This window comes from Globicephala melas, chromosome 2 (assembly GCF_963455315.2).
Source record: "Globicephala melas chromosome 2, mGloMel1.2, whole genome shotgun sequence".
Lineage (NCBI taxonomy): Eukaryota > Metazoa > Chordata > Mammalia > Artiodactyla > Delphinidae > Globicephala > Globicephala melas.
This window is the reverse complement of record NC_083315.2, coordinates 51177592-52211734: the sequence shown is the minus strand read 5'-3', so window position 1 is coordinate 52211734 and position 1034143 is coordinate 51177592. Positions and strand designations below refer to the sequence as shown.

Below are 1034143 nucleotides of genomic sequence, written 5' to 3'. Positions count from 1 at the left end.
GAGTATAATCTGTAAATATACTGAATCACTAAGTTGTACACCTAAAACTAATGTAATATTATATATCAACTATACTTCAATTAAAAAAATAACATTGGAAAAATTTTTTTAAGTTTTTAAATTTTCCCACATTGTTGCATATAGCTGTGGTTTGTTCATTTTCACTGGTATAACAGTCCACTTTACCACAAATTTATGTATGCATTTCAAGTGAATTAACATTTTTTTCAGTTTTTAGCTATTTCAAATAACATTGCTATGAAGATCATTATATATTACCTTATACACATGCATATTTATTTCAACCAGATATTTTGAAATTAAGTTGAATGAAGTTTTTATTTTTTATTGTTGATTTTTAAGTATTCACCATATATTCTGGATAATAACTCCCTATGGATATATGATTTGCAAATATTTTCTCCCATTCTGTAAGTTGCCTGTTGATATTGTCTTGATGTACAAATTTTTTTGATTATTCATGAAGTTAAATTTGCCTACTTTTTTGTGTGTGGGCTATGTCTTTGGTTCCATATCCAAGAAATTATTGAAAAGTCCAGTACTGTGAAGATTTTACCATATATTTTTTAAATGTTATAGATTTGGATCTTACACTTAGGTCATGGATCCATTTTGAGTGAATTTCTATATATCGTGTTAAGTAAGGATCCAACTTCATTCTTCTGCATGTAGATATCCAAGTTTCCAGCATTGTTTGTTGAAAGGGCTGTCCTTGTGTAAGGAAGATAAGCATTTCCTTCCTTATCTTCTGTCTAGTTGTTCTATTCATTATTGAAAATGGGATACTAAAATCTCCATTTTTGTAGAACTATCTATTTCTCCTTTTAATGCTGTCAATGTTTCTTCATATACTTTGAGGGTCTATTATTAGATTCAAAATTTTTTATAATTGTTATACCTTCTGATTTTATTTCACGTTTTATTATTATGTAATATCCTTCTTTGGCTCTTGTAACTTTTTAAAATTTAAAGTCTATAATCTCTAATATTAGCATAGCCACTCCTATTCGCTTTTGGTTACTATTTGTGTGGAATATCTTTTCCATCCTTTTACTTTCAACTTATTTATATCTTTGTATCTAAAATGAGTCTCTTATAGACAGCATATAGTTGGATTATATTTTCTATGAATTCTGCCAATCTTTGTCTTTGAGTGAGAGTTTAATCCATTTACATTTAAAGTAATGCCTTTTAGGATGGACTTATTTCTCTCATTTTGCTATTTGTTTTGCATACACCTTATAGCTTTTTTTTTTTTTTGGTATGCGACTCTCACTGTTGTGGCCCCTCCCATTGTGGAGCACAGGCTCCGGACGCGCAGGCCCAGCAGCCATGGCTCACGGGCCCAGCCTCTCCGCGGCATGTGGGATCCTCCCAGACCGGGGCATGAACCTGCGTCCCCTGCCTCGGCAGGTGGACTCTCAACCACTGCGCCACCAGGGAAGCCCCTTATAGCTTTTTATTCATTATTTCCTGCATTACTTTTCTCTTTTGTGTTTAACTGATTTTTTAAGTGAAGCATTGAAAATCCTTTCTGGACTTCCCAGGTAGCACAGTTGTTAAGAATCCACCTACCAATGCAGCAGGTTCAATCCTGCTCTGGGAAGATTCTACATGCCACAGAGCAACTAAGCCCACATGCCACAGCTACTGAGCCTGCATCCTGCAACTCCTGAAGCCCACGCACCGCAACAAAGAGTAGCCCCCACTCACCACAACTAGAGAAATCCCACACACAGCAACAAAGACCAAAAAAATAAAAAATAATAAAATCCTTTCTCTTTTCCTTTTTTGTATATTCTTCAGTTCTTTGTGGTTACCATGGGCATCACATTTAATATAACTGTATAACATTCTAATTTGAATTTATAACAGCTTAACTTCAATAACATACCAAAAGTGTGCTCATTTAACAGATCTATTCCCACACCTTTCAGGTAATGTCATAAAATAACATTTTTATAAATCGTGTTTTCAAAAGCAACAATGAATTAATTTTTAATACATTACTCTCTTAAATTATGTAGAAAACAAAAAGTGGAGTTACACTAATTGTTACAATATTACTACCTTTTATAATGATCCATATAGATACCTTTAAAAGACACCTTTTGTTTTTCAGATTCTTTTCCATTATAGTTTACTGCAAGATATTGACTATAGTTCCCTATGCTATACAGAAGGTCCTTGTTATTTATTTTTTTTATATATAGTAGTTTGTATTACAGAAAGCTTTATTTCCTTTTTCATATCTTTATTTCCTCATACAGGTTCAAGTAATATTTCATTTCAGCCTACATATTTATCCAGGTCTCTCTTAATTTCTCCCTCACTTTTGAAGGGCAGTTTTTCAGGGTAAGGGATTAATGTTTGACAGGCTTTTTCTCTTGGCACTTTGAATATATCAGCCCACTGTCATCTGGCCTCCAAAATTTCTCATGAAAAATCTGCTGATAATTTTATTGAAGATCCTTTGTATGTGATGATTTGCTTCTCTCTTACTGCTGTCAAAATTCTCTTTATCTTTGGCTTTTGATAGTGTAATTATAATGTTTGGTGGGGTCTCTTGGAATTAATCTTCTTGAGCTTCTTGGAGGCTTATAGTCATGTATTTTACCCGATTTGGGAAGTTTTCAGCCATTATTTCTTCCAATATTCTCTCTGCCTCTGCTCCTTCTGGGACTCCCATTATGCATGTGTCGTTCTGCTTGAATGTGTCTTACATGTCCCTTAGGCTCTGTTCACTTTTCTTAAATCTTTTTTCTTTCTCTTCCACAGACATGATAATTTCCATTGTTTTATCTTCAAGTTTGCTGATTCTTTCTTCTGCCTGCTCAACTCTGCCTTTTAAATCCTTCTAATAGTTTTTTCATTTCAGTTATTGTACTTTTCAGCTTGGAAATTCATTTTAGTCTCTTTTCAGGTTTTCTATGTCTTTATTAATAATTCCTTTTTATCCATTCATGTTTTCTTTAACTTTCTGAGGTCAGAAGTTTTAGTCTTTATCTAGTAAATTCGTTCTCAGTTCTTTTCCAGGTACAATTTCTGTTGTGTTTTTTTTCCCCTTAAGTAGGCCACACTTTCTTGTTTCTTTGTATGGTTCACAATTTTTTGTTGAAAATTGGACATTTGAATATGACAATGTAGTACTTCTGGAAAATAAATTCTCCCCCTCCTCCAAGGTTTGCTTTATTTGTTTTCATTTTTGCTTTGTATTGTTTTAGGATATCCCTGTGCCAAGGATCAGCCTGAAGTGTAAACTTAATACTTTCTCAGGTCTTTCTGAGTCAGTGCCTTTCCTTAGGCATGTGCAGTTGCTTTCTAAGTTTTTCAGTGTATGTGGTTACTTTTGAATGTCCTACTCTTCAATGCCTGGCTCACAGAAGGGAAATAAAAGAGAAAAACCAAGGAAGCAAAAATGTCACTGACCCTTTCAATCCCCTGGAAGTCACTTCAGCCAGAGGAGGAGGAGCTTGTAGCAATGGCGGGCAGTGCAAAAACAATGGCCTCTACCTCTTTGTCTACAGCTCTGTGATCAGACGCAATCAGTGATCAAAGTACATACCCTCAATATTTGGAGGACAAGGTCCTATTTGCCCATCCAGGCTCCTGAAAGTTGTGTGCAAGCTGCTCCGAGGACATATGCACATTTGCTTGCCATGGGACCAAGGGTTGGGGAATGGGTAGCTACTACCATGCTAACAGCCGAATTGACCAAAATTAACAAATTTACCTTCCAAGCCTTTCCCTAGAAATTTCAAGCCTTCAGTAGACTCCAGGGTTCCATAGTAATTATGTCAGACAGATTCTGTTTAATTGTATCTAGGTGGGGAGACAGATTTCTGGTGCTTTGTACTCTGCCATCTTCTCAGAATCCTCCTCCCTTTCTTGAACAAATTAGGATCAATTCTCAAGTCCCATACATACACACAACCCCAGTGGTGTTTTGATTGGAATTGTATTGAACTCTAGAGTACTTTGGTTAGAATTACTCTTTTATAATGTTGAATCTTTCCAATTCATGATCATGGCTTATTTCTCCACTTATTTAGGTCTTCTGAAATTCATATCAGTAATATTTTATAGTTTCCACATGAAGTCTTTATACATCTTTTGCTATGCTGATTGTTGGGTACTTGACATTTTTACTCTATTACAAGGAATGTTTTTCTAGATTGTTTATTGCTGATACATAGAGATGAAAGCTGGTTTTATCTTGTGCTCAACAAATTTTTAAATACCCTTATTAGTTCTAATGTATCTCTAGATATTTTAGATTTTCTATATTTCAGCAATATAATCTAATTATGGCAGTATTATTTATTTTCTAGTATTTTAATTTTATATTCTTGCCTCATTGCACAATGCTAAATAGAAGTGAAAAGAGCGAAAATCTTTTTTTTTACTCCTCATCTTAAAGAAAATATGTAATCTAAATATAAAGTTTGCCACTAATTTTTAAAAAATCATTCCTTTCAGATTAAATTCCCTTTTATGTTTCCTCAGATATTATTCATATATATTCATATATATATATGAAAAAATCATATTTTTTTTCATTTTCTCTATTATGAAGTGAATTACATTGATTGATTTTTAAATGTTATGACTAGGTTGAATTCTTGGAATAAGTTTATCAATGTCTAATAATAATTGGTATATTTACTCTTTTCCAGGGTGATCTCCATGAGCCACTCTCCTCCTCTGGATTGACCTTGTTCTTTACTATCTTGTTGGTGTCTGATACTTTCAGGCAGCTTTTCAAACATCTATTATCTATACAACTTTGCTAGTTCTATTCTGCAAAAGGGTTGCTTATGGTTATCTAGACTGCCATTTCTAGAGGAGGATGTCTCTCCAGTCACTTTTTACTCTTTCTTACTCCACTGAGGCTTTCAGGTCCTTGAAGCTGTTTATTCAAATATATTAATAAATCATAGAGGATTCTTGGGTGAGGTAATTTTTCAACTGAAAAGTCAGAGTGAAAGACAAAATCTTGAACTTTACTAAAGTTCCGAGAGGCAATACTTAATTAATTTTAAATGACATTTATTTTAGAATATGTATATGAAAAGTATTCCATTACCAATATTTGCTTCAAAATTATTCAAAATCCTCCAACATTTTAAAATACTTGATGGTTTTATTATATTCCTTTTCCTGAATTTTCAGTGACAATGATGTCTGTTAAAGTTGTGAAGTATCAAGTATTAAATAAAATTTAATTAAATAAATATTTAGTTTCATGGACAAACAGGATGTTTGTGTGTCCCATGTGATTATTAATAGCATGTTACCCTCAGGCAAAGACACTCTTTGTCTTGTAACGGCCCTGAAGGCTTAGTCACTGGGGCCAACAGTTATGCCTTTCTTAGATTCTTTGTAGTTTCTATAGCACTGTTAACTAAAGCAACTTAAAATGCTCTCATGCAGCCTAACTGGCCACTCTATCAGCTTCAGTCCTTCTTTTATTTATCTCCTTTAGCTTTGCTGTTACTACTGCATTATTAGTACCTTATTGTATACTATTTTATCCTGTGGTTGTGATTGTCTGATCCAGCTCTTTATTAGGTAATTATGTTATGCACAAAAGCCTCTTACTTAGGCACATGTGTGTGAGTGTGTGTGTGTGAACAGGCCCATGTTTTTCAATAATGAAAATGACAATATTAATGATAGGTGCCAGTTGATGAATTCCTTCTACGGGTGTGCCACACTTCTCAGAACCTTCCAAATACAGCATCTTCTTTACCTCAACTTGGTAACTGAGATAACAATTTGTTAGATACTCCCATATTACTTTTTGATAATTTAGGAAGCTAAGTATTTATCTCCTTAACTGAGAAAAAGAAATGTTTTGGAACTATGAAATTGTTTGCATTTTGAAATCTTCGCAGAATTTTTTATTTTGATAGGGATAAGACTACTCTGTACAACTTTTTGTTTTGTTTTGTTTTGTTTTGTTTTTTTGCGGCACGCGGGCCTCTCACTGTTGCGGCCTCTCCCATTGCGGAGCACAGGCTCCAGACACGCAGGCTCAGTGGCCATGGCTCACGGGCCCAGCCGCTCCGCGGCATGTGGGATCTTCCTGGACTGGGGCACAAACTCGTGTCCCCTGCGTCGGCAGGCAGACTCTCAACCACTGCGCCACCAGAGAAGCCCCTGTACAAGTTTTGAACAACACAATTTTCAACAGAAAAAATAAGGCTGTGAATCAGACTAAAATGATTTTCTTTCAAAATGGAACTAAATTAAAAATAAGGTATAGAACAATTCCCAGGAAGCAAAGATCTGAACTCTGCTGTAGATGGGGCAATGTCAGTCTTAGGTGAGCAGCACCAGGACAGAGCTCTGTCACAGCAAGTGTTTTCAGATGACATAAGGTGGAGAAAGGCCCTCAGTCCTCCACTGCCTCTTCCTACGTGACTTCGTTTCTGCTTCTCCTCCTTTGCCCCCCAAAACGAAGGATCTAAGGAGGTAGATGGTCTTAGAATTGTAGACTCATGGCTGAAAAATAATCGTACCAATTATGCCCCAGATATGGGCACTGGTGCTTGTGGTCAGAGCCAGAGCCAAGGAAAGACTTGGGGACTGATCTAAGGGCACTGTTTTGACTCAGGGCAGGAGTAGCCTGTGGAAATGTGGGCAGCAGCCTGCTTTCTCCCAAACTGTATTATTTTTATTTGCACATTATAAGTTTTTACTCCTCAGAGAATGTCTCAGAAGGTAATTTGATGACTTAATGTAGACATTCCTCTCAGCTAATTCCTTGTACAACACCTTTTTTAATCAAAAGGCATTACTATTCTCAGTAATGGAGGAGAGTGCATGAAAGTCCCCCAAGAGAAAATGAATTAGTAACTGGAAGCTTAATCAAGTGCTAAGAGAAGAATGAAATTCTAATTGGTATATTGTTGTGTTCATTCCTCCAAATCTGTTCCTTAGTACTAAAGCAATCCTAATTTCAGAACTATACTTCCTTTTCAGCATGGGGTTGGTGATGTCCTTCAGTTCAGCAGGGGACTGACCAGCAAATGCACAATTAAAACACTTGTTACTAAAACACATTCACAATTTTGTGGAAATCACTACAATTTCTAGCAGAGTACTTCATGACTTCTACATGATTATAGATATGTATAATTATTTCCAATAAGAAGTAAACAAATGGCTGTTTTTTTGAAGGAACATCAAAGAATAGACTCTCCAAGCAAAAAGAGCCATGAGTTAGAACATGGATGCAACCACTCTTTGTCATGTGAATCTTGTCCTCTTGTGCCTGCCAAGGAACGAGCCGTTGCCCACATATGTGTAGTGTTTGAAAAATTAAGAGTTTACAAATATTACAAATAACATTATTTTTTAAATTTAGCTTTACATCAGTGGGCTTATGTAGAATTTTGGGAGGAATGGAAGCATTTACAAATACCCCTTCTTAGTAGACTTTGAGATCCAGCACCAGCTTACTTCCATAAAGAGATATAATAAAATAATACAGTAGGGTGATCTATAAGAAGTTTTACTTAGAGACTCCTGCCTTATTCTGACCACTTAAACATGTTTCCAGTGAGAAACTATATAAAGTTCATGGGTGCTTTATTTCATTGTTGGCTTTATGCCTTTGTTGCATTTATTTATTTTTATACCTTCTCTGTTCCACCAAAAATATTGAGGTAGGCTCCAAATTCTCATTTAATATTGATCTTCTTTACTCCAGAAGTAAGATTTCATCTATATACTGTGCATCACTTTCATCACAATTCTTAATTGACCTTATTCTACGTGTTTGTCCAATTCCAACAAATGCGTATTTGAAAGCCAAGAATGCTTCTCCTTTAAATAGATGAGTAACATAAACAGATCAATACAGGCATCTTTTATTCACATTTTAAAAGATGCAAACTTCTGAGAAAGAAGTTTGCAAATATATACTAAAAACACACATAGAAAACCAAGCTGCTGCTTTGGATCTGATCAAAACTTTCCCAAGTCCTTTATTTTCTCCTATTTTTAGTATTTCTTGAATATCTATAAGGTGTTTGGGAATTTGCAAATTTCTCCCATTTTTAAAAAAATTATTTATTTTATTTAAATATTTATCAAATAAATATATTTATTTAAACCTTTGTTTATATTTATTTAAATATTTATCAGACAGGAAGTAGTATAAATTTTACAGAAGTAGTCATTAAATAAAATATGTATTTTCATTCATAAGATAAATATTTTATAACCCATTTAGTCATTTTTGTGGCATTTATATTGAGGGTTCAGAATTGTAGTTATACTATATACAGGTGGAGAATGAGCTCCAGTCAGATTCAAAATATTACTACTAACTCCTGGATGATTCCTTGACAGAATTGACATTTTACAACTCAGAATAACTCCAAATAAAATGTTGGTTTCTGTGAAAAATAAAAATATAGGTTTTTTTTCCTTCCTTTTCCCTAACTTAAATTAGCATAAGTGGTGTAGCCCATGGACGATGATAGAATTGTGACATGTTGGACACATGAGAGCAAGTCTTTAGGGTTACAGCAGAAGAACCCAGATGTTCAGAGCCCTTCAAAGAGGGTCCATGCCGGGGCTGCTCTTTCCTTGCTAAACATGACTGTGACTTTTTGGTGATTGGACAACATGCAAAATTATGCATGAACAGAAGACACTCTTGATGACCCATATTCTATATCAATCAAATATATTTCATCATTTTGTATACTAAAACCCCAAAGTTTTAGCTATGAAAATCACTAAATAATCTAAGATAAAATGGTCTATGAATATGAATGAGTGCTCTGAGTTTCATAGTAATGTCTTCACATTTATATTTTGCTTTATATGTGTCATATAACATTGCATTTGATCCTATAGCAAACTGTAGAACAGGTATGCCTTTCATTTTTACAGAGAAGGTAGTGAAAATATAGAGAAAGTAAGTAATGTGTTCAAGTTTCTGAGGTTAATTATGGAAGAAAAGTCTATACTAAAACCTAAATTTTTCTCTGCAAATTGAGTGCTCTCCCTACTGCCTCATTCTAAATGACTTTTTCAGACTAGGTATAATAGAAATGCTACCTTAATTTATTATGCAACATGACGAATTCACAAAATATGCATTTTATTTCTAGGAATAAGCCACTATGGTCACTTCTAAAATTATGTGTTACTCTTGCCTGTTTTTGAACTTTTTTAAAAATGGCATCACACAATAAATACAGTTTTGTGCCTGGCATTTATTTGTTTAGGAGATTTTTGCATGCTGTTACATGGAGGGATCATTCATTACTTTTCATTACTGTATGGTATTTGATGGTATGAATATACCATAATTTATATATTTGACCTATTATGGATGGATATTTGTCACCAGATTTTGTCTATTATGAATAATGCTCTTAGGAATATACTTGTACCTGTCTTTTGGGGCACAAGTGCACCCATTTTTACTGAGTATGTACCTAGTATTGAAAGTATTGGGTCATAGAGTATATACATCTTCAATTTTAGTAGATAACATCAAGCAGTTTCCCAAAGCAGTTACATTAACTTACACTCCAATAAATATATAAAGTTCCAATTGATTCACATCCTTAGCAATGTTTGAAATTGCCAGTCTTTTCAATTTAAGCCATTCTAAGGCTATAGAGTGGTCTCTCATGGTGGTTTCATGTTTATTTCCCTGATGACAAGTACCACAAAGAATCTTATCAAACCTTTACTGCCCATTTGGGTTCCATCTATGGTGAAACACCTGTTTAAAACTGTTGCTGATTTTTTCCTATTGATTTTTAAGATATTTTATCTTTTTTTAACATAAAGTCTTTGATAGTTAAAACTTTTGCAAATATTTTTCCCACTCTTTGGTTTTTGATAAACAAAAGTTCTAAATTTTAATATAGTTTAATCTATCAGTCTTTTTCTTTGTGCCTTTTCATGTACGATTCATGTGGAATTGATTTTTGAGTGGTGTGAAGTTGGGAGCAAGTTTCTTTCAATATGAATGTCAAATTGAACACATATCCAGTGCCCTGTATTTTAAAATTGAGGTATAGTTCATTTACAATATTATATTACTCTCAGGTATACAACATAGTGATTCAAAATTTTTATAGATTATTACTCCATTAAAAGTTATTATAAAGTATTAGCTATATTCCCCATGCTGTACAATATATTCTTGTAGCTTATTTATTTTATACATAGTAGTTTGTACCTCTTAATCCCCTATCATGCCCCTCCTTCTTCCCTCCCCCACTGATAATCACTAATTCATTCTCTATACATCTGTTTCTGTTTTGTTACATTCATTCTTTTGTTTTATTTTTTGGATTCCACATATAAGAGATAACAAACAGTATTTGAGTTTCTCTGTCTGATTTATTTCACTAAGCATAATACCCTCCAGGTCCATCCATGTTGTTGCAAATGGTGAAATTTCCTTCTTTTTATGGCTGAGTAATATTCTACTGTACATATAATCCACATCTTCTCTATCCATTCATCTCTTGATGGGTATTTAGGTTGTTTCCATATCTTGGCTATTGTAAATAATGCTGATATGAACATTCTGCATATTAATATCATATCCTGCAACTTTATCCAGTTCATTGATGAACTCTAATAGTTTTTTGGTGGCATCATGAGGATTTTCTATGTATGGTATCATGCCACGTGCAAACAGTGATAGTTTTACTTCTTCCTTTCCAATCTGGATCCCTTTAATTCCTTTTTCTTGTATGATTGCTGTACCTAAGACCTAGGACTTCCAGTACTATGTTGAATAAAAGTGGTGAGAGTGGGCATCCTTGTCTTGTTCCTGATCTTAGAGGAAATGCTTTCAGCTTTTCACTGTTAAGTATCATGCTAGCTGGGGGCCTACATTATATGGTCTTTATTTTGTTGAGGTATGTTCCCTCTATACCCACTACGTTGAGAGTTTTTTTTTTATCATAAATGGATGTTGATACAGAAGACCAACAGGCACATGAAAAGATACCAACATCACTAATTATTAGAGAAATGCAAATCAAACAACAGTGAGGTACCACCTCACACTGGTAGGAATGGCCATCATTAAAAAACCTACAAATAACAAATGCTGGAGAGGGTGTGGACAAAAAGGAATCCTCCTACACTATTGGTGGGAATGTAAGTTGGTGCAACCACTACAGAAAACAGTATGGAGGCTCCTCAGAAAACTAAAAATAGAGTTGCCATATGATACAGCAATCCCACTCCTGGGCATATATCCAGACAAAACTATAATTCAAAAAGATACATACACCCTTATGTTCATAGCAGCACTATTCACAATAGCCAAGACATGGAAACAACCTGTCCACTGACAGATAAAGAAGATGCGGTGTATATATATATATATATACACACACACACACACACACACACACTGAATACTACTCAGTCATTAAAAGAATGAAATAATGCCATTTGCAGCAAAATGGATGGACTTAGAGATTATCACACTAAGTGAAGTAAGTTGGAAAAAGACAAATATATAATATCACATATTTGGAATCTAAAATATGACACAAATGAACCTATCCATGAAACAGAAAAGACTCACAGACATAAAGAACAAACTTATGGTTGCCAAGGGGATGGGGAGTGGGGGAGGGATGGATTGGGAGCTTGGGGTTAGCAGATGCAAAATCTTATATATAGAATGGATAAATTACAAGGTCCTACTGTATAGCACAGGGAATTATATTCAATATCCTATGATAAATCATAATGGAAAAGAGTATAAAAAATAATGTATATATATGTATAGCTGAATCACTTTGCTGTACAGCAGAAATTAACACAACATTGTAAATCAACTATACTTCAATTAAAAAATAATTTGTAAAACATGAATAAATAATTGGATGTTGAATTTTGTCAAAACTTTTTCTGCATCTATTGAGGTGATCATAAGATTTTTATTCTTTAATTTGCTAATGTGGTGAATCACACTGATGGATTTGCAGATATTGAAAAATCCTTACATCTCTAGGATAAATCCCACATCATCATGGTGTATAATCCTTTTAATATATTGTTGGATTTGGATTGCTAATATTTTGTTGAGCATTTGGAATCTATGTTCATTAGTGACAGAGGCCTGTAATTTTCTTTTTTTGTGATATTTTTGTCTGGTTTATATCAGAGAGTTGCTGGCCTCATAGAATGAGTTTGGAAGTGTTCCTTCATCTGCAGTTTTTTGGAATGGTTTGAGAAGGATAGGTGTTAACTCTTCCTTGCTTGGTAGAATTCAGCTGTGAAGCCATCTGGTCCTGGACTTAGGTTTGTTTTTAATTAGGAGTTTTTAATTACTGATTCAATTTCATTACCAGTAATTGGTCTGTTCATACTTTCTATTTCTTCCTGATTCAGTCTTCAGTCAGGTATTTGCCTGTTTCTTCTAGGTTGTCAATTTTATTGGTGTATAGTTGTTTGTGGTAATCTCTTATGATTCTTTTATTTCAGTTGTGTTGGTTGTAACTTCTCCTTTTTTATTTCTGAATTTATTGATTTGGGCCATGTCTCTTTTATACTTGATTAGTATGCCTAAAGGTTTATTGATTTTATCTTTTGAAAGAAACAGCTTTAGTTTCATTGGTCTTTCTATGTTTTTAAGTCTCTATTTCATTTATTTCTGCCTGATCTTTATGATTTCTTTCCTTCTATCAACTTTGGATTTTGTTTGCTCTTTTTCTAATTCCTTTAGGTGTAAGGTTAGGTTGTTTGAGATTTTTCTTATTTCCTGAGGTAAGGTTGTATCACTATAACCTTCCCTCTTAGAACTGCTTTTGCTGTGTCCATAGATGTTGGATTGCTGTGTTTTCCTTTTCATTTTTCTCTGGGTATGTTAAAATGTTTTCTTTGATCTATTGGTTATTCAGTAGCATATTATTTAGCCTCCATGCATTTGTGTTTTTTTCCAGTTTTCTTTCTTGTGGTTCTTTTCTAGTCTCATAGCATTGTGATCAGAAAAGCTGCTTGATATGATTTTAATTTTTTAAAATTTGCCAAGACTTGTTTTGTGGCCTAGCATGTGATCTATCCTGGAGAATATTCCATGTGCACTTGAAAACTATGTGTGCTCTGCTATTTGGGAATAGAATGCTCTCTGTATATCTACTAAGTCCATTTGCTCTGATGTGTTATTTAAAGCCATAGTGTTTTCTTACTGATTTTATGTCTGGATGATGTGTCCATTGATGGAGTGAGGTGTAAAAGTCCCCCACTATTATTGTGTTACTGTCAATTTTTCCCTTTATGTCTGTTAATATTTGCTGTATGTATTTAGGTGCTACTATTTAGGTGCATATATATTTACAATTGTTATATCTTCTTCTTGGATTGATTCTTTGATCATTATGTAGTGTCCTACTTGTCTCTTTTTACTGTCTTTGCTTTAAGGTTTATTTTGTCTGATAGAAATAGTGCTACCCTGTCTTTTTTTGATTTCCATTTGCATGGGATACTCTTTTCCATCCCCTCACTTTCAGTCTGGGTGTGTCTTTAGATCTGAAGTGAGTCTTTTGTAGGCAGCTGATATAATGATCTTGTTTTTGTGTCCATTCAGACACCCTATGTCTTTTGATTGGATCATTTAGTCCATTTACACTGAAAGTAATATTTGATAGGTGTGTATTTATTGCCATTTTGTTAATTGTTTGGGTTTTTGGGTTTTTTTAGTTCTTTTTTGTTCCTTTCTTATTCTTATATTCTTTTCCCTTGTAATTTGATGGCTATCTTTAGTGTTGTGTTTGGATTCCTTTCTGGTTTTTTGTGTGTATCTATTATGGGTTTTTGGTCTGTGCTTACCTTTGAGGTTTATATATATATATATATATATATATATATATATATATATATATGACTATTTAAAATTGCTGATTTCTTAATTTCAAAGACTTTTTAACAACCTCGGTTTTTTACTTTCTAGCCCCCAAGAATTACAGTTTTTGACTTTATATTTTACACTCTTTTATTTTCTGTATCCCTTAACTGCTTATGCAAATATAGCTGATTTTACTACTTTCGTCTCTTAACCTTCCTATTAGTTTTGTACATGGCTGATTTACTACCTTTACTGTATATTTGCCTTTACCAATGAACTTTTTCCTTTTGTAACTTTCATGTTTTTAGTTGTGACTTTTTTTTGCTTAGAGAAGTCTCTTTAATGTTTCTTGTGAAGTTGGATTGATGGTGTGGAACTCTTTTAGTTTTTGCTTCTTTGTAAAACTTTTGATTTTTCCATTAAATCTGAATGAAAGACTTGCCAAGTAGAGTATTCTTGGTTGTAGGTTTTTCCCTTTCATCATTTGAAATAGGTCGTGCTATTTCTTCTGGCCTGCAGAGTTTCTGCTGAAAAGCCAGCTGATAGCCTTATGGGAGTTCCCTTGTATGTAACCTGTTGCTTTTCCCTTGCTACTTTTAATATTCTCTCTTTATCTTTCATTTTTGCCATTTGAATTACAATGTGTCTTAGTGTTTTCCTCTTTGGGTTGATCCTGTTTGGGACTCTACCTTTCCTGGACTTGGATGTGTCTTTCTTTTCCCAAGTTAGGGAAGCTTTCAGATGTTATGCCTTCATATATGTTCTCTGCCTCTTTCTCTCTCTCTTCTCCTTCTGGGACCCCTATAATGTGAATATTAGTGTGCTTCATGTTTTCTCAGAAGTCTCTTAAACTGTCCTCATTTCTTTTTTTTTTTTTTTTCTTTTTTCTGTTCAGTTTCAGTGATTTACACTTTCTCACTCTGTTCATCCATTCTTCTCTAAGCTCTTTGGTCATCTTTATAATCATTACCTTGAACATTTCATTAGGTAGACTGCCTCTCTCCACTTCACTTAGTTCTAGGGTTTTATCTTATTCCTTCATTTGAAACATATTCCTCTGTTGCCTCATTTTGCCTAATTTGATGTTTTTATTTTTATGTCTCTGGTAGGTTGGTTATGTTTCCTGACCTTTGATAAGTGGTTTTTTGTAGGAGACATAACTATGCATCCCAGCAACACACTCCCCTCTGATTACCAGTGTTATATGCTCTAGGGTTGTCCCCTATGAGGGTTGTGTGGGTCCTTCTGTTGTGGCAGGCTGACAACTGTGGGCAGTTTGGTAAGCATGGCTGGCCCTACGTCCAGTTGGTTGCCAGGCCCTGCCTTGTGCAGAGGCTGCCAGCTGCTGGTTGGTGAGGCTGGGTCATGGGGTGGCTGTCTGTGGAAACCTGGGGAGTCCTGGGGCTGGCGCTGGCTCAGTTGTGGGCAGAGACAGGTTCTGGGGTGGGTGGTTGCAGGGCTGGGGTTCCTGGATCTAGTGTCATCCTGCTGGTGGGTGTGGCCAGTTCTTGACATGGCCGGCTGTGGGTTCTGGGGTGTCCCAAAGCTGGTGCTGAACTGATGGTGAGTGGGGCTATGGCCCAGTGGGTCCTGGGGCTGTTAAAAGCCTGCCGATGTGTTGGCTGTGTCCTGACAAGACAGGGGCAGGGCTGCAGTGGTCTTGGGGCTGGTGTCCAACCACTGGTATGTAGGTTCAGGGTCCAGGAGATCCTGGGGTTGGTGTCCACCGACCAGTGTATGAAGCTGGGTCCTGGGGCTATGCTGGCTCACTGGCAGACAGAACATAGTACTGGGGTCTCTGACTTCAGGGCCCAGGGGTTCCAGAGCTGGCGTTAGGCTTCTTGTGGGTGGGGCCAGCTGTGGGGTATGCATTGTCCCAAAGCTTGTGTCAGCTCTCTGGTAAGAGTAGCCAGATCCTGGGGTGGCTGATTGAGGGGTCCAAGGTGTTGGCCTGTGTTGGCCTGCTGGTTGGCAGGACTGGGGCCCAATGAGCTCTGGGGCTGGCGCCAGCTTCCTGGTGTATTACTAGGCTCTGACAAGCCAGGGGTAGGGCTCTGGTGATTTCAGAACTGCTTTCTGCCTGCTAGTGGGTGGGTGGGGCCCAGGGGGCTCTGTGGCTAGTGTTTGCCGCCTGGTAGGTGAAGCTAGGTCCCAAGGTTTCTGGCTGTAGAGCCCTGGGGGTCCCAGTTCTGGTGCCTACACACTGGTGTGTGGAGCAGTGTCCTGGACCTTCTGGTGGACAAGGTCATGTCCAGGAATGGCTGGGGGCTTAGTGGATGTTAAGACAGCTTGTAATTGGTGGGTGGGGCTGTATCCCCACCCAGCTAGTTGCTGGGCCTGAGGCGTCCCAGTACTGGTGCCTACAGGCTGGTGGGTGGGGGCAGGGCAGTGTCCCAAGGGTAAAAAGCTAAAGGGAGGCTTCCAAATGGCACTTGGCTGCATCAGTGTCCACATGGTAGAGCAGCTCCCCAAAATAGCTGCCACCAGTGTCTATGTCCCTAGAGTGAGCTGCAGTTGCCTCCTGCCTCTCCAGGAGACTCCAAAATTAGTGGGTGCTTCTGTGAATTGAGCTTTTATCACTTAATGTGCCCTGTACTTTCCTACCTTTGTTCCTGCTCTTTCTTTTACCTTTTCTGATATCTTCTGTACAAATTCTTTTTCAGAGTCCAAATCAACTGCCACCTTTTCCTAGGAATCTTGCTTCTTCTTCCAGTCAGAACTGACATTTCTGTTTCCTTAACAACCAAGACCGTCTTGTTTCTGTTCTGTCAAAGCACTAATAAATCCACTTTGAGTACATGTGAATCAATGAAGTTATGATTTAATTAATGAAAAGACTCAAACATTTATTAAACTCCCATCCACCAAAGGCTGGTCCTGCAATATTCATTCATGCTTTTAGCCTAGGTTTGCCTCTTCCCAACACTTTTTCTGTATACAGCTGCTACGGGGAATCTGTTCTGGAACATGTACCTCCCCCACCAACAAAACTATTCAATGACTCCTTGCCTGCAGAGGAAGTTAACTGCTTGGTGCCACATTTCTTGTCTTCTGGCACCTGTCTCATCTTACCTGTTGCTATCTTTACCCTGTACTTGAATTTTCCTAAACAAAAAATTACATACAGTTCCATGAACATGCCTTAGTTTACACAGGTGGACTCAGCTTAGAACACCCTCCATTCAACTTCTCACCAAGCTCTTCTTCTTCATGGAGACACTGTTTTCTCGTTTAGCCATCTCTACTCCACCTACCCCGACAAACACAGCCTCCCTGTGCTGTCTCTGCTCTGGATGGGGTAGAAAGTGTTCACCCATCTCCCAGCTTCCCCAAGTTCAGCTATTTTAGGCTCTCACACTGGAAACTATTATGGAGACTGGTCCAACCCTAAGGTTATGTGGAACTGTGGTGCCCTCTACTGCTTTCCAGAACTATAACTACTTTGCTTTCTGTCATTCAATACAAGGGAAATGCTAAAGGAACAAATGGGAATTCAGCTGATAGACCATTATTTTTCAGGGCAAACACTGAATTCCATATTAAAACAAACATTATGAAATGGTAATATATAGTCTTCTAAAATGTGAATTTCTATAAGGTTATGATATGCCTTATTATTTCACTATCCTTTCAGGTCCATCTGACCTAAGGCTGTTATATGTTCATAAATATGGAGAGACTGGGTTACCATTTCATCTCAGGGAGAAGGTAAATATTTAAGCCACATGCTTAAATACAATTTTAAAGATTAGCTCTTAGTAAACATAGTTCCGTATGTTCAGTAATATGTACTGAAATTAAACTAATAGGAAAAACATGGAAATTTAAAAAATAATTCATCAAAAGAACATAAATTCTCCTATAGTTGATTTCATTGATTAAAATAATATTGTTAAAAATTAGTATCTGTAATTCCTACTAATCCAAAATAATCCCTGGTTTATCTACATTTTTGCAAAAATTACTGAATGACTTTGGTAATCTCTAAAGCTTTAGATTCACTAATTATTTGAACTCTTTGATTTGCCTTATCCTGGGAAAAGAGTAGCTGTCACTGGTATCTCCAAACCTAGAATTCTAACACTTAGTAGGGTAAATTGTATTGATTCTGATTGTTTTTAATTTAATGATTTTGACTCTCAATGAACTTTATCTTAGTGTATGACTTTTGAGAAATTATAAAATAAAGAAATGCCTGTGTTCAATTTATTCATTTTAGAATCAGAAAAGCCTTTCAAATGAGCATCTTACCTAATTTATATTTCATAAAGAACCACTAGAATCTGAGTTATTTAATACTGTGACTAACTGTATTCTCAGAATAACACTTCCTTATATTTGCAGCATTTATGTATTTTTATGTCCTGTTCCTTAAATATATTTACAAGTTGTTATTTTTGGAAAATCTTAGAGTTTTGGAAAGTGCAAAAGTGCCCGCAGTTAGCTTAGATTTGGAATACATGGCATTAAACATAACTGAAGAACAGAGTGACTTCACACACTGAAAGATTAAAGATATTTTCTGGGGGAGAGTTAGAAATTTGCCTTTCTCACAATTATTCTGTTAAAAATGATTGTAAACAACTCAGTGTCACAAAAGATGTGGAAATAATAGTACACTGCCCATCATGTTCTTGCTGGTTTTACTTTAAATCTTGAACATCTCCCCCTGGGTGTTCTCATAGCCAAGAGGCAGCCGCCTCCTGAGAAAACCAGATGCTGCCATCTTAAAACCAGGACTGTGCTTGCTTTTGCACCCCTATTCCGCCCAGGCGTCATTAGTGCCAGCCTCACCTCTTGGAGTGGGCACACTGCGGCAGAGACAGACACGATCCCAATAATGAAATCTCACATGTGCGTGTGTGCAGGAGGCAGTGCCCTGCACCAGTGTCCACGCCCCAGACCCGTTCTCAGGTCTGCAGACCCCAGGGTCCCTTGCTACTGACAAGGCGGCTTCTTGTCCAGAAAGGGAACTTCCTAAAACGCCCAAATGTATACTGCAATTAGGTAAGTGTTTAATTCTAATTAATCCAATTTTACTCTGACTTTCCTTCCCGTAGCGATGAATTACAGATTTTAAAAAGTAGCCTCACAAGCTAGCTTCTTTCTAAAGCGAGGAGCAGATGCGGACACAGAGGCCTGCGTGGAGAACTGCGGGAAGACTGAGGCCAGGCCAGTAAGGTGCTCAGGGCTGGCCCTGAAACAGGAAAGCTCTCAGAGAAACGGCCTCCGGCGGCTGCCTGCTGACACGCCCTTTCCATCTCAGCTCTGAAAAGAGGGACTGGTGCTTATTACAAGAGGCATCGATATTCTCCCGCAGGCTACCAAGAAACTTCATCGGAAATATGGCCTATCCCAAACCTGGCACAGCCGCGGGCCCGGAGCCCTCCCCCTCCGCTGAGCCGGCCCGAGGCGAGGGCGCATTTGGTGAGAGTCTGGCGGCCTCTACCGGAGCGCCTCTGCAGAGGAACGTTCCCCAAAGCCGGAGACGACATGTGGCGCTCGGGCGAGGTGAGAGCGAGCGCGCGAGTGCACTGGGGACGCGGGGGGGTGGGGGGGCGGAATCTCTGCAGCAGGGCAGAGCGCGGCCTCGGTCGCGGAGCGGAGCCGCAGGGCGGCGGCGGGAGCGCGGGGGGCACCGGAGCCTTTCGGCCCGGGAGGACTGGGGAAGTTCGCGCTGGCGGCATGGGGCGGTGACGCCGCACTGGCCTTCCGCTCTTGCCAGCCGGTTGAGAGCAGGCGGAGGAGGAGGAGGATGCATCCTCGCCGACGGCTTGCCTTCCCGGGCCGGCGCGCAGGGTAAGCCCGGGCGCGCGGGACCGGGGAAGTGGGGTAAGAAGCTGCGGGCGAGGTCGAGAGGACGGGCGGCCCCGGCTCGGTCCGCACCCCTATACTCGGGGCTGCCTGGCTTGGGAAGGCAGGTGGAGACAGGCGTGGAGCCACGGGCGGCCGGGAGCGCAAACTTTCCCCCGGCGACTGCGGAGGCATAGACAGCGCGGGAGGTCAGGGGGGTCCAGAGCGGCGCAGCCCCGCGGGACGGGGCACCAGGGTTCAGTGCCCACGGGCTCGCCGGTAGGAATTGGGGCGTGGGGCATCCGCCGCCGTCACTGGAGCCGACGGGCGAGATCGCCCATCCGGAGGGCCCCGTCGGCCCAGGGCCTTCGAGGCGCGCAGCGTCCAGGAGCTTCCTGCAGGGTGGGCGCCGGCTCGGCGGCGGGGGGCGCGGGCGGGTCGCGCGGGCTGCTCGGGACGGGGGACACCAAGCCGGCACTGCACCGCGCGCTCCTCTCCGAGAAAGAAAGCGCCGCCCGGCAGGACGCTCCGCTCGGACCCCGGGCAGGAGCCGGGCAGGTCTGCTGGGGCCAGAAGCTAGCCGGGGAGGGTCGGCGAGCGTTTGGCGCTGGGCGCGCCGCTGCGGACCGGGCAGGAGGCCGACCCTGCCGAGCCGCGGGCACCAAGCCGGCGGAGGCTTAGCCTACGCAGTGCCGCCCCCGAGCCCACCAGCTCCCGCGAGCCCCCGCGGCGGTCCCGGGACCGTGGGAGCGCAGCCTCTCTTTGGGGGTCCCGGCTCTGGGCTGAGGGCAGCAGGAGGCGCCGCCCCGGTTTCCCGCATGCAGCGCCGCCTGCTCGCCGCCGGGACTCTGGCCCGGGTTTGGCTACAAGCCCCAGGACGCGCCCAGGAGACCCCCGCCCTGCCTTTCTCCACTCGAGGGCCTTGGATTCTGAGGTGGAAGTACCTGTTGTGTGTTTCCCTTTTCCGGAGTTGGCCTGGGGTCGCCTCGGGAAAATGTTTCTTTTGAACATGCAGTGCTCCTATAGGATGTGCATCTATTTGCGTTATGCGCATATTGAGAAGTATATGCCTTCGCTAAGGTTAGTTGCAGAGCCCAGGGATTGTGCCTGCTTGGATTTCAAATGCATTAATTAGGGCCCAGCACAGAGCCCAGAGCCAAGAGACTTTCCCAAATGCAGTGATTATTAAGTTCTACAGTCATGGGGACAGATTGCTGAGAAAGTGGCAACCCTCCCTTATAAGCAGTTCTTATATTATCTTGATCTTGTAGAAGACCTGTTTCTTAAATGTGCCTTTCCCCCCCTCTTTTCACATACTTTCTCTCAGCACCTTGCAGAACAAGGAGTAGCTTGCTGACTTTGAACGCGTGGCAAATATTTCAGAAAGGTAAAAGTATTCCACTTGTGGATTTGACAGATGCAAAATACAGTTAGATAACTTCAGGCATTGAATCTAACAATAGGACTAATGGGTCATTTGATAACATGGTAAAAATAAAACAAAGTATTTGAGGCATGGGAAAAAATTAATTAGGGGAATGATTCTACACCTTGAGTAAAAGTGAAAATTAAGCCTACTGTAATTTCCTTTTATGCCCCAATAAAAAGGCCAGTGAACACAGATAACTCCTGATGTGGAGCCGTGCTGCACAAGCACAGCCAGGCTCCTTTCTTTCTGAACTGTGTGTGTTAGCAGTGTGATTTGATTCCAGGAACTGCGTCACAGAAACATTCATGTTTATATATTTTTCCCCCTTTCAGCTTCAAGATCAAGGTTGAGAAAGGAACAGTTATTCTTCCAAATTCATCTGCTTCAGCTATTATTCTTATTGGGAATGGACAATGGAATGTTCTCTAGCTTTATCATGATCAAAAACCTCCTTCTGTTTTGTATTTCCATGAACTTAGCCAGTCACTTTGGGTAAGTTATCATCTATGCTTTGATTTTACGATTTTCGGGGCACAAGTGCCTTTCAGAAACTTTGCTGAGCAGTATATTAGCAAACCCTCGCTGGCCACCTTTGCAGTCCCACACCTTTGAACTTGTTGTAAATAAATAAAAGAGTCCTTGCCCTACCCCACACTTTATTCCTGAGCAAGGCACTTGGAATAAAGACACTTTATTCCTTTATTCCAAGTGTGGGGTTTCTGAAGTGAGTCAGAGAAAAGAGGCAGATTATGTTTTCAAAAGTGGAAGAAGATGGTTTCAGAGTCGGCTGTGTTTCCTCCCACTCAGGTTAAAGCACGATTCAGAAGTTGACCTGCATAAAGGACATTTATTGCTTGTTAGACAAGGCAATGATCAGCATTCTGATTGCCCTCCTTGGTGCCATTATGCAAAGGAATTTGCCTTTAAATCCAGGCCCACACTAGGTGGCACTGACAAGGACTTGCAGTGGTCCTGGCTTGAGCCATAGGGCTTGAACTGTGGCCATCTGAATGCAGAGACAGATACCAGAAACTACATGTGCCTGAAGATCTGCAGGACACCCAGGCATTTGGCGTTATCAGTTCCTTTCCTCTTCTTCCCCAAATTGTTCTGGCTGATCAAAAGGATTGTCACTTGAAGTTGGTGGAGTATAATTAAGAAGTTAAATTTTAGGACAAAAGTCGCCAAGCACCCCTTCTGTGAAAATCAGCTGTGAAGGTTGCACTTGTGTGAAACATGGAGGGATCTTCAGGGCACAGTGAATCTGCAACAGATCCCTACTAGTTGGCAGGAAGGAGGACCCTTCCAAGTCCATGACCTTCTCTCTTTGTCCTCTGGACATTTTCTGTTCTTTTGACATTCCCAGGTGTGTACAGAGGAGGAAACAGAGAGAGAGAGAGAGGCTTGTGACCATCCCCAGGTGTGTGGCTGGTACATGACGGCAGTGGGGCTGTGTACCAGGTCCGTCAGGGACTAGTCCAGCCCTCAGCACCGTGAGGAATGTGCACATTAATCATGCCTGTAGGACATGCCTCTTAGCCACTCAGGGTATTCCCTTGGGAAAGAGCATTAGTTGTTATTCTTGCCTTGCTGCTTGTCTTGAGTGGTTATTTCCCTACCTGTGCCTTTGGTTTCCTTATCTGTTCAGTGAATGTCTTCCTTTCCAAGGGCTCTCCCTGCTGCTAAACCTTATAGGATTTAACCATGATGTTCCTACATATATCTGCATGAGAAGTGTGTTTAGAAGTGAAATCATACACAATATTTAAATTTCCAAGTTAATACATTAGGTAGTTAATTTGCTTACTATATATACCGCATATATTTAGCAGTATTTCAGAGGTAAGAAATAGGCTAGGATTGAGAACATGTATTTTTTCCTAAGATTTTGGTCAGATATATTTTTGTGAATCTGCATTCTGTAGTCACGAAGGTATTATACTATGGTGGATGAAAGTCTGAAATATGAAGGAATGTGCATACCGAGTTTAGCCATTAGAAGCAGCTATACTTTATTTCTTATTTAATTTGATGACTTTCTGAGGTCATCTTCAAAACAGAGATATATCTGTTAGTTTCTGGAAGCTAATACAGAGCAAGTGGTAGAATACCCCTCAATCTCCCTAGAGAATTAGCTGTTGGAGAAGTTTTGAATCTGTTAGATATAAGGTCAATAGTCCATCCCAAAACGATACCTACTGACTGCAGAAAATGCGTGAGACACAGAATAGTATGTGAAAAAGAAAAACATCCTTAATTCCACCACACAGAAACAATCATTCTTCATATTTTGGTGTGTTTTCTTCCCCTTGCTTCTATGCCTAGCTTTATACAGTTGGGATCATACTGTGCCTTCAGTTTTGTGTTTTTGTGCTTTCTTCATGCCAATACTTTGTTACTACAAACTCTTTGAAATGTATGATTTAAAATGGATGAATATTATTACAGTGCATAAATGATTCATCATAGGCTACTTCCCTAATTTGGGGTGTTTACATTGTTTCCGATTGTGCTGTTATTGCATTTTCCTGCAGTGAACATATTTGGCTTACAATTGTTTTAAGTATTTGAGATCATTTCTACTAGAAGATCTTCCTGTAAGTGGGATTTTACGTCAGCTCCCCTGAGTACTTTTAGCTCTTGGTCCTACATGTCCAGTTGCTTCTGAGGACCAGGATCTGCAGCAAAGCAGGAAGCCCAGCAGGGTGTGGTTTTCAACAGAAGACATCTTGACATCTGGGGGCACAAGTCCCTATTTATTTCCCTTCTTATACAAGGCTCCTTTCACTTGCTTATTACTATAAATGAACTTAAGAATAATTTTGTCAAATTGCAAAGAAAGTTTCAGAACACTTATTTGGCTTAAAACCTTGACAAAATAATAGCTATCGCAATATGGAGTGCCTATTTGTTATGTTGTCTGTTTTAGATAAACCCTAGGAGGAGCCTTATGAGCTAAGCATCATTAGCCCTGTCTTATGGTCGGGAAGGCAAGAGTAAAGGATGGCTAACTGGGGAAGTTCGCCAAGCCGGTCATGCTGGAGTTCCGTCCTCAGCCCTCCTCAGAGTGAACCTGCCTGGTGGTCCCCTCTTGATTTCACGTGGTTTGCAGGGAAGGTCTAAGTCAGACTGATCTATAGAGGAAGGAGACGTAATTTTGAAAGGTATTCTCTGCATTGGAGTAGAGAGAGTTTTCTGTTCTGAAATTACAGGAAAAAAGTGTTTGGGTAAGCTCTGTTATTTCCCACAAAGAAAGAGTTTATGTGATTTGGTTCTAAAGAAAGGTGAACGGGGAAGCATGTAAGGCCTTAATTTGAACATTGTGGGACAAGAGAAATGCTGATGCCTGTAAATACATAAAGGAAACCAGACAACTTGTGGAGGGTTAGGAGGGTGACAGGAAACCAGTCAGGGAGCAGAAGGAAAGAGGCAAGTACACGTGTGCTTTTGTGCAGTACAAAGTTATACCCAGTATTTGTGAAAAGCATGTGGATTTGGCAATCAGGAAATTTATAAATGTGATATGTAAAATGTATTTTACTGTGATTATATAAGATAATGTGAAATTGTTTTGAAAATATATGAGTCTCATTTCTTCTCCTTCTTCTCCCTTTTATTTTCTAAATTTGATCAGAGCCACCAGTAGCTCATTTTCAGTAGCCTTTGTAATTCTTCTGTTAGTTTTAAGTTACATAACAGAGCATGAGTCAAGTGTATAACAGAACAGAGGCCTATTTGACTGTCAGCCTTATGCAATGTCACGTTTAGAGACATGGTTTAATTTGAGGCATTATAATTATTTTAATGAGACCAGTAATCAAATGTACATGGTAAAAAAAAAAACTAGCACAGAAATAATAACAATGTCTGAATCAATGTAATGTCAAAATACATAATATTAAATTTAATCTGGAATTAGTTTATCATCATTTGAAAAATTACACTTTATCAGACTTGATTGACCAGTGATAATTGTAAGATAAATTTGAGAATTATCAACTCAATAAGGTAAAATCTGATTCCATTCATTTAATAGTATTAAATATTTTTTAGAGGTTTATCTATTGGAAAATTAAAAATGCATTAGAATTTTATCACATGGGAACTACAATTCAAATAGACTTTGGAAAACAGTATTTTATAATTGGCAATTATAGGCAGATTCTTGTAGAAGTAGCTTAAGAACAGGAACAGATAAGGTTCTTCTTTATCTGTCTACGCAGGTGTGCTAACCAGGACCTTTGGTTTCATGAAGAGGGCTTTTTCATACACGTTCTCAAGGACAGTTCTCTTCTTTTAACTAGAGCAGAAAGTATACTCTCTCTGAGTCATTTAAGTACTCACAATGTCTTTTTAAATGGCAAGTTCTCTCTTGTGAATCCCCAGATGGCAAGTTCTTCTTGCCTGTAGCTGCTGGTTCACAAGACCCAGGAAAAAAGTCATTGTAACAATTGTAAAAACACAGAGAAGTGCTGTGAAGCAGTTAGGACACACACAGGTGAGGGGGCGTCTAAGTGGAGGCTGCAGAGATGGCCAGAGATCTCACATATAGTAAACATTTTAGGTGACTAAGATCCTGCTACAGAGTAATGCCCAATATTTTTTAAGGCACCAAAAGAAAATACTTCCAAATTACACACTTTGTAGAAGAAACTCTTAGCAGGTTTATCATGCCAACAGGCAGTGAGCTAAGACAAAGCTTAGAAGGACAGTCAGCCAGAGTCGACCCAGCCAGCCCTGTCTGGCCATTAGCTCCAAGATGAGTCACTGGCTTGGTTCAAGGGGAGAAGGAGAATGTGGGCTTTTGGATTTTTATAAAGGTGCAATTGCATAACATGCATATTTTAATTGGTGTGAAATTTCAAAGGAAAATATTAGAATCAAAAGTAGAAAAATCTTATCATAGAACTATGGTGGCAGGAAAAATAATTATCAGTGTTTACATGAGTATTTCTCCTTCATTTCCAGAATGCATTTTCAAAAAAATGTACTGTTTAATTTTCACAAAACCCTCACTTTTTAGGTGAAAAGAGCTCAGGTGATAGAACACAGAGAAACATGTCTAAGTTTCATCATTGGAAAGTAGAAAAGTCAGGATCCATCTCTAGGCTCAGGGCCTGGGCTAGCACCCTCCATGCAGGACCTTTTCCAGAATGTCTGGATATTTAAGGTGCGACGAAAAGGGATAGAATGGGGGAAAATCTATACTTTGAAATGTCCTAACCTAGAACTCAAATAACACTGCTCTAAAGATAGTTGGTTTATCGTAGCCTGAATAAAATCAAATACAAAATATGTACTATGAAATATAATGTTATAGAGAGGGAACCATATTATAGGAAAATTAAGATATACTATGAAACTGGCTTTAGCAGTTCATTGAAAATTCTGTTTTATTTGTATTTATTTAACAATTTATTTCAAGGTCAAAAGGCAAACCTAAACATAAATGAAACCCAGGACAAGTTCATTTTCAGTTTTAACAACAACAGATAAAATTGGGCCATCACTCTATAATCAATTTGGTTCCTATTTCAGGGATGTAGGTGTCATTTTGACAGAGGACAGTGAAGCTTCTCTGTGTGGCAGCAGAATTACTAAGCCTGCCTGCAACTCAGTTTCCTAATCTCCAGGTGGAGTTAATAATGGATCCTATGTCACAGGGTTGATGAGAAGGATAAATTGCTGAATGAGTGCTAAATGCTGAAACATGGCCAGGTAGGAAGGGAGTGCTAAGTCCAGGCTAACTATCCTGGGTGTTATGACCAGGAGACTCTGAGGTTTACCAGACCCATGGGGTGGGCACAGCAAAGTCATGTCAGCAGAGTCTCCCTTGCCATGTGAGGGAGCACATTCACAGTCACAGGTTCTGGGGATCAGCATGTGGGCATCCTGCAGTATGGTGCCCTGTGGCTGCATCAGTGTTTATTGAGTCCTTTCTATGTGCCAGACAGTGTTCTAGGTGCTGAGACTCTGTGGTGGGCAGGGTAGAGCATGCCTTCCAGGAGGACTCCTTCTAGTGTGCAGTAAACACATACTTATCAGTTGGGTCACAAGGATTGCTGAGAAGAGTGATCAGAGTAAGAGGTAGTGAGTGTGCTGGAGAGAAGTGCTCAAGCAGATGTCTAAAGAAAGTGAGCATGTGAGCAGTGCCCTTCATGGAGATGATTGGACAGGTGAGAGAAGCAGCAGATACAGGATGATGAGGAAGCAGTGTGAGGAAAGGGAAGGTTGGTGGGAGGCAGGACCAGAGAAGCAGTTGGGAGGGTCAGATCATGAAGGACCTTGTAGGCCACGCTAGGTAGTATCAGGACGAGCAGTTGGCTGTTGAAGAGTGAAATATGAGCCCATTGAGATGTGACCGTAAAATGACAAACGTTAAAGCTGACTCTGGCTGCCGAGTGGAGAATACACTAAGAGTCTAAGGTGGGCAGGCTTAGTAAAGGAGGGACCAGGGAGGAAGTTAAGAGGCAAATGCAACGACCCAGGGGAGGGGCATTTCGGTCAGCAGGGTCTGTTGATGGGCTGATGTGAACGTGAAAGAAGAGGAGTCAGGGATGATCTCCCCAGTGCTTGACCTGAAAACATGATGGGTTCAATTGGCTGTTGTTGAGCTGGTGGGGACAGTAGGAGAAGAGGCTGTAGAGAATCATGAGTGCAGTCTTGGACCTGTGAGATGCTTAGTAGATATCAAAGTGGCCAGGCAGGCCATTGGACATACAGGTCCGGAGTCAGAGAGAAAGAGGTTGGGGATGGAGACATGAACTTGAGAGAGACATTTAAAGCCATTAGATTGAATGAAATCAATCAGACATTGAGTGTCTGAAAAAGGGTCCCTGGACAGCCCTGGAACACACCAGGGTTTAAGGTCAGGAAGGTAAGAAGCGGGCAAGCAAGACTGAGGAGAAGAGGCCAGTGAAGATAAGAAGAAAGAGAGTCATGTCCTGCGACTGAGCGGAGAAGTGTTGTAAGAAGGGGGTGTGGTCAGCTGAGGGCTGAGACTGGACCTTTGGGTTTGGCAGTGTGGAGGAGCGGCCAGAAGAGGGCTTTCACTGGGAGGCAGTTGGGCAAAGCCCGAGTGGAGTGGGGCAAGAGAAGGGCAGAGAGACAGCAGAGACCTTTGAGCAGAAAACTCCAGTGAGTTTTGATGAGAAGAGAGGCTAAGGATGGAACAATAGCTGGGATGGGATATAGGGTGAATGAAAGACTTTTTAAAGACCTGATGTAATTACTGATAGGAATGGTTGGGGGGAGGGAGACCCGTGTGTGATAAGCACCAGTATGATTCATGTGCTTTATAATCATATATGTGGGGCACCCAGTGTGGCTGCGGGGAGGGAAGGGGCTGAGTCTAGAGAAGTGGGCAGAGTCAGATGAAGGAGGTGTGGCCTGCAAGACCAGGACCTGGGTTGCACCTTGCAGGTGGTAGGATTCTGAACCAGGCTGCAGTGGTTGGGGACAGGAGTGGAGCGTCTACATGGAGGGTGGCAGACAGGGGTAGGGTGGACTTAAGCACTGTCTAGGGAGCTGACAGGCAGGACCAGGGGCACCTTTGACAGGGGCACCATCTAAGAGTTCTGGCATAATGTTTTATGGCCATGAATTTATCCACATAAAGCACACATGTCAATCCATGTTTTCCACCATAAGAGGGAACAACTCTTATTTGGAAACTTGGGGTTGACTTTCATGTCTGGCTATATCCACCATGCTTTCATTTTAAAAAATTTTACATATTTTTTAACATGGTTAGCTAAAGTGGCGTGCAATGGAAATTTGAAGAAAACATCACAAAACCATGCCATTTAGAGGTACTTATTTAGTGAGCTTAAAGTAACAAGCAAATAAACTGAAGATACATTTATCAGAAGTAATTAAATACTGAAGAAAAAATGCAGAAAGAAATGCAGTTCAAGAAAACAGATAAGCTGCTGCTTAAAAGCAATTCTGTTCCAGTCCCAAAGTAAGTTCACATTAAAGCTGGTCTGCAGATGCAATTACCTATCCTATTTTATGGAAATCAAAAAATGGCTGTCAGCATAAGCAGAGATAACATCACAAGAAATGTGTCACACATTGCCATCAATAGCACCATTTGTGGTATGAGACAAAAGATTTTTCTTCCACAGAAATGATGACATAGCTTGAACTTGAACTTGAACTTGAACTTGAACCCTTCACTGAAATAAGGAGACCTCATCAGGCATCACTTGGTAAAATGAAGCACCTTTAAAGATGGACTCTACCTCATAGTGTTATTATTACTAGTAGAGATTGTAATACTGATAGAAAAGATACATTGGAGTAAAATTTCCTCAAAAAGAAAAAGACTCTTAGATTTGACTACCAGTACAACTCTTTGCTCACTCCTCTTTCAGAGTAATGCATGGATTCTACTGCAGGTTTCACCCTGTGTTCGTAACTGATTTTGGAGACAGTTCTCTTGGGATCCCTGCCCTGCTGTATTCAGACTCCTCCCTCCCCATTCCTCCCCGACTCCCCGTCAGAAACCCTGCTGATGGCCTCATCCATCCTGCCTCTACCCCCTGCCATCACCTGAGCAATGGGTCTCTACGCCTCCAGTCTTTCCTCTTCTAAGTCCATCATCCCCAAGGTGCCCGGGGACCACAAGGAAAGAAAATGCCCCTGTTAAGATGCTCTGAGTTTCCCACCACCTTCAGGCTAGATCCTAGAGGTGGAGCTTTTCACATGAATACGCCATGATTTGAGCCACACACGTGGCTCTTCTCACCAGAGTTCAACATACCCTCTGCAAATATCAGTATTTCTTTTCTTTTTTAAAATTTTTATTGGAGTATAGTTGATTTACAATGTTGTGTTAGTTTCTGCTGTACAACAAAGTGAATCAGTTATAAATATACATATATCCACTCTTTTAGATTCTTTTCCCATATAGTTCATTACAGAGTATTGAGTAGAGTTCCCTGTTCTATAGAGTAGGTTCTTATTAGTTATCTGTTTTATATATAATAATGTGTATATGTCAATACTAATCTCCCAATTTTTAGTGCCACTGCTCACAACCCCTTCCTTTAGCTTGAGACCTGATCTTCATGCTTGAAAGCTTAGGTCTGCTTTCCTCTCCTCTGACCCCATACAAAGCTTGATCCCTCCCCTTTGGGTACATAGAATGCCCTGCATATTGCAAAGATTCCTGCACCAACCATGTTCTACAGAAATTCTCTGGGAACATGGCCTATTCTTTTAGATGCAGTCATGTTCCCTAGGTTGGGGATGCCACCTTTCTCATTGACACCACCAGTTCTCACCACAATACCAAGCACATGGCTGATGTCCACAATACCTTTGTTGAGCTGAGCTGCTGGGGTAAGCACTGGGCCCAACCCGACAGCCTCTCTGAAGACGTGACAGAGAAGAGACACTCTCTGGGGTCATTTGGAGTCACTCTGGCAGTTGGCTCACCTTTCTGTTTCCAATCTAGACAGGCTTAGAACAGTACCTCTCCCCCATGGCTGCACATGAAGATCACTTGGGGACATTATAAAAATACGAGTGCTTATTCCTCCTGGGTGAATTAAAGCCGAGTCTCTAGGGCCTAGAAACCCCTAGAAACCCGGAAGAGGCTAATGCAGAAGTCACAGAATCAAACGCCTTGAAGAGACCAGATGTAAGACCACGGGGACAGGTGGGAAATTTGTACAATTGCTAGAGTTGACCCTTTCTAAAGTCATTTACATTTATTGTTCTGAAAACTCTGCTGGTGAAATAAACCCATTAGTGGACCACGTTTCATGGCTATCTGTTCCCCACTCCACCTCATCAGAAATCTCTGAAAGACCCAGGACCTCAAGCCTGGCAGGGGCCACTCATAGCATTTTAGGAAGCCCTTCCACCCCCTGAGCTTCTTGTTCCACCCGTATCACTGCCCATGTCACAACCACCACCTTCCTTCTTCAGTCTGGAATATGGGGCTCAGAGTTCAAGCTTAGGGATCGAGTCCTTGTGCCTTTTGTATAGACCTGTACCTGAGTAGGAAGATATAAAAAATGAGGATGTTTTAACATGTGTGGTTAGGTCTACATTTCCTTTATGATCCCTTTTCTGGAACATCAATCTGAAAATATTGCAACTGTTTCATAAACTAAATGTGTTTGTAGAAAACTGGCAGTAACTATAAGGAAATAGTTCGTATTTTCAGAGAACCTAGTTCATTAATCCTGATACTGAAGGGGAAATCACCAAATTTTTCAAGCATTTCTACTTTATCTAAGGTCATTCTCAGAAATAACGAATCTAGTCTCAGCTCACAAAATCTGCTCCCCCTGAGATCAGAGCCTTCAGCTTATCCTGGAAGCAGCTGTGTACTCACAGCTTACCTGAGGGCCGGCAGAGCTCTTTGGTTTTACTCAGAACAGTGAAGATGCAAGCTGGAGCCTGCTTTCTGTACCTTAGCAGGCTGAGAGCATCTTGTGTTTCCACCTGGAGGACTCGTGGATTTGCTCACTGTGTGGAATTGCTCACCGAAGGCACAGCCCACTCTGTGTGTGTTATTTTGTTTTCCTAGCTCAAATGGAACAAAGTAAGCTGAAGTCACTCTGTATATTAGAAGCAGTCTGTAAAGATTGTACAGCTTGATATGCATGAGCAAGTTCACCAGACCTCTCTGAGAGTCTCCTGTATCCTGGCACGTCATTTGCTTTCAGTGGTAAGGGAAGGGCCTTCCTCTCCGTAGCAGTGAAGACAGTGCATTTTGTAACAATGAGCTGCAGATGAATGGTTTTTGAGGAAGATCTATGGACTGAGGAGGACTTCCCAGTTGTTCATGAGAGGAACCTCTACTCCTGCCCTGATAGGCATTTTTAGGACTTTTTTAGAAACCGTTTCGTACCTCCTAGGGCCTACCTTCAGTAAAAATAGAGAAGAAATCACTGCAAATCCCCAGCCACGGCCTCTCTAAAAAAAAAAAAAAAAGTCCACAGATAAATAGAAGAAGCAGTTACAGCAAAAGATGGCAGATATTGAAATTCCTGCAAGAAAAGTGTAATTATGTGTAAATGGGTGTAGATATATTTGAACTCTTTGGCCAAAAAGTGGAAGAAGAGCTTTGGAAGTCTTAGACATTGCATGCTATCCCATTGCTTTTGGCAATGATTTGGGTATTTGTGAAGCAGGATTCAGAGCCATGTGGAATGGTGTTTGTCTGAGTCAGTGGTGGAGCAGTGTACCAGAGTGTCCGGGAGGCAGTTCTCCTGGAGACAGGCACTGGGACTGCATGGTCTGTGGGCATCTCCATGGTCTCTATCTCTGGGCAGTCAAGGCTATTCAAAGCAAATATAATTTAAGAACATTTTCACAACAGATGTAATAGTTTTTAAAAATGTTCTTGAAACATTAAAGTATGCTTTTTCTTTTATTTTTTCTCATTGTGACTTTATTTTACATTTTTTATTGAGATATAATTGATATATAACATTGTGTACGTTTAGGGTGTGTTGATTTGATACATTTATATATTGTAATATGATCACCACCTTAGCATTAGCTGACACCTCTATCATGTCACATAATTATCATTTCCTTAAGTGGAAACACTTAAGATCTAGCCTCTTAGTAACTTTGAAGTTTATAACACAGTATTGTTGAGTATAACTACTATGCTGTGCATTAGATCCCCAGAACTTATTTACCTTCTAGTTTCAGGTTTGTAACCTTAAATAACACCTCCCCAATTCCATCACCCCCAGCCCCTGGTTACCACCATTCTACTGTTTCTATGAGTTGGCTTTTTTAGATTCCACATACAAGTGATAAGCCTTTTCTACTAGTGTGCAGGCTTTCATCTCTCTTCTAAGTTAAAGAGCCAATGGGGACCTTCCAAAAATTGGACACTTGGACCAAGCCCAGAATTGAATAACCAAACTGGTGAGAGTTATGAGCACCATGCGAAGTGGACATTGAGGTCAGATTTAGTTTGAGCAATAGTTGTTCAACTGGGCGTGTGCACAGACTTTCTTTCATAAACTTGAAGGACAGTGTTAAACCCCTTCGTCCTGACATTAGGTCTTCAAGGCTGAGTGCTTTGTCTTTCTAAAGTGTGAAACTACAATAGATGTCAGAGAAAAGGGAATTCAATATTTTTAAATACTAAGTCACAGAGTAAAAAAAGTATGTGTCTGTGGGCTCCATACTAACAGGACTGAATTTTAGGTTGTTAGAGCTTCAACAATATGCATTTTAATGGTGACGGGAAAATTAGATCCAAAGAACTTTATAGTGTCTCATTCAAAAGGGAGTCACTTTAGGCCATTAGAGAGTTGATCTGTTTAGATGCAGTCAGTGAAAATGACCAATTTTTGAGAAGTGGGTGGGGCAGGTACACATCAGTGCTGCCCTCAGATCCACCTGCTGATGGCAGAGCTCAGCGTCCATTCCAGCCACTTCACGGAAGAGAAAGCACATGAGCACAGTGGGGCCCCACAATCAGGCACTACAGGGAGGTCCCAGGAGCCCTCTGTTCTTCTCCCAAGTACCAAGGGTGCTGACTTCTCGGGACCACAGCTGGCTCTCAGCTGGGTTGAGTTCCCCTTGAAGCCAAGCCAGATGTGCAGGTCAGGTTCTTGGTAATAAGACATATCTTGCTATTTGCACTTCTGAAAAAGCAGCGATGGATGCCTGAGGTGGAACCCATGATGTTCAGGTGTGTTACCATCTTCTAGACTTGTGACTTTCTTTCCCTCCAGATAACTTACTCGGTTTGCCCAAATATGCTCAGGGCCATTTCTCATTTCCAGCTGCTCCATCAACATACACTTTTGAGGCCTGGATAACGTCACTGAATTGTACAAACTAGACTGTTCTTCCTGTGAACCTCCTAGAAGGTTCTGCCCGTCTTCTCAGGTTTTATCGTAAGTTGACATGTTGGGTCACACAGAACACTGCTCTCTGAGGCTCTGCTCTGAGGCGACATCACGTAAAGCCAGGGTTTTCAGCCTGGGCTTCACAATTCCTGCTCCCTGCATCCTGTGCTTTGGCTGGAGCCAAGTGTGCTGGCAGCTGGCAGTGCTGATGGTACAGAAGCCCACAGACTCTGTCGTCCCTTCACCATATGCTCCAGTCCTGGCTTAATGCTCATAGCACAAATGCTCCCAATTAAGGATACAGGGAAATTTGGGCACACCAATCTTACTTTCAAATTGGATAAAGTTTTTAATGTCCCCCCGATACCCCATAGCCCATTGCAGTTGACTCACTAACAAAATGAAGACTCAGTTTTTCTGTGTTTAAACCAAACTTCTGAAATACCCTGTGAGTGGGTTAGGCTCTGCTAGTCCATGTGCAGTGACTAATATGTCTTTAAAATGGCTACACTATTGACACAAACAGCTCTTCAGAATCTGGGAGGGATGGATTTAGAGCATCATATAAGGTTGATGGGAGACCAGCCCAGAGCCAGCATTCTCTGGCTGGCTATTGAAGAATTAGGGTTATTCAAGATATTCAAGAATAAGGCTTATGTATGCAAAACAATAACCTGGGTAGTACAAGAGATCATTCTCAGATGCCCTCCCGTCAAGACAAGTCACCATATTATTCCCTGGTTTCTATACTTTGAGACGAATTTGTAAGAAATAATTAATACAAGTTTGAACTCTTTCTTTTGTTTCTCCATTAAAAAGCTTTTCACAAATGCCAACCAGTTCTGTAAAAGATGAAACCAATGACAACATCACAATATTCACCAGGATCTTGGATGGGCTCCTGGATGGCTACGACAACAGACTGAGGCCTGGGCTCGGAGGTTGGTGTATGCTCCTTGGCTGAGGCCCTCGAGGCCCAAGGGAAATTTTTGCTTAAACCAAGCTCATGTTTCCTGTGGTTCAAACAATTCCTCAAAGAGCTTCCCTGCTAGCAGTTTGAATTGGTGGTGTTGCTAAGGCTTCTGCATATTATCATTTTCCAGATGCAAGAAGCCAAGGGAAGTGGTCTCCCTGCAAACTCCCTTTTCTTCCCAGATAATGGTAAGGCCATCTGGTCCACTTAAGGAGGAACCACTTCTTAGGTGTTACTGAAGCGGAGGTTACCCTATGTTAGGAAATACTTTAAAATCAAAGTCATACCCTCCCATCTATGCGAGTCCTTTTCAGAAATCCACTATTCAGTGCAAGTGCTCATCACACCATGGCATGTTACAGGTTTAATTTTTCACTAGAGCCATAATCACAGTTTTTACTTTGACTCTATAAAGTTGATAAAACTAAATGGATAGTAAAATACGCTTTCAGGGTACAACTGGCTTAATTTTGTGCTGAGAATCATGTGCCGTTTCAGGCATGTGTGGTGCCCTTGGCTCTAACCGATTTAGATGTGGTACATTTGAACCTGCTCCATTAGGTAAGGAGGGACCTGCTAGCAAATACATTCCCAGAAGAATATGTTTAGTCCTCCATTATTTGCATTTTTAGCAGGGACATTTACTTAAAGCATGATTCGACATTCTCTGCCTTTTTGGCAAGACAAGTCCACATAGGCTCCTTGACACCGTTTTACTCCACCCTGAGTTATGTCCCTATGAATTGTGAGCTGGGGCCCTGGTGAGGAACCTGTGTCTGTGTTTCAGAGCGTATCACTCAGGTGAGAACGGACATCTACGTCACCAGCTTCGGCCCGGTGTCTGACACGGAAATGGTAGGTGCGAGGCGCGGCCCCACCCAGACCACTCTAAACCCTGAAGGCACTGGCCCAGGGCCTCCTCTCCTTGAGTTGTCACCTGGTTGCCTCCCTTTGCACTAGGAATACACCATAGATGTGTTTTTCCGACAAAGCTGGAAAGACGAAAGGCTTCGGTTTAAAGGGCCCATGCAGCGCCTGCCTCTCAACAACCTCCTTGCCAGCAAAATCTGGACTCCAGACACCTTCTTCCACAATGGGAAGAAGTCCATTGCCCACAACATGACCACGCCCAACAAGCTGCTGCGGCTGGAGGATGATGGCACTCTGCTCTACACCATGCGGTGAGCGTGCTGAGTCGTGCCCTGGGCTGCCGGGCAGGGGTGGGGGTGGGTGGGGCCGAGAGGAGATGGGCTGGTTTGAGGATTCTGTCGTGTGTGTGATGGGTATTTTTTCCTTTTGACCTACCTATACTGATGTCCATGTAGCTTATTTCTTTGGGCTGCTATGGGTTCATAGTATTTATCTATATTTGTTTTTTGATTGAAGATCAAGGGCATCTTTGTTTTTTTTTTCTGGCTGCGCTGGGTCTTTGTTGCTGCACGTGGGCTTTCTCTAGTTGCCATGGGTGGGGCTACTGTTCGTTGTGGTGCACAAGCTTCTCGTTGTTGTGGCCTCTCTTGTTGCAGAGCCCGGGCTCTAGGCGCTTGGGCTTCAGTAGTTGTAGCATGCAGGATCAGTAGATGAAGCGTGCAGGCTCAGCAGTTGCAGCTCACTGGCTCTAGAGAGAGGGCTCAGTAGTTCTGGCCCACCAGCTTAGTTGCCCTGCAGCATGTGGGATCTTCCTGGACCAGGAATCAAACCCCTGTCCCCTGCATTGGCAGGCGGATTCTTAACCACTGCACCACCAGGGAAGTACAGATCAAGGGCATCTTTGGAAGAGTGACCCAGATAATGTAAGTTAGGGAAATTTTATTTTAAAAGAAATTTTATTTTAAAAATCCAAGGAGAACGCTTTTTTTTGCAATTGTGCAACGCTTTTGACATTTTAAAAGTCTGTTTCTTGTATGGTTTGATAACATTTCAAATGCTGAGGTTAAAATTTAGTATTTCTCATTTAAAATGATCATTAGTCATTTTTTAAAAAAATTCTGAATTATTCATTGCATCTGAGTAAATCAATAAATTGACCAGTCAGAGAGACTCCTTTATAGCTTTTCAGGTTCCATGGTGGGCCTAAGTAGACTTTAGAAAATATTTTTTAAATTAACAAAAAGGAAAGTAAAAAGGCACTAAAGTCAAGTTAAAAAAAAAAAAGCACATGCATTTTTGTAGCTGTTATTGGAATTTCTCTATCTTAGTTACAATTCTTCACAATAAACTTTATATTTAAAAGAATAATCATAGTGGAAAATAATATTGATACAGTCATCTTCAGAGGCTGCATGTCCTAACATAATTTTGAGGAATGCTTTGGCACATTGTATCCCAAACCTATTTGACAACAGGTCTCGATTTATAACAACCCAATAAGGATTCTGATCAGTGATCTGTGCACACACCTTGGCATTTTGTTCCAGTCCTCACTCTTCCCTTTTCCCTACATTGATCTGGGAGGTGTTTCACTCATAGAGGGAGACAAGAGTTGTGAACATCACATCAGTGTCTGAGACAGTGCCTTCTCCATGCAGAGAGTATGTGAAAAGCTGAGAAATATCTTAAGGGTCGACAGTTAGTCCTTTGCCATCATTCTATGGAAAAGGAAGCCTGGGCAATGAAATCAAGAGCACTTCGTTCAGCCCTGTGAGCAGAGAGCAGGTATGGAGATGAGTTCCACATCCTGGAGGATGCCAGGGGTCGCCACAGTGGGGACACTGTGTGGGCCTACTGTTCTGCGTTCCATTCATAGAATAAAAATATCCCTGATCCCCATGGATTATTGCCCTTGATTCACACCTGGTTCCTATCCTGCACAGATCAGTTAGGTCCATCGCCTAAGACAATGGGATGCTTCATCCCATGCACAATTGCTTGGACAGGATGGTGAGATAAACCCCTGGTCTAGAAGGGGAAGAGGCAACAGAGGGGTGTCTGTGTACCAGGGAACTTCACAAACACAGACAGCCCTTCAGTCCTCAGACAGCCCAGCCAGCTGGGGGACACCATTTCCATTAACCAAAAAACAGCTTGAGGCTTAGAGTTGTTTGGTAATCAGCCCAAGGTCACGCAGCTAGAGAGGGGGGCAGCAGGAATTTGAGTTCAGGTATGAGCAATTTCCGTGTTTAATCCACCACATTTGAAAATTGGAGGGATGCAACATTATTAGACATATAATGGCCTTCGTCTTACCTTTGTTAAAGTGTCATGCGGAAGATGGTGAGACCCAGAGCAACTTGTCAGCAGTAATTTGTCCTTGTTTATGTAGAGGAAGCCTGCTGCTAACGAGTTGCAAAGTTGATGACCAATTTTCTTTTTCAGTCTTATAAAACATTTGGAAAGTGGAAATAGTTCCATTTGAAAGTGTTAGGAATTTTAATATGATGGAGCTATAGCTGTAATTTGATAGCATTTTAATCTACTGATTTAGCAAAGACAGCAAAATGGCAACAGGAGTTAACTGGTGATAGGACGGATCACACACACAGCCCCGTCCAGGTCCCACCCTGTCACTGAGCGTCCAGAGGTACAGCCTTTCTGTTTAGCACTTGGATCACTCCTGCCAAGCTTTATAAAAGCAGTGATATACTTTGACCCAGTAATTTCTACGTAATGTCCATCTTAAGGAAATAATTAGGAATAAGGACTAAGCTTTATGCACAAAGGTTTCTATTGTCATATGGCTTATGATACCAAACATTGGAAAAAATATAAAAATTCCATACAGTCTTCAACTAAAATTATATTTAAAAATTTTTATTCAGACTTTGGACCTACCTAAAAAGATGGAACATGAACATGAAGAACAAACTAGGGTTCACGTGAGACAAATGTTGTTTTAACCTGAGACAAATGTTTTAACCTGAGACAAATGTTGAGAAATGTCTGAAAAAGTACTGTTAGCAACTTCTAAAAAGTAACTCTATAGCGATTATGGTACATGGGAGGGATTCATTTATGTAAAATCCCCACCATGCGCCAGAAATCATTTAAGGTAATATTCAAAAACACACACAATTCAGATGGATGGAATTCTTTAAATAGGTGATTCCAAAAAGCCAAGGAAACATAAGCCATTGATGCCATTTGCTCCCAAAATGTCTTTTCTAAAAAGCCTTATTAGGTGCTTGCCTGGAAGTGATCTACAATTTCAGTTCTGAAGAACTTTCTACCACCCGTGTGTAATCTGTTTACAGGATCTAATGATAAAAGTCACTAGCTGTTCAGGGTAAGCCCAAAGAAAGCGACAGACATTTCCTGTTGGACTGTCAAGCAGAGGACACGTAAAGTACCAAGCAGTTTCTTCCAGGATGTTCTTGTAGCAAACAAAATGATATGTTTTATAGAACCATCCCCAGAGTTGTGCTTCGGATGTCAGGCTGGTGGCCAGGCATTCTCAAGGGGACCCTCAGCACAGCAGTCTCCTCGGTCATCCTTGCCAGAGCTGGAGAAGGAAGAGGCACAGAACCCAAAGCCTGACTTCAGTCCACCCAAGGACTGAATGACTGTCTTTCTGGCCAGGCTTGCTAATTGTTTGGTTTTTTTGCTGGGTAGAACTTTAGGTCATCATTGAGTAGCAGCAAGTTCTGATTTCACTCCCCAGCAAGCCCAAGCAGTCCTGGGTGACCACATCTCTCAGGGCACATGCCAAATCTCATGACACATTTTCTTTATAACAAGTGAACTGGGAGATAGTGACCAGCTCTCATCTCCGTTTCCTCCACACGCTTGGAAGGTGCAGACTTTTGTGAGAACCACCTTAGGGCTTATTCCCCTGGCCTCTGGGTCCCTGGCAGAAGAGCCAATCTCTCTTACTTAGTTTCTGGTGTAGGAAACCACAACAGGCAAGAAAGGAATTACTAGAAGGCAGGCTGTGCTAGTACAACATGGTATCAGAAAACCTGGCTGCTGTTCCACCTAGGATCACCATGTCCATGCTTGTGGGCAGATATTTGAGAGTGCCGGCGACTGTGCCATCATGGGTAATAAAATGCCCTGCACTTGGGAAAAGAGCACTGGACAGAGTGGGGTCACTCTGCATTGTCACTCTGGCACACTATGAATTCCCCCATGCTATTTTTATTTTGAGAAAGGCATATTTTATGATTGTTTACACCCTGTTTAGATTTTCATTATTAGTGAAAAACACTGCTTTGAATTGGGGTGATAGGAAGAGAAAAGAGCATGGAATTTGGAGTTAGGCTCACTTAAGGTCGAGTCTGAACTTGATCATAGAGCGGTCATGAGTACTTTGCTGTTCTAGTTTAATCTCTTAGAACCACGATTTGTTATTTTCTTTTTTTTAAACACCTTTGTTGGAGTATAATTGCTTTAAAATGTTGTGTTAGTTTATGCTGTATAACAAAGTGAATCAGCTACATGTATACATATATCCCCATATTCCCTCACTCTTGCATCTCCCTCCCACCCTCCCTATCCTACCTCTCTAGGTGGTCACAAAACACTGAGCTGATCTCCCTGTGCTCTGCGGCTGCTTCCCACTAGCCATCTATTTTATATTTCGTGGTGTATATATGTCAATGCTACTCTCACACTTTGTCCCGGCTTACCCTTCCCACTCCCTGTGTCCTCAAGTCCATTCTATATGCCTGTGTCTTTATTTCTGTCCTGCCCCTTTTGGTTTTTTTTTTTTTAGATTGCATATATGTGTGTAAGCATATGGTATTTTTCTCTTTCTGACTTACTTCACTCTGTATGACACACTCTAGGTCCATCCACCTCACTACAAATAACTCAATTTCCTTTCTTTCTGTGGCTGAGTAATATTCCATTGTATATATGTGCCACATCTTCTTTATCCATTCTTCTGTCAATGGACACTTAGGCTGCTTCCATGGCCTGGCTATTGTAAGTAGTGCTGCAATGAACATTGTGGTACTTGACTCATTTTGAATTATGGTTTTCTCAGGGTATATGCCCAGTAGTGGGATTGCTGGGTCATATGGTAGTTCTAGTTTTACTTCTTTAAGGAACCTCCATAGTGTTCTCCATAGTGGCTGTATCAATTTACATTCCTACCAACAGTGCAAGAGGGTTCCCTTTTCTCCGCACCCTCTCCAGCATTTATCGTTTGTAGATTTTTTTAAGATGGCCGTTCTGACTGGTGTGAGGTGATACCTCATTGTAGTTTTGATTCGCATTTCTCTAATAATTAGTGAAGTTGAGCAGCTTTTCATGTGCTTCTTGGCCATCTGTATGTCTTCTTTGGAGAAATGTCTATTTAGGTCTTCTGCCCATTTTTGGATTAGTTTGTTTGTTTTTTTGATACTGAGCTGCATGAGCTGCTTGTATATTTTGGAGATTAATCCTTTGTCAGTTGCTTCGTTTGCAAATATTGTCTTCCATTCTGAGGGTTGTCTTTTGGTCTTGTTTATGGTTTCCTTTGCTGTGCAAAAGCTTTGAAGTTTCATGAGGTCCCATTTGTTTATTTTTGTTTTTATTTCCATTACTCTAGGAGGTGGGTCAAAAAGGATCTTGCCGTGATTTATGTCATAGAGTGTTCTGCCTATGTTTTCCTCTAAGTGTTTTATAGTGTCTGGCCTTACATTTAGGTCTTGATTCCATTTTGACTTTATTTTTGTATACAGTGTTAGGGAGTGTTCTAATTTCATTCTTTTACATGTAACTGTCCATTTTTCCCAGCACCACTTATTGAAGAGGCTGTCTTTTCTACATTGTATTTCTTGCCTCCTTTATCAAAGATAAGGTGATCATATGTGCGTGGGTTTATCTCTGGGCTTTCTATACTGTTCCATTGATCTATATTTCTATTTTAGTGCCAGTACCATACTGTCTTGATTGCTGTAGCTTTGTAGTATAGTCTGAAGTCAGGGAGCCTGATTCCTCCAGCTCCATTTTTCTGTCTCAATATTGCTTTGGCTATTTGGGGTCTTTTATGTCTTCATACAAATCGTGAAATTTTTTGTTCTAATTCTGTGAAAAATGCCATTGGTAGTTTGATAGGGATTGCATTGAGTCTGTACATTGCTTTGGGTAGTATGGTCATTTTTACAATACTAATTCTTCCAATCAAAAAACATGGTATATCTCTCCATCTACTTGTGTCGCCTTTAATGTCTTTCATCAGTGTCTTATAGTTTTCTGCATAAAGGTCTATTGCCTCTGTAGGTAGGTTTATTCCTAGGTATTTTATTCTTTTTGTTGCAATGGTAAATGGGAGTGTTTCTTAAAGTTCTTTTTCAGATTTTTCATCATTAGTGTATAGGAATGCAAGAGATCTCTGTGCAATAATTTTGTATCCTGCTACTTTACCAAGTTCACTGATTAGCTCTATTAGTTTTCTGGTAGCATGTTTAGGATTCTCTAATATAGTATCATGTCATCTGAAAACAGTGACAGTTTTACTTCTTTTCCAATTTGGATTCCTTTTATTTCTTTTTCTTCTCTGATTGCTGTGGCTAAAACTTACAAAACTATGTTGAATAACAGCAGTGAGAATGGGCAACCTTGTCTTGTTCCTGATCTTAGAGGAAATGGTTTCAGTTTTTCAACATTGAGAACAATGTTGCCTGTGGGTTTCTTGTATATGGCCTTTATTATGTTGAGGTAACTTCCGTCTATGCATACTTTCTAGAGGGCTTTTATCAAAAATCGGTGTTGAATTTCGTTGAAAGCTTTTTGTGCATCTATTGAGATTATCATATGACTTTTATTCTTCAGTTTGTTAATATGGTGTATCACATTGGTTGATTTGCATATATTGAAGAATCCTTGCATTCCTGAGATAAACCCCAGATGATCATGGTGTATGATCCTTTTAATGTGCTGTTGGATTCTGTTTGCTACTATTTTGTTGAGGATTTTTGCATTTATGTTCATCAGTGATACAGGCCTGTAGTTTTCTTTCTTTGTGACATCTTTGTCTGGTTTTGGTATCAGGATGATGGTGGCCTCGTAGAATTAGTTTGGGAGTGTTCCTTCCTCTGCTATATTTTGGAAGAGTTTGAAAAGGATAGGTGTTAGCTCTTCTCTAAAGGTTTGATAGAATTTGCCCGTGAAGCCATCTGGTCCTGGGCTTTTGTTTGTTGGAAGATTTTTAATCACACTTTTAATTTCAGTGCTTGTGATTGGTCTGTTTATATTTTCTATTTCTTCCTGGTTCAGTCTCGGAAGGTTGTACTTTTCTAAGAATTTGTCCATTTCTTCCAGGTTGTCCATTTTATTGGCATATAGTTGCTTGTAGTAGTCTCTCATGACCCTTTGTATTTCTGCAGTGTCAGTTGTTTTTTCTCCTTTTTCATTTCTAATTCTGCTGATTTGAGTCTTCTCCCTTTTTTTCGTGATGAGTCTGGCTAATGGTTTATCAATTTTGTTTATCTTCTCAAAGAATCAACTTTTAGTTTTATTGATCTTTGCTATTGTTTCCTTTATTTCTTTTTCATTTATTTCTGCTCTGATCTTTATGATTTCTTTCCTTCTGCTAATGTTCGTTTTTTTCTGGTCTTCCTTCTCTAATTGCTTTTGTGTAAAGTTAGGTTGTTTATTTGAGACTTTTCTTATTTCTTGAGGTAGGACTGTATTGCTATAAACTTCCCTCTTAGAACTGCTTTTGCTACATTCCATAGGTTTTGGGTCGTCGTGTTTTCATTTTCATTTGTTTTTAGGTACTTTTTTATTTCCTCTTTGATTTCTTCAGTGATCTCTTGCTTATTTGGTAGCATATTTTTTAGCCTCCATCTGTTTGTATTTTTTACCATTTTTTTCTGTAATTTATATGTAGTCTCATAGCATTCTGGTCAGAAAAGATACGTGATACTATTTCAAGTTTTTTAAATTTACCATGGCTTGATTTGTGACCCAAGATATGATCTATCCTGGAGAATGTTCCATGAGCACTTGAGAAAAATGTGTATTCTGTTGTTTTTGGATGGAATGTCCTATATCAATTAAGTCCATCTTGTTTAATGTATCATTTAAAGCTTATGTTTCCTTATTTATTTTCATTTTGGATGATCTGTCCATTGGTGAAAGTGGGGGGGTTAAAGTCCCCTACTATGATTGTATTACTATTGATTTCCCCCTTTTATTACTGTTAGCATTTGCCTTATGTATTGAGGTGCTCCTATGTTGGGTACATAAATATTTACAATTGTTATATCTTCTTCTTGGATTGATCCCTTGATCATTATGTAGTGTCCTTCTTTGTCTCTTGTGATAGTCTTTATTTTAATGTCTATTTTGTCTGATATGAGACTTTCTACTCCAGCTCTCTTTTGATTTCCATTTGCATTGAATATCCTTTTCCATACCCTCACTTTCAGTCTGTATGTGTCCCTAGGTCTGAAGTTCATTTCTTGTAGAAAGCATATATACAGGTGTTGTTTTGGTATCCATTTAGTGAGCCTGTTTTTTGGTTGGAGCATTTAATCCATTCACATTTAAGGTAATTATCGATATGCATATTCCTATTACCATTTTCTTAATTGTTTTGGGTTTGTTTTTGTAGGTCCTTTTCTTCTCTTGTGTTTCCCAGCTAGAGAAGTTCCTTTAGCATTTGTTGTAAAGCTGGTTTGGTGGTGCTGAATTCTCTTAACTTTTGCCTGTCTGTAAAGATTTTAATTTCTCTGTCAAATCTGAATGAGATCCTTGCTGGGTAGAATAATCTTGGCTATAGGTTTTTCCCCTTCATCACTTTAAAAATGTCCTGCCACTCCCTTCTGACTTGCAGAGCTTTAGATGAAAGATCAGCTGTTAACCTTATGGGGATTCCCTTGGATGTTATTTGTTGCTTTTCATTTGCTGCTTTTTTTAAAATTTAATTTTATTTATCTTTTTATACAGCAGGTTCTGATTAGTCATCCATTTTATACACATCAGTGTATACATATCAATCTCAGTCTCCCAATTCGTCACACCAGCACCAGCACCAGCACCAGCACCACCACCCCCAAGCCGCTTTCCCCCCTTGGTGTCCATACGTTTTTTCTCTACTTCTGTGTCTCAATTTCTACTCTGCAAACCGGTTCATCTGTGCCATTTTCTAGGTTCCACATATATGCATAAATATACGATATTTGTTTTTTCTTTCTGACCTACTTCATTCTGTATGACAGTCTCTAGATGCATCCACATCTCTACAAATGACCCAATTTTGCTCCTTTTTATGGCTGAGTAATATTCCATTGTATATATGTACCACATCATTTTTATACATTCGCCTGTCGATGGGCATTTAGGCTGCTTCCATGACGTGGCTATTGTAAATAGTGCTTCAATGAACATTGCGGTGCATGTGTCTTTTTGAATTATGGTTTTCTCTGGGTATATGCCCAGTAGTGGGATTGCTGGATCATATGGTAGTTTCAGTTTTAGTTCTTTATGGAACCTCCATACTGTTCTCCATAGTAGCTGTATCAATTTACATTCCCACCAACAGTGCAAGAGGGTTCCCTTTTCTACAACCCCTCTCCAGCATTTGTTGTTTGTAGATTTTCTGATGATGCCCATTCTGACTGGTGTGAGGTGATACCTCATTGTAGTTTTGATTTGCGTTTCTCTAATAATTAGTGATGTTGAGCCACTTTTCATGTGCTTCTTGGCCATCTGTATGTCTTCTTTGGAGAAATGTCTATTTAGGTCTTCTGCTCATTTTTGGATCAGGTTGTTTGTTTTTTTTTAATATTGAGCTGCATGAGCTGTTTATAGATTTTGGAGATTAATCCTTTGTCCAATGATTCGTTTGCAAATATTTTCTCCCATTCTGAGGGTTGTCTTTTTGTCTTTTTTATGGTTTCCTTTGCTGTGCAAAAACTTTTAAGTTTCATCAGGTCCCATTTGTTTATTTTTGTTTTTATTTCCATTACTCTAGGAGATGGATCAAAAAATATCTTGCTGTGATTTATGTCAAAGAGTGTTCTTCCTAGTTTTCTTCTAAGAGTTTTATAGTGCCCAGTCTTACATTTAGGTCTCTAATCCATTTTGAGTTTATTTTTGTGTATGGTGTTAGGGAGTGTTCTAATTTCATTCTTTTATATGTAGCTGTCCACTTTTCCCAGCACCACTTATTGAAGAGACTGTCTTTTCTCCATTGTATATCCTTGCCGGCTTTGTCATAGATTAGTTGACAATAGGTGCGTGGGTTTATCTCTGGGCTTTCTATCCTGTTCCATTGATCTATATTTCTGTTTTTGTGCCAGTATCATATTGTCTTCATTACTGTAGCTTTGTAGTATAGTCTGAAGTCAGGGAGTCTGATTCCGCCAGCTCCGTTTTTTTTCCCTCAAGACTGCTTTGGCTATTCGGGGTCTTTTGTGTCTCCATACAAATTGTGAAATTTTTTGTTCTAGTTCTTTGAAAAATGCGATTGGTAATTTGATAGGGACTGCATTGAATCTGTAGATTGCTTTGGGTAGTATAGTCATTTTCACAATATTGATTCTTCCAATCCAAGAAGATGGTATATCTCTCCATCTGTTGGTATTATCTTTAATTTCTTTCATCAGTGTCTTATAGTTTTCTGCATACAGGTCTTTTGTCTCCCTAGGTAGGTTTTTTTTTATTTTGCAGTACACGGGCCTCTCACTGCCGTGGCCCCTCCCGCTGCGGAGCACAGGCTCCAGACGCACAGGCTCAGCGGCCACAGCCCACAGGCCCAGGCGCTCCGCAGCATGTGGGATCCTCCCGGACTGGGGCACGAACCCGCATCACCTGCCTGCATCGGCAGGCGGACTCTCAACCATTGCGCCACCAGGAAGGCCCCTTAGGTAGGTTTATTCCTAGGTATTTTATTCTTTTTATTGCAATGGTAAGTGGGAGTGTTTCCTTAATTTCTCTTTCAGATTTTTCGTCATTAGTGTATAGGAATGCAAGAGATTTCTGTGCATTAATTTTGTACTCTGCAACTTTACCAAATTCATTGATTAGCTCTAGTAGTTTTCTGGTGGCATGTTTAGGATTCTCTATGTATAGTATCATGTCATCTGCAAACAGTGACAGTTTTACTTCTTCATTTCCAATTTGGATTCCTTTTATTTCTTTTTCTTCTCTGATTGCCATGTCTAGGACTTCCAAAACTATTTTGAATAATAGTGCTGAGAGTGGACATCCTTGTCTTATTCCTGATCTTAGAGGAAGTGCTTTCAGTTTTTCACCATTGAGAATGATGTTTGCTGTGGGTTTGTCATATATGCCCTTTAATATGTTGAAGTAGGTTCCCTTTATGCCCACTTTCTGGAGAGTTTTTTTTTTTTATCATAAATGGGTGTTGACTTTTGTCAGAAGCTTGTTCTGCATCTATTGGGATGAACATATGGTTTTTATTCTTCAATTTGTTAATATGGTGCATCACATTGATTGATTTGCGTATAATGAAGAAATCTTGCATCTCTGGGGTAAATCCCATTTGATCATGGTGTATGATCCTTTTAATGTGTTGTTGGATTCTGTTTGCTAGTATTTTGTTGAGGATTTTTGCATCTATAGTCATCAGTGATATTGGCCTGTAATTTTCTTTTTTTTGTCGTATCTTTGTCTGGTTTTGGTATCAGGGTGATGGTGGCCTCATAGAATGAGTTTGGGAGTTTTCCTTCGTCTGTAATTTTTTGGAAGAGTTTGAGAAGGATGGGTGTTAACTCTTCTCTAAATGTTTGATAGAATTCACCTGTGAAGCCATCTGGTCCTGGACTTTTGTTTGTAGGAAGATTTTTAATCAAAGTTTCAATTTCATTACTTGGCATTGGTCTGTTCATATTTTCTATTTCTTTCTGGTTCTGTCTTGGAAGGTTATACCTTTCTAAAATTTTGTCCATTTCTTCCAGGTTGTCCATTTTATTGGCATAGAGTTGCTTGTAGTAGTCTCTTAGAATGCTTTGTAATTCTGCGGTGTCTGTTGTAACTTCTCCTTTTTCATTTCTAATTTTATTGATTTGAGTCCTCTCCCTCTTTCTCTTGATGTGTCTGGCTAATGGTTTATCAATTTTGTTTCTCTTCTCAAAGAACCAGCTTTTTAGTTTTATTGATCTTTGCTATTGTTTTCTTTGTTTCTATTTCATTTATTTCTGCTCTGATCTTTATGATTTCTTTCCTTCTGCTAACTTTGGGTTTTGTTTGTTCTTCTTTCTCTAGTTCCTTTAGGTGTAAGGTTAGATTGTTTATTTGAAATTTTTCTTGTTTCTTAAGGTAAGCTTGTATAGCTATAGACTTCCCTCTTAGAACTGCTTTTGGTGCATCCCATAGGTTTTGGATCATCATGTTTTCATTGTCATTTGTCTGTAGGTATTTTTTTATTTCCTCTTTGATTTCTTCAGTGATCTCTTGGTTATTTAGTAATGTATTGTTTAGCCTCCATGTGTTTGTGTTTTTTACGTTTTTTTCCCTGTAATTGATTTCCAATCTCATAACATTGTGTTCAGAAAAATGCTTGATATGATTTCAGTTTTCTTAAATTTACTGAGGTTTGATTTGTTACCCAAGATATGATCTATCCTGGAGAATGTTCCATGCACACTTCAGAAGAAAGTAGAATCTGCTCTTTTTGGATGGAATGTCCTATAAATATCAATTATATCTATCTGGTCTGTTGTGTCATTTAAAGCTTGTTTTTCCTTATTAATTTTGTGTTTGGGTGATCTGTCCATTGGTGTAAATGAGGTGTTGAAGTCCCCCACTATTATTGTGTTACTGTTGATTTCCTCTTTTAGAGCTGTTAGCAGTTGCCTTATGTATTGAGGTGCTCCTATGTTGGGTTCGTAAATATTTACAACTGTTATATCTTCTTCTTGGATTGATCCCTTGATAATTGTGTAGTGTCCTTCTTTGTCTCCTAGAATAGTCTTTATTTTAAAGTCTATTTTTTCTGATTTGAGAATTGCTACTCCAGCTTTTTTTTGATTTCCATTGCATGGAATATATTTTTCCATCCCCTCACTTTCATTCAGTATGTGTCCCTAGGTCTGAAGTGGGTTTCTTGTAGACAGCATATAAATGGGTCTTGTTTTTGTATCCATTCAGCCAGTCTATATCTTTTGGTTGGAATATTTAATCCATTTACATTCAAGGTAATTATTTATATGTATGCTCCTATTACCTTTTTCTTAATTGTTTTGGGTTTGTTATTGTAGGTCTTTACCTTCTCTTGTGCTTCCTGCCTAGAGAAGTTCCTTTAGTATTTGTTGTAAAGCTGGTTTGGTGGTGCTGAATTCTCTTAGCTTTTGCTTGTCTGTAAAGGTTTTAATTTCTCCATCAAATCTGAATGAGATCCTTGCTGGGTAGAGTAATCTTGGTTGTAGGTTCTTCCCTTTCATCACTTTAAGTATATCATGCCACTCCTTTCTGGCTTGTAGAGTTTCTGCTGAGGAATCAGCTGTTAACCTTATGGGAGTGGCATGATATACTTATACTTAAACAATTTGTCATTTTTCCCTTTCTGCTTTCAATAAATTTTCTTTGTCTTTAATATTTGCCAATTTTATTACTGTGTGTCTTGGCATGTTTCTCCTTGGGTTTATCCTGTATGGGACTCTCTGTGCTTCCTGGACTTAGGTGGCTATTTCCTTCCCCATGTTAGGGAATTTTTCTACTCTAATCTCTTCAAATACTTTCTTGGGTCCTTCCTCTGTCTGTTCTCCTTCTGGGACCCCTATAACACGAATGTTGTTGCGTTTAATGTTGTCCCAGAGGTCTCTTAGGCTGTCTTCATTTCTTTTCATTCTTTTTTCTTTATTCTGTTCCACAGCAGTGAATTCTACCATTCTGTCTTCCAGGTCACTTTTATCCATTCTTCTGCCTCAGTTATTCTGCTATTGATTCCTTCTAGTGTAATTTTCATTTCAGTTATTGTATTTTTCATCTCTGTTTGTCCTTTAATTCTTCTAGATCTTTGTTAAACATTTCTTGCATCTTCTTGATCTTTGCCTTCATGCTTTTCCCGAGGCCGTGGATCATTTTCACTATCATTATTCTGGATTATGCTTCTTCTGGAAGATTGCCTATCTCTGTTTCATTTAGTTGTTTTTCTGGGGTTTTATCTTATTCCTTCATCTTGTACATAGCCCTCTGCCTTTTCATCATGTCTATCTTTCTATGACTGTGCTTTTTGTTCCACAGGCTGCAGGATTGTAGTTCTTCTTGCTTCTGCTGTCTGCCCTGTGGTGGATGAGGCTATCTGAGAGGCTTATGGAAGTTTCCTGATCTTCCCTTGCTACTTTTAATATTTTTTGTTTGTATTTAATTTTTGATAGTTTGATTAATATGTGTCTTGGCATGTTTCTCCTTGGATTTATCCTGTATGGGACTCTCTGTGCTTCCTGGACTTGATTGACAATTTCCTTTCCCATATTAGGGAAGTTTTCGACTCTAATCTCTTCAAATATTTTCTTAGACCCTTTCTTTTTCTCTTCTTCTTCTGGGACCCCTTATAATTCGAATGTTTGTGCGTTTAATGTCCCAGAGGTCTCTGATACTGTCCTCAATTCTTTTGATTCTTTTTTCTTTATTCTGCTCTGCAGTAGTTATTTCCACTATTTTATCTTCCAGGTCACTTATCCGTTCTTCTGTCTCCATTATTCTGCTACTGATTCCTTCTAGACAATTCTTAATTTCATTTGTTATGTTGTTCATCATTGTTTGTTTGCTCTTTAGTTGTTGTAGTTCCTTATTAAATGTTTCTTGTATTTTCTCCATTCTGTTTCCAAGATTTTGTATCATCTTTACTATCATTACTCCGAAATCTTTTTCAGGTAGACTGCCTATTACCTCTTCATTTGTTTGGTCTGGTGAGTTTTTAACCTTGCTCCTTCATCTGCTGCATATTTCTCTGTCTTCCCATTTTGTTTAACTTACTGTGTTTGGGGTCTCCTTTTCACAGGCTGTAGGTTTGTAGTTCCTGTTGCTTTTGGTGTCTGCCCCCAGTGGGTGAGGTTGGTTCAGTGGCTTGTGTAGGCTTCCTGGTGGAGGGGACTGATGCCTGTGCTCTAGTGGATGGGGCTGGATCTTGTCTTTCTGGTGGGCAGGTCCACGTCTGGTGGTGTGTTTTGGGGTGTCTGTGAAATTAGTTTGATTTTAGGCAGCCTCTCTGCTAATGGATGGGGTTGTGTTCCTGTCTTGCTAGCTGTTTGGCATGGGACGTCCAGCACTGGAGCTTGCTGACCGTTGGGTGGAGCTGGGTCTTAGCCTTGAGATGGAGATCTCTGGGCGATCTCTTGCTGATTGATATTATGTGTGACTGGGAGGTCTCTGGTGGTCCAATGTCCTGAGCTCGGCTCTCCCACCTCAGAAGCTCAGGCCTGACACAAGGCCAGAGCACCAAGACCCTGTCAGCCACACGGCCAAGTACATGGGGATTTTCTTGCCTTTTGGGAAGTCTGCGGTCTTCTGCCAGTGTTCAGTATGTGTTCTGCAGGAGTTGTTCCAAATGTAGATGTATTTTTGATGTATTTGTGGGGAGGAATGTGATCTCCAAGTCTTACTCCTCCGCCATCTTGAAGGTCCTTGTTTGTTGATTAACTTTCTCTCAATACAGTGTAGCTGCAGGGTCTGAGAATGTCAGTTTGAAAACGTGATTGTATATACAGCTATTCCTTGAATGGCCACTGGGGGGCAGCACAGTCACATTTTTGCATAGCGATTGGCTGACAGCACCATGAAGTTGTAGTATAAATAACTTACTTGAAGGAAATTATATACATGTTACATGTTTGATTTGTGGGCAATATATTTGAAGAAAGTTATACATATGTAAGTAGAAGTTTTTAACTAAACACTGGTATGTGTATGAGAGTGTCTACATCCCTACTTATAACACCAGTTCTGGTTAAAAATGTCTTTCATGGTGGCTCAGTGGTTAAGAATCCACCTGCCAATGCAGGTGACATAGGTTCGAGCCCTGGTCTGAGAAGATCCCACATGCTGTGGAGCAACTAAACCCGTGCACCACAACTACTGAGCCTGTGTTCCAGAGCCCACGAGTCACAACTGCTGAGCCTACGTGCTACAGCTACTGAAGCCTGCGTGCCTAGAGCCTGTGCTCCACAACACGACAAGCCACCACAATGAGAAGCCCGCGCACCACAACGAAGAGTAGCCCCCGCTTGCCGCAACTAGAGAAAGCCCACGCACAGCAACAGACCCAAGGCAACTAAACATAAATAATAAATAAATAATAATAATAATTTTAAAAGTCTTTCATGACACCAACAGATATATTGGCCAAATCTTGAATTTTTTAAGATAACATTTATGTTAATGACAAGAATCAATGTATTATTTAAATATTTGTAAAACATGGAAAATCACCAGATATGGAATACAGTTATGGCACTCAGACCAAAGAAAATCAATGTTAATGGTTTGGTGTGCGTCATGTACGTGTGTCTGTGTGTGGGCACACCTGCATACACACGTGTATATCTGTGTGTATCCACACATACTCTCCTGTAGTTTTTGAGTGGTCTCATTCTCTGAAAATTGTTTTGTAAATAGCTTTATAATTTGAAATATATTGAACATCTTTTTCCTGTCATCAAACATTGTTCTCAAATATTGTGATCCATCAAATGCCATCAGGTCAGTATCCTGTCATTATATAGTCTCTAAAAAATTTCATGTCATTTCCATTTTTGTCCTCGGTGATAAATATTGCCATGCAAGCATATAATTCTACCCATTGGATAAATTCCAGGAATTGGCCAAAAGATAAGCCTTTCAATATGTATTTCCACGTTGCTCTCTAGAAAAACTGTACCAATTCCCCTCCCTCCAACAGGGGGAAGAGGGATGGTCTCTGTTACTTCCTCGCTGACACTCTATCTGTGAAACTGAAAATGAAGCATCAGCCCATTTTGCTACATGAGATGTGATCAACAATAGAAAAGTCTATGTGTAACAGTTAGCCTGAGATTTATAGTCACACCAGCTCACAAGCTATTCTGTGAAACGAGTCTCACAGAACAGCTTGTGAGCTGAGTTGACTGAAGATGACCTTTGCTCCTAAATGGGGAGCCTGGGAACCTGGCTGTACAGCACAGCCTTCACCTCCATCTCCCCATCAGGTGTGCACCCTTGCCCTCTCTCGGTTTCCTTGGGCATGGGCACCCAGACTTCCCCAGACGGCTCCCTGAAGCTTCCTGCTCTGCCAGCCCACTGGCACCTGGCTCAGCTCAGGGTCCTCCGGTCACAGCCCCAAGTCATCTTGTCTGGAGCGTTGGCCACCTGGGTCTGATATCCTGGTTGAACTTCTGAGCATCTTGGGGAAGGGCCCATGTCGTGATCATGCATGATTCTGTGTAATTTCATACACTCCATGGACTCTGGGTGCCTGGCTCCTGGGCTGGCCCTCAAGAGGAATTTACTGCACGTTTGTGAAGGAGTATACGGTAATGAACAGACCACATTCCTTAATCTAGGCCGTTTCCCTGCTTAGTCCTTAGCTTCAGGGATTTAGAAGGGAGATCTAGAAAATTTCTCTTCCACAAACATGCTCAGTGCTTAGGTTTCTGCCAGTTTTATATTGATTCAAGTTTATGTTTGGCTAACAAATTGTACTTTGGGGATACACATGAGGACATTTTAATACAGGTTTCTTGCCTATTTGGTTTGAAAACATGACTGGAATTATCCTGGGTCAGTTCACTCCAGTTAGTCTAGACTTTTTGGACCATTAGATTGGACCGCATCATCCTTTGCAAATGGGCAACTCCAGCACATTTTGTCTTTTTAGGTTCTGACCCCACAAAGGTTGTCAGACACTCAGTCCTAGGCTCCTGGCACCGTGCTCTCCTGGGCTGGAGTCTCGGGCTTCCCTGTCCAGGCAGGGACTTTCTTGAAAAGGAGCCACCTGCAAGCTCAGGGCCATAGCTCACACAATGTTGAGGAATCTCTAGTAACCTCTCCTTGGAGGCAGTTATGGAAAGTCCCAGGTAGCTGCTGGCTGGGGACTTGGTCCCAAACACCATTCCCAACCTCACAAAGGTAAGGTCCAGGCCCTCAGTAATGTCAAATGGAAAAAACCTCTTGACCTGGGCTGCTAATTGCTTTTCAAAAAGGTATATAGCTTTTATTACTTGCCAGACACTTTAGCAGTATAAACTCATATAACCCTCAAAACACCCTAAGAGGTTGGTACCATCATTATCCCTGTTCATAGATGAGGCAGGTGAAAATGAATATGCAGGAATTCGTCCATCAATAAAGCCCAAATGCCCAACTCACCTGCCTATACCTACTTTAACATAATGTCTAAGAAACGTACAGCCGTCAGCTATGCACTCTATTCAGCCAACGTGGGTGAAAACACTCACCACCAGGTGGCGCCCCATCCACTTACATTTAGGGGGAATGGGCTCAGGAGTGCCTTGTATCAGACCCAAGGAAACTCTGGTTTCACGGAAACACTTTTCCGTGAGAGCAAAGTGCTGCGTTTCTGGAGAGTTTTCCCATGAGACGCACTTAGCATGTCTGCAACCGACCTGAGGTTTCTCAGAGCCTGTAAATCCGTCCTTAGCCCCACACCCTCACCCGCACGAAACTGGTCTGTACCTACCACCAAGTCATTGGGACACCTGGGTGCTGACTCAGTGTCGAAAGGCTGCTGAAGAAGTCCTCCCGCCTCCTCACCTGGGGAAACGTGAAGGTTCCTTCTAGGTTGCTGAAATTGGTGGTCTCAGCTCATGCATAATCATCTGTCCATGCTTTGAGTTTGAGATAATCCATAAATATCAGACAAGTACCTTGCATAGTATAAAATTCAGAGAGGTCACTGTCTCTCAGTTGTGTGGTTAATGCCCTGAGGATTTCTGTATTTACCCTGAAAATGATTATGCATATGTCTGATACTTATGGAGAAGAATGAAGGCACCAGATCATCAGTGCTTAGAATATTTCCCAAGTGGCATGAAATCATGAGTTTTGGGTTTTGTTTTTCCTATAATCTGTGCTATCTCTAATGTTAAGATACAGGGTTAGCTAATGCATCTTAACATTAAATTTAAGATTAAATAAAACATTGAACTTAATGTTAAATAAAATTTAAAATTCAGTTTCTCAGTCATACTGGCCACATTTTAAGTGGTCAATAGCTAGTCAAAGAAGGGCTTCAGTATCTGACAGCACAGATACAGGACATTCATATCATCACAGAAAGTTCCGTTGGAAACCCAGCCCAATCCAACAGAAGCAGAAACGTTTCTTAAGGGTCATATTTTTCTGTTGGCCCTGATCATAGTTGCACACACAGCACATAGACCAGCAGTAGCCAGCTTTTTGCTGTAACACATACAAAGAAGGGATGACAGTCAGAGGATACCAGGTATCCTCGGATTTCAGTAAAATTTTAGAATAGTTTTGAAAAAAGTTAAAGCATTTATGATACAATGCTTTTTGTATATTTGTTTTCTAGTTTTATTAGGGTAATTGACATATAACGCTGTATAAGATTAAGGTGTACAATTTGTTGATTTTGACACCTTATGTGTTGCAAAATGATGACCACCATCATATTAGGTAACACCTCCATCACTCACATAATTACCATATCTTTTTTTGTGGTGAGAACGTTTTAGGTCTACTCTGTTAGCAACTTCCAAGTATGTAATGCAGTATTATAAATATAATCATTGTGCTTCCACATTAGATAGCTAGAACTTATTCTTTTTTTTTTTTTTTCTTTTTCTTTTTTTTTTTGTGGTACGCGGGCCTCTCACTGCTGTGGCCTCTCCCGTTGTGGAGCACAGGCTCCGGACGCGCAGGCTCAGTGGCCATGGCTCACAGGCCCAGCCGCTGCACGGCATGTGGGATCTTCCCGGACCGGGGCACAAACCCGTGTCCCCTGAATCGGCAGGCGGACTCTCAACCACTGCACCACGAGGGAAGCCCGGAACTTATTCATTTTTAACTAGAAGTCTGTACATTTTTACCAACATCTCCCCCATTTCACCCACCTCCCAGCCCCTGATAATCACAAGTCTACTCTCGTTTCTATAAGTTTGGCTTTTTTAGCCATATAATATTTGTCTTTCTCTGTCTAACATAATGCCCTCAAGTTTCATCCGAGTTGTTGCAAATGACAGAATTATCTTCTTTCTCATGACTGAATAATTTTGTGTTTAATGTACATGTATGTATATATATCACATCCTCTTTATCCAGTCATCCGGAAAAGAGTACTTAAGTTGTTTTTATATCTTGTCTATTATGAAAAAACCCTGCAGTGAACATGGGCATGCAAATATCTCTTGGAGCTAGTTTTCACTTCCTTTGGAAATATTCCAAAGTGAGATTGCTGGATCATATCGTAGTTCTATTTTTAATTTTTTGAAGAACCTCCATACTTTGTTTCCTGTAGTGGCTGCACCAACTTACGTTCCTACTAACAGTGTAGGAGTGCTCCCTTTTCACATCCTTTCTAACACTTGTTATCTCTTGTCTTTTTGATGATAGCCATTCTGACAGGTGTAAGGTGGTATTTCGTTGTTTTGATTTACATTTCCCTAGTAACTAGGGATGTTGAGCACCTTTTCATGTACCTGTTGGCCATCTGTATGTCTTCTTTGGGAGAATGTCTTTTCAGTTCTTCTGCCCGTTTTAAAAATTGGATTGTTTGTTTTTTGCTGTTGAGTTGTATGAGATTTTTATATATTTTGGAAAATAAACCCTATCAGATACATGATTTGCAAATATTTCCTCCCATTTCATAGGTTGCCTTTTCATTTTAATAATTATTTCTTTTGATGTGCAGAGGCAGTTTAGTTTGTGGAGTCCCCCTTATTAATTTTTACTTTTGTTGTTGTATCCAAAAAATGGTTGCCAAGACCAATGTCAAGGAGCTTTTCCCCTATGTTTTCTTCTAGCAGTTTTATGTTTAAATCTTTGATCTATTTTGAGTTAATTTTTTGTGAATCATGTAAGATAGGGATCTGATTTCATTCTTATGCATGTGGTTATCCAGCTTTCCCCACACCAAGTATTGAAGAGACTGTTCTTTTCCCAATGAGTATTCTTGGCTCCCCTATGAAATATTAATTTACTGTATATTTGAGGGTTTATTTCTGGACTCTCAATTCTGTTTCATTAGTCTGTTTCTATTTTTAAGCCAAAGCCATACTGCTTTGATTACTATAGCTTTGTAATATGGTTGAAATCTGGAAGTGTGACACCTCCAGCTTTGTTCATCTTTTTCAGGATTGCTTTAGCTATTCAGTCTTTCGTTGTTCCATGCAAATTTTAGTATTGTTTTTCTATCTCTGTGAAAAATGCCTTTTGAATTTTGATAAGGATCACATTGAATATACAGACAACCTTGGATAACATGAACATTTTAACAATATTGATTCTTCTGATCCGTGAACGTGGTTTTTTTTCCATTTGTTTGTGTCTTTTTCAATTTCTTTCATCAAAATCATGTTCTTTTCAGTGAACAGATCCTTCTCCTCCTTGGATAAATTTATTCCTAAGTACTTTTGTTTTTTGAGCTATTGAAAATAGGATTTTTTTCTTTATTATTCATATTTTTTTATTGGTGTATAGAAATGCAACAGATTTCTGTATGTGATTTTGTATCTTGCAACTTTATTGAATTCACTGATTAGTTCTAACAAGTTTTTGATGGAGTTTTTAGGATTTTCTATATATAAGATCATATCATCTACAAAAAAGACAATTTTAGTTCTTTCCAATGTGGGTGCTTTTTATTTCTTTTTCTTGCCAGATTGCTCTGGATAGGACATCTGGTAACTATGTCAAATAGGAGTGGTCAGAGTGAGCACTCTTGTCTTGTTCCTGATATTAGAGGAAAAGCTTTCAGACTTTCACTATTGAGTATGATGTTAGTGGTGGTCCTGTCATATATTGCCTTTATTATGTTGAGGCATGTTTTATACTGAAATTGTTAGATGTTTTTATCATGAAAGGATGAATTCATTTTCAATGAATACTTCTGTTGAGATGAACATATGATTCTTATCTTTTATTCTATTTATGTGATGTATCATATTTATTGATTCCTTGCATCACTGGAATAAATCCCACTTGATCATGGTGTATGATCTTTTTAATATGCTGTTGAATTTGGTTTGCTAATGTTTGTTAGGAATTTTTGCATCTAAGTTAATCTGGGATATTGGGCTAGTTTTCTTATAATGTCCTTACCTGTTTGGTATCAGGATGATGTTGACCTTGTAAAATGAATTTGGGAGTGTTCTCTCCTCTTCAGTTTTTTGGAAGAGTTTGAGAAAGATTGGTGTTCATTGTTCTTTTCATGTTTTGGTAGAATTCATCAGTGAAGCCATCTGGTCCTAGGCTTTTCTTTGTTGGGAGATTTTTGATAATGATTAAATTTCCTTGCTCATTTTTCATCTGTTCATACTTTCTATTTCTTCCTATTTCAGTCTTGGTAGGTTGTATGTTTCTGGGAATTTATCCATCTCTTCTAGGTTATTAAATTTGTTGGCATATAGTTGTTCATAGTAGTCTTTTATGATTTGTTGTATTTTGTGATATTAGTTGTAACATTTCCTCTTTCATTTCTGATTTTATTTATTTGTCTTCTCTCTTTTATTCTTAGTCTAGCTAAAGGTTTGTCAGTTTTGATTATCTTTAAAAAAAAAAACAACTCTTAATTTTGTTAATCTTTGATTTTTCCTGGTCTCTTTTTCTAAAATTTCTGCTCTGATCTTAGTTATTTCATTCTTCTGCTAACTTTGGGCTTAGTTTGTTCTTTTTCTAGTTCCTTGAGGTGTAGAGTTAGGGTGTTTATTTGAGATCTTTTTTTTGTTTGTTTTTAGTCTAGGCATTTGTCTATAAACTTCCCCCTTATTCCCTCTTAGCATTGCTTTTGCAGCATCCCACAGGATTTTGTATGTTGTATTTCCATTTTCATTTGCTTCAAGATATTTTTTGATTCCCCTTTAGATTTCTTCTTTGACCTATTGGTCATTCAAGAGAATGTTATTTAATTTCTAGATATTCATGAATTTTTCAGTTTTCTTCCTGTCATCGATTTCTAGTTTCATACCATTGTGGTCAGAAAAGATACTTGGTATGATTTCACTCTTCTTAAGTTTGCTAAGACTTTTTGTGTCCTATCACATGATCTATCCTGGAGAATGTTCCATGTGCACTTGGGAAGAATGTGTGTTCTGCTGCTCTTGGGTGGTGTGTTCTGTACGTGCATGTTAGGTCCATTGATCTAAAGTATGGTTCTAGTCCAACTTTACTTACATTTCCTGTCTGGATGTGTGTATATTGTTGAAAGTGGGGTATTGAATACCCTACTGTTATTGTACTGTCTATTTCTCCCTTCAGATATGTTAGTATTTGCTTAATGCATTTAGGTGTTCTGATGTTCGGTGCATATATATTTAGGATTGTTATATCATCTTGATGAATTGACCTGTTATCATTATATAATGACCTTGTCTGTCTTTTGTTACAGATTTGGTTTAAAATCTATTTTTCTGGTGTAAATACAGTTATCTCTGCTTTCTTTTGGTTTCCATTTTCGTGGAATATCTTTTTCTATCCCCTCACTTTGAGCCAGTGTGTGCCCTTAAAGTTAATGTGAGTCTCTTGTAGGCTACATATGATTGGTTCTTGGTTTTCAATCCCATCTACATACTCTCTATCTTTTGATTAGAGAATTCAATCTGTTTACATTTACATCAAGTAATTTGGTTGGCTAAGGACTTATGAATTGTGGTGGTGGCCAGAGCCAGTGGTGTGCACACACTCAGCTGCAGGGGTCAGTTGCAGACACACATGTAGTGTGTGCAGACACTCCATGTAGTGGTGGAGGCCAGGACAAGCAGCAGGGGCAGGGTCAACCATGAGAGTTCTGCCTGTCTGTGTGCACTAGGGGTTGCTGGATCATGCCATGGGTGCAGCAGTGGAGACAGATGACGGGTCTGGCTGGGGGCTTGCTGGTGCACGGCTGGAGGGGAGTGGCCAGCTGCAGGGAGCACAGTGGTGCAGGTCAGTGACAGAAGACAGGGCCCAATTTGAGCCCACCAGCAGTTGTGGCGGCTTTGGCTCTCGTGTGCTTTCGTATGGCTACACAGTCTCCCCTGAGTGTGCACACTGTAGTGGAGGCTGGCAACATGCACAACCCCACTGGAGGGGCTGGCCTCCAGTGCGTGCATGGTGGTGAGCATCAGCAGTGGGTGTCTAGGCTGGAACTCATGTAGCCACAGAAGCCTGGGATGGCTGCTGGTGTGGTGCCTGTGCTCTGGCAGGGGCACAGGGGAGGGACCGAGGAAAGACCCAGGTGGCTGGAGTCAGTGAAATACCTATGGGGTGAAAGCTGGAGAAATCTACAGGGGTTTGATGGTGGCAGTGCCACCTTTGGTTTCATCAGTGGCAACATCTGCTGGTTTTGTCTACAGAGCAGGGCACTATCACTCTGCTGTCTGGCTGCTCCTAGTAGCCCCTGCTTTTCTTTCTGTTTCTAGCCATGTCTGTACATCAGCTTTGCCAGCCTTGGTTGGGTATAAGTGAAGCAGTACTTTTGCACGGTGCCCAGAATAGCTGGGGAACCTGATCACTCACCCAACTCTTCCTTTCCTGGAAGTGGAAAGTGGGCTCCAGATCTCCCAGAGCTGTTTTTATTCATGAATAGCAATTTAATTGTTGATCTTTGTAAGGGGAAGGAGACTGGCGGCTTCAAAATGATGATGTCACTCCCCTACAATCTTTTTGTAAAAAAATATTTAAAAAATTTTAAAAATCTTTAAATGATGTTTTTAAAAAGCATTTTAAACGTACTAATGATCAAGTAGACTAAATATTTGTAAAGACATCCAACAAAAAATAATAAACATTGCTAATCTAATTTTTATTATTGAATGTATTTTTTTCCAGTTGAATCTAATTTCTTTCCCATAGTGCTTCAGACAATATTAATAAGGTCAATAAACAGACCTTTAAATATAAACAGAGGAAATGTTATTTTCTATTAACATTAAAGCACAGAGAAGAAAAAGAACATGGGAGAGAATAATAGGAAGGGCCCTTTAGGTTGGGCGTGGGCCCAGAAAAGACTTCTCTAAGTCACTTTGCAATTGTGGCCAGAAGGAAAAGGTGGCACTGGCTGGGTGTCCTGAGCCAGCATTTTAAGGAACAGAGGAAGGGCTGATGTGGGGAGTGAAGTGCACGGGTTTAAGGTTAGGTATCTGCTGCCTTCTGAAAAAAACAGGGCTTGGAGGAATCAGGCTTCTGACTGGGATCACAGTGCTCTTAGGGGCACCTAAGGGCTCCTAAGAGCACCGTGCCACATCCAGGCAGGAGACGAGGGCAGATATGCCGGAGGCAAAACCAAAGAACAAAATGGGTAGACTCATTTTGGAGGGAGAACTGCCAGGATTGCTGGTAGAATTGAAATGGAGAGATATGTGTGTGAGAAGTGTCAAAAACGATTCCCAGATCTGTCTTGCAAAGCAGTGCTGTTCCGTAGATAATAGTTTGAAGGAATGAATGCATGGGGACACCTGAAGGGCACCAGGGTTTCCTGAAAGGGTCAGAGGAAGGCTGAATTTCATTTTAACTATGCTCAGACTGTGCAGCCCTGAGGCTGCTAAGTGCAGACGAAGATGCAATCACACTCGACATTTTGGTTTGACTTTTAGCACATTGCTAAACCCTTTCCCTGGGTGCCAAACGGCAGAGGCCAAGCCATGAACAGTGGGCTTGAGGGGACAGAAGATGACAGAGCAGTCCTGATGGGGGTCTGCCGGCCTCCCCGCCCCTGTGGTCACCTGCACCAGGGGTGCTCCATCAGCCTCTAAGTGCACAAGCTGTGCTTGGCCCTGCCTGGAAAACAGACAATTGTACAGATGTCTGGAGGACGTACTCCTCCTCCCTCCCTGCTCTCTGTTTTCCTAGTGCAGTATTGAGCTTGTGGAAGGACATTGCACAGGATGTCAGTGCCAGAGTCGGAGCAACATGTAAGCCTATGCGGGTGTGTGGGGGTGGTGGTGAGGGGCTAAACCTTAATTTTCCAACTGAAAGTATGTTATTAAACAAGGGGAGGCAAGACGAAGATCTGTTTGGCTCATCTCCCTGTGTGTTAATTTAAATAACTAAGCAGTGATCATGCGAGCAGGCCTGTCAGCCAGGATGACAACCTCCTGCCCTTCCCCCCTCAGCCCTTCACTTAACCATCTTTTTCTCCCCACTTGCTCCATCCCTTCATCAATTTACAGTTACCTGAAAGAACTTTAGTTGGTGCATAAACACCATCCATGGACCCGCATGTCATAGAAATGGAGGCAGGCATATTTAGGAATACGACAGTGGGGCCTGTCTTCTTGGGCTGGTGGGCAGGGGACTGGGTTAACAGAAGGAGTGATGGAGGGCTGTCTGAGCTAGGTCTTGAGGAGGTGTGGCTAGTGGGGTGAGGGGGAGTTACAAGGATGTTCTAGACATAGGGACAAAAATGTGCAAAAATATGAAAATAGGAGTCAGAATGAAGTAGTGTAAAAATTGTGTGATGATATCTCAGAAGAATAGACCTAAAAGGTGGGCAAGGACCGATTTAAAAGGTCCCTGTATTCAGGGCAAGTTACTTCTGCTTTGGGCCACTGGGAAATTCTAGGGCAAGGAGCAGAACATTTCCTGACCCCCTGACTGGCCACCCTTCTCCTTTCCTTCTCAGATGTCTTGGAGTAGGGATCACTGTTCTCTGTGGCAGGTCAGCAGCACGCGGGGCTCATGGCTTCAGGCTGTTGCACTGTCTCTGTTACCTGTTTGTGAAAGCTGGTCCCTGATTGTCAAGGATCAGCCGGGTCAGACCCACTTCCCCTCATTGTCCTTCATCTTAATCCCTTGGCCTCTAAACACTGGGGCATGAACTCCCTCTACAAGTGTTCACTGTCCTTCATTATATAAACCTGTGTTTTCCTGTGCTCTTCTCTCACCAGACCCTTTCCTCTCACATTAGGAAGATGCTAATACCTATTATTTTAGCCTCTTGAGGTGGGTGGTGTACTCTCCCTCGGGGAGGTTGGACATATATTTTTCCTTATTCTGTAGGGGGTTGAACTGAGACTTGGGACCCTTTCAAAGCCACACAGACCCAGAGGCACAGCTGGGCCAACAGAACATCAGGCCCTCCGGTGTTTTACCTTCTCGTCTCACTCCCGGGTTTCTTCTCTGAAAATTCTTCTGTTTCCATGTCCCAACATGTCTATTTACTTATATGCTGTAAAACACAAGCCCTATTTCATCTTGTGTGGTCCCGGGTTCCCAGTGGCCTTTAGGACACCCCCTCATGCACATCTGCTGAGGTCTGAAATGTGGCCCAGAGTTCTTCCCAGATAGCAACTGCTTCCCTAGTTTTTGGTTGACCAAATGGTTCCTTTTCATTCTTTCTCTGTTATGTGGCACTGGCCCTTTTTTCCAGCCCTGGCTACCAGGCCCTGCCTGGTACCCTGCCTGCCAGGCCATTCAGGCCCTTAACCTCTGCTGGGAATGTTGCACTTGGCTGACTCCTGGCTCTCGGGGAGCCATTCTGAATTATTCATTCTGAATACAGAAGCCAAGACAATTTAAAACACAGTCTGAGTTTCCCTTGTTAGGGATGCAGAGCTTGTTAACCAACTTGCAAGTTCTTGACCTGACACCACTTGTGTGCAGGCTCTGGAATGATTCCACTTGGGTTGGAATCCTAACTGTGCCACTAATTGTGTGACATGGGAGAAGTTTTGTAACTTCATTTGTAAGATGGGTATATAAATAGTACCCGTGTTCTAGGGTTTTTGTAAATATAAGTGAAAAGAGCTTTTTCACAGCACACGGCCCAGAGGAGAAACCCGTTTAGTTATTGTCAGCCAGGCTGGGTCAAGGTCTCCACGAGAGCCGGGCGGACCCCACTCAGGCTTTCCAATGAAGGGATGAACCTCCCTTTTGTTACATGTTTTTCCTCCAGAGTCGTCAGTCCTTCCCACCCTCGGCCATTCCCCAACCTTGAATTGTTTTGGAACCCAGCACCTCTGGCTGCTCCTTCACTCCGTATCACACAGGGGTGTAAAGACTATTTGGAATACATTGCCTTTCTTTTTAAGGGCTATGAGGTATCACTTGGTGTGTGTGTTAATGTTGCCCCCAGATGAACCAAAGATTTCTTGCTGTCTCTGCAAAGCAACCATAAAAGAGCTGTTCAAAAGATCTCATAAAAGGCATATGAAATGGAACATAATGTCTCACAAATTCAAACGTTTTCACCCCCTTTTTAAAGTCACTTGTCAACAGTCCAAGTTTAACCAATTAAGGTAGATTTCCTCATTGTCTGTTTCAGTCTGTATGCCATCATTTGTCAAGTCAGAAAGGTGGGGGGAGCTGCAGGTAAGAAACATATGAGTTGGCTATTGTCATGGGCTGAATGGTGTCCCCCAAAATTCACACATTAAAGCTAAACCCAGGTTCCTCAGAATGTGACTATATTTGGAGATAGGTCCTTTGAAGGGGTAATTAAGTTAAACAGAGGTCTTTAGGATAGGTCCTAATCCACTACAACTGGTGTCTTTATAAGAAGAGGAGATCAGGACACAGACAGGCACAAAGGGAGACCATGTGAAGACAGAAGGCGGCCGTCTGTAAGCCAAGAAGATAGGCCTCAGGAGACACCAGCCCTGCTTTGATCTCAGACGTCCAGCCTCCAGATCTGTGAAAGAATTCATTTCCATTGTTTTAGCCACTGAGTCTATGACACTTTGTTTTGGCCATCCTAGTGAACTCACACAGACATCAATGAAAAGCTACAATGCCATACAAACCATCCCAGCCCACTCTGCACAGCTGTCTCACCTGCACACTCAATTCCTTATGATCTTGGAGAACTACAAGTTACTCATTGATAAAATCTAAAGTTTCAGAATTCATATGTTGTTTATGTCTACTAATGATAAGGAGAGTGGAACCCAAATCCTCTTGTCGGTTTTCCTGTTTTATGCTCAGCTCCTCTACTACAAGTATCTGATCCTCTGCTCTACGAACTTGCATCATGAAGACCAGTCAACGCTACTCGTAGGGTATTCACTGTGCTGGGGGTAAAACCAACCCAGAAAGGGACTTTTTAGGGCACATTTTATCATGTTGTTTTCTAAAAATAATGCAATTTTCCTAAGTCGATGACATTTGCGGACTGGTAGCCTTGAGCTCAGTAATTTCAACAATAGTGAGAGAAACCCTTCCTGATTCACAGAAACTCCATACAGTTCCAAAATATTTGGCCACTTAATGGGAATGATAGACTGTCACAAAATGAGTTGCTAGAGTAGAAAATAGAGGATTCTGAAATGTGAAGTGGAAAGAGGAGATTGATGGTCAGACCACAGTCATGGACATCAAGAGGAGTGACACTGAGGGGCAGTTCTAGGTAGAAAAGCACTGAGTCTCTGAGTTTGGGCAAAGAAATCCCCACTGTCCAGTGAAGCCAACAGAAAATTTAACCAAGTCCTTGCATTATGGAAGATGCAGCCGCCACTCAGTTGGGACTCAGCCCTCTAGCATCACCCAGTACAGCAAGTGTCTGTCTACTCACCCACGTGCTCCAACATCACCCTTTCTATCAGCTCTCCAAAAGAAGGATGTGGTCATCATTTGAAAGATTCTGGGTTGTTAAAATATGTTAAATAACATTATAAATCCTGCTCTGATTGTCCATTATCTGCAGCATTCAGAATTCTGGAAGAAGGGATTCAAGGATGGAAAACTGCAGCATCTGTGGTGTGGAAGACTTGCACTGGGGCTGCAGACCCTATGGGCTTTAGGTCACTGGGCAGCATGCCCTCTGGCTTCTCTGTGAGAGAGGCTGAGGTTTTTCTATTCGCTATTTCACTTACCCAGTCTTTATTATTTCCTTCCTTCAGTTAGCTTTGGGTCTAGTTTGTTCTTCTTTTTCTGGTTCCTTAATATGTAAAATTGGGTTATTGATTTGAAACTTCTCTTCTTTTTTATTTTTATAAAGTTATTTATTTTATTTATTTATTTTTAGCTGCATTGGGTCTTCGTTGCTGCACACAGGCTTTCTCTAGTTGCAGCGAGTGGGGGCTACTCTTCGTTGCAGTGCGTGGGCTTCTCATTGCGGTGTGCGGGCTTCTCATTGCAGTGGCTTCTCTTGTTACAGAACACGGGCTTTAGGCACGCGGGCTTCAGTAGTTGTGGTGCGTGGGCTTAGTTGTTCCACGGTATGTGGGATCTTCCCAGACCAGGGCTCAAACCTGTGTCCCCTGCATTGGCAGGTGGATTCTTAACCACTGCAACACCAGGGAAGCCCCTTTCTTCTTTTTTAATGCAGACGTTGACAGCTCTGAATTTCACTCTGAGCACTGCTTTTGATGCATCCCATAGGTTTTCATATGCTATATTTTTGTTTCCATTCATCTCAAGGTTTTTTTCTCATTTCTTTTGTGATTTATTCTTTGACCCATTTGTTATTTAGGATTGTGTTGTTTAATTTCCACATATTTGTGAAATTTTCCATTTTCCTTCTGTTATTGATTTCTAATTTCATTCCATTTTGGTCAGGGGAAATGCTTTGTATGATTTCAATATTTTGAAATTTATTGAGACTTGTTTTGTGACTGTTCATATGGTCTATCATATGGTCATACAACAGTATGTACCCTTGAAAAGAGAGCTATTGTTGGATGACGTTCTCTATATACGACTGCTAGGTCTAGTTGGGTTACAGTGTAATTTAAATCTTCTATTTCCTTGTCATTATTCTCTGGTTTTTCTAACCATTATTGAAAGTGGGATATTGAGGTCTCCAACTATTATTGTAAAACTGTCTATTTTTCCTCAGTTTTGTCAGTTTTTGCCTCATATATTTTTGAGGCTCTGTTGTAAGGTTCATATATGTTTATAATTTCTATATATTTTCACTGGATTGAGTCTTTTGTCATTATATAGTGTCCTTCTTTGTCTCTTGTAACAAATTTTATCTTTAGCTCTCTTTTTGTTATGTTTGGGTGGAATGCTTTTTTCCATCCATTCACTTTCAACTTATTTGTATTTTTGGAACTAAAGTGAATCCCTTGTGGATAGTATATAGTTAGTTCATATTTCTTTATTGATTCTACCAGTCTCTGCCTTTTAATTGAAGTGTTTGTTTCATTTAGATTTAATATAACTACTGACAAGGAAGGATTAAAGATAATGTAGTAAGGGGTGTTGTTATGGGCCAAACTGTGTCCCTCCAAATTCGTATGTTGAAATCCTAACCCCCAGTACCTCAGAATGTGACTGTGTTTGGAGATAGGGTTTTTAAAGAGATGATTAAGTCTATTTGCTTTCTCTATGCTTTATTCATTTTTTGGTTCCTCAACTCTTAAATTATTGCCTTCTTTGGTATTTAATTGATTATTTTTTCTAGTGCACTATTTAAACGCTCATCTCACTTCTCATACTGCATATATTTTTAGTTATTTTCTTAATGGTTACTCTGGGGATTTAAATTAATATCTACATGTATGACAATCTAGTTTGAATTAATGCCAACTTAGTTTCAATAGTATATGAAAACTTTTTTTCTATAGTTCTGTTCCCCCTTACGTTGTTATTGTCAAAAGTTACATCTTTATACATAGTGTGCCCAGTAACATAGATTTATAATCACCACTTTATGCATTTGTCTTTAAAATCATATAAGATAATAGAAAAGTTTATGAATCAAAAATAAAAATAATACTGGCTTTTATATTTACCTATGTCTTTACCAGTACTGGCATTCTTCATTTCTTCATGTAACTTCCAGTTACTGCTAGTACTCTTTTGTTCCCACTTAAAGGACTGCCTTTAGTGTTTATAATAGGACAAGTCTGTCACAATGAATGCCCTCAGTTTTTTGTTTATCTGCAATATCTTAATTTCTCCTTCATTTTTGAAGGATACTTTTTTCTTCCAGCACTTTGAATATGTCACTTTACTGCCTCTGGCTTCCATGGTTTCTGATGGAAGTCAGTTGTTAACCTTATTTAAGATCTCTTGTTCATGAGATTATAATTATAATGTGTCTCAGTGTGGATTATAATATGTCTCAGTGTGGATCTCTTTAAGTTTATCCTACTTGGAATTTTTTGAACTTTGATGTTAGATTAATATTTCTCATTAAAATGAAGACATTTTTGGCCATTATTTCTTCAAATATTCTTTCTGCCCCTTTCTCCTTTTTCACTAGTTCTGGGACTCCCATTATGTATGTTTTGGTATTCTTGATGGTGTCCCAGAGGTCTCTTAGGCTTTGTTCATTTTTATTCATTCTTTTCTCTCTGTCCTCAAACTGGATAATTTCATTTGACTTATCTTCAAGTTTGCTGATTCTTCCATCTTCTCAGATATGCTGTTGAAACACTCTAGCAAATTTTTCATTTCAGTTATTTTTTTTTCACCTGTAGAATTTCTATTTGGTTCTTTTTATACCTTCTATCTCTTTATTGATATTTTATATTTGTTGAGATATTGTTCTCTAAGTTTCCTTAATTTCTTTGTCCATTGTTTTCTTTAGCTCCTTGATATTTAAGGCAATTGATTTAAAGTGTTTTCTAGTAAATCCAATGTTTTTGCTTCCTCAGAGACAGATTCTGTTAATTTCTTTTCTCCCTATGAATGGGATATCTATTTTTGTGGGGTTTTATTTTTGTATGCCTCAATTTTTTGTTGAAAACTGGATGTTTTGATTATCATAATATGGTAACTAGAGAAATCAGATCCTCCTCCATCCACAGAGTTTCCTGTTTTGCTTTTTGTGGTATTTTTGTTTGTTTAGTGAGTTTTCTCAACAACTTTTAAAAGTTTGTATTCTTTGTCATGTGTGGTCACTCTCATTAGCTTAGTGGCCAGCTAGTGATTTGATACAGATTTCTTAATAACCTGGAGCAAAAAAAAAGAAAATAAAAGCTCTTTTAGTCTTTGCAGATAGACTGTGTGTATGTTGGAGTGCTCTTTAAAGTTTAGCCAGTTTACAACTTTGCCATAGCTTTCACTTCCTGCCTGTACAGATCCTGAGAGTCAGCTGGAGATGAGAACTTAGGGTCTTCTTTGGTCTTTTCTGAGCATGTGTCCAGTCCTGAGCATGCACATGGCCTTCTAGATTCTCTGGAATATGTGGGAGCTTTTTAGCCCTTATTTCCCCAAGTATCTCCTTCCTCAGCCTCTCCTTCCTAGGCTTTCAGTCTGTCTGTTGCTTGCCCCAGCTGTATCCATTTCCCCTGTGACTGTGGTGAATACATTTGCCTTTAAATGTTTTCAACAAATAACACCCTAGGAAGACACCGCTGAGTCAGTTGAAACAAAGGCAGACCCTTGAACCAATCCTTCAGGTACCCACCAGACAGATCAAAACAAGCAACTAACATTCTTTGAGAATAAGGTCCATATCATTCCCATTACCAGCAACCTGCACAAGGAATGTGAGTTCCCATTTTCATGCCTACCGCAGAGCTAGAGAGTGGGGGCTGGTAACAGGGTAAGTTAAAATGCTACATAACCTGCTTACTAGTTTTCAGGCATTTTTTTTCTTGTTAAGTTTTCTCTGGCTGTTGTAAGTTTTTTATCAGATTCCAGAGTTCCGTAAAAAGTCTATGCTGACTGTTTTTGCAGCTTATTCACTGCTTTTGTGGATGTTCCATAGTCCCTCACCTCGACTGATGTCACCTTTACTTCTCCTCTAGGATTTTTAAAGCATTTACTGTGTGTCAAGCATTGTAGTACATCTCTGTATTGGTAGTTGGTATGTCAGGACTTAACACTGTAAGATAAGCTTTATATAATCCCCTTTATAGGGAAATGTGGGCACATGGAGATTGAGCTGAGTGGTGGGGCTGGGTCTGTTTGATTTCACTGTCTATTCCATCTTCTCTGTAGCCCATGACACTGTTGATTGCATTGTGCTTTATGATTAGAGATGTACTTGAATTTCACTTTGAGAAAGGAATGTCTTTGCATAATTTTGCTGCTCCTTTTTTGCAGCAGTCTTTTTTTTTTTTTTTTTTTGCGGTATGCAGGCCTCTCACTGCTGTGGCCTCTCCCATTGTGGAGCACAGGCGCTGGATGCGCAGGCTCAACGGCCATGGCTCATGGGCCCAGCCGCTCCGTGGCATGTGGGATCCTCCGGGACCGGGGCACAAACCCGTGTCTCCTGCATTGGCAGGCGGACTCCCAACCACTGCGCCACCAGGGAAGCCCAGCAGCAGTCTTTTTATTGACCAAGCTTGTGTTTATTTTCCTACATTTGATTTATTAAGAAGGTTTATTGCTGGGTGTGTGGATACACATAAAAAATTAACCAAAATGTTTCTGCTCTCACATCAATCATTACAGTGCCTTCCTGAGGAACACAAGCATTAAAATAGAAATAGCCATGTTAATCAAAATAAATCAATAAAGTTTATATCCCTTTTTGATAAGAAATATGGCTAAGTTTGTAAAATTATCACACATCTACTAGTTTTCCCAAAATAAAGAATTCCTGGCATCTTCTTTCCAATAGCTGAAGAGGAATGAGAATCCCAATAAATAGTGCAAGTTCACAGAGGATTTTCAGCCAGAATAATTCTGATGGTTGGTCCCATGTACATCCCTATTACACTGAAGAGTACAAAATGAATCAATGAGATTTAGAATGACTTATGAAATGTGTAACTCAAGCTGGAAGTAAATTGTAGAATTTGGCTGCATTGCTAAAAGGAAGAGGTTCATTATGTTATCTCAATAACAGTTTTGTGGGGTTTTTTTTAAGTATGGAACTTTACAATTGTATAAACCAAAACATGCATCATTTTAGTATAGTCTTATTGGAACTTTCAGATAATGCCCTAAGTTCTGCTTTCTGCAAGGTTGCCCTTCACTGAATTTAAATTCTATTGCCTTTTAAACAAGTCACTGCACCCTTTATTCTTCTGCTCTCCATTGGCTGCTGCCCACCCCAACCTGGGCTGTACCTGCTGAACTTGGTATCTCATCTCATCTTTATCACAGGCAAAGGCCCTGCTTTAGCTTTGGGTAGGGTCAGGGTTAATGCTAAGATGGAGATCCCTCAGGAGGGCGACTAACCAGGATAAGCACTATGGCCAGGCCCTGAAGGAAACTAGGCTTGCAGTTCTGGTTTGGATCAAACTTAATTACAATAGATCTACAACTGTCACCAAAGGGACCAGTATACACAGGTTAGTTAGTAAAATGTGGAGTGGAAGTGGCTGAACCTGGCAATGACCTCTGGTTTCCAACATACATTGTTCCCAACTTGTCAATGCTTAGATTTTAAAAGTTCAGTTTTTACATAGCTGAGCTTTAGAATGTTTTCCTCAAAACATTATTATGAATTGTAATTAGTTTCAAGGAAAACCAGCGATGCCTAACTGAAAAATAATAAACATGGTATATCACTATTTATCATGATACATGGAATAGTGATTGTTTACAGGAAGAGAAATGCATTCATGCATTTTTTTATTGAATGAATAAGTTTGCAGCTCTTCCTGAGCACAGGAGTATAGAAGAGAAAGCTCCAGTAAACAGAATTTTGACATCAGGCAGAGCTCTTGGGGAAGTTTCTGAAGAAGAAGCAGGACTATCTCTATTCCTAGAGCTAGTGACTCAATAAATACATATGAGTAGACATGTTATATTAATAAAAAGACCAATTCTTTGTAATACCTGAGTAAACTTCTTTTATTTGCCAATCTAGAGGTAAATCAAATATAAGGAAAACAGGCATATAACCCTCAGAGCTGGGCTTCCTTTCAGAGACCTTCCCCCTGATGACCCAGCACAACAGGTGCTCCTCGTGCAGATATTAATCTATAGCTTCTTCATCTCTGAGGATGTGACTCAGGTGTAGAGCAAGGAAGACTATCCAGAGTGTTGAAGGAGCCCTGCACAGCCCCATCCAGGTGGGAATAAGCCAGAGGCAACACAATGAGCCTACAGAAAAATAAAGGTGTTGCCTACAAAGAGCCAGCTGAGAGTGCCAGCTTTCCTCCATCTCCAAAGCTGGCAGCCCTTCAGATGGGTGCAACCATAGTAAACAGAAAGCTGTGTACATTAAGTATTCTTATGTTCCTTACAAAGACTCACTTGGAAAAGTATCAGCCAAATTAAGCCTCACCTCTTTCCCATAACACCAATCATTAGGTGTTTGCTATGTTAGTATTGAATTTCAAGAGTCCCCAAATAAATTTCATATATTGCCTGAGAGTCTTGATAGGAAGGTGATGTTTCCACTGAATGACCAGTGGAGGCATATTATTCAGCCATAAAAAAGAATGAAATAATGCCATTTGCAGCAACATGGATGGACCTAGAGATTGCCATACTGAGTGAAGTAAGTCAGACAGAGAAAGACTATCATACGATATCACTTATATGTGGAATCTAAAATGTAACACAAATGAACATATCTAAGAAACACAAACAGATATAGAGAACAGACTTGTGGTTGCCAAGGGGGAGGGGTGGGGGAGAGAAAAAAAAAACAGTGGAGATGCAGCCTGCAGCTCAGTCACTGACCAAGCCAGGCCACATTGCCTGAGGCGTCTGGTCCATTTCACTATCAAGCCTGTGATTTTCATGACAGTGAATACTTTGTGAGCTATTTATAAGTTGACCAAACCAAATTTCTTTCTCAACTTTGTGAAAATTATTTAACAATTGGTTATTGGATTAGTAATATTATTATTATTTTATTTTATGGAAACTACTGTACTAGTTTTCTATTGTTGCTGTAACAAATTACCACAGACTTAGTGGCTTTAAAACTATACAAATTTTATTATCTTACTGCTCTGGAGACCAGAAGTCTGAAACAGGTCTTATGTTGCCAGGATTGTGTCTCTTCTGGATTCTCTAGTGGAGAATTATTTCCTCACCTTCCCCAGCTTCTGGAGGCTGCCTGCATTCCTTCATTCATGGCCCTGCATCACTCCTTCCACTATCACTGCTTCCAGCATCACATCTCCCACTTCAACTCAGACACTCCTGTCTCCTTCTTATAAGTAGCCTTGTGCTTACATTGGGCCTGCCCAATAATTGGGGTAGTCTCCCCATCCCCAAATCCTTAATTTAATCTCATCTGAAAAGTCCCTTTGGCCATGGTAGGTATCACGTTCATAAGTAGGAAGTATTAGGACATGAACATCTTTAGGGAATCATTATTTTGCTTACCACAATCTGAGTTCTGCCCCCCAAATTCATGTCTGTCCCATGTGCAAAAAATATTAATCTCATTCCAATATCCCCCAAAGTCTCAACTCATTACGGCATCAAAGTCCATAGTCTCAACTAAATCTCATCAGCTCCAAAGTTCCAAATCTCATCATCTGAATCATCTAAATCAGCTATGTGTGAGGATTTGGGTATGATCTAGCCTGAGGCACAATCCTCATCTGTGAATTTGTGGAACTCAATAAACAAGTTAATTACCCACAAAATACAATGGTGGGACAAGCAGAGGATAACAGTTAAAGATATTCCCATTTGAAAGGAGAGAAAATAGTAGGAGAAAAGGAAGCACTATCCCCCCACCCCCCACAAATTTCTAAATCCAGTTAGGCAAACAACAGTAGGTTTCAAAGGCCTGGGGCTAATCCTCCATGATTAAGGCTCTGCCCTTAGAGTCATCCTGCCTTTTTCATGAAGGGTAGCACATGTTTGCAGTTGAGTAGTTTCTTTCAACCTATTTCCTGCCTGTGGAATGTTGGTGTTCTGACAGCCTTCTTTCATTTTGGCCTCTGTCTGTCCCATTCAGCCCCAACTGACAGTGTTTCTGCTGGTATAAAATTTTTAAGAATCATTTACGTCTCCTGTGTATGTCTTAAGAATTTACACTACTAGACCTCCTTCATAAATCTTTCATGGATAATTCTTTTGCTTACATGGCTGAGAGGACCCATGCGTCGCACATTTAATTTCCTCAAAGAGTCTGAGGCAGTAGCAAAAGGTCCAACCACACCCTTGGCTTTCCCTTAAGAGTATGTTTTCCTGACAATGAACTCCTAATTATAGCATCTTTTGCAACCTGGATAAACTGAGAATTTCCCAAATCAAGTCTTGGTCCATTTTTTGTTGGCCGCTCTTACCTTAATCTGTCTCTTTCTTCTCACATTTTACTATAAGCAACAGGAAGAAAAAACAGGCCACAACTTTAACACTTAGCTTGGACTCTCCTCATCTAAGGGTCCAATTTCATCATTGTATCAGTTTCCTGTGGTTACTGTAACAAATTACCACAAACTTGGTGACTTAAAACACATTTACTGTATTACATTTCTGGAGACCATGATTCTGAAATCAGTTTTGGCCAGGCTGTACTCCCTCTGGAGGCTGTAGGACAAAATCCATTTACTTGCCTTTTCCAGTATCTAGAGCGGCATGCCTGCATTCCTGGGCTCAGGGCACCTTCCTACATCTTCAAAGCCAGCAGCACAGCATCTTCAAACATCTGTGCTTTCATCACATCACCTTCTTTCTTTTATCTATGTGCAATTTCCTTTGCCTCTCCCTTATAAGGATCTTTGTGACTGCATTTAGTGCCCACCTGGTTAATCTCCCCATCTCAAGACCCTTAATCACATCTGTTAAAGACCCTTTTCCCATATAAGGTAATGCTTACAACTTCCAGGAATTAGGACCTTTTATCTTTGAGGGGCATTATTTAGCCTATTGCAATCTTTTACAAGTTCCGCTTTCCACGTAAGCTTTCTGTCACTATACAGCGAGAATCTCCTTTCCTCCAAGTTCCAGTTTCCTCATTTCCTTCTCACCATTAGGGCCTTTGATGTCCATATTGCTACCAGCAGTGTGTTTATGACCATATAATGTAGGTCTTCTCTACCATGCTTCTCACTGCAAGTTCTCATTACAGAATCATTAACATTCACATTTCAATTAACAGTCTGTTCAACATAGTCTAGGCTTTTTCTATAATGAATCTCAAAATTCTTCCAGCCTCTTCCCACTGCCCAATTCCAAATCATTTCCACATTTTTAGGTATTTGTTACAGTAGTATCCCACTTCCAAGTACCAAATTTTGTACTATTTTCCTATAGATGTTGTAACAAATTATCACGAATTTATTGGCTAAAACACAACCAATTTATTATCTTCTAGTTCTGGAGGTCGAAAGTCCAAAAAAGGTCTTACGAGGCTAAAGTCAAGCTGTAGGCAGCAGGATTGCATTCCTTCTGGATTCTCTAGGGGAGAATCCTTTCCTGCCTCTTCCAGCTTCTAGAGGCTGCCTGCATCCCTGGGCTCATGACCACAATCCCATGACCTCTGCTTTTGTGATCATATCGCCTCTGACTCTGACACTCCTGCCTTCCTCTCATAAGGACTGCTGTGATTCACCTGGGCCCATCTGGATAATCCAAGATAAACTCCCCTCTCCCAAGAGCCTTAACTTAATCATGTCTGCACAGCCCTTTTGCTATTTAAGGTAACATATTCACAAGTCATGAGGTTTGGGGGATTAGGACATGGACATCTTTGCAGGACCATTATTCTGCCTACCACCACACCTTCTATTGCACTGAATATTCTCAAGTAAATGAAGAAGGCTCAGATCTGGAGAGCATATTGGGTAGAAATCTCTTTATGCACGTATTAACTATTCTTGTTTTTTTCAGAGAATAAAGCAGCTGCTATTTCTCTTTTTCAAATGGAAAGGCTGGACCAGAGAAGTTAGGCAGTTTTACAAAGTTGCACAATTCATTAATGGCAAAGCTACTCTAGAATTTGGCTGGGGTTTTTTGCGGTACACGGGCCTCTCACTGTTGTGGCCTTTCCCGTTGTGGAGCACAGGCTCCAGACGCGCAAGCTCAGCGGCCATGGCTCATGGGCCTAGCCGCTCTGCGGCCTGTGGGATCTTCCCGGACCGGGCCACGAACCCGTGTCCCCTGCATCGGCAGGTGGACTCTCAACCACTGCGCCACCAGGGAAGCCCGAATTTGCCTGTTTTAACATCTGAAGCACATGCCACTGCGGGCTGCCCCTGGGCAAGCAGAGGGCTCTCTAGGGAGTTTACATCCAAGTTGAAGCAAACAGCTTAACTCACAAAATGCCCTTTTTCTTACCCTAAAATTAAGATGTTCAAAAATGGGATATTATGTTCCAATAAGTCAATGCCTGAATGTCTTTAGAAACAGAAATTTGACCTTTGGGGAAAAAAAGCAGGATCATTGGATCTACCAGTAATTCAGTAAATTTTTCCATAGGCATATTCCTTAACCTTTTGAGAAAAGTAAGGGTTTCTAGGAGGTGACCTGGCTGGCTCCTTTGAGCTCTGACAGTCCACATTCCATGGAGTGCTCTGATCTCAATTCTGTGTGAAGGAGGTTGGTTGTACATCAAAGGACACTGCATTTTAAGAACCCCATGAATGGAAGGGTCCCTCTTATCTAGAGATATTATTTGAGTACTATAAAAGCATAGGCCGTTTTTGAAATGCTTAAAGGATCAAAATTTTAAGTGTTGTTCTCTTACTAAGGTTGAAACATTTGCTATTGGGGAATTTATCTGAATAATACATTCACTCCTTAGAGGAGAGACACTATCATAGATGAAGTATATTTTTCTGATGTTTGGAATTCAAATTCTAAAGAGGTCTATTAAAATGGGGGAACAATCTGTGAGGCTCTAATGTTAGCATTTATCAAGATGGTAATTGTAGAATTATCTTTTTTATGTTTTCACTGGAATTATTTTTTTCTTCAAAAGGGTTTTCTTTTTACATCCAGCTAAATTCTGTCCACCTGTCTCTACCCACCCTCTCTCCTCCTGCTGTATGCTAAAAGCAGACTCCTTGGTGTACATTCCTTGCTATTGTTAAATGTTGTCAGTGCAGTGGTTTTGGCCTAGACCTCAGGACCAAACAGCTAGAATAAAACAAGACACCAAATGCTGAGAACACAGTGACAGAAAAGATGGCTCCTCACCTCTCTTATAAACACACGGTGTTGGCCAAGAAAGAGGAGTACGTGAGGAAAAGGAGGAAAAGCCAGGAGTGGGCAGAGTGCCAGAGGTGGGAGGTCAAGTCTCCCTGAGGGGTCTACTCTGACAAGTAAGGGCAAGGAACAGGAACGCAGGTGGCAGTGCCTCCAGTGGCCCCGGGGATCAAATCAGAGACCCAGCACCAAGCAGGGGGGAGAGGAGTTAACTGTGATTCACCACATTGTCAAGAATTCAGCCAACAGATCTGGCTTCAAGGCAACCTCCAGACCCAGTGGGCCATAGAGTGTTTTCTGGGGGACAGAAGCCCAGTTATGTGAGCTCCAAGACATGGCAGTGTCTGGAGAGAAGATTCTGCCATGGAAGGACCATCTCCACGTCACCCTGCTGGTGGGAGTCCAGCCCATAGTTGTTGATATTATTGGGGGCAACTTGAAGACTGCAGCACTGGGTCTGCTGGTTGAAGTCTGCTGTGCATACAGCAGGGCTTGGACAGTCAGGACCACCTGAAGCACCCTGCCCCCCCTCACACTGTTCCCACTGGCTGAGCCCAGCATCTTCCTTACACCAAGGCCATCAACTGTTGGAACAGAGGCCGTAGACCAGCACTGAGATGCACTTTTCTAATTGGAAGCGTTCTCTGTTCTCCCACATCACCATTTCTTCATGTGCTTACTTTCACATTTATTGCTTTGTACCTAGCACTATAGCTTTATATATACTTTTTATTTCCCTACTATAAATTTGCTTCTCAAAGAAATTCTAGATTTACTGAGTCATTGTGATTTTATTCTTTAGAACATATTTGACTCACTTAAGTTTTCTGCCCCACTATTGCTTTGTTTAACAAATGGCTTAAGTTTACTAACAATATAAAGTAACACTATTTTCCTTTATGTTGTCCTTCTCACAGGCTGTGTTTTTTAAGTCCTGTTTTCTTAATTCTAATAAGTAAATATTCCTTTACCTTCCCCATTTTGTAGTCTCTAATAATAATCCTTTTACATAGTTTATGCTTGAAGATGTCCACACATATACAGATATATGCATATGTATATTACACACACACACATCTGCATGCTAGAATTAAATATTTTACCTTTCAAAGTCATGATTATGCAGAGATTTTAAAGATGTGGGAAATGCCCCTTCTCTAATGTTAGGTAAACAGAAGACTGAATTTTATAAACCAAGAACAGAAAGAAAACATCTGTAGCTGTGAAGAAATCTGGACAAAGTGTACCAGGTGAAATTATAAGTGAAATGATATGTATTTGTAATTTTCTTCTTTATAACTTTTCTGTATTTTCCATACTCTTTTACGAACATAGGTGGCGTATAATTTTAGATATCATCTCCCCACCTGAATATGAGACTTTTGTGGTATATTCTCATCCATGTGCACTCACACCCTCTGGAACTCAGTCCATTTTGGGGAGAGTGGTACCCCCAGGCAGAGGCAGCAGATTTCCTCTCCATGATGGGCACACATCTTCCTTCCACTGACACGTTTTAGCTCCATTCAGAGAATACATGAATTGACTACTCCATCTGCAATCGTCAAGTGTGAATTACATGCCCAATTTAATAGCAAAAAAGTTAAGCTATCTTAAAAGAAGGAAGAAGTAAAGGCAAAAATGATTGTGTTTACATTTTTATTCTCACCCCAGGCACATGGGCAAGATCCAGACAATATAACAAAATAGAATTGTAACGTCTGTTTAAAGTTGAAAATTGTGCAATTTGATTTCATTTTATGCAATTACATTTCATTTTAAATAATAGAATTAAACACTAAGAACAGAAGACTAACTCATTAAAGAAATTTAGATTTACTACTTAATTAGTAAATCTGTAGGGAAATAAAAGCACCACAGCATGATGACTCCGCAAGTACAAACAGAGTTTTGGGTCACACAGCCTGTGGGGCACGTGCCATTAGGGGCTCTGCATTCTTGTCCGGATCCCTTAATATCCATGCCTCACTTTCTTACCTTGACACTGGGGTGATAATAGCAATACATTGTGCTATTCTAATTAGATATGTTAATGCAGGTGAAACACTTAACACAGTCCCTAGCCCAGACAAGCAACTCTTATGATCAGCACTGTTTTAGTCATTGGTGACAGTGGTAGTGAATGGTGGTATTATTATTTGGAAGACCAGACTTGGATTAAAAACAATAAGAAAGTTGCTATCATAACACAATTTTGCTTACTCTATAGTTTCATGACATCAGCCCAGTACACAATAATTATAGCCAGCTTCTGGTCGAAACTTGGACTGTGTATTTATTCCACACTTTTATATATATATATATATATATATATATATATATATTTTTTTTTTTTTTTTTGCGGTATGCGGCCTATCACTGTTGTGGCCTCTCCCGTTGCGGAGCACAGGCTCCGGATGCGCAGGCCCAGCGGCCATGGCTCACGGGCCCAGCCGCTCCGCAGCGTGTGGGATCTTCCCAGACAGGGGCACGAACCCGTGTCCCCTGCATCGGCTGGCGGACTCTCAACCACTGCGCCACCAGGGAAGCCCCACACTTATATTTTTGAGCTTATAAATTATTTTAGAATAATTTTATATTCTAATATTTATATTATATAAATATTAATATATATATTAATATAATTATATAATATATAATTATATAAATTATATTCTATATTTATATTTTCAGCCTTGTCAAGGGAAGTTTTTTTATTACTGTGGGTAAGTGATGGGAGAATAAAAGAATAAATTATCTTTAAAGGCATCTCAAATTGCTTTACAAGCGGTAATGTATGTACAGACACTCACCAAGCCACAGAACTCCTGAGCAGATTTGATTTAAACCTTATTTCTAAATGATATTCATCTACAATGCAATCCTATGTAATTTGGTGGGACAGTTTAGACAATTTCATAAAAGATAGTAATTAAAATAATGAGTGGAGTGCTTAATATGGCTTTCAAAACGTGGTGTCCAGTAAATAGCCAGAGTCGGTGGGTCATTGAAAGGTCCCCATCTCTTGTTTTTCAGCTTGACCATCTCGGCAGAGTGCCCAATGCAACTTGAAGACTTCCCGATGGATGCTCATGCCTGCCCTCTGAAATTTGGCAGCTGTAAGTTATTTTCACAAGTAAGAATCATGGTTATATTTTGGGGGTTATGTCCCCCAAAGACAGAGAAGCATTTATGTTCTATATGTGAGTAAGAATGAGATGAGCTGCAGTCTGCTTGGGAAGTCTGGAGAGTATGGTGGGACACACACCAGGCTGGTTTCCTTGCTTGTAACTGAGAATGCAAGTGGAGGCACTTGCCTGTTAGGGTATGCTCCTCGGGAAGCAGTTCCCTACCCCTAGACCTGCACCAGGCAATTGCACCAGGCAATTCTTTCTTGTCTTCACTTCTCAGATTGCAGGTCACCTCCTCCAACAGCCCTTAATGACCCAATTTCGGTTACCCACCTGATAACTCCTTATTGCATGGTAGTTATTGCTATGTTGAGTCACTTCTCAGATGTCCTGTATGAACATTTGATTATTTATATGTGGGTTATTTAATTTTTAAACAGTTTGGGGATTTTCCTGTTATCTTTCTGTTACTAATTTCTAGTTTAATTCCATTAGAGTCAGAGGACACCCTCCGTATGGTTTCAACTTTCTTTACATTTATGGGGGTTTATTTCATGACTCAGAATAGGATTCATTTTGATATTTGTTCTGTGAACACTTGAAAGTCATGTGTACTTTGCAGTTGCTTGGTGGAATGCTCTACAAGTATTGATTAAATCCTGTTGATTATGGTGTTGTGAGTTCTATATTGTTTGCTGATTTTCTGTCTTCATCAATTGTTGAGAAAGAGGTGCTGAAGTCTCTGACTGTAATTGTGCAGTTGACTATTTCTACTTTCAATTCAGTGGGTTTTTTGTTTCATGTATTTCTCAGCTGTTATTTGGTGTATACACATTCAGGATTATAATTTCTTGTGGATGAATTAACCCTTTATGATTGCATAATGTTCATATCTGTCTCTGGTAATTTTCTTTGCTTTGAATTCTACTTTACCTGAAATCCATATGGCCACTCTTTCTTTCTTTTGATTAATATTTGAATGATGTATATATTTCCATATGTTTACTCTAAGCATCATTACGTTAAAATGAGCTTCTTGCAGATGGTGTATAGTTGGGTCATATTTTTTTTTTTTTTTTTTTTTTTTTGCGTTACGCGGGCCTCTCACTGTTGTGGCCTCTCCCGTTGCGGAGCACAGGCTCCGGACGCGCAGGCTCAGCAGCCATGGCTCACGGGCCCAGCCGCTCCGCGGCATGTGGGATCTTCCCGGACCGGGGCACGAACCTGTGTCCCCCGCATCGGCAGGCGGACTCTCAACCACTGCGCCACCAGGGAAGCCCGGGTCATATTTTTTAATTCACTTTGCCAGTCTGTATTTTCAATTGGTGTATTTTCATAATTTACATTTTATGGAACTATTGGTATGTTATGACTTAAGTTTGCCATTTTATTTGATTTTTTGGTCTTCCATTCTCTATGTTTTCCATTTCTCTATTTTCTTTTTCCTGACTCCCTGTGGGTTAGCTGAACATTTATTATGATTCCATTTTTATTTATTTACAGTGTTTTTGTGTATATCTTATTGTACATCTTTTATTTTATTTATTTATTTTTGTCTGCGTTGGGTCTTTGTTGCTGCGCACGGGCTTTTCTCTAGTTGCGGCAAGTGGGGGCTACTCTTCGTTGCAGTGCACGGGCAGCTCATTGCAGTGGCTTCTCTTGTTGTGGACCACGGGCTCTAGGTGCACAGGCTTCAGTAGTTGTGGCACATGGGCTCAGTAGTTGTGGCTCACGGGCTCTAGAGCACAGGCTCAGTAGTTGTGGTGCACGGACTTAGTTGCCCCACAGCAGGTGGAATCTTAGTTCCCTGACCAGGGATCAAACCCACGTCCCCTGCATTGTAACAGATTCTTTACCACTGGACCACCAGTGAAGTCCCAAGCCATTCTTTTAGGATAGACTGCTGGCAATAAATTCTCTTAGTTTTTCTTCATCTGAAAATACCTTGATTTCTCCCTTCATACCTGAAGAACATTTTTAATGAATATAAGATCCTGTTCTGACAGTTCTTGTGGCATTTGAAAAATGTGTTACTTTGCTGTTGCCTCCATGATTTCTGATGAGGAATCTGCTATAATTCAAACCATATTTTCTTTATAGGTGAGATATCTTTTCTCTCTCTCTCTCTTTTTTTTTTTTTTTTTTTGCAGTATGCAGGCCTCTCACTTGTGGCCTCTCCCGTTGCGGAGCACAGGCTCCAGATGCACAGGCTCAGCAGCCATGGCTCACGGGCCTAGCCGCTCCGCAGCATGTGGGATCTTCCCAGACTGGGGCACAAACCCGTGTCCCCTGCATCGGCAGGAGGACTCTCAACCACTGTGCCACCAGGGAAGCCCTCTTTTCTCTCTTGTTGCTTTCAAGGTTTTTTCTTTGACTTTAGTTTCAGAAGTTTGACTATGATGTGTATTAGTGTGGATTTCTTTGGGTTTACTGATTTGGGATTTACTCCACTTCTTGAATCTATAGATTTTGGTCAAATTTAGGACATTTGACCAGTTATTACTTTGAATACTTTTTCTGCCCCATCCTCTTTCTCTTTTTCTCTCCTGACTCAAATGACATGAATATTAGATCTTTTGTTGTATTCCCACAAGTACTGAGGCTCTTTTCACTTTTTTTTCTATTACATCTGTGTATGGTCACAGGCCCCTCCAGATGGCTATTCCCTTGTTCTCTGTATATCCCTTGCCTGACCAGTGCCTACTTCACCTACACCCTACTCATATGACTGACCTACATACCTGCCCCAGGCCCCAGCTAATGACTGTTCTAGCTTTAGATAAGAACTCTCCACTCTGCTTATCAAAGGGGTGGTGAGGAACAGACCCCTCTGCTGGTTTCCCTGGTAACCAATGAGGTAACCTGATGTAATTTCCTCCTACAACTGGCAATCTCTCCTTCCACCCCGGGAGCAAAGACGGCCTCATGTCCTGCCTGCCATCCGCCAAACATGGTGGGGTGTCACTCCAGGACCTTGCTTCAGAGGTGTAAGTTCCCCCGTCCATTAAACCATTGATGTTTCTGTCACTGGCTCTTTCTTCAGTCTTAAGGATGGGCAAGTAGAGGCCTTGTAGACCTGCAGGGTGCAGCCCAACAATCTGTTTTTCAGATCACTTAATTTTGATTGTTCTATCTTTAATTTTACTGATTCTTTCTTTTGTCCCCTTCATCTTTCTGATGAACTCATTTACTGAGCTTCTTATTATGGTTATTGTTTTCTTTAATTTTATGTGTCAACTTGACTGGGCCACAGGATGCCCAGATATTTGGTCAAACCTTATTGTAGGCATGCATGTGAGGATATTTTTGGATAAGATTAGCATTTAAATTGGTTGACTGAGTAAAGCAGATTGCCCTCCCTAATGTGGATGGGCCTCGTTCAATCAGTTGAAGACCTGAATAGAACAGAAGGGCTGACCTTCCCATGGGTAAGAGGAAACTCCTCCTGCCCAATTGCCTTGAGCAGGCAATGTTGGTCTTTTCCTTCCATGAAAACTGAAACAGCTCTTCTTGGGTCTCCAGCCTAACAATTTTCAGACTGGAACTACACCATCCGTTCTCCTGGGTCTTCAGCTTGCTGATTGCAGATCTTGGGACTTCTCAGCTCCCATTATTGCATGAGACAATGCCTCCCATTATTGCATGAGACAATGCCATGTATGTATGTGTGTGTGTGTGTGTCTCTCTCTCTATATATATGTATATACATATATATATGTAAATATATGTATATGTATATATGTCTATATATGTCTATATATAGAGAGAGAGACGCACACACACACACACATATATGTATATATATCCTATTGTTTCTGTTTCTCTGGAGAACCCTGACTAATACAGATTTTGGTTATGAGATGTGGGTGCTACTGTAGCAAATACCTGAAAATGTGGATGTGGCTTTAGAACTGGGTAATGGATAGAGGCTGGAGACTTTTGTGGTGCATGTTAGAAAAAGCCAAGATTGCTATGTAGGGACTGTTGGGTGAAACATGGATGTTAAAGGAGATACTGGTAAGGGCTCAGAAAGAAAAAAGAGAGCTAGAGAGAAACCTTTCTTCTTCTTAGAGAATACCCAAAGAATCATGAACAAAATGCTGGTTGAAACTTGGATGTTAAAGGTCTTCTGGTGAGGTCTCAGGCAGAAATGTGGGACAGATTATTGGAAAGTGGAGGAAAGCTGCTGCTTGTTATGAACTGGCAAAGCACTTGACTACAATGTGTTCCAGTGTTTTGTGGAAGGTAGACCTTATGAACAATGAAATTGGTTATTTAGTTGAGAAGATTTCTAAGGAAAGTGCTGGAGGAGTGGCTTGGTTCCTCTTGACAGCTTAATAGTAAAATGTGAAAGGCAAGAGCTGAATTAAAGAAGGAATTGTTAAGACAAAAAATGAAAAAAAAAAAAAAACCCAGAACTTAAAGATTTGGAAAATTCTCATACTCATATTGCAAAAAAAGAGGAAGTTTCTTCAGGAGAGAACACCAAATAAAAAGGTTACCCATGGTGTTATTGGCCATCTCAACAGAAGGCAGGTAGAAAGACCCCAAAGGCAATTCAGAGACCATCAGGACCGCCAGTCCCACCGCAGGTGCAGAGTGCACAGGCCCAGGGGGCCAGATGGCCTCCAATTGGGCTTCAAAGGGCAGGGCTAGCAGAGCCCTGGGTGCCACGCCTTGCAGGGCAATGGGCATGAGTCTGCTGCCTCAGAACATTGAACCAAGGAGAATTATTCTCAAGCCTTAAGATCTAACGGAACTCGCCCTGCTAGGTTTTGGACTTGCTTGGGACTTGTCACTCCTTATTTCCTTCCACATTCTCCCTTTTGGAACGGGAATGTCTATCCTATACCCATCCCACCATCGTATTTTGGAAGCAAATAACTTGTTTCACAAGTTCACAGCTGGAGAGGAATTTTGCCTCAGGATGAATTGAGTCTAGATAATATTTAGATGAGACTTTTGACCTTAGATGCTAGAGTTGATGCTTGGAATGAGTTAAGACTTTGGGGATACTGGGATGAAATGAATGTATTTTGCATGTGAGAAGGACATGAATTTTGTGGGGCCAGTGGTAGAACACTATGGACTGAATTATGTACCCCCAAAATTCATATTTTGAAACCCTAATCTCTATTGTTACTGTATTTGAACATAGAGCCTTTGTAATTAAAGTTAATTGAAGTCATAAAGGTAGAACCCTCATCTGATAGGATTGATGCCTTTATAAGCAAAGGAGGAGAGAAATCTCTCTCTGTCTCCACATGCATGCAATGAAGAAAGGCCATGTGAGAACACAGCGAGAAGGCAGCCCTCTGTAAGCCAAGACAAGAGTCTTCACCAGAAATTGAATCTGCTAACATCTTGGTCTTGGACTTTCCAGCCTCCAGAACTGTGAGAAAATAAATTTTGATTGTTTAAGCCAATCAGTCTATGGTATTTTGTTATGGTAGCCCAAGCAGACCAACACAAGTGCTAAAACTTCTCTTTGGTTTTTCTTTCTCTCTTCTGTTTCTTTGCTGAGACTTTCTATTCTTTCACTTGTTTCAGGCATGTTTGTAATTGGTTGTTGCAACATCTTATGGTGGCTGCTTCAAAAATTCTTTTTTTAAAAGGATTTTTAAAAAGTAATTTTTTAAAAGGTAATTCTGACATCTCTGTCATATTTTCTTTGGCATCTATTGATTTTTTTAAAAATTCAGTTTGATCTTCCTGGTTGTTGTTAGGACACATTTTTTTTATTGGAACCTGGACATTTTATGTATTATGTTATGACAATCTGGATTTTATTGAAACCTTCTGTTTTAGCTAGATTTTTAAAACCACTGCTCTGGCAGGGAAAGGTGCAGCACAGCCTCATTACTGCCAGGTGGGCTTCCCTTCAGCCTCCACTGACACAGGGATGACTGGGCTCTTGCTCCTGCTGGGTGGACGCGGGACTCCGAGCTCTATACAGGTCTTCACTGACACCATGTGGGGGAGGGTGGGCTTGGGGTGGCAGGAGTCTGAGCCTCCACTAAACTTCCTGTGATGCAGCCCCAGCAAGGAGCAGGAGGACATGCTCCTACTGATTAGGGTGGGAGTCCAGGCTCCCCACTTGGCCTCTAGCCCACTACAGAGAATTGGCATCAGTGCTGCCCAGCAAGGATGAAAGCCCTGCTCCCTCGTGTTGGACCTTTGCTGATACCTGCTGAGTGTGAAAGCCTAGGCTCTCCACTCTCTTTGCTGGCCTGGGGTGGGGTAGGGCAACATCTTTTCGGTGGTATTTGACTGGAGTCGGGTGATATTTTCTGTCTTTATAGGCTGACCCTTTCCTGCTCCTTTCATGTGGTGTCCAGAGTTAATAGTTGTTACCTACTAACAGCAACTCAGCCGTTACTGGCAAGGAACTTCCTTCGATTCTGAGGGTTTCCTTTTATATTGCTTCTATAATTCCAAAGGGATTTGGGGGATTAGGAGAAATAAGTATGTGTGATGAGCCAAAAATTAAGTTGGATGGGAATAATTCATTTTTTTCAAACTATGATCTTCAAACGCCATGGAGAGATAAAACATACATTTATTTTGGGGAAGTAGTGTAATGGAAAGGGACTCTCACTAGGATTTATTTAAACCACTTACTGCCATCGGATAGCTGTGCACATCAGTAGTTGGGACAAAGCCTTCAAAAGATCCCTAGGGCACCTCACTTGGGAATCACTGATTCATGTCTCTAAGAGGAAAATGAGTTGTGTAACTTAAAATTATGCTACTCTTTGTACCTGAAAATTATGCTCTTCATTTGATCAAAGGTAAAAAACACTAAAAGTCAAAGACTGTTATTTTTTCATCATTAGTTAAATAAATTCAAGTCAATGTGATATTCAGATTTAGTGGCAATGGTGTGCAGGGCAGGAGCACAAAAGCAATTTTTGGTGAAAAAAAGTATGTGAGCTTTTAACCCTTCTTCATATCATCTCATATTCAACAACTCACCAGCTGCAGTTATATCATTTATCATATTCAAAGCTAAAATATGCATCTGATAGGATCTTTTCATTTCAACATTCAACCAAACAAAACAAGATCAATTTATATATATTTATTCATTTCTTGAACTCCATAGAGAGACAAAACCAATATAACCATTTCTTCAACTCAGTAGAGATATTGAACTCTCATGCCAAATTTCTTCTTATCTGCCTGATACTTGAAGACTGGTTTGAAATAGATGAGATCGCTTATTTATATTTGCTCTTATTATCTTTACTATGATATACAAGGCAGTTTAAAAGATTTTCCTGATATATCATGTTTGCATACAATTGATCAAGAGCTACAAAACTGCATAAACTTCACCTTTCCTCAGCTTGTATGGTTTCAGCTCAGGACTTAATAGGTTTAAGAGAAGAAATGCTATTCAATGAAGTGTTTTTCTTACTTGTCTTTCATCTTTTGGATTTACTAAAAATAGCTGCTTGGCCAAGTAGTTCACTTCTACCATCAGTATCAGAGTCTGCAGAGGCTAAATGTGATAGTATAATGAGTTTCAAATTACCCAATCCAACAGTTCTCTGCTATTAGGAGACAAAGCAATGCAAACAGTCGTCATTATTCTAACGAGCCACATGCTCTGGCTTCTCTAATGCAGAGCTGGATTAACAGACATTTCTGTTATTCCTATCTCCTCTCTCAAGAATTCAAACAGTTGTTGAAATTAGCCCTGGCTTATAGATGGATACTTCCCAGTACATAAGGAAATTCCTTAAATATAATGGCATGGCTTACATTTGGAAGCAAATGCTTAAACAAATCAAGACCATTTAGAAAAGAAAAAAAAAACAATTTTTTTGTTAATTTTATTTGTGAAATGGTGCCTTAAGTATTAGATTAAGTCATGAGAAAACATCTGGATTCATGAAAATATATTCTATATTAGACATGGACACTGTTTCGGTGGATCTCCAGTAGAGAGAATTTCAGACCGTCGTGGGTAGATGTCATGGCGGTAACCTGTCAGCGCATTCAGACATGTGGGATTACACCTCCGCTCCTGCCTTGGTCATGCCCAATACGGAGAGACTCAGCTCACCTGTTGGTGGTCTAGAGCGCAGGTTTCGGAGTGCCTGATGTGAGGTCTTAGAAATACATTGAAGTTTTGTCTGTGTTGTGCGTTAGTTACCCTTGATTACTATCAGCTATGTCGGGTGTGCTCTGCCCTCAGCACTCTGCTAGGTGCAGTGAGAAAAAGAAGCTTGACCGGTGCTCAAGGAGCTGATGATGGACATGTTAGATAATCAGGTTAAAACCCTTGTGAAACTGAAGGCCATTTGGGGAACCTCCTCATGGGGTCATATTTTGAACTGAGCCTGGAAGGATTTGGATAGAAGAAGGCATAATGGAAATAAGGACAAAACACAAATGACAGGTGATCAGTTAGTGGAGGACACCCTTTGGGGAAGTGACAGGACAGTGTTACAACCCAGATAGGAAGGGCCTTAAATCCCAAAGTGTAAAAGTAGTAGGCAGAGCAGTGATGTTGTGGAGTAAGGGATGTACTGAAATCACTAGTTTGGAAGTGAAACCAAGCACTTGGAATGCCATGAAGCAGTAGAAGTGATGAGAGCTGAGAGCAGGGTGGTGGCTGGTGTGACAAGTGGATTTTGAGATGGACTTTAGGCGTGTGTATAAGAGTCAAAGATGGCATCATGATTTTAAGACCAGGTGACTTGGAAAATACTATTTTCTATGAGAAATTGGAAGTAATTGGAAGGAGCTGCTGATTTGAATGTATAAAAAGCTAATCAGTTTATGAGAGTGTAAGAAAGTGCATGGAGGGATTTCCTCCTCATACTCCCGGCCTTTGACCTGCCTCTCACTCTTCTTCACAAAGGAAGCAGCTTTTCTGCTGGGAGGGTGACAGTCCTTTGTCCTTCTTTCCTGATTTGACCCATTTAAGTTTATAGACACAGAGAGCACGGTCTCTTGACTCTCCCTCAGACCAGCCGGGACAGTGACCCCAAGTAATTTTACAAGGACCTGACTGTGGGGTGGTGATGGGCCATGTGACTAGCAAATCTCAGGCTTCCAGTGTCGCTTCCTGGGTAACAGGGCAGCAGTGTTATCTGTTCATCTCCATCTGCAGAGAGCTGCACTCACTTCCCAGTTGATTCTGGGCAAGGAAAGTGGCCTGGCAAAGCCCCACTGATCTAATTGTTACCTACTTAATTGAAAGCAGGGATATTGGTTGTGCAATAGGCCATTAGAAATAACGTAACCACAGACATTTATATGTTACAAATTTTCTAATTTAGATTATGGAATCAATGTGTCAGGTATTGACTTAGTTTTCAGCTCAAGAGACTGAGACTCGGTACCATTGAAGATGGGCAGGTCACGCAGGTGATGGGTGGTGAGGTCACCTGGGGAAGGTACTCAGCCCGTTCCCACCTCCAGTTTTAGAAGAGGGAGGAAGGCTGAGGACATGGGTGTCAGAGAACTCAAATCCTGTACGTTTTGCAAATCACCAAAATTCCAATTACATCCTAACCTGCATTTCTTCTAATGCCAAAGGCAGTGAATGCATAGAGTAAAAGAGGTTTCCTCACTGGTTACTGGCAGTTCCTGGGTGTCCAAGCAGCCTGTCAGATAAGACTAACCAGTGGTCCTCACACACTGGGTTTGCTTATGACAGACAATTAGAAAGTGAATTCATGTAGAAAGATCTTCTCATAAGACTGGATTTGACACCAAGCAAAACTTCTTTCCAACCTATGGCTATGTTTCTTACAGCTACTATTTATTTATAACTGTGTGTCAGGCATGTGCTAAATACTTGACATTCATGAATACACTTTACCCTTAAGCACCCCTAGGTGTTTCCCTCAATCTGCAGATGAGGAAGTAGAGCTTTGAGCGTAAAGAGGTTGTCGAAGATCATCCCATAGTGAAGGTCAGACATGTTTCTCTCGTAGTTAGGCAAAAACTCATCACTTCTAAAAGGCCTTGGAAATAAGGGGTTGATGTGCCATTGTGGCCTTTTATTCAGGATTTGCAGTGCCAGAAGTGGACAGACAGGAAGTGTCAACCCAGGGACAGAGCTGCTCTGAAAGCAGTGATGAATTCCCAAGTTAGTTGTGGATGAAAATGTTTCAAACCTTCTTGCCTGGCTCCGCTGATGTGTGGTTGGAGAAAGGCAAGCATTATGTTTCTGGAGCTCTAAATCATGACAGATGATGGCAACATGGCAAACTTGATGGCCTTCTTTACTGTCGTCCCCAGGTAAGAGATGGGCTGCCACACCTCTGACACACAGAGAAGAATTTAGTGTTGCTAAACGCCCAAGCAGAAAGGCACATGAGTGCCTCATTTATTCCCATCCTTAATTTGATGGCAGAGCAGAACTCACGGTGTTGAACTGACGTGCCGGAGGCCGCGCTGCCTCTCGTTGCTGCTGTTATCAATGCCATTAACATCGTCAATATCAATAGGCCATTTAATATTTACAGTTTGAAAAACCAGAGGATATGAATTATTAATATACATTGTAGGTGACATTCATACATCACTCTGTGATTTCAAGTAACTTTGATCTAGTTATAATTATTATTTTATTGGGTCCTTATTGTAAGATAAGTATTATTATCCACCCCCACCCCACCCCCCACCAACAATGGAGAAAGAGGCTTGGAGGACGGGTGCCCAGAGAGCCTGCAGGTAACAGAGCCAACCTCTCCCAGCCACTGATCCCTGCAGGACAGACACGCTTCCCTGGTCAGTGCGTCTCTTAGCCCCAGAGCTCAAGGACAGCCACCCCCAGTCCCACTGAGGAGAGTGATGCCCAGCCTGCAGTCAGGACCGTGTCCCCAGCAGTCCAGTCTGCACGCCCACCTCTGTGCCTCCACCACCCCACAGGTCCCACCTGCATCCCCACATTCTCAGTCGACGTCCCTCCAGGCCACCCGAGGGGTCACCTGCCCCACTCTCCCAAATGCCTCATTCGTCCAGAATGTCCTCCCTCTTCAGTGTGTTGCCAGCTCTTTGCCCTCTTTCCCGTCTTCCTTGAGGATGCTGGGCACTGAGTAGGTAGCTCCATGGCGGAGGGGGAGGGGGAGAGGGGAAGCATAGTTTTCTGTGCTCCGTACTCTTTTTATTTTTTTCTATTTCTTTTTTTATTGAGGTATAATTGACATATAACATTATTTCAGGTGTACAACATAATGAATTTTTTAACATAGTTTTACATCTTTATTGGAGTATAATTGCTTTACAATGGTGTGTTAGTCTCTGCATTATAACAAAGTGAATCAGTTATACATATACATATGTTCCCATATGTCTTCCCTCTTGTGTCTCCCTCCCTCCCACCCTCCCTATCCCACCCCTCTAGGTGGTCACAAAGCACCGAGTTGATCTCCCTGTGCTATGCGGCTGCTTCCCTCTAGCTATCTATTTTACGTTTGGTAGTGTATATATATCTGTGCCACTCTCTCACTTTGTCACAGCTTACCCGTCCCCCTCGCAATATCCTCAAGTCCATTCTCTAGTAGGTCTGCCCTACTAGATATTTATTCCCATCTTGCCCCTAGGTTCTTCATGACCATTTTCTTTTTCTTTTTAGATTCCATATATATGTGTTAGCATATGGCATTTCTCGTTTTCTTTCTGACTTACTTCACTCTGTATGACAGACTCTAGGTCATCCACCTCACTACAAATAACTAAATTTCGTTTCTTTTTATGGCTGAGTAATATCCCATTGTATATATGTGCCACATCTCCTTTATCCATTCATCCGATGATGGACACTTAGGTAGTTTCCATCTCCTGGCTATTGTAAATAGAGCTGCAATGAACATTTTGGTACATGACTCTATTTCAATTATGGTTTTCTCAGGGTATACGCCCAGTAGTGGGATTGCTGGGTCATATGGTAGTTCTATTTATAGTTTTTTAAGGAACCTCCATACTGTTCTCCATAGTGGCTGTACCAATTCACATTCCCACCAGCAGTGCAAGAGTGTTCTTTTCTCCACACCCTCTCCAGCATTTATCGTTTCTAGATTTTTTGATGATGACCATTCTGACCGGTGTGAGATGATATCTCATTGTAGTTTTGATTTGCATTTCTCTAATGATTAATGATGTTGAGCATTCTTTCATGTGTTTGTTGGCAGTCTGTATATCTTCTTTGGAGAAATGTCTATTTAGGTTTTCTGCCCATTTTTGGATTGGGTTGTTTGTTTTTTTGTTATTGAGCTGCATGAGCTGCTTTTAAATTTTGGAGATTAATCCTTTGTCAGTTGCTTCATTTGCAAATATTTTCTCCCATTCTGAGGGTTGTCTTTTGGTCTTGTTTTGGTTTCCTTTGCTTTGCAAAAGCTTTGAAGTTTCATTACATCCCATTTGTTTATTTTTGTTTTTATTTCCATCTCTCTAGGAGGTGGGTCAAATAGGATCTTGCTGTGATTTATATCATAGACTGTTCTGCCTATGTTTAACTCTAAGAGTTTGATAGTGTCTGGCCTTACATTTAGGTCTTTAATCCATTTTGAGTTTATTTTTGTGTATGGTGTTAGGAAGTGATCTATTCTCATTCTTTTAAATGTAGCTGTCCAGTTTTCCCAGCACCACTTATTGAAGAGGCTGTCTTTTTTCCACTGTACATTCCTGCCTCTTTTATCAAAGATAAGGTGACCATATGTGCGTGGGTTTATCTCTAGGCTTTCTATCCTGTTCCATTGATCTATCTTTCTGTTTTTGTGCCACTACCATACTGTCTTGATTACTGTAGCTTTTTAGTATAGTGTGAAGTCACGGAGCCTGATTCCTCCAGCTCTGTTTTTCGTTCTCAATATTGCTTTGACTATTCGGGGTCTTTTGTGTTTCCATACAAATTGTGAAATTTTTTGTTCTAGTTCTGTGAAAAATGCCAGTGGTAGTTTGATAGGGATTGCATTGAATCTGTACATTGCTTTGGGTAATAGAGTCATTTTCACAATGTTGATTCTTCCAATCCAAGATCATGGTATATCTCTCCATCTATTTGTATCATCTTTAATTTCTTTCATCACTGTCTTATAATTTTCTGCATACAGGTCTTTTGTCTCCTTAGGTAGGTTTATTCCTAGATATTTTATTCTTTTTGTTGCAATGGTAAGTGGGAGTGTTTTCTTGATATCACTTTCAGATTTTTCATCATTAGTATATAGGAATGCCAGAGATTTCTGTGCATTAATTTTGTATTCTGCTACTTTACCAAATCCATTGATTAGCTCTAGTAGTTTTCTGGTAGCATCTTTAGGATTCTCTATGTATACTATCATGTCATCTGCAAACAGTGACAGCTTTACTTCTTCTTTGCCGATTTAGATTCCTTTTATTCCTTTTCTTCTCTGATTGCTGTGGCTAAAACTTCCAAAACTATGTTGAATAAGAGTGGTGAGAGTGGGCAACCTTGTCTTCCTCCTGATCTCAGTGGAAATGCTTTCATTTTTTCACGATTGAGGATGATGTTGGCTGTGGGTTTGTCATATATGGCCTTTATTATGTTGAGGAAACTTCCCTCTATGCCTACTCTCTGGAGGGTTTGAATGGGTGTTGAATTTTGTCAAAAGCTTTCTCTGCATCTATTGAGATGATCATATGGTTTTAGTCCTTCAATTTGTTAATATGGTGTATCACATTGATTGATTTGTGTATATTTAAGAATCCTTGCATTCCTGGAATAAACCCCACTTGATCATGGTGTATGATCCTTTCAATTGCTGTTGGATTCTGTTTGCAAGTATTTTGTTGAGGATTTTTGCATCTATGTTCATCAGTGATATTGGCCTGTAGTTATATTTCTTTGTGACATCCTTGTCTTGGTATCAGGGTGATGGTGGCCTTGTAGAATGAGTTTGGGAGTGTTCCTCCCTCTGCTATATTCTGGAAGAGTTTGAGAAGGATAGGTGTTAGCTCTTCCCTAAATGTTTGATAGAATTAGCCCGTGAAGCCATCTGGTCCTGGGCTTTTGTTTGTTGGAATATTTTTAATCACAGTTTCAATTTCAGTGCTTGTGATTGGTCTGTTCATATTTTCTATTTCTTCCTGATTCAGTCTTGGCAGGTTGTGCATTTCTAAGCATTTGTCCATTTCTTCCTGGTTGTCCATTTTATTGGCATAGAGTTGCTTGTAGTAATCTCTCATGATCGTTTGTATTTCTGCAGTGTCAGTTGTTACTTCTCCTTTTTCATTTATAATTCTATTGATTTGAGTCTTCTCCCTTTTTTTCTTGATGACTCTGGCTAATGGTTTATCAATTTTGTTTATCTTCTCAAAGAACCAGCTTTTAGTTTTATTGATCTTTGCTATCATTTCCTTCATTTCTTTTTCATTTATTTCTGATCTGATCTTTATGATTTCTTTCCTTCTTCTAACTTTGGGCTTCTTTTGTTCTTCTTTCTCTAATTGCTTTAGGTGCAAGGTTAAGCTGTTTACTCGAGATGTTTCCTGTTTCTTCAGGTAGGATTGTATTGCTATAGACTTCCCTCTTAGAACTGCTTTTGCTGCATCCCATAGGTTTTGGGTCGTCATGTCTCCATTGTCATTTGTTTCTAGGTATTTTTTAATTTCCTCTTTGATTTCTTCAGTGATCACTTCGTTATTAAGTCGTGTACTGTTTAGCCTCCATGTGTTTGTATTTTTTACAGATCATTTCCTGTAATTGGTATCTAGTCTCATAGCGTTGTGGTCGGAAAAGATACTTGATACAATTTCAATTTTCTTAAATTTACCAAGGCTTGATTTGTGACCCAAGATATGATCTATCCTGGAGAATGTTCCCTGAGCACTTGAAAAAAATGTGTATTCTGTTGTTTTTGGATGGAATGTCCTATAAATATCAACTAAGTCCATCCTGTTTAATGTATCATTTAAAGCTTGTGTTTCCTTATTTATTTTAATTTTGGATGATCTGTCCATTGGTGAAAGTGGAGTGTTAAAGTCCCCTACTGTGAATGTGTTACTGTCGATTTCCCCTTTTATGGCTGTTAGTATTTTCCTTATGTACTGGGGTGCTCCTATGTTGGGTGCATAAATTTTAACAACTGTTATATCTTCTTGGATCGATCCCTTGATCATTATGTAGTATCCTTCTTTGTCTCTTGTAATAGTCTTTATTTTAAAGTCTATTTTGTCTGATATGAGAATTGCTACTCCAGCTGTCTTTTGGTTTCCATTTGAATGGAATATCTTCTTCCATCCCCTCACTTTCAGTCTGTATGTGTCTCTAGATCTGAAGTGGGTCTCTTGTAGACAGCATATATTTGGGTCTTGTTTTTGTATCCATTCAGCCAATCTGTGTCTTTTGGTGGGAGCATTTAATCCATTTACATTTAAGGTAATTATCGATTTGTATGTTCCTATTTCCATTTTCTTAATTGTTTTGGGTTTGTTACTGTAAGTCTTTTCCTTCTCTTGTGTTTCTTGCCTAGAGAAGATCCTTCAGCATTTGTTGTAAAGCTGGTTTGGTGGCACTGAACTCTCTCAGCTTTTACTTGTCTGTAAAGGTTTTAATTTCTCCATCAAATCTGCATGAGATCCTTGCTGGTTAGAGTAATCTTGGTTGTAAGTTTTTCTCTTTCATCAATTTAAATATGTCCTGCCAGTCCCTTCTGGCTTGCAGTTTCTGCTGAAAGATCAGCTGTTAACCTTATGGAGATTCCCTTGTGTGTTTTTGCTGTTTTTCACTTGCTGCTTTTAATGTGTTTTCTTTGTATTTAATTTTTGACAGTTTGATTAATTTGTGTCTTGGTGTGTTTCTCCTTGGATTTATCCTGTATGGGATCTCTCTGCTCCCTGGATTTGATTAACTCTTTCCTTTCCCATATTAGGGAAGTTTTCAACTATAATCTCTTCAAATATTTTCTCAGTCCCTTTCTTTTGCTCTTCTTCTTATGGAACCCCTATAATTCGAATGTTGGTTCATTTAATGTTGTCCCACAGGTCTCTGAGACTGTCCTCCGTTCTTTTCATTCTTTTTTCTTTATTCTGCTCTGCAGTAGTAATTTCCACTATTTTATCTTCCAGGTCACTTATCCGTTCTTCTGCCTCAGTTATTCTGCTATTTATCCCTTCTAGAGCATTTTTAATTTCATTTATTGTGTTGTTCATCATTGCTTGTTTCTTCTTTAGTTCTTCTAGGTCCTTGTTAAATGTTTTTTGCATTTTTTCTATTCTATTTCCAAGATTTTGGATCATCTTTACTATCATTATTCTGAATTCTTTTTCAGGTATACTACCTATTTCCTCTTCATTTGTTAGGTCTGGTGGGTTTATTATCTTACTCCTTCATTTGCTGTGTGTTTTTCTGTCTTCTCATTTTGCTTATCTTACTGTGTTTGGGGTCTCCTTTTTGCAGGATGCAGGTTCGTATTTCCCATTGTTTTTGGTGTCTGTCCCCAGTGGCTAAAGTTGGTTCAGTGGGTTGTGTAGGCTTCCTGGTGGAGGGGACTAGTGCCTGTGTTCTGGTGGATGAGGCTAGATCTTGTCTATCTGGTGGGCAGGTCCACATCTGGTGGTGTGTTTTGGGGTGTCTGTGGACTTATTTTAGGCATCCTCTTTGCTAATGGGTGCGGTTGTGTTCCTGTCTTGCTAGTTGTTTGGCATAGGGTGTCCAGCACTGTAGCTTGCTGGTCGTTGAGTGAAGCTTGGTGTTGGTGTTGAGATTGATATCTCTGGGAGATTTTCGCTGTTTGATATTACGTGGAGCTGGGAGGTCTCTTGTGGACCAGTGTCCTGAAGTTGACTCTCCCACCTAAGAGGCACAGCACTGACTCCTGGCTGCAGCACCAAGAGCCTTTCATCCACGCGTCTCAGTTAAAAGGGAGAAAAAGTCGAAAGAAAGAAAGAAAGAGGATAAAAGAAAATAAAATAAAGTAAGATAAAATAAAATAAAGTGGTTAAAATAAAAATATTTATTAAGAAAAAATAATTTTTTTAAATAAAAACAAAACAAAACAAAAAAAACGGATGGATAGAACCGTAGGAGAAATGGTGAAAGCAAAGCTATACAGACAAAATCTCACACAGAAGCATACACATACACACTTATAAAAAGAGGGAAAGGGGAAAAAATAATAAATCTTGCTCTCAAAGTCCACCTCCTCAATTTGGGATGATTCGTTGTCTATTCAGGTATTCCACAGATGCATGGTACATCAAGTTGATTGTGGAGATTTAATCCGCTGCTCCTGAGGGTGCTGGGAGAGATTTCCCTTTCTCTTCTTTGTTCGCACAGCTCCCGGGGCTCAGCTTTGGATTTGGCCCCGCCTGTGCGTGTAGGTCGCCGGAGAGCGTCTGTTCTTCGCTCAGACAGGACAGAGTTAAAGGAGCCACTGATTCTGAGGCTCTGGCTCACTCAGGCCAGGGGGAGGGAGGGGCACGATGAGGAGTGAGCCTGCGGTGGCAGCAGCCAGCATGACGTTGCATCAGCCTGGGGTGCGCTGTGCGTTCTCCCGGGGAAGTTGTCCCTGGATCCCAGAACCCTGGCAGTGGCGGGCTGCACAGGTTCCCCGTAAGGGAGGTGTGGATAGTGACCTATGCTCACACACAGGTTTCTTAGTGGCAGCAGCAGCAGCCTTAGCGTCTCATGCCCGTCTCTGGGGTCCGCGCTGTTAGCCGCAGCTTGCGCCAGTCTCTGGAGCTCCTTTAAGCAGCACTCTTAATCCCCTCTCCTCGCGCACCAGGAAACAAAGAGGGAAGAAAAAGTCTCTTGCCTCTTCGGCAGCTCCAGACTTTTCCGCGACTCCCTCCCGGCTAGCCGTGGTGCACTAAACCCCCCTGCAGGCTGTGTTCACACCGCCAACCTCAGTCCTCTCCCTGCGCTCCCACCAAAGCCTGAGCCTCAGCTTGCAGCCCCGCCCACCTCCACGGCTGAGCAGACAAGCCTCTCGGGCTAGTGAGTGCTGGTCGGCACCGATCCTCTTTGCGGGAATCTCTCCGCTTTGCTCTCTGCACCTCTGTTGTTGTGCTCTCCTCCGCGGCTCCGAAGCTTCCCCCTCCGCCACCTGCAGTCTCCACCCGCGAAGGGGCTTCCTAGTGTGTGGAAACCTTTCCTCCTTCACAGCTCCCTCCCACTGGTGCAGGTCCCGTCCTTATTCTCATGTCTCTGTTTATTCTTTTTTCTTTTGCCCTACCCAGGTACTTGGGATGTTTCTTGCCTTTTGGGAGGTCTGAGGTTTTCTGCCAGCGTTCAGTAGGTGTTCTGTAGGAGTTGTTCCACGTGTAGATGTATTTCTGATGTATCTGTTGGGAGGAAGGTGATCTCCGTGTCTTACTCTTCCGCCATATTCCCCTGGCCTCCCCCGTACTCTCTTTAGATACATGTCTGCGCTCCCAGTCTTTTCTGACTCTCAGAACTGCCCTGGTCACTGAGACCTATTGTCCCAAGGTTTGAGCTTCTTTTTCTTTTTGAGTTTTGGGATTCACCTTTTCCAACCCACTCACATCTTCCAGGGGTTATGGGGGCCCCCTTAACTCTTTTGGCCAGGGTACAGACTCACAGCCCACGTGTGGATTGGGACTGGAGTGGGGGTTGTTAGTGGGACATTGGCAGCCCTCCTCACTGCAAATGTAGCCGTGAAGGGGGAGGCCAGCTTCACAGTGCAGCGGCTCTGCCTGCTATGAGGCAGAGGAGCTGGGGGAAGATGCAGGACAGTGGCACAGGACAACAGGAGCACAAGCTGCCTGAGACAGTCTGGGGACTGCCAGGAGATGCTGCCTCATCACCATGTACTGTCCACTCCATACTCACAGCCCCAGCTAGAATCCAGTGTGGCCACTCTGCTCAAGTCCATGTCTCAGTACCACGGCCCTTCAATATTCAGGGTCCTGTAGCATCTAAATAATAGGAAGATAGAAATCTCATGTCTTTTATGGGGAACTCAGGGCACCATCCAAGTCTCAGCATATGCCTGGTGGTGTCTGTGACCAGACACTTAGAAAGCAGCTTGCCAGGGTGGAGCACATCGTCAGGCCTCACCTCTCTCATCCCCAGCCATGTTCCCCCAGTAGAGAAGGGACATTACGGCAGAATGCACTGTGTTGGGTAACTCCAGTGCTGTCCATGTGAAATCAACACTTCTGTAATACCTGAAACTTGGAAATGGAAGGTCATGCTAATTTAAAAAAAACGTGACAAGAACAGTCAACCTCCACCTGCTGTGTAAGTCAAGTGTAGCATCCATGTTATTCCATTGACTGCTGTAGCTGGTCTACTCTATTTACGTCCTTCTATTTCATGTCTTACTAATATGCAGATGAACATTGGAATCATGTCACTAATTCTCAGGGTTCTGACCACCCCCTCGCCGAGCAGCCTTCTGATAAGTTGGGATCCCATATGGCTTTGCTCAGAGACAGGTTACACTGGTTATTGGAACCATGTTGAGTAACACACATCTGGAGGGAGAATGTCTAGCACAAGAAAGAAAGTGATACAACTTCACTGAAAGATATTTCAACCTAGAAGAATACTTTGTGTTGCTCTCAGCTCATACATTAGCAGTCAGAAATGCTCTGTGACTGAGAATGCCTGGGGTGCTCATCTGGGCCCATACTACCCATGGCGGCCCCTCAGACATTCCCTGACCAGAGGCAACGCTGAGGCTGGACTGGCCTTTGTGATTCCTATGATGATTGCAAGGCATTCTCAGCAACAACCACCAGGGAACTTTGAAAAAACAAGGCTTATTACTCAGAGCTCTCAGAGGGTACACAGCACGCCCAGGGCCACACAGCACTGTCACGGGTAAGGGAGAGAGAAAGAACGCAGACCCAGGGCTCTACCCTTATTGGGGTCCAGGGTGAGGTGCTTAGGGTTTCACCAGTTCAATCTTTATTGGCAAATTTAAAACATAAGAACAGGAATTAGGCACTCTAACTAGGGAGAAGTGGGGTCATCAAATGACCAGTTATCTAGGTCACCTTGGGCTTTCTAGAAGGGGAACTGCATGGGTGGACCTGCCCTTTATCTAGTAGTGTAGCTGGGAACATGCCTATGTGAGGTGGATGCCTTTTAAATAGTTGCCTCGGCAATGGAAAGCTTAATGCCAGGCACTTACATTACAATCAAAAAGGCTTACTGTCAGGCACTTTCACTCCAAAGACCTAAATACATATCAAGTCTGTGATAAAAAGACTCAATACCATAAGATGTCATGTGTCCCCAATCTGTAATCTATAGATCCAATTCATGTCCAACATAAATTTCATCAGAGTATTTTTGGGAAAGCCTGATGAGCGGATTCTAACATGTATATGGATGAGCAGAGGACCAAGAACAGCCAGGGCCCCATGAAGAAGAAAAGCTGGCACCTCGCCCTTCCAGCTGTTCTTGTCTAGAATTCTAAAGTCTGCGTAGTTAAGACAGGGGAGATTGAAATTGGAGTAGAAAAAAGGAGCAGAACAGAGAATCCCGCAAGAGAGAGCCCATGCCTGATGGAGACCTTACTTGTCAGAACAGGCCCTGCAAGTACGTGGGTGGGAGGGACAGCTTAATGATTTCGGTGGCAGCACCAAAAACCACATGGAGAAGATCTGATTGGATACTTATGTAGGAAAATATATACAGAAGTCAACTGTCTGTGATCAAGGCCCTAATGGTTAAAGATGGAGCATTCCAGCTTTGATACTACATGTGTAACATCAGGAAGGCCTCCGAAATAAGATGCAGAAAGATTAAAAGGTTGATAAATTTGACTAACTTAACATACCATTTATCAAAAAATTTTTTAAAAAATGAACAAAGTGAAATAGCCACAAACTTGAAGAAGATATTTGCAACACATGGAGCAAAAAAAATATGTATATCAGAATATATTTGAAAACATGAATCAAATGGGTAAAAAACACAAAACAGATTTCACAAAGAAAACATAGGCAAGGCAAAAAAAGCCCCTTTGTTTAGTGATGTCTGCCCAGAAGGTACAACTACAAAGCAAACAATGCAATGATTATCATAAAGTTCAGAATACCACCTGTGGGGAGAAAGTGAGCCTTTGGTGAGTCGTGCGCCTAGAAGGTTCTGACGTTTTCCTCTGTGTTAAGCTCAATGTTTGCTACATACATGCTTGTTTTATTATTTTCCAAGTGTTACGTATACTCTTTTGCACATAAAGCAAGAATAAGGAAGTGATGTGCACTAGCAAAGAAACTCCCACACTTAGTGGGAACACGGCTCATTACTAACGTGACCTCTTCTGGCTCCTTCTGTGGAAACCTCATCACGCGTGTAGTCCTGCTTGTCTGCCTCAGCAGTGGCCACACCAGGAGCCCATTCGCAGTGCCGGGCACCAGCCCTGCCTGGTGGAGTCCTGGAGCCTGCTGTCCTGCTTAGGGATGCCTTCCCTGCCAGCCCATCCCATCTCCTGAGACGTCTGCAGAGGCCTCCCTGTGAGGGTACATGGGTTCTGTTCCATCTGGAGTTGGCGTCAGGCTGCGAGCCAAGCACACAGCCTTGTCCAGAAGGCATTGGGTGCTGTGTGTGGCAGCTGGGAAGATACAGAGGCGGGTGTGCAGGTTTACCTTCAGGGCCCTCAAGAGCCATGGGGAACACTTGAGCTCCCCTGTTCCTTAAAGCCAACTGCTCCTCTGAAAGTGCTCTTGCTGAGGTGAACAGATGCCACGAGGCCCCGAGGCCACTTCTCAGCTGTCGTCTGAAGCCTGTGACACAAGCCCCTGCGAAGCACAATCCCCATGTCCTCCCACTGCAGTGGCCGCTGTTCCAGTGGCTCTGCAGCTCCCTCCTCACCTTCCCAACCTCTAGGCCCTGCAGCACCCTCCCCTCCACCAACATTCACTCTGCAGGTGACCCTGTCACCAGCCCCTGCTTCAAGTGACATCTGTGTGCCGATGCCTCAAGAAGTCACATCCTCACCAGGGACCAATCCCATGAACTCCTGACTTGTGTGGCCCACTGTCTGCTCAGCATCCCGAGGAGACCTCTCATAGGCCTCTCAACTCTGAAATGTCAGCACCTGAATGCTGCTGTTTCCTCAGAAGCTGGGTTGTTCCAGAATCTTTGCCATCCTAGAGTACAAATGAGCCATCCAGATGCCTGGTTTGGTCACCCTCTTCCTCTCACAGCTCACATCTGATTTGTTAGCTGATTGGATGACCCTTTCCTTTAAAATGTATCCCTATTTTCTCCTCTTTTTACCACTTCCAGCCACTATCATCTTTCACCTGAATTATTTTAATATTGCCCTAAGCACTCTCCTGTTTCTGTTCTTTCCCCCCCTGCATTCTAGTCTCCTGTTTCAGCCAGATGGGTCCTTTTACAGCATGAACTAGGCTATGTCACTTACTTGCTTATCCCCGCCCCTGCCTTCCTGGCTAGCTCAGAGTAAAAGGCAAAGGCCTTAAATAGCCTTGAGGCAACGTTTATGTAGTCTTTTCCTCTGCCCTCTGCTGTCTACCCTGTCCAGCCACACTGCCCACCTGCCTTCTCCTCAGGCATTGTAGGCACACTCTTGCCCCAGGACATGTGCACTTGCAGTGCCCTTTTCTGGGATACATGTCCTTCTGACAACCACGTGGCAGGCTCCTGCACAGCCCTTGGGTCTCTTAAGTTATGCCTTCCCAGATTACCTTATTTAAAATAGCACCTCTTTCCTCTTCATAGCTTATATTTCTCCATAGCACTTACTACCACCTCACATGTAACATGTCTTATGTATATTTGTCTCCTTCCTCTGGGAGAGAGTCTTCTGTTTATCAGTCCATCTACCTGTTCCAGTTTTCTACTGCCATGACAAATTATCACAAACTTAGCAATTTAACTGAAGCAACACGTTTATTAAGTAACCTTATTGTAGTGATCATTTTGCAATATGTATCAATACATATATAAAATCATGATGCTGTACACTTTAAACTTATACAATGATACATGTTAATTATATCTCAATAATCAAAAACGTGTTATCTTACAGTTCTGTAGGTCAGAATACAGTGGATTTGCCTAGTGTTTCAGCTCTGGGTCTCCCACGGCCAGAATCATGGTGTCAGCAGGGCTGCTTTCCCTTCTGGAGGCTCTGGGGGCAAATCCACATCCAGCCTCTCTCAGGCTGTTGGCAGGATTCAGTTCCATGGGTTGTAGGTTGAGGTCCCTGTCTCCTGCTGACTGTCACCTGAGGGAGTCATTCTTGCCTTCTATGGGCTGCCCACATACCTTGGCTCATGGCCCCTTCCTCCACCTTCAAAACCAGCAATGGCAGTCGAGTCCTTTCTTTCTGCTTCGAATCTCTCTGAGCTGGGTCTCTCTGACTGGCCCCAGCTGGAGAAAGTTCTCTGTTTTTAAAGGCTCAAGTGATTATACGGGGTCCACTGGGATCATCTAGGATAATCTCCTGATTTTAAGCCCATAGCTTTAATTCCATTTTGCACAGTGCCTTTTGCTGTGTAAGGTAACAGTCACAGGTGTGACAACAGGGGTAAAGTTTCTGCCTTCTGCACCACCCTCCCACCAGGACAGCATGGACAACAGGGCAACAAGTGCCTTCTGAAAAGAGAGACCTTTATAGTAGCTGATGTGATCAAATGCTGCTCCAAGTTGTTAGAATCAAAAACAGAGGGAATTCCCTGGTGGCACAGTGGTTAAGAATCTGCCTACCAATGCAGGGGACACGGGTTCAGTCCCTGGTCTGGGAAGATCCCATGTGCCGCGGAAGCCTGCATGCTAAAGCCCACACTCTGCAACAAGAGAAGCCACCACAATGAGAAGCCTGCGCACCGCAACGAAGAGTAGCCCCCGCTCGCCACAACTAGAGAAAGCCCACACGCAGCAACGAAGACCCAACGCAACCAAAAATAAATAAATAAATAAAAACAAAAACAGAGACCAGGCTTGAAAATTCCCTGAGCAGACAACCAGTTTAGTCCTACAAACAAAGCTTAATTTAGCTTATTTTGTAAGGCTAACTCGACCTGGGTCATTTCTTCCTTATGCCTCTGAGATTCATAAGCAAAACTTAAACTGTTTCCCAAGGTTGATATGAGGTAAATACTGACCATTTCCCTATCATTTAAGAAAATTCTAATACTGTAACCAACACTGTGACGAATAAACAAACCATCACCACTTTGCCACCATACAAGATGCTTTGTAGCAGTGTACCCCTGAGCCTCAGTCCATGCTTTGGTTTGAGTGCTCCCGGTTTCCAAACTGTCTTTTTGGTGTGTATTCATTACTTCTTGGGTGATTCATTGTTCTTACTTTGACTGTTTATGAACTGTTGACAAGGCACTCTATGCATTACATCCTTACAGAGCTCTTGTAATGACAACAGGAGCCCTAAGAGCTGGGAGAGCCCCAGACCCTGTGGTCTCAGGCCCGTGCGACAGTGCACCCTGAAGAGAAGATACCCTGTAGGAAGCACTGGGCCCGGCTTCTGAGCACTCTGCCCTTTAGAAATGAGAAGGGCCTGAACCGTGGTGCTGTCTGCCCTGGTCTGACTGCCTGTACTTTCTTTAGGTCATTTAACTTTGACTTTCTAATCATCTCTCGTACTACTTTTATAAACATCTTTGGTTGTGCCACGCTGCAAATGATTCCATGTTTACACCCCTTTTTCCTCCCCCATACAGATGCATATCCTAATTCTGAAGTTGTCTATGTCTGGACCAATGGCACAACCAAGTCGGTTGTGGTGGCAGAAGATGGCTCCAGGCTGAACCAATACCACCTGATGGGGCAGACAGTGGGCACAGAGAACATCAGCACCAGCACAGGTAAGCCTCACCCCCCATTCAGGGGCGCACACCCTGGGACAGCCCAGGACTCTCCTTAGCCACCCGGGCCTGTCGTGCTGTGCTGGCCACAAGGAACCTTCCACATCGGGCCCCCTCCCTCCAGCCGCACATGGAGGCATCAGCTGTGGCATCCTGGCATTAAGGATCATGAGAGCATTAATCTGAGGTGCATTTGCCTCCATGTGAGCAGCCCTGGTGACCGCAGGCCCTGGCCGGAGGCCTCATGGACCTACTTATATAACATAGTCCTGCCCAAGCACTGAGACATGAGGGCAGCAGCCTCTGCAGGAAAGGTAGAGAGCTTCCTGCAAATACTCTCATTTACCTGTTCTGCTATCTCCCCACTTTGAACATTTCAGAGGTTTTCCTGAGGTTGAATTTGGGAAGCACAACCGGGCACCATAGAAATAGCTGAGGCTTTAGCAAGTGCTGTCACACCCGCAGGCACAGGGCTGGCCTGAGCCCGCAGGGCAGCACAAGCCAGGCTTCACCTGACACAAAGTGGGCAGGGTGTCCAAAGGAACACAACGCGTTCCCTTCTTGCACCTGCAAGGGGTGTCCTCAGACACCTCCTGGCCACAGGAGGCCCAGCCCTAGAGGTCATGGTCACAAGCTTGGCTGTGAGCAGGGGAGGGTCCTGCAGGGCTTCTCATGGCAGGAGAAATGTAGAACAGGGATGGAGAAAGTCCTGCTTGCAACATGAGTTCTAAGCCTCAAATGTTATCCTGGTCAGCGTCACTCTGTCAGCATCACCACCCCCTGGAGCTGGCTGGAAGCACAGGGACGTGCAGTGCATGCCTCCTCTCACACAGGCACTCAGTGTCCGTCCACTGGCGTGGGCTGGCATCCTGGGGAAAGGGCCTGGCAGGGCTGGGAGGAGGCTGCTGTGCCATGTGATTACCGTGTTAAAGGCAAGGGAAGAGAAAGCAGACCTGATTTTATGGGAACAAGTGAAAAGGTGGCACGGCAGAGGTTTGGGGTTAAGAATTGCAATGCTAATGGAGGGTGCTACAGTTGGGAGTCGTTTCATGTCGTTCTTTAAAAATTTATAAATGGGTTTCTGCTCTATTTGCATTCCAAAAAGATGGTCTTTTTTTGAACATTATCTTATATTGTTATCCTCAACTCAAAAATAGAATGAAAAGAACCACCACAACAAAAGAATTACAAGTAGGAGAGTAACTTCAAATCCTAATGCAAAGAAACAGAATGGCATTTTCCCTCTTCTCAAGAATTGAGAGGCAAAATTGGATCATGATAAAGATGTCTTTGCTACTAAACATATCTTGCCCCCCTTCTCTCTGTCCCTGTCTCCTTCTGCTAGGCCTGAGCCTATTCCCCTCCTCTCACCTGCTCTCATCTGCCTGGGGCTGTGGGGAGGGCGTGGTGCATCTTGGCCCTGAGGGAATTTTGGTCTCCTCTTCTGTAAGAGGGCAGAGTTTGCCACATATGATCTTAACTCATGCTGTGAGAAAAGGCACGTAGGGACACATCCACAGCTGGCCTTGCTGAGCACTGGGCTTTGAATCCAACAGCAGGCGTCCGAGCTATGTAATCAGTCTCAAATGTCTCAACATTCTGCCCATGCAGCCAGCCGACCACCCTCGAACAGATGGCCCCACCAGGGGTCTACCTTAGCAGAGACCCCAGGCCCTTCCCCCCACATTCACAGTTCCACCAGGCTCCCTGGCCACACCATCTACTTGTTGCAATTCAGCTGAAGAACTCTTGTCCTCAGATCAACTCAGCTCTGCCTCCACCTCTCAAAGCATCCTTCCCATCTCCCCAGGGAGATGCAAATTCACACAGCAAAGGAGACTCTGTCTAACACACCCTCCCACCGCAGCTGCCTTGGCTTCTTACCAGTTCACCATCAGGGCAGCATCGTTCTCCGCAACGAAGGGGAGGTCTGCACTCGCCTCCCACACAGCCAGCCAGATCCAGAGAAGGCACTGGGGCATCGCCAAGGAAATGCCCTCACTCTCTCTGTGGACCAGCGGAAGCTCAGAGTGGCCAGCACCAGTGGCCTCCGGAGGCTGTTGCTCCTCACCCCCAAGCCGGCTGAGGGGGCACAGAGCCTGTGGGGAAGTGGTAGCCCCCCACTCCTTCCAGCCCTCCCTGGCTGGGAAATGAGGAGAAAACAATCCGCCCACGACTGGGCTCTGTGATGTCCTGAGTTACATCTGGAGAGGCTAAATCCTGAAATCCTGATGGCAGTAGCAGTGAGGGGGGCAGGTGGAGAGTGGCATAGATTGTGACCAGGGATTAGGAAAACACACAAATCTGATTTTCCCCAGCAAAGCATCCACCAGCAGAGGCTCTTCAGAGGCTGGGGGTCAAAAGACTTACTTATAAAATGACCGTTAAGAAATCCATGCATCCTTCAGCCTCTCCTTCACCCAAACAATACAAATAAATGCTTGTCCAAAGGGAGGGTGGAGAGAAGGGAAGCTCCGGGGCTCTGACCAGGGGCAGGAACCACAGGGCAGGACTGTAGGGTTTCATTTAGGTGGCTGACTGGAGTAATTTGTTCATTTGCAGGTGAATACACAATCATGACGGCTCATTTCCATCTGAAGAGGAAGATCGGGTACTTTGTCATCCAGACCTATCTCCCCTGCATAATGACTGTGATCTTGTCGCAAGTGTCCTTTTGGCTGAACCGAGAATCAGTTCCAGCCAGGACAGTGTTTGGTGAGTGTCCCCAAGCCAGGCCTGTGACTGCCTCTAACACCCCAAAGACAGCAGCCTCAAAGTCCCTAGTGCTGCCTGTCTATTCTGTGACCTAGAAAACAAACAGACAAGTTAGTTATGAATTCAGTGTTAAAGAGTAGATTTAGGGCTGCTCTCTGAACCAGGGTTCAGAGCAATTCGATCACTGTTTCCCTTTTGAAAAGTCTTTCACTAAGAGCCTTTTTTTTTTTTTTTTTGAGGTTTGAAATTGCCAGCAATCTGTCTTATGTGGGATTTTGCTACGGTATTTTCACAAGTCTCATAAAGTACTGTTTTCTATGTTATCAGGCAGTTTTCTTTGAAATGTGCATGCCACTTTAAAATTAACTCCCAAGTGGCAGTCAATATGTTACATGTGATATGATAGTAATAGATTAAATGTATATAAAATATAATATATATTACCTTATGTATATATAAATGTAATATATATGAGATATACATACGTACGTATGACACATGTATATATGTATACATATATATGATAAGAATTTAGAAAATTATCTGACATCCTTGAGACATAAATCAAGTTTAGCAAGATCCAGCTCAGGAAGTACCTTGGCACAGCAGACATGGTTGAGTGTTTGACTTTTACGTGGAAGCTCATTTCATCAAAATCAATGTTAGAAGTAATTTCGTGGGTCAGTTGTAATGGATGCTCACATCTTTCTAAACTGAAAGTACTATTCCCGCCTCAGCTTTTGCTATTGCACTGTCCCTTCCAAAGAAGGAAAACGTGCCCTGCATTTCCCGCCAGTGCTCCTGTAGGTGGAGGAAGCCGGGGGAGCCTCGGGATTTCCAGTGAGGGCCCAGGATTGCTCCTGTCTGACCATCTCTCTACCTTGAGCCACATACCCAGCTTCACCTGCCTCACCTGATTTAGCTTCAGGAGGGTGTGGAGGCTGCTATGACCACCAGCAACATGACACTCTTTTGGTGCTCTTTCCTGAGGCTGCCCTAACAAAGTACCACACACTGAGTGCTTAAGCAATAGAAATTAACTCTCTCACAGTTCTGGAGGCTACAAGTCCAAAATCAGCAGAGTTCGTTTCTTCTGAGGACTGTGAGGGAAGGCTCTGTTTCTGGCCTCTCTCCCAGTTTCTGGTACTTCCTTGGCCTGTGGCAGCATAATTCCAGTCTTCATGTGCTGTTCTCCCTGTGTGTGTGTGAGAGAGATACCAGTCATATTGGATTAAGGCCTACCCTAATGACCTCATTTTAACTTGATTACTTCTGTAAAGACCATATTTCCAAGTAAGGTCTGGAAAGTAAATCTGAGGTTCTGGAGATTAGGAATTCATGCATTATGCATTTGGGGGGGGTACACAGTTCCACTCATAACAGGTGTGTTGCACCCACACCCCATACACATACTTGCACCTTTCTGCAAACAAAACTGCAGTAAGAAGAAAGACATAGAGCATGTGGAAACTACATGGGCTGTAAGGGTTCAGCAGACCTGGGTCCCAGTACAGGTTCTCATTTGCCAGCTGGCGAATTTGGGTACATTACTATTTTTAAATCTTTAAGCTCCTCACTTGCAAAATGGGGATAATGACACCCATTCAGAATGTAGCTTAGATCAGAGTCTGGCCCTTAATAGATGCCCGTTAGAGGCTTATCGTCCCCTTCCGAGGATCCAGACTTCCTTTATGGTCACTGCAAATTTCCCCAGAAGACAAGGCAGATGGCTACAGGCATCTTGCATGGCAGCATCAAGGTGGCCCAGATCCTTGTTAGAAGGAGTGAAGTGCCAAGACCCAGATTCAGATGTGGTGCTTCTGTTGCACTCCGGTCCTCGGAGTCTGCATGCTGCGTTAATCCATGTGAAAGCAAGCCTGTCTCATCAGTTTTCTGGAGCCCACGACTTGTAAGGTGCACAGTGAGTCTTTGTGAAGCACTTCGTTAGAGCGGTGGGAACGTTCTTGCCCTTCTCAGCTGGACTTGCCTTGGGGCCACTAAGATGCCCCACTCCTCTGACGCATCCTTGTTGAGCACCAGCTCTCTGCAGGGTCAGGTCAGGACAACGGGGACACAGTTAGAGTATGTGTATGAATCAGACCCAAATCCCTGCCCACCTCGATTTATGTTCTAGAGGAAGGAGACGATTGACAAGGTAAATAAACTAAGCAGTGTTTTAAATGCTATGAATGTGTTGTGCTGTGAAAATTGTAGAGGGAGCGGGAGACCTAGGCTGGGGATTAAAGTGATAGTTCCTTTCTTTCTTTGTCACGTTCAGGGGTGTTATACTGGGGTCCAGTGCTGGTGCTGATCCTTGTTCCCATTGACCCCACCCCTGTCATTGACAACCACAGGGGTGACCACGGTGCTGACTATGACGACCCTCAGCATCAGTGCCCGGAACTCTCTGCCCAAAGTGGCTTATGCGACGGCCATGGACTGGTTCATAGCCGTGTGCTACGCTTTTGTGTTCTCTGCGCTGATCGAGTTTGCCACCGTCAACTATTTCACAAAGAGAGGCTGGGCCTGGGATGGCAAAAAAGCCTTGGAAGCAGCCAAGATCAAGGTACTGACTTCATTTTCCTCCATACTCCAGAGAAAATGTGCCTGATTTTATGTCCAAGTATAAGACCAGGTGTTTGTTTTCCCTACATCCCTCCCCCTGAAAAATGATTTCTTCCCTTATACTCAAGGTCCTTACAAAGTCTTATAACAGGTCTTGTTTTACCTTTATTTTGAATCACCAGCTTCATTCAAGGGAAAGGTCTGATATCAGGCCTATTACTTTTGCTAAAGTACCTTCTGTCTGTTCAGGGACTATTTATCCAGTTTTGAATGGTACAGTCAATTCTTCTGCTCACTCTTGCCACTTCACCATGCAGCGTGTCTTCTGCAAGGTGGCTTGAAGGTCGTGAAGGGAGCATTCGAATTATTGGGAGCGACACAACAGGCAAACACACCCAATTCCACTGATGAGATGATTTGTCTTGCTTAAATGATGCACGTGAGTTATTGTGGGAAGCATTTCTCTATTCAAAGCAATTAAGTGCTGAGTATTTAGAGGGAGGTCGGTGCCTGAATCTAAAAAATATTTGAAGAAAAAACGTTGCACAACATTCCAACCTGAACCAGATCCTTGGGGAAAAGAAAATAACATACATGGAATAGAAAATAAATAGCACATGGTAAAGTGCTAAGTATGCCACATTTAAAACAAACAAGTCCTTTGCTCTGAGAGAGGAACAGGCCAGACTTATCAGGGTAGACTTGAAAGTGAAACTTCATCTGTCCTTTGGAAATCATCATGAAGGGAGTCTGGAAGGCCCTACCGGAGACTGTGCCCCAAACCCGTGACTACACCAGGATACTCTGCTGCTGCTGAGGGCACTCAGCTGTGTGCACCCATGGCCCCTCAGGGAAGAAGGGAAGCAGGGAGATGCCTGGGGAGGGCCTTGACAAGCAGGAATCTCATGAGGGGGTGTGTTTTGGGGGATGATGGGGGACAGGAGTGAGCTGACAGCAGCAGGCGATTGGTGGGAAGCTGAGAAAACATGGCAGAGGCAGGGCGTCTTCAGACTGTGGGAATTCTGGACCGAAGTGTCCCAACAGACAGAACCATGGAGGATGTTTGTTGGGGGACATGGAGTCTGGAGAGAGGGGCTTCCCGACACCCAACACTGTGTTGCCAGGAAGTAAATGTTTGCTACAGGCCTGGAGACAGCCTCCCTGAGCCTGAGCGGGCAGCCGCCTGGGAGGTGCTGCAGGAATTGAGGTCATCAGGCTCGTGTCTGTGAGTCTAGGAGGAAGGTGGAACCCAGGGGCAATGGAGAGTCCTTGAAGGTTGTCGAATGGGCTGTCATCATCATCGGCCACCTCGCTTGCTCACACTCAGCCTCAGTGTCCTTATTACTCATCACAGATCTGAATGCAGACCTGGAGGGAGAGGAGGACATGGAGGTAACTGGCTCATGTAATCTCAGATTAGCACTGATCTCCTAGAAAACTAGGTGTTGTCCCCCAAGGCTGTGGTGCTGGGGATACCATCCCTTAGGCCAGTGGAGGCATCGAGGCATCTGCAGGTATCCCGGCAGGCAAGTCATACTGTTACACACGGTGGTGAGCATGAATAAGTAAGTATAGCGTTACTGGCTTTTACTTAGAAGTGGAGAAAATTTGAACACCAGACTGTGTTCACCATCATTACCTGTTGGGATCTTCAGAGTTGGGAATGCAAGATGGTTTTTAGGGGTGGACACCTGTGAAAGGACAGAGGAAGGAGTTGAAGTTGACCGTGTAGGGAGCTGTCTGCCCTCAGCTGGGCAGCAAGTCGTCCCGGAAGGAGGACAGAGGCACATCTCTGGACCACTGTGGCCACCCTGAGTCCTGTTTGAAACACCCACTTCTGAGACCCATCATTCTCTCCTCCAGTGTCTGCTCTGTCCTGGTTACACCCAGAGACAAAGGCCGTGCAAACCACTGAGGTAGCTAGTCCATCATGCTGATGGGCTTCTTCTGGCAGACGAGTAGGGGTGTGTGCATGGCAGCATGGGGGCTGCAAAGAACCGTACCATTTCTGAGGAGTGGCCCACAGACCCTGCTCTGCTCTGACGCTGTGGTCACCCTCACTGTGGCCCCGGGGTCATTGTGCTCCCTGCATCTGGGTACATATGCACTCTTATTCCACCTCACTTTTCACTGCTTCTTCTTGCTCCTTCTCCATGCACTTCCTCTCTGCTTTTCGTCTTTCACATATTTTTTAACATCTTTATTGGAGTATAATTGCTTTACAATGGTGTGTTAGTTTCTGTATCATAACAAAGTGAATCAGTTATACATACACATGTATCCCCATATCTCTTCCCCCTTGCGTCTTGCTCCCTCCCACCCTCCCTATCGCACCCCTCTAGGCGGTCACAAAGCACCGAGCTGATCTCCCTGTGCTATGCAGCTGCTTCCCACTAGCTATCTATTTTACGTTTGGTAGTGTATATATGTCCATGCCACTCTCTCACTTTGTCACAGCTTACCCTTCCCCCTCCCCATATCCTCAAGTCCATTCTCTAGTAGGTCTGTGTCTTTATTCCTGTCTTAACCCTAGGATCTTCATGACATTTTTTTTTCTTAAATTCCATATATATGTGTTAGCATATGGTACTTGTTTTTCTCTTTCTGACTTACTTCACTCTGTATGACAGACTCTAGGTCCATCCACCTCACTACAAATAACTCAATTTCCTTTATTTTTATAGCTGAGTAATATTCCATTGTATATATGTGCCACATCTTCTTTATCCATTCATCTGTTGATGGGCACTTATGTTGCTTCCATGTCCTGGCTATTGTAAATAGAGCTGCAATGAACATTTTGGTACATGACTCTTTTCGAATTATGGTTTTCTCAGGGTATATGCCCAGTAGTGGGATTGCTGGGTCGTATGGTAGTTCTATTTGTAGTTTTTTAAGGAACCTCCATAGTCTCTGTATCAATTTACATTCCCACCAACAGTGCAAGAGGGTTCCCTTTTCTCCACACCCTATCCAGCATTTATTGTTTCTAGATTTTTTGAGGATGGCCATTCTGACCGGTGTGAGATGATATCTCATTGTAGTTTTGATTTGCATTTCTCTAATGATTAATGATGTTGAGCATTCTTTCATGTGTTTCTTGGTAATCTGTACATCTTCTTTGGAGAAATGTCTACTTCGGTCTTCTGCCCATTTTTGGATTGGGTTGTTTGTTTTTTTGATATTGAGCTGCATGAGCTGGTTGTAAATTTTGAGATTAATCCTTTGTCAGTTGCTTCATTTGCAAATATATTCTCCCATTCCCAGGGTTGTCTTTTGGTCTTGTTTATGTTTTCCTTGGCTGTGCAAAAGGCTTTAAGTTTCATTGGGTTCCATTACTCTAGGAGGTGGGTCAAAGTGGACCTTGCTGTGATTTACGTCGTAAAGTGTTCTGCCTATGTTTTCCTCTAAGAGTTTGATAGTGTCTGGCCTTATATTTATGTCTTTAATCCACTCTGAGTTCATTTTTGTGTATAGTGTTAGGGAGTGTTCTAATTTCATTCTTTTACATGTAGCTGTCCAGTTTTCCCAGCACCACTTATTGAAGAGACTGTCTTTTCTCCACTGTATATTCTTGCCTCATTTATCAAAGATAAGGTGACCATATGTGTGTGGGTTTATCTCTGGGCTATCTATCTTGTTCCATTGATCTATCTTTCTATTTTTGTGCCAGTACCATACTGTCTTGATTACTGTAGCTTTGTAGTATAGTCTGAAGTCAGGAAGCCTGATTCCTCAAGCTCCATTTTTCTTTCTCAAGATTGCTTTGGCTATTCGGGGTCTTTTGTGTTTCCATACAAATTGTGAATTTTTTTGTTCTAGCTCTTTGAAAAATGGCAGTGGTAGTTTGATAGGGATTGCATTGAATCTGTAGATTGCTTTGGGCAGTATAGTCATTGTCACAATGTTGATTCTGCCAATCCAAGAACATGGTATATCTCTCCATCTATTTGTATCATCTTTAATGTCTTTCATCAGTGTCTTATAGTTTTCTGCATACAGGTCTTTTTTCTCCTTATGAAGATTTACTCCTAGGTATTTTATTCTTTTTGTTGCAGTGGTAAATGGGAGTGTCTCCTTAATTTCTCTTTCAGATTTTTCATCATTAGTGTATAAGAATGCAAGAGATTTCTGTGCATTAATTTTGTACCCTGCTACTTTACCAAATACATTGATTAGCTCTAGTAGCTTTCTGGTAGCATCTTTAGGATTCTCTGTGTATAGTATCATGTCATCTGCAAACAGTGACAGCTTTACTTCTTCTTGCCGATTTGGATTCCTTTTATTTCCTTTTCTTCTCTGATTGTTGTGGCTAAAACTTCCAAAACTATGTTGAATAATAGTGGTGAGAGTGGGCAACCTTTTCTTGTTCCTGATCTTAGTGGAAATGGTTTCAGTTTTTCACCTTTGAGGATGATGCTGGCTGTGGGTTTGTCATGTATGGGCTTTATTATGTTGAGGTAAGTTCTCTCTATGACTACTTTCTGGAGGGTTTTTATCAAAAATGGCGTTGAATTTTGTTGAAAGCTTTCTCTGCATCTATTGAGATGATCATATATTTTTCCCCCTCAGTTTGTTAACATGGTGTATCACATTGATTGATTTGCGTATATTGAAGAATCCTTGCATTCCTAGGATAAATCCCACTTGATCATGGTGTATGATCCTTTTAATGTGCTGTTGGATTCTGTTTGCTAGTATTTTGTTGAGGATTTTTGCATCTATGTTCATCAGTGATATTGACCTGTAGTTTTCTTTCTTTATGACAGCTTTGTCTGCTTTTGATATCAGGGTGATGGTGGCCTCGTAGAATGAGTTTGGGAGTGTTCGTCCCTCTGCTATATTTTGGAAGAGTTTGAGAAGGATAGGTGTTAGCTCTTCCCTAAATGTTTGATAGAATTTGCCTGTGAAGCCATCTGGTCCTGGGCTTTTGTTTGTTGGAAGATTTTTAATCACAGTTTCAATTTCAGTGCTTGAGTTTGCTCTGTTCATATTTTCTATTTCTTCCTGGTTCAGTCTCAGAAGGCTGTGCATTTCTAAGAATTTTTCTATTTCTTCCAGGTTGTCCATTTTATTGGCATATATTTGCTTGTAGTAATCTCTCGTGATCCTTTGTATTTCTGCAGTGTCAGTTGTTATTTCTCCTTTTCCATTTCTAATTCTATTGATTTGAGTCTTCTTCCTTTTTATCTTGATGAGTCTGGCTAATGGTTTATCAATTTTATTTATCTTCTCAAAGAACCAGCATTTAGTTTTATTGATCTTTGCTATCATTTCCTTCATTTATTTCTGATCTGATCTTTATGATTTCTTTCCTTCTGCTAACTTTGGGGTTTTTTTGTTCTTCTTTCTCTAATTACTTTTGGTGTAAGGTTAGGTTGTTTATTTGAGATGCTTCTTGTTTCTTAAGGTAGGATTGTATTGCTATAAACCTCCCTTTAGATCTGCTTTTGCTGCATCCCATATGTTTTGGGTCGTCGTGTTTTCATTGTTATTTGTTTCTAGGTATTTTTTGATTTCCTTTTTAATTTCTTCAGTGGTCACTTCTTTATTAAGTAGTGTATTGTTTAGCATCCATGTGTTTGTACTTTTTACAGATTTTTTCCTGTAATTGCTATCTCATAGCGTCTCATAGTGTTGTGGTTGGAAAAGATAATTGATACGATTTCAGTTTTCTTAAATTTACTGAGGCTTGATTTGTGACCCAGTACAAGTACTCTCCTGGAGCATGTTCCATGACAACTTGAGAAGAAAGTGTATTCTGTTGTTTTTGGATGGAGTGTTCTATAAATATCAATTAAGTCCATCTTGTTTAATGTATCATTTAAAGTTCGTGTTTCCCTTATTCATTTTCATTTTGGATGATCTGTCCATTGTTGAAAGTGGGGTGTTAAAGTCCCCTACTATGAATGCGTTACTGTCGATTTCCCCTTTTATGGCTGTTAGCATTTGCGTTATGTACTGAGGTGCTCCTCTGTTGGGTGCATAAATATTTACTATTGTTATATCTTCTTCTTGGATCGATCCCTTGATCATTATGTAGTGTCCTTCTTTGTCTCTTGTAATAGTCTTTATTTTAAAGTCTATTTTGTCTAATATGAGAATGGCTACTCCAGCTTTCTTTTGATTTCCATTTGAATGGAATATCTTTTTTCATCACCTCACTTTCAGTCTGAATGTGTCCCTGGGCCTGACGTGGGTCTCTTGTAGCCAGCATATATATGGGTCTTGTTTTGGTATCCATTCAGCCAGTCTATGTCTTTTGGTTGGAGCATTTAATCCATTTACATTTATGGTAATTATTGATATGTATGTTCCTATTACCATTTTCTTAGTTGTTTTGGGCTTGTTATTGTAGGTCTTTTCCTTCTCTTGTGTTTCCTGCCTAGAGAAGTTCCTTTAGCATTTGTCATAAAGCTGGTTTGGTGGTGCTGAATTCTTTTAGTTTTTGCTTGTCTGTAAAAGTTTTAATTTCTCTGTCAAATCTGAATGAGATCCTTGCTGCGTAGAGTAATCTTGGTTGTAGATTTTTTCCCCTTCATTACTGTAAATATGTCCTGCCACTCCCTTCTGGCTTGCAGAGTTTCTGCTGAAAGATCAGCTGTTAACCTTATGGGGATTCCCTTAGATGTTATTTGTTGTTTTTCCCTTGCTGACTTTTAATATTTTTTCTTTGTATTTAATTTTTAATAGTTTGATTAATATGTATCTTGGCATGTTTCTCCTTTGATTTATCCTGTATGGGACTCTCCTTGCTTCCTGGTCTTTAACTATTTCAGTTCCCGTATTAGGGAAGTTTTCAACTATAATCTCTTCAAATATTTTCTCAGTCCCTTTCATTTTCTCTTCTTCTTCTGGGACCCCTACAATTAGAATATTGGTGCGTTTAATTTTGTCCCAGAGGTCTCTGAGACTGTCCTCAATTCTTTTCATTCTTTTTTCTTTATTCTGCTCTGCTGTAGGTATTTCCACTATTTTATCTACCACTTATCCGTTTTTCTGCCTCAGTTATTCTGCTATTGATTCCTTCTAGAGAATTTTTAATTTCATTTTTTGTGTTGTTTATCACTGTTTGTTTGCTCTCTAGGTCTTCTAGGTTCTTGTTAAACATTTCTTGTATTTTCTCCATTCTATTTCCAAGATTTTGTTTCATCTTTACTATCATTATTCTGAATTCTTTTTCAGGTAGCCTGCCTATTTCCTCTTAATTTGTTAAGTCTGGTGGGTTTTTGCCTTGCTCCTTCATTTGCTGTGTTTCTCTGTCTTCTCATTTTGGTTAACTTACTGTGTTTGGGGTCTCCTTTTGCAGGCTGCAGGTTCATAGTTCCTGTTGTTTTTGGCGTTTGTCCCCAGTGGCTAAGGTTGGTTCAGTGGTTTGTGTAAGCTTCCGGGTGGAGGTGACTAGTGCCTGTGTTCTGGTGGATGAGGCTGGATCTTGTCTTTCTGGTGGGCAGGTCCATGACTGGTGGTGTGTTTTGGCATGTCTGTGGCCTTATTATGATTTTAGGCGGCCTCTCAGCTAATGGATTGGGTTGTGTTCCTTTCTTGCTAGGTGTTTGGCGTAGGGTGTCCAGCACTGTAGCTTGCGGTCGTTGAGTGGAGCTGGGTCTTGGTGTTAAGATGGAGATCTCTGGGAGATTTTTGCCGTTTGATATTACGTGGAGCTGGGAGGTCTCTTGTGGACCAATGTCCTGAACTTGGCTCTCCCACCTCAGAGGCACAGCCGTGATGTCTGGCTGGAGCACCAGAAGCCTGTCATCCACACGGCTCATAATAAAAGGGAGACAAAACAGAAAGAAAGAAAGAAGATAAAATATAATAAAATGAAATTTAAAAGTTATTAAAATAAAAATAAGTATTAAAAACATTTTTAAAGTAATTTAAAAAAAGAAAGAAAGAAGGCGGAGAGCAACCAAACCAAAAAAACAAATCCACCAATGATAACAAGCGCTAAAAACTATACTTAAAAAAAAAAAACGGACAGACAGAGCCCTAGGACAAATGGTAAAAGCAAAGCTATACGGACATAATCACACACAGAAGCATACACAGACACATTCACAAAAAGAGAAAAAGGGGAAAAAATATATACATTTTTGCTCCCAATGTCCACCTCCTCAATTTGGGATGATTCATTGTGTATTCAGTTATTCCACAGATGCAGGGCACATCAAGTTGATTGTGGGGATATAATCCGCTGCTCCTGAGGCTGCTGGGAGAGATTTTCCTTTCTCTTCTTTGTTCTCACAGCTCTTGGGTTTCAGCTTTGGATTTGCCCCGCCTCTGCGTGTTGGTCGCCTGAGGGTGTCTGTTCCCCGCCCAGACAGGACTGGGTTAAAGGAGCAGCTAATTAGGGGACTCTGGCTCACTTAGGCTGGGGGGAGGGAGGGACACGGATGCGGGGTGAGACTGCGGTGGCAGAGGCCGGCGTGACGTTGCAACAGCCTGAGGTGCGCCGTGCGTTCTCCTGGGGAAATTGTCCCTGGATCACGGGACCCTGGCAGTGGTGGGCTGCACAGGCTCCCAGGAGGGGCGGTGTAGATAGTGACCTGTGCTCACACACAGGCTTCTTGGTGGCAGCAGCAGCGGCCTTAGCATCTCATGCCCGTCTCCGGGGTCCGCGCTGATAGCTGCGGCTCGCATCCGTCTTGAGCTCCTTTAAGCTGTGCTCTTAATCCCCTCTCCCCGCGCACCAGAAAATAGAGAGGCAAGAAAAAGTCTCTTGCCTCTTTGGCTGGTCCTGACTTTTTCCCGGACTTCCTCCCGGCTAGCCGTGGGGCACTAGCCCCTTCAGGCAGTGTTCACACCGCCAGTCCTCTCCCTGCGCTCCTACCGAAGCCCGAGCCTCAGCTCCCAGCGCTCGCCCACCCCGGCGGCTGAGCAGACAAGCCTCTCGGGCTGGTGAGTGCTGGTCGGCACCTATCCCCTGTGCGGGAATCTCTCCGCTTTGCCCTCTGCACCCCTGTTGCTGCACTGTCCTCCGTGGCTCCGAAGCTTCCCCCCTCCACCACACGCAGTCACCGCCCACAAAGGGGCTTCCTAGTGTGTGGAAACCTTTCCTCCTTCACAGCTCCCTCCCACTGGTGCAGGTCCCATCCCTATTCTTTTGTCGCTGTTTTTATCTTTTTTCTTTTGCCCTACCCAGGTACGTGGGGAGTTTCTTGCCTTTTGGGAGGTCTGAGGTCTTCTGCCAGCATTCAGTAGGTGTCCTGTAGGAGTTGTTTTACATGTAGATGTATTTCTGATGTACTTGTGGGGAGTAAGGTGATCTCCACGTCTTAGTCTTCCGCCATCTTGAAGCTCCCTCCCACATATTTTTAATGGTTAATATATTTTCTTTCTTTTTTTAAAAAACCATAGTTACTGGGCTGTGTATTACATTTCCCAATCTTATTTATCTTACAACTGGAAGTTTTTACCTTTTGACCACCTTCACCCATTTTGCTCCCTGTCCCCTGCCCTCTGGTGACCAACAATCTGCTCTCTGTATCTATGAGTTCAGCTTTTTTTTTTGTTTTTTTGTTTGGATTCCACATATAAGTGAAATCATATGGTATTTGTCTTTCTCTGTCTGACTTATTTCACTTAGCACAATGCTCTCAAGGTCCTTCCCTGTTGGAAATGGCAGGATTTTCTTCCTTTTTTATGGCTGAATACTATTCCATTGTGTTCCAATGTGTATTCTATTGTATGTATACACACACACACACACACACACACACACACACACCACATTTTGTTTAACCATCGACTGGCAGACACATTGTTACCATATTTTTGCTATTGTGAATAATGTTGCTATGAGCAATGGGATGCAGATCTGTTTTTCAGATAGTGATATATCTTCTTTAATTATTCTTTGGTTTTCCAAATTTAATTTAATGAGATTATGTTACTTTGGTAAAGGAACAGAATTTTTCCCAACATTCTATCATGCAAATTTTCAAACATACAGAAATGTTGAAGAACTACAAAATGAAAACCTGTCTACTATTAACATTTTACTGAGCTTGTGTCATCACCACCCATCTATCATTTATCTATCTATCTATGTTACCTAAAATCTGTCTATCCATTCATCCATCCACCCATCCTCAATCCATCTGTCAATACATCATATTTTTTGATGTATTTCAAAGTAAATAATACATTTCCCACTAAGACTTCAGTAAGCATGTCACTAACTAGAGTTCAATATTTGTTTACTGTTTGATTCTTTTGAAGCAAAATTTACATAGTATGAAATGCACAAATGTTAAGGGTACTTTTGCTGAGGTTTGATGAACATGTTCACCAGTAAACCCAAATCCCTATCAAGATAGAGAACATTGCCAGCACTCCAGAAAGGTCACCATGCCCCTTCCCAGTCCATTCCTGGTCCCACCACAACAAAGGTAACCACTATTCCGAATTTTTCTACCATAAAGTATTTTGCCTGTTCTAGAATTTCACATCCAAGACTGGCCATGTGGGGTTCTAGGCATAGAAGTCTGTGGAAGGCTGCCCTCTGCCAGAGCTAAGCTGATACCCTCTCTGTCTCTGTCTTTATGTCTGTTTCTGTCTCTCTCTTTTGAGAGATAAACCTTCAGAACCTTTAGAAGTGAACTGACAGCTGCCTGCAAACGTCATGCCCTTAAATTTTTTATATTTTGCAGAAAAAGGAGCGTGAACTTACACTAAATAAATCAACAAATGCTTATACTACTGGGAAGATGACCCACCCCCCAAACATCCCAAAGGAGCAGACCCCTTCAGGGACCTCAAATGCCTCTTCAGCCTCAGTAAAACCTGAAGACAAGACTTCTGAAAACAAAAAGACTTACAACAGCATCAGCAAGATAGACAAAATGTCCCGAATTATATTCCCAGTCCTGTTTGGCACTTTCAACCTAGTTTACTGGGCAACATATTTGAATAGGGAGCCAGTGATTAAAGGGGCTACCTCTCCAAAATGAGCTGCCATGCTCCCAAACTCCAAGACAGCCATACGTTCAGTGACGGGCACCAAGGAGAGGCTGAGCTTGGGGGACCTCCCTTTTTTGGGCACTATCTTTCAGGAAATTTTTGCATGTTTAATAATATGTACAAATAATATTGCCTTGATGTTTCTATATATAATGTCAGATGTTTCAAAGATGTCACATTGATAAATCAAGCCACTTTCTAGAAAAACAGGAGACAATGGCTCTGATACTCAGATGCTCAGTATCTTACATTGATAGTTTACAAACAAGTATATTTTTAACTGTTCCAAGTGTTACCTAACAATGTTTTTTATACTTTGAATGTCATTTCATACAAATTTTCCCAGCAAATAAATATTTTAGGAAATACTCCATGATTACTACTTGATCAACTCTCACAAGAAACAAATATCACAAAGAGCACATTTTTCATTGAAAAAGAAACTGTGGGCATTTATGTACAAAACTAATTGCCTTTGATAATTCTTACTGTTCTGAAATTAAAAGTACTGCATGATCTTATGTTAAGAAATAGAATAAACAAATATTTATGCAGACATTTAATAACAGAAATATATGATATGTTAGATTAACAGATACAATGTTTCCCCAAGGAAAAATTTAACTGCTTAAAAATAGTTTTTGTGGGGGAGGTGGGAATGAAACTTACTTCTCTCCCTCCGACTCCCCCCACTAACTGAACAATGACCAAGAAAGAAAAGATCTTAAAACAAAAAGTAGTGTGATGACAGTCTTGGCATTTGGCCTGAGCATCCACTGTCTGAAACACTGACCACACCTCACTGCAGACAGTGTGTAGTGCTTCAGTGGTGAGAAATTGTAAATGAGTTATTTTCCATTTTATTTCCCTGTATGTTATTTCATGATTGACTTATTGCTCTGTTAGCTTTTGTATATGAGCCTTAAATGTTCATTAAAAAATAAACTGATCTTGTGGATAAATGTCATATTTTGAAAAATATTTCATATTTTGGTGGGTGGATTGACTCATTTTCTAAAAATTATGTAAAGGAAACCCATCATGAAATTGCTTGGGAAAAAGTGTCTCACTTGGCTGCTCACCTCTGTTCCAATCTAATTCTTCTGGGTAGTATGTAGAGAGAAAGCTGACTTCAACCACAGTGAGGTGAATAGGTAGAATTGGAAGTTCTTTCCGTCTCATACATCTCCAGGGTGCGGTGCCCTACGGGTCTCTGCTTGATAGAGCTCTACCTGAAGGTGTTCCCAAGGTGGGTGCTTGCTGTGGGCAAAGTGACTACTCAGTTCTCCATGGCTTTCCTTTTGTTTTTTTTTTTTTTTTGGCAGTATGTGGGCCTCTCACTGTTGTGGCCTCTCCCATTGCGGAGCACAGGCTCTGGACGCGCAGGCTCAGCGGCCGTGGCTCACGGGCCTAGCCGCTCTGCGGCATGTGGAATCTTCCTGGACCAGGGCAATAACCCGTGTCCCCCGCATCGGCAGGTGGACTCTCAACCACTGCACCACCAGGGAAGCCCCATGGCTTTCCTTTTGCTGTTTGTAAAGAGTGATACAAAGAACTGCATGTGGACCAGCTACTTACTGTTAGAAGAAGTATCCAGGAACAACATGTATAAAAGGAACAGTTTCTGTCTCCTCTATGACTTGTAAAAGGGAAATTATGACCATTAGCAAATGGTATCAAAATTAAACCTGCCTAAATTGACTACTTCATGGTACCTAATTCTTAAAAACACATCCACCTCACCATGTTTCGTGGACACAGACATGGTCATGGCCATGGACACACATATAGGCAGATATTCAGAAGTCTTTCATCTTGAATAACCAGATAAATGCCTATAGCATCCATTCACTGAAAACTCCAAGTACTTATCCTGACAAGCCTTTTCACAGGATTCAAGATCAGGTATTACATTTTATCAGAGTAGTAGGAGAGATGCACAGAACTACTACATTCTTCAAAAGACTGGTGCCCATTTTTGGCATCCCTTGTTCATTAAATACACAGAGGTTCCATTGCCGCTACTCAGGCTCTCATAATAGAAAGGTAAAGGTCAACAAAAGGGGTGCTCTTAAAACTTCACACAAGAAGCATTTCTCTATTTCGAATGGTGCTATATTTGTAGAATGATGTTTGTGCTTTCCATTATACCACAGCATAAAATTGGCCAAAACCAAGGGCAGACATGAAGCTGACTATGAAGCTTCTGTTTTCATTTACTGTTTATTTTTATTTCTCTTACAGTCTTTACAGTTTAGCCTTGCATTGTAGTTTGGAGAAAAATATACTATAGGTTAGATCTAAAAGGCTACACATACATACAAATGCTCACTTTAAACATCTCAATCCTAATGGGAAATGATATCTTCCATAGCAGGTTGCAATAATTTTCTTGACAAGTCCTAGCTTTTGTTACAGGAAACCCTGGAAGCCCTGCTAGGTGAATTCCAGTTTGAAGATCTAACTACTGCATTTACATGCTGCTCAGCCTTAAATCTGATGAATATTTAGTGAAAAAGGTCATATCAGTTGTCTGCTGATTTTGTATTATAGATATTTCAGTGTTTGTTATTTTTAATGAGGACATAATGAAGAATCACCTTGGGAAAAATGACAACAAGGCAAGGAATAAAATTTTTTGAAAATAATTATAAATTACAGTGCTCTACTTTTAGAACCAGAGTATTTAAATGTATCTCTTTTGACATCAACATAAATAGACAGAATATTCTAATAAGTCAGCAATCAGTATTACTTCTCTATTTCTCAGGAAGCGATGGGTCTATTTAGGGCAGACTATGGTGAAAGTTGACCTAAATGTTTATATGCAACAATTGGGTTCAGATATTTCGAGAGTAACTATCAAAGTTAAAATGATACAACACCCTGCATTGAATATTGACAAGGAAGTTGTAATCTTCTAATCTATTTGTTATGTTAATGCTTTAGGAATAATGCTGTATGTCTCCTTTGTGATAAGTTAGGGGAATTAGGTAAGGTAAATGAGAAATCTCTATTTTACAAATAAGGATATCAAAACCCAAAGAGGTTAATCTATTGGCTCAAATCATTAGGAGCAAATAGATTGCAGTTCTCATAGTTTCTAAATCTGGGTTCACAACCCCATGTAGTTTCTTCCAGATGGAAGATGATTTAGAACAAAAATGTAACCTAAAATGGAAAATCCTACTTTAAGCAGTGGCTGAATGATAAGAATGCCCTAGAGAACATTTTTTACACTGAAAACGTGACCTTTAAGTCTGTTCCTTCTTATATAAGATTTTTGTGCTTCTGTGATCCTAGAAACTCCTCTTGATAGAATGGACCTGTCACAGTACCACTCTCCCCATCTGAGAGAGAGACACAGAGAGAGAGAGAGAGAGAGGAGGGAGCAAGGATGCAGGGAGGGAAGAGAGAGAGAAGCACTGATTGACTAGAACCCCGTGTTTGGATGTGATTGCTCCTCTCAGAGCACCCATGTAAATGATTACGGTGACTGCAAGGAGCGGGGAGTCTACATCAAGGGGAAAGCATAACTACGATGGCACAGAGTCTTCAATCAATGTTAGCCTGTACTGTAAGAACTAGCTTCAAATCAAAAAGAACTTTTTTAAAAAAATTGGAAATGCCATAGTTCTCTCAGTGAAAACAGTAGTTTAAATATTTAAAAATTAGTCTTAATGTCTTTATTACAATATTAGCACATCTGGGACAATCAATGCCATGAGCAAACATGGTGAGGATTTGAATATGAATTACTACTCTGATCATTGCAATTACTTGCCAGGTTTGCAGTGATGTAAGGTAATGCTTTTGAAGTGTGCAAAATGGTTCATTTCATCAAAGATTTGCATGATTATCTGTTTGTCAGTGTCATTTTCAATAGTCTATCTCAACTCCAATCTTAGTGGGTCTGTAGTTTATTTTAAAATGAGCCTGGATTCTTTATGGAAACTTGTGATTGAAAAATATTTACTGCTTAGAATTTCCCTAATATAAAAGTCTGAAAAAATGGGTTTCCCTTAGTTTTTCTGAGTTCAGATCGAAAGACAAGTAAAACCAAACATCAGATACTATATTTTGCAATGCATAGCCTTAAAAGGAAAATTTGAAATGAGGTTTAATTGACTCAATATAATTTAAGCCTAATTTATTATACATTCTTCATGTTGCTACCACTGTCTCCGTAGCAGCCAACACTATTCCAGGCCAGTGACAGGTGCTCAGTGAATGTAAATTGATGGAGGGAATGAATACCGGAAAGTGGGTGGCCTGGATGTGATGAAACCTCTTTGGGTAGGGGTGGTTGTATCCCACCCAAAGAAAATATGTCTTTAAGAGTTTATAAAATAAAAATTTCGGGATTTTTTACAAACGTATCCATATTTCACATAACAACATTGGGAACACACCCACACACGGCAACAACTGGCTTGGCCTGAGTAGCAGGCTGACCCTTTAGGTCAGTGGTCCCCAGCAATCTTGGCACCAGGGACCGGTTTCGTGGAAGACAATTCTTCCATGGACGTGGGGGGTGGGGCGTGGGAAGGTGGTTCAGGCTGTAATGCGAGCAATGGGAGGGATGGTTCAGGCGGTAATGCCAGCGCTGGTTCAGGCCATAATGCAAGTGATAGGCAGCAGCAGCAGATGAAGCTTCGCTCAATAGCCCGCCGCCGCTCACCTCTTGCTGTACGGCCCGGTACTGGTCCACGGCCCAGGGGTTGGGGACTCCTGCTTTAGGTAAAGTGGCCATATAATTTACTATTCAGAAATGAGACTGCTAGATGGTGGAGAGAGTACCTCAGTAAATCTTCTCCCTCAAAAAGCAATGACAACTCTGGCAAGATTATCAAAAGCAACCATTTCAGAACTCTGGAAATTTAGATAAAGGCACACAACAAATTAAAAGTGTTTATTGAAGAAAACTACTGAGCCTCAATTAGAAAAGTGGGTCTATGACACTTTAGCTTAGGGATATTCCCATCTCCCTACCAGCTCCTTGGCATGGTCCCATAAAGACCAGCAGCTTTGCTGACACAAAGTGGGCTAACTTGATTTGGAACTCCAGAAAAAGCCCTGTCCCCAAGGCTTTGCCACGATTCGACCTGACTTGGAGCTCCAAGGAAAAGCTTTATTCCCAGGGCATTGTTGATAACAGAAGTCAGTAGCAGTCAGGGAAGGTAAATAGTATAGATTCCTAGGGCTGTGATATAATCTGGGGCTAAAAAGAGTCCAGCCAAAAATTTTAAAAGATAATGTAGGGACTCACATGTCCACAGTGAACTATGAAAACCTCTGACATATTCCTAGATCTGGAAAGCTGTGTGCATCTTCAGGGCTGTGTGAACAGTCAAGAATGAGCACAGAGAGCTATGCTGATACAGAAATGACACCTAGAAAGACAACTACAAATTAAATGAAATTGAAACAAACAGAGATTTTATACTCTAGGAAATACAAACACTACAGAACTGGTCCAGGAAAGTTACTAAACAACAACAAAAAATCTAACCTCCAGCAACAAAAAAAGTACAACAACAAACAGTAAGTAGGAAGGGAAGAATGACTGGATTTCAAAGTTACTGAAATATATGTCTAGTATGTCCAGTTTTCAACAAGTACTATGAAATATGCAAAGAAGCAGGGAAATATAGCCTATATACAGGAAACAAAACAATCCAAAGAAACTAACCTTGAGGATACTCAGATGTTCAACTTAGTAGGCAGACTTTAAATCAGCTTTTATAAATATGTTCAAAGAACTAAAGGACACCATGTTTAAAAAATTAAGGAAAAGTAGGACAACAATGTTTCACCAAATAGATAATAGCAATAAAGAGACAGAAATCACTTTTATTTTATTTATTTATTTATTTATTTATTTATTTGCGGTACGTGGGCCTCTCACTGCTGTGGCCTCTCCCGTTGCAGAGCACAGGCTCTGGATGTGCAGGCTCAGCGGCCATGGCTCACAGGCCTAGCCGCTCCGCGACATGTGGGATCTTCCCAGACCGGGGCACGAACCCGCGTCCCCTGCATCGGCAGGTGGACTCTCAACCACTGCACCACCAGGGAAGCCCAGAAATCACTTTTAAAAAGAACCAACTAAAATTTCTGTAGCTAAAAAGTACAGTAACTGAAATGAAATATTCAGAAGTTGGCCTCTATATTGGATTTGAGCAGGCAGAGGAAAGAACCAGCAACCTTGAATGTAAGTGAATAGAGAGTATTCTGTCTGAGGAACAGAAAGAAAATACAGAGAATAAAATGAACAGAGCCTGAGACACCTGTGGAACACCATCAAATAGACCAACATATATGAAATGAGTCCTAGAAGGAGAGAGGAGAGATAAAGAAGAAAATTATTGAAGAAATAATGGTCAAAAGTTCTATATCAAGCAAAGTTATCCTTCAAAAGGTAACTGAAATAAAGACATCTCTGGGTAAATAAAAAAAGAGTAAATTAATCTATAACAGACCTACCCTACAAGAAATATCGAAAGAAGTATTTCAGGTTGAAAATAAATATTAGATGGTAACTTGAATCCATACAAAGAAAGAAAGAAAACCAGTAAAAGTAATTACATAGGTAAATATAATAGGAAATATAAATATAGTTTTTACTCTTTCTTCTCTTAACTGATTTTAAAAGGTAGTTATTTGAAATAATAATTATAAAACTGTACTGTTGACTTTATAAGCAGTAATTTGTAGGATAATAATATCATAATGAGGGGATGACAGGGCCCTATATTGGAACAAAATTTCTGTATACTATTGAAACTAAATTAGTAATAATCTGAACTATATTGTTTTAAGGTAAGAACAATACTCCCCAGAGCAACCACTAGGAAAATAAGTAAAAGTAAAAAAAGAGTAAATAATCCATTAAAGGAATTAAAATGGTGCACTATAAAATATCTAACACCAAAGAAGGCAGAAAAGGAGTAACACAGGAACAAAGAGGATACAAGAAAACAAAAAGCAAAACAGGAGGTGTAATTCAATCATATCAATAATTACGTTAATTATGTTAACAAATGTATTTGGTATTCCAATCAAAAGGTAGAGATTATCAGACTAAATTTTAAAAAAAGATCCCACTATATGCTGTCAATAAGAGACAGATTTCAGATTCAAAGACACAAATAGGTTGAAAGTAAAAAGATGATAAAGACACATCATGCATGCATACAGTAACCAAAAGACTACTGGAAAGATTATACCAATATCAGAAAAATAACTTTAATATAAAAAGATTACTAGAGACAAAAGGGACATTTTATAGCAATAAAACAGTCAATTCATCAGGAATATATAACAATTCAAAGCAGATATGCACCTAACAACAGAGTGCCAAAACATATGAAGCAAAAACGGACAGAACTGTAAGGAGAAATAGACATTTCAACAATAATAGTTGAAAACATCAATTCTCCACTCTCAATAATTGATAGGACAATTGGACAGAAAATCAGCAAGGAGCCAGAAGACAAGAACAGCACTATCAACCAACTTGACTTAGCTGACATTAATAGAACACTCTCTCAGCAATGTCAGAATATATACACCTTCTTTACAAGTGCACCTGTACTATTCTCCAGGATAGAGCATTTTCTGTATCATAAAACAAGTAGAAATACACTAAAAGAGATTAAAATCATATAAAGTATGTTCTCAAAACATAATGGAATTAAATTAGGAATTAGGAATTTATTGTACGTGGGCCTCTCACTGTTGTAGTCTGTCCCGTGGCGGAGCAACAGGCTCCGGACGCGCAGGCTTAGCAGCCATGGCTCACGGGCGCAGCCACTCGGCGGCATGTGGGATCTTCCCAGACCGGGGCACGAACCCATGTCTGCTGCATCGGCAGGCGGACTGTCAACCACTGCGCCACCAGGGAAGCCCTAAACCAAGACACTTTTAAGAGGACTCAAGACTGATAATTACACCAGAAAAACAGGCATAAATCAAAACTGACTTGAGCAAATTAAGGCTTGGGTTCATTCTGCCTTTGGCTGGGAATCCACTATACAGTTCCCCATAGTTCCCGCTCCCTCTGCTTCAGTCATCTCCAGAGTGAAACCTACCTCATCCTGTGAACTTTGAGTCTGCAGCACCTTTTTCAGACCAGTTTAAACTGGGGCATTTCAGAAAACATGCACTTTATTTTCAAATAAATTAATTTTAAACTCCACTATGCCTCATCCCTATTTTAAGCCATTTTAAAAACATAGATTACATCAGAATTTTTAGATTTTTTATTAAACCCACATGACAAAAGCTGTGCTATGGGAACTTTTTAAGAAGAGCTTGGCTTTACCCTTTCGTTGCATACAGCTACTGACCTTGTCTTGGCCTTGGGAATACTTGACATTTTTAAATGGTTAATTTCTAATCATAAGATATTTCTGGAAGTTCCATGCTTTACTAGAAACGTATACCATGCCAAATCTCAAACATCCTAAAATCTTCACAAGGTAAATAAGACAAGGGAAAAGAAATTTCTACTTTTCTCACCCATTGTTTTTGCTTACAGGAGTGAGCCAATGGAGCGTCATTGTGTGGAGGGGAGTTTCTTAGCAGAAGTATCCTAATTGAGATGAATTGGGAGATTGGGATTGACATATATACACTTATATGTATTAAATATATAACTAATAAGAACATGCTCTATTAGAAAAAAATTAAAATTTCAGAAATACATAAATAAAATTGCATGCTTTGAAAAACTGCAATGAAGGACCATAAAAAAAAAAAGAAGTATTCTAACTGAAGTATCTGGGCATGACAGGGGCAAAGGCAATGTAAGTGTAGTCATTCAAAACCATTCTTCTGACTTCCTGAGCGTTGTCTGTGAGAGAAAGTAGTTTGAATATTTTTGTGACCCTTTAACTTGCTACTGAAAGAGTATACCTCTCTTCCTCCAAATGTTTAATAGTTAATGATTTTATATTCTTCAGCAGTAAAGCAGAGAAGCAAACCAGTAGGAGATATAGATATAGATCTGTAAATATATAGATATATGTGATAAACATACATATGTATTGCTCATACACTATGGAAGCTGGCAAGGCAAGTTCAAAGTCTACAGGGCAGGCCATTAGGAAGGGACTGTCAGGAGCAGTCTGGAACTCCAGGGACACAGGCCAAAGATGTTTGCCCACAGATGGGAATCTTTTCTCTTTCTCCATATGTCTCTCTGTCTCTCTCCAGAAAGTCTCAAGCCAGTTTTTAAGGCTTTACATCTGATTAGGTCAGGCCCACTGAGGAAAATGTCCTAAACTTAAAGTCAACTGATTAAGGATTCTAATTACATCTACAAATTCCTTCACAACAGCACCTAGATTTATATTTGATTGAATAATTGGGGACAGTAGCCTAACCAAGTTGACAAATCAAAATGCCACCATAGTCTTCCCCTTGTCAACTTGGCACCCACACACATCTCTTAAATCATATTTAATGTCCAAATAAAGACAGTAACAAAGTTATATTTCTGCTTAAAATGAAGCAACTAACCTAACTACAACCCAAAACATGCTAACACTTTCCCCAGAAGAGAACACAAAGTCTTTTGGCGCTGTACACTCATGTTTTGATATCTTATAACTTAAATAATGAGATATAAAATTAACTATTGTTAACATCCTTTATATTAGATAAGGGGATAATAGAGGAAGGAAAACAACAATATTTGTATACACACAAAAACATATTCACACCAAAATAAAGAAGAAATATTCATAACTGTTAGACTCCTCATTTTTGAAACTGGCCATATGGTTGTAGCTGGTATTTACAAATACTTCCTTCCACTAATTATTTCATATTCACTTTACCCTCATCAAGCATTTCAATTGGTCATGGTGTTTTGCCTGATAGGCTGACCCAGATTCATTCCTGGGGGGTTTCTGCTGAACTGTGTTGCTGAAGTTTTCCATTGGCTTTAATCACAGGACATGAAAATACTAAAAGATTCCTTAAGATATCTCCTGTATTTTAGGCATACTCTTCCTAACGTCTCTTGTGGAGCAGCAGTCCAATTTCCCCATGGTCATTAGGGTTAATCACCCAGCCAGCACAGTCAGTCTCTTTCCTGGCTTCTTGATTCAGAGGCCTGAGTCCCAAATGGCTGGTTGCCAGTCTTATCTCTGTTTTCAATGGAATCCTTGTCATGTCCCCAAGTAGAAGCATTCCTCCCTTCGGAACTGAGACCTCTAGACCAGCAGAGTCTAAGGTCAAGGAGAATAGGAACCAAAATCTTTCTAGGTATTGTTGACGCTAAAATCTTGGCTCTCTGTGCACTAATGCTGAATAGAAATACGGAGACAGAGTTTTGGAGGAAAAAGAAAAAGAGTAGTTTTATTCTTTGCCAGGCAAAAAGGGAACACAGCAGGCTAGCACCTCAAAAACTGTACCCCCCCTCCCTGGGGAAATAGGAGAAGACTTATAGGTGGGGTTCGCAGTCTGGGGTAGGTGATAAGGATCAAAGTAGTGAAGGTCTTGTATTTTTATTATTCCCGAATCATTTCAAAACAGTCACAGCTGGCATCAGGCAGCCCAGTAACTGGGTCCGTTTGTCTCTGGGTTATTGGCCCACAACCTTCTTTCTGAAATGCAGAATGCTACAAGGGAGTGTAGGGGGTGTAAACACCAGGTGCAAGATGTAATTCAAACTGAGTCAGAGTGTTAGAGGTTAGATTTGTGAAGGACAAGTCTAGCTACAAGTGTTTGTTAATAGTAACTGCTAAGGAATAACTAAGATTGTTTAACTCTTTCAGGCCTGTTTATGCTGTTTCCCCAGCCTGTTTATTGTTTTTTTTCCTTGTTTATCAGAAAAGCCTCATTTCTATTTTTGCTACAACATTGTCACCTAGCTGGTGTCATAGCTGAACCTTTGAAGGCTGCTATAACAAATTACCATAGAGTGGGTGGTTAAAACAATAAACATTTATTTCACAAAATTCTGGAGAGTGGCAGGTCCAAGGTCAAGGTGCTGGCAGATCCTGTGTCTGGTGAGGGCCCTCTTCCTGGTTTTCAAATGGTTGTCTTCCTGTTGGGGTGCATGTATATTTTTGAATTATGATTTCTCTGGGTATATGCCCAGGAGTGGGATTGCTGGGTCATATGGTAGTTCTATTTTTAGTTTTTTTTTTTTTTTTTTTTTTGCGGTACGCGCACCTCTCACTGTTGTGGCCTCTCCTGTTGTGGAGTACAGGCTCCGGTCGCGCACGGGCCCAGCCGCTCTGCGGCATGTGGGATCTTCCCGGACTGGGGCACGAACCCATGTTCCCTGCATCAGCAGGCAGACTCTCAACCACTGCGCCACCAGGGAAGCCCTATTTTTAGTTTTTTAGGGAACCTCCATACTGTTCTCCATAGTGGCTGTACCAATTTACATTCCCACCAACAGTGTAGGAGGGTTTCCTTTTCTCCACACCCTCTCCAGCATTTATTGTTTGTAGATTTTTTGATGATGGCCATTCTGACAGATGTGAGGTGATACCTCATTGTATTTTTGATTTGCATTTCTCTAATAATTAGTAATGTTGAGCATCTTTTCATGTGTTTTTTGGCCACCTCTATGTCTTCTTTAGAGAAATGTCTATTTAGGTCTTCAGCCCATTTTTTGATTGGGTTGTTTGTTTTCTTGTCATTGAGCTGCATGAGCTGTTTGTATATTTTGGAGATTAATGCCTTGTCAGTTGCTTCATTTGCAAATATTTTCTCCCATTCTGAGGGTTGCCTTTTTGTCTTCTTTATGGTTTCCTTTGTTGTGCAAAACTTTTAAATTTCATTAGGTCCCATTTGTTTATTTTTGTTTGTATTTTCATTACTCTACAAGGTGGGTCAAAAAAGATTTTGGTGCGATCTATTTCAAAGAGTGTTCTTTCTAGACTTCTATAGTGTCTGGCCTTACATTTAGATCTATATTTAATCCATTTTGATTTTATTTTTGTGTATGGTATTAGGGAGTGTTCTAATTTCATTCTTTTACATGTAGCTGTCCAGTTTTCCCAGCACCACTTATTGAAGAGGCTGTCTTTTCTCCATTATATATTCTTGCCTCCTTGATCATAGATTAGTTGACCATAGGTGCATGGGTTTATCTCTGGGCTTTCTATCCTGTTCCATTGACCTATAATTCTGTTTTGTGCCAGTACCATACTGTCTTGATTACTGTAGCTTCGTAGTATAGTCTGAAGTCAGGGAGCCTGATTCCTGCAGCTCCATTTTTCTTTCTCAAGATTGTTTTGGCTATTCAGGATCTTTTTTGTTTCCATACAAATTGTAAAATTTTTTGTTCTAATTCTGTGAAAAATGCCATTGGTAATTTGATAGGGATTGCATTGAATCTGTGGATTGCTTTGGGTAGTACAGTCATTTTCTCAATATTGATTTGTCTAATCCAAGAACATGGTATACCACTCCATCTGTTTGTGTTGTCTTTGATTTGTACCATAGTTTTTTAAGCTGTTACCTTTGGAGGAAACTTAATAAAGTTACATGGGATTTCTTTGTATCATTTTTACAAGTTCGTGTGAATCTACAATTATATAATTTTTTAAGTTTAATTAAAAAATTACAATGATTTTCAAAAAATATTCAGAGGAAAGAAAGCCAAATGAAAATTAAATTGATACCTTCTCCACAACATATGAGAGACCAGAGAATAATGACAGTTAAGAGAAAATAACTTTCAAATTGAATTCTATATGTAGGACAACTATATTTTAAGAAAGAAAATGCACCGGAGACATTTTTAGGTTAATAAAAATCTGTGATTTTGGGTGCCAAATGATCCTTACTAAAAGAAATTCTAGGAAGTGGAAGAAGATCCTAGAAGGAAGTTCTGATATAAAAGAATGAAATGAGAGCAAAAATGTTGCAACCATGTTGATAATTCCAAACACACTGAGCACACAAAACAATTTAAAAATTGCCTAATATGTGGGAAGAAAATTAAAGATAAACATGAATTCCTGGACAATTATAGCATGGGATATACCAGAAAGCAGCTGCCTGATTGGAGTTAACATATTCTTATATGCTACATTATGCATTTTGATGGAGTAAAGATTTTATAACTTAATCCTGGCAAGCCTCAAGGAGCCTTCATTATAAGAACTAATGGTAAGCATTCAATATATTTACTTGTGGATCTAAAATGAAAAGGGTGGAAACGAGGGTAGAAGTATAGTGCACAAATGTTAAATACCATGACAGAGCAGAAAGAATTGTACTGATAAGAGGAAGAAGGAGAGAGAAAGGGGAAAATGAAACTAGTCCATTGACTGCTGTAGAGATAGTAGGTAAAAGTCAGAGTAGGGCATTCAAAACAGCCAAACTATCGAAAGGTTAGACAAGAAAAAGTATCACAAACACCAGAACAAAAACACAAAACTCCTTGTACTCCAAAAATGAAATCTAAAAAGAGCAAAGAAGACACACTATACAGAGAAAGTTGAGACCTTGTACCAAAGTAAGTCTTATTGTAAAGGTAAAGGACTTACCTCTTCTATCAAAAGGAAAATATTTTCAAGTAGGTTCATAAAGCAGAACTAAACTCTATGATACAGAAAAAACGCACACAAAAGCCAGTGATCCAAAAAGGCTAAATATAAAGGTATCAGCAAAGATATACCAGGCAAATGAAAACTAGAAGAAAGTAGAGTTTGAAATCCTGACATTGAGTATGGTAACATTCAGGCATAAAAAGATTAAACATGACAAACCACAATGCAAAGCAAAGATACAACAGTTAGAATACCTAGAAATACACCAAAAATTGTGACCATAACCCATGCAAAGTAGAAACTACAGAAGATGAAAGGAGACTGATATAAACGCATACACATTTAAAAACTTTAATATTAGGACAAAATAAGGCAAGAGAACAAAAAGTAAGCAAAGATTTAAAAAAACTAAAAATAATGGTGTAGGTCTTATGATGTATTTTGACATTGCATGCTCATAATTGATAATAGACTTTCTTCTCAAATACACTGGGACCAGCCACAAAATTAATCACATATTAAGTTACTTAGTGATATTAAGAAATATTAGTATATTTATAAAGTAGAAGGTTGATAAGTAACACTCTGATGATAAAACTAGAAATTAAAAACAAAATTTTGAAAAGTCTCTTCTAACTGGAAATTTAAAAATTCTTCTATTAATTAACACAAGGATGAAGGGAGATGCAGAAATTGTCAAATTTTCTAGAAATCAAGGGTAATTTAAAATTACACATAAAAATCTATGGGATACATTTAAGGCACATCAGAAGAAAATTCATATTCTTAAACACATATCAATACAAATGAAAAAAAAGCAAAAAAGGAATTAAATTCCCACTCAAAAATCTAGAAGTAGAACAATGAAATAAACCAAAAGAAAACACAAGGTAAGTAAAATAAAGACAAAAGCAGAATTTAATTGTATATCACATATAAAAACAGTAGATCTAACTAATGAATCAAAATTCTGGGGATTAATAAAATGAATTATACAAGCCACTTAAGAAAAAATAGGGGAACGTACACAAAATAAGAAACAAATTACATATACAGAGAAAACCAAAATGAAGTCACGAAAGACTACTTAGCACACCTTTATTCAATAACATTGAAACATAGATGAAATGGACAATTTCTTGGGGAAATTTCTTGCTGAAATTGACTCCATTAGAGATAGAAAGTTAAGGTCAATTTTCCATGGAAGAAAAAAGAGAACTTTATCAAGAAACTTCTACACATACACACACACATGCACACGCACACGTACACACAAAGAGCCCAGATGTCTTCACAGAGGAATTCTACTAAACTTTTGGAGACCTTAGAATCCCAATTTAAGTAAATTGTTTCAAAATGTAGAAAATGAAGAAAAACTTCCAAGTTTATTTTCAACTGTGTAAGAACTGTTCAATATCAGGAAATTCAATAATATAATTCAGTTATTAATCACCTATGGGGAAAATCATTTGAGTAACTCTATTGTTGCTGAAAATATGATAAATTTCAATACCCATTTCTGATTTGTTTAAAGAAAACTTCAAAATAATTATTTATGGGTATCTCCTTTCTCCTCCTTCTGTTTGTCTCTCTCTCATTGATACCCTAGAGAACTTTCTACTGTAATTTGGAATAAGAAATTTCCTCCACTACTTCCTCTATTCTTTAATTAATTAATTAATTAGTTAATCTTTGGCTGCATTGGGTCTTCGTTGCTGCGCACGAGCTTTCCCTAGTTGCAGGGAGTGGGGACTACTCTTTGCTGGGGTGTGCAGGCCTCTCATTGTGGTGGCTTCTCTTGTTGCAGAGCACGGGCTGTAGGGAACACGAGCTTCAGTAGTTGCAGCACACAGGCTCAGTAGCTGTGGTGCATGGGCTTAGTTGCTCTGCGGCATGTGGGATCTTCCTGGACCAGAGCTCGAATCCATGTCCCCTGCGTTGGCAGGTGGATTCTTAACCACTGCGCCACCAGGGAAGCCCTCCTCTATTCTTTAACATCATACTTAAAGTATTAGCTACTGGAATTAGACAAAGGAGGCATACTGGAGGCATAAAACTGGAGGACGTTGAAATAAATCTACCTCTATTTGTAGATAATGTGATAATAAACTGGAAAACACTAGAGAATCAATGATCAATTAACTCAAACATCAAGGGAATTCAGAAAGCAAGCAGGATATAAAAATAATATAAAAATTACAAACGTTTATATGCATGAATAATAACCAATTAGAGGACACTGTGGAAGAGAAAACACCATTTACCAAAGAAATAAAAAGATAAAGTTCTTACAAACAAACTTAACAAGAAATATTAAAACCTTATATGAAGTATTCATGAACAAATAGAAAAAATATTTCTTGTTATTGTAAAGGACAACTGAACATCATAAAAATGTCGATTCTCCTTAATTTATCCATGTAATAGAACTCCAATAAAACATGAAAAAAGTTTTTTTTTCTGAGGCTGTACAAGTTGAGAATAATGTTAATCTGGAAAAATTAATATGTGAGAATACTTGAAAATACTGACCAAGAAAACTAGGAGCTAACACTGGCCCAAACAGATATTAACACATAGTACAAAGTGTTTATAATTAAAATGGTTATACATATTAGTAGTAAAGCAGCCACTAGAATTAAATGAAAATTCAAAACCAGATCTAGGTACATATAGAAATTTAGTATATGATAAACTATTTAAATCATTACGGCAAAGTTGAACTTTTGAATAAGTAGTGTGGGTAGATCTGGATAACCATCTGGAAAATGTCAAAATAGCATCATGCCTCACATAATACACAAGAATGTACTCCAAATGGATTAGAGATATAAATGTAAAAAATGATCAGAATAAATCATGAGTGAATTCTTTTATAACTTGAGTGTAGGGGGAAGGTTTACAACTATGTATTTAAATTGAGATGCAATAAAATACTGATAAATTTTACTACAGAAAAGTTTTTAAAATTTGCATGATGCAAAAAATAACAAGCAAATCAAACGAAAAATGACAAGTAGGAAGAAACTATTTGCAACATATACCATGGGAAAATATAAATTCTCAAAATTTGAGGACAAGATATGAAGAAATCTTATAGAAAAATGTGCAAAGGGCATGGAAAGATAACTTGCTAAAATATAAAATGGCCATAAACATTATAAAATGTTCAATATTACTCATAACAGGAAAAATGCAAATTAGAACTATGTTGAGATACCATTTCTCACCTCAGTTCAAAGCAATGATATTTTAATACAGTTAGATCATGTTTTCTAAATATTATTTTTAATTAAAAGAACAAGGGAGAAAGTATGGATTCAAGGGCTGAGAAAAAGAAATTATGAGTGAGCCTGGAAAATCTTCTTGTACAAGAAAGTAAGGACGTGCTCAAAAATACATTAGAGATATGCTAAAAGGAGTCAGGTGTCAGCTTGAAGCGGCCCCTACTGTCTAAATCTTGGATAACTTGAGAATAACAGTAAATAAGAATAGTAATGGACTAAAATGTATTAAGACAAAAAGTCATGAGTCCATACTAAAAATAGTAAGAGAGGAAGAGGGAAAGCGCTTCCTCACAATATAATACCAATTCATAAATGCAGAAGAAACAATCGAGTTAGCAAATCTCCATTTTACAACCAGCAGGCAAGAATCACCAATGAAAGCTAAAACTAAAATGGTTAAATATTCTTAAAGAGCTCCCTCCAAAGAATATTTAACAATATAAAATGAAAAAAAGCAACTTCACAGGGGAGAAGGCTGGCAGTTACCAACTTAACCAAGGGATCAACATGACCCATAGTAGGACAAATCAGCATTATGTGCCCCCGACGTGATACTCTGAGAAAAGCAACATTACTTATATCGTATCTCTGCCAAAAATACATAACCTGAATCTGATCAGGAGGAAACAGCAGATAGACTCAATCTGAGCTGCATTCTACAAAATCACTTTCTGCTATGGATATTGTCACGATGTTATGAAAGACCATGAAAGGCCAAGGAACTGCTCTAGATTAAAGGCACACTAAAAGGTCACAATAACTGACAATAATTGTGTCATCTGAATAGGATCTTGGACTATGTGGGGGAAATATTAAAGATGTAAATGGACCAATTAACAAAATTGCTGTAGATTATACTATATGGAAATTTTTGTATTATTCTTATACATTTCTTTTTAAACTTGTGAATATTTCATATTAAGTAGTTTTCGAAGATTGGGGAAACTTTACAAGCTGACTTATATGGAAATGCAAAGAGCCTAGAACAGCCAAAAGAATAAATTCAGAGTACTAAGAAATAAATATTAAGAACAATTTTAAAGCTATAGAAATAAAAAAAAATGGTAATGATGCAAGTTTAGACAAATAGATCAAGAGAACAGAGCTCAGAAAAAAATGCATTCATATATGGTCACCTGATTTATATAAGTTGAGTGGTAAAAAGATGGTGTTTTAAATAAATCATGCTAGAGAAATTGGTTATATCAGTATGGAAGTAAATAAACATTGACTCATAAATAAAATCACACACTAAAGTTAATTAGAAATGAAACCTAGACCTAAAAGGAGCTTTCTTATTAAAGCTTTTAGAAGAAAACATAGTAGACTATTTTTATAACCTCTGGTTAGGCAATGATTTGTTAAATAGGATGCAAAGCAATAATGTTAATAAAAGACACTATTTGCAGAAAGTAAAGGCAAGCCATCAACTGAGAGAAGCTATTCATCACACACATTAAAGGACTCATATCAAGAATACAAGAAGCTTCTATAAACAAAAAGAAGACAAACAGCCTAGTTTAAAAATGGGGAAGAGACTTGAATGATACTTCGTAAAAGAAGATATTTTAATGGCTGGCAAGACTTTGAAAGGAGCTTAATGAAATTAAAACCAGAATGAAATATCAGAATGGCTATAATCAAGAAGAATGACAAGGCCACATTTCACGGCTATGTATGGAGCTCATACAGAGCCAATAGGTGGTAATAGATACCGCTACTTTGGAAATCTCTTTAGTAATGTTTATGATCACTAAACATACACCTTCCCTGTGATCTAAAAAATTTTTTTAGTCAGATAACCAAGAGAAATCAGCACATATGCCCACCAAAAGACATGTACGAATATGTTCATGTCAGCTAAATATTGTGTGCTATACTGAATACCACAGTGAAACACCACGCGCAGAATAAGAAGTAATGGATGCCTGCTACCTGCAGCAACATGGATGCATCTGAACCACATTATGTAGGATGAGAGCCAGCAGTTACATAGAACACACTACACAAGTCTATGTGAGATTCAAGAGCAGGCAAAACCAGTCTGTTGTGATGGAACATGGAATAGTGGTTACCAGGGTCGGTGGTGGCAGTGAAGCTAGCTCAGCACCCGGGAGGGGGCACCGGAAAAATGTTCTGTATCTTAATCTGGACAATAGACACATGTTATTCTTACACATGTGGTATATACATACGTAAAAATTCACTGAGCCATACTTTTAAGACGAGTGCATTTTGTTGTATGTGTATTATCCTTTGATAATAAAATTATTTAAAAGTTGAGAAGAGAAAGTTTTTTTTAAACCACGAAACATCATTATACAATTCAGAAGTAAAGTTTTGAGAGTGGAGGAGATTTTATTCAAACAGAAAACCCAGAAGCAATGAAGAATAAGATCAGCTGATGCAGCAGTTCAGTTTTATTCAGCACCACATCTCGCTAGTTCCTACGCGCCTGTAGGAGGTGAAGTGAGGCCAGGCAAGGAATTCTGAGAGGTATTTCTTGAAGAAGCCGCAAGAGGATCCCTAGCCCAGGCAGTCAGTCTCGCCGCCCACTCGGGCTCCCTCCCTCCTCCTGCCAGACGCAGCGGCCAGCCCAGGTCTTCTTGGGAAACCTTGAGTCTGAATCAAATGTCAGCCCTCGAAACAAACAGCAAGCATAGCTAGAGGATGTTCGATATTCACAGAAGTGCATGTGCTCCAACCCTTACCTGTTTCTTAGGTTACTTTTTATTTACCCTTTCCTGAGAACTTGGGGAATGGAATGCAAATGCCGGGCGCCAAGTGGAACCGAACTGTCAGCTTCTCTACTGCTAAAGATGGAGAGGACAGAGGCAAAAAATAAAATAAAATAAAAAAGGAGAGTGAGCACTGCGCATGCTCCGTAAAGCATTTCTTTCCCCCCCTTCCCTCCCTCCCTTTCTATTTGCTTCCCCCACCCTCCCTCGGTCAAGCTGGGCCAGGCAGGAAAATAAGCCAGAAAGCTTTTCTTTTGAAGATTCTAGATTCTTGACCTTGAATTTTGCTTTCACACTTCTGCCCAGAAAGCTTGCTTTGAATTTGCCTTTCCTCAACTCATTTAGCTTTAAAAAAATAAAATAAAATCTTGTTCCAGGCAGCACCATGGGAAGGGGGGCTTTCTATGGTAAAATGTTCAACTCTATCAAGTTGACCCACTAAGTCTAATAAATGGGGCCAAGTACCAGAAGAGATCATGCTACACTCATTCATGATAACAACAGATTGAAAATATGCAAGAAAGGAAAAGACTAAACAACAAAGGGATGTAAAAAGAACATCACATTTTCTTTCCCACTGTTTGTGTTGTAAAAACTTCATTGGACAGTTCTCACTATACTGATATTTTGCAAAAACATTCAAGTATCAGTCTGTTCTATTACAAACAACTTGTAAGCATTTGTACGCATGCTCAAATAATAAAGAATACAGCAAGGAATCTGAAACTTTGCTCAAAGAACCAAACAATAAATGTTTACTGAGCTCCTATTCATCTGAGAAGTAGTATGGCATAGTGATTAAGAGATGTTGGAGCCTGCTACCTGGGTGTTAACTCCCAGTCCTCAACCTCCTAGCTGTGTGATCTTAGGGAAATGACTTAACTTCTCTGTGTGTTTTCTCCATCTTTGAAATGGGAATAGTATCATGAGAGTTAAAATTAGTTCATTTATATAAAACTTTCACATTAGCCCTGGGCCCCTATTATGTTATCAATGTCTGTTATCTTACCCAAGTTCCTATTACTGTGTTTAAAATTGAGTCATAGATGAATTGTTTCTTTTTACATGCAGTTTTCTTGCAGCGCACATAAGAAGTATGTGGAGACTTGACATATTTCTATAAGCAATTAACGAATGATAAGTCATCATCTAACTGATTTTTAAAAAAATAAATTTATTTATTTATTTTTGGCTGCATTGGGTCTTCATTGCTGTGCATGGGCTTTCTCTAGTTGCAGTGAGTGGGGGCCACTCTTTGTTGCAGTACGCGGGCTTCTCATTGTGGTGGCTTCTCTTGTTGCGAAGCATGAGTTCTAGGTGTGCGGGCTTCAGTAGTTGTGGCATGCAGCCTCAGTAGTTGTGACACACAGGCTTAGTTGCTCTGCAGCATGTGGGACCTTCCCCGACCAGGGCTTGGAACCGGTGTCCCCTGCATTGGCAGGCATATTCTTAACCACTGCACCACCAGGCAAGTCCCCATCTAACTGATTTTTAAAGTGCTCAGCTGCAGTGTGGGATAGAGAAAATGAAAGATTAGGACAGAGTATGATAAAGGCTCATACTCCCCTGAAGCTGGGAGAAGTGTTAAAGGTGTTGAAAGTGGCAGAATGTAGGAATGTTGGAAGTCTTCTTTTTTTTTTTAATATTTTATTTATTTATTTATTTTTTACATCTTTATTGGAGTATAATTGCTTTACAATGGTGTGTTAGTTTCTGCTTTATAACAAAGTGAATCAGTTATACATACGTTCCCATATCTCTTCCCTCTTGTGTCTCCCTCCCTCCTACCCTCCCTATCCCACCCCTCCAGGCAGTCACAAAGCACCGAGCTGATCTCCCTGTGCTATGCGGCTGCTTCCCACTAGCTATCTACCTTACGTTTGGTAGTGTATAGGGTAAGCTGTGACAAAGAGAGAGAGAGGCATGGAAGTCTTCATAGTGTCAGGACCTGAGTGAGAGAGCTGTGGAAGGCAGGGGAGGATGTCAGAAGGAGTCCTGGGAAGAAATGAGCTGGAGCGAGCTCAAGGCGACACAGAGACAGATAGAGACAGGAAGATGGCAATGCAAAGAAGGCCACAGCTCCACTGTTAATATATATATATCCTCATCACTAACAACTTCACTCTACTTCATGACCACGTTCATGTTGTTGAACCCAGAAATAAGAGGGAAACACCAGGCAATTTTCAACTTACCCTTGCATATATCCTGTGAACAAAGCTGTTTGACAATATATTAAAGAAACATCACATCTTTATAATTCTATGAATAGTAGTTCAAAATAAAAAAAATACTTAATAAGAACTATCTTTTTTTCTCCAATATAAAAGCCAACTTCTTAGTGGATGTACTCTAAGGTACTCTGACACTGTAATTCTTATATGGTGAAAGACTAACATTCTTAATGATTATTACTAATGAAAACATAAATGCAATTTTCAGTCTGTGAGTCTTTGAAAAGCTATTGAATGAAGTGCGCTTCATAGTTCAACCACATGGAACGTCTTTTGCTCTTTTATCTAGGTAGGGATCTTTGTCTCCTACCTTCAACACCTTTTTCACCACTGCTGTTTATTGGTATATATTAGTCTCTGTGTGCGAAAGGTACACAGCTTTTTTCCAAATACTCCCCAGCAAGCCACTTTTCCTTGCAGAATCTCAGCAGTGTGCGGAAGGGGTTCAGTCGATTTAGCACAACGTGTGCGAAGGAAGGGCTTCTCAGCAGACCGTCTCGCTCCTTCGCCAGGGTGCCTAGGTAGGGACGCTCTGGGAGGTCAGGGAGCGCGGAGAACCGCTACCTAGTGTTGAATTGCGGGGAGGAGGGCATCCCGTCGGGATCGAGGGCTCTTTTCGGACTACCGGGTGCCTATTCCGGGCCCTCCCTCAGGCTCTCGGAGGGATCCCTGAGCCTCCCCGCCCCCGCCCCCGCCCCTGCCGGGCCCCGCCCCCTTCCTGGCTCAAACTACGGGTCCTTTCAAACCTAGCTTTCTTCGCCTCGCGCATTGTCAAACGTGTAATTGGGGGAACTCCACCCAGCCGGGGCCTCCTCGGAGTCGCTGCCAGAGTAGCGGCCGCCTCCCCGCCCCCACCCCGGAGCGCACGGCGGCCGCACAGAGCGCGCAGAGCCCACCGCCCTGGCAGCGGCGCGCGGCGCGGCTCGCGGCTCAGGGCGGGGTGGGCTGCTGCGGGCCGCGGGTCTTCTGGGCCAGGGACCGCCCGCAGCCACCTGCTCCCGCCTGCTGGCTGCGCGGACCTGGCGCCGGTGCGCGGGCGGGGGCTGTGCGCCGCGGGGACCGGGTGTCCCGCGTGAGCCAGGCGGAGCCGCGCGCAGACCCGCCGGCCGTCGGGGGCGCGGCCGGCCGCCAGAGCCCGCACCTGTCCCGCCGCGGCGGCCCGGCACCCGAGTCGCGCCACGTTCGGCGACATCGGAGGCAGCGAGGGCACGGAGAACCGGCGGAGGCGAGGCCCGCGACCCGGAGGAAGCCGCGCGCGGCCCGAGGCCTCGGACCCTGAGCCCCACGTTCCACGGCACCATGGCCCCAAAGCTGCTGTTGCTCCTCTGCCTGTTCTCGGGCTTGCACGCACGGTAAGTGGCGCCCGGGCTCCGCATCTCCGGAGGCTCCGAGACTGGAGGGAGGGCGGCGGGGGGCGCTGTCCCCCGGCCCCAAGTCGCCGGCGCGCCTCGCCGTCCGTCGTCTGGGCTGCGGCATATCCTGCCAGGGCCGCGGGGAGGAGACGGGAAGTCGGCCGGCACCCTACCTGTCCCATCTACCCCGGACATGGCCATCTGCCTCTCCGGGCTGGGCGACTGCAGCCTTCTCTGCAGCCTGAAACATGGGGACTCTGAGATTAATGGGCTCTTCTCCTGAAGCTTTTAGGATCTGGTGGTTTTGAGGGGTTTTGAAAACCAACATCATAGGGGAAAGCCTGTGTCTACCTCCTACCCCTCCCCCAAGTGTTTCAGCGCTGTGCGCGCGCGCGCGCGCACACACACACACAGCACACACAGCAACATTCTGTATCATTTTCATCACTGAAATTTCCCAAGACCCAGGAGTTACGGTTTCCTACCTGCCCAGTTTAAACCGGTCTTTGTGAGGAGCAGCCGGGCTGGAGGCAGGTGGAGGAGGACTGGGGCAAGGTGGACAGCTGAGAGCCCTGCTTCTCAGAAAGGATTTTCTTCCCAGGTCCTGCGAGCACACGCACAGTACACATATGCACCCCTTCTACATGAGCCACTTTCACACACGGGAGCATGCACAAACCTACCCCTATAAAGCAAGCATGTTGAAATTGATAATGTTATCTACCTAGTAACTGTAAGAAATTACCTCACCATAGATACCCCAACCTTCCTCCCAGGACACCAACCACCTAATGGGAGCTTAGAAATGCTCCAGGAAGAGATGAAGATGGCTCATGAGGGTGGAAAGACAGTGAGACCAGAGGGGTTAAACACTGTTGCTGTGAATATAACTGGAGATTCTGGGTTTGGTTCCTTTAATTCTGTCTCGGGCTAGATCTGTAGCCCAGAACTTGAAGACTGCCCTGTGCTTTACAAATTAGAGCAGCTCCCTTCCTCCCATCCCGCTCACCACCCCAAGAATCTCAGGGCATCCCTACCCCCAAAACACTTTTGTTTTGACACCATCTTCATTTCCTAGATCTGGGAGCTAGAAAACTAGAGAGCCTTCCTGTGGGCTATAAACCCTGCAGTTGTTAATAGGCAATACCTGGAGGTCTTGCATGTTCATTCACATTTGTGAAGTACCAAAGAACTAGGAAGGTACATTAACAAATCCTACAAGACGTGAATGTGAATGGGTCATAGTTCTCCCTCCCTACCTTTGACAGACCCTGAGGAAGAAAGTCCTGGCCCTCCCCACCGCACACTGCTGGTCTTTGCTAAGAGTTGAGAGTGAGAAAGGGAGATTGTGTGTGCTGGGGAAGGCAGACTCATGGCAGCTCTTCCAATCAGGCTGCACACTCCTTGGGCCTTCAACTGAAGTTTCTTCCTGTCTAAGGAGCTAGCTGGGAAGGGAGATAGGAGTGCACTCTCTGAGGTTGATCATGCCTGGATGTATCTCTTTTTAGAAGCAGACAACACCAGGCACAATGTGGAGGTCCCAGGTCATATACAGATCTGAGGTTATATCTAATCGACCTTCCTGTTGCCACCGACTGGATGCAGTGACCTGCAGTTCAGGGTTAGATAATCAGCTGTTTATAGATACATGTTAGAAGGAAACCCGCTATTGTCTTCATTACTTTATGTGCTTAGTAGGAAGGTATCTGGGTGGCTAACTTGAAGTGCTCAGGTGTCTAGGGATTCCCAAACACACATACAATCTCTGGGGATTCTTCATCCTTTCATTTTGCCAAGGCAGGTGTAACAACTTTAATATGTTCTATGTCTGGGTTGATTCCATGGCCTTGATAATAGAGGTTGCATATCAGTTGAAAAAAAATCCAAGTTTTAAACTAATTTTGTTGCTGTATACCTCTCCTTTGAAAGTGTCTTTGCTCTTTGAATGGGTTTTACAGACATGTAAAGTAATCTGATGTCCAGCATCACCTTTCAAAACTGTTATTAAGTCTTAGAGGGTTCTCATTTGCACTCTGGCATGCCTTCCTGGTGTTGAAGAGCCCTAGAGAAGGCTCTGACAGTTGTGCTCCATGGTGATGGCTTGGCAGCTCCGTGGAGAGAAAATAACCCATTCTGACACCTATGGAGGAGCTTATTCTACATTAAAACACATTAAGTCACACCTGGACCTTGGTGATACCATAAGCGGATGGCTAACTGCTTTCTGAGGTTTAGGAGCTCCTTTTTATGTTTATAGATACATCCAACTTTGTCTCTGTCCTTGTAGCTGAAGAGAATATGTAAGACATGAAAATACTATATGATGGCTGAGCTGTCACTACATCACCAATTTGTTTTTAAGAAAAATGTAATGATGGTGTTTAGGACCCAACAATCCTGATAACATAACACTGATTAAGATTATATATAACCCACTTAGAATTTAGAAAAATAGAATATTTTTGTTTTATTCACGTTCTGGTGAGTCCCTGAGATTGGGTTTTCATCAAAGGGAGGATTTTCCTTTGGGCTGGTGGTCCGGCACTAGCACTGGGAAGCTTCGATTTCATTCTCTGAAGTCCTGCAGCAAACTGACATGGCATCAAGATTGGGAGGAGCCCAGTGTCGGCCCAGAGCATCGCTGCCTGTGTGCTGCCCGCTGTCCCCCCCAACCCAGCCACAGAGCCACGAGTGTCCCATTTTTACCTCCCGAAGGGGAAGGGGCAGGAGAGGATGCTGCAGCTGTTCCTTTCTTTGTCTCCTCCCTCACCTACACTGAGCTAAGAAGCTTACGCAATTTCAGGAAAACCCTCTCATCACCACTTGACTGCTAGAGGGAGAATTAGTCTCATAATACCTGTTATTGACATAGCTCAAAGTATTTTTCAGAAACTAAGGCTGTGTATACAGAAAACTGATGAAGAGTTAGTGTGCTCCTTCTGTGAACATATGAGTGTTGGGGCAAGAGAAGATACAGGGCATGGAGAGCATGGTCTGGTCTGTGCTGGTGAGCTGTCTCTGGGGATGAGGGAGGGGAGGGGAGGGGAAGAGACAGACAGCAGAGGAAGAGAGGACCGCACTGTGGGCGAGTTGGAAGGAGTCCTGAGGATGCTGTATGTGATCCTCCCAGGTGATCTGTCTCTCTGTCCATAGTCTCCCAAGTGTTTTTGCTGTGGACTGAATTGCCAGGTCCTGTGGGCAATGGTTGGCTCCCAGCAATCCATGTCCTGCAGAACCTGCTTCCACCCACTTTTTTGTAAGATGATAAAATTAACATTCCTGACAATATTCCTGATAAAATAAAATATTCTGCATTTAAAATTCTGTAGTGTTATTTATAAAACATCAGGCTTACAAATAATGAAATGAAGTATATCAGTTCTTGAATATGTGTCCCAAATTTTACAAGTTCCTATTGATGGTGAATATTCAGTGTGAAAAAAATCCACGGCAACTTATAGTTCCTATGGATGATTTATTCTAAACTTCCAGTCAAGAAATAGAATTATAGTTTAATATCAGCCCAGGAAAAAATTAAAAGATGTCAATCTTTGAGATATATGCCATATATTTATTATCAAAACTTCATGTAAGTGTATATATTCATATAGGACTAGACTGACACTGTTCTGATCTATGTTAAGGCTAGTTAACACTCATAAAAAGACTCATGTACATATGACACATACATAGATTATACAGATGTTATATATTATAGTTACATGTTATATTATGTAAGTATATATATATGATTCTGAGGCGTTAGACAAAGCAGAGATAATAAACTTTAAAAAGTTTATTCTTTTCATTTATTTCATGTTCATTACAGATAATTTAGACCATTCTAGAAACTAACTTAAAGACACACGTCCCAGAACACAACTGCCCTGAGATGTTGTTGCCATTTTGGCTCCCATCTGGGAAGCTAATCAGAAATGAGCTCATACTCAGGACAAATAAACCTCAATGCAATTTTCTGTTCTATATTTTGTTCTCTTTTGTGAAGAAAAAAAGTCATTACGGTGCACCCACTGACAAGCCATAAAGGAAGAAGGTTGCTTGTTTGTGTGATGAGCTTTTTTGCCCCGGTAAATGGCAGGCCCCCTGGAAGTGCTACTTTGAAGAGAAGACTCTGCTCTTTTCAGGCCTGGATGGCTGTGTTGCTGAGATGGCCTCACTCACTAAGGAAGCTAGCTTGTCATTTTGAGACCTCTCCATTCGAGTACTCCTGTGAGCAGGTATCACCCAGGAGAGGCGCCTGTCAGGCTCAGCCCTGCTCAGGAGAGACTCAGATATGCTCAGCGTTCATTTGGACACATTTATTAAAGGGCCAAATGGTAAAGACATATTAGAAAGGTTTTAATTTTTAATGTCTGTATTAGCCTGCTCTGTAAGAGATGAATCAGTTTGTGTGGTAGGAGGCATGTAAAATCACCAGAGGATGTCTACCAACCAATATCGCTGTTCGTTGGCACCCCACATGGGTGCTGGCCAAGCATACCACCTCCTCGTATCCCTGTGTCTGCCTAGACCAAAGGTGCTAGTCTCCATGAGAAGCACAGAGTCAGATTCAACAATTTTCAGTGAGTGTATTCTGAAGAAGCTGTTCTTACCTTCAACTAAAATGAGGTCTTGGCAGTGGGGAGTGGAAACAGCAAGATGTTTGTGCCTTGACCTTCAGAGGTTCTCAAGGTTGATCCAAGGAAGGCTGACTCTGCTGGTTGGCCTTCATGCATTGAGTTATTATGATGTCTATGGTTTAACATGGACATGGAATCATTTTGTGACATTTAATGAAAACATCATGCTATGTTAATAGTACTATCATTCTTGTTGGATTCTTTCTTATTTGTGTTTTGTTTTACTTTTTTAATTTTAGAGATAATCTATTGGTTGGGATGAGTGTACTAGGGCCTTTCTACCTATTTCAGTGGTGCTTGGGTGAGCCAAAGCTTGACACTTCCTGGAGCCATTGCTACAACTTATATGTCATACTTTGTGCCATAATTACAGATCCAGAAAGGTGGAAGAGGATGAATATGAAGATTCTTCATCAAACCAAAAGTGGGTCTTGGCTCCAAAATCCCAAGATACAGATGTGACTCTTATTCTCAACAAGTTGCTGAGAGAATATGATAAGAAGCTGAGGCCTGATATTGGAAGTGAGTGTTGATGTTTGTTATTCCAGTAGGAAACATACTGTAATATATTTTTAAAGTTTTTATTTTAAATAATTATAAAATCACAGGAAGTTGCAAAGGTAGTGCAGTCACACAATTTGTGGGTATCAAACCAGGAGTTGACATTGGTACAGTGTGTGTACGTGGCTCCACATCATCTTGTCATGTGTGGATCTGTGTAATGACCACTATAATTGAGATGCAGAACTGTTTTATCACCATGAAGATTCCCCTCCTCCAAAATTTCTAACCCATCAGCCACTAATTTGGTCTCTATTTCCGTATTTTTGTCATTTTGAGAATGTTGCGTATGTGCACTCATTCAGTACGTGACCTTTTGAGATTGGCTTTTCTTCCCTCAGCAAAATGATTTTGAGATCCATTCAAGTTGTTGCCTATATCAGTAGTTTGCTTTTTTTATTGCTAAGCAATCTTCCATGGTATGGATAGACAAAAGTTTGATTAATGTTTATTGAGGAACATTTTGGTTGTTTCCAGGTTTGGACTATTACAAATAAATGACTGTGTGCATTTCTATGCAGGTAATTTGCATGGACATAAGATTTTATTCTCTGGGATAAATGCCCAGGAGTACGATTGCTAGGTCCTATGATAAATGTTGGTTTAATTATTTTTAAGAAACTGTCAAACTCTTTTCCAAACTTTCTGTACCATTTTCTATCCCAACATCATTATGTGAGAGATCTTCACCAGCAATTGGTATTGTCACTATTTTTTTATTAACATCTTTATTGGGGTATAATTGCTTTACAATGGTATGTTAGTTTCTGCTTTATAACAAAGTGAATCAGTTATACATATACATATGTTCCCATATCTCTTCCCTCTTACATCTCCCTCCCTCCCACCCTCCCTATCCCACCTCTCCAGGCGGTCACAAAGCACCGAGCTGATATCCCTGTGCTATGCGGCTGCTTCCCACTAGCTATCTACCTTACATTTGGTAGTGTATATATGTCCATACCTCTCTCTTGCTTTGTCACAGCACACCCTTCCCCCTCCCCATATCCTCAAGTCCGTTCTCCAGTAGGTCTGTGTCTTTATTCCTGTCTTACCCCTGGGTTCTTCATGACATATTTTTTTCCCTAAATTCCATATATATGTGTTAGCATACGGTATTTGTCTTTCTCTTTCTGACTTACTTCACTCTGTATGACAGATTCTAGGTCTATCAACCTCATTACAAATAGCTCAATTTTGTTTCTTTTTATGACTGAGTAATATTCCATTGTATATATGTGCCACATCTTCTTTATCCATTCATCCGATGATGGGCACTTAGGTTGTTTCCATCTCTGGGCTATTGTAAATAGAGCTGCAATGAACATTTTGGTACATGACTCTTTTTGAATTTTGGTTTTCTCAGGGTATATGCCCAGTAGTGGGATTGCTGGGTCATATGGTAGTTCTATTTATAGTTTTTTAAGGAACCTCCATACTGTTCTCCATAGGGGCTGTACACATTCCCACCAGCAGTGCAGGAGTGTTCCCTTTTCTCCACACCCTCTCCAGCATTTATTGTTTCTAGATTTTTTGATGATGACCATTCTGACTGGTGTGAGATGATATCTCATTGTAGTTTTGATTTGCATTTCCCTATTGATTAATGATGTTGAGCATTCTTTCATGTGTTTGTTGGCAGTCTGTATATCTTCTTTAGAGAAATGTCTATTTAGGTTTTCTGCCCATTTTTGGATTGGGTTGTTTGTTTTTCTGTTATTGAGCTGCATGAGTTGCTTGTAAATTTTGGAAATTAATCCTTTGTCAGTTGCTTCATTTGCAAATATTTTCTCCCATTCTGCGGGTTGTCTTTTGGTTTTGTTTATGGCTTCCTCTGCTGTGCAAAAGCTTTGAAGTTTCATTAGGTCCCATTTGTTTATTTTTATTTCCATTTCTCTAGGAGGTGGGTCAAAAAGGATCTTGCTGTGATTATGTCATAGAGTGTTCTGCCTCTGTTTTCCTCTAAAAGTTTGAGAGTTTCTGGCCTTACATTTAGGTCTTTAATCCATTTTGAGCTTGTTTTTGTGTATGGTGTTAGGGAGTGATCTAATCTCATACTTTTACATGTACCTGTCCAGTTTTCCCAGCATCACTTACTGAAGAGGCTGTCCTTGCTCCACTGTACATTCCTGCCTCCTTTATCAAAGGTAAGGTGACCATATTTGCGTGGGTTTATCTCTGGGCATTCTATCCTGTTCCATTGATCTATCTTTCTGTTTTTGTGCCAGTACCAAACTGTCTTGATTACTGTAGCTTTGTAGTATAGTCTGAAGTCAGGGAGCCTGATTCTTCCAGCTCCGTTTTTCGTTCTCAAGATTGCTTTGGCTATTCGGGGTCTTTTGTGTTTCCATACAAATTGTGAAATTTTTTGTTCTAGTTCTGTGAAAAATGCCAGTGGTAGTTTGATAGGGATTGCATTGAATCTATAGATTGCTTTGGGTAGTAGAGTCATTTTCACAATGTTGATTCTTCCAATCCAAGAACATGGTATATCTCTCCATCTGTTTGTATCATCTTTAATGTCTTTCATCAGTGTCTTATAATTTTATGCATACAGGTCTTTTGTCTCCTTAGGTAGGTTTATTCCTATATATTTTATTCTTTTTGTTGCAATGGTAAATGGGAGTGTTTTCTTGATTTCACTTTCAGATTTTTCATCATTAGTATATAGGAATGCCAGAGATTTCTGTGCATTAATTTTGTATCCTGCTACTTTACCAAATTCATTGATTAGCTCTAGTAGTTTTCTGGTAGCATCTTTAGGATTCTCTGTGTATAGTATCATGTCATCTGCAAACAGTGACAGCTTTACTTCTTCTTTTCTGATTCGGATTCCTTTTATTTCCTTTTCCTCTCTGATTGCTGTGGCTAAAACATCCAAAACTATATTGAATAAGAGTGGTGAGAGTGGGCAACCTTGTCTTGTTCCTGATCTTAGTGGAAATTCTTTCAGTTTTTCACCTTTGAGGATGATGTTGGCTGTGGGTTTGTCATATATGGCCTTTATTATGTTGAGGAAAGTTCCCTCTATGCCTACTTTCTGCAGGGTTTTCATCATATATGGGTATTGAATTTTGTCAAAAGATTTCTCTGCATCTATTGAGATGATCATATGGTTTTTCTCCTTCAATTTGTTAATGGTTTATCACATTGATTGATTTGTGTATATTGAAGAATCCTTGCATTCCTGGAATAAACCCCACTTGATCATGGTGTATGATCCTTTTAATGTGCTGTTGGATTCTGTTTCCTAGTAGTTTGTTGAGGATTTTTGCATCTATGTTCATCAGTGATATTGGCCTGTAGTTTTCTATCTTTGTGACATCCTTGTCTGGTTTTGGTATCAAGGTGATGGTGGCCTCGTAGAATGAATTTCGGAGTGTTCCTCCCTCTGCTATATTCTGGAAGAGTTTGAGAAGGATAGGTGTTAGCTCTTCTCTAAATGTTTGATAGAATTCACCTGTGAAGCCATCTGGTCCTGGGCTTATGTTTGTTGGAAGATTTTTAATCACAGTTTCAATTTCAGTGCTTGTGATTGGTCTGTTCATATTTTCTATTTCTTCCTGATTCAGTCTTGGCAGGTTGTGCATTTCTAAGAATTTGTCCATTTCTTCCTGGTTGTCCATTTTATTGGCATAGAGTTGCTTGTAGTAACCTCTCATGATCGTTTGTATTTCTGCAGTGTCAGTTGTTACTTCTCCTTTTTCATTTCTAATTCTATTGATTTGAGTCTTCTCCCTTTTTATCTTGATGAGTCTGGCTAACGGTTTATCTATTTTGTTTATCTTCTCAAAGAACGAACTTTTAGTTTTATTGGTCTTTGCTATTGTTTCCTTCATTTCTTTTTCATTTATTTCTGATCTGATTTTTATAATTTCTTTCCTTCTGCTAACTTTGGGGATTTTTTGTTCTTCTTTCTCTAATTGCTTTAGGTGCAGGTTAGGTTGTTAATTCGAGATGTTTCCTCTTTCTTAAGGTGGGCTTGTATAGCTGTAAACTTCCCTCTTAGAACTGCTTTTGCTGCATCCCATAGGTTTTGGGGTGTCAAGTCTCCATTGTCATTTGTTTCTAGGTATTTTTTAATTTCCTCTTTGATTTCTTCAGTGGTCACTTCGTTATTATGTAGTGTATTGTTTAGCCTCCATGTGTTTGTAGTTTTTACAGATCTTTTCCTGTAATTGATATCTAGTCTCATGGCATTGTGGTCAGAAAAGATACTTGATACAATTTCAATTTTCTTAAATTTACCAAGGCTTGATTTGTGACCCAAGATATGATCTATCCTGGAGAATGTTCCCTGAGCACTTGAGAAAAATGTGTATTCTGTTGTTTTTGGGTGGAGTGCCCTATAAATATCAATTAAGTCCTTGTTTAATGTATCATTTAAAGCTTGTGTTTCCTTATTTATTTTCATTTTGGATGATCTGTCCATTTTTGAAAGTGGGGTGTTAAAGTCCCCTACTCTGATTGTGTTACTGTCGATTTCCCCTTTTATGGCTGTTAGTATTTGCCTTATGTATTGAGGTGCTCCTATGTTGGGTGCATAAATATTTACAATTGTTATATCTTCTTCTTGGTTCGCTCCCTTGATCATTATGTAGTGTCCTTCTTTGTCTCTTCTAATAGTCTTTATTTTCAAGTCTCTTTTTTCTGATTTGAGAATTGCTACTCCAGCTTTCTTTTGGTTTCCATTTACATGTAATATCTTTTTCCATCCCCTTACTTTCAGTCTGTATGTGTCTCTAGGTCTGAAGTGGGTCTCTTGTAGACAGCATATATATGGGTCTTGTTTTTGTATCCATTCAGCCAATCTGTGTCTTTTGGTGGGAGCATTTAATCCATTTACATTTAAGGTAATTATCGATATGTATGTTCCTATTCCCATTTTCTAAATTGTTTTGGGTTCGTTTTTATAGGTCTTTTCCTTCTCTTGTGTTTCTTGCCTAGAGAAGGTCCTTTAGCATTTGTTGTAAAGCTGGTTTGGTCGTGCTGAACTCTCTCAGCCTTTGCTTGTCTGTAAAGGTTTTTATTTCTCCATCAAATCTGAATGAGATCCTTGCTGGGTAGATCATCTTGGTTCTTGGTTTTTCTCCTTCATCACTTTAAATATGTCCTGCCAGTCCCTTCTGGCTTGCAGAGTTTCTGCTGAAAGATCAGCTGTTAACCTTATGGGGATTCACTTGTGTGTTATTTGTTGTTTTTTCCCTTGGTGCTTTTAATATGCTTTCTTTGTATTTAATTTTTGACAGTTTGATTAATATGTGTCTTGGCGTATTTCTCCTTGGATTTATCCTGTATGGGACTCAGTGTGCTTCCTGGACTTGATTAACTATTTCCTTTCCCATATTAGGGAAGTTTTCAACTGTAATCTCTTCAAATATTATCTCAGTCCCTTTCTTTTTCTCTTCTTCTTCTGGAAACCCTATAATTCGAATGTTGGTGTGTTTAATGTTGTCCCAGAGGTCTCTGAGACTGTCCTCAGTTCTTTTCATTCTTTTTTCTTTATTCTGCTCTGCAGTAGTTATTTCCACTATATTATCTTCCCGGACACTTATCCGTTCTTCTGCCTCAGTTATTCTGCTATTTATCCCATCTAGAGTATTTTTCATTTCTTTTATTGTGTTGTTCATCATTGTTTGTTTCATCTTTAGTTATTCTAGGTCCTTGTTAAATGTTTCTTGCATTTTGTCTATTCTATTTCCAAGATTTTGGATTATCTGTACTATCATTATTCTGAATTCTTTTTCAGGTAGACTGCCTATTTCCTCTTCATTTGTTAGGTCTGGTGTGTTTTTGTCTTGCTCCTTCATCTGCTGTGTGTTTTTCTGTCTTCTCATTTTGCTTATCTTACTGTGTTTGGAGTCTCCTTTTTGCAGGCTGCAGGTTCCTAGTTCCCGTTGTTTTTGATGTCTGTCCCCAGTGGCTAAGGTTGATTCAGTGCGTTGTGTAGGCCTCCTGGTGGAGGGGACTAGTGCCTGTGTTCAGGTGGATGAGGCTGGATCTTGTCTCCCTGGTGGGCAGGTCCACGTCTTGTGGTGTGTTTTGGGGTGTCTGTGGACTTATTATGATTTTAGGCAGCCTCTCTGCTAAAGGGTGGGGTTGTGTTCCTGTCTTGCTAGTTGTTTGGCATAGGGTGTCCAGCACTGTAGCTTGCTGGTCATTGAGTGAAGCTGGCTGCTGGTGTTGAGATGGAGATCTCTGGGAGATTTTCGCCGTTTGATATTATGTGCAGCTGGGAGGTCTCTTGTGGACCAGTGTCCTGAAGTGGGCTCTCCCACCTCAGAGGCACAGCACTGACTCCTGGCTGGAGCACCAAGAGCCTTTCATCCACTGGCTCAGAATAAAAGGGAGAAAAAGTAGAGAGAAAGAATTAGTAGAAGTAGGAAGAAAGAATGAACGAAAGAAAGAAAGAAAGAAAGGAGGGAAGGAAGGAAGGAAGAAAGAAAGAAAGAAGGAAAGAAGGAAAGATAGAAAGAAAGAAGGGAGGGAGGGATGGTGGGAGGGAGGAAGGAAGGAAGGAGGGAAGGAAGGAAAAAAGAAAGAAAGAAAGAAGATAAAGTAAAATATAATCAAGTTATTAAATGAGATATAATTATTAAGAAAAAAAAACAAAAAAAACGGACAGATAGAACCTTAAGACAAATGGTGGAAGCAAAGCTATACAGACAAAATCTCACACGGAAGCATACACATATACACTCACAAAAAGAGGAAAAGGGGAAAAAATCATAAATCTTGCTTTCAAAGTCCACCTCCTCAATTTGGGATGATTCGTTGTCTGTTCATGTATTCCACAGATGCAGGGTACATCAAGTTGATTGTGGAGCTTTAATCCGCTGCCTCTGAGGCTGCTGGGAGAGATTTCCCTTTCTCTTTTTTGTTCTCACAGCTCCCAGGGTCTCAGCTTTGGATTTGGCCCCGCCTCTGCGTGTAGGTCGCTGGCGGACGTTTGTTTCTTCTCAGACAGGACGGGGTTAAAGGAGCCGCTGATTCTGGGGCTCTGGCTCACTCAGGCCGGGGGGAGGGAGGGGCGTGGAGTGCGGGGTGAGCCTGCGGCGGCAGAGGCTGGCATGACATTGCACCAGCCTGAGGCCCGCCGTGCGTTCTCCCGGGGAAGTTGTCCCTGGATCCCGGGAATCTGGCAGTGGCGGGCTGCACAGGCTCCCCGGAAGAGGGGTGTGGATAGTGACCTGTGCTGGCACCCAGGCCCTTTGATGGGGGCAGCAGCAGCCTTAGCATCTCCCGCCCGTCTCTGGGGTCTGCGCTTTTAGCCACGGCTCGCGCCCGTCTCTGGAGTTCCTTTAAGCAGCGCTCTTAATCCCCTCTCCTCGCGCACCAGGAAACAAAGAGGGAAGAAAAAGTCTCTTGCCTCTTCGGCAGCTCCAGACCTTTTCCTGGACTCCCTCCCGGCTAGCCGTGGTGAACTAACCCCTTCAGGCTGTGTTCACGCAACCAACCCCAGTCCTCTCCCTGCTCTCCAACCGAAGCCCGAGCCTCACCTCGCAGCCCCGCCCGCCCCGGCGGGTGAGCAGACAAGCCTCTCAGGCTGTTGAGTGCCGGTTGGCACCGATCCTCTGTGCGGGAATCTCTCCGCTTTGCCCTTCACACCCCTGTTGCTGCACTCTGCTCCACGGCGCCGAAGCTCCCCCCTCCGGCACCCGCAGTCTCCGCCCGTGAAGGGGCTTCCTAGTGTGTGGAAACCTTTCCTCCTTCACAGCTCCCTCCCACTGGTGCAGGTCCCATCCCTATTCTTTTGTCTTTGTTTTTTCTTTTGCCCTGCCCAGGTATGTGGGGACTTTCTTGCCTTTTGGGAGGTCTGAGGTCTTCTGCCTTTATTCAGTAGGTGTTCTGTAGGAGTTGCTCCACGTGTAGATGTATTTCTGATGTATCTGTGGGGAGGAAGGTGATCTCCGCGTCTTAGTCTTCCACCATCTTCCCCTCCGCCTGTCACTATTTTTTGTTTTAGCTCCTCTAATAGGTGTATGTCCAATAGATTGATATATCTTTGTGGTCTTAATCTACATTTTCCTAATTGTTAAATTTTCTTTATGTGCTTATTTGCCAATAGTTTATCCTCTTCATCAAAATGTCTCCTCATATTAGTTGCCCGTTTAAAAATTGGATGATTTTGTTTTATTTATTTTTCTACTGCTTTGTTAAGAGTTCTTCCTGTAGTCTAGATATGATTCCTTGGCCAGATGTAGTTTTCAAATTTTTTCCCTCATGTAGCTTTTCTTTTCTTCCTTTTAACAAGATCTTTCAAAGAGGAAAAGTTTTTAACATTGAGGAAGTCCAAGTTACTGATTTTTAACTGTTTTATGGAACATACTTTTGGAGTAATGTCTAAGAACTCTTCATGAAGCCCTAGTTCCTGATTTTCTCCTGTTTTCTTCTAAACGTTTTATAATTGTAGGTTTTACATTTAATTCGTTATCAGTTTTGAGTTGTTATAAAAAATCAAGGTGTGAGGTTTAGAGCTAAGTTTCTTTTTCTTTTGCTCATGGATATCTGGTTACCTTATTACCATTTGTTGAAAAAACTATCCTTCCTCTTTGAATTATGTTTGCACATTTGTCCAAAGTCAGTTGGCTCAACTTCTGTGGGTTGTTTCTGGGATCTCTATTTTCTTCCATTTATCTATGTGTCTATCACTGTGTCAGTACCCACAGTCTTGATTGTTATAGCTATGTAATATGCCTTGGAATTGGGTGGAAGTAATTCAACCTCTTTATTTTTTTTAAATATTTTATTTATTTTTGGCTGCGTTGGGTCTTCGTTGCTACATGCAGGCTTTCTCTAGTTGCAGTGAGCGGGGGCTACTCTTTGTTGTGGTGCGCGGGCTTCTCATTGTGGTGGCTTCTCTTGCTGCAGAGCACGGGCTCTAGGCACGCAGGCTTCAGTAGTTGCAGCATGTGGGCTCAGTAATTGTGGCTCGTGGGCTCTAGAGTGCAGGCTCAGTAGTTGTAGCTCACGGGCTTCGTTGCTCCGCAGCACATGGGATCTTCCTGGACCAGGGCTTGAAACCATGTCCCCTTCATTGGCAGGTGGATTCTTAACCACTGTGCCACCAGGGAAGTCCTCAACCTCTTTATTTTTCAAAATTATTTTAGCTCTTATAATACATATTTTTCATATGAATTCTAGAATTATCTTGTCTGTATCTACAAAAATATCTTGTGTTAAATCTTTATATCAATTTGGGAAGAATTGACATCTTTACTATGTTGAGTATTTTGATCCATAGACAGGATATGTCTTTTCATTTATTTAGATCTTCTTTAGTACCTTACATTCAGTGTTTTACAGTTTTTAGTATACAAGTTCTGAATATATTTTGTTAGATTTGCACCTAAGTATTTCATGGTTTTGGAGTGCTTGTAAATGGTACTGTATTTTAAAATTTTCTTCTCCCTGTGTTCATTGCTAGTATACAGAAATATGGTTAATTTTTGTAAGTTAATGTTGCGTCCTCTGACTTGCCAAGCTCAGTAGTTTTAGGAAGTTTTTTTGTTTGTTTGTTTTTGATAGGTTCCTTGGGATTTTCTATGTACATCATCAGGTCTCCTGCGATTGAGACTTTTATTTCTTGCTTTCCCATCTGTATACCTTTTATTATTATTTTTCTTACCTTGTTGCACTGGCTAGAACTTCCAATGCTACATGAATAGTAGTAGTGTGAGTGGACATCTTGCTTTGTTCTGGATCTTAGAGGAAAAGCATTCAGTCTTTCACAATTAAGTGTAATGTTAGCTAGAGATATTTTATATATATTTTCACCAAGTTGAGAAATTTCCCTCTATTTCTAGTTTTCTGAGAGAATATTTTATTTTGTCATGAATGGGTGTTGAACTTTGCCAAATACATTTTCTGGATCAGTTGATATGATCATGTGATTTTTTTTTTTTTACACAGCTAATATGGTGAATTACATTGGTTGATTTTCAAATACTGAGCCAGCTTTGCATCCCCAGGATAAACCACACCTACTTATCATGTTTAATAATACTCTTTTTTGAAAACTTTAAATATATTGCAGTATTCTATTTGCTAATCCTTTATAAACCTTTTAATATCAGTGGGGCCTATAATAATATTCCTTGCTTCATTTCTGATATTGGTAATTTGTGTCACCATTCTTTTTTTCTTTGTCATCTTGCTAGAGGTTGGTTCCATTGACCTTTTTGAAGAACCAACTTTTTGTTTCATTATTTTTCTGTATTGCTTTTCTATTTTCAATTTTATTATATTTTGCTATTTTTCTTTATTATTACTTTCTTCTGTTTGCTTTGGGTTTATTTTGCTCCTCTTTTTTGAGGTAGCATTTAGAGTCTCGACTTGAGACTATTCTTTTCTAATGTAAGCATTTAATGCTCTAAATTGCACTTTCTGCACTGTTTTAGCTGTATCTCACAGATTTTGCTCTTTTGTATTTTCATTTTCATTCAGTTCAATGTATTTTTTAACTTCCCCTGAGACTTTTTCCCCCTTTAACTCATGGATTATTTATTTATTCATATTTTTAAAAATTTATTCATTCTTTTTTGGCTGCGTTGGGTCTTCATTGCCACATGCGGGCTTTCTCTAGTTGAGGTGAGCAGGGGCTACTCTTCATTGCGGTGCGCGGGCTTCTCACTGTGGTGGCTTCTCTTGTTGTGGAGCACGGGCTCTAGGTGCATGGGCTTCAGTAGTTGTGGCATGCGGGCTCAGTAGTTGTGGTTCATGGGCTCTAGAGTGTAGGCTCAGTAGTTGTGGCACACAGGCTTAGTTGCTCCATGGCATAAAGGATCTTCCTGGACCAGGGCTCGAACCCATGTCCCCTGCATTGGCAGGTGGATCCTTAACCACTGTGCCACCAGGGAAGCCCCTTCGTGGATTATTTAGAAGTGTGTTTTTAGTTTCCAAGTGTTTGAAAGTCTTCCTGTTATCTGTTGCTAATTTCTAGTTTGGTTCCATTGTGATCAGAGAACATACTCCGTACGAGTTCAAAATTCTTTTAAATTTGTTACTATTTAATTTATGGCCCAGTATATGTTTTGTTTTGGTGAATGTTCCATGGATACTTGAAAAGAATGTGTATTCTGCTGTTACTGGATGAATTGGATCCTGTTGTTTGATACTTTTGTTGAGTTCTTCTATATCTTTGCTGATTTTCTATCTAATTTTTCTATCAATTGTTTTGATAGATTAACAATTGATAGATTTAAAAAGACCAAGACAAGGGTAGTGTTCTTGGCCAGGAGAGAAATGCATACCTATTCATGGTGATGGTCAGAGAACATGGGGGTTGTTGCAGACACATTTTTCATAGGATGCACCTAGTCTATGGCTTGTTTCCTCTTCTCCATGGGGCTCAGTTTCATTTAGAGCCCTGCAGCTTGCCAACCCTCACACTACCCCAGCTGCCCCGTCCCTCTGTTTTTCCAAGTTTGAGGCTCATTCTCCAATTTATCTGTATCAAGACATAGAATTACACTGGTCCCAGTAGGCATAGAATTTCAAAATCCTTGTGGTGTAGTGTGCAGAGGGTTTGGAGATACATGTCCTGTGCAGTATTGGAGCAGTCTTGTCATCTTTGTGTGTCTCAGTTGCCTCTTTCATATGATGAAGGAGGGGAACAAATTACTCTTAAACTTCCTTCTTGCTGTAAGGTATTTATTCACTGAGCAATACATCTAAATTACCATTGCACAAGGTTCATAAATTCAATTGTCACCACAGTTTTCCCATCATAAATACATAAAAAGTCTACCCAGTATGAAAAGTGTGCAGCAATTCTGCATTTACATGGAAAGAGAAGATTGAGAAAATGTTACTAATTTTCTCATTAATTGTCAGACACTGTGCTTGACCTTAGAGCAAAGATAAATAAGACTCGCTCTTTGCCCTTCTGGGTAAGTTTAGTCCAATTGGTCCTTTGTTTATCTTGTGCTAGAACATAGCAAAGTGCCTTCCATACGTGGTGCCATTGGAAATATTATTCAGCACCACATTCATCCTCTGAGGGGGAAAATTGGAAGAAAGTGGGTGAAAATGGGTAGAAAGTGGGTAAGCTTGGCTTCCAACCGAGATCTCTCTGACTCTAGCTAGATCACTGCACTATTTATAGAAAATGCAAGGCAAGTCCGTTCAAAATCAGGGGGCCCCTCTTACATACTCACATGACACAACACTTGGGAGGGGATGTTCTAAGGCTTTGTCATGTGCAACAGGCAAGCAGAATTCACAATTCTAAAGATTTTATTTTTCCTTTAAGGAAAAATAAGGAATTGTGAATTTTCCAAATGAAACAGCATAATACAAAGAACAAATGCTTCTTTCTTAGAAGGCAGCTCTTCTAAAGCCTCATGTCATTTGGTCCTCAGAAGTCATTTTCATATATCAGAAGGGCTCTGTGGTTTTTGAGTGAAAGAGATTTAAAAAACAACTAAATATAAAACCATATAGTAGTATGCTCCTCTTTGGTTTCATGACTTGAAAGTTCCACCATGCACATTGTCATGGTCCTGGGGCAGCAGGGTGACCTGATGAAGCGCCCCAGGGTCACTGGGTATCTTAGGACTCCTCTTCCTGTCTCACTTAAATGATAAATAATGTCTGAGTGGCAGAATCCGGCAACTCACTGATGTTCAGAGTAACTGCCCAAGGACAGCTCTCCTGGTAAAAGATACTGAATTAGACACCATTTTTGTTCATGGTGTAGAAGCCTCTGCTTTAAGGGATAATTTACTATAAATATCTGTATTTCTTTTCTCACTACTTTTTTTCACATGTAGCAATATTTTATTTGTTGTAACCATTGTGCTTCCTCATCAAGGTGCAGTCAACTTATATTTATATGATACAGTGCTGTTCATGGATTTATCAGTCGTTTGTTGTAATTACCAGTTTATTTGCTCCCCTCCATTATCAGTCCCATCCTCTCTCAGCCAGTTGGCCCATATTTACTGAGCATCCCCTCTGCATCCAACCCGGGGCTGTGGACAGGTGGGGAGCTGCCTGATACTGCCTACGCTTGGGTTCTTCTGAGGGGAAGGGGAAGGGGAAGGGGTCTGCAGGTAGCATCTAGGATTTGATAATGCTATTCCCACTTTGGAGTAAAGCAGACCTGTTAAGGCTCTCCCTGGCTTAAACTCCTTAAAAACTCCACTTGCTTCTAGGATGAAGTCCAAGCCCCTTCAGATGACAAAGAGAGGTAAGCGCTCTGGCCCTTGCCTACTTTTTTTATGTGTCACACCATCTAGGAACACCCAGCCTCCTGTCTTCTTCAACTGCATCCTTGCTGTTATCTCTTTCCAGCCTATGATCCTCTTAACCCCTGTCCCATTTCCCACACGGAGCTCATTCCTGCCTCCCTTCCAGCCTTGATGTTTTCTTCCATGGCCTGCACTCCCTCACCTCCCTGCTGGGCTGTATCAAGTGTCTCTCCCCTGATTTCTTCTAGCATCAATTTTTCATCTTTCCCATGGGATTAATAAATTCTGAAGGACTGTCTTGAGGATGGCATAATGTGGTGTAACCATGAAACAGTTTCTGCAACATTTTTGTATACTTTTTACAAGTTTTCAGCTGAGAACTGTCCACTAGGATACAGTTCCTAATTCCTAACTTTAGATGCATCAGTTTATATTGGCATCTCCCAACATACGTAGTCCAACTGAATCCACAAAGATCCAACATCAGGAAATGAAATAAATGGTTCATCACTGTTATTGTCAACAGTAAATAGAATCGAACAGACTCATTTATGTTGCATAGAAGTCATGTGTCCACATGTTACTCTTATTAGTTTTCAGAATACAAATTGTGATCATTGTGTTTTAAAAATACTCACTATTTTCCCAGCTATTGTCTCTCCTCAGCTAACTTCTGAATTATGGATGTATCTGTTTTAGTTTCCCATTTTTAACTATCTGTCATTCTAAGTAATGCTTCAGCTATGTCCCTTGCTATTTTCAGGGCTATGCAGGGTGTCATTTATCTCAGCAACACATCTTGTCATGTGGGCTCAAAAATGCTGGAGGAGGATAAACCTTTTAATAAGATAATTGTAAAAAGGAAGGAAAATGACCTGAGTGAGTTTTTCTCCCTTCGGGGTTTCAAGAAATTTGAAGCACTCTCCTGAAAATAGATTATTACAGAATACAAATTCCCTCCCTGTCCATAATCTGGCCAGTCTACGCTAAATGCAATCAGTGTTGGGAAAAATAAAATTGGCTTTTAAAGGTGAATGAACATGGTGAAGACATGCACAATGTGTAGAGATGACCCATGGGCTCATTTAATTCAGGGAGGACATCTGAAAAGTCTCCTCTTGGCTGTGTCTGTAGCCAGAGGGATTAATTTTCTGTTCCTCTTTCTCATGTGTTTGCATATCTGGATTTCTTTTCCTGGCTTTCCTAAAGCTTATTTTCCAAGTTTAATTAGAATTTCTTCTAAATGTGGAATTAGGAACATCCAGTGTGAGAGGAAGCTGATGATGTGGGTGGTGAGGAAGTGCCTTGGTGGCGGAAGACAGGCCCCCAGCTCCTCCCAGTAAGGGGTGCCCACCAGCCCCACCAGAGTCAGAGCCTGAGAGGAGATGCCACTGCCCCTTCTTTCCTTCAGGCTTGCGGAGAGGCCTTGGCAGCCCAGCACTGACCCAGGTACTGATATGACCCAGACAGACCCTGTAGGGTACTGCAGGAGGAACTCCTGCCCTTGCCAGGGTTGTGTTCCCAATGAGGTAGGAAGAGGGAAGATGAGTAAATAGTGGGAATACGATCCCCAATGGGACAGGAGTTAGCTCTGTTGCAGAAAATAGATGTTAAAAAAGTAAAAGAAATAATAAGTGGGCCTTAAAGTATAATTTTTAAAGCAAGCCTTATCACGCTGCTCTTTAATATCTTTCAGTTAAAAATTGTGAGCGTAATTGAGTTACCATAGAACTGTGAAATGAATGTTTACAGACTTTTGGTCACAGATGTGATATCTCTGAGAGAGGCCTGGCTCAGCCCATGGAAAGCCAGAGGAAGTTCCCACATCTTCCTCACCTGGTTCCTGGGGTGTGTAAATGTGACAGCTCCTGCCAAGTCCTGCCAGGGTTTTGAGAGTTCAAGTTAGATCGCTGAATTTGAGAGAATTTTGAAATGTGTGAAGGGCTGTACAAAGAATTAAATATTTAGATATATTATGATTTATATTGGTTCTATAGAATTGTCCTTCATCCTGATGGGTTTCATATTTTAAGAAAAAATAAGAGACACGAGGTTTTAATTAAAAGGAATGAAGTATAAAGGTTGAAGTGCAGGTGCTTGTATGTCAGAGGAAGAGGGAGTTGGAGGTAGGATGGGGGATATTTTGGGGTCCCTAAAGCACACAATCTAGCTGCCTCATCTGGGCACAGATTTTTGGATGACCGCTGTAACTCAAGTCAAACTATTTTTTCCATTCTTACTGCACAGCAGATGACTGTCTCAACTGAACATTTAGGTTAGCCTGGCTAGTCCTCACCTAAAAAGCACAGCCTACTCTACAGACAGGTGAGTTGTCATTTCTGGGCAATTACTGTATATCCAGATAATAATTCAAATGTATTCACTGCACTCTCAGAACAGATGTAGGAGGAGAGGAAACAGGCACTCTTAATTGCTGTGCTTGAAGTAAGAGCTATTACTGTAGACTTAGTTAGCTGTTTATATCACAAAGTTAATTCAAATGCATAGGGGAGGTGAAGAACAAATTTTGTGGAGAAATTATACCTGTCATCTCCAGGAGAAACTAATTAGGTATCCAGAGGATTCTGAGTGAAGAGCCATTACCTCAGCTCAACACACGTTGGCAGGTGACCCTTCCCTGCGTATTCCCCACCTTTCACGCACATACCTTAGTCCCATGGCACGCTTACCTAAGGCACCATTCTGTGTAAGACAAGGCCATATTATAGCTTATGCGTGCAGTTCAGTTCATTAAAAATACTTTTTACTAGGCGATTATTTCTTATTGAGAAAGAATATAATGGGGTTTCAATATATAAGTATTTTATTTTTTCTTATATGTAATTTGGTAAATAACTCAGGTCACGTGTTCCCTAGGAATAATCTAATGACTGCACTTGATTTGAATATGCAGTTCAGTTTATAGAATAACAGATGATCTATTTCTTATGTTTATTCATTACTACTGTAGGAATTGAGCAAATTAGCTTCATGTGGATTAGAGAGTCACGTGGATTAGAGAGTGTTTGAGTGAGAAAAAATCTGGACTCATATAATGGGTTCCTCCACCAGTTACCGGCAGATTCCCTGACCTCACTGATGGAGGTTTCCATCTCTAAATGGAATAATTAAAATGACATCCAAGTCCTGTTGTAAGAGTTATAGACTATAACACCTGGCCCGTAGAGAGGACAGAAAGTGGCAGGTGCCTTGTGTCCCCTGTGTTCCCAGACTGGCACACTATTGTGGCTGTGGTTTCAGCTTGGTTTATGTGCAGTGGAATAGAGCCCTCAGCTCCACTGTCAATGAAAGCTGTGTCTTAAATTGAGACTTCTGTTGAGCTGTCAGCATTTCATCAGTCTGTAATTAATATCCTGATCTAAAATATCTCACAGATACTTTTATAAAGTTGTACTGAGCCCATGCTGATTAGGTTGTTATCCTACTGATTCACATTTGAGGGACGAATGCAGATGTAATAATCATAGTTTTCAAGTTGATGACCTTTACCCATTTCACCCTCCTGTTGCCCTGCCCCTTTCCCTCTGGTAACCACTACTCTGTTCTCTGTATCTATGTGTTTGTTTTTGTGTTGTTTGGTTTGATGATTTATTTTGTTTGTTTTTTCTTTTCCATTATGGTTTATTATAGGATATTGAATATAGTTCCCTGTTCTATACCATAGGACCTTGTTGTTTTTCTATTTTATATACAGTAGTATTTATCTGCTAATCTCAAACTCCCCACCCCCTTTCCCCTTTGGTGACTATAAGTTTGTTTTCTATGTCTGTGAGTCTATTTTGTAAATAAGTTCATTTGTATCATATTTTAGATTCCACATATAAGTGGTATCATATGATATTTGTCTTTCTCTGTCTGACTTACTTCCCTTAGTATGATAATCTCCAGGTCTATCCATGTTGCTGCAAATGGCATTATTTCATTCTTTTTTATGGCTGAGTAGTATTCCATTATATATATGTACCACATCTTCTTTATCCATTCATCTATTGATGGACATTTAGGTTGCTTCCATGTCTTGGCTATTGTAAATAGTGCTGCTGTGAACATTGGGGTGCATGTATCTTTTTGAATTAGCGTTTTCTTCAGATATGTGCCCAGGATTGGGATTGCTGGGTCATGGGGCAACTCTAGTTTTAGTTTTTGAAGTTATCTCTATATTGTTTTTCACAGTGGCTGTGCCAATTTACATTCCCACCAACAGTGTAGGAGGATTCCCTTTTCTCCACACTCTGTCCAGCATTTATTATTTGTAGACTTTTTGATGATGGCCATTCTGACAGATATGAGGGGATACACCATTGTAGTTTTGATTTACATTTTTCTAATAATTAGCAATGTTGAACATCTTTTCATGGGCTTGTTGGTCATCTGTATGTCTTTCTTGAGAAATATCTATTTAGGTGTTCTGCCCATTTTTTGATTGGGTGGTTTTTTTTTGTTATTGATTGTATGAGCTCTTTGTATATTTTGGAAATTAATCCCTTGGTGGTCATGTTGTTTGTACATTTCTTTTTCCCATTCTGGTTGTCTTATCATTTTCTTTATGGTTTCCCTTGCTGTGTAAAAGCTTATGCGTTTAATTAGGTTTCTGTTTGTTTATTTTGCTTCTATTTCCATTGCCTTGGGAGACTGACCTAAGAAAACATTACTACAATTTATGTCAGAGAATGTTTTGCCTATGTTCTCTTCCAGTAGCTTTATGGTGTCATGTCTTATATTTAAGTCTTTATGCCATTTTGGGTTTATTTTTGTGTATTGTATGAGGGAGTGTTCTAACTTCATTGATTTACATGTGGCTTTCAAGCTTTCCTAACACCACTTCCTGAAGAGACTGTCTTTTTCTCCGTTGTATATTCTTGCCTTCTTTGTCAAAGATTAATTGACTGTAGGTATGGGTTTATTTCTGGTGTTTGTTTTTTATATTGCACATATGAGTGAAATCATACAGTATTTGTCTTTCTGTCTGACTCATTTCACTAAGCAGAATACCCTCAAGGTCCATCCATGGTGTCACACATGGAAAGATTTCATGTCTTTTTTGGCTGTGCTATGTGGCTTGTGGGATTTTTAGTTCCCTGACCAGGGATTGAACCCAGGCCCTTGGCAGTGAGGGCACAGAGTCCTAACCACTGGACCACCAGGGAAGTCCCAGATTTCATCTTTTTTATTGGCTGAGTAGTATTCCATTGTGTATATGTATGTGTATATATGTATATAAACATCTGTATATGCATATTATATCTTCTTTATCTATTCATCTGTTGATGGACCCTTAAGTTGTTTCCATATCTTGGCTATTATAAATAATGCTGCAGTGAACATAGTGCATATATCTTTTTCAATTAGTGTTTTCTTGTATTCTTTGTATATGTACCTAGGAGTGGGATATCTGGATCATATGGTAGTTCTATTCTTAATTTTTTGAGGAATTTCCATACTGTTTTCCATAGTGGCTGCACCAGTTTACATTCCCACCAACAGTGTGTGAGGGCTTCCTTTTCTCCATATCATTGCCAACATTTATTACTTCTTGCCTAATGATAATAGTCCTTCTAACCAGCATGAGGTGGTATCTCCTTGTGGTTTTGATTTGCATTTTAGTGATGTTTAAAATCCTTTCATGTGCCTGTTGGCCACCTGTATGTCTTTTTTTTTTTTTACATCTTTATTAGAGTATAATTGCTTTATAATGGTGTGTTAGTTTCTGCTTTATAACAAAGTGAATCAGTTATACATATACATATGTTCCCATATCTCTTCCCTCTTGCGTCTCCCTCCCTCCCACCCTCCTTATCCCACCCCTCTAGGTGGTCACAAAGCACCGAGCTGATTTCCTGTGCTATGTGGCTGCTTCCCACTAGCTATCTATTTTACATTTGGTAGTGGATATATGTCCATGCCACTCTCTCACTTTGTGACAGCTTACCCTTCCCCCTCCCCATATCCTCAAGTCCATTCTCTAGTAGGTCTGTGTCTTTATTCCTGTCTTACCCCTAGGTTCTTCATGACATTTTTTTCTTAAATTCCATATATATGTGTTAGCATACGGTATTTGTTTCTCTTTCTGACTTACTTCACTCTGTATGACAGACTCTAGCTCCATCCACCTCATTACAAATAGCTCAATTTTGTTTCTTTTTTATGGCTGAGTAATATTCCATTGTATATATGTGCCACATCTTCTTTATCCATTCATCTGATGATGGACATTTAGGTTGTTTCCATCTCCTGGCTATTGTAAATAGAGCTGCAATGAACATTTTGGTACATGACTCGTTTTCAATTATGGTTTTCTCAGGGTATATGCCCAGTACTGGGATTGCTGGGTCATATGGTAGTTCTACTTGTAGTTTTGTAAGGAACCTCCATACTGTTCTCCATAGTGGCTGTACCAATTCACATTCCCACCAGCAGTGCAAGAGTGTTCCCTTTTCTCCACACCCTATCCAGCATTTATTGTTTCTAGATTTTTTTTTTCTTTTAACATCTTTATTGGGGTATAATTGCTTTACAATGGTGTGTTAGTTTCTGCTTTATAACAAAGTGAATAAGTTATACATATACATATGTTCCCATATCTCTTCCCTCTTGCATCTCCCTCCCTCCCACCCTCCCTATCCCACCCCTCCAGGCAGTCACAAAGCACCGAGCCGATATCCCTGTGCCATGCGGCTGCTTCCCACTAGCTATCTACCTTACGTTTGTTAGTGTGTATATGTCCATGACTCTCTTTCGCCCTGTCACAGCTCACCCTTCCCCCTCCCCATATCCTCAAGTCCGTTCTCCAGTAGGTCTGTGTCTTTATTCCTGTCTTACCCCTAGGTTCTTCATGACATTTTTTTTTCTTCTTAAATTCCATATATATGTGTTAGCATGCGGTATTTGTCTTTCTGACTTACTTCACTCTGTATGACAGACTCTAGGTCTATCCACCTCATTACAAACAGCTCAATTTCGTTTCTTTTTATGGCTGAGTAATATTCCGTTGTATATATGTGCCACATCTTCTTTATCCATTCATCCAATGATGGGCACTTAGGTTGTTTCCATCTCCAGGCTATTGTTAATAGAGCTGCAGTGAACATTTTGGTACATGACTCTTTTTGAATTTTGGTTTTCTCAGGGTATATGCCCAGTAGTGGGATTGCTGGGTCATATGGTAGTTCTATTTGTAGTTTTTTAAGGAACCTCCATACTGTTCTCCATAGTGGCTGAACCAATTCACATTCCCACCAGCAATGCAAGAGTGTTCCCTTTTCTCCACACCCTCTCCAGCATTTATTGTTTCTAGATTTGTTGATGATGGCCATTCTGACTGGTGTGAGATGATATCTCACTGTAGTTTTGATTTGCATTTCTCTAATGATTAATGATGTTGAACACTCTTTCATGTGTTTGTTGGCAGTCTGTGTATCTTCTTTGGAGAAATGTCTATTTAGGTCTTCTGCCCATTTGTAGATTGGGTTGTTTATCTGATATTGAGCTGCATGAGCTGCTTATAAATTTTGGAGATTAATCCTTTGTCAGTTGCTTCATTTGCAAATATTTTCTCCCATTCTGAGGGTTGTCTTTTGGTCTTGTTTATGGTTTCCTTTGCTTTGCAAAAGCTTTGAAGTTTCATTAGGTCCCATTCATTTATTTTTGATTTTCTTTCCATTTCTCTAGGAGGTGGTTCAAAAAGGATCTTGCTGTGATTTATGTCATAGAGTGTTCTGCCTATGTTTTCCTCTAAGAGTTTGAGAGTTTCTGGCCTTACATTTAGCTCTTTAATCCCTTTTGAGCTTATTTTTGAGTATGGTGTTAGGGAGTGATCTAATCTCATACTTTTATATGTACCTGTCCAGTTTTCCCAGCACCACTTAGTGAAGAGACTGTCCTTTCTCGGCTGTATATTCCTGCCTCCTTTATCAAAGATAAGGTGACCATATGTGCATGGGTTTATCTCTGGGCTTTCTATCAAGTTCCATTGACCTATCTTTCTGTTTTTGTGCCAGTACCATACAGTCTTCATTACTGTAGCTTTGTAGTATAATTGGAAGTCAGGGAGCCTGATTCCTCCAGCTCCGTTTTTCGTTCTCAAGATTACTTTGGCTATTCAGGGTCTTTTGTGTTTCCATACAAATTGTGAAATTTTTTGTTCTAGTTCTGTGAAAAATGCCAGTGGTAGTTTGATAGGGATTGCATTGAATCTGTAGATTGCTTTGGGTGGTAGAATCATTTTCACAATGTTGATTCTTCTAATCCAAGATCATGGTATATCTCTCCATCTGTTTGTATCATCTTTAATGTCTTTCATCAGTGTCTTATAATTTTATGCATACAGGTCTTTTGTCTCCTTAGGTAGGTTTATTCCTATATATTTTATTCTTTTTGTTGCAGTGGTAAATGGGAGTGTTTTCTTGATTTCACTTTCAGATTTTCATCCTTAGTGTATAGGAATGCCAGAGATTTCTGTGCATTAATTTTGTATCCTGCTACTTTACCAAATTCATTGATTAGCTCTAGTAGTTTTCTGGTAGCATCTTTAGGATTCTCTATGTATAGTATCATGTCATCTGTAAACAGTGACAGCTTTACTTCTCTTTTCTGATTCGGATTCCTTTTATTTCCTTTTCCTCTCTGATTGCTGTGGCTAAAACTTCCAACACTATGTTGAATAAGAGTGGTGAGAGTGGGCAACTTTGTCTTGTTCCTGATCTTAGTGGAAATGCTTTCAGTTTTTCACCATTGAGGACGATGTTGGCTGTGGGTTTGTAATATACGGCCTTAATTATGTTGAGGAAAGTTCCCTCTATGCCTACTTCCTGCAGGGTTTTTATCATAAATGGATGTTGAATTTTGTCAAAAGCTTTCTGCATCTATTGAGATGATCATATGGTTTTTCTCCTTCCATTTGTTAATATGGTGTATCACATTGATTTGCATATATTGAAGAATCCTTGCATTCCTGGAATAAACCCCACCTGATCATGGTGTATGATCCTTTTAATGTGCTGTTGGATTCTGTATGCTAGTATTTTGTTGAGGATTTTTGCATCTATGTTCATCAGTGATATAGGCCTGTAGTTTTCTTTCTTTGTGACATCCTTGTCTGGTTTTGGTAGCAGGGTGATGGTGGCCTCGTAGAATGAGTTGGGGAGTGTTTCTCCCTCTGCTATATTTTGGAAAAATTTGAGAAGGATAGGTATTAGCTCTTCTCTAAATGTATGATAGAATTCGCCTGTGAAGCCATCTGGTCCTGGGCTTATGTTTGTTGGAAGATTTTTAATCACAGTTTCAATTTGAGTGCTTGTGATTGGTCTGTTCATATTTTCTATTTCTTCCTGATTCAGTCTTGGCAGGTTGTGCATTTCTAAGAATTTGTCCATTTCTTCCAGGTTGTCCATTTTTATTGGCATAGAGTTGCTTGTAGTAATCTCTCATGATCTTTTGTATTTCTGCAGTGTCAGTTGTTACTTCTCCTTTTTCATTTCTAATTCTATTGATTTGAGTTTTCTCTCTTTTTATCTTGATGAGTCTGGCTAATGGTTTATCAATTTGGTTATTTTCTCAAAGAACCAGCTTTTAGTTTTATTGATCTTTGCTATTGTTTCCTTCATTTCTTTTTCATTTATTTCTTATCTGATTTTTATGATTTCTTTCCTTCTGCTAACTGTGGGGTTTTTTTTCTTCTTTCTCTAATTGCTTTAGGTGCAAGATTAGGTTGTTTATTCGAGATGTTTCCTGTTTCTTAAGGTAGATTGTATTGCTATAAACTTCCCACTTAGAACTGCTTTTTTGGGTCGTCGTGTCTCCATTGTCATTTGTTTGTAGGTATTTTTTGATTTCCTCTTTGATTTCTTCAGTGATCACTTCGTTATTAAGTAGTGTATTGTTTAGCCTCCATGTGTTTGTATTTTTTACAGATCTTTTCCTGTAATTGATACCTAGTCTCATAGCGTTGTGGTCGGAAAAGATACTTGATACAATTTCAATTTTCTTAAATTTACCAAGGCATGATTTGTGACCCAAGATATGATGTATCCTGGAGAATGTTCCATGAGCACTTGAGAAAAATGTGTATTCTGTTGTTTTTGGATGGAATGTCGTATAAATATAAATTAAGTCCATCTTTTTTAATGTATAATTTAAAGCTTGTGTTTCCTTATTTATTATCATTTTGGATGATCTGTCCATTGGAGAAAGTGGGGTGTTAAAGTCCCCTACTATGAATGTGTTACTGTCGATTTCCCCTTTTATGGCTGTTAGTATTTGCCTTATGTATTGAGGTGCTCCTATATTGGGTGCATAAATATTTACAATTGTTATATCTTCTTCTTGGATCGATCCCTTGATCCTTATGTAGTGTTGGTCTTTATCTCTTCTAATAGTCTTTATTTTAAAACCTATTTTGTCTGATATGAGAATTGCTACTCCAGCTTTCTTTTGGTTTCCATTTGTATGTAATATCTTTTTCCATCCCCTTACTTTCAGTCTGTATGTGTCTTTTGGTCTGAAATGGGTTTATTGTAGACAGCATATATATGGGTCTTGTTTTTGTCTGCATTCAGCCAGTCTGTGTCTTTTAGTGGGAGCATTTAATCCATTTACATTTCAGGTAATTATTGATATGTATGTTCCTATTCCCATTTTCTTAATTGTTTTGGGTTTGTTATTGTAGGTCTCTTCCTTCTCTTGTGTTTCTTGCCTAGAGAAGGTCCTTTAGAAATTTTTGTAAAGCTGGTTTTGTGGTGCTGAACTCTCTCAGCTTTTGCTTGTCTGTAAAGGTTTTAATTTCTCCATCAAATCTGAATGAGATCCTTGCTGGGTAGATCATCTTGGTTGTAGGTTTTTCTCCTTCATCACTTTAAATATGTCCTGCCAGTCCCTACTGGCTTGCAGAGTTTCTGCTGAAAGATCAGCTGTTAACCTTATGGGGATTCCCTTGTGTGTTATTTGTTGTTTTTCCCTTGGTGCTTTTGATATGCTTTCTTTGTATTTAATTTTTGACAGTTTGATTAATTTGTGTCTTGGCATATTTCTCCTTGAATTTATCCTGTATGGGACTCAGTGTGCTTCCTGGACATGATTAACTATTTCCTTTCCCATATTAGGGAAGTTTTCAACTGTAATCTCTTCAAATATTTTCTCAGTCCCTTTCTTTTTCTCTTCTTCTTCTGGAACCCCTACAATTCGAATGTTGGTGTGCTTAATGTTGTCCCAGAGGTCTCTGAGACTGTCCTCAGTTCTTTTCATTCTTTTTTCTTTATTCTGTTCTGCGGTCGTTATTTCCACTGTTTTATCTTCCAGGTCACTTATCCGTTCTTCTGCCTCAGTTATTCTGCTATTGATCCCTTCTAGAGTACTTCTAATTTCATTTATTGTGTTGTTCATCGTTGCTTGCTTCTTCTTTAGTTCTTCTAGGTCCTTGTTAAATGTTTCTTGAATTTTGTCTCTTCTATTTCCAAGATTTTGGATCATCTTTACTGTCATTATTCTGAATTCTTTTTCAGGTAGACTGCCTATTTCCTCTTTATTTGTTAGGTCTGCTGGGTTTTTATCTTGCTCCTTCATCTGCTGTGTGTTTTTCTGTCTTCTCATTTTGCTTATCTTACTGTGTTTGGAGTCTCCTTTTTGCAGGCTGCATGTTCGTAGTTCTCGTTGTTTTTGGTGTCTGTCCCCAGTGGCTAAATTTAGTTCAGTGGGTTGTGTAGGCTTCCTGGTGGAGGGGACTCGTGCCTGTGTTTTGGTGGATGAGGCTGGTTTGTCTTTCTGGTGGGCAGATCCACGTCTGGTGGTGTGTTTTGGGGTGTCTGTGGACTTATTATGATTTTAGGCAGCCTCTCTGCTAATGGGTGAGGTTGTGTTCCTGTCTTGCTAGTTGTTTGGCATAGGGTGTCCAGCACTGTAGCTTGCTGGTCGTTGAGTGAAGCTGGGTGCTGGTGTTGAGATGGAGATCTCTGGGTGATTTTCGCCATTGGATATTATGTGGAGCTGGGAGGTCTCTTGTGGACCAGTGTCTTGAAGTTGGCTCTCCCATCTCAGAGGCACAGCCCTGATGCTTGGCTGGAGCACCAGAAGCCTTTCATCCACACGGGTCAGAATAAAAGGGAGAAAAAGAAAGAGAGATAGAGAAAGAGAGAGAGAGAGAGAGAGAGAGGAGAGAGAGAGAGAGGAGAGAGAGAGAGAGAGAGGAGAGAGAGAGAGAGAGGAGAGAGAGAGAGAGAGAAAGGAAGAAAAGAAAGAAAGAAAGAAAGAAAAAAGAAAGAAAGAAGGAAAGGGAGAAAGAAAGAGAGAAAGTAAGAAAGAAAAAGAAGGGAAGGATGGAGGGTGGGAGGGAGGAAGGAAGGAAGGAGGGAAGGAAGGAAAGAAAAGATAAAATAAAATAGTGTAAGGTAAACTTTAAAAAAGTTATTAAAATAAAAAATAATTATTAAAAAAAAAAGTAAACGGATGGATAGAACCCTAGGACAAATGGTGGAAGCAAAGCTATACAGACAAAATCTCACACAGAAGCATACACATAGACACTCACAAAAAGAGGAAAAGGGGAAAAAATCATAAATCTTGCTCTCAAAGTCCACCCCCTCAATTTGGGATGATTCGTTGTCTATTCATGTATTCCACAGATGCAGGGTATATCAAGTTGATTGTGGAGGTTTAATCCGGTGCTTCTGAGGCTGCAGGGAGAGATTTCCCTTTCTCTTCTTTGTTCTCACAGCTCCCGGGGTTCAGCTTTGGATTTGGCCCCACCACTGCATGCTGCGTGTAGGTCGCTGGAGGGAATCTGTTCTTTGCTCAGACAGGACAGGATTAAAGGAGCAGCTGCTTCGGGGACTCCGGGTCACTCAGGCCGGGGGGAGGGAGGGGTATGGAGTGTGGGGCGAGCCTGCGGCGGCAGAAGCCAGCATGACTTTGCACCAGCCTGAGGCGCGCCGTGCGTTCTCCTGGGGAAGTTGTCCCTGTATCCCGGGACCCTGGCCGTGGTGGGCCGCACAGGCTCCCTGGAATGGGGGTGTGGATAGTGACCTGTGCTTGCACACAGGCTGCTTGTGGCAGCAGCAGCATCCTGTGTCTCATGCCCTTCTTTGTGGTCCGTGCTTTTAGCCACGGCTTGCACCCGTCTCTGGAGCTCCTTTAAGCAGTGCTCTTAATCCCCTCTCCTCACACACCAGGAAACAAAGAGGGAAGAAATAGTCTCTTGCCTCTTCGGCAGGTCCAGACTTTTCCCAGACTCCCTGCCAGCTAGCCGTGGTGCACTAACCCTCTGCAGTCTGTGTTCACGCCGCCAACTGCAGTCCTCTCCCTGCTCTCCGGCCTAAGCCGGAGCCTCAGCTCCCAGCCCCGCCTGCCCCGGTGGGTGAGCAGACAAGCCTCTTGGGCTGGTGAGTGCTGGTCGGCACTGATCCTCTGTGCGGGAATCCCTCCGCCTTGCCCTCCGGACCCCTGTTGCTGTGCTCTCGTCCGTGGCTCCGGAGCTTTCCCACTCTGCCATCCACAGTCTCCGCCCGAGAAGGGGCTTCCTAGTGTGTGGAAACCTTTCCTCCTTCACATCTCCCTCCCACTGGTGCAGGTCACAGCCCTATTCTTTTGTCTCTGTTTATTCTTTTTTCTTTTGCCCTATCCAGTTACGTGGGGACTTTCTTGCCTTTTGGGAGGTCTGAGGTCTTCTGCCAGCATTGAGTACGTGTTCTGTAGGAGTTGTTCCATGTGTAGATGTATCTCTGGTGTATCTGTGGGGAGGAAGGTGATCTCTGCCTCTTACTCTTCCGCCATCTTCCCCTCGTCCCCTGTATGTCTTTTTTTGGAAAAATGTCTATTCAGTTCCTCTTCTTATTTTTTTAATCAAGTCATTTTGTTGTTGATGTTGTTGAATTGTATGAGTTCTTTATTTTAGATATTAACCCCTTATTAGTTATATGATTTGGAATTATCTTCTCCCATTCAGTTGTCTTTTTTTGTTGTTGTTGATGGTTTCTTGTGCTGTGCTTTTTAGTTTGGTGTAGTCCCATTTGTTTATTTTTGCCTTTGTTTCCTGTGTTGCTTGAGGAGACATATCGTGAAAGATATTGCTGTGACTGATGTCAAAGAGCGTAATGCCGTGTTTTCTTCTAGTTTTATGGTTTCAGGTCTTCCTTTCAAGTCTTTAATTCATTTTGAGTTGATTTCTGTGTATGGTGTGAGATAGAGGTCAAGGTTCATTTTTTTGCATATAGCTCTCCATATTTCCCAACACCATTTATTGAAGAAATTATCCATTCTCCAGTGTATGTTCTTTGCTAGTTCGTCATAAATTAGTTGTCCATATATGCATGGGTTATTTCTGGGCTCTCAATTCTGTTCTATTGATCTATTTATCTGTATTCCTACCAATACCATGCTGTTTTGATTATGATAGCTTTGTAATATATTGAGTATCTTGAAAACTGGTAGTGTGATACCTCCAGCTTTATTCTTTTTTTCTCAGAATTGCTTTGGTTATTCAGGGTCTCTTGTATTTCCATACAATTTTAGAATTATTTGTTCTAGTTCTGTGAAAAATGCCATTGATATTTTGATAGGAATTGCCTTACATCTGTAGATAACTTTAGATAGTATGGACATTTTAATAATGTTAATTCTTCCAATCCATTAGCATGAAATATCTCTCCATTTATTTGTGTTGTCTTCAATTTCATTAACTAGTGTCTTAGCTTTCAGTGTATAGGTCTTTCACCTCCTTGGTTAAATTTCTTCTTAGATATTTTATTCTTTTTGTTAATGATTGTAAATGGCATTGTTTTCTTAATTTCTCCTTCTGTTAGCTCATTGTTAGAATATAGAAACAAAACAGATTTTGTACCCTGCAACTTTACTATATTTGTTTATTATTTCCAAGAGTTTTTTGGTGGAGTCTTTAAGGTTTTCTATATATAAAATTGTGTCATCTGTGAGTAGTGACAGTTTTACTATTCCTTTCCAATTTGGATGCCTTTTTTTCTTTTCCTTGCCTAGTTTCTCTGACTTACATTATGTTGAAAAGAGTGGCAAGAGTGGACATCTTTGTCTTGTTTCTGATTTCAGAGGGATAGCTTTCAGTTTTTCACCATTGAGTATGATGTTAGCTGTGGGTTTGTCATTGTATGGCTTCTACTATGTGTTGAGGTTGATTCCTTTTATACCCATTGTATTGAAAGTTTTTATCATAAATGGATGTCGAATTTTTTCAAATGCTTTTCTGCATCTATGGAGATGATCATCTGTTTTTAATCCTTCATTTTGTTAATGTGGTGTATCACATTGATATATGGATATTGAACCATCCTTGCATTTCTGGAATAAATTTCACTTGATCATGGTGTATGATCATTTTAATGCATCATTGTATTCTGTTAATATTTTATTAAGGATTTTTGCATCTATGTTCATCAGAGATACTGGCTGTAATTTTCTTTTTTAGTTGTTGTTTGTGTCTGGTTTTGGTATCAGGGTAATATTGGCTTTGTAAAATGAATTAGCAAGTGTTCCCTTCTCTTCAATTTTTGGGAAGAGTTTGAGAATGATAGGTATTAAATCTTCCTTGAATGTTTTTTAGAATTCACCTGTGAAGTCTATGGTTTTTCTTTTGTGGGAGGTTTTTGATAACTGTTTCAATCTCTTTGCTAGTGATCAGTCTCTTCAGGTTTTCTGTTTCTTCATGATTCATGTGATTCTAAGAATTTTTCCATTTCTTCTAGGTTGTTCAGTTTGTTGGATAAAGCTGTTGATAATATTCTTTTATAATCCTTTGTATTTCTGTGGTATCCATTATTATTTCTCCTCTTTCATTTCTGGTTTTATTTATTAGAGCCTAGTCTATTTTTTTGTCAGTGAGTTCAGCTAAAGATTTGTCAATTTTGTTTATCTTTTCAAAGAATCAGCTCTTAGTTTCATAGATCTTTTCTATTGTCTTTTTAGTCTGTATTTCATTTATTTCTGCTCTGATCTTTATTATTTCCTTCCTTCTGCTCACTTTGGGCTTCGTTTATTCTTATTTTTCTAGCTCCTTTAGGTGAAAGGTGAGATTATTTGAGGTTTTTCTTATTACTTGAGATAGTTCTGTATTGCCATAAACCTCCCTTTTAATACTCTTTTCTTGCATCCTATAGATTTTGTTATGCTGTGTTTTCATTTTCATTTGTCTCCCAGTATTTTACAATTTCTCCTTTGATTTCTTCATCGACCCAGTAGTTGTTCAGTAGTATGTTGTTCATTCTCCACATATTTGCGATTTTTCCAGCTTTCTTCTTGTAGTCGATTTCTAGTTTCATACCACTGTGATTAGAAAAGATGCTTGAAATGATTTCATTCTTCTTAAATTTATTGAGACTTGTTTGGTGTCTCAACATATATGGTTTGTTCTTGAGAAAGTTCCATGTGAAGTTGAGAAGAATGTGTGTTCTTTTGCTTTTGGATGGAATGTTTTGTACAAATCTATCAAATCCATCTGGCCTATGTTTCATTTCAGGCCACTGTTTCCTTGTTGACTGTCTGGATGATCTATCCATTATTGTGCATGGGCTGTTAAAGTTATTGTGTTGCTGTCATTTTCTCCCTTTAGGTCTATTAGTAACTGCTTTATATATTTTGGTGCTCCTATGTTAGTTGCATTTATATTAATAACTGTTATGTCTTCTTGATGAATTGTTCTCTTTATCATTATATACTGTACATCTTTGTCTCTTGTTAGCTTTTTTGGCTTGCAGTCTATTTTGTCTGATATGAGTATGGCTATACCACTTGCTTTTGGCTGTCATTTACTTGGAGTATCATTTTACATCCCTTCACTTTGAGGCTATATTTGTCTTCAGAGCTGAGATGATTCTCCTGGAGGCAGCATATAGTTGGGGCTTGTTTTTTGAATCCATCCAGCTACTTCGTGTCTTTTAATTGGTGAATTCAATCCATTTGCCTTTACAGTAATTATTGATAGATGTGAAGTTAGTATTACCATTTTTTCTTTTGTTTTGTGGTTGCTTTATATATCCAGTTTCTTTTTCCTTGTGCTTCTGCCTGTCATTTGGTGCTGTAGTTTTCTATGATGTTTTTCTCAGTTTCCTATTTTTTATGTTTGTTGTCTCTGCTCTAGATTTATGTTTTGTGGTTACTGTGAGGTTTTTATAAAACATCTCATAGATGAAATAGTCCATTGTCTGCTGATAGCATCTTATCTCCATTTACCTATATGGGTTTTGTACTTTTCCTCTTCCCCCATTTTTTGTTGTCTCAAATTATTCCTTTTTATGTTGTGAGTTGAACAAATTGAACAAATTGTTCAATTTGTTCAACTCACAAATTGAACTAGCTATCAATTTGTTTCAACTAACAAATTGAAATAGCTATCGCTATTTTTTTCTCCCTTTTATTCTCTTTAAGCTTTATGCTATAATTAAATGTTTAAAAACCTATTCTGATATACAGTTGCAATTTTCTGATTCTATCTATTTATCACCTTAGTCAAAGTTTTGTGTGCTTTTTGTCTTTTTGATTCTGGTAGAAGAGTTTCTTTCAACTTTTCTTACAAGTCAAGTCTAGTGATGATGAACTTCCTCAACTTTTGTTTTCTGGGAAAACCTTTACTTCTCCTTCATATCTGAGTGACAACTTTGCTGGATAGAGTGTTCTTGGATGAAAGGTTTTATCTTTTAGTATTTTGAGAATGTCATTCCCCTCCTGCCTAGCCTGTAGGATTTCTGCTGAGAAGTCTGCTGGTAGCCTAATGGGGGTACCTTTGTAGGTTACTATCCTTTTTTTCCTCTGACTGCCTTTAAAATTATTTCTTTGTCACTGACTTTTGACAGTTTTAATATAATGTGCCTTAGAGAAGGTCTTCTTGCATTCAGGTAGTTAGGTGTTCTCTTAGCTTCATAGACTTGTATATCCAGTTCCTTCTGCAGGGTTGGGAAGTTCTCAGCTATTTCTTTCTTTCTTTCTTCCTTCCTTCCTTCCTTCCTTCCTTCCTTCCTTCCTTCCTTCCTTCCTTCCTTCCTTTCTTTCTTTCTTTCTTTCTCTTCTCTCTTTCTTTCTTCATCTTTATTGGCGTATAATTGCTTTACAGTGTTGTGTTAGTTTCTGCTGTATAACAAAGTGAATCAGCTATATGTATACATATATCCCCCATCCCCTCCCTCTTGTGTCTCCCTCCCGCCTTTCCTATTCCATCCCTCTAGGTGGTCACAAAGCACCGAGCTGATCAAATAAGCTCTCTGCTCCCTTTTCGCTCTCTTCTCCTTCTGGGTTACTCATTATCCTAATGTTGCCCTTCCTAAAAGAACTGAATAGCTCTCAGAATTTCCTCATTTTTTCAGATCTCAATTCTCTTTCTCTTCAGCTTGCATCATTTCTAATTTTTACCTTTGAGTTCACTAATTCTCTCTTCCATATGGTCTACTCTATTTTCAATGCTTTCTAATGCATTCTTCATTTCGTTTATTGAGTTCTTCAGCTACAGCATTTGTTTGGTTCTTTTTGAGTTTCAATTTCTTTGGTAAAGTTTTTCTTATCTTCATTAATTTTATTCCTGAGGTCATTGAACTGCCTTTCTGAGTTTTCTTGTAGCTCATTGAGTTTCTTCATGACAGCTATTTTGAATTCTCGATCAGTTTGGTTGCAGTATTCCATGACTTTAAGTTTGGTTTCTGGAGAATTATTGTTTTCTTTTTGTTGTACAGTGTTACTATGATTCTTCACAGTCCTTCATGAGTTGTTTCTCTGCCAACGCATTTTAGTGAACACCTTTGTTTAGGTAAAGCTTTTTTTTTTTTTTTTTTTTTTTTTGTGGTTCGCGGGCCTCTCACTGCTGTGGCCTCTCCCGTTGTGGAGCACAGGCTCCGGACGTGCAGGCTCCGCGGCATGTGGGATCTTCCCGGACCGGGGCACGAACCCGTGCCCCCTGCATCGGCAGGCGGACTCAACCACTGCGCCACTAGGGAAGCCCTAGGTAAAGCTTTTTTTTCATTTCGTTCTGATGATTCCGCAGGTTAGAAATTACAGGCCTTTCTTTTATTTTCCAGTAGGTGGCGCTATAGGACAAGTTTTTGGTTTTTCTTACCTGAGCCACCCCTGGTTGTATTTGAAACTTGGCACTTTTCACCCTTCACCGCCTTTGTCAGAGGTGTTACCCAGCACCCTTGTTATCCATTGCTCCTGTCTCTGGAGTCATTGGTGCCTTGCTGCTGGTGTCACTGGCCTCACTGCCTGGGGCACTGGAATGGTGGGCTTTTCTGCTGTATATGGGATCTCCTGAGTCGCAGGCTTGTTGTGGGTGGGAGGAGCTGGGGTTGAATGTGCCTCTGCCACGTCTGGTGTTGTCAGGTTTATGGGCTCCCCCATTGCACTGGGGACAGGGGGCGGGGGCGGGAGTCTTTCACACCTCTGGTGGCTGGAGGGACAGGGTCCCAGGTCTTACTGCCACTGCTGCCCAGTTAGCTATGGCCACAGGTGTCACTGTGGCTGGGAGATTGGAGTCATGTGAGCTGCCTCCTTTGCTGCTTCCAGGTTCTCTGGGGCTGGGGGACAAGGATTGCAGGTACCACCTCCATGATTCCACCTCCTCTGTGTGTTCCAGTCCACCCACCTTTAGATGTGCAGATGTGTGGAATTCTCTGGCATCCCAGGGTGATGGACAGAGGTACCTTTGATAAAGTATGGGTGTTTTACTGGTTGTAGGTTGAAGGGGAGAGACAAACAGGACATCTCTCTATACTATGATGCTGATGTAACTCCTGATTTGCTCTGTTTTTAGTTTCTTAAAATGGAAGATGATGTCATTAATTTGAGATCCTCTTTTCAATTTTAATGTTTAGTGCTATAAATTTCCTCCTAAATATTACTATAGCAGCATCTCACAGATTTCAATATTTTAAAAAATATATTTATTTATTTGGCTGTCCCAGGTCTTAGTTGTGCATGCGGGATCTTTTAGTTGTGGCATGCGGGTTCTTAGTTGCGGCATGTATGTGGGATCTAGTTCCCTGACCAGGGATCATACCCGGGCCTCTGCATTGGGAGCACGGAGTCTTAACCACTGGACCACCAGGGAAGTCCCAGATTTCAGTATTTTGATTTCATTTACATTCAATAAAAAAATACCTACTAATTTCCTTTTTTTCTTGACCTGTGTGTGCTTTATTTAGATGTGTGGTATTCATTTTCCAAACATTTGAGATTATTCCAGATACCTTTGGCTATTGATTTATAATGTATTTCCACTGTGGTCAGTGAACATACGTTGTATAACTTGAGTTCTTTTATTTTATTATTTTATGTTATTTATTTTTTTTGTATTTTTGAGTGTTTTATTTTATCAAACTGGATAAAATCTGTGTATTTCTCAGACAGAAAAGACATGTCGAGGTAGAAATGTACCTTTCAACTATTCATGGGTACACAAGTACTCTGGGGAGATTGTAAAAGTGCAGATTGTGATTCAGTAGGTCTGGTGGGCCTCAGTTCTATTTTTTTTTTTTTTTACATCTTTATTGGAGTATAATTGCTTTACAATGGTGTGTTAGTTTCTGCTTTATAACAAAGTGAATCAGTTATACATATACATGTGTTCCCATATCTCTTCCCTCTTGCGTCTCCCTCCCTCCCACCCTCCCTATCCCACCCCTCTAGGTGGTCACAAAGCACCGAGCTGATCTCCCTATGCTATGCGGCTGCTTCCCACTAGCTATCTATTTTACTAGTTTGGTGGTGTATATATGTCCATGCCACTCTCTCACTTTGTCACAGCTTACCCTTCCCCCTCCCCATATCCTCAAGTCTATTCTCTAGTAGGTCTGTGTCTTTATTCCTGTCTTACCCCTAGGTTCTTCATGACATTTTTTTTTTTCTTAAATTCCGTATATATGTGTTAGCATACGGTATTTGTCTTTCTCTTTTTGACTTACTTCACTCTGTATGACAGACTTGACAGGTCCATCTGTCCATCTGTATAACAGGTCCATCACTTGAATTCTTTTAAATTTGAGGCTTGTTTTATGGCCTAGAATATGATTTATATATACTTGGAAAGAATGTGTATTATGCTATTGTTAGGTGGAGTGTTCTTTAAGTTAGTTCAATTAAGTGAAGCTGGTACATACTTTTGTAAAAGTCTACTTGCTGACTTTTGAAACCTATTTTTATCAATCATTGAGAGTAGAGGATTGAAATCTCTGGCAGTAACTGTGGATGTGTTGATTTCTCTTTATAGTTCTATAAGTGTTCGAATCAATAATTTTGAAACACTGTTATTAGGGGGTAAAAGCATTTAGAATTTTTATGTCCTCTTGATTAATTGACCAGTTTATCATTAGAAAATGAATATCTCTATACCTGGCAATATTGTTTGCTGTGAAATCTACTTTTATGTTAAAGTAGACATTCAGCTCTCTTTTGAGTAGTGTTAGTATAGTATAGGTCTTTCCACCCTTTTACTTTTAACCTGTATTTGTCATTAGCTTAAATGTGTGCTTTTTGTAGGCACCATATAGGTAGGTCTTGCCTTTTTAATCCAATCTGACAATATTTGCATTTTAATTGAGTCTTTAGACCATTTACATTTAATGTGATTATTAATGTGGTTAGATTTGTCTGTCATCTTCTTGTTGGTTTTTTTTAGATCCTGTCTCTGTTGTTCCTTTTCTCCTCGTTTTATGGTTCCATTTTACTTGCTTTATTATTAGCTATAACCCTTTATTTTGCTATTTTAGTAGTTGTGTTAAAGATTTATAGTATACATCTTTAACTTAATCATATTCTACCTTCAGGTGATATTAAACTATTTCACACATAATATAAAAACATTGTGGTAGTATATTTCTGTCTCTTTCCTTCCAGACTTTATGCTGTTGTGGTCATTCTTTCACTTAAACATATGTTATGAACCCTATAATACATTATTATTTTTATTTAAATACACATTTATCTCTTAAATAGATTAAATTATATATTAATTACACACTCATGTCATTCCTATTTCTGGTTCTTTTTAGATATTTCTGTCTTTTATCATTTTCCTTCTACTTAAAGGACTTCCTTTAACTTTTCTATTAGTATGAGTCTGTTGGTGATGAGCTCTTTCAGTATTTGTATGCCTGGAAATATTTTTAGTTTACCTTCTTTTCTTAACATCTTATTGGGATATAGTCCTTATACCACAAAATTCATCCAATTAAAGTGTACAATTCAGTGGTCTTTAGATGTTCACAAAGTTATGTAACCATGACTTTTTAATTACCCCTAAAAGAAGATAAGTACCTAGCTAGCAGTTACTCCCCATTGTTCCTACAACCACCCATTGTTCCTACAACCACCAGAATGGATTTGTCCATTCTGGACTTTGCATATAAATGGAATCATAGAATATGTGGACTTCTGTCTCTGACTTCTCTTACTTAGAATAATATTTTTAAGATTCATTTGTATGATAGGATATATCAGTATTTCATTTTTTCTATTGCTGAATAATATTCTGTTGTATGGCTATGCCATATTTTGTTCATCTCTTTATTAATTAATCATAATAAAGGTCAGTAAGACATTTTGATTGTTTTCACTTTTGGCTACTCTGAATAATATTGGTATGACTATGTGTGTATTTTGTGTGGACATATATTTTGATTTCTCACAGATGATAAATGCAGGAGTGGAATTGCTGGGTGATTTCTTTTTGGACCCATTGTTTATTTAGAAGTGTGTTGTTTATTCTCCACATATTTGTACATTTATCAAGATTCCTTCTGCTATCTCTAATATATTTCCATTATGGTTGTAAAACATACTTTCAATGACTTTAGTCCTTTTACATTTGTCAAAGCTTGTTTTATGGTCTAGCTCATGCTCTGTCATCTAGAATGTTCTTTGTGCACTTAAGAAAAATGTGTATTCAACTATTGGGTAGAATGTTCTATAGAAGTGTGTTAAGTCTTGTGATTTTATATTGTTGTTCAAGTCCTCTACCTCCCTGTAGATCTTATGCCTACTTCTGTTGTTGAAAGTAGACTTGAAGTCTTCAAGTGTATGTTGAATTATCTGTTACTTCTTTTAATTATATCAGGGTTTTTCTTTATGTAATTTTGAGCTGTGTTAATATTTATATTTACTGTTATTTGCCAACATATTAACTTTTATCATTATGAAAGATTCCTCTTTATCTCTAATAATGTTTTTAAAATTTAAAATATATTCTGTCTAATATTAATATAGTTATTTCAGTTTCTTTGGTTACTAGTTGCATCATACATCCTTTTCCATCTTTTTGATTTCAAACTGTTTGTATCTTTGAATCTAGAGTGTGTCTCCTGAAAACAACGAAGTGTTTGATCTTGTTTTTATATTTATTTGGATTGTGTTTTTAGTTTACATTTAATGATGTCATTAACGTGGCTAGACTTATATCTGACATTTTCTTTTTGTTTTCTATGTCTCAAGTCTTCTTTTGTTTCTCTATTCCTCCTTTAATGCTTTATTTTGTATTAAATGAATATTTCCTGTTACATTTTAGTTTCTTTAATGATTAAAAAAAATCTTTATTTTTTAGAGCAGTTTTAGGTTTACAATAAAATTGAGAGGAAGGTACGGAGATTTCCTGTATACCCCGGTCCCTACACATGCATAACCTTGCCTTTTATCAACATCACCACAAGAATAATGTATTTTTCCAAGGATAAACCTACATTGATGCATCATGATCTCACAAAGTCTGTAGTTTACCTTATGGATCACTCTTGGTGTTATACATTCTACGGGTTTGGACAAATGTATAATGACATGTATCCATCATTGTAGTATCATACAGAGTATTTCACTGCCTTGAGAATCCCCTGTGCTCAGTGCTCTGTTTATTCATCTCCCCCACCCTGGCAACCACTGATCTTTTTACTGTGTCCATGTTTTGCCTTATGTCATATAACTGGAATGTAGCCTTTTCAGGTTGGCTTCTTTCACTTAGTAATATGCATTTAAGACTCCTCCACTTCTTTTCATGGCTTGATAGCTCATTTCTTTTTCATGCTAATAATATCTTATGGTCCAGATATTGCACAGTTTATTCATTCACCTACTGGAGGACATCTTGGTTGCTTCCAAGTTTTGGCACTTGTTAATAAAACTGCTATAAGTACCTCTGGCCAGGTTTTTTGTGTGGATTAATGATTTTTAAATTATATTTTTTGACTTATTTTCTCAGTATTTGTAAGCCTATCACAGTATACATCTTATCAAAATCTTTGCTACTCTTAACAATATCTACCTTAGATTATACTAACTTAATTTGAATTAAATATAGGAACTTGCCCTAATAGCCCCATTCACACACCCATTTTTGTGTTGTTATACATACTATATCTCTATATATTATAAATGGAATAATTTATTTTTATAATTATTATTTTAGATAATCTTATGTTTTATTAAAGTATATTTACCATTTAAATGTTACAGTTATTTATCATTTCTGATTCTTGTCATTTCTTCCTAGGGGTTAGAGTTGTCATGTGGGGTCATTACCTATTTCATTCAGCTGTGTTCCCACCCACCTTCTCTGTGCTCTTATTGTTAAATATATTACTTGTCTTTTTGTTATTGTTAAATGTATTTTATTAAATATATTTGTTAACAAATATATTTGTTATGTATTTTATTTATAAATATGTTGCTTGTTATAGGCCTAACAATACAATTATATGCATATTGCTTTTTGGAATTGCTTTTTAACGTAGTTAAGAAGGAGAAGGTATATGCAACTATGCTTTTTTTTTGTAATAACCTACATAGTTTTCTTTATCTGGGTTCTTTGATTTTTTGTTTAGATTTGAATTACTGTCTGGAGTCATTTGCTTTCCACCTGAAGAACTTCCTTAGTGTTTCTTGTAGGGCAGGTCTGCTAGCAACAGGTTCTCTCAGTTTTTTGTTTATCTGGGAGTATCTGTATTTTGCCTTTACAGTTGACCCTTGAATGTCATGGGTTTGAACTGCAAAGGTCCATTTATATGTGGATTTTTTTCAGTTATAAATACTATGGTACAGACAGTCTGTGGTTGGTTGAATCCGCAGATGTGGAACTGCAGATATGGAGGAGCCATGTAGTTATAGGCTGATTTTTTGACCTCATGGAGGGTTGGTGCCCCCAAGTTCTGAGTTGTTCAAGGGTCAACTGTGTTTTGAAAGACAGTTTTTTATACACAACACTTAGAATATGTCATCCCACTGCCTCCTGCCCTTCATTGTTTCTGATGATAAGTTGATTTTTAATCTCATTGAGCTTCCTTGTATGTGATGAGTTATTTTTCTCTTTCTGCTTTAAGGATTTTCTCTGTATTTTGAGGTTTCAACATCTTGACCATGATGTGTATAAATGTGGATTTCTTTTTGTTTATCTTTCTTGGGGTTAAGTTTCTTAGATGTGTAGATTATTGTTTCTCATCTAATTTGGGAAGATTTTAAATTGTATTTCTCTGACTGTATACTCTGCCGCTTCGCCTTTCTCCTTCTGATATTTCCAAGATGTATTGATGTATTCAGTGATATCCTGCATTTCTCTGAATCTCTGTTAATTTTTTTCACTCTTTTTTTCTCTTTTTGTTCTTCAAATTCATTCTATTAAGTTATCCTCAAGTATGGCAATTCTTTCTTCTACCGGTTCAAATCTACTGTTGAGTCTCTCCAGTGAATTTTTTATTTTGATTATTATACTTTTTTTGTGTGTGTGGTACGCGGGCCTCTCACTGTTGTGGCCTCTCCCGTTGCGGAGCACAGGCTCCGGACGCGCAGGCTCGGCGGCCATGGCTCACAGGCCCAGCTGCTCCGTGGCATGTGGGATCTTCCCAGACTGGGGCACGAACCCGTGTCCCCTGCATCGGCAGGCGGACTCTCAACCACTGCACCACCAGGGAAGCCCTATTATACTTTTTTAGTTTAGAATTTTCATTTGGTTCTTTGCTACTATTTCTGTTTCTTTATTGATATTCTCTATTCCATGAGACTTGGTTATCATACTTTCCTTTGATTCTTTAGGTATGATTTTCTTGAATTCTTTGAATGTATTTAATGTGTAATAGCTCTTTGAAGTCTTTGTTAAGTCCAACCCATGGAACCTCTCAAAAGTAGTTTCTATTGTATGCTCTCCTCCATCCCCCACCCTGTGTATTGGTCACACATTCCTGTTTATTTGCATGTATTATACATTTTTTGAAAACTTGACACTTTAAATACTGTATTTTAGCAACTCGGGATACTAATCCTCCATCACTTAGGCATTGATGTTGTTTTTGTTTGCTTGGTTAATTTGTTTAGTTATTTAGTTGTTTGTTTATTTGTTTAGTTATTTACCTGGACTAACGCTGAGAAATCTATTTCGCCCAGAGTAGGCAACCTCTGATATCCCTGCGCATATTTTTTTCTGCCTTATTTTCATCTTTAACCTAGCTACTTAGTGGTTGCCTCTTGCCCGGGTTAGTGCCTCTACTTACTGGCCAATTGTTGTCCTATGTCCCCTTAGCCAGTTAGGTTTTTTTTGTTTTTACATCTTTATTGAAGTATAATTGCTTTAAAATGGTGTGTTAGTTTCTGCTTTATAACAAAGTGAATCAGTTGTACATATGCATATGTTCCCATATCTCTTCCCTCTTGCGTCTCCCTCCCTCCCACCCTCCCTATCCCACCCTGCTAGGTGGTCACAAAGCACCGAGCTGATCTCCCTATGCTATGCGGCTGCTTCCCACTAGCTATCTGTTTTACATTTGGTAGTGGATATATGTCCATGCCACTCTCTCACTTTGTCACAGCTTACCCGTCCCTCTCCCCATATCCTCAAGTCCATTCTCTAGTAGATCTGTGTCTTTATTCCTGTCTTACCCCTAGGTCCTTCATGCCATTTTTTTTCTTAAATTCCATATATATGTGTTAGCATACGGTATTTGTCTTTCTCTTTCTGACTTATTTCACTCTGTATGACAGACTCTAGGTCCATCCACCTCATTACAAATAGCTCAATTTCGTTTCTTTTTAATGGCTGAGTAGTATTCCATTATATATATGTGCCACATCTTCTTTATCCATTCATCCAATGATGGACACTTAGGTTGTTTCCATCTCCTGGCTATTGTAAATAGAGCTGCAATGAACATTTTGGTGCATGACTCTTTTTGAGTTATGGTTTTCTCAGGGTATATGCCCAGTAGTGGGATTGCTGGGTCATATGGTAGTTCTATTTGTAGTTTTTTAAGGAACCTCCATACTGTTCTCCGTAGTGGCTGAACCAATTCACATTCCCACCAGCAGTGCAAGAGTGTTCCCTTTTCTCCACACCCTCTCCAGCATTTACTGTTTCTAGATTTTTTGATGATGGCCATTCTGACTGCTGTGAGATGATATCTCATCGTAGTTTTGATTTGCATTTCTCTAATGATTAATGATGTTGAGCATTCTTTCAGTTGTTAGTTGGCAGTCTGTATATCTTCTTTGGAGAAATGCCTATTTAGGTTTTCGGCCCAGTTTTGGATTTGTTTGTTTGTTTTTTTTGTTATTGAGCTGCATGAGCTGGTTGTAAATTTTGGAGATTGATCCTTTGTCAGTTGCTTCATTGGCAAATATTTTCTCCCATTCTGAGGGTTGTCTTTTTGGTCTTGTTTATGGTTTCCTTTGCTGTGCAAAAGCTTTGCAGTTTCATGAGGTCCCATTTGTTTATTTGTGTTTTTATTTCCATTTCTCTAGGAGGTGGATCAAAAAGGATCTTGCTGTGATTTATATCATAGACTGTTCTGCCTATGTTTTCCTCTAAGAGTTTGAGAGTTTCTGGCCTTACATTTAGCTCTTTAATCCATTTTGAGCTTATTTTTGAGTATGGTGTTAGGGAGTGATCTAATCTCATACTTTTACATGTACCTGTCCAGTTTTCCAAGCAACAGTTATGGGAGAGCCTGTCCTTGCTCCACTGTACATATGTTTTGTTATAAAACTGCCTCTTTTATCAAAGATAAGGTGACCATATGTGCATGGTTTATCTCTGGGCTTTCTATCCTGTTCCATTGACCTATCTTTCTGTTTTTGTGCCAGTACCATACTGTCTTCATTACTGTAGCTTTGTAGTATAGTCGGAAGTCAGGGAGCCTGATTCCTCCAGCTCCGTTTTTCATTCTCAAGATTTCTTTGACTATTCAGGGTCTTTTGTGTTTCCATACAAATTGTGAAATTTTTTGTTCTAGTTCTGTGAAAAATGCCAGTGGTAGTTTGATAGGGATTGCATTGAATCTGTACATTGCTTTGGGTAGTAGAGTCATTTTCACAATGTTGATTCTTCCAATCCAAGAACATGGTATATCTCTCCATCTATTTGTATCATCTTTAATGTCTTTAGTCAGTGTTTTATAACTTTCTGCATACAGGTCTTTTGTCTCCTTAGGTAGGTTTATTCCTAGATATTTTATTCTTTTTGTTGCAGTGGTAAATGGGAGTGTTTTCTTGATTTCACTTTCAGAGTTTTCATCATTAGTGTATAGGAATGCCAGAGATTTCTGTGCATTAATTTTATATCCTGCTACTTTACCAAATTCATTGATTAGCTCTAGTAGTTTTCTGGTAGCATCTTTAGGATTCTCTATGTATAGTATCATGTCATCTGCAAACAGTGACAGCTTTACTTCTTCTTTGCCAATTTGGATTTGTTTTATTTCCTTTCTTTTCTGATTGCTGTGTCTAATACTTCCAAAACTATGTTGAATAAGAGTGGTGAGAGAGGGCAACCTTGTCTTGTTCCTGATCTTAGTGGAAATGCTTTCAGTTTTTCACCATTGAGGACGATGTTGGCTGTGGGTTTGTCATATATGGCCTTTACTATGTTGAGGAAAGTTCCCTCTATGCCTACTTCCTGCAGGGTTTTTTATCATAAATGGGTGTTGAATTTTGTCGAAAGCTTTCTCTGCATCTATTGAGATGACCATATGGTTTTTCTCCTTCGATTTGTTAATATGGTGTATCACATTGATTGATTTGCATATATTGAAAAATACTTGCATTCCTGGAATAAACCCCACTTGATCATGGTGTATGATCCTTTTAATGTGCTGTTGAATTCTGTTTGCTAGTATTTTGTTGAGATTTTTGCATTTATGTTCATCAGTGATATTGGCCTGTAGTTTTCTTTCTTTGTGACATCCTTGTCTGGTTTTGGTATCAGGGTGATGGTGGCCTCATAGAATGAGTTTGGGAGTGTTCCTCCCTCTGCTATATTTTGGAAGAGTTTGAGAAGGATTGGTGTTAGCTCTTCTCTATATGTATGATAGAATCTCTCATGATCCTTTGTATTTCTGCAATGTCAGTTGTTACTTCTCCTTTTTCATTTCTAATTCTATTGATTTGAGTCTTCTCCCTTTTTTTCTTGAAGAGTCTTGCTATTGGTTTATCATTTTTGTTTATCTTCTCAAAGAACCACCTGCATGTTTTATTGATCTTTGCTATCTTTTCCTTTATTTCTTTTTCATTTATTTCTGATCTGATCTTTATGATTTCTTTCCTTCTGCTAACTCTGGGTTTTTTTTTTTCTTTCTCTACTTGCTTTAGGTGCAAGGTTAGGTTGTTTATTCGAGCTGTTTCCTGTTTCTTAAGGTAGGATTGTATTGCTATAAACTTCCCTCTTAGAACTGCTTTTGCTGCATCCCATAGGTTTTGGGTCGTTGTGTCCCCATTGTCATTTGTTTCTAGGTATTTTTTTATTACCTCTTTGATTTCTTCAGTGAACAGTTCATTTTTAAGTCGTGTATTGTTTAGCCCGCATGTGTTTGTATTTTTTACAGATCTTTTCCTGTAATTGATATCTAGTCTCATAGTGTTTTGGTCGGAAAAGATACTTGATACAATTTCAATTTTCTTAAATTTACCAAGGCTTGATTTGTGACCCAAGATATGATCTATCCTGAAGAATGTTCCATGAGCACTTGAGAAAAATGTGTATTCTGTTGTTTTTGGATGGAATGTTGTATAAATATAAATTAAGTCCATCTTGTTTAATGTATCATTTAAAGCTTGTGTTTCCTTATTTATTTTCATTTTGGATGATCTGTCCATTGGTGAAAGTGGGGTGTAAAAGTCCCCTGCTATGAATGTATTACTGTCAATTTCCCCTTTTATGGCTGTTAGTATTTGCCTTATGTATTGAGGTGCTCCTCTGTTGGGTGCATAAATATTTACAATTGTTATATCTTCTTCTTGGATCGATCCCTTGATCATTATGTAGTATCCTTCTTTGTCTCTTGTAATAGTCTTTATTTTAAAGTCTATTTTGTCTGATATGAGAATTGCTACTCCAGCTTTCTTTTGGTTTCCATTTGCATGTAATATCTTTTTCCATCCCCTTACTTTCAGTCTGTATGTGTCTCTAAGTCTGAAGTGGGTCTCTTGTAGACAGCATATATATGTCTTGTTTTTGTATCCATTCAGCCAGTCTATGTCTTTTGGTGGGAGCATTTAATCCATTTACATTTAAGGTAATTATCGATATGTATGTTCCTATTCCCATTTTCTTAATTGTTTTGGGTTTGTTATTGTAGGTGTTTTCCTTCTCTTGTGTTTCTTGCCTAGAGAAGGTCCTTTAGCATTTGTTGTAAAGCTGGTTTGGTGGTGCTGAACTCTCTCAGCTTTTGCTTGTCTGTAAAGGTTTTTATTTCTCCATCAAATCTGAATGAGATCCTTGCTGGGTAGAGTCATCTTGGTTGTAGGTTTTTCTCCTTCATCACTTTAAATATGTCCTGCCAGTCCCTTCTGGCTTGCAGAGTTTCTGCTGAGAGATCAGCTGTTAACCTTATGGGGGTTCCCTTGTGTGTTATTTGGTGTTTTTCCCTTGCTGCTTTTAATATGTTTTCTTTGTATTTAAATTTTGACAGTTTGATTAATATGTGTCTTGGCATGTTTCTCCTTGGATTTATCCTGTATGGGATCTCTGTGCTTCCTGGACTCGATTAACTATTTCCTTTCCCATATTAGGGAAGTTTTCAACTATAGTCTCTTCAAATATTTTCTCAGTCCCTTTGTTTTTCTCTTCTTCTTCTGGAAACCGTATAATTCGAATGTTGCTGCATTTAATGTTGTCCCAGAGGTCTCTGAGACTGTTCTCAGTTCTTTTCATTCTTTTTTCTTTATTCTGCTTTGCAGTCATTATTTCCACTATTTTATATTTCAGGTCACTTATCCATTCTTCTGCCTCAGTTATTCTGCTATTGATCCCTTCTAGAGTACTTTTAATTTCATTTATTGTGTTGTTCATTGTTGCTTGTTGCCTCTTGAGTTCTTCTAGGTCCTTGTTAAATGTTTCTTGAATTTTCTCTGTTCTATTTCCAAGATTTTGGATCATCTTTAGTATCATTATTCTGAATTCTTTTTCAGGTAGACTGCCTATTTCCTATTCATTTGTTAGGTCTGGTGTGTTTTTGTCTTGCTTCTTCATCTGCTGTGTGTTTTTCTGTCTTCTCATTTTGCTTACCTTACTGTATTTGGGGTCTCCTTTTTGCAGGCTGCAGGTTCGTAGTTCCCGTTGTTTTTGGTGTCTGTCCCCAGTGGCTAAAGTTGGTTCAGTGGGTTGTGTAGGCTTCCTGGTGGAGGGACTAGTGCCTGTGTTCTGGTGGATGAGGCTGGATTTTGTCTTTCTGGTGGGCAGGTCCATGTCTGCTGGTGTGTTTTGGGGTGTCTGTGGACTTATGATTTTAGACAGCCTCTCTGCTAATGGGTGGGGTTGTGTTCCTGTCTTGCTAGTTGTTTGGCATAGGGTGTCCAGCACTGTAGCTTGCTGGTCGTTGAGTGAAGCTGGGTGTTGGTGTTGACATGGAGATCTCTGGGAGATTTTTGCCGTTTGATATTATGTGCAGCTGGGAGGTCTGTTGTGGACCAGTGTCCTGAAGTTGGCTCTCCCACCTCAGAGGCACAGCACTGAATCCCGGCTGGAGCTCCAAGAGCCTTTCATCCACACGGCTCACAATAAAAGGGAGAAAAAGTAGAAAGAAAGAAAGAGGATAAAAGAAAATAAAATAGAGTAAGGTAAAATAAAATAAAGTTATTAAAATAAAAAAACAATTATTAAGAAAAAAAATTTTTTAAAAAGTAAAAACAAACAAACCTGATGGATAGAACCGTAGGACAAATGGTGAAAGGAAAGCTATACAGACAAAAGTCTCACACAGAAGCATGCACATACACACTCACAAAAAGAGGAAAAGGGGAAAAAATAATAAAGCTTGCTCTCAAAGTCCACCTCCTCAATTTGGGATGATTCGTTGTCTATTCAGGTATTCCACAGATGCAGGGTACATCAAGTTGATTGTGGAGATTTAATCTGCTGCTCCTGAGGGTGCTGGGAGAGATTTCCCTTTCTCTTCTTTGTTCTTACAGCTCCCGGGGTTCAGCTTTGGATTTGGCCCTGCCTGTGCGTGTAGGTCACCGGAGGCCGTCTGTTCTTCGCTCAGACAGGAACGGGTTAAAGGAGCCGCTGATTCGGGAGCTCTGGGTCACTCAGGCCCGGGGGAGGGAGGGGTACGGAGTGTGGGGCGAGCCTGCGGCGGCAGAGGCCGGCGCGACGTTGCACCAGCTTGAGGCACACCTTGCGTCCTCCCGGGGAAGTTGTCCCTGGCTGCCGGGATCCTGGCAGTGGCAGGCTGCACAGGCTCCCGGGTGGGGAGGTGTGGATAGTGCCCTGTGCTCGCACACAGGCTTCTTGTTGGTGGCAGCAGCAGCCTTAGCGTCTCATGCCCATCTCTGCGGTCCGCTGTGTTAGCCGCGGCTCACGCCCATCTCTGGAGCTCCTTTAAGCAGCGCTCTTAATCCCCTCTCCTCGCGCACCAGGGAACAAAGAGGGAAGAATAAGTCTCTTGCCTCTTCGGCAGGTCCAGACTTTCTCCCAGACTCCCTCCCGGCTAGCCGTGGTGCACTAATCCCTTCAGGATGTGTTCATGCCGCCAGTCCTCTCTCTCCCTGTGCTCCGACCAAAGCCCAAGTCTCAGCTCCCAGCCCTGCCCACCCCGGCGAGTGAGCAGACAAGCCTCTCGGGCTGGTGAGTGCAGGTCGGCCCTGATTCTCTGTTCGGGAATCTCTCTGCTTTGCCCTCCACACCCCTGTGGCTGTGCTCTCCTCCGTGGCTCCGAAGCTCCCCTCCTCCACCACCTGCAGTCTCTGCCCGCGAAGGGGCTTCTAGTGTGTGGAAACCTTTCCTCCTTCACGGCTCCCTCCCACTGGTGCGGGTCCCATCCCCATTCTTTTGTGTCTGTTTATTCTTTTTGCTTTTGCCCTACCCAGGTACGTGGGGAGTTTCTTGCCTTTTGGGAGGTGTGAGCTCCTCTGCCAGCGTTCAATAGGTGTTCTGTAGGAGTTGTTCCACGTGTAGATGTATTTCTGATGTATCTGTGGGGAGGAAGGTGATCTCCGCGTGTTACTCTTCCACCCTCTTCCCCCGTCCTAGATTTTTTTTATCAGCAGATGTTTGTGCAACTTGTGGGCTTCTATCACAGTTTAGAAATTTTACATTTTACACCATGTTCAGTTAAGGACTAGTAACTTGGATATTCCTAACCCTAACCCTAACCACTACTGAGATGTTGCAGCCTTTGTCATGCACAGTGTTCCAGACTTCCAGACATGCAAATTATTTTATTTAAAACCTGAGTTCCTTAGGAATTGTCCATGGGTCATAGTAGTTTATTGTTCAGTCAGTGTTTGGTCAGTGGTTGTGTTTAAGCTTTTGTGCTCATAAGGCTTCCAGTTTTTATTGATGTGTCTGTTTTTATGTCTTGAGAATGTTGTCAGTGTCCTTCATATCTTGCTCTGATTGCTTCTTAGTGGATATAGTTTAGGGCATATATACAGAATTTCTGACACTCAGGATTGACTGTGACTCCAGGAACACTCTTTATAGATGTCTCTTTCTCTGGTTCTCTATGTTAAACTTCTGGTTGCTCTGCTGTTTTGCTTTTTTTTTTTAACCAGTATCATAAAGCTAAGAGCACCCTCTTAATAGCTCTCTACCAAGATCTCCATTGTTTTCAACAACACCCTTAGGCATGGAATTTTCTCACTTTGTGTCAAATAATGTCATCCTCCTTATGCAGATCTGCAGAGTGCTTCATACTTGGGCCTTCTTCTTCTCCTGGAAAGAATCTCTGTGCCACTGAAATTTGTTGGGGACTGGGACAGCAGCCTGCTACTCCCAGAGTGACATCTTTGCTGTCCAGGCATGTGGGTTAGGAAGGTTGGTAACCCTGGTCTGCTTGGCTTGCTCTTTCCAGCGTGTAACCTCCACCCTACAAGTGAACAAGGCATGGGCATCTGGAATAAGCTTCCCCGCCATGAGGAAGGCCACAGTGGAGAAAGGGAACATCAGTCCTCTGGACCATGCCTACCTGAAATAAAACTTCTTAAAAATGAGGCTGGGGCGAGTGAGATGACTTGCCTCTCCCAGGGTGAGACCATAATCCTAGACTCAGAGCCTGGAGGCGTGGAGCTGATGCTGTCTTGGTCAAACCCACTCAGCATAGAGTGCCAGAATAGAGTTTCTGTTGAATGGCTCTGGGGGTGGGACAGAGGGAGCATTTCATGACTAAAATGCCTTAGACTCTCACTATTCTTGCTGATACTTAGTAGAGTTTCTTAAGTGAATATTTCTCTATTTGCTGTATGCCCTTGGGACAATTTCCATGGTCTTTAAATTCTTCTTTTTCCAGCTTTTTTGAGGTATAATTGACAAATAAAATTGTAAGGTATTTAATGTGTATATCATGATTAGTTGATGTACATATACATCTAGTTAATGAACACATCCATCATCCCACATATTTATATGTATATTTATTTGGGGGAGAACATTTAAATTCTACGGTCTTAGAAAATTTCAGTTATTCAATACTGTGTTATCAACTATAGTCACTATGTTATACATTTTGTCCTAATAATTTTAACCAGTTAAATGACAGCTTTCTTTGGGAGTGGGTCTTCTAAGCGCTTCTTTCTGGCATTCTGGAAGTCCTGTCTCTTGCCTTCATTTTTGATACAGGATTCTGGGTTAATAGACATTTTTATTTGTTTGTTTATTTATTCCCTTTTTAGTACTCAAAAAGACACTTGCCTTTTTCTGATGACTAATGTGCTGTCATACTCATCATTATTCCTCTGGATTTAATATGTTTTCCCCTATAGATTCTTTTAAGATTTTCTCTATATTACTACATTTGAGCAATTTGATTATAATTTGCCTTGTGGCATTTTCTCATGCTTGAGTCTCCTTGGGCTTCTTGGACTAGTGGACTTACACTTTTTATTAAATTTTGAAAATTTCAGGTATTATTTCTGCAAGAATGTATTTTTCTAGTTCCCCCATCTCCCTCCTCTTCAAAGACTCTAATTACACATATTTTAGGCTGCTTGAAGTTATTCCATAGCTCACTGATGCTCTTTCCATTAACATATTTTCTTTTTGTAAGTTTCATTTTAGATAGTTTCTATTGCTTCAAGTTCACTATTCCTTTCTACTGCCATGTCTAACCCACCATTAACCTTTTCTTGTGTATTTTTCATCTCATATATCATAATCATCACCTCTAGGAGTTTGATTTATGTCGTATTTATATCTTCCATGTCTCTACTTAACTTTTTGAACATCCCTGCTTTTTGAATATTTGGAATACAATTAATAACTGTTTTAACATTTTTGCTTCTAATTCTAGCATTTGTATCAGTCTGGGTCAGTTCCTATTGACTGATTATTCTCGTCATCGTGGGCTGTGTTTTCTAGCTTCTTTGTGTGCCTGTTAATCTTGTTCGGCATTTCAGACATTGTGACTTTTACCTTGTTGACTGCTGGATATTTTTGTACTCCTATAGATATTCTTGAGTGTCATTCTGGGATGCAGTTAAGTTACTTGGAAACAGTTTGATCCTTTAAAATCTTGCTTTTTTGATTTGTTAGGCAGATCTGGAGAAATGCTCTGGCAGGTTTAGGGCTAGTTACTCTCCAGTATTGAGTCAGGACTTCGCTGAGTACTCTACCAAAAACCGATGAATTTCTTATTTTTCCACTCTGGCTTTTGAGAACAGGCACTGTTCCCAGTCATGTGGGAACACAGGAAGTTGTCCTGTAATTCTTATGGCTGGTTCTTATACTGGTTCCAGGTGGTTTTCCTCACACACATGCACTGATAAGATAGATACTTTCTGCACAGCCCTTTCTTCTTCTGGGCTGTGTCCTGTGAACTCTAATCGCCTTGGGCTCCTGAGACTCTTAGGGTCATCTCAACTCAGGGAATCCATTGAGCTTTGCCTGGGGGCTTTGCCATGAGCCACAACCTGGGAACTCTATCCGGGCAGTAAGCTGGGGCAGTTGTAAGGTTAACTTGCTTGTTTCCAGTCTCATTGACCACTGGCCTTCATTGCCTGATGTCCAGCGTCTTGAAAACCATTGTTTTATATATTTTGTCTGATTTTTTTTACTGTTTCAAGTAAAAGAGTAAATCCAGTTCCTATTACTCCATCTTGAGTGGAAACAGAAGTATATCTTATCTTCCTGACTGAGTTTAATATTGCAAGCCTCATACTTCTCTGCATGCTAACATTTGTGGACCTTGAATTTCTTCTGGCTGCTTGATTTGAGGAGCCCCTGCTTAAATTGGGCAAGGCAGGAGGGGTAATGTGCTTATTTTTAGACAGTTTCTTACTGGGATGCTCCTTATTAAGTTAAGTTTGTCACAAGGCAGATATGTGCAGTAGTTAGTAGTTATACTTATCTGAAAAAAATGCACAACCTAAAAGTTGAAAGTTATGTTTTATTTGGTGGACATTTTGAGGACTTCAAGGCCGGGAGACAGGACTCTCAGATCGCTACTGAGGGATGGCTCCGAAGAGGTAAGGGAGGAGCCAGGATATACAGCAGTTTTTGCAACAAAAACGAGGTAGTTAGAATATCAAAAGATTGCTGTTAGTTTAAGTAAACCAGACATCTCCAATTAAGGAATCTACCTCTTTTCTATGTATGAGAAGATGCAAAAATCAGGGCTCATTGAAATCATTCCTTTGATATATACCTCAGCTATCTGGGGCCAGTGTCCTGTGCTTTCTCATCCTGAGTCCCCTCAGGGTACACTTTTGGGGGAGGGGGTGGCCGTAGTGTCTGATGGCTTGATGTTAAGCATCCTATTTCCGTCCTCAGCTCCCTCATGGCTCACCATTGGGGACGGCTGTAATGGCTGATGGCTGCAACATCCTTTGTTTACTGATATGGCAGGTGACATTCGTAGTTCACATACTCGTACTGGTTTTATATACACCACACTCTGTTCCCATACTAGTCTATAGTAGGTCATGGGAAGAATGGGAAAGGTGAGGTCATATATCCATATCCCAGTGGTCTGTTTTCTCTGAGTCAGTCCCTGAATCTGGATGAATCAATTGACTATTGCCTGGCTTAGGAACAGGTGGAAGAAGAGGGTTTCTCCTGAAGGGAGATGCCCATTTTCCAGCTTTTTAGATTCTGGTCAAGGACAAATGGACCCTTTAGGGAGTGTTTGGGTATTATTAGCTAATGGCAAATATTGTAGGATAACTACTGTGTCTGGGGTTTTATATATGTTTTTACAGAGATTACATAGGAAACCACTTACTTTTACCTATGTCAACCACAACAGTGGAAAAGCTGAAACTTTTAAAGTATTCTCACCAATAAATTTATTCTTCTTCCAACAACAAACAAGTTTTAAAAGTAATCAGTAGTTTACTCAAATATTGAAAACCTCCCTGCTGTTACATCACTGAAACCATAACTGTGATGCAGTTTGTTGAAGGCGCTTCCTGGACTCACAGCCTGATGACATACTGTCGTGAGGGCTCACTGTCCCCCGGGGAGAGTTTTCAGTGTCATCAAGCGTAGAGCCTATTTAGTGTCTGAATCCATCTCCATCCCCCTGGCAGCAGGCCAGTCTTCATGGATAACAATTCCTCTCTAAGTAAATCATTCTGATTTAATAAACTTTAGAAAATTCACAAGATTATGGCAGTATTTGTTAAAATTGTTTAACATTTCCCTCAACATTTAAATTGCTAAGTATCTTAATGAAGTAAGTTGCATTGGATGCAACATTTCATTTTTCCTTTGGTTATTATTTTTATTTTTAAGTTAAAAAGACATTGTTTTGTAAAAAGGGGATGTGTGAAATAATGTAAAAAATAAAAACAACTCACCTTCTTACTCAGAAGTTATCACATGTGAATATTTTGGCATACGTCTTTCCAGCTTCTATTAAAAGTTTAAATATAGTGAAGTTAGAGAGTTTAGTAGCCTCACTTTTTCCACATAACATTATATACTTGGTAATTGAGTGTCATGAAGTATCTTAAAACTGTAATTTGATAGGTTTCTATTTTTCTTTTGTTGAACATTTATTTGGTTTACATTTTTTCATATTGTAAATAACACCGGTACATCAACTTTTATCCACATTTGACATTAGTATAAAATAAACCACTCTAGGTTTTAGTGTCTTAAAACGTATTATTGTGTGATTTGGCAGTATGACAGGAATTAGCTGGGGTGGGCTTAGTTGGAGGGTCAGCCAGGGGCTGGCTGGTGCCTGGTGGCCTCCTTGACCTGCCTGGGCTTCTGATGGGATGATTGGAATGGCTAAGATACCTGGGCCTCAGTCTCCATATCATCTCTCTTCCTCTAGGTGGCTAGTCTGGGCTTGTTTCCAAAGGAGCAATTGGAATTTGGATGGGACCAGAATTGGGTTATGTAGTCAAAGTGAATCACAAGGTTAACCTAGATTAAGTAGGCTCTACCCTTGCTGGTGGAGTTTTTGGCTATTTTCTATCTACCGTGATAGCTTTTCCCTAATTTGAATTTATAGAATCAGAACTACTTGGCTGAAGGATACAAACTTTCCAGAAGAGTTGCCTTGATGCATACTTCTAACAGCAGGGCATGGAGATGAGTAACCATCTCCAAAAAACTAACCATCATTTTTCCACTTCTAGATCAAAGCTTTGAGCAGCATTAATAAGAGAAATGGTGAAAGGGAATACCTTTATTTGGTCTCCTAAATAGTTATTGATTCCTGTTTGGACCAGTGCTTTGGGGTTTATCTAGGCATACATTTTCCAAATGCAAAATTTTGGAAAATGTTTCCTCAATAAATGTTATCCACTGTCCATCTTTCATTTCTAGAGAATAATACAAGCTATCATTAAACATATTACAGATACTGTTACATATGAAACTGGTAGTGAATTAAGATTAGCCACAATTTGCCCTGGGTATGGGTCATTTAAAAGTAATTCAGTGAAATAATTATTTCAGATGCATTATTTTAAAATGTAACAGAAAAATTCACATCTGGAATCAGTGTTGAAAACACATATGTATTAACCTACTAAAATCTATTAGAACATAGTCACTGAATATTTAACATTAGTGTTTACTGTTATTGTAGAAGGTTGACAATAAACCTAAATGGATGAAAACAGTGACCAACTCTTTAATAGTCTCACATTCTGAACATTTGGTTTGCACTTCAGGTGACTGTGCACATGCCCTTAATTTTAATTCTGAAATTATGGTGAACAATTGTTCTTCCAAGTATAGAAGGGATAGGAACCTTTTGAGCAATAATCACTCAAAGATTCAGTCAAGAATAGAATCTGGGGTACAGTGTCCTGAATTCTGCTCTCATAGAAACTGACAGGCCTGTGTGGCCTCTGTAAATAAAACTACATACTTAGTCTGCCTGTTTTGTTCAATTCTCAAATTGCTTGCTTAAACACTGGGTGCCAGCAACTTTTTCAAATAAAACATTCTTCCTTTACCGCTTCCTACTAACCCATTGCAGAGAGACACGCGTAATTTTTTTAAGTGGGTAAGCAAATGAATGGGGACAATATTAGTGTGATAAATGGCACCAGTAGGCCAGCCTCTTGCTTGCTTTCAAGAGTTGCCATGAGCTGAAATTTCTTCATTGCTGCTCGGGGGTGAAGCTCAGCTGGTGATATGAAGGAGTTTCCCTGGGCCTTCTCCACAGTACCTAGCTATAGGCTAGGTCAGAGGAAGATTCAGAATCTGCTCCCTTTTTCAGTACAGCTGGGGTCCCATGGTGTGAGGAGCATTCTCAGAGGAGATAGTTAAGAGAGGGTGAGGACAGGAGCTGGGAGCGGGAAAGATGTGAAGCAAGACTGAGCAAGACTGCTTGGACTCTGACCCAGGCTTTGTCCACAGCTTCCTCTCCAGCTGCTTTGAGCATTTACCAAAGCTCCTCAGACACACACTGGGTTAATGGGGCCTCCTCTAGGTGGCATAAAGAATCCCATTGATACAGCTTGCATATTGATAGCAATCCATAGGGAACAGTCCATCAATGTTGGAATTGGGTGGGTTGGTCTTTGGAGTCTTCTTACTTTTCTTCTCAGTTTTGTCCTGACTTTCCCTTACCAAGCTGGTTATGCAAATTGGAACGTGCTAATCCTACCAGTATATTTGTGTTTTATTGGGTGATACATATAGATTGAAAAACTGTTAGGTTCCAATAAATAAACACATACATACATATCAACAGAGGCAGATAGATAAATAAAACTAAAAAGAGCTTCTAACCAGGTAAGGAAGAAATTTGAGGAAGGCAGGGGAATCTTGCCAAATGTTCTTCAACCTCTGATATGTATTCACTTGCCCTAGGTTTTACTTAATGAGCTTACTGCTAAGACTGATGGTGTTATAAATGCTCAGTAAATGCTAATTAGTATTGTTCTTACAGTTAAGATAGTTCTCATCCTCAAGGCAGAGCCTTCTGAGGTCCAGTGTTGCAAACATCCATCCATCCAAAGTTGGAACTAGATTAGAATGGGCAGCCCCTATCTTACTAGCCCCTTTCTGGCATCTCTCCCTCCTCCTGTCACCCAGACCTCTGGACCTTCAATAAGTTATCTTTTGTTCTCTTCTCTTTCTCTTTTAAATCATCTTTAATTTGATAGTAACGTCGACATTTGTGGCTTCAGCCACCATCCCCATGTATTAATACATATGTTCTCAAATCTATTACTTTGGCCTGGACCATTACTACTTAGGTCTACATTTGCAGTTTACTTCTGGATATTTGAGGTGCATGCTGTTCTGGCAGACTCTTTAACTTCACATATACAGAAGCTTTTAAAATCAGTCCCAACTGGCCTGCAGTTACACATCTCATCCTTATAGCTTTCCACTGTTGCCAGGACCATCTGGATAAAGTCAGCTGTGATGCAAAACCTTTCCTTGTTAGAATTCTTCAACATGAATGTTAAACTTTTTATTCAGACAACAAACTTTTATAATAATTTTTATAGTAAACCTTTCTTCCAACATATTTTCCCTTTCATGCATGCTAAATACCAGTTAAAGATAAGAGAATTGGGCTTCCCTGGTGGCGCAGTGGTTGAGAGTCCGCCTGCCGATGTAGGGGACACGGGTTCGTGCCCCGGTCTGGGAAGATCCCACATGCAGAGAGCGGCTGGGCCCCTGAGCCATGACCGCAGAGCCTGTGCGTCCGGAGCCTGTGCTCCGCAACGGGAGAGGCCACAACAGTGAAAGGCCCATGTACTGCAAAAAAAAAAAAAAAAGATAAAGGAATTATCTAATGATCCTAGTATGTATTTAGTGATTTCTCTGCAGCTGTTCCTGCTATTCTGACTGCCTAGGTTACCTGTTTCTATTAGTGTAGCCTAACTTCAAAAGGTCACTTTGTCGGTTGAGCTTTCTTTGCAAACCACAGTAAACTCTACAATACACATGTAATTTTTATAGAATATATTACTTTCAACTTTGTTCTCTACTCAGACATGTATATCTTATTTTCTTTACTTCACTGTAGGAGTTTCTAAGGCAGTTTATCTAATTTGTCTTTATGTTCCCCTTGGTGTAACATTTTGTCATAGTAGGACCATAACAAATTTAGATTGAATTAAATTGTCTGATAACGATGTTACCAGCTTTTTCTGGTGTTTCTTATTCCTTCTTGCAGATGCTATAGTTTATTTAATTGTATGAGGAGGTTCCTTTAATAATTTTTATAGTGCACATCTCCTGTGGATGAATTCTCTCAGATTTTGTCTGGCTGAAGATATGTGTACTTACCCTTTCTTTTCTTTTCTTTTTTTTTTTTTTGCGGGGCTCTCACCGTTGTGGCCTCTCCTGTTGCGGAGCACAGGCTCCAGACACGCAGGCTCAGTGGCCATGGCTCACGGGCCCAGCCGCTCCACGGTATGTGGGATCTTCCCGGACCGGGGCACGAACCCATGTCCCCTGCTTCGGCAGGCAGACTCTCAACCACTGCGCCACCAGGGAAGCCCTACCCTTTATTTTCAAAGGCTGTTTATTTGTGTATAGAATTATAGGTTAACATTTTTTTCTTTCAGTACTTTAAAAATCTTGTACCATTGTTTTCTGTCCTCTGTTATTTCTTATGATGTAACAGCCATCATTTTCATTCTCTATATAACTTACCTTTATTTGTCTGCTCTTAAGATTATTTTTCTTTAATGAGCACTCAGCAGTTTGCTAATGACATGTTTAGGTATAGTTTTCTTTATATTTAAGATTCTTGGGGTTTGATGAATTGCTTAGATCTGTGATTTGAAGTCTTTCATCAGGTTTTGGAAATTTCTTGACTAAAATCTCTTCAAAATTTTTTTCTTCCCCGTTTCTGGGACTCTAAATGTTTATATTTACAACTCGTTGGATGTAATTTGGCTGTCTGCTTATGCAAAACTTGCCTATACAGGCAAGGCTACATGAACTGCATAGAGTGTAATGGCTCTAGGGGAGTGAGCCACTGTATCTAAGGTGGGCTCCTGTCCCCACATCACAGTCACTCTTTCTCAGTGCCTAGGTTTATTCCCGTCATTGTACTCACCACTATCAAAATATTTGGTTTATGGATCAGTTTACTTGTTTCTTATCTGTCTGACCCACTAGGATTTAAACTGTATGAAGGGAGGAGCTTTATGTCTTGATTATGGTCTGTTCTCAGCTCCTAGAACCCTATCCAGCTTGGTAATCACCTGCTGATTATTTGTTGAATGAATAAAGATAAGTAGGAAGGCAAGGATAGGTAACAGGTAAGTATTCAAAAAAAACCCTTTAATTGCAATACTGGAAAAATGAATTGTAAAAGTAGATTTACTTTTACAAAGGAAAGTGAAATAAATTCAAAATAGTTCAGTGAAAAATGTTTTGTACTATTTAGGCTTAATCAATTGTAATAGAATCATAGAATTTCACTGCTGGCTTTTGACAGCTTTAGACACTTCATATTAGTGGAATCATGTAGTATTTGTCCTTTTGTGACTGGCTTATTTCATTTAACATAATGTCATTAAGGTTCATCCATATTGTAGTATATAACAGAATTTCCTTCTTTTCTAAGACTGAGTAATATTCCATTGTATGTGGATAGCACATTTTCTTTATTCACTCTTGATGAATATAGAAAGATCTAATGCACATCTAATGTCCATAAGTTGATGGACATTTAGGTAACTTCCACCTCTTGGCTAGTGTGTTTTACAGACGTTTTTTAAAGTTTAATGTAATCCCATTTGTCTATCTTTGCCATTGTTGCTATCACATCCAAGAAATTATTGCCAAATCCAATGTCATGAAACTTTCCCCACATAGTTTTAAGACTAGGTGTCTTAAAGTTTTGTCTTACATTAAGATCTTTGATACATTTTGAGTCGATTTCTCTAAATGGGGTTAGGTAAGAGTCTAGCTTCATTCTTTTGCATGTAGATATCCATTTTTCCCAACATTATTTGTTGAAGAGACTGTCCTTCCCCAATGGAATGATAATGATGTAGTCTTGGCACTGTTGTAAAAAATCATTTGACCATGTACACAGGGGTTTATTTCTGGGTTCTTTATTCTGTTCCTTTGGTTTGTATATCTGTCTTTATGCTTGTACTATGCTGTCTTGGTTACTGTTGCTTTGAAGTTGTTTCAAAGTTGAGAAGTGTGAGACTGGTAACTCTATTCTTTTTATTAGAAGATATTTTTCCTCCTCAGGGTTGCTTCAGATGCCATGTCAACTCCAGGATGGGTTTTTCTGTTTCTACCAAAAATGCCCTTGGTATTTTGATAGGGATTGCATTGAATCTGTAGACCACTTTGGGTAGTATTGACAACTTAAAAATATTAGGTCTTCCCCTCCATGAACCCAAGATGTCTTGTCATTTATTGGTGTCTTCTTTAATTTCAATCAGCAACGTTATGTAGTTTTCAGTGTACAAGTCCTTTGCCTCCTTAGATGAACTTATTTCTAAGTATTTTATTTTTTCTGATTCTATTGTAAATGGAACTTTTCCTTTAATTTCTTTTACAGATTGTTCATTGTTAATGTATAGAAACACAATGAATTTTCATGACTCTATATCCCGAAACTTTGATGAATTTTTTTATTAATGATAACACTGCGTGTGTGTGTGTAGAATCTTTAGAGTTCTCTACTTATAAGATAATGTTTCTGTAAATTATACTTTTCTTCTATAAATCCATAATTTGCAATTTAGATGCCTTTTATTTCTTTTCAGGTAAGCTATGGGCTCTTCTTTTATGGCCTTTATTATGGTGAGGTAGTTTCCCTCTGTTGCTAGTTTGTTGAATGTTTTTCATTATGACGGTGTTAAATTCTGTCAAATGTTTTTTTCGAATCAGTTGAGATAATCATGTGGTTTTTTTTCTTAATTCTGTTACTGTTGTGTATTATATTAATTGATTTTAATGTGTAGAACCATCTTGCATTCCAAGCGTAAATCCTACTTGGTCATGATGTATAGTACTTTTAATTTGCTGTTGAATTCTGTTTGCTAATATTTTGTTGAAGATTTTTCATTAGAATTCATCAGAGATGTTATTGGTCTGTACTTTTCTTTTTGTGTCTTTGTCTGGTGTTAGTACAAGAATAGTGATGCTGACCTCACAGAATGAGTTTGGAAGTGTTTCTTCCTCTTTGATTTTCGGAAGAGTTAGGGGAGGATTGTTGTTAATTCTTCTTTTGGTAGAAATCATCAGTGAAGCTGTCTGGTCCTGGGCTCTTCTGTGTTTGGTTTTTATTACTAATGTGGTCTCCTTACTAGTTAATTGTTCAGATTTTTATTTCTTCATGCTTCAGTCTTATTAAGTTGTATGTTTCTATGAAGTTATCCACTTATTCTAGGTTATCCAATTTGTTGGCATATAATTGTTCTTATTAGTCCGTTATCCTTTTTATTTTTGTGACATCAGTTTTAATGTCCCCCTTTCATTTCATGAAATTGTCAATTTCATAACAATTTTAGTTATATGAGTTTTAATGTCCCCCTTTCATTTCACATCAGTTTTAATGTCCCCCTTTCATTTCATGAAATTGTCAATTTCATAACAATTTTAGTTATATGAGTCTTCTCTCTTTTTCTCTGAGTTAGTCTAGCTCAGGGTTTATCAATTTTGTTGAAATTTTTGAAGAATCAATTCTTGGTTTTGTTGATTTTTTTCTACTGTTTTTCTGTTTTCTATTATGTTTATTCCTGACATAATCATTATTATTTCCTTCCTTTTGCCAACTTTAGGTTTAGGTTGTCCTTTTTCTAGTTCCTTGAGATGTAAAGTTAGGTTGTTGATTTAAGATCTTTCTTTTTTTTAATGTGTTTATTTGGTATCAACTTCCTCCTTCGTATGACTTTCACTGTGTCTCATAAGTTTTAGTATGTTGTGTTTTTGTTTTCTTTTTTTCCAGATATTTTAAAATTCCCTTGTGATTTCTTCTTTGATCCATTGGTTTAAGAATGAGTTAATTTCAACATATTTGTGCATTTTCCTGTTTTCCTTCTCATATTTATTTCTAGTGTCATTCCATTGTTGTCAGGTAAGATACTTTGTATGTATGATTTCAATCTGTGCAAATTTGTTAAGATTTTTTTAATGATAAAATATGCAGCCTATCTTGAGGAATGTTCTATGGCATTTGATAAGAATGTGTATTCTGCTGTTGTGTTGGAGCTTTACTTTTTATGTCTATTAGGTGCAGTTGGTCTGTAGTGTTTCCACATCCTCTGGCACCTTATTGATCTATCTCATTGTTATATCTATAACTGAAAGGGGGTATTGACTTCTGTTAATGTGTTGCTATCTGTTTTTTCCTTCAGTACTGTCATTTTTTGCTACATGTGTTTGGGAGCTCTAATGTTAGGAGCATATATATATATATATATATTTTTTTTTTTAATATTTATTTTGTTGCTTTGGGTCTTAGTTGCAGCACGCAGGATCTTTCATTGCGGCACACAGGCTGTTCGTTGTGGTATGTGGGCTTCTGTCTAGTTGTGGCATGCGGTCTCCAGAGCACATGGGCTCAGTAGTTGTGGCGTGTGGGCTCTCTAGTTGTGGCACGCGGGCTCTAGAGCACATGGGCTTAGTTGCCCCACAGCATGTGGGATCTTAGTTCCCTGACCAGGGATCAAACTTCCTTCCCCTGCCTTGGAAGGTGGATTCTTAACCACTAGACCACCAGGGAAGTACCAGGAGCATATATAATTGTTATATTATCCTGGTGAATTGGGCTTTTTATCATTACATAATGACCTTCTTTGTCTCTTGTGACAGTATTTGTCTTAAAGTCTCTTTTGTCTGATAAGTCGCCACTCCTGCTCTTTTTAGGTTCCCACGTGCATAAAATGTCCTCTTCTATCTTTTCACTTTTAGCTTGTGTGTGTCGATCTAAGTTGAGTTTCTTATAGATACCATATAGTTTGGACCTTCTGTTTTTATCCATTGAGCCAATCTATGTTTTTTAATTGGAGCATTTAATTCGTTTTCATTTAAAGTAATTATTGATAAGGAAAGACTTACTATTTTCATTTTATTAATTGTTTTCTGTCTTGCAACCATTTTTATCCCTCTTCTCTTGTTGCATTCTTTTATTTTCATTTAAAAAAATATTTATTTATTTTTGGTTGTGTTGGGTCTTTGTTACTGTGCACGCGTGTGGGCTTTTCTCTAGTTGCGTCGAGCAGGAACTACTCTTCATTGCAGTGCACGGGCTTCTCATTGTGGTGGCTTCTCTTATTGCGCAGCATGGGCTCTAGGCATGTGGGCTTCACTAGTTGTGGCACGTGGGCTCAATAGTTGTGGCTTGCAGGCTCTAGAGCACAGGCTCAGTAGCTGTGGCACACCAGCTTAGTTGCTCCACAGCATGTGGGAGCTTCCCAAACCAGGGTGAACCCGTGTCCCCTGCATTGGCAGGCAGATTCTTAACCACTGCGCCTCCAGGGAAGTCCCCATTTTTCTTTTGTAGTGACATATTTTGATTCCCTTCTCATTCACCTTTGTTTATATTCTATCAGATATTTTCTTTGTGGTTATCAATGCAAGTATTTTAAACATTTCAAAGTTACAGCAGTCTGATACCAAAACAAGACAAAGATGTCACAAATAAAGAAAACTATAGGCCAGTATCATTGATGAACATAGATGCAAAAATCCTCAACAAATACTAGAAAACAGAATCCAACAGCACATTAAAAGGATCATACACCATGATCAAGTGGGGTTTATCCCAGGAATGCAATGATTCTTCAGTATATGCAGGTCAATCAATGTGATACACCGTATTAACAAATTGAAGGATAAAAGCCATATGATAATCTCAATAGATGAAAAAATAGCTTTTGACAGAATTCAACCCCGATTTATGATAGAAACTCTCCAGAAAATGGGCATAGAAGGAATCTACTTCAACTTAATAAAAGCCGTATATGACAAACCCACAACCAACATCATTCTCAATGTTGAAAAACTGAAAGCATTTCCTCTAAGATCAGGAAAAAGACAGGGGTGCCCACCCTCACCACTGTAATTCAACATAGTTCTGGAAGTTTAACCACGGCAATTAGAGAAGAAAAATAAATAAAAGGAATCCAGATTGGAAAAGAAGAAGTAAAACTGTCAGTTTGCAGATGACATGATACGATACATAGAAAATCCTAAAGATGCCACCGGAAGACTACTAGACCTAATCAGTGAATTTGGTAAAGTAGTAGGGTACAAAACTAATGCACAGAAATCTCTTGCATTTCTATACACTAACAATGAAAAATCAGAAATTAAGGAAACACTCCCATTTATCATTGCAAGGAAAGGAATAAAATACCTAGGAATAAACCTACCTAAGGAGGCAAAAGACCTGTACGCAGAAAATTATAAGACACTGATGAAAGAAATTAAAGATGATACAAACAGATGGAGAGGTATATCACATTCTTGGATTGGAAGAATCAATATTGTGAAAATGACTATACTACCCAATGCGATCTACAGATACAGTGCAATCCCTATCAAATTACCAATGGCATTTTTCACAGAATTAGAACAAAAAATTTTACAATTTGTGTGGAAACACAAAAGACACCGAATAGCCAAGGCAATCTTGGGAAAGAAAAATGGAGATGGAGAAATCAGGCTCCCTGACTTCAAACTATACTAAAAAGCTACAGTAATCAAGACAGTATAGTATTGGCACAAAAACAGAAATATAGGTCAGTGGAACAGGATAGAAAGCCCAGAGATAAACCAATGCACATATGGTCTTTGATAAAGGAGGCAAGAATATACAGTGGAGAAAAACAGCCTCTTCAATAAGTGGTGCTGGGAAGACTGGACAGCTATATGCAAAAGAATGAAATTAGAACACTTCCTAACACCACACACAAAAATAAACTCAGAATGGATTAAAGACCTAAATGTAAGGCCAGACACTATAAAACTCTCAGAGGAGAATGTAGGCAGAACACTCTATGACGTAAATCACAGCAAGATACTTTTTGACCCACCTCCTAGAGAAATGGAAATAAAAATGAACATATAGGACCTAATGAAATAGCTTTTGCACAGCAAAGGAAACCATTAAACAAGACAAAAAGACAGCCCTCAGAATGGGAGAAAATATTTGCAAATTAAGCAACAGACAAAGGATTAATCTCCAAAATATACAAGCAGCTCATGCAGCTCAGTATCAGAAAAACAAACAACCCAATCAAAAAATGGGTGGAAGACCTAAATAGACATTTCTCCAAAGAAGATATACAGATTGCCAACAAACACATGAAAGGATGCTCAATATCACTAATCATTAGAGAAATGAAAATGAAAACCACAATGAGGTATCACCTCACAGCGGTCAGAATGGCCACAATCAAAAATTCTAGAAACAATAAGTTCTGGAGAGAGTGCAGAGAAAAGGGAACCCTCCTGCACTGTTGGTGGGAATGTAAATTGATACAGCCTCTATGGAGAACAGTATGGGGGTTTCCTAAAAAAACTAAAAATAGAACTACCATATGACCCAGCAATCCCACTACTGGGCACATACCCTGAGAAAACCATAATTGAAAAAGATACATGTACCCCAGTGTTCACTGTAGCACTATTTACAGTAGCCAGGACTTGGAAGCAACCTAATGTCCATTGATAGCTGAATGGATAAAGAGGATGTGGCACATATATACAGTGAAATATTACTCAGCCATAAAAAGGAATGAAATGGATTTATTTGTAATGAGGTGGATAGACCTAGAGTCTGTCATACAGAGTGAAGTAAGTCAGAAAGAGAAAAACAAATACCATATGCTGACACACATATGTGGAATCTAAAAAAATGGTATGATGAATCTAGTCGCATGGCAGGAATAAAGATGAAGACATAGAGAACCAACTTGAGGACACGGGGGAGAAAGGGAAGCTGGGATGAAGTGAGCAAGTATGTTTGACATATATACACTACCAAATGTAAAATGGATGGCTAGTGGGAGCTGCTGCATAGCACAGGGAGATCAGCTTGATGCTTTGTGAAGAATGGGGGGGGGATAGGGAGGGTGGGAGGGAGGCTCAAGAGGGAGGGGGTATGAGGATATATGTATACGTAAAGCTGATTCACTTTGTTGTACAGCAAAAACTAACACAACATTGTAAAGCAATTATACTCCAATAAAAATACTAAAAAAATAAAGTTACAGCAATCTATGATAAACTGATATGTTAACTTCCATTGCATATAAAACTCCACTTCTTTACATCTCTTTACCCCTTGTAAAATTTATGCTATTGATGACACAAATTATTCCTTTTTATATTGTGTATCCATTAACATAGATTTAAAATAACTTTTTATGCTTTTGATTTTTAAAAAATTTTGTACCATAATTAAACATTTTATGTACATACATTACGATTCTATAGGATTCTATATTTGTTTATATATTTTTACCTGGGAGTTTTACATTTTTTAAAGCATTTTTAAAATTAATTAATTTTTAATTTTTGACTGCATTGGGTTTTCGTTGCTGCACAGAATTTTCTCTGGTTGTGGTGAGCTGGTGCTACTCTTCTTTGCAGTGCGCAGGCTTCTCATTGTGGTGGCTTCTCTTGTTGCGGAACACAGGCTCTAGGCACACGGGCTTCAGTAGTTGTGGCATATGGGCTCAGCAGTTGTGGCTCGCGGGCTCTAGAGCACAGGCTCAGTAGTTGTGGCACACAAGCTTAGTTGCTCTACGGTATGTGGGATCTTCCCAGCCCAGGGCTCGAACCCGTGTCCCCTGCATTGGCAGGTGGATTTTTAACCACTGCGCCAATAGGGAAGTTCCGAGTTTTACATTTTTGTATGGTTTTGTGTTGCTGCTTATTGTTGTTCACTTCAATTTGAAGGATTTACTTCAGCATTTCTTGTAGGACAGGTCTAGTGTTGATGAACTCCCTCATCTTTTATTCAGCTGAGAAAGTCTTAATTTCTCCTTTATTTTCAAAGGACAGTTTTGCTGGATACAGTATTCTTCGTTGGCACTTTGCGTATATCATTTTATTTTTGTCTAGCCTTCAAAGTTTCTGCTGAGAGATCCAATGATGAACTAATAGGAGCTCCCTTATATGTGATGAATCACATTTCTTTTTTGTTTTCAAGATCCTTTATTTGTCTTTGATTTTCCACAACCTGATTATGATGTACTCCTGTGTAGATATCTTTAGATTTATCCTACTTGTAATTTTTGGTACTTCCTGAATTTGTATCTCCATTTCCCTTCTCCAGATTGGACATTTGGGACCATTATTTCTTCAAATAGGCTTGCTGCCCTTTTCTCTCTTAGTTTGCTTCTGGAACTCCCATACGCATATGTTGTTCTTCTTGATGAACCTTATTCCATAGGTCCCTTAAGCTGTCTTTACTTTTCTTCATTCTTTTTTCTTTTAGCTCTTCTATCTTAGTAATTTCGAGAGTCCTACCTTTGAGTTCACTGATTCTTTCTTCTGCTCAGTCAAGTCCGATGCTGAGTCCCTCTAGTTAATTTTTCAATTCAGTTATTGTATTCTTCAGCTCCAGAATTTCTGTTTGGTTCTTCTTTATAATTTCTATCTCTCTCATTTTGATATTCTGCTCATGCATTGTTTTCTTGATTTCATTTAGTTGTCCATATGTGCTCTCTTTTCATTTATTGAGCATCCTTATGATGGTTATTTTGAATTCTTTGTCTGGTAATTCATATATTTCTGTTTTATCTCCCAGAGGTTTAATGTGCTCCTTTGATTGGACCATGTTTCTCTGTTTCTTTGTATGGCTTGTTACCTTCTGTGGGATTTAGGCATTTAAAGAAATCAGCCACTTCTCCCAGTCTTTGCGATCTGGTTTTGTATATGAAGGACTTTCAGCTGTCTTCTGACTAGAAAGGCTGGTGATCTCTCAAGCCTTGTCTGGGAATGCATCCTCCCTGGGCTTTTGTGTGTAATCTAATTGAAGAGGTTTGCCAGTTTCTACCCAGGATCTCCCCTTAGGGTCTGCTGTACTGCAGACTCTGCTGACAGGCCAAACCTATTGATGGCTTTTGTTCTCAGTAGTCCCCAACCTCGTGTCCCCTTCTTGTCAGTGCTTAAATTCAGGCAAGACAGAAACCAGTCTCTTGGGCATTCCTTCCAAAAATCAGAGCATTGGACGTATGTTCCACTTTTCCTTTCCTTATATGAGCTTTGGAGCATCTACCCACTGGAGCTCTGAAGAATCTGTGGTTCTAAACTTTAACCCCAGTGCTCTTTTCATTCTTCTGAGAATGTGAATTCTCAAGCTGTCTACTTTAGTAAAACATTTTATTTGAGTGTATACAAACGTGGAATCTCACCATTTACCTTTTTCCATATTATTATGGAAAAGTAATATTCCATATTACTTTTCCATATTACTATCAGGTCTGACCCAGGTCTGAGGTGATGGCAGTTTTATCTTGATCTTTGTAAACTCTTCTTGGCCCACTTGAGATCATATGCCTAAAGGATGATTGAAGAGAAGTGATAACTTTAGAGTTGAATCCATAGTTCTGGGACTTGTGGAGATGGGATTAGCTCTAACACTATAATCAAAAGTCAGAACTGGGGCTTCCCTGGTGGCGCAGTGGTTGAGAGTCCGCCTGCTGATGCAGGGGACACGGGTTCGTGCCCCGGTCTGGGAAGTTCCCACATGCCATGGAGCGGCTGTGCCCGTGAGCCATGGCTGCTGAGCCTGCGCATCCAGAGCCTGTGCTCCGCAATGGGAGAGGCCACAGCAGTGAGAGGCCAGCGTACCGCAAGAAAAAAAAAAAGTCAGAACTGACCATATAGGAACCCTAAATCTGAAATGGGACCCATAACAATGACTTCATCATCTAAATGATCTAGCACTAAACTATGTCAAACATTTTTGCATGGACCTAGGATCTTGGCAGAACTGTAATATTAACTAAGTTTGCCCATTCTATGTATCTCTTACCCAAATCTCTTTAACCACCCACCCCACTAACCTAATATTCTCCAAGCTAGAGAAAAACTTTTGAAAACACATCTCCATTGAGATCATATAGAGGAAGTTAATATAAGCCTCAGAGACAGAGTATTTTCACTTTAAGAAGAGGCTGGAAAGATTATTTGTGATGGTGGTGGTGGTGGTAAACTCCCCCTGAAGTCATTGTTCCCCAGAATCCCTTTAAGCTTCATTGCCAAAGTTAAGTCTCTGGGAGGTTGAGGGTGGAACTCTGGGGGTTTGCTTCTGTGAGGCTGCAGAATCCTAGATAAGTCACCTCCTCAATCGTGTTTTAACTTCCTGTCCTTAAATGGAAATGAAAATGGTATTACATACTGATAAAATGCAACATGCTTATTACAATGCTATTTAATATACATTAACAGTACTTTTGTCTGTGGGCAATAGCAGAAGGATGGGTAAAAGTACTTAGATGGAAGTTGGTGATGGAATAGGGCAGTTGGTCTACCTCATGCATCACCTTGCCCAGGGGCACTCTTAGTTCAGGTAAACTAAGGGAGCAATAAGCTGGAGAGGCCAACAGCAGAGGAGCCCTCACTCCCTTTCCTCAAACGTAGGGAAGATTGGAAGGGAGGCTCCCAGTTATGGGAAGAGCCCTTCTATTTTACCCTCATGGGCATGAGAGTTGGTATTATTTACTTCTCTTTTTTCTATTCATTTGTTGCTATGTAAATGTTTCTATCAGTATATTTAAACTTTTCATGAAAAAATAAAACTTTAAGTGACCAGGGTGACTTTTAGGCATAAATATTATTCGAAAGAATGACAAATGCAAGATTTTGGCATTCTTTTCTGTGTCTAATTCTAGGGGCCTCAGAAGCCATAGCAAAAAACGTTACTGAGTACCTACTATTTACTTCACAACAGTCCAAATAACCCCTCTCAGCCCCCATCGTGAATTAAGTTCTGTTATGAGCTCATCTTAGACGTAGGGGGACTAAGGCACAGAGATGTTAAAAAACTTTTCAATATTACAGAACTGGTGAGGACAGAGCCACTTTTTGTGGCCCAGCAGCCAGGCGACATGCTCCCTTTGCTGTTGCCCACGTAGCACATCTACTCAGCATTCTTTGGGGTCTCCATTCCTCATTCCTACTGCTGCCAGTCTGGGGTAGCTTGTTAGGACTTCCTTCTGTGGGCAACTACAGTCACTCCACTCCACAGTTCTGTCCCTGTCAACACTTACCAGCCCTATATTCCATTTATTCTAATCTGTGTGTCTGTCATTGTCTATTTCTTGCTTACTTATGAGTAAATAGAAATGGTTTCATTTGTTCTCCTAATGTCACCTTCAGTTTTTTCTTCTCTCAGGGAGTTAGTATAATTTCTGTTGTAACAGATGCCTATTTTCAGGAGTACCCTTGTCTTGGACAATCTCTTATCAGCTCTTTGCCTGTTTGACCACTTGAGTCAGCCTGTAGTCACCATCAGGTTCCAGGCAACCTTAAAAAATTATTCCTCCTGTTGCAGTATTTAATCTCGTGTGAAAATTTAACATGTAAAGTCCAAGTAACTATAATAACTCAAAACCATAATTTTCTACATATAGAGTACATGATACAATATATAGAAAACCTTAAAGTCTCCACACAAGAACTACTGGATCTGATAAGTGAATTCAGCAAGGTAGCAGGATACAAGATTAACATACAGAAACCTGTTGCATTTCTTTTACAACAAAATATCAGAAAGAGAAAGTAAAAAAATAATTCTGTTTAAAATTGCATCAAAAAAGATAAAATACATAGAATAAACCTAATCAAGGAGGTGAAAGACCTATACACTCTAAACTATGAAACATTAATAAAGGAAATCAAAGATGATTCAAGGAAATGGAAAGATATCCCATGCTCTTGGATTGGAAGAACTAATATTGTTAAAATGACCATACTGCACAAAGCAATCTACAGATTTAGTGCAATCCTTATCAAATTATCTATGACATTTTTCACAGAACTAGAACAAATAAAATCCTAAAATTTATATGGAGGGGGCTTCCCTGGTGGTGTAGTGGTTGAGAATCTGCCTGCCAATGCAGGGAACATGGGTTCGAGCCCTGGTCTGGGAAGATCCCACATGCCGCAGAGCAACTAAGCCTGTGTGCCACAGGTACTGAGCCTGCACGTCTGGAGCCTGTGCTCCACAACAAGAGAAGGCCATGATAGTGAGAGGCCTGCGCACCGTGATGAAGAGTGGCCCCTGCTCGCCGCAACTAGAGAAAGCCCTTGCACAGAAACGAAGACCCAACACAGCCAAAAATAAATTTATATTTAAAAAATTATATGGAGCCACAAAAGACCCAGAATTGCCAAAGCAATTCTGAAGAGAAAGAACAATGCTGGTGGCATAACCCTCCCAGACTTCAGACTATACTACAAAGCTACAGTAATCAAAACAATGTGGTATTGTCACAAAAACAGACATATGGATCAATGGAACCGAACAGAGAGCTCAGAAATAAACCCACACACCTTGGTCAATTAATCTTCAACAAAGGAGGCAAGAATATACAATGGAGAAAAGACAGTCTCTTCGGCAAGTGGTGTTGGGAAAGCTGGACACATGTAAATCAATGAAGTTAGAACACACCCTCACACCATACACAAAAATAAACTCAAAATGGTTTAAAGGCTTAAGTGTAAGACATAACACCACAAAACATTCTCTGACATGAATCAAACCAATGTTTTCTTTGGTCAGTCTCTCAAAGCAAAAGAAGTAAAAGCAAAAGTAAACAAAGAGGACCTAATCAAACTTATAAGAAATGTTTTTAGTACCTGTTTTATTCAGGGTTGGCATTTTAGACATGTGCTAGGAAGTACCCCTTTATGACACCCAAATGGGGCCCCTTACCATGTAACTTGTTGGGCATTTTGGAAATAAAAATTGGGCTTTTTTTCACAAGAGGGGCTGAAGTTTAAAAGGAATGTTGTACTATGTTAAATGTGGTTTTGAATGTCTAGCCCCAAAGATATTGACATCAAGAATTTTTTCCATTAAAATATAATTTATTTACTTTTTACCATGAGGGGGTTTCTGTATATATTTAAATTTTTCTGTATATTATGATGTTTTGATATCTTAAAAACCCTTCCCGATTGGGCAGAAACTGCCTCTTCTAGGGTTAGCCAATTCTTAGAGATGGCAAGGAGCCCAGCCTGGAGCAAGCCTTTGAACATACAGACTATTCAATCCAAAGTCATATCTCCTCTATACAGCCCTTACACCCCAGCAGGCAATACTCTTCTGTTTTAATCATCCCAGGGCCTGGTACCAGGCCACTGGAGACCACCTGTATAGCTGAAAGCCCACAGGAATTATTCAAGCTAGCCAAACTAGCCAACCAGAGCTGTTTACCCTTCCCTGCTCTGCCTTTCCTTCAGAGACCCCAATTCAGATCATGGCCTAAGCACCCCCTCCCTTGCCCTGTCTTCTGCCTCCTGACCACCCTTATGTCTTTCCCATGTAGTTGGGCAAAGCATGCCATACCTCCTGTCTTTAGGACCTGTGAATAAATCAATTTTGTTTTCCTGAGCCTCTCCTCTTGTGGCTGCACCTGACTGACCATCACATAAACAAATACAAAAAGGCTGAGTAATATTCCATATGTATATACTATGTTTGGTTTACCCATTTATCCCACCATGTGCACTTGGCTTGCTTCCTCCTTTTGGCTGTTGTGAATGATGCTGCTGTGAACATGTGTGCACAAATGTATGTTTGAGTCCCTGATTTTAATTCTTTTGGGTATATAACCAGAAGTGGAATTGCTGGGTTATAGGGTAGTTCTATTTTTTGTTTTTTTGAGGAACCACAATACTGTTTTCCATATTGCCTGCATTATTTTACATTCCCACCAGCAGTGTACAAGGTTTTCATTTTCTCCATGTCATTGCCAACACTTGTTTTTTTTCCTGTTTTTTTTTAATAGTAACCGTCATAATGGATGTAAAGTGGTTTTGATTTGCATTCCCCTAATGACTAATAATGTTAAATGTCGTTTCATGTACTTATTGGTCATTTGTATGTCTCTTTAGAGAAATGTCTAAGTCCTTTACCCATTTTTAAATCAGGTTGTTTTGCTTATCTGTTGTTGAGTTGTGGGAGTTCTTTTTATTTTTTGGATATTAACCACTTATCAGACATATGATTTACCGATGTTTTCTCCCATAATGTGGGTTGCCTTTCCACTGTGTTAACTGTGTCCTTTGATGCACAGAAGTTTTTAATTTTGATGTAGTCCAGTTTATTTACTTTTTTCTTTTATTGCCTGTGCTTTTGGTGTCATATACGAGAAATCATTTCCAAACCCAGTGTCATGAAGCTTTTCTCCTATGTTTTCTTCTAAGAGTTTTGTAGTTTCAAATCTTACCTTTAGGCTTCTGATCCATTTTGAGTTAATTTTTGTATATTGTGTAAGGATTCAACTTCAGTTTTTTGCTTGTGGGTATCCAGTTTACATAACACCATTTGTTGAAAATACTTTTCCCCCATTGAATGGTCCTGGCATCCTTATTGAAGATCATTTGTCTGGGCTTAATCTGTAATCTTTGAACTGTAAACCTTGAGTCTCCTGTGGCCAGTCTCTTTCCTGGGTACCACTGTCAGAGCCACTTTCCTAAAGGCTCTTTTTACTTTAGCATGGTGCTGTTTAAATGAGAATTTACTTAAAACAGTTTATTTCCCCCAAGTTGTGTGTGTGTGTGTGTGTGTGTGTTTGTGTTTTCCAAACTCTTCTCTTAAAACCTTTATTATACTATTGCACTTAATACTCATTTGACACTTCCCACTTCAAGCTTTTAAGGCTTTACATCTGTAGGTCCTTTTTATTTAATGAGATTAAAAACCCTGGAAGCCTAAAGTCTAATAAATACCATGAAACAACCAGAAAAATCTCTTGCAAAAAGCAGGTCCTCAACTGATTGACTTAACACAGCCTTTGTATAACATTACCAAGGTTATGCAGCACAGCGTTTGGAGACAGAACACTTGCTGTGTTCTTCAATTAAGTTGAAGAAAGATGCTACTTACTGTTCAGAGTAGTTAGCAAAGCTCAGCCTAAAATGAAGACTAGTCCTTTTATGAAATTTAAGCACTAGATACATAGTACTTAGAATTGTATTGCGGTGTTTTCCAAAATGCCAACAGCTCTTTCAAGCTAACGTGGCTTGGTTGCGCTGACAGATGTCAGAGTAGTTGGCTCCAGTTCATTGTCATTATTTTCATTTTCTTGGAGGTCCGGACAACATGGCTCAGGCTGCAGACTGCTGGTTACATAATTGAACAACAGACTGTGAGCTTACAGGTGCCACTCATAGTTCCAGAAATAGAGTGCAGACGTCCATTTGTGAATGATTAGTTAGCAAAACTGGTGGAAGCTCGAAATAATTGCAGATGCGAACACCCTTGTTTCCATAGAAACACTCTGTGTTTACGTGCAAAGGTTCAGGAGTCTTGTTCATGTTCCCCTGGGGCAGAAATATTCTGAAATTGGTGTTCTTCTCCCCTTTATCAGTTGCTGAGTGCTGGGGAAAGAGAGACGCCTCCTTTTCACTGGCACGGATCCCTGACTCAGAGGTGGCTGTCTCAGGAATCTCATTACTGGTCTCCCAAGTTCCATTTCTGCCAAGGAAAGGGAAAATGATTTTCTTTAAGGTTAAATGAGCAAATTTTACCTCTGATGCATGATGTTAGATATTACAGTTTCTTGTTATATGAATTTTACTCCCTTATAGTTGGAACGGTAATTTCTTGACTTACTAAAGTGTTATTTTTTTTTTTTTAAAGAAGATGTTGGGGGTAGGAGTTTATTAATTAATTTATTTTATTTTTGCTGTGTTGCAACTTCGTTTCTGTGCGAGGGCTTTCTCTAGTTGTGGCAAGCGAGGGCCATTCTTCATCGTGGTGGGCGGGCCTCTCACTATCGCGGCCTCTCTTGTTGCGGAGCACAGGCTCCAGACGCACAGGCTCAGTAGTTGTGGCTCATGGGCCTAGTTGCTCCGCGGCATATGGGATCCTCCCAGACCAGGGCTTGAACCCGTGTCCCTTGCATTAGCAGGCAGATTCTCAACCACTGCGCCACCAGGGAAGCCCATAAAGTATTATTATTTTATGAGTTGTATGATTTGAAGTCTGTGAGATGTGTGTGTGTGTTTCTTAGGTAATAATGACACCAATAATCAGTATTTCTTAATCTCCTTTGGTGTATGTACTCTCCAGATCTTTGCTTTGAGTTGCAACCAGGTAATGGATAAATAACTTGAATTGTCCCTGATATTACTCATTACTTGGGTTCGATTTCTTAGCATAACTTTGACATTAAATTTCTTATGTAGTGTCTTATATTTTATCATTTTATGTTTTCTCTGCCATATAATCAGCTAAACAAATGTTATAGAGTATCTTTATGGTCATCTATCACTGGCAACTTGCAGTGTATAAATATCCTGTTTTTTAAGAATTTATTAAATATGAGTAAGAATCTTTAATCCTTTGAGAATTGTAACTACCTGGCAAGTCCCAAAGAAAAATACACCCCTTTCCCACATGCCGTTGAGCTGTTAGTGTGTGACTCAGAGGAAGTTTAGTAGCACTTTCCTCAGTCTCTCTGGCACAGTGTATTAACACACATTTGTTTTCTCCACAGTAAAACCCACCGTAATTGATGTTGACATCTATGTTAACAGCATTGGTCCTGTGTCATCAATAAACATGGTAAGAAGCTATTTTCTTTTCTGATCTCACAGTCTTTGCATCAGTTCTTGCCTACATTCTCGTTGTGGGTTTCTGCTCGAGATTTATCATGCAAGTTTAAACTCACAATTGACTTCTTAAATATGTAGTATTTATTGGAAGTTTAAACACTGAAAATGGTAAAACTCAAGGAGTAGAGATTGTGACACCAGCAGTGAGATATTGCTCTAATGATTAAAAAGTATCTCATCCCCATCTTGTCCACAAGTGTGTTTACTGTGTGTAGATTTCCAGATCATGTTATTTTCAGTTGTGCAGTCAATGGCTATGTCTGACCTCATTTATACTAGGGATGAATATAAATGACAGCCTTTTTACTTTAGTTCATTTTTCAAGATCCAAAAGACCTGCCTTTCAACATTTCTCAGGAAAGGATCTGAGATTACCTAGTTGATACTTCTGTCTCCCTGAGGGTAAATATCCTGCCTTTTTTTTAAAACAGGGGAGAAAGTATGGGATCAAGTATATGTGTGATTTTTCCTAATAGAGGAAGGTATTTTCACAGACTTACAAGCAAAGTGAGCTCCAGTAGTAACTATTTCTAGTGTAGAAGAAGGCCTTCCCTGTACAAAGTGCTTAGCTCTTAGGAAAGTGCTGGTATGTTGGCATCCACCAGTGTCAGGGTCTTCTCACAGGCGCCTCAGGCTGGGGTGGGCCTCCCTGAGCAGAATGTGGAGGATTTCAGGAGCAGGCACTTGCTTTGTGGGCCCAGTGACACAGGAACCCCTAATGCTGGGGCCTTCTTTGTGCTTCCCCGCTGCACAACGGCTCCTGGATTTGGGGGATGCTTGAGGCTGAGGGGGGTTTGCAAAATGCCAACTTAAGAAGCCTTCCTTTCATTGCAAAGTTCTGTGGATGGAAATAATTCTTCCAAAATTAATAGCAAAATCTTTTCTTTTCATTGCCAGATATTAAAAGTGTTCATCTTTTCCTTGATGGTATAAAGGTTCCATGTGGGGCTAAAATTTATGGGTCACTCACTTTAAAAAAAATCCCCTATGTCATCCATACACTGGAGATGGGCCACTAGCAAAGAGGTGAAATGAATAAAAGAGGATTCACCCCACACAACCTCTGGGCTGCAGATTGTGAAATGTAGACCGTGACTGTAATACTTCCTTTTCCTGATAAATAATTATTCAGTTCACCACACTGAGTAGTCATTTCTCAGTTTGTTTCTTATTTTGGAGTTTTATTTTCTTACACTAGTTCCACCACACTTTATTCAGACACTGATTTATGTCTAACAATAAAACAGAAGTGCCTCCGTAGATACATAGTCACAAAATTGTTTTAGGAACAGTTGCTTGTATCTGCATATCTAGGGATTATCATGAACTCCTGTAACCTTGAGATCTCCTTTGTGCCCAGGATTAAGTTTTGCTGTTGGAATTGATATACTTTTCTGCATGAAAATCATAGGCTGTAGAGGAGGCTAAAAGTAAGTAACAGTCCCCACAGTGTGATAAGGACTCTGCTAATGGCTGGCACCCCCTCAGAAAAGCCCACTGCAGTTGGGATAGATTTATCTGATGACATCTTCTCAGTCTGGGATGAGGCCAATAGGCAGGGGTCTGCCAGGTGGGACAGGTAGGAAGGTCCTCAGTAAAAGGCAGGATGGCAGGTATGTGACACGACTGGGGACTGAGGGATTGATGTGCTGTTTGAAGGCCATGTGGGTGTGTGGGCTGTGGACCTGCAGAGACTGAGGCTCTGAGGCCATGTGTGGTGAAGAGTCAGCTTCACCCTCAGCTCTGCCCCAGACAGACCCTGCTCTGGGGAGTGTGCAGACCCTTCCATCTGAGTATGTGCACGTCTGACTTCACGAGAGATTAGTTCAAATCCAGATTCATAAATAAACCATCATCGTGCCCAGAGAGCCAGAGCAGAGGTAGATTCATGTTCCCGGAGGAGGGAATGTGCAGCACTCCTGAGAGAGGTTTCAGAGGCCTCAGGGTGTCAGGGGCTTCCGAGTTGCTTTTTTTTTTAATTTAAATTTTTATTTGTAAAAACATTTTTTTTAGGTTCACAGGAAGGTACAGAGATTCCTCATATACTCCATGCCCCGACTCATGCATGGCCTCCCCCACTATGAACACCACCTCCAGTGGGGGACATTTGTTATAGTCAGTGAACCCATGTTGACATGTCATCGTCACCCAAAGTCCACAGTTTGCACTAGGATTCACTCTTGGTGTTGTACATCTGTGGATTTGGACAAATATGTAACGACGTGTTTCAACCATTACAGAATCATACAGAGTAGTTCCACTGCCCTAAAAATTCTCTCTGCGTCTGCTTCCTAAAGGAAGAGTAGTTCCAGCCTTTGTGTTCCTAGCACTTTGCTTGGAAGTCAGAATGATAAAGGGCTTCTTCTCCCATTGCTGAGTACATCACACATACCCACTATTTCTATGAAACTAAATGACACAGTTTCAAAAGAATTGTAAAGTAGTCTAAAGTGGACCGCGTGAAAAAGAAAAGCAGTTCAAAAGTAGAGAACTGAGTGTTTAAGAGGGAATTGGGGATTGAGTCAGCAATAATAATAAAAAAATATGAGAGGGACTAAAACAATCAAATTAAAAATCATATTATGGGAGAAAGGCACAATTTAGAGATGTGTACATGATTTAAGGATGTAAATTTTTATTGCGGTTTTGATGATAAGCTAAAGCCTGATAAAGTTATGGCTTTTCCCCCCTAAATATTCATTTAACAATCAAGGAGAGAGAAAACCACAATTTCCTCCTCCCACTCGTCTCCTCCCTCCCACTTTTCTGCTTCTTTTATTGAGATTATTCATACTGAAGTTTCAGTTTCAGACATTCTCCCTGCAAAATAAAATGAAGTTGCATTTCGATCTCTTGTTTAACAGATTGATTTTCATTGTCTTGTCTCTCTTGGAGTTGTTTATGCTTTTTCTAGTTATAGAGGAGATTAGAAATGGTTCAGATGGGTTGAAGAGAATCTTTTTTTACAAAGCCTCAATCACATACTCTGGCTTTGTCATTATAACATATCTAAATGTGCACAGTTCCTCACAGAAATTACCCATCATTTGTTTCAGGCCTTGTATGGAAGCTGCATACAAGGGAGCTTGAGAGTTTATTTTTGAGAATATTCACTGTAAGAAACCTTTTACTAATGGAACAAAGAAAACTAATGCTTTGATACCTATTCTCTGCTATCAGTCTGTCTCATTTAATCTTCATGAGATCATGGTAGAGAAGATACTGCCTTTCCCACTTATTTGTGAGGAGTGAGCTGGAGCTGATGGGGATGGAGACCCCAGAGCAGTGATTCTGACTCTAGCCCACTGTGTTTCTGCGGTCATCAGGAACGTGCAGCAGCAGCACCTAGAGAGCTATAGTTCTGACTTGGAACTTGAGATGAAAAGGGCTCAAGGGTGAGTCTAATGCTAGGATCGTTTTCCTTTTATTAAAAAAAATTAATAAACTTCATTTTTTAGAGCAGTTAAAAAAAATTCCCAGCTTTGTTGAGATACAGTTGGCATATAACATTATGTAAGTTTAAGGTGTTTGGATATATATATCCAGTATACTGCGAAATGATTAAAACAATAGGGTCAGTTAACACTTTCGTCGCCCTACATCGTCTTTTTTTGTGTGGGTGTTGAGAACTTTTAAGACCTACTCACTTAGCAACTATCAAGTATATAATACTGTATTGTTAACTATAGTCACCATGCTGTACATTATATCCCTGGAACTTATTTATCTTAATACTAGAAATTTGTGCCCTTTGACTAACAGTTACGCATAAGTACCCCCGCCCCCTCCTCCCTGGAAACCAGCAATCTACTCTGTTCCTGTGAGTTCTGGTTTTTAAGATTCTACATGTAAGTAAGATCATACAGTATTTGTCTTACTCTTTCTGACTTATTTTATATAGCATAATTTTAAATTTACAGAAAAAGTGACTAGAAATCACAGTTATCATATACCTCTAAACACACACACACACACACACACACACTCTCTCTCTCTCTCTCTCTCTCTCCTCGTATTATTAACATCTTGCATTAGTGTGGTACATTTGTTATGAGTGATGAATGAATATTGGCACATTATTATTAGCTGAAGTTTATAGTTTACATTAGGGTTTACTTTTGGTGTTGTACATTCTATGGGTTTTCACAAATATATTATGACATGTATAATATACTCACCATTATTTTATCATACAGAGTATTTTCACTGCCCTAAAAATCCTCTGTGCTTTACCTCTTCATCCATACCCTCCAAGCCCTGGCAACCACTGATCTTTTCACTGTCTTCATAGTTTTGTCTTTTCTAGAAAGTCATATTTGGAATCCTCAGTATGTAGCCTTCTAAGACTGGCTTCTTTCCCTTTGTTTTTAAAAGAACTGGTATAAGTCATCTGAGGATATCTAAGACTTGCAGTGATTGAGTCAACACGATGTGACTGTAACAGCTGTTTGTGACGGTGTGTCACCCAGAAATTAAGGGGGCGGCTGTGTAGATCATAGAGACGGGTTAAAAATCATTAGTATATGCTTCATTATATGATCCATAGCCAAAAGTATAAAACTTGTAGTATGGCATGCAGCCAGGAGGGGCATGGGGGTACATGGGGGCCCGTGAAACTCGCTGTGACATCTGTGAACCTCATCCCTGCTCCTCTCACTTTTGGCTGCAGTTTTGAGACATGAAGTCAACGACCATGTGGAATCACACAAGGTCAGGAGGGAAGAAAGTAAATTCCATTCCAAGAAATCTGTTAACCACTGGAGGATGTCCATTGCTTTGTAAAACTTTTCTGAAGGCACCTAAGCTCAGGAAAGTCCAAAAGAAGTGAAGGCTGGAGCACCACGGTGCCACCCTTGTTTTAGTCTTCTTTGCATCTATGCTGTTTAAGATTCATCACAGTTTTTGCATCTACAGTTTGATATACTTCATCAGTTTAGCAATAATGTTGGCCATTATTTCTTTAAATATTGCTCTGTACCATTTTCTCTCTCTTTTCATATCCTAGGACTCCAGTCCTGTGAATGTTAAACAGTTCTCCCAAGTCCCATTTGTCCCTTATGCTTGTGGTTTTATTTACATCCCTTTGCTCTCCATGCTTCAATCAGTGGAAACATTCCAGTCTACTTTGTAGCATCCTAGGTTGCTGCTCATGTGTCTGTTATCTGTTAAAGCCATCTGTTGAATTCTTTTTTTTAAAAAAAAATATTTATTTTATTTATTTTTAAATTTATTTATTTATTTATTTGGCTGTGCTGGGTCTTAGTTGAGGCATGCGGGATCTTTTTTTAGTTGTGGCATGCGGGATCTTTTTAGTTGCAGCATATGAGATCTAGTTCCTTGACCAGCGATTGAACCCAGGCCTCTGCATTGGCAGTGCAGAGTCTTAGCCACTGGACCACCTGGGAAGTCCCAGCCATCTGCTGAATTCTTCATTTCAGTTAATGTAGTTTTCATTTCTACAATTTTAATTTGACAGTTTCTAATAGATGTAGTGTCTCTGGTGAAATTCTCCATCTTGCAGTCTTTGTTTTGAACACGTTAATCATTCATTTCTAGGCTGATAGCTGCAGTATCTGGCCATCTGTGGTATCATTTCTGTTGTCTCCTTTGTTGCTTGGCCCCATGTTTGGTCTGCCTGGTAATTTTTTTTTTTTTTTTAGAACTATTTGGTCACATGTGTTTTTTTTTGTCTGCATCGGTTCTTAATTGCAGCATGCAGGATCTTCGTTGTGGCATGTGGTCTCCTCATCGTGGTGTGCGGGCTTCTCTCTTGTTGTGGCGTGCGAGTTTTCTCACTCTAGTTGTGGCACACAGGCTCCAGGGCGCGTGGGCTCTGTAGTTGTCTGCCTGGTAATTTTGATTATGTGCGAAAGTTGTAGAGACTTCACGCAATGTTCCCTCTCGTGTCTGGAGGTCAGAGCTGGTGTAGGGGCTGCTCTGCTGTCTTGCTGAGGCTCAGCTGGGCTGTGGTCCCCACCGCCGCAGTCTTGGGAATAGCTCCGCAGGAGTCCCACCTGAGGACTTGAGATGCTTCCCAAGGCAACTCCAAAGTGGTCCAAAACTCTAATTTTTATATTTCGGACAGCATAAAATGGCTGAAAATTCTGCTCTTTTTAAGCCATTTTTATGACTGCTTTATCACCTGTGCAGATTAGTCTGTAAACGTGTTGAGGGAAACACCGTGTGCTGTTTGGCTCATTTCCTCGTCATTCCGTCTCTCTAAAGCCTCACCCCTCCTGGTAGGGCTCCTTGGCTAACCCAGACTCTGTTTATGCCTCGGCTCTGCTGGGTCCCTCACTCCTAGCAGCCACTCCCCACCAGCTCCTGCACATGGAGGCCAACAGGAGGTAAGTTCTGGGGAGAGAGGGCATGTGCCTTGAAGTGCAGTCTACCTGCTGACCCTGCCTTCTTGGTGTTGGGCCTCTTAAATCAGTTTTTAAATATGTAGTTTTATCCAGGTTTTCTATTTGTTCTTAGTGAGAGTGTTGATCTAGGGCAAGCTTTCCCATCATAGCCACACACCTTTGATTTAAAATTTTAAGTTTAGGTGGAATAAGTTTGATTTCTAATAGTTGGCAAGGAAATAATTTGGAGCCAAGAGTTAAGCCCTATGAAACTTTACTGTGCGATTTTCTTCTTGCTTCAGTAACCTTCCCAGATGTCTTCAGATTAGTGAGAAGGGAGGGCTTTCTGAAGTCCATTCTGTCCAGGTTTTCATATAAATGATGACTCTTTGAGGGAAATTAATGATGTATTTCTTCTGGCAGCATTAGCTTTAGAGGAACAGAGCCATGGTCTGTTTGTTGTTGGTTTTTTAAGAGGATGGTCTTGTATGTAGTTTTAATATCCTTTTAAGAAATGAAAAACAATATTTATATTTATATATATTTATAAAGTGTGTGTGTTTGACATTTGGTTCTTCACTAGACATAAAGCCCCTTCCAGGGTAACAGCAGTAGAAATAATGATGGTATCTAAAATTTACATATTATTAAATAAATCAATAGAATATTGGAAGAGCCACATGGCATAAATGGGAAAGATTTCTGGAACTTAAAAAAAATCTCCAAGAATGAGAAAGAAGATGGCATTTAAAGGCTTTAAAAACTAGTGAAGTCTTTTTAAACCAGAGATCCAGTGAGCCTCAGTCTGTAGCAGGTACCCATTTGACTGTGAACCCTTGAGGCCAGCACCCACATCTCTTTTTGGTCCCCTGGGACTCAGTTGAGAGGCCCTGATGAGTGTTTGTCGAATGAATGAATAAAAATCATTTTCAGCCTCTACCTCTCCTCTTATGTACCCATCGTGCATCTCTGTGTGTGAGTGTGCACATCCTGCATACCCATACACTTCCCATGTCTTTAGGTTACATTTTGATCAGTGAATAGATCCAGTTACCTTGCTCTAATTGTATTAGCTATTACACTGCTGCAAAATTTAATCCTGACAAACCTGTGGAGCCTGTTGATATCATCAGCCAAGTTTATGGCTAATAGAGCTTAGGTGTAGGACCCTCAGATCGTATCTCAAAGTCTGTGCGTCTGGAAAGATGATAGAACCAACACACACACTTTAAAGGAAATCAGTGGGAGCTATGCTAATGGGCATGTCTTAGATAAAACCAGTGCATTTAATTAATTAATTTATAGTTCTACCATTTATTTTATTTTTTTAACATCTTTATTGGAGTATAATTGCTTTAAAATGGTGTGTTAGTTTCTGCTTTATAACAAAGTGAATCTGCTATACATAAACATATATCCCCATATGCCCTCTCTCTTCAGTCACCTTCCCACCCTCCCTATCCCACCACTCTAGGTGGTCACAAAGCACTGAGCTGATCACCCTGTGCTATGCGGCTGCTTCCCACGAGCTATGTATTTTACATTTGGTAGTGTATATATGTCCATGCCACTCTCTCACTTCATCCCAGCTTACCTTTCCTCCTCCCCATGTCCTCAAGTCCATTCTCTACATCTGCGTCTTTATTCCTGTCCTGCCTCAATGTTCATCAGAACCATTTTTCTAAGATTCCATATATGTGTGATAGCATATGGTATTTGTTTTTCTCTTTCTGACTTACTTCACTCTGTATGACAGACTCTAGGTCCATCCACCTCACTACAAATAACTCAATTTTGTTTCTTTCTATGGCTAGTAATATTCCATTGTATATATGTGCCACATCTTCTTTATCCATTCCTCTGTCAATGGACACTGAGGTTGCTTCCATGTCCTGGCTATTGTAAATAAAGCTGCAATGAACATTGTGGTACACAACTCTTTTTGAATTATGGTTTTCTCAGGGTATATGCCCAGTAGTGGGATTGCTGGGTCATGTGGTAGTTCTATTTGTAGTTTTTTCAGGAACCTCCATACTGTTCTCCATAGTGGCTGTATCAATTTACATTCCCACCAACAGTGCAAGAGTGTTCCCTTTTCTCCACACCCTCTCCAGCATTTATTGTTTGTAGGTTTTTTGATGATGGCCATTCTGACTGGTGTGAGAAGATACCTCATTGTAGCTTTGATTTGCATTTCTCTAATGATTAGTGATGTTCAGCATCCTTTGATGTGTTTGTTGACAATCTATACCTTCTTCAGAGATATGTCTATTTAGGTCTTGTTCCCATTTTTGGATTGCTTTGTGGTTTTTTTTTTCTCAATATTGAGCTGCATGAGCTGCTTGTAAATATTGGATATTAATCCTTTGTCAGTTGCTTCATTTGCAAATATTTTCTCCCATTCTGAGGGTTGTCTTTTTGTCTTGTTTATGGTATCCTTTGCTGTGCAAAAGCTTTGCAGTTTCATGAGGTCTCATTTGTTTATTTGTGTTTTATTTCCATTTCTCTAGGAGGTGGATCAAAAAGGATCTTGCTGTGATTTATGTCATGGAGTGTTCTGCCTGTGTTTTCCTCTAAGAGTTTTATACTGTCTGGCCTTACACTTACGTCTTTAATCCATTTTGAGTTTATTTTTGTGTGTGGTGTTAGGAAGTGTTCTAATTTCATTCTTTTACATGTGGCTGTCCAGTTGTCCCAGCACCACATATTGAAGAGGATGTCTTTTCTCCATTGTATATTCTTGCCTCCTTTATCAAAAATAAGGTGACCATATGTGTGTGGGTTTATCTCTGGGTTTTCTATCCTGTTCCCTTGATCTATATTTCTATTTTTGTGCCAGTACCATACTGTCTTGATTACTTTAGCTTTGTAGTATAGTCTGAAGTGAGGGAGCCTGATTCCTCCAGCTCCGTTTTTCTTTCTCAAGATTGCTTTGGCTATAAGGGGCCTTTTGTGTTTCCATACAAACTGTGAAATTTTTGTTCTAGTTCTGTGAAAAATGCCATTGGTAGTTTGATAGGGATTGCACTGAATCTATAGATTGCTTTGCGTCGTACAGTCATTATCACAATGTTGATTCTTCCAATCCAAGAACATGGTATATCTCTCCATCTGTTTGTATCATCTTTAATGTCTTTCATCAGTGACTTATAGTTTTCTGCATATAGGTCTTTTATCTCCTTAGGTAGGTTTATTCCTAGGTATTTTATTCTTTTTGTTGCAGTGGTAAATGGGAGTGTTTCCTTAGTTTCTCTTTCAGATTTTTCATCATTAGTGTATAGGAATGCAAGAGATTCCTGTGCATTTATTTTCTATCCTGTTGCTTTACCAAATTCATTGATTATCTCTAGTAGTGTTCTTGTAGTATCTTTAGGATTCTCTATGTATAGTATCATGTCATCTGCAAACAGTGACAGCTTTACTTTTTCTTTTCCTATTTAGATTCCTTTATTTCTTTTTCTTCTCTGATTGCTGTGGCTAACACTTCCAAAGCTATGTTGAATAATGTGGTGAGAGTGGACAGCCTTCTCTTCTTCCTGATCTTAGAGGAAATGGTGTCAGTTTTTTACGATTAAGAACAATGTTGGCTGTGGATTTGTCATATATGGCCTTTATCATGTTGAGGTAAGTTCCCTCTGTGCCTACTTTCTGGAGGGTTTTTATCATAAATCGGTGTTGAATTGTGTCAAAAGCTTTTTCTGCATCTACTGAGATGATCATATGGTTTTTCTCCTTCAAGTTGTTAATATGGCTTATCACATTGATTGATTTGCATATATTGAAGAATCCTTGCATTCCTGGGATAAATCCCACTTGATCGTGGTGTATGATCCTTTTAATGTGCTGTTGGATTCTGTTTGCTAGTATTTTTTGAGGATTTTTGCATCTATGTTCATCAGTGATATTGACCTGTAGTTTTGTTTCTTTGTGACATCCTTGTCTAGTTTTGGTATCAGGCTGGTGTTGGCCTCATAGAATGAGTTAGGGATTGTTCCTCCCTCTGCTATATTTTGGAAGAGTTTCAGAAGGATAGATGTTAGCTCACCTCTAAATGTTTGGTAGAATTCACCTGTGAAGCCATCCGGCCCTGGGCTTTTGTTTGTTGGAAGATTTTTAATCATAGTTTCAATTTCAGTGCTTGTGATGGGTCTGTTTATATTTTCTATTTCTTTCTGGCTCAGTCTTGGAAGGTTGTGCTTTTCTAAGAATTTGTCCATTTCTTCCAAGTTGTCCATTTTATTGGCATGTAGTTGCTTGTAGTAATCTCTCACAATCCTTTGTATTTCTGCAGTGTCAGTTGTTACTTCTCCTTTTCAATTTCTAATTCTATTGATTTGAGTCTTCTCTCTTTTTTTCTGATGAGTCTGAATAATGGTTTATCAATTTTCTTTATCTTCACAGAGAACCAGCTTTTAGTGTTATTGATCTTTGCTATTGTTTCCTTCATTTCTTTTTCATTTATTTCTGATCTGATCTTTATGATTTCTTTCCTTCTACAAACTTTGGGATTTTTTTGTTCTTCTTTCTCTTATTGCTTTAGGTGTAAGTTTAGGTTGTTTATTTGAGATGTTTCTTGTTTCTTAAGGTAGGATTGTATTGCTATAAACTTCCATCTTAGAACTACTTTTGCTGCATGCCATAGGTTTTGGGTCATCGTGTTTTCATTGTCATTTGATTCTAGGTATTTTTTGATTTTCTCTTTAATTTATTCAGTGATCTCTTGCTTATTTAGTAGTGTATTGTTTAGCCTCCATGTGTTTGTATCTTTTACAGTTTTTATCCTGTAATTGATATTTAGATTCATAGTGTTGTGTTCGGAAAAGTTACTTGATACAATTTCAAATTTCTTAAATTCACCGAGGCTTGATTTGTGACCCAAGGTATGATCTATCCTGGAGAATGTTCCATGAGCACATGAGAAGAAAGTGTATTCTGTTGTTTTGGGATGGAATGTCCTATAAATATCAATTAAGTCCATCTTGTTTAATGTATCATTTAAAGCTTATGTTTCCTTATTTATTTTCATTTTGGATGATCTGTCCATTGGTGAAAATGGGGTGTTAAAGTCCCCTACTATGATTGTGTTACTGTTAATTTCCCCTTTTATGGCTGTTAGCATATGTGCTTTCCTTATGTGCTGAGGTGCTCCTATGTTGGGTGCATAAATATTTACTATTGTTATTTCTTCTTCTTGGATTGATCCCTTGATCATTATGGAGTGTCTTTCTTTGTCTCTTTTAATTGTCTATATTTTAAAGTCTATTTTGTTTGATATAAGAATTGCTACTCCAGCTTTCTTTTGATTTCCATTTGCATGGAATATCTTTTTCTATGCCCTCACTTTCAGTCTGTATGTGTCCCTAGGTCTGAAGTGCGTCTCTTGTAGACAGCATATATACGGGTCTTGTTTTTGTATCCATTCAGCCAGTCTGTGTCTTTTGATTGGAACATTTAATCCATTTACATTTAAGGTAGTTATTGATATGTTATCTTCCTATTACCATATTCTTAATTGTTTTGGGTTTCTTATTGTAGGTCTTTTCCTTGTTTTATGTGCCTAGAGAAATTCTTTTAGCCTTTGTTGTAAAGCTGGTTTGGTGATGCTGAATTCTCTTAGTATTTGCTTGTCTGTAAAAATTTTAATTTCTCCATCAAATCTGAATGAGATCCTTGCTGGGTAGAGTAATCTTGGTTGTAGGATTTTCCCTTTCATCACTTTAAATGTATCCTGCCACTCCCTTCTGCCTTGCAGAGTTTCTGCTGAAAGATCAGCTTTTAACCTTATGGGGATTCCCTTGGATGTCATTTATTGTTTTTCCCTTGCTGCTTTTAATATTTTTTCTTTGTATTTAATTTTTGATAGTCTGTTTAATATGTTTCTTGGCGTGTTTCTCCTTGGATTTATCATGTATGGGACACTCTTCACTTCCTGGACTTGATTGACTATTTCCTTTCCCATGTTAGGGAAGGTTTCAAATATAATCTCTTCACGTATTTTCTCAGTCCCTGTTTTTCTCTTTTTCTTCGGGGACCCCTATAATTTGAATGTTGGTGTGTTTAATGTTGTCCCAGAGGTCTTGACACTGTCCTCAATTCTTTTCATTCTTTTTTTTTTATTCTGCTCTGCAATAGCTATTTCCACTATATTATCTTCCAGGTCAGTTATCCATTCTTCTGCCTCAGTTATTCTGGTATTGATTCCTTCTAGAGAATTTTTAATTTCATTTATTGTGTTGTTCATCATTGTTTTCTCTTTAGTTCTTTTAGGTCCTTTTTAAATGTTTCTTGTATTTTCTCCATTCTATTTCCAAGATTTTGGATCATCTTTACTATCATTACTCTGAATTCTTTTTCAGGTAGACTGCCTATTTCTTCTTCATTTGTTTTGTCTGGTGAGTTTTTACCTTGCTCCTTTATCTGCTGTGAGTTTCTCTGTTTTCTCATTTTTCTTATCTTACTGTGTTTGGGGTCTCCGTTACACCTGCTGCAGGTTTGTAGTTCCCACTGTTTTTGGGGTCATCCCCCAGTTGCTAAGGTTGGTTCATTGGGTTGTTTATGCTTCCTGCTGGAGGGGACTGGTGCCTGTGTTCTGGTGGATGAGGCTGGATCTTGTCTTTCTGGTGGGCAGTGGTGTGTTTTGGGGCGTCTGTGACCTTACTATGATTTTAGGCAGTCTCTCTTCTAATGGGTGGGGTTATGTTCCTGTCTTGCTAGTTGTTTGGCCTATAGTGTCCAGCAGTGTAGCTTGCTGGTCATTGAGTGGAGCTGGGTCTTGAGATGGAGATGTCTGGAGAGCTTTTGCTGTTTGATATTACATGGATCCAGGAGGTCTCTGGTGACCAATTTCCTGAACTCGGCTCTCCCACCTCAGAGGCACAGGCCTGACGCCCAGCTGGAGTGCAAAGACCCTCTCAGCCACAAGGCTCAGAAGAAAAGGGAGAGAAAAAAGAAAGAGGGCTTCCCTGGTGGTGCAGTGGTTTAGAATCCGCCTGCCGATGCAGGGGACACAGGTTTGTGCCCCGGTCTGGGAAGATCCCACATGCTGCGGAGCGGCTAGGCCCATGAGCCATGGCTGCTGAGCCTGCGCGTCTGGAGCCTGTGCTCCGCAACGGGAGAGGCCACAACAGTGAGAGGCCTGCATACCGCAAAAAAAAAAAAGAGAGAAAGGAAGAAAAAAATAATAAAATAAAATAAATGTTATTAAAATAAGAAATTTTAAAAAATTATTAAAGATAAAAAAATTAAAAAGTAATAAAAAATTTTAAAAAAGAAAGAAAGAAAGAAGGAAGAGAGCAACCAAACCTAAAACCAAATCCACCAGTGATAACAAGCACTAAAAACTAAAAAAAAGAAAAAAAAAAGGACAGAACCCTAGGATAAATGGTAAAAGCAAAGCTATACAGACAAAATCACACAATGAAGCAAACACATACACACTCACAAAAAGAGAAAAAGGAAATTAATATACATATATATTTATATATAAAAAGAAGGAAGAGAGCAACCAAATCAATGAACAAATCTACCAGTGATAAACTCTAAATACTCAACTAATATAAACATAAAAGCAGAAATAAATTAGATGCAGAAAGCAAACCCCAACTCTACAGTTGCTCCCAAAGTCCACTGCCTCAATTTTGGAATGATTCTTTGTCTATTCAAGTATTCCAGAGATGCAGCGTATATGAAGTTGATTGTGGAGTTTTATTCCACTGCTCCTGAGGCTGCCGGGAGAGATTTCCCTTTCTCTTCTTTTTTCACACAGCTCCTGGGGTTCAGCTTTGGATTTGGCCCCGCCTCTGTGTGTAGGTCGCCTGAAGGTGTCTGTTCTTCACTTAGCCAGGACTGGGATAAAGTAGCAGGCCAGGGGGAGGGAGGGATATGGAATGTGAGGCGAGCCTGTGGTGGCAGAGGCCAGCGTAACGTTGGAATGGACTGAGGTGCATCGTGTGTTCTCCTGGGCAATTTGTCCCTGGATCACGGGAACTTGGCAGTGGTGGGCTGCACAGGCTCCCAGGAGGAGAGGTGTGGATAGTGACCTGTGCTTGCACACAGGCTTCTTGATGGCTGCAGTAGCAGCCTTAGGATTTCATGCCTGTCTTTGGGGTCTGCGCTGATAGCCGTGGCTCATGCCCATCTCTGGAGCTCATTTAGGCAGTGCTCTGAATCCCCTCTCCTCACACACCCCAAAACGATGTTCTCTTGCCTCTTCGACAGCTCCAGACTTTGTCCCGGACTCCCTCCCAGCTAGCTGTGGCGCGCTAGCCCCCTTCAGCCTGCGTTCACGCAACCAACCCCAGTCCTCTACCTGGGATCTGACCTCCGAAGCCCGAGCCTCAGCTCCCAGCCCCCACCCGCCCTAGCTGTTCAGCCGACAAGCCTCTCAGGCTGGTGATTGCTGGTTGGCACTCATCCTCTGTGCGGGAATCTCTCTGCTTTGCCCTCTGCACCCCTTTTGCTGCACTGTCCTCCGCGGCTCTGAAGCTCCCACCCCCCGTCTCCACCAGTGAAGGGGCTTCCTAGTGTGTGGAAACTTTTTCTCCTTCACAGCTCCCTCCCAGAGGTGCAGGTCATGTCCCTATTCTTTTGTCTCTGTTTTTTTCTTTTTTCTTTTGCTGTACCCAGGTACGTGGGGAGTTTTTTGCCTTTTGGGAAGTCTAAGGTCTTCTGCTAGTGTTCAGTATGTGTTCTGTAGGAGTTGTTCCACATGTAGATGTATTTCTGATGTATTTGTTGGGAGAAAGGTGACCTCCATGTCTCACTCCTCTGCCATCTTGATGGTCTCTCCCAAAACCAGTGCATTTTAAACTTACACCATATGTCCTCTTTTCTTTGTCCTCCTGTGTCTTGAAGTTTTTCACTACTTTATACAAAATGTCATTAGATATGCTGACTGGTAGGATGGGGCATTCATGTCCCTTTGCGAATGGATGTGAACTTTTCAGCAATTTAAGAACAGTGAGTCAGCTCTAGTAATAATAAAACTTCTCTCCTTTGTCAGCTGTGATCTTGTGCACCAACTCCTTCAAATGTATGAGTAGCTTATTTTTCTTTTCATTTTAAACTTTTCCATTTCTGATGGTTATTTCCCAATTGATATCCCTCATTCTTCAGAGTATGGGCTACATTATGGACCTCTGAAAAGAGCACTGTCTTTAAGTTTAGTGTAAAAAAACATTTTCTGAAAGGGAAAGCTCCCTGCCCCTGCCAACTCAAATTCATATGTTGAAGTCTTTTCCCCAGTACATTAGAATGTGAACTTACTTGGAAATAGAGTCATTGCAGTGTAATTAGTTAAGATGAGGTCATACTGGAGAGGGTGGCCCTAATCTGATATGACTGGTGTCTTTATGAAAAGGGGAAGTTTGGAGGCAGATATGTACACAAGGAGAACACCATGTAAAGATGAAGGCAGAGATCTAGAGGTCAAGAAATGCCAAAGATGGCCAGCAAACCAGCAGCAGTTGGGAGAGAGGCCGGGACTAGATCCTCCCTCATGGCCCTCAGATGGAGCCAACCCTGCTGACACCTTGATGTTGGGCTTCCAGCCTCCAGGCTATGAGATAATACATTTCTGTTGTTTGCACCACCCTTTTGGGATACTTCATTATGATAGCCCTAGCAACCTAACATAGGGCTGTCCCCTATTTTGCACGTTCTGGTCATTTATTTATTGTCACTTTTCATGTGACCCTGACCTGATGCTGGATGCAATTCACCCTACCATGCTTGCCTTTTCTCAGGGCTCAATGGCATAGCAGGCTCTGCATGCAGGTTGGGGACTCACTCCCTCTTCATCCAGCTGGTCTGCTAGTTAGGTTCTGTTTCACACTGTCTCACTAGTCTCAGAACAGCCCAACAACTGAGGGATTCCTGTTCTGCTTGAAAGCGAGAACATGAAACCCACTCACAGAGGGTGAATGGAAGCAGAACTTGAATCCAAGTCTGATTCCCAGGGGTGTGAGCGCTGCTTTATGAATTTCCCCCACTATTTACTTGTTCTGAAAGGGCCAAGCTGGATCCTGTAACCAGGCTGGCAGCTGTTCTCAGCTCCTGGACAGTGAGGCTCCCTAAGCGGGTATGGGAGGGTGTCGAGGGGGGACAGTGAACAGGACCCAGGGCTGGGAAGGCCTAATGCAGAAGAGAAAGGTGTGCTCCCTCCCAGCAGGCACCCACTGGGTCAGGTCCTTCTGACCAATGCACCTCATGTCATGACCAGGGGTTGTGAATCCCAAAGCAAGATGAGCACCACGTGCATAAAAAGATGCTCATCGTCACTAATTATTAGAGAAATTTAAATCAAAACTACAATGAGGTATCACCTCACACTAGTCAGAATGACCATCATTAAAAAGTCTACAAATAACAAATGCTGGGCAGGGTGTGGAGAAAAGGGAACACTCCTACACTGTTGGTAGGAATGTATATTGGTATAGCCACTATAGCCACTATGGAGAACAGTATGGAGGTTCCTCAAAAAACTAAAAGTAGAGTTGCCATATGATCTGGCAATCTCACTTTTGGGCATATATCCAGACAAAACTCTAGTTCAAAAAAATACATGCACCCCTATGTTCATAGCAGCCCTACTTACAATAGCCAAGACATGGAAGCAACATGTCTGTTGACAGATGAATGGAGAAAGAAGATGTGGTACATACATACAATGGAATATTACTCAGCCATAAAAAAGAATGAAGTAATGCCATTTGCAGCAAAATGGGTGGATCTAGAGATTATCATACTAAGTGAAGTCAGAAAGAGAAAGACAAATACCACATGATATCACTTACATGTGGAATCTAAAATATGACAAAAAAGAACTTATCTACAAAACAGAAATAGACTCACAGACATAAAGAATAGACTTGTGGTTACCAAGGTGGAGGGGGGATGCGGAGGGTTGGATTGGGAGTTTGGGGTTAGCAGATGCAAACTATTATATATAGAATGGATAAACAACAGGGTCATACTGTGTAGCACAGGGAAATATATTCAATATCCTATAATAAACCATAATGAAAAAGAATATGTAAAGGAATATAATATATGAATCATTTTGCTGTACAGCAGAAATTAACACAATGTAAATCAACTATACCTCAATAAAACAAATTTAAAAAAAGATGAGGGGCTTCCCTGGTGGCGCAGTGGTTGAGAGTCCGCCTGCCGATGCAGGGGACGCGGGTTCGTGCCCCGGTCCGGGAGGGTCCCGCATGCCACGGAGCGGCTGGGCCCGTGAGCCGTGGCCGCTGGGCCTGCGCGTCCGGAGCCTGTGCTCCGCGACGGGAGAGGCCACGGCAGTGAGAGGCCCGCATACCGCAAAAAAAAAAAAAAAAAGATGAGCGTTACGTATTATGGCACCCCTGTAACTGCTGTGGCTGGGACACCGCCTCATGAGTGATAACCACTTGTTTTCAGATCTGTCTCCCCAGTGAGATGTGTAAGTCCCTGAGGGCACAGATCTGTGTTCTCTCATCCCCGACCTACCACAGATGTATGACTCAAAGCAGGCTTCCAGTCAAGGCCTGGGGTGGTGAGGACAAATGGGGAGGGAATGGAGAAATCTGAGAAGCAGCTTAACAGAATTGGGTGGGGAATATTTAGGGATGGGGATCCTGGGGGGCAGGGTCTTTAATATCTTGTTCTCTATCACATCCTAGTGATATCACAGAGCATTACATGCCCGTGTTGACTGGACATGCACACTTTTATTCTTTGATTCAGGTTTGAGAGGCCCAGAGTCATAGGATACTTTCTCACTTTTGTGCCTATTTTTCCTTCCAGTTTTGTTGAGATATAATTGAAATACAGCACTGTATAAGTGTAAGGTGTACAACATAATGATTTGACTTATGTACATCATGGAATGTTTATGACAGTAAGTTTAGTGAACATCCATCTTCTCATATACATACAACATTAAAGGAAAAGAAACAAAAAGGTTTTCCTGTGATGAGAACTCTTAGAATGTAGTTTCTCAGCAACTTTCATATATAACTTACAGCAGTGTTAATTATATTAATGTTGTACATTACATCGCTAATACTTACTTATACCTGGAAGTTTGTACCTTTGATCCAATTCTCCCTTTCCCCACCCCCCACCTCTAGTAACCAGAGATCTGATCTCTTTTCTATGAGTTTGTTTCTTTTTGAAGTATAATTGACTTATAATACTATGTTCCTATTGTACAACCTAGTGATTTGATATTTCTATACATTACAAAATGATCACCACAATAAGTCTAGTTACTGTCACAATACATAAGTATTAAATTATTATTGACTATATTCCCCACACTGTACATTTCATCCCTGTGATTCATTTATCTTGTAAGTGTAAGTTTGTACCTCTCAGTCTCCCTCACCTATTTCCCTCATCCCCCCAACCCCCTCCCTTCTGGTAACCACCTGTTTGCTCTCTGTGTCTATGACTCTGTTTCTGTTTTATTATGTTAGTTCATTTCCTTTGCTTTTTGAATTCTACATATAAGTGAAATCATATTTGTCTTTCTCTCTTTGACTTATTTCATTTAGCATAATATCTTCTAAGTCCATCCATGCTGTCACAAATGGCAAGATTTCATTCTTTTTAGAATAAGAGAAGTAAGGTTATTTGGGGTTTTGTGTTTCCATACAAATTGTAGAATCATTTGTTCTAGTTCTGTGAACAGTGCTATTGGTATTTTGATAGTGATTGCATTGAATCTGTAGATTGCCTTGGGTAGTATAGTCATTTTAGAAATACTAATTCTTCCAATCCATTAACATGGTATATCTTTTTATTATTTTGTGTCATCTTCAGTTTTTTTAAGTCAGTGTCTCATAATTTTCCAAGTACAGGTCTTTTACCTCCTTTGTTAGATTTTTTTCCTAGATAGTTTATTCTTTTTGATGCAATTGTAAATGGGATTGTTTTCTTAATTTCTCTTTCTGATAGATTGTTGTTAATGTATAGAAACATGACAGATTTCTGTGTACTGCCATTTACTGAATTCATTGTTGAATTTTAATAGTTTTTTAGGATTTTCAGTATAGAGTATCATGTCATCTTCAAACAGTGACAGTTTTACTTCTTCCTTTTCAATTTGGATTCCTTTCATTTATTTTTCCTGTCTGATTGTTGTGGCTAGGACTTCCAGTACTACATTGAATAGAAGTGTGAGACTGGGCATCCTCGTCTTGTTCCTAATCTTAGAGGAAATACTTTCAGCTTTTCACTCTTGAGTACAATGTTGGCTGTAGGTTTGTTATATAGACCTTTATTATGTTGAGATATGTTCCCTCTGTACCCACATTGTTGAGAGTTTTATGGTGAATCGGTGTTGAATTTTGTCAAATGCTTTTCCTGCATCTGTTGAGATGATCATATGATTTGTATCCTTCAGTTTGTTAGTGTGATGTGTTACATTGTTTGATTTAAGGATGTTGTCTCCAGGGGATTAATCCCACTTGATCATGGTCTGTGATCCCTTTAATGTAATGCTGAATTGGGTTTGCTAATATTTTGTTGAGGATTTTTGCCTCAATATCACTGTATGTTCATCAGCAATATTGGCCTGTAATTTTCTTTTTTGTGATTCTTTGTCTGTTTTGGTATCATGGTGATGGCTTGCCTCATAGAAGGAGTTTGGAAGTGTTCCTTCCTCTTAAATTTTGTGGAATAGTTTGAGAAAGCTGTTAACTCTTCTTGAAATATTTGGTAGAATTTACCTGTGAAGCCATCTGGTCCTGGACTTTAGTTTGTTGGGAGTGTTTTTAATTACTGATTCAATATCATTACTGGTAATTGGTCTGTTTATATTTTCTATTTCTTGCTATTCAGTCTTGGGTGATTGTACATTTCTCGGAATTTATCCAATTTTTCCTAGGTTGTCCATTTTATTGGCATATAATTGTTTGTAGTAATTTCTTATGATCCATTGTATTTCTGTGGTGTCAGATTTAACTTCTTTTTTATTTTGATTTTATTGATTTAGACCACTTTTTTTCTTGATGAGTCTAGCTAATATCAATTTTGTTTATCAAAATTAGCAATTTTGGTCATCTTTTCAAAAGTCAGCTCTTAATTTCATTGATCTTCTGTATTGGTTTTTAGTCTCTGTTTCATTTATTTCTGCTCTGATATTTATGATTTCTTTCCTTTTACTAACTTTGGATTTTCTTTGTTCTTCTTTTCCTCGTTCCTTTAGGTGTAAGTTTAGATTGTTTGTTTGAGATTTTTCTTATTTTCTGACATGCTCGTATCGCTGTAAACTTACCTCTTAGAACTGCTTTTGCTGCATTCCATAGATGGTGTTTCTGTTTTCATTAAATTCCAAGTATTTTTAAATTTCCTCTTGATTTCTTCAGTGACCCATGGTTGTTTAGTAGCATATTTTTTTTGCCTCCTATGTTTATTTTTTTGCAGTTTTTTCCTTATAGTTGGTTTCTAATCTTATACTATTTTGGTCAGAAAAAATGCTTGATATGGTTCAGTCTTTTTCAATTTATTGAGACTTGTTTTGTGGGCTAGCATGTGATCTGTCCTGTAGAATGTTCCATGTGTGCTTGAAATGAATGTGTATTTTGCTGTTTTTGGATGGAATGCTCTATTTATATCTATTAAATCTATCTGATCTAATGTGTTGTTTAAGGCCAGTGTTTCCTTATTGATTTTTTTGTCTGGATGATCTGCCCATTGATGTAAGTGGGGTGTTAAATTCCCCTGCTATGATTGTGTTACTGTGAATTTCTTCCTTTATGTCTGTTAATATTTGCTTTTATGTATTTAGGTGTTCCTATGTTGGGTAGGGTTGTACATATATATATATGTTTACAATTATTATATCTTCTTGTTGGATCAATCCCTTTATTATTAGGTAATGACCTTCTTTGTCTCTTGTGACAGTCTTTATTTTAAGGTCTGTTTGGTCTGATATGTCTGTTTTAAAGTCTATGTGGTCTTATATAGCTACCCCAACTTTCTTTTCATTTCTGTTTGCATGGAATAATTTTTTCCATCTCTTCACGTTCAGTCTATGTGTGTCTTTAGATCTGAGGTGAGTCTTTTATAGGCAGCATATATATGGGTGTTGTTTTTTTTTAATCCATTCAGCCTCTCCATGATTTTATTTGGAACATTTAGTCCATTTACATTTCAAGTAATTATTAATAGAGATATATTTATTGCTGTTTTGTGAAATTTTTTGAGGTTTTTGTATTCCTTTTTTGTTCCTTTCTTTTTCTTTTGATCTCTTCCCTTGTGATTTGATGGCTATCTTTAGTGTTATGTTTGGATTCCTTTTTCATTTGTATGTGTATATATAAATTTTTGGTTTCTGGTTACCATGAAGTTCATATATGGCAATTATATATATACATCATCATTTCAAGTTGGTGATCCCTTAAGTTAAAATGCATTCTAACAACCCTGAATTTTTACTCCCCCCATTTACTGTTTTTGACATATTTTATATCTTTTCATTTTGCATAACCCTTAACTACTTACTGTGGATATAGATGATTTTACTACTTTTGTCTCTTACCCCTCTGAGTAGCTGTACAAGTGGTTGATTAACTACCTTTACTGTGTATTTGTCTTTACCAGTAGATTTTTTCCTTTGATAAGTTTTTCCTTTCATATTTCTAGTTGTGTTCTTTTCTTTTCCATTTAGAGAATTCCCTTTAACATTCCTAATGAAGCTGTGTTGGTAATGCTGCACTCTGTTAGCTTTTGCTTGTCTGTAAAACTCTTTACCTCTTCTTCATATCTGAACAATAGCCTTGCCATGTACAGTATTTTTTTTAATATATCTTTATTGAAGTATAATTCCTTCACAATGCTGTGCTAGTTTCTGTGTACAACAAAGTGAATCAGCCATATGCATACATATACCACCATATCCACTCCCTCTTGAGCCTCCCTCCCACCCTCCCTATCCCACCCCTCTAGGTCATCACAAAGCATGAAGCTGATCTCCCTGTGCTACGCAGCTGCTTCCCACTAGCTGTCTGTTTTACATTTAGTAGTGTATATATGTCAATGCTACTCTCACTTTGCCCCAGCTTCTTCTTTCCCCCCAACCCCCCCGTGTCCTCAGGTCCATTCTTTATGTGTCTTTATTCCTGCCCTGCCACTAGGTTCATAAGTACGATTTTTTTTTTAAGATTCCATATATATGCATTAGCATACAGTATTTGTTTTTCTTTTTCTGACGTACTTCACTCTGTATGACAGACTCTAGGTCCGTCCACCTCACTACAAATAACTCATTTCATTTCTTTTTATGGGGTAATATTCCATTGTATATATGTGACACGTCTTCTTTATCCATTCATCTGTAGATGGACATTTAGGTTGCTTCCATGCCCTGGCTATTGTAAATAGTGCTGCAGTGAACATTGTGGCACATGTCTCTTTTTGAATTATGGTTTTCTTAGGGTATATGCCCAGAAGTCGGATTGCTGGGTCATATGGTAGTTCTATTTTTAGTTTTTAAAGGAACCTCCATACTGTTCTCCATAGTGGCTGTATCAATTTACATTCCCACCAACAGTGCAGGAGGTTTCCCTTTTCACCACACCCTCTCCAGCATTTATTGTTTCTAGATTTTTTGATAATGGCCATTCTGACTGGTGTAAGGTTATACCTCATTGTAGTTTTGATTTACATTTTCTAATAATTAGTGATGTTGAGCATCTTTTCATGTGCTTCTGGCCATCTGTCTGTCTTCTCTGGTGAAGTGTCTATTTAGATCTTCTGACCATTTTTTAATTGGATTGTGGGTTTTTTTGGTATTGAGCTCCATGTGTTGTTTGTATATTTTGGAGATTATTCCTTTGTTGGTTGTTTCATTTGCAGAAATTTTCATTCTGAGGGTTGTCTTCATCTTATTTATGGTTTCCTTTGCTGTGAGAAGCTTTTAAGTTTAATTAGGTCCAATTTGTTTATTTTTGTTTTTATTTTCATTACTCTAGGATGTGGATCAAAAAAGATCTTGCTGTGATTTATGTCAAAGAGTGTTTTTCCTATGTTTCCCTCTAAGAGTTTTATAGTGTCTGGTCTTATATTTAGGTCTTTAATCCACTTGGAGTTTATTTTTGTGTATGGTGTTAGGTAGTGTTCTAATTTCATCCTTTTACATGTAGCTGTCTAGTTTTCCCAGCACCACATTTTGAAGAGGCTGTCTTTTCTCCATTGTATGCTCTTGCCTCCTTTGTCATAAATTAGGTGACCATATGTACGTGGGTTTATCTCTGGGCTTTCTATCCTGTTCCATTGATCTTTCTGTTTTTGAGCCAGTACCATACTGTCTTGATTACTGTAGCTTTGTAGTATAGTTTGAAATCACGGAGCCTGATTCCTCCAGCTCCATTTTCCTTTCTCAAGATTGCTTTGGCTATTCGGGGTCTTTTGTATTTCCATACAAACTGTAAAATGTTTTGTTCTAATTCTGTGAAGAATACCATTGGTAGTTTGATAGGGATTGCATTGAATGTAGATGGCTTTGGGTAGTATAGTCATTTTCACAATATAGATTCTTCCAATCCAAGAACATGGTATATTTCTCCATCTGTTTATGTCATCTTTGATTTCTCTCATCAGTGTTTTATAGTTTATTGAGTACAAGTCTTTTGCCTCCTGAGGTAGATTTATTCCTACATATTTTATTCTTTTTGTTGTGATGGTAAATGGGATTGTTTCCTTAATTTCTCTTTCTGATTTTTTGTTGTTAGTGTATTGGAATGACAGAGATTTCTGTGCATTAATTTTGTACCCTGCAACCTTACCAAATTCATCAATTAGTTCTAGTAATTTTCTGGTGGAATCGTTAGGATTTTCTATGTAGAGTACCATGTCATTTGCAAACAGTGACAGTTTTACTTCTTCTTTTCCAATTTTTATTCCTTTTATTTCTTTTTCTTCTCTGATTGCTGTGACTAGGACTTCCAAAACTATGTTGAATAAGAGTGGCAAGAGTGGACATCCTTGTCTTGTTCCTGATCTTAGTAGAAATGTTTTCAGTTTTTCACCATTGAGTATGATGTTTGCTGTGGGTTTGTCATATATGGCCTTTGAAGTTGAGGTAGGTTCCCTCTATGCCCATTTTCTGGAGAGTTTTTATCATAAATGATGTTGAATTTTGTCAAAAGCTTTTTCTGTGAGATGATAATTTGATTTTTTCCCTTAATTTGTTAATATGGTGTATCACGTTGATTGATTTGCCTATATTGAAGAATCCTTGCATTCCGGGACAAATCCCACTTGATCATGGTGTATGATCCTTTTAATATGTTGTTGGATTCTTTTTGCTAGTGTTTTCTTCCGGACTTTTGCATCTATTTTTATCAGTGATATTGGTCTATAATTTTGTCTTTTTTTGTAGTATCTTTGTCTGGTTTGGGTACCAGGGTGATATTGGCCTCATAGAACAAATTTGGGAGTGTTCCTCCCTCTGCAATTTTTTGGAAGAGTTTGAAAAGTATCGGTGTTAGCTTAGCTCTTCTCTAAATGTTTGAATTTGCCTGTGAAGCCATCTGGTCCTGGACTTTTGTTTGTTGGAAGATTTTTAATTACAGTTTCAATTTCATTACTTGTGATAGGTCTGTTTATATTTTCTAATTCTTCCTGTTTCAGTCTTGGAAAATTGTACCTTTCCATGCATTTGTCCATTTCTTGATGGTTGTCCATTTTTTTGGCATACAGCTGTTTGTAGTAGTCTCTTATAATTCTTTGTATTTCTGCAGTGTCAGTTGTCATTTCTCCTTTTTCATTTCTAATTTTATTGATTTGCATCCTCTCCTTTTTTTTTCTTGACGAGTCTGGCTAAGGGTTTATCAATTTTGTTTATCTTCTCAAACAACTTTTAATTTTAATTTAACTGAACTTTGCTATTGTTTTCTTTGTTTCTATTTCATTTATTTCTCCTCTGATCTTTATTATTTCTTTCCTTCTACTGACTTTGGGTTTTCTTTGTTTTACTTTCTCTAGTTACTTTAGGTATAGGGTTGGATTGTTTCTTTGAGACTTTTCTTGTCTTGAGGTGAGATTGAATTGCTATAACCTTCCCTCTTAGAACTGCTTTTGCTGCATCACATAGGTTTTAGGTCATTGTGTTTTCATTGTCATTTGTTTCTATGTATATTTTTTATTTCTTTCATTCCTTCAGTTATGTCGTGGTTATTTAGTAGTGCACTGTTTACCTCCATGTATTTGTGTTTTTACAGTTTTTTTCTTGTAATTGATTTCCAATCTCGTAGCGTTGTGGTCACAAAAGATACTTGATATGATTTCAATTTTCTTAAATTTTCCAAGGTTTGATTTGTGACCCAAGATGTGATCTATCCTGGAGAATGTTCCATGTGTACTTGAGAAGAAAGTATATTCTGCCACTTTCGGTTGGAATGTTCTGTAAATATCAATCAAATCTATCTGGTCTGCTGGGTCATTTAAAGCTTGTGTTTCCTTATTTATTTTCTGTTTGGATGATCTGTCCATTGGTGTAAGTGGGGTGTTAAAGTCCCCTACTATTATGTTACTGTCAATTTCCCCTTTCATGGTTTTTAGCATTTGCCTCATGTATTGAGGTGCTCCTATGTTGGGTGCATAAACATTTATAATTGTTATATTTTCTTGGATTGATCCCTTGATCATTATGTAGTGTCCTTCTTTATCTCTTGTAACAGTCTTTATTTTAAAGTCTATTTTATCTGATACGAGTATTGCTACTGCAGCTTTCTTTTGATTTCCATTTGCATGGAATATCTTTTTCCATCCCTTCACTTTTAGTCTGTATGTGTGCCTAGGTCTGAAGTGGGTCTCTTGTTGACAGCATATATATGGGTTGTGCTTTTGTAACCACTCAGCCAGTCTGTGTCTTTTGGTTGCGGCATTTTATTCATTTACATGCAAGGTTTTTGTTGATATGTATGTTCCTATTACCATTTTCTAATTGTTTTGGGTTTCCTTTTGTGGGTGTTTTTCTTCTTTGTTTTTCCCACCAAGAGAAGTTCCTTTAGCATTTGTTGTAAAGCTGGTTTGGTGGTGTTGAATTAGCTTTTGCTTGCCTGAAAAGCTTTTTTTTTTTTTTTTTTGCAGTACGCAGGCCTCTCACTACTGTGCTACTGTGACCTCTCCCGTTGCGGAGCACAGGCTCCGGACGCACAGGCTCAGCGGCCATGGCTCATGGGCCTAGCCACTCCGCGGCATGTGGGATCTTCCTGGACCGGGGCACAAACCCGTGTCCCCTGCATCGGCAGGTGGTATCTCAACCACTGCACCACCAGGGAAGCCCCTGAAAAGCTTTTGATTTCTCCGTCAAATCTGAATGCGATCCTTGCTGAGTAGAGTAATCTTGGTTGTAGGTTTTTCTCCTCCGTCACTTTAAATATATTGTGCCATTCCCTTCTTGTCTGAAGAGTTGCTGCTGAAAGATCAGCTGATAACCTCATGGGGACTCCTTTGTATGTTATTTGTTGCTTTTCACTTGCTGCTTTTAATATTTTTTCTTTGAATTTAATTTTTGTTAGTTTGCTTAATATATGTCTTGGTGTGTTTCTCCTAGGGTTTATCCTGTATGGGACTCTCTGAGCTTCCTGGACTTGGGTGACTATTTGCTTTCCCGTGTTAGGGAAGTTTTCCACTATAATCTCTTCACATATTTTCTCAGACCCTTTCTTTCTCTCTTCTTCTTTTGGGACCCCTATAATTTGAATGTTGTTGTATTTAGTGTTGTCCCAGAGGTCTCTGAGTTTGTCTTCAATTCTTTTCATTCTTTTTTCTTTATTCTGCTCCTTGGCAGTTATTTCCACCATTCTGTCTTCCAGCTCGCTTATTTCTTCTTCTGCCTCAGTTATCCTGTTATTGATTCCTTCTAGTGTATTTTCTACTTCAGTTATTGTGTTGTTCATTTCTGTTTGTTTGTTCTTTAGTTCTTCTAGATCTTTGTTAATCATTTCTTGTATTTTCTCGATCCGTGCCTCCATTCTATTTCTGAGATTCTGGATACTATTTACTATCATTACTCTGAATTCCTTTTCAGGTAGATTGCCTATTTCCTCTTCATTTATTTGGTCTTATACGTTTTTACCTTGCTTCTTCAACTGAGACATATCTTTTTGCTGTCTCACTTTTTTTACTGTTATTTTTTTTGATGGCTGGGATTGTGTTCTTGTCTTACTTGTTGTTTGGTCTGAGGCTTCCAACACTGGAGTTTGTAGGCTGTTGGGTAGAGCTGCATCTTGGTGCTAAGATGAGGATCTCTGGGAGACTTCACTCTGATGAATATTCCCTGGGGTGTGAAGTTCTCTGTTAGTCCAGTGGTTCAGACTTGGAGCTCCCACCAGAGGAACTTTGGCCTGATGCCTGGCTCATGAACCAAGATCCCACAAGCCGCACAGGGTGGCAAAAAATTAAAAAGCAGCAGAACAACAATGAAGAGTAAAAAATAAAATTAGACTATGAAACTAACAGATATCTTGGAAAGAATATAAAAATAAAAATATAGATGAAACAATAACCAGAAGGTAAAATAGAACCACAATAGTAAAAAAGAGGAGTAGGAAAAGCAAAAAAAGGTGGAAAAGGCCTCAGCTGTGGGGCATGCAGCTTAGGCAGGGGTGAGGTTTTGGTGGTGGCTGGGACCCACAGGGCTGGAAAAGACCCTCAGGGCGTGAGGCTTAGGCTCAACATAACAGAAAGACCCAGGCCTGCCTCTGGTCTTGGAGGGTGGGCGACCCAGCCTGGGAGCCCAACAGGCTTCCTGGGCCTGAGTAGGCTGGGCAAATGCCCTCCGCTCCTCTCTTGCTCCTGCGGTCCTGGAGGGCCTGTCCTGCCTGCCTCTCCCATTCTCCCCTGGCCTCCCTCCTGTGCCCCCAGGGCCATTGCAGCCCAAATGGGGCTTTGGAGGGTGAGGGACTGGCCTGGGAGCTCAGCAGGCTCCCTGGGGCTGAGTGGCAGTAGAAATGCCCACCACACCTTCCCCAGTCATGTGGTCCTGGAGGGCTCCCCTCCTACTGTCTGCCTCTCCTGTTCTTCCCCCCTCCTCCCTTCCTCCTACAACCCTAGGACCAGCAGGGCCCAGAGGGGGCCTCTGAGGGCATCAGACCCAGCCTTGGGAGCTGGGCAGGCTTCCCGGGCCGATTGGGCAGGGGAAATGCTAGGTGTGTTCCCCCCTGATCCAAGCCCCCGAGGGTCCCCCCAAGGTTTGGGAAACCTCCTCCTTCCCAGCCACCCCTCAGGTGCTCCGGTCCTGTCCAGCCTCCACTTCTCCCCCCGCCAGTCCCCCCACGTCCCAACCAGTCACTTGGGGTTTCCTCCCATCTCCTTAGGCGTCAAGTCCCCCACCAGCATCTGGCAGGTGCCCTAACTGTGGGGAGACGCAAATGCTGCATCTTCCCATGCCGCCATATTGACTCTACCCCACAGAGTATTTTTGGTTGTAGGTTTTTCCCTTTCATCACTTTAAATATATTGTGATACTTCCTTCTGGCCTGTAGAGTTTCTACTGAAAAGTCAGCTGACAGTCTTATGGGAGCTCTCTGTTGCTTTTCCCTTGCTGATTTTAATTTTTTCTCCTTATCTTTAATTTTTGCCATTTTAATTTCATTGTGTCTTGGTGTGTTCCTCTTTGGCTTAATCCTGTATGCGACTCTCTGCACTTCCTGGACTTGGGTGACTGTTTTCCTTTTCCAGGTTAGGGAAGTTTTCAGCTATTATGTCTTCAAATATGTTCTCTTCCCCTTTCTCTCTCTTGTTCTTTTTGGTCCTCTGTAATGTAATGTTAATACACTTGATGTTGTCCCAGAGGTCTCTTAAACTGTCCTAAGTTTATAAATTCTTTTTTCTCTTCAGCATTAGTGATTTCTCGCTGATATGTTCCTCTATGTCATCCAAGGAACTCTTGATTCCTTCTAGTGTATTTTTATTGCAATTATTGTATTCTTTCACTCTGTTTGGTTTTCTTTGTATTTTCTAACTCTGTTAAATGTCTCATTGTGTTCATCCATTCTTCTCCCAAATTCATTGAGCATCTTTATGATTATTACCTTGAACTCTTTATCTGGTGGATTGCTTATCTCTATTTCACTTAGTTCTTCTGGGGTTTTATCTGATTTCTTTGTTTTGAACATATTCCTTTGTTGCCTCATTTTGCCTAATTCTGTGTCTTCATTTGTGTGTGTTAGGTATGTCAGTTACATTTCCCAGTCTGGTAAAAGTGGTCTTATGTAGGAGATAGCCTCTAGGGCCCAGCAGCACACTCCCCTCTGGTTCTAAGAGCTGTGTGATCTAAGGATACCCTGTACGTGGGCTGCGTGGGCCCTTCTTTGTGGCAGGGCCGACTGCTCTGGCTGTGGCTGTAGGCGATGCTGGCCCCTGGCCTGGTTGGCTGCCAGGCTTTGCCTTGTGTGGAGGCTGCCAGCCACTGATAGGTGGGGCTGGGTCTTGGCATGGCTGGCTGTAGGGCCTGGGGCCCCAGGGGTGGTGTTGACCTGCTGGTGGGCAAGGCTGGGTCCTGGCGATCCACTGTTGGATGGGTTCAGATCCTGAGTCAGCTTGGAGGTGATTGGAGGGTCCCATGGCTGGTGCCAGCCCCCTGGTGGGTGGGACCGGGTCCCTGCACAGCTGACTGCTTGGCTCAGGGGTCTCAGGACTGGTGCCAACTTGCTGTTGTGTGGGTAAGCCCCCAGTGTTAATAAGCTAGAGGGAGGATTCCAAAAGGGCATTTGCCAGCACCAGTGTCCACGTGGTGAAACGAGCTCCCCAAATGGCTGCTGCCAGTGTCTGTGTCCCCAGGATAAGCTCCAGTTGCCTTCTGCCTCTCCAGGAGACTCTCCAAGATCAGCAGGTGGGTCTGACCCAATCTCCTTTTAAATTACTGCTTCTGCCCTGGATCCCAGAGCATGTGAGATTCTATGTGCACCCTTTAAGAGGGAGTCTTTATTTCGCACAGCCCTTCTGAAGTTAAGCCCCACTGATCTTCAAAGCCAAACATTCTGGGGGTTCGTCTTCCTGGTGCAGGACCCTGGATGTGGGGTTTGGTCCCCTTACTCCTTGGGGAAGATCTCTGCAATGTAATTATTCTCCTGTGTGGGTTGCCCACCTGGTGGTATGGGTCTCGACTCTACCACTTCTCTGTCTCTCCTACCTATCTCGTTGTGGTTCCTTCTTTATAGCTTTAGTTCTAGAAAATATTTTCTGCTGGTCTTCAGGTCATTCTCATAGACAGTTGCTCTGTAAATAGTTGTAATTTTGGTGTGCCCATGGGAGGAGGTGAGCTCAGGGTCTTCCTACTCCTCCATCTAGGCTACTCCAGTCTGTATTAGGTCTTTTTAACCAGGAAGATATGTGTGTGCCTTGCCTCACTGAACAAGTTAGAAGGGGTGAATCAACAACATGCATAATATAGAAGAGAATGAAAAGAAATGTGTTAATCTGTAGTTCTGACCAGTTGCTATTCAGTCAGTTCATACTGATGGAACGACTTAGGTTTTTGGAAAAGATACAGCAATTCAAAAGCATGTTAGTTAAACACTGTTTTCTTTAGAGCTGCAACACTGTAAGTGGAGATTACTTACCTACCCAAATGTCTGATCTTTTGACAATTTATTTTCATGGAAATGATCACAAACATCATTTCAAATCAACTACAATGGAAGTAACTTAGGCTGCAGTGTCTGGGATTTCCCAGGTCAGAGAAACCATGAGGCATGGTGTCAGTAGCACAGCATTTGCTCAGGGCATCCCTCCATCATGGAGTTCTTCACCAAGGCCTCATCACTCCCCAAATCGAGACGAGGTTTGCGAGGAAGGAGTACCAGGAGTAAGAGCCCTCCTTCTCGGCGGTCCCATGGTTCTGCATCACCACTCTCCCTTTTTCCTTGAGCTTTTGACACTGCCAGCTTCCCCTGGTCTCTGTGGTAAGGGAGGTGGAATGGCCGGAATCACAGAAGCTGCATGAAACCTGCCTGTAACTTTTCCATTTCGGGAATGAACACTGTGCTTTCCCCATTTTGGGGTGTGAGCAATGCAGCTGACCACTCAGGCATGTGTGGGGCCTCGCCCTCTAAAGGACTGAGCACAGGTGCAGAAGGGGGACTAGAAATGTCAGAGCAACCTCAGGAAGGCTGGAGGCTGGCACAGGGATGTTGGCAAGGAATGAGAAAGGGAAAGAATGATCATTCAAGAGCAAGAGTGAAAGGCACATGTATCTTCTGTCCCTCATTTGTGAACAGTGAGGAGGCAGGCCTTCAGAGGAGATGCACGCTTTCCCTCTATGCTTCCAGGACTGTGGGTGGCGCTGGAAATCACCTTGTTTTCGTGGGGGCTGTTGGCGATTCATGCTCCCAGGCACATCCCGGGCTCCACAGCCTCTGTGTGCTCTGCCTCTGTCTTCCAGCTCTCCTCCTTCCAACCAGCCTGCCCTGGTGGAGGGGTCTCGTGGGTCCCTCAGCTTCCCCCTGTTCTTTTCCCTTCTGCACTGATGCCTGTCCTCTGCTCCCTGGGAACTTTGCTCCAGGAGCTATTTTCTTTGTTTGTATGTTTGTATCTGCCCTCTCTTCAGGCTTGCACAATATTTTGCCTGATCTGCTTCATAATTTCCTAATTGGCTTTCTTGTGTAAAATATTCTCTCTCTCATATCGCCTTCACACAGGTACCACAGCTGTCTTCCTGGAAGTGGGTCTGAGTTCATTGCTCTTCTGCTCAAAAACTTTGTGTGGATCCCAGGTGGCTGTAGAACAAGGCTCCCCAGCTAGCCCTATGGGTCTTCTAAGGCTTGTCTCCAGCCTCTTTCAGCCTCGTATACCCACTGTGCTCTCAGAAACGTGATGCTTTGGGTATGCTGGACTAACAAGCCCTGCCCCTACATTCCCTATATTCCATGCCTCTGTTCTTCCTGATCCTCTCTTGGGATGACTGTCCAGTTTTTCTTTCTGTAAAGATTATACTCTTCAAGGCTCACATTGTCACCTTCCCTCACTCCATAGCACACCACCACCATTCAGTTGATGCCTTTTTTCAACTACTGTTGCAATAAAAACAGACATGACAAATAAAACCCCTCAGTGGTGGCACGCACTTCATATTCTCCACATTCCTATTAGTTTAAAGTATGTCAGACCCCAAACATTTTAAACTGCTCCTGGAGGTCACTGCTCAGGAGCTGTGCTCATTTTTATTTAAAGTTGTACTTTCTTTTATTTACAAAAAAAAAGATAAAACATTTGAAGGGATGAGAAGATACAATTCTGTAAAACCCTAAAAGCATTTCTGAGATCCTCCTGAGACAGACTTCTGTCCTCCTATGGATAGAAGGAAAAGTAGAGAAAACCAAGGACTAAGGTTTTCTTTTTTGTGGGGAGGGGGTTGGGATGGAGAGGGATGGTGTGCCTATTTAGAAGAAGAATGTGGGATGTAAGCAGAAGGCTCCAGAGACAAGAAAACCAGGCAGTTTTCTGAGGGGGGAAATGGGCTGAAGTCCAGCTCCTGAGGAGCTGTGCTCTTTTTGTTTCCTGCCACGATTTCCAGGGGTTCTCTACACATAGAAGAAGTTGGCGAAATTCAGTTGAAAGAAAATAATTTTCAAACTGGAAAGGATGTAATAAATATTAAGAATTAATTCAACTCTGGAGTTGTTTATTTTTAAATATGAGTCCTACTTCAGACCGGTCATGATTCTAGGGTCCTGAAAAAGTTGGTCAGTGTGAGCACAAAGCCAGTATCCATGATGTTTGATAAATTATGGAAAATCTGGATGAGGATAAGTAAATATTGCCTTGCTTTTCAAAAAGGAGAGAGAAGTCAGTAAGAGAAATCAAAGTTTGCCGATTCTCACTGATGCTTCTTATATAATTTGGTAGCTGTTTCATGATCCATAGATTGGAAGGGGGTGGTCTTGAAAGTCATCATGGGCTCTGAAATGCTCCTCTTGTTGGAGAGAAAACACCGAGGACAGGAGCTTGACCAAAGGGCTTACCTGTTACAGAAATGTTGAAGTTTTTGTGTTGAATAACAGAGGAAGGTGCAGGAGGGCAGATGGTCCTCAGTGTAAAGATGCATCTGACAGTCCAGGCACTCCTTGCCGGCCAGCACCACGGAGGGGCCCCAGGTGCTTCTTACTGCTCAACAGTTAACTATGAGGGACCACTGCACCAGGTGGGAACCTGATCCCAGCCCACAGGGATGACCGTGGTATGAAGACGTCAAAAGGAGCCCTTCATAGCACTAAGTTTGGTCCTTCCACCCACAAATCAGTTTTATAGCTCAACTGTAAGCAAGACCCAACATTTAATAGTTCGTTGCATCTGTCAGGAAATAACAGATTTTTCTTTTGTCAGAACCATATTCCTGAGGCCTGTTTCAAAATAATTATCAGACCTCATGGGTGTGAAGGAGCACCGACCTTCACATACATCTCCTAGGGGCCACCACTGATGATGCGTGGTGGTCCAGTGATGCTGCCACTGCAGCTTAAGCTAGCCCTGAAATCTGGCTGTGGGGTTCCCTTGCACTTAGCCACTCACCTGTGATATTCTGCTTCTTGTTTTATCTCCCTGTGAAGTCCCTCCTCATTAGACACCATCCTCTCTGCTTCTCCTCTGCATCCTCACTTTGTCCAGCTTGGTTCTCTTTCGCTTGCTTTTGCCACGTCCTTGCCTTTGCTTTGGCGGTTCAGCTGCCCCACTCACGTCCCTGCACTTGTGTTGTCCCATTGTTCACAACAACAGAGCAGGGCTGGGTGTGTGTCCTGGTGGGATGCAAGTCCTGCTGATGCACCACTGTCTGCTGGTCTGCTGTGTTTACTCCTCAGGCTGCCAGGTACCCAGGCTGGGAGGTCCCGAGACACACTTCAGTCTGCACAAACCGCACTGCCCACTGTTTTGTCCACTGAAGAGCAGGTGAAGTTCTGCAAGAGGACAGGACTGGAACAAAACAAATGGCTGGGCCTTGGAGGCAGGCACGTTTCACCTTTGCTTCCGTAGGGCAGACTCTCTTGCTCCCAGGTTACTAGGTGCCCCATGGACACCAAGGTTCTGGGGGTGTGGGACGTTCTCAGGGAGAAAAAACCTGCACACAGTGGCCTCTCTGGTCTCTTCCAGAGCAAATGTCCTATAATTTGAGCACACAACAGGGAAATTTGTTTTTATAAAACTGAAGAAACTCTTTTAAAATTTCCTGTGAACAATTAATTTTGCCATGATTTGCAAGATTTGCAATCACTCACCTTTTGTTTCTAGACTCTCTAATCTGCCCATCCTTCTCTTTCATTATACTGAAGTCTAAAGATAAACTTGTCCTTGAGCTATGCAAAGAAATGAAAATGAACTGGAATCAAAGAAAACAGTAAAATACTGTTTTCCTTTTTTTTCTTCTTTTTTTTGGCTTCAAAGTTACAAGTTAGATATTTCAAGAAAGACATTGAGTGAGAAAAGCAATTAAGTTTTAAGCATTTGAAAGGAATTTACATGAGATAAAAAAATGTGACCCCCTGAATTCATTTCCCCTTTCTCCTTCTGAAATTGTCCAGCCTTCTCTGAGTCACTCTGTCTTGTTGAAATTGACCTGCAAAACTCCTTCTCTGTGAGGAGCTGGCCTTTCTGTGAGGTGCCCTGGTGGGTGAAAACTCTTCCCAGTATGCAACATTCAAACAGCGTTTATAGACTATTTACTGAAAATCTTTCTCTCCCTTGCTCTCTAGCAGTGTTGGACAGACTAAAAGCCACTGAAGAGAGAACTTTACATGTTATATGCACCATACATGATGTTCCTTATTTGAAAATTCTGTAATTTGAGCTTCTTCTGATTTTTTTTTTTTACCCTAAGCTGAAGACATGATTTCTGATGTTTTCCTAGATCTTGTGTAGGCTCTCCAGTTCCTACTCCTCACTTGGCTAGTTCTTAACTGAACATCCTAACTTGGCCATCCAAACCTCCCCTTTTTGGTTCCCATAAAGTTAGCAACATATTCATTGACAAAATAAGCCAATCAGAACAACCCTACAGACAGTCAGAATCATCTTTGATCTGTGTCTTTCACTTTTTACTTGATCTGTGTCTTGTCCCGAGGTATGCTGGCCAGCTGATTCTAGCACAGTGGAGTTTGAGCTCCACGCTTACCTCTGCACCTGCAGGAGGACATGGCAGGAGGAGCAGTGCTGTCTGCCCCAGGACTTGCCTGCCACAGTCCCTCTGGTAGACTGAAGTGCCCTGAAGTGGCACAGGAACTCTTCCAATAGGTCTTCATGTGGATGGTAGAAGGAATACCTGCAAGGCAGGTCTCCTGTTTGGGGTCTAAATTTGTGGTGTTTGATTTCTTTAGAGGAAACTAAGGCAGAGCACCAAAGCTGACCTCAGTGAATGAGATTCTTGAAGACCAGATCTGTGTATGAGGACATAGCACCCTAATGGCCTCACTTGATGCAAAGAACTTCCCTTCTGGGTCCCCTCGGTGTCCCAACTCTCACCTGCTGATTGAAGACCTCATTGTTCATTGATTTTCACCTGGGCAAAGTGAGCCAGCCAGCCCTCTGCTGAAAATTTTTTTTTCCTCTGAGTCTGTTTCTGTTTTGTAGATAAGTTCATTTGTGTTATTTTTTATCCACATATAAGTGATATCATATGATATTTGTCTTACTCTGTCTGACTTCACTTATTACGATAATCTATAGGTCCAGCCATGTTGCTGCAAGTGACATTATTTCATTCTTTTTATGGCTGAGTAGTATTCCATTGTAACATATATATATATATATATATATATATATATATATATATATATACACCACATCTTCTTTATCCATTCACCTGTTGATGGACATTTAGGTTACTTCCATGTCTTGGCTATTGTGAATAGTGCTGCTGTGAACATTTGGGTGCATGTATCTTTTCAAATTAGAGTTCTTGTCTTTTCCAGATGTATGCCCAGGAGTGGGATTGCTGGATCATATATGGTAGCTCTATTTTTAGTTTTTTTAAGGAGGCTCCATATTGTTTTCCATAGTGGCTGCACCAGTTAACATTACCATCAACAGTGTAGAAGGGTTCCCTTTTCTCCACACCCTCTCCAACATTTATTATTTGTAGACTTTTTGATGATGGCCATTCTGACGGGTGTGAAGTGATACCTCACTGCAGTTTTGATTTGCAGTGTTGAGCATCGTTTCATGTGCTTTTTGGCCATCTGTATGTCTTCTTTGGAGAAACGTCTATTTAGGTCTCCTGCCCATTTCTTGATTGGGTTTTTTGTTTTTTATATTGACCTGTATGAGCTGTTTGTATAGTTTGGAGATTAATCCCTTGTCAGTTGCATTGTTTGTAAATATTTTCTCCCAGTCCATAGGTTGTCTTTTTATGGTTTCCTTTGCTGTGCAAGAGCTTTTAAGCTTAATTAGGGCCCATTTGTTTATTTTTGCTTTTGTTTTCGTTACTCTAGGAGACGATCCAAAAAATATTGCTACAATTTATGCCAAAGAGTGTTCTGCCTATGTTTTCCTCTAAGTATTTTATCTGGTCTTACATTTAGGTCTTTAATCCACTTCAAGTTTATTTTTATATATGCTGTTAGAGAATGTTCTAACTTCATTCTTTTACATATTTATATCTTTTACATGTTTAGTTTCCTGAGCATCACTTATTGAAGAGGCTGTCTTTTCTCCATTGTATATTGTTGCCTTCTTTGTTGTAGATTAATTGACCATAGGTGAGTGGGTTTATTTCTGGGTTTTCTATCCTGTTCCATTGATCTATAAGACTGCCTTTGTGCCAGCACCATACTGTTTTGATTACTGTAGCTCTGTAGTATAGTCTGAAGTCAGGGAGTGTGATTCCTCCAGCTGCGTTATTTTTTCTCAAGCTTGTTTTGGCTATTCCAGGTCTTTTATGTTTCCATACAAATTTTTAAATTTTTTGTTTCAGTTCTATGAAAAATGCCTTGGTAATTTGATAGGGATTGCATTGAATCTGTAGATTACCTTGGGTAGTATGGTCATTTTATCAATATTGATTCTTCCAATCCAAGAACACTGTATATCTTTCCATCTGTTTGTGTCGTCTTTGATTTCTTTCATCAGCATCTTATAGTTTTCAGAGTACGGGTCTTTTGCCTCCTTAGGTAGGTTTATTCCTAGGTATTTTATTCTCTTTTTTGTGTTGTTTAACGAGACTGTTTCTTTAATTTCTCTTTCTGATATTTCGTTGTTAGTGTATAGAAATGCAACAGATTTCTGTATATTAATTTTGTATCCTGTGACTTTACCAAATTCATTGATGAGCTCTAGTTTTCTGGTGGCATCTTCAGGATTTTCTTAGTATCAAGTCATTTGCAAACAGTGACAGTTTTACTTCTTCCATCCTAATTTGGATTTCTTTTATTCATTTTTCTTCTCTGATTGCTGTGGCTAGAACTTCCAAACTATGTTGAATGAGAGTGGTGAGAGTGGGCATCCTTGTCTTGTTCCTCATCTTAGAGGGAATGTTTTCAGCTTTTCGCCATTGAGTATGATGTTAGTTGTGGCTTTGTCATATATGGCCTTTATTATGTTGAGGTAGTTTCCCTCTAGTCCATTGTCTGGAGAGTTTTTTATCATAAATGGATGTTGAATTTTGTCAAAGGCGTTTTCTGCATCTACGGAAATGATCATATGGTTTTTATTCTTTGATTTGTTAATATGATGTATCACACTGGTTGATTTGTGAATATTGAAAAATACTTGCATTCCTGGGATAAATCCCTCTTGAACATGGTGTATAATCCTTTTAATGTGTTGTTGGATTCAGTTTGCTAGGATTTTGTTGAAGATTTTTATGTCTATGTTCATCAATGATACAGCCTGTAATTTTGTTTTTTTGTGGTATCTTTGTCTGGTTTTGGTATCAGGGTGATGGTGGTCTCATGGAATGAATTTGGAAGTGTTCCTTCCTCTGAATTTTTTTGGAATAGTTTCAAAAGGATAGGTTTTTGAACAACTTTTGAGAAGGCCCCCTTGTCCCTTTCACGTGGCTGTGTGATGATGCAGCTCCCCTTCCTTGGCACTGTCCCTGCCCCTCCCCTTCCCTTCCTCCAGGCCCACTATATCACCACGTATTGCTGGTGTGGTGCTGTGGAAGTTTCCTCAGCATGGGAACTCCCAGTCCCTCCTCCTGGCCGCCTGTTCACACACTGCCAATGCTTCTCACAGCTTCCGGGCTCAGATCCAGACTTCTTGCCATGGATATCAGGCTGTCCACAAGGTATTTGGGACTTTGTCCCTTGGCTGGTGCCATTGCCTCTGCTGGGAATGCTCAGCTTCTTTTGTCTGTATAATTTTTACTGTCCTTCTACTCCTGAGAAGTTTCCTGCCCTCACTGCAGGCTGGGCAGAGGCCTTTTCCTGGTGTGTTAAGACACTTACCAGATATCATTGTTGATTTTCTCTCTGTAGGTCTATGTGTCGTTCTCAGTCACAGCCATCGGTGGGGGATGGGTGTGTGTGTGGTGGCCCTGATTTGTGCCTGACCCTTGCTCAGTAACTGTCTCTTGCTCCATCTGCATCTGATTAGCTTCTGCATGCTCCTCCCCACTGCGTGGACTTTCTGTCCCCAATTCTCATATCTACTGCCTCTTCAGTAAAGCTTTCTGTAGCAAAGCCCAGGCATAATTGCTGATTGAATTGAATTTGGTGGGACATTTCTCTTTCTACAACTCAGAAAAATACTCCATCTTTTTTCCTGTTGTTTGGAAGTAAAATATGTGTTTCTCCATCAGGTTAAGAGTGTGCAGCGAAGTATAGGTTAGTTATCTATTATCCCAACACTCAGGGACTTAAAGTGACACACTTCTTTTTTAAAAATATTTTATTTTATTTTTAACCATTTTAACCATTAAAATAATTTTTGTATATTCAATTTACAATGTTGTGTTAGTTTTAGGTGTACAGCAGTTATGTGTGTGTGTATATATATATATATATTTTTTCTTTTCCAGATTCTTTTCCATTATAGGTTATTATAGGATATTGAATATAGTTCCCTGTGCTATACAGTAAATCCTTGTTGTTTATTTTATACATAGTAGTGTGTATCTGTTAATCCCAAACTCCTAATTTACCCCTCCCCCCACCGCTTTCCCCTTTATTAACCATAAAATTATTTTCTATGTCTGTGAGTCTATTTCTGTTTTGTAAATAAGTTCATTTTTATCATTTTTTAGATTCCACATACAAGTGTAAAGTGACACATTTCTTATCTCCCAGTATGCATGGTCAAAAATCTGGGTGTGGCTGAGCTGACACCTCTGCTCCAAGGGCTCTCACAGGCTGCAGATGAGGCTGGGCCTGCAGTCATCTCACAGCTTGACTGGGGAGAGTCTGATTCCAGGATCCTTGTGTGATATTGGCAGGACTCATTTCCTCACTGGCTGTTGGGCTGAGGATCTTGGTTCCTTGCTGGCTTTTGCCTGGAGCCTCTCTCAGTTCCTGCCACACAGGCCTTTCCAGAGGGCAACTGGTTGTATTAGAGAGAGGCCAGAGACAGACAGACAGACAGACAGAGGGAGAAGGGAGGGGAGGGGAGGCCTAAGGGGCAAGGTTTTACAATGTAATCTGGAAGAGATGCCTTGTCACTTCTGCTGTGTTCTACTTGTCAGGAGCACATCACCGGGTCCAACCCACAGGAGAGAGAATCTCCTCAAGGGCTGGAATCCCAGGTGGGGGAGATATTTGGCAGCCATTTAGAAGTTTATGACCATACACCTTCTTTATGCCAAACAAGATGTAGTTTCTGAAATCAAGGTGATAAAGCCTGGAAGATCAAATTGTCATTAATTCATATAACCACCAAAATGTATTACTATACAAGCTGAGATGAATTATTTGAAGAAATGGAATGAGCAGCTTTGGAGTGATGTTATGACAGAACACGGCCTGATCAGAGATCATCAGAGGATTCCTTCAGGCACTTGTGAAGCTAAGGCGGTGAGTTGAAGCTAACCCAGCAGGGGATGGCAGAAGGCTCGGGGTGGCGTTGGGGCACCCTGAATAGGAGGGAACGACAAGTGCAAAGACCTCATGTTGAGTGCTGCACAGCACGTATATTATATAGTCCCAGACATGCAGGAGAGGGCAAATCCCAGCAGCTCTGACCAGGAAACAAACTTTAGAAGGTCAGTGCATTATGCTCCATCCTTATGGATTTGCCCATAGTCTCTTCATCTGTTTCCTCTTTCTGGATGTGCCTAGTGTCTCCGAGAAGATAAACTATCTAAAATGAATGAAATGATACATATGTTTGGCAGCAATTAATTTAAGCAGCTTTCAGCTAGAGCACAAAACTACAAATCTGCTGAAATTACTGGATATCAAGGGACATTAGCAACTGCACTACTTTGCTCTATCAGAAGCATGTGTGGGACTTCCCTGATGGCACAGTGGTTAAGAATCCGCCTGCCAATGCAGGGGACATGGGTTCGAGCCCTGGTCTGGGAAGATCCCACATGTTGCAGAGCAACTAAGGCCTGTGCACCACACTACTGAGCCTGCGCTCTAGAGCCTGCAAGCCACAACTACTGAGCCCACGTGCCACAACTACTGAAGCCTGCGCACCTAGAGCCCATGCTCTGCAACAAGAGAAGCCACTGTAATGAGAAACCCGCACACTGCAATGAAGGGTAGCCCCCGCTTGCAGCAACTAGAGAAAGCCCATGAGCAGCAACGAAGCCAAAAATAAATAAGTAAATAAATTTATTTTTTTTAAAAAAGCATGTGTGCATTCAGTGAAGGAGAAAAAAAGGAATTGTTACTGAGTTCAAGCTTGCTCTCTGCTCAGGCCAGTAATTTGGAGACGAGGTGTTGAGGCAAGGGATATGACTTTATTCAGAAAGCCGGCAGACCAAGAAGATGGCAGACTAAAGTCTCAAAATAACCATATTATCGGGGTTTGGATGCCGGTTTCTTCTATAGCACAGAGAGGGGGAGGAGATGAGGAAGTAAAGTAAAAAGGCCATTAAGTTTTGCAAATACCACCTGGCCAGCCTCACGGAGGGGATGTGTTAATTTCTTCTTTCTTGTAGCCATCCACAGGTGGACAGGGCCCAGATGTTTGCCTGAACAAAGGTACTTTGGTTTAACATTCAGGCAGAGAGGCAGGGTTCCCCGAGGTAGGCCATTATGTATAGACAGTATCCTTTTAGTGAACAAAAACAGTGGAAAGCAAAGGTTAAAGTAAAAGAAACAGATCCAACATGTGGTCAGATTTGGCTCTTCCCTGTTACAGAATTAGCTTATACTGAGTTCCCAGCACCCGCCAAAGAATTTACCCATATTATCTCATTTAGTCCTTACAGAACCTTATGAATTCAGTATTCCCAGTGTCTTTATGGACAAGGAACTAAGTGTAGTTAGACATGGCCTGAGACCCGTGCCCAGGGCGGTCCATCCCAGAGGCACCATGTGCTCTGCAGGGTGGCCTCCTCTTCACTTTGCAGCAAAACCGAATTCCCACCAACCGGCCAATTAATTCTAGATCCACAGAGAAACTCTGGCTGACTTTGGAGCAGAGTTTCTTTCTCTCCATCTGCAAATGATGGTGTTAATTACATTTGCTGTGTCAGAGCAGGTGGTAGATGTTAGCTTGACTTGAGAACTGCAGAGGGTTCAGAGGTCAGAGTAATGAGAGGGAGCAGGCAGGCCCTTACACATTTCTTTAAATCATTTCTTCTTCCTCAGTGTTCCTGGCTCATTCCTGTGTTCTCCAGCAGCATGAAAGATGCTGTGTTTCAGGTCGCCATGTGCTCTGTGTGGTCCTGTAGTCTTATGCATGCCCTAGTTCCTCTTTATTCTTTGATCTGCAGCTCCGTGTTATGGGAAGAACTGGTCCTTCATACTTATTTTGCTCTTTAAAATAGTGATAGGAAGTTCTTTGAACTCCAATTTCAAAGTCATCTCATGTTCATGTTTCATTACTCTTGCATATGGGAGGCGTGTTTTTTGGAGGTCTCAAAATAGGCACATGCTTTTAAAATATTATCCCAGCCTGGGAGTGGAAGAGAACACTCATTACAGTTTTTTCTTTCAGCTTTTTTCCTTTTGGGTTTACAATATAATCAGGCACATCTGCAACTCAACAGACACTTAGAATAATTTGATGTCTTTGGGCAAAATTGTAGCCAAATGCAACTGCTCTCATGGCTACACCTCTTGTCTTTCTTGTTTTACATATATTGTTATTTATTTAAAATCTTTCCTTAGTGTCTCTTCCCTTTGATACTCTGAGGTTGTGAGAGATGACATAAGATATTGTCTGCAGTGGGACATATGTTGTCAGTTGCTTACTCAGCTAGTCGTTGCATAATTTTTCATGCTTGCTTCCTTTCCAGAGATAAACCACCATATTAAAATTCAACATGTTGGACATCGTTAGGTGGTTGTGCTCTGAAGGAACACTCTGGTCAAGTTGTCTTGTCCTCAGTGGGACTTTCCAGTCTTGTGGTTCTTACATCATTGGCATTATTGAGGAATAAAAAGTCCAGGAGTGCACATTATCCTGAGTTGGGTAAGGGGTCCCTACCTCTCATAAGTCATTACAGTTGTGTGTAGACTCACTGGAGAGCAGTGGGGCCCAGCACTGACACTGTAAGTCTTAGGCACGACTGTCACACCCATGGCCCGGAGCCCTAAAAGCCTATCATAATTAACTGTACGAATCAGATGTTGTTACTGAACCAAGCTTGGATCTGCTCACCTGTGAGCAGCCAATCTACTGAGACCAGGTTTGTGGTGAAGCAAAGTATAGCCTTTAGTGTAGGGCACCAAACAAGGAGAACAGCCATCTCATGCTCAGAAGACCCAAACTCCCCCATGGCTTTCAGGGAAGGGGTTTTAAAGGCAGTGTGAAGGAGGGGAGTTGTGGGGTGCGTGATCAGCTTGTGTTCAATTCTCGGATGGCTGGCATCAAAGTGAGGTTTTAATCATCATCAACCTTTTGGTTTCAACCAGTCTAGGGTCTACGTGCTTGCAGTCAGCAGTTTGATCTGGTGGAGGTCTGCTTCCTATAAAAACAACTTAGGAATGTATGTCAGGCCTTTATCTGTAGCTTTCAGGGAACTGGGAGTTGAGTGATTCTGCCATGTGTGTTCTGAATTGTTACCAGATTCCAGCCCAACAGCTATTCTTAGTTTCTACATCTTCACATTTCCTAATCATTAACTCCTGAACCAGTCTTTTGAGACTCAGGAGAGACCTAGGAGACTAAAGCAAAAACCTTTTACTTCAAGGGACCTGGACACAGGGGCTTGTATGCGGCTTCAGTATGCATTCATGATTCTCAGTTCTCATATATCTGTTGCATGTGAAAAAGTTCAGCTAAAAGACAAGGGTAGTTCCCTTTGTATCAGTATATGATACATGTATGAATGCAGAGAGTCTTAAATTGGTAATTAATGAGCTCAAAATCACACTTATGATTCTACAGTCTGTACTATTACCTCCAGGAGAACATGATGAAGAAATATTTATAAAAGTTTATAAATTTGTATTTTAAACAATTTGCTTTTACTTTATTCTTTATATGATATATTTTTTTATTGAGATACAATTGACATATATTAGTTTCAGGCATACAACATGATTTGATGTTTCTGTATATTGTGAAATGATCACCAACCACAATTATGTCTACTTAACATCAATCTCCATACAGAGTTAAATATTTTTCCTTATGATGAGAGCTTTTAAGACCTACTCTCTTAGCAACTTTCAAATATGCAATATGGTATTATTAACTATAGTCACCATGCTGTGCATTACATCCCCAAGACATTTATTTTATAATTAGAAGTTGTACCTTTTAACCACCTTTACTCATTTCTTCTGGTGTCTGTGGCTTGATATTCTTTTTTATTTAATTTTTAAATTTTTTTGTGATTCCTCCTAGTGTCTATATATTTTATTTTTAATTGAAGTGTAATTGACCTACAACACTACATTGGTTCCAGGTGCACAACATAGTGATTCAATATTTCTATACATTACAAAATGACCAACATGATATGTCTCATTAGCATCTGTCACCATACAAAGATATTGTAATATAAATGTCATCCCTCTGATAGCACCTTAATAAATCATCCCAATGCCCATGAAGTCTCCATGATGGCAGACCACTTGCCTTTCACTTCTTCTGGAAGACAAGAAATCCAATGTTGACTAACAAAATGAATGGGCAAAAAGATTTAACAGACTAGCCAATAATTTCAAAATATTTAAGGTACAGTCTTTTAAAAATCTAGATAAAATGAATAACTTGCAGAAGAGATAAATTGTAAAGTGTGGACCAAAGAAAGAAACAAATAGCATTGAAAAAAAATTGTAAAAATTGTCAAAGAATTTCCTCCAAACAAGATGTCAGGGCCAAATTCTTGTTGTTCAGATTTTCTCAGAATCAGTATTCCACAAACTATAAAACTTGACTGGGCAGTATAAGGAAGGTGAAAATGCACCCTCCTTGTAATAAAATGTTCATTTTGTGGTGCTTCCTTGACTAATCCAGAAAGCTAGTAAGGATAAAAGAGTGCTGCAGATCAGTTGAATATAATGAATCTAGCTGAATCTTAATGCAAACAGCAATGCTTGCAAAGGAAACTCCATATTATATTGAAAGGATTTTCTGTGGATCCCAGGGACTTTTTTTTTTATTGAAGTATAGTTGATAAACAATATTAGTTTCAGGTGTACAACATAGTGATGCAGTATTTTTATAGATTATCCTTCATATAAAGTTATTATAAAATATCATATTATAAAATATTGGCAATATTTCCCTGTGCTGTATCCTTGTATCTTATTTTATTATACCTAGTAGTTTGTATGTCTTAATCCCCTACCCCTATCTTGCCCCTCCCTTTTCCCTCTCCCCACTGGTAACCACTAGTTTGTTCTCTGTATCTGTGAGTCTGTTTCTCTTTTGTTATGTGTATTTATTTGTTTTATTTTTTAGATTCCACAAGAAGTGGAAACATACAGTATCTGTCTTTCTTTGTCTGACTTATTTCACAAAGCATAATACCCTCTAAGTCCATGTATGTTGTTGCAAATTGCAGTATTTCATTCTTTTTATGGCTGAGTAGTATTCCATTGTATATATGTACCACATCTTCTTTATCCATTCAAATGTTGATGGACACTTCTGTTGCTTCAGTATCTTGGCTGTTGTAAATAATGCTGCAGTGAACATTGGAGTGCATGTATCTTTTGAAATTAGTGTTTTGTTTGCTTCAGACATATATCCAGGAGTGGAATTGCTGGATCATATGGTAGTTCTCCTTTTAGTTTTTTGAAGAACCTCCATACTGTTTTCCATAGTGGCTGCACCAATTTTCATTCCCACCAAAAGAGCACAAGGTTCTCTTTTCTCCACATCCTCACCAATATTTGTTTCTTATGGTCTTTTTTTTTGCGGTACACAGGCCTCTCACTGTTGTGGCCTCTCCCATTGTGGAGCACAGGCTCTGGACACGCAGGCTCAGCGGCCATGGCTCATGGGCCTAGCCACTTCGCGGCATGTGGGATCTTCCCAGACCGGGTCACGAACCCGTTGTCCCCTGCATCGGCAGGCGGACTCTCAACGACTGTGCCACCAGGGAAGCCCTTTTATGGTCTTTTTGATGATAGCTATTCTGGCAGCTATCTCATTGTGGTTTTGATGATTAGCTATGATGAGCATCTTTTCATGTGCCTGTTAGCCATCTGCATATCCTCTTTGAAAAAACTGTCTACTCAGGTCTTCTGCCCACTTTTTGATTGGGTTCAATTTTTTTTGATACTGAATTGTATGAGCTATTTATATGTTTTGGATATTAACTCCTTATATGTCACATCATTTACAAGTATTTTCTCCCATTCCATAGGTTGTCTTTCCATTTTGTTAATGGTTTCCTTTGCTGTGCAAAACTTTTAAGTTTAATTAGGTCCCATTTGTTTATTTTTGCTTTTATTTCCTTTGCCTTAGGAGACAGATCCAAAAACTATTGCTAAGATTTATGTCAAAGAGTGTTCTGCCTATGTTTTCTTCTTGGAGTTTTATGGTTTCTGTTTGTAAACATGTAGGTCTTTAATACATTTTGAGTTTATTTTTGTAAATGTCGTGAGATGTTTAATTTCATTCTTTTACATCTAGCTGTCCAGTTTTCCCAGTGCCACTTATTGAAGAGACTGTTTTTTCTCCATTATATATTCTTATCTCTCTTTTTTTTTTATTCTTGTCTCTTTTGTTGTAGATTAATTGATCATAAGTGCCTGGGTTTATTTCTGGGAGAGCCTATTGATCTCTGTGTCTGTTTTTGTGCCAGTAACATACTGTTTTCATTTCTGTAGCTTTGTAGTATAGTCTGAAGTCTGACTGTGTGATACCTCCAGCTCTGTTCTTTTTTCTCAACATTGCTTTGGCTACTCAGGGTCATTTGTTTCCATATAAATTTTAGGATTGTTTATTCTAGTTCTGTGAAAAATGTCATGGGTATTTTGATAGGGATTACATTAAGTCTGTAGATTGCTTTGGACAATACAAATATTTTAACAATATTAATTCTTCCAGCTCATGAACACAGGATATCTTTCTGTTGCTTTGTATCATCTTCAGTTTCCTTCATCAATGTCTTACAGTTTTCAGAGTATAGGTCTTTCACCTCCTTGGTTAAGTTTATTCCTAAATACTTTATTCTTTTAGATGTGATTTTAAATGGGATTGTGTTTTTGATAGTTCATTGTTAGTGTATAGAAATGCTGCAGATTTCTGTTTATTAATCTTGTATCCTAAACCTTTACTGAATTCATTTATCAGTTCTAATACATTTTTTTGGTGGAGCCTTTATGTTTCTCTCTATATAATATTACATCATTTGCCAATAGTGACAGTTTTACTTCTTCCTTTCCAATATGGATGACTTTTATTTCTTTTTCTTGTCAGATTGCTGTAAGTAGGACTTCCTATACTGTGTTAAATAGATGTGTCCAGAGTGTGGAACTCTGTCTTTTTCATGATTTTAGAGGAAAAGCTTTCAGCTTTTCAGCACTGAGTATGTTAGCTGTCAGTTTTCAGAAATGGCCTTTATCATGTAGGGATTTGTTCCTTCTTACCAACTTCGATGAGAGATTTTTTATCATAATGGTTGTTCAGTTTTGTCAAATGCTTTTTCTGCATCTATTGAGATGATCATCCTTCCTTTTGTTAGTATCGTATATCACATTGATTGATTTGCATCCCTTGTATAAATCACACTTGATCATGATATATGATCTTTTTTATATATTGTCAGGTTCAGTTTGTGTATATTTTGGTGATGATTTTTGAATCTATATCCAACAGAGTTATTTGCCTGTAATATTCTTTTTTACAGTGTCTTTGTCTGGTTTTGGTATCAGGGTAATGGTGGTTGTAAAATGAATTTGGGAATGTTCCCTTCTCTTCAGTTTTTTGGAATAGTTTGAGAAGGATAGATATTAGCTCTCATTTATGTGTTTGGTAGAATACCTTGTGAAGTTGTCTGTTCATGGACTTTTATTCAGTGGAATTTTTTGGATTACTAATTCAATTTCAGTACTGGTGATTGGTCTGTTCAGATTGTCTATTTCTTCCTAATCCAGCCTTGGAAGATTGTATGTTTCTAGAAATTTATCCATTTCTACTAGGTTGTCCAGTTTGTTGGCATATAACTGTTCATAGTATTCTCTTATGTTTTTTTTGATTTCTGTGGTATCAGTTGTTATTTCTCCTTTTTCATTTCTTATTTTCTTTATTTGAGTCCTCTCGCTTTTCTCCTTGGTGAGCCTGGTTACAGGCTTATAGATTTTGTTTATCTTTTCAAAAAGCTAGCTCTTGGCTTCATTGATCTTTTTGTGTGTGTGTGTGTGTGTGTGTGTGTGTGTGTGTTTTATTTTTCTCCGATTTTTATTATTTTCTTTCTTCTGTTGACTTTGAGCTTTGTTTCTTCTTCTTTTTATATTTTGTTTAAGTGGTAGGTTAGGTTGTTTATTTGAGATTTTTTTGTTTCTTAAAAGTAGTCGTGTATCAATATTAACTTGCCTCTTAGAACTGCTTTTGCTGCATCCCAAGGATTTAGAAAGTTGTGTTTTTATTTTCATTTGTCTTGAGGTATTTTCTGATTTCATCTCTGATTTCTTCACTGACCCATTGTTGGTTTTTGTGTGTGTTTTTAGTACTGTGTTGTTTAGTTTCCATGTGTTTGTGTTTTTTTCCATTTTTGTTTGTGATTGACTTCTAGTTCATACCATTGTGTTCAGAAAAAAGCATGATATAATTTTTATCCTCTTAAATTTGTTGAGACTTGTTCTGTGGCCTAGCATGTGATCTACATGGAGGACATTCCATGTGCACTTGAGTAGAATGTTATTCTGCTTTTTTTGGATGGAATGTCCTGTAGTTATCTATTAATTCCAAGACCAGGGCTGGAACCCATGTCCGCTGCATTGGCAGGCAGATTCCTAACCACTGCGCCACCAGGGAAGCCCCAGTGTCCATTTAGTGTTGATGAACTCTTTTAGTTTTTGGCTTATCTGAGAAGTTCTTTATCTCTCCTTCAATTCTAAATGACAGTCTTGCTGTAGAGTATTCTCAGTTGTAAGTATTTCCCTTTCATCACTTTACATAAATCATTCCACTTTCTTCTGGCCTGCAAAGTTTCTGCAGAAAAATCAACTGATAGACTTATGGGGGATTCCCTTCCTTTGTATGTGACTCTTTGTTTTTCTCTTTTTGCTTTTAGAGTTCTCTCTATTTCTTTAACTTTTGCCATTTTAATTACAGTATGTCTTGGTGTGGGTCTCATTTGGTTCATCTCGTTTGGGACCCTCTGTGCATCCTGTTTTGGCTATCTGTTTCTTTCTTCAGGTTTGGGAATTTTACAGCCATAATTTTATCAAATGCATTTTCAACTGTTTTCTCTTTGTCTTTTCCTTCTGGAACCCCTATAATGCAAATGTTAGTGTGCTTGGTGTTGTCCAAGACGTCCTTTAAACTGTTCTCATTTTTTTAAGTTTGTTTTTTTTTTTTTTTTTTGCTCTTCTGTTTGGGTGATCTCCATTATTCTATCTTCCAGAGCACTTATGTGTTCTTCTGTTTGACTGCTGTTAATTCCTTCCAGTGTGTCATTCATTTCATTTAGTGTATTCTTCAGTTCTGACTGGTTCTTTTTATATTTTTTAGTTCCTTGTTAAACTTCTCACTGTGTTCATCTATTCTTTTCTCAAGTTCAATTAGCATTCTTATTACTAATGCTTTGAACTCTTCATCTGGTAAATTATCTCTGTTTCATTAGTTGTTTTTTTTTTTCTTTCTTTCAGGTTTCTTTCCCCCTTGTCCTTTCATTTGTAACAATTTCCTCTGTCTTCTCATTTTGTTTAACTTTCTCTGTCTTTATGAAATTAGGTGAAATGGTCACCTATTCCAGTCTTGAAGGGGTGTCCTTGTGTGGGAATGTCCCTATGCAGTTTGTGTTGAGTAGCTTTGATGGGAGAGCCGGATCTGAGCGTGCACTAGCAGCTATCACCGTGGTGGGAGGTGGGGCTGGAGATGAAGCAGCCAGAGCCAGTGCCAGATGTGAGCTGAGCTTCTCCTTTGCTCAGTGACTGTCACTGCCCTATGTAGGGCGGGTCAGCAACTTCTGCTCCCAAGTTGCTGGAGCAGAAGCCCTGAGTGTTGGGTCTGAGCTGATTCCATTCCCTGTAAGTATGTGCTCTGCCCTCTCCCAGCAATGGCACCTACACCCCAGAGTGGAGTAGCACTGGAGCAAGAGGGTCTGGAGTGTGCACCAGGTATGGGCCAGCATGCACACTGGGTGGTCCTGGCACCAGTCAGAGCTAAGTCTCTGCAAATGCCAGTAGCAGCCACTCTCGCCCCTTTCAAATGCAGTGCTGGGTCTGATCCCACTCCGTCCCTCCAACTGTGCACCTTCCTTGGCAGCGGCAGCCTCCACCCTAGTGTGGAGCTGCATTGGAGCCATAAGTGCTCAGCGGGTGCTCAGCCTGGGCCAGGGTGCACTGGAGCGGTCGCAGGAAGCTAGACAAAGTCCCAGGCAGTTTCAGTCTGCTTCCTCTGTCTTGTTTTGGGAGCAAGTAAGCATCTCTGCACACCTTATGAGTGGAGTCTAGGTTTTCTCAGCCCTCCTGTTAGTTTTACTGGTTTTCAAACCAGCTAGGGGACTCATCTTCCTGGTGTTGGGCCCCCAGGCTGGGGCCCAATATGTGGTTCAAACCCCTCACTCCTCAGGGAGGATCTCCGCCCATGTAATCCCCCTTTCCTCTGAGCCCTTCCCAGGGGCACAGGTCCTGACCTGATCACTTCTCCTCCCTTCCTACTTGATTCCATGTGGGTCTTTCTTACAGTCTTGGTCACAATGGAGTCTTTCTGCCCGTCTCCTGTTAGTTTTCAGTGAGAACTGTTCCATGTGTAGATCCATTTTTAATGTGTTTTTGGGGGAGGTGAGCTCCATGTCCTCCTACTCTGCCATCTTGATCTCTCCCTCCGGAGACTCCTTGACAGGTTGTAAGGTGGTTTCACATTGAAGGAGGAGGTGCAGCTGTGTAAACATCGCAACTTTGAGACCAGGAAGGAAATGCTTGTAATCACTGAGATCAACTGCTGTCCCCGTTCTGCAGGGGACCTTGAGACAGACACCTTCTGGAATGAGTGTGGGCCTTAAAGCAAGAGCATCAAATCTGGGCATGAAACTGGTCAAGGTTCAGTAATTTACAACCCATGGGCCAACTGGGGCCAAGACCTGCTTTTCTTTCTTAAAAATTTCTGGTTAGTTAAGAAAAATCTGTACACTTTTAAAGTATTGTAAAAAACCCAGCAACAACGACAGCAACAGCAAATCCCAAGAAACTAAAGAAGAATGTGTGAGACTCTGTTCCATAAAGCCTGAAATATTTTCTCCCCAGCTCTTCATAGAAGAAAGTTCACCAACACCTGCTCTAGAGGCACCCCAGCTTTCTGCTTTTACAGGCACACCACGAAGATATTGTGTGTTCAATTCCAGACAACCATGATAAAACAGATATCACAATAAACTGAGTCACATGAATATTTTTTTGTTTCCCAGTGTGTGGAAAGTTATGTTTATATTATACTGTAGTCTATGATGTGTGCAATAGCATTGTGTCTGAAAAAACAGTATACATACCTTAGTTCAGAAATACTTTATTGCCAAAAAATGCTCATCATCATTGAGCTTTCAGTGAGTTGTAGTGGTAACATCAAAGATCACTAATCACAGATCACCATAACAAATGTGAGAATGATGAAAAAGTTTGAAATATTGCGAGAATTACCAAAATGTGACACAGAGACGCAAAGGAAGCAAATTCTGTTGGAAAAATGACATCAATAGACTTGCTCAATGCAGGGTTGCCACAAACCTTCAATGTGCAAAGCACAAGAAAGCAAAGTGCAATAAAACAAGATAGCCCTGTGTAACAGTTTTTTGATTGTTAAGATCAACCAATACTGAGTACCATGAACTTAGAGGAGGCATAACTTGGGGTTATTAGTTCTAAAGTTGTTTGCTAATGATATGATTATATATTTAGGAGACTGAAAGGAGACAATGAAAAAGTTAGAACGTGATAGAGATTACTAAAGGTTTGAGAGCAAAGATAAAAGTGTTCTCAAAAATGAATAAGAAAAAATCCACCATTACCCCAGAAGTACTAGAAAAAATATTTTTTAAAAAGCACAAGAGAAGAATCACGAAGAGAAAATAAAGATACAAAACAATGATTAAATCAGTAATCAAAGAAAGTCACTCATTTAATAAATATACATGAGCATCTTTGGGTCAGGCATTGTTTTAGGTCCTGAAATCAAATTTAACACCAAAGATTTACCCTGGGAATTGGCAGAGACATTCTCACAGTGCTGGAAAGGGCTGTGGGAAGAGGTGAGAGGTATCATCCAGTGTTGGTGAGAGAATAAAACGGGTTTGTGGAGAGCTTTTTTGAGAATCCCTGCCTGGAAGCCTGTCACGTCACATCTGCTAGCCCATCTCGCATGGCTGGATGGAAACCCCTTAGCTCCCACCACAGCAGCATCCACTGCAAACAGAAAACCAGTACCTGTGCCAGATGGTGAATGAGGTTTTTAAAATTATATTTGTCATATTTGTTCTGCAATAAATGAAACTCAATTGTACAGTGAACTTTCAAGGATGATTCTAGCACATTCCTCTGTATTCCTGCACCGACTCTTCCTAAGACCCCAGATTTTGATCAGGAAAAAGCAACAGATCACCCAGTTCAGGTGTATACAAGTGCTGGAACCTTCATCAGAGAAGCACATCATAAAAACATTGTCCATTTCTCCCTTTTTCCAGACTCTGTACCCTTTCTTATTTCAAAGGGTTGAGGATAAAAAGAGTCTAGAGTAGACTGTTCTTCTGTATCCGTTGTCCAGATGGAAATACAAGACCCTCCAGCAGGTGGCCCGAAGACCATAACCCTGGCCCTGCTTTGAAACATTCAATACTTGATTCCAGTTTTTTGGCCTCCAGATTTTCAGCTTCTGAAAACCTCAAGGGCACTTCCTCCTTCTCAGCTGGGAGCACATGGATGTGAGCTGATCTGCAAGAAACCTTCACCTTTCCGTGTCCCGAAGTAACCAATAACTTAAAAAAAGACATTTTCCAATTGGGTTCTTTGCACAAGCTGGGTCAGGACAAGTCATCAGACACACAGTTTTTATGGGATTAAACCATTTTTGCTCTTGTAGTTCCAGTAGAGAATGTTTTTTGAATCCAATTAACAAGAAGGCTTCAACGTCTATGGTCATTTATGCTTTTGGTTTTTAAGCAAGAATGGCAAATGACAAACAACTAGAGTGTCTGATTTATTAAAACCAAAGGATTCCAGAGGTTGTGTCTTGGAGTCATTTGAGTTTTGCTCCATTGTCTGTGCCTTACACATCTATAGGGCTGCACAGTTGGATGCCTCTGTGCTGCCTGGAAAGATTGGGCAGCAGAGGGCCCTGGTGATGGAGAAAGTGAGTCTTGGTCACCAGGTTATCCTTAGGGCTCCCTCTGCATGCCCTTCATTAGTTCCATATGTGAAATGTGGTGTTCTTTTAAAGGGATTGTCCCATGTACTTATTCTTTGGAAAATGACCATCCTGATTGGTAGGTGTAAGACAACATAGTTCAGAACATTTGCCATTTAGTCTAAAAACAGAAAGACCAAATTTACTTGCCTAAAAGAAGTCCCAGGGACAAAGAAATAAAAAAGAAGCAACTGTGTACATGCAGACAGTGTCTATGTACATCCAGGCAGAAATCATTACATCCAGCTTCTGTTGCAGTACCAGGAGGGCTTTTGCCTGGCCCTGTGCAGCCAGGCTTGTTGCATGACATGAGAGCATGTGGGCTCAACTGGGAAGCTGTTTATTTACTCATGTCACAGTGAATCTTTGGGATATTTCCATTGCAGAATTTTACAAACAGTTGCATGGAGAAGCCATGGACTTATACTGAAGAGTGTGCTAATCTACTCTATCTTCAAAGACAGCCTTTGAATTTAAAGTCCTATCTTACTGAATTCCCATGGTGACTCATAATGATAAGACAGCAGGTTCAGGTTTACCATGCATCTGAGAATGGAGCAGATGGTGACAAGTGTTTATACCCAGCTCTCTCAGCAGAGTTTGGTGTAATTAATAAGTGGCAGAGTCTTACTGAGTAGTTGTGGATAAGGGTAACGATTTCTGTGTATGCTTTTCATTTTAAGTTTTAGATGCACCCTGTGGGGTGAAGAACTCAGCGAAGTCTGAATCATTTGATTTCTCAATTTGACTAAATTCTGAGAAATGTACTGAACAGTAAGTGAGCTATGTTATGCTCACCCAAAAGTCACAGTATCTTTGAATTTGGGAAATTAATTTATGTATCCCAAACTTTCTGGCTACACATCCAGTTTCTGGTCATTGTTTTGATCTGTTGCTATTTGTCAAAGTACTTCAAAAAAACAAATTGCTATAATGGAAACTAAGAGCTACCATCTCATAAATAATCAGAGTAACTGTAGAGATGTGCTGTCTGAATTCATCCTTGTAGTTCTGAAGACTAATTTAGTCCATTAGATTCCAGTATGTTCTTTGACTTGATCAAAATTGATAAATGATTAGCACTAAATCTGAAACTGTGCCACTTTGTATAAAATAAAATTGATTTTTAACTGCTTTTATATTGCTAGAGTATGTATTTTCTTTTTCCAGCTTTATTGATATATAATTGACACATAACAGTGTGTAAGTTTAAGGTTTACAGTGGGTTGACTTGATAGATTTAAAAATTGCAAAATGATTACCACCATAATATTTGCTTCCACCTCCATCCCATCACACAGTTACCATTTAATGTTTTTTTAGGAAAGCTCTTAGGCTAAATGCAACCATTGTCACCAGTAAAACCATTTGTAAAGTCTACACACAAATGAATTTTGGATCCAATGGCCACTATTAAAATAATTTTAGGCCTCCATTTGTTGGTTAGGGAACACTAAGCTGCTGTAACAAGAAAATCCAAGTAATTCAATGATTTGAAGAGTATAGAAATTTCTTATTAGGAATTCTGAGGAACGTTTCAGGCTGGTAGGCTGCTCTGGCCCCTTGGGCATTCAGGGAAGCAGGCTGACAATGAGTGCTCCATCATTTCCAGCATGTGACTGCAAAGCCTGGAGGGTACTCCCTACTCTGTTCACAAGCCCCTTGGGGAGAACTAAGTTCTGGGGCTACAGCCAGCTGCAGGGGGGTCTGTGAAATGGGTTCTTGTCTGGCACTCTCTTCCCACGTACAACCCTGTTCTTACTGAAAATTGGGAGAATGGATTTTGGTGGGCAAATAACAAGTAGTCTCTACTTCTATTGGTTTAGTTTATAAGCTAAATCCAAGTTACAAGAAAAGTATGTTGACCTGTAATTTCTAAGTTTCTACTGATAACTGGGATAGTTAACTGTAACCTTTATTCCAGTTTGAAAATATGGTTCAATAAATATGGAGTCAAGGATGTATTTCCAAATCGAGTCTTTATTACTGTTTTGTAACAATTTCTAAACCCGGACTCCCAGTAGTGTTTCTTTTACTGTCTATGCTCATGATGGCATTATCGCCACTGTGTAGTGACAGTGCACAGGGTGGACTCACCTGGAAGGACTGAGCCCTTTTCATTTCTATTGACCATCAGTCAGTTATTTGGATACCAACTACATTCTTCTCTCACCCTGTCAAGAAACCTGAAGTTTGGCAAATATTCTTTTTCATTCCTAACTTAAATGTCCCAGAGAGGAGACATGTGTTCCAAGACTGTATTGAGATGGTATGAAGGTAAATTATGCAAAGCAAAGGAATTTGCAACCATGTGTATGGCTTTCACCAGCCTGATGATAATGCCTTCAGATAGTCTGTGTATAGAACAAACGTATAGATACCAAGGGGAGAAGTGAGGGTGGGATGAATTGGGAGATTGGGATTGACACTACTACACATACCCTACTATGTATAAAATGGATAACTAATGAGAACCTAATGTATAGCACTGGGAACTCAATGCTCTGTGGTGACCTAAATGGGAAAGAAATCCAAAAAAGAGGGGATATATGTATATGAATAGCTCATTCACCTTGCTGTACGGCAGAAACTAACACAACACTGTAAAGCAACTATATTCCAATAAAAATTAATAAAACATTTTTTTAAAAGATGCAGTTTATTTCTAGTTTAGTTTTTATACAGAAAAACTTATAGCTTCAGGTCTCTGTTACTTCAGATACCCTAATGTTGAGAAAAGTAATATCAAAATGATGCCCAACATAACCAAAATTTTAGAAAAAATTTTATTTAAATCAATTGAACCAGCATCATTTGTTTTAAAAAAATTACCCTTCAATATAAATTTCTCACTTCTAAAACACTTTTGTCCATCAAGAAAAGATAAAACAAGAAACCATAAAAGGAAGACCAAATGCATGTATTATTATCTTTGCTGCCTTCATTCCCTTTGCTAGTGCTAAAAATCTCTAGTCAAAAGAGACTTGCCAAAGACAAGGATTAGCAAGCAAGCCTGTAGGATGCTTACAAACATTTAATAAAATCGAAAAGTATTATACTTCTCAGCTTCTGTGGAGATAGTTCAAAATTTTGAATTCAAGCCAATGATAAGAACATTGTGTGAAAAATCTGCAGTCTTGTTGCAGATAGGTTATTTGTTGTCATTGGTGGTATGTAAAGTGATGGTGGTATGTAAAGTGATGGTGGTAAAAACAAAATATGGAAAAAGCAGTTCAATGTTTGTATCTACACAGGATACCAGATATAAATGAAACAGGTTTCCTGTTTAGGTCAGTCTTTTTTTTCTCTCTCTTTGGGGCTATTCAATGTAAAGTTTTCAATAAAATGTCTGTAAACTGTGAAAAAAAGATGCAGTTTAGATGATTGGACCACTAGGTGGCACCACAGAGAATATAAGTATCTGTACGAATCACCAGGTGAAAAGGTTTGTTCTTTGCTTAAGTATCTGTATTTCATAGCAGCAGAACTTGGTCCTAGAATCTCTGTGTAGCCAAAAGTTACTGAAGAATGAACCATGTTCCCCCTTCTAGTTTTTTCCCTAAAATATGTATGAATAGATACTGTCATTAATTACAACCTTTTATCAATGTTATAAAATTAAATGCTTAGAATATGGGCAATGCATTGTGGTTATAAACCAAGAGATGAAGAACAGTGGAAACTATATGATTTAAAAATATGTACTTTAATTTACATGACATTAAGGAGAATCTAAAATCCAAGTGGTTTTTAAAATTTCCAGTATTGAACCACTTGTGGTCACGAACTTTCATGAGAGGAGAACCTTGTTCAAACATAAACCTTCTTTGTTCTGGAAGGGGCAGGGTGGTTACCTACTTGGAGCATCCCATGGCCTGTCAGTGTGCTTCCCCATCGGCTGACTGGGCCTCTGGGCAGGGCTGAAGCCCCACTTGGCTGGTCCTACAAGGTCATGGCATGCTGCTCTGAGAAACAGCTCTCCAGCAAACAGCTCCAGCTCCCAGGCTCTTAGAACTAACAGACTGTGTCATTGCCACCTGTGGTCAAATAGTCCTTGCCCACAGGACTCAACTCAGCTTCAGAAGGTCCCTGAGAGTTCTAGAATGTCAGGAGAAAAGTGTGTCAACGAACAATGCAGTTCACTGAACTCTGCGGAATTACTGTGTTAAGTGTTAGGTGAAATGAGCGTGGTACAGAGGCTATTCCTGGTGAGTGCCTGCCGCAGAGGAGCATCAGATGATGGGAGCACAGAGCCGTGCTGAGTAGAATCACATGTGCCAGGCTGTGGGGTCTTGAGGACCGAGTCACTGTCTTCCTTTGCCAACTCTACTCTGCCAACCTCATTGATTACTTCGTGCACTTGAAACTATATTGAACTGTGATAGCCCCCAAGCTCCCTCCTCTCTGTAAAAGGACTGAGACCTGGTTTTTATATTTCTCTCTTCAGTTCTTCTGTCTTCTAGAAGTTCTGACTCTAGTTCCATTGTTTCATCTGTGTAGTCTTGGTAGGACTTCGCATTTCTAAGGAAGCCACTAAATGCTGGTAAATATTCTGTAGTGTACTTCAGGTGGCAGTGCCTCAATACAGTTTAAATGAATGAAGCCATAAATAAAGCATTTTGAGTTTAATAGCCGGGAAGGTCATAATACAAAGTAGAAATATATTAGGAATGAGGCAACTTGCTGTTGCTCCTGGGTTTAATACTTTGTTTTCCATTAAAGGTTAATAACTTACATACAAGTGTGTCCATGCTGGCAGGAAATGAAAGGCCACATTATGGAGATGTTATTGTGTAGGTCTAATGATGGGAGCTTTCACCAAACATATGTTCTTATATTTCTGGTGCAATAAACTCTCCAGCTTCATGGGTCCTTCAAGGAGGCCCCCGTGTGGTTAAGCCACACAGTTTGGTCTCATACCTTATACTGGGCTGGGTGGATTCTGAACTCCGGCTGTCTGCGTAGGGTTTTAAATAAGTCTATGATAAAACAGTATTCCATTGAGGTAACTACTCTTTTTGTTGTTGTTAAAATTAAACATCAGATTTTACCATTTAACTAGAAAACACTGTTCAGCTGCATAAAAACTTTCACCTGTATAACAACTCTCTAGAATAATTACATCTCTCCCAAGTTTAAACCATGTGCTTATTGATATCTGCATGTGCCAGTCAGATGCAGCTAAAGATTTATCATCCGTACCAGTTCTAAAGAAAATGCTAGGATTGACTTATGGAGCCAGCCTCCCTATCTTCTGTCTTCCCACCTTCCACTCCCACCAAAAAACTTAAAAAAGGAAAAAGGAAAAGAGAACTATTTCTCCTGCAAACTAAAACTCCAGCTGTGACCCCGGCTTATTTGATGACCTCAAGTAAATTGCTTTCCAGAAGCAAGCCCATTTTAAAAAGGTAACTGGGACCTGGTGGGAGCTGGGGAATCACTTCTCCCTGGGCACAAAATGTCTGAGAAGATCTACCTACCCGCTGCTTTAGCATTTTCACTGGGAGACACTTCCATTTTTGAACAGTTCTAATTACAGAAAAATTCTTCTCATGCAGCTACAATCTGCCCCCTTTACTTCTGTCCTCTAACCCTGTATTTGCCTTCTGGTATCTTACAGAACAAGTCTAACCTATCACCCATGGCTGCTTTTAAATACTGAAGTCTGTCGCTGTGCTTCCATGTGTGCATGCTCAGCCGCCCCAGACCCTCACCACGTACTGGGGTTTCCCACCCCACCACCCAACTGCCTTCTCTGGACGTTTGTGGGCTTGTGTTCATGGGGGTGTCTGTCGTTGAGCCTGGCTGCTTTTATTTTTTTAATTTATTTTTTTAAATAGTTATTTAATTATTTTTGGCTGCACTGGGTCTTCGTTGCTGTGCGCGGGCTTTTCTCTAGTTGTGGTGAGCGGGGGCTACTCTTTGTTGCAGTGCGCGGACTTCTCATTGCGGTGGCTTCTCTTGTTGCAGAGCATGGGCTCTAGGTGCACAGGCTTCAGTAGTTGTGGCTCATGGGCTCTAGAGTGCAGGCTCAGTAGTTGTGGTGCACGGGCTCAGTAGTTGTGGCTTGCAGGCTCAGTAGTTGTGGTGCACGGGCTCAGTTGCTCCGTGGCACGTGGGATCTTCCCAGAGCAGTGCTCAAACCCACGTCCCCTGCGTTGGCGGGCGGATTCTCAACCACTGTGCCACCAGGGAAGCCCGAGCCTGGCTGCTTTTAAAACACTAGAAATAGTTCAGTCTTTAGCTTGAGAGTAGGAATGCATATACTTGACTAGATTTGGATAAATAGTTTAGTTTATACTCATTGGTATAATGGTCCCTGAGGACCAGATATGTTTAGTTAATATTTAGTAGTTAATGCTTAATTAATGTTTATTGAACTCAAAAAGGACTTTTTAAAGAAACAATAAACACTAAAAAAAATTAACAAATTATTGTCTTATTTGTAAAATAAGTGGATTCAGCTGAATTATATCTGAGATACCTTTCAACTCTAATACTCGCCGATGACTTACATATGAAGGGAATCGGATACATTACAGTTCAGTCTCATGAGGAGTTGCATTTTGCACTGCATAATGTAAACAGCAGGTGGCGCATTACTTTTCTCCCTAATGAGGGACAAGCTCAAGGGGTGAGATCTATACTCTAATTTCTCACGTGCCTAAGCCTGGCTAAACTGTTGCAAGGCAAAGACAAAGTTGGAACCCTGGAAAAATAGGAACTTAAAAAAAGTTTCATATTTAGCTGTTGTCGATGTTTATGTCATAGCAATGACAGGACGTTAATATGGTGGGAATTGAATTCATAGAAAACATTTTCCTAGACATATATCTCTATTTCTGAAAACTTGAAATGATATCAGGTTGTTTCATTACAATAGGAAGATATTGGAGGCAGAGTTTCAGGAATATGTGAGTTTTCCTCTGGTAGGTCAGTGGTGTTTATTAGTGGTAAGACTGTGGGGGCCAAGTTCCCTCCTTCCCGTAGATCCCCCAAAATATACTCTGTAGAACATGTGGGTCTCTGTTCCTCCCATTTGTGACATCCCATGGATTTGGAGAGTCAAATTATCTTTTGGTGTTTTTTGTTGCTTTGATGCGTGGTAGAAGATCTTTTCTTTTCTAGGGAAGTATTGAGAAAAGAGAAGAGGACAAAACAGAATTTAGCTTAGTCTGCTGAGCTATGATCAGGCAATCACTGGGGCCAAAATACAGCCTGATAGATCTCAGCAGTTTATGTACTTTTTTTGAGAAACAGTAGAAAAAGAACCTCAGTGTACTTGGAGTTTTATCTCCACTGGAATCCTCTGTGGGGAATTTAACTGGACAGCTATAGCATCGTGTGGACTTCTCCTTTCATACAGGTAAAATCCTGGTCAATTTAGATATGTCAACTTGGATTTATACTTTTAAAGGGGAAAGCATTCTCTGTGGAAAGGTGGCATTTCCCTGCTACGTACATTCCCAGAAAATTACCAGTTTTGCATGATCATACCTCTATGATATTGCTCAATAGTAGCTGAAATAAATGAACTAAAGTGGTACTGGCTGTTTGCAAGAACTAAAGATTAGGTTTCTAGAAAAATCCTTTGGTCATTTACTTATGATATTTTAGATTTCCCTTTTTTTCCTAACCCCTGATAGACCTAGCAGTTCTTACTGCAATATACATATATTCACAGAAATCTGGCTTAATACTAACCATATATCTTTTGAACATAAAAGATGTATTCTGTTTTATTTATTCCATTCTTTTCTAAATATTCCTGAAATCGTGGTGCCCTTTTATTCTGTGTCTCTGGTTTTTGGAGATACAGTAGTGCTTAATAAACCTTGCCACTGAGTGGTCTAGAAGACCCATGGGCTCAAACTTTAGTCAAGAAAAAGCATCTCACTAACCTTTCGGAATAATTGGTACTACTTTTAATGAAATGCTGATTGTGTTTTGTGCTATGATTCAAATATTCCTGGTGGAAAAAAAAGGAGAGGTGCCACCAGAAGGGACACATTTAAAAGTAGACTCCAGGCCACTTGAAGGACTTTCAGGAAAGACTAGTGTTGCCCACACTTGCATGGAAAAGCTTCAGTTTCTTGGAAAATTTTAAAATAGTTTTCAGTCTTCCTTAAAAGACTTTTCTTAAATAACTATACTGTGTGTTTTCCCAAAGTAATTTAAAAAAAGAGTTTATAACATCATTTGAAAAGGTGTCTTTTTGCTTTCTGGTAGTCTTTTTTTCTTACCAAAATTCACTAATCTTGAATGTCTGTGAAATTGAATTTCAAATGTAGAATACTTGACTCATTTAAAGTTAAATTTTGTTACTGATTTAATTATAGATTGTTTTTGTAAAGACTGTTTTTTTATATACATATAAAGATGTGATATATATATATCACATCTTTATCCATTCATCTGTGTTTTTTTAAAATTTTATTTATTTATTTATTTTTAAATTTTATTATATTTTTTTTGTATGTGGGCCTCTCACTGTTGTGGCCTCTCCCGTTGCGGATCATAGGCTCTGGACGTGCAGGCTCAGCGGCCATGGCTCATGGGCCTAGCCGCTCCGTGGCATGTGAGATCTTCCCGGACCAGGGCACGAACCCGTGTTCCCTGCATCAGCAGGCAGACTCTCAACCACTGCGCCACCAGGGAAGCCCTATTTTTATTTATTTATTTATTTATTTTAGCATCTTTATTGGAGTATAATTGCTTTACAATGGTGTGTTAGTTTCTGCTTTATAACAAAGTGAATCAGTTATACATATACATATGTTCCCATATCTCTTCCCTCTTGCGTCACCCTCTTCATCAAAATAGCCTTATTTCTATCTATGTAGAAAACACAGTGAAACAAATCATTATTGGGAAAAAAAGGAAAGACGCTTTAACCTCAGAGCAGGTATGGTAGTTATGGTGGATGGAGGAGCAGCTGCTGGCATAGGGAGAGGGAGGGCCTGCTCAGGACTCAGGAGGTTGCTCCTGGATCACTTTTTCTGGATTCCCACTCCCCCTCGTCTTGGAAAATAGCACCATTTTCATGTGCATGCTTCAAAAATAATCCCTTTTCTGACTTTATCCTGTTAATTTTACACTTCAAGTTCTAGGAGTGAAGGAATTGATAACATTTATTTAAAATATTGCATAGCTAAACTTATGCCGTGTGCTAAAATGTTGGGAAGTAGCATGTCAAGGGAAAGTGAGACAAAATCAAAAACAAGCAATGAAGAAACACACAAGCCTCTTCAATGTGAGTATGACTTTGGGGGATGCAGGGAGCTAATTTGACTACTAGCAGCTTCCAAGCAAAATGAAAGCATTGACATGTGCATGAATATTGCTAGGTTTTTAAATTCCCCAAACACATCAAAACATCTTACAACCCGTGCTGCCTTCCCCTCTTCTGCTCTTCTTTCCCAGTCAAGGGAGCATTTTATAATGTGCTCTGCTCCAGTCCTCCCAAGCAAGAGGGTCTGCACCTCAGTGACATAGGACATGTTTTGGAGTCAGATGGAATTGGGAGGATTCGTTTAGATGAAAACAGCAAAGAGGGCTTGGAAGTGCTTCCGCTGTTTGCATTTTCCTGCCGTCTCACTCCTGTGTTTCATTTCAAGGCTGCTGTGGCAGTTGTGGTAAAGTTTGTCCCCACTCAGAGGTTAATTCCCTGTGTCCACTTGAGGTTCCTGTTTCTTTCCTTCTCTTACAATGTCTTATGGAGGAGGCTGCTGTTGTGTTGCCAGCTGAGCAACTTTCCAGAGAACATCCCTTGGCTGAATGGAGCCACCATGCCTGGAAGGGGTACAGTAAATGACAGACAGCTGGCAAAAGAGGCTGGCCCCTTCGCCACAGTGGAGTAATTCTGTAGTTGTGTCTGTGCTCCAGAGTGCCCCCATGGGGCCAACTTGCCTCCAGCTAACACCCTGCTTGACTTTCCCTGCTGCCCTGACCTCCTTCCCTGCCTCTCCTGCTCCTGGGCACTCCCTCAGTATGTGACCGGCCCACAGCACCTTCAGGCTCGACTTTCAGGGAGGCTGACCCAGTCAGGTCCTTCCCGTTGGCTTTGGCACCTAGAACCCTCGACCTGCCAAGGTTGCTCTCCTTTCCAAGCCTGGCCTCCACACCTCCCCTTTATTCTGTGAACTGCTGGACACCCCACACTAAACTCTCTTCTGTTCTCAGTTGAGTCAGTGTATATAGTTTGCCGGCACAGAGCTCTGACAGCTTGATGCCTGTGTCTGTCAGTATCAGCTCAGGAGAGAGAAGCTACAGAGTGGTTTGAACTGGGAAAGTATAGTATAAAGAATTACTGTAACTATAACAGAGGACTGAAGTAAAGGGGGATGGGATAGTAAGAAGTAAAGAGAACACTGAAAAATACAGGCATAGCATACAGAAGGAGATAGCTACCCAAGGAAGGGGCCCTGGTTTGAGATGCAGACATTGTCAAAGGGGCTGTGGCCATGGCTTGCTGGACAACAGAGGAGTCAACTGTGGTCCTGCACCAGTGGAACTTTCCAGAAATCCACCTTCCACGTTGCTAGGGGAATCCATTTACCCAAGGAGTCATTCTACTACAAAACCAGGGAGGGTGCTGTGAAGCTGCTGGCCACGGGGTACCACTGAGTGCTGTGCACTGAGGAGCCAGGTGCTGCGGGAGCCGGGCATGGTTGGGGGTGGGGTGGGCACAGGGTGGGGGACAGCCTTTCCACTGGAGCCTGGAGCTGGAAGGGCCTAGTGCACTGAAGCAGCTGGGCCCTGGAGACATGGCCACGCTGTAGCAGCCCTCTCAGAGAGCACTCCAGAACCCAGCAGCAAAGCCTTCACAGTGTCTCTCCAGCACCCCCTGCTGACAAAACTTACTGCCAGTTGGCCAAGGAATCATATTTATAGGACCCAGATCCATTTTCATGGACAACTGGCAAGGCCTTATCCCAAGTTTAATGTCTCTTGACTTTTTAACAACATTCCTTTTCAATATATGATTCATTTTCTTGTTTTTAACTGTTGATTGTGGTCTCCAGGATGAATGTTGTTTTAATGCTTTAATCCAAGTCAGGGGATAATTTCCTTAAGGAGGGCTTTAACCACTTCAGAGATTTTCTGTCCAGGTGGGATATCCTAAAATAGTGTCCACACAAACACTAGCAGGTTATCTGAAATTTTTGAAGCTTGAGGCATTTGAGTAAAGTCTATTTTTCAGTCCTGGGGAAACCAAGATGGTTGGAGAAGTAGGAGACGTGGAGTTCATCTCTCTCCACAAATGCATCAAGAATACATCTACACATGGAACGATTCTCACAGAACGCCAGCTGAACACTAGCAGAAGACCTTGGACACCAGTAAGGACAAGAAAGATCCCCACATAACTGGGTAGGACAAAATAAAGAAGGGGAAAAAAAGAGGAGAGGAAGTGGGATGGGATCTGTGCCCCTTGGGGGGAGCTGAAGCAGAGAAGAGGTTCCGCGTCTGGGGAAGCGCCCTCACTGATGGGGAAATCAGTTGGGACAGAAGGGGAGCATCTGAGGCTGTCAGAGGAGGGTGAAACAGCCAGTCTGTGGCAGATAGGACAGAGTGAGACCTACACAGGTGGTCCATGCCACAGCCCTGCGCACCCCCAACTGTGACGTGTGTCTGCCAGTGCACACAGGGCTAAGAGCTGGAACGTTGGGATTGGAGAGCAAACCTGGGGGGAGGACTACCATTGACTGCGAGGAGACAGCCTGAGGGGATGGGAGGGAGGAAATCCGCAACCAGGAATGCTTGTGGAGGAAATCCAGACTGCTATAGAAGGAAGGCACCACTGTTGAGTGATGTGCAGCAGGTGGAGCTGCCATTGCAGCCTCTCTCCCCCCATGTGATGGCCCCCTGCCCTGCCAGGCACTAGGAAAAGCCCCCACCAGGGCTGAGTTCATGCCGGTTCCCACTAGGGCTGGATCTCATGCACCCATGACTTTCACCATGCACCTGTCACCGCTGGGGCCCCTGTGACCCAGGATGTCATGCCACCTCCATGCCCTGTCCTCACTGGGGCAGACCTGAGTGCTCCACAGCAGCTGTGGGAACACACTCCTGTGAGTGGCCCACACACAGAAGTGGAGCTAAAACCACAGCTGAGTCCCAGGGGCACAATGACTAAGGAAGAAGAACAAAAATATTTCCGTTCAGCTGAACAAACCACAGATTAAATCCCTGAGATTGGCTTGGTAAACCCCTCTTCTAAGGAATATCTGAATGGATAAGTGTTCCACAACTGAAACCGGTCTAGCTCTAGCAGCTGTGGACTTTGGGGACTAGTACACGTGGGAGTTGGGCCAGGTCAGAGTCTGAGCTGCTCCCACAGTGGCAAAGAAGGACCAGAGACCTACCGAGAGGTTTCGGAGGGCCTCCTGGGGAGATGGAGGTTGGCTGTGACTCACGGAGGGGGCAAAGACACTGACAGCTGAGTCCCCAGGAAAATATAATTATTATTACTGTTTTTTATATTTTGTTTTTTTTATTATTGTTTTTATTTAGTTTTTTATATTTCTATTTCTATGTTACTTTTATGTTGTTCTGTGTTTTTTCCTTGTTTTTTTCTTTCCTTTGTTCTATTTTGTTTTTATGTTATTTTATCATTTTTATGTGTTTGTTTTCTTTGCTTTTTCCTTCAGCTTGCAATCTACTTTTGTTTTTATTCTTTGTTTTTGTTAGTTTGGTTTTTAATTGTTTGATTTTGTTTTGAGTTTATCTGGTTCTCTTGGTTTTTGTTTTCTTATTTTGTATGTGTCTTTGTGTTTGTTTTTGTTTGGTTTTGCTTTTACCATTTGCGGTTTTGTTTGTTTTCATCCCTACCAATTTTTTCTTTTTTTTTTTTCTTTTTGCCAAGCCATGTGGCTTGCGGGGTCTTGGTTCCCAGGCCGCAGGTCAGCCCGGAGCCTCTGGGATGGCAGCGCCAAGTCCAGAATGCTGGAACGCCAGAGAATTCCTGACCCCAGGGAATGTTATTAGGTGAGAGCTCTCTCAGAGGTCTCCATCTCAACTCCAAGACCCGGCTCCATCCAACTGCCAGGAGGCTTCAGTGCTGAATGCCCCACACCATACAACAGGCAAGACAGGAATACAAACCAACCCATCAGTAGACAGGCTGCCTAAAGTTGTACTAAGCACACAGACACCCCAAAACACATCAGCCGTTGCCCATCAGAGGTAAAAGAATCCAGCTCCACCACCAGAACGGAGGCACCAGTCCCTCCCACCAGGAAGCCTACACAAGCCACTGGACCAGCCACATCCACTGGGGGAAGACACCAGAAGCAAGAGGAGCTACAACCCTGCAGCCTGTGGAAAGAAGACCTCAAACACAGTAAGTTAGACAAAAGGAGAAGACAGAGAAATATGTTTCAGATGAAGGAGCAAGGTAAAAACCCACGAAACTAAATAAATGAAGAGGAAATAGGCAAACTACCTGAAAAAGAATTCAGAGTAATGATAATAAAGGTGATCCAAAATCTCAGAAATAGAATGGAGAAAATACAAGAAACGTTTAACAAGTAACTAGAACTAAAGAACAAACAAACAGTGATTGAAAAACAGAATAACTGAAATTACAAATACACTAGAAGAAGGGCTTCCCTGGTGGCGCAGTGGTTGAGAGTCTGCGTGCCGATGCAGGCAACGCAGGTTCATGCCCCAGTCTGGGAAGATCCCACATGCCATGGAGCGGCTGGGCCTGTGAGCCGTGGCTGCTGAGCCTGTGTGTCCGGAGCCTGTGCTCCACAACGGGAGAGGCCACAACAGTGAGAGGCCCACATACCACACACACACACACACACAAAAACCACTACAAGGAATCAATAGCAGAATAACTGAGGCAGAAGAACGGATAACTGACCTAGAAGATAAAATAGTGGAAATAACTACCTCAGAGCAGAAAAAAGAATGAAAAGAATTGAGGACAGTCTCAGAGACCGCTGGGACAACATTAAACACACCAACATTTGAATTATAGGGGTCCCAGAAGAAGAAGAGAAGGAGAAATGGTCTGAGAAAATATTTGAAGAGATTATAGTTGAAAACTTCCCTAACATGGGAAAGGAAACAGTCAATCAAGTCCAGGAAGTGCAGAGAGTCCCATACAAGATAAACCCAAGGAGAAACATGCTGAGACACATATTAATCAACCTAACAAAAATTAAATTCAAAGAAAAAATATTAAAAGTAGCAAGGGAAAAGCAACAAATAACATACTAGGGAATCCCCATAAGGTTATCAATTGATCTTTCAGCAGAAACTCTGCAGGCCAGAAGGGAGTGGGAGGATATATTTAAAGTGATAAAAGGGAAAAACCTACAACCAAGAATACTCTACCTGGCAAGGCTGTCATTCACATTTGAAGGAGAAATCAAAAGCTTTACAGACAAGCAAAAGCTAAGAGAATTCAGCACCACCAGACCAGCTTTGCTACAAATGCTGAAAGAATTTTTCTAGGCAGGAAACCCAAGAGTAGAAAAAGATGTACAAAAACAAACCCAAAACAATTAAGAAAATGGTAATAGGAATATATGTCATCGATTATTACCTTCAATACAAATGGATTAAATGCTCCAACCAAAAGACACAGACTGGTTGAATGGATACAAAAACAAGACCCATATATATGTTGTCCTCAAGAGAACCACTTCAGACCTAGGGACACATATAGCCTGAAAGTGTAGGGATGGAAAAAGATATTCCATGCAAATGTAAATCAAAAGAAAGCTGGAGTAGCAATACTTGTGTCAGATAAAATAGACTTTAAAATAAAGATTGTTACAAGAGATAAAGAAGGTCACTAAATAATGATCAAGGGATCAATCCAAGAAGAACATAATAACAATTGTAAATATTTATGCACCCAACATAGGAGCATCTCAATACATAAGGCAAATGCTAACAGCCATAAAAGGGGAAATTGATAGTAACGCAATAATAGTGGGGACTTTAACACTCCACTTACACCAATAGATAGATCATCCAGACAGAAAATTAATAAGGAAACACAAGTCTTAAATGACACGTTAGATCAGATAGACTTAGTTGATATTTATAGGACATTCCACCTGAAAGCAGCAGAATACAGTTTCTTCTAAAGTGCACAGGGAACATTCTCCAGGATAGATCACATCTTGGGTCACAAATCAAGCCTCAGAAATTTATGAAAATTGAAATTGTGTCAAGCATCTTTTCCAATTATAACGCTATGAGATTCAAAATAAATTTCAGCAAAAAAACCTGTAAAAAACACTAACATGGAGGCTAAGCAATATGCTACTAAATAACCAAGAAATCACGGAATAAATCAAAGGTGAAATGAAAAAATTCCTAGAAACAAATGACAACGAAAACACGACAACCCAAAACCTATGGGATTCAGCAAAAGCAGTTCTAAGAGGGAAGTTTATAGCAATACAGTCCTACCTCAAGAAACAAGAAAAAGCTCAAATAAATAACCTAACCTTACACCTAAAGCAGCTAGAGAAAGAAAAAGAAACAAAACTCAAAGTTAGTAGAAGGAAAGAAATCCAAAGATCAGAGCAGAAATAAATGAAATAGAAAGAAAGAAAAACAATAGCAGAGATCAATAAAACTAAAAGCTGGTTCTTTGAGAAGATAAACAAAATTGATACACTTTTAGCTAGACTCACTAAGAAAAAACGGGAGAGGACTCAAATCAATAGAATTAGAAATGAAAAAGGAGAAGTTATAACAGACACTGCAGAAGTACAAAAGATCAAAAGAAACTACTACAAGCAACTATATGCTAATAAAATGGACAACCTGGACAAAATGGACAAATTCTTAGGAAGGTACAACCTTCCAAGACTGAACCAGGAAGAAATAGAATATATAAACAGACCAATCGCAAGTAATGAAATTGAAACAGGAACTTAAAATCTTCCAACAAACAAAAGTCTAGGACCAGATGGCTTCACAGGCGAATTGTAGCAAACAATTAGAGAAGAGCTAACAACTATCCTTCTCAAACTCTTCCAAAAATTTGCAGAGGGAGGAACACTCCCAAACTCATTCTACGAGGCCACCATCACCCTGATACCAAAACCAGACAAAGGTATCACAAAAAAAGAAAATTACAGGCCAATATCACTGATGAACATAGACGCAAAAATCCAACAACACATTAAAAGGATCATACACCATGGCCAACTAGGATTTATTGCAAGCATGCAAGGATTCTTCTATATATGCAAATCAATCAATGTGTTATACCATATTAACAAATTGAACGGTAAAAACCATATGATAATCTCAATAGATGCAGAAAAAGCTTGACAAAATTCAACACCCATTTAAGATTAACACTCTCCAGAAAGTGGGCATAGAGGGAACTTACCTCAATATAATAAAGTCCATATATGACAAACCCACAGCAAACATTATTCTCAGTGGTGAATAACTGAAAGCATTTCCTTTAAATCAGGAACAAGAAAATGATGCCCACTTTTGCCACTGTTATTCAACATAGTTTTGTAAGTCCTAGCCATGGCAATCAGAGAAGAAAAAGAAAAGGAATCCAAATTCATAAAGAAAAGTAAAACTGTCACTTTTGGCAGATGACATGATACTATGCATAGAAAATCCTAACGATGTCCCCAGAAAGCTACTAGAGCTAATCAATGAATTTAGTAAAGTTGCAGTATACAAAATTAAAACACATAAATCTCTTGCATTCCTATACACTAACAATGAAAGATCAAAAAGAGAAATTAAGGAAACAATCCCATTTACCATTGCAACAAAAAGAATAAAATACCTAGGAATAATCCTACCTATGGAGGCCAAAGACCTGTACGCAGAAAACTATAAGATACTGATGAAAGAAATCAAAGACGGCACAAACAGATGGAGAGATATACCATGTTCGTGGATGGGAAGAATCAATATTGTGAAAATGACTATACTACCCAAAGCAATTTATAGATTCAATGCAATCCCGGTCAAATTACCAATGGCATTTTTCACCAAACTAGAACAAAAAATTTTACAATTTGTATGGAAACACAAAGGACCTTGGATAGCAAAAGTAATCTTGAGAAAAACAAAACGAAGCTGGAGGAATCAGGCTCCCTGGCTTCAGACTATACTACAGGGCTACAGTAATCAAGATGGTATGGCACTGGCACAAAAACAGAAATATAGATCAATGGAACAGGATAGAAAGCCCAGAGATAAACCCACACACCTATGGTCACCTAATCTGTGACAAAGGCCAGAATATGCAATGGAGCAAAGACAGCCTCTTCAATAAGTGGTGCTGGAAACTGGACAGCTACATTTAGAAGAATGAAATTAGAACACTCCCTAACACCATACACAGAAATAAACTCAAAATGGATTAAAGATCTAAATGTAAGGCCAGACACTATCAATCTCTTAGAGGAAAACATAGGCAGAACACTCTTTGACTTAAATTGCAACAATATTGTTTTTGATCCACTTCCTAGAGTAATGAGAATTAAAAGAAAAATAAACAAATGGGACCTAATTAAACTTAAAAGCTTTTGCACAGCAAAGAAACCATAAACAAGATGAAAAGACAACCCTCAGAATGGGAGAAATTATTTGCAAATGGAGCAACAAACAAAGGGTTAATCTCCATAATATACATCCTCATGCAGGTCAATATCAAAAAAACCCAAACAACCCAGTCAAAAAATGGGTGAAAGACCTAAATAAACATGTCTCCAAAGAAGACATACAGATGGCCATCAAATACATGAAAAGATGCTCAATATCACTAACTGTTAGAGAAATGCAAATCAAAACTACAATGAGATACTACTTGACACCATTCAGAATGGCCATCACCACAAAATGTACAAACAATAAATGCTGGAGAGGGTGTGGAGAAAAGGGAACCCTTTTACATTGTTGGTGGGTATGTAACTTGATACACTATGGGGAACAGTATGGAGATACCTTAAAAAACTAAAAATAGAGGGCATCCCTGGTGGCGCGGTGGTTGAGAGTCCGCCTGCTGATGCAGGGGACACAGGTTTGTGCCCCAGTCTGGGAGGATCCCACATGCCACGGAGCAGCTGGACCAGTGAGCCATGGCCACTGAACCTGCACATCTGGAGCCTGTGCTCCACAACGGGAGAGGCCACAACAGTGAGAGGCCCATGTACTGCCAAAAAAAACCCACAAAAACTAAAAATAGAATTCCCATATGACCTGGCAATCCCATTCCTGAGTGTATACCCAGAGGAAACCATAATTCAAAAAGATACGTGCATCCCAATGTTCATTGCAGCACTATTTACAATAGCCCAGACATGGAAACAACTTAAGTGTCCATCAACAGAGGAATGGATAAAGAAGATGTGGTACATATAAACAATGGAATATTATTCAGCCATAAAAAGGGACAAAATTGGGTCATTTGCAGAGACGTGGCTGGACCTAGAGACTGTCATACAGAGTGAAGTAAGTCAGAAGGAGAAAAACAAATATCATACATTAACGTGTATATGTGGAATCTGAAAAAAATTGGTATAGACGATCTTATTTACAAAGCAGAAATAAAGATACAGACATAGAGAACAAGTTTGGATACTAAGGGTGAAAGGGGAGAGTGGGATAAATTGGGAGACTGGGAATGACATATATATACTATTGATACTATGTAAAAAATAGGTAACTAATGAGAACCTACTGTATAGCACAGGGAACTCTATTCAGTGCTCTGTGGTGACTTCAATGGGAAGGAAATCCAAAAAAGAGGGGATATACGTATACGTATAGCTGATTCACTTTGCTGTACTGTAGAAACTAACAGAACATTGTAAAGCAACTATATTCCAATAAAATTTTATTTAAAAAGAGGGGTATTTTTCAGTCCTCGGTGGGGCATTTTCCTCTGTTTGATTCTCCATCTGGGGAGGTCTGACAGCAGTCTTTGGGTTATTTTTAAGACCTTGGGGGAAGGAGCTGTGTCTCCTTTTCTGGGATTTTCGTGAGTGCCATCTGTAGGCTTACAGCACTCTGGTGGGACTGATGTTAAGCTATTCTGTGAAAAACTTCAGGGTGTGATCTATCAGAAAGTTAGTCAACCCATTTCCTGCTGTCAGTTTTACCCGGGGCTCCTGTGGGGAATTAGGTACCTCAGGTCCAAGGGAGCCCATGGACCTCTGCATTCAGAATGTTCCTTTCTCTCTTGTCTTTTGTTCTTCTTCTGTTTTAGCACAGGGCAATCCGTTTTCCAATGTTTCTCCTCCTTTCAGTAAGCACGTTGCTCCTTCCCCAATGGAGGCTTACCTCTCTTCAAGTTACTCACCCTCTGAGAATCCGATGCCTCTGCCAAAAAAGTGGTGTTTCATTTTGCATTTTCTTTTTTCTGTTGTTGTTCCCTGTTGAATACTTTAAAAACAAAATCTACCAATTGAGAAGGGTTCTTTCCAAATGTACCATCTAATTTTTTCAACTTTCTCCTGATATCTGAGGCACTTTGCTCCAAAAGGTCAAAACTACCATTCTAATATTTACAGGGGCCTAGGGACCTGCATTAGTATGATGTCTGTAGGTCTGATAAATCCTTTCCAAAAATTCAGAGAGTTCTTCATTTGTTTTGCTGAATTTCTTGAATTTTGTTCAAACACTTTGGCTTTGGTTTCCCTTTTCAAGGCCCTGCCAAGATGCACTAATAAGCAGTGCTCTATTAAGGGCCTTCTTCTCTCACTGGGGCCCCAATTTGGTTCAGCTGTAGATGCTGTCAAGTGGGCTTCAGGTGTAAAGGATCCTCCCTATAAGGTGAGTTGCCATCTTTCCAATTAAAGAAGTCTGAGAAACCTAGCCAGCTGTTCATTTGCACTTAGGCCCCCTACAAGATAATGGCATAAAGGAAATTGCCCTGTCCCTGAAGTGGCTCCTGGCCAAAATTGGGTGCCCTGTTGGGTCTCAGATGGCAACACCAGACCAGACCCTGTGCTCCAGAAACTAACACAGGATTCTCTAATTGATCCCTATAAGCAAGGGAAGGCCTGGGCCCCAGTGTCAGGAATTGGGGCTGGATAGGAATGGAAGGTGGAAGGGGTGGTGGATATATTGGCATTATGGCCAGAGTGGCTGGGACAGCTAGCTCAGCCAGAGGAGTTAAAATTTGAAGCAACGTATCCTCACTCTCATTCTTTTCCTTTTCTTATTTTCTCTGATAATAGTACAAATGCTTGCATATAAAGGATTTCTCATTCTTCCCTGCTTTTTTCACAGAATAGCTATAGAGTCATTCAAAAGCCACTGTAAAACCATAGATAACAATTGATCATCTAACCATTAAAAGGATGCCTTTTTGCTTTGGCATCAATCAACTGGGATTATGATGCAGTTGAATAGAAACTTGATTACTGCTGTGACAAACAGTTTAAGATAATTACTAAAATTATGCCTGATACCATTTACTAAGATATACCAGAATTTTAGGAGTTCCGTAGAATACGTGTATTAATAACGTTTACCCTTGTGACACAATCTAAGAAGTTTTATCATCACTCATTTGACAATGCCTCCACCAAATAAGCCCAATTAGTTTAATATTCCTCTCTGAGATGGAGAGAAAACAAATAATTTGAGGTGTTCCAGGACCCTCTGGAAAACCCCAAAGTTAGCCAGAGTTCAAATGAACCCCACTTTGAACTTGAACTTTGGGAAGTTTGTCAAAAATATCAAAAAGTTTTAACCAGTGATAATAAAAGATCTCAATGGCAAATAGAGATCACTTAATCAAAGAACCTCACAATCTGTTACCAAAAGCAGTTCAATATTTTAAGAAAACTTTGTCCTCTTATAGAACCAAATTCAGGTTTTATATCACTTTACCTTTAAGATTTATTTTCTTAATTAAGTTCAATCTTATCTTAAAACTTAGTTCAGTTTCGAGTTATGAAAATCTGGAGAGACTATTCTAGATAGATGTTCCCAAAACATTATTCCCATAAAGGTTACCCCAAAACTCTTTCCTTCATTTACCTCTATTTTATTTACCTAAAAGCCTTGTCACATTGTTATTTTCCTTGCTGACAAACTGTAACAGGTATAAGGTATTATTTGATTTCTAGTAAACCCAGGTACAATGAAAGTATTATACTTAAAGTTGTTGACTCAAGATCTATCTATATCAAACCCACAAGCTTAAGTTAACTAACACCAGATATTAATTCAATACTGTGTTTTTCCTAAATCATGTGAACCTGAAATGCAGCCAGTTTCTTTTATATTTGAGTATTTATATGAGCAATTTCTTTAAGCCAATTAAATAGAGCTCTTTTACAAATTAATTTTGGCAGTGCCACACATCTATAACACATGTACAAACACAGGGACCTCATAGCTCCTATTCCAAAATTTTAGACATGAGTCAGGTATGACAGTATAAAACCCATCAGTTAGAAAAGAGGTTGGATTCAAATTGGGCTCCTGGCAGATGGGATAAATCAAGGTCACCTGTCTACATAGCTAAATGTATATGGAAAAGACACTTCTATTTCTATTTGTAGCTTTTGGTGAGTTTAGGAACCAAGTGGAACCTTTCTCTTCTTCCTTGGACTGTCCCACTCTTGGACAAGAACAGACTGTTTTCTTCCTGTTCCTTTCCTCCATTTGATATTAGTAAAAGTTTTAAGTATCACAAAACTGATTTGGCTGTAAATGGAGAACAGTACCACACAAAATGAAACAAAAAGCCCAAAGAACAAGCAGAAAATAAATAAACCCTCAAGTTTGGTCTTGGGGTTTTACATATACCAACAACACAGGAGACCATAGAGGATGTAATTAACACAGCAAGAGTAGCAGTACACAATGCACAGGGTCCCAAGATAACCCTTTCTAACCCCCCTGTGGAGATCTTAACAGGTACTGTGGCCACATATTATTACAATAAGATATCATCTTTCTCTCACCCATAGGTTCAGAGCTATAATCAGATCCCTTATCCAAAATGCACCTCAGAGGACTTTCTTTAGAGGTAGTTGAAACATTCTCCCTTTTTCAAGACAAACAAAACACAAAGAAATGCTAGCATCCAACGAAACAAACTGGTTCACAAATTGGGTGGAAGTCCACCAACTCTTTCCGCTCTCCGACAGGGTACCCCACTCAACTACAAAACAAATTGGCTTATTCTGTAGAAAAGGCCCCAAATGGAGAGGAAATAAAGTTCCTGGCTGTTCACACTGGAGCAACTTACCCTACTATATGGAGCCTGTTGGCTTCCAAAGGTTGATTCCTTGCTCCAACTGCCAAGCACTGGGGCAGCCAGTGCCACTTCAGGGACTTTTGGAGGGCAAATCCTCAGGACAAATGGTCCTGGCAGCTCCTTGTGCCTTACCTGAAAATTCCCTAACTGGGCCTGCCTGGCCATGAGCACCAAGGCTCCTGGCTAGTTCGCCAAAATTTGTTACTGAGTCTAAGCTTGTACTACTTGCCACATGACAGGCCAATAATGGAGAGACGAGTTGTTGGGTCAAGGAATAATGACTTTATTTGGAAAGCCAACTAATCGAGAAGATGGTGAGCTTGTGTCCCAAAGAGCCATCTTGCCTAAGTTAGAACTCAGGCTCCTTTTATACCAAAAGAGGAGAGAGTAAAGTCAAACACATCCTGGTTGCCATCAGCCTTCAGAGGGGAGGTGTGAATTTCTTCCTCCCTGTAGTCATTCACAGGTGGGCCTGGTCAGGATGTTTCCTGTGAGCTAAACAAAGGTATTTTAGCTTAATGGTCATTACCTGGGAGGCAGGGTTCCCAGAGATGGACCATTATGTATAATTTAAGCTTATAGGCAACATCCCTTTAGTGACTAACTTGTAATAGAATACAAAAGTTTCTTCCCAATTACAATATCTCACTCTTTTCCAGCAAGAACACAACTCAGGCATTATTGCAGAAACTCCCCACTTTCAAAAAGACATTGCTTTCCCCCTGGCAAATGGGATTCCCAATCCAAAATTAAAGCAGTGTCTAAGAGGAGGCATGCACACTCTGTGGATCAAATTATTTTGTTTCTGTTCCTCTTCTTAAAAGCTTGCAGTCCCATACCTCAGCTGTCACAGGAACAGCTGTATGGATACAGTGTTCCCTTGAGCCATAGGTCTGCTCATAGAACCCTTAAGCAGCTGCAGGCTTTTTAGCAATACTTGTGGATTTTTGTAATTGTGATCTTCCCAAGGTCTAGTGTCAAGTTGTTAGGAGACACTTGTCCTAGACTTTCAGGGCATATTGGAGAGATCACTGCACTCAGAGGCAGACTGCTTCTCTCCTGAGGTAGCTGGGTCACTGGGAAAATCCTCTCAGAGTGCCTGTGTCAGTTGCTGCATCCATCAAATGAATGAGTTATATCAAAGAACTCTTAACGTCATGTATTTCTACAGTTCTACTATGTATTAAAGATTTGTACTCTGTTAGAGAGACTCATGCAGGAACCAAAAGTATACACACAACCATGTCTTCCCTTTCATTTCTGTGCATATATGTGTGTCTGAGTGTGTTTATATGTAAATATGTAAGGGAAAAATTGTTAGAGTATAGATGAAAATGTTCACCATACTTATTCCAGGAGGTAGGATTATGGATAATTTAAATTTCCTTCTGCATACTTTACCAAGTCTTCAAAATGCTGCACAATCTGAATGCATCACACTTATAATTGGGAAAAATAAATGTTATTAGAAGTAATATAGCCTCTTCAACAAGTGGTGCTGGGAAAACTGGACAGCTACATGTAAAAGAATGAAATTAGAACACTCCCTAACACCATACACAAAAATAAACTCAAAATGGATTAAAGATCTAAATGTAAGACCAGACACTATTAAACTCTTAGAGGAAAACATAGGCAGAACACTCTATGACATAAATCACAGCAAGATACTTTTTGACCCACCTCCTAGAGAAATGGAAATAAAAACAAAAATAAACAAATAGGACCTAATGAAACTTAAAAGCTTTTGCACAGCAAAGGAAAACATAAGACAAAAAGACAACCCTCAGAATGGGAGAAAATATTTGGAAACAAAGCAACTGACAAAGGATTGATCTCCAAAATTTACAAGCAGCTTGTGCAGCTCAATATCAAAAAAACAAACAACCCACTCCAAAACTGGGCACAAGACCTACATAGACATTGCTCCAAAGAAGATATGCAGATTGCCAACAAACACATGAAAGGATGCTCAACATCACTAAGCATTAGAGAAATGCAAATCAAAACTACAATGAGGGGGCTTCCCTGGTGGCGCAGTGGTTGAGAGTCTGCCTGCCGATGCAGGGGACACGGGTTCATGCCCCGGTCCGGGAAGATCCCACATGCCACGGAGTGGCTAGGCCCGTGAGCCATGGCTGCTAAGCCTGCGTGTCCGGAGCCTGTGCTCCGCAACGGGAGAGGCCACAGCAGTGAGAGGCCCGCATACCACAAAAAAAAAAAAAAACTACAATGAGGTATCATCTCACACCAGTCAGAATGACCAACATCAAAAAATCTAGAAACAATAAATGCTGGAGAGGGTGTGGAGAAAAGGGATCCCTCTTGCACTTTTGGTGTGAATGTAAATTGATACACCCACTATGGAGAACAGGATGGAGGTTCCCTAAAAAACTAAAAATAGAACTACCATATGACCCAGCAATCCCACTACTGGGCATATACCCTGAGAAAACCATAATTCAAAAAGAGTCATGTACCACAATGTTCATTGCCACTCTATTTACAATAGCCAGGACATGGAAGCAACCTAAGTGTCCATCGACAGATGAATGGATAAAGAAGATGTGGCACATATATACAATGGAATATTACTCAGCCATAAAAAGAAACGAAATGGAGTTATTTGTATGATGTGGATGGACCTAGAGTCTGTCATACAGAGTGAAGTAAGTTAGAAAGAGGAAAACAAATACCGTATGCTAACACATATATATGGAACCAAAAAAAAAAAAAAAAAGGTTCTGAAGAACCTAGAGGCAGGACAGGAATAAAGATCCAGACATAGAGTATGGACTTGAGGACACGGGGAGGGGGAAGGGTAAGCTGTGACAAAGTGAGAGAGTGGCTTGGACATATATACACTATCAAATGTAAAATAGCTAGTGGGAAGCAGCTGCATAGCACAGGGAGATCAGCTCGGTGTTTTGTGACCACCTAGAGGGGTGGGATAAGGAGGGTGGGAGGGAGACGCAAGAGGGAGGGGATATGGGGATATATGTATATGTATGGCTAATTCACTTTGTTATACAGCAGAAACTAACACACCATTGTAAAGTAATTATACTCCAATAAAGATGTTAAGAAAAACAAAAAGGAAGTAATATTCACCTCATCATTTTGTAGAGGACATATACCCGTGTTACACACATGCAAAAATAGACTGCCTCTGCAACCCATACTCACTGAAGGAATGAGCGCACAGAGCTTGCGTTCCGTGTGTTTGTGCTTTCTTGCAGTGCTCTTCTGTCTGCCGGGAAAATAGAAGCTATATTCAAACATCCTCAACTGTCTCTGATTACGCTGGTTATTTTATTACTCAAAAGTGATTGAAGCTGCCCTTTTCAGAAGAAGAGGGAAGAGGGGCGGGTTAGAAGAGGAAGTTTTCCAAGTGTGTTGGGGAAGGAAGAAAGCTAGGAAGCAGAGGCCGGATATCCAGACCCCCTGGGGGTAAATCATCCCCTATTTGAGGAGGGTGGTGTCCAGTTTACACTTACACCACCTTCTCTGCAAAACAAAACATTTTTCAACATCCTGAATGCAGTTTAAACCTTGCTTTTTGTCTTCTGTGACAATATAAAAAGAGGCAGAAAATCAATTTGGGGTATGGCTTCCCATTGGTAATTCATTGCTGCATTTGATGTGGCACGGAGGCGTTCTGGGACAGTATCGAGTAGTTATGATCATCTGTCAAGTTGTAAATATCTATTTTTCATGATTGAGAGTGACTGTGGCCCCATATCACCTGTGTCATCCTTCCCTCTTCTGTTCCATTAGACTGCATCCTTCATGGTGACACCGGTTTTAAAAGAAAAGTCTTGTGAATATAAGTTTTGCATCAACAAAATGTCTTCTCCTGCATCTTTGGGAATGGAATTGTACTTACCAACAGTCTGAAGACTTTTTGGTCAGTTCATATCCTTGTCCTTTCTTGTCTTAGAGATGAAAGTAGCGGATTTGATGAAATTTTAAGGCTCAGGATAATTGGTATAAAGGAAGAAGCTGAAACCTGTTTCTGGTTGGCCCTGAACCAGCTGTGACCCTACGTCATCCTGGGAAGCCAGGGATGGAGTGAACTGGTAGGATCTGTTTATTTAGTAAATAGGAATCTTTGAAATAAAGCAGTGAAGTAAATGTCTCAATGGTAAATGGCCATATTTTATTCTGAGTTTAGAAAAAGAGAACTACCCAATAAAGGTTTCTTTGTGTTCAGGTAGTTGCTCAGTCTCCCACTGTCTGGCTGAAACCAGCTTCACTTTGCAAATGCAAATGGAGGCTGCAAGGCCCTTTCCCACCTAAGGACCTCCGGAGACACTGGAGAATCCGCTTGACTTCTACGTTCTAGTTTTTATTCATCTGACTAACTTGAAAGATGTCTGATCTTGCATTCAGTGTCTGTGTTGTTTTTCAAAATCTGGGCTCCCTTGTATCCTAGGCAACCGTTTAGAGCAGAGGTAATCCAAAATAGGAGGCTGCTTGTGTATTTTTGTCACAATCCCTACTCCCAACTAGTAGTAACTATTTTGGTTTTGTAATTTTGACCCTTTGGGTCAAAGCTGCCATTAGCAGTGGCATTTGGGGGCACTGCCTTGAGCTTAGAGGCCAGGCAGGGAACACGTCTGTGCTTTTACTACCTGCGCCTTCCCTGCCCTCTTTTCTCTTAGTTCAGTCTGCTTGGACAGAATTGTGGAGAGGCGAGGAATGAGGAGGGGCAGTGCTAATTATACAGTTACTAATACATGGCCCAGTCCTGCTTTTATCTTTGCTGGTGAATGCACTGATGGTGCTGCAAACTTGAATGTTCTTAGGAAAGCCTGTTTACCAGTCCTGATTTGGTGCTGTAGCTTGATAAATCTCTGATTTTCAGCACCATGTCCAGAAACATGATTGCTCTTTATTTACCGGTGTCAACTTTAAAAAAATGCACAACATGAGAGTTGCGAGTTAAGTTTTATTTGGGGCAAAATGAGGACTATAGCCCAGGAGACAGCATTTCAGATAGCTCTGAGAAACAGCTCCAAAGAGGTAGAGGGGGAGGTCAGTATATATGTGATTTTGGTGAAGGGGGAGTACCTGCAATCAAGCACATATTTTTTGCAGAAGGTTTCTGCTAGTCTTGTGAAGGTTACTGCTAGTCATGAGGAGCAGATGTCACCATGAAGGATTTTAGTGCTTTTCTGGATATGAGGAGATACAAGAATTGGGCTCATAAAATCAGCTCCTGAAAATATCTCACTATCTGAAGACCTGTTCTGCCAGTTTTTTCCAGAGCACAGAGTGCCTCGTTTCTGCTCTCTACCTGAACTCCTTTCAGGGGGTGTTGAAAGTCAGCAGCTGCAGTAGCACATGGTTTAATCCTTGTAGAGGTAGATGGCAAGTGCCAATGGCAAGTGCCAGTTTGTAGTTGACACCAGGCAGTGTGCTAACTGTGGGAGTGCCAGGACAAACATATTACACGTTGCTGGGATCTGTCTCTTTCTGGGTTCATTGTGGTGAGAGTGGGTTCTTCCTCTCAGCAGTAAAGCAGTATCCATTCTAAATATGCTGAAGACCTGTTTTCTGGAGATGTCAAAATTATATTTGTAGTCAGGTACGGATATTTACTCTGAATTTTGATTGTTAAGGTGTCACCATGTTAAAGTCTATCTTAGAGCTTGAACATTCTATTCAGGAGCTCTAGAATAAGTTTTTTGGGTTTTTAAAATATTTATTTATTTATTTAGGCTGTGCCGGGTCTTAGATGTGGCACGCGGGATCTTCGTTGCAGCATGTGAGATCTTTAGTTGTGGCATGTGGGATCTTTTTTTTAAGTTGCGGCATGCATGCAGGATCTAGTTCCTCAACCAGGGTTTGAACCTGGGCCGCCTGCATTGGGAGCATAGTCTTACCCACTGGACCACCAGAGAAGTCCCTAGAATAAGTTTTCTGGTGAATAGCAATTCCTGTTCTCTTTCAAAGTTGTGGGAATAAGGAAAAATAGTGTTGACCCCTCTCAAGCTGTACCAATTCATTCAAATAAAACCTCCAGAGTTTTCTCTGCCCATTGGCCAGCCTCAGGGCGCAGACAAGAAATCCGGGTCACATCTAATATCAGGACAATATTTAAGCTATATGCAAAGCTAGATCTCAGTTAATACAACCTTGCTTTTCTCATCCTACCCTTAGAATTGAGAGCCTATTACAGAACCTTGTCTCCAGTTCTTCTGTTTGCGATGACAGAAAAACTCTCCTTGTCTATGTCCTGGAAGGCTAGATACTTTCCTGGTAAGCCTTCTCGTGATCTGAAGACTCTTATCTGTAAGAAAATACATTATTTGTTTTTCATTTTATAAATGGAATTCCTTTCCCCAATCCATTTTCTAATATTGTGAAGTAGATTGTTTGTCTTCAGCATCTTATCACCTTCTCTTGAAGCACCATTAGTATTCTAGAAAACTCATTCACAGCCAGCTAGTGATTCATCTTATTTTAGGATTCTACAAGGCACTCAGAATAGACCAAAGTATCACCTCTCTCAGGGGCATGCTCGTCAATTCCCAGGGACAGTTTTACCCTATGGAGTGGAAAGTGTGGACTTCTGGTGGGTGGTTAGCCATCTCTGCAACAATCCACCCCTCTAGTCACCAAATAATTTTTGAAATAGAACAAACACATTCACCACTGTCCTAAGCAGACAACCACATTCCTGTCAAGGACTGCATCCAGCTTAACATGCGAGGTGTTTGGGCAGTTTGTCTAGTCTGGTGTGACTCCTTCGGTCCAGAGATTTATAAGCCCTGCAGTGTCCTTGCACACAGCCATCCATACATGGTGGAGAAGCAGAGACAGAACCATCTCATAAAAACCTGCTTCAGGAGAAGAGAAGAAAGGGTGCACACAACCCACACAACCTTCAAGAATCCAGCCTCAAGAGGTCCCACCTAGAAGATGCAGAATCTCTGCCCTGGCAAAGGAGGAAGCCCGTGGCCTCTGTTCTGCCTTCTGACATTCTGCCTTGTCCATGGTCCACCAAGGCCTCAAGCCAGGTAGATATCAGCAGGGTGCCTTCCTTGGGAGTAGTACAGTTTGTGTTTCTGCTACATGGTGGCTACATTGACCATATGAAACAAACTTGGTTGTTAAGCTTATTTTAAAGACAACAGTGTCACCTGATCATCTATGAAGTCCTGAGTCCCCATGTTTGACTGAGGTTTATTATTTTTTTTAAAGGGAAAAAGAAGTAAAAATGTTTTATTTATTTATCATCTGCTTTTATTAAGATGTAATTGACCTACAGCACTGCATAAGTTTAAGGTGTACCGCATAATGATTTGACTTACATACATCATGAAATGATTATCACAGTAAGGTTAGTGAGCATCCATCATCTCATTGAGATTCAAAACAAAGAAATAGAAAAAAAATTTTCCTTGTGATGAGAACTCTCTTAGAAACTTTCATATAAAACATATAGCAGTGCTAATTATATTTATGTTGCATATTATATCACTAGTAGTTATTTTTTCTTATAACTGGAAGTTTGTATCTTTTGATCACCTTTATCCAATTCCCCCTCTCCCATCCCCTGCATCTGGTAACCACTAATCTAATCTTTTATTCTATGAGTTTGTTTGTTTGCTTCTTTGGAGTATAACTGACTTACAAAACTATGTTCGTTCCTTTTACACAACATAGTGATTTGATGTTTCTGTACGTTTAATAATGCTCATCATGATATGTCTAGTTATGTCATCATACAAAGGTATTACATAGTTACTGACTATGTTCCCCACACAGTACATACATAGCAATCTGTGTATATGTGATTATTTTAAGTTGCTGGTCTCTAAGTTCCAATGCATTTTAATAACCCTGCATTTTTTTCTGCCTTCCCATGTTTACTGTTTTTGACATCATATTTTACATCTTTTGTTTTGTGTTTCCCTTAACTACTTATTGTGGACATAGATGATTTTGCTGCTTTTCCCTTTTAACCTTCTTACTAGCTTTATATATGGCGGATTTACTACCTTTACTGTTTGTTTGCTTTTACCAATGAGATTCTTACTTTTATAGTTTTCATATTTCTTGTTGTGGCCTCTTTTTTTCTTTGCATAGCGACATTCCTTTAACATGTCTTGTAAAGCTGGTTAAGTGGTACCGAACTCTTTTAGCTTTTGTTTGTCTGTAAAACTTTTGATTTCTCCATCAAATCTGAATGAAAGCCTTGCCAGGTAGAGTATTCTTGGTTGTAGGTTCTTCCTTTTCATCACTTTAAATATATCATGCCACTCTCTTCTGGTCTGCAGAGTTTCTGCTGAAAAATAAGCTTATAGCCTTATGGGAGTTTCCTTGTATGTAAATTCCCTTGCTGCTTTTAATATTCTCTCTTTATCTTTAATTTTTGTCATTTTAATTACTATGTGTCTTGGTGTGGTCCTCTTTGGGTTGATCCTGTTTGAGACTCTCTGTGCTTCCTGGATCTGGATGTCTGTTTCCTTTACCAGTGTAAGGAAATTTTCAGCTATTATGTCTTCAAATGTGTTCTTTGCCCCTTCCTCTCTCTCTCTCTCTCTCTCTCTTCTCCTTCTGGGACCCCTATAATGTGAATGATAGTACATTTGATGTTGTCCTGGAGGTTTCTTAAACTGTCCTCATTTATTTTTATTCTTTTTTCCTCTTTCTGTTCAGCTTGAGTGATTTCCACTACTCTGACTTCCAGCTCACAGGTCCATTCCTCTGTATCATTTAATATATTGTTGATTTCTTCTGGTATATTTCTCATTTTAGTTATTGTATTCTTCAGCTCTGTTTGGTTCTCCTTTATATTTTCTAACTCTTTGTTAAAAATTTCTGATTTCATCCATTCTTCGCCCAAGTTCTTTGATCATCTTTACAGTCATTACCTTGAACTCTTTCTTGGGTAGATTGCCTATCTCCACTTCACTTAGTTTTTCTGCTGGATTTTTTTTCTTGTTTCTTTATTTAGAGCATGTTCCTGGTTCATTCCTGGGCGTAGCTGGGTCCTGGGATCTCTGGCTATAGTGCCCTGGCTGTCCTGCCTGTGTCGGCCTGCTGCTGGGTGCTGCTGGATTCCAATATGGTTGGTCTTAGAGCTGGTGTTGGCCTGCTGGTGGGTGGGGCCATTGCCCAGTAGGTTCCAGGGCTGGTGCTGGCTTGCTGGTGTATAAGACTGGTCCTAGGACTAGTGCTGGCACACTGCTGTGTGGGGCCAGGTCCTGGGCCCTCTGGTGGGCAGGGCCAAGCCCTGAGGCAGCTTGTGGGCTCAGGGGTTCTTAGGGCAGTAGGCCTGCTGATGGGTGGGGCTGTGGCTCTGCCCCGCTAGTTGCTTGGCCTGAGGCATCCCAGTACTTGTGCTGAGAGGCTGGTGGGTGGTGCTGGCTACTGGCACTAATAAGCTAGAGGGAGGATTCCAAAATGGCACTTGCCTACATCAGTGTCCATGTGGTAGAACGATCTCCTCACAGTAGCTGTCACCAGTGTCTACGTCCCCAGGATAAGCTCCAGTTGCCTCCTGCCTCTCCTGGAGATTCTGCAAGATCAGCAGGTAGGTCTGACCTAGGCTCCTTTCAAAGTACTGCTCTACCCTAGGTCCTAGGGCATGTGAGACTTTGTGTGCACCCTTTAAGAGTGAGTCTTTATTTCCCACAGCCCTCTGACTCTTCTGAAGTTAAGCCCCTCTGGCCTTCAAAGCCTAATGCTCTAGGGGCTTGTCTTCCTGGCACAGGACCCCAGGCTGAGGAGCCCCATGTGGGGCTTGGACCCCTTACTTCTTGGGGAGAACCTCTGCAATTGTGATTATCCTTCTGTTGGTGGGTCACCCACCTGGGGGTATGGGTCTTGATTATACCCCGATTCCACTCCCCTACCTGTCTTGTTGTGGTTCATTCTATGTATCTTTAGTTGTGGGAAGTCTTTTCTACTAGTGTTCAGGTTGTTCTCTGTTAATAGCTATAATTTTGATGTGCCTGTGGGAGGAGGTGAGCTCAGGGTCTTCCTACTAATATTATTTCTTGATAGCTTTTTAATTGAGATATAATTGACATATAACATTTTATTAGTTTCAGGTGTATAACAGGATGATTTGTATATATTGTGTAATGATCACCACGGTAAGTCTAACTAGCATTTGTCACACATAGTTACAATTGTCACACATAGTTACAATTTTTTTTTCTTGCAATGAGAACCTTTAAGATATACTCTTTGAGCAACTTTCAAATATACGATACTGTTAACCATAGTCACCTTGCTGTACCTTCCATCCCCAGGGGCTGAGAATTCTTAATGGAATTTTGTTGTTCAACATCTTTTATGGTTTTACTTCATATTATTGACTTCAGAAGCAGTCGATTTCATCTCCATAAAGACTCTAAATTTCTGGATTCTCTTTCTTCCTACCATTTATTTCTGGTTTTGCACAAGTTAATATTTGAGCTCAGTTTGTTCTTATACCTTGTCAATTAGTTCACTTTATAATTATATTAGCACACACTCAGTTATGAAGAACAATGTATATATTTTTAAAAAATTTTTTTATATTATATACTCTGAGGGACAGGAGTCCAGGCATGACTTGGCTGGGCTGTCTGCAGGGCTTTCTCATCTTGGCCTGACTGAGGAAGGCTCCATTTCCAAGCTCTTGTGGTTATAGTTCATATGCAGTTCAACTGAGGGCCTCAGTTTGTTACGGTGGCCAGAGACTGCTGTCAGCCCCTGCTGCAAAGGACCCATCCAGCGTGGCTGTTTGCTCCATCAGAGCCAGCCAAGGAGAGAGTCTTAACGAGATGTACAGTACGGGAGTGATATCTAGTCATTTTACTGTATGCTCTTTGTTAGAAGCAAGTCACAGATGCTGCTTATACTCTGGGGCAAGGGATTACACAAGGGCTTGGGGACTAGGAAGTGAGATAATTTCAGGCCATCCTAGAGTCTCTATTGAGAATCTTCCATTTGTGAATGTAGCACTTACTCTGTACAACAAAACTTAAGTCACCTGTTGAAATTCAGATCAATTAGTAACCTGATACTAAGTGGTACAGCAAGGGATGAAATTTAGTATTTAGTGTAACACACTTAGTGTGTGTGTGTATACATGTGTGCTTGTGGGGATGGGTGGGTGGGTGGGTAAGTGGAAGGGACAGGTAGAAGGTGGAAGACTAGAAGGTAGAGCTGAAGAGATGGGTTGGAAGTGGTTGGTAAAGGACATGAATGTCACACTGATGCTTCATTCTGAAGTTCCAGGAGGAGCTGTTGTGTTTGAAAGTCTGAGAAGCTATCTGCACCCTTCAAGTAGTTTTCAGTAATAATCATATTGTACCTAACAGCTTATGCTCAAAGTTGATATTAGGAAAAGATAATTTTTACTGATACCATCGTGTGAATCTTAAATTATCAACTTCAAGTTAAATCAAATATAATTTTTAAAATAATTTTTGAAACTTTGGTTGCCTATTTTGATTATCATTTCTTCTCATTTGTTTAGAGTAGTAACACTGGCTACTACTAGCTAGCACTTGAAAATTATTTAACAGAAAGACTACCTTCTTTTATTGAGCAAAATATCTTAGAAGTATTTAGTGGGATAGGTTATTTTACTTTAAAGGCATATTCAACTTTGAAAACATTTTACTTGCAAATGTAAGTACATGGGTTTTGCCTTGATTGAGCTGCATTATAGATTCCTGAGGAAAGAAGCTGAATTTTGTTTTTTTGACTGCCCAGCCCCAAGGATAGTAACTACCACAGAGTAGGAGCTCAGTGCTGACTTTTAGGAAAAAAATGAGTTGTATAATTCATCCTCAACCAAGTGCAAAAATGAAGGCAGCTCCTAGGAGATGACAGCTTTGGGCAGCCAGTAGAGAGTTCTTACTATGGTGTTTGTACAAGAAATCCCTTCTACCCTCTTGAGTAATTCATTGCAGATGAAAGAGTCAAACGATTCAAAATGCAGAGGGTAAGCTGGTAGCGATGTTCAAAGTTATATAGTTAGAATAATTTTTTAAAGTCACATGATGGGGAAATGTGATCTTTGCTATTCAAAGAATTTACAAGTCATTTTGTTGACCTTAATTTTCTATGAGAGAGCCAGGTTGGCTTCCCGCTGGAGGTGATATTTGTGCTGGAAAGGTAAGTACCTTGTCTGTCAGACAGTGAGAGATGCAAAGGATTTCAGTCTAGGGGAACCATAGTGTCAAGGTCCTGATGCAGATGATTGTCACCCAGATACATGTGTGTCTAGTCTACCATCTTCCAGTCCCTTCAAGAATGAAATGAAACTCAGAGTCTTTTAGTGTTTATTTAGCATGTAGAGTTTCTGCACTGAATGCCATGGGCATTTTTATTTTCAAGGGCTTCTTCCCAGTCCTGAGCTTGCTAATCTTAAACCCTAGATGCCCTTCTTGTGGGCCCTGTACATGTTTCCTTCTTTCTTGGTTTCACAGGGGTGCTGGCACCACAGCACTTTGCATTTATTGGTTCAGAGTGTTAGCATTGGATGGGTCTTGTAGGTGATCTCACCTAGCCCTTCCTTGGGAGACTGAAGAACAGCTCCACAAAAGATATCCACATCCAATCCCTGGGTCCTGTGAACGTCACCTTATTTGTAAAAGGGCCTGTGACTATGGGATTAATTTATCAATCCTAAAATGAGGTCATCCTGAATTATCAGGGGGCTCCTAAATCCAATGAGAAGTGTCCTTATAAAAGAGAAGCAGAGGGAGGTTTGAGACAGACAGAGGGAGAAGATCGTGTGAAGAGGGAGGCAGAGGTTGGGGTGTTGTGGCCACAAACCACATGTGGCAGCTACCAGAAGCTGGAAGAGGCAAGGAAGGATTCTCCCCTAGAGCCTCTGGAGCTAGTGAGGCCCTGCCAACACCTGGATTTCAGACTTCCGACCTCCAGAACTGTGAGAGAAAAAATTTCTGCTGCTTTAAGCCACCAAGTTTGTGGTATTTTGTTAAGTCAACCGCAAGAAGCTTCCTTATTGAGAAATGACAAAATTGATTTCAGTGTGTTCAGATGACCTGACCCCATGGGTAGCCCTTATGTAGAGTTTATATTCTGAAATTCTGCCAGGGTTTTATACCTGTGGTATTTGTCTACCTCTGCCATTTTCCAGAACAGACTATCCAATCAGGCTGAGCACTGGCAGTTTTAGCCGGACGGTGGCTGGCTGTTAGCGAAACAGCCTCGCCGCCTGAGAGATGTGGTTTCGCGAAAGCACTATGCATTTCCAGCCTCACAGTGCAGTTGCTGTGTTGCCGCTGTGTTTGTGGTATACGTTTCATCAGCCATGCAGTTCCAATTGTACGAGTATTGTGCTATTTCACAAGGACTTTCTTCTAATGGGAATTGGGACGAAAAGACCCATATGTTCCCAAGGGCTTGCACAGCCACACGCCAGCTCTTTAGACTCCTTCGAGCCCTGCTGGATTTTCCAGGGCAGCTACTCTCTCATTCTCTCATTTTTCTTCTATTCTATTCTATTCTGGGTTGCATTAATTTTAGAAATGCGAAGACAAATAGGGACTAATTTGCAGATGCCCCATATGGCTTAATGGATTGTTTCCTGTGCTGACCTTTGTGAGCAAGTGGCAGCCAGAGGAACACGAGCATCTTCCTTGCCTTCTCCACAAGCCCTCCTCCCTGTAGCCTTATCAGCTTCCTGAATACTTTGAGGAAATTGGGTAAAGATGAAAGAAACGGCTTCCTGAGATGGCCGGTGATTTTCCAGGCTTTGTTGTGATCAGCTGATCTCTTTTACTCAGCTGAAGGTGGCTCTGGAAACCAAAGGAAGGGCTTTTTCTCTCTAGTCCTACACAGTGTTTAAGGCTGAGGCATGTCAGAGGTAAGGCAAGCTCTAAGGTTGGATCTTCCCTGAAGCTCAGTTTTGAGCATCACCACAGCCCAGCGCACACTTGTACTGTGCCCTGGCCCACATATCAGGGGTTTCAGGTCAGGTCACATCAAGGGCTTAAACATGTTACTATTTCCCCAGGCTCTCAGAGATGCTGAACACACAGAATGTGGGTTTTCCTTGGGTGATGGTTAATTTTATATGTCAACTTGAGTGAGCCAGAGGGTGCACAGACATTTGGTCAAACTTTATTCTAGGTGTATCTGTGAGGGTATTTTTTGATGAGATTAACATTTAAATGGGTGGACAGAGTAAAAGCAGATTGTCCTCCCTCATGTGGGTGGGCTTCACCCAATCACTTGAAGGCCTGAATCAAAAAGGCTGACCCTCCCTGAGTAAGAGAGACTTCGTCCTACCTGGTGGCCTTCAAACGGGAACATCAGCATTTTTCTGCTTTTTTATTCAAACTGAAACACAACGTCTTGATGCCTTGAGCCTTCAGCCTTCAAATGAGAATGACACCATTGATTCTTCTGATGCTCAGGCCTTCAGACATGGACAGGAGCTGCACCACTGGCCCTCCTGGGTCGGCAGCTTGCCTACTCACCCTCCAGATCTTGCGAGTTACCAGCCTCCATTATCCCATGAACCATTTCCTTTTAACAAATCTCACTATGTATACGTCCTATTGGTTCTGTGTCTTTGGAGAACTCTGGCGAATACACCTTGTTTCATCTTATCATTTGGTATTTTGATCATTTACTCAGTTCTTCTCACAATATTTCTAACTTTGGAAAACCAAGTTCTTAGCTCTTTATGCTGTGGGAAAAAAAACCATATTTAGAAAAGGAAAAATATACTTTGATCAAAACACATTAAGAGGGCTTCCCTGGTGGCACAGTGGTTGGGAGTCCGCCTGCCGATGCAGGGGACACGGGTTCGTGCCCCGGTCCGGGAAGATCCCACATGCCGCGGAGCGACTGGGCCCGTGAGCCATGGCTGCTGGGCCTGCGCATCCAGAGTCTGTGCTCCGCAACGGGAGAAGCCACAGCAGTGAGAGGCCCGTGTACCACAAAAAAAAAAAAAAAAAAAACACATTAAAAAATCTGTAGAAGTAAAATAAAACTACAGTAGAGAAACTGGAACATGGGCCTAGCGTGGAATATTGACATGACAAAAGGAAAAGTACCTCTTCTGGAGGATGTAACTTGGCACCAGCATTGTCCAGGGTCTCCTCATCTGGAGCTAAGGATAATCTCTAGATCAGGTGAAATGTGAGGCAATATGTCACATTTCAAAGGAGTCATACCTATTTGGAAGAAAGATATGTCCCTAGGAAATACATATCCTCTTTGAGTCATCCCAAGCCCCTCAAAGCCACAGCGTCCCTTCTTGCTACAGAAATAGTCCAGGGATAAGCATAGTCTCTCCCTGAGACTGTAATTGTCAGGATGAAATGTCTTTTGCAAGATGACCTTAATACAGGTTCAATAAACATCAACTAAGCTAATAAAGAGGCCTGTACTGGGTTGGATAGTCTCTCCTCAAGATTCATATCCTTCCTAGAACCTCAGAATGTGACCTTATTTGGAAATAGGATTGTTGCAGATGTAACTAGTTAAGATGTGGTCATACTGGCATAGCAGAGTGGGCCCTAATCCAATATGACTGTGTTCTTTTATAGCAAGAGGAGAGACACAGAGACAAGAGACATAAAAGGAGAAGGCCATGTGATGATGGAAGCAGAGATTGGAGTGATGTGTCTATAAGCCAAGAAGCACCAAAGTTGTTGGCAACACTGGAAGCTGTGAAATTCATGGACTGATTCTCCACTAGGGCCCTCAGAAAGAGCATGGCCAGCCAGCACCTTGATATAGGACCGTAGGCAAGATCAGGCGTGAGCACAGCTGTGGCACTTTTGAGATTGGCGTGGTGAACAGTGAGGACAGTCATTAATATCCCCCATCAAAGAACTGGCAATTGGGCTTCCCTGGTGGCAAAGTGGTTGAGAGTCCGCCTGCCGATGCAGGGGACACGGGTTCGTGCCCCGGTCTGGGAAGATCCCACGTGCCGCGGAGCGGCTGGGCCCGTGAGCCATGGCCGCTGAGCCTGCGCGTCCGGAGCCTGTGCTCCGCAACGGGAGAGGCCACAACAGTGAGAGGCCCACGTACCGCAAAAAAAAAAAAAAAAAAGAACTGGCAATTGCTAAAAGAAAATGCAAAGGCAAAGGGTAGAGAGGCAAAGGCACGCAAAAAACCCTGTTCTTTTACAGAATTGAAGAACTGTTGGAAGTTAGAATGATACTTTAAAAAAATTAAGTGCAATTTAAAATTGAACAGGAGCAGGGAAGGTGTTCGGAGAAACACCTTCATTATGATTTAAGTACAAAAGCTAGAAATAGAATAAATTAAGAAAATGCTGCATAGTGTGTGTATATTGTGAGTGGGTGAGATTTCACCTGAAGATGGATTTAAATCTTGGCAAGGGCTAACAATCTATCAAGTGGCTGGGATAAAAGGGGACAAAATGGCAGTACAGCAGTCTCATGAAGAGGCCTTGTGGGAGTTGGCAGCAAACTTCTTTTCTTAGCCTATGGGCCTGCTGTGAATGAACATCATTTAAAAAATAATAAACACTTCCATCACCTTCCTTGAAAGTAAGGTAAATTGAACATACAGCCTCCAACACAGTCCCAAACAGCTCTGAGAACTGGTCCATGCCAGCCCCAGACATAGCATCATCCAAACCTTTAAGGGGAAAGGATAGGTTGGGGGAGAACTAAATAAAAATCGACTCTCACCTTCTCAGGCTTACTCTTCTCTTGATTATATTCCTAGCAGAATTGTGTCCTCTCCAAATAATTCCTGGTTCACTTTCTGCATGCAGAGATTGATTTCTTAGGGGCTGGCTTTTAGCTGAGGATAATCTCTAGGAAGCCCACTGGGGAATGAGTGATACATGATAGTGATTTAAAGTTCAAAAGATATCTTGAACAATTGCTTACAAGCAGTGGTTCTAGTTATGCCCCTCTCTGTGTCCACATCCCTTTGCATCCACAGTGTGACATTTTAATTGCTGCCATTCAAAGAAGGAGTCTCTTTCTCTGTTCTTTGTATCAGACCTGGACTTTCTTTGAACAATAGAAGGAGATAGGAGTTACCCCTCGGTTCCAAGCCTGTGAGGCAAGAGGCCTTGTTGTTCCCACTTATTTGCTTGAGCCCTTTCCCAGCCACCATGGAAACCAGATATGCTTGCCAGGAAGGCCAGGCTGCATAGAGCAGAGATGGGCCATTCCAGCTGAGGCCGTCTTAGGTAAGACACCTCCTAGTGGGGGCTCATGGCACCCACACCAGTGAGCTCAACCAAAATGAGCCAAGCTTGGCCCAACTCACCAGGACCACCCAGTTGACTTACAGACTCATGAGCAACAATGAATGATTGTTGTTTTAAGCCACTACGTATTGGTTATGGTGAAGGCTAACAGTTATAGGTGCTAGCCCTGACATTTAGTTTGCAAATTAGAAAACTGAGGTCCTGAAGAATGCTGGATGCATAGTGACAGAACCAGGGTCTACTTATTCTGATGTTAGATCGAGGGCTTTTCCTACTTAATCAGGCTGCTTTGGGTTGGGAAACTTTGGGCTTGGGATAAATTGTAACAAACATTCTGGTGGAGTTGTTGGTTTAACTATCGCACTTTTTTAAAAAAAAATCATGTAAAATTCATTAAATATTCACTCATTTGCTGATTCTAAAATAAAAATATAATCAGTAATCAAGAAATACATTCACTAGCATTCTTCACCCCCACAGTCATGCCTTATATGGACCCTCAGAGCATGTGTGGACCAGAGGGGGCTGGTCCCCAAGTAGGTGCTGGAATACATTGTGTGAAGCATCCCTTGGCTCTGTGAACAGGGAGGGAAGGAATGGGTTGTGAATGCTCAGCGATTGGGCAGAACTGAGGCCCCTCCCATCCTATATGAGTATATATATGAGCATATATGCATAAGTAGCTCATGCTTCCCAGAGTCAGTGTCTAATAGCCTGTAACTGAGCCCATCTGCTTATGGCCGATCCCACTCACTGGGGGAGACATATTTCAAATGTTCATGGCTTGACAGCATGAGTATTAAATAGAGTTTTAATATTAAAGAAGGCCTTTGGAGCTATATTTGCTGGTGTGTCAGATCCCTCCAGTGGCTATTAACTGGGCACATTTGCTTGAATTGAGTTTTAATCCTCAGTAAGAGTTCTCTTGGGAACCCAGAATTTGCTTAAGTTATAGCCTTTATCTGGACACATCCTGATGAATTTTTAGTTGTGTAGCAAGGCAAACAGTCACACCAAATTATAAATAAAATGCCTAGCTGTCATCATGAGAAGCTCTGTTTTTCCTCTCATTATGAAGATTCTCTGTGGCCAATTCTTGCTGAATCCAGATATGATCCTTACACCTGCTGCTGTGTTCTCCCCTAGAATGATAGAAGCAATCCGTCTACTCCCTTACAATGGTCGATGGTATCAGGCATGAAAAGACTTCTGAAAAGTAAGTTACAGAGCGTTTGGCTTCTGATCTGGCAGCCTGCACAGTTCTCTAAGGAGGTCTAAGCCACTCTTCTGGTTTAGTCAAAGGAAATGAAGATGCAGGTATAATGATAGCCAGAGAAGAATGAACCCAAACACCTTGAATGTATAACCTTTTATTTATCTGGGGGAATACATGAACTTGTATGACATTCATCAGATTCTTAATTGAATTTTCAAAATAATAGAAAACTTCTGTCAGCAGGTTTCAGATCAGAAATATTGTTTTTGGAGGAATTCAGAAAATAGGTGCACTGCATTCAATGGAACCTGATTCAGAATCACTAACTCAAGGGCTAGGCCTGCCTCTCATTCCTGCAACTGAAGAAGGATGGCACAGAGAATTTAAGATCACAGGAAAACCACAGCATCATTAGACAGTTGGCAGAAAATGTGATTCATGTGGAAAGGATAAAGAAAGCTTACTTAGCTTGCAAACAGAAGGATGAGGAATAACTCTCAGAAACCACAAGGATGCCTTTTAAAGTCCCCTGCAATAAAAGCTGCTGTAGATCCCCGGCTTAGTGAATGAAGACCAGTAGGGACTGCAGTGAGCTCGGTGGAGCCCCACCGTTGGCAGCACTGGCTGCCAGCACTCCCTGCCTCCTCATCAGCCAGAGTCCCACTGAGCACCCTGAATCTCTGCGCCTTCTGCAGGGTTCTCAGTGCTGCAAGTTTTCTTCATTAACCATTTTCTATGCTTGAGAAAGCCTTTGCGTGTATGTGTAGTGTAATTTAGGTTTTATCATTATACTTTATAATATAAGGAAATGGTCAAATGAATTGAAATTATATAAAATATATTTTTCACATTTTTAATGGGAACTTACAAGCTGGGCTTGTTAGCATGACATAAATGAGGCAGGGAAAAATAAAAGACAGTTTTCATTACTAAAATAGCACTTGCAGGCAAGCAAGCTAACTCCCATCAACAAAGGCTAACATCATTTTTTTCCGACTTTTATTCACAAAGGAAGCTATATAAAAATTTTAGTCATCTGAACTGACTGATGGCAAAATTTGATTACTGAAAAAAAGAACTATTGACTATTTTTTTAAGAAAGATTTTTCACTTCCAAATGATTTCAGTTAAATGCAAACGCAAACAAACATGGCCTCAGCAAGGGTGAGTCTCTCCCCAACACATGTCAAAGTCTACATATGGATTCTTTCCAAATGGCATCACAAATCCCCAGGCCCTGTCTGCAGTATCATTTTATTGTATATGTGGAGCATGGGTGCTTTAAAGCTCCATAAATGGAGTTGAAGTAAATGTTTGCTTTCTTGACTTCTTTTTCATTGTATTTATTCAACAAGCCTAATTTTTTAAAACATGGGGTGAAAGTAAACTGCTGACCTTTTTCTGTCTACACCATCACAAATCCACTTACTAATGATTTGTACATTACACTGTCCACAGGCAAAGAGGCTGCGGGGGAGCCTGACTTGATTTCTGGGCTAGGGGTACAGTGGAGAGACACAGCTTCTGCTCCCAAGCGCCTGAGGACCCTGGATCCCAGTAGGACCACGTTTTACCTAACTCACTCTGTCTTACCTCAACCACTCTATTGATGCTCCCTCCAGAACTCATCCAAGCAAACCAGTCTCCCTGAAGATGCTCATTCTTTCGTCCAAATGCATATGTTGTTTTGTCCTTGAGCCTGTCTGCATTATCCCAGATGTCTCTCGATTCATGCAGTCCTTTGTGTCTCTCCTAGACCATTTGTTGCAACCTCTTTTTTTTTTTCTTAGTTCCCCATGTACGTTTCTCATTCTCTCTCTAGATAACACAAAATTCAGGGAAAAAACCCTTAATGTCTGTGCCTCCACTGCACCCAGTAGGATGCCTTCTACAGTCCCTTCAGAATGGAAAACCATGTCTGTTCTGCCCTGGCACTGGCACGGGACATTGGCATGTAATAGTGATTACTTCCATCTTTAACCGAAGGAGCTTTGGTAGTGAGAAAAATTAGGAGACACTTAGGAGAAAGGACCCCAGTACAACAGTGAAGGTGAACACAGGCCCTTTAGGTTAGTCTGGGGCTGGGGGTGCCCAGAGTCAGGGAGACTTCTGGGAAGTTTAAGATATACTGATAAATGTTTATCAGTCGATCCATTTACTGTGTCTGTTTTAGATCATGGAAATCAAAGAATTAGTTAACAAATTTGGATACACATGGGCAAAAAAGCCTCAGTTTTATGGAACAGACACTATAAGCAGCTCTATCCATCACTGATGAAATCATGAAGGCTGAGCATCTTCAAGGAGAGGGCCCCACTCTGAAGAGCTCCTTCCTTTGCTTCCTGAGCAGATAGGATCACTGTTAAATATGATTCTTGATTTGATACTGGTGTTTTCTAATTGTCTGACTACTCAGCACTTGGACCTCTTTCACAGGAAAGGGTGTCTCTAATCTCAGCAATTCACAGAAGTGCTGTATGTTGAGAACTACTTGAAGGTTACTGCATACTTTATAGGTTCTTTTTTTTTTTTTTTTTTTTTTTTTTTTTTGCGGTACGTGGGCCTCTCACTGTTGTGGCCTCTCCCGTTGCGGAGCACAGCCTCCGGACACGCAGGCTCAGCGGCCATGGCTCACGGGCCTAGCCGCTCTGCGGCATGTGGGATCTTCCCGGACCGGGTCATGAACCCGTGTCCCCTGCATCGGCAGGCGGACTCTCAACCACTGCACCACCAGGGAAGCCCTATAGGTGCATTTGTGAATGAGAGCAGGACACACTGCATGAGAGGGCAAATAAAGATGTTATTTCCAGGTTGATTTGAGTAGTTGATATCACATGATTCTGAGAATGCTGAAGGAAAAGTTGGACATGAGTAGGATGCCACATCTCTACGCTGTAATTTTGTTTTTTGTAAATTTTTTGCACCAAGTAATTTTTAAGGCTCATTTGGTTCTGAAAACAATTAGATCACCTTTCACATAAAGTTAATAGATGTGCTCCGTTCTATTTAATTGGTGAAAAGTATTCTGCAGTGTGGCTCCATGGCCTGTTTTTTGTTGTTGTTTTTTACATCTTTATTGGAGTATAATTGCTTTACAATGGTGTGTCAGTTTCTGCTTTATAACAGAGTGAATCAGTTATACATATACATATGTCCCCATATCTCTTCCCTCTTGCATCTCCCTCCCCCGCACCCTCCCTATCCCACCCCTCTAGGTGGTCACAAACCACCGAGCTGATCTCCCTGTGCTATGCGGCTGCTTCCCACTAGCTATCTGTTTTTACATTTGGTAGTGTATATATGTCCATGCCACTCTCTCACTTTGTCACAGCTTACCCTTCCTCCTCCCCGTATCCTCAAGTCCATTCCCTAGTAGGTCTGCATCTTTAGTCCGTCTTGAACCTAGGTTCTTCATGACCTTTTTTTTTTTTTTTAGATTCCATATATATGTGTTAGGATACGGTATTTGTTTCTCTCCTTCTGACTTACTTCACTCTGTATGACAGACTCCAGGTCCATCCACATCACTACAAATAACTCAATTTCGTTTCTTTTTATGGCTAAGTAATATTCCATTGTATATATGTGCCACATCTTCCTTATCAATTCATCTGTTTATGGACACTTGGTTGCTTCCATGTCCAGGCTATTGTAAATAGAGCGGCAATGAACATTGTGGTACATGACTCTTTTCGAATTATGGTTTTCTCAGGGTATATGCCCAGTAGTGGGATTGCTGGGTCATATGGTAGTTCTATATTTATTTTTTAAGGAACCTCCATCCTTTTCTCCATAGTGGCTGTACCAATTTACATTCCCACCAACAGTGCAACAGGGTTCCCTTTTCTCCACATCCTCTTCAGCATTTATTGTTTGTAGATTTTTTGATGATGGCCATTTTGACCAGTATGAGATGATCTTATTGTAGTTTTGATTTGCATCTCTCTAATGATTAATGATGTTGAGCATTCTTTCATGTGTTTGTTGGCAATCTGTATATCTTCTTTGGAGAAATGTCTATTTAGGTCGTCTGCCCATTTTTGGATTGGGTTGTTTCTTTTTTTGATATTGAGCTGCATGAGCTGCTTGTAAATTTTGGAGATTAATCCTTTGTCAGTGGTTTCATTGGCAAATATTTTCTCCCAATTTGAGGGTTGTCTTTTCGTCTTGTTTATGGTTTCCATTGCTTTGCAAAAGCTTTTAAGTTTCATTAGTTCCCATTTGTTGATTTTTGGTTTTATTTCCACTTCTCTACAAGGTGGATCAAAAAGGATCTTGCTCTGATTTATGTCATAGAGTGTCCTACCTATGTTTTCCTCTAGCAGTTTGATAGTGTCTGGCCTTACATTTAAGTCTTTAATCCATTTTGAGTTTATTTTTGTGTATGGTGTTAGGGAGTGTTCTAATTTCATTCTTTTAAATGTAGCTGTCCAGTTTTCCCAGCACCACTTATTGAAGAGGCTGTCTTTTCTCCACTGTATATTCTTGCCTGCTTTATCAAAGATAAGGTGACCATATGTGCATGGGTTTATCTCTGGGCTTTCTATCCTGTTCCATTGATCTATATTTATGTTTTTGTGCAAGTACCATACTGTCTTGATTAATAAAGCTTTGTAGTATAGTCTGAAGTCAGGGAAGTCAGTTATTCTGCTATTGATCTCTTCTAGAGAAGTTTTAATTTCATTTATTGTGTTGTTCATCACTGTTTGTTTGCTCTTTAGTTCTTCTAGGTCCTTGTTAAACGTTTCTTGTATTTTCTCCATAATATATCCAAGATTTTGGATCATCTTTACTATCATTATTCTGAATTCTTTTTCAGGTAGACTGCCTATTTCCTATTCATTTGTTAGGTCTGCTGGGTTTTTATCTTGCTCCTTCATCTGCTGTGTGTTTTTCTGTCTTCTCATTTTGCTTATCTTACTGTGTTTCGGGTCTCCTTTTTGCAGGCTGCAGGTTCGTAGTTCCCGTTGTTTTTGGTGTCTGTCCCCAGTGGCAAAGGTTGGTTCAGTGGGTTGTGTAGGCTTCCTGGTGGAGGGGACTAGTGCTTGTGTTCTGGTGGATGAGGCTGGATCTTGTCTCTCTGGTGGGCAGGTCCACGTCTGGTGGTGTGTTTTGGGGTGTCTGTGGACTTATTATGATTATAGACAGCCTCTCTGCTAATGTGTGGGGTTGTGTTCCTGTTTTGCTAGTTGTTTGGCATAGGTTGTCCAGCACTGTAGCTTTCTGATCGTTGAGTGAAGATGGGTGCTGGCGTTGAGATGGAGATCTCTGGGAGATTTTCGCCATTTGTTATTATGTGGAGCTGGGAGGTCTCTTGTGGACCAGTGTCCTGAAGTGGGCTCTCCCACCTCAGAGGCACAGCACTGACTCCTGGCTGCAGCACCAAGAGCCGTTCCTCCACATGGCTCAGAATAAAAGGGAGAAAAAGTAGAGGGAAAGAATTAGTAGAAGTAGGAAGAAAGAAAGAAAGGAAGGAAGGAAGAAGAAAAGGAAAGAAGGCAAGAAGGAAAGGAGGAAAGAAAGAAAGAAAGGAAGGAGGGAGGGAGGGACGGTGGGAGGAAGGAAGAAAGGGGGGAAGGAAGGAGAAAAGAAAGAAAGAGGGAAGATTAAAATATAATAAAGATGTTAAAAAATAAATAAATAAAAAATAAAAAAATATAATAGCGTAAAATATAATAAAGTTATTGGATTAACAAATAATTATTAAGGAAAAAAATTTTTTAAAAAAACGGACGGATAGAACCTTAGGACAAATGGTGGAAGCAAAGCTATACCGACAAAATCTCATATAGAAGCATACACATACACACTCACACAAAGAGGAAAAGGGGAAAAAATCATAAATCTTGCTCTCAAAGTCCACCTCCTCAATTTGGGATGATTTGTTGTCTAAAGGAGGGAAGGAAGGAAGGAAAGAAAGAAAGGAAGGAAGGAAGGAAAGAAAGGAAGGAAGGAAGGAAGGAAGGAAGGAAGGAAGGAAGGAAGGAAGGAAGGAAGGAAGGAAGAAAGAAGAAGAAAGAAAGAAAGAAAGAAAGAAAGAAAGAAAGAAAGAAAGAAAGAAAGAAAGAAAAATAAAGAAAGAAGATAAAGTAAAATAAAATAGAGTTATTAAAATTAATTATTAAGAAAGAAAAAAATTTTAAAAAACAAAAAACGGATGGATAGAACCCTAGGACAAATGGTGGAAGCAAAGCTATACAGACAAAATCTCACACAGAAGCATACACATACACACTCACAAAAAGAGGAAAATGGGAAAAAATAATAAATCTTGCTCTCAGAGTCCACCTCCTCAATTTGGGATGATTCGTTGTCTATTCATGTATTCCACAGATGCAGGGTACATCAAGTTGATTGTGGAGGTTTAATCCGCTGCTTCTGAGGCTGCTAGGAGAGATTTCCCTTTCTCTTCTTTGTTCTCACAGCTCCCAGGGGCTCAGCTTTGAATTTGGCCCTGCCTCTGTGTGTAGGTTGCCGGAGGGCGTCTGTTTTTCGCTCAGACAGGACGGGGTTAAAGGAGCTGCTGATTCGGGGGCTCTTGCTCACTCAGGCCCGGGGGAGGGAGGGGCACGGAGTGCGGGGCGAGCCTGCGGCAGCAGAGGCCAGCATGGCGTTGAACCAGCCTGAGGCTCACCGTGCATTCTCCCGGGGAAGTTGTCCCTGGATCCCGGGACCCTGGCAGTGACGGGCTGCACAGGCTCCCCGTAAGGGAGGTGTGGATAGTGACCTGTGCTCGCACACAGGCTTCTTGGCGGCGGCGGCAGCAGGCTTAGCGTCTCCTGCCCGTCTCTAGGGTCCGCGCCTTTAGCCGCGGCTCGCGCCCGTCTCTGGAGCTCCTTTAAGCAGCGCTTTTAATCCCCTCTCGTCGCGCACCAGGAAACAAAGAGGGAAGAAAAAGTCTCTTGCCTCTTTGGCAGGTCCAGACCTTTCCCCGGACTCCCTGCCGGCCAGCCGTGGTGCACCAACCCCCTGAAGGCTGTGTTCACGCCGCCAACCCCAGTCCTCTCCCTGCGCTCCAACCAAAGCCCGAGGCTCAAAGCCCCGCCCACTCCGGCGGGTGAGTAGACAAGCCTCTCGGGCTGGTGAGTACCGCTTGGCACCAATCTCTGTGCGGGAATCTCCACACTTTGCCCTCCACATCCCTGTTGCTGCGCTCTCCTCTGCGGCTCCGAAGCTCCCGCCTGCCGCCACCTGCAGCCTCTGCCCGCGAAGGGGCTTCCTAGTGTGCGGAAACCTTTCCTCCTTTACAGCTCCCTCCCGCTGGTGCAGGTCCCGTCCCTATTCTTTTGTCTCTGTTTATTCTTTTTTTCTTCTTTTGCCCTACCCAGGTACGTGGGGAGTTTCTTGCCTTTTGGGAGGTCTGAGGTCTTCTGCCAGCGTTCAGTAGGTGTTCTGTAGGAGTTGTTCCACGTGTAGATGTATTTCTGGTGTATCTGTGGGGAGAAAGGTGATCTCCGCATCTTACTCTTCCGCCATCTTCCCCTCCAGACCCATATGGTGCCTTTTAGATGGAGCATAGTGACTCAGGCACTGTAGAGTCACCAACAATAAACATTTTATTGAAGAGCTTAAAACTGACTCTGAATGTATATTATAAATGACATAATTCAGACTAATAGCAAACTGTTCTCCCAGTTTTTTCATCCTTCCTAATTCTCCTTCTAAAATTTTCTTTTAATGTGGTAAGAACCCTTAACATGAGATATACCCTCTTAACAATATTTTAAGGGTGCAATGCAGTGTTGCTTAGCTTACATATTACATACATTTTCAGAAATTGAACTTTTTGGAATTTTGGCAATTCCCTTTCTTCCATAAGGAACATAGGGGTGGTAAATCAGATAAATGGATGTTTGTGGAGCTTTAGATGTTGCTCACCACACTGTGTGAAACGCTCCCGGGGCGGCGGGGAGCGGGGAGAGGTTGCCACCTGTGGTAGGGGGACGCCCTCCAGGGAGCAGCCTGCTCCTATTGGGGGTGGGGCAAGGGCCAAGTTCCACAGGGCTTGTTGGAAGTCCGTGTAGACCATCTGCCAGTAGACTGAGGCCTGGACAGGCATCATGAACTAACTGAGCTTAAGGCCCTGCTTCTTCCTCTGAGAATGAGGGCGGTAATGATGTCCCAGCCAGCCTCACCAGGATTTACTGAAATCCCAGGAATAATCTGCATGAAAGCATTTTTCAAATTGGAAAGTCCTATACAATGGAAGGGTGTTAAAGCTGTACTACATTTTAACTTGAAAAGTAACTTAACAAAAACTTTACTGTTATATTAACAACTTTATCATATATACATTCAAGTTTGTGGGCAAATAAATATCTTTTCAACGGGCAGTTTATTTAAATGGCTACTTCCTAAGTAAAGCATGAAAAAAATACTGAGGTTTGTCTGGATTTGCTGATTTATTTTTGACATATTTAGCATGCGACCTTTGCACGGGTCTCCAGTTGCTGTGCTGGGGCTCTGGGGGCCCCCACGGTCTGTGCTGGGTTCCCAGGGCTCTATGGCTGACATTCTTGTTTCCACGCCAACCCAGGTCTCCAGGACAGACGGAGGCCCTGAGGACCTTCCGTCCCTTCAGGAAGCCAGGATCTCCATCCCCAGAGAGGGTCCACAGGCACAAGGAAGCTAGCAGGTGCCTGAGCCACTGCTGTGGATGCACAGCCCGACAGGAGCACCAGGTCCTTCAGCTGCTGCCGCGCCAACAGGGGCTCTTACAGGGTTGTTTATGGCAGACACGGCTTAGGTGACCCCAGACACCTCCCACCTCGAGTGACACAGCTGGAGCCGATCACATTTACACTTGACCCCAAGTGAAACTGCAGTTCAGTGGAGCAGAGCGGACACTGGGCACAGACACCTTGCTGAGGTGAGAGCTGGGCTCTGCAGGCTGAGGTCAAGGATGCCTGGGTCACATCCCAGCCTCGGCACTTCCTGACCTGGGCCAGAATTCTTTTTTTCTGAGCTCTATGGTGCTTATTTATTCAGTAAACATTTACTGGGGACGTAGTTTTACTAGCACCTCTCAGGGGTGCTAGGAATGTAGCAGTGAGAAAACAATCTCCTTATGCTCCCAGATCTTACATTCTAAGGTGTGGGATGAGACATTTCTAAAGAAAAACAAATGTATAATCTGACAAATGGTGATAAATTCTGTGTGGAAAAGTAAAGCAGGGAAAGGGGATAAGGAGGGCCTGGTGTATCTGATTTGTTTGTTCGTGCATGTGTTTGTGAGTATATGTGTGTGCCTGTGTGTGTGTGTGTGTGTGTGTGTGAGTGGAGAGACTTGGAAGTGGCTGAGGGACAGCTGTGTGACTCTGGAGAAATGGCATTCCAGTGGGGAACAGGTTTCTGGGACAGGAGCACTCTGGAGACTTCTAGAACAGCAAGGGGACTCATGCACATGGAGGAGAGAAGCAAGGGAACAGGATAGACATGGTTAGAGGAGCCACCCTCATCCTGGGGCCTCCAGGGCCGTGGTGAAAACCTGGGAGAAGAGACAGTGTGCACCATCTAGGAGGAAAGATGTTCTGTGGGCAGGCAGGTAGGGGTTCTGCTGACTGAGGGGTTTTCCTCTGGCCATGCGGGGTGCAGTGTGCAGGGCAGGAGAGGAGCAGACACTGTTGTATTCAGCAGTACAGGATGAAGGGGGTGCAGGTGGTTAATGAGAACGCAAGTGAAGGGGCACCAAATTCCACTGCAGAGGGAGGGAAATGAGGTCATGGTGGGTCTGAGGCAGTAAAGGCCAATGAGCAGACTAGAAGGTTTTGGGGGTGTCTCAGCCTGGTTGACTGTCCTTTCCACACTTATGGTCTTGGCACCCTTGTCAAAAACAATTTGACAATATATATGTGGATTTATTTCTGGGCTCTCTATTCTATTCCATTAGTCTGTGTGTCTGTTGTCTATATGTCTGTCTCTGTGTCTATTCCATTAGTCTTCATGCCCATACCCTACTGTTTTTGCTTACTGTAACTTTGTAGTAAGTTTGGAAATCAGGAAGTGTGGAACCTCCGAATTTGTTCTTCTCTTTCAAGATTTTGGCTCTTCAGGGTCCCTTGAGATTCCATGTGAGTTTTAGAATGAGTTTTTCTATTTCTGCAAAAAACAAAAAAAAAAGTCATTGAGATTTTGAGAGGTATTGCATTGAGTCTATGTATATATAGCACACTTTGGATAGTGTGGACATTTTAACAAGAGACTATCTTCCACTCCATGAACATGGGTTGAGTTTCCATTTATTTACATCTTCTTTGATTTCTTTCAGCAGTGTTTTGTAATTGTCAGTGTTGAAGTCTTTCATCTCGTTGGTTAAGTAATTACTAAGTGTTTTATTCTTTTTGATTCTACTGAAAGTAGTTTTGTTTGCTTAATTTCCTTTTCAGATTGTTCATTGTTAATGTGTAGAAATGCAACTGATTTTTGTCTGTTGACTGTATTCTGCTACTTTGCTGAATTCATTTATTAATTCTAACTTTTTGGGAAATCTTTAAGGTTTTCTATGTATAATCAGAGCATATCACCTGCAAGTAGAAATAATTTTACTTGCTCCTCTCCAATTTGGATGCCTTTTGCTTCTTTTTCTTGCCTAAGTACTCTGGCTAGAACTTCAAGTACTATGTTCAATGGAAATAGTAAAAGCAGATATCCTTGCCTTGTTCCTGATATTAGAGGAAAAGTTTTCTGTTTTTCACCATTGAGTATGATGTTTGCTGTGGGTTTTTCATATATGGCTCTTATTATGTTGAGATGGTTTCCTTCTAGTCCTAGTTTTGGAGTGTTTTTTGTTTTTGGGGGGTTTTTGCCATGAAAAGGTGTTGAATTTTGTCAAATGCTTTTCCTGCATCAATTGAGATGATCATATTTTCCCCCTCTTCATTCTCTTAATGTGATATATTACACTGATCAATTTTCTTATGTTGAACCATCTTTGCATTCCAGGAATAAATCCCACTTGGTAATGATGTATAAACCTTTTACTCTTCTGAATTTGTTTTGCTAGTATTTTGTTGAGGAGTTTCACGCTAATGTTCATAAGGGATATTGGTCTGTAATTTTTTTTTCTTGTAATATCTTTGTCTGGGTTTGGTATCAGGATAATGCTGGCCTTATAAAATGAGTTAGGAAGTGTCCCGCCTCTTCAGTTTTGGGGAAATATATAAGAAGGATTGGTGTTAATTTTTTAAATCTTTGATAAAATTCACCAATGAAGCCATCAGGCCTACACGCTTTATTTTTTGGGGGGAGGGGTGGTCAGGAGGTTTTTTTGATTACTGATTCAATCTCTTTACTAGTTTTAGGTCTATTCAGGTTTTCTGTTTCTTTTTGATTTAGTCTTTATAGGTTTTGTAGTTCTAGGAATTTTTCCATCTTGTTTAGGTTATCCAATTTGTTGCTGTACAGTTGTTCATAGTATTCTCTTATAATACATTTTATTTCTGTAGAATCAGTAATAATGTCACCACTTTGATTTCTGATTTTAGAAATCAAGACCAACACTTGATTTCAGTGACTTTCCTCTATTGTGTTTTTATTCTCTATTTTATTTCTCTCTGCTGTAATCTTTATTGTTACCTTCAGTTGTAGGTTATTCTTTTTCTACTCCCTCAAGTTGTAAAGTTAGGTTGTTGATTTGAGATCTTTCTTGGTTTTGAATGTAAGTGTTTATAGCTATAAAATTTCCCCTTAACACAGCTTTCAATGTCCCATAAGTTTTGGTATGTTATGTTTTTGTTTTCGTTTGTCCCGAAGTATTTTCTAACTTCCCTTGTGGTTTCTTTTTGATCTATTGATTGTTTAAAAGTGTGTTGTTTAATTTCCACAATTTTGTTTATTTTTCAGTTTTCTTTCTGTTATTGACTTCTAATTTCATCCCATTGTGGTTGGAGATGATAAAAGTATCATATGATATCTATCTTTTAAAATCTACTGATACTTCTTTTGTGGCCTAACATCAAGTTTATTCTTGGAAATGTCCTATGTGCTTTTAACAAGAATGTGTATGCTGTTGTTATCATTGTGTATAGTGTTCTGTATATGTCTGTTAGATCTAGGTGGATTAATGTGTTTCTTAAGTCCTCTATTCTGTTTCCTTGCTTATCTTCTGTCTGGTTGTTCTATCCATTACAGAACAACCAGAATGTGAGTGGGGTTGAAGTCTACAACTATTATTTTAAAACTCTATTTCTCTCTTTAGCTCTATCAGTTTTTGTTTTATGTATTTTCATGGTCTGTCATTAGCTGCATAAATGGTTGTATCATCTTGCTTTATTAAAATTTGTATTAATATATAATGTCATTCTTTGCCTCTTATAATCTTTTTTGATTTAAAGTCTCCTCTGGTATTAGAATAGCCACTTCTACTCTCTTTTGTTTATTATTTGTACAGAATATCTTTTCTGTCTTTTCACTTTCAATCTATTTGTGCCTTTGTGCAAATGCATCTCTTTTAGACAGCGTATAGTTGAGTCATGTGTTTACTCATTCTGTCAATCTCTGTCTTTTGATTGAGTGTAACCATTTGCATTTAAAGTAATTACTGATAAGGAGGAACTTACTTCTGTCACTTCGCTACTTGTTTTCTGTATGCTTTACAGCTGTTTTGTCCCTCATTTCCTTCATTACTGTCTTCTTCTGTGTTTTTAGTTGATTTTTTTGTAGTGACATGTTTAAATTACTTTCTCATCTCCTTTTGTGTATATTCTATACCTATTTTCTATACAGTTACCCTGGTGATTACATTTAACTCCTAAAGTTATAACACTCTAATTTGAATTTGTATCTGCTTACCTTCAATAATATACAAAAACTTTACTCCTTTACAGTTTTGTTCCCAACACTTTTATTCTTTTTTTTAAGTCAAAATGAAAATTATTAAGCAAATAATATAAATGGGTACAAGATATAGCAAAAATAGTGATAATAACATTTGAGTGATTGAAATGTGGAAAATAGTGCCTTAAAGACAGGCAGTCCCAACTCCCTGAGGGCACAGCATTACCTGTCCCCATCACTTGGTCTTCACCTATGTCCTAAGTCCCTGGGGATACATCTCAGACACCATGGGCCCACACGGCTTTTGCTTCCCTGCTTCCTGCCATCCCACCAAGTGGACCATCCCTTCCCCATCTTTGCCCAGTGGAAGCCAACCCATTTTCTCCATTCAGTCTTCTCCAATTTCTTCATTAGAATTTAAGTCTCCCCAAATGGTTTGTTTGTACTTAGAACCAGTCAATAGTCAACATTTAACAAATGTTTATGGAGCTTCTACCATGGGCCAAGCACTGTGCCAGGCAATGGGGATTTAGCCACTGGAGAAAAAAAAAAGACAAAAATTCCTGCCATCACGGAACATAGATTCTAAAGAAGTGAGACATAAGCACATTTACTATTCTGCCATGGGGGCCACTTGGGGTTCTGCTTTTCCCCAGCCAGCCTGGGTAACCTAGGCAGACAGGGTCTACATTGCCTATCCCCAGAAAGGCCTGACATGACTTCTCTCAATAACAGGGCACTGAGTTGGTGAAACCCCAGAGCTGGGGCTCAGGTGTCTAGAAGCAGTGGCATAACCCACACACTGTGTGTGTCTATGGTGCTTTAGAAACTGTTTCCTCTGTGTGTCTCCTTCGATCTTCCCAGTGTCGCTGGAACATGTGATGCATACAAGATGCCAACACTTTTATTCTTTATACCACAAAATTACCTCTTTATACATTGTGTGCTCCAAAACATAAACTGTTAATTTTTTAAAATACTTTAGTCTCTTAAGTTATGCAGGAAGCAAGATTTAGAGTTACAAATCAAATGTACAGTGATACTAACTTTTAGACTAATAATTGTTATTTTCCTTAAATGTATTAACCTATTAAATTATGTATAAAACAAAAGTGCAGTTACAAACCATTGTTAAGATAACACTAGCTTCTATAATTGCCCATATATTTACCTTTATTGAGAGCTTTATATCTTCATACAGCTTCAGGCTACTGTGTACTGTCTTTTCATTTCACCTGTGGGACTCCCTTGAGCATTTCCTGTAGCTGGGTCTAGAGGTAACAAACGCCCTCAACTTTTGTTTATTTGGGAATGTTTTAATTTCTTCCTCACCTTTCCTTCCCAGTTTATTGAGATATAACTGACATATAACATTGTATTAGTTTTAAGTGTATTCTCCTTCACTTTTGAGAGACAGTTTTGCTAGTTATAGCATTCTTTGTTGACAGTTTTTTTTTTCTTTTAGCACTTTGACTGTATTAGCACACTGCCTCTGGCCTCCAAAGTTGCTGATAAGAAATCTTCTGATAATCTCATTGAGGATGCCATGTGTGTGATGATACACTTCTCTCTTGCTGCTTTCAATATTCTCTCTTTGTCTTTGTCTTTTGAAAGTTTCATTATAATGTTTCTCAGTGTGGGTCTCTTTGAGTTCACCTTACTTGGAATTCACTGAGTTTCTTGGAAGTTTAGATTCATGTCTTTCATCAGATTTGGGAGGTTTCAGCAATTATGTCTTCATATATTCTCTCTGTCCCTCTCTCTCTCTTCTTCTTCTGGTAAATGGTATCCAAAGGTCACTTAGGCTCTGTTCACGTTTTTTTGCAAATTTGTCTTTCTGTTCCTCAGACTTAATAATTTCTACTGTTCTATCTTCAGTTTTCCTGATTCTTTCTTCTGCTTGCTTAAATTTGCCTTTCACTCTCTCTATTAAATATTTTATTTCAGTTAATGTACTTTTTGGCTCCAGAGTTCATTTTGGATTCTGTTTAGGTTTTCTATCTCTTTATTGTTATTTCTACTTTGTTCACATATTGTTTTCTTGACTTTCTCCACATTTTCCTTTAGTTTTTTGAGCATCTTTATGACACTTATTTTAAAGCTTTTGTCTAGTATATCTGCCATAGGTCTTTCAGGGACAGTTTCTGTTGATTAATTTTTTTCCTTTGAATGGACCATAGTTTCCTGTTTCTTTGTATGCCTGTCAATTCTGAAACTGTATACAAGCTCCTGTGTCCCTGTCCTTTGAAGTATAAGTTTTTTGCTTTAGTCTTCCAGGCCTCCCCTAATTCTCAAAAGGCTGACTCAAGAGTTAATGATTAGGAAATATGAAGATATAGAAACAAAGAACAGCTGTTGGGCCTGGAATCTGGTAACAATTTAGGCTATAAATCTGCCACATAGCAGAATCACCAAACTCCAGTTCCCTGAAAGATCTAGATAAAGGCCTGACACACATTCCTAAGCTGTCTTTATAGAAAGCAGTCCCCCACCAGATGAAACTGCTGACTGCAAGCACATAGACCCCAGACCAGTTGAAACCAGAAGATCAATGATACTCAAAACTTCACCTTGATGCCAGCCAATCTGAGAATTGTGCACAAGCTACTCATACACCCTGCAGCCCCATCCTTCACACTGCCTTTAAAAAACCTTTCCTGAAAGCCATCAGGGATTTTGGATCTTTTGAGTGTGACCTGATCATTTGCCTTGCTTGGCCCTGCAATAAATGCTGTACTTACCTTGACCACTACCTGGTGTCATTAGATTGGCTTTGCTGTGTGTCAGGTGAGTGGACCCAAGTTTGGTTCCGTAACAATTTCTTGGTTGCTGAGGACTGGACGTTTGAATATAATAATATAGTTACTCTGGAAATCAGATTCTTCTCTTTCCCCAGGGTTTGCTGCTTTTGTTATTGTTATTATTTGTTGTCCTTGTTTTTGATTGTTATAGGCTATCTGTATGCTGAGGATCAGTTTGATGTGTAAATGTAAGGTCTTCTCTGTTCTTTTCTGATTCTTTTCCCTGGGTATGCACAGTCACTTTCTAATTTCCCTCATACATGCAGTTGTTTTTGAATGTTCTAGTTTTTAATGTCTGGATCCCACAAGGGGAAAAAGAGAAAAATAAAAGTTGGAAATAAAAGGTTGCTGGCCCTTTCAATCCCCTTGAAGGCATTTCAGCCAGATGCGGGGAGCTTGCAACAGTGAGGGGAAGTACAACAACAATGCCTGCCCACCTTTTCCTCTGTACCTCTGTGGTCAGAAGCAGCAATCAGTGATCAGAGCACAGATCCCCAATATTTGGAGGACAGAGTCCTTTTTGCCCATCCTGGCTCCAACCGGCTACATGCAGGCTGCTCCAGAAACATGTGCACAGCTGCCTGCCATGAGGCTGGGGTAGAGGATGTGTAGCTGCTCCTGTGCTAAGAGCAGAAGTTGACTGAAATGAACTGCAAGTTACCATCCAAGTCTTTGCTTGGAAGTTGCAAATCATCAGTAGACCCTAGAGTTCCAAAATAGTTACATCAGACAGATTCTGATAGTACAGTTGTTTTCTAGCTGAGGAAAGATTCCTATTGATTCCTACTCTGCCATCTTCCCAGAATCCTTGCTCTTACTGTTTTATTTAGGCTGTGCTGGGTCTTAGTTGCAGCACGTGGGATCTTCCTTGCATTGTATGGACTTCTTAGTTGTAGCACGTGGACTTCTTATTTGTGGCACGTGGACTCTTAGTTGCAGTATGCAGACTTCTTCTTAGTTGCGACATGTGCACTTCTTAATTGTGGCATGTGAACTCTTAGTTGCGGCATGCATGCAGGATCTAGTTCCCCAACCAGGGATCGAACCCAGGCTCCCTGCATTGGGAGCATGAAGTCTTACGCACTGGACCACCAGGGAAATCCCTTCTCACTCTTATTGTGTTTTCTATTGGTATTTTCTTAATGACTAATGTTTTGAGCATCTTTTCATGTGCTTTTTGGCTATTCATCTGTCTTCTTTGGAGAAATATCTATTTAAATTCTTTGACCATTTTTAAAATTGGATTGTCTTTGAACTGTGAGAGTTTTTTTTTTAATATATATATTCTGGATACTAGACCCTTATCAAAATCATGATTTGAAAATATTTTCTTCCATTCTGTGTCTTTTCTTTTAACTCTCTTGGTAAATGTCCTTTGATGCACAAAAGTTTTTCATTTTCATATTTATATATTTTTCTTCTCTTGCTTGTGCTTTTTTTTTTTTTTTTTTTTTTTTTTTTTTTGCGGTACGTGGGCCTCTCACTGTTGTGGCCTCTCCCGTTGCGGAGCACAGGCTCCGGACACGCAGGCTCAGCAGCCATGGCTCATGGACCCAGCTGCTCCACAGCATGTGGGATCTTCCCGGACCAGGGCACGAGCCCCTGTCCCCTGCATCAGCAGGCAGACTCTCAACCACTGCGCCATCAGGGAAGCCCTTGCTTGTGCTTTTGATATTATATTTAAGAATCTATTTCTGAATCCAAGGTCATGAAAATATACTTCTATATTTTCTTCTAAAAGTTTGATAGTTATGGATCTTAAATTTAGAATTTGATTCGCTTTTGAGTTAATTTTTGTATGTGGTTTGAGGTAGGGGTAAAACTTCATTCTTTCACATGTGTATCCAGTCGTCCTAGCACCATTTGTTGAAGACTGTTCTTTCCCCATTGAATGGTCTTGGCACACTTGTTTAAAACCAATTGACCATAGATATATGGGTTTACTTCTGAACTCTCAGTTCTATTCTGTTGATCTGTATGTCTATCCTTATGCCAATAAGGATACTGGCATATACACTCTTTAAATTACTGTACATTGTAGAAAGTTTTCAAATCAGGAAGTGTGAGACCTCCGAATTTGTTCTTCTTTTACAAGATTGTTTTGGCTATTTGGGATACCTTGAAATTTCATATGTATTTATGGGTCACATTTTGTATTTTTGCAGAAAAAGCTCTTGGGATTTTGGTAAGGATTGCATTGACTGTAGATTGTTTTGGATAATATTGCCATCTTAACAATATTAAGTGTTTCAATATATGCACATAGGATGCCTTAACATTTCTTGTGTCTTTATCTCAGCAATGTTTTGTAGTTTTCAGTATACAATACTTGCATCTCCTTGGTTAAATTTATTCCTAAGTATTTTATTTTTATGCTATCAAGTGGAATTCTCTTTTTAATTTCCTCTTCAGATTGTTTATTGCTAGTGTAGAGAAATACACTAATTTTTCCTGAGTTGGTCTTATATCCTGAAACATTGCTTTTGATATTGTTTATTAGCTCTAACATTGTGTGTGTGTGTGTATTCTTTAGGATTTTCTACATGTAAAATCAGGTCATCTGTAAATAGAGATAGTTTTACCTCTTTCTTAATAATTTGGGTGTCTTTTACTTATTTTGTTGCTTAATTGGTCTAACTAGAACTTCCATTACAGTATTGATTGAAGTGGCAAAATTGGGCATCCTTGATCTTAGTGGGTTCCTGATCTTAGGGAGCAAGCTTTCAGTGTTTTGTCATTCAATTTGATGTTAGCTGTGGATTTTTCATATATGCCTTTTATAATTTTGAGGAAAGTCTCTTCTATTTGTAGTTTATTGAGTGGTTTTATTATTAAAAGCTACTGCATTTTGGCAATTGCTTTTGCTACATTGAGATGCTTGTGTAGATTATTTTGTTTTTTCTCTAATCTGTTATATTACACTAAGTTTTGTATGTTGAACTTCCATTGCATTCCTGTGATAAATCCCACTTGGTCATGAGATATAATCCCTTTAATATGCTATTTCATTCAGTCTTCTAGTATTTTGTTAAGGATTTTTGCCTATATATTCATAAGGGATATTGTTCTATAGTTTTATTTTCCTGTGATGTCTTTGTCTGACTTTGTAATGAAGACCTTATAGAATGAGTTAGGAAGTAAATATTCCCTCCTCTTTTATTTTTGGAAAAGTTTGAAAAAGAGTGATGTTAATTCTTTAAATATTTGGTGGAATTCACCAATGACCATCCGCTCATGGTTTTCTTTGCTGGAAGGTTTTGACTGTTGATTCAACCTCTTTACTTGTTATGAGTCTATTCACATTTTCTAACTTTCTTTGTGAATCAGTCCCTTGTAACAGCTCCCGTCAGGTCGAAACCAACAAACACAATTTCCTGGGAACAAGGTCTGCTCTGCTCTCTCCAGAACCAGGTATCCATAAGGGGAACATGGGCTACTGTCTTCAAGACTGATGCTGCACTGGGTGGGAGGGTTGGCCTAGATAAGTTAAAATGCCACAGCACTCTCCTGCCCTGTTTCTGTGGACTTTCTCCTGGCTTACTTGGTTACTGAAAACCTTTCACTACCTTTGAGAATTTTGATAAGGTTAATTCTGGCAATTTTTGCCAAGTTTTTCTATGTTTCTTTGAAAGGATGCTCCAACAGTCTGTACTCTGCCATTTTTGGTGATGTCAATACTGTCAATAAACTTTCGATACATAGTCACGTTTTCTCAAATATTAGTTCTTTTAATCTGGAATTTTAAACATTCTCATCATTTTTCTGTCTACGTGAAGCTTTCTACTACATTCATTAACTCATGGCTTCTGTCAGGGTCACACTATATCAGCTAATAAACCAGCCATTGTATCTTCATGACTTGGTTTACCAGCTTTTCATTTCTTTCATGATAGAAATGGGGACTCTTTACTTTAGGGAACTCTGTCCCTCAGATTTGAGCCTTATTAAGGATGCTTTTGTGTGTGAACGTTTTCAGTATATGTGCAGGTATGGCACAGAATGTCTTTCTCACTTGATTTCTCTATTATCATATTTTCACAAGATCCTGGAGCATCTGTGTACATGTCTTCTGCTTTCCCCTTCCAATTTCTGAGATTTTATTCTGCCCTGACATGCCTGCCTTTGGCAGCTGTTACTAACCTATAACTACTGTGTAAGGATTCATGACACTCTCACTTCATGGTTTTTCTTGTCTCACCAGAAACCAGCTGGTGTTCTGGAGGCTCAGAATAGTGCATCCCAGTCCACGTGGGCTGGTTGTACTCAGTCTCCAAAGATTTAATGCTGGCGAGAACAACAGACAGGCCTGCCACCCAAAGAGAGATGTGCTCATTAAATATTTGTTTTCCTTGCCTACAGGTTGAATTACAGAATTTTCCAAACAGAAAGTGACCTTTGAAATGATCTGTTCAGTGTTCTCATTTTACAGATTAGGGAAAGAATTCACAAAAGTTCATCAGCTAGCAGAACCCTCCCCTCTAGAGTGTACCCGCTGCTGTACCACACAGTTATTCATGTCTGTATCTAGAGGGTCCTTCTCCATGGGTTATTGCTAGGCCTGTCTGGTAGCTTGAATTTCAGATTCCTGCTTGGTACAATTTAAAGGCAACTGAGAAAGTACCTCCCCTCCTAATATGTTTCCTCATATCTTTCCCCAGTCCTGGAATGGTCCGCGTGAATGAGAGTATGTCCTCAGGAAAGGTGGCTGACCCGGTGCATCAGTGCCTGAGTACAAGGCCCTGGCACTGAAGCCTGAAGCAGGAGAGGATGGGACTGCACAAGTAAAGAGGGAACAAACCAAAGGCAAGTGCAGCCAGGTTGGTGAGCTGGAAGCAGAAGAGCAGTGATCAAGTGGGAGGAGCGCAGCCAGGCCGACTCGGGTCACATCCTGGCTTTGCCGCTACTAGTGTGTGACTTTGGGCAGAACACCCAAGTGAGTTGCACCTCAGTTTCCCCATCGGTACAGTGGGAATAATAAGTAATAGAAAGGATTAATGAGAAAAATGTATGAAGCACTTAAGGTGGTAGATTACGTATCTTGAGTGTGAGCTGTGATTGCTTTATAATTGCCATATATGAGCCTGTGTTGAGTGCTGCAGCTCCCTGGCAGGTTTGGGGATTCTGCTTTTCAGTGTGCACACATTCCAGTCCTGGGTGCCTTCCCTTTAGCTCTACTGTTGACTCCTCTATTAGATGTACAGAAAGATTACACACCCAGGATGTTTTTTTGAGAAGAAATTCCTTTAGAATTTTTAATTTTTTAAATTTAAAAAAGATAACAGGTTGGAGAATTTTGGCAACAGTGCTTGGGCACTTAGTTTAGAAACCCAATTTTCCATATTATAGAAGCTCAAAATGTCAGAGCATGAAGAGCCCTAAGAAGGAACTCCAAAAGGTATTGACACTACTGTACCTTTTGAATGTGGAGGTCCCCTCAGTGTGTTAATGAGTTTGTTAATCTCTTATTTTATGTGGGGAGGGGACAGAATATAGTGGCTCAAATTTCATCACATTACCTGGTTCCAAGGCTAACTCCATGGAATTATGAGTAAGTGTGTAACCTTGCTCATTTAAAACATGCCTCATTTAAAAAGTGAAGATAATAATACATTCCTCCTACAATGTTCTGACAACTACAGTGGGTTTCATGAATGCAAATCACATAGCAATGTGCCTGGCACATAGTAAACATACACAGTTAGCATTAGTGGTGGCAGATATTTACTGAGTACAGTCCGCAGACCTTTGTTAAGCAGGCTGTTTTCATGTGCCCCACCCTGGGCTCTGAGCCAAGCACTCAGGCACTTGCCGTTCCCATTTCAACTGGGTTATCAGTTATTCAGAGGCTGCAAGGGTTACTGCTGTTTCCTTGTTGTTCCTTTGGAAACCAGGACTCACAGAAACTGAGAGCATTGCTCAAAGCATGTAAGGGGGTAGAGGATTCCAAATGAGGACTGTCAGACTCCAAAGCTTTTCATAGCACCACATCGCCTTCTTGAAAAGTTGTTTGCCCTGATATTTGTAACTTGCTTAGTCCAGAAAGCAGTGTCCCCCAATCTCAACCAAGGAAAATAGAGATTGGGTTGTAGTCATATGTGATTGCCCTTCCTGGGTTCTAAGAAAAGCCTCTGGCCATGGGGAGAGGATGCCCAGGTTCTGGGTACCAGATCACATAGGTAGATGGCAGTAGTTCTGCAGTGAGCAAGGAGTGACAGATGCCTTGTTATCTTGATGCAGTAGGGCCTAAGAACATTTCTATTCCTTGTGTTTATTATACACTCAAAAGGTAATTTGGAAAAAATCTACCATGAAGATTTTTCTCTGATCACAATAGTATTAGATATTTACTGTTGAAATTCGAAAATATAGAAAAGCACAGAGAAGAAAAAAATCCTAAATATCACCATTTACATTTTAGACTATAGTTTTCCAAATATATACATGATGATAACACATACATACATATATACATGCACAGTTTATATTGAAAATAGCATTTTACAGCCTGCTTTTTACACAAACACATCATAAATACCTGTGTCATTACAGCCATGAGTCAAATTTTTTTTGACCATGGCTTCTTACAGCCATGAGTCAAATTTTTGACCTCTATATAGGACCTTAACACAATCTCAACTGAGAGGCAGGGATCTCTGCAAACAAGCAATATAATACTGGCTTTTCTGTCACGTCGATGTCTCCCATTGTAAATTTTTTAAAAAATGAAATGTCAAAAAAAGAAATGAAATGTCAGTTAACAAATTCCACCTGGAACAGAGTTAGCCTGTCTTTTCACCACCATAATCAAGAGTGTCTGGCTCACACCTCTTCGTAGCTGGCTGTCTGCAACTCTGTTGAATGAGGGTATCAATGCAGTTGTTTTGGCTAATGGGCATGGATTTTATTGAACTTCATAGGACAAATATGCAGACACACACACACACACACACCTTCCATAATGGCAAGGGAGAGTTCTTGGAATCAAGACTCAGCCCATAATCACATCTGCAAGCTCTGCCTCAGCTTCTTTCCTGTCACTTTCCTACCACAGATGTGGGGAATATAAGCTTTCTCATTTAAAATGATCGTCTTTGGCTAGACCTCTGTATCCCTTTAGATATTTGGTGATGTGCTGGAGAAGGAAGTGGAATCCCTCCCTTCTAGAATCACATATGGGTGTTTCCCATTATAGTTCACAAAACCTCCCTAGAGTTCTCACAGTTGAGGTTGTACTAATCATTTGCTAGCAGAGAATGTTACCAAATCTGGAGAATGGAGATAAGTATCACCTGCTCCCCCATCTTTAACTAAATTTAGGTGTTTCACTTGGGATGCTGTGTTCTGTGGAGCCAGCGTTTGGGAATTTAGCCTCTTTGGAGAGGAACCTCTAGGGCCTGCCATGAGGAGAGAGCCCAGACCCTTGTGTCTACCCACCCTCTGCCTTCTGGCCCTTAACTGGAAGCCAGAGACAGCACACAGCCCCCCTGTCTCTCTCTGATCTCTGGCTTTTCTCTTCACACTACTCTAGTCTTTGGACATGGATACCCGATCAATGTCTTCCTGAGTTCTGAGACCAAATTCCTCCTGGCAGCAGAATTTCCTCGGGGTCCACTTTCCCCTCCTATGTCCCCATGACAGCTCTTCAGTTTCCAGCAGTTCAGTTTGACCTGGATTATCACATCTGATAAACAGCCACCATATTGTCAGCCTGGCAGACTGTAGATTCTTATATTCAAAAATGCTCCAATTCATCACACGCTGTTCCCAGTAAAATATAGGCAATCAGCTCATACTAAATCATGACAAATTGTTCTTCCACAGATTCACAGTAGATGCTGTCACACAAAGCAGGGTTCTAGTTTCCATGTGTTTTTTACACATGTTTATCATTCAACTTAACAAATATTTATTGAGAACAACTGTATAGAGGTCCTGGGCTCAGTGTTGCTGAGGGTACTGAGGTTGCTCAGAGAAAATCTTGCGCTTCAGGAGTATCTAGTCTGATGAGTGGCTAAAATCTACATGCAGACATCTGGTAAACTAGATGAAGTGTGTCTCTGTTGTGTTTGGGAAGTCAGGAAAAACTGGATATTTCAGCAGAGAGACGATGCATTGGTGACTCACCTTTGTGCTAATGGTTCTTGCATCTTTGGACTTTTAAGGCAGAGCTGCAGGGCTCTTGTTAAGACAAGACTCTCTAGTCAAAAATAGGCAATTCTAGACAAAGCGTGAACTCAGAACAGGCATTTGCATTCACTTATCAGTTGCTCTGTGCATACATTTGATTTGTATGTTTTCTGAGAAGGGCAAATAACCGTGAGACACTAATCTTTCTGTAAACTTAATTTTCAAATCTAGAACCACTTTCTAAATAGTAAATAAATTTGAACTGAGTCAGGAATAGGACAAGGTTTAGATTCTCCCTTTTGTTTTTCTGTTGCTGTACCATGTCCTTCTCTACATAAAACACATGCTGATGTGTTATTCACCTCACTCACTTCTACTAGGTTCTGAACTCTGGCAAGCAAGTGCTTGGGGACTCTGCCCACTGCCTGGCACATAAGAAGTGTGAATGATGTGGGAAGCTGCAGGGAAAGCTTGGGATGAGTGGCACAAAGCGGTTTGAAGGAAGGGGTATGGACTAGTGGGAGTCTTGAGTACATGAAGCTTAGCACCTATTTACCTGGGGCATAGCCACATGGGTGGAAAGGGTTAGGAAGAAAGAACATCTTTCCTACAGACACAGCTCGCCTCATTCACAATTTTTCCCAAGGCATGGAGATTTTTTTCCAGTTATTTTTACCTTTCTTTCCTTTCCCTCCCTCCCTCCTTCCCCTATTCCCTCCCTCTTTCCTTTCCTCCCATCTTCTCCCCCTCATAATAAGTCCACAGACACACCAAAACACACCACCAGAGCTGCCCACCAGAAAGACAAGATCCAGCCTCATCCACCAGAACACAGGCACTAGTCCCCTCCACCAGGAAGCCTACACAATGCACTGAAACAACTTTAACCACTGGGGACAGACACCAAAAACAACGGGAACTACGAACCTGCAGCCTGCAAAAAGGAGACCCCAAACACAGGAAGATAAGCAAAATGAGAAGACAGAAAAACACACAGCAGATGAAGGAGCAAGAATAAAACCCCACCAAACCTAAAAAATGAAGAGGAAATAAGCAGTCTACCTGAAAAAGAATTCAGAATAATGATAGTAAAGATAATCCAAAATCCTGGAAATAGAATAGAGAAGATGCAAAAAACATTTAACAAGGACCTAGAAGAACTAAAGGTGAAACAAGCAATGATGAACAACACAATAAATGAAATTAAAAATGCTCTAGAAGGGATCAATAGCAGAATAACTGAGACAGAAGAACGGATAAATGACCTGGAAGATAAAATAGTGGAAATAACTACTGCAGAGCAGAATAAAGAAAAAAGAATTAAAAGAACTGAGGACAGTCTCAGAGACCTCTGGGACTACATTAAATGCACCAACATTCGAATTATAGAGGTTGCAGAAGAAGAAGAGAAAATTTTCTACAAAGGGACTGAGAAAATATTTGAAGAGATTATAGTTGAAAACTTCCCTAATATGGGAAAGGAAATAGTTAATCAAGTCCAGGAAGCACAGAGATCCCATACAGGATAAATCCAAGGAGAAACACAGCAAGGCACATAATAATCAAACTCAAAAATTAAATACAAAGAAAACATACTAAAAGCAGCAAGGGAAATACAACAAATAACACACAAGAGAATCCCCATAAAGTTAACAGCTGACCTTTCAGCAGAAACTCTGCAAGCCAGAAGGGACTGGCAGGAAATATTTAAAGTGATGAGGGAGAGACACCTACAACCAAGGTTACTCTACCCAGCAATGATCTCATTCAGATTGGATGGAGAAATTAAAACCTTTACAGACAAGCAAAAGCTGCGAGAGTTCAGCACCACCAAACCAGCTTTACACCAAATGCTAAAGGATCTTCTCTAGGCAAGAAACACAAGAGAAGGAAAAGACCTACAATAATGAACCCAAAACAATTAAGAAATGAGAATAGGAACATACATATCGTTAATTACCTTAAATGTAAATGCTCCCACCAAAAGACACAGACTGACTGATGGATACAAAAACAAGACCCATATATATGCTGTCTACAGGAGACCCACTTCAGACCTAGAGACACATACAGACTGAAAGTGAGGAGATGGAAAAAGACATTCCATACAAATGGAAACCAAAAGAAAGCTGGAGTAGCAATTCTCATATCAGACAAAATAGACTTTAAAATAAAGACTATTAGAAGAGACAAAGAAGCACACTATATAATGATCAAGGGATTGATCCAAGAAGAAGATATAACAATTGTAAATATTTATGCACCCAACATAGGACCACCTCAACACATTAAGGCAAATACTAACAGCCGTAAAAGCAGAAATCGACAGTAACACATTCATAGTAGGGGACTTTAACACCCCACTTTCACCAATGGACAGAACATCCAAAATGAAAATAAATAAGGAAACACAAGCTTTAAATGATACATTAAACAAGATGGACTTAATTGATAGTTATAGGACATTCCATGCAAAAACAACAGAATACACATTTTTCTCAAGTGCTCATGGAACGTTCTCCAGGATGGATCATATCTTGGGTCACAAATCAAGCCTTGGTAAATTTAAGAAAATTGAAATCATATCAAGTATTTTTTCCGACCACAATGCTATGAGACTAGATATCAATTAAGGGGAAAGATCTGTAAAAAAAATACAAACACATGGAGGCTGAACAATACCCTACTTAATAACGAAGTGATCACTGAAGAAATCAAAGAAGAGATCAAAAAATACCTAGAGAAAAATGACAACCAAAACACAGTAATCCAAAACCTATGGGATGCAGCAAAAGCAGTTCTAAGAGGGAAGTTTATAGCAATACAATCCTACCTTAAGAAACAGGAAACATCTCGAATAAACAACCTAACCTTGCACATAAAGCAATTAGAGAAAGAAGAGCAAAAAAACCCCAAAGTTGGCAGAAGGAAAGGAATCATAAAGATCAGATCAGAAATAAATGTAAAAAATGACGGAAACAATAGCAAAGATCAATAAAATTAAAGGCCAGTTCCTTGAGAAGATAAACAAAATTGGTAAACCATTAGCCACACTCATCAAGATAAAAAGGGAGAAGACTCAAATCAATAGAATTAGAAATGAAAAAGAAGTAACAACTGACACTGCAGAAATACAAAAGTTCATGAGAGGTTACTACAAGCAACTCTATGCCAATAAAATGGACAACCTGGAAAAAATGGACAAATTCTTAGAAATGCACAACCTGCCAAGACTGAATCAGGAAGAAATAGAAAATATGAACAGACCAGTCACAAGCACTGAAATTGAAACTGTGATTAAAAATCTTCCAAGAAACAAAAGGCCAGGACCTGATGGCTTAACAGGCGAATTCTTTCAAACATTTAGAGAAGAGCTAACATCTATCCTTCTCAAACTCTTCCAAAATATACCAGAGGAAAGAACACTCCCAAACTCATTCTACGAGGCCACCATCACCCTGATACCAAAACCAGTCAAGGATGTCACAAAGAAACAAAACTACAGGCCAATATCACTGATGAACATAGATGCAAAAATCCTCAACAAAATACTAGCAAACAGAATTCAACAGCAAATTAAAAGGATCATACACCATGATCAAGTGGGGTTTACTCCAGGAATGCAAGTATTCTTCACTATACGCAAATCAATCAATGTGATACACCATATTAACAAATTGAAGGAGAAAAACCATATGGTCATCTCAGTAGGTGCAGAGAAAGCTTTTGACAAAATTCAACACCCATTTATGATAAAAACCCTGCAGAAAGTAGGCATAGAGGGAACTTTCCTCAACATAGTAAAGGCCATATATGACAAACCCACAGCCAACATCGTCCTCAATGGTGAAAAGCTGAAAGCATTTCCACTAAGATCAGGAACAAGACAAGGTTGCCCACTCTCACTACTCTTATTCAACATAGTTTTGGAAGTTTTAGCCACAACAATCAGAGAAGAAAAGGAAATAAAAGGAATCCAAATCAGAAAAGAAGTAGTAAAGCTGTCACTGTTTGCAGACAACATGATACTATACATAGAGAATCCTAAAGATGCTACCAGAAAGCTACTAGAGCTAATCAATGAATTTGGTAAAGTAGCAGGATACAAAATTAATGCACAGAAATTTCTGGCATTCCTATACACTAATGATGAAAAATCTGAAAGTGAAATCAAAAAATACTCCCATTTACCATTGCAACAAAAAGAATAAAATATCTAGGAATAGACCTACCTAAGGAGACAAAAGACCTGTATGCAGAAAAGTATAAGACAGTGATGAAAGAAATTAAAGATGATGCAAATAGGTGGCGAGATATACCATGTTCTTTGATTGGAAGAATCAACATTGTGAAAATGACTCTGCTACCTAAAGCAATCTACAGATCCAATGCAATGCCTATCAAACTACCAGTGACATTTTCCACAGAACTAGAACAAAAAATTTCACAATTTGTATGGAAACACAAAAGACCCTGAATAGCCAAAGCAATCTTGAGAATGAAAAACGGAGCTGGAGGAATCAGGCTCCCTGACTTCAGACTATACTACAAAGCTACAGTAATCAAGACAGTATGGTACTTGCACAAAAACAGAAATATAGATCAATGGAAAAAGATAGAAAGCCCAGAGATAAAGCCATGCACATGGTCACCTTATCTTTGATAAAGGAGGCAGGAATCTACAGTGGAGCAAGGACAGCCTCTTCAATAACTGGTGCTGGGAAAACTGGACAGGTACATGTAAAAGTATGACATTAGATCACTCCCTAACACCATACACAAAAATAAGCTCAAAATGGATTAAAGACCTAAATGTAAGGCCAGAAACTATCAAACTCTTAGAGGAAAACATAGGGAGAACACTCTGACATAAATCACAGCAAGAACCTTTTTGAACCACCTCCTAGAGAAATGAAAATAAAAACACAAATAAACAAATGGGACCTAATAAAACTTCAAGGCTTTTGCACAGCAAAGGAAACCATAAACAAGACCAAAAGACAACCCTCAGAATGGGAGAAAATATTTGCAAATGAAGCAACTGACCAAGGACTAATCTCCAAAATTTACAACCAGCTCATGCAGCTCAATAACAAAAAATACAAACAACCCAATCCAAAAATGGGCAGAAGACCTAAATAGACATTTCTCCAAAGAAGATATACAGACTGCCAACAAACACATGAAAGAATGCTCAACATCATTAATCATTAAAGTAATGCAAATCAAAACTACAATGAGATATCATTGTATATATGGCCATCATCAAAAAATCTAGAAACAATAAATCCTGGAGAGGGTGTGGAGAAAAGGGAACAGTCTTGCACTGCTGGTGGGAATGTGAGTTGGTACAGCCACTATGGAGAACAGTATGGAGGTTCCTGGAAAAACTACAAATAGAACTGCCATATGACCCAGCAGTCCCACTACTAGGCATATACCCTGAGAAAACCATAATTCAAAAAAGTCATGTACCAAAATGTTCATTGCAACTCTATTTACAATAGCCCAGAGATGGAAACAACCTAAGTGTCCATCATCGGATGAATGGATAAAGAAGATGTGGCACATATATACAATGGAATATTACTCAGCCATAAAAAGAAACGAAATTGAGCTATTTGTAATGAGGTGGATAGACCTAGATTCTGTCATACAGAATGAAGTACATCAGAAAGAGAAAGACAAATACCATATGCTAACACATATATATGGAATTTAAGGAAAAAAATGTCAAAAAGAACCTAGGGGTAAGACAGGAATAAAGACACAGACCTACTAGAGAATGAACTTGAGGATATGGAGAGGGGGAAGGGTAAGCTGTGACAAAGTGAGAGAGTGGCATGGACATATATACACTACCAAACATAAAATAGATAGCTAGTGGGAAGCAGCCACATAGCACAGGGAGATCAGCTCAGTTTTTTGTGACCACCAGAGGGGTGGGATAGGGCGGGTGGGAGGGAGGGAGATGCAAGAGGGAAGAGATGGGAACATATGTATATGTATAACCGATTCATTTTGTATAAAGCAGAAACTAACACACCATTGTAAAGTAATTTTACTCCAATAAAAATGTAAAAAAATAAAAAAGATTATTCTTTAGATAATTTGAGCCTTTCCCCAGTCTGTTTCCAGAATTTAGAACTAGAAGTCTCCCAAGTCTGATAGGGCAAGCAGAGTCTCTATTCATGAAAGTAAATCAGAAAATCTTATAAAAATCAGATATGGCAAATTTCCATAAGAAAATGACAATAAGAAATGACCAAAAATGTGGAAACACTCATTGTACCAGACAGAATGTTTAAAAATGTTGAGATTCCAGTCACGGTGGAGCATCCCCATTGTTCTCACATCCTTCTAAAAATCACCGGACATAATACAACAGTCCAGTGTAGGAATACTGAAAGGTGGTAAGAAGAAGGCAAACTGCCTAGGGACCTTAGAACAAGGAATAAGACAGCAATGAGTTAGCCCCAGTGCCATAATATGATATTCCAAATGCCACGGATACAACAAAAACTCTCCCTCATACAATGAAGCATGAAAATCACAATGTGAATGAGAAGAGAAAATGAACAGATGCCAACAAAAAGATAAATGAGAATGTAGTATAGATGGGAAATACTTAGACAATTATATTTTGAAAGTGGGGAAGATAAAAGGACCTAAACAGAAAAAGTTCTCTATGCTTCCCTCAAAGTGATAACCTGTCAGTACCAGTAGACTGTAGACTGTGATACTTACAGTAATGTGTTACTTACAGTAATGCATTAAATAATGTGTTACTGCATTAGTTTGGTAGGGCTGCCATTAACAAAGTACCACAGATTGGGTGGCTTAAACAACAAATTTATTTTCTTAGTTATGGAGGCTAGAAGGCCAAGATCAAGGTGTCTGCAGGTTTGGTTTCTCCTGAGGTCTCTCTCCTTGGCTTTTAGATGGCTGTCTTCTCCCTGTGTCTTCATATAGTCTTCTTTCTGTGCATGTCTGTGTCCTATTCACCTTCTTAGAAGGACACCAGTTATAATGGATTAGGTCAAACCCTAATGACCTCTTTTTAATAACTTAATTACCTCTTTAAAGACCCTATCTCCAACCACAGTCACATTCTGAAGTACAGGGGGTTAGGACTTCAATATATGAATTTTAGTGGGACATAATTTAGCCCATTACAGTTACATATGCTTATTGTAATATCTAGAGTAACCACAGAGAAAACTATACAGATAATATACCAAAAACCCACTATAAGATAAGCAAGAATTCTTAAAAATGCTCAACAACCCCTAGAGAGATGAGAGAAATAGAAGAGTGTGAAACAAAGGAAAAATAAAAACTAGGAAAACCCCCACAAGTCACCAATATTAGGAATGAAACAAAGTGTACTACTGTAGATCCTACAGTAATTAAAGGGTTAGTAAGATAATACTAAAATCAATTTTAAGCTTATAAATTTGACATTATTCTATGAATTAGCATAAATGAACCATTAAAAAATTTACTGACCAGAAAAACAAAACTACAATGAAATAGAAAAATTGTATATTCTTGTAACCATTAAGTAATTAGTAATTAAAAGTTCCCCCGAAGAAGTCTTGAGTTCCATATAGTTTTATTAGATAATTTTGTCAAACAGAGAAGTATTAATAGCAATTTCACACAGCCTCTTCCAGAAAATAGGAAAGGAGGGAACACCCTTCCACTGTTTTTATGAAGCTAGTTGTTATCTGATAGCAAAACCAGATAAAGGCAATGTACTAAGCTACAGATTAGATTCTTTTATGAACTTAGATGCAAAGATCTTCAACAAATGTTAGCAAACAGAATCTAGCAAAGTATAAAAGAATTATACACCATGACCAAATGAGATTTATACTCGGTATGGAAGGCTGGTTCAACTTACTTTCAGAATCAGTCAGTGCAATCCACTAAATCAATGGGCTAAAGAAAAAAATCACGTGATCATATCATTTGATGCATAAAATGTATTTGATAAAACCCAATACCTATTTATGATAAAAACTCAGCAAACTAGGAATAAAGAGAAATTTCTTCAAATTGATAGAAGCTTCTAAAATAGATGCTTTCTAAAATAGAAAGCATCTAAAATATTCAAACAAACAAAACAACCTACAGCTAATATTAGACTTAATGGTGAAAGACTGAAAATTGAAACAAGACAAGGATGTATGCTTTCACAAGTCTTATTCAACATAGTACTGGAGGTTCAGGCCACGGCAATATGGCAAGAATAAGAAATAAAAGGCATACAGGTTGGAAAGAGTAAAATAAAAGTCTGTCAGTTTACAGGTAACCTGACTGTCTATGTAAAAATCACAAGGAATCTACAAAATACACCTAGACCTAATGAATTCAGCAAGGTCTTAGGATAAAAGATCTTCACACAAATTTAGTCACATTTGTATATAATAACAAAGAACATGTGGAAGTCAAAATTAAAAACAAAGAGCATTTATGACTGCTCCAAAACATGAAATTCTTAGGGATATATCTAACAAAATATGTGCAAATTCTATATGCTGAAAATGACAAGATGCTGATGAAAGAAATCAGAGAAGCCCTAAGTAAATAGAAAAATATTTTATTCCTGGATTGTAAAACTCAACAAAATAAAGATGTCACTTTTCTCCTACTTGATCTATTTAATGTAATTCCTATCAAAATAGTATCAAGGTTTTGGTGAATATAAGACAGGCTTATTTAAAATTTATATGGAATGGTATAGGATGAAGAATAGCTGGAACAATTTTGAAAAAGAAGAATAAAGTTGGAGGAATTAGTCTTCGTGATTTCAGGACTTTTCATATAGGTATACTAATAAAGAAAATGTAGTCTGGTAGAGGAATAGACAGATAACTTAGTGAAACAGTATGGAGAGTCCAGAAATAGACCCGCACAATTATGTTCAACTGATTTTTGACAGGCAAACAAACAAAAAATCAAAAAACCCACAAAAAGTTCAACGTTCACTTCATACTTTATGTGAAAAACTAACTCAAAATAAAATGTAAAACTATAAGCTTTTATTTTTCCAATGGAGAAATTCTGAGGATCTGGGACTAGTAAAAGTAATTTTAAGACATGATCCAGATTCATAAAAAGAAAAACCAACAAGCTGACCTCATTACAATTAAGACCCTGCCAAAGACCTTTTAAAGCAGATGAAATGACAACTTACAGATTGAGAGAAAATATTTGCAAACCACATACCCAACAAAACACTGATATCTAGAACTTATAAAGGAATCTCAAAACTTAACTGTAAAAATGAACCAACCAAACAATCCAATTAGAATATGGGCAAAAAGCATGAAGAGACATTTCACCAAAGAAGATAAACAGATGGCAAATAAAAGATGTTTAACATCATTAGTCATTAGAAAAATACAAATTAAAACCACAAAAAGGTATCACTGCAGACCTATCAGAATGACAAAAATGAAAGAATAGTGATAATGCCAAATGCTGGCATTTGGAGCTAGGATGTGGAGAAATTGGAACACATATGTTTCTGGTAAGAATGCAAGATGGAACAGTTACCTGGGAAAATAGTTTGGCAGTTTCTTACAAAGCTCAGCATGTGTTTATAATCTAACCCATTGCATTCTTGGACATTTGTCCCTAAGAGATGAAAACTCATGTCTGCACAAGAGCAAGTACAAACCTGTTCATAGCAGGTTTATTTTGTAATTCCAAATAACAATTGTAGTTGTAATTCTGAATCTGGAAATAGCCAAATCTTTTTCAGTTGACAAGAATGGTTAAACAAACTGATGCATTCTACCATGGAATACTCCTCAGTTATGAAAAGGAAGGAACTATTGATACACAGAATAATTTGGATGGTTCTCAAGGGAAGTATTCTGAATGAAAAAAAGCTACTCAGAAGATTATATACTTTGATTGCATTTATATAACATTGAAATGATGAAATTACAGCAACAGAGACCAGTTTAGGGACTGCCAGGTGTTGGGGGCAAAAGAAAGATGATTATATAAAAGAGTTGCATGAAAGATCCTTGTAATGGAGCAGCTCTGTCTTTACTGTGTTGGAGGTGACATGTATCTACACATGATACAATAGCATAGAACTAAATTCACACACATACACACAATGAGTGCAGGCAAACTGGTAAAGTCAATGAATAAAGTAAAGTCAATGAATCCTGATTGTGAATTAGTAATATAGTTTTGCAAGATGTTACCATTGGGGAAAACCAGGTGAAGGGTACATGGGTACTGTCTGCATTATTTCTTAAAACTGAATGTGAACCTACAACAATGATCTCAAAAAGAAAGTTAAAACGCCTATCAGAGAGAGCATGCTTTTTGCATGTATGTATCTGGATGTGTTAAGAACAATTTGAACATAATTGTATCCAGTGAAGACTTTGGAGTGTCCATGAATTCTGGTCTTAGGGTGGCTCTTCACAGCAGGTACGGCTGAGTATGTAATTTGAGAACCCACACAGCCTTGCTGCAGGCCACTCAAGTGTGAACAAGGCCTCCTGGTGTCAGAGCTCTTCAAAAGTGGGTCTACCTCCTGGGCTCGGCTTAGCAAGGGCCATATGTCCAGTTAAATACGTTAGCTGCTGTCAATATTATAAGCTTATAGAACCAGTTAATTCACTTTAATCTTAAAAACATAAAATCCTGAAAACTGCCATTTTCCACACAGTTTTGGAAGTGAAAGTCTTTGTGTTTTATTATGACTTGGTCTGGTTATTTGAGGATTTTGGAATAACTAATCAGAAATTCCACCGAGGAGTTAGAAACTCAAACTTGGCTCTAAAAATTGATTTGAAGGCATATTCCTTCCCCTGGTAAGTTATCAGATAAATGGCCTGGCTCCAAAATAATAATAATAATAATAGGCTTTCTAGGAGAGGGGGATTTCACATAGTGGGGAGCATTGTTATTCAAAAAGTCTTTTGGTCAATTTATGGAATCTTTGGCTGAAGACAGTGCTATGGTCATATAACCATGAACAAGTTTTTTTCTGTAATGTGTGCTTCAGGGATGTGATGCTATGAATTAAATCACAGAATTTCCCCCACACTAACTAATGAGCTCACTTCTCCCAATAAAAGTGCTGACAGTTTTAATATTCAAATTTAGTACGTGTGTTTGCTAATATCTGATTTCTCAACATAAATATGTGATCTGGGTGTGTGTTTGTATTTTTTCTTCCACAGTTCTCCCAAGGGTACTATATTAAAAATTGACCATGTGTCAAATATTGAAAATCCCAGGAAGAACAAGTAAAACTGCCACTGATAGAAATGATGCAGCACGATTTCTAGCTAATATTTCCTATAATTATTTTCGGATTATTATTCTTTCAAAAGTTAAAAACCTTGATTGTGCCAAGCATTCAGAGTGGTGAATTATGAAATAAATATTAGTTATTGGACAAGAAAAACACTCTTGTGTTTCTTCTTTACTCTCCCACACGCACACCATTTCTGACACCAGATGTGGGGACTTTTCCCACACTAAACAATTCTATGACACCAGCTGAGTGTCCTGCAGTTTAACTCAATCCTGACTGCCTGGAGAGAGCTTCAGATCCCACAGGTGAAGGGCTCAGTCCCACAAGACAGTCCCCAGCTCAGATGCCAATCACAAGTCCCAGGTTGTCACCTGTACTTCTGACCAATCAGCTATAAACAAGGGTCCCCATGACCCCTTCTGGGTTGGATAATTTGCTAGGTTAGCTCACAGAACTCAGGGAAACACTTATGTTTACTGGCTCATTATATAATAAAGGCTACCATAAAGGATATGGATGAACAGCCAGATGAAGAGATACATAGGGTGAGGTCTGGAAGTGTCCCAACCGTGGCAGCTTCTGTCCCCATGGAGTTGGGGTGTACCGCCCTTCTGGCACAGGGATATGTTCCCCCACTTGGAAGCTCTCCGAGCCCCATACTAGTGGGATCCTTCTGGAGGCTTCATCATACAAACATAATTGGTGATAAACTCCATTTCCACCCATCTCTTCTTCCTGGAGGATGGGGTGGGGGCTGTGCCTGAAAATTCTAATATTCTAGTCATGGCTTCACCTTTCTGGTGACCAGCACTCATCCTGAATCAGTCAGATGCTGACCAAGCATTGCCTCAGTAGTACAAGAGACATTGTTATCATCCAGGAAATTCCAAGGGATTTAGGAGCTCTGTGTCAGGAAGTTGGGTCAAAGATCAAATATTAGAACAAAAGATGTTCCTAATGCTCTTATCACTTAGGAAATTACAAGGTTTTAGCAGCTTTGTTCCAGGAACTGGGGATAGAGACCAATGTATGTATATTTTTATTATTTCATAGTCATATTCATAATCTTTCTCACCTTGGAATGAATGTGGAAGATTTAATAGGTGTTTGTGTGCTGTCTTCATCATACGGTGATACCCTCAGTGACACCTCACAACCAGTCTCAGGAGATTCCAGGCTTCCTGGAGTCCTTGCCTCTTCTCTGGCATATAAGTCTATACACATTTGTCTGCACTGAAAAGCCACTCCTTGGAACTGATCCCCTTTCCTTCAGATGTTAATAAAGTCACATTAGCTCTGTTTAATGCTTAAAAGTTAACTCCTTTGCTGCCAAAGATCTCCACTCAGACATAGTTAATGTGGGAGCTCCTGCCCGCCCTGGGTGGCTCACAGCAGGGCCCACTGGGAAGAGACAGGGATGCCCTGCAGGGGAGGGAATCAGAAGCAACAGACCAGTATTTATAAACACCAAAGTATGGGCAAGGAGCCCAGAGAAGAGAAAGGCAAAAGGAATTGCTTCCCCTTTCCCTTTAAGTCTTTATTCATTCCCTCTTGTAAATTACAAAAGTTTTACATATCCATTGTAACAAGCATACAGTACAACAATGTGTTAAAAACAGTTAACTCTCCTTTCTGTTCTCTGTTCTTTCCCACCTACTTGAAGTGACCAACATCAATAGCATGGGATATGTCTGCCCACAGTTTTCTCCTGGCTTCTATAAAAGCATTCAAATATAGAATATATGCCTTTTAAATGACTGTCTTTTAAATGATCCTTTGACATAGCTGCCTTTCATGGTTAAGGCTTTCTTTTAATGGTTAGTGAGGAAATAAATAAGCACTTGTTTTCATGAACAAAAGGCTAGCTCAGCCAGAACCCTATGGAACTGTGCAGCTCAGTATGTGTAAAATACCAAGTTGAAGCAGTTACACTGCAATATACATGCATATAGCAGTCACAGGGAATGAAGTTCCCTTGCCTTATTGTGTTTGGGAAAGGAAAAATCCTACTCCTAATGAAATGTGAAGTTACATGAAAAATAACCCTTGTTAACTACTATTTGTAGAATGTTCAGCTATTTGTTCTACTTCAAAACAATGATTTCAGTAATTTTCTCTCTATGATATATTTTCTAACTTTTTGCCCATGGCACTTGACTGAATCATATGTATAAGCAAAGACAGACTAATTCAAACTGGCTGAGTGCTCTTGCTTTCCAGAGGCTTTTGTACAGTCACAAGCATGGCCCACTAAGAACCAAGATGTCCTGGCTTTTGAGTATGAATGTGGGTGCTGCTTACTCAGTCTTAGTGAGATGTGAATTTTGAGAGTATTTTAATGTTTGCCAGCTGGCTTGTTTGTTGTAGTTTTGTTTATAGGTTGTATTAAACCTTTCTGTCACTTACAAATTTACTCACTGAGAAACACTGAGGACTACCCAGACAGCTGGTGCTGTTTTATGCATTTGTTATACAGACACCAGTTAGGCATGACTTATGTTTCCTGTGAGAAGTTAAACTAGCCTCAGTGGGCATTTTGCCATAGATTTTTTTCTCATAACTGGGTTAGTCTGCCTGGATAGGAAGAAAAGCCCAGGTGCTCTCCATCTCCTCATTTGAATAGGAAATGGAAAATGTAATATACTGAAATACAAGTAACTAGAATCATAAAGAGAAAATCATTGTAACAAATTGCATCATTTCTTGCCAATGCTTTCTATGTGTAAGTATAAATTTTTAAAATTTAAAAGTAGAATTAGGGAAGCCAGAGGAAACAAATAGAAAATTTAATATTGAATGACAGACTTATTTTCTAATATATCAATAATGATCTTAAAATGTAAACAGTCATGATAAATGGAATATTGATAAATGGAATGGAATATTTATATATGGCATATTTCCTGCCATATCAATAAACAAAGAATGCACACTCATCAACGATTGCAGCCCTTCAACGTGAGGTGAGCCAGTGAGCCCTGAGGAAACTCAGGGCTGAAAAGTATACCTGCCATCTAGCAGCCAACAGACTGCAGCCACTCCCTGCGGTGAGCCCTGAGGAAACTCAGGATGTGAAAACACAGGATACTGGCACCAGAGAGCTGAGGTGCATATCAAAGGAATGATTTCAGTGAGCCCAGACTCTTGCATCTTCCCATAGTAAAGGACTAAACTCCTTAACTTTAGATGTCTGGTTTTCTTTAAATAACAATAATCCATTGACGTCCCAACTACCTGCCCTTTATACAAAACCCTGTATATCCTGGCTCCACCCCTCACCTCCTCTGAGCAGTTTCTCAGAGCTATCTGAAACGCTGTCTCCCGGGCTGCAGTCCTCATTTTGCCCCAAATAAAACTTAACTCACAATTCTCATGCTGTGCATTTTTTTAAGTCAACAGTTAAAATACACCAATTAAAAGACAGAGATAGGCAGAGTAGATTAAAGTTTTTTTAATGTAAATGATTCAACTATATGCTGCTTAAAAGAAGTTCACTTCAAATTCAACAATATAGGTAGGTTGAAAGTAAAAGAATGGAAAATTTGTACCATGCAAATGTTAAATAAAGCAGGAGAGATATGTTAATATCTGATGAAGTAGAATTCAGAACAAAGAAAACTACTAGAGATAAAGAGGGACTTTACATAATGACAAAAGGATCAATCAACCAAGAAGACATAATGATCCTAAATGTGTGCATCAGTCAATAGAGCTTCTAAATACATGAAGCAAAAACTTACAAAGCTGAAAGAAGAAATATATAAATCCACAGTTATACTTGGGAAGTATGCAAAAGGTCCAATCAGCAAAATCAAGCAATAGGATCTAATTGACATGTATTGAACACTCCACCAACAAGAGCAGAATACACATTTTTTTTTCAAGTACTCATAAAACATTTGCCAAGAGAGATGATTTACGCAAACCTCAACAAGTTTAAGAGAATTTAAATCATACAGAGTTTGTTCTGTGACCATAAGGCAAACTAGAAATCAATAACAGAAAGACAACAAGAAAATCTCTAAGCAAATGGAAATGAACAACACAGTTCTGAATAATCCATGCATCAAAAAATTTGAAGACTTTCAAATTTAAAAAATACATAAACTGAATAAAAATAAAAACATATCAAAATATGTGGGATAAAGCTAAACCAGTGCTGAGAGGGAAATTCATAGGAAGAAATATACTAGAAATGAGGGTAGAGGGACGAGGGGAAGATGGCGGAAGAGTAAGATGCAGAGATCACCTTCCTCCCCACAGATACACCAGAAATACATCTACACGTGGAACAACTCTTACAGAACACCTACTGAACGCTGGCAGAAGACCTCAGACCTCCCAAAAGGCAAGACACTCCCCACGTACCCGGATAGGACAAAAGAAATGAGAATAAACAGAGACAAAAGAATAAGGACAGGACCTGCACCAGTGGGAGGGAGCTGTGAAGGAGGAAAGGTTTCCACACACTAAGAAGCCCCTTCGTGGGCAGAGACTGCGGGTGGCAGAGGGGGGAGCTTCGGAGCCGCAGAGGAGAGTGCAGCAACAGGGGTGCGGAGGACAAAGTGGAGAGTTTCCCGCACAAAGGATCAGTGCCGACCGGCAATCACCAGCCTGAGAGGCTTGTCTGCTCACCCGCCAGGGAGGACGGGAGCTGGGACTGGGAGCTGAGGCTCGGGCTTCGGTGGGAGCGCAGGGAGAGGACTGGCAGCATGAACACAGCCTGAAGGGGTTAGTGCACCACGGCTAGCCAGGAGGAAGTCCGGGAAAAGGTCTGAAGATGCTGAAGAGGCAAGAGACTTTTTCTTGCCTGTTTGTTTCCTGGTGCGCGAGGAGAGGGGATTAAGAGCGCTGCTTAAAGGAGCTCCAGAGATGGGCGAAGGCCACGGCTAAAAGCGCGGACCACAGAGATGGGCATGAGATGCTAAGGCTACTGCCGCCACCACCAAGAAGCCTGTGTGTGAGCACAGGTCACTATCCACACCTCCCCTCTGGGGAGCCTGTGCAGCCCGCCACTGCCAGGTTCCCGGGATCCAGGGAAACTTCCCCGGGAGAACGCATAGCAAGCCTCAGGCTGCTACAACATCACACCGGCCTCTCCCACCGCAGGCTCGCCCCACACTCCATGCCCCTCCTTCCCCACGGCCTGAGTGATCCAGAGCCCCCGAATCAGCGGCTCTTTTAACCCCGTCCTGTCTCAGCGAAAAACAGAAGCCCTCCGGCGACCTACATGCAGAGGCGGGGCCAAATCCAATGCTAAGCCCCTGGGAGCTGTGAGAACAAAGAAGAAAAACGGAAATCTCTCCCAGCAGCCTCAGAAACAGCAGACTAAAGCTCCACAATCAACTTGATGTACCCTGCATCTGTGAAATACATGAATAGACAACAAATCATCCCAAATTGAGGAGGTGGACATTGAGAGCAAGATTTATGATTTCTTCCCCTTTTCCTCTTTTTTGTGGATGAAAGGCACTTGATGCTACAGACAGGAGTGAGTGCTGTGCCTCTGAGGTGGGAGAGCCAACTTCAGGACACTGGTCCACAAGAGACCTCCCAGCTCCACATAATATCAAATGGCCAAAATCTCTCAGAGATCTCCATCTCAACACCAACACCCAGCTTCACTCAACGACCAGCAAGCCACAGTGCTGGACATCCTATGCCAAACAACTAGCAAAACAGGAACACAACCCCACCCATTAGCAGAGAGGCTGCCTAAAATCATAATAAGGCCACAGAAACCCCAAAACATACCACCAGACGTGGACCTGCCCACCAGAGAGACAAGATCCAGCCTCATCCACCACAACACAGGCACTAGTCCCCTCCACCAGGAAGCCTACACAACCCACTGAACCAAATTTAGCCACTGGGGACAGACACCAAAAACAACGGGAACTACGAACCTGCAGCCTGCAAAAAGGAGACCCCAAACACAGTAAGGTAAGCAAAATGAGAAGACAGAAAAACACACCGCAGTTGAAGGAGCAAGATAAAAACCCACCACACCTAACAAATGAAGAGGAAATAGGCAATCTGCCTGAAAAAGAATTCAGAATAATAATAGTAAAGATGATCCAAAATCTTGGAAATAGAACAGAGAAAATGCAAGAAACATTTAACTAGGACCTAGAAGAACTAAAGATGAAACAAAAAATTATGAACAACACAATAAATGAAATGAAAAATACTCTAGATGGGATCAATAGCAGAATAACTGAGGCAGAAGAACGGATAAGTGACCTGGAAGATAAAATAGTGGAAATAACTACTGCAGAGCAGAATAAAAAAAAAAAAACAATGAAAAGAACTGAGGACAGTCTCAGAGACCTCTGGGACAACATTGAACGCACCAACATTCAAATTATAGAGGTTCCAGAAGAATAAGAGAAAAACAAAGGGACTGAGAAAATATTTGAAGAGATTATAGTTGAAAACTTCCCTAATATAAGAAAGGAAATAGTTAATCAAGTCCAGGAAGCACAGAGAGTCCCATACAGAATAAATCCAAGGAAAAATATGCCAAGATACATATTAATCAAACTATCAAAAATTAAATACAAAGAAAGCATATTAAAAGCAACAAGGGAAAAACACCAAATAACACATAAGGGAATCCCCATAAGGTTAACAGCTGATCTTTCAGCAGAAACTCTGCAGGCCAGAAGGGAGTGGCAGGACATATTGAAAGTGATGAAGGAGAAAAACCTGCAACCAAGATTACTCTACCCAGCAAGGATCTCATTCAGATTTGATGGAGAAATTAAAACCTTTACAGACAAGCAAAAGCTGCGAGAGTTCAGCACCACAAAACCAGCTTTACAACAAATGCCAAAGAAACTTCTCTAGGCAAGAAACACAAGGGAAGGAAAAGACCTACAATAATGAACCCAAAACAATTTAGAAAATGGGAATAGGAACATACATATCGATAATTACCTTAAATGTAAATGGACTAAATGCTTCCACCAAAAGACACAGATTGGCTGAATGGATACAAAAACAAGACCCATTTTTATGCTGTCTAAAGAGACCCATTTCAGACCTAGAGACACATACAGACTGAAAGTAAGGGGATGGAAAAAAATATTCTATGCAAATGGAAACCAAAAGACAGCTGGCGTAGCAGTTCTCATATCAGACAAAATAGACTTTAAAATAAAGACTCTAAGAAGAGACAAAGAAGGACACTACATAACGATCAAGGGATCGATCCAAGAAGAAGATATAACAATTGTAAATATTTATGCACCCCACATAGGAGCACCTCAATACATAAGGCAAGTACTAACAGCCATAAAAGGGGAAATCGACAGTAACACAATCATAGTAGGGGACTTTAACACCCCACTTTCACCAATGGACAGATCATCCAAAATGAAACTAAATAAGGAAACAAGCTTTAAATGAAACATCAAACAAGATGGACTTAATTGATATTTATATGACACTCCATCTAAAAAACCACAGAATACACATTTTTTCGACTGCTCATGAAACATTCTCCAGGATAGATCATACCTTGTGTCACAAATCAAGCCTTGGTAAATTTAAGAAAATTGAAATTGTATCAAGTATCTTTTCCGACCACAACACTATGAGACTAGATATCAATTACAGGAAAAGATCTGTAAAAAATACAAACACATGGAGGCTAAACAATACACTACTTAATAACGAACTGATCATTAAGACATCAAAGAGGAAATTAAAAAATACCTAAAAACAAGTGACAATGGAGACACAATGACCCAAAACCTATGGGATGCAGCAAAAGCAGTTCTAAGAGGGAAGTTTATAGAAATTCAAGCCCACGTTAAGAAACAGGAAACATCTCGAATAAACAACCTAACCTTGCACCTAAAGCAAGTAGAGAAAGAGAACAAAAAAACCCCCAAAGTTAGCAGAAGGAAAGAAATCATAAAAATCAGATCAGAAATAAATGAAAAAGAAATGAAGGAAATGATAGCAAAGATCAATAAAACTAAAAGCTGGTTCTTTGAGAAGATAAACAAAATAGATAAACCATTAGCCAGACTCATCAAGAAAAAAAGGGAGAAGACTCAAATCAATAGAATTAGAAATGAAAAAGGAGAAGTAACAACTGACACTGCAGAAGTACAAAGGATCATGAGAGATTACTACAAGCAATTATATGCCAATAAAATGGACAACCTGGAAGAAATGGGCAAATTCTTAGAAATGCACAACTTGCCACAACTGAATCAGGAAGAAATAGAAAATATGAACAGTCCAATCACAAGCACTGAAATTGAAACTGTGATTAAAAATCTTCCAACAACAAAAGCCCAGGACCAGATGGCTTCCCAGGAGAATTCTATCAAACATTTAGAGAAGAGCTAACACCTATCCTTCTCAAACTCTTCCAAAATATAGCAGAGAGAGGAACACTCCCAAATTCATTCTATGAGGCCACCATCACCTTGATACCAAAACCAGACAAGGATGTCACAAAGAAAGAAAACTACAGGCCAATATCACTGATGAACATAGATGCAAAAATCCTCAACAAAATACTAGCAAACAGAATCCAACAGCACATTAAAAGGGTCATACACCATGATCAAGTGGGGTTTATTCCAGAATGCAAGAATTCTTCAATATATGCAAATCAATCAATATGATAAACCATATTAACATATTGAAGGAGAAAAACCATATGATCATCTCAATAGATGCAGAGAAAGCTTTTGACAAAATTCAACACCCATTTATGATAAAAACCCTGCAGAAAGTAGGCATAGAGGGAACTTTCCTCAACATAATAAAGGCCATATATGACAAGCCCACAGCCAACATCATCCTCAATGGTGAAAAACTGAAAGCATTTCCACTAAGATCAGGAACAAGACAAGGTTACCCACTCAGACCACTCTTATTCAACATAGTTTTAGAAGTATTAGCCACAGCAATCAGAGAAGAAAAGGAAATAAAAGGAATCCAAATCGGAAGAAGAAGTAGAACTGTCACTGTTTGCAGATGACATGACACTATACATAGAGAATCCTAAAGATGCTACCAGAAAGCTACTAGAGCTAATCAATGAATTTGGTAAAGTAGCAGGATACAAAATTAATGCACAGAAATTTCTGGCATTCCTATACACTAATGATGAAAAATCTGAAAGTGAAATCAAGAAAACACTCCCATTTACCATTGCAACAAAAAGAATAAAATATCTAGGAATAAACCTACCAAAGGAGACAAAAGACCTGTATGCAGAAAATTATAAGACACTGATGAAAGAAATTAAAGATGATACAAATAGATGGAGAGATATACCATGTTCTTAGATTGGAATAATCAACATTGTGAAAATGACTCTACTACCCAAAGCAATCTACAGATTCAATGCAATCTCTATCAAACTACCAGTGGCATTTTCCACAGAACTAGAACAAAAAATTTCACAATTTGTATGGAAACACAAAAGACTCCGCATAGCCAAAGCAATCTTGAGAACGAAAAACAGAGCTGGAGGAATCAGGCTCCCTGACTTCAGATTATAATACAAAGCTATAGTAATCAAGACCGTATGGTACTGGCACAAAAATGGAAAGATAGATCAATGGAACAGGATAGAAAGCCCAGAGATAAACCCACGCACATATGGTCACTTTATCTTTGATAAAGGAGGCAGGAATGTACAGTGGAAAAAAGACAGCTTCTTCAATAAGTGGTGCTGGGAAAACTGGACAGCTACCTTTAAAAGAATGAGAATAGATCACTTCCTAACACCATACACAAAAATAAACTCAAAATGGATTAAAGACCTAAATGTAAGGCTAGAAACTATCAAACTCTTAGAGGAAAACATAGGTAGGACACTCTATGACATAAATCACAGCAAGATCCTTTTTGACCCACCTCCTAGATAAATGGAAATAAAAACAAAAATAAACAAATGCGACCTAATGAAACTTCAAAGCTTTTGCACAGCAAAGAAAACCATAAACAAAACCAAAAGACAACCCTCAGAATGGGGGGAAATATTTGCAAATGAAGCAACTGGCAAAGTATTAATTTCCAAACTTTACAAGCAGCTCATGCAGCTCAATAACAAACAAACAAACAACCCAATCCAAAAATGGGCAGAAGACCTAAATAGACGTTTCTCCAAAGAAGATACATAGACTGCCAACAAACACATGAAGGAATGCTCAACATCATTAATTATCAGAGAAATGCAAATCAAAACTATAATGAGATATCATCTCACACCAGTCAGAATGGCCATCATAAAAAAATCTAGAAACAATAAATGCTGGAGAGGGTGTGGAGAAAAGGGAACACTCTTGCACTGCTGGTGGGAATGTGAATTGGTATAGCCCCTATGGAGAACAGTATGGAAGTTCCTTAAAAAACTACAAATAGAACTACCATATGACCCAGCAATCCCACTACTGGGCATATACCCTGAGAAAACCATAATTCAAAAAGAGTCATGTACCAAAATGTTCTTTGCAGCTCTATTAACGATCGCCCTGAGATGGAAAGAAACTAAGTGTCCATCATTGAATGAATGGATAAAGAAGATGTGGCACATATATACAATGGAATATTACTCAGCCATAAAACAAACGAAATTTAGCTATTTGTAATGAGGTGAATAGATCTAGAGTCTGTCATACAGAGTGAAGTAAGTGAGAAAGAGAAAGACAAATACTGTATGCTGACATATATATATATGGAATTTAAGGGAAAAAATGTCATGAAGAACCTAGGGATAAGTCAGGAATAAAGACACAGACCTACTAGAGAACTGACTTGAGGATATGGGGAGGGGGAAGGGTGAGCTGTGACAAAGTGAGGGAGAGGCATGGACATATATACACTACCAATCGTAAGGTAGATAGCTAGTGGGAAGCAGCCACATAGCACAGGGAGATCAGCTCGGTGCTTTGTGACCACCTAGAGTGGTGGGATAGGGAGGGTGGGAGGGAGGGAGATGCAAGAGGGAAGAGATGGGAACATATGTATATGTATAACTGATTCACTTCGTTATAAAGCAGAAACTAACACACCATTGTAAAGCAATTATACCCCAATAAAGATGTTAAACAGAAAAGAAAGAAATGAGGGTAGATTTCAAATCAGTAATTTTTAAAAAATTTTTATTGAAGTATAGTTGATATACAATGTTGTGTTTAATTTCTCCTGTATAGCAAAGTGACTCAATTATACATATATATTCTTTTCATATTCTTTTCTATTATGGTTTATTCCAGGATACTGAATATAGTTCCCTATGCTATACAGTAGGACCTTGTTGTTTATCACAAATCTGTAATTTAAATTCCTACTACAAGAAATTTAAAAAGGAAATGCAAAATAAACCCAAAGCAAAATAAACCCAAAGGAAACAGAAGAAGGCAAGACAAGACAATGCAGACAATGATAAGATCAGAAATCATTTCAAGGTGAAATTGGAAAACAATGGAGAAAATCAATAAAAGAAAATTTGTTTTTTCAAAAAAAGCAATAAAATTGATAAACAAAACTGACAAAAATAAAAGGAAAAATGATGCAAATCACCATTATTAGGAATGAGATTAGAGATAGCACCACAAATCTTGCAGCTATTAAATAGGTAATAAGGAAGTATTGTAAACAACTTTATGCTCATAATTTCAACAACTTTAAGAAATGGACTAATTCCTCGAAAACTACAAACTATCAAATCTCAGCCAGGATTAAAAAGGCAATCTGAATATCCCTACACTACTACAGAAATTGAATTTGTAATTACAAAGTTCCCCAAAAAGAAATCTCCTGGTACAGATGGTTTCTTTGGATGACTTCATACAATCTCTTCAACTTTATATAATATCTTCTACAAAATATTAGTAGGGTCATACTATCTCCAATTTTGTTGCCATTTAAAATAAATACGTTTTTAGAATAGTTTTAGATTTACAGGAAAGTTATGAAGATAGCACAGTGAGTTCTCATATATCCTGCACCTAGTTTCCACTTTTGATAACATCTTACACCCACATGGTACGTTTTTCACAAGTGATGAGCCAGTACTGATACATAACATTGGCTGAAGCCCATACTTTTTTTTTAATATTTCCCTATAGAATATATAAAACAGTGAGTTCTATGTCATTTTCCAGGATCCCATTTAGGATATCACATAATATTTAGTTGTCATGTCTCCATTGTGGGTTTTTGTTGTTATTTGTTTGCTTATCTGTTTTTTTTTTTTTTTTTTTTTTTTTTTTTGCTTTCTTATTTTCTGGCATTGCAGGATTCTCCAAGTTCATCCTGTATATTCCCTCCCTAGTCCTAGAATCATCTGTCTTCCAGAGTCTCTGTCTTGTAACTGTTTAAGCTGTAACCCAGTTATACTGGAGCTTCCTTGGTGTGGTAGGTGTATGTGAGGTGGTGGGGGACATTCTATACTTTTCTGTATTAGTCTCAATCTTTCAGTGGACCTTTTGTCTCAGGGCTGTGGGCTTCATGAGTGTTGCTGTCCATACTCCAGTGGTTAGAGTTTCTTTCTACACCATTTCCCCTATCTGGAATCAAGTTTCAGAATTTTGCCCTTGCAAAGTCATTTCCCCTGGAGAGTAGGCCTTTGTTATTGAGAAGGTTTTGTGAATATTTCACAATAATTTCTCTCCCCCTTCTCCTACCAGGACCGTGATGGGATCTATTTTGGATCTTCACCATGAGAATATAAGGATTCTGATTATCTGTTCTAATATGTGTGTGTGTATGTGTGTGTGTGTGCATGTGTGTGTGGATGTGGGTGTGTGGTTCCATACCAAGAAGCAATTTTATGACACCGACTAGGTATCCTACAATTCAACTCAATTCTGACACTATCTGCCTGGAGATAGCGTCAGATGCCACAGGATAAGGCTTCAGTCCCCCAAGACTGCCTGACCCCCCACTTCAAACATCAATTGAAAGTTCAGTTTGTCACCTGTGCTTCTGACCAACTGGCTATAGATCAGAGATTCCAAGGATCCCCTTCTTGGGTTTGATTGACTAGCTTGAGTGGCTCACAAGAACTCAGGGAAACATTTTACTTATTAGATTACCAGTTTATATAAAAGGATATGACTTGGGAATAGCCATATGGTATTTGTCTTTCTCTCTCTGACTTACTTTGCTTAGTATGATAATCTCTAGGTCCATCCATGTAGCTGCAAATGGCATTATTTCATTCTTATTTTTATGGCTGAGTAATATTCCATTGTATATGTGTACCACATCTCCTTTATCCATTCATCAGTTGATGGACATTTAGGTTATTTCCATGTTTTGGCTATTGTAAATAGTGATGCTATGAACATTGGGATGCATGTATCTTTTCGAATTAGAGTTTTGTCCAGATATATGCCCAGGAGTGGGATTGCTGGATCATATGGCAACTCTTTTTTTAGTTTTTTGAGGAAACCTAATACTGTTTTCCATAATGGCTGCAGCAATTTACATTCCCACCAACAGTGTAGGAGGGTTCCTTTTTCTCCACACACTCTCCAGCATTTTTTATTTGTAGACATTTTAATGATGGCCATTCTGACGGGTATGCAGTAGTACCTCACTGTATGTTTGATTTGCATTTCTGTAATAATTAGCAATGTTGAGCCTATTTTCATGTGCCTGTGGGCCTTCTGTATGTCTTCTTTGGAGAAATGTCTATTTAGGTCTTCTGCCCATTTGATTGGGTTGTTTGTTTTTTGTTATTAAGTTGGGTGAGCTGTTTGTATATTTTGGAAATTAATCACCCCTTGGTCACATCATTTGCAAATATTTTCTTCCAGTCTTTAGGTTGTCTTTGTTTCCTTTGCTGTGCAAAATGCTTATAAGTTTGATTAGATCAAATGGGATTAGGTCCCATTTGTTTATTTTTGCTTTTGTATCTATTGTATCTTAGGTAAACTGACCTAAGAATGCATTGATATGATTTATGTCAGAGAATGTTTTGCCTATGTTCTTTCTCTTCTAGGAGTTTTATGGTATCATGTCTTTTTTTAAGTCTTTAAGCCATTTTGAGTTTATTTTTGTGTATGGTATGAGGGAATGTTCTAACTTCATTGATTTACATGTGGCTGTCTAGCTTTCCCAACACCACTTGCTGAAGAGACTGTCTTTTCTCCATTGTTTATTCTTGCCTTCTTTGTCAAGGATTAATTGACCATAGGTGTGTGGGTTTGTTTCTGGGCTCTCTATACTGATGAACAGCCAGATGGAAGAGATGCACAGTGAAAGATGTGGGAAAGGCATATGGCTTCCCTGCCTTCTCTGGGTATGCCACTCTTCCTGCATCTCCGCATGTTCACCAACCTGGAAGCTCTGCAAACACCAGCCTTTTGGATTTTTATGGGGGTTGCATTACTTAGTTATGATTGATTAAATTATGGACCATTAGTGACTGATTCAACCCCCAACCCTTCTCACATCCCCAGAGATCTGAGGTCAGGGAATGTGGGACTGAAAGTTCCAACCCTCTAGTCACATGGTTGGTTCTCCTTGCAACCAGGCCCCATCCTTCAGTGTGGTTCAAAAGTTACCTCATTCACATAACAAAAGACTATTTTGTTGCTCTCCAACAAGGGTTCCCAGAGTTTTAGGAGTTCTGTGCCAGAAATGGGGATTAAGACCAAATATACATTTTGTATTATAAATAACAATATCACAGAATCTGGGAGGGAGGGTTTCCTAAAAGAAAATCCAGGAGAGCATTGGGGTATTGCTTATGCTGGGCCCACAGGGTTTTCTCATTGTCATGCTGGTCTTCACTCAGCCTCCATTGAATCAGCATTTCATTGTTCCTATTATTTTATGGCTCCTGTGACTTCTGCCCCAAGCAAGAAGATCTCCATTGCTTATCTCTCAAAATGTGCCCATTTGCCGGTGGCAGTTTGATCTATGACTTTAGTTCTTTGATGGTTCCAAGAAAGATGGTTGATTTTTAGTTTTTCCAGCTTATTCTTGTCATAAAGCAGAAGTGACAACCTCCAAGCTCTCTGTAGGAACTGAATCAATATGTCCTATTAAAAAACAAATCCCATTTCAACTTCTACCTACATTTTCTTATGTCATTAAATGTTTTTAGAAAACACAATTTTGTGTTGTTTCATTTCCATTGTATGGACGTGCTCATAATTAGTCAACTAATACCTTATTAGTAATTATATAAAATTAAATAGTTTGCTGGTTCATAGCACTGTAATTTATTTCAGGACTTTTTTCATTTATTGTACTTTAGTTACAGTCAGTAATCCTTTCCAATGTGGAAACTCTGCCCTGAAGTTCCACGAATAAAGTCTCAAAATATTTCTTCACTAATTTCCTCTAATACATATTCTCTTGTTCTAATTTTTAGAATTCCTTCAGTTAAGATGACTTCTGGAGGGATCCTCTGCTATTTTGCATATACTTTCTCTATTTTTTTTTATTTTTTTGTTTTTCTAATCTTTAGTCACAGATTTCCTCAACTTTATCTTGTATTCCTTCTATTTGTAATGCATTGTTTTTTCAAAGAGCTCTTTTTGTTTTGTGAATGTCTTTCTTAGTCTCCTGGATGCAATACTTTATCTCTCTGAGGTTATTAATAACAGTTTATTTTATGCAATTTCTCTGTGCATTGTTTCTGCTTCCTCCAAGTTGCTTTTTTTTAAAATTAATGTACACTGATAATTTGAGTTTACAAAATTTTTCTATAATAACCTTGTAATGTAGGAGAGCAGGCATTATTTTCCTTGTTTTCCAAATGAAAAAATTAATGTTTAGGTTTTATAACTATTATCCCTGTAAAATAAATAGTATCATTGATCAAACCCAAGTGTTTTGATTCGTAGCTTCATCTCTTTCTACAATACTACATGACCTGTCTATATTGAGAAGCTATATTATGCTCCCATGCATAAGCCATGTTTTTTTGTAAAGTAGTTGCTGCTTGAATCCATAGGTAATAATTTTTACTTGTCCCAAGTTTGCTTTAGTATTTCATTTTATTTCTCAGTGAAACTGCCTATAACCATTGACATAGGTCCTCACTTCAAAGACATAGTTGTTCTTGCCTAGATTGCATACCTCCCCACCCTCTTTTCCCCATACATCTGAACAATATACAAATTGCTGCGGATGCTTATTGCAGAGGTTTCAGAAAAATCTGAAGATGTGATTCAGGGAAATGGGAGGGTAACCGCTGATTCAACACAAAAACTATATTGAGCGCTTAATCTCTTTTTGATGATTCAGAAGGTAGAGTCATTCTGTAGTTGGAAATGCACATGGTGTTTTGGGTGCTTCGAGATGACAGTGACAGGTACCTTAGAAATATTTAGACAGATATTTGGAATTGTAGGGCCATACCAGCAGACAGTCACAGAAGGTGGGAGTGTCTAGAAATCAGACATTGGTCTAGGATCAGTGGCAAAACAGTCTGTTTATAACCTGGAACCATGCCACCATTTGGATAGGAATAAAGTTCCCTCGGGCAGCTCCAACTGACAGGAAAAGGACTTCACCATTCAGGAAGGCTCAAGAGGGAAGCTGTTATTTTAAAATCTAAAAGCTTCTTGCCTTGTCCTTACTTCTTTCTATGCACAATATAAGGGCCTGACCCCTTCTTTTGGATGTCTCATATGGCAGCTTGTTTTTTAAGGGCCAAATAGGAGAAGAAGGGAAAGGGTCCCAGTGGAAATATGGCTGGATGAACACTTGTGCGTCTGCACCAAGAAAAGAATAACAGAACATGAGCCAAGAGTGTTCAGAATTAAAGCTAAGGAAGACTTTCCTAATGGTAAATGACAAGATTTGGAAATTATGGGTAGTTGAGGGGAATTACAGAGATTCCCTCTCTGATGAGGTTACAACATGGAATAGGTTCTGTTGTCTGAAATATTAGTATAAACAAGATGGCTTTACGATCCTTTCTATAATTTTGACTTTATCTAAGAGATCCACACATTGTAGTTAATTCTTTACATAGAGTGATGCCCCAAATACCGCTGTCTTATATTGTTTCTATTATATTGTAAACTTTATTTGTTGTACATATTTATTGTAAAAACTGCAAACAAGACAGAAAAGTACAAAAGCAGAAAATATCTCCTGAAATCTCACCATCCAGAGATAACTGTTTTATTCTTCACAATTCTTTTCGAGATACTGGCTTAGGGGAACATTTTAGCTTAGGTAACTGATAAGTCCAAGGGTATTCCTAGCTTCAGGCATGGCTGAGTCCCAGTGTTCAGATTATGCTTTTTCTTTTTTTTTTTTTTTTTTACATTATTGGAGTATAATTCCTTTACAATACTGTGTTAGTTTCTGCTTTATAACAAAGTGAATCAGTTATACATATACATATGTTCCCATATCTCTTCACTCTTGCATCTTCCTCCCTCCCACCCTCCCTATCCCACCCCACTAGGTGGTCACAAAGCACCGAGTTGATCTCCCTGTGCTATTCGGCTGTTTCCCACTAGCTATCTATTTTACGTTTGGTAGTGTATATATGTCCATGCCACTCTCTCACTTTGTCACAGCTTACCCTTCCCTCTCCCCATATCCTCAAGTCCATTCTCTAGTAGGTCTGTGTCTTTATTCCTGTCTTACCCCTAGGTTCTGCTTGACTTTTTTTTTTTCTTAAATTCCATATATATGTGTTAGTATACTGTATTTGTCTTTCTCTTTTTGACTTACTTCTCTCTATATGACAGACTCTAGGTCATCCACCTCATTACAAATAGCTCAATTTCATTTCTTTTTATCGCTGAGTAATATTCCATTGTATATATGTGCCACATCGTCTTTATCCATTCATCCGATGATGGACACTTAGTTTGTCTCCATCTCCTGGCTATTGTAAATAGAGCTGCAATAAACATTTTGGTACATGACTCTTTTTGAATTATGGTTTTCTCAGGGTATATGCCCAGTAGTGGGATTGCTGGGTCATATGGCAGTTCTATTTGTAGTTTTTTAAGGAACCTTCATACTGTTCTCCATAGTGGCTATAACAATTCACATTCCCACCAGCAATGCAAGAGTGTTCCCTTTTCTCCACACCCTATCTAGCATTTATTTTTTCTAGATTTTTTGAGGATGGCCATTCTGACTGGTGTGAGATGATATCTCATTGTAGTTTTGATTTGCATTTCTCTAATGATTAATGATGTTGAGCATTTTTTCATGTGTTTGTTGGCAGTCTGTATATCTTCTTTGGAGAAATGTCTATTTAGGTCTTTTGCCCATTTTTGTATTGGGTTGTTTCTTTGTTTGTTATCGAGCTGCATGTAAATTTTGGAGATTAAGCCTTTATCAGTTGCTTCATTTGCAAATATTTTCTCCCATTCTGAGGGTTGTCTTTTGGTCTCATTTATGGTTTCCTTTGCTATGCAAAAATGTCAAAATTTCATTAGGTCCCATTTTTTTATTTTTGTTTTTATTTCCATTTCTCTAGGAGGTGGGTCAAAAAGGATCTTGCTGTGATTTATGTCATAGAGTGTTCTGCCTATGTTTTTCTCTAAGAGTTTCATAGTTTCTGGCCTTATGTTTAGGTCTTTAATCCATTTTGAGTTTATTTTTGTGTATGGTATTAGGGAGTGATCTAATCTCATACTTTTACATGTACCTGTGCAGTTTTCCCAGCACCACTTATTGAAGAGGCTGTCCTTTCTCCACTGTATATTCCTGCCTCCTTTATCAAAGATAAGGTGACCATATGTGCGTGGGTTTATCTCTGGGCATTCTATCCTGTTCCATTGATCTATCTTTCTGTTTTTGTGCCAGTACCATATGGTCTTGATTACTGTAGCCTTGTAGTATAGTCTGAAGTCAGGGAGCCTGATTCCTCCAGCTCCGTTTTTTGTTCTCAACATTGCTTTGGCTATTCAGGGTCTTTTGTGTTTCCATACAAATTGTGAAATTTTTGTTCTAGTTCTGTGAAAATGCCACTGGTAGTTTGATAGAGATTGCATTGAATCTGTAGATTGATTTGGGTAGTAGAGTCATTTTCACAATGTTGATTCTTCCAATCCAAGAACATGGTATATGTCTCCATCTATTTGTATCATCTTTAATTTCTTTCATCAGTGTCTTATAATTTTCTGCACACAGGTCTTTTGTCTCCTTAGGTAAGTTTATTCATACACATTTTATTCTTTTTGTTGCAATGGTAAATGGGAGTGTTTTCTTGATTTCACTTTCAGATTTTTCATCATTATTGTATAGGAATGCTAGAAATTTCTGTGCATTAATTTTGTATCCTGCTATTTGACGAAATTCATTGATTAGCTCTAGTAGGTTGCTGGTAGCATCTTTAGGATTCTCTATGTATAGTATCATGTTATCTGCAAACAGTGACATCTTTACTTCTTTTCCGATTTAGATTCCTTTTATTTCCTTTTCTTCTCTGATTGCTGTGGCTAAAACTTCCAAAACTATGTTGAATAAGAGTAGTGAGAGTGGGCAACCTTGTCGTGTTCCTGATCTTAGTGGAAATGCTTTCAGCTTTTCACCACTGAGGACGATGTTGGCTGTGGGTTTGTCATATATGGCCTTTACTATGTTGAGGAAAGTTCCCTCTATGCCTACTTTCTGCAGGGTTTTTATCATAAATAGCTGTTGAATTTTGTCGAACATTTTCTCTTCATCTATTGAGATGACCATATGGTTTTTCTCCTTCAATTTGTTAATATGGTGTATCACACTGATTGATTGATTTGTGTATATTGAAGAATCCTTGCATTCCTGGAATAAACCCCACTTGATCATGGTGTATGATCCTTCTAATGTGCTGTTGGATTCTGTTTGCTAGTATTTTGTTGAGGATTTTTGCATCTATGTTCATCAGTGATATTGGCCTGTAGTTTTCTTTCTTTGTGACATCCTTGTCTGGTTTTGGTATCAGGGTGATGGTGGTCTCGTAGAATGAGTTTGGGAGTGTTCCTCCCTCTGCTATATTTTGGAAGAGTTTGAGAAGGATAGGTGTTAGATCTTCTTTAAATGTTTGATAGAATTCACCTGTGAAGCCATCTGGTCCTGGGCATTTGTTTGTTGGAAGACTTTTAATCACAGTTTCAATTTCAGTGCTTGTGATTGGACTGTTCATATTTTCTATTTCTTCTTGATTCAGTCTTGGCAGGTTGTGCATTTCTACGAATTTGTCCCTTTCTTCCAGGTTGTCCATTTTATTGGCATAGAGTTGCTTGTAGTAATCTCTCATGATCCTTTGTACTTCTGCAGTGTCAGTTGTTACTTCTCCTTTTTCATTTCTAATTCTATTGATTTGAGTCTTCTCCCTTTTTTTCTTGATGAGTCTGGCTAATGGTTTATCTATTTTGTTTATCTTCTCAAGGAACCAGCTTTATGTTTTATTGATCTTTGCTATCGTTTCCTTCATTTCTTTTTCATTTATTTCTGATCTGATCTTTATGATTTCTTTCCTTCTGTTAACTTTAGGGTTTCTTTTTTCCTTCTTTCTCTAATTGCTTTAGGTGCAAGGTTAGGTTGTTTATTCGAGATGTTTCCTGTTTCTTAAGGTAGGATTGTATTGCTATAAACTTCCCTCTTAGAACTGCCTTTGCAGCATCCATAGGTTTTGCATCATCTTGTCTCCATTGTCATTTGTTTCTAGGTATTTATTTATTTCCTCTTTGAATTCTCAATGATCAGTTCGTTATTAAGTAGTGTATTGTTTAGCCTCCATGTGTTTGTATTTTTTACAGATCTTTCCTGTAATTGACATCTAGTCTCATAGTTTTGTGGTCAGAAAGGATACTTGATATGATTTCAATTTTCTTAAATTTACCATAGCTTGATTTGTGACCCAATATATGATCTATCCTGGAGAATGTTCCCTGAGCACTTGAGAAAAATGTGTATTCTGTTGTGTTTGGATGGAATGTCCTATAAATATTAATTAAGTCCATCTTGTTTAATGTATCATTTAAAGCTTGTGTTTCCTTATTTATTTTCATTTTGGATGATTCTGTCCATTGGTGAAAGTGGGGTGTTAAAGTCCTCTACTATGAATATGTTACTGTCGATTTCCCCTTTTATGGCTGTTAGTATTTGCCTTATGTGTTGAGGTGGTCCTATCTTGGGTGCATAAATATTTACAATTGTTATATCTTCTTCTTGGATCGATCCCTTGATCATTATGTAGTGTCCTTCTTTGTCTCTTCTAATAGTCTTTATTTTAAAGTCTATTTTGTCTGTTATGAGAATTGCTATGCCCGCTTTCTTTTGGTTTCCCTTTGCATGGAATATCTTTTTCCATCCTCTCACTTTCAGTCTGTATGTGTCTCTAGGTCTGAAATGGGTCTCTTGTAGACAGCATATATATGGGTCTTGTTTTTGTATGCATTCAGCCAGTCTGTGTCTTTTGGTGGGAGCATTTAATCCATTTACATTTAAGGTAATTATCGATATGTATGTTCCTATTCCCATTTTCTTAATTGTTTTGGGCTTGTTAATATACTTCTTTTCCTTCCCTTGTGTTTCTTGCCTTGAGATGATCCTTTAGCATTTGTTATAAAGCTGGTTTGGTGATGCTGAACTCTCTCAGCTTTTGCTTGTCTGTAAAGGTTTTAATTTCTCCATCAAATCTGAATCTGAGATCCTTGCTGGGTAGAGTAATCTTGGTTTTAGGTTTTTCTCCTTTGTCACTTTAAATGTGTACTGCCACTCCCTTCTGGCTTGCAAAGTTTCTGCTGAAAGATCAGCTGTTAACCTTATGGGGATTCTCTTGTGCTTTATTTGTTGTTTTTCCCTTGCTGCTTTTAATATGTTTTCTTTGTATTTAATTGTTGACTGTTTGATTAATACATGTCTTGGCATGTTTCTCCTTGGATTTATCCTGTACGGGACTCTCTGTGCTTCCTGGACTTGATTAACTGTTTCCTTTCCCATGTTATGGAAGTTTTCAACTATAATCTCTTCAAATATTTTCTCAGTCCCTTTGTTTTTGTCTTCTTCTTCTGGAACCCCTATAATTTGAATGTTGATGCGTTTAATGTTGTCCCAGAGGTCTCTGAGACTGTCCTCAGTTCTTTTCATTTTTTTTCTTTATTCTGCTCTGCAGTAGTTATTTCCACTATTTTGTCTTCCAGGTCACTTATCCGTTCTTTTGCCTCAGTTATTCTGCTATTGATCCCTTCTAGAGTATTTGTAATTTCATTTATTGTGTTGCTCATCATTGCTTGTTTCATCTTTAGTTCTTCTAGGTACTTGTTAAATGTTTCTTGCATTTTCTCTATTCTATTTCCAATATTTTGGATCATGTTTACTATCATTATTCTGAATTCTTTTTCAGGTAGACTGCCTATTTCCCCTTCATTTGTTAGGTCTGGTGGGTTTTTATCTTGCTCCTTCATCTGCTGTGTGTTTTTCTGTCTTCTGATTTTGCTTATCTTACTTTGTTTCGGGTCTCCTTTTTGCAGGCTGCAGGTTCATAGTTCCCATTGTCTTTGGTGTCTGTCCCATTGACTAAAGTTGGTTCAGTGGGTTGTGTAGGCTTCCTGGTGGAGGGGACTAGTGCCTGTGTTCTTGTGGATGAGGCTGGATCTTGTCTCTCTAGTGGGCAGGTTCATGTCTGGTGGTGTGTTTTGGGGTGTCTGTGGACTTATTATGATTTTAGGCAGCCTCTCTGCTAATGGGTGGGGTTGTGTTCCTGTTTTGCTAGTTGTTTGGCATAGGGTGTCTTGCACTGTAGTTTGCTGGTCGTTGAGTGAAGCTGGGTGCTGGTGTTGAGATGGAGATCTCAGGGGTATTTTCGCCATTTGATATTACATGGAGCTGGGAGGTCTCTTGTGGACCAGTGCCCTGAAATTTGCTCTCCCACCTCAGTGGCACCGCACTGACTCCTGGCTGCAGCACCAAGAGTCTTTCATCCACACGTCTCAGAATAAATGGGAGAAAAATTAGAAAGAAAGAGGATAAAAGAAAAGAAAGTAAGGTAACTAAAGTTATTAAAATTAAAAAAATAACTATTAAAAAAATTTTAAGTAAAAAAAAAGGATAGATAGAACCCTAGGACAAATGGTGAAAGCAAAGCTCTACAGACAAAATATCACACAGAAGGATACACATACACCCTCACAAAAAGAACAAAAGAGGAAAAAATAATAAATCTTGCTCTCAAAGTCCACCTCCTCAATTTGGGATGATTCTTTGTCTATTCAGGTATTCCACAGATGCAGGGTACATCAAGTTGATTGTGGAGATTTAATCTGCTGCTCCTGAAGCTGCTGGGAGAGATTTCCCTTTCTCTTCTTTGTTCTCACAGCTCCCGGGGTTCAGCTTTGGATTTGGCCCCGCCTGTGCGTGTAGGTCGCCAGAGGGCATCTGTTCTTCGCTCAGATAGGACTGGGTTAACGGAGCCACTGATTCGGGGCCTCTGCCTCACTCAGGCTAGGGGGTGGGGGTACGTAGTGGGGTGCTAGCCTGTGGTGGCAGAGGCCGGCATGACACTGCACCAGCCTTAGGCACACCGTGAATTCTCCCGGGGTAGTTGTCCCTGGATCCTGGGACCCTGGCAGTGGTGGGCTGCACAGGCTCCCCGGAAGGGAGGTGTGGTTAGTGATCTGTGCTCGCACACAGGCTTCTTGCTGGTTGCAGCAGCAGCCTTAGTGTCTCATACCCGTCTCTGGGGTCCGTCCTGTTAGCCGTGGCTCACGCCCATCTCTGGAGCTCCTTTAAGCAGTGCTTTTAATCCCCTCTCCTTGCGCACCGGGAAACAAAGAGGCAAGAAAAAGTCTCTTGCCTCTTTGGTAGGTCCAGACTTTTTCCCGGACTCCCTCCCGTCTAGCCATGGTGCACTAACGCCTTCAGGCTGTGTTCATACCACCAGTCCTCTCCCTGCGCTCCTACTGAAGCCTGATCCTCAGCTCCCAGCCCCGCCCGCCCTGGCGGGTGAGCAGACAAGTCTTTCGGGCTGGTGAGTGCTGGTTGGCACTGATCTTTTGTGCGGAAATCTCCCTGCTTTGCCCTCTGCACCCCTGTTGCTGCGCTCTCCTCTGCACATCTGAAGCTCCCCCCCTCCGCCACCCACAGTCTCTGCCCATGAAGGGGCTTCTAATGTGTGGAAACCTTTCCTCCTTCCCAGCTCCCTCCCACTGGTGCAGGTCCCGTCCCTATTCTTTTGTCTCTGTTTATTCTTTTTTCTTTTGCCTTACCCAGGTACGTGGGGAGTTTCTTCCCTTTTGGGAGGTCTGAGGTCTTCTGCCAGCGTTCAGTAGGTGTTCTGTAGGAGTTGTTCCACGTGTAGATATATTTCTGATGTATCTGTGTGGAGGAAGGTGATCTTCGCGTCTTACTCTTCCACCATCTTCCCCCTCTCCCCAAATTATGCTTTAAAGAATCTCTGTCTCCTCTGTGTGAGCTTCATTCTCTGTACCCCACCAGGTCCAGGCTCCAATGGTCTTTACCACCTTCTGTCTCAGGAGGATAAACCACCTTTCTTGATAGTTTCAGTAAAAGTCCTGTTGTTGGGGGCAGGTTGTGCATTCGGAGAGGGACGTGAGGTACCACCAACCCCAAATGAACCACGTGAATTAATGAAATGAATAGAAAAGGGAAAAGGGGAAGCTTCCTATAGATCAATTGGACATTTGTTTCCAAATGAAAAGCACCACACAAATTTCATATGTTGTATGATTCATCAATTTCTGTTTTTTTATAGGCCAAATGCAGTGCTAATCCAGGAGCCCACACATAGGCTCACCTAGCAGATTGTTGTGAGTAGGTGCTAAGTTGGGATTGTTTCTTCCCTTGAAGGTTCTTTTTTTTTTTTTTTATTGAAGGGAACAGAAGATCCAGAGGAGGTGAGGGCAAATTAGTTTCAGCTCATCTTCACCTGCTGAAACCTGGATATTAGCTGGCATTCTATTCATGCTGTTCCAAGTTTCTTTTTTATTCCTGTTTGTTTTGATTTCTGTGCTTTATATTAATTTATTAATTATCTTTAAATTGAAGTTTAGCTGATTTACAGTACTGTATTAATTTCAGGTATACAACATAGTGATTCAATATTTTATAGATTAGGGACTTCCCTGGTGGCGCAGTAGTTAAGAATCCGCCTGCCAGTGCAAGGGGCACGGATTCGATCCCTGGTCCAGGAAGATCCCACATGCTGCAGAGCAAATAAGCCTGTGCTCCACAGCTACTGAGCCTGTGCTCTGGAGCCCATGACCCACAAGTACTGAGCTTTTCACACCCACGTGCCCTAGAGCCTGCTCACTGCAACTACTGAGCCCACGCACCACAACTACTGAATCCCATGCCCCCTAGAGCCTGCACACCGCAACTACTGAGCCCACGCACCACAACTACTGAAGCCCGCATTCTCTAGGGCCCACATGCCTCAACTACTGAGCCCATGTGCTGCAATTACTGAAGCCCCCACGCCTAGAGCCCCTGCTCTGCAACAAGAGAATCCACCGCAATCAGAAGTCCATGCCCCACAACAAAGAGTAGCCCCCACTCACCACAACTAGAGAAAGCCCACACACAGCAATGAAGACCCAAAGCAGCCAAAATATTTATTTATTTATTTATTTATCTTATAGATTATACTCCATTTAAAGTTATTATAAAATAATGGCTATATTCTCTGTGCTGTACAATATACACTTGTAGCTTATTTATTTTATACATAGTAGTTTGTACTTTTTAATCCCCTACCCCTGTTTTACCATTCCCCCCTTCTGTCTCCCCACTGGTAATCACTAGTTTGTTCTCTATATCTGTGAGTCTGATTTTGTTTTTATATAGTCATTCATTTTTTTATATTTAATATTTCACATATGAGTGATAACATACAGTATTTGTCTTTCTCTGTCTGACTTATTTCACTAAGCGTAATATCCTCCAAGTCCATCCATGTTATTGCAAATGGCAGAATTTCATTCTTTTGTATGGCTGAGTAATATTCCATTGTATAGCTGAGGGATATTCCATTCCATTCCATACACCACATCTTCTTTTTAATTGAAACATAGTTAATTTACAATGTTATGTTAGTTTCAAGTGTATAGCAAAATGATTCAGTTATACACACACACACACACATATATATATATATATATATATATATTCTTTTTCAAATTCTTTTCCATCTTATAGGCTATTACAAGACATTGAATGTAGTTTCCTGTGCTGTACAGTAGGTCCTTATTGTTTATCTGTTTTATGTACAGTGATATGTATCTGTTAAAAACAAATTCCTAATTTATTCCTGACCCTCTTTCCCCTTTGGTAACCATAAGTTTGTTTTCTTTGTCTTTGAATCTGTTTCTGTTTTGTAAATAAGTTCACTTGTATCATTTTTATAGATTCCACAAGTAAGTGATATATGATATTTGTCTTTGACTTACTTGACTTAGTATGATAATCTCTGGGTCCATCAATGTTGCTGCAGATTGCATTATTTTATTCCTTTTATGGCTGAGCAATATTCCATTGTATGTGTGTATACATATATATATCACATCTTCTTTATCTGTCTTTGGACACTTAAATTGCTTCCATGTCTTGGCTATTGTAAGTATTGCTGCTGTGAATATTGTGGTACATGTATCTTTTCAAATTAGAGTTTTCTCCAGATGTATGCCTAGGAGTGGAATTGCAGGATTGAGTTTTGTTTTTTGTTAATATTAAGTTGTATTAGCTGTTCATATATTTTGGAAGTTAAGCCCTTGTCAGTCTCATCGTTTGCAAATATTTTCTCCCATTCTGAGGGTTGTCTTTTTGTCTTGCTGTGCAAAACCTTTTAAGTTTAACTAGGTCCCATTTTTGTTTTTATTTCCATTACTCTAGGAGACAGATACAAGAAAATATTGCTGCAATTTATGTCAGAGTGTTTTGCCTATGTTTTCCTCTAGGAGTTTGAAGGTATCTGGTCTTAAAATTTAGGTCTTTATTCCATTTTGAGCTTATTTTTATAAATGTTGTGAGGAGACATTCTAATTTCATTCTTTTACAAGTAGTTGTCCAGTTTTCCCAGCGCCACTTATTGAAGAGATTGTCTTTTCTCCATTGTATATTCTTGTCTCCTTTGTTGTAGATTAATTGACCATAAGTGCATAGTTTTATTTCTGGGCTTTCTATCCTGTTCCTTTGATCTATGTGTTGGTTTATGTGCCAGTGCCATACTGTTTTGATGACTGTAGCTTTGTAGTATAGTCTGAAGTCAGGGAGTGTGATTCCTCCAGCTCCATTCTTCTTTTTCAAGATTGTTTTGGCTATTCAGGGTCTTTTGTGTTTCCATACAAATTAAAAATATTTTGTTCCAGTTCTGTGAAAAATGCCATTGGTAATTTGATGAGGATTGCATTGAATCTGTAGATTGCTTTGGATAGTATGGTCATTTTAACAATATTGGCTCTTCCAATCTAAGAACATGGTATATCTTTCCATCTGTTTGTGTCATCTTCACTTTCTTTCATCACCATCTTATAGTTTTCAGAGAACAGGTTTTTTGCCTCTTTAGGTAGGTTTATTCCTAGGTATTTTATTCTTTTTGATGTGATGGTAAATGGGATTGTTTCCTTAATTTCTCTTTCTGATATTTTGTTATTAGTGTGTAGAAATGCAACATATTTCTGTATTAATTTTGTATCCAGGAACTTTACTAAATTCATTGATGAGCTCTAGTAGTTTTCTGGTAGTGTCTTGAGGATTTTCTATATATGGTATCCTGTCATCTGCAAACAGTGACAGTTTTCCTTCTTCCCTTCCAATTTGGATTCCTTTTTTATTCTCTGATTTCTGTGGCTAGGACTTCCCAAATTATGTTGAATAAAATTCGTGAGAGTTGGCATCCTTGTCTTGTTCCTGATCTTAGAGGAAATGCTTTCAGCTTTTCACCTTTGAGTGTGATGTTAGCTATGGTTTTGTCATATATAGCCTTTATTATGTTGAGGTATGTTCTCTCTATGCCTACTTTTTGAAGAGTTTTTATCATAAATGGAGGTTGAATTTTAGCAAAAGCTTTTTCTGGGTTTATTGAGATGGTCCTATGGTTTTTATTCTTCAATTTGTTAATGTGGTTTATCATATTGATTCGTTTGCAGACACCTTTACCCATTCATCTATTCATGAACACTTAGGTTGCTTTCATATCTGACTATTGTAAATAATACTGCTATGAACCTTTGGATGTATGTATTTTTTCAGATTACTGTTTTGATTTTCTTCAGGTATACCCTAGGAGTGGAAATTATGGATATGGTAGATCTATTTTTAGTTTTTGAGGAACCTACATACTGTTTTTCATAGTGGCTACACCAATTTACATTCCCACCAACTGTGTACTAGGGTTACATTTTCTCAACATCTTTGCCAACATTTGTTATTTGTGATCATTTTGATGATAGTCATTCTGACAGGTGTGATGTGATAATCTCATTGTGGTTTTATGTTCATTTCTCTGATTAGCAATGTTGAACATCTTTTCATGTGCCTATACCATCAATTTATTTTGTTGATGATTTCCTTTGCTGTGCAAAAGCTTTTAAATTTATTTAGATCCCATTCGTTTATTTTTGCTTTTGTTTCCTTTGATTTAGAAGACATATAAAAATATTGCTATGATTTATGTCAAAGGGTGTTCTTCCCATGTTTTAATCCAGGAGATTTATGATTCAGGCCTTACATTTAGGTCTTTAATTCATTTTGACATTATTTTTTTATGTGGTGTTAGAGAATGTTCTTATTTCATTCTTTTACATGTAGCTGTTCTGTTTTTCCAGCACCACTTATTGAAGAGACTGTCTTTTCACCACTGTATATTCTTGCCTCCTTTGTTGTAGGTTAATTGACTATAAGTTCATGGTTTTATTTCTGAGCTCTCTATTTTGTTTCATTGATTCATTGATCTATGTGTCTTTTTTTGGCCAATATCATATTGTTTTGATTACTGCAACTTTGTAGTGTAGTCTGAAGTTGGAGAGGGTGATACTGGTAACTTTGTTCTTTTCCCTAAATATTGCTTTGACCATTCGAGGCAATTTCTGGTTCCATATAAATTTTAGGATTATTTTTTCTAGTTCTGTGGAAAATGTCAAGGGTATTTTGATAGGGAATGCATTAAATCTGTAGATTTCTTTGGGCAGTATGTAATTAACAATATTAATTCTTACAGTCCATGAACATGGTACATCTTTCCATTTTTTTTGTATCAACTTTAATTTCTTTCAACAATATCTTATAGTTTTCAAGGTATAGGTCTCTCACCTCCTAGGTTAAGTTTTTTTCCTAGTATTTAATTCTTTTTGGTGCAATTTTAATTGGGATTGTTTTCTTGCATTTTCTTCCTGATAGCTCATTATTAGCATATAGAAAAGCAACAGATTTCTATATATTAATCTTGTATTGTGCAATTTTAATTAATTCATTTAATAATTCTAAAGTTTTTTGGTGGTGACTTTAGGATTCTTTATATATAATATAATGTCATCTACAAGGAGTGACAGTCTTACTTCTTCCCTTCCAGTATGAATGACTTTTGTTTCTTTTCCTGTTTTATTGCTATGGCTCAGACCTCCACTACAATGTTGAATAATGTGGCAACAGACAATATTCTTGTCTTGTTCCTGATTTTAGAGGAAAGGCTATTAGCTTTCCACCACTGAATGTGATGTAAGCTGTGGGTTTGGAATATATGGCTTTATAATGTTGAGATATGTCTCTCTATACCAACTTTAGTGAGCATTTTTATCATGAATGGATGTTGAATTTTGTCAAATACTTTTGCTGCATCTATTGATATGATCATGTAATTTTTTTTTATTGGGGTAGTTTCTTTACAATATTGTGTTAGTTTCTGCTCTACAATGAAGTGAATCAGCTATATGTATACATATATCCCCTACCTCTTGAATCTCTCTCCCACCTCCAACCCCCATCCTACCCATCTAGGTCACCACAGAGCACCAAGCTGAGCTCCCTGTGCTATACAGCAGGTTCCCACTAGCTATCTGTTTTACACACGGTTGTATATATATGTCAATCCCAATCTCCCAATGCATCCAACCCCCACCTTCCCCCCTCCCCGAGTCCACATATTCATTCTCTACATCTGCATTCCTGCCCTGCAAATAGGTTCATCTGTACCATTTTTCTAGATTCCACATATATGCATTAATATATGATATTTGTTTTTCTCTTTCTGACTTACTTCACTCTGTATGACACACTCTAGGCCCATGCACATCTCTACAAAACTGAAGCAATTTCATTCCTTTTTATGGCTGAGTAATATTCCATTGCATATATGTACCATATTTTCTTTATCCATTCATCTGTTGATGGACATTTAGGTTGCTTCCATGTCCTGGCTATTGCAAATAGTGCTGCAGTGAACATTGCAGTGCATATGTGTTTTTGAATTATGGATTTCTCAGGGTATATGCCCAGTAATGGGATTGCTGGGTCATATGGGGGTTCCATTTTTAGATTTTTAAGGAAGCTCCATACTGTTCCCCATAGTGGTTGTATCAATTTACATTCCCACCAACAGTTCAGGATGGTTCCCTTTTCTAGACACCCTCTCCAGTGTTTATGGTTTGTAGACTTTCTGATGATGGCCATTCTGAATGGTGTGAGGTGATATCTCATTGTACTTTTGATCTGCATTTGTCTAATAATTAGTGATGTTGAGCATCTATTCATGTGTTTGTTGGCTATATGTATGTCTTTGGAGAAATGTCTATTTAGGTCTTCCATGCATTTTTGATTGGGTTGTTTGTTTTTTTGGTATTGAGCTGCATGTATATTTTGCTGTTTGTATATTTTGGAGATTAATCCCTTTTCAGTTGCTTCATTTGCAAATATTTTCTCCCATTCTGAGGGTTGTTTTTCATCTCATTTATGTTTTTCTTTGCTGTGCAAAAGATTTTGTTTAATTAGATCCCATTTGTTTGTTTTTGTTTTTATTTTTATCACTCTAGGAGGTGGGTCAAAAAAGATGTGATTTATGTCAAAGAGTGTTCTTCAAATGTTTTCCTCTAAGAGTTTTATAGTGTCTGGCCTTACATTTAGGTCTTTAATCCATTTTGAGTTTATTTTTGTGTATGGTGTCAGCAAGTTTCCTAATTTCATTCTTCTACATGTAGCTGTCCAGTTTCTCCAGCACCACTTATTGAAGAGGCTGTCTTTTCTCCATTGTATATTCTTGCCTCCTTTGTCATAGATTAGGTGACCATAGGTGCATGAGTTTATCTCTGTGCTTTCCATCCTGTTCCATTGATCTATATTTCTGTTTTTGTGCCAGTACCATACTGTCTTAAATACTGTAGCCCTATAGTACAGTCTGAAGTCAGGGGGCCTGATTCCTCCAGCTCCATTTTCCTTTCTCAAGATTGCTTTGGCTATTCGGGGTCTTTTGTGTTTCCAAAAAAATTGTAAAAATTTTTGTTTTAATTCTGTGAAAAATTCCATTGGTAATTTGATAGGGATTGCATTGAATTTGTTGATTGCTTTGGGAAGTATAGTCATTTTCACAATACTGACTCTTCCAATCCAAGAACATGGTATATCTTCTCCATCTGTTTGTGCCATTTTGATTTCATTCATAAGTATCTTATAGTTTTCTGAAAACAGGATTTTTGCCTCCTTAGGTAGGTTTATTCCTAGGTATTTAATTCCTTTTGAAGTGGTAAATAAGATTGTTTCCTTAATTTCTCTTTCTATCTTTCATTGTTAGTGTATAGGAATGCAAGATATTTCTGTGCATTAATTTTGTATCCTGCAGCTTTACCAAATTCATTGATTAGCTCTGGTATATTTCTGGTGACATCTTTAGGATTTTCTATGTGTAGCATCGTGTAATCTGCAAACTGACCATTTTACCTCTTTTCCAATTTGGATTAGTTTTATTTCTTTTTTTCTCTGATTTGCATGGCTAGGACTTTCAAAACTATGTTGAATAATAGTGGTGAGACTGAAAATCCTTGTCTTGTTCCTGATGTTAGAGGAAATGCTTTCAGTTTTTCACTATTGAGAATGATGTTTGCTGTGTGTTTCTTGTATATGGCCTTTATTATTTTGAGGTAGGTTCCCTCTATGCCCACTTTCTGGAGAGTTTTTATCATAAATGAGTGTTGAGATTTGTCAAAAGCTTTTTCTGCATCTGTTAAGATGATCATATGTTTTTTATTCTTTAATTTGTTAATATGGTGTATCACATTGATTGATTTGCCTATATTGAAAAAATCCTTGAATCCCTGGGGTAAATCTCACTTGATCTTGGGTATGATCCTTTAAAAGTTGGATTCTGTTTGCTAGTATTTTGTTGAGGATTTTTGCCTCTATGTTTATCAGTGATATTGGTCTGTAATTTTTTTTTTTTTTTTTTTTTTTTTTTTTTTTTGCAGTACACGGGCCTCTCACTGTTGTGGCCTCTCCTGTTGTGGAGCATAGGCTCCGGACACGCAGGCTCAGCAACCATGGCTCACAGGCCTAGCTGCTCTGTGGCATATGGGATCTTCCCAGACCAGGGCATGAACCCATGTCCCTTGCATTGGCAGGCAGACTCTCAACCACTGCGCCACCAGGGAAGCCCCTGTAATTTCCCTTTTTTTGTGATAACTTTTTCTGGATTTTGAATCAGAATGACGGTGGCCTCTGCAATTTCTTGGAAGAGTTTGAGAATGATGCGTGTTAGCCTTTCTCTAAATATTTGATAGAATTTGCCTATGAAGCCATCTGGTTCTGGACTTTTGCTTGTTGGAAGATTTTTAATTACATTTTCAATTTCATTACTTGTGATTGGTCTGTTTATATCTTCTATTTCTTCCTGGTTTAGTCTTGGAAAGTTGTACCTTCCTAAGAATTTGTCCATTCCTTCCAGGTTGTCCATTTTATTGTCATATGGTGGCTTGTAGTATTCTCTTATGATCCTTTTTATTTCTGCCATGCCCATTGTAATTTCTCCTTTTTCATTTCTAATTTTATTGATTTGAATAATCTCCCTTTTTTTTCTTGATGAGTGTGGTAAAGGTTTATCAATTTTTTTTATCTTCTCAAAGAACCAGGTTTTAGTTTCATTGGTCTTTACTATTGTTTCATTCATTTCTATTTCATTTATTTCTTCTCTTATCTTTATGATTCCTTTCCTTCTACTAACTTTATGTTTTGTTTGTTCTTCTTTCTCTAGATGCTTTAGGTGTAATGTTAGGTTATTTGAGATTTTTCTTGTTTCCTGAGGTAAGATTTTATTGCTATAAACATCCTTCTTAGAACTGCTTTTGCTGTGTCCCATAGGTTTTTGGTTTCTCATGTATTCACTGCCATTTGTCTGTAGGTATTTTTTGATTTCTTCAGTTATATGTTGATTATTTAGTAACATATTATTTAACCTTGATGTGTTTGTGTTTTCTTTTCCTTGTAATTGATTTTTAATCTCATAGTGTTGTGGTCGGAAAAGATGCTTGATATGATTTCAATTTTCTTAAATTTACCAAGACTTGATTTGTGACCCAAGATACAATCTATCTGGCAGAATGTCCCATGTGCACTTGAGAAGAAAGTGTATTTGCTGCTTTCAGATTGAAAGTCTGATAAATATCAATTAAGTCTATTTGGTGTGATGTGTCATTAAAGCTTGTGTTTCCTTACTCATTTTCTGTTGAAATGATCTATCCATTGGTGTAAGTGATGTGTTAAAGGCCTCCACTCTCATTGTGTTACTGTCGATTTCCCCTTTTATGGCTGTTAGTATTTGCCTCATGTATTGAGGTGCTCCTATGTTGGGTGCATAAACATTTACAATTGTTATTTCTTCTTCTTGGATTGATCCCTTGATCATTATGTAGTGTCCTTCCTTGTCTCTTGTAATAATCTTTATTTTAAGATCTAGTTTATCTGATGTGGGTATTGCTACTCCAGCTTCTATTTGATTTCTATTTGCATGGAATATCTTTTTATATCCCTTCACTTTCAGTCCATATGTGTCCCTAGGTCTGAAATGGGTCTCTTGTAGACAGCATATATACGGTTCTTGTTTCTGTCTTCATTCACCCAGTCTGTGTCTTTTGACTAGAGCATTTAATCCACTTGTATCATAGGTAATTATTGATATGTATGTTTCTATTACCATTTTCTTAATTGTTTTGGCTTTGTTTTTGTAGGTCTTTTTCTTGTCTTGTGTTTCCCACCTGAAGAAGATCCTTTAGCATTTGTTGTAAAGCTGGTTTGGTGGTGAAGTAGCTTAGCTTTTGCTTGTCTGTAAAGCTTTTGATTTCTCCATTGAATCTGAATGAGAGCCTTGCTGGTTAGAGTATTCTTGGTTGTAGGTTTTTTCCTTTCATCAGTTTAAATATATTGTTGCAATCCCTTCTTGCCTGCAGAGTTTCTGCTGAAAAATCAGCAGATAATCTTATGGGGAATCCCTTGTATGTTACTTGTTGCTTTCCTCTTGCTGCCTTTAATATTTTTTCTTTTTATTTAATTTTTGTTGGTTTGATTAATATGTGTCTCAGTGTGTTTCTCTTTGGTTTTATCCTATAAGGGAATCTGCACTTCCTGGACTTGGGTGACTATTTTCTTTCCCATGTTAGGGAAGTTTTTGACTATAATCTCTTCAAATATTTTCTCAGACCCTTTCTCTTTCTCTTCTTCTTCTGGGATCCCTTATAATTCAAATGTTGGTGTGTTTATTGTTCTCCCAGAGGTCTCTGATACTGTTCTCATTTCTTTTCATTCTTTTTTCTTCATTCTATTTTGCAGCAGTTATTTTTACCATTCTATCTTCTAGCTCACTTACCCCTTCTTTTCCCTCTGTCATTCTGCTATTGATTCTTTCTAATGTATTTTTCATTGCATTTATTGTATTGTTCATCTACATCCTTTTTAAACATTTCTTGTGTCTTCTTGATCCACGTCTCCATTCTATTTCCAAGATCTTGGATCATCTTTATTATCATTACTCTTAATTCTTTTTTAGGTAGATTGCCTATTTTCTCTTCATTTATTTTTTCTTAGAGGTTTTTACCTTGCTCCTTCGTCTACAACATATTTCTGTTTCATCTCATTTTATCTAATTTACTGTGTTTGTAGTCTCCTTTCTGCAGGGTGCAGGGTCGTAGCTCCTCTTGCTTCTTGTGTCTGCCCCCTGGTGGGTGAGGTTGGTCCAGGGGCTTGTGTAGGCATCCTGGTGCCTGCACTCTGGTGGGTGGAGCTGGGTCTTGTAACTCTGGTGTGCAGGGCCGTGTCAGGGTGTATGTTTTGGGGTGTCTGTGAGTTTAGTGCGTCTTTAGGTAGCCTGTCTGTTGATGTGCGGGGCTGTGTTCCTCACTTGCTGGTTTGGCCTGAGGCATCCATCATTGCATCTGGCAGGGTGTTGGGTGTAGCTGGATCATGGTGCCAAGATCGGACCTCTGGGAGAGCTCCCGCTGATTAATATTCTCAGGTGCCGGGGAATTCTCTGGCAGTCCAGCAGCCAGGACTTGGCACTCCTACCACGGAGGCTCAGGTTTGACCCCCTGCTGGGGAACCACGACACTGCAAGTTGTGTGGTGTGTCCAAAAGGAACAAAAACACAAATAAAGAACAAGCAGAAAAAAAATTAAGACAAACAACAAAAACCAAACCAAACAAACAAAACCAAACCAACAAACAAAGAAAACAACTAACTAAAAGCTCTCAAAAGCCAAAGCAAATAAAACAAAAAGTCAAAGTAAACAAAAAACACATAAAAGTGTCAAAAAAACACAAAAGAGAGAAACAAAACAAAAACTCCAGAGAAAAACTAAGACAAAAAATAAAAACAAAACCAAGCAAATGAAAATGAACAAAAAACTAAATAAAGAAAAAACAAGAAAAAAATCAAACAGAAAAACTCAAAAAGCAAAGCAAACAATAAAAGCAAATGTAACAAAAGAAAAACACAAAAAGTCAAAGTAAACAAAAACACACAAAAATGAGAAAAAAAGAGAAAAACAACAAAAATCTCAGGCAAAACCCAAAACAAACAATAAAAACAAAGAAAAAAGCAAAGAAACAATAAAATTGCAAAAATGACAGAAGAAAGGAAAAAGAAACAAAAAAGCAAAAATGAAAAGAGTAAAAACCAAAATAAGAAAAAACAAAGAAAAAAATAAAAGTAGAAAAATGAAAATATATTTAAAAATTAAACAACAAAGCAAAAAATTCCCTGTGGCCTCTGCTATCAGTGTCATTGCCCCCACCATGCCACAGTCAACCCCTTCCTCCCCAAGAGGTCCTCCACAACCTCTAGGTAGGTCTCTGGACCATCTGTGGACACTGTGGGGACAGCTCAGACTCTGACCTGGCCCAGCTCATGTGTGTATGTGCTCCCATAGTCCAGAGCTGCTAAAACTAGACTGGTCTCAGTTGTAGGAGATGTTTCCATTCAGATGTTCCGCAGACTCTGGGCTTACCAAGCCGATCATGGGGGTTAATCCGCGGCTTGTGGAGCTGCACAGAGAGATTTCAGTTCCTCTTTCTTAGTTGCACAGCCCCTGGGTGTCAGCTTTGTTTTTGGCTCCACCTCTGTGTGTAGGCCACCCTCAGGTGTCTGTTCCCCACCGAGGCAAGAGGTGGCGAAGGCAGCGACTGAGGTATACTTGCTCACTTAGGTGGGAGGGGCAAGAGGCAGCAAGCAACTGGGGTGTGCGGGCTCGCTTAGGTGGGAGAGGGAGAAGAGTACCATGACTGGGGCATGTGTGCTCACTTTGATGGGATCCTTCTCTAGTGCCCACAGTGTCAGGGGCCAGCAGGAGGCAGTGACAGACAGAGATGCGTGCTCGCTCATGCAGGAGAGGATTAAGGCGGCCATGACTGGGGCCTGTGTGCTTGCTCCAGTGGGATCCCCCTCTAGTGCCCATGGAGGCAGGGGCCATCAGGAGTTGGCAACAGATGGGAGTGCGCATGCTTGCTCTGGTGGGTGTCCCTCCCAGTGCCCGTGGAGGAAGGGGCTGACATGTGCATAGAGAGTCCCTGATGGTGACCCCACCCCTTGTGCACTACTCAACAATGGCTCCTTGCTTCCTCCAGAAGCATTCCCAGCCACGGAGCTCCTCATGCCCATCCCCTCAGTCTCTCTCCATGCAGGTGAGCTCCTCACTCCCATCCCTTCAGGTCATCTTCTTGCAGCCAACAACAGTCCTCTCTCCAGATCCACTGTCCTAACCCCACACTTCAACACCCAGTTCCTGCCAGCATGGGCGGGCACCCATCTCATGCTTGGATGCACAGGGCTGTGGCACAGACTGTTGGTGGAAGTTGTGCTCTCTCCTGCCTGCCACCGACTGGCCACTGCACTTTCTTCCAATAGACCCCAAAGCTCCCCCTCTATTTCAGTGTATTTTGCCACCTGTGAGGGGACCTCCCTGGGTGCAGTAACCTCTTATTTCCTTCAGCTCCCCCCAGGGATGTGGTTCCCATCCCATTTCCTCTTTTCTTTTTCTTCCCTTTCTCTCCTTCATCCCACCTGGTTACATGGTTATCTTTTCTTGTCCTTTAGGTGTCTGAGGTCCTCTGCTAGTGTTCAGCAGGTGCTCTGTGCAAATTGTTCCACTTGTAGGTGTATTTTTGATGTACTTGTGGGGAGTGGTGAACCCCAGGTCCTCCTACTCTACCATCTTGACCTCGAGCCCCCACCCTATGTTTTTTGATCGTTGCTTTTACTCCATTGATATTGAAAGTGGTTATTGATAGCTGTGTACTTACTGCCATTTTATTACTTGTTTTCTATGGAGGTTTTTTTTGGTAGTTCTTTTCTGTTCTTTTCTTCTTCTTTTAGTTTCTTCCCTTGCGGTTTGATGATTGTCTTTAGTGGTATGCTTGTGCTCCTTTCTCTCTAGTTTTTGTGTGTCTATTGTAGAGTTTTTATTTGTGGTTATCACAGGGTTCTTATATATTGATCTATAATATTTCTACATGTTCTAAGCTGAGAGTCACTTAAATTCAAACACATTCTAAAAGGTAAACATTTTAGATTCCCACATTTTGTGTTTTTGATGTCATATTTTACATCTTCATATTTATCCCTTCATTGTTTATTGTAGTTATAGTTTATTTTACATTTTTTCTCTTTTGATATTCATACTTTTTTTGTCTTTAAGTATACATATTTAAGTGGTTGATCCTCAGCCTTTACTATATATTTGCCTCTAGTGGTGGGATTTTTTCCTTTCCTATGGATTCTTGTTGCAGCCTTTTCTTTTCCACTTAGTGAAAGTCCGTTAACATTTCTTTTATGTTCAGTTTTGTATTGATGAACTCTTTTAGTTTTTGCTTGTCTCTATCTTTCCTTCAGTTCTAAATGACAGTCTTGCTGTGTAGAGTATTGTAGGTTGTAGGTTTTTCCCTTTCAGCATTTTATGTGAATCATGCCACTCCCTTCAGGCCTACAAATTTTCTGCAGAAAAATCAGCTGATAGCCTTGTTGGGGTTCCCTTGTATGTGACTTTTTGTTTTTCTCTTGCCACCTTTAAAATTCTCTTGATCTTTAATTTTTACCATTTTAATGTCTTGATGTGGGTCTTTTGGGGTTCATCTTGTTTGGGACCCTCTGTGCTTCCTGTCTTGGATATCTGTTTCCTTCTTAAGGTTTAGGAAGTTTTCAGCCATAATTTCAACATTTTCAACAGTTTTTTCTGTGTCTTCACCTTCTGGAACCCCTATAGTGCAAATGTTAGTACACTTGGGGGTTTTCCAGAGATCCCTTAAACTGTTCTCGTTTAAAAAATTTTTTTTCTTTTGCTGTTCTGATGTGGCAATTTCCATTATTCTATCTTCCAGATCACTTATGGGTTCTTATGTATCACCTAGTGTGCTGTTAATTCATCTAGTGTTCATTCCTTCTAGTGTTGTTCATTTCAGTTATTGCATTCTTAAGCTCTGACTGGTGATTTTTATATTTTCTACTTTCTTATTAAACTATACACTGTGTTCATTTATTCTTTTTCTGTGTTCAGTTAGCATTCTTATTAATAATGCTCTGAACTCTTTATGTGGTAAATTTTCATCTCTGTTTCAATAGTTGCATTTTCAGGTTTTTTTCCTTGTTCTTTCATTTGGAACAAATTCCTCTGTCTTCTCATTTTGTTTAACTTTCTCTGTCTCTATGACAGTAGGTGAAATAGTCACCTATCTTAGTCCCAAATTGGTGTCCTTTTGTGGGAATGTCCCTATGCAGTGCCCTGTGGCTTTGGTGGGAAATCTGGATCTGACATGATCATGGGTCATGTTTTCCCTTTGGGTGTGCTAGCCACTGTCACCTTGCTGGGAGGTAGGGCTGGAGATGGAGCACCCAGAGCCACTGCCAGATGTGAGCTGAGCTTCCCCTATGCTCAGTGGCCATCACCACCCTATCAGGAGCAGAGGCAGGTTCCAGGGTGCTGGAGCAGAAGCCCTATGGGTTGAGTCCCAGCTGGTTCCATTCCTTGTGTGTGTGTGCTTTGCCCTCTCCCAGCAAAGGCACCTTTGGCCCAGAGGACAGCAGCTCTAGAGTACCTGCCTAGAATGGTCACCTGGTGAGGGCTGGGGCAGGTGCTGGGGCAGTCCTGCCATACCAGTCAGAACTCCAGACTGCTCCTGATCTGTTGCCTCCGTGAATGCCTGTAATGGCCACCTTTGCCTCATTTGTATGCCATGATGGCTTTGAGCCAGCTTCGTCCACACAACTGCATCAGAAGCCTTTGCCATAGTGTGGAGCTACACCAGAGCCATAGGGGCCAGAGTGAGTGCTGAGTGTGGGCCAGGGTGTGCTGTGGTGTTTATGGGAAACCAGCCAGCATCCTAGGCAGCTTCAGTCTGCTTCCTCTGCCTTGTTCCCAAGAGTAACAAATACGTGTGAGCTCTTCACTAGCAGAGTCAAGGTTTCCTACAGCCCTCCTGATTTTCAAACCAGCTAGGGGACTTGTCTTCCCAGTGCCAGCCGAGGGCTGGGGCACCCAATATGTGGTTTGAACCACTCGTTCCCCAAGGAGGATCTTTTTGCCTATGTAATCCCCTTCCTCTTCTGTGTCCTTACCTAGGGACACTGGTTCTGACCTGATCGCCTTGCTTCTCTTCATACCTGACTCCATGTGGATCTTTCTTTACAGCCTTGGTTGCACTGGAGTCTTTCTGCCTGTCTCCAGGTTGTGTTCAGTGAGAACTGCTCCACATGTAGATGTATTTTTAATGTGTTCTTGAGGGTGGTCCTCATACTCCACCATCTTGATCTCCTCATGTTAGTTTATTTTTTTAATCTCCATTGATCCTCACTTGTCTGCTCATAAATTAGGTTATCATGTGACAAGTGAATTCAAGACATTTCATTGCCTAGTGTGTAGGTAGTGAGTGATTGGGAGATTAATGGAGTAACCACAGGTTAGTGTCTATCACTGGATCACATAGCAGTAGGATGGGGGATGTACTGGTTGTGACCTGGTGGGGGACTGATGCATGTAGTATACTCTTGAGTTTTAAGACCTGTGAGACATAGGTTGGCTAGACAATTACAATTCTAATACATTTTTGGCAGAGACATGTGCTCCTGGCTTCTTAATTGATCAATCCTTTGAGCCTTAATCCTAGGGATTCACGTTTTCTCCCTTTAGAAATAGGTTTCTTTGATTATTCACTTCCAAGAGACACCAATTTCATTAAAATAGAAAATTTGATTTAGAATATAACCTTACATATGAGTGAAATAGGTTTAACAACAGCAGGGAATATAATACTCTATAAAGATAAACCTCTTCTTATCAACTATTTGATTGCCTGGATACCCTAAGGTGCAGTTTGTACAGAAAAGCCTAGATAAATGCTTGATTTTTTTTCTGCCTTTATTTACTGGTTTAGAGGATGCTAGGGCACCAGCTCATTATTTTGCAAAGATGACCAATCAGCTTTTTAAAACTCTCTGAAGACATGGGGTAAACATATCTGATATATTTTCAATCTATTGCACTTATTCTTACTGAAACTCAAATTTTCTTATCTTTAGGCAGTGGAAAGATACTGAGATTTCCTCCTGGCTTCTTTGGAAATACATTTAATAGATTATTTGCATCCTGTTATAACAAGATATTCTGTGCTTATCTTATATATTTCCTACATCAAACCTAGAATGACCATTTTTTCAAGGAACTCTGGTTCCCTTTACTGCTAACTAGTATTTATAGGCTACTATTTGGAATCTAGGGTACTCATTGCTACTAGATTTGATACTGTTTCTAGGCTTTTTCAGTGGAGCAATCTAGGAAATATGTTAAGCTAAGATATAGCCTGAGCTGATACACTTAATTGAAATTTAAGACTACATGATTTTATTTAACTTCATCCATTTTATAACTGTATATTCTCTCTCTGATGGTTGAAAATCCCAGTTCCCTGACTTAATTCTTCATTTGCTTTGTTCTGCAACACACATGTAACAGTCCCAGAGTAACAATACCAACACTAAGATATATTGCTTTTATAGGTCCCTTGCTGCACTCTTTTCAAAAAATAACTTTTGATTTTAAAAATATGTCATGAAAGTAGCTGAGTGAGCATGAATAAATATTCTGCTACGAGTTTCCAGGATAGTTTAGTTGATGAATGAAGATGATGATTTAAAATGGAAAGTGAGAGACAAAGTTAATTAACTAGATTATATAAAGTACAGATTTACTGAGGGAATAAGGGACTATATACCCAAAAGAATTATTTATTTACCCATGGAAATGTACTATAACACTGAACTCACAGGTCTAATTAAGATTTGCAGGCTTCATTGGAAAGAAATTTATTATCTTTATTACATGGAATAAGTCTCTAAGCAGATGTTTTTGGTCCTTTGAATTCTGGAAATACAAATTTTTAGATAGATATTGATATCTTTCTTAAGTTAAAATGTGTCCTTAGTTTTCTTTCATATTATCACAACCAGGACATACTTAAAAAATAAAAAATGAAATAAATAGAAAGAGTGACCTACCTGAACACAATTTTTTTTTTGTAGGTTGGCTACACTTTTTACTACTGGTGGCATTTAGACAGGGTTCGACTACTAAGACACCTCACAGAACCCACAGTGATGATGGCCATAAAGCTATAGTTTTTTGCAGGAAAAGGATGCAGTATAGCAGCAATGTGGAAGAAAGGAGATACCTGCCAGTCAAAGGCCCCTCTCACAGGTCTGGAGAGACCAGGCGCCATATGGAAACACTCATTCTCTCAAACCAAGAATCACTGACATGTGCACCAAACACCTTGGGTCCAGACACCCCAAATTAAGTCTTGGTCAGGATATGCTATATTCTGCTGGTTGCGTGCACCACCATCCCCACCGTAGGGTTCTCACCTTTACCACCTGTGATTCATCAGTCTCACTGTTATCAGTAAACCATGCTGAACAGTTGGTGCATGCCATCCCCCAAACTCCTCAGATCTGTGCTTATCATCAGCACTGTCAGTTACTATGTTTCATGCCCAGTGTGTCAGTCTGATGCAAGTACATCAGAGCTGAGTGCAACAGCTCCTCACAACATACCTTTGAATTTAATAATATTCCTACATATATGCTAAATAAACATTTATTTTTAATCAGCATTTCCAAATCCTTTCAGAGTAAAACATTCAAAGTTCCCAGTTTCTAAATCAAGGCAGTTACATACAAATGTTGAAAATAGGATTTGATGGTGATCTGTCCTTCGTTTAACCACTTTACGGAAAACAATAATAGCCTTTGTCAAATGGCAAAACTGAGACAATTCAATAATGAGTTTGATGCCCTTTATTTAAGGGAAAACAATTCACGCACTAGGTCACAAGCAGTATAGCACTCTTCCCAGGGGATTTGGGTCAAGAGCAAGGCAACAAATGTGTTAACAGGGCATGATTTGCTAGGAGGCTGGGGAGTTCCTTTAAGGCCAGCAGGTCTTCTTTTCTAGGGCAAATAGTATAGCTAAAGCTGAGTTAGGTGTGTTTCCTGTGACTATGGGGTGAATTAGGTTCACATTTGTGATGTTTGCCCAGCCACTGGGTGGCCTCCATTTTGTGAGTTCTGATACGTGAATTGACTTTATCAGCCTCTACAGTTTTCCTGTTGATGATTTTTTCACCCACTTACATGCCTGGGATATATAATACTCCTGCTACTCTATCTTGAGTTTCTTAATAGCAAAAAAAAACAACCACCAAAAACCTTGAAATATTTACTGTTTACTTATATTATCCAAGGCACAATACTGTGATTAAAGAAGGATTCTAGTAAAATAATATAAATACTGCCACTTCTAGTGCTACTATATCTGCTACTACTGCTTCTAGGAAAAGAAGGAGGAGGAGAAGGAGAAATATAGCTACCATTTATGTGTAAAGCTCTTCTAAATACCTTACATATACTAATCCATTCAATCCTCACAACTCAGTGAGGTAGGTAATATTGCTGTCTTGGTTTTTAGGTAAAATAAATCAAGGAAGAAGGAAGTTAAGCTCTAGCTCAAGGTCACAAAGCTAATAAGGGATGGAGACAGAATTTAAACCTAGAGATTTTGGCTTTAGAGCACAGTCTTTGTTTAAACTCCCTTTAAGTCTCATTTCACTGAAGTATTTCCCTTAAAACTTTACTTTCTCTTCCCCCCCCCCATATCCTCAAGTCTGTGACAAAGCGAGAGAGAGGCATGGACATATATACACTACCAAACATAAGGTAGATAGCTGGTGGGAAGCAGCTGCATAGCACAGGGAGATCAGCTTGGTGCTTTGTGACCGCCTGGAGGGGTGGGATAGGGAGGGTGGGAGGGAGGGAGATGCAAGAGGGAAGAGATATGGGAACATGTATATGTATAACTGATTCACTTTGTTATAAAGCAGAAACTAACACACCATTGTAAAGCAATTATACTCCAATAAAGATGTAAAAAATAAATAATTAATTAATTTAAAAAAAAAGAAAACTGGTAAAAAAAAAAAAACTTTGCTTTCCCTGAAATTCTTACATATGTAAATTTCTCTCTCATCCCCCTGAATTGAGGCCTGGATTTCAGTTTGGAGTCTTCTTCCCTGAATCAAAGCAATACTCAGGATTTCACAGATGCAAATATTAACAGACCACAGAGAAATGCTTTCTCTCTCAGTGTTCTGAATAAGTTATACACTTGCTTTCTTCCAAATAAACAAAAAGTGGTACTCCTTTTCCGTTTTGGAGTGCGGTTGGGTCAAAGGGATCGCTTGAATTGTTGAGTGACTGAAAGAAATTAAAGATGTTTTAACATGAACTCTCTCTTAAAAATCATAAAGAATTATTTGCAAATTTCCATGAGTGAGGTGTTCTTTGCTTCTAAAAGTTTATTTCTGTTTTGGGGCTGCTCAGATAACCAGAAAGTTCTTTGTGGAGGACTGGTCTACTTCCCTGTAACTTCTATCCACTAATCCTATTTTTGACCCCTGGAATGACTCAGAGTAGGCCTACTTCTAACTAGCCTTTTAGCTAATACAAGAATAATGTTATTATTAATGACAATAATACTAATCATAATGCTTACTAAGTGCTACTTACCATGTGCTGTACTTTTTTCTAAACTTGGTAAATGTGCTAACATGCTTTTTCTTCATGAAAACCCTCTTGAGATGGGTGCTGGTATTCTAATATTCTTTATTTTACAAATAAGAAAACTTAAGTATAAAGGGGGTAAGTGACATTAAATGCAGGTGTAGGAGCTGGATTTGAACCTGAATCATCTGGCTCCTGTGTCTGTGTACCAAACCAGTGTAGGGGAGGAAAAAGTTTTCCTTTACTCTCATAGGGTCCCTGTCTGGTCTGAAAAATAAACTGACAAGACAGATTAACAGGAGAAAAGCATACAAAATTATTTAGTATAAGATTTATGTGACATGGAGCTTCATAGGAAATGAAGACCTAAAGAAATGGTTAAAGCTGAGTGGTTTTGTGCTATGTTTGATGAAGGGTGGAAAGCTGTGGAAAGATGTGATAGCACAAAGGACGTGAGCTAAAGGTAGTGAACTGTAGAAACTTAGCAAGGCCTGTTCCTTCAGATTCTGCTTTGTGTCCCTCTGTCTTTGGGGATAAGGATGCTCCTTTCTTGCTGGTATAGGAAGGGCATCTCTCATAGGAGGGTTTATGACTTGCTTCAAGGGAAGATCAGAAAGTCTTTCTTGCACATGCCATTTCTCAAATTCCTTCAGCTTGGAATATTCAGTATGCCAAGGTGCCATATTTTGGGGTTGTGTATCCTGAACCCTGTCACCAGCATGCCATAATCACAAACTGTAAGCGCCACAACATAGTATCCTACTAGTTAGAACACTTCATTTTTTTCAAGTTTTTTTCTCAAGGGTTTAGTTTAAAGATTATTGTCACTCAATCCATAAGTTAGTAATTCAGTAGACATTTATTGAATGTCAACCATGTACCAGGCGCCATGCCACTGTGCTGGTTTGACTCCTCTAAATGGTCTCTAGTTGGTGATACTTGTCAAAATTAAACATGGTTCTCCAAGGCCTGGAATTGAGATGGAAGGAAATGCCAGTGGCCTGACTCATGTGTATGTTTATTATACAATAAATGCAGTAACAATAGTGGCATTAACTAATATGATATTTCTTTCAGTTCACAAGGAATGGGCATGTAGCCCAAGAACTAAGCCTTTCCACTTATGCTACCATATATAACCCATTTTATGTGTGTGTAGTTTATGCTTTTCAGCCTAAATTGAGAGTTTTTAATTTATATTTCATTAGAGTTGGTGCATTATTCTGAACTTTTGAGTCTATATTGTTCTATTTTTCAACTTACTTGCTTTCCCTTCAAAGAACAATGTCACTCATAAATTTTGTATCCAGACCCTCTGTTTTGTTCTTAGTTACTAATTCTGATGTTGTAGAAGAACAGTACAAGCGCTGGCACCTGAGGTATGCCAGGGTAGCACCTGATATTTAAAAGTCATTCGTGTATTCATTTAATATATACTTATTATGCATCTAGTTCTGCCCTAAATGTCATTTGGCGAGTCACCCAATCCCTAAAGAATCCACCTCTAAAGCTAATTGTGTTATTATCTAGGCCACAGTTTCAGTAAAAATGATCACAAGACTTTGTGAAAGTAAAATCCAGGGTTATGTCTCAATCATCGTCCTGATTGACTATTGAGGAAATGAAGTAGAAAAAAACTTACCCTGCCTGTAGTACGATGACACTTAAGGCTCATCTGTGTCCTCTAAATGCTTTGAACTCTCAGCCTAGATAATCTTATAATTTTGGCAAATATTGATGCCAGGTTTAATGAAATACAGCAGATGTTATTAGTTGTCCATGGCAAAATATATCCAAAATACGTCCTTTAAATATGTCCTTTAGATGTGATTTGTTCCTTTTGCACGGTGTATTTATTAATTAGTTACATACTGTTATGTAGCAAATGAGCAAAAACTAGTGGCTTAAAAAAGAACACATTTATTATTTCATAGTTTCTGTGGGTCAGAAGTCTAGATAAGGCTTAACTGGGTCCTCTGCTTAGGGTCTAACGAGTCTGCAATCCAAGTGTCTCTGACTGTGTTCTCATCTGGAGGATCAGTTGGGTAAGAATCTGCTTCTGCGATCACTCATGTTGTTTATAGAGTTTATATCCATGTGCTTGTAGGACTGAAGGCCTTGGATTCCCGGTGAATGTCAGCTATAAACTGCCTACCGCTCCTAAAGGCCACCCTCAGCTTCTGGAGACCACCCCAGGGGAACCACAGCTCCTCGAGACCACCCTTAGTTCCTGGAGAACACCCCAGGGTAACCACAGTTCCTAGAGGTCACCCTCAGCTCCTGGAGACCACCCTAGGGGAACCCTCAGTGCCTTGGCATATGAGCTGTCTCTACTTGGCTACTTACTTCATCCATCCATAATGAGCTTCTCTAGACTTTTATATAATGTCACAGAGTCATGGGAATGATGCCCTATCACCTCTCCATGTTTTCTTGGTCATAAGTAAGTCACAGGTTCTGCTCACACTCAAGAAGAGGAGATTAAACAAAAATGTGAACACCAGGAGGTAGGCATCATGGAGGACAGGGGTCACCAACCCCTGAGCCATGGACTGATAGTGGTCTGTGCCCTGTTAGGAACTGGGCCACACAGCAGGAGGTGAGCAGCAGGTGAGCCAGTGAAGCTTCATCTGTATTTACAGCCACTCCCCATCACTCGCATTACTGCCTGAGCTCCACCTCCTGTCAGATCAGCAGTGACATTAGATTCTCATAGGAGTGTGAGCCCTACTGTGAACTGCACATGAGAGGGACCTAGGTTGTGCACTCCTTATGAGAATCTTATGCCTGATGATCTGAGGTAGGGCTGAGGTGGTGATGCTAGCACGGGGGAGCTGCTGCAAATACAGATTATCATTAGCAGAGAGGTTTGACTGCACAGAGACCATAATAAATCAGTTGCTTGCAGCCTCATATCAAAACCCTATCAGTGAGTGGCAAGTGACAATTAAGCTGCATCTGGCAGCAGGCTTTATAGTGGCAAGTGAGTTGATGCAACTGTACAGCTGCATCTGGTGGCAGGCTTTAAGTCAGAATCTGACACTTATTTTAGTCTGTGCATGGCCCGCCCTTTATTTTATTTACCACTTGTGTCCTCACCTCTTTCCCGCACTGTGCACTTGTCTCAGCCACAGTTTTGGTAGCCCACAAGCTACTCCTAGCCAAAATGAGTAAAAAACAAATGTTGCTGGAAAACTTCTTTGAAAAGGGGGAAAGACCAAATGATGAGACAGCAGATGACTCTAAGACTGCCAACAAGAAGAAAACTGCAGTTAAAAGAAAATATCAAGAGTCCTACTTAAATTATGGGTTCATTGTAACAGCTGATTCACATTCTCCAAGCCCGCTTTGTATAATATGTGGTGACTGGCTATCCAACGAAGCCATGAAACCTTCAAAACTGCTTTGCCACATGGAGACAAAGCATCCTGCATTAAAAGACTAGACTTTGGAGTTTTTCAAAAGAAAAAAACCTGAACACGAAGAACAGAAGCAATTATTGAAGGCCACCACTTCATCAAATGTGTCTGCACTGAGAGCATCATTCTTAGCGCTAACCACGTTGCTAAAGGTAAGAAGCTCTTTAATACTGGTAAAGAGTTGATCCTGCCTGCTGCTAAGGACATTTGTCATGAACTTTTGGGAGAGGCTGCAGTTCAAAAGGTGGCACGTGTTCCTCTTTTGACTAACACCATAACTAGATGAATTGATGAAACAGCAGAAGATATTGAGTCACAATTGTTAGAGAGGGTTAATGAGTCACCATGATATGCAATCCAGGTTAAGTCTACCGATGTTGACAACAAGGCAACAATACTTGTTTTTGTGCGATATATTTTTCAGGAGGATGTGCATGAGGATATGTTATGTGCACTTTTGTTGCCAACCAACACCACAGCTGCAGAAATATCCAAGTCTTTGATGATTACATATCAGGAAAACTGAATTGGTCATTTTGTGTCGGTATATGCATGGGTGGAACGGCTGCCATGACTGGACGGCTTTGTGGTTTCACTGCTCGGGTCAAAGAGGGCACTTCTGAATGTGAGTCATCCATAGAGAAATACTGGCTAGCCGAAAAATGTCACTTGAACTTAACAACGTTTTGCAGGATGTGATTAAAATTATCAACCACATTAAAGTACATGCCCTTAACTCACGTCTGTTCGTACAACTCTGTGAGGAGATAGATGCAGAGCACACATGTCTTCTCTTATAAACAGAAGTGTGATGGCTTTCTAAAGGTAGATCACTGGCCAAAGTTCTTGAGTTGCGAGAGCCGCTCTAGAGATTTCTTTTAGAAGAACAGTCACCGCTGGCATTACATTTCAGTGACACAGAATGGGTCGCAAAACTTGCTTACTTGTGTGACATATTCAACCTGCTCAACGACAGGCTGTCACTTCAGGAGAGAATGACAGCTGTGTTCAAGTTGGCCGATAAAGTGGCTGCATTCAAAGCCAAACTGGAATTACAGGGGTAATGAGTGAACATTGGGATTTTTGACATGTTTCGAACATCAGCAGAGATTTTGAAAGAGACTGAGCCAGGGCCTTCTTTCTCCCAGCTGGTGCATGATCACCTATCTTGGCTTTCAAAAGAGTTTGAGCATTACTTCCCAACCACAAAAGACCCCCGAACTGGGAAGGAATGGATCCACGAACCATTTGTGAATAAGCCAGGTGAATCGACTTTGTCCGTGCTAGAAGAGGATCAACTTCTTGAGATCGCAAATGACAGTGGCCTGAAAAGTATGTTTGAGACAACTTCAAATCTCCATACGTTCTGGATTAAAGTCAAAGCAGAATATCCTGAGATTGCCACAAAAGCACTGAAAAGCCTACTTCCATTTCCAGCATCCTATCTTTGTGAAGCAGGGTTTTCTGCAGTGACAGCAACCAAAACCAGATTACGGAGTAAACTGGACATAAGCAACACATCTCGGATGTCACTGTCTCCCATCACCCCCAGATGGGACCATCTAGTTGCAGGAAAACAAGCTCAGGGCTCCCACTGATTCTGCATTATGGTCAGTTGTATAATTATTTCATTATGTATTACAATGTAATAATAATAGAAATAAAGTGTACAATAAATGTAATGCGCTTGAATCATTCCAAAACCATCCCCTGTCCCCGGTCCGTGGAAAAATTGTCTTCTGTGAAACGGGTCGCGGGTGCCAAAAAGGTTGGGGACCGCTGAAGGAGGACCACTCTCAAGTCTGTCTGTGACACATGATGTTTAAACAACTAAATTCATTGCTGCTGTTTAAATGTTATGAAATTATATGTTAAAAAATCAGGTGTTACCAGATTTTAAAAACCCTGATAAACTAGGTGTGTTTTTATATGGCAAGTTGCTGTGAACTGAGAATAGCTGCTCCCTTTCAACAGGTCAGTTGCTCCTTCTTGCAACCCCGTCCCTGCTTCTCCTTATTGTATGTTGCCCTTCACTGTCATGCATGCATAGTTGTTTTTCTTACATCTAGGCACTTCAATTATTTGTGTTACCTGGCTGGCCTCTGTTGGCATTTAAGTTTTTATAACATCTGGCCTAGATATGTGATGTTACCTCTTTCTATTCTTTAGAGGTACATGGTCTCTGCTCTCACCGCTTGTGGAATTCTGGCCATTATTTTGTGCCAAAGATGGTAGGAAATATTCTATCTTTGGCCACTGAAATGTCTAATCATTGGGGGGCCCTGTGCTTGTCAGTTGGTGTTCTCTGACCAGGCTGCCAGTACCCAGACTGCTGGTTGTAACTGCTAACTAAATCTCTTTGCTGAGACCAAATCCTGAAGCCACATCTTGTTGTTGTCAGAATGTTGACTTGTAAGAAACTTCTTAAAATCTCTAACTTCTTTGTTTTGTTATTTATGTATTTATTTATTTATGGCTGCGTTGTGTCTTTGTTGCTATGTGCAGGCTTTCTCTAGTTGCAGAGTGGGAGCTACTCTTCGTTGCTGTGCGGGCTTCTCATTGTGGTGGCTTCTCTTCTAGTTCTGTTAAAAAATGCCATTGGTAATTTGATTGGGATTGCATTGAATCTGTAGATTGCTTTGGGTATCATAGTCATTTTCACAATATTGATTCTTCCAGTCCATGAACATAGTATATCTCTCCATTTGTTTCTATCATCTTTGATTTCTTTCATCTTGTAGTTTTGTAGTTTGATTTCATCTTGTAGTTTTGTAGTGTCTTGTAGTTTTTTGAGTACAGGTCTTTTACCTCCTTAGGTAGGTTTATGCCTAGGTATTTTATTGTCTTCTATGTGATGGTAAGTAGGGCTGTTTCCTTAATTTCTCTTTCTGATATTTCATTGTTAGCATATAGAAATGCATCGGATTTCTATATATTAATTTTGTATCCTGCAACTTTACCAAATTCATTGATTAGCTCTAGAAGTTTTCTGTTGGCATCCTTAAGATTCTCTATGTATAGTGTCATGTCATCTGCAACCAGTGACAGTTTTACTTCTTTTCCAGTTTGGATTACTTTTATTTCTTTTTCTTCTCTGATTGCCGTGTCTAGGACTTCCAAAACTATGTTGAATAATAGTGGTGAGAGTGGATATCCTTGTCTTCTTCCTGATCTTAGAGGAAACACTTTCATTTTTTCACCATTGAGAATGATGTTTGCTGTGGGTTTGTCATATATGACTATTATTATGTTGAGGTAGGTTCCCTCTATGCCCACTTTCTGCAGAATTTTTATCATAAATAAGTGTTGAATTTTGTCAAAAGCTTTTTCTGCATCTATTGAGATGATCATATAGTTTTTATACTTTAATTTATTAATATGGTGTATCACATTGATTGATTTGCATATATTGAAGAATCCTTGCACCCCTGGGATAAATCCCACTTGATCATGGTGTATGATTCTTTTAATGTGTTGTCGGTTTCTGTTTGCTAGTATTTTGTTGAGGATTTTTGCATCTATATTCATCAGTGATATTGGTCTGTAATTCTCTTTTTTTATAGTATGTTTGTCTGGTTTTGGTATCAGGGTGATGGTGGCCTCATAGAATGAGTTTGGGAGTGTTTCTTCCTCTGAAATTTTTTGGAAGAGTTTGAGAAGGATGGGTGTCAGCTCTTCTCTAAATGTTTGATAGAATTCACCTATGAAGCCCTCTGGTCCTGGACTTTTGTTTGTTGGAAGATTTTTAATCACAGTTTCATTTTCGTTACTTGTGATTGGTCTGTACATATTTTCTATATCTTCCTGGTTCAGTCTTGGAAGGTTATACCTTTGTAAGAATTTGTCCATTTCTTCCAGGTCGTCTGTTTTATTGGCATAGAGTTGCTTGTAGTGGTCTCTTAGGATGCTTTGTATTTCTGTGGTGTCTGTTGTAACTTCTTTTTCATTTCTAATTTTACTGATTTGAGTCCTCTCCCTCTTTTTCTTGATGATTCTGGCTAAAGGTTTATCCATTTTGTTTATCTACTCAAAGAATCAGATTTTAGTTTTATTGATCTTTGCTAATGTTCTCTTTGTTTCTATTTCATTTATGTCTGCTCTGACCTTTATGATTTCTTTCCTTCTATTAACTTAGGGTTTTGTTTGTCCTTCTTTCTCTAGTTCCTTTAGGTGTAAGGTTAGATTGTTTATTTGAGATCTTTATTGTTTCTTGAGGTAGGATTGCATTGCTACAAACTTCCTTCTTAGAACTGCTTTTGATGCATCCCATAGGTTTTGGATCACTGTGTTTTCATTGTCATTTTTCTCTAGGTATTTTTTGATTTCCTCCTTGATTTCTTCAGTGATCTCTTGGTTGTTTAGTAACGTATAGATTAGCCTCCATGTGTTTGTGTTTTTTACAGTTTTTTCCCTGTGATTTATTTCTAATCTCATAGCATTGTGGTCACAAAAGATGGTTGGTATGATTTCAGCTTTCTTAAATTCACCGAAGCTTGATTTGTGACCCAAGATGTGATCTGCCCTGGCGTATGTTCCATGTGCACTTGAGAAGAAAGTGTAATCTGCTGTTTTTGAATGGAATGTCTTATAAATATCAATTAAATCTATCTGGTCTGTTGGTCATTTAAAGCTTTTTCTTCCTTATTAATTTTCTGTCTGGATGATCTGTCCATTGGTGTAAGAGAGGTGTTAAAGTCCCCCACTATTATTGTGTTACTGCCAATTCCCTCTTTTATAGCTGTTAGCATTTGCGTTATGTATTGAGGTGATCCTATGTTGGGTGCATATGTATTTATAATTATTATATCTTCTTCTTGGATTGATCCCTTGATCATTACGTAGTGTTGCTCTTTGTCTCTTGTAATAATCTTTATTTTAAAGTCTATTTTGTCTGATATGAGAATTGCTACTCCAGCTTTCTTTTGATTTCCATTTGCATGGAATATCTGTTTCCATCCCCACACTTTCAATCTGTATGTGTCTCTAGATCTGAAGTGGGTCTCTTGTAGACAGCATATATACAGGTCTTGTTTTTGTATCCATTCAGTCAGCCTGTGTCTTTTGGTTGAAGTGTTTAATCCATTCATATTTAAGGTAATTATCGATATGTATGTTCCTATTACCACTGCCTTGTTTTTGGTTTGTTTTTGTAGGCCCTTTTCTTCTCTTGTGTTTCCCACTTAGAGAAGTTCCTTTAACATTTGTTGTAGAGCTGGTTTGTTGGTGCTGTATTCTCTTAGCTTTTGCTTGTCTGTTAAGCTTTTGCTTTCTCTGTCGAATCTGAATGAGATCCTTGCCAGGTAGAGTAATCTTGGTTGTAGGTTCTTCCCTTTCATCACTTTGAATGCCACCCCCTTCTGGCTTATAGTGTTTCTGCTGAGACATCAGCTGTTAACCTTATGGGAGTCCCTTTGTACATTATTTGTTGTTTTTCCCTTGTTGCTTTTAATAATTTTTCTTTGTTTTTAATTTTTATCAATTTGATTACTGTGTGTCTCAGCATTGTTCTCCTTGGGTTTTTCCTGCCTGGAACTCTCTGCACTTCCTGGACCTGGGTGGCTATTTTCTTTCCCATGTTAGGGAAGTTTTCAACTATAAGCTCTTCAAATATTTTCTCAGGTCCTTTCTCTCTCCCTTCTCCTTCTGAGACCCCTAGAATGCGAATGTTGTTGCATTTAATATTGTCCCAGAGGTCTCAGGCTGTCTTCGTTTGTTTTCATTCTTTTTTCTTTATTCTGTTCCATGGCAGTGAATTTCACCATTCTGTCTTCCAGGTCACTTATCCATTCTTCTGCCTCAGTTATTCTGCTATTGATTCCTTCTAGTGTATTTTTCATTTCAGTTATTGTATTGTTCATCTCTGTTTGTTTGTTCTTTAATTCTTCTAGGTCTTTGTTAACATTTCTTGCATCTTCTCAGTCTTTGCCTCCATTCTTTTTCCGAGGTCCTGGATCATCTTTACTATCATTACTCTGAATTCTTTTTCTGGAAGGTTGCTTATCTCCACTTCATTTGGTTGTTTTTCTGGGGTTTTATCTTGTTCCTTCATCTGGTACATAGTCCTCTGCCTTTTCATTTCGTCTATCTTTCTGTGAATGTTGTTTTCGTTCCACAAGCTGCAGGACTGTAGTTCTTCTTGCTTCTGCTGTCTGCCCTATGGTGGAGGAGGCTATCTAAGAGGTTTGTGGAAGCTTCCTGATGGGAGTGACTGGTGGTGGGTAGAGCTGAATTTTGCTCTGGTGGGCAGAGCTCAGTAAAACTTTAATCTACTTGTCTGCTGATGGATGGGGCTGAGTTCCCCCCCTGTTGCTTGTTTTGCCTGAGGCGACCCAGCACTGGAGCCTATAGGCTCTTTGGTGGGGCTCACCACGGACACCGGGAGGGCTCACACCAAGGAGTACTTCCCAGAACTTCTGCTGCCAGTGTCCTTGTTCCCATGGTGAGCCACAGCCACCCCCTGCCTCTGCAGGAGACCTTCCAACACTAGCAGGTATGTCTGGTTTAGTCTCCTATGGGGTCACTGCTCCTTCCCCCTGGGTCCTGATGTGCACACTACTTTGTGTGTGCCCTCCAAGAGTGGAGTCTCTGTTTCCCCAAGTCCTGTCAAAGTCATGCAATGAAATCCCACTAAGCCTTCAAAGTCTGCTTCTCTGGGAATTCCTCCTCATGTTGCTGGACCCCCAGGTTGGGAAGCCTGATGTGGGGCTCAGAACCCTCACACTAGTGGGTGAATTTCTGTGGTATAATTGTTCTCCAGTTTGTGAGTCACCCACCCAGCAGTTATGGGATTTGATTTTATTGTGATTGCGCCCCTCCTTCTGTCTCATTGTGGCTTCTCCTTTGTCTTTGGATGTGGGGTATCTTTTTTGGTGAGTTCCAGTGTCTTCCTGTCGACGATTGTTCAGCAGTTAGTTGTGATTTTGGTGCTCTCACAAGAGGGAATGAGCACACGTCCTTCTACTCAACCATCATGAACCAATCTCCCTTGCCTTATTTATTGTGTCTACTTAGTCCAATTCTTATAAGCAACAAGAGAATAGCATTCTTACAGAGTATCTTATGGCTCTGGTACACTGCAAACATCAGCTCTATGATGTCAACTATATAAGGAATTAAATGTCTACTTATTTTGGAAGCTTTTTAACTTTCTCAGCAGTGAAATGGACCTTGCATTTTGGTTTAGTGTTTGAGAATTTATGATCGCTTTAAAGCAGACATTCATAGACTACCGATGCCTTTGCCTCTGGAGAGGACTCAGATTTTCACCTCACAGCTTCAAGGAGTCAGAATCTTAGAGACTAGCTCAGTTTCCATTTGGTGATACCCATCCTTGTTCCATCATCTCTAATTTTCATTTGAGCAGCTGGTACCCAATTTACTGAATAGACACCTACAGGTATCCCAGGGCTGTGCAGCCCATGTGACTAAGAGCGGCTTTTGTAGAAGCTCCAGCATGGAGCTGCCCAGCCTTCCACCACCACAGTAATACCAAGCACTGGGGTAAATTCTGTACTGCCTACTGTTCTAAGCACTTAGAAAAGTTATATAATTTGCCCAAGGTCACAAAAACTAGAAAATAATTGAGGCGGGGTATGAACTCAAGCAGTCTGATCTCACTACAGATGCATGGTATATAAAGTCTGCTTTGGCTAAATAATATAGATACAAACGTTTATGTGCCAGACTCTGTAATAAGTGCTTCATATACAGTACTGTATATAATTATTAGGACAACACTGTGAAATAAGACATATTGTTATTATTATTTTCTTTCCCACATGAAGAAACTGAGGCACAGAAAGGTAACTTGTTCGAAGTCCCACAGCTAGAAGTGGATTAAAACCCAGTGTCTGCATTTTTAAGGAATTATTATTGAGTGTGTAGAGGAATTAATTTATTTGTGTGGCCCTGCTCTGAATTTGGTAAAAAAATAAAAATGGAAAGCAAAAGGAAGAGAAAGCCAAAGCAGCATCATTTCAGAGTAACCCTCTGCTACCATGTGTAGGTACAGACAACCTGTGCCCTGGAGAAGGTGCCACTGCACATACCACTGGCCTGGTTCCCCAGCCCTACATCAACAGTGCTGATAAGCCTGGGTGCTAAGAGGTGACTGTTTAGCAAGAGAAACACAGTCAAACAAAATAGATAATAAGCTGATGATTATGCTTGAAGCTCAGTGAATTACTATACCTTCTGCACCTAAGTAGTTTTGGTATTTGTAAGACTATGTTTCCCATTGAAAGAAAGCTGGGAAATTGTTTCAGTAATGTCAGAGTGGTCCCAAATGTCAGTCTAGCCCAATTCTAATAAGATGTTGGGCACAGATGGGCCTGGCTCACAGCGATAACTTGGAGTTCCTTTCTCTCTACCTTCCAAAATTCTAAGAACCATCTTAATATCACATGTTGATTTTGCCTAATAAGGCATCTATGAAATCTTCCTTTTTGTTTCTTTGTGAATGAAACTTTTATTGAGAGTTGGAATATTCTAATGAATAAAATAGGTATGCTAATGTGTTCATGAAAAAAGGTGGATTTTCATCCTTTTACATGTCTAATATCTTTTGCCTGGTTGAACATCTTGGTACATTTTCATTGCCATAGCCTACAGTGAGACAGCAATTATTCATTAAGCACCATCCATGTAGTCCTGAATGATTAGTACAGTGGGAGAAATAAAGATAACTTATACCCAACCTCTGCTCTCAAACAGCTTAGTGTCTGGTTGGGGAGAAATACATCCACAAAAATGATAACTTAGAGTTTGAACAGGACCCAAAAGAGTGAATGTAGGAATAAGAGGAAGGCAAGGTCACTGTGGAGTGACTGAGTTCACTGAAGGGGTTACAATCCACCCATCCATCCATCCATCCATCCGTCTTATCCTATCTATCCATTCATCCATCCACCAGATGTTTGCTTAACACCCACTTGGCTGGATCCCTTTCTGCTAGCATAGACCTCGGAAGCTTGTGGGCGAATTAAAATACAGATTGAATTAAAATCTGGATTGTCTGGGTTATTTGGAGGGCAGCAGTGAGGAGGAACCTTTAGAGCAGTTTGACTCTCATAAAATCATAGTGGAATGGCCTGTGTTTGTATCTTTTTAGGGCCTGGGAATAAATTGCCAGGTCGAAGATTTCTAATGATATAGTTTTGGTTGTTGTAAAACTAAGGTTTACCTGTTAAACACAACTTGTAGAATGGGATCATTGAAACAAATGTGGTAAGAAACTATACTTATCCCATTTGTGTCTAGTTCACCGGCACTTTATCTTCTGCTCTCATGGCAGCCCTGCGAGGTCTCACCCACTTAACAGGGAATCTCGTGGCCAGGAGACAGATTGGAAAACAAATTTTCAGTGGTACATCTGTCTTGATATTGATTGCATTTGACAAAGCATTAAGAGAAAAAGATGATTCCCCCAAAACAAATGGTTGTTTGCAAGCAGGAATATTAGACACTAAATGGAATTCACAAATTCAGGGATTTAAATGGGTGGGAAAAGACAATTCTCAATCCAAACTCAAAAGGATAAAATCTAGACTCATCTTGATGAACAAAGTCAGATTACAATAAGCCAGCAGCCATCATCGAATCAAGAGTGTGGCTGTTGCACTCATTGCTAAAACTGGCACCCAGTAAACCTTCCAACAGGGTATGGAGGTCCAGAGAAAGAACCACAGATGTGGTCCTCCCACTGGAGGCCAAAGCACCTACACCGAAAGTACCCAGAGCAGAGAGGAAATGCTGGAGAAAAAGAAGAGATTAAAGGCATGGGGGAGAGGCAAAGAAACAGGACACACATAAACAGTGTCAAGAAAAAGCCTCGGCACAGCTGTGGACTCGTGCTGCTGGCAGCATCGAGCTGCTGGAAGAAGCCTCCTGGATCTCAGCAAAGTCACACTGCCAAAATAGATACCAACACACAAACCTGAACATATGAACCCAAACTAAGTTTGCAACTGAAAACAACCCATTAAATGTCTACGAGCCAGACTAAGAAATCTGCTCAGCCCCTATGGAGGGATATTCTCCAGTGTCTACTTCAGAAGGGCCCAAGGAAAATAACAGAAAAGAAAGTTCATTCCCAAGGACACTTGGCACAATGAATTGGTGAGACACTCTCTGAAACCAGCACGGACACTTCCTAGAGCTGCCCTCACGGCACAGGCATGGACATTTACTGCCATCTTCCAACATTTATTGCAGTTACCCAGTGGGCTGGAGACAAGGCAAGTAACTTGTTCTTTTAGCTCTAAGTCTCTGGATCGGGAAGAACTGCAGCAGGGTCTTGACAGAGAGACTCCTGCACATTACACAGAAATGCTGGAGCTTTGAGCTGGATGCCATGAATAGAAAGGCCTGTGGGTTGTCCCCCTGTGATGGAGGGACGAGTATTTTTCTTGCAGGAAGGAGAGGAGGCCAAATACCATGTAACTGGATTGCCTTTCATAAAATATTTTTGCCCCCGCTTTCTCAGTACATGGTAGGATTGGGTTTTCTAGACCCCTATAGTTGGTTAGGGACAGGGAACTAGTTCACACCAAGAATGATATCACTTTCACATTTAATGGTCAGTTTGAGACTCCTTAGGACTCACTTTTGCTCTGATCTAGGAGGCAACACTCAAGCTGTGTGATTCCAGCAGCCTGGTCCCCAGAGACCAAGGTGTTGGCAGCCCTGGTAGCCTGGGAACAACAGTAGGAGACACCTGGGTTGGCCACTGAGGCCACTGAGGTGCAGACCATGGCCATCCCCCGCCGGAGGGGAATCCTGCACCAAGGCTGGTCCCTGAATCAGGGTTTGTTAGAGTTTGTGATTTCTTTTTTTTACAGAGATCACAGCTGCTTTTTTTTTTTTTTTTTTTTTGTGGTACGCGGGACTCTCACTGTTGTGGCCTCTCCTGTTGCGGAGCACAGGCTCCGGACATGCAGGCCCAGCGGCCGTGACTCACGTGCCTAGCTGCTCCGCGGCATGTGGGATCTTCCCAGACCAGGGCACGAACCCGTGTCCCCTCCATCGGCAGGCGGACTCTCAACCACTGCACCACCAGGGAAGCCCTTCTTCTTTTTTTAAATTAGTTTTTATTGGAGTATAGTTGCTCTACAATGTTGTGTTAGTTTCTACTGTATAGCAAAGTGAATCAGCAATACATATAAACATATCCCCTCTTTTTTGGATTTCCTTCCCATTTAGGTCACCACAGAGCATCGAGTAGAGTTCCCTGTGCTATACAGTAGGTTTTCATTAGTTATCTATTTTATACATAGTATCAATCAATAGTGTATATATGTCAATCCCAATCTCCCAATTCCTCCCACCCCGCCCTTTCGCCTTGGTATCCATACACTTGTTCTCTATGTCTGTGTCTCTACCTCTGCTTTGCAGATAAGTTCATCTGTACCATTTTTCTAGATTCCACATGTATGCGTTAATATACGATATTTGTTCTTCTCTTTCTGACTTACTTCACTCTGTATGACAGTCTCTAGATCCATCCACATCTCTACAAATGACTCAATTTCGTTCCTTTTTATGGCTGAGTAATATTCCATTGTATATATGTACCACATCTTCTTTATCCATTCCTCTGTTGATAGACATTTAGGTTGTTTCCATGTCCGGGCTATTGTAAATAGTGCTACAATGAACATTTGGGTGCATGTGTCTTTTAGAATTATGGTTTACTGGGTATATACCCAGTAGTAGGATTTCTGGGTCACATGGTAGTTTTATTTTAGTTTTTAAGGAACCTCCATACTGTTCTCCATAGTGGCTGCCTCAATTTACATTCCCACCAACAACGCAAGAGGGTTCCCTTTTCTCCACACCCTCTCCAGCATTTATTGTTTGTAGATTTTGTGACGATGGCCATTCTGACTGGTGTGAGGTGTTATCTCATTGTAGTTTTCATTGCATTTCTCTAATAATTAGTGACGTTGAGCATCTTTTCATGTGTTTGTTGGCCATCTGAATGTCTTCTTTGGAGAAATGTCTATTTAGGTCTTCTGTGCATTTTTTGATTGGGTTGTTTGTTTTTTTGATATTGAGCTTCATGAGCTGTTTGTATATTTTGGAGATTAATCCTTTGTCCGTTGCTTCGTTTGCAAATATTTTCTCCCATTTTGAGGCTTGTCATTTCGTCTTGTTTATGGGTTCCTTTGCTGTACAAAAGCTTTGAAGTTTCATTAGGTCCCATTTGTTTATTTTTGTTTTTATTTTCATTACTCTAGGAGGTGGGTCAAAAAAGATCTTGCTGTGATTTATGTTCAGTGTATGTTTTCTTCTAAGAGTTTTATTCACAGCTTCTTCTATACATGTTAATCTTCACCTTTTATGGTGGAGTGAGAATTTAGATACTGGTGCACAGAGTGCCAGACCCCTAAGCCTCTCCACTCGCCTGGCCAACATGAGTTTAGGCAGTGCTTATTTAGTGACGCCATCATCGGACTTTTCCCTAAGTTGTCAACTTAGTTTTCAAGGAAATAACCATTCTTTTACTAATTCATATTTCATGTGTATTTTAAATAACAGTACATGTGATAACAATAAAAATTTGGCCTTGGCTTATTTGGATAGCACACAACTGTCACTAAAAATAGACCCCTCAGCTAGTGGGCAGGTGAAGGGCAGGGATGAGCATGGAGGGGCTGCTCCATCCTGTGAGCTGGTCCAGTAGAGGCCAGTTAAGGAGTGTATCTGTGGATAAGAAACTGTGAACAGAGAAACAACAGATGAGACTTGGATATGAAAGACAATGACATTAACACACATCTGGTGATGTACAGAGGGAAACTTCCCTTTCATCCTTTAAAATCGGATTTATTATGATTAATGGTATGTGTTATCCATGTCCAATGGAGGAGACTACAGCAGCTATAATTAACTGTCACCAGAACAGTACCATGTATCTCATTATTTTAATGAGGTCGATTTGATATTTTTAATTGATTTTGAGTTTTGTATTTTGTTTATAAAATTTAATTTACAGCTGTGTGAGAATTAGAAGATACGGAATTTATATCTACTTTTAAGTTCCCACCTATTTAAGTAAAATTAAATAACTTAAGTCACTATTGGAAGTTCGAAAACATTCAGGGGAGAGGCATTTTTTTACTTGTGTTAAAATATACATAATATAAAATTTATCATTTTAACTAAGTGTACAGTTCAGTGTCATTGAGTACATTCAAATCATGCTACAATTACCACCGTCCATCCAAAGAATTTTTATCATCTTCTAAAACTAAAATTCTGTACCCGTTAAACAATAATTCATCCAATCCTGTGCCTCTAAACCCTGGCAACCACACTCTGTCACTATGAATTTGACTGCTGTAGGTATCTCCTATAAGTGGAATCAGTCTTTGTCCTTTTGTGACTGGCTTATTTCACTTAGCATATTGTCTTCAAGATTCATATGTGCCATGTGTCAGAAATTCCTTTCTTTTTAAGGCTGAATAATATTCTTTTCTATGTATTGACATATACCACATTTATTTATCCATTTATCTGTCAATGGTTACTTGAATTGGTTCCACCTTTGACTGTTATGAATAACGCTGCTGTGAACATGTGTGCACAAATATATATCTGAGTCCCTGCTTTCAGTTCTTCTGAGTATATAGTCAGAAGTGTAATTGTTGGATCATATGATAATTCCATTTTTAATTTTTTGAGGAACCATCATATTGTCTTCCATGGCAACTTCACGATTTTACGTTCCCATCAGCAGTGCACAAACATTCCAATTTCTTTACATCCTCACTAACACTTGTTATTTTCTGTTAAAAAATTTTTTTTTAATTAAAGCCATCCTATGGGGTATGAAGTAGTGTCTCTTTGCAGTTCCTTCATGATTAGTGATGTTGAGCATCTTTACATGTGCTTATTGGCCCTTTATATATCTTCTTTGAGAAATATCTATTCACATTATTTGCCCACTTTTAAATCAGGCTGTTTGTATTTTTTTATGCTGGATTATATTTCTTTATCAAGTGTATGATTTGCAAACCTTTTCCCCAATTCTGTAGGTTGACTTTTCACTCTGTTTATAGTTCCCTTTGTTGCACAAACGTTTTAAATTTTGATGGAGTCCAATTTGTCTATTTTTTTCTTTTAATGACTGTGCTGTGGTGTCATATCCAAGAAATCATTGCCAAATCCAATGTCATGAAGCTTTTCCCCTATGTTTTCTTCTCAGAGTTTTATAGTTTAAGCTCTTACATTTAGGTCTTTAATAAATTTTGAGTTTATTTTTGTATATGGTGCATGGTAAGTGTCTGACTTCATTCTTTGACATGTGGAGATCCAGTTTTCCCAACATTCATTGGAAAGACTGTCCTTTCCCCCATTTAATAGTCTTTTTAGTCTTGTTGAAAATCATCTGACAATATAAGTCTGGGTTTATTTGGGGCTATCTTTTCTATTTGTCTGGTCTATACATCTGTTTTTATACTAGTACTGCACTATTTTGATAACTGGACTTCGTAGTAATTTTTTTTTTTTTTTTTTTTTTTTTTTTTTTTTTTGTGGTACACGGGCCTCTCACTGTTGTGGCCTCTCCCATTGCAGAGCACAGACTCCGGACATGCAGGCCCAGCAGCCATGGCTCATGGGCCCAGCCACTTCGTGGCATGTGGGATCCTACCAGACCGGGGCACGAACCCACGTCCCCTGCATCGGCAGGCAGACTCCCAACCACTGTACCACCAGGGAAGCCCCCGTAGTAAATTTTTAAATTAGGAAGTGTGAGACCTCCAGCTTTCCTCTTCTCAAGATTGTTTTGACTACTTGAGATCTTTTGAAATCCCATATGAAGTTGAGGATTTTTTTTTCTATTTCTGCAAAAAAACATTGTTGGGAATTTGATAGAGATTGCATTGAATCTGTAGATAACTTTAGGTAATGTTGATGTCTTAACAATATTGTCTCTCAATCCATGAACATGGATTGTCTTTCCACTTATTGGTGTTTTCTTTAATTTCTTACAGCAACATTTTGTAGTTTTCAGTATCTAAGTTTTTGTTTTTGTTTCTTTGCCTCTTGGTTTAGTTTCAAGTATTTTATTCTTTTTGATACTATTGTAAATAGAGTCATTTTCTTAATTTCCTTTTTGGATTGTTCATTTCTAGTGTATAGAAACAGCTGATTTTGGAGTATTGGTTTTGTATCCTGTAGCTTTGCTGAATGTGTTTATAGTTCCAGTAGATTGTGTGTGTGTGTGTAATCTTTAGGGTTTTCTACATATAAGTTCATGTTGTCTGTGAACAGAGATAATTTTACATTTTTGGTACAAATTTGGCTACCTATTAATTTCCTTTTTTTTTCCTAATTGCTCTGGCTAGGACTGCCAGTACTGCATTGAACAGAGGTGGTAAAGTGGGCATCCTTGTCTTGTTCCTGATCTTAGACAAAAAACTTTATGTCATTCATTGTTGAGTACAATATTAGCTGTGGGCTTTTCACATATGGCCTTTATTATGTTTAGGTTGTTTCCTTCTATTCCTAGTCTGTTGAGTGTTTTTGTCATGCAAGGGTGTTGAGTTTTATCAAATGCTGTATCTCAATCAGTTGCAAAGATCATGTCTTTTTTTTCTTCATTCTGTTAATATAGTTCATTGCATTGATTTTCACATGTTGAACCATCCTTGCTGTTCAGGAATAAATCCCACTTGTTCATGATGTATAATCCTCTTAATGTGCTGTTGAATTTTGTTTGATAATATGTCATTGAGGACTTTTGTATCAATATTTATAAGGGATATTGGTGTCTAGTTTTCTTTTCTTCTAATGTCTTTGTCTGTTTTTGCTATCAGGATAATGCTGGCCTCATAGAATGAGTTTGAAAGTGTTCCCTCCTCTTCAATTCTTTTGGAAAAGACTGAGGAGGATTAATGTTAATTCTTCATTAAATGTTTGGTAGAATTCACTGGTGAAGTCATGTGGTCCTGGGCTTTTCTTTATTGGGAGGTTTTAGATTACTGATTCAGTCTCCTTTGTAGTTATACATTTGTTCAGATTTTCTATTTCTTCATTATTTAGTCTTGATTGGTTGTACTTCTTGGAAGTTTTCCATTTCATTAGTTATCTGACTTGTTGGTGTACACTTTTTCATAGTTTTTTCTTATAATCCTTTTTATTTTGGTAACATTAGGTTATAATGTCCCCTCTTTCATTCTTTATTTTAGTTATTTGAGTTTATTTTTTTTCTTAGTCAATATAACTTAAAGGTTTGTCAATTTTGTTGACCTTCTTGAAGAACCAACTCCTGGTTTTGTTGATTTTCTTTATTTTTCTATTCTCTATTCCATTTACCTCTGTTCTAATTCTTATTTCCTTTCTTCTGCTAGCTTAGGGTTTATTTTGTTCTTATTTTACTAGTTCCTTAAAGTGTAAAGTTAGGTTGTAGATTTGGAATCTTTCTTCTTTTTTTAATTTAATAAATTTCTTTATTTATTTTATTTTTGGCTATGTTGGGTCTTTGCTGCTGCACACAGGTCCTCTCCAGTTGCAGCGAATGGGGGCCACTCTTTGCTGCAGTGCACAGGCCTCTCATTGAGGTGGCTTCTCCTGTCACGGAGCACAGGCTCTAGGCACGCGGGCTTCGGTAGTTGTGGCTCATGGGCTCCAGAACACAGGCTCAGCAGTTGTGATGCACGGGCCCAGTTGCTCTGCGGCATGTGGGATCCTCCCAGACCAGGGCTCGAACCCATGTCCCCTGCATTGGCAGGCAGACTCTCAACCACTGTGCCACCAGGGAAGCCCCTCTCCTTTTTTAATGTAAGCATTTTCAACTCTTAATTCCCTCTTAACCCAGCTTTTGCTGCATTCTGTAAGTTTTTGTATGTGACTTTTTCATTTTCATTACTCTCAAGATATTTCAAATTCCCCTTGTGATTTCTCTTTTGACCTATGTTTATTTGAGAGAGTGTTGTTTAATTTCTACATGTTTGTGAATTTTCATTTTCCTTCTGTTTTTTATTTCTAGTTTCATTGCAGTTGTGATTTCTTCACCCATCAGTAGAGAACAGAAAAGTGAATATGGTCATGCTTTAATATTAACATAAAACTGGCTTTCTGACAGGAAATGCTACCCTCTACGCATGCCTGTTGAGAAATTAAGATGTTTTAAAATAATGGATTCATAATTCTTTTACCATGTGTCCTCAATCAATGCCTACAAATTCCCAGGTTTTCCATTGCCAGACTCCTTTTCTCATTCAGTATTTATTATTCATGGAAACTCCTGTCCCTGGGAGGGTGTTGGGCCCCAGTTTCAGAGCTTGGGATCGCTTTCTGTAGCCAAGGCACAAGGGGCACTTGGGGCATCTTTGGATCTCTTGTGTCTTGGTTCTGAGCTGTGAGTTCTCCTCCTCTCACTGCCTTCCCATCTTGGAACAGACTCCTAATGAAATGCTTTCCTATCAACAAAGGCTATTTGCTCTGTTTCTGAGAATATAATTTGCTTTCTGGAATCCAAACACAAACCCCTCTGGGAGAGCTTTTTATTAATTCTTATGATGATGGAGTTTTTCTCTATCAGGAAATTCCTGATGAGTTATTTGGATTTGTCACCCACAAAGTTGGATAGCAAATTGTTAAAGCTGCAAATGCAGTGGAGCTGTTAACTTGAGCGTGATGATTTTTGTCAATGTAAATATCTAGGTTCATCTTATATTACACATTTACCAAATTTCACATTTCAACAAGATCCAGACATCTCAGTTGTTTATAAAGTTCTCACAGAATACCAGACATCTGGACTTCTTTGAGCTACTTGCATTTTAAGCATTTAATTGAAGAAAATCAACATTACTCATGAACCAAGGGAATTATGACACCATTTGTTCCAATTCTTAAGGCCTCCCTGAAATTAAATGCTTTACTGCTTACCTCCCATCACCTAAGGAAAAGCCAATTTCACATCTCTGAGCTTGTCCACAGGCATCAGAAAAAATTGTCTTACACCTCATTTATCTCATTCCTAGGGAATTGCTAATATAAGAAATGGCCTTGGCTGTGACCATAATGATTGGCCTGAGACCAGATTTGAAAATGTATGCCATCAGCTTAAATATACATGTAAATTAGATTAAGTATCATGTGCTAAGTACAGATTTATCCAAGAGATGCTGCAGCCCTTGTCCTTGAGGCATTTCAGTTTGCTGCCATCCCTTCCCCTCACTGTATGGGTTTTTTTTTTTTTTTGGCTGCATTGGGTCTTTGTTGCTGCACACAGGCTTTCTCCAGTTGTGGCAAGCAGGGACTACTCTTCATTGTGGTGCCCGGGCTTCTCATTGTGGTGGCTTCTCTTGTTGCAGGGCACAGGCTCTAGGCATGCAGGCTTCAGTAGTTGTGGCTTGCGGGCTCTAGAGCACAGGCTCAGTAGTTGTGGTGCACGGGCTTAGTTGCTCCGCAACATGTGAGATCTTCCCGGACCAGGGATCAAACCCGTGTCCCCTGCATTGGCAGGCAGATTCTTAACCATTGCGCCACCAGGGAAGTACCCCCTCACTGTATTGAAAGGGCATCCCCTCTACAGCTCTCTGTGAGGGGTGCCCCTGAAGCAGTCTTTGTTGGTACCACCCTTCTATGTAAGACCACCAGCACAGTGATCAACTGCTCAGTTCAACGTTAACCTCCTCTGCTTGGCTTCTGGGGACTATGCCATGTGACACCCCACCTGTCTACCCAGATGCCCACTGTCCACTCCATCTTCTGAAGCCCTGGTGGTTACCACACTAGCCTCTGGCTTATTCCCACTCATGCCTGGCTTGTCCTTTCAATACCTCCCCTTCCAACTGTGCATTGTCTTCTTCAGAATAACCACAGGTACAAATTATCCTGGTTCCAGAGCCTCTCTCAAAGCCCCTCCTCCAAGAAGCCTTCCTGGACTTCTGCTCGTGTTGGTCTCACACTCCACAGAGATTCTACTGCACTCATAGTCAACATTGTGTAATTTAACACTTTTTCCAAAGTAGATGCCAATGGAAAAACAATTTCCTCTGTAAGAAACTCAGAACTTCCTTAAGATAGAGATCATTTCTGAAGTGTCTGTGTTTTGCTTCAGAACCTCACAGGGCTGGTCCTCAACGGATTAAAAAAGATACAAATTTCCCAGGATTCATTAATGGTGTTCACCAAATTAGAATCGATTTTCCAAAGTGTCATAAGAACAATTAGCACCATGAGTGATAAAATGGGACTTTCAGACATCACACAAAGCAAGATCAGTAATTTCCTCTAAAAATTTGTATTCTAAAATCTATACTGATAAATGTGTGTTTTTAACTATAGTGATGAGAAATAATCAGTTGCTATGTAGGCAGAGATACTTCTTTTTTATCATTGTAAATTTCACTAGTTTAGGTAAATATGATTAAGATGTGTGTGTGTGTGTGTGTGTGTGTGTGTGTGTGTTCCTATACAAATAAACAATAAACTAACAACCGATCCTAATTAGGGAAAACATTAAATAACTTTGAGAGTAACAGGATGAGTGGCCAGATAGAGCTTCTTTGAATGAATGGATAATAGCTATTTTCCTAAGTGGCTGTTCTTCCGTACTTGAAGACAGTCTGTTCTTGTAAGCAGCAAGGGAAATTCTGTGCACCATCCTAATTTGTTCAGCAGCTACTTCCCAGTAGCTCCAGTGGTCCAGTAATTGGTCTAGACATTCAAGGAAGATCTTTTTGGTGGACCAGGTAAACCATGTCTCAAGCATGTTGTGTGACCCAGGGCAAGTTGTGTGAGTCCAGCACTGACATTAGGTCTCTTGTGCTGCTAAAGGAGAAAAAGTGCAGTGTTTTGCCCTGAGTTGATGCTCAGTAAGCCTGTTGCTTGCTTCCCTCTAACTGGGAGCTGTGAAGAGCTGACTACACCATGGGGAGTGGAGAGTGTGGCGTCCATAGCCACACAATGTCCTGAAGCGAAAGAAATGGCAGGCTCCATCCTTTAAGCTCAAGCCATGCCTCGTATGTCAAAAAGATGCTGTGATCATTAAATATGAATACAATGATTAAGCATTTTATCCTTTTTAAGGCCTTGCAAAGTAATATTTGACAAAATGACTTCTGCATTAGGGAATCATTTAGATAGATCTTCAAATAGTAAAAATTTGGATTGAATTTTATAATGGCTGATATGGAGTGTGAAATTGACATATATAAGCTTTGAGAGAGTGATTTTCAGGAGAAAGTTTTTTGACTGCATGTTCTAATGCTTCTGAATTATATCTGAATATAATTGAAAATAGTTTCAGATAAAGGATAGGTTTTAACTTTAGGGGTTAGAATGTGATTGTGTGAATGCATGTCTTCCCTTGTGTTTTACTGGGAGGTGATAATGTTAAATGAATTAGTCATGTATAATAGACATAATTTCTCAGTCAAATGATCTCTTGTAATGTGATCATGGTTTAGCTGCCTCTTGTTCTTATTATGTGGAAATGGATATCAATTCTTTACATATTTTTAAGTGGCATTTTTCATTTATATTTTCTTAGATATAACATTCTAAATTTATTCCCCAGTCTAGAAAATGTGAATTAATCTTAGGTTCCCCCCATCAGGCAACTCAGTCAGTAGGTCACAATTACACCACCCGGATTCTCTCAAGTGCAGAACACCCTCCCCACTCCTCCTTCCTCCCTGCAGCTCAGGCCCTTGCCTTCTCTTTTGGGTGGCTGCTGATGGGGCTGCTTTCGGACTGCCCTTCCTCCAGGTCAGCCCTCTGATTAAAATACTGTGATGATTCTTACTTGCCTCTTCTCTATAAAAAAGGCCTGATGCCCTCCTGGGACATGCAAGACGCTGCATTACCTGAATCCAGCCTCAGCTTCACCGCTTTCCCCTAAGCATTGCTCATTGCAGCAAACTCAAGACTGTAAAGGGTCTCCTCTGGCTTAACACCTTGGACTTCTGTCTGGGTGGCCTTCCTGCCTGTGACCTCCCAGATTCAGTAATCGACGCCCTAGGAAAGCCTCTTCTGAGCTCTGGCCCCACACCCCCAAGGTTAGTCCTTTACAAATCTTTCGTATCATGTATTAATCTGTCTTGTAGTAGTTCTCTTTGCCCCATCCTGCACTAGACCATAACCCTGCAGATTCATTCTTACAGCCGTCTCCAGTCAATGGCATGTTGCCTAGCACAGTGTGTGCTAAGCAAAGGTTCGTGGATAAATGAATGATCCTTTCCCAGAGAGCTTGAGGAAACTTGTGAGAGAATTGTGAGAAAGCAAACCAATTGATGAAAAATTCTTCAAGTAAAGAGCAAAACCAAAATGTTCAAATGAATTCAGGAAGAACCATATGGAATGGAGTATCCTGGGAAGAGGAGCAGGCAGGTCACTGCAGTATAGGTGAGAGGAAAGCCAAGGGCTCTGGCCTGAAAAGATTCCCCTTCATAAGCTAGGGAGCACATATTTTGGAATATTAAACCTAAGTTTCACTCAGTTAACTCCAAATCAAATTCTGGATGGTTTAAGGGGAGATGTATACAAGACTGAAGGTTAAAGTAGAAACAATAGTTCAATAACATTATTGCTCTATTGTTTTTGCTTGTGGTTCCCTAGTCCTGAAAAAAGAAATATGGCTGAAGAAACATATTACGCTGTCATAATTGTTGAAACCCTTACTTATGTAAGAGCAAGGACATGTGGTTTTTTTCTTTTGATGTAATATCTATCTAATATTAGATATTTACAGCAATATCTATTTAATATCTATTTAATATTAGATGTTCCAAAGACTACAGCAATATCTATTTAATATTAGATGTTCCAAAGACTCTGTGCACATCCTTTCTGGACAACCAAGCCTAATGTATAATATACTGGGGCCAACACAGCTGAGACATCTGTGACTATTTTGTAATACAGACGCCCTATTTTTCTCTTTTTTCAGAGTTTACAGGACTTTATCTTCTCTATTTGGAGGACTTTGTGACTACTTCTGGGGCATATTTGGTTTCCCTTTTATAAAACCATGGGTATTCTGTGACAAATGAAACTGTGTTCATGTTACTTTTTCATCTTGTCTTTCTCTCCTTTTTCGGTGGGGGTGGGGAAGGTTGCTTTTATCTTTAAGATAAATAACTTTTTTTGCTTTCTTCTTATTGGTCTACAGCTCTAGAGTCTGTGACAAAGTCCTTTATCAGGATTTGACATAGTATCTTGTGCCCCCATAAATGGAGACAATGCAACAGCACTTTGAAAATGTCTTTACTTTCCTAAATTTCATTTTGTGTTCATTTAACTTGTTATTCCTATCCTTATATTATTTGTAAATACTTTAAAATATAACAAAAAATCATGTCTCTCTTCTCAATCCTGTTTTCCAGAGGCAACCACTTTCACCTAAAGCTTTATTTTCTCTGATATCTCTCTCTCTAGTTCAGAATAATCTGCATATTCTACTTCTTTGATTTAATTTTAGATGCAGATGATTGACTTTTTGTAATGGTTGCTGAGGACTGTGGGGACCTCACAGCCGCTGTCCACAACCTTGCCTCTCCCCGTGTAAATGCATATCAATTGGGTAAACACATAATAAGAGATTTCATTCTTTTGACCATGTAAATTCTGTTCACTCTTAGGCTAGTGTCATTTCTCATCAAACTCTGTTTTTCCTTGGAGTCAAAACTTGACTTTTTTTTTCTACTGTAGACTTGATTTTCTTGGAGTATATCACTAAAAGTTCCTGTACTCTTAGCACTTTGTAATATATCTCTCAGAAGAGTTTTCCACACAGTCAGTTCTGTCTGGTGATTTACTCATCTCCCACTCCTGGCCCCCCAGTGTGACACTTTTTATAGACCTGGGAGAGCTCTAACCCTGATGAACACCTGTCATAAAAGGGTCTTCCTTGACTATCATCTAAAGAACTTCACGTCCCTCTGGCATTGGACCCCCTTTATACTGGCCTTCCTAATCCTCGGTTAAGCTCCACTGTGGGACTGAAAATCATTTTTCCTCAGAATTATGAAGGCATTGTTCCATAGTTTTTCAGTTTTTCTTTTTAAAAATTTCAATATCATTCTGAATAATTATTCTTTGTAATGTTTTTCTTCTTTCTGGAAGCTTTGAGAAATTTATTTTATTCCTGGTGCTCTGAAATCTTACTATGTGACTAGATATGGATTTTTTTCATTTAGTATCTTAAGAATTTCAGGGGTGGTTGTAAGGGATGGGGGAGGGGGAAATAAGGAAATGTTGTTCAATAGGTATAAAGTTATACAGGATAGAATAAGTTTTAGAGATCTACTATACAACATGGAAACTGTAGTTAACAATACTGTGTTGTGCACTCAAACACTTAAGAGGGTGGATCTCATGTTAAGGGTTCTTATACCACCACCCCGAATAGCCAAAGCAATCTTGAGAAAGAAAAACAGAGCTGGAGGAATCAGGCTCCCTGACTTCAGACTATACTACAAGGCTACAGTAATTGAGACAGTATGGTACTGGCACAAAAACAGAAAGATAGATCAATGGAACAGGATAGAAAGCCCAGAGATAAACCCACATACCTATGGTCACTTAATCTATGAAAAGGAGGCAAGAATATACAATGGAGAAAAGAGAGTTCCTTCAATAAGTGGTGCTGGGAAAACTGGACAGCTACATATAAAAAAATGAAATTGGAACACTTCCTAACACCATACACAAAAATAAACTCAAAATGGGTTGAAGACCTAAATGTAAGGCCAGACACTATAAAACTCTTAGAGGAAAACATAGGCAGAACACTCTATGACATAAATCACAACAAGATCCTTTTTGACCCACCTCCTAGAGAAATGGAAATAAAAACAAAGCTAAGGGCTTCCCTGGTGGTGCAGTGGTTGAGAGTCTGCCTGCGGATGCAGGGGACACGGGTTCATGCCCTGGTCCGGGAAGATCCCACATGCTGCAGAGCAGCTGGGCCCATGGGCCATGGCTGCTGAGCCTGAGCATCCGGAGCCTGTGCTCCATAATGGGAGAGGCCACAACAGTGAGAGGCCCACGTACCGCAAAAAAAGAAAAAAACAACAAAGCTAGAAAAATGGGACCTAATGAAACTTAAAAGCTTTTTAACAGCAAAGGAAACCATAAATAAGATGAAAAGGCAACCTTCAGAATGGGGGAAAATATTTGCAAACGAAGCAACTGACAAAAGATTAATCTCCAAAATATACAATCACCTCATGCAGCTCAATATCAAAAAAACAACCCAATCAAAAAATGGGCGGAAGACCTACATAGACATTTCTCCAAAGAAGATACACAGATTGCCAACAAACACATGAAAGGATGCTCAACATCACTAATGATTAGAGCAGTGCAAATCAGAACCACAATGAGCTATCACCTCACACTGGTCAGAATGGCCCCATTATCAAAATATCTACAAACAGTAAAGCTGGAGAGGGTGTGGAGAAAAGGGAACCCTCTTGCATTGTTGGTGAGAATGTAAATTGATACAGCCACTATGGAGAACAGTATAGAGGTTCCTTAAAAAACTAAAATAGAACTACCATATGACCCAGCAATCCCACTGCTGGGCATATACCCTGAGAAAACCATAATTCAAAAAGAGACATGTACAACAATGTTCATTGCAGCACTATTTACAATAGCCAGGACATGGAACCAACCTAAGTGTTCATCGACAGATGAATGAATGGATAAAGAAGGTGTGGCACATATATACAATGGAATATTATTCAACCATAAAAATAAATGAAATTGAGTTATTTGTAGTGAGGTGGATGGACCTAGAGTCTGTCATACAGAGTGAAGTAAGTCAGAAAAAAAAACAAATACCGTATGCTAACACATAGATATGGAATCTAAAAAAAAAAAAAAAAAAAAAGGTTCTGATGATCCTAGGGGCAGAACGGGAGTAAAGATGCAGAAGTAGAGAATGGACTTGAGGACATGGGGAGGGGGAAGTGTAAGCTGGGACGAAGTGAGAGAGTAACATTGACATATATACACTACCAAATGTAAAATAGATAGCTAGTGGGAAGTAGCTGCATAGCACAGGGAGATCAGCTCAGTGCTTTGTGACCACCTAGAGGGGTGAGATAGGGAGGGTGGGAGGGAGGCACAAGAGGGAGGGGATATGGGGATATATGTATACATATAGCTGATTCACTGTTATACAGCAGAAACTAACACAACATTGTAAAGCAGTTATACTCCAATAAAGATGTTAAAAAAATTTAGGCATATGTGTGTACATGTGGGTCTGTTTCTGGATTCTCTGTTCTGTTCCATTTATCTATCACTTCACCAATACCACACAGTCTTGTTTACAATAGTTATGAAATAAGTCTTTAAATCAGGTAGGTTAATTCCTCTAATTTTATTCTGTTTTTTCAAAAGTGTTTTAGCTATTCTAGTTTCTTTGACTCTTCGTATAAATGTTATAATAATCTTTGTTCCTACAAAGATCTTGCCTGAAATTTTGATATGAATTTTATTAAACTTGTGTATCAATTTGGAGAGAATCACATCTGTTGTCACACACATTATGTTGAGTCATTCAATTCATAAAAATCGTGTGTCATTCCATGTTTTTAGATCTTCTTTGATTTCTTTCATCAGTGTTAAATGTCTCCTTGTGTCTTTCATCCATTTTCTAATTGGATTTTTTTTTAAAGCAGTGAATTATAAGAGTTCTTTATATATTCTAGCAATAATTTCTCTTTCGATGTTTTCCAGCAATTCTCTGATGCCAACTAAATATCGTACAATTCAATTTTCCTTTTATAAGTTTACATTTAAATCTATGATCTTTGGGGGGTTATATTGTATAAGGTTTGAAGTTTAATTTGAGGTTCTTTTTTGCCTATGAATGTTTAATTATTCCAGGAGTCTTTGTTGGAAATGCTCCCTTTTTTCATTGAATTGCATTAGTACCATTGTCAAAACTCAGTTGATTGTATATGTGGGCTCCTTCTATTGTAGGTTCTCTATTCTGTTACATTGATCTATGTCTACCCCTTGGCAATGCTTTATGGTCTTGGTTACAGTAGCTATATATAGTAGCCATAATATTGTGTAGAGTGGTTCCTCCTACTTTATTCTTCATTTTCAGATCTGTTTTAGTTTCATTGACTTTACATATAATTTTTAGAATAAGTGTATTTATATATATGAAATTATCTTGTAGAGATTTTTATGGGAATTTTGTTAAACTTGTATATCAATTTGGAAAGAAGACATCTTTACTACGTTGACTCTTCTAATCCATAAACATGATATGTCTTTCTATTTATTTAGATCTTTAATTTCTCTCATAGACATGATGAAATATATGTTGTATGTTTTCAACATAAAAATCCTGTACATGTTGTATAGACTTACACCTACATATTTTTTTTTCTGCTCTCTGGCTTCTGTCTATATTTTGTTTTCTTTAGTTTTCTGAAGTTTGCTTACATTACCCATATAATCTACTTTTTCCTTTACAGCCCTTTATGTTAATCATAATTATTTTAAATTCCCTCTTCAATAATTCCAAAACCTGTGGCATATCTGAATTACTTCTCATACTTTCTTTGCTTCTCAGATTGTGTTTTATCTTGTCTGTTAGTACGACTTGTAATTTTTAGTTGAAATGCAGACATTTATTGGGTAATAGACACTGAGGGCAAACGAGCTTTCAGAGTGAGGTTTTATGTTAATCTGGCTAGTAGTTGGACTGAGTTTATTTAATATTTACTGTAGCTATAGGTAACAGGGACTCCAAATTCTGTTTTGGTCTCCCTTGCTGTCTTTGGCCTTCCAAAGGTAGACTTGCAACACTTTCAGCTGCAATCCAATGTTATTATATTGAAGCCACGTTGGAGGTGTTAGTAAGGTGAGAGAAAGGGAAAGTGTTCTATTATCTTATGATTAATCTGACTTTTAGTGGCCCTGTGTCACTAGGCTGTGATATTCATAATTGTTTCTTACCTCCCGCCAACTCCCTTAGGAGGTAAGAGAGGAAAAGTACACAGGGAAGGAGTTGGGTAATTGACATTTCCCATAGTGGGGATAAGGCTCTGGTAAATTATTTTCTTCTGGAAAGTAGGCCTTGGTTGTGGAGAACACTCTCGTCATATTTCACAATGATTTATTTTCCCTTACCACTGCCAGAGACAGAGGGACATTTTTTAAAAACATTGCCATGAGATCCTGGGGAGGTTCCTGAAGTTTCGTAAGACCCATGAGAGTATGATGGTTCTTTTAAGACTGCAGCCCCCAGGAATGTCTCATTTACATACTAGTCCACACTCAGCTTCCAACTTTAAGTGTTCCTCCCAATTTATGGCTCAGTGGCTTCTACTGAGTAAGTTACTCATCAGCTTTAATTCTCTGTGTTCACCTGTATCTTCAGACTTTGGGGTGGCTGCACTTTTGGAGTCTTTTGACTCCAAAAAGACTCACTTTTGGAGTCTTACAATCTCCGTTATCCAGTGGCTCTAAGAGAAGTCATTGATTCTAGTTGTTGGGCTTTATTCTTGTTGCAAGGACCAGTGAGGACTTTCAAGCTTTTTATATGTTAGAAGTAAAACTGGAATCCAAAGTATTTTGTTTTATAAAAGAAGGATTATAAATGCTATTGTATTTTTAATTTTGGTTTCCACATGTTCTTTGTTTGTATGTAGATACAATTTTTGTGTTTGTGTAGTCATTTGGTATCCTGAGACCTTGCTAAACTCACTCATTATTTTATAAGGAGTTTTTTTGTCCATTCTTTGGGATTTCTATCATATGTAGACAATCATATCATCTGCAAATCAGGACAGTTTTATTTATTACTTTCCAATGTGTATGCCCTTTATTTCCTTTACTTACCTTATTGCATTGGCTAGAACTTTCAATAGTATGTTGAATATGTGTGGTGAGAGTGGACATGCTTTGCTGCTGATTTTATGGGGAAAGGATTTAGCTGTTCACTATTAAGTAATAGTAGCTATAAGTATTTTGTAGATGTTTATCAAGTTGAGCAAGTTCTAGTTTTCTGAGGGGTTATTTATTGAAATATATTTATTTTATAATATTATATGAGACTCAGGTGTACAACATAGTAATTCAGTATTTTTATAGATTATGCTACATTACTACATTTAAAGTTATTATAAAATAATGGCTATATTTCTCCATATGTCTTTATAGCTTACTTTAACAGTATTTTGTACCTCTTAATCCCCTTTCCCTATATTACCCTCCTCTTCCTTCTCTTCACTGGTAACCACTAGTTTGTTCTGTATGTCTGTAACTGTTTCTGTTGTGTTATATTCACTCATTTGTTTTATTTTTTAGATTCCACATGAGTGATAACATATATTATTTGCCTTTGTCTGACTTATTTCACTAAGCATAATCCCTCCAAGTTCATCCATATTGTTGCAAATGGCAGATTTAATTCTTTTTTGTGGCTGAGTAATAATCATATATATGTGTGTGTATGTATGTGTGTGTGTGTGTGTGTGTGTGTGTGTGTGTGTGTGTATTTAGGTTGCTTTCATATCTTGGCTATTATAAATAATACTGCTTTGAATATTGGGTGCATGTACTTTTCAAATTAGTATATTTGTTTTCTTTGGATATATACCCAGGAGTGGAGTTGCTGGATAAAATATGGCAGATCTATTTTTAATTTTTGGAGGAACATCCATACTGTTTTCCATAGTGGCTATACCAATTTACATTCCCTTGGACAGTGTACTAGGGTTCCCTTTTCTCCACATCCTCACCAGCATTTGCAAATAGCAGATAGTGTTCTTTTTGATGATAGTTATTCTGACAGATGTGAGGTTTTGATTTGCATTTCCCTGATGATTAGCAATGTTGAGCATCTTTTCATGTAACTGTTTACCATCTGTATTCCTTCTTTGGAAAAATGTCTACTCAGGTCTTCTCATTTTTTAATGGAGTTGTTTGGTTTTTGGTATTGAGTTGTAAGAGCTGTTTATATATTTTGGATATTAACTCTTTAGTGGTCATATTATTTGCAAATATTTTCTCTTATTCAGTAGATGTCTTTTTGTTTTGTTGATTTTTTTTTTGCTTGTTTGTTTTTTGCTTTGCAAAAGCTTTTTACATTTAATTCGATTCTATTTGTTTTTGTTTTATTTGTTTTTGTTTCTTTTGCTATAAGAGACAAATCCAAAAAAATATTGCTATGATTTATATTAAAGAGTGTTCTGCCTATGTTTTCTTCTAGGAGTTTTAAATAGCTAGGAATAAACTTAACCAAGAAGATGAAAGACTTATACTCTGAAAACTATGAGACATTGATGAAGGAACTTGAAGATAATACAAATAAATGGAAAGATATCCCACGTTCAGGGATTGGAAGAATTAATATTGTTAAATGTCCATAGTATCTGGAGCAATCTACAGATTTAATATAATCCCTACCAAAATACCCGTGACATTTTTTCACAAAAATAGAAAAAATTATTCTAAAATTATATGGAACCACAAAAGAACTTGAATAACCAAAGCAATCTTGAGATAAAAGAAGAGAGCTGAAGGTATCATGCTCCCAGACTTCAGAATATGCTATAAAGCTACAGTAATCAAAACAGTATGGTACATTCACAAATTGTCTTTTAATTTTTGTCAGTTTGATTACTCTGTGTCTTGGCTTGTTCCTCCTTGGTTTTATCCTGCCTGGGACTCTCTGCACTTCCTGGACTTGGGTGACAATTTCCTTTACCATGTTAGGGAAGTTTTCAGCTATTATCTCTTCCAATATTTTCTCCGGTCCTTTCTCTCTCTCTTCTTTTTCTGGGACCCATATAATGTGAACGTTGGTGTGTTTATTGTTGCCCCAGTGGTCTCTTTGGCTGGCCTCATTTCTTTTCATTCTTTTTTCTTTATTCTGTTCCACAGTAGTGATTTCTGCCATTCTTTCTTCCAGCTCACTTTTCCATTCTTCTGCCTCAGTTATTCTGCTATTGATTCCTTCTAGTGTATTTTTCATTTCAGTTATTGTATTGTTCATCTCTGTTTTTTGTTCTTTAGTTCGTCTAGGTTTTTATTAAACATTTCTTGTATATTCTTGATCTGTGATTCCACTCTTTTTCTGAGATCTTGGATCATCTTTACTATCATTATTCTGGATTACTTTTCATATAGATTGCCTATCTCAACTTCATTTAGTTGTTCTTCTGGGGTTTTATCTTGTTCCTTCCTCTGGGACATGTTTTCTGTGCTGTCTCATTTTGTCTAACCTTCTGTGATTGCAGTTTCTGTTCCACAGGCTGCACAGATATAGTTCTTCTGCTCTCTGCCCCCTGGCAGGTGAGGCTATCTAGGAGGCTTGTGCAGGCTTCCTGGTGGGAGGGACTAGTTCCTGCCCACTGGTGGGTGGAGTTGGGTCTTGTCCCATTGGTGGGCAGGGCCAGCTCAAGGAGTGTGTTTAGTGGGCAGCCGTGTGCTCAGGAAGACTTTAAACAGCCTGTCTGCTGATGGGTGGGGCTGTGTTCCCACCCTGTTGGTTGTTTAGCCTGAGGTGCCCCAGCACTGGAGCCTACAGGCTGTTGGGTGGAGCCAGGTCTTGGTGAGAAAATGGCAGCTTCCAGGAGGGCTCATGCCAATGAGTACTCCTCAGAACTACTACTGCCAGTGTCTTTGTCCCACAGTGAGCTGCCATCCACCTCCACAAGAGACCCTCCAATACCAGCAGGTAGGTCTGACCCAGGCTCTTATGAAGTCACTGCTGTTTTCCCTGGATCCTGATGTGCACAAGACCTTTTGTGCACCCTCCATGAGTGTAGTTTCTGTTTCCCCCAGTCTTGTGGAATTTCTGTGATCAAACCCCACTGGCCTTCAAAGCCACATTCTCTGGGTCTCCTCCTCCCATTTCCAGACCGCCAGGCTGGGGAGTCTGACGTGGGGCCCAGAACTTTCACTCCTGTGGGAGAGCTTCTGTGGTATAATTATTTATCAGTTTGTGGGTCACCCACCCGGTGGGCATGGGATTTGATTTTATTGCAGTTGTGCCCCTCCTACCACCTTGTTGTGGCTTCTTCTTTGTCTTTCAATGTAGGCTATCTTTTTTGGTAGGTTCCATTGCTTTTTTTGTCAATGGTTGTTCAGCAGTTAGTTGTGATTTTGGTGTTTTCATAAGAAGAGGTGAGCTCATGTACTTCTACTCTGCCATCTTGTCTCCATCACTGCGCTCTGCCCAAGACATGACTTTTACATGCAAGGTTCTCTTTTTTTCATAGCTCTCCTAGGAATCATGAATTGAAGACTGAGGAAGCCAATTCTCCTACTTCACTCCCCCACATAGCTTCTTTGCAGGTACCTTCCAGGTAGTGAAGTGCTTTAGACTGCTTGCATGAAATAGATTTTTGGTCAATTGCAATAAGGCAGAATGGAGGAGACTCCTTGCCTGACAACAGTTTTCCAACAGCCAGATGAAGAGATACATAGGGCGAGGTCCCAAACAAATGAGCCTCTGTCCTCTTGGAGTTTGGGAACCTGCACAATGGCATGTGGACGCATTCTCAAGAATATACAGTGGAGGAAAGACAGTCTCCTCAATAAGTGATGCTGGGAAAACTGGACAGCTACATGTAAAAGAATGAGATTAAAACATTTTCTCACACCATATACAAAAATAAACTCAAAATGGATTAAAGACTTAAATTTAAGCCCAGAGACCATGAAACTCCTATAAGAAAACTTAGGCTGAGAGGTTATACTAAGAGTGTTGTATTTTGTCAAATACCTGTTCTGCACTGATTGATGTGATCATATGATTTTCTTTCTTTAGCTTGTTAATATGCTAGATTACATTACTTGATTTTCAAATATTAAACCAGGCTTGCATCCTTGGGATTTGCTCTTAGTCTATAATTCTTTTTAGCCTATAATTCAGTTCTGTCATTTTTACTTCATAGATTTTATAGCTCTGTTGTTTGGTGCATTCATATTTTCAATTGTTATGTCTTCTTGGTGGATTGAAACTTTCACCATTATGAAAATCTACACTGAAGTCCACTCTATCTGATGTTAATGTAGCCATTCCTGCTTTTTATTTATTATCTTTTGCATGATATACCTTTTCTATCCTTTTTCAACGTACCTATGTTGTTGAATTGTTTTAAGTGAACCGTAATTGGTTCATGTTTTTTAATCCACTCTGCCAGTCTTTATCTTTGAATTGATGTTATTAGACCATTTGCATTTCATGTTATTTTCAATTTGTTAAGATTTAACTCTATCATTTGTGGTTTTTTTTTTTTTTTTTTTTTTTTTTGTGGTTTGTTTTCTGTTTGCTCTTCCTGTTTTTTTTTTCCATTTTCTGCCTTTCTGCAGGTTATTTGAGCTTTTGTAGAATTCCATTTTTGTTTATCTATAGTGTTTATGTGTATTGATTTTTGTATGCATTCAGTGGTTGCTCTAAATCTTACATTATATATGCAAACTTATCACAGTTTACTGGTGTCATAATTTTACCAATTTAAGTGGAATATACACACTCTGCCTCCTTTACATCCTTTTGTCCTCCCTAGTTTATAATAAAATAGTCTTAATATTTTATGAACATACAGAAGAAAGAATCATAATTTCTGCATCTACCATCATACAGAAAACCAAAGAGAAAAAGGAAAATCAATTGTATTTTTTATGTTTTTTACCAACTGTGTGCTTCCTTCCTTCCTGATGTTCTAAGATTTCCTTTTCAATAGTTTTCTTCCTGTTTAGATATGTTCCTTTAGCCATCCTTTTAGGATAGACCTGCTGGTGACAAATTTTCTTAGATTTTCTTTGTCCAAAATGTCTTTATTCCCTTTTCATTCCTAAAGGTTACTTTTGCTGAATATAAGATTATAGAGTTCTTTTTATTCAGTATTTGAAAAATGTGTACTGCTTGCATGTGACCTCATTGATTTCTGATGAGAAATTCACTGTCACTCAAATTGTCTTTTCCCCATAGATAAAGTATCTTTTTTCACTGTTTTTAAGATTTAAAAATTTTTATTTGTCAGAAATTTTACTATGATGTCATAGTACATTTTTTTGGTTGTAGTTTACATTTTTTTGCACTTATTCTGCTTTTGGTTTGCTTAGCTTATTATGTAGGCTTATGTCTTTTGACAACTTAAGAAGTTATCACCTATATTTTTAAAGTAATTTTTCATCACCACTCTGTTTCTCCTCTGCTTTCCAGACTCCAAAGACATGAACACTAGATCTTTTATTATAGTCTCACAGGTCCCTGAAAATCTGATCATTTTTTCCAGTCTGTATTCTTTCTGATTTTTCAGATTGTGTAATGTCTGTTGTTCTATATTCTGTTTCATGATTCTTTCCCCTGTCCCCTCCATTCTGTTGTTGCACTCATCAATGAATTTTTTTTTAATTTTAGATATTTCATCTTTCAGTTCTGACATTCATTTGTCTTCTATATATTTTCTATTGAGTCTCTCCATTTCTTTGCTTATGCTTTTTTTATTTTTTCACTTGTCTCAGGTATATAGATAATTGCTCAATGAAGCATTTTTATGATGACTGCTTTCACCTGACAAAATCTTTGTCAGATAATTCTAACATCTGTCTTCTCAGTTTGGGCATCTATTGATTGACTTTTTCTTTCAGTTTGAGATCTTCCTGGTTTTGGTATGATGAGTGTTTCTTAATTGAAACCTGGGCATTTTAGGTACTATGTTATGAAACTGTTCAATTAACCTTTTTGTTTTAGCTATCTTTCCCCGACACCACTCCAGCAGAGGAGGGGTTAGGGTGTCACCTCATTACTTCCAAGTTGTAGAAGTCCTGGTTTCTTACTTGGTATCCCTTGACACCAGAAGACTGGTGTCTTCTAATTACTGCTGGTTAGAGTTGGATGTCCTGAATTTCCACTTGACTTCTACTGATACCTAACTGGTTGGAGGCATAGAAGTGCCTCCTTGCCATGTCATCTCCAGTCATACCATTGGGAGGAGAAACTCCCAACGTATGATGGGAATGAAAGTCCTGTCTCTCTACTCAGCCTTCCCTGACATCACCTTAGTCACGGGGTTGAGGTTTGGGGCATATTATTATAGCCTGGCAAGGTTGGATTGTCAAGTCTCCCCACTCATCATTGTTGACACGGGTCAGGCTAATTCCACAGTTTTTCTCTTGTGTTCGGGTAAAATAGAGCAATTATTGTTTAAAAGTATTCTAGCTGCCCCATTACTGGTTCTTTATCTAGAAAGAACAGACTTTTGTGGTGTTTATGATGTTTTTGAGTTGCTGGCTTCTTCAGCTCCAAGTCTAGGCTACATCACCCCAATGAATTAACCACTGAGCTGTTCCTTGTGTCCTGATGCCCTGGGGGGGGGGGTCTGCCTTCTTCTCTCTACTTTTCACAGTCTTCTCGTGTTTGTTTTATAGATAATATCCAGGGATTTCTAGAGAAATATGTGTAAGTATGTCTCTTGCTTCTTCCCAGAGGTGGAAATCTCTGAGATGGATTTTTTTTCCCCAACTCACCCTTTTCCCGTCAAGGCAAGTTTTGGTTTTAGTAGAAGATGGGTTTGTTTTCCTGTTTTCACTCTAAGTGACCAGATTTTTGTGCAAGGATAAGGCTATATACATTTGGAGCTCTGGGCTACAGATAAAATTAAATGTTTTGGAGTGTTTTCTTTTCTATGTCTTTTTAAGTAGTTTGTCCATTAAAAAAGTCCACACTTGACAAGTAATTCCATCCCACCATTTTCCTACCTACCTCTTATCTAAGTGTATAATATACATGTAAGGACATTCTTTTCCAAATACAGAAACTATAGGAGATGACAGAGTCTCAACTTCCTTATTCTCCACCTCAACGGAGAAAGAATCATGTTTCTGATGTGGAACAGAAGCATATATTATTGGCAAAATTACTTGCACTTTTGGTTAGGTAATACTGCAGTATAAAAAAATGATTTTGCCAGTAATATATGCTTTTGTTCCACTTCAGAAATATGATAACTAGAATTCAATTACTGCATGCTTGGAGTGGAAGATGGAAATTTTTTTGGAGGAAAAAAGATTATAAATACTTTTCAAGAATTATGCTTTGCAAAATTATATGATTTAAACAGGGTTAAAAAAATAACCTCACCTTTATGGCACTAAAATTTTTATTCCAATGTGATAGTTTGCCTCAAATGTAACAAAAGAAATGTAAACTTTTCAAGATTTGAACACAAGGGACCATAAACTGACTGAAAAAAAAAGAAAGCCAGCAGTAGTGTTTCATTTGAAAACACAATGGATTTTAAAATAATAGATTTGAATTCCCTTAGGCTCATCCTGAACTTCCTGGTTCATCACAACTGCTGTGTTCGCTCTTGTGTATACCTCTGGTTCTCACATTGTTATTTATAAATCTGAACTTTGAAGGTACTTGAGATACTTACTCCTGTGTTCAGGTAAATTCCAAACTTAAAAGGTGGACAGACAGACCTGGGCTCAAATTCTAGTTTGGTCATTACTGCCTATGTGACACTGGGTAAGTTATTAATCTTACTGCATTTCTATTTCCTTATCTGTAAACTGGGGATAATATTACTTGCCTTGTAATAGTAATAATTCTTATATCAGTATATTCTAATATTAGGTATCTGTGTGCTCACCATTGTAATTATAACTATAGTGAAATATCACTGTGTACCGGGCAGAATATGTAAGACCATGTGTGCAGTGTCAGAATTTCTCATCATGGCTCCTCAGATTTCCTGTGCGTGGAGCTCTCTTGCTGAATATAAATCACTACCTCTTCCTTCATCTGCATTTGCCCACACTGCATGGAATTCCTACTACTTTCCTGAACAAAGGGAGTGGAGTTCTTATGTTCTTAGCTGACAAGTACTAACTGAGCATCTCCTTTGTGCTAGCAGGGGATAATACAGTGAGTGAGGCCCATGGGCCTTTCCCTCTGCCCTGTTGGGCCAGGTGAGATTTGCAGGTCACAGGAGCTTCTGGAATGCAGGGGGAATGGGAAACATAGCTGTGAGGAATAAGACCTGGGTTAGAGGTTCATATGGAAAGTCGAGTGTTAGTTTGGGGTAAATTACAGGAGAAGAGGGAGATAGGAAGAAGATATATTTAAAATCATGAATTAGCCACTGAAGGAAGCAGGGCAGCAGTGGAAGCACAACTCTCAGGGACAGTGGACATGATGTTCCTCTCATTTGGTGCTGAGCACATATTCATCAGAGCTCAACAGATCTTGTACCTAGGAGTCCTTGAAGGAATAATTCTAGTAAAGACTTTTTATTTCCCCTTATTCCATGCTCTTTTCAATGGGGTTTTTCATTTACTTTCAATTATACCTACAAATACTGTTTAAATTTGCTTTGTATTAATCATTTTATCTACTTATAAATAAAAAGTAATAAAAAGAAATTATGCTACTCATACTTATTTCCATATGGATTCTGAGTGTGATATATTATTTTTTCCTAGCTGTGGACCTGCACTGAATTCCCCTTTAAATAATGTGCCAGAGGTTAGAATAAACTACTGTTTATCTATTAAAAATTTAATAACAAGTAAATGGCGTTCTTGTCAGATATGTGAAAAAAAAAAGGAAAATAAAACCTCCATTATTTCCCTTATAAACCATGTCAGTTGGAGAATACCTCCTTTATTAGATGAAAATATTTTACTGCTAAAATTTTTCATATGTAAAAATGCCATCTAAATATTAATTTATTCTGATAATGTTCTTTCATTTCTCTCTAGTTTGAAAGACATCATCCTTATAACCTGCATGTCCCTCCTCCATGCTCACTGCCATCCTATTCCCATCAAAATGCCTATTTTATTATATAGGTCATTTTAGTAATGAAGTCATGTGAAGTTATCTCTCCAAACTCACTTTGTTTATGCAATGACCAAGGACTTTCTTTTTTATTTCCTTTTTCCTCTTCTCGCTCTTTGCATCTCCCTCCCACCTCCTCCTCCCCTTCCACCCTCCCCCTTCACTATCTCTTCCCCCCCACTTCTTCCTCTTTATCTTCCTCATTACTTTAAAATTTATGTTCATTAATGGAATTTAATTTTCATACCTTAAAGAATAAAATACTACTAAAAGACTTTAAAAAGAAAAATATATTTGCCTCATTCTCCACCCTGTCTGACTTGAGTCCACTGTTCGTTCTTTGAGGAGTTCCTTCTGTTATTTACCTTCATGTTCCTCATAATATCCTGGTATGAAAACTTCTGGATTAATCAGTGGAAGACAATACATAGTGATGCCTACTGGAGAAAACTAGAATTTAGTTCTCTTCTACTATCAGCCCTCCTCTACATGTCCTTCCCTGCCCTCATCCTCCCCAAACAATTACAAAATACAATTTGATGAAATCCTTATTCCCTGCTTCCAATGTTTTAAATATAGAAGTACTGAACTCTGCAGAATGTTCTAGTGTGATTTACTTACTTTTTTGCAGAGTTGAGGGAGGCATAAATTCTGTTTGTCTGGGAGATAATTTCTTCCTTTTAAAAAAATTTGGTGTTTTTATCCTAGCACTGCAGTGTTTTATCAGCAACTCTGATGGAACCATAAGACCCTCTCCATAGGTCTGAATGCTTCAGACAGCCCTTATTGGCCATATTTCTCTGATTGTTGTCCCTCATCTGTGGACCTGGAGCCCCCCTGCACCAGCATCCCACAAAGCCCCTTCCTTTGTTTCCTGTGTTGACTTCCTCATCTCCAAATCAGATCTTCCTGTTCTTGGTCATTCTGTTTCCTTATTTTGGTGGAGTACATTCTACAGGAACTTCCTGAGGAATGTTGCATGTTGGAAACCTTGGATATCTTTACCCTCACTCTCCTGGGTTGGAAATAATTTCCCCTCAGAGTTGTACAAGCTGGCTTGATTGCTGAATTGCTATGGATGAGTTCTACCCTGTCCTTATGGATGCTCATTTGATTATGATTGCTTCTTGCTCCAAACAGCAAGTTTCTTTTCCCCCTCATATTTTGGAATTTCTGATGATATATTTTAAATATGGGTATTACCTACTTTATTTTCTTCTACTGTACCATGCACTAGGCAAGTCTTAACTATCTGGGAAGTGAAGTCTTTGGATTTGGAAAATTTGTCTTGTATTAATTCTTTGATAAATTATTTCTTTGATATAATTAATTTTCTCTTTTATATTACATATTATTTTATGTTCTATTATTTTTATTTATATGTCTTTTTTCGAAATAGTTTTTGGGAAATTCCTCCAAATTTACCTAACATCTATGGATTTTTTTTTTTTAATTTCCAAAGGATCTTTCTTGTTCTTGGAATATTCCTTTTTTACAGCATACTGCTGTTTTTTCAGTGGCTTGGTAACTTCTCTCTCTGAGAACATTGACCATGGTGTCTTTGAAGTTTTCTTCTGGTCCCACATTATTTCTGTTACCTCTGAAATCCTACTTTTCTGTTTGTTCTGGAGTATATTTAGATAAAGCATTTCCTCACTGGCCTTTCAATATTTAGAAATGAAACACTCATGGCTGACTGGAAGCTCTCTGTGGGCCTCACTTTGGGGTGAAGACTTAGAATTTGGGGGAGGTACTGCTAATTAGTATTTCTAGGCCTTTTTTCTTCAGTTTGTTAATTTCATAAACTGGAAGAGTTTTTACATTTTTGTTATTTATTTATTTATTTTAAAATCTGTTGCCTTGGAAGTTGTAAACCTGTGGACAAAATTCTGTGAGCCAGCCAATCAGGGAAATGGCAGTTTTGCTCACCTGTTATTTCTCTGTCACCAAATCTTGGGTCTCTGACTCAACCTCCATGTACAGAGAACCCCATCTTCTGTTGGGGTGGGGAGAGACAGTCACTGGTTCTGTGCTTTGGTGATCTGGAGTTCTAACTTGGCTTTCTATTTTGGACAAGTTCCAACTACTGAGATGCTTCAGGGTTCTCCCTGTCAAGAGCTGTGACAGTCTGAGATATTACTTTACTTACAAACTAACAAGTTACTGCAGTTTTATGGATGCTGGCAGAAGACAGGAGATGCCTGGGTCAGAGACAAGGACTTTCTTACTCAGGACACAGCAGGCAGCCTGAGCTCCATGTTTGTATCTACTCTCCTTGTCCTCAAGTTCTGTGGGGCAAATGTGAAATAGCCAAGGGTTTGTGTCATAGCTGAGGAACATTGAATTTAGGAAACTCCAATCTTTTCTAATGTCTGTACATATTTTTAATGTTGTTGAAGAATCTTAAAGAAGTTAAGTTTGTCAATTTGTTTTTTCTTTTATGCTGAATGCTTTTTATGTCTTATTTAGAAGATATTTGTCTAACTCAAGCTTATGAACATATTTTTTATTTGTTTTCTTCTTAAGACTTGAATGTTTTAGCATTCAAATTTAGGTCTGTAATCCACCTCAGGTTAATTTTTGTCCATAGTATGAGCTAGAAGCCAAGGCTCATTTTCCCCCAAAATGATATTCAGTTGGTACAAGACCACATAATGGAAAAACCATCTGAAAGAGTGCATAGAACCCTAAAGAGTGGGAGAGCGTTACTGTGCTTTAATATATTATTGCTTCTGTAAATGTAAGGATGTGAAAACAAATACAGCTGCCTTTATTGTGTTTACCAGATGATGATTAGGCTATTCATGGGAAACAAAGAAATAAAAGATATCTTCCCTGTCTTCAAGGAGTTTATAAACATATAGATAGAAATAAGCCTAACAAATATACTATTATTTTATTTATAAAAATGGAGAAAAAGATATACAATAAAATTGATACATGTTTCTTTAAGACCTCCTACAGCTCCTTGGGTATATGAATATTAATAATGCAGTTGTCACATTTGCTCCAAAATATTTGGGCATGCCTAAAGAAAAAGAAAATTGGGGCCTTAAAAGAATTGTTTTTCATTGCATGATAAGGAACTCCCTAGGAGAGAACTCAATCCAAGACAGGGATCACCCAGGAAAGGCAAACTTGACTCATTAACAAAGCTTTGGTCAACAGAAGGGATCATGCTGAGTGTTGGTACCTGGCACTCCCTTTTCTCCAGGGAACCTGGGGGAGGGGGAAAGAGAGAACTTATGTTTCATGTTTCCCTGAAACCATGGTAAGACATTGGGGCTCAAGCAACCCTACTTTAAGACTTCTTAGATAAGGATCTACACAAAAAGGTGAAGTTAATTCCTCCTCATTGTGCCAACTGCCCACTGTGCAGCTTTGGTCTTCTGAGAGTACAGGGCCAGCGGGCTAAGTGGAAATGGTTGTGGCAGCTTTTAGATACATCTAGTGCTGGGTCAGGTGGCAGTACCCAGCAATAATGAAGATGGTAACCAAAGCATGCCAAACATGAAAGAGCATACCCAGCATTTTCTAAAATAGGATCAGAGGAGAGGAAGTGGGCATCTTGTGGTGATTGTGTGGAGCATCCCTTTGATGCTCCCAGATACAGATTATTATTAGGAGAGGGATAAGCACAGTGGTCCCTAGTTAGCAGCTAGGATGAAGGACCAGCAAAAAACTACATTTAACCCATAAATGTAAGGCAACATTATTGTTAGAATTTAAAACATTTAAGATCTCTTACCTATTTGATACTCTTAACAACCCAAGAGATTGCAGCTATTTTTCTTAAGGTAAAAAAGTGGTAGGGGTCACATGGAGGTTGAGATTTGCCTACAATGTTAGTAGGTGATCCAGGTCCACTAGACACTGGGTCTTTGGGTGTCAGTTTCTCTTCATTGCCTCTTAACCTCTCCAGCCTCACTGTCCCCACATGGATTCTCACCCTAGTCCCTTTCAGCAATCCTGACCTGTCTGACCAATACCACTCACGGACAAATTCTGCTGAAACACAGCTCTTACCATGTTTCAACACCCTTGGAGACTCCCCACTGCCCCCAAAATTACAAATAAACTCCTAAGCCTGACAGCCATGCACCCTTCTTCTTTACCTCTCACTTCTCTTTTATTCTGTTGTCAAACAAATTTTACAAACATCTTGAGATTTTCCAAAGCTTTTGTAAGCTCCATTGCTATCTTTCCCAATGTAAGCATTGCTTTCTACCACGTGTATACAGAGTTGCTTGCCTTAGCCCCACCTAACGGTGAACATTCTATGGGGGCAGGAAGTGTCTAAGCCTTCTATGTGTCTCCCCTGCAGAGGCTGTATAAGGACCGTGTGTGGTGGGGCCAACCCCATTGTTGACAGTGCTCGCCTCACTGTCGCTCAACAGTGCCTTCTTTGGAGTGGACTCCTGTTCAGTTCAGCTGGTGGAGGGGCTGGAAGAAGGAGATATCAGAGCAAACCATCTCCATGTCCCTGAGCAAATGTTACTGTCATGGCACATAGAAGAAATTAGAATGTTTAACATAAAATATTTTCCTACTTTAATTTTGAAAATTTTCAAATGTAAAGCAAAGCTGAAAGAGCAGTACAATAGACACCTATTAACCTTGGACCTAGATTAACTGAGTTTTTGCACATTTATTCTCTCTCTCTCTAAACACACACACACATACACAGACACACACACACTCCTTTTTAGCAAATTAGTTGAAGGTAAAGTGCAGATATCACAATACACCACCCCTTAATATTTTACAAGCACCACCTAAGATAGAAAGCATTCTCCTACATACCCATAATACCATTAAATCAAAGTTATCATTTAGTATCTAATCTATAGACCCAAATTTCCAAGTTGCATCTGAAATGTCTTTCATGACTATGTTATTTTGATCTAAGAATCAAGTTCACCCTTGATACTTACTAACCATATCTCTTCAGTCTCTTCTGATCTAGACTGGCGCCCTCCCTTCTGATTTGTTGTGTTTATTGTACCATTTTATTTTTCTGAAGATTGTAGGTTAGTTATCTGATAACAGTATCAGGTCCCACATTCTGGTATATCTGATTCCTCCATCATGATTAAATTTACATTGAACATTTTCAGCAAATAATATCTCATTGGTGGAATACTTTTAATTTAAACATCAAATATTAAGTATTACATTTACTGCTGTTGTGAAAGGGAGTCTTTGCATCATAATTGGCATGCATATATTAGCTCCCAACAAAATTAACACATGTGAACCTCCTCCTTTTAATGGAAAGTGATGTCTCACATCAAATTGGTTTTATTTTGATTTGTTTAGATGTTCAGGTCCAAAAGCAAATGAGTAATTAGTCTTGGATCAGAGTTTTCTCCAAACTGTTCTTAGAAGTCTTCTCCAAGAGATTCAGGATGGCAAATGTGCTTCTAAATATATTTACTAGCAACATTTGAAGGATATCCGACAGAAAATATCTGTCTATGACATAGAGCAACTTCTCAACTAATGTTCAGAAATACCAAAAAGGAAAGAAATATAGAAATAACTATATTCTCCTTTCTCTTACATCTTAATTTCTCTTATAGCACTTCAGCTGATTGCAAACAGAATATCACCATTCATTTCAGCTTGAAGAACTCCTTTTAGCATTTCTTATAAGGCTGGTCTAGTGATGATGAACTCTCTTGTTTGTTTGGGAAAGTCTTTATCTCACTGTCATTTTTGAAAGGTGACTTAGCTGGTTAAGTATTCTTGATTGGTATTTTTTTCTTTTAACACAATGAATATACTATTCCACTCTCTCTTGTTCTGTAAGGTTTTGGCTGATAAATCCACTGATAGCCTTACAGAAGTTTCAGTGTGACTATTTTTGCTCAGCTTTCTGAAGTTAGGCTTCTCTAAACTACCACCCTGGCCTACTGCACTCTGTGCCCATGCAGAGCAGGGGCTGTCTTCTCTTCATTTTGTGTCCCCAGCTCCTGCACAGTGCAAGGCTCGGCCTGCGTGCTTCAGGCCTGTTGGCTTTGGGCAGATGGTTCCAGGAATGAGCAGGGAGCCCATCCGCAAGGCCACTGTGCCTCCCACTGGCACAGCGTCCCAGGGCCCTTTTCCTCCTTCCTCTGCCCTCAGAGCATTGGGTGGTGCCTTCCCACACTGGGCAGAACGACCTTCTTTCTTCAGTCTACTAACACCCTCACAAACATACCCAGAAATAATGGTTTATCAGCTATCTGAGCATCCCTTAGCCTAGTTAAGTTGACACGTAAAATGAACTGTCACAACTCCCCAGAAAGGTGGTCACCCCACATATGACTGACAATGAGTAAGCAGCTCCCTCTGTGAGAGGCAAGACATGCATGGTTTAAAAGCTTCTCCTGTTTTTCCTCAAGGTCTCTGGAGTCAAGGTATGTGCAGAGAAATTAAACCCAGGCCGGAGGCATTACCTAATGTGTGTGGTGGGTTCAAGTCTTTATTGCGCTTTATCAATGTGTTCATTAAAACAGACATGTTCAGTGCATATAGATGTATGCCAGGTACTGTGCTGAGGGCTGGGGTGAGATGGTCAGCACTAGACATGGAGCCTCTGTACTGGTGGAGTGTGGGGAAAAGGGTAAGGGGGAAGCTGTTAGTTTCATTTTCACAGAAAACATATTTACAGATGTTGGTAAGTGCTAAGGTGTACTGTACAATGGGGAAATTTATCTGATTAGGAAATTCAGACTTTACTGGACACATGCTGATGTGGAAGGACTGGATGAGCATGTCATGAAGAGGGAATGGCACGACAAGGGCATGAGGCCAGAGGAAGCATGGCCCACTGAAGGAGCTGATCAAAGGCCAGTGAGTGTGAGGAGGAGAATGAAGAGGAGCATGTTGCCAGATGACTCTGGATCCAGAGTTCCTCAGTGTTGAGAGCTGTAGAAAGCCAGCAGCAGGGAGGATGTAGTGACGGGAACGTGATCAAAATTGTGTGCCAAATCCCTTTTACTTGAGGGTTTCTGCCTGAGAGGAGATGCAACTGGTGACCAAGAATAGCATATGCTGCAAGCCCAGTGAGAGGGTTCGGCCTCCTGTCATAACAGCACCCCCTCCCTCTTTGCCTTAGCTCAAGCCATCATGACAGCATACAGTAGACTGCATTGGCTTAAACAACAGACATTTATTTTCTCACAGCTCTGGAGGCTGGAAGTCCAAGATCAAGTTGCCAGCCAATGCAGTTGTCAGATGAAGGCCCTCTTCCTGGCTTGCAGACAGCTACCTTCTTGCTGTGCTATTACATGGTGCTGAGAAAGAAAGTCTGGTCTCTCTTCCTCTTAAAGCTAACCCCATCATGAGAGGTCCACTCTCATGACCTCATCTAACCCTAATCACCTCCCAGGGGCCCTGCCTCCAAATATCATCACATTGTGGGGGAATGGTTAGAGCTTCAACATAGGAATTTTGGGGAGACAGAAACATTCAGTCCATAATGCAACCCCTCTGGGACCATCAGGACAAAGGCCAACAACAACAATAACAATAATGGCCAACCTTTATATAGCACTTTTTATGTGCCTGGGACTCTTCTAGGTGTTTTACATATGTAAACTCATTTATACTTAGAGCAACACCTTCTTAAAAAAAGATAAGACCAGCAACCCTCTGTGAAAGGGACTTACAGCAAAATAACTTTGCTTCAGTTTATCTGATTGCGATATTGGTCAACCAAACACACAGCCTCCCTGCTTCCACCGCCTACTCTATCTTTCCTCTTTCTTGGTTACAAGCTAGCTCTTGTCTCAGGAGTTCAGAGTCTTAACTAGCACTTGCTCCCCAGAGGTTACCTTCATGGGAAAGTCCTGCCTAAGTCCCCACTATGACCAGCCCCATACTTAAGGGTGAAGGACTGTCTCTCTTCTTTACCAATGCATCTGTAGCCTCAAACTCAGTGTGGGGGTTACAGTAAAGCTTAATAAATATTTGTGGAATAAATCGTATTATTTTGGTCTTGACATTTGCCAGCATGTCCAAGACTGGGTATGTTTCTGCCTGAAGGGTCTTAGACCATCTGAGTCATACTTCTTGTTCGATCCTTTCCTACATGAGAATATTCCTAGACACTCATTAACATCTCTCAAACCAGTGCTCCTAATTCTACTTCTTGGCATTACATAGAATAACTGATAATTTGATTATCAAGGCCCTTCGGGTATTTGAGAATATAATTCTATACAATTAAGTTCCGTTTTCAAGGTTAAAAATTCCTTATTCTCTTCTCCTGAGATTCCCTTCACCAGCCTGGTTAGACCTAAGTGTTTTTATCCATCTCATGCCTCAGAATATTCAACTCTGCTGATTTCTATTGGAAATCCTCTGGTTCTGTGGTGAACTCCTTTTTTTTTGTCAGTCCTCAGAAGGGCCCTAAAAATATGTTTCCCAACCATGCATTGACTCCAGATGTAGTCAGTTCAGTGCCCTGTGCTGGGCCACCTTTTCTGCCCTTAGTAGGAATAGAAGACTACTATTACACAGCATAAGGTTGTAGTAGCATTTTTTTGCTAGCTTAAACTTTGTTTGCAACCCAAACTCTGAGGCTTCTTCTCAAATGAATTCCTGCTAAATTATCTCTCCTTATTCAGTTCTTATATGCTTAATTTTTACTTCTTTCCTTTAAAGTTCTTTTTGGTTTAAATTGATCACCATAACCTGGAAAGAATATTTTGTGTATTAATGTCATCTGACATATTCCCCCTCATTGCACATGTCGACTAAAAAAATATTCACAACCTAAAAATTGAGAGTTATGTTTTATTCTGCAGGAATTTCTAGGACTTCAAGCCTGGGAGGCAGCATCTCAAGTTAACCCTGAGAGAACTCCTCGGAGGAGACAAGGCGGGGAGCTAGGATATATAGGAGTTTTGCAACAAAGGGCAGGTAGTCGGAACATCAAAAGATGTTAAAGAAAACCACATATGTCAAGTTAAACAATTTAGCACTTTTCTATGTATGGGAAGATGCAAGAGTCTGGGTTCACTGAAATCATTCCTTTGATATGCACCTCAGCTATCTGGGGTCAGTGTCCTGTATTTTCACATCCTAAGTTTCCTCAGGGCTCACCATAGGGAGTGGCTGCCCTCTGATGGCTGCTAGATAGCAAGCATTCTTTGTTTCCTTCCTGAGTGCCCTCAGGGCTCACCAGCACACCAGTTGGCAGTGGTTGTAATCACTGATGACTGTGACATCCTTTGTCTACTGATATGGCAGGAAATATTCCATTTTTCACACAGAATGCTCAGCTAGGCAGCTCATGATGTTATGATGTCTCCTGTGTCTTCAACCACATTTTCAAAGGTGAACAAACCTTCATGATGCTGAAAAGTATGCTCTTGGCCATTCTCTGAGCATGGCTCTTCACGCCTTCTTAAACCTGCTGCACTGTTCAGCATATATTTCTGTGTTCACTGCAACATTTGGTGTCCACAAACACCTGCTGAAAATCAAGGCACACGGCCGGTAACTTTGGAATTTCTCTGACCTGCAATTCTAGTTAGCTCTGTCTTGAAATGATGTGGCATTGTTTGCCATGACTCTTTTTTTCAGTGATTCCATTTTAGCTCCTAGTGATTAGAGTAGCCTTTTCTAAAGGCTTAACAACTACCCGATAATTATTTATTCTTGCCTTTGAGTAGAAATTGTTAGATTTACCAGTTTGTCCTAAACCTACTATTTCCCTCTTATGAAAATCATAACAGCATGGGCCAGTTTCCACAATTCCATAACCACTGTGTTCTCTGCCCTCCCTGTGGTTTGCAGTTACATCTATATGGGAGGCAGTTCTTGTGAACCTGAAACTATAAATTGTAACAAGTAAATGCCACCTTTCTCAGATCAAGCCTCCTGGAAGACTATTTTAGTACTTCCATTTACCTGCTATTAGTGCCCCCTGGATCTTTTATTATATCTAAAACTTACTGGAGAGTGTTGACTGAAGAAAAATACAAAACCTAAAAGTTACAAGTTAAGTTTTATTTGGGGACCTTACTGAGGACTATAGCCCAGGAGACAGCCTCTCAGATAGCTCTGAGGAACTGCTCAGAAGAGTTAAGGGAAGAGCCAGGATATATAGGGATTTTTTGCTGGAAAAAAAACCCATGTAATTGACCATCAAAAGATTACTGCTTGGCTTCCCTGGTGGCGCCAGTGGTTGAGAGTCCGCCTGCCGATGCAGGGGCCGCGGGTTCGTGCCCCGGTCCGGGAGGATCCCACATGCCGCGGAGCGGCTGGGCCCGTGAACCGTGGCCGCTGAGCTTGCGCGTCCGGAACCTGTGCTCCGCAACGGTAGAGGCCGCAACAGTGAGAGGCCCGCGTACCGCAAAAAAAAAAAAAAAAAAAAAGATTACTGCTAATCACAAAAAACAAATGTCTCACGTTGATGATTTTAGTGCTTTTCTGTGTGTGGGAAGATGCAAGAGTCTGGGCTTATTGAAATTATTCCTTAGATATACATCTTAAGAAGCACAGAAAACTTCCTGTTTTGATCCAGCCTAAATTCCCCTCAGGGCACACCATTGGGTGTGAGGGCAGCTGCAGTGGCTGGTGGCTTGATCCACGTAGAACTGGAATGTTGGGCAACATTCCCTGTTGACAAGAGCACCATCTCTGTTCCAAAATTCTCCTCCCTCTATAGAGTGACCCCCTCCCCCCACCCCATAGCTTTTCTGGGCTCCTCTTAGCATTAACCTTTATTGCTATCTTTAACTGTTTTTATAACCAAGCAAGTCGCTGTACCCTCCTTTTAAAACCCAGGGTTGAGTTCTCTAATCCTCTTGCCTGGGGCAGTCCCAAAGTCTCCAGACTCTGCCCCTTGCATCTATTCCCATATGCTGCTTCAGATCTGGTTTGTTGAAACATAGATTTCATCCTGGTATCTTCCTTTTCAAAAATTTTCAAAAACTCTGCATTTCCTATTAAATCAAGCCTTATTTTCTTTCCCCTTATTGGCCAAAGTGTGTTAAATCGCTGTGGAAATCTTCATTCTACCAGCCACTTCACATTCCTTAGGTGTCAGTTAGACTGACATTTATGACTTGATTCAGTTATGGCCTTTATTCTGCTGCTGCCAATTCTACTGGTCAGCCTTGCTCATTGCCTCCATCCAGAAGCTGAGCCATGCTGGGAAAGCCTAAGAGAGCGAGGCAGCAAGGAGCTTGGGTTCGACTCAGCCCAGACACCTCCCTCAAACGCATTTTCCTCATCAAAATTTGATAATAGAAGTATCTATTATCAAATATTAGTAGGATTGTAAAGAGTGGCTGTGAGTCCTGAAAACAGTGCCCAGAATGTGGCAAACATTTACTGCATAATGAATGCCTGGTTTAGGAGATTGTTGGATCAGTTTTTTTTAAGTACAGTACTGTAACAACTCCAGTGAGCTTCAGTTATCTCATTGAAAAGAAGAGAGAAAACTGAAGTGGTACATGGGCTTTAGGACATATTAATTTTATTTATTCAGCCCTCCAAAGCTGATAAAGTCTGCCCTTTATCAAAATCTTCCTAAATCTTATGTCTCAAGACGCATTTGAAGGCAGTGTCATGAGGACAAAGAACAAGGCTTTGCCGTTAGACAAACTTGGGTTTGAGGCTCAGCTCAGCCACCTACTCACTCTATGACCCAAGGAAAGTTATTTACAGTTAGTTATGAGGGCAGGTTACCACACATCCTCTTAGCCTGATACCTGGTAGACAGTAAAAAAAGAATGATTGAATAAATGGAATCCTGACAATGGGCAATGGTCTAAGAAAGATGAATCAGACATAGCACTATCACGTTCTACTTCAATGAATTTGACCCTTTTCAACTTCACTTGCCTCACATAACAGTGTAAGGATCAAAGAAAACAATGCATGATAATAAAGCAGTATGCTGAAATGTATTTGCCTCTCAATAAATGCTAATAATTGTTAGTACATTACTATAACTAATAATTAAATGGAGCAGTTTACATAATGTCCCTAGCAGAGTTGGTGTGTGCTAAACACTCAATAAATGATTTCTGTTAGTCATCATCATCATTTTTCTCATCACTCTACCCTTTTCAAGTCCAAAATCATTCATTTTGATAGAAAAGGTATAGATAATATTTGAAATAGCATTAAACTCAGGTAAGTGGAAATCCAATGACTGATTAGAGACAGGTAATTCTTTTCAGCTATTTCCAAGGCTGGAATTAAATCAGGGGTGGACATATTCAGAATTTTGGCTTTATTTCACCATGTGTGCGTGTGTGTGTGTGTGTGTGTGTGTGTGTGTGTGCGCGCGCATGGAGGGTATTTCTTAGGTTACTATTAGAGACTAGAGAACATTTTTCCCTCTCCTACTAGGTGGATCTTCTGCCACCTTTTAGAACACCGATGAAGAGCCATGAGAAATGGTTAGACAGCTCACTGGGCATTTCAGAGAGCAATAAAACGAGTTGAAAGCTTCTAAGACCATTGTCCTGAGAGAGGCAGCAATGTGACAAGGACTTTTTTTCAAGATTTTTAGAATTTTCTTGATGTCTAAATAATTCCTCTTTATCCTTATTATTACACCGAATCTTTACACCTCACCTTACCTCTCTCATCCCCTTTCCTTTCTTCCACAGGTATTTTCACGCTTATTCTTATTTTTCCCTCAGAAACTCTTTGCATCTCTGAGAACATCTTTAATTCTTCTTTCTCTACTTATTTTTCACCTCTCCTCTTGCTTTTAATTTATTAATATATAAATTTGCATATTATTTTAAATGTTTTATGCATTGAGGAAGATTTTCATATGCCTCTTTAAAAAAACCAAGTGAATTCACAATCCTCTCTTACTTTTTACTTCTCTGTGATACGTGAGGTTTTTTTCCTTTTGATTAGCAATTTTCATTTTTGAGAGAATAGAAAATGATATTTTACCCTGAAAACAATGTTTCTCGTTATATGAGGTTGTGTAAGTTTTTAAGTAACTATACGCATCCATATCGCTGTATACCTACTGTATGTGTTCGTAGCTACTTCTTGTGAGCCCCACTAGAGGTCAGAGACTGTCATAGGTGCTGCATTTATCATCTTCAAGTCTGAAAATGACCGTTCAAACACAGGAAGAAACGTGAAAAATACTTGCTTTTCAGGTGAGGAAACTGAGGCTTAGAGAGATTATTACTTGGGAAGTACCAGACTGAGAGTTGGCAGAGCTCAGCTGTTTTTACTTTAGCCATTCTGATTGGTGTGTAGTGACTGCTCGCTTTGGTTTTAATTTGCATTTCCTTATGACCTGTGATGATGAACATCTTTTTTACATGCTTATTTGCCACCCAAATATCTTCTATGGTGAAAATCTCAGTTTTTCAACCAGTTTTCTAATAGGATTGTTTTAAATGTGACCCTGGATCTTAGAAATGCCTGTTTTGCTCTTTGAAAGAGTGACAACGTTCAAGCACTTCTGTTTTGTAACATACTGCCCCTTCAGAAGGGGGCCAGCCTTCCTTGGTGACAGGAATAGACATAGTGCCGGGTAGAGGCTTAAAGGACTTACATTGTTTCCCTGTTCAGAATGTCTTCCATTCCATAAATTAAAGGGGTATAAGAATTTATGTTTTGCAGAATAGTTTCACAGATGTTATTCTGGGGGTTCCTCACACGTTATCCTGAAACTGAAAAAGAGGCAAGTGAAGTGGCTTGATGGGAACCAGAAGTCAAAAGTCAATAACAGAAACCTAGGTTCCCAAGCTTTTCTTAAGACTGAGGGGGAAAATACCAACATTCTATATTATTTTTTCCTGTTTATGAATAAGCTGTGAGTCATTATCTTTGGAAGAGAAATGGACCAGAAGCTCTTCAATGGTTCCCTCACTATTTGGAAAGGCAGTTTTCAACCTCAATTACAGACATGGCAGCAGTTATAATTCAGAAAAACTCAAATGAATAAACATAGAAATTTTCAATTGTCATTTTTTATAGTTATATCTTTGCCATGTTGCTTCATATACTTTTGTGAAACATTGCTTAAAAGACTAAGTTCAATAACCACTGTTATATATTTTTTATATTATCTGGCATTCTTTTGTTTCCTTCCATCAGTGTACCAATTATTATTTTTTCTTTTCCTTTTTAAAAATTGTTATAAAGACACTAATGTTTATCAGTTAGCTAGAGGCATCTTTTATCCCAGAAATGTGGAGACTGATTTTCTCCCCTCCACTGTCTTGAGGATAGATATTATGTCTATTTTACTCTTCTGTCTCCAGTACCTAGAGCAGGGCCTCATTCATAGACTAGGGTTCATTGACAATTGTGAGAGTATTCTAAATCCTTGTTTTCTACAGAACTGATAGATCCGTCAGTTACAAAAAGGAAGATAAGACATAACTAAAAAGAAGTACAGATAATGAAGGATAAATTAATCAGATAAGAAGGGAGAAATAGTTCCAAACATAAATAAGTTTAAAATGTAAATAGATAAAACTCTCCCAGTAGAAGAAAACAATTTGGAAAAACCGAATACAAATATTTGCTGTTCAAGATTGACACAAATAAAAGCATCAGGGAAAGCAGAAAATAGCAGGACAAATACTAACTAAAGAAAGCTGAAGAATCTGTATTAATTTCACTAAATACTTGGATTTTAAAGACTAAAAAAAGGGAAGAATTTTTCAAGTTTTTGCATCTTTTGTTATTCCTTCCACTCCTATCATGTATCCAATGTAATGTCATTTTGATTCATTTCCTTTGTATGTGCTCTGGCATTTTCCTCAGTGTTGCAAAAATTTCAGTGTTCCTTTTGTGTTTCTCCTTTACTCTTACAGTAAGATGTTGGGGGGTTATTCCCCAACATCACAGTAAGATGTTGGGGGGTTATTCCCCATACCACACAATTCCTCATCACCAGGTGGGTGTCCTACAATTTAACTCTGTTTTGACAGTGTTACCTGGAGTTAGTGTCAGATCCCATAGGTTAAGGGCTCAGTCCCACAAGACTGTCCCCCCCAACTTCAGTGCCAACTTCAAGTAGTAGGTCCCCAGATTACCCACAACTTTTGTTTGATTTGGCTACAAATCGGAGGTTCCCATGACTCCTTCCTCCTGGGATTCAATTTTTGTTGCTAGAATAGCTCACAGAACTCAGGGAAACACTTACCTTTACTAGCTTATTAAAGAATATTAAAGGATGTGGATGAACAGCCAGATGAAGGGATACATCAGGGGAGGTCTAGGAAGGTCCCAAGTGCAGGAGCTTCTGTCTCCGTGGAGTTGAGGTGCATCACACTCTGGTATGTGGATGTGTTCATCAACCTGGAAACTTCCTGAGTCCCATACTGTTGGGGTTTTTACAGAGGCTTCACCATATAGGCATGAATAGTAACTCTGTTTCCAGCCCCTCTCCCTTCTCTAGAGAATGGGAGGTGGGGCTGAAAGTTCCAAATTTTGATAATGGCTTGGTCTTCCTGGTGACCAACCCCTATCCAGGAGCCATCCAGGTGCCCACCCAGTCAACTCATTAGAGCAAAGACACTCCCATCACCCAGGAAGTTCCAAGGGATTTAGGAGCTCTGTGTCAAGAACCAGGGTCAAAGACCAAATGTTAGAACAAAAGATGTTCCTAGTGCTTTTACCACTTAGGAATTTTCAAGGGTTTCATGAGCTCTGTGCAGGGAACTGGGGTCAAAGACTAAATATTAGTACAAAAGTTTTCTTAGCACCTCTGTTTACAAGGGTTTCAGAAGCCCTATTTCAGGAACTGGGGGCAGACACCTGAAATATCCTATTTGGTTCTCTGTAGGCCATTTCAATATAAGTGTTTTCTTAAATTTTAAAAATTCTTTAGCTTCACTCTTTCTTTACATATTTCTTACAACCCATTTTAATGTTTGTCTCTTTTCAGGACTTCTATTATCTGGACGACGGCACTTCAGCCTGTGTCTTGCATATATCTTAACTTTCCTTTTATATTTCATGTGACTTTGTCTTTTCTTATCCATTGGCATTTGCTCAATCTAGTCTTTGAGTTTTGTTAAGTTTTTCCTCTGCTATATCCATTCAGTTAGTCATCCCATTTAATATCTTATTTATTTTAATGTTTCTCATATCAAATATTGCTACTATATTTCCTTAGATTTTAGTGTGTTTATCAGGCCAATATAAAATTTTAAATTAATTTATTCGAATATGTCTGCTTATAGAATCTGTCATCCAGTATGTTATTATTTTGGCCTATTAGGTAATACTCCTTTATGTATATGCATGACCTTGTCAAGGGATGTCTGTGTGGGGGGCCAAACCCCATTATATGACAGCCCCAAAGTATGCACAAGGGTGGATTGGGATTTGTAAGATGAACTTTACGACAGAGACCCCAGGCCTCAGAAAACTACCAATTACCCCTCACCCAGCCAAACAATTCAGACCTCGTCTTTTCCTCCTTTGGGCGGAGACCATAGGATTGTAATTCATTTGCCCATCTGGTTTCACTTTGGTTTAGGGTGGGAAAAATGCCTTGTTAGTTAGTCCCCATCAGTTTTTCTCAGTTATGATGACTGAAGACACCTGGGCCAAGGTCCACGTTGTTTCAGGTGTGGTCAACACAGATGTCTCAGTCAGAGATGAGACGCAGCAAAAGCTGAACTCCTACAATTCACTCTTCATTTTACCCTTCCATCACTAATTTGGTCTGTCTTCTTCCCCAAGCCCAAAGCACCATCCACACAACTCAATTCAGTCTCAGACTTTCTCACAGCTATCAGGGGCATTTTGTTACCTTTACTGCTCTACTTTCTGAGGAAATGATGCAACCATGGTTTTGGTTCTGTGCCTTGGTAGGACTGCCTTGACCACATTTTTTCCTACAATTTGTGGTCTTGATTTTCAAAAATCTGTACTGACTTCCTGTTTTGGCCATGCAGAAGTTATGTGTCAGGCTGGCCTTCCCACCATAAATAACTATGTAATTGAAGAAAATATATGAAATGATTGTTTTTGGATGTTGGGCAGGAGGAAGTATGGGACCATGTTCTTGGAGAGCAGGAAAGCTCATAAGGTGAGCCTCGTCATCACCTGGCTTTCTGCCTAGATGTGCTCTCCAGTCCTGGTGCAAGAAGATGGAGCCCAGACAGAGCATGTTGGCCTCACTGAGCTGAGGCAATGGAGATCAGAGTTCTGCGATGCTGACATGGCTGGAGATGCAGGACGAATATCAGAGAAGAGGGAACTGTGCAGAAGAAGAGGTTCAGAAATCTGACCAAAATAATAAGCTGTGAGGCAGTGCTCACAAGACCTGAGAGGGAACAATTACTGGGAAGCTCTGTGTTGAATGGCAGCTTTGGAAATTGTACAAAGCTCAGAGACATTAGAATTCAGACCAGCCAAAGTGGAGAGACACTAAGCATTTATTTGAAACTCAAGGAAGCCAATGCTTTAGAAATAGGGCTAGTCTAACCCAAAAGTAAGAAGTCTAAGTTCTAGAGCTACTCAAAAAAGATTGAAAACAAGCTTCAAACGAAACAAGCTGAATTAACTAATTACTGGAACAAAATGCAATGTACTTGAAAAAAGACAATATCTAGACATTAATAGCGTTGCATCCAGTGTCCATAATACAATTAAAAATTATTAGATATGCAAAGAAGCAGGAAAGTGTGGCAATAATCAAGAGAAAATTCAGTCTTCACAGAAAAGACTCAGAAAGAATAGTAATGGTGGACATAACAGACAAGGACATTAAAAGACTATTATAAATATTATTAAGGTTTAAAGGGAAACAGGAAGATAATGAAAGAAGAGATGGGGAATCTCAGTAGAGACTGAAAACTATGAAAAGAATCAAAATTCTAGACCTCAAAAAGGCAATATCTAAAATTTAAAAATAATATACGGACTTAACAGGAAATTTAATATTGCATGTATTGCAGAAGAAAAGATCAGTGAACTTTCTATCTTCAATAGAAACTATCTAAGCTGAACTACTGAAGGAAAAGGGCTAAAAGAATGATCAGAGCCTGAGTGACCTCTGAGACAATGTCAAGTGGTCTCAAGTGTGTGTAATAGCAGCCCCAGAAGGAGAGGAATTGGGGGAAGATAAATAGAGAAATAACGACTGAATATTTTCCAAGTTTAACTGAAAAATATAAATCCTCAGGACAAAGAAACATAACCAACACTAGGCAGAAAATTCATAACTAGGAAAATAATAATTAAATTGCTGAAACAAAAAAAGATAAAGAAAAACATTTTTAAGCAACCAGAGGGAAAAGTGACATATTACAGAGGAGAATGTTGATGAAAATAGTCTGACTTCGCATCTGAAATAATGCAAACTAAAAATAACAGTGGAATAACATCTTTAAAGGAGAGAGAGAGAGATCGATCTAGTAAAAAATTATATAACCAAGGGAAATATCCTTCAAAATGTATGTTAAAAAATATATGATTGGGAGACTTCCCTGGTGGTGCAGTGGTTACGACTCTGTGCTCCCAAGGCAGGGGGCCCTGGTTCGATCCCTGGTCAGGGAAATAGATCCCACATGCGTGCCACAACTAAGAGTTCACATGCCACAACTAAGGAGCCAGAGAGCCACAAGTAAGGAGCCCACCTCCCACAACTAAGACCCTGTGCAACCAAATAAATAAATATTTTAAAAATATATATACATGATTAATGAGTGAGAGAATTCATCACCAGCAGAGGTGTGCTACAAGAAAAATTAAAAACCTTGCTTCAGGCTGAAGGACAATTATACCAAATGGAAACTTGGGTCTACTGAAGGATTGAGGAGCTCAGATAAATGGAAATATGTAAGTAAATTTAAAGCACTTTTTCTCATTTCTTAATTTCTTCAAAAGACAATTAGCCATTTAAAGCAAAAGTAATAACAATGTGTACTCAAGTTTATATGTGGAAAGAACATTCAACAATAATAGCACAAAGGAGAGGAGAGAGGAATTGAAAGTAGATACTCTTGTAAGTTTCGTATATGATAGGTAAATAATATAATATTAAATTATCATAGACGTTGATAAATTAAAAGATGCATATCGGGCTTCCCTGGTGGTGCAGTGGTTGAAAATCTGCCTGCTAATGCAGGGGACACGGGTTCGAGCCCTGGTCTGGGAAGATCCCACTTGCCGCGGAGCAACTAGGCCCGTGAGCCACAACTACTGAGCCTGCGCGTCTGGAGCCTGTGCTCCGCAACAACAGAGGCCACGACAGTGAGAGGCCTGCGCACCGCGATGAAGAGTGGCCCCCGCTTGCCACAACTAGAGAAAGCCCTTGCACAGAAACGAAGACCCAACACAGCCAAAAATAAAAATAAATAAATTAAAAGAAGGCTCAACATTAAAAAAAAAAAAGATGCATATTGTAAACTATAGAGCCACCATTAAAAATAACACAAAGAAGTATAGCTTAAAACAAATAAAGGAGATACAACTGAATACTAAAACACATTTTAGTTGATCCAAAAGACAGAAAAGAAAAATACAAGGAACAAAGGACAGATGCAACAAATAGAAAACAAATTGCAAGACGGAAGGCAAGCAGAAACATATCAATAATCACCTCAAATATAAATGTACCAAATACTCCAATTAATAACACAATATATCAATTTTTTGATAGCAGTATTAGTGCTCTTGATTATTTTGAAATCATGACAGTAGAATGTGAAGGCAGATGAATGTGACAAATAAGATGTGTGCAAGAAATAAGGTATTTTTATTTCGTTAGCATTTTCTTGCTAGTTGTCCCAAATGAGTGTTTAAAAGGGGAAGGCTGATGTAAAAATGTGCCAATTATCAGTATATTATTATTCATTCCCCAAATAGATTTTGAATCTCTCAACTCAAGCAATTTCAAATTGAAAATATATAATTACTACTTTCAAGTCTGTCCCTTCCAGATTGGGCTTTTAGCTCTCGCTCTGCAGATGACTCAGACTATTCATCAGGTGGTGACAGAAAAGCAGGAGCTGGGCCTGGTCTGGTGCTGGGCGAGGAGGAAGCGGGCAGAACAGGGCACCAGCATCTGGGAGTGCTCATCATGGGTTACACTGCTTGCACCTGGCTGGGTGCGTTAGATGTTAGAGCCAGATCATCAAACATTTCTCCTAAAAGAACAATCCATTAGAATCCATGCTCTCAAATTAAGAAATAAATTATAGCTTTGAGAATCTGCATCAAATCTTAAATCATGAAACCCCTTCACTTTACTTAACTATGTCTTTTAATATTAAATAAAAATTATTTTTCTTTCCCTTGGGCTACCAATGTAAAAGCTAGAAATAAAGGAACACTGATGCACAGAGATGTTCTCCTCAAGTTATTACTCCTGGTGGGAGTGCCCGAATGTTCCTGCCATTCCTTTGCTCTTCGCTGCAAATTGTGTTTGTGTGTGTTTAGTATATGAAGACAGAGACAGAAAGAGAGAGAAGTAGTATACCATCAATTAGGAAAATCATAACAAGGAAGAAAATTATTCCTCCCTTGCCACCTAGAACAACAGTTTTAGTGTTTCAGTTTAGTATTTGTGCACATTCTGTGATGTGTTACACAGGTTCTAGGCCAACCAAAACCCATGCTTGTGTCAGACACTGTTGTTCTGGGTGCAGTGAAGAGATGTGAATAAGGGTGATCTTAGCTTCCAAGGTGCCCAAAGGAGAAATGTGTGTAAGCAGAGCAAAAATTATAGAGTGGCAGGGATAGGACAGCATGGCCAGGTGTGTGGAAGGAAGTGTCGGCTCTGAGAAGTGAAGCTTCCCTGGAGTCCATGGAGTTGTCACTGGGAAGTCCTGGAAGATTCTTTAGTCCTCAGCGTGGTGACTTCCTTGACTGTAGAGTTTCCCTGGGGATCATCAGGGCTGGGTTCTCCACTGAGCCTCACCCTCACTCCACTTTCCTCCTTTGAAACCTGTAGCTCAGAGCCATGACATTTCTGAGACTTAGATTATTTATACCCAAGTTATTATCCTGCACTTCTGCATGTTGAACTCCTCTCTGACACCCTCCTTACTACTTTCCCAGAATCCACTCTATCCTTCTCCAGCCCTGAGGTTCAGCAGGACAGGCAGACCCGGACATTGATCTCTTGCAATATCACTTCATCTAGTAAATGCATGCAGCACATGTGCACCTGCAGCCTCAGACCTCTATGAGCCAGAAATGTTCCTTGAATCCTTTTCACCAAGTATGACTGCAAGCCCCATTACCCAGTTTAATTCCAGTCATACTGACCCGGAACCTTCCTCCCCCTCCAGGGATCCAGGGATTCCCATGGTATTCAGACCTCAGAACAGGGCCTGCAGTGCCAAGACAGCCTTAACAGTCCAAGTTTCTGCACCTGGAAGGCACAGGCTGGTTCCTGTTGGGCAAACTGTGGTCTCAGAATTAGCTGGTGAGTCTAAGAACCCTGGGCAAACTGTCCAGCTGCCCTGAGTGCACCACGCAGATGAGGGTTCCCTCAGGCTGCCAGCAGCAATTTGTACTCTGTCATCATCAGAGTCGCCTGAATTCCACTCATCCATCTGTGAATGCACCTAAAGAAATGCTCCTTCTGCTTGCAAGCCTCACTCTGGGACTAGGAGAGCAACACCCCATCAAACAGTTGGCCTCATCTCTTGTGACAGAGGCGTATAACACTCTGTTCTGAAAGTCTATAATCATTTGCTAGCTCTAAAATTGAAATGTCAGGGCTTTCTTCTTGTTGCATTTTAACTACCTACTTCGTTTGTAAATGTTCTGGATGTGATCCTCTTCGTTGATATAGGGAAATGGGTTTGCAGTTAGGGTCCCATTAGCAGTTCAGCAGGGAGTTGGCTGCTTTGGCAGTTCTGAGAAGATAACCGACACACATGCCCATTAGTCTGCTCCTTTGGTTAACAATTCCAAGCCATCTGGATGCAGATTGGTGTGGTTTTATGAGAGAGAAGGACGGAGAATGGAGGGGGAGGGGTAAGAGGAAGGGGACGGGCAGGGAGGAACCTAGTTGGGAGATTCTGAATAGCATTTCTTGCTCCAAATACTTTATCTTTTACTAATAGTTAATTATAAATATGTATATTTAGTGACATTTTCCTCACAATAATATTTATAGGAAAATTTATTTATGAAACATACAAAACCAGAGAGAATAGTACATTGTTACCCTGTATGCTCATAATCTGATTCAATAATTATCAAGATTTCCCCACACTTTTTATTTTTGATGTTGAAATAATTTAATTCAAACCTAGGCCTCTCATCATTTTGCCCCTACATACCCGAGAATACTTTGCTAAAACATATGGACTTTTTAAAAACCGAACAATATTGTTATACTGCCAACAAAATCCCCATTGCTTCCCTGGCATCCTGTAATGTGCAGACCACAACCAGTCATATTCGTGTGGCTGCCTTGTTAGAGCAGCATCGGGCCATCCATGCCACACTTGGTTGCATCCACGTGTCTGATGAGTGTCCTTCCTTCTCCAGCAGAACATCCATCTGCTTGCTTTTCCATGCATTGATGTGTTGAAGACATTTGGCTGCTTTCTTTCTTCTGGAGCTATTTACCCTACTACCCACATTTCCTGCATTTCATATGTTGTATCACATCAGGCACTGTTTCTTCCACTTTAATAGAGTCCATCAGTACAAAACCACTGTCCTTCATCAATTAACGGCTATTTGGTTACCCAGGCACACTACTGTACAGGAAAAGGAGGATGAATGCTGAAATCTTTCCCTTTAATTGCCAGCTGGCAGAGTGGGCAGTGCTCTATGCATCCCCAGTGCTGACCAGTGACTGTTCCCTCCCCCGCTCCCCCTTCCCTCCCCTTCCATCTCCTCCCCTCCACTCCCTTCCCTCACTCTCACACACACTTTATTGAATATCATTATAGGCTCATACATCCTTATATATTCAGTACATTTTTTAAATTGAAGTATAGTTGATTTACAGTGTTTCAGGTGTACAGCAAAGTGATTCAGTTATACATAAATATATACATATATATTCTTTTTCAGATTCTTTTTCATTATAGGTTATTACAAGATATTCAATATAGTTCCCGGTGCTATATAGTACCGGGTAGTAGGTAGTAGGTTCTTGTTGTTTGCCTATTTTATATATAGTAGTGTGTGTATGTTAATCCCAAACTCCTAATTTATGCCCCCCATATCCCCTTTGGTGACCATAAATTTGTTTTCTATGTCTGTGAGTCTATTTCTGTTTTGTTTTCTAAAAAAATTTCATTTGTATCATGTTTTTAGATTCCACATATGAGTAATCTCTGTCTGACTTACTTTGCTTAGTATGATAATCTCTAGCTCCATCTGCAAATGGTTGCTGCAAATAGCAATTTCATTCTTTTTTTATGGCTGATTAGTATTCCATTGTATATATGTACGACATCTTCTTTATCCATTCATATGTTGATGAACATTTAGGTTGATTCCATGTCTTGGCTATTGTAAATAGTGCTGCTGTGAGCACTGGGGTGCATGTATCTTTTATAGTAGTTACTTTTCTGAGTCTCACATTTTCCTGTCTTTGTTGAATGGAAGCCCCTGAAAATTGGCTTCTGTGACTTTTGACATGACCCTCCTCAGGTGTCACACGATGTCCCAGGATCTCTTTGTATATTTCTTTCCCAAACCCTGTAATTAGTCATTCTTCTAAGGGGCTCTGTCCCCACTCAGTGGGGAATGGCATTCAGAAAATACCATCTGGCACCTAGGGGCATTGCTATCAGGTTGTCACAGTTTCTAGAACTGTCCATCATTCAGAGCTAGGAAGTAACATAGTGTTTAAAGAAAGCGATCAGAAACAAGGACCAGCCCTATGTTTTCTGGCCTTCCATCGGGCCTTCCCCTGGGAAGACATTACCTAGACAGATGCCTCTCATGGAGACATTTATAGGTAGAGAAGATAAATGCCAGAAAGCATGACAGACGGGCCCTTGGTGGCTCAGACATCCTTCAGGATCATTCTAAAGAAAGGAAGCCTTTATTTTCTTTTTCTCACAACGCATTCTGACCTTTGTGCTAAGAATAATTCAGTTGTTGCTTCAAACATTTCCAGTTCACCTCTAAATGCTGGTTACAAGGAAAGAAGGAGCCTTGATGTCCCTTCCTCTAAGCACACCTGCAGAATCAGCTCCGCAGAATGGCCTGGGGCAAGTCATGTACCATAAAAAACCTAAGAGAGTCAGTTCTTAGCAACCTTGTATTAAAAAAAGGCCTGGAGCATAAAGCTGGTATTGGGAAATTTCTTCTGGCCTACATAAAAAGGTATGCTGAAAAAATAACAAACAAGCAAAATATACTTTCTGCAGCTCCAGTTTGACTGCTGGGGAAAATTAAACCTTTTCCTTTTTTTTTTTTAAACTTTAAGAGATCAACACAGCCTTCAGCATGCTAATATGCATACATATAATAGTGAATTTCTTAAAGAAAGAGCCAACAGTCATCATTTCCCAAGTTTATGTGACTGCCCAGCCCATTTATTCCTATATTCTAACAGTTCAGTTCCATCTTGTTTTAAACCTGTGCTCTCAAGGGACACAGCTATAGAATGGGTGCTACAGGAACTATAGTGCTTACTAGTGCCAAAAAACTACTGTGAGCTTAGAAAAGGTAATAATATTCACTCTTTAACCACTCATTCATGAACCAGTGTTTACAGAATAGCTTCGTGTTATTCCAGGTCATGATAGTTATGCCAGAGGACCTACACTTACCTTGCTGCTCTCAAGGAGAGAAGGGGGTTAATAAATCGTTCTAACAAGAGGTCTCGAGTACAGCAGTTGTCGAGCATGAGGAGCTGTAAGTAAAGGAGCAAGTGGTCTCTGTCCTAAGAATAGTTCAGTTGTTACTTTAAGCATTTCTAGTGTTAAGAGATAAACTGAAGCATGTTAAAATTTTTCAAGAGTTTATCTGAGCAAGATCAGTTTGAGTTGGGCAGCACCAAACCAGAAGTGGTTAGGAGCACTCTACCAAACAGGAGCTGGGGGTAAGGCTTTTATAGAGCAGACGGGGAAGCAAAGCAAGAAAATTATTTGATTGGCTACAGCTTAAGCAGTTTTCTTACTTGGGAAAGCCTAGTTGGCTGTGTATGATGGGTTGTTCTTAAATTTCATTTTCTGGGATACCAGTGCATTCACAGGAATTGACTTTGGTTTAGGTTTTGGTTTGCTTATGCAGGTAGCTACCAAGGCATTAGAGCAACTTTGATCTAATGGCCTCCTTGTTTAATTATTTTAACACTAGTGACTGACTCTGCCCTGAAAAGTCAGGAAGGCTTTTCAGAAGAGGATTCAAGTCTGGGAACTTGCAAGGTGGAGAGTTGAAGGAGTTGGAAATTTCCAGACTGGTTGTATTAAGTTACCATTGTGTGCTTTTCTACTGAAAGGAGAGCTTGGAAAATGCTGGAGATGAGAAGCTGAACTCAATGCCTGATTATAAAGAAAGTAGCAAAAAGCATCAGTGACAGTGCCCAAGTTATGACTCTCTGATTAATGCGGAAAGAGTTGGTGGTTTGGCTTGTGTGTGTCACACCCACTTGGGTGTGTTTCGTATCTGTGGTTTAGTAACAGGGGAATGCTCCTGAACTGCGCCAACATGCATTTCAATCTCTTAAAAACTTTGCAGGGCTGCCCAGAGTACTACCTTAAACAAACCAGCTTCTCACAGATGTTCCAAGTGTTGTTGAGTGTTACTGACTTGTTTAATACTTGCTCGTGGTAAAAAACCAAAACTCACACAAGCCTAAAAGTCAACAATTGTGAAATTCCTTTTCAGAACTTCAAATCAATGCAAAAATCAGACATATTACTTACTTTTAAATGAAAATAATAACATCAATGAAGGGTCATGATTTACCATTTTAAAACATGTCCAATTTAGCAATCTAGTGATGCAGTATTGTCAGCCCTCCAAGAGTGTGTTGCAAAACAATGCCTCATGCATTGTCCCATGTCCCAAGCAATGCAATATACAGTGTCACTGTGCATTCATCTTATGTGTCCAAGATAATAGTGCATTAGCTGTATTCAAAACAAGGAGCATTGTACATTTTCCATTTTTGTTGATAACAGAGCCTCCAGTTTTGTAATTACTTACTTTCAGTCTATAACTTCTTTGTTTAACAGATTCCTTTGATTTGGGGGATGAAATTCTGATGGCTTTATGCTTAGTCTAACTCCACAAAATTTATCATTTTTCCCTGTGCTATGGCATGAAAACTTTAATCAGGAACTACCCAAGTGAGCAGTTTCCAGTTTCAAAATGTTTAGTATTCATCCATTCCTATACAAAGAAACAGAACACCCTAGGGTTCTACTGTCCTGTCAGTAGAACTAAATTTCTGAAGACTTTGAGTGTTCAGAAGTTTAGTTTGATTCCCTACTTCTTGTCATCTTTTATTTATTTTTTAATGGTATGAATTTTAAATGCATAGTAATTGGAGGCCAGAAGAAGCACTGGGTGTTTTGAAAAAGAAACAGTGATCTGAGGTGAGGAAGGGGAGAATCACCTCTTCAACCTTGTATGCCTTAAGACAGCGCCTCTGTCTTTCCTCCCTGTTACCAAATTGTTCTCCTGGTTCACAGTAAGTTCATCAGGTCTTAGATATGACTGAAGGCGGCTCCGAGGAGTCCGAGCAGTTCTGTCTTGTAGTGCATTGTGCATGCTGGTCATTTGTGTAGAATGCAGACTCCCCAATGAACATTCGTGAATCCTCAGCTTTCCCCAGGAAACGGTGGGATCAAGGCACTTGTTTTCCATATCACAGCACTCACGAAGGTGTTGGTTAGGACCTTGGGCAATAGAGATAAATCGGGCATGTCCACCATGAACACACACTGTTTCTGAAGAACCTATTAGCATTAAGTACCTAAAGGCTTGAGAACCATTGGTTGAGAAGATGGAATAGATTTATATCCTTCAACAGCAACTGTGAATAGATGGGCGAATGGCTTGAGTGAAAGGAAAAAAAATGACACTGTACAAGAGAACAACCATAAAATTCTTCCAGATCACTTATTTTCAGTCGCTTTTTGGTGGTGTGTTTCCATCCACAAGTGTCTCAGTGCCTCCCTGGTGGTGCAGTAGACATTTCTTGTTCTCGTAGCCTACATTCACCTTCCATGGTTCACCATCACCCCACTCCCCTGAGCCAGCCTCTGTTCCTCTCATACCCCCTCACACTTCCTGCAGAGCTGCAACCATGACATTACCTACACCGTTAAATTTACTCCAGCTTGGATCCCTTTTCTAAAGTCTATACACCATGTGTGAGTGTGTGTGTGTGTGTGTGTGTGTGTGTGTGTGCAGCTAAGGTCATTTCCAGGGATAATTGAAAAACACCACAACCACCAGCATTGTTTTCTTTTATTGTTCTTTTATTTCTCCTTGGTCCTTTCTGGCCACAAATCAACTGGCAAATGCTCTTACCATTCACCTCTTGTCACTGTTAGCACTCCTCATGGCCACTGAAAATTGTCTATCTTGTACCTACTTAGGGCTCAAGACTTGGACTAATCAACCTAATACACAAAGTTGTTTTAGCTTAGTATTTTAGGGTTTGTTTTAGTCTGTTCTAACAAAATACTGTAGACTGGGTGACTTAAACAACAGAAATTTATTTCTCACAGTTTTGGAGCCTAAAAATCCAAGATCCATCTGGTGTCTGGTAAGAACCTGCTTCCTGGCTTGCAGATGGCACATCCTCTGTGTACATGGTGGACACTAATAATATAAGGACACTAATATTATCTCACCAAGGCCCTACCTATGACCTCATTTAGCCTTAATTACTTCTATAATGTCCTAATCTCCAAATGTGGTCACAATGGGGGTTAGGGCTTCAACATATGAATTTGGAGGGACACAATTCAGTCCATAGCAGGGTTGGAAATTCCTCTCTTGCTTCAGGTGTTGCTTTCAGCTGCTAGATTGTACTGACTCCACTTACAAGAGCCCCAGTTTCAAACTTCATGACATGGAGCATTGCAATAAGGGTCTAAGGAACTGAAGGGCCAGAATTAAATAAATATCTCACTATCAAATCTACCTGTCTCCCAGCATTTCAGGGTGGAGAATTGCAAGCAGGCACCTGGCAAGAGGATGTTTTGTTAAGAGCAGCCTCTGTGCCATGCCCCAGGGTAAGGACCACTGAGAGCCACCCACACAACATGGGCAATTTGGAGGGCATTGTCAGTAGGGAATCTCAAGTCAGCACACTGGTGCTGCCCCATGTCAGACGCTCAGAGTTCTTCATTCTACACTTTATCCATCAGGGAGGGAAAAACAGAAGGCAGGCCTCTTGAGCACACTCACCCTTGTTTACTGGAAGTCTTATCTAGACTCTCATTTTAGGCCAGATTTGTGTAACAGGTGTATCCTAACACAAATACCTGGGCATGCAACAATGAGGGAAGCTGTGTTACAGACGTGTGGCCACTCACAGCATCCACTGAAAGGATCAGGCCGAGATTGGGGCTAGAAACACAGATTCCACGATTTCTGTCTGAGTGAATTTCTAATTCTCTCGGTTCTATGCCGATGCACTGTCATGTGTACACCATCTGACCACACATGTGCATCCTCACCACATCATTCTGGAGGCAGTTTTCCCTTTTCTCTGTTATGTGATGCACCAATGACAAATGATTATTCATTCACTTATACATACACGTTGAGCATCATAATTATGTAAGCACTCCTCGAAGTGCTGGGTAAGCAGTAGTAAACCAAAGACCTCAACACTCAAAAGTGATGTGATGAGCTCTGGTCATATTCAGATCCTAAGGTCCCAGTTAAGATATGTCTTCACTTTTTTCCTACCAAACTATACGAGATACTTAGCAGTCTTATTCATCCAGTTCTGCACACGAGACAGCATAGTGAATCCCCCAATCTACCAAATGCCATTGTAACATAGCATTTCCACTGTGACATGAAGTTGAATGTAATTGAAAAATATATGGAACTCCTACTGAGTGTTAGTAGGAAGTAGAAAGCAACAAAATTGAATGTAGACACAAACATTAGAATAACACAGAGAAGCCAGTAAAAATGCAGATTTTGAGGCACCTTGCACATCAGCTCTGGGGATGGTCCCTCACTACATGTACTTTCTACAGATTATCTTGCTGGTTTTTGGACTGCAAGCTCTATGCTGGAATGCAGACTGGAGCTTGTAAAGCAGGGGTGGCTGGAACCTAAGCAATTCACTCCCACAAACTAGTCTTAATAGGCTTATTATTCAAATGTGTATTTATTCAAAATTACAGATTATAAAATGCCATGGACTGGAGAAGTTATTCTCAAATATTCAAGACTTTGAGTAGTCAAATCCATGAATAGTACACATTTTACTGGGCAACAATATTGTTTTTCATAAATGATATTTAAGAGGATGTGCTTAGGAATCAAAGAGACTGTGCTCTGAATCTGGAGTCACCACATAAGAGCTGCGTGACCTGGTACATGGAGACCCCTGGGCTTCCACTCCACAATAGAGGTAATGTTTCCCAGTTCCCAGTGTGATCCTGAGAGTTGAAAGAGTTGATGTGAGGAGGGCACCTAGCTGAGAGGCTGGGATAGAGAAAGACCTTCCCACACAGATGCCAGCCAAAGACATTTGTGCTGAAGTCGAGTGACCCCACTGAACATCCAGCTGTGCATGTGGATTTGCAACTGCTGGGCATCAGAGTGGTCCTGCTGGGAGGCCAGGTGGTGTGCATGCTCACCAGCCTCATTAACAGGATGCCCATTTGACAGAAATGAGCCACTGCTGGTTCAGGCAGCTGATGGGCAAATGAGGCTTACAGGAAACCTACGAAAAACATCCTCTGATAACCAAGGATGCAGTCTTAGGGTGATGTCAAGTGAAATAGAGCAAAAACAACAAGAAAAACTTGTGCTTTTATGATTTACTTTTAATTTTCAATGAGGAATGATCAGCTCATCTTAGAAGACCCTTAGGTGGTTGGTTTCTTTAAATCCTTGATTTCTACTTTGTGAAATATTATTTTATAGATGATAAGGGTTTGGTTTTTCTTTTCCAGCTTTTTTCTACTGATGAGCCATGAAATGATCAGCTGGAGTTTTAAATGGATGACAAACCTGCTTCATTTTCTTTCTAATAGTATCTGATCATGTTGCCATATTTCTGAATGATAAGGTGTAAATAAACTATCTTATTTTCCCCCTGGGGCCATAAGAAAACTAGAAAGAAGAAAAACACCTAAAACATTAGGCTGGACTTTGCACCCCTCTTTTAGCTCCTGGCTGTGAGATGGTGAGAGTGAGAATCTAGTGAGGAAGCAGGTGCCCAGGCTGCACCTTTAAGGAGAGGGGAGAGACTGGTACAAAACCAGCACTTTAGATCCCAGCTCCCTGATTTTATCCAACACACTGCACATTTAAGTAACAGAAGTGTTGTTTTGAAGGGGGTCAAGAGGTGATTGAAATGGCTCTGGGACTTGAAAAACTGTCAAAGTATGTTTTGGGTTTTTTTTCCAGTTTTATTGAGACATAATTCACATATAAATTGTACCAGTTTTAGGTGTACAGCATGATGATTTGATATATGTATATATTGCAAAATAATCACTGCAATAAGTTTATTTAACATCTAACATCACCTCATATGGTTACAATGTTTTTTCTTATGACGAGAACTTTTAAGATCTACTCTCTTACAAACGTTCAAATATACAATCCAGATTGTTAATTGTTAATGTCAAATCATGCTATACGTTACACCCTCAGATCTTATTGATTTTATAACTGGAAATTTGTCTCTTTTGACCACCTTCACCCATTTTCCCCACTCCTCCACCCCCGCCTCTGGCAATCCCAAGCTCTTCTCTGTATCTATGAGTTTGGCTCTTTCAGATTCCACATATAAGTGAGATCATGCAGTACATTTCTCTGTCTGACTTAATCTCACTTAACATAATGCCCTTAGTGTTCATACATGTTGTTGCAAATGGCAGGATGTCCTTCTTCTTTATTTTATTTCTTTCACATATATACCCAGGAATGGAATTGCTGGATAATATGATAGCTCTATTTTTAATGTTTTTAAGGAATCTCTGTACTGTTCTCCATAGTGGCTGTGCCAATTTACCTTCCCACCAACAGTGCAAGAGGGTTCCCTTTTCTCCTTAAAAAACTGTTGAAATATGTTTTATTTGACTATTGAAACATGCATTATTTTCTTCTTTGGTTTACTTAAAAAAACAAATGTTTGCTTTCCAAAAGCAATGCATGAACATATGCTCCCAACTGAAAAATAAGTATATAGATTAGAGAAGTATATTATGCAGAAAGGAATTACCTGACCAGTCACCACATAATCCTGCTATTGTTCCTAGGGGCAAGCTCAGTTAATAATTTGAAGATGTATCAATCAGATGACTTTAATGCATGTTAAATATGTGTATTTTATATGTACATATACACACCTATTACTCTACAATGTTCTCTGAGGGATTTTCCTCTGTGTGGTTATTCATTCACCTCACTGTTTATTAATCACTTACTTTATGCCATCTGCTTTGCTGGTTACTAAAAATACAGATATGGTTCTTGCTCTCAGGGAGCTTATATCCCAGTATAAGAAACAGATTTTTTTTCAAAAAGGAAACACCAAACACAAGTAATGGAAAGCATCATATAAAATTGGTGTTAATTTTGAAATGTGAGTAAAATTCTTCAGTGAAACCATCTGGGTCTGAAGATTTATTTGGTGGGAGTTTTTAAATTACAAATATAAGTTATTAAATGGTAATAAGACTATTCAGGTTCTCTGTTTGATCTAAGATGAATTTTGACAGGTTGTAGATTTTGAGGAATTTGTCCATTTTTTCTTAATTACCAAATTTGAGTGTAATGTTCATAGTCTCCACTGTATATTCTTAAGGGCTGCAAGGTCTGTAGGGATATCCTCTGTCTCACTACTGATATTGGTGATTTGTGTCTTTTCTCTACTTTTCTTTGTCTTTCTTGTTAGAGGTTTATCACTTTTATTGACTTGAAGACTGGTTTTTTGTTTCTTTGGTTTTTCTCTATTGTTTTCCTATTTTCAATTCCATTAATTTCTGCTCTTATCTTTATTATTTCATTCCTTTACCTTGCTTTGGGTTTATTTTGTTCTTTTATTCCAAGTCTTTTGAGCTAGTAATTTAGATTACTGAACTGTGATCTTTACTCTTTTCTAATGTAAGCATTCAGTGCTATAAATTTCCCTTTCAGCATTGCTTTAGCTGCATTCCACATATTTTAATATGTTGTATTTTCACTTTCATTCAGTTCTATGCATTTAAATTTTTTTCTTTGACATATAAACTTCACCCATAGATTATTGAGAAGTATGTTATTTAATTTCCACATGATTGGAGATTTTCCTGTTGTATTTCTCTTTTTTATTTCAATTTTGATTTCATTGTTGTCAGAGAACAAACTCTGGATGTTTCCAATTACTCTCAATTTCTTGAAGTTTACTCTATGGCCTAGGATATGGTCTACCCTAGTAAATGCTTCACAGCTGTTGGATTAAAAAATGTGTATTCTTCTGTTTTAAGGTGGAGTTTTCTATTTATGAGAATTAGGTTCTGTTTGCAGATTGATTTGTTCAGTTCGTCTGTGTCCTTGCTGATTTTATGTCTAATAGGACAATCAATGGCTTGAGTGAGGTTTTAAGTCCCCAGTGATAGCTGTGAATTTTGTGTATTTCTCCTTCAGATGTATCAGTTTTTGCTTCATGTATTTTGATGCTCATAGCATATTTCTGTTTGGTTCATATATATTTGATGTTCATAACATATTGCACGTAACATATTGTTATGTGTTCTTGATGAGATGCTCTTTTTATCATTATGTAATGTCTCTTTGTGTCACTAGTAATTTTCTTTTCTCTGAAGTCTGCTTCATGAGGTATTGGGTTAGCCAAAAGGTTCATTTGGATTTTCCCATAACGTCTTAGGGAAAAACCCAAACGAAATTTTTGGCCAGCTCAATGTTGATATAGCTACTCCTGCTTTTCCTTAAAATTAATATTTTTATGGTATATCTTTTCCCATATTTTTACTTTCATTCTACTTATATTGTTGAATTCGAAGTGAATTTCTTATAGACAGAATATAGTTGGATCATGTTTTTATTTTATTTTAATTTTTTAATAAATTTATTTATTTGTGGCTGTGTTGGGTCTTCGTTGCTGCACGCAGGCTTTCTCTAGTTGCAGCAAGCAGCGGCTACTGTTTGTTGCAGTGCGCAGGCTTCTCATTGTGGTGGCTTCTCTCACTGTGGAGCATGGGCTCTAGGTGCGCAGGCTTCAGTAGTAACAGCATGTGGGCTCAGTAGTTGTGGCTCCCAGGCTCTAGAGCACAGGCTCAGTAGTTGTGGCTCGTGGGCTTAGTTGCTCCATGGCATGTGGGGTCTTCCCGGACCAGGGATTGAACCCATATCCCCTGCATTAGCAGGTGGATTCTCAACAGCTGCACCACCAGGGAAGCCCCTGGATCATGATTTTTTAATGAACTCTGTCAATTTCTGTATTTTAATTGCTGTGTCCAAGTCATTTACATTTAAGATAATTTTTTTTAATTAATTAATTTATTTATTTTTGGCTGCATTGGGTCTTCATTGCTGTGCATGGGCTTTCTCTGTGGTGAGTGGGGGCTACTCTTCATTGTGGTGTGCAGGCTTTTCATTGCAGTGGCTTCTCTTGTTGTGGATCATGGGCTCTAGGTGCGCAGGCTTCAGTAGTTGTGGCATGCAGACTCAGTAGTTGTGGCTCGTGGTCTCTAGCATGCAGGCTCAAGTAGTTGTGGTGCATGGGCTTAGTTGCTCCGCGGCATGTAGGATCTTCCCAGCCCAGGGCTTGAACCCGTGTCCCCTGCATTGGCAAGTGGATTCTTAACCACTGCTCTACCAGGGAAGCCCAAGATAATTATTGATATATTATAAGATATTGACATTTAAGTCTGACATTGTCATATTTGTTTTCCCTTCGTTTCATTTTTTTAAATTGTTTCTCTGTTTCTCTTTAGTTCTCTTTATTTGGGTTACTTGAACATTTTTTAGGATTCTACCCTGATTTAGTTATAATGTTCTTGACTGTATGTTTTTCTTCATGGCTGCTCTTAGAATCACAATATACATTATTGATTTATAATAGTCTCATTGTTTTATGACACTGAATGAAGTATAGAAAACTTACTTCCATTTAGTTTCCTATACTCTTTACTTTTTAGATATAATTGCCTTAGGGATTTCCTATGCATACATTGAGCACCCTATCAGATAGTGTTATGATTCAAACAACAAATATTATTTAAGAAACTCATGAGAAGAATTGTCTATTGTATTTTATCCCTACTCTTACTCATTCCCCAAGCTCTTTTTTTCCTTTCTGAAGTTCCAAGACTTCTTTTATTATCATTTTCTTTCTGTTTAGAGAACTTCCTTTAGCCATTCTTTAAGAGAGACTTACTAGTGACAGATTTGCTGAATTTTTCTTTGAGAATGTTTTTTCTGTCCTCTTCATATGGAGGGGAAGGTATTTTCACTGGATGAGTAGAACAGTCACTGTGAGAGTTATCTTCTTTTAGCACTTGAAGTGTGCTGTGTCATGTTCTGGCATCTGTGGTTTCAGATGAGAAGTGTGTTGTTTGCATTGGCATCAACCTATATGTAATATGTTATTTCTCTCTGGCTGCTTTTTTCTCTTTATCTTCATTTTCATTAATTTTATGGTGATGTGTATAGACATGGATTATTTGAGTTTGTTTTATTTGGGGTTTGCTCAGCCTCTTGAATCTGGAGATGCATGTCTTTCTTCAAATTTTAGAAGTTTTCAGTCACTATTTCTTCTAATACTTTTTCAGTCCACTCTCTTCTTTTGAGACTTTGATAATGTGAATACTAACTGCTTTTTAATTATTATATAGTTCTCTGAGACTCTTCTTTGTGTTGTTTATGTTTGTTTTTGCAGTTTACAGTCTATTTTCTCTCTATTATTTAGCTTGAGAAATTTTTTTCATCTGTCACCACTTATACAGAGTCCATCTTCTGCCATCTCCCTTCTACTATTGAGACCATTCAGTGAATTTAAAAAATTGTATTTACTGGGGGGGAAAGGAGCGGGAGATAAAATGGGAGATTGGGATTGACATATACACACTACTATATGTAAAATAGATAACTAATAAGGACCTATTGTATAGCACAGGGAACTCTCTTCAATAATCTATAATGACCTATATGGGAAAATAATCTAAAAACAAGTGGGTATATGTATATGTAAAATGGACTCACTTTACTGTGCACCTAAAATTAACACAACATTGTAAATCAACTATAGTCCAATAAAGTTTTTTTTTAATTGTGTTTACTATATTTACTATAATTTCCATTTGGTTATTCACTGAGATTTTTTTGTTTTTTTAAATTTTCTTTTAAGAGAATTTATAATTGCTTGTTGAAGGATTTTTATTATGCCTTCTTTAAAATCCTTGTTAGATAATTTCAGCATCTGTTTCACTTCAGTGTCAGCATCTTCTCTTATATATCTTGTGATTTTCTACTGTTTGGGAATTTTGGACATTATGAGACTCTGGGTTCTATTGAATTTCTTTTAGCAGGCATCTGCCTGTGGAGGTATAGTGCAAAGGCCAGGTGATTGCGTGTATTCAACTCCCCTTTGACCCCACCAACACCGCCCTGACAAAAGTGGGGTGCTGACCCAAATGCCTCATTGCAGATGGCTGGAGTGGGATTTCAGCTCTCTCCTAGACCTGCATACTTCTTCTTGGTCAGCTCTCCCGTCTGATTTTCCTCTTCTTATAAATAGTGTCCTATTCTCCATACCAGTTGTAAACGTCTTTAATGTCTGAGTTATTGCCAAAGCCTTTCTTCCCCTTCTCAGGCCAGAGCCCTTCTGTTCCTGATGTCCCTCCTCCAGGCCCCATCTGAGTGATAGTTCATGTAAATTTAAATGTTGTGTTTAAATTTAGTTGATATGAGGCAGGTCTGTCTGTGTGTTTTACTGTGAACCATCTGACTATACTATGATGTTGAATTCTATGAGCCATACTTGAAATACTGTTTCATCACTCCTCACTCTTAAAACACATGCTCCCTTTTGAGAATTTTACATGAAATAAAATGAGAAAGTCACATATGTATTTCCAGAGATCAGCATGTTAATAAGTGTTTAGGGTTATTTCTGCAGTGTGTCAGGTGCTTCATATGTGGTATCACTTCCCCAGCTCGAGATGCATCACTGAACGCAGCAGATACAGACCCTCCTTCAAGGAGCTTACCTTCTGGCATGAGAAAGTAAAGGAGTGACACTTTTTACCTCTTAGAGGAGGAGGTCAGAAAAGTTTTCCTATAAAGGGCCAGATAGTAAATGCTTCAGGCTTTGTGGACCTTGGACCTCTCTTCCACACTCACCTGTGCCCTTGTAGTGAACTCAGCCATGGACCATATGTGAATGGTGGGCATGGCTGTGTCCCAGTGAAACTTTATTTACAGAAACAGCCCTCGGTGAACTTGACCCAAGAGAGCTAGTATTACCCTTGGTCTATATTTATCACTCCCCACAAAAGTCCTTACTTAGGGCCTTGAGATTTACTTTATTTAAAATTTTTTATTGACGTTGCCTACATTCTCGACTCTTTTTATCTAACTCCAGCTTTCTAGCTCATCCATACTTTAAGAAACGTGGAAAACAGCATCTCCCACATTCTGTATAGATACCCAGCCATCTCTACATACTTCCCCTGGAATAATCCCCACTAATCCAAACAAATATAAAATGGAGGGGAGAAAAAGAGCAGAATATTTGTCTTTAGCCCCTGTGCACTGCTTGACTAACTACAACTGGCTTGAATTCTAAAAAAGAGATTAAAAAGAAATTGGTTTCTGTTGAGTACCTGGCAATGTGTTGTGTCCTTTGGATATGCAGCTGCAGGGTGTGGCTTCTATCCCTTAACTGTGGACAGGTCAGGAGGAAGGTCAGACAAGCAGATACCCAGCAGAGTGGAGTGCCGTGAGGTCAGCCAACAGAGCTCAGATAGGATGTCACTGGAGGACAGGGAACCGGCATCTAACCACCTGGGCCATGTGTGTGTGTGTGTGTGTGTGTGTGTGTGTGTGTGTGTGTGTGTGTGGAAGGTGAGTAGAGAGAGGCAGGGAGGAAGGAATACAGAAAGAGAGAGAGAGAGAAAGATATTGGGGAGAAGGAAGGAGGGAGGGAGGGAGAGAGGAATTTAGGCCAAGCAAAAAGAACAGTCGTTCTGAGCAACAAGCAGATCGCCACCTGCCCTAGGGTTTTCAAACACCCTATTGGGCCACGGTGTTTTAAAATACTAGGAATAGCTTCTCCACAGTTTTGGTCCATAGGAGTAACTTAGAATCCTTGGGGCCTGGAGTCATGGGTCAGAGCTAACACATAGGATGGGGAAAACGCACAGCACATGTCCATGGGCTCCGTCAGAGGACAGGTTCCTCCCTGGGCTCTGGCATCATGCCTGGGTGCCCAAGGACAGGCCAGCTCTGCACAGAAGGCCCCTCACTGAAGACCACTGGAGCCAGGCTTCTGAGCCCAGGAAGAGGGCAGAGTTGAGGACAGGATCCCTTCCTCTCTCCTCAGCCTCCAGAAACACCTGTAATTCCTCCTGAATTTGCCTCTCCCCATTGCAGACCACACAGATGGTCTCTCTTTTATGAAAACCAAAAAAAGAAAAAATGAGTGTAGCAAGAAGAGTATTCATGTGCATTTTTCCCCCCACAGGAGAGACGTTCAACTTTCTGAGTCCCATCATGTCAGTGGTGCATCCCTCTGTCCCTCCCATGCCCCTCTCCATCAGGGCCTCCCAGCTGTGGTCCGCCTGACGCCTGTGCATCCTTCCTCCACCACATACACACGCAGACACGGGCATGCACAAGCGCACCCTCCACTCACCATCTAAACTGGTGCAGAGAATTGCCAGCTATGAGCTGACACTCTTATGTTTGTCTTGGTGATGGCTAAGTGCGATAGAGAATATTCCAAACACTTAGTACTTGAGAGCACTAGGGAATGTGGTGGCAGCAAACTGTGGTTTGATTTGAATATTTAAATACTGACATTTTAGAAATCAAGTGCCAGCAGAGTAGGAGGAGCAGCGTTCCTGTCCCCAGAGCCCAGTAGATCCTGCGCATGCCCCCAGGGACGCAGAGGGGAGCAGAGTGGGGACAGCACTGGCCTGAGAGCTTTGCTGAAGGAGAGTCATTCGTCTGAGCAGACAGAGGCTAGGTTCCTGGGAACATACTCTCCATTTTCTCTCACACCGATCTCTCCAAATTCCCTAGAGGATCCATGATTAAGGTGACTCCTTAAGGACCATTTTCTTATCAGAAAGTAGAAGTAAAAGAAGGGTTGGAGAAATACCACAGGCCATCTTTGAGCCTGTCAGGGAATATATTTTTGTTATTTTGGGAGCCAGAGGAAAAAAGACACTGAAGGAAGTGAGCCAATGAGGGGACACCAGGCCAAGGCCTTCTAGTCACGCAGGCCTGCATGTGAGCCCCGAGAGGCCCAGCTGTGGTGTCCCAGTGCCACCACTGCTGACAGGTTGGCCACCTGTGGGCAGGGCTCCTGGATGGGGGCAGCACCTTGCCTTCCTTCCATCATCTCTTCACCAGATCTGTGCAAGAGGGAGGCTTCCACAGGAATCTAGTGAACGCTCCCTGTGTCCAGAAACACCAGGAACAAGTCAGCACGTGTAAATACACATTATCCCCAAGCTACATTGACAAATTTAATTGCACCTTTTGGTAGCACTCTTTCTAAAACATATTTTGCAATTCTGCCTTCTCAAAGACAGTTGATCAAATATAAACTGCTCTGTGGTCCTTGACCAAAGGGCCGGCTGAGGCTAAGCAATGACCCTTGGTGCCCAGCCCGTCCTCCAATGGCTGCAGTGCTGGCCACAGGCCCAGGCTCCGGAGGCCACAGCTGTCTGACATCTTGCGTCTGTTTGCTTTCATTTCATCTTGTCTCTCCCCTGCTCTGACACTCTCATAACATTTGGATGCTGTCAGCAGAATGTCTATTGCAATTCCCTCAGTTTCTTACTGGTGTTTCTCAGCTTCTAGCAGCTTGAAACCCAGAAAACAAATCTTAAAGTAAACCAGAACTTGAGGAATTTAAGTTCACAGAAGGTCCAGCTTAGACCTGGCTCCTCAGGCATTTACATAGGTGCACCTTTTGTCTGTGCTGGATATAATGATGAGAGCTACGTTAGTTGAGGTCCACAGTGACCCCATGTGTGACCCTCTCAGGCCCTTCAAGGGAGGAACTATTAGAAGACTATTCTTGCAGAGGAGAAAACAGGTTCAGTGTGCCTGAGAGAGACCCAGTGCCTCCCAGGAGTGAATCTGCATCTAGATACCTGCTCTTTGCCAGTCGATGACTAGATCAGAGAAGCAGTGACATGATTCATTATTTAACAACCTATGAAAAATTAACATAAACATTAGTCACTTCAACCATAGCTGGAAAGGTATTTATCTTGTGATAAACCAGACTTTTGATGTAAGAGAGAAATGCTGCTTAGGAAACAAATAATACATGAAGCATGGAGACCTCCTGTCCTAAAAACAAACACACTCCAGAGAGTTTAGATTCTCTGAAACGAGAATCCAGTTTTTTAAAATGTATCCTTTTATAGCGTAGTCATGTTCAATTAAGTCTGAAAGTTATTGCTATGTAACTGTACACAGACATGTTGAAAAATGACTGAGAGCTTGTGCTAAAATGCTTTTTCCCTTATCATTGAGTTGAGAGCACAATTTAGAATGACAGCAGCTTTTTTTTTTGAGACTAGTGAGACAGGTCAGTTAAATATCCCCACACCTTCTGTGCTGAGTGATAGAAGTTAGACACACTCAAATCCACCCTCTGTCTCTCCTCCCCTCCCATTTAGAATTTGCCTTTGTGCTTGTTTGAAAGACTTACTGTATATTCATGAGTTTGCATGAATTATCTCATTAAGTACAGGTAACAACTCTGTGGTGCTGGAATTTCTGTCCTCCCATTCTAAAGACAAGAAAATTGAGGCTTAAAGAGTTTAATGAACTTGTCCACAGTCATGTAAGTTGTTAGCGCAGACCAGGGACCCAGCCCAGTTGTGTAAGTTGCAAGCCACCACAGGGGGAGGCTTCCAAACCTACTCACCCAAGGGAGGGATGAGCAGAAGGATCACTCAGTGATGATCAGCCAAGGAAGAGGCATCACATAGTTTTAACTTTTCATTGAGGTATATCTTCTTGGTTATGAACACAACTTCTTAAAGAAAATCAGTTCCATAAAGTTATAATATTTCACAGCAGTACCCATCTTCAAGCTCAGTCACTGCAAGTAGAAAATTCTGCACTTATGGTGCAGAATGGTGCAAACTGTGAGCACCGGGGGGATGTGGGTGTGTTTGTTTATTTGATTTTAAGGTAGGATGGAAGACAGTTTCAGCTAAGGTGGAACCTCAAAGTTTCCACAGTTTATTCCGCAGTTGATTGAGTGCTTACTGAAGACCCACCAAGGAGACAGTCTGTTAGTGGCCATTTATTCAGTGACACAGAGCATTTTTAGAGTGTTTTTAATCCATTAACGTGGACTTTGGTGTCACTAAGATGTGTATTTGAATCAGTCTACCACTTGCTCACTGACCTCTCAGAGCCAACTCTCTCCTGTGGGCTAAATACCCACCCTATAAAGTTTCTGTGACGATAGATGCATTGTTATTGCTTGTAAAACAAGGGGAAAGTGCTAGTTATCAAGTGATACTAGCCACAGTGGGTAGTACTGAGAACTGTGGGATGTGAACTGATAATCGATCTAAGAATGTTCTCATTAAATGAGAGGTGCATGTTCGGGATTACTCACTTAACTAGTGGCTATGATAATCCCAATGGAGATTCCCATAGGTAGCCGTGACAGGGCATAGAGCATGCTGGGGACAGGATAAGCCTTGGCTTCCTTTTCTGAAAGCAAAATTTACCTTTAAATTTTCAAAATTCAAGAGTGTTGATGTTTGGGTGCTACTGCACTTAACTTTTTAGTTTCAGGAAAACTACACATTAGGAAAAAAGCTGAATCTCATCATTTAAAAAGAGCATCTTGAAAATCTGAAGAAATTGACCAAAAACCTCTAGAACTAATAAGTGATTATAGCAAGATTGCAGGATACAAAGTTAATATACAAAAGTCAATCCCTTTCCTATCTACCAGCAAGGAACAAGTGGAATTTGAAATTAAATATACAATGCCATTTACATTAACACTCCTCCCACCAAATGAAATACTAAGGTATAAATCTAACAAAGTACATAAAAGACCTATATGAAGAAAATTACAAAACTCTCATGAGTTAAATAAATAAATGGGGAGATATTTCATTTTCATGGATAAAAAGACAATACTGTCAAGATGTCAGTTCTTTCCAAATTAATCTGAAGATTTGGATGCAATCCAGTCAAAATCCAAGCAAGTTATTTTGTGGCTATTGACAAAAACTGATTTTAAAGTTTATATGGAGACGCAAAATTGTCAAAACAATATTGAAGGAGAAGAACAAAGCTGGAGGACTAATGCTACCTGACTCCTGACTCTTCAAGACTTACTATAAAGCTGCAGTAATCAAGACAGTGTGGTACTGATGAAAGCCTAGACAAATAGATCAATAGAACAGAAAAGAGATCCCAGAAAGAAAAATGTATATATTCAACTAATCTTTGACAAAGGAGCAAAAGAAATACAATGAAACAAAGAAAGTCTTTTCAACAAATGTACTGAAACAACTGGACAGCCTCATGCAAAAAAATTAATCTAGACATACAACTTACACAGTTCATAAAATTTAATTCAAAGTGGATCAGACATAAATGTACAATGAAAAACTATAAACCTCTTAAAAGATGACATAGGAGAAAACCGAAATGACCTTCGATATGGCAATGACTTTTTAGATACAACACCAAAGGCAAGATCCATGAAAGAAATAATTGATAAGCTGGCTTCATTAAAATTGAAAGCTTGTGCTCTGTGAAGGATAATGTCAAAAGAATGAGAAGGCAAGCAACAAACTGGAAGAAAATATTTGTAAAAGACACACTGATAAAGGACTGTTTTCCAAAATATATGAAAAACTCTTAAAATTCATGAGTAAGAAAACAGCTTGATTGAAAAATGGGCCAAAGACCTTAACAGACACCTTACCAAAGAAGATGGTGAGTAAGCATATGAAAATATGCTCCACATCATACGTGATCAGGGAAATGCAAATTAAAACAATGAGATACCACTACACACTTATTAAAATGGCCGAAATTAAGAGCGCTGACAATACAAAATGCTGGTGATGATGTGGTGCAAAGGGAACACTCACTCACTGCTGGTGGGAATGCAAAATAGTACAGCCACTTTGAAAGACATCTGAGCAGTTTCTTGCAAGATGGAACATACTCTTACCATATGGTTCAGCAATTGTGCTCCTTTAGTATTTACCCAAAGGATCTGAAAACTTAAGTCCACAAGAAAACCTGCGCACAGATGTTTATAGCCTTTCTATTCATAATTGCCAAAACTTGTAGGCAATGAATATGTCCTTCAGAGGGGAGACCTTCAAGATGGCAGAGGAGTAAGACGTGGAGATTACCTTCCTCCCCACAGATACATCAGAAATACATCTACATGTGGAACAACTCCTATAGAACACCTACTGAACACTGGCAGAAGACCTCAGACTTCCCAAAAGGCATGAAAACCCCCACGTACCTTGGTAGGGCAAAAGAAAAGGTGCAGGATCTGCACCTTTGGGAGGGAGCTGTAAAGGAGGAAAAGTTTCCACACACTAGGAAACCCCTTCACTGGCGGAGGCGGGGGTTGGGGTGGGGTAGAAGCTTCGGAGCCACGGAGGAGACACACAGCAACAGGAGTGCAGAGGGCAAAGTGGAGAGATTCCGGCACAGAGGATCGGTGCCAACCAGCACTCAGCAGCCTGAGAGGCTTGTCTGCTCACCCACCAGGGCGGGTGGGGACTGGGAGCCGAGGCTCCAGCTTCAGAGGTCAGATCGCAGGGAGAGGACTGGTGTTGCCTGCGTGAACACAGCCTGAATGGGGCCAGTATGCCACAGCTAGCCGGGAGGGAGTCCGGGAAAAAGTCTGGAACTGCCTAAGAGGCAGGAGACCATTGTTTTGGGGTGCGCAAGGAGAGGGGATTCAGAGGACCACCTAAACGAGCTCAAGAGACTGGCGCGAGATGTAGCTATCAGCGTGGACACCAGAGGCGAGCATGAGATGCTAAGGCTTCTGCTGCAGTAACCAAGAAGACTTGAGTGCAAGCACAGGTCACTATCCACACCTCCCCTCCTGGGAGCCTGTGCATCCCCCCACTGCCAGGGTCCCATTATCCAGGGACAACTTCCCTGGGAGAACACACAGCATGCCTCAGGCTGTTACAATGTCACACCGGTCTCTGCCACTGCAGGCTTGCCGTGCATTCTGTACCTCTCCCTCCCCCCCGGCCTGAGTGAGCCAGAGCCCCCTAATCAGCTGCTACTTTAACCCTGTCCTGTCTGAGCGAAGAACAGACGCCCTCAGTTGACCTACATGCAGAGGCGGGGCCAAATCCAAAGCTGAACCCCAGGAGCTGTGCAAACAAAGAACAGAAAGGGAAATTTCTCCCAGCAGCCTCAGGAGCAGTGGATTAAATCTCCACAATCAAGTTGATGTACCCTGCATCTGTGGAATACCTGAATAGACAATGAATCATCCTAAAATTGAGACGGTGGACTTTGGGAGCAACTATAGACTTGGTGTTTGCTTTTTGCATCTAATATGTTTCTGGTTTTATGTTTATCTTAGTTTAGTATTTAGAGTTTATTATTGTTGGTAGATTTGTTTTTTGATTTGGTTGCTCTCTTCTTCCTTTTTTTTTTAATATATAGATTTTATTTTCCTTTTTCTCTTTCTGTGAGTGTGTATGTGTATGCTTCTTTGTGTGATTTTGTCTGTATAGCTTTGCTTTGACCATTTGTCCTAGGATTCTGTCTGTCTGGATTTTTGGTTTCTGATTTTTTAGTATAGTGTTTAGTGCTTGTTTTCATTGGTGGATTTGTTTTTTGGTTTGGTTGCTCTCATTTTCTTTTTTTAACCACAATTTAATTTTTTTTATTTTTAATAATTATTTTTATTTTAATAACTATTTTATTTTATTATTTTTTCTTTTTTTCCTCCTTTTCTTCTGAGACGTGTGGCTGACAGGGTCTTGGTGCTCCACCTGGGTGTCAAGCCTGTGCCTCTGAGGTGGAAGAGCTGAGTTCAGGACATTGGTCCACCAAAGACCTCCCAGCTCCACATAATATCAAACGGTGAAAGCTCTGCCAGAGACCTCCGTCTCAATGCTAAGACCCAGCTCCATTCAATGACCAGCAAGCTACAGTGCTGGGCAACCTATGCCAAACAACTAGAAAGACAGGAACACAACCTGACCCATTAGCAGAGAGACTGCCTAAAATCATAATGAGGCCACAGGCACCGCAAAACCCACCACCGGATGTGGTCCTGCCTGTGAGAAAGACAGGATCCAGCCTCATTCACCAGAACATAGGCACCAGTCCCCTCCACCAGGAAGTCTACATAAGCCACTGAACCAAACTTAGCCACTGGGGGCAGACACCAAAAACAACAGGAACTACATACCTGCAGCCTGTGAAAAGGAGACCCCAAAACACAGTACGGTAAGCAAAATAAGAAGACAGAGAAACACACAGCAGATGAAGGAGCAAGGTAAAAACCACCAGACCAAACAAACGAAGAGGAAATACGCAGTCTACCTGAAAAAGAATTCAGAGTATTGATAGTAAAGGTGATCCAAAATCTCAGAAATAGAATGGAGAAAGTACAAAAAATGTTTAAAAAGGACCTAGAAGAACTAAAGAGCAAACAAATCATGACCAACAACAGCATAAATGAAATTAAAAGTTCTCTAGAAGGAATCAATAGCAGAATAACTGAGGCAGAGAACACGTAAGTGACCTGTAAGATAAAATAGTGGAAATAACTACTGCAAAGAAAAATAAAGAAAAAAGAATGAAAAGAATTGAGGACAGTCTCAGAGACCTCTGGGACAACATTTAGCACACCAACATTAGAATTATAGGGGTCCCAAGAAAGAGACTGAGAAAATATTTGAAGAGATTATACTTGAAAACTTCCCTAACATGGGAACGGAAATAGTCAATCCAGTCCAGGAAGCACAGAGAGCTCCATACAAAATAAATCCAAGGAGAAACGTGCCAAGACACATATTAATCAAACTATCAAAAATTAAATACAAAGAAAAAATATTAAAAGCAGCAAGGGTTAGGCAACAAATAACATACAAGGGAATCCCCATAAGGTTAACAGCTGATCTTTCAGCAGAAACTCTGCAAGCCAGAAGGGAGTGGCAAGACATACTTAAAGTGATGAAAGGGAAAAACCTACGATGAGATTACTCTACCCAGCAAGGATCTCATTCAGATTCGATGGAGAAATTAAAATCTTTACAGACAAGCAAAAGCTATGAGAATTCAGCACCACCAAACCAGCTTTACAACAAATGCCAAAGGAACTTCTCTAGGCAGGAAACACAAGAGAAGGAAAACACCTACAAAAACAAACCCAAAACAATTAAGAAAATGGTAAGAGGAACATACATGTTGATAACTACCTTAAATGTAAATGGATTAAATACTCCAACCAAAAGACATAGACTGGCTGAATGGATAGAAAAACAAGACCCATATATATGCTGTCTCAAGAGACCCACTTCAGACCTAGGGACACATACAGACTGAAAGTGAGGGGATGCAAAAAGATATTCCATGCAAATGGAAATCAAAAGAAAGCTGGAGTAGAAATTCTCATATCAGACAAAATAGACTTCAAAATAAAGACTATTACAAGAGACAAAGAAGGACACTACATAATGATCAAGGGATCAAACCAAGAAGAAGATATAACAGTTGTAAATATTTATGTACCCAACATAGGAGCAACTCAATATATAAGGCAAATGCTAACAGCCATAAAAGGGGAAACTGACAGTAACACAATCATAGTAAGGGACTTTAATGTGCATTTTCACCAATAGACACATCATCGAAAATGAAAATAAATAAGGAAACACAAGCTTTAAATGATACATTAAACGAGATGGACTTAATTGATATTTATAGGACATTCCATCCAAAAACAACAGAATACACTTTCTTCTCAGGTGTTCATGGAACATTCTCCAGGATTTATCATATCCTGGGTCACAAATCAAGCCTTGGTAAATTTAAGAAAATTGAAATTGTATCAAGTATCTTTTCTGACCACAATGCTATGAGACTAGATATCAATTACAGGGGGAAATCTATAAAAAATACAAACACATGGAGGCTAAACAATACACTACTAAATAACCAAGAGATCACTGAAAAAATCAAAGAGGAAATCAAAAAATGCCTAGAAAGAAATGACAATGAAAACACAACCCAAAACCAATGGGATGCAGCAAAATCAGTTCTAAGAGGGAAGTTTATAGCAATAAGATCCTACCTCAAGAAACAAGAAAAATCTCAAATAAACAACCTAAGCTTACACCTAAAGCAATTAGAGAAAGAACAAAAAACACCCCAAAGTTAGCAGAAGGAAAGAAATCATAAAGATTAGAGAAGAAATAAATGAAACTGAAATGAAGGAAACAGTAGCAAAGATCAATAAAACTAAAAGCTGGTTCTCTGTGAAGATAAACAAAATTGATAAACCATTAGGCAGATTATCAAGAAAAAAAGGGAGAAGACTCAAATCAATAGAATTAGAAATGAACAGGAGAAGTAACAACTGACACTGCAGAAATACAAAGGATCATGAGCAACTCTATGCCAATAAAATGGACAATCTGGAAGAAATGGACAAATTCTTAGAATTTGTCTAAAGAATTCTTCTAAATTCTTAGAAAAGCACAATCTTCCGAGACTGATCCAGGAAGAAATAGAAAATATAAACAGACCAACCACAAGCAGTGAAATTGAAACTGTGATTAAAAATCTTCCAGCAAACAATAGCCCAGGACCAGATGGCTTCACAGGCGAATTCTATCAAACATTTAGAGATGAGCTAACACCTATCCTTCTCAAACTCTTCCAAAATATAGCAGAGGGATGAACACTCCCAAACTCATTCTACGAGGCCACCATCAACCTGATACCAAAACCAGACAAAGATGTCACAAAGAAAGAAAACTACATGCCAATATCAATGATGAACCTAGAGGCAAAAATCCTCAACAAAATACTAGCAAACAGAATCCAACAGCACATGAAAAAGATCACACACCATGATCAAGTGGGGTTTATCCCAGGAATGCAAGGATTCTTCAATATATGTAAATAAATCAGTGTGATAAAACATATTAACAAATTGAAGGAGAAAAACCATATAATCATCTCAATAGATGCAGGAAAAACTTTTGACAAAATTCACACCATTTATGATAAAAACCCTCCAGAAAGTAGGCATAGAGGGAACTTTCCTCAACATAATAAGGCCATATATGACAATCCCACAGCAAACATCATTCTCAATGGTGAAAAAATGAAACCATTTCCTCTAAGATCAGGAAGAAGACAGTGTTGTCCACTCTCACCACTATTATTCAACATAGTTTTGGAAGTATTAACTACAGCAACCAGAGAACAAAAGGAATAAAAGGAATCCTAAACAGAAAAGAAGAAGAAAAGCTGTCACTGTTTGCAGATGACATGATACTATACGTAGAGTATCCTAAAGATGCTACCAGAAAACTACTAGAGCTAATCAATGAATACAAAATTAATGCACAGAAATCTCTTGCATCCCTATACACTAATGATGAAAAATCTGAAACAAACACTCCCATTTACCACTGCAACTAAAAGAATAAAATACCTAGGAATAAACCTACCTAAGGAGACAAAAGATCTGTATGTGGAAACTATAAGACACTGATGAAAGAAATTAAATATGATACAAACAGATGGAGAGATATACCATGTTCTTGGATTGGAAGAATCAACATTGTGAAAATGACTCTACTACCCAAAGCAATCTACAGATTCAATGCAATCCCTATCAAACTACCACTGGCATTTTTCACAGAACTAGAACAACAAATCTCACAATTTGTATGGAAACACAAAAGACCCCGGATAGCCAAAACAATCTTGGGAAAGAAAAACAGAGCTGGAGCAATCAGGCTTCCAGACTTCAGACTATACTACAAGGCTACAGTAATCAAGACAGTATGGTACTGGCACAAAAACAGAAAGATAGATCAGTGGAACAGGATAGAAAGTCCAGAGATAAAGCCAGACACATATAGTCACCTTATTTTTGATAAAGTAGGCAAGAATATACAATGGAGAAAAGACAGCCTCTTCAATAAGTGGTGCTGGGAAAACCGGACAGCTACATGTAAAAGAATGAAATTAGAACACTCCCTAACACCATACACAAAAATAAACTCAAAATGGATTAAAGACCTAAATGTAAGGCCAGACACTATAAAACTCTTAGAGGAAAACATAGGCAGAACACTGTATGACATAAATCACAGCAAGATCCTCTTTGACCCACCTCCTAGAGTTATGGAAATAAAAGCAAAAATAAACAAATGAAACTTAAAAGCTTTTGCACAGCAAAGGAAAACATAAATAAGATGAAAAGACAACCCTCATAATGGGAGAAAATATTTGCAATTGAAGTAACTGACAAAGTATTAATCTCCAAAATATAGAAGCAGCTCATGCAGCTCAATAACAACAACAAAAAAAAAACCCAGATCCAAAGCTGGGCACAAGACCTACATAGACATTTCTCCAAAGAAGATATGCAGATCGCCAACAAACACATGAAAGGACGCTCAACATCACTAAGCATTAAAGAAAGGCAAGTCAAAACTACAATGAGGTATCACCTCACACTGGTCAGAATGGCCATCATCAAAAAATCTACAAACAATAAGTGCTGGAGAGGGTGTGGAGAAAAGGGAATCCTCTTGCACTGTTGGTGAGAGTGTAAATTGATACAGTCACTATGGAGAACAGTATGGAGGTTCCCTACAAAACTAAAAAGAACTACCATCTGACCCAGCAACCCCACTCCTGGGCATATACCCTGAGAAAACCATAATTCAAAAAGAGTCATGTACCGCAATGTTCATTGCCGCTCTTTTTACAATAGCCAAGACATGGAAGCAACCTAAGTGTCCATCAACAGATGAATGGATAAAGAATATGTGCACATATATACAATGGAATATTACTCAGCCATAAAAGTAAACGAAATTGAGGTTTTTGTAGTGCGGTGGATGGACTTAGAGCCTGTCATACAGAGTGAAATAAGTCAGAAAGAGAAAAACAAATATCGTATGCTAACACATATATATGGAATCTAAAGAAAAAAAAAGAAAGTAGTTCTGAAGAACCTAGGGGCTAGAACCTAGGAATAAAGACATAGTTGTCGAGAATAGACTTGAGGACACAGGGAGGGGGAATGGTAAGCTGGGATGAAGTGAGAGAGTGGCATGGACATACATACACTACCAAGTGTAAAAGAGATAGCAGTGGGAAGCAGCCACATAGCAAAGGGAGATCAGCTCGGTGCTTTGTGACCACCTAGATGGGTGGGATAAGGAGAGTGGGAGGGAGACACAAGAGGGAGAGGATTCGGGGATATATGTATATGTATAGCTGATTAACTTTGTTATAAAGCAGAAACTAACACACCATTTTAAAGCAATTATACTCCAATAAGTCGTTAGAAAAAAAAAAGATACCCTCAGTAGGTGAATGGATAAACAAACTGTGGATCATCTAGACAATGAAATACTATTCAGCACTAAAAAGAAAGGAGCTCTCAAACCATGAAAAGATATAGAGGAACATTAAATGCTTATTACTAAGTGAAACAAGTCAATCTGAAAAGGCTACATGCTATCTGATTCCAACTATATGATAGAAGGGAAAGGCAAAACTATTTAGACAGCAAAAAGATCAGTGGTTGCTAGGGTTTAGGGGAGGATAGGGAGGAATGAACAGGCAGAGGAGCTTTAGAGTACTGAAACTATTCTGTGTAATAACATGATGGTGAATACAAGTCATCGTATATTAGTCCAAAACCATAGACTATATAACACCAAGAGTGAATTCTCATGCAAACTACAGACTTTGGATGATGATGACGATGCCTCAGTGTAGGTTCATCAGTTGCAACCAATGCACCGTTTTGGTAGGAGGTGTTTATATTGGGGGAGGCTGTGCATGCGGTGGGGGCAGGGGTGTATGGGAAATCTCTGTACCTTCCTCTTAGTTTTGCTGTGAACCTTAAACTGCTCTAAAAATATATACATAAAATATTAATTTAAAAAAAGAATATTGTCTACTTTCTAGGTAAATGAGTTAGAAGATGAAACTCAGGCTCTTCAGCCTTTAAAAGAGCTTCATTTATTCCAAAATTTCCCAAACAGATTTAACACTGACTCCATCTGAAACATTTACACTCACATTTTTCAGTGGAAAACACCTACCTTGTTTCATCAAATAGCCTTTGAAAACCCTGGTCACTGGTATGCAGGCCCCCACCTTCCTTCTGAGGAAGTGGGGGTGGGCAGTTGGAGAGCTTCAGGGGGGACTGAAATACCGTCTCTGCCTGCTGCCTTTTCTAAAAGCAAACAAAAAAAAAGCAAAAAGTCCAAATGCTGTGGTCAGATATCAGAATTAGTTGTATTTAACTGTAGCCATATTCCTTATATCACTGATATCTGGAAATACATGCACATTGGTGGGGGGCAGGTCTCAGATTTGTGTTTTGCATCTCTTCCCATTTGATTCATTTCTCTGTCCTAGATAAGTCTGTCGGTCTTCTTGCTAACACTTAAGCTATGTTAGATTTAGTCAACGCCAATATTCCTTTAAAAACAAGCAGCCAGCATTTGTAGATAACTCCTTGCAGGGAGAAGCTAGGAATCTAGAAGGAGGAAGAGGGGTCTGCATGGCTACTTGGCAGATAGCTTGGGACCCCGCAGGCTCCAGGTAGCCTCGCTCCCCAGCTTCTCTTTCTCTAGCTCATTTCTGGGCCCTCTGTCTGACTTTGTTGTTCTCAGAAAGGTGCTGCAGCTCCCTAGGCACCCTAGACAAGGCCTGACACAACTCAGAATGTTGGGAATGTGAGACGTGCCCCACCCAGTGTTGGATTCCAGAAAGCACTGTGGGGAGGGACTGCACACACCCTGGGCAGAAGGTCTGAAAGGTTGAATGCTCCTTATTTACTCTTTCTCCCCGTCCTGCTCAGCCTCTTAAAGATAAGTCCTTCTCATGCACTCTGCACCCTGTTTCCTAGGGGCCATGGTTAGGAGGGACGTGGCCCATCTGGATGAACCTCATTGTTGCCATTTAACCTTTCCTGTGCTTCCCTGCAGTTCAACATTCTGCAAGCTTTGACCCCTTTGAGGTCCTAAGTCTAATCTTAATAGATTCTTCTAATCTCCTCCCACACATGGCAAGGATCTTAGAACCCTTTTTATTATCAACTGGCAAAGGCTCAGTTTGCCTCTCTTATCTGATCCTCTGTTATTAAACACATTTGCAAAACCTTTGTGGGATTGTTGGTGTCCACTTCTCAGGCATGAGTCACAGGCAAAGACCCTGGTGTTCTGAGTCACTTGGGTCAGGAGTGAGCATATGTAATGACTGGTCCATGATGTATGATCATGGGCAGTGACCCTCTGTGAGGCCATGTGGCACATGGCTTTTCTAGTCCTGGGGATGTTTCTGCTGGGTCATGGCCTCCCTCTCTTCGTTCATCTTCTGGACCTGGTTAATATCTTCATTCAGTTACCTAGGATTACGGTGCAAATCAAAAATAATTTTTATGTATATGTGTTTTCCTGAGCTGAACTTCCTGGCCCCAGAAGAGATGGAAGTGTGTCCTGGTCACATTTACACGCAGCATGATGAACTGAAGGACTTGGTGAGGATAAGCCTGCATTGCATCGAGGATATTATCCGCAGATTTCTGCTCTACTGATGTCCTAATGTGGCATTTGCTCATTCGCAGCATGTTAGGAATAAGATGGCCAGGGGCTGGCCGTCCTGTGGCTGGCAAGAACTAGGGAAGCAGAGGCTGCACCAAGAGCACTGCAGACCAGACATGGATGCAGATCCAGCACGCTCAGGCTGGAAACACAGATGAGCTGTGGAGTCGGTGACAATTAGATGTACAAAGATTGAGTTTACCTAGAATTGAAAGGGAAAAAGGGAGGGTCTGCAACAAGCAGAAACCTTTGGACATGGTGAAAACTAGACAGAGGCCACCAGCTCAGCCCTGCCACCTGGGAGCACAGGGCAGCTCCTCAGCAGCCAGAGCCACATGGCAACCACTGCACTCAGTACCATCCCAGAGGCAGAAGCTGCTTCATGACCCAAGATCACCAAGTCTGACCTCCATCAATGTGTTTCCAAGCAGTCTCCACCACACATTTTCCAAACCTGCTCTTGGGGTTGAATTATTAGGCCCCAGTGCTCTGCAGGACTCCAAGTGGGGCTCATGCTGACTGTTTCTGCAGGTACGATCAATCTTCCTAGCTTTAAACTGGCCATTGTGTTTGACCAGTTCTTTTCAATTAAGAGATGTTTGAGGATCTGCTGTGGCCGCTAATAATATTGTCAGTGAAGTAGAAGTAAAGGCCCAGCTGTCACAGCTTTATGCTATGGCCCAGAGCTCCACGTCTGTCACCTCCTTGTCAGTCACATGTGTTCTGGTTCTGAGAGATGGCCACACAGCTAAGTGATGCCACGGCCCTGAGGGCCTCCCAGCCCTACCCCGGGACCCTCGGAATGGCCTTCCTGGCTCTACCCCAGGCTCCAGAAATGAAAGACTCTGCCCCTACTAGCAGGAGCCTCCAGGTCCCACACTGGCTGTTAAATGGTTGTATCTCACCCCTCCCTGCAGCACCGGGAGCTTGTGCATAGGGAGTGTTTTGTAAACTGTGAGGCATATTAGTGATCACATCTCACTCGCACTTGACATTCAGTGTGTCATGCTCCTCAGAGGGACACAGAGGAGGGTGAAGCATTCTGCTCTAGAGATAGACACACATAACCCCAGAAAGAGGACCTGGGCCATTGTCTTCTTCCAGGGTGATCTTACCTCCCCAGGAGGCAGAGCCTCTCCCCAAGGTGGGCACTGAGGAGGAGGGGGACAGGGTGGGGAAGGAAGACAGGAGCCAGGGCGGGTCTCCTGGTGCTCTGAGGTAGGCTCACTGTCCTTGGGGGCTTCCTGTCTTAAGACAGGGGGGTTCTCTGTCTTTCTGGCATTGGGCATGCAGAGTTGTAGCCCCACTTCTTCCTGTAAGAGGGACCCTTCTTACATTCTGTGACTGGATCCCTGCAAATTGAACTGACAGAAGAACCGATTAATAGGAGGAAAATGTTTATTTCATATACAGATGGCCAGCCTCACAGAAACAAAATGAAAACCCCAAAGAGGCAGTCAGACACGGAGGCAATAAATTTGTGGAGAAATACCGAGACAAAGGAAAAGGGTTTTGAGCTTCTAGGGGTAGTAAATGTTGAGCAGGTAAATATATGGGACACTAATGGAAGATAAAGGTTATTTAGTGATGTTTGTGCCCATCTTGGTGCTGGCTTTCCCTCTTCTTCCTGGAGAGGGGGTTTATGGCAGTGCTCATTTCTCAGAAGTTTCTGGTCTTAGTCAGATGGGAGAAGCTCCGAGAAAGCATCTTTCTGCATCTGTTAATTCTCGATGGCCTTCAGCTCAAAATATTCCATAGCCAAAGTGGCATACTTTGGGGTGACATGTCTGCTCCCCTCACTCAGCAGTGATGAACACTCCATCCAGGGCTCCCCTCCCTGTATTTCAGGCTCCCCCACATCCCCACTCAGCTCCTGTCTATCTGACTTGGTCGAGCATGGCAGTCCTGCCCGAATGTCTCCTTTTTCCACTCTATCAACCCTAAGACCAAGCTATGAGGATGATTTTCATGTCTCATTCTGACCTTCAGTGCAAATTTATAGCCTGTGTGTTTCACAGAAGGGAGCAGGGTTAAGAACAGGACTCGGGAATCAGACATTACTGGTTCTGAACCACTGGGACTGATGCTAACACGTGGGTGACCTTGGCAAGGTCGACTTCAGTGAGTCTTTATTTCTCTACCTGCACAGTAAGATAAAGGTTCTGTGTGCATCCACATCAACACACAGAGAGAAAGCCAGCTACTGTTATTCTGCTTCTCAGAGAGATCAGTAATGAACACAAACCCTGCAGCTTCCTTTCTCCCTGAGGACTCTGGCCACGCTCTCAGTTTACCCATGCCCTGCTCTAACCTGGGCCTTCTCCTTTTGACTACAGCCCAAGTGCTAACTCCCTCCCCTGACATTCTGGAATCCTTACTGTAGCTTCTCCTTCACTGGTTTTTTATCATTTCTTCTTCCTAGATTTTAAGTCCCTCCAGGGACCACAGGGGCCGAAGGGGACCATGTGCCATATCTTTCGCTGTTTCCAGTGTATGTCATTGCTCTACACATGGGCACAGCTACCAGTTTTGTCTGTGCAGCACTCCTGACCTTGGAGTGGGCATGGGTTTCAGTTTGGGACAATGGCTGGTTCTTCTTCCAGGCCATATAGTATTGCCCCAAGGAATAGGAAAGCGTCCAATTTGGGTGAAACCCCTTCCCCAGTATTAGTTACATAAGGTCTGCATGAGAGAAGCTCCATCCTAAATTGTGAAGCTGAGAGCGCCTTCCATGGCTCTGGCCCTGCCCCCAGCTCCCACAGCAGGTGACAGGATATTGCAGGACAGGGCAGGATGATGAATGTGCTCTTGTCTGTGGATTCCATGGTTTGGAAGCCTGAATGTGAGACCCCAGCCCTCCACTCCTGTCTTCCTGGCCTCTGTCCAGCAGCTCTGTGCCCAGCAGGCCAACAGCGCCTACCTGCAGACTGCATCCCCAGGTTCATGCTGGCTGTCCACTGCTGCACGTGGCTCCAGAGCTGAAGAGCACAGCCTCAGGGAAACTTAATGCCTGCCTCCTCGTCTCTCTGAGGTAAAACATGGCCTTCAATTAATATGATTTACTTAACACAGATTTTTAGAAATATAATCATTGTGTCAAAGTCTGTTTTTGCTACGACTTGTGCAAGTTTTCCCCAAGAACTTTGCCAATTATATGCTCACCAGCAATAGTGGAAAGTGGTCATTTTACTACTTACTTAGTATGGGATGTTTCTTCTTATCATTAATCTATTATCAAAAATCATAGATCAGGAATTGATTTCAGCTTTTAAAATTGACAATACTTTATACGCCAAACATTATTTAACCTTTCGGTCGGTTGAACGTGAAATTGTTTATTTTTCTTTTCTTTTTCCTTTCACTAAACAAATATTGAGGTGCATGTTCTGAGTTACATTCAGTGAAGAGAACTGCTCAGGCTTACAAGGAATAATTGAGAGATCGGTGAATGCTATAAGTAGATGAGATCTTTTATTAAATAGATGGTTAAAGTCTATATGACATGAGGGAGATTGTTCCCTGAGGGATACAGAAATTTGATTCTTCTCCTTTCTTCAGTGACCTTTATTTTTGCATGCTATGCAGAGAAGCCTCCTTCTCTTCCCATATGCTTGGAGAAGAATCTGAAGACGATTGGTGTAATTCCTGGTACAATATTATTTATGTTACTGCACTTTACATCCTTAAATCAAAAACTCAATGACCACATGGTTTGAAAAAGAGTTAAGGAGTTATAAAACAAAAACAAATAAGCAAAAACAAACAAACAAAACCAAGATTAAGGCAGAGTGACTGAATGGATGCTAATTTTTTAAAGTACCCAGAAAAGGAGTCTTTTGTAAGTGACAGTATTTTGTGGGTGCCCTCTCAGAAGGCCCCGTGGGACCTAGAGAGTCTCTCCCATTTGTACACAGGTTGCAGGCTAACATCACACCTTTGACTTAAATTACATTTCCAGATGCCTCTGTAATTTTTTGCCTTATTACAACCAAGAAGCTGTTTTATAGAATGCCTAAATGGCCCTCAATCTGTGTGTGTCTGGGTAAATGTAGCTTGTTTTAGCTTCATAAAATGTTGCTTCCCTCCTGTTTTTCAGCTACTCAAAATTTGAGGTCAGCAAACTGACCTTCCCTGTCCAGATGGCAAGTAAAGATGATGTAGATGCTGTTTTATCCTTTTTTTTTTTTTTTTTTTGAGTAAAGCCATGCACTAGGCATTTTCATGATTGCCCCCAATTGAGTTACATGATTGAAATCCACTTAGCTTGAGGATAGCAGGTGCTTTTGGTTTTCCTGAGCTGGCTCCATATTCTTTTTTTAAACCCTTTTAAATATATTCTTTCTGCATTCCAAATGCAGATTTCCCTATAGTTTTGGCCTCAACTCTTTTCCCTTCTCATTCTCTTCCTGGGGAATCTTAGCTAATCCTAAGGCTGCAGCACATTCTTCAACAGAAGGCGCCCGTGCTTCTTGAGTGCTGCCCCCCCAGTTGGAATCAAACCAGTTCAACATTGAGAGTCAGTAGCATGAGAGGTCCAGCCAGGGATGGCAGGCTTGGATACTGGCTCCCTAGTTTCCTGGCCGTGTCACCTCAAGGTAGGGCGCCCCCACATGTAAAATGGGGGCCATAGAAGAATCTGCCTCAAGGATGTTTGAGAATCACATGCAAAGTGCATAGAAGAGCACCAAAGAGAGAAAATTCATGCCAAAGAGGGTGTCAGCTGAGGTTGTTACTGACGTGATTCCTTCATCCCTACCTCTTTCCTCGAATTTCTTTCTGGAACTTCCAAGCCAAAGACCTAAAAAGCAAAGTCCTAATTTTCTAAGTCGAATTAGTGGAGGGCATGGATTTTGGAATCTGGGAGTACCTGAGTGCCATATGAGTGCATATGGCAGGAACACAGAGTTTCTCAGTGTAAACAGTGATCTAAGAATTAAAGGTGTCAAATGACATAACTCACTACCCCAAAAGACAGGAGCTCCCCAACCCTGAATGTGTTCAAGGTCTTCAGGCCCTTGAGAAATATTTGGAGTGAATTCTTGTATTCAGTTAGATGACCTCCGTGATCCCTTAAAAATCAGAGCCTGACCTCGACTGAAGTCAGGCCCTTGACAGTGGCTAAGCCATCCTGGAATATTCCAGCCAAAGGGCACAGAGAGGGCACCTCACATTCAGTCTCGCTTTAGATTTCTGCTGCACTTGGGCACCCAGGGCCCAGAGCAAAGTTAAAACAATCCTGCCAAGCTGAAGAGATTATTGCACTTTTCTCCATTTGTTTACCTCTTCTGGTTGATTCTTATTTACGTTCTTGATTTGAAGTAATTGAAATTCGTGACATTCTTTGTAAAAGCACAAAAAGGGGGACTATGAATAATTTAAAGATGTAACATACATTTGTATCTTTACAGCATTTCTTTTCAATCCAACATTGATGTGAGGGGCCCTGAAGAAATTCTTTTATAAACAACTAAAACATATATATTTTTATTGTGCTGAAATTTGACAGCAGTTTATAATTAAACGTTTTTTTTTCTTACTAAAGTTATAGAAATGCATTCCAAAACATTGGAATAGGAAGAAAAAATTTTTTTTGATATCCACAATCCTACTACCCTAACACAGCCACCTTTAACATTTTGGTAGGTTTTTTTAAAACGTTTAAAATACTAGATAATTGCAGCTCTATTTACAATAGCCAGGACATAGAAGCAACCTAAATGTCCATCGACAGATGAATGGATAAAGAAGATGTGGCACATATATACAATGGAATATTACTCAGCCATAAGAAGAAACGAAATTGAGTTATTTGTAGAGAGGTGGATGGACCTTGAGTCTGTCATACAGAGTGAAGTAAGTCAGAAAGAGGAAAATAAATACCGTATGCTAACACATATATATGGAATGTAAAAGAAAAATGTTTCTGAAGAACCTAGGGGCAGGACAGGAATAAAGACGCAGATGTAGAGAATGGACTTGAGGACACGGGGAGGGGAAAGAGTAAACTGGGATGAAGTGAGAGAGTGGCATGGACTTGTATATACTACCAAATGTAAAATAGATAGCTTGTGGGAAGCAGCCACATAGCACAGGGAGATCAGCTCGGTGCTTTGTGTCCACCTAGAGGGGTGAGATAGGGAGGGTGGGAGGGAGACACAAGAGGGAGGAGATATGGGGATATATGTATACGTATAGCTGATTCACTTTGTTATAAAGCAGAAACTAACACACCATTGTAAAGCAATTATACTCCAATAAAGATGTTAAAAAAAATACTAGATAGGTAGATAGATGATAGATTTATATGTGTGTATTTGTGTATATATATATATATTTACACACACACACACACACACACCATATCGATAGCTAGCTAGATAGATGTAAAAGGATATTAGACACATTGTCCATGCCCGACACTGCACTCAGGAGGCCCCACAGTCCTGCCCTGCAGCATGATGCTCAGTCAAGTTCAGGGAGAGGCTGCCGCCAAATCCGCTGGCTCACTTCCTCATTGCAGGACGTGCTGATTACTCTCCTTTTCATGTGACAGAACACTCCGAATACAATCTCTTCTATGTTTAGAACTGTTTCCTTTAGATAAATTTCCAGAATTTACCATGGTTTAAGATTGGATATTTCTTAAAACTTTAAATCTGCTTCACCTTTATTAGCTTACTCCCTGCTGGAGCTGGGGCTGGGCATCGAGGGCGGGGTTCACGGAGAGTCAGAGCTCAGAGTGCCCCCTGTACTCCCACTGCTGGTCCCCCATCCCCCAGGGTGAACGGTTAATGGTTAAAGTGCGTCTTGCTGAGGGAAGGGGTTCAGTAGTGTCCCATGTTTGCATCCTCACTTTGCCAGCACTGAGAGAAATAAAACACAGAAAAAAGCAGCTTTCAGCCAAGCTGTTAAATTGAAAGCTGGATTTTGGTGTCTCTACGTACAGAAGCATTTTCTTAGAAACGCTGAAATATTGAGTTGTGTTAACCTACCTAACCAGTTGCTTAGGAAGTAGTTTTTCGAGAACCTCAATAGTGCATAGTTTTACCTACCCTAAGCCTCCCTAGGAAGTGGGTACTCACCTGAGCCTGACCTTTCTCTGACCCAGACTGGCAGTGCCAGCCGATGGGGCAGCAGCCAGTTGTTTGTGTTAAAGCCCAGGGTAACCCAGCAAGGACCTGCCTCCCTCTGTGCCTCAGTTTCCTCCCCTGAATGCGAGTAGACTAGACATGAAGAGTTATTGCAGCACCCTTCCCTGCCCTAGCAAAGAATCTCCACAAAGGGATTGATGATGAGAATGTATTTTTTCAGTTTTATTGAGATAAAAATGACATAACATTGTGTAAGTTTAAGGTATATGGTGTGATTTGATATGCTTACACGTTACAAAATGATCACCAAATCGTTAGCCAACACCCCCATCTCATCACATAGTTACCATTTCATTTTTTGTGGTGAGAACATTTAAGATCTATTCTTTTAGCAACATTCAAGTATATATTGGGTTGGCCCAAAATTTGTTCAGGTTTTTCCATAAGATGTTATGAAAAACCCAAATGAATTTTTTGGCCAACCCAATAATAAAATATTGTTAACTATAGTCACCATGCCCCACGTTAGATCCCCAGAACTTATTCATCTTATAACTGGAAGTTTGTACCCTTTGACCATCTCCCATTTCCCCCAACACCCAGCCCCTGACAACAACCACTTTACTCTCTGTTGTGATGAGAAAGTATTCCATCTCCAAGGTATTTAAGATGGAAAGAAAGGGCTGAAAAGTAACAGACAAGATTATTTCTAAGTCCCTACAGAGTGTAACATTTGCTCATGCTGTGGATTTAGGAGTGATTTTAGTGGATTCCATATATCATTTTAGCAGTGCTATTCATGAGCTTAATGCAGCTCCTTTTCCATTCAGAAAGCACAGCATTTCATAGCCGTCTCTGGAGGAAACATTATTCAATATGATGATAAGTTTCCTTTACAGAGTAGAGAAACATTTTCTTTCAGTAATTGGAAATGGCCATCTGGCCACAGTGTGAACTCCCTGTGTGGGGACCAGGGCAGCCATTCTGCCACCCCTGGAAGCCCTCACTCCTCTCCATTCTTTCACAAAGACTAATAAGGCTTTTTCTTTCATCCTTCAGGGTATGCTCACCAGCACATTTATGTAGTCACTCAGAATCAAATGTTTTATTCTTCCTGTTTCTATCGTCTTAAGTCCATTGTCTTAAAATAATCACGTCTTAGCTTATAGGCTAATATAAAAATATTTTGAATTAGAATTTTGAAAGTCCCCTCCTGTCTTTCCTATGACGGTGCCCGTATCTTACAGCATGGGACCTCTGGCTTCTGGGACACTGCCCTGCAGGTTGTAGAATCACAGCCCCCACTAGGAGAGTTTTCAAAGTGGACTCCAAGCATTTCTCTTGGCTTGTGGGAGTCCACCTTTCCCCACTGCCCAATGCTTCAGTCTAAGACTTTACTTCTAAAATCTAAATATATTTGCTTGTAGATGAAAATTCATTGTAAAATTTGTTTTTCATTCCTGCCTGAGGAATAATAATCTAAATCAAATGCTAGGTTTGTGAGTTGTCAAGATTCTCTCCACCTTTGCAACCATCTTTGTCCCATCCAGAGAGATGAAGATTAAAACATGGTAACCTTCAATCTTCCAACTAACACCACTTTGTGGAGGACTGCCATGTTCCAACCCTAATGCCCCAGAAACAGCATGATGGACTTTGCAGCCTGTCTGGTAAAATACAGCTGGAATTACCCATTGCAGTCTAACTTGTGTGCTTTATCTGCTCTGGGTCCTAGAGAAGCCCTCCATCAGAATGTAGCTCTGAGAGGGTACTGGGATTCACAGGATACCTGTGGGGTGCTGAGTGGAGAGGGAGGTCTGAAGCAAGAGAATCCAGGTCTCTGGAGCTTCAAGGGGACAAAGCAGAGCCCAGAGGAAAGGGGTGGGGCCCAGAGCCTGTGCCTAAGGCTAGTGGCTGATTTGGTGCTCCATTGGGTGATTATGTCCACTTTTGAGAATTTATTTTCTTTAGAAGAGGCCAGCAGGCAGACACAGGCACAGAGAGGGCAGTGTGGATGCATACAGCGCTGGGAATGTGCTGACGCGTGGAATCCTGGAAAATCAGGCAGCGGGAGTGAAGGCCCTTAGCAGAGAAGGGCTGAAAGTGACAGCTGCCGCGGCATGAGCTGTTGGCGGGGGTGGAAAGAGCGCCAGGGAAGAGGACAGGGTGCTCCAAGGTTTGGAGGCTCGGGCCTTGGGGATGTTGCAGGAGGCGTGAGTCAGGGTGCGTGTGTGAGCTGCTCACTCCGACCCTTAGGGATTTGAGGAACAGGGTCCAGGGATGTCAAGAGCCGAGGTGGATGCGCTTTCAGGGACTGAGCACGCCCGGAGAGGACGACTTGGGCCTTGCGCTTTGTTGCGGCCACAGCAAGACCTTGCCGCTCAGGGCAGGAGGTGGGGAGCTCACCAAGTTTGCGGCCAGCCTGACAGGCGGCGCCCCCATGCTGACAGTGAACAAGCAAGCTGGCTGGACTTGTGCATGAGGACACGCTGGTAAGTGCACAGCTCTTGTCCCAGCTTGTGCCACCCTGCACAGCGTGCTAATGGGCTGCCATCTGGACACTCGGAGCTCCAGATGGTGAATTCCCCTGCATAGGGGTGCTGTGCAGGGGAGTTTGCTTCCATTTTTAGCTAATGTATTCTACCAGGGAAACCTTTCAAGTTGATGGAGCTCCAAGGCTGCTATACCTCTCCTGACCAGCAGTCATGTTCCCTTTACCCTTGGGGAGATGAGGACAGAAGAATGCTCACCTGATTTATGCTGGGCACCTTGACCATTTATTCATAGCCAGCATCTCCCCTTATACCTTATTTTATCCCCTGGGAAAATGGGGCCTCAAGGGATGCCAAGGGATGGGGTATGCAGTCCCTCACATCAAATATTTGTTAAAGAAGACTTGTACCATATCTGTGCTTGAAAAATAATATAGATATTGAGACAATTATTTAATAATTCCAGTCTACCAGTTATGTTTTTCTTCATGATCTTATATGACATATGAAACTTTCATTTATAAAAGTATAATTAGGAATAAATGCTTTTAATTGTTACACAGTTTTACAATTTTAAATGCTCAAATAGATTAACTATAATGTTTACTATATTTTCACAAATAAATAAAACATTTTAGCACCAATTAATATACATTGTAATACAGAATTCTGAACTTACTATACATCAACTCTGTAGAGTGAATCTGAGATACATTATGATGATAATTGCTGAAAAAGAACTACAGATCAAACGAACTAGATTTTATATTATTTAGTTTATTTCCACATGTATTGACTGTCTTCTACCTTTCTGAATGTCATGCTACACTCGAGAGGCATGTATGTGCCCAGAGTCTGGAATGGATGGTTATCCATAGTCATTCTCCTTACTTTGTTCTAGATGTTACTCCTCTCACTATGACTTTTTTTTAATTGCAGATTTCTTTTTCCCTAGAAATACTTGTTCCCCATGCAAAATGAAGCATAGGCTTTTATAATTTTTGTGTGTTTGTATAGTTTACCTATGTTTTTTTCTAAACTATTTGCTATTTTTTCTGTTTGGTTGTTGGTGGTGGGTTTTTTGTGTGTTTTGTTTGTGTTTGTTTTTGTGAATAGGTATCTTCTGCCTCATTTCACTCTTTAATAGTGAAGAAAATAATTATCACAGCCCTCTTTGGAAGCTGCCATTTGAAAATAAGAAATACTTCTATTGTGGTCTTATTTATTTATTTTTACTTTTGGTTTTAAGCCATTAAATGACTTAGCACTGTATTTTTTGTGTATCCTAAAAATACATTTTACAAATTACAGACCTGAACCTAACCATGCTGTTGTAGCCTGTCATTAACAACTATAAAGTGCTGTGCAGGGAGCAGTAGAGCTCAATTCTAGGTCATTGTTTTGGTCATTTGCATAGTGAATGCAGTTTTAAAACTTTAAGTGATTGGACCAAATTTAAAACATTAAAACATCGGTGTGAGTGTGTGTGTGTGTGTGTGCGTGTGTGTGTGTGTTTTATTCTTAATATTAAAGGAAATTCAAGAAAATCGAAAACCTAAACATTCTACATGAAATATCAAATATCCGAGTCTCATACCCATGTTTCCATGTTATATGCACACAAGTATTTGAATGAATAAACTAAGAACTTTTAAAGTAACCTTTATACTTTAAATATTTTTTCAAACATCTAAATTTTTAAAAATCCTATATGGAACAAAAAATCCTGTATGTTCAATACTATATGCTCAAGAGAACAACATAATCATAGTTAAATTAATAATAACTAGACTCAAAAAAAAGGACTTATGGAGCCATGAGACCATATCCTTTCTTGCTAACTTCGGAGGCTACTTGAGCAGTATACAGTTGTCTCTCAGTATCTGTGGGAGATTAGTTCCTGGACCCCACCTCCTGTGGATGCCAACATCTGAGGATGCATAAGTCTCATATAAAATGGCGTAGTATTTGCACATAACCTACACAACCCTCCCATATACTTTAAATCATCTCTAGATTACTTAGAATGCCTAATACAATGTAAATGATATGTAAATAGTTGTAAATACAAGGTAAATATTATGTAAATAATTGCCAGCATGGGGCAAATTTGAGTTTTGCTTTTGGGAACTGTATGGATTTTTTTACTAACATTTTCCATCCATTGGATGGTTGAATCTGTGGACGTGAAAACCCGTGGATATGGAGGGCTGACTGTATTTTCCTTTGATTTCAGAACATTCCATTAAGTTCACCTGCTAAAGGTATTATGAAATGGGAAGGGGAAAAGGACTTTAGAGGCAGAAGAGGAGGGAGTGGTCCTATTCCAAGGAGATGTTAGACTTTAATGAAATCACCTGTGAATTTCTAAATGCCATTGCTATATTTCATGAATGTGAACTTGAAAACCCAATTTTGTTACTTAAAAAAATCTTTTGGCAAAGGAAGACAGCGGCTGGTCAAGGTTGCCATCCTAGAACCCTCCTTAATATCCTGGATGTGGACACAAAAATAAGAGTTTCAAGCTTATTGTCATCTTCTCTTAAAATAATTCATTTTCTTGATATGGTAACACTTCATGTTTTGCTTCGTAGACAGAGACTATCTAAATTGTACTGACTCTTCCACAGCTGTATGAAGGAAAGAATAATCCAATTATCTAAGCTTTGCAAAACACATTAAAAAATTTTTATCTTAGCAAAGATTCTTTCTACTTCATCAACTGATCTAAATAATAGATGGGAATACTTTAATACTACTCTTGTTTACCTGAGGTTTGCAAGAGTTTCTCATACAAAAATTCAATTTTTATGTCAATAAATAATAAAGCTGACTACACTATAAATCGTAGTGGGCCTCTTACAACTGAGGAAAAAATAAGTTTAAAGTGAAAATGAACTATAAGAAGTGAAACAATTTTAGATTAATTTTCTCAGGGAAAATGGACACATGCTTTATGATAATAACTGTTGCTGTGTTAAATGAAGTAAAATCCAATTTCGTTGCAGGAAACTCTGCATGTCATAACTTTGAGCTTGGAAATGGTGTTCAACCACCTGGAATATGGATTGAGGGCAGATTCTTCAAACTTAAAATAACTCTCTAAAATAATAGAGAATGAATTTGATTTATGTTAAATTCAATAGGTACTTAAATAATCGATTCTTTTCATGCCTCTGGCCTGAAATGCAGTGGAGTGTGGTCCAAGCAGTTGTCATTTCATCTGGATCCACCAGGAGCCTCATCCTGCCTTATGCAAGAACCAAGGTCTTCCTGTACATTTGTACATGGCCACTTACTGGATGGGATCACGATCTTTCTGGACTGTGGCTGGGGAATAAAAGGACAGCTGGGCAGTGTGGTGGACCAAGGACGAGACCCAAGGTGCACCAGTGGTGACTCTGTGCCTTGGACATGAATTGTGGCAACTGTTTTGTCAGGCCATGTTCTAAGTGCTGAGACTACAGAGAATATTTCTAAAAATTCTGTTTATGACCATTCAACCTTGACTTGGAGGCAGGAGGCAAGGAGACATAGATGAAAAGGGGAAAGGCCATTTTCTCTTGTTTGATGAATATATTTTGACACAGAATACATTATGAGTCTAAATTATTCTCTTCTAATAAACAATTTCAGTGAAAAAAGGATACAATGTATTAAATATTCCTTGCTGAGTAAATTATTGAAGAGAATAGTTAGGTCCATGGTGGTTAAGCTCATTCTCTCTCCCTATATCCTAGAAGTAGTGAATTGATGAGAAGCCTGCTATCTCCCTTCTGATGCACTGGAGGTGGAGGGGGCTGCTGTGTTAGTCTCAAAGGGCCCTGCTCGCCTGGGCAGGACTACAGAAAATGCACAGCAGGAAGCAGATAGCCCTCTTCGAGCACCAGTCCACGTGAGTGATGCCTGGTCTTGCAGCAGCTCCTCTTGCCCCTGGAGTGGGAGGGATGGGAGCCTGGGCTGAGGAAAAACAGTGAGGTATGTTGGCTTACCTGGAAGTGTGAGAGCCTTTCATCTCTGGCTGTGTAGAGGACTGGGGGCTGTGTTTATTTATTTATTTATTTATTTATCATTATTATTATTTTGTGGACAGAGGATGGAGAAAGTGTGAAGTCGCTGCTCGGTCTTCTTTTCTTTTCTTTTTTTTTTTACATCTTTATAGGAGTATAATTGCTTTACAATGGTGTGTAAGTCTCTGCTTTATAACAAAGTGAATCAGTTATACATATACATATGTTCCCATATCTCTTCCCTCTTGCGTCTCCCTCCCTCTCACCCTCCCTATCCCACCCCTCTAGGTGGTCACAAAGCACCGAGCTGATCTCCCTGTGCTATGCGGCTGCTTCCCACTAGCTATCTATTTTATGTTTGTTAGTGTATAAATGTCCATGCCACTCTCTCGCTTTGTCACAGCTTACCCTTCCCCCTCCCCCATCCTCAAGTCCATTCTCTAGTAGGTCTGTGTCTTTATTTCTATCTTACCCCTAGGTTCTTAATGACATTTTTTTTCTTAAATTCCATATATATGTGTTAGCATACAGTATTTGTCTTTCTCTTTCTGACTTACTTCACTCTGTATGACAGACTCTAGGTCCAACCACCTCATTACAAATAGCTCAATTTCATTTCTTTTTATGGCTGGGTAATAGTCCATTGTATATATGTGCCACATCTTCTTTGTCCATTCATCTGATGATGGACACTTAGGTTGTTTCCATCTCCAGGCTATTGTAAATAGAGCTGCAATGAACATTTTGGTACATGACTCTTTTTGAATTATGGTTTTCTCAGAGTATATGCCTAGTAGTGGGATTACTGGGTCATATGGTAGTTCTATTTGTAGTTTTTTAAGGAACCTCCATACTGTTCTCCATAGAGGCTGTACCAATTCACATTCCCACCAGCAGTGCAAGAGTGTTCCCTTTTCTCCACACCCTCTCCAGCAATTATTGTTTCTAGATTTTTTTTTCTGTATTTTTTTTTTCTTTGCGGTATGCGGGCCTCTCACTGCTGTGGCCCCTCCCGTTGCGGAGCACAGGCTCCGGACGCGCAGTCTCAGCGGCCATGGCTCACAGGCCCAGCCACTCTGCGGCATGTGGGATCCTCCTGGACCAGTGCATGAACCCGTGTCCCCTGCATCAGCAGGGGAACTCTCAACCACTGCGCCACCAGGGAAGCCCCTGTTTCTAGATTTTTTGAGGATGGCCATTCTGACTGCTGTGAGATGATATCTCATTGTAGTTTTGATTTGCATTTCTCTAATGATTAATGATGTTGAGCATTCTTTCATGTGTTTGTTGGCAGTCTGTATATCTTCTTTGGAGAAATGTCTATTTAGGTCTTCTGCCCATTTTTGGATTGGGTTGTTTGTTTTTTTGTTATTGAGTTGCATAAGCTGCTTGTAAATTTTGGAGATTAGTCCTTTGTCAGTTGCTTCATTTGCAAATATTGTCTTCCATTCTGAGGGTTGTCTTTTGGTCTTGTTTATGGTTTCCTTTGCTGTGTAAAAGCTTTGAAGTTTCATTAGGTCCCATTTGTTTATTTTTGTTTTTATTTCCATTTCTCTAGGAGGTGGGTCAAAAAGGATCTTGCTGTGATTTATGTCATAGAGTGTTCTGCCTATGTTTTCCTCTAAGTTTGATAGTTTCTGGCCTTACATTTAGGTCTTTAATCCATTTTGAGGGTTTTTTTTGTGTATGGTGTTAGGGAGTATTCTAATTTCATTCTATGCAAATAAATGTATACAAATACATAATCCTGTCTTTTTTTTTTTTTTTTTTTTTTTTTGCGGTACACGGGCCTCTCACTGTTGTGGCCTTTCCCGTTGCGGAGCACAGGCTCCGGACGCGCAGACCCAGTGGCCATGGCTCACGGGTCCAGCCGCTCCGCGGCATGTGGGATCTTCCCGGACCGGGGCATGAACCCGTGTCCCCTGCATCGGCAGGCGAACTCTCAACCTCTGCGCCACCAGGGAAGCCCCCATAATCCTGTCTTTTAAATTATCTCATGTTTACCAATCTTCTCCTCATGAGCCCTTTCCTCCTTAGTCCTGCTGTTTCTGTCGCTTCCTTCAGCTGACCCATCCCCTCTCCAGACTTACTTCCTCGAGCACACAGGCTACCACCATTTACTGCTTTTCTCTCTCAGAACCTTTAAGAACATGATCTTGACCTGGTGTGGACTCAGCCTTACCATACTCTGTAACATTTCTGATGCCTTCTGATACTGAAAACCTCTGACTTTGATTCTTATTCTGAAAGGTCTTCTTAACGTATTACCCCAACCCTGACATGAAAGAATAGGTTATGTATTTTAAGAGAAAAGAACCCACCCCCCCACTGCAGACTGTTACGTGGTTACATGTAAGCAGATGATTACTAAACAGAACCTGAAACATATACAGAACACAGACAAGAGTGACCCCACTGTCATTTGTATGTGTCTCTATTTATTTTTCCTCCCATTAACTTCATGTATTTGGAAAACCTGTTTCCACCTCCTTGTTTTCTGACTCTCGGTCATCATCGTTGAAGGTCTCCAGACAGGCGTCTTGTCTGTCCTGCCTCACCACCTGAAGCTGCCCTTATCAGGCAAAGCCGCTGCTCCAAATTCTCTTTCAGTCTCACTGCTGTAAAACATCCTGTCCACCCAGGAACAGATCCCATAGCCCAGTCTTGGTGGGCTCCTGCTGTCCTTCTCTGTTGGATCACCAGCCAGTCTGGTGTTATCTCTAGGGATATGGACCAGCGGCCTGCTGTTCTCATCCAGTATTGTTTGTCACAGGCTCAGAGCTAAGTCCACGCTGTGCAGTGAATGGGTTATCACTCATCCTACTGATATCAAAAGGCAAGACCAAGAACTGAAGTATAATGCCAGAAAACAGCACACAAAGCCAAGAAATAAAACAGGAGTATTGCCCAACATCTGATACTAGTACACAGTTAATGTTGTCTCAATGTCTGTACCTGAGCTGTACTGCCACATACAGGTCTGGCATGTGGTTCTGGTGGCAATGCCAGTGCTAAGAATAGGTTCAAGGCCATATTCAGAGCAGTGATCAGTAAAGTGTTTTTGATGATCCCAATCAAGACACATAAAAATGAAGGAGTTTTAAGAGTGAAGGAAGATACAAAGGAGAATGGCTTCTCTACATCCTGCGGAAAGGACGGGCCATTGGAACCTCAGGTGCCCTTGTCTTTGCTATCAAGGATCACATCACTGAAAGAGTGAACCTTTGCAACTTTGAAGATGGACAGATAGTCTATGATCTGGGTGGTATATCATTCAAGGGACATGTGTGGCTTGCCTTCAAGGAGTGACAAAGTAGAATGGAATTAGTTGAAATCACTAGAGACAACACAGAAGGAAGAGTATTTGGGACACATGGTAGATGTGAGGTGGGCTGTAAAATTGACAGTGACCACCAAAGTCTCCAAATAGACACATTTGGGGAGAAGGTCAGGAGAGATGCTTGAAATCTCTTGAAAGGTGCTTGATACTTTCTTGAAATCTTAAGATTAGTTAAGTTTCAGTACTAAACACACAGAGCATTGGGTGGACTCCTGCTTTGACTGTCATCTAAGGTTGACCAGGAGGTGCTCAGCCCCATGTCTCAGGGCATCAGGCTCTCTGGAAGCAGCACACACTTGGATGCCTGTAGGTCGATAGGCTTGCCTTGTGAAAGGTACTGCAGCCTCCAAAGCACACTTTGTTAATATTCTGTGTGTTGCATGGATGACACGGTCGCCTGACCTGCTCCACCTTGGCCCCAAGCCTCATGTCCACCTCAGGGCCTGTTTAGCCTCCCTGGATCCCTCCTCCCTTCCTGTGGGCTCTGCTGAAGTGTCCTCTCATCAGAGAGGCCTTTCCTGGCCACCCCCTGAGGCCTGCTTGATTTTCCCATGGTTTGGTGGCTCTTACACCACAGGACACTCTACAGCCTTCCTTACTGTCTCTGCCGCCAGTGGAATTAAGCAGGAACTGCTGTGTCCCCAGCACCTTCAACCATGTGGCAGCATAAGCTCAACCACACGGGTTAGATGAGGAGTTCGTGCATTGGTTAAATAACGTGACTTTAAAGGATATTGCATGATTAATCATTCCAACTCTTTCAAACCAAGCTACAAAACCTTTTACCAGACACTGTAAGGTAAGATATTTGGTGCATTAAATTATGACGTTTTCATAATTTGTGGAAGCTGAGTAGATTGAGTATTGAAGGATGGGGGTGCTGGGAGCCTCATATCTGATCCTCAGTTCAGGGCAGTGATGATACTGCCAGGTGGGAGTGAGCGACAGCCTGGTACAGGCTGCCCGAGGGGTGAGGGTGTCATCAGTACATACTTAGTTTCCTCTCCTTTCTGTCCTTCTCTGCATCCTCCCTCTGGTATTTTCACACCTGTTTGACCCTCCCACCCCCCACCACATCTGCCTCACCTCTGCTGGGCTAACCTGATTGGCTGCTCTGAGTTTAAGAACAGGGATGCCTGTGTCACTGGCCAGAGGGTTTCTCTCGGGTACCCAGTGACACTCCCCCAACTTTATCCCATGGAGGAACATCTGCCTGCTTTTCCCCTGGAAGTGGGTCTGCTCCCTGGCTTGCAACGGAAGCTCTGATTACCTACAGACCCCTGCTGCCCAGTACCATTGCCACTGGTCATAGAAGGCTGTTGACATTTAAATTAGTGAAAAGTAAGTAAAGTTAAAAATTCACTTCCTCAGTGGCACTAGCCACATTTTAAGTGCTGAATTGTCACACATTTTATAAGAACATTTCTAGCATTACAGAAAGTTCTTCTTTAGACAGTGTCCATGACAAGAGCTACATGATGAAATGTAATTCCATCACATTTCCTAGTCTAGTGAGTAAATTTATAGGTGGGAAGAATACAAATGCCAAGTTGCTCAGAGTGCAGGAAAGTGCAGGGCGGCTGCGGGATGCAGCCAGCCACCAGCACTGTGCCTCTCAGCAGGCCCCAGAGCCAGGGCCCTGGGACTACAGGCCTTCCCTGGCCATCATTCCTGATTTCCCTGTCTTGCCTTCAGGAGGCCCGGGAAGCACCGAGTCCTTGGGTACACTTCACAAACCAGAGAACACAGCCTCACAATGTGGTTCATTCCTGCAAGGGAAGAATTCTGAAGTGGTTGACAAGCCTTGCCTATTCCTTGGAGTATTCTTTCACCAGTAGGCTAGTTATCGGAAAGGTAAACTCTCTCCTTTAGCTGTTTTCAAGTGCTAATTCATCACATGTTTTACATTACAGGAAATTGTGCTCTGAACAGATTTGTGTTTGATTGCCCAGGTAACAAACAGTGAGTGTTCCCCTAGACAAGTTAAAAGAAGGGAGGCGCTCCTTCAGAAACAGTGCCACCCCCACCCCCCACCCTCCTGCAAGCTTAGGGAATAAGGGAAAGTTGGAATATTTGGAAAGTAAAATCTTTTTGTGTCTTTGTTTGCATTTTTGTTTTCTTTCATTGGTCACTTGATTGGAAAAATGCTATTCCTAATAAATGTAAGTAACCTGCCCTACTTTCTGGTGGACAGTCTGAGATATGAGGTTAAATTATTACATAAGAATGCATCTGAGTCACTTATCCTCCCTGGGGTCAGAAGGGTATGACCAAGCTCTTCCTGGAGTTCCAGAATTCCAAATGACTCCTTAACTTCCATCCCTCCTACTCTCTCTGGACACCCCCTTCTCCACCTATTGGCAAGGGTGTTCCTTGACCCACCCAGACTTGACAGTTCAGTGGGGCTCCCCTGCTCTCCCTCCTCCATGCTGTACCCCCATTTCTTGGGCCTCATCACTGTGGAAGGTGGGGATGGTAAGGGTATAAGTGGGTGGGAGGCATTGGGGAGCTTTTGGAGTAGAACCAGGAGTGCATATATGGGGAGGTGACAAGGTCTCCCAGGAGAGGGAGAACCAAACTTGTCTGGTGGATGAGAAGGTGTATTTATTTTACACTGTATAGTATTTAAAAAGAGAATTTAAAAATCCAAATAACACAAAAGTAGTAATTTTTCTATTTGAAACCTATGTATAAATTAGTTTTTAAAATAAATCCTAATAAAGTATTAAATATGAAGTTTTTTAATATTTATAAATTAAATATTATTTAAGATCATTTGAACGGGCTTTTTTCATAACTTGAACATTAATGTGAGGTTTTGATTCATTCTCAGAAGGTAGCTGTAGATTCCCTTTCTCCAGTTCACAAATAGAGGTGATTCTCCAGAGGGCAGTCCAGATAAAAAGCAAAGCTGGTGGGGACAGAATTGGCTGCAGGCTTTTCTTTGCTGTGTCCCACCACCCCACTCTGCCGTTGAAACCCTGCTGGCCTGGGGCCTGGGTCCGTGTGACGGACAGATGTGGTTTCCCATGTAAGACTGCTCAGTGTGGGCCCCTGAGAGCTTAGTGCCACTGCACCCGCCACAGCTCTGAGGGTTGAAGTGACACCAGCAAACCCAGTACAGATGAGCTTCCTTGAGAAAGATGTGTACTGAGGAAATGAGTGATTACTAAAGTGAAACTCGCCATCTTCCTCTCTCCTCTAGTGCCCCATCACTAATAATCTGATGTGGGAGTGTGGCTATTTTCTCAGTCGGTGGATGGGAGAGGGTTGGAGAGGGGTCAGAGAGTGGCTGCAGGGACAGACCTTCCTGCTGTCCTCTGCCTGTTCTTCCTTAGTGCCTTGGGTTTTCATTGTTCTGGCCAGTAGCTCTAGGACCTCTCAGAACTGGGTCCCCCAGGACCGACTGGCCCAGGCCTGGCTCTCCTGGGTCCTCACCAGCCCCAGACCTTGGGCTGGGCAGTCATTCTGTGTCAATATGACACTACTTTCCTGGCTCACAGTGGAGTCATCTTATCCTGTGTGTGGACCCCAGGCGAGGAGCCTTGTCTTGTAGGTACTGGGTGCTCAGCACAGATGTGATTGCCCCAGCCAGCTGGAACTTAACTGCCTCCATCCCTCCCTCTGCCAGGGGAGAATGGTGTCATCTGCTTCTTGGACAAACTTGTTAGGCCTCTGAGGAATCTGTAGGACTTCCTTCAATCTGAGACTCTGTGCAGTGGTAGAAATTAAAAACACTGGCAGGACAGTGTGGGGCAGGTTCTTTGGGATGAGAGAATTTGACTCCCTGAGAGAGGAACCACCCTCCCCCAGCCCCACCACAGACCTGACACTAGGCACTGCAGCCAGAATATTAAACCTGGAAGAGTTTTCTGAGGTAATCCAACCACATCACCATGTGAATAAGAAATTCAGGATCTGAAATGTCCATGTTCAGAGGATTTTGTTATAAATAATAGCATAGCATGCTGCCTAGCCATTTAAAATTTTAATCTGAAATTGTTTGTCTCTGACACCTGCTTTGTGTTAACCTGTCATGTGTTTTCCCAAGGGGTTCCTGCCCCTGTGTGCATTGATTCCTTTTGTTGTTAGAAAAATGCATTTTTTTTGTTTTTTTTGGAAAGTGTTCTATTTATTCTTTTTTTTTTAAACATCTTTATTGGGGTATAATTGCTTTACAATGGTGTGTTAGTTTCTGCTTTATAACAAAGTGAATCAGTTATACATATACATATGTTCCCATATCTCTTCCCTCTTGCGTCTCCCTCCCTCCCACCCTCCCTATCCCACCCCTCCAGGAGGTCACAAAGCACCGAGCTGATCTCCCTGTGCTATGCAGCTGCTTCCCACTAGCTATCTACCTTACGTTTGCTAGTGTATATATGTCCATGCCTCTCTCTCGCTTTGTCACAGCTCACCCTTCCCCCTCCCCATATCCTCAAGTCCGTTCTCCAGTAGGTCTGTGTCTTTATTCCTGTCTTAACCCTAGGTTCTTCATGACATTTTTTTTTCTTAAATTCCATATATATGTGTTAGCATACGGTATTTGTCTTTCTCTTTCTGACTTACTCACTCTGTATGACAGACTCTAGGTCCATCCACCTCATTACAAATAGCTCAATTTCGTTTCTTTTTATGGCTGAGTAATATTCCATTGTATATATGTGCCACATCTTCTTTATCCATTCATCCGATGATGGACACTTAGGTTGTTTCCATCTCCGGGCTATTGTAAATAGAGCTGCAATGAACATTTTGGTACATGACTTTTTTTGAATTTTGGTTTTCTCAGGGTATATGCCTAGTAGTGGGATTGCTGGGTCATATGGTAGTTCTACTTGTAGTTTTTTAAGGAACCTCCATACTGTTCTCCATAGTGGCTGAACCAATTCACATTCCCACCACAGCAGTGCAAGAGTGTTCCCTTTTCTCCACAGCCTCTCCAGCATTTTTTGTTTCTAGATTAGAAAAATGCATTTTTAAAGGCAGGAGCCACACTCTGGTGTAAATTTCTTCTGGGAAGACCATAAAGGACCCTGGCCCCTGGCGTTGGTGTTCAGAGCCTCAGGGGACACAGAGCAGGACAGTGGCCCTGTGAGGTTCAGTAAGCCCCGGAGCTTACCTCTGGCAAGAAAGGCAGAAACTCTCTCTCTGATCTTGCTGCATTCAGGACTTAATCTGCCTTGCGCTATTGGGGTTGTTGTCTTTTGTGATATAATGGAATGGGAAGGATAATTCCCATTCTACCTTGAGCTGAGTTTTGGTTCCTTTATTTCCAGCTTCTCTAGATAGCTCAGTTTCTCTTTGGCGAGAGGAATAAATGACTGGCTAGTGATTTTTTTTTAAGATTTTTTTGATGTGGACCATTTTTAAAGTCTTTATTGAATTTTTTACAATATTACTTCTGTTTTATGGCCATGGGGCATGTGGGATCTTAGCTCCCTGACCAGGGATTGAACCACATCCCCTGCATTAGAAGGCGAAGTCTTAACCACTGGGCCACCAGGGAGGTCCTGCTAGTGATATTTTAAATCTCCTGCTTCAAACAGGGTTATTCTGAAAGGTTGTGTCGTTCTCCAATTGATTTTTTCCCCCTCTAATGAGAGAAGTGATTTAATCTAATGCTTGAAATTAATTTTCCAGATTACTAACTATAATCACTTTGCTTCAAAGAATCTTTGTGTTTCCCTGGAGAATTTGTTTTTCTGCAGTTTTCCAATTCTTCTAATAACTGCAGAGACCCTGCCCCTAGAACTCACAGGTGACCATGCAATTCCTTGGCTTCTAGCTTCTCAACACACTAACCAGTACCCAGGGAAATAGTGTTAGGTGGGGATAAAGGCTGGAGAGTGAAGGACCAGGGTAAGGGAGTTTGAGAGTGAGTGAGGCAGGGTGATATTGGGGAGGGTTTCCCTGAGAGGCTACATTTAAGAAGAGACCATGTGAAGGAGGCCAGGGGGCCCAGAGCAGGAAGGAGCTCAGGGCATGTGGGACCACCAAGAAGGCAGGGCAACAGGAGCACAGTGGAGACACACTATAAGATGGAGCACATCGCAGGGGAGGGTTCTTGAATGTTCTTCTACGTTTCTATGTCATTTTAACCAAGGAAATTGCACTATCTGGTTTGGATTTAAGGATCTTCTCTATGGCCACTTCCCTACATGAGATCAGTAGGACAGGGCGGGAGCAGAACCCAAGCTGCAAGGAGAAGTAATCCTGCAATCTTGGAGAGAGAGATGAGAGGAAAGTGGTGGGATGGGGGGGAGCTGCCTGGCTGCACTCTGACCCTGAGCTGGAGGCACACACAGAACTGGCCCTGGTCCCACCTGGCCAGACATCATCCAGGGCCACTCCAGGCCTCCAACCCCCTGCTCTGGCCTTTGGCAGTGACGGCCCACAGCTCCCACATCCTGCCTGGCTTCGTGGGTGATGCTGATCTCCACAGGGTGCATTCTGCCCCAAGGCTGATCCTCTGTACAGGCAGGAGCAGAGGCTTGCACCTCATTTCCCAGGGGCTGGGCTTCCCCTTGGAAATGTTCTGTGAAATCAAGAGCCAGGAGCTCCAGACACCAGCGTGGGCTGGCAGTCTGCGTGGGAACCCTTTGTCTCTCCCATCCCTGTCCCCTCAGGTTACTTTCTCCAATAGACAGACGGTAGCCTGTGGAAACTTTGCAGTGTGATGCTTTGGGGAAGCCGGACCACGGGCAATGATCAGTTCAGAGTCATCGGGCTACTCAAACCTTGTTTGGATTGTCAAAAATCCAGAAATAGCAAAATTAAAACCACCAGACCAATAAAATAGTAATTAGTAAAAGTTTATTGTGCACATAAAAACAGTTTGTGAACTGGGAGGTTTCAAATCCAAAGCTGGTATGAAGCTCAGATGCATGACATTGTAGGGTGGCTTATCAAGGGAAAATGAGGAAGCCCTTTAGCCTTTACAGTGGGGGTTACACCCCCTTTATAAGGGGGGTTTCCAGATAGCAGGAGATTGGTTAAAAGTGACCAGCTCATACCATTTTGAGGAAGATGACTGAAGTTTCTTTTATAGTTATCAGAGGCATTTATAAGAAATAACTGTTCAGTTTCACTTATGTTCATGAAACAAACTAGATTTAGTTTTGTTTATGTGGCTTATATGGTTTTTTCTTCCTTCCTTCTCTTCCCTATTTCTTTCTCTCTCTCTCTCTCTCCCCTCCCCCTTCTCTGGTGCTCCTTTCTTCTCTATTCCACGATGTCCTTGGATATCATGAATGAAGCAGACAGCTTTCTGCAAAGCCTTGTTTTTTTATATTGATTATAGTCAGTTGTTAACTTTCCAGTGTCTCCTAGTGTTCCAAAGCCTTGGAATATGCCTACCTACACCACAAAGACTCCTCTCTTTACTCTCCTGAGTTCTAAGACAGCGTGGTCCACTCTCACCAAGCCCCCAGCCCCCCAAAGGGATAAGTTCAGAGACTCTCCTCTGCCTTCTGGGGCAACTCATCAGCAAGTCTCTTTCTCTGGGGCAGGTTGGGAACTGCACATTCATTCCCTGGCCCCGGTTACCTATCTCTGTGATAATAATGATAATTCAAAATTTTCAGCTTCTAGAATCAACATGAAAACTTAATTGTGTTTATAGATGAAATTAGAAGTGAGAGATGGCAGGAAAGTTCAGCTTATTGTGTGACACTCTGAATCAAGATTTGTCTCTAGAAGAAGGGAACAGTTGGAAGCAGATGATTTAAAGTTGCAAAGGGGGCTTCCCTGGTGGTGCAGTGGTTGAGAGTCCGCCTGCCGATGCAGGGGACACGGGTTCGTGCCCCAGTCTGGGAAGATCCCACATGCCGCAGAGCGGCTGGGCCCGTGAGCCATGGCCACTGAGCCTGCACGTCCAGAGCCTGTGCTCTGCAACAGGAGAGGACACAACAATGAGAGGCCCGCGTACCACAAAAAATAAAAAAATAAAGTTGCAAAGGTAATCAATATGAGCCATATTGAGAGAGTCGATTTTCATATACTGGAGTCTAAAACTGTAAAAACAATATATGTTTCAGTGGCAAAGCATTATCTAGAGAGCTGAAATTAACCGTCAGAGTGAGAAAGAGTTGAAAGAGCTAACCTCCCCCGCTACTTGCCTCTGCTCAGGGTAGAGGGATTTGGGTTGGTGAGATGGGCAGGGAGCTCTCACTCCCCATCACATACCCTCCATTCTATATTTTCGTATATTAAATAATATATCAAATGCATGTAATTAAATATATGTGATGTTTATCACATTGACATTTTAGTTGGCAGAGACTTATAAGTAGAAACTACCTCTTCCTTTCCTTTCCACATTATATAAACCTTCTCTGGTGCATATTTCTGTCTGTGGGGAGTAACTTCTTAACCTGAAAAATTCTTGAAAAGCTTATTTCACTTCAACAAGGTATGCTATTAAATTTCCACATTTTCATCTTAAAAAAAGCCTCCATTCTATGAGTTACTACCTTTTATGGTCTACTTTTTTCATCCTCTAAATTTGTGTATTGAGAATTGAGGCCAATAATATAATTTCTTCCCTTATTTTTCCCTGTGAATCACTGGATCCCACCTCTACTGTGTCTTATACCCAACGTCTCTTTACAAAATGGATTTGCTCTTTATTGTTGCTTTCTCCCTCCTTTCCAACAGATCTCTGAGCAGAGTCCAACTTGCCTTCCTATTCTGAGTATATAACAAATCAGAGCTCATTTTAGAGACCACCCATTCTCTCTCAAATTCTTTTCGTTCCGAACATCTTATATTAGAATAGAAGGCAATGATCAATATTTGTGCATCATACTTAGGCAGGGATAAGAGACCTGTGTGCCTTTCGAGGGAGGGGAAATACACTGTATGCCTTGTGAGAGAGTGGAACATCTCAGGGTTTAGAGGGACCCTTTTGTTAGTTGTCATCTGTTTTCTCTTTTGTGATCAAAGTTGGAGGTAGTTGGTGGATTCTTCTACCCAGTAATGCTGGATGCCTTTAACCAGAGCCATCTCTGTAATGCTTGCTTATAAGAATGCAATTTTCAAAGCAGGGATGCAACAGGGTGTGTTGATCTATAATGGGTCTTAGCAGTTCTTTTTTAGATCTCCACATCTCCTATTAAATGAATGATTTCTTTTTAGGCTCTAGTTCTACCTTATCAGGGAGGTGACATCTTAACCCCTTCCTTGCCCTGCCCCGTCTTCTACACTGAATTCTCACTGGAGTTCTGAGGAAGTTTATAAGTTATACTCAGATGTTTGTCATTCTTAATTATTTGTGGTGAGACAAATGTCCTTACCTGATTTAAGTACTGCCTTCAACAATTTAAGAACTTTCTAGGGATGCATATGTAAAACCAAAAGACAGTTAAATGACTTACCAAGAAGTCAATTTAATGAAATTTATTTTAAAATTAGCAAATAATTTTGAGAAAATAGAGTCAACTAAACTATGTTTTTTCTCCCTTCACTAAGCCTAGTGCTATTTACTACACACACAAAAAAACACACATTTCCTCAACTGATTATTGTATCAGTTTGGCACAAGTGAGAGCCACTAGTTTTGAATCACCTGCACTCTCATTTCCATCATAGCCAAAGATACCTGTTAAGTGAATTCCACTTTAGAAATGGAATCATCAGAGCCCACTTGCATCAAAGCCAGAGGCCATCACAGATAGTGCAGAACGTCAGGGGTACATCCAGATTGACAGAGACCATAAACTTCCCTGAAAGAGTATCAATGTACTACCAGGACTTATAATGGAGAAATTAGAGGTGATTTAAATTCAGCACTGAAATGCAGTGTCATAACCAGAATTTCTTTTTCCGGAGTTAGTGATACATCGATCTCAACCCTAGTGGTCAGTCATCTGTAAGCTGTATAGAGTCCCAAGAAAATTCGCCTGAAATATGTGACTCTGTTTTGCTCAAGTTACCAGGTCCTGATTCCTGTAACCATTCAGTGTACGACAGAAATGATGCTGTGACTGACACTTGGATATATCCCCACATTAAGAGATTTGAACTTGTCAAACACTTTTTCAAACAAGCAAATGAAGCCTGTTATTAGGTGTTTTAGGAGCAGATTGGAATGCCTGATGTACAGATGGGAACTAAAATATTTAGAACATTCATTTTCTTTCCATCTATCTGTGGGAATCATTTTTGTTTTAAATTTATAAACCAAAAATTCTATGCCTAGGATTCATTCTGCCAAGTCCGTTGTGTTCAGTTATGATTCTTCAAACAAATATTTGTAAATGTTTTTATATGTTGGGCCATGCCACTTGCTGAGACAATGGGCATAGTCCCTGTCTTGAGGAGACAAACATTGAACAGACTACTGCTTTTACTAAATCACAATGGTAACTCGTGCTGGGGAAGAGAAGCATGGGATTCTGGGAAACACATACCCCGGTCTCCTGGAGGATCAGGAAAGATCTCTTGGCGGGAATAAGGTGTAAGCTGACAACTGAGAAGTGAGCAAGACATTGTTGGGCAAGGGAGGGGCACACAGGTGGGGAAGTATCCTATTTGAAGGTAACAGCAGAGGGAGGACCTAAAGGTGTGGAGAAACATAGACACAGGTGCCTCTGGAGGAACTGAGGAAGGCCAGCAAGCCTAAAGGTCTAAGGACCGAAAAATAGCAGGAAAAACAGGTCAGGGATGACCGAGGCACCCAGGGCTTGGGGACCACCCAGGAGTCTCAGCTTCATTCCCAGAGCAGAGGGACGTGTTGGAGGCTTTAGGCAGGGGTGTTAGGTGAATGGATATGTATTTTATTATGTTTTATTTTTTAGCATCTTTATTAGAGTATAATTGCTTTACAATGGTGTGTTAGTTTCTGCTTTATAACAAAGTGAATCAGGATACATATACATGTATCCCCATATCTATTCCCTCTGCGTCTCCCTCCCACCCTCCTTATCCCACCCCACCAGGTGGTCACAAAGCTCTGAGCTGATCGATCTCCCTGTGCTATGTGGTGGCTTCCCACTAGCTATCTATTTTACAGTTGGTAGTATATATAAGTCCATGCCACTCTCTCACTTCATCCCAACTTACCCTTTCCCCTCCCCATGTCCCCAAGTCCATTCTCTACGTCTGAGTCTTTATTCCTGTCCTGTCCCTAGGTTCTTCAGAACGTTTTTTTTTTTAGATGTGTTAGCATATGGTATTTTTCTCTTTCTGACTTACTTAACTCTGTATGACAGACTCTAGGTCCATCCACCACACTACAAACAACTCAATTTCGTTTCTTTTTTTGGCTGAGTAATATTCCATTGTATATATGTACCACATCTTCTTTATCCATTTGTCTGTTGATGGGCATTTAGGTTGCTTCCATGACCTGGCTATTGTAAATAGTGCTGCAATGAACATTAGGGTGCATGTGTCTTTTTGAATTATGGTTTTCTCTGGGTATATGCCCAGTAGTGGGATTGCTGGGTCATGTGATAATTCTATTTTTAGATTTTTAAGGAACCTCCGTACTGTTCTCCATAGTGGCTGTATCAATTTACATTCCCACCAAAAGTGCAACAAGGTTCCCTTTTCTCCACATGCTTTACAGCATTTATTGCTTGTAGATTTTTTGATCATGGACATTCTGACTGGTGTGAGGTGATATTTCATTGTAGTTTTCGTATGATTTTTCTAATCATTAGTGATGTTGAGCATCCATTCATGTGTTTGTTGGCAATCTGTATATCTTCCTTGGAGAAATGCCTATTTAGGTCTTCTGCCCATTTTTGATTGGGTTGTTTGTTTTTTTGATATTGGAGCTGCATGAGCTGCTTGTAAATTTTGGAGATTAATCCGTTGTCAGTTGCTTCATTTGCAAATATTTTCTCCCATTCTGAGGGTTGTCTTTTCGTCTTGTTTATGGTTTCCTTTGCTGTGCAAAAACTTTTAAGTTTCATTGGGTCCCATTTGTTTATTTTTGTTTTTATTTCCATTTCTCTAGGAGTTGGGTCAAAAAAGATCTTGCTGTGATTTATGTCATAGAGTGTTCTGCTTGTGTTTTCCTCTAAGAGTTTTATAGTGTCTAGCCTTACATTTAGGTCTTTAATCCAGTTTGAGTTAATTTTTGTGTATGGTGTTAGGGAGTATTCTAATTTCATTCTTTTTTTTTTTTTTTTTTTTTTTTTTTTTTTTTTTTTGGTGATACACGGGCCTCTCACTGTTGTGGCCTCTCCCGTTGCGGAGCACAGGCTCCAGATGCACAGGCTCAGCGACCATGGCTCATGGGCCCAGCTGCTCCACAGCATGTGGGATCCTCCCGGACTAGGGCACGAATCCATGTCCCCTGCATCGGCAGGCAGACTATCAACCACTGCACCACGAGGAAAGCCCTAACTTCATTCTTTTACATGTAGCTGTCCAGTTTTCCCAGCACTACTTATTGAAGAGGCTCTTTTCTCCATTGTATATTCTTGCCTCCTTTATAAAACATAAGGTGACCATATGTGTGTGGGTTTATCTCTGGGCTTTCTATCCTGTTCCATTGATCTATATTTCTATTTCTGTGCCAGTACCATACTGTCTTGATTACTGTAGCTTTGTAGGATAGTCTGAAGTCCAGGAGTCTGATTCTTCCAGCTCTGTTTTTCTTTCTCAAGATTGCTTTGGCTATCCGGGGTCTTTTGTGTTTCCATATAAATTGTGAAATTTTTTGTTCTAGTTCTGTGAATAACGCCATTGGTAGTTTGATAAGGATTGCATTGAATCTGTAGATAGCTTTAGGTAGTAAGGTCATTTTCACAATGTTGATTCTTCTAATCCAAGAACATGGTATATCTCTCCATCTGTTTGTATCATCTTTAATTTCTTTCATCAGTGTCTTATAATTTTCTGCATACAGGTCTTTTGTCTCCTTAGGTAGGCTGATTCCTAGGTATTTTATTCTCTTTGTTGCAATGGTAAATGTGAGTGTTTCCTTAATTTCTCTTTCAGATTTTTCATCATTAGTGTGTGGGAAGAAAGAGATTTCTGTGCATTAATTTTGTATCCTGCTACTTTACAAAATTCATTGATTAGCTCTAGTAGTTTTCTGGTAGCATCTTTAGGATTCCCTATGTATAGTATCATGTCATCTGGAAACAGTGACAGCCTTACTTCTTCTTTTACAATTTGGATTCCTTTTGCTTCTTTTTCTTCTCTGTTTGCTGTGGCTAAAACTTCCAAAACTTTGTTGAAAAATAGTGGTGAGAGTGGACAACCTTGTCTTGCTCCTGATCTTAGTGGAAATAGTTTGTTTTTCACCATTGAGAATGATGTTGGCTGTGGGTTTGTCATATATGGCCTTTATTACGTTCAGGTAAGTTCCATCTATGCCTGCTTACTGGAGGGTTTTTTTCATAAATAGGTGTTGAATTTTGTCAAAAGCTTTTTCTGAATCTACTGAGATGATCATATGGTTTTTCTCCTTCAAATTGTTAATGTGGTTTATCACATTGATTTATTTTCATATATTGAAGAATTCTTGCATTCCTGGGGTAAACCGCACTTGATCATGGTGTATGATCCTTTTAATGTGCTGTTGGATTGTGTTTGCTAGTATTTTTTGAGGATTTTTGCATCTATGTTTATCAGTGATATTGGCCTGTAGTTTTTTTTCTTTGTGACATCTTCATCTGGTTTTGGTATCAGGGTGATGGTTGCCTCGTAGAAGGGGTTTGGTAGTGTTCATCCCTCTGCTATATTTTGGAAGAGTTTGAGAAGATTCGTGTTAGCTTATCTCTAAATGTTTGATAGAATTCACCTTTGAAGCCATCTGGTCCTAGGCTTTTAGGTTGGAAGATTCTTAAACAAGTTTCAATTTCAGTGCTTGTGATTGGTCTGTTTATATTTTCTATTTCTTCCTGATTCAGTCTCAGAAGGTAGTGCTTTTCTAAGAATTTCTCCATTTCTTCCAGGTTGTCCATTTAACTGGCATAGAGTTGCTTGTAGTAATCTCTCCTGATCCTTTGTATTTCTGCAGTGTCAGTTGTTACTTCTCCTTTTTCATTTCTAATTCTATTGGTTTGAGTCTTCTTCCTTTTTTTCTTGATGAGTCTGGCTAATGGTTTATCAATTTTGTTTATCTTCTCAAAGAAACAGTTTTTAGTTTTATTGATCTTTCCTATTGTTTCCTTCTTTTTCATTTATTTCTGATCTGATCTTTATGATTTCTTTCCTTCTGCTAATTTGGGTATTTTTTGTTCTTCTTTCTCTAATTGTTTTAGGTGTAAGGTTAGGTTGTTCATTTGAGATGTTTCTTGTTTCTTGAGGTAGGATTGTATTGCTATTCACTTCCCTCTTAGAACTGTTTTGCTGCATCCCATAGGTTTTTTTGTTTTGTTCTGTTTTTCTTTTTTTTTTTCTTTTTGCAGTATGCGGGCCTCTCACTGTTGTGCCCTCTCCCATTGCGGAGCACAGGCTCCGGACGCGCAGGCTCAGCTGCCATGGCTCACGGGCCCAGCTGCTTCGCAGCATGTGGGATCCTCCTGGACTGGGGCACGAACCCATGTCCCCTGCATTAGCAGGCGGACTCTCAACCACTGCGCCACCAGGGAAGCCTATCCCATAGGTTTTGAGTCGTCATGTTTTCATTGTCTTTTGCTTCTAGGTATTTTTTAATTTCCTCTTTGATGTCTTCAGTGATCTCTTTGTTATTAAGTAGTGTATTTTTTAGCCTCCATGTGTTTTTATTTTAACAGATTTTTTCCTGTAATTGATATCTAGTCTCATAGCAATGTGGTCAGAAAACATACTTGATACGATTTCAATTTTCTTAAATTTACCAAGGCTTGATTTGTGACCCAAGATATGATCTATCCTGGAGACTGTTCCATGAGCACTTGAGAAGAAAGTGTATTCTCTTGTTTTTGGATGGAATATCCTATAAATATCAATTAAGTCCATCTTGTTTAATGTATTATTTAAAGCTTGTGTTTCCTTATTTATTTTCATTTTGGATGATCTGTCCTTTGGTGAAAGTTGGGTGTTAAAGTCTCCTACTATGATTGTGTTACTGTTGATTTTCCCTTTTATGGCTGTTAGCATTTGCCTTATGTATTGAGGTGCTCCTATATTGGTTGCATAAATATTTACTATTGTTATTTCTTATTCTTGGATTTATCCCTTGATCATTATGTAGTGTCGTTCTTTGTCTCTTATAATAGTCTTTATTTTAAAGTCTATTTTGTCTGATATGAGAATTTCTACTCCAGCTTTCTTTTGATTTCCATTTGCATGGAATATCTTTTTTCATCCCCTCACTTTCAGTCTGTATGTGTCCCTAGGTGTGAAATGGGTCTCTTGTAGACAGTATATATACAGGTTTTGTTTTTGTATCCATTCAGCCAGTCTATGTTTTTTGGTTGGAGCATTTAATCCATTTACATTTAAGGTACTTATCGATATGTGTGTTCCTATTACCATTTTCCTAATTGTTTGGGGTTTGTTATTGTAGGTCTTTTCCTTCTCTTGTGTATCCTGCCTAGAGAAGTTCCTTTATCATTTGTTGTAAAGCTGGTTTGGTGGTGCTGAATTCTCTTAGCTTTTGCTTGTCTGTAAAGGTTTTGATTTCTCTGTTGAATCTGAATGAGATCCTTGCTGGGTAGAGTAACCTTGGTTGTAGATTTTCCCTGTCATCACTTTAAATATGTCTGGCCAGTCCCTTCCTGCTTGCAGAGTTTCTGCTGAAAGATCAGCTGTTAATCTTATGGGGATTCCCTTGTATGTTATTTGTTGTTTTTCCCTTGCTTTTTTTAATATGTTTTCTTTGTATTTAATTTTTGATAGTTTGATTAATATGTTCTTGGTGTGTTTCTCCTTGGATTTATCCTGTATGGGACTCTCTGTGCTTCCTGGATTTGATTATTTCCTTTCTCATATTAGGGAAGTTTTCAACTATAATCTCTTCAAATATTTTCTCAGTCCCTTTCTTTTTCTCTTTTTCTTCTAGAACCCCCATAATTCAAATTTTGGTGCATTTAATGTTGTCCCAGAGGTCTCTAAGACTGTCCTCAATTCTTTTCATTCTTTTTTCTTTATTCTTCTCTGCAATAGTTATTTCCACTATTTTATCTTCCAGGACACTTATCCGTTTTTCTGATTCAGTTATTCTGCTACTGATTCCTTCTAACGAATTTTAAATTTCATTTATTGTGTTGTTGCTCTTTAGCTCTTCAAGGTTCTTGTTAAACGTTTCTTGTATTTTCTCCATTCTGTTTTCAAGATTTTGGATCATCTTTACTATCATTACTCTGAGTTCTTTTTCAGGTAGACTGCTTATTTCATCTTCATTTGTTTGGTCTGGTGGGTTTTTACCTTGCTCCTTCATCTGCTGTGTGTTTCTCTGTCTTCTCATTTTGCTTAAGTTACTGTGTTTAGGCTCTCCTTTTCGTAGGCTGCAGGTTCATAGTTCCCGTTGTTTTTGGTGTCTGCCCCCAGTTGCTAAGGTTGTTTCAGTGGGTTGTGTAGGCTTCCTCATGGAGGGGACTGGTGCCTGTGTTCTTGTGGGTGAGGCTGGATCTTATCTTTTGGGAGGGCATGGCCCCATTCTGTGGTGTGTTTTGGGATGTCTCTGACCTTATTATGATTTTAGGCAGCCTCTCTGCTAATGCGTGGGGTTGTGCTCCTGTCTTGCTAGTTGTTTGCCATAGGGTGTCCAGCACTGTAGCTTGCTGGTCATTGAGTGGAGCTCGGTCTTAGTGCTGAGATGGAGATCTCTGGGAGAGGTTTCACCAGTTGCTATTATATGAAGCCAGGAGGTCTCTGGTGGACCAATGTCCTGAACTCCCACCTCTCCCACCACAGAGGCACAGGCCTGACACCTGGCCGGAGCACCAAGACACTTTAAGCCACATGGCTCAGAATAAAAGGGAGAAAGAGAGAAGGAAAGAAAGAAAGAGAGAGAAAGAAAGAAAGAAAGAAAGAAAGAAAGAAAGAAAGAAAGAAAGAAAGAAAGAAAGATAGAAAGAAAGAAAGAAAGAAGGAAAGAAGGAAAGAAAGAAAGAAAAAAGAGAGAAAGAAAGAAAGGGAGAAAGGGAAGAAGGGAGGAAGGAAGGAAGGAAAAGAAAGAAAGAGAAAAATAAAATAAAGTTATGAAAATAAATGATAATTAATAAAAAGTAAAAAATTAAAAGTAATTGAAAAAGGAAAGAAAGAAGAGAGCAACCAAACCAAAAAACAAATCCACCAATGATAACAAGTGCTAAAAACTATACTAAAAAAACAAAAAACTGGACAGACAGAACTCTAGGACAAATGGTAAAAGCAAAGCTATACAGACAAAATCACACAAAGAAGCATACACATACACACTCACAGGAAGAGAAGAAGGAAATACATATATATATAGAGAGAGAGAGAGAGAAGGAGGAAGAGAGCAACCAAATCAATAAACAAATCTACCATGATAATAAACTTTAAATACTAAACTAAGATAAACATAAAAGTAGAAACAAATTAGATGCAGAAAGCAAACCCCAAGTCTACAGTTGCTCCCAAAATCCACCACCTCAATTTTGGGATGATTCGTTGTGTATGCAGGGTACATCAGGTTGATTGTGGAGACTTATTCCACTGCTTCTGAAGCTGCTGGGAGAAATTTGCCTTTCTCTTCTTTGTTCGCACTGCTCCTGGGGTTCAGCTTTGGATTTGGCCCCACCTCTGCATGTAGGTCACCTAAGGGCTTCTGTTCTTCACTCAGACACGATGGGGTTAAAGTAGCAGCTGATTAAGGGCCTCTGGCTCACTCAGACCGGGGGAGGGAGGAGTATGGAATGAGGGGCAAGCCTGCAGCAGCAAAAGCCAGCGTGATGTTGCACCAGCCTGAAGCATGCTGTGTGTTCTCCCAGGGAAGTTATCCATGGATCACGGGACCCTGACAGTGGCAGCTGCACAGGCTCCCAGGTGAAGAGGTGTGGATAGTGACCTGTGCTTGCACACAGGCTTTTTGATGGCTGCAGCAGTAGCCTTAGCGTTTCATGCCCGTCTCTGGTGTCCGTGCTGATAGCCGTGGCTCACGCCCGTCTCCAGAACTTGTATAGGCGGGGCTCTGAATCCCTTCTCCTCGCGCACCCAGAAACAATGGTCTCTTGCCTCTTATGTAGGTCCAGACTTTTTCCTGGACTCCCTCCAGGCTAGCTGTGGTGCACTAGCCCCCTTCAGACTGTGTTCACGCAGCCAACCCCAGTCCTCTCCCTGGGATCTGAACTCCAAAACCAGAGCCTCAGCTCCCAGCCCCCACCTGGCCCAGTGGGTGAGCAGATAAGCCTCTCGGGTTGGTGAGTGCTGGTCGGCACCAATCCTCTGTGCAGCAATCTCTCCACTTTGCCCTCCACACCCCTGTTGCTGCACTCTCCTCTGTGGCTCTGAAGCTTCCCACTCCCCCGCAACCCCCCATCTCCACCAGTGAAGGGGCTTCCTAGGAAACTTTTCCTCCTTCATAGCTCCCTCCCATAGGTGCAGGTCCCATTCCTATTCTTTTGTCTCTGTTTTTTCTTTTGACCTACCCAGGTGCATGGGGAGTTTCTTGCCTTTTGGAAAGTCTGAAGTCTTCTGCCAGCATTCAGTAGGTGTTTTTTAGGAGTTGTTCCACATGTAGATGTATTTCTGATATATTTGTGGGGATGAAGGTGATCTCCACGGCTTACTCCCCCACCATATTGAAGGTCTCCCTGGATATGCATTTTAAGGACCATCTTTGCCCAGCTTAGGAGAAAAGATTTCAGAGAACCAAAGTGAGTACTTTTATTCTAGGTAGATGCCCTTTATCAAATATGTGCATTGGAAATGTTTTCTCCTAATCTGTACATTTTCTTAACAGTGTCTTTTGAAGAACAGATTTTTTTTTGTAGGAATTTATTAATTTACTTATTTATTTTGGCTGTGTTTGGTCTTTGTTTCTGTGTGAGGGCTTTCTCTAGTTGTGGCAAGCGGAGGCCACTCTTCATCGCGGTGCCCGGGCCTCTCACTATTGCGGCCTCTCTTGTTGTGGAGCACAGGCTCCAGACACGCAGGCTCAGTAGTTGAGGCTCATGGGTCCAGTGGCTCCGTGGCATGTGGGATCTTCCCAGACCAGGGCTCGAACCCGCGTCCCCTGCATTAGCAGGCAGATTCTCAACCACTGCGCCACCAGGGAAGCCCATGAAGAACAGATATTTTAAATTTTGAAGTCCAGTTTATTTTTTTTTTCTTTCATGGATCATGCTTTTGATGTTTTATCTAAAACTCATCACCAAACCCCAGGTTTTCTCCCATGTTTTCTACTAGAAATTTTTAAGTTTTAACTTTTACATTTAGATCAACAGCACATTTTGAGGTAATAATTGTATGCAGTGTGAAATATGGATCAGAATTCTTTTTTTTCCATATGGGTATCTAATCTTTCCACACCATTTGTCAAAAAGATCATCCTCTGTGTTGTTTTCTTACCTTTGTCAAAAATCAGTTATCCCTATGTGCCTGAGTCTATATCTGGACTCAGTTCTAACCATTGATCAATTTATTTGTCTTTATCACACTATCTGGATTACTGTATCTTTAAACTAAATCTTGAAATCAGATCTGTAATCCTGCAGCTTTGTTCTTCTCTTTCAAAGTTGCACTGGTTACTATGGGTGCTTTGCAGTCCCATATGAATTTTAGAAATAGTTTGTCAGTTTCTAAAAAAAAAAATCCTACTGTATTTTTATTAGGAATGTGTAGATAAATCTTCACCAAAAAGATCAGTTGGGAGAAGTAACATCTTAATGTTGAGTCTTCTGAGGTATAAACACAGTATATTTTTTCATGTGTTCAGGTCTCCTTTAATTTCTCCCAACAATGTTTTGTAGTTTTCAGTTTGCATGTATTTCACATCATTTGTCAAATTTATGCTCACTTATTTCAATTTTTGATAGTATTGTAAACAGCATTGTTTTAAATTTGAATTTCCAATTATTGTTGCCAGTATACAAAAAGTACAATTTATTTTTGTACATTGATCTTATATCCTGCAACCTTGACAATCTGATTTTTTCCCCCTTCCATAGATAGTTATGTCATCTACAAATAACTACACTTTTACTTCTTCTTGTTCAATTCATATGCCTTCCATTTCTTTACTTCTTTGAGTGTGTTACTGCTCTGGCAAAAATCACCAGTGAAAAGTTTAATAGAAATGGTGAAAGCAGATATCCTTATACTGTTTATGATCTTAGGGGGAAGCATTCAATCTTTCATAATTATGATGTTAGCTCAAGAATCTTTAAAGATGCCATTTAACAGATTATGGAAGTTCTCTTTTATTTTTAGTTTACCATGAGTTTCTTTTTTTAATCAGGAATGAGTGGATTTTGACAAGTTATTTTTTCTGAACCTATTGATATGATTTTTTTTTTTTAGTTTGTTAATATAGTGAATTGCACTACTTGACTTTTGGATGTTAAACCAACTTTACATTCTGGATTAAACACTACTTGGTCATGCTGCATTTTGTATTGTTGGATTCAATATGCTAAACATGTATTTTAAATTTTTGCATCTATTTCCATAAGGAATATTGCTGTGTAATTTTCTTTTCTTGTATTGTCTTTTTCTGGTTTTGATATCAGGATAATCCTGGCCTCATATAATGCATTGGGAAGTATTCCCTCCTTTGCAGTTTTCTGGAACATATGTATATAATTGGTATAAAACCATTTCTATAGATTTGGTTTTATTTTTTACTTATACGTTGAGTTCACCAGTGAAGACATCTGAGCTTGAAGTTTTGTTGTTTTAATTGGAATGATTTTTAACTAAAAATTCAATTTTAAAATAGTTACAGGGATATTCACATTATTTCTTCTGCATTGAAATTTGGCATTTTGTGTCTTTTAAGGAACTTAACTGTTTCTTCTCAGATGTCAATATATAGACATAAAGTTGTTTGTAATCTTCTCTTATTTTCCTTTTAATATAAATAGAATCTGTGATGATGTCACCTCTCTCATTTTTGATACAGCTAATTTGTGTCATCTCTCTTTCCTGATCAGTCTGACTACAGGTGTGTCAATTTTATTAATCTTCTCCAAGAATCAGCTTTTGGTTTAATTGATTTTCTCTATTGTTTCTCTTTTATTTCACTGATTTCCACCCTGAACTTTACATTTCTTTTCCTCTATTTTTTTTTGAGGGGGTGAAGATATCAATTTGCTATCCTTTTACCAGTTTCTTAAGGTGGAAGCTAAGATGATTGATGTGAGATCTTTCTTCTATTGCCTTTAGTGCAATAAAATAAATTTAGTGCAATCAATAATAAAAGCTGCTCTGCTTTAGATGCATCCCACATGTTTTGCTATGTCATGTTTTCATTTTTATTCATTTGAAATATTTTCTCCCTGGGTAGTTCTCTCTCCTAGTGCTCTGCCCTGCAGATTCTTACCAGCTAGGTCTCCCTGACACTCAGCTTCCTCTCTTCAACTCACACTCAAAGTTTTCCTTTGTTGCCCTGAGGAAACTCTGCTAAGGTGATTAAGCCAGGACAACCACTGGGGTCCCCTCTTTTGATTCCCTTTTCTCAGGAATCATTCACAGATGCCCAGTGTCTTGCAAACACTAGACGTGTAAAAGTGTCTTCCCTTCTATCACCTTCCATCACTCATGGTCTCTGAACTGGCTACTGCAATGCCTGTTCTTCTGCCCCCACACGCACACCCCAAAATGAACCAGTCTTTCACCTTCTGCCACAGCAGCTTCTCCCACCCAGAATTCCTCAGTGGTCTCCTCCATGACTTCAATGGAAAATCTAAAACATCTTTAATTTGGAGTGGAGACCTTCTTTGATTTTCCTGGTCCTCCCTCAGACCCCCTTTCCTGGCACACCATTGCCAGATCCAACAATTCTAAGCCACCTGGAGTTCTTATAACCCTGTTCTTTTTCATATGCTGTCTTTTTCCTGGCATGCCTTCTGTCTCTAGGTCTCTCCGGAAAATTTCTCTCCGGAAATTTTCTCTCCGGAAAATTTCAAAGCAGACTTTCAAGCATCAGCTTAAAGTTGTTTCTAATCACCCCACCCCTGCCGACTTGGGCATTCTCCCTCCCACATTTCTACTGCATTGTTACAACCTCACTCCCAGCAAGCATTATATTTTAAATAAACTTTTTCTTTATCTGTCTTACTACAAGACTCTAAAGCTCTTGAAGACAGAGCTCTGCCATTCATAGCTCATCTTTTTTGTCCCAGTCCTTGCCTAGTCCTGACACTAAAAGGTGGTGGATGTGCTTATAGACTGAAAGAATAATTCAGCATGAAATCAGCCTGAGGATGATGTATCATAAGACATCACTGAAGATCTGGAGGACTAGTAATGGGCAATTTAATGATCTTTTATTGTTTATTTTCTGATTAACATATATCTGTTATAAATATATGTGACTATTTTAAGATCTTGGAAAATATATTACTAATATTAACTATAATATTAATATAACCCTAAAGGCAATGGAAACTTGTTTTGAAGCATCTAACTTTGAATATTTCCACTATTACTTCTTTATAGTGGGAGATTCTTACTACCAAAAATTCATAGAAATTCAAAGGAAATTACCTGAATGGATGCTATAGCCAGAATAGGATAATGAATATTCCAAATAGAATCCAAAATAGAAGTGATGTAGAGCAGTATAAAAAAGGATGAAAATTTAAAAAGCGTGCTTAGAAAAATGAAACAGGGAATTCCCTGGTGGTCCAGTAGTTAGGACTCGGCACTTTCACTGCCATTGGCCCAGGTTCCAATCCCTGCTCAGGGAATGAAGATCCCGCATGCTACGTGGTGTGACCTAATAAATAAATAAATAATCTAAGGAAGGTAGAAATTTTTTAAAAAATGAATCAATTTTCTCTCTGCTAATATTATGAATGATCTGTGTTTGGGCTTAAGGTCCAGAAACCTCTCTCTTACAAGAGGGAAAGGCCATGAAGAGGAGGTATGCAGATACCTAGCAATTACATTTCTTTTTCTATCTGTAAGGCACAGAACACTGGTGTGGGAGTGGAGTTTGGCCCAGCAACATGGAAGGACCTAGAGATTATCATACTAAGTGAAGTAAGCCGGACAGAGAAGGACAAATGTTGTATGATATTGCTTATATGTGGAATCCAAAAAAGTGGTACAAATGAACATATTTACAACACAGAAATAGACTCACAGACATAGAAAGTAAATTTATGGTTACCAAAGGTGAAAGGCCGGCAGATTTAATTAAGAGATTGGGATTAATATACACACACTACCGTATATATAATAGATAACTAATAAGGACTTACTGTATAGCACAGGGAACTCTACTCAATATTCTGTAATAACCTACATGGAAAAAGAATATAAAAAAGAATGGATATATGTATATGTATAACTGATTCACTTTGCTGTACACCTGAAAATAACACAACATTGTAAATCAACTATACTCTAAAAAAAAAAAAAAGACTTTACATTTTCTTTTTCTTCCTCAGTAAAGTAAGAGAAGAAACTCCCTGCTTGGAGATCTGAACAACTAGAATCAGGGCAAGTGAATTTTTAGACATTGTGGTTTTTAATAATGAGCCAGTAGTAAAGTGTGTTTTACAAAGTATTTAATTGAAACATGTCCTCTACAGCAAGGGTTGAAAGGATTTTGGTGTAAAGCACCAGAGAGTAAATATCTTGGGCCAGCGGGTCAGATGGTCTGTCACAACCATTCACTTTTGAAGCTGTAATTTCAAAAGCAGCCAGACTGCTTGTAACTGTATGGGTGTGGCTGTACCCCAATAACACTTTATTTACAGAAACAGGTGTTGGTCTAGATTTAGCACACAGGCCATTGTTTGCTGACCCTTGACCCTTGGTTTACAGTGATAAAAAATAGAAAAAAAGAGCAAGCAAGGGAGAGTAACAGGAAGAGAAATGTGTCTCCTAAACCCAAAATAACGCTATCTTGGATGCTTTTTGATACTTAGAAGATATTTCTTTTCTTCTTTTTGTGGGGGGAGTAACTATGAATATTTTAGCTCAATTATGTGTTTAATACACTGTGCTCTGTTATTATAAATTGCACAAATAAGGTCCAGTCTTATACTGCTGTAACAAAGAAAAGCAAAAGTCGAGAGCTAAAAGAAAAACATAGAAGTTTATTTTTTTTAGTTTTAAAAAAAATTTTATTTACTTATTTATTTAGGCAGCAGTGGGTCATTGTTGCTGTGCGTGGACTTTCTCAATTTGTGGTGAGCAGGGGTTACTCTTTGTTGTGGTGTGTGGGTTTCTCATTGCAGTGGCTTTCTTGTTGCAGAGCACAGGCTCTAGGCACGTGGGCTTCAGTAGTTGTGGCTCACGGGCTTAGCTGCTCCACAGCATGTGGGATCTTCCCGGACCAGGGCTCGAACCCATATCCCCTGTACTGGCAGGCAGATTCTTAACCACTGAGCCACCAGAGAAATCCAGAAGTTTATTTTTATTCCTCTTTCATGTAATGCCTTGTCTTGAGCCATCAGGTCAATGGGGTGACCCTGCTCTGTGCAATCACTCAGGGACCCAGGTTCCCTCCATGTTTGATTCATCATATCTAAGTGTGTTATTATGTTTTGCATGGTTAGAGCTAGGCCACTGTCTGTTTAAGTTTAAGCTGGTAGAAAGAAAAAAGGAAGAGTAGAGGAGGGAGGTGATGGCCCTAGACACAGAAGTTGCATGAGCTGCTTCCAGTCCATTAATGAGAAATTGGTACCCCTTCCACACTGTGTTGCACAGGGTACTGGGAAGTGGGGTCGGCCTGGAACCAGCTACAAGTAAAGTCACCGTAGACATGAGAGATTCTGAAGGACAACTAATGGACAGTTGAATATAAGGTAGAGGAAGGGATTGCATGTTTAATTCGCTGCTATATCTCAGTATCTGGCTCATAATATCAGCATAATTCATAGGTTTGATTGAATGAATGATGGTGTTCCTCTGGTACAACCCTAAATGTCATATTCCCCAGGCTTTCTTAATTATCAAATATACTAGTTACCTATTGCTGCATAACAAATTGCCCCCAAACTTAGCAGCTTAAAAAAACCAAATATTTAGTATCTCACAACTTCTGAGGATCAGGAATCTATGAGGGGCTTAGCTTGGTTATTCTGGCTCAAGGTCTCTCAAGAGGTTGCAGCCAAGCAGTCTTCTGAAGGTCCCACTGAGGGTGGATAATCTTTCAAGTTCACTCACGTGGCTGTTGGCATGAGGCCTCAGCTCCTCGTTGAATGGACCCTCCATAGGATGCCTGAGCTTCTTCTTAACATGGCAGCCAGCTTGCCACAGAGCAAGAGCCCCAAGAAAGAGCAAGGCCCAGATGGGAGCCACAGATGTTTATAATAGAGCACTTTTGCCATATTTGGTTGGTCACACAGACCAGCTCTGATAGAATGCAGGAAGGGACTACACAAAGCTGTGAGTAAAAAAAAAAACAAGGCTCACTGGGGACCATTTTGGTGTTTTGGTGTCTACCTACTTCCTCTAGTTCTGTGTCAAAGGGCTCCACACAGCATACATTGGCATCAAGTATAGAACACCTGAGACTTGCTAGTGCCAGGCAGTGAGTTAAACATGTGGCTGATGAGAAAAGTTTGCATGTGGGAATATTTGTCAAACACTGAAGTTAAACTTTTTGTTTGCTTTGTAATCTCAGGAGTTCTTGGAGTTTTTGATGTGCTAAAGTTCCTCGTGAATCTCAGCAGGATTGTAGCATATGGTGGGCATTGAACCCCAAAGTTATTAGCACACCATTTTCATGGAACCTGTTAACATTTCATAGAAATTATTTCACAGTGAAAGCTTCAGAGAAATGCTGTTTGGAGAAAGAGACATAAACACTCTGGGAGGACACAGCTCCCACTGTGTATAATGTCAAGTATACAATAATTCCCTGAAGTGAGAATTCATGTGCTTTACATGGTATATCTACTTGTCATTCTGGTTAGCTACCCAAAGAATGTGGCGCTGGTCCTCAAAGACTCACCTACTCTTCCAGTGGACCGTTTCCATCCTCACCTTATTTACCATCCTTCCTTCTACCTTCATCTTTCTTCTTCCTTCTTACCATTTTTCTTTCTATAACACAAATCTTATATATGCATAGTGTTTTGTTTACATACATCCTACCTAAAATAACACTGCAATTAATCATAAGTAATATTTTCATTAAAGAATAAATTAGTCTTAAAGGCCCCATCCTTTTATCAAAATATACTTTCCACAGGTCCTTGAATTACTAAAATATTTGTGGTAGATGTGAAGTCAAAAATCATAGAAATGCTGTGTTATGAATTAAAGTCTAACAAGGGCAAGAGGTAGAGTAAGAGCTGCAATAAGCCCAATGTTTCTTGAGCTAGAGCCACAGAATGTTGTATTAGCATGGTGAATCTGTTTATCTGTGACCTCTGGGATGTGGCAGCTGAAGAACATAAGGATTGTACCCTCTATGAGTGCATTGGAGAACTTAACCATGCATGCTACAGTTAAAAACATTAGACATATTTGCAGTCTATGCATTTTAAGAGTCCCCAGGTTGTTTGCAAGTAACCTTGATCTTTTTTTTTTTTTTTTTTTTTTGCGCTACGCGGGCCTCTCACTGCTGTGGCCTCTCCCGTTGCGGAGCACAGGCTCCAGACGTGCAGGCTCAGCGGCCATGGCTCACGGGCACAGCCACTCTGCGGCATGTGGGATCTTCCCTGACCGGGCATGAACCCGTGTCCCCTGCATCGGCAGGCGGACTCTCGACCACTGCGCCACCAGAGAAGCCCCAACCTTGATCTTTTGATTTTTACTTGAGTGTTACTGTTCAAAATCTCATGGTTCTTTCTAAATCTCCCTATTATCCTTTTGAACTATATGTGCAGATTTCCCTCGTCTGAGTGATAGGACCAGCTTAGCATATAATGAATATTTTAAATATCCTAAAATAATAAGATTTTTAGTATCTTAAACATTGTGTTGAGATGGAGCTTTTAATTGGTCCTACTGAGTCAGAGAACCTTTTATGAACTGCATGGAGAAAATTGTGTTTTATGAGCAATGTTCAAGAAAGTCCATCCCCCTATTGGGATACCTGCCTCACACTACACCAACTAGACCAGCCAAGTCTGTTCCCACTGCGATACTGTTGAATATCTGACAATTCTCAGTGCTCATCATTCCTCCCCTGCCTGTTGAAACATAAAAGAAAAGGTATCTTCTTACTGGCTCTACCAGGTTTTGGTATCACTTTCCTTATGACAAGTAGAAAAACCCTGAACATTTAAATTAGGTCATCAGTAGAAGTGCAGTTATTTTATTAGCCACTAATTTCTGTGATCGCAGGGCTGACAAGGAGGCTCGTGGTGTCCTTTAATAGTAAGAGCAGATAAATGTGAGCACAGAGATGGCAGAGGAAGTAAGAGGTCTGAGACTGGAGTGGTAGACTTTAAACTAGATGCTAATGACCTTCATCAAACTTCTGTCCACCCCAGGTCACAGTCTCTACATCTGCAAACCATGCAGATGATCCTTCTGGATTTCAGGACTTGTGGAAATAAATAAGAGCAGGCAGAGGCTGTTTATTCAGGGCTTACTATATCAAGAAAGTCAGCCAGCATCACTTACCTTTGGCAGAGACTCAAAAGCAGGCAGAGGAATGGGAAAGCTTTATAGTGGAAGAAAGGGATGGCTCCAGGTGTACCATGATTGGAGGTTGTTTGCACAGGGAAGCTGGAACATTGTATATGATTGGTTATGGGTGCATATTTGGCTTTCTTTGGTTGATCCTGAGTTTGAAATGAGGGTGAAATTTTAGGAAAGCTGTCAGTCATCCATCAAGTCCTGACCATTCTCAGCTGATGGTTGCAGAGGTTATGGTTTAGCTCCCTGGGCTACTGGCTTCAGAGGTTGTGATGCAGAGTTCCATTGTCATATGTGGTCTGGTCATTGTCCGTCTGTATGTTCAGTCTTTCAGAGGGGATATTCCATGGATTGAATGAGATGTCACTAAGTACCTGGCACAGCTCCCCATGCATGGTCAAGCTTCAATGGATCACATTATAATTTTAAACTATTAAGAAATAAACAAGCCTGGGGTTAATTACCAAGAGACTTGAGTATGGGAATGACGAAAGTTTTGTTTTAGGAATTTTGTTCTGCAGTATGATGCAGAATTGATTAAAGGGACTAAGAGTGATGTGATGCAGGCCTGTGTTGCCATCTTGGTTGTAGCACCTCAGAACAGGAAATGCCTCTTCCGCAAAGTGGATTAAAGTGTAAGAAAGATCTTTTGACAAAGCAAAGATGAAGCAGGCTGTGAACTCAGATCAGGAGACATATTTTATACATCATCCTGCAGCTGTCATTCCATGTCGTTGGAATCACATGTTTTACTGAGGTTGTACTTATGTTTCTGTTCTATACCATTTTTTCCCCCAGCTAAAATAGAAACAGAAGTTTGGTTGACTGGCTATGTGGGAGAAGTTTGTACTTTGTTTAGATGAAAGAGAAGGAAGGGAAAAGTCAGATTTTGGCAACTACTAAGATGCTCAAGAAAGGAAAGCTGGGGTGAGGCAAGTCTCTAAGGCCGAGGGCTGATGTCACCATCTGTCCCAGGGATGGAGGCTACTTCTCTCATTGGGGAGGATGGCGGGTCCAGGTTCACACCAGCAAGAAATCAGAGATGCACTGCAATTTCTTTTTTTTCTTGGTGAAGTCCAGAAAGGCAGTTATTTGAGGCATAGTAAATGAAATGCTTACAGAAGAGGATGTCTATGAGTTGGTTATATAAAAGTATGACAAATGACCACCTGTTGTTTTAAAACTTTCTTACCCTTATCCATGTTATGCATTTTTTAAATTTTCTTTCTAATCACTATGTAATATTGCAGAGTATGGACATTTGAGTATAAACTAGTTCATATTGTATAATTATTAAGACACAGGTTAAAATTAGTCACCATAAATAACTTGATGACTTTTGAGAATCAGTCCGGGTACCTAACTGGAGGAGATTGACAGCATAATTAGAGGGATCAGTACAAAAATATTCCTAGACTTTTATTGCTTCAGGACATATAAACTCATAACAATATAATGATATATTGATAACTTGACATTGGTTTTCTGTAATGCATTTAGCCTTTTTCTCTGTTTTTTCCCCTCATTTCTGCTTTACAACACTAGTAATGAAGATTATGAAAGACTTTCATCTTAACTCAAACTACTATAATTCTGTATAATTGCAATCTAAATTTACTGCTGTTAAACAGTAAAAAGAAGAAATTTAGAATCACTGGAGCCATTATTTTAATTTTTTAAACTTTTAATTTTGAGATTGCAATAAATTAAGAGGAAATCACAAAAATTGTACAGAAAGGTCTAAGTACCCTTTACCCCAAGGGTTAATTAACATCTTATATAACTATACAACAACAGCAAAAACATTGACATTGGTGCAATCCACAGGCCTTATTCAGATTTCACCTCTCCTACATTCACTCATTTGTGTGTCTTTTTATGGCTCCATGCAATTTTGTTACATGTGTAGGTGCCTGTAACTACCGTCACAGGGAAGACACAGGACTGTTCCATCAGGGCAAAGATCTTAGGAGGAGATCTCCTCTGTTCTTCCTTGGTAGCCACACCCATCCCCTCCCCCATCTATAACTTCTGGAAACCACTAATCTGTTCTCTAAGAATGTTTTATGCATTGAATCATGCAAAATGCGACCTTTGCTGCTTTCCTGCTTTTCCACTCAGCGTAATTCTCTTGAGACTCATCCAACTTGTTTGTATCAATACTTTGTTCTTTTTTTATTCCTGACTGGCATTTCATGCTATGAAAGTACAACAGTTGGTTTTTTATTCCTGACTGGTATTTCATGCTATGAAAGTACAACAGTTGGTTAAACCTTTCACTCATTGGAGGATATTTGGATTATTTCCAGTTTTTTACTATATAAGAAAGAAAGCTGCTATGAACATTTTTGTACAGGTTTTAATGTGAGCCTAAATTTTCATTCCTCTCAGATAAAAGCCCAGGAGTGCTATTTCTGCACAATATAGTAAGGTTATATTTAGTTTAAAAGAATTTTTTAAAGAAACCATCAAACTATTTCCCAGAGTAGTTGTACCATTTTACATCCCCACCATCAGTGTATAAGAAATCTAGTTTCTCTGCATACTCTGCAGCATTTGGTGTTTTACTTTTTTTTTTAATATCAGCTATTTCAATAGGTGTGTTGATATCTCATCATGGCCTTAATTTGCCTTTCCCTAGTGGTTAATGATGCTGAACTTCTTTTCATGTGCTTGTGATCTATATCTCCTCTTTAGTGACAAGTCTGTTAGTGTCTTTTGCCCATTTTCTAATTGGATTGTTTTGTACTTTTGTTTTGAGAGTTCTTCATATATTCTAGATAGGGGTCTTTTGTCAGATATGTGGTTTACAAATATTTTCTCTTTCTCTAAGTCTGTAGATCATCTTTCCATTCTCTTAATAAGATTTGCAGAACAAAATTTTAAATTTTGGTAATACGCAATTTTTTGTTTTTCTTTTATGGATTGTGCTTTTGGTGTCATCTATAAGAACTCCTCATCTTGCTATATAGGTCTTGAAGATTCTTTCTTATGTAGCTTTACATTTTGCTTTTAAATCCATGATCAATTTTTTTTAACATCTTTATTGGGGTATAATTGCTTTACAATGGTGTGTTAGTTTCTGCTTTATAACAAAGTGAATCAGTTATATATATACATATGTTCCCATATGTCTTCGCTCTTGCGTCTCCCTCCCTCCCACCCTCCTTATCCCACCCTCCCTATCCCACCCCTCCAGGCTGTCACAAAGCACCGGGCCAATATCCCTGTGCCATGCGGCTGCTTCCCACTAGCTATCTACCTTACTACGTTTGTTAGTGTGTATATGTCCATGACTCTCTCTCGCCCTTTCACAGCTCACCCTACCCCCTCCCCATATCCTCAAGTCCGTTCTCCAGTAGGTCTGCGTCTTGATTCCTGTCTTACCCCTAGGTTCTTCATGACATTTTTTTTCTTAAATTCCATATATATGTGTTAGCATACAGTATTTGTCTTTTTCTTTCTGACTTACTTCACTCTGTATGACAGACTCTAGGTCTATCCACCTCATTACAAATAGCTCAATTTCATTTCTTTTTAAGGCTGAGTAATATTCCATTGTATATATGTGCCACATCTTCTTTATCCATTCATCCGATGATGGGCACTTAGGTTGTTTCCATCTCCGGGCTATTGTAAATAGAGCTGCAATGAACATCTTGGTACATGACTTTTTGAATTTTGGTTTTCTCAGGGTATATGCCCAGTAGTGGGATTGCTGGGTCATATGGTAGTTCTATTTGTAGTTTTTTAAGGAACCTCCATACCGTTCTCCATAGTGGCTGAACCAATTCACATTCCCACCAGCAGTGCAAGAGTGTTCCCTTTTCTCCACACCCTCTCCAGCATTTATTGTTTCTAGATTTTTTGATGATGGCCATTCTGACTGGTGTGAGATGATATCTCATTGTAGTTTTGATTTGCATTTCTCTAACAATTAATGATGTTGAGCATTCTTTCATGTGTTTGTTGGCAGTCTGTATATCTTCTTTGGAGAAATGTCTATTGAGGTCTTCTGCCCATTTTTGGATTGGGTTGTTTGTTTTTTTGTTATTGAGCTGCATGAGCTGGTTGTAAATTTTGGAGATTAATCCTTTGTCAGTTGCTTCATTTGCAAATATTTTATCCCATTCTGAGGGTTGTCTTTTGGTCTTGTTTATGGTTTCCTTTGCTGTGCAAAAGCCTTGAAGTTTCATTAGGTCGCATTTGTTTATCTTTGTTTTTATTTCCATTACTCTAGGAGGTGGGTCAGAAAGGATCTTGCTGTGATTTATGTCATAGAGTGTTCTGCCTATGTTTTCCTCTAAGTTTGATAGTTTCTGGCCTTACATTTAGGTCTTTAATCCATTTTGAGCTTATTTTTGTGTATGGTGTTAGGGAGTGATCTAATCTCATACTTCTAAATGTACCTGTCCAGTTTTCCCAGCACCACTTATTGAAGAGGCTGTCCTTTCTCCACTGTACATTCCTGCCACCTTTATCAAAGATAAGGTGTCCATATGTGCATAGGTTTATCTCTGGGCTTTCTATCCTGTTCCATTGATCTATCTTTCTGTTTTTGTGCCAGTCCCATACTGTCTTGATTACTGTAGCTTTGTAGTATAGTCTGAAGTCAGGGAGCCTGATTCCTCCAGCTCCTTTTTTCTTTCTCAAGATTGCTTTGGCTATTCGGGGTCTTTTGTGTTTCCATACAAATTGCAAAATTTTTTGTTCTAGTTCTGTGAAAAATGCCAGTGGTAGTTTGATAGGGATTGCATTGAATCTATAGATTGCTTTGGGTAGTAGAGTCATTTTCACAATGTTGATTCTTCCAATCCAAGAACATGGTATATCTCTCCATCTATTTGTATCAGCTTTAATTTCTTTCATCAGTGTCTTATAATTTTCTGCATACAGGTCTTTTGTCTCCTTAGGTAGGTTTATTCCTAGATATTTTATTCTTTTTGTTGCAGTGGTAAATGGGAGTGTTTTCTTGATTTCACTTTCAGATTTTTCATCATTAGTATATAGGAATGCCAGAGATTCCTGTGCATTAATTTTGTATCCTGCTACTTTACCAAATTCATTGATTAGCTCTAGTAGTTTTCTGGTAGCATCTTTAGGATTCTCTATGTATAGTATCATGTCATCTGCAAACAGTGACAGCTTTACTTCTTCTTTTCCAGTTTGGATTCCTTTTATTTCCTTTTCGTCTCTGATTGCTGTGGCTAAAACTTCCAAAACTATGTTGAATAAGCATGGTGAGAGTGGGCAACCTTGTCTTGTTCCTGATCTTAGTGGAAATGCTTTCAGTTTTTCACCATTGAGGATGAAGTTTGCTGTGGGCTTGTCATATATGGCCTTTATTATGTTGAGGAAACTTCCCTCTATGCCTACTTTCTGCAGGGTTTTTATCATAAATGGGTGTTGAATTTTGTCAAAAGCTTTCTCTGCATCTATTGAGATGATCATATGGTTTTTCTCCTTCAATTTGTTAATATGGTTTATCACATTGATTGATTTGTGTATATTGAAGAATCCTTGCATTCCTGGAATAAACCCCACTTGATCATGGTGTATGATCCTTTTAATTTGCTGTTGAATTCTGTTTGCTAGTATTTTGTTGAGGATTTTTGCATCTATGTTCATCAGTGATATTGGCCTGTAGTTTTCTTTCTTTGTGACATCCTTGTCTGGTTTTGGTATCAAGGTGATGGTGGCCTCGTAGAAGGAATTTGGGAGTGTTCCTCCCTCTGCTATATTTTGGAAGAGTTTGAGAAAGATAGGTGTTAGCTCTTCTCTAAATGTTTGATAGAATTCACCTGTGAAGCCATCTGGTCCTGGGCTTTTGTTTGTTGGAAGATTTTTAATCACAGTTTCAATTTCAGTGCTTGTGATTGGTCTGTTCATATTTTCTCTTTTTTCCTGATTCAGTCTTGGCAGGTTGTGCATTTCTAAGAATTTGTCCATTTCTTCCAGATTGTCCATTTTATTGGCATAGAGTTGCTTGTAGTAATCTCTCATGATCTCTTTTATTTCTGCAGTGTCAGTTGTTACCTCTCCTTTTTCATTTCTAATTCTATTGATTTGAGTCTTCTCCCTTTTTTTCTTGATGAGTCTGGCTAATGGTTTATCTATTTTGTTTATCTTCTCAAAGAACCAGCTTTTAGTTTTATTGATCTTTGCTATTGTTTCCTTCATTTCTTTTTCATTTATTTCTGATCTGATTTTTATGATTTCTTTCCTTCTGCTAGCTTTGGGGTTTTTTTGTTCTTCTTTCTCTAACTGCTTGAGGTGCAAGGTTAGTTTGTTTATTCGAGATGTTTCCTGCTTCTTAAGGTGGGCTTGTATTGCTATAAACTTCCCCCTTAGAACTGCTTTTGCTGCATCCCATAGGTTTTGGGTCGTTGTGTCCCCATTGTCATTTGTTTCTAGGTATTTTTTTATTTCCTCTTTGATTTCTTCAGTGATCACTTCATTATTAAGTAGTGTATTGTTTAGCCCCCATGTGTTTGTATTTTTTACAGATCTTTTCCTGTAATTGATATCTAGTCTCATGGCATTGTGGTCAGAAAAGATACTTGATACAATTTCAATTTTCTTAAATTTACCAAGGCTTGATTTGTGACACAAGATATGATCTATCCTGGAGAATGTTTCATGAGCAGTCGAGAAAAATGTGTATTCTGTGGGTTTTGGATGGAGTGTCCTATAAATATCAATTAAATCCATCTTGTTTGATGTACCATTTAAAGCTTGTTTCCTTATTTAGTTTCATTTTGCATGATCTGTCCATTGGTGAAAGTGGGGTGTTAAAGTCCCCTACTATGATTGTGTTACTGTCGATTTCCCCTTTTATGGCTGTTAGTACTTGCCTTATGTATTGAGGTGCTCCTATGTTGGGTGCATAAATATTTACAATTGTTATATCTTCTTCTTGGATCGATCCCTTGATCGTTATGAAGTGTCCTTCTTTGTCTCTTCTAATAGTGTTTATTTTAAAGTCTATTTTGTCTGATATGAGAACTGCTATGCCAGCTGTCTTTTGGTTTCCATTTGCATGGAATATCTTTTTCCATCCCCTTACTTTCAGTCTGTATGTGTCTCTAGGTCTGAAGTGGGTCTCTTTAGACAGCATAAAAATGGGTCTTGTTTTTGTATCCATTCAGCCAATCTGTGTCTTTTGGTGGAAGCATTTAGTCCATTTACATTTAAGGTAATTATCGATATGTATGTTCCTATTCCCATTTTCTGAATTGTTTTGGGTTCGTTATTGTAGGTCTTTTCCTTCCCTTGTGTTTCTTGCCTAGAGAAGTTTCTTTGGCATTTGTTGTAAAGCTGGTTTGGTGGTGCTGAACTCTCGCAGCTTTTGCTTGTCTGTAAAGGTTTTAATTTCTCCATCAAATCTGAATGAGATCCTTGCTGGGTAGAGTAATCTTGGTTGCAGGTTTTTCTCCTTCATCACTTTCAATATGTCCTGCCACTCCCTTCTGGCCTGCAGAGTTTCTGCTGAAAGATCAGCTGTTAACCTTATGGGGATTCCCTTGTGTGTTATTTGGTGCTTTTCCCTTGCTGCTTTTTTTTTTTTTTTTTTGCAGTACGCGGGCCTCTCACTGTTGCGGCCTCTCCCGTTGTGGAGCACAGGCTCCGGACGCACAGGCTCAGCGGCCATGGCTCATGGGCTCAGCCGCTCCGCGGCATGTGGGATCTTCCCAGACCGGGGCACGAACCCGCGTCCCCCGCATCGGCAGGCAGACTCTCAGCCACTGCGCCACCAGGGAAGCCCTCCCTTGCTGCTTTTAATATGCTTTCTTTGTATTTAATTTTTGATAGTTTGATTAATATGTGTCTTGGCGTATTTTTCCTTGGATTTATCCTGTATGGGACTCTCTGTGCTTCCTGGACTTGATTAACTATTTCCTTTCCCATATTAGGGAAGTTTTCAACTATAATCTCTTCAAATATTTTCTCAGTCCCTTTCTTTTTCTCTTCTTCTTCTGGAACCCCTATAATTCGAATGTTGGTGTGCTTAATGTTGTCCCAGAGGTCTCTGAGACTGTCCTCAGTTCTTTTCATTCGTTTTTCTTTATTCTGCTCTGCAGTAGTTATTTCCACTATTTTATCTTCCAGGTCACTTATCCGTTCTTCTGCCTTAGTTATTCTGCTGTTGATCTCATCTAGTGTACTTTTAATTTCATTTATTGTGTTGTTCATCGTTGCTTGTTTCATCTTTATTTCTTCTAGGTCCATATTAACTGTTTCTTGCATTTTGTCCATTCTATTTCCAAGATTTCGGATCATCCTTACTATCATTATTCTGAATTCTTTTTCAGGTAGACTGCCTATTTCCTCTTCATTTGTTAGGTCTGCTGCATTTTTATCTTGCTCCTTTATCTGCTGTGTGTTTTTCTGTCTTCTCATTTTGCTTATCTTACTGTGTTTGGGGTCTCCTTTTTGCAGACTGCAGGTTCATAGTTCCCTCTGTTTTTGATGTCTGTCTCCAGGGGCTAAGGTTGGTTCAGTGGGTTGTGTAGGCTTCCTGGTGGAGGGGACTAGTGCCTGTGTTGTGGTGGATGAGGCTGGATCTTGTCTCTCTAGTGGGCAGGTTCATGTCTGGTGGTGTGTTTTGGGGTGTCTGTGGACTTATTATGATTTTAGGCAGCCTCTCTGCTAATGGGTGGGGTTGTGTTCCTGTTTTGCTAGTTGTTTGGCATAGGTTGTCCAGCACTGTGGCTTGCTGGTCGTTGAGTGAAGCTGGGTGCTGGTGTTAAGATGGAGGCCTCTGGGAGATTTTCGCCGTTTGATATTATGTGGAGCTGGGAGGTCTCTTGTTGACCAGTGTCCTGAAGTTGGCTCTCCTACCTCAGAGGCAGAGCCCTGACTCCTGGCTGGAGCACCAAGAGCCTTTCATCCACACGGCTCAGAATAAAAGGGAGAAAAAGTAGAGAGAATTAGTAGAAGTATGAGGAAAGAAAGAAGGAAAGGAGGGAAGGAAGGAAGGAAGAAAGAAAGAAGCAAAGAAGGAAAGGAGGGAAGGAAGGAAGGAAGGAAGAAAGAAGCAAAGAAGGAAAGAAGGCAAGATGGAAAGAAAGGAGGGAGGGAGGGAGGAAGGAAGGAGGGAAAGAAGGAAAAAAGACAGAAAGAAGAGACAGTAAAAATAAAATAAAGTATAATAAAGTTATTGAATTAAAAAATATTTAGAAAAAAAAAGGGACAGATAGAACCTTAGGACAAATGTTGGAAGCAAAGCTATACAGACAAAATCTTACACAGAAGCATACACATACACCCTCACAAAAAGAGGTAAAGGGGGAAATCTTGCTCTCAGAGACCACCTCCTCAATTTGGGGTGATTCGTTGTCTAAAGGAGGGAAGGAAGGAAGGAAAGAAAGAAAGAAAGAAAGAAGGTAAAGTATAATAAAGTTATTAAAATTAATTATTAAGAAAAAAAATTTTTTTAAGCCATGGACGGATAGAACCCTAGGACAAATGGTGGAAGCAAGACTATACAGACAAGATCTCACACAGAAGCATACACATTCACAAAAAGAGGAAAAGGGAAAAAAATCATAGATCTTGCTCCTAAAGTCCACCTCCTCAATTTGGGATCATTACTTGTCGATTCAGGTATTCCACAGATGCAGGGTACATCAGGTTGATTGTGGAGCTTTAATCCGCTGCTTCTGCGGCTGCTGGGAGAGATTTCCCTTTCTCTTCTTTGTTCTCACAGCTCACAGGGGCTCAGCTTTGGATTTGGCCCTGCCTCTGCGTGTAGGTCGCTGGAGGGCGTCTGTTTTTTGCTCAGACAGGACGGGGTTAAAGGAGCCGCTGATTCGGGGGCTCTGGCGCACTCAGGCCGGGGGGGGGAGGGAGGGGCACTGCGTGCGGGGCGGGCCTGCGGCGGCAGAGGCCGGCGTGACGTTGCACCAGCCTGAGGCTCGCCGTGCGTTCTCCCGGGGAAGTTGTCCCTGGATCCCGGGAACCTGGCAGTGGCGGGCTGCACAGCCTCCGCGGAAGAGGGGTGTGGAGAGTGACCTGTGCTCGCACACAGGCCCCTTGGTGGCGGCAGCAGCAGCCTTAGCGTCTCCCGCCCGTCTCTGGGGTCCGTGCTTTTAGCCGAGGCTCGCGCCTGTCTCTGGGGTTCGCGCTTTTAGCTGCGGCTCGCGCCCGTCTCTGGAGTTCCTTTTAAGCAGCGCTCTTAAACCCCTCTCCTCTTGCACCAGGAAACAAAGAGGGAAGAAAAAGTCTCTTGCCTCTTCGGCAGGTGCAGACTTTTCCCCGGACTCCCTCCCGGCTAGCCGTGGTGCACCAACCCCTTCAGGCTATGTTCAAGCTGCCAACCCCAGTCCTCTCCCTGCGCTCTGTCCGAAACCGAAACCCGAGCCTCAGCTCGCAGCCCCGCCCGCCCCGGCGGGTGAGCAGACAAGCCTCTCGGGCTGGTGAGTGCCGGTCGGCACCGATCCTCTGTGCGGGAATCTCCCCGCTTTGGCCTCCGCACCCGCACCTGCTGCTGTGCTCTCTTCCGCGGCCCCGAAGCTCCCCCCTCCACCTCCCGCAGTCTCCGCCCGCGAAGGGGCTTCCTAGTGTGTGGAAACTTTTCCTCCTTCACAGCTCCCTCCCACTGGTGCAGGTGCCGTCCCTATTCTTTGTCTCTGTTTTTTCTTTTTTTCTTTTGCCCTACCCAGGTACGTGGGGAGTTTCTTGCCTTTTGGGAGGTCTGAGGTCTTCTGCCAGCCTTCAGTAGGTGTTCTGTAGGAGTTGTTCCACGTGTAGATGTATTTCTGGTGTATCTGTGGGGAGGAAGGTGATCTCTGCGTCTTACTCTTCCGCCATCTTCAAGGCCCCCCCCCCGTGATCAATTTCTAATTAATTTTTGTGTAAAGTGTGAGATTTTGCTTTAGGCTCATTTTTTCCCCTATGGATATCCATTGCTCCAGCACCATAAATTGAAAAGATTATCCTTTCTCAAATGAATTGCCTTTGCATTTTTGTACAAAGTCAATTGGTCATACACTTGGGGGTTTATTTGTAGGTTCTCTATTCTGTTCCCTTGATCTGTATTTCTGTTCTTCTGCCAGTACCACATTGTCTTGAGTACTGTTACTGTAGTTGTAGAGTAAGTTTTCAAATCAAGGTAAAATAATTTCTCTAATTATTCTTTATTTTTAAAAATGCTTTAACTATTCTTTATTTGCCTTTCCATATATATTAGAATAAACTTTTCTATAGCTGTAGGACTTTTATAAATATTATATTAAACTTACAGATCAATTTGGAGAGAATTGGCATCTGAAAATATTGAAGCTTCTATCCATGAATACAGTATGGCCTCCTTTTATTCAGAGCTTTGATTTCTTTCATTGGTGTTTTGTAGTTTTCAGTGTACAAGTGCTATGTAGATTTTATTAAATTTGTACCTATGTACTTCATTTTTAGTGATTATAAATTGCAATGTGTTTTTAATTTACACTGCATTTCTGAAATAAAATTTTCTTGGTTGTGGTGTAGAATTATTTTTATATATTGCTGGATTTGATTTGCTACTATTTTGTTGAGGATTATTGTACTTATGATCATTAAAGATATTAGTATTTTTTCCTTTTTTTGTACTTTTTGTCTGGTTTTGGTATTAGATAATACATGATTTGGGAAGTGTTCTATACTCTTCTACTATCTGCAAGCGATTGGGTAGAATTGATCTTAATTCTTTGAATATTTGGTAAAATTTCCCACTGCAACCACATAGACTTGGAGATTCTTTTCCTTAGGAATCTTTAAACTACAAATTTAATTTCTTTAATAGTTGTAAGGCTTTACATCATCTATTTAATTTATGTCATCTATTTAATGTTAGTTAATTTTTGGTATTCTGTGCTTTTTGAGGAAATGGTCCTTTTTATCTAAGTTGTTGAATTTGTGTGTAGAGTTGTTTATAGTAGTCCATTACTATGGCCTTAATATCTGCAGGATTCGTAATTATATTCATTGTTTCGTTCCTAATATTGGTCATTTGTGCCTTCCTTCTTCTGTCAGTCTTCCTAGACATTTGTCACTTTGTTGATCTTGTCAAAAAACTAGTTTTTTTTGTTCATCAATTTTCTCTTTTAATTTCATTAGTTTCTGCTGTTATTTTTCTTTTCTTCTGCTATCTTTGGGAATATTTTGCTATCATTTTTCAAACTTCTTAAGGTGAGAGCTTAGATAATTTGAGACCTTTCCTCTTTTTTAATGTAAACATTTTGTACTGTAAATTTCCCTCTCAAAAGTGCTTTAGCTACATCTTACAAATTTACATATATATAATTTTTCATTCAGTTGACTGTATATTTGATTTCTCTTGTGACTTCCTCTGTGATCCACAGACTATGAAGTATAAATGGTAGGAGAGAGAGAGAGAGAGAAAGAGAGAGAGAGAGATCAGATCTCTAAGTCTATTGCATCTTGTTCAGAACTAGAAGTTCTAAATCAAGTCAGGTGAAAGTGCAAACATTTGAGCTTTGCATTAACCTTTCATTCACTTATCAAGCATTTCCTAAAATCTTCCACTGAATCAACCTGTTATGCATGGAGCATCTACCTCTTATATGTGGGGTACTGTTATTCTTCCTTTAGATTGTACAAAGTCAAATGAAATAGTCTTGCCTCCCAAGCGTGAAGCTGGTGATAGTTCAGCCTGGTTGAAGCTCCTGATGTCTGGACCATTTTCTTTCTCTGATGCTGACTGTTTTATCTCTTCTACTTCCCATTTGAGAAGCTTTGAACAACTTCATAGTCTTCCTACAAGGGTCAATTTTGGGATGTGCTCCTTGAGGATATGCCTTGAGGTAGCGATGGAGACAAAGGTAAGTCTGCTAAATGTGAAGTGAAAGCACTGTTTTTTGAAATCAATAATTAGAAGAATCTGGTAGAAATGACTTTAGATAGAAATAGTACAGTTTGTATTTTCAGTGTTTGAAAAACTAAAAAAGAAACCTCAATAATTCAAGGAATCCAGAGAGCTCAAGTGCATTTAGAAAATATCTTCCTAAGTGACTTACTCATATATATAAAACGTGCATCAAGTAGCGAAATATTATAAGAAATTCCCTGATAAAGAACAAATATGCTGTGATGTGTTTTAATCAGTGGATTGAGTATTCCTTCCTTTGGAGGCTGATCCTCACTTCACTGTCTTAATTCCATCTCTCCTCATCTTTTCCCTAGACAAGTAGCTCCTGGCCTGAGAGCTGCTGTGCTTACTCCCATTGGATCTTTTCTCACGGTCATTCTAGAACTCGGCATGTATATGCAGCTAAATGATCAATGGCTCCATGAAACAGAACTCCATTGCATTGTATTCTGCAGTTGTTGGGAGGAGCACCTATAAATGTCAATTACATCTTGTTGGCTGATGATATTGTTCAGTTATTCGATATCTTCCTCATTTTTCTGCCTTTTAGGTCTATGAATTTTTTGAGAGTGGGGTCATGAAGCCCCCAACTATATGTGGATTTGTCTACTTATTTTTTCAGCCCTTTTAATTGTGTATATTTTGCAGCTCTGTTGTTTGTTGCAAGTATACTTAGGATCACTGTCTTCTGGTGGATTGACCACTTTTAATCATTATATAATATCTTTCTTTGTTCCTGATAATTATCTTTGCTCTGAAGTCTTATTTTATCCGTTATTAAGGAATGATTCTCTCTAAATCTCTCTGGTTCGCTGGGATAAGCAGTTCTGTTTTTGCATCCTTCAGGAAGGTGTAATGGCTCTGTCCTGCACTCAGGGAGGCCTCTGTAGTTAGTGTGTTGACCCAAGAGAGGAGGAAGAGAAAGCTGGTATCACAAAATGACTGACAGTACCTGCTATTTTTACCCACAAGGTCCCCTCACCCAAGAAAGAGACGGTAAAGAGGAGAGGATCTTGCAAGGAGCTGGAAATCTTGCTGGAGTTGGACAAATAAGAAAGAAACATGAGACATTTTTCTTAGTGACAGCAATTTAAATCCTGGCCTCGTGTGGCCTGAGGAAATATGGACTGAGTGAGCAAATAAGTAATTCACAGATTGCTTTTTTTTTCTTGCTTTACACACAGTCATCCTCCTTGAGGACTCTATGATATCTCTGGTAGTTATATTTTCAAAAAAATCTAAAAGCTTTGATGTAAAACCATGGGTAAAATTGATTTTATCAATTTGACCAATAAACAAAAACAAACAAACAGATCTCTTATATAATTTAGGAGCTCAAGCTTGACTTTTAGATATGAAGACTTAATTTAATAAAGTTCATATTTTGTTCAGTTTAGTAATTACACTTTTTGTTTTTGTATCAGTGCTTCAAGAAAAATTCATTCAGTATTTAATGGATTAAAAGCTAATGAATTTACGCTGCCTTCAGGAAATCAAGATAAATTCATCATAAGTTATATTCTATATTGTATATCATTGCTACTAAAAGTAGTAAGGTAAGTGACTGTCACGTCATAGATAATTATCTTGGGATAATCAATTAGAGAATGATAGGCCTGGAAGGAATCTTTGAGATTGACTTGTTCAGCCCTTAATTTTATAGAGGTAGCGCTGGTGTCCAGCAAGGGGAGCTGACTAGGAAGGGACAGATGGACCAGGGCATCTTAGCCCTGAAAAATGTCTCCTGGGAAAAATACAAGGAAAAACTTCATTTCCTCTTATTTTATTTTTGTTATCTCTTTAAAGTAATATTTTTAATAACGTGATGTAATTTGCCATTCTGTAGACTGAGAAACTGTGCTAAATGAATTGATAGAAAGGAATTGAATTCTAAAAGAGTATATTGAAAAAGTTATTAGGAGGATAAAAGACTTGAGTTTTACTTTCCCCCATGAAAAGTTTTTAAAAATATTACCACCAACAAAAGATAAATAAATGATAAAATTTGAACTAGCAAAATCATTTTAAAAATAACACTTATAAGAGCTTTGAAGTGAGAAGTTTGACTTTTAATACTGAAGCTAAAAATTTATTTGAAGGGTAATAGATTAGATTGCACACAGTCTATCAATAAACAGCTTTTGAGTTGTTCTATCAGTAACTGAACACAGAGCTGTTTCCTGTAAGAAAATCCATACTATATAATGAGTTGATCTCTGAATTTGAGAATTAGAATAACTTCTTTCTGCCAGCAACAAGAAATATTTTAATTCTACCTCTGGAATACACTGATCAATTACAAGTCACCTCTCTTGGGAGATTTATTAATGTTAAGAATGGAATGAAAGACTTCGGTTAGGTAATATGTATGAAAAATGTTTGCAAAAAATGCGTTTAATATGCAATCAGTAAAAATAGAATTATTGAGTCAGCACAATTAGACAAAAAGCCTTGGTCAGCAAGAAAGTCATGTCTGGATCAAAGATATATTTGAATATTTAAGCACAGTTTGGGAGTTCTGGCAATCACAAGAGAAGGGGGAAAGTTTGTGAAGCTGGTGCAGGTAACAGTGACTAAGATCATTACAGTAAGGAGTTTACCTTATCTTTTCATAGATTTGAGTCTAGAATACATATGATAAAAGTCTGAATCACCTGGGATACTAGGCTAGGCATCTCAGTTTTTTTCAGCCTAGAGGATTTATATATTAGCAGATGAGCTGCAAGTTGAAATCTTTAGATACCTTATTCCCAACTGAACATCAAGTTCCAATTAAATGTGAACAAATATGAGCTTTCAAGTGCCTTTGAGTAATATTTAAAATTATTTACTCTTTCCTATGAAATCATTTATCATTTTTCCTCACTTCTGGAACAATCTGCCATCTTAAATATTTTGGTTTGATAAACAGACTTCACAACTTTTTACTTCCTTCTGAAATTCAACACTGGTGACCTTAATAAAACTCCCAAACCAGATTCTCACTTAATTAGGTTTTTAGTATAGCGAGGAGCAGCTCTTCAAGGTTAATAATTTCTCCATCATTTAACAAGTGTTACCTTCATCAACAGACTTCGGCCGTCACCCCATACTTATTCATTGTATTTTGTAAATGAAAAACAAGGATATTTTTTTAAATGCTGAGCTTTCCTCAGCCACATTAAGAATATTTAAGACTTCAAGTTAAACATAGACTGTTTTTGATAAACAATAATATTTTACAATACCAAGAATGAAAGGTGAGTTGGCTTTGGTATGAGTGTCACTCATCTTCTTGCAGACTTGAAAAGTACATTCTTTTCATATAAATTCTTCTTCTTTCTAAACAGTGTTTCAAAAACAGGAGGAAAGTTAATCTATGAAGTAAGCAATAGAAAAATAAAATATAAATGTAGCAGAAAACTAAAAGAGTGCCCTTTTTTCCCATGTCTTTGTGGGCTTTGTCCTGAGTTATGACTATGTTTGTATGTGTGTGATCTCTATAAACTTTCTGTTCTATGGGGCTAATAAGAAATATATTTCTTCAATATCCTTGAAAATAACTATCTTGTGTGTTTATTTCCAATGGTACGCTGAGTCAAAGGCTACTTTTTTTTCTTTTTTGCAGTACGCAGGCCTCTTACTGTTGTGGCCCCTCCCGTTGCGGAGCACAGGCTCCGGACGTGCAGGCTCAGCAGCCATGGCTCAAGGGCCTAGCCGCTCCGCGGCATGTGGGATCTTCCCAGACCGGGGCACGAACCCCTGCATTGGCAGGCAGACTCTCAACCACTGTGCCACCAGGGAAGCCCAAAGGCTATTTTTTTTAAAGATTTTTTTTGATGTGGACCATTTTTAAAGTCTTTCTTGAATTTGTTACAAAATTGCTTCTGTTTTATGTTTTGCTTTTTTTGGCTACGTTGGCTACGAGGCATGTGGGATATAGCTCCCTGACCAGGGATCGAACCCACACCCCTTGCATTGGAAGGTGAAGTCTTAACCACTGGACCGCCAGGAAAGTCCCTAAAGGCTATTTACTTAAGTTTTTAATTTGGTTAATTATGCAAATTTTATTTTCTTTTTGGAAAGATCTTTTAAAAATAAATTTTAAGTCAGTCACTTAAGCAATTTTAAGTTATTAATAGAGGGGAGAGAGTGTTTATTGTTCAATTTAGATTTTCTTTAAACAAAAAGAAATAGAATACTTGAGTTAAAACTAAAATCACCCTTGTTTTCCTTTTACTTCCTATCTACATTGTTCTGGCCAGAACAAATCACTCTCATGAATTTGGTGTGCATTCTTTCAACCACTATATTTTTACTTCCATTAATTAGTTCTGTTATCTATAAAATTTATAGTATTGCTTGGCACATCTTCAAATTTACACAAATCGTATGATAGTCTATGAAGTCTTTTAAGTTACAATCGTCACATTCAACTTTATGTTTTTGAAAGCTAGCTGTGTTGATATGTAGAGGACTCCATTCATTTTGCTGCTGTGCAGTGTTCTGTTGTTTGCCTGAATCTCAGTTCAATTAAGTAGTTTTGAACTTTCCATTTTCAGGATTAAAATAATGCAGCAGTGAACAATCTCATCCATGTTTTCTGATCTCATGTCTGAGATGTTTTCTAGAGAATTCACATACAATTTATAGAATGAAGGATTATTATTCAGAAAACACAAAGACTTCCTGTAAATCAACTAGGGAAATGAAAGGACAGCACAATAGAAAAATACAACAAGGTTATTGACGGGAAATTTGGAGAACAGATACTTGATTCAGTAATTATCAATTTACAAAATGAGTAAAGAAAAAGCAAAAGGAAGAAAAATCCATTAGTAAACAGGAATACTGGAAGGTAAACAGTGAAATAATATTTGCATTCATTAGACTGCAAATCTTAAAGAGTCTGACAATACCAAATTTTGGTGATTATGTAAAAAAATAGGAATGCCTGTATCTACCTGAAGAAAGTTAAAATTGGTAAATTACTTTGGAGAATAATTTGATAGTAGTTAATAATTTTGGAATGAACTAATATTTACACATTTACAATTATACCTCTCAACTATTAAAACATTTTCTGTTATGATTGAATATTAATATTTACTATGAATGAAGGGTGTTTCTTCAATTATTGAGGCAATCCTACAACTTTTCTCCATTACAATATAATTTCTGATGTTGAGCCAACCTCATGTTTCTGGCATGACATCTATTTATTCAAGATGAATGTTGTTGTTTATACACTGTTAGTTTTGATATAAGTATTTTATTTAGAATTTTTGTATCTTCGTTTGGGGTTGGCAGAATAATGTCACCCCAAAGATGTCCACATCAGAATCCTCAGAACCTGTGAATGTGTTACCTTACATTTAAAAAAGGGACTTTGGGGCTTCCCTGGTGGTGCAGTGGTTGAGAGTCCGCCTGCCGATGCAGGGGACACGGGTTCGTGCCCCGGGCCGGGAAGATCCCACATGCCGTGGAGCGGCTGGGCCTGTGAGCCATGGCCGCTGAGCCTGCGCGTCCGGAGCCTGTTGCTCCGCAACGGGAGAGGCCACAACAGTGAAAGGCCCGCATACTGCAAAATAAATAAATAAATAAAAACAGAATAAAAAAGGGACTTTATAGTTGTGATTAAGTTAAGGATTTTGAGATGGGAGATTATTCTGGTATCTAGTATGGCCAATCTAATCACAAGTGTTCTCACAAGAGAGAATACCAGAGTCAAAGAAGGAGGCTTGACAAGGAAGCAGTGATCAAAGTGATGCCAAACAAGAGCCCATGAATGCTGCAGCCTCTAGAAATTGGAAAAGGCAAGGAATATTCTCCCTAGAGCCTCCACAAAGGGATGCAGCTCTGCCAACCCATTTTAGATTTCTAACCACTTGAACTGTGAGATGTGTAGTTTGTACCACTATGTTTGTGGTAATTTGCTACACCAGCAATAAGAAACTAGTACAGTATCTTTAATTGTAATTGATATTTTTCTTGTATTTGCTTTGTTTGTTGCCAAGCTTATATTTGCTTCATAAAACCAGCCAAATAGCTTTCTGAGATTTTTATTCTCTGAATCAGTTTGAAAAGAGATAGAAACCATTCACTCTTTCAAAATTTGGTAAGGAATGTCTTTGAAATTACCTGGACCATGGTGTGTTTATTGTTTGGATGAGGATTGGGGGAAGGCATGGGCAAAATGTTTTCCAACAATTTTGGTGCCCTTTTTGCAAATGGTGACTTCATGTTTTCAGTTTATTCTTATGTCAATTTTGATAGTTGAAAAGTTTATAATTTTCTGTTTCATCTAAAATTTTAATTTACTCACACTAGGTTGTTTGTAGTATTCTTTTATTATTTTTTTTAAGATTTTTTTCAACGTGGACCATTTTTAAAGTCTTAATTGAATTTGTTACAATATTGCTTCTGTTTTCTGTTTTGGTTTTTTGAGGCATGTGGGATCTTAGCTCCCCAACCAGGGATTGAACCCACACTCCCTACATTGGAAGGCAAAGTGTTTAACCACTGGACTGCCAGAGAAGTCCCCTCTTTTGTTATTTTTAAAACATATAATACACTTTCTTTTTTTCTAGTATTTTTTATTCTTGCTGTCTTTTTCTTTTTAAATCAGTCCTCTTGAAGTTATTTCAGTTTTGTCCAGGCTCTGTTTTAATTTTTGTCGTGTCCCTTTTTCTCTAGCTTTATTCAGGTATAACTTACATACAATAAACTTTGCTAATTTTAGTATTCAGTTTATCCATATTTAACAATTGTACATAGTCACCAAGCAAGATATTATTTTTTGTGTGTGTTCAAAATTTTTCCTTTATCTCTAGCTTTTACTGGTTTGATTCCAAGGTACCTAGGCAAAACCTTCTTTATGTTTATTATGCTTGGAGATTCCTGTGCATCTCAAATATATAATTTTTTCTTCTGTCCAGTTTGACTAACTGAACATTTATTTCTTCAAATATTTTTCTGCCTATTCTACCTCTCTCTTCTTTTTTTTCCGAGACTTCAATTGCACAAACGTTGCAATCTAAAAAGTCCCTAAGTCTTTGTACATTTTAATTTTTATTTATTTATACTTCAATCTGGATACCTGTATTTGAGTTCATTGTTACTTTCCTCTGTCCTCTATATTATACCATATTGAACGACGAATATGAAAAATATTCTAACTAACTGTATTACAAATATATGAAACAAAAGGTGCAGGGGAAAACTTACTCACCTAACTAACTTTCTAAAAGAGTGGAGTCTGTAAGACAAAAAAAAAGAAAAAAAAAAAACTAAACAAAACCAAGACAAAAAAATACATAAGCACTGTGCTGTAGTTGGCAAAATTGTGTCTTAAATGGGTATGGTTTAAAATTTTGATACCACTATACAGGATATTAGAATTGAACAGTTAAGTAAGTGGATAACAAATGGTGGGAGTCAACTGTCTCATGGTCGTAATGACAGTTTACAGAGAAGCAAGAGGAGGAAGCTAGAATGATATACGGTGGTGATGATTTAGCTCAGTATGAACTAATGTTTAGTTTAGCAGAGATACCGATGGTTACATATAAGAATATTTGTAAATAAGTGTGTATACATAGACTAGAATACATATACATATATTTCCTCATTCTTTCAACTAAGAGTGCCTAGAAGAACTGATGTAGCAATGAGAGTAACTGGTACTCAGATATTGGTTTCTAATACCAATCTCTAATAAAAAGGACTCTAAACCAGGGTTTCTTAAAGAAATGGCTGATTCTAGGACTGGGGAAGGAAATATATAAAATGAGTCTGGAGTACTTTGTAGTATCAGAAAACAAGGAATTTCTTAAGAAAAATCACACATTGATGGAGGTATGTCATAGCATCATAGTGCACATGAGCCAACTGAAAGAGCTCCCCATGGCCAGTGCTGGAAGAACTTGAGCCAAAACCCGATACAGTAGAATTAGATTATTAACCAAAGTATAAAATAAATATGGAGAAAAGGCAAATATTTCTTTCAGAAGAATTCCAAATAATTTATGGAGATACTCCCTACTAGGGGGTAGAGCTTAACCCTTCTCCCCCTACTTGAGTGTGAACTGAGCTTAATGACTTTCTTCCAAAAAATAGAATATTGAAAGAGGGCAAAAAAATAACTTTACAGTGGAGAGACCTGACAAACATGACCTCATCCAGGTGACCAAGGTCAACATCAGCAGTGGTAAGTCATGCTGATAGCATATGCCTTTGATATGATATATTGAGCATGGCATTATACCTCAGTGGTCTTCCTCCCCAAAACCATAACCCAAATCTCGTCATGAGAAAAACAAAAGACAAATCACAATTGTAGGATATTCTACACCATTCCTAACTAGTACTCTTCAAAACTGTCAGGGTCACCAAAAGCAAAGGAAGGCTGAAACTATTAAAACCAAGAGGAGTCTAAGAAAACGTGACAACTAAAAGTGATGTGGCACCCTGGGTGGGATCCTGGAATAAGAAAAGGATACTAGGAAAAAACTAAGGAGAGATGAATCAAATATGGACTTTAGTCAACAATAAAGTATCACTCTTGGTCCATTAATTGTAACTAATATGTCATACTAACCTAAGATGTTAATAATAAGAAAAACTGGGTAAGGAGTGTATGAGAATGCTGTACTACCTTTGCAGTTTTTTAGTAAATCTAAAACTGTCCTTAAAACTTATTAAGAAAAAATGAGAAAATATATTTACAGTTTGTTGAATTGCACAATGAATTATATAGATGCCCCAATAACAACAGAAATTCCATTTTCTTATAGCACTTTTCTCAGTAATTATAGTAATAATTAAGAAAATTTTATATGTGTTCCAGAAATATATATATACACACACGCATGCACACACGTGTGTGTGTGTGTTCTGTATTTGTTGCCAAGCTGTTTGTACTAAAATTCCCAGGATTTTTGGCAACCTCCTATAATAGTATTCTGACTATTCTAAAGTTAGACATAATCCAGTCTTATGAAAACAGGTCAATGGCTAATAGCTTTGGATTCCAGGATATATAAGGCTTTCAAGTAACTTTAGATATTGCTCATATTTTTAGGATGTTATGTTAACTTTACTATATGTATTTATGAATCTTAATGCTTTGTATATTAATATTTGTGCTATGCCTGGATGATATATTAGCTTAACCTTGGCTTTTGTATTCAAGATCAATTATTAAAATCATTCCCTTCTATGATTCCTACCACATAATTGAATCCTAGTGAAACCAATCAACATGGCAGCAGATGGGCTCATTTTAAATTATCAGTTTTCATTTAACTACAAGATAAAAAATTGAATTATGCAGTTCATTCCAGAAGTTTTTAGTTAATGAAAACATTCTACAGAAAAAGACTATTGTGTCCTTTTGTAGTATTCCAAATTTTGTCAAAATTATTGAACTCTTTTAAGGTGAATTGAAGAACAAACAAATGTATGTCTGGGGGCAGAGTTGAAATTCTGACTTCAGTTCATTCTACTACACCCAAATGTATCCAAGAACTGAGGGGCAGTCTTCCGTTAGGGAGAAGAACCCACACTCATCCTTTCACATTGGTCCTCCTTGTAAGTATGTGAGAGGGAGAAAGAGATTGGTGTGGTGGTGCCTCCCCATGTATCTGACACTTCAAATGTCTTTGAGGTATTTGTACACTGATGTTAGAATAGGTTATCTGACCCTAATTGTTTTCTAGATAATAATCCACGGCAATTAGCTGAATTAAGGACTGTGTCCTGGTGTGCAGAGACTGGAAAGAAGCAACAATGTGAAAATCAACTTTCTGCAAGCTGTTACTATAGCTACCAGGGTGCAGGCTTTTTCTATAACAGCAGCAAACAGAAGTGCTTTCAGACAAGGGAGAAAGGGAAAAGAAATCGGGGCTATTTCCATAGCAACAGAGAGATTTACTGATGTGGGTAGATATATTTTTTTCTATCTAATAATGTTGACAGTAGTCAATAATTTTACAGGAGCACAAACAACAAATTCTGATCCTGAACTAGTGGTTTAAAGCACAAGACATGGAAACTGCATTCATTGAAAATGTCACTAAGGTCCAGAAGTAATGCTGTGAATTGGATGGCTGACACTTACTGAGGTGAAGGGATTACTGACTGCTACTAATGTTGCCTGTTTTGTTTTTTGTTTTTTTTTTTGCTGCAAAATTCAGAGAAAATTCATTTAATCTATTTGTACTAAAGACTGTGTCAGGGGGATGGATGCAAGATATAGAATAAGTAGACATTAGAGAAGTGATATAATTGGGATTAGATTTAGAATGTTTGAAGGGAATCTGAAAAGACTTGCAACATTTCATAACAAAGATCTGGCACTTTAGGTTTATGCATGCTCAATTTGCAAATAAAGTATTAAAAGGCATTCATTCATGTGCATATTTATTGAACCTCTACTGTATGTCAGATACTATTTTGGAGTATGTCAGTGATTTAAACAGACAAGGATTCCTGTCTTTGGGGAGCTGCATTCTCAAGGGAAAGCATAGACAATAAAAAGTAAAGGTAATAACAAAAGAGTGTGTGTGTGTGTGTGTGTGTGTGTGTGTGTGTGTGTAGCAAGTGTTATAAAATAAAGAAAAATGAGCAGGATAGGGGTGTGAAGGTAGACTTGCAATTCAAGATAAAGTGTCAAGGTTGGCATCATTGAGTAGGCAATATTTGAGGGAGTTAGCCAAGCTTATATCTTATTTTTTTATTATTTTTCTTATTGGGGTGTAGTTGTTTTACAGTGTTGTGCTAGTTTCTACTGTACAGCAGTAATGATCTATTTTATACATATTAGTGTATATATGTCAATCCCAATCTGTCAATTCATCCCACCCTCCCCTTCCTCCCCTTGGTGTCCATACGTTTGTTCTCTACATCTGTGTCTCTATTTCTGCCTCACAAACTGGTTCATCTGTACCATTTTCCTAAATTCTACATATATGCATTAGTATACAGTATTCGTTTTTCTCTTTCTGACTTACTTCACTCTATATGACAGACTCTAGGTCCAACCACATCTCTACAAATGACCCAATTTCGTTCATTTTTATGGCTGAGTAATATTCCACTGTGTATATGTACCACATATTCTTTATCCATTTTTCTGTTGATGGACATTTAGTTGGCTTCCATGACCTGGCTATTGTAAATAGTGCTGTAATGAGCATTGGTGTGCATGTGTCTTTTTAAATTATGGTTTTCTCTGAGTATATGCCCAGTAGTGGGATTGCTGGGTCATATGGTAATTCTATTTTTAGTTTTTTAAGGAACCTCCATACTGTTCTACATAGTGGCTATATCAATTTACATTCTCCTCAACAGTGCAAATGTATCAATGGACAAAGGATTAATCTCCAAAATATACAAACAGCTCACGCAGCTCAATATCAAAAAAAAACCCAATCAAAAAATGGGTGGAAGACCTAAATATACATTTCTCCAAAGAAGACATATGGATGGCCAAGAGGCACATGAAAAGATGCTCAACATCACTAATAATTAGAGAAATGCAAATCAAAACTACAATGAGGTATCACCTCACACTGGTTAGAATGGCCATCATCAAAAATTCTGCAAACAGTAAATGCTGGAGAGGGTGTGGAGAAAAGGGAACCCTGAAGCCAATATATCTTAAGCAAGAGCATCCCAGTAAGATGAAAACTGTCTTGACACTCTCACATGCCTAGATAATGGCAGCTGAAGACCAGAACCCAGTGCCCTGTCCTCTGTATCCCATTGTCTTTTCTATCCCTCAATTTTAAGCAATTGTCCACAATATAATTTTTTGCCACAATATAATTTTTTGTTCAATTGTTCTAATGAAGAGGCTTTCAAGGGGTTGTCCTTTGGGCCAGCAGCATCAGCATCAACTGGGAAATTGTTAGAAATGCACATTCTCAGGCTCCACTCAAAGACTTACTGAATCAAACACTCTGGATGTGGGGCTCCATGTCCTAACATGCCTCCCAGATAATTCTGACAGCCACTTCTATAAATACCCTGCCCATTGTCTTCAGTGCCTTCCTTCACTTCTGACTCTTGGGTGTATAAAATCTTTTATTAATGAGTCCCAATTTGTCAACCACTATTCTAGTCCCCCAACATCCTGGTATTTTTTAATAATAAGAAAGTATTCAACAGCAGTTGTTCAGAATAGAGGAGACATACTTTCAATGTAGCCAGTGAAGACAGAGTGTGTGCTCAGAGATGAAGGCCTGGCCAGGTGCTGTCCTAAAAAATGACAAATGTAGGAACAGCCAGGTCCTGGGACACCAGTTCACCCAACCATAAGGAAATTCTGGGTGGAAGAATCCCATTCATGGAGAAAGTAAGAGGATTTTCTAGAACCAGTCTGAAAGCAAAGTGACCCTGGAGAGAGAAATCCATCAAAAAGTCACTGTTGGGTCAATTTTCACCCAAATGTGGGGCAGCATAGTTTTAAATTTAATTTTATTATTTTGTCTTCTTTTCTAATTACACTCCAACTTGAGGTGGGTAGGTACAAGGATGCCTTATATCATTTTATTCCTTTCACTTTAACTTATTAGTAGTCATTAGGTTTTGAACCATGTTAGACTTCCACCCTATTTTCTGTAACCATTTCAAAAGGAAGGGCTGAACATGAAAAGACGCTCAACATCACTCATCATTAGAGAAATGCAAATCAAAACTACAGTGAGGTATCACCTCACACCAGTCAGAATGGCCATCATCAAAAAATCTACAAACAATTAATGCTGGAGAGGGTGTGGAGAAAAGGGAACCCTCTTGCACTGTTGGTGGGAATGTAAATTGATACAGCCACTATGGAGAACATTATGGAGGTTCCTTAAAAAACTAAAAATAGAACTACCATCTGACCCAGCAACCCCACTCCTGGGCATATACCCTGAGAAAACCACAATTCAAAAAGTCATGTACCACAATGTTCATTGCAGCACTATTTACAATAGCCAGGACATGGAACCAACCTAAGAGTCCATCAACAGATGAATGGATAAAGAAGATGTGGCACATATATACAATGGAATATTACTCAGCCATAAAAAGAAATGAAATTGAGTTGTTTATAGTGAGGTGGATGGACCTAGAGTCTGTCATATAGAGTGAAGTAAGTCAGAAAGAGAAAAACAAATACCATATACTAACACATATATATGGAATCTAAAAAAAAAGGTTCTGATGAACCTAGGGACAGGACAGGAATAAAGTCACAGATATAGAGAATGGACTTTGAAGCCAAGGGGAGCAGGAAGGGTAAGCTGGGACGAAGTGAGAGAGTAACCTTGACATTTATATACTACCAAATGTAAAATAGATAGCTAGTGGGAAACAGCCGTATAGCACTGGGAGATCAGCTCAGTGCTTTGTGACCACCTAGAGGGGTGGGATAGGGAGGGTGGGAGGGAGGCACAAGAGGGAGGGGAAAGGAAAATTGCTTTTAATCAGAATGCTGGAAATCTGGGGAGTTGGTGGACTCAGTGTCCCCAAAAACCATCTCCAAAGATTCTGCTCTGCCATGAAAGTTTTTAAAGCAAAAAAAAACTCGGTTAATCATTGAGATGGGGGTCAGAGTCAACACCATCCCCCACTGCAGTCCTGTCAACTTATTGTGATCTTTCTTTATATGCTAACTTGTTCACACAGTTTGTTTGTGAGATTGCTGAAGGAGAAGCTAGGGAAGAGATCTGGTCATCAGTTTACTTATTCTTCATTTCTACTTCTTTGATCTATGGAAAGAACCAAACAGGTTAGGCAAGATATTGTGTGATCAAAAGATTTGAAAGGTGTGCTTGGGCTGGAGATGAGTAGAGCATGGGAGTGCATGGTTTAAGTTTAGTGACAATATAGCTTTGCTAAAGTGACAAGACAAAGGGGCTTCCTGCTGAGAGCAGCTTCCTGCAAAGAGCTGCTTATATTATCTAGGGCTACAGTTTCCCCCTGGATGGTCAGGCTGCTGGCATTTCAAATAAAGTCAGTCCCTTCAGGCAGAGCTGTGAAGATCTTCAACCTTATGACCTCCCTCTATCCCAGGCAGAACCCCTACACACTTCACAGGAACTAGGGCGGGGACAGTGGGATTCTGCTTCTCCCAAGATTAGTCTGCTCTATGAGCTCACTTTGGGAGAATTAGTAGTCCCTGATCTTATAGGCTTGCCCTTCCTGGTGTGGGCCCTTCACCCTAAGGGTGAGCTGTGGCAGGGGTTATTGGGCCCCCGGTTTTCTTGGTTTGCCATGCCTGGAGTAGAGTTCTCAGCCTGTGAGTAGGGAATGGATGAAGAAGGAGCCTCTGTCCTATTTTGGGGAAGAAGAAATTGTCCTCTACCCTTCTAGCTTCTTCTGGCTAGTCTAAGAATGTATCCATGGGAGAGATCCAGGAAAACTGAGTAGCCAAAATGACTTAAACCCTTGCCTTAAATAACCCTTCAGCTAAAGACAAAAGAGGATGTTAGGGGTAGTGGTTTGGGACCTCAAAGGGGAAGAAGGCAATTCACATGGAGATGGAAAAGCAAATGTTTGGTAAACAAATGTTTGCTGGGCCAGCAGAAACAATAGGACACAGAGAGGAACTTTAGCAAACAGACTTTGCTGGGTTCCTCCCTGTCTCCACACCCAGTTTGTACTATACTCATCTATGGTGATAGCTCATTTCCTGGAACGGTCCTCTGTCTACATTCTTTAGGCAGTTAGGGGGAAGGTCAAACTTTCTTCCTGAGTCTTTTAGGCCTTGATTGTTTTCAACTCAAAATAATCCACATGCCAAATAGACATTTTGGGGTGGCAAATTTTGCTCCCCTACACCTCTCAGTTGCACCAATCTTGAATAGAGCACATGCAACATGGACCTGAGTGTGGTGATGAGACCTGCTTGTAAGAAATGCTAAAGGACATTCTTCAGGCTGTGAGCAACCATAATTTTTAAAACAAATGTTACGTTAGAAAATGTGCACTAATACAAAAGAAGTAAGTAAACAAAGAACAAAAGAATAAAAAGACATGAATGATATAAAAACAGGAAGCAAATGGCAGATGTAAATCCAACCATATCAATAACATTAAATGTGAAAGGATTAAACAATTAAAGGCAGAAATTGTCAGATTGGATAAAAAGAAAAATATATGCTGTCCATGGAAAACATACTTTATTAGATTCAGGGATACAAATAGGTTGAAAGTAAAAGGATGGAAAAAGATATATCATGCAAACAGCTGACACTAGGTTACTATAGTGACTATACTAATATCAGACTTAAAATTGGCTTTAAGAAAAACAAATGTTACCAAAGAAAATAAGGATATTACATAATGATAAAAGAGTCAACCCATCAGGAAGGTGTAAACATACATGAACCTAACAGAGCTCCCAAATACATAAAGCAAACACTGAGAGAACTGAAGGGAGAACAACAATAATATTTAGGACACAGAGAGGAAATTTTCCAAAGAAAATAATAATATTTTGAGACTTGAGTCCCACTTTCAATAATGGTAGAACAAATAGACAAATCAGCCGGGAAATAGAAGACTTTAACAACACTGTAAACCAACTAAACCTAACAGTCTTCTCTAGAGCAGTCATCCAACAACAGCAAAATGCACATTCTTCTCATGTGCACATGGAACATTCTCCAGGAAAGACCACATACTAAGTTGTTAATGAAGACTCAATAAATTTAAAAGGATTAAAATCATGCATTGTATAATGTCCACAATGGAATTAAATTAGAAATAAAAATTCTATACATAGAAAATCCAATAGAATCTACTTTTGAAAGGTAATGTGTGAATTTTCCATGGCTCTTGGCCATGAGGTCAATATTACAAAATCAGCTATTTTTATATACCAGCAAATCTCAGAAAATTAAAATTTTCATAGAGATACAATTTGTAAGTTCCTGGTCTGTGATAGGTAAGATAAACGTGCTTCACTCTTTCTTTACCAATTCATAAAAGCATAAAACATGGTCAGAATGCCTGGAGCATCTATTTGAAGACACTGAAAATTAAATAGTAGCAAATGGATTGGGAAAGAACACCAGAATTTGAAGTACCAAATGGTCAAGGAATTTACCCCTGTTTTTCCTCCAGAGTCTCTTGACTTGAATTTAACACAACTTGAAATCTGGATGTCAGCACTGTTTTTCAGACAATGAGGTTCTAGAAAAAACCCTCTTATCTGGCTTGAGGTGTTAGGAAAAAACTCCTAATTCTCAGGTAGAAATTTCATTTAGGTGATGGCTGTGGCAACTTTTGGAACCCAGAAGAACCAAAACTCTGAGAGAGAGAGACTTCCTGTTTATTTGGTGGAGCTGCATTCCTAGAGCTGCGTCACATTTTTTTTTCTCCCTATCCTCTCTCCAGAGAACAATACCGGATAGATTGAAGAAAGGGAAGTGGTCAAGAAAATGACCCCATAAAATTGTTTATATGTTCCAGGACTTATCTTGACCTATGTATGCATGGATCTGATCATAATTAACATATCAAAGATTTTTAGAACTGGACTAACTGATAGTCCACTACCTAGGTTCTAGATATATGTGGAATAGATCTGAAGAGAAGTACAAAGACTTAGAACGCTCACATACAACTCACACTGGAGCCACAAAACACAGAGAACAGTTTGGAACTTGCAGCCTGAACCAGGTCAGTTGCCCGCTAAAAGCAAAAATATCAACATTTTCTATAGAATTTAAGACCCAGAGTCTCACAACATAAAATTTAAACTATAACGACTATAATCAAATATCCCCTGGCAAATAAAGAACCATGAATATTTCAACTTGTATAAGAAAAGACAATGAACAGACTCCCATGCCAATATGAAACAGTTGTTTCATATTGGCAAAGACTGGCACAGGTATTTTTAAAATACTCAAAGAAACAATTATGATTACTCTTTTAACAAATGTTAAAGTTATCAGTAAAGAAATAGAAGATAAAGAGAACAACCAACTAGACATTTTAAAACTGACAAATACAATAAAAACAACCACCAAAAAAATCCATAAAACCCCACCAAAAACCTCACAGGGTAACCGTATGAATGCAGTGGCTGAATGCAGATGACAGATGATCAAATTAGTGAACTTTCAGATAGTTCGTTAACAATTATCTAATACTTGAAAATGTTATGCCAAGTGAAAGAAGCCAGTCACAAAGGACCATATGTTCTATGTCTCATTTACATGAAATGGCCAGAATAACAAATCCATAAAGACAGAAGGTAAATTAATCAGCAGTTGCTTAGGGATAATGGAGTAAGGAATAAATGGGGTATGACTATTAATGGATACAGGGTTTCTTTTGGGGGGTGATGAAAATTTTCTAAAATTGATTGTGGAGGTGGTTGCAAAACTGTGAATTTAATAAAAATCATTGAACTGCACACTTTAAATGGGAGATATAAGTAGATATAAATGGAATGTGAATTATATCTCAATAAAGCTGTCATTAAAAAAATTATCTAATACTGACAACAGAGAAAATAATGTTGAAGAAAAAAAACCAGAGATATAGGGACCTATAGGAAAATAACAAAATCTAAAATTCTTGTCATTGATGAAGGGGAGTAGAAATAATGTGATGCTAAAAGAAATGAAAGAATGAAATTACAACACTCCCTAACACCATGCACAAAAATAAACTCAAAATGGATTAAAGACCTAAATGTAAGACCAGACACTGTATAACTCTTAGAGGAAAACATAGGAAGAACACTCTTTGACATAAATCACAGCAAGATCTTTTTTGACCCACCTCCTAGAGTGATGGAAGTAAAAACAAAAATAAACAACTGGGACCTAATGAAACTTAAAAGATTTTGCACAGCAAAGAAAACCAGAAACAAGACGAAAAGACAACCTACAGGATGGGAGAAAATATTTGCATACAAATCAATGTACAAAGGATTAATCTCTAAAATATATAAACAGTTCATGCAGCTCAATATTGAAAAAACAAACAACCCAGTCAATAAATGGGCAGGGCTGCCCTGGTGGCGCAGTGGTTGAGAGTCCGCCTGCCGATGCAGGGGACGCAGATTCATGCCCCGGTCCGGGAAGATCCCACGTGCCGCGGAGCAGCTGGGCCCGTGAGCCATGGCCACTGAGCCTGCGCGTCTGGAGCCTGTGCTCCACAACGGGAGAGGCCACAGCAGTGAGAGGCCCGCGTACTGCAAAAAAATAATAATAATAAATAAATAAATGGGCAGAAGACCTAAATAAACATTTCTCCAAAGAAGACATAGAGATGGCCACAATGCACATGAAAAGATGCTCAACATCACTAATTATTAGAGAAATGCAAGTCAAAACTGCAATGAGATATCACTTCACACCAGTCAGAATGGCCATCATCAAAAATCTACAAACAATAAATGCTGGACCAGGTGTGGAGAAAAGGGAACCCTTTTGCACTGTTGGTGGGAATGTAAACTGATATAGCCACTATGGAGAACATTATGGAGGTTCCTTAAAAAACTAAAAATAGAGCTACCTTGTGATCCAGCAACCCCACTCCTGGGCATATACCCAGAGAAAACCATAATTCAAAAAGACACATGAGCCCGAATGTTCATTGCAGCACTATTTTCAATAGCCAGGTCATGGAAGCAACATAAATACCCATCAACAGACGAATGGATAAAGAAGAGGTGGTACGTATATGCAATGGAATATTACTCAGCCATAAAAAGGAACAAAACTGGGTCATTTGTAGAGATGTGGATGGACCTAGAGACTGTCATATAGAGTGAAGTAAGTCAGAAAAAGAAAAACAAATATCGTATATTAACGCATATATGTAGAATCTAGAAAAATGGTACAGATGAACTGGCTTGCAAGGCAGAAATAGAGACACAGATGTAGAAAACAAATATATGGACAGCAAGGGGGGAAAGCGGGGTTGGGGGTGGTGGGTGGGATGAATTGGGAGATTGGGAGAGATTGGGATTGTCATGTATACACTAATATGTATAAAATAGATAACTTATAAGAACCTGCTGTATAAAAAAGAAGTAAAATAAAATTCAAATAAATAAATAAACAATTGAGGAGAGACTTCCCTGGTGGTCCAGTGTTTAAGACTCCATGCTCCCAAGCAGGGGGCCTAGGTTCTATCCCTGCTCAGGGAACTAGACCTGGCATGCTGCAACTAAGAGCCCGCATGCCTCAATGAAGATCCTGCACGTAGCAAAGATGATCCTATGTGCTGCAACTAAGACCAGGTGCAGCCAAATAAATAAATAAATATTTTTTAATAGAAAAAATAATGGCTAAAAACTTCCAAACTTTGACAAATGATATAAACCTGAAGATGTAAGAAGCTGACCAAACCTTAACAGGGTAAACACCAAAGAAATTCATGCAAAGACACATCAATATCAAACTGCTAAATATTAAAGACAAATACAAAGCATCCAGATAAAAATAAGATATTACCTATAGGGGAACAGTGATTTAATGTCAGTGAGTTTCTAATCAGACACCATGGAGGACACAAAAGGAGGCTGACATTTATTTTTCAAGTGTTGAAAGAAAAGAATTGTCAAGCTAGAATTCTACATCCAGTGAGAATATCCTTCATAAATAAAGACATTTTCAGATGATGGAAAACTAAGAATTTGTTGCCAATAGAACTTCTCTTTTAAAAGTTATTAAAAGAGACTGTTAAGGTGGAAAGGGAATTATACCAGAAGGAAACTTGAGATATCAAGAATGAAGGAAGAGCAATAGTTTAAAACTTTTGAATTATTCAAAGTATCTTCTCAGACTATAATGCAATAAAACTAGAAAGATAACAGGAAAATCTCCCAAAGTCTTGGAAATTAAACAGAATACCTTTAAATATGCAATAGACCAAAAAGAAAGTCTCAAGAGAAATTAGAAAATTTTGAGCTGAGTAAAAATAAAAATACAACATATAAAAATTTGGGGGTTTCAGCTAAAACAATGTTTAGAGGGACATTTATAGCTTTATATTATTTATATTAGAAAAGAAGAAATGTATCAAATCATTACCTAAGCTTCCATTTTAAGAACAAAAAAGCAAAGAGCAAAACACATCCAAATAAAGCCAAATGAAGGAAATGATAAAGGTAAGAGTAATCAGCAAAACTGACAACAGAAAACAGAAAATAAATCAATAAAATCAAAGCTGATTCTTTGAAAACATTAATAAAATTCACAAAACTTCAGCAAGAATAACAAAATAAAGATGAGTGAAGACACAAATTACCAATATCAGGAATTGAAATGGGGACTGTAATTGTGCTCTGGAGAATAAGTGAATATTAGAAACAGTACTATGGGTATAACTTCAACAACTTAGATGTAATGGACTAATTCTTCTAAAAACACAAACTATCAAAACTTACCCAAGATGAAACCAGGATTGTCTTATAACCATTAAAGAAATTGATTTCATAGGCGTTTTTTTAATGCAAAAAATAAATAAATAAATAAAAAGAAATCTCTAGGTCCAAATATTTTAACTGGTGAATTCTACCAAACATTTAAGAAGGAATTATACTCATTCTGTACAATCTCTGCCAGAAAATTGAAGTAATTCACTTTATGAAACCAGCATTAATCCAATACCAAAACCTGACAGAAAAAGAAAACCACATATTATCATTTATAGACATATATGCAAAAATACTGAAATATTAGCAAATTGATTCCAGCAATATATAAAAAGAATAATATAAAGCATCAAGTAGTATTTACACTACAAATGCAAGACTGGTTTAATATTCTGAAATTAATTGACATAATAACCATATTAATGATCTAAAGAAGAAAAGCTACATGATCATAGCAATTCATGCAGAAAAACATTTGAGAAAATACAGCATCTATTCACAGTAAAAACTCACAGCAAACTATGATTGATAGAAGGGAACTTCCTTAACTCAAAAAATGTCATCTGGGAAAAATCTACAGGTGGGATCATACTTAATTGTGAAAGACTGAATGCCTTCTCCTTAGGCTTAGAAACAAGCTTTCAATACTTCTGTTGAACACCATAGTAAGAAGCTTTAGTCAGTGCAAAAGCCAAGAAAAAAACTAAAAGCATGCACATTGGAGTGGAAGAAATAAAATATTCCATTTGCAGAACACTTGATAGTCTACATAAAAATCACAAAGACTCTACGAAAATTTCTCCCAGAACTGAGAAGCAGTGTCAGAAAATCACAGGATACAAGAACAACACATATGAATCAAGTGTATTTCTATACAGTATAAATGTACATTGGAAAACAGAAAAGTTTAAAAAAAACCATTTAAATAACTCCAAAATTTGAAATACTTAGAAATAAAAGTAGTAAAATATGTACAGTGTCAGTCTGTAGAAAACTAAAAATCTTGATAAAAGAGATCAAAAAGACATAAAGAAATGGAAAGACACACTGTGTTCACAGAGTGGAAGATTCAAATAAGTAAACATGTAGTCTCCAAAAATTATACATAGATTTAATGCAAACAAATTCAAATCCCAGAGGTATTTTTTAAAATTAATTTTTATTGGAGTACAGTTGCTTTACAATATTGTGTTAATTTCTGCTGTACAGCAAAGTGAATCAGTAATGTCCATCAACAGAGGAATGGATAAAGAAGATGTGGTACATATAGACAATGGAATATCACTCAGCCATAAAAAGGAATGAAGTAGTGCCATTTGCAGAGACCTGGATACACCTAGAGACTGTCATACAGAGTGAAGTAAGTCAGAAAGAGGAAAACAAATATCGTATATTAACGCAAATATGTGGAATCTAGAAAAATGGTACAGATGATCTTGTTTGCAGAGCTGAAATAGAGACACGTATGTAGAGAACAGACTTATTGATACCAAGGGGGAAGGAGGGGGAGTGGGCTGAAAATTGGGAGATTGGGATTGACATATACACTACTATGTATAAAATGGATAATCAATGAGAACCTTCTGTATAGCACAGGGAACTTTACTCAATGCTCTGTATCATAAAGAGAAATTAAGGAAACAATCCCATTTACCACTACAACAAAAAGAATAAAATACCTAGGAATAAACATACCTAAGGAGACTAAAGACCTGTACTCAGGAAACTATAGGATACTGATGAAATAAATCAAGGACGACACAAACAGATGAAGAGACATACCATGTTCTTGTATTGGAAGAATCAATATTGTGAAAGTGACTATACTACCCAAAGCAATCTACAGATTCAGTGCAATCCCCATCAAATTACCAATGACAGTTTTCTCAGGATTAGAACAAAAAATTTTAGAACTTGTATGGAAACACAAAAGACCCCAAATAGCCAAAGCAATCTTGAGAAAGAAAACAGAGCTGGAGGAATCAGGCTCCCTGACTTCAGAAGCTACAGTAACAGTATGGTACTGGCACAAAAACCGGAGGTATTTTGGTAGACATGGACAAGTGATTCTACAATTTATTTGGAAAGGCAGAAGAAATAGACTATCCAAAACAACTATGAAAAACAAAGATAAAGTTTCAGTACTCAGATTATCTAATTTTAAGGCTTACTACAATACTAATCAGTGTAGTGTGACAGTGGTGAAGAGATCGAGAAAGTTCAAAGGAACAGCATACAGAGACTACACAAATGTGGCCAAAGGATTATAGTCAAATGTGCAAGAGCAATTTGATGGAGGAAGAATAGTGGTGTTTGAACAACTACATATTCATAAGCAAAAGGTGAACCTTGAAATATTAACATAAAATAGCTCAAAGTGGGTCATAGATCATCATGTGAAACAAAAACTATAAAACTTTTTAAAGAAAATACAGGAGAAAACCTACAAGGTCTAGGGTTTGGAGCTGAGTTATTAAACATGGTACCCAAAGTATGGCACATAAATGAACAAATGAAAAAACAAGCTACAGGCTGGGAGAGAGTATTTGCAAATCACCCAACTGACAAAAGACTTGTACTCACTGTGTGTAAAGAATTCTTCAAACTCAAGAGTAAGAGAAAAAAAATTTTAATGGGTAAAAGATGTGAACTGACACTTCACCAAAGAGGATATAAAGACGGCAAATAGATGCATTAAAAGATGTTCATCATCCTTAAGTACTAGGTAAATTAAATTAAAACCATGATAAGATACTGCTACAAACCTCTTTAAACTATTTTAACTATAGAATGGTTAAATTTTTTAAATGCTTACCATAGTAAGGACTGTGGAGCAATTGGAACCTTTGTAAACTGCTAGTGGAAATGCAAAATTGTACAGCAATTTTAGGAAAGTTTAGCAGTTTCTTATAAATTTAAACATGTTCATATAATATGACCCAGCAGATGACTTCTGGATATTCATGCTAGAGTGGTGAAATTTTATTATTTTCACATAAAAACCTGTACATTAATAGTTATAGCAGTTTTATTCATAATTGTTAAAAACTAGAAACTACCCAAATGTCTTTTAGTTGAGGAATGGATAAACAAACTATGGTACATTTCTACAATGGAACAATATTTATAGGAAGGAATGAAATTTTGAATCATGTAACAACTTGGTGTAAGACGCTATGCTTAAAGTGAAGGAAGCTGGACTCAAAAGGTTACATACTGTACGATTCCATTTATATGACATTCTCAGCAGAACAAAATTACAAGGATGGAGAACTGATCAGGAGTTATGAGTGGGGAGAAGGTGACTACAAAAAGATAGAAGAAAGAAGTTTTGTGGGGAGGTGATGGAACTGTTCTGTGTCCTGATTATGTTGATAATTAAACAAATACATACATGTGTTTTGATGAGACTGTTACAATTTGTCTGTCACCCAAGACTAGAACACTAATAGGAATATCTCTGTGTAATAAATTTTTCTGAAATGTCTCCAAACACACCAATATATTTTAGACCCAGATTGTCCTACAACAGTAGTTACTTGTGCATGAAAAATACTTCAAAAACTGCAATGAGTCTCCCAGGTCTGTAGTTCTGTACTCGAAAGATATATTTTAACCTGTTCAGAAGTGTTTTGACTTCTCTTTTTGCTAAAGGTATTGCAGATTCATCTAGACACTGTAAAGTAAGCACTTGGCACAATTTTGAAATAGTTTATTAATTTGTTTCCTCTGACATACTGATTTCTGTTATCAGTCACAGGTGTTGCATATAACCACCTACTCTGTAGTTTGCTTTTACCTTCTTAATTATTTTTTATAAAAGACATTCTTAATTTTAATAAAATCCAGTTTCTCAATCATTCTCATCAAAAGCATTCTTTCTCTTCCTTTTATAGTGACAGATATAAGCAATATTACTTTTATGCACAGAAATCCGTTTATCCTATGAAATTTCGTGCTTTAAAATAACTTTGGTAATACTGACCATTTTTATAAAGCACGTTCATTACACAAATGTTAAAACTTTTCAAGTAATTAAAATGGTCTTAGATCTATCTGACGATTTCCAATGAAGTCTATAAGTAGACTATATAAGCGTATCTTTCATTTGACTTCTGAAGTTTTTCAGTATCCACTCCTGTTTTTGTAGTTCAGACTACGTCACTTGATTTCTTTGAAAACATCTAGATTCTGATTTTTGTAGTTGTAGCATTCCACATTTTTCTTTTTTCTTTTTTTCTTTCTTTTTTTTTATTTAGGTCTGAGGATGTTTATTGTGGTTGTTTATGCCAGAGAAAATAACCCAGAAATAACCTGTCCCCCAGTAAAAGATTGGTGAAGTAAACTATATAATAATTTCAAACAATTGGATATGCTGCAGTCATTAAAAATCATAACTGTACTTCCAATTTGTTGACATGGAAGGAAGGAAGGCCATAGCCGAATATTAAGTCGCAGGCAGGGGAAGCTTACTAAAATGTATATATATAGGATAAACCTATTCTTGTGAATATATATATATATATATATATATATATATATACCACATATACACACACACACATACACAAAAGTTAGGGAAATTTTAATTTAATTTTTTAATCAACATTATTTATGATGAGTTCTTTTTGAAAATGTTTGTCTACTGCACCTTGACAACTTTGAATGATATTTTCCTTGTAATGATAAATTATATTCACTTATTCTGCTTTCTAATCCATTGCTATTTTCAGCCAAAAAGAAATGTGAAAATGGTTGGACTGTCTTCTAGTTGAAAAGAAAGTACATCTCTTTGTTGACACCGTCTTTGGATAGAAAATTGAAGAAATCATGAACTCTACCTCATTTTGGGCAGATTAAAGAAATAATATTTGTCAAATAATGATAATGCCTGACACATAGCTAGTGAACAGTGAATTGACCTGCTCACTGATGCTTTAAAATGCGTGAGATTTTAATCCAATGTTTTACTTGATGTTTTTAATTTATGTATATTTCTCACAAGAGAGAAATTCCCCCGAATGATGAGGAATTTAGTTCATTTTGCAGGATGGACTTTCCATCATGATGTCAGATTTCCATCAGGGCTGTAGCCCTCAAGCTAGGAGACAGTGTTATGAGGCAAGACTCCATCTCTACTAGTTTCATATGAGCAAGTGGTGAATTCCAACATACTATTTTTTTTCATCCTAGTCTCCAAATTAAGGCCCTATTTAAATATTTGTCAGGAATATGATATTTTTAACTTAGATTACCAAGGTCTCGGAAATTTCTTCTTGTAGTGTCACAAAGTACTGTCTACCTAGAAGACATCCTCTCTTCTGTGAACCCTAATCCTTGAGTTGATAAAGTTTGTGCTCTCTTGGTATACTTACTTCATCTTTCTAGGCCAGAGATTCTAAACTCTGGCAGGTTTCAGAGCCTCTCCACCTTTATGACTGTTTTCCAGGTCCTTGCTTGTATTTTGCATTCCTTCTTCCTCTCAGTAAGTGCGAACTCACATTCTTCCTGGGTCTGCCCTCTGCACGGGGTTGTAACTTGGCACCTCTGCCCCTCTCCCCATGGTGTCCAAGGAGCTTCTGTCAGCAGACTTGTGAGCCTCTGTGCCGCCTTCCAGTCCCACTGTGAGGGCCTCTTCTGATCTGGAAGGGGTATCAGCAGAAGCTCCTCACCTGGATGATGAGCTCAGGCCAACACTGGCCTCGGCAGACACCAAAGTAAGAGTCCACTGTTATCCTTTTCTGCCTTGGATGCTATGCCTCTCAGTTTCTTTGTTAGTCCAGACTCCTCCGGGTTTCCTTCACAGATGCTTTGTGATCCTGGAGGCAACCAAGCACAAGGGTATTAGCAGTCTGGCAGCACTAAGGACCTGTTATTTTCTGCCTAAATATTTAAAAAGGAAAACTTCAGTCTGAAGATAGAATGTGATTTGGCAGTGAACTTGGACCAGGAATGGCCACCAACTGTACCAGCTTCAGGCTGAGACCGGTCATACGGCAAAGCATGTTGTATAAATTTAAATCATTTTCTCGTGGAAAGATCAAACATTTTTGAGCCAAAAAGAAAAAGAAACCTAAGTGAGAAGTCTCTTCATTAAATAGCAGATAAGGCATCTTTTTCCTGACTTAAAGACAAAGGCAAGGAAGGAATTAAATGTTCTTACCACAAAATGAAATGGTAATTATTGGATGGAATGGGGATGTCAGCTGATGCTATAGTGATGATCATTTACAATATGTAAATATAACAAATCAACACATTGTACACCTTAAACTTATACAATGTTATATGTCGATTGTATCTCAATAAATCTGAGGGGAAAAGAGGCTTCACCACACCCTTTGCTCACACAATGTGAAAAAAAAACACTATGGAATCTGGCATCCTTATTTTTAAGGTTTCTGATAGGATAAAGAGCCCAAGCCAGTTCTTCAAGGGTAAAAACCAAATAACACAAAATAAAACCTTTGCTTACGTAAGCACCTGATACAGCCTCCTCTGCAAAGTATTACTAAACCATTTTACATTCTAACATTCTCGTGATTCCCTTTTGGGTGGTGGCAAGTACTTCTGAGCAATGCTTAAAGGGAAAGTAGTTTACTATTCTGAGAGAAAACTCAAAGCAGGGATCTCCTGGACACCTGTCTTTTAAAATATTTAATTTTAAATGCAACTCAATACAGAATTACAGTAGTTTTCTTCAGGCACAGGAAAGCCACATTACTTTTTTTTCACCTTCCACTGTCAGTTTATAGGGCCTCTTGTAAAGAAATGTCCCAAAGGGGAGATGTACTTCTTTAAACTCATCTTTAATACTGAAGGTCCCCTAGGGTAACAGATGTACTCCGCTGGAAAAGAGAGGAAAAATGCTGTAAGTCCCACTTCCTTCTTGGGCAGCTACCTGGAACATTATGTGGATTCTGTAAATCATGGATGAGGTCTCAGGTGCTAAGAAGGCTTCTTATTCAGGTCAGAAATTCCCGTTGGTCCCTTCCGTGATGATTCCTGGGGAATGCTGCTGACTGTCAAGTCAAATTGTGATTCAGTTCATTTAATGTTAATTTACCCAGAGAGACTTCAGATCTGTTGAATGTATCCTTTCATCATGAATTTAGCTTTGCCTGTTGGAAAATAACTTACTGGAATGGGAGCCAACACCAAAAGCACACGTCCCATCTCCAGCCTCCTGTCTGAGGGTCTGGGAGCCTGAGGTGCACCTCTCATTATTGCTGAGCGCAGTTGTGAAAAAAACATTTGAAACCAACGTGGGCTTCAGCAAAGCTCGGTCACTGATTGGGTGGATTACTCCCCGGCCCCTTAGTTTCTGTCTGTAAAATCGGGATGTTAATATGTTGTGAGCCTTCAGCAAAGTGAGGGCATGTTTATTATTTAGAACATGAACGGAATCCTAGCAATTTGTAGCCAGTGTCAGTATATTAGTAGGACAGAACCCACTTTCTTCAGACACAGGCAACATGGTGATGACGTCTGTCTTCACTATGGCAGGGACCATGGAAGTCACCTTATTTATCAGCAAGGACGCCAGGCACACATGCGCTGAGGTGCTCACAGCCATAACCAGAATTCGGGCCTCTCTCCTTTCTCCTGTTCACGATTTTATACTACGTCGAGCCTCCCGACCGGGCCTCGCAGCCTATTTAAAAATTCAGTTTAGGGACCTGATTATTTCTGAAGGTTGTGGTCCCCTGTCCATGCCTTGGCCTTGGCCTGCAGGGTACCACCTTCCAAGTTCCTTGCATATTTCAGGCCTGTCCTGGCATTAGTGAATGCTAACAACTTTCTGCCTTGGGAAGTTATCCCTGTGTAGATGAGACAGCACCGCTGGAAGAAACCCTTCCAGAGGAATGTTCATGACTCTTTGGGGAATAAGTGGTGTCCAGCATTCTGATTGGAGAGAAGAAAATGGAAATATCATTTGCTACTGACATTTAACTTCCTAGAACTTCCTAAAACTCATATTTCATTACAAATAATAGCACAAGAAACAGTTTTATCTGGAAAGAAGATACACTAGGAAAGGGATGAACAGTTTTTCTAGAATAAATTCATATTAACAGAGTCATTTTTTAAAATTTTATTGGAGTATAGTTAATCTACAATGTTGTGTTAGTTTCAGGTGTACAGCAAAGTGATTCAGTTATACATATACATATATTCATTCTTTTTCAGATTCTTTTCCCTTATAGGTTATTACAGAATATTGAACAAAGTCATCTTACATTAATAAAAAAGAAAGTCGTGTGCAGAACCTTCTTATAGAAGGTGTGAAACCATACATTAAAGGTGAGAATCTTTCCAAACTTTGATATTTAAACAATAAACAAAGCCATTCTTAGCCTTCTCTGACTCTCCTGAAGGTTGAGGCAGGTCCAAGGGGCTGTGAGGTCATCCCTGAAAGGTCCTGCCTCCAGTCCCATGGGCACTAATGTTGAAGGGTGAAGAACACAGATTAAGTATTTGCAGCCATCTAATGCAGGGGCTCTCCCGGCTGCCTCAGAACCTGGGCCAAGCATCCAGGCCACATGCACTCACCGTGGTGTTCTTTACACATCTCTCTGTGAAGGGTACCTTACAGCGAGAAAGCATATCATTTACGTTACTTTTCAAAATGGACAGTAAAACTTGCCTTGCTAAATTGCAAAGCACTAATGAATTAGAGACTAGCACGCAGCATTGTAACTACCTTCCGCCTCTCAATATTCTCTACATTTGCAAGAGTTTTTATGTCTTTGCTGATGTGCAGTGATGTGAACAAGAGCCATGCTAATATGGTATTTGTAAAAGATGATATTACTTCACATTCTCCATCCATGGCCAGTCATGCTTTTCCATAAGTTAGTATATAGATATAAATCTTTACTATGTTTAATAGTTACATATATTTAATATACATTTGTATAATACAGATATATATATCCACATATATGTGTATGTATGTATACACATACATGTAATAACCTCTCAAGTAGTTCTTTAAATTATTTAAAGATGACTAAATAATTTCTTAAGAATAGATGGCCCTAAAGTCTTGAGTGTAAACAATATATTTCACAAGGCAATTAAAAGTGATATATGAATAATTATTTTCCCAATTTTCTTTGGTATAAAGAGGTTTTAAAACTTGCCCAAATTTTCATTGCCCATGAGTGGTGAGTTGGGATTCAAACCCAGGCAGCCTGGCTCCAGGCTGTGCTTCCCTCAGGACACACTGGAATTAGAAGTGGAAGGAGAGACAAGTACAGTGGGCTTTGCAGCTCTTACTTTAGGAACAAATACATAATAAGTCTTATGTGGAAGACAGGACCTGGGCCAGGATCTCTCCTGGTTCCTGGCATTCCTAATCATGAAATTGCTTGAGATGACCCCAAACTTTTAGAAACCTGTGTATAGACAGGGAAGCAGCTTTGAAAGGCACCTTTTCCACTTTCAAATTGTGCTGTGTCTCCAGGCTCAGTGAGATCTCAGAGAAACGCTCAGTGCTCCCATTGGGAAGGCATTCAATACTCCTTTTGAGGACTAGAGTCACAAAACTATGATAATTATTAACACACATTTCTTGTATTATCTATAATGGAATAATATAAAATTTGTAAAGCATTTTTAAAATCTCAGAGATAAGAGTTTCTGATAGGTATCTAGTCATCAACAAATGGTAAATGGAAACTATGTAACATTCTCTCTTATTTAAGATGTGCAAAATGACTTTGGTATTCTTTTTATAGGATATCTGTGTTTTATTCAGTGAAGATATATTTATGATTTTCACTTGTTTCTGGGGTTCTTTTAGCCCTGTTTTCACCATATCTCCAACTTCTCCCTTCCCTGGTGGCACAGTGGTTGACAGTCCGCCTGCCGATGCAGGGGACACGGGTTCGTGTCCCGGTCCGGGAAGATCCCACATGCCGCAGAGCCGCTGGGCCCGTGAGTCATGGCCACTGAGCCTGCGCGTCCAGAGCCTGTGCTCCGCAATGGGAGAGGCCACAGCAGTGAGAGGCGCGCGTACTGCAAAAAAAAAAAAAAAAGACATTAAAGATACCATCTAAAATTGGACACAGTTTTGGACTTCCCTGGTGGAGCAGTGGTTAAGAATCCGCCTGCCAATGCAGGGGACATGGGTTCGAGCCCTGGTCCAGGAAGCTCCCACATGCCACGGAGCAACCAAGCCCGTGTGCCACAACTACTGAGGCCCACATGCTTACAGCCCATGCTCCACAACAAGAAAAACCACCACAATAAGAAGCCCACGCACCACAATGAAGAGCAGCCCCCGCTCACCGCAACTAGAGAAAGCCGGCACGCAGCAACAAAGACCCAATGCAGCCAAAAATAAATTAATTAATTAATTTAAAAAAAAGATTCTAAAAAATAATAATAAAAAAATAAAATAATATTGGACCCAGTTTTGCAATAGGTTTGAAGAAGTAAAATTCACAAACCATGAGGGGCTAAACTCTCCAGGAAAGGGAGGGGAAGATGATAATCATGACACACAAATGTAACATAAGAACCTACCAGTAAGCTTGCTGTGAAACAAACCATCCCAAATCTAGTGTTTTTTCATACAGGTATACTTGGGAGATACTGCAGGTTCAGTTCCAGGCCACCACAATGAAGCAAATATTGAAATAAAGCCAGCCATATGAACTTTTTTGGTTTTCTAGTTCATGTTTGTACCATATTGTAGTCTAGTAAGTTTACAATAGCATTATGTCTAAAAAAAAGCAATGTGTAAACCTTAACTAAAAGTACTTTATTGCTAAAAAATGCTAACCATCAACTGACAATGCAGGGGTGCCACAGACTTTCAGCCTATAAAAGCACAATCAAGTGAAGCTCTATGAAAGCAGATATGCCTGTGTTCCTCATGGTTCTTGGATGGGATGGTGGGGTGGTGCTAGCAGGTGAGGATGGTGTCCCTTACCTATGTGGTTGTTGGCTTGACGTGAGCTGGGGCTGTGAGCCTGGCATTTATCTAATTCCCAGCAGGCTGGCCTGGTCTCATCCATTTGATGGTTGTTTCAGTGTTCCCAAAAAGCAGCAAGACAGGCCAGCCTCTGCACTCAAGCTTTTTCCAAGTCTCTGCTGCTGTTACATTTGCTGTAAGACACATGGCCAAGTCCAGAATCAGTGTGGGAGGAGCTGGCCATGGCCATGGACAAAGTAAGAGGAGTTCTTATAACTGTTTTTGCAAATAACTCACCATAACCACACACTTTCACCCAGAATCACCTACTACTTAAAAGTTTTGCTGATGGACACATAAAAAGTCAACATACAGTAAGTCACCTACATATGAACCTTCAAGTTCTGAACTTTCAAAGATGCAAACATGCATTTGCATGTCCAAACAAGTAAGTTAGTTCATGTGTCTGGTGTACATTGTCACTTGCATACATACTCTAAATGACTGTGCTTTACTGTACAGTACTGTATAGAGCACAGTAGTACAGTATCTTTATTTCAAGCCCAGCATGTCTGGAAGCAAGCGTAAAAGCAGTGGTGATGTAGTGGTACTGCTAGGAAGAAATTCACAATGCAGGAAATAGCAAGGGAATTTTCTTTATTTGAGGAGGCGCTGTTAGTTTTTGAGGCACAGGACTCAAATGTAGAACTGTACACAAAGGTTGCAGAAGCTGTTCAGAATGCAATCCAGTGCTACCATGTCATATGATGAGAAAAAAAGAGCTATTACCCAGACATCACTGGATTGTTTTGTCAAGAGGGTAGATAGAATTGAATGCAGCAAGGAACCAGAACCTGTGCCATCAACATCAGGTGTGAGAGAAATTGCAACTTGCCCTCTGTCTCTTATTGCTGATAATCCTTCAGCTCTACCATCTCCCACCTCCTCCAGTCAGTAACTTTCTTACCTGTTCACTTGATGACAGCCTCTGTATGCCAACTGTTGTACTGTACTACTGTACTTTTCAAGGTACTGTACTGTAAGATTAAACATGTTTTCTTTTTTTAATGTATTATTTGTGTGAAAAGTATTATAAACCTACTACAGTAGAGTATATAGCCGATTGTGTTAGGTGGGTACCTAGGTTAACTTTGTTGGACTTACGAACAAATTGGACTTATGAACGTGCTCTCAGAACGGAATTCGTTTGTATATAAGGGACTTACTGTAGCAGGTTTTTCCACTTGATAGTAAATTTGGATAAGAATGGTTGTGAACTGTTAAAGTGAATATTCAGACAGTGAAAGTTAGAATAGGAAGTATAGGTGTATTTTAAGAGAAAAACTTGCAAGTGGCAGAAACTGTGTTTAAGAGCAAATGTTACAAACACCTTTGGATAACTTTCTTTTTTACCTTTGACACTTTCAACTCATTTAAAGGCATTTTACCTCAAAGTGAGTACTGATTTTCTTAGTCTTCATTTGGTCTCTACATTAGTTTCCTAGGGCTGTCATAAGAAAGTACCATAGGGGGGCTTCCCTGGTGGTGCAGTGGTTGAGAGTCCGCCTGCCAATGTGGACTCTCATAGGGGACATGGGTTCGTGCCCCAGTCTGGGAAGATCCCACATGCCGTGGAGCGGCTAGGCCCGTGAGCCATGGCCACTGAACCTGTGCATCTGGAGCCTGTGCTCCACAATGGGAGAGGCCACAACAGTGAGAGGCCCGCGTACCGCAAAAAAAAAAAAAAGTACCATAGGGAACCTTCAAGATGGCAGAGGAGTAAGATGTGGAGATCACCTTCCTCCTCACAAATACATCAAAAATACATTTACATGTGGAACAACTCTTACAGAACACCTACTGAATGCTGGCAGAGGACCTCAGACTTCCCAAAAGGCAAGAACCAGGTACCTGGTGGTGTGGCTGACAGGGTCTTGGTGCTCTGGCCTGGTGTCAGGCCTGAGCCTCTGAGGTGGGAGAGCCTCAGGACACTGGACCACCAGAAACCTCCCAGGCCCACATAATATCAATCAGTGACAGCTCTTCCAGAGATCTCTGTCTCAATGCTAAGACACAGCTCCACCCAACGACCAGCAAGCTCCAGTGCTGGATGCCCCATTCCAAACAACCAGCAAGACAGGAACACAACCCCACCCATTAGCAGAGAGGCTGCCTAAAATCAAAATAAGATCACAGACACCCCAAAACACACCACCTGACTCAGTCTTGCCCACCAGAAAGACAATATCCAGCCTCATCCACCAGAACACAGGAACCAGTCCCCTCCACCAGGAATCCTACACAACACATCGAACCAAGCTTACCCAGTGGGGGCAGACACCAAAAACAACAGAAACTATGAATGTGCAGCCTGCAAAAAGGAGACCGCAAACACAGAAAGTTAAACAAAATGAGAAGACAGAAATATACAGCAGATGAAGGAGCAGAGTAAAAACCCACCAGACCAAACAAATGAAGAGGAAATAGGCAGTCTACCTGAAAAAGAATTCAGAGTAATGATAGAAAAGATGATCCAAGATCTTGGAAATAGAATGGAGAAAATGCAAGAAACGTTTAACAAGAACCTAGAAGAACTAAAGAGCAAACAATAATGAACAACAAAATAAATGAAATTAAAAATTCTCTAGAAGGAATCAATAGCAGAATAACTGAGGCAGAAGAACAGATATGTGGCGTGGAAGGTAAAATAGTGGAAATAACTACTGCAGAACAGAATAAAGAAAAAAGAATGAAAAAAATTGAGGACAATCTTAGAGACATCGGGACAATATTAAACAGACCAACATTCAAATTATAGGGGTCCCAGAAGTAGAGAAAAAGAAAGGGACTGAGAAAATATTTGAAGAGATTAGGGTTGAAAACTTCCCTAATATGGGAAAGGGAATAGTCAAGTCAGGAAGAACAGAGAGTCCCATACTGCATAAATCCAAGGAGAAACATACAAAGACATATATTAATCAAACTATCAAAAATTAAATACAAGGAAAAAATAGAAGCAGCAAGGGAAAAACAACAAATAACATCCAAGGGAATCCCCATAAGGTTAACAGCTGATCTTTCAGCAGAAACTCTGCAAGTCAGAAGCGAGTGGCAGAACATATTTAAAGTGATGAAAGGGAAAATCTACAACCAAGATTACTCTACCCAGAAAGGATCTCATTCAGATTCGACAGAGAAATCAAAACCTTTACAGATAAGCAAAAGCTAAGAGAAATCAGCACCACCAAACCAGCTTTACAACAAATGCTAAAGGAACTTCTCTAGGCAGGAAACACAAGGGAAGGAAAAGACCTACAAAAACAAACCCAAAACAATTAAGAAAATGGTAGAAGGAACATACATATTGATAAGTACCTTAAATATAAATGGATTAAATGCTCCAACCAAAAGACTGGCTGAATGGACACAAAAACAAAACCTGCATAAATACTGTCTAGAAGAGACCCATTTCAGACCCAGAGACACACAGAGACTGAAAGTGAGGTGATGGAAAAAGATATTCCATACAAATGGAAATCAAAAAAAAGCTGGAGTAGAAATTCTCATATCAGACAAAATAGACTTTAAAATAAAGACTATTACAAGAGACAAAGAACGACACTACATAAGGATCAAGGGATCAATCCAAGAAGAAGATATAACAATTGTAAATATTTATGCACCCAACATAGAGGCACCTCAATACATAAGGCAAATGCTAAAAGACATAAAAGGGGAAATCGACAGTAACACAATCATAGTAGGGAACTTTAACACCTCACTTTCACCAATGGACAGATCATCCAAAATGAAAATAAATAAGGAACACAAGCTTTAAATGATACATTAAACAAGATGAACTTAATTGATATTTATAGGACATTCCTTCCAAAACAACAGAATACCCTTCCTTCTCAAGTGCTCATGTAACATTCTCCAGGATAGATCATATCCTGGGTCACAAATCAGGCCTTGGTAAATTTAAGAAAATTGGAATTTTATCAAATATCTTTTCTGACCACAGCGCTATGAGACTAGATATCAATTACAGGAAAAAATCTGTAAAAAAATACAAACACATGGAGGCTAAACAATACCCTACTTAATAACCAAGAGATCACTGAGGAAATCAAAAAATACCTAGAAACAAATGACAATGAAAACACAATGACGCCAAACATATCAGATGCAGCAAAAGCAGTTCTAAGATGGAAGTTTATAGCAATACAATCTTACCTCAAGAAACAAGACACATCTCAATTAAACAACGTAAACTTACACCAAAAGCAATTAGAGAAAGAAGGGAAAAAAATGTCAAAGTTAACACAGGAAAGAAATCATAAGGATCAGATCAGAAATAAATGAAAAAGTAGTGCAGGAAGCAATACAAAGACCAATAAAACTAAAAGCTGGTTCTTTGAGAAGATAAATAAAATTGATAAACCATTAGCCACACTTATCAAGAAAATAAGGGAGAAGACTGAAATCAATAGAATTAGAAATGAAAAAGAAGTAACAACTGACACTGCAGAAATACAAAGGATCATGAGAGATTACTACAAGCAACTCTATGCCATTAAAATGGACACCACGGAAGAAATGGAAAAATTCTTAGAAAAGCACAACCTTCCAAGACTGAACCAGGAAGAAATAGAAAATATAAACAGGCCAATCACAGGCACTGAAATTGAGACTGTGATTAAAAATCTTCACACAAACAAAAGCCCAGGACCGGATAGCTTCACAGGCAAATTCTATCAATCATTTAGAGAAGATCTAACACCTATCTTTCTCAAACTTTTCCAAAATATAGCAGAGGGAGGAACACTCCCAAATTCATTCTGTGAAGGCACCATCACCCTGATACCAAAACCAGACAAAGATGTTACAAAGAAAGAAAAATGCAGTCCAATATCACTGGTGAAAATAGATGCAAAAATCCTCAACAAAATACTAGCAAACAGCACATTAAAAGGATCATACATGCTGATCAAGTGGGGTTTATCCCAGGAATGCAAGGATTCTTCAATATATGCAAATCAATAATGTGCTACACCATGTTAACAAATTGAAGGAGAAAAAACCTACGATCATAGCAATAGATTCAGAAAAAGCTTTCGACAAAGTTCAACACCAATTTATGATAAAAACCCTCCAGAAAGTAGGTATAGAGGGAACTTACCTCAACATAATAATGGCAATATATGACAAACCAACAGCCAACATTGTTCTCAATGGTGAAAAACTGAAACCATTTCCATAAGATCAGGAACAAGACAAGGCTGTCCACTCTCACCACTATTTTTCAACATAGTTTTGGAAGTTTTAGCCACAGCAATCAGAGAAGGAAAAGAAATAAAAGGAATCCAAATTGGAAAAGAAAAAGTAAAGCTGTCACTGTTTGCAGATGACATGATACTATACATAGAGAATCCTAAAGATGCTACCAGAAAACTACTAGAGCTCAGCAAAGAATTTTGCAAAGTAGCAGGATACAAAATTAATGCAAGCAAGAAACCTCTTGCTTCCTACACACTAATGATGAAAAATCTGAAAGAGAAACTAAGGAAACCCTCCCTTTCACCGTTGCAACTAAAAGAATAAAATACCTAAGAAGAAACCTACGTACAGAGACAAAAACCTGTATGCAGAAAACTATAAGACACTGATGAGAGAAATTAAGGACCATACAATCAGTGAGAGAGATATACAGTGTTCTTAGATTGAAAGAATCAACATTGTGAAAATGACTATACAACCGAAAGTAATCTACAGATTCAATGCAATCCCTATCAAACTACCAATGGAATTTTTCACAGAACTAGAACAAAAACTTTCACAATTTGTATGGAAACACAAATGACCCTGAATAGCCAAAGCAATCTTGAGAAAGAAAAACGGAGCTGGAGGAATCAGGCTCCCTCTTTTCAGACTATACTACAAAGCTACATAATCAAGACAGTATGGTACTGACACAAAAACAGAAATATAGATCAATGGAAAAGACAGAAAGCCCAGAGTTAAACCCATGCACATATGGTCATGTTATTTTTGATAAAGGAGGCAAGAATATACGATAGATAAAAGACAGCCTCTTCAATATGTGGTGATGGGAAAACTGGACAGCTACATTTAAAAGAATGAAATTAGAACACTCCCTAACACCATACACAAAAATAAACTCAAACTGGATTAAAGACCTAAATATAAGGCCGGACACTATAAAACTCTTAGAGGAAAACATAAGCAGAACATTTTATCACGTAAATCACAGCAAGATCTTTTTTGACCCACCTCCTAGAGAAATGGAAATAAAAACAAAAATTAAAAAATGGGACTTAATGAAACTTAAAAGCTTTTGCACAGCAAATGAAACTATAAACAAGATGAAAAGACAACCTTCAGAATGGGAGAAAATATTTGCACAGGAAGCAACTGACAAAGGATTAATCTCCAAAATATAGAAGCAGCTCATGCAGCTCAATATCAAAAAAAACAAAGAGCGCAATCCAAAAATGGGCAGAAGACCTAAATAGACATTTCTCCAAAGAAGATATACAGATTACCAACAAACACATGAAAGGATGCTGAACATCACTAATCATTAGAGAAATGCAAATCAAAACTACAATGAGGTATCACCTCACACCAGTCAGAATGGCCATATCATCAAAATATCTACAAAAAATAAATGCTGGAGAGGGTGTGGAGAAAAGGGAACCCTGTTGCAATGTTGGTGGGAATGTAAGTTGATACAGCCACTATGGAGAACAGTATGGAGGTTCCTTAGAAATCTAAAACTAGAACTACCATACTCCCCAGCAAGCCCACTACTGGGCCTATACCCTGAGAAAACCAAAATTCAAAAAGAGTCATGTACCGCAATGTTCTTTGCAGCACTATTTACAACAGCCAGGACATGGAAGCACCTAAGTGTCCATCGACAGATGAATGGATAAAGAAGATGTGGCACATATACACAATGGAATATTACTCAGCCATAAAAAGAAACAAAGCTGAGTTGTATTTAGTGAGATGGATGAAACTAGAGTGTGTCATACAGAGTGAAGTAAGTCAGAAAGAGAAAAACAAATACTGTATGCTAACACATATATATGGAATAAAAAAAATGATTCTGAAGAACCTAGGGGCAGGGCAGGAATAAAGATGTAGATGTAGAGAATTGACTTGAAGACACAGGGAGGGGGAAGGGTAAGCTGGGACGAAATGAGAGAGTGGCATTGACACATATACTCTACCAAATGTTAAATAGATAGCTAGTGGGAAGCAGCCGCATATTATTGGGAGATCAGCTCTGTGCTTTGTGACCACCTAGAGGGGTGGGTTAGGGAAGTTGGGAGGGAGACCCAAGAGGGGGAGATATGGGGATATATGTAAGCATATAGCAGATTCACTTTGTTATACAGCAGAAAATAACACAACATTGTAAAGCAATTATACTCCAGTAAAGATGTTTTTAAAAAAAAAAGTACCACAGATCCGGTGGCTTAAAGAACAGAAATATATATTCTCATTGTCTGGGGGCTAGAAGTCTAAGATCCAGGTGTTTGCAGTGTTGGTTTCTCCTGAGGCCCTCTCCTTGGCTGGCAGATGGCCACCTTCTCCCTTTATCCCCGCATGCTTTTCCTTTTGTGTGTGTCTCTCTTCCCAAAAATACACCAGTCAAATTGGATTAGGGCCCACTCATATGGGCTCATTTTAATGTAATCAAATCTTGAAAGGCCCTGTGTCCAAGTACAGTCACATTCTGGGGCACTGGGGGTTAGGACTTTAATACACAGATTTGGGGGGAACACAATTCAGCCCATAATAGTCTCCTTGAGTTTTCCATAGCCACCTCTTCCCACACCTCTGTGATGGGCTCCTGCCTGTTTGGAAAGGAGCCAGGAACATGGATTTTTCCCTTAGAATGAGTGAGCACACAAGGACCTAGACTTCAACAGTGGGGGTGAAGCAGAAATAAGGTTCTCTGTTGCCTCCTACCCTGCAGAGGTGGGAGGACAAGAAGATTTGCTATCCAAAGTGGGTACATCACCTGGAGCAGAGAAGGAATGGGGTCCTGGGAGACTGCTGTGTCTCAGGGGCTGGGTGTGACCTGGTCTGCTCAGAAGGATATGCTCAGCAGGTGTCCTGGGGCATGTTGGTCAGGCAGTGCTTTGTGGCCACCCTGGAGAGGGGAGGGAGAGCAGGACCCTTTCTCTATTTGGGAACCCCCTAGGTACCCTTGGGATGGACACTCACTGAAAGGGCACAGGCATTTGGAGGCTGAGCCCCCAGACAAAAGTCACCACCTCATACTTAAAAGTACACAGCAGGCAGGCAACACATCACTCTTCCATGTGGTGAGTGGCAGTAGCTCCCAGCCCAGACTACAGAATTATAGTCATGTTTTAACTGGCAGCTTTATAAATAAGGCCTCGGATCTTTGCTGATTGGTGGAACTCTCTGCTGGTCAAGAAAGTGCTCTTAAATGATGCTGCTTTCTCGGTGTGGGGAGGGAGTATTAGTGCTATGGACAAGGATCGAGGGACCACGTGACAGTGCTATGTGCTCAACATGCAGACAACTGTGAGCTATTCCAATGAAAGAAACAAGGCATTCACATCAGGAGAAGAAAGTAATAGTAATATTCTGAAGAGGTGCAGGCTACAGCCAAACGTGTAATGTTAAGGAGCCATGCCTCAGGGAGTTGGGAGATGGGAGGACTGATAGATGAGATGAGGGCCTCCAGGTTTGGGGACAGCACGGGTGGAATGGGGAGGATGAGGGTGTATGCAGAGTGTCTTGTCACATCGGGTGGTAAGGGGTGTGTTTACAAGGAATCAGATGGTCAGCTTGGGTTATAAAGAAAAGAGGGTTATAAAGAAAAAAGGAGTTTAAACTCAATTCTTAGACGAGTAGCCATTGTATGCTTTTGAGTAGCAATGGTAGTTGGAGAATATAACATCCAATGGAATGCTTTAATCTGAAAGACAAGTTTAATCTGAAAGCAGTAAATATGTAGCTGAATTCCAGAGGAAGGACAGCTATTCAAGAGAGGGAATGTTGAAAAGGCGAGCAGGCGGATGTGGAAAATGTCCACAGGGTGTAAGAGGGGAGCCTCCTTCGCGATGGGTGCCCTTTCCACCCCTCTCATGCCCCTGCTGGTCCTCCATTCATTTCCCACTCTCCCCTGCACTGCTTCCCACCACAGGGGGCTGACTCCAAAGCCTGCCTTTCCAGGTCCCTGGTCACCTGGCCTTCTGCTGGGTAGCCAACCTGAGGCACTTGGAAGATAAGGACAGAAGGGAGGGAGATTTCCCTCCTATTCTCTTGACTGTTAGCATCATCTCCAGCAGCAGCTGTGTCTCCTCCATACCCTTGCTCATCCTGGATTGGGTCCACCTGACATCCACAAGCGACTCCTGGCCCAGATCCACGAACACCATGTGGTCCCTTGGGTCTTCCCAATTTGCATCATGCTTGCAAAATTTAAGCCTCAGAGTTCCTTTCTTGCAGAAGCTCCTTCCCAGGCCCCAGGGAAGGTCATAGCAGTGTGTGAAATTTGCAAATGCGAGGCATTTTAAATAATACTGCTATCTCTTCCTCCTCTGATTTCCCCATTACAAGTTCCTCTTGTTGGGTGCAGGTAATTGTGGACCCTAAGGGAAGGTGGGGCTGGGGAAGCTTTCAAGCTATGGTTAGTGGGTTAGGGTTCCCTGCAACTTCCATATACTATGATGATCACGGGATGAGCAAGACCCAAGCTCTATCCCAGAGTGATTGTTTCTCAAGGTCCAGGACTCCCGAAGTATGGGTGGCTTGGAGGAAAATCCTAGAGCCCAAGTTCAAATGCAGAATCCGCAAACTTTATATAAAAGAAACTTGAGGCTTTTCCCCATTTAGCAGAGGCCCAAATATACACATGATATTTCCAATAATGAATTGTGAGTTTAAGTAAACTTTTAAAAATCTGTTAATAATAAAATATTTTGTTTCATTATACCAGAGGAAGTAATAATTTTTATTCTCTCTCTCTCTAAAAAACTAACATCATAAAACATTGCCATAGAAAGGTGTGACCAAAGAACAAGCAAGCAAAGATATAGGACTTGTGAGTATGATGAAAGTGGGCCAGTTAGCAAATAAAAATAAAATCTATTTTTCCCTGATTTTGTGATTTTTGTGGCATTTGCAATTTTTGAGTATTTATGTTTTTTTCTCATTCAAAATAAATGTATATATTTTATTTAATATTATATTTATATTTATATATCCTTTTCTTAAAAAGGGCCCTAGGTTACATTAGTATCAGGTGACAAGTCCTGGACCTGCTCAGGAGGGCACCATGTTTCCCTGTTGCATCTTGAGGTTACCTGGTTTCCTGATGCTCCTATGGATGATCCTTGTAACAAATACTTTTCACAACCCACTCTCCCTGAATTGGTGTCACTCCTCTCGGCTTTGATACAGTCCTCCCTGATGGATACACCCATCACCTGTCCACTTTCTGCCCAGTGGTTCCAGGACCAGATGGGAGGCCTAGTCCCTGCAGAGCCCCCTGCACCACCTGGGTGGGCCTCTCTGGCTTCCTGGAGGCTGCCCTCATATTGCCTGGGTGCCAGGTGGGGCATCACACCCTCTCCACATGCTGTGGGCCCAAGCTCCTGCAGGCAAGGATATTGCATCTGTCTTTATATAAACCTAGCCTCATGCCCAGCACAGAGTAGGGCTTACATGTTGGAGTGTGTGAATGGCTTCCAAAGACTGGAGGAGCCTGGGGTTAGTGGGAAGGATGTTCAGGGAACTCAGGGATGAAAACAGGGCAGGTGCAGTCCCTGGAGGCTGCAGATCTGGAGGCAGGGCTGGAGCAGGTCTCTGGGGGAGAAATGGAGGCCAGCTGTAAAGCCTTGTTTCCTATGATGAATTTGAGGAAGTAACACCAAAAATATATATTTGTTATGCTTCCATACCTGATAATGAAGAAATAAAAATCATTTTATTCTAATCATCATTACATATTATACGTTTTTAACTGAGGCATTTGAACAAAGTCTAACCGGCATGGGCCTGTAATTTCCATTTTACAAAGAAAACTGCCAGTGACTTTCAATACTAAAGGATTTGTCTGTCACCTTCCAGGCGATGACCTGATGTGCTGGGATGGAGGGAGAGCGCCTGTGCCCTGGAGTGTGTGTCTCCTGTAACCTCCTGTCTCCAAGTCCCTGTCCTTTATTAATCTATCATCTTTGCATATGGCCCTCTTCTTTGGTAAAGGAAAGGAGAAAAGCATTAGAAAATAAATTTCTAGTGTTTTAGAAATTACAGAGAGATAGCATGAAGAATCATAATTTTTCTTCTGTTTTGTTAAAATGCTCCACACACTGCTGGCCTGTTTAGGAATCATTGAGCCCTCCAATTATTAAAACAAATTATCAGCATAGGCTCTCCACAAGCATGAAGGTTTAAGTTGGGGATGTTGCACATTTTTCACCTGTTGCAGTTATTAGTATTTCAGACATTAATTTCACAGCTATTTATGAGTTATGTAAAATGTTGTTTTAGATAGACATTGTAAGAATGATTTTTTTTTCCTCTGCAGGAAAGATGATTAATGCAGTTACAAAGAAAGTTTATGAGAGACATAAAAATATTACTTTGTGGGTGGCAAGTGTTTCTCCAACATTTAGTCAAATGTAAACACAATAAAACATCCACACCAGGCACCAACGCACACCATCCACATTCTGTCTTCTTGAGTTGGAGTTTGTGGCAGGACTTCAGAATAAAGAGAGAATCCCTCCAAACCCTGCAGACCCTTCCTTAGGGCATCATGGTGTGATCCCTTTCCTTACAGAAAAATAGTTCCCCTACAGAAAAATTACTTTCAGCACTGAAAAGCTAACTCCAGGCAGGGATGTGGAAATATAAAATGTTAGAGGTGGAAACATTCTTATATTTAATCTAACCCAACTCTGCCATTTTACAGAGGAAGAATCAAAGGCCAAGGAAGGTGAATAATCTCACACAGTTTGTAAACAGGGCAAAAGTGGAGTGGATGCCTACACCGGCGTTCTTTCTTCACCGCCTGGTGGTGGTTCCCATATCTGGCAACTAGATTGCAGCTGCTGCAGCTGCTCTCACTCACATCCAGGGAAGCAGATTTTTTTTAAAAATTTGTTGACATATAGTTGATTGACAATGTTGTTAGTTTCAGATGTACAGCAAAGTGATTTGGCTACATATATATATGTGTATATATATATGTATGTATGTATGTGTGTATATATGTTCTTTTTTACATTCTCTTCCATTATAGGTTATTACAAGATATTGAGTATAATTCCCTGTGTTATAAAGTAGGTCCTTGTTGTTTATCTATTTTATATATAGTAGTGTGTGTACGTTAATCTCAACCTCCTAATTTGTCCCTCCCCCACCCCTGCTTTGGTAACCATAAATTTGTTTACTATGTCTGTGAGTCTGTTCTGCTTTGTAAATAAGTTCATTTGTATCCTTTTTTGGAGTCCACATATAAGTGATATGATATGATATTTGTGTTTGTCTGGCTTATTTCACTTAGTGTGATAATTTCTAGGTCCATCCATGTTACTGCAAATGGCATTATTTCATTCTTTTTATGGCTGAGTAATATATCATTGTGTGTGTGTGTGTGTGCATGTGCGCGTGCGTGTGTGTGTGTGTGTGTGTGTGTATGTGTATACATATATCACATCTTCTTTATCCATTCACCTGTCACTGGATGGTTATTTCCATGTCTTGTCTATTGTAAATAGTGCTGCAGTGAACACTGGGGTGCATGTATCTTTTTGAATTATGGTTTTCTCCAGATACATGCCCAGGAGTGGGATTCCTGGATCAAATGGTAGTTCTATTTTTTTTTTTTTTTTCAGTACACAGGCCTCTCACTGTTGCGGCCTCTCCTGTTGCGGAGCACAGGCTCTGGACGCGCAGGCTCAGCAGCTATGGCTCACGGGCCCAGCTACTCCACGCCATGTGGGATCTTCCCGGACCGGGACACGAACCCGCGTCCCCTGCATCAGCAGGCGGACTCTCAACCCCTGTGCCACCAGGGAAGCCCTCTATTTTTATTTTTTTAATGAATCTCCATACTGTTCTCCACAGTGGCTGCACCAATATACATACCCACCAACAGTGTAGGAGGATTCCCTTTTCTCCTGGGAAGAAGATTTTGACTATATAGTTTGGCACAATTGGTACTTAGCAGCTGTGTGACTTGATGAAACTTACTTAACCTCTCAGGCCTCGTTTTACCCCCTAGCAGAAAATCATTATTGTCTGTCTTAATAGTCAGTGCCTGGTGGGTACAAAAGCATCTGTGCCTCATGGGGGTGACTTTAGGTGATGCTGCTTAGCTTGATATATGATTTACCCTTCTCAGATCTGCATTTTATTTTTTATTTTATTTTATTTTATTTTGCGGTATGCAGGCCTCTCACCGCTGCAGCCTCTCCCATTGCGGAGCACAGGCTCCGGACCCGCAGGCCCAGCGGCCATGGCCCACGGGCGTAGCCGCTCCGCGGCACGCAGGATCCCCCCGGACCGGGGCACGAACCCGCGTCCCCTGCATCAGCAGGCGGACCCTCAACCACTGCGCCACCAGGGAAGCCCTCAGATCTGCATTTTAAAACTTATTGTGAAGGGACATAAATGGGGATGGAAAGCAGAGAAGATAAGTAGGGAAAGGGCGTAAAGAGGAGGACTATTTTGTCATTAGGAGACTTTCTGATTTTTCATTTTTAAACAATAAAAAGACCCACTTGGAAATTTTTACTTGGAGCCCTTTGGTAACTTTGGCAAAATTATTGAAGTTTTCTGAGTTTCAATATCCCTGATATAATATAGGGATTTTAAAAAATCTGGTTGGTTTTAGATTCTTTCCAAAATACACTTGAGGCCTTTACAGAAAACAGTCTTTACTGGCTATCATTACCCACATGATTGGTGGACCTTGGCCCTGTTGAGGAGAACATCTTTATCCTTCTCTCCTTATTCCTTTACCCAATAACCCAGTGTTAAAGGGAAAAAGGAAGTAATTCGTTTAGATACCTATATGTACTGTACTGGCTATTCTCACAGCCTGAATTTTATTTAAAGTTTTGAGTGTGTTCTCATGTTCTCTGTTCAAATATAGTCTCTATTTTATAGTCAGCAATCATCATTGTTTGGCTAAAATCTTGCCATCAAGGAGGTGAGGGGTCTGCTCCCCTGCCCCATTTGGCTGAATCTGTACCACAGCATTATTCCTACTTCTCAGGAGTGTCTTTGACTTTCCTGCTTCTTGTATTCAGGGCCCTAGCAAGGGAGGCATCTATCTGCCCAGCTCACTCCTGTACCTCACTGAGGTCTTGTTCTAAGTCACCTTCTCAGTGAGGACCACAGCCCCCGCCCCTGCATCCCACTCTCTCTACCTTTTCACCTACAATACATGTCTGGTGTGAATCATCTAGACACTGATCATGTGGGCACAGTCTCTCAGGGCCTAAAATGGGAGCATGTGAATCTATCATGTGCCCACAAGGAGGGATGCTGCAATACTTGGTGAATAGTACCAATGACCACCATGATCTGTCTTTAGCTGCCAAATGTTTTGTCTGTCTCTCCCTAATCAGGACAGACACACTCCTCCCTTCTTCAATTGAGGTAACCCCAAAGGTCCACCCAGTCCCATCCCCAACATCATAGTTACCTGTATGTGTACGTCTTCACATCAAGTTTGCACATGGCTTTCCTTGATCCACCGACCTCTAAACTGAAAAGAAAAGCTATCTAACCCACACCTACATATACAGTATAGCTACAAGGATGAAGAAAGGCCAGGATAATCACAATCAACCCACTGGTTTGCAGCAATTCTGAGACCCCAGTGGGCAGATCCTGAGTGGGCTCTCTTCCCTGGGAAGAGAGTGTCTTTGATTAAGCTTTAACTTGCTCCCAGAGTTGGGCTCCCAAGAACTCTTCTCCTTGGCTCTTGACTCCATTGTCTGGGAGTTTTCCTTTTCCATTAACTGTTCTGGCCATGGAAAAGTTAACATTGGAGAATAAGCCTCCTTTGGGGTCCAATCAGCTTTTCCAAGCCACGATCTACCCATCACAAAAAGAAATGCAAGAGTACATCTAAGTCTCAAATAGTCACAGACATTTTTTCCTGACTTGAGGTTCCTTTGGCAGTAGAACTCTCTCAAAACCCAGCCAGCCTCTTACCTGATAGGCCAGTTTAACAGTTGCATAGATCTTGTGTCAACACGATTCCAAGATCCATGATATGCCTTTGTTTTCAATGCCACTGCCTCTACCCAACCCTTTGCCTTCACTCTCACCTTTAATTTTTCTCTTAAATTAAGTACAGACACCTTGGTCCCATCAGTGTTCAGTGGAAGAGTCATATATTAGTCACTTGTCCTTGGAGCCATATTTGCACAAAGATTTTGCATCATGACAACTTAACCCATTTAGAGATTTTTAGCAATGGGTCTGATTATTTCTGCAAAGGTAAGTTTCAATAGGCTTTTAACAGTCAAAGCATTTCTTGAATCTTTGATTTACTGATAGGGTGAGAAACATTTGCTTCTTCCATTCCTACAAGAATCAGTGTTTGTTTTATCTTTCTTTTCTCTTTTTTCAACTAAATAAAAGTTGCAAGTTATTATCTGGGGATCTTACTGAGGACTTAAGCCTGGGAGACAGCCTTTCAGATAGCTCTGAGGAACTGCTCTGAAGAGTTAAGGGAGAAGCCAGGATACATAGACTTTTGCTGGGAAAAAATGTAGTCAAACATCAAAAGATCACTGCTAATTACAAAGAACAGATATTTCAGGTTAATGATTTTGGTGCTTTTCTATGTATGGGAAGATGTAAGAATCTAGGTTCATTGACATTATTCCTTAAATATGCATTTAACTATCTAGGGCCAGTTTCCAAAGCACAAAATACTTCCTGTTATTCTCCATCCTGAATTCCCCTCAGGGCACACCACTGCAGGGGCTGATGGCTTGGTCCTTGTAGAACTGGAAATTGGGGCAACATTCTTTGCTTACTGGAATGGCAGGCAACAGTCTCTGTTCACACTTTCATAGCTGCTTTCAAACCAGCCAATTATCCTCTGAGATAATTTCTTTCTTGTGTTAACTTACCAAGCATAGTCAATAGCAGTCAATACATCCGACATGTCATGTTTTTTCACCTTAATTGTCTGTTTAAGGCCTGTTTTCCCTGACTGGAATATAAGCCCCATGAAGGCAGGGGCTTTTCCTATTGGCACAGTTCTGGGCCTTCAATGGTTTTCAGAGTCTGATATAGTCAGTGCAACAAAGACATGATGAATGAGGGGATAAGTTAATAAAAGGCTGGATTTGGTCTGTTGAATTACCTGTGTCAAAAAGGTTCTTTAAACCAGAAACTCAATGAAACGGGTAAATATGGGATTTGTTGAAAATTACTGAACTCTGTAAAAGTAATTCATTTATAATATCTAATATGTAAAGAAACTATGAAAGATATTAAAATCACTAACAGTCTTCCTCTAGCTCCTCCTTACTATGGACCTAAAGCTAATCCTTTAAACTGTGATTATGGGAGGAGCCTCTGAGGTGGTCCAGGCTCAAGACATTTCTCCATGTCTCACAGTGACGTCAGCCCCATCCTGTATCTAATGCTGTAAATACTGGGGTTGCTTCCAGTTACAGAAGTAATTTGAGTGCCATCAGCCCTTTTTCAGAATCAGCATTCGGCTTGGGTGTCTATCAGCTCTATTTTTTTTTTTTGTCATTGCTTATTTTTTGCTTTTTGATTTGCATTGTGTTATTTGAGAAGGCTCTTGAGTGAAAATGATAATTATTATTATCTGAGCTAATACTTTCTGGATAATTTGTTTTATGCCAGGCACTAGAGCTTTTTATTTAACTATTTATTTCCTTCCATATAACCCCTTTAGGAGGTAAGCACTACTGTTCTACCCATTTTACAGATTAGAGAATGGTAGATTTTGATACCTGCCACAGCTTGGACTTAGGAATATAGGAGAGTCTGCATCTATGTTCTGAATTGTATTCTACTACCTCTTGGCCCCTCACCACACTCTATGTGTTTATTACAATTTATTATTTACAGAACATTTTCACATATGTTATCACACTGTTGACAAATAATATCAGTTACCTTTATTGAATGTCCATCACGTTGATCCAGGCACAGTGTTAGGCACTAACAGAAAGGGATGTGGGCAGGTGAGGATGCAGACATAAGGAGAACCATACTCCTGAGAAAGAAAAAAAACCTGCAGAAAATCCACTAATAGAAATGTCTTGCCCCTCCTTTTGCTCTGTTTCAGGAATACCAAATTGATATATTTTTTGCCCAGACCTGGACCGACAGTCGCCTTCGGTTCAACAGCACAATGAAAATACTTACTCTGAACAGCAACATGGTGGGGTTAATATGGATTCCAGATACAATATTCCGCAATTCCAAAACTGCAGAGGCTCACTGGATCACCACCCCTAATCAGCTCCTCAGAATTTGGAATGATGGGAAAATCCTTTACACTTTAAGGTGAGATGCTACTGATGGTCTGATATTGGGGACTTTAATTTAGATCATTGTAGGAATGGGACCCTATTTTTCATTGCTAAGTTCTATCACTTCTCATGTTCAACATGCTACTGGGTCTTGAGGAAGTTTTTCCTAATCCCATGTTATGTAAAAATAAAGACATACAAATGATCTGCGATGAATATAAACTCCTTCCTTCATCAGAATCCATTTCTGCTGTAAGTGCGCTGTGGAAATTATCTTTAATATGTTTAACCCACAGGACCATTCAGCTAAGAAAATAAAGATGTCTTGGTGTACTAATTGAAAAATGTAATTATAGCCAAATTTGAGACCAAAAGGAACAAAAGAGCACAGAGGGTGTTCCCTAATGCATCCCTAATGGAAGTGGCAGCTACCTTGTAATGAGTCCTCTTGGCTGTCCTCACAGAAACCCAGCAAAGTAAGAGGGGCTGTGTTTGAAAGATGTGAATAGAACTACCTGCCCAAAGTTTCCATCGGGAACTAGTGTTACCCGGGTTTGAACTTGGGTCTGTATCTCTCAATAGTCTCTCCGCTAGGGTGAACAAATGGCTGCAACATACCATAGAATGCCCTGCACCTAAGCCAGTCTTTCTGCTCACCCAGCGTTGGGATCAAGGACAGTGGTGTCTGGACCCTGCTCTCCCAGTGTCTGAGCCCTCTCCAGAGCACTGGATTGAGTGCCTTGTGCTGATTATCTCTGTCTCACTGGCTTTGCTGCTTTACAGCTGCTTCCTGCACCTCCTGTCCTGTTCTTGACACAGCCTCTCCTCATTCTGCTCCTCCTGCCTTAGGACTTCCCCATCACTTTACCCACTTTCCACTTTCCTGCTGACTTAGCTCATCCATTCCTAAGACTTTAAAAGCCATATACACGCTGAGGATTCATTCCCACATTCATTTCCAACCCCAAACTTCCCTTCTGGGCACCAGATTCTAGGAGCCACCTACCTGTGTGTATCTCCTCCTGAAAGCCTAAAAGGCATTTTGATTCAGCATGCTGCAGGGGAATGTCATTTCTCTAATACCTCTGACCAGGCCCCTGTGTCCTCCTGGCTAAGTGAATACCACTGCCAGCCCTTGAACACAACCCCCTCCTCCCACATCCAGTATCAGGAGCTTTTAATAGCAAGTGATTTGTGGCCATAAGGAGAAATCTGTAATTCATATGGTAAACACATATTTGTAGCACAGATAAAGGCACAGATTAATATCAAAATAAGCAGAAGATTAAAGAATTTTAAAGTTTCACGGAAATAATAATGTTGGCAGCTTGGGAACAGCAACAACAATAAAAGCCACAACAGGGAATTCTGCTGATGAGTTAGTTACATTTGGAGAACAGGAGTTTGTAATAGCTATTTCCTTATCAATTCTTAAAGGAATATAAATGAGACTCTGAAATGAAGGTGAGCTTCAGCAAACCAGAATAGAGACATGGCCAGTCCTGCGATCCTTTATAGAAATTCTGACCCAAGGAATGTCTGCTTTGAAAAGATGCAATACACACATTTAGTGCAGCCACGACCTGCCTAATCAAGTAGGGGGGTTAGCCAAGTATGAAATCTTCCCTACAAGTGGATGAACTTGACATTATACCTATTTAGGCAAATATACCATTTTCAAAATGGAGGAAGGATTTAATTCAGTCAAACAGATTAAAAACAAGGACATATGAAAACAAGGACATATTGAAACAAAGACATATGAAAACAAGGACATATTGTTTTGATTTGTTTCCTCTCTTACTTGGCTTATATTTCTAGACACAGTCAGGAATTTTAATAATGGAAACTTCCTCTGCTTCTGATAGTTAAAAGTAAAACAAAGTAACACAACACAAAAAAAACCCAAATGGTATACTGAATGGATGGTGCCCCTGCTAAGAGTGAGCTCTATGTGGCCACCCCACGCCCCTGCTCCCCACATGGTAGTAATGTGACCGCCCCTGGCTTTGCTTAGGGCCTTTGCTGGATTGTCGCTGGCTGGCCACAAGAGTGATGCTTGGCTCCCCCACAGGCTCACCATAAATGCAGAATGCCAGCTGCAGCTGCACAACTTCCCCATGGATGAGCACTCCTGCCCGCTGATATTCTCCAGCTGTGAGTACTGACTTGGGGTATGACTGCTCTGTAAATGATTGTCTAGCCTATGCTGATTTCTAGCAAACAGTCACATGATTGATTATAGCATCACTATACAACCAGAGAAAATGGATAACGGTTTTCGTCTGGGCCACCTGGGTATATTCACTCTAGACGTTGTTACATAGGACCTATGTTACAAAATAAGTAGCTTTGATAAATCTTTGAACAACTTAACCATTTTGTTATAATATTAAAGAACTCAGAAGTTGATGAACAGTTGACTTACCAAAGACCCTTATGCTAATGAGCTGTGCGTATTATTTGGACATATACAGAATTCATTTGCAATAATTTTACGCTTAATATCATCTTCAAGTCAAGTGGTTTGTCTTCAAAATAAAAAGATAAAGTTTTTACTTAAATATATTTATAGTTGTCTCATTACACTATAATAGGATGTAATTTTTCATAGTATTTTATTTTCCAATATTTTACATAGGATTGATACCAGAGCTAACAAGTAATCACTTACAAATTCTTAAAGACAATATATAATTCTAAGTACAAGGCTACAAATAATAGGAAATATCAAATTTATTTGCTTATAAAGTTTTAAAGTAAAGGTCAATATAGAAATATATCTGTGGAATTTATGATGATTCATTTAAAATATATTGACCACAGCTACTTAAGTATGACTCATAAGAGTTCAACTAACTTCACTGACTATCTTTAAAATTGCATATGGGGCATGACAAAAAAATTTGATGAAGTCTCAGGCAGAAGGTTTTGTGGCTTTCTTCACTATACATTAGAGTGAAAAGACAAAAATGAAATAATGGATAAACACATTTTACAGTTCGTTTTAAATTCAGAAAAAGACAAAAGAGAAAGCAAAATTTACCTAGGGATAAATTTAACCAAGGAGGTTAAAGACCTGTATATTGAAAACTAAAACATGTTAATGAAAGAACTTGAAGAAAACACAAATAAATGGAAAGATATTCTATGCTCACATATTGGAAGAATCAATATTTTTAAAATTTCTATACTACCCAAAGCAATCTACAGATTCAATGCAATCCTTATCAAAATTCCATTGGCATTTTTAAAGAAATAAAACAAATAATCCTAAAATTTGTATGAAACCACACACACACACACACACACACACACACACACACAACTTGAATAACAAAAGCCATCTTGAGAAAGAAGAAAAAAGTGGAAGTGTCACAGTCCCTGACTTGAAACTATACTACAAAGGTAGAGTCACCAAAACAGTATGGCACTAGCATAAAAACAGACATATGGATCAGTGGAAAAGAATAGAAAGCCCAGAAATAAATCCACATATATGTGGTCAATTAATTTACCACAAAGGAGACAAGAATATATACAATGAAGAAAGGACAGACTCTTAGATAAATGGTGTTGGGAAAACAGGCCAGTCACACACAAGAGAATTCAATTCAACCACTCTCTTGCACCATACACAAAAATTAACTCAAAATAGATTAAAAACTTGAACATAAGACCTAAAACCATAAAACTCCTAGAAGAAAACATAGGCAGTAAGCTCCTTGACATAGGTCTTGGTGATGACTTGTTTAATCTGACACCAGCAAAGCAACAAAAGCAAAAATAAACAAATGGAACTATATATCATACTAAAAAGCTTCTACACAGCAAAGGAAACTATCAACAAAATGGAAAAGCAACTTACTGAATGAGGGAAAATATTTGCAAACCATATATCTGATAAGGGACTAGTATCCAAAATATGTACAGAATTCATACAACTCAATAGCAAAACAATTTTTTTGATTAAAAAATGGTCAGAAGATCTAAAAAGACATTTTTTCCAAAGAAGACATGCAGATGGCCAACAGGTAGATGGAAAGATGTTCAACATCATTAGTCATTGGGGAAATGCAAATCAAAACAACAATGAGATATCACCTCCCACCTGTCAGAATGGCTATGATCAAAAGACAACAAATATTGGTGAGGATGTGGAGAAAAAGAAAACCTTCTGCACTGTTGGTGGGAATGTAAATTGGTGCAGCCATTGTGGAAAACAGTATGGAGATTCCTCAAAAAATTTAAAATAGAACTGTGTTATGATCCAGCAATTCTACTTTCGTGTATTTATCCAAAGAAAATGAAAACACTAACTCAAAAAGATATATGCCTAGAGGGAGGGCACCATCTGCATCTCTTGGTCAGTTGAGCTTTATCCCCTTAAGGCAGGAGGGCAGGCTGACTAGGAAAGATAAGCTGAACTCAGCCTCATCATTATCAGGCTCCAGCAGCATCTGATTGGACTTGCAGAGGAACAAACCAGAAAGGTTTATTTTTAGGAGCCACAAATAGCTCGTTTCTTCCCGTGTGCAGCATACAGAGTGCTGCCAAATGTATTTCATTCTAAACCCTTCTTGGGTTTAGACCTGAAGAGGGAACCAAGTATTCATGGCTCATCCAAATGCTTCATAACTGGTGTGTGTCTTAAAATAAACAGACAAAATTGCCCATTCCTTGCCTGCTCCCCGGGTGCATTAAAAAGTGGACCCTCTGCCAGGTGGAATGTCCTGGCAAGTGGGACATTTGCTTTGGCAGGAAAGAAACCACACAGCTCCTTGAAAGTCCTTTCTCTTTTGGATGAGTTAATCACCAAATAGCAGATGCTATGAAATGCCAGCAGTGGCCCTGTGTCCTTTGAAGCAAATTCTCAGGTACAAAACTTCCAAAAGGAAGCCCGTCTTCCAAGGCGAGAGCAACAGTTCATTTTATGTATCACTTGACTGGTCTAAGGCAGAGGTCCCCAAACTTTTTGGCACCAAGACCTGGTATCGTGGAAGACAATTTTTCCATGGAAGGGGGTGGGGGGAGATGGTTCAGGTGGTAATGCGAGCAATGGGGAGCGGCAGATGAAGCTTCACTGGCTGGCTCACCTGCTACTCACCTCTTGCTGTGCGGTCTAGTTCCTAACAGGCCACAGACAAATACCAATCCGTGGCTCGGGGGTTGGGGACTCCCGGTCTAAGGGATGCCTGGATAGCTGGTAAAACATTATTTTTGAATGTTTCTGTGAGGATGTCTACAGGAGAGATCAACATTTGAGTCAGTAGCCTGAATAAGGAAGATCATCCTCACCAAGGTGTGTGGGCATCATCCAGTCTTTTGAGGGACCAAATGCAGGCATACTTCCTTTTATCTTCTTTCACTTTATTGTGCTTCACAGATACTGCATTTTGTTTTACAAATTGAAAATTATGGCATCCCTTCCCAAACAGCATTGTTTTTTAGTTAAGTTACTTACATTGTTTTTTTTTAGATGTAATGCTACTGCACACTTATCAATAATAGACTGTAGCATAGAGTAAGCATAACTTTTATATGCTCTGGGAAACCAAAAAATTTGTGTGACTTGATTTGTTGTGTTGTTTGCTTTATTGTGATGGACTGGAACTGAAGCTGCAATATCTCCAAGGTCTGCCTGTAGAAGAGAAAAGTGAATGAAGGTGGAATTTGCTCTTTGCTTGAGCTGGGATGTGCATCTTCTGCTCTCAGATATCAATGCTCCTGGTTCCCAGGCCTCAGACTTGGACCAGGACTTAAAACCTCAGTCTCTTAATTCTCAGGCCTTTGGACTCAGACTGAATTACACCACCAAGGTTTCCTGGGTCTTCAGCTTGCAGATGACAGATTGTGAAACTTCTTGGCTTCCATAATCTCATGAACAAATTCCTATAATAAATGTCCTCTTATATCTTTATCTGTATCTATCCCTGCATCTACATTTATCCTATTGGTTCTGCTTCTCCGGAGAACCCTAATACAGGGAGGGAAGTTCCCACACTTCCAGGCTACAAAATATGTGGACTCCAAAGTTCCCCAAATATTCCTGTATTCACTTGAATTCACCTGTTTTGGATGTAACCAAAGGGAGTTTTTTGGCATGTCCAGGAGACATGGCAGAGTCCAGCAGCCTGGAGCTGAGAGTGAGAATCAAGGCAGTGCCCTGGGAAGCAGGTTCCCGATCAGGGACCATGTCAGACAGACCAGTGCAGAGGGTGAGGGGGATTTTGCCATCTTGTCTCTTTGCCTGCCCCATTCTCCTTGAAGTGCTTGCCCTTCACCTGCTAGCCAGGTCATCTTCCCACATGTTCTTGGATCTCTGGCCTCTCCAACTCTCCCCTGTCCCTGCCATCTCACTGCTGTAGACACTCACACCTTGGGGGGTGGGACAGTGCCCCATGTGGCTGGTCCTGGCTGTATGTGCCTTCTATGAAGACAGTGATGCCTGTAGCAGGAAGGACAGAGCTTTGGGGTCACCTCCTTTAACTGTTACCCTCATTATGGTGTAAACCACTGCTATTCATGATTGCACTGGCTCTGCTGTCCAGTCTTGAAAGTGGGTTATTTTTATTCTGGCTCTAAGTGAAGTAAGTTGTTCTGAGAGGTTAAGGACTGGGTCATGGCAGAGGAAGAATGCCTGACTGCTAGGCTGTGCTCTTTTTGTGACTTTGAAGGCTGTGCTCTTTGAAGTCTGTGCTCCTTTTTCCTTCTTCTTTTTTTTCTTTCACAATGATATCCTGCCACCCTTATTTTATTTTTTAAAACAACTTTATTGAGGTATGATTGACATGTAAAAAGCTGTGCATATTTAATGTCTGGAACTCACTGAGTTTGGCAAAATTGTAAGTACACCATACAGTATTGTTAGCTACAGGTAACATGCTGTATAGTGTATCTCCAGAACTTATCCTGCAAAACCGAAACTTTGTACCATTTGACAATCATCTCCTCATTTCTCCTTACCCCAGACCCTGGAAGCAACCATTCTACAGTCTGCTATGTGTTTGACTACTTTAGATTCCACACATAAGTGAAATCATGCAGTATTTGTCTTTCTGTGTCTGGCTTACTTCACTTAGCATAGTGCCCTCAAGATCCACCCAAGTTGTTGCAAATGGCAGGGTTTCCTTTTTAAGGCTGAATAATATTTCACCATATGTATATATATATATCTCACAACTTCTTTATCCATTCATCTGTGGATGGATACTTATGTTATTTCCACGTCCTGGCTATTGTAAATAATGCTGCTATCAACATGGGGGTGCATATATCTTTCCAAGATGGAAATTTTTTTCCTTTGGATATATATCCAGATGTGGAATTTGCTGGGTCACATGGCAGTTCTATTTTTAATTTTGGGGGGAGCTTCTATACTGTTTTCCATAATGACTATACCAATTTACATTCCCGCTAACAGTGCACAAGGATTCCCTTTTCTCCACATTCTCACCAACACTTATGAACTCTTGTCTTTTTGATGAAACCATTGTGACAATGTGGAGTGATATCTCATTGTGTTTTTGATTTGCATTTTTCTGATGATTGATCACCTTTTCATGTACTTGTTGGCCATCTGTATGTCTTTTTCAGAAAAATGTTCAGGTCCTTTACCATTTTTAAATCAGGTTATTTGTTGTTGCTGTTTTCTACTGAGTTACTGAGTTGTGGAGTTTTTTATATATTTTGGATATTAGTCCCTTATCAAATACATGATTTGCAAATATTTTCTCCCATTCTGTACATTGCTTTCCATTTTGCTTATTGTTTCCTTTGCTGTGCAGAAGGTTTTTGTTTGATGAGGTCCCTCTGTAGCCAGATGACCCTGGGTGCCCTGTCACGGTGGATCCCTGGAGGTATTGTGCCCCTTTCTCAACAGCAGATGGAGGGGAGAAGGACGGTGCAGTGGCAGGAAGGTTGCGGAGGCGCTGGAGAAGGTGATCTTTCAGCATCTCTCAGATCTTCTCACATAGTAGCAAAACCCTTCCTCTTGGTGCAGCCAATGGACTTTTGGGTGCTGGGTCACATGGAGAAGAGTGTGCACTAGAGGGTACACAGATGCTATTCACACATCCCAAACACTGAGTGCCTGAAAACCAGCAAAACGGAAGTGTCGGAGGGCTTGGAGTAAAACAAGAGTGAGAGCTCCTCCCACTGAGAGCTCTTCTCACTGCTTAGGTGTTTGCATATTGTTTAAATTCTCTGAGACTTAGCTTTCTCATCTATGAAACAAGGATCATAATACCCACCTCATCTGTCTCTGTGAAGATTAAATTAAATGACAGAATGTGTATGTGATGGGAGCTACCTGTCCAGGGCTCCCTGAGTGATCAGGAAGGAGTCATTTGATAGTTATCACTGTGAATACCCTTGTGGCTGCAGAGAGTGTTGCTGGGGGCAGGGGGAGTCTGAGAGGGAGGGACCAAGGCTGTGAAACAAGGCTTCCTGTACTGGAATCCCAGCTGCCTGCTCACTCACTGTAGAACAATGGGGAACATTCTTCACCTCTCTAAACCCTGCTAAGCCTTCCTTCCCCCATCTGCAAAGTGGGAATGGCAGCAAGTTAGAAAACGATGGAAGGGACTAGAGACATACCCTTTATAGATTGCTAGTCGATTTAGCTAAAGATGTGCACTTGATGGGAGTTAGGTGACAGAAGCTGGTGTGAGGGATATTTGCACATTTTCTCTATTACGGTTGGATTCCCCAAAGATGCACAGCTGTGCTGGACAAACTCTGCACATGGAAGGCTTCAGGAAGAGAAAACAGCTAAACCCTCATTAGCAATTAGCCTTTCATTCTGGGCTTAATTTCACCAGTTTGGAAGTATCTACCGAACTATTTTTTGTTAAGATGTTACGGAAAAATCTGAATGAACTTTTTGGCCAACACAATATGTGCACACTTGTCTGTAAAGGTTGCCTTCAGACACTGGGTTCTGTGACTGTGTTAAAAATAAAGCCAAGGAAAAGACGGCCACTCTCTTTTCCCTAGATGTTATGAATCGTGTGCTCACTGGACTGGTTTTTGTTAGTGCAGAGTTTTTTAAGAGTTTAAGGACATCAGGGTTTCAACCTGAGAACACAGAGAAGTGTACATTTTTGGCAACTGATGGGAAATCCTATTGGTCCAATTATAGTTCAGTTCTCTGTGTTCCAGTGGAGGCAACAAGTACCCCCAAGGATTTAGGTAGGACCTCACTGAAATGTCCTACCTTGAGGAAAGCATCAGCATGCTGATTGTGCTGCCGGCCAAGATCTTCACCTTCACTCCACTGTTGGTTGTCACCCCCACATGAGCAGCAAGACCAGAGACAGCTGATGTGAGCACCAGAGCAACAGTATGCAGCTGATCCTGCCCAGGTTCATAGCCATAGCACAAACCGATTTGAAGGAGCCACTGATGGATGCTTGATCCATTAAAGGCAAATTTTGCAAAAATAACAATGTCGGAAAACCTTCATGTTTCTCACATCTTGCAAAAATCAAAACTTGAAGTCACTGAAGATGGTACCAGAGATTCAGCATCAATAACTGGAAATCTAATCACAAGGTCATTGCCTCCTTGGTTTATAGTAGAGAGACCTTTCCTATCGTTCATCCAACATAATCCTACAAGTGTTGTCTTACTCAGGCAGCAGACAAACAAACCCTGAAGAGTATACAAAAGAAACAATGCAAAGCAAAGACTACCTTAGCTATGAAGAAAAGACTACTTCCCTAAGTCTTCCATAGTTCTGTTACATATCTTTGTGCAGTATTTTCATTTTGAAAATTAGTTTGTAGGAACAGAGACTCAGAGGACTCAGAGATATAACCATTTCTGCTCTGGGATGTGTTTTTGGAGGGAAAGAAGGGCAGGACGGCGGGAACACTGTATTGAGAAATGAAGAAGAAAGCTTCAAAATGCCTAAACAATACCTTAATTTACTGAATGGTTGCCTAGGTTAACAACTCTATTGAGTATTTACTGTCCAGATCAGGGTTTTTGTTTTGTTTTGTTTTTATGTGTGGCTTTCCAGAGGAAATTTAATCTTTGTAATAGGGTGGGGATGGGGGGGAGACATTTAATGGTCACTTTCATTATTTCATGAAAAAAAATCTTACTTGCCTTTAAAAAATTTCCCCCATTCAAAGTCTTGATAGTAAACATTATTTTGGGGAGTAATAATGAAATCTCTAGCATCTCTGTGTGTTTCTGCTGTTTTATATAATGCATATATTCACTAAAATAAAGTTTAAAAAGCTTTTTGAGGGCGTCCCTGGTGGCGCAGTGGTTGAGAGTCCGCTTGCCAATGCAGGGGACACGGGTTCGTGCCCCGGGCCGGGAAGATCCCACATGCCACAGAGCGGCTGGGCCCGTGAGCCATGGCCGCTAAGCCTGCGCGTCCGGAGCCTGTGCTCCGCAACAGGAGAGGCCACAACAGTGAGAGGCCTGCATACCGCAAATAAAAGCTTTTTGAAAGATGATAAAGATGTGAACCATACTGAGTGTCAAGAAAGCTCTGGGCCATCCTCCTGCCTGCTTGGACCTACTCACAGGTTGGCATGGAGACATCGGGCTCAGTGTTGAGCACAGAGCTTGATGCTGGAAACTGGGAATCCTCACTTTCCTTCTAACTTGTGTAGGTGCATTTACTACGCGCCAGGCACTGCTCTGAGCAACTACAATCATCAGCCCATTTGATACATATAATGACCCTGGGAGGCCCTGTTTTTCTCAATGCCTTCCGCAGTCAAGGAAACCCAGCATGGGGCGGTAAAGTCATCTGCCTGCATCTCCCTAGAGAGCAAGGGCAACTGGGTTTGAATGAAGTAGAATGGTTACTGAGTCTGCGCTTTTATTATTAACACTATTACTTTTATTGCTATTGCAAGAGGACAGATGGAGCAAAATGAGATACTCAGGCCTCAAGATGTGAGATGAAGAGAGCTTTGCTCTCTCCCCAGTAAACAAGTTAGGGTGAAAAACCAACACAGCAAGCACATTTATGCTCTTATTTTTTTTTAACATCTTTATTGCAGCATAACTGCTTTACAATGTTGTGTTCGTTTCTGCTGTACAACAAAGTGAATCAGCTATACGTATACATATATCCTATATACCGTCCCTCTTGCGTCTCTCTCCCACACTCCCTATCCACCCCTCTAGGTAGTCACAAAGCACCAAGCTGATCTCCCTGTGCTATGCAGCTACTTCCCACTAGCTAGCTATTTTACATTTGGTAGAGTATATATGTCAATGCAAGACTCTCACTTCATCGCAGCTTACCCTTTCCCCTCCCCGTGTCCTCAACACCATTCTCTACGTCTGCGTCTTTATGTCTGTCCTGCCCCTAGGTTCTTCAGAACCGTTATATTTTTAGATTCCATATATATGTGTTAGCATATGGTATTTGTCTTTCTCTTTCTGACTTACTTCACTCTGTATGACAGACTCTAGGTCCATCCACCTCATTACAAATAACTCAATTTCGTTTCATTTTATGGCTGAGTAATATTCCATTGTATATATGTGCCACATCTTCTTAACCCATTCCTCTGTCAATGGACACTTAGGTTGGTTCCATGTCCTGGCTATTGTAAATAGTGCTGCAATGAACATTATGGTACATGACTCTTTCTGAACTATGGTTTTTTCAGGGTATAGGCCCAGTAGTGGCATTGCTGGTCATATGGTAATTCTATTTTTAGTTTTTTTAAGGAACTTCCATACTGTTCTCCATAGTGGCTGTATCAATTTACATTCCCACCAAAGGTGCAACAGAGTAACCTTTTCTCCACACCCTCTCCAGCATTTGTTTGTAGTTTTTTGATGATGGCCATTCTGACCAGTATGAGGAGATACCTCATTGTAGTTTCGATTTGTATTTCTCTAATGATTAGAGATGTTGAGCATCCTTTCATGTGTTTGTTGGCAATCTGTATATCTTCTTTGGAGAAATGTCTGTTTAGGTTTTCTGCCTATTCTTGAATTGGGCTTTTTGGGGTTTTTTATATTGAGTTGCATGAGCTGCTTGTAAATTTTGGAGATTAATCCTTTGTCAGTTGCTTCATTTGCAAATATTTTCTCCCATTCTGAGGGTTGCCTTTTCATCTTGTTTATGGTTTCCTTTGCTGTACAAAAGCTTTTAAGTTTCATTAGGTGCCATTTGTTTATTTTTGTTTTTATTTCCATTTCTCTAGGAGGTGGGTCAAAAAAGACCTTGCGGTGATTTAGGTCATAGAGTGTTCTGCCTATGTTTTCCTCTAAGAGTTTTATAGTGTCTGGCCTTATATTTAGGTCTTTAACCCATTTTGAGTTTATTTTTCTGTATGGTGCTAGGGAGTGTTTTAAATTCATTCTTTTACATGTAGCGGTCTAGTTTCCCAGCACCACCTATTGAAGAGACTGTCTTTTCTCCATTGCATATTCTTGCCTCCTTTATCAAATATAAGGTCACCATATGTGCGTGGCTTTATCTCTGGGCTTTCTATCCTGTTCCATTGATATATATTTCTGTTTTGTGTCTGTTTTTCTTTCTCGAGATTGCTTTAGGAGGTAGTGTGAATAACAATGGGTCATTACTCAGAACCTTGGCGATTTCTGCCTAAATCCTCCCTTCATTTCATTAATATGATTATAGCCTTTTCATTTTTTCTTTTATATACTCGTGACTTCGATCATTTGCACATGCCCTTTGCAACAGAGGAGGCTGACTTGAAGGATCATGGCTAGGTGTTAAGATTAACAATTTTTTAATAGAGAGACCTTCAAGATGGTGGAGGACTCAGATGAGGAGATCACCTTCCTCACCACACATACATCAGAAATACAACTACATGTGGAACAACTCCTAAAGAACACCTACTGAATGCTGGCAGAAGACCTCAGACTTCCCAAAAGATATATTTTTTTCCCTTTCTCTCTTTTTGTGAGTGTGTATGTGTATGCTTCTTTGTATGATTTTGTCTTTATAGCTTTGATTTTACCATTTGTCCTAGGGTTCTGTCTGTCCATTCTTCAGTTTGTTTTGTTATTTTTAGTATAGTTTTTAGCGCTTGTTATCATTGGTGGATTTTGCCTTTTTGGTTTGCTTGCTCTCTTCTTTCTTTACTTTTCTTTTATTACTTAAAAATTTTTTAATTATTTTAAATTTTTTATTTTAATAAATTTAATTTATAATTTTCTTTCTTTTGGTCTTTTCTTCTGAGCTGTGTGGCTGACAGGGTCTAAGTACTCTGGCTGGCTGTCAGGCCTGTACCTCTGAGGTGGGAGAGCTGAGTTCAGGACATTGGTCCACCAGAGACCTCCTGGCTCAACATAATATCAAACAGTGAAAGCTCACCCAGAGATCTCCATCTCAATGCTAAGACCAAGCTCCACTCAAAGACCAGCAAGCTACAGTGCTGGACACCCTATGCCAAACTGGCTGGACAGGAACACAACCCTACCCATTAGCAGAGAGGCTGCCTAAAATCTTAATAAGGTCACAAACACCCCAAAAAGAACCACCGAAATAGTCCTGTCCACCAGAAAGACATGATCCAGCCTCATCCATCAGAACACAGCACAAGTGCCCTCCACCAGAAAGCCTACACAACCTGCTGAACCAACCTTAGACACTGGGGTGAGACACCAAAAACAAAGAGAACTACGAACCTGCAGCATGTGAAAAGGACACTGCAATAATAGTAAGTTGAGCAAAAAGAGAAGACAGAGAAACACACAGCAGATGAAGGAGCAAGGTAAAAACCCACCAGACCAAACAAATGAAAAGGTAATAGGCAGTCTACCTGAAACAGAATTCAGGGTACTGATAGTAAAGATGATCCAAAATCTTCTAAATAGAATGGAGAAAATACAAGAAACATTTAACAAGGACGTGGAAGAACTAAAGAGCAAACAAACAATGATGAACAACACAATAAATGAAATTAAATATGCTCTAGAAGGAATCAATAGGCAAGTGAGGCAGAAGAATGGATAAGTGACCTGGAAGATAAAATAGTGGAAATAACTACCACAGACCAGAATAAAGTAAAAAAAAATGAAAAGAATGGAGGAGAGTCTCAGACTCCTGGGAAACATTATATGCACCAACATTCAGATTATAGGGGTCTGAGAAGAAGAAGAGAAAAAGAAAGGCTCTGAGAAAATATTTGAAGAGATTATAGTTGGAAACTTCAATAATATGGGAAAGGAAATTATCAGTCAAGTCCAGGAAGGCAGAGAGTCCCATACAGGATAAATCCAAGGAGAAACACACCAAGAAACTTATTAGTCAAACTATTAAAATTAAATACAAAGAAAAAATATTGAAAACAACAAGGGTTAGGCAACAAATAACATACAAGGGAATCCCCATAGAGTTAACAGCTGAAGTTTCAGCAGAAACTCTGAAAGCCAGAAGGGAATGGCAGGACATATTTAAAGTGATAAAAGGGAAAAACCTACAACCAAGATTACTTTACACAGCAAGGATCTCATTTAGATTTTTTTTTTTTTTTTTTTTTTTTTTTGCATTACGCGGGCCTCTCACTGCTGTGGCCTCTCCCGTTGAGGAGCACAGGCTCCGGACGCGCAGGCTCAGCGGCCATGGCTCACGGGTCCAGCCGCTCCGCGGCATGTGGGATCCTCCCAGACCGGGGCACGAATCCGTGTCCCCTGCATCGGCAGGCGGACTCTCAACCACTGCGCCACCAGGGAAGCCCCTCATTTAGATTTGATGGAGAATTAAAACCTTTACAGACAAGCAAAAGTTAAGAGAATTCAGCACGACCAAACTAGCTATACAACAAATGCTAAAGGAACCTCCCTAGGCAGGAAGCAAAAGAGAAGGAAAGACTTACAAAAACAAACCCCAAACAAATAAGAAAATGGTATAGGAACATACATACAGATAATTACCTTAAATATAAATGGATTAAATGCTCCAACCAAAAGACAAAGACCGGCTGAATGGATACGAAAACAAGGCCCATGTATATGCTCTCTACAAGAGACCCACTTCAGACCTAGGGACACATACAGACTAAAAGAGAAAGCATGAAAAAAGATATTCCACGCAAATGGAAATCAAAAGAAAGCTGGAGTAGCAATTCTCATATCAGACAAAATAGACCTTAAAATAAAAACTGTTACAAGAGACAAAGAACGACACTACATAATGATCAAAGGATCAATCCAAGAAGAAGATGTAACAATTGTAAATATTTATGCACCCAACATAAGAGCACCTCAGTACATAAGGCAAATGCTAACAGCCATAAAAGGGGAAATCAACAGTAACACAGTCATAGTAGTGGACTTTAACACCCCACTTTCACCAAGGAACAGATCATCTAAACTGAAAATAAATAAGGAAACACAAGCTTTAAATGATAAACAACATGGACTTGATTGATATTTATAAGACATTCCATCCAAAAACAACAGAATACCCTTTCTTCTCAAGTGCTCATTGAATGTTCTCCAGGATAGATCATATCTTGGGTCAAAAATCAAGCCTTGGTAAATTTAAGAAAATTGAAATCATATTAAGTATCTTTCAAACCACCAAGCTATGAGATTAGATATCAATTACAGGAAAAAATCTGTAAAAAGAACAAACACATGGAAGCTAAACAATACACGACAAAATAACCAAGAGATCACTGAAGAAATCAAAGAGGAAATCACAACATACCTAGAAACAAATGATAATGAAAACATGACATCCCCAAACCTGTGGGATTCAGCAAAAGCCATTCTAAAGGGAGGTTTATAGCAATACAAACCTACCTCAAGAAACAAGAAATATCTCAAATAAACAACCTAACCTTACACCTAAAGCAATTAGACAAAGAAGAACAGAAAAGCCCCAAAGGTAGCAGAAGGAAAGAAATTATAAAGATCAGATCAGACATAAATGGAAAAGAAATGAAGGGAATAGTAACAGTGATCAATAAAACTAAAAGCTTGTTCCTTGAGAAGATAAACAAAATTGATAAACCATTAGCCAGACTCATTAAGATAAAAAAGGAGAACACTCAAACCAAAATAATTAGAAAAGAAAAAGGAGAAGTAACAACTGACACTGCAGAAATACAAAGGATCATGAGATATTACTACAAGCAAATATGTGCCAACAAAATGGACAGCCTGGAAGAAATGGACAAATTCTTAGAAAAGCACAACTTTTCGAGACTGAACCAGGATGAAATAGAAAATATAAACAGACTAACTACAAGCACCGAGAGACTGTGATTAAAAATCTTCCAACAAGGGCTTCCCTGGTGGCACAGTGGATGAGAGTTCGCCTGCTGATGCAGGGGACACGGGTTCGTGCCCTGGTCCAGGAGGATCCCACATGCCATGGAGCAGCTGGGCCCCTGAGCCATGGGCACTGAGCCTGCGTGTCTGGAACCTGTGCTCCGCAATGGGAGGGACCACAACAGTGAGAGGCCTGTGTATCACCAAAAAAAAAAAAAAACCTTCCAACAAAAAAAAGCCAAGGACCAGATGGCTTCATAGGCAAATTATATCAACACTTAGAGAAGAATTAACACCTATTCTTCTCAAACACTCCCAAATTCTTTCTACGAGGCCACCATCACCCTTACACCAAAATAAGACAAAGATGTCACAAAGAAAGAAAACTGCTGTCCAATATCATTGATGAATATAGATGCAAAAATCCTCAACAAAATACTAGCAAACAGAATCCAACAACACATTAAAAGGGTCATACACCATGATCAAGTGAAGTTTATCCCAGGAATGCAAGGATTCTTCAATATATGCAAATCAATCAATGTGATAAACCATATTAACAAATTGAAGTAGAAAAACCATATGATCATCTCAAAAGGTGCAAAAAAGGCTATCAGCAAAATTCAAAAGCCATTTATGATAAAAACCCTCCAGAAAGTAGGCATATAGGGAACTTACCTCAACTTAATAAAAGGCATATATGACAAATACACAGCCAACATCATTCTCAATGGTGAAAAACTGAAACCATTTTCCATGAGATCAGGAACAAGACAAGGCTGTCCACTCTCACCACTATTATTCAACATAGTTTTGGAAGTTTTAGTGACAGCAATTAGAGAAGAAAAAGAAATAAAAAGAATCCAAATCAGAAAAGAAGAAGTAAACCTGTCACTGTTTGCAGATGACATACTATACATAGAGAAACATAGAGATGCCACCCAAAAACTACTAGAGCTCATCAATGAATTTAATAAAGTAGTAGGATAAAAAATGCACAGAAGTCTCTTGCTTCCTACACACTGATGCTGAAAAATCTGAAAGAGATATTAAGGAAACACTCCCATTTACCATTGCAACCAAAACCATAAAATACCTAGGAATAAACCTACCTAAGGAGACAAAAGACCTATATGCTGAACACTATAAGACACTGATGAAAGAAATTAAAGATGATACAAACAGATGGAGAGATATACCATGTTCTTATTGGAATAATCAACATTGTGAAAATAACTATACGACCAAAATCAATCTACAGATTCAATGCAATCCCTATCAAACTACCGATGGCATTTTTCACAGAACTAGAATAAAAAATTTCACAATTTGTATGGAAACACAAAACACTCCAAATAGCCAAAGCAATCTTCAGAAAGAAAAAGGGAGCTGGAGGAATCAGGCTCCCAGACTTCAGACTATACTACAAAGCTACAGTAATCAAGACAGTATGGTATTGACACAAAAGCAGAACTATAGATCAAAGGAACAGGATAGAAAACCCAGAGCTAAACCCACGTACATATGGTCACCTTATTTGTGATAAAGGAGGCAAGAATATACAATGGAGAAAAGACAGCTTCTTCAATATGTGGTGATGGGAAAACTAGACGGCTACATGTAAAATAATTAAATTAGAACACTCTCTAACACCATATACAAAAATAAACTCAAAATAGATTGAAGACCTAAATGTAAGGCCAGACACTATGAAACTCTTAGAGGAAAACATAAGCAGAACACTCTATGACATAAATCACAGCAAGATCTTTTTTGACCCACCTCCTAGAGAAATGGAAATAAAAACAAAAATAAACAAATGGGACCTATTGAAACTTAAAAGTTTTTGTACAGCAAAGGAAACAATAAACAAGATGAAAAGACAACCCTCAGAATGGAAGACAATATTTGCAAATGAAGCAACTGACAAAGGACTAATCTCCAAAATTTACAAGCAGCTCATGCAGCTCAATATCAAAAAAACAAACAACCCAATCCAAAACTGGGCAGAAGACCTAAATAGGCATTTCTCCAAGGAAGATATACAGCTTGCCAACAAACACATGAAAGGATGCTCAACATCACTACTCATTAGAGAAAATCATATCAAAAGCACAATGTGGTATCACGTCACACCAGTCCAAATGACCATATCATCAAAAACGCTACAAACAATAAATGCTGGAGAGGATATGGAGAAAAGGGAACCCTGTTGCACTGTTGGTGGGAATGTAAATTGATACAGCCACTATGGAGAACAGTATGGAAGTTCCTTAAAAATTAAAAACAGAACTACCATAGGACCCAGCAATCCCACCACTGGGCATATACCCTGAGAAATCCATAATTCATAGAGTCATGTACTGTGATATTCATTGCAGCTCTATTTACAATAGCCAAGAGATGGAAGCAACCTAAGTTTCCATCGATGGATGAATGGATAAAGAAGATGTGGTACATATATACAATGGAATATTAGCCATTAAAAGAAATGAAATTGAGTTATTTGTAGTGAGGTGGATAGACTTAGAGTCTGTCATACAGAGGAAAGTAAGTCAGAAAGAGAAAAACAAATACCGTATGCTAATACATATATATGGAATCAAAAAAAATGGTTCTGAAGAACCTAGGGACAGGACAAGAATAGAGATGCAGACTTAGAGAATGGACTTGAGGACACGGGGAGGGGAAGGGTAAGCTGGGACGAAGTGAGAGAGTGGGATGGACATATATACACTACCAAATGTAAAATAGCTAGTGGAAAGCATTCACACAGAACAGGGAGATCAGCTCAGTGCTCTGTGAGCCCCTAGAGGGGTTGGATAGGGAGGGTGGGAGGGAGACACAAAAGGGAGGAGATAATGGGATATATGTATAGGTGATTCACTTTGTTATAAAGCAGAAACTAACACACCATTGTAAAGCAATTATACTCCAAGAAAGATGTTTAAAAAAAAACCGAAAAGATTGCTTTGGCTATTGGGGTTCTTTTGTGTTTCCATACAATTGATTATTGGGGTTCTTTTCTGTTTTCATACAAACTGTGACACTCTTTATTTAGTTCTGTGAAAAATGCTGTTGGTAGTTTGATAGGGATTACATTGAATCTGTAGATTGCTTTGGGTCATAGAGTCATTTTCACAATGTTGATTCTTCCAATCCAAGAACATGGTATGTCTCTCCTGTTTCTATCATCTTTAGTTTCTTTCATCAGTGTCTTATAGTTTTCTGCATCCAGGTCTTTTGTCTCCTTAGGTAGGTTTATTCCTAGGTATTTTATTCTTTTGGTTGCAATGGTAAATATAAATGTTCCCTTAATTTCTCTTTCAGATGTTTAATCATTAGTGTATAGGAATGCAAGAAATTTCTGTGCATTAATTTTGTATCCTGCAACTTTACCAAATTCATTTATTATCTGTAGTAGTTTTCTGGTAGCATCTTTAGGATTCTCTATATATATATTATCATGTCATCTGCAAACAGTGACAGCTTCATTTCTTCTTTTCTGATTTGGATTCCTTTTATTTGTTTTTCTTCTCTGATTGCTGTGGCTAAAACTCCCATAGCTAATTGAATAATAGTGATAAGAGTGGGCAACCTTGTCTTGTTCCTGATCTTAGAGGAAATGGTTTGTTTCTCAACACTGAGAATAATGTTTCCTGTGGGTTTGTGATATATGGCCTTTATTATGTTCAGGTAAGTTCCCTCTATGCCTACTTTCTGGAGGGTTTTTATCATAAATGGGTGTTGAATTTTGTCGAAAGCCTTCTTGCATCTATTGAGATGATCATATGGCTTTTTCCTTCAATTTGTTAATATGGTTTATCACGTTGATTGATTTGCATATATTGAAGAATCCTTGCCTTCCTGGGATAAACCCCACTTGGTCACGTTGTATGATCTTTTTAATGTGCTGTTAGATTCTGTTCACTAGTATTTTGTCGAGGATTTTTGCATCTATGTTCATCAGGGATATTGGCCTATGGTTTTCTTTTTTTTTTTTTGACATCTTTGTCTGCTTTTGGTATCAGGGTTATGGTGGCCTCATAGAACTAGTTTGGGAGTGTTCTTCCCTCTGCTACATTTTGAAAGAGTTTGAGAATGATAGGTGTTAACTCTTCTCTAAACGTTTGATAGAATTCGCCTGTGAATCCTTCTTATCCTGGACTTTGGTTTGTTGGAAAATTTTTAATCACAGTTTCAATTTCAGTGGTTGTGATTGGTCTGTTTATATTTTCTATTTCTTGCTGGTTCAGCCTCAAAAAGTTGTGTTTTTCTAAGAATTTGTCCATTTCTTCCAGGTTGTCTATTTTATTGGAATATAGTTGCTTGTAGTAATGTCTCATGATCCTTTGTATTTCTGCAGTGTCAGTTGTTACTTATCCAGTTGTTACTTATCCTTTTTCATTTCTAATTCTGTTAATTTGAGTCTTCTCCCTTTTTTTCTTGATGTGTCTGGTTAATATTTTATCAATTTTGTTTCTCTTATCAAAGAACCAACTTTTTATCAATTTTGTTTCTTTTCTTTTCTTTCTTATCAAAGAACCAGCTTTTAGTGTTATTGATATTCGCTATTGTTTCCTTCATTTCTTTTTCATTTATTTCTGCTCTTCATGATTTCTTTCCTTCTGCTAAATTTAAGGGTTTTTTGTTCTTCTTTGTCTAATTGCTTTAGGTGTAAGGTTAGGTTGTTTATTTGAGGTTTTTCTTGTTTCTTGAGGTAGGATTGTATTGCTATAAACTTCCCTCTTAGAACTGCTTTTGCTGCAGTTTTGGGACATTGTGCTTGCATTGTCATTTGTTTTTGGTATTTTTTGATTTCTTCATTGATTTCTTCAGTGATCTCTTGGTCATTTAGTAGTGTGTTGTTTACCCTCCATGTGTTTGTAATTTTTACATTTTTTTCCTGTAATTAATATGTAGTCTAATAGCATTGTGGTCAGAAAAGATACTTGCTACAATTTCAATTTTCTTAAATTTACCAAAGCCTTATTTGTGACCCAAGATATGATTTATCCTGGAGAATGTTCCATGAGAAGAAAGTGTATTCTGTTGTTTTTGGATGGAATATTCTATAAATATCAATTAAGTCCCTCTTGTTAAATGTATCATTTAAAACTTGTGTTTCCTTATTTATTTTCATTTTGGATGATCTGTCCATTGGTGAAAGTGGGGTGTTAAAGTCCCCTATTATGATTGTGTTACTGTTGATTTCCCCTTTTATGGTTGTTAGCATTTGCCTTATGTATTGATGTGCTTCTATGTTTCATGCAAAAATATTTACAATTGTTCATCTTCTTCTTGGATTGATCCCTTGATCGTTATGTAGTGTCGTTCTTTGTCTCTTTAATAGTCTTTATTTTAAAGTCTATTTTGCCTGGTCTGAGAATTTCTACTCCAGCTTTCTTTTGATTTCCATTTGCATGGAATATCTTTTTCCATACCCTCACTTTCAGTCTGCATGTGTCCCTAGGTCTAAAGTGGGCCTCTTGTAGACAGCATATATATGAGTCTTGTTTTTGTATCCATTCAGCTAGTCTGTGTCTTTTGGTTGGAGCATTTAATCCATTTACATTTAAGGTAATTATCTATATGTATGTTCCTATTACCATTTTCTTAATTATTTGGGGTTTGTTTTTGTAGGTCTTTTCCTTCTCTTGTGTTTCCTGCCTAGGGAAGTTCCTTTAGCATTTGTTGTAAAGCTGGTTTGGTGAGCTGAATTCTCTTACCTTTTGCTTGTCTGTAAACCTTTTAATTTCTCCATCAAATCTAAATGAGATCCTTGCTGGGTAAAGTAATCTTGGCTGTAGCTTTTTCCCTTTCATCAATTTAAATATATACTACCACTCCCTTCTGGCTTGCAGAATTTCTGCTGAAAGATCAGCTGTTAACTTTATGGGGATTTCCTTGTATGCTATTTGTTGCCTAACCCTTGCTACTTACAATATTTTTTCTTTGTATTTAATTTTTGATAGTTTGATTAATATGTGTTTTGGTGTGTTTCTCCTTGGATTTATCCTGTATGGGATTTGACTTGACTATCTTGTATGGGATTTGACTTGACTATTTCCTTTCCCATGTTAGGGAAATTTTCAACTATAATCTCTTCAAATATTTTCTCAGACCCTTTCGTTTTCTCTTCTTCTTCTCAGACCCCTATAATTCGAATGTTGGTGCATTTAATATTGTCCAAGATGTCTCTGAGACTGTCCTCCCTTCTTTTTTTTTTTCTTTATTCTGCTCTGTGGTAGTTATTTCCACTATTTTATCTTCCACGTCACTTATCTGTTCTGCCTCCATTATTCTTCTATTGATTCCTTCTTGAGAATTTTTAATTTCATTTATTGTGTTGTTCATCATTGTTTGTTTGCTCTTTAGTTCTTCCACGTCCTTGTTAAATGTTTCTTGTATTTTCTCCATTCTATTTCCAAGATTTGGGATCATGGTTACTCTGACATCTTTTTCAGGTAGACTGCCTATTTCCTCTTCATTTTATTGGTCTGGTGGGTTTTTACTTTGCCCCTTCATTTACTGCATCTTTCTCTGTCTTCTCAATTTGCTTAACTTGCTGTGTTTGGTGTCTCCTTTTCACAGGCTGCTGGTTCATAGTTCCTGTTGTTTTTGGTGTCTGCTCCCATTGGGTAAGGTTGCCTTTGTGCATTATGTAGGCTTCCTGGTGAAGGGACTGGTGTCAGTGTTCTAGTCAATGAGACTGGATCATGTTTTTCTGAGGGACAGGACCACGTCCAGTGGTGTGTTTTGGGGTATCTGTGACCTTATTATGATTTTAGGCAGCCTCTCTGCTAATGGGAGGTGTTGTGTCCCTGTCTTGCTAGTTGTTTGGCATAGGATGTCCAGCACTAGAGCTTGCTGGTCATTGATTGGAGCTGGGTCTTAGCACTGAGACATAGGTCTCTGGGAGATCTTTCGCTGATTGATATTACTTGTGTCCAGGAGTCCTCTGGTGGTCCCATGTCTTGAACTCAGCTCTCCCACCTCACATGTTCAGTCCTGACACCAGGCTGGAGCACCAAGACCCTGTCAGCCACACAGCTCAGAGAAAAGGAGAAAAAAAAAGAAAGAAAAAAATAACATATAATAAAATTAAAAATTAATAAAATTAAAAATATTATTAAAATCAAAATATTAAAAAATTAATAAAAACAATAGAAGAGAGCAACCAAACCAATAAACAAATCCACCAATGACAACTAGCGCTAAAAACTATACTAGGATACACATAAAAATCAGAAACTATTCAGTCACATACAGCAAACCCTAAGTCTACAGTTGCTTCCAAAGACTACCACCTTAATTTTGGGATGATTCATTGTCTATTCAGGTATTCCACAGATGCAGGGTACATCAAGTTCATTGTGGAGATTTAATCCAGTGATCCTGAGGCCACATGGAGAAATTTCTCTTTCTCTTCTTTGTTCACACAGATCCTGGGGTTCAGCTTTGGATTCAGCTCTGCCTGTGTGTGTAGGTTGCCCTCTGGCATCCACTCTTCACCCAGACAAGAGGGAGTTAAAGGAGTGGGGCTCTGGCTCACTCAGGCTGTGGGGAGGGAGGGGTAGAGAACGCAGGGTGAACCTGTGCCGGCAGAGACCAGCGTGATGTTGCTACAGCCTGAGGTGTGCCGTGTGTTTTTCTGGGGAAGATGTCCCTGGATCACGGACCCTGGCAGTGGCAGGCTGAACAGGCTCCCGGGAGGGTAGGTGTGTATAGTGACCTGTGCTTGCACACAGGCTTCTTGGTGACTGCAGCAGTAGCCTTAGTATTTCATGCCCGTCTCTGGTGTCTGCACTGATAGCCACAACTTGTGCCTGTCTCTGGAGCTCGTTTAGGTGGTGCTCTGAATCTCCTCTCCTCGCACACCCTGAAACAATGGTCTCTTGCCTCTTAGGCAGTTCCAGACTTTTTCCCGGACTCCCTCCTGGCTAGCTGTGGCACACTAGCCCCCTTCAGGTTGTGCTCACGTAGCCAACCCCAGGCCTCTCCCTGGGATTTGAGCTTCAAAGCCCACACCTCAGCTCCCAGTGCCCACCCACCCAGGCAGGGGAGCAGACAAGTCTCTCAGGCTGGTGAGTGCTGGTTGGCACTGATCCTCTGTGTGGGAATCTCTCTGCTTTGCCCTCTTCACCCCTGTTGCTGCATTCCCCTCCATCACGCCAAAGCTTCCCCCGCCACCCACCCCTGTCTCCTCTAGTGAAGTGGCTTCCTAGTGTGTGGAAACTTTTCCTCCTTCACAGCTCCCTCCCAGAGGTGCAGTTCCCATCTCTATTCTTTTGTCTCTGTGTTTTCTTTTTTCTTTTGCCCTACGCAGGTACCTGGGGAGTTTCTTGCCTTTTGGGAAGTCTGAGGTCTTCTGCCAACATTCAGTAGGTGTTCTGTAGGAGTTGTTCCACGTGTATATATATATTTGATGTATTTATGGTGAGGAAGGTGATTTCCACTTCTTACTCCTCCGCCATCTTGAAGGTCCTCTCTCACGTTTATGCTCTTTATCTTTGACACCTGTGCCAGCTGTAACTGTACTTGAGCTAGAGAAATTGTTAGGGAACTGTCACTGCTATTACAGTGATACTAGAATGTCTGAGATAGTTGGCTGATTTTCAGAGTTTTAAAAGGCAATGCTCCTTTTTCCCAACATAATTAATTTGGAAGTGGAATAGATGCCAGGTAGCAAATCTTTGTGTCAGCGTATGTTGGCCCTGCCCCCACATAGTTATAACAGTCCCAAGGACACATCGGATTTTCTCTCTAGCTGACGCCATTCCCTAGCACCAAGAGTGGCCAGAGAACAGTGACAATCTCTCTTTTATGATTGTGTTTCCTGTCAATGTGAAATGTAGCACATTCTGCCCTCCATTCCCATCTGCCATCCCCCTTTCACAGATGAGAAAACTGAGTCTTAGAGAAAGATTGCAGTGCAAGATCACACAACTGATGCACTCTTGCTTCTCCAAGTCCAGGGTCTTCTCTACCACACCAAGCTTTATCTGAGCTGTTATTAGCTAAAGAAACACAATGTCAAGGCAAATGAACCCCTGTGTGGCATTCTAGAAATGTTTTTATCTTTCACTTCCATCTGTATTCTGACCACTGTCTCCTCGATCAATGATTGAAAAACATGGACCTGCATACAAGACATGACAGAGCTACTGCTTCCCTCCCCCAAAAGGAATATGGAAATTAAAATTCTCAGGGGCTTCCTAAGGAAAGCATGCATCTTTCAGGGGAGAAACTGGCACATTCTTTATCAAAGCATTGTGGACATATTCATAGTCAGCTTAGTAAATGATGCTAGGAATTCTTGGAGCATCTCTCCCCAGTGCTTTGCTTTTTCCACTAAGTGAACCAAGCAAGAGAGGGGAGACTGCCTCCTGGATCCTGATTCAGAGGCTTCTGCCTGAATCAGGTAAGCCTTGGACATAGAACAACTCTCCTGACTCATCTGCTTCTGGCCTGTCATCTGGGCTCTCACGTTGTTCCCCACTCTGTTCAGGGGTTAGAGCACATCTCAGCAAGAGAGTGGGAACCATTCCAGGACTATCTGAGCAATGCCTAGGTGGGTACACTCAACAAGCAACCACAGAATACAGATAAACCACAAATAATTGTCTGTGAACATAGAATTTCTACCAAAAGTATTTTGAAGACCCTGCTTGTCTACTGTAAAAGTTATCTCTTTTCCCCTTTGAGCTCCCCTATCCCTCTCAGCTGCCCAACAGCAGTATTGCTTGGTGTAACTGGCTTATCTGATATGAAAAAGGAGGGAGAAATGGCGTCTGAGAGCTTAGCTTTTCCAATATTTAGGAGAAGATGCCTGTGCTTCATCCCACTTGTCTACTGATGTACCTGTTTAATTAGGGAAATCATCATCTTCAGTGATGAAACCAGAAGTGTCTGGGATATGTGCTTTATTATGGCTTTAACAGCATGAAAAGATGAAAGTAAGAAATCTGTAAACCAAATAATTTCTCCTGCCATAATGTAACTGGAAAGAAAGTCTATCAATGCATTTTGGTTATAAAGTGCTCTTTCTGTACACTTAGTCGATATTTTCAAAAAAGTTTGGTTTTGTTGATTTTTGTAGGTTAGGGAGCATGTCTTCTGTGAGCTATTCACACCTGTTCACATTAGGTTCTTAATAGATCTTTATTCTGTGTAGGTGACTGCCCAAGACAAACCATGTGTGTTAACAGCTCAAGATGATGCAGCCTATGTAATTCCTCATTTGGGGGATGCCATTTGACTAAGTAGGTGATTAGTTCATTAATGAGAACATATGCTGTTCCTATTCAAGAACTTTGTCTATCAACTAAGTCACACCATCAAAGAAAAAGAGGCATGGGAAATCTCTGTAATTTCTGCTCAACTTTGCTGTGAAGTCAAAACTGGTACAAAAAATAAAGTCTGTAAACAAACAACCAAGAGCCGAGGGAGAGTCTCCAATGAAGAAGAAAAGTGGAAGCAGTGCCTCTTCCCAAGATTTACAATGGGAGCTTGTTGGAGCAGGTGTGTGGCACCTCATCAGAGGCTGGAGAAAGAGGGAGGGATGGAGGGAGGGAAGGAGGAAGGAAGGAAGGAAGGAAGGAAGGAAGGAAGGAAAGTTGTGGTACATTCTTAATTAATTTTCAGTATCTGGGAACAGAGCCAAAACAATCCAGTTATTCTTTGTGGAAACATGAAAGCCGACTTGGGTAATGTTTAAATGTGCCAGGTGACTTGCATTCTGTACTTTTAGATACATTTCCTCTCTTTGGATGACTAAGAGCTGGAGAAAATCAGATTATATATTTCATCCCCTTTATTGGAGCCATGCCAGCCAGGCAGAGGTTGTGGCTTTGAGGACAATGCATATTTTTTGAACTTGAATTAGGAAAATAGTTGTGGAGAATGGGAAGTACCTCTTTTCAGGGTTCTTTGTTTGGCACATAGCTTACATCAAGTGGTATATTTCCCTTGAACTTAGCATGCTGGGATTTTAGATCATCACCTGTAAACATGTGATCTGTTCTGAGGGCACTGGAAACATCACTCTGTTCTCCACCTGTTAGGCTTGTTCTGACATAATGCATATCTTTGTGTTAGTGTGCTTGGGGTAATGGAGCCATGGGGGCTGACTCTCAGGCCTGGTTTAGATGAGGGATTTCCTTAGTCTTCTTAATGCCTTAATGTGAAGTGGTGCTTTGCTTTTAATTCTTATAAGTCTGATGCAGACCTTGAACATCAATACAGATGTGCTTTGCTATTTAGTGTTTCTCTTACAGCTCTCATTCCATTGCTAGTCTTTCTAAAGAAGTTTTGATAAAGAAGCCCCATAGTGAAAAGTTAATATAGGACAGAATTGAGTATCTGAAACAGTTTCTCAATTTAGCTGAATTAAATATTGTTGACCTTTGAAAGACAATATCATTTATATTTTGAACACTATATCAAATTCTGTAAACATTTATTAGGAAATTTCAAGCCCCAAACTGGTGCTTTCTTTGATCATAGGTTTATTGATAAATTGAGAAATTACCAATTGATAAAACGTTTTTTATTTAGATTTTGGTTCTTATATCTGCCATTTAATAGCTAAGTAAATTTCTGTATTTACTGAGAAAGGAGTGTTGAGGTCTCTAACTATAATAGTGGATCTATTTTTCAGTTCTTTTAGTCTTTCCTCATATATTTTGATGTTGTTTGTTAGATACATCTAGAATCCTAGATAGATCTAGGATTGCTTCATCTTCTTGCGGAATTAACCCCTCTACATGTCAGCATGGAGTAAAAACGACCCATATGTCATCTATGAGAAACCCACTAAATATAAAGACTTACACAAGTTAATATCAAAGGAATGAAGAAAGATATACTAACACTAATCAAAGGACAGAATAGCTATTTAATTTCAGACAGAGCTGGCCTGAGAACAAGGAAGTTAATTGGGGTAAAGTGGCACTTTTTCCATTAGAACCATGAACATATTAATCATAGTCATTTTAAAGTTCTTGTGTGATAATTCCAACATCTGTGTTATCTGTGAGTATGGTTCTTTTGAGGACTTTGCCTCTCCAAATGGATTTGTATTTGTTTGTTGCCTTTTGGCATGCTTTATGCTTTCTGTTGAAATCCAGGCCAGTTGTATTGGTTAATAGGTTCTTGTTAAATACTCTTTTAGAATGAGACTTTATGTTAATCTGGCTTGGAGTTGGGCAGTGTGTCATGTCTGCTGCAGCTGTAGGTTCTAGAGGCTAAAAATTCCTCCAGTGGCCTTGCATTTGCTTCTCTTTTCTGATTTGGGCTTCCTGAGTATGCCTCCTCAGAGAGGGTTTGGGTCTTGTAGCTCTTTGGCTATAATCCACTGTTCTTATACTGGAGCCCTGTTGGTTTGGAGTGAGGTGTTGGGGATGGGGAGCTTTCTATAATCTTATGATTATACCTCAGTCTGTATGTGGGCCTGTGTTTCTGGGCTGTGACTTCCCAAGTATTTCTCCAGTGGAATAGGTTTTCCTCTAACTCCTACTCCCTGCCCAGCTGCCAAGCTCACATTCTATATTTCACTGAAGTGCTAGTCCCTGTTGACTCTGTCTTACTCCCTGAGGTGAGACAGGAAGACTAGAGGGGTGGAGTGCAAGGATGCCTTTCTCTCATATGGGATAAGGCTCTGGTAAAGTCTTTTCCCCTCTAGAGTACATGTTATGGCAAATGCTAGTGTGTATTTCACAATGATTAGTCTTCCCCTGCCAGAGAAAAAAAGGGAATTTTTGGATCTTCACTTTGACAGCCTTTTCCCCTTTGTACACACAATAACAGGACTCATGGAGGTAAAGCCCATGAAAGTGTTGGAGGCCCCCTGAGGTAGTTGCCTCCCAAGTTTTTCAGTCTCATATTAACTCACACAGCCTTCAGCAATAACCAAAATTATTATTTAAGTGTTTCTGCCAGTTTTGGGCTTCAGCAACTTCTCCCCAGATAGTCTCCACCTTGACTCTCCATGTTTCCTTGTCTCTGTAGATTTCTGGGTGGTGATTGCCCTGAGACCTCAGTTCTCCAGTGGGTCCAAGACTAGTCAGTGACTTTCAGTTAGTCCAGGCTTTTCTCATGGTAAAGATGGATGTGACAACTTCCAAGCTCTTTTCATGTTGGAGCTGAATCTGGAAATCCCTTCATATGCTATTTCAGTTACAGTTAGTGGTTAACAGGAATTTTTAAAGGTAGATGTCCTTGAAATTTGAAATGAAAGATTGTAAAGCTAAATAAATGTCATATGATCCATTTATTATTGGAACCAGTGAGAATCTCAATGCTGCTGCCTTGAAGCATTCAGTATTCTTGGTCCTTGTCTTCAAGGATGTTGAGAGAGTTATGTATCTAACCAGGAGGTATAAATGGTAGCTAGCATTTACTGAGCACCTACTGTATATGAGATACTGCTTTGACGGCCATATTCATATATTAATTAATTAATTAAACCCCTAAGAAAACCCAATGTGATACATACCATTGTTCTCCTCATTTTTCAGATAAGGACACTGAGGCCCAAGATGCTTAAGTAACTTGCAAGTCACATGACTCAAGATTCTAAAATAAGCACCAGACCTCATGCTCTTAACCACTGTGCTTTGCCTCTCTCTAACTATTATGTGCAGATAACATACTGATACTAGTTCATAATAATGCAAACAGTAATAAGGGAAGTAAAATTTCCTCTGACATTTCATGGTAGCAGAGGTGGGGAAGTTACTCCTCCATGGGAAATCAGGGAAGAGTTATCATTTTAAGCTATTAAAGTTAGTATTTAACAAACAATTGTGGTAGGAGAAGTTTGGGGAACAGAAAAAGTGGTGGTCAGGCCCAGGGATTCATAAACAATGTTCCGTGAAAAAGAGGGACAGATGCCTGGAATGGAACATCAGCCTGAGAGAGCTGAACTCGTTTCTTTTCCTTTTTTCTTAAATAAACTTGTTTATTTATTTATTTATTTATTTTTGGCTGCATTGGGGCTTCATTGCTGCACGCAGGCTTTCTTTAGTTGCAGCGAGCAGGGGCCACAACTTCGTTGCGATGTGTGGGCTTCCCATTGCGGTGGCCTCTCTTGTTGTGGAACAGGGGCTCTAGGCGCATGGGCTTCAGTAGTTATGGCATGTGGGCTCAGTAGTTGTGGCTCGTGGGCTCTAGAGCACGGGCTCAGTAGTTGTGATGCACGGGATTAGTTGCTCTGTGGCATGTGGGATTTTCCCAGACTAAGGCTTGAACCCGTGTCCCTTGCATTAGGAGGTGGATTCTTAGCCACTGCACTACCAGGGAAGTCCTGAACTGTTTTCTGAATGTTAAGAGCTTTTGAATTAAACAAATGACAGGGTCACCCATGTGTTTGAGAAAGATCAATGTGTAGCAGAATGCAGAGAGAGCTGACGAGAGAGGGATGGGATACAGAGTTATGAGGTGGGAAGGGGCAGACTGTGCCAGAACTGACGAGGATGCCTAAGATTTGGGGTGTGCAGTCAGGGAAAGGGCGGAATCAGAAATGACTCTAGCATTTGACATTTGTGTGCCTGGATAATGATGCCATAGGTTACTAAACACCAAATTTTGTATATATGTGCATATATACATTATATATATACACATGCACATACATATATGTAATATATGTGAAAATATGAATTTTAAGTGAAATTGGAGCCATTAGAGGAGAACCCCTCAAATACTCTAGCTTTCTTGGTTGTTATAATTATATTTATAAATCAAATATATATATTATATTTTTATATATAATTATAATTTTATTTATATATTTATTTATATATTATATTTTTAATATATATTTATTTATATTAAATATATTTTTATATATTATTTATAATATATATTATAATTATTTGTATAATTATTATTTGCAGGGCGAATTTTCTAATAGCCAGAGAACAAAGCAGAGTTTTGTCTGTGGTAACGTTCTCAGAAGAGTGCTCTGTCACTTCTTCAGAAGAGACATACTTCTATTAAGTATAACATCTAAGGAGAATTTATTTAACTCAAAGGGAGCAGTAGAAATGACAAAGGATTGTGTCCTCACCTTCTACTCCCACTAGGACATCACAAAATTGTCGAGGTTAACCTTTGAAATCGTCCAGCTTTGGAACACGTCGACCAAACACTGGGTCTGTTTTTCTCTCCTTGCAGCCCTTCTAAGGGTATTTCTTTACCATTTGACTGGAATAACGAAATCTTTCCCACTTTCTGAGCCTTGTGAAAAGTTTTCCACAGCCAACAGTTTATCAGGTTATTAGAGGAGAACAGAGAGACCTTTAGAACTTTGTGCTTTGGGGTAACAAGAATTTTAATGGAAAGGTTGAGCTGAATTCTTTCTCCTAGAAATACAATTTCAGACTCCCTATAGACTTGCAGACCATGTTTATTCTTTTGTTCATACCTGACTGCATCCTTTACTGCACTTTTTTTTACTTTTAGTGACACTAACAAAAATCATTTCCCTTCAGTACTTAATTTTGACAACTTAAGCAATAGCCAGAGGGTTAGTGTGTTGGACTTGCAATTTTCCCCTTTGTACACATGAAGATACGTAAAACATGATCCTGTCTTGGGGCGATTGCAGTGTAGCTGCAGGTAGAGCAGGTAAGCTCAGCAGAAGATGGAGGTGGCCATTGCTTCCAAGGTGAACATAGAAACCCCGTTGCTCCATGTGTCCAGGGAGCTTGGGGGGGGGGGGGGCCTGGGTCAGCTCAGGGTATCAGACCACTAGGGCCAGAACTGGGGACAGACTAAGGGTGACCAGCTAGCAGAGGGATGAAAGCCCAGTGAGAAAGCTCCAGAAGCCCTGTTGGTAGAGAAAACGAGCTTTAGAGCTGGCAGAAAAACTGGGCTGGGCTGTTGTGAGTAGTATGAGAGAAGACACAGGAGCCCAGCGGGTTACCACAAGACCTGTCTGCACATTTCTCTGCAGCTGAAATTCATAGGTCTAAACAAGCCAGGTATCCTTCCTTGTGAGTGTTTCTTTTTTTTTTTTTTTTTTTTTTTTTTTTTTGCTTTTTCTGTCATCTTAGATCCTTTTAAGATTCTATGGCATGTAGGGACTCTGCCAAACCACTCAGTCATTTAATCTCCATCTCGCTGTCACCTCTCACCTTCTAAATCAATCCAAATAGTGAGAGGAGAGGACCAGGGATGAGTGTGGTTGGTCTCGTACACTTCAAAGCGGAAGGCACCAATTTCTCTTGTACATTTTCTGAAACTAGAAAAAATGACCCAGGGAATCCCACAAGACATAAATCCAAGACAAATTGAGCAGATTGATATTCTTCAAATTAAGACTAAAAATTGTCGTACATACAATTCTAAGAATGAGAATACAAGTGACAGCACACTGGGCCAGGAACTGTCCAACGTTATTTTCACTGACCTGAGGCAAGAGCTCATGCCATCCCACGTGGCCAACAGGGAAGCAGGTGATGAGGGCGACTTGCTCAAGGCCAAAGGCCACACATCAGGGTCGGGTTTCAACCCTTAATCCTTATAGTTGAGCTTGAGAGTCAAGGCCAGGCAAAATCTCTGTGCCTCCCTGCTGCCCCAGGCTTGACATGGAAGCAGGGGGAGTACCATGCCCAACAGAAGTCATGGGGATAGCAACAACTCACCCACACGTTCATGGGGATGAAATAAAGGAAACCTCTTCTGTAACGCACCCAGGAAGGGCCCCACACATGATCACTAAGTAACTGATATCTGTATTATCTTGTTTAATTTTGCTATTGTTGACAAAGAGGAATTGAAAGGGGGTGGGTGTTCTGCTGGTTGGGTGTCCCTCAGGTATCTCAATGTAACATATACAAACCACACCCAATGTGTCCCTTTCAGTTCTTTTCCCTATTTATTAAATTAAAACTCTGTCTTTGAAGACCTCAGAGTTGTCCTTGACTTCTCTCTTGCCCTGTTACCCAGCTGCTGCATCCTCCAAGTGTCTACATCCACTCTCAGCTTCCACCCAGCTCAGTGGTGGTCTCTCTGTGGATGCTGGCAGATGCTTCTTGCCACCACCTGGGCACTGACACTCCATCTCATCAGAGCAGCCACAAGGGTCAGCTGTGTCCAAGCAATTGCTGTCTCCCTCACTCAGAATAAGGGCCAAATCCTCCCCATGCTCCCAGGTCCTCCACCTCCCACCCAGCCACTCTGCTGGCTCCCCCAGGGGCTCAGCCGTACCAGACACCTATGTCCTGCACACACTGGGCACACCCGCCTCAGAGCTCTGTGTCAGCTCGTCTCTCAGAGCAGAAGCCTCTGCCCACACACATGTGCATACTTTCTTCTCACTTTCTCCAGGTCTTGGTATGAAAGCTCACCGCATTCAAGGAGCCTTCCCAGATTCCCCCGTGTATAACAGAACAAGGCCACACTCTCAAATTCTTCTTCATTTTCTCTGAGACACCATGTGTGTGTCCTTGTTTCTGTGTCCACTGCCTCTCCCACCTCGGTGAGCTCCGTGAGCACAGGAGTTTGTTGTATCTCCTCCTGCACCTCTAGGCCCTAGGTCAGTGCCTGGCACTTGGAAAGGCTCAAAGTACTTTTGAAAGAAGGAAGAAATGGTAAGTGAGGTAGCTGGCTAGCTCTGCAGTCAGATCATTTTGGCTCAAATCCAAGTCTGCACTGTTAATCTGGATGACGTAGGACAATTACTGTGTATTTCTAAGTTTTAGTTTCATAGTCTGAAAAATTACAGTAATAACAGGAGGATAAATTAGGTAGCTTGTGTAGAATGGTGAGCCTAGCTCCTAGCGACAACAAAACTGACAGCAGGTGCCAGTTATCATTTGCAGTTTATTCACCCCAGGCATCCTACAAGTCCCTGCTGGCATTGTTCCCAGAAAAGCAGGTAGACCTCAGTGGAGGGCCACCATCACCATGACCTTGAATTTTTTCTAATTAACAGTAGCATATCTTTCTCCAGTATTTTGGCTGCGATTAATGATTGTGTCTTGGGCCACACCTCACAATTCGGTGGAACCACGATGACACCTCCCACCCCTGATAAGAACTGTCTAACAATGGGTGGTGCTCCCTGTGTGTGGATGGGGTTCCTGACAGCCCAGCTCTCGTCAAAGGCCCGAGGAAGGAAGGGATGTTAGCTGCACGGGGAAGCGCCAGGAGGACACTTTCAGGAATGCTGATGTACTTTCTCATATTTTGTGGCTTATGGTAGCAGTATGCCCCACCAGAGAATCTACCGTAGAAACTTCACATTTAGTTAAAGTTCACTGCAGAGTTCCATTACATGGGTGACTGTCTCACATGCATTTAAAACATGATTCCAGGGCTTCCCTGGTGGTGCAGTGATTGGGAGTCCGCCTGCCGATGCAGGGGACATGGGTTCATGCCCCAGTCCGGGAAGATCCCACATGCCGCGGAGCAGCTGGGCCCGTAAGCCATGGCCGCTGAGCCTGCATGTCTGGAGCCTGTGCTCCGCAACGGGAGAGGCCACAGCAGTGAGAGGCCCGCATACCGCAAAAAAAAAAAAAAAAACATGATTCCATTGTTACTCAGCTACAAAAAAGAATGAAATAATGCCATTTACAACAACGTGCATGGACCTAGAGAGTATTATGCTTAGTGAAGTCAGACAGAGAAAGACAAATACTCTGTATTATCACTTATATGTGGAATCTAAAGAAATAAAACAAATGAATGAATATAACAAAATAGAAGCAGACTCACAGAGAGAACAAACTAGTGGTTACCAGTGGGGAGAGTGATGGGGAGAGGGGCCATACAGGGGAAGGGGAGTAAGAGGGACAAACTACTGTGCATGAAATAGATACATAGCAAGGTTATACTATATTGTGCAGCACAGGGAAATATAGCCACTATTTTGTAACAACTTTAAGTGGGGTGCAGTCTATAAAAATATCGAATCACACACAAAAAATTAAGCATGATTCCATTCCCACAATATCAATATCTCCCACGGTGTTATGGAAGACTTTGACTAGGTAAAAACTCCCAGAAGTCAGTGGCTGCACCTGCTATTTTCAGTACCACGTGTCTTGCATACAGCTCGAGTGATGCACAACCCACATTACTGAGCTTTTTAAATGGGCTTTTGCTGACTGATAGCTCTGTTCATACCCAAGACTTGTATGTTATGTGATTTGTTCTAATGGGAACAGTTTGGGGAGAGAAAGAGCACTGTTGATAATTCTGAGAGAAAAACAGGACTCTATTGTGCTGTGCCAGAAAAACTCAGAGTGTTCAGGGTTCCATCTTCAACAGGGAAAGTTCTGTCTCCATTAGTGTCCACTGTGAGTTGTAACATATTTGTCTCCTACTCTCTTTGTGTCTCAAAGTCTACCCCCAGATGGGAGCTACTTAGTGAACGTCAGTCTCTAACCTGGTGAGGTGTCTGTCTTCTGTGTATAAAGGAACAGACCATGAGAATAGGAACATGTATGTGTACAACTCAACAATTAAAAGACTAATTGGTCAATTAAAGATGAGCAAAGGACCAGAATAGACATTTCTCCACAGAAGATATATGAATAGCCAATCAGTATAGGAAAACATACTTAATATCATTAGTGAACTGCAAATCAAAACCACAATGAGATATTACCTCATACCCACCAGGGTGGCTCTATCACAAAAGATATCATAACAACTGTTGACAATGATATAGAGAAATTAGAACCCTTGTACATTGCTGATGAGACAGTAAAATGGTGCATCTCCTTTGTAAAACAGTTTGGCAGTTCCTCAAACAGCTAAACATACAGTCACCATATGATTCATCATTTCCATTCCTAGGTATATATCCAAGAGAAATGAAAATATATGTTCACACAAAAACTTACACATGAATGCTCATAGCAGCATTATCCATAGTATACAAAAAGTGAAAAAAACCCACATGTTCACCAACTGATGAATGGATGAAAAAAGATGTGATATATCCACACAATGGAATATCCACACAATGGAATATTATTCAGCAATAAAAAGAAATGGAATACCGGAGGTATGCTATCGATACAATATGGATGAAACTTGAAAACATTTTACTAAGTGAAAGAAACTAGAAACAAAAAGACAAATATTTGTATGATTCCACTTATATGAATTACCTAGAATAGACAAATCCATGGAGACAAAAAATATCTTAGTGGATGCCAGGGGCTGGGGGGTAGGGAGGAATGATGCGTGATAGCTAAAAGGCATAGAAAGGGTTTCTTATTGGAGTGATAAAAATGATCTAGAATTAGATATTGATAACCAACGCATTGGTAATCAATTTGTGAATATACTAAAAACCACTGAATTGTCCATTCTTAAAGGATAATCTTTATGTTATGTGACTTATAGCTTGATAAAGCTGTTAGTATTTTTAAAAAAGAATTTCGGTGATTTATAAACGGTATTATCCATAATGAATTTTACAGTTATATAATAAATTATATTTCATTTTTGATTTCTGTGACAATTTGTAAAAGATGTCCTTAGCTGGAGAGTGGGGAAGACTTAGGTGGGAGGAGTGGGGGGGGGGAGGGAAGTCCCAATGTGCAACCAAACTTGACCTCTCGGCAGCTCTATCTGTGATTCTCATTCTTCCAGTCAGAGACTCCAGAAATAAATCTGTTCCCACTGTGCTTCATCATTTAGTTATTCATTTCTTTGCTATTTATTGAGGACCTACTATGAGGCAGGATATCTGAAAGGACCTAGAGTTGCTCCCTCACTCCTTCTTGTCTTCGATCTAAACTCTACCTTTTCTTCAACATCTGTGTATGGACTCAACTTGCAAAGCAAAAATCATATTGACATAACTTACCACAATACACACAATAAGCCCTGGAATAGTGTATGTTCATTCACTGAAGAATACTAATTCTTGGACTTTATCAAAGGAAGTAAGGATCATTGTTATAGAAAAACATGTCATTTCCACTTTTCTCAAATAAGTAGGGTCTAATTAACCCCAATATTCAATAACTGAGATAAATTCCATTATGTCCATATAAGAACAGGCTGCACAGTTTGAACATGATACTGAGGATTTATATTCACTGAGATGGAAGGAATTTCCTAATATAGGAAATTCCTAACTGAGAAATGCAGTTAGAGCACAGCAGAGCCCTTATAAACACATGGATTTATTTGATCTATACAGGTGTGAAAGCAAGTATAGGGCTATGTTAATTGTAGAATCTTGATGGATATATGGGTATTCATTATAGAATATTGTCAACATTTTTGTACATTTGAAATTTTCATAAGGTTATAAAAAGTAAATTATCCTCAAGACTGGAACATTTATCCAGTTTTCTAGACTTCAAAGGAATTCCACAGAGATATTCTCCAATGTAAAAATTACCCTTGCAGTCAGAAGTTCTATATTGTACTTGGAATATACATTTTACCCATGTGTGATTTTGTACATCATGCATTGGTCCTTTGGGAAATATTGGTTCACAGAGTTATGCAGATCATCCAAATGTTGACACAATATCACACAGATCACTTGTGTTAATATTCTCACCAATCTCATTAGAATAGTAGTTTAAGTATTGGGAAGCTGTCAGGCTCATGATGGTGGATACAAGTTTTCCAAAATTCAAATGTCCACTTTGAAATCTCAAATTTTAGTACTGGCAACAAATATTGTCAATTGTTTTTCTAGAAGTGACAGGCTCCCTTCAATCATTTTCGAGAAAATGTGTACCAAACACCCAAGTCTGAAAATAATCACCATTTTTCTGCCAGTTGTTCTTACAAGTAAAAATGATATTTCATGAGAAAAGCTTTGCCCTTCAGCACCTTGGGTTTCAGGTTGATTGCAGATGAGTGGTGTAGATTCATTCTAAATCATTTCTGGGAGCTGCTCTATTGGAGAGGATCTCCTTCCCAGCTCTAGGAAATGTTAAACTGAATGAAGATGGAAAAGGAAGAGTGGAGAGAAGAGCTACCCTGGGTAGCAAAACAAACAGTAAGTCCTAAGTGACACACCCTCATTGTGCCTCCCCAGTGAAAAGTCGAGCCCTGAGCTAACAGGTCTGCCTGAAGCCCTTTATGCCTGCTGGATTCCGCTGAGATCCAGAAAAGAAAAGAAGTGTCGGAGCACAAGATTTGTGATAATTGAGATGCTGGATGAACATTTAAAGAACGCAAATGGAAAGTGCTGCATAAATATGATTTATTCCATATTCAAACACAAATATCAAGAGCCTACTGTGGATGAAATGTGCAATTTTAAAAAAGGGTTTCTTTTAATTTTTATTTTTCTCTTGAAGAACACAGAAATGGCCCTGGTTGCAGCATGCTCTAGGAGCTTGTGAGTTTACAGAGTTATACAATGCAGAGAGCCACTTCTCAGGGGTTCTGGTCAGAGGGTCTGGTGACTCCTGCACTGCGGCTATTCCTTGGGAGGGTGCACACCTTCTTAGATCCAAGAGCTGCAGTGACACCTTCTGGTGGATGACATGCACTGCAAGCTCTTTTCATGGACACACAGGCTTGAGGATGAAGCAGCAGCGAGGTATACCCGGTAGGAGGGTGGCCCCAAGGTCTCCTCCCATCCAGGATATTTCAGGCCAATCACCACTTCACAAAGGTGCCCCCAGACACTTGCATTGGCATGTAAGTGCCCACTCACCCAAAGAGAACAAGCCCTCACAGAGTTGCTTTGTCTAAAATGTTATGTAATTATAAATAAAATGTATTCCTTTTTATTGTTATAGCTCCCTCACAACCATTTTTTTTTGCAGAATGTTCACTTTTAGTTAGATTTTTAATATTTTCCACAGAGGTCTGTAATTAAAATTTAATTTAATGAGAAGAGACATATTTATTTAGTTATTTTTGCAAGTAATCAAATTAAATACAAAACAAAAGCTAGGATAAACAATAAAATTATATATTAGCCAGGATGTTATAAATTCTCACTTAAAGCTGAGGAAACAAACATTTGTGGTCTATTCCCTCCCCATGGTTTAAAACATAATGCAATATAAAATAAAAAGGGAACTCCATATAAGCATTCCCATCTAAGTTTTTTGTAAACTTTTCTGTGAAGTTGCTATAGGCAAATGAACATTGGAACATTTATTAAATAATTTCTGCTATTTTTATGCATGTTTATCTTAAACCACCATCCAGACCTTTTCTTTCTGTAAGAGATTCAAAGCAGAGGCTTATGTAAACCAGGGAAGTCATGCCAAGATTATCTGAATATCTTTCTAAAACCTTCAAGCTCTCTGATCTAGTTCCAATACAGATGTTTTCATGTTTTTCTTCTGTTTTTTAGAAGAAGTTCCTGTAGCTTATCTACTTTGTTCCTTCCTATTCTGGGGGAAAAGGCAGAGGGAACAGCATTATTTTCCCAGGTAAACTTCCATGAAATTGAATTTAGCAACCACCAGAGGACTGAGCTGTTTGGTCTGCTTTTCACCCTCATGAACTCTCATGCAGGAGAAGACAGACCTCTCCTCCCAGTGGAGAGTCTGGGGGAATTTTCCCATAGCACACTAGCCTTTTAATGAGTGCGACAGGTCAACAGACTGCAAGGATGAGAGGGAGGTCAGCTCTTCCGGGCTAATCTGTTCTTATATAAATGTTACTTGCTTTCTGTCATGTGTCTGAAACTAGCTATCAGCTGGAGACAGGCTAACTGAAGATGATGTGTCAAGTCAAATAACAAAATTTCGCATTAAATCTGTTATTTCAACATTTCCAAAATGATTGTTACCCTGCATCTTAAATACTAGGATTTATTTAGGTGACGTTCAGTAGCCCCTTTGAGGGTATTTCAATTATCCCATTTTATTAACTTTTGAGAAAACACCACGTTAAAAAATTAATATACACATGTGTATTTTACACACACACACACACACACACACACACACACACACACACACACACACTTAGATCATTTTCCTAGCTTTGGACTCCTTGTATTTAATGATGATGACAACAGATGTTAATCATGAAAAATGATTTGCTCTTTGCTCACATGTATTTAGTGTTAGATTGGATGCTCTTCCAAGTTATTGAATGTCTTTCAAGAGTTCAGATTGGCTCAATTAAATGTACATATAGAATATTAGAAAGCACAGGAGCAAAAGTGGCAAACTGACACCTTTTACTATCACTTTTCTGTCTTGCTCTTTATCGGGAATACCCAGGAGCTGGTTTCACTTCAGTGACAGAATTAGGTTAAAATGTAAAATCTAGATAGTGAGTTCCATCAACAGAGAATTTTTGCACACAGCCAGTGCCCCAGCAGGATGTATCTATGAGTTTCAGTCATAAAATTAAATATGGTGTTTAAGTTTGTGTCAGTGTGTGGAGGTGTTCTGTGAAAGAAATCAAGAATGAAAATCAAAAATGTTGGGACCGGGGCTTCCCTGGCGCAGTGGTTGGGAGTCCGCCTGCCGATGCAGGGGACGCGGGTTCGTGCCCCGGTCCGGGAAGATCCCACATGCCGCGGGGCGGCTGGGCCTGTGAGCCATGGCCACTGAGCCTGCGCGTCCGGAGCCTGTGCTCCGCAACGGGAGAGGCCACAGCAGTGAGAGGCCCGCGTACCACCAAAAAAAAAAAAAAAAATGTTGGGACCTTATAACTCCGTAAAAGTAGAGGTTTTCAAAGGATTGGGTTTTGGCAAAGAAAGTAGTAAAAACTGATTAATACCTATTTCAATTGTCACATTTTTGTGGTTTTATTTTTTAGTATACATTGAGCCTTTTGATGTAGCATTTATATCCATTATTTTAAAGTCCGAAAAACAGACACATGGTGAGCATATTTCCCTTTGTGTGATTTCACCATGTAAAGGAAATGGAAGTTTTAACAAAAGGACATTGCTCTGTATGCCTTGACATTCAATTAGATGCCTTTCATTTAATGTCAACATCATGTTCTTCTCCAGGTTGTTGTTGCTACTTCCAATTAGCTTGGGCTAACCATTCTATCTCAGATTTGAGAGCAAGATATTGGTATTTCAAATGACCATCTCTCCAAAATAATGGTGTGTCAGAAGCTGTTAAACTGTCAAACATAACGCTTTGTTCTTCTGTATTTCCAGGGACTAGAAAGTACATAAGAGTAAAACAAGTAATTATTTTTGATAAGCTTCACCTTATGAAAATAATATGAAATTGTATATTACTACTGATATAGAAACATTTGCTGCTGCTCCAGTTTTAATGGCTTCTAAACTGGTACATAATTCATTAAATTTTGTGTTCTCTTCAGTTTTTTTATAATCTTTCTGGCCACCACCAAAGGCTGTCTCTGAGGGAAGAAGACCCCTCATCTCCACATTTCAGACTTCCTTCTCATTTCAATCTGGCATGAAGGAATCTCCTCCTCCTGCAAGATGAAATCAGCAGGAGTACCCTGAATTTCTCCTGGTATATACTTTGATAAGATTTCTATATATTAAGAGGTGAAAATGTGGAGGAAGTTTGGTCCCTTCCACCAGGAAGTCCTACCCAATAGGATTCCAGGTCCAGCTGAGTACAAGACATCGCCCAAATCTTAAAACTAGAGTAAAAGACAAATAAAGGGAACTTAACAGGATCAAAAATAGAAGCAAAAAAGAGGGTCCAGCTAAAGGGAAAGAGTTGAGTTACACTGAGTTCCCTGAAAATAGTCAGAGCTGGAGAGTTCCATGCAGAAAGCAACTGAGGAATGCTCTCTGCAGAAAGGCGGGATTAGGAAGAGGGAAAACCTGACTTATATTGGGTTTGCCACGGGGAGCTCTGGAGCTGTAACAGCCCTTCAGGAGGATCCAAAGTTGAGGCAACGGGGCCAAGTCTTTGTAACTCCATATCAGTAGGTCATTGGCTATGGGGACCCCGAAGAGGGGGCATAACTTTGGGCGAAGCTGCCACCTGAAACTGTGGGTGATTCTCAGTGCAAAGTACAGCTGTGAGCTGACATTCTCAGCAACTGAGCCTCCTGTGCATCTATCCTGAAGAGCTCTAGGATGGAGCAGCAGGGTATCTACTGTGGAAGCTGTGATGAGAGAGTGTGAAGGATATGGGTGGACTCACTCAGCACATAAATGTTAAGTGCTGGCCATGCATCCGTCAAGGTTCTCAGCAAGGGGGGAGCTGAGGTGAGTGTGGCTGATGCAGAACATGATCTCACCATCGCAGCCTTCCAGGGAGGGGAGGCAGACTTCCAGAAATCAGACAAACACAGGAGAAAATTGGTTTAGAAAAATTAAAATTTCAGGAAAAATTTTCTGAAGAAAATTAGGTAGTGTCTCCTGTGAGAGTGTGCAAGACTTAGTGATCAGGGGAGCCTTCTTTGAGGGGTGACAAGTGAGCTGACCTGAGAGTTAGGAAAGCAGGACCTCTGTGAAGATGTGGGGATGAGTATTCCAAATATAAGCCTGGACGAGATGGGGCAAATTGTCAGGTCACTGGATGGAGGACCTTTGGCTCAGTGGTTGGGTGACCTTAAGGGAGCTAGTTCTGCCTGAGGAAAAAACCTACCAGCCAAGTTAAATTGGGATAAATGTTCTCTAAACTGATCGTCCTACGTTCTTACTCTGGGTACCACCACATAGTTTCCTTTATATTAGACAGGTCTGTGAGAGAGGGAAGGCCACTCACAGGTCTTGCTCATCCTTTGCTCTTAGGGCCTATGACTAAGAGTCTACATCAGCTGATCCAAAAGGCAGTGACTGGGATGGGACCTGGGGAAGACCATTTTCCTTATGGGCACTGGCTCTGAGGAAGCAAATGGTCTAATCAGGGGAGGAAACTGGGTCAAAGATGGCTGAAGGCAGCCAGCATTGTTACTCACGGAGGGTCCCATAAGGACCCAGTCTCCTTCTGGGTTTTTAGGAAGCCTTTAATGAGTATCTTTGAGAATGACAGCAGACACTTAAGGTGCAGATGAGGACGCTACTTTGAAGAAGTTGTAGGATAAAAGCAGAGATACCAAAACGAGAGAAGTAAGTTATGGGCTTACTCTAGAGGAAAAGGGACAAAAAAAAAAGCAGGCTGGGGTTGCAAATCTGAGGTTGGTCATCACTAAAGCAATGATGGTCATGTTCTCTTTTCAGAGTTTGCTCAGGGCTGAGAGTAATGAAGAAGAATTGGAAACTTGGGGTAATGCTAGTGGGCATTTTTCTAGCCAACGAGGGTTCCTGCAACAACGCTGTGAGGGCAGGATGGAGTGGGGATTAAGACCAGAGGGAGGTAGTAAGGGAGCCAAAATGACATTTCATGAAAGCCTGGAGAGGGAGAGGGCTCTGGAGGCAATATGCACATCAGAAGTAAGATAATTTTTTACATCATTTTCTGACCCTCCAGGACTTGGTCTTGGAGACCTAAACAGGTCTGAAGACTTGAGTTGGTTCTTGCAGAAGTCTGAGTCAGTGTCTATCATCCATTAGAGGGCAGCTGCCTCCTCTGTGCCAAGGTGAGGAAGGCATACACCTGCCTCTCTTCCTTGAGGCGAGAATGCCTCTCATTGCTGGACACATCAGTTAGAGCCTGGCCACACAGTAGGGACTGTGTCTTTGGAGGACAAGCTCATGATCAGTGGCAACCTCCTTCTCTGTCTGACTTAACCCCACAATCGATCAGTGAAGCATTGCATTTTCCTTTCCTCCACTGATTTCCTACATTGAATGGGCATTTACTCCTCCCCCTCTGCCATTTATGGACCTAGCCAACAATCAAACCAATTACAATATGTGAGTTATCATTCGTTCTTGTAAAGGATTTCAGCTATTAAATCGCTGACTTATACTTAAATGAAAGGAGTTGAACAACCTGTGAAGTTTCAGATGAGAGAAAATGGAGAGGGGGCCAACATGGCTGCCATGGTGACTGAAAATCTCGCCAGAAGACTGACCGGATGGGCTGGCCCGTTGGTCAGCCTGTGTTCTGGAGCCTTTTGGGCACATGGCTGTGGGATCTGATGGGTACTTTTATTGGGTCTAAATGACCAAAATGAACCTTGCTTTAGAAGAGCAAGGAACTGTTTTTACCAAAAAAGAGAGGAGTAGTGACAGAGAATGGTCACTACCTAAGCATAGGTACCTTGGTGTGGGCACATAATTGTGTATGAAAACCATGTTCAGAGGGACCTCAGGAAACATTTAAAGAACTGGATTTCCGTCATTACATTAAGTTTGTATTATGAAAAGCTCTTCGTGGTTTTATACATTTCATGAGAAAAACTAAATAGACTAATTGCTTCTAATTAAAGGGATCTACTGTTGTCTCTAGTATTCAGTTTGTGTGGCAGTCACATGGCTCAATTATATGCAGGCACCATGTGGATGTGCCTTTTTTGGTATTGATATGATCTCCTAGGGCCAGTTGTACCTCTATATGTCCTGAGGCAGCCACAGTTTGCATCTGAGTAATAATGGGACCTATGATGTTGCCTGGACAACAGGTTTTCTGGGAGGAAGAAATGTTCCTCTACCCTTCCAATTCTTCTGGCTGGTCTAAGAATTCAAATGACATGAGACAGATTAGCAGGAGAAAATCAAACAAAGTTTAATAGCATGTATGCATGGGCAAGACCCAGCAAAACTGAGTAACTCCCCAAATGGCTGAAATCCTCACCTTAATTCAGCTAAAGACAAAAGAGGATGTTCGGGGTAGAGGTTTGGGACTTCAAAGGGAAGGGAAGCAATTCAGATGAAGATGGAAAAGCAAATGTTTGGTAAATAAATGTTTGCTGGGCTAGCAGAGACAATGGAACACAGAGTGGACTCTGATCTCAGAGAGTTTCCCCACCAGGATAACCCATATTCTTTGCAGACATCTCTCATAATCACTCTATTCTTGTAAGAAGCTCTCTATCTAAATTCTCCAGGCAGTTACAGGGAAGCTCATTGTTTCTTCCTGTTTTAGGACTTGATTGCTTTCAGTTTAAAATAATTCAAATGCCAGAGACATTTTGGGGTGGCAAATTTTGCTACCCTACAAAGTGCTTCAATCACAGGAGGGAAAAGTGATGTTCTTGGAGGATCTAGCAGGTGTGGCACCTTGTGATGTGGCTGTCAATGGAGATACTGTCCAAGTATCATTGGAGAGGCCTGGCTTAGCTAAGAGAAAGGTGCACACACATTCCTGCTGTGAGTAGATGAGCGTGCAGTTCTACACTGACACTGAGAATGGTTTCCTTAGAAGTTCCCAGACAGCAGTGGAGGGGAGGAGAGTATGGCCATTCCCAGAACTATTTTTTTGTCAGCTTTCCTGGAGTATGATTGGCTTAGAAAACGTTGTAAAAAAAAAAGACTTTCTTGGGCTTCTCTGGTGGTGCAGTGGTTGAGAGTCTGCCTGCCATTGCAGGGGACACGTGTTCGTGCCCCAGTCAGGGAAGATCCCACATGCCGCGGAGCGGCTAGGCCCGTGAGCCATGGCCACTGAGCCTGCGCGTCCGGAGCCTGTGCTCCGCAACGGGAGAGACCACAACAGTGAGAGGCTTGTGTACCGCAAAAAAAAAAAAAAAAAAAAAAAAGACCTTCTTTATAACTTGGCTACACCATGATCTTGTAGCACATTTCCAGACTATTTACCAATCTACTCGAAGGTAACCATAACATAGTAATGCAAGTAGCATGAAATATGATATGCAGATTGCTACAAATTTCATATACATTATCACTTTTTTTGCCTTTTTATTTTGAAATAATTTCAGGATTACAGGAAAGTCGCAAGAATAGGAAAAATAACTTTTGATACTCTTCACTTAAATTCCCCAAATGTTGAAGTTTTACTACATTCACTTAATTATTATGTCTCGTTTACTATAAACACAGGCAAATTTTTGTTTTGTTTTGTTTTGTTTTGCTGATCCATTTGAGATCTAGTTACAGGTATATCGCCTTTTTACCCCTAAATAAAGTAAAATGTATTTCTTAAAAACCGAGATATACTTTTATATAATCAGAGTGCATTTATAATAATCAGGGCATTGCATTGATACAATACTACTATGTAATCTGCAAACCTTGTTTAAATTTCATCAGTTCTCCTAATAATGATATTTATAGCTAAAGAATACACACACACACACACACACACACACACACACACACACTAACCCTCCCTCCTCCCACTTCAAGACCCAGTCTATGATAACAAGCTGTATTTGCCTTTTTTGTCATTTTAGTGTCCTTTAATCTGGGCCGTTTATTCAGCCTTCTTAAGACAGTGGCATTACTGTAACAGGTAGACAAGTCATTTTGCAGAACCTCCGTCCATTGGCGTCTGTGTGCTCTTTCTTTGTGGTTAAAGTTGTGGTATGCATTTGGGCAGGTGCACCACAAAGGAGACGTTGGCAATGTGTCCCCTGTCCCCTAACCTAGTTAGGTTCATTTAGATTACTTTTTAAGACAGGTCACCAGATTTCCTTGCTATAAAGCTATTTTTCTCTCTGTAATTATTTATTCCTATGCAGGCTGTCTGCAAAACATTTCTGTGAGGATGGAATTCTTACTCATTAAAAATAAAAAATCAGAAGCTGCGTAACTTGTCCAAGTCATATATTCTGTTGGTGGTGCAGAAACAGGTCTCATGACAAACTATACTCTACTATGAAAGAAAGCATAAAATGAAGGAAAAATGTTGTATTTTTGTATTGATTTGCTAATAACAAGATTTGAGATTTTGTAGGCCTAAATGGAAGAAGGTTCCCCTTGAGGCAGTTTTAGTAGTATCAGAGACTAGGAAGAGAAAAGGGAAACAGAAGCATGTAATGACCTCCTTTCCTTCTGCCAGTCCCTGGAAAGTAGGACGTAAAACTCCTTTCAGGTTTAAGTATCAGAGCCCAAACACAACCATAGAAACACTAGAATGAGACATAAATTATTTTTACAGCTAAAATAGAGGGCACACAGTCCTTTAAAATTGGGAGATGACAGAGGAAGAAGAGCCATGAGACTCATGGGCTGTAGAAAAGGCAGTGGCTGTGGATCCAGGGTTATGTGACAGGTTCATGCAGCCAGCTGGGCTATAGCTGTGCCTAGAGTCTATGATTTCTGACTTCCAACTCCATGCCATTTTCCTGCATCATATGTAGAAAAATCTTCAAAGCAGGATAAAAATGTATCCCCTAAAATTCCAGGGTGAGAAATAAAAAAGAAAAAGGAATTCCCTAGCTTAGTTTTGTAGGACTGATCTAACCTTCTTAATATGGCATCATTCTCACAGAGTGTCGTGTGTTGGGGACAGGTCTTGGACTTGTGAATTTATGCCACCTGTGATATAAAGCCATCTTCTTCTGCCTTAGCTGGCTGCCTTGGGGTAAAGGCTCAGTCTTTCCAGGTACTTCTCCCAGCCATGTTCTCCAAGCTAAGGTGTGTCTGTGCACATCCCGATCCTCACACAGGTCTGGGGCACAAGGTCTTTGCTCATCTCTGCAGCAATAACCTTTTTCTCACCTTATCACAAGGCTCCTCCTGCATCTACTTTTTACCTGCATGGCTGCTAAAACCTGTAATCTGCTCTCTGCCAGAATAGAAACTGGCACCCATGTCCTCAAGGAACTTGATCTCAGGGAACTTGATCTTCCCTGTTTCTGTGCATCTCACATCTCTGTAAATCCACACCTACAGCTGCCATCCATGCATGGAGAGGGGGAAAGAGAGAGAGAGAGAGAGAGAGAGAGAGAGAGGGAGGGAGAGAGAGAGAGAGAGAGAGAGAGAAGTTGGGCAAGAGAGGGTGTAAAGAATGAAGGGAGGGAGGGAAAGAGAGACAAACAGACAAACAGAAAGAGAGAGGGAGAAAGGGAGAGAGAATTGGGAAAAAGCTGTACTTTCAAAAAACCTTTAAAATGCTTCAAATATAGTGGGAGTTTTTGTAAATATTATAGCAAAATTGAATCATTTTATACACAGCGTATGTGGCAACTTTTCTAAACAGTATGTGATTGGTTTATTATTTAAATTTTAGTCAACTAATCATGCATTAATTGCAATACCTACTCTATGCCATGCTCTCCTCACTGATTAACCTTCATGGTTTGCCCTACTTTTCCTTTTGTTTACCCAGGAAAAGGGTTCCAGGTGTAGGATAAGCAGAATCAGACCCATGTAATAAGGAAAGTTTTCACAGAAGAAGTGGAAAGAGATCAGGGAAAATGCAGGTCCTTCTCTTAGATATCTCTATCCCTTTTCTGAGCATGCTGTCATTTCTTCCTTCCCTTCCTCGCATCTGGGTACTTCTAGGTTGGGAACCCTACCACCTCGTGAGGCCCTGGCATGGCCAGAAAAGGGATGGGCCACTCAGCTTTAGGTCTTAGAGAGAAGAACTCTTTCTTTTCTTCTTTTAGTTCTTTCCACAGTGGAATAAGTTCAAAACTCAATGGCTAAGACTATATTGTGAGTTTCAAGGAACAGAGACCAGGACAAACATTTTGATCTAAGTTGTAAACTCATTCCTAGGGCTGACCACCAGGAAACCTGATGGAGCTGTGAGGGCCAAAGTTCATGGACAAATACACACACACACACAAACACAGACGCAGACACACACACACACACACACACACACACATTATGCTAAGGTAGTTGGTCAAAAACGTTGGCATACGTTAGGCCTAGATATGAAGAATAAGAAAAAGGACATGGGAGTGACCTCATACTGGAAAACACTTATATATCAATAACAATAATAGTTATCTTACGTGATGTGCATAGTGTCACTGACACTGTCCTGGGGTCACTGCCCTCATGCTGTACCACAGTGTCTCATTTACCACTCACAGTACATATGTTATCAATTCTGTTATCAATACCTCCAATTTTACAGGATGCCAAGGCAGGCATGTAGGCTGTAACTCAGGATGTACAGTTACTCGCCACAGGTCATAGGGAGTTAAACTCAGGCATACTCTGAAACTGACACATACCCTCTCAGTTACTGAAAATGAGGAATAGAAACACTGGAGAAGAACCATATACATCTGCTTAGGAGTCTGAGAGACTGAGTAGTAGAGACACTGAGTGAATGGAGACTTGAAGTTTATGGGAGGTGTGGACGAAGAATGCTGCCTGTTGTTTCAGTAAACAAAAGATATTGTAGCCATCGAGCCAGCAGCTCCAGTGGTGTACCCTGAGGGGGTTTAGGAGGAAGAAAAACAGGATAGGGTATTAGCCCTAGATAGTTAATGTGTGATCAAAGGATCAAAGGATCAAAGGAATGATTTCAATAAGCCCAGACTGTTGTATCTTCCCATACATAGAAAAGTGCTGAACTCAATAACTTGAGATATCCGATTTTTCTTTAATTAACATTAATCTTTTGATGTTCTGACCAGCTGTTTTTGTTTGTTTGTTTTCCAAAACACCTATATAATCCTGCCTCCTTCCTTACCTCTTCAGGGCAGTCCCTCAGAGCTATGTGAGAGGCTGCCTCCTGGGCTTAAGTCCTCAGTTTGCTGAATAAACATTATTCTCAACTTTTAGGTTATGCATTTGTTTCAGTCAACAGAGGCAGTAGGGGAAAGGAAGGGACATTGCCAAAGCCAGCACGATGGAAATATTTGGTGAACTAAGGTCTCTGTTGATGAAGTGCAAAGTTGAAGGAGCCCAACATCTTGAAACGATATTGAATAGGTATGCAATGTTCAGATAATAAATTATTTACGTTTTCTAAGACTTGACTTTAATTCACCTTTTTTTCCTTCATTATTTTGAAAGGTTTAATAAGGTTGCTATCCCGTGTAGCACTTTTGAATTTTAATTGTATTTTACCTTACTTTTGCATAATACTAATAGTGAACTGAACAACTTAACTTTATATTGATGATTCAAGGGATTTGTAAATTTTATAAAGCTTCAGAGGTCATTTTATCTCACACCAGGCAGCCTTAAACTAGATGTGCAGAGTACCAATTAGCAGAAAATTCTAGATAACCCAAGTCTGTTCAGCAAGGTAACTTAATGGTAAAAGTGAAATTGCAGAAATGTGTCTCAGGAGGCTCTGAGCAGCTCAGGTTCTTTATGGCTCAGTGCAGAAAGAATTCAGCCAGAAGCAAAGTGATAGATAAGAAGTGATTTATTAGAATAGGATGAAAGTAAGTGGGCAAGGGGTTGAGTGGGCAAGTGGGCAAGTCTTGTAGCCCCAAGAACTTACTGGGCTACAGTTTTATAGTCAAAGGAAAAGTGGGGAAGGGAGGGACATGTACTCTTCATTCTTGAATAGACATCAAACTTCCATCATCAGCTCCTCCTCCATGTCAGGCAGGGGAGTTTTCTTGTCCCTACATGGTCAAGCTGGGACTGCCATGGCACAATGGAAATGAGCAAAAAGATGGTAACATATACTAAAATATGGTAAATCATCTCAGGTTTCAGTATAATGTCACCTTTCCCTTATATTTTTCATTTTAATATGGCCAGAAAAGCATGTCGTAGGAGTCATTAAATTACTGAAATCACTGGGCAGGATGTGTGTCTCATTTCACCATTGTTTTATTGTTTTGGGGCATGTCTCAAGCTTCTGTTGCATGGTTTTATTGCTAAGCAAGCCTGCTTGGTTTTGTAGTTAAGCAAACCTGCTTTACTGAGTGATCATTAACTTATAGGAGTCTCCCATACTTTTTCCTTTACTTATGGTCCCTTGGAGGGCTTACTTATTTAAACACCTACTTTGTCCTTTTACTCTGTCGCTATTAAAACAACACAAAAACAAGGAGATACCACGGGCCAGGTGCCATTTATAAGACCTTTCAATTAATGGGTGTTAGTAATATACCTAGGAAAATTGCCTGACCCCAAAGCTCTGTTGGGAATGATGGTGGAACAAACCTGTAGACAGTGCAAGTATACAGCTGCCTCAACACAAAATGATTCAGCTATTCAACTGCATGAGATTCTAAGAGTATCTTCAGTGTTTGAGCGTAGATCCTCCAGCTGTGAAGTTATGGTGCATAAGAAAACCTTTCAGATGTGGGTATTGACAAAGTTTCCCCAGTACTTTTCTTGAGTAACGTGGAAGCCAAGGGTAAGGTGTTCCCTCTGCCTCCTTACTCTTCAGATATGTATGTGAGGCCCATCATGGAAGCATAATTGTATCCATTGCATGCTGATTGCATACTCCTTCAGCACACCCCGACCAACAAAAACTTCAGTTCTTGAAAAACAAATCCATCCTTTAAAAAACTAACCTTTAATGGAAGTCAGCAGTCAATGTATTGAAAACAGCATGCTTAAGTTGAACTAGACAGTGGAATAGTCACTTATCATCTGAGGTCCTCAGATTCCACATCTGTTAAATAAAATATCTGCCTGGGTGATCTTGCATCATCTTTCAGTTCTGATAACCATGAGACTTGCATTAGGCATTTAACAGAATATAGAGAGACTCTAAGGAGAGCAATGCAATGTATAGGTCTCCAGGAAAGATTTTCTTACCAGGTGGCCAGCTAACCACTTATGCTGCTCAAACAATAGCCTGGAGAAAACAGTTTGCAGCTTTTTCTTGCTTTGTTTTTGCAGTCAACATCAGGAGATCTAAAGTTACCAATATCTACCTGTTTGGATAATCTCCAGATTACTTGGCAAAGTGTTTCTCTCACTCCACTTGAGATCTTAACAACAGAGTCTGGGGCCACCCATTGTGGTTGGTCCAGCAGACTTCAGGCATTATGACGTGGACCTGTTTTTGCCCTTGAAATCTCAGGAGGCCACCTCAGAGGAGGACCAGGCACCTCCTGCTTCGTTAGCTTCTTGTTTAAAGAAGTTGCATGGTCTTTTCCTCATCAGTTACATTTCAATGACACAAGCCACAGTGAATTTTAATTTTGCCATAGGAATGGCAAAATGAAGCAACCACTCTGGCGCATTACTCTCCTGTTATATTTAATATAGCAAACATCGGGTTTCTCATGCATGGAAGTGTTACCAGAGGCTACTGGAAAAATATTAGTTGTTATTCCAGCAGTGGCTAAAAATTGGTGCAAATCCATGTATGTTAGCAACACCAAAAACTTGTCAATGGTTCTGCACTGCAGAGCTCTGACACTGCTTTCCTGTGTTCTTTCTCAATCAAGAGGTCAAACGAATGGGAATAAAACAAAAAACAAAAACATACCAACACAGTTTTGTCTTCTGTTGAGCTTTGAAGTGACACATGAGGCTCATTTATCTGTGCAGCCCCATATTATCTAGCTTACATAGCCAGTGCACCAAGTTCCATTGTCTAAAACTTCTAATAGAATTAGGAACAGAGAACATTTTGTGAGAAAAGATATGCTCTTCAGATCATATGCTTTGAACATATTTACCCAAGGGCTAGATTAACCATTAACCATTGATAGAATATGTAAACATTTTTCTGCCTTTTTCCTCAATGAACATTTTTGAAATGTTTTACAAATATGTTTGCAATTACCAGTTATGAATTAAACACTAATGTCTTTTAGCCTTGGTAGGAAGGTGTAAATAATTTTACGGAGGAAATTCCAGTTAATTTTCTACAAAGGGGAGAGAATTTATAAAGAGGAATTTGCTCTTTTAGAAGGAAAATCTGACCCTATTATTAGTTTTTATTTTTTCCGTTGTAGTTTGTGGTAATGATGTTGGTGATAGCTATTTAATAATCCAAATCACAATACAAGAGCACCCTTTACAGTTAACAAATGATTTTCAATGATTAGGTGCTGAAGGCAAGCTGCAAATGCAATTTGTTTCTATGAATTTTGATTCTCTTTTGTTTATATCCAATAAGCCTGTGTATGTGTGAGGAAAAAGAAATATAATATGAATAGAAAAAGATGATCTGTTTCCCAAAATCTTGGGTCCACAAAACTAATTATAATGAATTTTCATCCCATGAATATTAATATTTTACTTCCACAAATTTTACAAAAAGCAAATAATGCTAAAATTATATCTAACAACAATAGAACGTAAGTGTGTTGGGGAAAATGCAGTTTATTGTTAATTCACTTTGATTGGTTAAGAGCAAAAGCATATTCCAGATCACTTTTTTAGACAGCAAAAAACTAAACAGCAGAGAGACTTTCAAGACGGCAGAGGAGTAAGACATGGACATCACCTTCCTCCCCACAGATACATCAGAAATACATCTACATGTGGAACAACTCTCACAGAACACCTACTGAATGCTGGCAGAAGACCTCCGACTTCCCAAAAGGCAAGAAATTCCCCACGTACCTGGGTGGGGCAAAACAAAAAACAGAGAGAAAACAATAGGGACAGGACCTGCACCTGGGAGAGGGAGCTGTGAAGGAGGAAAAGCTTCCACACACTAGGAAGTCCCTTCACTGGCTGAGACGGGCGGGGGGTGGGGGGAGAAAGCTTTAGAGCCACGGAGGAGAGCATAGCAACAGGGGTGCAGAGGGCAAAGCAGAGAGATTCCTGCACTAAGGATCTGTGCCAACCAGCAATCACCAGCCCTAGAGCCTTGTCTGCTCACCCGCTGGGATGGGTGGGGGCTGGGAGCTGAGGCTCTGGCTTTGGAGGTCAGATCCCAGGGAGAGGACTGGGGTTGACTGTGTGAACACAGCCTGCTGGGGGCTAGTGTGCCACAGCTAGCTGGGAGGGAGTCTGGGGAAAAGTCTGGAACTGCCTAAGAGGCAAGAGATCATTGTTTTGGGATGCGTGAGGAAAAGGGATTCAGAGCACCACCTAAACAAGCTCCAGAGACAGGCGCAAGCCGCGGCTATCATCATGGACACGAGAGACGGGCATGAAACGCTAAGGCTGCTGCTGCAGCCACCAAGAAACCTGTGTGCAGACCTGTATCCACACCTAGCCTCCTGGGAGCCTGTTCAGCCTGCCACTGCCAGGGTCCCGTGATCCAGGGTCAATTTCCCCAGGAGAACATACGGTGTGCCTCAGGCTGTTGCAATGTCATGACAGCCTCTGCTGCCACAGGCTCGCCCTGCAGTGCATACCACCCTTCCACTGGTCTGAGTGAGACAGAACCCCATAATCAGCTGCTCCGTTAACCCCATCCTGTCTGGATGGAAACAGATGCCCTCAGGTGACCTACACACAGGGGCGGGGCCAAATCCAAAGGTGAACACCAAGAGCTCTGTGAACAAAGAGAAAGAGGAATTTCTCCCAGCAGCCTCTGGAGCAACGGATTAAATCTTCACAAGCAACTTTATGTACCCTGCATCTGCGGAATACCTGAATAGACAGCGAATCATCCCAAAATTGAGGCAGTAGACTTTGGGAGCAACTGTAGAATTAGGGTTTGCTTTCTGCATCTAATTTGTTTCTAGATTTATATTTATCTTAGCTTAATATTTAGAGTTTATTCTCACTGGTAGATTAGTTCATTGATTTCGTTGCTTTATTCATCCTTTTTTTTTTACTATAGATACATATTTTGTTTCCTTTTCTCTTTATGTGAGCATGTAGGTTTATGCTTCTTTGTGTGATTTTTGTCTGTATAGCTGTCTGTTTTTTTTTTAAATAGATTTTAGTACTTGTTATCATTGGTGGATTTGTTTTTTGGTTCGGTTGTTCTCTTCTTTCTTTTTTTCCCTGTTTTTATTTTGAATAATTATATTTTATTTTTTATTTTAATACCTTTTTTTTTTCTTTCTTTTTCTTCTCCTTTTTCTTCTCAGCATAGGGTCTTAGTGCTCTGGCTGGGTGTCAGGGCTGTGCTTCTAAGGTGGGAGAGCCAAATTCAGGATACTGGTCCACCAGAGACTTCCCAGCACCACATAATATCAAACAACGAAAGCTCTCCCAGCTATCTCCATCTCAACACTAAGACCCAGCTCCACTGAACAACCAGAAAGCTACAGGGCTGGACACCCTATGCCAAACAACTAGCGACAGGAACACAATCCACCCATTAGCAGAGAGGTTGCCTAAAATAATAATAAGGTCACAGACACCCCAGAACACACCACTGGATGTGGTCCTGCCACCAAAAAGACAAGATCCAGCCACATCCACCAGAACACAGGCACCAGTCTCCTCCACCAGGAAGCCTACACAACCTACTGAACCAACTTTAGTCACAGGGGGCAGACACCAAAAACAACAGGAACTACAAACTTGAAGCCTGCAAAAAGGAGACCCCATTAAGTATTTCTCATTAAGTAAAATGAGAAGACAGAGAAACACACAGCAAATGAAGGACCAAGGTAAAAACCCACCATACCAAAAAAATGAAGAGGAACTAGTCTACCTGAACAGAATTCAGAGTAATGATAGTAAAGGTGATCCAAAAATCTTTGAAATAGAATGGAGAAAATACAAGAAAAAATTAAAAAGGATCTAGAAGAACTAAAGAGCAAACAAACAATGATGAACAATACAATAAATGAAAATTTAAATTCTCTAAAAGGAATCAATAGCAGAATAATTGAGGCAGAAAAACAGATAGGTGACCCGGGTGATAAAATAGTGGAAGTAACTACTGCAGAGACTAATAAAGAAAAAAGAAGGAAAAGAATTGAAGACAATCTTAGACACCTCTGGGACAACATTAAATGCATCAACATTCGAATTATAAGGGTCCCAGAAGAAAAAGAGGAAAAGAAAGGGACTGAGAAAATACTTGAAGACATAATAGATGAAAACTTCCTTAATATGGAAAAGAAAATAGTCAATCAGGTCCAAGAATCACAGAGAGTCCCATACTGCATAAAACCAAGGAGAAACATGCCAAGACACATACTAATCAAACTATCAAATATTAAATACAAAGAAAAACTATAAAAAAACAGCAAGGGAAAAGCAACAAACACCATAGAAGGGAATCCCCATAAGGTTAACAGCGGATCTTGCAACAGAAACTCTACAAGCCAGAAGGGAGTGGCAGGACATATTTAAGTGATGAAAGGGAAAAAACTACAACCAAGATTACTCTACCCAGCAATGATCTCATTCAGATTCGATGGAGAAATTAAAACGTTTACAGACGATCAAAAGCTAGGAGAGTTCAGCACCACCAAACCAACTTTACAACAAATGCTAAAGGAACTTCCCTAGGCAGGAAACACAAGAGAAGGAAAACACCTACAATAACAAACACAAAACAATGAAGAAAATGATAATAGGAATATACATATCAATAATTACCTTAACTATAAATGGATTAAATGCTCCAAGCAAAAGAGACTGGCTGAATGGTTACAAAAAAATGGCCTATATATATGCTGTCTACAAGAGACCAACTTCACACCTAGGGACACATACAGACTGAAAGTGAGTGGATGGAAAAAGATATTCCATGCAAATGGAAATCAAAAGAAAGCTGGATTGGCAATTCTCATATCAGACAAAATAAATTTTAGAAAAAAGACTATTACAAGAAACAAAGAAGGACACTACATAATGATCAAGGGATCAATCCAAGAAGAAGATATAACAATTGTAAATATCTATGAACCCAACATAGGAGAACCTCAATACATAAGGCAAATGCTAAAGGCCATAAAAGGGAAAATCGACAGTAACACAATCATGAAAGGGGACTTTCACATCCCACTTTCACCAACGGACAGATCATCCAGAATGAAAATAAATGAGGAAACACAAGCTTTAAATGACACATTAGACAAGATGGAGTTGATTGATATTTATAGGATATTCAACCCAAAACAACAGAATATACTTTACGCTCAAGTGCTCATAGAATATTCTCCAGGATAGATCACAACTTGGGTCACAAATCAAGCCTTGGTAAAATTCAGAAAACTGAAATTGTATCAAGTATCTTTTCAGACCACAGCATTAAGAGACTAGATATCAATTACAGGAAAAAAATACAAACACACGCAGACTAAAGAATACACTACTAAATAACCAAGAAATCACTGAAGAGATCAATGAAGAAATCAAAAAAATACCTAGAAACAAATAAGAATGAAACACGATGACCCAAAACCTATGAGAGGCAGGAAAAGCAGTTCTTAGAGGGACGTTTATAGCAATACAATCCTACCTCAGGAAACAAGAAACATCTCAAATAAACAACCTAACCTTACACCTAAAGCAATTAGAGAAAGAACAAAATCCCCAAAGTTAGCAGAAGGAAAGAAATCATAAAGATCAGATCAGAAATACGTGAAAAAGTAACAAAGGAAACAATACCAAAGATCAATAAATCTAAAAGCTGCTTTGTTGAGACGATAACCAAATTGATAAAACATTAGCCAGACTTATCAAGAAAAAAAGGGAGAAAACTCAAATCAATAGAACTAGAAATGAAAAAGTAGAAGTAACAACTGACACTGCAAAAATACAAAGCCTCCTGAGATATTACTACAGGCAACTATATGCCAATAAAATGGACAACCTGGAAGAAATGGACAAATACTTAGAAAGCACAACCTTCTGAGACCGAACCAGGAAGAAATAGAAAATATAATCAGACCAATCACAAGCACTGAAATCGGAACTGTGATTAAAAACCTTCCAATGGGGCTTCCCTGGTGACGCAGTGGTTGAGAGTCTGCCTGCCAATGCAGGGGACACGGGTTTGTGCCCCTGTCTGGGAGGATCCCACATGCTGTGGAGCAGCTGGGCCTGTGAGCCATGGCCACTGGACCTGCGCGTCCAGAGCCTGTGCTCTGCAATGGGAGAGGCCACAGCAGTGAGAGGCCCGTGTACCAAAAAAAAAACCTTCCAACGAGCAAAAGCCCAGCATTAGATGGATTCACTGCTGAATTCTCTCAAACATTTAGAGAAGAGCTAAAACCTACCCTTCTCAGACCCTTCCAAAATATAGCAGAGAGAGGAACACTCCCAAACACATTCTACAAGGCCACCATCACTGTGATACAAAAACCAGAGAAAGATGTCACAGAGAAAGAAAACTAATAGCAGTGCATTGATGAACATAGATGCAAAAATCATAGATGCAACAAAATACTAGCAAACAGAATCCAACAGCACATTAAGAGGTTCATACACCATGTTCAAGTGTGGTTTAACCAGGAATGCAAGGATTCTTCATTTATGCAAATCAATCAATGTGATAAATGATATAAAAAAATTGAAGGAGAAAAAGCATATGATCATCTCAATTGATGCAGAAAATGCTTTTGACAAAATACAACACCCATTTATGATAAAATCCCCCAGAAAGTAGGGTCAGAGGGAACTTACTTCAATATAATAAAGACCATATATTACAAACCCACAACAAACATCATTCTCAATGGTGAAAAACTGAAACCATTTCCACTAAGATCAGGAAAAAGACAAGGTTGTCCACTCGCAACATTATTATTCATCATAGTTTTGGAAGTTTTAGCTACAGCAATCAGAGAAGAAAAAGAAATAAAAGGAATCCAAATTGGAAAAGAAGTAAAGCAGTCACTGTTTGCAGATGACGTGATACTATTCATAGAGAATAGTATGATGCTTAAAGATGCTACCGGAAAACTACTAGAGCTAATCTATGAATTTTGTAAAGTAGAAGGATACAAAATTAATGCACAGAAATATCTTGCATTCTTATACACTAATGAAGAAAAATCTGAAAGAGAAATTAAGGAAACACTCCCATTTACCCATGGACATATGGTCACTTTATTTTTTGTAAAGGAGGCAAGAATTTACAATGGAGAGAAGACAGCCTCTTCAATAAGTGGTGCTGGGAAAACTGGAGAGCTACATGTAAAAGAATGAAATTAAAACACTCCCTAACACTATACACAAAAATAAACTCAAAATGGATCAAAGGCCTAAATGTAAATCCAGACACTATAAAACTCTTAGAGGAAAACATAGAACACTCTATGACATAAATCACAGCAAGATCCTTTTTGATTCACCTCCTAGAGAAATGGAAATAAAAACAAAAATAAACAAATGGGACCTAATGAAACTGAAAAGCTTTTGCACAACAAAGGAAAACATAAGACAAAAAGAGAACCCTCAGAATGGGAGAAAATATTTGCAAATGAAGCCACTGCCAAAGGATTAATCGCCAACATTTACAAACTCATGCAGCTCAATATCAAAAAAACAAACAACCCAATCCAAAAATGGGCAGACCTGAATAGACATTTCTCCAAAGAAGATACACAGATTGCCAACAAACACATGAAAGAATGCTCATCACTAAGCATTAAAGAAATGCAAATCAAAACTACAATGAGCTATCACCTCACACCAGTCAGAATGGCCATCATCAAAAAATTTGCAAACAATAAATACTGGAGAGGGTGTGGAGAAAAGGCAACCCTCTTGCACTTTTGGTGGGAATGTAAATTGATACAGCCACTAGGGAGAACAGTATGGAGGTTCCTTAAAAAAACTAAAACTAGAACTACTGTACAACCCAACAATCCCACTACTGAGCATATACCCAGAGAAAACCATAATTCAAAAAGAGTCATGTACCACAATGTTCATTGCCACCCTATTTACAATTGCCAGGACATGGAAGCAACCTAAGTGTCCATAGATGGAGGAAAAGATAAAGAAGATGTGGCACATAGGTACAATGGAATATTCCTCAGACATAAAGAGAAATGAAAGTGAGCTAGTTGTAGTCAGGTGGATGGACCTAGAGTCTGTCATACAGAGTGAAGTAAGAAAGAGAATAACAAGTACCATATGCTAACACATATATATGGAATCTAAACAACAACAAAGAATGGTTCTGAAGAACCTAGGGGCAAAACAGGCATAAAGACACAGAGGTAGAGAATGGACTTGAGGACACAGGGAGGGGGAAGGGTAAGCTGGGGCAAAGTAAGAGAGTGGCATGGACTTCTATATACTACCAAATGTAAAATCGATAGCTAGTGGGAAGCAGCCACATAGCAGAGGGAGATCCACTTGGTGCTTTGTGACCACCTTAGAAGGGTGAGATAGGGAGAGTGGGAGGGAGATGCAAGACGTAGGAGATATGGGGCTATATGTATATATATAGCTGATTCACTTTGTTATACAGCAGAAGCTAACACACCATTGTAAAGCAATTATACTCCAATAAAGATGTTAAAAAAAAAGTAAAGCGCACTGCAATGCATGCCTTAAATGCATGCCTTAATGGCTTTTAAGCATACACCATTCAGTTTCAATTGTCTTAATTGACTTAGGATATAATTTATTTTTTGCTAAGTTAATAAAAATCTAAAATAGTATACAAAATTATATTCAGATATTAACTCAGCTTCAAGCTTTTATCTGTGCACATTTTGTAGAATATATGTTATTGTTATTAGGTTTTATTCTTATTTTAGGTAAAAGCAATAGCTGAAATCATACCAGAATCTTAGATAGGGGTGATTTTCTGATGATATTTTTATGTTTTTTTCTCTCAGTTTTATTATTCAAACCTAGTTTGATCAACAACCACACTTTACTCAGAATGAGTTTCTTATGACATTTATTTACTTCTTAAAATTTAAGCTTACCAGTAAATATAAAGTGTTACCATCACTGAGCCTGTTTAAATTTCTTGCTCATAAACTGCTTCCTCTTTAACTCCTTCACTACCTCTCTATACCTGATTCCCTCCCTCCCTGCCACAAGCACTCATTTTCCAAGTCCTAGGCTCTTGCACATTGTATGGTCCTTACTGTCACTGCGAACTCACTGTGGGCATCAGCTGTATTGTGGTGATCTGTCAATGACTAGGTTTATGACCTCAAGCAAGATATTATCCCAGTTGGGTTCAATTTTCTCCATCTACAAAATCCTAGTTATTAACCTTGTCTGATTTACAGCACTGTAGAAGTAAAGGGACATACAGATGTCCTAGCTCTGTAGGAAAAGAATGAGCTATGCTAGAAAGGGCCTAGTCTGGAATTTAGGATTCTTGGTTTCAATTCTTGGTCAGGAAAATTTGCTTACCTTTTCTAAGTGTCTCTACCTATGAAAAGAATTTGAACTATGTGCTGCTAAACTATAATTCTCAAAAAGTTAAAATGATGACTCTTAAAAATAGGAAATGAACACATATCAAATATTTTAATCAACTCATGAATAAATGAGGATATCAATAGATGCCAAATACTGGTTAAAGGAACATTTGAGGAACTAAGTATTTACAGGCAATTTGATAAAGCTGTTAGAAAAAAGATTTCTGTGTTACATATAAAACTAGTAAATTACTACAGGGAAATAGCCCATAATATTTAGGGTTATCTTTTCTACCAGACAGAAATTATTTGCATCCCTACTGAACACAAATCTACAAGCTAACACAAGCCTCACTATGATTGAGGCTTTAAATCAGTGGTCCTAAAAATGTTCATTAAAAAGGCTCTTGTAACTCTAAAATTCTATGAATCCATATTAATACTATTTAATTAAATATTGATGTGGAAATAACTTGTCCAGCCGCTGACATTTACTTTGGTGTTTGTTTTTGATAACCCTCAGTATTAGAGGAAAAATAATTTTTCTTTCCTATGAATATATGGTTAAAATATGGATAATTTTATTTATAAAGACTCAGATAATAATGAACACATCAGTAATAGGGAATCTTCATTAGTTCCCTCTCCTAGTCAGGTCAGATGATTTCTTTTAGTTTTCTCTCAAATATTATCATGTGCTGGTCACAGTCCCAGTCTAAAATTGTTACTATCCAATATCTTCTTCATGTTTCTTTATTGTGTTATTTTTTCTTCTCAGAGGGGATGCCCAAGGCTTCTTGAATTCTTTATATTTCATAAATATCATTTAAATTATTTTTGTCCAAAGGAGTTCAACCTGATGTTTCCCAGAATTTTCTATTAATATATTTGCATTTTGAAATTTAGGATTCTGTCATATTTTTCTATTTTCAAGTTTGTTCCTGTCACTCATAAGCAAGTAATTTACCCATACAACCCAGCTGTAATGTCTGTGGATTTCCATTGTATCAGGGTGGGTTTGCCCAGCAGCAAGTCCTGTAACAAATGGTACATTAGTGTATTTGGAAGGAGACCTGAGGAAATACTGGCAGGGGTACAGAGGTGAGGCAGCCAGTCAAAGGTGGGTGTAGAGCAGGTTACCACTGTGGGTGCCTAGCGTGTAACACACCTCAGAGTTGTCCTGACTGGGGATAAGGATGCTAGGGATTTATCTTTCAACTCCATTCATCACTGGCTAAGATCATGTCACTTGGAAGGAGAGGAAGGCTTCAGAGAGAGGGTTGTAGGAGCTGCTGTGGGACACATGAGCTGGAGCTGTGAATGCCAAAGGACCAACGTGAGGGCACATCATTGAACGTGCCTCGGGCAAACATGGCTTTTTGTAAAACTGACCTATGGAGTCTTTGAAATAATATCTAGTACTGGTTTTGCAAGTCTGATTCAACCAAATTTTAGTTGGCCTTTATCCAGTTCTGAAATCCTTTTTGAGATTTTTGTGCTAGAATAAGTGTGGAGAATTTAAACAGCAATTAAATGATCATATCATTTTGATGGGTATAAGGAGTTAGGAAAGGGGTTTTAGAAACCAGTTAGAGTACCCTTTAACTTTACAGAGTAACTTGCCCAAAGATACCCAGTTGGTGAGTGGTAAGCTCTTATACCACTCATGGTATCTTTCCTAAAAAAAAAAAAAATTGTTCTATGATGTTAACACAGGCTCTAGGGAAAAGTTATGAGGTAGAGAAATTGTGTGGGTGTTCTCTTACTTCATTTCACACAACTGATGATCTATTCCTTGCCAACCTTTCCCAAAGCATCCTATCTCGTCCTTCGCTCCTCCTTGGGTTACAGGAGGCCCAAATATCGTGTGGTTGGATTTGGCTATTCTAAAGCATCTGTTACATAATAAGGACGTTAATACCTTTTAGAAGTGACCAGCAGGAACTAATATATATTTGGGCATCTGGGAAGAACCCAGTGAGACTACTTCTTACTAGTGAAGTAAAATTTCTGTGAGGGAGAGGAGTACATTTTTATTATAACTGTTATAATTTTATTTTAATTTTTATTATAACTTATATAATTTTTTATATATTTTTTTAATTTTTATTATAACTGTTATATAATTTTTTATATTTTTTTAATTTTTATTATAACTTATACTTTTATTATAACTGTTATACTTTTATTTTAATTTTAACTGTTATAATGTTTATTATAACTGTTATAATTATTATAACTTATAAGTCAGGTATGGATTCTGAAGCTTCATAGTTTGTCAATTAGGTAAGTGACTACTATGTAGTATAGGTTTAAGGCTCAAGTTTAGTTATTTTCTTTTTTTTTTTGAATTGTATTTTTTTTTTACACAGCAAGTTCTTATTAGTTATCCATTCTACACATATTAGTGTATATATGTCACTCCCAATCTCCCCATTCATCACACCACCACCTCTCTGTCACTTTCCCACCTTGGTGTCCATACATTTGTTCTCTGCATCTGTGTCTCTATTTCTGGCCTGCAAACAGGTTCATCTGTACTATTTTTCTAGGTTCTACATATATGTGTTAATATACAATATTTGTTTTTCTCTTTCTGACTTACTTCACTCTGTATGACAATCTCCAGATCCATCCGTCTCTACAAATGACCCAATTTCGTTCCGTTTTATGGCTGCGTAATATTCCATTGCATATATGTACCACATCTTCTTTATCCACTCATCTGTCAATGGGCATTTGGGTTGCTCCCATGACCTGGCTATTGTAAAGAGTGCTGAAATGAACACTGGAGTGCATGTTTCTTTTTAAATTATGGTTTTCTCTGGGTATATGCCCAGAAGTGAGATTGCTGGGTCATATGGTAATTCTATTTTTAGATTTTTAAGGAACCTCCATACTGTTCTCCATAGTGGCTGTATCAATTTACATTCCCACCAACAGTGCAAGAGGGTTCCCTTTTCTCCATATCCTCTCCAGCATTTGTTGTTTGTAGATTTTCTGATGATGCCCATTCTAACTGGTGTGAGGTGATACTATACTGTAGTTTTGATTTGCATTTCTCTAATAATCAGTGATGTTGAGCAGCTTTTCATGTGCTTCTTGGCCATCTGTATGTCTTCTTTGGAGAAATGTCTATTTAAGCTTTCTGCCCATTTTTGCATTGAGGTGTATTTTTTTTAATATTAAGCTGCATGAGTTGTTTATATATTTTGGAGATTAATCTTTTGTCCACTGATTCATTTGCAAATATTTTCTCCCATTCTGAGGGTTGCCTTTCATCTTGTTTGTAGTTTCTTTTGCTTTGTAAAAGCTTTTAAGTTTCATTTGGTCCCATTTTTTTATTTTTGTTTTTATTTCCATTACTGTAGGAGAAGGATCAAAAAAAATCTTGCTGTGATTTATGTCATAGACTGTTCTGCCTATGCTTTCCTCTAAGAATTTAATAGTGTCTGGCCTTACATTTAGGCCTTTGATCCATTTTGAGTTTATTTTTGTGTATAGTGTTGGGGAGTGTTCTAATTTCATTCTTTTACATGTAGCTGTCAGGTTGTCCCAGCACCACTTATTGAACAGACTGTCTTTTCTCCATTGTATATTCTTGCCTCCTTTATCAAAAATAAGGTGACCAAATGTACGTGGGTTTATCTCTGGGCTTTCTATCCTGTTCCATTGATGTATATTTCTGTTTTTGTTCCACTACCATACTGTTTTGATTACTGTAGCTTTGTAGTATAGTCTGAAGTCCAGGAGCCTGATTCCCCCAGCTCTGTTTCTCTTTCTCAAGATTGCTCTGGCTATTCGGGGTCTTTTGTGTTTCCATACAAATTGTGAACTTCTTTCAGGTTTTTCATCATTAGTGTATAAGAATGCAAGAGATTTCTGTGCATTAATTTTGTATCCTGCAATTTTACCAAATTCATGATTAACTCTAGTAGTTTTCTGGTGGCATCTTTAGGATTTTCTACGTATAATATTACGTCATCAGCAAACAGTGACAGTTTTACATCTTCTTGTCCAATTTGTATTCCTTTTATTTCTTTTTCTTCTCTGGTTGCTGTAAAGCTATGTTGAATAATAGTGATGAGAGTGGACATCCTTGTCCTGTTCCTGATCTCAGAGGAAATGCTTTCAGTTTTTCACCATTGAGAACGATGTTTGCCGTGAGTTTGTCATATTTACCCTTTATTATGTTGAGGTAAGTTCCTTCTATGTCCACTTTCTGGAGAGTTTTTATCATAAATTGGTGTTGAATTTTGTCAAAAGCTTTTTCTGCATCTATTGAGGTGATCATACGGTTTTTATTCTTCAATTTGTTAATATGGTGTATCACATCGACTGATTTGCATATATTAAAGAATCCTTGCATCCCTGGAACAAAACCCACTTGACCATGGTGTATCATCCTTTTATTGTGTTTTTGGATTCTGCATGCTAGTATTTTGTTGTATATTCATCAGTGATATTGGTCTCTAATTTTTTTTTTTGTAGTATCTTTGTCTGGTTTTCATTTTGGATCATCGTGTTTTCATCGTAATTTTTCTCTAGATATTGTTATTTCCTCTTTGATTTCTTCAGTGATCTCTTGTTTATTTCATAATGTATTGTTTAGCCTCCATGTGTTTGTTATGTTTTCTTCCCTGTAATTGATTTCTAATCATCTCGTAGCATTGTGGTCAGAAAAGAGGCTTGATATGATTTCAATATTCTTAAATTTACTGAGGCTTGTGACCCAAGATGTGATCTATCCTGGAGAATGTTCCCTGTGCAGTTGAGAAGAAAGCATAATCTGCTGTTTTGGGATGGAATGTCCTATAAATATCAAATCCATCTGGTCTATTGTGTCATTTAAAGCTTGTGTTTCCTTATTAATTTTCTGTTTGGATGCTCTGTCCATTGGTGTGAGGTGTCAAACTCCCCCACTATTCTTGTGTTTCTGTCGATTCCCTCTTTTATAGCTGTTAGCAAGTGCCTTATGTATTGAGGTGCTCCTATGTTGGGTGCATATATATTTATAATTGTTATATCTTTTTCCTGGTTTGATCCCTTGATCATTATGTAGTGTCCTTCCTTATCTCTTGTAACATTCTTATTTTAAAGTCTATTTTATCTGATATGAGTATTGCTACTAAGCTTTCTTTTGTTTTCCATTTGCATGGAGTATCTTTTTCCATCCTCTCACTTCCAGTCTGTATGTGTCCCAAGGTCTGAAGTGGGTGTCTTGCAAACAGCATATATGGTACTTTTTTTTGTATCCATTCAGTGAGGCTGTGTCTTTTGTTTGGAGCATTTAATCCATTCACATTTAAGGTAATTATTGATATGTACATTCCTATTACTATTTTCTTAATTGTGATGGATTTGCTTTTGTAGGTCCTTTTCTTCTCTTGTGCTTCCCACTTCGAGAAATTCCTTTAGCATTTGTTGTAGAGCTGGTTTTGTGGCACCGAATTCTCTTAGCTTTTGCTTGTCTGTAAAGCTTCCGATTTCTCCGTCGCATCTGAATGAGATCCTTGCCGTGTAGAGTAATCTTGGTTGTAAGTTCTTCCCTTTCATCACTTTAAATATGTCATGCCACTCCCTTCTGGCTTGTAGAGTTCCTGCTGAGAAATCACCTCTTATCCTTATGGGAGTTCCCTTGTATATTATTTGTCATTTTTCACTTGTTGCTTTCAATAATTTTTCTTTGTCTTTAATTTTTGTCAGTTTGATTACTAGGTGTCTTGGCATGTTTCTCCTTGGGTTTATCCTGCATGGGACTCTCTGTGATTCCTGAACTTGGGTGGCTATTTCCTTTCCCATGTTAGAGTTTCCAACTATAATCTCTTCAAATATTTTCTTGGGTCCTTTCTCTCTCTCTTCTCCTTTTAGGATGCCTATAATGCGATGTTGTTGCATTTAAAGTTGGCCCAGAATTCTCTTAGGCTGTCTTCATTTGTTTTCATTCTTTATTCTTGTTCAACAGCAAGGAAGCTCAAGGAAGAAAGAAATAATAGGGAGTCTAAAAACATTGTTAGACTATCTCTTGGGAAGGGACCTCAGATGCCTTCAACAGGTGTCCTGAAGAACACTTGAAGTGTCTGAATGACTGTCATTGAAGGATTATTAAGCTGCTTGTGTGTTTCTGGGGGTAGGATTGAGCCAATCAGTAGAAGCTCCTTGAAGCAGATTTGGGCTATTCTAACAGTCAGAGCTCCCAGCTGCTTCACAAGACAACACTTGAAGAAGACATTTTGATAAAAAGATTTTTGAAAATCACTAAGAACAAACACAAGTGATAAGTGTAATACACACATATACACACACAGGTGCTTGGGAAAGGAGCGTTTGGATCAATTTAAGTGAAAGAATAATTTAAATCATGTTTTAGATGAATTATGAATTGTTAGAGAATATAGAATCATGAAAATGCCCTGAGGGTTAGCTCTGATATTTAGTAATGCTCTGTGTCTCCGATTATCAACACAATTCTGAATTACATAATAGGGTTAAATGTGAAAATGTGGTCTAGAGTAGTCTTGTTGATAATAGAAGTGATAGAAAGGCCTCTAATTTTTTAACCCCTAATATGTACCAAATCCTGCACTAGGAACTTTCTATACGTGGTATCTTACCTTAATATTAACTTACCAATATGGACTTTATTTTGTTCATTTTTATATTACTATATCAGATTGATTATCTTAATTTTTAATTTGTGTTATATATCTTGATTAGAGTAATTGGCATACAATAGAATGCACAGATCTTAAATATTCAGTTTAATATATTTTGACACTTGCCTATATCTATGTAACCATAATCCAAAAAAGATATATAATATTTCCATTATCACAAAAATGTTCTTCCTGCCTCTTTATGTATTAAGCATATTTTTTTTCCTGATGCTTTGACCTCTTGAGACCTACTGACATTGAAATTGCCTCTCTTAGGGTTAGCTAATTCCTAGGGATAACAAACAACTTGCCTGGGAACAAACCAACAATCCAGAGTCCACATCCTTAACTACCTCCACTATGGGCTTTTACACACTGGGCCACTAACCATCTGCCTTAATCATCCTAGGGCCAGACAACTAGGGACAGCCTCTATGCCCCCGAGTTTGCTGAAATTATTGATACTAACCAAAGTTAAACTGCTTACTCTGTTTCATCCATTCCTTTCTGGGAAAACAAAATAAAGACTCTTGCCCAAAGATCTCCCCTTTTCTGATCAACACTGGTGCTCCTTTGTGTGGCCCCCCTGTGGCATGGTATACCCCCTCTTCTTGGGAACTATTTCTTCAATGACAGTTGCCTCCTGATCTGTTAGTTTCAGTATATCTGTAATAAAACTTGCATTTTAAAACAATTTTACACTCAAATTCCTCACAACCCTAAAGCAATAGCATTATGATTTCTGTCTCTAGAAAGTACTGCTGTATTTGACTTTTAATAATTATCATATTTGTGAGGCTGGATCTCTTTGTGTTTATTCCATTTGGAGTTTGTTGAGCTTATTGGACATGCAGATTGTTTGCATACAATTTTGGAAGTTTTTAACCTTTATTTTTTCTAATATATTTCCTATTCCTTTATCTCTCTTCTCGCCTGGCTCTACCATTATTGTGTATGTGGGAGTGCTAAAAGATATCCCACAGGTCTCTGAGGATTTTCTTATTTTTCTTCACTATTTTTTTCTAGTGTTTTTTAGAGTAAATAGTGTTTATTGAACTTTCTTTAAATTCACTGGTTCTTTCTTCTGCCAGTTCAAATCTGCTACTGAGTCCCTCTAGTGAATTTTTTTCATTTATTGTCCTTTCAAATCCAGAATTTCCATTTGGATCATTTTTAGAACTTCATTATATATTGGTAGTCTCTATTTGGTGAAACATCATCATCATCATACTTTCCTAATTCTTTTAAAATGTTTTCTTTAGTTCTTTGAACAGATTTATAATATCGTCTTTGTAGCCTTTGTCTGCTTGTCCAACATCTGTACCCCCTCAAAGAGAATTTCTACTGAATTTTTTTCCTTTGCATGAGTTATACTTTCCTGTTTATTTTAATGTCTCAGTTTTGTTGAAAGATAATATATTATAGCAACTCTGTATTCTCATATCCCCAATATTTGTTGTTGCAGTTTTTTGCTTGTTTACTGACTTGCCTGGACTAATTCTGTAGCATCTGTTATCCTCATAGAAAAGGTCTCTGATGTTTCTTTCTTTCTTTTATTTCATTTAAAAAAAAATTTATGTCTGGCTCCATAACCTCTGTCAGAGGTTGTGTTTAAACCCCTTGAGTGAGTTTTGTTTCCAGGCTTTGCTGTTGAATTTTTCTAACTGAGAGACCTAACAATTCTGCCCTATGCTCAGTCAAATGCTTTTGGTGCCAGAGGCCTGCTCCAATCTTTTCTGAGTGGGTGCAGGGTATAGGAAATCTTAGCAAGACCCTCTTTGACTGGATCTATGTGTTGGATTTCTGGCTGGTCTGCTTTTTTGTTACTTTCCTCAACTAATATCACAGCAATGTCAGACTTTTGATTGTTTGCCATTAAAATCTATTGTTTCAACAATGACACTCAGATTTTTCAGTGGGATTTTTGTATATTAATGGGATATTTCCATGCTATGCACAAAATAAAATTAGCCCTGTGTGGCTGTGCAATGGAGATACCAGTACTCATGGAATGCCCTACCCTTCTAGGAAGAACTTACATGTCATGGAGATGGGTGTGGGTGGAAGCAGTACCTGGCTAAAATGACACAGATTGACATATTTACATCCAGCCCAATAGCTTTTATTGAATAAATTATTCTCAATTTTTTGTGTGTCCTTTAGCCAACATCTAGAGACTTATAATTTTTGAAAACTTTGTCAATTTCATCATTGTTTTTTGGGGAAAAGAATTAAGCAAGCTCTTCACACAGACACTCTGCTACCACAGATCACTTTTGTCTTTTCTTGGATTTCAGAAGAGTGGAATCATACAGTGTGCACTTGTGTATGCATGTACACGTGAGTGAATGTGCATGTATATGTGTCTGACTACCTTTGACAGTTGAAAAAATTCTTCCCTGTTATTGTTTGTATAGTTTTTCTACTTTAAAATTTGTTTAGTTTATAAATATAACAAATTAAATAATTATTATAATTTATAATAATTTATAAATATTGTATATAGTTTAGAGAAAACTAGTATACACTTTACCCAGTATCTCCAAATATAGTATCACCAGAGCAAGGAAATTGACACTGATATAATATATTAATCAAACTACAAGCCTTATTTGGATATCACCAGTTTTTAAAGGCACTGTGTGGATCTATGAAAATGTATTGTGTGGATGGATTCATGTAACCTCTACTACAATCAAGATGCAGAATTATTTTATTGGTTAAAAGATATATCCTAGGGATTCCCTGGTGGCGCAGTGGTTGAGAGTCCGCCTGCCAATGCAAGAGATATGGGTTCATGCCCTGGTCCGGGAAGATCCCACATGCCGCGGAGCGGCTGGGCCCGTGAGCCATGGCCGCTGAGCCTGCGTGTCCGGAGCCTGTGTTCCGCAATGGAGGAGGCCACAACAGTGAGAGGCCCTCATACTGAAACAAAAAACAAAACAAACAAAAAAGATATATCCTATCCTTTAGTAATCATATCCTCTACCCAGATCTAATCAATCACAACTACTAATCTGTTATCCATAATTAATTTTATTGTTTCAAGAATGCTATATAAGTAGAACTATAGACGATGTAAACTTGTTGAGACTGTCTTTTTTGCATTCGAACTAATGTCATCCAAATTGTGGCATGTATAGTTTCTTTTATTAATGCATGTCTATTATATGGATAGTATAGTTTTTATATTCTTTCACTGAGTGACGTTTAGGTTCTTTCCAGTTTTTAGCTATTACAAAGAAAGTTACTATGAAAATCTGTCCACTAGTTTTTGTGTGAATATGTTTTCATTTTTGTATGGTCAATCACCAGGTGCAGGATGGCTAAGTCATATGGAAAGTGTATGTTAAATTTTATAAGAAACTGCCAAAATGTTTTTTAGAATGGCTACATCATTCCAATTCTCGTCAGCAATATGGGAAATATCTAGTTGCTCTTTACACTTCCTAGTAATTGTTTTGCTGGCATTTAAAAAATTTTAGTCATTCTGCTTAACTTGAATTTACCTACTGGCTAATAATTTTGAACATATTTGCAGTGCTTATTCACCATCCATGTAGCTTCTTTGGTGAAGTGTGTGCCCATTTTTCTAATCATACCTTTTTTTTTTTTTTGACTTGCACAGTCTTTTTTTTTTAAATTGCAGTATAATTGCTTTACAATGTTGTGTTAGTTTCTGCTGTACAATGAAATAAATCAGCTATATGTATACATATATCCCATCCCTCTTGCACATCCTTCCAACCCACACCTATCCCACCCACCTAGGTCCCCACAGAGTACCAAGTAGAGTTCCCTGTGCTATACAGCATGTTCCCACTAGCTATTTTCCTTGGGTATCTCACAGTCAGGTCAAAAACATTTCAATCAATTTCCACTCTACACTTTTTAGTCCAAGGGAGGGAACTAGGAATTGGACTCCTTCTTCTCAACCACTCCACACCAGTGAAGGGTGGGACGAGACTGAGAAAAGTGCTATGGAGTTCACAGATTCCTGATGCTTATGCATTTTTGAGCACCTGCATCATACTTTCAAAAGTCATACCTGGCTCTGATTGTGTCAGTTACACAATCCAATAAATTAAATATTTTGTTTTTATTTTATGATTTTCAACTGAAAAAATACTGACATATAGTATCCCTCTTAGAGCAATCCCACAAATCAATACCAAAAACGTAAACAGGGGCAGAGTCAAGATGGCTTATTAAGAGGACGTGGAATTCATGTCTCCGCACAAGGGCACCTACCAGACACAGGTGAAGGACCAAGGACACCTAAGGGGATGGGAGGAACCCCCAGTGACAGGGTAGGATGTGGGGCATGGGGGGAGTGAAGGAGGAGGAGAAGTGGAGGTAGGACAGGACTGGGAGGCTGCTGGGGGCAGAGAAGGGATCCCATACCCGAAGGAAGAAATTGGGGAACCATTGGGAAGGCAGAGAATCAAAAGAGAGTGTGACCAGGTTTCCCCTGCCCACTTGGGCCCCCAAGAACCTGCTGAGATCCCGGACCTGATCCTCTGCCCACTGAGGCTCCCTTCAGCCACGCAGGTCTTGAGGGAGTGGGAGGGAGGGAAGGGGGAGCAAAAGTAATGGCTCCCACACACGGGTTAGGGGTCCAGCCATGACGGGGGAGATAGTGGGGGAGATGGTGGGGAGGGCAAAGGAATGGAGCCAGTGTTTTCCTTGTCCACTTAGACACTGGGGAGCCTGTTGGACTCCCGGGCCTAATCCTCTTCCCTTGGAGCCTGTCTCCAGCTATGCAGAGCCCAAGCCCCACCCCTGCACCACCACTCAGGGCCCTACCTCTACACCTGGAGACCCCCTCCAATGTGCTGGGCCTAAACCCCACCACACACCCTCACTCAGGGTCCTACCTCCAAACCCCAGAACTCCACACCTCCAAAGGCCCTCCTTTGACATGCTGCCTCTTCCCCTCTTTGCAGGTCCTAAGCAGAGGCCCCGCCCCACACTTGAACATCATCCCACCTAAGTCCCGCACCAGGGGCCTTTTTGGCCTATGTGGGTCCTGAGCCTAGGCCCTGCCCCAAGCTCAAATGTCACCCCCACCACCCACCTAGGTCCCACCCCAGCCTAAATTCCACCACTGCCTAATTCCACACCTAACTCCACCCCTATAGCAAAGGCTTTTATCTTTTTCTTTCTTCCTCTTGTAGGTTCTCTTTTATCTTGTTGATTCATTGTTGTTGATACTTTTATATTTTTATGTTTTCTAATAAATCTTCTATTTTTCTAATTTTATTTTATTCTTTATACTTTGTTATTGTTCTCTCCTTTTGGCTTCCCCCTCCCTCCACATCCCCACATTTTTCTCTTTTCTCTGTTGTGGTTTTATTTTATGTTGCTGCAGTTCTTTCAATTATAGTTTTATTTTTCCTAATACATGTTTTTTTTTGTAATTTTATTTTCTTTTTCATTCTTTGATAATGTACTGCTCCTTTTTTTCTTTCTTCTTTTTTTCTAACTGCACAAAGAAGCTTGCGGAATCTTAGTTCCCAGGCCAGACGTCAGGCCCTAGGTCCTGAGGTGGGAGCTCCTAGTCCCAACCACTGGACTAATAGAGAACCTCAGACCCCAGGGAATATTAACTGGAGTGAGGCCTCCTGGAGGTCCTCATCTCAGTACCAAGACCCAGTTCTACCCAACTCCCTGCAAAGTCCAGTGCTGGATGCCTCAACTCAAACAACCAGTAAGACAACACCACCCATTGAAAAAAGAAAAAATGAAATGACAAAAATATGTTACAGACGAAAGAGCAAGGTAAAAACCTACAAGACCAAATAAATGAAGATGATATAGGCAGTCTACCTAAAAAAGAATTCACAGTAATGAGAGTAAGTATGATCCAAAATCTCGGAAACAGAATGGAGAAAATACAACATCGTTTAAAGATCTAGAAGAACTAAAGAGCAAACAAACCATAATGAGCAAGCAAACTACTGAAATTAAAAATACTCTAGAAAGAATCAATAGCAGAATAATGGAGGCAGAAGAACAGATAAGTGAGTAGGAAGAAAAAATTGTGGAAATAACTGCCAGGGAACAGAATAAAGAAACAGGAATGAAAAGAATTGAGGACAGTCTAGAGACCTCTGCGACAACATTAAAAGCACCAACATTCGAATTATAGGGGTCCCAGAAGAAGAAAAAAAGAGAACGTCTGAAAAACTATTTGAAGAGATACTAGTGGAAACCTTCCCTAACATGGGAAAGGAGTCAATCAAATCCAGGAAACGTAGAGATTCCCACACAGGATAAACCCAAAGAGTAACATGCTGAGCCGCATATAAATCAAACTATCAAAAAATAATACAAAGAAAAGAATTTTAAAGCAACAAGGGAAAATCAACAAATAAGATACAAGGGAATCCCCATAAGGTTAACTGCTGATCATTTAGCAGAAATTCTGCAAGCCAGAAGGGAGTGGTAGGACATATTTAAAGTGATGAAAGTGAAAAACCTACAATCAAGACTACTCTACACAGCAAGGATCTCATTCAGATTCGATGGAGAAATTAAAACGTTTAGAGAAAAGCAAAACTAAGAGAAGTCAGCACCACCAAACCAGCTTTATGACTAATGCTAAAGGAAATTCTCTAGGCAGGAAACACAAGAGAAGGAAAAGACCTACAATAACAACCTCAAAACAATTAGGAAAATAGTAATAGGAACATATATAGGGATAACTACTTTAAATGTAAATGGATTAAATGCTGCAACCAAAAGACATAGACTGGCTGAATGGATACAAAAATAAGACCTGTATATACGCTGTCTACACGAGAACCACTTCAGACCTAGGGACACATACAGACTGAAAGTGAGGGGGTGGAAAAAGAAATTCCATGCAAATGGAAATCAAAAGAAAGCTGGAGTAGAAATTCTCATATCAGACAATATAGATTTTAAAATAAAGACTATTACAAGAGACAAAGAATGACACTACATAAAGATCAAGGGATCAATCCAAGAAGAAGATATAACAACTGTAAATATTTATGCACTCAACATAGGAGCAACTCAATACATAAGGCAATACTAACAGCCATAAAAGGGGAAATTGACAGTAACACAGTCATAGTTGGGAATATTTAACACCCCACTTTCACCAATAGACAAATCATCCAAAATGAAAATAAATAAGGAAACATAAGCATTAAATGACACATTAGACAAGAAGGAGTCAATTGATATTTATAAGATATTCCATCCCAAAACAACAGAATACATTTTCTTCTCAAGTGCTCATAGAACATTCTCCAGGTTAGACCATATCTTGAGCCACAAATCAAGCCTTGGTATATTTAAGAAAATTGAAATTGTATCCAGTATCTTTTCTATGCAGGAAAAGCATTTCTAAGAAGGAAGTTTATAGCAATACAATCCTACCTCAAGAAACAAGAAATATCTCAAATAAGCTAACCTTAAACCTAAAGGTATTAGAGAAAGAACAAAACCTCAAAGTTAGCAGAAGGAAAGAAATCATAAAGATCAAATCAGAAATAAATGAAAAAGAAATGAAGGAAACAGCAACTATTAATAAAACTAAAAGCTGGTTCTTTGAGAAGATAAACAAAATTGATAAACCATTAGCCAGACTCAACAAGTTAAAAAGGGAGAAGACTCAAATCAACAGAATTAGAAATGAAGAAGGAAAAGTAACAACTGACACTGCAGAAACACAAAGGATCATGAGAGATTACTACAAGCAGCTATATGCCAATATAATGGACAACTTGGAAGAAATGGACAAATTCTTAGGAAAGCACAGCCTTTCGTGGCTGAACCAGGAAGAAATAGAAAATATAAACAGACCAATCACAAGTACTGAAATTGAAACTGTGATTTAAAATCTTCCAACAAACAAAAGCCCAGAACCAGATGGCTTCACAGGCAAATTGTATCAAACATTTAGAGAAGAGTTAACACCTATACTTCTGAAACTCTTCCATAATATAGCGGAGGGAGGAACACTCCCAAACTCATTCTATGAAGCTACCATCACGCTGATACCAAAACCAAAGATGTCACAAAGAAGCAAAACTACAGGCCAATATCACTGATGAACATAGATGCAAAAATGCTCAACAAAATACTAGCAAACAGAATCCAACAGCACATTAAAAGGATCACACACCATGATCAAGTGGGGTTTATCCCAGAAATGCAAAACTTCTTCAACATAGGTAAATCAATCAGTGTTATACACCATATTAACAAATTGAAGGATAAAAACCATATAATTATCTCAATCGATGCAGAAAAAGCTTTTGACAAGATTCAACACCCATTTATGATAACTATTCTGAAAGTAGGCATAAAAAAACCTACCGTATCATAATAAAGTTCATATATGACAAACCCACCGCCACAATTGTTTTCAATTTTGAAAAACTGAAACCTTCTCCTCTAAGATCAGGAACAAGACAAGGTTGCCAACTTTCATCACTATTATTCAACATAGATTTGGTAGTTTAAGCCACAGCAATCAGAGAAGAAAAAGAAATAAAAGAATCCAAATCTAAAAAGAAGTAAAACTGTCACTGTTTACAGATGAGGTCATCCTATACATAGAGAATCCTCAAGATGCTACCAGAAAACTACTACAGTTAATCAATGAATTAGGTAGAGTGGCAGGATACAAAATCAATGCACAGAAATCTCTTGCATTCCTATACACTAATGATGAAAAATCTGAAAGAGAATTAAGGAAACACTCCCATTTACCATTGCAACAAAAAGAATAAAAAACCTAGGGCTAAACCTACCTAAGGAGACAAAAGACCTGTATGCAGAAAACTGTAAGACACTGATGAAAGAAATCAAAGACGATACAAACAGATGGAGAGATATACCATGTTCTTGGATTGGAAGAATCAACATTGTGAAAATGACTATACTACCCAAAGCCATCTACAGATTCAACGGAATCTCTATCAAACTCCCAATGGCATTTTTCACTGAACTAGAACAAAAAAATTTCACAATTTGTATGGAAACACCCCAAATAGCCAAAGCAATCTTAAGAAAAATGGAGCTGGAGGAATCAGGCTCCTGCACTTCAGACTATACTACAAAGCTACAGTAATCTAGGCAGTATGGTACTGGCACAAAAAATAGAAATATAGATCAATGGAACAGGATAGAAAGCCCAGAGATACACCCATGCACAAATGGTCACCTGATCTTTGATAAAGGAGGCAAGAGTATACAATAGAGAAATTGCAGCCTCTTTAATAAGTTGTGCTGGGAAAACTGGACAGGTAAAAGGTTGAAATTAGAACATTTTCTAGCACCATACACAAAAATAAACTCAAAATGGATTAAACACCTAAATGTAAGGCCAAACACTATAAAATTCTTAGAGGAAAACAGGCAGAACACTCTATGACATAAATCACAGCAAGATCCTTTTTGACCCACCTCCTAGAGAAATGGAAATAAGAACAAAAATAAACAAATGGGACCTAATGAAACTGAAAAGTTTTTGCACAGCAAAGGAAACCATAAACAAGACAAAAAGACAACCCTTAGAATGGGAGAAAATATTTGCAAATGAAGCAATGGACAAAGGATTAATCTCCAAAATACACAAAGAACTCATGCAGCTCAATATCAGAAAAAATAAATACAGATTGCAAACAAACACATGTAAAGATGCTCAACATCACTAATCATTAGGGAAGTGCAAGTCAAAGCTACAATGAGGTATCCCCTCACACCAGTCAGAATGGCCATCATCAAAAAATCTACACACAATAAATGCTGGAGAAGGTGTGGAGAAAAGAGAACCCTCTTGCACTGTTGTTGGAAATGTAAATTGATACAGCCACTATGGAAAACAGTATGGAGGTTCCTAAAAAAACTAAATATAGAACTGCCCAGCAATCCCACTACTAGGCATATACACTCAGAAAATTATAATTCAAAGAGAGTCATGTACCACAATATTCACAGCAGCTCTATTTACAATAGCCAGGACATAGAAGCAACCTAAGTGTCCATTGAGAGATGAGTGGATAAAGAAGATGGGGTATATATATATATATATATATATATATATATATATATATATATACACAATGGAATATTACTCAGCCATAAAAAGAAGTGGAATTGATTTATGTGTAGTGAAGTGGATGGACCTAGAGACTGTCATACAGAGTAAAGTAAGTCAGAAAGAGAAAAACAAGTACCATTTTTCAACACATATATATGGAATTTAAAAAATGGTTATGGAAGGGGCAGGAAAGGAATAAAGACACAGATGTAGAGAATGGACTAGAGGACATAGGGAAGAGAAGGTGTAAGCTGGGACAAAGTGAGAGAGTAACATTGATTTATATACCAAATGTAAAACAGATAGGTAGTGGGAAGAAGCTGCATAGCACAGGGAGATCAGCTTTGGTGCTTTGCGACCACCTGTGGCAGTGGGATAAGGAGTGTGGGAGGGATTCACAAGAGGGAGGGGATATGGGGATATACATACGCATATAGCTGATTCACTTTGTTTCACCGCAGAAACTAACACATTTTAAGGCAATTAAAATCCAATGAAGATTTTTAAAATAAATAAATAAAACCCACAATGCAACAGGAAGATTTGCCTATAATACAAAAAGGAAATTCATACAGAAAAAAGCTGCAAATAGAAATTCAACACAAAAATAAGTTCCATATCACTAAAATAGAAAGTATTAATGAAAATAGTGAGTTACCAGTTTAAACTATGAGATTAGCAAAAACTAAACTGCTTGAAATTGTCCAATGGTGAGTGTGTGGAAACAGGCAGGTTTATAATAACACAAATCAACACAGTCATCTTGAAAGTAACTTGGCATTCAATGCTTTTTATTTAAACCTGCAATCTCACTTCTAAGTGGGAGAATATTCCCTGTACTGCGGAGAACAGAACAGATGCTCATATATGTTAAAAGCTCATTCAGCTAAATTTTGTGCCAGTGAAAACACTGTTATCTGAGATCAAATGGATTCAAGACATGTGGATAATTTTGTTAAATACTAGGTAGTATTGGTTTATTTTTTCTTCTCAGAACAGTGGTGTCCACTGCCTACATTTCATCACTTAGCACATATTTCTAACCTTTTAAGTTATGTCTTCTTGCTTGCAGTCCAGCGCACAATCTAACTCTGATGGTAAAATATACACATATAATGGCACGCTACAGAAAAATTACCAAACACACCTACTCAGAACAAGCTGTTCAAATGATCTCTCAAGCTAAAAATATCAAATTTACTTTGCTAAAATAACAATCAAATACTTATTTTCTCTCTTTTCCTTTAGCAAACATTTTAAATAATTGAAAACCTGTTGTGTATCTTTCTGCTAGGAGGGTGCAAAAATGGTCATAAAGTTAAGGAAATAGATAAATATTCAGATACAAATAATGTAATCTATTACACGTCTTATGCTAATTTTGTGCTGGAAATATATTAAAGAATGTATTAAAATGTAGATGTCAATGTTAGAGCTATAAATTTCAGATGATGTTCCAAGTGAGGTGTTTGCTATTTTTATTGCTTTAACTTTTTAAAAATCAAATATACTTTGTGGTAAAATCAGGTAGAAAAAATGAGCAATAAATTCTTTAATAAATAATGCTACCTCAAGTTGCTTTCATTTCTTTGATATGTTACCTCATTGAAACTGGGAAAACAAACCACTGCTGTGTATTGTGCACATTACTTGCTCTGTAGAAATTAGATCTGACTTCACTAGATATTGATTATAAACTGTGAACATCTTGTAATTTTTAATCTATTGATACGTTAAGAATGAACAAACCAAAAAATAAAATTTGATAGTTTTTCTCCTTTAAAAGAGTAGACTACAAACTTTTGACACTATTTTACTTGTTTTGATGTCATAAACATGAATTTACTAGAGTAGTTATTAGCATGTTACACACTACAGTGTCCAATAAATCCACAGGGACCAAAATACAAATAAAGTTCATGGACCAGCTCAGGAGAGGATCCCCCTCCTCATGGTCCTTGTGCTGGGCTCAGTGAGCCCTGGTGACCCAGAGACACCTGTGTCTGTACTCCTGTCCCTGCTCACCCCTATTGGTGTCCCACAGTGAGTCTGGTTGGAACTAGTGGTCCACTCTAGCTAAGCCAAGAAGAAGAGTGAAAGAAATCTTCTGTCAGGACTTTGGTGTCTGTTTGAGGGATTCTTTCACCACCTCTAGGTATTCTTCCTCAGGTAGCAAACTACACCTAACAGAGTGGAGACCAAATGTTTACACGACTTCATAGTAGCCTTTGAAAAAGAGGAAAATGGCCCTTTTCATGCCCACAGGCATTGTTATTAAATATTTGTTTAAAATGTGTTGATACAATCTCAGCCCATTCACTTGGCCGTGTTGTTCATTAACCGTGTAGCTAGACCAGAACGAACCCAAGGAAGGAATAGGCAAGGGACAAACATTGTCCCAGTATAACTATAGAAGCTCAGATGAGAATATGTGCCGAAATCTGGTGTAACAATTTCCAGTACCACTGCATGTGCTGTATCCATTGTCTTTTGATTTCTTTAAAATAAGCTTCTTGAGATAGCTTAACATTTATAGGAAAAATTGTGAAGATAATAGAGTCCCCACATAACCAATCCCCAGTGTCCCTATTATTAACATTGCACATATATCAAAATTAACACACCAATATTGATATATTTTTATTAATTAATGTCCATGCTTTACTCAACGTTTCCTTAGTTTTTACCCACCTACTATTCTCTGTTCTAGGAGTCCATCTGGAACACCATATTACATTTCTTTGTCACATCTCCTTAAGTTCCTCTTGGCTATGAAAGATTTCTCAGACTGTTTTTGATGACGTTTACATTTTGGGGGAGTACTGGTTAAGTATTTTTTTGAATGTTCTCAGTTGGGAACTGTATAATGTGTTTCTCACAATTAGACTGGGATTGTGGGTTTTTAAGAGGAAGACCACAGAGGTAAAAAGTACAATTCCCATCATCCTCATATTGTCAACATGGCTTTTCACTGTTAATGTTAACCTTTATCACCTGGATGAGGTGGGGCGCTCCACTGTAGGTAACATTCTCTATTGTGAAGTTACTTTACCCACTTTTTATACAGTACCTTGTACTCTGAGAGGAAGTCACCATGTGCAGCTCACACATAAGGAGTGTGAAGTTAGACTATACTTCCTTGAGGGCAGAGTATCTATGTAAATTATGTGGACTACTCCTAAAGGGAATGGCAGAGTATCTATGTAAATTATCTGGAATTCTCCTAAAAGGAAATTTGTCTATTCTCCCTGATATTTATTAATTCATTTATTTCTATCAGCATAAATTTATGAATATTTATTTTATACTTTAGTTTATAACCCAAATCTACTTTACTTTGCTACTTAAATTGTTCCAGCTTTGGCCATTGGGATTTCTTTCAGCTGGCTCTTTTGTCCCTTTGACATATGCAATATTATTATTTTTAAAAAACTCTTTCTCACTTTCTGATACTACAAGATGATCTAGGCTCATCTTGTATATTTACTGCCCCAATCCTAGAACCATTGTTCTACCTTTATTAGAGAAATCAGAATCTTGGTATGAGGTACAGTCATTTCTACTGAGGTGTTATTTCTAAGTCCTGTCAGATGACAAAACATATATATATATATATATTTGATAATCAGATGATTAGATGAATCTCAAATGCATATTCCTAAGTTTGTGAAGCTCATCTGCAAAAGGCTACAAATTGTGTGATTCCATTTATATGACACTCTGGAGAATGTATATAAACATATCTATAAATATTTATATATGTATAGATAGATAGTTATATGTATATAACTATAAATGTATATGGTTAAACAAGAGTCCTTATTGAGGTCTCCAGTTCTAATCAATTGCAACATGAATCATTCTAACATTTTCCCCTTGCTTATCTGTAAACCCTGGCTTCCATTTGCTTAATTAATCCACCATTCAGCTGCTTAATAATTCAATTCTAGAGTACAGGTATAGTGGTTTCAGAATTGATAACCTATACCCACATGGAAATAACTTTATTAACTAGAGTACAGTACTCAAGTACAGTTCCTTTTTCCTTTAGACTTACTTACAGACTCCACTCGTTTCAAAAGTTTCTTAAATCAACACATTTATCCCCCATCCCCTTCAGTGAAGTTATTTTATACACTTGTAAGACAGATTCTTTTGTCGCATTCTATGTTCCTTTCTGGGATCCCCTAACTTCCTAAGGTTAAAAAATTTGTAGACTTTAAGATTTACTTGTAATTAAAAGTTCTATGGGTTATCAGAAACACATATTATTATGTATCTATTCTACAGTATCATACAGGATAGTTTCACCTCCTAGGAAAATCACCTGTGCTCCACTCATTCCTCATGAACATCTGGCAATCACTGAATCTCTTTACATCTCTATAGTTTGTTCTTTTCCTGGAATGTTATATAAAATGGAATTTCTCAGTATGTTACCTTTTTTATAGATAAGCTTCTTTGATTTAGCAGTATGCATTTAAGATTCATCTATGCTTTTTTTTTTTTACATCTATGCCTCTTTGAGGCTTGATAGTTCATTCTATCACTGGGAAATACTTTACTGTATGGATGTACCATTTTTTATTGATTAAACTATTGAAAGATATCTTGGTTGCTTCCAGTTTGGGGCAATTAAGATTAAGCTGCTATAGCGTTTATAAACGTTTAAGTGCTGGTTGCATGCCTGATCTATCAATTACTAATAGAGGGGTGTTAAAGTCTCCAAATATATTAGATTTTTCTATTTCTTCTTTCATTTACAGCAGTTTTTGCCTTGTGTATCTTGATGCTCTCTTTGAAGGTGTATCATGTTTAGGATGCTCATGTTTTATTGGAGAATTCATCTATCATTATGTAAAGCATCCCTATTGCTGGTAATATCTTCTGAAGTATGATTTTTCTGATATTAGTAAATGTATTCCAGCTTTCTTCGGTTATTCTTAACATGTTATATATTTCCCCATCCCTTTGCTTTTAACCTATCTGAGTCTTTATATTCAAAGTGCGTTTCTTGTTGTACTCTGACAATCTCTATATTTGATGCATTTAGACCACTCACTGTTAAAGTGATTATTGATATAGTTGGATTAATATTTAACACATTGTAACAGTTCTCTTTTCAATGCATTTATTTTTTATTACTCTCCCATCCTCATTTTCTACCTCTTCTGGCTTTAATTTAGAAATTTATATGATTCCATATTAATCTGTTCTCTTTGTATACCATTATACCTCTTTAAAAATTCTAATGGTAATGTACAATTTTTAATTAAGCTAAATATACCTTTAATAACTATATACTATTTCAAGTGCGTGCTACAGTTTCACCCCTTTGAGATTGCTCTCATTCATCTCACTTATCTATATGTTATAACCACCCAGTGAATAGTTACTATTATTACTGTACAAACTTTTAGATTGCTAAGAATTAGGAAAATGAAATATTTTACTTTCATTTATTCTTACACCGATGCTCTTTTCCACTTTGTAAATCCAAGTTTCTGACCTCTACCAAGTTTCCTTCTCCCTGAAGAACTTTTAAAAAATATTTCTTGCAAACCAGGTCTTATGGTGATGAAATCCTTTGGTTTTTGTTCATCTGAGAAAATCATTTATTCTTCACTTATGAGGGATAATTTCTCTGTACATAGAATTCTAGGGGTTTTTTTTCTTCTAATATTTTATTTTACTCCACTGTCATTGTTTGCATAGCCTATCTGCTGTAAATATTCTCCTTGTTCCTCTGTAAAATGTCCCCACACCCCAGCTTCTTTCAAGATTTTCTCTCTTTGATTATCTGCAGTTTGAATATGATACGCCTTGTTGTGGGGTTTCTTTTTAGTTTTGGATTCTTTTAATATTTATCTTCCACTATATCCTGGATCTATTGTTTGGTATCTGTCAATAATTAGAAAGTTCTCAGCCATTATCATTTCAAGTACATCTTCTGGTCTGTTCTCTCATCTTTTCCTAGTATATTGCAGTTACATCTATCTTAGACCTTTTGAAATTGTCTCATAGTTCTCGGATGTTCTGTCATGTTTATACTTATATTCATTTTTTTTTCTGCGGTACGCGGGTCTCTCACTGTTGTGGCCTCTCCCATTGCAGAGCACAAGCTCCGGACACACAGGCTCGGCATCCATGGCTCATGGGCCCAGCCGCTCCGCGGCATATGGGCTCTTCCCGGACTGGGGCACGAACCCGTGTCCTCTGCATTGACAGGCGGACTCCCAACCACTGTGCCACCAGGGAAGCCCTTATATTCTTTTTGCTCTTTGCATTTCAACTTAAGTGTCTATTGACTTACCTTCAAGCTTACTGATTATTTTCTTACTGATAAACACAACGAAGGCATTCTTCATTTTTGTTACAATGGTTTTGACTTCTAGCATTTCCTTTGGATACTTTCTTAGGGTTTCCATCTCTTTACTAATAGTACCCATCTGTTCTTACATGTTTTCCAGTTTTTAAAAATTAGATGCCTTAACATATTAATTATAGTTACTTTAAATTTCATGTTTCATGATTCCAACATTTGTGTCATATCTGAATCTGGTTGTGATGATCGCTTTCTCTCTTCAGATCTTGTTTCTTTCTTGCCTTCTGGCATGCCTTGTAAAATTTTTTGTGGAAAGCAGAACATGTTGTATGAGCTCATAGGCACAGGGTTAACTATGCTTTGGTATGACTTCTTTGTTACTCTCACTACAAGCTGGGCTGTGTTTAGTGCTATTGTAGCTTACAGGTGCCAGAAGCAAATCCCTGAATCAGTCTTGTTTGCCCTTCCTTTTGACTCTGGGCTCCCCTTATTACTGCTCCTGAGAGACAGTCTGCTTCTTGCAGCAATTTCAGCTGAATCCCCATTTGTTACACTAGAGTTATGTTTGTGAGGTGACAAAATGTGGGTGAAGAAGGCTTCATACTCTTCTGACTAAATCTCAGTATTTCAGTGGGCCTGTGTCTCAGGACTGTGACATTCACAAGTGTGGGAATAGAGTTTTTGCCATCTCACCCCATTCCCTCCCCAGCAAGAGTGTTCTTCATCTATCTCTCTGAAGCCCTGACCTTGTTGACTGTCTTCTATGCCTTCTGAAAGAAGGCTAGAGGTAGCTAGAGTGGGAGGAATGCCCTTTCCCCAACTGGGATAAGACTCTGGCAACACCTTTTGCCCTGTAGAGTTGGTCTTTGTTATGAAGAAGACTCTGGGCAAATTTCACTACACACTATCCCTGCCTCTTTACTCCCTGTCCCAAAGCCTAGAGGGGACCTTTCTTGGATTTTCAGTTGTGAAAACCTTGTGGAGTCATTTAGGTAAACCCTACAAAGTGTGGGAATACCCTTATGGTGGGCTCCATGACTTTATAACTCTTATTATAATCTAGACTCAGCGTCCAGCATTTCATCAAAATCACCATTTAAGTGTTCCTACCACCTATGGCTCTAGCAACTTGTGCTCCAGGTAAATTTAGCTGTTTATCCTTGGATGTACCTGTCTCTTCAGATTTCAGGGTGGTGATTTGCCCAGCAACTTTAGTTCTTGCATGAATCCAAAACATTTTTCAGTTAGTCCTCCTTTTTCCTGTGGAAAAAAATTTTTCACCTGAAGTGAAAAATTAGAAGTTCTTTATAAATTGGAGCACAGCTCTTAATATTTAAGGTAAAGTAATTTCCTTATGTTACAGCATTTGTTTTTGAAGTAAAAATTGTATTTATATAGCTCTAGGGTCTTTTCTCTCAATCCCCATGCAAACAGCCTCTAAACTGCATGCTCCACAGCTGGATGAGCACTGGCATCTTAGTGACCACCACCAACAAGTAGATGACAGAAGATATCACTACATTTATTTTCTGAATGAATACTGTGCATCAATCAAAAGACAAGATAAAAGGAGATACATGATTAACATGCTCCCTTCAGTAGCCGGGGCAATAAGAAGGACCTTTAACCTGTATCATTTTAGGTGTATGATAGAGAGGTGGTGTTTAGGAAAGACCTGTTTTAAACAGTGACTTGGTACATACCTCCTGATTTGTTTGATTAAACCCAGAACCATCAAGTTTAAAACAAAAATGCCTAGAATGACTTTTCATATTAGTATATTAAGATAATTAGCCAGAATATATTCACATTCCCAAAAGACACTTCGTCTCCACGGGTATGTAAAGGGGGAAGGAGATGTGCGGATTTCTTGTGCTAACCGTGGGTAAGAATGTGGACACCAGCCACTATCAGAAGGTTCCTGTGATGGGGAATTGTAGAAGCAGCCCTTCTTCAGATGGGGCATTTAAGAGGCTGGCCTGTCAACTGGGGAAATGAGGCTGGGCAAAGAGTGAGATGGAGATGTCTGTGTGCTGTTTTCCAAGCAACTGAATCTTCTCTCTATATTCCACCCCCATCACACACACCTCAAATACCCCTAATAGTTTTATACAGAAAAAAAAGTGTTGCTCAGAGTAAATAAAACGACTCAACTTTGGACTTTCCTACAGAAAGATAGCCTTGATTTTTACTTTTCATATTTTTACACTTATTAAAAGCAGAGAGTGAAAATTCAAGGATATTCAGTCAGAAAAATAAACACTACCATGATTGTATGTTTCAAATATGAATAATGTTTCTATTATATGTGTTTTTAGGACCATAACCAGATGTGTTTGTTTCATTTCTTTTTATTTTTAAAAGAGAAAACTACTTTATAAGTCCATGGATAGTTTTATGTCTATGGAGAATACACCATAGGGTAAAATAAAGCAATGAGTGACCTGGATTTTCTTACTTTCCTCTGGCAAGATGTTATCCCCAGCATATGACACCACTGCCATATGATTTTTCTGCCTAAATTTCTCGGATCTCTAGAGTTGGGGGATGAATTGCAGGGGCTGGGGTGAGGTGGGGCAGAGGACCAAAAAACTAATCACCCAAGGGAGAGCCTAATGTTTAATGAAATATTTTAGGTTTGTAACTATCGTGTTTTATTTGTCAATAAAAAAGGTAATGGAGTCCTACACATAAAATGCCCTGAACCACTGTTAACATGACTTGTCTTCCTGGAACCATGACATTAGTTTTACAGGGAGTAGTGTTTGACGATGCCTCTTTAGGTCTGAAGAATTTTGCATTACTCTGTATCAAACAACAGCAAAAACCAAAACTGATAATTAGAAGAATTAACATAAATTAATACATAAAGACATTACTTTCGGCATGCATGATTATCATTCTCCAAAATTAAGGATAGAGAAACATAGATTTGTTGAGATATAAAATTAAAAAGAGACAGGGAGAAACTCTTGCTTAAGCTTGAGAATATATCACGGGGCTGGATTGGAGTTGTGCTTTCATGTTCATTAACCATACTTCTGGAGCGTACAAATTGAGGAGTTTTATTGAAAGCATTTAAGTTTCCTATGTTTGGCATAAAATTCCTTTGAACAATTTGAATTTTAGTTTTGCTCTCACTGGCTCTAATAAAACTGAATGTCTCAACTATATTGAGAAACTGACACTATCTCCTAAATTTAAATATACAGCTACTCTATGATCCAGCAATTCCACCCCTGGCATATATTCAAGAGAAATGAGTGCAATCCTCACCAAGAAAGTTCAAGAATATGCACTGCAACTTGGCTTATAAAATCCCCAAATGTCCATCTCCAATCCCCAATGGTACTTTCATATAATTAAATACTCCTCAGAAATGAAACAAAGACTAAACTATTGACATATGCACCAACATGATGAAGCTCTCAGACATTAAGAAGCCAGATACAAAAAAGTGTGTACTGATTATGCAAATTATAAAAAGTTAAAGAACTTCAGAAAATAATGTATAAGAACAGGTAGTATTCACTAGAACTATCTGCTAGGTAGCATAGAACTGTGATCCAAGGAATGTCTTCTGTTTCAATAAAAATGTGCAACACATCAAAAAATTAGGGTTTTACTGTTTACTTTTCACCTCAATGCAAATATTTTAAATTTTTATTATTGTTTAAATTTCAGAGGGCTAAGCACAGGGTTGACTTCTAAGATTTTGTATAACTGTGGCTTCAACAGCTTTTAAAACTGTTGTACAAATGAATTTCCCATGTTATACTACATGTAAATGCCATGTAGAAATTGTATCAAATTTTCCTTATGATAACGAGGTAATTTGCTGAGTACATTTTCTTCTCGGATGCTCATTTTGTGGTTCTCAAAAATAGGTTGAAAATATCATGAGCTGAAAGCTGTATTTTCATGCAACTGTGGGGCAAATCTCCCACACAGAAATTTCTTCTAATAACTGTTTCTTAAAACCTTGGGCAATGTTTCCAAAGCATAGCAACATATACCGACAAATGCATGTATTTTAATCCGTTGCCAAATGGTTTTCCAAATATTATATCAGCCATTTTCACGGAAGCAGAAAGAATAAGTTTTCCAAAATAGTATGGAGATTTTTTCATTTTACAAGATCCACTTCTATAGCATACAGGCATAGTCTGGATTCCTAGGGCTCTTTCTTGACTAATGCCACCTACTACAAGAAGGATAATTTTAACATACTCCACTCAATAGCTTTCTTTTTGTGTGTTTTTGAAATAAAAGTTCAACACTGATCAAGAGATGTGAATGTAAGGCAGTTATTAACAAAGCAAACCAAAACCACATTGGATTCACTAAAAGTGAGATGAGTGAGTACATTTTTTAATATTAAAAAGTTATACTGAGGCATACCATACATACAGTGAAGTTAAAAGTTGATAAATTTTCACTCATATATTCACCTATGTAACTGCCACTCAGATCAACATATAAAACCCCTCCAGCATGCCAGAGGGCTCCCTTGTACCTTTTCCAGTCAGTCAATGCTGTCCCTTTGTATACCAACGCTCAAATAAAGGTAACTGGCACTCTGAATTCTATTTTTACTGATTATTTTCACTTCTTTTTAAAGTTCCTATAAAATGTGACGTTTTTGTATGAAACGTTTTTCTGATATTTTGTCTCATTCATCATTTTGTGTATGAGATTCATCCATTGTGTACAAGTGGTTCATTTTTAAGATTTCATGCTGTTTAAGATTCCAATATATAAATATACCATAATATTTTAATTCAATATATTTTTATGTACAGTTGAATTATTTCCAGCTTATGGATATTACCAGTAAAGCTACAACACGTTCTTGAATATCCTTTTGTTCATACATGCATTTATTTGTGTTGGGTATACATCTAAGAGTAGGGGGTCTTCTGTCTAGGAAGATGGAATAGATAGAGCCCTGCCCTTACCTTGATTTCCGCCTAGTGAAACCCGTGTAACTTGACCTATAGAAATGTGAAATTAAATAAATTTGCATGATTAGATTAGGATTAGGATTTCACCCTGCTTTAATCTATCTATACTTCAGTGTACTGTATATGTATGGCTGATTCATTTTGCTGTGCAGTAGAAGCTAACACAACATTGTAAAGCAACTATCCTCCAACAAAAATTAATTTAAGAAATAGAGTCTCGGGCTTTCCTGGTGGTGCAGTGGTTGAGAGTCCGCCTGCCGATGCAGGGGACACGGGTTCGTGCCCCGGTCCGGGAAGATCCCACATGCCGCAGAGCGGCTGGGCCCGTGAGCTATGGCCGCTGAGCCTGTGCGTCCGGAGCCTGTGCTCTGCTACGGGAGAGGCCACAATAGTGAGTGGCCCGTGTACCACAAAAAAAAACAAAAACATTTTGCTCTGCACTTGGACACTGCTAAAAGAATAAGAGAAGCTACAAACGGAGAGAAAATATTTGCAAATTACATCTGAACAAAGGCTGGTTTCCAGAAGGTATGAAGAACACTCAAAAGTCAACAATAGGAAAACAAACAACCCAATAAAAATAAGTATTAAAAAAAAAAACACTTCACCAAAAAAAGGTATATGCTTCAAATATGCATGTGAAAGATGTTCAACATCATTAATCATTAGAAAATTGTAAATTAAAACTACATTGAGATATGGTTAGATACACTATCATTTTATAAGTTGGCATACAAAGTGCTGGTGAGAATGTGGAGCAACGAGAGCCCTTATGCATATCCTCTGGAAAGCAACATGGTACAGCTCCCTTAGGAAAGTTCATTGGTTTACATAAAGGTATACATACACCTACCACATTATTATGAGCATTCCCACTTCTAGGAAATGGAAAAATATTCACACAAACACACACCCTGATCACAGCACAATGGAAGGCACTGTATAACTAAATCATCTTGAGTTCAGAAAAAGGCTTGCTGAGAAGCCAGCAAAGGCCCAAAAATTTAATGATTTTTTTCAGATGATAGAACAAAGTAGTCCTTGAACTACAGACAAAATCATTTTATCTGTACTCAGGAAATGCAGTTCAAGCAGGGAAAGTAGTACTGTCTGGCCTCGATATCGGCGGATTCACACATCTACAGATACAGAGGGCCAAAATGGTCCCTTAGGCCATTTTATGTAAGGGCATCCATGAATTTTGGTATCTGCGAGGGGTCTTGGAACCAATTATCTTGAAAGACCATTGTATAAGTAAAGAATAGAAGTGTAGTTAGAATGCAAGTGTGGGGCACGTTTGGACATAGGGAAGCAGGGCAGGAATATGTTTTATGCATTGTGAGCAGAACCTTATCATTATCACAGAATTAGTTTGTGAGTTTTAGTGTTAACTTTGAAGATGGAGAACAACAGACCTTTCTTCTTATTTACAAATTTACATGAGAAAGAAACATCGGTTAAAAAGCGGAAAGAATGATTTAGTCTCTGTTTAGCTAAAATTTTTTATCTGTTACCTAAAATTTCAGGAAGTTAGTTTAGTAACAGTAGGCTTTCTGCTAAAGATGTCCAAGTTCATTCAGAAATTATTTGAGACCCTACAAAAATGATTGCGTAATTAGGCCAAAAATGGACCTATGAACCGGGTGTCAGTTCTGTGCATTGAAACAGGAGAGAAAGGGCCCTCTAATTGCTGCCTCAGTGGAAAAAACGCTCTTTTGCTGTACTCAAACCTGTGCTTAAGATGTTTAATGATGGTTTCCAATCCTGCAGTTGTCAATATTCAAGTTTCTTATTTAGCTACAGAGCAACGGTTTCTTTGTAATCCCTTTGTCTCCCCTAGGTCAACCTAGTAACCTTGGTTCTAACTCTAATGCATTTTCAATTAGTATATCAAAAGGCTTAAGTTATGACATTTGTAGAAACCTTTGACTTGGAAGTATTTTTTCTAGACACTCACGCCTGTGCTTGACTTCAGGACCCTTAGTGGGGGAGAGTATTTTATTTTAGGTTCAACTTAAAACATTGTATGTGCTTGCTACTTGAATAGCTGACTCTGAGAGTCTAGTCCATTTTGTTAAAATGTCTTCAATTTTCTACCTCAAGACTATTAAAGTTATTTCCTGAGTGACGACAGTAGACCCAGATCCTCATACAAGGCAGAAAAGGTCAGAGCTGAGTCAGAAGTTAAAAATCTCCATTTTACCAACATGCACTTTGAGTACTCATGAAAAGAACAGAAAGATTTGGTCTTGCTTCCAGGTGAAATTTAAGGAGTTACATACTTATATATTACAGTTTATATAGATAATTAAAAACTATGTCTAGTGCATGCCTGTTTTTATTTCATATTTTCAAGGTTACAAATAAATTTAGATCATTTACCATTTTGTTATCAAATAATTTTTAAAAGCAAATATTTCTCAAACGATGTTTTCTTCTCCACTAAAGCCAGATACTGAGGGTTTTAGTACTTATTTCTCCTTCTCTTAATAACTGGTAGTTTTAGAACATTAAAGTGAATAGTCATCATATTTTAAAAAAATTTTTTCAGATCTTCTGCCTTAAACGATATTATGGAAACACATACGTGTACTTTGGATTTACCTATTTAAGATTTTTTAACATGATACTTCCTATTTGTATTTTTTTTTACAAAATATTCTGCAATGACTTAGGATTTTTTCTAATTAAGTTGTCTCCTTTAAAATACTGTCTTAAAGTAAATTGCAGTAGATGTCAGGCTCACTGCTATAGCTTGTAATTTAATGCATTACTAGAGAAGCACTTATATTACTACATTGGAGTTTATTAGTGATTTCATCAAGTACAGCAATATGATTTGTTTTTTTAAAAATTCTTTTATTCCTTTAAAGAAACAAGGCAAAAACAAGATCACATTTTGTCTCTAAAGCATTCCATGGATTCTTGCATATTTTCTGGTTCTATCCAAAGGAATATTTGGAAATATGAACTCTTGTGATGCAACTTCTTTCATTAAGTTTCATTAAGTTTCATTAAGTTTACAGATAATTGATAGATTTCTCCCTCTCTTGCAGATCTTCCACCACTTGACATTCTAACCTTTTTATTTCATGTCTTTTTGTAAATAATGGTGGACTCACATCTTGCTCTTCTTCACTGCTCTTGCAGCCATTTCAGTATTGTTCAACTGGACCAGGAGAAGCCACAGTGAGATGGTAGAAGAGTGCAATCACAATAAATCAAATACCATACCCGCTAGGTAGGCAGCACACAAACTGGAATACCACAGAAGTTCTACCACTGGAGTGAAAGATCTGAGGTCCAAGTCAGGCTTCCCAGTCAGGGATGTCCAACAGCAGGAGGAGTCCTGAGAGAAACCGGCTTTGAAGGCCAGTGGAATTCGATTGAAGGACTTCCACAGGACTAAGGGAAACAGACACTCCACTCTTGGAGGGCAGACAAAAAATCTTGTGTGCACCAGGACACAGGGGAAAAAAGCAGTGACCCCATAAGAGACTGGGCCAGACGTACCTGCTAGTATTGGAGCGTCTATGCAGAAGCAGGGGACAGCTGTGCCTCACTGCTGGTACAAAGACACTGGCAGCAGGAGTTCTGGGAAATACTCATTGGCATGAGCCTTACTGGAGGCCGCCATAAGCCCCACCAAACAGCCTGTAGGCTTCAGTCCTAGGTCACCTCAGGCCAAACAACCAACAGGGAAGGAAAACTGCCCCACCTATCAGAAAACAAGTGGATTAAAGTTTTACTGAGCACAGCTTCGCACCAGAGGGACAAGACCCAGCTCTACCCACCACCAGTCCTTCCCATCAAGGAGCTTGCACAGGACTCTTACATAGCCTCATCCACCAGTGGGCAGACAGCAGAAGCAAGAAGAAGTACTTCAACCTGTGGAGCGACAACCTGTAGAGCGACAACCTGTGGAGCGACAACCACAATCACAGAAGTACTTCAACCTGTGGAGCGACAACCACAGTCACAGAAATTATACAAAATACGGCAGAGGATTATGTTCCAGATGAAGGAACAAGATAAAACCCCAGAAAAACAGCTAAGTGAAGCAGAGATAGGCAACCTTCCAGAAAAAGAATTCAAAATAATAATAGTGAAGATGATCCAGCATCTCGGAAAAAGAATGGCGGCAAGGATCAAGCAGATGCAAGAAACGTTTAACAAGAACTAAAAGAACTAAAGAACAAACAGAAATGAATAAGACAATAACTGAAATGAAAACTACAAAAAAGGAATCAATAGCTTAATAACTGAGGCAGAAGAACTAAGTGACCGGGAAGAAAGAATGGTGGAAATCACTGCCATGGAACAGAAGAAAAAAGAAAATAAATGAAGACTGTGTAAGAGACTTCTGGGACAATGTTAAACGCACCAATATTCGCATTATAGGGGTCCCAGAAGGATAAGAGAGAGAGAAAGGACCTGAGAAAATATTGAGGAAATAATAGCTGAAATCTTCCCTAACATGGGAAAAGAAATACTCACCCAAGTCCAAGAAGCACAGAGTCCCAAGCAGGATAAACCCAAGGAGGAACACTCTGAGACACATAGTAATCAAATCAACAAGAATTAGACACAAAGAAAAAATATTAAAACCAACAAAGGAAAAATGAGAAATAATATATAAGGGAACTCCCATAAGGTTGACAGCTGATTTCTCAGCAGAAAATCTGCAGGCCAGAAGGGAATGGCATGGTATATTTAAAGTGATGAAAGGGAAGAACCTACAATCAAGAATACTCTACCCAGCAAGTCTCTCACTCAGATGTGACATAGACATCATAAGCTTTACAGACAAGCAAAAGTTAAGAAAACTGGGCTTCCCTGGTGGCGCACCGGTTGAGAGTGCGCCTGCCGATGCAGGGGACACGGGTTCGTGCCCCGGTCCGGGAGGATCCCACATGCCGCAGAGCGGCGGGGCCCGTGAGCCATGACCGCTGAGCCTGCGCGTCCGGAGCCTGTGCTCTGCAACGGGAGAGGCCACAACAGTGAGAGGCCCGCGTACCGCAAAAAAAAAAAAAAAAAAAAAAAGTTAAGAAAACTCAACACCATGAGAGCAGCTGTGCAACAAATACCAAAGGAACAGGAAATAGATCAGCAACTTAAAACAGCCTTCAACATATATAAAATGTTATATCAAAACCTAATAGGAAGAAAAAAATGGAAAGAAGACAATGAGATACACACACAAAAAAAGAAAAAGGAACCCAAACACAACACTAAAGATGGTCATCAAACCACAAGAGAACAAGAGTAAGGGAAGAAAAAAGGTCTACTAATACACCAAAAACAATTAACAAAATGGCAATAAGAACATACATATTGATGATTACCTGAAATATAAATGGATTAAATGCTCCAACCAAAAAACATAGATGACTGAATGGACACAAAAACAACACTTGTATATATGCTGTCTACAAGAGACCCATTTCAGACCTGGGGATGCATACAGACTGAAAGTGACGGGGTGGAAGAAGATATTCCATGCAAATGGAAATCAGAAGAAAGTTGGAGTAGCAATTCTCATATCAGACATAATAGACTTTAAAATGAAAACTGTTAGACAAAGGACACTAAATAATGATCAAGGGATCAATCCAAGAAGAAGATATAACCCTTGTAAATATATACGCATCCAAAATAGGAACACCTCAATATAAAAGGCAAATACTAACAGCTGAAAAGGGAGAAATTGCCAAGAACACAATAATAGTGGGGGACATTAACACCCCATTTTCATCAATGGACAGATCATCCAGACAGAATATCAATAAGGAAACACTGGCCTTAAATGACACATTAGACCAGATGGGCTTAATAGATATTTATGAGCATTCCATCCAAAAACAGCAGAACACACATTCTTCTCAAGTGCACAGAACATTCTCCAGGATGGATGACACGCTGGGTCACAAAGCAAGACTCAGTAAATTTAAGAAAATTGAAATCATATCAAACATCTTTTCCAACAACAACACTATATGGTATTAGAAATAAACTACAAGAAAAAAACTAAAAAACCACAGGCACGTAGAGGCTACAAAATATGCTACTAAACAACCAATGGGTCACTGAAGAATAAAAGAGGAAATAAAAATATTCCTACAGACAAATGAAAATAAAAGTCAAACCTATGGGATTCAACAAGAGCAGCTCTAAGAGGGAAGTGTATAGCAATAAAATCTTACCTCAAGAAACAAAAAAAATCTCAAATAAATAGCCTAACCTTTACACCTACATCAACACCAGAAAGAACAAAACCTAAAGTTAGTAGAAGGAAAGAAATCATAAAGATAAGAGCAGAAATAAATGAAACAGACGTGAAGAAAACAATAGCAAAGAGCAATAAAACTAAATGCTGTCTCAAGACTGCTTTGGCTATTTGGGGGGTCTTCTGTGTCTCCATACAAATTTAAAGATTTTTTTGTTCTAGTTCTGTAAAAAAATGCCACTGGTAATTTGACAGGAATTGCATTGAATCTGTAGGTTGCTTTGGGTAGTATAGTCATTTTCACAATGTTGATTCTTCTAATCTAAGAACATGGTATATCTTTCTGTTTGTGTCACCTTTGATTTCATTCATCAGTGTCTTCTAATTTTCTGAGTTCTTTTACCTCTTTAGATAGGTTTATTCCTAGGTATTTTATTCTTTGTAGATCTTTTCTACTAGTCTTTCAGTCTTTCTCATCAGTAGTTGTTCTGTAAATAGTTGTAATTGTGGTGTACCCATGAATGGGAGGTGAGCTCAAGATCTTATTCCACCTTCTTGTCCACTCCTCCCATCCTGTCCTCAAAAACATTTGTCCCTCTCTGGTGCTTGGGCTGGCCAAGGCTGGCAGTGCATCCACCTAGGACACGCCTGGCACAAATTTGTTCCAACATGGGTCTCAGTTGCTGTAGACGCCTACCTTGAAATTGTCTTTTTCTCTTGAGGGTCTATGACCAGTGGGGTTGACCAGTTGTGTTGACCAGTTGGTTTGGCAATCTGATTCCAGGGGACGCACATCTGGCTTGTCTCTGTTTCTTTCTTTGGGTTGCTTTCTGACATATTGTTCTACACAAAGCATCAACCAAACACCACATGTGGCTCTGGAGCTTCTGCCTATGATGTCGTTCTAGGATCCACTGGCAAGGCCTGGCGCTGGAAGGGAAACCTGGTCCATGGATTGCTCTTGATGTGAGCTTGGGCCACAAGAATGGTGCTGATGCGCTATTATTGACCTTTATTTATGTTGATCACAAGAAGGGTTCAGATATCTATATATTGACAGGTGTGGACTTGAGCCCCTTCGTGTTCTGACCACTGTGCTGCCACCAGTCTAGAATAACCAAGGGTAGCAGGAGTAGCCGTGGACTTTCTCCACTCTGTGCATCCACTGCCACTGGCCTTCTGGGTGATCACCTCACTCTGCACCACATGACAATCAGTTATCCAGGGTTGGCCTCACTTCTCTGCTGTCTCTCATAACAGTTGCTCAGAAAAGGCAACCAACTCTCCACATCAATGCCCTCCCTTGCTTCTCATTGATGAGGTCTGTCTCAGCTCTTTTGGATGAGGGATACTCATCCTTTTTGTAAATGGCATGGGTCTCCCCACTCAATCCTTCCATGCTTCCCACTGAGTGTTCTTGGAAGTCAAGGGTGTGGTCCACATCAAAACAGATCACATTCTAGGAATGTAGTTATTATGATCTAAAGAGTTCAAAAGAAGACATGGTTGGAGAATTTGTTCTATGCTTATGCTATAAAATTCCAAATAGTAAATATAATACAACCTGGATTTGAATTATTTTTTTAACAGCATACTCTGGTTGAGACTTATATTTGTGATCATCATTAATAAAAATAACATAAATATCTCTGAAGAGGGTCATTAGAAACTAGTATGTACAGGCAGCCCAGTGTATGAAGTAGAACCATAAGTAATGATGTAACCAACAACAAATCAGTAGCAACAAATAGTAGTGTACTGGTACAGTTTCTTAGTTATATCAATATACTATGGTGATATAAGATTAATGACAGGCACTAATTATTAGAAAAATGCAAATCAAAACTACAATGATGTATCACCTCACACCAGTTAGAATGGGCATCATCAGAAAATCTAAAAACAATGAATACTGGAGAGGGTGTGGAGAAAAGGGAATACTCTTGCTCTGTTGGTGGGAATGTAAATTGACACAGCCACCAAGGAGAACAGTATGAAGGTTCCTTAAAAAACTAAGAATTACAATATGACACAGCAATCCCACTACTGGACGCAGAGAAAGCCATAATTCAAAAAAACACATGTACCTCAATGTCCATCGCAGCACTATTTATGATAGCCAGGTCATGGAAGCAACCTAAATGCCCATCAACAGACTAATGGATAAAAATGTGGAAAATATATACAATGGAATTATAGCCGTAAAAAGGAAAGATATTGGGTCATTTATAGAGACATTGATGGATTTAGAGACTGTCATACAGAGTGAAGTGTCAGAAAGAGAAAAATAAATATCGTATATTAACACATATATGTGGAACCTAGAAAATGGTACAGATGAACTGTTTTGCAGGGCAGAAATACAGACAGATGTAGAGAGTAAACGTATGGACACTAATGGGGGAAAGTGGCAGGGTGGTGTTGGTGTGATGAATTGGGAGATTGGGATTGATATATATATATATACTAATATGTATAAAATGGATAACTTAACGTGCTGTATAAAAAAATAAAATTCTAAAATTCAAAGAATATATTAATGATGGGGAAAATGAGTGAAAGTTATATGAGAACTCTATATTTGAAACTTTTCTGTAAATCTAAAGTTACTTTAAAGTAAATGTTCATTAAAAAAATCCTAGGCAGGTATATCTGGATGGAATTTCTAGACCAGTGATTCTATAGCAATAGTAAGCATGAGAAACATCTTGGAAGACTATTAAATGCTAATTCCGGGGCATAGTTCCAGAGATTCTAAGTCTGGGCTGGGGCCTTGGAATCTGTGTTTCTGCAATAACATCAAACGGGTTTTATATTAGTGATATGTACAAATAAGAATATAATTGAGAACTTCCCTACAAAAAAGTAATGAATAACCAGTGGACACACAGTTATTCAATTACTAGGCTACAAGCAGAAATCAGGTCTCCAAATCCCTTAGGAGGGTCTCATATGGTGGCTTCATACCTCTGAAGTGATTCATGAATATTAAAAGGCTTATGCATCCTATACATAAGTGTTTGACCAAAGATTGAGTCAAGGCAGATGGGAAGGTACAAAATAAAGCAGCTACAGCTGTGAAAGCCACAGTGCTTGCCACGTATTTTACTGTTTCCTAGAATTCCAGTATGTTATTGTTCTACTCCCGGGTGGCTGCAGAGGACATTTCTCCTCATCATGGCACGTGTTGGGCTCTAATTCCTTTCTGACTTTCAGATGTCAAGAAGTCTATTCACCTCCACATAGAATAAGATATTCAAATCAGACAGGCAGTTGGAATCATTGTTTTCATTTTAACTTATCTTGGTAATGCACTTTGAGACCTTGTGTTATGCAATGATTTTTCCCCCCGTGGTCAAGATTTAAGATATTTTAAGATTCCATAAGTCATCTTGTGCAATATGTGCTATACAGCTTTTCAGATACAACTTTTAAAATGTTAAGACAATTAAATGAACTTCCACAAAATAGGAACTTTTCCTAATCTGCCTCCCCAAAGACCATTTCTGTCTGCAACATCAGGCAAGTTTCACTCTCCTCATCTTCAAAATATTTTTTGGCTTCCAGATCAGCTCTCTGTCACCCACTGCACATACTGCTTGTGTTTCCTTCTTAGCTTCTTTCTCTTCCTCTCCTGGAACTGCTGGTGCCCCAGTTGGGGCCTCTTCTCTCCTTAAGTGTGAACATTCTTGCAGAGCCGCCATCATGTTTTCAATTACTCTATATTAATGAATTCGTATGCATACCTCTTTACTCAGACTTCTGTTATCAACTACAGATCTAGTCATCGCAATATCATTGGATGTCCCAGTGGTGTATCAAAATCAACAAGCTGCAAACTTATACACCTTCATCCAGGGAATTATTAAAGCTTGTGGGTTTTTCCTAGCAGTTCCTTTCCTCAGCTGCAACAATGAAGAAGTTTAGACTGAGAGTATTTGTGTACAGAAAAGTTTCTAGATTTAGAGTGACAGCAAAGGCACAGAAAAAACTATGACAAAAGCTTTGCATTACAGTTATCTAAGAATAATTTAGCCTTAAAAAGTTGGTATAAAATGTTTTGCTATTTAATTTCATACAGCATTGCTTTATAGCATTTACTCATCTAATTATTCACTTATTTTATGAGAAAAGCATTAAATATGTAAAAATTTTAGGCACCATATTAGACAATGAGGTTAAAAATCCTTGTTCCTTGTTCTCAAGGAGACAAATATTACCATGAAAGTGAAGCTCTGAGGTGCTCCCTGCCTCACCCTGGAGGGCTTTATGGAATGTAAGCGGCATATGTACCTTATGTTTCAGGCTAGGCCTGGTTTGGCCATTGACTAATCTCATAGCTTGAAGTAAAACACAGCCGTGGCCCACATTTTATAATTTTAAAGATTCTTTTGATGGTGGAACGCAGCACAGTGACAGGAAGAAAAAAAGAACATTTTTTTATAACTTGCAGTCCCAGACAAGAAAAGGCTGCCAGGCAGGGTCAAATGAAGCGTTGCACCTGGGGCATGGTCACAGCAAGCTGGAACTCTAGGGAGCAGCTTGTGCATGGCAAGTGGGCTGGGGTTAGCTTGGAATCATGGGCTCCGTGTGGATTGGCTAATTGAGTAATTTCTTCTGCTCCCATAGGGGGTTTCTACCATTGTCTGATCCTAAGGGCAATGAGGGCTGGTGCACAGTGCTCTGAGTGTGAGATTCTTATAAGGGAATTGAAGTACGGAAGTACTTAGCTGCTCAGGAGAGGGAACTGACCAGCCTTTAGCCAAGATTGAGTCAAGACAACATTAAAAACAAATAAACCTGTATTACAAGCAAACAATTTGTTAATCTGATTTTTTTACTTCCACATTTTAGATTACCTTATGATATCTACAAACTCGACAATTCTGTGACTTTTCCCCTAAATTTAAACTATGCCCTTTGACTTAGCTACCTTGGTAATGGGACGAAGTTGTCATGGTTTGAAGGCTGTCTGCCATTGTCTTCTGGTGCCATAACCCCTCCTCTCCAAATGTTGTCAGAGCAGTTTAACGTCTTCCTCAGGTTTGAAATAAAATAGTGACCTCAGGGATGGCAGCAATCAATGATCCCTGGTTGGTACTATGATCTTTGCTAAGCCGTGATGTTCAATGTTCTGTCAACAAATATGTTGACACAGTTCTGTATTTCAATACCCTTGTCTGTTTGCTGTCTCCCAGTTTCCATTCTAAATGTGAACATGCCACCCAGATTCCCATTTAGCATGCACCCAGCTTCTGCAAATAGTAAGCAAAGATACGGGCTGGGCAAATTTTACTGCTGGACCCTATCTGAGCCACTGTTTAATTTGGTTATTTCTGGATATAGCCACTGCTTTGGATCAATTTTGGCCTTAAAATGCAGAATCTTCTTCGGTAATAAATTAGTAATTTAGAGAGGACTGCATCCAGGACCCTACACCAGGTGAAGTCAGCAACTCTTTATAAACACTTGAAGATATCTGAAATCCCTCTACCTCAAATCTCCCGATTAGCTTTTCTGTTATTGGAGTGCATTTTTAAACAGTAGAGAATAGAGTGTTTATTGTGAGAATAATGAAAAAAGAAAGTCTCTGCTTCAAACAAATCCTAAAAGATAGCATATATTTTACTATAGGAAAAGTGAAAGCACGCAGGTTCTCCTTTGTCTTTGTCTAATATGAGATTAACAAAGTACAGCATTGTTCTATAGGTGAGTCAGGTATTTCTAGTTATATCTGACAGATCTGGCTCAGGCAGGCTGTGACAACAAATCAGAGGGTGTAGGATAGAGAGAATAGAAGATCTGTCTCCCAGTGGAGTGTTCTCCAGAGTAAGGCACCTCATTACAACATCCAAAATTAATTTGTCAAACTGCCAGTTATAAACTAGGAAGCACAAAACCCAGAATACCCAAAGTATGGGGCACAGGAAGAAAGTGCTTCATTTCATAGATGAGGGAGGAGAGAATTGGCAGCAATTTGCTAATGCACCAGAAGGAAACAGAGCCACAAAATGCAGAGGGCTGGACATGTATGGTGTGACACATGCAGTGAAACTAGGGCGCGTGTGTCACAAGTAGGAGGGCACTAAGTTGACAGCACCAAAAAAAGGGGAGATTGTTACCCACCCCATACTTTAAACTTTGTATTTTGAAATGATTATAGATTTGAAAAATTCTACATAGATTCCCATGTATGAAATCTAAAAACTAAAGGAGGATTTAGTAGTATATTAAGAGCAGAGTGCTTAATTGAATAAGGCCATGCAGCACGCACACACCGCCTGTCACCCTCCTCAAGTAGTATCACAGCAAAACCCCAGTTCACTAACCTATGCTAAGCAATTATACGAGACAAGTCGTAACAAGATAAGCATACTGGAAAGTGTGCTTGGATAAAACAAGATATAGCATAAACAAAGCATCTAGTTTACACCTAGAAGATTCCACAATCCGTGTATATCTTAAACTATACCTAGCCCGTACCCTCCCCACCGCTAGTACCATAAATTAATCAAATAAAACATTCACCATACATCTAAAGTAGAGGAGATAGAAATTTAACCACCAATGGCGCTATAGAGAAAGTACCATAAGGGAAAAATGAAAAAAATATTAAAAGTAAAAAAAAGCAAAGCTTACTCCTTGTACCTTTTGCATAATGACTTAACTAGTAATAACTTAGCAAAGAGACCTTAAGCTAAATTACCCGAAACCAGCCGAGCTACTTACAAGCAGTAACTAGAACAAACTCATCTATGTGGCAAAATAGTGAGAAGACTTATAAGTAGAGGTGAAAAGCCTAAAGAGCCTAAGTGATAGCTGGTTGTCCAAGAAAGGAATTTCAGTTCAACATTAAATAATACTAAAAACCACATCAAGTCTTAATGTATATTTAATTGTTAGTCTATAAAGGTACAGCTTTTTAGAAATGGATACGTTTACTAGGGGGTACTATAAACTTAAACCATAGTTGGCCTAAAAGCAGCCACCAATTAAGAAAGCGTTCAAGCTCAACAACAAAACTACGTTTTAATTTCAACAATAAATAAATCAACGCCTGGCCTATTGGATTAATCTATTCAACTATAGAAGTACTACTGTTAACATGAGTAACAAGAAATTTTTCTCCTCGCACAAGCTTACATCAGTAACTGATAATATACTGATAATTAACAGTTAATAAATATAACCCAACACTAAATTATTTATTAAACACACTGTTAACCCAACACAGGCGTGTATTAAGGAAAGATTAAAAAAAGTAAAAGGAACTCGGCGAACAAAAACTCCGCCTGTTTACCAAAAACATCACCTCTAGCATAACCAGTATTAGAGGCACTGCCTGCCCAGTGAAAATCGTTAAACGGCCGCGGTATCCTGACCGTGCAAAGGTAGCATAATCACTTGTTCTCTAAATAAGGACTTGTATGAATGGCCACACGAGGGTTTTACTGTCTGTTACTTTTAATCAGTGAAATTGACCTCCCCGTGAAGAGGCGGGGATAACAAAATAAGACGAGAAGACCCTATGGAGATTCACGGGATAACAAAGCTTTATATGGGTTGACAGTTTCGGTTTGGGTGACCTCAGAGTACAAAAAAACCTCCGAGTGATTAAAGCCTAAGCCTACTAACCAAAGCATAGTATCACTTATTGATCCAAAATTTTGATCAACGGAACGTTACGCTAGGGATAACAGCGCAGTCCTATTCTAAAGTCCATATTGACAATAGGGTTTATGACCTCGATGTTGGTTCAGGACATCCTAATGGTGCAGCAGCTATTAAGGGTTTGTTTGTTCAACGATTAAAGTCCTACGTGATCTGAGTTCAGAGGAGTAATCCAGGTCGGTTTCTATTACGCATTTCTCCCAGTACGAAAGGACAAGAGAAATAAGGCCAACTTCAAACAAGCGCCTTCAAATAATTAATGATCTAATCTCAACTTAAAACTAGCGCAAATATACCTGCCCAAGACCAGGGCTTTGTTGAGGTGGCAGAGTACGGCAATTGCATAAAAGTTAAACTTTTACACCCAGAGGGTCAAATCCTCTCCCCAACAAAATGTTTATAGTTAACATCCTAACACTCGTTCTCCCTATCTTCCGAGCTGTTGCATTCCTAGCACTAGTGGAACGTAAAATCCTAGGTTATATACAATTCCGAAAAGGACCAAACATCGTGGGCCCACATGGCTTGCTCCAACCATTCGCCGATGCAAACTATTCCCTAAAGAACCCCTACGACCAGCCACATCCTCCACCGCTATATTCATCATCGCACCCGCAATTGCCCTAACCTTAGCTCTCACAGTATGAAGCCCCCACTCATACCATATCCCCTCATCAACATAAACCTAGGAGTACTATTCATGCTAGCAATATCCAACCTAACCGTCTACTTTATCCTATGATGCGGCTGAGCTTCCAACTCAAAATACGCACTATTTGGAGTTCTCTGAGCAGTAGCACAATCTCATACGAAGTAACACTAGCCATCATCCTCCTATCAGTACTCCAATAAACGGCTCCTTTACCGTATCCACACTAACTACCACACAAGAACAACTATGACTATTTTTTTCCTTCATGACCATTAACCATAATATGATTCATTTCTACCCTAGCAGAAACTAACCTGGCCCCCTTCGACCTAACAGGAGAATCAGAACTCGTATCCGGCTTCAATGTGGAATATGCAGCAGGCCATTTCGCCCTATTCTTCCTAGCAGAACATGCCAACATCATCATAATAAATATATTCACAACTATCCTCTTTCTAGGAGCATTCTACGACCCCTACACACCAGAACTACACACAACAAACCTCATTCTCAAAACACTACTACTCACAATATCTTTCCTATGAATTCGAGCATCCGACCCCGGATTCCGATATGATCAACTAATACACCTACTCTGAAAAAATTTCCTCCAACACTAGCCCTCTGTATATGACACGTCTCACTACCCATTATAACAACAGGCATCCCCTCTCAAACATAAAAGATAAGAAATATGTCTGACAAAAGAGTTACTTTGATAGAGTAAATAATAGAGGTTCAAACCCTCTTATTTCTAAAATAATAAGAATCTAACTTACCCCTAAGAATTCAAAATTCTCCGTGCTACCATGTCATACTATAATCTAAAGTAAGGTCAGCCCATTCATCCTCATCATTATCCTAATAATCCTCATCCTAGGAAAATAATCGTAACTATTAGCTCCCACTGACTATTCGCCCGAATTGCACTAGAAATAAATACAATAGCCATCATCCTCATCATAATAAAAAAATGCTAACCCCCGAGCCACAGAAGCCTCAACTAAATATTTCCTAACACAAACCACCGCATCCACACTACTCATACTGGCAGTTGTCATTAACCTAATACATTCCGGCCAATGAACCATCACAAAATTATTCAACCCAACAGCATCCATCCTACTAACAGTGGCCCTACCTATTAAACTAGGACTATCCCCCTTCCACTTCTGAGTACCAGAGGTGTCCCCCTAACTACAAGCCTAATCCTACTTACATGACAAAAATTTGCACCCCTTTCAATCCTCTATCAAATCGCACCATCAATTAATCTACACCTAATATTAACTCTCTCTACTCTCTATCCTAATCGGAGGATGAGGCGGACTAAACCAAACGCAACTCCGAAAGATTATAGCCTACTCATCAATCGCCAACATAGGATGAATAACAACTATCCTACTATACAACCCAACCCTGACTTTACTAAATTTACTAATCTACATCACAATAACTTTCACCATATTCATGTTATTCATCCAAAACTCAACCACCACCACACTATTATTATCCCAAACATGAAATATAATGCCTGTTATCACAACCCTCACCATACTCACCTTACTCTCCATAAGAGGACTTCCCCCACTTACAGGATTCATACCCAGATGAATAATTATTCAAGAACTAACAAAAAACGAAATTCTTGTTATACCAACCTTCATAGCCATCACAGCACTACTCAATCTATATTTCTACATACACCTCGCCTACTCCACAGCAATAACTCTATTTCCCTCTACAAACAACATAAAAAGAAAATGACAATTTCACTCCACAAAACGAATAATCCTTCTACCAACAGCAATCGTATTATCCACAGTACTCTTACCTCTCACACCAACATTCTCCATCTTACTATAGGAGTTTAGGTTAAATCAGACCAAGAGCCTTCAAAGCCTTACGCAAGTATAATTTACTTAACCCCTGCCCAATAAGGATTGCAAGACTGTACCTTACATCAATTGAATGCAAATCAAACACTTTAAGCTAAATCCTCACTAGATTGGAGGCATACATCTCCCACGAACTTTTAGTTAACAGCTAAATACCCTAGTCAACTGGCTTCAATCTACTTCTCCCGCCACGAGATAAAAAAGCGGGAGAAGTCCCAGCAGTATTGAAGCTGCTTCCTTGAATTTGCAATTCAAAATGATAATTCACCACAGGACTTGGCAAAAAGAGGACTTTATCCCTGTCTTCAGATTTACAGTCTAATACCTACTCTGCCTTTTTACCTATGTTCATAAATCGCTGACTATTCTCAACAAAGACATTGATACCTTATACCTGTTATTTGGTGCCTGAGCAGGAATAGTAGGCACTGGCCTAAGCTTATTAATTCGCGCTGAACTAGGTTAACCTGGCAAACTAATCGGAGATGACCAAGTTTACAACGTACTAGTAACAGCCCATGCCTTCGTGATAATTTTTTTCATGGTCATACCTAATTGGTGGGTTCGGAAACTGACTAGTCCCTCTAATAATTGGGACACCTGACATAGCTTTTCCCCGTATAAATAACATAAGTTTCTGACTACTTCCTCCTTCCTTCCTACTACTAATAGCATCCTGAATAGCTGAAGCCGGCGCAGGCACGGGCTGAACTATATACCCCCTCTAGCCGGAAATCTAGCACATGCAGGAGCCTCAGTAGACCTTACCATTTTCTCTCTACATCTAGCCGGCATATCCTCAATCCTTGGAGCCATCAGTTTCATTACAACCTTTTTTAATATAAAAACACCCGCTATAACCCAGTACCAAACACCCCTCTTCGTATGATCAGTCCTAGTTACAGTACTATTACTCTTATTATCACTACCAGTCCTAGCAGCCGGAATTACCATACTGTTGCTGACCGAAACTTAAACAACCTTTTTGGATCCCGCAGGAGGAGGCGACCCAATCCTCTACTAACACTTATTTTGATTCTTTGGTCACCCCAAAGTATATATTGTGATCTTACCTGGCTTCGGAATAATTTCATATATTGTAACCTCAGGGAAAAAAGAACCTTTCGTATATATAGGAATAGTTTGAGCTACGGTTTCTATTGGGTTCCTAGGCTTTATCGTATTGGCTCATCATATATTCACAGTTGGTATAGACGTAGATACACGAGCATACTTTACATCAGCCACTATAATTATTGCTATCCCCACAAGAGTAAAGGTCTTTATTTGACTAGCAACACTTCACGGAGGGAATATTAAGTGATCTCCCGCTCTAATATGAGCCCTAGGTTTTATTTTCCTATTTACAGTAGGCGGCCTAACTGGCATCATCCTAGCCAACTCATCACTAGATATTGTTCTCCACGATATCTACTACGTAGTCTCCCACTTTCGCTACGTACCTTCAATAGGAGATGTCTTCGCCATCATGGGGGGGGTTTGTCCACTGATTCCCACTAATTTCAGGATATACACTCAACCCAACAGGAACAAAAATCCACTTTATAATTACATACGTAGGTGTAAACCTAACATTCTTCCCGCAACACTTCCTAGGCCTATCCGGTATACCTCGACAATACTCCAACTACCCAGACACCTATACATGAAACACTATCTCATCAATAGGCTCTTTCATCTCACTGACAGCAGTTATACTAATAATTTTCATCATCTGAGAAACATTCACATCCAAACGAGAGGTATTAACAGTAGACCTCACCTCCACAAACCTTGAATGACTAAAAGGGTGTCCTCCACCATACCATACATTTGAAAAACCAGCATACGTCAACCCAAAATGGTCAAGATAAGAAGGAATCGAACCCCTCTAATAGGTTTCAAGCAAATACCAAAAAACCACTAATGTCTTTCTTTATAAATGAGATATTAGTAAAGCCTTACATAACTTTGTCAAAGGTAAATCACATGTGAAAATCCTGTATATCTCCATGGCATATCCCTTCCAAGTAGGCTTCCAAGACGCAACATCACCTATTACAGAAGAACTCCTACACTTTCATGATCACACATTAATAATCGTTTTCCTAATTAGCTCTATAGTCCTCTACATTATCACCCTAATACTTACAACTAAACTAACACACATACAATAGACGCCCAAGAAGTAGAAATTATTTGAACCATCCTCCCAGCCATCATCTTAATCCTAATCGCCCTGCCCTCCCTACGAATTCTCTACATAATAGACGAAATCAATAATCCCTCTCACCGTAAAAATAGGACACCAGTGATACTGAAGTTATGAATACACCGACAATGAAGACCTAAACTTCGACTCCTACATAATTCCAACCTCAGACCTAAAACCGAGAACTACGATTACTAGAAGTGGACAATCGAATGAGCCTACCCATACAAATAACAATCTGAATATTAGTCTCCTCCGAAGACGTACTACACTCATGAGCTGTCCCCTCCCTAAGCCTAAAAACAGATGCAATCCCTGGACGCCTAAACCAAACAACTTTAATATCAACACGACCAGGTCTATTCTACGGACAGTGTTCAGAAATCTGTGGCTCAAATCACAGCTTCATACCAATCGTTCTCGAACTAGTTCGCCTAGAGAACTTTGAAAAATGATCTGCTATATAACTATAACTATATATATAACTATAACTATAACCTCATTAAGAAGCTAAACTAGCGTTAACTTTTTTAGTTAAAGGTTGAGAGCCGTAAAATTCCCCTTAATGACATGCCACAACTGGATACATCAACATGACTCCTTACTATCCTATCTATATTCCTAACCCTCTTCACACTATTCCAGCTAAAAATTTCAAAACATTTCTCCCCCTACCCCAAATTGACACACACCAAATTACAACAATCTTGAAACATCACATGAACGAAAATCTATTTACCCCTTTCACAGTCCCAATAATACTAGGTATCCTTATCACCACTCTAATCATTATATTCCCCACTATATTATTCCCAACACCAAATCGACTAATTAACAATCGCACAGTTTCCATCCAACAATGATTAACCAAACTTACCTCAAAACAACTAATCAATACACAAAACCTCAAAGGACAAACCTGATCACTCTCATCTCACTTCTCCTATTTATTGTCTCTACACATCTTGGAACATTACCCCACTCATTTACACCTACCACCCAACTCTCAATAAATTTAAGAATACCTATTCCTCTATGAGCTGGTATCATTATTACAGGTTTCCGCAATAAGGCAAAAATATCCTTAGCCCACCTTCTACCACAAGGTATACCTACCTTCCTACTTATTCAACCAGTAGCACTAGCCGTACGACTAACCGCCATTACAGCAGGCCACTTATTACATCTAATTGGAAAAACAACTCTCAAACTAATAAGTACCAGCCTATTCACAGCCCTCATCACATTCACTATCCTCACTCTATTAACCATCCTCGAATTCGCTGTCTCCTTAATTCAAGCCTACGTATTCACTCTACTAGTAAGCCTATATTTGCATGACAATACATAATGACCCACAAAACCCATTCATACCACATAGTAAATCCCAGTCCTTGACCCCTTACAGGAGCTCTCTCAGCACTTCTTATAACATCGGGCCTAATCATATGGTTCCACTTCAACTCAATAACCCTGCTAGTTTTAAGCTTACTAACAAATATTTTAACAATATATCAATGATGACGAGATATTATCCGAGAAAGCACTTTCCAAGGGCACCACACACCAACTGTCCAAAAAGGACTTCTATATGGAATAATCTTATTTATCCTATCAGAAGTCCTATATTTTACAGGATTTTTCTGAGCCTTTTACCACTCAAGCCTTGTCCCCACTCCTGAACTAGGCAGATGCTGACCACCAACAGGTATCCACCCTCTAAATCCTCTAGAAATTCCACTTCTCAATACCTCTGTGTTACTAGCCTCTGTTGTATCTATCACTTGAGCGCATCACAGTCTCATAGACGGAAACCACAAACACATACTTGAAGCTCTTTTCATCACAATCATGTTCGGCCTTTATTTCACCCTACTCCAAGCATCAGAATACTATGAAGCCCCATTCACCATCGCAGACGGAATCTACGGATCCACTTTCTTTGTAGCCGCAGGCTTCCATGGACTACACGTCAACATCGGATCCACTTTTCTCATTGTTTGCTTTATACGCCAAATAAAATTCCACTTTACTTCAAGCCACCACTTCGGCTTCGAAGCCGCTGCTTGATACTGACACTTCGTAGACGTATGACTATTTCTCTATGTATCTATCTATTAATAAGGTTCATAGTCCTTTTAGTATTAAGTACAACTGACTTCCAGTTAGTTTCGGTGCACCCCGAAAAAGAACAATAAACCTCCTACTAACACTACTAACAAATACAACTCTAGCCTTACTATTTGTATTTATCGCTTTTTGACTACCTCAGCTAAACGTGTACGCAGAAAAAACAAGCACCTACGAATGTGGTTTTGACCCAATAGGATCTGCTCGCCTACCTTTCTCCATAAAATTCTTCCTAGTAGCAATTACCTTTCTTCTCTTTGACTTACAAATCGCCCTCTTACTTCCCTTACCCTGAGCAACACAAACAGACAACCTAAAAATAATACTCACAATGACCTTATTCTTAATCTCTACTAGCAGCTAGCTTAGCTTACGAATGAACACAAAAGGGCTTAGAATGAGACAAATATGGTACCTAGTTTAAAATAAAACAAGTGGTTTCGACTCACTAGACTGTGATCCAAACACAAATACCAAGTGTCTAATCCATATAAATATCCTAGTAGCCTTCACTTTACGGGATTACAGGATTATTAATATACCGATTCCACCTCATATCCGCACTACTCTGCTTAGAGGGAGTAATACTATCACTATTCATTCTGTCAGCCCTCACAATCCTAAACTCACACTTCACCCTAGCCAGCATGATACCAATTATTCTCCCACTATTTGCAGCCTGAGAAGCAGCCATCGGACTAACCCTACTAGTCATAATCTCCAACACATCCAGCAGTGACTACGTACAAAATCATTATTTCCAATCTAAAATTCATCATTCCTACCATCATACTGATACCCCTAACTTGATTATCAAAAAACAACTCTACACACCACCAGACGTGAACCTGCCCACTAGAGAGACAATATCCAGCCTCATCCACCACAACACAGGCACTAGTCCCCTCCACCAGGAAGCCTACACAACCCTCTGAACCAACCTTAGCCACTGGAGACAGACATAAAAAACAGGAGGAACTACGAACCTACAGCCTGCAAAAAGGAGACCCCAAACACAGTAAGATAAGCAAAATGAGAAAACAGAAAAACACACAGCAGATAAAGGAACAAGATAAAAATGCACCAGACCTAACAAATGAAGAGGAAATAGGCAGTCTACCTGAAAAAGAATTCAGAATAATGATAGTAAGGTTGATCCGAAATCTTGGAGATAGAATGGACAATAGAATGGACAAAATGCAAGAATCAGTTAACAAGGACCTAGAAGAACTAAAGATGAAACAAGCAACGATGAACAACACAATAAATGAAATTAAAAATACTCTAGATGGGATCAATAGCAGAATAACTGAGGCAGAAGAACGGATAAGTGACCTGGAAGATAAAATAACTACTGTAGAGCAGAATAAAGAAAAAAGAATAAAAGGAACTGAGGACAGTCTCAGAGACCTCTGGGACAACATTAAACGCACCAACATTCGAATTATAGGGGTTCCAGAAGAAGAAGAGAAAAAGAAAGGGACTGAAAAGATATTTGAAGAGATTATAGTTGAAAACTTCCCTAATATGGGAAAGGAAATAGTTAATCAAGTCCAGGAAGCACAGAGAGTCCCATACAGGATAAATACAAGGAGAAATACGCCAAGACACATATTAATCAAACTGTCAAAAATTAAATACAAAGAAAGCATATTAAAAGCAGCAAGGGAAAAACAACAAATAACACATAAGGGAATCCCCATAAGGTTAACAGCTGATCTCTCAGCCGAAACCCTACAAGCCAGAAGGGAGTGGCAGGACATACTGAAAGTGATGAAGGAGAAAAACCTGCAGCCAAGACTACTCTACCCAGCAAGGATCTCATTCAGATTTGATGGAGAAATTAAAACCTTTACAGACAAGCAAAAGCTGAGAGAGTTCAGCACCACCAAACCAGCTTTACAACAAATGCTAAAGGATCTTCTCTAGGCCAGAAACACAAGAGAAGGAAAAGACCTATAACAACGAACCCAAAACAATTTAGAAAATGGGAATAGGAACATACATATCGATAATTACCTTAAATGTAAATGGACTAAATGCTCCCACCAAAAGACACAGATTAGCTGAATGGATACAAAAACAAGACCCTTATATATGTTGTCTACAATACACCCACTTCAGACCTAGAGACACATACAGACTGAAAGTAAGGGGATGGAAAAAGATATTCCATGCAAATGGAAACCAAAAGAAAGCTGGAGTAGCAATTCTCATATCAGACAAAATAGACTTTAAAATAAGGACTATTAAAAGAGACAAAGGACACTACATAATGATCAAGGGATCGATCCAAGAAGAAGATATAACAATTGTAAATATTTATGCACCCAACATAGGAGCACCTCAATACATAAGGCAAATACTAACAGCCATAAAAGGGGAAATCGACAGTAACACATTCATAGTAGGGGACTTAAACACCCCACTTTCACCCATGGACAGATCATCCAAAATGAAAATAAGGAAACACAAGCTTTAAATGATAGATTAAACATTAAGATGGACTTAATTGATATTTATAAGATAGGATATTTATAGGACACTCCATCCAAAAACAACAGAATACACATTTTTCTCAAGTGCTCATGGAACATTCTCCAGGATAGATCATATCTTGGGTCACAAATCAAGCCTTGGTAAATTTAAGAAAATTGAAATTCTATCAAGTATCTTTTCTGACCACAAAGCCATGAGACTAGATATCAATTACAGGAAAAGATCTGTAAAAAATACAAACACATGGAGGCTAAACAATACACTACTTAATAATGAAGTGATCACTGAAGAAATCAAAGAGGAAATCAAAAAATACCTAGTAACAAATGACAATGGAGACACAACGACCCAAAACCTGTGAGATGCAGGAAAAGCAGTTCTAAGGGGGAAGTTTATAGCAATACAAGCCCACCTTAAGAAGCAGGAAACATCTCGAATAAACAAACTAACCTTGCACCTCAAGCAGTTAGAGAAAGAAGAACAAAATAACCCCAAAGCTAGCAGAAGGAAAGAAATCATAAAAATCAGATCAGAAATAAATGAAAAAGAAATGAAGGAAACAATAGCAAAGATCAATAAAACTAAAAGCTGGTTCTTTGAGAAGATAAACAAAATAGATAAACCACTAGCCAGACTCATCAAGAAAAAAAGGGAGAAGACTCAAATCAATAGAATTAGAAATGAAAAAGGAGAGGTAACAACTGACACTGCAGAAATAAAAGAGATCATGAGAGATTACTACAAGCAACTCTATGCCAATAAAATGGACAATCTGGAAGAAATGGACAAATTCTTAGAAATGCACAACCTGCCAAGACTGAATCAGGAAGAAAGAGAAAATATGAACAGACCAATCACAAGCACTGAAATTGAAACTGTGATTAAAAATCTTCCAACAAAGAAAAGCCCAGGACCAGATGGCTTCACAGGCGAATTCTATCAAACATTTAGAGAAGAGCTAACACCTATCCTTCTGAAACTCTTCCAAAATATAGCAGAGGGAGGAACACTCCCAAACTCCTTCTACGAGGCCACCATCACCTTGATACCAAAACCAGGCAAGGATGTCAAAAAGAAAGAAAACTACAGACCAATATCACAGATGAACATAGATGCAAAAATCCTCAACAAAATACTAGCAAACAGAATCTAACAGCACATTAAAAGGATCATACACCATGATCAAGTGGGGTTTATTCCAGGAATGCAAGGATTCTTCAATATACGCAAATCTATCAATGTGATAAACCATATTAACAAATTGAAGGAGAAAAACCATATGATCATCTCAATAGATGCAGAGAAAGCTTTTGACAAAATTCAACACCCATTTATGATAAAAACCCTGCAGAAAGTAGGCATAGAGGGAACTTTCCTCAACATAATAGAGGCCATATATGACAAAACCACAACCAACATCGTCCACAGTGGTGAAAAACTGAAACCATTTCCACTAAGATCAGGAACAAGACAAGGTTGCCCACTCTCACCACTTTTATTCGACATAGTTTTGGAAGTTTTCTCCACAGCAACAAGAGAAGAAAATGAAATAAAAGGACTCAAATCGGGAAAGAAGTAAAGCTGTCACTTTTTGCAAATGACATGATACTATATATAGAAAAGCCTAAAGATGCTACCAGAAAACTACTAGAGCTAATCAATGAATTTGGTAAAGTGGCAGGATACAAAATTAATGCACAGAAATCTCTGGCATTCCTATATACTAATGATGAAAAATCTGAAAGTGAAATCAAGAAAACACTCCCATTTACCATTGCAACAAAAAGAATAAAATATCTAGGAATAAACCTACCTAAGGAGACAAAAGACCTGTATGCAGAAAATTATAAGACACTGATGAAAGAAATTAAAGATGGTACAAATAGATGGAGAGATATACCATGTTCTTGGATTGGAAGAATCAACATTGTGAAAATGATTCTACTACCCAAAGCAATCTATAGATTCAATGCAATCCCTATCAAACTACCACTGGCATTTTTCACAGAACTAGAACAAAAAATTTCGCAATTTGTATGGAAACACAGAAGACCCCGAATAGCCAAAGCAATCTTGAGAACAAAAAAAGGAACTGGAGGAATCAGGCTCCCTGACTTCAGACTATACTACAAAGCTACAGTTATCAAGACGGTATGGTACTGGCACAAAAACAGAAAGATAGATCAATGGAACAGGATAGAAAGCGCAGAGATAAACCCATGCACATATGGACACCTTATCTTTGATAAAGGTGGCAGGAATGTACAGTGGAGAAAGGACAGCCTCTTCAATAAGTGGTGCTGGGAAAACTGGACAGGTACATTTAGAAGTATGAGATTAGATCACTCCCTAACACCATACACAAAAATAAGCTCAAAATGGATTAAAGACCTAAATGTAAGGCCAGAAACTATCAAACTTAGAGGAAAACATAGGCAGAACACTCTATGACATAAATCACAGCAAGATCCTTTCTGACCCACCTCCTAGAGTAATGGAAATAAAAACAAAAATAAACAAATGGGACCTAATGAAACTTCAAAGCTTTTGCACAGCAAAGGAAACCACAAACAAGACCAAAAGACAACCCTCAGAATGGGAGAAAATATTTGCAAATGAAGCAACCGACAAAGGATTAATCTCCAAAATTTACAAGCAGCTCATGCAGCTCAATAACAAAAAAACAAACAACCCAATCCAAAAATGGGCAGAAGACCTCAATAGACATTTCTCCAAAGAAGATATACAGACTGCCAACAAACACATGAAAGAATGCTCAACATCATTAATCATTAGAGAAATGCAAATCAAAACTACAGTGAGATATCATCTCACACCAGTCAGAATGGCCATCATCAAAAAATCTAGAAACAATAAATGCTGGAGAGGGTGTGGAGAAAAGGGAACCCTCTTGCACTGCTGGTGGGAATGTGAATTGGTTCAGCCACTATGGAGAACAGTATGGAGGTTCCTTAAAAAGCTACAACTAGAACTACCATATGACCCAGCAATCCCACTACTGGGCATATACCCTGAGAAAACCGAAATTCAAAAGGAGTCATGTACCAAAACGTTCATTGCAGCTCTATTTACAATAGCCCGGAGATGGAAACAACCTAAGTGCCGATCATCGGATGAATGGATAAAGAAGATGTGGCACATATATACAATGGAATATTAGCCATAAAAAGAAATTGAGCTATTTGTAATGAGGTGGATAGACCTAGAGTCCGTCATACACAGTGAAGTAAGTCAGAAAGAGAAAGACAAATACCGTATGCTAATACATATATATGGAATTTAAGAAAAAAAAATGTCATGAAGAACCTAGGGGTAAGGCAGGAATAAAGACGCAGACCTCCTAGAGAACGGACTTGGGGTTATGGGGAGGGGGAAGTGTGAGCAGTGACGGGGCGAGGGAGAGTCATGGACATGTATACACTAACAAACGTAGTAAGATAGATAGCTAGTGGGAAGCAGCCGCAAGGCACAGGGCTCGGTGCTTTGTGACAGCCTGGAGGGGTGGGATGGGGAGCGTGGGAGGGAGGGAGACGCAAGAGGGAAGAGATATGGGAACATATGTATATGTATAACTGATTCACTTTGTTACAATGCAGAAACTAACACACAAGCAATTATACCCCAATAAAGATGTTAGAAAATAAAACTCTATCTGAATTAATACCACAACCCACAGTTTACTAATCAGCTTTACAAGCCTAATCTTAATCAATTCATCGACAACCGTCTCAATTACTCTCTAATATTATTCTCTGACCCCCTTTCCACACCACTCCTCACAATATGACTCCTTCCCTTAATACTAATAGCAAGCCAGTCCAACCTTCTCATAGAACCACTCGTCTGAAAAAAACTTTACAATACTAGTTACATTACAAACTCTTCTAATTATAACATTCACTGCCACAGAACTAATCTTATTCTACATCATATTTGAAGCTACAGTAATCCCCACTCTCATCATTATTACCCGCTGAGGTAACCAAACAGAACGACTCAATGGAGGACTCTACTTCCTATTTTACACACTTATATCACTCCACTTACTAGTAGCACTAACATACTTACAAAACACATCAGGATCTCTAAATTTTCTATTATTACAACACTGAGCCCAACCACTATCCACCTCCTGATCCAACATCCTCATATGATTAGCCTGCATAATAGCTTTTCCAGTAAAAATACCCCTCTACGGACTACATCTTTGACTACCGAAAGCACACGTAGAAGCCCCCATCTCAGGTTCAATAGTCCTTGCAGCTGCACTACTAAAACTTGGAGGCTATGGCATATTACGAATTACATCAATTCTTAACCCTCCAATAGAACATATAGCTTACCCTTTTTTCATGCTGTTCTTATGAGGAATAATCATAACCAGCTCCATCTGTTGACATCAAACAGACCTAAAGTCACACATCGCATACGCTTCAGTCAGCAACATGGCACTTGTTATCGCAGCTATCCTCATCCAAACCCCCTGAAGCTACATAGGAGCTACCGCTCTAATAATCGCCCATGGCCTTACATCCTCTATATTATTCTGTCTAGCAAACTCGAACTATGAACGAATCCATAGCCGAACCAGAATCCTAGCACGAGGCCTACAAATCTTTCTCCCACTAATAGCGACCTGATGAGTACTAGCAAGCCTAACAAATCTCGCTCTACTCCTTACCATCAACCTAATCGGAGAACTACTTGTAATTATATCAGCTTTCTCATGATCAAACCTCACTATTATCCTAATAGGAAGAAATATTGTAATCACAGCTCTCTACTCCCTATATATGTTAATCACGACACAACGCGGCAAACATACCATATCAACAACCTCACCCCCTGTTTCACACGAGAACACGCCTTAATAGCCCTACACATTATTCCCTTACTACTCCTATCGCTAAACCTCAAAATCATCTTAGGACCTCTTTATTGTAAATATAGTTTAAAGAGAACACTAGTTTTTGAAGCTAGTAATAGAAGATCAAAACTTCTTACTGAAAAAGTACTGCAAGAACTGTTAACTCAAACCCCCACACCTAACAATGTGGCTTTTTCAAACTTTTAAAGGATAACAGTTATCCATTTGTCTTAGGAAACAAAAAATTGGTGCAACTCCAAATAAAAGTAATAAGCCTATTTACTTCCTCGGCTTTACTCACATTACTAATATTAACTGCCCCATCATAATATCTAACACAAACCTCTACAAAAGCAGCAAGTACCAACACTATGTAAAAAAACATTACCCTTTCCGCCTTCATCACTAGCGTGATCCCAATAATAAAATTTCTTCACACAAACCAAGAAGCATTCATTTCAAACTGACACTGAATTACCATCCAAATTCTTAAACTATCACTTAGCTTCAAAATAGACTACTTTTCACTCATATTCATACCCGTACTACTACCCGTAGTATTCTATCATGGAATTCTCAATGATATATACACTCTGACCCCCACATCAACCAATTCTTCAAATACCTACTTATCTGCCTCATCATTATACTCATCCTCGTTACAGCTAACAATCTCTTAACTCTTCATTGGATGAGTAGGAGTAGGTATTATATCCTTCTTGCTAATTGGCTGATGATTCGGACGGACAGACGCAAATACAGCCGCCCTTCAAGCAATCTTATATAATCTCATCGGAGATATCGGATTCCTCATATCAATAGCATGATTTTTATTTAACATAAACGCATGAGACTTACAACAAATTTTCATACTCAACCAAAACTCCTCAAATCTTCGCCTCATAGGACCCATTAGCCGCAGCTGGAAAATCAGCCCGATTTGGACTACACCCCTGACTCCCTTCAGCAATAGAAGGTCCCAGCCCAGTCTCAGCTTTACTCCACTGAAGCACAATAGTCGTAGCAGGGATTTTCCTACTTATCCGTTTCTACCCGTTAATGGAGAATAACAAACCCATTCAAACAATAACCCTTACTCTATGTGCCCTCACCACTTTATTCACAGCCATTTATGCCCTCACCCAAAACGACATCAAAAAAATTATTGCTTTCTCCACCTCCAGCCAACTTGGCCTAATAATAGTAACAATTGGTCTTAACCAGCCTTACCTGGCGTTTCTACACATTTGCACACACGCCTTTTTCAAAGCCATATTATTCTTATGATATGGCTCCATCATTCATAATCTAAACAATGAACAAGACATTCGAAAAATAGGAAGGCTATACAAAACCCTTCCCTTCACCACAACCGCCCTTATCATTGGCTGTTTAGCACTCACAGGAATACCATCCCTCACAGGATTCTACTCTAAAGACCCCATCATCGAAGCCGCCACTTCGTCTTATATCAACGCCTGAGCCCTATTACTAACCCTAACCGCTACCTCCCTCACAGCTATTTACAGCACTCGCATTATCTTCTTTACACTACTAGGACAACCTCGCTTCCCTCCCCTCATAAACATTAATGAAAATAACCACATATTAATCAACCCTGTCTGTATCAGGGTCAGCAGGGTGTGAAGTGGATGGAGGACAGGCTCATGACAGTCTGAGAAGAAAATTGCATTTTGTAGTTAAGTAAAGCTAGACAAAGGACAGATGAAGGCAGGTTGATGGTGTATTATTGAAAACACTCGTTATATGATTAAATTTGGCTAAAGAATACACTGTTGTTTTCCAGGAGATGGTGTACAGTTTGAAATAAATTCAAATGTAGACCGTCTAACTACAAATTCCTCTCCCACTGAGCCAAACACTACTTTCACAGATTTCCAGACAGTATTTTTGGTTTGTATATACCAGAATAATGTGTTTTTATGATAAAATGGTCATTACCACTGAGCTAGATGCTCAGACTAGTGGCTCATGATTATCTCAGAGACTGGGCAGTGCTGAGTGAGCAATGGCAGCGTCTTTATCCAGGACCCAGACCCTCAACCGACTGTAAAGTTTCAGCTTGCCTCCCTAAAACAGTAAGCAACACACAACTACGTTCTCAGGCTCCATAGTTGCCATCTCATTCCATTCTTCTCTCAGATTGCAGTCTGGTTCGGGGTCTCTCAATTATTTCCAGACTGATCACTGGGTTATTTTTTCACGTGATAAATCTCATTATTTAGGTGTAGATTGCACCGGTTTAACTACCAGGGTATAATCTTATTTCCAAGTTGATAACATTTACAATTGACACCAGGGACCTTATTTCACTTCCCACATTTTTACATTTCTCCTTGCATAGTGATAGCATACATGTGAAATTTTGGCTATATATGAATTGCCCATGTCTGTGGTCTGTGTGCACATCCTTAAATAGTGAACTTTCTAACTGAATTTTCTCCTCCCTGCACTTTTCTCAGAATCCTCACCCCATCCTGGTCATTGTTATGCTGTGTTGCTTCAAACTGCAGTTCTTTTCAGACGCTCTCCCCATCCACTTTCCCATGTCCTACAATCTCTCAAGAATTTCCTTTTGCTTTCCCTGGCAGGGTAATGTCTCATCTGAAAAACTAACCCTGAAAGACCTTTCAGCATTATAAATAGCAATAAATAAACAGTGGAAGATATTTCTGAGCGATCTTGATCCCTTGTTTTTAAGAATCTGTACCTGTGTAGGCAATATATATATAATTTTTCATTTATTTATTTTTGCTGTGTTGGGTCTTCGTTTCTGTGTGAGGGCTTTCTCTAGTTGTGGCAAGCGGGGGCCACTCTTCGTGGTGCATGGGCCTCTCACTATCGCGGCCTCTATTGTTGCGTAGCACAGGATCCAGACACGCAGGCTCAGTAGCTGTGGTTCATGGGCCTAGTTACTCCACGGTATGTGGGATCCTCCCAGACCAGGACTCGAACCCGTGTCCCCTGCATTAGCAGGCAGACTCTCAACAACTGCGCCACCAGGGAAGCCCTAGGCAATATTTTTATGGCCTCTGGGATTCACGTGTGTGCTTTTGAGGTTTTTCATTAGTGCATGTTTTTTTCCTCCACCAAGCTGGAAATATTGGTGAACACTTCTTGCCTTCTGGTTTAAAAATGATTCTTTTTCAGCAATGCTCATACCTAGCTATGCCACCTGCACTGCAATGTACTTGATTCCATTAAGGAGTATCAATATTCACCTGCTAGAGTCACTTCTCTTTGCTGCATATTAACAACCCATGTTAATCTGTGTTAATATAAAATCTGATGTTGAGCAGAGCTTTTCCTTTACCAGCACACAACACATCAGACCCAAGAAGTAGGTATCTTTAATATTTAGTCTCCATTTTACCATTAAGGTAGAAGAGATGAGAGTTATTCTGCCCGAGGTTGAACTAGAATTACTCCTTAAAGGAAAAATAAATCTAACATGGTTAAAAGTAGACCATAAAAATCGGATTTATCTGTTCAATTACTTGAAGGTATCATAAAATGGAAGATAAGTGATAATGTTATTAGTATAACTTTGAAGTAAATAATAGATTTTACCATGATGAGAGCCTGAGATTATTTATTTCTGTCCTTGTGTAAAGAACTTTTTTTTGAAGGAAGATTTGGGGTAGAGGAAAAGGGTATACCTCTTGGAGTCCCTAAAATCATAACGTGTGAGTGACAGATTTTATCAGTCAGTGAAAGCAGCCCTGCTGGGCAGGTTACAGCTTTACACATATCACCAGTTATTGCAGATCAAGTGTTTCATGTGAAAATTCTTGGGTGGCCAGGTGTAATCTGTGAAGTGCCTCATCATGTAAGCAAAGCTGTGTTCTCTAGGATTAGCTTCTTATCATACTCATGAGTGTATTTGGGTACACAACCAAAAGGAATGTTAGGGTAAAAGGCGTGTGGAATGATGTGTGCTTGGGGAGTACTTATTAACCCTGGAGCAAGGTTATCACACTTCATTTCCTACCTTAATTGAAATGTATTTGACATATAATATTTTGTAAGTTTAACATATACAATGTATATATGGCAAAATGCTTCCATAATAATGTTAGGTAACACATCCTTCATGTCACATAATTACCATTTTTTCTTGTTATTGTGAAAACATTTAAGATCTACACTCACAGGATTTTAGGTATGTAACACAGTATTGCGACGTATAGTCATCATACCGTACTTTAGATTCCCAAAATTAATTCATCTTACATCTGAAAGTTTGTACTCTTTGATGACATCTCCCCATTTCCCCCACCCTGCCTGGTAAATATCAATTTACTCTCTATTTTTAAATTGCACATATAAATGATATCATACAGTATTTGTCTGACTTATTTCACTTAGCATAATAGCGTCCAAGTTCATCCATGTTGTTGCAAACGGCAAAATTTCATTTTTATGGCTGAGTAGTATTTAATATATATATATGTATATATATATACACACACACACACACACACATATGTATATACAGATACACCACAACTTCTTAAACTATTCATTTGTTGATGGACATTTAGCGTGCTTCCATATCTTGGCTACTGTAAATAGTGTTGCTATGAACATTGAAGTGCAGGTATCTCTTTGAATTATTGTTTTCATTTTTTTTCAGATAAATACCCTGGAATCAAATTGCTGTGGTATATGTATTTTTAGCTTTTTGAGAAAACTCTATATTGTTTCCACAGTGACCACACCAATTATTCCCACCGACAGAGTACAAGGGTTCCCTTTTCTCCACATCTTCGCTATCACTTGTTATTTGTGGTCATTTTTTTTTGCGGTACGCGGGCCTCTCACTGCAGCGGCCTCTCCTGTTGCAGAGCACAGGCTCCGGACACGCAGGCCCAGCGACCATGGTTCATGGGCCCAGCCGCTCTGCGGCACTTGGGATCTTCCCGGACCCGTGCAAGAACCTGAGTCCCCTGAATTGGCAGGTGGACTCTCAACCACTGCGCCATCAGGGAAATCCTGTCGTCATTTTAATAGCCATTCTGACGGGTTGAGGAAACATCTCATTGTGTCTTTAATTTGCATATCTCTAATGATTAATGGTGTTGAGCATATTTTCATGTGACTGTTAGCCAGCTGTATGTCTTCTTTGTAATAATGTCTTTTCATAGGTGTCTTTATTTGTGTCATATTTTAGATTCCACATGTAAGTGATGGCATATGGCATTTGTCTTCCTCTTTCTCACTTCACATAGTATGATAATCTCTAGGTCCACCATGTTGCTGCAGATGGTGTTATTTCATTCTTTCTGATTGCTGAGTAATAGTCCACTGTGTGTGTGTGTGTGTGTGTGTGTGCAGTTTACTATTGTAAATAGTGCTGCAATGCTCATAGGGATGCATGCAACTTTTTAAATTATAGTTTTATCTGGGTATATGCCTAGGAGTGGGATTGCTAGATCATATGGTAAGTTTATTTTTAGTTTTTTGAGGAAACTTCCTACTGTTTTCCATGGGGGCTTCACCAATTTACACTCCCACCAAGAGTGTAGGAGAGTTTCCTTTTCTGTCCAACATTTATTGTTTGTAGACTATAATGTCTGTCTTTCTTGAGTTGTTTGTAAATTTTGGAAAGTAAGCCCTTGTCAGTCGCATGATTTGCAAATATTTTCACCCAGTCCGTATGTTGTATTTTCATTTTGTTTGTCATTTCCTTTGCTGTGCAAAAGCTTATATGTTTGACTAGGTACCATTCATTTATTTTTGCGTTTACTTCTATTCCCTTGGGAGACAAACCTAAGAAAACGGTACAATTTATGTCAGAGAATGGTTTGCCTATGTCTTCTTCTAGGAGTTTTCATGCCGTATATTTAAGTCTTAAAACCATTTTGAGTTTATTTTTGTGTATGGTGAGGGTGTGTTCTAACTTCATGGATATACATGCAGCTGTCTAACATTTCCAACACCTCTTTTTGGTTTTTTTGCCATAATATGGTGTTTTGGTACAAGCAGCAATGCAAATCCAAAGGATGTAATTTAGAGGAAACTCTGTCCTGTCTATTCTCTAGGAACTAGAACAAGGAGAATGAGAGATGATTGTGGGTAAATCAAACCGTTTTCTCTTAATTACAGCTGAATAACGGAGCAAACTCCAATGGAAGGTTGTGATCTGCTTTTTTTTTTACATCTTTATTAGAGTATAATTGCTTTATAATGGTGTGTTAATTTCTGCTTTATAACAAAGTGAATCAGTTATACATATACATGTGTTCCAATTTCTCTTCCCTCTTGGGTCTCCCTCCCTCCCATCCTCCCTATCCCACCCCTCCAGGAGGTCACAAAGCCCCTAGTTGATCTCTCTGTGCTATGCGGCTGCTTCCCACTAGCTATCTACTTTACATTTGTTGGTGTATATATGTCCATGCCTTTCTCTAGCTTTGTCACAGGTGACACTTCCCCTCCGCATATCCTCAAGTCCATTCTCTAGTAGGTGTGTGTCTTTATTCCTGTCTTACCTCTAGGTTGTCAATGACATTTTTTTCCTTAAATTCCATATGTGTGTTAGCATATGGTATTTGTCTTTTTCTTTCTGACATACTTCACTCTGTATGACAGATTCTAAGTCCATCCACCTCACTACAAGTGACTCAATTTCCTTTCTTTCTGTGGCTAATATTCCATTGTATATATGTGCCACATATTCTTTATCCATTCATCTGATGTTCAAAAGATTTGAACATACCCTAGCAAACTTGTCATATATATGACCAATAAATCCATGGAAAGATCCTCAATAACAACCATTTGGGAAATGCAAATTAAACAACAATAAGTTACAACCTGACACCTCTATGACTGTTGGAGAAGTATTAAATATAGAGTAAACCCATGACCAACAGTTCCACTCTTAGGTATACTCTGAAGAAAACTGAAAACATATTGACACAAAATCTTGTACACAATGTTCCTAACAGCATTATTCATGATAGTGTAAAAGTAGATCAGACGAAATGTCTATCAAATGACAAATAGATTTTAAAAAATGCATATCCATACAACAGACTATTATTGAGCAATAAATAGGAATGAAGTACTGACATGTGCTACAGTGTGAGTGAACCTTGAATACATTATGCTAAGTAAAGAAAGTTATAAAAGATAACATGTAGTATGACTCAATTTATATGAAATGCCTAGAATAGGCAAACCTATGGACAGAAAATATATTAGTGGTTGTCTAGGTCTGGGAGCGATGCATGATATGTGTTAAGGAGGTGGAGTTGGGAGTGAATGCTAATGACTAAGGTTACATTTTGGGATGATAAAAATACTCTAAAATTAGATTTATGTGACAGTTTCACCACTCTGAGAGTATACTGAAAAACACCAAACTTGTATGTTAAATGTGTCAGTTTTATATCTCAATAAAGCTGTTTAACAAAACAAATAAAAAAGAATTATAGCATAAAGTACCTTTTATAATTTGATAGTTTAATGAGGAGATAAATCTATTGAGACAGTGGCTAATGGCCAAGTAAAATGTTTGGTTACTTCAGGCTGAGTCTAATGCCTTGATGTCAACTTTGTCCAGTTAGGGGAGAGCAAGTAAGTATCCTTGCAATGTTGACAATAATTTCACAGAGCAATCCACAGTTAGAAAGCAGGAAGCGTACTTGTACTCTATTACATCAGAGAGTTCCGGGGAGTTTAACGTTGCGGTCCCAAGTGCTGTTCAGAAAGGGAATCCAGGAGTTGAAAAACAAGCATCGGGCCAATCACTGGCTTGGGCTTAGGGAGCCAACAGAACCCTGCTAACTACCAGTAGGAGTGGGGGAGAACCCTTATCCAAGACACCCAGCTCTGGGCATGTTGTCCACACTGAGCCTAGAACACCAAAATATCTTGCTTTTCTAGAGTAACTAACAAGTTGGATAATGGTCTCAGGAAAATGTCAAACTGATCAGAACTGGAGACTAAAAGAGCATAACAGAGTAAGTTGACCTCTCAAATCCTTATTGTCTTTCTTAAAGTTATTATGCTAAATGAAATAAGTCAGGGAGAGAAAGACAAATACTGCATGAATGATATCACAAGTGCAGAATTTAAAAATACAACAAACTAGTGAATAGAACAAGAGAAGCAGACATAGATTAGAGAACACATTAGTGGTTACCAGTGGGGAGAAGGAAATGAGGGCAATAGAAGTTAGGGAATCAAAACGTGTAAACTGTTTTGTATAAGTTACAAGGATATATTGTACAGCACAGGAAATATAGCCAGTATCTTATAACTATAAATGTAGTTTATAATCTTTAAAAAATTGTGACCCATTATACTGTACACATGACATATTGTACAACTACACTTCAATAATAAAAAAATAAATATGTTGGAAATAATAAAAGCTATTTATAATAAAAGTTTATAAGAAAAAAGTAAAATCACCTTTCCTGAGATCTGGAAAAAGTTCAGGAAAAAGGTGGAAGGTCTGGTGAGTGTGGGCCAGGTTGTTAGATCCTGGTGTTTAGGAGCTAGTGAGACTCTGACCAGTACTTTCATGTGCATTCTTTGAACGTCATCTATAATCAAGCCTTCCACAGTGAAAGATATGTGTTGTGTCCATACAGATGATGGAAACACTTGTGGCTTGGAATATCTTGCTGATTGTGAAGATCTGCAGTAGAAACCCTCTGGGTTAGGTGACCTTTGCCCATGGACTAAAATTTCAGCTTCTATTAAATGATCAGCATTATAATTTCAACATTAATGTTTTACAAACCTACATCTTTCAAGTGTTATTTTTTCTGCATTTTCAGATGGCTACCCCAAAGAAGAAATGATTTATAGATGGAGAAAAAATTCGGTTGAGGCAGCTGATCAGAAATCCTGGCGGCTTTATCAGTTTGACTTCATGGGCCTCAGAAACACCACAGAAATTGTGAAAACATCTGCAGGTAGTAGTTAACTTACAGAAGTGTAGTTCTCAAAAACAAATCTGACATTTTCCCACTGATGACTTAGGCATACCTTTCCCTTTCATGCAGATTTCTTCCTGTGTATGTTTAAAATAATTACATTCGGATCAGCATGATTCTTAAATGACATTTGAGGCAAAACAGCTGATTCAAAGCTCAAAAATATTTAGTATTTTAACTGGGATTGGGAAAAGGGTGACGAGATTATCTTATATTTTTAAATTGAGACTATGTTGACATTATGTCTATAAACCTAAGATTCTCATCCCTGACCAGATTTATATAAACCAATTTCCTAAGTGTGAGAGTTCTACGAGTTCTACAACTAGATACAGAGACATGCTTTATTAATGTCTTTTAATACATTTTTTTGTTTTGTTTTATGGCTTTTGTTTGTTTTTTGGTAATTTCCACAATAGGAATCTATGGTCCACTATTTTGCAGTTAGTTTTTTTCTGACAGGTCTTGGGGATTAGATTGGTTTCAAGTCGGCTTTTCTGCTGATCTAGTTATTTGTTAATATGAATCATTTATTGGCTTTTAAAACTCAATAATTTGTTTCATATGACTATATTAAGTGTAAATTTAAATAATTAGTGTAACTATCTTTAAAGAACAGTCTAAATTCTTGATATAATTCTAAATAGAGAACTATAGTTGCCCCTTGATATCCATGGTGAGTCATTCCAGGTAAAGATATCAAAATCCCAGTTGCTCAAGCTTATTACATAAAATGGCATAGTATTTGCATTTAACTTACATCTTCCTGTATACTTTAAATCATCTCTAAATTACTTATAATACCTAATACAAAGTAAATGCTAAACAGTTGTAAATAGAATATGAATGCTATGTAAATTGTTGACCCTTGAACAACACAGTTTAAACTGCACATGTTCACTTATATTTGGATTTCCTTGTAGTAAGTACTATACAGTACTACACAATCCCAGTTTGTTGAATCCCCATATGCAGAACCGCAGATGCGAAGGAATCAGAGAACCATATATACTGAAGAGCACGTATATATGGAGCTTCAACTGAATGGAGGGTTGGTGCCCCTAACTCCTGTTGCTCAAGGTTCAATTGTCTTTTTCCGTGCAAGGCAAATTCAAGTTTGCTTTTTTTAACTTTCTGGAAAAAATATTTTTCAAATATTTTCGATCCACGGTTGTTTGAATCTGGGCTTGTGAAACTCATGGCTGTGCTACATTTATACAGGGAGAAAGGTTTTAAAAACTGATCAGCAGAGAAAAGAAAACTTCACAAATGTCACAATAGTAAAGGTGAGAAATAACATTTATGTTTAAATATTAAATATTGATAAGGTTAAAAGAATGGAAGATCATAATTATATAAATATACTTTGGAAACTACATAAAGGGACATGTTTGGGGGAAGTTTGTACCAAAATAGTCACTTAAATTAATAATGTAATTACATTCCTGGAGAATTTGAAATAAACTAGCAGACTTTTGGGGTGTAAGGCTGAGCAAAAGAGGGTAACCAAACTGGGTGATCTAACATTTAAATGTCAAACATTGATACTGATATTCCTTTTCCGTTGTAAGCAAGATGATGTTAAACAAAAGGAAAGGTGAAGGCAGGTTGAACACAACTTGTTTTAAAATTAACCCTAAGAGAAAGGGAAGTGGCAAATGGAGGGACTGGTGGAGTTGAGGTAGTAGCCGGAGTAATTTTTATGCTATTGAGGGTTAAGAAAAGTATGAAAAACATTCACTGGAGCAAGGAGCTTTCAGTCTCACTAGAAAAACATGATGAACATAAAAGATTAATGAGTAAACTAGGAACGGATGCAGCAACATAATAAACATTACGTTGGGCTCAATTGCCTGGAAGACAGAAGAAATTAGGAGAGTTTTTTTTAATTTTTTAACTTTTGGTTGTGTTGGGTCTTCCTTGCTGTGCATGGGCTTTCCTTAGTGGTGGAGAGTGGGGACTATTTATATCGGTGTGCAGGCTTCTCAATGTAGTGGCTTCTCTTGTTGCAGAGCAAATGGGTAAATGGGAGTTTTTTCTTAATTTCACTTTCAGATATTTCATCATTAGTGTATAGGAATACAAGAGATTTCTGTGAACTAATTTTGTATCCTGCTACTTGACCAAACTCATTAACTCAGTACGTTTCTGGTACCATCTTTCGGATTCTCTATGTATAGTATCATGTCATCTGCAAACAGTGAGAAGTTTGCCTCTTCTTTTCCGATTTGAATTGCTTTTATTCTTTTTCTTCTCCAATTGCTGTGGCGAAAACTTCCAGAGCTATATTAAATAATAGTGATGATACTGGGCAACATTGTTTTGTTCCTTAACTTAGTGGAAATGGTTTCAGTTTTTCACCACTGAGGTCGATGTTGGCTGTGGGTTTGTCATATATGGCCTTTACTATGCTGAGGAAAGTTCCCTCTAAGCCTACTTTTTGGAGGGTTTTTTTTTTTATCATAAATGGGTGTGGAATTATTTGAAAGCTTTCTCTCCAACTATAGAGATGATCATATGGTTTTTCTCCATTTTGTTAATAAATATGGTGTTTCGTATTGATTGCTTTACATATATTGAAGATTCCTTGCATTCCTGCAATAAACTCCACTTGATCATGATGTATGATCTTTTTAATGTGCTGTTGGATTCTGTTTGCTAGTATTTTGTTGAGGATTTTTGCAACTACGTTCATCAGTGGTATTGGCCTGTAGGTTTCTTTGTGACATCTTTGGTTTTTGTATCAGGGTGATGGTGGCCTCGTAGAATGAGTTTAGGTGTGTTTCTCTCTCTGCAATATTTTGGAAGAGTTTGAGAAGGAAAGGTGTTAGCACTTCTCTAAATGTTTCATAGAATTCAACTGTAAAGCCAACTGGTCCTGGGATTTTGTTTGTTGGAAGGTTTTTAATCAGTTTCAATTTCAGTGCTTGTGATTGGTCTATTCATATTTTCTATTTCTGCCTTGTTAAGTCTCTGAATGTTGTGCCTTTCTAAGAATTTGTCCATTTCTTCCAGGTCGTCCTTTTCATTGGCATATAGTTGCTTGTAGTAATCGCTCATGATCCTTTGAATTTCTGCAATGTCGGTTGTTATTTCTTTTTCATTTCTAATTGTATTTACTAGCGTCCTTCCTATTTTTCTTCATGAGCATGGCTAATGGTTTATCAATTTTGTTTATCTTTTCAAAGAACCAGCTTTTAGTTTTATTGATCTTTGCTATCATTTCCTTCATTTCTTTTTCATTTATTTCTGATGAGGTCTTTATGATTTCTTTCCTTCTGCTAACTGTGGAGATTTTTTGTTCTCCTTTCTCTAATTGCTTTCGGTGCAAGGTTAGGTTGTTTATTTGAGATGTTTCCTGTTTCTTATGGTAGGATTGTATTGCTATAAACTTCCTTCTTAGAACTTATTTTGCTGCATCCGGTAAGTTCTGGGTCGTCTTGTTTTCATTGTGATTTGTTTCTATGTGCTTTTTGATTTCCTCTTAGATTTCTTCAGTTATTTCTTGGTTATTGTGTAGTGTTTTGTTTAGCTTCCATGAGTTTGTATTTTTTACAGATTTTTGCCTGTAACTTATATCTAGTCTCAGAGCATTGTGGTCAGAAAAGATACTTGATACGATTTCACTTTTCTTAAATATACCACGGCTTGATTTGTGACCCAAGATACAATCTATCCTGGAGAATGATCCATGAGTACTTGAGAAGAATGTGTATTCTGTTGTTTTTTAATGGAATGTCCTAAAACTATCAATTAAGTCCATCTTGTTTAATATATCTATTAAAGCCTCTGTTTCCTTATTTATTTTCATTTGACTGATCTATCCTTTGGTGAAAGTGGGGTGTTAAAGTCCCCTATTATGATTTTTTACTGTCGATTTCCCCTTTTGTGGCTGTTAGTATTTACCTTATATATTGAGGTGCTCTTATGTTAGGTACATAAATATTTACAATTGTTATATATTCTTGGATCGAACCCTTGATCATTATGTAGTGTTTGTCTTAAAGTCTATTTTGTCTGACATGAGAATTTCCTCTCCAACTTCCTTTTGATTTCCATTTGCATGGAATATCTTTTTCCATCCCCTCTCTTTCATTCTTTAGTATTCCTAGGTCTGAAGTGGGTACTTTGTTGATAGCATACATATGGGTCTTGTTTTTCTATCCATTCTGCCTTTCTGTGTCTTTTGGTTGGAACATTTAATCCATTTACATTTAAGGTAATTATCGATATGCATGTTCCTCATACCATTTTCTTAATTGTTTGGGTTTTTTATAGTAGTTCTTTCCCTCCACTTGTGTTTCCTGCCTAGAGACATTTCTTAGCAATTGTTGTAAAGCTGTTTTGGTGGTGCTGAATTCTCTTAGCTTTTGCTTGTCTATAAAGGTTTTCCTCTGGCAAATCTGAATGAGATCTTTGCTGGGTAATCTTGGTTGTAGATTTTCTCTTGTCATCACCTTAAATATGTCTTGCCAGTCTCTTCTTGTAGAGTTTCTGCTGAGAGATCAGCTGTTAATCTTAAGGGGATACCTTTGTGTGTTTTTCATTGTTTCTCCCTTGCTGCTTTTAAAGTTTTTTCTTTAATTTTTGATAGTGTGATTAATATGTGTCTTGGCATGTTTCTCCTTGGATTTATCCTGAATGGGACGTTCTGTGCTCCTGGACTTAACTATTTCCTTTCCCATATTAAGGAAGTTTTCAACTGTAATCCCTTCAAATATTTTCTAACTTTCTTTATCTTTTCTTTTTCTGTGACCCCTATAATTCGAATGCTGGTGCATTTAATGTCCCAGAAGTCTCTGAGACTGTCCTCAATTCTTTTCATTCTTTTTTCTTTATTATGATCTGTGGTATTTACACTGTTTTATCTTGAAGGTGACTGATCCGTGTTTCTGCCTCAGTTATTTTGCTATTGATCCCTTCTAGAGAATTTTTAATTTCATTTATTGTGTTGTTCATCACAGTTTGGTTTTTGGTTCTTCTATTTCCTTGTTAAACGTTTCGTGTATTTTCTCCATTTTATTTACAAGATTTTCGATCATCTTTACTATCATTATTGTGAATTATTTTTCAGGTAGACTGCCTATTTCCTCTTCATCTGTTACATCTTGTGGCTTTTGTCTTTGCTCCTTCACCTACTGTGTGTTTCTCTGTCTACTCATTTTGCTTAACTTACTGTGTTTGGGGTCTCCTTTTCGCAGGCTGCATGTTGCTAGTTCCTGCTGTTTTTGGTGTCTGTCCCCAGTGGTTAAGTTTGGTTCAGTGGGTTGTGTAGACTTCCTGGTGGAGGTGATAGTGACTGTGTTCTGGTGAATGAGGCAGGTTCTTGTTTTTCTGGTTGGCTGGTCTGCCCTGGTGGTTTGTTTTGTGGTGTCCATGGTATTATTATGGTTATAGACAGCCTCTCTGCTAGTCGATGGTGTTGTGTTCCAGTATTGCTAGTTGTTTGGTATGGGGTGTCCAGCACTGTAGCTTTCTGGTCGTTGAGTGTAGCTGGGTCTTTGTGTTGAGGTGGAGATCTGTAGGAGATTTTCACTGTTTTTATATTACGTTGAGCTTGGAGGTCTCTTGTGGGCCAGTGTCCTGAACTTGGCTCTCCCACCTCAACGGCACATCCGTTAAGTCTTGCTGGAGCACCAAGAGCCTGTCATCCACACGGTTCAGAATAAAATTGAGAAAAAAGAAAGAAGAAAGAAAAAGGTAAAATAAAATGTTACTAGACCGAAAAATAAAAAATTATTTTATAAATGTTTTAAGTAATAAAAAAAGAAAAGAAAGAACAAACACACTAAAAATCAGGTCCACCATGATAACTAGTGCTAAAAACTATACAAAAACAAAAAACAGACAGAACTCTAGGATAAATGTTAAAAGCAAAGTTATACCGACTGAATGACACACAGAAGCCTCCACATACGTACTCACAAAAGAGAATAAAGAAAAAAAAATATATATATATATAAAATCTTTGCTCGCAAAGTCCACCTTGTCAATTTGGGATGATACGTTGTCTATTCAGGTACTCCACAGGTACATGGTACATCAAGTTGGTTGTGGATATTTAATCCACTCTGCATGGAGGTCGCCTGAGGGCAGGCATCTGTACTTCGCTCAGATAGGACAGGATTTAAGTAGCAGCTGATTCGGGGGCTCTGATTCACTCAACCCGGGTGGCGGGAGAGGTACAGAAAGCGGAGCGAGCCTGCAACGGCAGAGGCCAGCATGACATTGCAACAGCCTGAGGTGCGCCGTGTTCTTCAGGGGAAGTGGTCCCTGTATTACAGGACCCTGGCAGTGGTGGGCTGCACAGGCTCCTGGGACAAGAGGTGTGGAGAGTGACTTGTGCTTCCACACAAGCTTCTTGGTGGCTACAGCACCAGCCTTAGCATCTCATTCCCGTCTCTGAGGTGTGCGTTAATAGCCGTGGCTTGCGCCCATGCCTGGATCTCCTTTAAGCGGCACTCCTAATCCCCTCTCTTTGCACACCAGGAAACAGAAGCAAAAAAAAAAACGATTCTTCAGCAGCTCCAGACATTTTCCCGGACTCCCTCCTGGCCAGCAGTGTTGCATTAGCTCCCTTCAGGCTGTGTTCATGCAGCCAACACAAACCTTTCCCTGGGATCTGACCGAAGCCTGAAACTCAGCTCGCACCCCCACCCATTCTGGCGAGTGTGCAGACAAGCCTCTCAGGCTGGTGAGAACTGGTCGTCACTGATCCTCTGTGTGGAAATCTCTCTGCTTTGCCCTCTGAACCCCTGATGCTGCACTCTCCTCCCTGGCTACGAGCCTTCCGCCTTCCGCTACCCACAGTCTCCGCCCGTGAAGGGGCTTCCTAGGGTGTGGAAACCTTTCCTCTTTCACAGCTCCTTCTCACTGGTGCAGGTTTCATCCCTCTTTTATCTCTATTTTTCCTTATTTCTTTTGCCCTAGCCAATTTGGGATGAGTAGCATATTGGCTTTTTGGTCTTCCTGTAGGGGCCAGTGAAGCCGGAAATCACAATTCTTCCTGCCCCCGCTTCTCCAAGTAGAGCTGGAAAATAGGAACGAGGGGGTTCTCTGGAACCAGTTTCTGTGGTGTGTCCCAGAACCTCACCAAGAGCCAAGACTTCCCCTGGTGGTGCAATAGTTAAGAATCCTCCTGCCAATGCAGGAGGCACGGGTTTGAGCCCTGGTCAAGGAAGATTCCACATGCAACTAGAGAAAGCATCCGTGCAGCAATGAAGACCCAACACAGCCAAAAATAAGAAAGAAAGAAAGAATGAAAGAGGAAGAAAGAACAAAGAAAAAAAAAGAATGAAAGAAAGAAGAAAGAAAGAAAAAATAAGTTATTTTAAAATAATCTGGCTTCAAAATGTGTCCTTGACTGTCCCTTCCTACTTTCACACCTGACAGTGGGACGTTCAGGCAGACCTCTGAGTTAGGCAAAGGGGTATTCTGAACCCAAGATTTGGGGTACCTGTTCACCTCAGGTTAGGCCAAAGAGGATGTATTTGCTAAAATGAATTATGTGCCTACTCTGGAGTTGTCCTACTGTTTATCTTAGGAAATGACAATGGTGGTTGAAGAAATTATTCAACTCTTTGTATATTCCACTTGGGTGTGTTCGTAACAGTTAGGGTGATTTATTAGGTTTTGCTTTTCTGTCTACTGTTTTCTGTAAATTCATAAACATTTAAATATCACACATAATTCAATAAAATTTCCCAAGGAAATGATGTAACTTGACTTTCATATTACTTAGAAAACTATATTTGTGGGTTTTATTTATTGCTCCAGGTTAATCATTCGGATTCCTTTATACTGGAATTGCTAAAATATTTAAATGTTTCTTGGAAAAATGATCTCAATAATTGATGTTCTATCAGCCATCCTGAATATTGCTAAAACAGAACACCACATTCCTCAATAAATATTCTAATTTAATGAGAGGTATAATTTTATACTGGCTTAATATGGTCTCCCTACCAATATTTTTAAGTAAAAATGGGACTTTCATGGTGATCTTTTCATTAAACAGTTACCAGTTGATTGCTTACCAAGTAACATTGATAAACAAGACATATATTCTATAACCCAACTAATTTATTGTTCTTAAGACAACATTGTTTTTATAGGTAATTATAGAAATAACTTTATTGCAGTTGTTAGGAACAGATAAGGAACGCTTCCTGGCAGGCTAAATGATTTCTAAGCTGCGCTTCAAAGTTGACTTGTAACTATCTGGATGCAAGTGATAGGAAAAGAAAAGCATCTTAGGCAGTAGGGAAGGGATGCAGCAGCAATTGAGGAAGGATCTTGGCAAATCAGAGGACCTGGGGAGACCAGGAGTGCAAAGAATATAGGTGCAAGGGGCATTTCATGCAGAACGGTGTAGACTGTTGGGGACGGAGTAATTCCCCATCATCCCCCCTTGAGTTCTTGTGGCTGGACTAATTGTAAAATTGACACGGGACAAGGTTTTTTTATACAGGCTTCTTTGTGATAAGGAAGTCCTACCTCTAGGTGCAGGGAGTGCCCCTTTCACATGAGAGATTTTTTTTTTCTGCTTTCAGATACAGAGAGGAGAGTCAGAGTGTCCCTCTTATGTTGGCATTTCTTAAGTAACTTTAATTCAAAATAATCAATATGCTATTTAGACACATTTTGGGGTGGCTTACCCTGGGTCACAACTAGACCATAATAAAGTTTTGAAAATTTACAGTGGTAGCAAGATGCAATTCATACTAAAAAATAGAAATATAAATTTGTTACAGGAGTTTAGATTTGAAAGTTTATGTGTACATCTGTTACTGTTAAGAAAGCAAAATGAAAATGGATTTACTTGAGGGTTGATTTGTTATCCTTGATTTTAAGCATGCAACATACAGCTGAACATTAGATAATGATCTCCTGTGGAATAAATGTGCATATCTATCACTTCTAATTAATACATATCTTTTTGTGCCTTTTACAGTAAAATGCCTCATAGGACCACGGATATGATAAAAATTAAGAGCCCCAGAATTTTGACTCCCCAGTTTGATGAATGTTGTACTTGAATATATTTATCCGTTATTCATTTAACAAAATGTTTTAATAATTTATTTCTTTGACTTATTTTAACACAAGAAAGTTAATTTTGACAATGTTTTATTACAGGTGATTATGTTGTCATGACTATATATTTTGAATTGAGTAGAAGAATGGGATACTTCACTATTCAAACATACATTCCTTGTATACTGACTGTGGTTTTATCCTGGGTATCATTTTGGATCAAAAAAGATGCTACACCAGCAAGAACAGCATTAGGTGAGTTTCAAAAAATCTTTGCTACCATTTTGTTTAACATAGAAGTATTCATAAAAATATTTTCAATAAAAAGCCTAGCTCAAATGTAACTGATCTAATTTGAAGGCTACTTGATTCATGCTTGTTTTTAGGCAGATAATTTAGACTGTTCTTCCTGACTGTAGAATTCCATGTGTGCCACTTAAAATTTGAGGTTAAACTTTTTATCTATATTATTTTACCTATCTATAACCTAAAAATTCTTCTCATGAATTTTTTTCTGGCAACCAAAGTCCTCTTAAGAAAACATTAAATTTCGGTGGTTTTAAGATTGTGATTGTGCAACATGTTGTATATATATTTTTTAATGATAGGAATTTTGCCTTTCCATATTTTATTAACACAGGCAGTGTAGCATATAAAGGTTCCCCTCAAATTTCTTTCAGAAAAGAGGGAACTACTTAAATTTTAAAATATTTACAGTCTTCTATATTACATTGAACATTTTCTGTTGGCTTTTAAAAAATCATTGTTTAACAACAAAGTACTTTTTGAACAAAATTAGTCTTTAGTATCCTCTGCCAATATTAGTTTTGCATGCTGAACAGAAAATACATGAAAGAATTAGTAAATCAGCTGGCAAAAGCATAACACAAATTTTGTAACTTTTCTTGAGGTTATGACCTTACAATTACATATTAGGGTGTCATAGTGAGCATGCCTTCAATAAGTGGCTCACAACTTGAGACTATGAAAGTCCTATCAAAGTGTGGCCATTGTAGGGGCTTCCCTGGTGGCACAGGTGGTTGAGAGTCCACCTGCCGATGCAGGGGACGTGGGTTCGTGCCCTGGTCCAGGAAGATCTCATATTCCGTGGAGCCGCAGGGCCCGTGAGCCGTGGCCGCTGGGCCTGTGTGTCCGGAGCCTGTGCTCCGCAAAGGGAGAGGCCACAACAGTGAGAGACCCGCGTACAGAAAAAAAAAAAAAAAAAGTGTCACCATTGTAGTATTAAGAGGATAAATATACCAGAAATACACAGTGTTTGCCATTAATAGAGTTACAGACCAGAAGAGTGGAGAAATGTCATTAACACCAGGATATTTGGTTGACACCAGAATGGTTGTGCCTACTTTAGATAAAGCTTAAATCATTCTATGACAAGATCAAAAGCACCAGCATTAAATCAATTATAAGAAAGCATTCAACATTCTTTAAAAAAAATAACTGTCAATGCTCTTTATGAGGTATCATCTACAATATTGTGTATACAGTAAAAAATTAATAGACATTCTAAGAATTAAGTAAATGTGACTCTTGATCAAGGAAAAAAGTCAACATCAAAATGCAACTCTGGGAAGAGAGGCGGAAGATGGCGGAAGAGTAACATGCAGAGATAACATTCCTCCCCAGAGATACAACAGAAATACATCTACATGTGGAACTGCTCATATAGAACACCCACTGAACGCTGGCAGAAGACCTCAGACCTCCCAAAAGGCAAGAAAGTCCCCACGTACCTGGGTAGGGCAAAAGAAAAAAGAATAAACAGAGCCAAAAGAATAAGGACGGGACCTGCACCAGTGGGAGGGAGCGTTGAAGGAGGAAAGGTTTCCACACACTAGAAGCCCCTTTGCGGGTGGAGACTGCAGGTGGCAGCGGGGGATAGCTTCGGAGCCGCAGAGGAGAGCACAGCCCGAGAGGCTTTTCTGCTCAACCGCCAGGGCTGGCGGGGCTGGGAACTGAGGCTCGGGCTTCAGTCGGAGGGCAGGGAGAGGACTGGTGGCGTGAACACAGCATGAGGAGGTTACTGCACTATGGCTAGCCTGGAGGGAGTCCGGGGAAAAGTCTGGACCTGCCGAAGGGGCAGGAGACAAAATCCAGCCTCATCCACCGGAACACAGGCACCACTCCCCTCCACCAGTAAGCCTACACAATCCACTGGACCAACTTTAGCTACTGGGGACAGACATCAAAAAGAATGGGAACTATGAACCTGCCTCCAGCAAAACGGAGACCCCAAACACAGTGAGATAAGCAAAATGAGAAGACAGAAAAATACACAGCAGATGAAGGAGAAAGATAAAATCCCACTACACCTAACAAATGAAGAGGAAATAGGCAGTCTACCTGAAAAGGAATTTATAATAATGATAGTAAAGATGATCAAAAATCTTGGAAATAGGATAGAAAAAAATGCAAGAATCATTTAACAAGGACCTAGAAGAACTAAAGAGAAAACAAGCAACGATGAAGAACACAATAAGTGAAATTAAAAATACTCTAGAAGGGATCAATAGCAGAAAAACTGTGGCAGAAGAACGGAAAAGTGACCTGGACGATAACGTAGTGGAAATAACTACTGCAGAGCAGAATAAAGTGAAAGAAAAGAACTGAGAACAGTCTCAGAGACCTCTGGGACAACATTAAACAAACTGATATTCAAATTGTAGGTGTTCCAGAAGAAGAAGAGAAAAAGAAAGGAACTGAGAAAATATTTGAAGAGATTATAGTTGAAAACTTCCCTAATATGGGAAAGGAAATAGTTAATCAGGTCCAGGAAGCACAGAGTCCCATACAGGATAAATCCAAGGAGAAACACGCCAAAACACATAGTAATCAAACTGTCAAAATTAAATACAAAGAAAACATATTAAAAGCAGCAAGGGAAAAATAACACACAAGGGAATCCCCATAAGGTTAAGAGCTGACCTTTCAGCAGAAACTCTGCAAGCCAGAAGGGACTGGCAGGACATATTTAAAGTGATGAAGGAGAAAATCGTACAACCAAGATTACCCAGCAAGGGTATCATTCAGATTTGATGGAGAAATTAAAACATTTACACACAAGCAAAAACTGAGTTCAAAACCACCAAACAAGCTTTACAACAAATGCTAAAGAATCTTCTTTAGGCAAGAAACACAAGGCAAGGAAAAGACCTACAATAACAAACACAAAACAATTAAGAAATAAGAATAGGAACATACATATCGATAATACATATCGATAATGACCTTATTTATATGGTTTAAATGCTCCCACCAAAAGACACAGAGTGGCTGAATGGATACAAAAAGAAACCCATGTATATGCTGTCTACAAGATACCCATAACAGACCTAGAGACATGCTAGTGGAAACCAAAAGAAAGCTGGAGTAACAATTCTCATATCAGACAAAATAGACTTTATAATAAAGACTATTAGAAGAGACGAAGACGGACACTACATAATGATCTATCCAAGAAGAAGATATTACAATTGTAAATATTTATGTATCCAAATTAGGAGCACCTAAACACATAAGGCAAATACAGTCATAAAAGGGGAAATCAACAGTAACACATTCATAGTAGGGGACTTACACCCTACTTTCACCAAAGGACCGATCATCCAAAATGAAAATAAATAAGGAAACACAAGCTTTAAATGATACATTAAACAAGATGGATTTGATATTTATAGGACATTCGATGAAACACAACAGAATATACATTTTTCTGAATTGCTCATGGAACATTCTCCAGGATAGATCATATCTTGGGTCACAAATCAAGCCTTGGTAAATTTAAGAAAATTGAAGTGGTATCAATTATCTTTTCTGACCACAACGCCATGAGACTAGCTATCAATTACAGGAAAAGATCTGTAAAAAATACAAACACATGGAGGCTAAATAATACACTACTTAATAACGAGGTGATCACTGAAGAAATCTAAGAGGAAATAAAAAAATACATATAAACAAATGAAAATGGAGACAAAACGAACCATAACCTATGGGATGCAGCAAAAGCAGTTCTAAGTGGGAAATTTATAGCAATAGAATCCTAATTTAAGAAACAGGAAACATCTCGAATAAACAACTTAATTTTTTTTTTTCATTTAGGCAAGGCTTTCTTGTATTTTTTTTAACGTTTATTGGGCTATAATTGCTTAACAATGGTGTGTTAGTTTCTGCTTTATAACAAAGTGAGTCAGTTATACATATACGTATGTAGCCATATCTCTTCCCTTTTGCGTCTCCCTCCCTCCCACCCTCCCTATCCCACCCCTCCAAGCTGTCACCAAGCACTGAGCTGATCTCCCTGTGCTATTTGGCTGCTTCCCACTAGCTATCTATCTTACGTTTGGTAGTGTATATACGTCTATGCCTCTCTCGCGCTTTGTTACATCTCACCCTTCCCCCTCCCCATATCCTCAAGGCCGTTCTCAAGTAGGTCTGTGTCTTTATTCCTGTCTTACCCCTATGTTCTTCACATTTTTTTCCCTTAAATTCCATATATATGTGTTAGCATACGGTACTTGTCTTTCTCTTTCTGACTTACTTCACTCTGTATGACAGACTCTAGGTCTAGCCACCTCATTACAAATAGCTCAATTTCGTTTCTTTTTATAGCTGAGTAATATTCCATTGCATTCCATTGTGTGGCACATCTTTATCCATCGACAATGGGCACTTAGGTTGTTTCCATCTCCTGGCTATTGTAAATAGAGCTGCAGCGAACATTTTGGTACATGATCTTTTTGAATTATGGTTTTCTCAGGGTATATGCCCAGTAGTGGGATTCCTGGGTCATATGGCAGTTCTAGTTGTAGTTTTTTAAGGAACCTCCACACTGTTCTCCATAGTGCCTGTACCCATTTACATTCCCACCAACAGTGCAAGAGTGTCCCCTTTTCTCCACACCCTCTCCAGCAGTTATTGTTTCTAGATTTTTTGATGATGGCCATTCTGACTGGTGTGAGATGATATCTCATTTTAGTTTTGATTTGCATTTCTCTAATGATTAATGATGTTGAGCATTCTTTCATGTGTTTGTAGGCAACCTGTATATCTTCTTTGGAGAAATGTCTATTTAGGTCTTCTGCCCATTTTTGGATTGGGTTGTTTGGTTTTTTTTTTTGTTGTTGTTATTGAGCTGCATGAGCTGCTTGTAAATATTGGAAATTAATCCTTTGTCAGTTGCTTCATTGACAAATATTTTCTCCCATTCTGAGGGATGTCTTTTGGTCTTGTTTATGGTTTCCTTTGCTGCGCAAAAGCTTTGAAGTTTCATTAGGTCCCATTTATTTTGTTTTTATTTCCATTTCTCTAGGAGATGGGTCAAAAAGGATCTTGCTGTGACTTAGTGAGTCTTCTGTGTATGTTTTCCTCTAAGAGTTTGAAAGTTTCTGGCCGTACATTTAGGTCTTTAATCCATTTTGAGCTTATTTTTCTGCATGCTGTTAGGGAGTGATCTAATCTCATACTTCTACATGTACCTGTCCAGTTTTCCCAGCACCACTTATTGAAGAGGTTAAACAACCTAATCTTGCACCTAAAGCAATTAGAAAAAGAAGAACAAAAGAACCCCAAAGTTAGCAGAAGGAAAGAAATCATAAAGATCAGATGAGAAATACATGAAAAAGAAATGAAGAAAACGATAGCAAAGATCAATAAAACTAAAACCTGGTTATTTGCGAAGATAAAACTGATAAACCATTAGCCAAACTCATCAAGCAAAAAAGGGAAATGACTCAAATCAATAGAATTATAAACGAAAATGGAGAAGTAAAAACTGACACTGCAGAAATACAAAAGATGAAAGATTACTACAAACAACTCTACGCCAATAAAATAGACAACCTGGAAGAAATGAACAAATTCTTAGAGTTGCACAACCTGCAAACGCTGAATCAGGAAGAAATAGAAAATATTAACAGAACAACCACAGGCACTGACATTGAAACTTTGATTAAAAATCTTCCAACAAACAAAAGTCCAGGACCAGATGGCTTCACAGGCACTTTGAAACATTTAGAGAGGAGCTGACACCTATCCTTGTCAAACTCTTCCAAAATATAGCAGAGGGTGGAACACTCCCAGACTCATTCTACGAAGCCACCATCACCCTGATACCAAAAGCAGACAAGGACGTCACAAAGAAAGAAAACTGCAGGCCAAACGTAAAATACACTCCCAAACGTACACTACGAAACATAAAATAGCTAGCTAGTGGGAAGCAGCCGCATAGCACAGGGAGATTAGCTCTGTGCTTTGTGATTACCTAGAGTGGTAGGATAAAGAGGGTGGCAGGGAGCGAGACGCAAGAGGGAAGATATATGGGAACATATGTATAAGTGGTTCACTTTGTTATAAAGCAGAAACTAACACACCATTGTAAAGCAATTACACTCCAATAAAGATGTAAAAAAAATGCAACTCTGATGTTGAATCAACAGATAGGACATTTGATCAAACACAACAGAATATACATTTTTCTGAATTGCTCATGGAACATTCTCCAAGATAGATCATATCTTGGGTCACAAATCAAGCCTTGGTAAATTTAAGAAAATTGAAATTGTATCAAGTATCTTTTCTCACCACAACGCTATGAGATTAAATATCAATTACAGGAAACTATCTGTAAAAGCATGTATGATTACAAATATTCAAGGATTTAAAATAAAATAATGAATTACCAGATGACCAGATGGATAATAGCTGATGTAGTATATTAAAAAAGAAATTCTAGAGTTAAATGTATAATAGTCGAATTGAAAAAAAATCACTAGATGAGCTTAAGAGCAGATTGAAAAATGGCAGGGGAAAAATGTCATGTATAATTGAAAACCATCATATAAAATTTAACTAATCAGAAGAAAAGAGGGAACCAAAATATTTAAAATGAACAGAGCCTCAGTGATCTTTGAGACAGTATGAAGATGTATAACATAACTGCACCTGGTGTTCCAAAACATGAGAAAAAAGTTTTGAAGAAGTTAGGTAAAAATACCCAATTTTACTGAAAAATACCTACTTATAAATTCTGTAGAGATGACATGGTCAACACTTTTTTAAAAAATTAAATTGGACATATATTTATTGTGAAATCTTCTTTCATAAAAATACCTGTCAACAGTGTAGACTTTTCAAATTTACAAATCATTTTTACAAAAAGTTTCACAACTTGCTCACCTACAACATGGAGAGCCTGGCATCCTATTTTCACTGAATTGATTAAAGAAACTCATTTTAAACAAGGTAACTTTATATGACCAAATGTTGAAAAGCCAAGAGCAAGGCTGAAGCCGTTGATTTCTAGTTCATTATCTTGTACACCTACTCAAGCTGTTTATGCTGTGCTGTTTGATTTATTCTACAACTGGCCTTTGCTGATTACCAGGCCAGATATGCACTAAACTGTAGCTGGGATGCAAACTGCAAACCTGGTATCTGATGTGTGTGCATCTGTCACGTATACCTGATCCCTGATTAAGTACTTCTGGGCAGGTATTTTATAGTACTCCCTTTAAATCACAGAGGTGGAGTGTTAAAATGTCTATTCTTGTGAGTCTGTTGTCTATGTCACTAGCCTGCCTGTCTGACAGCTCTTGCATGTTCTAATTTCCTGCAGGCTCATCATTTCACATGATAATCATCCAGTTATTTCACTCTTCATTTTAGTAAACTCCATTTCCTTTTCTTGTTCTTCTTTCATCACATGTATGACCCTTTCCTAATTTTTTCCACAGTCTTTGATTAAATCTTTAGTGTTAGCCGACATATATGAAATAGATTGAATCGAGTGTGATTAGTTAACGAATTAATCAAAGAATCAATACACTTATGCAAAGCACTTATTGAAAAGCCTAGAATGCTAAGCACAATATTAGGTAATAGGCAAGCAAGATGAGCAAGATACAGTTTTTCTCTTAATGATCACACAGTCAGTTCAGGGAGACATACTGCAAAGACATATGCAATTCTCTGTGAGAAGCAGAAGAGTAAGGTACATAGAAGGTACAGGAATAGTGAAACTACATATTATCAGATCTGCCTGGGGTACTACGAAGCCGTTTGCCTCAGAAAGAGTGCTGAGTCTTCAAGAAAAAGAGTTTACAAGTTGCATAGAGAAGAAGACAAAAAGTGGTTTATCTGGGCAGAAAAAAGTGTGAGATGACGAACTGACGGAAAGTACAGGGGACTGAAAACTGTATTTTCATTAAAAATATATTTAAGAGGCAAAATGTCAAACAGTACGAGAATAACTGAATAAACTGGAAGATATTAACTTAATTCAGGTATTTTAATGTTAAGACTATAATAAAACATTTTATGGAATTGTTGCTTACAAAATTACAATTAAATGTATTCTATTTATGCAATGTCAAGAAGCAGTCACATAAAAATAAAACACTGTGTCGCAATGGAGGGATTCTGTGTGACCCCTTTCACAACTTGGTATGTGTTCCCTGTGCAGGCATAACCACAGTGCTGACCATGACCACACTCAGCACCATAGCCAGGAAATCCTTGCCTCGTGTTTCCTATGTGACAGCCATGGACCTCTTCGTGACCGTTTGCTTCTTATTTGTCTTTGCTGCTTTGATGGAGTATGCTACCCTCAACTACTATTCAAGTTGTAGAAAACCAGCTAGCACTAAGAAAAAGACATCGGTGAGTTCCAGTAGCAAAGATTTTCTGGGAGGATAGGTAAATGATTCTTATTCATAGGATCTTATATAATGATATAAATAGTTGAAGAAGTCTTTAAAAATACAACACAGGTATTCCAAAGATATGAATGTGACATTCAAGCACTCTTCAGCTTCACCTACCAGTGGCGTGGACTGATGTGATCATACTTTAAAGATTACGCTTTACCAGTGTTTTGTGATGCAGATTTCCATAGTAGTTTTCTAAATACTTTTTCTGATTTCCTTGTAGTTACTATATCCAGATTCCTCAAGATGGATTCATGAACGCTTAAGTCTACAAGCCCCCTCCGTACGTATAGCACTGCAAGTGCAAATATTTCTGAGAACTCTGGATAAACTACAATAGAAAGATATTATTGTTTACATATGCACTTATTGGAGGCCAATGAATAATGCATGTACTCCCTTCAAAAATGTACTTAATTCTTTAAAATATGTCCAATTAAGAAAATTTGGAAAATAAAGGGAAAAAAATCACTCCTTCTACCCACCCCCCCCGGGTAAAAGTGTATACCATATATATTCCTGTAACTCAAAAATAATTATAAATACATTTCTGGGTCAAAATATTAATTTATAGGATCATCTTAATAATTGTATCATATGTTCATGACTGATGCACAATCTTGGCTGGACAAAGGGCTAATCCACACTTTTTCACTTGTAAACATATTTTTATCATTACAGTTCTGTACATACTTGTAACTATTAGTCTAAATTCTTAGACGCAGAATTGGCTATGCCAAAGATTGCACAAGTTTTGCCAAAATGCATTCCACCAGTACATGTATCAACTCATTTATCCTCACAACACCCATTCTACTGAAAGGACGCCGAGATGTTGAAAACATAAGGCCTCTTAAATATTGAGTAAGGTTTCACAATTTAAAGAAAAATTGTTATATTTAATTATTAATGTGCTTGAATATTGATTGTATGGATTAATGTAAGAATTTATTGAAAAATATGTCTTTAAATCATTGATGTGCGCTACCGCTTTTATCATATAACAATTTTTACGTATAACTATTTCTATTCCTTTATACATGTGAACTCAGAAATTGACAATAATTTATGCCCAAGCATACACCACAATTGGTTTTCTAACTGCTGATCAGCACCGTATGTTCAGTGCATTTCAGACAATTTTCTTCAGCATTTCTTCAAGTGTGTATCATTGTAGTTCTGACAGAAGGTAAGGCCATTTTTACACAGTGAACATATAGTTCTGGCCATCAAATGCTGCCAAATAACAACGCATTGAAAAGTAAGGTGAACGGGTGGGAGCGGGGGATGCTGAATAACAGAGAAATATCAGAACGAATAGCCTGAGGCCGGAGAGCACATTATATCTTCCTCCACTCTCAGTCTTCACACTGCCAGAGTGCTCGGAGTGGAGAAAGAAATATTGACATCAGTGGTGTAGAAATGATACTGTCAAAAGAAAGAATAACTAGAAGCTAGAAGAATTTATTTTTCTTAAGCAGGAAAGTGTAATGACCCTGAAGAAAGTCATAGAAAAACAATTCACAGACAGAAAAAGTTCCAGGCTATGTGCAAAGACGCAGTCAGAGAAAACTTCAACAGAAGTTCAGAAGAAAGAGGAAGGGGGAGTTAGCTGACAATATCTTCAACTCTATTCTGAAAGATCCACATGTTAGTTTAGTTGACGGGCCACTACCTCCGAAAAGGAAAAGCAGAGATGAGCAACCTCTCTGCGATGAGGGTCAGCAGCAGGCTCCTCTGATGACCACACATTGCTTTGGGGAAAGTTGTCCAAATAACTGTGCCACGATTTCCCAGCCCATAGTATGCAAGGCTAGTCCACTCTGGGTGTGCAGTAGTACCTGCTGCCAGGAAACAGCGTTCTGAGAAAGTCACATTGCTGCAATATACAAACAGGCGAAACAGGAGTGAGTCGGGAAGGAACCTAGCTGGACTGAAGATGACCTTGGAGACTCCTTAATTAAAATATCTATTTTATTATCCTCTAAGAATTTTATAGTGTCAAGCTTTATATTTAAATCTATAATCGATTTTGAGTTTATTTTTGTGTATGGTGTTAAGAAGTGTTCTAATTTCATTCTTTTACTTGTAGCTGTCTAGTTTTCTCAGCACCACCTATTGAAGAGGCTGTCTTTTCTCCATTGTATATTCTTGCCTCTATTATCAAAGATAAGGTGACCTCGTGGGCCTCAGTTCATCTTTGAACTTTCTATCCTGTTCCAATTTATCTAGTTTTGTTTTTGTGCCAGTAACATACTGTCTTAATTAGTGTAGCTTTGTAGTATGTCTGAAGTCAGGGACGCTGATTCCTCCAGCTCCTTTTGTTTCCTTTTGTTTGATTGCTTTGGCTATTCGTAGTCTTTTGTGTTGCGATACAAATTGTGAATTTTAAAATACTAGTTCTGTGAAAAATGCCATGGATAGTTTGATAGGGATTGCATTGAACCTGTAGATTGCTTTGGGTAGTACATTTTCACATTGTTCATTCTTCCAACATAAGAACATGATATATATCTCTCCATCTGTTTGTATCGTCTTTAATTTCTTTCAACAGTGTCATAGATTTCGGCATACAGATCTTTTGTCTCCTTAGGAAAGTTTATTCCTAGAAATTTTATTCTTTTTGTTGCAGTGGTAAATGGGAATGTTTCCTCAATTTCTCTTTCAGATTTTTCGTCGTTAGTGTGTAGGAATTCAAGCGATTTTTCTGCATTACTTTTATATCGTGCTATTTTACCAAATTCAATGATTAGCTCTAGCAGTTTTCTGGTAGCATCTTTAGGGTACTCCAGGTGTTGTATCATGTCTTCTGCAAACAGTGACAGTTTTACCGCTTGTTTTCGATTGCGATTCCGTTTATTTCTTTTTCTCCAATTGCCGTGGCTAAAACTTCCAAAATGCCGTTGAATAATAACAGTAGGAGTAGGCAAATTTTTTCCCGATGTTAGTGGAAATGCTTTTAGTTTTTCACCATTGAGGATGATGTGGGTTTGTCTGTGGGTTTATCATATATGGACTTTATTATGTTGAGGTAGGTTCCTTCTACGTCTACTTTCTGGAGAGTCTTTTCATAAATGGGTTTTGAATTATGTCAAAAGCTTTGAAAACTCTATTACAGAAATCACAGAAATATCCTTTCTGACCAACCACCTAGAGAAATGGAAATAAAAACCCAAGTAAACAAGTGGAACCTAATGAAGCTTAAAAGCTTTTGCCTAGCAAATTATATATATATGAAAAAAAACCCTCAAATGAAGCAACTGATAAAGGATTAATCTCCAAAATGCAGCTCATGCAGCGTAATTTCAAAAAACAATCCAAAAATGGGCAGAAGACCTAAATAGACATTTCTCCAAAGAGGATATACAGAGTGCTAACAAACTCATGAAAGGATGATAACATCACTAATCATTAGAGAAATGCAAATCAAAACTACAAGTTTTCACCTCACACCAGTCAGAATGGACATCACACAAAAAACTAGAAATAAATGCTGCGAAGGTGAAAAGTGAACACTTTTGCACTCTTGGTGGGAAAGTAAATTGATATGGCAACTAAGAAGAACAGTATGGAGGGTCCTTTAAAACCAAAACAGTACTACCATATGATGCTGCAATCCCACTACTGGGCATATACCTTGAGAAAACCATAATTCAAAATAGAGACATGGACGTCAATATTCATTGCAGCACTATTTATAATAGCCAGGTCATGGAAGTAAGCTAAATGTCCATCGACAGATGAATGGATAAAGAAGATATGACAATATGTACAATGGATTAGTCATAAAGTGAAACTTAATAGTCATTTGGAGTGACATGGCTGGACCCACAGTCTGTCATACAGAGTGAAGTAAGTCATAAAGAGAGAAAAACATACCGTATGCTAACACATATATGTGGAATCAAAAACCGTTCTGATGAACCTAGTGGCAGGACAAAAATAAAGACGCAGACCTAGAGAATAGGCTTGAGTACACGAGGAGGAACAAGGGTAATCTGGGACAAAGTGAGAGAGTAACATTGACATATATACACTACCAATTGTAAAACAGACAGCTAGTGGGAAGCAGCCACATAGCACAGGGAGATCAGCTCGGTGCTGTGTGACCACCTCGAGAGGTGGGATAGGGAGTGTGATAGGCAGTTTTGTCCCAGATATCTTATAGTTTTAGCCTGGGACCTCCATGAGCACCCTTTGACTCTCTAGTGAGCTCTTTCCCTGCAGAGGCTTCTGATGTCCATTTTGAGTAAGCTCCTTCTGTTGGGCTCGCCTGCCTGTAATTGCTGAGCTTCTCTGTGTGACCCTACACAGGTACAAAGTGTTGAAGAAATATGATGAAAATCTGGCTGAACACTGTCAGAATTCATGTGCCATTTTCAATAAAGGCAGATATTTTCCAACTGGAATTTGTTAGAAAAATACTAATACTTCAGACAGACACAGGAATCTGTTTTTTTAGCAAACCTTCAGGTGATATTTACACCCTCTCAGGGAGAGGGAGGATATGTATCTACATTATAACCTAACTTAGAGCAAAATTTTCATTTCTGCCCATTGCCTAGAATTGTTGATGAAAGTAGACAGCTGCACCGTGATGCTCCTGTCTGGCTATTGGCTTGTGCACAGTAGGACGAGGACATCTTGATTAAGGTCGGTCCTCACACACAATCACTTCCGAATTAAAAACATGTCCCCAAAGGCTACCAGTAGTAATACCGAATGCTCTACATCTCTACCTGCTTCTCTGTGGTTTGACTCCACAGAGCTACAAATATATTTAATCAAACTATTCTCATTTATGTGTGACTGTAAATTGTCCTGTCTCCTTATCTGCTCCATACTGACTTCCAACATCAGGAGGAGAGCTTGTGAAGTAGAAAATATAACATTCCAATTGTACACAGATTTTGGCTATCTAGAGATGACAAGCAATGTCTGGTATCCACACATTGAAAACTCATTTTTCACCTGAATTGCATGGAACAAGAAGATTCTCTCATCATCCTTATGTACTTTTTAAAAATACTCTTTGATAATTTAAAAAAAAGAACTTTACTTCTCCACACTTTATTATATGTATTTTTTAACATTTGCGGAATTTTATGTGTGTGTGTGTGTGTGTGTGTGTGTGTGTGTGTGTGTGTGTGTACTCCAAATCAGAAGAGAAATAGGCAGAACAGGGACTTGAAATTGCAAATACACATTTGAAAATAGGCTTATTCTCCCTTATCAGTAACCCAAGAAATACAAGATTTGCAAACGTCACTGTAGTTTTTCATGCATTAAATTTGCAAAGACTGAACTTTTCAGAGCAGGAATGAGGGTGGGCATAGGGCATGGCACAGTCCTCTTTATTTATTGAACAGGCATAAACTGTACTTATTTCTTGATACACCTTGGGCTGATCTTGATTCATCTCATGTTGATATTTGTGTTTTTCTTGTTGCCAGCAGAACTATTCTCTCCTTGATATGAGTCCACCACCACCGGCAATGGTTACCCTAAACAATTCCGTGTACTGGCAGGAATTTGAAGACACCTGTGTCTATGAGTGTCTGGATGGGAAAGACTGTCAGAGCTTCTTCTGCTGCTATGAAGAATGCAAATCAGGATCTTGGAGAAAAGGGCGTATTCACATAGACATCTTGGAACTAGACTCATATTCTCGGGTCTTTTTCCCTACATCGTTCCTGCTCTTCAACTTGGTCTATTGGGTGGGATATCTGTATCTCTAAATTTTCCTCCTGGTGAAAAATGAAGAGTGTTAGGTTTCCTTCTAAACTTTGGCCCTACCCAGACCAATAGTGATCAATTGGAGTAGCAAGGAAAGATACTACTCAGTTTATCTGAAATTATGTAATACCTTTGAGCAGCGTAGGAGTATGTGGCAAATATTTCTATTATGTATTTCAGGCTCACACAAACATGCGAGCACACAAACAGGTTAATTGAGTTTTAAAGTGATATTCTTGTTAATTCTTACTGAATCTGTAACGTGGAGATATATTTTTCTGGATATTGGAAGCAGCTGCGAATTTTCCTTGTGAAGAAATCTGTGAAATCTACAAGCAAATATCTGAGAAGCTCTTAGGCCCGGCCCCTTTCTGTATCTTTTCTTTGCAACCGTTGGCAGCACCGGTGTCCATGTATGCGAAGTCACTGCTGGCCAAGATACACTCTACTGATCTCAGCGCCCAGGCAATCTGAGTTCAAGTGTGAACTGCAGTGAGTTACCACCCAGTTTCCTCTCTCTGTGGCCTCTTTGCTCTGGCACCATCTTCACTGGTTGGCATTCTTTAATAACTTCACCCTAGGCTTGGGAAGGATGTATATGCATTATCCACAAGTTTTCAGTTGAGAAAAAAAATGAATTTTCAAAATTCTCATGTAGCTAAAGTCAAAGATGTTTATCTTTGAACACCAGTAGTTCAACATTTTACCTTGAGTTGTGTTTTACTAGACGAAGGTGAACCCCACAGTATATGCTATTATGAGTTCAATGATTATCTTTCAAAGATGGGTATACAGCATTCATAAGCCATTGTTTTGACATTGCTTTCCAGTGTGTGAAAGAAGTGTACATAGAATTTTTACAAAATTTTCTTAGTGAATATTGTTTCAAGTGAAATCAACTTTAGAAGCAAAAAAATGGGTAACGGTTATCATCAATGATACATTTTGAAGAAAAAATTATTTTATACTTTGAAATATGGATATGTAGCAAGAATCCAAAGGAAAAAAAACCTTGAAATTATTACTTTTTTGATATTTTTATAACACAAAGCCAAGTTGCTTCTTGATGTTAGTTCTTTGTTATAACTGGCTGCTAGTATGTACTTCACATGACTCTTCAGAAGCTTTCCATCATTGATAGGAAAAGAAAAAGTCCTACCGGTAGGTTAACACATAAATATCTGTTGGCATTATTAAAAATTTCGTACTAATTTTTTTTCCTCTTTCTCATTCAGAAAATTGTATTTGTTTTATTGGAAATTACATTTTATTTTAATTATATATTTGGACATATATTACTCAGAAAAAAGATAAAACATTATGAAGATATAGAAAAGATATAGAAAAGTGCTAATTTCATACACTTTACTGAATGTAGACGATACACAGAAAAGATGAGTGGAAAAGACCAGAAAAAGTTGAAATTAGTCTATTTGTATGAACACTGTTTAGTATCAAGTGAATGCAGATATACTGATATATTTATCATGCAGTTTTCAAGGATGTCTATATAATGTGAGATACTGAGTTTCTTCCCGTCAACTTCCTTCCTGCCATTTGATGTTTTAGTTGCTACATAGGCCACAAGCCAGTTGGCTTTTATTTAGAGAATCCAATTTAAAACATAAAATAACAATGAGTATTTGTAGAGAAACAGTTTGAACTTATTGGCCTAAATGAAATTTCTCTTCAATTGGAGAATTTTACCTATTAGCAGTCTCACCCTATCCCTAATACATCAACCTCACACTCATCCACAGAGGAGGGCTCTGGAGGTGTCCTGACCAAATTCCACTCAAGGAGGGCAGCCCAAGTTGTTCTCAAACACAGTTCCCTACTTTATAACTTCTAACAGTATGAAGACTTTCAATCTATTCTTTCTTAAAAGAAGTTCTGGAGGAGACAATTTGCCAGTGAAATTCTGGGGAAGAAAATAACCTAAAAGCATTTTTATAACATATATTTATTCCAATTATACCTTCAGAAATGTTTACTGATGCTTCTCGTTTCAAGGCCATTCAATATTTAAGCATAATTGGCAACTCTTATGAAATTATATGTATAGCATCATCTCTGTTTTCTGAATCCAACATTCTCTCCTCTCCAACCTCAGTCATTCTACTGATCTAAACACACCAGTGTACTAGTGTTTATATATATATATAAGTATGAAATTTAATCTTCAATTTCTTTCTGTAAAAAGAAAATGAATGACTCAGGATAAGCATAATTGGATGTAAATGTACATTGAAATGTTTACTATTAGAATTGAGAACCTGATCACATTAAAAATATTCAGAGAAGTGCATGTAAATAAGAGGGAAAGTACCAGATTGTGAACACACTGTAAATGTAAAATTCACAATTTTCTCTTGAAGCCCCTTTCTAATTGTCCAAAACTGAGGAAGTGTGTAATGTGTACATTTTTTTCCTCAAATATGCCTTAGGAAGCTTCAGGTTCACACAGTTTAGCAGTTACCACTGCATTGAATAATCACATCAGAAGAGCCAAAAAATAAAAGTTCAGGCTAAGTGACAGACCCCTTTCTCATATTCCTTGGTGATTTACGTTTTACTATAAAAAAAGGTTTTTATTATTATGGGGAGAAAACACGTATATGTTGAGAAAATAAGAAAACACCTCAGTCAGTCATAGCTCTTGAAATATAAAACCATGCTTTTAAAATAAAATGTCTGATAATCTTTGAAGATTAGACAGGGCAGTTCCTCTCCCTTTAAAATTTCTTGTGATTACAAATTAGCAATTCCAGGATATAAGCCTGGTCTTCTTCTATTCAGGCCAAAATGGAGAATGTTTCCTACTTTTTTCAAAATGTTCTCTAGTTAAATGATGCTTTGGTTTTTAATGTGAACAAAACATTACTTTGCTCCCATACACACTAAATTTTTTTATATCAGTGCTAAGAAAGTAGCTGAACATACACTAACAAGTCTGCAATGTTTTGAGTTAACCAAGTTGTTTTTTTGTTTGTTTTTTGTTTTGTTTTTTTTTTTTGCGGTACACGGGCCTCTCACTGTTGTGGCCTCTCCAATTGCGGAGCACAGGCTCCAGACGCGCAGACTCAGCGGTCATAGCTCACGGGCCTAGCTGCTCCGCGGCATGTGGGATCTTCCCGGACTGTAGCAAAACCCATGTCCCCTGCATTGGCAGGTGGACTCTCAACCACTGCGCCACCAGAGAAGTCCAACCAAGTTGGTTTTTAAAATTTTATTATATAAGAAAATGAACTAGAAGATAATTAGGAAGACAAAAGACAAGCATGCACACTCACATACATAAAGCAACACTATATGAATGTATCATTCAGATAATGGGAGGGAAATGTAAATCATTTTGATTGCGCTATTCAGATAGTCACCTACCTCCACCACGTCATTTTTTTTGCATTTGTAAACACAACAGTTTTCCTAGCCCAATGGGCTACTCTACAACGTGAGGGTGATAGTGGTTTTTGCAGGGAAGTATGGTCTTCTATCAATAAAACTGCTGAACAATTTAAACTGTGTAGGTTGGAGAGAGTGAAGACTGAGTGCCAATAATCAAATCCTCCAGACTCAGGAAGTGGCTGCTATATTTTCTTCTTTACTAGTTATTTGGATTCTATTTTTCCCACTTATCAGTTTTTCACAAAATACAATACTAAAGTTCTCATTTTCCATTAAAAAGTAGAGGAACTTACTGTCAGACTGATTTTTCAGCCTCAAATGATGAGTGCTTTGATTTAGTTAGTATTTATTACAACAGGGTTTTTCACGTGCTATTCATGTTTACAACAGGAAAGTTTTGGGCTGTCAGCTTTGTCAGCTGACAGGTGAAAGCCCCTCAATAAACAGAACTGCACTTCAGTCACTTCGACGAGATCCGACCACCCTATCACCTAACAGTTCCAGTCAACTCGTCCACCAATCAGCTAACTGCCCCATTTATTGAGTTCGTGCCCTGGTTAGAACAGGAGGGCTCGCGAAGCTTACAGAGAGGTTAATAAAAAGAAAAAGAGAGGCTTCCCTCGTGGCGCTGTGGTTGAGAGTCCACCTGCTGATGCAGGGGATGCGGGTTCGTGCCCCGGTCTGGAAAGACCCCACATGCCGCAGAGCGGCTGGGCCCCTGAGCCTATGTATCTGGAGCCTGTGCTTCGCAACGGAAGAGGACACAACAGTGAGAGGTTCGTATAGCACAAAAAAAAAAGAGAGAAAAAGCTTCAGTTTGAAGTGACTTTCAATGTAATTAAAAGATAAGTATTGATAGAAAATTCGTAATTTGCTGACGACCTTTTTAAGTTGGCAGCAGAATGATAGGATTTTAGAAGAAATAAAATATGCTACATCAGCATTATCATCATCATCATCACCAACAACTACAACACCATCAACATCATCATCTATGTCCTTTTTCATGTTCCATGCTAGTCTTTAGCTATTCCTTCAGCAGAAAGGTTTATGTCTTTTCCAAACCATAACACAATTAGAACTTAAAAATGGAAAAGTTTGATTTCACTTTAAATATAAAATATGCAGATCATAGTTCAAAATTTTGGTCGCCGTAAACATTTCCAGAGCGTCTCTTTGTCCCAGAAGTCCTATCTGTCTACACTGCCTCAAATCAGAATTTAAAATGATTCCTTAGGAAGATATTTCATCTAATTTTTCTTTGGTTGCTTTTGGGCTTTTATTGTTTTGTTTTTTGTTACTGCTTTTACTGCATTTGGCTTTTTAATTCCTTCTCAAGAAGTTACATTTAAATTGGCTAAGAGCTCTTTTCCCAAAGAAGAACACTCTGTGTACACCTCAAATTGTGTTAGCCCATGAAGAATATCAATACGCTTCTTGTTACACTTGTTAGGTCTAACAAGTCTGATATACCTTGGAATTTTTACTTTTGGATAGAAATAGACACAGGTAAAATATATTGATGAAATTTACAGTATTATACATTAGCTCTTCAGAATAACTCTATTAAAACATTTAAAAGGATACTTTCAATCATTCTTGACCTTCAAAATGATTAGTTTTGTGCTAGTGAACCATGTTTACACACGTATGTATGTGCAACTACATGGTATGTTTTTCTTTACAAGCTGCTCCTGGATTAAATGAAATATTCATTCTTCACAAATGCATTCTCTCTGGAAGATTCTAAGAGAGCAATAATTTTCAGGAATTAGGCCTGGGTTGTCTTGTGAAGAGTAAGAGGCAATCTTGTGTTTACATGCAGTGATGTGTGAATTTGTGTCCCCATTACAGTGGTAAAACTGGAAAACTTATTAGCGTGTGTATTACTCTAATTGTATTACCCCAAACATAGTTGAAATGAAGAGGAGCACAGTTTCTTAATAATAGCGTATTAGCTTCTTAACCATTTTCAGGAAAACACAGACAGAGGAACTGACAATATATTTCCTGGAAGAATGGGACCACATTCTTTCTTTAAAAAGAAAATCAAATTTAATACCTGATCAGAAGTTGTTTTGGAGTCCAAACAAACCTGCATTTTACTAAGATCATCACTTTTTCACTAGGGTGCACCTGAGTGATTCTTTGGTCATTTGTGCATTGTGGTCTATTTTAACTGATAAGCCAAAAGTAGTTCTTCAAGATGTAGGTTGCATATAGTCACTGTAGCGCTTGTTTAGGACACAGCTTTCATGTATAATGTGAGAGAGCACCAGGTCTAGTGTGAACTGTGCCACGTGTAAGAGCCGTAGTGTGCAGTCTTCTCTTTTTGAATCTTGCATGTAAAGGAAAACAGTCGGGGCCCTAAGAGATGCCTCAGGCAGAATGGGAGAAAAGATGCACATGTCTGCTCTCTTCCTGTGTGGAATCTTTCCTGCCTGTGAATTCATCTCCTCTGAGATGGATATCAGAATCTGAGAGCCTCTAGGAATCTGCATTGAGTGCTCAGTGTAGAGGAGCCTGACCCAGGGAGGGGAGGCGCCTTGGACAAATGTGTGTGCTGGTCTTTTTCTAGGGAAGTGGGCTGAGGACCAGGTCAGGGTCTCCACCCTCATCAAGTGGTTTCACACAGTCCTTGCTCTACTGTCGTCCTATGAGGGACTGGAGGTTTTGACTCTTGGCCCCATGTCCTGCTGTCCTCCTCCTCTCTGTCAAGGACGTGACTCCCTGCTAGCTGGGCAGCTCGTGGTGTCCTAGTGAAAAGCAGGCACTCCGTGCCTAATGTGCCTTGGCGACACGGGCAGCGCTGCGCCCCGTTTCACCGGTCTGATCCCCGCTGTGCCCTGCTCTGGGCGGGCTGGGCCGCCCTCTGTATTTGTATTTGGATTCCTACATTTGTACTTCTAATACAAATAAATGCACATGTTGGCAGAAATATTTGAACTGAGTAGATGTCTTCTGGTTGTGGGTTGCCAAACAAGAGACCTGGAAAGGGGACTGCTAAGACCCTTCAGGTCCACATGGGGGTCCTTGCACACCAAGGGGGTTATAACACCAACTGCTCCTCTCAGAAGCTCACCCTTGTGCTAGCCCTACCCAGAGGAAGATTCTGCAAATGTTAAGAGAAGGAATGTTACAAGTGACCTATGTTCAAGGTATGTGCCCTTTTTCTCCACTCCTGCTAGAGCCCAGAAAGAGAACCCACACTCTGAACAAGCCACCCCTCCTGCACCCATGGAAAGCATGAAACCCGGCTCTAGCCAAGCCAAGGAGGGCTTCACCTGCAGTCCAGGCATAGGTTAGTGTGGGTAAGGTTCTGGTTTACTGCTCCAACACCATCCATGCATGGGGAAGGGAGAACTGACTACCTGAAAAGTCTGAATAGCCGCTCCTAAGGGCTGCAGCCCGACACTAAAGTAAAACCCTGTGTTCGCCAACAGGACTGCAAACCAATGGCAACTGCCACCAGGAAGGAAAGACAGATTTTACATTCTGCTTGGGTCAATTTGAACGGAACACATTTTACTGAAAAAAATCATCAGGTTCCCTAGCTCATCTATTATGACTTCAGCAAGACAAACCGTTTGCTCCTGGATAGGTACTGGAGGAATGATGGGTAGGGTGGGCTATAAGACATATTCTTCCACCTCTGTCAGCTTTCACTTCTGCTCCAAGACTTAACGTAGGCTCCTGAACTTTGCATTAGGTTTTCAGATGTCAATTGGACTACTCACAAGTATCTTTATTTTTACTTCTTGGATTACTTCGATCTACGTTTGAATACCGGTAAACATTTCAAGTTCATTAATTCCTTCCTCTTACCAGAATTGTCAAGTTTTCCCTGGTCTGTCACCAAAGTTGAAGGTCCCTTCGCTGGTAAATTACAATAGCAGCTGTCCTTTATAGAGGACTATGTGCTAAGAACTTTACGTGCGCTGTATCGCTCAGTACTTCTCTGTGAAGGAGGTACTGTTGTTGTCGCCTTTCTACTGATAAGAAAGCTGAGGCTTGCCCAATGTTAGACACCTAGGAAAAAATGAAGAAAAATATTTTAAATGCTGGAAATATGGCTTTAAACACTTCAGAACTCGTGTGCTTAGCCACTACATTCTGCAGTGCCTCGGAAACCTTGACCTTATGGAGTGAATATCTGAGACAATTATTTTTACTATGGCCAACATTTACTTTTTATTAATTGAAACAAACTTTTGTTTGGAAAATAATATTTCTTTCAGAAGACCATGGAATGTAAATTGGTACAGCTACTATGGAGAACTTTAAGTAGTTTACTTAAGAAACAAATAATAGAGCTAACATATGATCCAGCAATCCCACTCCTAGATATATATCTGGAGAAAAATGGTTCAAAAAGATACATGCACCCCAATGTTCATTTCAGCACTGTTTATACAATAGCCAAGACATGGAAACAACTCTAATGTCCATCAACAGATAAATGGATAAAGACGTGGTACATATATACAATGGAATATTAGCCATTAAAAAGAATGCAATAATGTCATTTGCAGCAATATCGATAGATCTGGAGATTATCATACTAAGTGAAGTAAACCAGACAAATACCACTATCATATGATATTTGTTATATGTGGAATATAAAAAAAATACAAATGAACTTATTTACAAAACAGAAGCAGAATCACAGAGTAGAAGAATGAGTTTATTGTTACTGGGGGTGAAAAGTGGGGTGGAGGGATAGACTGGGAGTTTGGGATTGACAGGTACACACTACTATGTTTAAAATAGGTAACAGACAAGAAACTGCTGTATAGCAAGAGGAACTCTTCTCAATATATTGTAATAACCTAAATGGGAAAAGAATTTGAAAAAAATGGATACATGTATATGTAAAAAATAAAAAGTAAAATGGAAAAAAATTTAAAAATAATTTTAAAAGGACAGGTAAACAATGTGCTAAAATGTCAAAGTGAGGTCAACAGTGTTCAGTAGAGATCCACAGAAATCAATGACAGTTACTCTCTACTGAAAAGTAATATATAGAACTTTGCCTCACTTGATTACTTGTAAATTAAAAACAGAGTTTATGCTCAGACCCTGAATGTACTGGTTACAGACCGGGAATTCTAAGTAAAAGAGAACCTTCATGAAGTCTCATGCTTTGGGACCCTAAGGCTTGGAGTGGCATGTTTGAACCTCCAACCTCACATCAAACTAGCTTCTCTGTTCTAAAAACTCTCAAAGACTCACCCTGGGCCAGGAGCCTCTCTAGTGATGCTCTTCTCATTGTTTCGGGCCCAACACAAAGTCACCTCCAAGCACAGCCCAGAAGGAGAACGTCAGGTTCTATTCCCCAGTGAGTTTGCATACACACTTGAGAGACTGCAACTTCTTGAATATTTGTATTCACAGGAGTCTCTAAAGCTTGCTGGGGAGTTACCTTAAGGATATTAGAACCAGAAAGGACCAGCTATAAGACTGGGCTGACTGTAATTTATAAATGAAGGGGTTAAACATTACCAGCAATTTGTTTTAAAGCTTAACAATGAAACTATTTGAGTAAAATGACTTGAAACCTGGATTCATAGTAGTCTTCAGCCAAAGACATTGGGATGCTGGCACTTCCCTGATAAACCAGAAACAAACGGCCCAAGTCTTTAAGACGTGGAAATGGAGTGGGTGTAACATGTGTAACTAATCCATTCACCATTTAGCCACAAACAGGGACTCTCAAGGATATTGCCCTCACCAAGAGACTAGAAAGGTCTCAGCTAGAGACTTCCAGCATCCATGGAAGCTCAGTGGAGACTGCAAACAATGGTGGGAGATGCCGCCATGAACCTTAACTCTTGGAGTAAGTGGCATGACTTAACTTACAGAGGCAGTAGATTCAATGGCCATGGTAAGCCCTAGGAATGGAAGATAAATCAGAGCAATCTGATCCACAGCTTCTGAGACAAAGTCTAATAGATCCCAAGGTCTGTAGCAATGACAGATGCAAAGCCTATGAAGGCTTTATACCAGATTATATAAATCGGGGAAGAACTAGGGCCAGGGTGTTGTAGCACATGTTGACATAATGGGGGCTCATGGACTCTTATTTTGGCCACAGGTTTAAGACAATACAGAGACTCAGAGCCCCTTTGTTGAGCAGGTCCCTTTGAAAAGTGGGTTCTTGTCTATACTGCAATTCTCCTTCCAAGTATTTCCCAGAGGAAAGGAGTTATTCACCAGGTTGACTGTGCCCAGAGGAAAGGAAAATAATCTGAATTTCTGGAGTAATTCCATTCTGGCTAGAATTTTTTAATTCCCTGGATACACAAAATGACAAGACGGTCTAAGGTCAGAGGGAGATATGGAAGTCAGGGACTAAGCAGTCTGTTTACCTATGTTCGTCTTCTAGGAGCCCAGAAGAATGATTGGATTTCTCCTTGATTCTTATCCCTGGACTCGGTAAACTCAAGTGTTTTCTCTCATAATATATCCAACCTGGGGGGACCCTAATCATCTCGATAGCCTGTTGGGCATTGGGTTAGCCCTTCTGAGTGGCAGATGATGCTTTAGTACAGAGCCTAAAGTGCAATGTGGGTCTTGTGACCCAGCAGAGCCAATGGTACTTAAAGTATCTGTTCAAATATGGATGGCTTCTTTGACAAGCTATAGTGGGAGAACCCCCACGGAGAAATCCTGAGTTTTGAAACAGAAACGTGTTCTTGTGTTCACAACCATTCACCAGTCTCATAGATTCTTGGCTTCCTAGTGTGCCTAGAGAGATGTAGTGCCTGATTTGGGCTACTATTAAAGATACATAGCTTGATATATCCTTCATGAACGGAGATTCTATACTCCAAGCCTGAGTAGGGCTGGAAAGTTTAAGCATTTTGCATGAGTAAGGGATGTAGACTTTCATGGCATCAAGTCCACATGCAAAATAACCATAAGAGCAGAGATGCAGGACATCATGAGCTCAACAAAGTGGACTTTCCCTCACCAAAACTGATTTGCCACTAATGAGCACCCCCTGCTACCAATGGGAGCCAACCGTATTTCTCAATGTGGCACCATTTCCGTAGGGATACTGACAGGTTCATTACTGCAAAGCCTTGCATCCTTGAGTTGGCAGCGAGTGGTTCTTCTTCTTTGGAATAGATAAGGATTTCAGATGTGAATTTGCCTTTCCTGTCAGCGTCGCCAATCATATTACATTCCTTAATCATTGCCATGAGGGCTCACACTGTATTACCTCTGCTTTTCAAGCCAATTCAACTTGCCAGAACTTCAGAAGTTCTCATAGATGTCTTTAAGGGGTTAGAAATCAGTACGTTTTATTGGTGGTGAATGTTTAAATAGTAGTGGTATAATAGTATGATATAATCAATGGGGTACAAACACCTCACAAGACTCCAGCCAGATATGTCACAATTTAAAAAGAAGTCTGGCTCTAATTCATTGAGGACCAACGGAATGGAAATAAAAGGTGGAAAAAAAGAAATAATAATCGAGCATGTAAACAAAGGCTGGACACTCATCTTTTATCTGATCTGTCCCTCTCAACTTCTTCAGCCACACTTTGAATAAAGAATAAATCTCCTCACCTTACAGATACAATACAGAACAGAAAAACCACATAACTGCGTGAATCAGTAAACGTGGGCCAACTGCATACACCTGACCTGAGAAAAGGAACATTTGCCATTTTAAAAGCAAGATGCAGAATAATACAGATAACTGCTGACAAAAAGTTAAATTCTAAAAGAATTTAACTTCTACACAGTTTTCTCTGGTGAAAAGAATTGAATAAACCAAACAGGGCAGAAAAATCCAAGGCTGAGGAGAATAATTTCCCACAAAATAAAGGCCTCGTTAAGGATGGAAAGTTAAAAAAGGTCATCTCCAAACCATGCTTTCGTTCCAGCTCAAAGCCAATTTTGCCAAATTTCTCATTTCCATAACTTGGTTGCTGATGACATCATGGGGCTCTCCTGCTAAATGTTTCTAAGTGCTCCCTCTGCAGGTTTGATTTATTAGGCCTGTAGTAGGACCCAATTTTCACAGTACACCTTTGTGAAACATTTATTGGAAGGGAATGTAAGAGGTGGAAACTGGGGAGAGAGGTGAGAGCTGAGCGAACCTCTTTAGTCATTCCATGAGAATACAAATCCATAAATTAATTAAGTATATATTTGCAACTAAGTACTCTGAAATTAGATTGAAGTAGCAAATTTTCTCTGCAAGCAAAATGGTCCTGGAATTAAGCAGTTTGGCCTCGGATGTTGTATTCACCAAAGGAGACTAATACAACAAACTCTGAGATCTCAACTGTTTCCCATAATCAGATCTTTCTCACATCCCAGCTTGGATGAGTGAGCAGAGGGATCTAGCTCCACCCCAAATTTTTTCTCTTGCGTAGCTCTACTCTTCCATTTTTCCAGCAGATGGATAAGAGAGAGTGTGGCTCGTAGGTAGAAGATGTTAAAGCAGCATGCATTCTGTTAGGCATAGCCAGGGAGCATGGCAACTCCTATCTGAATGCACACAGGCTGCTAGGAAGTGTCCATGAAAATGAAGGGGAACATGGATATTACCGAGGGAGAGTGAAGTGAACAGGAGCAAAAGGAGGAACTCTTGTGGTTCAAATGTCAGAAAGCAGTATCAGAAAGCCCTGTGGCTGACCAGCAAGTGCAGTTCCCCGTGGCCAGCAGCAGCCACAGCATCTGGACGTTTATTTGGAAATGCAGACTGTGTAGGGTCCATCACAGACATACTGAAATAAATCTGCATTTATACGCTCCTTAAACTATGAGAGGCACTGGCTGCTCTTGCCAATTCAAAATTGTCTCCAAATAATCTTATAGTAACTTTAAGATTAGTTGGAAATGAGAAATCCAACTTTATTAAACTTTCTCAGATATTACCACACACATCAAACAGCAATTAAAATAATTATTTCATGTGTGACAAGATGCACATTTCAAATTCAAACGTGTTCATTCCTATATATTTCCAGAGTTCTGAGTCCTAAGAATTATATTTAAAATCGTATAAGAGCATTAAAGTACTTAAACATCAGAATTCACACAAAATTACCCTAATCTATAGATAGTTGAGACTATGTTAGATAAAGTCCAGAACAAATACCAGCACTTCATTCACCCATACCAATAAAGCTGAGAAGCCCAGGCAACAACTGCTACATTGACACGCCCCTGGACAAACCCCCAGGGTTACAGAAAGATCTGAACATACTATGCAGTATTCTAGAGAAAATGCACCTTCTTCCAATAGTATGGCTGCAAGTGGCATATACCCTAGGCCCTTGGTACCATAGACTGTTGTAAAACATTCATTTCATTCTCTCTCCAAATTTAAAGATTGGACCAAACTAAGACAACTAGATAAAATTACCAAACACAGAATTTGGAAACACTGAATTCATTCACTCACTGAGATGTTCTATAAAGTTGTCCTGTAAAAAAACCCACACACGCACGTATACAAATATGCACGTGTATGCTTGGGCATGTGAGGGGTACACAAGCAAACACACACATACACATCCAGCCTCTAGGCTTAAGAAGAAATACTTTCTTTCTCTTTGCTTTCAACTTGACTCAGCAGAATTCAAACAAATGAAACATGAGAACTGTGAAAGAGCTCTGGGTCTGTAATTAAGTGCATCCAGATCCCTGAACTAAGAGATTTGACCAAACTCTAGCATGGCTTCTGGAGGTTTAAGGCCATATCCCTAGGATGACCCCAGCCCCACTTAAAATGCCTACCTGAGAAAGCTTAACACTGTCAGAATTTGTTTTAGCCAAATATATTTGTACTAGCCAAAACCTGGTAATAGCCAGACAGGCCCCACTACCTCTCTTAAAGCAGTTAGTTTAGAAGGCTTGAAGTTGTAAACCCCTTCTCTGCCCTTTGGACCAAAAGCCTCCTTCACACCACTCAGTAATTCTCACTCAGCACGCCTCTGTCTTTGTTTGAGTAAATTTATGTTCAGTTCATGGACTTTCTTCCTTTCTGCAGTAGTTATTCTTCCCTTTCTTCCCTTCTGCAGTAGTTATTATGAAGTCTATCCTCCCTGCTTTAACTAGGATTTATCTTCGACAAATCTCACGTAAAATCATCACAATTGTGTCATATTTCAACTTTTTGCTCTAGACCATCTTCATATTGAAATAAATCTTCAGTTCTGTAATGGAAATAAAATTAGAAAAAATTAAGTAAAGTCTGTTCTTACAAAAGAACAGTGTTGTTTACTAGACTGGAAAAAAGTATTAATCTTAGTGTGTCTCACATAAACTATTGTATTGTACAGGATACAATTCCAGAGGCTTCTCACTGGCCAGAAAAACAATTTAGAATTTGTGGAGCAATACATATTTTTTATGTAATATCTGACAATTTAGTCAGATATGTTCATTCTGCAAAAAGGGAAGGAGTGGTTGGCAACACCTGTCAGTTATGAGAAAGCAAGAGCACAACAGTGTGAATATATTAATATTGTGAACTGTACACATAAAAATGATTACAACGGTAAATTTTGTTATTTCGATTTTATTGTATTTTTTTAAAGGCAATAAAAACAAGAAATGCTTCCCTGCTTGGTGTTCCACACACCAACTTGGATTATGTTAGAAAGCACGGATGAAAGATCTCTCTCATCTTTATGCAGCTCTCCTAAAAGCACATTTCTTCCTCAAAGGCAGAGAGCAGCACACATTGCCTCAGTCCTGATCCTGTTTCCTCTGCTTTAAGTGTGGTCAGAAGTCAGTCTCCTCTCAACCAGTATCCACCTAGACCTCTGCACACCCAACAAAGTGCTGAGTGCTGCCACTCGGCATTCACTGTTCTGTAGGCTATGAAGTGCTTGGGAGCACAATTATTTCTTGTGCATCTATTGTCCCCTGCGGATCTCTCACATTCCTTCATGCAGGTTTGGTCCCACAAATGTGTGTTGAATGCATGATGACTCTCAATTTTTTGCATGAGTGAACTCCTCGCTTGCCCAGACATGCCCAAACAGTAATAGGATCAAAGCTCAAACCTATTCTTTTTGCCTCCAAATTATAAAATTGATAAATCAAGGCGTAAAATATGTTTATATAGACTGAGGTTATGGCACTTTAAACAAACTCAACTCACAAATGCATTTAAAACACAATTTGAGGGCTTCCCTGGTGGCGCAGTGGTTGGGAGTCCGCCTGCCGATGCAGGGGACGCGTGTTCGTGTCCCGGTCCGGAAAGATCCCACATGCCGCGGAGCGGCTAGGCCTGTGAGCTATGGCCGCTGAGCCTGCGCGTCCAGAGCCTGTGCTCCGCAACGGGAGAGGACACAACAGTGAGAGGCCCGCGTACCGGAAAACAAACAAAAAAATTTTTTTTTAAAAAACAAAAAAATGGAGTCAATCTTCTCCAACCTGCCACAGTTTAGTCAGCTAAGTGTATGTAATATTGTAACTCATTTGATGTCATTTCAACAATCTTAACCTCTACACCACTAGATTCCATCCTAAGAAACTACTTTGCTCATTCATAAGAAACATCTCTCCATTTGTTGAAGTTTTATCATGAGATTGCAGCAATTCAGTCACATTTTCAGGCTCCACTTCTGATTTTAGTTCTCTTGCAGTTTCCAACACATCTGTAGTTACTGATTCCAGTGAAGTCATGCACCAAGGTTGCAATTAACTTCCAAACTCTTGTTAATGTTGATATTTTAACCTCTTCCCATGAATTAAGAATGTACTTAATGTTGTCTAGAATGGTGAATCCTTTCCAGAAGGTTTTCAATTTACTTTTCCCAGGTGCATCAGAAGAATCACTATTTATGACAGCTATAGCATTTTGAAATGTATTTGTTGAATAAAAGACCTGAATATCAGTATGACTCTTCAATACATGGGCTGCAGAAAAAAATGAGAACAGTCTCAGAGACCTCTGGGACAACATTAAAACACACGAACATTCATATAATGAGGATGCCAGAAGAAGAGAAAGGGAAAGCCTGAGGGGATTTTTTTAAGAGATTATAGGTGATAACTTGCCTAACGTGGGAAAAGAAACAGGGAAGAAAAACCAAAAGAGGAAATGCCAAGAAACATAGTACTCAAACTGACAAAAATTAAAGATACAGAAAAAATATTAAAAGCAGCAAGGAAAAATCAACAAATAACTTACAAGGGAATCTCCATAAGACTATCAGCTGATTTCTCAGCAGAAACTCTGCAGACCAGAGATGTGGAATGACATATTTAAAGTGATGAAAAGGAAAAAACTACAACAGAGAACACGCTATCCAGTAAGGCTCTTATTCAGATTTGATGGAGAAATTGAAGGTTTTGCATTCAAAAGCTAAGAGAATTCAGCACCACCAAACCAGCCTTATGACAAATACTAAAAGAACTTCTCTAAGAGGGGGGAAAAAAGAAAAAAGGTCACAACTACAAACAAAAAAATGGCTAACACACTGGTAAAGGTAAATAGAAACTAGTAGTAGGAAAAAATCCAAACACAAATATATCAAAATCAGCAACCATGGGAGAGTAAAGGAAATGAGAATTTTATTTGAAATTAAGAGACCAGCAACATAAAAACAACATTGTACGTGTACAGATTGTTATCTCGAAACCTCATGGGAACTACAGACCAAATGTGTATAATAGATACATACACAAAAAAGAAAAAAACTCAAACACAACACTAAGTATAGTCATCAAACCACAAGAAGAGAACAAAACAAGAACGAAAGAAGACTGATACAAACAAATCCAAAACAAGAGAACAGCAATAGAAACATACATACTAATAATAACCTTAATTGTAAATGGATTAAATGCTCCAACCAAAAGACATGAACTGCCTGAATGGATACAAAAAGAGGACCCATACATATGCTGTCTACAAGAGACCCACTTCAGACCTAGGGATACTTACAGACTAAAAGTGAGGGTGTGGAAACAGATATTCCATGAAAATGGAAATCAAAAGAAAGCTGGAGTAACAATACTAATAGCAGACAAAGTATACTTTAAGTATTGACTGTTATGAGAGACAAGGAAGGACACTACAAAATGATCAAGGGATCAATCCAACAAGAAAATATAACAATTGTAAATATATATGTAACCAACATGGAAGCACCTCAATATATAAGACAAATACTAATAGCCATTAAAAATAAAAATTAACAGTACCACAATAACGGGGGGGACGTTAACATACACTTACACCAGAGGACAAAACAGCCAGACAGAAAAGCAATAAGAAAACCTTAAATGACACATTAGCCCAGATGAACTTAATTGATATTTATAGGGCATTCCACCTGAAAGCAGCAGAATACACTTTATTCTCAAGTGCACCTGGAACATTCTCAAAGATAGATCACATCTTGGGACACAAATCAAGCCTCAGTAAAATTATGAAAATTGAAATCACATCAAGTATTTTTTCTGACTACAGCACTAAGAGATTAGATATAAATGAGAGGGAAAAGCTGTAAAAAAAAAAAAAAACCCAAGCACATAAGGTTACTAAATAACCAAAGGAAATAGAGATGAAGCACGCTACGGCAAATATCAATGAACTAAAAGCTGGTATTTTTAGAAGATAAGATTGATAAACCTCAAGCTAGACTTGTCAGGACACAAAGGGAGAGAACTCAATAAAATGAGAAATGAAAAAAATTACAATGGACAGCACAGTAATACAAAGGGTCATAAGAGACTACTAAAAACAAATATATACACAAATATAATGCACAGCTAATAAAATTCACAGATTAGAAGAAACGGAAAAATTTTTAGAAAAGTACAACCTTCCAGACTGAACTAAAAAAAAAACGAACAGATCAATCACAAGTACTGAAATTGAAACAGTATTTAAAAACTTCCAACAAACAAAAGTCCAAGACTTCACAGGCAAATTCTGTCAAACATTTAGACAAGAGTTAACATACATCCTTCTGAAACCCTCCCAAAATTTTGCAGAGAAAGAAGCACTCCCAAGCTCATTCTGAGGCCACCATAACACTGATACCAAAACGAGATAAAGATACCACGAAAAAGAACATCACAGGACATTTTTCACTGATGAATAGAGACGCAAAATCCTCAGCAAAATACAAGCAAACCGAATCTTACAACATATATCATACACCATGATCAAGTAGGATTTATCTGAGGGATGCATTTCCTCTAATATCAGGAACGAGACAAGTATGTCCACTCTTGCCACTTTAATTCAACATAGTATTGGAAGTTCTAACCACGACAATCAGAGAAGAAAAAGAATCCAAATTGGAAAAGAAGTAAAACGGTCACTGTTAGCAGATAACTTACATAGATAACTTACATACATATACATAGAAACTACTAAAGACGCTACCAGAAAACTACTAGACCTCATCAGTGAATATGGTTAAGTTGCAGGATGAAACAGTAATATACAGAAAAGAGTTGCATTTCTATACACTAACAAAAGATCAGAGAGAGAAATTCAAGAAACAATCCCATCCATTTACCATCATATAGAAAAGAATAAATTACCTACTTAAGAAAACAAAAGACCTGTACTCCAAAAGCTATAAGACAGTGATGAAAGAAATTGAGATGACACAAACAGATGGAAAGATATACCACATTCCTAATAGGAAATATAAATAGTTTCAAAATGAGTATATTACTCAAAGCTATCTAGAAAATCAATGCATTCCTGTCAAACTACCAATGACATTTTTCACAGAATTAGAACAAATAAAATTACAATTTGTATGGAAACATCAAAGACCCTGAATAGCAGAAGCAACACTGAGAAAAATGGAGCTGGAGGATTCAGACTCCTGACTTCAGAGTAAACAACAAAGCTACAGTCAGCAAAACATTTTGGCACAGGCACAAAAACAGACATAGAGATCTATGGAACAAGATAGAAACTCCACAGGTAAATCCACACACCTATAGTCAACTAATCTCTAGTCAAGGAGCCAAGAATACACAATGGAGAAAAGACAGTCGTCAAAAACTGATGCTGGGAAAACTCAACAGCTACATGTAAAGGAATGAAATTAGAACACTATCTACCATCATACACAAAAATAAACACAAATTAGCCCTAAATGTAGGCAGGGTACAATAAGTGGAGAAAGAAAATAGGGAGAACACTCTGACATAATTCACAGCAATATCTTATATATGGACTCTAAAAAACTTGTACAAATGAACTTATTTACAAAACAGAAAGAGTCACATAGAAAACAAACATGCTTAAGGGGAATATGGGGAAGGATAAATTGGGAGATTGTGATTGACATATACACACTGCTGTATATAAAATAGAAAAGTAATGAAGACTTTATTGCAAAGGGAACTCGACTCAATACGTGTAATAATTACATGGGAAAAGAATCTAAAAAATAATTTATATATATGTATATGTGTAACGGATTCACTTTGTTGTACAGCAGAAACTAACACAACATGGTAACTCAACTATACTCCAATAAAAATCAACATGTGCCCAGTCCTGTCTGTCCTTTCCTCGGTTGATGGACTTTCAGATGTCTTCCTTCTCTTGCGTATTGTTAATAGTGATGAATTAACATTGGTGTGCATGTACCTTTTGGAAGTAAGGTTTTCTCCAGATACATATTTAAGAGTGGAATTGCTAGTTTATACGATATTTCTAAATTTTAGGTTTTTCAGGAACCTCCTTACTCTTCTCCATATTGGATATTCCAATTTACATTCCCACCAACAGTGTAAGAACGTTGCCATTTCTCCACACCTTCTCCAGAATTTATTGTTTGTAGATTTTTTGTTGATGGCCATTCTGAAGGTTGTGAGGTGATACTTCATTTTGTAGTTTTGATTTGCATTTCTCTAATGATTAGTGATGTTTTAAGCCTCTTTCCATGTGCCTATTGGCCATCTGTATGCCTTCTTTGGAGAAAAGTCTAGGTCTTTAGCCCATTTTCTGATTGAGTTGTTTGTTTTTTAAATATCGAGCTGCATGAGCTGTTTATATATTTTGGAGATTAATCCTTTGTCCGTTGATTCATTTGCAAATATTTTCTACCATTTTGAGTGTTGTCTTTTCGTCTTGTTTATAGTTTCTTTGCTGGGCAAAAGTTTTTAAGTTTCATTAGGTCCCATTTGTTTATTTTGGGTTTTAGTTCTATTACTCACGAAGGTGGATCAAAAAGGATCTTGCTGTGATTTATGTCATAGACTGTTCTGCCTATGTTTTCCTCTAAGGGTTTTATAGTGTCTGGCTTTACATTTAGGTCGTTAATCCATTTCGAGTTTATTTTTGTGTACGGTATTAGTAAGTGTTTTAATTTCATTCTTTTACATATAGTTGTCCAGTTTTCCCAGCACCACTTATTGATGAGACCTTTTCTTTTATCCATTGTATATCCTTGCCTCTTTTGTCATAGATTAGTTTACCATAAGTGCATGGGTTTATCTCTGGGCTTTCTATCTTGTTCCATAGATCTCTATGTCTGTTTTTGTGCCTGTGCTAAAATGTTTTGATGACTGTAGCTTTGCAGTATAGTCTGAAATCAGGGAGTCTGATTCCTCCTGCTCCGTTTTCTTCCTTCGATATTGCTATGGCTACTTGGGGTCTTTTGCGTCTCCATGCAAATTTTAAGATTTTTTGTTCTAGCTCTGTAAAACAATGCCATTGGTAATTTGATAGGGATTGCAAAGAATCTGTAGGTTGCTTTGGGTAGTATAGTCATATTCACATTATTGATTCTTCCAATCTATGAACATGGTATAGCTCTCCTTCTGTTTGTGTCAACTTTGATTTCTTTCATCAGTGTCTTGTAGTTTTCTGAGTACAGGTCTTTTACCTCCTTAGGTAAAATACACGTAGGTATTTTATTATCTTTTTTTATGATGGTAAATGGGACTCTTTCTAATTTCTCTTTCATATATTTCATTATTAGTGTATAGAAGTGTATCAGATTTCTGTATATTAATTTTGTATATTAATTTTCTATGACTTTAACAAATTCGTGGATTAGCTCTAGCAGTTATCTGGCGGTATCTTAGGATGCTCTATGTATAGTATCAGTTCATCTGCAAACAGTGACAGTTTTAAATCTTTTCCAATTTGGATTCTTTTGATTTCTTTTCCTTCTCTGATTGCCGTGGCTAAGACTTCCAAAACTATGTTGAATAATAGTGGCAAGAGTGGATATCCTTGTCTTCTTCCTGATATAAGAGGAAAAGCTTTCAGTTTTTCACCATTGAGAATGTTGTTTGCTGTGGGTTTGTCATATATGGCCTTTATTATGTTGAGGTACGGTCCCTCTATACACATTTCCTGGAGAGTTTTTATCATAAATGAGTGTTGAATTTTGTTAAAAGCTTATTTTGCATCTATTGAGATCGTATGGTTTTTATTCTTCAATTTGTTAATATGGTGTATCACATTGATTGATTTGGGTATACTGAAGAATCCTTGTGTCTCTGGGATAAATCCCACTTGGTCATGGTGTATGATCCCTTTATTGTTTTGTTGGATTCTGTTTGCTAGGATTTTGTTGAGGACTTTTTCATCTCTCTTCATCAGTGATATTGGTCTGTAATTTTCTTTGTTTGGAGTATCTTTGTCTGGCTTTGGTATCAGGGTATGGTGGCCTCATACAATGAGTTTGGGAGTGTTCCTCCCTTTGCAATTTTTTGGAAGAGTTTCAGAAGGGTGGGTGTTAGCTCTTCTCTAAATGTTTGATAGAATTGACCTGTGAAGCCATCCGGTCCTGGGTTTTTTTTGTTGGAAGATTTTTAACCACAGTTTCAATTTCATTACTTGGATTTTCTATTTCTATTTTTTATTTCATATTTTTTATTTCTTCCTGGTTCAGTCTTAGAAGGTTATTCCTTTCTAAGAATATGTCAATTTCTTGCAGGTTGTCCATTTTACTGGCATAGAGTTGCTTGTAGTAGTCTCTTATATGCTTTGTATTTCTGTGGTGTCCATTGTAACTTCTTTTTCATTTCAATTTTATTGATTTGAGTCCTCTCCTTCTTTTTCTTGATTGAATCTTGATGAATGTGGTTTAACAGTTTTGTTTGTCTTCTCAAAGAACCAGCTTTTAGTTTTATTGATCTTTGCTAATGTTCTCTTTGGTTCCGTTTCATTTATTTCTCCTCTGATCTTTGTGATTTCTTTCCATCTACTAATTTTGGATTTTGTTTGTTCTTCTTTCTGTTGTTCCTTTAGGTGTGAGGTTAGGTTGTTTATTTGAGATGTTTCTTGTTTTCTGAGGTAGGATTGTATTGCTATATACTTCCCTCATAACTGTTGTTACTGCATTCTGTAGGTTTTGGATCATCATGTTTTCATTGTCATTTTTCTCTAGTAGTTTCTTGATTTCCTCTTTGATTTCTTCAGTGATATCTTGGTTATTTAGTGACCTATTGTTTAGCCTCCATGTGCTTGTGTTTCTTACGTTTTTTTCCCTGTAATCTATTTCTAGTCTCATAGGGTTATGGTCAGAAAAGATGGTATCATTTCAATTTTCCGAGCTTTGGTTTGTGACCCAAGATGTGATCTGTCCTGTAGAATGTTCCGTGTGCACTTGAGAAGACAGTGTAATCTGCTGTTTTTTAATGGAATGTCCTTTAAATATTAATTAACTCTATCTGGTCTATTGACTCATTTAAAGCTTTTGTTTCCTTATTAATTTTCTGTCTGATTTGGCCATTGGTGTGAGGTGTGAAAGTCCCCCTGTATTATTGTGTTACTGTTGATTTCCTCTTTCATAGCTGTTAGCATTTGAGTTAAGTTGGGTGCATAATGTATTTATAATTGTTATATCCTTTTCTTGGATTGATCATTATTGATCACTATGTAGTGTTCTTGTCTCTGGTAACTTTATTTTAAAGTCTCGTTTGTCTGATATGAGTATTGCTACTCCAGCTTTCTTTTGATATTTTCATTGCATGGAATACCTTTTTCCATCCCTTCAATTTCAGTCTCTGTGTATCCCTAGATCTGAAGTGGATCTCTAGTAGACAACATATATACAGGTTTTGTTTTAGTATCCATTCAGCCAGTTATGCGTTTTGGTTGGAGAATTTAGTCTGTTTCCGTTTAAGGTAATTACTAATATGTGTATTCTTATTGCCCTTTTGTTAATAGTGAGATATTTTACATCTAAGCGACAGTAAGATGATTTAATCCCTAGAAAAACAAGTAGTATTCTGAAATTCTGTTTCTTTGTTCCCATGGAGATTTACCATCCTTTAAAACCAAGTTGAACTCTAATCCTTTACTTAAATCTCATGGCTCTGAATGAGCTAGTAGTAATAACGTTCAGTAGCGTGGTTAAGCATGTTTTATCTAGAAAATGGTAGTACGTGCCAATAGAGTTTTATGCAGGGAAAAATCCCTCAATCCAAATCACAAGATCATGCCCTCTTAATAAAATGCATTGTATGTCTCCTTGGCTATGAGCCGTTTAGTGGTGCAACCTATTTTTCTTATCAAAATCCTAATAAAACTTCAAACCAATCAGTTGATTAGGAGAAATCTTGACTAGAAAGGTAATCTATTTTCTCTGCTATAATAAAGTTCTAGACAACAATAATTGACAGAGAAATGCATTCATTCGAGGCTGTGTGACCACAGCATTTTCCTCTCTCTTTCATGTATTTACATACATGTAGTCATGTAACAATTATTTTATTACTCTTTTAACCGAATTTTATACGGAGAATAAAAGGTAATGCACACATTGAAGTCTCAGAAGCTGGGACTGCGTATCAAACCTTTTACTACGATATTACAAAACTTTAGCGAAGTCCTTACTAACCCCTCATCGACTGTTATGTGTTTTTAATAATGCAAGGCTCAAAAAAATAAAACAATCTGGGAACACACTGCTTGCTTTCATTAGAAGAACTTATTATCAAAGTAGAATTTTATATATTTAGCAATGAATGATGAAACCCTCAAACTCTTCTGGGCTATAACTGTCCATTTCTGGTAGTTAGTTTTATTTTTAGCTCTGATTTGCAAAGACCATGTCAGGATGGATGTTTGTCTATTGGAGAGAATTAATTCCCAGAATGTTGTCTAAGATTGGATCCAGGACACTCTTCTGTTATGGACACCATTAAAGAAAAAATGAAAGGCAAACAAAGTACGTCTTGGATGATAACTTATTCTTGGCTTTATGGATCCATCAGAACTTTTTTATTATGGAATTTGCTGAAAATGGATGTGTGGATTTGGCATAGCAAATCCAGAATACTTGTACACTTGTTTGAAATTTCTAAGGAAAATATAGAAAAAGAGGTGACAAAGGCAAACTTCATTACTAACCTACTTCAAGATTGATTTCTGGCCAAATGGACTTGACAATAAAGAAAACACTTGCTTAACTTATATTGTACCTAAAGCCCAGGACCACTACAGCCGCAAATGCCATATTTGCCGGTTTCTCCCACACTCACTGACCTCCTAACCAGGAATATCTTTAGAGCCTACGATGATTCTTAGCACATAAATCTTCTCAATTAATACTAATAGATGCGAGAATATCACTCTCATGATGTCACCAGCAAAGCCCACAGCCCATTTGACAGCCTGTAGGGGGAAGAATGTACTTTAGAGTTCAATCTTTTTATTCTTTGATCAAAGAATAAAACCTTCTTTTATTCTAACCTAGGTCAGTCGTTCTATTGACCTAGGTGGATCCTTTTTGGGCTCGACTTGAAAGTGTTGGTAACAATGACAGTGAAAAACAAGTCTGTAGCAGAGATCCAGGGAAGAGAAAAACTGCTTGTCTGCTCATCTGCTAAGGCTCATTCCCATAGAATGGTCTTTTTAATGGTCTTAATTTTGCATAAACACACACGAAAACCTTTTTCATGGGAGCAGAGTCAAGGAAGCTCTTTTAGTCCATTTTTATATACTATAAATAATACCATAGCCTAGGGAGCATATAAATAACAGAAATCTATTTTCTCACAATTAAGGAGGCTGGTAATCCAAGAATAGTCAGGTGAATGTCCAACACAGTTGACTACAGGCTTCCTGTTGCATCCTCATGTGATGGAAAGGGATAAGGAGAACTAAGGGGTTTCTTTCGTAAGAGCACTAATCCTATTCCTAAAGGCTCCGTTCTCATGATTTACTTCCCAAAGTACCCACCTTCTAACAACATCACATGAACATTAGGATTACAACATACGAATTTTGAAGGGAAACACACATAGCAGGAGGAAATGTGAAAATCCTTGAACTATACATTTCAGATTTTGTTCTCTATGTTTCTATTTTAAAAAGATACATTTAAAAGCAACATGTGGTCAACAAGAATTATTAATCTTTTAAAAATTAATGCACTTTATTTTTAAGAGTAATTTCAAGTTTATGGCAAAATTGAGCAGAAAGTACAGAGAGTTTCCACATATTACTCCCTTGACCTCTCCCATCCTAAACATCCTGAATCAATGTACATTTCTTACAATTTATGCACTAATTATCAAAACATAAAGTCCACAGTTTACAATACTCTTGGTTTTGTGCAGTCTTGTGGGATTTGGCAAAGGTATAAAAACCTGTGTCCACAATTTCAGTATCATACAGAGTAGTTTTATTGGCCTAAAAGTTGCTGTGCTCCACCTTCATCCTTTCTTCTGCTCAAACAGTTGGAAATCCCTCTTGGCTATACTATAGTTTTGCCTTTTTCAAAATGACATAAGGTTGGAATTACACATTAGGCAGACTTTCAAGATTGTCTTTTTTCATTAGTAGTATGCATTTAAGGTCCTTCCAAATCTTTTCATGGCATAATTGCTCATTTCTTCATTTCACACAAAAATATTCCAGTGTATATGGCTGTGCCTCTATTTATCCACCTACCTACTCAGGGACATCTAGGTTGCTTCTAAGTTTTGGAAATTATGAATAAAGCTGATAATAAATATTTGTGTGCCGGTTTGTTTTATGGACATACATTTGTAATTCATCTGAGTAAATACAAATAAGTGTAAGGAAAAAGGATTGTATGAATATGTTTAGCTTTGTAAGAATATGTTTACTTTTGTAGGAAACTGCTGAACAGTCTCGAATTGGCTGGATCATTCCACATTCCCAACAGCAATGAATGAGACAGTTGCTCCACATCCTCACCAGCAACCAGTCGTGTTATGGAATTTACCATTCTAATAGGGGTGTACTGGTTCTCATCATCGTTTAAATTGAAATTCCCTAATGACATATGATATTGAGCATTTTTTCATACGCTTTATACCAACTATATATCTTCTTTGATGCGGTGTTTATCCATATACTTTGTGCACTTCTTGTTGAGTTTTAAAAGTTCTTATGATAAAATCTATTGTCAAATACATTTTTAAACAAATTTTTGCCAGTCCAAATTTGTCTTCTTAATCTCTTTGTACTGTTCTGTAGAGCAGAAGCTTTCAATTTTTAAAAATGGAAATATAGTTGATTTTCAATATCATATTTGATTCAGGAATACATCATAGTGACTCATTATTATTACAGATCTCATCCTTCAATAGATAGTACAATATAATGGCTAGAAGTCTCTGTGCTATACAATATATCTTTGTTGCTAATCTATTTTATACATAGTAGGCTGTATCTGTTAATCCCATACCCCCAGTTTGCCCTTCCCTACTTCCTTCTCCCCACTGGTAACCACTAGTTTGTTTTCTATACCTGTGGTCTATTTTGGTTTTGCTATATATACTCATTATTATTTTTTTTAGATTCCACATATGTGTATAGTATTTACCTTTCTCTGACATTTCACTAAGCATAATATTCTCTAGGTTATCTACGTTAATGCAAATGACAGAATTCCATTCTTTTTATGGCTGAGTAATATATATATCTCATACGTTCTTTATCCATTTGTCTGTTGATGGGTATTTGGGTTGCTTCCACATCTTGACCATTGTAAATAGTGTTGCTAGGAACATTGGTGTGCATGTATCTTTTAGAATTAGTGTTTTCATTTTTTACAGGGAATGTAGTCTCATTGCTTTACATGTAGCTGTCCAATTTTCCCATCTCCACTTGAAGAGACTCTTTCCATAGTATTCTTTTGCCTCTTTTGTCTCAGATTAATTGACCATAAGAGTGTGGTTTTTATTTCTGGGTTTTCTATTCTGTTCCATCGATCTATGTGTTTCTGTGCCAGTACCATGCTGTTTTGATTACTGTAGCTTTGTAGAATAGTCTGAAGTCACAAAACATGATACTTCCAACTTTGTTTTTTTCCCTCAAGATTGCTTTGGCTACCTGGGGTCTTTGTAGTTCCATACAAATTTTAGAATCATTTGTTCTAGATCTGTGAAAAATGTCACAGGTATGTTGATAGGGATGGCATTAACTCTGTAGATTGGTTTGGGTAGTATGGAATGTTAAAGACTCCTACTTCTATTGTATCATCTCCAATTTCTCCATTTATTTGCTTTATATATTTTGTTGCCATCATATTGGGTGTAATGACTGTTATATCCTCTTCTTGTATTTATCCCTTTATCATTATATAATGCCCTTCTTTGTTGTTAGTTTTAAAGTTTTTAAAACATTTGTTTTAAAATGTATTTTGTCTGAGTATGCTACCCCCACCTACTAGTCATTTCTGTTTGCAACAAATATCTTTTCCATCCTCTCACTTTCAGGTTGTATTTTTAGCCTTTAATTGAGTGTATTGCAGGAAGCATATTGAAGGGTATTGTTTTTTAATTCCAATAAGCCATCCTGTCTTTTGACTGGAGCATTTATTCCTTTGACTTTTACAGTAAATATTGATGTGTGGACTTATTGCCATTTAATCACCTGTTTTCAGTTTGCTCTTGTAGTTCTCTTTACATTTCTTCTTTGTCTTTCTTCCCTTGTGGTTTGATGATTTTCTGTAGTGGTATGTCTCTGTTCCTTTCCTTTTAGTTTTTGTGTATCTATTGTAGTTTTTTGAATTATAGTTGCCATGGGGTTATGTATTGACCTATGACTATATTTATTTGTTTTAAACTGGTAGTTATTTACAGTTCAAACACTTTCTGAAAGATCTACGTTATTTACTCCCCTTCCCCACATGTTGTGTTTGTGATGTCATGCTAATCCCTTAACTGTTTATTGTAGTTTTAATTGATTTTACACTATTTTTTGTCTTTTAATCTACGTACTGATTTATTTAAGTGATCTTCAATACTTATTATACATGTACTTTTCCTCCTTTCCCTTCCCCTTTCTTTTCCATTTCCCTTTCCTTTTCCCCCTTTTCCATTTAGAGGAGGCTCTTTAACATTTATTTTAGGTTAGGTTTGGTATTGATGAATTCTTTTAGTTTTTGCTTGTCTGGGAAATTCTTCTCTCTCCTTCTAAAGGTTAATCTTGGTGGTAGTGTATCTTAGGTTGGAGGTTTTTCCCTTTCAGGACTCTGAATATATTATGCTACTCTTTTCTAGCCTGTAAAATTCCTGCTATCAGCTGATAGCTTATGGATATTCTTTGTGTATGACTTAAAAAAATTAATATATTTATTTATTTCTGGCTGCATTGGGTCTTCATTGGTTTGCGTGGGCTTTCTCTAGTGGTGGCGAGCTGCGCTAGTCTTCGTCATGGTGTGTGGCTTTGTCAATGCAGTGGTTTCTCTTGTTGCGGAGCATGGGCTCTAGGCACGTGGGTTTCAGTGAGAGAGTGAAAATGGAGAGGGAGGAGTTACAGCCAACACCAGGTGTGAGGCCGGACTTTCTCTCTGCTCAGTGGTCGTCACCACCCTGTCAGAGGTGGGGTTTGATCTCAAGTTGCTGGAGCAGAAGCCCTGTGGGTCAGGTTCAAGTTGGTTCTTTTCCTTTTGAGTGCGTGTTTTTCCCTCTCCTCAGAGACATTTCCTCCAGAGGAAGGAAGAGCTGAAGCAAGAGGGGCCTGTGCACATACAGAGGTCCAATACACTGCCTGTGAATGTGTCTGTGGGTCCACTCAGATGCCACTCACTATCCACCCCTTTCCCCAGCCATGTCTACCCCATAACTAGTGGCACAGACTGAGTGTGCCTGGAGTCCTTGCTTGGCTTGGTTGTGTCATGTGGCAAAGTGGTCACAGGAAACCTGGCAGCCAGTAGAGTAGATCTCTCTCTGCCCTGCCTGAGGGCAAGACCCTTTTGTCTCTCACAGCTAATTACTAACCTCTGCTACTTCCACCTTATTATGGAACCACTCCACAGGAGAAGCAGGGCCCATTTGCTTTCTCTTCGTGTATGGGGTAAGTTAACTGTGGAGGGAAGGCGACTACCACAAATCTGAGTAGCTTTGGGAGTCACCTCTGCATCCAAAGCTCTATTCCTTTCTCCAGATCCAGTGCTGTGTTGTGGTATGAAGTGAGCAGGGCCAGAGCATTCATTGGGTCCATCTGAGATTCACAACAAGGCAATAGTGGGAAATCCAACAGCTGCTAGGGTAGAGCTCTCTCCTCCCTGCTTTGCGGGAGAGTCAGTGCATGTGTTCCCTTCATGAGTGGAGTTCAGGTTTTTCAACCTTTCTATCTGTCCCAGTGGTCCCCTAACCAGGCAAGGGGGGGATGTCTACTCCACACAAAACTCAGACAAGGATGCCCAGTCTTGGGCTTAACCTGCTCACTCCCCAAGGCAGGTGTCCACTGGTGCAATCTCCCTTTTCCTCCGAGTCCTTTTCCAAAAGTACCAGTCTCAACCTGATCACTTATCTTCCCTTCGTACTCAACAACGTGTGTATATTTATTACAGCTTTGAGGCGTCCTTAAGTCAGTTTCCAGTTAGTTGGAATGAATCAAAAATTTTACAGATTTAAAATTATAAAATTTTGGTTCTGTTCCCTGTATTGTACAATATATCCTTGTAGCTTATATATTTAAAACATAGTATTTTGTATCAATCTTCTACCTTATTTTGTCCTTCCCCTTAGCTGTTGTTTTTTTGTATTCTTTAACAAGTTGAGAAAGTTCTATATTTTTATTTTAGTAAGGAATTTTATCATAAATCAGTGTAGAATTTTGTCAAAGACTCTTTCTTTCCTCATTGGCGAAATCATATATTTAAAGCCTATTGATGTGTTGAAATACACTAATTGATTTTTTAATGCTACATACCTGAGATAAACCACACTTTGTTGTGGTCTATAATTATTTTTATACATTGTTGGATTCCATTTCTAAATGTTTTCATGCAGATTTTTGCATCTACCTTCATGAGAGAGAGAGAGAGAGAGAGAGAAAGAGTGGTACATAACTTTTTTCTCCTGTAATATCTTTGTCTGATTTTGCTTTATGGTAAAGCTGGCTTTGTAAAATGAGTTATACAGTATTCCCTCTGCTTCTATCTTCTAAAATAAATTATAATGAATAGGCATACTTTCTTAAATGTTTGGTAGAATTCACCAGTGAACTCATCTGGGTTAGGTGTTTTTTGTTTTGAAATATTTACCATAAGTTCAAATTCTGTGATATATATGGGCCTATTCAGACAGTCTTTTTCTTCTTGTGTGAGTTTTAATAATTGTGTCTTTGAAGGATGGGTCTATATCATCTACGTTATCTAATTTGTGGGCACAATCCTGTTCATAGTATCCAATATTATCTTTGAATGTCTGTGGTGATATCCCCTCTTTCATTTGTGATATTAGTAATTTGTGTCTTGTCACTTTTTCTTGTCAGCATGGATAGAGGTTTATCCTTTTTAATGTCTGTCCAACAACTAGCTTTTGGTTTCATTGATTTTCTTTGCTGATTTTTTGTTTTCAGTTTCATAGATTTCTGCTCTAATTCTTATTGTGTCTTTTTTTGTGGTTTCTTGGAATTAATTTGCTCTTCTTTTTCTTGTTTCCTAAGGTAGTAACTTGATTTATAGAAATGTTTAATTTTCTTTAAGCCATTTTAATATAGCTATGTTAAATTTGGCAATGATGTCTGGAGGTAGAAAAATATCACACATGTAAAATATATCTACATAGACATACAAAAACGGACAGACATAGAGATCTTACACCTTTGTTTTAAAAATTTAGCCTATGATAATGCAAAACCCACTAGTTAGTTTGCCTGCCCGGATGGCTTAAATTTTTCACTAATATCTGTGAAGGGGATGGAGCTTTGAGATTTTTAATTTGCTTAGTTTTCTAATATTCTTTCTTTTCTTCCTTCTGATAAGAATTACTTGGGTTTCTAGAGACCAAGGAGAAATTTACATCCCAAAGGCATAGAGAAAGAATGCAAATTCCTCCACGTAGAACTTTTGTTTCCTTAAGCCAGAGTACAATACTTGCAAGCCTTTTAAGATGAATAGGGAGGTTTGGGGATTGGTAAAAAAGAATAGGTGGTCTTTTTCTTTTTGTGTAAAAAATTCATAAGACAAACTGTCCAAATTGTCACTGATTTGTAGGAAAGTTCTTTCTAATTCTTCAAAGTTGAGTTTCAACCTGAATATATCAAGGCACTAACCTACCCATACAACTACATTATCTTCATTTTGCTTCTGATCTTGAGGCGACAAGCGGTGAGGAGTGGCTTGAAGCAGGATCCCAGTTCCCTGCTCAAGAATAGAACCTGGGTAGCCTATGTCCACCAAAGGCTAGAAGATAGAAGCAAAGTTTCTCCGGCTCTTGCCCCTCTTGAAAACAAGATATATCAAGGAGGCAAAAACTGTAAAAACCAGTACAAAGTTTTTTATTAGAGACATAGCATAATAATTGGAAGCACACACAGAGAAATATTTTTTTTTAATATGAGAGATATAAGGCAAAGATACACATCCACAGAGAAAATAGTGTGGGCATCCTCCCTAATAAAGAGGAGTGCAGTAAAGAGGCAGTGAAATCATTTATATAGGCAGTTCTTTTGGGTCTTTGTTTACCTTTGACGAATTATCATGGGTTTTTTCCCACACCTGACCTGCCCTTGGACACTCCCCAATATGCGTGCACATTTTTTTTCCAAGATGTATTCCAGCTCAGAGGTCTGTGGGAGGCCTGGCGTCACCTCTTACGCGGTGCTGTTCCTGTTGCTAGTTCTATCTGGAAGTGTAAACAGGAGGCTAGTTGTAAATGTCTAACCTGGAACCCATCTATCTCCTGCCTCACTTCTATATACAAAAGAGAAGACCTTTAACAAATACAAATTCTTCCCACAAAGCTAGTTAAAAAAGAAATCTTTTCAACTATCTTGTCAGGGCTCACCTAGGACAAACATTTGTTGACTGAAAAAAAAAAAAACACACACAATGATGTAAAAGGTGTGAATTAAATTTATTCTGTGTCTTACTGAAGACTATATCCCCAGGGACAGCCTCTCAGATAGTTCTGAGAAACTGTTCCAAAGAAGCAAGGGAAGAGTTTCGTACATATGTGAGTTTGACAAAGGGATACTTTCAATCTGACAAACATCTCCGTAGAAAGTTGATGCTAGGAATGAGAAACATCTTAGTTAATGATTTTAGTGCTTAAGTATGGGAAGATGCAAGAATTTGGCTGCATAATTTTTTTTCCTGAAAATATCTAACTATCTGTAAGCCTGTTCTGCCAGCTTTCCCAGAGCTCAGGGTGCTTTATTCCTGATCTCCACCCTAAATTTCTTTCAAGGTGTGTTTGAATGTCAACTACAGTGGCTCAGTTCTTGTAGAGCCAGATGGTGAGAAACATTCTTTGTTAACAGTGCCCCCTCGTGGTCATAAATTTGATAAAGGTTTGGGAAGCATTTCATGGGCATTTTGTCCCGTGGTGCCAGGAATGCTCATTTCTAGGGCAGGTCAGAATTTTGTTGCTAGGCCACTCAATGCGCTATAACTAGATTAGGCCCTATTACCAGTAGCCAGAAGTCTCTGATAACCTGTCTTACTATTCTGTTTTGATCCAGGAAAAGATTCTCTCTTGTTTCTTCTTCCCATATCTGGAGTTAAACTATTACAATCACTGACTTCATACAGAATTATATTTGGTCGTTTCAAGTCACCTTGTCATTATTTTTATCAGAGTTAGTCACACATTTGGTGATGCAAAAAACAATAATTTTGTAAAATAGGCAGACGACAAGCTATAGAGCTAGAAGCATTAATAGGATGACAAGTGAATATTTAAGCCAAGAGCTTCCAGCACCAAATCATTTTTTTACGAGGTCACCAACACTGGGGAGTGGATTGCTTAGGGCAGAAAGCTGTTTTTTTTAATGTGGGTCATTGAATGTGTTAGAGGATTCATCTGGTATGAAAATGTAGCATTCAGTTTGAATTATGCTACAGGTGCCTTCCCGAGATGCTGTAAGCTTATTAAGGACCATGTGATTTTGTAATACTGCTTTCCTCATCACAGAGACCTCAGAATTCAGTAAGCTAATAGCTTGATTACTGTCATTTAGAACCCATTGAATGAATTTTGTTAAGGCTTCAATATGGTGAAATACATCTTCCAATCCTACTGAAGATGCAAAAATGTCTGCTAAATGGTCATACCAATGAAATACAGATGTATTGACCCATGAAGCTCATACCAATGATAAATTTGCAACAGCTATATCTAATTTGGCACATAAGAGACCTTGAGTCTAAGGAAATCCATCTTCCTATTCATCCTGGAAGAACCTAAGGCCATAAATTGGTACCACAAATCCATTGAGTACTTTAGGAATGACCCAGTATAGGGCTACCGTGGTGGCACAGTGGTAAAGAATCTGCCTGCCAATGCAGGGGACACGGGCTCAAGCCCTGGTCTGGGAAGATCCCACATGCCGCAGAGCAACTAAGCTGCTGTGCCACAACTACTAAGCCTGTGCTCTAGAGCCTGCAGGTCACAACTACTGAGCTCACATGCCACAACTACAGAAGCCCACACACCTAGAGCCCACACACGACAACGAAGAGTAACCCCTGCTCACCGCAACTAGAGAAAGCCCAGGCACAGCAACAAAGACCCAACACAGCCAAAAATACGTTTATTTATTGTTTTAAAAAAAGGAGTGACCCAATATATCTTGTCACCTAACCCAATCTGTTCCATACCAATCACTCACAATCTTTAAGGTTAATGATATAGTGACTTTTTTCATAAGGCACTGAGCTCATTATAAGAATAATAATTACTCATTATGGTTTAATTGGGGGCTTTTAAATTTAAATGACCATAATCTGGTTAACCATATAAATCCATCCCATGATTGCAGGAGGTTTCCTCCTAAAAAGTGGAGGTTATGGTCTTTGACTGAAATTCAGTTCATTGTTCTGATTGAGCATGAGTAAACTTTCAATAAAATTTATGTTTACAGTTAGGTATTATTCATTGACCAAGTCCCATCTAGTATAAAAATAGTGGCCTTAATAGAACTATAACATCTTTCTACTAAAATGAAATTTCTGAAAGCCACCCAATTAGAGCCTTGGAGAGGAAAAAAATCCACGAAGGTAAACCAGAAGTATTGGAGGTAGGTAATTGACCACAAACCCAACAATTGGATTGATTTCTAAAATCTGCATAAGATCATGCCCATGATAGAAAAACATTTGATTCATATGCAAAAGTCCAATAAGTTAACAAAACACTATAAATGATCATATGGGTCAGATCTGGCATATTGGGACAGCTGTTTACTCCTGATGTTGTCTTCTTTTTGTCTTGGTGTTGGTGTAGTTTCTTCACCATTTGAGCACTGTTTTAAGGTGATTTTGAGATCAGGCAATCCTCTCCATAGACCAGGCTGGCGGGGGGGGGGCTTTTAAAAGGGAAATATGAATCCAAGAGTCAATTCCTTTAGTTTTGCTGCACATGAGCTAGTTAATGGTACTGGGAGAGCTTTTGCATCTAGGTTGAAGAAAGTCCTTCCCCATGCAAAAAGCTCACCATGTTTTGAAAGTGCAAGATGATGATAATTTCCACATGTGATCTGAATTATATTTTTTCTTGTAAAATGCACTGAAACCTTGCACGTTCTATGCTATAGAACATGGTTCTATATGGTTTTCCATCTGAGGTTACAGCCAGCTCTGCCTTATGATCCACGGAATGTATCTTCATTTTTTCCCCCTAACTTAATGCACTTAGGCTTCCAGGCACCATCGCTCCCCACTGGCAGCTGGTGGACCTCGACGCCGGCCCCATCACGCTCCAGCACCACCAGGAGTTGCTTATGCAGCACATCAGGCGCGTCGTCTCGGTCCTCTGGGACAGCGCGCTGCAGAGCCAGGAGGCAATGGATTCGCGCCAGAGATTCGAGCCAGAGATTCGCGCCACGCGGCTCCACTGGCCGGAACTCAGGGACCCGCTCGGACGCCAAGCGCTCGCCGCTCCGTGACCTCTTCTGTGGCCTATGCTCCATCGCCTTTTTCTCGGGCTCCATGGCCGTGCCTCCGCTCTCCGGACCTTCGGAAGAGACGGATTTGCGGCGAGGCAAGGAGAGAGGGAGACGGCCTCTCAGAGAGCACCTAAGAGCACCTACTGTCCCCGACCGTCGAGGGGCAGAGCTGGAGAGGGCGGAACGCGCTGTGGCGTCGAGGAACCACAGCCTCCTTACCTCCCATGCAGAGTATGTTGAACGGTGCTTTTCCCTCAAGAGCCATAGGCATAGCTTTTCTGGCTCCACAACACATATTAAGGCACTTGCTGAGTTCTACTGGTATCTACAGCAATGCATTCCTAAGATGACAACAGGCAGAAATTCTCTTCCTTGAAAAAAGGGCTCTGAAAAGCATTTCTTGTCAGCAGCCTCGAAAAATCTATTGTGAAAAAAGAAATAGAAAAATCTACTGTGGTTAGGTTAAGGTGGGAAACCGCTCTTGTGTATGGAAGAGAATGGGCACTTTCTCTACCACAAACAAGTAACGAGACTTTCTTTATAGGCTAGTTTGGTCGAGTCCTTCATGCAGAGACCTAGCGAATCTGCCTAAAAGTACAGCTGTATTAGAACACAGAATGCACTTTTTTCCAACCAACCTAGCTAGCATCGAGTAGTAGAGTCACTTGCCAAAATGTGATGGCAGTCTACTGTTTGCAGAGGGACAAGGATGTGGTGAAAGAACTCTCTGGGATGAACGTATAAATGGAAGTTTTAAAGATGTGAGTGGAGCAGACTTTGAGAAAAACCCTCTGGCAAAAGAGCCTTCACTCTATTATTTTTTAAAATTTATTTTTTATGTTTTCTTCCAATTTTATTGAGATATAATTAACACAGAGCACTGTATAAGTTTAAGGTGTACAGAATAAGAATTTAACTTATCAATATCATGAAATGATAATCACAATGTTTAGAGACATCCGTCATCTCATAGATAAAACATTAAAGAAATAGAAAAAAATATTTTAACATTTTTTTGTGTGATGAGGTCTTAAGATTTACTCTCAGCAATTTTTATATATAATCCAGAGCAGAGTTCATAGTAGTTATCATGTTGTACATTATATCCCTAGTACTTATTTGTTTTATAACTGGAAGTTTGTACCTTTGACTACCTTTATCTAATTCTCCCTCTCCCGAACCCCCACCTTTGGTAACCAGAAATCTGATCTTTTGTCAAAGTTTGTTTGTTTGTTTTTGAAATATAATTGACCTACAACACTATATTTAGTTCCTGGTACACAACCTGATCACCATAAGTCAAGTTACAATCAGTCACCCCACAAAATATTATATAATTAATTATTGACTATATTCCACACACTGTACATTTCATACTCAACAGTTATTTTGTAATTGAAATTTAGTGCCTCTTAACCGCCCTCAACGATTTCTCTCTTCTCCCTACTCCCTCCCTTCTGGCAGCCACTTGTTGGTTCTCTGTATATATGATTGTTTCTCTTTTATTATTCTTTTTCCTTTTGTTTTTTAGACTCCACATATAATAATGAAATAATACAGTATTTGTCTTTTTCTGTCTGATATATAACACAGCAGAGTAACCTCTAGGACAATCTGTAAAGTTGCAAATGGCAATTTATTTTTTTAATGTCTGAGAAATACTTATTTGTCACTCTAGCCACCATTCAACATAGTATTGGGAGTCCCAGCTACAGTAATCAGACAAGAAAAAGAAATAAAATCAAAACAGGAAAGGAGAAGGAAAACTATCACTGCTTGAAGAAGACATGATACTATATATAGAAAATCCTAAAGATACCCCCCAAAATATTAGAACTAATAAATAAATACAATAAGGGGCTTACCTGGTGGTGCAGTGGTTAAGAATCTGTCTGCCAATGCAAGCGAGACAGTTTCAAGCCCTGGACCAGGAAGATTCCACATGTCATGGAGCAACAAAGCCCGTGTACCACAACTACTGAACCTGCACTCTAGAGCCAGTGAGCCACAACTACTGAAGCCCATGTACATAGAGCCTGTGCTCCAAGAGAAGACACCACAATGGGAAGTCCACACACCACAACTAGAGAAAGCCCACACTCAACAAAGATCCAACACAGCCAAAACTTTAAAAATAAGTAAGTTTGTAAATAAATAAAATAAAGTGGCAAGATATGAAATTAATTTACAGAAATCCCTTTCATTTCTATATATACACTAACAACAAACTATCAGAAGACATAGAAAACAATCTTATTTATGATTGTATCATAAAGAATAAAATACCTAAGAATAAATCTAAGGAGGTGAAAGAGCTGTACTCAGAAAATTATGACATTGATGAAAGTAACTCTGACACAAATAAATGGAAAGATATTCCTTGTTCATGGAGTGGACTAATATTAAAATGACCTATTCCCCTAGGCAATGTACTGATTCAGTGCAATCCCTATCAAATTATCAATGACATATTTCATAGAACGAGAACAAATAATTATAAAATTTGTTTAGAAATACAAAAGAACTCAAATAGCCAAAACAATCTTGGGAAAGAACAAAACTGGAGCTATCATGCTACCTGATTTCAAACTATACTACAAAGCTACAGTAATCAAAACAATGATGCTGGCACAAAAACATAGATCATTAGAACAATAGATCGATAGAAAAGAATAGAGCCCAGAAATAAACCCATGCCTATAACAGTCAATTAATCTACCACAAAGGAGGCAAGAGCACACAATGGGGAAAAGGACTTTTCAATAAATGGAGTTGGAAAAACTGAACAACTACGTGCAAAAATCAAACTGGACTATTCTTACACACACTAAAAAATCAACTCAAAATGGATTAAAGACTTAAAGTGTAAGACCCGAAGCCATACAAACCTAGAAGAAAACACAGGCAGTACACTCTTTGACATTGGTCTTAGCAATATTTTTAAAGATATGTCTCCACAGGCAAGGGAAACGAATGCAAAAATAAACAAATGTGACATCAAACTAAAAAGCTTTTGTACAGCAAACAATTTTAAAAATGCAAAAAGGTAGCCTACTGAATGGGAGAAGGTATTTGCAAATCACATACCTCATGAGGGGTTAATATCCAAAATGTACAAAAGAGTCATACAACTCAACATCAAATGAACAACAAATCTGATTTAAAAATAAGGAGACCTAAATAGACATTTTTTTAAAGAAGCCATAAAGATGGCCCAAAAAGTCATGAAAAGATACTCAACATCACTAATAGAGAAATGAAAATCAAAACAATGAGATACCACCTCACACCTGTCAGAATGGCTTTCATCAAAAGACAGCAAATAGTATAACACAGGGAACTCTATAATGACCTAAATGGGAAAAGAATCTAAAAAAGAGGGCTTCCAAAAAAAAGAGGGCTTCCCTGGTGGTGGAGTGGTTAAGAATCCACCTGCCAATGCAGGGGACACAGATTCAAGCCCTGGTCCAGGAAGATCCCACATGCCATGGAGCAACTAAGCCAGTGCACCACAACTACTGAGTCTGCACTCTAGGGCCCATGAGCCACAACTACTGAAGCCCGCATGCTTAGAGCCCATGCTCCGCAGCAAGAGAAACCACCACAATGAGAAGCTCGCCCACAGCAACGAAGAGTAACCCCTTCTCACCGCAAGTAAAGAAAACCCACACGCAGCAGCGAAGACCCAACACAGCCAAAAATAAATAAATAAACTTTTTTAAATTTTTAAAAAAGAATCTAAAAAAGAGTGGATATATGTATATGTATAACTGATTCACTTTGCTGTACACTTGAAACTAGTACAACATTGCAAATCAACTATACTCCAATAAAAAAAATTTTTTTAATATAGCAAATAAGTGTTGGTGAGGATGTGGAAAAAAAGTGAATCCTTAAAAGCACTGTTGGTGGGAATGTAAATTGGTACAGCCACTACGGAAAACAGTATAGAAGTTCCTCATAAAAATTAGAAATAACACTGCCATATGATTGATCCAGTATTTATATAAAGAAAACCAAAACACTAATTCAAAAAGAGATATGTAACCTTATATTCATTAGGGCTCTATTTACAGTAAGAAATATATGAAAGCAAGCAACAGTGCCCATAAATAGACGAATGGATAAAGAAGACTATACACACACACAGAATATTACTCAGGCATATAAATAATGAAATCTTTTGTGACAATACCGATGGACCTAGAGGGTATTATGCTAAGTAAAATAAGTCAAAGTAAGAAAGACAAATACCATATAATTTCATTTATATGTGGAATCTAAAAAATAAAACGAACAAACATAAAAGAAAGACATATATACAAAGAACAAACTGGTGGTTGCCAGAGATATGGGGCGGGGAGGTGAAGAAACCAGGTTAAGGAGCTTAAGAAGTACAAACGTACAGTTCTAGCATAAATAAGTCATGGGGATGTAATGAATAGTATAAGAAATATAGTCATTAATATTGTAATAACTTTATAAGGTGTTGGTAACAAGATTAAGCATAGCTACCTTTCTGTAAGGCATAAACTTTTGAATCACTATGTTGTATACTTGAAACTAATAAATTTTAAGTCAATTATACTTCAGTTTAAAAAAATCGCAGTGTACTGGCAAAAAAACAGGCACATGGACCAAAACAGATACATGGAAGAGGACTGAGAGTCCATAACCAAACCCACACATACACGCTAAACTAATCTTTCCCAGGGGACCAAGAATACTACTTTATGGGAAAGATGATAATAAATGGTGTTGAGAAAACTGAATAATAACATGCAATTAAATTGGGACCCTATCTTACACCTTTCACAAAAATAAATTCAAAGTGAATTAAATGAATGACTTGAAACCATAACACTCTTAATAGAAAACAGAGGAAAATCTCCTTGACGTTGGTCATGGGAAATCTTTATTTATTTATTTTTTTACTGTGTTGGGTCTTTTTTGCTGTGCATGGGCTTTCTCTAGTTGCAGTGTGGGGGGCTACTCTTTGTTGCAGTGAGTGGGCTTCTCATTGTGGTGGTTTCTCTTGTTGCAGAGCATGGGCTCAGTAGTTGTGGCACGCAGGTCCTAGAGTGAGCATTGGCTTCAGTAGTTGTGGTGTGTGGGCTCAGTAGTTGTGGTTCATGAGCTCTAGAATGTAGGCTCAGTAGTTGTGGTGCATGGACTTAGTTGCTCTCTGGCATGTGGGATCTTCCCTGACCAGGGATCAAACCCATGTCCCCTGCACTGGCAGACAGATTCTTAACCACTGTACTACCAGGGAAATCCTGGCAATGATTATCTTTGATACGACCCCAAAAGCATAGGCAATAAAAGTAAAAATAAGTGAGACTATATTGATCTAAAAACTTTCTGCACAGCAAAAGAAACAATAAACAAGCAACATACAAAATGAGAGAAAATATTAGCAAACCATCTCCTGATAAGGGATAATTACCAAAGTATATAAATAATCCATAAATTTAGTAGCATAAAAACATGTAATCTGATTTACATGAACAAGCTCTAACTAGATATTTTTCCCAAGAAGATATACATATGTCCACGAGGTTCATGAAAAACGTTCAACATCATTAATCATCAGAGAAATGCAAATAAAAACCACAAGAAGATATTATCTCACACCTGTTAGAATGGCTAGAGTTGAAAAGACAACAGATAAGTGTTGGCAAGGATGTGGAGAAATGAAAATACTTGTGCACTGTTGGTGGGAATGTAAATTATTACAGCCACTATGCAAAAATAGTACAGGCAGTTCCTCAAAAAAATAAAAGTTATCCAGTTGTCCCAGCACCATTTGCTGATGTGACTATTCTTTCCCCATCAAGTGTTCTTGGCTCCCTTCCCAAATATCAGTTGACCTTATTTGCAGGGGTTTAATTCTAACCTCTCTATTCTGTTCCATTGGTACCTGTGTCTACTTTTATTCCAGTACCATATTGTCTTAATTATAATAGCTTTGTAATATAGTTTGAAATTAGAAACTGTGTTGTCTCCAGATTTGTTTTTTCTCAGGATAACTTTGGCTATTCATGGTTGTTTGTGGTTCCATGCAAATTTTAGGGTTTTTTCTACATGTGTAAAAACGAACATTGGACTTTTGATAGAGACTGCATTGAATCTATGGATTGCTTTGGGTAGCAAGAACATTTGAACATTAGTTATTCTGATCCATGAACACAGAAGATCTTTCAATTTATTTTGTCTTAATTTCTTTCATCAAAGTCTTATATTTTTCATTGTGCAGTTCCTTCCTTTTCTTGGTCAAATTTCTTCTGATCCATGAACACAGAAGATCTTTCAATTTATTTTGTCTTAATTTCTTTCATCAAAGCCTTATATTTTTCATTGTGCAGTTCCTTCCTTTTCTTGGTCAAATTTGTTTATAAGTATTTTGTTGTGGTGTTACTGTGAATGGGAAAAGGCTACCATCTTCAACAAATGGTGGTGGAAAATTGGATAACCACTTGCAAGAAAATGAAATCGGACCCCTAACTTATTACAAAAATTACCTCAAAATGGATTAAAGAATTAAACATATCATATAGTAAAACTCCTTGAAGAAAACAAACTCCTTGATTAGTATTGGCAATAATTTTTTTGGCTATACTACCAAAAGTATAATCTACAAATGCAAAAATCGACAATTCGAGGACTTCCCTAGTGGTACAGTAGTTAAGAATCTGCCTTCCAATGCAGGGGACGTGGGTTCAATCCCTGGTTGGGGAATTAAGATCCTACATGCCACGAGGCAACTATGCCTTCGTGCCACAACTAGAGGGCCTGTGTGCTGCAACTACGGAGCCCATGTGTTCTGGACCCCTTCCATCACAACTAGAAAGAAGCCTGCACACTGCAACACCCAACACAGCCAAAAATAAATTTTAAAAAAATGGTTTTTTATATAAAATAAAATAAAAAAATATTTAAAAATCTACAGTTGAGAATACGTCAGCATAGAAATATTCTGTACAGCAAAAGAAACAATCAAAATGTAAAGGCAGTCTATGGAATGGGAGAAAATATCTGTAAACTATGTATTCGATAAGGGTTTAATATATAAAACATATACAGAATTCATACAACTCAATAGCAAACTCTGAATAAAATATGGGCTGAAGGATTGGATAAACGTTATTTCTTAAGAGACATACAATGGCCAACAAGTACATGAAAATATGCTCAAAATCATTAGGGAAATGCAAATCAAAGTCACAATGAGATATATTACCTTCCACTTGTTAGGTTGGCTATCATCAAGAAGACAAGATAATAAGAGTTGGCAGCTATGTGGAGAAAAAGCAAACTTTGTACACTGTTGGTGTGGATGTAAATTGAGTCAGCCACTATGGAAAACAACGTGAGGCTCTTCAAAAAATGTAAAAATAGAACTGCTATATGCTTCAGTAATCCCATTTCCTGTTACATAGCCAAAGTCAATGAAAACAAAACATGAAAAAGATACTGCACTCACGTTTATTGCAGCATTATTGACAATTGCCAAGATATGAAAACAATGTACTTGTCCACAAATGGATGAATCAATAAAGCAGAGGTAGTATGTGTGTGTGTGTGTGTGTGTGTGTGTGTATACATATATATATATAGAGAGAGAGAGAGAGAGAGAGTTGAAACTTGAGGGCATTATGCTTAGTGAAATAAGCTAGACAGAGAAATACAAATATTGTATTGTATTGTTATAAGCAAAATCTAGAAAAGCTAACTTGTAGAAAGAGAGAATAGAATGGTGATTCCTAGGGACTGGTGTGTGTGGGGATTGGGGAGATGTCATTACGGGATACAAATTGTCAGCTAGCAAATGAATATGTTCTGGAGATCTAATGCACAGCACCGTGATTATAGACAAAATTATAATACTTCAAAATTATTGAGTTTAGATCTTCTCACAACAACAACAAAAAATGTGGCAAGATGGAGATATTAGTTAAAACTAGGGTGGTAATAATATTGTGATATAAAAATTAATGAATCAACACATAATACACCTTAAAAAATTAAAAGCAGAACTACCATAAAATCTAGCAATCCCATTTTGGGTATATACCCACAAAATTGATGGCATAATATTGAAGAGATAGCTGCACTCTCATGTTCATAGCAGCATTATTCACAATAGCCAAAACATAGAAACAGATTGTGTCCATCAATAGATTAATGGACAAAAAAGATTGTATAATATATAATTACATATTATATAATTATTCAGCCATAATAAAAAAGGAAATCCTGCCATTTATGACAATAAGGATGGGCCTTGAGGAGGCTATGTTTATGAGATAACCAGACAAAACTGACAAATATTTTATGATATCACCTACATGTGGAATCTAAAAAGGCTAAAATTAAAATTCCACATTTTAATATGATATCTAAAAAAACCTCATAGAAACAAAGTAGGATGATGCTTGCCAGGGGATAGGTGGTAGGGAAATGATGAGATTTTGGTCAAAGGAAGAAAACTTCCAGTTATAAGATAATAAGTTCTAGGGAATCTAATGTACAGCATATGATTATAATTAACAATACTGCATTATATAATTGAAAGATGTTGAGAGTGGAACTGAAATGTTCTCACCACAAAGAAAAAAGTGGTAATTATGTGAGATCATGGAAGTGTTAACTAAACTCACTGTTGTATTTATTTCACAATATATATGTTCCTCAAATCATCACACACCTTAAACTTACACAAAGTTATATATGTTACATCTCAATAAAGCTGGGAAAAATAATTTCAAGATGGCTATAGCGGAGCATGAAACCAAACATGGGTTTTTCTGAGTGAAGGACCTTTTCTGATGTCACATCTGTGAAGCAGTCCTTGGTTCTATATGCAAAAATACATCTAATATCTGACCACTTATTACCATCTCCACTGTTAGTAACCAGGATTGAGCTACCACCTGGGTAACTACAGTTGTCTCCTAACTGACCTCCCTGCTTCTGTCCTTGTCCCTTCAGTCAATTTGTAGCACAGCAACCAGAGTAAGTCAGATAACTTCCCTCCACTTCTTAAAATTCTCCCCTGGCTCTTCATTTCACACAGAGTAAAAGCCAGCGTCCACGACTGACAAGTCTGTTCACATCCCCCAGGTTTCTCTCCCTTGCTCACTTCAACCAAACAGCATTCCCAACTATCCTCAAACAAGCCAGGCATGTTCCTTCCTTATGACATTTTACCTTGCTCTTTCCTCTACCTGAAATCTCTTCTGCCACCTGTGTTCACTGTGGACGCCCTCCCTCATAGCATATATTTTAGGTAATATTCATTCACAAATTTACTGGGCATCAGACACCATACTAGGCACAGATGTGAAGATCCATCATCTCTCTGAGCAGTATGGAATGGAATGTTATTTCATAAATGTATTAACTATTTCATAATTTGCTGGATTCATGAATTAATAGAAAAATACTATGGAAAAAATTTTTTCTCAATTATAATCCTAAATAATTGATATAGATAGTTAAATACAAAAGCTATTGAGTATAATTTTCTATTCCTTAATTATGGGATTAGGGTTAAAGTTGGAATTAGGGTTAAGGTTAAGGTTAGGGTTAGGGTTAGGGATAGTGTCAGCCGCCATGTAGAAAGCTCTGAGGGAGTAGACATGGGCAAACCCCTGATGGCCACACAACTGGGGAGAGCTTGTCATACACTTTTGTAGGTGCAAGTCTACAAAACCTGTGCATCAAGTATCAGAGGTCCAGAGTTCACAATCTTCACTTAGGCTCAGAGCTTATCTTTCCATTGGTGCTATATATTTGGGTAGAAATAACACATGCAGCTCAGTGATCAGAAGGGAATTCAAGGCTATTAAATACCTGTACATTTGACCAACCATTGTGAGATACAACAGAGGCAGTAATGTGTAATGGGATTCTATCTGAACAATTATGTTTCGTTTATGGTAGCATGGCACTGAAAAATTTGAGAAAATAGACATCTCAGAATTAATGGTGCTGTTAGTTGGAAACATTAGCTTAAGAAAAGTCTCTTCAGTTAAAGTACTCCAAAATCAAAGCCATTTCCACAGAGCAAATGTAGTTTGTGTCCAATTTCTGACCCTTGTCCATTCATTCATTCCTCCATTCATTGTATGACTGTCTTCTCCATATTAGCCACAGTGGCTTTGAGCTTCAAATTCTCCATAAAATGGGCAGATTAGATTGTGATCTCAGGACTTCCCTGGTGGTCCAGTAGTTAAGACTCCTCACTCCCAATGCAAGGGGTATGGGTTCGATCCCTGCTTGGGGATCCTGCATGTCATGCAGCTATGCCTAAAAAAAAAGAGAGAGAATTTAAGGGGAGATTGGGATCTCTAAGAAAGCTTCTATATCTTTGTACATCATTTTCTAGATTCTCAAGTCAAGACACAGGCACTGGGACTTCCCAGGTGGTCCAGTGTATAAGACTCTGTGCACTCAACGCAGGGGGCCCCGGTTCGATCCCTGATTGGGAAACTAAAGCCCACTTGCATGCTGCAACTAAGAGTCCACATGCTTCAACTAAGACGTCCAAATGCTGCAACGAAGATCCTGTGTGCTGCCCCTAAGAGCCAGCTCAGCCAAAATAAATAAATAATTAATTTTAAAAATGTTATTTAAAAAGACACATCACCATTTAGAAACAAACTGACACTGTATTTATGTCATAAAGAATACAGATTGGGCATCTTGGAATGTGCTGCCTGGCTTGACTTGCTCTCTGAATTTTAAGTGGATCATCACACCAACCTTGTGCTCATCACCTTTTCTCACATCATGATCACAAGTCACAGGAGAGGAAGCTGCTGCAGACCATCAAAACTAGTGCCTAAACAGTCAACAAATAAAGTATCCTGTTTGAACCTACCCTGGGGCTGAACATCAGAACAAAGTACCCTAAGGTTTCCCTGTGTTGCCTAAGATGTCTCAGGTTTCCTCTTTCCTACTCTCTCCCTTCCTCCACATTCCATACCATGGGAGTGCTTCTGTCCAGGAGAACAGGAGGCATACCTCCATCCCCCATCAGCCTGGCTATGGGACACCCGAGCCCTTGTGTCCTCCTTCTAACTGGATGCCTCTGTTTTTCCTTAAAACAAACTAGTTCTGCTAGCTGAGGCCTCCATTTCCCATTCATTTGAGACACCATCCCTATCTCAGTCTGCAGGCCCTATGCCCTCCAAGGTAGGGCTTAGTTTTGCTTCATCTGCCCACCACAAGTTTTCTGTGCCACCAACTCCTTCCCCTCAAGGGCCTATACTGTCTAATCCCTCCTTCCCACCACTATTACTCTTCTCTACCTTCTGCTGGGAAGCTTACCAGTTAGCCATGACTTGTCCATGGACATTGAGCACTGATCTGGACTGTGTTCATCTCTGTTCCAAACACTGTAGTTTCCCAGCTCTGGGAGATAACTTTATATCCTTCCAGCCACCCTCATGTTCTCAGAAGTCTTGGTCCAGTTCCTTTCTTCCACAATTCATACCCTCTGGGAAACTTTTCAACAGCCTATGAAAAGAAACAAGCTGTCCCTTACCTCAAGTCCATCTGCTCTGATTCTATCCTACTTTCCTGCATCTTAGCTGCACCAGGTCTAGATAGCTTCTGCTGCAGGCCCTGATCCACAACTCCAGACTACTCATGCTCAAAAAATTAAAACCAGGTCATGGTTAAGGGGAGTTTACCCAGAGTCTGCACACATGTGTGGAGAGCTGACACTGGCCTCCCACATCTGTTCCAAGGCCTTTCTAGCATGCCTGCCCCATGAAGAGAAGGCCCAAACTACCCAGCACTTGTCCCCTGCAATGTGATAGGATGGCAAGCCACTGTTTACTCATGGCATGGTACCTGAGCTGAGCAATGAAGTCTCAAGTCTATTTCAATCCCATGGGAAAAAGACCAAAACTAACATTGATTAAAAGTTCTGTTGATCAAACTTTACTCAATTATGATTTCACTATCCATGGTTAGGAGCATCCCTGGGGAGTTGTATGTTAAGAAGCACTTTGACTACAGAACAAAACTTTGTGTTACTGACAAAGATGGTAAAGTTTCTACATCAGGACTGCTTAACAGAGTGACTCTGTTCTTTTCTAAAAAAAACTATGGCCTCAGTACTTCCCTGGTAGTCCAGTGGTTAAGACTTCGCCTTCCAATGCAGGGCGTGCAGGTTTGATCCCTGGTAAGGGAGCTAGATCCCACATGCCTCATGGCCAAAAAACCAAAACATAAAAACAGAAGCAATATTGTAACAAACTCAATAAAGACTTTAAAAAAGTGGTCCACATCAAAAAATAATCAAAAAAAAAAAAAAGAAAAGAAATTATGGCCCCAAAAAAATTCTCATTGCTTCCTCCTTTCAGAGCTGACAGTGTGTAGGACAGAAAAAATTCATTACCCCAACCTCTAATCTAGTAGGGCAAACAGGTACACACTGAGTCTCTCCCTCTCATGAGCACTGGGATGAGAAAGAGATCAGAACTGACCTGGGACTTCATCACAAAGTAGACACACAGCTTCTCTCTAACAACTGTGGGGTCACCTAGGTAAGCTCTCTGAGGAGACAGAAATGGGGCAGACAGGCATTCTAGATGGGGGACAAGAAGGGTGAAGTGTGGGAGCAGTAAAGCTCAGGCATGTTGGAAGAGGGTGAGCCATCTGGTGCATGGGGTGCAGGGTACTGGGAGCTGGATAGGCCATTCCAAACAACCAGGTACCAGGCTTGGAGAGTTGGACTTTTCTCTTTTTGCAGAGGGCCCAGTACTTCACCAAATTCTTCATTCTCAATCATAAAGTCTCTGATGGCCTGAAATCTATTCCAAGTCTGACAATTCAAAGTCACTCATGAAGCCTGTGCAAGAGCTACGAGGACCTACGAATAAGGTGAGGGAAGTCTCATCCACCTCATGAGTCCCAGGTCCATTGAAATTCAGCCATCCTTGGGCTCCCCTGGTGGCGCAGTGTTTGGGAGTCTGCCTGCTGATGAAAACACGGGTTTGTGCCCCGGTCCGGGAGGATCCCACATGCCGCGGAGTGGCTGGGCCCGTGAGCCATGGCCGCTGAGCCTGCGTGTCCGGAGCCTGTGCTCCACAACTGGAGAGGCCACAACAGTGAGAGGACCGCATAATGCAACAAAAAAAAAAAAAAAAGAAATTCAGCCATCCTTATTGAGCACTTCACTGAAAACCTGGTCGTATTGCTACATTTGCCAGACTTAACCCCTTGATATCTCCACAACTAAGGTTTGTCATTCTGCTGTTAGAGACTGAGGAACTCAGAGGGGTGGGATCCCCATATCACCAAGTTCTAGTTTTGTGACAATGGACAAATTACTTTGTCTTTCTTTGCTTTACCTCCCTTATTAAGGAAAATATTTTATTTTATTTATATATATATTTATTTATTTGCCACGCAGGATGTGGGATCTTACTTCCCCAACAAGGGATTGAACTTGTGCCCCCTGCATTGGAAGCTTGGAGTCTTACATGTAAAAGATTGAAATTAGAACACTCCTTAACACCACACACAAAAATAAACTCAAAACGGGTTAAAGCCCTAAATATAAGGCCAGATACTATAAAACTCTTAGAGGAAAACAGGCAGAACACTCTCTGACACAAATCGCAGTGAGATCTTTTTTGACCCACCTCCTAGAGTAATGAGAATAAAAACAAAAATAAACAAATGGGACCTAGTTAAACTTAAAACCTTTTTGCACAGTAAAGGAAACCATAAACAAGACAAAAAGACAACACTCAGAATGGGAGAAAATATTTGCAAATGAAGCAATTGACAAAGGATTAGTCTCCAAAATGTACAAACAGCTCATGCAGCTCAATATCAAAACAACAAACAACCCAAACGAAAAATGGGCAGAAGACCTAATAGACATTCTCCAAAGAAGACATACAGATGGCCCATAAACACATGAAAAGATGCTCAACATCATCAATTATTAGAGAAATTCAAATCAAAACTACAATGAGGTATCACCTCACACCAGTCAGAAGGGCCATCATCAAAAAATCCACAAACAATAAATGCTGGAGAGGGTGTGGAGAAAAGGGAACCCTCATGCATTGTTGATGGGAATGTAAATTGATGTCACTATGGAGAACAGTTATGGAGGTTCCTTAAAAAACTACAAATCTAACTACCATATGACCCATCAATCCTACTACTGGACGTATACCCTGAGAAAACCATAATTCAAAAAGACACATGCACTCCAGTGTTCATCGCAGCACTATTTACAATAGCCAGGACATGGAAGCAACCTAAATGTCCATCAACAGAGGAATGGATAAAGATATGGTACATATACATTATGGAATATTAGCCATAAAAAGGAACAAAACTGGGTCATTTGTAGAGACATGAATGGACCCAGAGACTGTCATACAGAATGAAGTCAGAAACAGAAAAACAAATATTGTATATTAACGCATATATGTGGATTCTGAAAAAAATTGGTATAGACAATCTTATTTACAAAGCAGATATAGAGAAACAGACATAAAGAACAAATGTATGGATACCAAGGGGGAAGGGGACGATGAATTGGGGAATTGGAATTGACATATATACACTATTGATACTATATATAAAATAGATAACTAATGAGAACCTATAGTACTGGACGGGGAACTCTACTCGATGCTCTGTGGTGACCTAAATGGGAAGGAAATCCAAAAAGAGGGGATATATATATACATATTGCTGATTCACTTTGCTGTACAGTAGAAACTAACACAATATTGTAAAACAGCTATACTCCAACAAAAATTTTAAAAAGCAACCTTGCAACACCCAAATACAAGCAACAACCAAAATTCTTTTGAGGATAAAATGAGTTAATACATGTATTCTTAATCTAGGCACCCTGGCCTTCCTCCTAGTTCTGATTAGCCCTGGATGCTTTTTTATATAGATTCCTTAGATATTTAGACACCCAGGAAGTAAACCAAACATAGGTTTATAAACTTAAATATTATTGTTAATTTAATTTCAGAGGAATATAACTTCTTCAGTGTCTGCAATGCAGGCATTACCCATCCCCTCACCGAGGTTCCCTTTGTGACTAGAATGTTGCTACATGAGCAAAAGTCAGAACAGAAGGACTGTGGGGTGGGGAGGTGTCTTAAGATCTATTTCTTTGGGGCTGGATTAGAATTTAGCTCCCAAATCTTTCACGACACACGCCAGTGAGGCTGCCTTTTCTACTTTTATACAGCCTTCCTGTAAATGCACACTTACCTGTTGCTTCTGCTTCTGATAGGACAGCTAAAATGATTCAGGTTTTCTTTTCCACATTTAAGATCCAGAGATGCTATCTCCAGGCTTCCTGCCCCCATCAACTGTGAGCCACCTCACTAAGTGGAACTCTGGGGCTCTGGTCAATAGCCTCAGAAATAAGTTGGCTGAAGTTAACTGTTAACTTTTTTCTGATCACGTTCCTTACCTCTAAGGAGTAACTTTCTTTGGGTGCTGGCTTTGTGCAGCACTTAATAATAACATGAGTTCATAACCTGAATTAATCTGGACTGAACAGAATTACTTCGGTATCAGTTTAATGACACGATTGATAATTTGAGGGCTGGTAAGAAAAAAGCAAAAAGGGGACCTTGTAACATTATTTATGCTATTGTCCCAAGTGAAGTTTTTGCATCAATTTGACCAGAGGAAAGTGAGGGCTCCTGTGCTCAGAGCTCAACCTCCATCTGTGTGTCTTGGGACCTATGGCTTACTTTGAACCCATTTTTTCCCAGAAGCCCAGTATTTTCAGTGTGCAATTTTTCAGAACATGGGGTTCATTCAGGTTAACTGGAATCATGTCCTAGTGGAAACTTTTATCCAGTGACAAGTCATGCAACGCTCAAAAGAACTTTGCTTCGGGCTTCCCTGGTGGCGCAGAGGTTGAAAGTCCGCCTGCCGATGCAGGGAACACGGGTTCGTGCCCCGGTCCGGGAAGATCCCACATGCCGCGGAGCGGCTGGGCCCATGAGCCATGGCCGCTCAGCCTGCGCGTCTGAAGCCTGTGCTTCACAACGGGAGAGGCCACAACAGTGAGAGGCCCGCATACTGCAAAAAAAAAAAAAAACAAAAAAAAACCTTTGCTTCTGTGGAACTACATAAAAATGTTGATTTTAATACTAGCTTTGTAGTATTTGTATATAATCAGTAAGTGCCCTGGTTTTGAGGGTGTAAGAAATATAACTTTAAGAGATATATATCTAGTTTTATATATGTACATATTTAACATAATTTAAAGGCCACATTTGAAGGTCTACAAGAAAGTCATTGAAAGAGGTCTTTGTATTATTCAAGTTTGAGAAACACTATTGTTTCTTTTTTATTCTTTAAATTATACATATGTATTTTAGTTACATTTTGTATTTGATATACTTCATGATAAACAATTTTTTCCATCTTAACCATTTTTTAAGTGTACAGTTCAGTGGTATCAAATACATTCACGTTGTGCAAAAATCACCTGTGTCCACCCCCATAACTGTTTTCATCTTGTGAAGCTGAAGCTCTATACCCATTAAACAATAATGCCCTGTTATTCCTTGCCCCCAGCCCCTGGTAACCAGCAATCTACTTTCTGTTTTATTATTTTGACTATTTTAAGTACTTCATATAAGTGGGATCATACAGTATGTATCTTTCTCTGACTGGCTAATTTCATTTAGCATAATGTCCCCAAGGTTCATCCATATTGTCTATTCATCCACTGATAGACACTTGAGTTGCTTTCACTGTTTAGTTATTACGAATAATGCTGCTATGAACATGGGTGTACAAATATCTGAGATCCTACTTTCAATTCTTTGGGGTATATGGACAGAAGTGGAATTGCTGGATCATATAGTAATTCTAGCTTTAATTACTTGAGGAAACACCATACTGTTTTCCATAGTGACTGTACCAATTTCCACCAGTATTACACCAGGATCCCAATTTCTCCATGTCCTTGCAAACACTCATATTCTATTTTTTTGACAGTAGCCATCCTAATGGGTGTGAGGTGGTATCTCGTTGCAGTTTTGATTTGCATTTCCCTAATAATTGGTGATGTTGAGCATCTTTTCATGTGTTTATTGGCCATTTGTATCTCTTCTTTGGAGAAATATCTATTCAAGTCTTATGCTCATTTTGAATCAGATTGTTCAGTTTTTTGTTGTTAAGGTTTTTTGTGAATTTTTGAATTTTATTTTTTTATACAGCAGGTTCTTATTAGTTATCTATTTTATACACATTAGTGTATACATGTCACTCCTAATCTCCCAATTCATCACACCACCACCCCCATCCCCCGTCGCTTTTCCCACTTGGTGTACATACGTTTATTCTCTACATCTGTCTCAATTACTGCCCTGCAAACCAGTTTATCCGTACCATTTTTCGAGGTTGCACATACATGCATTAATATACGATATTTGTTTTTCTCTTTCTGACTTACTTCACTCTGTATGACAGTCTCTAGATCCATCCATGTCTCTACAAATGACTCAATTTCGTTACTTTCTGTGGCTAATATTCCATTGTATCTATGTACCATGTTTTCATTATCCATTCATCTGTAGATGGTCATTTAGGTTGCTTCCATAACCTGGCTATTGTAAATAGTGCTGCAATGAACATTGGGGTACATGTGTCTTTTTAAATTATGATTTTCTCTGGGTATATGCCCAGTAGTGTGATTGCTGGGTCATATGAAAATTCTATTTTTAGTTTTTTAAGGAACCTCCGTACTGTTCTCCATAGTGAGTGTATCAATTTACATTCCCACCAACAGTGCAAGAGGGTTCCCTTTTCTCCACACCCTCTCCAGCATTTGTTGTTTGTAGATTTTCTGATGATGCCCAGTCTAACTGGTGTGAGGTGATACCTCATTGTAGTTTTGATTTGCATTTCTCTAATAACTAGTGATGTTGAGCAGATTTTCATGTGCTTCGTAGCCATCTGTATGTCTTCTTTGGAGAAATGTCTATTTAGGTCTTCTGCCTATTTTTGGATTGGGTTTTTGTTTTTTTAATATTGAGCTGCATGAGCTGTTTTTATATTTTGGAGATTAATCCTTCATCCATTGATTCGTTTGCAAGTATTTTCTCCCATTTTGAGAGTTGTCTTTTCGTCTCCTTTATGGTTTCCTTTGCTGTGCAAAATCTTTAAAGTTTCATTAAGTCCCATTTGTTTATTTTTGTTTTTATTTCCATTACTCTAGGAGGTGGATCAAGAAAGATCTTGCTGTGATTTATGTCAAAGAGTGTTCTTCCTATGTTTTCCTCTAAGAGTTTTATAGTGTCCGGTCTTACGTTTAGGTCTCTAATCCATTTTGAGTTTATTTTTGTGTATGGTGTTAGGGAGTGTTCTAATTTCATTCTTTTACATGTAGCCGTCCAGTTTTCCCAGCACAACTTACTGAAGAGAGTGTCTTTTCTCCATTGTATATCCTTGCCTCTTTTGTCATATCTTAGTTGACCATAGGTGTGTGGGTTTATCTCTGGGCTTTCTATCCTATTCCATTGATCTATATTTCTGTTTCTGTGCCAGTACCATATTGTCTTGATTACTGTAGCTTTGTAGTATAGTCTGAAGTCAGGGAGTCTGATTCCTCCAGCTCCGTTTTTTTCCTTCAAGACTGCTTTGGCTATTCAGGGTCTTTTGTGTCTCCATAGACATTTAAGATTTTTTTTGTTCTAGTTCTGTAAAAAATGCCATTGGTAACTTGACAGGGATTGCATTGAATCTGTAGATTGCTTTGGGTAGTCTAGTCATTTTCACAATATTGATTCTTCCAATACAAGAACACTCCATCTGTTGGTATCATCTTTAATTTCTTTCATCAGTGTCTTACAGTTTTCTGCATACAGGTCTTTTGTCTCCCTAGGTAGGTTTATTTCTAGGTATTTTATTCTTTTTGTTGCAATGGTAAAAGGGAGTGTTTCCTTAATTTCTCTTTCAGATTTTTCATCATTAGTGTATAGGAATGCAAGAGATTTCTGTGCATTCATTCTGTATCCTGCAAATTTACCAAATTCATTAATTAGCTCTAGTAGTTTTCTGGTGGCATCTTTAGGATACTCTATATAGAGCATCATGTCGTCTGCAGTGACAGTTTTACTTTTTTTCCAATTTTTATTCTTTTCATTTCTTTTTCTTCTCTGATTGCCATGGCTAGGACTTCCAAAACTATGTTGAATAATACTGGCGACTGTGGACATCCTTGTCCTGTTCCTGATCTTAGAGGAAATGCTTTCAGTTTCTCACAATTGAGAATGATGTTTGATGTGGGTTTGTCGTATATGACTTTTATTATGTTGAGGTAGGTTCCCTCTGTGCCCACTTTCTGGAGAGATTTTATCATAAATTGGTGTTGAATTTTATCAAAAGCTTTTTCTGCATCTATTGAGATGATCATATGGTTTTTATTCTTCAATTTGTTAATATGGTGTATCATATTGATTGATTTGTGTATACTGAAGAATCCTTGCATCCCTGGGATAAATCCCCCTTGATCGTGGTGTTTGATCCTTTTAATGTGTTGTTGGATTCTGTTTGCTAGTATTTTGCTGAGGATTTTTGCATCTATATTCATCAGTGATATTGGCCTGTAATTTTCTTTTTCTTGTAGTATCTTTGTCTGGTTATTATTTGAGATTTTTCTTGTTTCTTGAGATAGGCTTGTATAGCTATAATCTTCCCTCTTGAAACTGATTTTGCTGCATCTCATAGGTTTTGGATCGTCGTGTTTTCATTATCATTTGTCTCTAGGTATTTTTTGATTTCTTCAGTGACCTCTTGGTTATTTAGTAATGTATTGTTTAGCCTCCATGTGTTTGTGTTTTTTACATTTTTTCCCCCGTTATTTATTTCTAATCTCATAACATTGTGGTCAGAAAACATGCTTGATATGATTTCAATTTTCTTAAATTTACTGAGGCTTGATTTGTGACCCAAGATGTGATCTATCCTGTAGAATGTTCCATGCGCACTTGAGAAAAAAGTGTAATCTGCTGTTTTGGGATGGAATATTTTATATATATCAATTTAATCTATCTGATCTATTGTGTCATTTAACCCTGTGTTTCCTTATTAATTTTCTCTTTGGATGATCTGTCCATTGGTGTAAGTGAGGTGTTAAAGTTCCCTTCTATTTTTGTGTAACTGTTGATTTCCTCTTTTATAGTTGTTAGCAGTTGCCTTATGTATTGAGGTACTCCTATGTTGGGTGCATATATATTTATAATTGTTATATCTTCTTCCTGGATTGATCCCTTGATCATTATGTCATGTCCTTCCTTGTCTCTTGTAACATTCTTTATTTTAAAGTCTATTTTACATGATATGAGTATTGCCACTCCATCTTTCTTTTGATTTCCACTTGCATGAAATATCTTTTTCCATCCCCTCACTTTCAGTCTGTATGTGTCCCTAGGTCTGAAGTGGGTCTCTTGTAGACAGCATATATATGGGTCTTGTTTTCGTATCCATTCAGCCAGTCTATGTCTTTTGGTTGGAGCGTTTAATCCATTCTCTTTTAAGGTAATTATTGATATGTATGTTCCTATTACCATTTTCTTATTATTATTATTTTTTTTGTGGTACGAGGGCCTCTCACCATTGTGGCCTCTCCCATTGCTGAGCACAGGATCCGGACGTGCAGGCCCAGCAGCCATGGCTCATGGGCCCAGCCGCTCTGCGGCATGTGGTATCCTCTTGGACTGGGGCACGAACCCATGTCCACTGCATCGGCAGGCGGACTCTCAGCCACTGTGCCACCAGGGATGCCCTTGGGTTTGTTTTTGTATGCACTTTTCTTCTCTTGTGTTTCCCACTTTGAGAAGTTCCTTTAGCTTTTGTTGTAGAGTTGGTGTGGTGGTGCTGAATTCTTTTAGCTTTTGCTTGTCTGTAAAGCCTTTGATTTCTCCATCAAATCTGAATGAGATCCTTGCCGGGTAGAGTAATCTTGGTTGTAGGTTCTTCCCTTTCATCACTTTAAGTATATCATGCCACTCCCTTCTGGCTTGTAGAGTTTCTGCTGAGAAATCAGCTGTTAACCTTATGTGAGTTTCCTTGTATGTTATTTGTCATTTTTCCCTTCCTGCTTTCAATAATTTTTCTTTGTCTTTAATTTTTGCCAATTTGATCACTATGTGTCTCGGTGTGTTTCTCCTTGGGTTTAGCCTGTATGGGACTCGCTGTGCTTCCTGGACTTGCGTGGCTATTTCCTTTCCCATGTTAGGGAAATTTTCAACTATAATCTCTTCAAATATTTTCTCTGGTCCTTTCTCTCTCTCTTCTCCTTCTGGGACCCCTATAATGTGAACGTTGTTGCATTTAATGTTGTCCCAGAGGGTCTCTTAGGCTGTCTTCATTTCTTTTCGTTCTTTTTTCTTTATTCTGCTCTGCAGAAGTGAATTCCACCATTCTGTCTTCCAAGTGACTTATCCGTTCTTCTACCTCAGTTATTCTGCTATTGATTCCTTCTAGTGTAGTTTTCATTTCAGTGATTGTATTGTTCATCTCTATTTGTTTGTTCTTTAATTCTTCTAGGTCTTTGTTAAACATTTCTTGCATCTTCTAGATCTTTGCCTCCATTCTTTTTCTAAGGTCCTGGATCATCTTCACTATCATTATTCTGAATTCTTTTTCTGGAAGGTTGCCTATCTCCACTTAATTTAGTTGATTTTCTGGGGTTTTATCTTGTTCCTTCATCTCGTACATAGCCCTCTGCCTTTACATCTTGTCTATCTTTCTGTGAATGTGGTTTTGTTCCACAGCCTGCAGGATTGTAGTTCTTCTTGCTTCTGCTGTCTGCCCTCTGGTGGATGAGGCTATCTAAGAGGCTTATGTAAGTTTCCTGATGGGAAGGACTGGTGGTGGCTAGAGCTGGCTGTTGCTCTGGTGGGCAGAGCTCAGTAAAACTTTCATTCGCTTGTCTGTTGATGGTGGGGCTGGGTCCCCTCCCTGCTGGTTGTTTGGCCTGAGGCGACCCAACACTGGAGCCTACCCGGGCTCTTTGGTGGGGCTAATGTTGGACTCTGGGAGGGCTCACACAAAGGAGTACTTCCCAGAACTTCTGCTGCCAGTGTCCTTGTCTTCATGGTGAGACAGAGCCACCCCTGCCTCTGCAGGAGACCCTCCAACACTAGCAGGTAGGTCTGGTTCAGTCTCTATGGGGTCACTGCTCCTTTCCCTAGGTCCCGATGCACATACTACTTTGTGTGTGCCCTCCAAGAGTGGAGTCTCTGTTTCCCCCAGTCCTGTCAAAGACCTTCAATCAAATCCTGCTAGCTTTCAAAGTCTGATTCTCTAGGGATTCCTCCTCCTGTTGCCAGACCCCCAGGTTTGGAAGCCTGACATGGGACTCAGAAGCTGCACTCCAGTGGGTGGACTTCTGTGGTATAATTGTTCTCCAGTTTGTGAGTCACCGACCCAGCAGTTATGGGATTTGATTTTATTGTGATTTCACCACTCCTACCATCTTATTGTGTCTTCTCCTTTGTCTTTGGATGTGGGGTGTCTTTTTGGTGAGTTCTAGTGTCTTCCTGTCAATGATCGTTCAGCAGTTAGTTGTGATTCCAGTGTTCTTGCAAGAGGGAGTGAGAGCACATCCTTGTACTCTGCCATCTTGAACCAATCTCCGAGAAACACCATTGTTTGATTGCTGTCTCTGTAATCTCCTTAGTTACAAATACCTTTAATCCTGTTTTGTGGCATACACTTTTGTGAAAAGCTGAGGTTTGGAAATTTATCAGTTAGCTATTGCCACAATAATGTTGCATACCCCTATGTTCTTAGCAGCACTGTTTATAATAGCCAAGACATGGAAACAAGCTAAACGTCCATCAACAGATGAATGGATAAAGAAAATGTGGTATATATACACAATGGAATACTACTCAGCCATAAAAAATAGAATGAAATAATGCCATTTGCAGCAACCTAGAGATTATCATACTAATTCAAGTAAGTCCGAGAAAGACAAATACCATATGATATCTCTTATATGTGCAATCTAAAATATGACACAAATGAACTTATCTATGAAACAGACTCACAGATATACAGAACAGACTTCTGGTTGGGGGGGGTCGGGTAGAGGATGGATGGATTGGGAGTTGGGAATTAGCAGATGCAAATTATTATATATAGACTGGAGAAACAAAAAGATCCTACTGTATAGCACAGGGAATTATATTGAATATCCTGTAATAAATCATAATGGAAAAGAATATAAAAAAGGTATATATATATATATATGTATATATCTGAATCACTTTGCTGTTCAGCAGAAATTAGCACAACATTGTAAATAACTATACCTCAATAAAATAAAAATTTTTAAAATGCTGCATAGCAAACCACTTGAAAACTTATTTTAAGCAACAGTCACCATTTATTCTCATAGCTGGCTCTGTTTTTCACTTTACGTCTATAGATTAACTAGGGTGGCTCAGCTTTACATATTTCATTCTCCTTGGACAAGTCAGTTAACCAGGCAAAGGCACAAAAAGGAAACAGTAGAATCTTCTTAAGGCCTACACTCAAAACTGACACACTGCTACTGTAACCAAGCAGGACCCTATGGGGCCTTCCTGGGACAGTACTTCTCCCATAATCATCTGCTTTAGCTCCTCTCTGAAGTATCTGGATAACAGTATTTGATGCACATTTCCTGAGTTGTTTTACAGATGTGAACCTCCCCCCCCAACAACCACCACCAAATGGAAGATGTTAACTACTTGATGACCATGAGCATGACCTCCTGGAGCCTAAGGACTGATAATGTTAACCCCTGTGACACCACCCTGTTATCTCACCATCAGCCAATCAGAAAATTATGCACGAGCTGATCACATATCCTGCAACCCCCCTCCCTCACCTGGCTTTCTTTTTCTTTTAACATCTTTATTGGAGTATACTTGCTTTACAATGTTGTGTTAGTTTCTGCTGTACAACAAAGTGAATCAGCTATATGTATACATATATCCCCATATCCCCTCCCTCTTGAGCCTCCGCCTCCCTCCCACCCTCCCTATCCCACCCCTCTAGGTCATCACAAAGCATCGAGCTGATCTCCTTGTGCTATGCAGCAGCTTCCCACTAGCTGTCTATTTTACATTTGGTAGTGTATATATATCGATGCTACTCTCTCATTTCATCCCAGCTTCCCGTTCCCCCCGTGTCCTCAAGACCATTCTCTATGTCTGCATCTTTATTCCTGCCCTGCCACTAGGTTTATCAGTACCATTTTTTTAGATTCCATATATATGCGTTAGCACAAGGTATTTGTTTTTCTCTGACTTACTTCGTTCTGTATAACAGACTCTAGGTCCAACCACCTCACTACAAATAACTCAGTTTCATTCCTTTTTAGGGCTGAGTAATATTCCATTGTATATACGTAACACATCTTTATCCATTCATTTGTCGATGGGCATTTAGGTTGCTTCCATGTCCTGGCTATCGTAAATAGTGCTACAGTGAACATTGTGGTACCTATATCTTTTTGAATTACAGTTTTCTCAGGATATATGCCCAGTAGTGAGATTGTACCTGGCTTTTAAAAATGCTTTGCTGAAACCCTTCCAGGAGGTCAGGGATTTTTAGGGCATACGCCACCTGTCTCCTTGCATGGCCCTGAAATAAACCTTTCTCTGCCCCAAACTCCGTTTTGGTGTGTTTGGCCTCATTGTGCCTTAGGCACATGAACTTGCACTAACTTCCATTAACCAAAGCAAGCAGCCTAACCAAGTTCAAAGTCAAAGGATGCGGAAATACACTCCTCCCACCTTGAGACTAGGCAAGGGTATAGTTGCAAGAAGGAGTAATGGATTGGGGCCAATAATTTAGTCTACCATTGTCAGTGACTAGTTGGGAGTCCTGGATACTACTTTTGCCCTGTTTTTGCTAATAACACCTGAGCAGTTATATTGAGCAAAGTGTTTGCTGAAATAACTTTATGGTTCTAGACAAGCTAGGTGAGATTATACACTGATTAAAGGGACAAAGGTTAACACATAAACCTGGCTAGGAAGAATGAGTAACTTCTATCAGTGAGACCACAAGAACAGCAATGTGCTAGGAACTGAAATGAAAGCCAAACATCCATGTCCTGAAATCATTCAAAATTTCTTAAATTTCTGTTGAATATACTCCTCATCGTTATACATGTATACATATGTATACACACACATACATTGAAGTTTACAATAATATACTTTGTATATGTTTAAAGTGTACATTATTTTCATGAGTGTTGTGCTGGTTTCTATTTTATATCACAAAGTCCTGAGTGACAGGAATTGTTCACTATTTTTGTTTATATGGTAGAAACTAAATGTTACAAATTTATTCCATCTTCATGATTACAAACATTACAGGCAAGGTGGGTAAAAAAGGCAAATAAAGCAATCTCTTTTCTCCTATTTAACCAGATGAAGCATTTTGACATTTTTATGATATGCAGGTTGTCTTAATTCATTCACGGCTCATTGACTTATTTTGAAATCCAGCAACAGCAAACTTTGAAATGTGGGATCTTCCTCTATAGCTACTCCAAGTTAATTCCTGAACTACACTGTGAACTCAGAAATGATATTCACTGTAACACTCTTGAAGCTTTCACATCTTAATCTGACACCTCTTATTAAGGCAGGGTATTGTCTGTTAAAGACTGTCTTCTTAGCTAACCCAAGCCACCAGCAATCTTAACCACTAAGTTACTACATAAAAGTAAACAGCTCCTAATAAATGGAATATTGCCTGCAGTATCAGTAAACAAAGGATGTCACAGTCATCAGTGATTGCAGCCAAGCGGCCACCAAGGAAGGTGAGCTGGTGACCCCTGAGGGAACTCAGGAAGGAAACAAAGAATACCTGTCATTTAGCAGCCATCAGACTGCAGCCACTCCCTAAGGTGAGCCCTGAGGAAACTCAGGATGTGAAAACACTGGATACTGGCCCCAGATAGCTTAGGTGCATATCAAAAGAATGATTTCAGTGAGCCCAGATTCTTGCATCTTCCCATACATAGGAAAACACTAAACTCCATTTGGGATTTCTGGTTTTCTTTAGTTAACAGTAATCTTTGATGTTCTGACTACCTGCCCTTTGTTGCAAACGCCTCCTCAGGGTTACTTGAAATGCTGCCTCCCTGGCTTGAAGTCCTAAAAACTTTCCGCCAAATAAAACATAATTCTCAGCTTCTAGGTTGTGAATAATTTTTTAGTTGACACTTCAAGCATTGACTGAAACTGTTGTGCCAGATCCTTTTTCAGAGGATTCACTCCCTGATAGAGAGGTCCTAACCAGCTCTTTCCATGAACAGTGACTCCAGTACAGTGTACCTACTGTCCAGAGTATAAACAGAGAGGTCAGGTAACCCTAGTCATCCTGAGTAGTTCATCAGTATTTACATACAAGGTATATTTTAAGCTGATCCCAGACCAAGTATTGCAACTGTAATCCCAAGAAGTCGTTCATTTTTAGCACACTGAGTTCCTGCAAGATGCCAGGGCAAGTGAGAAACCACCTCAAAGCAAAGAGTTCATCATCTTCAGAAACTTGGTGGTGGTGGTGGTGGAGGAATAAAATTCCTCCTTCTAAATTCATCAAATCAATGGGTCTTCAGTCTTAATTGCTAAAATCCAGAGTCCTCAATCCCGATTTGAGAAGCCCATTTTCAAGATGAAGAGCTTTCAGTCTTCTATTTGCCATGGCCCATGAACGCAAGTCCTTCTATAAGAATCTCCTCTTTTATTGCTTTCTGACACACCGCTGATGTTGTTGTGCAGTTCCAGGAGCTGATCCCTTTGAAGAACTTCTAGGCCAACCAGCGGTGGAAGCCCCAGTGGTACCTCAGCCTCGCGTTGGTGCTCGTGAAGGCGGTGGCGATGGCGGTGCGCTCTGAAGTCATCGCCTGCTCATTAATTTCTCTTCCTAATTCTCAACCCTTCTTTTGAGACACAGCTGGGTACGTTCACTGTAAATCCTTCTCCAAAAATGCCTCAAGGTCAAATTTCAAATAGGGTGGTTAAGGTAGGGCTCAGAGAGGCGTTGACGGGTGAGGAGTGGAAGGGGGTAGAGGAAGGCATTGCAGGCAGGGAAAACAGCCAGGACATTATTATAAATAACTGTGACGTCTTGTGATACTCAGTAAGATTCAATGCGTGTTGGAGCCACTGTTATGCTAATTCTTTCCCAAGAGGTTTTGATTCCGGAGGAGAGAACCGCGGGGGTCGGCGGGGACTTTCTTAGCCTGAAAGGTTAACACCGGCAGCGGCAGGGGAAGGCTCTTTACGGCTTGGTGGGGCAGACCTTGGCTGCAACCCGCAACGGCTGCGAATCGCCAATCTGCCGAGTTCTGTTGCCCAATGTGCCCGGAGCAAGAGCCAGGGCGCAAATCCTGTTTCTCGGCGGCCCCAACTTCCTGCGACCTCGGTGTCCAATCAGTGCAAAGGTAAACATTCGATACGGAGTCGGCTGGGAAGTCAGTCAGGTAGCCGCTAGACCACCCAGTGCGCAGCGGATGGTAGGGCTCCAGTCAGGCCACGGCTAGCCCTGCCCTTCCCGGATCGCTCACCCGCCTCCTTTCGGCCACGCCCTCGCGGCGATAGGCCGAGCATCTGGGCCGGGTCGCTACGCGATTGGCCGGGACGACGGGACGCCGGCCCCAGACGTGCCACGTGTACGTAGGGGCCGGCCGGAAGACTAAGGCTGGAGCTGACGCGGCCGGGTTTGGCCGGGCCGGGCTAGGCGATGGCGGCCGTGGAGCGGGACGGGGATCAGCTGTCCACGCGGCCAGCCCTAGAGACCGAGGGGCTGCGCTTCCTTCACGTCACGGGTGAGTCGGCGCGGGTCGCAGGGCAGCGGGTTTGCGCCGCCACCCTCGGCGCGCCGCCATGTTCGGTGAGTCGTTCTCCTCTGCCCTACGGGCCGGACCTGGCCGGGAGCCGGATGTTGGCGCTGCACGCAGGCCCGGGCGGTGGTCCCGAAGCGCGCTTGGAGGCCCTCCCAGAGCGGTGCTTCCTCGGGCGTTGCGGTCGGCCCTTTTTTGCGCGAGTTCTTTACTTTATGCGAAGCAAGCCTTCCGGGTTTGCGGTTGCTGGGGTCTCTCCGCCCTTGGCGTGTGCCTTCAAGCCTCAGCCCCTCGACTCCGTACCCCCACTCACGCCCCCAAAATCCGGCGCTGTATCAGCCCTCCATGGGCACTCCTTTCTATATGTAGTCTGGATATGAAAGGCCTATGCCCTCCTGAGTCGGATACACTTCCCTTAACCCCTCAAAACCCAGCTGGCGTGCCCCACGTCCTCCGGACTTGCCCCTCCTATTCCCCAGGTAGCTGAGAAGTCCTTTCTCAGTGATCCATGAATTGTTGTACTACTCGTTATTTTAACTGCCTACTTAGGTCTTCAGCTACACCGTGAAGGTTTTGAGGACAAGAAGCTACGCTTATTTTGCTTTTGTTTAATGTTATAGAAAAGTCCAGTGGTAGTATCATTTTTAGTTTCTTGAAAACTATTTTCTTCTTTTCAGTGGGCTCCCTGCTGGCTACCTATGGCTGGTACATCGTCTTTAGCTGCATTCTTCTCTACATGGTCTTTCAGAAGCTCTTCACCCGGCTGAGGGCCTTGAGGCAGAGGCAGCTGGATCGAGCTGCCGCTGCTCTGGGTTAGTGCCTGATAACAAATGAAGACGTGGCTTTACGCCTACTTGTTTTAGTATTTAAAAGTTAGTCTGTTGTTAAGAGTAAGAAATACGTTTCTGATCTGTGTGGGAAGAAAACTGTTTTATGCTTAGGAAATTGGTTTTGGTGATTTGCAATAGTGTTGTTTTGTTTTGTTTTAATTTCAGAGTTTTTGATGGGATGAAAAACCCGCTTGATGGTGTGTAGAGCACTCACTGCATATTGTGTTGCATGGTTTTTCATTTACAGGAGAGATTAAAGTGAAGACTTCACAGCTGCTCCGTACTTATGGGTCTGTCTACTAAGTCTCATTAATCTCTAGAACAATCGTGAGTGACAAACTCAGCCTTAGTTATTCACATCCACCGCATTTTGATTTTCACAACTTACTCATCAGACCTGATATCAGATTACACCTGACTGTTTCAAAAACTTATTCCCTCTAAAACAGTAGCTTTAACTAGTTAGAAGCTAGAGTTTCTGAGGACATATTTAAAATAAATGTTAAGTGTCTTGAGAATAGCAGTATAATTAAATAAATACAAATCATCAGTCATCTGAGCCACCACAGTTACTGAGGGTGGGGAGGAAAGCAAACATAACACAAATGTAGTTATTAGTAGAAAGACTTAGAAAATTCCTTCAGTCTCCTCTCCCATGAAACCCTGTGGTCCTGCCATTATCTCAGCATTTTTGGTTGTTGGCTGTATATCCAACAAAAACTACAAAGTACAAAGTAAATCTTGCTTAAGTTGCAGGATTTTGTGAAGTGGATGACTGGTGTTAGAGAACAAGTCACCTGGTACAGCCATCTCTGGCTCTGTGAGACCTGCTGACAACTGAGGAGTAGATTTATAAGATAATGGGACGGGCATCTCAGAAGAGGAGTTTGTTGTAATGAAGCATTGCAAGAAGTGTATGTGCAGTGAAAGGTGTTACCTTGTGTTGTACAATTTTGTTAGAAAAATTAGGTTAAAAAAGTCCACACATAATTTTATTCTAAGAATGATCCAACAGTTCCAAATGTTACCACAATTCACATTTCTAGAAAGTGGAACTAATTTTGTTTTTAAAGATAAAGGTCTAGTCATCTCTGTCACCACAGACACACCCCTGTGCTACTTTGGCCCCCGTTTTACGTGGATTCAGTTAGGTGACCTGTTTCCACTGCTAACTATCTATAAGTAATGATGATCGCATATCCTTTGGATGATACTGATGTGAACATATAAGTTCCAGTTTGTTTCCTTGTTTACAAAATTAGTCAAACCACTGCCTAGTTCCCCTTAGTGCTCCTTAAACACAATGGTCTGAGTAAAATAGAGAACTTGATTGTATATTTATATAATTTGCTTTGTTTTCTAAACCAGATAAAAACAGATACCTGGGGTGGTCATTTCTGTTAATGCTAGCTGGAAGGATTTTTCTCTTTTTTTTTTCCTGTAAAAACAAGGATAAAATACCTGACGATCTTTACCTCTTTCTGGTGTAGACCTGGGCTAATTAGGTGATGGCTAATGATCAGAAAACTTTATCTTTCCTTGGTTGTCTTCTAGAATTCTGGTCAACCTAGAGACTGGGTGTTAGGAGGTATCCAGGTTGTGGAATGGAATCTCACTGGCCGTCAGACCACTTATATTTCAGTCTTGGAGCCCATGCCAGACTCTCTGAATTGGAACTGCTCAGGGAGCCCAGAAATCTGTTTTGAACAGAGATTTCTGATGCTTTGGATATTTAACAAGGGCTATGAACTGTGGCGATGGGATAGTCCGCTGCCCCGCCCCCCCCTTAAGCAGTAAAATATATGCAGAAGAATAGACTGATTCATGTAAAAGTATATTCTTGCATTGCCTGACTTCTGTACACTTCTAATAATATAGACCTCAAGAGTTTCCATTTTATATTACACAAGGTGCTTTATCCCAATTTCTTTCTGACATTTTAGAACCTGATATTGTTGTTAAACGACAGGAGGCTTTAGCAGCTGCTCGTTTGAAAATGCAAGATGAATTAAATGCACAAGTTGAAAAGCATAAGGAGAAACTAAGACAGGTATGAACTGGTTTTAGTTTGAATACATGATATTTGAGGTTTAGTGGGTAAAAGTGTGTGTGCACATGTGCATGCGCATTAGGGTGGATACAAAGAATAACTATTTCAGGCCGAATCATTTCCACTTAGCTAAGTATTGCTCAGCATGTTTTCCTTGTGCAATTTCTTACTGTTTAGGGGGAAATACTCTTAAAGAAGGGTGTCTTGTATTTATGTTTTTTCTTTTAAGTGGTTCCCTCACGGCAGCATTTCACCCAGCAAAACTGTTTGCTGTGTACAGGAGCCATACCACCAGACACACATTCAGCCTCTTGCTCCATGGTTGGTCTCAAGCCGAGCATGTCACATGACCTGGCTTGGTGCAGCTGCTCTTCAGTGGATTGAAGGAGAGCCAGGGGAGGGTGGCGATGGGCTCAACCCAGGGTCAAGATGGAGAGCAGGAGATGGAGTTTTGAAAGATTTTTTTAAAGACACATGGTTTGGTTGTAGGGGTGGTAAAAGGTTTGGGGGGTCTGGGGGAGGAAGAACCAAAGGCTGCTATTGAAGTGACCTGAGCAGCCAGGTGGGTTGTGCTGCTCTTCACAGGAGTAAGGTCACCCACCAGGTTGGACCCATTCTCTGTAACTGAAACAACTAAGTGTAGACTCTGCTTTCTAGTTTCAGTGCAGATGTTTCTGGGCCCCTTTTTTTCTCCTCTGAAGGAAGCCAGAGAAGTTGGTCTTCCTCCTGGTCTTGCATGTGTCTCTGGTGTTTCCAATATGGAGTACCTTTCTGCCACTGCTGGTTCTGCATGGTCATCCAGTACATGGCTGGTCTCCACAGCTTGGTTGGAGCCCAGAGGGAAAGGACAGAATAAGACAACACCTACTACACACATTCGGCCTTCTTGGTCACCTTTCTCAGCAGCCTTCTTCAGTGTTCAGTGGGTTGCCCATCTTCCACTTAAATAGTCACCTAGAATGTACTAGCACATTCCTATTATTTATGTAGTTTTCTAAACCACATGAGGTTAAAACAAATTCATGATACAAAAATCTGTACTATGAAAATTAAGTCTCTGCCTTCCTTGCTCCCCTATCTACTGCTGCTCAAGCATTCCATGTTAAGCTTTCTAGGTGTTTTTCCAGAAACATTTTATCCATATATAAACACATGCATGTATCATTTTTACATAGAAATGGCAGCATAGTATACATAGATGCCATTTTTAAGCAGTTTTATTTTAGTTTTTTCCTTTGCTGATTTCCAACCATTTGTTTTGTTTCTGGAGCCATAGAGTAAGTTGAATTCCTTCTACATGTCAAAATTAATGACTTGAGGGTCTGAGTTTTTTGCATTAGTAAAACAGCCTGATCATTTATCCAATTTGTTGATGTAGCTGAAAAAAAATTTTTAAAAGATTATTTTTAAAAATTGTAGTGTGCGCCTCCTAAAATTGGAGAGAAGATAGAAGCCTATGTTCAGTTTTAAAGTTGTGGTTCTGTGTATTTAACAAACTTAACAAACAGAATCTGCCTGACTCACAGTTCAGTCAGCTGTCTTATTTGGTCTCAGGATTTATCAGCAATGTTCCATTCTGGTGTTTTCCATGTTAGCTATGAGCATAAAACAACCTTCAGATCAAGAGACTGTTTCCTCTTTGACTTCCTGTACTTGCAGACAGTGGAAGCATGAAGGGACAGACATGTGGATTTAGCAGTGATGAACCCTGAAAGCCATCGAGAAATTTCTGGATATGTGCTTTCTAAGGCATCTTCTTACATATCTTTGTGATATCACAGTTTAATTGGAACCAGAATGAACTAAAGTTTGGGTCTGGATTCTACTGGGAATAGAGAGTGACTTGTGTGTGAACTTAAGTTGCAGTACCCAGTTGTTCTTCAAGGAGGAGGAAGCAGAGTCAGAGACCCAGGGCACTGTGTTTCCCTCCTGTTTACTGCATAATTACTGTATAAGCTTTCTCAGGTGCTCATTGTTTGACATAGTTTTCTGCTGAGATTAGTTTTCCTTTATGCTCCCATAGTATTTGACTTTCAAAGAACTTTCAAATCTGCTCTCACTGGATCCTCATAGCCTTTGAAGTAGAGGGGTTAAGTGAGTTTCCTCAGGTGACGCAACCAGGTAGCAACAAAGCAGGCCTGCCAGCCACATTCACCCTTTCCAGGTCAGCGTTATTCTCCATTACCAAAAATGTCCAGTTTAGAACAAGAGTCGGTATTCTTTTCTCTGTGACACTTTTTGCTTTCTTTAATAGTATACAAAAACAAAAGGTTCTGTTGGTGAGTTAAACTCACACCACTAGATGACAACTGTTTTATTAACTGAAGAAAGTGCAGGTGAAGGTGTGTTTTGAAGGACATTTAGATTAAAAGTTATCAAAATTACATTTTCTTTGAGAAAGATGGTAGCTTATGAATTCATACTGTACAACGTGTGATTCTTCTCAGCTTGAAGAAGAGAAAAGGAGACAGAAGATTGAAATGTGGGATAGCATGCGAGAAGGAAAAAGTTACAAAGGAAATACAAGAAAGCCTCAGGTGATGTAGCCTTCATTGGGTCTTTGTTGCTGCGCACGGGCTTGCTCTAGTTGCGGCAAGCTGGGGCTACTCTTTGTTGCGGTGCGTGGGCTTCTCATTGCAGTGGCTTCTCTTGTTGTGGAGCACGGGCTCTAGGTGCATGAGTTTCAGTAGTTGTGGCATGTGGGCTCAGTAGTTGTAGCTCGTGGGCTTTGTTGCTTCACAGCATGTGGGATCTTCCCGGACCAGGGCTCAAACCCATGTCCCCTTCATTGGCAGGTGGATTCTTAACCACTGCGCCACCAGGGAAGTCCCTGGAGTAGAATGTTTTTAACTAGATTCTTAAGCCTGTGTATGTTCAAACAGGAAGAAGACAGTCCTGGGTCTTCTACTTCATCAGTCATCCCAAAACGAAAATCTGACAGAAAGCCCTTGCGGCGAGGAGGTAAGTACCAAACATCAAAGCATTCTGAACAATTACAGGATACATTTACCTTTAAAAACAAGATTCTTTTTCCTTGTTTCATTGTCCGTAAATTGAGACTAATTCCTAAGTTTAGGGTTATGAAGATTAAATAAGAATCAGATGCAAAGCAGCCCTCAATGGCTGGAAGTCACCAACGTGCTGAGCCCTGTGGGCCTTGGGCAAGGATGTGGGCTCAAGTCCTGTTTCCAGGAGGCCTATAACCTCCTTGGCCTCACAAAGTCAGCATTTGATTGGCAGTTGAAAAAGGAGGTCACTCGAGGCCCTCAGGAAATAATTGGATGGTTGCACTTGTATTTTAGTATTCTCACTGTAATTTAGTATTCCCACACAGTCCTATAAAGGGAGTGGTAACTGGGGCGAGGAATAGTATTGCAGGTAAGTTTGTCAAGGGTCTAGGACACAGGGGTTTTGGTCTTTCCAGCCAGGGCCACCTTGTTTCTTACAAATAACTTTCTCAAGGAGGCATGGACAGATGTTCATTCAGAGAGCTTCTGCATGCAACATCCTTGAGCCCTCTAACCATAGCAGTCTGTCCTTACCCCATCCTTAAGGACTTTCACGTCCTTTTGGGAAGACAGGACTCCCACACAAATGAAAATGAGTAACCTTTGTGATCTGCCAGGAGTTCTCTGTTAATCCTGAGAGAGGGGAGGGCAAAGGCATTAAAATACTTTATGTAGGAACCAGTTTTAGGCCAAAGACTATCCTCCGTCCGGGAGAGGGGTTTTCTGTGGGGAGGTGCTGCAGAGGCAGAGGTGTGGAAGCCTGGCTGGCCTATTGGAGGACTGTCAGGAGTCTGGAACCTGGGCTCTGTGCAGACTGGACACAAGTTGGGCTGGGCTCTGACAACACCCAAAGCTGGCTTGCTGTAGGGAAGTGGTGTGTCTGAAAAGGAAATGCTTTTTTGAATCTTTTTCTTGCTCCAAGCAAGGAATAGTCTTCCAAGACTATTTTTCAGAGCAAAGAGTGGTGGTATTTAGGAGGGAATTGTAGAAAATGGAATGCATCCAGAGCTAGGGGCTTTGACTGGCCTGGCTTTACAAATAAGGAAACTGAGACACAGGGAGTTAGTGACCAAAGATTCTGTAGTAAGTAAGGAGCAAAACCACCTCATTTAAGGTCTTGCTGGCTCTAAAGCCTGATCAGTCAACCTGGTTGCCAAATGTCCATTAACTTTAGGAAGCTAATGAGTGGGCAGGGATGGGGTTGGGGACTGGGGCATGTGGATTACCCAGTTCTGACTAGTGGAAGTAACGAGTTCCATTCTTTTTGATTTTGGTTTTTTAAATTTATTTTCTGTAGGTTGAGCAGTTCTTATTTGAATGTATACATTATATTAAGCACTGCAGTTAGAAGCCTTTATATACTTAAATCTAGCCATCTTGAGAGGTTTTTTGGGCAAATTTTTTTGTGTGTTTTGGGTAGTTTTTCGTGTTTGGAGAGTTAAAACAGAGAAGCTGAATGGCTTGTTTTATTCCCACCAGAAAGTTAGTTCAAACTGCAGTGACCATGTAAATTTTTTTTGTCATATGGTAGCTGAAAGTTGTATGAAAATGTTTGTGAGAATAGAATCCATATCTTTGCAGTGCTTTGCATGTCAGGCTCACAATTTTATGTTTGATACAGAACATTTCCAGCACTGTTCTGCTTTTCTCTTGTCACAGGTTACAACCCTTTGTCTGGTGAAGGAGGTGGAGCCTGCTCCTGGAGACCTGGACGCAGAGGTCCATCGTCTGGTGGATGAGGCTAAGAATCTTGTTAGTGTTGCTTTTGACACTAGCAAGATGAATCCTTAACCCTCGACTCAATTGCCTTATGCACGCTTTTCACAGTGACTACCCAGGGGGAGGGGGCTTTCTTTCTGTTCTTAACTGCATCTGTGTCTTCAAGGGTTGAAGGCAGCATATAGAGCATGGACGTGGCCACTAGGCAGTAGTTGCAGTTGGTCACACTGCACTGAAGCCAGTGACTGTGTTCACTGATTTCATGGGTCATTGCTAGTTGATAGCTAAAGGCCTCCAAGTGATTGGCGATCTTGATAAAAGAGACCTGGCAATGATCCTTCAAGTTAACAGGTCCTTGCTGGTAGGACAGTCTCTGTGACAGGTTGCGTTGAATGATGTCTTCCTTGTAAATGGTGAGCCCACCAGCGAGGATTACTGATGCAGAGAGTTGATGGGGTTGTTTCTGTATATTTATTTTTATGTACAGAGCTTTGTTAAAAAAAAAAATAATAATAAGTATAAAAAAAATTTGCAAGGAACATTTTCAAGCATCTTTATCAAATTTAAGGAAATTTCATTATGAACTTGAATTTGTCTATCTAATATTACACAGCTTTTTATTATTCATAACCTCCCACTAATATTATTTTCCCTTCTCATTATTCCTCACCTGCAATGAGCATGGCAAGTGGCAGATAGCTGTAGTGATTTTCAGAGTTGGCAGGCTCCTTGGGGTTTATCCACAAAATCAGGCACTTGGAGTTGTTTCTGAATTAAGAGGATAAAGAAACATCTTGCCTAGAGGTACCTCAGGGGCCAATGAGGTTTCTGGGAGCCCTTTGGGTCATCCCTCTTGCACTCATTTCTTATGTACTTGTCTAGAACTTTGGTCAAGTATGCTATAAAGGGCCTGATAGTAAATATTTTAGACTTTGCAGCTGCATAGTCTTTATATTTTTACATTTTTAAAGGATTGTTAGAAACATTTAAAAATTCTTAGCTCATGGTTGGATTTGTCCTGCCTGCTATAGTTTGCTGATCCCTGCTTCACATCAAGATTTTAAGAAGGAACAAAATTAACCTGCAGAATAGTGATGATTAGCTGGGAAAGTATTCCAGAAATGTCTCATATAAATTAATCAACATATGTTGAGTGTGTGAAATATTCTGTAGTTGTCTCTTGACATATATAAAGGAAAAATATAGTTTGGTCTTAGGGGGCTTAAAATCTCCTGGGGAGGGCTGGAGGGAGTGAAAACAGGATTTTGAAGACAGTGTGATTGCAAACAAATGGGCTGGAGTAGTCAAAATCAAGTATTTGAGTCTGGAGACATTTGAGTGAAATTTTGAGTGGAGGAATGTGGGAGTTCCTGGCAGAAGAGAGGGTCATTGAAAACCAGGGTGGGTCTCCTGAGGTTTAGGAAAGCCCTTGAACCTTTATCTGAGTTACCAGTTTTTACCCAGATTGGCTTTCCACCAGCATGGAAGACTCACAACATGGGAAGTTTTAGACTTAGGTTAAAATATTCCACCCATGTTTGTTATTTACATATAGAGAGATTCCTGTAGGTTTTAAAGGAACTTTTAAAGAATTCTTCCTTTAATGTATTTTCTGTAGCTGAAAACTTGTGTTAAGCAGCTCTCAACTATTCATTTTAGAAGTAGAAGGGCATGGTTCAGTACACTATTAGCTGTGACTTTTCCCTCAAACCTCATTTTGTTCCCATAAATTTAGGAATTATCAAGTCAGGGACACATAGGAAGAAACAATGACTTCTGTGTACCCACCTTGCATCTGGCACCATGAGGTGGTGGTGGAGGGGGTGGTGCAATGTGGAGAATTGATTGGGAGATAATAAAGGGGAGAAGGAAACTAATTTGTGTAATAGTTAGCATTTGAAGAGCACTTGCTGTGTGCCAGGCACATACATTTATAGTTAATCCTCACTACAATCCTGTGAGGTAGGTACTTCTAGTTAACCTTGGTTTTCAGAAACTGAAGCTTAGAGGGTCACCTGGTCCAAGGCGCTGATCACTATAGTCTACTTTGTCCTTGTGTTCCTAATAGCCAAGGGCCATAGATAACCAAGATGGGAGCTTGATCTGGCTAATGAAACAGTTATCATGTGGAATAGTGAATACTTGGGTGAAAATTGTGTGCTACAAGTCTAGGGCAGTAAGCATTTCAGAAGGGTGGACCAGAAGAGGTAGGAAATATCTCTTGCCAGAAGAGATAGGTCCTGTGCTGATATTGAAAGAATGAGGAAGTGGGGCCAGAACGTGAGGCCCATGGGGAAGAAGGGATGGGTCAGAGCCGTGTCAGACCGGCAGAACACTGCCTTATGCCTCAATGGAGGGGCTGCAGCTGAGATCACAGCATGAACCCAGTATAGACTGCCAGCAGCTTGAAACTGATGCAGTAGACACTTGAGAGCTATTAAGGTTTAAATGATGAATGCGTTACCCAGTCTACCCTGGTCATGGAGCAACATTAGTAAATGTGGGGCAAAATATGCACAGACCTTCAGCTGAAACTTTCTGGTGGCTAGCATTGTGTCCTTGGCCAAAGGCACCTGCCTCTGCAGGAGGAGAAAGGAACTATTCCCTCCTTCTCAAGGACCACTCTTCCCTCGCTTCCTTCTCTCCACCATGCCATCAAGTCTTTCTCATAAGAACAAAGCCATATCACATACCCAAAGCCCTGGTTCCCTCTGGTGCTCTAGAGTGAGCTTTGAGTTGTCTCCACTCATCAGGAACAGATTAATGCTGCTTAATGCTAAAGATGCTATTCCTGGATCATTCTCTTTCATGCCCCAGTGGAGTTTTTGGTCTTGTCTTATTTGACTTGCCAGCACTTGACCCTCCTTGCAGCACTCCCTTCTCTTGCCTTCCATAACACCACACTCTCTGGGTCTTTACTCCCAAGACAGCCCACACCTCTCTCCTGTGCGTACCCTGCCCAGGGCTCCTAGTCTTCTTGAACAAGTTCCTGTATTCTCTCTCCAATTTCTCTTCTTCCATTTGCTGTTATATGTTCCACAAAAGTTCTTCTTAAGTTGATGTGTCTGATGATTCTTGGCACTCATCATTTGCAATAATTGAGCACTCCTTGAAAAACACTATTCTCTTGACTTCTGGGACTCTGCACTTGTCTGGTTTTCTCCTGCCTTTCTGATCAGTCTCTTGCTGCTTTTCCTGATCTTCCTGACCTCTAAATGCTGAAGTTAAAGAAAGTTACAAAAGGAGTTAGAAAAGGCAAAAAGGTGTAAGCATCACTGTAATGCCACTCGATGTGAGTGGCATTGGAGAAACCACAAATGTATGATGTCGTGATTAGGCATATTGGTATATGCAGCTTGAAGTAAAATGTCAGCATATTGTACCCCAATTCAAATACTGTATCTCAAAAGAACTTAGATAGAAAATGATGCTGTGCTCTGGGAAACTGAAAACTCAGAGTCAGTCTGGTGATGAAGAAGATGCTGTAAACAGTGCAGACACGTGCCCTGCCCTTGTGGACCATGCGATGCATCCACAGTGGGCGGGGGGGGGGGGAAGATGAGCATCACACAGTTACAAAAATAAATGACTGGAGATAGCAAAGCATGGCAGAGTAGAAAGACGTGAGCTCACCCCTTCTTAACACTGAAATCACAACTAACTGCTGAACAACCATCAACAAAAAAAGATGCTGGAACCTACCAAAAAAAGATACCCTATACTCAAAGACAAAGAAGCAGCCACAATGAGATGGTAGGAGGGGCACAGTCGCAATAAAATCAAATCCCATACCCACCAGGTGAACAACCCACAAGTTGGAAAATAATTAGAACACAGAAGTTCTCCCACAGGAGTGAAAGTCCTGAACCCCACTAACTTGGGGGTCTGGCAATGGGAGGAGGAACCCCAGAGAGTCTGACTTTTGAAGGTCAGTGGGGTGTGATCTCAGGAATTCCATAGGACTGGGGGAAATAAACTCCACTCTTGGAGGGCACACACAAGGTTTAGTGCACACCCGGACCTAGGGAAAAAAGCAGTGACTGCTTAAGAGACTGGGCTAGACCTACCTGATAGTATTGGAGGGTCTCCAGCAGAGGTAGGGAGCGGCTGTGGCTGTGGGGACAAAGACATGGTCAGTGGCAGCTCTGGTGAGAACTCATTGGTGTGAATCCTCCAGGAGACTGCCATTCACCCCCACAAGACCTAGCCCCACCCAAGAGTCTCCAGGCTCCTCAAGCCAAACAACCAACAGGGCGGGAGCACAGCCCCATCCATCAGGAGACTGCTTAAAGTCTTTCTGAGCATAGCCCTGCCCACCAAAGGGACAAGACCCAGCTCCACCCACCATAGGGCAGGAACCAGGCCCTCCCACCAGGAACCCTGCACAAGCCCTCTTAGACAGCCTGCCTCATCCACCAGAGGGCAGACAGCAGAATCAAGTAGAATTGCAAGCCTGTAGATCAGAAACCACAATCACAGAAATTTAGACAAGATGAGATGGCAGAGGAATATGTCCCAGGTGAAGGAACAAGATAAAACCCCAGAAGAACAACTAAGTGAAGTGGAGACAGGCAATCTACCAGAAAGAGAATTCAGAGTAATGATAGTGAAGATGATCCAAGGTCTTGGAAGAAGAATTGGAGGCACAGATTGAGAAGATACAAGAAATGTTCAACAAAGACCTAGAAGAAATAAAGAACAAACAGGTGAACAATACAATAACTGAAGTAAAAACTACACTAGAAGGAATCAATAGCAGAGTAACTGAGGCATTAAGAATGGATAAGTGACCTGGAAGACAGAATATAGTGGAAATCACTGCCATGGAACAGAATAAAGAAAAAAGAAAAAAAGAATGAAAAGAAAGACAGTCTAAGAGACCTCTGGGACAACGTTAAAGACACCAACTATTGCATTTTAGGGGTCCCAGTAGGAGAAGAGAGAGAGAAAGGACCTGAGAAAATATTTGAAGAGATAATAGCTGAAAACTTCCCTAACACTGGAAGGGATATGGTTACCCAAGTCCAGGAAGCACAGAGAGTCCCAGGTAAGATAAACCCAACGAGGAACATGCTGAGACACATGGTAATCAAGTTGATAAAAAATAAAGACAAAAAAATATGAAAAGCAACAATTAACATACAAGGGAACTCCCGTAAGGTTATCAGCTGATTTCTCAGCAGAAACTCTGCAGGCCAGAAGGGAGTGGCATGATATATTTAAAGAGATGAAAGGGAAGAAGTTACAACCAAGAAAACTCTACCCAGCAAGGCTCTCAGAGTCCATGGAAAAATCAAAAGCTTTACAGACAAGCAAAAGCTAAGAGAATTCAGCATCACCAGACCAGGTTTGCAACGAATGCTAAAGGAATTTCTCTAAGCGGAAAAGAAAAGGCCACTACTAGAAACAAAATTACAAATGGAAAAGTTCACAAGTAAAGGCAAACATAAAGTAAATGTAGGAAATCATCTGCACATAAATATCAAAACCAGCAATTGTGAGAAGAGGAGAGCACAAATGCAGGATATTGGAAATGTGCTTGAAATTAAAAGACCAGTAACTTAAAACAATCTTGTTTATATATAGACTGCTATATCAAACCCTCATGGTAACTGCAAACCAAAAAACTACAATAGATACACACACACACACACACACACACACACACGAATCCAAACACAACACCAAAGTTAGTCATCAAATCACAAGAGAATAGAACAAAAGAGGAAAGGAAGATAAAAGACCTACAAAACCAAATCCAAAACAAGAAAATGAAAATAGGAACATACTTATTGATAACTACCTTAAATGTAAATGGATTAAGGGCTCCAGCCAAAAGACACAGACTGGCTGAATGGATACAAAAATAAGACCCATATATATGCTATCTACAAGAGACACACTTCAGATCGAGGGACACATACAGACAAAGTGAGGGGATGGAAAAAGGTATTCCATGCAAATGGAAACCAAGAGAAAGCTGGAGTGGCCATATCATATCAGATAAAATAGACTTTATTTTTTTTAATAAATGTTTAAATTTATTTATTTTTTAATTTTTGGCTGTGTTGGGTCTTTGTTGCTGTGCGCAGGCTTTCCCTAGTCGTGGAGAGCAGGGGCTACTCTTTGTTGCGGTGTGTGGGCCTCTCATTATGATGCCGTCTCCCGTTGTGGAGCACAGACTCCAGGCACGCGGGCTTCAGTAGTTGTGGCTCATGGGCTCCAGAGCACAGGCTCAGTAGTTGTGGTGCATGGGCTTAGTTGCTCCATGGCATGTGGGATCCTCCCAGACCAGGGCTTGACCCATGTCCCCTGGATCCTGAACCACTGCACCACCAGGGAAGTCCCAACAAAATAGACTTTAAAGTAGACTGTTAAAAGAAGTAAGGAAGGATGCTACATAATGATCAAAGAGTCAAACCAAGAAGAAGATATATCAATTGTAAATATATATGCATCCAACATAAGAGGACCCCAATATATAAGGCAAATACTAACAGCCATAAAGGGAGAAATGGACAGTAACAAAATAATAGTGGGGACTTTCAACACCCCACTTTCATCAATGGACAGATCATCCAGACAGAAGGTCAATAAGGAAACACAGGCCTTAAATGACACATTAGACCAGATAGACTTAATTGATATTTATAGAGCATTCCATCCAAAAGCAGCAGAATACACATTCTTCTCAAGTGCACACGGAACATTCTCCAGGATTGACCACATGCTGGGCACAAAGTGAGCCTCAGTAAATTTAAGAAAATTGAAATCATATCAAGCATCTTTTCCAACCACAATGCTATGAGGTTAGAAATCAGCTACAAGAAAAAAACTATAAAAAACACAAACACATGGAGCCTAAACAATATCCTACTAAACAACCAATGGATCACTGAAGAAATCAGAGGAAATCAAAAAATACCTAGAGACATGAAAATGAAAGCACAACAATCCAAAACCTATGGGATGCGGCAAAAGCAGTTCTAAGAGGGAAGTTTATAGCAATAAAATCTTACCTCAGGAAACAAGAAAAATCACAAATAACCTTATACCTCAAGCAACTAGAGAAAGAACAAACAAAACCCTAAGTTAGTAGAAGGAAAGAAAGCATAAAGATCAGAGTAGAAATAGATGGGCTTCCCTGGTGGCGCAGTGGTTGAGAGTTCCCCTGCTGATGCAGGGGACACGGGTTCGTGCCCCGGTCCGGGAAGATCCCACGTGCCGCGGAGCGGCTGGGCCCGTGAGCCATGGCCGCTGAGCCTGCGCGTCCGGAGCCTGTGCTCCACAACGAGAGAGGCCACAACAGTGAGAGGCCCGTGTACCGCAAAAAATAAATAAATAAAAATAAATGAAATAAAAATGAAGAAAACAGTAGAAAAGATCAATGAAACTAAAAGCTGGTTCTTTGTTTTTTGGGGTTTTTTTGTTTTGTTTAATACATCTTTATTGGAGTATAATTGCTTCACAATGCTGTGTTAGTTTCTGTTGTACAACAAAGTGAATACATATATCCCCATATCCCTCCCTCTTGAATCTCCCTCCCACCCTCCCTATCCCACCCCTCTAGGTTGTCACAAAGTACCGAGCTGATCTCCCAGTGCTATGCTGCTGCATCCCACTAGCTAGCTATTTTACATTTGGTAGTGTATATATGTGGATGCTACTCTCACTTCACCCCAGGTTCCCCCTCCCCACCCCGTGTCCTCAAGTCCATTCTCTACATCTATGTCTTTATTCCTGCCCTGCCACTAAGTTCATCAGTACCTTTTTTGTTTTTCTTTCTTAGATTCCATATATATGCATTAGCCTATGGTAATTGTTTTTACCTTTCTTACTTCACTCTGTATGACAGACTCTAGGTACATCCACCTCACTACGAACTCAATTTCATTTCTTTTTATGGCTGAGTAATATTCCATTGTATATATGTGCCACATCTTTATCCATTCATCTGTCAATGGACATTTAGGTTGTTTCTATATCCTGGCTATTGTAAATAGTGCTGCAATGAACATTGTAGCACATCTGTCTTTTTGAATTATGGTTTTCTCAAGGTACATGCCCAGTAGTGGGATTGCTGGGTCATATGGTAGTTCTATTTTTATTCTTTTAAGGAACCTCTATACTGTTCTCCATAGTGGTTGTATCAATTTACATTCCCACCAACAAGCAGGAGGGTTCCCTTTTCCCCACACCCTTTCCAGCAATTATTATTCCTAGATTTTTTGATAATGGCCATTCTGACCCATGTGAGGTAATACCTCATTGTAGTTTTGATTTGCATTTCTCTAATAATTAGTAATGTTGAGCATCTTTTCATGTGTTTGTTGGCCATCTGTATGTCTTCTTTGGTGAAATGTCTGTTTAGGTCTTCCACCCATTTCTTAATTGGGTTGTTTGTTTTTTTGATATTGAGCTCCATGAACTGTTTGTATATTTTGGAGATTAATCCTTTGTTGTTTCATGTACAAATATTTTCTCCCATTCTGAGTGTTGTCTTTTCATCTTGTTTATGGTTTCCTTTGCTCTGCAAAAGCTTTTCAGTTTAATTAGGTCCCATTTGTTTATTTTTGTTTTTATTTTTATTAGGAGGTGGGTCAAAAAAGATCTTGCTGTGGTTTATGTCAAAGAGTGTTTTTCCTATGTTTTCCTCTAAGAGTTTTATAGTGTCTGGTCTTACATTTAGGTCTTTAATCCATTTTGAGTTTACTTTTGTGTATGGTGTTAAGTAGTGTTCTACTAGTTTTCTGGTGGCATCTTTAGGATTTTCTATGTATAGTATCATGTCATCTGAAAATAGTGACAGTTTTACTTCTTTTCCAATTTGTATTCCTTTTGTTTCTTTCTCTTCTCGGATTGCTGTGGCTAGGACTTTCAAAACTATGTTGAATAAGAGTGGCAAGAGTGGACGTCCTTGTCTTGTTCCTGATCTTAGTGGAAATGCTTTCAGTTTTTCACCATTGAGAATGATGTTTGCTGTGGGTTTGTCATATATGGCCTTTATTATGTTGAGGTAGGTTCCCTCTATGCCCATTTTCTGGAGAATTTTTATCATAAATGGGTGTTGAATTTTATCAAAAACTTTTTCTGCATCTATTGAGATGATCATATGGTTTTTATTCCTTAATTTGTTAATATGGTGTGTCACATTGATTGATTTGCATATATTGAAGAATCCTTGCATCCCTGGGATAAATCCCACTTAGTCATGGCGTATGATCCTTTTAATATGTTGTTGGATTCCGTTTGCTAGTATTTTGTTGAGGATTTTTGCATCTATGTTCATCAGTGATATTGGTCTATAATTTTCTTTTTTTGTGATATCTTTTTCTTGTTTTGCTATCAGGGTGATGGTGGCTTCGTACAATGAACTTGGGAGTGTCCCTCCCTCTGCGATTTTTTGGAAGAGTTTGAGAAGGATAGGTGTTAGCTCTTCTCTAAATGTTTGATAGAATTCGCCTGTGAAGCCGTGTGGTCCTGGACTTCTGTTTGTTGGAGGCTTTTTAATTACACTTTCAGTTTCATTCGTTGTGATAGGTCTGTTTATATTTTCTAATTCTTCCTGGTTCAGTCTTGGAAAATTGTACCTTTCCAACAATTTGTCCATTTCTTTGTGGTTGGCAATTTTATTGGCATATAGTTGTTTGTAGTAGTCTCTTATAATCCTTTGTATTTCTGTGGTGTCAGTTGTGATTTCTCCTCTTTCATTTCTAATTTAATTGATTTGTATCCTCTCTCTTTTTTTTGGTGGGGGGGTACATGGGCTTCTCACTGTTGTGGCCTCTCCCGCCGCGGAGCACAGGCTCCGGACGCGCAGGCTCAGCGGCCATGGCTCACAGACGTAGCCGCTCCGTGGCATGTGGGATCTTCCCGGACCGGGGCACGAACCCATGTCCCCTGCATTGGCAGGTGGACTCTCAACCACTGCACCACCAGGGAAGCCCCTCTCTCTTTTTTTCTTGATGAGTCTGGCTTAGGCTTTATCAATTTTTTTATCTTCTCAAAGAACCAGCTTTTAGGTTTATTGATCTTTGCTATTGTTTTCCTCGTTTATATTTCATTTATTTCTGCTCTGATCTTTATGATTTCTTTCCTTCTACTGACTTTGGGTTTTCTTTGTTCTTCCTCTAGTTGCTTTAGGTGTAGCATTAGATTGTTTATTTGAGATTTTTCTTGTTTCTTGAGGTGAGATTGAATTACTATAAACTTCCCTCTTAGAACTGCTTTTCCTTCATCCCATAGGTTTTGGGGTGTCGTGTTTTCATTGTCATTTGTCTCTAGGTATTTTTTGATTTCTTCAGTGACCTCTTGGTTATTTAGTAGCATAATGTTTAGCCTCCATGTATTTGTGTTTTTTACAGTTTTTTTCCTGTAATTGATTTCCAGTCTCATAGCATTGTGGTCAGAAAAGATGCTTGATAGGATTTTAATTTTCTTAAATTTTCCAAGGCTTGATTTGTGACCCAAGATGTGATCTATCCTGGAGAATGTTTTGGTGTGCACTTGAGAAGAAAGTGTATTCTGACGCTTTTGGGTGGAATGTTCTATAAATAGCAATTAAATCTATCTGGTCTATTGTGTCATTTAAAGTTGGTTTTTCCTTATTTATTTCCTGTTTGGATGGTCTGTCCGTTGGTGTAATTGGGGTGTTAAAGCCCCCTACTATTGTGTTACTGTTGATTTCCCCTTTCATGGTTGTTAGCATTTGCCTTATGTATTGAGGTGCTCCTATGTTGGGTGCATAAATATTTGTAATTGTTATATCTTCCTGGATTGATCCCTTGATCATTATGTAGTTTCCTTATCTCCTGTAACAGTCTTTATTTTAAAGTCTATTTTATCTGATACAAATATTGCTACTCCAGCTTTCTTTTGATTTCCATTTGCATGGAATATCTTCTTCCATCTCTTCACTTTCAGTCTGTATGTGTCCCTAGGTCTGAAGTGGGTCTCTTGTAGACAGCATATACATGGATCTTGTTCTTGTATCCATTCAGCCAGTCTGTGTCTTTTGGTTGGGGCTTTTAATACATTCACATTCAAGGTTATTATCAATATGCATGTTCCTATTACCTTTTTCTTAGTTGTTTTGGGTTTGTTATTGTGGGTCTTTTCCTTCTTTTGTGTTTTCTGCCTAGAGAAGTTTCTTTAGCATTTGTTGTAAAGCTGGTTTGGTGGTGCTGAATTCTCTTCACTTTTGCTTGTCTGAAAAGCTTTTGATTTCTCTGTTGAATCTGAATGAGATCCTTGCTGGGTAGAGTAATCTTGGTTGTAGGTTTTTCTCTTTCATCACTTTAAGTATATCCTGCCACTCCCTTCTGGCCTGCAGAGTTTCTGCTGAACAATCAGCTGATACCTTTATGGGGATTCCTTTGTATGTTATTTTTTATTTTTCCCTTGCTGCTTTTAGTATTTTTTCTTTGAGTTTAGTTTTTGTTACTTTGATTAGTATGTGTCTTGGTGTTTTTCTCCTAGGGCTTATCCCTCAGGACTGTCTGCACTTCCTGGATTTTTGTGACTATTTCCTTTCCCACTTTAGCGAAGTTTTTGACTATAATTTCTTCAAATATTTTCTCAGACCCTTTCTTTTTCTCTTCTTCTTCTGGGACACCTATAATTCGAATGTTGGTGCGTTGTTGTCCCAGAGGTCTCTGAGGTTGTCTTCAGTTCTTTTCATTCATTTTTCTTTATTCTGCTCCTCGGTAGTTATTTCCACCTTTCTGTCTTCCAGCTCACTTATTCGTTCTTCTGCCTCAGTTATTCTGTTATTGATTCCTTCTAGTGTATTTGTCATTTCAGTTATTGTGTTGTTCATTTTGGTTTGTTCTTTAGTTCTTCTATATCTTTGTTAAACATTTCTTGTATTTTCTCAATCCGTGCCTCCATTCTATTTCCGAGATTCTGAGTCATCTTTACTATCATTACTTTGAATTCTCTTTCATGTAGATTGCCTATTTCCTCTTCATTTATTTGGTCTTATAGGTTTTTACCTTGCTCCTTCATCTATGGCATATTTTTTTTGCCGTCTCTTTTGTTTTTGTTTTTTTTTTGATGGGTGGGATTGTGTTCCTCCTGTCTTACTGGTTGTTTGGCCTGAGGCTTCCTACACTGGAGTTTGTAGGCTGTTGGGTAGAGCTGGATCTTGGTGCTGAGATGAGGACCTCCAGGAGACCTCACTCTGATGAATATTACCTGGGGTCTGAGGTTCTCTGTTAGTTCAGTGGTTCAGACTCAGGGGTCCCACTGCAGGAGCTTTGGCCCGACCCCTGGCTCATGAACCAAGATCCTGCAAGCCATGTGCGGTGGCAGTTCGCTTGGGGGTCCTCCTGTCTCCTTGGGCATCGAGGTCCCCACCAAAGCTGGTTCTTTGAAAAGATAAACAAAACTGATAAACCTTTAGCCAGACTCATCATGTAAAAATGGGAGAGGGCTAAAGTCAATAAAACTAAAAATGAAAAAGAAGTTACACCTACATCACAGAAATACAAAGGATCATAAGAGACCACTAACAGACAACTATATGCCAAAAAAAATGGACAACCTGGAAGAAATGGACAAATTCTTAGAAAGGTGCAGTCTCCCAAGACTGAACCAGGAAGAAATAGAAAATATGAACAGAATAATCCCAAGTACTGAAATTGAAACTGTGATTAAAAACTCCCAACAAACAAAAATCCAGGACCAGCTGGCTTCACAGGCGAATTCTATCAAACATTAGAGAAGAGGTAACACCTATCCTCAAACTATTCCAAAGAATTTTCCCAAACTCACTCTATGAGGCCACCATTACCCTGATATCAAAACCCGACAGGAACTTCCTTGATGGTCCAGTGGGTAAGACTCCATGCTCCCAATGCAGGGGGCCCTGGTTCGATCCCTGGTCAGGGAACTAGATCCTGCATGCCTGCATGCCACAACTAAGAGTTCACATGCCGCAACTAGGAGTGCATGCCAGACACCGGGAACTCTGCTCAATATTCTGTAATAATCTAAATGGGAAAAGAAGTTGAAAAAGGATAGATACATGTACAGGTATAACTGAATCACTTTGATATACACCTGAAACTAACAACATTGTTAATCAATTATGCTCCAATATAAAATAAAAATTAAAAAAAAAGACTGTACTGTGATGAGGGCTACAAATGGAAAATACATATCGCAATGAGAAATGATCTGACTTGGGATGCCTAACTTACCTATACTCTGTAGCCACAGATTCCACTTTTGTGAAATGTGAGAGTTGGAAACATTAGGAAGTAATTTAGAGATGAAATAACTTCACCGCAAACCAGGAGAGTCTTTCCAGTTTTCAGTGTTAGTACCTGTTCCTGACATGCTTCTCAGTAGAAAGTCCTCCTTGGGGGTCTAATGGTAATGTGAAAACACAGACCTTAACAAATGTCTTAGGGAACTTTATTGGCCCCACACTGCCTTTTTAGCATCACAGGAGGAAGTAATACAATACCATGAGACCAGCTTCTGGAGTAAATTTCTGCAAATGTTGATATAGGGTAAGCCCCCTTCATTTTTTTTTTTTTTTCCCTGTACGTGGGCCTCTCACTGCTGCGACCTCTCCCACCACAGAGCACAGGCTCCGGACGCGCAGGCCCAGCAGCTATGGCCCACGGGACAAGCCGCTCCGCGGCATGTGGGATCTTCCCAGACCGTGGCACGAACCCTTGTCCCCTGCATCAGCAGGCGGACTCTCAACCACTGCGCCACCAGGGAAGCCCAAGCCCCCTTCATTTTAAAATATTTATTCCAAACCTCCTTTCAGTTTATTCCAGGCCTCTTCTCACCATAATCAAAACAATTTGTAAACCCCATGATAAAAATAGGACTTGTAATAAAAAAAATGTAAGAGAAGCGAGCTTGCCAGTGCAACCTCTGATTTGGAAGATGTAGTCCTTAGCTTCTTCAGTGTCCCAAACCACCCTGGACTTGGTGAGTTGTAACAACCACATATCCCTACTATTCTGCTGGGCTTGGCACAGTTGATCTTGGCTGCACTCACTATGCATCTGTGGGTCAGCTTGTGGGTCAGCTAGAGACTAGCTGGACCCAAATGGCCTCACTCATGTCTGGCAGTTGGCTAGCTATCTGCTGGGGCAACAGGTGTTTCTTGATCTCCAGCAGGCTACTCGGGCTCGTCCACATTGTGGTTCAATTCCGAGCGCAGTGCCAAAGCATTTCAAGTTTCCATTTGCTTCACATTTTGCTACCATCTCATTGACCAAAGCAATTTTAAGGCTAGTTCTGTTGCAAAGGATGGAGGAAGACTCCACCTCTTGATGGGAGGAACCGTCAAGCCACTGTGCAAGGGTAGAGATGCAGCAAGGGGAAGAAACTAGCCCTTTGCAGTAGTGGTGTAAATCCTCATGGGTCTTGTAACATCCACATTTTAGTCTCTGAAATCTCTCCAGTCTGGGTTAAAGCTGCCCCAACCCAGTCCTTGAGACCCTTCCCAAGATTTACAATCAAGAGAATTGCTTAGCACACATGAAGACTCCTGCTCTGACAAGTACACTACACCCCAATCCCAAAAGGAGCCTAGATAATGGCCTGCATGAGTCAGGGCTCCAGCAGGAAACATGGCACATTCAGACTGGGTGGCTGAGGAGTGGTCGATAAAAGAGCTATTTGCAAATGTGTGGGTGGGGTTTAGAGAAACTTACCCAAAAACTGGCTTCAACTCTTGGTAGGTGTCGAACCAAAAGATACAACCAAGCCAAAGATCAGGAGAAGGAAGGATTTATTACTTGCAGCAATTAAGGAGAACACTGGGGATTATCCCCGAAGTGGTGTCTCCTAGAATAGCAAAACTGGGGAAGTTTTAAGCTAAGCATACCTGCATATTCATGAAGAGGTTTGGGCGGTTGACAGAGTCCAAGCTTTAGTTGTTTGAAGTCATGAGGGTCAGAAAATGTCAACATCATCATCCCTTAGGTTCCAGTTGATCTGGTGGTTGAGTACTTCAGGCTAATCTTTACCATTGAAACAGAACTGGGAGTCTTTACACCTGATATATTATCTTTGCTGTTGTTACTTCTCTTGCCTGATAACAGTTGTTTTCTGTGTTCCTTTGTTCCCTTAAGATCATTAATTACTGAGATGTTCAAGGGTGAGCATTGTGGCCAGGCTTAGATCACAAAATGGCTTAGGTCAAAAATGGCTTCTGATGTTAAGAAAGCCATGCCTGGTTCTCTTTCTTTCTACCTAATCTGCTTACAAAACCAACAAGGGATGGGCACAGCTAGCAACACTGGGGAGCCATTGATAGTCTCCTCTCCTTTGCCCTCTCCCCACCTAGCAAACCAAAGGTCTGCAAAGAGAACAGTTACCAGAATCTGTACAGTCGACTCGCAGTGACCCAACAAGAAGGAGCTGGAATACCTACTCTGACCCCCCTCTTCTCTTACCCACCAGTGCCTCTCCTTAGCTGAGTTGGAGCCCCTGGGGATGGCGTTAATATCTGCTAAGCTGGTTTACTGATGATCGGACTCAAGGTGGCTGTTAGTAGTTAAATTGTGTACCCCCAAAAGATACGCTGAAGTCCTAACCCTGGGAATGTGTGACCTTATTTGGAAATAGGGTCTTTGTAGGTATGACCAAGTTAAGATGAGGTCATACGAGGTCATGTTTAGGATTGAGGTGGGCCCTAATCCAATGTGACTAGTGTGTTAGTCTGCTAGGGCAGCCATAACAAAGTACCCCAGATAGGGTTGCTTAAGCTGCAGGGTTGTATTCTCTCACAGTTCTGGAGGCTGGAAGTTGAAGATGGCGTCAGCAGTCTTGCTCTCCTCTGAGGCCTCACCCCTTGGATTGCAAGACAGCTGCCCACTTGCTACCTCTTCACATGGTCTTTTTTCTGTGGGCGCTCATCCATCTTGTTTCTGTGTGTCCTAATCTCTTCTTATAAGAATACCTGTCAAATTGGATCAAAGCCCTCCCTAAATGCCTTGTTTTAAAATAATTACCTCTATCTATAAATACCCTATCTCCAAATGCAGTCACATTCTGAGGTACTAGAGGTTAAGGCTTCAGCATATAAATTTGGGGGGAACACAGTTCAGTTCATAACAGTTCAGCTCATCCTTATAAGAAGAGGAGAAGAGACACAGACCCAGAGAGAAGAAAGCCATGTGAAGACGGAGGCAGAGACCGAGTGATTTAGCCACAAACCAGGGGATACCTGGAGCTACCAGAAACTGAAAAAGGCAAGGAAAAATCCTCCCCTAGAGGCTTCAGAGGGAACATGTCTGTGCCAGCACCTGAATTTTGGACTTCTAGCCTCTAGAACTATGAGAGAAAAAAATTCTGTTGTTGTAAGCCATCCAGTTTGTTCTAACTTGTTATAGCAGCCAAAGGAAGCCATAGTCAACATGGTCGAAGTGTTGGAATTTCCCAGACATTTAACAGAGGATGTTTCAAGAGACACAAATGTTGTGTGGATCTACTCTGTGCACGCCCTAATGATACCCTCCAGTGGTGGCCCAGGAGATCCACCATCAAAGTATTAAAAAAGGTGCTGGGCTATTGACAACCTAAGTGTCCATCATCGGATGAATGGATAAAGAAGATGTGGCACATATATACAATGGAATATCACTCAGCCATAAAAAGAAACGCAATTGAGCTATTTGTAATGAGGTGGATAGACCTAGAGCCTGTCATATAGAGTGAAGTAAGTCAGAAAGAGAAAGACAAATACCATATGCTAACACATATGTATGGAATTTAAGAAAAAAAATGTCATGAAGAACCTAGGGGTAAGACAGGAATAAAGACACAGACCTACTAGAGAATGGACTTGAGGATATAGGGAGCGGGAAGGGTAAGCTGTGACAAAGCGAGAGAGAGGCATGGACATATATACACTACCAAACGTAAGGTAGATAGCTAGTGGGAAGCAGTTGCATAGCACAGGGAGATCAGCTCGGTGCTTTGTGACTGCCTGGAGGGGTGGGATAAGGAGAGTGGGAGGGAGGGAGACGCAAGAGGGAAGAGATATGGGAACATATGTGTATGTATAACTGATTCACTTTGTTATAAAGCAGAAACTAACACACCATTGTAAAGCTATTATACTCCAATAAAGATGTAAAAAAAAAAAAAAAAAAAAGGTGCTGGTAACGGGGGAGCACCAGCATTCTTGTATTGCACTGGTGGTGTTCAAAAGGACTCGAGAATAGTGGATATTTTTCATTTGCCCTTCAATATCCACTCTCCACCCTATTCTTGCCCCAAGAGGCTGACCTGTACAAGCTACAGACAGCTCATATATTTAGTTTATTCAAGCTAACCTATGGGAGTGTAGACTCTAGGCCACTTGACTACAGGCTTCGAGTAAGGAGTCTAATAGAGTTGAACACCATTCCCAGCTGCTCCAGCCAACACATTAAACCCTGAATTCCATTTTGAGAAATTTAGCTTCCTCAAGCCTTCTTCTGATACCCTTGGAGTCCACTACCATGGTTCTTCCAGACTCCTGCCAACACAGATGCCTGCGGCCCTGCTTCACTTTCAGTGTTTAGCTCTGCTCTCCACGGCAGACCTCATATTTGTCCATCTGAGACATGTTGGAATCAAACTCTTCCTATGGGCCTGGAGGCACTGAGGAGTGATGGGAGCAAACCCTGAGGGTAATAGGCATCAGCCAGAGAGGCACTGCCCCAGGAGGGTTCATTGAAAGATATAGATGCAGGGGAGGCTGGCTAGGGGTTGGGGTACAGGGAAAGACAAAGTTCGCAGCCTTTTGTCAACCCACATCTCAAGGTCCCCTTCTCTCTCATCAGTTCCCTCAGCATAAGAGACCAGACAGGGCTATGCATTTAATTGGCAATGCAGCTCTGCAGCCTTTACAGTCAGGCCCTGGACTGGCTTCCACCATTTCCCTCCTGCAGCTACAGAGGATGGGGGATTCCATCAGAGCATTCTGATTTCCAGCTGGGCTCTGCATTGACTGTAACTGCCTTCAATTTGTCCTTGTCTCTGGGTATACACTCAAAGGCCATCAGAAGCAGCCTGCTGACCCCACAGTCTTTCTAAACCCTCTCGTTGCCCTTGTGACTGTCTTACAGCCCTTTGCTCTCTCACTGCCTTGCTCTCCCCTCCTGTGCCATCACCAGTGAACGTCTGTGGTGGGTTACCAATGTCCCACTGCTCACTCCTTAGATATGTGAGCAACCCAGTCCCTGAATCCCATTTTGAGGGTCTGTTTCCAAGGCCCACTCCTGGCACATCCTTTGTATGTATGAGATAGGGTCCTGAGTAGAAACAGATGGCACACACAAACTGGGTAATTGAGAAGATCCTAATAAAGGGACTGCTTACAAAGGTGTGGGCAGGGTGTTGGGATGTGAAGAAGGGAGGGTGTGGTAGCTGGCAACCTGAGGGAGACGTTACCACCACTAGGCCTGAGGCAGCAATGGGGCGAGTGGAACTGGAGCCCTGAACAGAGGGATCACAGAGGACTGTACCACGTCCTACAAATGTTCTGCCTTGGGGTGGCTTACACTAAATGGTATTAATACAAGAGGAATGTATACTGAGGGCAAAGAAAGGAGGGCATAGGCCTCAGGCAGCTCCTGTTAATAAGTATTTAACATGGTTCTGAGTTTCTTAGCAGCCAAGGCCAAAAGGGAAACACAAAGTTTTTGCTTCTCATTACTAAAAAATAGAAAGATGTCACACCCTTTGCTGGAAGAAAGTTTATCCTGTTATTAAATTTTAAAACAAATTTCAGACATAAAAATTTAATGGAAGAGAAACATGCTAGAAAGAATAGTCAGTGTCCTCAAGAACAGGTTTATGCCAAATTCAAACATGGCTTTCAATACAAACGAGCCAAGAATGCTGGTCTTTCTTGTGAAGATGTAACTTGAATGTACACTGCAGTGGAGACAATATTTGTGTTTGGTCATAACTGGCTAGGACAACCAGTAGGCTTCAGCTTATTGATAGGTAGTAGCTGCCTGGAGTTGTGTGTGGAGAATTGCCTGGTTCAGAGGACTATTATTAGATGCTACCATGACCAGTAGACTGGGGTGTGGAGATATGCATAGAGGAGATAACCCAGCCCTGGGCAAGCTGACATAGGCCAGTGATCAAATTCAGCTTAGGAAAGAATCTATGCTACCTAACAGAGTGGATGGATAGCTTACCCCTTTATACAGAGATTTTCAATCACTCCTGCCCTCACTTCAGCATGTCTCTCCCTATGTCCATGAAAATCCCCAGGTTTACCCACAGTTCCCAGCAGTGGCTATAACTACACACTTTCTTCACTGGCAGAAACCACAAGTGAATGGAAGTGATGTCACAGTAGGGATAACCTCATATCTGTTTTAATTTACATTTTTACAAGTAAGTAAATTTATAGATTCTGCATTTTATGTCATGTTTATAAAGGCTTTGTCTACTCCAAGATTACCCCATTCTACCAGTACCTAGTTGTTGAAACTTTTGATCCCTCTAGAAATTACTTTGATATAAAGACGAAAAAGAGATCTAACTTGTTTTTTTTCCCAATTGCCACACAGTTGTTCATCTTTCCTTCACTTTTTTTTTTTTTTTTTTTTTTTTTTTTTTTTTGCGGTACGCGGGCCTCTCACTGCTGCGGCCTCTCCCGTTGCTGAGCACAGGCTCTGGACGCGCAGGCTCAGCAGCCATGGCTCACGGGCCCAGCCGCTCCACGCCATGTGGGATCCTCCCGGACCGGGCACAAACCCGCGTCCCCTGCATCGGCAAGTGGACTCTCAACCACTGCGCCACCAGGGAAACCCTTTCCTTCACTTTTATACTAAATCTCCAGATGTATTTAGATTTACTTTGGTCTCTGTTCTGTTGTATTTATCTCTATATATACATGCATTGCGTCCCCACCCAAAGGTATGTTAGAGTTGTAACCCCCATGACCTCAGAATGTGAGCTTATTTAGAAATAGGGTGTTTGTTAGTTAAGATGGGGTCATACTGGAGTAGGGTGGGCCCTAATCCAAATGACAGGTGGCCTCATAAGAGAGAAATTTGAATACAGACACGAGACACACAGGGAAAGCCCCATGTGAAAATAGGTGGAGTTGGAGTGATGTAGCTGCAAGCCAAGGATTGATGGTCACCACCGAGAAGCTAGGAGGAGGCAGGGAAGGATTCCACACAGTGTCTCAGAGGGATTTTAGACTTCTAGCCTGCACAACTGGGAGAGGAGAAATTTCTCTGGTTTTAAGCCACCCAGTTTGTTATGGAAGCCTTAGAAAACTAATAAAATGCATCAACACCACACTTTAATTTTAAGTAATTAATGAGGTTTTAATATTCTTTAGTGTGTAATGGGGACTGTCATCCTTCATTGCTCTTTTATGGAATTTTTCTAATTATTTATTTTTTATTTTTCTATATGATCTTTAGGAACAGCTTGTCTAGTTTTCCCCCAAAAAATACTATTAATATTTTTATTGGGTTTATATTGACCTTTTTAAAATAATTCTGTGAGAATCAGCATTTTTATACTATAGATTCTTTATGTCTAAGGGCATAATGGATAAATATGACCGCATAAGAATAAAACATTTCTGCCTGACCACAACAGCCACAAAGTTGAACAACAAATTGGCAAATCATGAACCAATAAAAAAGAAGACTAACAAGTCAATAGAAAAATATATTAAGAACACAAATAGTGTGCTTCATGGAAAAGAAAATTCAAATGGTTTCTAAAGATATGAAATGATGTTCAACCGTATCCATATATAAATGGAAAACAATGAAATATCTTTGAAATTCCTTTTTTCCCCCTGGAAAAACTGGAAAATGTAAAAAAAAGTTCAATAATATATATTGGCAAGGGTGTGGGGAACCAGACACCCTTAAATCTCATACATTGTTGATAAGAGTGTATGTTAGTACAACCTGTACAGAAAGCAAATTGAATATATCAGAATTTCAAACTCTTCAACTCATTATTTCTTCTTCTAGAAATGTATCCTAAGATGAATGCATTCACACAGAAGTTGTGTAAAAGAATATTCTTGGGTACATCGTACAAAAGATTGGTATACCTAATATTATACAATCATGGAATATCTGTACAGCAGAGTACTAAGTAGCTGTGACTGTGAATGAGCTAAGTATGGCCATAGAACGAGTTATATTAAGTGAAGAAAGTGGGTTGAAGAACAGTTTGTATAGGATGCTGACATTGAGTTTAAAAGGGAGGATACACACACACACACACACATACACACATGTGTTTGGATATGCATAGACTAATCTCTAGATCAATACAAAGGAAATCGACTGAGGTGTGTGCTGCTGGGGAAGGAAGCTGAAAGGTTGAAGAGCAGAATGAGAAGAAAGACATTTCCACCCCTTTCTACCTTTTTAATTTTATCCCCATGTGCATACATTACCCATTTAAACAAAAATGTAAATTTTTGGTTTTTAAACACCTTATTGAAATATAAAAATACATACAGAAAAGTGCACACATAATAAGTGTGCAGCTCAATGAATTTTCACAAGATGATTACATCCAAGTAACCAAGGACCCCAAACAATATTTTGGGGTTTTTTTTAATCTTTTAAATTAGATTTTCAACATTATTCAGTTTATTTTTTATTTTATTTTAGTTTTTAATATTTATTTATTTGGTTGCACTGGGTCTTATTTGTGGCATGCCGATCTTTGTTGTCGCATGCAGGATCTTCTGTTGTGGCATGTGAACTCTTAGTTGTGGCATGCATGTGGGATCTAGTTCCCTGACCAGGGATTGAACCCCGGGCCCCCTGCATTGGGAGCACAGAGTCTTAACCACTGGACCACCAGGGAAGTCCCCTAAACAATATTTTAAATATAGATTTAATCCATTCACAAATTTCAGGAGCTTGAGTATTATTAATAAACATATTTATTTGAAAAATATGTTTCAACCACTTACAAACTTCTAGAGCTTGGCTATTACTAGTGAAAGACAAAACTACTTTTGGAAAATGCCAAAATAATAATAATGATCATAAGAACAGGAAGCCTTTGCATTTGTCAGGTGCTTCATAGATTTCAGAGCACTTCACAGCCTTTCATCTACTGGCCCAGAGAGAGAGACAGGGTCAGAATTATTACACCCATTTGACAAATGAGGAAACTGGTTCTAGGAGGAAAGGGGATTTGCCCTAAGGGAGAAGAATGCTGGCATGCCAACAGGCTTCCCTGAACCCTGCTGCCCCAGGTGGGCTGGAGTAAAACCACAGAGAGGAGACAAAAGGAGAGACCTAGGAATGACCTTGTTACTCTTGTTCTATCTGCACCAGTAAGTAAAAACTAACATCTAGTAACTCACAAAGTGATTTTACATCCCTCATGTGGTTTAGCCCTGTGAAATAGATTACTCCCTATTTCTCATGATCCATGAGAAAATTGAGATTCAAAAACGCAAAGTTGCTTGCTCATAAGTGGCAGAACAAAATTCAAAGAAAGAAAAAAATTTTACATTGTACAAGCCTCGCGACTGACATCTGCTGCTGTGACCCTCAAGTGGAGGGGTGGGGGATCCTGAGACGAGAGTCTGGCAATTTGGTCATCCTCTCTCTTTTTCTACATGTTCCTGTAATAGAAGACTGGGTAATCCAGGTTAGCTTTCCTTCTGAAAAGAACTTCTCAAAGCTGTACAAGATAGTTTGAACATTGTTTTTACATCATGCATTTATTAGGCCAAGATGTGGGAAGAAAGTATGGGAACATAGAAAGATGTACAAAACTCTAGTAGGTTTTTTTGTCCTGGGACATTTGTCAGTCTATAAGAGATGTCTGAGAGGCTGGCCCCTCAAGCCTAGAGAACATTGTCTGAATCTGGGGCCTGCCAAGGGTGGGAACTTCCGTGATATCTTAGTGTTTTCTCTTTAGTTAACTAGTTAACAATTCTTTTTAACTTTAAATTTTTTTAAAAATTATTTTTAATTTTTGGCTGTGCTAGGTCTTTGTTGCTGCATGCGGGCTTTCTCTAGTTGTGGTGAGTGGGGGCTACTCTTCAATGCAGTTCGCGGGCTTCTCGTTGCAGTGGCTTCTGTTGTTGTGGAGCAGGGGCTCTAGGTGCTTGGGCTTCAGTAGTTGTGGCACATGGGCTCTAGAGCACTGACTCAGTAGTTGTGACTCATGGGCTTTGTTGCTCCATGGCATGTGGGATCTTCCTGGGCTAGGGATTGAACCCGTGTCCCCTGCATTGGCAAGTGGATTTTTAACCACTGTGCCACCAGGGAAGTCACCTAATTTAAAAAATTTATTTATTTTTTATTTTTGGCTGCACCATGTGGCTTGTGGGATCTCAGTCCCCCAACCAGGGATTGAACCTGGGCCACCACAGTGAAAGCACCAAATTCTAACCACTAGACCACTAGGGGACTCCCAACAATTCTTTATATTAAGTTCTCTCTTTTTGGATTTCCACTTCCAACCAAGATAGGATAGCAGTCACTGGTTTTACCCACCCACTTGAAACAACCAAATAAAATAGATAATAGTTTCAACATACTAGTCATCAGATAATGAAAGACAGTGATCCTAGAAATAGGGGGATAAGCAGAGTGTCTACATGGTTGCTCCAGTTTACTGCCTTCAAAGAGTTTCCAGGACATGGTATAGGAAGAGTAAACCCCAGTGAAACCTCACTCCCAGCACTGAAAAGACAGAGCTGAAAGTTGGGAGAGACCCAGGTGGCTAGAGTTTGCAAGACAGAGTACCAGAAAGAAAAGAAGTGTAGACAGAACTCTGGAGAACTGCAGAGGGTCCCCCTCAAACATTAGCAAAGTACTCTCCACAGATGCATGTGAGAAAGTTATGTGAGGCTGGGAAAAGAACCCCCAAAAGAACTTGAAGGAACAGTATCTGGCACTCACATAGGTCTAGGAATAGTTCCTGTTCCCACCAGCCAGACTGGAAAGTCTAGTAATTAACAGGATGTTGGGTAAAGTACTCAGGAAAGTCTTACCTCAGTAACAGGATAATTGGTCCTACACTGAGCACTACCTTAGCCCTGCCTAACAAGCTGTAAAAGCAAGACCCAAAAGGATTAAACTGCTTCCTGGGAAATTAACTGCATCCCAGACCAAAACTCAAGATTCAAAGGAATACAGAATATCCAGCACCAAATGAGGCAAAATTAATAATCTCTGTCATCCAAAGATTACCAGACATGCAAAAAGACACAAAAATATGACCCATAATGAGGTGGAAGCAGTTGAAACTGATTCACGATTGACAGAGATGTTAGAATTAGCAGAGAAGAGTATAGAAACAGTTATTATAACTGTATTTCATATGTTCAAAAAGTTAAGTAGAGACATAGAAGATATATTTTTAAAAGGCTCAAATAGAACTTCTAGAGATGAAAACCACAATGTCTGAGTAGAAACATATACTGGGTGGCATTAACACTGCATGGGATTAGACATTGCAGAAGAAAAGCTAGTGAACTTGAAGACAGGGCTGTAGAAACAATCTAAAATGAAACCCAGAGAGAAGAAAAGAATTTTGAAGAAAAGGAAAGAAAAGAAAATGGCATCAGAGCTGTAGGGCAACTTAGAGTAGCAATATTAATATGGACAATTGGAGTCCAGGGGTGGTGGAGTGGAGGGGGAGGTGGAGAAAAAGGATTTGAGGGAATAATTGCCAAAATTTTCTAAAATTTTATGAAGACAGTAAAAGTCACATATCTATCAAGAAACATAAAGAAAACTATACAGACACACATCATAAACAAATTGCTGAAAGCCAGTGATAAAGATAAAATAAAAAGGGAAAATCTTTAAAGCAGCCAGAGAAAAAAAAGACAGTACATACAGAAGATCAGGGTCGACAGTAGGTTTATTGTCATAAACAAAGCAAAAGTGTAAAGGGGTCAGTTCATCAAGAGGACACAACAATCATTTATGATTGTTTATGCACCTAATAACAAAATTTTACTGGAACCTGATAGAATTGCAAAGAGAAATGGAAAAATTCATAACTGTAATCATAGCTGTCAATACTCCTCTCTCAATACTGATAGAAAAAGTAAAATCAGAAAGGATATTTTATACAGCACTATCAATCAACTTGATCTGACATTTACAGAGCACTCCACCCTAAATCAGCAGAATATACATTCTTTTCTCAAGTGCACATGGAACATTTCCCAAGGTAGACAATATTCTGGCCATAAGTCTCAGAAAACGTTTAAAGATTCAAGTCATAGAACATATTTTCTGACTGCCATGGAATTAAATTAGAAATCAATAAGAGAAAGATATTGGGAAAATCCATTTCTCAAATATTTGGAAACATCTAAATAATCCATGAGTCAAAAAATAAACCAAAGGGGAAATTAGCATTTTCAACTAAATGAATATAAAAATACAACATTCAAATTGTGGGGTACTGCTAACATAGTACTTGTTGGAAAATTTATAGCATTAAACACCTATATCAGAAAAGAAAAAGGTCTCAAATCAGTTACCTCTTCTCCTATCTCAAAAAACTAGAAAAATAAGAGCAGATTAAACCAAAGTAACCAGAACAAAGGAATATTGTGTTGGCCAAAAAGTTCGTTCAAGTTTTTCCATTAACCTGAACGAACTTTTTGGCCAACCCATTAATAATTATCAGAGTAGAAATCACTGAAAAAGAAAACGACAGAGAAAATCAATAAAACCAAAAGCTGGTTCTTTGAAAAATATCAATAAAATTGAAAAATCTCTAACCAGACTAATATGGGGGAAAAAGAAATTAATTACCAATATCAGGAATGAGAAAGATAATATCACTATAGATTCTGTAGATATTAAAAGGATAAAGGGAAATATTATAAACAACTTTATGCCAATAAAGTTCACAATTTAGAGGAAATGAATAAATTTCTTGAAAGACACAAACTACCAAAGATTATTCAAGAAGAAATAGATAATCTGAATAGCCCTACATCTATTAAGTAAATTGAATCCATAGTTTAAAACTTTCCCACAAGGAAAATTCCAGTCTCAGATGGCTTCCCTAGTACATTCTACCAAACATGTAAGAAAGAAATAATACAAATTCTACACAAACTCTTGCAGAAAATCGAAGAGGAGGGAACTTTCCAACTCATTGTGTAAGGATAGCATTACCCTGATAAGAAAATCACACAAACATGTTACAAAAAAAGAAACTATAAATTAACATTCCCCAAGATATCCCCCATGAACATAGATGCAGAAATTCTAAATGAAATTTTATGAAGTTGAGCTTTACAAAGTCCTATAATTTATAAAAAGAATAGAGAGTCCATGACATAATGACCAAGTGTGCGTTGTTTCATATTGAAAATGTTCAGTATAATTCACCGCATTAAAAAACTAAAAAAGAAAAACCATATGATCTTCTCAATAGGCACAGAAAAAGCACTTAACAAAACTTAACATCTGTTCCTAATAAAACTTGGTAAACTAGGAATAGAAAGGAACTTCCTCAGCTTGATAAAAGGCATCTACCAAAACCTGACAGCTAACACCATACTTAATGGAAAAAGACTGAAAGCTTTCCCTCCAAGATCAGACATTCCCACTCAACGCTGTACTGGAGGTTCTAACCAGCGCAATGAAACAAGTATAGGAAATCAATTGTATCCATATAGGGAAGGAAGAAGTAAAACTGTCATTATGTGCAGATGATCTGATCATCTATGTAGAAAATCTGATGGAATTTATAAAATGTTATTAGAATTTTTGAATTTAGCATGGTTGCATGATTGATCAGTATGCAGATTTCAATTGTATTTCTATATACTAGCTATAAACAACAGGAAACTGAAATTTTAAAATGATATTATCACCAAAACCAAGAAATATTTAAATTTGAAAAAATATGTGAAAGATCTGTATGTTGGGGCTTCCCTGGTGGCACAGTGGTTGAGAGTCCGCCTGCCGATGCAGGGTACACGGGTTTGTGTCCCGGTCCGAGAGGATCCCACATGCCGTGGAGTGGCTGGGCCTGTGAGCCATGGCCGCTGGGCCTGCACATCCAGAGCCTGTGCTCCGCAACAGGAGAGGCCACAACGGTGAGAGGCCCGGGTACCGCAAAAAAAAAAAAAAAAAAAAAGATCTGTATGTTGAAAACTATAAAACTTTGCTGAGGGAAATTAAACAAGACATAAATAGATAGATAGATTATGTTCATGGGTCAGAAGATTTCATATTAAGACAACATTTTCTCCCAAATTGATCTAAAGATTCCATGCAGTATCAATCAGAATTTCAGCAGGCATTTTCGTAGAATTTGACAAGGTGATTCTAAAATTCACATAGGATGTGTAAAGTATTCAGAATAGTCAACTTAAAAAAAGAACTAAGTTGGTGGTCTAACATTACCTGATTTCAAGACTTATAAAGCTACATTAACCAAGACTGTGTAATTGGTCTCAAGGTGAATAAACAGATCAATGGAACAGAATAAAAAATCTAGAAAAAATCTGCGATTCAGTGGAGAAAAGATGGTCCTTTTTCAATAAATGGTACTGGGAAAACTTGATATCTATATGGGAGAAAAATAAACTTTGGTCCAGATCTCATATAAAAATTAACTCAAAATAGTTCATAGACTTAAATACAAACCTTAAAACTATAAAACTTCTGGATCTAGGGGAAGATGGTGGAAGAGTAAGATGCAGAGATCACCTTCCTTCCTACAGATACATCAGAAATACATCTACATGTGGAACAACTCTACAGAACAACTACTGAACGCTGGCAGAAGACCTCGGACCTCCCAAAAGGCAAGAAACTCCCCACGTACCTGGATAGGGCAAAAGAAGAAAGAATAAACAGAGACAAAAGAATAGGGACGGGACCTGCACCAGTGGAAGGGAGCCGTGAAGTAGGAAAGGTTTCCACACACTCGAAGCCCCTTCGTGGGCGGAGACTGCGGGTGGCCGAGGGGGAAGCTTTGGACCCGAGGAGGAGAGCGCAGCCACAGGGTGAGGAGGGCAAAGCAGAGAGATTCTGGCACAGAGGATCGGTGCCGACTGGCACTCACCGGCCCGAGAGGCTTGTCTGCTCACCCACCGGGGTGGAAGAGGCTGGGAGCTGAGGCTCGGGCTTCAGTCGGAGCGCAGGGAGAGGACTGGCGGCGTGAACACAGCCTGCAGGGGGTTAGTGCACCACGGCTAGCCAGGAGGGAGTCCGGGGAAAGGTCTGGAGCTGCCGAAGAGGCAAGAGACTTTTTCTTCCCTCTTTGTTTCCTGGTGCGCGAGGAGAGGGGATTAAGAGCACCGCTTAAAGGAGCTCCAGAAACCGGTGCAAGCCGCGGCTAACAGCGCAGACCCCAGAGACAGGCCTGAGACGCTAAGGCTCCTCCTGCTGCACCAAGAAGGCTGTGTGTGAGCACAGGTCACTCTCCACACCTTCATTCCGGGGAGTCTGTGCAGGCCGCCACTGCCAGGGTCCTGGGATCCAGGGACAACTTCCCCGGGAGAATGCACAGCTCACCTCAGGCTGGTGCGTCACCCTGGCCTCTGCCGCTGCAGGCTTGCCCCGCACTCCGTACCCCTCCATCCCCCTGGCCTGAGTGAGCCAGAGCCCCCAAATCAGCAGCTCCTTTAAACCCGTCCTATCTGAGGGAAGAACAGACGCCCTCCAGCGACCTACACGCAGAGGCGGGGCCAAATCCAAAACTGAACACCGGGATCTGTGTGAACAAAGAAGAGAAAGAGAAATCTCTCCCAGCAGCCTCAGGAGAAGTGGATTAAATCTCCACAATCAACTTGATGTACCCTGCGTCTGTGGAATACCTGAATAGACAACAAATCATCCCAAATTGAGGAAGTGGACTTTGAGAGCAAGATTTATTATTTTTTCCCCCTTTCCTCTTCTTGTGAGTGTGTATGTGTATGCTTCTGTGTGAGATTTTGTCTGTATAGCTTTGCTTTCACCATTTGTCCTAGGGTTCTATCCGTCTGTTTTTGTTTTGTTTTGTTTTTAAATTTTTTTCTTAATAATTATTTTTTTATTTTAATAACTTTATTTTATTTTACCTTACTTTATTTTATTTACTTTTATCCTCTTTCTTTCTTTGTACTTTTTCTCCCTTTTATTCTGAGCCGTATGGATGAACGGCTCTTGGTGCTGCAGCCAGGAGTCAGTGCTGTGCCTCTGAGGTGGGAGAGCCAACTTCAGGACACTGGTCCACAAGAGACCTCCCAGCTCCATGTAATAACAAAACGGCAAAAATCTCCCAGAGATCTCCATCTCAACACCAACACCCAGCTTCTCTCAACGACCAGCAAACTACAGTGCTGGATACCTTATGCCAAACAACTAGCAAGACAGGAACACAATCCCACGCATTAGCAGAGAGGCTGCCTAAAATCATAAGTCCACAGTAACCCCAAAACACACCACCAGACGTGGACCTGCCCACCAGAAAGACAAGATCCAGCCTCATCCACCAGAACACAGGCACTAGTCCCCTCCACCAGGAAGCCTACACAACCCACTGAACCAACTTTAGCCACTGGGGACAGACACCAAAAACAACGGGAACTACGAACCTGCAGCCTGCAAAAAGGAGACGCCAAACACAGTAAGATAAGCAAAATGAGAAGTCAGAAAAACACACAGCAGATGAAGGAGCAATAAAAACCCACCAGACCTAACAAATGAAGAAATAGGCAGTCTACCTGAAAAAGAATTCAGAATAATGATAGTAAAGATGATCCAAAATCTTGGAAATAGAATAGAGAAAATGCAAGAAACATTTAACAAGGACCTAGAAGAACTCAAGATGAAACAAGCAACGATGAACAACAAAATAAATGAAATTAAAATACTCTAGAAGGGATCAATAGCAGAATAACTGAGGCAGGAGAACGGATAAGTGACCTGGAAGATAAAATAGTGGAAATAACTACTTCAGAGCAGAATAAAGAAAAAAGAATGAAAAGAACTGAGGACAGTCTCAGAGACCTCTGGGACAACATTAAATGCACCAACATTGGAATTATAGGGGTTCCAGAAGAAGAAGAGAAAAAGAAAGGAACTGAGAAAATATTTGAAGAGATTATAGTTGAAAACTTCCCTAATATGGGAAAGGAAATAGTTAATCAGGTCCAGGAAGCACAGAGTCCCATACAGGATAAATCCAAGGAGAAACACGCCAAAACACATAGTAATCAAACTGTCAAAATTAAATACAAAGAAAACATATTAAAAGCAGCAAGGGAAAAATAACACACAAGGGAATCCCCATAAGGTTAAGAGCTGACCTTTCAGCAGAAACTCTGCAAGCCAGAAGGGACTGGCAGACATATTTAAAGTGATGAAGGAGAAAAACCTACAACCAAGATTACCCAGCAAGGATCTCATTCAGATTTGATGGAGAAATTAAAGACTTTACAGACAAGCAAAAGCTGAGAGAGTTCAGCACCACCAAACCAGCTTTACAACAAATGCTAAAGGATCTTCTCTAAGCAAGAAACACAAGAGAAGGAAAAGACCTACAATAACAAACCCAAAACAATTAAGAAAACGGGAAGAGGAACATACATATCGATAATTACTTAAATGTAAATGGATTAAATGCTTCCGCCAAAAGACATAGACTTGGCTGAATGGATACAAAAACAAGGCTCATATATATGCTGTCTACAAGAGACCCACTTCAGACCTAGAGATACATACAGACTGAAAGTGAGGGGAAGGAAAAAGATATTCCATGCAAATGGAAACCAAAAGAAAGCTGGAGTAGCAATTCTCATATCAGAAAAAATATACTTTAAAATAAAGACTATTACAAGAGACAAAGAAGGACACTACATAATGATCAAGGGCTCGATCCAAGAAGAAGATATAACAATTGTAAATATTTATGCACCCAACATAGGAGCACCTCAATACATAAGGCAAATACTAACAGCCATAAAAGGGGAAATCAACAATAACACATTCATAGTAGGGAGCTTTAACACCCCACTTTCACCAATGGACAGATCATCCAAAATGAAAATAAATAAGGAAACACAAGCTTTAAATGATACAATAAACAAGATGGACTTAATTGATATTTATAGGACATTCCATCCAAAAACAACAGAATACACATTTTTCTGTAGTGCTCGTGGAACATTCTCCAGGATAGATCATATCTTGGGTCACAAATCAAGGCTTGGTAAATTTAAGAAAATTGAAATTGTATCAAGTATCTTTTCTGACCACAATGCTATGAGACTAGATATCAATTACAGGAAAAGATCTGTAAAAAATACAAACACATGGAGGCTAAACAATACACTACTTAATAACGAATGGTTACTGAAGAAATCAAAGAGGAGATCAAAAAATACCTAGAAACAAATGACAATGGAGACACAACGACCCAAAACCTATGGTATGCAGCAATAGCAGTTCTAAGAGGGAATTTTATAGCAATACAATCCTACCTTAAGAAACAGGAAACATCTCGAATAAACAACCTAACCTTGCACCTAAAGCAATTAGAGAAAGAAGAACAATAAAACCCCAAATTTAGCAGAAGGAAAGAAATCATAAAGATCAGATCAGAAATAAATGAAAAAGAAATGAAGGAAATGATAACAAAGATCAATAAAACTAAAAGCTGGTTCTTTGAGAAGATAAACAAAATTGATAAACCATTAGGCAGACTCATCAAGAAAAAAAGGGAGAAGACTCAAATCAATAGAATTAGAAATGAAAAAGGAGAAGTAACAACTGACACTGCAGAAATATGAAAGATCATGAGAGATTACTACAAGCAACTCTATGCCAATAACATGGACTACCTAGAAGAAATGGAAAAATTCTTAGAAATGCACAGCCTCCTGAGACTGAATCAGGAAGAAATAGAGAATACAAACAGACAAATCACAAGCACTGAAATTGAAACTGTGATTAAAAATCTCCCAACAAACAAAAGCCCAGGACCAGATGGCTTCACAGGTGAATTCTATCAAACATTTAGAGAAGAGCTAATACCTATCCTTCTCAAACTCTTCCAGAATATAGCAGAGAGAGGAACACTCCCAAACTCATTCTACGCGGCCACCATCACCTTGATACCAAAACCAGACAAGGATGTCACAAAGAAAGAAAACTACAGGCCAATATCACTGATGAACATAGAGGCAAAAATCCTCAACAAAATACTAGCAAACAGTATCCAACAGCACAATAAAAGTATCATACACCATGATCAAGTGGGGTTTATTCCAGGAATGCAAGGATTCTTCAATATACACAAATCAATCAATGTGATACACCATATCAACCAATTGAAGGATAAAAACCATATGATCATCTCAATAGATGCAGAGAAAGCTTTTGACAAAATTCAACACCCATTTATTATAAAAACCCTGCAGAAAGTAGGCATAGAGGGAACTTTCCTCAACATAATAAAGGCCATACATGACAAACCCACAGCCAACATTGTCCTCAATGGTGAAAAACTGAAACCATTTCCACTAAGGTCAGGAACAAGACAAAGTTGCCCACTCTCACCACTCTTATTCAACATAGTTTTGGAAGTTTTAGCCACAGAAATCAGAGAAGAAAAGGAAATAAAAGGAATCCAAATCGGAAAAGAAGAAGTAAAGCTGTCACTGTTTGCAGATGACATGATACTATACATAGAGAATCCTAAAGATGCTACCAGAAAACTACTAGAGCTAATCAATGAATTTGGTAAAGTAGCAGGATACAAAATTAATGCACAGAAATCTCTTGCATTCCTATATGCTAATGATGAAAAATCTGAAAGTGCAATCAAGAAAACACTCCCATTTAACATTGCAACAAAAAGAATAAAATATCTAGGAATAAACCTACCTAAGGAGACAAAAGACCTGTATGCAGAAAATTATAAGACACTGATGAAAAAAATTAAAGATGATACAAGTAGATGGAGAGATATACCATGTTCTTGGAGTGGAAGAATCAACATTGTGAAAATGACGGTACTACCCAAAGCAATCTACAGATTCAATGCAATCCCTATCAAACTACCACTGGCATTTTTCACAGAACTAGAACAAAACATTTCAAAATTTGTATGGAAACACAAAAGACCCCGAATAGCCAAAGCAATCTTGAGAATGAAAAACGGAGCTGGAGGATTCAGGCTCCCTGACTTCAGACTATACTACAAAGCTACAGTAATCAAGACAGTATGGTACTGTCACAAAAACAGAAAGATAGATCAATGGAACAAGATAGAAAGCTCAGAGATAAACCCACACACATATGGTCACTTTATCTTTGATAAAGGAGGCAGGAATGTACAGTGGAGAAAAGACAGCCTCTTCAATAAGTGGTGCTGGGAAAACTGGACAGGTATATGTAAAAGTATGTGATTAGATCACTCCCTAATACCATACACAAAAATAAACTCAAAATGGATTAAAGACCTAAATGTAAGGCCAGAAACTATCAAACTCTTAGAGGAAAACATTGACAGAACACTCTATAACATAAACCACAGCAAGATCCTTTTTGACCCACCTCTTAGAGAAATGGAAATAAAAACAAAAATAAACAAATGGGACCTAATGAAACTTCAAAGCTTTTGCACAGCAAAGGAAACCATAAACAAGACCAAAAGACAACCCTCAGAATGGGAGAAAATATTTGCCAATGAAGCAACTGACAAAGGATTAATCTCCAAAATTTACAAGCAGCTCATGCAGCTCAATAACAAAAAACCAAACAACCCAATCCAAAAATGGGCAGAAGACCTAAATAGACATTTCTCCTAAGAAGATATACAGGCTGCCAACAAACACATGAAAGAATGCTCAACATCAATCATTAGAGAAATGCAAATCAAAACTACAATGAGATATCATCTCACACCAGTCAGAATGGCCATCATCATAAAATCTAGAAACAATAAATGCTGGAGAGGGTGTGGAGAAAAGGGAACCCTCTTGTACTGCTGGTGGGAATGTGAATTGGTACAGCCACTATGGAGAACAGTATGGAGGTTCCTTAAAAAACTACAACTAGAACTACCATATGACCCAGCAATCCCACTACTGGGCATATGCCCTGAGAAAACCATAATTCAAAAAGAGTCATGTACCAAAATGTTTATTGCAGCTCTATTTACAATAGCCAGAAGATGGAAACAACCTAAGTGTCCATCATCGGATGAATGGATAAAGAAGATGTGGCACATATATACAATGGAATATTACTTAGCCATAAAAAGAAATGAAATTGAGCTATTTGTAATGAGGTTGATGGACCTAGAGTCTGTCATACAGAGTGAAGTAAGTCAGAAAGAGAAAGACAAATACCGTATGCTAACACATATATATGGAATTTAAGAAAAAGAAATGTCATGAAGAACCTAGGGGTAAGACGGGAATAAAGACACAGACCTACTAGAGAATGGACTTGAGGATATGGGGATGCGGAAGGGTAAGCTGTGACAAAGTGAGAGAGTGGCATGGACATATATACACTACCAAAAGTAAAATAGATAGCTAGTGGGAAGCAGCTGCATAGCACAGGGAGATCAGCTCAGTGGTTTGTGACCACCTAGAGGGGTGGGATAGGGAGGGTGGGGGGGAGGGAGACACAAGAGGGAAGAGATATGGGAACATATGTATATGTATAACTGATTCACTTTGTTATAAAGCAGAAACTAACACACCATTGTAAAGCAATTATACTCCAATAAAGTTGTAAAACAAAAATAAAAGAAAAACAAAAACAAAAAAACTATAAAACTTCTGGAAGAAAATCGGAAAGAAAAATCTTTGTAAATCTTGAGTTAGGCAAAGTTTTCTTAGCTGCAACACGAAAAGCACAATCTAAATTTCTGCACTTTGAAAGATACTGTTTAAGTGGATAAAAGGAAAGTCCACAGTTTGAGAGATTATATTTGCAAATCATATATATGGTAAAGGACTTTTATTCGGATTATATAAAGAAGTCTCAAAATTCAAGAATAAGAATATAAACAACAGGGCTTCCCTGGTGGCGCAGTGGTTGAGAGTCCGCCTGCCGATGCAGGGGACACGGGTTCGTGCCCCAGTCCGGGAAGATCCCACATGCCACGGAGCGGCTGGGCCCGTGAGCCATGGCCGCTGAGCTTGCACGTCCGGAGCCTGTGCTCCGCAACGCGAGAGGCCCCAACAGTGAGAGGCCCACGTACCGCAAAAAAACAAAAAACAAAAACAACAACCCATTTTTTAATTTTTAAAAATATTTAATTATTTACACCTTAACACTTCATGATTTATATTTTTCTTTTTTTTAACCACCTTATTTTTGAGTGTACAATTCAGCAGTGTTAAGTATATTCACATTGTTGTACAACATATCTCTAGAACTATTTTGTCTTTCAAAACAGAAACTCCATCCATTCAACAACTATTTCCCATTCCTCTCTCCCACCTGCTGGCACCCACCCTTCTACTTTCTGCCTCTGTGAATGTGACTAATCTAGGAACCTCATATAAGTGGAATCACACAGTGTTTGTCCTTTTGTGACTGGCTCATTTCACTTAGCATAATGTCCTCAAGGTTCATCTGTATTGTAGCCTGTGACAGGATTTCCTACCTTTCTTTAAAAATTGAAGTATAGTTGATTTATAATGCTGTGTTAATTCCTGCTGTACAGCAAAGTGACTCAGTTATACATATATACATTCTTTTTCTATATATATTCTTTTCCATTATAGTTCTATTTTTTTTAAGTGGGCAAAGGCATTGAACAGATAGTTCACCAGGAAGACATGTGGATGGGTACACAATGAAAAGATCCTCAGCATCATTAGTCATTAGGAAAAAGCAAATTAAAACCACCATGAGGTTCTGCTACATACTTATTAAAAAGGCTAAAATGACTCACTATTCCAGTTGTTGGTGAGGATGTGAAAGAGCTGGAATTCTCACACACTGCTAGTAGGAAAAAAATGGGAAAAGGTTTGGCAGTTCCTTAAAAAGTTAAATCACACTACTGTATGATCCAGTTATTCCTCTCATAGGTATTTGCCTAAGGGTAATGAAAGCACGTGTCTATATAAAGACTTCCACATGAATGTTCATAGCAGCTTTGCATGTAACAGCCTAAGTCAAAATCAGTGCAAATGTCCATCAGCAGGTGAATGGATAAATGCTGGTATGTTCATAGAGTGCAGTGCTACTCAGCAGTAAAGTAGAATGAACTATTGATCCGTGCAACAACATGGGTGGACTTCAAAATAATTTAATGCGCATGAAATAAACCAGATTTTAAAAAGTACATACTGTATGATTCCGTTTATACAAAACTATAGAAAATGCACACTAATCTATAGTGATCAGTGGCTGCCTGAGATGGAGGTTGGGGGCAGGGAAGGAGTAGCTTTTGGGAATGACAGATAAGTTCACTATCCTGATCATGGTTTTCTCTGTTCAGATTGCCATAACAAAATACCACCACAGACAGGTGGCTTATAAACAACAGAAATGTATTTCTCACAGCTCTGCAGTCTGGAAATCTGAGATCAGGGTGTCAGCATGGTTGGGTGAGGGCCATCTTCTGAGTCTCAGACTTCTCACTGTGTCCTCACCTGGTGGAAGGGGCTAGGGAGTTCTATGGGGTCCCTTTTATAAAGGCACTAACCCCATTCACGAGGGCTCCACCATCATGACTGAATCACCTCCCGAAAGTCCTACCTCCTAATACCATCACCTTGGAGGTTAGGATTTCACCATAAGGTTTTGGCGGGGGACACAAACATTCAGATCACAGCAGTGGTGGTGTTTTCACAGGTGTATAAAAACTTAACAAATTGTACATTTGAAACACATGCAGTGTATTGTATATCAGTTAGATCTCAATAAAACTTAAAAAAAAATTCTGTTCAAATGACTGGCAAGGTTTCTGTCCCCTGATTAGACCCTGATGGCACAGGTAGTTCTGGTTAGGGATCAGAGCTCTCTGTGGGATCTTTGAGTCTCTTTCAGTTTTGCTTTCTTGACATCACAAAATTTGACAAAGGAGTAAAGCAGAGGTGGTTTGGGCCTGACGTATATTCCAGGCAAGTGTCATGCACAGCTCCCATGTCTGAGCCTAAGTAACACATCTTCTCATCCTTGCTTCTGATGTTTAGCCTCTTGAAACTTGGCTTCATTACTATGAAATATATAGAAATAAAGTGTATTTACAATGGCATAAATGTTCGTTTCTCATTAAACCAAATGAAACACTGACTGGAACATATCACAAAACCCAGAAAATATACAGCAGAAAACAAATTATACTAGTTCAGTTAATTTCCTTCTGTTAACTTCAACATCATTGAAATGTCCTGCAGGGCCAATTGTAGCTGAGGGTCACTTACAGTTTTGGTAATGAAAGAACGTTATCTATGAAATTTCTGTTGCATTTGCTAGACAGGAGGCCACACCTTCAGAGCACCCTCTGAATTCAGGGGTGGGTGGGAACCTTTCTTGGGGAGATACAACCAAGGCAAACGTATGCAGATGACCACACCACCAACAGTTCATATGCGTGCAAAAGGATTAAAGGTGGCTTTTTGAAGAGAATTGCAAAGAAAACATTTGGCTCTCCAGGGTCTGCAGACAGCCTCTCCAGTGTGAACCCCTCTGCAGCTGTGAACCTGGGAAGATGAAGGAGGACATCTACTCCCATATACAATTTATACTGGCTGATACTTTTCATCTGTTGGGGAAATTGACCAATTTCCCACAAGAAAGCAGATATCCATGGATCTCAAAACTATTTGGGTATCAGAATCATGAGGGGGAAAGTGGGGTTAAACCTACATTCCCCCAGAGTATCTCACTCAGTTTCAAAATACAAGGGGCAGATTCTAGCTGACCATTTAATTCAATTCCTATCATATTACAGTGTCACCAGCTATTTAGCCACAAATCAAAGGCCAGGATATCACTTTGGAAAATGCTGGTAAAAATGTTACCATAAAATAAAATATCTGACCATTATTCTCTTTCGAGTCCAAGATTATAGACTTTCAGGTAACAGAAATAACTCTGTACCACAAGAGGGCGCCATTGTCACAAAGTTCTGGATCTGCTCTTGGCTTTCTTGTTTGGTGCTATAATAGCCTAAGAAAATTTTGAAAGACTGATTTTTTAAAAAACATGTTTGGGGTGGGGGGAAAGACATGGCACGAGGCCCTAAGATTATGGAAGATCCAAAAATTAAGTTCAAGGAGGAGCCAGTACAAAACAAGTGGAGAAAGAGATTCTGAAAGGAGTATAGGCATGTCTATTTTGGTGCTTTGAGAAGGCTCTTAATATTTCCATGTTGGAAGAACACTTATAATGATATGCTAAGGAAACCGGAAAGTAAAAGTTCAATTAGACCTTGGAAATTTTCATTTTAACCAGTTGAAAGAAAATACTTGGTGGATTCTTGCTTACAGTCCAAGACATTCTGGGCCAGGATGTTGGCTAATTGGCTTGGTGGCAGCACTCACAATGTGGTTAATGGGCTCCAGTTTCCACTTCCATTAAACAAGAGCAGTTGCACCAAATAAGCTGTCAGGGAGAATCTATGGTCTTAGTGGTCAATGCTCTGCTAATAGCATTTTAGGGCTTCAACTTGTGGGAAATTGGTAGCTTTTTTGGAGGGTTAGATAGATAATACAGTCACATAATAAAAAATGAGATAGATATTCAAAAGTGTCCATTGGGAACTCTGGCTCATGTCTCTCCTTTCAACCAGCCCCCACCCCCACCCCGCAGGTTTCACTTTTATTTCTTGTGCATTCTTCTAGTGTTTTATTATTAAAAAAAAAAAAAACTAGCAAAATCCTTATTCTCTCTGCTTTCTGTCCTACACCTAGTGGCACTCTCTCCATCTCAGAAGGGAGAGGGTTTCCTCACCCTGTTTTACATCTGCAGAGTATCTCATTTTCTGATGGATACAGCGTTGTTTACTTTTCCACTTCCCTCTAAATGGACACAGGTCTAATCTTTTACTATCACAAACAATGTGGCAGAGAATAACCCAGTACAAGTGTCATTCTGTACTGGTATGACTGGAGGAAAAATTCTCAGAAGTGGGGTTGCTGGGTCAAAAGTAAATGCATTTGTAAGTTGCAATTGTGATGAAATTGCCCTCCAAACAGGTTGCAGGACTTGGCTCTCCTCCCAGCCTGTTTCAGAGCCTCCTTCTCCAGACTCCCCAGGAGAATGTCTCATCCCACTGTGTTTATTTTAAACTCCTGTAGAGGCCTCACTGCCGTGTCTGATAACAATCCTTATCACCCATCACTGGTGATAGAAGTGTTTATGACCCTAGCCCAGGCATGATAGTGTAATAACAAGGTGTGTGAATGATTAATGTAGTGGGGTCATTTATCAGGTTTTATGGTGTTAATGTTTTCTGATCCTTGCATTGCACTTTATGTGTTTATGGATCTGAATTTCTGCTGCCTCAGTTTATAGCTTAAACCTTCTTCTGCAGCTTGAATTTTCCCCCCATGCAATTTTATGCTTCACTAGACTGTGAGTAAAACAAAGAGAGTTTGAGTTGCACATCTGGAGCATTTCCACTAGGCCTCCAGGCCTGACCACCACTGTGTGCAGCACTCAGGCGGCAATGCTGCGGGCCAGCTGACCAGCGCCTGGTGGTGGTGGTGGGGGCACTCCTTCCCTCCTGAGAAATGGAAACTTTGTCTTTGTGCAAATGCTCCAGCTGTGGAAACTCTGGCACCGTTTTAGGGATTAATGGCATTTCTTGGCAATGGATGGGAAAGGCAAACTTCTCTGCTACACAAGGATTAAGTGTTAGACTAGAAGCAAACTGTCCCCAGACTCTGCAGTGAGGTTATCTCCCAGAGAACATTCAGGCAGTTTCCCAATAGTGCCCGTGCTGGCAGCAGCCAACGTTTTCTAGTTAGTAAGATTACATCCCATCCGGCCAGCACACAGAGTGGTGCTAAATTTCTTCTCTCTGTCTCTCTCCCATACACAGAAACACACACATACTGACTCAATATCTGACAGAAAGAATGGACAGAGCTGATAAGCAGACCAAGGAAGCATGAAGAACATTCTAGCACAACCAGCGTCACATCTACTAGTATCTGGAAGCCAGAACATAAGCCATATCACTTGCCCTTTCCTGCATCTGGCTGGAAATGCTGCAAATAGAAGGAAACATTGAGCAAAATTCATTAGCTAATGAGGACCTTAAATGTCAGTTTAATAGCAGCATTAATAATAAAGCAAAATTTTATTGGGTTAATAGAGGTTAAGTGGTAATATTAGTAAAATGGTCATTATAGATTTTCTTCTTCGCAGGCGATGAACAGAGCCTTCTGAAAGCATGGATTATGACTCCCTCCTCCACATCCACTGTTTCTTAAAAGAGCCATTTCCAAAGGTTTTTAAAAATTATGAACATTTTTTGCAGGGCCCCTTGTTTAAGGCAGGAGTCCAGGAGCTGTGTCTTTAAAGAAGCCCTTACAGGGAACTCTGTCAGTTGTTCAAGGCTTGCTGCCAACAAACAATTGAGGTATTTACCAAGGGTTTCCAAGAAATTGCTGCAAATTATATGAAATGTTATACCTGTTAACAGGCGTTCAATATATTAAGAACAGGAAAAAAAAATGTAACGCGTGTGGGAACAGAATTGCAATTTGCGAGAAAGTGTTCAGTAACATAGGTTCATGCATGAAGACAGAAAGGAAGTTAGATGATGTGGCATGTCTGGACAAATTTCTCATCATCTGTCTAGAATCACTGAGGAGAAACTTCTAGCATGATCTAGTGCAGGGGTCCCCAATCCCCGGGCCACGGACCGGTACCTGTCTGCAGCCTGTTAGGAACCAGGCCACACAGCAGGAGGTGAGCAGGGGTCAAGTGAAGCTTCATCTGCCGCTCCCCATCGCTCACATTACTGTCTGAACCCCCCCACCCCCCGCCATCTGTGGAAAAATTGTCTTCCACGAAACTGGTCCCTGGTGCCAAAAATGTTGTGGACCGCTGATCTAGTGGAAAGACCCATTTAGAGACAAGGAAACTAAGACCCTGAGGGGTCTGCAAGCTTGTCCAGGGGGGACTCCCTCAGTGCAAAAGGAAGCCCAGACCCCACACTTGGTGGGAGTCCCTGATCCAGCCCAGGCCCCCGGGGTGGGGGGGGAAGGGTGTGCCTTTAGGAGTCTTCCTCATTGAATAACTCTGTCTATCTGATTATGGTTAACACCACTCCTTTTTTAAATGAGAAAGATGGTTAATGACTCCCTCAACTTAACAGAGAGGGCTCCATGGAGGAAAGTTCTTTCCTCAGTTTCCTCAGGTGAAATGCCTATAGAATCTGATCAACCGGACTTCTCACCTTTACAAATAAATAAAGGAGAGGAAGACATGGGGAGTGAGGACCTGCCTCGGCCTTGAGGGGGTTCTGGGGAGGGTGCATGTGTGTGCACTGGGGGCAGGGGTCTCAGATGCACGCCGTCTTCCCAGATCCTTGCTGGTGTTAGCTGTATCTGGGCAGGTGGGGCCGGCCTCTGGATGGACCTCCACGCTGGGCTTTCTTGTCTGGCCCTTTGGGCCTCTGGCTGTCACCGAAGTCCTTGGTTCTGGGCATTTGCCTCCAACTGTGAAATCCCCCCATGTAGGAGAGTTCTGCTTTCTGATCCAGGCCTCTGAGGGGGCCCTTGCTGGGATGCTTGTGGATCCCTCTCTAGGAGAACTGCCTCAGCCAGACCATCCAGCTGTGCAGGAATTTCCCCTCCATCTCCCCAGACTGTACTTGGGAAGCTGCCCCAGCCCCAGTGTGAAGGCTCCTGGAGCCCCTGGCCAACTTCTACAGGACCCTGCCCTCCCTCTTCTCCTCCTGCCCTCCCCTAGCCTGGTATCCCCTACTTTTCGTGGGATGACTTCACCTGTGTCATAGTCTCCTTGACCCAGGTGCTCTAAACCTTCAGGTCCAGTCATTATGGAAAATAGGGTATGCTCTCTACATTATGAAAGACACACTCCCACTGAGTCTGCAGGTATGCAGGTGAGGCTTCTGACCTAGGAACTGAGGGACACCAAGGAGCCAGGAAATGGAGGAGGACAAAACATTTAATTGCCATCACATATTTATGTACTTTTTATTAGATTTTAGTCTAGATGAGGAAATAGAGAAGTTTAAAGCAGGTTAGCAAATATTGAAATCATTATGTCATGAGATTGAACATCTGTATCTTGCTAGATTTGTGCTGTATAGAAATCACTTTGAATTATGGGGCTGCTGCTGAATTTGGGGGATCTGGTGACTATTCGGCATTTGTGGCTTATGGTCTTACTGGAAACCCCTTCGGGTGATTTTCAAGTCTTTAATTCATGTTTACATGTACTGTATTTTTCTCAAGACCACTGTTGGAATCCTGTGTTCACTGAATAATGTGTATTTTATTTTTGGATGTGGATCACCTCCTAGGGAGGGAGCCTGTGGGAACGTGGGTAATGAACTATTTCTGACATAAATCACAAGAGCCAAAGAAAGTGCTGATATCCAAAGAACAAACAAGAGTGACCACCATTCAATTGCAGAGATGATATCTCTCCCACAAGGTGGCACTTTAAATTGTGTAATATTTCAATATTTTGGTCATCTTAGCAATGAAGAAAGATCCAAAGTTTACCCCAAGCATGCTTATTTTCTGTCCCTAATTCATGGGTTCATTTGATTAAATGAAGGGAAGCTGTCAGGCCCAGGAAAATACTTTGCTCTCTGGGAGTTTCTTTAAAAAACCCCAATACACTGACGACAAAGCAATAACACTAATATTTACATAAACATTTGTTGTATGGGCACTTCATCAGCTTTTGTTACCTTAGCTGCGTTTTGTTTGTTTTTGTTTTTTAAACAAAATGCGGCGCTTCCCTGGTGGCGCAGTGGTTAAGAATCCGCCTGCCAGTGCAGGGGACACAGATTCAAGCCCTGGGAAGATCCCACATGCCAGGGAGCAACTAAGCCCATGCACCACAACTCCTGAACCTGTGCTGTACAGCCCGCGAGCCACAACTACTGAGCCGGCAGGCCACACTACTGAAGCCCAAGAGCCTAGAGCCCGTGCTCCACAAGAGAAGCCATCGCACTGAGAAGCCCGCACACCACAAAGAAGAGTAGCGCCCACACATCACAATCGAAGAGTAGCCCCCACTCGCCGCAACTAGAGAAAGCCCGCCCGGCAGCAAAGAAGACTCAACGCAGCCAAAAATAAATAAATGTATTTTAAAAAATAAGAGGATATGTGTAAAATTTAAAATCCATCATAGAGAATCCGGTTCTCAAAACCTGTCTTTAGAAATCCATGGCACTTTTATGGACGGACTATGTTAAAATATTGACAAAGATTCAGATTAGAGATACTGACTGTCCACATAGACTGTAAATACATTACCTACCATTTCTTCAACATCTATTAAATGCGGGTAGTGTTAGGAGTTTGGACATTAAGTATAGCTTTTTTTTAGCTTAGAAACTAGTGGCAGGGAACAAGGTAACTGAATTCACGGTTCATTCTCCAAGCGTGCACGTCTCAAACGGCTCCTGAACTGTTTATTCTATACGTGCTCGCTCCTACCCACACAGCGGCGCGAACAAAGATACAGTGTGAAATGGGCAGACGCAGGCAAGGTAGCCGGTGAGGTCCGCCTGGCTGAGGGGCTGGGCATGGGGAGTGGGGGTTTATCTGAAGACAGTCTATGCAGGAGGAACGAGTGGTTCGTGGAGAGTTGGCGGACCAAGAAGTCCCTTCTTAAAAATCCCTCCTCAGATTCACGCTACCAACGCATCTTGCAGAACTGGACGGCCGGCAGGCACGGCCCCTCCGAGGGGATACCCTCGGGCCGGTGCTGGGCGCCGCTGCTGGGAGTCCGAGCGCTGGCCGGCGGCTTTGTGGTCGCCGAGAGGCTAACGGGCTGCCGGGCGCCGCGGTCCAAGCCCCCGCCGGCGCCGAACCCGGCCCCACGCCCCCTCAGCCCAGGCGGCCTGGCAGCAGACCGCGCGGGCGCGGCCGGGCGGGGCGGGGCGGGGCGGGCTCCGCGCCCGCCCGAAGGGCTGATTTTTTTTTTTTGGTCAAACTTTGGCCACGTGAACCGCCCCCCATTCACTTTTGCGCCAATCGGGCGACGCGGACGGATCCCGAGAGGGGCCAGGCTCCGCCGCCGCCGGGGCCGCTTCATAACGCGCCGTGCGTGACGTGAGGCACTCCTGTTGCAATGGCGAGCTAAGCCGGAGGATGTGCTGCGGAGGCGCCGGCCACGAAGAGGACCGGGGCGGGCGCAGCGCCAGCGGAGCCGAGCCAGCTGGGGGACGCGGGCTGGGCGTGACGGGGGCCCGGACTCGGCTGCCACTGCCGTCGCCGTCGCGCTGGCCACTTGCCCCCGAGCGCGAGCGGGAGGAGCCGCCGCCGCCTTGCGCCCGAGCCGCCGCCGGCGCGCGCCGGGCATGGTCCCTTCTTAAAGGCACAGGCCGCGGCTGTGGGGGTGGGCGTGCGGAACAAAGCGCCGGCGCGGGGCCTGCGGGCGGCTCGAGGGCTGCGATGGGCACGGCGGGCCCGCGGCGGCCTCGGCGCTGCCCGGGCCGGGCCTCGAGGCGCTAGGGCGGGCTGGCCTCCGCGGGCGGGGGCGGCGGGCTGAGGGCGCGCGGAGCCTGCGGCGGCGGCGGCGGCGGCGGCGGCCCGGCGGGCGGAGCGGCGCTGGCATGGCAGTGCGCGGCCGGCGCGCCTGGCTCAGCGTGCTGCTCGGGCTCGTGCTGGGTTTCGTGCTGGCCTCGCGGCTCGTCCTGCCCCGCGCCTCCGAGTTGAAGCGAGCGGGCCCACGGCTCCGCGCCAGTCCCGAGGGCTGCCGGCCTGGGCAGGCGGCCGCGGCTTCCCATGCCGGAGGGGCGCGCGGGGATGCGCGCGGGGAGCAGCTCTGGCCGCACGGCAGGGCCCAGGATGGCGGCCCGCACGACAGCAACTTTCTCTTCGTGGGAGTCATGACCGCCCAGAAATACCTGCAGACCCGCGCGGTGGCTGCCTACAGGTGAGACCCTGGTCTCCGGGCACCGCCTCCTGCATCCAGCATCCAAGCGGACTGCCCAGCGGGTCTACCCGTGGCCCGTGGGATCGGGATGCCCCGCGGGCGATGTCGGACATTGGCAGCAGAGGTCAGAGGCGGGATGGTGAGCGCAACGTGCAGAAGGAAGGACTTTGGGGTCAGATGGACCAGGGTGGCCCCTCTGGGTGTGGTCCTCACCCTGACGTAAGGGACTTCATCTTTTCTCGTCCGAGTCCTCGCCTTTGTTAAATGAGCCCTAATGAACATCTCCCTCGTAAGGTTGTTGGGAAAACTTAGAACAGTACTTGTGATAGTGATGGCAGTGGGGATTACTATTTGAGTCTCTGAAATCTTCACCTTTACCTTTGTAGAACTAGAGCCCATGTAAGTTAATCTAGAGTCCTTACACTTGTAGGTTTCACTGTTGGACTCATTTCGGTAAATGGAAGCGGGTACCCACTGCATACTCAGCCCCGCCAGTCTGTTGAATAATTGGAAAGAGAACCTTTGGGAAAAGCAGTTCCTGGCCCATGGTAGATTTGGTGTTAACTAACCCAATTGAGTGATGTGTGTGTTATTCGGTGTCTGGGCCCTGGTTGGCCATATGAGTTAGAAAAGTGGCTGGAATCATGTTCAGGATTAACAAAGGGATTAGCCAAAGTAATCTTTAGAAGCGAGAAAGAGAGATGATTTTGGAATGGCAGATTTGTATTGGAATGAATTTGAGGTAGAAGAGGGATGTAGATTCAATAAAGGGATATAATGGAAACCTTATATGTGTGAAGTACAGAAATGCTTACTCTACAGATAAGATTTGGGATTCATCCAGCCACAGAGCAAACCAATGCGCGAGAGGTCATCTGGGAATGGACTCTTAGAGCAGTCATTGCTGAGCAAGACCAAGCTGGTTGCTGTTGGTTCTTAATTTATAACCAGTATCTTTATAACTTCAGCTTTTAACTCTAGTTCTGGTCTGAATTTTCAGGCATTAAATGTTGTGAGGGGAAGAACATATATGGATCTCCCTTCCTTTATGGGGGGAAGTAAAGGACTGAAAAGGAAGATGAAAGAGCAGTAGAGAATGTCTGCCCTTTCAGTGCATTGATTCCTCATTCCTGTGTGTTTCCATTGGGATCTTGTTTAAGTCCAGAGCCCAGGTTCTGCCAGCAAGGGTCCTGAGTGCCTGAAAAGGTTAGAAAAGGTAGCATAAATTTGACCAAGATCGTGATTTGGGAACCCGCAGATCAAGGTTTTCTCCCGGATCTATCATGAATTATCTGGAATTTTATACGAATTGTGCTTTTTGTTGGTTTTTTTTGCATTGAATTATAGTTGTTTTACAGTGTTTCAGGTGTACATGTGCTTTTTGAAAAAAGAAATGTCTGCATCAGAAAATGAGGATGAGCTGTTTACAGCATGATTTTGAAAGTAAATCTACATGACTCCAGTTTGGTGACAAGTCCTTTGAAATCACAACTTTGGGACAGTTACCAAAGTAGTTTGTTCAAATAGTAAACGGTGTGATTCCCTGCCCCCCAAACAAGTACATTTTCATAGATACCAAATCAATATATACAGACTAGTAGGGGTCCTGGTACACCAGCAATACTCAGAAAATGTATGGCAAACTGGACCTACTATTTAACACTTGGAGATGATCTTTTCCCAAAGCCCATGCTTGAGGCTCTACTCTTGGCCTCCTTTCCAGATCTCCTACCTCATCTTTTTTGGATGTAGGATTTTATCTCATTGTTTATTTTCTTTAAGGCAGTTAGGGAAAAGTAGAAACACAATTGCCCTCTGACCCTTCTTTGTGGCAACTCTGCCTTTTTGATAAAACCCTTACCAGGAAATGGTGTATACTATTTAGTAATTCTGTCAGCTTTCCTGCATACCTTTTCTTGTATCTCTCTGATCTTAAGGAGTCATATTAGTTGGAGCCTGGGGGTGGACCTGCTTTGCTGGTTAAGGTCCTCTGCTTCTCAGCCTGTCAACTCTGTGTTTAGACTGGCTGCAGGAGATGGCACAAGACGATTTTAGACTTAAGGAACTTTGGGGGAAGGCCAGAATTGGGATGGAGGTTATAGGATGTAACTTATGCTTATGGCTTTGCTGTGCTTTGCAGCCTGGGCCAAAAAGTCCACATTCAGCTCTTAAATTGGAAATTTCATGCAGTATACGAGTTGGATTAAATCTTCTAGCACAAGGTAGAACTCTAGTTTGGCACTGAGTTTTACATCTCCCTTGAAAGGCAGATTCACTCTTTAGCTTAGGAAAAAACCTCAGTGTTTTTTGTTTTTGTTTATTAAAATAAAATTATTGTTTGGCTTGTGGGTTGAAGGGGATGGCAGTGTTTTTAGTAAGATGGTACTATAATGTACTTTTATGCTAGGATATTGAAAATGTCAGAATTCAGATCTAGGGACTAGAAACTGTCTGAGACCCAGAAAGGAGCTAAAGCCTTCGAAAAATTCAAGGAGATACACTTGTCTGCACTAAAGTTGGTGCACTTTAATGATGGAAGAGCCCATCATTACTGACTTTTACTTTTCAGACCTGCCATATGCTTACAGTGGGGGAGAGGGATCACCAAGAGATGTTAGCAGTGCAGTGACAGCTGAAAGCAGGCAAGAAACAGATTTTTAACAAGCAGGCAAAACAAAACTCAAAGTGTAGCCCATCAGAGACAGGGCAAGGGTAACTCCCTCATAGGCACTGAGCAGATACCATAGCTGTTAAGTTGACAGGAGTGATCCTGGTTCATCAGAATGTTCCCATACACTTAGGGTTTGTCCCTTTGTTCAGCAAATACATGCATAGTCCCTTGGGTCTGGATTCTGAGTGTTGGGGAACACAAGAGTGAAGATGCTTGTTCTCATGGAGCTTCTGTTCTAGTGGGAGGGGCTGACACCAAAAAGAGGATTTCAGCTAGTGATGGGTGCTGTGAAGAAAGTAGAGCAGGGTAGGGACAGGGTGGGGTGGTGTCTCTCTCTGTTAGGTTGTTGGGGAAGGCCTCCGAGAGTGTGGTGTTTGGGCCAAGATCTGATAATGAGGAGCCTTTGTGGGAATGTCATTGATGAGCGTGCTAGGCAGAGGGAAGAGTTGGTAAATTACAAGGCAGGAACCAGTTTGCAAAGGAACTTGAAGAAGGTCAATAAAAGAAAGAGGATGAGGCTGATAGTGTCTGGTCTTATGGAATTTTACTCTAAGTGAATTAGAAACGCTTTGGAGGGTTTAGATGGGAAAGGGAGGGCTTGCGTTATATTCTGAAAAGTTAATTCTTGCTATTGTGTGGAGAATAGATTGTAGGGGAGTAAGGAGATGTTAGGAGATGGTCCAGGTGGAGATGAGCATGGTTGGGACTGGAGTGATATTAATGGGGATGGAGAGAAGAGGATGGTTCCAGGATATATGCTGGAGCCAGAGTTGAAGATGTGTTGACAGAATGCTTGTGAGGAGTGAGGCAGAGAGGAATCAAGGATGACTTCTAGGATTTTGCCTTGAAAGAAAGGGTGGGTGGTGGTGTCATTTATTGAGGTGGGAAAAACTAGAGGAGGAATAGATTTAGGGGGAAGGAGGTAAGTCAGCAGAGATCTGGTTTTGCACAGGAACAGGTGGATGTATCCTTAGCTTTATAAATGTAATGAATTTTAAAAAGAATTGAGAAAAGATTTATATCTGAAGTGATTGCAGTGTGGGAGCTCTGAGATTGTCTTAAACTAAAATTCCCTTAGGGTTCTGGGTAGGGTGGTGTTCTACAAATCAACATATAAGATTTTTTTTATTTTTTAACTCATCCACAAAGTATTTGTGTTCTAGGTAATTTCACTTTAAAATGGTACAGTGGTTCCTCCAAAGTTATTATGCTGGTTAATGACAGTTCATCAGAATCCCTGGCTGGGTTCCTTTGTTATTAGCTGCAATTTGTATTTTTTCCATATTTTTTCTTTTTTCTTAGTTACATCATTTGATATACAGAAGTTAGATGTCCATGTAGTCCAGTCTTTTCCTTTCTGGTTTTAGGGTTGTTCTCCCCATAAGCTGAGGAAGTTTATTGCCCTGGAGAGGTTTTTTTTTTTAAAGTAACATGTTTCTGATTCTAGAAGGGGTACAAATCACCTCAACCTCATTTTTACCCCAAATGATACATTGTCTCAGCACCATGTGTTGAATAAGCTCCCATTTCCCTACCAATTTGAAATGCCATCTTCATCATACTCAAAATTCCTGGGTATGTTTTTGGACCTGCTCTTTTGTTTCATTGATCTTTCTGTCTTTTCTTGTGCCAGTACTACCTGTTGAAGTTATTGGAGGTTGAATAATATTTTAATATCCAGTACACAAGTTCTACTTTGTTACTTTTCTGTTTCAAACATTTCTTGGCTATACTTACCTGTTCTTGCTGGGAGAGTTTTGGTGCTAGATTTTTTTTTTTTTAATTAATGGTTTGATAAAAAAGAGAAAGCATTCATATTTAGCTCTTTAGTCCATTTTTGTGCCCAGAACACTAAGCTAATTCAACACCTTTTATTTATCTCGATTCTTGCTTCCCTTGCGCTGAAGACGGGGAACTGTTTTGTTCTTTCTCAGAAGAAAGAGGTGGTGGTTCCCCTTCTTTGCCCCAGGAGTGATAAAGGGCACTATTAAAGATTAGCATCAGTCTATAGGGAATTGTGGTAAGAAAGTTTGAGAAACACTAGCTTTAGATATAGGAATCTTATTGCAAAATGTTGTTTTATCAGTTAATGGCCTCTTCCTAATGCTTTAAATGAAGGCAGACTGTTCCTTTTACCAACCTTAATGAGCAGATCTCAGAGTTCCTTCTTTCTTGAACTCAGTAAACCATGTTTATCTTGAAACAGTTTAGAGCAAGGCTTGCTTTCTCAGGTAGAATTCAGTTTGGCAAAAAAATTACTGAAAGGCTTCTATAATCCAAATAATCAACCTGTAAGTGAACTTTTGGGGCACAACCCATTTCACGTTATAAATTACCTGTATAAGAAAACTGGTGAAAATTGTGGTCCTGAAAATGACTTTAGTATTGTGTCATGGTTCCAGATCTTGATGCTCTCAAACAGAATATTCCAAGGATAGTTGTAGTTGTCAGTAGAAGAGTATACATGATTGTGTTTTTATTGCATTGGCAATTTCACTTTTCCCCATCCATTAATTAAGCTGCAGTTTTTGAAAATGGATTAATAATTCCATTCCTGCAGAGTTCATCATCTAGGGAAGGAAACAAGCAATACTATTGAGTGATAGGGCTCACAGGGTGCCTGGACTAATTACTGTGTGGGTACAGAAGAAAGAGGCCTGCATTGACTTGAGAAGGGGATCGAGGTGGGTCTCACTCACATTCTTACCCCTCTTCCCTTGCATAGTCTTGAAAGATGAGCAGGAGTTTTTGAGGCAGAGATGACAACAGGTTCCTGGAAATGTGGAATAGCAGGAAGTAGTGAAGGGATGATGAGAAAGGGCTGGGATCTGAGAGCTAGTAATTCCATTAGAAATTTTTCCAAAGGAATTTAAAGATGTGTTCAAGGATGTATGTTATGAAGTGGAAATTGCAAGTATCTTTGGTGTCCTGTATTAGGAGCTATGGATCATAATTGATTTCACTAATCTGTCCATGCTGTGATCTACTTCTCTAACCTTAAAAAATGATGTGACCACAACACTGTAAAGCAGCTATACTCCAATATAAAAAAAAAGAGAGAAAAAAAAAAAGATGTGGCTGAAATGTGTTTATTGGAATGAGGAGAGGTTCATAATATATCTTAGTGAGAGTAGGTTTTAAAATTGTATGCCCATATGAGACCATTTTAAAAATCTAAATAAATGTTTGTGTTTATGTGACATAGAAAAGAAAATGTAAAAGAATATACATACCACGATGCTGAATGATTTTTCATGTTGGCACATTCTTGTATTTTTGAGTTTTTCTACAGTGAACACTTTGTAATAAAGCTACATAACTACAGTTAAAAAAGAAAAAGGAGGTGACAGCTCTTGGGAGGAAATGTGAGTGAAGTTTTGAGTGTGTTAAATTGTAAGTACCTGCAAGACTGCTGAGCACAGATGGCATGTTGGCCCTGGGTTCCCTAGGGTTTCAAGTCAGGGTCATTCTTGTTTCAGTAAATGACAGTTAATCCTGCCCCAAAATGTAGGGTTAACACATGTATTTGGGTATTGTAACTGTATTTCCTCAGTTACTGTAACTTCACCCTTCCAGGCGATACTTGGGAGAATCAGGTGACAGCGTTTTTAATGTGAGGATTTTTGTATATTCATATAAGTATTCAGTGCCTTCATCTTTTTTTTTTTTTTTTTTTTTTTTTCGGTACGCGGGCCTCTCACTGTTGTGGCCTCTCCCGTTGCGGCGCACAGGCTCCAGACGCGCAGGCTCAGCGGCCATGGCTCACGGGCCCAGCCGCTGCGCGGCATGTGGGATCTTCTCAGACTGGGGCAGGAAGCCATGTTCCCTGCATCGGCAGGCGGACTCTCAACCACTGCGCCACCAGGGAAGCCCCAGTGCCTTCATCTTTTATTGTCAGTGTCTTTTTGGCTTCTGGTTCTGGATAGAATTGGAGGAAGGTGTTACTGAAACTAAGTTACAGTGTAAAAGTAGTGAAACTGTTCGTCTCACCTTAATTCAGTGTCATTTCCTGAAGCGTTCAGGGCTGCTATATTTTTTCTGTACTTGAGTACATTTTAATGTGAATGATTAAAAATAAGGTGTAGACTGCTCTGATTTGATGTGAACTCTGGGCTTGCAAAACCTGAGAATTATTGAAAATGTAGATACTAATGCCATTAAAATGATTGTCTTGTAAATTGAACCTAGGTGCTGATTTTCTGTTAAACTTTGTTCTGTGTGTTTCCAACCTAATACCAGAAAATAATTGGGCAGGATTTAGAGTGGCAGAGGGACCCAAACATGGAATGAGGGTTTCAGAAAGTAACGTTTGAATGAAGTCTTCTGGCCTTCAAAACCAGACCAAACTCTAAAGGTGTCCTTGACAGGCAGGTCTCAGCCAGGCAGACAGTGGGAGGAGGTGGCTGAAGTGGGTGTAAGCCTTCTCTCATTATCTCTGATGACTGTTCTCTCAGCCTTAGCAGTAGAGGTGGGACTGCAGAACAAATGTGGGCAGACAGGTGTGGGGATGAACAAGCCAGTAGGCTGGCCAGTGGAGGTGTTGGAATCAGACCCCACTTGTGTCATGGTTTCCACATCTTTTAGCTTTGTGATCTCGGGCAAATTACTTACCTGGCTCTGAGCCTCAGTCTTTTCATCTGTAAAACGTGGGTATTGGTGCCTCTCACACCTTGTGAAGTTGTCATAGGTTGAGAGTCTGATGCCCTTAACCCACTGCCCTGCACGCCGTGACTCCTTTTGGGTGTTGGTGATTGGGAAGCGATCTTGATGCCAGGGAACACCTCAACAGAGGAAGAAGACTGGCTTGCATAGGATTTGGCTGTGGTTCAGGGTGGTTTTATTGTTTACATTAAACAACACTGATTTTTTTTTCTTAGAATTATATTTGAAAACATTTTGTTTATGCATGACTAAGAATTAGTTGTGTATTTACGCTTCTAAGTGTACAGCAGCAAAATATAAACTGTCAATGTATGCAAAGTGGCCCTCTAAGACTTGAAGCTTTGGAAATGGACCACAAGATCAGAATTTGCCTTCTGCCATTAACACTCCAAATTTTAATTCTTGTGTTTCAAAGAGAGCGTATTTGTGGTCTGTTTGTTGATGAGTATTTCTATTGTTTGCTGTGAACCTAGGCTCAAAGGGCAGGTTGCACTGAGCTGTTAATACCTTGGAACTGCCTCCTGGGCTAGTGCCCAGGCCGTTGTTGAGGTGGGAAGCTGTAATCCACCCTCCAACATCTTTACTGGGGGAAGGGGCCAGGAAGGCTCTTTAATGCTTGCTTTTACCTTAAGTCTAGTTTTCAGGATTAATGGTAAGGAGTCTAATTTGATTTTTCCTTTAAAAATTTTCCCCAACATTTATGATCCCCGTTATATATTTCCCCACCTACTTCTAAAAAGAATTTGAGATTGCTCATATCATAAGGTCATATCCAGTGAGACAGTTAAAAATTTTAAAAGAGGAAGCCACATATCCGGAAACCACATACACGGAAGGGGGAACCTGCTGCTAAGTGCAGTGCTCCTGGGCTGAATAAGGCTTGTATATCCTGCCGGGGGCATTCCTTCAGTTCCAGGAAAGGCCTTGAGTCCTCACTGGGTAGACTGTCTGGGAAGACCTCAGTTCTCCCAGGCCCGTGGCGCTCTGACTGGCAGTATAGAACTGTCCTCCATGTACTTTTTTGGGAGGATGAGCTAAGATTGCTGCTCCATCACATGGTGCCTCCTGTAAGGGTACTCAGTACATTTGCTCCGTTTCTCTACCATAGATGCAGGGGAGAAACTTCCCTGAGGTCTTAGTATCTGGAATCATTATGTCACTTAACCCCGAACAGTGAGACACAGTCTTGTGACTTCTCTTGGTTGTCTGCCGGAAGGCTTACTACCCTGATTTTGCCCTCCCTGCTACAGGCACCACCTTCATGCCTTGCTCCAACTTTCCTACTTTTGTTTTTCTTTCTTAATTTTCTTGCTTATTCTTTTCATCCTGTGTGCATTTTGGTTAAGTTGTCTTAAATCCTTTCTGTAATAGGGAAGAATATAAATGTATACATTTAATTTCTGTTATCTATCAGTTCTGCAGGGGAAAACTATATTCTCCCTTCCTTCCTTGACTCCAAATTCTGAGGTGATTTGATCATATGAGTCTTTTCAAACTTACCACTGTAACTATCAGACCACATATGTAATAGTGATTTGGGGGGACTCACAGAAAATCTCCCGTTCTTATTTATAAAACTTACTGTAACTATTAAAGTTTAGAAAATGTGAAAGAAAGTACTCAATCTTACTCCAGTTTTCTTTTAGTTTTTCCATTGATTAGAGTAAAAAAAATTTTTATTACACAAGTAAAATTATCTGTTAAATATTTTTATTTCTTTGGATGCTTTTTAGTTTAAAGCTTTCTCCTGGATTAAAATTTTTTTTTTTTCCCTAACTCTATTTGTTGTAGAAAACATGAAGAAAAGTAAATCCCTTCTGATCCTCTATCCAAAAATAACCATAGTAAACACTTTGGTGTAGAGTTGTACTTTATTTTATTTTGTATGTGTACTTTTGTTCCCTTATTAATCCATATCACAAGTATTCTGTTGTCTGCTTTTAAAATTTACCTGTATATTATGAATGTGTACCCAGGACAACAGTCATGCTGTAGATGTGGTTTCGTACAGAAATGTATTTTATGTAGTTTTTCTTAAAATGACATGAATAGAAATGGAGACTGTTATTAAATCCTAACTCAGCAAAGGCATTCCTCAGCGAAGCTAATGTCCAGCTGCATGACTTAACTGTGATTTAACTTGATATAGGGTCAGTGTTTAGAAGCCTGGAGGAAAGGAAGGTTATTAGCTTGGGACTCTCAGATTTCAGTTGTTTTATCTGTGCTTTAGCAAGAGTTGGTTATCAGTCCATTGAAAAGTGAGCTTTCCGGCAGGGGCCCTTGCAAATGTTCTGTGGTTTCAATTAAGTGAGAGCTCTTTGCTCCTGGTTACAAACGTGTTGATGGCAAAGTTGACATTTGCTTATGAAAATTAAGGAAGCTGACCTGTTTCTGTCTCAGAAGGGGGGCCAGTTTGCTTCTTCAGTACCAGTTCCTTCATTTCTTTGAAATTATTGATGCCCTCCCCCTGCCTTCCCCAGGGTGGTGAATCATGATTTATGTTCCAGAACTCTTTATGGAGCTATTTAAGCTAAAGGGACCCTAAGTAAAAAGATCATAATTTGCCAAGATTGAAGGATTTACAAAAGCTCAATATTAAGAGATTTCCCTCAAATTACCAGTCATTTAAGAACAGAAAAGGGCAATGTGAGGTTTTTCCTTGGGTTACCTGAAAAGGAAAAGATAATAATCAGTGGAGTTACCTTAAAACTGCAGAGAGGCTTTTAAAGATGGTTTGAGGTTAGATTGTTTGTTTTTAAAATTAACTGGTTGCTCTTCCTGGACAAATTACACCATTTCAGGTTATAGTTCAAGTATTAATCACATCACTGATGGTTGTACTGCTAGTGCTTCCATTGCTATATTCTATCTGGGGTGGCACATAGGAAGCAGAGCCAGACAAAATGAATTTTGATCCTCAGTCTGATAATGGAAGATTCTGGTGTTTTAAGTGAGAACACTTTTAAAGTTTAAAGTCTTTTTAGACTTCTACCCTGACATTGTCTTGAGATTGATAGTATGATAGAACTCTGTTATATAGCTTGAGTGTCAGGTTTTTAGCCAGAAATAAGAGAAGCAGCATTTTTCACAATGCCTTCACTCTGGTGTGTAATCTTGAGACTGACTATTCCAAGTTCAGCCCACACTTTCCTGTCTCCCCCATTTTTCTTTCAGTACCTTATTTTATTTGCAAACTCTTGTATTCCCTAATAAGTCACACTTAGTAATGCTTACCTCATGCCAGGCTGCCTTCTAAGCTCTTTTAGATGTAATAATCCATTTAACCCTCACCACAACCCTATAAGGCAGGTACTATTATTATCCCCAGTTTACAGATAAGGAAAGTGAGTCACAGAGTAACTTGCCCAAAGTGAAGCCAGGATTTTCACCCCAATAGCCTGATTCCAGAGTCCACGCTCTTAACCATCACACACTGTATTATGTCTCAAGGGCAGGTTTTTCCTCTGAATGTAAGCGCTGTCTTACCGACCCTGTATTCCAAATAACCCCATGATGCTTTAGGATTTTAATGGCTTCTGGAGTTGACTTACTTTAGTACTACTTTGAATGTGGTCTGTATTATTTATTTATTTATTTTTTTACGGTGTGCGGGCCTCTCACTGCTGTGGCCTCTCCCGTTGCGGAGCACAGGCTCCGGACGCCCAGGCTCAGCGGCCATGGTGCACGGGCCAAGCCGCTCCGTGGCACATGGGATCCTCCCGGACCGGGGCCCGAACCCTTGTCCCCTGCATCGGCAGGCGGACTCCCAACCACTGCGCCACCAGGGAAGCCCGTGGTCTGTATTATTAATCACAGAACCAGTTGGGTAGAAGCTAAAGCTAAGTTGATTTTATTCACTACCCTTTTAAAATCAGTTGTGAGATACTACAGACTATTTTGTTTAAAATTATTTCAGAAGTACCATGAACTGTAGTATATTTCAACTCCAGCATGTCTGTGGATTTTACCTCTTAATAATTATATTCTGGTTGTATTTTGATTAAGTTGCTTTTTTTCTGCATGTAGGAATGTTAGTGTGCCTCACCTGGAAATTTCTCAAAGATAAGAGCCAGCTCGTTTCTTGCCCTTTTGCGTGCGCACGCTCATACATATGCACGGCATATTTAAGTCCCTTATTTCACACGAGTGAGCAGTATTTATTGAACTCTATTACTTGCCAAGGACTGAAATTATTTATGTTTTTGAAGAATTGTTCTGCCAAACAAAAATCATTTCTACATGAATGGAGAAATAAGGGGCTTCTTGACTTGGATGGGGGATCTTCTTGGTATAACTTCGTTATCACTGACTTGCCCAGACTGGGAAATTGTCTCCCTCCTGATGATGGTGCTATGTCAGAAGAGTGCATTTAAGTTATATTTTATGTAGGTTGGTGTTCATTCCCATTTTAAAATGGACTTTTCTCTTTGCAGGAGGGGTTGATTTCTCTTTAAATTAATTGCCTCGTTCCTACTATGTTTACATGCATTTTTTCAGGAGCAAATTCTTTGTGAAAATGAAGTACAGTACCTAGTATAGCATCTGTAGTCCCATCAGGTTTCATTTATGCCGAATTCTTAGTTAAGGGTTCTGTAAATGGTATAAGACCTGTAGGTCCATTTTAAATCCATAGGCATTAAGGGAAAAACATTACAACTACTATATTACATCCATTCTAAGATGCACTTTTTTTTTTCACATTTTAACATCTCTGAAGTGAGGATGCGTTTTACAGTTGCTCTCATCATGTGATTATGATTGGCTATACAGGCATACCTCGGAGATAACTGGAAGTTCCAGACTGCTGCAATAAAGCAAATATCCCAATAAAGCGAGTCATAATTTTTTTTTTGGCTTCCCAGTGTATATTAAAATTATGTTTATGCTTATCAGACTGGTCTGTTAAGGTGCAGTAGCATTATGTTTAAAAAGCAATGTACATATGTTAATTTTAAAATACTTTATTTCTAGGCCTTTCTCACTTTCTGAGATGGCCCACACTCTGTGGAGTGTGTTTTCTCTAAATAAATCCACTTCTTACCTATCACTTTGTCTCTCACTGAATTCTTTCTGCGATGAGATGTCAAGAACCTGAGCTTCATTAAGTCCTGAAACCAGGAAAAAGCTGAGAAGCAGCCCTGGGACCTGGGATTGCTCAGACCACCTTAAATCAGCCTCACTGCCCCAGCTATTCTGGAAATTCCTTTCTCCGTGGTAGTTGGCTGGGTGCAGCAGCCAATCTGGCTGTGGCGCTCCCACATGGGTCCGTGAGGTCACAATGAGCACTGGCCAATGGGGATCAAGGAACCAGCAACCAATGGCAGAAGGCACTAGTATCGGCTGGGCCAATGGGAAGGCAGTGAGGCACTCCCAGCTGGGTATGGAGAACGTGGCTCCCCCTCCCGAAGAGAAGCTGGGACCCTCGTGGTCGCCTGATCCTGGCGGGTTGTGGGGTTGGGGGGACTCCGGCTCGGTTAGTATCCAGAGAACAGGGAGAAGCGAGCCACCAAAAAAAACCCCAAAAAAACCCTTTATTTCTAAAAATGCTAACCATTATCTGAGCCTACAGAGCCAACCATCAGCCTCTTTTTGCAGTAGTACCATCAAGGATCGCCATAACAAACATAGTAGTAATGAAAAGTTTGAAATATTGTGACAGTTAAAATTGCGACAGAGACATGAAGTGAGCAAATGCTGTTGGAAAAATGGTGCCGATAGACTTGCTCCTGCAGTGGCTTCCTGCTGCTTTAAAGCATAAAGGCCCCCATCTCTGGAGGGCTGCTAGGCCTTGCAGTTTTCCCCCATCAAGACAGCCCCCCCCCCACACACTCTGGGTCTACTTCTTATCCTTGATGTTCACCCGCCTCAGGGAAGCATTCCCCGCTCCCTGTCTGGTTGGTGTCCTTTGTTTGCTCACCTTTCTTGGATAAGTGTATGACTGGCCTCGTGTCGACTCCACATCAGCTGCAGGGTCTGTGTTTTGCTCACCGCTGCATCCCCGTGGCCTAATGCATACTTGGCACTTGATGAGCATTCCAAGAAAATGTATTGAATGAACAATTTTTTAAAAAAAAATTTTTTGTTTTAGAGAGCGGAGGAGTTTGTAGGTAGGGAGTTGGTAATATCAGAGAATTAACCTGAATATCTAGACTTGGTGCCTTGGCAATTTGGTTTTCAGCCATAGCTAAAACATAGTTATCTGGGAAATATTTTAATACTTCATCATTCTTTTTCATTGGGATTCTTTTGAAAATGAGTTAGGACTTTGCAATACCGGTAGTGTGGGCTTCCGTTAAGGGGAAGCTTTTTATCATCCTTTTGAATGTACATTCAAAGTGATTCAACATGAATCAAGATATGGGAATTTATGGAAATGGGAAGCCTGGAATAAACTGTTCCCTCACTGATGTTTATTTTAATTCCAGAACATGGTCCAAGACAATTCCTGGGAAAGTCGAATTCTTCTCTAGTGAGGGTTCAGACACATCGATCCCAATTCCAATAGTGCCACTACGGGGAGTGGACGACTCCTACCCACCCCAGAAGAAGTCTTTTATGATGCTCAAGTACATGCATGACCACTACTTGGACAAGTATGAATGGTTTATGAGAGCAGACGATGATGTTTACATCAAAGGAGACCGTCTGGAGAATTTTCTGAGGAGTTTGAATAGTAGTGAACCCCTCTTTCTTGGGCAGACAGGACTGGGCACCACGGAAGAAATGGGGAAACTTGCTCTGGAACCTGGTGAGAACTTCTGCATGGGGGGCCCTGGTGTGATCATGAGCCGGGAAGTTCTCCGGAGAATGGTACCACACATCGGCAAGTGCCTCCGGGAAATGTACACAACCCACGAGGATGTTGAGGTGGGAAGGTGTGTCCGGAGGTTTGCAGGGGTGCAGTGCGTCTGGTCTTATGAGGTAAGAACAGAAGAAAATCTGTTGATTTTGTTACTAGGTCTGGACCAGTCATAGGAAACTATTAGTGATAATGTCCTCTTTAAGGCTTAAAAATTCATATTAAGTTATACATTTTTACTTTGGTTCTTTTAATTTGAATTCTCTCATTACTTTTTCTCTTGGTTTTTAGAACATACCTTATGTACTTTTGTCCTAAAATCTTAGTTAATAATGGCATTTGGGACCCAAAGAAAAGGATTAATACAGGTCACAGTGATACTTTCATGATTTTCCAGAAGATTTATCTAATCTGACTTCTGATTTTGCAGATGTGATTATAAGAGTGTCCCTTTTCTCCCAAAGGTCTGACTTCTCTCATCTGGTCACGTTGACCGACACAGTTTAGAAACTTAAATGTTTGAATTCATAAAATGAGTAATGATGTAAAACAGCCAATAGTATTTGGCTTTGCATATATATTAAACCTTGATTTTTTAACAGTTGTTATGATCTGTAAGTTTGCAATATAGTTGTTCCTTTCAGAATAGGCAGTTTCCAACATATTGATACATCGGTGCAATTTTTTGAAGGAAACCTACTTGGGGATGTTTTCTCTTTAATAGTTGTGGAGAATATGAGTTAGCTTTTGATTTCTCTTTGTTTTTATTGGCAGATGTGCACCTCTTGCCTACAGTTGCAGGATGTGATATTAGTCAGAATGGAAAAAATGATTTAGGTTGTGTTGTTTAGATTGATACACTACTGATAGTTGTGAGGAGCAAAGGGAATTGCTAGACCTTTGCCCAAGAAAAAGAAATGCATTTTCAGATGTAAAGTGTTAGCTTGTCTTCTGAGTTAATTTTCTAAAGTGCTTGTGTGAAGAAATGGTATTCTGGCCTGTACTTGCCTTTCTCCTAGACTTCTTTTTAAATGTCTCCTAATCACACTATTTCTTTAGTTTGAACTTTTAGGGAAGTGGACATTTTCGAGTATACAGGAAGTAGTCTTTGTATAGTTTCCAGTTATAAAAGAAACATTGTAAATCCCAAATGTGATCTGACTGAACACTCTAATCTCTTTGTGTACTTCCCCCGCCTCCCCATGCATGGGCCATTGCTCACTGGATCTAGGGGGGATTCTGTTTTCATGGATTTTTGCTGCTAGGAAAGCCGTTTGGAGATTTCGTGCAGTTTTAAGCACGATACAGCTGGCAGTATTCCTGCATTTTCCCCATCCTTAATTAAGTAGTTATAACCTTAACAAGTTTCATTATTCTTAAAATGTGTAATGCCTTGTGTATTTTGGAGTGCTTTATGCTGCCCCTGATCTCTGAGAAGCTAGCCTTCCTGCTAGAACTGCAGAGGATAGGTCTACCTTTGAGAGAGAATTTTAAAAAATCTCTTAGTGTTGTCATACTGTTAGATCTTACACGCTGATAGATAGACACCAACAGAGTCAGTACCTTGAGTTTATCAAGAGCTCTGACCTAACATTAGTGCCAAGATAGAGTGAGAAAGTATTGTCTTGGGGGTGTAGGGGTTGGGAGACAGTTTTGGGGCTATTTCCCTTTATTATGATGTAATCGCCAAAGTTTTCTAAGGCCTGAAGTGAGGGTGCTGGGAATCATCCTGTCTGTACACTTGGAACTGCCGGTTAGACTTGACGCATCTGGTAAATGACCTTATTAGCTAAAAGGATCTGGTGGGGGAGGAAGCTCCTTCCCTGGGTCACTCCCTGTCCTTGCCCAGGATCTCCTGAGTCAGCTTCAGATGCTGTCTACTGCTTTGCATTTCCCTAAATGCCTGATGACACATTTTTTTCTAGATACTGCTGGCTTGGTCTCCACAGGGCTTGTACCAGATGACTCTCCTTTTGTGGGAGAATATCTTCTCCCAGAGTGTGGCTTGCAAATGTGGTATTTTTATTATATGCAAATTGTGAGTTTAAGTGTAGTCTAGTTTATCATTCTTTTCCTGTGTGGTTTGTGTTTTTCATGTCTTAAGAAATTCTTCCCTTCCTTGGGTCACAGGAACTTTCTATACATTTTTCTATAAATATAGTTTTGCCTTTCACATGGAGTTCATCCATATCATTTTTAAGAATTCTGTTGGGACATTTACCATTTTATTAGACCTTTGATTTCTTTTCTGTTTCCTTTTTTATTCTAACAGAAAATGCTTAAGAGGTTCTAACCTAAGTCGTCATTAGGATTTATCATTGTGTTCACCACTCAGGCAAGATTAATACCCTCATGTGGATGAGGAACTTTTATTAAACTTTCTGTAAATCTAGTTTCTCCATTAAGGCTCACATTATGAGAAATTATTGAGGTGGAATCTTATGTTAAAGACAATTATGTTAAGCTTTGGGTCTTGGAAGGTACTTTTTTAGCTCTATTATAAACCTAGCCAGAAAGTGTAATTTTTTTTTTGCAAGTCCCAGATAATGTCTTGGGATTACACTTACATAATTAAAGTGGCTCCTCAGGAGCAACTGTCATAATCAAAATCCAGATTCATTTCTAAGCTTGTTTTGACTATTTACTTTTTTTTTTTTTTGGCCGCACCACACATCATGTGGGATCCTAGTTCCTCGACCAAGGATTAAACCTATGCCCCCTGCATTTGAAGCACAGTCTTAACCACTGGACCACCAGGGAAGTCCCTGTTCTGACTATTATTGGTGGCTAATTATTAATACATGACTTTAAAAACTTTATTTGGAAATCATTTTAATTTCACAGGAACATTACAGAAAAAAAAAGTGCAAGGAACATCCATATACCTATACCCAGAGTAACCTGTTATCGTTTTACTCCATTTGTGCTATCATTTGCTTGACTGCCCCTCCACCCTCTTCCAGTACAGAGACATAGACTTACCCAACCACCATTTATGGGTAGCTTTCTTTGTGGCCCTTTACTTTAAATAATGTCAATGTATTTTGAGTACAAATAGAGAAATTCTCTTATACCACTACAGTACAGCTTAAGTAAATTTAACATAATGTTGTCTGTAGACTCAGTAAAGTCCTGGTAACAGCTCTTCCTTCTCCATTACAGGCTCCAGCCTGGGGTCTTGCATTTGATTGTCATGTCTCTTTAATCTAGGATGTTTGCACAGCCTCTTTCTTTGTCTTTTATGACCTTGGCATTTTTGTTAAGTGACTTTAAAAATTTCATTTTCATAATGAAAAAATGTGACTGCAATATGGTAACCCATTAGGCGGTTTTTAGTAATGCTTTTCAAGGCTTATTAAAATCTACTGTGAGGACCCAGCAGCAGAGAGAGTGTGGACCTTGAGACTGTTAATGCTGGTGGAAAAGAGGTAGAAGGAGCTGGCAGGCCTGACTCCCCCTTGTCACATGGGGTCAGCATCACTAACTCAAGTTATACCAGTTTTTTTCTTTTTTTGATGAACATTATTGAACAATTTGACACAGTAATTTATTTTATTTAGGCAAATCTATGAAATATTATACTACTCTTTTAATAGGAGGGGACAAAAAGAAAGTTGACCTAAGTAATCTATTCATTTTATTTTTCATTTCTTACTGAAGTATATATATATATCATACCTTTGGAAAAGTGCACAGATCATAAATAAGTATAGAGCTCAGTGGATTTTCACAAACTGGACATAGCTATGTAACCAGCATCCAGATCTTGCTTTTATTATTTTAACTCAATGTTTGACTAGATAGAAAATGATCATTACTAATGAAAGTTAGCAACAAGCATAGATAGATTTGGCAACTTAAAAAAAAGTTTATCTTTTTAATAGCTAATGCTGTCATATGGTTCAGAATTCGAAAGTGCAAAGGGTTTACTAGGATAAGTCCTGCCACCTCTATCTCCAGCCACTGGGTTCCCCTCATGAGTCAGCCACCATAGTGCACCTTTACAGATACAACCTACGTGTATATAAGCAATTAAGTTTGTATATCTTCCCCCTTTTATATGAATGTTAGCATGTTTTACATACTATGCACATCTTGCTGGTTTTCACTTACATGTCTTGGAAGATTTTCCTTTTGGTACATAAAGAGCTTCATCTTTTTTTAATGGATATTCAGGCTATTTCCAGTTCTATTCAGCAGTGTTTCTAACCAGTCATTTATCCTAATGTTTCCCAGTCTTTTTTACATCATGGCACACATGTTAAGGCAACTGCCTCGAGAGGGCTTCTGCTACCCCATCCCCTAACCACTCTACCCGCCCTCTGCAGACCCAAAGGGATTGTTATTTGGCACATCTAGAACTGTTTGGGATACACCAGTACACCAAGCCACACCAGTTGTGATGTCTGAGTTAACCAGTTAATATTTATTAAGGGATCATTAATGACCCAAGTACTGCCCTCCGAACTGGTAGGAAATTGCAAAAGAAGAATGAAAGATGAATGGCCTTTTTCTCCCTCAAAGACTTTAGTCTAGTTGAGGAGACAAAAACATATATGTTCATGAAATAGTTGAAAAAAAACTTAAAAGTGTAAAACCTTGTGATGCTGATTTTAAATATAAAATAGAAGGGTAAGATCTATGATGTTCTTTTTTTAAAAAATTAATTTATTTTTTAGCTGCATTGGGTCTTTTTTGTGCACACGGGCTTTCTCTAGTTGTGGGGGCTACTCTTTGTTGCTGTGCGCGGGCTTCTCATTGCAGTGGTTTCTCTTGTTGCAGAGCATGGGCTCTAAGGTGCACGGGCTTCAGTAGTTGTGGTGCGTGGGCTCAGTAGTTGTGGCTCACAGGCTCTAGAGAACAGGCTCAGTAGTTGTGGTGCACAGGCTTAGTTGCTCCGCGGCATGTGGGATCTTCCCCTGCACTGGCAGGCGGATTCCTAACCACTGCGCCACCAGGGATGTCCCCATGATGTTCTTTTTATAGGAAGGCATATCACCAAGGGGAATTGGAGTTTAGAGCAAAATATGTGAAAAGAGAAGTTCTTCTTTATTAGTCTGACTGGCTTTTAAAGGAGTATTGAACATCCTTACATCAGAAGCCTGAGATTTTTTTCTTTAATCATAGAAGAAATAATGTTTCTTAACTGCTAGTTGTCTTAGACCTGCTTTGTGTTATAGAGGTGCCTTCCTCATTCCTATAGGCTGCCCATTAACTTACGTGGCCAAGAACCAGGCAGGCCTCTAAATGGCTAGAATAGATGCTCAAATACTGAGCACTAATGCAGCCTGTTTCTTGGAGGCAGAGCCCTTCATGGTCTTATACTGAGCCTTATTCTTTTGTTCTGGCAGTTTGGTGGTTCAATTTCCAAGCCCCTGATAGATTAGAAGGGCAAATTAGCACCCCCAAAAGGGGGATATTATGTAAGGACTGTGTCAGCAGTGAGTGGGAAAGACATGAAGGGAAGTGAAAAATAAGAGAAAGTAAGGCGGCTGTGAAAAGCACAGCAGTCTAAGACCAATCACTGTGTTATTGATTTCTATCTAATTTCGTTCCATATGGTTGGAGAACATACTTTGTATTATTTCCAATTTTTAAAAATTTATTGAGGGCTTCCCTGGTGGCGCAGTGGTTGGGAGTCCGCCCGCCGATGCAAGGGACACGAGTTCGTATCCCGGTCCGGGAGGATCCCACGTGCCGCGGAGCGGCTGGGCCTGTGAGCCATGGCCGCTGAGCCTGCGCGTCTGGAGCCTGTGCTCCGCGGCGGGAGAGCGAGAGGCCCGCGTACCGCGGGGAAAAAAAAAAAAAATTTATTGAGTCTTTTTTATGGAATCACATATGGTGATTCACATATGGAGAATGTTCCATATGTACTAGAGAAGAGTGTGTATTGTGCTCTTGTTGTGTGGACTGTTGTCTAAGTCTAGTTGATTTTTATGTTGATCAAGTCTTATCTTTCCTTGTTTGTCTGGCTAGTTCTATCCATTATTAAAAATTGGATATTGAAATCTCCAATATTGTTGAATTCTCTATTTTTCCCTTTTATTATGTCTGGTTTTGCTTTATATATTTTGGGGCTCTGTTGTTAGGTGCATATATGCTTATAACTGTTAGATCTTCCTGATGGATGACTCCTTTTATCATTATAAAATTTCTTCTTTCATCTTTAGTAACAATTTTTGTCTTAAAGTCAATTTTGCCTGATATTAGTACAACCACTCCAGTTCTCTTTTGGTTACTGTTTGCATGGCATATCTTTTTCCATCCTTTCACTTTCAGCCTATTTGTGTCTTTGAATCTAAAGTGTGTCTCTTGTAGAAAGCATATAGTTGGATCACTTTTTAATCCATTCTGCCAGTTCTGCCTTTTAATTGGAATGTTTAATCTATTTACATTTAATATTACTGATAGGATAGGATTTATGTCTCTCATTTTGCTATGTGTTTTCTATGTCATGTCTTTTTTGTTCCTCCATGCTGCTTTCTTTTGTGTTAAGTACATATTTTCTATACATTTTCACTCTCTTGTCATTTCTTTTACTTTATTTTTTGTTATTTTCTTAGAGGTCACCCTGAGTATTACAATTAACATTAACTGATAACAACCTAGTTCAAATTAATACCAACTTAATAACAATAGTATACAAAATCTTTGCTCCTGTATAGCTAATTCTCCCCTCAGTCCTTAATGCTGTTATTGTCATACAGATTATATCTTTCTACATTGTATGCCCATCAACGTAGATTTATAATTAGTGATTTATAATTATATTTATATAATTTTTAAAAGACAACTTTATGAAGTTGTCTTTTAAACCAGATTAGAGAAAAAAAGACTTATCAATACAGATTTTAAAAATACATTTATATTGTCTTTTGTATTTACCTGTGTAGTTACCCTTATTGGACTTTTTATTCCTGTGTATTTGAGTTACTGCCTAGTGTCTTTTCATTTTAGTTTGAAAGACTTCAGTATTTCTCATGTGGCAGGTTTGCTAGTGACAAATTCTTTCACTTTTTGTTTGTCTGGGAATGTCCTAATTTCTTCTTCACTTTTGAAGGATGCTTCTGTTGATACAGAATTCTTGGTTGACAGTCTTTCTCAACATTTTGAATGGAGGCTTTCTGGTATCCATGGTTTCTGTTGAGAAGTCAGTTGTTAATCTTACTGAGGATCCTTCCTATGTCATAAGTCGCTTTGAGATTCCCTCTGGCTTTCAGGAGTTTGATTATTTGTCTGGGTGTGGCTCTTTATGAGTTTACCATACTTGGAGTTTATTGAGTTTCTTGGGTGTGTGAATTGTTTTTCATCAAATTTGGGACGTTTTCAGCCATTATTTCTTCCAGTAATCTTTCTGCCCCTTTCTCTTTCCTACTCTTCTCTGGGACTGCCATTATGCATATGCTCAGGCTCTGTTTATTTTTCTTTATTCTTTTTTCTTTCTACTCCTCAGATCGGATAATCTCAGTTGATTTACCTTCAAGTTTGCTGATTCCTTCTTTTACCTGTTCAAATCTGTTGTGAATTTTTCATTCCAGTTGTTATACTTTCCAACTACAGAATTTCTGTTTGACTCTTTTTTATAATTTCTCTCTCTTTATTGGCTGCCTTTTCCCCCTTTTTTTGAGCAATACTTCCTTGTTTCTTTGCATGTCTCATAATTTCTAGTTGGAAATTGGACCTTTTAAATAATATAAACCACTTTGGAAATCAGATTCTGCCCTCTCTCCATGGTTTGATGATGTTGCTGTTGTTTGTTTAGTGACTTTTTAGAACTTATTCTGTAAGGTCTGTATTCTTTTCGTGTTTTTGGCCACTAAAATCTCTGCTTGGTTTGCTTAGTGGTCAGCTACTGATTGCATGGAGATTTCCTTAGGCACTGGAACGAATAAGTTTTCCAGTTTTCCAGTCTTTGCTCAGGGGTTCTGTGTATCTGTTCATGTTTGCCTTCAACACTCACCTGACAGTTTTCAACTCTTCCTTAGCTGCTTCCTGCTTGTGCAGAACCTCAAGGTCAACCAGAGATGAGTGCTTAGGGCCTTCTCAGGTCTTCCCTGGGCATGCACACAGACCCATGCATGTGCATGGCCTTCTGGATTCCCAGGAATACGTTAAAGCTTTTCAAAGCCCCTTATGGACATCTCATACCCCAGCTTTTCTCTTTAAGCTTTTTGGTTAGCCTGTTTTGTCCTGTTAGCCACTTGCTCAGGCAGCATGATGTTCAACAATTACCTGTGATTGTTTTTAACAAATATCTCCCCCCTTCCCTACCAAGAGGCTGTTTGCAATGGGAGGACTGTGGGTCAGGTCAAATAAAGACAGCCTTGCAAGTGAGGTCTTTTAGGGAACCACTAGACAGGTCAGATAATGACAGTTCTCTGGGACTGGGGTTTTGAAGGATCACCAGCCCCATTCTGCTCCCTTCCATGGCTGCCAGATTGCTGGTTTCCACCGTGACTGTGGACTGTTGATTTTCAAACTTACCACATTGCTAGGGATCTGGGAATGGAAATAGGGCAAGTTAAAATGTCACAAAACTCACTGTTCTTACCAAAATTTCGCTGTTATTCTTGCATAAATGCTTCCTGGATTACCTTTGACTAATATCCAGAGTCCTGAAAAGGTTGCCTGAAACAATTTTTGCCCATGATGTCTTTGCTTTTGTAAAGGAGAGAAGTTTTGGAGTTCTTTACTCTACCACTTTCATTGATGTCACCTAAGACCATTCATTATGGGGCCTTAGCTTCACAGCTTAAATTTTGCTTGTTCACAATCAGATAAATCACTGAGTAGCCTCTTACCCTCACTGAAGAAGTCAGGAAATTGTATCCTAAAAATTAGAAAGACTTGCAACCCATCAGTTACAGTATTCACACACATTCATTTTTCAGATTAAGTTTGAACGTCTTCTATGACCAAGAGACTGTTCTTGATGGAGGCAGCAATGCAGAAGGCGAAGGCCCTGCTCTCTTCCGTTCTAGTGGGCTGCGCCAGGTGTAGACAGAGAGACGATGAGGGCCAGCTTGTGTATGGCGTGTTTAAGATGCAGCAAGGGGACCGCTGTTGCCCGAATGGCGTAAGCAAGAGGAAAGAGGTGAAGGATGAGGTGAGGTTTCCCCCTCAAGTGCTGGGGGAAACAAGGTAGTGAGTGTTGAGGACATTCTTTAGGGCACAAGAGGCCTAGGTTTGAATCACAATTGATTTGGCTTCATTCTTCGCCAGGTGCATGATCTCAGACAGCAGGTTACCTGCCTTCACTGGACCTTAATTTCCTTTAAAAATGGTATAAGAAATTGTCTACCATGTAAGATAGTTTCAAGGATTAATTGAGATGATGCATATTATCATAGGTAGTGCTTTGGCACAGAGGGAAGGCTCGGGAAATGCTATTGGGGGATATCCTCAAGTGTCTGAAAAATTTAGCCTTTCAGAACTCATTCCCTGAGCACTTTGCATAGATTTTGACCTATATCAACAAATACTTGAATATGATTTGTATTAACAGTGTGGTCTTGGAATCTCTGTTTGCTTTTACAGTTCTGAGAAGACTATTCTGACAGAACAAATCAAAGTTTACCTGAAATGGAGAAATCAGTTGCTTTGGATCTGTAATTATTTTAGTGGCAAGACAAAACCTTCCATAGGTACATAAACACCTCTGAAACGGTTTCACTGTTTAATATATCAGTCTTGTGGTTGTGAGGTGTGGATCTAAAGGCAGATAGATACGTCTTCATTATGTTCAAGTTTGGTAGGAATATCTTAAAGATATTCTAGGCTTTATATATTAACCACCTTTCTTACTGGAAGCTCATAATGAGGCATATTTAACTTATGTTTAGTTGACAGAAAAGGGCTCTTAGCCACATTATCAGAAGATGGGATCCATATATCTTTATCTTAAAATATAGCAGAAGAACATTTCCTGTATAGTTGAGAAGATTGAGATCACAGATGTCATCACCCCAATTCTGTAATAAACCGACAATCTACCTTCTAAGTCGTATCTAAGTATTCAAAGTGCTGTACAAGCCATTTTGAGATAACAGGAATAAAATGAGCTCTAAAACTTACTATCACTATGTGAAAATGGACTAATCTATATGAAAAATACCTCACTACCTAATAATAGTAAACCAACAATAAACCAGGGCAAAATAATATAAGCTATACAGGAAAGTGTGGAGGACCTGTGGAACAGTTAGAGTGGGGCAGGATGAATTGGGGGTCAGTGTGGAGGAGGCTTGTGTTGTCTGGGTCACCCACTTCTCTAAAGGTTGCTGGGTTTCTAGACTGTTATGAACAATCAGGATGGTGTCCTGTCACATTTGTATGAGGTCTTAGGATGGCAACAGCAAAGCTTTTTAAAGTTTTTAATTCCAGTATTATCTTTTCAAACTGATGAGACTTTCTGGTCTCCAAAAAGTGACAAGTGAGGAACAAAGGCAAGAATGAGCCTGATGTCAGAGGTGAAGCCGCTAAGGTTTAAGACTATGTTGTAAATCAGTCTTTCTAAAACTTGAGTGATGTGGGACCTTTTTTCAGTGGGAAAATTCTGGATCTGTGCATGTTTATGTTCATATGTGTGTCTGTGTGTCTGCGCGCACACACGTGAGTCTGTGTGCATGTGTGTGTGTGCATGTGTGTGTGTTATGTGTGTGTGCTTCAAGCAGTAGCATTGCGTGTAGTTCTTATATCAGGTTGCTCTTTCTTAAAAGAGAAGCCATCTACAAGAGAATCACTTGAGGTGTTTGTTACAAAGCACATTTCCAGGCCCAAACCCAGAAGCAGCCTCTTGCTGGTGTGGCCTAATGATCTGCACTGTTTACAGGCTTCTCTGGTGATTCTTCTCCTTGCTCATGTTTAAGAACCATCAGTGCCATTTATTTACCCTTAAAACATTTCTCATGATCCATGTTTTGGAAATAAGTAGAGACCACAGTTGTTTTAGTTAATTGGCATCATCACATTTAGCCCCTGTCCTGTGCAGAGCTTCATCCTGGGTAGTGGAGAACACAGAAAAGGAGTTTAGACCTTTGTCTTACTGGTAAGGAACTTAGAGTCCAGTTGGTAGGGAAGCCAAACTTGGCACAGAGTATCCCCTCATCATTTATGTTTGGCAGGCTAATGCTTTATGTATATTTTTCCCTTCTTCCCCTCTCTAAGCCATGTTAATTGCAATTTGTGTAGCCAGATAAAAGTCAATGATGATGAGTGCTGGTCAGCAGTAAATCCTGAGTAAGGAAAGGGAAGGAAGCTGTATTAGATACAATGATGAAAACAGAACTGTTGGCCAGAGATTAAACTGACAAACACTTTAAAGCTAAAAGTAAATGATATTTTAAAATATCATTTTTTTGTCTATGCAGTTGATGATTTCACAAATGTCTGTTTATGTGTTCTGGTTACAAATCTTAAGCCTCAGCTTTCTTTTTTCTTCTTTTTTTTTTTTTTTCTATTTTAAGGCGCAGCTTTTGTTAGTTTCCATGAACCATAACTTGAGATTTGTTTATCAGACAAATTTCAGTTTGAAAAAAAGTAGTTGCAAAGTATTTATTAATCACTGTGGTGGTTTTAACAGTCACAAATTATATGATAATCTTCCCTCCTGGTGGTGGAGCTTAATTTCCCCCCCCTTGAATGTGGGCTGGACTTGGTGACTCATTTTTAAATGAATGGAGTAGGGGAATGGGAAAAAGAGTAACTTTATAGTAGAAAAACCTGGCAGGCACCAGGAATGGGATGGGATGAGAAGGCCTTAGTCCTCCCCAAAAGCCATACCTCCAGTCTAGTCAGGAGAAACCATCAGACAGACCAAGTTGAGGGACATACTGTAAAATACCTGTAAAAATATCTTCAAAAGTGCCATGGTCGTAAAAAGCAAGGAAAGACTGAAGAACTGTCCCAAAATGGCAGGGACCAAGGAGACATGATAACTGAATGCAGTATGGGGTCCTGGGTTGGAAGGGAAAGGAAGGAAGGTCTTGGAAGACCTTTTCTCTTCCACATTGGTGGAAAAATGAATGAAATCTGAATAAGGCCTGTAGTTTAGTTAATAGGGTTGTATTAATGTTACTTTCTTCGTTTTGATATGTGTTGCATAGTTACATAGGATGCTAACATTAGAGGAAGCAGGGTGAAGAGATGGGAACTCTCTCTACTGCTTTTACAACTCTGCTGTAATTCTGAAATTATTTCAAAATTAAAAGCAGTTTGAACCCAGACATGATCTAATTGGACACAGAAGTGAGGTTGCCGTCTCTGCCACTGTATCACATTGACTGCTCAGTGCCCTGGGGAACAGGGTGAAGCCATAGAAGACTAGATCTTCTGTGAGTCTAAGTGGATATCGTGCAGGATGTGATTTTTAGCTTATTGACTTCTAGGAAATCCAAGACAGAAAGGCCTTTGTTTGAGAGGGCTGCAGACTTTTAACCCTCATAAAGAGCTTATCATTTGAGCAAGCTTATAATGTACCGTGTTATTACTGTAAGAAATTTGTAATGATACCATTACAGCAAAAATTTTCCCTGGCTAAAAAGAATCTTTCAGCATTCACTCAGCAATTTAATGCTAGCACCCTTGCTAACATCATCATGGTTAACCCTGTAGTGTTCTGTTTCTGTGTTTTCGCTTTGTGAACCCTTGCAGGGATAAATCAGTACAGAGTTATTTTCTTTGATGTCTGGCATTTATTTTCAAAGAATTTTTCTTCTGAAAAATACTGTAGGTACTTTTCCTTTCTTATATGTTAACATCTGTGCATTTCTCTTCAACAGGAACACTCATTTAAAGACATGAGGCTATTTTTATTTACAACGATGTGGTTTATTTAAGGCAGAAAGATGAGTCCATTCTTAATTCTTTTTTACCACGGAAGGAACACTTGTTTGCTTTTTAGGTTTTTATAAATTGATTCTGTAATAATTTAGAATTCTGGTTGTTTTATTAGGGTCAGGTAGGTATGAGATCACAGATGATGCAAGCATACTTAAATTTTTCTTAATGGTTAATTCATTGAAAAACGTATCTACATGCCTTCTATGTGGCAGGCCCTGTTCTAGACGCTGGGGATGCAGCAATGAGTACAGCAAAGCATGCTGTCGTGACACATTTACTTCTCTATGGGGACATCAGAGAATAAGGAGACAGATGTATACTGTCAGGTCTTGTTAAGCCCTCTGAGGAAATACAAGCACGATAAGGGGATAGAGTGATGGAGGGGCAGGAGAATGCTAGTCCATCTGAGAACGTAAGAAGCGAACCTTGTTATATCCAGGAAGGGTCATCTTCAGTAGAAGGAATGGGGCGTGCAAAAGAATGAGTCATGCAAAGCCCTGAGGCAGAGAATGTGTGCGTGATTAGGACAAGGGGGCCAGGTGGCTGGAGCGCATGAGTGAGAGGGGCCAGATCCTCTAAGGCCTGTCCATGTTTAGGGCTCTGGGTTCCATACTGAGTGATCTGGGAAGGCACTGAGGGGTGGGGGCAGAGGAGTGCAGGGAGTTAATGTTTTGAAAGAACTCCTGGTTTGTGGGCAGCACGAGTGGGAGCAGGGAGATTGGTGAGCAGGCATGTCTGGCAACCCAGAGAAGAGGGAAGGTTAGCTTGGCCCAGGGTGGTAGCAGTAGGAGTGGAGAGAAGTGGTTAGATTGTGGATGAATTTTTGAAGGTAGTGCTGATGGGACTTGCTGAGGGATGAGATGTGGGGAGAGAGAAAAGTTGCCTGAGCAGGTGGAGGGATAGAGTTAAGGTGATGGCAAAGACTGGAGAAGTTCAAGCTAGAAATACAAATATGAGTCATTTGCATCTAGACATTATTTAAAGCCAGAGGACAAATGACATCTCCTAGGGAGTTAGTGGAGATAGAAGAGCCCTAGGGCTGAGCCCTGGGGTTGCCAGGGGTTAGCAGTCAGAGATGGAGAGGATCCAGCAAAGGAGACTGAGCAGGGGAGGCCAGTGAAATAAGAGGAAAATCTTACCTTTGATTGATGTTTGCTTAGTTTGAACCTGCAATGTTTGAACACCCACCATTTAGGTACTTGTTATAGCTGGCTTGAAAGGTAGTGATGTGGGAGGTTTTTATCAAAAGTGAACATTGTCTTCTTTAAAAAGAGCACTTCCTGATATGGGAGGTGTGCTGGCATAACGATGAGGAACTTTTTTATCAGCTGGTGACTGATGTGCGGGAATACTACTTGAAACTAGTAAACCTCAGGGGCAGCCTGAGAACCAGTGGATCACAGATGGCTGGCTGGTGGTCAACACCCGGACAGAAGCCAGAGCATTGTTTGCTTGGAGTAGTAAGCTCTGGGGCTTGTGTCCCTATATTACAGAGGTTTTATTTATCATGAAATTTGACATTCACTTACATTGATTTTAAAACTGCATGGTTTTGCTTATTTTTAAAAAGATAACCCACTCCATAGTATTGCATGCATCATCAGGGAATCGCTGCACAGCCTTTGCTAATGGATAGAGAAATCAATTAGGGGCTCAGCCTTTCCGTTATAAGTTTTGGCTAATAAAACTTCCTAATCGGTGGAAAGCTGGCTGATCACCAAGTGATCTAAGTGGTAATAGTTATGGTAGATCAGTAATGTTTCCTAGTGGGCACTTAACTTAGAAGGCAGAAATCACTATTAATTTCAGGAGAGAGTTTTAATTGAACATTGATTTAGTTAAGCCACTGTAATAAATAATTTGGTTTTGGAGGGGAGTGAGGTTTAAAGGATATTTTATGCTTTAAACTCTGGTCTCCAAGACTGTTTCCTCGTCTGTGAAACAGGGTTAGTTAACTCATCCAGGGTCATACAGATGGTAAAGTGCTTGATTCAGAATTTGAATCTAGGCAGTCTAACTGCAGATCCTGCATTTCTAACTCTGATGGAATTACGTTTTCTTTTTCTGTATAATGCACTGCACTCTTACCTTTTTATTGTAAGTATTGCCAGTATTCGTTTGAAAAGAACCAATAAAGTTCAGTTGTCAGGTGTCTTAGACAAGGGGAAACTTTTTGTGGTTCTTACATTTCTTTATTTGGCAGGATATTTTTAGTATACTCATGTAATACTAAAACAGTGTTTAATGGATAGCAGTTAGACCTCAGAGTACTCTGTTACTTTTCTTTGAGACTCTTGCCAAGCCATTGTAAATGGTTTAAAGCAGTGGTGTAATGGGTTTAAAGTGGCGGACCTCAACCTAAGAACAAACTAAAGAGGAGTTTGATTTCCAATCCCCAGATTTATTCTTAGGAAATTTTCAATGTAAAAGCAGCAGAGCGAACATTCCTGGATCAGTTCCTTGAGAAATCTTTAAGCTAGTCCTAAGATTTCTCAAAAGTCTCTTTAAAGATGCTGGTCAGGATCTTCCAAAACAAGTCCTCTGAATTCTGTGGCCTTGATGAAGGTGTTTATTAACTGTAAGTTGAATTTTAGAAAGTTTAAAAGATGGCAGTATTTCACATTTGCAGTTGAATTTGTATGGTATTCTGTGGTCATCCCTATAGAAAGAAAAAAGATGACAGATCCTTGGTAAGAAATCTTCTGCTATAAAAAATTCTCTGCTATAATTTTGTAGAAGAATCCATTAGATTAGCATCCTGATTTACAATATGTATAGTAGGCCACCCAAAGGCATCAAGTCCCAATCCCTCAAATTGGTAAATATTACCTTATTTGGAAAAAGGGTCTTTGTAGATATATTTAAGCTAAGGATTTTGAGATAAGGAGATTACCCTGGATTATCCAGGTGGGTCCTAAATGCCATCACAAGTGTTTTTATAGGAAAGAAGCAAAGGGAAATAACACAGACACATAGAGAAGACAGGCAGAGATTGGAACCGTGTGGCCAGGAGCCCAGAATTCCAAAAGCCACCAGAAGCCAGAAGAGGTAAGGGCAGAGTCTTCCCCAGAGGGTGCACAGCCCTGCTAAATTTGGACTTCGAGCCTCCAGAACTGTTCTTGTTGTGTTAAGCTACCCAGTCTGTGGTCATTTGTTACAGCAGCCTGGGAGACCAATACAGTGTGTTGCCCAGAAATGCTGCCCCTGGAGAGGGCAGGACAAAGGCTCCACAGTCCCATCACGTGACTGTGTGGCCAAGGAGAAGCACTCTCTTTCTCTAATGTGGGTGTGATGAAACCTTTCTCACAGGTGTGTTGTGGTAAGTACTTGCACACAGTAATGGCCACTCATATTGCTTGGTTTTTGTAAAGCAGAGATTTTCAAAAATGTGGTCCCCAGACCAGCAGCCTGAGCATCACCTGGTTCTCAAGTCCCACCCACTTCCTGTATCAGAAATCAGAGCCACTGTGCAAACTTTAGTGTGTATCAGAGTCACCTGAGGGGCTATTTTAAACTGCTGAACCCTATCCCCTGACCTGAATCAGAAGGCCTAGCTAGGGTGTGGCCGGAGAATTCACATTTCTAACAAGTTTCCAGGTGATTCTGATGCTGCTGGTCCAGGGACCACACTTTGACAACCACTGGTGTAAGGTTTGGTGTTGAGTAGAAAGATTTTTGTTGGTTTGTTTCATTTTGTTTTAAAATAAGTTTTTGACTTTAGGACAGTTTTGGATTTACAGGAATATTACAGAGAAAATGCCATACTTTATTCAGATGTCCTAGTTTTTTACTTATTGTCTTTTTTCTATCGTCATCTCTCTTTATGCTCCTCTGCTCTGTGGCAGTTTCTCAAGCCTTCCTTTTTGATCTTGACAGTTTTGAGTCAGGTATTTTGAAAATGCCCCTCTATTAGAATATATCTGATGTTTTTCTCATGATTAGGCTGAAGTTAGAGTTTTGCTTTTTTGTTTTTATTTTTAAATTAATTTATTTTATATTTTATTTTTGGCTGCATTGGGTCTTCGTTGCTGTGTGCGGGGTTTCTCTAGTTGTGGCGAGCGGGGGCTACTCTTTGTTGTGGTGTGCGGACTTCTCATTGCAGTGGCTTCTCTTGTTGCGGAGCACGGGCTCTAGGCACGTGGACTTCAGTAGTTGTGGCACATGGGCTCAGTAGTTGTGGTTTGTGGGCTCTAGAGTGGAGGCTGAGTAGTTGTGGCACACGGGCTTAGTTGTTTTGCGGCATGTGGGATCTTCAAAGACCAGGGCTCGAACATGTATCCCCTGCATTGGCAGTCGGATTCTTAACCACTGAGTCACCAGGGAAGTCCTGGAGTTAAGAGTTTTTTAAAAGAAGACCATGGAGGTAAAGTGCCATTCTCATCACATATCATCACATGATTTATCACGCTTGATGTTGACCTTGATCACCTGGCTGACAAGAGTGTTAGGTTTTTCCACTGTAAAAATTCTTTTCTCCCATTTCCACACTGTGCTCTTTGGAAGGAAGTCAGTAAGCACAGCCCCATTCTTAAGGAGTGAGGGGTTATGCTCCCCCCGCCTTGAGCTTGGAGTATCTACATATATTATTTAGAATTCTGCACAGATTTGTCTCTTCTCTCCCATTTATTTATTCAATTATTTTTTTTATCCCCTAAGGACTCATGGATATTTATATTTTGGGTTATATACTACTTGATTTGGTTGCTAAAATTGTTTCAGGTTTGGCCATTGGGAGTTCTTTCAGTTGGATTCCCTGCCTATCTCCCAAGTACTTTCTTACTTTCTGGCACTAGAAGATGCTGCAGGCTCGTCTTGTAAATTTTCTGTCCCAGGCTTAGAATCAACCATTTCTTCAGGGAGTCTAGGCTCCTTCTATTGGGGAATGGTGTCAGAAACCAAGATCTGGATGCTGGGTGTGCTTGTTGCTCTTGGGGTATCATTTGCTCCTAGGCCCTCCCTTCATACTGACAGAGCAAGGACATCTATGTGTATATACTGACCCATAAGTCTATAAATATTTCTGTAAGTAACCACCTGTATCTATATTAAACTAAACATGAGTTGATACTGATGTCTCCAGCTGGAATCAGTACCACATGGATCACTCTAGCCTCCTCCCTCTGCTTAACTGTAACCTTCCCACTACAGCAGTGAGAAACCTGGCTCTCACCATCCACCATCCCTTTGCTTAATTGCTCAGTTCCCTCCCCTGACCTCTTAAATGACTTTAAATGCTGTAAAGTGCCACGGGTTTTGACAGATACGTAGTGTCATGTATCCATCATTACAGTATCATATTATCATATAGAGTAATTTCCCTGCCCTCAAAAATCCCTGTGCTTCACCTGTCCAATGCTCCTCCCTCCCTCCCTGCACCCTCTAAGCCCTTGGCAACCACTGATCTTTTTACCAACTGTATAGTTTTACTTTTTCCAGAATGTCATGTAATTGGAATCATATACTTTTGTGTAGCTTTTTCACACTGGCTTCTTCACTTAGGAGTATGTATTTAAGGTTCATCCATGTCTTTTTGTGGCTTGATAGCTCATTTCTTTTTATTTTTTTTATTTTTTCATTTCTTTTTATTGCTGAGTAATATTTCATTGTCTGGATGTACCATAGTTAATCTAGCCATCTATTGAAGGACGTTTTGATTGCTTTTAGTTTGGACGATTATGAACAAAGTGGCTGTAAAACTTTTGTGTGCATGACTTTGTGTAGACATAAGTTCTAAAATCAGTTGGGTAAATATCTAGAAGTGTGACTGCTGGATTCTATGGTAAGAATATGTTTAGCTTTCTAAGAAACTGCCAAACTGTCTTCCAAAGTGGCTGGCCCATTTTTCATTCTCACCAACAATGAAGGAGAGTTCCTGTTGCTCTCTTCCTCTCCAGCAGTTGGTATTGTCAGTGATTTGGATTTTAGGTGTGTCACAATGTCTCACCATTGTTTCAGAAGAAATTTTTAGTAACCTATTTATGGATTAGTCCAGGCTGATGTGCTTTTGTTTGGTACTGTATTTCTGTTTCTAATTTGGGCAAGTAGCTCGTTCCATTTTTGTACTTTTATAATATTAAGGTTGGACAGGTTTATGCATGACTATAATGAGGATATGGAAAATTGTTGAATTGATCTCTGAGGTTGGGTTTGATTTCCCCCGCCTTTTTTCACTGTTCATGTGCCTTAGGCATTTAGAATATTAATACAGAGCACTTAACCTTAATGGTAATGGGCAAAAGTTTTTAGAACAAGTTTGAGCAACTTACAGAAGATAATCACATTCCATGTTTCATACCTGGGTAACTGTTAATAAGGTGAGAGCGATTTTGAAGAGACATACAGGAGTTGTTCATTATTTGTTCATTCAGCAGTAATCATTAAATGCCAACCAAGAGATAGTGGTGCTGTATGACTGGCAGGGGTTCTGAGGGGAGTAAATATGTGCCCATCCTTGTTGTTGTGGAATTTTTCTAATGGTAGAGACAGATGATACATAAACTTCTGTGATTCATTCAATACTCAGCAAAATTGACACTTTAAAATATTTGTGTGTTTGCTGTGTTCCTGGCACTCAGTGAGGCACAGTTACCCCTGTGATATCTGGAGGCCCTGTCCTCTGGAGTATGCATCTTTGCGAGGGCACTATTTGATTAACTGCAATGATGGTGCCACTATGCAGACAGTACAGAGAGAGAGCTGTGTGCATGTGGGGCAGGCATACCTGATGGGGCTCTGGGAGAGGTGTCTAAAGAGTGAGTACAAGTTCCCCAGATTTAGGTGGGGAGGGGGTGAGGTGAGCCGTGTAACCAATTGGAAGGTGGCCAGGTTGAGGGTAGTCAGGTGATAGAGCCAGGGAATGTACATGAATCAACTCTCTTTTTGATGTTTTCCCCCAACGGAGATGGTTTTTATGCTTCACATCCCATTCCCTTCACCTCAAAGGCAAATAAAGTACGAGTGATATAACTGAATGCACGTCTTGTAGAGACTGGATTTTTTTAGATGATATTTTTGCTGTCTGATAGAAACAGTACAGACTGATACAAGGATCATCCTTCATTTTAGCCAGGCGGAGGTTTAAAGATGAGTAAGACAGAACCCTGCTTTCAAGGAGCCTGTGGTCCCGCAGGGGAGAGATCATATAATCACACATCTCAGTGGGGAGTGCTGACAGAGCTAGGAATGGGGTGTTCTAGGAAACAGAGAGTGACTGTTCGGGTTGGAGGTGTTGGGTGGCAGGGAGAAGTTCACATGGACAGAACTGTTACCCAGTCACAAGGGTGGGGCACCCTGTCAAGGGGAGCAGTAAGTATGAAGTCACAGGGATATGGGATAGTCTGACCTGCTGTGAAAACTACATGTGGCTTACTATGATTGGAGTGGTAGGAAATTAGACTGGAAAGATGGATGAGCTAAAGTGGTTAGATTTTATTTTAGGGGATAAGGGTATCCAACATGCAGCCTGTTCTTTGCGGACTGCCTTGATATTTCAACAAAAAAATCTTTTACCTGATAGCTAACAAGTAAACTAACAGACCTTTGTATGGAAAAGCTGAGCTTTGTGTAACAAATAAAGTAATTACAATGAAGAGATTAAAGATTTCCACAGTTTATTTATTCAAAGGGAGCTGTACATGCCGAGTTTACATTGCCTGATTCATCCAAGGGAACTTGTGCAAATCATATCATCCCACAGTGTGACAGAAGGAAGGACTCTAAATTTTCCTCATGATCCTGACAGTTACAAAACTTTGTGGGTGAAGTCAGTGCAGAATAAAGTGTGTTTTAGTGTAGTTGAGAAGCTATGTTGTCTTATTGAAGATGTTTACTGAGCTGCTTCTGCTCCAAGACAGGAGGACCATAAACTTTACCTCTTAACCTTAACTTCCTGTGGCCAAGTGTGTAAAAAACCTGACCAATTTTAAGGTACTGTCTAATCTCAAACTGTGTAATGAGTAAATTACAATCAAATCTTGTACCAAGGTTAAAAAGAGATCTTTTGAGTTTTATTTTTTTCCTTTCCATGCTTTTTACTTGAAGCATTCGGAAAGTTTTACCAGGGTTAGTGAGTAGGTGGTAAGAGAGATACTGGACTGAAAGTCAAAGACAAGGACTTTGAGAAATTTGATCAGTATTTTAACAGTACTCTGTAATGATCTTAAAGGGTCTAAATTACAAAGTTGGAGGCAGTTTTTATACTTTCTATATTGAACTTACTATTTAAATTATCTTTTAATATAGGTCGATCACATGCCAGTAGACTTTTCTTTAACATACTGTTATAGCCACTCCCTTCCAATAAACTGAAGCATGCCTAAGCGAATACCTCTATGGGAACAGTTTCTGACTTGACTGTTTGTGTATCCTATCCTGGAAATTTAACATAGAAAATACAGAAAGATTCATTTTTACTGCCTTTTCTCCTCCTTTGTTGACTTCATGCAAACACACCTCATTATTGCTGCATAGCAACTGACTTTGTGATTTTTGTTTAGCAGGGTTTTTTTCCTGTGGAACTTTGAATTTGTATAACAGTTTCCACTCTTAAGTATCAGTGATAAAGGTTTTCACTTAACTCTTTTTCCTTAAAACAGAAAAAGTTCATGGCATACAGGTATACATCTCTCTGTCATTTTTCTGTAAATCTGTATAAATTGAAATTTTATTAAAATGGGTAGCATTTTTTTAACATTTTTATTGGAGTGTAATTGCTTTACAATGGTGTGTTAGTGTCTGCTTTATAACAGAGTGAATCAGCTATACATATACATATATCCCCATATCACCTCCCCCTTGTGTCTCCCTCCCAGCCTCCCTATCCCACCTCTCTAGGTGGTCACAAAGCACCTAGCTGATCTCCCTGTGCTATGCGGCTGCTTCCCACCAGCTATCTGTTTTACGTTTAGTAGTGTATACATGTCCATGCCATTCTCTCACTTCATCCCAGCTTACCCTTCCCCCTCCCTGTGTCCTCAAGTCCTAAAGTGGGTAGCATTTTAAATGCTCTGAGTGTTGTGTCCCTTCAGTCTGAAATAGGTCCTCAGTCTTTCCTTAATTTTTAGACCTTGAGGCTTTTGGAGATTATAGGCTGGTGAAATGTCCATCAGTTTGGACTTGCTAACTGTTTCCTCCTGATTAGATTAAAGTTTTGCATTTGGGGCAGGAATATGACAGAATCCATGCTGTGTTCTTGTATTCTAATAGTGCATGGTTTTGATTTGTTCTGTTATTGGAGGTATTAACATTGATCACTTGATCAAGTTGTTGTTCACCACTGTAAAGTTACTCTCTTTTTTTAATTAAAAAAATTTTTTTTTATTGAAGCATAGTTGCTTTACAATATTGTGTTAGTTTCAGGTGCATAGCAAAGTGATTCAGTTATATATAGATACATAGACATTCTTTTTCAGATTCTTTTCCATTATAGGTTATTACAAGATATTGAATATAATTTCCTGTGCTACACAGTAAATCCTTGTTGTTTATTTTATATATAGTAGTGTGTATCTGTTAATCCCATACTCCTAATTTATCCCCCCACTGACGCCTTTCCCCTTTGGTAACCATAAGTTTGTTTTCTCTGCCTGTAAGTCTGTTTCTGTTTTGTAAATAAGTTCGTTTGTATTATTTTTTAGATTACACATATAAGTGATATCATATATTTGTCTTTCTCTGTCTGACTTCATTCAGTATCATAATCTCTAGGTCTATCCTTGTTGTGGCAAATGGCATTATTTCATTTTTTTATGGCTGAGTAATATTCCATTGTGTGTATATATAAATATTTATATATACACCACATCTTTATCCACTCATCTGTTGATGGATACATAGGTTGCATCCATGTCTTGGTTACTGTAAATAGTGCCACTATGAACATTGGGGTGCATGACTCTTTATAATTAATAAGTATCATTGTGGAGAGGTTGTTTCGGGCTCTGTAAATATCCTGTTCCTTATGAAACTCATATCCACTAGTTTTAGCAGCCATCGATGTTTTTTGGCTGAATAAATTATTACAGATTATTGCCAAATGGTGTTTTTCTAATTCCAATCATTCGTTCTACCTTGATTAGTTAAAAGTAGGGTGAAGCTTGTTTTTCCCATCTATTTATTCATGTATGTGATTGTATGAGGATGGACTCTTCTATTCGTGTTTTATTCAGTGGGTGATAATCTTTTTTTAATTTAATTTTATTTATTTTTGGCTGCATTGGGTGTTCGTTGCTGCACGTAGGCTTTCTCCAGTTGTGGCGAGCGGGGACTGCTCTTCATTGTGGTGTGTGGGCTTCTCATTGCGGTGGCTTCTCTTGTTGCGGAGCACAGGCTCTAGGTGTGCGGGCTTCAGTAGTTGTGGCATGCAGGCTCAGTAGTTGTGGCTTATGGCTCTAGAGTGGAGACGCAGTAGTTGTGGCACACGGGCTTAGTTATTTTGCGGCATGTGGGATCTTCCTGGACCAGGGCTTGAACCTGTGTCGCCTGCATTGGCAGGCGGATTCTTATCCACTGCGCCACGAGGGAAGTCCCTAATCTTTTACTATTATATTTTTCTGTGTTTAAATCATCCCAGATTTGTCCAGTGGCAGCCCTTTCTTGCTGGCTTCTGTGTCTTTTTGACTTGTGTCTGTCATTCTTTGAGTAGTTTCTTGTTTTCTGGCACAAGATGTTCCAGGCTCTTATTTTTTTTCCCTGCTGCAGCTCTGCAATCTGCCGTATCTCAAAGAGACACTGGTTCATTTTAATGAGAAATATTTAGAAGCCAAGATCAAGGCTCTAGATGTGCTCATTGTTATTGGGGTATTGCTACTCTCAGGCCCGTTCAGTGAACTGAACCACCGTGTGTGTGTGTGTGTGTGTGTGTGTGTGTGTGTGTGTGTGTGTGTGTGTGTGTGTGTGTGTGTGTGTGTGTGTGTGTGTGTGTGTGTGTGTGTGTGTGTGTATCTATGAGTTTACATTGGTACCCAGAATCCCATTTCAACACTAAAGGATTCATTCTCATTTTTTCCCTTTCCATATTTGTATCTCCTTTCTCTGACAGTTGAGAAATCTAGCTCCCATTATCCTCACATATACTTATTTACTGGGTAAATTTCCATTGTATGTAATTAATCTCCTATTGCTGCAACACCATTGTACAGATACCTTTCTTACTCTGTTCAGGCTCTGACACCCCACCCTGGGTGCTGTCTGTCTCCTGTTAGGGACCATACCTTGCTTGACCTCATTGGTGGCTTTACTTCAGGAAAAAGGTGTAGTGTGAACAGGAAGCCTAAATCCATCTTGAAATCGGCTTTTGTAATTTTAGTTACTTGATTCTAGGTAATACCTGACCACGTCACATAGCAACATAGCCCTCCTCTTAAGATCCTATTGGTAAATTCAGCAAAACAGTATTTGTTTTGATAGCATGTTCTTTTGATCTACTTTCTCAGGGTGTGACTGCATCAAGTTTCTGACTTTGTTTTTTTTCCTGGTAAATTGGGCATTGTCTTAACTATTTATGTATTCCTCTTAGAGGCTAACATATGAGGCACTTTATGTGTTTGATAAATTAGCATATATAGGGAATATGATAAAGGTACCTTGAGATTTAAGAAAAATGGTCTGTTAACATTGAAATAAAATATTATATAAAGTACTACAGTATACAGCTGTTGACAGCCAGCCAGCATCATGAGTTGTACTCTGAAAATTGGAATGAATAATTTTTAAAATACGTTTGTTAGTTGGCAAAGTTGAGAAGCACTTGGTGATACTAATTCTTCCCATGCTGAAGTTTTATATGGGTGTAACTCTTTCCTCGTAGCCAAAAATTTTTTGTTTCCAAAAATGAGGTATAGAAGAAAAGCCTTTTTATTCCCATTTTAGGTACTGAGTGGTTTCTTTTTCTTTTCTTTCTTTTTTTGACTGTAAATGCTATGTTAATATAAAAAACATTTGTCATGAGCAGACTATTTCTGACTAAACAAGATATGTTTCAGATATCCCACTAGGATTTTCCCCCTTTAAGTTTTACTTCTTTGCTGTTGGTTTTGTTTTCTTTTGTCTGGTCTTGTTTCTCTTAAATAAAATGTTAGTTTTAGAGCTGGGTTTCTCCAAAAGGGTTTCCAGGTGTGTGCTGATATGTTGGGGGGGGGGTACTGAGTAGCCAGAGGATAACCATGGCTTAAGTTCCCAGAACGTTAATTTTATATCAGGTTTGGGAGAGGGAGAGACATTTTTACCATGATACAAACATGGATATCATAGAGTACAAAGCAAATTTGTGTGAATGTTTAAGATTGAAAGTGAGAAAAGAAATTTAATATTTATTGGAGGACTGCTTTAGGCTATGCCCCCCAAATGCATTAATACTCATCCATTCTCCTCTGCCATTAAGATACTTCTGTGTGCAAAAAAACAAACAAAAAAATTGTTTTCTCATAGGTTATATAGTCTCTTTACCCCTTTTTTCTTTTCTGTAGCCAATTTATTGTTGTCTAACAGAGCTCTCTTTTCTAGCTTCCCCAGTTTACTAACTTTCTATAGATCACCGTATTCTTTCAATGAATAATTTGATGTCTGTTCGTTTATTTTCTCAAGTGTTAACTTGTATGAAGTTAGCCCACATAAATGCTTCTGTTCCAAACCACTTTCACAAGAAACAAATCTCGATTGTGACCCGTAGCATAGTGCCATCTTCAGAGCCCCTTGAATTCATAAACCAGCTGATGAGCTGCTTCTCCCTGTCCCCAACCCTGTCTCAGAGGCTTAGTTGCTTTCTTTAATGGATCATATATGACTCGTTAAAAACGAACACTTGGGAATTGGTTCTCCTGCTGCTTTGTGTAACCTCACACCTAGCTCGAGAGCCTGATCGTGCCCATGTGGCCTCAGTCAGTTTCCTAGATCCTACCTCTTTGCTCAGACTGCTCTGGCAGGAAGAGAAAGGAGTGGAGGCTTGGGTTTGGGTTTGAAATTAAACTTCTCATTTAGTCATACAAACACTATGTAACATTCATCAAAACTCAAATCCCCTTAAATCCTATTATTTTAAGGATGGAATGTTTCACTAACTATAGACACTTGAAATAGAAAACCATACCATACCAGGAGCATGGGAGGTAGAGCAAATTATTAAACCATCTTCAAAACTAATGTTTTCCACTTTGAGCAGTATAAGTGTGTGTGGGTTTGTGTGTCTAAATGTCAGAATGGCTAGTACTAATAGTCATCAGTTGAAATGTTGGATTCATAATAGTTTTGTTATAATACCATTTCGGTTTGAGTATGTATCTTTCAGCAAGTCGCTGTAAAAATCTGGTAGAGCTGCATATCTTCTCTAGTTATCAGCAAGTTCTGTAGAATCTATACAGATTGATGGCTACTTTGTTTATGTTAAGGGAATATAAAGACCAAGCTTTTTCTTAACTGATGAGTATGCTGGTTCTCTGACTCATCAGTGTGTATGGTGGTAATTTAGTAACTAGGAGGTACTGTAAATTATTGGTTATAATAAATTGATGTCATGCCCACAGCACAGCAGGCAAAAAGGATGAATTAGAGACAGAAATAGTAACAGGTTTTTGTCCAGGAAACCACAAAGAATATAAGGAGGTATTGCCATGTTGATTATTTAAAAAAAAAAAGAAAAAAGAAAAAGGGAAAAAAAGATCCAAAAGATAAAATATTGAAACCTTAGGTTTAATAAAACCAATTACAGATCAAAAGCGTCTTATACTTCTGAAAAGCTCTTTGAACAGCTGAAGAACCTTTTAGAAAGATATTACCTATCATTTATTATTTCTTTGTTGGTGAATGGAGTATTACAAAAAAAAATCACTGTCGTTTTTAACCTTTCTTTTTGGTAAATTTTTAAAATTTTGAAGTAATTTTAGACTTAGAACAATTTCAAGAATAGTGCAAAGGAACTCCCATATCGCCTTCATCCAGATTCCCTGGTGGTTAATGTTTACCACATCACCTTTATCATTCTCTATATGTATATATTTTTTCCTGAACCATTTGAGAGTAAGTTGCAGACGTAATATTCTTTTTCGCCCCAAATGTATTTTCTAAGAACAAGGACATAATGGGGGCACATGATGTCGGTGTGACCCCCAACGGGCAGAATTAATTCTGATTGGTTGCCAAGTCTCCACTGTAAAATTACTGTTTTTCCCTTTGTAATACAAACTTATTTTATACGGAGATGTTTTGAGACCATGAGCTATCCTGTTCCTCCCCTACTGCCATTTACTAATTTTAGCATCCGTTCATGATTCTTATCTGAATTAATTAATTACTCTGATGTTTGTCAAATGATGATATTCTTAACTCTACCAGATGCTGATTTTTATGCCTGGCAACTTTATAACAGGGCTTTTTGGTAGTTGTTTACTTTCTTAGAAGTAGTTTGAGTGACTAAATATGTGAAGTCTTTGTGTTGAAGTTAAATAGTGTCCTCTGTCATCTTGTACTCTTGGATGTTAGCCTTGACTTGTGCAGTGGGTGACCCAAAGGGAGAAAGTATGTGGCCTGCGAGGATTGTGGACAGGACCTATTGAGTGCTTCCTGGGGGCCTGCTCTGTCTTATGTATTCTACATCTCCTCACTTCACCTTTCAGAGGATTGTGGCTTCTGGAACCCAGCATATTCCACTTTAAAGCTTGGTTTTAGGTGTAAACAATTCTTAATAAAAATGATCTGTGGTGGTCTTGTTTCATTTAATTGGAGATAGCTGTTACTGAATCCTGTTATCGCATTTAAAAAAATTATATGTTAACTGATGCTATTAATATTTTCTTCTGGAAACAAGTGACCTTTCTATAGCAGGGCAAAATTGATCTGAAAAAAAAAAAAAAAGGAATCTGGGTCTACATACGATATAAGCCCAAAGATCATGGCGTTTCCCCCCAGATTATAGCTGGTTCAGGCTGGTAGGGAAAAAGCCATGTAAAACACAAAAACAATTTATCTCACCAATATTTGGGGCTTTTTTTTCCTTGTGTATTTTCCATTAAATAGATCTCTTTTAATTATTGGTTCTCATTTTATGATCTTTATCCTTCAGTCTTAACCACCTTTCCAAAATTTCTAAACATGCAAACTACTATTTACAAGTCAGCCTTTTTAAAGTGAAGAAAAAGATAAAAACCAACACCCTAAATTGGGGTCACCTTGTCCTACCAGTGAGTGCTGCCAGCTGTCACAAATGCCCTGGTCCTCCACTGTACTTTGTTCCTAAGCCCCAGATCCCCTTCCAGGCCTGCCCCCATCTCCCTCCCTGGCAGTCTGGGTAGGATGAGAGCTTGTCACAGCAGCCTCTGAAGTTGCTAAAGCTCATGGAATGCAGTGACCCATCACATTAGCTCAGGTTGAAAGCTATGGTGCAGAGGGCTGAGGGTTGTCTCCAGCTATGGTGATGGCCCTGGCTCATGTGCTGCTGACTGGAGATCACTTCTAACCTATCCTGTCACTGCTGGGAGGGCATGAAGGCAGCCTCCAGTGCTCTCTTGGGCTTAATTCAGGAAAGGTGGAAGGTGACAATCTTTCCTTCCTTCTGGTTAGCCTGGTCTCCCTGAGAACACATCCCTGGAATAAAAATAGGAGGGCAGCCCCTACCAGCCCAGGGCCACCAGAGCTGCCAGGGAACGCCTGTCTGCATTTCTTCCCTGCTACTTCTAACTTCTTGTCACCTCTCCATTCAGTGACTCACAGCTGCAGTCCTTATTTAAGATTTAGCTCCTTTGACTTGGTGCCTTCTGCCTGCCTGCCCAGCATCCTGGAAGAAGAGCCCACAACTCCACCCATTAAGTGCAACCATAAAGGCACAGAGGAGTGAGATGGGGATTGCTAACCAACATCCTACCCGTTTTTTGGCATCTTTCTTATGAAATCTTTTCTAGCTTACTCATTTGTCCCTCAGCTTGTTCCATAGGATTTGAGAGATGATCCTTCCTGCCAGAGTGCCTTCATGTTGATATTCATGAAAGGAGCACATGTGGGGTAGTAGCCAACCCTTTCTGGGGTTCCTTTCTTTAAACACCAGCCTCGTTATATTCTTTACAGAGTGAGTTTTGCCAAAGACATGCATCAGAATCTCAGATGATTCTGCCATGTGCTTCTTATGGAGAATCACTGCTCTGTAAGAAGAATTAAAGGAGATTTACCTTCTGTCTCTCCTCAAACCACCCCTCCGACCCCACATACACACACTCACACACCTGCGGGCACACCCTGGGAGATCCTGTAAGGGAGAGCTGAGAAACAGGCAGTGAGATGTCCTGTGACAGAAAGTGCCCAGGTCCACTGGACCCACAGATTGTGGCTCAGGAAAGCACTGAGTCCCAAGTGGACAGGGTTTACCCAGGAGTCCCACCAAGCCAGGAGATTGGCACATATGGAGAGGCGGAGGCTGCCAGCCCAGCCACAGAGCTGCCTCAGAATTGGGCTTGGTGGAGGTGGCTGGAATGTGAGGGGACCTCGGGATTATGTGGAGTAGTTCTTTTGGGCAGATTTGAGTATTCCCAGCAAGCCAGCAGCATGACCAGTTACATATTTGAAAGATCACCCTGACAGGTTTAGAGGAAGGTAAGGCTGAGGGCAGGGAAGACAGAAGAGGTTTCTGCTGCAGCCAGCTGAGAAATGCCGAGGGTCAGAGCTAACCGGGACCCTTGCTGGTGGGCTGCATGCAGAAGAGGGGACATGTTGGAAAGACTTGGACTGTATTGCCCAGTTTGGTGACTGACCAATTTAGGGGGTGCAGGTGGGAGGCAGGGGGCAGCCAGCCATCCTTGTCAGTGCCTGTTTTTATTGTCCTGGAGAGCAGTCTTCGAATGATCCCCCTAATCTTGTTCATACTATATTAATTTGCCCTGAATTGTAACCCTGGAAGGGACTTTCACGTTTAGCCCCCTTATTTCACAGTTAAACTGAGACTTGTTTGAGGACACATAGCCTATGAGAAGCAAAACAGGCTCTGGCATCTCAGCCTCCTCTTTGCAGCATATGTACCAGTCATATTAGATGTTACAGCCCATAATAATTTTGTTCATAGCTGGTAATTTGGGGTGGAGTAGGGGGGTAAAAACTCTTATTTTTTACCTTGAAACTCATAAAAATGAAAATAAAATTTTAGAAGTAAACTGGCTCATGAAATGACTACAGATCGTGATTGGATGTTGTCTTACTCAATCTAGATTGTCACCTAGATGATGAGTACTTGGAATTAAAAAATATTTACTTCATGCTGTAGAGTATTGGGTGCCTGTACAGCTGTGCCTGGCATATATTGGGTATTCAGAAAATATTTGTTGTGGAAAACAAATATTTTCATTTGTTGTGAAATGAATTCTGTAAGGGAAGGCCTTTTTTCTTGTACCTTATTCAGAATGATTCTTCTGAGAACTTTTGTGACTCATTCATATCCAGTTGCTCATGCAGCTCTAATGCTGGTTAGAAACAGGGATAAAATGAACATAACTCGGCTGTTTGTGGTCTTTGAGGGTTCTATTTCGGGGAGTGTTATGTTAGTTTTTTGTGTCTTGAAACTGCCTTTTATGCACAAAACCAAAGTAGAATAAATGTATACCACAAAGTATAAGTTATGCAGAATTTGATGCATTGTGTTTTCTGCTTCTGGTGTTATTGCTCTCAGGTTTTTAATTTAGCCTGAATCCTTTTTGAAGGAGCTATGTAGCATTGAGAAGGTAGGAAGCCAGAGGTGTGACTTCCATGGATGTAACAGGGTGTCTTGAGTGAGGGAGGCGCAACTTGGCACTGGTCAATAGAGGTGGGTTCAGGGGCAGGAACAGAGAGCAAGAAGACGTGGGCTGTAGATGGGAAGGTGAGCCATGTGGGGAGAACACCACATTGGGCACAGTCTGTATGTGCCTCACTTGCGTCCGGTGAACAGAGGCACTGTGATGGTGTGTGGCTCTAGATCAGAGATCAGTGGGCTTTTTCTGTCAAGGGCCAGACAGTAAATATTTTAGGCTTTGTGGGCCATAACGTCTGTGTCCCAACAAAAACAGCCATAGACAACAGCTAAACAAACGAGCATGGCTGTGTTCCAGCAGAACTTTTCACAGACAGCAGGCCGATTTCGGATTTCAGCCCGTGGGCCACAGTTTGCTGGCGTCTGCTCTAGTTAAAGACATGAGTGGTTTAGATCTTGACTCTGCCATTACTCACTGTTTCCTTGTCAACTTAGCCAGTTTCTCGAAGCTCATTTTGTCCTCTTCTATTAAATGGGAATAGTCCCTAGGGCTGGCATGAGATTATATGAAATATGTAAAATGCTGCTCAGAAAATAGTTGCTACTGTAATCTTTGTGAGGTGTCATCCTCAAAGTTGCATTTAAATTGTAATTTATTCATTGCCTCACATGTTTAGTATAGTAGGCAAATATATAATATATGTGACTTAGAAGAGGGCTAAACGCCATACCAGCCACCTGAGGAATGCAGTGGAGATGGATGTTAATTTCTAAATGTAGTTAGACTAAATGTAGTTTTGTTTCTCTGCATTGTCTGTGGCCTCGTCCTCAGCCGCGTGGTTATGGTGCTCTGGCTACAGCCATAGGAGGTGATCAGAGCCTGGGGAGACAGAGCCAGGCCTTGAGGAGACACCGGCTGGCAGGGGAGCACATCACTTCCACTCCCAGCTCGCTGGGGAGAACTTGGCGTGTGTGGTCACAGCTAATTGAATGGGGGGCAGGCAGCCAGAGCCAGGCCCAGTCTCACCACAGAGGAAAGGAGGACAGATTCTTGGACCTCAGGTCTGTGTCACATGACCCAAAGAAATCGTTACATCCTGTAGTGAATCCAGAGCAGCATTTCCTCTCCTTGGGGGATTGGATTTTTGTTTCTCAGTTGCAAGTGTAAGGCATCTGGGTATCACTTTTGGAAATCATGGCAGTGTACCAAGGTCAGATGTTTAAGAAATACAATAGCACAATGCCATTTAATTTACTTTAAAAGTTTAAAAAGCTCCTAATATGAAATCCAAATAGGAAATAGGTTTCTATCAAGCATTTCCCATTGGCAAGAATCATTGCCTGTTAGGAACTCATCATCAGTATATTGTAGTTCTGTTACTGAACCAAACTTGGGTCCATGAGTGGCAAACCCAATCTACTGACACCAGGTTGTGATGAAGAAAAGTGCAGCATTTATTTGCAGGGTGCCAAGCAAGGAGAACAGGCAGCTCATACTGAAAAGACCCAAACTCCCTGATGGCTTTCAGGGAAGGGCTTTTTTTTTTTTTTTTTTTTGCGGTACGCGGGCCTCTCACTGTTGTGACCTCTCCTGTTGCAGAGCACAGGCTCCGGATGCGCAGGCTCAGCGGCCATGGCTCACAGGCCCAGTTGCTCCGCGGCATGTGGGATCTTCCCGGACCAGGGCACAAACCCGTGTCCCCTGCATCAGCAGGCGGACTCTCAACCACTGCGCCACCAGGGAAGCCCAGGGAAGGGCTTTTAAAGGCAGCATTTGGAGTGGGAGGTGCAGGGGGCATGAATTTCTTCTGATGGGTTGGTGGTGAGGTAACAGGGTGGTGTTTCGGGAATCTTAATCATGAAGCTTCTGGTTCCAACCAGTCTGGGGTCTATGTGCTTTTGTGGTAAGGTGTAGTCACCATTGTCCACCTGGGTGGGTGGGGGGTCTTAGTTTCTGCAGAACAACTCAAAGATTTGCATCATATTGTTCTGTATATCCCTTGAGGACTCTGTGTTATCACTAACTATTGTTTAAGCTATCATTACTTTTCTTGCTTGACTGCTTTTCCTTTGTTTTCTGCAGTTTATCACTTTCCTAACTAGTTACTGATTGAGTCTGCTCTCTGTAACTCAGGGAAGGCCTTAGGAGACTAAAGACTTTTTTCTACAAACAAGAAACAGGGGACATGGAGGGGCTTTTGTACCAGAGAGGGCTTGGCAGGGTCCTGCTTGGTTTCAGTACCCCCTTTTCTTTGATACTCCTCAGTCCTGAGGGGAACGGGAGGGACAGGAAAGGGAATACAGTTTCGGATAGAAACGTTAATCATAAACTTGGTAGGAGAACTAGGTTCTAGGGGGACTCGGTTTCATTTGTAGTTTTGGTTTTATGTTTGCTGTATTGTATGATCTACTTAAAATTTAACTTTATATAAATGCCATAATTTAGGGTGTCCTTAGATACTTCACCCAAAGTTTTCTGTCATGGAAAAACATTCTGGCTGTAATAGTAGGGTATAATATAAAGACTTAGGAATATTCTCAAAACATAGTATGAAACTAGCAAATCAGTCCAGATGAGAAAGTTTCCCTTAGGGTGTCTCCTTTTAAATTTATATTATGTGGCTTTTAACTTTACCCCTACCATAGCAGTGAGACTGGGAATGAATGCATTTGTGATTAAACTTGCATTTGGGGAGCATGGAAATGCTTTATTATTATTATCAAAGCTTAATCTGATGTTTAAAGAAAATATAATTAATGGGCTTTCAGTCAAATTTATCAATAATTTGAGGGAAAATAAATTGAATTAACACCACCTTTGGGGAGAAATAAAGCAAAGTCTGTGATTCTTAAGTATTTGCGTAGGTATATTGTACTTGTGAGTAAGGTAAAACAAAGACTAAAGTAATTAAAACTAAATATGCATTGCTTCTTTGTATTCTAGGAATATGCCTGTAGTTCATTGTGAATTGCTAGGCTCACATACACTCAGTGTAACATTTTAGCACTTTACACTAATGCATTTGAAAAGAAACCAGAGTAGTCACATTTAAATTACGGCTTTTACTCCTGACATTGGCTAATTGTTCTATAGTTTACAGTCATAGTCATGGATCTCAGCATGTAATACTACTTGGTAACATTTTGGTATGGTGGCTTTTCTCAGTTATTTTGATATTAGTTGGACTGTTAAGATAGTAACATTGGTTATTGCTGGGTAGTAAGAATAGAGCTCATGTTTCTTTTTACCTCTCTGAGTTTTCTTGGTTTCTCCCTGGAAACATGGGTTTTGTATAATAAACTCTCCTCTCTCCTTTTTTTTTTTTTTTTTTTTTTTTTTTGCAATGACACAGTACCATCTGACACTTGGACTTAACATCAGAATGGGACTCAAGAAAATGCCTGGCCAAGAGACTGGGAAAGAGGTTTTCATTTCTTCTAGTAAAACTCATATTTATGAGTTTTATGGGTATTACATTGTTTAGTTAGAGTATGCTTATTTTACATATACATCTACTTTGTATATTTATATATAATTTGTGTTGACTAACTTGGGTCAAGATAATATGTAACTTGAATTTGATTCTAAATCTATATGAAATTCTCTTCTCTTGGTACTCCCCCCTCCCCCCTCCCCCCCCCCCGCCCCCGCCTCAAAGTTCTTTTTATGAAAGAAATTTGTACTTCTAGCCTTTGGTTGACATATGACTTATTCCTTTACTTTTAGCCTTTAAGCTTTCTCACTTCTATGAAATTTTTGCTCTTCTTGTAGCTTATAATTTTAGTATCTCTTTCTTTAGTTAAAGTCCCGGTAGCTTGATTTTATTTAGCAGTCAGTGTTGTTAACTATTTCAGGAAAATAAGATGGTCAAAAGTAGAATTTTTACACAGGTATGGTGTACTTATATACGCACTGTATAGTTTACCAAGTATAATTTGGTTTCGTTACTGAAGCCGAATTCGGCCTCTGTACCTGACACCAAATTAAATCTCGGAGACAGAGTTTTGGGTGAAGTAGGAAAGAATAGCTTTATTGCTTTGCCAGGCAAAGGGGGCCATAGCAGGCTTATTTATGCCCTCAAAACTGTGTGTCTCCCCGCCTCCCACCCGCACCCCACCCCCACCTTGGAGGGGGTAGTGAGAAGTTTTATAGTAATGGTTCAAAGAGGGCGTGATCAGTTCAGGGACATTCTTATGATTGGCTGGTGGTGAGGTAAGTGGGAGTCAGCATCATCGACCTTCTGATTCCCACCGTCTGAGGTCTGCATGCTTGTGGCAGCATACCATGGTTAACTGTTAACTTCTCCCATCTGGTGGGGGTTTCAGTATCTGCAAAACAGCTCAAAGATATTGTTGTGTGTATCCCTTGATGGGGAACCAGGACCTTGCCCCAAGGTTGCACTATTGCTTTTCTTGACTGTTTCTCCCTTGTCTTACATCCCCTCCATTCCCTAATTAACAACTGCTTGAATCTGCCTGTTGGAACTCAGGGCAGGTCACGGAGGCTGAGTGAAGCCTGTTTCCTGTAATTAAAGAAATGGGGGACACAGAAAGACTTTGGTGCCCAGGAGCCCCCGCTGCTCGGTATCATTACCTTATACGTGAATAAAGATATTCATATGTGTGTATTAGAACGAATATATTTCAAATGTCAGTGGAGTAGGATAAGTGGTTTTCTGTATTTTGTAATGGACGTATATTACTTTATAATAATTAAAAAAGGTTTAGAAATAGTCAGTAATCATAAGTGAGTTAAGTATTTCTACAAGATGGCATTTTAAGAATCACCTGGCTTACAGTGCAGGTTTTTGAAATGCTGGTTAAGACTACACTTCATTCATGAAATCTCCTTTTATTTCATTGTAGTCGGTCTTTAATAAGACACACATTGTGGAATCTGTTCAAAACTTTGGGCAAAGAACTAGATGATGTATTTTTTTGGCCTCTTTTCAGAAGTATACTCTTGAAATTGAATTTTGACTTTTTAAAGACCCCAGTGGTTATCCTCCCAGCCCTCGCTTCATGGCTCTCACTGTCTCCCCTTTCCCTCAACCAAACACATGCACACATGCTGTCGGAGGTTGTGATGTAATTTAGAAATAGAGGCAAGATTAGAAAGTGGGGTGTGCAGGGACTTGGAGACCATGTATGTGCAGTGGTTCTATTGTAGGAGCAGAAAGTTCTGGGTGTGATTAAATACTACTGCATTTGGTGTTTAGAAGCAGTTCTCCCATTCTTTTTCTAGTGCTTGATTATTAGTCGTATTTAAAGGTGCAGAATATTAATTAGGAAACAGGGACATGAGGGCAAAATTGATGGCTAGAGAATTGCATTGGCTGCAGAATTCAGAGGAAAATTAATGTACAAGTTATCATTTAAAATGCAGTCATTAAAACATATCATTTTGAAATACTTTAAAGTGTTACCTAGCCTGCTTAACTGTTTCTCAGCTGAAGTCCCCATGTAAAATGTGTTGGTGCGTGAACGGGCTAAGAAACAGGAGGGTAGGCCCTTTTAATTAGTGGAGATAACTTTACCAGGAATGAACTTTTTCATTCTGTTTCCTTTCAGTTTAGAGTACTCGAGGCCCATGTGTAAATAAATGTTAGTGATAAAATAGAAGTTACCCATTCTTATTTTTATGATCAGTCTTCTTTTCACATTTCTAATTTAAAGATTACTTAACTACTATTACTAGTAATGGCTTTCTGCCCAAGACTCAGTCACTCCATCCAGAGGGCACTGAGGGAAAGTTGCTCGATACTCTTGAGGCACTTCTACTTTAAGACAACTGGGCTGGCCCTTGGATCCCACTTGGTTCTGGTGTTGGGCCAGGGCTGGCGGTTGTTGCTGCCTGTAAAGCAATTGTGAGGAAGAAAGAAGTGGGTGGAGAGGGAGGTGTGAGGATCTATGCTGGGTGCAAGTGGCACTGTCCCTAGAGTGGCCCTTCCTCTCCCAACACCCCCACCCCATTGTTGAGACTCAGTGCCCCCACCAGCTCACCAGTGAGAATGATCCCACTGTGCTCCCCATCTCCAAGAGGGTGATGGTTCCGATTCCCGCAGTGTGGGAGATTGGTGCTGGCCCCACATCTTCTTCCTCGGTGCCAGGAATGTTTGTGTTGTGCACACATTAAAAATGGGCTTCTCCACTTCTTATGCTGTGTCTGACCAAAATTTGGTCCCACGGTTTATACATATATACACTTATTCAGAAAGTTTGAGGAAGTCATTTCCAGTTTTTAAACCTTTCATATTGATTATGCTGTTAAAATTCTGTCTCTCCCTACACAGAAGCACACACACACACACTCCATTATCTAACCCCAGCTCATCATTGGCCCCACTGCACACGTGAACGAGCCTCACCATGAGCTGGCCTGGAGGGACTGTAGTAGGACGTGTGGGCTGGAAGGAGGATGGCCGCTTTGGCCATGGTGCTCAGGGGGCCCAGCCTCAGGCCTGCTCCTGGCACAGAGTAGGTGAGCGGATTCGTAGAAGAGATGACAGACAGTTCTTGGGAGTATAGCATCTTCTCTAGTCTGACCTGTGGTGCCCTCTGGAACACTTCCCTCCCCAGTTGCTTCTGTCAGGTCTTGGCTCAGATTTCCCCCTTCCCTTCCTGAGTCTGTGAAGCTCCCCTCTCTCCAGTCTCCCTGCTTTCTGTTTCTCTGTCTCCTGTTTCACCTGGTCTTTGTAAACTGCCTGTCCTGACCCTGGAGGGTGAGCTCCCTGAGAGCAGGGGCCGCCCCGCCCTGGGAGCCCGGGGCAGCTGCTGATCGCCAGCTCCAGCCCCTGGTGTGTGAGATGTGCAGAGCAGCAGGACCTGTCATAGCCTTCCATGAGTGAGCCCATGCTGAGTGCTTCGCAGAGCCTCCCAGAGATGCCGCTTATTAATGCTTACCTTCTATTACAGACTGCGGGTAAATAAGCCTTTGTTATAAAGTCCAGTGCCTCTGAAGAACTTTTCAAAGGAAAAGCCCTGTGTTCTCACATGTAACTAAGAGAGGGTTCTGTTGGATGGTTGTATGAGGGAGGTAGGTTGTTCTGGAAGTGTAGGATGATGCTGGGTTTTTTTGTTGTTTTTAAAAAATTTATTTCATTGAAGTATAGTTGATTTACAATGTTGTGTTAGTTTTTAGTGTACAGCAAAGAGATTCAGTTATTTATATATGTGTATATATATTCTTTCTCATCTTAATTTTCCATTATAGGTTATTACAAGATATTAAATGTAGTTTCCTGCGTTTACACAGCAGGTCCTTGTTGTTTATTTTATATATAATAGTTTGTATCTGTTAATCCCAAACTCCTAATTTATCCATTCCCCCCCCCCACTTTCCCCTTCGGTAACCGTAAGTTTGTTCTCTGTGAGTCTGTTTCTGTTTTGTAAATAAGTTCATTTGTATCATATTTTAGATTGCACATATAAGTGATATCATATGATATTTGTCTTTCTTGGACTTCACTTAGTATGATAATCTCTAGGTCCATCCATGTTGCTCCAGATGGCATTATTTTATTCTTTTTGGTGGCTGAGTAATACCCCACTGTGTGTGTGTGTGTGTGTGTGTGTGTGTGTGTGTGTGCGCACACACCACATCTTTATCTGCTCCTCTGTTGATGGACATTTAGGTTGCTTCCATGTCCTGGCTATTGTAAATAGTAATACTGTGAACATTAGGGTGCATGTATCTTTTCAAGTTAGAGTATTCCCTAGATATATGCTCAGGAGTGGGATTGCTGGGTCATATGGTAACTATTTTTAGTTTTTTAAGGAACCGCCATACTATTCTACATAGTGGCTGCACCATTTTACATTCCCACCAACAGTGTAGGAGGATTCCCTTTTCTCCACACCCTCTCCAGCATTTATCTGACTGGTGTGAGGTGATACCTCATTGTAGTTTTGATTTGCATTTCTCTGATAATTAGGGATATTGAGCAGATCATGCTCTGCTTAGTGCACTGAAACTCTCAGTTATTAGCATTTTATCCTTTGGGTAAATGTTTCTTAAGGGAATCTGTTATGTGCCAGGCTCAGTGACATGCTGGGGCACAGAAATAACAGTTGAGGCCTGCCTTCAAGGGACTTCAGTGGAACAAGTAGGGATAGTTAGTGTAATTTGTGAGAATTCTAACTGATCCTCTTTTAAGGATGCTTTTCAATTCCTCTGGCATTTTGCTGATGACACAGATTATCCATATTTTAAAGTCCTGTCCTCTCAGCTCTTGTTGCCATATCTGTTGGGAGTTGGGGAGGGAATGGAGGTCGACAGGGTGCCAGTGTCTTGCCTTTGACTGGGGTCTGCCTGCCTTCCACAGGCTGTCTGGGGTCTGTGAGGGGAGGGGAGGCAGGCAGGTGTGGTTTTCTTTTCTAAGAGTTAGCCCCTCTGTTGAAGAGCTTGGTCCTGCTCTTTCCTTGTTATGCTTAAATATTGTCTGGAGCCACTTATTGTTCAGTGATCAATCTTTCTGTCCTCTTTTGTAAAACGGGAGAAATAATCCTGTTCATTTATTCATCAAGTATTGATTGGGCAATGACTTATGAATAAAAATAGGTTTTTCTCTCAAGGGGTTGTGTGTTGTGAAGAATGTGTGCGTTTGTGGAGAGAGTCAGAGGGAGAAAAGCTTGGCTTCTCACTCAAAAAATAGTTCTCCTTCTGTAAAGTCTTTTTAGTTTAAATTACTGTCTTCAAGAACAAAAGATTGTACTCAGTGTGTATAATCACTTGCATTTTATTTTCACCTACCTCTTTCCATAAAGGATCTGAAGTTTAGAGTATTTTATATATTTATCTAAAGGTTTTGTTTTGCCTAGAGCAGTGAGTGGATGGATGAATGAAGGAAAGAATGAAAGACTTGATTTTAAATAACAAGCCAGAGAAAAAGATTTACTGTTTTCCTAGAATCTAATTAACATAAATATTTCGAGGATTTTTTTCCTAATGGGTGGCCTGTGTGTTTTTTTTTAAATTAATAAACTCTGTGTTTTTGTAGTTTCAGCTTCAAAGCAAAATGTGCAGAGTTCCCATATACCCCAGCCCTCTCCACCCAACCTGCCACACAAAACCACCCCCACTATCAACATCCCTCACAAAGTGGTACATTTATTACAATCTATGAACCTACATTAACACATCATAATTACCCAAAGTCCATAGTTCACATTAGGGTTCCCTCTTGGGAACATGCCCTGGGTTTTGACAAGTGTGTAATGTCATGTATCTACCATTGTAGTATCATTCAGAGTAGTTTCACTGCCCTAAAATCCTCAGTGCTTTACCTGTTCATCCTTCTCTCCTACCCCTAGCAACCACTGATCTTTTTATTGTCTCCATAGTTTTGCCTTTCCCAGAATGTGATATAGTTGGGATTATATATATAGTATGTAGCTTTTTCAGGTTGGCTTCTTTCACTTAATAATATACATTTAAAGTTCCTCCATGTTTTTTCATGGCTTGATAGCTCATTTCTTTTTTTTCTTTTTTTTTCAAAAAATATTTATGTATGTATGGCTGTGTCAGGTCTTAGTGCATCATGAGGGCTTCACTCTAGTTGCAGTGTGCAGGCTCCGGCACATCAGGTCTCTAGTTGTGGCGCACAGGCTCAGTAGTTGTGGTGCATGGGCTTAGTTGCCCTGTGGCATGTGGGATCTTAGTTCCCCCACCAGGGATCAAACCCACGTCCCCTGCATTGGAATGTGGGTTCTTAACCACTGGACCACCAGGGAAGTCCTGCTCATTTCTTTTTAGTTCTGAGTAATATTCCATTTTCTGGATGTACCACAGTCTATCCATTCACTTACTGATTCCAGGTTTTGGCAATTATGAATAAAACTGTTATAATCATTTATGTGCAGGTTTTTGTGTAGACACAAGTTTTCAGTTCAGTTTGGTAAATACCAAGAAATGCAATTGTTAGATCTTACAGTAAGAATGTATTTAATTTTGTAAGAAATTGCCAGAATGTCTTCCAAAGTGTCTGTACCATTTTGCATTCCTACCAGCAACAAACGAGAGTTCCTATTACTCTACATCCTCACCAGTGATTGGTGTTTTCAGTATTTTGTATTTTGGACATTTTAATATGTGAGTAGTGGTATCTCATTGTTTTAATTTACATTTCTCTAATGTCATATGATGTTGGATGTCTTTTCATGTGCTTATTTGCCACCTGTATTTCTTTGGTGAGGTATATAAGGTCTTTGACCTTTTTAAAATAAGGTTGTTCATTTTCTTATAGTTGAGTTTCAATAGACCTTTATTAAATGTGTCTTTTAGAGATATTTTCTCCCTCTCTGTGGTTTATCTTCTCATTTTCTTGACATTGTCTTTCATAGAGTAGAAGTTTTTAATTTTAATGTAGTTCAGCTTATCAGTTATCTCTTTCATGGATTGTGCCTTTGGTGTTATACCTAAAAAGGTGTCTCCATACCCAAGGTCATCTGGGTTTTCTCTTATTATTTTCCAGAAGTTTTATAGTTTTGTGTTTTACATTTAGGTCTGTGATCTACTTGGAGTTAATTTTTATGAAGAGTTTAAAGTCTGTGTCCAGGTTGATATATTTTTTTTTGCATGTGGATGTCCAGCTGTTCCAGCACCGTTTTTTGAAAAGACTTATGTTTGCTCCATTGTATTGCCTTTTTGCTCCTTTGTTGGTTGCCTGTGTTTTGAAAATGTTTATTTGTATCACTTCTCTAGAAATTTGACACTGTGGGATTTAAAGCTTTAATAGCCTTTCTCTCTCCCACAGAAACACTCCCTTTCCTTCTCATTCTTCTCTCCAGAAAAGTTTTCTTATGATCTTTTGTGAAAGAAAACTTCAAGAACTCAAAGCTTTGTGTGATTGTTGTGTAGTGAGAATCCCTTCTCAGATTTACACAGGTTGCCTTAACCCCACAGAGTTCATTAAGCCTGGACATCCCAAACCCGCTGTTTATCCCCCAGCCCCACTGTAGATTCCTCAGCGCTGTGTACCTGGCTGAACTACTGACTTTAATGTGTGAAACAAAGCTGTGATACACACCACTGGGTTCTAAAGTGGTAGCTGTGCTTTACGAGACTTGAGTGCAGGGTAGTTGAGCTGTGCTCTTCTCCCCACCCCCCCCCCCCACCCCCAGTTTGCTTGCTGCCTTCTCCTGGTGGCCTTGTCTTGTGACAGCAACTCCCGTCACTGATTAGGCTTTCATCATTTAAAGGCTGCTTGAATCTTTAGGGGGGTTTCGGTAAGATATTACTTGATAAATATGGTAAGTTAAAATGATACAAAATGTCTTTAGATAGAGTGAGATTCCATAACAAATCAGGAAGAGATTTTTTTAAAATCCTAGAAGGAAATGAACTTGTAGGCCATATTTGACCCACAGACTTATTTTGTGTTTCTCTCTCTGTCTTTTTCTAGTTTAAACTGGTTGCTGACTTTTTTTCTTTTTAATATACTGCAGTTTCTTATTAGTCATCAGTTTTATACAGATCATTGTATACTTGTCAATCCCAATAGCCCAATTCAGCACACCACCATCCCCACCCCACCACGGTTTTCCCCCCTTGGTGTCCATACGTTTGTTCTCTACATCTGTGTCTCAGCTTCTGCCCTGCTGTACCGTTTTTCTAGGTTCCACATACATGCATTAATATATGATATTTGTTTTTCTCTTTCTGACTTACTTCACTCTGTATGACAGTCTTTAGATCCATCCGCGTCTCAACAAATGACTCAATTTCGTTCCTTTTTATGGCTGAGTAATATTCCGTTGTATATATGTACCACAACTTCTTTATCCATTTGTCTGTCGATGGGCATTTAGGTTACTTCCATGACCTGGCTATTGTAAATAGTGCTGCAATGAACATTAGGGTGCATGTGTCTTTTTGAATTATGGTTTTCTCTGGGTATATGCCCAGTAGTGGGATTGATGGATCATATGGTAATTCTATTTTTAGTTTTTTAAGGAACCTCCATACTGTTGTCCATAGTGGCAGTATCAATTTACATTCCCACCAACATTGCAAGAGGGTTCCCTTTTCTCCACACCCTCTCCAGCATTTGTTGTTTGTAGATTTTCTGATGATGCCCATTCTAACTGGTGTGATGTGATACCTCATTGTAGTTTTGATTTGCATTTCTCTAATAATTAGTGATGTTCAGCAGCTTTTCATATGCTTCTTGGCCATCTGTATATCTTTGGATAAATGTCTATTTAGGTCTTCTGCCCATTTTTGGATTGGGTTTTTGTTTCTTTAATATTGAGCTGCATGAGCTGTTTATATATTTTGGAGATTAATCCTTTGTCCGTTGATTCATTTGCAAATATTTTCTCCCATTCTGAGGTCTTTCGTCTTGTTTATGGTTTCCTTTGCAGTGTAAAAGCTTTGAAGTTTCATTAGTTCCCATTTGTTTATTTTTGTTTTTATTTCCATTACTCTAGGAGGTGGATCAAAAAAGATCTTGCTGTGATTTATGTCAAAGAGTGTTCTTCCTATGTTTTCCTTTAAGAGTTTTATAGTGTCCGGTCTTACACTTAGGTCTCGAATCCATTTTGAGTTTATTTTTGTGTATGGTGTTAAGGAGTGTTCTAATTTCATTCTTTTACATGTAGCTGTCCAGTTTTTCCAGCACCACTTATTGAAGAGACTGTCTTTTCTCCATTGTATGTCTTTGCCTCCTTTGTCATAGATTAGTTGACCATAGGTGCATGGGTTTATCTCTGGGCTTTCAATCTTGTTCCACTGATCTATGTTTCTGTTTTTGTGCCAGTACCATATTGTCTCGATTACTGTAGCTTTGTAGTATAGTCTGAAGTCAGAGAGTCTGATTCCTCCAGCTCTGTTTTTTTCCTTCAAGACTGCTTTGGCTATTCAGGGTCTTTTGTGTCTCCATACAAATTTTAAGATGATTTGATCTAGTTCCGTAAAAAATGCCATTGGTAATTTGATAGGGATTGCACTGAATCTGTAGATTGCTTTGGGTAGTCTAGTCATTTTCACAATATTGATTCTTCCAATACAAGAACACGGTATATCTCTCCATCTGTTGGTATCATCTTTAATTTCTTTCATCAGTGTCTTACAGTTTTCTGCATACAGGTCTTTTGTCTCCCTAGGTAGGTTTATTCCTAGGTATTTTATTCTTTTTGTTGCAGTGGTAAATGGGAGTGTTTCCATAGTTTCTCTTTCAGATTTTTCATCATTAGTGTATAGAAATGCAAGAGATTTCTGTGCATTAATTTTGTGTCCTGCAACTTTACCAGATTCATTGATTAGCTCTAGTAGTTTTCTGATGGCATTTTTAGGATTCTCTATGTATAGTATCATGTCATCTGCAAACAGTGACAGTTTTACTTCTTCTTTTCCAATTTGTATTCCTTTTATTTCTTCTCTGATTGCCATGGCTAGGACTTCCAAAACTATGTTGAATAATAGGGGTGAGAGTGGACATCCTTGTTTCGTTCCTGATGTTAGAGGAAATGCTTTCAGTTTCTCACCATTGAGAATGGTGTTTGCTGTGGGTTTGTCATATATGGCCTTTATTATGTTGAGGTAGGTTCCGTCTATGCCCACTTTCTGGAGAGTTTTTATCATAAATGGGTGTTGAATTTTGTCAAAAGCTTTTTCTGCATCTATTGAGATGATCATATGGTTTTTATTCTTCAATTTGTTAATATGGTGTATCACATTGATTGATTTGCGTATATTGAAGAATCCTTGCATCCCTGGGATAAATCCCACTTGGTCGTGGTGTATGATCCTTTTAATGTGTTGTTGGATTCTGTTTGCTAGTATTTTGTTGAGGGTTTTTGCATCTATATTCATCAGTGATATTGGTCTGTAATTTTCTTTTTTTGTAGTATCTTTGTCTGGTTTTGGTATCAGGGTGATGGTGGCCTCATAGAATGAGTTTGGGAGTGTTCCTTCCTCTGCAATTTTTTGGAAGAGTTTGAGAAGGATGGGTGTTGGCTCTTCTCTAAATGTTTGGTAGAATTCACCTGTGAAGCCATCTGGTCCTGGACTTTTGTTTGTTGGAAGATTTTTAATCACAGTGTCAATTTCGTTACTTGTGATTGGTCTGTTCATATTTTCTGTTTCTTCCTGGTTCAGTCTTGGAAGGTTATACCTTTCTAAGAATTTTTCCATTTCTTCCAGGTTGTCCATTTTATTGGCATAGAGTTGCCTGTAGTAGTCTCTTAGGATGCTTTGTATTTCTGTGGTGTCTGTTGTAACTTCTTTTTCATTTCTAATTTTATTGATTTGAGTCCTCTCCCTCTTTTTCTTTATGAGTCTGGCTAATGGTTTATCAATCTTGTTTATCTTCTCAAAGAACCAACTTTTAGTTTTATTGATCTTTGCTATTGTTTTCTTTGTTTCTATTTCATTTATTTCTCCTCTGATCTTTATGATTTCTTTCCTTATGCTAACTTTGGGTTTTGTTTGTTCTTCTTTCTCTAGTTACTTCAGGTGTAAGGTTAGATTATTTGAGATTTTTCTTGTTTCTTGAGGTAGGCTTGTATAGCTATAAACTTCCCTCTTAAAACTGCTTTTGCTGCATCCCATAGGTTTTGGATCGTCGTGTTTTCATTGTCATTTGTCTCTAGGTATGTTTTGATTTCCTCTTTGATTTCTTCAGTGATCTCTTGGTTATTTAGTGACGTATTGTTTAGCCTCCACGTGTTTGTGTTTTTTATGGTGTTTTCCCTGTCATTCATTTCTAATCTCATAGCGTTGTGGTCAGAAAAGATACTTGATATGATTTCAGTTTTCTTAAATTTACTGAGGTAATTTGTGACCCAAGATGTGATCTATCCTGGAGAATGTTCCTTGCGCACTTGAGAAGAAAGTGTAATCTGCTGTTTTTGGATGGAATGTCCTACAAATATCAATGAAATCTATCTGGTCTATTGTGTCATTTAAAGCTTCTGTTTCCTTATTTATTTTGATTTTGGATGATCTTTCCATTGGTGTAAGTGAGGTGTTAAAAGTCCCCCACTATTATTGTGTTACTGTCAGTTTCCTCTTTTATAGCTGTTAGCAGTTGCCTTATATATTGAGGTGCTCCTATGTTGGGTGCATAAATATTTACAATTGTTATATCTTCTTCTTGGATTGATCCCTTGATCATTATGTAGTGTCCTTCCTTGTCTCTTGTAACATTCTTCATTTTAAAGTCTATTTTATCTGATATGAGTATTGCTACACCAGGTTTCTTTTGATTTCCATTTGCATGGAATATCTTTTTCCATCCCCTCACTTTCAGTCTGTATGTGTCCCCAGGTCTGGAGTGGGTCTCTTGTAGACAGCATATATATGGGTCTTGTTTTTGTATCCATTCAGCAAGCCTGTGTCTATTGTTTGGAACATTTAATCCATTCGTGTTTAAGGTAATTATCAATATCTGTGTTCCTATTAACATTTTCTGAATTGTTTTGGGTTTGTTTTTGTAGGTCCTTTTTTGTTTCCCACTTAGATAAGTTCCTTTAGCATTTGTAGTAGAGCTGGTTTGGTGGTGCTGAATTTTCTTAGCTTTTGCTTGTCTGTAAAACTTTTGATTTCTCCATCAAATCTGAATGAGATCCTTGCCGGGTAGAGTAATCTTGGTTGTATGTTCTTCCCTTTCATCACTTTAAGTATATCGTGCCACTCCCTTCTGGCTTGTAGAGTTTCTGCTGAGAAATCAGCTGTTAACGTTATGGGAGTTCCCTTGTATGTTATTTGTCGTTTTTCCCTTGCTGCTTTCAATAATTTTTCTTTGTCTTTAATTTTTGCCAATTTGATTACCATGTGTCTTGGCGTGTTTCTCCTTGGGTTTATCCTGTATGGGACTCGCTGCACTTCCTGGACTTGGGTAGCTGTTTCCTTTGCCATGTTAGGGAAATTTTCGACTATAAACTCTTCAAGTATTTTCTCTGGTCCTTTCTCTCTTCTCCTTCTGGCACCCCTATAATGCTAATGTTGTTGCATTTAATGTTGTCCCAGAGGTCTCTTAGACTGTCTTCATTTCTTTTCATTCTTTTTTCTTTAGTCTGTTCTGCAGCGCAGCAGTGAATTCCACCATTCTGTCTTCCAGGTCACTTATCCGTTCTTCTGCCTCAGTTATTCTGCTATTGATTCCTTCTAGTGTAGTTTCATTTCATTTATTATATTGTTCATCTCTGTTTGTTTGTTCTTTAATTCTTCTAGGTCTTTGTTAAACATTTCTTGCATCTTATGGATCTTTGCCTCCATTCTTTTTCCGAGGTCCTGGATCATCTTCACTATCATTATTCTGAATTCTTTTTCTGGAAGGTTGCCTATCTCCACTTAATTTAGTTGTTTTTCTGGGGTTTTATCTTGTTCCTTCATCTGGTACATAGTCCTCTGCCTTTTCATTTAATCTATCTGTGAATGTGGTTATCATTCCACAGGCTGCAGGATTGTAGTTCTTCTTGCTTCTGCTGTCTGCCCTCTGGTGGATTTGGCTATCTAAGAAGCTTGATGGGAAGGACTGGTGGTGTGTAGAGCTCTGGTTACTGACTTAAAAGTTAGGAGGCTCTACACAAAATAGCCAGATTTCTAGCTTCTCTCTAAAAATCGGACCTCACTGGGCTGTATTCTGTATGTCCTGCTCTCCTGACTCCCCAACCTGGTGCACTTCTCTCATGTTGCCCCTGTGTGTCTTTAGTTTTACTTTTGTTTTGGTTTGTTTTTTGGTGATCCCCTAGATCACAGCTTAGTTAACTCAGTTTATCATATAGACTTTTGGTCAAATGAGAGAGCTGGTGTGTCACATGTTGACTGGAGTTAGTGAACAGCCTTGTGAGTGATGTGTCAGCGGAGGCCAGTGGGGACTAGACCCAAGTGCCAGCTGTGAGTCGAGTTTTAGAGAGAGCCCTTCGTTTATGTCCCGTGTCAGTCTGCCCAGTGCCATGCTCTGTCTCGTATACGTGTGCGTGCACGTGTGTGTATGTGTATGTGTACGCGCACATTTATCCTTTCTTTGTATGTGGCCTTGTGAAGTTTTCCTTGCCTGGTACAGTGCCTTTAATGTGAATGTTTAGTTAAGTATTTGGTGCTGCATTTGCGTAAGAATTTGGTCATTTAAAGATAGTTCTGCATACATTCATTCTGCATAATCCTGCCAAGTTTGCTGCTTTATGGGAAAAAAAAGGTGATGCTTGAAAAGCTTTAAGTGACTCCCACTAGGTCAGACCTGAGTAAAGACCTGAGCTGGAAGTTTAGATACAGTGTTCTGACTGCAGATAAGGGCTCTCTCCCCTGTCCACTGTCCCTGCTGACTATTCAGACCATGGAATGTTCACTTGCAAACTCTATTGATTTCAGGTCTTGATCACTTATATTGTCTTATGTATCAGTAGAAGTCTTAAATTACTACCAACAGTTTTTGTTTACTTTGCCAAGGTTAATTCTCAACTATTTTGAAATGTGTCAGGCTTCTTTAAAAGGTATTTGGATTTCAGAATTTGACAGTAACCATTCAAGACACACCCACACACATACACACATAGTTCTCGTTTTTTACCATTAGAGACCCAGCTTAATTCCCATGAAAAACTTACTTTCTTGAATAGAGTCTTTAAAATACTAAGCACCTGGGCATCCTTGGTGGCGCAGTGGTTGAGAGTCCGCCTGCCGATGCAGGGGACACGGGTTCGTGCCTCGGTCTGGGAAGATCCCACATGCCGCGGAGCGGCTGGGCCCGTGAGCCATGGCCGCTGAGCCTGCGCGTCTGGAGCCTGTGCTCCACAACGGGAGAGGCTACAACAGTGAGAAGCCCGCGTACTGCAAAAAAAAAAAAAAAAAAAAAAATACTAAGCACCTAATACTTGAACTTAATTGGTTGAAAATTGGCAAAGCCTACACAAAACTAATTAGAGGAGACCTAATAGGGACATGTAGGGTAACCATATGTCTTGAGAGCTGGGGACAGGCCCAGTTTATACCAGTGATCTTGGCCTAATTATTAACAGATTTCCTCTTTCATCTCAGAAGATCCTGCTTCAGACAATAAATTATCTGGAAACCCTACCTGCAGGTGTATGACATTGTTAATTTAAATATTTAAAACTTGTGAATATGGTTATTTTGAAACTACCACCAGTTATGGTCTCCTGACATTTAGACAACCCATATTTTCTTTGAATCAGTTCTCAGAACAAAAGGGTAAGAAAACAAATTCTCTGCAGTGAATTAAAACACTGTATAAATCAGAATTAGAAATAGCTGTCCATCTGGAGCAGTGATAGTCTGTTGATATGGCTGAAGTATGTACTTTATGATGACATTAATGTAAACAGTTAATGGGAAGAGCCTTAACTTAATGAGAATGTTGGCCTTCATTGCAGAGGAGAAGGACATTTGCTAATGAAGACCCTAGAGGTATTTGTTAACTGAAGATTAGGCATGGGTAGTTAATGGTTATTCCCAGCTGGCTAGAAGTTCCTGGGAATCGCGTGACCTTGATATTTATTAGCCCCTTTCAGATTTACTGTAGACTGACTCAGAGTCCTGAAACACCTCACAGTAAGGGAGATGGCTTTGCTGGAATCCAAGATTATGGGGGTACTTTTTTTTTTTTTTTTGCGGTACGCGGGCCTCTCCCGTCACGGAGCACAGGCTCCGGACGCGCAGGCTCAGCAGCCATGGCTCACGGGCCCAGCCGCTCCGTGGCATGTGGGATCTTCCCGGACCAGGGCACGAACCCGTATCCCTTGCATCGGCAGGCGGACTCTCAACCACTGCGCCACCAGGGAAGCCCTATGAGGGTACTTTTTAGAACAAAGATTAAGGGCTGTTTTATGGACACTGGAAATTAACTTTAAACCATCAGTGGTATTCCATGCATCTTAAAAAGGCTTCTTTAGTGTGCTTTAAATAAGGTATTCCTTGTGATTATTAAATAACCTATGTGCATTGATTTGTCTTCTGCAGTACTTTTTAACTTTCCATTTTATAATATTCTTCCAAAGACTGTGCCAAGTAATAGATTATTGAAGTACTTTTTAATAACAAAGTCCTTGTTCTAAATTTGGTACTATTCAAAATACATGTTCTTTATTACCAAAAAATTACATATTTGTTACCCCTAGAGTTACTAAAATGAACTGTTATGAATCTCATATTCTTAACTATTTTCATTTGTAACAGAATTGGAGGTTTGTTTTTATGGGATGGAAACAGTTCATTGGGATGTGTTTTTAACCGTTTAATACAGTTTGATTCGGTGAACCTAGAATCCTGTAACATTCTGATGTTACACCTTCAACCATATCAGGATGGATGGGTTAAAGAACATCAGGACATGACTTTAGAATTATATGAGACTGGTTCTAAAATTAGCACATAAGATCTTAGAATTCTTCACCTTGAAGGAACCTCTATACCGTCATTTTATAAATGAGAAAACTTGAAACCCAACAAATTCAAATGACTTGTCCAAGTCTTACAACTTATTGGTAGTATAAAAGCAGTAAATGTCTCTATGTAGCCTTATTTCTTAACCTTTATTCTTTAAATTGTTATATTCTAAACTTTCTTCCAGATAAATAATAGTTTCATTTCTGTTACTAGAAAATTGCTAACCACTTCCCTTAGTCATATGATTATTCCTCTTAGAGACTGCTTAATGGGGAATATTGTAGTAAGCAGTGGAATTAGCTATAACATGAGGGAAAGAGGGACAATGGATAGAAGGTATAGATGTTCAGCTTAACGATCCAACTATTTCTCATTAAAGTGCCTAAGAACGAAGTGGTTCAATTTCATCCCACCCACAGCATGCCTTCTTAAATGCAACCAGGCACCTTCAAAGAAAAACAAAAGGTAGGAAAAACCCAAATAACAGCAGAGAAACTAGTCAAGGTGAAAACAAAGATAACTTGAGAACTTTGCCAGGGAGTCCAAAATCAAATGCAAATGCCAGAAATACTACAAAGGCAAAAATGAGACCCGAGAGTACTAAGATGGCTTCATGTGAACTGTGGATAGTGTGACCTGGGATAAAAGTGCTAAGGGGGTAGATGACAGTAGGTGGGGCGCTGTGCACTCAGCCGGGGGCTGGCCCTGGAGGTCTGGTCAGGTGGGGTTGGGAGAGGGCAGAGTCTAAGCACTGGGTTGCTTCTCCAGTACTTCCCTCCAGCCGCCCGGCTCCTTTTCAGGATCACAGATGATTTCTGGATCGTTCTTCCTTAACTTAGCCTTAATATCTCATTGAAATTTTTACTTTGAATTATACTTTATATTCCTGTTCTTAATTTTGAAGTTGATTTGTGACATGTATTTCTCTTCTCCAAAAAAGTTTCCCTGAAATCTGAATTTTTCCTCTTCCTCTCCTGTTGCACCACATTGAGGGTGAAACGAAAATGGTTCCTTACCTCTACACCAAAGTCATTTGTAATAAGACTTTGTATAGAAGTTGAGGGAGATTGCTAAATGTGCTAAAGGACCAAAAGGTGCCACTGGAAGCCGATTCGGGCAGGGTCTGAGTATTACCATTAATATCCTTATGTGGAAGTGCATGTCCTCACCTGTTACATTCTATCTAATCATCTGTGAAGTACTTATACCCTTATTTGTCCTTTTAGAAAGGGAGCTATTTCACTGGCATTTATTTAGATTTTCTAAAGATCATTGCAGGTATGTACTCCATCTAGTCTGCCAAGTGAGTGGCTTCTTTGTCTAAAACATTTATTTTATAGCAATATTAGTAGACTAAATCTTTTGGGGTGACATGGGGGGGCACCAGCTAATCTGGGCATAGAGTTGACCTTATTTTTAATAAAATAAGTGCTGCCTCCCCCAAACACACACACATGCTGCACACACACGCACACACACTTTTGTCTTGCAACAGATTTCTTCTTCATAAAAAGAGAAAAAGAATGTAACACAACATTCCTTTCAGCCAGACTTCAGCCAGAAGGTTCCTACAACAACTTTACTGTAGCTTAAAATTTTCAGTCTACAGTGGTTCCAGGGGATTTTAAGCCTTTCAGAAGCCTGCCAGTCAATATTTTTCTCTTCTCTGTATTTATGCCTTTAGCACACACACTCTGTATTTCAGATAAAGCTTACCTAGACTTCAGTCACTATGAAAGTAATGACCACAGACAGCTTCTAAAATGTTTTGAGAAATGTTTTCCTGAAAATGTTTGGGGACATGTTGTCCTATCGAGTCTGTAAGAAATAATCAGTCATGCACGGAAGACCTGCTTTCATAGAGGACTCCCGATGGACCTCTCTCCCCTTGTGCAGGGTTTTGATAGCTAAGAATAAAATGTACACTTATATACTGGTGTTCTGGGGAGTAAAAAACAAATGACAGCTATATCCTTTGGTGGAAGGGTGTGTATTCTTTTTCAAAATGTGCTGCTGATTTTTACATTTTAACATGTATCCTGGTCACAGGAACACAAGTATATTGTATTGTGTCTATCCACATCAGCTGTGTTCTTCTGCACTGAGATCTTCCAGTTTCTTGATACTTCGTATGCATTAAGACTGCTGTTAATCATTAATTCATCAGCTCTCTGTTGAGTATCTTGCAGCGTGTCAGGCACTGATCTGGATTCTGGAGATGCAAGCAGTGAACATCTGTGCCTTTTACCGTGTGCACTGGTTCCCTGCTGCAAAGCTCTTTGTCGTAGTCTGTTCCAGCTGCTAGAACAAAAATACTGTAGACTGAGTGGCTTAAACACTCAGGAGGCTGGAAGTCCAAGATCAAAGTGTCAGCATGGTTGGGTTCGGGTAGGGCTCTGCCTGGTTTACAGATGGTTGCTTTCCTGCTGTGTCCTCATAGTGGGGAGACAGTGCTCTGGTGCTTCATCCCCTTATAAGGGCCCCGATCTCATCATGGGGGCCCCACACTCACGGCCTTATCTAAACTCAGTCACCTCCCAAAGGCCCCACCTCCTAATAGTGCCACATTGGGGATTAGAGTTTCAACACATGAATTTGGGGAGACACAAACATGCAGTCCATAGTACTGTTCTTGTAGGATTTCCTTGCACTGTCATTCTGGGTCTCTCTTTTCTTCCTTCTGTGTTGTACTCCTTGTTTCTGGGATCCTATGTCATCTTTCCAGATTTAACCCCTCATTCTAGATGGGCACATCCTCTAATAGCTTCCTGGGAAAGAATGAATGCAAGGTAGAATTTGAGTCCTTCAATATCTGAAGCTGTTTGTTCTCCCCTTTTACTTGATGGATAGTTTGGTTGGGAAGAGAATTCTATGTGGAGAATAATTTTCACTCCTCCCACTTTTGAAGGTATTGTTCTTTAGTTTTGTCTGTGTTTAGTGCCACTCCAGTTTCTGAATTATTTGTATATGGCCTTTTTTCTCCTCTATGCAAGTTTTTAATAGTTTTATCTGTAGTGTTCCCAATTTGTACTCTTTGTTCTGGGCACTTAGGGTTCAATCCAGGCACCTGAGTAATTTTGGACCCATGTTTTGTGTTTTCTTCCCCATGTGCTTTCTCTTTCTAGAGTGAATACTTTTCTCTCCTGTTTTTTTTTGTTTTGTTTTTCTATTTTCTGGAATATTCTTCAACTTTATCTTCAATCTCTACTCTTTTTGTTTTGCTATTTTATGTTTAATTTCAAGAGCTTTTTTGTTTTCTGATTATCTTTTTATAGTATTCCATTTTTGTTGTGCAGATACAGTAGCTTCTCTTTGAATACCTTATAATTTTTGGTTTTTTTTGTTGTTGAGTTTTTCTTCTAGTCACTGCATTGTTTCTATTTCCACCAAGCTTTTTGTTTCCTTGTTTTGTCTCCATCTTTCCCATTGGAACCCTCGTTCAACTGCCTGATGGTCCTTGGCTGTCAATTGTCATTTGAGGCTGAAGCATTGAAAAACTAACTAGAAGCTCTATAGGCAAGATTTTTTTAAACTAGTATCCTTGCTGTAGTGATCAACTTTTGCGTGATGTTTTTTGTTGGAGGACTGTAGATATCTATGGGGCTATTTAGTTGATACAGAAAAGATGCTTCCAGCCTCCTACTTGGAATGAGAAGCGGGGGACCAGTGTTCTGAGAGCCATTTGGGAGAAGAGGACTGGGGGGTCCTACTGTTTAGACTTTCATTTCCCCTCTACTGTCAGCCTTGAACGCATCCCTCTCTAGGTGTTCAGATTTCATTTGCGGACAGATTGAACTTCAGGCTTATGTGCTTATCAATGAAGTAAACCCAGAGGAGTAAGGGAAAATAACCTATAGACAGTGACATTCAGGAATAACTACTGTAAATGATGAATGTGTTAGGGCTTCCTTGGTGGCACAGTGGTTAAGAATCTGCCTGCCAATGCAGGGGACATGGGTTCTAGCCCTGGTCTGGGAAGATCCCACATGCTGCAGAGCAAGTGAGCCTGCATGCCACAACTACTGAGCCTGTGCTCTGGAGCCTGTGAGCCACAACTACTGAGCCTGCATGCTGCAACTGCTGAAGCCCGTGCGCCTAGAGCCTGTGCTTTGCAACGGGAGAAGCCACCACAATGGGAAGCCCGCGCACCGCAGCAAGGAGCGGCCCCCGCTCACCGCAGCTATAGAGGCCCCACACGCAGCAGTGAAGACTCAACACAGCCCCAAATTAATTAATTATTTTTTAAAAAAGATGAATGTGTCAAGAAACCGCCAATATTTACTACTCACCAGTCCTAGTTTAGTTGCAACAATTGATATGCAACCCTGCATGAATTCTGGCAAGAGACCCATCATCTAAATGCCGGAATAACTGGGAGCGTGTTTTTGAAGTTGCTGGGCATCTCCCACCACCCGCCATGGTGGTATGTGGGGAGGAACTGTGGGGCTCTCACTGCTCCATATATCCAGTTCCTCCAATCTCCCTGTGTTCAGCCCCAGCCTCCACCCGCCTTGCAACACTGGTATCTTTCCGCAGGGTTCTCAGGATTAAATAAATTGGCTTACTCTTCAGAGCAGTCTGTTGGGTTTCATCTTCCTTCACTCTCCATTTTCTTAGAATTTTGGGACATCTCTTCTCTACTGTGTCTGTGTCTCCTACCCCATTCTCTTGGTCCTTATGGGTTTATTCCTTTTGCATTCTTTATTCTCTTTTAAGAGTATTTGGGAAGAGAGAATCATGTGGGTTCTACCACTCATATTCTTAAGAAGATTGGTTTTGCTACCATGCAGAATTGAGGAAGGAACAGTTCTGCAAGAAGACCCATTGGGAGACTGAGACATCACCCAGCAGGGCAGGAGCAGAGCAGGGTCTGAAATACCCGGGGAGATGGGATTGGCAGCACGGGGAGAGGAAGGAGCACCACCTGCTTCAGAGTATTCTTAGTTTTGGAGAGCAGCTTATAAGGCCAGACTGATGGCTCAGTGTGCCTGCATTCTTGGAAACATAAAGGGACCTTTCAAAAAAAGACGTGGTTCTTCATGCTCATTGTTAAAAATTTTGAAATTATAAGCAGATAAAATGGAAGTAATATGTAATTATAACAAATATTTAAAATCTCTGCCAAAATTGTTAGGAAGCCTTCCACCATATAGCTTACGGTAGTGACTGTAGTAGTCCCCGACCATGGAGCATTGGGTTGTTGCTGAGTTCTTTGCTGTGATGGGCATGTTGCCAACCTTTGAGTGCCTCTCCTCACACAGTGGTGTCCTCAGGTGGAGTCATGGAGTCAGGTGGCTTGCTCAGCTATTTGATGCATGTTGTAAAGGCTAACTTTGTTAAAACTGGAAAAATGGCCTCAAGTTGTTGGGGCATACAGGGGTGAGGGTCAGAGGAAGGAAACGACAGCATTTGTTTTAGCACCTGCAAAGAATTTTCCTCAGTGTTTCTTCATGGTTTTGAATCCTCAGATGACACTCACTTGTCACCTTGCAGCCATGCAGTTTGTACCCAGGAATCAGCCCAGCTAGAAAATGAACAGTGAAAACACTTTCGACAGGATTTTCATTAAACCTCTTTTGTTGTGACCCATCTGAGGAGTGAAATTAAAAGAAAGATAAATTCTTGTGGTCCTTATGATTTGATTACCTTGTCATTTTTCTTGGTCATCATTCTGTGGCCTGTCTATCCAGGGTTGGAGGAGTTCGGACATCAGTTTCTTCAAGCCCTCTTTCAGCAAATCCCAAACTGCTTTATTTTGGTCCATGTATTAAGTCAAGAATTTGAGTAGCTAAGTGCTGCTTGTGCTGAGAGAAACAGTGAGTGGACACTTGCACGCTTGTGGGGTTGCCCGCTGCACACTTGAGAAAGGTGGTGCTCTCTCTCAGAGGTGAGAGACACTCTGCTTCCTTTCCTTTCCTTTTCTTTTTTTTCTTTCCTTTTTTTTTTACTTGACTGTCTTATCTAAGTAATGTAACGTTTGGAAATCATTTCAGCGGGTAATTCCGTGTATGCACATACCTCGTTTGTTGATTGTAGATGATGTTGGAAAGCAAAGTCAGAAATGGTAAGGGCACTTGCGAGGAGGTGTTGCAGTTCCAGGCTAGTTGCTCCGCTGAGGACAAGACACAGGTGGTCAGCGTTCAGCAGACTCATGGCTCCAGGGAATTGAGTGAGTGAGTGGGTGCGTGTGCAGCCCCTGCTCAGCACCGGCAGCGTTACTTGTGTGCTCTTTTTTTTTCTTTTAAGCCATTCTTCAGAAGCTTTTCCCTTCTTTTTGCTCTTATTGGCTTCATTTATTGGTAGCTTGTAGTAATTGTATAGAAAAAGAAAAAGGGGTGTAAAAATGCTAATCTGTATTTTTCTATTATTATAACTTTAGTGGCTCAAGGAAAAAAAATCAAAAATACGACTGTCCAAAGGCCTACTTGATCCAAATCCATGCACCCTTATCAAGAGTTAGTATTTAATAATATGATCAAGAAAAACAAAGTTGAGCCACAAATAAAATAGGACTAGTTTATCAGATACCGACCACAAATGTTTTTGTTTTTTGAGATTTTTTTTGACATGGACCATTTTTAAAGTCTTTATTGAATTTGTTACAATATTGCTTCTGTTTTATGTTTTGGGTTTTTGGCAGCTAGGCATGTGGGATCCCAGCTCCCCTACCAGGGATCGAACCTGCACCCCCTGCATTGGAAGGCAAAGTCCCAACCACTGGACTGCCAGGGAAGTCCCACAAGTGTTATTTTTACTAAAATTTTTTGGAAATTTTTGTTCTTTACTCTAGAAGGCTTTGTAGAGCTCACCATCCTGTTGCTTGAATGTACTGGAGAATTAAGTATATTCCCTATCTAGCTTGAGGGAACAGACCCAGTTTTGGCTGATGGATCTCAAACTTTTGTTTCTCCCAGTCAATGTCCTAGAACAGAGGGAGAGTGGGGTGGGATAATGAGTCCCCTTGCCTTTCCTGTCCTTCAACTCCACACTCTGAGCCCCCATGTGCTGGCTCTGCTGGTGCTCGAGACGTGGCGCTTAGCAAGCAGGCCCTTTCCTGCCTGCACAGGAACACAGAGATGTTTAAAGGATTCTCCAAGTGTGCTCCCAGTAACCTCGCAGACCCTTGGTTTTACCTACAGCATGCCCTTCCCAGTTGCAGGCCTCTTCCTGCATGTGGCTGGATGGCTTTCCTTCTGCTCAACTCCCTGGAAGCAGCATTAATCCTGCGCTCGGGTCATCCTCCTGGAGTTCTCCTTTTCACTCCACCAATGCAGTTTATTCCTGTTCAGATGGCAGCTCCTTTTGGGTGCCAGTCTTCAGGGAGGGGACGTTGGCTCCTAGGTCCCCTTCACGGGCTTGGTGGGGACCAGCAGTGGCATTCTCTTCCAGGTATGTTGAGTTGGTGTGCTGTGAGCTCAGGATTACACTTTTACTTCATGGGAAAACCTTTTCATAATTCTGTTTGCCTACAGAATTGTATTGGCTAACTCTGGTTATTGATGAAGTCTTGTTTCTTTAAGTGGTTTATAATTCTTCTGCTCTCATTGGACTGCTGTAGATCGGGCTTTACCTGGGATCTTAGATATGCTCTGACTCATTTAGAAAGATTTCTAATATTTAGATTTTTTTTTTTTAGAGTATGCAGGTCTATAAGGAAATATAAGAATAGAGGGACACTCAGTCATGTAATACTAATAGCAATCTTTTTTTTGTTTCTTAACAGATGCAGCAGCTTTTTTATGAGAATTATGAACAGAACAAGAAGGGGTACATTAGAGATCTCCATAATAGTAAAATTCACCGAGCCATCACACTGCACCCTAACAAAAACCCACCCTACCAGTACAGGCTCCACAGCTACATGCTCAGCCGCAAGATTGCTGAGCTTCGACACCGCACCATCCAGCTGCACCGAGAGATTGTCCTGATGAGCAAATATAGCAACACCGAGATTCATAAAGAAGACCTCCAGCTGGGAATTCCTCCTTCCTTCATGAGGTTTCAGCCTCGCCAGCGAGAGGAGATTCTGGAATGGGAGTTTCTGACTGGGAAATATTTGTATTCGGCTGCTGACAGCCAACCCCCTCGAAGAGGGATGGACTCCGCGCAGAGGGAGGCCTTGGATGACATTGTCATGCAGGTCATGGAGATGATCAATGCCAACGCCAAGACCAGAGGGCGCGTTATTGATTTTAAGGAGATACAGTACGGCTATCGCCGAGTGAATCCCATGTACGGGGCCGAGTACATTCTGGACCTGCTGCTTCTGTACAAAAAACACAAAGGAAAGAAAATGACGGTGCCTGTGCGGAGGCATGCGTATTTACAGCAGACCTTCAGCAAGATCCAGTTTGTGGAACACGAGGAGCTGGATGCAAAGGAACTGGCCAACAAAATCAATCAAGAATCCGGATCCTTGTCCTTTCTCTCGAATTCCCTGAAGAAGCTTGTTCCCTTTCAGCTCCCTGGGTCCAAGGATGAGCACAAAGAACCCAAAGAGAAAAAGATCAATATATTGATTCCTTTGTCTGGACGTTTTGACATGTTTGTGAGATTCATGGGGAACTTTGAGAAGACATGTCTCATTCCGAATCAGAATGTCAGGCTCGTTGTTCTACTCTTTAATTCTGACTCCAACCCCGACAAGGCCAAGCAAGTTGAACTCATGAGAGATTACCGCATTAAGTACCCGAAAGCCGACATGCAGATTTTGCCTGTGTCTGGAGAATTTTCAAGAGCTCTGGCCCTAGAAGTGGGATCTTCCCAATTTAATAATGAATCTTTGCTCTTCTTCTGTGACGTTGACCTTGTATTTACCACAGAATTTCTTCAGCGATGTCGAGCAAATACAGTTCTGGGCCAACAAATATATTTTCCAATCATCTTTAGCCAGTACGATCCTAAGATTGTTTATAGTGGGAAGGTTCCCAGTGACAACCATTTTGCCTTTACTCAAAAAACTGGCTTCTGGAGAAACTATGGGTTTGGCATTACTTGTATTTATAAGGGAGATCTCGTCCAAGTAGGTGGCTTTGATGTTTCTATCCAAGGCTGGGGGCTCGAGGATGTCGACCTTTTCAACAAGGTTGTCCAGGCAGGTTTGAAGACATTTAGGAGCCAAGAAGTAGGAGTAGTCCACGTCCACCATCCTGTCTTTTGTGATCCCAACCTTGATCCCAAACAGTACAAAATGTGCTTGGGGTCCAAAGCATCAACATATGGGTCCACACAGCAGTTGGCTGAAATGTGGCTAGAAAAAAATGACCCAAATTACAGTAAAAGCAGCAATAATAATGGCTCAGTGAGGACAGCCTAATGTCCAGCTTTGCTGGAAAAGACATTTTTAATTACCTAATTTATTTTTCAAAATTTTTTTGTATGATCAGTTTTTGAAGTCCATACAAGGATATATTTTACACATGATTTTCTTACAGAGGACTCCTTGAAGATTGAGTTTTTTGAACAAAAATGTGATCATGTTTGCCTTTTGAACACATTTTCTTGCTGAACATTATGTAGCAGACCTGCTTAATTATGACTTGAAATGTACCTGATGAACAAAACTTTTTTTTTAATATTTCTTTTTCAGACCTCTTTGCTATAGTCCTATGGCAGAAAACATGAACGTTCCTGCAAAGTATTATTGTAACAAAACACTGTAACTCTGGTAAACGTTTTGTTGTAACTGTTAACTTTGCACAGATTCTACCTTTTGTCTTTTTTTACAGCAATTTTTTTAAGCCATTTTATGTTGCAGTTGTCAAATAAAGAAATGTGATAGTAACTGTATCATCATCTTCAAGAAAGCTTTCCAAAGGTGATTGTTTCCCCCAATCTTGTCTCATTTTTGAAGGTTTTTCAAAGCAAAGGGAGAAGGGAAAGCACGGTAAAAGATAGATGGCTGTTCTTGTTGTAATTAGTGTGGCCTAATGGACCTAGCATTACATTTCAAGAAGGGTCTGGCATTTTCTCTTCTCCAGACCCTTCTTTTTAAAGGGTAAAATATTAATATTTAGAATGGCAAATAAGAATTATTGTCATAAATCTAATGTATGCAAGCTAAAACAAAGACAAAAAAAAAGACCCAACCCTAATGAAAGCATTGGGGGGAAATGTATCAGATTTTGATCACTTCATCCTGTCCGTGTTATGTTGATGGAGATGGGTGTCTCATTCTTTAATTACTGTTTTGTTTTATCCTTTATATCTGAAATACCTTTAATTTATTTAATATCCATCGTTTAGAACTCTGCCATTTCCCAAGTACCTGTTAGTTATTAGTATTTATGTGTATTAGGAATGTTTAGTATATTTTATTTGCAGTAAACTGATCTCCAAAGATTTCCTTTTGAAAACTCTTCTCCCCCTCCTTAATTTTTACATTCCTTACTGTTTTACTAAATATTAAGTGTTCTTTGATAATCTTGGTGCTCACGTGTTTTGGGGACAAAAGTGAAATGAATCTGTCATTAAACCAGAAAGTTTGTTTTAAATTCACAGAACAAATGTGCCTTAAATTTTTTTTTCATTTAGATTTCAAACAGTAATAGATTTGCCATTTTAATATACATCATTGGAGATCTGCTTATTTGTAAATAGCCTATTGCTCATTTGGAAAAATAAACCAGTGGACAATATTTTTCTATTGTACTTTTCAGAACCATTTTGTCTCATTACTCTTGTTTTAGCTGAAGAATTGTATTACATTTGGAGAGTAAAAAACTTAAACACTGATTCATAAGGTTTTTCAAGTTATTTGAGGGGAATATTTGTATGCACTGCAGTTCAGGAATGAAATGAAACTTTCAAGTGCCTCTTCCTTTATTTTTTCCTTAGAATGTACTTGTCACCTTTTGTTTGTTCCTCTTAAAGAACTTGCTGAATCTTGTGTTTTATAGAACAAAGTTCTTCAAACCAGGTCCAAGCCCCATCTGGCTTCTTGGTACAAATGTACCTTCCAGGCCTCCTTAGTGCACCTGCCAGGACAGTTAAAATCTGCATTTTAACAAGTGCCCACGTGATCCTGTGTGCACGAATGTGCTCAGGGTTTTAGGATGGATCTAGCTACAGGATAAATTACCTGCAGTTGGCATATAATCCAAGAATCAAAAAAGTAAGATCTTTGATGCCAAGGTAGCAAGCTTTGTGGATGCAAATTACACTCCCAGGACAGGTATTTACCATGTAATGACAGTGAAGATCCAGTATAATGACACTGTGCTCACAGTACGAATTGCTGTCATTCATCCTAATTGCCATTTGCTTTGTGGGAGTGTTTAGTTTTTCCTTGGAAAAAAGCAAAGACATATTTATTCCTCAGTAAGGAAGAACATAATATACATCTTGATGACAAAGTCACTTAAATTGTCTCTCTTTACCATAATAAGGAACTGTAGGACAGGGTGTGAGCAATTACTTTATTGAGCTTCAATGTCCATCAGATGTCCTGGTGACACTTTGTTAACACTGGCTGTTTCCTTCCCTAATCCCACTCTTGCCCACGTCTGTTCCTTTTCCCTGACATCACCGTTAATGTCGATGGAGGTGCTGACCTCCCTTCATCAAGACTCCATCTCCAGAAATGCCGTTGGACCCCTTCACTCTGATCCTCTTCCCTCGTAGTGCCGTGCCTGGATTCTGTGCCCACTGGCCTGTGGGCTCATTCTCCACCTGGCCACTCCCTCTTCCTAAAGCACCCCTCCAAATCAGCAGCTCTGGTGCCCTCTTCCACTGCCCAGAGAGTGGATTCTGTAGGACACCCTTCAGGGTACTGCTACCAGCCGAACTGGGCTCTTCGTTTGTGAGGACATCAGTCTCTCTCCTGCCTGTGCTTTCCCTCTGTCTGGAGCTCTCTCACCACCTTACTCCACTGGCCACCTGGACTCATCTTCCAGGAGCCCGTTGAAACTCCCCGATGGTCCACTCTGGTGTCATTTCAGACCCTTCCAGTGTGGATGTGACACAAGTGGACAGTCTCATTGGACTGCAGGCCTGAGTCTCTTTTCTAGGTGGTGATCCAGCATGCTGGGCCCTCGTGTCTGGAACGGCCAGCAGTGCCCCACGCTACCCCAGCCCCTCCATCAGTGCTCCATTCCCCGCCGTGCACTCCTCCCAGCAGAATGCCCTCCGTCCTGCCTGCCCACTGCTCCCACCTGGAACTGCATGGCCTGTGACCCTGTGGGCCCCACGCTCCTGACCTAAGATGATTCCTTCTTCCCTTAAACTTGGAACACTTTCTAGTTAGACCTCTTTGCTTCGTTTGTTACTTTAGACTTTCTCTTAGCTTTCATTACTTTACAGAAAAGTATTAAGAAAATGAAATGGCCCATAACCCCCAAGCCAGATAACTCCTGTTAATAATTAAAAATTAAGGATAATATGTGAAAGTGGTGAAGGGGGGTGGGAATCACAATGCACAAAGGTGTGAATGGCCTCTCCCTCCTCCAACCATCCAGCCCTCAGGCCCTTCCCGCAAAGAACCACCAGGTTTGTGGGGTTCTGGTGTGGAGGGTGGGATGAATTGTACATAGGCTAGCATCAGTAGCATTTTAAAAATTCATTTACACAGATGAGGGGGTACATGCTTGCTTGGGCACATGGATCTGTGCCAGCCTTTGTTGCCACAGGACGGACTTACGGACTTGGGTTCTGAGAGCAGGCTGGGTGGGCTTCCTAGGCATTGTGGTTGCATGTGTGGGAGCCCTGCCCAAGTGGAGGCTGGAGAGCCTTGTATCGCAGGGCAGACAGCGCAGGCACCTCACTTCTGGAAAGTGGCATCGCTTTCCCAACACTTACTCTGGGCCAGCATGAGAACACACACACAGACCCGAGCGTGTGGGACTTTGATGGTTGGAGACAGGCCACGTGTCACACAATGTAGGTCATGTGATGGTCCTCTTGGTGTGAGGGTGGTGCCATCCGTTTCAGAGTCTTGAGAGCAGAAGGGCTGGGTGGTGCTGGTGAACTCTCGGCGGGGCCCTTCCTGAGCCCAGACACAGAAGAAGCTCTGACCCTCCCAGCTGGTCTTTGTCCCACTGCCCCAAACACCATCAGTTCAGACAGTCAAATTCTTGATCTCCACAGGTGAGTCTGTCCTCGCCTCCTTGCTGCCCAGCTCTCTGACCACACCTATTTCACAAAGCCCAGCCTCAGCCTGATACAGCTGGAGCAAAGAGGAACTTGCTGTGCAGACAGCAGACTCAGGGGCATGGCTAACACACACCTTCACCCCCTAATGCTCACACCATTTATCATGATGTGTGACCAGGCTAAGTGACAGTCACGTTTTGCCTCAATTCTTGGGCTTTGAAGGGTCACCTGGAGGTTCAGGTGTTATCTGCAGTCATCTCCGTTCACTACTCAGTGTGTCCATGGGGTAGGATATGTGCCGTGGGGTGCCAGTTGAGCCACAGTCTCCACACTACCTCCCAAGGATAGTGGTCAGGTTAAGAGAACAGTGGATTTACAGAAGCTTTTCTTGCCTTATAGAAACTTCCTCTTCTTCAGGAAGATGACACACCTTTGGGGCTGCCTACCCACTGGACGGCTTGCCGGTGGCTGAGGGGCTACGCCCTGGCTCCAGACCTCCAAGGTCTCCCCTGGTGCTTCCTTGTCATGGAAGGAAGCAGATGCCGGCCCTCCCTGAGGGGGTTAGGCTACATTACTGCATGTAATCTCAGCTGCAAAGGAGCTTCTTGCCACAGTGACTGGGGGCCAGCGAGGGATCTGTCTGTTGAAGTGGCTGTACGTGGCTGTACATGCCTCGATGGGTGCCACTGTGCTTTCCCAGCCCTCGAAGGATGTCCCTGTTCTGCTTGAAGGAAAAGGCAGCTCACACCAAATCTGCTTAGTCTTGTTATAAATACAATGAAGATGTAAATGTTACAACGCAATGGATCAAATAATAGCAACTCATTTTGTGTGACTTTCAGTAGGAAAAAAACAAAAACTTATGTTAGTGTTGCTATGCTTCAGGGTTTTGTTTGTTTTTTCTACAGGGATGTATGTGTGGAAGAGGGGATGGGTGTAAGATGTTCACAGGAAACCACAGGACCAACCAGATTTGGGGCTGGCTTGTCATCAGTGCAGTTAAACCACTTAAGGCCCTGTTGTCAGATATTTTTTTAATGCATTCCATTTACTATTCATTATATTCCAGTTATGAGGGTCTTCTTTTTTTATTATTGTAGACAAAAACAAATTTTTTTTCTTTATGAATATTCTAACTACATTTCCTTTAAAATGGTAAGAGTTATCCATTATACGTGCCTGATTTCTAATGAGAAAATATAATAAATTGATTAAATCTTTTAATAGTGCAAATTAGGCCATATCTGGAATCTGCCTAAAGCTGATGCATCTGTATTGAATTTCTCTCCATTAAGCAGTCTACCACAGTTAATTAAGTCAGTGATGCCTCTGGGCTGCCACCTCCTCTTTCCTTTTACTCATTTGCCTCAACCCATTACCCCATGTCAGGCCCCAGCCCCCCGCATGCCTAGCTCAGTACACATTCCCACTGCAGAAAAGAAAACACTTCTAGTCAAACTCAGAATGACCTTCAAATTGATTAATTCTGAATTAAGTTTAGGTCTTTCTTTGGGCAAACACTTCTGTTACATAACTAAAGGAGAGATCTCATTCATGTGCTCAAAATGCCCTCTGCAAACTAGAAATGTACTGTTTCTAAAACTGCACATTCAAGTGATCACATTCGTGTTGTGAAGGAAACACTTCGGATTTTTAGATGAAGCCTGTCTCTTCCATTGTAAATAACATTGTCATCACAATGCAAACATAGATTTATTGGGAAGTAGAGAACGAAAAGGAATGACCTACAATACCTTCCTCTTGCACCACCCTGTTCCCACTTTGGTAACTTCCTCTGGGGTTTTTGTAACGTCTTTATAGTTTGATGTACGTGTACATACAATTTGGCATCTTGCTCCCCCTCCCCCACTTAAAATACATTAATTCTCTAAACTTATCTTTAAAGGCCCTCGTCTCTCTTAGAATTGAGAATTTCCCTGCTCTTGGTTGGCCACCTTGAGTGTCCTGTTCCATCTTGGATAACAGCACAGATGAAGTCTTTTGTACAAAGCCCTCTTCATACTTTGGATCATTGGATAGATTTCCAGAAGTAGGTCATTCACTTCTAGGGACCTTGGTGTTTGGCCGTTTCTGACCTAACGTTAAGTCATTTGGTATTTTACTCGGTCAACGCTGGCATTTTGTACCTACTAGCCACTCTAATAAAACCTTTTAAAAATAAACCTGAACAACTAAATGACCTTCAAGAAATACTATGGGAATATTGCACCCAGTGTCTTGGTTACATCATCCTGTGGAAACGGAAACCACAAAGCCAACTCTGTTGCTGCAAAACTTGAGTCACTGCAAAGTGAGAAAAAAGGCAGAAAGATTTACTGATGACTCGAGGGTTGAGGAGAGGCAAGTTGCAGACAGATGGCCTGTTTGGGAACGAGGTACATTTCTCCACTCCCAGGTCACAGATATTTGTCCCAGGAGATCAAAGCACAGGGCGACGTACGGAAGTGGCAGCTCAAGATAAGAGGGGCGTTTCCAGACTTTGAGAGGCGGTGGATGTCTGGGAGGGTGTGGACATGCCCAGAGACACCAGGCTCCATGCAACCAGAAGCGAGTGCATTTTCCAGAGAGAAAAGTGTACATTTGAACACAAATGGGAATTAGTTTCAGTCTTCAAAGATGAAACCACTGACCCCTTACCTATATTGTAGGCAGGTTTTGAGGTTTCATTCTATATCTTAGATAACATCATATAAAATATATATTAATAAACAATTTACTGTTACTTGGCTTCTGCGCTACCTGGGAGCTAAAGCCCATGACTAGATTTCAAGGCAGTATTTGGAGCCTGGGGCTTTGGGGCCTCTGGGAATGATCCTTTTTCAATAGGAGCAGCTGTGACAGGAAGATACAGGGCGTCTTGTGCTAGAAAAGGGCGTCTAGAGACACTTTTTGGGCCTTGATGAGCTGGAGGTCTCTGAGAGAGTCTTGGGATCAGGAGAACCATGGTTAACGTGTGCCTTCTCAACTTCTGTGCTGGAGCTGAAGGTCCAAGTCAGTCACCATGCAGTCCCTAGGTAATGAGCAGTTTGGGTTATGATTCACAGACCTTTAAAATTAGATTTGGGCAAGGGCCTTTCCTTCTTCTGAAAGGACGTGTCTTCCAGCAAAAGCTCACCAGGCCCAGTCTCTCTGAGGCGGATTGTCAGTGCAGTCCCCCATGAGCCGTGTACCCGGGAGGATGTGATGCTTGAGCTGGCCAGCTCAGAGGGATAGGAAGCCCTGTCCAGCCCCAGCCAGGGGCCCGCGGCTCTGCAGGGAGTCAGGGGGCAGCCTGGCCACTGTGCCTACCCAGGGCCTGGGGCTTGGCTGCCAGGTGTCCCCCAAGCTGGGAGGACACGTGACTCCACTTCATCCCCTGGGGACCTCCAGTTAGCTCAGGCCTTGCAGTGTCATTACCTTCGCCTCCCGGCTGAGGGCTTAACACTGCCCTTTCTCTCAGAGTGGCTACTCCAACAGCCTGCTGCCCCCAAGTTGCTTTGGGAGATGAGTCCGTCACAGAATCACGTTGTTTCACCTAAATCCCCATGCCTTCTTCACCCACAGAGGTGCACAGTCAGTGGGGTTCCACTTGCCCTAATTCCTTGCTTGGCGTGTTTTCCTTTCTTCGGCCTGCATAGCAGTCAGTCCCAAGTTAGAAGGAAAATATCCACAAACCACAAGATTGGAGAGAAAATGTGACACAAGAGGATCTTCATAGGTTTGGTACTAAAATGCTGCAGATTCTTTTAAAGTGAATTGTCCATGAGGATGTAGCATTGTCAACTCTGAAGACAGTTGCTGTGCAAATTGTATCCACTTTCAGATTGTGACACCAGAAACACCATTCCTACTTGGGACAGGAAACCGCTCTGTTGAGTTCTGAATGGTGATCAGATATCTGATCCTGCTGGTCCAGGAGTGCTGCCTGGTTCCTCCATGTCTTCCAGATACAAGCCGTGTGCCAGCTGGAATGCTTCCTGTGCTCACTCAGCAGAAAGGCCCTGCGTGAGATTTGCCGCTGGAATACAACTCCAGGAGAATTCACTACACTGGACATTCTGAAACTGCAGGGCCAAGAGGCTGGGCACAGAATGGGGGAGAGTGACCTACCTCAGTGATAGGTATTTCCCTATAACCCATTCGCTACACCAAGCTGTGGGGAGATAAACCCAGGAGAGTTCAGGGTGAAGGACAGTGACTGAAAATACAAAGATCTGAATTAGCTGTGAGGTGTTTGGTTTGTCACTGTGGAGGGAGAAGGGGCCTCAAGTACCAGGCAGACCTGGGTTGTGTCAGTAGTGAGCTGGCTAGTACCGGTTAGTACTGGCTAGTACCCACTCATGATGGCTTGTGCACAGCCCTTCCAAACTCCACGTTCAGTGACATCATGCTGGTGGCCTGAAATTGGCCAAGGTGGGAGGAATATATACACCACAGGAAATGGCAAATGCTTCAAATCAGGCTTTTTTTGGGGGAGAGGGAATTGGATTTACCAGCACAGCACTGGTTTGCACTGGTTTGGATCAACTCCACAGACGATGGGACAGGCCCTGTGCCAGTCCAGCTGTGTGACCTCGGATGAGTTACCTGCAGCAGAGCTCGACTTCCTCCACTGAAGTGGGCACAGTTATGATTACCTCCCAAGACTGATGAGAGAATTCATAGGACCTGGTGTGCCTCCTGTCACTGTTTCAGTTAATGTGTCACCCCCACACCACCTCCCCACCTAGACATCTCAGTTGCTCAAGACTCCTTCCAGACTCATATCCATTGAGTCATCAAATCTCTCAAACCCCTCCTGGATACAGTCACCAGGATGGCCCCTCCTCTCACCCCAGCGTCTCCCCACAAAGCTGATGTACAGGACATATCCTGCCCATTTCCTGCTCCTCCAGGTCAGCCTCTTCTGGGTCTTCACACTCTTCTTCCTAAAGAAGCAAACATTATCTGGACTCTTCTGCTTGGACAGGACACCGTTCAAGCCCAGAAATCATGGCCTGACTGCCCTAAGGCTCTGCTTGGCCCCACCTCCACCTGCCTTTTCCAGACTCTGAGCTCTAACCCCTGCCCCCATCACCACACCTCCCCACTAAGAGACAGGAAATCTCTCTTAAAACTCCAAGCTTTGGTCCACATAGCATCCTGGCCCTGGAATGCCCACCTCCTCTCTCCCTGAGCAAACATGCAGATTCTATGGCATATTACCCCTTCGCTCTGGCCTTCCTGGGCACTTAGATGGAGTTTTGTCAAGCCTTCTCACCCCAACCAGGCCCCTTTCCACTCGCCCTTGTAAGTTTCAGCTCCTCACTGGGGGTTTCTTGCCTTCATTTGCTGGGTCCCTGGCCACTACACCAGACTGGCCCTGACTAAGGCTCGCTCACCTTTGTCAGCCACTAGAGACCTGGCAGGTCATGGTGTGCAGCCAATGTTAGTTTCTCTTTACTTCTATTCTAGGGTCTTGGTGGGTTATTTGCCAAGGGAAAATAACAACTAAGATAAAATATTTCTATACACACAGCCTGGGACATCCAGTTTTTAGTTGAAAACAATCAAATAGTTTTCTGTGTAAGAACAAGAATCTTACTTCAGAGACATGAAATGCTTTCTCTCTAGAAACATGAAACTAACATTTATGGAACAGTTATTAAGTGCCAGACACTTTATATAAGTTACTTCATTTACTTAATCCCTGTGGGATCAGTATGCTTGACCTCAGTTTACAGGGGAGGAATGGAAACTCAGAGAGCTTAGGTGACATGGCTAAGGTCACAGAGCTAATAAATGGCAAATCCAAAATTCACACCAGATCAGCCTTTTTCCAAAACTCATGTTGGGGCAGGGTGGTGGGGGGAAACGGTACATCTACTTGTCAGGGAGATTTAGGTGCTCAATTTTAAAGCGCTCACAGATTACCAGGAAATGGGAGCCCACTGAACGGGATGTTTTCATAACCATAGGAGAATGGCAGAACACATAAATACTTTATCATTAAAATTTTTTCTGCCTTTTTAAAGGCGGAATATTTTTTTAAGATTCCAAAGCATGCAATTCAATGTAGATGTAGTAAAACATACAGTATTGAGCAGAGTTTTAGTTCCTGTAACAGTGGAGTATCTTGTATCAGACTAACCCTCCCACAAATAGCGACAATAAACTTTAATGGACAAAGTAGCCAAAAAAAAACCACCAAAAGAAAAAAATTATTTGAAACACTGGAGAGTGACCAAAATCAGGCAGATGCTGGGGGAGATTTGACCCTTGAAAAAGAGAACTGCATATTATTATAATCATGCATATTAGTTACCTAGCTCTTTCCTGGAGGCCACTCTCCAGGCCACAGAGCACTGGGGGATTAGGACTAAGAAAGTCCCATTATTATTGGCTTGAGGCATCTGAGGATGGAGTTTAGAGCTGAGCTGGAAATGAAAAAGGGAAATCCTAGGAAGCAGGGAGACATGGAGGGGGGAACTTCAAAATCTGCATATCAACTCCCTTCCTACTTCAGTTACTCCTGAACTGTGGTTGCATGGGGGAGACTCAAAGCAACATAGTGGAAAGAAATAACTGAAAAAGCTAGTCCAAAATTTCAGCTGCTTCCCATTGCAGGGAAGCCAGAGTTTGGAGTTTAGAATACTACTAGGTTAGAGGAGCTTCCCAAACACCTTGGGATGTCCATTGAAACTCCAAATGGGCTACATATTAGGAGAAAAGACTATGTCTCAAATTTATCCTAAAACCAATGGCAAAATCCAAACAGACTTCCCCTAATAAGTGTGAAAAATAAGTCTTCACAAAATTGAGATGTTCAGCCAGGAATTTAAGTCAGGAATTTCACAAAAATCAACACCTTCCAGAGGAAGATGATAGAATCCAGAGTTTGTAAAACAGATATCCAGCATTTCCTCCTCAGCCAAGCCTTTCTTAGTGCTTTGAGCAGTTTTACTCCTGACTCCCCATTCTGATCCTGGACCCTCTTTGCACTATGCCCTGTTAAATTCTAGTGCTTAGATGGGGGCTTCTTGTCAAGAACTGTGATTGGCTGCCACACCAGACTAGTAATTTTTGATTAGTAGACATGTGAAGATACAGGGAAATTGACCTATAGTCAAGAGAAAATTCAGGCAATAGAAACAGATCTTTAGATGAGTCAGGAGTTCAAATTTTCAGGCAAGGTATTTGAAATAGCTATTATAAAATAGCCAAGAAGTGACTATATGGGGAATCTTTAGGAGAAATTGAAAATAATAAAAAGGACTTCATTTGTATTCTGAAAAATACAATATCTGAAATGAAGAATTCACTAGATGGACTTAATGGCATATTGAAAAGTTCAAAAAGTCTTTTTTTTTTTCCTTAAAGATGAAAGAAATTAGCAAAACCCTGCAAAGATTGATCAAGGGGAATAAAAGACAAAACACAAATTATGAATATCAGAATTTAAAAAGAGGATATCACTATAGATCTTGAAGCTATTAAAAGAGTAATAAGATAACTTTAAGCCAATGACTTCAATAACAAAGATGAAATGGGCACATTTAAAAACACAACTTAAAATTGATGCAAGGTGAAACAGGTAATCTGAATAGCCCTACATATAATAAAAAATTAAATTTGTAAAGAGAAACATGGCCAGAGAAAAAAACTCCACGCCCAGATGGCTTCACTGGTTAATTATATCAATATTTAATGAAGAAATGATATCAATTTCATAGAAACTCTGTTATGAAATGGAGGAGGAGGGAACACATCTCAATTTCATTTTTAAGGCCAGCATAACCCCAGTACAAAACCTGACAAAGATATCACAGGAAAAGACCAATATCTCTTATCAACACAAAGATCCTTTACAAAATATTTATTAGCAAACTGAGTCTAGCAATGTGTGGTGGTTGTGTAGGGAATGTAGGGCTGTTACAGCATTCAAAGATCAGTCACTAGAATTGATCATATTATAGAATAAAGTAGAAAATCATATAATCATCTCATATATGCAGAAAAAGTACTTGATAAAATTCAACACTCATCCATGATATCAACTCAGCAAACTAGGAATAGAGGGAAAAACCACAATGAAATACGCTCACATACCACTTGACCAGTAAAAATGTTAAAGTCTGATGGTCCCTTGTGTTGCTGAGGTTGTAGAGAAATGAGAACTCATCCACTGTTGATGGAAGTGTGTACTGGTGTAGACACGTTGGAAACAAGTTCATCATTACCTAATCAGGTTGATGCCACGTATAGTTTGTCTTAGGAGCAATTCCACTCATAAGTGTTTACCCAGCAGAAATGCATGGCATGAGCACTAGGATTCATATAAAAGTATGTTCATAATAACATTGTTCATAATAAAACACTGGAAACAACCCAAAGGTCCACAACAACATAAGTGGATGAATAAAGGTAAGCATATATTTATACAAGAAATACTATATAGCAATGAAAAATAACAAATTATTGTTACATGCAACAATAGATGAATCTACAGACAAAGAAGCCAGCAGAAGACATTGTAAGTTTCCATTAAAAAACAGCCAAACTAAACAATGTTGTCCAGAGATGAATCCAAAAACAGTAAAACTACTACTAAGAAAGCAGGGAAGGGGCTTCCCTGGTGGCGCAGTGGTTGAGAGTCCGCCTGCCGATGCAGGGGACGGGTTCGTGCCTAGGTCCGGAAAGATCCCACATGCTGCGGAGCGGCTGGGCCCGTGAGCCATGGCCGCTGAGCCTGCGTGTCCAGAGCCTGTGCTCCTCAAAATCAGAGGCCACAACAGTGAGAGGCCTGTGTACTGCAAAAAAAAAAAAAAAAAAAAAAAGAAAGCAGGGAAAAAATTATCATAAAGTCAGGATAGTGGTAGGGGAAGGGTTTCTGGAGTACAGTAAATGTTCTGTTTCCTTACCTGAGTGTTCATGTTATAATTAATTTAAACTGTATATGTTAATGGCCTCTGTTATATTTAGTAGTTATCTCACAAGAGAAGTGAGTTAAAACAAAAAATGGCCCTATATTTCCATTAAAACTCATCTTCCTGATGACAACTGTGCAACATGGGAAATTGTCCACATATTAATAAGAATAAAAAGCAGGTTATATCACTGAGGAAGGAGGAATACAGTGATAAAATCTGGTGTTTAAAATTATTATTCCCTCTGACTCTGAGAAGGCATGTTCACTTTCAGATGACTTAGGAGATAGAAGAATGTGAAAAGAGGAAGGTCCCATGATATTCACTAGGTCCTTCGATCTGATAAAAATCCGAGATTATTATCTTTGTGACTTTTAGTTAATTTCTTCTCTATGCCAGGTATGGTCCTGAAAACCTTAAGATGCCCCCTCTCTAGTAGTGTGAAATTAGAGATAAGAAGTCCTCCTCCACCCTCCCCATTCTGTGGTATTTAAGAGTTTTATTGGACTCAGTTTTTAAAGTTGTTTTTATTGTTTTGTTCATTGCATGGAGAATAAACAATTGTAGTTCACTTAATCAGCTTCCTGGAGGAGATGGCCCTCACTGGCTGTTTAGCGACTGGGTTTTTTTGTTTTTGTTTTTTTAATTAAAACGTAAGATATTATGTGAATTGTATGATATTTAACTTTATCCATGTTTCATTTTTTGGCCCCATCTAATGAGCTAATGTCTTCTGTATTAAAAGCATTTTTATGCAATAGCTAAAATTTAAAAAAAAAAAAGAAAAAGCAAGTTACAAAACTGTATGCACATTATACGCCCAGGTTAGAGGGGAATGGACATATTCACAGTGAAAAGATTGAATGGAAAAACTTCAAAAATGTTAAAAGTGATTCTTTTCTCTTGTATACTCAAGTAATTCCAAAGTTTTAATGAATAGATGTTAATTTTCTAGTTTTAATTAGGACATCAATAAATGTTATAAAATTCTCTGCAGAAAAGTCTGGAATAAGACTTATCAAATCATTTCTATCTATCAGGATCCATTGTGGGAAATGGGAGCCTCTCAAGGCATTTCCAGGAAAGGCATTTAAGAGAGGGGAATAGGTGCCTGCTGTGCTGTTGGAAGGCTAGGGGAGCCAGAGGCTGATTTGTGGGAGGGCATACCATGTAGCTTTGATTCAGAGGTCATTGCTGCCCCAGCTGCCACTGCCATACACACCTCTCACACCTGTGAAACATCTTGAGATGCTGTGATATGTTGACGTGGGCCACAGACAGCCACAGCCCCACGCCAGCTGGAGGAGCAGCCACAGGCTGGCTTCTCCCTCAATCCCACTTTCCAAATTACACATGAATGTCTCTCACTGGTGAAACTAATTCATGTGCAGAACCCAGGTGTACAAAATCTGGTGAATGGAATTAAGAACGTTGTGGCCGCAGCACACCACCCATGGGGGTTACTCTGGAGGGGGATTGGAAGGGAGGTGCCTGCGAGAGTCAGCTTTCCCTTTGTACTTTACACCCTTCTGTATTTAATTCTCGGGCTGCGGTAGCAAAATACTATAGGCTGGGTGGTTTAAACAACAGAAATACATTGTTTCGTAACTCTGGAGGCAAGATCAAGGCAACAGAAGGGTCAGTTCCTTCTGAGGGCTAGGCGGGAAAGATCTGTTCCAGGCCTCTCTCCTTGGCTTGTAGGTAGCTTTCTCTCTGTGGTCTTCATGTGGGCTTCCCTCTGTGTATGTATCTCTGTGTCCAAATTTCCCCTTTTATAAAGGACATTAGTCATACTGGATTAGTGGCCACCCTACTCCAGTATAAGCTCATTCTAACTTAAACCTGCAGTGACCCATTTCCAAATATGGTCACTTTCTGAGGTACTGGGGGTTAGGACTCCCATCAAATGAATTTTAGGGGAGGGGATATCATTCAACCCATACATTATTGTTCAAGTTTTCACACACAAAAACCATGTATAATTGGTGGGGGTGGGCGGTATGGGGTGGAAGGAAATCTGAGATTCTCTGCAGATAAGTCATAGCGACTTTGACAATGTGCTGTGCTGGGAAAGGCCTTCTGGAGGCTGTGACCCAGGGGAGCACGTCTGAGGCCAAAAATCAGCACCAAGTGCAGGGACGGTGACCTTCTGAAAATATTCTTCCAAGTGATCACTTTGTTAGCAGCAGGATCTAAGAACTAACATAAAAAACCCATTTGCCCCTTGCACTACCAAGGGGTCTTCTTTTGTGGGACAGAGGAAGACCCCCACCTTGTCCCCTTTCTGCTTGACCTTTCTCTGGTGCAATCCCATGGCCACGTGGCTGGACTGCCCTTGGAGGGAAAGGAAGGAACCAATGCCTGGGGCTCGGGGTTCCCACACCTCTCTGTTATTCTGGGTAGAGCTGTTTGAGCCTTGAAAAGCCCTGGGAGAGCAGAAAGAGGCACTGTGAGCAGTGCATTTCTGATCTTTCCTGGCAAAGACCCCATCTCAGCCATCCTCCTCCAGCTGCTGCAGTGTCTCCAAACAAGAAGGGCCTCTCTGCTCCAGTGGCAGCAGAAATGGCCAGTGCAAGGTTGGCCTCAGGACTGTCTCCACGCCGGGATTGTCTCCTTGAATGATAAGCGGTCATCTGTGGCCAAAGCATCAAGTCGAAGCTGAGCCTCTGGGCTCCCAGTGAGGGTTTTGCATTTCTCTCCTGGCAGGTGTTGGCCAGGACAGCACAGATGCCTTTGTCCCTGCTGGTCGCTCCGAAGCTTGGATTCTGTCCCTTGGCGAGGCCCCAGAGATGCTGGCTGGTTTCTTCTAGTGGAAGAAGCTGCTCTTTCTGTGTCTGCCGACGGTCCCATTACAAGCCACCTCGGTCAGGCGGCTCTGGGAGAGGGAGCTGCAGGGAGTGGAATTTACCCTTCCTTTGAGAGGGGCTACTGGCCAGGCTGGAAATGGCCATGTGGTCAGTGTTTTCTGTTCAGTATGTTCAGTACTTTGGAGATCATTCACCCTGTTCTGGAGATTATTCATCTTGTCTCCTCACAGCTTTGCTCCTCTCCCTCCCTTCCCACTTCCCCCCTTAGCCATAAGTGCAGGATGGCTCTGGAACTTCTTTCTGCACACTGCGACCTAACCTTCCACTTGCATTCTGCCCAACCCTGCTCTGAAATCTTTCATGGCTCCCTATCACCTAGATTGGTGCTCCTCAAACTGTGGTGTGCTTCAGATGTGCCTGTAGCTCATAAAGGATCAGTGCTTCCCGGGTCCCATCGCAGCTCCAGCAATCAGATCATCCGTGGTGGTGCCCAAGGACCAGAGTCTTTAACTTACTACACAAGATTTTTTACTTGTATAACTTTAAAAATATATTGTAGTAAAATACATATAACATAAAATTTACCATTTTAACCATTTTTAAGTATACAGTTCAGTGGCACTAAGTACTATTATGGACTGAATTTTTGTGTCCCCCCACCCAAGTCCATATGTTGAAGCCCCAATCTCTATTTTGATGATATACAGAGGTGGGTCTTTGAGAGGTGATCAGGTTTAGATAAGGTCATAAGGGTGGGGAATCTCATGATGGAATTTGTGCCCTTATAAGAAGAGGAAGAGAGATCCCTCTCTCTCCCCATGACCACCCTCTGAGTAAAGGATATATGAGTACGCAGCAAGGAAGAGGGCTCTCATTAGAACCTGACCAGGCTGACACCATGATCTTGGGCTTCCAGCCTCCAGAACTGTGAGAAAATAAATGTCTGTTGTTTAAACCACCAAGCCTGTGGTATTCTGTTATAGTAGCCTGAGCCAACTAAGACAGGTACACTCACATTATTTTGCAGGCATCACCACCATCCATCCACAGAGCTCTTCATCTTCCTAAAGTCAAACTCTGCAACCATTAAACACTAACTCCCCATCCCCCCTTCCCCAGCCCCTGGAAACTGCCATTCTACTTTCTGTCTCTCTGAACTTGACTATTCTAGGTATGTCATGTAAGGGCAATCATATACTATTTGTCCTTTTGTGTTTGGCTTATTTCATTCAACATAATGTCTTCAAGATTCATCTGTGTTGTAGCATGTGTCAGAATCTCTTTCCTTTTTAATGGAATAATATTCCATTGTATATATATATATAGGCCACATTTTATTTATCCATTCATCTGTCAGTGGACACATTTTGTCTATTATGAATCATGCTACTATGAACTTACAGAGATCTCTTTGAGACCTTGCTTGCAATTCTTTTGGGTATATACCCAGAAATGGAATTGCTGGATCATTTGGTAATTCTATTTTTAGTTTTTTCAGGAGCTGCCATATTGTTTTCCACAGTGACTGTGCCATTTTACATTCCTACCAACAGTGCACAAGGGTTCCAGTTTCTCCATATCCTCACCAACAATTGGTATTTTTTTTTCCCCAGTAATAGCCATCCTAATGGGTGTGAGGTGATTATGGTTTTGATTTGTATTTCTCTAATGAGTGATGCTGAACAACTTTTCATGTGCTTATTGGCCATTCATATAACTTCTTCGAATGTCTGTTCAAGTCCTTTGCTCATTTTTAAATTGTGGGTTTTTTTGTTGAGTTGTATCCACAGGTGGTTTTGATAGATGGCAAAATGGATTGAGAAGACGAGCCCTTCATGGGGTTTCAAGGGTCCTCTGTGAGGGGGCCCTGACCCACCTTCCATCTCATTTTCTGCTTCTCTCACAATGATTTTTTCTAGCTCTATGTTCCCATGTTCAGGCCTTTATTTATACACTTCCAACAACATACACAGCTGTAGCAGAAAGGCTTTTTCTTATCTATACAAGGACTACCCTCCTCCATCTTCTATCAAAATAGTTCTGGTGAGACTATGGGTCATAGTGTCCCCACCCTGTCCTGGACACATTGACTGCACATGACCCAGGCCTGCCCAATCCTAGTGCTCCCATCACCATGGTATCAGGGATTGGCTCAGGGGTGGACATGCGATCCAAGCCAATCTATGTGGCTATTAGAGAATGTCTCTTTCTGGTTGGCTTGCCAAGCTGGGATGATATAAGCCTGGGCTACTGGCTTCTTCCTTGACAGCATAGCCCATCTGCAGGGAGAAAGAAAATGTCAACACACAAATGTAAAATGAGTCAAGACAAGGAAAGTGAAGAGAGACTAATATTATTGTTTGAGTCCCTAGATCCATCCATATCTAAAAGTAGATCCCCCACTGGATATTTCAGGTACATAAGCCAATAGATTTGCTTTTGCCTAAGCTGGCCTGAATTCAGTTTCTGTCACTCATAACAGAAGAAGTTCTAACTAATGTAACCCCGCCCCCCCACTTCCCAGTTCTTTTATCTGTCCCTCCATGCATCCATCTACCCACTCTTCTGCCTTTTATGCCTGGCCGGAAGGGCTGTTCCCTCTAGGGATCTCCAGTAGTCAGTGAGTGGGGAGACAGCTTTCCAAGTGTTCTGATTTCCAACCCTCTGCCTGCCCTGTGCCTTAAGACCTTCTCATTATACAATCACTGTCTGTACCTTGTGTAACAGGGTGAGTCTTTATGAGAAAAATAATCCTTGTGGTGGCTGGTGTGGACTTGCGAGGGAAACATCCAGCATCCCCACCTCACCCACCCACACCTTGGGGCAGCCTTGGGCAGAAGTTCAGCCCCAGCCTAGGAACAGAGGAACACAGGGTCTGCAGGGACTTAGGGAGGGAGTGTGTGAAAGGTGAGTAATTGCTGAAAACATGACCATGTGTCTCCTTGTTGTGGGTTTTGAGCGTGTGGCTTTTCTTTTTGCAGCTGTGTTCTCCCTAGAGGGTTTCCCACCCACCAGACCAGGAAGCGGAAATTGCCCCCAGGTGTTGGAAATGGCTGGGCCGTCTCCACAAGGAGCCTCTGGTCTTATGGTTCAGTCCTGGGGCCCAGAGCTGGACCTTGGAGGGACTGGGGTAGAGGCTGGTGCCTGGTGCTGGGCTTGCACCTCTGGAATGTGTTCTGGGGCGACTTGCTCAAAGACAACTTTTTTTTGTTTGTTTTGAAATTTTTATTTGAAAAATAAAGAAATGTTTCTTGAACCCAGGTATTGTGGAGCAAGTTCTGTGCTATACATTATTATGTCCATGGATCACGTGTGCCTTGCATTATTTTTGCTAGTGCTGTTTGGAAGGCTTGTTTTATGCTCACACCAAGTTCATTTCCCCAGTTGTACTCTTAGAGTCCTGCTTCTGCTGCGTGAGTTGCTTACAGCTGGTGAGAAATACTCAAAAGTGGTGAAGCCGGACTCCCCTGGTGGCGCAGTGGTTAAGAATCCACCTGCTAGGGCAGGGGACACAGGTTTGAGCCCTGGTCTGGAAAGATCCCACATGCCGCCGAGCAACCAAGCCCGGGCACCACAACTACTGAGCCTGAGCTCTAGAGACCACGAGCCACAACTACTGAGCCTGCTGCTGCAACTACTGAAGCCCGCGAGCCTAGAGCCTGTGCTCCGCAACAAGAGAAGCCACTGCAGTGAGAAGCCCATGCACCGCAACAAAGAGTAGCTCCCGCTCGCTGCAAATAGAGAAAGCCTGTGCACAGCAAAGAAAACCCAATGCAGCCATAAATAAATAAATAAATTTATATTTAAAAAAAAAGTGTAGGGCTTCCCTGGTGGCGCAGTGGTTGAGAGTCCGCCTGCCGATGCAGAGAACATGGCTTCCTGCCCCAGTCTGAGAAAATCCCACATGCCGCGGAGCGGCTGGGCCCGTGCGCCATGGCTGCTGAACCTGTGCGTCCGGAGCCGGTGCTCCGCAACGGGAGAGGCCACAACAGTGAGAGGCCCGCATACAGCAAAAAAAAAAAAAAAAAGTGTAGTTATTAAGTATGTTTTCGGTTAGAAGCTTTAAATTGTGAGTGGTTTTACTTCATGACTGCCCACATTAACTGTCTTTTTCAATTAACCCACCCACAGCTGGTAGGAGGGTTTTGGCTGTAGATCTGTGCAAATTGAAGAGAGGTCACGTGTCCACCACTGTCTTTCTTAGGAAGATTCCTGAGACATTCCCTGGTTCAGCTCCTGTCCCCTTGTTAGGGACAAGGTCTTTTCCTTAGCCCCAGGCCCCTAAGTGTCCAGGACTGTTGGGCAGCAGGCCCAGGTCACAGGAGAGTGTCCTGTCCACCACTATCCTGTCCCCCAATGATTCTAGCTGACCTTCGCCTCTCCCTTCTCCTGGTCTCAGAGTCTCTGCCTTCCTGGCCCTCCAGGCCCATAACCTGAATCTGCTCTTGCACCTTCTTTGAGACTTTGTTGTGAACGAGAGGGAAAAACGGCCCTCCGGATCCCAGTAAGTATTAGAGGGGAGGAGAGTTCACAGAACACTCAGACGAGACCTCGGCATTTGGGCAAATGGATAAACAAATGTGGTCTATCCATACAATGTAATATTATTCAGCCTTAAAAAGGAAGGATATTCTGACACATGGTACAACAGGGATGAACATTGAGGACATTATGCTGAGTGAAATAAGCCAGTCACAAAAAGGACAAATCTTGTATGATCCCACTTACATGAGTGAAGTCAAATTCATAGAGACAGAAATTAGAATGGTGGTTGCCAGGGGCTTGGGGGCGGGGAGAATGGGGAGTTATTGTTTAATAGGTATGGAGTTTCAAAGTTCTGGAGATGAAGGGTGGTAATGGTTGTACAATAATGTGAATGTATTTATTCCACTGAACTGTGCACTTGAAAATGATGATAAGTTTTGTTTAAGTATAGTTTCATACACACACACACACACACACACACACACACACACACACACACACTTTGAGCTTGGCCCTGCTCCTCAGTGCTTCACCTCACCAGGAAGCCCCCAGATTATTTCTGGTGAGTGGGACTATGGACATCTTAATGTTCTTCCTTGAGCCTTAATATGTTTTCCCAATTCTCTACAAAGAACACTTATTACTTTAATGATTGGAATGGGAGAGAAGGGAACTTTAAGAATTTAAAAGAAGATAAAAAGTGAGGGAGTATGGAGTTAATTGCCCAGAGTCCTCCTCTTCCCACACAGGGCCTGGGTGGATGGAGGTGAGGGGCAGTTGTTCTCCCAGGAACAGGGAAGGCTCTCACTGACCTTCCAGTCCTGACCCAGAAGGGTTTGCCAACGCTTCCTGCAGAGCTAAGTAAGCTCAGGTACCTGCTGGAGGTGCCACCAGCAGGGTGGGGCCTCTTCATCCAGAAAAGAGAGAGGGAACAGCCTTGGTGATGGGACAGTGTTCAGCCCTGACAATGGCCTCAATTTAACAATTGGTAAATAGATAATTAATGGATGTTACACATTTTAGAGCACCAACTCTGGTTTAGTCACTGAGGAAGGCTTTATATACATAATTTTTTTAATCTTCATAGTAATCCTGTAGGTTAAGGAACTCTATTTTAAATACGTTTCCCTGTAAAATATATCCTACAAATAAAGAAGCATGTAATGTATATTTGTACACTTATTTTATTTTTTAATAAGAAATTAATTGCCTGAGTTAGGGTGACTGCTGTAACAAATAAACCCTCAAATGCCTAATGACTAAAACCCATGGAAGTTTCTTTCTACTCACCAAAGCAAGGCAAAAGAGGCAGGGAGAGGAGGGTGGGCAGCTGTTCTCCACATGGTCACTCAGGGATCCAGGCTGCCAGGGGCTGCTCTAGCTTCAGCTCAGGGTTCTGAGGTTGCCCTTGACATTGACACCCAGCTAGCTGGAAGGGAAAGGATCTCACATGGCAGTTTTACAGGCCAGGCCTGAAAGTCATGACAATTCCACTTAAATTCCACTTCCTAGAACTCACTCTCATGGCCAAACCTAATGGTGGGAGAGACTGAGAAATGTAGTCTAGCTTTGTTCTCAGGAAAAAGAAGCAACGAATTTGGATTAGGGTGACACAGGTAACTTCTTGGTCCAACCAGGGCGTTACCAACAGGGAAAGGTGTGATTAAATTATGCCAGGACAGCAGGCACAAACTAGGATGGGGACAGATGGTCACCTGGTTTTTGTGAGCAAGAGCAGGCAAAGACAAACAAACAAAAATGTTTTCTTATTTTTTTTTCATTTTCTACACAAAAGGAAAGCATGCCCACAGCCTGCTCTACACCTTGGCTTTATTTCTCCCACTTAGCAATATATCACAGTGATCTGGTTATACAGACAGCCTGCTTTAGGTGTTTTTTTGCACAGTGACAATTGGTGAACCTTAATCTATTGAACTACTCCCTACTGATGGACACGAGTTGTTTCAATCTTTTGCTGTTACAAACAACAGAGCAATGAATCATATTGTACAAATGTCATTTTAGGTACATCTTAAATAGATAGCAGTAGTTAAATGAAGTCTTAGGCTCTTAGTGTAACCGAGCAGGACCTTATGGGGCCTTCCCAGAACAGAACCCCCCCCAACAGTGTCCTCCACCTGCCTTTTGTCTGTAGAAAAACTTTAGTCAAAGAATAAATTTAATCAGAGTAGTGAGAAAATACAGAAGAAATGAAAACAGTCAAACAAGACAAAGTAATAATATTTGATAGTTTAGCCATTAAACAAAGTCAAGAAACTTTAGTTCCTCCTCAAGGGCTATAGAGAATATTCGGAGCCAGGTCCTTTGAGCTGTTTTGCAGATACTGAAACCCCCACCTGGTGGAAGAACTTAACTGTATGCTGTCCACAGCATGAAGACCCCAGACTGGTTGGAACCAGAAGGTTGATGATGTTGACTCCCAATTACCTCACCACCAACCAATCAAGAGAAAGTCCATGAGCTGATCACACACCCCACAACACCCCTCCCTCAGCCTGTCTTTAGAAACTTTTCCCTGAAAGCCTTTGAAGGGTTCAGGCCTTTTGAGCACTAGCTGCCTGGACTCCTTCCTTGGTGCCTGCAATAAACACTGTGCTTTTCCTTCGCTACAGCCAGGTGTCAATAGATTATCTTTACCGCACACAGGTGAGCAGACCTGAGCTTGGTTCAGTAACATTAGCACCTTTGTATGTGTGCATCTCAAATTAATGTATTTGATAGTTTTCCTTATTTTTGTACTTTCTAGAAATAAGATCAAAGATATTTTTAAATTCTGTGACTCTCCCAATTTTTGCTCAAAACAATGATTTTGAGATTTATGTGGTTAATAAATGAATAGACCATATTTAAATAGTAAGTAGTCTACTTTTGAGGGTTATTTGCACTGTTGTCAGGGTTCTGTGTTTTGGAGGATGGGGTGTGACTATTGCCTGGCCCCTAGACTGCCTGTGCACGAGTTTCCTCTCTGACTTACACCTAACAAACAGTGGATTTGCTCTGTTATAGGGCAGGTACATATCCCCTCATTAAGTGCTGCCAGATCCCTCATTAGATGCTCCCAGAGCGGTTGTGCTGAATCACACTCGCATAAGCAAAGGGTTCCCATGGCTACACATTTTTACCTTGGCTTTCTTGTGCCTTTGAGGTTAAGCAACATTTCCTTTCTTTACAATTTGAGATTCCTTGTTTACAAATGCCTCTGTGTGTCTTTCGCTCATTTTTCCATTGGACTGCTTATCTTTCCCATGTCAGATTGGAAGCGTTCTTTCATACTTTGAATAATAACTCTTTGTTGGTTACAAATGTTGCGAATACTGTCCGTGTGTGACTTGTCTTTACTTTCCTCATTATGTCTTTTGATAATGATTCATAATGCAACATAAAGGTCTAATGAATCAATTTTTCCCATATGGTTGGTAATTTTTGGTTCTTGCTTGAGAAGCCTTCTTAGGCTGAGGTCTCCATCCCTGCTCTACATGGGAGCAGACAGTGCTTCAGATGCTTTGGTAACCTGGTGCCCAGGTTCCAGCCTAGTCTGCTCCTCTTAAGGATTTGCCCACACAAGTTTGGCCTCCCAAGGCCAGAGTGAGCCCAAAGACACCTGGGCTCTGATGTTGCCCAGGATCCCTCAGGTCCAGCCTGCTAACCACCCTCACACACTGCCATCAGCTCCTCCTTCAGGCCTGGAATTTTATTATTCTACCTAACGTGCTTCCCCATAGCAGGACTGGCTGGAATGCTTGCGTATGACTTGTCCTCAGGACATTAGGGCTCCAGGACGCATCTATGAAGTGACTGCCACCTGGTGCCTTCCAGGGCAGATCTCTCTGGAGCTGGAGTGTCAAGGCAGGGACTTTGGGGGAAATGTGGATTCATCAGGGAGGGTGTTTAGCGTGACTCTCCCTTTGATGACAATGGCAATGGTGATAATGATGCTATTTTGTTGCTATTTGGATTCCACAGGGCCTGAGAGGAAGAACAAATATTTGGATTCAACAGGGAAAGCTGGGAAGCAGTCTGAGGGCACTTCTTCCTCTCTCCTGGGGGCTCTCATCCTTGTGTCTTGAAGAGTAAACCCCATGGCCTCAGTTAAAGGAAGAAAGAAAGTGTGAAAGAAAAGAAGAAAGGAAGGAAGGAAGGAGGAAGGGAGGGTCATCCACAATCTCAATGCCCCCCACACACTTCCTTCTGGGTCACATGCAGGCACGTGTCAGTTGGTGAACTTACTATTCCTTTGTCACTTATATGTTTGTCCTTGTGAAACAGACATAATTTTAAACAGCCGTACAGGACACCATTGAGTTGATAGACGTGCACGAACATAGCCATCCTTCTGGTGTTGGACAGACATGAGGCCATTTCCAGAGTCAGCTTAGATGTTTTAGTCAAACCTGTAGTGGGAAGCTTTGACCATTATTTCTCTTTTCTTCCTTTCAATTATTTCCTTAAGCTACATTCTCAGAAATGAGATTTCTGGGTAAAAGGGGATGGATATTTTTATTGCTTTTTAAAGATAGTGGTAGGTTTCTTTTCAAAGATGTTGTAAAACCGAAAATAAATTTCTTGCAATTTTTCAAAGGTAAAATGGGGCAGGAAAAGCTCACCAGAATGTTCCTCCAGTACCTTGAAGGACTCTGGCTTTAGTGTTTCCGTAAGGTTCCAATCAGCAGCTCTATTTTTGTGAGATCAGGTTGCAGCACTCAGGAAGCTTTATGGCTATCTGGACTGATAAGGGTATTTGGGGACTGTTTGCTGCCAGTTTAAGTGCCTGCTGTGTAGGGTTCCAGTCTGGGGAACCTGGTGAGGGGTGACAGGCTCTGTTTGTAGAGACTCCATTCTCACCCTTTCAAAGCTCGCACTTTAGGTGGGGAGTGACACATCTGAGGGGATTGCCAAACAGGGTCAGGCAGACTTGCTTACCCAGTGCTCTTGCGTTGCCCTCTCAAGAAGGTAAAGGCCTGGGTGATTTTGGCCAGACCCAGAGTACCCTGAGAGAGTCTGGGTCCTCAGGCCAGTGGCTCAGGTAGGGTGGCTGGGCCCTGAGGGTTAGAGCTGTGCTGGGCTCAGTTCAGGCAGAGTAGGGCTCCCTGGGAACCAGTAGAAGGGTCCAGGCAGCATTAATGCCCAGAGAGCAGATAAGTGGTGCAGGGATGCCCCTGCCCTCCAGCCAAAGCTTTTCTCTCTGGTCGCTGGGCCTTCCCAGGGACAGACAAGGACCCATGGCTCAGAAATGATGGGCAAGTGTCCCCACACTGGCTGGGCCACAGACTTGCATGCATCCTCCAGCAGAAGTGTCTGACCTTTCCACAGGTGCCTGTTGGGAATGCAAGCCCGCTCTTCTGACTACCCCTGAGGGAGGCCAAGTCCTTGGAAGGGGCCTGCCCAGGACATGACCATGGGCATGTTTATTCGGACAGTAGGGTGGGAGGCTCTGTGGGGACAGAAATCCAAGGAGACCTGAGTCTGAACACTCAGACCAAACAGACAAAACCAAAACCACTTCTTGGTGGGGGCAGTGCCAGGGAGTTGGAGCCCATCCTCCACGCCTGCCACTGCTGAAGTGGACTTTTGGGGCTTTCAGCATCGGTGGAGTTCGGGACTCCTTCCCCCACTACTACTTCAGCCATGTAGTTTCACAGGCTCCTTCACCCATGCCAGTGTCATCATCAGCAACAATAAAATAATGATAGCTGATACTTACTCGGGGCTTCTCATGTGCCAGCTACTATTCTAAGGGTTTTACACGGTCTAACTATGTGGTAGATGCTGCTCTCATTATTCCCATTTTACAGATGCAGAAACTGAAGCACAGAGAGTTTAGGAAACTTGCCCCGGGTCACACAGCTAGTGAGTAGGGGAATTGGGAATCAAACCAAGGCTGTCTGGCTGTGGAGCCTGTGAGTTTACTCACTGCACTGTATGGCTCTTCAGTGTTGCAAGATAACAAATGCTCACACACCTAAGGAAACTGCCAGCAGCTGGATCTGGGGGCAGAGCTACAACTCCAAGCACTGACCTGGGCTGCACTCCAGCACCGTGGCTTCCAACTAGGTAACTTTGGCTAATTACTCAATTTCTCTTATCCTCAGTTACTTTATCTGTAAAATGAGGGTATAATCCCTACTTCACAGGGGGGCTGTGAGGATTAAAATGAGATCACATCTCTGTATGTGTACAGCACCATAGCCTTGGTAGATACCTAGGAAATGTGGGCTCCTGGCCAAGTTCTCTTCCTTTTTTTTTTTTTTAATAAATTTATTTATTTATTTATTTAGTTTTGGCTGTGTTGGGTCTTCGTTTCTGTGAGAGGGCTTTCTCTAGTTGCGGTGAGTGAGGGCCACTCTTCGTCACGGTGCGCGGGCCTCTCACTATGGTGGCCTCTCTTGTTGTGGAGCACAGGCTCCAGATGTGCAGGCTCAGTCGTTGTGGCTCACGGGCCCAGTTGCTCCGCGGCATGTGGGATCTTCCCAGACCAGGGCTCGAACCCGTGTCCCCTGCATTGGCAGGCAGATTCTCAACCACTGCGCCACCAGGGAAGCCCTCTCTTCCTTTTTATATGGTCTCCAAAGGTCCCCTAAATGTCCTGGGCGCAGGAGCAGCATCTATACTCGGTGATGAGTCTATGCATCCTGCCACACGGAGCTCAAGGAAGAGACAAATGTATGCAATGTAAGGCTTCACCACACAAGGCTACGCTCTGTGGATGGCCTCTAAGAAGTTGTGAAACTATGGGAGAAAATCACGCTTTCCCAACACTTTCCTGACAACCAGAAGGATCTGTGGTTTAGCTGCCTGATGTCCTGCTCTCTGTTCCAACCTTCCACCGGATGGCCCATGGGGACTAGCCAGTCTGTAAGCCTGGGGCACATGCCCCCATTCAGTCATCAGATTCTCCTTCCATATTCACCTCTGAATCCCAACAAGGCCCGTCTGAGAGCATACTCTTCTTGACCTCCCTATTCTATTGGAAAGTCAGCCAACTGGCCAAAGCAAGACTGAAATATTTATTAATACCATAAAAATTTAATGCTGATTTAGATTTCAGTTTTATTTTTTGACTCCACTTAAATAGATTGGGAGAATGAATATCACTGATGGCACTGTTCCCACGTGACTGAGAAAATGAGCATTTTAGAAGGGCACTTATATACCCCCTCCCAAACCAGGCCTCTGTTAGTAAAGAAGAAAGGAGGGGTGGATACTGAAGAGGCAGCAGGCAGTAACTGTGCACAGTCTGTCTCTCTGCTGTTCAGCACTCATCCCACCCTTCCCCCACACACAGGAAATGTCACTGTCTCCCACAGCAGACAGCAGAAGTCTCATATCTCTACATCTAGGCCAGTCTTCTCCATAACGCTCCTTGTGGTCCTAAGACCTTTAAACTATAAGACAAGTTATCTGCTCCAACATAGGCAGCAGTCACTGGTACATGCAGCAAAGGTCCTGCCCTATGAGGACACCCTGTTCATTGGGTGGCCATCTGGCTCCCTGCTCTGTTCCTGGGAGCAACTGCGGTAGCCATTGTCCCCTGTGGACTTGGTTCTGCCCTCTGCAGGGGTCCTCCCTGTCCATTACTCTCCATGGCCACACATGAAGCAGGCTGTAGGGGGCATGCCATCCCTGGGGCCACACAACTTCCGGTTGGAGTGAATTTGGGGTCCTAAGGGCCGGGGATTGGCAGTCACCCATTGAATTATTTCAGGTAATAATTTTACTCAAAAACTTGGTAGGCTTTTGGTCTTTTGTGTGTGTGTGTGGGGGGGGCTCGTTCCGTTTGAAAGGAACCGTAGCCAGAGATCTCCCCTAGCCTGTCTTACACAACAGTTCCAGTGATTTACCTTCTTGCCCTCATCCTAACGGATTTGTTACTGTATTCAAAACAATGGCCTCGCGGGAGATGCCCCTTCATACACTCTTTCCTGGAGGCATCTCTGTTAGATGGAATTCTTAAGAGAAGATTCTGGAGAAAGACCTTGTGTCCCAATTTTATCTCCTACTATGGCTGTCATTTGCAAGCAAGAATTTCAGTCTGGGGTAAAGAAACCGTGTGTGTGTGTGTGTGTGTGTGTGTGTGTGTGTGTGTGTGCAAAATCCTGCAAGACTTTTCTGGAACTTTCTGGAAACTTCACTCCATTCAGCTTGCAGGCCACTGAGAGAGGGAGCTTCACTCAGAACCATCACATTCCCTCCTATCACTGCCTGACATCTGGCTGTCTCTGGTCTCAATTCATTCCTCTCTTGTAGAACATTGCCCAAAGTAGCCAATAACAGCTCTGCTCTGGATTTTTCCTAACATTTCCCCAACTCTACAGCCTCAGTTAGTGTATGATCTGTATCCCACCATGCAGCAGGGGACCATTTGGCCAAATGTTTTGCCACTGCATGGCTGTCCTGCAAAGTTGAGGTTCTCATTATCTGCCCCTTCCTCCTCCCTCAGCCCATTCCTGCAATGCTCCCCTGCCAGCCACTAGATTTTGGCTCAGTTAGGAGTGCACTTGGCTGCAAGAAAATCTGAATAATGGGGAGGGAGTTATTGGTCTCATACAACAGGAAGTCTGAGGTAGTCCTGGGCTGGTCCAGCATCCAGGGGTTTCAGGGCACTCAGGTTCTTCCTTGTTTCCTGTTCTGCTCTTTCTGTTTTTTCTGTCGTACTAAATCAGGCACAGTTCTTCATTTGTGCAACAGAAGTTGTGTCAAGAAGAGTAAACAAAAGACGAATTTATTAAAAGGAATTTTGGGGAAGGCTGAAGTAGCAAGCTGGAAACTAAGTCCCAAGGATCAACTTCCCGCACTATAACATCACAGGACTAGCCAGAGTGGAAACCACTGCCATTGCCCCATGGAGCACCAGATGCTACAGTGGGTCTGTTGCCTGGAGCTTGACCTCACTGCCATTGCACTGCTGCCACCACCAGTATCCCTCTAGTGCTTGGAGCTCGACCACTCCTACCCTCTGAAGCTTCCCCCTGGATAGATGCCTTATGAGGCAAATCTGATTGGTGGGGTCAGGTCATATGCCTAAGCCCTGGCTGCAAAAGAAGTTGGGAAAAAAAAAAAAAGAAGTTGACATCTCATGAGATTGAATCTGATTGGTGGAGCCAGATCACATGCTTGTGCCTTGGCTGCAAAGGAGTCTGGGAAGGGATTTTGATGTCTCATGAGGTTGAATCTGATTGGAGGATCCCAGGTCACATGCCTGAGCCCTGGTTTCAAAGGAGACCAGGAAGAGAGTTTTCTCCATTATATTCAGGGACACAGGACTCTCAGGGTGGGAAGGGCCCCCAAACAGAGCCAGAGTGTTCTCAAGCTGTGGGGAAGCCAGCAAACATGACATGTGTAACCCCACCTGCTATTTCCACTTTCTCATCTCTCCTTCATTTTTCATTCCACACCCACTGCCTCCTGTCCTACAGCCACAATGGATCTGCTCTGGTCAGTCCCCAGTGGCTTCCCCAGCCATCCCCAGGCAGGTCTTGGCGCTCATCTAACTTTTCAGCAGATGACATGTTGACCTCCTTCTTCTTAAAACACTTCTCTCTTGCTTTCCACAGCCCCACTTTCTCCTAGGTTTCCTCCTCCTCCTCCTGTGCCCCTTCTGTGTCTTCTCAGCTTACTCTTCCTCCTCCTCCAAGCTTCTAAGTCTGAGGGGTCCTGCTCCACCTAGGTGATTTCATCTGTGAATTGATGGCCTCGCATTTCTATCTCTAGGTCAGATCTCTCCTCTGAGTTCCTAATGCCCTTAGATCACTTGTTTTTGGTTGTTCCACAGGCATCTCAAACATCATAGGTCCAACACAGAACTCCTGATTTCCCTTTTTAATATATCCACCCACCCTCAATCAGTGTACTAATATCAGCATCTGGTACCAGCATTTTAAAGCCAGGAATACATGAGATACCCTTGATTCTGCTTCTTTCCTTCCAACCTGAAATCCAACCTAGCAGCAAGTTGCAACAGGTTCGATATCCAAAATATATTTTGAATTCTCCCCACTTTTCCCTATCCTACTACCATTACTCTCATTCAAGTAATCATCAGTTTTCACCTGGATTGCTCCAAGGCCTGCTAATAGATCTCTCTGCCTCCACTTTTAGTTTCTTCTAGTCTGTTCTCCATGCAGCAACAGAAGAGTGGTATTTCTTAAGCACATAGCTCCTCTGGGGCAATTTCCAATAGCTCTTCATTTAACTAAAAAAATAAAATTCATGCTCTCTATTATGGCTTATGTGGTCCATGTCATTCTGTTCCTAACTCTCTGATTTTGCTTCAGTCTTTCAGGGGGTTGAGCATGGCAACGTCTTTCCTGCCCCAGGGCATTTGCACATACTACTCCCTGTCTGTAATGTTTTTCCTTGCACTCTCCCCATGACTGGCTCATTCTCCATCCTTCTGATCTCAGTTTAAATGTCATGCTATCAAGGAGGCCTCTGATCATCCATTGTTATTATGATCTCAGTCCTTTATTTTCTTCATATCACTTGAACACTTGTAATCATTTTGTTTGACTATTTCCTTATCTGCTCCTCAACTTGAATACCAGGCCCATGAAGGCAGGGACCACCTTGTCTTATTCACTGACTAGCAGAGTACCTGAAGAATAGGCACTAAATAAATAAATGTTGTTTGAATGACTTATCTGTCTCTCCCTCAAACATACCCCAACACCTCGTGTTCCAGAAATCTTTGTTGCTTCATCTCTCTTGAACACTCAGGCAAATATTGCCTGTAGGATATGTTCCTGTGGGGGAGAAATAGTTTTGTAAACCCATGGCCCACTCAGTTCTAAAGCTGCGTTTATAACTAATTGATCTGGTCTTGAACTTTTTCATAACCAGCAGTGAAATGCAGCCAACCAGCTCACTTTCAGGTATGCAACGCCCTGTTGACCACCTGCCATGAATCCAGGCTCTGTGGCCCTGTGCATGCTTGTAAAATGTAGTTCCCTGGAGGCCTCAGACCTCCTGGCTGACCGGCATGTTGACATATGTGGTGAAAATTCTCCAAAGACTCAGGTGAAGTGTGCGGGGGAGCAGATTCCCCAGACAGGTCAAAGTGTTTTGATTTATGGCCTGTTGCCCTTTCCCTTTGAGTACAAACCAGAGCCCATGCACAGGATGGTTTTGTTCAGGCTTGTGAACTTATAGGAATAATGCTGTGTGCCTGAAATCTCTAGTTTATAGCATTAGAGTTTGTGAGAGTGGGAAGGGAACCCTCCTCACCTTGTAACCATGTGTAACATTTATTAGGCACCAGCTGTATGCCAGCCCCCAGCTAAGCCTTTATTCACATTGTCTCCAATCCTCATACAACTCTGCAAGATGAATGGGTCTGCGTGTTACAGACAGGGCCTCCAAAGCTCTGAGCAGCCACACAGCTCCAGGACAGAAGAGCTGGGACCATGGCCAGGCTCTGAGAGCACATTTTCCAACTCTTCTGAAAGGAAGCCAAAGTTGCAAAGGCAGCTTCAGCCAGGATCCTCTGCAGGCAAGGTCACACTTTGGGGGTTCCTGGGTTTGTTCATCTTGTACGAGCAGAGACTTGGCAGCCTAGGAATGTGGGGTCACAGGGCAGGCAGGTGGGGGGCTGGCCTGGACCCCACTTTGGCTGAGTGGTCTGGCCATAACAGATCCTGGGGGGGGTTGCTCAACACCCCATAATCCTCCCTCAAGGAGGTTGGGTAGGTCCCGGCATGTGGACTGACAGCCTTAGTCCACCTTGGGAAGCACAGGCTCCTTAGAGGGGAAGGAGGCTTGGACAGCTCCTCAGCATTTAGTCAGTATTTACCGTTAACTGTGTCTCCAGCAGGCATCCCTCCACATATGTCAGTGCATCTATCACACCGCTATGCTGATTGGTATTGCTGCTGCTGTTGCTGATATTATTATTATTACTATGCTAGTTGTTTTCCTATTGAGGTGGGAGATTGTGGCTCATTTGTTTTGTACCCACAATTCCTGGAAAGCAGGAGTGCAGAATAGATGGATAGATGGGTAGATGGATGGATGGATGGATAGGTGGATGAGTGGGTGGGTGGGTGGATAGATGGTGGATGGGTAGATGGGTGAGTGGATGGATGAGAAAGTTGAGGGAGGAGTTTTGCCTCCATTTGCCCAGTCAGCTGCCACATGGGCTGACAGCACCCCAGTCCTCCTCGCCCTAAGTTCCTCATCTTCCTTTTTGTCCCTTTTGGTCTCTCCTCCCATACTGAGGCCACTTGACTTGGCTAGCCTTTGGGCCCTGGCATCAGGCATTGGTCGGTGTGATGGGGCCAGTATCTGGCACTGGTCATCAGAGGTAGGGATTGTGGTGAGGGAAGAAGCAGGAGCACTGAAAGGGACCCACAAGTGGAAGTTTGTAGACTCTAGTCCTTCACCCCTCTGGGCAGTGTTGCCAAGAGAACTTTCTTCCATGACTGTTCTATGTCTGTGCTGTCCAGCATGGTAGGCACTAGCTCCAATGTGGCTATCAAACACTTAAAATGTTAAAATGCTAGTGTGACAGAGGAGCTGACTTTTACCTTTTTGTTGTTATTTATTTTTATTGAGATATAATTGACACATAACTGTTAACTTTGGGTGTACAAAGTAATGATTCGATATTTGTATATATTGTGAAACGATCACCACAATAAGTGTAGTTAACATCCTTTACTACATATAGTTACACATTTTGTTTTCTTGCGATGAGAACTTCTAAGATCTATTCTCCTAGCGACTTTCAAGTATATACAGCACAGTATTATGAACTATAGTCACCATGCTGTACATTACAGCCCCAGGACTTATTTATTTTATAGCTGTGGGTTTGTACCTTTTGACCGCCTTCATCCTTTTTGCCCACCCCCAATCCCCTCCCCTCTGGCAAGTACCAATCTGTTCTGTTCTATGAGTTTAATATTTTGTTTTGTTTTTTAGATTCCACATATAAGATCATATAATATTTGTCTTTCTTTCTCTGACTTATTTCACTTAGCATAATGCCCTTATGTTCCATCAATATTGTTGCAAATGACAAGATTTCCTTAATATCCATTGTATATATACACCACATTTTTAAAAAATACATTCATTCATCAGTGGACACTTAGGTTGCTTCCATGTCTTGGCCATTGTAAATAATCCTGAAGTGAACATGACGGGGTGTGCAGATAACTTTTCAAGTCAGTATACACACACACACACACACACACACACACACACACACACTAAGATATATACTCAGAAGTGGAATTGTTGGAACATATGGTAGTTCTATTTTTTAATTCTTTTTTTGCGGTACACGGGCCTCTCACTGTCACAGCCTCCCCTGTTGCAGAGCACAGGCTCTGGACGCGCAGGCTCAGAGGCCATGGCTCACGGGCCCAGCCGCTCCGTGGCATGTGGGATCTTCCCGGACTGGGGCACGAACCCATGTCCCCTGCTTCGGCAGGCGGACTCTCAACCACTGCGCCACCAGGGAAGCCCTATCTCTTTCTTTTTGATGATAGCCAAAACAGAACCATGAGATGATATCTCATTGGGGTTTTGACTTGCATTTCCCTGATGATTAGTGATGTTAAGCACCAAATAATAATTTTATTAATTTAAATTTATATTTCAACAGCCACAGATGAGTATTGGATGACTGTTTGGAGCAGCACTGCTCTGGCAGGCTGGGCCAGCTGTTATTTGTTCTGACCAAAGGGCAGAAATGCAGCAAATGGGAAATAACTTGAAGACAGGTCTGCAGGACGGCCTTTGCCCTCCTTCCCCCTTCCTCCATCCTGCTGCATGAAGCATGGATATGATGGCTAAAGCTTCATCTCTAGTCCTGAGGACCAAGAACACCCCAGGGACAGTGGAGGGGAAAGCTGGAGGTGGCCTGGGCACCACGTTTAAGCATAACTATCTCACCTGCCATGGTGAGAAACCCTGGTGAAAGAGGCTTACATAACTCTGTCCTCTCCTGGACTCCATCAGGCTCTGGTGTTCTTCCATGCTTGCACGGTCTTGGTCAGGGCTGAGGCCACGCCCACCCCCTCTCCCCACCGCTCACCGTCCGGAACACCCTCCATTTCCTCGAGTGGAGCACTGGTTCTACACACATCGTTTTTTTTACCCTGCTGTCTATTGTCCTCTGGGCCTTTGAGGACCAAAACCAAAACACAAAACCAAAACTTTTTCTTTTGAAGAACCTGGCTCTTGCAATGTGAAGCCTTGGTTCCTACCATCCTTCTCTTCCCTGAGTCTCAGCAGCCTGCATTGGAAGTCAAAATCCTGCATGTGTGTGCTCTGTTCCCTGCTGGGTGACCCCACCCTGAGGTCAGCCATTCTAAAATAACCCCCTGTCTGAATGGACTACGTGATGGGACTGCAAAAAGTACAAAAAAAAACCCAGATAGAAATACCTCAATATGTTGAAGTACTATTCTGCTACAAACAGAAATAGCTCCCTGTGTATTGAAAACAACCCTTTTCCTTATTTTGTTAATGAGGTAGAAACTTCTTGGTCAAAAGATATTTGGATCCCATGGGGCACAGGTGGGAAGGGCAGAGGGAGCAGTGAGGTGAACACAGCTCAAAGGTGGTAGTCCCTTTGATGTCTTTTAGGGTCTACTCCTCAAAACAGAAGCCAGCTTGAGCCAGGCCCCCACTCCCACCCCCATGCACTCTCCACCTACTGCCATTCTTGGTTGGCTTGGTGTTTTCACTCACTCCCTTTCAACTCTGTCAAAGAATAACATTTCCATTTGTCCCTTGTTGGGCCCTGGAGGCTATGGGAGTTACAAGAGAAAGGGGAACACATAGATTTCTTAATTGACCATCATGAGTTCAATGTATTGTGGCCATAAAAGCTGGGGTTCTGTATGTAGCTGCAGGAGCCCCCTGGAGGTCTTGGAGGGTGCAGGAAGTGATGTATTTTTTCCCTAGAGCAGTGGATATGCAGGGGGCTGGGGTTGCCAGACTGTGACACACATTTGTGAGGTAGTGCCCAGACCTAGACAGTCCCCAAAGTCTATGTAGATCCTTCCTCATTCAGAGTGGCCCCTCCCTCCAACCTCAGAGTCCAGGCACTTCAGGGCTATGTCTGTTAGTGGAATCTGTCTTGGGAACACCTGAACCCTTTAAGTGAACTCCTCAGGGAACTAGTTCTTAGCTATCTAAGAGATCTAAATCTTGACATATTGGAATGAATGGTGGAATTTTAGGCATCACTAGTGGGTGGGCAGCTAAGGACGCTGACAAGGCCTCCCTTGGACAAACCATGGGCTTCAGGACATACACCTAGAAATGACCTACGTGGAAACCTCCCCCACTCCAAAGAGCCTAAGCAGAGAGCTGGGAGTCTTGGAGTTCAGTCTCCATTCTGCCACAGGTGCCTAGGGGACCTGACTGATCCCCAGCCACTCTCTGGTCAGATCTTTCTTCTCCACAATGTAGTGGATCACCTCTGTGGCAGTAAACACCCTGAGAGCCAGATCCTGAGTTCTAAATCCCATTCCCATGCCAAGGACCCATGGTTTTCTGGGAGACTGACTGGTCCTAGGTCTGGGGCAGGAACAGAATAAGGTGGGCCTGGGACATCTTGTGCCAGAAAGAAAGAAGTGCTCAAAGATTTCTGGGACAACTGGAGCATTAAAGAGCGTAATGATGGGCTTCCCTGGTGGCGCAGTGGTTGAGAGTCTGCTTGCCAATGCAGGAGACACGGGTTCGTGCCCCGGTCCAGGAAGACTGCGGAGCGGCTGGGCCCGTGAGCCATGGCCACTAAGCCTGCGTGTCCGGAGCCTGTGCTCCACAACGGGAGAGGCCACAACAGTGAGGGGCCTGCGTATTACAAAAAAAAAAAAGAAGAAAGAGTATAATGACTATAATTGAGTGCAAAGAACAATACATACAAATCCATGGCTCATTGTGATCATCAAAAAAAGAAAACAAAAAGACAAAGAATGAAAAAAAGGAAAGAAAGGAAGAAAGAAAGAGAAGGAGAGAGAGAGAAGCCCATTTCCCACCATTGTAGGTAAGCATGACACCTTTTTAGAAGTACTTGTTCATCCCAGGGGGTGAGGGAAGTTCTTCTTCACAGAAGAATGTCAATGTGGAAAGAAGGAGAGAATCAGAAGCCACTGATCTGCAGCCCTCAGTGAGGGACTGATTCAGGCCAGGACCATCATGGAGGATAAAACCCCAGGTTCCTGGGGACTGGGATATTCACAGGGCATGAAGCATCACCCTTTGGATAACTTGGCAATTGCAAGAGTTACAAAAGCCCTTTGGGGAGAGATCTAGCACTCTTTCTGCCCCAGCCTTCCAGGCCCCTCTCTTGGTCTCAGGAGTGGAGGGCAGTGAGTCTGGTCACTCATGTGGCTGGGGGTGGGCGGGGGACAGGAGCAATCCAGGTCATTGGGACCGGATCCCTGAGAGACACCTTCCTCTGAGCAGAGACGCTTCTCTCGAGGGCACTGGGCAGGTCCCTGGCAGTCTGACTCTCTCCTTGGGGTCGGGTTGGGGGGTGGCCTTGGGGCAGCCTCTGGGCCTCTCGGTCTCCTCACCTGGAACAACATCCCTGTCAACTCTGGAGAGGTTATGAAGGAAACACACTTCAGAAATCTGTCTCTATTGTTCCCCAGCATTTCTTTGTCTTGAGTGAGGTCCAAGACAACCCAAACACCGCTTAGCAGCTGGTGGCTCTGTGACATTCAGCACTGCCCACGGAAGACTTTATGATGGTCGGTGGGAGTGAGGTCCCCCCAAGTCCTGGTGCTAAGTGACAAAAACAAGTTGGATAAGCACATGTGCTAAGAAACCATTCACACACCCACACAAACACACACCCCACTCTGGGTGCTAAGCATTTGTATGCTAAGCATAGAAGAACCGGAAGGATGAAGCCTACTCAGCTACTGCTGGTGGGGAGGGAGCAGGGGTTGGTGGTGTGGTGGTGGTGGTGGTGGTGGTTGTGTGTGTGTGTGCTTGCCTGTTTTGGTCTGTGCTCCTATGTTACTTGTCAAATTAGAAACATAAAAAGGGAGGTCTGGCCTTCTGGTGTGGCAGGTGGGGAGGCATATGAAGACACCAGGATGTCAGATGTCTGTCCTGATCAGGCCCCATCACATTCCCGTTCAGGAAGCCATGGAGCTGGCTCGGTGCTGCTGTGTCCCCTACCACACCCACTAGTGCAATTGTGATGACGTGGTTTACACAGCCCCTCATACCCCTGGGCCACTTGACCCCCAGCTCTCCTCAGTCGCAGGCAGGCTTGTTATTATCAGCTCAACTCACAGAGGAGAAAAATGAGGCTCAGAGAGCCCTGGGCACTGGTCTAAGGTACAATGGCCGAGAGCCACTTCTCCTGAACCCACATTCCTTCCACACCTTGATCCCTTTGCCCAGCCCCTGCACTGCTGCCCAGATCCCTGATCACATCACCTCTCGCTCTTGACCTTCAACGCCTCTCCACTGGCCCAGTGTGAACTCAGGTTGTCCGGGCAGCGCAGCCCTTCCCACTCCATCTCCTCTCTCCTGAGAGCATTCCTATTCTCTCTGCCTGCTGCCAGCCAAGACAGCTGCTCCCTGCTCTCCAGATGCCCAGGCCTTGGTCTCTGCCCTCACAATCATTGCCCACAGTCACTGTTCAGGAGATGTTGGCCCTAGGGGTTCAGAGGAATGAGAGTGAGAGTGAGCTCTTCCTGGAAGAGGTGAACAGGTGACTTTACCTCAATAAATCGATTAAGAAATAATTCAACCTGAAGGGCACAGCTTGCCAATTGATCACCTGTCAGGCTGTGCCAGTCGATAACCATCTTTTGTACAGATACCGCGGATTGAGGAGGCCACAGGTGAGAGCAAGGAAGGAAAGAATTACACTCACCAAGGAGCCCAGGTTAAATGCTGAGCCCCTGGGCCTGGTTCTACCTCCCAGCCTCCTGGGAAATTACCTTGTCATCTTGATTTGCTTAAAGGAACCCCAAGAAAGTCCATCTCTGAGGAAAAATTCCATCGGGACCTTCAAGGCCAGATTCCAGAAACATCCAGGCTAGAGCGTCCCCTTTCAGCCTGGCCCCCCTGGCAACTCCCTGCTCTCTGTGCGTCTCTGACACCTTGGCATCTGGAGGTCCCAGGGAAGGCCAGGCCTGAGTGGGCAGCCCCTTCCCATGCCCATCAAGGCTGCCTGGGATCCTAGTTCGCCCAGCATGAGCTGCCCTCTCCCACCTCTCAGCCTGAGCATCAGGGAATTAGAAACACACAGCTGAGGGGCCCTGGCAGAAAGCGGGGGTGTCAGAGGTGGCCAGCAGCTGTGGCCGGGTCAGATACAGGCCCTGGGATGCTGGGGTCCTGCCAAGCTCTGAACCCTAATGCAGGAGCTTGGGACTGGGGAAGAGGAGGGTCAGAGGTCAGGGAGAGAAATGTCAATGAGCACAGAGACTTTTTCAAGAGTAAATGGAGATCGTTTCATGAATAAATGAAGAATTGCTGCTGGCCAACCACGGCTTGCCCTGGTGCTGGAGAGGGACAGGCAGGGGTGGGCTGGCCTGGCCTGCTTCCATAATTGGGCCCAGGAGGGCCAGCCAAGGGCATCTACATACACATTTCAAAGAGAACCTGCCCACCCCTCGTTGTTAAGCCACCTATTTCTTTGAACAAGTCTTTAGGTTTGCATGTTTTAATCACAGGAAGCAGCTGTGATAGCCTCTCCCAGCCAGAGCTCGACCTGAGGAAATAGCCCTGGGCAGCATTTACAAGTCTCTCTGTGTAGCCCATGCCACTCACACCACAGGCCATGTCCCCTCCAGTCCCCACAGCACCACTCAGAGTGGACCAGGCCTGTCTCTCAGGTCAAGGTTAGATGTGGGCAGGGTAATGAGGGATGGGCCAGGACGCAGGCCAGGCAGGGGTTCCAGAACCCACATTTGCCACCATTCTTATTGACCACTGGTACCACTGGCCCGATTGTCCTCCTTCACATTGAGCATGGAAGTGGCCTTCTTGTGGATGCCTGGGGTCAGGGTTTAACAGATGTGTCTGGTTTGGGGTCTGATCTGGGCTAGATAGCAATGAACCCCTGAATGAACCCCTGCCCCACATAGGAAAAGAACTCATCTCACACCTGGTTTGTGTAGACAAGCATAGGTGATGTCTGTCTCCCAGGAAGGGCGGTCTTTTAAGAAGACACTGAGGCCACAGGGGTGAGTGACATGCCCAAGGTCAGACCAGGGCCCCAACCCCCTGTGTGCCCTGAAGTCCAGGGTTAGCTCCTGCCGGAAAGCAGGCACTTAAGGCGGTGTTCTGATTCCTCCAGCCCAATCCTTGCTTTTTTTCCAGGGCCAAGCACCACATTCCCATGAACAGTGTAGTATTATTCCTGCAAACATTTTTTTTAATTAAACATTTTAAAATTGCCACCAGTCGCACACTGGTACGAAATTCAGAATGTGCAAAAAGGCATATGGTGAAAATCTTTCCCATCCCTGCTTCCAGCTACTCTTCTCTGAAGACTACTATCTTTCTAGAGATAGCTTTATTTAGTTGAGCAAATACATCTATAAAGATTCCTTTGATCATTTTTAGCCTGAAGAGCAGCATACTATATATAGAGATTTGTACCTTCTTTTTTTTCATTTAACATACTATGGAGGTTATTCCTTGTGCTTATTTGAGCTACCTCTTTCGTTTTAATGGTTGCACTGCATTTCATGGTAGGAGTCCGCATTGCTGTTTACATAACTCCGGGGTACCTCTCATGTGGTATTTGATGTGGCCCTGAATAGTTATACTATAATTTATTTAACCAGTTAACACTATTAAGGGACATGTAGCTTGTGCAGTCAGCTCAGGCTGCCATAACAAAATGCCACAGACTGGGTGGCTTAAACAACAGACACTTATTTTCTCACAGTTCTGGAGGCTAAAAGCCTGAGATCAAGGTGCCCTCAGGGTTGGTTTCTTATGAGAGCTATCTTCCTGGCTTACAGACAGCTGCCTTCTTGCTGGGTCTTCTTCACATGGCAGAGAGAGTAAGCAAGCTCTAAATCTCTTTCTCCTTTTTTTTTTTTTTTAACATCTTTATTAGAGTATAATTGTTTTACAATGGTGTGTCAGTTTCTGCTTTATAACAAAGTGAATCAGTTATACATATACATATGTCCCCACATCTCTTCCCTCTTGCATCTCCCTCCCTCCCACCCTCCCTATCCCACCCCTCTAGGTGGTCACAAAACACCGAGTTGATCTCCCTGTGCTATGCGGCTCCTTCCCACTATCTATTTTATGTTTGATAGTGTATATATGTCCATGCCACTCTCTCACTTTGTCCCAGTTTACCCTTCTCCCTCCCCGTATCCTCAAGTCCATTCTCTAGTAGGTCTGCATCTTTATTCCCGTCTTGCCACTAGGTTCTTCTGACCATTTTCTTTCTTTCTTTTTTTTTTAAATTCCATATATCTGTGTTAGCATACAGTATTTGTTTTTCTCTTTCTGACTTACTTCACTCTGTATGACAGTCTCTAGGTCCATCCACCTCACTACAAATAACTCAGTTTCATTCCTTTTTATGGCTGAGTAATAATCCATTGTATATATGTGTCACATCTTCTTTATCCTTTCATCTGTCGATGGACACTTAGGTTGCTTCCATGTCCTGGCTATTGTAAATAGAGCTGCAATGAACATTGTGGTACATGACTCTTTTTGAATTATGGTTTTCTCAGGGCATATGCCCAGTAGTGGGATTGCTGGGTCGTATGGTAGTTCTATTTTTAGTTGTAAGGAACCTCCATACTGTTCTCCATAGTGGCTGTATCAATTTACATTCCCACCAACAGTGCAAGAGGGTTCCCTTTCCTCCACAGCCCCTCCAGCATTTATTGTTTGTAGATTTTTTTGATGTTGGCCATTCTGACCGGTATGAGATAATATCTCATTGTAGTTTTGATTTGCATTTCTCTAATGATTAATGATGTTGAGCATTCTTTCATGTGTTTGTTGGCGATCTGTATATCTTCTTTGGAGAAATGTCTATTTAGGTCCTCTGCCCATTTTTGGATTGGGTTGTATGTTTTTCTGATATTGAGCTGCATAAGTTGCTTGTAAATTTTGGACATTAATCCTTTGTCAGTTGCTTCATTTGCAAATATTTTCTCCCATTCTGAGCATTGTCTTTTGTCTTATTTATGGTTTCCTTTGCTGTGCAAAAGCTTTTAAGTTCCATTAGGTCCCATTTGTTTATTTTTGTTTTTATTGCTATTTCTCTAGGAGGTGGGTCGAAAATGATCTTGCTGTCATTTATGTCATAGAGTGTTCTGCCTATGTTTTCCTCTAAGAGTTTGATGGTGTCTGGTCTTACAATTAGGTCTTTAATCCATTTTGAGTTTATTTTTGTGCGTGATGTTAGGGAGTGTTCTAATTTCATTCTTTTACATGTAGCTCTCCAGTTTTCCCAACACCACTTTTTGAAGAGGGTGTCTTTTCTCCACTGTATATTCTTGCCTCCTTTATCAAAGATAATGTGACCATGTGTGCGTGGGTTTATCTCTGGGCTTTCTATCCTGTTCCATTGATCTATCTTTCTGTTTTTGTGCCAGTACCATACTGTCTTGATTACTGTAGCTTTGTAGTATAGTCTGAAGTCAGGGAGCCTGAATCCTCCAGCTCCGTTTTTCTTTCTCAAGATTGCTTTGGCTATTCAGGGTCTTTTGTGTTTCCATACAAATTGTGAAATTTTTTGTTTTGTTCTGTGAAAAATGCCAGTGGAAGTTTGATAGGGATTGCATTGAATCTGTAGATTTCTTTGGCTAGTAGAATCATTTTCACAATGTTGATTTCCAACATTTTCCAATCCAAGAACATGATATATCTCTCCATCTATTTGTATCATCTTTAATTTCTTTCATCAGTGTCTTATAATTTTCTGCATACAGGTCTTTTGTCTCCTTAGGTAGGTTTATTCCTAGATATTTTATTCTTTCTGTTGCGATGGTAAATGGGAGTGTTTTCTTAATTTCACTATCAGATTTTTCATCATTACTGTATAGGAATGCAAGAGATTTCTGTGCATTAATTTTGTATCCTGCTACTTTACCAAATTCATTGATTAACTCTAGTAGTTTTCTGGTAGCATCTTTAGGATTCTCTATGTATAGTATCATGTCATCTGCAAACAGTGACAACTTTACTTCTTCTTTTCCAATTTGGATTCCTTTTATTTCTTTTTCTTCTCTGATTGCTGTGGCTAAAACTTCCAAAATTATGTTGAATAATAGTGGTGAGAGTGGGCAACCTTGTCTTGTTCCTGATCTTAGTGGAAATGCTTTCAGTTTTTCACCATTGAGGACAATGTTGGCTGTGGTTTTGTCATATATGGCCTTTATTATGTTGAGGAAAGTTCCCTCTATGCCTACTTTCTGGAGGGTTTTTATCGTAAATGGGTGTTGAATTTTGTCGAAAATTTCTCTGCATCTACTGAGATGATCATATGGTTTTTCTCCTTCAGTTTGTTAATATGGTGTATCACGTTGATTGATTTGTGTATATTGAAGAATCCTTGCATTCCTGAGATAAACCTCACTTGATCATAATGTATGATCCTTTTAATTGTGCTGTTGGATTCTGTTTGCTAGTATTTTATTGAGGATTTTTGCATCTATGTTCATCAGTGATATTGGCCTGTAGTTTTATTTCTCTGTGACATTTTGTTTGGTTTTGGTATCAGAGTGATTGTGGCCTCATAGAATGAGTTTGTCTTTCTCTTCTTAAAAGGACACTAGTCCTATGATGAGGGTCTCACCCTTATGACCTCGTTTAACCATAATTACTCCCTTAAAGGCCCCATCTCCTCATACAGTCACAATGGGGATTAGAATTTTAACATACGAATTTTGGGGGGAACACAATTCATTATGTAACACCTCATTTCCATTTTTGCCTATTGTTAAATAAAAAACAAAGTGAAGGATTTGGTGATCAAGGATTTAGCACCTTTCAACCAGAAGTTCATTCTGGCTATGGAGACAAAGCAGGACCTGGTTGCTTGGCTCTCTGATCTGAACTTCACTTGACACACTTGCTGCCTTGGGGCTCACTGGCCCTTGTCCAGCTCTGCTGGGACATCAAACAGTGTAACTTTGTATGTCTAATTAATAGCCACAGATGTAGCGTGTCTTGGATGTGTTTCTTGTTATTTCTGCGGAACAGTTGTCCTCCAAGACTTTTGTGCCTAAAAACTCATTTGTTGCGACGGAAACAGAAATGATGTTTTAATGATCATGGTAAATGAAACCGTAATCTTGACCTTATTATCAGCCTCTTTTTTTAATGAGCTGCTTATGCAAGCATTCTTTCCCTGCTGTAGATACACATCAACAACTTCCAAACCCTCTTTGAACCAATATACTATTTTGTCACCTTGCCAGTTCTCTTGCTGGAGAGTTAATAAACATCAACATAAGCTCAAGAGAAACTTGTGTTAAGAAATTTTGCTTCAACACAATTACTAATAACCCTACAACATCATCAATCATACATCATTTCACACAAATGTAAATTTACTGTAGGATACATTCCCAGAAGTGTGTGTAATTTTTGGTGGTTTGGCATCTAGCATCCTTTTCACCTTCCTTTTAGTGTTCCTTCAAAGACTGGAAAGTGAACAAATAAATTTCCTGCTTCCCTTGCAGCTAGAGTTCTAGATGTGAACTGGGTTCTGCCCAGTGTTGTGCTGGTAAATATTTAACAACCAGCTCTACAACTGAAAAAAACTGTGCACCCTGGCTTGTAGTGTCTACTGATTTCCCTGGTATAAGTACTCACACCATGGTCAATTTCAGGCTATTTACATGATGTCACTGAATGTGGAGCTGGAGTGAGCTGGCTCCAGCACATGCCCAGTTCTGCCAGTTAGTTGCATGCCACTATGATTTGAGGTCAAGAGCATCCTTCTGCTGCATTTGGCTGTTCCTGCAGGCAAGCAAAGTTGTGGTAATTGTTTCTCTTGCAGTGGCATTCCAGTGTCCATTCAGTTCCTTTGTGTGGTTGAGAGACAGGTGTAGCGGCAGCAGCAGTGATCCCCTGACCTCCACCTGGCTGGTGGGGCTGAGGCAGCTGATCCCCAGAAATTGTCCTGGGCATCAGTCCAATAGGCCTTGTCCACGTCTTCTCCTCTAGTCCTCTCAGTAAAATTGAATGCTCCTAATTTCCTGTCTAAACTCCTTTTTGCTTAAAATTGTTAGAGTGGTTTCTGTTTCCTGTAACTAAATCCTGGCTGATATAAATTGGAATCCAAACCATTTTTTTCTTAAAGCAGATATACATTTTTCTCAGGCCTGTTCCCTAATCTGTCTGTGCAGAAGGACTTTAATGAGTTGTGAGGTCCTGGAGGGCAAAAATGATTACATTGACCCTTATTAAGCTTGGTAAATCCAATAACTCTGGAGGGAAGCATCTGAATACACTAAGGACAAGACCCACTTCTAGAGTTTGTGAGATTCTGCCCTCTCACAGCATCTTCTCCCAAGCCCTGCTGAGGCTGTCTGCACTCCTGAGGCAGAGGCTAAGCTGTTGGATGCAGTACCACTTGGGGACAAGCTAGATTTTCTTAGCTTCTTATAATCAGACACAAGTCAAGAGAATGAGTAATTTAATTGTTACTCTAAATGCACTTTGAGGCTGATCTGACTTTGGGGTCTCTCTCTTGATTCACCCTCAGACAGAATTCATCTTTGGGGAGCAAACTACTCCTGAGGTGATGTGGAGAAAGAGGGAGGTATGTACAGATGATCCTGGCAGCCTAATGAGGAGCCCTGATGCAAATACCTCTTGAGAAAGGGACCTGTGTCAGCTCTGGGCACCTTAGTGTGCATGAATTTCCAGGTTTTTTCTAGGCTGACAGTAGACACTGGGCTGAGGACAGTTTCCTGGGAGCATGGCTGGGGTGAACCTGTCAGCAGGAAGGTGGTAGGGGGTCGACCCATGGCACTATTAAGAGAGGCCAGTGTGGATGGAGTCCCATGGGTGGGGAGCTGGGCCCCGAAACAAAGTAGCTGAGAACTGAGGTCTAGCAGACCTGGTTTTTAGGCTCTGTCCCCTCTGACTAGCCCTTTGACAAGCCACTCACCTCTCTGGACTGCTTTCCTCATTTGTAAAATAAGCATTATAGTCTCTAACTTCATAAGATTCTCCTGAGAACTGACTAAAATAAAAACTACAAAGCATTAGGGGAACAGAAAGTATAGGTGGTGAACCAAGGACAGGGTATTGGGAGCCGTCTTCCTGGGTTTGGGCAATAAAAGGGTGCAGTCTGTAGAGAAATGAACAATAGTGAAAGCTGCCAAGTCAGACTGCTGTTTTGTGTTGTTGTTTTTTTAATCACTTTGTGTGATAAAATACTCTACTCTTCTTGGGAAAATATTTTGTTGGTCTAAATTCTAAACAGTTGCTAGGGTTACTGTGAGTATATATATATATATATATATATATATATATATATGCTACAAATTAGCATGATTTTATTTCTTATCCTTTAATAAACTTTGTATTCTACATGAAAGTTAATTTGGAGGATTCCCATGTATACAGTTGGCCCAGAAATGTGCTGTCCCAAGTAAGTTGTCAGAGATCAGAAGTCATTTGGGGCATGACTCTAACCCTGGGGTACTGTGAATTCCTTCATTTAAGCTGCAGATATAACAAAATGACAACAGTACAGTGATTGGAGAGATGAAGATCCAGAATTTTATTTACTTCAATTCTGCCATTCTATGTGACCACTGAAGTTTTTATTTGTTTTTAAAATTTAAAGCAGTATAACAGGGCTTCCCTGGTGGCGCAGTGGTTGAGAATCTGCCTGCCAATGCAGGGAACACGGGTTCGAGCCCTGGTCTGGGAAGATCCCACATGCCACGGAGCATCTAGGCCCGTGAGCCACAACTCCTGAGCCTGCGCGTCTGGAGCCTGTGCTCTGCAACAAGAGAAGGCCGTGACAGTGAGAGGCCCGCGCATCGCGATGAAGAGTGGCCCCTGCTCGCCGCAACTAGAGAAAGCCCTCGCACAGAAACGAAGACCCAACACAGCCAAAATTAATAAATAAATTAAAAAAAAAAAAAAGCAGTATAACAGCACAAACTGCAAGGTGAGTGAAATTTTTAGTTCATATACAAAATATTTTACTAAATTCGAATAATATCTTTAATATTGGTACATATTCTTTTAAAATTATTAATTGAAAACTAATAGGGTTCCACAAGTCAGGAGTTTGGAAGTTGCCACTCTGTCCTAACAAGTAAAAAGCTGAGCAAACTGAAAAGTCAACAACTCTTCTTGGATTTGTAAGAGAGGGGAAGACATAAGGCCAACTGCTGCCCCCAACATTGAAGAGACAGAGGAGAACACATGGAGCCACAGCTTCCCGGGGCAGAGACTCACGGCCAGAAACCACCATGTCCAGTGCCAGGGTAGAAAATCTGAGCTGTAACTGATGAACTGCTGGAGGCCCAGTGTGGATAAGTCTGAGAATTAATAACTCCAGCAGACCCATCATACAGGGGCCCCCATGGTACCGAGATTGACCTCCAGGAGTTGACCAGGTTTTCACAGTAAGTATCAGAGGAAAAAAACCCCCACATACTTCTGACAGGGGGAGAGGGAAAGGAACCATTTTGAAATATGCCCAGAGCATTGTGTTCTTCTTAACAAAACCTGCCCTCAGGGGAAACTAGTTAACCAGAGCCTAGCCTGCTGGGGGTATTATCATAGCCTAACTGACCCAGGGGAAGGGAAACACCCAACTCCAGGCCACTTCAGCCATCCTGTCCCACCAAAAGGGGGAGAAAAAAACCTGATAAACATTTGTGAAGTTCATAGTTCAGAGGCGCAGGCTCACTAAAAAGTCGAGACTTGATCCTAGGACTTAGAACACTTCCCCTCCCCCCACACCTCACCACCACATTACTAAGGCCTGTTTACAGTAGTTTCTTTTATGCAATACATCACGCCCAGCTATCAAGAAAAATTACAAGGCATACTAAAAGACAAGAAATACAATTTGGAGAGACAGAGCAAACATCAGAACCAGACATAATAGGGGTGTTGGAATAATCAGACAAGGAATTTAAAACAACTATGAATAATATGCTAAGAGCTCTAATGGATAAAATAGACAGTATGCAAAAACAAATGAGCAATGTAAGCAGAGGGATGGAAATACTAAGGAAAGACCAAAAGGAAGTGCTGGAGATAAAAAACACTATAGCAGACTGCCTTTGATGGGCTTACTAGTAGACTGCATGACTGAGGGAAGAATCTCTGAACTCAAGAATATATCAATAGAAACCTTGAAACCTGAAAAGCAAAGAGAATAAAAAGACTTTAAAAAAATGAAAACAGAATATCCAAACACTGTGGGACAGCTACATAAGATGTAACATACATGTGATGAGAATACCAGAAGGAGAAACAAGAGAGAAAGGAAAGGAAGAAATATTTGAAATAATAATCACTGAGAATTTCCCCAAATGAATGTCAGACATCAAACCACAGATCCAGGAAGTTCAGAGAACACCAAGCAAGATAAATGCCAAAAAACACAGCTAACCAAACAAAAGAACTACACCTAAGGCATATCATTTTCAAACTACAGAAAATCAAAGATAAAGAATAAAATTCTAAAAGAAGTCAGAGGAAAAAAAAACCCATCATACTTATAGAGGAACAAAGATAAGAATTATATCCAACTTCTCCTCAGAAACCATGTAAGTAAGAAGAGAGTGAGTGAAATATTTAACGTATTCAGGAGAAAATATTCTACAGCCTAGAATTCTGTACTCTGCATAATGATCCTTCAAAACTGAAGGATAAATAAGGAGTGAAGGAGAATGTTTGACTTTCTTAGATAAACAAAATTTGAGGGAATTTGTTGCCAGTAGACCAGCCTTGTAAGAAATGTCTAAGCATTTCTTTAAGAGAAGAAAAATTATATAGATTAGACACTCAGAGCTACATAAAGCAGGGAAAAGCATTGAAGAAGGAGTAAGTGAAGGTAAAATAAAAATTTTTATTTTTCTTATTTTTAATTGATTTAACAGATAACAGTTTGTTCAAGATAATAATACCAACAATGTGTTCGATTATGTATACTTGGGTGTGTTATATATTTTTATTATAAATATAAAAATTATTAATTTTTTATTTAAAAATTATAAAAATATATTTATTTATGTAAGCTTATACGTAAGTTCAATGAACGACAGCAATGATACAAGGGACAGGAAAAAGGAACTAAGATTGTTATTAGGAGGTACTGACTACCTGTGAAGTGGTATAGTGTTATTTTAAAATGGACTTGGGATAGCTGTAAATGTATATTGCAAATTTAGGGTAACCACTTTAAAAAGCAAAAAAAGAAGAAAACAAATATAACTGATAAATAAAATAAAATCATATAAAATATTCAGTTAAAACCACAAAAGGCAGAAAAAGAGTTACAACCACAAAAGGCAGACAAAAATACAAACAGGGCTTCCCTGGTGGCGCAGTTGCTGAGAGTCCATCTGTCAATTCAGGGGACACGGGTTCGTGCTCTGGTCCAGGAAGATCTCACATGCCATGGAGCGGCTGGGCCCGTGACCCATGGCCACTGAGCCTGCGCGTCCGGAGCCTGTGCTCCGCAATGGGAGAGGCCACAACAGTGAGAGGCCCACGTACCACAAAAACAAACAAACAAACAAAGAATAAGGACTACAAACTTATGTAACAAATATGGTAGATATTTATCCAACTTTATCAATAATCACCTTGAATATCAATGGTCTAAATGTACCAATTAAAAGACAGAGATTGTAAGAGTGGATCAAAAAACAAGACCCAATTTTATGCTGTCTAAAGAAGGCCACTTTAAATGTAAAAACTCTTATAGGTTAAAAGTAAATGAATGGGAAAAATACACCATGCTAACACTAATCAAAAGACAGCAGGAGTAGTTATATTAATTAGAGACAGAGAAAACTTCAAATGAAGGAAAATTATTAGGAAGAAAGAAGGGCATTACATAATAATAAAGGGATCAGTTCTCCAAGAAAACAACAGTTCTTGATGTGTATGCTCCTAACCATAGAGCATCAAACCATGTGAGACAAAAACTAATAGCACTGCAAGGAGAAATAGATGATTCCACTGTAGTAGTTGGAATATCCCTCTATCAGATATGGACAGATCCAGCAGGCAGAAAATCAGGAAGGACATAGTTGAACTCAGCAACCAACTGAATATAATCAACCAACTGAATATAATCAACCATCAATCAACTGAATATAATCAATGTCTGTATGCTCACTTTGTCCAACAACAGAATACACATTCTTCTCAAGTTTACATGGAATATTCACCAAGACAGACCACATTCTGGGCAATAAAACACATCAACACATTTGAAAGTAGAAATCAGGCAATGTTTTCTCTTAGACTACAATTGAATTAAACTAGAAATCAATAACTGAAAAATAACTGGAAACTCCTAAAATATTTGAAGATTAAATGATATACTCCTAAATATCACATGGGTCAGAAAAGAAATCTCAAGAGAAATTTAAAAATTATTTTTAACTAAATGAAAATGAAAACAGAACTTATCAAAATTTGTGGGATACAGCAAAAGCAGTGTTCAGAGGGAAATTTATAGCATTGAATGCTTATACAAGAAAAGAAGAAAGATCTAAAATCAATAGTCTAAGTTTTCATCTTAAGAAATTAGGAAGAGTAAACTAAATTTAATCAGAAGAAAAGAAATAATAAGAACTAGAGCAGAAATCAATGAAATTGAAAACAGGAAATTAATAGAAAAATTAAATGGAATCAAAATCTGGTTCTTTGAAAAGATCAATAAAATTGATGTGTCTAGCCAGGTTAATTAAGAAAAAAAGAGAGGGGACTACTAATAAATGAAAGAGTGGACATCACTACAAGTCCTATGGACATTAAAAGGATAATAAAGGAATACTTTGAACAACTCTATGCCTGTAAATTTGATAACTTGGATGAAATGGACCAATTTCTTGAAAGACATAATTTGCCAAAACTCACACAAGAAGAAATAGATAAGCTGAATAGGCATAGGCATACCTATTAGAGAAAATGAATCAATAATTAATAATCTTCTAAAACAGAAAGCAATTGGCCTGAGTTCACTGGTGAAGTCAACCAAACATGTAAGGAAGAAATTACATCAATTCTCTATAGTCTCTTTCAGAGGATAGAAGCAGAGGGAATACTTCCTAATTCATTCTATGAGGTCATCATTACCCTAAAACCAAGCCCATCAAACACAAGAAAGAAAAGTATAGACCAATATGTCTCATGAATAGAGATACAAAAATCTTCAACAAAATATTAGCAAATTAAACCCAACAATGTATAAAAAGAATTATACAGCATGACCAAGTGGGATTTATCCCAGGTATTCAAGGCTGGTTCAATATAAAAAAATTAATTAACGTAATCATGCCAACAGGTTAAAAAGGAAAATTACTTGATCATATCCGTAATTGCAGAAAAAGCATTTGATAAAATTTCCATTCATGATAAAAACTCTCAGTAAACATGAATAGAAGGGAACTTCCTCAACTTGATAAAAAAAAATCTACAAAAACTCCACAGTAACATTATACTTAATGGTGAGAAACTAGAATCTTTCCCGCTAAGATCAGGAATGAGGCAAGGAAGTCCCCTCCCATCACACTTTTCCTTTTTTAAAAATAAATTTTATTGAAATATAGTTGATTTACAATATTGTGTTATTTCTGCTGTACAGCAAAGTGATTCAGATGTGTATATATATATATATATATATTCTTCATTTTTAAATATTCTTTTCCATTATGGTTTATCACAGAATATTGAATATAGTTTCCTATGCTATATAGCAGGACCTTGTTGTTTATCCATTTTATCAATATAAATAGTTTGCATCTGCTAACCCCAAATTCACACTACATCCCTCTCCCAACCCAATCCCACTTGGCAACAACAAGTCTGTTCTCTATGTCTGTGAGTCTGTTTCTGTTTCATAAAAGTTCATTTGTGTCATATTTTAGATTTCACATATAAGTTATATCATATGGTATTTGTCTTTCTCTTTCTGACTTATTTCACTTAGTATGATAATCTCTAGGTCCATCCATGTTGCCACAAATGGCATTATTTTGTTCTTTTTTATGGTTGAGTATTATTCCATTGTATATATATAACACATCTTCTTTATCTATTCATCTGTCTATGGACATTTAGGTTGCTTCCATGCCTTGACTATTGTGAATAGTACTGCTATGAACATTGGGGTGCATGTATCATTTTAAATCATATTTTTGTCCAGGTATATGCCCAGGAGTGGGATTGCTAGATCATATGGCAACTCTATTTTTAGCTTTCTGAGGAATCTCCGTGCTTTTCTCCCACAGAGGCTGCACCAACTTACATTCCCACCAACAGCATAGGAGGGTTTCCTTTTCTTCACATCCTCTCCAGCATTTGTTATTTGTAGACTTCTTAATGATGGCCATTCTGACTGGTGTGAGGTGGTACCTCACTGTAGTTTTGATTTGTATTTCTCTAATAATTAGTGATGTTGAGTATCTTTTCATGTGCCTGTTGCCCATCTGTATGTCTTCTTTGGAGAATGTCTATTTAGTTCTTCTGCCCATTTTTCAATTAGGTTGTTTGTTTTTTTGTCATTGAGTTGCAAGAGCTGTTTGTATACTTTGGAAGTTAAGCGCTTGTCGGTCACATCATTTGCAAATATTTTCTCCCAGTCTGTAGGTTGTCTTTTAGTTTTGTTTATGGTTTCCTTTGCTGCTGCAAAAGCTTGTAACTTGATTAGACCTCAGTTTTGTTTATTTTTGCTTTTGTTTCTATTGCCTTGGGAGACTGACCTAAGAAAACATTGGTACAATTTATGTCAGAGAATGTTTTGCCTATGTTCTCTTCTAGGAGTTTTATGGTGTCATGTCTTACGTTTAAGTCTTTAATCCATTTTGAGTTTATTTTTGTGTATGGTGTGAGGGTGTGTTCCAACTTCATCGATTTACATGTGGCTGTCCAACTTTCCCAACACCCTTTGCTGAAGAGACTGTCTTTTTCCCATTGTATATTTTTGCCTCCTTTGTCGAAGATTAATTGATTGTAGGTGTGTTCACCACACTTTTTCAACATCATATAGGAAGTACCAGCTAATGCAATAAGACAAGAAAAGGAAATAAAATGTATACAGTTTGGGAAGGAAGAAATAAAACCAAAGAACAAATCAAGAAAATTAAATATTACAGAAATTTTAGTAGTTGCCTAAGTTTTATCTTTTTCAGACGTTTTGGGTTTTTTAACTCACATACCATAAAGTTCACCATTTAAAAAAAATAAATTTATTTATTTTTGGCTGCATTGTGTCTTTGTTGCTGCACACAGGCTTTCTCTAGTTGCTGTGAGTGGGGGTCAGTCTTCATTGTGGTACACAGGCTTCTCATTGTGGTGGCTTCTCTTGTTGCAGAGCATGGCCTCTAGGTGCGTGGGCTTCAGTAGTTGTGGCTCGCAGGCTCTAGAGTGCAGGCTCAGTAGTTGTGGCACATGGACTTAGTTGCTCCGCATGATGTGGGATCTTCCCAGACCAGGGCTCAAACCTGTGTCCCCTGCATTGACAGGCAGATTCTTAACCACTGCACCACCAGGGAAGCCCAAGTTCAGCATTTTGAAGTATAAAATTCAGTGATAGTATATTGACAAGTTTGTATAACCATCACTGTTATCTAATTCTAGAACATTTTTATTACTGGAAAAATAAACTGCATATCATTAGCAGTCACTTCTCATTTCTCCACTCTCCCAAGTCCCTGAAAACTATTAATCTAGGTGTCTATGGTTTTGCCTATTTGGGGCATTTTATATAAAAAGAATCATATAATATGTGACTTTTTGTGTCTGACTTCTTTCACTTACCAAAATATATTCAAGATCTATCCATGTTGTAGCATTTAACAGTATTTTCCTCCTTTTTATGGCTGAATAATTTTCCACCTATAGGTATACCACACTTTGTTTATCCATTCATTAATTGGTGGATATTTAGATTGTTTCTACCTTTTGGCTATTATGAATAATGCTGCTACAAAGATTCATGCACAAGATTTTGTATGAACATATGTTTTTAATTCTTAGATATATACCTAGGAGTGGGATTTCTGGATCATATGGTAACTTTATGTTTAACTTACTGAGGAACCACCAAACAGTTTTCCAAAGTGGTTAAATATTTTTACATTCCCACCAGCAGTGTATAACTGTTCCCATTTTTTCACATCATTGTCAATACTTATTGTCTGCCTTTTAAAAATTATTATAGTAATTCTACTGTTTATGAAGTGGAATCTCATTGTGGTTTTAATTTGCATTTCCCTAATGACTAATCATGTTTAGCATCTTTTTGTACATCTTTTCATACAAATGTTCATTGGTCATCTTCTTTGGGGAAATGTCTATTAAATACTTTGCCCATTTCAAAATCAAGTTATTTGCATTATTACTGAGTTTTTAGAATTCTTTATATATTTTAAAAGTGAATCTCTTATCAGACATATGATTTGCAAATATTTTTCCCATTCTTCGTGCTGTCTTTTCGCTTTCTTTTGAAACACAAAAGTGTTTAATTTTTATGATGACCAATTGATTTAGTTTTTCTTTTATTGCTTGTGGTATCATATCTAAGAAATCACTGCCTAATGCAAGATCAAGAAGATTTATGCCTATGTTTGCTTCTAAGAATATTTCAGTTATATCTTTCACATTTGGGTCTTTGATCCATTTTGAGTTAATTTTTTTAAATGGTGGGAGTTAGGGGTCCAATTTCATTCTTCTGTTGGTGCATATTCAGTTGTTCCAACATCATTTTTTTGAAAAGACTATCCTTTCCCCTATTGACTTCTCTTGGCAAACTTGGTGAAAATCAATTGACCAGAGATGTAGCTATCTGATATTTTATTTCTGTTTGTCCTTCCTTTCTTATTTTGAAAAATTTTAAAATAATTTCTTATTTCAAAAAATTTAAGTTGCAAACCTTGACTCTTCCCTCTTGTTTTAGTTAGATATTCCTAACAAGCCACCAGGTGGTCTCACTCACTACCTCTGGTGGGGCTATTGGTCTGGCACCTTGGTTCTCCTCCATATGCCTCTTCAGCAGACTGGCTTGGGTTTCCTCATAGGCACCTGTGTTCCAAAGGAATGAGAGCAGAAGCTGCAAGGTCTCTTGAGTTCTAGCTTTGAGTCAGACGGCATCACTGTACCACACTGTATTGGTCAAAGCAAGTCACAAGTTGGCCCAGAGCAGAAGGGTGAGGAAATAGATTATAACTTTTGTTGGAAGAACTGCAAAGAATCTTTAAAAATCTGCCGTTTTTAATTCACAACAATCTCTTAACACACCAGTGTATCTCTTAAGAAAAAGAAAATTCTCCTGGATTACACAAGATTGTGAAGTAAGTCTTTACAGAGGAGGGAAGATTTGATAGAGACCTGAATGAAGTGAAGGGATGCAGCATGGGGAAGAATATTTAAAGCAGGAAGAAGAGCATGTGAAAAGGCCTGGGGCAGAAAAGTGGTGTGTTTGAAGAACAGCACAGACAAAAGTGTGATGGGAGAGAAGGTGGGGCTGTTGTGAATGTCAGGTGGGATAAAATATGTCAATATGTTATATTACGGGATGAAAACAAGGTGAACGATTATTTTTCATCACTGTGATTCCTTCAAGGTGTTTCTAGAGGGTGGGAGAAGACAAAAAAAGAAACCCCTTCAGTAATAACACCCAGCTAAGTCAGGGGCAGAGACAAGCCTTAGGGATGCCACATCCCCACTAAGTCTCACGACTACAAACACCTGCTGCCCAAAGTTGGTGCTGCCTTGGGAACCTGAGCCAGTCCTCCCAGGTGGGCTGAGCCCATTCTTCCTGGCTGCTCAGCCCCAGGTAGGTGGCCCTCCCAAGTGCCATAGCCACCTAGCTCCCCCAGGTCACCCTGGTTTTCAGGGTCTTAGTTGCAGTGACTCCTAAGGGGCAAGAGGATTTGAGGGTCTGAGAATTGAGGGGTGCAGGACTTGCCCCTGAGGCTGCTCTTGGTCCTGAGGAACCCTGTCATGCTCTGAGCCCGAGCACTTACAGAGCTATACTAGTCCATGAGGTGACCTCAGGTGGGCAATTCCTGGCCACTTTATTTTTTGAGCCTTTAAATATATGAGAAAAATAAAAAAGAAAAAGTAAAAGAAAAGAAAAGAAAAGAAATAGGAGACAGACAAAACATGATTGCAAGTATTGAGATGTATTTTCAATGTATTCACAAAGTGATAGTGATTTAATTACCAAGAATACAGTGGAAATAATTTGTGCTATTTACAACACGGACCTACTAAAAACCTATTTCATGGTGCAACCCAAGGTTACAGGTACCTGGCAAGCAGAAGCTTCTTTCCATCCCACCACCTAGGTCCAACTTCATTTGGAGAGAAGGTCCCCCAGCAAGCCCTACTGAGCACTGTCAGCCAAGGGAAGTGGGGCTTTGGTAGCTCTGTTCCCTCATGGGCCGGGGTTGAGGGGAGCCCATCCTGCAGGAGGGCAGCTCCGGAGCCCAGCGGGTTACCTTGCTCTGCTCCCCGGCTACCCTCATCCCATTTGAGAGAAATCAGAGAGTTCTCCTCTCTCTCATCTCTTTCTACCTCTGTCTCTCTTTCTCCTCTCTGTGTTTTTCTTCATCTCCCTTCTCTCTCTCTGTTTCTCTCCTGATTCTCTCTATTACTCCAGATGCTAAAATGGGACCTTTCCACCCCCACTTCCTGAACTCCTAGCAGTAAAGCTGCAATTTGAACATCTCAGGGCTGGGAAAAAAGCAGAAGGTCACTGGCGGGGTGGGGACTTTCTTCTCTCCAGGCTGGTTCTCTCCCATCTGGAGGGCCCAGCAGTCCCTGCCCCAGGACCACCTGCCATGTGTGGTTTCTGGCCTTGAGCTGCAGCCAGGGCGGTAGTATCCGGTGTCCTGGTGGGACCTGCATGGCTGGAGCAAACCCAGGACACTGTGGAAGGTCAGGGTGTTTCTTGGGGGCTGCTCACATCCCAGTGTGGGGAGAATGCTCTGGAGAGGGTCTCCCTTTCTTGGTCTCCTTCTGACCTTCTCTAACCAGTTACTGTTCTCCCAGACACTGGGGAATATGGATGTGTATGGACATCACAGAATTTGTCTTCCTACTGGGCCAGTACTGGAGGCATGAGGGTGTCATTGGGCCTGGGCAACTGAGGGAGATGGCGTGTCTCTGAGGCGTGACCTAGCTCAGCTGCACAAAGGTGGTATTTAAATATTTATTTTTAGTGGCCACTGGTTAAACAGAGGGCTTCATTTTGGTGGGGGCAACCCTGAAAAGTAAAAATAATCAGATCCTGGCCTTGTCATTCAAGCTTACCAACCCCTGCAGGGTGGACCCTGGACGCAGGGCCCCAAATGTCCAGGGTGAGCAGCAAGGCCAGTGAACTGGTGGGCCCTGAAGGGAGCCAGTCTGGTGGGTGACCACAGGTCCTCACTGAGAAGACTGCAGCCCATCTACCCTGGCCTCCGGGACCCGGCCCAGCTCACCTGCTGCAAGCTGGGCCCTTCAGAGGCTGGCAGGCTGTTGGCCAAGACTGGGGGCCTTGAGATTTGAGAGAGCCGGGCGGTGGGATCCTTGCCCCACAGCAGAGGGCAGCTGGCCCTGCTAGCTCTTAGAGGCCACTTCCCCTCAGGTCTCAGCCAAACCCTTTCCTATCCTGCATGTCAGTGGCCTGGCATTCCCACTGAAGAAGGGCTTTTCTTGGCTGAAGGTTCTTCTGCATGGGAGTCTGAGTACAGGAGGCCCATCTTGGGAAGGATGATGATGCCCGGAGGAGAGAAACCTACTAACCATTACTGGGCTTCTGCCTTTCCAATGTGAAAACTGGCTCAGAGACTCTAAGACCCTTTCCCCAGGTCTGAGCTCATAAAGGAATGTGGGTTCAAATCCAGACTGTCTCTGAGTTTTTGACCCTCTTCCGGGCTACCTCTTTCTTAAGTCATTTATTGGCTATTTAACACCTCAGAGAGGATTGATTATTTTATCATAGTGTTTCTTAAATACCCATTTGGGAGGGAAAAATTGTCTTGATTCTCTAGTATTGACAATTTATTTTCATTATAATGTTACTTAAGTACATAAAAACATGAAAGTAAGCATAATCCCCTATGTTTATAGCTGTTACAGAACCATACCACCAAGACCATTCACAAATTACAAATAAAACAAGAAGAAAGAGATTCCAATGAACAGCCTTAACCTTGTGAGGAGGGTGACACAGTTTTGCTGATGTGAGTCTCCCTTGCTCTAAGAGTGTGACTGCTTCAGAGCCCACTGGGGTTGCAGGATCTACCTACTGTCTTTACTTGACCTATGACGCCTGTTTGGTGCATGTCACACAGTGGTGTCATTTGGGCCCCCACACATTGAGGACATGAAAGTATTCACCCACCCTGACCCAATCCACAGGATGGAACACTGGGGTGAAGTCAGGGCCTGTGTCCTGGTTGCTAAGCAGAGCCCCAAAGGCATAGCGTGCTGGTCAGGGAGGTGTGGGGGCAGCACTGGAGCAGGGGTTGGTGCCCGAGTGGAATGGGGAGTCCTGGGCTTGGAGCAGGAGAGAAACCAGGAAATACTTTGCCCAGAATGAAGGTGACAGGAAAATCTCATGGCCTCTAACCTGCAGCCACATATGAGTGGGTGAAGTCAGAATGACACCCCTGTCCTTTGTCCCAGGGAAGAGCAGCACTCAAGCCTGCTCTGCAGGTCCCCCATGGGCATTGCCTGGTCTGAACCCCTGGGAGTGGGTGAGCCATGCCACTGGCTGCTACCAGCCTTGTAGGTCCTGCTAGGCCCTCAGTGTCCCTGACCAGCCCCTGGGCCTCTGAGAATGAAGGTCAGGACAGCAGGGTTCCAGGCTCTAAGAAAGGACTGCCAGACAGCGAAGGGCTTCCCAGCCCCAACCCAAGAATGACTGACAGGTTAGGATGCTAACTTTCAGGGATGAGCCCCACACCAAGGGATGGAACTTGCTCAGTCTCTGTTCTTGGTTGCCATGTCCAGCCTCCTCTCAGACTGAAAGGGGCTGCTAGGAAGTGTGAGACCCTTTTCTCTCGGGCCTTCTATTCACAGTCTCTCCATTTACTAGCTGATTGTCTTTGGGTTTGTCAATTGACCTCTCGGGGAACTATTTCCTAATCTGTGAAATGTGTCCTTGTGTGGATTCCATGAGATGAAATGGATCCTCTGCATTAGATTCTAGCCCACTTTCATGGATCTGTCATATATATGTATATGCATATACACATGTGTGTATGGATGTAAATATAATTTTATGAGCAAGCTGAAAACAACAGCAACAATAATAACCACGAGCTTCTCTCCAGGTGCCTGGGGCACCAGGATTTGCCTCACCAGAAGACCGGAGTATGTGACCCCAGTAGGAAGTGCGCTGGAGAGCACAGTCATGGGCAGAAAGCCTGGCAGAGCACAGCCGCGCTTTCATTCCATGTGCTCTGGTTTCATCCGGGAGCACTGAGAGCAAAGCTGCTCTTGGACTTTAGGAGGTGTCTCCTGATCAGGGGACGGTGCAGCTCAGTCAGGAGGTCCCACTTGTTGGTGGCCCTCAACCAGTCACTCCACTTCTCCTGGTCTCAGTGTCTCACAGAAGGTACCCAGTGGAAGCTATGGCTACACGAAAGCTGTTTGGAAGGCCAAAGTAAGACCAAAGTTACACTGTGGCCTCAGGTCTCTTTTGGAAGTAAATGATGTGTCAATTATTAATAAAAGAGATGCAAAATATTCTACTAGTCTTTTCATGCCCAGCGTCATCCTGGGCAACACAGTGAGCTGTGGGGTACAGTATCCCATGTCTCCTGAACCTGAACCTTCAGATCTCTGCTTTACAGGAGTTGCCAGAGCTTTTACTTTCTGAGGAAAGTGCCTGTCTTCAGACCCCCTGTGGTTGATGGGAACAGAGCATTTATTTTGCCAAGCCATGAGGACAGAGGGTCTGTCCTTCTAGGAGGTTGCTAAGTTGAGATGTATATTTCTATCTCCCCTCATAATGGGGAGGCCTGCCTGTGATAAGGCAGAGATGGAGAGATGAATACAAAGACCCTGGGTCAAGCTCTGCCTGAAGCCATCCACCCAGACATCTCAGTTACATGAACCTTGCTTCCCACTAGAACCAACCCCTCATTTTTCTTACAGAAGGTGGTTTCCAGCTGAAAGCATCTTAACCACTCTAAGTACCATTATGGATTAAGAAGCATGTGGACATGCTCATCCATCCATTCACAGGCTACGGCTGTGTCAGGCCTGGGACTGGCGCTGGGGGCACCAGGATAAATTACATTCTCTGTTAGGGCCTCAGCCAACTGAGGGGGCAGACTTGAGACAAATCCATGCTGCCCTGTGCTGAGTATTAGGAGAAGTTTGATTAGGGGAGCAACTAACTCAGAGAAGGCTTCCCAGAGGAGGTGGCATGTGCCTTGAACTTGAGGGAAGGACAGGGGTTTGTTTGAGAGTGAAGAGAGCATGTGGGCACAGGCCAAGCAGCTGACAGAATATGGAGTGTGTGAAGAAACCGCAAGCAAGGAGCTGGCAGCCCGGCCTTCCCTGTGCAGGGGGAGGGCGAGAGTGGCTGGGAGACAGCTGCAGCCCCGACCCAGGCCCCTGCAGGGGCCCCAGGGCTAGACCTTCTCACTCTGTCCCTGCCTGGAGTGTTGGCAGGCAGACTGCAGGGAAACTTGGGAAGACACACATGGTTGAGAGCAGCGGGGAAAGGAGGGGATAAAGCCATTTTCTTTCCAGCTCCAAACGGTAAAGAAATGACTTTCCTCCTGCACAAGCTGGACTTCCTGCAGCTGGAAAAAAATACATTAATGCCATGTTGTATGATGCCTGGGCTGAGCAGGGACAGGCTGACCTGGCTGCCCTTGATAGTACAGCGACTGCCCCACTGGTCAGCCCTGGGCCCCGGGCCTCCATGTCCAGGCTGGAGAAAATTGGCTCCACTGTAGCTTTCCAAATAAAGTGGTTTTTATTTCATATTCACCAGAGAGGTTACAAAGTATAATTGGGATTGCTGCTTCTCATATTATTTATGCAATTCTCCCCCATCTCCCTTCCCAAAAGCAACTCACAAAGGGGTCTTTGTTCTCTGCAAGTTCAAAGTGAGTCCTCCAACGGGAAATGAATTGGCGATTACAAGAAGGAAGGCTGAGTTTTACTGGCTGTCAGACCAGAAACATGGGATGCATCAAGGTTCCAGTAGGAGCCAGGGAGAGTGTGGTCTGCAGGCTGCAGAAGTGGGTGAGCCGGAGAGTGGGGGGTAGACAGTGGGGAGACAGCCTATGTCTGGCTCTCTGCTGAGCAGCCTCGCCACATACTCTGCCTCTGTGGCCTCAGTTTCATCACTTGTAGGGCCGGGCACCTGTATTCTGGACTAAAACTAAATCAGAGGATTTCCTTCCCTTCCTCAGACCTCTGGGACTCTGCTGAGGGTGAAGGTCTCAGAACAGGATGGGCAGGGCTTGGGGCACCAAGTCCACTCTTGCCCTTCCGAATGTTTGACTGATTGATTCAATGTGCAGGTCAGATTTTGTTTAAGGAAAAAGTATTTTCAGTGAAAGTTTGTAAAAGGCTGACCTGGATGAAATTGAAGGCCTGGGACCCAGGAGATGGTGGGGGCTCAGAGCCTGGGATCCTGTGCAGCTATCAGGGTGGTTAGCTTTTGTGGGCTTCTTATGTCCCTCTGGGAAGTAGAAGACAGCTGCCTGAGAGGCTCTGAGCAGAGGGCTGGGGGACCACGTGCTTAGAGGTGCAGAGCCTCTGACTGCCTCACGGGAAGACTACCTGGCCTTGAATGGGTCGGAGAGTTTGTGTGCAGTGCCCCACCCCTGTGGCATGGCCCATGACCCTCACTGACAGCAGGACTGGTAGGGGTTCAGCACCTTGGGCCCAGGTCTGTGACTCTGGCTCTTACCCTAGGGAACGCTGCAATGGGGGACCCATTCTCAGCATCCTGGAGGAAACACAGAGCAGGCAGCACCTCCAGAACCTCGGCTCAGTGGGGCCTCCCTTTGCCATGATGGCCTCCATGGGGGGCAACCCACAGGGACCTTGGTTGCCAGCCTTGCTGGGGGCTGAGTGCACAGCAGGCCAGCAGAGGCCCTTGGCCCAGCTTCCTTGGCCACAAAGCTGTTTCAGGATTCGTGCCTGGTTGGTAGTCCTCAAGCCTATGGCCCTTGGCCTCGGCTGCCCCCCCAGACCCACACCCTGGTGTCTGGCCTCTTCTTCCTTCCCCAGTGGAGCCCCGCATGCCTGGCCACCAGACCTCAGGGCCCCAACCTTCCAGCTTTCATTCTAGCAATGAGATAACTTAGGCATTTGGGGGTTGGGTAGGGGAAGAGGTGTGTCTCAGCCACCTATTCCCACAATGGGGCTCTTCTCCATCCTGGGGAGGGGGCAGTTGGAGTGAGACTGAGGGACACCTGTCCTCCCCTTTGCAAGGAGCCAGAGCCTCATTTGGGAAGTCTATGATGTGTTTGTGCAGCTCTAGGGCCCTGGGCAGGGCAGGGCAGGTCACTGAGGGTGGGAGTAGGAGGCGCTTTGGAAGAGTGCAACCTGCCACTCTCCCTCCGGCCCTCCAAAGACAGGAGGCTCTTCCTGTGAGATGCTCTGTGAGTAGAGAGAACATATGGAGAGGAGAGGACCCCTGTGTGAGCTTTGTGCAAACTAGGAGAGGACGAGTCTATCAGAGGTCCTCCCCACCGGACTCCAGGATTCCAGGTCTCTCTAGAGCACTGATCTTGGAGTGTTGCAGGCAGAGCAGAAACCAGGCCGCCATGGAGGCTGACATGGACGCCCCCCAGGGTTGAGGGCTTTTCAGAAACGTTACTTCCTGTGGTTGCCAGACTGCTTCCCTCGGTCACCTCACCGTCGCTGCTGCTGCTGGCTGTTGAGTTCACTGATAAACATTGGCTCTGGGAGTTGAGACATCAGGACCCTGGAGAAATTCAGGCTAGAGGCACTCTGCTAAAATCATGTCTTGGGGTGGCCTCTGCACTCACACCGTTGGGCAGGAAAGTGCTATTTCTGCAATAATGGCTTTCTTGTCAACGAAAAGACCACCAGTGGGGTTGCAGGTTTTCTCTGCAACTGTGGGGCCCTACCCAGCCCCAGACTCAAAACACTGTGGGAGGCAGGCCCGGTCTGGGGGGTGCTCTGATCCACCACAGAGATTAGATCATGCATCTCCTCATTTTACAGACAGGGAAACCGAGCTTCCCAAAACCAGGAGGGGTTAGGAGTTGGGCTGCAGGTCACGCCAGTGTCTGCTGGCTCCAATCCTGGGCTGTCTTTACTGTGTGATAAGGTGTGAAACACATTTCACATTGCATCGCAGGGAGCAGGCACTATGCCAGGCATTTTACCTACATTATCTCATTCAATCCTGGAGACAAGTCTGGACCAAGTCTCCACCCATTCATTTTACAGATAAGAAACTGAGGGTCACAAAGGTTGAGTTAACTTGTGCTGAGTGAGCCAGGATTACAACTCAGGCCTATTTGACCCCAAGGCCTCGCCCACTCCCTTCCTGCAGGGCTCTGCAGCCTTCATGTGCTGTCTCCCCTAAAACTTTCCTTAGCTTTTCCTATGTGTCTCCTGGGCCTTCCTTGGGCAGCCTTGACCTACCCAGGAGAGCAGGCCCACCCTTGGACACCCTGAAAGTAGGGAGTCTGGCCTAGCTAAGTCTTGGCCTCCTTGGATAGTCCTCCTTGGATCTGGGGCATCTGCTCCAGGTAAAATCCCAACTTTTCCAGTAAACATGCTGGGTTTATTCCACTTCCTCCAGTCTCCTGACCACCCAGTCGACGTCAGTTGCTTCCAGGCACCCCTGTGTCCTGCAGCCCTGTGCTCTTGCCACCAAGTGTCATGACCCACATGTTTTATTTGTTTTTTTCTTTAACATCTTTACTGGAGTATAATTGCTTTAAAATGTTGTGTTAATTTCTGCTGTACAACAATGTGAATCAGCTATATGTATACATATAACCCCATATACCCTCCCTCTTGAGCCTCCCTCCCACCCTCCCTACCCCACCCCTCTAGGTGGTCACAAAGCCCCGAGCTATCTCCCTGTGCACTGCAGCTGCTTCCCACTAGCCATCTATTTTACATTTGGTAGTGTATATATGTCAATGATACTCTCTCATTTTGTCCCAGCTTACCCTTCCCCCTCCCTGTGTCTTCAAGCCCATTCTCTACGTCTGTGTCTTTATTCCTGTCCTGCCACTAGGTTCATCAGGACCATTTTGTTTTGTTTTGTTTTGCTTTAGATTCCATATATCTGTGTTAGCATATGGTATTTGTTTTTCTCTTTCTGACTTACTTCACACTGTATGACAGACTCTAGGTCCATCCACCTCACTACAAATAACTCAATTTCATTTCTTTTTATGGCTAATATTCCATTATATATATGTGCCACATCTTCTTTACCCATTCATCTGTTGATGGACACTTAGTTTGCTTCCATGTCCTGGATATTGTAAATAGAGCTGCAATGAACATTGTGGTACATGACTCTTTTTGAATTATGGTTTTCTTAGGGTATATGCCCAGGAGTGGGATTGCTGGGTTGTATGGTAGTTCTATTTTTAGTTTTTTAAGGAACCTCCATACTGTTCTCCATAGTGGCTGTATCAACTTACATTCCCACCAGCACAGCAAGAGGGTTCCCTTTTCTCCACACCCTCTCCAGCATTTCTTGTTTGTAGATTTTTTGATGATGGCCATTCTGACTGGTGTGAGGTGATGCCTCATTGTAGTTTTGATTTGCATTTCTCAAATGATTAGTGATGTTGAGCATCCTTTCATGTGTTTTTTGGCAATGTGTTTGTTTCTTTGGAGAAATATCTATTTAGGTCTTCTGTCCATTTTTGGATTGGGTTGTTTGTTTTTGATATTGAACTGCATGAGCTGCTTGTATATTTTGGAGCAGAGAAGTTTCAACAAAATTCAACACCCATTTATGATAAAAACTCTCCTGAAAGTAGGCATAGAGGGAACCTACCTCAACATAATAAAGTCCATATATGACAAACCCACAGCCAACATTGTTCTCAATGGTGAAAAACTGAAACCATTTCCTCTAAGATCAGGAACAAGACAAGGTTGCCCACTCTCACCGTTATTATTCAACATAGTTTTGGAAGTTTTAGCCACAGCAACTAGAGAAGAAAAAGAAATAAAAGGAATCCAAATCAGAAAAGAAGACCCACATGGTCTTGCTCATTTTCTTCTGTGCTTATTGATGTCAAGTCTCCTCAGGAGGGTAGAGCCTTGGCTGTCTTGTCCATTATGGTGTCCCTGGGCCTGGCACAGAGCCTGGCCCAAGGAGGGTGCTTGGCATAAGTGTGAGGAACAAATGGATGAATGAGGGGAGAGGGACCCATCCATCAGCATGTGGGTGTCCTGTCGGGTCGGACCCCAGGGACTGAGCCAGTCCTAAGAAACTCTCGGCTCACAGGCTGAACAGGAAAACACAGGAAGACAAGTCTTCCTGCAGGAGAGGGATGCTGCCTCCTCCCCAGAAGACCTCTCCCTGGTCTCTGGTGACTCTAGAACTAACCCAGGTACTCTGAAAGCCTGGGTCCCTGCTCAGAGTGGGGAGGGGCTGGCAGGCTCCAGACTAGTGCCTAGGCTGGTTTCCCTGAGGGCCTGGGTAAAGGTTCTGTTGAGCACAACCCTTAGTGAAATTAAAATAGCCAACCTGAACATCAAATGCTTTGTGCTTTAAATTGTGCGCCTGAAGGAGGGTGTCCAAGATGCCCTAGTTCCCAGCACAGCCATGGCTGGGCCATTAGGAGTGGGCAGCCAGGCCCCCAGATAGCTTTTGCCAGAAAAGTAACCAGGGCTCTCCTGACCATGGCCATGGTCAGGTGGGCTCACCAGGGCCTAAACTAACTCCCCTTCCCCTCTCATTCTCCCCAGAAGGTGTCGGGCTGGCTGGGAAGAGCCTCTGTCTCTGGCCTTCAGCCACGCTCCCTGAACCCATGCATTAGAGCTACTGTGAGCTCTTCAGGTCCCAGTACCCATGTCTCCACAAGCTCTGTCAGGCCCTGCAGGTGAGACTTGGCTTGGGTGGCTGCACAGGGAATGGGCTTTCCCCGAGTACCTGAGATGCTCTCAGTTCTGCCTTTTTGGCTGTCGGCACATCTTCATGCTAATCATTATGGGTGTGATTCATTCTGCTAGTGGTTAGCAAGCTGTGCAACTTCTAGGACATTTTGATGATCCATGGGGATACCATGATGGAGTTTTTGAAATCAGGGTATCTGCAGAGGGTTGGAGTATCTAGTGACCCTCTGATAAACCTAAGTGCCATGAGTAAGAAGAAGGCAGGAATGACCCCAAAGACGGCTGAGATGGGCTTGGGGACGTCATGATAGGGGATGAGATTGAGCTGAGATGGAAGGTAAGTATGTTTTGGAAGTGAGTGGACTGCATTCTAGGCAGGTGCAACAGGATCCTGAAAGTGTAGAAGTCAGAGGCGTATGGTGTGTCCCAGAAGAATCCCTGGGGAGGCAGGACATGTTGAGAAAGGCTTTGGATGCCACATTAGGGAGATGGAATTTTAGGCTGCAGGTAAAGGATAACAGGAGAGATTACATCCCTCTGTGGTTAGGGCCAAGGAAATGACCCAGGTGCAACCCAAGGGTTAGAAGAGGCCTATAGTTGGCTGGTTTTTATAAACAGGTCATCTCCTTCAGCATCCTGTGGGGTGATTTGGGTCCAAGGCTGGATGCATTCCAAAGCACCCAAGGGTGATACTAGGGGCATTGGTGCAGCTGTTGCTGAGCCTGGAGCCTACCCTCACAGCTGTGGATATTCCTAAGATATTCCTGATGGCACTGGCTATTGTTCAGAGATCTCATCCTGTACCAAAGACAACCAGCCATCATATGTGTGTCCCTGGGGTCATAGAATCTGGCTAGCCTGGACCACATGGTGATGGATCTTTGACCTTTATTCCAGGGACCTGGCACCTGGTCGAGGAGGAGCCAGCACCTCGAAGTCCACACTGAGATGCTGTTTCATGAATCATGCATGGGGCAATTTAGAGTGAAGAATTCCCTAGGTACCACTTGGTATAAATAAGGCCCTTGAATACTAGGGTCTTATTTATAACTTTTAAAAATATTTTGTGATGTAGTGGATTTTTTAACATCTTTATTGGAGTATAATTGCTTTACAATGTTGTGTTATATTTTGCTATACAACAACATGAATCAGTTATATATATACGTATAACCCCATATCCCCTCCCTCTTGCATCTCCCTCCCAACCTCCCTATGCCACCCCTCTAGGTGTTCACAAAACACTGAGCTGATCTCCCTGTGCTATGCTGCTGCTTCTCACTAGTTATCTATTTAACATTTGGTAGTGTATATATGTCAGTGCTACTCTTTCACTTCATCCCAGGTAACCCCTCCCCTTCCCCATGTCCTTAAGTCCATTCTCTACTTCTGCATCTTTATTCCTGTCCTGCCACTAGGTTCATCAGAATCTTTTTTTTTCTTAGATTCCATATATATGTGTTAGCATACGGCATTTGTTTTTCTCTTTCTGACTTACTTCACTCTGTATGACAGTCTCTAAGTTCATCCACCTCACTACAAATAACTCAATTTTGTTTCTTTCTATGTGTGAGTAATATTCCATTGTATATATGTGCCACATCTTCTTTACCCATTCATCTGTTGATGGACACTTAGGTTGCTTCCATGTCCTGGCTATTGTAAATAGAGCTGCAATGAACATTGTGGTACATGACTCTTTTTGAATTATGGTTTTCTCAGGGTATATGCCCAGGAGTGGGATTGCTGGGTTGTATGGTAGTTCTATTTTTAGTTTTTTAAGGAACCTCCATCCTGTTCTCCATAGTGACTGTATCAACTTACATTCCCACCAGCACAGCAAGAGGGTTCCCTTTTCTCCACACCCTCTCCCACATTTATTGTTTGTAGATTTTTTGATGATGGCCATTGTGACTGGTGTGAGGTAATACCTCATGTGGTTTTGATTTGCATTTCCCTAATGATTAGTGATGTTGAGCATCCTTTCATGTGCTTGTTGGCAATCTGTATGTCTTCTCTGGTGAAATGTCTATTTAGGTCTTCTGCCCATTTTTGGATTGGGTTGTTTGTTTTTTTGATATTGAGCTGCATGAGCCACTTGTATATTTTGGAGATTAATCCTTTGTCAGTTGCTTCATTTGCAAATATTTCCTCCCATTCTGAGGGTTGTCTTTTTTGTCTTGTTTATGGTTTCCTTTGCTGTGCAAAAGCTTTTAAGTTTCATTGTTTATTTTTGGTTTTATTTTCATTTCTCTAGGAGGTGGGTCAAAAAGGATCTTGCTGTGATTTGTGTCATAGCTTGTTCTGCCTATGTTTTCCTCTAAGAGTTTTATAGTGTTTGGCATTACATTTAGGTATTTAATCCATTTTGAGTTTTTTTTTTGTGTATGGTGTTACGGAGTGTTCTAATTTCGTTCTTTTACATGTAGCTGTCCAGTTTTTCCAGCACCACTTATTAAAGGGGCTGTCTTTTCCCCACTGTATACTCTTGCCTCCTTTGTCATAGATTAGGTGACCATAGGTGTGTGGATTTATCTCTGGGCTTTCTCTCCTGTCTCATTGATCTATATTTCCATTTTCGTGACAGTACCATACTGTCTTGATTACTGTAGCTTTGTAGTATAGTCTGAAGTCAGGGAGGCTGATTCCTCCAGCTCTGTTTTTCTTTCTCAAGATTGCTTTGGCTATTCAGGGTCTTTTGTATTTCCATACAAATTGTGAAATTTTTTGTTCTAATTCTGTGAAAAATGCCGTGGGTAGTTTGTTAGGGATTGCACTGAACCTGTAGATGGCTTTGGGTAGTATAGTCATTTTCACAATGTTGATTCTTCCAATCCATGAACATGGTATATCTCTCCATCTGTTTGTATCATCTTTAATTTCTTTCATCAGTGTCTTATAATTTTCTGCATAGAGGTCTTTTGTCTCCTTAGGTAGGTTTATTCCTAGGTATTTTATTCTTTTTGTTGCAGTGGTAAAAGGGAGTGTTTCCTTAATTTCTCTTTCAGATTTTTCATTGTTAGTGTATAGGTATGCAAGAGATTTCTGTGCATTAATTTTGTATCCTGTTTTTACCAAATTCATTGATTAGCTCTAGTAGTTTTCTGGTAGCATCTTTAGGAATCTCTATGTATAGTATCATGTCATCTGCAAACAGTTACAGTTTTACTTCTTCTTTTCCAATTTGGATTCCTTTTATTTCTTTTTCTTCTCTGATTGCTGTGGCTAAAACTTCCAAAACTAATTGAATAATAGCCATGAGAGTGGGCAACCTTGTCTTGTTCCTGATCTTAGAGGAAATGGTTTCAATTTTTCACCATTGAGAATGATGTTGACCATGAGTTTTGTCATATATGGCCTTTTTATGTTGAGGTAGGTTCCCTCTATGCCCACTTTCTTTAGAGCTTTTATCATAAATGAGTGTTGAATTTTGTCAAAAACTTTTTCTGCATCTATTGAGTTTATCATATGGTTGTTATCCTTCAGTTTGTTAATATGATGTACCACATTGGTTGATTTGTGTATATTGAAGAATACTTGCATTCCTGGGGTAAACTCTAGATGATCATGGTGTATGATACTTTTAATGTGCTATTGGATTCTGTTTGCTAGTATTGTGTTGAGGATTTTTGCCTCTATGTTCATCAGTGATATTGGCCTTTAGTTTTATTTTTTTGTGACACCTTCTTCTTGGATTGATCCCTTGGTCATTATGTAGTGACTTTCCTTATCTCTTATAACAGTCTTTATTTTAAAGTCTATTCTGTCTGATATGAGTATAGCTACTCCAGCTTTTTTTTTGATTTCCATTTGCATGGAATATCTTTTTCCATCCCCTCACTTTCAGTCTGTATGTGTCCCTAGGTCTGAAGTGGGTCTCTTGTAGACAGCATATATATGGGTCTTGTTTTTGTATCCACTCAGGTAGTCTGTGTCTTTTGTTTGGAGCATTTAGTCCATTTACATTTAAGGTAATTATCGATATGCATGTTCCTATTACCATTTTCTTAATTGTTTTGGGTTTGTTATTGTAGATCTTTTCCTTCTCTTGTGTTTCCTGCCTAGAGAATTTCCTTTAGCATTTGTTGTAAAGCTGGTTTGGTGGTGCTGAATTCTCTTAACTTTTCCTTGCCTGTAAAGTTTTAATTTCTCCGTTGAACCTGAATGAGATCCTTGCTGAGTAATCTTGGTTGTGGGTTTTTCCCTTTCATTACTTTAAATATGTTCTGCCACTCCCTTCTGGCTTGCAGAGTTTCTGCTGAAAGATCAGCTGTTAACCTTATGGGGTTTCCCTTGTATGTTATTTGTTGCTTTTCCCCTGCTGCTTTTAATATTTTTTCTTTGAATTTAACTTTTGATAGTTTGATTAATATTTGTCTTGACATGTTTCTCCTTGTATTTATCCTGTATGGGACTCTCTGTGCTTCCTGGACTTGATTGATCGACTATTTTCTTTCCCATGTTAGGGAAGTTTTCAACTCTAATCTCTTCAAATATTTTCTCTGTCCCTTTCTTTTTCTCTTCTTCTTCTGGGACCCCTGTAATTCGAATGTTGGTGCGTTTAATGTTGTCCCAGAGGTCTCTGAGACTGTCCTCAATTCTTTTCATTCTTTTCTCTTTATTCTGCTCTGTGGCACTTATTTCCACTATTTTATCTTCCAGGTCACTTATCCGTTCATCTGCCTCAGTTATTCTGCTATTGATTCCTTCTAGAGAATTTTAAATTTCATTTATTGTGTTGTTCATCTTTTTTTGTTTGCTCTTTAGTTCTTCTAGGTCCTTTTTAAGCATTTCTTGTATTTTCTCCATTTTATTTCAAGATTTTGGATGTTTTTTACTATCATTACTTTGAATTCTTTTTCAGGTAGACTGCCTATTTCCTCTTCATTTGTTTGATCTGGTGTGTCCTTACCTTGCTCCTTCATCTGCTGCATATTTCTCTGTCTTCTCATTTTGTTTAACTTGCTGTGTTTGGGGTCTCCTTTTCACAGACTGCAGGTTCATAGTTCCCGTTATTTTTGGTGTCTGGCCCCTGTGGGTGAGGTTGGTGCAGTGGCTTGTGTGGGCTTCCTGGTGGAGGGGTCTGGTGCCTGTGTTCTTGTGGGTGGGGCTGTATCTTGTCCTTTTGGGGGGCAGGGCCATGTCCGGTGGTGTGTTTTGGAGTGTCAGTGAACTTAGTATGTCTTTAAGCAGCCTCTCTGCTAGTGGGTGGGGTTGTGTTCCTGTCTTGCTAGTTGTTTGGAATGGGGCTTCTAGCACTGGAGCTTGCTGGCCGTTGGGTGGAGCTGGGTCTTAGTATTGAGATGGAAATCTCTGGGAGAGCTCTCACTGATTGATATTACGTGGGGCTGGGAGGTCTCTGGTGGTCCAATGTCCTGAATTCAGCTCTCCCACCTCAGAGGCTCAGGACCAACACCCAGCTGGAACACCAAGACCCTGTCAGCCACATGGCTCAGAAGAAAAGGAAGAAAGATTAAGGAAAAAAAAAAAGGAAAGACAAAACTCTAGGACAAATGGTAAAAGTAAACCTATACAGACAATATCACACCAAGAAGCATACACATACACACTTACAAAAAGAGAAAAAGGAAAAATATATATATATATAAAGGAAGAAAGCAACCAAACCAATAAACAAATCCACCAGTGATAATAAGTTCTAAATAATAAACTAAGATAAACATAAAACTAGAAACAAATCAGATGAAGAAAGCAAACCCCAAGTCTACAGTTGCTCCCAAAGTACACTGCCTCAATTTTGGGAACATTCATTGTCTATTCAGGTATTCTTCAGATGCAAAATTTATCAAGTTGATTGTGGGGATTTAATCTGCTGTTCTTGAGGCTGCATGGAGAAATTTCCTTTCTCTTCTTTGTTCACACAGCTCCTGGGTTTCAGCTTTGGTTTTGGCCCTGCCTCTGTGTGTAGGCCGCCCTCAGGAGTATTTTCCCCACCCAGACAGGAGGGGGTTAAAGCAACAGCTGATCAGTGCTCTCTTGCTCACTCAGGCGGGGTGGAAGGAAGGGTACAGTTGTCATAATTGGAATGTGGGCGAGCCTGCAGTGACAGAGGCTGGCGTAACGTTGCAACAGCCTAGGTGTGCCGTGTGTTCTCCCGGGGAAGTTGTCCCTGGATCACAGGATCCTGGCAGTGGCATGCGGTACAGGCTCCTGGGGGGTTGTGGATAGTGACCTGCACTTGCACACAGGATTCTCGGTGGCAGCAGCTGCAGCATTAGCGGTTCATGCCCGCCTCTGGTATCCGAGCTGATAGCTGTGGCTCATGCCTGTCTCTGGAGCTTGCTTGGGTGGTGCTCTGCCTTCTGTGGGCACACTGGAAAGGAATCCCCTCTCCTCACGCACCTCAAAACAAAGGTCTCTTGCCTCTCCAGCTGGTCCAGACTTTTTCCTGGACTCTCTCCCGGCTAGCTGTGGCACACTAGCTCCCTTCAGGCTGTGTTCACCCAGCCAACCCCAGTCCTCTCCCTGGGGTCTGACAACTGAAGCCTGAGCCTCAGCTCCCAGCCCCCACCCGTGTCCCGGTGGGTGAACAGATGAGCATCTCAGGCTGGTGAGTGATGGTTGGCACCAATCCTCTGTGCGGGAATCTCGCTGCTTTCCCCTCTTGCTGCGCTCTCCTTCATGGCTCTGAAGCTTCCCTCCTGCCCACCTTCCTAGTGTGTGGAAACCTTTCCTCCTTCACAGCTCCCTCCCAGAGGTGCGAGTCCCATCCCTATTCTTTTGTCTCTGTTTTTTCTTTTTTCTTTTGCCCTACCCAAGTACATGGGGATTTTCTTGCCTTTTGGGAAGTCTGAGGTATTCTGCTAGTGTTCAGTAGGTGTTCTGTAGGAGTTGTTCCACTTGTAGATGTATTTTTGATGTATTTATGTACTAACTCCCCCAGAGAGGATACTGTCCTTTGTCAGCTCATGCAGGCTCTTGCTGGAGTGGTTCCATTCTTTCAGCACTCACTAGTTGGGACCAACCTCTTTTGGGGGAATGGATGGGAGAGAAGCATTGTGGGTAACAGGAAACCCCACATCAGAATTTAAAATGGAGGCGGGATAACTTACCACACTCATCATGTGTAAATGTGTGTGTGTGTGTGTGTGTGTGTGTGTGTGTATGGAGAGAGAGAGAGGAGAAAAGGGATCAAGTTCTCAGAACAAATAAATGACATCCTTATCTGACAAAGTATTTTTTCTGATTTGTGAATTGATATATAAATATGAAAAGTTTCATAAAGGCACCAAATTAAAGTATGGTTTGTTATTCAGTCAACAAAACCACGCAAAGAATAATATGACATGAACAAAAACTGGAAACTTTGCAAGGAATGCAGGGGATATTTGAAAGTTTGAAGTGGGAAACTTACCCCCAGCCCTCACAGCTGGACAGGCTGAAATTCTCTTTTCTTCAGAATTAGAGTGTGGGTCATGGGGATGCTAATGAACTCCTTAGTGACAGTCCGTGAGAGGATGGGCTTGGGGAGGGGAAGGATCCCACCATGGGGTGCATACCACTTTTCTCCCGCCATCCTTCCAAGATAGCATTAGGTTGCACACCCCACAGCTGCCCCAGCAGGATTCATTACTTAGAAGGGAAAATGCCCCAGCGAGTTCACCCAAGTGGGGAATTGCTCCAAATATGGTACGCACATCAGGTGCTGTGCAGGGACCCTAAGGGCCAGAAGCACTTGCTTGTAAAATAGATTAGATTGGGCAATCCACAGGCTTCCAGGGATGTTGTTTAGAATTCTGCAGTCACCTGGGGGTGTCAATCTGGGCCTTAAGCAGGCTATGGCCGAGGTTCCCCTCTGCCTCTTCCCAGAAGACCTGGGAGGCTCCACTTCTTCCACATCTGCCTTGCCAGGGACTCTTGAAGACAGCAGAGTGACTTTTCCAGAGCTGCAGAGGTAGAGGTGGAAGGAAGGGAGGGAAGGTTGGTCTGGGACCCTGCAGCCAGATCAGTGCCTCCTGAATGGACCCAGGCAGGAAGGTGAGGGCCTGGGATCCCAGTCGGGGATGGGGGAAAGGGGAGTAGAGGGCAGCTTGTTGTAAAGTCTTGTTGCCCCCCGCCATGAGGCCCCTTTTCTCCACAGCAGAAGCCCCTGGAGCCACTGCGATAATCCTGTACAAGAGAAGTGTCCCCAGGCCCCCTCCTGCTCTCATTTTCCCCTCCAGGCTCCCTCTCTGCCCAGACCCCTGTGGTCCAGCCTCCTTTCTCTCTGGCCCTCCTTACTGCGCATACGACTTTTGAGCAGATCACCACCTTTTATTTTCCAACTGCCCTTGTCTGGCCTCTACAAACCCACTGTCTCCAGATTCAGCTGACACCCCCACCCTTTCTCTGTAGCCCCCCACCTCTTCCTGGAATGATGGCCAGCCTGCCACTCAGGCCTCCAGCCCTTTGCCTCTCTCTCTACCATCTCACCCCATGGCTCTGAATAAATGACTCTTGAATTTGTTTTATCCCACTGAGTTCTCCCAATAACCTTGAAAATCTCCAGATGACAAACCTGAGCCACAAGAGTGTTGATGACATGCCCACGGTCACCAGAAAAAAGGTGGAGCTGGTTCTGCAGTGAGATGCTTACTCCACATTGCGTCCTCCCCCCGGTGACCTGGGCTCCCCTCCCCTAATATATTTGGACCCCAAGGCAAGGGCACAAAGGGACACCCACAAAAGATATGCAAAAATATTTACAAATTGTAACTTAACGCTATTTCTAATATTTTTTCCCCTCTTATCTTAGTAAATATATTTTTGCAATGACATGAAAAGGCTGGTTCAAATTAAGAATTTTACCGCATTATAAGTTCTGCAGGAGAATGTGGTGGTGAGGAGAGCCCTGCTGCCCAGCTCTAGCCTGTCCTCTCCTTATACCCCAGGTTCCACCTGACACTGTGAGCAGCCCCGAGTCTATAGGATCAGGATCATTCCAGCTCCTGTGTGTGCCCTGAGCATGCACCATCAGTGGTGTGGCCTCCCTAGAGAGGACGGGCCAGCAGAGGCTTGTGCAGACCCTTGAGAGTTGGATGGGGATTCTGGGCCCTGGGGCCTGGGCTTTAGGTGGGCTCCTCCCCTGGGCCCATACACTTTTGTCCCAACTGGAAGAAGGTCTGAGCAGTCCCCACGAACAGGGCACAGTGGGCTTCACTTCCAGGACAGGCCTGGCTGTCCCTACACTGCCTTTAGTCCCTACTGCAGGACACTGATGGTTGGCTGGAGCCTGGAATACAAACAAACATCCCAGGGGCCTCCTCTGAATTGGCTCAGTTCCCTGGAACTCACAGAGACAGGGCACCCACATCCCTTGGGGTATGGTGGGTACTTCCTCACAGGCCTCCTGCTCTGGGGGAAGTGAAGAAGCTTCTTTCAGCTCCCAGTTGTGAAGTCAGAGCCCTGGTGCAGGGTGTATAGCTCCTATACCTGTGGGGGCTGGGAGGGAGGGCAGTGCAACATCTGGTAAGGGTGGGCGTCAGGGTCCACTGGCAGCAGGAGCAGGGAAAGAGGACCGGAGGCTGGTGCTGGACCAGAGGTTGGGAGCAGGCTTTGGGGCCTCCATCTTGGCAGCACAACTGGGGCCCCAGCTTCATCTTCGCTGCTTTCTCTCGGATGGGTCAGATCTGAGGGGATTTCTCTGTGTTCTGAGCCTTTTGTCTATGAGAGGAGAGAGGGATGGGGTTCATCCATGTTGCAGCATGTGTCAGCATTTCCTTCCTTTTTAAGACTGAATAATATTCCATTATATGAATATATTACATTTTTTTATTCTTTCATTTGTCAGTGGACACTTGGATTGTTCTACTTTTTAGCTATTGTGAATAATGTTGCTGTCAACATGGGTGTGCTTCTTTCTTTTAAAAAATTATGTCATGGGACTACCCTGGTGGTCCAGTGTTTAAGACTTCACCTTCCAACGCAAGGGGTGAGGGTTCAGTCTCTGGTCAGGGAGATGGGATCCCACATGCCTGGTGGCCAAAACACTAAAACATAAAACGGAAACAATATTGTAACAAATTCAGTGAAGACTTTAAAAAATTGTCATCAAAAAATCTTTAAAAAAAGTTATGTCATGAATATGTCCTTCCTAGTGTCAGAGGAGGAGAGGCTTTGAGAAGGCCAGGGAGGAGGTTCCATGCCCAGCCTCCAAGCTATTTCCTCCAGTCATGCTGCCCCAGCAGGGACCCAGCATTTTCAAAGGGGGCAGAGTCAGAAAAGGCAGCACGATAGGCTCATGGCTCCCGAGTCTGGTTCTGGCACAAGTCTGATGTGTATCAAGGGAAGGGAGTTCTGATGTTGAGATGTCATACTGAGTGTCTGCAAATGGACAATGACAATGTTATTTGGCTAATATTGATATTTAGCAAATTAGCCAGCTGGTAATTGAAATTAAGTGATGAGACTGGTCTTGAAAAATAGCCATGTGCTAAAGTGTAGTCAGCCAATCAGAAGACAATACCTTTTGGCCCACGTTGAAGATATGGAGTGAGAGTAAAGCAACACTGGGGAGGGGTTGGGGTGGGGTGAGGGTGGTGGGAGGAGGGGTGGAGGTGGTGGGGGATGGGGCATTGTGGGTACAAGTAATATTAGCCACTTTTTTTTAAACACCTTTATTGGAGTATAATTGCTTTACAATGGTGTGTTAGTTTCTGCTTTATAACAAAATGAATCAGTTATACATATATATATGTCCCCATATCTCTTCCCTCTTGCATCTCCCTCCCTCCCACCCTCCCTAATATTAGCCACTTTTGATCGAGTACTTCTTGAGTGCCCGGAAATGTGTGAATTGCTTCTCACACATGTGGTAATGAAGGGGAGAAAGGTTGTCCCCTGTACTGAGTTGAATGGTGGTTCCCCAAATATATGTCTACATCCAAATCCCTAGAAACCTGTGAGTATTGTCTTATTTGGGAAAAAGGTCTTCATAGATGTAATTAAGTTAGGGGTCTTGAGATGAAATCATCCTGGATTACCTGGACGGGCCCTAAATCAATGACAAGTGTCCATATGAGACAGAATAGGAGACCCAGACACACAGAGGAGAAGCTCACATGGTCATGGAGGCAGAGATGGGGGCCATGGAGCCACCAGAACTGGAAGAGGCAAGGAACAAGATCTCCCCTAGAACCTCCAGAGGTGAACATGGCCCTGCAACACCTCAAGGTGGGACTTCTGGCTCCGGAACTGACAGAATAAATTCCTGCTGTTTTAAGCTATCCAGTTTGTAGCAATTATTGTGGCAGCCCCAGGAAATTAATACAGTCCTTGAAAATTGTATTATTAAAATCTGCAAACCAGGTGTGGGTGACTAAATTGATGTGAACTCCAGCTTTGTCTATCAGTTTGAGGTCAGCCATTTCAGCTGGAGGAGGCAATATGGGGAAAGGATGATGAGTTAGGAGGAGGAGTTGAAGGTTTAGTGGAAGGAGCAGCAGCCTGCGAGACATGGTTGCACGTATGAAGATCTGTGAGAGATTTCCCAAATGTTTGACTGGAATTTCATTTATTTCTAGCTATTTGCAAATTGTCCTGAAAACCTCCCACCTCTCTCTCTCTCTTCATCACACACTCACACACATTTCTTCAATGTGACCAACTGCTTACACATCAGTGCCCACCAACACATTGACTGTGCTGCTAGGCTAACTTGATTTAGTGTAAACCTTAAAGTAAAACTTTTCCCATCTCTGTGACAAAATTATTAATGTCGATCACCATTTGCAACTGATTGTCTGTGAATCAGAATTTCCTTAATAGTCTATATAACCCCCCCCACCAAAAACCCCTAAAAAACCATCAACCATAGCCTTCAATTTTTAACTGCATCCAGGCCCAAAGCCGTGTCATACTTTAAGAAACACAATGCATTTGGTAATTTCCAGTTTTATTTACATCTTTCCAAAACATTTAAGTATTTGGTCCATAGTGATTTTGCCTCAAATTTCCATAAGCATTCTCACTTGCTAACACTGAGATCCCAGGGAAACTCCTGCTTTCCCAGCTCCTCATGCCCCCACCTCGGTCCCTTCCCCACCTCTCCCCTCACTGTGAACTCCGGCCACATCAATGTCCCCTGACAAGTGGCATCAACTGTGGAGCACATCCTCCCACCCTCATTGCTTTCTTTTTCTTCTATTTTGAAAATCTACCTTCTGGGATTTGGCCCTTGTGTGAGAGTTGGGGAGCATGAAGGTTGTGCAACCCCCGGGGGGGTTAATAATTTTCATCCTGTCTCATCACAGTTATACATCTAAATACATAAAATATATTTATACCTAGAAACCACTGCTTTTGTCTGTTGTATATATTACTGTTACATGTCATATTTTATTTAAGGGGGAGGGTCAGTACCAAACACAAACTTGGAAGGAGGAAGTGGAGGGAGCGAGTACTTGTCTGGATTTATCCATCAGGTCCAAGGGGGTGATGCTTGATTGGGACCCAACCTTCTCAGGGCCCTACCTTTGTCTGGAGGCAGGACCCCTCACGACTCCCCACCCTTGTGCTCACAGCACACATGCACACCAGGCGCCATTCCTATGACTTGGTTTTCTGGGAATTACAGCCAGAAATCCTTCTGGGGAATCAATTAATTTCAACCCCTTGAAAAGAGCACCCCTCAGTGTGAAGGAATCATTTGGCAGTTCTGAATTTAATCATATGAGTTGGCTTCCCCGGGTCGTCCAGCTGTGACATATGATCACAATGCTGGGCCAGCCAAGAACATGGGACATTTCTGTGGAATGCTACTCTAGGGCTTCCTGGTGAAACAGAAAGTGTCCCTGCCCCTTGCTGACTTTCATCAAAGTGGAATCAGATGATAGACAACAAACATTTGTTGGTCAAGAGTGGGATACTTTGGCACAAGCCACCTGGCTTCAGGCAAACCACCAACCAGGCAGCCTCTGGCAGGAGGGTCTGTCAGCTACCCTCAGGGGAGGGGCCCCACCTAGTAAGGGTCAAAGGTGGTGGTAGTTGACTCTTTAGGGGTTTGTGTGGTAAGGGGTGCTCTCCAGGAGATACTCTGCCCATGAGGAAATGTACCTTATCACCCAAGCCCGAATGTCACAGCTCTTCTCTCAGGATGCTTGGTTGCCCCCTGGGGTATCTGTCTGATCTTTGGAGTGGGTCTTAAGGGTTACTTTCTGGTGTATCTGGAGTTTAAAAGAGTTTCCTCATCTAGGCGTCTGAGAACGGGGTGGCAGAGGCCACCTCAGAGGAGGGTTTTTCCCTTTGAAGCTTGGATGCCTGCTGGTCTTATCTCAAACAGGCTCTGGTAGGGAGATGTGTGCCACTCCATCAGGGACTGCTATTTGATTCTGGGTATTGAGGGAGTGAGTCCTGAGCTTGTACACAAGGTTACTCTGCAGGCACAGATTCTGGAAATAAAGCCAGAATACAGATGGATAACCCAGGCCTTCTGGATTATAATAGGAAAAAACTACATGTTTTCAAAAGGTTGGGATATCTGCACATCCTCTTCTACTTTTATGATAACTACAATGTTGGTTTCCTGAAACCTTGAAAGGGAGCCACCCTTGCAAGTACATGTGCTAAGGGGTGGAGTGTTGCCATGTTGCCACTTGCTCACTGGGTTTTGATATTTGTTGGCAACCCCAAAAGGGATTCAAAGTGAAGCTGCCTTTAATTTGGAATTGATTGAGCATGTCTCCTCAGTTCCTATTAGCATGTGGGGCTTTGAAAAGAGCTTAATTCCTTAATGCTGGCCAAGAAATCAATATCCTAATTAGTGTTCAAAGCAGACAGCTATTTCCAAGCAAAACCTCCTGTTCTGGCATAATTGGCCTGGATTTTCAATTTCAAACCTCTTTTGTAAAATAATGGTAGTGCATGCTTTAAATTTATCAGAGGATCTTTCAAATGTTCAAACATAATTTGTGGGGTTGGGGAATATCACTCTGGAGTCCAACTTCTCTGTGTCCTACTGGGGAGAATGTTCTGGGCTTTATGGTTTGAAGATGATGGCTCCAGGAGTTATTAAGTGCCAGGCACTGACATAAGTTCTGGGAATACAATGGTGAAGCAAAAGAGAAAAAGTTCCATCTCTGGTGGAGTTTATAGTCTAAGAGGGGACAGATACAGTGAGAGGCCCACAGGAATAAATGCACAGTGGCACCAGTGGTAGGAGACAGGCATGGTGTTGGACAGCTTATCCTGGAGACTTGGAGGAGTGACAACTGAGTTCTGGAAGATAGGTAGGTGGGGAGGGGGGAGGTGTGTCCAAGACACAGGAAGGTTGGTGTGGCTGGAGCAGAGATGAGCTATCAGTGCAGGCAGTGCTGAGAACTGATGTCTTCACCAAGAAAGAGAAACGCAGCCCCAGGAGTCCAGGAGATGGCCCGGCCCCTGGCGTGTTGGTGGGAGCTGGCCTGTTGCTCCCAGCTTGGTCCAGGTATCCCACAGACACAAAAAACCTCATGGGCACCAACACCAGGTGAGATGTCCCCAAGGCTATGATGAAGTGTAACAGACTGAGGACACTTGAAAATCTTGTCTAAGCATAGACACAAAGTCAAGCTGCAAACCACAGAACAGCACACGTCCTTCTCTCTGGGTTCAAATCAGCGACTTGCTTCCTCACCTCCATCTAGGCTGCACCCCTGCACACAGCATTTATCATTTCTCAGACACCTAGTTGCAGAATGTTTCCCGCTTCCTGGAAACCCCCATCTAGAGCAGAGTCCCACTTCTTGGACACCCAAAGCCCTGACACGAGCCAAGCCCTCAGCCCTTTCCACATCCTCTGCCCAGATGTCCTCAGTCGTCCCAGGTGTCTGCCTCTCTCTCTGTGTTGGGTGATGCATCACCTGTTCCTGGTGGTGTTCACAGGAAACCCAGAGCAGAGGAAGGGGTGTCATTGGTGTTTTCTCTCCCCTCCCCCCGAACTTGCTCAGGCCCTAAGTTCCTGGTCCAAGAGCAGAGAGGGAGAAGAGAGCTGGGCCGCCACAAAGATATTGCTTGGACGTACCACCATTGTGATCTCACATGGGCAGCATTTTTTAAAGGAGTCTTTTTTCTGGGCATTGAGTTCTTCAGGGACTCCATCCCACATTCACCAGGGAAGGCTCTGCTGAGGGCTCTTGACCTGGGTGAGCACATTTCCAGAGGGCTGGAACCTCCAGCTTTTCTCTAGCATTTTGGCCCACGGTACTTAACCTTTGGAGTGGCTTTGGAGTGTAGTCTGTGCTCGCCCTGACTCTGCCATCAGAGGAGCGTGCTGGTCCAATCACATGGACACTGACTCACTGTATGCTCTACATTGCAGGGGGACAATAAGAGGATTCTAATGGGTCCTCTCAGGGCTCTGCTCGTGAGATTTGAGGTGAAGGGTGACGCACCCTCTGCTCTTCTTCCCCTCTGGGGAGTAGAGAGAAGACTCAAAGGACATCAGTGGCTCTTTCCAAAATTCTGCTCTGCATCCCAGCTACCCCTGATACTTTACAACCGCAGTGTGGGTGAGTTTAGGTGCCTTCAGAGCTTCAGCTGAAATGTAGAATCTATGTGCTTCAGAGGAAATGTGTGCAATATTCAGTTGGACTGGGCTCTCAGCACTTCAACCAAGAGCTGTTCCAGCTGGAGCAGGCCAGTTCTGGGCAGTCTGGGAGCAGGAGAAGGGGCCCCCAGAACACTTCCTGATCCCACTTTCTGCCCTTGTGCCTCAGCAGTACCCTGCCCTGGAATGAATGAGCTCGCATCCCATAAATACTCATCTCAGGGCAGCTGCCAATTCTGGCCCCACTCCTGAGGACCAGAGAGTTTGCATCTGTCCCACTTCCCTTGGCACTGAGGCCCGTGGCCATTAGGGTGGAGCTGAGCTCCAGAGCCAGCCTTGGTGGTGTGACCCAGCTGAGTCAGGAGCCTTGGTCCATGCCAGACAGCTTTTCCTGGTGAGGAGAGGCTGCGACAGCCACCCACACCCTCGGAGCCTGTGTCAGCCCCAGTGCAAGTCGAGTGGACCCCGGCTGTCCTCTTGAGAAGTGTGACCATTTAGTCTGAGGGGACAGACTAAGAGTGGCTAAGTTTTCCAGCTGCCCAGCTGCTCTCTCTGCCCAGCAGGGGAAGCCATGCCAAGTCCCAGCTGAGGGAGAGTGTGCAGTTTCTGATGACATCCTCTTAGAAAGGGTCTTCATACAGCCAGGGACCTGCATGATTGGGAGAAAGAGGCTAGTTTTCTTCTTGGAAGTTCCAGCCAAATCAGGTTTATTGAATCACTTTACTGAATCCCAAGAGAAAGACCCTTTGCCTTCAGCCCTGAATGTAGGATTCCTGTTCTCATGTGGATTCTCTTCCAGCGGAATTTGGAGAGAGGCCTGGACTTGGAGCCTACCACTCCTTGTGTGATCACAGGCAAGCCACCTAACCTCTCTGGGCTTTGGCATTCTTTCTTTCTTTCTTTTTTTTTACTTTCTTTTTTAATTGAAGTATAGTTAATTTACAGTGTTGCGTTAGTTTCAAATGTACAGCAAAGTGATTCAGTTATACATATACATACACACATATTCTTTTTCAGATTCTTTTACACTATAGGCTCAAGATATTGAGTATATCAAGATATATACTCAAGATATTGAGTATAGTTCCCTGTGCTGTACAGTACATCCTTGTTGTTTACCCCACACCTTTGGTAACCATAAGTTTGTTTTCTATGTCTGTGAGTATATTTGTTTTGTAAATAAGTTCATTTGTATAATTTTTTTAGATTGGACAAATAGATATCATATAATATTTGTCTTTTTCTGTCTGACTTATTTCACTTAATATGATAATCCCTACATCCATCCACATTGCTGTAAATGGCATTATTTCACTCTTTTTTAGGGCTGGGTAGTATTCCATTGTGTGTGTGTGTATGTGTGTGTGTATATATATATATATACACACACACACACATACACACACACACACACACACACCACAGCTTCTTTATCCATTCATCTGTTGATGGACATTTAGGTTCCTTCCATGTCTTGGCTATTGTAAATAGTGATGCTATGAACATTGGGGTGCATGTATCTTTTTGAATTAGAGTTTCCTCTGGATACACGCCCAGGAGTGGGATTGTAGCATCACATGGTAACTCTATTTTTAGTTTTTTAACGAGTATGGAGATACTCTTCTCCATAGTGGCTGCACCAGTTTACATTCTCAGCAACAGTGCATGAGGGTTCCCTTTTTTCCACACCCTTTCCAGCATTTATTATTTGTAGACTTTTTAGTAATTGCCATTCTGACTGGTGTGGGGTGATACCTCATTGTAGTTTTGATTTGTATTTATCTAATAATTAGCGATATTGAGCATCCTTTCATGCACCTGTTGGCCATCTGTATGTATTCTTTGGAGAAATGTATACTTAGGTCTTCTGCCCATTTTTTGACTGGGTTGCTTATTTTTTAATATTAAGCTGAATGAGCTGTTTTTATGTTTTGGAAATTAATTTCTTGTTAGTAGCATCATTTGCAAATATTTTCTCCCAGTCCATAGATTGTGTTTTCGTTTTGTTCATGGTTTCCTTTGCTGTGCAAAAGCTTTTAAGTGTAATCAGGTCCCATTTGTTTATATTTCCATTACTCTAGGAGACAGATTCAGAAAAATATTGCTGCGATTTATGTGACAGAGTGTTCTGTGGGCTTCAGTTTTCTTGTTTGCACAATATGCAACAGGAAGAAATGTGGGGTCTGAGGAAGGCAGTGCAGCCCCCGAGGGTGGGTGAGGGCCTGGGGAGATAGCTGCCTATGCCCAGTGCCACAGTGGGCACTTGGGAGTTAAAAGAAGGTGGTAATCCCTGGTTGGTTTGCCCCATCTAGATGCTCAGGACTAATGAGTGGAAGGAACCTCCGGCCAGGCCTCTGCTGACTTGATTATTTTGAAATAAGGGAGGCTGGAATTCTGCCATAATTATCTCCATTCCTTACAAAGAAGTCTGGAGTCATGTCCCACATAGCTGGATTAGTGCTGCTTTTTGGTCTAATGTAACAATTAATTGAATGTGTGCGACAACATGGAATCATGACAAATGACCCCCTCCATGTTAAGATTTCTAACTTTTCAGAGGAGAACTACGTTGCATCATGGGCAAAAAACCTGATCTTTTAGCTTCATTCCTCCATGAGAGTTGCTGATTGAACAAAATAGACAAATACCCACAGGACGCCTTGGTCTCAGGCAGGGTGTCTGAACAGCTGCCAGGGTTTCTGCCAGAATGCTGTCGACTCTGCCTAGAGCTGCCCCTTCAGGCCGTCTCTAAGTACTGAATCCTGGAGCAGCATTTTAAAAAGCTGATTTGGTTCAGGCTTTTAAAAAATCAAAACAAAACAAACACCGACCCCCACTGTGATGAACAACAACTTTTCTCAGGCTTGGGAGAACTGTGTCCAGGTTGCCCCTGGTGACAACACATTCTGGGTTGGCCGCTCCTCTGGGTCTTTGTTTCCCAGGTGCACAATGGGGTTGGAGAAGGTCAAACTTGCTTCCGGCTGCACTTTCTGGGAGGCCAAACCCATACCTCAGGGCCTCTCTCCTGCCCTTAGCCCCTTGGTGGGCATTGCAGCAGGGAGAATAGAGCAATCTGTGTTGCAGGATTCCCAGGGTCTCTTGCCCGGGAGCAGATCATCTGATGGCAAACGATGGTGGCTGCTGACCGCCCAGGGCCCTGTTTGCTGCTGACCCCTTGGCCCCTGGACCTAGGAGTGCTTGCCCAGGTTGTCCATCCCGCTGCCCAGTCCCACGTCTACAACCACAGGGACCTGCTGTCCTACAATTTCCTGGAAACCTCTGCCCATCCATCCACTCTCAAGCAGTCTGGAGAGGAGAGCCGAGCCTAGGCCAGGAACAAGGGGCAAAGAGAAGGCCTGGGGCTTCCCTGGTGGCGCAGTGGTTGAGAGTCCGCCTGCTGATGCAGGAGACATGGGTTCATGTCCCGGTCTGGGAAGATCCTACATGCCGCGGAGCGGTTGGGCCCGTGAGCCATGGCTGCTGAGCCTGTGCGTCCGGAGCCTGTGCTCCACAACTGGAGAGGCCACAGCAGTGAGAGGCCCGCGTACCGCAAAAAAAAAAAAAAAAAAAAAAAAAAAGAGAAGGCCTGCTCCCCATCCCACTTCACCTTTCCACAGCAGCAGTGATTTGCTCCCACCCATCCTGAGGACTTGGTTGCTGCAGTAACTCATGACTTGAGCTCCATTCACGCATCAGGCTCAGAAACACTGAGCACAGGCCAGCAAATCCAGTCCTGGAACTCAGCCAGTGTGAACAGCCAGCTCTCAGCCACCAGTGCCTTCCTTGGGCTTGGGAAGATGCAGGCCAGCTCTGCCTGGCAGGGCCTGCTCACTTTGGTTCCCTGGGCCATGGGCGCTCACGATAAAGCTGCCCTGTAGGAGACAGTTCCCATGGCCCTGAGCCTGGGTCATTATCTGCTAAAGAGGGGCCAGCTCTCCAAAGGACTGGTGGCCTCTCAGGTCCTGGCAGCATCTGTGAAAGGGAAAGGGGAGGAGGGGTGGTTGACACAGCTTTCAGGACACTTTCCTTGGCCAACTGTATTGTTTCTATTGTTGCATACCAAGTCACCCCACACTTAGTAGCATACAGCCAGCTTCCTATACTCATAGTTCTATGGTCCAGAATTTGGACAGGGCACAGCAGGCTGGCTTGCCTCCACCCTGTAATGTCTGAGGCCTCAGGTGACGACTGAGGGTGACCAGACAGCTGGAATCATCTGAAGACAACCTCCCTCTTGTTTCCCTCACATGATGCTGATTGTTGACTGGGACCTCAGCTGGGGCTGTTGGTCAGAGAGCATACACATGGCATCTCCGTGGGGCTTGGGCTTCCTTACAACAAGGTGGCCTCGTCATAGACGCTTACCTGGTGGCTTAGGGCTCCAGAGGTGAATGAGCAGCTTCACACTGTGAGATTTGGAGGTCACACAACATCATTCCATTGGTTACAAGCAAGTCACAGGCTCCCCAGATTCAAGGGAGTCGGGCATACCCGCCCCCCACCTTGATAAGAAGAATGTGAAGGCCAATTGCAGTAAAGCACAGAGATGGGAGATACTGTCGATCTTTGGAAAACACAGTGGGACAGACCACTCATTGGCTTTCCTTCCCACTCTGTCCCAGCCACAGTCTAACTGTGCAGACAGCCATGGCCAGGCCTCTCCAGTGCCTTCTTCCTTTCCTCACTTCTGTGGGGTAGGTCCTCACAGGCCCACCAGTGAGCCCGACCACATGGCATGGGGAAGCCCCTGCCCTTCCCACTGTGGCTGGGCTAAAGAGGCGCGTTCAGGGTTAAGTGGAGTTCAGAGGGCCACTTGGTTCTGTGGAGGATCCCTGGCTGCCTGCACCCACCTACCTCTCAGAATCCACAGCAATTCATGTGGCTTTGGGTCTTGTGTTTCTTGGCTCTCAACCTACAGCTCTGGAATGAGGGAAGCCAAGCAGAGCCTGGGGTTCCAAGAGCCCCCAGTGGCCCTGAGATTCCTCGGTGGCTGTCATGTAAGGGGGCAGGCTGTTCTTTATGGAACCGTGTTTGTGGGGGTGAACTGCAGATGTGCTCCCTGCAGCCTTTGGTGGCTGAGAAGCTCTGAGATGTTTGGTTGAGAAGCTCTGAGATATTTAGCTGAGAATAGTACAAGGATTAGTAGGTCCCAGCTGTGAGGGCTGTGGAGACTTCACAGTTCCAGAAGCTGCTTGTATCGAGACACTCTCACAGGAAAAGTTTTTGGGTTTCCAGACTTCCCCTCCACTCTTTGGCCTGCTCCTGATGTGCTGCTGACCCTCACCCCGTGCAAATCCCCAGAGTGGACACAGGGTTCTACTTGGGCCTGCACCTGGGCCACATGCTAGAAATGAAAGCAAAGCATGTGAGCGCACTCACACATACAAACCCACATGACACATACCACACCCCCACACCACACACACACGTGCACACCACCCCACCCCATGCATACACAGGCACCCACACACATAGCCATACCACACACCAATACACCCCCACACCTACCCACCCACATGCACACACACACATCCCCACATGCACATGCACACTGACACCATACACACCCACACCACACACATACCACCCACACCCACACATACACACACACAGGAAATACTCTTCACAAGCCTGTGGCATACGCAGAAAAGCAAAATTACATTTAAAAATTTTTCTAGAACACAAAGAATGCAAAATTTCGATTAGAAAGTTCCAAGAAGTTCAGAGAAGAAAGTTTGCCCTGACTCCCCTTCAGCTGGCCCCCCAGGCACACCAGGGCTCCTTTGGGCCTCTGTCTGCCCCAGCAGCTTCAGTGTCTGTATTTACATACGTCCACACACAGCCACAAGGATTCCTTCTTCCCCAGATGGGATCATACTTGGGAATACTTGGTAAAGTAAACTCATCAAGCCCACAAACTCTTCTCAGAGGACCATCCATTTCTCTGCAGGCCATGGAGGCTGGGCCAGGCAGGCAGACGTGCAGGAGGGCAGGGGCTGGGTCTGTTGGAGCAGGGCGCCCTCTGGCCACGGGTCAGGGAACTTCTCCTGCCAGCCTAGTGAAATTGCAGGACACTGGAGAGACCCTCTGCAACTCCCCTCCTTTCCTGGGCTCAGGCAGGGAGAGGAGTTCTTGTATTTTTGGGAAACCGCATGTCTTTTTGGCCAAGCCCCAGGCTGCTGGCTACCATGGTTGGCCAAGTTCTTCCTCCAGTGTGGGAGAGGCAGGGCCCAGCCCTGGGCCTTACCCAAGGGTGCCACCATCTCCATCCGGGGACTAAAGATGGCTGGAGAGGAGTGACTTTCCGAGAGAGATATCTGTACCCCAACCTCCATGTTCCCCTGGCTCAGGGTTCACCCAGCTGTCTCCCCATAACATAGGTCCTCCAAGCCCAGCTGCTGACCTTGATGTAACCCATTCCTGAGGACCAGGAGGGGATGAAGAAGGGAATGTCCTGTCATGATTTTGTATACAGCCTGCCCTGCTTCAAGCGATTGGAATTCCTCTTTAGGGCCTTGTTGCCTGGAGAACTGGGCCCCTCAGCTCTCATCCCTTATCATGGACAGCCATGGGCAGGAGGTGAAGAGGTGCATGCCTACAGCCATGCCTCTGGGCCCGGTCTCCTCCCTGGCATGAGCAGAAGTGGACAGAAAGACAGACAGGCTCTCCCACCAGGGACTGACACCACCATCGGCCCCAATGGTGCCAACATGAGGAAAGGTGTACAAGCTCATGCGCGAGTGTGTGTGTGTGTGTGTGTGTGTGTGTGTGTGTGTGTGAGAGAGAGAGAGAGAGAGAGAGAGAGAGAGAGAAAGAGATAGGGGTTTTCAGCTATGTTCTGTGGATGTCATCCAAGAAGTATCAATAGGAAAGGCTCAGAAGCCTCCAGCTGGCACCTGGCCTGCGCACTGGGACCAGGGTGGGGCCTGCGGCACCTCCCCTAACCCCATCCTCGAGGGGTGTTGTCTCCTGAGGGTTTTCACACCCATGCTGTTCTCTCCACAGGCAGAAGGTCAGCCTATGAACACATCCTTACAATCTGCTGTTCCAGGCCTGTGTGAACACTGCCCAGACACACTCACACACACACACACACACACACACACACACACACACACACACACTGCTGGGACACAGAGACCTTCCCTTTAACCTACCCCTGTTGTGAGCCTAGAACTAAGTCACTGCCCTCTATGAAGGAGGACGCAGGACCTAAGAGCCTGAGAAGCCCACCCTGGGCCTTCAGGGCAGTCAGCAGAAGAGGGATTTGAATCTGGGTCTCCCTGCATCTCCAGACCCACCATAGCCACCACACTGGGGAACAGAGATTCCCTTAGTCCTCAGCAACCCTGAAAGGAGGTTTGGGATGAAAGCCCTGGGCATTGGCTTTTGGGGTTTAGAGAGGCCGACCTTAGGGCCAGGCAGAGACCCTGTTCTTGGCGACCCCTGCCCTGTGCTCAGGGGGTGGTCTTTCTGTCCTAAGGACCCCTCTAGCCTCCTCATGCTGGGCTCAGTGTTTTACTGAGCACATGCCATGGGTTCTTTGTTAGTACCGGGGAGGTGGGCAGGATGGAGTGGTTCGAGGTCACAGGAGAGGGGCTGTGGGGGCCACCCTGCCATAAGGTGGTAGAAGGAAAGAAGGCCCGGTTGGTTTTCTGACTCTCGCCCAAGCTGCTGCTTACCACATCGCACTAGTTCAATGTTCTCTCAGTTCCAATCCCTGAAAATGAAAGTGAATGAAAAGGAAATTGCTAGTTCTAAGCTTAAAGGGCAGGAGGTTAGGGGATGGGCAGACTGGCTGCTGGAAGGGGTGTAGCCCCTGGCTCGTGAGATGGCAAAGGCCCTGGGTTCCCACCCAACAGCCTCCTGGGGAGGAACGTCACCCTCACTGAGGAGTAGGTTGAGTTTGAGCCCATTCTCTGCTCTCCAGGCTCCACTGAAGGCAGCAAACACGTAGCGTACGTTGGATCAAATTTAAGCCATTGTTATAAATACAATTCAGATTAAAGGCTAATTTATTTTCACTTTTCCAGCTGCAGTTGGTTTGAAGCTTCAGTGACCTGACCCAGCTATTTCAGAGGTGGAGGTCTTTTCTAGGTCCTTCTGCTACATCTACATCGCCTGTAGAATCTTCCACTCTCCTCTTGCCCCCTTCTCCCTGCTCCCTCCTTCCCTAGTCTCACACCAGCCCTGGACTTGAAGATGAGGATCTGTTCTAGGTGGGTGGGAAAGATGTCACCTTGTTCTGTGTAGCACAGAGGAAGTGAGAAGCTAGCTCCTGGTCCCTGTGTTCCTGTGCAGTGGAAACCAGGCCACCGTGCAGAGTTGTTTAGGATTCTCATAAGGGACCCGTGTGTGCTTGAAGGTCAGAGGCAAGACAAGGCTCTCCAGGGCACTAGGAGAAGCACCTCCTAGATTTGAAACATGCCCTGCCCTGCCACACCCACGTTATTTTTCTTCCCAGCTTTACTGAAGTGGGATTGACAAATAAAAATTGTACATATTTAGGTGTACAACATGATGTTTGGATACATGTGTATATTATGAAATGATTAACACAAGCTAATTAACATAGCCATTACCTCATATAGTTACCACTTTTTTTGGTGTGGTGAGAACACTTAAGATCTCTTAGCAAATTTCAAGCACACAATACATTATTTTTTATTTATTTATTTTTTGCGGTACGCAGGCCTCTCACTGCTGTGGCCTCTCCCGTTGAGCACAGGCTCTGGACGCGCAGGCTCAGCGGCCATGGCTCACGGGCCCAGCCGCTCCGCGGCATGTGGAATCTTCCCGGACTGGGGCACGAACCCGTGTCCCCTGCATCGGCAGGCGGACTCTCAACCACTGCACCACCAGGGAAGCCCGCATGTGTCTTTTTGAATTATGGTTTTCTCTGGCTATATGCCCAGTAGTGGGATTGCTGGGTCATATGGTAGTTCATTTTTAGTTTTTTAAGGAACCTCCATACTGTTCTCCACAGTGGCTGTATCAACTTACATTCCCACCAACAGTGCAAGAGTGTTCCCTTTTCTTCACATCTTCTCCCGCATTTATTGTTTGTAGATTTTTTGATGATGGCCATTCAGACTGGTGTGAGGTGATACCTCATTGTAGTTCTGATTTGCATTTCTCTGATAATTACTGATGTTGAACATCTTTTAATGTGCCTCTTGGCCACCTGTATGTCTTCTTTGGAGAAATGTCTATTTAGGTCTTCCACCCATTTTTTGATTGGGTTGTTTGTTTTTTTGATATTCAGTTCCATGAGCTGTTTGTATATTTTGCAGATTAATCATTTGTCTGTTGCTTCATTTGCAAATATTTTCTCCCATTCTGAGCATTGTCTTTTTGTCTTGTTTATGGTTTCCTTTGCTGTGCAAAAAGCTTTTAAGTTTAATTAGGTCCCATTTGTTTATTTTTGGTTTTATTTTCATTACTCTAGGAGGTGGGTCAAAAAAGATCTTGCTGTGGTTTATGTCAAAGAGTGTTCTGCCTATGTTTCCTCTAAGAGTTTTATAGTGTCCAGACTTACATTTAGGTCTTTAATCCATTTCGAGTTTATTTTTGTGTATGGTGTTTGGGAGTGTTCTAATTTCATTCTTTTACATGTAGCTGTCCAGTTTTTCCAGCACCGCTTATTGAAGAGGCTGTCTTTTCTCCAAGTATATTTTTGCTTCTTTTGTCATAGATTAGGTGACCATAGGTGTGTAGGTTTATCTGTGGGATTTCTATCCTGTTCCACTGATCTATATTTCTGTCTTTGTGCCAGTATCATACTATCTTGATTACTGAGCTTTTTAGTATAGTCTGAAGTCAGGGAGCCTGATTCCTCCAGCTCCATTTTTCTTTCTCAAGATTGCTTTGGCTAGTCAGGGTCTTTTCTGTTTCCATACAAATTGTAAAATTTTTGTTCTAATTCTGTGAAGAATGCCATTGGTAATTTGATAGTGATTGCACTGAATCTGTAGATTGCTTTGGGTAGTAGAGTCATTTTCACAATGTTGATTCTTCCAATCCAAGAACATGGTATATTTCTCCATCTGTTTGTGTCATCTTTGATTTTTTTCAACAGTGTTTTAAAGTTTTGTGAGTACAGGTCTTTTGCCTCCTTAGGTAGGTTTATTCCTAGATATTTTATTTTTTTGTTGCAATAGTAAATGGGATTGTTTCATTAATTCCTATTTCTGATCTTTCGTTGTTAGTGTATAAGAATGTGAGAGTTTTCTGTGCATTAATTTTGTATCCTGCAACTTTACCAAATTCATTGATTAGCTCTAGTAGTTTTCTGGTGGTATCTTCTTTTCTATGTATAGTATCATGTCATCTGCAAACAGTGACAGTTTTACTTCTTTTCTGATTTGGATTCCTTTCATTTCTTTTTCTTCTCTGATTGCTGTGTCTAGGACTTCCAAAACTATGTTGAACAAGAGTGGCGAGAGTGGACATCCTTGTCTTGTTCCTGATCTTAGAGGAAATGCTTTCAGTTTTTCACCATTGAGAATGATGTTGGCTGTGGGTTTGCCATATATGGCCTTTATTACGTTGAGGTAGGGTCCCTCTATGCCCACTTTCTGGAGAGTTTTTATTGTAAATGGTGTTGAATTTTGTCAAAAGCTTTTTCTGCTTCAATCGATCTGATCATATGGTTTTTATTCTTTAATCTATTAATATGGTGTATCACATTGATTGATTTGCGTATATTGAAGAATCTTTGCATTCCTGGGATAAATCTCACTTGATCATGGTGTATGATCCTTTTAATGTGTTGTTGGATTCTGTTTGCTAATATTTTGTTGAGGATATTTGCCTCTATGTTCATCAGTGATATTGGTCTGTAATTTTCTTTTTTGTGTTATTTGTGTGTGGTTTTGGTATCAGGGTGATGATGACCTCCCTCTGCAATTTTTTGGAAGAGTTTGAGAAGGATAGGTGTTAGCTCTTCTCTAAATGTTTGATAGAATTCACCTGTGAAGCCATCTGGTCCTGGACTTTTGTTGTTGGAAGGTTTTTAATTACAGTTTGAAATTCATTACTTGTGGTTCGTCTGTTTATATTTTCTAATTCTTACTTGTTCAGACTTGGAAGGTTGTACCTTTCCAAGAATTTGTCCATTTCTTCCAGGTTGTCCATTCTACTGGCATGTAGTTGCTTGTAGTAGTCTCTTATGATCCTTTGTATTTCTGCAGTGTCAGTTATAATTTCTCCTTTTTCATTTCTAGTTTTATTGATTTGAGTCCTCTCCCTTTTTTTCTTGATGAGTCTGGCTAAATGTTTATCAATTTTGTTTATCTTCTCAAAGAACCAACTTTTAGTTTTATTGATCTTTGCTCTTGTTTTCATTTCTATTTCATTTATTTCTGCTCTGATATTTATGATTTCTTTCCTTCTGCTAACTTTGGGTTTTCTTTGTTCTTCTTTCTCTAGTTGGTTTAGGTATAAGGTTAGATGTTTACCTGAGATTTTTTTGTTTCTTGAGGTGAGATTGAATTGCTTTAAACTTCCCTCTTAGAACTGCTTTTGCTGCATCCCATAGGTTTTGGGTCATCGTGTTTTCATTGTCATTTGTTTCTATGGATTTTTAAATTTCCTCTTTTATTTGCTCAGTGATCTCTTGGTTATTTAACAACACACTGTTTAACCTCCATGCGTTTGTGTTTTTTACAGTTTTTTTGTTTTTGTAATTGATTTCTAATCTCAGAGTTGTGGTCAGAAAAGATGCTTGATATGATTTCAATTTTCTTAATTTTTCTGAGGCTTGATTCATGATGCTAGATGTGATCTATCCTGAAGAATGTTCCATGTGCACTTGAGAAGAAAGTGTATCCTGCCACTTTGGGTGAAATGTCCTATAAATATCAATTAAATCTATCTGGTCTATTGTGTCATTTAAAACTTGTGTTTTCTTATTTATTTTCTGTCTAGATGATCTGTCCATTGGTGTAAGTGGGTTAACACCCCCCACTAATATTGTGTTACTGTTGAATTCCCCTTTTATGGCTGTTAGCATTTGCCTTATGTATTAAGGTGCTCCTATGTTGGGTGCATAAATATTTATAATTGTTATATCTTCTTTTTGGATTGATCTCTTGATCATTATGTAGTGCCCTTCCTTACCTCTTGTAACAGTCTTTATTTTAAAGTCTATTTTATCTGATATGAGTATTGCTACTCCAACTTTCTTTTGATTTCCATTTTCATGGAGTATCTTTTTCCATCCCCTCACTTTCAGTCTTTATGTGTCCCTAAATCTGAAGTGGGTCTCTTGTAGACAGCATATATATGGGTTTTGTTTTTGTATCCATTCCACCAGTCCATTGGAGCATTTAATCCATTTACATTCAAGGTAATTACCAATATGTATGTTCCTATTACCATTTTGTTAATTGTTTTGGGTTTGTTTCTGTGGGTCTTTTTCTTCTCTTGTGTTTAGCAGTTGTTGTAAAGCTGGTTTGGTGGTGCTGAATTCTCTTAGCTTTTGCTTGTCTGTGAAACTTTTGATTTCTCTGCCAAATCTGAATGAGATCCTTGCTGGGTAGAGTAATCTTGGTTGTAGGTTTTCCTTCTCAATACTTTAAATATATCCTGCCACTCTCTTCTGGTCTGCAAAGTTTCTGCTGAAAAATCTGCTGATAACCTTAGGGGGATTACCTTGAATATTTTTTCCTCTTGCTGCTTTTATTTTTACTTTTTAGAGGTTAATGATTTTTATTTTTTTTGGTTGTGTTGGGTCTTCATTGCTGTGCGTGGGCTTTCTCTAGTTGTGGTGAGCAGGGGTTGTTCTTCGTTGCAGTGTGCAGGCTTCTCATTGGGGTGGCTTCTCTTGTTGTGGAGTGTGGGCTCTAGGCATGTGGGCTTCAGTAGTTGTGGCATGTGGGCTCCGTAATTGTGGCTCACAGGCTCTAGAGCACAGGCTCAGTTGTTGTGGTGCAGGGGCTTAGTTGCTCTGCGGCATGTGGGACTTGCCTGGATTGAGCCTGTGCCCCCTGCATTGGCAGGCGGACTCTTAACCACTGCACCACCAAAGAAGTCTCCCTTGCTGCTTTTAATATTTTTTCTTTGAAATTAATTTTTGTTAGTTTTAATAATATGTGTCTTGGTGTGTTTCTCCTAGGGTTTATCCTGTATGGGACTCTCTGTGCTTCCTGGACTTGGGTGGCTATTTCCTTTCTCATGTTAGGGAAGTTTTTGACTACAATCTCTTCAAATATTTTCTCATACCCTTTTTCTTTCTTTTCTTCTTCTGGGACCCCTATAATTCGAATGTTGTGCATTTAATGTTGTCCCAGGAGTCTCTGAGACTGTCCTCAATTCTTTTCATTCTTTTTTTCTTTATTCTGTTCCTCGGCAGTTATTTCCACCCTTCTATCTTCCAGCTCACTTATTCATTCTTCTACCTCAGTTATTCTATTATTGATTCCTTCTAGTGTATGTTTCATTTCAGTTATTGTGTTGTTCATCACTGTTTGTTCTTTAGTTCTTCTAGGTCTTTATTAAACATTTCTTGTATTTTCTTGATCCATGCCTCCATTCTATTTCCGAGATTTTGGATCATCTTTACTATCATTACTCTGAATTCTTTTTCAGGTAGGTTGCCTATTTCCTGTTCATTTATTTGGTCTTGGTAAGTTTTTACCTTGCTCCTTCATCTGTGACATATTTTTTTGTTGTCTCATTTTTTGATGGGTGGGGCTGTGTTCCTGTCTGACTGGTTGTTTGGCCTGAGGCTTACAGCACTGGAGTTTGCAGGCAGTTGGGTAGAGCTGGGTCTTGGTGCTGAGATTAGGACCTCTGGGAGACCTCACTCTGATGAATATTCCTTGGGGTCTGAGGTTCTCTGTTAGTCCAGTGGTTTGGACTCAGTGCTCCCACCACAGGAGTTCAGGCCCGACCCCTGGTCTGGTAGCTTGGGGGTTCCTCCTGTCCCCTTAGGGGTTTGGGGTCCCCCACCAGTGCCTGTTAGGTACCCTAGTTGTGAGGAGATGTGAACTCCATGTCCTCCTACTCCACCATCTTGCGTCCACCCTTGCCTCTGGCTTATTTCATTTAGCATAATGTCCTCCAGTGTTGCAACCTCTAATGTTGCAAATGAAGGATTTCCTTCTTTTTCTAAAAGCTGAATAATATCCCTTTGTATATATATACCATTTGTTTTTTATCCATTCATCTGTTGATAGACACTTAGGTTATTTTCATATCTAGGCTACTAGAAATGATGCTGCAGTGAACATGGTGGTGCAGATATCTCTTCAAGATATCGATTTTATTTTCTTTGGATATATACCCAGAAGTGGGATTGCTGGATTATATGGTAGTTCTCTTTTAAATTCTTTTTTGAGGAAACTCCATACTGTTTTCCATAACAGCTGTACCAATTTACATTCCCACCAACAGTATATGTTTCTGTTATCCACAGTCACACCAACACTTGTTATCTCTTGACTTTTTATAATAAAACCATTCTAAGAGGTGTGAGGTGATATCTCATTGTGGTTTTGATTCACATTTCCTTGTGATTAGTGATGTTGAGCATCTTTTCATATACCTGATGGCTATTGTCTGTAGTGGTAGTAGTTGTTGTTTATTTTTGCTTTTGTTGCCTATGCTTTTGGTATCAAATCCAAAAATTCATCGCCAAGACCAATGTCAATGAGTTTTCTTCTAGGAGTTTTACAATTTCAGGGCTAACATTTAAGTCCTAAATCCACTTTGAGTTGATTTTTGTGTCCAGTGTAAAACAAGGGGCCAATTTTATTCTTTTGCATATGGATATTCAATTTTCCCAAGATCATTTATTGAAGAGACAATCCTTGCCCATTGTATATTCTTGGTGATTCTGTCAAAGATTAGTTGATCATCATATATGAGTGGGTTTATTTCTGGGCTCTGAATTCTGTCCCACAAGTCTGTCTGGTTTTTTTTTTTTTTTTTTTTCTGGAATCATACTGTTTTGATTTCTATATTTTTAAAATATAGTTTGATATCAGGAAGTGTAATGCCTCCAGCTTTGTTCTTCTTGCTTGAGATTTCTTTAGCTATTTGGGATCTTGTGGTTCCATATAAAATTAGGACTTTTTTTTCTCTTTCTGTGGAATACACCACTGGAATTTTGATAGGGGTTGCATTGAATCTGTAGATTGCTATGAATATTTTAACAATATTAATTATTCCAATCCAGGAACATTGGATATCCTTCTATTTATTCCTGTCTTTTTCAGTTTCTTTAATCAATGTTCTATAGTTTTCAGTGTACAGATCTTTCATCTCTTTGGTTAAATTTATTTTTAAGTATTTTACTCTTTTAAATGCTATTGAATATGGAAATATTTTCTTAATTTCATTTTTAGATAGTTTGTTTTTGGTGTATAGAAACACAACTAACTTTTATATGTTGATTTTGTATCCTGAAACTTAAATGAACTTGTTTATTAGTTTTAGCAGTTTTGTGTGTGTGTGTGTGTGTGTGTTTGTGTGTGTGTGTGTGTAATCTTTAGTGTTTTCTATATATATATAATCATGTTAGTTGCAAATAGAGGCCATCTTACTTCTTCCTTTCCTATTTGGATGCCTCTAATTTCTTTTTCTTGCCTAATTGCTCTGGATAGGACTTCCAGTACTATGTTGAATAGTAGTGGTGATAGTAACATCCTTGTCTTGTTGAGTATGATGTTAGCTGTGGGCTTGTCATATATAACTTTTATTATGTTGACAGCTTTTTTTTTAAATCATGAAATGTTGTTGAATTTTGTCACGTGATTTTCCTGCATCTATTGAGATTACTATATGATATTTATCCTTCATTCTGTTAATGTGGTATATCACATTGATTTGCATATGTTGGACCATCCTTGCAACCCAGGGATAAATCCCATTTGATCATGGTATATGATCTTTTGAATTCGGTTGAATTTGATTTGCCAGTATTTTGTTGAGGATTTTTACATCTATGTTCAGAGATATTGGCCTATAATTTTCTTTTCTTGCAGTGTCCTTATCTGCCTTCAGTATCAGGGTAATGCTGACCTTGTAAAATGAGTCTGGAAGTGTTCTTTTCTTTTCAATTTTTGGGAAAAGTTTGAGAAGGATTGGTATTAATTCATTAAATCTTTGGGAGAATTCACCAGTGAAGCCACCTGGTCCTGGACTTTTCTTTGTTGGGAGATTTTTGAATACTGATTCAATCTTCTTACTTTTTATTGTCTGTTCAGATTTTCTATTTCTTCATGATTCAGTCTTGGTAGATTGCATGTCTCTAGGAATTTATCTATTTCTTCTAGGTTATCCAATTTGTTGGGGGTATAATTGTTCATACTAGTCTCTCATGATCCTTTGTATTTCAGTGGTATCAGTTGTAATGTCTCCTCATTCATTTCTGATTTATTTATTTGAGTCTTCTGTTTTTTTCCTTAGTATAGCTAAGTGTTTGTCAATATTGTTTATTTTTTCAAAAAGCAAGCTCACTTTTGATTTTTCTATGGTTTTTCTAGTCCATTGTTTACTTCTGCTCTGAACTTTGTTATTTTGTTCTTTATGCTAACTTTGGTCTTATTATATTCTTTTTATTCTAGTTCCTTGAGGTGTAAAGTTAGATTATTTGAGATATTTCTTTTTCTTAATGTAGGTGTTTATCAATATAAACTTCCTCCTTAGAGCTGCATTGCATCCCATAAGTTTTGATATGTTGTGTTTCCATTTTTTGTTTGTTTCAAGATATTTTTTTAATTTCTCTTTTGATTTCTTCTTTGACCAGTGGTTGCTCAGGTATGTGTTGTTGAATTTTCACATATCTGTGAATTTTCCAGGTTTCCTTATCTTACTGATGTCTAGTTTCTTACTATTGTGGTTATAAAAAATACTATAATTTCGATCTTTTAAATTTGTTATGACTTGTTTTGTGACCTAACATATGATCTACCCTGGAGAATATTTCATGTGCACTTAAGAATGTGTACTTTGCTGCTGTTGGATGGAATGTTTTGTATTTGTCTGTTAGGCAGATTTGATCTAAAGTGTAGTTCAAGTCCAATGTTTCTTTAATGATTTTCTGTCTGGGTGTTTTACCCATTGTTGCAATGGGGTATTGGAGTCCCCTACTATTATTGTATTTCTGTCTACTCCTTTCAGATCTGTTAATATTTGCTTTATATATTTTGGTGCTCTGATGTTGGGTTCATGTATATTTCCAATTGTTATATCCTCTTAATGAATTCACCCCTTTGTCACTGTATAATGACATTATTTGTCTTTTGTTACAGTCTTTGTCTTAAAGTCTGTTTTGTCTGCTATAAGTAAGTATAGCTACCCCTGTTCTTTTTTGGTTTCTATTGCCTAGAATACCTTTTTCCATCCCTTCACTTTCAGCATATGTGTGCTTTAAAGCTGAAGTGAGTCTCTTGTAAGAGCATATAGTTGGGTCTTATTTTTTATTTATTCAGCCACTCATTGTTTTTTTGATTGGGGAATTATATATATATATATATATATATATATATATATATACTATATCTATAATCATATATTTAAAGTATAGTTGATGTACAATATTATATAAGTTACAGGTGTACAATATAGTGATTCACAATTTTAAAGGTTATACTCCATTTATAGTTCTTATAAAATATTATATTTCTATTTAAAGTAATTATTGATAGGTAAGGACTATTGCCATCTTTTCCATTATTTTCTAGCTTTTTTGTCGTTCTTTCATTCTTTTTTTTTGTGTGTGTGATACACAGGCCTCTCACTGTTGTGGCCTCTCCTGTTGCAGAGCACAGGCTCTGGACGTGCAGGCCCAGTGGCCATGGCTCACGGGCCCAGCTGCTCCGCAGCATGTGGGATCCTCCTGGACCGGGGCATGAACCTGTGTCCCCTGCATTGGCAGGTGGACTCTCAACCACTGCACCACCAGGGAAGCCCTCATTCTTTCATTCTTTTTTTCCTCTCTTACTGTCTTTCTTTGTGATTTGGTGATTTTTTTTTTTTTGCAGTGTTATGCTTGGATTTCTTTCTCTTTAACCTTTGTGTTATCTACTACAGGTTTATTCTTTGTAGTTACCAGGAGGCTTACAGAAAACATCTTATAACAACCTATCTTAAGGTGATAAGAACACATATAAAAACTCTACCTACAGTGGGCCATGATGCAGACCATGGGCTCCCATCTGGGTCTCCTTTTTGCAGTCCCCAGGGTGGGGAAGGGAAGTCCTAGAGGTGCATGGCCCATGGGATGGTGTCAGGCCATCCCTGACCTCCCAAATTGCAGCTCTGTGTCACCCCTTGAAGGTTTGCCTTTGCAGAATCACACAGGTGTGCCCAGCAAGGCACCTGTGCTGATCTTTCTTCCCACTACTCACTTCTTCTGGGTCCTTTGTGGGTGCAGGGAAGGTGGGGGTGTCTATCCTGGAGTGGGGTGGCTTGGAAATGATGTTGTCATACTCTGGATCTTTCTGGCCCCTAGGTCAGAGAAATGGGGGATTTCCAGCATTTTAAGACAGCAAAACCAAAGCATCTCCATGGCCATCCCTCTGCCTTCATTTAACTCTGGGATTGTGAGCATTTCCTGGGTGTGAGTCTGGGAGCCAGCTATGTGCATGCTGTTGGGCTCACATGTTACTGTCTGTACATTGTTGATGCCCAATTTATCTGGCTCATGAATCTATTAAACATGCAAAAATAACCCATCTCTAAATATTAATACACTTCTTATATATCTAACACATAACACCTGAGTATTGGCAATTTTCCCCAATTAAACATTATTTAAATTTTATTGAATCCTACTTATAAACAATTAAAATCGAAGTCTAAAATACAGACCACCTTCAGTGCTTTGAACATGCTAACAGTCGAGTGCTGTACTCACTATAAAACTGTGATCCAAATGCTACCTACTGCCTTAGATTCACCTTTTTCTTCCTTGTTCTGCACTAACCTTCTTCTTATTCATATTCATCGTTCTTCCTATGGTTTCTGAGCCTTTCTAGGGTTGCAACGTATGAGTTCTGCACTCTAATATGGGAGAAGGGGGTTTCCTTACACCACCAAGTAATTCTCTGACACCAGCTGGAGGTCTTACAATTCAATTCAAATCTGACACTATCTACCAAGAGATAGCATCAGATTCCTAAAAGACTGCCATCCCCTTGCCCCTGACACACATTTCAGATGCCAATTGCAAGTCCAGGTCATCACCTGCGCTTTTAACCGACTGGCTGTAGATTGGAGGTTCCAATGAGCCCCACCTTGGGTTTGACTGATTTGGTAGAGTGGCTCACAAAACTCAGAGAAGCATATTACTTACTAGATTATCAGTTTATTATAAAAGTATGTAACTCAAGAACAGCCAGGTGGAAGAAATGTATAGGGCAAGGCACAGGGAAAGAGTGTGGAGCTTCCATGCCCTCTCTGGGTGCACCCACCCTCCCCAAACTTCCATATGTTCACCAACCCAGAAGCTCTTCAACTCTGTCCTTTTGGGTTTTTATGGAGACTTCATTACAAAGGTATGATTGATTAAATCATGGGTCATTCCTGATTAATTCAAACTGTAGCCCTTCTCCCCTCCCTGTAGGTCAGGAGGTGGGACTGAAAATTCCAACTCTCTAATCACATCGATCACATGGTTGGTTCTCCTGGCAACCAGTCCCTACCCTTAGGTGCATCCAAAGGTCACTCATTAACATTAAAAAAGACACCTTTATCCCTCTTATCACATAGGAAATTCCAAGGGTTTTAGGAACTCTGTGCCAGAAACTGAGACAAAGATTAAATACACATTTCTTATTATAAATCACATCACAGGATGCTATTTCCAGACCCCAGTGAGAAAAGATCTCAGATGCTGATAATGGAGGACCTGGGCTGTGGATAATTCCCTTGGGCAGGGCTTCTGGCAGCTCCTCCCAAGGTGACTGCACAAGCTTCATGAAGCGTTTGCTCACTGAATCTGTAGGACATTTCAAGCTCAAGCTTTTCATGAAGCTTTGTGTTTTTTGTAGTCCACCTCCCAAAGTGAGGCATTCTTTAACTGCCATTTGTCCCACCCACAGGCTATGATGATCTGCTCTGCTAGCATCATGAGAAACACATCTTGTTCACATCTTCCAGAAAGGACAACTTGAGGTTCCTTTCCAGGCAGAAGGGTGAGAGTGCAGGCCCCTCTCCTCTTGGATCTGCCCACCACTCACGGCAGACCCTGTTTCTAGCTGGTCATCAAGGGCAATAGTCATCTCCTTTCAAGATGACTTTTCCTGAGTTTGTGTTTTCCTCTTACACAGATTTAAAAAATGTTTTTTATTATTATTATTTTTTATTTTCAAAAACAACTTTATTCATGACACATATTAAATAAAAACTCCCACCCCCTGGAAATGAGCTAAAAAAATAAACAAAATCCACCTCCCACCTCCCTGTCCCCACTTCCTCCCATTCCCTCCAAATAAAAGGGAAAAAAAGGTAAAGGAAAACAAAACAAAAAACTGAAAAACAAAAAACACCCCCAAATCCCCCAAAACAAGGTAGTGCATTTCCCCAGGGGAAAGGGGAATTTACACTGGAGCTGCCGGGAGCAGATCAGAGATCTTCCGGCTACAGAAACCTGCAAAGAAAGACACTCAAAACAGAAAAAGAAACACAAAAGGAAACAAAATAGATCACCAGGCAATCTGGAGGGGCAGGGAGCCAGAAAAGAGGGGTGGGGTGGGTGGTAGACCTGGCAGGACAGGAACAGGCAGGAGGGGACTGTGAAAGCTAGGGAGAAGATGGAGGGAAGGTAACAAGCAGAACAGTTTGGTGTCCTTGCAGAGCCCTGGGTAAAAAAACCCCTCCTACCACCCATGCCCACCTACCCTTGAGCAGCCCGCAAGGGAGCAAAGGGGGACAGGGAAACAGGGGGAGCAGCTTGCGCGGTTGAGACGTGTCCATGGCAAATCCC

General features: G+C 40.2%; 4 protein-coding genes and 1 pseudogene across 10 annotated transcripts; all 5 read left to right on the top strand.

Moving 5' to 3' along the window:
* The first annotated feature begins 18637 nt into the window (after window positions 1–18637).
* Window positions 18638–121898, top strand: GABRA5 (gamma-aminobutyric acid type A receptor subunit alpha5). 2 transcript variants are annotated; one of them, XM_060293915.1, is made up of 13 exons: window positions 18638–18880; window positions 19194–19384; window positions 20994–21053; window positions 21428–21587; window positions 34754–34875; window positions 35695–35762; window positions 35868–36088; window positions 79839–79921; window positions 94373–94417; window positions 104543–104686; window positions 107249–107401; window positions 109756–109967; window positions 120622–121898. In XM_060293915.1, exons 1-13 carry the CDS (start codon window positions 18864–18866, stop codon window positions 120919–120921), a joined length of 1776 nt encoding a protein of 591 aa, XP_060149898.1. In that variant the 5' UTR covers window positions 18638–18863; the 3' UTR covers window positions 120922–121898. The 2 variants fall into 2 exon arrangements, with proteins under 2 accessions (XP_060149898.1, XP_030729074.2); XM_030873214.2 differs by lacking the exon at window positions 94373–94417 and having other exon boundaries at window positions 18641–18880.
* A 21973-nt stretch (window positions 121899–143871) lies between these two features.
* Window positions 143872–750234, top strand: GABRG3 (gamma-aminobutyric acid type A receptor subunit gamma3). Its single transcript, XM_030873093.2, has 10 exons — window positions 143872–144062; window positions 149076–149224; window positions 221959–222026; window positions 594033–594253; window positions 596294–596376; window positions 720270–720407; window positions 729567–729719; window positions 737944–738140; window positions 738411–738470; window positions 743644–750234. Exons 1-10 carry the CDS (start codon window positions 144010–144012, stop codon window positions 743923–743925), a joined length of 1404 nt encoding a protein of 467 aa, XP_030728953.1. The 5' UTR covers window positions 143872–144009; the 3' UTR covers window positions 743926–750234.
* Window positions 600336–603877, top strand: LOC115861899 (glia-derived nexin pseudogene; annotated as a pseudogene).
* A 56108-nt stretch (window positions 750235–806342) lies between the features above and the next one.
* Window positions 806343–831245, top strand: SELENOS (selenoprotein S). 6 transcript variants are annotated; one of them, XM_060293913.1, is made up of 7 exons: window positions 806343–806495; window positions 807188–807322; window positions 809284–809390; window positions 811838–811927; window positions 812273–812351; window positions 814058–814150; window positions 829550–831245. In XM_060293913.1, the coding sequence occupies exons 1-6, from the start codon at window positions 806411–806413 to the stop codon at window positions 814135–814137; spliced, it is 576 nt and encodes a 191-aa protein (XP_060149896.1). In that variant the 5' UTR covers window positions 806343–806410; the 3' UTR covers window positions 814138–814150; window positions 829550–831245. The 6 variants fall into 6 exon arrangements, with proteins under 6 accessions (XP_060149896.1, XP_060149895.1, XP_060149897.1 ...); XM_060293912.1 differs by having other exon boundaries at window positions 829434–831245; XM_060293914.1 differs by lacking the exon at window positions 829550–831245 and adding an exon at window positions 823467–829424.
* Window positions 831246–858812: 27567 nt separating this feature from the next.
* On the top strand, window positions 858813–933883 carry CHSY1 (chondroitin sulfate synthase 1). Its single transcript, XM_030873099.2, has 3 exons — window positions 858813–859146; window positions 872905–873400; window positions 930888–933883. Exons 1-3 carry the CDS (start codon window positions 858824–858826, stop codon window positions 932478–932480), a joined length of 2412 nt encoding a protein of 803 aa, XP_030728959.1. The 5' UTR covers window positions 858813–858823; the 3' UTR covers window positions 932481–933883.
* Window positions 933884–1034143: the final 100260 nt, after the last annotated feature.

Bases quoted from the DNA above. Each gene is read 5' to 3' on its own strand.
- GABRA5 (XM_060293915.1), top strand. The intron at 35,763-35,867 runs GTAGGTGCGAGG...CCTTTGCACTAG, and splicing joins CGGTGTCTGACACGGAAATG to GAATACACCATAGATGTGTT. The intron at 107,402-109,755 runs GTGAGTGTCCCC...TGACAACCACAG, and splicing joins TCCAGCCAGGACAGTGTTTG to GGGTGACCACGGTGCTGACT.
- GABRG3 (XM_030873093.2), top strand. From the start codon at position 144,010: ATGGCCCCAAAGCTGCTGTTGCTCCTCTGCCTGTTCTCGGGCTTGCAC. The intron at 222,027-594,032 runs GTAAGAAGCTAT...GCTCTGTTTCAG, and splicing joins CTGTGTCATCAATAAACATG to GAATACCAAATTGATATATT. The intron at 596,377-720,269 runs GTGAGTACTGAC...CTGCATTTTCAG, and splicing joins CCCGCTGATATTCTCCAGCT to ATGGCTACCCCAAAGAAGAA.
- SELENOS (XM_060293913.1), top strand. From the start codon at position 806,411: ATGGCGGCCGTGGAGCGGGACGGGGATCAGCTGTCCACGCGGCCAGCC. The intron at 811,928-812,272 runs GTGATGTAGCCT...ATGTTCAAACAG, and splicing joins GAAATACAAGAAAGCCTCAG to GAAGAAGACAGTCCTGGGTC. The intron at 812,352-814,057 runs GTAAGTACCAAA...CTCTTGTCACAG, and splicing joins AAAGCCCTTGCGGCGAGGAG to GTTACAACCCTTTGTCTGGT.
- CHSY1 (XM_030873099.2), top strand. From the start codon at position 858,824: ATGGCAGTGCGCGGCCGGCGCGCCTGGCTCAGCGTGCTGCTCGGGCTC. The intron at 859,147-872,904 runs GTGAGACCCTGG...TTTTAATTCCAG, and splicing joins CGCGCGGTGGCTGCCTACAG to AACATGGTCCAAGACAATTC. The intron at 873,401-930,887 runs GTAAGAACAGAA...GTTTCTTAACAG, and splicing joins AGTGCGTCTGGTCTTATGAG to ATGCAGCAGCTTTTTTATGA.